Genomic DNA, 1,153,433 nt, shown 5'->3' with positions numbered 1-1,153,433 from the left:
GGAGACTGGCCCTCAGAAGGTGTGAGTAAGTCTGCTGCTGGTCAGGAGGTGCTGGGACCTGAGTGTAATGTGAGAGAGAACAGTGTGAATCTTCAGCAATACAGCCCGAGTGTCTACCCTGTGCCAGGTGCTCATCGAGACTGTCACCTGCTGTGCCAAGTCAGAGCACCCTTCCTGCCGTGTGGTGCTCAGCGTCTGACTGTGTCACATGAACACAGTGAGTGCACAGTAGGTGTTTCCTAACCTCATGAAAATGTGAGACAACCACATATTCAAGAAACAAACGTGGTCAGGACAGGACTCTCCTGAGTGAGTCAGGGGCGGACCTGACGAGAATGGCAGGCCAAGTGTTTTGGATTCACTGATGTCAGGGTCTGCATGCCAGCAAGAGACCCCCGTCCCCGCCAGAAATCATCATGGAGTGGCAGCCTGTATGCTCGGCATGTGGTCAGGTAACAGAAGACCGAGACCTAGGCCCCTGGGAATGGCTATCCACTGAGGGAGACTGTGGTGGCCACAGTGTGACGAGAGTCCCTCCACCTTCTCAGGCCACACCTGCCACTCGTGCTCTGCACTGCCCTCCTCTACAGACCCGAATACATGCAGAAGTACAGAGCCTGAGTGTAAGACGTCATGACAGCCAGGGGACACGTCGGAGTGGCCCGTGGTCACTGCATTCAGGGTGTCATCACACACTCACTGAAGTGACAGGAGCCCGGAGCCTGCAGACAGACTTTTCGCAGGGAAAAAAAACGATAAATTATAGCAAACAAAGACAGTTTCTGTGTGTTTGGGCCTGCCGAGGTCACAGGGAACCAGGAGAGCCAGCGGCAGAGGGAAGGCCCGATGGAAACAGCCCCTGAAACAGCAAAGTGCCTCGAAACACTCTGCAGTGGGTTTTTGAAAGATAAATCCTTATTGTATTTAAATTATACATTCCTTTTGCATTTTTACAAGTGTTTTTTAAAAATGCTTTTCACAATTTCAAAAGACATTATTAAAATCCTGCCTGCAAAGGAAATACTTAGGTCTGTGTGTGCACATGGTCGCGCGCGCGCACAGATGCTCTCTCCGCAGTCTTTCTCTGGAGGGAACATGAGAACCAGAACCGGTGGTGCCTCTGGGACAAGAGACGGGAGACTTAGTTTTCATAAGACACTTTGTACCAAGTACATATGTTCTGTGTCCAAAAATATCAATAGCTTTGTTTAGAAGAACTGACTTAGTAAACAGTAAGATAAACTACAATTTAAGAAAGAACCCTTTAACTCTGAAATGAGCCTTTTGGTCTAATTGCATCCTCCCCGGTATGAAAACCATTATATTTCACTTGGGTGGCTGTGGTAAGGCACTCTAAATATTAAATATCCTGCTTTCTTTTAAATGCGCTGTAAATCATTCCTCCAAATGGGCCTCTGCAAACAGCTCCTGGCACGCCAGCTTTGTCATTTCAAATCTTTCCCCCTTGGGAGCCCCTCTGGGCCTCGTGGAGCCCGGCCTGTAGCTTCTGCCTGAGTGAGGTCCCGGGGGGCCTCTGTTTTTCTGCTCCACGTGCCCGTGGACAGCCTCTGACAGGGCCTCTTCCAGGGCACAGGGGGACTGGAACCCTTGGTCAGGCTGCCCCCTGCTTGCACAGGCTGCTCACTCACAGCCCCAGGAAGGAGCTCAGCGCCAGGGAGCCTGCAGCCTGAGAAGCTGCTGCTGGGCGCTCGCTCTGGCTCTTCACCACAACGCGGTCTCTCCTGATGCCCTGGCAGAGGGTGCGCTGGGGCAGGAGGAGGCCAGCGGGGACCTGGGAGGGGAAGCAGTGCCCAGGGACCTGGTCCTGGCCCAGCCACACACTGGACGCTGCTGCCACATCAGGTAGTCTGCTCTGTGGGCACGCATTCACGCCCGTCCAGTCCAGCCTTACGCTCCATGGCAAGTAACAGTCTTCCAGGCAACCGATTCCCAGGCAGCCTCGGATGTTCTTGCCTCACACAAACAGCTCTCCTTTGTCTGCACAGAAAGGAAAAGGGTGGCTTGGCTAGGCTAGGCCAGGTGCAAGTCACCAAGAAGAGGAGGGTCATGAGAACCGGCTTTCTAGAACCAGGTACAAACAGAACCCCATGTTAAACTTCCATTTCTACCAGGCATTAACGCCTCCTCTTGAAGGGAAAGGTATACTATCCCCAAACCAAAGATATGTGCAAGCCCAGAATGACGGTGTGTCCGTCATATGGAGAAGAGCACACGCACGGAGCTGTAGGCCCAGGAGGCTCCTGGACACGGGCCCCTCTGCTCGCCCCTTATGCACGCCCCTCACCCACAGTCATGGCCCACTCTGCTCGCCCCTTATGCACGCCCCTCACCCACAGCCACATCCGACCACACCCTGCCCTCCACACCTCCCGAAGTCTGAGCACACTCCAGTCCTGGTCATGTCCTGATAGAGGGAGACCTCCATCTGTCATTCCTTGTCTGGGTTTCCACAACTCGGGAGCATTTGGTCAAGGGACACAGGGTGACTGGGCACCTCTTTGGGCCGGGTCGATGTCTGTGTGCTGAGAGCTGGGACAGGACAGTGAGTGAACACGTACGCTTCCTGTCCTCATGGGGCAGGAGCTAGTCAAACAGTTAGAAAGAAACAAACGATCAAACCAATATATACATGTTTACAAACTGTAAAAAGTGCCGGGAGGGACAAGAACAGACAAGAGTGCTCTAGAGGACAGTCCAGGAGAACAAATCTAGACTGAGCTCGGGAATGCCCACCTCCAGGATGGGACCCCAGACCTCGTGGGGCAGCCTCCCGCTACCCAGCCTTTAGATACCACTTCCGTCCACATCAGCTCTAGGCATTCCTTGGCACAGAGGCCCCATTTAACCACCTCCACCTGAGAAGCAGAAGAAGTAGACAAGACATGGAGAAGCCAGGACTAAAATAATCTGACTGATTAATAAGGAATCCCTTTGCTCCCATCTGTCAGAGGCCCTCTGGTCTAACCACCACCCTGGGGCCTCCACCCTCAGATTTTACATATTTAACAGAACAATTCAGTCTGGCCCCCAAAAGGTTAGCAGATCTCAGGGGAAACCAACCAAGTCCAACTCCCAGCTGACCACATGCAAATGCTGGGCACAGAAGGGGAGATACCCAGCTCTGATGCTCCCTCTACTGAGGACAGTCACGGCACTTGGAGGGTGGCTGTGGGGTCTTGGGGGAAATCTAGCAGGGGATTTCATTTCGGTGTGACCCAAAACGTCCACATGGCATGACAGCAAACAGAAAACAGTGTACTCTAGTTGAATACTTGGCACATTTCATACGGATTTCCAAGGATGTGACTCTGCACAGTTTAAGCCATAGATCATTGATACCTCCAGACTGAGTCCATAATGACTCTCATTTTTTAAATCAAAATAGCTGTAGAAGAGTCTGGCACCCTCAATACTTTAGCATATGGAAGTGCTGACTCCGAGTGACGGTGCTGAGGGACTACCCCGGTCATCACTGTGACCGAGGGTGCTGTGCACACAGTCACCCCCCCACAGTCCACGCCACAGCCCGTGTGTGTTACAGGCCTGAGATCTGAACCTCAGAAGACAACTGAAGGGCAGTCAGGACTCTGGGTCGGGGGGCACTTGGATAGTCCTCACAGGAGCGTGGGGCCAGAGAACACAAACGAGGATGACCCAACTCCTTGTCCCGGCCCAGACACCTAAAGAGAGAACAATAACTCTCCAGAGATGAGTAATTGAGATTTACAAATTAACACTCTTAGGTGCAAGGAAATAGCGAATTTACGTGAGGATCCTGACAGAATGAAATTAATTTTCTTCAGTCTTACCAGTCAGGTCAACTAAAGAGCAGCAGACTGACCCGACAGTTACTGTGCTGGAACGGGAGAGGCAATCAAGGAAAGCGCACAACCGAGGGCGGGAGGCACCTGGGTGTCTGACGTCTTTGTAACTGGGCAAAACTTCAAGAACAGCTCCATTCCAGCCTTGGCTTTGATCATTCTCTCCCGGCACTTTGGAGAAATGGGGCATATTTTCCTCCACAAAACCCCAGGGCATCTGACAAATCAGCGTCCTGCCGTCCCCCATTCCTGGGTCGGGTCAGGGTTTGGGCTTGGCCAGGAGCGGGATGAGTCCCACACTTTCATTTCCCAATGGCTCTCCCGGGGATTCACCAAAACTCTGCTGGGTTCCCCAGCACCCTGACATCTCGAGGGTCCCCCTCCTACCACCGACTGGCGTCCTCTTGAGAAAATTCACTTTCACATGAGCCCAACCACAAACCAAAGAAACCAAAAACAAAACTCCAGGATGAAAAAAGACACACATTATACAACTTCAAGCCAAACAACGTCTGGATGAGCTGCTCTCTGTAATTATCCACGTGGGGCGCCCCTCCACTGGATGGATGGACACTGAAAGCTGCCCACGGCTTGGGGTGAACCTAAGAGAATGCAGCTCGGCCCGTCACTGGGGCCACACGGGCTTGGCCACTTACTGGTAACAGGAGCAACGCGGCTGAGTCCACAGCAAATGCGGGAAACCTGGACTTCTGGGTTGAACTCCATCAAGCTGAAGAGAGTGGGTGGAATCACTTCCGGAAGAGCAGTTTCCACTAGGTTTGGTCCTTTGCCAAGAATTCCGTAGCCTCAGACAAAAACATGTCCTTCTACATGACAGTAAAAACAGCGGTCAGTAAGTCAAACCAAGTGCAGCCCTCTTCACCAGAAATTCAAACTGCACCGCCGGGATGCTTTAGATCCACAGGGATTGTTTTCTCCTCCTTGCTTGGCAAAAACACATTAATGACACTTGGAAAAGAATCAGTTTCTTTTCTCCTCTTTTAAATTCTTACTCTGGGCGTATGTCAAGCAAACTAACCAAGCTCAGAATACAAACTTCCCACACCTGGAGGGCAAGCTGGAGGGGCCTAGTCAACAAATCACCCAGAAACCCCATGTGAACACAGGAGAGCCTCAGAAGGGCAGTTGTCCCCCTACTAACAGCTCTAAGATTCACACTGACCAGGAGAGCAAGCCAAGTACAAAACAACTTAGGGCCAGATCCCGAAAAGTATCAGAAATGATGTTTTGCTTATAAAAAGTGGAATACCCATCAGTGGTGCCAGATGTTTCATGCCAGGGGCATGGACCTCAGCGTCGAAACCCTAAGGCTCTTCTCCCTCTGTCTCTGTTTCTTGGTGCAGCCTCTCTGGAGAAGGCAGGGCCAGAGTCTCTGGCCCAGGCGACGGGAGGGGGAGAAAGCAGTTCCTTCTCCACTCCAGAGGTTTACTACAGAATTACTAAGCTCTGGGCTGGCTATTTGTCTACAGAGAAACCAGGGCTACTATCGTTCTGTCAGGAACGTCACCCTCACCCTCTATTAACTGTACTCACTCTAACTAGGTCTTCCCACAGCCACGTTCCCTCCCTCAGGCTGAGGTCTGTGCCTGTGAATCCAACAGACACCGACCCTTCACCATCGACCCCTCTAGAGCTTCCCAATGACCTGCCTGCAAGAGGCTCTCACCATTTCATACAGCACAGCCAGTGCCCCTACACGCCATGTGCTTAACGGTCCCCACAACTGAGAAGGGCAAGTACCGGGGGACGTTCACCCGAGTCACAGGAAGGGTCCATACTGTTAGGAAGACAAACCGGTGAGAACTTGGAAGGATTCTGGTGAACGGAAGGAGCAGATAAGTGCCAGGTCATTCATTCACTCCACAAATATGTCCCAAACAGCAAACATATGCTAAACATCTAACTGGTGATGGGAATATGAGGGGAAGGAAGAGACCCGGTCCCTTTCTCTGAGTTCAGTCTACTGGAGGAGGCAGAGGTCAGCCAAAATTATCACCCAATTAATCTGTGCTGACTGCAAGGATGGCAGGACAGGGGCCTCCGTGAGGAAACTCAGGGAGCCTGAAGTAGTTCATGGGCAGGAGCGTTTAGGAGGCTTCACTCTATCCACGCAGTCTGAGGGATGAGTAGGAGTGTGGAGGGGAGGGGAGAACACGGTATTCCACGTAGGGGAGACAGCACCTGCACAGGGAGGGAGGGGCCATGGCCCACTGAGGGAGTTTAAACAAGGGCCCAGTGGATGAAGTCAGGGGACGAGGGGGAATATTTGCAAGACGCCAGTGGGGAGCAGGGAGGGCAGATCATGCAGGATGCTGTAGACCACGGAAGGGTCTGGTCTTTATTCTCAGCACAATGCGTAGCCGGTAAGTGTTCTAAGTAAGGAGTGGACATGATTCCTAGAGGGGAACTTGAGTGGACGTGGCAAACAGTGGAGAAGGAGCAGGTGGGGGACGAGCAGGGGTTCACTTTTGGACCCACTGAACTCACAGTGCTTAGAGATGGCCAAGGGCAAACGTCAAGTGGCACTGAGAGATGTCTGCACCTCCCAAGAGCAGGCTGGGCCTCAGCTGCCAGCTGGAGAGTCCTGAGCACACAGACGGTGACTGCAGCCACGGTGAGGGTGAGACCTTCTGAAGGAGAAGGCAGAGGAAAGGAGGAGAGCACAGTCCTGCCATGGGGACCTCTGACATGGGAGGGCCTGGCCCAGGAGCACAGCCAGGAAATGAGCCCAGAAGGAACGAGAAAGGAAGAGAGCCCTCAGAGAGCCCAGTCACAGGGGCGAAAGGAAGACCGCTCTTCACCAAGATGCTCAGCACGTCACAGCCAATGTCAAACGCTGCTGAGAGATCAAGAAAGGGAAAAATTGGACAATGGTCTCCAGGTGCTTTATTCTTGTTTTCAGCAACATGGAGGTCACCGTAACCCTAGCAAGAGCCACTCAGCAAAATGATAAGAGTGGAAGCTGAGTGGAACGGACAGAGGAATGAGAAGGAGACGAGGAAATGGGGACAGTAAGTCAATGCAGCTCCTGAGAAGTCTGGCCTAGAAGTGGAGACAGGAGGTGAAGCGAAGGGGTGAGACTTGGGGGAACGGGAGGATGTGGAGGGCTCCACACAGGGCCCCTTAACATGGAAGACACCTGAGTCATGTGTAAATGCTGATGGTGAGGGACGAGTAGAGAGGGAGAGGCTGAAGTTGTGGGGAAGAAGGCCCAGCAGATGGAGTGAGGCTTCTGAGGAACGGGGGGGGAGATGGGATCCAGGACACAGAGAGAAGCATCAGCTTCAGCAGGATGAGACACGCTTCCCCCACCGCTATAAAGGGAAGGGACCCAGGGCGGGGAAAGGTAGAGGCAAGTGTGCAGGAGTCCGAGTGGGAAACTGAGGGCTTTCTCAGCTGACGGCATCTGTTTCCTCTATGAAACAGGAGGCAGGTTCTTCTGCTGAGAGCGAGATGGGAGGGTCAGCGGTCTGGAGGATGAAGTGTGGCCAACTTAGCTTTCTAGCAGGATTTGATCTTGGTGCCTCTGCTGAGGGATAACTTTGGAAAGGCAGATTCTAAGTGCTTTGGAAAGACAGATTCTAAGTGCTTTGGTGAAGACAGCGGAACAACAACAGTCCCTAAGTTGACTCAAAGGAAAAGAGGGGTTTACTGACCCAGAAAGTGTACACCTAGGTGAGCGAGGCTGGCAGAGCCGGGGCCTGGCCTCTGCTGCCTGGCTTGCAGAGAGCTTCTTTACCTAACTGTGCTCTGGCAAGGGCCACTGGAACGAAATCACTGTTGTCACTGACAGGGGGAGGCTCAGGCCACAGTCAAGATCATGGTTGTGGCGGGCTACTTCTAAAATGGCCCCTAGTGATCCCCGTCTCCTGCTGTTCACACCCACGTGTACTCCCTTGTGTGGGGGCTGGACCTAGTGGCTTTCTTCTCACAAGCAGAAGGCCAGCAAAAGTGAAGGGAGGTCACTGCCCAGATTAAAGGAGAGAACACCGGCTTCTGTCTCACTGGCACTCCGTCTTACCCTCTCATTTGGTCACTCTGACGGAGCCAGCTGCCATGTTGGGAGCTGCCACAGGGAGAAGCCTACATGGCAAGGAACGGAGGAAGGCTTGGCCAGCAACCATTTGCTGGACAACTACCAGCAAGGAATTGGGGTCCCTGAATCCTGCAAACAACCATCGGTGTGCTCCTGGAAGCAGAGCCTTCCCAGTGGAACCCTACGATGACTGCAGCCTTTGAGAGACTCAGAGCCAAAGACCCAGCTAAGCCCCCCCAGATGCCTCACCCACAAAATTCAAGTGGTACTTCTACCCACTGTTGCCGGCAGTATCAACTGGTAAAACTTCTGGAAAGCAATTTAACAACACATTCTGACAACAATAAAAATATCCTACTCCGTTGACACTCCTGGGATTTATCCTAGAGCAATAATCCAAACGAAAGAAAAAGTCACGTATTCACGCAAGATAAATGTCATGATATCTCCAACGGCCACTGCACTCCGCCTCCAAAGAAGTATCCCACCTGACAACAGGGAAATGCTTACGTAATTATTTAATAAAATGGTTAAATGAATAATTAATTATGATAAATTAAATTGATGCTATATCATACAAATATGAAAAACTGTAACTGTGAAAACATTACGACCATGGAAAAATGCTTTATGTAAGTATAAATGATAAAACAAGCATGTAAAACCACATCTATGGTGTGATTACTGTATACAAATGTGCACACATGGGGCCCATCCCGGTGGCGGAGCGGTTAAGTGTGCACGCTCCTCCGTTGCGGCGACCCGGGACTCCCAGGTACAGATCCCGGGCGTGCACCGAAGCACCACTTGTCAAGCCATGCTGTGGCGGTGTCCCATGTGGAGTAGAGGAAGATGGGCACAGAAGTTAGCCCAGGGGCAATCTTTGTTAGACAAAAGAGGAGGATTGGCATCGGATGGTATCTCAGGGCGAATCTTTCTCATCAAAAAAAAATAAAGAAAAGAAAAAAGGGGCCGGACCCGTGGCTTAGCGCTTAAGTGCCCACACTCCGCTGCTGGCGGCCCGGGTTCAGATCCTGGGCGCGCACCAACGCACCGCTTCTCCGGCCATGCTGAGGCCGTGTCCCACATACAGCAACTAGAAGGATGTGCACCTATGGCATACAACTATCTACTGGGGCTTTGGGGGAAAAGAAAAGTAGTGCACATCTGAACGAGGACTGGAAGAAAACACTAGACAATGAACAAAGACGATTTCATGTGCTGGTAGGATCACTGAGGATTTCTAAAAGATTTAGTCTTATATTTAATGGCCCTCCCTTCAGACCAATATCAGAAACAAAAAGGTTAAATATACAAGCTTGAGAATATTTCTCAATCATTCCTCCCTGCATCAATCACATTCTTCTCAAATCAGTGAACATCAAGCTCCTTTTAGGGGACACTTGTTTTCTCTTTGAAAGCCTCACACAGTTTCCTGTCTCTGCTGAGAGAAAGGCTCACAGCTCTTCTGCTGAGGGGTGGCTCTAATCCTCCACCCAATCCTTTATCGTTTCCTTTCCATGGGAGCCAGGGCGAGGGTACTGGGAAGGGACAAACAGAACAGTGGCCCCAGGAAGTGATAAGAGAGGTAAGAGTCAAACGAAGGCAGGTGGTTCTAGCCCATGAGAGCCCCACCGCTCACAGCTCCATACTGCACCATCCCAAGGGGGTGTAAGGTCCACTACCTCTTTGCCCAGCTGCGCCCTATCCACCAGAATAGAACTCTCCTTTATCCGTTAGGAACAGACTATAGTCCTGACCACTGGCGACCTATCAGACAAACAGAGGAAAGGCTGATGAGAAGAAATCCTTGGAAGCCCAGTGTCCTGCTCAAGGGACCCAAAGTACGGGAGCATTCCCTACTGCTCCTGAGCCCCGAGGGGGCCGGATCCAGGCAGGCTGCCCCACACAACCTTCACTTCTTATTCTTTCTCACTCCACTGCAGCCTGGTTTCTGCCTGCCCCTCCACTGATGTGGCTCTTGCTAAGGAAAGGACGAGATGTCCTAAGGAGAAGACCCAAGAGCTCCTCCATCCCAGTCCATCCCTGAGGAACCAATCCCTCCTCCACAAGCCTTTCTCTTCCCCATCCCTCTCTTCTGCCTCTCCAATAGCTTCCAATCTTGTTCCTTAGCTCAGCCTTACTCCTTACCCTTCAGTGTTGGAATCCTTCTCCAAGGTCTGTCTTCTGCCCTCTTCTCTCCTCCTCTTCACGCTCCCCTGGGAGGCTGCATCCATTTCCAAGGCTTTCTCTCTCACCTCTACCCTGTTATCTCCACTCTCAACAACTCTACTGAGTTCCAGACCTGCTTTTCTAACTGCCTAATGAAAAGCACTGTTTACTAAATGCTTATTATGCCAGGCACTGTGCTAAGTCAATAACCAAGAACACTTACGAAGAAACTGAATCTCAGAGAAGGTTGGTAACTTGCCCAAAGTCATCCAGTTAATATGTGGGGAAGCAGGGACTTGAATTCGCATCCATGGGACTTTCAAGTCTGTGCAAGAAGCACCACACTCTACTGCATACTAAAAGCAATTTCACTCTCTACCTCCTCCTCGCGTCTCCCTCCCACTCAACCCAAGCCTGCCCCTCCTCCAGGACTCCCCCATCTGAGTTGAGAACATCAGCAGCCACTCATTTGCCAGTGGAGTCAGGCTCCACTCCTTCTAGCTCACTCCCTGGACCTCTTATCAAGCCCCAAATCTGGTCAATCCTCCTTACATGTCTCTCCACATGTCCCTTCTCCCCACGCCTTCCTAAGTGGCCTTCATCACCTCCTCCCCCAACCCTAGAAAACCCTGCATCGCTCACTCTCCACCTGTCTTCCAGCCTATGCCACAGCACTCCCCTGTAAGCATGCCAAACTCCAGCCACCCAGCATGCTCTCAGCAGTTAAAGTCTCCACCTGCCCCCTCCCCTCTGCCATGAAACCCTCCCACCCTCCATCCCCGGCCTATCTGGTAGATTCCTCTGCCACCTCCTCCACGATGCCTTCTCTCCCTTCCATTCCACCCCACGGACTTAACAATTCCCCTTTTGGTACTCTTATAGCACTTTCTGTATGCATTCATTTATGTATTTAAGTATTGATTATAGATATCTACCATGTGCCAGGAACTGCCCCAGGCGTGGGAATAAATGGTGAACAAGATAAAGGCAGCCTGGAACACACACAGCGCCAGGACACACTCGGGTACAGCTAGTTTTTTCAATGGTCTCTCCCACTAGAGTGTTATCCCCCCCAAACCTTATTCAACTTGCTACCCCATGTTCCAGTACTGTACATCCTGGTCTACAGTAGTCAGGCAATCATTTGCATAAAATAATTTATTAACTCAGAAAATCCCCCTAACAAATTTGCCATCACCCTACCCAAGTTTCTCCCTTTCAAAAGTGCCCCAGGGGGCAGAATGATTGGCTCTCAGCCCACGCCTCTTACCCGGACCACCTGTCCATCGAAGGCCTGCGTTCTGTGGACTTTGTGACTTCCGCTAATGACTGAGGGCAAGCTGGGGAGAAGCAAGAGATATGGTCATGGTAAGCACTGCGGGGTTCTGGCCTCTCCTCTGTCATTCCTCACTGGTGGCCCCCCCACACACACATAGTAACTGTTAGGGAAACTCTCTAGGTCAAAAAGAAGGCAGAGTTAGACACAGGTGCGAAGGTAAAATAATACAAACTAAATCGCTTGGTGATTTTAATATGCTGCCCGAGCTGAGACTGGTGTTTAGACCCACCAGCATAATGCGAGGATCTAGAGAGAAACTTTTTTAAAGACAAACAGGAATAGAACTGAAACAGAGGAATTTTTGAAGTTAATCAATTTGGCTAAAAATAAAGAAGGAATCCAAAGAAGGTCCAGGCACCCCAATCAATGCTCATGCGCCCTCCCTCCCACCAGGCTGATGCACGGAGCTCCTCCTGAGATGGAACAACACCCTCCACAGCTCTCTGGGGAGCGCTCACTGCTCCTCTCAGGCATGAGGAACCTTGCTTGGTACTGCTCTGTGGCTCTATCACACAGTAATCACTCCGGAGTTGTTTAATGCTCAACACAACTTGGGGAGGGGTAGTCCTTGTGCGAACTCACCTGTAAAGTTCATTTTCCAACACCTTCCTTCCACATTGTCCGTAATAGCTGTTTGCCAGGCTGAAGACTAAAGAATACCACCACCAATGAAACCAGTTCTACAGGTGTGTGGAACCCAAGAATGTCAGGACTGGAAGGGGGTCTGGAAAGTGGTCCTAGTCCAACTGCTCACCCAACTGCCACTGGGTTTCCTTCTCCAATATTCCCAGCCAGTGCAAGCACACCTCTAGGCATGCTGGGGTGCAGACCTGCTGCAACAGACTGGGCCACCTGTACTTTCCCTCTGCTTCCCCTCTGGGCCCTCGTTCTGCCTCTCAGGAATTCCATGAGAGGCCAGCACCTCCTGTGAAAGGCCTCAGCACCCCCATGTCTTGACATGAGTACAGCCATGTTTGGCCGCTCCATTGACCTACAGCCAGCAGCACAAAAAGAAATATAAAAGCTGCTTTCTGCATGGTGGCAACTGGCCCTTCTCCCATGGACATAGTTGCAATGTGTAAAAATTTCAAGGCCCTTCGGGCGCCGTAGCCTGGGGTGACTGGCCATCTGTGCCGGGCTGGGACGAAACCACAAAAATAATGCACGTACACAACTACTGGGCTGTGACAATAGCCAGGGGCCTCAGTGCACATACACCACTGATAATCTTTTGTGCATGGAAACACTGAATGCTTGCTCTGTAAACTCTGTAACTGCTTATATAAACAGCTGGAAAGCGAGGCCTGGTGAGAGTTCTACCTGTGGAAGGGACGCCTTGCCCCGGACGTATGATTCCCAACAAGCCGAGTCGATTGACAGGACTCTCCCGGCGTGGGGCGTGGATGCTGTGAGTAATTGATTTATTGTGAAGTAATTGATCTGATGTGTTCTCTTTTCGGTCAACCTGGTGTTTCTCTTTCCAGTTGACTTGTGTCATTTCCCTTCAGTCGATCTGGTGTTTCACTTTCTGATCGAGCTGGTGTTTTTCCCTCTTATTATTTGACCTATTCAGATCTGTTGGAGGACTATCGCCTTTACTATCCTCTATATAATAAAATATACCTTCAGTCCATTTGTTTGGAGTGGAGTTTCTTTTACGTCTCTGATTGAATCCCCCGAACCACTCATAACACCCCATTCCTTGCACCTGTCACCAGGTTGCCCTCAAGGCCAAGGCCTCCTGGAAAGAGTTCCTAATAACCACCTTCGCCTTTTCCTACAAAGCACCCTAAGCCAGAAAATGAAATGTGATGAATTTCGTCAAGTTGGCCTTCCCGGGAATAACCGCTTTTTTGGAGACGGTCGGGGTTACCCAAGAGCCTGGACTCTGAAAGCCCCGCGTCTTGGAGGAAGTGTTAGCAAACAGGCTTCCCTCAGTACAGTAGAAAAGCCGTTTACACACATAGCCCAGCTCAGGGACTTCACAACAAAGGCAGGCGTTGATGAGGCTGCCTGGTGTACGCTGTCATGTTTATAAATACCTGAGATTTCCCAAGAACCACAGAGAGCAGAGAACAGAAAAGAGTCAGCCAAGTCTGCCCAACACAGTCTCTTGAGCCATGCTCCTGATTTGCTCGGGAAATTCCAAAGCTTCACAATCAGATGTGGCTCAATCAAAGGGGCCACTTCAGGCCCTATGGCAAGAAAGTGGTCCCCCCACGCTCCATCAATCTTGAACAGGTCAATTCACGTCCTTCACCGTCTTGTCAGGATGAGAGTGGACGCTGCCGCAGGAGACCTGTAGCACCTGTCTCCCCTGAGGTCTGTCCAGAGGCAGTGGGACGGGTGAGAGCTCCAAAACACACGCGTCTCCCCTCGCTGAAACAAACACAACCAGGGCCAGTGCACTGATGCAGAGTCAGAGCACGTCTAACATGAGAGATGACACTGCCCCACCCCCACATTGTTACACAGTGAGATCGGAACGACTTACTCAAGCCACATAAGTTAGTGGCACAGCAAGGACCAGAACCCTGGTCCCCAAGTCCAACCCACTGCACCACACTGCCTCCATGACACACGGGGTTACTGAAAAGCATCCTTAGTCTTATTAAAGAAAGCTCTTCACATGTCATTTCACACCATCTGAATTTTTCAGGAAAGTAAAAGCAATAGCCACTTTCTGCAACAGCCACTAGGATTTCTCAGTACGGTGAAGAACAGCACATATTATATGACACCACTTCTAATAAAAGGAAGCAAAAAGAATACATTTGTAGATGCATTTGCTTGCACATGCGTTACATCTCTCCAGAAGGATAAACTGGAAACTGTTAACGACAGGGAGAAAAATCATGATGCTGGGAGGACAGAGGTGGAAAGCAGACTCTTCATCATATGTTCTATGGCGCCATTACGATTCTGAATTATGCGAATATGTTATGTATTCAAAACAGAAAATTTTAATTTTTAAATAAGCAAGAAAGAGGGAATGTTGTCTAGAAGTCACTCTAAAGAAGAAACTTAGGGCCGGCCCTTGGCGCAAGCGGTTAAGTGGGCGTGCTGCGCTTCAGATTCGCTGGCTTGGATCCCGGGCACGCGCCGACGCCCCACTTGTCAGGCCATGCTGTGGTGGCGTCCCATATAAAGTAGAGGAAGATGGGCATCAGATGTTAGCTCAGGGCTGATCTTCCTCACAATAAATAAATAAATGATTTAAAGAAGAAACTTAGCGTTCTTTATAATCCTACTGGAGAGGCCAGATTGGTCTACGTAGGGAATTCCTCTGACAGGTCTTAAACAATGAAATTTTGACTATTTACAGTGGAGGCTGGAGTTGAGGAGAAGGTCTGTGAACGCACTGGTTCTCAACATACTCCTCACTAATGACCCTCTATCTTCTCCTATGATCCCCATCTTTAAAAACATCTCATCTACCAAATAAATGGCATTATGACTGTTATAATAATCCACTTGCCCATCCATATTCATCAGTGACTGATATAATTTGCAGACAGAGCTTTTGATCTGCATGAAATAACTGGTTTATCACAATGAGATGATGTGATTCTAGGCAAAATCAAAGAAAATGGACAATGATGTTAGCTCATATTAGTAGCTGAAAATATGAAGTACTTTAAAATACTGACAAGTGATTCACATCCCCCATTACTATCTGCATAGACCCCTAAGGGCCTGGGAAATGTTACTATATAACACTGAAAGGTAAACTGGCTCTAGCTCCAACTACCAATTGACAGGCAATACAGAGGACAGAGGATCATGTCAAACAGCACCACAGGGATGCACTCAACAAACTGCAGACTGGAAAATTCTATAGAATAAACAATGTCATTTCTTCGTTAAATACATTTCAAGGAAAAAAGAGTCAAACAGACTTAAAAAACTATAAAAGTCTTCTCAACCACTTGCAATGTCTAGACCTTATCCGGCTTTGGATTCAAATAAATTTTTAAATTAAGATAAAAATCTATTGACACTTATGAGACAACTGTCAGTTTGAACACTGACCAAGTATTTGATATTAAGGGATTACACTGTTAATTATTTTTAGGTGTGATGCTATACTTACCACTCTTTTCAGTCCTTGTTTTTGTAGATATGTACTGAAATATTTATGAATGAAATCAATTTTCTTATGATTTGCTCCAAATTTCCTGAGGGAGCACAAGGGGGAAATGAGTAAAACAAGATCGTCATGAGCTGATGATGGCGGAAGCTGGTGACGGTCCATGGGGTGCATTATCCTATTCCATCCACTCTGCGTATGTCTACAATCATTCGAAACAAAAGGTAAAAAGAAATGTCATTTGGCATCGTACAGCCAATAAAGACTTCAATACTAAGGGTAAAAGGATTCTGATATGAAATTCAGTGAAAAAAGGCAGAAAACAAAATATACACTGTGATCAAAATTCTATAAACAGACATTTGCATACAAATGGGGGAAGAGGGAAAAAAATGAAAAGAAAGATTTGTCCAGTATGTATTTCTGGGTAATTCCCCTTTATTTTAAAAAATGTTTCATATTGTCCTCATAATATTGATTGACTAGTGTCTACTTTTGAAAATATCATAAATCATTTCTAACATTTTATAATCCAATTTCAAATATCTGGAATAAAGCCTCCATCTTAAGGCTTTCATTGAATTTTTTGCCCAGACCACATTCTAGTCACTGTAGAGTGTCTCAGGATATCTCAAGCTAGGAAACAAAGGTCAGCACTCTGGGGCCAAAAAATAACATCCCTACTTATCAGCAAAGGACCTTTACCAAACAGGCTGAAAATAATCTAGTCCAGATAGTTCCAAACAATGTGCCTTTCAAGTCTCCATCTATGTTGTTGTTACGGTTTGCTTTATGTCATCAGATTCTTGAAAATCAGAGGGAGCTTCCTCAGCGAATCACAGCAGAAAAAGCCAAGGGGAGAGCCTCAATTTTCTCTTTTTGACTCCTGTGAAATCCAACTGAGAATATCTGTTGAGTTCCATCCCCCAAACTTTCGTCCCATCCTTACTTTTAGAGGACAGCAGTGTGAATCCATGGCCACAGGTGGCAGGTGAAATCTGAAAAAGAGTTCCCATAAAGCATTCACTGATCTGGGACGTCCAGTTTTTCCAGCAATAAATGGCAGCTTGTTTACCCATTCCAAGAACACACACTATTAACACAGCAACCAACACTTATGGAATGTTTGCTACATGCTAAGTGTTTGAGATGCACTATCTCATTTCATCTTCACACTCACCCAAGGATCTAGTTATCAGATCCTCCCCGTTCACCAAGACACAGTCTCGCAAAGCAGTAAAGTTGAACATAACCTTCGTTTTAATCTTCGCAACACCAGAGGGTCTACAGCTGGTAGACCCTGACCAGTTGTGTGACGTGACACAGACTGCTTGACCTCCCTGTGACTGTTTCCCTCTATGTGAACTGGAGTTCAGAATAATATCTCTCTTATTGGGTTGCTGTCAGGACCAAATGAGTTAATAGAGCTAAAGCCCCTACAGTGAATAGAACCTGACTTCATGTGTAAGAGCGACGGCACGTACTCACTATCATTACTGGTGGTAGTAAGAGGAGTAGTCGATAGAGGAGAAAATCGAGGCTCCTAGAGATTAAGTAACTTGCCTAACACAGTCATGCGGCTAAGAAGTGGAGGCTGTCTGGTTCCAGAATGCACCCTCTTGACCCTGACGCTGCACTGTGACATTCTCAAAGCCCTGCCATGAAGAAGCATTCATCCCACAGCCACAGCGAAAGTGACACATTCACAGCTCAGTGACTCTGTTGGGTGTTTCACCCAAACGCGATGTGATGTTATCAATGCTCAGTTTCACGGGCCGCGTGAGGAAACTGAGGATTAGGTGGGGCTGAAGCCAAGGGCAGCCTGGCTTCAGAATCGGCTCCTTTCCCATAAAACCCAGAGTGAGCACCTTCCCGGGTGGCCTGGGATAGTCCTAGCTTACACCTGATGTCCCAACGTTCACTCTCGAACAAACTGGACGATAAATTCTATGGTCACCCAAATGACGCCCCACTGTCTCTTGGCTGTTTACAGTTCATCACAGGCCTCTGTAGTCAGTCTCAGAGACTATATATAAACCTAATCCTTAGGAAAAGCCAGCTGACCAATAAAGAACAAATGTGAAGAATTTTCTTGGCGAGGATGCCGGCCCTGTGGACTAGTTCCCAGTGGGTGAGTTCGGCGCGCTCTGCTAGGGCGGCCTGGGTTCGGTTCCAGGGTGCAAACGTATACCACTTGTCAGTGGCCAGGCTGGGGCTGCGACCCACATACAAAATAGAGGATGATTGGCACGTGTGTTAGCTCAGGGTGACTCTTCCTCAGCAAAAAAAAAAAAAAAAAAAAAGATTATTTTTTTAATTGCAGCATGGCCTGAAGAAAGCTAGCTAAATATTTCCTTTAAACTTGACTTGTTGGTGAATTGTTTAATCACGTCATCCCAAAGTGACATATCCCTCCTTTTGCCCTGTGATATTTTCTCTCCTCACATTCACAGGGAACATATACACATGCACCCCTGTGTGAGTCAAAAAGCTCAGTTCCCTGGCCTTTGGGAACGGCTTGGGTCCACAGAAACGACCCACTGGGGAGGCAGGAGCCAGCCCCTGACCACACAGCAGGAAACATAGAAAAGAAGCGAGTCCACAGAGGATGCCCAGCACTCTATGCTTTCTCTCATTGCTTGTGGTAGCTGTTGATTCAACATTCAACAAATACTTGGTGAGCACCTACTGTGTTATTAAATCTGCTGGTATGGGAAAAGGCTTCGAACAACACCTGACACAGAGTCAGCATTCAGTAATGGTGTTATAATAATGTGCCAGCAGAGCACTTCCAACTATGGTGGAGTGAAGTGGTTAGTGAAGCTCTCACCAAAAAAGAACTACAAAAATGGACAAAATTATTTAAAAAACACCACTTCACGGCCTGGGAAATCAATAAAAGGCAAATAAACTGAGGAATCATTCACAGAAGACTGCGAGAACTACAGGTAAGAACAGCTGGAGTCTCCAGACTTGCTGTCTTGTGCTGTTCGTCCACCCCAGCTCAGTTAGCACAGGAGTTTGAACAGGGCAGGGCTGGCCACGAAAACCTTCAGCTTTGTTGCCAGAAAGGACAGACTTAAATTGGGTGCTGAAACTGGAGGGTGCAAACTCAGGCCCAGCAGGAAACTAGTAGGAAACAAACAGGGAAAATGCGCAACTCGAGGAGCCTGACTGCAATCCTGATTGGGGGCAAGAGGAGAGGCAGACCAGCCAGAAATTTGATGGGAAGATGCTAGAAAGGAGAGAGCCACAGAAGCCTCTGCTCACGTCCACGGCTGAATGAGAAACTGAACGAATGGACAGAGGAGACCCGAGCACCAGTGGAAAGTAAAGATGAGGAGACTGGAGAACAGGCTGAACTTTGTTGTGGTTCCAACCTACACACAATCAAAGGTAGAGGGTAGAAACCTTAGAAGCTCAAGGTGTTTGAGCACAACTTCGGCCCAAATCATTGGCTGACCACAAGGGATGCAGACTGGGGGCAACCCTCAGGAAGTCAGGCTAAAAAAATAAGAGGGAGGGGGACAAAACAGAAACAGAGCAAAGACATCAGTGGCCACGCACAGCCCAGGAGGCTGAGGCTATAGATCAAGTCCATAAAAATATGAAAAATATCAGAATCCAAAGTTGTTATTATATATCATGAAAAACTCCAATTTTTAACAAAAAAAATACAATAATTAAGAAAGTGTGACATATACCAGGGGGAAAAAAGCAGCCAACAGAAACTGACACACAGTTGACCCAGATGTTAGATTTATCAAAGATTTCAATGAACTGTTGTTCAAAGACTATTTTAAGACCATGTTAAAAAACCATATGAATACATGATGACAATGACTTGACAAATACGGATGCTGAATACAGAAATACAAACACAAAAATCCTAAATAGAAATTCTAAAGTTGTAAAGCAAAATAACAAAATAAAGAATTCACTATATAGGCTCAACAACAGATTTGAGATGGCAGAAGAAAGAATCAGTGAACTTGAAGAAATACCAATAGAAAGTATTCATTCTGAAAAATAGAAAAAAAAAGACTGAAAAAGAAAACGAATGGTGCTGCAGAGACCTGTGGCACAACATCAAGTGTATTAACATTCAGGAAATGGGAGTCTCAGAAGGGCAAGAGAGAAAGAAAGTAGAACAAAACACTTATAGAAAGAACGGCAGAAAACCTACCAAATTTTATGAAAAACAGAAATCTACAGATCACAGGTGCTCAACAAAACACAGTTAACCTGTTAACAAACAAACTCTGGAAAGCATCCAAAGAAAATGGACTCATCAGGTACAAGGCAACAGCAATCAGATTCATGGCTCACTTCTCATCAGAAACTATGGAGACCAGAAATGAATAGAATGACATATTCAAAGTCTGAAAGACAAAAACTGTCAACCAAGCATTAATTCTATACCCAGCAAAATTACACTTAAAAAAAATTGAAGCTGGAATAAAGACATGACCAAAGAAAGACTGTCAGAATTCACTGAGAGCAGACGCGTCTAAACAAGAACTAAAGAAGTCCTTCACGCTGACAGGAAATGACAGCAGATGGTCAGTAACAATCACAAGAAGAAATGAAGAACATCAGTCAAAGTAATTATAAAGGTAAATATAAAACACTGAACAAATATATTTTGTCTATCTTCATCCCTTAAGAGATTTAAAGGACAATCGCACAAAATCATAATTATAAATTGCTTTGCTGGGCTTCAAATGTATAAAGATGTGGTATATATCACAACAACCACACAAACGAGAGAGGAGGAAATGGAGCAATGTTGGAACAAAGTTGCCTTAGTTTCCTCAGGATTAGGTCACTAAAAACCGGAAGTAGATTGTGATGAATTAAGACACATATTTTAATCCCAAGAGCAACTACTAAAAAAAAAAACAAAATATAGTAAAACACCCAACAAAGGAATTTAAAAGGTCCGCTAGAAAAATACCTATTAACCACAAAAGAGGGCCTCAAGGGAAGAGCAGAGAGATAAAAACGACATAAAGAAACAAACAGCAAAACGGCAGATGTGATCCAGAAACTCATTCTGTGAGGCCAGGAATATCTTCATACCAAAACCAGTCAAGACATCACAACAAAGAAATCCTCAATAAGATGTTAGCAAAACCAACCCAGTGGAAAAAGGATTATTGTCCAAGAACAAGAGGAATTTCTCCCAGAAATGCAAGCTGGTTTAGCATCCAACAATCAACTAACGTAATATATCCTAGTCACAGAATAAAGGACAAACATCACATGATCACCTCAACAGATATACAAAAAGCATTTGACAGAATCTAGTCCCTCTTCAGGATTTTAAAAATGAAAAGAAACTCCGCAAAAGGTAGGACAAGAAGGGAACTTCCTCAACTTGAGGAAAGGCATCTGTGAAAACCTTACAGCTGGCATCACCCGCAATGGTCAAAGACTGAAGGTTGTCTCCCTAAGATCAGGAACAGAACACGGACAGCACTTCAATTCAACACTGTACTGAAGGCTCTACCCAGTGCAATTAGGCAAGAGAAAGAAACAAGGGCATCCAAATTGGAAATGAAGACGTGAAACTGTCTTGATTCACAGACAATCAGACAACACCATCCTGTATGTAGATAACCCTAAGGAATACACAACAACATATAGAACTACTATACAAATTCAGCAAAGTCAAAAGACAGAAGGTCAATATACAAAAACCAAAGGTATTTCTATACACTAGCAAGGAACGTTACAAGAATTAAGTTGAGAATACAATTCTATTCAAAATACCATCAAAAAGAATAAAATGCTTAGGAATAACTGAAACAAAAGAAATGCAAGACTTGTATACTGAAAACCACAAAACATACTTGTGAGAAATTAAAGACCTACTTAAATGAGACATTCCACTTTCATGATTTGGAAAACTCAAGAATTTCTAGAGGGCATTTGTGCCCAAATCAATCTACAAATTCAACATAATCCCTACCAAAATCCCAGCAAGTACTTCTGCAAAAACTGACAAGCTAATCTTAACATTTATGTGGAAAATCAAAAGACTCAGAATAGACAAAGCAATTTTTAAACCAAGAACAAGCTGGAGGACTTACATTTCCCAATTTCAAAATTTATTATAAAGCTACAGTAACCAAAAGAGCATAACTTTAGCATATGGTTAGACACATAGATCAACGGAACAGAACTGACAGTTCAGAAATAAGCCCTTACTCTTTACAGGTAACTGATTTTGACAAAGGTGCCAAAACAATTTAATAAGGAAAGGATAGTGTTTCAACTAATGATCCTAGGACAATGGGATATCCACATGCAAAAAGACCCCTACCCCACACCATACACAAATACCAGCTCAAATGGCTGGACCATAGACCTAAACAGAACTAAAACTATGAAGCTCCAAAAAGAACACATAGGAAAATTATTTTTGTGATCTTGGGTTAGGAAAAGACTTTTTAGACATACCAAAAACACAATCCGCAGCAGAAAAAGTGATCAACTGAATTTCATTGAAATCTAAACATTTAAAAAAAAAGACACTTAAGAAAATCAAAAGCAAAGCCGTGGAATGGCAGAAAATATGTGCACATACCATGTATATGAAAAAGGACTCTATCCAGCACACATAAATAACTGTTACAAGTCAATATTAAGGAAAAAACAACGCATCTTGTCGTTCCTCTGCAGCTTCAATGCCCCGTTTCTCTTGATCTCCCCTTTTCAGTTTAACATCACTTGGTACCCTTGACACACAAGTCAGAAGCCAAACTGGTCCAATCTGCTGCTGTTTCACCCCGCATGGAGATTCTCACAAGCATCCCCAACAAGAACCTATCCCAACCACCTCGTTTTGCTCTTCTGACTGTTGGCTCCAAGAGAAGCCGCCGCAGGTCGCCCTCTGCTGCCATCTTTTCAAAGCTGAGTCAAGGCAGACGCCGCCTGTGCAAACGGCCTAGTGTGTGCGGACCTCCGCTCCTCCTCGCTCCTCCCTGTACCTGCCCCAGTTAACGCTTCCTTTCCCACTGGTCCACCGACTCCAGCCGGCCCGCAAGGTCCCGGAGCTTTGGCAGCCGGCTGTCCTAACATCAGAACTTCCGGGGCCGACCGCCCGAGTGCGGATCCCACTGTCCCTCCCCCTACCAGCTGTGGGGCCTGGGGCCTGTCCCTTGACCTGTCTGAGCCTCCCTCTGCTCCCTGATCTGCGGGGACAACCCCGACCCCCTGGGGAGGTGCGGCTACCGCGGGCCGCCACAACCCCGCCATTTCTGCACCTCCATCAAGGCGGGCAGCGCCCCTGTCGCCTCCCCCACCTGTGCTTGCGGCCGCTCGAGGGGCGCCCTCCCGGAGTCTCACCGTCCAGCGCGGCAGCTTCTCCAAGAGGCCGAGGGCCCGGGAAGCGCCTCGGCCAGGAGCTGGGCAGCACGAAGGGGGGCCGCCGTGTGCCCCGACAAGCTGCAGACCCCACGAGGATGCGGTCAGCGTGGGCCGCGCGCTCGCCCACCTACCGGCCCAAGGGCGCGCCCCCGGCCTCTGCCGCCTCCTGCCGGCTCCGCGAGCACACGGCCGCCGTCCACAGCCCTCGTCCCTGCCCTGGGCTGCCCAGCCGGCGACCCAGACGGGGCCTCGCCGCCGGCGCCATCGCCCCTTCATGCCTCCAGGCCACCCGGTGAGGCCAGCTTGTGTGACCCTTGACCCCATGCCCCGGCGAATGCGCCTGCCACCAGGTTTCCGATTGGCTGAAGGCAATGGCGCTGAGGGCCCCCAATGGCGCAGCCAGGGGGAGTGGCTGGGCTGGGCGAAGTCGGGGACCTGGGATCCTCAGGGTGGTGGATGGGGCCCTGGTCCTGGCCCGGCCACCTGGTGCACGACCTCCCTCCGAGCTCCAGCTCCGCCTGAGCGCCGTCCCCTCCCCGCGCAGTGCACGTTTCCAGAGCATCTGCCCGGCTCCCGCGGCCGCAGGGCGCTTTCCTGTCCTGAGGCCCTTTGCTTCTTTGCATCAGCCTGGGAAACGCTGGAGGGGTGGCGCCCTCCGCGCATCTCCAGGTAAGTCCTTCCCCTGCCCTGTGTACTCCCTTTGCCACTGTCCGTCGTCATCTCTTCCCTGGCCTTGTTGTGGGCGTCCCCCGCCCCCATCAGCTACTAGGCCACTCAGTCCCTGCTCCAGCCACAGTGAGCTAGAGGGTAGCTCTTCCTATTGGCATTGGCTGCCAAAACCCCCCGCAGGTATTCCCCGCTGTCTTCCACAGTGCGTCCTCCTCCCCGGCTCACCTCGCTCCTCAGCGCTTCATCCACTTGAGCAGAGGGCTCCACTTGTGCCTTCTGATCCCCGCACTGTTTCAGGCCTCCCTACTTTGCACACACTGCCTCCAATGCCCTTCAGATGTCTGGCAAACCCCTAGTCGTCTTCTAAGTTCCAGCTCAAGCACCTCCTTTGAACTTCTGTGAAGGCAAGAACTTCAGTTCCTTCAGGTTGTCCTCACCAATGTTGTCCTCCTACAGGTTGGCAGGCGGCAAGGAACGAGGGGTGCCCCCGTGAATGAATGACCAGGAGTCTGGGGCCCTGGGTTCTAGTCCTGGTTCTGCTACTGACTAGTTGTCTCCCTTTTCTGGATCTCCCGTCTGAATAGAGGGGACGGGTTAAAACAAAAGTCAATACATGAAATGCATTTTTGTAAATGAATGAGGTGTTTTGACTTTATGACTTGTAGGATGTCTTGCAGCCGGTTATGGTCCCTGATGGTCATTCCCAAATACTAGCCCCAAATGCTGAGGGCCAACGCCCTCTGACTTCCCTCACTTGCTTGCTTCTCTATCTTTCTCTTGATATTGCTTGATCCCTGGAAGTAATCCAGTTTTAATCTACTCCCAACATCAGTTTAGATTACTTTGTTGTTCCGGAGTGTGCCTTGAATCCAGTCTGAAATGTGCTTTTACTGCGACGATTGTCTTTTTGCAAACGACAATGTGTACGGAATACATATATTAACGTCAAGACAGTAGTTACGTCTGGGCAGGAAAGAGAGAGGAAGGAGAATGGTGTCTTCCACTCTGTAATATTTCTTAAAAAATGACATCAATAAGGTGTGCTCTGTTAAATCTCAGCAAAGAGTAAATGGTTTCTGTTATCCTAGTCTCCTTCTAAGTATATTTAAAATAAATATGTAACTGGAACTAAGATGAAATAACACTAATCTAATAGATCCTATTTGCTGGAGTGCTCCCACCATCTCATGGACAGCTCATGATGGGTTGGTGATGTCACGGACCCCATCTAAAGGTTGTTTACCAGCTGTGGAGCTAGTGAAGGCTCGGTCACCAGCAGCAGAGCCAGAGTTACCTCAACTTACAAAGTTAGAGCCACATAGCACCAGATCCTGCTCCAGCTGTGGACTAGTGACAGGTCTGGCGCCAGCTCTAGAGCTCAGTTGCAGCCAGCTCCAAAACTAGAGCTCCCTCCAGCTCCCACACTTGACCAGCTCCAGAGCAGCAGCCATTTCCATCACTAGCTCCCGCACCAACTCTGTCAACAATGCAGAGCTAGAGTCAGTCTCAGGACCGGAGCCAATTCTAGAAGCAGGTCAGGCACCATCGCCTGAGACAGAACGAGCTCCAGCCCCACATCAGGTCCAGCTCCTGGGCCAGTTGCACAGCCAGAGCTGGTGGGATCTCCAGCCACAGCAGTGGCTCCAGCGTAGAGCAGCTGCAGCACCGCCCTCATCGCCAGTAAGTAAGGCCCGGCTGGATCCAGCTCCACCCTAGAGCTGTCCTTCACCTTGCCTGTGAGGGCAGGATGTCTTTTCCCTTTTCTATGTTTTATGATTTTTTATGTTTTATGTGTTCAAATGTAGATTCAATAAAGTTTAATGTTTTCATCACTTAAAGTTGTACAATTCAGGGCCGGCCATTAACTACATCTTCTATGCTGTGTACCGTCACCATTATCTAGTTCCAGATCATTGCTTCACCCCACCAGAACCCCTGTACCCATGAAGCAGCCATGGCCCCATATCCACTCCCACACCCCCTGACAAGCACTGATCTGCTTCCTGTCTCTGTGCATTTCCCTGTGCTTGGTATGGCTGTCCTGAGCACAGCCAACCTTCCTTTGGCCGCTCCCCCCCATGCTGAAGACCCCTGAGGATGCCAATGTGTTCAGTGCCATGATTCCGAAGCCTAGTATGACTTTGACTTGAAGAAGCCCACCGTCACCAAGGGGGTGAGATCAGGCATGGAGCCAGCTCAACCCGGTCTCACGTGAAGAGGAGGGACTCTATATTGCCAAGGGCCCCTTCTCCTCAGTCCCTAGTGCTGTTCAGCCACAGGGCCACCCTCCCCAGGGTCTGGCTAGCTGGGGAGACGAGCACGTACAGACTAGAGTGACAAAAACCAGGTGGCCATCTTTTCTGTCCAACCCGCTGGCCCAGGCTACCCAGGAGCAGTTTCACCCTGAACCTCTCCTGCTGCAGGCCTGATGCCTGCCAGTCAGCAGGCTGTCCTGGCCTGCCGTGGACCCCGGCAGCCTTAGGTGCCTTCTGCCCTCTAGGGTCCAAAGGACTAGCTGACCTTTGCCAAGGAGTGCTGCCCATGGGCATGAAGCCCTGCCTGCCACTGAGGCACTGCCCTCTGTGCACCTCCCTCACACCTTCCCAGGTGCGGGTCACTTGCATCTATGACTTCAGGTGTCCCAGAGTCCCCACTCACCCAGTGGGCGTGACCTCTGCAAATGCAGCCCTTCCATCCAGCCTCCAAGCCTCCAGGCCCCAACATAGGCTTCAGGACCAGGGACAGCTCCCACACCAAGCGCTTGGACACCTCAGATGGGGCCAGGACCTCAGTGGCAGGGACATTGTCCAATGCTCAGCAGCACTTGGCTGGTTCCTCCAGGTCCAAGGTGAGGAGAGTAACATGAGTTTTGACCCAGAGTCCCCTGATTTCAAGGAAAAGAAGGTGACTGACCTACCCATTCTCCCTGACAGCCCATTCCCAGTCCCTTTTTGCCTGGGACCAGTGTTTTACATCCACACCCACAAAAGGGCCAAGAAGCCCAGGAGCTGGATGCCGGCCTGGGGTATCCTGCCGGGTCCAGAAAATCTGCTGATCATGCCATCCCCCACAGTTATGGAAATCAACCGCACCCTGGTCCCCGATGGTCTCTGGTTTCATCTTGGCGTCCAGCAGCACCTCTTCCTCCTCAGCCTCCACCGCAGCCGTGGCAGCTTTGGTCACACACAAGCGTTGTGTCTCAGGCTCTTCAACCATAGCTCCTCGCTGGCCCTCTCCATGCACCCGGTGGGCGATGCTGCATCATCCCAGTCCACCTGGAATAAACAACAGCAACGTGGACAGGAGCGTCTTGTTTAGCCCACTGGTGGGACATGCCCTTGGTCCCATCACTCAGAGCTCTCTGAGCACAGACCTGTCCTGAATGGCTACTTTGACAAGAAGCCCTCTCTGGGCCCTCCAGGCAGCATGCCCAGCCCTGGGAGGAGGTAGGCGACCGCCACAGTGCCCACTGTACATGGGAGGAAATGCATGCAGCCTTCTCATCCTGTTGGTTCTCGGGGATCTGGGCTTGAGTGGAGGTGGATAAGGTGCCCACACCAAGCTCCCTCCAAATCTAGGATCTAACCGCCAGAGGCTCTGATGAGACTGCTCGTTCACGTCCAACCAACCTGTAGTGAGGCCCGACTCCTTGCCTGAGTCACAGCCCTGTGTGATCTGGTCCAGACACCGTCCCCAGAGTGCACCCCTCACCGCACCCCACCCTCCCTAGAGCCTTCCTCCCCAAGGACCCTGCCAAGCCCCTGCCCCATTCAGAGCTCCTGGCCTGCAGTGCCCCTCCCCCGAGCCCCCTTCCAGGATGCACTCACCTCTGTGCTGGACTCACAGGCCACCTCCTCAGGCTCGTGTGCTAGCAGAGCCTTTAGGGTCAGATTGACCTGGGGTCAAACCCACAGCTGCGTCACCTCACAGCCCTGTGACAGGCAAGGTCATGTGGTGTCTTCTCAGAGCCTCAGTTTCCTCCATGAAAAATGGGGTCAGTGACTCTGACCTCAGGAGGGTGTGTTGGGATTCAAGCAGGGAGAAGAAGGTGCCCAAAGTGCTTGGACTCAGGAGGTCGCCTGGCTGGGGGAGCCCCAACGCAGGACAAGGCCTCGATGGTCAATGCTGGGCTCAATGCTGGTGAAAATCAAGGATTTCTAGTCCCCCGTTCACGTCTGGACTTGGTCACTTAGAGCAGAGTGACCTTGAATGATGGGACCACTCGTCATCTGTAAAATGGAGTGTAATCACTCAGCACCCAGGGGGCTCCCTAATAACAGTGACACCCTCCACTAGTTGCCCAGCTGGGCTCCCTTCAGCTCCTCCTACACCCGCCAGCGCTGCATGCAGGGACTGGCTGGACCTCATGTGGCAGGGAGGGGGTGTAGAGGAGGAGGGAAAAGGGCGGCCTGGCCTTCTCCCTGCCCAGGGTCTGTGTCCACCACTGTCTTCGTGTCCGCAGGAACAGCCATGCATGGAGCTTGACCCTGGGATGCAGTCTGTGGACCAGGACAGTGAGGTCGGTGTATATTCAGTGACCCTCATGTCCCCAGATGTTCAACCTACCCAACTGCGCACCGTGTGGCCCACCTGGCTTGTGTGGTGTTTCCCGGGACCTAGGGGATGTGAGGGTCACCGAGCAGTTGGCTGGAGGAGGGGAGAGATGAAAGCAGCCATGTCAGGGGACCGTTGTGTTACACGTGTGTGCTGCGGGCTGTGTCACCCGGAAGTGCTGTCTGCAGGGCACCTCTGTGTGCCTGACCGTGGACAGGAGGCCTGGTTACCCCACAGGAGAGAGGCCTGCGAGACCGTGAGGGTATCCCTGCCACACTCATGCGGGCAGAGATCCCGGGCCATGTCCATGCTCATCGGGGCTGATGTTGCTCCGTGTCCAACCCTCACAGGACAGTTGGGAAACTGAGGCAAGGAGAAGCAGGGACAGGCCCTGGGCCCACGAGGTGGGCAGAGTCCAGAGGAGAAGAGAGCATTCCAAGCTCTTAGGCCAGCCTCAACACTTCCAAGGGGTTTGCTTTGGGAATGAGAGCCCCTAAGATCCTGGCGGACCCCTGCCAACATCCCCCATGTAGGGCCCTTTCCTCTACGCATCCCCACGTGGACACACTCACACACACAAGCATACACACACACTCTGACTGCCCAGCCCTGTGTCAGAAGGGAAGTACACACTGTGGAGGTGACAGGAGGAAGGAAGAAAGAGGTTGGAGGCAGGTCTGCCATGGGGCAGGGGCATCCGGTCCCCTAGCAACATGCGCAGGCACATAGCATGAAGGGTAGAGATGCCAGTCTGGTGGGCAGGGGGTCCCCAAGGTGCACAGGGGGATGCAGGGGTTGGGGCCATCCCTGGAACAGCCTGCAGAGAACCAGGTCCGGCATCCTGTTTCCACCACTCTGGGCAACGGGAACTAGGATGTAATCACCTAGAGGGGAGGAACTACAAGAGAAGGCCTGATGTTAGGCCTCTGTAAATTGGGGAGCATAGATGGGGTGACTCTAAGGGTCCCACAGGCTTGTAGAAGAGTCTATTGACCTTCGTTTTCCATCCATGACCCACTGTTCTCTGAGTCCTTGTAAAATGCATTCAATTCCCTCGAGGTCTTTCTGAAGAGAGGGAAGCCTGAGTGCTTGGGGACTGGGGCCCCGGGCAGTGCAGAACATGGCAGTACACTGGTCGACTTGTCTGGGGACCAGGGACAAGGCCATCCGTGTCGGAGCCTCGGGGGCCTCCTTTGGAAGTGAGGTGGAGTCATTGCCCTGGCTGGGGTGAGGAGGCCTTGTGAGTCAACGGGACATGCCAGGGCCAGTGTAAGGAAAGTGGGGAGCAAGAGAGGCTTCTGAGGTCCCTCACGTCCATCCTGGAGCCCACAGGTCCTGCTCCTTTGCGTCCTCGGCCCTGGCAGCACCATTACCTTGAGGACCCGAAACAAAGAAAGGTGTGTGTTTTGCTTTCTGCTTTCCTGCCTGGGGCTGCAAGGCTGGGGCTGACCACCAGGGGTGTCCTGTGTCCACTCGTGCTCAATGAAGCAAGTGGAGCAGGGAAGGGACGCCCAAGGCTCGTTCTGGGTGTTCCCCTGTCCAAAGCAACAGGCACCTTTGATTACTGGCATCCACGTCCACAATGGGAGCTGCTCAGAGGCGGGAGGGGACTCTGAGATCCTCCCATGATTCTGTCAGCTACTGTCGCCCCAGCACTCACCCTGAGCAGGGCCCATGTTAGTCCTGAGGGCAGTGCTGAAAGCACCCACATGGTCCCTGTGCTCCAGGAGCTCACAGCCTAGAGGTGGAAGGGACAAAATCATGAACAAATCCATACGAAAAAGAAGAGCAGGTGCTACAGGGCAATGAAGCAGGGTGCTGGAGGAGGGAGGGCCTGGAGCCCCTAGGTGGGTGTAACGGCCCCCCTGGGGACAATTGTGCCCTGAGCAGAAGGACAAGAGGAACCAGCCCTGCATCTGTCTGCAAACAGCATGCTGGGGGGAAGCTCAAAGGCACAGAGACTTGGAGGCAGAAGAGAATTTGACGAGAGAGGAGGTGAGAAAAGAGCCAGTGTGGCGAGAGTGAGCTGGGGAGGAGAGAAGTGAGGGAGAGAGGATGGCAGGACCAGACCCAGGCCTGGAAGGAGGTACTAGCTGTCAATGCTGGGTGACATCATGAGCCTCACTTAGCACTTACGGGACCTATCATTGAGCATCTGACAGTGTCTCTACCAGGGTCCAGGCTCAGGTCAGCTGGGAGGCTCCCCGTCAAGGTCTAGCAGGAGGCTTGTGCTGTGTTCTCAACTGAAGCTCGATAGAGGCAGGAGCCATCTCGGAGATCATTCACAAGTATCGTGGCAGTGGTAGGATTCAGTTTGGATGGGGGGTTTCAGACCATTTCTGTCTGTGGGCCGGGACCCTCTGCCAGTTCTTTGCATTAGGGGGTGCCATAGGGAAGGAAGCTCATAATATCTGATCTGGCTTCTCCTGAATAGTGGATCAGAGAGACGGAAGAGAGAGAGAAAGAGAGACAGAGACACACAGAGATAGAAAGATGGGTAGGAGAGACAAAGAGAGGAGACACAGACAGAGACAGGGAGACAGAGAGGAGAGACAAAGAGAGAGACAGAGAGACAGGGAGAGACCAAGAGAGATACAGACAGCCAGAGACACAGAGACAGGGATACAGAGACAGAGAGAGACAGAGACAGAGAGAGAGAATGAACACAGGAGAGAAAGAAGCAGGCAGAAGTCACAGACTTTTCGTTAAGCCGACCGTGGAAGTGACATCCCATCGCTTGGCCCTATTCTATTGGTTAGAAGCCAGCCGCAAATTCCATTCTCACTGAGGAGCGGGGATTCCATAGGATGTGTGCCTAGGAAGCGGGAACTCTGGGAGCCATTATGGGGGCTGCCCACCACATAGGCTGAGATGACCGCCACTCGGTCACTTGGACCTGAGTCTAAACATAACAGGAGGCCCTGGAGGGTTGCGAGCCAGAAGGAGATGATGTCTGAACGTCATTTCATTTCAACCCTCCATGGGACACTGGGAAACTGGCAAGAGGGGAAGTGCCTCTCCCAGACGCCCAGGAGACCCAAGCCTCTTTGCGTTGTATTCTCTGCCACAGCCAGCCCTTTCTGTAATCCTGTCACTGCCAAGTCTGTGCAGTAGATACGTGTGGGAGCATCCCACGGGATTCACAGACTCTGAAGGGATCTCTAGGTCTATACACCTGATGACATCCCTAGGAAGTAGATGCTAGAATGACCCCCACTACACAGAGAGGGACAGGAACACAGGAGAGACCCTGAGAGGGGAGGCCCTGAGAGGCGCAACGTTGTCCAGGGTGACATCACTGGCAAGAAGCAGGAGCGGGACTGAATTCAACTCTGTGTCCTCAAAGCTGGGGCCCCGGTTGCATCCAGACCTCCCCAGAGGCTGTGGGGTGGACTGTGTTGGTGTGACTGTGTCTGGACAGGGTATGGAGATGGAGAGTGAGCAGTCAGCAGCCCGGGGGGGGCCTTAGGAAAGTCTTGTGTGAGGAGGAAGCTTAGGTAAGTAGATCCCAGGAAGTGACCTCATAAAGCCCAACAGAACTTGGAACCCTGGTAACGAGGCACCCACATCCTAAACGCAGCCCCAAGCGAGCTCACTTGTCTAGCACTTGTCTAGAAGGAGCAACATGTTTAGTTGCTGCTTCCCAATGACCAGGGGGCGGAGACCCAGGAAAGCCCCCAAAGACCGATGCAGATGCTGGTGCCCCTCTCACGGCCGACGGCTCTGGCCCTTTACCCGGAGGGACGGAAAGGTAACACCGGGAGGCCCAGGGAAGGCCATTCCAAACCAGGCTACCACTGTGGTCCCATCTGGGCAGTCCTACATCCCCTCCCCATGTGTGCCTGGAAGGGTGGGTTCATGTGGGTGGACCACCATGAGCAGGAGCTGTCGGTGAGGTGTCAAAAGCCTGGGGCGGTCGGTCAGGTTCAAAGCTCAGGTCAAGGCCGGCTGAGTGGGATGTGGATTACGGGGGTGGCGCCCTTCTGCCTGAGGTTTATCCCAAGCCCCTGAGGTGTAGGTCTTTCCTCAGGGGTGGAATACTGTGCAGACACAGGTGTGTGCCTGATCTGGGAGAATTAGGTCCAGAGGGCAGAAGCAGCAGTAAGGACAGCGGGGCAGGGCTCTGACGCCTCTGGGACGGAGCCAGTCACTGTCTTTGCAGAGCTCCAGACAGATCAGCGTGGAGCTGGTGGAAGGGGATATTCCATCCATCTCCCCGATGGAGGTGCCTGTGTCCCACAGGACTGGATCAGCAGCTACCGGGAGAGGGTCTGCAGTGACAGTGATAAAACCCTCAGAGCCACCAGAGGACGCAGCCTCAATCCCGGGAGAACAATCATATCTACCATGTCCTGCAGCAGACCAGGAGGCAGCTGAAGCCCAAGCCTCCATGCAGGGAGTGCCATCCCATGCACAGGCTCCTGTAGGATACCAGGAGGCAGAAGAGGCGCAAACCTCTGTGCAGGGAGAGCCATCCCCTGCACAGCCTCCTGCAGGAGATGAGGAGGCAGCTGAGGGCCCAGCCTCCGCGCAGGGAGAGCCATCCCCTGCACAGTCTCCTGCAGGAGAACAGGAGGCAGCTGAGGGCCCAGCCTCAGTGCAGGGAGAGCCATCCCTTGCACAGGCGCCTGTAGGAGACAGGGAGGCAGCTGAGGCCAATCTCTGCGGCCTGGGAGAGCTGGCTCTAGACCCTCCCTCATTAGCACCTCCAGTCCCATCTATTCCACCTACTCCCTTACCACAAATTTCCTTCCCCACCCTCCTAATTGTGTTTCTCTATTTCTTGGTTTCCTACATTGATTTTCTTTTATTGTTTATATCTTGATCATTTAAAATAAATTTCACTTTCGTCTTTTAACTCTTTAATGTTTTTCATTTTAAATTGTACACTTCATGAGCATTAAGTACATTCACAATGCTGTGCAGACATCACCGCTGTATGGGTTTAGAATATTTCATTCTCCAAAAGAACACCCTGTTCTAAAAGCACTCACTCCCACTTTCTCCCTCAGGCCCTGGCAACTCCTAATCTGTTTTCGGTCACTGGTTTTTTGTTTTTTTTTAAATCTGTTCAGGATGTTTCCTATAAGTGAAATCATGCCGTAGGTGGCCATGTGTGTCTTCCCATTTATTTTCACACAGCCTGATAGGTTTTCCTTTTCTGTTTTTATTTGAAATAGAATTTCTCTAATTTGATAGGAAAATCCCAGAGTGAGTCTAGATTTGATGTATCAAAGAAAGCCCTTTTGGTAAATATGTGCATAATCTTGGGGTACAGACTGCTGTTCTAAGTGGGACACCAGAGCCAGAAGCCACACACGAAACGCGTTGCTCTTTCTGAGGCCAAAACAAAAACCAGAATGGGTAGAAAGCTGGAAAGACAAACCACAAACCGGAAAGTATTCCTCATAACACAAGGCCAGGGAAAGGTAACGCATCCTTGGGGTCCAAAAAAATGCTCGAAAGTCAGAGTTTTAAAAAGAGATAAAGAGCAAACACATTGAACGCCAACGAGACGTGATACACAGGGGCAGCATGTGTCAGAGATGCTCGAGCACCCCGAGGAGGAGACGCGCACATGGAGACACTGTGGCGAGGGCACTGGACCCCATCATACGGGCTGGGTTCCAGTGTGGTGACGACTGGTGACAATGTGAGCAAGCAGAGGCCCCAGTAGACCCCTAGTGACAAGTGTTAAAGGACACTCCTCTCTGGAGACCACCCTGCAGGACACATCGCAGTCCCCAGGGGCACGCCTGTGTTGGCGGTGCTGATCCCAGGACTTCATCCCACAGACATGACTGCCCAACTTTTCAAAGATGTATTTTCCAGAGTATTCATCACAGCACTGTTTGCAATAGCAAGCAATTGTAAGGAACGCTACTGTCCATGGTGAGGCGATGGGATCCATCCGTCGCATCTGTAAGACCATGTATATGTGATCAGCCGGGAGACACGCATCTACGAAAATGAATCTGTGTGTGAGAGAGAGACAGAGACAGACAGACAGAAAGAGAGAGACAGAGCCGGAGAGATACGCACCAAATTGTCCATGGGGTTCACCTCTGGGGAGGGGAATTGCCACTCGCTTCTCTTCACCTTTAGGGGCCTGCATGATGTTTCAACTTGATAGAATGTGCCTCTATTCCTCTCCTAATACTAACAAGATTAAAATCACATGGTTAATGTTATCCATTTATCACTCATCTTTGGACTGAAGTACATTATTTCGTTTTTCTTTGTAAAGGTTATTATTACAAAGACAATGTACGTTAATTACTGTAAAAGAATGAATTCTAAGGGAATTAAGAATTAAGTGGAAACTCAGGAGTGCCCTTAACAGGCAGTGTTCACCGTTTCAGTCCTTTGCCTTTGTATGCACGTGTGTGTGCATGTGAGTGCATGTGCCCATTCAGCTGTGTGCATCTGTATGCACATGGGTATGTCTATGTGCAAGTGTGTGTGGGTGTGCACTTGCGGCTATCGTGTGGGAAGGACTGCAGGGAGTGTGCTCTTCTGGAACCTGATTTCCCCAGGGCTGGACCCTGGCCAGTCAATCCTCTTCCTCCTCTGCGTCAGCCTCAGAATTTCCAAAGAGCCTCTGTTGGGCAACACGGATCATTTCTGATTTTTCACCCCTGTCATCGTGCTGAAAGGACCACCTGCATCCATAAATCTCTACTTCTTTAGGGCCGATACCTAGAGGTGGCGATTCTGGCTCATAATGTAAACGTGATGTTAAGGTGTTGGTCACAGTCTCTGACACCCAAGGTCTCCTTCTACGCTGTGATCTTGTTTGGGAATAGGGAGTCCAGAGACCCTGAAGCAGAGACCTGAGGGAGTGAGGGAGAAGGAGGAGCAGCTAGGATGCAGGGGATGAAGGTACCTGGGGTGACCTGCCCAGCTGGAAGGCCCCGCTCCTGTTGCTTCTGTCCCTGCCACTCCCCTCACCCCCGGCCCCGCCCCTACCACACCTGACTGCGCTTTGGCCTTGCCCATGCCCCTCCTGCTCCCTAACTCACCTGAGCTGAGCAGCCCGGCCTGCCATCCAGGACAGATGATGATGAGGGTCTGGACACTCCTGCCTGCTCCCTCTCCCTCCAAGCACAGAGCCCCATCCTCAGTAGGGAAAGCACATCTAGGGCAGTGCAGTGAGTCACAGGGACCTCTTTGAACATGCTCCCTCCAGGGGGAGTTCTCAGTTGCAAGAGCAGGACCCACTTGAGCTTGTGTGAGCAGAAGTGACTTTGACAAGACACAGTGGAGGTGTCATAGAAGGTGCCGAAGGTCAGAGCACGGGGCTGGAGGCTTTGGAGAAGGTCATTGTGCACAAAGCACATCTCAGGGTCTTCCATGAGTGCTGGCTGCCTCAGCACTGTGCCAGCCCCATCCCACATATCCAGCACATTCAGCCTCTGCGATGGAGGGGCCCTGCTCAGTGGAGATGAGGGAGAGAGCCCTGGTGACCTCGGAGAGGCACTGCCATTGGAGCCTCGGTTTCCTCACCTGTGAAGTGGGGTGGCAGCCGACCTTTCATGGTGGTGTCAGACAAGTTCGCTGAGGCTGCACCTGGAGTGCCCTGCACCTTCTCAGATCTCAACAGCTACTAGCTCTAATGAAGAGGAATCACGGGAGGAGAGATGGGGCTGGGTCCTGGATCCCCACCTGGCTGGCTGACTGCCGTGGGACGAGATGGGGTGGAGAAAGGCATTCCAGAGGAACAGCGGAGTCAGAGCGAGTTGGGCATGCCTGGTAGGAGATCAGAGTGGGCAAAGGCGAAGGGCCCCAGGGGGCTCTCAGTGGGGTGACATCAGCAGGAACAGCTCACTGTGATGAGCACTTACCGGGGCCTCTGTTCTCCTCTTGAGCTATCTCCTTGAATCCTCCCCACAACTCCTTGGGGGAGGAGCAATTATTGTTTTCATTTCACTGATGAGGAAACTGAGGCTCAAAGAGACTTGCCCCCTCTGTGCCCTGCAGAGTGGCAGAGCCGGGGTTTGAACCCAGTGCCTCTTAGACCCCATGGGGCCTGCCTGAGAAGGGCTCCCACATGCTCAGGGAGGGACCTCTTTTCCTTAAAGTTCTGAGAACTGTTGGTCCTGATGCCCAGAGAGACCTCACTCTGTGCGGGGATAGGCTGGTCCTTGGTACTGGGAGAGCCCACAGCGCCCACGGCTGGCCATTCCCCGGCCACCATACCCAGCCCCAAGCAGATGGAGTGACCCTGTGCCTTTAGTTCAGTGATGGCTGGAGGCCAGAAGGGTGCAGGCCCCAGGGAGGCCAGGACCCCTGAGCCTGAGGAGGCCGCAGCACAGGACAGTGGTTTGGAATGATCCCAAGTCAGAGAAACAGGGGTCCTAGTCCCTACTCAGCCTCTTTCTAGCTGGTGATGCAGGTGAGGCTCTCAGCCTCAGTTTCCCCATCTGTACAATGAGGAAATAACTTGGCCTACTGATGGGCTGTTGGGAGACTTCCCTGAGGAATGGCTTGAGCATCTCTAGCCTGGTGCCTGGAGCGAGTTAAGAGCCCCCTGCCAGACTGTCACAGTGGTCCTCCAGGGCGCAGGGTCTGGGAAGTCCCTCCTCAGGTTCCCTTCCTGCTGCCCTGCTCCCGGGAACATTCAGCATTGTTTGAGGAGGAGCTGAAGAAGATCCAGGACCACGCTGTTTTGCAGGTGATGGAGGCTCAGCGCTGGAAGGACAGCTGGACATGCTCCATGCCACCGTCCAGGGCTTGTGCTGTGACGCCCTGTGAGCCCGCCACAGATAAAGTCTCCTCCTTTGTGGATCCAGCTTCTGTGGTTTATTCACTTATTGCTTCATTCACCCAGTCATTCCTTCACTCATTAGCTCACTCACTCACTCCTGCACTCATGTACTCATTCATGCATTCGTTCATTGTTTCACTCACTCATTCAGCCAATATGCGCTGGTCCCTGCCATGGGCCGAGCACTGTAACTTCACCAGTATGACCCGACGTGGTCACTGCCCACCTGGAGCTCACATCCACTGTGTGACCTGAAAGAGGGCTGTCCCTCGGGTTAGCAGGGGTGATGAGCACCAGGAATCCACTTCTGAAAGTAGAGGCCACCCATGCATAGAGAAGAATGGAGAAAACCCATGCTTGGCACTTCATGGACAAAAAAAAATAATTAAAAGTTAAGAAAAATAAAGATATCCTATATTTAACAAAATGTGGGTTCTAATCACAAGTGTGCACTCATTCCTACAACCAATGAGAAGTAATCCAGAGTGGACTGAGTATTTGCAACACATTTTTCTGGCCAATAATAGCATTTCAGTAAACATTTTCCAGGGCCTCACGATTTTCCTAAGGCCTCTGTGATCCTCCAACACTTAAATATTTCTCCTTGGAAGCCTCTGTCCTGTCACCCTCCTTGTCGAATGGCTCTTCCACTGTTCGGGGGCCTACCCTGCATGGCCACACTCGTCAGTGACTCTCCACGTTGTTTGGACAGGCTGCCCCCGTTCCTCCCTCAGCCTCACGAGCTCTTGTTTCTTTGGCAAGGTTGGTGTTTTCACTGGGTGATCACCTGGCATCCTTCTTTGCAGCGGTTTGCATCTTCCCACGCTGTGTCTCCTCTGATGACTCCGGGAGGCAGGCCTTTTGTCTCCATCTTACAGGTGAGGAAGCTCAAGTCCAGAAGGCTAGATGACCTGCTGCAAGTCACAGCCAGCGTGGAGTCTCGGCAGGGCTTGGGCCCCCAAAGCAGACAAGGATGTAGGGCAAGTGGTTTGTTTGCAGGTGATGGATGAGGCCCGAGGGAGGCCATGGGGAAGGGATCCTGGAGGAGGAGAGCCAGTGCGGGGCCTGACGAGGGAGCACTGAGGTGACCATCCATCCTAGTCCTGTTGGGAGACGAGATTCCACCTGGACTGTTTCTGTCCCCGTGGGTGGAGGGTTTACCCCGAGTCATGAAGGCTTCTGTGCTACAGGCTGGCACAGGCTTGCAGGAGAGGAAGCTCCCAGTGCAAGAGAGAGCCCTCAGGCAGAGAGTGGATGCAGGTGCTCCAGGGGGACACTGTGTGCCTGCTGGGGACTGGCTCCCAGGGACTGCAGGGACTCAAGTGGGCTGAGGGAGCTGAGGGGCAGCAGCAGCAATGTGTGCAGCAGGGGTCTGAACACATGTCTCACCCTTATGCCCACAGAAAGGCTGCTCTGCATGGCATTTCTCCTCCCAGATGCGTGGTTGGACCAAACCGCCCCTCCACTCCACACTCCCAATTCCTTTCCTCTCATCTCAGGTTACTAGAAATTCAGAATATTTTTATTTGGTTTTGGAGCCAAGAGACTTTTGTTTGTCCTCCCATGTTCTAACATTGCTGGCTTTTTAAAGGTCTCAGGGCTTTGACTCCAAAACAGCAAGATGCTGAGGATCCCAGAGAGCTTTCTGGAAGCAAGACTTTATGCTTTGCAATACTGCCATCCCACCAGCTCTTCTCAAAATCGCTCCAGGACACAGACTCACAATCTTGGGTCCTCAGATTGCTGAAAGGACGCACCTTCAGAACGTGATTGGGGTGGGGCGGCAGGACACACCGAATGGTGGAGTGAGTAATTCAGCCAATCCTCTTCCCAGAAAGCAATGATCACACTGGACACGCTGTCAGAACACAACCAGGTCAGGCCACTGGGAAGAGACCAAATAAATACAACCAACTGAGGAGCATTTGAAGCTGAGGGAAGGACAGTGAGAGTTGTGGTGTTTTTGCCCAGGGCAGGTCCCGTCCTCCTATCCTCAGTGTGACGGCCCTGTGAGCGGGGCAAGCCTGAAGGGGGATGGCTTCACTGTCAGAGTTTGCCCACTTGATTTCGCCATGGTTGGGCAATGCCCAGCCCCTAAGCATTTCTGGAAACAGTAGCCATCTCAGTGGCAAGCTGACGTGGAAGGTCAACTTTGTAGCCGCCTGAGGTTGGATCTAGAACAGAGCAATGAATCAGCCAGCAAGGTGAGATGGACAACCACACAATGAGATAGACACAGCGACCTTGATGGGATGCACATAACCCCAGGGGTATGAAAGTTTGTGTGCTTTTGCAGGCCTGTGCCCAATCAGGAGAGACCAGGCAGATGGGGATTGTGGGGACGCTTAGAGACCTGCCACCAGCCTAGGCCCTGCCCCCAGGGGTTGCTGCCTCCCAGGAAGTCCAAGTTGACTGAGGGGACAATGCCCAGCCCTGTGGAAGGTCCCTGTCCACTCTGGGGCTCCCATGGAGAGAGGCCTTCCCACCTGGAAACTCCTCCCCAGGTCTTCTTCAGAGGCTGAAACGAGGTGCTCTCAGAGCAGAGAAGATGGTGAGCAGTGAGGAGAGGCTCCTGAGGAGTCGGCCCTCCTGGGGAAGGAAGCAAATGAGCTGGGAGGGGGGAGTGGTCCCTGCTTGCTCTGGCCTCAGCCCCCTCAGTGTACATCTCCCTCCTGGAGGAGACAGGAGCCCAGGGAACCCAGGAGACCACACCTGGGCCCCGAGGAGCAACACTCCCTGGGAAGAGGAAATGAGCTCAACGCAGGATGAGCCCAGGTAGGAAGGGAGCCTTTCACCACCAGGACCCTCGAGTCAAGGTCAGCGTGCTCCTGCAGGGATGATCTCCCTGCCTGTTCTACACGTCCCTGTGGACCACTGACTGCTTAGGGACTGGCTTCTGACCAGAAGACCCAGCACAAGTGACAGGACGTCCCTTCCCAGATTCCATCACCGAGGCCGTCGTTCCCTCTCACTCGCTCTCTTGTGTTCCCTCTTCCCTCTCCTCTTGTTTCCCTGTCTCAGTCTGTCTTACCCTGGACCTGGGGACACACATGGACGTGCTGAGCTCCCTTATGCAGAGGCCCACACAGGAGACAACCGAGGGAGAGCCCTGGCCAACAGACAGAAAGGAGCTCTGCTCTCAGTCCAGCTGATCCTGACCACGCCCATGGTAGTTAGCTTGACAGCACATCTCACCCTGGTCCAGCCTCAGTGGAGGCCACAGCCCCAACCTGGATGACGCCATGAGCAGAGGCTCCAGCTCAATTGTGCAGGATTCCTGGTCCACAGAGATGGAGAGAGAGGGAATATTTGTGGTTTAAAGATGCAGGGTGGGGAGCAGAGTTAGTTGTCAGAGAGAAGCAGACACCTCACACCATCTCCCAGCTCCCGGGTCTGGCCTGCCCCCTCCCTCCTCTCCCCTCCAGGCTCTCTGCAGCCACAGTGCCCACCTCTCTAACCTCCTCTGGCCAAACTCATTTCTGCCTGCGTGTCTCCGCACCAGCAGTGCCCTTTCCCTGGCACGCTGATCACAGGTGAGTGCAGCGCTGGGTCCTCCTGTCATTCTGGTCACAGCAAATGTCACCTCTGTCAGGCCTTTCAGACCCTCCTACCCAGTGAGACCCCAGCCCTCCCTGCAGGACTCTCTTTATTTTCATTCCAGTCCATGCTCTTCTCTTTCACGTGTCTCTGATTTTGTGTTTTCGTCCATCTCTCTGCAGACTGAGCTCCTGGTTGGCAGGGACTACTGGTTAGATTTCAGCACTACCCTTGGGCCCACCAGGGCTCCTGGCTCAGGGTGAGGGCTTGGCACATAGCTGCTGAATGAACAAAAAGGGGTATCTTGGATCCCTCCTTCCTGCTTTTGACCTGCTCCGATGGTGGAGATGAACGCTAGTAATAGGAGGTGCAAGTGGGTCCTGAGGTAGGGGAGGGTTGGCATGACTTCTGCATGACTCCTCCTTTCTCCAGTTGCTCCAGCAAAGCTCAGTGGGCACCACAGACACAGGAGGCTGCCACCTGATGGCCAGCACAGGAACTGCAGCCTCAGGCCAGGACACCACAACACCAGACAGGCATCTATTTCCTGTGGAGAAATGCCTATCCAAATGCATTGCCCATTTTTCATTGGGCCATGTGTATTTTTATTGTTGAGAAGTAAGACTATATTATATATTCTCAATAGTAGATCCTTATCAGACATGTAACGATTTGCAAATACATTCTCCCCTTTCGTGATCTGTCTTTTCACATTCTTGATAGCATCTTTCGACGCACTCAAGTACTCCTTTTGGTGAAATTTAAGTGATCTGTTTTCTCTTTGGTTCCCTACACTTTGGGTGCTACACCTAAGAAACGATTGCCTAATCCAGGGCCATGTTTCCTTCTAAGAGCTTTATAGTTTTAGGTCTTCCATTTACATCTTTGATTGTAAGAAGATGTAACATTTTTGTATGTGGTGTGAGGTAGGGGTTCACCTTTATTATTTCACATGTGGATCTCCAGTTGTCCCAGCACTACTTGTTGAAAGATTATTCCCTCCTCATTGTCTTGGCATCTAAACTAATTCTAGAATCTGTGATTGTTGGGGGTAGTTTAACTTTCAATTGCTTAAAAGTTTTCTTTACACGAAGGTTGTGTTTTTCTGCCCTTGTGGACTTTCACCCACTGCATATGTACACTGGTCATTAGTGAAACAATCATATCATGTATTTTGACCAGCTTTTTCTTTGTTTGTGTTGGAATGTAAGTCCATAGTCTGTTACTCCCTGATGGCTGGGTACACCACATTGTGTCATTGTTCTGGCCTGGATTATTGCAGTAGCCGTCTAACTTTTCTCTGCCTCTATATTGGCCTCCCCCAATCTATCCTCATGGCAGCAATTGGAGTGACCCTTTAAAACCAATAATCACACGCTGACATTGTAAAATCTCTCCAGGGGTTCTCCATTTCTCTCAGGGTCAAAGTTGAAGTCCTTATGATGGACTACAAGCCGAACACAATCGGTCCCACCCTCTCTCTGACATCATCTTTGGCCAGTCGTCTCCTGTATCATTTGCTCCAGTCCCTCTGTCCTCCACTGTGCTCCTGGTACATGCCAGGCACTCTCCCACCTGAAGACTTGCACTGTTTGCTCCTTCCACTTGGAGTCCTCCTCCACATGATGATTTCATGCCTCATTTTCTACACTATATTTAATTCTGTGTTCAAATGTCATCTTGGTGACGCTGTATCGACCATGTCATTTAAAATACAAACTACCTCCTTGCCCTGATGCTCCCTATCCAACTTGTTCGCCTTTGATTTTTCCCCTTAGCGCTAAAACCCTATAAAATAATGTATAATTATGAGAATCAGTGTTCAATCAGGACAAGGAAACCAATCAATAGATTGAGCAGGGATAGTTTATATAATGAACAATTAACTATAAATGTTCAAAGAGAACTATAGAGAATAGCCCAGAATTACAGCAAAGTAGTTAAGAAAGAAACAAATTTGGGAGGAGACCCCCTCGCCAAGGCTGTGTTCAGGCAGCACAGGGATGGGGCAGAAGACTGTCATGCTTCCCAAGGCCAGTACTGGTCCCTGGTCAGGGCAGAGCTCGGCAGGTAGGGAACAGCAGGCTGAGACTGGCAAATAGGAAAGCCTGTGCCCTCCCAGGGGCAGGTGGGCTGAGGCTGGGATGCTATAGGATTCACTGGGATTCCACTTGTGGAGGTGCTGTTGAATCTCCCTAGGAAGCCATCCAAGGGGATCCACTGAACCCAACATGGATCACCCACTGTGGATGAGTCCCTGTGGACATCCCTGAATTGTGCCACGGCTGCTTGTACTGCAGGAGAAAGAAAAAGGAAAAAATGGAAGCACCCCAGAATTAGGAAGGAAGGCCCTTTGTCCTAAACCTTCTCTAACAAAGCTTAAGCCCTGCCAGGTGCAAAAGAGACATGCCTATTGGGTCCAGCTCCATTATTGCAGAACAGACAATGGAGGGCAACACACTGATGTTGTTACACAGAGGCAATCCATTGATAACTGGCACCATAATTCCCTTATTATTTTGTTTATTTTCTGTATTCTATGCTTTTACTTCCAACTTGCCTCTATCAAAGTAAGATTTTGAAGACAGCATATGGTTGTATCAAGGTTTCTAGTCTACTCTGCCAATCCCTGTTTTCTAATTTTTCTATTTAGTCCATTTCTATTTGATATAATCATTAATATGTTAGGGCTTGTATGAGTTTCCTTGGGCTGCTGTACCTAAGTGCCACAAACCAGCTGACTAAAACACAGACTTTCATTCTCCCAGAGTCCTAGAAGCAGAAGTCTGTGATCAAGTGAGATGGGGAAGGCAGAATATCCAATAAAGAGTATGTTAATGAGAAGGTCACCATCAGGGCAACTCAGACTCAGTCTTCCTGAAGACCCTCCATTAAAGAGGGTGGAACCATCTCAGACTGCCCTATGGAGAACAAAAAACTTAGGACATTTAGCCCATCACTTACCATCTCCAGTGACGTGGTGTGTGAATTCACCTGCACATATGGTTTCACCACGTGTGTAAGGGGAAGCAGAGAAGAACAGAGGGTGCGGGCACTGAGGTGGGAAGCTGGGAACCTGTCACTGTGCAGGAACTGCAGCTGCAGTTGGGCTGAGGGGGTGGGTCATCAGCTCTGTCAACCACAGTCCACCCCTCGCACTGCACTGATGCACTCGTGCTCCAAATCCAAGCCGTTCTGGCAAATTCTGGAACTGAGGCTTCAGAGTGGGAGCTTACCATGATCTCTAAAATAATGAAAATAGACGGTTAGTGGAACAAGCTACAGTCCCCATTTTCCAGTTGGTCTTGCGGCCTTAATCGGTATTCACGTTGACTCCTCTCCTACCCCTTCCACATGGCCCTCAGTCCCAGCCAGCATGCCCTCTAGACTTGGTGTTTGTTTGGTGGGGCCATCAAGACCATCTTGCCCCCAAATGCCAAGGAAAGCCCAGACTTTGTCCCCTTTAGTGAGGCACCTGAGAAGTAGCAGCACTGAGAAGCTGAGACCACTCTGAGATTCAAAGGACAAGTTGCGAGAAGTGTCAGCACAAGTGGTGAGAGCTAGAGCTGTGGAGTAGGGGCAGTCCTCATGGTGTGGCTGGTGTGAGGGTCTCCCATCAGAAAGGGATGCAGCCATCCAAAGAAATGCCTCAGGGCATGGGGTTCGGGGGCATGGATAGCTCACTCCTCCTGCCCCGGTGTCTCCCAGTGGTGTCTACCACCAGTTGAACACATCCAGTATCCAAAGGGAACACCGTTGGAGAACTCTGTAGAGTTCACCTGCTGGGGCACAGGGCAAGATGGTGGATGATGGGCAGCCCCTGGAGAGTTCCAATCGCACCAAGTATAGGGTTCACGGGGTCGCCTGGACTCTCAATGATCTCTGCATGTCTTCCACCATCTTTTTCGAGGAACGAACTACATTTGTCAATGTCACAAGATGCTTCTTTCAGTGACTCCATATAATAAGGGAAATACCAGGTCTCTGTGGTACAGTCAACAAGAACAGGGACAGGAAGAGCTCTCACACTGATACAGAGACTCCAGCACGTTTACTAACCTCTGGTCCTAAAGTACACTGGCCTCGCCCTGTCCCTCTCCCAGGAGGGCAGGCTCTCTGCTCAGCAGCACCATCTGAGCTGGGAGTTAATCACTGGGTCATGCCCGCACCCTCAGTGCAATCCCCCAGGGCTTATTAGGGAGCGCTCATGATGATTATTCAGGGAGTACTTGGGGATGAGCGACATACGGTGGTGTCCAATCCCGGGCCAGAGAGGCACAAAGGTGCCCTTGTGTGGCCCAGCCCCTGCGTACAGGCTCTGGGTCAGCTGTGGCTCTCAGGGAAGATGATTCAAGCCCAGGAACTACAGGGTCAGGGAGGGAGAAGGCCAAGTTCTCGCTCAGGAGGCAGCGGGGCTGAGGCCAGCAGAGCCGGATGCCCAGAGATGCTCAGCCATCAGCCATGAACTCTGAGCACAGCCCTGCACGTGGCCTCTTTGTGCCTCACTCGGCACATTTATCCAAAGGGAATGAGATTTGAGGCCTGTCTTGAGGGACATGGTGGGGGGTCAAGGCTGAGGAGGGAGGTGAAAGTGCTCTGGAGAGCCGGGGTTCTGCAAGAATGGAAATTAAGGCAGTTGCACAAGTGTGGGCTTGGACAGGCTCTGATGGAACCTGGTCCATGGCAGACGGAGGGGAGGAGCCCTCGTTCACGGAGCCTTGTACCTGCCAAGGGAGCGGGCTTCACACGTCGTCCCAGCAGAGCCTCACGGAGATCAAAGCGATAGAAGTTGTGGGTCCCCTGTCGGAGAGGAATGCTCTGAGGCTCCGAGAGACTCAGTAACTGGTTTACTCCTGAGGGAACAGAGGTCTGAGAGCACCGAGCATGTGGGAGGAGCTCCCCATACAGTGGCATCGCCCTTGTGAGACAGGAATCAAGCCTCTACCTTTGGGGAACTTAAATTCTAACAGGGGAGGCGGGCGGTGAACACACGTGTGAAGAAATGAGCAGCCAATTCAGAGAGTAACGAGTGCTTCCTGGGAAACACAGCCCGGCCACGGGGTCCAGAATGAAGGGGTAGGGTAGACGAAGCGCTCCCTCCTGTGGCCTGGGGAGGCCCCTCTGAGGAGGCGATATTTCAACTCATCCCGAGTCCTAAAAGAGTGCCCCCACCCCAGGAAGATCTGGGTGAGCATCCCAGTCCCTGGAGGAGCAAATGCAGGGGCCCCAGGGTGGTGAGAGCCTGGGCTCTGGGGAGCCTGTGGGACTCGGCTGATCACATGCCGTGTCTCTTTGGTTCTAAAGCTCAGTCCCTCTCCCTTCAGCAGCTGGCGGGGGCCCGTGTCCAGAGAACTTGCTGAGGGTCCAGTCCTGGGCTCCTGGGAGGAGCAGGGGTGGGAGGGAGGGAAGCAAGCCCTTGGCCTTCCCTCTGTGACCGTAGTGCAGACACGCACACCTGCCCATTCTGATAACATCCTCCTCCAGATGGCTCACCTGGAGTGAGCGCCCTTGGAGGTGCAAACGGGATGGCAGGATCAGTCTTATTATGTGGTTGGCACTTAACTTGTCAGGTTAAGTCAGGTTCCAACAATCATGACAGTCCACCTTCCCTGATGCAGGACTGTCCAGGATGCTGGGTGGGAGGGGTGTGGTCTGTGCCAAGTGTTCACGGGCAGGAGCCGAGCTGGGTATAAGGGGCAGCCCTGTGAGGGGCCCGCACAGCCTCCTCCAGACGCCCAGTGACCTGCTGGCGGCTGTGAGCGCAAAGCCCTGGAGATGAAGGTTCTGTTCTTGCCCACCACCCTCGGCCTGATCACGGCCCTGCAGACCCAGGACCCCCTGTTCTTCCCCTTGGTGAGACAGGGTGTGAGCCTGGGGAGGGGCGGGGAGGATGGGTGTAGGCGAAAGATGGTGACTGGCTGTGAGTGCGCAGTGACCAGGGGCCCTGTCCTAGGAGGTGTCATTCAGGGTCAAAGTTCTGACCCTGTGCTCCCTGCAGACAGTGGTCAGAGGGGGCAGGAGGGCTCTGTTCTTGTGTTTTCAGATAGGGCAGCTCCTTGGGCCCAGAGGCTGAAGCAGGGGAGCAGGTTCAGCTCAAGGACTGTTGAACTGACCTCCTGGGGACCCCAAAGGCACTGAGGGTCCTGTGAAGTGTGGACTCATAGGGAGCTGTGGCCTGGTCCCAGCAAAGAGATTCGTGGGGTCTCAGACAGCCCTGCCTCTCTTTAGGGCTGGGAGCCCTGAGTGCTGGGCTTGTTCTGACCGAGCCCTGGGGTGCAGATGTGTGGAACCAAGCCGGCCTGTGGAGGACTGCAGCCGGGGTGCTGGGGACGTCTGGGGATGGCTGCAGCCTGTGCACCGGGGAGGCAGGCAGGGGGGTGAGGAGGAGAATCTGGGCCGTGCCCTTGCTGGGCTCACGGCCCCCACCCTGCTCAGATCACAGGGACATGGTATGTGAAGGCCATGGTGGTTGACAAGGACCTACCTAAGGAGAAGAGGCCCAGGAAGGTGTCCCCTTTGATGGTTACTGTCCTGGATGGTGGAGACGTGGAGGCCATTTTCACCTTCATGTGAGTGTCCCTCCTCCTAGGGTCCAGCTCTCTCCTCCCTCTCCCTCTCCCCCTCCCCAGGCTGTGGGGTGGCCCAGAGCAGCCCCTCCTGGTGCCTCTTCCCATCCCAGTTTGGCATGTGGGTAAAATGAATGTCCCCTGACCTTGAAGGGACAGAGTCCCAGGCTGTGGGGGGTGACAGTGGAATTTGTGGGGACACCAGGGCAGAAGCCCATGTGCCAGGTGAGCTCAGGTTGGCTCAAGCATGTTTCTCAAGTGCAGATTCTCCTGCCTCCTGTTTTCCAGGAAGGGGGACCAGTGCCACGAGGGTGGAACTGAGAGGCACCAAATGTTCCCTAATGTGGTCTCAAATATTTTCTCCAGGAATGAAGACACTCAAGACCCATTTTCTCTCCGTCTGTCTACAGATGGGGGCAAGAGGCATATGGACACCCGGGAGCTGTCAGTGAAGGACCACCACATCTTTTACTGCGAGGGCCAGCTTCAAGGGAAACTGATTTGCATGGGAAAACTCATGAGTAACAGGCTGCTGTCCTGGTCCTCTGAGATCTGCCTCTCCTGACCCAGCCCCACAGTCTCCGCTTCCAGAAACCAGTAGAACTGGTTTCAGCCCTGGATCTGGGAAATATGAACTCCCTGTGGCTGTCTTTCTGGGCCTGGCATGGTTTGCTGTCCTGGGACGGCCAGTCCATGCTCCCTCGGTGACCTGACTACTCACAAGGGGGATGGGGCCACAGCTATAAAGTGCGACTTCCTGGGGCCTGGTGGTGGGGCCAGGTCGGCGTGGGGGAGTGTGCTGTTGCTGAGAGAGGCCTTCTCGGGGCAGTGACCCTCCAGGGTTGGGGGAAGTCCAAGATTTCTCTGGCCAGAGGGTAGCACGGTTCCTTCAGGTCACGAGGTTCTTCCAGGTCAGGGGTGTGACCCTGCAGGTTGGCTTTGGGAGTGGGCCCGGGACCCCAGGGGCTTTCAGTGGCTCTGGGTATCCCCATGGCTATCCCCCTTCCTGGCGATCTGTCGGCTGGGTGGTCGCTTGTCTACTCTGTGCCTGTTTTGCACCCACCTTCAGGCTGAGCCCTCCACTCCCGGCCTCTGCTGCTCCAGGACAAAGCCCCCAAAGTGCTGGGAGGGGTCATCTCCTCCAAGAGTCTGATTCCTGACAGCCCGGGCTAACCTGGTCACCTCACCTGCAGGCAGAAATCCCGACTTGAACCTGGAAGCCCTGAAGAAATTCCTGCCACACAGGGATTGCCACAGAACAGCTTCATGCCTGTCCAGTTGGGTAAGAGGACAATTCTGCCCATGTTCCCTGGGTCCACTCTGCATTCCCCTCTGTCCCCAGCGTGCCTCCCTGTGTTTCCTCCAGGTTCCTCACGTCACACTGGGTCTCTCGTGTCCCTCCTTGTCCCCCATGACCCTCCCGCCTCCTCGCCCATCCCCTCCACGGGGGAGACATCAGCACTGTGACATGGCACAGGGATGTCAGGGCCCCACTCTGGGTATTCACTGTCGGTGTCTGAGCTGCGGCAGCGATGAGGTCTGTGTCCTTGTCCAGGGCATCTTCTCACTCCTGAATTCTCCTTGGTTTCTACAGAAAGCTGCATTCCTGAAGGTGACTAGGGTAAGTGACCCTTAAAGCAAACAAGAGTCCTGGATTCAGTGGGATGTCAAGAGCACCGGGGCCCCCCAAGCTGCCGACAGGAGGGATCTCTGTCTGATTTGTCTGTTCTGAGATCCCCTCTGGGACTGGATCCTCACTTGGGATGTCTGTCCCCGAGCATCATTCCCCGGGCATTTAGGGACTCCCTTCTTTTGTCTAAATGTCTGTGTAACTCAGGAACAACGGGCTAGGGCCTGTCCCCTACCATACCGATGCACCTGGTGGTAGTGGGATCCTGCCCCCACGCAGCACCCCTGAGAGCTTTGCACCTGACTCCCTTGGCAACCCGACATCTGCCCCCACCCTGCAGCCCTGAGAGCCCCATGTCTGCCCCTCCCACCTCCCCCTGTCCTGGACTCACCCACCCTCCCTCCTTTCTAGGGCAGGGGGCACCAGAGCTCCACAGCAGCCCCAGGGCGGCACCACCAGAACCCTCTTTCCTGCAGGACATGGACAGAGCTCCTGCCTCTGGGGCCTGGGCTGCTCTCCCCTCCTGCCACCCCCACTGCCCTTCCTCTCCCAGCCCTGGATCGACTTTCCTGGTTCCACGTAAAGAGCTTCGGCAATTCCTGGTGACTCTGCCTGTCTGTGGGGTACCACGGGTGGGCTAGGGATGAGGAGGACGTGGGCAAGCCAGTGCAGGCAGGATGGGTGGACCCAACAATGCCCTGATTCTCCTTGGTGGGTGGCGCAGTCCAACAGGCATGAGGGTGTGGGTGGAGGAGAGCGGGCTGCAGCTCCAGCTGAGGGTCCTCTGGGGGGCTTTCTGCAGGTCTCACAGCCAGGAAGCTCAGGTTCTGGGTGGTCGCATGGTTGGGGAGAGATGGTGTGAAGCTAACAGGGTCAGCTCCAGCCCCAAGGTGGGGACACGTGTGCAGGTGAGGATCACCTGGCCCCTGGTTCCCGACTGGCTGGAGGTGGTGGAAGGAGTGAGGGGGAGGCTTTCTTCGAGGGCACAGGCAGGAGGCCATGCTTCCCCAGGTCACCAGGATGGAGACAGAATCCCAATGACATTCTTCACGGAAATAGAACATAGAATCCTAAAATATAAGGAACAACAAAAGACCCCAAATAGCCAAAGCAATCCTGAGAAAAAAAAGAACAAAAGAATAAAGCTGGAGGTATCACAATCCCTCACTTCAAAATATACTGCAAAGTTTCAGTAATCAAAACAGCAGAAAAACAGACACACAAATCAATGGAACAAAATTGAAAGCACAGATAAAAAAACCACACATCTATGGACCTCTAACCTTTCACAAAGGAGCCAACAACATATAATAGAGAAAATAAAGTCTCTTCAATAAAAGGTGTTCCGGGCCGGCCCGGTGGCACAGCGGTTAAGTGCGCGTGCTCCACTGCGGTGGCCCGGGGTTCGGATCCCAGGCACGCACCAACGCACTGCTTGTCAAGCCATGCTGTGGTGGCGTCCCATATAAAGTAGAGGAAGATGGGCACAGATGTTAGCCCAGAGGTGATATTCCTCAGCAAAAAGAGGAAGATTGGCATCAGATATTAGCTCAGGGCTGGTCTGACTCACAAAAACAAACAAACAAATAAACAAACAAATAAATAAAAGGTGCTGGGAAAACTGGGCAGCCATGTGCAAAGGAATGAAAGCAGACCATTATCTCGCACTACACACAAAAATTAACTCAAAATGGATTAAAGCCTTGAATGTAAGAGCTGAAACCATAAAACTCTTAGAAGAAAATACACGCAGTACACTCTCTGACATCAGTCTTAGCAGTATCTTTTTGAATACCATGTCTACTCAGGCAAGGGAAACAAAAGAAAAAATAAACAAATGGGACTACATCCAACTAAAAAGCTTCTGCAAGGCAAAGGGAACCATGAACAAAATGAAAAGACAGCCCACCAATGAGGAGAAAATATCTGCAAATCATGTATCAGACAGGGAATCAATTTCTAAAATATATAAAGAACTCATATAACGCAACAACAAAAAACCAAGCCACCCGATTAAAAAATGGGCAGAGGATATGAACAGACATTTTTCCAAAGAAGATATACAGAGGGCCAACAGGCACATGAAAAGATGTTCAACACCACTAATTATTAGGGAAATGCAAATCAAAACTACAATGAGATATCACCTCACACCCGTCAGAATGGCTATAAATAACAAGACAAGAAATAACAAATGTTGGAGAGGATGTGGAGAAGAGGGAACCCTCGTACACTGCTGGTGGGAATGCAAACCGGTGCAGCCACTACAGAAAACAGTATGGAGATTTCTCAAAAAATTAAAAATAGAAATACCATATGATCCAGCTATCCCACTACTGGGTATTTATCCAAAGAACAGGAAATCAACAATTCAAACAGATTTATGCATCCCTATGTTCGTCATAGCATTATTCACAATAACCAAGATGTGGAAGCAACCCAAGTGCCCATCAATGGATGAATGGATAAAGAAGATGTGCTATATATATATAGATAATGCAATACTACTCAGCCATATAAAAGAGAAAATTGTGCCATTTGTGACAACATGGATGGGCCCTGAGGCTATTATGCTAAGCGAAATAAGCCAGACAGAGAAAGACAAACTCTGTATGATTTCACTCATGTGTGGAAGATAAATACATGGAGAAGGAGAACAGACCAGTGGTTGCCAGAGAGGAAGGGGGTGCGGAGAGGGCAAAAGGGGGAAAGGTGCACCAATGTATGGCAACAGATAAAAACTAGACTATTGGTGGTGAACATGATGCAGTGGATATAGAAACTGAGATGTAATAAAATATGCCTGAAATTTATACCATGTTATAACCCAATATGACCTCAATAAAATAATTGAGAGAAGAAAAAAACTGACATAGTAATGAAATTAGCACACTGAAATTGCCAATACTCATTGCTAGTGGGGATATGATTCAAGCTGTACTTCTATCCATTGCTGCTGGCAGTATAAACGGGTAAAACTTCTGGAAAGAAATTTAACAATATATTCCGACAACAATAAAAATATCCTAATCCTTTGACACACTTTTTGGATTTATCCTAGAGCAATAATCCAAATGAAAGAAAAAGTTACGTATGCACACGAGACAAATGTCATAATATCTCCAATGGCCACTGCACCCAGCCCCCCAAAGAAGTATGCCAGCTGACAACAGGGTAACGCTTAAGTAATTATTTAATAAAATAACTAAAAGAGTAATTAATTATGGTAAATTAAATTGATGCTCTGTCATACAAATTTTAAAAACTGTAACTGTGATAGTTGTACCAACATGGAAAAAAGTTTCGTGGAAATGGAAATGATAAAACAAGCATATAAAACGACACTTACGCTGTGATTACAGTATAAATGATGTGCACATCTGAAGGAGGACTGGAAGAAAACACTAGACAATGAACAAAGATGATGTCATGTGCTGGTAGGATTACTGAGGATTTACACAAGATCCAATCTTATTTTGAATGGCCCTCCCTTCAGACAAATATCAGACACAAAAAGGTTAAATATACAAGCTTGAGAAAGTTTCTCAATCATTCCTCCCTGCACTAATCACATTCTTCTCAAATCAGTGAAAATCAAGCTCCTTTTAGGGGACACTTGTTTTATCTTTGAAAGCCTCACACAGTTTCCTGTCTCTGCTGAGAGAAAGGCTCACAGCTCCTCTGCTGAGGAGTGGCTCTAATCCTCCACCCAATCCTTTATCCATTCCTTTCCATGGGAGCCAGGGCTGAGGGAACTGGGAAGGGACAAACAGAACAGTGGCCCCAGGAAGTGATAAGAGAGGTAAGAGTCAAATGAAGGCAGGTGGTTTTAGCCCATGAGAGCCCCACCGCTGACAGCTCCATACTGCACCATCACAAGGGGGTGTAAGGTCCATTACCTGTTTGCCCAGCTGCGCCCCATCCACCAGAATAGACTTCTCCTTTATCCGTTAGGAACAGACTATGGTCCTGAACACTGGCGACCTATCAGACGAACAGAGGGAAGGCTGAGGAGAAGAAATCCTTGGAAGCCCAGTGTCCCGCTCGAGGGACCCAAAGCACGGGAGCATTCCCTACCACCCCTGAGCCCCGAGGGGGCCGGGCCCAGGCAGGCTCCACACGGCCTCCACTTCTTATTCTTTCTCACTCCACTGCAGCCTGGTTTCTGCCTGCCTCTCCACTGACGCAGCTCTTGCTAAAGGAAAGGGCCAGATGTCCTGAGGAGAAGACCCAAGAGCTCCTCCATCCCAGTCCATCCCTGTGGAACCACTCCCTCCTCCACAAGTCTTTCTCTTCCCCATCCCTCTCTTCTGCCTCTCCAGTAGCTTCCAATCTTGTTCCTTAGCTCAGGCCTACTGCTTACCCTTCAGTGTTGGAATCCTTCTCCAAGGTCTGTCTTCTGCCCTCTTCTCTCCTCCTCTTCACGCTCCCCTGGGAGGCTGCATCCATTTCCAAGGCTTTCCTTGTCACCTCTACACTGCTATCTCCACTCCCAACAACTCTACTGAGTTCCAGACCTGCTTTTCTAACTGCCTAATGAAAAGCACTGTTTACTAAATGCTTATTATGCCAGGCATTGTGCTAAGTCAATAACCAAGAACACCTACGAAGAAACTGAATCTCAGAGAAGGTTGGTAACTTGCCCAAAGTCATCCAGTTAATACGTGGGGAAGCAGGGACTTGAACTCGCATCCATGGGACGTTCAAATCTGTGCAAGAAGCACTACACTCTACAGCAAACTTAAAAGCAAATTCAGTCTCTACCTCCTCCTCGCGTCTCCCTCCCACTCTACCCAAGCCTGCCCCTCCTCTAGGACTCCCGCATCTGGGTTGAGAACATCAGCAGCCACTCATTTGCCAGTGGAGTCAGGCTCCACTCCTTCTAGCTCACTCCCTGGACCTCTTATCAAGCCCCAAATCTGGTCAATCCTCTTTACATGTCTCTCCACATGTCCCTTCTCCCCACGCCTTCCCAAGTGGCCTTCATCACCTCCTCCCCCAACCCTAGAAAACCCTGCATCGCTCACTCTCCACCTGTCTTCCAGCCTATGCCACAGCAGTCCCCTGTAAGTATGCCAAACTCCAGCCACCCCGCATGCTCTCAGCAGTTAAAGTCTCCACCAGTCCCCTCCCCTCTGCCATGAAACCTTTCCCACCCTCCATCCCAGGCCTATCTGGTAGATTCCTCTGCCACCTCCTCCACGATGCCTTCTCTCCCTTCCATTCCACCCCACGGACTTAACAATTCCCCTTTTGGTACTCTTATAGCACTTTCTAGATGCATTCACTTACATATTTAAGTATTGATTATAGCTATCTACCATGTGCCAGGCACTGCCCCTGGGGTGGGAATAAATGGTGAGCAAGATAAAGGCAGCCTGGAACACACACAGTGCCGGGACACACTCGGGTACAGCTAGTTTTTTATCCTGTCTTTCCCACAACAGTGTTATCCCCCCAAAGATTATCAAACTTCATACCCCATGATCTATGATACATCCTGGCCTATAGAAGGCAGGTAATAATTTTTATAAAACATCTTATTAATTCATAAAATCCCTCTAACAAATTTGCCATCACCCCAGCCAAATTTCACGCTTTTAGAAGTGCCCCAGGAGGCAGAATGAGTGGCTCTCAGCCCAAGCCTCTTACCTGGACCACCTGTCCACTGACGTCCTGCCTTCTATGGACTTTCTGACTTTCGCTAATGACTGAGGGCAATCTGGGTAGAAGCAAGACATATGGTCATAGTAAGCACTGTGGGGTTCTGGTCTCTCCTCTGTCACCCCTAACTGGTGGTCCCCCACACACATAATAACTATCAGGGAAACTCTCAAGGTCAAATAGCAGGCAGAGGTAGACCCAGGTGGGAAAGTAACACAAAACAAACAAAATCGTTTGGTGATTTTAATATGCTGCCAGAGTTGAGACTGGTATTTAGACCCACCAGCATAATGCGAAGATCTAGAGAGAAATTTTTTTAAAGACAAACAGACATAGAACTGAAACAGAGGAATTTTTGAAGTTAATCAATTTGGTTAAAAATAAAGAGTGAATCCAAAGAAAGTCCAGGTATCCCAATCAATGCTCATGCACCTGCCCTCGCACCAGGCTGATGCTCCCCCTGCGATGGAACAACACTCTCCACAGCTCTCTGGGAAGCGCTCACTGCTCCTCTCAGGCATGAGGAACCTTGCTTGGTACTGCTCTGTGGCTCTATCACACAGTAATCACTCCGGAGATGTTTAATGCTCAACACAACTTGGGGAGGGGTAGTCCTTGTGGGAACTCACCTGTAAAGTTCATTTTCCACCACCTTCCTTCCACGTTGTCCATAATAGCCGTTTGCCAGGCTGAAGACTAAAGAATACCACCACTAATAAAATCAGTTCTACAGGTGTGTGGAACCCAAGAATGTCAGGACTGGAAGGGGGTCTGGAAAGTGGTCCTAGTCCAACTGCTCACCCAACTGCCACTGGGTTTCCTTCTCCAATATTCCCAGCCAGTGCAGGCACACTTCCAGGCATACTGGGGTGCAGACCTGCTGCAACACACTGGGGCACCTGTACTTTCCCTCTGCTTCCCCTCTGAGCCCTCGTTCTGCCTCTCAGGAATTCCATAAGAGGCGAGTACCTCCTGTGAAAGGCCTCAGCACCCCCATTCCTTGGACCTGTCAAAGGGCTGCCCTCGAGGCCAAGTCCCCTCTGGAAAGAGTTCCTAAACACCACCTTGGCCTTTTCCTACAAAGCACCCCTAGCCAGAAAATGAAATGTGAAAAATTTAGTCGAGGTGGCTTTCCCTGGGATAACCACATTTTGGCGACGATCAGGGTCACCAAGGAGCCTGGACTCTGAAACCCCCTCTCTTGGAGGAAGCCTTAGCAAACAGCCTTCTCTCAGTACAATAGAAAAAGCCATCTACATACGCAGCCTGGCTCAGTGACTTCACGGCAAAGGGAGGCCTTGATGAGGCTGCCTGGTGTGCGCTGTCATGTTTATAAATACCTGAGATTTCCCAAGAACCACAGAGTGCAGAAACAGAAGAGAGTCAGCAAGGTCTGCCCAACACAGCTCTCTTGAGCCATCCTACTGATTTGCCCCGGGAAATTCCAACAGCTTCACAAATCACATGTGGCTCAATCAAATGGTCAACTTCAGGCCCAATGGCAAGAAAGTGGTCCCCCCACCCTCCACCAATCTCCAACAGGTCAATTCACCTCCTTCACCGTCTGTCAGGACCAGAGAGTGGGCTCTGGCACAGGAGACTTGTACACCTGTGTCTCCTGAGGTCTATCCAGAGGCAGTGGGACAGGTGAGAGCTCTAAAACACACTCGTCTCCCCTCGCTCAAATGAACACAACCGGGGTCAGTGCACTGACGCAGAGTCAGAGCATTTCTAACATGAGAGATCACTGCCCCATCCTCACGTTGTTACGCAGCGAGATTGGAAAGACTTACTCAAGGTACATAAGTTAGTGGCAGAGTGAGGAGCAGTCCCCAACTCCAACCCACTGCACCACATTGCCTCCATGACACACTGGGTTAGGGAAAAGCATTCTTAGTTTTTAAAGAAAACTCTTCACGTGTCATTTCACACCATTTGAATTCTTCAGGAAAGTAAAAGCAATAGTCACTTCCTGCAATAGCCACTAGGATTTCTCAGTAAGGTGAAGAACAGGATCTATATTATACGACAGCACTTAGAATAAAAGGAGGTAAAAAGAATACACACATGCATTTGCTTGCACATGCATTAAATCCCTTCGGAAGGATGAACTGGAAACTGTTAACACAGGTTGTCTACAGGCAGAGAAACCACGGTGCTGGGAAGACAGAGGTGGAAAGCAGAGTCTTCATCATATGTTCTACTGCGCCTCTAGGATTCTGAATTATGCAAACATGGCATCTATTCATAATAGAAAATTTTAATTTTTAAATAAGCAAGTAAGGGGGAAAGATGTTTAGAAGTCACTCTAAAGAAACTTATTATTCTTTACAATCCTACCGAGGAAGCCAGATGGTCTATGTAGGGAACGCCTCTTGCAGGTTTTAAATGATGACCTTCTGAATATTTACAATGGAGGCTAGAGTTCAGGAGAAGGTCTGCAAATGCACTGGTTCTCAACATACTCCTTACTAAGGATCCCCTACTTTCTCCTATGATCCCCATCTTTCAAAAGATCTCGTCTACCAAATAAATGGCATTATGACTGTTATAATAATACACTTGCCCATTCGTATTCATCAGTGAATGATATAATTTCCAGACAACTTTTTACCTGCATGAAATATCTGGTTTATCTCAATGAGATGATGTGATTCTAGGCAAAATCAAAGAAAATGGACAATGTTGTTAGCTTATATTAGTAGCTGAAAATATGAAGTACTTTAAAATACTGAAAACTGATTCACATCCCCCATTACTATCTGCATAGACCCCTAAGGGCCTGCGAAGCAGTAAATACATAACATCGAAAGGGAATCTGGCTCTAGGTCCAACTACCAATTGGCAGGAAATACAGAGGACAGAGGATCATGACAAACGGCACCACAGGGATGCATTCAACAAATTGCAGACTGGAAAAGTCTGTAGAATAAACAACGTGACTTCACTAAATAAATATCAAGGAGAAAAGATTAAAACAGACTTAAAAGACTATAAAAGTCTTATCAACCAGTTGCCATGCCTAGACTTTCTCTGGCCCTTGATTCAAATAAATTTTTAAATTTAAAATAAAAATCTATTGACAGTTCGGAGACAAAAGGCAGTTTGAATACTGACTACATATTTGATATTCAGGGATTATATTGTTAATTATTTTTAGATGTGATGATGTATTTACTTTTTTGGGGGTCCTTATTTTTTAGATACGGATTGAAATATTCATAAATGAAATCAATAATCTGACGATTGTTCCCAATTTGCCGAGGGGGAAGGTGAGGGAAATGAGTAAAACAAGACCGTCATGTGCTGATGACGGCAGAAGCTGACGACGGCCCAAGGGGTGCATTATCCTATTCCAGCCACTTCTGTGTATGTCTACAATTGTTCCTAACAAAAGGTAAAAAGAAACGTAATGTGGCATCATACAGCCAATCAAGACTTCAATACTAACTGTAAAAGAATTCTGATATAAAATTAACTGAAGGAAGGCAGAACACAAAATATACAGTGATCAAAATTATATAAAAAGATACTTGCATACAAATGAGGGAACACGAAAAAAATGACAAGAAAGATTTGTCCAGTATGTACTTCTGGGTAATTCCACTTTATTTTAAAAAATGCTTCTTATTGTCCTCATACTATTCATTGACTAATGTATATTTGTTAAAATATCATAAATAATTTCTAACATTTTTACAATCCAGTTTCAAATAATTGGAATAAAGCCTCCATCTTAAGGCTTTCGTTGAATTTCTTCCCCAGACCACATTCTAGGCACTGTTGAGTGTCTCAGGCTATCTCAAGTGAGGAAACAAAGGTCATCACTCTGGGGCCAAAAAATAACAGCCCTACTTAGCAGCAAATGACCTTTACCAAACGAGCTGAAAAATAAGCTAGCCCAGATGGTTTCAAACAACATGGCTTTCAAGACTCCATCCTTGTTGTTATGGTTTGGTTTATGTCATCAGATTCTTGAAAGTCAGAGGGAGCTTCCTCAGCCAATCACAGCAGAGAAAGCCAAGGGGAGAGCTTCACTTTTCTCTTCCTGGCTCCTGTGAAAGCCAAGCTGGGACTCTCTGTTGAGTTCCATCCCCCAAACTTTCGTCCCATCCTTGGTTTTAGAGGACAGCAATGTGAATCCATGGCCACAGGCAGCAGGTGAAATCTGAAAAAGAGTTCCCATAAAGCACTCACTGACCTGGGACGTCCAGTTTTTCCAGCAATAAATGGCAGCTTGTTCACCCACTCCAAGAACACACAGTATTAACACAGCAACAAACACTTAAGGAACGTTTCCTATGTGCTACGTGTTTGAGATGTACTGTCTCTTTTCATCTTCACACTCATCCAAGGGTCTAGGTATCAGATCTTCCCCGTTTACGAAGACACAGTCTCACAGAGCAGTTAAATTGAAGATTACCTTACTTTGAATCTTGGAAAGACCATGGGGTCTACAGCTGGTAGACTCTGACCAGCTGTGCGACCTGAGATGTACTGCTTGACCTCTCTGTGTCTGTTTCCCTCTATGTGAATTGGAGTTGAGAACAATACCTCTCTTATTGGGTTGTTGTGAGGACTAAATGAGTTAATAGAGCTAAAGCCCCTACAGTGAATAGAACCTGACTTAACGTGTAATAGCGACGGCATATACTCACTATCATTACTGGTGGTAGCAGGAGGAGTATGCGGTAGAGGAGAAAATCGAGGCTCCTAGAGATTAAATAAGTTTCCCGACACAGTCACACAGCTAATAAGTGGAGGCTGTCTGGTTCCAGAATGCACTCCCGTGAGCCTCATGCTGCACTGTGACATTCTCAAACCCCTGCCATGAAGAAGCATTCATACTACAGCTACATCCAACGTGACACATTCACAGCCCAGCGGCTTTGTGGGGTGTTTCACCCACATGTGATGTTATCAATCCTCACCTTCACTGGCCGCGTGAGGAAACTGAGGATTAGGTGGTGCTGAAGCCAATCAAAGGCAGCCTGGCTTTAGAATTAACCCCCTTCGCATAAAACCCAGAGTGAGCACCTCCCCGTGTGGCCTGGGATAGGCCTAGTTTACACCTGATGTCCCAGCGTTCACTCTCAAACAAACTGGACGACAAATTCTATGGTCACCCACATGAGCCCCCACTGTCTCTTAGCTGTTTACAGTTCATCACAGGCCTCCAGAGTCAATCTCAGAGACTACACGTAAATCTACTCCTAGGGAAAATGCCAGCTGACCACTAATAGTGAACAAAGATGAAGAATTTTGGGGGGTGGGGGGCGGTCCAGTGGTCTACTTCCCAGTGGTTAAGTTTGGTGTGCTCTGCTTTGGTGGCCTGGGATCAGTTCTCTGGCGCAGACCTACACCACTTGTCAGTGGCCATGCTGGGGCAGCGACCCACATAGGAAATAGAGGAAGACTGGCACATGTGTTAGCTCAGGGTGACACTTCCTGTGCAAAAAACAAAGGAAAATAATTCTTTTTTAATTCCAGCATTTCTGGAAGAAAGCTAGCTAAGTATTTCCTTTAAACTTGACTTGTTGGTGAATTGTTTAATCAAGTCATCTCAAAGTGACATATCCCTCCTTTTGCCCTGTGATATTTTCTCTCCTCACATTCACAGGGAACATATACATATGCACCCCTGTGTGAGTCAAAAAGCTCAGTTCCCTGGCCTTTGGGAACGGCTTGGGTCCACAGAAACGACCCACTGGGGAGGCAGGAGTCAGCCCCTGACCACACAGCAGGAAACATAGAAAAGAAGCGAGTCCACAGAGGATGCCCAGCACTCTATGCTTTCTCTCATTGCTTGTGGTAGCTGTTGATTCAACATTCAACAAATACTTGGTGAGCACCTACTGTGTTATTAAATCTGCTGGTATGGGAAAAGGCTTCGAACAACACCTGACACAGAGTCAGCATTCAGTAATGTGTGTTATAATAATGTGCCAGCAGAGCACTTCCAACTATGGTGGAGTGAAGAAGTTAGTGAAGCTCTGACCAATAAAGAACTACAAAAATGGACAAAATTATTTAAAAAACACCACTTCACCGCCTGATAAATCAATAAAAGGCAAATAAACTGAGGAATCATTCACAGAAGACTGCGAGAACTACAGGTAAGAACAGCTGCAGTCTCCAGACTTGCTGTCTTGTGCTGTTCGTCCACCCCAGCTCAGTTAGCACGGAAGTTGGAACAGGGCAGGGCTGGCCACGAAAACCTTCAGCTTTGTTGCCAGAAAGGACAGACTTAAATTGGGTGCTGAAACTGGAGGATGCAAACTCAGGCCCAGCAGGAAACTAGTAGGAAACAAACAGGGAAAATGCGCAACTCGAGGAGCCTGACTGCAATCCTGATTGGGGGCAAGAGGAGAGGCAGACCAGCCAGAAATTTCATGGGAAGATGCTAGAAAGGAGAGAGCCACAGAAGCCTCTGCTCACGTCCACGGCTGAATGAGAAACTGAACGAATGGACAGAGGAGACCCGAGCACCAGTGGAAAGTAAAGATGAGGAGACTGGAGAACAGGCTGAACTTTGATCTGGTTCCAACCTACCCACAGAACCAAAGGTAGAGGGTAGAAACCTTAGAAGCTCAAGGTGTTTGAGCACAACCTCTGCCCAAATCATTGCCTGACCACAAAGGTATGCAGACAGGGGGCAACCCTAAAGCAGCCAGGCTAAAAAAACTAAAGGGACGGAGACTAAAAGGAAACCTGAGCAAAGACATCAGTAGCCACGCATAGCAGAGGAGGCTGAGGCTATAGCTTAAGCTCCCAAAAATTGAAAAGAAAAAAAAAACCCAGGGGGAAAAATACCACAATCCAGAGTTGTTATATCATCAAAAATTCCAGTTTTTAACAAAAAAAATACAAGACGTGCAAAGAAATAAGAAAGTGAGACCTGTACTGAAAATGGACTCATCAAGTACAAGGCAACAACAATCAGATTAATGGCTCAGTTCCCTTCTGAAACTGTGGAGAACAGAAACCAGTAGAATGACATATTCAAAGTGCTGAAAGACAGAAATTGTCAACCAAGCGTTAATTCTATATCCCACAAAAACATACTTAAAAAAAATTGAAGATGGAATAAATATATTCCCAACCAAAGACTGAGAGAAGTCACTGCTAGCAGACCTGTCTTAAGAAGTCCTTCAGGCTGAGGGGAAATGACAGCAGATGGTCACTAACAGTGACAAGAAGAAATGAAGAACATCAGTGAGAGTAATTATAAAGGTAAATATAAAACATTGCACAAATATATTTTGATTATCCTCATCCCTTAAGAGATTAAAAAGACAATTGCATAAAATAATAATCCTAAATTGCTTTGTCGGACTTAAAATGTATAAAGATGTGCTATATATCACAACCACCACACAAACGCGAGAGGAGGAAATGCAGCAATGTTGGAACAAAGTTAGTTTCCTCAGGATTAGGTCACTATTAACCTGAAGCAGACTGTGATAAATTAGGACACACATTTTAATCCCAAGAGCAACTACTAAACAAACAAACAAAATATAGTAAAACACCCAACAAAGGAATTTAAAAGGTCCACTAGAAAAATACCTATTAACCACAAAAGAGGGCCTCAAAGGAAGAGCAGAGAGATAAAAACGACATAAAGAAACAAAGAGCAAAACGGCAGATGTGATCCGACCACATCCGTAACTACATTCAAAGGACAAGGATTGAGCAACGTCAGTGAAAATAGTGGAGCAAGAAAAACACGGGGAAACTGTCAGAATCCACTTTTCAAAACTCTGACAAAGAACCAAAGACTTCAAGCAATCTGGGGGATGTTTACTTCAGGAAAGCAGCTGACTCTCAGTCAGAACAGCAAGCTTGGTGGCATTTTAATCTGACCTATTCCTATCCACCTCTCCTCAGCTCTGCAGGAGCCCTCAACACCAACAGCTCACAATTTCAGTGGAAATCAGCAATCTGGCAGCCACTGGGGGAGGCAGAAAAGGATTGGAACAACTTCAAAGCCCCACTCCCAGAGAACTCGCATTTCATCTGTCTGGTGGTGCCCTGCAAGACCCCATTAACAAGGCTCTATTTTTCTGACCTGATGCAGATATCACCCAGAGCAGCCTTTCCTCCTGGGGTGTCTGTTGAAAACAATGAGAGACTAATAACGAACATTAAAGCTGCCTGGGTGGTGCATAATAGTAGGAGCAAACAATATAGATTAACCCAGAAACTATCAACCAACTTGACCTGACATCTCTAGAACACTGCACCCAAACAACAGCAGAATACACATCCTTTTAGAGCACACACGGAACATTCTCCAGGATAGATCATATGCTAGGCGAAAAAGGAGTCTCAATACATTTAAAAGGACTGAAATTAAAGTATGTTCTCTAACCACAAGAGAATGAAATTGGAAATCCACAAATAAAGAAATTAGGAAAACCATCAATATTTAGAAAGTAAACACTTCTAAATAACTCCAGGGTCAAAGAAGAAATTCCAAAGAAAACTGAAAACTACTTGAAGGTAAATGAAGACAGAAGAAATACAACATATCTGAATTTATGGGCTGTAGCTAAATAGTGCCTAGAGACAAAATTATAAACTTTAAACTTTAGTTTAAAGCTTGTAATGTAGCTTTCAATACCTACATGACAAAAGAAAAAAGACCTCAACAATAGGCAAACCTTCCACCTTAAGAAACTAGAAAGAGCAAACTAAACCGAAAGCAAGCAAAGAAGGGAAATACTAAAAATACAACTAGAAATCAATCAAACAGAAAACAGAAAATCAACAGTGAAAATCAATTCAACCAAAATTTGGTTCTCTTGAAACATTAATAAAGTTGACAATTCTTCAGCTAGACTGACCAAGCAAAAAAGAGAAAGTACAAATTACCAGATTTGGGAACTAAAGAGAGAAGATCACTACCAACCTACAGAACTGTGGGAGATCAGAAGTGAATACTAGAAACAACTTTATGCCAACAAATTAGATAACTAACAAGAAAAAACACATTCCTGGAAAGAAACACATTACCCAAGCCAACTCAAGAAGAAATTGAAACTTTAATATACCTAAAACAAGCTTAAAAAAATTAAATTAGGAATAAAACAAGCTCTTCTTACCAAGGAAAGTCCAGACCCAGATAACTTACTTCACTGGTAAATTAACCCAACATCTACTTAAGGAATAATACCAATTCTTCACAAACTTTTCCAGAAACTCATTCTATGAGGCCAGGAATATCCTATTACCAAAATCAGTCAAAGACATCACAACAAAGAAATCCTCAATAAGATGTTAGCAAAACCAACCCAGTGGAAAAAGGATTATTGTCCAAGAACAAGAGGAATTTCTCCCAGGAATGCAAGCTGGTTTAACATCCAACAATCAACTAACGTAATATATCCTATTCACAGAATAAAGGACAAACATCACATGATCACCTCAACAGATATACAAAAAGCATTTGACAGAATCTAGTCCCTCTTCAGGATTTTAAAAAAGAAAAGAAACTCCGCATAAGGTAGGACAAGAAGGGAACTTCCTCAACTTGAGGAAAGGCATCTGTGAAAACCTTACAGCTCGCATCACCCGCAATGGTCAAAGACTGAAGGCTGTCTCCCTAAGATCAGGAACAGAACACGGACAGCACTTCAATTCAACACTGTACTGAAGGCTCTACCCAGTGCAATTAGGCAAGAGAAAGAAACAAAGGCATCCAAATTGGAAATGAAGACGTGAAACTGTCTTGATTCACAGACAACCAGACAACACCATCCTGTAAGTAGAAAATCCTAAGGAATACACAACAACATATAAAACTAATATACAAGTTCAGCAAAGTCAAAAGATAGAAGGTCAATATACAAAAACCAAAGGTATTTCTATATACTAGCAAGGAACGCTCCAAGAATTAAGTTGAGAATAGAATTCTATTCAAAATACCATCAAAAAGGATAAAATGCTTAGGAATAACTGTAACAAAAGAAATGCAAGACTTCTGTACTGAAAACTACAAAACATACTTGAGAGAAATTAAAGACCTACTTAAATGAGAGATTCCACGTTCATGGATTGGAAGACAAAAGAATTTTTAGAGAGTATTTGTGCCCAAATCAATCTACAAATTCAACATAATCCCTACCAAAATCCCAGCAAGTACTTCTGCAAAAACTGACAAGTTAATCCTAACATTTACGTGGAAAATCAAAAGACTCAGAATAGACAAAACAATTTTTAAAAACAAGAACAAGCTGGAGGACTTACATTTCCCAAGTTCAAAATTTATTATAAAGCTACAGTAATCAAAAGAGCATAATTTTAGCATACGGTTAGACATATAGATCAACGGAACAGAACCAACAGTTCAGAAATAAACCCTTACTGTTTACAGGCAACTGACTTGGACAAAGGTGCCAAACAATTCAATAAGGAAAGGATAGTCTTTCAACTAATGATCCTAGGACAATGGGACATCCACACGTAAAAAGGCCCTTACCCCACACCATACACAAATACCAGCTCAAATGGCTGGCTCATAGACCTAAACAGAAGAACTAAAACTATGAAGCGCCTACAAGAAAACATAGGAAAACTATCTTTGTGATCTTGGGTTAGGCAAAGACGTCTTACACATACCAAAAACACAATCCACAGCAGAAAAAGTGATCAACTGAATTTCATTAAAATTTAAACATTTGCCTCTTCAAAGGACACTTAAGAAAATCAAAAGAAAAGCCGTGGACTGGCAGAAAATATCTGCACATATCATGTATATGATCAAGGACCTCTATCCAGCACACAGAAATAACTCTTACAACTCAATATTAAGGAAAAAACAACGCAACTTGTCATTCCTCTGGAGATTCAATGCCCCGTTTCTCTTGATCTCCCCTTTTCAGTTCAAGATCACTTGTTACCCTTGACAGACAAGTCAGAAGCCAAACTGGTCCGATCTGCTGCTTTTTCATCCCGCATGGAGATTCCCACGAGCATCCCCAACAAGAACCTATCCCAAGCACCTCGTTTTGCTCTTCTGACTGTTGGCTCCAAGAGAAGCCGCCCCAGGTCGCCCTCTGCTGCCATCTTTTCAAACCCGAGTCAAGGCAGACGCCGCCTGTGCAAAGAGCCTAGTGTGTACGGACCTCCGCTCCTCCTCGCTCCTCCCTGTACCTGCCCCAGTTAACGCTTCCTTTCCCACTGGTCCACCGACTCCAGCCGGCCCACAAGGTCCCGGAGCTTTGGCAGCCGGCTGTCCTAACATCAGAACTTCCGGGGCCGACCGTCCGAGTGCGGATCCCACTGTCCCTCCCCCTACCAGCTGTGGGGCCTGGGGCCTGTCCCTTGACCTGTCTGAGCCTCCCTCTGCTCCCTGATCTGTGGGACAACCCCGACCCCCCGGGGAGGTGCGGCTACCGCGGGCCGCCACAACCCCGCCGTTTCCGCGCCTCCATCCAGGCGGGCAGCGCCCCTGTCGCCTCCCCCTCCCGTGCCTGCGGCCGCTCGAGGGGCGCCCTCCTGGAGTCTCACCCTCCAGCGTGGCAGCTTCTCCAAGAGGCCGAGGGCACGGGGAGCGGCGGCGGCGGCGGCGGCGGCGGCGGCGGCGGCGGGCGGAACGCGCGGAGGGAGGGGCCGCCCGCTCCTTCCGCTCCAGCTCCAGGCGGGATGGCAGAGGCTCCATCCCCAGCGCGGCCGCGAGCCGGTGCGGGGCTCGGCCCGGAGCTGGGCAGCACGAAGCGGGGGCGCCCTGCGCCCCGAAAAGCTGCAGCCCCCCACGAGGACGCGGTAGGCGCGGCCGGGCGCTCGCCAACCTACCGGCACACGGGCGCGCCCCCGGCCTCCGCCGTCTCCTGCCGGCTCCGCGAGCACACAGCTGCTGTTCAGAGCCCTCGCCCTGGCCCCGGGCAGCCCATCGGCGCCCCAGCCGGGCCCTCGCCGCTGGCGCCATCGCCGCTTCACACCTTCAGGCCACCTGGCGAGGCCAACTTGTGTGACCCTTGACCCCACGCCCCGGCGAATGCGCCTGCCACCAGGTTTCGTATTGGCTGAAGGCAGAGGCGCTGAGGGCCCCCAGTGGCGCATCCAACGGGGGTGGCTGGTTTGGGCGGAGCCGGGGACCTGTGATCCTAAGGGTGGTGGATGGGGCCCCCGATCCTGGCCCTGCCACCTGGTGCGCGACCTTCCTCCGAGCTCCAGCTCTGCCTGAGCGCAGTCCTCTCCCCGCGCAGTGCACGTTTCCGGAGCATCTGCCAGGCTCTGGCGGGCGCAGGGCACTTTCCTGTCCTGAGGCCCTTTGCTTCTTGGCATCAGCCTGGGAAACGCTGGAGGGGTGGCGCCCTCCGCGCATCTCCAGGTAAGTCCTTCCCCTGCCCTGTGTACTCCCTTTGCCACTGTCCATTGTCATCTCTTCCCTGGCCTTGTCGTGGGCGTTCCCCTCCCCCATCAGCTACTAGGCCACTCAGTCCCTGCTCCAGCCACAGTGAGCTAGAAGGTAGCTCTTCCTATTGAAATTCGCTGCCAAAACCCCTGCAGGCATTCCCCGCTGTCTTCTACAGTGCATCCTCCTCCCCAGCTCACCTCTCTCCTCAGCGCTTCATCCACTTGAGCAGAGGGCTCCACTTGTGCCATCTGATCCCACCGCTGTTTCAGGCTTCCCTACTTTGCACACACTGCCTCCAATGCCCTTCAGATGTCTGGCAAACTCTTAGTCATCTTCTAAGATCCAACTCGAGCACCTCCTTTGAATTTCTGTGAAGGCAAGGACTTCAGTTCCTTCAGGTTGTCCTCACCAATGTTGTCCTCCTACAGGTTGGCAGGCGGCCAGGAACAAGGGGTGCCCTCCTGAATGAATGACCAGGAGTCTGGGGCCCTGGGTTCTAGTCCTGGTTCTGCTACTGAGTAGTTGTCTCCCTTTTCTGGATCTCCTGTCTGAAATGAGGGGACGGGTTAAAACAAAAGTCAATACATGAAACGCATTTTTGTAAATGAATGAGGTGTTTTGACTTTATGGCTTGTAGGATGTCTTGTAGCTGATTATGATCCCTGATGGGCATGGCCAAATACTAGCCCCAAATGCTGAGGGCCAACGCCCTCTGTCTTCCCTCCCTTGCTTCCTTCTTTCTGTTTCTCTTGATATTGCTTGATCCCTGGAAGTAATCCAGTTTTAATCTACTCCCAACACCAGTTCAGATTACTTTGTTGTCCTGGAATGTGCCTTGTATCCAGTCTGAAAGATTGAATAGAAGAAATTATCTAGAATATAGAGGTAATAAGAGAAGGAAACCATAAAAAGGAGAAAAAATCCAGGGAGTATTAACCTAAGAAAGTCCAACATATTTCTAATTGGTGTTCTAGAAGGAGAGGAAAGAGAAAAGTGGAAAATAAACAATATTGGAATAAATAATGCTTGGGGTATTTCTGGTCATAAAGACACCAATCCACAGATTCTAGGAGCAACAATTAGATGGACAGCTTACCTCTCAGTATCAACAAAAGAAACAATGCAAGACAAAGAACAGTGATATTTTCAATGTGCTGAAAGAAAATGTGTCAACCTAGAATTCTATATTTAGTGAAAGCAAATGTCTAGAATTAGAGTAAAAAGGTATACGTCCTAAAAGAGACAAAATCAGCAAAAATGTTCCCACCAGTAGATCCTCCTTAAAGGAAAATCTAAAAGATGTGGAAAGGCAGAAGTGATAACAAGGAAAATATTGGAGGTTGTGAGAAGGAATGAATAATCAAATAAGTGGTAAATGTGTAGTAAATCTAAGTGATCTTTAATCTTTTAAAAACAATATTGTTTTGTGAGGTTAAAAGGGACAAGATAGAATTAAAACAAACAAAATAATAACATATAAGTGAGGAAGAGTAGTAATTGACGTCCTTGTAAGATGAGAGAAGAGAATAAGTGTATTGATTAATTTTCAACATTGGTAAGTTATATATGTGTTATTATAACCTTAAGAGAATAGAATAGACAGCATACAGTCCAATGTAGTAAAGTTAAAAAGAGTAGAATGTGAGAAAAAATACCTACTCAAACATACACAAAATAACCACCAAAAGACAATAATGGAGAGAAGAAAAAACATAGAATGAAAGAAATAAATTAGTAGAATGAAATAAGATGGTAGTTATAGACCCAGATATATCTGTAATTAAATTGAATGTTAATGGAATAAATATTTGGTATGAAAGTTAAAAAATCAGGCTGCATAAAAACATGAATTCCAATTTTATACTATTCAAAAGATCATATCTAAAATATCAGAAATCAGAGAACTGAAAGTAAAAAGGTGAAAAACAATATGATACTATCTGGCATGACTATGTTAATAAGACACAAAATAGATTTAAAGCTAAAATCATCACTAGATGTAAAGAAGGTCATGCTATACAGATAAAATATTCAAAAATTAGAAATATACAAAAATTCTTACTTTATGAACCTTAGCCTCAAAAAGTCCTTAATTGACAGAACCAATACTTGGTAAAATACTTTGAATTAGAGTCATGACATCTAAATGAAAATGCGTTGTTTATATGTAATATTTATACCTTGAAATCCAATTATCTTCAGGGGTCATGATGTAAGATCATTAATCTTATTGCTAGAAAATAGGATGAAAATGCCTACTATTTAATTTTTGTTTTGCTGAGGAAGATTAGCCCAGAGCTAACATCTGTGCCAATCTTTCTCTGTTTTGTATGTGGGTCACCACCACCACATGGCCACCGATGAGTGGTTTAGGTCTGCACCTGGGAACTGAACCCAGGCTGCCAAAGCAGAGCGCACCGAACTTAACCACTAGGCCATGGGGCCGGCCCCATATTTAATTTTCATATCTCTGTTACTTATGCATATCAACCACAAAATTAACTGATAAAGATTAATTAGAATTATGATAATAAAGTTTGTCAGAGTGTTTTAGTTTGTAGTTTGCTTTACATTGCTGTGATGACTGGCTGAGTCTCACTCTGCTACTCTTAGGCTGAGCTAACTTTTTCTATACTGAGTTCCCTTATAATTTGCTGTGAGTATTTGTTTTCCCTTATTCGCTGGTGGTCGTCTTAATTATCGTGTGCATAGAAAAGCATTTATTTATCTAATAATTGGAGTCAATGGATTAAGTGTTGTGATAATAGATTGAAATTCAGATTTGGGATTAAAAAAAAGTAGTTTTGGAAATCTTTGTGATTTGGGGTGAGACCTCTCAGGATTGTTAAAACTTGATCTGGAAAAGGAAAGAACTAGAAGAAAAGATTGCTTAAATCAAGTCCAGGTTAAATAACCATAGTAATCATGATGCTAATGCTAATAATAATAATCATTACTATTTCTACTCTGATGTCTATGCCTATTCCCAATTTTACTATATATTCAGTTCATACCTATTTTTTAAAATTATTATTGATTTGTAAACATTTTGAATGTATTCTGGATACCATATCTTTGCTAGTTATATACATTGAAAAGCTCTGATTCCTTTGGGTAGACTGTCTTTTATGGAGTTACATGTTAAATGAATCATTAATTTCAATATAATCAGTTTTATTATTATTATGTTTTAGAGTTTTGTTGTGCCTTGTTAAAAGAAACTAGATGAACTTTCTTTTTTCATTTATTGTTTATTTTATGAAATTTCTATTTTTCAATATTTATATTCTTTAATACACTTTTACATTTTTCTATAAAATGTACATTCGATACTAGATATATTCAAAAGTTCTTATAATTTTAGCTTCTTAGTAAATGAATCTTTTAAATTATGTGTTCTTTACTTTTTTCTCCGTAATTTATTGGAACTCCCATTATTTTAAAATATTGATTTTGTTGTCTGGCAATCTTGTTGAATTCTTATATTAATTCTAATTATCATCTACACATTATCCCATGTTTGTTATATAGATGATCATACCATCTACACACAATCATGCTCTTCTTTACAATTCTTTCCAAACTTTACATGTCTTATTAATGTTAAAAAAAATTTTATTACTGCTCTGGATAAGACCTCATTACAGTGTTCAAAACAAATGGTCCTAATCAATATCCTTGTCTTTTCTAATTTTACAGAAACGTTTCTAACAAATCACTGTAAAGTATGAGGTTTTCTGAGAGTTTTCGGTAAGTCCTAGACTTTTCTGTTATATCATACTGCCTTGAAAGATTGTATCTTTACATTTCTTTAAAGAAAAGAGACAATCATTTATGGGAGGGAAATCATGATGCTCTTTGGAAATATGGTGAAATATATGGATTTCTCCACAGGAATAAAATGGACTTTTGAACATTAACACAAGCACCTGGTGTACACTTTTAGGGGATCATGAGTCTATTAAATATCCTCTATTGACTCAAAGTTAAGACTCTGATCTAAAAAGAATTTTATTCATCAAAACATTCAACAAACATTTATTGAATATCCATTATATGGCAATGACTGTGAAATATATTGTGTGTACAGAAAAAAGTAAATTGAAACTCATGAACCCTAGATACTCATAGTATAAAACATAAGCTCATGCAGGTGTTAAAATAAAATATGATACAAGACACCTCTGAGGAAAGTATATGAATTCTTATCTCAGTGATTTCTTTCTTTGCTAATGAAAGTGCATGGTGTAATTTCAAATAACATTTTGTCATTAGGTAGAAGTTTCTGATATCTTGAGTAAACACTAGGCTGGGCAAATGAGAATAAATTCATGTAATAATAAATTGTTATATTCTATCTAGCCTCTTTGCTCCCTTTAGTTTTTTTCTTTTCTAAATTTCCCATTTCATCACACTACACTGGTGTGTACACTGGCATGTACTGGTACATGCTTTATTTTGGTTCAGCCAACATGTTGGTACTCAGAGTTCTTTTATCAGTAGTTTTGCAAAAATGTCTGCAGGCCATTTTGCTCAAAAGGAATACAGATCCCTTAGGCTTTCTAGAGGAAGCTTTGTCTGCCGTTGCTTCCAAAAACATCGTAGACAACTTGAAAATAAATAAATGGATAAAATACTTTGGTTGAACTGGTTGTAGTGACGGACAAGGCGCCTTCTCCGGGGAAGTATGGCCACAGGCCTGCTGCACGGAGGATGGATTGGAAGTCTGGGACTTGATCTCCCCTGCGGTGTTTGCTGCCTTTCGGCATGAAGAGCAGATGATTATTTTCGCTGGACCTCTCAGCGGTGTCTGAGGCCCCCTGCACATTTCACTGGTTTATAGACACTTAGAGGAGGCATTCTGCCTGTGGCAGGATTAACCTCACTTATTCCTGGATCTTTAAAAGGAGGATGTCAAACCTGTCAAAGCTTCCTTGGGTGTATTTCTATTCCATCAATCTTTTGAAACGAAATCGCTTACACGTGTTTCTAGGGAGGTCTCAGGAGGGAGTTTTCATTTCAAATGATTAATACATGCAATGTGTGCCTCACTAACAACTAATGCTAAAAATAATACATAGGAACACCCCTTCAAACTAAGTTTGCAGCAAGTTTTGGGGCAAAGTATAGTAATTAAATTCGCACATGTATCCTTGCCTATCAGCTCATATTTAATTTTCGTATGTGTGAGAAGTTAAAAGATTTGGGGAAAGAACAGCAACTGTTACCACAATATAATAAAAATTACTCAGTGCATCTTTTACTGCTGAAACTTAGGGCAACCATCAATTGAGTAATCTTCAGTATATGGTCTTGGATATAATTGTGTTATATGTCAATCAATTTCTTACCCAGAATTGGTAAAATTAACTATCAGAGAATTAAATTAAAATGGAATCCCTTCCAAAATGTAATTCTGAGTTATTTCTCTACTAAATGTTTAATATTCATATAAACTATTGGATCATTAGTTCATGCCCAGTCTTGAACTTGGTCTAAGACTTAAAGCCTTGATCTTTTGTTTCATGAATATTTAATTGGACTGAACTCTTTTCCTGTTACTGTGGAGAGAGAGTGAAACATATTCTTTATTGCTCAAGTTATCCGTCATGCTTGGCATTTTAATTTACTTTCTTAAACTTTTTAACCAAGGACCATTTCAATTCCAATGAGCATACTGTATCACACTTTTTCAGATGACTACATTTTCTCTTTGAAGTTTTTTTTTAATTCTTCTGAAGCTTGAGAATATTTCCCATCTAGTTCTAGCTTACTAAACATTGAGGTCAGACAGAAATCATTCTTCTATGATTTGGAGATTTTGGTTGGTAGGTGACTATACTTCAAGGAACATATTGTACTTCTAAATATATCTGGAAATTATCAAACGTGAGTCATCTTCATTTCTCTAACTGATTAATGGTATATGTGAATTATCATTCAGAATTAAGTGTATTACTATAAATTACTATATCTAGGAGAGTATTTAATACAAATTACCTGTCATAACCACACCACTACCGCCACCAAATATTGTCTATCTTCATTAAGTGGTGAGGTGGAGTGATAAGCATCATGTTGGGGCTGCTGCTTATATAAGAGGGTAGGAGGAGATGAATTTTTGCTGTATACTTCTCTACATTCTATATGTACTACATATATACATTGACATGAATTACAAAGAACCACATTGAAGTTATTGATTTCAAATGAACCGTATGACTAATAAATTTAATTATAATGCTATATGCTAAATATAATGCTTATGACTTCCCAAGCATTTTCTTTTTCTCATTTTATTCCCATAAAATAGATGATGAGTTAATGATGTTCATATATATTTACTAAATAATATAATCGAATGAAAGAACAGGTTTTCTGAAACCCAATCTGGCCATCTTTCAGCTACACTGCTGTTAGATAAATTTCAGTGTTTCACACCTATGTTAAAATTATTGCCTATGTTTGGAACCTCAGTTATTTAAATCAGATATTTCTATACCATCTTGAACACAGACTTTTTTCCAAGTAGTACAGAGGTTCCAAAATTGTGGTCAGCATCCTGAACCCAGCCTAGAGTTGTCTTTTCTTTGTCTCATGCACTGTTTAATATTTAAAAATAAGAAATTAGCATAAAAGTCTGTATTGAAAAGTGAGAATATTGGGCAACAAAGATTCTATGTCTTCTTGTGGAAATGATCGAATAGTGCTAAAGAGCTGAGGCCTCCTTGCTATAAGATATTCTATTTTCAGTAATCCAATCCTTTGTGTCTTCCTAACACTGAGACAGAGTGTCAGCTGCAGAACTAAGAACAAAATGTGATGACATTACCAGAATCCTTACGTGAGGCTCACTTTCCCCCTTTGTGTTATAAGACTGACTACTATAGGTAATTGATTTTTGACTACTGGTTGCATCACTTAATCCTACTTTTGGGTTGTTTATATTGAGTTCTTACTTAAACTTCTCATCACCTGTACATCCCTTAAATGATGGTGCTCCTATCTGAAAAACAGATAGGACTACACTATGAAAGGCCTTCTTCTCATCCTATGGAATCTTTCTAGGAGGCTTCTAATCTCAACTTTACAGTGAAAAGTCATACATTTATATTTCTAGACCGTATTTCTCTTTGTTTTCTTTGATGTTTAGACTTCTAGATCTCATTTATTATTGCACATCTCCATTTGGGTATAGTGTAGATATCTCTTATTAAACTGAATTTTTCATATTGTTACCCAGATTTGGTCTTCCTTCTATATTCCTTAACTCAGAACATGGTAATATCATACTCTCATTACCAAAAAATAGAAACATTGAAGTTTTCTGTCTCTCTTACTCTTTTTCTCAATTCCTAAGACCTAAAAAGCAGCCAGGCTATGTTCATTCAACCTCTCAAATCCACCATTTTGACTGAAAAAACACTTGCCACCTATGTATATACTAGAAACATACAATAAATACGATTAAAATAAGAAAATTCTCCCAACTTCCAAAAGTTCATAATTAGACCTATGAATAGAAAATTATAATTCAATGTGATGTGAAAAATGGTGGGATTATACAGAGGGTGTCACAAGACTCCGAAGAATGCCATTTAAGCCATACTGAGAGAGACTGATGTGGGAAGTGGTGGTGTTGCTTCTACTGAGTGATGTTTCGATTGCATTAGCCAATGATGAATTTAGGGAATGGGAATTTCATGTAAAGAGAATAAACTGAAGATATAAAAGGGAAAGGTCGATATGGGAAAATTTATAAGCAGCATAGCTTGCTTGAGGATAAAGTATAAGGTAGGAAGCGTGGTAGGTAAGTTGGAGAAACAGATAGAAATTGCATTATGAAAGGTCTTAAATGACATATAAAGAGCTTAGACCTTATCTTCTCAGGAAAGAATTTGAAAAAATTTAGGCAAAGGTGTAATAAAATCAGAGACGCAATTTAGTAAGAATATAATTGAGTATTTTTATTTGGTATAAATGTCTGCATGGAAGGAGCCTGGTTAGGGAGATAATGCAATGGTTACGAGAAGAAATTTTGAGGGAGTGAAATAAAGTGGTTATAATAAGGACATAGAAGATTTGATATAATAAATATTTAGAAATTAAAATCTGGTGATCAAACCAAACATAGAGGGAGAGGGAAAGAGACAAATAAGAATAATTTTTTCAATTTTCTTGCTTTGGTGATTGAGTAGCTGGTAGTATGATTAACAATAGCAACAAGTATGTATTGAACTAAGAAGATGTTCATGTTAACTGAAACAGGCAGGTTGTTGTGTAATGTCTAGAGAATGATTCTACTTTTTATCCAACATAAAAATAAAATTCCCGTAAGTATTTATAATTATTAATATTTTCTTAAAAAATTTGTAAGTGGAAAATCATAAGTAGAAATGTTGATTGGGGTTATTCATATAGGACCAGTTGAATATGATTTGTTTGAGAGCTCTATAGGGGACTGTAGAGCTGTATAGATGTTCCATTCTGCCATAAATACATGAGTTACTTTTCCATTGAACTATATAAACATTTCTTCATTCCTACTAATAAAATCAGCTATAATAATACTTATGATAAAACAGCCAATATGCGTACCATGTGCAGCTACTGTGTTAGACTTTTTTGTATTTTTTGTGAAATTCACAGCAACCATAGAACATTTCACAGGTAGCGAAACTAAGGCTTGGAGAGGCTAAGTGTAAAATGTAAATTTACACTTAGCGATATGCCTACATTTAAAGCCAGTTCAGTCTGAACTCTTAAATACTACTTTATATATGGCGCATATGTGTAACGCGGTTGACTGCGATTAGGAATGCAGTCTTTCTCAAGGAGGCAGATACCTGAGCAATTTCACTTTCCTTCTACCTTATTTGTAGTTGCTCAGGAAAAAACCCACCGATACAATATAAAAATACTACGATTTTTATGGGGAGGGGGTTAGGTGGCTGTTTTAATAAGCAAGGCAACTTACAAGGCTAATCTTGGCCGCAAGACAAGTAGATCTCCACATCCGCCTGCCAAGTTCTTAATTTAAGAGTTTATTTAGAGTCCTTAATGAGATTCAGTCATGAATACCATCCACATGGTCTCAACAACACATTACTCGCCCAAGGCTGTGTCCTTGAAGTGGCTCCTAGTGTGAATGGTGGGCCAAATATGCATTCCAAGGACAGGGGAGTGGATGAGGAGCCTCCAATTGCTCCGGTCTGGTTAGAGTTTCAGCTGGAGATCACGTACTCTTGATGACCTTCTCCAACTCTCCACCCCTGGTGACCATCTCTGACAAATCTTGCAGGCCCCTCCTCTTCTGCAATGGCCCTCAGTGGTCAGCAAAGGGTTTCATTAGCATGGAGGTGCCTGGTTTGGTGGCTCTCTGGTGCACTGGAGGCAGATACCACAGCAACAATATAGGCATACAAGAGAAGGGCATAGAAGATATACTCAAGGATTAGGGTAAGACTTTTCCAATCATGAAATTAAAGTGTTTTTATTTTTGTACTTCATTCTTTACTCTTGTCTTCTGATGCCTCCCTGAAATCCCAGAGTTTCACCCTGATTTTCATGGTTGTAACATCAGAAAATATCACTTCTGGGGGAAAAAAGTGCCTGATACATTAGGTAAGCATAATGTCTCACAACTATGAATTGAGATACCTAGTAGATGTTTATGAGTTGAATTTATATTAAGAACTGATGTAATATCAGAGACTAGGAAAGAAAATGCTTAAAATGTGATTTTATCATCAAAGATGATTTTCTATCTATAAGTCACAGTACAGAATCTATCTAAAGAGCATGCTAACTTCTTGCTGAAGTGATAAAGTTGTCCTTTTAAAATTTGACATAAAAATTTTAAAATTATGAATATTATTAAAATATGAATATTATTAAAACTATGTTATATAATCTTATTACTCTTCTCAAGAAAACTCTATCCTGAGCCTTCCATGTGCTATTATGTAGACTATATGACAAAGACTCTCTGTGGACTAGATCTAATGAATGATCACTTATAATCATTAACACATATGTACAAAAGCATGGCATACGGGTGACGCCAGCCTGGACTCCATTCTACACAAAGGCAACAAAAATACATTTAAATCATTCACATGAAGATTCAAATTGCTAACATATCACTTCAAATTTGAAGTTAATAAAGAATGTCGGGGGCTGGCGCAGTGGTGCAAGCAGTTAAGTGGGCACGCTCCGCTTAGGCGGCCCGAGGTTCACGGCCCGGATCCTGGGCACACACCGACGCACTGCTTGTCACACCATGCTGTGGCAGCGTCCCATATAAAGTAGAGGAAGATGGGCATGGATCTCATGTCAGGGCCAATCTTCCTCTGCAAAAAAAAAAAAAAAAAAAAGAGGAGGATGGGCATCGGATGTTAGCTCGGGGCTGATCTTCCTCACAAAAAAAAAAGAATGTCATAGAAGAAGATAATGACAAGTACAATGTTATAGCCATGCCTATTTGGTCTTTTGCCTTGCATAAAATAAGCTCAAAGTGGTAAATGTATTTTCAATTGTATGATGTAATTTTAGCACGAACAGAATATTCTGTATAATATGAAAGCTGCAAAGTCTAGTGTTTAAGCCTTAGGAAAATCGAGAGTTCAAAAATGTCTTCAATGAAAATGGAATGATCAGCTATGACTATTAAATACATCACTGATTTTACTGATTGACTATTTTTGCTGGCATAGGGAAATCTGACTGAGAATGGTAAGAATCTTAATTTTACTGCCTTATTAATGTTGAATATTTTGTCAGACGAATTTGAAGTTAGTGATTAAGTTCACATGACATTGCCAAAGAAGAGGTTTTGTTTGTGGACAGATTAATGCAAACAGGGCCAGTGGTCCACTCACCCTTCACTCAACAATGGAGATTGAGTGGGACGTTTAACCTGTTCCAACTGAGTTCACCCCTTCGTGTTGTCCAAAACTGTATGGTTTCCCCTTATGGCTGAGGCTGTTATATAAAAAAAGAAACTATTTATTGTTATTATTATTTTGTTTCAGCTCAACCTCTAAGAGATGACTTTCCTAGACTCCAGCGGAATGAGAATGAACCTCAAGAATCTGAGTACTTTAACTGCAAATTACAAATCACGTAATAATTATGACAACAAAAGAGAAATAACACATTCCAAGAGTCATGCTTTTTAGATAATAATCAATTTTAATATTAAAAAAATCCTTTGAGGGGGGCTGGCCTGGTGGCATAGTGGTTAAGTTCACGCACTCTGCTCCAGTGGCCCAGGGTTAGCAGATTTGGATCCTGGGTGTGGACCTACACACCACTCATCAAGCCACGATGTGGCAGCATCCCAAATACAAAATAGAGGAAGATTGGCACGGCTGTTAGCTCAGGGCCGATCTTCCTCAACAACAACAACAAAAAACTCTTTTTATTGTAATGATTGATTACTTTGAGTTGTTTTTTGACTTTGTGTTCAATTTTTTAATTGTTACCTCTTTTAATAAATAACTTGTGTTTGTTTCGGTATTTATCTCATTTACTTATGCTGTGCAAATACTTACACAGTTTTGTTTTCCAAAGGGGTTAGTAAGACCTCAGTGTTTGATATCCTTCTTGGATTTATTGCATATATTTTAACTCTATGTTATGTTCCAGAACTCATCTTCTGACTGCTCAAATACCACCATTAACTGCTCATTGAAAGTTGGCTCTAAGATCACTTGTTCTAATATTACTTATAACTAAACAGAAAAAAATGCTGAAAGAGACTTCAAACAATTCTTGTCTGTCCTCCACTTTTGATGATTAACTGTGCCCAAAACAACACACAGAGGTCATTAGCAAACTGGGCCTGAAAAATGGTAATAGATATATATTTTTCTACTTGTCCATATTAATTAATGTAGACATTTCCTCCAAGTAATATTCCTTTAAAGAATCTTTTTGTGACTCAAAAGTAGCTTTACATAATATTATTAAATTGCTGATTATCTATTTGGTAACAGGCAATCTACGTTCACAATTTCTTAACAACAGTACTTCTCTGAATTTAAAATTCTCCATATAGTTGTAAATGACTAGCTTGTATCAAACCAACTTTCACCAAGAATAACTATAAAAATCACATTTAAGAAAAGAAAAAGAAAACACCTTACTTATTGGAGGCATTGGAGAGTATCTAGGGCATCCAGCAATTGTTAGGACAATATCCTAATAAAAGGAATACACAGTATGAGCCCAACTTTCCACAAAATTTCCCCTTGAGGTATTTTCCATCGCTAAGTGGCTGAAGGCAGAGAGACTAAGCAGAAAGCAAAAACTCAGGACTCTTGACAGTCTTACAGGGCTAAAGAGACAAGATAATATGAAGCACAGGTATAACCAACCAGTCAGAATTGGAGGGACCAAGATCCTCAAGAAATAGGAAACACAGAGAAGTGTGTCTGATTTTCTAAGTTGATATTCACTGTAAGGCGTTTGTCCGTTTCTAAGCTGTTGTGGACTGAGAGACCAAGACGACAAGAAGACAGCTGACGCTCAGAAGGTAAAAACTGAAGCAGATGTTTTGTCAGGTTCAATGTGCTGGGAAAAAAAAATTGGGAATTTAGGGTCTGTCAAGAAGAAAGGGGCCCAGTAATTGCTCTAGTATTTCATTTGAGACCTTTGAAAAGTTATGCTCTATGAAAAAAAAGAACAAGTCAGAACTAGACCATACCTCAAAGAGACTAAAACTCACCTTCCTATCATCTTAAAACCCTGATTGGATCAAAATGATTTGTTTATGCTCTGACTGTCATTTAGGGGAAAAAAAAGTAAAATCTCTCTGAAAGAAGATAAAATTATCAGAGAAGAGTTTTTGTAATTTTTTATTCAAAATGACTGGAATCCAATAAAAAAATTTCAAGGCATATTAGGGTCAAGGAAGAAACGACCACAAACCAAAGAATAAAGAAATAATAGATACAGACCCACAGCCAAGTATTTCACCAGCCTACTCAGTCTAAAATATCTCTGATTATTATGTTCATGAAAACATTTGATATGATAGAAAATTTTGTCAGAGAAGTGAAATCTTTAAAAATAATTGAATGGAAAATACAGTAATTGACATTAAGAACTCAATATATAAGTTTAAATATAGATTAGACACAACGAAAGAAAGGATAAGTGAACTTGAAGAAAAGAAAGTAGAAAATATCTTTACTGAGACATGGAGAGAAATAAAAGGAAGGAAAATACAGAAATGATTGTAAGAGGTCATGGTGAAAAGCATTAATATACACTTAATTTGAATCCCAGAAGAAGAGAGGCAGAGTAGACAAAAGCAATATTTAAAATGGTTCTAGTTGACAGTCTTCCGAAACTGACGAGAGATATAGAATCTACAGGATCAAGAAGATCTAGGAACCAAAAATAGCTAGGTATATCCTAATGAAACTGCTAAATAACAAAGATAAATTATACTAAAGACAGTCAAAGACAAAAAAGATTCATTATCATCAAATGGTTAACATTGGAACTGAGAACCAACCTTCGAGAATAGTAAGTTTGCAAGTCAGAAAACAATAGTATGACAACTTTATTGTGCTCACAGGAGACAACTGCCAACATAGAATTCTGTAACCAGTAGAATATTCTTTAAAAACGAAGGGGAAATAAAAATATTTCAGGCAAACAAAAATAAGATTTCATAGCCAGCAGATGTGCACTATGTGAAATACTAAAGGAGTTTTACAGAGTTTTTCAGAGATAAGGAAAGTAATCCCAGATAAAAATATAAGAATTGAAGAAGAAATGAAGAACAATGAAAAAGATAAACAGATGGGTAAATGTAAATGAATATTGATGGTAAAAACCATAATAATATCATCTGTCAATTTAAAATATATGTAGAATTAAAAACACAATAATAATGACAATAATAATGTGAAAGACAGGAGGGGGGTAAAATAAAATGCTGAAGACCCTTGTGTATTCTATTTCATTTATTTATGCTCTGATTGTTATCATCTTCTTCCTTTTCCGTATGTGAGTTCAATTAGCTTTTTTTTTTCTAATGTGTTGAGGTGAGCTCTGTGGTCATTGATTTGAGACCTTTCTTCTTTCTAATAAAAGCATTTGGTGCTATAAATTTCCCTTTAAATTTGTTTTGGGTGTATCCCAGAGATTTGTATATATTGTGTTTTCATTTTCATGTAGTGCAAAATACATTCTAATTTCTGCTTTGATTTCTTTTTTTACCCATTAGTTATTTAAAAGTCTCCTATTTTGTTTCTAAATTTTTTTGGAAACTGTGGGATTTATCAAAGTTAAGCATTTGGACATCCTAGTTTCTGAATAAGAATGCTGTAGACTTGTTTGGCTTAGATGTATGCATTCAACGCATGATACATGATAGATAGATAGATAGATAGATAGATAGATAGATAGGGAGTTGATTCTCATTATTTGCAATAGTTATGGTCTATAAAGTTGCCTCAAACAATGAATTAGTGAATACTGAATCATTGCTCCAAGGGGAAATACAGGGTTAAGATTTTGTGAGCCTTTGGTCACAACCTTTTTGTCAAACAATCAATGCAAACATGGTTTTATGTGTGTTTCTGTTTAAAGTCACCTTACTTAATATATATTTTTGATTCATTAACATTAAACTCACAGCCAACAATACTATAAGTCCCTTACAAAGCTTATCTAACATTCACATCTTTTCCATAAGACACATCACAGCTTTCTTGGGCTTAGAAACACTAGACAGAACTACCATACTATGTTTGGGAGCATTTTAAATAGTGAAATAACCAACAAAAAGCACAAAAATGTGAAAAACATACTAAACAGACTTTGAAAAGGACACTTGTTTACAGCCTGAGAGCTGAAATAAGAAGGGAGGTCATAGTCTTATTGCACCTTAGCATGTCCACGGTGACTGGGAAAGTGCTGCAGGTATTAATTGGGGATTATGAATAAATTTTAGCGAGTAGGCAAATTTGCAAATACTGAATCTGAATAATAAGGATCAGCTGTATATACCTTGGCAGTGTCATTAAATTGAGCCTTGAGAAACACGTATGGTTCAAACTTGGAGGCGGAGAATATAGGTCCCCTGTGAATTCTGAACAGTCTATTCCATCATCAGATACATTGACTGGGCTCTTCCAGGATAGCAGGCACTTTTTCTTGGATGATTTTCTTTGGTTTAGGTTCCAGAATTCTGTATATCTTTGGGGAACTCACCCAGCTAGCTCCTTTCTAGATGTTCTGGCCAACCTCTAACAATTTTTTACTCCTAAAAACAAAAAATGCATTCCTCTCTTATTCTTTCATAATATGCTTTCATGTCCATTACTCATAAATCATAGCAAAATAGAAATGATTTTTCTTTTCCAGGAGGAAAAGGACGACTTAATCCTCCAACTCTCAGAGGAACTGAGTGACAATACTTCTATTTTCAATGCAAAGAAAAAAAAAATGAAAAAAAACCACAGCTGAGTTTCTGTATTTAAACAGGATGAATATTCATATCTTGGAACACAGTTTCCTTAAGTGAAAATTCTGAAAGCATATCTGAGAACAATGCGTATATACATAAAACATATAACATTTTCAATTAAGATTTTTGAGTAAGTGGGATATAACTTATATCCCACTTATATCAGATAATAAAATGGCAAAATCCATGAAAATCTGCCTGAATGACTGTACTATACTGGTAATATCATATACAAAAGTTTAGATTCATATCTGGAAAAATAGTTTGTTTCAAGAGCCTTAAACATGGATTTCGTGTTACAAAATCTTTAATTTGAATTTGCATTGATTTTTTTTTTTTATAATTCCAAATATTACTTCCATTATTTTACTGATGAGGATTGTTTTTGGAAATATCATTTGATCATTTGTAAATCATTTGTATTCCCATATAGTTGCCCAAAATGATTTGACTGGCAAAACATCCTTCAAGTCACATGGTTAGATAACCAAAATTTTCCAGTTTTCTTAAAAGAAAATAGGAACTAATTAGATTAAAATACCAATAAATAGTATATCTCCTGTTGTATAGGTTTAAATGAAAAAGCTGAGTACAGTTTAAGAAAAATGTTAATGATATGAATAATTACTTTTCCTTGGATCTTATACTGTTTATTTTTTTTAATTATTCAACCTTAGGACGACTCTAGTTTACTTTCAGATTTGACCTATGGAAGTATTACAATGTGCAGGACTAGCTCAACATATATTCTTTCCCTTTTAAATTGAGTGACATTAAATTCATAATGTATAGACAAATTCCAGGCTTAGCAGACATTGATTGATCTGTCAATACTTATTTTTCTTTTTTGGAGCATCCAACAAAATTAAGTCAGTAAAGCTTGCTGACAGGATGCTAAAATGCATATTGAAGAGGAGGAGCCGTATCCTCTTAAAGCAGGTTTTAGCATGGGCATTAGTAGATTATAAAGTATAAACTGCACATCCCTGCATATCATATATTATTCTTCAAGATATCTTTGAGAATTTATAACTATAATTTTTTTGATCTCTTGACGTGCAAAAATACTATCTGTGTTCCCAATTGTTTTCTCCATATATCCAATGTTTTGTTAATAAAGAAAATGCGTGAATATAAAAGGAAATCAAGCATTTCACCAAGAAGTAAAATCCTGCATTTTACATTTAAGAAATATACATTGTCCTTTATTATTTAGTATATCATAAGGAAGAATCATTTTACTCTCACAGTTTACAAATAACACTCATAAGAGAGTGACTGATAAATCAGAAACATTCCCGGCAATGACTGTTGCAATTCTTCAGCAAACAACAGACAGGCATATAGATTTGTCAAATGAAATGCTAAACCACCGTTTTCAACTGTGAGGTAGTGCTCTTAGAAAGCCATTGTGACCAAGTGGCTTTTTTTATTTGTTTTTAAATGAGTTTTAGGCCATTTAATTAGTTTAATTCTCCCTCTCTAATGTATGAGAGAAAGCTCTCTTAGATTTGCTTTTATAACTTTTATATTTTACATATTGTAAAATAAATCCACATTTACTGCAGAACACTTTTGAAAATATGAATAAGAAAATGAAGCAAACTAAAGTCTTCTAAAACGCCACTACCCGAAAATAAATAATCCTTCTTAAAATTAGGAGTATACAATTCCATTTTATATATATATACACACACATAAAAAATATATATATACACACACACACGCAGAGAAAGAGGCAGACAGAGAGAGACAGAGAGAAACAGGGAGAGAAGGACACATTTATTACCCACAGTTTTCTTTTTTGTAACTACATCGAGGGACTATGTTATAGTTTATTAATAAAATCCCACAATTTTATAAATTTGTAAAATTTATTTAAAAATTTATAAGATTTAGAAAATCCCAACAATTTATTGTTGAATAGCTGTTTTCAATATTTTGCTATTGTCAATAGTGCACCAATGTAAATTCCTGTGGCTAACACTTTGGTTACTACAGTCTGTGATTACTTCTCTAGGATTAATTTCTGGTAGTAAAGTGTAGATCATAAAGCAAAACATCTTTTAACCTTTTTTGATATGTTGATACATATTGTCAAATACATCAACTGATACATATTTCCAAGTTGCTGTCACAGCAAATTGCACTGTCACCAGCAGTAAATGAGACTTTCCTTTTCCACAAAACTTCTAGATGTTTGATATTAGCATTAAAATATTTTCAAAAATATTTTAATTAGCTTTGATTTAAGCGAACAAGATGTTAAACATTTGTTTATTATATTAAATTTTTTTAAATGGTCTAATAATATTCTTATACATCATTATACATTTTCTACTGGAGTTTTCATCTATTTCCTATAGATTTGTACTCTTATTAAAAAGATATTGGCTTTTTATCCATTATGTTTCTGCAATTTTTCCTAGTCAAAAATTCGCCTTTCATATTATGTAAACTATTTTATAATCTAGGAAAAAATACATACATATACACACCCAATAATCATTTCTCTCTCTCACTTTTTTTTTTTTTTTTTGGTGAGGAAGATCAGCCCAGAGCTAACATCCATGCCTATCTTCCTTTACTTTATATGGGACGCTGTGACAGCGTGGCTTGACAGGCGCTGTGTTGGTCCAGGCCGGGGATCCGAACCTGCGAACCCCAGGTTGCCAAAATGGAGCATGCGCACTTAATTGCTCCACCACGAGGCGAGCCCCTATATTCGAATTTTTAAATTTAGCTTCATAGGTTTATATACCAGGCTGCATATTCCTTTTCATATCCTCTTTCTTGGCACTGTACTTTCTTTTATATTTAACCACTTAAATACTAAGAAGAAGATAAAAACATTATTTGTGCTCCTATGTTCGTTGTAGCATTATTCACAATAGACAAAACATGGAAGCAACGTTAATGTTTATTGAAGGAAATTCTGCCATTTGCAGCAACATGGACGAACCTGGAGGTCATTATATTAAGTGAAATAAACCAGTCCAGAAGGACAAATACGCATGATACCACTTACAGGAGAAATCTGAAATAGCCGAACTCATAGAACCAGCGAGTAGAAGGGTGGTTACCAGGGAATGGGGGGAAGAGGATATGGGAAGATATTAATAGGAGAGCACAAAGTTTCAAGTATACAAGATGAATAAGACCTAGAGATCTAGTGTACAGGATAGTATCTATAGTTAATAATATATGGTATACTTAAAAACTTGCTGAAGGGGTAGATCTAATGTCAAGTGTTCTTATCACAAAAAATAATAGTAATGAATTATTAAAGAGGGCAGTAGGAAACTTTTGGAGCTGATGGATATGTTTACCACATAGATTGTGGCGATGATTTCACAGGTGTATACTTACCTGCAAACTCATCGATTCGTATGTATTAAATATATATAGCTTTTTGTATGTCAATCACGTTTCAATAAAGTGGTTGTAAGAAAGAGAGTTTTTCAACCTCATTTTATTACTGGATAAGGTCACTGCTGTGTCAGATAATTAAGATTAGTAGAGAACAAGTCTAAAAAGTTAGACTAATTGGCTCTGTGTTTCCACTACGTCTCATATCACAGACACATTATTTACTTTAAAAAATTCAAGTCAGTCCTACAATTTCCCCCACCTCGTGAGTATCCCTCCGCGTCTCTCTCTGACTTTCTTTGCTCTCAGGAGATGTTTCTCGCTTGAGGGCTCCAAAGACACGCCCTGATAAGCTGTGTTGCCCTGGTGTCTTCTTGGCACTTCTGACCCTGATTGACCCTGTCTAGCTCAGGGAAGTGGCAGTACACTGCTTTAGTCTCACTCTTCTCATTGCTTCCTTTGTGAAAAAAGAAAAAACAGATTATGGCCCTCTTGATAAAAGCTGAGCTAGTGTCTGTGTGGGCAAAATACAAACACTAGAGGGAAATGTCTCTTCACACATTTTCAGGTTTTTCTTCTTCCTCCAGTGTCATGTGCTTAAATGCATCAATTTTTCTCTCCAGCACGTAGCAGCATCCTGCTCTTTGCGTTCATTGCATCCTCATAGACATTTATATATGAATTTCCAGGAAATTTTATTTGGGGCATGAAGAAAGGAATCTGATAAAAAATGGGCTGCTGCTTCATAACATTAATAAACTCAAATGAGTGCAAATTGCATGCTAAATAACACACATTTTAGTTATTTTATCTACTTTTGAAATTGTTAGTTCCCTGATCTGACAGTTCTTATTGAACAACTTTGCTTATTGCAAAATACACTAGGAGAATTGTGTGGTTTAAAAATGACTCATCTTTTAAATACTTGATTTACATGTCTTCACAATTCTTTTTATTGATCAATTGCCAAATTTAAGAGAAGTTTCAAAGTGAAATAAGCTTAGGGAGTCTGAGTTGGTCAAGGGAGAGGCACAACAGACAGCCAGCATCACGGGAGTTGCAGGAATATTCGGTCTGTCTTCCTGTCTTTCCTGGTTCTTCCTTTTCCCCATCTGGGACATTCTCTCACCATCCTTCTAATCCTGACCCCCGAATCCACCTTGCTCCGGGTCTCAGCGCACTCCAGGCGGCAGGATTCTATGGATTCTGCTGTTCAGCTGATGCTCATCTTTGTTTTCTTTGCCTTGGGGTGACTCGATTGCCCTTTCAGACTCGAGCTCATTGGCGACTAAGTGCTTTCCTGAAATTCAGGTCCTGATTAACCAGCTTCCTAATGCCTGAGTGGCCGCTCGTGGCTACCTGGCAACGACAGTGTCAGGGTTTCTGGTTTGGCGTCCTCATCCTCATAGACTGAGTTATGTCACTTTCACTGTGTGATATTCCAAAGATTCCAAAGCTTCACTTACACACGCACATACACACACACACACACACACACATGCACAATGACTCCTATTTAACTCAAACTCTTATTCGGTACTTTCCCTTCACTGATATCTGTGAATTAATGTCTGTTTCTTTATTTGTCTTAAAGGATAGAGCCAAACTCTCTCTTTCAGAATTATTCTGTTTGTAACTTAAATTCCTTTGATATTCTTTAATTAAGTTAATTTGAAAAGTGTGAGAAATGGAAGAAATGTAAACTCATCCCATTCATATGTAAATTAAATTTCAGGAAAAAATTATCACTATACCTAAGACCTGGCAATAATAATTGAAAAGAGAATCACCCTTAGTTTGCCTGAAAAAAGAGGGGAAAAAAATCACCGCAAGCCTCAGGTTATTCCTGTCATCTAAATTAAAGACTGTATGATGTTTTAAAACCTGAAAATATTAATAATATTCAATTCTTATCAAAATAAACGTAGAATAGTCCTTAATTCAATTGACATTTTTCTTCTAGAACTTGGTTCTTCAATGATTTGGGACCCTTCCATCTGCATATTCAATTCATTTCTAAGATGTCTTCGTTTTATCAAAAAGAGTATATAATTAATTGTATTGACTTAATAGCATATCTCATTAGTTATACATTTTGACTTTTCCTCTCTTAAAGGCAATATTAGCTACATTTTGACTACATATTTCTTCTCTTTTAATGTGTATAATGCAAAAGCTTTTTACTAATAAATAATTAACATTATGGAATCCTAGCTTATAATAATTGTCTTCATCTACAATGTGAGCTACTGTGCATTCTTCAACAGGGCACATGGGGCAAGGGGGGACATGTCAGTAGTTGCTCCATTGCCAAAAATGTTCTTAACATACAATGGGTGAATCATTCTCTCTCCCTGTCTCTCACGATATCTTACCCTGATTTACTTTGTTTTTGGCTTTTTTTTACATAGTACTTAAAACCCTTTATCCTAGTATGTGCTTTATTTATTTGTATTTATTTCTATTTACTACTTTTCCGGCTATAATTTTCTGGGAGCCAAGGCAAAATTAAGGAAATTGTTTAAACAGTTTAAGTCACCGTTTAACCCAAATTATATTAATTTTATCATCAATAAAATTATAGAAATATCAACAATTTTATAACATCAGAACAGCTAAGAATGAGAGAATAGATGGGAGAGTAAACTTTGAGTAAATTGATACAAAAGGCCACTCAACATCAGCAAAACAAATTAGACTAGGAAAATTTAATAGATGAATCAATTTAGAAAAATATTAACGGAAGGCAGATAGACAGAGATTAGCTTGTATTATAAAATATGTATTTTAGAAAAAAAGATTATGATGAGCACAATGTATTAGACATATCCCACTTGACTGCCCCACAATATTCATGATGATCTCAAATGATCTCTCTCTCTCTTTTTTCCCCCTGCATAGCAAATGTTTGCAACCCAGAGGAAACCATTCTTTTGCTGAGGCCCATTATAGAGATGAACAGATGAGTGTCTGATTCCAATATAAGAATTATATTCAAGGAAGTTTTATTTATTTCCTGGTGTTCAGAGTTGCAGCAAATGAGCATGCCTGGGTCTGAGTGCTCAAAAACAGTAAAAATCTTGATAGAATTCTGTATCACAGAATATTAACAATGTAGAAAACTACATTATTTATGGTGGAAGTTTAAGGTACTGATATGTGTCTTATTTGTTAGACATCAACATTCTGTTTGCTGTCTCTAAATAATTTGGAAATCTTAAAAATAGTCAACACAAAGACTGTATCCAAGGAACTTGTTTATCTAGTGTTCACAGTTGGATGTCAGGAATAATTCTGGACATACCTGCTTCAAGTGGACAGAAACAAGCAAATATCTGATAGAAATATGTAACCTACTACTTTGTCAAGTAGGTAAATCTTTCTGTTTATCTATATATGTATAGACCTACCTATGTATACAATTATATACTGTTTATCATAAAATAAGTATATACATATGATATTATATATAATCTTTTCTTGTATATAGTCATATTGTTTAAGGAGGAAGATATATATTTTTTAATATTTTTTGCTTCATCCAAATAACTTGGAAATATATTAATGTATAATTAAAAATCAATATAAATACCTACTATTAAAATGCTACGATTATGATTACTACTTAATTTACTATTAAAATTATGATTTGAATTAAAAGTTTGCTTCATTATAATGGAGACACATGCATATCATATTTCATACTTTGCTTTTGTTGCTGAGAAGTTCAGAGTTAGACTTGATGTTTAATCATTACTCTTAGAGGTTGATCTATTCGCTTGTTCTGCATCATTGATTCTAAACAGTCAGGGAAAGAGAAGCCTCCCATAGGAAGGTGTATTAGAGTCTCTGAGTTCATAAAATTTTTCATCATATTATTCCATCGGGTTATAAAAATGTTGAGAAAACTACACATTTTATTTTATTATCTGCAAATTTAATAGCCTTACTATGTACATGGGTTTTATTGACTTATCTCAAATTCTTTTCAGAAGAACATTTTATATTATATACTCTTTACTCCAATAAGTATACATTTTCCCCTTGAAAAGCTCTATGTAATTGAAAAATAACATAATTTAAAAAATAGAGCATGGTTAGCCTCAACAAATATTTATCGAACGCTATAACATATGATATGCTGTAGATAGAAACATGAATGACCTGATTTTTTTCTCCTGGTAAATCTTGGTGGGGAGATGACTATTTGAAGGGGTCATTTCAGTATAGTGTTGTACGTGAAAAATAGTGTCTGCAGAGATGTTAAAGCTGATGGATTCGGGAGCTAAACTAACGGAATTTGGATTCTCAGCTTTGCAACTGAGTAGCTGTGTGGTCTTTGCCAAGTTGATTAACTTTTCTGTGTTTTTATTTCATTATACACAAAGGGATAATAATATTAACTACTCATATGGTTATTGTCTGGATTACATAATTAATGTATGTGCCATGCTTAGCCCAGAGCTAGAATTAAATTGTTAACCAAATATAATTTATCATTGTGACTAGTGGAGCCTAGATTGGTGAGGAAGGTTAGGGATGACTTCCTGGAAAGTTCTCTTGCAGAGATTCTGGCTCTTGAAGGCTGAATAAAAACTCTGTAAAGGATGAAAGGGGTTGTAGAGAAGCCCAGGAATAAAGAAGGGTGAGCAGTTGACAAAGACAGATGGATGTGACGTCATAATCTTGAAATGCCATCGGTTTGATATGACTGAATCGTAAAGTGCAAGTGGGGAGTGGTAGAAGAGCGCTAAAGAGAGAAGCAGGAACTTGATCATGAAAAGAATCATACGTCCCTCAAAGGAGATTTGACTTTACCTTGCAAGCAATGGATATAAATTAAAAGTATTTTTAAAAAATGAGTGAATTGGTGAGATTGGATTTTGCATAGGTCTTTCTGATGCAATAGGTTGAGAGATATAAGAAGGGAGGCAGAAAACAGCTTATGAGGTTCTTGAACATAGCCTTGGATAATATAGATTACATTGTTCTACAGTCATAAGGATTAATTTACAGGACCACTGTTTTTGAAATAATCTACTTATTTTCCATTTTAAATTTCAGTGAAAACAAAACACGCTAACCACAGGGGAACTAATTCTCATGGGAATAACATAAATGGGAGAGAAAAGTCAACCTTGTTGCTAATAATATTTCCCAGAAAAAAAGTTGACTGCATATTGTATAACCATTACAATGATTTCTATATGTTTCTTGTAGAAAGTTTGTAAACATCTTACGTGATTATTATACATAAAGAGGCAAAATTAGTAACATAATTTCTTCCCTTTTCTACCTTATAATAAGAGTAGTAGTAATAGTAGCGGCAGTTGTAGTCGTCTTATAACTTATTGAATTAAAATAATAAAAAGCATTTAGGTTCATGCTTGTTCATTTGAGTAAGCTCCTGCATCAAGAATTATTTTCCTTTCTACTGTTTACATCATCCTTTGCATATTGATTGCTATAATATTATTAATGTTTGAATTTTTCAATATAAGCCCACTGTTGTTTAATAGGAAATACCGGTGTTCTTTCTCTCACGCATAATCTATGATCCTTATTAAAGTCACTATGCGTATGTACATTGGGGAATCTAGAATGAGACACGCAAGAAGTGCCGGCACTTCTGCAGAGCGTGCACTAAGTTCCCCACACTGTGGTGTGATCCACACGACTCCTTGCTGAGGCAGAAAGAGGGTGCTCTCTGTTTTGCATTTCAGGGAATTGTGACTCAGGCTGTGTATTGACTTGCCCAAGCAACAGCCTGAAATTTATATCCAGGCTTTTTGACTTTCTATCCAATGTTTATTTTCTTTTGTAGTATTTCTCTATGTCCTGAAAATAGTAGAAAAAACAATTTGAACTGTAGCCCAAATTCGTACATAGCTTAATTTTAACCCCGTTGCTGCGAATGATAAAATGGTATTTTGGGCATTTAAGAATTTACTCTGAGCCAAGAGAGTTAGTGAACCTGTGCCCTGAGTCAGAGAAAAGCAGGTATGAACAGTTACCAAAAAAGCAAAACCCCAGGTATGACCTATGCTTGATTTCTTAGGCACATTATCTAATCTCTCCAATTCTCCCTGAAAACAATTTATCTAGTGAGTTATAATAACAGTTATCTCACAAGGAAGTTAAGAAGATTAAATCATGAATATGCACAAAAGTCCAAGCGTGGTGGCTGGGAATTTAAGTTCTCAATATGTATTAGGCTTTTTCTCTTTATTAGTCAACTTTATAGATGTTTGATTGAGTTCTGGAAAGAAAAGCTCCTTTAGAAATGCTTGGCTTTTGAAGAGGTTGTTCTTCAATGTCAAGTATGGCCTAGGGCCAGGAGGGGGCAGCAGAGCACCAGTCCCAAATCCAAAAATCTGGGCGCCACCTCCCTCAGGTTTTGCAGTGAAGGTGAGACAAGCCCTTGGACTTTCCCGGAGATCCAGACTGGTGAGGAAAGAAGAGAAGAGCTAAAGCTGCGGGGCGTGTGCTCGCACAACTGCAAGCTAAGGTTTGACAAAGCCAAGATCCAAACCGAAGACTGGAAAACCAACTGAAACAGACACCAGCGTCGGCTAAGCCACATCCAGTTGCACAGCAAGGTCACAAAAATAGTTAATACGGGCAGGAATGCAATTGAAATTAATGTGATCAGATTCTCAGTTCTGGGGCAGAAGATTCTCGTGATATTGGAAGAAGTTATCCGTGCTTCTAAAATTGGGCTCCACTTTGCCCTGTTGGGGCATGGCCATTGCATTGTCCACCGTGTCAGGGTCCCTCAAGCCAGCCTGCCTTGTACAGGTTTGGAGTGGAGATTGCTTTTACTAAAGCATTATCAGTAAAATTGTGAGAGAGGTTGAGAAATCTTCAGGATAAGCATAGACTCCCAGGTTGGTATTTAAGACTTTGCCTTCCCAATACATGAGACACTAGAGATTTTACTGCTGGACGGGAGAATATAATGTTACAACAATTTTAATTTACTCTGTGTCCTTCGTGAGTTCCCAGAATATATGGTCGTTTATTGACATGATAGAGACCTCAATAGTAATACATGCAATGATTCTGAATAGGGCAAGGCCACAGATGTCAACTTAAGCTAAGATAAGGATGTACAAAACATATTTGGGGGACAATGGGTAGAGCAGGGGGCTCTGGTACTTAGGCTGAGCGTGGAATCAGATGTTCTGACTTCATTGAATCAAAGTGCAATATGTCTTTCAGTTCTCTTGATTTAGCAGGACAAAATAGATCATAGAATAAAAATAAGGTAAAAATATAATGACAGAACTCAGCTTTTGCCAAATCATGGTGTTTACACTTTGGAGACACCTTCTTCTAGAAATCAGAGGGATCTTAATTTAATTTCTATAATTTAGTAATCTGTTTTATTAGATCCAATGGTAGGTAATTATAGTGCTTTTTCTTAGTGTGACCACATTTACCTACTTCTAGAAATATCTAAGCTAAATGGATAGATGAATTTCTCTCTTTTAAGGGTCCTAAGCTGTGTTGAAACAGGGCTAAGAATTGCAAATAGTAAGGTTATCTTCAGAAAAATTTTCTATCTCCTTAAACTCTTTCTAAAATATGAAAACATGTTCTTCATTTATGGAAAAATATTTTGCATTACTGCTTTCTTAAATATCCCCTCATGTCCAAGTCAGTGACTTGTTACTCAAGAGCATCTCCCGTACCCCTGCATTAGATGTTTCACCTCCAGGAAAGATGTTTAAATCTCAGGTCTCAAGCCATTCCACTCCCAGAGTGATGATGACTTGCCGCTTGCTCCCGTCAGTCTCAAATAACTCTGAGGTCCTTCTGCTCTTAGACAGCACTGGAGAGGGGTTATGGGTTGAATTGTGTCCCCCTAAAGTTCATATGTTGAAGTCCTAACTCCCAGTACTTCAGAATGTGACCTTATTTGGGAATAAGTTTGTTGCAGATGTGATTAATGAAGATGAGGTCATTTGGCTAGGCTCTAATCCCATATGACTGGTGTTCTTATACAAGGGGAGAGTTTGGACACAGAGACAAACAAGCACACAGGGAGAATTCCATGTGAAGATTGGAGTTATGTTGCCACAGCCAAAGAACTACCAGAAGCTAGGAGACAGGCCTGGAATAGATCCTTCCCCAGAGCCTTCAGAGGGAGCATGACCCTGCCGACACCTTGATCTCAGACTTCCAGTTTTCAGAAGTGTTAGAAAATAAATTTCTGTTGTTTGTCACTCAGTCTGTGGTTCTCCGTCATGGCAGCCTTAACAAACTAATACGAGAGGGAAGCACACAGCTCTGCTGAGCACTCTCTTGGTAGTTAAAGTGGCCTATTTCTCAGGACAACATTCTCACGAGGACTATCCCTTTTAAGAAATTGTTCTTTGTCACTGAAATGGCACTAGAAGTATAACCTTTCTAGTGTATATAATTTAATTCCCATTTTTTTCTTTGTGCCTCTGAGACAGTATTCAACTCCATTAAGATTCCTTTTAATGTTAAATTCACAAGTTTAATTAATACTTTTGTTTATTATAATTATAAAACATTTAAATAAGGAAATATATACTATCCAGTCAAAAGGAATGGTGTGAAGAATGGATGAAACAATGCATCATCACTCTGACAGATCCTATGGTGGCAAAGTGTCTTATAAGCATCCATAGGTGGCCAACTCTGCTCAACTATTCTAGGAGGAGAGACCCAACGACAGTATTAAATCTACTGAAAGTCCTACAGTTGTGTGTGTAGGGCTTTCAGTAGATTTGTCCTGCTGTATTGATATTTTATAAACCTCTCTTCCACATTTCATTTGGTGACATTAGAGTTGTGCATCACCAAAGTTATGAGACACATGGAAAATATAATCGAGTGTCGTTAAGGTAACTGTAAAGAATTGTGAATATGAAAAATGAAGAGAAAGAAAAAATAAGAAGTTCAGTAAAGACTTCAGTTATTTGCAATTTTAGCTGTATTTACATATTCATATAGTGAAATAAAGTATTGAATTATAGAATTTTAACTCTTAACTTGTGAAAGTTAGCATCCTATCTGAAAAGTATGGGCTTTGACTCCTCAGTTTGCAAAGTGAATATGGAAAATGGCTCAGTGCATGCCTCTTTGGTGGGGGAGGAATCACTCTGGATGTGCAGCCCCTCCGGCCCAGACCTGAGCACTTCTTTTGGCTGATCAGTGACCCCATAGCTTATTGAGATGGCAACCAACACACCTGAGATGATCAAAATATTTCCTTATTAGATAAGTATCTTTCCAGTATGCAAACGGTTAAAGCTGAAAATAAAATGACAAAATAAACCAAACCTAAAGAATTCTTACTTTGGCGCTAGGGTTAAGAATAGTATATGTAATTGGCATTTTAAATGTTTATCACATTTAAGAGAATTTGACATAGGCTATCGAGATTTTATTAGATTAAAATTTACAATTTAAAACGCACAATTGATTTTGGACTTCTGATTTCAGCAGGAAAAATATAAAGGAATTTGGCCACTACTCTAAACTATGTTGGGATAATCAAAATAATTTGAGTAACTATTTTCATAAGTTTAATTTGCTACATTCTTAAAAACTATTTTTAAGCACTTGGAAAGGTGTTGCTTGTTAAGTCATACATTTGAAGACTATAAAAATAAAGTAGAATTATTAAATTTTGAAGTGGTTTTAAATGTGAATTATAACTGAGTTGTAGATAAAACTTTTCTGAGGGGAGGTTTAGTTTGTTTGAGTTAATCAAAGAAAAAGTGAAGATTGTTGTCTTTTTCATTAGATTAATAAATAGAATAACACTATTTGTACACTGAAATTATGAGGAAAGTAATATTTCCGTATTTGTTTCTGTGACATATTGAATATTAATTTTAAACCTGAGAACTGTAAATAGTACTCTCTAAGAATAAAACAATCAAGAAGATCACTGAATTCATTTGACACTATGCTATAGCCTAAAGTTGTATTACGAAAGAAAAATGTGAAACCTGGCTACTCCAGGCTCGGAGCTCTACCTTCCCAGCAATATCAAATCGTGAAAAACTCTGACGTATGCTGTTGTCAGACTGTCAATTTCTCCCTCTGGAAAAGTTTTGAATATCAAAGCACACCCAGTTCCAGCACCTCATTTCTAGGAGCCTTACAGATCTTGTTTATTTGACTCTAAACGTGGGAACAACTGCTGTTTGAAAAGTCGTACTCTAGGGTCTGATTGCCCTGTGGCAACATCTCTGTTCTTGATGCTCTCTAAAGTGTAGTTTTGAGGGAGTATTATACAGCTTTCTGACGTGACATTGTCAAATCCACAAGATTATCTCTTCTTGTGGCATAAGAAAGAAATTGTTTTGCTCTTTGGTATAATGTGTATCAAATAGACATTTGACACTCCCACTAAGGGAACAGCGAGAAGTTTATGTCATCAACCTAAATTAGAATTTACAGAGCAGTGAGTTCAGCCACATTTCTGTTACTGTGTTTCATATTTATTTTATTTTATTTTTTGGTGAGGAAGACTAGCCCTGAGCTAACATCTCTTGCCAATCCTCCTCTTTTTGCTGAGGAAGATTGGCCCTGGGCTAACATCCATGCCCGTCTTCCTCTACTTTATATGTGGGACGCTGCCACAGCATGGCTTGGTAAGCAGTGCAGAGGTCTGCGCCTGGGATCTGAACCCGCAAACCCTGGGCCGCTGAAGTGGAGTGCATGAACTTAACCACTATGCCCCGGCCCCTGTTATTGTGATTCTTAAACTGCCAAAGAAGCCACTTAGGGAGTTTGCAAAATCATCTGCATTGGACTTTTGTGTTATATCTCTGCTTCTTGAATTAACTAATTCTGTGACTGATGGTAAGCTACTTTATCTGTAACTTTTGCTACGTCTGTAAAATGCATCATTTGGATCAGTGATCAACATGGTGTCTTTGTGCACAACTCCTTGTAATTCTTGAAACTCAGGTAAGTTTATGTAACAATTTTAACTTGCTATAGATAGTTTCAAAATTTCATAAGGCGCACATCATATATATAATGATGGGTTTATTTGCTCACTGTGTTGGTTTGCTTGCATTTAATTTTCCTATTTCTGCTGATTGTGACACCTTCTCTTGGCCTGTCTTCTGAGGAAGAGGGAAGCCAAGTTAAGGAGCTTTGGTGTTGGCCATGGAATGGAAAACTCTCTGGCCAAGGATTGGGCATTTGACTCTGGTTCATGAGACATGCTTTTGATCAAATTAATTAGTTAGCCTGGACACATTTTGAAAGAAAATGAAAGTAGTAATAATCACAGTGCATTTATCCAGGTTGCTGAGGGAAATTTCTTTCCTTCTACTTTGTGTTTGCCCAAGGATTATATAAATGCTACTTAATCATAGATTAAAGAATTACAGCAATGGTGCTTTTACAATCAAAGTCAAGTGTGCCAAGTAAAACATTTTTTAGTTTTTTTTTTCACATTTTTCTTTCTCAGTGAATTGAGTGCTTGTTTATCTTTGTATCCAACCTTCCGTTACAGTGTCTGGTACAACATGCTCTACACACATTGAATGAATGAATGAATGAACCACCATTTCCTATTTGTTAACTATAGTCACATAACAAATTGCCCCCAAATTTATTGGCTCATGTCAACAATAGAGATTTATTATTTTGGACAGTTTGTGTGGGTCACGGATTTGGAATTGGCTTAGCCGGGCATTTTTAGCTCAGAGTTTCTCATGAGATTATGATCGTGATGTCTGGGTCTCTCCTTAGGACTGCTTGTGTGTGCTCATGTCGTAGATGCTGGCTTTCCCTAGACCAAGTGATCTGAAAGAGATCAGGGTGTAAACTGTGATATCTTTTATGACCTAACCTTGGAAATCACACACCATCATTTCCATGATATCCTGTAGGTTCAACAGGCCAGTCCTATTTAATATGGGAGGGCACCACACAGGCACGTGAATACAAGAGACAGAGATTACTGGAACCATCTTGGAGGCTGGCTAATACATATTTACAGACACTTTAGATTTGACAAAAGTTTTCACATTTATTAAGTCATTGTCTCATCTAGTTTAAATCTTTCATGTTAGAATGAGGCAACTGTGACACAAAGAAAATTAGTCACTTCATCATCATTCTTGGGGGTCAAGAAGTATGTTCTCAACAAACTGTAAATACACAGCGAAGTGAAGAATGATGTTAACAAATGTGTATCTATTTAACTTTTCCTAACTGTTCTCCAAACCCCTTGCTGTAAAATCCTATGCATATCCTGATGCAGTGTAGAATGTGAAGCATCTTTATCCATCTGAGATTTGCCTAGTTAAAGCCTGAGCTTTTACAGGAATGAAACAACCTCAGTTAACATCAGTAAGTCCCTTTAGCTTAAGTGCAAGAAGTCAATCACAGGAAAATCACAAAGCATAAAGTAACCCATAAAATAACACTGCCAGGCTGATCTCTTAGAAAACACAAGCAGTGAAAGGGAAACATGCTTTCTGAAAGATGCACAACCTCTCCTGGCAAAACAGAGCCCAAAACAAATGACAGTGCATGTTTATGCTCGAATGGCTATCACCTTAAGAAAATTCAAAGCAATTTTCCATAAACGTAAGGTTATCGCATCCCAGAGTAAGAACGATCACTAAATTGAGGTCAACCTTACAGACAAATATAGCTGGGAGAGAAGAGGAGACCAAACTCTGAACATTTAAGAAAACTATTTAAATTTTCTGTAATTTTGACTTTTGTTTCTTTTAAATTTTGTTTTATTTGGATTTCCTTTTTTTGACTTTTTTTGTTTTTTAATGTGAGCACACATATACCCTTGTTTGGGAATAGTTAGCTAGATGGTCATAGTGACACACTCAATAATTCGTAGTAGTAAATTATTCAAAATGGAGGAAATTATTGTTTTCCCATAAATCACTTCGTTTAGCCACTTCTGGGTGATTTGTGTTTGAAGAAATCTTCCATCACAGATGGAGGGAAGGGAGAAAAGAGCTTTTAGATTTTTTCTCATTTTGTATGCCAGGCACTGTGCAGAACAATCTACTTTTATCATCTCATTTAGTCTCCACAGCAAGCTGGTGAAGGATGATCTGAGATGCAAAGATGAGGAGGCTGACAGCTAGACGTGGTTATTGCTTGTGGTTAGTAGCTGAGAAGGGCAGAGCCAGAGTTTTCCCCCCTGCCGAGATCTCCCTGCTGCCCCGTGCTGTCTCTCAGGGAAAAGAAAGGCTCAGCAAATCTTTCATTCCAACGTCAAAGACTGAAGCAAGTCTCTCAGATTATTTTACCAGGATCCATACCAGAACTTGGAGAGAGTTAGAAAACTAGCAAACTGTGACCCAGTCATACCACATTACCTTAAAAACAAGCAAAACTTCATCAAAATTTCTAAACAATCCTTGCTTAAAAAAATAATAAGGGCCCAGCCGGGTGGTATAGTGGTTAAGTGCACACGCTCTGCTTTGGCGGCCCAGGGTTCGCAGGTTCAGATCCTGGGTGAGGACCTATGCACCGCTTGTCAAGCCATGCTGTGGCAGGTGATCCCCCATACAAAGTAGAGGGAGATGGGCATGGATGTTAGCCCAGGGACAATCTTCCTCAGAAAAAAGAGGAGGATTGGCATTGGATGTTAGCTCAGGGCTAGTCCTCCTCAAAAATAAATAAATAAATAAATAAATAAATAAATAAATAAATAAATAAATAAATAAATAAAATAAACATTGCTCTTGTATAAATACAATTATATTTTCAGTGACAAACAGGTATGATGGCAGATCCTAACTCAACTGAGTGTTTTGCTGTTTAGTATCCTTTTCCTGTTGCTGTCACGTTACTTAATTTGGCAAGCTTACGCTAACACTATTTGACCAGAATTCCCTCCAGGCGTTGCACTCAGATTTGTGTTTAATTCTGTACCAATTTCTGTTGGCCTGATGACCAAGCCTGACTCCTCTCTCTCATCAGCCATCCCCTCAACTGTAACCTGAACAGCTTCTTGAGCCTTGTAGGAAATTAATTAATGCCCACCACACCCTGTGTGTTCCAAATATTGAAATGACAGTTGTCTTAATTTCTTGGGGGTAGCATGCCTGAAGGAAAAAAGAAATAGTGTTTGAAGAACATGGTTAAAAAAATATGGTAGAATTCTCCTAGCCCAGTGCCCTACTTCCGCGAAAGAATTGAACAAAAGCACAAACACCTGTTGCCGTCAAGCCATGCACTGGGACCCCACAAGCTCTGCCAGTTTCTCTCTCCAGTGTTTGCTAGTCCTGCTGTCATGACGTTCTTTATTTAGCGGCTTTAAGTTTCAAGGTACTCAAGTCCTCCTAAGCTCTTTTCAATCTTGTTTGCTTTCTAGTGATCAATCCAGGTGCATTTTATCCTTCAGTCTAAGTGATTCATTGTTCAATTAACATTTCTTGGCTTCTATAAATTATTCGTCAATTAAGTTTAGTGTGGGGTAACCGGTTTAACCCGTGGCAGCTCCCTCCCGTCTGAATTCTCTCAAAGGCTCTCTGTCCGAGAAGCTCTGCGTTCTCGACACCATGTGCTTTCCACATGCGCTTTTTCTTTAAATAAAGAGAGTGCTATTGAGGTCAGGGGAAAGGTTATACACCCCTTTAAGGGCAGTATGTGGCCACTAGCACAGCGTTTTCAGTTCTTCTCAAACTCATTAACGTATGAATCTTGATGAATCTATGTGACTCCTTTTCTGTCATGCAGAGTGCAGACTTTTTTTTTTACCATCATCATCATCACAGATCACTGCTGTCCCTAGTGCCGATTCTTTTAGCGTATGGTAACTTTTCTCGAGTTGCAGAATATCAACATGGTCCTTGTATAAAATGACCAACCCGAGATTGAAGGAAATAGGCAAAACCTGGCAGAAGTCTCTTGCTGCCTCTCCAGTATTTGCATATGTCTGCACAAACATAACCTAGACGAGGAAAATACAAATAGAATGAGGAAAGGCTATATTCCTGTTATGATTAACAAAAGGAAGTTCATCCACTCCCTAGGGAGTGTGGTATAATGAGATGGGGGAATCAGAGAAAGAGTTAGGGGACCTGATTTCTAGCCCAAATTTGTTACTGCCTGGTTGGGTGCTTCTCAGTTTTTGAAGCGCATGTATATCACTAGGGGTCTTGTTTAACTAGAGATTCCCTTCCAGTTGTTCCGGGGTAGGGACCAGCTCCTAGGAGATGTTGGGGCTGGTCCACACTTTGAGTAGCAAGAACTTAGTTAACTAACTTGGAAGAAATCCCTGCTCTTTTTTAAGTTTTGTTTTTTTTCATTCACAAAATAAAATAGTTGGACTCAATAGTATGCAAAGGACCTCATCAATCTTACAGGGTTTTGAAATATACAAGCCCTTAATACCTCTATTAAGATAATATTAAACTATAACCTCTGGTGCTTTTATTTGTCATACATTTACTTAAGAAGAAAATTTGGTCCCTTCTTTTTGTTCCCAGATGAGATTTGAATCATAGTTAAGGAAATATTTGAGATTAATGAAAAATATTCTTTTCATAATTAAACTACAAACTATAACTTCCTGATACAGAGAAATACTAAGAAAATAATGGACTGTCTATACAGCAAATGCTTTGTCTTTATTTTTGAGAATATTTATATGGTCTTTATTTTTGAGAATATACTACTTATCTATGAATACATATAATTATTAATAAAAAATGTAAATATATATACACACATGCATATATGAGTATATATCAGTGAATATATATATGTATACGCATATTGACTTTTTTCTTAGTTATTTTTAACATGTTTTTATGGAAATCTTCACAAATATAAAAATGGAAAATGAACTTATATATTAATCACCCAACTTTAAAAATATTAATATTTTTTACCAGTTTCTTTTATCTATTTCCTATCACCATACCAACTCATTTTTTTAGGTGAGATGGATTATTTTAAGGTAAACGCCAAATATATAATTTGTCAATATTATTTTAATGTAACGTTATTTTGGTACAACATTTACAACATTGGAAATCTTTCAAAAGGATTGTTGCTCTTTCAAGATTGCATTTTATTTGTGTGCGTGATTCTCTAAACAATATTGCATGAATCCAGCGGTGCACTGGTAAATGTTTAACAACTGGCCCTCTGAAAACAACAAAACAAAACAAAAACCACTGGTTTGCTGCATTTACAATTTCGCTGGTGTAAATACTTACTATGGCCAATTTCAAGTCAGTAACTTGACAGTAGTGAACGTGGATTTGAAAGAGATTCTTACAACAGTTCTCTTGAGCCAGAATAAGCTGACTCCAGCACACACACCACTGTATAAATCTTCCTACTTAATTACATGGTTTGGGCACATAAACATATTTCCCTCTGCAACTTAAATGTTAAAGTCCCGGGCCATTTTGAATGTGGAATGGATATCTTATCTCTGTAAATATTTTAATTTATACCAGCAAGTTATCAAAGTATTTCTTTCAAGTGCCAGCATGGGAGGTATGGAATATGCTAGGAGTTAATGATTTTTTAATTAAATTAAACAATATCCTATATCCCTATCATGACATCTGTACCAACGGGCATTCAATAAAAATTTGTTCAATGAACAAAAGAAATATTGCAATATGTAAATGAAGTTATAATTAATCAAAAATACATATTCTCTTTCACATGTAATAGAGGGCAGACAATTGAGTATTTTATTTAAAATAACATTCTTAGACTATATAGGTGATTTATATTCAAAATCTAAAATGCCTGGGGCTGTTCTGTTTTTGGGCATGTGAGTCACCTAAAATCAAGAGATGGAAATCTGGGGGGTGTGATGTTAAATAATGCATGAGTGATATAATTTTATTGTGTATCACATTAGCAAAATGCTGCAGGAGACAGTAATGTTAAAAAAAAGAAATCTTTTTTTTTAGACACCATTTTTCACCATCATCACGTTTAAAGAGTCAATTTTACAACAACCTGAGGGGACATTATATGAAGTTATAATGAACTACAGACAGCTGCTCTTCTGTGGATCAAAAGGAAAATCATGAATCTCATTTCTAATTTAGGCTTCAGTCTCTTTCTCTTTATTTTCTTTCTTTTTAATCTTCTGCAACAAACAATTTCAAATCTCTTCCACCTAATAAAATGTAAATTACCTCTTGGGTTCAAAGTTATTAGAGCCGTTTTATTAGCTCTTGCACTGTACAGCACTCTGGAACCAGGTTGTATAAATAATCATCTTTTTCCTTATCTCCTGGCTTCATCTATAATTAATGGTCTACATCACCTTATCTTACTGACAACCATTTCTTCATAAATAAATATGTGATCTGGGCCAGATGTGGTTGAATGTCCTAAAAAGCCAATATATCAATTTTGCTGCATTTTAAAGCCTACAATTTCATGCCTAACACTTGACATTGTAACCATGGTATCTGCAGTTAGATGCCAGATCTAAAAACGTCAAATAGAAGGATTATTTCTTGAGTCTGTTGTATCCAGTCAAGAACGCTAACAGGGACAAATTATGAGAGCATGTAAGAAGACTGTGTATAATAAAGATATTTACCATATTTTTAAAAAATATTCACTTTAGAGAATTTGCAATTTGAAGCTCTTACCAGAAAAATTGTTACAAGCAAGTTAATATACCTTATATATGATCCTTGATTTTAGAGTTTCTCTTCAAATAAAAATGTATTCGCTGGATTTTCCCATGTTTCTTTATTAAGAGAGAGGTACTTGAAGAATAACTGAGTTGTATCTTCCCAGTTGTAAATTTTGATATAAACACACACATACGTAAAAATATAAATGTAGAATATTTGAAATAATATTAACCTTATTCAGATACCAATGCATATTTTAAAAATCCCAGTGTGTCAATTAGACTCTGTAGTGGACGTATATTTTTATTTTTACCTTTTGCTGCTCAGCGTCTATTTTCCCTTTCTAACAATTTTCCAATCTACCTTGAGGAATGTTTCCCACTTGTTATATGGAGTTTGGGTGTGACATTAATGTAGGTGCTCTGCCTACAGTCAACAGAAGCTAGAGGGTTCCTGCAAACTCCTTCAGTCAAGTATCTCATATCAAATGTCCTCCCTTCCCCATAATTAAACTGGGGTAGGGGGCAGTGCTATGATCTAACATTGAGCAATGAGACTTTCCCTCTCAGGAATTATGAATATCACATCATGCAAGAGATAAAACAGAGACCAATTTGTTGCTATTGTTGATGTTCATTCGCTTGTTTCCTGTCTTTTCCTGGTTAAGGCTTGAGTCTTAACTTGAACAATAATCCAAAGATCCATCAATGGACTTAACTAAACCAAATGCAGTTTACTCGAGAGGGAATTTAACTACTTCCTTAAGAATCAGAAAAAGCTGCCTTGGGATTTAGAACAATTCCCATCGGTTCTTTTTATTGTCTCTGTCCATTTTGTATTGTGGATAGGCGTTATAATAGAAAAGAAAAGATGGAGCGTTTATGTCCAGGATCGCAGTTCTCCGCTACTGCCCTCTGGAGACAACACCTGTCTGGAGGCCAGTTATGAGGTAAGATATCCTGAAGCTGTTCCAGGATGCTGTGGAACTGTATAGGGTCAGAGGCTGGGACTGGGATAGTGTGCCTACCTGGGTTTAATGTCAATAGGAGGTTATCAGATATCCTCATTGACTATGTTCTCTGAAACCCTATAGGAACCAGGTGATTCTGGGAAAGAAGAGTACATATTCTTTAAGAGTTATCATATAAGAGAGAAAAACTTTTTGTTTTTCTTTGGTTTGGTTTTGTGAAAAAATGGCTAAAAGTTCTGCATTCTAACCTATTCTTAATTCAGACCAAGGGCAAGGAATATTCTTGTTTCACCTTGGATAAGTCACCCAACCTGGACCTTAATTTCTTTACCTGTAATAAAATCCTGGCTAATTAGCCATATAACAATGTGGTTAGCCCATGAGTTAAAGCACTTTGCATTTTCTAGTTAAAATGAAATGTGTAGTATAATTAAACAATAATACAATGATGATTAATCATTTTTCACAATTCAATTATGCAATGTGTATGATTAATCATTGTAATTTAAAGGGTATAATAAGCAAGCAGAATAATTATGTATAATGGAACATGAGGTATAGGTTAAAAGATATATATTAAAATTACTCGTAAGTATCCTGGAAAAAATTATTAAATGATATTACTGAATATGCCTTTAATGTAATTAGTCTCAGGGTTTTATATATAAAAGGCAGGCATTTCCCTCCCTTTGCACCAGGCAAGGAAGCTTTCTCTTGTTTCTCTATCTGCTTTCTCCAGCTGAGCGTATGTTTTTAAGTACTCTGCATTTTTTATTCAAGTCTTCTAAAAAGGGAACAGAAAGACATCTGAGATTTTTGGAGGGACAGACATGGTCAACTCTCCTGGTAGAGTCTTTAATGCTAGTCTTCATTTGAACAAACTATGTAAATATAGCCAGCTTCCATCATACCAACACCTTGTCTTTAATTGCCTGATTTTGGGGTGAGTTTATCCACACAATGTCAAGGAAAGGTTAGATTTTTTATTTTAGCAAAAGGGAATTGTTCAATGAGAGGATGTGATCCAACATTCCCTGTGATTCTTGCTGCTTGATACCAAAAGAGGTATTTTTAACGTTTTTCCTCTGTCATGGTACATAGCAGATAGGATATCTGCTTATTCATAAATATATTTTTTCATTCAGAAAATACATGGGTTGTGGCCACGCTTCATATAAACATCCAGTGGATGAAATCTACAAGTACAAATATCCATCCACATCTCTATCCAGCGCCTTTCTGGCAGGAAGATAAGCTCCCACTGTCACAAAGTGAAACTTGTGCTATAAATAATGGCTGCATTTTCAATACAGTTTACTGGGGAAAAAAATCCAAAATATTGATAATATACTGAGCCTAGTTTGCGGAATTAAGTCTATCTTGAGATTTTTTAGCCTATTTCAGGAAATTGACCAATAGTAATAACATCTTTCAATGGGAAAAGACATTCCAAGTTCCAGACAAATGACTCAGGGTTTAATTTTGTAGTACAACTTAGGTGTAAGATAGGGTTTAATTATTCCAAGAAATAGACCACAAGGATCATCATGTAATGGCAGGGAAAAGAAGAAGATGTAATGTGGCATTTTCCTGCTTTCATATCCTACAATCTGTGATACTTAACTTGAGCACAGTGTTTGATTAAATCACTAGACAAAAAGATTTGAAAAGCAAGTATCATTTGTAATGCCTTTAGGGGATTATTCCTCGATCCCACACTTGTAAATAAGCTCCCAGCAACACCAGCAGGAATTAAGCGTGTCTCTACAGAGGCACGGAAGCACTCTGAGGTGACGGGACCCTAGCTGGGTCTTGCTATTGTGAGTCATGCTAAAGCACAGGGGCTGTGTGGCGGAGCTGAGGAGGCAGGGTAAGACCTGCAGCCCATGCATTTGTCAAGAGATATTAGTATGGCTTCTTAGAGGCATGGGCATGTGCAGTGAGAAGGGGAGGAAAGGGAAAAGGAAATGCAAGAGGAGAAAAAACAAAAGCAGATGCAGCCAAAACAGATTCGGCTGCACACCAACAGGCACATACTGCGCTGCAGAGAATGTAGTGATCTCTTTACATATTTCTGCTCACTTTGCCATCAGGATGGTCTTTTAATAAAAGTAGACTAGCTTACGAAGCCATTCTCTTTGTCTGACAGGGACCTGAGTGGTCATAATCGTTTTTGACCTATTACGCATCTAGGGAACACAAAATTGCATATGGACTCATTACCATGGTCTAGCTGGGGGATTAGTTCTAATGATGAATAATGATAAAAGCTGTGGATGGAATTGCTAAATAAGTACTGTAAACCTTACCTGCAATGGAAGTCCAGAGCAAATTGCCCTCTAAGCAAGCTTCACTCCGTAAGCAGTGCTTAGCTGAACCTTGAAGGAAGGCTGTTACTTGGACTGCAGGGTAGGATACGGTATTCCAATAGACATGTAATACTGAGCAAAGATTGGAAAGCACAATATGTGGGCTAAGTCAGGGAGATAATGAACTTTTCATTTTGGTGTAGCAGAGGAATTCCTCTGCACAAGAAACTGGTATTTCTTGTGTTGGGATAGAGTTGGTCATTTTTAGCTTCTCCAAATTCCATTCTCTTCCCAGTTATAATGGCTTATCCTCTGCAATTATAAAGCTGGGATAACAAGTGAATGGGTTTTCATTCATTCATTTGTTCAATTCAGAATGTGTGATGATTAGTTTTATGTGTCAACTTGGCTAGGTTATAGTTGCCTCTGCCATTTGCGACAACATGGATGGATCTAGAGGGTATTATGCTAAGTGAAATGTCAGACAGAGAAAGACAAATACCATATGATTTCACTCGTATGTGAAAGACAAAAAACCAAACAAACACATAGATAAGAACAGCTTGGAGGTTACCAGAGGGGAAGTGGGGCCGGGGGGGGAGAAGGCGAAAGGGGTAAAGGGGCACATATATATGGTGATGGATGGAAACTAGACTCTTGGTAGTAAACATGATGCAATCTATACAGAAGCCAAAATATAAGGATGTACACATGAAATTTACATGTTATAAACCAATGTAACCTCAATAAAAAGAAAATTAAGAAGCTTAGTTTATGATTTTCTTAATTTCATAGCCAATTAAAATTAGTTCCGAAAACAAACAAAAAATTAATTATTGGAAAGAATATTAAAATTGCAAGGCATTAGTTGATGCTATTGAGGAAGAAAGGGGCATTTAAGAAAAGGTTATAAACTTATTTTTCTGGGATGGTGGAAATCAAATTCAGTTCAGAGACAGGGTATTTAACTGCCACCATCTTGAAGTATTTGGTTAAATATTTATAGAGTGCTTGGTACTTAGAGTCACATAGACTAGCATTCCAGTGCTAGGCCCACAACGTAATAGCAGTGTGACAATAACAAATTATTTAACCTCTTAAACTTCCATTACCTCATCTCTAAAATGGGGAGGGTGGTGTTAGCAGAGTCTACTTGTTTGGTTCTTGTGAATAATAAATGCAACTAAAGTGTTTAGCACTGTGCTAAGCGCTGCTGCCTCTATTCTTTTGTTATTGTTACTGACTGGGTCAATTATGCTAGTTTACCAGGCACACTTGGTTTAGTAGACAGTTATTATGAGCTAGAGTTTGGAAGAAAGAAGCGTGACTTGGATTTTTAGTTCCATATATTAAAATCAGAACATAGCCATGCTATCACTGGGAAATCGTTGTGGTTCTCGTTTTACAGCAGTTCTCACATCTCTTCACACGGATATGTTGGCAGCAGGCAAATGAGTCCAGTGTGGCACAGGTATAAGAGTGGGTGCTGCCTTATAAATCGAGAATTCTTACAAAATTACCCTTAACCCTAGTGGTCCTAGGAAGCTGCCTCCCTAAGTGGATTATTGCACAGTAATTGACCAATCTAGCTATGATTTCCTGAAACCCTCGAGCTTAGTTTAATGGCACAAGTTTCAGGCCAGTCCAAGTGAGTAGGAGTTACACTTTAGACCATTGGCAATCTCAGGCAACTGAAGTTATTCAGAAGGAACTGCATCTAAATGAATGAATTCCCTTGGTAGCATTTCAGAACAGCTGTCATAGAGGCCCTGCATTGAAACGAATAAACACTATAGATTTAAAATAAGAGTATAATTTACCAGGAAGGGCTGCATAAGAGCTGTATCCAGGAAAGAAGGAAGAAGAAAACATTTATTGTGGCCTCATTGATGTTATATCAATTGCAGTGCATATAAAAATTAAGGAGTAATATAGGCCAAGGAGAGAGAGAACATCAGTGATACTCATTATAGAGATGAAACAGCGTATCTAAAATCCTTTCTCAGAAAAATCTCCTTGTTTTAATTTGATGAGCAAAATATATAATCTAATTTGTTATCAGCATTAACAAAGCATTTGCAATATACCAAACTGTATAATTATGTGGATTTATAAAAATTAATAGAAAAACATATCATACAGAATTACTTATGAACACTATATGAAAATAATGAAGAAACAGATCAATGGAATAAAATTAAAATTTACAAATATAAGTACTATGCCTTATACTAGGCATTGTTTGGTATATGTTAGATTTGATATTTCAAATTAATGGAAAATGTGATTATTTAATAGATGATATTGGAAAGTTGATTTTTCAAAGAATAAATTAGATAACTTTCTCATGATATGTCAAAAAACTCACATAAGTTATAGCTAATTTTAATGGTGCCATAAAAATAAAAGTGATTTGGTCTTGGTTGTAGGAAATTCTCTCAAAATGTGGATGATAATGTTTTAGGATATGATCCATTTTTTTTCCTTTTCTAGGTTTCATCCTTTTCCATCAAGCACACTGAACAGGTAGCTGGCTCTCTATTTCATTATTTTGAGAAGGATTGTGGCACACGAAAACGTGCCGCTCAAAGAGTGTTACAAACGATGGCGAGGACCGAGGAGCTTCACGTCATTTCAACAGTCCAAGTACACCACCTTCTGAAAGAAATGGCGCTTCATCAACTTGTCAAGGTAGGTTATATTTTTGCCTGGGTCTGCTGGTATGTGTAATAGGAACCTTCATTACTGTTGTTATGAGACCTAATTTGATAAATTTGATGAGCATAATTCATTAGGTACCGCCATCTAATTTCTCTGGAATTATTTTTAGATAACACAAGAGTGGTCAGAAATCCTTGGACTACTTTATTCTTGGCTTGGCTTTTAATCGATTTGGACATTTTGCTAGCTTAAATCATTTTTTGAAGCAGGCAAGGCAAAATAAATGATATTCAGAAATTGATGTTATTTGTAGGCAGGATTGTTAATTATAAGTTAGAATTTTAGAAAACACTGATTTGTATTGTAAGACAAAATCTAGTTAGCCTCATTCATTCTTGATAAGTTTGCATGAACTTCTGAAGCCAGTATCCTGCATGAGGATGAGATATGTTTTAGGTATGATCCTTGAATAGTTCTAATTAGATTTATTTAAGTGAAATATATTAAGAATAACATAAGACTCTTAATTTTTAAAAAATATTTCTCTGGCTTTGACTATATGGAAAAGATTGGTCGTTATTTGCCTAAGCCAGAAACCTAGGAGACATCCTGTACACGATGCTCTACCTTATTTCTCCGTGCAAATCTCTATCTCCATTGACAACTCCCTGGTCCAAACTACCATCTCTTGTTTAGAGCATGCAATAACTTCTTTTCCTGCTTTCACTCATGCCATTCTTTAACTAATCACTGGCAGGGAGAAAAGAGGTGGCCATGACTGACTTAAGTCTCAACGTATCCACTTCCTAAAATCAAGAATGGAGTCATCTTCCTCTAAAGCACATGACTATGTGTGGAGGAGGGTGGCTGCTGGAACCCAAGTGTGATTGTGTTAGGAGTGAGGAAGAGGAGATGGAATAGTTACTGGAGAGGTGACCAATAGTGTTGTCTACAGTGTTTTGACCCTTTTGACTTTCTTTCCATTCCTTCAAAGGGTCATGCTTTCTTCTGCCTCAGAGCCTTTGCTTGTGTTAGTGTCTCTTCTGAGGAAAGTTACATCTTCAACTTGTTATCCTCCTCTTCCATTAGGTATCGCTTAAATTTCACTTCCTTGAGGGAGCCATGCTGACCTTTCCGTTAGATCAGATTTGGTTTCCCTGTTATTTTGTGTCATCTCACTGTGTTTGTCTCCTTCACAGCACTTGTCTGTGAAGTTTTTATTATCCATGTGTCTGTGTGCATCTTTTGTTGATCTCTGTTTCCCCTAGCAGACTGTGTTCTCCATGAGGTCAGGAGCCATGTCAGTTTGCTTACCATTGTAACCCTGGAACCTAGCAGAGTGCTTGGCGTATAGTAGGTGCTAGATAACTATTTGTTGTGTGAATGAATGGAGTTGATTTTGAGCAAATTATAGAAACTCTGGTTTATAATATTTATATACAACCTGAATTTTTTTTAGAAAAGCTTTATTGAAACATACTTGACAAAACAAACTGCATTTATTTAAATGGTACGCTTTGGGGTCCTCGCGTCAGGGTCTGCGCAGGGCCCTCCTGGCGAATCGCGGCACCCGCTGCCTCGCCGCCCCCTCGCGCGGGGAGGGGCGGGGGGGGGGCGAGCGCGCCTGCGCGCCGGGTGCCTTGTCCCAAGTTCACGTGTCTCGAGGGTGGGACTGCGGGTCTCTGCTTGCAACGGCGGCGCTAGAGCGGAGCGTGGGCTGCGGCGGCCGGAGTCATGGCAGGACAGGCATTTAGAAAGTCTCTTGCCCTCTTTGACCGAGTTTTGGTTGAAAGGAGTGCAGCTGAAACTGTAACCAAAGGAGGCATTATGCTTCCAGAAAAATCTCAAGGAAAAGTATTGCAAGCAACAGTAGTAGCTGTTGGATCGGGCTCTAGGAAAGAGTGGAGAGATTCAACCAGTTAGGGTGAAAGTGGGAGATAAAGTTCTTCTCCTAGAGTTCGGAGGCACCAAAGTAGCTCTAGACGACAAGGATTATTTCTTATTTAGAGATGGTGACATTCTTGGAAAGTATGTAGACTGAAATGAATTACTATTGAAATGGCATCACGTGAAGCTGCCCATTCCACTGAAGTACTGAAATCTTTCATCATGTAAATAATTTCTATGTCTCTCTTTTATAATAAACTAATGATATCCAAACTAATGACATCCCGTGTCTCTAAAATTTAGTTTCACTGTACTGATATAAACATTTCCAAATAAAAATATATAAATGAAAAAATATAAAATAAAATAAATGGTACGCTTTGATAAGTTATGGCCTCCACCATAAGGTGTACCTTCATGAAATTTTCAGTCAGCGTCAAGATAGTGAACATATCCATCACCTTCAAAAGTTTTCTCATGCACCTTTGTTATCCCTCCTTCCTACCCCTCTGTGACTTTCTCTCCCCAAACAACCACTGATTTGCTTTCCATCGCTATAGATTAGTTTGCATTTTCTAGAGTTTATATAAATGGAATCAGACAATTTGTACACCAATTTTGTCTAGCTTCTGTCACTTAACATAATTCTTTTGAAATTCATCCATGTTGTGTGTGTCAACAGTTTGTTCCTTTGTGTTGCTGAGTAAGGTTCTGTTCTATGGATATACTACAAATTGTTTATCCAGTCACGTGTTGATGTATATGTGAGTTGTTTCTAGTTTTGGGCTATTACAAATAAAGCTGCTATGAACATTTGTATGTAAGTCTTTGTTATGGACATGTGCTTTCCTTTTTATGGGCAAATACATAAGAGTAGAATGAGTGGATCACTTATGTTTAACTCTTTAAGAAACTTCCAAACTGTTACCCAAAGTGTTTATACATTATACCATTTTACATTCCCACCAGCAGTGTCGGAGAGTTCCCATTTCTCTACATCTTTGCTTACACTTGGTATGGTCAGTCTTGTCTGCCATTCTAATAGGCATGTAGGGTGGTATCTCATTGTGGTTTTAATTTGCATTTCCCTGATGACTTATGATGTTGAGCGTCTTTTCATGTGCTTATGAGCCATCTGTATATCTTCTCTGATAAAATGTCTTTTTGAGACTTTTGCCTGTTTTTTTTTCTTATTGTTAAGTTTCGAGAGTTCTTTATATATTTTGAATACAAGTGTTTTTCTATCAAATATAGTTTTAGGTTTTACTGTTAGGTCTAAAATCCATTTCGAGTTATTTTTGGTATATGGTGTGAGGTATGGATCCAAGTTCATTTATTTTGCCTATGGATAGCTCATTGTTCAACACCATTTATTGAAAAGGCTATCCTTTATCCACTGCATTGCCTTTGTTCCTTGGTAAAAAATCCGTTGTCAATATATACGCAACTTGCATTTTAGCATCATTGTGAGTTTGGGCTGTTTAGAATAGTCTCTTGAAGCATCAGATGCGATAAATCAGGGTTGGATTCTTTCTATTTTTAAGCAAATTCTTTAGTAAGATATAAGCTAAATACAGAAAAGCATACAAATCCTAAGTATATAGCTTGATGAATTTTCACAAAGTAAACACACTCGTGTATCTACCACCTAGATAAAAATAGGACATTACCAACACCCTACAGCCCCTTCTTATGCTCTTTTCTAGTCACTATCCTTTCTCTCCACAGGTATTGGCTATCCTCCCTTCTGTCACCATTGATGAGTTTTGCCTCTTTATAGAAATGGAGTGATATCTGTACTCTTGAGTCTGCGTACTTTTGCTTACCATTGTATTTTGGGGATTCATTTGTGTTGTTGCATATAGTAGTAGTTCTTGTTGTGGTATATTATTTACTTCTATGAACATATCACAGTTTATTAATCTGTTCTGCAGTTATTAGACATTTGGATGGTTTCTACATTAGGCTTTTAATGCTTTTATGAACATTCTTGTTCATTCTTTTGCAAATAGGTAAGTATTTTCTGTTGGATATATACCTAGGAATGGCATTGCTGGTCATAGTGTATGGATATGTTCAGCTATAGTAGAGACTGCCAACATTTTCCAAAGTGGTTGAACCAGTTTATGCAACCCCTTCCCTATATCCAGTAGTATATGGGAATTACGTTGTTCAGCATTCTTGTTAACACTTGCTATGTCCAGTCTTCTAAAATTTTAGCCATTCTGGTGCGTGGATGGTGTTCTCGTGAGTTTGAATTGGTATTTCTCTGGTGACTAATGAGGTTGAGCATCTTTTTATATGTTTATTGGTCATTTGAATATTCCTTTTAGTGAATTGCCTATTTAGATTGCCCATATTTCTATTGGGTTGTTTCTTACTGATTTCTATGAGTTTCTTTTTTTTTTTTAAATATCTTCTGGATACGTCTTGTTTCTTTATAACTTTGTATTTTAAAGACTTAACCCCTCCAATAAGCTTCCTGTAAATGTCCCTGCTATAGAGAAGAGGAAGATAGCCTTTTGGTCTATGCAAATAATATGATTTTTTTTTTAATGAATTGGGGTAAATCTCATTTGGCACACGGCAGTTCAGTTTTTCTAAAACTAAATTATTGTTTTTGGTAGACGTTGCCTGGCCTTTAATGGGCCCATGCAAATTTGCCCCTTGATTTATTTGGGACAGGGTTTCTCAAAAGTGGCACTATTAAAATTTGAATGGGATAATTCTTTGTTGTGGCAGCTGTCCTGTGCACTGTGGGATGCTTAGCAGCATCTCCCAGGCCTCAACCCACTAGAGGCCAGTAGTACCTACCCCCCACTTTGTGACAACCAAAGATGTTTCCAGACGTTGCTGAATGTCCCTGGGGTGGGAGGTGGGGGTGTTAAAATTGCCCCGGTCGAGAAACACTGATCTAGATTTGTTTTGTGGGTATTTTACCAGTTTGCCAGGAAATTACAGAGCTCAAAATTACGTGTCTTTTCTAAAATACATATGGAAATACAAAGGACTAAGAATAGCCAAGATATTTTTTAAGCAGCAGGTCAAGGTGAGAAGACTTGATCTATGAGATATCCTGATTTATTATATATAAAGCTATAGTAACTAAAGCACTTTGGTATTAGCACAGTGTTAGACCAGTGGAAAACAGTAGAGAACCCAAATCCAGTTCCACGTGTATCCAGAAACTTGATTTCTTTTAATAGAAGTGCTCTTACAGAGCAGAGGGCAAAGGAGGGGCGTTTCTTTAAGTGGTCCTGGGACTATTAGATATCAGTATGGAAAAAATTCAAATTGGAACCCTACTTTACTCCGTACACAAAAATCCATTCCAGGTAGATTAAAGACCTAGGCATGAAAGGCAAAACTATTAAGATGTTAGAATATAGTGGTTTTCAAACGATGTTCTTAAGAGTCTTAGAAAAAACATGGCTTGTAGTGGGAAGGGGACAGTGGATCAGGGAAGTTCTAGGTCTTGCGTGCTCTTTTGGAAATTTTAAACGCTATTTCTTAAAAAACTGTAGTCCTCCTCAGAAAAGGCTTGAAAACCCGTGCTGTGTGGCATAGATGGCCTTCTGTGTTTGTGCAGTCTCAAACTTTTTTTTTTTTTTTTGAAAATAGTATTGGACTTGCTTATAGGGCTTTCTCCCCTAGTAGTCTGTAAATCCTTCAAGGCCAGGGACTGTTTTTTTTTTCATTGTTTTTCCATGGGGTCTGGAATTGTATGGACTCAATAAAATAAATGCTTGTTAAATGAATTCAAGAACTGGGAGTGGAGGGAATGTATAGAGAAGAGCAGAGAGGAAGGAAGGTACTTTGAAGAACACTCTCATTTACAGAAAGGGAGAAACCAATGTATTGGAATAGTTAAGAACCGTGTTACAGATATTAAAGAAAAAGCAAATGCATTTATTCTGTTGCAAGAATACAGAGTGTTATGTTTGGCTGTATACCTAGAGGTTATGCTTATGGATTTTAGAATCAGACAGCAGGAGTCAGTCATATCTAGACTCTGCCTCTTACTAGCTAAACAATATTGGGCATGAACTTGACTTCTTTCAAACCTAGTATTCGCACTTATAAAATGGGAATAATATTATTCGGTGATTTAAGAGGTCGTTGATGACCTTGAGATAGAGCTTTCCAGATTGTGGGATTAAAAGCTAGATTATAGGAGCTTGATTCTACTATATTGTAAAGCCTAAAGAACATTGAGAAGCTTAGTAGGAAACAAACATTGAGACACTGTAAAGAACGATTTTTATAGAAATGAAATACATTTTCTTGAGAGAATCTTACAGTTATATTTTTTAAGCCACGTTATTGGGAGTGGTCTACAAAAGCATAAAGCTACAATTGGACTTTCCTGTTGAAAGTATATTTCTCAAAATGTTTGCTATATCTTTGTTAAGGTAAACTGAGTGGTAAAGTGCTTTTAAACATGTTGAGCATTTCATGTTTTAAAGTATGTTATGAAATTTTTAGAAATAAATCATACATCTTGATTCCAATATTTTTCTAGAAAAATTTCCTGGAGCAACCCCTGATGGCCTAGCGGTTAAAGTTTGGCACGCTCCGCTTCGGAGTCCCAGGTTCAGTTCCCAGGCGCGAACCACACCACTCGTCTCTCATTGACTATGCTGTGGCAGTGACTCATGTAGAAGAACTAGAAGGATTTACACGTAGAATATAGAACTATGTAGTGGGGCTTTGGGAAGGGAGAAAGAAGAGAGGCAGATTGGCAACAGATGTTAGCTCAGGGCAAATCTTTCCAAGCAGGGAAAAAAAAAGAAAAAGAAAAATTGCCTAAGTGTAAGTTATTTATACTCATATTTCATGACTTCTTATATAAGACTCTCCTGAAAAAAACTATACTGGCTGCAAAGCTATCTACCAATAAACAGGTATCCATATGGAGAGATGAAAATGGTGATTTTCAAGTAGAGAAGAATTCAACCCTTATAAACTACACAGTAGGTAAACAGAATTTGTTGGCAGTGAAATATTCCCGTTAGTTCTAGTAGAACAAGGTAGCCAAGCATCAATCAAGATTTCAGTGGTGCTTGTAGAGAGTAGTTGGGTCATGTCACAGACGTAAATTGTAAATTATTCTAACTTCATTTTATATAGTTACTCATTACAAAGGAGTTTATTATTATACTAGATTATTGAGGCTAACATCATTAAAATGAAACTGCATGGTGCTTTCTTATATAAGAGGAATTTGACAGTAAACTATTTACTTAAGGCATATACTGATAGTATAGCTACTTTGTACTTTTAATTCTTCTGTTGTTTTGATCTAATAATGGCATTTTTGGGGGGTCAAAATACCTTTTTTTAGAAACCTTGATACAAGCATATGCTGTCTTCAAAATCTTACTTCAAATAAAGCAATAGAGGCAAGTTGGAAGTAAAAGCATGGAATACATAAACAAAATAATAAGGGAATTATGGTGCCAGTTATCAATGGATTGCCCCTGTGTAACAACATCAGAGTGTTGCCCTCTGTTGTCTGTTCTGCAATAATGGAGCTGCACCCAGTAGACATTTCTCTTTTGCACCTGGCAGGGGTTAAGCTTTTGTCAGAGAAGGTTTAGGACAAAGGGCCTTCCATCCTAATTCCACGGTGCTTCCATTCTTTTCTTTTTCTTTCTCCTGCAGTACAACCAGCAGTGGCACAATTCAGGGGTGTCTACGTGGACTCACCCACAGTGGGTGATCCACAGTGGATTCAGTGGATCCCCTTGGATGGCTTAATAAGGAGAATGAGTGGCACCGCTGCAAGTGGAATCCCAGTGAATCCAGTAGGCATCCCAGCCTCAGCCTACCTGCCCCTGGGAGGGGACAGGGCTTTCCTGTTTGCCAGTCTCAGCCTGCTGTTCCCTACCTGCTGAGCTCTGCCCTGACCAGGGACTGGTACTGGCCTTGGGAAAGATGACAATCTTCTCCACCATCCCTGTGCTGCAATCATTCCTTCTCCAACAAGGCCTGAAGGCAGCCTTGGTGAGGGGGTCCTCTCCCAAATTTGTTTCTTTCTTAACTACTCTACTGTAATTCTGGGCTATTCTCTATAGTTCCCTTTAAAGGTTTATGGTTAATTGTTCATTATATAAACTGTCCCTGCTCAATCTATTGGTTGGTTTCCGTGTCCCGATTGAACACTGATTCTTATCATTATATATTATTTTATAGGGTGTTAGTGCTAAGGGGAAAAATGAAAGGGGAACAAGTTGGATAGGGAGTGTCAGGACAAGAGGATAGTTTATATTTTAAATGACATGGTCAATACAGCCTCACCAAGATGACATTTGAACACAGAATTAAAGATAGTGAAGAAGATGAGGCATGAAATCATCATGTGGAAGAGGATTCCAAGTGGAAGGAACATAGAGTACAAGTCTACAGGTGGGAGAGTGCCTGGCATGTACCAGGAGCATAATGGAGGCAGAGGGACTGGAGCAAATGGTACAGGGGATGACTGGCCAAAGATGATGTCAGAGAGAGTGTGGGGCCAACTGTATTGGGCTTGAGGTCCATCATAAGGACTTGAACTTTCCCCCTGAGAGAAATGGAGAGCCCCTTGAGAGATTTCACAATGTCAGGGTGTGACATCTGGTTTTAAAGGGTCACTCCAATTGGTGCATTGAGGATAGATGGCGGGTCAAATATAGAGGCAGAGAAACCAGTTAGAAGGATACAGCGATAATCCAGGCCAGAACAATGGTGCAATGTGGTCCACCCAGCCATCAGGGAGTAACAGGGTGTGGACTTACATACCCACCGCAAGCAAAGAAAAAACTAGTCCAAATACCTGATATGATTATTTCACTAATGATCTGTCTACATATGCAGTGGGTGAAAGTCCACAAGGCCAGAGAAAAGCAACCTTCATGTAAAGAAAAATTCTAAGGAACTGTAAGTCACACCACCTGCAACAACCACAGATTCTAGAATTATTTGAGATGCCAAGACAATGAGGATGGAATAATCTTTTCAACAAGTAGTGCTGGGACAGGTGGATATCCACATGTGAAAGAATAAAGGTGAACCCCTACCTCACACCATATACAAAAATGTTACATCTTCTTACCATCAAAGATGTAAATGTAAGACCTAAAACTATAAAACTCTTGGAAGAAAACATGGCCCTGGATTAGGCAATGTTTTTGTAATTGTGGCACCCAACACATAAGCAACCAAAGGGAAGACAGATCAATTAAACTTCATGAAAAGTAAAACTTGAGTGCGTTGAAAGACACGATCAAGAAAGCGAAAAGACGACTCACAGAAGGGGAGAATATGTTTACAGATCTTTACATATCTGATAAAGGTCTACTATTGAGAATATATAATACATTCTCCCCTCTCAACAATAAAATACAAATAGCACAATGAAAAATGGGCAATGCGTTTGGATAGGCATTTCTCCACAAGAGATACATGCCTGCCTGGTGCTGTGCTGTCCCTGCCTGAGGCTGCAGTTCCTGTGTTGGCCATCAGGTGGCAGCCTCCTGTGTCAGTGGTGCCCACTGAGCTTTGCTGGAGCAATTTGGGGAGAGGAGGATTCATGCAGAAGTCATGCTGACCCTCCGCCTGCCTCAGGACCCACTTGCACTTCCTATTACTAGTGTTCCTCTTCACCGACTGAGTGGAGCAAAAGCAGGAAGGAGGGATCCAAGATGCCCCTATTTGTTCATTCGGCAGCTATGTGCCAAGCCATCACCCTGGGCCGGGAGCCCTGGTGGGCCCAAGGGTGGTGCTGAAATCTACCCAGTGGTCCCTGCCCACCAGGAGCTCAGTCTGGAGGCAGATGGACAAAAGCACAAAATCAGAGACACGTGAAAGAGAAGAGCATGAACTGGAATGAAAATAAAGAGTGTCCTGCAGGGAGGGCTGGGGTCTCACTGGGTAGGAGGGTCTGAAAGGCCTGACTGAGGTGACATTTGCTGTGACCAGAATGACATGAGGACCCAGCGCTGCACTCACCTGTGATCAGCGTGCCAGGGAGAAGGCACTGCTGGTGTGGAGACACCCAGGCAGAAGTGAATTTGGCCAGAGGAGGTTAGAGAGGTGGGCACTGTGGCTGCAGAGAACCTGGAGGGGAGAGGAGGGAGAAGGGCAGGCCAGACCTGGGAACTGGGAGATGGTGTGAGGTGTCTCCTCCTCTCTGACAACACTGCTCCCCACCCTGCGTCTGTAAACCGCAAATATTCACTCTCTCTCCATCTCTGTGGACCAGGAATCCTGCACAACTGAGCTGGAGCCTCTGCTCATGACAACTTCCAGGTTGGGGCTGTGGCCTCCACCGAGGCTGGACCAGGGTGAGATGTGCTGTCAAGCTTACTCCTGTGGGCTCGGTCAGGATCAGCTTCACTGAGAGCCTGGCTCCTTTCTGTCTGTTGGCCAGGGCACTCCCTTGGTTTTCTTCTGCGTGGGCCTCTGCATAGGGGAGCTCAGGACGTCCATGTATGTCCCCAGGTCCAGGGGTTAGACAGACTGAGAGAGGGGAACAAGGGGAGAGGGAAGAGGGAACACAAGAGAGCGAGTGAGAGAGAATGACAGCCTCGGTGATGGAATCTGGGAAGGGTCGTCCTGTCACTTGTGCTGGGTCTGCTGGTCAGAAGCCAGTCCCTAAGCAGTCAGTGGTCCACAGGGACGTGTAGAACAGGCAGGGAGCTCATCCCTGCAGGGGCACGCTGACCTTGACTCGAGTGTCCTGGTGGCGAAAGGCTCCCTTCCTACCTGGGCTGATCCTGCGTTGAGCTCAGATCCTCCTCCTTGGGAGTGTTGCTCATCGCGGCCCGGGTGTGCTCTCCCGGGTTCCCTGGGCTCCTGTCGCCTCCAGGAGGGAGATGTACACTGAGGGGGCTGAGGCCAGAGCAAGCAGGGACCACTCCACCCTCCCAGCTCATTTGCTTCCTTCCCCAGGAGGGCCGACTCCTCAGGAGCCTCTCCTCACTGCTCACCATCTTCTCTGCTCTGAGAGCACCTCGTTTCAGCCTCTGAAGAAGACCTGGGGAGAAGTTTCCAGGTGGGAAGGCCTCTCTCCATGGGAGCCCCAGAGTGGACAGGGACCTTCGACAGGGCTGGGCATTGTCCCCTCAGTCAACTTGGACTTCCTGGGAGGCAGCAACCCCTGGGGGCAGGGCCTAGGCTGGTGGCAGGTCTCTAAGCATCCCCACAATGCCCATCTTCCTGGTCTCACCTGATTGAGCACAGGCCTGCACAAGCACACCACCTTGCAGACCCCCTGGGGTTACGTGCAGCCCATCAAGGCCGCTGTGTCTGTCTCATCGTGTGGTTGTCCGTCTCACCTTCCTGGCTGATTCGCTGCTCTGTTCTAGATCCAACCTCAGGCGGCTGCAAAGTTGACCTTCAACGTCAGCTTGCCACTGAGATGGCTACTGTTTCCAGGAATGCTTAGGGGCCGGGCTTTGCCCACGCATGGCGACATCAAGTGGGCAACCTCTGACAGTGAAGCCACCCCCATTCAGGCTTGCGCCACTCACAGGGCCGTCACACTGAGGGGGTGGGGACGGGACCTGCCCTGGGCAAAAACACCACGACTCTCACTGTTCTTCCCTCAGCTTCACATGCTCCTCAGTTGGTTGTATGTCTTTGGTCTCTTCCCAGAGGTTGTTTTCTGACAGCACGTCCGGTGTGATCATGGCTTTCCGGGAAGAGGATTGGCTGAACTCCTCACTCAACCATTCGGTGCGTCCTGCTGACCCACGCCGATCACTTTCTGAAGGCGCATCCTTTCAGCAATCTGAGGACCCAAGATTGTGAGTCTGTGTCCTGGAGGGATTTTGAGAAGAGCTGGTGGGATGGCAGTATTGCAAAGCATCAAGTCTTGCTTCCAGAAAGCTCTCTGGGATCCTCATCATCTTGCTGTTTTGGAGTCAAAGCCCTGAGATCTTTAAAAAGCCAGCAATGTTAGAACATGGGCAGGACAAACAAAAGTCTCTGGGCTCCAACACCAACTAAAATATTCTGAATTTCTAGTAACCTGAGACGAGTGGAAAGGAGTTGGGAGTGTGGAGTGGAGGGGCGGTTTGGGGCAACTACGCATCTGGGAGGAGAAATGCCATGCAGAGCAGCCTTTCTGGGGGCATACGTGTGGGACATGTGTGCAGACCCCCGCTGCAGACGTTGCTGCTGCTGCCCTTCAGTTCCCTCAGCCCACTTGAGTCCCTGCAGTCCCCGAGAGCCAGTCCCCGGCAGGCCCACAGTGTCCCCCTGGAGCACCTGCATCCACTCTCTGCCTGAGGGCTCTCTCCTGCAGCGGGAGCTTCCTCTGCTGCAAGCCTGTGCCAGCCTGTAGCACAGAAGCCTTCACGACCCGGGGTAAACCCTCCACCCACGGGCACACAGCCAGTCCGGGTGGGATCTCGTCTCCCAGCAGGACTGGGCTGGATGCTCACCTCAGTGCTCCCGCGTCAGGCCCCGCACTGGCGCTCCTCCTCCAGGCTCCCTTCCCCATGGCCTCCCTCGGGCCTACTCCCTCACCTGCAGACAAACCACTCGCCCTACGTCCTGGTCTGCTCTGGGCCCAGACTCTGCGGAGGCTGCACGCTGGCTGTGACGTGGAGCAGGTTGTCCAGCTTTCTGGACTTGAGCTTCCTCACCTGTGAGATGGGGACACAGGCCTGCCTCCCGGAGTCGCCAGAGGAGACGCAGCGTGCGGAGAGGCACACCGCTGCAAAGAAGGACGCCCGCTGATCACCCAGGGAAAACCCCAACCTTGCCAAAGAAACAGCAGCTCGCGAGGCTGCGGGAGGAACGCGGGCAGCCTGTCCACACAACGTGGAGAGTCGCTGACTAGTGTGGCCGTGCAGGGTAGGCCCCCGGACAGTGGAAGAACCATTCGACAAGGAGGGTGACAGGACAGAGACTTCCAAGGAGAAAGATTTAAGTGTTGGAGGATCACAGAGGCCTTAGGAAAATCATGAGGCCCTGGAACATGTTTACTGAAATGCTATTATTGGCCGGAAGAATGTGTTACAAACACCCAGTCCACTCTGGATTACTTCTCATTGGCTGTAGGAATGAGTGCACACTTGTGATTAGAACCCACATTTTCTTAAGTGTAGGATATCTTTATTTTTCTTAACTTTTAATTATTTTTTTTTGTCGATGAAGTGCCAAGCATGGGTTTTCTCCGTTCTTTTCTTTGCATGGGTGGCCTCTACTTTCAGAAGCGGATTCCTGGTGCTCATCACCCCTGCTAACCCGAGGGACAGCCCTCTTTCAGGTCACACAGTGGATGTGAGCTCCAGGTGGGCAGGGACCACGTGGGGTCATACTCACTGGTGAAGTTACAGTGCTCGGCCCATGGCAGGGACCAGAACGTATTGGCTGAATGAGTGAGTGAAACAATGAACGAATGCATGAATGAGTACATGAGTGCAGGAGTGAGTGAGTGAAGGAATGAGTGAAGGAATGACTAGGTGAATGAAGCAGTAAGTGAGTAAACCACAGAAGCTGGATCCACACAGGAGGAGCCTTTATCTGTGGGGGGCTCACAGGGGGTCACAGCACAAGCCCTGGACGGTGGCATGGAGCATGTCCAGCTGTCCTCCCAGCGCTGAGCCTCCATCACCTGCAACACAGTGTGGTCCTGGATCTTCTTCAGCTCCTCCTCAAACAATGCTGAATGTTCCCGGGAGCAGGGCAGCAGGAAGGGAAACTGAGGAGGGACTTCCCAGACCCTGCGCCCTGGAGGACCACTGTGACAGCCTGGCAGGGGGCTCTTAACACGCTCTGGGCACCAGGCTAGAGATGCTCAAGCAATTCCTCAGGGAAGTCTCCCAACAGCCCATCAGGAGGCCAAGTTATTTCCTCATTGTACAGATGGGGAAACTGAGGCTGAGAGCCTCACCTGCATCACCAGCTAGAAAGAGGCTGAGCAGGGACTAGGGCCCCTGTTTCTCTGACTTTGGATCATTCCAAACCACTGTCCTGCACTGTGGCCTCCTCGGGCTCAGGGGTCCTGGCCTCCCTGGGGCCTGCACCCTTCTGGCCTCCAGCCATCACTGAACTAAAGGGACAGGGCCACTCCGTCTGCCTGGGGCTGGGTATGGTGGCCGGGGAATGGCCAGCTGTGGGCGCTGTGGGCTCTCCCAGTACCAAGGACCAGCCTATCCCCCCGCAGAGTGAGGTCTCTCTGGGCATCAGGACCAAAAGTTCTCAGAACTTTAGGGAAAAGAGGTCCCTCTCTCAGCATGGGGGAGCCCTTCTCAGGCAGGCCCAAGGGGTCTAAGAGGCACTGGGTTCAAATCCCGGCTCTGCCACTCTGCAGGGCACAGAGGGGACAAGTCTCTTTGAGCCTCAGTTTCCTCATCAGTGAAATGAAGACAATAATTGCTCCTCCCCCAAGGAGTTGTGGGGAGGATTCAAGGAGATAGCTCAAGAGGAGAACAGAGGCCCCGGTAAGTGCTCATCACCGTGAGCTGTTCCTGCTGATGTCACCCCACTCAGAGCCCCCTGGGGCCCTTCGCCTCTGCCCACTCTGATCTCCCACCAGGCATGGCCTACTCGCTCTGACTCCGCTGTTCCTCTGGAATGCCTTTCTCCACCCCATCTCGTCCCACGGCAGTCAGCTAGCCAGGTGGGGATCCAGGACCCAGCCCCATCTCTCCTCTCTTGATTCCTCTTCATTAGAGCTAGCAGCTGTTGAGATCTGAGAAGGTGCAGGGCACTCCAGGTGCAGCCTCAGCGAACTTGTCTGACACCACCATGAAAGGTCGGCTGCCACCCCACTTCACAGGTGAGGAAACCGAGGCTCCAATGGCAGTGCCTCTCCGAGGTCACCAGGGCTCTCTCCCTCATCCCCACTGAGCAGGGCCCCTCCATCGCAGAGGCTGAATGTGCTGGATATGTGGGCTGGGGCTGGCACAGTGCCTGAGGCAGCCATCACTCCTGGAAAACCCTGAGGTGTGCTTTGGGCATGATGACCTTCTCCAAAGCCTCTAGCCCCGTGCTCTGACCTTCTGGCACCTTCTATGACACCTCCACTCTGTCTTGTCAAAGTCACTTCTGCTCACACAAGCTCAAGTGGGTCCTGCTGTTGCAACTAAGAACTCCCCCTGGAGGGAGCATGTTCAAGGAGGTCCCTGTGACTCACTGCACTGACCTAGATGTACTTTCCTGACTGAGGATGGGGCTCTCTGCTTGGAGGGAGAGGGAGCAGGCAGGAGTGTCCAGACCCTCATCATCATCTGTCCTGGATGGCAGGCCGGGCTGCTCAGCTCAGGTGAGTTAGGGAGCAGGAGGGGCATGGGCAAGGCCAAAGCAGGGTCAGGTGTGTTAGGGGCGGGGCCAGGGGTGAGGGGAGTGGGAGGGACAGAAGCAACAGGAGCGAGGCCTTCCAGCTGGGCAGGTCACCCCAGGTACCTTCATCCCCTGCATCCTAGCTGCTCCTCCTTCTCCCTCCCTCCCTCAGGTCTCTGCTTCAGGGTCTCTGGACTCCCTGTTCCCAAACAAGATCACAGGGTAGAAGGAGACCTTGGGTGTCAGAGACTGTGACCAACACCTTAACATCACGTTTACATTATGAGCCAGAATCTCCGCCTCTAGGGATCGGTCCTAAAGAAGTAGAGATTTATGGATGCAGGTGTTCCTTTCAGCACAATGACGGGAGTGAGAAATCAGAAATGATCCGTGTTGCCTAGCAGAGGCTCTTAGGCAATTCTGAGGCCGACGCAGAGGAGGAAGAGGATTGACTGGCCAGGGTCCAGCCCTGGGGAAATCAGGTTCCAGAAGAGCACACTCCCTGCAGTCCTTCCCACACGATAGCCGCAAGTGCACACCCACACACACTTGCACATAGACATACCCATGTGCATACAGATGCACACAGCTGAATGGGCACATGCACACACGTGCACACACACGTGCATACAAAGGCAAAGGACTGAAACGGTGAACGCTGCCTGTTAAGGGCACTCCTCAGTTTCCACTTAATTCTTAATTCCCTTAGAATTCATTCTTTTACTGTAATTAACGTACATTGTCTTTGTAATAAAAACCTTTACAAAGAAAAACTAAATAATGTACTTCAGTCCAAAGATGAGTGATAAATGGATAACATTAACATGTGATTTTAATCGTGTTAGAATTATAAGAGGAATAGAGGCACATTCTATCAAGTTGAAACATCACGCAGGCCTCTAAAGGAGAAGAGAAGTGAGTGGCAATTCCCATCCCCAGAGGTGAGCCCCATGGATGATTTGGTACGTATCTCTCTGGCTCTGTCTCTCTCTTTCTCTGTCTGTCTCTGTCTCTCTCTCACACACAGATTCATGTTCCTAGATGCATGTCTCCCGGCTGATATCACATATTAGTGGTCTTACAGATGGGACGGATGGATCCCATCGCCTCGCCATGGACAGTAGCGTTCCTTCCAATTGCTTGCTATTGCAACCAGTGCTGTGATGAATAGTCTGGAAAATACATCTTTGAAAAGTTGGGCAGGAATTTCTGTGGGATGAAGTCCTGGGATCAGTACCGCCAGCACAGGCGTGCCCCTGGGGACTGCGATGGGTCCTGCAGGTTGGTCTCCAGAGAGGAGTGTCCTTTCACACTTGTCTCTAGGGGTCTACTGGGGCCTCTGCTTCCTCACATTGTCATCAGGTCTGGTCGTCACCACACTGGAACCCAGCCCGTCTGATGGGGCCCAGTGCCCTCTCCACAGTGTCTCCATGTGCGCGTCTCCTCCTCGGGGAGCTCGCGCATCTCTGACACATGCTGCCCCTGTGTATCACCTCTCGTTGGCGTTGAATGTGTTTGCTCTTTATCTCTTTTTAAAATTCTGACTTTTGAGCGTTTTTTTGGACCAGAAGGATGCGTTACCTTTCCCTGGCCTTGTGTCATGAGGAATACATTCCTGTTTGTGGTTTGTCTTTGCAGCTTTCTACCCTTTCTTGTTTTTGTTTTGGCCGCAGGAAGAGCAACGCGTTTCGTGTGTGGCTTCTGGCTCTGGTGTCCCACTTAGAACAGCAGTCTGTACCCCAAGATTATGCACATATTTACCAGAAGGGCTTTCTTTGATACATCAAATCTAGACTCCATCTGGGATTTTCCTATCAAATTAGAGAAATTCTATTTCAAATAAAAACAGAAAAGGAAAACCTATCAGGCCGTTTGAAAAGAAATGGGCAGACACACATGGCCACCTACGGCATGATTTCACTTATAAGAAACATGCAGAACAGATTAAAAAAAAAAACAAAACAGTGACAGAAAACAGATTAGGGGTTGCCAGGGCCTGAGGGAGAAAGTGGGAGTGAGTGCTTTCAGAACAGGGTGTTCTTTTGGAGAATGAAATATTCTAAACCCATGCAGTGGTGATGGCTACACAGCATTGTGAATGTACTTAATGCTCAGGAAGCGTACAATTTAAAATGAAAAACATTAAACTGTTAAAAGATGAAAGTGAAATTTATTTTAAATAATCAAGATATAAACAATAAAAAAAAATCAATGAAAGAAACCAAGAAATAGAGAAACACAATTAGGAGGATGGGGAAGGAAATTTGTGGTAAGGGAGTAGGTGGAACAGGTGGGACTGGAGGTGCTAATGAGGGAGGTTCTCGAGCCAGCTCTCCCAGGCCGCAGAGATTGGCCTCAGCTGCCTCCCTGTCTCCTGCAGGCGCCTGTGCAAGGGATGGCTCTCCCTGCACAGAGGCTGGGCCCTCAGCTGCCTCCTGTTCTCCTGCTGGAGGCTGTGCAGGGGATGGCTCTCCCTGCACAGAGGCTGGGCCCTCAGCTGCCTCCTGTTCTCCTGCTGGAGGCTGTGCAGGGGATGGCTCTCCCTGCACAGAGGCTGGGCCCTCAGCTGCCTCCTGTTCTCCTGCTGGAGGCTGTGCAGTGGATGGCTCTCCCTGCACAGAGGCTGGGGCCTCAGCTGCCTCCCTGTCTCCTGCAGGAGACTGTGCAGGGGATGGCTCTCCCTGCACAGAGGCTGGGGCCTCAGCTGCCTCCTTGTCTCCTGCCAGAGACAGTGCAGGGGATGGCTCTCCCTGCACGGAGGTTGGGGCCTCAGCTGCCTCCTGTTCTCCTGCAGGAGACTGTGCAAGGGATGGCTCTCCCTGCACGGAGGTTGGGGCCTCAGCTGCCTCCTGTTCTCCTACAGGAGCCTGTGCAGGGGATGGCTCTCCCTGCACAGAGGCTGGGGCCTCAGCTGCCTCCTGTTCTCCTGCAGGAGCCTGTGCAGGGGATGGCTCTCCCTGCACAGAGGCTGGGGCCTCAGCTGCCTCCTGGTCTCCTGCCGGAGACAGTGCAGGGGATGGCTCTCCCTGCACAGAGGCTGGGCCCTCAGCTGCCTCCTGTTCTCCTGCCAGAGAGAGTGCAGTGGATGGCTCTCCCTGCAAGGAGGCTGGGCCCTCAGCTGCCTCCTGTTCTCCTGCAGGAGCCTGTGCAGGGGCTGGCTCTCCCTGCACAGAGGCTGGGCCCTCAGCTGCCTCCTGTTCTCCTGCCAGAGAGAGTGCAGGGGATGGCTCTCCCTGCACAGAGGCTGGGCCCTCAGCTGCCTCCTGTTCTCCTGCAGGAGCCTGTGCAGGGGATGGCTCTCCCTGCACAGAGGCTGGGCCCTCAGCTGCCTCCTGTTCTCCTGCAGGAGCCTGTGCAGGGGATGGCTCTCCCTGCACAGAGGCTGGGGCCTCAGCTGCCTCCTGGTCTCCTGCCGGAGACAGTGCAGGGGATGGCTCTCCCTGCACAGAGGCTGGGCCCTCAGCTGCCTCCTGTTCTCCTGCAGGAGCCTGTGCAGGGGATGGCTCTCCCTGCACAGAGGCTGGGGCCTCAGCTTCCTCCTGTTCTCCTGCAGGAGACTGTGCAGGGGATGGCTCTCCCTGCACGGAGGCTGGGGCCTCAGCTGCCTCCTGTTCTCCTGCAGGAGCCTGTGCAGGGGATGGCTCTCCCTGCACGGAGGCTGAGGCCTCAGCTGCCTCTTGGAGTCCTGCAGGAGTCTGTGCAGGAGATGTCTGTCCCAGCACGGAGGCAGGGATCTCAGCTGCCTCCTCGTCTCCTGCAGGAGGCTGTGCAGGGGATGGCCCTCCCTGCACAGAGGTTTGGGCCTCTTCTGCCTCCTGGTCTCCTACAGGAGACTGTGCAGGGGATGGCGCTCCCTGCACGGAGGCTGGGGCCTCAGCTGCCTCCTGCGCTGCTGCAGGACATGGTGGGTATGATGGTTCTCCCGGGATTGAAGCTGGGTCTTCGGGTGGCTCTGAGGGTTTTATCACTGTCACTGCAGTCCCTCTCCCGGTAGCTGCTGGTCCAGGCCTGTGGGACACCAGCGCCTCCATCGGGGAGATGGATGGAATATCCCCTTCCGCCAGCTCCACACTGATCTTCTTCGTGGAGCTCTGCAAAGACAGTGACTGGCTCCGTCCCAGAGGCCTGCCCAGCTGTCCTTGCTGCTGCTTCTTCAGAGCCCTGCCCAGCTGTCCTTGCTGCTGCTTCTGCCCTCTGGTCCTAATTCTCCCAGATCAGGCACACACCTGTGTCTGCACATTATTCCACCCCTGAGGAAAGACCTACACCTCAGGGGCTTGGGATAAACCTCAGGCAGAAGGGCACCACCCCGCACTCCACATCCCACCCAGCCGGCCTTGACCTGGGCTTTGAACCTGACCGACCCCTCAAGGCTTCTAACACCTCACCGACTGCTCCTGCTCACGGTGGTCTACCCACATGAACCCGCCCTTCCAGGCACACATGAGGAGGGGATGTAGGGCTGCCCAGATGGGACCACAGTGGTAGCCTGGTTTGGAATGGCCTTCCCTGGGCCTCCCGGTGTTACCTTTCCGTCCCTCCGGGTAAACGGCCACAGCCGTCGGCCGTGAGAGGGGCACCAGCATCTGCATCGGTCTTTGGGGGCTTTCCTGGGGCTCCGGCCCCTGGTCATTGGGAAGCAGCAACTAAACATGTTGCTCCTTCTAGACAAGTGCTAGAGAAGTGAGCTCGCTTGGGGGCTGTGTTTAGGATGTGGGTGCCTAGTTACCAGGGTTCCAAGTTCTATTGGGCTCTGTGAGGTCACTTCCTGGGATACCCTTACCTAAGCTTCCTCCTCACACAAGACCTTCCTAAGGAACCCCCGGGCTGCTGACTGCTCACTCTCCATCTCCATACCCTGTCCAGACACAGTCACACCGACACAGTCCACCCCACAGCCTCTGGGGAGGTCTGGACGCAACCAGGGCCCCAGCTTTGAGGACACAGAGTTGAATTCAGTCCCGCTCCTGCTTCTCGCCAGTGATGTCACCCTGGACAACCCTGTGCCTCTCAGGGCCTCCCCTCTCAGGGTCTCTCCTGTGTTCATGTCCCTCTCTGTGTAGTGGGGGTCATTCTAGCATCTACTTCCTAGGGATGTCATCAAGTGTATAGACCTAGAGATCCCTTCAGAGGCTGTGAATCCCGTGGGCTGCTCCCACACGTAGCTCCTGCACAGACTTGGCAGTGCAAGGATTACAGAAAGGTCTGGCTGTGGCAGAGAATACAACGCAAAGAGGCTTGGGTCTGCTGGGCGTCTGGGAGAGGCACTTCCCCTCTTGCCTGTGTCCCAGTGTTCCTATGGAGGGTTGAAATGAAATGACGTTCAGACATCATCTCCTTCTGGCTCGCAACCCTCCAGGGCCTCCTGTTATGTTTAGACTCAGGTCCAAGTGCCTGAGTGGTGGTCATCTCAGCCTATGTGGTGGGCAGTCCCCACAACGGCTCCCAGCGTTCCTACTTCCTAGGCACACATCCTATGTAATCCCCGCTCCTCTATGAGAATGGACTTTGCGGCTGGCTTCTAACCAATAGAATAGGGCCGAGTGATGGGATGTCACTTCCACGGTCAGCTTAATGAAAAGTCTGTGACTTCTGTGTGGTTCTGTCTCTCCTGTGTTCATTCTATCTCTCTGTCTCTCTCTCTCTCTCTTTGTCTCTCTCTGTCTCTGTGTCTCTGGCTGTCTGTATCTCTCTTGGTTTCTCCCTGTCTCTCTGTCTCTCTGTCTCCCTGTCTCTGTCTGTGTCTACTCTCTTTGTCTCTCCTCCCCATCTTTCTATCTCTGTGTGTCACTGTCTCTCTTTCTCTCCCTCTTTCTGTCTCTCTGATCCACTATTCAGGAGAAGCCAGATCAGATATTATGAGCTTCCTTCCCTATGACACCCCCTAATGCAAAGAACTGGCAGAGGGTCCCGGCCCACAGACAGAAAAGGCCTGAAACCCCCCATCCAAACTGAATCCTACCACTGCCCCGATACTTGTGAATGATCTCCAAGATGGCTCCTGCCTCTATCGAGCTTCAGTTGAGAACACAGCCCCAGCCTCCTGCTAGACCTTGACGGGGAGCCTCCCAGCTGACCTGAGCCTGGACCCTGGTAGAGACACTGTCAGATGCTCAATGATAGGTCTCGTAAGTGCTAAGTGAGGCTAATGCTGTCACCCAGCATAGACAGCTAGTACCTCCTTCCAGGCCTGGGTCTGGCCCTGCCATCCTCTCTCCCTCACTTCTCTCCTCCCCAGCTCACTCTAGCCACACTGGCTCTTTTCTCACCTCCTCTCTCGTCAAATCCTCTTCTGCCTCCAAGTCTCTGTGCCTTTGAGCTTCCCCCCAGCACGCTGTTTGCAGACAGATGCAGGGCTGGCTCCTCTTGTCCTTCTGCTCAGGGCACAAATGTCCCCAGGGAGGCCCTTTACACCCACCTAGGGGCTCCAGGCCCTCCCTCCTCCAGCACCCTGCTTCATTGCTCTGTAGCACCTTCTCTTCTTTTTCACATGGATTTGTTCATGATTTTGTCCTTTCCACCTCCAGGCTGTGAGCTCCTGGAGGACAGGGACCATGTGGGTGCTTTCTGCACTGCCCTCAGGACTAACATGGGCCCTGCTCAGGGTGAGTGCTGGGGCGACAGTAGCTGACAGAATCATGGGAGGATCTCAGAGTCCCCTCCCGCCTCTGAGCAGCTCCCATTGTGGACGTGGATACCAGTAATCAAAGGTGCCTGTTGCTTTGGACAGGGGAACACCCAGAACGAGCCCTGGGCATCCCTTCCCTGCTCCACTTGCTGCATTGAGCACGAGTGGACACAGGACACCCCTGGTGGTCAGCCCCAGCCTTGCAGCCCCAGGCAGGAAAGCAGAAAGCAAAACACACACCTTTCTTTGTTTGGGGTCTTCAAGGCAGTGGTTCCACCAGGGCCGAGGACGCAAAGGCGCAGGACTTGTGGGCTCCAGGAGGGACGTGAGGGACCTCAGAAGCCTCTCTTGCTCCCCGCTTTCCCTCCACTGGCCCTGGCGTGTCCCGTTGACTCACAAGGCCTCCTCGCCCCAGCCAGGGCAATGACTCCACCTCACTTCCAAAGGAGGCCCCCGAGGCTCCGACAAGGATGACCTTGTCCCTGGTCCCCAGACAAGTTGACCAGTGCTCTGTCATGTTCTGCACTGCCCGGGGCCCCAGTCTCCAAGCTCTCAGGCTGCCTTCTGCTCAGCAAGACCTCGAGGGAATGGAATGCATTTTACAAGGACTCAGAGAACAGTGGGTCATGGATGGAGAACGAAGGTCAATAGACTCTTCTACAAGCCTGTGGGACCCTTAGAGTCACCCCATCTATGCAGCCCAATTTACAGAGGCGTAAGATCTGGCCTTCTCTGCTGTATCCCCTCCCCCCTAGGGGGTCACATCCTAGTTCCCGGTGCCCAGAGTGGTGGCCACAGGACGCCAGACCTGGTTCTCTACAGGCTGCTCTAGGGATGGCCCCAACCCCTGCATCCCCCTGTGTACCTTGGGGACCCCCTGCCCACCAGTCTGGCATCTCTCCCCTTCATGCTATGGGCCTGGGCATGTTGTTAGGGGACTGGATGGCCATGCCCCATGGCAGAGCTGCCTCCAACCACTTTCTTCCTCCTGTCACCTCCCCAGTGAGCACTTCCCTTCTGAGACCGGGCTGGGCATTCAGAGTGTGTGTGTATGCTTGTGTGTGTGAGTGTGTCCACGTGGGGATGCGTATAGCAAAGGGCCCTACATGGGAGGGCGTTGGCAGGGGTCCCCCAGGGTATTAGGGGCTCTCATTCCCAAAGCAAACCCCTTGGAAGTGCTGAGGCTGGCCTAAGAGCTTGGAATGCTCTCTTCCCCTCTGGACTCTGCCCACCTTGTGGCCCCAAGGCCTGTCCCTGCTTCTCCTGGCCTCAGTTTCCCAACTGTCCTGTGAGGGTTGGACACGGAGCAACATCAGCCCCGATGAGCATGGACATGGCCCGGGATCTCTGCCCACATGAGTGTGGCGGGGATACCCTCACGGTCTCACAGGCCTCTCTCCTGTGCGGCAACCAGGCCTCCTGTCCATGGTCAGGCACACAGAGGGGCCCTGCAGACAGCACTTCTGGGTGACACAGCTCGCAGCACACACGTGTACCACAACGGTCCCTTGACATGGCTGCTTTCGTCTGTCCCCTCCCCAGCCAACTGCTCGGTGACCCTCACATCCCCTACATCACAGGAACACGCCACAGAAGCCAGGTGGGCCACACGGTGCACAGTTGGGTAGGTTGGACATCTGGGGACGTGAGGGTCACTGAATATACACCAACCTCACTGTCCTGGTCCACAGACTCCATCCCAGGGTCCAGCTCCATGCATGGCTGGTCCTGCAGACATGAAGACAGTGGTGGACACAGACCCTGGGCAGGGAGAAGGCCAGGCTGCCCTTTTCCCTCCTCCTCTACACCCCCTCCCTTCCACATGAGGTCCAACCAGTCCCTGCCTGCAGCCCTGGCAGGTGTAGGAGGAGCTGAAGGGAGCCCAGCTGGGCAACTATTGGAGGGAGTTACTGTTATTAGGGAGCCCACTGGGTGCTGAGTGATTGCACCCCATTTTACAGATGACCAGTGGTCCCAGCATTCAAGGTCACTCTGCTCTAAGTGACCAAGTCCAGACGTGAACAGGGGACTAGAAATCCTTGATTTTCACCAGCATTGAGTCCAGCATTGACCATCGAGGCCTTGTCCTGCATTGGGGCTCCCCCAGCCAGGCAACCTCCTGAGTCCAAGCACTTTGTGCAGCTTCGTCTCCCTGCTTGAATCCCAACACACCCTCCTGAGGTCAGAGTCACTGACCCCATTTTTCATGGAGGAAACTGAGGCTCCGAGAAGACACCACATGACCTTGCCTGTCACAGGGCTGTGAGGTGACCCAGCTGTGGGTTTGACCCCAGGTCAATCTGCCCCTAAAGGCTCTGCTAGCACAGGAGCCTGAGGAGGTGGCCTGTGAGCCCAGCACAGAGGTGAGTCCATCCTGGATGGGGGCTCCGGGGAGGGGCACTGCAGGCTAGGAGCTCTGAAGGGGGCAGGGGCTTGGCAGGGTTCTTGGGGAGGAAGGCTCTAGGGAGGGTGGGGTGCGGTGAGGGGTGCACTCTGGGGACGGTGTCTGGACCAGATCACACAGGGCCGTGACTCAGGCAAGGAGTCGGGCTTCACTACAGGTTGGTTGGACTTGAACGAGCAGTCTCATCAGAGCCTCAGGCGGTTAGATCCTAGATTTGGAGGGAGCTCGGTGGGCACCTTATCCACCTCTACTCAAGCCCAGATCCCCAAGAACCAACAGGATGAGAAGGCTGCCTCCATTTCCTCCCATGTACAGTGGGCACTGTGGCGGTCGCCTACCTCCTGCCTGGGCTGGGCATGCTGCCTGGAGGGCCCAGAGAGGGCTTCTTGTCAAAGTAGCCATTCAGGACAGGTCTGTGCTCAGAGAGCTCTGAGTGATGGGACCAAGGGCACGTCCCACCAGTGGGCTAAACAAGACGCTCCTGTCCACGTTGCTGTTGTTTACTCCAGGTGGACAGGGATGATGCAGCATCGCCCACCGTGTGGATGGAGAGGGCCAGCGAGGAGCTATGGTTGAAGAGCCTGAGACATGACGCTTGTGTGTGACCAAAGCTGCCATGGGTGTGGTGGAGGCTGAGGAGGAAGAAGTGCTGCTGGAGGCCAAGATGAAACCAGAGACCATCGGGGACCAGGGGGCGGTTGATTTCCATAACTGTGGGGGGGTGGCATGATCAGCAGAGTCTCTGGACCCGGCAGGACACCCCAGGCCGGCATCCAGCTCCTGGGGTTCTTGGCCCCTTTGTAGGTGTCGCTGGGGAACACTGGTCCCGGGCAAGAAGGGACTGGGAGTGGGCTGTCAGGGAGAATGGGGAGGGCAGCCACCTTCTTTTCCTTGCCATCAGGGGACTCTGGGTCAAAACTCATGTTGCTCTCCTCCACCTTGGAGCTGGAGGAACCAGCCAAGTGCTCGCTGAGCATTGGACAATGTCCCTGCCACTGAGGTCCTGGCCCCACCTGAGGTGTCCCAGCACTTGGAGTGGGAGCTGTGCCTGGTCCTGAAGCCTGTGTTGGGGCCTGTTGGCTTGGAGGCTGGATGGAAGGGCTGCATTTGCAGAGGTCACGCCCCCTGGGTGAGTGGGGACTCTGGGACACCTGAAGTCACAGATGCAAGTGACCCGCACCTGGGAAGGTGTGAGGGAGGTGCACAGAGGGCAGTGCCTCAGTGGCAGGCAGGGCTTCATGCCCATGGGCAGCACTCCTTGGCAAAGGTCAGCTAGTCCTTTGGACCCTAGAGGGCAGAAGGCACCTAAGGCTCCCAGTGGTCCACGGGAGGCCAGGACAGCCTGCTGTCTGGCAGGCATCAGGCCTGCAGCACGAGAGGTTCAGGGTGAAACTGCTCCTGGGTAGCCTGGGCCAGCTGGTTGGACAGAAAAGATGGCCACCTGGTTTTTGTCACTCTAGTCTGTACGTGCTCATCTCCCCAGCTAGCCAGACCCTGGGGAGGGTGGCCCTGTGGCTAAACAGCACTAGGGACTGAGGAGAAGGTGCCCGTGGCAATATGGAGTCCCTCTTCTTCATGTGAAGCAGGGTTGAGCTGGCTCCATGCCTGACCTCACCCCCTTGGTGACGGTGGGCTTCCTCAGGTCAAAGTCATACTAGGCATCGGGTTCATGGCACTGAACACATTGGCATCCTCAGGGGTCTTCAGCATGGGGGGGAGGGGCCAAAGGAGGGTTGGCTGTGCTCAGGACAGCCACACCAGGGCCAGGGAAATGCACAGAGACAGGAAGCAGATCAGTGCTTGTCAGGGGGTGGGCGAGTGGATATGGGGGCATGGCTGCTTCATGGGTACAGGGGTTCTGGTGGGGTGAAGCAATGATCTGGAACTAGATAACGGTGACGGTACACAGCATAGAGGATGTAGTTAATGGCCGGCCCTGAATTGTACAACTTTAAGTGATGAAAACATTAAACTTTATTGAATCTAAATTGAAACACATAAAACATAAGAAATCATAAAACATAGAAAAGGGAAAGACATCTCTGGGTGGGGGCTGGAGCCGGCCGGGCCTTAGTTGCTGGCGATGTGGGTGGTGCTGCAGCTGCCCTAGTGCCGGAGCCACTGCTGTGGCTGATGCTGGAGATCCCACCAGCTCTGGCTGTGCAACTGGCTCAGGAGCTGGACCTGAGCTGGGGCTAGAGCTGGGTCTGTCTCAGGCGGTGGTGCCTGACCTGCTTCTAGAATTGGCTCCGGTCCTGAGACTGACTCTAGCTCTGCCTTATTGACAGATGTGGTGCGGGAGCTAGTGATGGGAATGGCTGCGGCTCTGGAGCTGGTCGAGTGTGGGAGCTTGAGGAGCTCTAGTTCTGGAGCTGGCTGCAACTGAGCTCTGGAGCTGCTGCCGGAGCTCTCACTAGTCCACAGCTGGAGCAGGATCTGCTTCTATGTGGCTCTAACTTTGTAGGTTGAGGTAACTCTGGCTCTGCTGCTGGTGACCGAGCCTTCTCTAGCTCCACAGCTGGTAAACAACGTGTCCTGACCTTTAGATGGTGTCAGCGACATCACCAACCCATCATGAGCTGTCCATCAGATGGTGGGAGCACTCCAGCAAATAGCATCTATTACATTAGTGTTATTTCATCTCAGTTCCAGTTACATATTTATTTATTTATTTTATTTATTTTTTTTTTTGTGAGGAGATCAGCCCTGTGCTAACATCCGCCAATCCTCCTCTTTTTTTTGCCAAGGAAGACGGCCCTGGGCTAACATCTCTGGCCATCCTCCTCCACTTTATATGGGACGCCGCCACAGCATGGCTTGCCAAAGCAGTGCGTCGGTGCATGCCCGGGATCCAAACCAGCGAACCCCGGGCTGCCGCAGCGGAGCGCATGCACCCAACCACTTGCGCCACCGGGCGGGCCCCCAGTTACATATTTATTTTAAATATACTTAGAAGGAGAATAGGATAACAGAAACCATTTACTCTTTGCTGAGATTTAACAGAGCACACCTTATTGATGTCGTTTTTTAAGAACTATTACACAGTGGAAGACACCATTCTCCTTCCTCTCTCTTTCCTCCCCAAAGGTAACTACTGTCTTGAAGTTAATATATGTATTCTATACACATTTTCTCTTGCAGAAAACAGTTGTCCCCAATTTGCTGAGATTTTTTTATGTGTCTATCAAAGATATGCTTCTGAGCAGATGCTGTTAAAAACTCTGTCCTTTCAAAGTAAAGATGACAAGTCAACCATTAGTTGAGAAACTACCTGCTTTTTAGACATCATTTTTAAAAGAGAGGTTTGAAAATATCTCCATCTTGTTACCATTGATCCTCCCTCTTTGGAAGAGTTACATTCTATTAATTTTTAGCAAACACTGCATGAGCCAGACTGAACCAGTGCTCCTAGGGGAAGGACAAGGTTAGGTTTCTGCAGTCTTTGGTCGTGACATGTTTGGGAACCTGTCAACGCATAGCCTTGTTTTATGTTTGTCTCTTTTGAAAAGACCTTATTTAGTATAGACTGTAGACACATTATTTGAACTCCCAGCCAATATCACTATCCATAACCCATGCCTGGAGGAAGCTCATCTAACACAAGTGTTTTCTACATATGGCCCCTCACAGGCTTCCTGTGCTTAGGAACACTACACAGCACTTCAGCACTATGTTTGCGGATCATTACAAAGAGGAAAAACAGCAGCAAGAAGCAAAAAAGGTGAAAAACGTACCATTTACTAGACCAGGAAAAGGACACTTGTTGGCCTGAGAGCTGAAACAAGAGTGTCACCTTGTTCTACCTCAGCTGGGAACGTGCGCCTCAGGCAACTCCCACTTTCTGCCACTCTGCACCCGTCCAGGAATTCCCAGGGAAAACACAGTGTGTGTTGGGTTTGGATTCACCTGTAAATGTTAGTGACTAGGTGAATTCACGAATATCAAATTACTGAATAAGGAGGATTGACTCTGTTCTGTTGCCAAAAACAATGAGTGTGTGAAACTCATACTTCAAAACTTCAACATGGAAGGCTTTCTCATCTGCTTTAAAATCTACATGAAGAGTGTCATGGTTTTGAGCCATTTGTTAAAAATGTCAAAAACATCTTCTGATTGGTTTAAAAGAACAACTGATTGACCTCAGGAATGGCTGTGTGTACTCACCATCTCTGATTTCTCTCATTCTCTCTTGAACCCATTCCAATGAACCCCCACCACCCCACTACAACTCTTTTTTCCACGGTCACAAGTGATCACCAGATTGCTAAATCCTACAGTCATTTGTCAGTCTGTGATTTACTTGATCTACCAGCACTTGACATAACTAATCACTATGTATGTTAATAAAGTCTGGTAATAGCCAATACATTATTTTGGGACAATCAGATATTCATTTGACAAAATATTAATAAATATTCTATTTGGTCTCACACCACTCCTTAAAAATCAACTCCAAATCTGAATATAATAAACAATAAAAGTTGAATGAATATTAAAAGTATTAGATTGTTTTAAAAAGATTATAGAACATCTTTATATCTTGGATAATAGACAGTCTTACTAAACGAGACTCAGAAAGCAGAACTCTAGTCGACAAGATTCATAAAACTAACTACAGCAAAATACAACTTTGTAAGACCAAAGGCACCGTAAATTAAGTAAAAAAACAGAAGAAAACACTCCAACATGTAATCAAGGGTTTCTCTGCAGACTATATGAAGAACTCCTGTAAACTAATGAGAGACAAACCATCCAGTGGAAGTGTGGCAAAGGACACGAACAGCCAAACAATTCTCAGAGGAGGAAATATGAAATGCCAGTAACCAAGAAGTGTTCAACCTTCCCAGAGATGACAGAAATACAAAATAAATCAACAAAGAGACATGCCTTAGATATCAGATTGACAAACATTTACAAAGTTTGTTTCAGGTGTTGGTTACATGGAAAAATGAATCCACTCATACGGTACTGAAGCACAACTTTTGGAGAACAAATTGAAAATACCTGTTGAATTTCTCAAATGAGCATTTTCTATGACTCAGCAGTTCTGTTTATTAGTATCTGCCCAGGAGAGACCTTCACACAGATGCAAAAAGAAACATGTATAAGAATATTCTTCATAATATTGTAATAGCAAAAAATGGGGACAACCCAAACGTGCACCAAAAGAAGAATGGTTCAACAAGACGTAGTTTATTCGTAGTAACATGTCAGAGTGACAAAGAATGGAGTAGATCCAAGCAAATTGTTACAGAAGTATCTCCCATATAGTTTTGGGTGAAAAGAGGAGGCTGCAGAATGAGGTGCATATTATACCATTTTCTTTAAACACACAAAACAAAAAGAAAAGAATATTTTTTCTACAGCGACAGATATATGTGGGGCTGTGGTTAAAGGAGCCTTTAGCTTGATCCATATATAACTTTTAATTAATTAATGTTTTACAAAGGTACTGCTTCATATATTATTTGTATAATGAAAAATTAAAATACATAAGACTAATTAAGTTCATTCTTTCCTACTAGAGAATTTCAGCTACCCCAAAGTAACTAAGAAATCAGAACGTCCACAGGAAAATGTCAGCATAGGTGGGGGACAATTGAGCTTGGCTAACATGAGCAGACATTTTTCATACATTAGGGGAGCTGATATTTTGCTGTAGGACCATCTTTGCCATGCAAACCTTGGCACAAAATTGCAAGTATTTGCCAGGATACAGCCAAGATATAAAACCAACCAGGTCTTGAAAATAAAACGGAAAAGCCCAGTTGTCACTCTAAATGTATCTCTTCATTGGCCAAAACCAGCTTTGAAGCTGTTTTAGCCTGGTTCTCCATGAACAAGAGCCACAAAATTGACGGGCCAGCATCACCACCTCATGGCTCTGCTTCTCATCACAGGGTCCATCACCATACCCTTTGGCCCCCAAATCTCAAACCAAGAGTTCTGTCTTTTGGATATCCCTTCAAAGTTAAATGTTTTAGAAATACAAGAGACCCAAGTAGGGTTATGGATTTTTTAATTTTGACAAGTCAAGATTTTTTAAGAGACTACTATCTATCATCATTGCCAGTTTGTAAAAGAACAGCTATTTAAAACCAAGAAATCAGAAAGGCCATAAACTCATATCAGAAGACAGTCCTGCTTATCAAAGAACAGTTGAAAGTGGTATACACATTTCATAAATATATAAATATCCCATAACTATATTAATAATTGTGATCATTAGTTAGACTGTTAAATAGGTCAACTTGACCAGGTCATGAGGTGCCCAGATCGCTGGCTAAACGTTATTTCTGAGGGTATCTGTAAAAGTGTTTCTGGAAGAGATGAGCAGTTGAACTAGTGGGCTGAGTAAAGCAGATTGCCCTCCCTGTTGTGTGTGGGCCTCATCCAACCCACTGAGGGCCTGAATAGAACAAAAATGCCGAGGAAAGTTGAATTCTCTGTCTCTCTCTCTCTCTCTCTCTCTGCCTGAAGGTTTGAGCTGGGACATCAGTCTTCTCCCGCCCTTGAACTGGAACTTATACCATTGTTGTTCCTGATTCTCAGGCCTGTGGACTCAGACTGGAACTACACCGCCAGCCTTCGTGAGTCTCCAGCTTGCAGACGGCAGATCATGGCACTCCTATGTCTCCTAGTGGTTCTGTTTCTCTGGAGAACGCTGATTAACACAATCATATTTACATACTTCTCCTTTATCCATCTGTGTCTCAGCTTTATCAGTAAAGGCAGAGCTGGAGACAAGGTCTTGTACATAGATAGTTAATTTGGGAGGTACCAGGAGTGAGAGAGCAGGGAGAGGTCATGAGTAATACTGTCCTTCTCATGGAGAGGCAGCCTTCCTTTGATCCTCATTGATCAGACTGGCCAGACGGCTCTGTCAGGTTCCAGGCACCCCCAGGAAACCACTGCTTGTCTGTCCTCACTCCTCCTTGTACATGGCCTGAAAATTGGCTCAGAGAACTTATGCAATTCACCAGAGATATATTCAAGTTGGCCTGGCAGAAGAGGCATTGAAAAACAGGCTGACACATGTTCTGGTTCCTTTCACATCAGATTTTATTCTTCCCTTTACTCACTTATTCTTTCAATAAAAAATGTATCAATATCTACCATGCCTTAATAATGATAGCAACATTTATTGAGCGCTTACTATATGCCTGGTACTGTTACTGCTTTATAGGTATTATTTCATTTAATCCTCACAACAGTGTTATGAGGTAAGTGCTTTTAGTATCCCCCATTTTACAGATGAAGAACAAAACACAGAGAAGTTAAATAATGTGCTTGAGGCCACACAGTCAAGAAATGGTGGCGCTCAAATATGACTCGGGAGTTTGGGCTCCTTCCTAACTGCCAGATGTCAACTGTGTTTCAGCTGCTCTGCTTCCAGGTTTCAGGCTCGTGATGGGGCATAGAGAGAAAGAGAATGCACACCGGGAGACAGATGGGTGCCATCCCAACCCAACACAGTAAGTCGGATGGAAGTGGGCACCCAGGTGCCATCGGAGCATGGAGGAGTACTCTCACCCCAGAAGTTGGGGCCACTGAGCTGACTCTTGAATGACAGAAAGCGGAGATGGGGCGATGTAAGTTGGGGAGGAGTCCAGGCAGCAGAAATAACAGAAGAATACCACTGGGAACACCACAGAAGTGTAACGGTTTCAAATTTCAGTGCACACGCTCAGGTGGCAAACCATGCCATTGCCTTTTTCCTTTGGGACCTTAAAGTCTATTAGGATCCCCCATTCTCTAGGTGTCAGAAATAATCTCCTTCAATTCAGAGGCTGAGTCCACCCTGGCCCTGGGACCGTGTCCTCAACTGGGGGCTTCTATGGAGCCATGGTATGTATCTGCATGGAGGACAAAGGTGGAGAAACCATCGTTACTCATCATCAGTCCACATGTTTCTGCTGACACTGCCCACAAGGGGTCCTTGACACAGAATACCGACTTGCTTAGTAAGCCTGTCTTATCTCCTGCTTCCTTGACCTTCTGGCTTCCTTCAGTGATGGCTCTCTCTCTGCTCTCCTTCACTGACAAGCTTCTCCAAAGACTCTCATCACCATGTCTACACTTCTTCCCCTCCCAGTCTTCATTCACTATTCAACACACAGTGATGTGTATTCTGTTCCTACAACACACCCAAAATGTTCTGCTAAGATCGCCACTGGGCTCCACGTTGCTAAATCCAATAGATGCTCTTCTCTTCATCTTAGCTGATTTCCTGGCTATATTCAACTTTCATGACCCGACACTTTCCTACTTTTCTTTCTACAACGTTGACCACCTCCAAAAGTCATCCCTGATTTTTCTCTCATCTCCTTGATTTTACCTCTCCCCAAACATTTAATCTATCAACAAGTTCTATCAATTGTATTGTCAAAAATTACACATCAAGTCTATCCACTTCTCTGCACTTCCGCAGCTAACACAGTGGCATATGCTACAATTCTCTCTCCCCTGGATGAGTGAAACAGCCTCTTCACTCATCTCTCTGCTTCCACACTTGCCTCCAACAATCCAGTCTCTGCACAGTAGACGTGGCATCCTCAGTTCTGTGCAACATCTCATCATGTCTGGCTCCAGGAAAATTCAGTTCTGTTTTTCTTATGAAAATCTTTGGTTTTGTAAGATATCCTTGATGTTTTCTGGCATATAGTTTTATTTATCTTCATTTTTACTGTCAAAAGACACATATAATCACACACACACACAGAAACTCTCATTAAGGGCCTATTACTTGTAAATCATTAGCTTGATACAGTGAGACATAAAAAGTAACCTCATTCTTTTAAAAAGTAACTTGATAACAGGGACTCTGGCTTAAGGAGCTCATGAATTGGTTGGAGAAAAAAATAAAACAATGAAAATGTAAGCAAAGAGAAAAAGGTGTAAACAACAGCCACCATAAAATATCATCACAAGATGGTACAAGATTACTTGCCAAATTAGATATGAACAAATTATTTGCTACAGAAATTCACAGGAAGGAAAATACTGGAAGCTGGACTGGAAAGAAAAAACTTCAGGGAAGACAGAAAATAAATTTGAATTGGCCCCTGAAGAATGAGTAGGATTTATAAAAGCACAAAGAATTAAAAAGTCATAAAAGCTCAAGTAAACTAGTTTTGCTAAAGAAGAAAGTATGGTTTACTGAGTCATCAGAAAGAAGGCTCACAACAGAATGAGGTCAGCTCAGCGAGGACCACGAATGCCAGGGTGAGAAGTCTGACTGATTTTATAGGCAATGAGAGCCACTTAAGCATTCGATGTAGGGCTTCCCATGATCAATGTGGTACTTTAGGAAGATTATTCTGGCATGGTGTGAGACTGAAGGATGAGAGGAAGCTGTCACTCATCCACTCAGCCTCTCTATAGGGAGCTCTCATTTTTTTTTACATAAGCTTTGTGAACAGTTATCCTCCAACAACAGTTTCTGGATGAGCATCTCCAGGATGGTCATGGCTGCACATATCTTGTTTAATTGGAAGAGACCACAGATAACTAAATCACAGGCTGACACATTTATGATGAGACTGAAGAAGACAAGTCTTTACTCAGCCTGTGTCCACTGGGAAAGCAGGAGGTGCCCTCCACTCTGCTCCCTCCTCCCTTACATCCAGACAAAACACCAGCATCTCCAGGCCACCTCCCTTTGTTCCAGTCAGGTTCATCTGATGCTGTTCCTTACCTTCTCCTTATATCTGACGTCACCGCTCATGCTATTAGGTCCTAAGACTTTGGGACTTCAGCTCCTTTGGCCTTGCCTTTCTTTGGTTATGACAGCAATGGTCATCTCTTTACAGCTGAGACAAAGACCAATTATTTGCATCTTGGTCTCTCCTCTTTACCTTTTAGGGCTTCATCCTCTGGGGCAGATGCTACAGAAAGAAGAATGCCCAAATGCTTTTGCTGTGTGATGACAATAAGTTATTTCTACTCTTCAAAGCCCTGTAGATCTATGGGCAGGTCTGTGCATTCCGTAGAACAATATCTTGAGAATGAAGCTCAAAATGCACTCACTCCCATTCTGTGCCAGGCATAAAATATACCCGCCAGCAGAAAACTAGGGGATTGCAACTCCAACACTTCAGTCTCAGACTTACCTTTAGTTTATTAAACACTTTAAAGGATAGAACAGTTAATGATGTATCTTCCTGCTCAAATATTATCAATATCTCCTAAGATTTCCAAATAAAATCCTTTGGGAGGAAAGAAACTAATACTTTGGGGGATGTCTTAAGTACCAGGCCCTCTTCTAAGCAGTTTTCATACATTATTTATTTCATCTTCTAAACAACACTTTTAGGTGGGTACTATCCCCGTTTTACTGATGAGGAAACTAATGTTGAAGAAGGTTAAGTAATTTGGCCAAGGTAACACAGAATGTAAGGAGTGGATTCAACCTAGCCACATCTTCACTGTACCACCCGGCCCACTCTGCCTTCACATGGCATTCAGGCTCCGAAGAGTGTGGCCCCAAACTGCCTCTCCAATCTAGTACACATTTTCCCATCTTTTATTTTGTTATATATAAATCACAGTTGTTTGTCCAATCTAATTTCATGATTTCAAAAACATAACGTCATAGAAAACCAACCAGCAGCAGTTGCTAAGCTGAAATACACATACTTGACAACCTAGCAATTCTACTCCTAGGTAAATACCAAGAGAAACATGCACATATGTTCATCAAAGACAGGTACAGTACTCAGAGCAGCACTACTCACACGAGTCAAAAAAAAAACAGGGGCATAACCCAAATATCTATCTACAACAGAAGGGACAGATATTTCTACAAGGAAAATACAAATAGCAATGAGAACAAACCGTAGCCATACACACGTATGAATCTCACAAACATAATGCTGTGTGAAAGAAGCCGGGCACGAAAAAGTATATGCTCTATGATTCCATTTATATTAAGTTCAGAAACAGGCAAAACTTATCTGTCCCACTGGAAGCTGGGACAGAGGTCATCTGCCCCCAGGTGGAGGGGAGCAGATATGACTGAAGAGAGATGACGCCTCAGCACAAATCAAGGTGGTTGCACCAAACTATATTAGCGTCATCATAGTCTTCACAGGCATGACCTCACGCTGGAAGAAAAAAAAAAAAAAGCCAGTTTTACTAAAGAACATTCTTTTTTTGTTGTGAGGAAGATCAGCCCCGGGCTAACATCCGTGCCCATCTTCCTCTGCTTTATATGGGATGCTGCCACAGCATGGCTCGACAAGCAGTGCGTCGGTGCGTGCCAGGATCCAAACTGGCGAACCCCGGGCCGCCGCAGCGGAGCGCGCTCACTTAACCGCTTGCGCCTGGGGCCGGCCCCTAAAGAATGTTCTTGATGGAGCAGTAATATTATTTTTTTAAAAATTTTATTTATTTTTCCCCCAAAGCCCCAGGAGATAGTTGTATGTCGTAGTTGCACATCCTTCTAGTTGCTGTATGTGGGACGCGGCCTCAGCATGGCCGGAGAAGCGGTGCCTCAGTGCGCGCCCGGGATCTGAACCCGGGCCGCCAGCAGCGGAGCGCGCGCACTTAACCGCTATGCTACGGGGCCGGCCTGTATGTTATTAACTTTATTAAATCTTGACCTTGAATATACCTCTTTTTAATATTTTGATATAATACGTAGTATGTGATGAAATGGGAAGTAGGCGGGAAGCACTTCTGTTACGCACTGAAGGACAATGGCTGTCTTGAGGAGAAGCACTTGTGTGACAATCTGAGCTGACCTAGCCACTCTTGATAGAACGTCATTTTTACTTAAAAGAACGACTGACAAACTGAGGTTATTCAGTTTTGGGTATTTGGCACACATTTTCTCAAAAATTACCTCCAAGAGCCTATCACTTCAAGGAAAACAACTGACAGTATTTGTTGACAATGACAAAATTCAAGCTCTCAGCCAAAATTATGGAAAACTTACACTTGATACAAAGAGCTTGACAGCTTTCCACTATGTAAGACTTTTCTGATAGGTCGGGGGTAGTGTTAAGCACTGTATGGTATTTTGTTTTGTTTTGTTTTCGTATAATGAAATGTGTCAACACTTGGAAGATCTGCAGAACTCAATGAGCAGAGGTCTAGAATAGTAAATCCTTAGAGACGGAACAGTGGTTGCTTGGGGCTGGGTCAAGTGATGGAGCAGGAATGGGGAGAGATGCTAATGTGCTTGGGGTTTCATTTTGCGGTGTTGAAAATGTTCTAAAATTAGACTGTAGTGATGGTTATAAAACTGTAAATATACTGAAAACTACTGCACTGTGTACTTTAAGTGGGTGAATCGTATGGTATGTGACATATATCTCAAAAAAGTTATAAAATAAAAACTCTACCACCGTAATAACATTGTAACATCTGGAGTTTATTTTAAAAAAAACAGGTTGTCAACCCAAAGGCCATGGTTTGCTGACCCCTGTTTTATTGTACAATGTACCATCATCTTTGAGTTTATCATTCTAGAACATCTCTGGTGTCCAGTATTTCAAAGTCTATCTTTAATCTACTATTTTTTTATTCTCCCAACATGCCCTCCTTTTATCTGTGCATCAAAAAAATGTTCTTTAAAGTGAGAATTGCCTCTATTAGTAAAACAAGCTTACTTCTAACCAACACTCCACAATCAACACACACAACAACAACAATAAAAGATATCAGCTGAGGCTACAGTCATCTGAAGACTTGATTGAGGCTGAAGGATCTGCTTCTAAAATCACTCGTGTGGCTGTTGGCACGAGGCCTCGGTTCTTCACCTCAAGGATTTCTCCATCTGTTGCCTGAATTTCCTCATGACATGTCAGCTGACTTCCTCCTGAGCAAGAAATCCAAGAGAGAGCAAGGAAGACACCTCAGTGCCTTTTCTGACCCAGTTTCTGAAATGTACAACATCACTTGTACTTTCTTCTATTTGTTAGGAGTGAGTAGTCAAGTTTTGCCCACACTCAAGGAGAGGGGAATTAGGCTCCACCTTTTGAAGGGAAGAATATCAAAGAATTTGTGGACATATCTTAAAACCACCATAGCCACCTTGGCAGTATACAAACAGGCTCTCATCTCCTCTGGGGGAAGGCAGAGAAACTGGGGACCAGGCCCAAGACTCAATGGTCAGAACAGCCAAACTCCAAAGAAGGATAAATTCCCAACAAAGGTAGGTCTGCTGTACCAAGGTCAGGGCCAGGTTGGGAAAAAGATGGATGGAGTTATCTAGATTGATGTCCCTGAAGATCCTGAATCCCCAGATTCCCCTGAACCCTCTGAGCCTCCAAAGGTAGCCCACTCATTTCCATTATGCACTAACCTCCTGTCTCCCACTTGCTTGGAGATGATGCAGAGGCTGATTCCCCACAAGACAATGTTCACCCACCCACCTCCATCTCAGTGGGGTGTGGATATTCAGGATCTGCCCTTCCTGGCCACCAGGACTTTAATCCCTACAACTGTGATTTAATCTCAAAATTAGGATTAAGTCACAACATAACCAAGCTGCTGACACATTGAGGCTGACAAGGGAGCAAAGGGACTATGCCCCAGGGAGCTACAAAACCTACCCAGCATGGACCAGCATAAGTCAGGAGAGCGTGTGTGAGATTGGAGTCTAGGGTGCTTGATCAAGAGGACTGGAACATAAGTTGAATAAGGGAGAGTTGATCCATTTGCAAGCTCTTTCCTAGGATCCAAGATTCAACACTTACTCATCAAGAAAATGAATAGGCAAGCTACAGATTGGGGAAAATATTCTCAACACATGTATCTGACAAAAGACTTGTGTCATGAATATATAAAGAACTTCTACAACTCAATAATAAACAGACAATCCAACTTTTTTAAAAGGACAAAAAACTTGAGTAGACAGTGAACAAAGAAGAAATGGCCAGTGAACACATGAAAAAGTTCTCAACATCATAAGTCATCAGTAAAATGCAAATTAACCCCATGAGATACTTCCACACACCCATTAGGATGGTTAAAATGAAAAAGACCGACAACACCAAGTGTTGGTGAAGATGAGAAACAACTGGAACTCTCATATTTTGGTGTGTAAAATGGTACAATCACTTTAAAAAACTGTTAGGCAGTTTCTTAACTGAAACCCAGCAATTCCACTCCTAGGTATACATCCAAGAGCAACAAAAATTTAGGTCCACAAAAAGCCTTGTACAAGAATGCTTGTAGGAGTTTCATTCACAATAGCGCCAAAATTGAAAACAGCTCAGGCGTCCATCAATAGAAGAGATAAACTGTGGTATGGTCATATAACAGAAAACTACTTTGCAATAAAATGGATTGAATTACTAATAATCATAATTTGCCTTTTTATTCATATATCACATAGTGATTAAATCTCAACCTCTTTGAATCCATTCCCTCATCCATAAAATGCATCACCTTCCTTGCTCACTCTACAGGACTGTCATGAGGACCAAATTGGTTAAAGTTGGTGAAAGCTCTTGAACTATGTGCTTCACCTTGGAAATATGGTACAGTGGTATAGTCCTAGTTCTAGAATGCTTTAGACTTGCAGTCAAGGAGTTGTTATTTGTGCACTTATCTTACAGTCACATGTCATCATGCTTTGAGGGCAGTAACGTTTACAATTGGCTTTCTTTCACTGGTATTTTGCCTTATTTAAAAAAATATCTTCCCAACAATTTATCACAAATGGTCAAGCAGATTGCACACTAAACACCCAAATACCCACCACCCACATTCTACAATTGCTAACATTTTGCTATATTGCTTTCATCACTTATTTATGCAGATATCCTTCCATCAATCACTGCATAATGGGTCAGTTTATTTTTTATGGTATTTCCTTCTCTTCTCCCTTCTTGACCACATCCTTGATTCTTACCTCTTTGAAGCGTTTCTTTGGCAACCCTGCCTGAAAGTAAGATTTCCAATCTCTGGGAAATATAGTCATTTTACACTGATTATGTCTGCCATGTATGGTTACTATTTCATGTACTTACATCTTATTTCTCCACATCAGTGGTTCTGAACCAGGAGTGATTTGTACCCGCCAGGGGACATTTGGTAATATCTGGTGATATTTTGGTTTGTCATGATGGCAGGGTGAGGTTCTGGCATCTGGATACCAGGTTTGCTGCTAATCATTTTATAATAGACAAGGCAGTCCCCACAACAAAGAATGAACCAGCCCCAAATATCAATATTGCCAAAGTCAAGAAACCATGCACTAGATAAGTTATAAGTCCTCCAGCTTAGCAGCTGAAGGACAAGTGCCCATTGAAATACAAACCTGGAAAATACCCAAAAAGAATGTTAAATATGTGGTTAGACTGAGAGTGACCAGTCGCAATCTTTCCACCCATGATTTCATTATTCTAGGACACAAGTTACTTTATTCAATAACACTCTGTGGAAACTTCATGACTCCTGGCCTGTGTAGGTTCTGAAAGGGTCTTATTTTCATTGTGGTCCATGAATTTTTTTTGCAGAGACAACCCATTTTGAAACACATTCATCCAAGCAGATGCCTTGTGAGGAAGAGTGACCGGTGTGGGCTTACCCATAAACTGTGTCTCTACCCTCCGTTTCCGCTCTGTGGTTTCTTTCTGAGCTGCACCGTATGCTGCTGATTGAACACCCTGAAGACGCAGAGTTAGCACCACAGCCGTTTCTTCTTTGTCTCCAGCAGTTCCATAGGCAGTAACGTTTGCGAGGAGATCAAAAGAATTAGCTATCCCCTGCCATAAAATATAGAAAATGTCACTAAGGAAAATGGAAAGAGATGCCTGAAACTGAATATTCTGTGCCCAAGACCTTTCTCTAGAGATTTGGAACTAAAGAAACACCTTCCTTGGGGATGCTTGTCTTCCTACATATCGAGATGATGGGTGCATTGCAACAGAATGCTTGGAAAATCAACGCAATTGTTCAAACCTAGTAGGAAGTAACTGTTCTCCTGTTATCGGGTCGCTTCTCGAAAAACTATGGATGAATACAGCTCTGCCTTCCTGTCCCACATTCTGTCCTTTCGGTCATTATTTTTCATGTATGTGTTGCTTTTCTTGTTCACGGTCTCCCTGTTCTGCTGTCTGCTATTCTCTTACCGTAAATATTCATTGTTAACCAATTGAGTAAAACAACAACTATATTAAAAACTAGTAAAATGAATAGAGTTAATCAATATGGTAAAAGAATCTGGTGAAATATCAGAGACTTCATGTATTGGGCCAGAAAAGAACATCTGTTTTCACCTGTTTACCTACTGAATTAAGCCAAATACATATACGTCTGTGGGCTTCTAGACTGAGGAACTTTTAGGGGGTGGGTGGAAGGAGAGAGAAGCATAGTATCCTCAGTGCAGACTCACAGGCCCTCTTTTGGAAATAGTTTTAACTATTAAAATCTCTCCGAACCTCCCGTTCTCCTAGTGATTTGGATACTTATTCTGTATGTGCTCCCTTTTCCTTCGAAAATGAACTAGGATTCCAGTGATCTGGCCTGCCAGCCAGATGATTGAGAGGAAACCCTGGGAGCCATTTGTGATGGTTCTCAACCACCCTTGTATATTAGAATCATTTGACAAGTTAAACTATATAGACAATAGGGCTGTAACCTCAGAGATTCTGATTCATCAGAGACCCAGGTATAAGTACATTTTGTACAGCCTTCCACGTGTTTCCAATGTATGGTCAAGTTTGAGAATCACCAAGCATGAAAAGATATTAAAATATTAGAAAGGATTTCAAACCTTTAAAGAGAGTGTTGCATTCCCATTTCCACACCTATTTGAGAGCCTCACTAAGTCAGAGCAAATCCATTTATTGTTATTCTGATAATTTGTGAAAGTCAGCTAGTAAAACACACACTAGAATGGCAATTTGGACATTTTCTTTATACCACAGAGATCTGGGCTTCATAGAAATATGTGTATTTAACTTGGGCAGCCAAGACTTTGAGTGGCTGATAGTTCATGTGACCATGATGTTGACTTAAAGCTAATTATGCATTTATAGATGGTTAGTACAATTTGCCAGTAGTTTTCTCAGAACAAGTCAATATGTAAAAATCAAAATCAGTTATAAGAGATTTAGTATCTGAATTGACCACTTGAGGGATATTTTCTGGCATTCAACACATTTAGTATTAAAGAAAGGCATGCTCAACTGAGATTCAGAAAAAAAGGAAAATTTTTAATGCCATGACCTATGAGTTATTAAAAGATATAAAGCTGCATTAATTAAAAATGTTGTTCCTGTTAGGGAAATAAGAAAATAGGTGAAACGAAGAGAGCAGAGAGTGTAAGAACTAAATTCATGTGTGTGGGATGCCCAGCTCCAGGGCTGCAATAGGGCTAATGGTCACTTCCCCACCCAATTCACAAAAAAATTGCAAAACAGTACACAGAATTTCTATACACACCGCACCATGTTTTAGTTATCACGTTGCATTTTGAAAAGTAGCATTTTAAATTAGCGGGTATCTAACGAATAAATAGAGCTGGTACATTTATATTCGTATTTGGAAAAATATCTACCACACAACATATTGAAAAATGTTGCGAGAGTCTTAAGTATATTCTATATTTGCATTCCTGACAAATTCCCAAACATTCCACTCTCCTGGCTGACACGGATGCTTCTGCTTCTGAAGCAAAGACAACTCTTACCCAACTTCATTAGTCTCTTCTCCTACCTGAAAGTGAAAACATCCAGTTATCAACTTGCACTCATTTCCTGACAGGACCATTTACAGAAGGAACCCTTGCTTCCTTAGCTTTCCTCAAAGCCACGTGGCATAAGGCCAGACACTTCAATAAGCCCCTTCTAGCATCTTCTTACTGAGACACCGAAGCTTCCCAATGGGAGGTGCACTTTGCTGCAGCACATTAATAAACCTAACACTTTGTACATCATATGCATTCCTGGTGGTCTGCAGGCACTGGGATTTATCAATACTTACCCGTGCGTTCTTCCTCTTCATGTGTGAAGTTTGACTTTCTCTTACTTGGAGCCAAACCAGGTTCAGGGGTACGAAGGTAGCTTCCAATTGGATAGGTCCAATAATTTTGGGGTGGTCAGTCAGTGGCATTCATCCTCATCTGTGGAATGGAGCAAACAGTTCATAATCAAACCAGCTGAATGTATACGCTCCACCTATCCATTGGCAGTGTTGCCCAAGACGTTTCTGTGGACTGACAGCATCAGAAATATTTAGAGATAATTGTTGAAATTATAAATCCCAAAGTAAATCTCAGACCCAGTAAAACGAATTTCAGAGAAGTTGGGACTCAGAATCTGATGTTTTCAGAAAAACGCTGGGTGATTTCATTCAGCATACAGGTTTGGGAGCCACTGATAAGGACAGCTGGACTGAAGAGATAAGAGATTTTCCTAAGATATTAAGAGCTTAAAAATTATCAGAGTGTATATTCTTTGGGAGAATTCTTAGCAGTAACAGCCTGCTGTGCACAGAGGCAATAATTCTCCAGTATCATAGAGATAATCAAAATGGGAATAGAAGACTAACCTGTTCATACAATGTCCACATCTAGGACAGGGACTGGATAAATGGGAAAAGTCAACTGTTATGCTGTTACGATTCCCATTTGTTTCCTGGGTTTTAATTTGATAATGTGCACAGCCTTCTCTATCTGCTTAGTAACGTTTCCAACTACGGATGGCCTTGGGCTTTGATTGAAAACCCTGGTCTATTAGGCTGTTATTGCAGAATGAGTTAAGACTCTAAGGTGTGGACTACTTTCAACATTCACTGTTATTTTTTTAAAGCAACCAATAAAAGAGAAAAATCAATTGTAGGCCTGGTGTCACATTTCGGTTCTATGACCTGTTTTCTTCCTGGCATCTTTGCTCACTTCGGTAGGTTTTCTCCAGAATTTCACGTCATATTCTAAGGAACTGGTTCAATTTTGCTGCAACTAACTCTGTTCTGATTTTTGAAGGCTGTTACTCTATTTGGACTTACCGTTGCAATCTTCTGTGCCATTTGTAAAATTCTCCCTTCCAGGACATGATATAAATCCTGTGTCAGTGGTAGATTCATAACCCTTTGTGATGTTATTGCACGTTGCATTTGGGGGACAAGTAGTGGAGACATTTTCACAGTCACAACAACCGTTAGAGTGGAGGAGAGGATAGGAACTCTGTTTAGACCCTGGGCTGCCTCAAGTCAACTTGAGTCTTGGTTACTTGAATCCTTTTATGTGCTGAGTGTGACACTCGGCAAGTGGTACTCACTTTGTAAACATTTGTTCAATGGATGATCAATGAACATGATTGGTGTTGCCAGCTTATGTTATTAGAAAAAAAAAATTTTCTTTCAGCAGGGACTCAAACTCTTTTGGAAAACATTGGAGCAATCCTCTTGAACTATCCTACTCAAGGTGTGGTCTCTGGACCAGCAGCATCAGCATCACCCGGGAGCTTGTTAAAAATGCAAATTTCCTGGCTCCACCCAAGCCCTACTGAATCTAAGTCTGGGTCCTGGGCTAGGAATCTGTTTGAACAAGCTCCCCAGGGGATGACGATGATGCTCAGGCTTGAGAACCTCTGCATCTCAGCTGCTTCTAGAATAAAAGAGTTCTCTCATGAAAACCCTAAGAATTTTTAATAAGACTTGATTTAGAATTTCTTGACCTTTATTTCATTCTTTTACATCAACTCAGTGAGGTGTCATGAGTCACCCTGTCACTATTTAAAGCCATGGTTTTCCATCAGCCAAAATTCCCAGGTTCATATTGGACTTCTTAAACCTCAGATTGTTTTCAATGCCAGTTCTATTTCTAGTTCTTCCTTCTTTATCACCTCACCAAACCTATGACTCATTTTCTCTCTCCTCATGAAGCTTTCTCTCTAATCCCCTCCATCTCCTCTCCTTTTCCCAAGATCCAAGTCCCTTTCATATCTTCTTATCCATTGTCCTATCTCACACCCTTTCTCCATCATCTCTGGAAGCAGATGGCTATGATTCAGGGGGTAGAATTATTTGTATAAGATTTAATTTTTAAATTACTTTTAATTTCATTAGTTGTGATATTGAAACTTTTGTATTGAATCCAAATGAGATAAAATTATAAAGAAAGAGATTCATCCTCTAACATATGATAAATAAAAATTTTTAAAAATGTGTGCCAAAACATGCATCTAAATTGTTCACCTGGGAGATTATGTATTCATTTAAATAAAATCACTCCATATAATATCTTTTAATTCTTTTCTCTTCCTTTTATTTTCCTTTTTATTTTTCTGGTCTTCTTCCTTTTTTCCTCCCTCTTCACACCTATACAATTTGTCCTTGGACTTTATTACTGAGAAAGACAAGAAAATTCACCTCATTTTCACTTTTTCTTCCAAATAGTATTTTTGAAAAGACATAAAAGACATACCATCTTCAACTGAAGAAGAAACAACACTTTGAATACCATTTTGTATGATTTCTGACATTTCACTTTGACCAACCACCTGGGGAAAGGATGAAATGATCTGAATCCATTGAGCCCCTATGTAAGCCCTGAGTCCTGAACTCACTAATGCATTGCTTCTGCAGGCCTCTGAAGAAGTGTTCTTCATTGCTGGTGTGCAATAGAGAAGTCATCTTATTTCCAACATTATGATCAGTGTTTGAGTCGGAGGAAATAGAAACAACACTTATTGTGCACTTATTCTGGCGAGTACTGAAATAGGCAGTTTACTGGAGTTATCTTACTTAATCATTGAAGCAGGCCTCTTCATACAGTAACTCTTAAAGCCATTTTAGTGACCAGGAAAATGAGGTTCAAAGAAGTGAAGTCACTTGCCCCTGGTCTCCCAGCTGGTAGATTGCAGGACGGATAGAGTCTGGCATACTAGGGAAAAACCTTCATGGAGGCTATTACAGCACCATGTTTCAATGTGCACGCGCATGATTGTGGACACACAACAGCAGTTGTAATGGGGTCTCATTTTAGGTTTTCCCAGGAGAAACTACTGATGGATAATTCTGGTCTTTAGATTCCATGTAATTTTCAAATTATGTACAAATATTTTGCACCCTCATATCTTCCTTAACAGCTATAAATCCATATCCTTTCTGAATCTAAATCAGCTTCCATTTTAGCGAGTAATGGAATACTCAAATGCAAATACCGTAGATTTACTTTCCAATGAAAACCTATACATGCTCATTTGATTAAGGTGTTATTTTTAGGGAAAAAAAGAAGTATATTCAAGTAGACAAAAGAGCCATATATATTCTGCAAAATATTGCAAAAATTTTACCTATTGTAGCTGCCCCTCTATGGCCGCAGGAAGTGAGGAAACAGTGAGATTCCTCTCTTCTGGTTATAAAGAGTGAGTATCAGAAGCATTTGAAGGGTCATGATTTTTACATAATGGAAACAATGGACAAAATGCCATTTTGCATTATTTTGTAATAAAGTTATTTATTAATAAAGGAGTGAAGCAATGTGCCTTCTCTCATTTTGCCATTAAGAATTTAGTTAAATGAAGCTTTGATTAAAATAACGCCTATCACTACTAAGCATTTATCACACATAAGGCATCCCACAAAATGACATTCAGATGTTCTATTTATTTTATTGCATTTCCTCAAAATAGCCATATCATGTAAATATTATCATTCCCATATCAAGTTGAGGAAGAAGCAACCTAGAGAGGTTCTATATTCTCCCCAGGTCATCTCTTGGTATCTATGGGAGCAGAGGTTCAAACTCACGATTGTCTACCTGTAGATCAAATAGCGTTGGCCTCCATTCTCTGTGTGATATTCTCTTCATTACTTAAGAAGCTCACTTACCATCTCTATGCCACACTTTCTCCATCGGAAACAGGTTGAGGACAATGTTTGTCTTTCTTACCTCCAAATGGTTGTAGGATAATATAAAATCACACACAGGGACTGTGTTGAAAACCCGTGCTGTAGAACTGCAAGAGGTACTAACCACTTCCTTCACCATCAACAAACCTTGGGTTGAACACTTTTGAATCTCAATGAAAGCAAGAAAGCAGTAGAGTCCTGAGAGAGAACAAAGATAATTTAGGTTAATAGCTGGCATCCACAAATGCCTTCTGGGTCTTCGAGTCGGCCTGGGGCTGACCTTTTTTGCCATCCTGCACATTGCAGAGTTCAGTACTGTCTCTTAGTTTCGGCCAAACCAGGTGCAGAAGTTCAATTAGGGAAATACAGTGTGCCACTGGCATAACTCCAAGATTTCCACTCTAGCCAACGGCCTTTCACATTTTTGATCGTGGAGAGACCATTATAAGAGTGGATAATTGGCCCTTGGGAATCAGATTCGATGTTTATTAAGGGACTGTTTCCTAGGAGTTTCATTCTTTAGAAAATAAAGTATTGCCAAAAAAAAAGCAAAACACGAAAGTTGGACAGAAACTCAAGAGTGAAACAGAGTCAACAATTAGAGGTGTATTCTTATTTAGTTGGGATTGTCACCAATGTCACATTTTAATGACACAGAATTTTAAGGTGCATGTAAGATTAAGTCTGGTGGCTAGTACTTGTGAAGGCTCAATTTTATGATGCCATCTTTGCCATTATTATTTCCTTGACCTTTTCCCTCCCCTCACCTTTACCTCGACACAAACAAATACACACACACACAACCACCACCACCATCAACAACAGGGGCGCATGGATGACACAGGACGGATAAGGCGATGCTGCAGCTTAGCAGACTAAAAGAAGATGAGATGATAACAGTGATCTGAAGACAACTGTCTTTTAGGTTCAGCAGTTTATCTGCAGGCTTGAACTGCACGTTAGATCATTTTCTCCTTGGAGAGGGAATAAGCTGTTTAAGCCCTTACTCCAGAAAAGCAGCACTCCTCTTGTTGCCAGAGATTTGAGCGCTGTTTCCTGACAAAAGTCAGAGACACACCTGATCCCTTATTTCTCCCACCTGTTTCATAGAATCTTCAGCGATGATGGTCTAGTCATGTAAAACAATACACAATTTTCCTTATTACCAAAATTGCATGATCATTTTAACAGAAAATCAGGTAAGCAAAGAGAAAAAAAAATGAAAACTGAGTCAACTGTAAGTTCATCTTTCAAAGATATTCCCTATTAATATTTTGGTGCTTTGTCTTCCAGCCAATTTTCCTCTTATGTAGATAAACATAAAAATTTCATTTCACAACGTTGGTATCCTATAATAGCTAAACTTAGTTTTTGCTCAAAAAATAGACTCCGATTTGATTTTTAATGTCTAGAGTACTTAATTTGAATTTATTATAATAGCTTTAACCAGCATCCTATCAACAGACACTTAAGAGTTGGGAAAATTTTCAATATTATAAATCAGCTTACATGGAAGGTCTTCTTTGGTTCATCATGAATTGGACAAGGTCCCATTTTTCTCAGACATCAGTGGGGAAGGGCAAGTCGGACCTGATTCCAATAACCTTGTGACGGCCTTTTCCCCAGTTAAGGACTCTTGAATCACAAATATCTCCAAAATTTCCAGCATAATAGTTAGAGCTCCGCATACCACTATCTCTGTCTCCTCAAACAGCCCAACATCTTCACCAGCTCCTGTGGCCCCAGAAAAACCACAGTGACACCAGGGACCTCTGCTACAGCAACCAGTTTTTCTGGAAACCACTCCAACCTGGAAGGAAGAGAATAAATTCCCCTTTTTCTGCCTCTGTTTTATGTTTCCTGTGTGACATGAGCTCTGCCATTTATACTTGTATGACTTTCCAGGGCTGCTGTAAGAAAATAGCACAAAGTGGGTGACTTAAAACAAAAGACATTCAATCTCTCCCAGTTCTGAGGCCTAGAAATCTGATATCAAAGTAGCAGCAGGCCCTTCCTTGACTCCCCCAGCTTGCGGTGGTGGCCGCTAATCATTGGTGTTCATTGGCTGCAGCTGCAACAGTCCAATCTCTGCCTCTGTCATGAAATGCTGTTTCCTCTCCAACCAGTCATATTGGATTAGAGTCCACACTAATGACCTCATCTTAACTTGATCACATCTGCAAAGACCCTCTTTCCAAATAAGGTCACATTCACAGCTTCCAGGGATTAGAACATCAACATATCTTTTGGGAGACACAATTCAACCCATAGCAATAGCCTTGTTCCAAGTCAGGAGAGGTGGGTTTGAGTGTGGGAGACCATAAGTTTATGAGGTGGTTGCAAAACCTAGAAGACTCTGCCTCAGCCAGAGTCTTGTGTGTGTGTGTAGTTGTGCATCTTGCAATTCCCAAGTCAGTAGCCATGTAAGCCTTTCATTTTTTTATCTTAATATATTTTATTTAACCCAACATCTCCAAAGAATTATCATCTCAACATGTAGTTAATATATAATTATCATTGAGGTATTATACATTCATATTTTTATATAAAAGCTTTGAAACCCATTGTGTATTTTACACTTACAGCACATCTCAATTTGGACTAGCCCCATTTTAAATGCTCAATGGTGACATGCAGCTAGAGTCTACCAGATAGGAAAATATGGTTTAAAAAAATAGATTTTATTTCTTATAACGTTTTACAGTTATAGGTTTATCGTTTTAGGTTTACAGAAAAATTAAGTGGAAATTATAGAGAGTTCCTATATATACCCTAATCCCCCCCAACATAGTTTCCCTATTATTAACATCTCATTAGTAATCTATATAACTTATATAACATTATTACTGTAACATTATTAACTACAAATTATTAACTTTAGTGTGGTACATTTGTTATCATTCCTGAACCAGTCCAGATAGCTTATAATTAATGAAAGTCCATAGTTGGAATTAGGGTCACTCTTTGTGTTGTACATTCTACGGGTTTTGACAAATGCATAGTAATATGTATCCGCCATTACAGAATCATATAGAACTATGGTTTCACTGCCCTAAAATCCCCTTTGCTCCAGGGCCATAGAGGTGTGTAAGTGTGACCTTTGTCTTAGTCATAGATGTTTGGGGTGATGGGGAATACAGGGGCTCCTTCCAGCTAGTATCCTCTGCTTTAGGGTGAGGAAAGGGAGGAATTTCTCACAACAGCATTAATAATGGAGGAAACCAATGTTGAGGGTGCAGAAGTGGATCATCACAACACATTGATCCCGGAATTAACATGGTTAAAAGAACTGAGGAAAAGGAAAGGAGGTCAATTTTTAGAAAATCAAAATGCAACTTTATTTCTGCATTGATCTTGAGTTACTGATTTGGAATCTTATAAATTCAGCATGACTATTGATTCCCCAGGCAGGGACTCATGGGTTTGTGGTGTTTCTACACTCATGATTGGTGTGCAGCCATGCATGGGTCACACACAGAATGTTCTGTGGCTGCCCTGGGCCCTGGGTGTGTGAGTCTGTCCCTCCCTATCTTGCACTTTGGAGGCATTGATGCTGGATTGTTCTTGTCTGAGCCCTGAGTGGCATGGGCCCTGTCTGTCACCTTCACCTTACACCTGACATCGCCTCCTCTGATGCAGTTCATTTGCATCACTGCAGAGGTTGTTCATGCAAATGGCTTGTTGACTCAGGCTTGGGACCCAATCTAGCCAAGAGCAGATGGTCCCTGGAACCTTGTTATCAATGGACATGGATGAAATCATAGAGTTTAGGGATACCAAATAAAGGAAATGTGCATACCTCACTAAGACTCTATACACTCGTCCTTGGAGATTACATCCTGTGAGAGATGCATAAACACAGTCTCCTCCTTTCTTCCTTTTCAGGCACCTGAGAATGGCATCAAAGTAGACATGGTTTCATGTCTCCCCATCCCACACAGCCTTACCTGTGGAAATTTGTACAGTTCCAGCAGTGTTCCAATCTGGGCAGAAATTGCACATGTTGTTCCAGTAAGGGCTGCTAGAGACTTGCTCTCTCTCCTACAGGTGTAATTTGGGATGTCGTTGCCCAGCCCTGAGAGCCAAGTGAGTGAAGTCTCCAGTGTCCTCTGTTCATAGTGCAGGACATTATAGAGATCAACTCCCAAAGATATGTTGGGTAAAAAATGGTGGTTTCTGTTGATTTCCTCAATGGCAAAAACCAAGGCCACAACATACTTATAGTTCTTGTACTGAAACCTGCTGAGACGGATGGGGCTCCTTAGGGAAAAGACTCAAACCACAATTATCTTCAAATCCAATGTAATCACTTAATTAAGGAAGAATGCCAAGACAACTCATTCCATCTGTGGCAACAGCTCTCCTGAAGCCTTAAAATTTATAGCTAAATCAAGTAACATCACCTGGGCTCTGGAACATCCTTACTGAATTCCACACACATGGAGAAATGTGATTAAGTTTATGAGAAAAGTTTAATGAATGGAAAAGCAGATCACATTCAGAGTGCGTTTTGTAAATGCTTCTTTGGTTCAGGATCCAAAATGCTTGTTCATTTGAACACATCATCAAATGCTTCAGAGAACAGCAATAATATCAACATGCGATTGGAGATAGTCCTGGGGAGGAAGAGTAATTACAACTGAAGGCTCTGGGTCAAGCAGAGAAGCACGGCATCTGTGGGTTGAGAATGGGGCAGCAGAAGGCTGGCAATCAAACTGCCTAAACTTCTGCCCCATGAAACTCGTGTATCTGCCACTGTCAACAACCAGGCAGCTAGGAAGAGCTTCAGAGCTCCCATGAAGAAGGAATCACCGTAAGGCAGGAACATCTGGGAGAAGTTTGAAGGAGTTAAAACTGAAAACACTTAGGAGTCTAAGAGACACAGCCTTGTACAGTTTAAAAATTGAAAATGTGATTACCAAAACTGACTGAAAAGAAAATAAAGAGAGAATATTATACAAATGTGACCATGTGGTTTCAAGAGAACATTTGAGAAAAAAATTCCAAATATCCACCAGGCCTGGAAGAATTTACATGGGGCATTGCCTGCACACCAACTTGGCCAGGAACAAGGTCTCCTGAGCTGGTGTGAATGGAGAGCAGAGGGCGAAAAGAAAAGCATTCAGCCTCTCGTCCTGCAATGTGGAACAAGCTCTCCCTCCAGCATCCAGGTGCCTGAAGCTGCGGGGACATATGAGTTGAGCTTGACTTCTGCCCCCAGGAGACTCACCCCAGACCTTCCCTGACAACACACGTGTCATTATAAATAACATGTCAATACATTTGAACATTTAGATGAAATTCACAAATTGCCAGGAAAATGAAAGTTACCAAAACTGTCTCAAGAAGAAATGAGAAATCTGAATAGTCCCATATCTAAAGAAGAAACTGAATCCATAGTTTAAAACATTCCCACATTTCATCGTGGCCAACACCGCTGCTGGCAAATTTCACCAAACATTCAGGAGAGAAATAATACACATTGACTCTAGCTCTTCCACAGAACAGGAAAAATGGGAAAACCTTTTTGATTCATTTTATGAGAATAGCTTAACTTTGCTACAAAAATCTTACAAGGTCATTACAGGAAAGGAAATTTACAAGCCTCTTTTTTTCTGGAACTAAACTCATGTATTCCTAAAAAAAATTAACCTTCCAAATCCAGCTACATATTTGAAGCAGGCCACAACATGACCAAATTTGCTTTAAGCATTGCCATTCAGTGTGCTACTTCCTGAAAAAGGAGAAATAATAATCTGGGTAACTGCGGTTATTATCTATTATATATATCATGTATAATCTACTATAAACAGAACTGGTCATGTTCTGTTTGTTGGCCTGGGTGGTGTTAACACATGTGTACACTTTTTGATAACTTATCAATCTTTACACTTGGGTTTGTGCTCTATTCTGATTGTATGTCATATTTCAACAAATATGTTTATTAAAAAGAGAAAATGAAAGCACAACAACGAATGAAAAACACAACAGTTATCCAATTGAGAAGTGCCCAGAGGACTAACCAGAAAGTTTGGGGAAAACAAACCGAAACAGACCTAACAAGTTAAAAAGCAGAGATATTTAGAGTCAATACAAACCGGAAATTTACCGTATTGAAGGTGAAATTGTAGAGATATACACATGTGCATGTGAGTATTCTATCATGTATACATACATGTATGTGATATACATAGGTACATGCATTATATATATGTATGAGTGTTTGTGGACACACACGCACATATGCTTCTCTCTATATATAGAACTTATGGGGGGTATATATGTGTGTGTGTGTGTGTATCTATACATATACATACGGCTGCTCTGGAGAGGGAGGGAGGGACAGATGTTTACTGACCACCTACAAGGTTTCTCAAACTTAATTTTTCCAACATTTGAAATGTCATTTTTTTAAACTTAATATATGTTTCAATAATACATTTGTATTTTAATGTGTTATACCAGTATAACCTTAGCATTTTTAATTTGTTCATTAATGGCAGAATTCTCCAGCTTGTATGCATTCTCTTGATGCTGTGATGTAATAGGCTGGGCGCTGACAGCCTCCCTTTGGTATTCCAGAGGTTGTGTGAAACCTCAAGTTTGTGGTCTCTCTCTGGCCTGCAGATTTGGACCAAGTTTCTGCACGTGCTCACTAGCTGTCCTCCAAAATTCACTCTAACCACCACTGTTGGGAGCATACACAAGGAACAAGCCCTAGGGTGGAGGTGTGTGTATGTGAGGCACGCAGAGCACTGGGGGTGCCTAAGGGCCAGCTGGGGAGATCCATGGGTGAGGCATACCCCACAAGTCATGGGAGACTTCTTGATGGAGTGCTCAGTGCAGTTACAGGATCCACATCCTTTAAAGCCCTCTAAGAGTACCTATCTGCCAATGCCCCCAAACTCTTCAACCCATCCACACTCATATTTTTGTGGTCCAACAGAGGGCTGGAACTTCTCTTCTTGAAACCTGGACTTCCACAAAGGCCCTCTCCTCTGTGTGTCATGATCTAAGACAGTGTTTTCAGGGGTTTCCATGCAGCAGCTGAAAGGAGCTTGAGCTGGTTCACGGGCCACTGCAGGGTCCAGAGCTGGGACCGAGGTCTGTCTGCCTATTACCAGATGCATAGCTGGGTGAGACGCCCTCTGGGTCCCTTGCCATATGGTGCTGGATCCCACTTCTCCCACAAAGGCACTTTTGTCTATGGATGGATGCCAAAGCATTGTTAGTGCAGGAGTAGAAAAACAGGAGGTGTCTCATTCCATGATGATGCTGATGTCACTTTCCTTCTTCGAATTACAGAGATTCAAATTTGACTCAGTTTTTCAGGAGCCTGCTATTTGCCTACAATTCTCTACAACCTCAGACCCTCCCAGACCCACTCTATGAAGGACATACAAAGAATGTTCTCAGATTTACTTACAAGGGCCAGGCAAATAAAATCCAACAAATTGGTTTTGGTCACTCTGCTGGGAACAGAGGGCAGTGGACGTCTCATACATTCTGGTTTGGAAGCAAGACTTCTTGTTCTCTGTGGATGAATAAACAACAAGAAAAGAGAGCCTGTGGTAGATAAATACATGCTTGATTCATCTGAAAAGCTCATCTCCTCCCCTTCAACTTGAAGGTTAGTGTAGGGCGAGAGCACGGGTAGTTTCCACTGTTCACCTTCTCCCTTAATATTCAGAACAAATAATCAGTTTTATTTTGGGTGGCAATTCAACAAACTAAAAGATAAAATTCCTAACCGCTCTTGCAGATAAGAGTGACCAGACCAAATTCAGGCCAATGATGTGTGACAAGAAGTATGGAGTGGGGGTTTGTGGAGGCTGCACAGATGGAACTGACATAGATGGGAGGTTCAGCATTAGACACATGTGACACCAATCCACAGGTGTTGTAGGTATTATCTCATATACACCTGACGATGTTCCTAGAAAGCTGTTTTTAGCACCATCCCCATTGTGCAGGTTGGGAGACTGGGGAGATCTGGAGAGGCACAGTGGCTTTTCCAGGACACAGAACTGGTAGGATAAAAGAGGTGTGACTTCAGCTCTGTCTCCTCAAAGCTGGCCACTGGTTCCACTCCCAAGGAGCTGTGGGGAGGGTGGTGATGGATATTTGTGTACAGTGACGGAGATGACATGGGCAAGGAGGGAGAGTAGCCAACAGCCTAGCGGGGGCTTTGGGTGGGTCTGATTGAAGGAAGGGGCCAAGTAATAGAACCTTGAAGAAGTGACCTCACTTCCTTGGTGACAGCCCCCAACAGAACTTAGAACTCTGGTTACCAGGCACCCACACTGTAACCACAGCCTCCTGTCCAGTTCATTTGAGTGGAGACACTCGACACAGCAGGATGTTCTCGTGTTGTCCTGTGACTTTCCGAGGCTGTGGCCCCCGGAAAGCCAAGAATGAGAGCATGTTAAGTCGTTTTAGACATTGGCTCAGCCCTCACGTCGAATGTCTGTGGCCTTTTGGCAGGAGGAACCATCAGGTAACAGCGTAGCCCAGGGCAGGCCACTCTAGGTCAGGCCACAACTGTGATCCCAAATGGACAGCACCACACCCCTTGACCCTCATTGTGTGTGTGTGTGTGTGTGTGTGTGTGTATGTATGTGGGAGGTGGAGTTAGAGAAGGTAGTATGAGGAGGAACCACCCTGAGCAGGAGCAGGTAGCTAAATGGTGGAGATCTGGTTGTGTGTCATGTTCATACTGAAGATTTGGCTGCAGGAGAGGATGGTGAGTGCTGGGGACCAAGCTCTTCTACCCACATGTGAATCCCAGGCCATCGAGGTGTCATCACATTCCTTCCCTGATGGAGACTATGCAGATGCCCCTCTGTGCCTGAACTGTGGTGGGGTTTCCCTCTGTGGCAAAGTCCAGGCAGGCCCCTGATGCCTCCTGGCCTGACTTCTGGGCACTGTCACTGCAGAGCTGCACCCAAGTGATGGTTGAGGAGCTGGTAGATGGTTTCCAGTTCACCATCTCCCTGGAGAGGACACAGGTGCACCAGTCCATCAATGAAGAGGGCTGGTCTGAGGTGAGAGTGGGTGCAGAGGGGTCTTCATACCCAGGACTCTGAGATAACCAAGGCACTACTAGAATGCAGACTCAAATCTGAGTCTCCCCTGGAACCCCCCAGGGTTTTCTCATTAGAGTGCTCCACAGTCCCACTCCCAAAGGAATCTGGACCTCCACTCCTTCCCACCAGCTACACAGGAGGGTAGAAAGTCACCTCAATCCTCCCGCTGGTTCACCATGATGTCATTGAGTGTATGTACCTCCTCCTCTCCCTCAGTGTGAGCATGAGTCCACCGTGAATTTCAATGAGGCCTGCAGGATGCGGGCCCTCCAGACAGGCATGATGGAGAAGCTGACAGAGTCCATCGCACCAGCTTTCCTGAGGAGGAACATCTCTAGCTTCACCACCTTCATGGTCAACTACTCGGCCTTAGACACATCCCACCAGGTCCTGGACCAGCTGTTTACTAGGTGAGTGGCCACTCCCTCCTCAGCACAGTGGTGACTCTGCCCCCTGCCAGCTGTGTGTCCTGGGAGTGTCACCAAATCTCTCTGAGCCTCAGTTTGCTCCTCTGAAAAGTAGGGTGGGAGAGGATAAATTTCATGGGGATCTTGTAGGAACTAATGGGATCAGCCATGGCGGGTGCTTACCTGGTGCCTGGCTCTGCAGAGAGGGCTGTGGACGTGCTGTGGTTGTTCATGGTGTTTATTTCTCTCTTCCCCGTGAAAAGTAGTCTGCCTCACCCATCTCTGAGATGCGGCCTTTCTGAATTTGGAAAAGCACATGGAAACCACCCTGTCAAGGAGTTGGAGAGTCCATCCAGCTGGTTCTGGTCCTTTTCCTTGGGGTAGCCAGTCAAGGATCTCTGGGGCAGCAGAGAGGCCCTAGGCCCACTCAGGTGTCTGGGATGGTTCTGGGTGGACTACATTCATTGAACCATGTAGATTAAGCACCTACTGCATGCAGGACATTTGGAGACAGTAAACTCAGTGAATGAAGGAGACACAATGCGTGGCCTCAATTTACGTCTGAGAGTCAGACATTGACATTCGACATCATTCGCAGGTCTTGTCATCCACCGTCCATCCCAAGGGATGCCCTCATAGCCTCCTTTACATCTGGAGGCATCTCCCCTTATTCCAGCCAGGAGGGCAGAGCGCAGGACCACCTAAAAAAGTGAGTGGTCTTTGGGTCCAGAAGGATGGCCTCCTGTCTCTAAAGAACAAGCTGTGGGGGGAGAGATGGAGGCTGTGGCTCAGGGGAGCCTGTCAGAAGCCGCATCTCACGCATCTTTTGATTCCCATGGGAAGGCAGAGGCCCGGTGGCTTCCACTCCAGGAGGACAGGAGTCAAAGAGCTATGGATGGGTGCCAGGACCCCTGGGAACCAGAGGGGTGGCTGGGCTGAGTTCTCCCCTAGAAACCCATTCCCAACACAGACCCATTTGAATCTGCCTCCCCTTCTCCACATCTACCTCTTCTCACCACCGCCTCCAGGCCCAGAACAGGAGGTGTGTGAGCAACCTGGTCACAAATCTGTCTCAGTGCTCAGTCCAGTTGCACAAGTGCATGGAGGGCTGGGGTGGGCTGTGTCCCAGACCTTCAGGAGAAGAGTGTCAGTGGGAAGAGAGTCACAAGAGACTCTGTGTCAACCTGCTGGATAAGCAGGCCTGCCACTGCCAGGACAGCCTCACAGGGGTCAGGGCTGCCATGTGGCTCTCACCTGGATGGAGAGGGACAGGCATAGGGTTCAGTCCCAAGCCAGGGTGTCTTGGGTGAGAAGCGTGGAGGGAAAGGCCAGGCCTCTGACTCTGTTGCCCAATTGCCTCCCCCAGTGCCATCTCTTCTCTGGTGGGAACCTGCCTGGACCCAGGGCAGGATTTCTGGGAGCTCCTGCACCATCCCTGCTTCAGCATGAAGCTGGCCTCTCTGCATCTCAGCTTGCCTGGCTCGGGGCTGCAGGGCCACGCCTACCTTCTCCAGGTCCAGCTGGAGCATCCACGGCCCATTGAGGCAGAGCTGGAAGGTGAGGCAACTGCAGTCTGGGATGACAATTTGCAGAGTGTTCGGAGGCTTGGTTCACTTCAAGGCAGTGGGGTCTTTCCTGGCTTTGACAGGCACAGGGGAAGTCAGCTACTTGAGTGACACTGTTTCTTTCTCCTGCTGCAGTACCATCTCCAGAGCTCCCTCCAGCTCCAGCACCAGAGCAAGGGCCAGCTCCATGGCTAGATCCAGCTCCAGCTCTAGTTCCACCACTTGTGCTAAAGCTGGAGCCAGTGTCACCTCCATCAGTCCCTCCAGGGCCAGAGCCACCACCACCATCAGCTCCAGCCCCAGTGCCAGCTCCTGAGCTGGAGCCAGCTGGACCATTGGCTCCAGGGAGAATCCTCCCTCCACCTGGAGAGATAACAGCAGAGCCAGATCCAGTCCCAGAGCCCACCTGCCCCTGGGACGTGACCACCAAGAACCTGCTGAGGGAGGAGAAGCCTGACTTCTTGGAGTTCCCTCCCCGGCTGGTGGCAGAGCAGTTGACACTGATGGATGTGGTGAGCAGCGGGGCTCTCAGGACAGTTGGGGCCGGCCTTCCCTGTGCCGTGAGCTGCCCCAGACCTGCCATTTCCTGATCCAGAATCCCATGATCTCGGTCCAACCTCTTGCTTCCCCACTTACCCTCATGTGACCTGAGCAGCCTTCTTAACTCCCAAGCCTTTGCTGTCCTCATGTGGACAGTAGGGATGGACTTTGAGAGCAGCTGCCATGCAGAGTGGCTGTGCAGATGGATGAGGTGGAGCAGAGAGGAAGTTGGGCAGAGTCTGCGCTTTGGTGGGGGAGGGGAGCACACTGAAGTGCTGTCTCGTCCTTGGGTAGTTCACTCATTTGCCCAGGAGGCCTCAACAGCCTCAACACTAATTAGGCACTTAATGTGTACATGACTACAAGGCAGACAAACAAAGCCCGTGGTTGTTGCTGCCTTGGGGGAATGTGCATCTGAAAGAGGAGTCAGACCCCAGGATGGTCAGAATGGGTGGAAGATGCCCCTAGAGATGGTCATGCAGGAGCTGAGTTCTGGTGCTTGGAGGAAGTGAGACTGGGCGACGAGCAAATGCCACTTCCCTGCACCACAGTATGCGTTCCTGGGTCATCCTGTGCTGGGTGCCCTCAGGGGACACAGGCAACACCCAGGGACTCCCACAAGCCTCAGGTCGCATTCTCCGATTCCTGAGCTCCAGCTCTCACCACTGACCTGGCCTGGGACTGGGGGCTGCGGATGCTGAGCTGGGCTGTGGCAGGGCTGGGTGACAATCCCTGTCCTCCCCAGGAGCTCTTCAAGACAGTGAGGCCCGACGACTTCCTGGACTCCATCTGGTCCCAGTGTGACAACAGGGGCAATGAGCACCTGGCACCGACCATCCATGCCACCATGACCCACTTTAACAGAGTGGTCGAATGTATCGTCACCACCTGCATTGGGGACCCGAGCATGACGGCCCAGGTCAGGGCCAGGGTGGTGGAGCTCTGGATCCAGGTGGCCAAGGTAAGATGTGGGAGGCCCTGGGAGCCCCTCTCTGGAGTCGGGGGAACTGCCCCTTCTCCTTTCTCAGCTCTCATGTTTGAAGTCCGTGGTCTAAGCCTTTGCACAATCCTTAGGCCCCTCCTGCCAGGCCTCGATGACCTGACTCCTGGTCCCAGTGGTGGGAAGCTCACCCCTTCCTGGGCTCCTTTCTTGGCTTGAGCTGAAATCCTCCTCCCTGGAAGTATTCCTCATCAGGTTCCAGCTGTGCCTTTCCCGGGTTCCCTGAGCTGCTGTCTCATCCAGGACAGGAGATGTCAATGAGGAGACAGAAGCCGGAGGAAGCAGGGCACCAGCTCCCCCTCACAGCTCATTCTCTTCCCTTCCCCAGGAATGCCACGGCCTGAGGAACCTTTCCTCTCTCCATGCGATCCTCTGGGCTCTGGAGGGCCCCTCCATTCAACGTTTAAAAGAGACGTGGAGACAGGTGTCCAGGTGGGTAGGCCTCTCTCCATGCGAGCACCACCTGGGTGGACCAGACACCCCCCACAGGGCTGGCATTGCCCTTCAGTCAGTTGGGACCTCCTGGGAGACAGCAAAGCCTGGGGTTAGGGTCTGACCTGGTTGGCAGGCTTGAAGTCTTTCTGACAACTTAGGCCAGTGGTTCTGCTTCAGGGATCAGTTTCCCTAAGTGACAGATCATGGCTTGAACCAAATTGAAGATTTTCAAGTGTTTTCAGCAACAGAACTCTCTGTCCACGTGAAATTAAGACTGTTTAAAACACATCTGCTGAGAAAATAAGAGAATGGAGGCCCCAGGTGACAATAGGAGAGCCCCCTCCCCAGTCCCAGACACCTCAGGGCTCAGAGGACACAGTGAAAATGCTCATCCAGGCTGTCTGGATCTTCTGGGTTTTCAAACAAAAGGGATTTACCCTCAAACCACTCCACAGTGTTTCTTTCCTTTTTTCCCTCCTCAGGAAGAACTGGCAAATACTGAAAAACATCATCGAAACATGCCACCAGAAGAGCAGGAAGCTTCTCAAGGAGGTGAGTGGAGGCTGGAGAACTGGAAGGACGGGAGGTGAGGTGGGGAGGGACCAGGCAGGATGTGCTTTGGTAAGTTTTTCACTTAAGGTTCCCCGAGAAATAACGGTCTGTCTTGTCCAGCAGGACAGGAAGCGGGGGGTGTGAGCTGCAGGGGCAGGTGGGGACTGTTTGGGGCAGGAGTCCTTGGTCACTGGATACAGTGGTGTCGCCTGGACTGTTCCAAGAGGTGAGGAGCTGGCAGAATGAGCAGGTTTCTGGCTTCCATGTGGACCCATCAGCTGGCCCTCATCATCCTCCAGGCTGGCGGGTGGATGGAGTGGGTGGGGGTTCCTTTCTTCATAAAGCAGCCCAGTCTGTCCTCAGGAAGCCAGGCCTCTGCTGCTCCTTCTGTCTTCACTGCACCTCACAGGGGAGGACATTCTGCCTGTCCCAGGGATGGGCACTGTGAGGTCACACAGAGCTTGTGGACACAGGGGCTGCACAGCCTTGGGCCAAATGGTGGATCTGGGACAGAACTGTGTGCTCTCTGGGACTGTGCACTCTAGCCCGATAGTGGTCACTGCTGACAAACCAGTGAGTCTCCCCCGGTGCCTTGTCGACAAGGATACGCCCCAGATGGCAATGAGAATTATCGAGGAACCTACAGATTCTTAATGGACCTTCCTGACAGATACTTAATGGCCTCCATCGAGGCCCTGGCAGGAGGGGCCTAAGGATTGTGCAAAGGCTCAGACCACAGACTTCAAACATGAGACCTGAGAAAAGAGAAGGGACATTAGAAGTTTCCAAGTGAAAAAGGATGCAAATGTCACCATTACACAGTGCCGTGGTCAACTCCTACACTGTCACTCAGATGTGGCACACGGGGGTTCCCTTCCTGAGTGAGTGAAGGAGGAGTTCTGTACAGGGACAATCCTGAGGGGATCCTAGGGAGCTGAGGACTTTGGCATGGCCTCAGGTCCAGCCTGGTATCAGAGAATCCCAGGGGGCTAGAAAACACAGCAGCCACTTGCCTGGGACCCCAAGACACCTTGTGCGTCTCCATCCATGGCTCAGATTGACCGAGGGCCTCAACACACCCCGAGAGTCCAGAGGACAGGACATTGGTCCGAGGTGTGTCTGGAGGAGGAGTGAAGGCCGGGGGCCAGGGCCTCTGGCTGGGAGGGGGAGCGGTCTCCTCTGTGGGCTCCTGAGCAAGTCACTGCCCCTCTGTGGGCCTCGGTCTCCTCATCTGGGAAATGGAGGGAGATGATCTCTGGTGCAGGCCTCACAGGGGTGATGAGGTACAAGGGGGAGAGGAATGTGCAGGAGCTTTGTGCTCCTCCTCCTTGAGGGGGGAGGGGACAGCACTGGTGACAGTCAGATGACACTGAGTCCTCAGGGGACCCTGGGAGGCATGGGGAGTCCTCCTCACACTTTCCTGATGAGGAGAGAGGCTTAGGGGCCTGGGCAGGCCTGAGGGCACGGAGAAGGGAGTGTTGGAGCTGGGAGCGATCTAGAATCAGGGCACCCTGGAATGGGAGCAGCCATAGACACCAGATGTCCAGGGTCCAAGATCAGGGGCCTGGGAGACATGGGGAAGGGAACATGGCCTCCCTGAGCCTGTCCTTGACCCTGCAGGAGGTGTCATCTGTGAGGGCCACCCCGCAGATGGACCCCCAGGGAGCCCAGGAGAGACAGCAGTAGGTGAGGTGGCCTGAGGGGGAGGGTCTAGGTGTCAGAGGAGGGGTCACTCACCTCACGGCTGGAGGCCTCCCTAAGAGAGGGGTCCCTCCTCCTCCAGCCCAGCTCCAGGAGCCCAAGAGCCTGAAAGGCCTGCCCTGGAAGTGACCAGGAGGAGGCCTGGAAGGGCTGGGCCCAGGATGGGTTAGGGAGGGGAGGGGCAGGGACCACATACCCTGGGATTTGCCAAAAGCCGCCCCTGGGAGGTGACTGGGGAAGTTGGGTGGTCCTGGAGGGGGCAACTGGGGGGAGGCCGCTGAGGGTCCTAGGCTGTTCTCTGTGGGAGTCTGTGGTGGGCAGGAGGCTGGGGTGAAGGGATTTGGGGGAGGGTCCATGGGGGCACCTGAGAGGTGAGACTCATCTCACCACTACCACCCTGATTTCACAGGGTGTTGTCCCCTTCCTGGGCATGTTCCTCTATCACCTGAAGCTGCTGGACATTGGGATGGAGGATGATCTGGAAGTGAGTGAGCCCGGACGTGGGGCCAGAGAGCAGGATCCTGAGGTTTGGGAGGCGAGAGCCCTGCCCTGGGACCTGAGCTCTCAGTACCTGGCAAACCTCCTCTCATGAGAGCCCCATGGCCACCCCTGGGAGTTGGGGAGTCAGGCCCATCTTAGCAATGCGTGAATAGATGCTCCTCATAAGCCCCCCACCAGTCTACCTGGGCTGGTGAAGCTCATAGCTGCCTGCCTGCAGAGCTGCAGGAGGCTGTGTCTGAGATGGATTCAGCCTCCCCCTCGGGCCCTGCCCCTGGGGGAGTGCCATCAGCCCCTGCAAGTGAGGAAGCACTTCTGTGTTCCAGCTGTCCCTTCCTCCCTGAGGCCTCAGTCTCCCCGTCTGTCATCAGAGAGGGTGTGCTACATAAGGTCTCTGGCCTCAGCTCCCCTGTCCCTCCTGCCCTGGAGCCCAGAGCCTGGCCCAGTGTCAAGTTCTCTTTGTGGAAGGTCTGCCCTCTGCTGGGCCCTGACATTCCTGCAGCCTGAGAAGGGGTGGGATGGGGCTTGGTTATGGGCTTAGGGGGCTGTTTCTGATGGACATTGGCTGTCTCCCTTCCAGGGAAATCGGGTCAACTTTCAGAAATGGCGTGACGTGAGCAGCTATGGGGAGGGTGGGCATGTGGAAATCAGAGACCTCGCCTGGCAAGACTTTCTCTGTCCTCATCCCTTGGGTCTTACATTTATTGGGAGAGTCAGATCCACAAAGCTGGGCATCCCATCACGTTGGCGGGTACGGGAGGGGCTGGCATCAAGGACACCTTCCTGGATGAGGAACTAATTCAAGCCAACTGTGAGGACAGGCAAGTCCTGAATGGAGAGGGAAGGAAGGAGGGTTCCCGAGTGAGCACAGACCCCAGACCAGATCCTCACTCCGCACAAGTCCCTGACAGCGTTCCCCACCCAAGCCCTGTCTGCATCCTGTCCTTCCTCCCAGAAATTCAAACTCATCAGGAGGATCCAGCTGCTCCAGCAGGCTGCAAATGCCTATCACCTGGAGCCTGATGAGCGATTTGGGGCCTGGTTCCAGGCCATGGAGCCCATCAGTATCCATGAGAGGTGAGGGGGACAGGAGTTGGGTGAGGGCAGGCCAGACTCTCTCTGATGGCCAGCTCCAGAGCCTGTGGCCTGGCTCCCTGATCAGCCACAGAACTCGTAGCGTGGTGACCCATGGGGCACCAGGACTCAGCTGCTGGCAGGCTCTGGGAGGGGCACCTGAGGTGTGGCTCCTGGTAGCTCACAGGCCACTCTGTCCTGTAGCTACTGGGTCTCCTGCCGGCTGGAGCCCGCACACCAGAAGGCAAGCAAAATGCGGCTCTTCAGGAGAAAGAGGAACCAGACATTCTCCAGTTCAGGGCCGAGTGAGTGTTGGGACCAGGAGTGACTGAATCCAGGGGCTCAGTACAGCTTCGGGCTAAGCATGGGACTGGATCACAGCTCCAATGCTAAGCAGGCCTGGGACAGGCCGCTCCCCTCTCCTCTCTGGGATTCAGTTGCATCCTCTGAAGTGGGTGATGCTAAATGATGCCTCCTGCATCAGGGAAAAACGGGGTGTTGTTGATGGACTGAGCACTCAGTACAGGGTTTGGATCAGAGTGCAGGGGAGCAGGGAGGTGTGCCATGAATCTCAGGGAGGTTCCCCAAAATAGTCTGTTTCTTCTCTTCAGCCGCCATGCCCTTGGCGATGAGCCGTCACACTCTGGAGACCACAAGTGCAGCTCCTCCTGACCAGCAGGGACACTGGCGCCCTCGGGGTGCACTGGGCCAGGTCTTCCCACCCTGAGTGAACGAGGACATCCTAAGACTTTCTCTGGTGTCCCCTAAAGCCCCAGAGGGAGGGCACCACCCCCTCCAACTCCCTGACATCTCCACACCAGCCACTGTTAACCCACTGGGGAGGAGTGATATTATTTCTTTAATAGTAAATGGTAGATTTGACTCTTACGTTATATCCTGTTTCTGTCACAGCCTGGGTGTTGTGGTGTGGTTCTTTCACTTATGCTCATGTAAACGAGACACAGAATCTCACGTTCCTCCTAAATTAAGAACTTGTGTATGGTCACAGCTTATTGTATGTGGGAGAAGGGAGGAGGGCCAGCCTCCTCCCTGGCTACTGAATGAAACCCTCAAGTCCCTGTTCCTCAGAGGACGGGTGGATTTCAGTGTGGTTCACCTGGGCCAGGAGCAGAGACAGCCCCTCAGATCTCCCTGGATGTAGAGGTTGGAGGGACTTTCCCAGGCAGAGCAATAACCACTGAAATGTGGGTGTCTTTCAAATAGCACTTACCAGGACCATGTCCTTCCCCAGGACGGTGCTGTCTTTCTAGAGCTTTCCAGGAAGAAGGAATGTTTTTTGCTTCTCTTGTTGAGGTTTCTTTGATCAGACATTGGAACTTGCCGTTTTCTAATCAGTGTCTGGATTTGCATCAACACTAAATGAGGAAAAAATGTAAAAAGATAAAAGTTTGCATGTGGAACGGACAAGGACAGAGGAAGACCATGTGCAGATGGACTAAGGGCCGACAGGACATCCCCATCAGGCCGCCTCTAGGGCTCCCTGTTCACCCTTCGCCTAGACTGGAATCCTCCTGGGATCCTGGCCCATGCCCGTGGAAGTCCTTTTCCCGCTTGGTTCATGTCTAGAGGAAAAGATTCATGATGCAGCTTTTAAACCTACAACAGGACTTTGTTCTATGAACCTCACTGCTCCCTGTGAACTAGGATTTCCAGCATCCCTGCACTTCACTGTAGGATTCTTTTAGGGTAGAAATTCCCTAGAAGGCCCCCAGCCTCTCTGTCAGGCACATCTTGGCCATTCCTCCCCGGCTGGGCCTGAGGGATCAGGGGTAAGCTCTGGTTTGCCAGGACAATAGACCTTAATCCTGTCCACGGAATGACCCACACCAGCCCTTGCTGCCCTGGGTGACATCTGGGCCCATCAGGTTCTCAGGTCCATGGTCTCAGACAATCACTAGTTTACACACTCAGTCGTGTTGTTACTGACTTGTCCCAAAGGGGCAGCTGGGCCTGAGCGAATAGAGCACTTAGTCCCTGGGACTGCTGTGTTCTTTTCCCCAGTCTGTGCTGAGGATATGTGGATTTGTGTTACAGGGATGTGAAACTTTCCTGTTGGGAGTTTTGAAAGATGAGGCAGGAGAGGATCAGGTATAGAAGTGGGTCCAGCAGGGGAATTCCACCAATCTTAGACACCACAGACACCACAGACATAACCTTACCAATTAAAATACTGAAATGCTCCCCACGTGGGTGGTGAACAGACACTGCTCAGAGTTCATGCCGAGAACCCACCCGACGACCTGCACCTAAAGGGTTAGCACCCGGCATTTTGAACATCATGCCCTGGAAACACCCTGTAAGACAAGGGCCATTGTCTTGAACTCCTTGGTACTTCTTCCCCCTCCTTTCTGAAGCCTGCAAGTGTCACCCAGGGAGGCCTTTTCAGTTCAGCCAGAAGCAGAGTAGAAATCCTTGTTCCCACAGCCCAGGTCCTTCCTTTCAGGGCACTCCCATCCAGGAAAGAAAGAATTCACACATCGGTGTAGACACACAAACACACACACTCATATTCCACCCAAATCCCAAGATGCATGAACCAACAAGAGATTAAAAGTGACTTCAGAAACAGATCAACCAATTGCAAAAGAAGGGTTTCATTAAGATCCTGACTCAAAGAAAATGTAAAACCAGGAAATAACCTTGACAAAACTGGGAGACTTTGGATACTGACTAGATAGTTGATTATCCGAATGACATTTTTATTTTTGTGTGTGATCATGTTATTTTGTTTGTGTTCCAAAATTCCCTCATCTGTACCAGAAACGGAAATATTTACAGCTGAAATGATGCGCTCTCAGCCATCTCAGCTGGTTAATTCTTGGGGACTTGGTGTGAGGATAAACAAAGCCAGATGGTATACGAGTTGACAATCTTTGAAGCAAGTAACAGAGTCACAGAGATTGATTTTTCTCTACTCTGAGATTTAGAGATTTTTGAAAACCTTCAGAACACAATTTTGATAAAAATAGTATACTTGCTGTTCACATTACAATGTTACAAATTAAAACCTCACAAATATAAAGGACTGCTTCTCCTTCCTGACCTGAGGAAGCTCTCTCTCAGTCTGGCTTCTGTGAATGACCTGATGATGCCACCAATTATTCACTTATCACATGTTTGTGGAGTAATTCCTATGTGCTCTGTGTTGTGTGCAAGGCGAACCCATTTCCACGACTCTGGATCTCGTGTGGGAAGGAAGGCAATGAGTCTGCTGCCAAGGTTCTCTACGGGGAAAATAATGCCCCCAGGGGGTATGCTCATTCTGGAGATTCCAAAATCAAAGCTACACAAGTTTGCCAGGTAACAGATAAGAGATACTTAATTCATGATATAGAAATCACCTATGTCTGAATTACCATGTGACAGTGAAGAGAAAGATTGATGGATTTTATGTTATAATTAGATGCAAATTCATAGTGCTGGCCCCTGGCCGAGTGGTTAGTTTTGGCATGTTCTGCTTTGGTGGCCCAGGTTCAGTTACCAGGCACGGACCTACAGTACTCATTAGCAGCCATGCCGTGACGGTGACCCACACACAAAGTAGAGGAAGATTGGCAACAAATGTTAGCTCACGGTGAATCTTTCTCAGCAAAAAAAAAAAAACAAAAAAAAACTAATTAGATGCAAAATCATAATAAACATTTATGGCGTCGGGTTTAGTATACATTAAAAGACAAATCTCATTCAAGTAGGTATCATCTCTTCATTGAGTGTCGGTTCTAGAAAAAACAAATCTAAGTTCAAAACACTAATTCCTCAGCTACAATTATCCTATCAATTTTAATATAAAAAGGAGAAAACTCATGGTAAATAAAAATTGAGGTTTAACATGAAACGTCAAGTTCACGATGGATGTTACAAAGAGATGCTGTGAGAGTCAAGCCTGTCTCATGGGGAATTTCTCAACGCCACCACTCTCCTTTTCTTCAGCACCGATGTTGCCTTCCTCACTGTGTTTGCAGGATGCCTTTCTTGGCTCCTTGCTCTCTCTGGCTCCCCGGCAATCTCTTCTGTCCTCGAGGCCACAGTCAGTCTCTCCCATGCTTTTCTTCACTTTCTGTGTCTGTCTCCTGATATCTCTAGAAGATGCCCATTGCCTGCAGAGGGGCTGTGAGTGGCCCAGACCCATTCCTGGACTCATCTCTGCCCGATATGGACAGTGGCCCGGGTGGGCTCAGGGCTGGTGTGCAGATCCCTCGGCCCCAGCATGGTCCAGAGATTCACATGGACCAGCCTGTGCCACTGTTTCAAAGGTATTTGCGACTCCAAAGAACTTAAGAGTTCTCCTTCACTGCTGCAGGCCTGGAGTCCCTGCAGTCGACTGTATCCACAGACTTGCTGGGGCTTCTCCAAGGTCTCCTCCCACTGACTGCATCTGACCTCACTGCCAGGATGGGAAGTTAGTCCAGTAACTGGCCTCTGGAATATGCAGCTACTTAGGATTCAGGGTGCGTAGAACTTTAGTTTTCTGATTGGGTTTATTTTCTTGGTCTTACTGTTTCCACTATGAAGTCTGGGCATATTTTTTGAGCTTTCTCTTTCAGAACAAAATAAAATGTGAAATTTGAACAAAATGGAGGATGAAGACTACCATCCACGGAGAACGTTCTCAGCTCACGTGGATATTCCACCCTCCTTCTCTCCCTGGACACATGTGTCTCAAATCGCACTGTGCATCACAATCATTGGGGGGTTTTTAAAACTCAGAGTGCTGGACTTCAACCCAAGTAGGACTGGGGAAGAAACGGAGAATTGTCATTTCTAAGAGGTGATGTTGATGTTGCTGGTACAGGGACCACACGTGGAGAACAGGCTTCAGTGACACCATCAAGCTGATGTGAGACAAGGACAGAAAGCTCAAGGTCACTACCCAGTGTCAAATCCAGACCAACTTCCCTCCGCCATCTTGCTTCAGCACGTTCCTCTCCTCCTCTCTCTGTCATGGTCAAATACACACATGCCGGTGCCCCACAGCCCACTGTTATTGGGACACAGAGTTCCAAGGACTCCACAGCTCCTTTACGGCCTCATCTCTAATGAAATTATTCACTATTCCATCCTTAGTCATTCACTTCCACACCCTGATCCTATCTTCACCCAAAATTCTCCTGCTCCCAAATCAGTAACTCAGAAACACCATATTCCCACCACAAATTTCCACATTTCCACTTTTGACACAAAGAACTCCCCTCTAAGTAACCATTCTTCGAGAAAGTATATTACTCCAGTAAGCATATCTTCACAACCCTCTTGCTTCTCTTCTCCTACTCCTCTCTATTAATCCTGCATTCCACAGTCCATCATTTCAATCATCCACTGACCATACTCGCAGATTCCTTATTGCCATTATATCTGCATTGCAAGCCGCCCACTTCAGATGATTCCAAATACCTGCCATGCCATGTTGACACTTGCACTGAAGAGAGAATGCACCAGGAGCCTGTGGATCCCAACAGAGAATCACAGCCACCAATGGACCTATATGCATTTCTCTAATGCTTCCTGAATGCTCTGTCAATTTCTTTCCATTTCTCAAGTTCCATAAATCTCTATTTTCTCCTGACCTACTCTATATTTCACACATAACTTGTTAACCATCAAACAAGAACTATTTCACTCTCTAGTCATCAGATCTACAAATATTCCTCATAAGGAATTGATTTATCACACGTTTTCTGTTGCTATATCCAAAGAAATTTCTTTCTTGCGGAAACCACTCTGATTTTTATCTCATTCTTCAATTTCAGTGACATTATGCCCTCCACATTTGTTGCACTTTCCATCACTTCCCTACTGCAATCATCCCTCAGGTTTCAAATATGCACAAATCTCTACCATCTACAAACCAATCCCTCATCCAGCATTCCTAACAGTCCTCACCCCCCATGCCCCTCCTCTTGTCCTCCTGCCAGGGATCCGCTGTGAAAAGTTCACATATATCCAAATGCCTCTGTTTGCACAGTGCACACTCAAGCCCATCCTCATTCTGTGGATTTTTCTCTTGCTAACCTCACAAGCCATGTCTCTTACCAATCCACTGGGGACTTTTCATGATTTGTCTGACATGCTCTGCAGTAGCATGTGACCTTGTGGACTTCAATGTCATTTTAAAAGCCTATTTGTCCTTGGGATCCACCACCCTACAGTGTCCTGCTCTTGCCTGTCTGAACTTCCTGAGGCACTTTTTGGCTTCTCTTTATGACCACCCCACAATGACTGATCCTTCCCGGAAGTCAGCCCTGCTCAGACACCTGTTGCCCATCTGCACCCTCCTGGGGCAACACCATACATTTCCCTTGCTTCAAATACCACTAATGAGCCAAATATGTCCAAAGAATCAGCAGAGACCTAACTCTGACCCCCAGACCCATTTATCTACCTGCACACTCACGGCATCAGTGATGACTCAACTCACAATGACCAGGTCCCAAGTTGAGCAAACCACTTCCCCAAAATAATTTGCTTCTCTCTCAGTGTTCCCAAACTCACTTGTTTGTGCTAATAATGCGTCTAGCCCTGGGTGTCACTCTGGACACCCTGGTACCCCACACTCAGATATCAATAAACCACCCATCCACCCTCCTGAATCTACCTACAGGTTTTCCACTTTTGAATTATTTCTAATCATCTTTCAGATCTCATACAAAATATCATTTCCACACAGTGAACTCTCCTACTCTAGTAAGCCAATTTATAAAACTCCATTTTCCCTCTTTGTTGATTTTTTTTTCTATTTTAGTTATATGTGCATTATTATCTATTTCTTTCAAGATTTAGTTCTTTCTCACTAAACTGGATACTCCATGAAGACAAGACCAATATGGATTTTCCAAATTTTCCCACAATAGTGTTCACATATGGCTTTGCACACATAAAGGGCTCACATATATTATGTGTACAATATATATTTTATATTTATATACATATAAAATTGAAACATTAAAAATTCACTTCCTGAAATATTTTAAATCCATCCACTTAACTACTCTTATGCAAAGACACCACCTTTAGAGTGGTACACTGCAGTAAATTAGCAAGAATAGTTTAAGATTCCAAATCCTTTCTCCTCGTAATAAAATCATGAGATTCTAGTCACAGTGATCTGTTTAAAATGCAAAAGTGATCAGTTCATCTTAACTTTTTTTTTTTTTTTTTGTGAGGAGATCAGCCCTGAGCTAACATCCGCCAATCCTCCTCCTTTTTTGCTGAGGAAGACGGCCCTGGGCTAACATCGGTGCCCATCTTCCTCCACTTCATATGGGACGCCGCCACAGCACAGCTTACCAAGCAGTGCGTCGGTGCGCGCCCGGGATCCGAACCAGCGAACCCCGGGCTGCCGCAGCGGAGCGCGCGCACTTAACCGCTTGCGCCACCGGGCCGGCCCCCATCTTAACTTTTAAATCCCCCGTTTCTGTCTTCAGCACATATTTCTCCTGTTGTCTTATCATAATTATTAATACTACCCTTTTCATTCCCTGATATGTTTCAGTTTGGAGGGAAAACTATTTGGTCATTCTATTTTTAGAGCACTTACTACATGCAAAGCTCTGGTATGAAACCTGTGATCTACAAAATAACTAAACAGACAGACTGCCCCTGTTTGATTTAGTCTTAGTGGGAGGAAAGAGATAATAAATGGCAAAGGATGTATAGCATGCCATGTAGAAATCACTGCTGTGATGAACAATAAGGCAGAGAGTGAAAGTTTGAGCTTGAGCACATTTTCAAATTACTTGTGTTTGTGTGTGTGTGTGTGTGAGCGCTCATGTGTGTTGCCTGGATGGGAAGAGTTGCTTCCTCCCGCGGGGTTGGAGGAGCCTCCTATGCCTTGGGAAATGTCCTCCATGTGCACTTAATATGCACTTTGTTATCCATGTGTATTAGTCAGGATTCTCTAGAGAAATAGAACCATAGAATATATATAAACATATAGAAGTGGAGATTTATTGTAGGAATTGGCTCACAAGGTTATGGAGTTGAGAAGTCCCACAATCTGCCATCTGCAAGCTGGAGAACAAGAAAAACCAGTGATATAATTCAGTCAAAGTCTGAAGGCCTGACAACCAGGACCTCTGATGTCCAAGTGCAGGAAAAGATGGATATCCCAGGTCAGGAAGAGACAGTGGACTCAGCCTTTCTTTGCTTTTTGTTCTCTTGAGCCCTCAACAGATTAGATGATGCCCACCCACACTAGTGAGGGTGGGTTTGTTTATGTAGACCATGGAATCAAATGCTAATCTCTTCCAGAAACCTCCTCACAGACACACCCAGAAATAACGCTTCACAGTCCAGCTGGGCACCCCTGCAGCCAGTCAAGCTGACACCTAAAATTAACCATCACATCATGGCTTTATCCAACCAAGACCAACAGAGATATCACAATGTGACCTATGTCATTTCAATTTTCCAGAACACATGTTAAAGAAAGTAAATACAAACAGATGAAACTGGATTTTATAACATTTTTATTTAACGCAAGAAATCTAAATATTATCATTTCAAAAGCTAGTCCACATCAGTACAAAGAACAAGATACTCAGGTTTTATGCTCCCTCTGTCTTACTGTTGAATTTCAATGAATACTGGCTCCTCAGATAACTTAATATGATCCAATTTATAATTTTCTCCTACCTATATTAGCTTTATTGTATCAAAAGGAAATCATTTTCTCCTTATTGTCAAACTGCTCTGCTATCTCTTTTTTAAAAAATTAAAGCTGTATATTGTGTTTATGTTAGAAATGAAATTAAAAAATTAAGTAATTAAGAAGGATTTGATTCCAGCAAAAGACTGGTTTACTAAAACGGAAGACTGTTTAAGAGCAAATCTTCCAAGAAAACCACAGGGTCAATGACATTGGAAAATTCAGGGTAAAATTAGAATACACATGGGATGTGATTAAAAGGGGAGTAGTGAGAATGTGGAGAGGAATTGATATCAGAAGTGAAAATACACAAGCATGTTCCAAGTTGATGAAAGACATCAATCTACAGATTCAATTAATTCAACATTCCCTAAGCAGAGTGACTACACAGGAAATATTAATGAACTGAACTATGGTCTAAAAACCAAAGTTAACGTAAAGGATTTTAGGGACTATAGATGCCAAATAAGCAAGAAAAAGGCCAACTGGTGATTTCTAACCATAAATAAAATAAGATAGACATCAACAGAGCAGTATTTTTTAAATGCTAAAAGAAATCTCATGTCAAACCAGAATTCTACACCCAGCAGCAACAGTGCCCCAAATAAAGATGTCCTAGAAAAACTTAAAGTGAAACTTTTGATTGTCAGCAGCCTTGAATTAGACAAAATACTGGAGTGAGTTATCACACCCAAAGGAACATAATCTCAGGTAGAAAACCAGGAACGGAGGAAGGACTGAAGAGGAAAGGAAAGGATAATTTATAGATAAATATAAATGAATTTTATTTTGTGAAGTAATTCTAGAAATCTCTCATGGAGATTAAAATATATGTAGAATAAAATGCATGAAAACAGTAATACAAATGTCAGGAAGGTTAAAAATAGAATTGAAAGTGTTTAAGTTATTAGCATTTGGGGGAGGGGGTAAAAGTAATTATTCATATTAGACTGTATTAAGGATTCAGGATTTAGCCATTAGTGCAATTAAACAAAGATTTCTATATGATTTCAACTAATAAGTTTATAGACAAAATAACAGAATAATAAAAGAGTTAAGTCAACATCAGTGAAGTAAAGAGAGTAAAGGAACGTTAATTATTCAGGTCAAAGGGAAGGGAAAGAGTAAGACGGTTGAAATAATTACAAGTTTACTGGTAATTACCTGAGGTGTAAATGCACAAAGTACTAATTTATTTTTAATGGCTGTGTGATCTATTCCAGAGACTTATTAATAAATATTTTGGACATTATTTTATTGATAAATGTTTACACATTCTCTATTTTTCCCTATTAAAACATATGTTGTATGGACATTTTTGTACATATAAACTTCCATTCCTATTTTTACAGAAAATATCTATAGTGGAAGACAAAGGAAATATTAAAATGTTGATAGAAACTGCAAATACCACCTCCCCACACAACTGTATTAAATTTTTTCATCTACCAACAGTATCTGACAGTGTCAATAACCCCACATTTCTCTGTTTATGTATAAAGCTTTAGGAATCGCTCAAATCCCATTGATAAGAGACAGGAAGTCTCCTCTGGATTATCCACTGATTGGATTATCCATTCCCTACATAAAAGGGGAATCAGAGGCAGAACTCACTGCATTTTCCAGCAATCCACAGGCTGTCTGCACATCAGGAGTGGGGTCAGCAGGACAACTCTGCAGCCATGGAGGAACCTGCATCAGCCTATTTTACAAGCCAGCCTATTCTGGTGAGTGTGGAATCCATACGGACAGCAAGAGTGTCCATTTGTACACTTGGTCCTTCTGTGAAACCTCTTTAAGTGAGCAGGCAGTAGCTGCTACTACAAGAAGATACCTTATTGAAAGTTGTTTCCCAGGTGTCAATGTTTGTTAAGTAATGTTCAAGGTATTGTACTTATTTGTATAGAGAGCTTTCTTGGGATAATAGGCCAGACCTTTGTTTTGTTTTGTTTTTACCCAACAACATCACTGGGAAGTGGAAGTAGTATTCGGCTCTGCACTGTTTACATTGTTCTCTTCTCTGGAAAAATTTTTACCCACAATGTGATTGGTCTTTTTTAAAAAATATTCAGTTCTGTGCTCAAATATCACCTCATCAGTTAGTCCTTCCCTAACCTCTTCATCATCAATAATTGTAGGTGGGCCGGGCCCGCGGTGTAGGGGTTAAGTTCGAGCACTCTGCTGCTGGTGGCATGGGTTTGGATCCCGGGCGCGCACCAAGGCCCCACTTGCCAGGCCATGCTGTGGCGGCGTCCCATATAAAGTTGAGGAAGATGGGCACAGATGACGGCACAGGGCTAGTCTTCCTCAGCAAAAAAAAAAAAAAAAGAGAGAGAGAGAGAGAAGGATTGGCATGGATGTTAGCCCAGGGCTGATCTTCCTCACAAAAAAATAAATTAATAAAATAATTGTAGATAATTTCCTTCCCCTTTATCCCTCCTTACCGTTCTTCCTCCATCTCTCCCTCTGTCTCTCTATCTCTGCGTAGCCCTTACTGTTTATCACAGGATCTAATTATACCTAACACTCTATTAGACATTCATTAGTCTCTTTATTAACTCATTCCTCTCACCAAGATTAAAATAAACAGAGGCAGTCATGTTTTTAAGTTAAATTCTGGATCATGGGTTTTAGTACATAACTTGGCTTATAATAGGTGCTCTATAAATGGGAGGATCAAATAATTTTCCCTCCAAACTGGGACATGTTGGAGAATGAAAGGGATCGTATTAATAATTATGGCAGGACAATAGGAATGAAGTGAGATTTATGACTTCACTTTTAAAAAGGATCTGAAGACAGAAATGAGTGATTGTAAAGGAAAGGTGCACTGATTAGGTTTACATTTCAAATAGATTATTGTGACTAGAGTTTTATAATGGATTACAGAGAGAAAGGATTTGCAATCGTAGTGATAATTTATTGCAGTATATCACAAAAGAGATTATATGCTTGTATAATTGTAGTTGAGGGAATTTGTTTGAAAACTTTAGAAAGTATCTTTTGGAGTTTGAATAATTTCTTTCGATAAATATATTGAGCGTCTTCTAAGGGCAAAGCAATGAGTGAATATGGCAGTGTAACACATTACAGTCCACATTAGTCTTCAGTTCATGGAGTATCCAATTTAGTGAGAAAAACACTATGAGAGAAATAGATGATAATACACATACAATTAAAAAATTTAAAAATTAACACAGAGAAAATGTGACATTAATTTTGATGGCTGGATCAGGAAAGGTCACTCTGTGAAAATGTATTTTGTAGGAATCTGAAAGGTGCTCAGGAATTATTCAAAAGGGGAGAATATTTAGCTGGATTTAGGAGGGTGGATGGATGGTTCATTGATGTACGAGTGTTGGGTGGCAGGGTGTCCAGAATGACGCTCAGGTGTAGACAGGATATTAGCACCAACAAGTGAGATTAGGGGACCCTGAGATATGGGTGATTATTTGGAGTACTGGTTGGATCAACTTGGTACCTGCTCATTGCAAGCTGGTCATCGAGTTATCACTGATGTGGTGAGTGGGCAGATGGGTATTTGGGTCTCAGGGTTCAAGCCAGATCTGTCTGATTCTATGGGCATTTCGAGTTCATTAATGGTATGTGAAGCCAGGGAAATTGATGGGCTGGCCTAGAAGAGGGTGTGGATGTGTAACAAATGTGAGAGCAGGATTGACTTCTAAGAAGCATCAATTGTGTTAAGTCAGATGGTGGAGCCCAGATTAACAGGGAGGAGTAGGAGGAGAGAGGAAGAGTCAGGGGAGGAAAAATGGTTACTTACAGTGGATAGAACTATGTGATGGGAATATGGCGTGTGTGAGCTATTTACGTATGTACAGGAGAATATTTGAGTGAAGATGGGACATGGGTGTGCAAGTGAAGTGAGCATCAAATTGTTGAGAGGAACGTGATTTCATTAGAGATGAGGCACTAAATTACTATGCTCTGGGCACACAAGCATCTAAAAATAGTCCTTTCTGTCCGTGACTCATATCAGTTTGCCGTCCCAGAATCTAGTTCTCAGTGTGTGGTGCCTGTGCCAGCAGCATCAGCATCATGCGGGAACACTTAGAAGTGCAAATTCTTGGCCATCCGCAGGCCTACTTGGGTTGAGGTCCAGCAATCTGTGTTTTAACAATCCTCCAGATGATTGTGATGCACAGGGCAGTTTGAGAGATATTTCTCCAGGATACAGGAGGGTGGAAGATCCAAATGAGGTGAGAAAATTCTCCATGACTGGCAGTCTGCATCCCACATTTTATTCAAATTTCACATTTCATTTTGTTTTCAAAGGGAAAGCACAAAAGAAATATGATTCCCCAGACTGCAGAGAAGAAAAGACAGGTCCATTTAGCCAAGACCAAGTGGAGACATCGGGAAAGGTCTACACTTCCTATAAGACTCACCAGCTGCATTTTCAAGAGGCCAGTTACAAGGATAACTTCCCACCCTGGCAATGAGGTCAGGTACAGTCAACGGGAGCAGACCTTGCAGAAGCCCCAGCAAGTCTGGGCATACAGGAGACTGCAGGGACTCCAGGCCTGCAGCAGTGAAGGAAAACTTTTAAGTACTTTTGATATCACAAATACCTTAAATATAATTGCACCAGGTGGTCCAGGTGAATCCCTGGGCTGTGCTGGTGCTGGGTCTCTAAACCCCAGCCTCAAGCCAACGTCCACACAGTCTTCAGACTGGGCAGAGGCGATCCCAGGAGTGGGTCTCGGTCTCCCCCACCCACTCTACAGACAGCCCGTAACTTATGGAGACATCCGCAGACAGAGTCAGAAAGTGAAAAAAGCAAGGGAGAGACTGGCTGAGGCCCTGAGGGCAGACAGTTTTGCCAGGGAGGTAGAGAGAGCAAGGAGCCAAGAATGATGTTCTGAGACCTGATGGAAAATAGGAGAAGGTCATGCTGAAGAAGCCAAGAAGTGTGGCCCTGGGGAAGTGGTTCCCCATGAACAGCCCCCAGTTTCACTCACCTCGTTTAATGTCACTCTCTCTTCTTGCTCTGGACTGTGATGCTTTGTCATTTTATAATTGTACTTTATTAAACTCTTTTGAGAGACATAAATGTGAAGAGTAGACTGTTGTGTGGGTGAGAGATCGTGTTTCATGTGACAGGAAAGAAGATCTTTACTTGTCCTGGTTTACTGCAATTTCTGCTTACCATGATTTTTATTCACTTCTATATTAAAGGTAATTTGGCCTAAGGGATCATTTAGTGTTTTTAGTTATATTTGTTTAGAATACTTGTACTCAGGAAAAGATGATACCTATTGTAAAGAGCTTATTTTTTAACGTTAAATTAATTTGATTCCATAAAAGTCTTACTTTACTAAGCTTGATTTTATATCTCATTCTAACATAAGTTCTATCCTTTTTTTTCCCAAATGCTAACCCAAATATAAGACATTTTTATATAATTTAAGTAGTCCTTAGACTACCTGTTACAGCCTTATCTGTTACCTAAAATTACCTCGGTGATTTTTTTTTTTTTTTTTTTTTTTTTTTTTTTTTGTGAGGAGATCAGCCCTGAGCTAACATCCGCCAATCCTCCTCCTTTTTTTGCTGAGGAAGACGGCCCTGGGCTAACATCGGTGCCTATCTTCCTCCACTTTATATGGGACGCCGCCACAGCATGGCTTACCAAGCAGTGCGTCGGTGCGCGCCCGGGATCCGAACCAGCGAACCCCGGGCCACCGCAGCGGAGCGCGCGCACTTAACCGCTTGCGCCACCGGGCCAGCTCCCCTCGGTGATTTTTTAAAATAGAGTTCACCTTAGATTCCTAACAAGGACAATGCTGTCTGGGAGCATTTAGCGCTGAGAGATTCTTGGCAGCAGGCTTGCTGCCTTCGCCTTGACACTAGGTCCTGAGTCAACGAAGCTTGTCCACCTGCCCACAGAGTCGGGCACATCGTAATTATTCAACAAATATGTGATGAACAATATTTGGTGGAAAAAAGGGTCAAGTTACAGAAGTGAGATGGTAGGACTCTTACTGGGTCAGGAGGGAAAAGGACTGATGTGGTTTTGGAAGGATCTGGGATTTTCTGGACTTTCTTGAAGAACTTTGATAGAGCAGTCTTAGCAGTCATGGGCAAGGAAGCCTATTTCAGAGGGTCAAAGAGTGACTGAGAAACAGAAGGGCAGAGAGGGAGTGGAGGTGGACAGCTGTGCCTTGTGCCTCCTGACAATGGCCTCTGGATTTAGCACAGTGATGGCTCCCTCCCAGAGCACACAGCTTGGTGTGGGGCTGACTCCTCACTAGGACTAGGGGGTTCTAATTCCTCAGTGTGAGCTACTCTGCATATTCCAAACCCCCCGATGTCCTGGGACAGGGGGTGTCAAATGGCCCTCTCTGACCCTACAGGATCCAGGCACAGGACCCTTTATGGGACAGGAAGAGGATCCGGGTATACACGGGGTTCTTACCTGCCAGACCTGGAGTTATGGGGAGTGGAGCTGAGTGAGGTCACAGCGTAGGAGCCGCTGACAGGGTCTGAGTCCACCTGGGAGGAGAACAGAGTAAAAGTGGCTGAGGGGGATGGTCAGGACAAGATGTGCCCCCTCATTTGTATGCTGCATCTCTGTGCTTGGTCACAATCTACTACTCCTCAAGTCTCATTAACATGAGCTGATCTCTTCCCTCATTGCATCTTTTCTTCCCTCGCACATTCTGTTAAATTGCTTTAGGTTAACATCAGTTGGGTTTTTGCTCCCATACCTTTAAATTGTTCCTGACGATTTCATAGATGTAAACCATGATTTCAGTGAGTTACATTGAAAAATGAAGGTGTTCACATGTGATAATTGCAGACCTGAGAAATTTAAATGATGGCATCGGGCGTGGTCCATGATCTTCAGGACATCCATATAAGCCACGTGATAATCAGAATTTTTAAGACAAGGTACTATTAGGTTTTGATGGTTTGAATGAGAACAAAGGGGAGCCCTACAATTGCTTCACAGTTTATCAACAGCAGAGAATCCTCCCTCACCTCTTCCAGCTCCTGGTGGTTCCTGCTTCCCTGTCTTGTGGCAGCAGATCTCCAATCTCTGCCTCCGTCTTTCACGTGATCTTCTTCCCTCCACGTCTCTGGGTCCTCTCCTCTTCTTATAAAGACACCAGTCATTGAATTGAGGGCCCACCCTAAATCCAGGATGAGTTCATCTGCGGATCTTTAATCACATCTGCAAAGACCCTGTTTCCAAATAAGGTCACATTCTAAGGTTCCGGGTGAACTTGAATCTTTGGGAGACGTTATTCAACCGACTACATCACCTACCCTCAAGTTGAGGTTGGGAGCTGGCTCAGGCAGATCTGAATATTAACAGTATTAGAGGAGTTGTTTTCACCAACAATATTGGAGTTGTTTTCCTCAAAAGTACTTGATTCAATGTAATAAACTTAAAAATCATAATTATTTGAAATCGTGATGGTGATTCTTAAATCATATGGAAGAGAAGGTTTACAAAATGAAAGAAGAATTTTTGAGAACCAACCACCAAACAAAATAAACAAGATTGAGAAAAAGGACAAAGTGACATATCAAAACATTTCCCTAGTTCCCTTAAGAAAATCGGCAAATTAACGTACTCACAGAACCAGTCTCTCCACTGAAGCAACCATTCAGTTGAACAAAACTTGACAGAATCAAGTGTTTCAGAAATAGGAAATATAATAAAAAACTTACAGCATCCAGAGGAGTGATTAATGAAGGAAAATGGGGCTGAATTTGGGTAAGAAAGCACTGTGGTGTTTTTGGTTAATGCCTACCCGCTGACATTCTCTGGTACAGCAGAGGTCGTGAGGATGGGAGCCAGAATCCTTGCACGGCTCCCTCATGCCAGGAGACAAATACTAACCTGCTTCTTCAAATAGGGTGATTCTGTGACTGGGTGGTAGTGATCTGTCTTTTGGGTCCCTGAGGGACCAGCACAGACGTTGACAGGTATTTCTCCCTCTCAGGGTGGAGGGACTTTCCAAGTGGTGTCATTGTCTGATGAAAGACTTAAAGATCTATGCTACTGGTAGATGCCTGGGCCAATGGCTGGGGGAGGAGACAGACATAAAAATCTGGAAAGGAGGCATCTGAGGAGGAAGTTTTTTGGGGAATGAAAGGTTAGAAGGGCCACCGCATCTACCAGGGGAGCTGGAGTGCAATGTGCATGCCCAGGATTGGACGTGTGCTCAGACAAGACCTGAGAAGACCTGGGCTTGCATCTCTGGCAGATTTGTGGGCTCCATGCAGGTAGGGGGTGAAGTCTAAGGTAGAGCTACAAGGGACCAGCTGCAAACACTGGAGAAATTTTAATTTTTTCTTTTTTTAAAATGTGTTCTTTTGGATACTTGCATTTAAAGACATCTCTGTCAGTTCACTTGCTGATTGTTAAGATAACTGAAAAGAGATTTCAGTGACCACACACATCAAAAAACATAGTCTTTGTAAAAATAGTTTGAAGAGTCACTAAACAAAAGGATGATTGCAGCTCATAAAAAGCCACAACAGCAAAACCTGGAGAGCGAGGAGAATCTGATTCTCACAACAACAACATTGTAATACGGAAAATGTCCAGTTACCACTACAAAATTACAAATTATATGAAGCTACAGGAAAGTATAGCTGGTTCATATGGAATAGAAGGAAATTGACAGAAGTTTTTCCTGAGGAAGCCCAGGCATCAGACTCATGAGACAAGGACTTTAAAACAACTCTCTTATATATGCTCAAAGGGCTAATGGAAAGTAGGGATAAAGGACCAAGGAAAATAAAGAGAATGATGTCTCAATTCAGAGAGAATATCAGTAAAGAGATAGAAATAGTAAAAAGAACCAAATAGAAATAATTGAGTATTACCCCTGCACTTCTCCCACCTCCAACCTTAAACAACCACGAATTTACTTGCCTGTATTTGACATTCCATGTAAATCGAATCATATAATAAGTGGTCTTCTTTGACTAGATGCTTTCACTTCGCAGGTCTTCAAGGTGCATCCATGGTCTAGCACGTGTCCTTCATATCTTTATGGCTGAAGAACATATAATGTACAGAAACACGGATCACATTGTGTTTATACATTCATCAGATGATGGATATTTGGGTTGCTCTGGTCCAGCTTTTGCTGGTCCCACTCTCACCTTCAGTGGCCCAACATCAATGTCTCCCATCACCCTTCGTATTCACTGCCATCCAGTCAGCTCAGCTCTGCTTAGGCACCAGGTCTTGTCAATGTAAACACTGGTGGAGCCCATAACAAGGGCCCTAAAAGGCAGAGGTTGGGACAGGTAGTGGCCACCTCGCTGAAGACTGCCAAGTCCAACACATGCTTTTTGGCTGCTGCAACTTTAACATAAATAATTAGAGTGGAAATTCCCAAGGTTGCTGACATAAGTGGTCTCCAGGGGTTCCTCTTAAAAAACTTAAAGTAGGGCCTCCTAGTAGAATTTGTCATCCTTCTTGGTTTCTCAGCCACTGAACCCCTATCCTATGTTTGAGGGCTTCCCTCACTTTATGATCCTGGGGGGAGATAACACCAGCTTCCAGATTTAACAGCAGAAAATGCCAGACACGTCCAATTGTAGCCTCCCCACTGTAGCCAGGGCACAGTTCTGTGGATCAGACGCACCCACGCAGACTCTGACCCAAGAGAGGGACCTACGCTCTGATGACGATGGATTTGGACAGCAGCTAATAGAAGCGGCCTCAGCCAGGCTCCAGCCCATTCCTGTCCTCCCAGAGGCTCCCTGAGCGATCACTCTAACAATCGTGTTGCACACAATCAAGAGCCCTGAATGAGAGCTTGGCATTTGTGTTGGAAGTGGGGAGACGGTCAGGAGGGGCCCACAGTTCGCATTCCAGTCTCCGTCTAGGATGGGGGCCTCTTCCCAGACCCCTGGTCATCCGGCGTGGTCACTGCCCCCCAGCGGCTTCCCCACGGGCTGGGTCCGCGGGCTCAGCGCGGGTCAGAGGCTGCACCCCCGGGGTCAGTCCCTGCAGCGGACACCGGCGCCAGACTCCACGCGGCCATCACGTCCGGAGGATGCAGCCGCGGGGACACGCGCGTCCTCGTCGTGGGCGGAGGACACGCCGCTGTCCGGCCAGAGCGCCCCGCGCCGTGGGCAGCGGCGGGGCCGGGGGAGCGGGGAGGAGGGCAGCGGGGACCGCGTCCACGACCCTCCGGGGGGGCGCTCGGGGCGGCTCGGGCGCGTGGAAGGCTCCGGACTTTACATCCAGGGCCCCATGCAGCGCGGTTCCCTTCATCGTCGCCGGCCTCGCCTCCGCTTCCTTCTGAGGCGCCAACCGCCTGTTCTCGCTTCACCGCCCACGACCTGTCAGCCCTTCCCCGCGGCCCCGGGGCTCGGCTCTCTCCGCCCCCTCTCGCCGCTTTTCGGCTGGGCTCGGCTCCTCTAACCAGGCGTCGGGCCCTTCCGCCTGGCCTCCGCTGTGTCGTCACATCTTCGGCTCTTTCCGTTTATCTTCGTCTCTCTCCGCCTGTTCAGCTCCCTCCGCCTGTCCCCGCCGCTCCTCGGCTCAGTGGTTCGGCTTCGTCTCTCTCCGTCTGGTTTCGGCTTTCTCCGATTTCACTGCCACAGTTTGGCTCTTTCCGTCTCTCCCTGCCAAGTCTTGGGCTTCGCTGGTTGTTCAAGTTCACCCCCTCTTCACTGTGCTGTCGGAGTGTCACTTTCTCTACATCCTAATAGATCAACATATTAAACAAACAGTAAGTGTTCCTAATCTGATAAATAAAAACAAGAATCTTGGTGTTTTACTTATTTTTCCTTTGGTGGGCGAAGTTGAGAATCATCTCTTATACTGAGAGCATTCTCTATTTTCTGTGAACTGTTCTTCGCCATTTGTCCATTTCTCCAACGGATTCTTGGTCTTTTTTGGTTGGTAGGAGTTCCTTAATATTAAAAAACTAGCTTTTTGTGATGAGTTGCCAACATCCTCCTCTTTTCCTTTTTTTGTCTTTGCCTCTAGTTGTTGCTGCCATGCAGATTTTTTGAAAGGAAATCAAAGTGTTAATTTCGGTTCTTGTTTTGTTATAGTTTTAAAAGACCATCTCTTCTCTGAGATTATATATAAAATATTTATCCTTTGGTTTTTTATAGGACTTTCACAGCTTTAATCTGTACCTTTAAATCTATGATAATCCCTATTCCACAGAACAACTGGGGGTTCCAACATGATTTTTTTGTTAACAATTCGTTTTTTCTTTCCTGCCTTAGCACACCACCTGCACCCACTTTATTAGGAAAAATGTTCAGGCAGGGAGATAATTTGAAAGAGTTTTGCAGTGAACAGTCACGTTATGGACAGAATTCTGTCCCCTCAACAGTCATGTGTTGAAGCCCAAATCCCTAGTACCTCTTATTGTAACTTTATTTGGAGTTTGTGACTTAAAAGAAAGTAACTGAGATAAAATAGGGCCATTAGGGTGGACCCTAATCCAATTTGATCAGTGTCCTTATAAGATGAGATTAGGACACACAGACCAAGAGACGCCAGGGGCACGCATGCACAGAGGGATGACAACGTGAAGAGGCAGCTAGACGATGGTCATCTGGAAGCCAAGGAGAGAGGACTCAGGGGAAACCAATCCTGCAGGCACCTTGATCTTGGACTTCCAGCCTCCAGAATTATGAGAAAGTAAATTTCTGCTGTTTAAGCCACCCTGTCTGTGGTACTTTACTACGGCAGCCCTAATGAAGACAGTCCACCACCTAGATTCCATCAGTTACAATTTACTATGTTTACTTTGCCACCTCCATCCATTTATCACCCAAGAATCCATCTCTGTTTAATGCATTTTGAAGTACGTTGCAAACAACAGTAGACTTCACTCCTAAACATGTTAGCATACATAGTCATTAAAGTTCAAAATTTGGCTGAGGCTGGAAGATCTTCCCAGGTGGCTCACTGAATGGTGAGCACTTGGTGCTGGCAAGTTGGTTCCTCTCCGCGTGGACCTCTCCACAGGGCTACTGGAGCATCCTCATGGCATGGTGGATGGCTTCCCCTAGAGAGGGAGCAATCTAAGAGACCAAGGAGGCAGCTTCAGTGTGGTTTATGATGTAGCCTCAGATGTCAGACACTGTCATTTCTGCAGCACTGTATTGACCACTTGGGTTCATGACAATTCACGGCTAATCGAATGTAGGAGGGGGTTGCACAGGGCATAAACACAGGTGGAAGATACCATTGGTGGCTATCTTGGCTGCTAGCCTACACACCCCCCTTTCCTCCAGGCCGCCTCTCCTCATAAGCCCAGAATTCCTTTTCTTCTGCTCCTGCTCACCCCTGAGAACCTGGTTTGATTGGAGCTGTTTGGGGCCTCTGGAATTCATGGCTGTGTTTGGGACAACATGGAAGGTCTCATCTTTCCCTTTACTCTTACTCCTCTCCCCTCTCTATCCTTCTCAGCCTCTCCCCCAGCTCCAGCCTTTCTTGGCTCCTAGTGACTCTTTTAGCAGTAGAGGTCATTCTGAAGGTCAGCAGGATGTGCAACAGATAAGAGGGGTTTGGTGAAGCAGGAAATGTTGGGGGAAAGTTTGCGTCCTGGGCTCCTGTCACCTTCTGTAGAAGGGGAGCTTGGGGGTTGTTGGTGGCTTGTCAGGACAACTGCTGTGTTCCTTATTCTGAGACTGGGTCCTCAACATTCCCCAGGGCAGGGGATTTTAGGTTGAACGGGGCTCTATCTATCCACTACAGTTGGGGACAGAGACATCTACACAGCAAGAGGAAGCTGACGAGTTGCCAGCTGGGGCTCAGAATGTTCCTTGTGTTTGGGATTAGGGAGGATTCCCCACAGGGGCAGTCGTCTCCTGTTGGGAGGGACTTGAGGGACTTGCGTTGTGGTCTCCTCTCATTTGTGTTGAGTACTGCTTGCTGATGCTTCTATAGACTCTTATCTTTTGATAATGGGAAGAGAGGGAGTTTTCTGAGGATCTGTTTGACACTTACGCTGGAGAACCTGGCGTGTTGCCTAGTGAAACCCTGGTCATTGCTTTTCTGGGGGGAGACTGGGTTACTCATTGCTGGGGATACTCATATCTAGTCTTAGTAGTCAGGAGGCGAGCTGGGCTTTGTGTTGGGTGAAAATGGTGTGGTATTGGTTGGGGCTCCTTTCTTCTTGGTGTATAGGGGGTTGTAAGTTGGTTTTTGGGGTTTCCAACATCTCTAATCTTGCAGGAATATGGGGGAGCACTTCCTGAAGCTTCCATGATTTGATGGAGCCCTCATTATTTTGGGGATAACTGGGAGGCATGAGACTGAGGTTCCTGTTGTATCTGGTGCTTGGAGACTGGAGGACCACTGCTTGTACGGGGATCCCACCTTTCAAGTGTTGGGGTGACAGGGAGGGGTCACTTCATGGAGGGCCATTGTCTCTAATTCAGGGAGAGGATTGGGTTAATTGCATGAGATTCCATGTATCTTTAGTCAGGGGGCTCTGGAGGGGTCTTTATAGAGCTCCTTTTTTCTAGTGTTGGGGGAGATCGGAAGTCTCACTTTCTGGGTCTGCCCTTGTCTGTATTGTTGGCATAGACTGGGTGGGTCACTGGGCTGGGGCTTCCCATTGTCTAGTGTTGAGGAGCAGCTAAGGGTGTTACTCATAGGACTGCTGTCATTTCTAGAATTAGAAGTGACTAGGGGGTGCTTGCTGGAGTCCCATAATTTCTAGTTTTGGGGGAATGGAGGTCTTGATGCTCAGACCCCAGCATTTGTGTTTGTGGATGACAGTTGTGATCTGAGGTCTGGTTGCCTCTAGTTTTGGAAGGAACTGGTGATGTCTCTCTAGGGCTTCTGTCACATCTGCTGTTGGATGCAGATTGTGAGCACCATTTGCTGGGGCTCCATAATCTCTAGTCTTGCGGGGTGGAGTGAAGATTTCCTTGGAGGTGCTTCCATCATCGCTATTTTTCGGGTATCAGTTCAACATGTTTTTAAAAGCATTATATTTTGAAAATGTTTAAACTTACATAAAAGATGTAAAAGTATACAGGGTTGTTTTATTCAGTCAATATTCATTATATTTACGTACATTTTCTTTCCTGCTGATGATCATTCCTAACAGTATGTGTCTTTGTGTGGAATTCTTTTCCTTCAGCCTGAAAATTCTCTTTAGAGTTTCTTGAATTTCAGTTCTGCTGCTGTTTAATTGTTCTAGCTTGTATTTTTTAAACCCCATTTGAAAAATATCTTTAATTTGTCTGCATTTTTGAAGAATATTTTTCTTAAGTCAGAGAATTTTAAATTGGCAGCTTTTTCTCCCCTCCCATTCAACCCTTATCTGTCAGATGTCATTCATGTCTTCTGCTTCCAAAGTTTCTTTTGAAAAGTTTCCAGACTTACTATTGCTCTTTTGAAAGAAACATGTCCTTTTTCTTTGGTTGCTGTAAAGATTTCTAGTTTGTCTTTCATTTTCTACAATTGTCCATGTTTCTTTCCTTTTATTCATAGTTGTTTTGAAGTCCTTGTCTGCTAACTCCAGTATCTGGATTGTCTCTGGGTCTGCTTCTACTGATTTATATATACATAATTGAGAGCATTTTCCTGCTGCTCTGCATGTCTATTAAGCTTTTATTGTGTGCTGGATCTTGTGAACAATACCTCGTAGAAGGTCTTAATCATGTTGCCTTCCTCTAAAGATTAGGTTTGTAGTACGAATGGATCACCCTGAGCCTCTGAAGGCTAGGTTTTAGACCCTAAAAGGACATATATATTTCAGTTTTGCACTGACTCCCAAGATGTAGTCCTTACTCTTAGTGTGTGGCACTGACTCTCAGGCTGTGACATTTCTAGGGTCATAATTGAAAGCTAGGACTTGTTTTTCTTTTATCAAGGTCGTTCCACTCCAGATGAATCCAAAAGCCAACCTCCCACTCCTGGCATGTGTGATCTCCGAAATTTCTGCACAATATTCCGTTTTCAGTGGCTTTTCTCTTCTAAGTCTCCTAGATTCATTCCCTGCACGTGCACAAGTTAGGTGTTATTCAAGGACCTGAAGGGGGATTTTTAGTCAGATTTTGGGGGTTTCCTTTTGTGAATCTTTATTTTACACTAGAATATCCTTCAGAGATATTTCATGGTCAGGTTGTATTTCCTCTACCGTAGCCCTGGAATCCAGTAGTCCTCAAGAGAGCCCTGGTTCCTTCCTTTTTCTTTAGAATAGTATCTTAGTAACCAATTTCTGGGTGGTTGATAGGTATTCTCATTATTACTGGTGTGTCGTTCTTCTAGGCCTTCTGAGCTGTCAGGCCTTGGAAAGATATGAATCTATACTGTCCTCTACATACACACATTAACTATCTGTGTCTCTATCTATCTATCTATGTATCTATCTATCTATCCATCCATCCGTGAAAAGCATGAATTGATAATGGTAGCTCTTATTCCAATCCAATGCCTCAGTTGGATTGGAATAAGAGCCAGCCTTCTCTCTTTTCTTGTTTATAACATCTTTCTTTGACTGTGATACACTGGCTCTCATCATCTACAATATGTTTACTTAGTTGTTCATGTCTAGTGTATGCATAAATTAGTTTCAGAATTGCTAACCAATACCCTTCTGAGAAACATTTTTTATGAACTAGGATTTCTGATCAGTTCTTTTGATCCAGGCTTACAGGATCTGGTAAAACATAAGTTTCCAAAGTAATTTTGGTTTCCTTTTCATAACCTTCATTGTGGCTATGTTATTCATTTGCAATACATTTAGATTCATTTGTTATAGCTTGTTTTCCATTTTATGTTCCCTTCACTACCTGGTGGATTGATTTTTTTAACCTACAGTAATATCCACTCTGGGATGTACTGTTCTATGGGTCTTGGCAAATGCATAGAGTTGTGTATCCATCAACACAGTCATGATCTAACATGATACACACATGAACAGTCTTGATAGGACAATTCCATCACTCCCAAATTCCTTTGTGCTGTCCCTTTGTAGTCATCCCCCTCTCTTACTCTTTGCCCCGGAAACCATTGATTTCTTGTCCTTCCCTACAGTTTTGCCTTTCCCCAAATGGCATACAATGGAATCTACAATAAATGGCTTTTCATCTCTGGCTTCTTTCACTTAGGAAAATGAATCTGATTTTAGTGGAGGCATATGTTACACATAGCACAATGCATAGATCTTAGGTGTAGAACTGAATGCATTTTGACAAATGCATACACCTATGTAACCTATACTCCTGTCAAGATATAGAACATTCTCCTCACCCCATAAAGTTCCTCCATGTCCCTTCTCAGTCAATCCTTGCTCCTGCTTCACAATCTGAGGTTAGATGCAACCACTGTTCTGATTACTTTTCCTACCACAGATTATTTTTTGACTGTTCTTGGAATTCATACAAATAGAATCATACAATATTTACTCTTTTTTGTGTGTGGCTCATTTTGCTCAGTATAATCCTGCCATGGATTTTAATTAATTCACAATAAAAGATGAAATATATAATGTTTCCTATATACTGGGTGTCTCATAAATGTTTTACATATATTAGCTGATTGAATCCTTCATACAAGTCTGTGAAGTAGTCAATCTCATTGTTCTCATTATACAGATGAAGAAACTTTGGCATAAAAAGTTTGTTACTTGCTTGAGGTAACCATCTCTAAAGAAGAGAACTGAGATTAGGCAGAAGACATTGAACTGTGATAAGTTAAAAACGGAGACCACAGTTGATCCCAATGGGAGCACTGGAGCTGAGGTGGCCCTTCTGGGGTCTCTCAAATTGAGGCAAAGGAATTGGGCCTTTGTATCCGCCCCCCTCTCCCCATGAACCGGTGATTGGAAGTGGGCTGCTATTGGGAGTGGTCACAATCTTAGGTGTGGCACTTTCCTTTGGCCCAAGGAAATCCCCAGAGAGGTTGGCAGTATGAGCCCTTAGAAGAATTTCTGCAGCTACAAGAGCGAGTGACTTAGTCCTGAAATAAGAATCTAGAAAATATACCACTGCCTCCATTATGGTCCACCACTTATGCCACTCAGATGCACTTGCTTCTTACAGTCAGTGCACTAGGATTCTGGTTGGTCTTCTTGACCGGGGAAACTTAGAACAGGAAGATCAGTGGGACAAATTACAGACAGCTCTTGACTGCACCTTTTATTCATGCTACAATTGATACTTACAATCCCACTTCTCCTACTGTCCCATTTAGATTCCCCTCACCCTTGACAAGCACTTCTGGTGGTCTGGGTGGCTTACCTGGAGAGAGGATCCAGTTCCTCATCCCTGAGTCATCTGAACACCTGATCACCACACCCTTCACAGGATACAGCTGCTACACTTAATTGTTGGGGAAAGAATATCAAAAGACAGCCCAATGGATTACTTGAAGGCCAAATGTCTTCTTTGCCCTCACTGTATAACAGAAGCCCCTTGTCCTCTGGATGAGTTACTTGTGCCAGAGGCCATAGTGACTTCTTTCATTCTGTTTGCCTCATAAGCAGTAGTAAAGTTCAATGGGACTCTGACTTGGTCTCCTGGTAGAAGTGTCCACCTCTGGGAACCAGGACCTGTTGGTTAATTATTGTTTGCAATTCTTCCCAAGAACCCCATAACCCATCTTACATGAAGAACACCTGCAATGGCAACTATTTTAGACTACACATGGGAGTATCAATGCTTGGATTGCACCTAAGACAGGACAGTAGCTGATGGGATTCCTGGGCAGGGATATGAACTTTCCACCCAGGTGATTGACAAGAGTACATTCTCAGGCAAAAAAGGGCTGCACAGTTCAGAATATCTTCCATTTGCCCCAGTAGATCCACCTTCTCTATCTTGCTTCACCCAGGAAGGTTAGTGAAGATGAACTACGTCAGCGGGCTTTCTTGCCTTATGGCTTTTGGCTGGGTTTGGTCAATGGGGAGCCTAGACATGAAATCAGAAGGATGAAAGAGAGTGACATCTGTTCCTGGCAATTTCTTGCAGGAGAACCTGGGGCTGGATTCTACCCCTGACCTCCTTTCAGCTCCTGGAATGCATTTCCCTCATCTCTTGTTTCTAGAATTCGATAATTTTTCACTATCCTTACCCCTTCAGGCTTAGGGGTTTTGGTAGAGCCCTGCACTTACCATCTCACTGGGTACCAACCACCTTTTGTGGTGTTCTTACATCCTGTCTGCAACTCCGAGAAGCCCCTTTATGAAAACTCTACTTGAATCATCCTAGTCTCAGTGTGTCCTCTGTTTCCTGCTGAGACTCCAACTGATATGCCAACTCATTGATAGCATAAGGAAAAGACCTAATAGTGAACCATAAAACCCAACAACATCAGGACCGACCAAGTCTCTGACCACATCACCTTCTACCCCTCCCTCACTGTCTCCAACTTGATCTACTCCAGTCACACTAGCCTCTGTCTTCCAGACCTTTGCATGAATATATTGCTTTAGTCACACAAATTCGTATGACTCACTATCCCAACTTGTTATGCTATCTGTTCAAGTGCTCCTTAACTAAGAGTTTATCTCTTCCTATTCTATGTAAATTAGCAAGATCTCAATCCCTCTTAACTATCTTAAAATGCTTTCTACATTTTCTATATGACACTTATAATAACATGTTTTCTTGATTTTTCTATAGTCTGTCCTTCCCCTATTAGAACCTAAGTGCTCCAATGGCAAAAGTGGAGTTTCATTCATTGCTACAGACACCAGTGTCTCCAAAAGTGCTTGGCATATAGAATGTACTCAAGGAATATGCTGGTGGTTAAGAGTGTCTACTGTCTGGGCTCAAATTCAGGCTCTACCATTTTCTAGCCAAAGAGCTCAGGCAAGTAACATGCCAGTTTTCTCACATCTGAAGTCGGAATCATACTACTGCACACTTCTTAAGTTTATATTTAATACTCTGTAAGTTAATATTCATAAAGTGTTTAGAAGCGTGCCTGGTCTATCAGAAGAAATGTTTGATCATTTATTAATGTAGTGAGATACTTCGCTATGAAAAAATAAGACCCCTTCATGAAAAGGAACAATTCACAAGAAAAGACCTAATCCTGTATATACTTATTTACATTACACCCAAATATATAACGAAAAAATGACAGAATAACAAATAAGAATCTGTTTCTCTATAACCGTAGTAGAAGACTTCAGTACACCTCTATCACTAGATAAGTTTGAGAAAATAATCTGAATGTAATACTATATTCAAAAACAAAATTAGCTTGAGTTCATGAGAAAGTAGTGTCCTAAGGCTAGAGCAGTCAGCCGGGTCAAATGATGCTGCGTGGTGAAGTAAAAAAAAAAGTAAAAAATGACCACTGGATTGGGCCTCGTAGAAGCTGCTGATGTTCTTGACGAGAACAGATTGAGTGACATACATGGACAGACCTGATTGAAGTGGGTTGAAAAGAATGGGAATTGAGGAAGAGGAATATTTGAATACTAACAACCCTTGCAAATGTTTGCCTTGAAGATTAGCAGAGAAATGGCAAAAGAGTTGTTGAGAGAGACTTTGGGTTTAGGAGAGACAGACTTTAAATGGAATGTACTGGAACATGTAGTAACTAAGTGCTGGAGTCCTAGCACAGCACATAGGTCTAAGGAAGAGGTTAGGTGTAAATATATGTGAATTTAGACTTCATTTCGTGGGAAACTGATATGAACTGGATAATGGATATCCATTTCCTGAACTGTGCATGAGACCAGTTCTTCAGACATTGGTCAAATAGACCTAAGGGTGAGGTTGGCGATATAGACTGTAAGTACCATTGAGGCTTACCCAAGGCATGGTCAATGACCTCATCCTTGGGTATCACAGGAATCATGCTGGGCTGGTTTTGCCGATTGCAATACCAGCCCTTTCTGATGTTGTGTTTTGATGGATGCAACACCACTCAGTCAATTGCAAGAAACAGAATGTTTGCCTGGGAAAGAAAAAATCCAATCTCGGGATGGGGTAGTTCCCAGAGCCTTGCTGACCCCCATCCCTGATGACATCTCTGCCACCTTCAGTGGAAGATGTTGCCCAAACGTATTTTTCACCTTTGTATTTACCAGGGCACAGCGTGCCAGGTGCAGAGCCCCAGGGCAGGGAGGACCCCAGAGCTCCTTACTGAGAGCAGTGAGCAGTTAGGCCTGGACTGGGGGAGTGACAGGAAGAGGACACCGGAAGCAACTCTGACCCACAGTGACATTGAGGGAAGATCTGAGCCAGTATATATTGCTCTTGGAAATGCCCTAGTTCTGATTAATAACAAATTTTCTTTCCATGGTCTTGAATGGCAGAGCACTTTTAGACACGTGTACCATGCACAGGAGTAAAATTTCCCTGCAGAAGGCTGCACTGCAGGTCTCTTTCCATCTCTGCTCCCTCAGTCACCACTGACTAGAGGCCTTGCCTCAAACTGTTGAGTCAGCTGAGATGTTCTTTCTGCTTCTTCTGCCTCTCCTTGGGAAATGTCCACATTCCATGTGCCTGATGAGTTATTCGAGCGGCTTTGATTACATAAGGCCCAGTGTCTACAAGGAAGGTGACTTGGTGGTCAGTGGGATTTCCCCCTTCTATACATTGACCCAGGATTCAGAAATGCAATGGAAATTTCTTTGTGACTCGTCCAAGCAAAGATGTCACATTTTACGTGTAAGTTCCTGTGTGTGTGTGTGAATCCCTCTGACAGTTATGAAAGTTGAATATAAAAGCTGTGTTGAGATTCTCCCGTAAACTATGAATCATCAGCTCCTTTCTTTTCCTTCAATAATTATTTGTGGCTTCCTTTCTTTTTCCCTTCTGGAATATTTTCCTTCCAAACAGAAGACAGAAATAAGCATCTTTTATTTTCCCCTGCCTTGGAATAATCTCCATTAGTGATTATTTTCTGAAAGCCTAAAGGATGCAAATTGTAGGGAAAAAAACACCAAGATCCTACTGCAGTGATCCACAAGCCATCCTGCTCCTGACCCATATTGTGGGAGGGGAGGGAATCTTTGGGCAAACCATACCTTGGCTAGAAGTTAGTACTAAGAGAAAGTCTCATCATAATGTATAGATTATTCAAAAATGAACTATTTATTGAGATGATATTTATTTTTCTTCAAAATGCATTTACTCAGTATCCTTTATGGTCTAAAATAATTTGGTGTATTCTCTGAAAAAGATGTGTTTTTTTCCAGTTTTATTGAGATATTATTGACGTTCACCACTGTATAAATTTAAGGTGTACTGCATAATGGTTTGACTTATATATTTGGTAAAATGATTACCACAATAAATTTAGTTAGCATCTATCATCTCATATAAATATAATAAAACAGAAAAAGCGAAAAAAGAAAAGAATATTTTTTTCATCTTGATGAGAACTCAGGATTTAGTATCTTAACATTCATATGTATCATACAGCGGTGTTAACTATAGTCGTGTTGTACATTTGATCCCTAGTACTGGATCAAAGATCAAGTGTTTAACATATATATACATATATATATATAAAATGGAATTTTCTAGATCTTTTTATTAATTGCTAGCCTAATGATACTGTGGTCAGAGAATGCATTGTGTATAATTTCAATGTTCAAAGGCTTACTTGATGGCCCAGTGTCTGGTCAAATGTATGTATATTCTTTGGGGTTCATAATATACCAGCGTTATTTACATTTATATGTAAATATCTGTTAAGCTTAAGTCTTCCATAACTTTGCATATTTTTTTTGTCTTTAATTTGACCATTTCTAAGAGGATATGTTAAATCTCCAAATCTGGTTGTTCATATATGTACTTATGCACATGGGTCTATAAATAATAGCTTTTTTTCACTTTGGGGTGATATATATAATGACTGTTAGTACTCGATCTTCTCTTCCTTTCACCACATATGGTCACCACATATGTCACATATGACATATGGTCACCACCTTTGATATTTCACATGCTTTTGGCTTTCAACTTGGATTGTATCAGATATTAACAAGGATACCCATGCTTTCTTTTGGTTCATATTTAAATGGAATATCATTTCTACCTATTTTAACCTCTTCTGTGTTTTGCTTCAAGTATTGGAAAGCATGTAGTTGGGTCCTGTGGTAGGTGAAATGTGCCCCCAAAGGTGACCAATTCCTAATCCTTCGAATCTGTGAATATGTTACCTCACATAGAAAGGAGACTTTGCAAGTGTGAAGAAGTCAAGGATCTTGAGATGAGGAGATAATCCTGAATTATCTGGATGGGTCCAATATAATCACAAAGGTCCTTACAAGTGAAAGAATAAGTCAAGAAAGTCAGAGTCAGAGAAGGAGTTATGACAATGGAAACAGAGATTGAAGTGATATGAGGCTGTTACCTAGGAATGTGAGCAGCCTCTAGAAGCTAGAAAATGCAAGGAAATGGACTCTTCTCTAGAGCCTCCAGAAGGAATGCATTCCTGCTGACACCTTTATTTGAGCCAGTGAGACTCATTTTAGATTTCTCTCCTCCCAAAGTATAAGATAATAAATTTTGTGTTATTTTAGGCCTCTAAATCTGTGGTAGTTTCTCAGAGTAGCAATAGGAAATGAATACAAGTCTTATTTGTAATCCAATCTGAGTGTTTCTGTGTGACTCAGAATTACAGCATCCCAACATTTTGGTTTTTAAAGCTGTATTCACCAATGAAAATAATATTTTAATGTTAGAGCACCAAAAGCCTATGTTCTGCTGTGCAATCTTCTGGAATTGCATGTTGTACCTCGTCAATTAAATTGTTTGAAAATTAACGTTGGACTGAACTTAGATGTGTAAGAGAGGAATCAACCCAAAGATAAGCTGTAAAGCTCACTGCTTATAATGGTTTTCTAATCTGTAAAGAAATAGATGAAAAGCTGCAAGTTTACACTGCTCCTCGGACTCTGAATTGTTTTTACTCTTTTAGAAAAACATAGAGTCATAAATTGCTTCTTCCTCTTTATTTTCTCCCTAAGACTATCTCCTTATTTATTATGGTGCAATTTCCCTGCTTCTGGTAGTATGTGTTTCCTAAGTCTGTGAGGCAGGCAGTTTTAGAAAGGTATATTGCAAAAGTTTTGATGATACCATTCTATATTCGACTTGCCCTTCCTTCAAGTTTTTCTTATGCACTTCCCTGTCCTACCTAGTTTCTTTAATGGATTATAAACTTTTGCTTCATCTCACTATACCTGCACATGCCCATGACCAACCTCATGTTGGTGCCACTGTGTGAAATAGTGTTTGACTTGTAAACAAATATGCAAATGGATTCTTTCCCCTTAAGCATCCTTTGTGCCTCTTCTTTCCACTAATTCATTTTAGGATATTGATCTATCTCTTTTGAGTCCAGAGTTGTAGGGCTTGATCTTCCAAGGCTTTGGGAACATCTTGTGCGTGTGCTCCAGGTTCCAAAGTCATGAAGAGACAGCCATTGCTCTGGAATGAACAATTTGCTTAAGTCAAAATGCCACCCTTTACTCTTTTTTTTCCCCACTTGAGTTATGCCTGAAGTGCATGACTTGATCTTTATTTTTAATACTATGGCCTTGGTACAGGTTGAACTTCAAAAACTATCGTTATGTCCTGGTCTTTGTTTTTGCCATCGAGGAGATCAACAGGAGCCCCCAGCGGCTGCCCAACCTGTCTCTGGGTTTCCATGTCTACAATTCCTTCCACAGTGATGTCAGCACCTTGGTGAGCACCCTGAGGTGGTTATCGGGATGGGGTCAGATGATCCCTAATTACACCTGCCAGGCACAGAACAAGAATGTGGCTGTCACTGCAGGAACCACACCAGCATTCTCTGCCCACATTGGGACACTGTTGGAGCTCTACAAAATACCACAGGTATGAGCATGGTGGAGGGATGGATCTGGAGGGACTGACGTTTTCCTCCTTGGTGAAATTCTGTGGCCACTCATGTGGAAAAGAAGAAAGTGGTTTTGCATGTCTCCCTAATAGGAAAAAACCTACCACAGATAGTTCTTGAAATGGTGGATTCATTATTTTGGTGTGTGAATCTGAGAGAGGGATGAAGTAGCCAGAGGCTAGCATCACTGTCTAAAGCAGACCACAGGAGCTTCTGGAAGTGTGGTTGCCCAAATTCTCTCAAAGGAGTGGAAGCTAGATATTCTGAAATAATCATACCCTAGTTATTTATCGAATAGTTAATAAAATTTTATATGTAAACATGTACTTAAAACCACTTTACACTCTTCAAATGCTTTACAAATAGTCACAAATTTAATCCTAATATAAGACAATGAATAGGTAACGTTATTATGGGAATTTTTAGAGATATAGAAACTAAGATGGATAGAGGTTATTTAACCTTCTCAAGTGCGTTAAGCTAGTCACATTAGAGTCAGGATTTGAACCCAGGCAGTCTGGCTTCAAAGCCAAGCTTCCCCTCAATCACTTCTACCATCAGATAATATTGCTTCATACTCACAGTGTTAGCACCAAGAATGTAAGTTTAGCTAACTGATCATATGAATTTTGTTGAAATTCTGTTGATTTTTCTTCCAGAGAACTCAATATGGAACACTTTTTCTCTTTTGATTCAGACAACCTATGGAGATTTTGATCCTGTACTGAAAGGTAAGGACTAGTTTTCCTCTCTCTATCAGATAGCTCACAAGGACACATCTCTAGTCTTCAGAATGGTCTCATTGTTGACACATTTTGGCTGGACCTGGGTAGGCATCTTAGTATCAGTTGATAAAAAAGGTGAGCAGTTCCTCTGGGAACTTAGAAGAGAGATGACTATGAACGGTGCCTGCCTGTGACTAAGATACCTGTGAGCAAGAGGACGTACACTTCAAAAGATTGGACATGCATAGCCAGAAGCACAGACTCATCAGCCAACGTGTTTATCATTTATGGTGACACAAGTAGATTAATAAATGTGAGCATTGCAGGAAACCATTATTTAACCACTCAGAAGGTGTGGATCACTACACCACAGTGGGATGCTTCTTTTATTCCACGTCACCACTTTTTCGATACCTACCATGGGAGTCTTTCCTTTGCACACCAGAACTTTGAGATATCTGGATTTAAACACTCTCTATGGACAGTTAGCCCCTCTAAATACCAAGAAGACTTTTTCTTTACCAAATGATGCCTTAAACATTTCAACTGCTCATTTGCAGGAACTGAATGTGGAAATTTTTGGAGTGTCCATTCAATGCCTCCCTGGAGTCTCTGCCAAAGGAAACATTAGACACGACTCTGTCTGGATCCAGCTACTACATCTATGATGCTGTGGATGTGGTGGCCTGAGCCCTCCATGAAATACTTTTTATAAAAGCAGAACAGGGGTCCATAATGGATGCAGGCCAGCTCATGTTTTTCCCTTAGCAGGTAAAATTCTCCCTTAAATAGGATTCTCATTATTGTTCTTTTAGGATCCGAGAGTTATTTTATTTGGATATCGAATTGTGATTGTCACATTGTCACAGATCAGCAGTGACTTGTGCATAATGAATTACTGTTCTTTCTTACAGGTTGCAAGTAAACCTCTAATGATTGTAGGGTCTAATTAGCAACAGTGTCAACTCTTTTAACTAGAAATAATTGATTAAAAACTTTCACTGTGAGAGGTAAGTGTTCAAGAGAAAACAATGACAATTCATCCCAGGGAATTAAAAAATTCAGGGATTTCCAAAATCTAGTTCTGGCCCTATCCCTTGATATCTTAAATGCTTCAGGGGAAAGGACAATTTATTTGAATTTCCTGCATTTTTCTAGAAAGGCTACTGATAGCTAAATAAATATTTCCCCATTGAAATTTAAAATGACTTTTGGAAGCAAGGAGTTTGATCCCCTTTTTACAGATCAGAACCCCAATACTATGAAATATATTTTAATTCCCCAAGTCCTTATCAATTCTATTTAGATGAATTTGTACATGAACCTAGACTTTTATAAATCCAAAACCTATGAATAATGTGTCATGAAACTCTTGCTTTCAGGTATGAGGAAGTGAATGTCATGTTAGATCTAAATACACACATTTGTTGTGAATATATATTTGTTCATGTATATATACAACCATATATATAGTTATGTATTATACAAATATCAGTTGTACATTTATATAGAAATTATATCAATTAATGCGTGAAGATTCTGTACTAGGAGCTTTCATCTCTTCTCTCTCATTTAATAAAATATTTTGTTCAAAGGTAGGAAGAAGCAGGCTGTCTTTCTTTGTCTCTTCTTGAGCTCGAGGAAACTCCCTAGCACCCCTAAAGCAAACCTCATTGCTCAAGGTGCAGCTCAGGTTTAGCCCCACAGCACTCCCTGGACGTGGAATCTTCAGGAATGGTTTAAACCTCACCATGTGCTCTCTGAGGGCAGACAAGAATGCCTGCTTCCTTAAGCGTGCAGAATAGTAAACACTCCCCAAATTGAACTTATTCAGAGGATGACTAATATAGAGGGGAAAAAATCTAATTGCTGGGCAACTCAGTATCCCCACCAGTTCGAATCTGGGTTTTCTGCCTTCAATTTCCATGCTCATTTCATTTCCCAATTATGTCTCCCTTTTAGCTCCACCCATTCCTAAGAAACACCCAATTTAAAAAAAGCACTGGAGCTCACGTGTCACTGGATGAGAAAAGAAACTCTGTGTCACAGCATGTAATTCTGAACTATATGATTTTCCTAAAGGTCTTGGACTTCAGGTGAAAGTAAGGGAGTTTGTTCCCCAGGAACCACGTGGTCAAGGTTTCATCATACATGAGGAGCTGATAGACTGGGCCATGCGATTCAAAAAGGTTGCAGACAAGTCAATCTTGGATTAATCATCTACATCACAAGATAGAGAGCATATATGAAAATAATGGTGAAATCATTTAACTCATAACAAAATTCTCATTTGTTGATATAATTTTTCTTACTGTCCAAGAGATATTGAAAGGACACTTGTAATTAAAGAGATATTCCGGAATTTTGAAATGCTTTATACATTACAGCAGGACAGTGAGGCTACCAATTTAATAGGATGAGCTGATAAAAAATTGATTGAATTCCCATTTAAGCTGAAAAAGTGTCAATCTCACGTGCTTGCAAATTTATTGCTCTGCATGCATTGTGCCCTGAAGATATAACAGATGCTGATGACCTAGACTTTTGATGATTTAAAGATACAATTCAAATTGTCTTTTGCCATACGCTTTTCTTCCAGAAAACAAATTTTATTCTCTTTAACGAAAATCAAAAGAATTGACATTGAGGGGTTTTTTTAATATTTCAATATTTTATTAATTTTCCTTATATTTCCATCTCTTCATCCCAACTTTATACATTCTTGTAGAAAAATTCACCATCAGAAAAAAAGATTCTTTTGGCTCCCAAGGAACTGCATTCTTCCTCTTCTTCAGATTTCCCTTTAGAACTCAGTCTTGTAAGCCATCCCTCAAGATGCTATATTATATCATTCAAGCCTGTCCCTGTGTCTTTGGTGTATAATCTACCTGACATTAAATACATTACTAAATAAATTCAATAATTACAATTTGTACTAATCAAACAATTCTCATATAAATGCATTGTATGAATTAAAATATTATTTTTTATTAAGGTAAAATCTGCTTATAGTTCAAAAAAGTAATCCTGGAATACCATATTCAGAATCACATTTGTTATTGCCAGATGCCCCATTCCATAAAACAAACAAGTGTCCTAGTCATTGAGATGGAAAATTTTTTAAATCAGTACGTATTTTCGTGTTGGGAACTCTTTTCTGCAGATTGACCTTGATTTTATTTTGCTTTCTCTGGGTGCATCAATCATGTCAAATCTTATAGGTGATCTCTAAGATAAGTTTTGAGGTAATTTAAACAATATTATCAATTATTCAATATTATTAAATAAAAAAATATTATCCAATTATATAGTATTGTTCAGTATCATCAATAATTCTCTTCTTTCAAACTCCCCACTCTGGGTGTAGGACGTTCTGTCAGCCAGGATTCAGGAACATCCCTCAGGAAGAGAGAGCTACCTGCTGCTTTGTCTGTGTATTGTGCCCAGAGAGAGAAATATGTAATCAGACAGGTATGAACTGGCAAAATTACACAATCACTTTCTCTCACCTCTTCTTTGTCTCCAAATAAAATGTAAAGGATCTGAGAGTAACCAATAGCATCACATTTCTTCATTATTTTCTATTATTTCATTCACTCATTCAATACATTCATTTAGGAAATCAATACATCGTTTCCATGTTGGGAGTTACCTTGATCTGGCTTCCTTATACTCACATTGTTAGGTTCTGCTGAAGCAGCTCTTCTCAAGGGAATACAACCCTTAAACCACATGATGTGTTAGGCAAACACTTAGAGATTCCGTAGCACCGTATACTCATCTTGATCACAGAATAACACACATGGAATTACGATGGAAGTAAGCGTGGGTGTCTTTAGCACATGCCTCCTATTCATATCTTTACACCCAAGGTGGCGAGCACTATGCCTTACACATAGTAGGTGTGCAAAAACCAGAACTAAAGATTCAATAAATGAATGGACATATTATATTATTATTACTCTAGTAGAAGACATAAACAATGAACTGAGCATGCAAACTTGATAAGATAAAGGCTCTGCTTTCCAAGAAATCATAGTGAGGTACATGTGAAAAAGAATAGCAGGGCAATTTGAAAAGTGCCAAAATAAAGGTAGTTAGAGGTTAGCAGAGTCAACAAGAGTAGATAGTGTTACTTGGATAAATCAGATAATTCTTCATGGAAAGCTTATGTTTGAGTTGAGCTTTTAAAAATATGGGGGGATTTTTCAGTTAAAGATGAAGAGGGCCTCTTGGCAATAGATGTTTGAGCAACAAAAGTTATGCAAGATTAATAAGTTCTGGAGACCTACCATCCAACATGGGCCGATAGTTCACAATACTGTACTGTAGACTTAAAAATTTACTAGGAGGGTAGATTTATGTTAAGTATTCCTACCTCAAAAGAAAAAAAGTATTTTAAAAAAGGAAGTTAAATAAAAAAATTAAAGAGGACAGGAGGAAACATTTGGGGGTGATGAATAGGTTAGGGACTTGAGTAGTGATGGTTTCACGGGTGTATATTATCTCCGAACACATTAAGTTGTATACATTAAATATGTACAGCTTTTTGTATGTCAGTCATACCTCAATAAAGTTTTTTAAAAATGTTTTCATGTGGCATATTCAGACATTCAGAATATGACTAATATGACTGGAATGAGATGATAAAAGACTGATCATGGATGATGATGGAATAGGTAAATAATGAAAAAAAATCCCATCATATTTAAAGTACAATATTCCAGTCTTACCAAACAAAACAGCAAACAATTCATATATACTTATTACCAAAGTTGTCTCTACATTGCTAAATGTTCTGTCCAGTAAGATAATTCATGAAATAACATATTACAGAAATAATAATGGGCTGGAGGAGAGAGCATGTTTACAAATTATGTTTGTTGTTAGAATGCATCTGGCCATAAATTAAAAAGAAAAAAATCTAAAAGTGTCTTTTAAAAAATATTTATTATATTCCATAAAAAAGACCAGAGTAATTTACTACGATGATTCTTTGTGCCAGAAAAAATAAAAGCACAATTGTTGCATTATAAAGATGGAGAAGGAAATAGGTTTCATTCCATTTGTTATTTACTTGATGAATGATGTCATAGATATCACTTTTTACAAAAAAATAGTGAAAGAATTAAAAAAAAGGCCATGATAGAATGACTCCAGGTTTAGGGAAAGGAATGAAGAAAAGCTATTCAACATCCAGCTACCTGTACAGTCTAGGGGTGCACGGAAAGCATCGCCTCCAGCCCCGCCCCTGGAGCTGATTTCCTCCCACTGTGAAGTCGGCCTGACTTATTCCAGCCCCACCCCCGCCTCTTCCCGCCCCTGGAACTGGTCTCCGCGGACAACCTCCTGGTCTGGTTCCGCCCGCAGCCTGGTCCCGGCTCATTGCCCCGCCCGCACCCTTGTCCCCCCCACCCCCCGGCCTGGTGTCACTCACACCCTTGTCCCCGCCCACAGCCCGCCCCTAGACCTGGTTCCCGCCCCTAGATTCCGTCCCTGTCCCTGGTGCTGACCCAGCCCGCGTCCCAGCTTCGCACTCACTCTAGACACGGGAGACCTCCCCCGAGGCTGGGGTGCGCGGCCCCGCCCCACCCGCCGCCTCAACCCGGAGCCCCCAAACGTCCGTCCTCCCCGAACGCCCGCCCGAGACCGGAAGCGGAAGCGCGGGCGGCGCCGTGGATGGAGCGGGAGGTCTGCGCGGTGTGTCCAGTCTTCTCGGCGCGGACGGGATTCCCGTGGACCTTCGGCCCAAGGGGCGAGGCGCGGTGAGCAGCGGGCGGTCCCGGCTCCGGTCGCGGTCGAGGGAGGGGCCTGGGCCGCGGGCAGCCCCGTCACGGCCCGGCGTCCCCCCGTCCCCCCGGAGCCCCGGTTTCCCCGGGCTGTTCGTCAGGGCGCCCGAGGCTGCTGTTCCTCCCGGCTCCGGGCGCCGCCGGCCCCTCCTCAGAGTCCCCGTCACCGTCCTCCGTGTGATTTTGTCCCCAGGGGGCTTATCCGCGTCTGGAGGCGGTGTTTGGGTTGTTACTAATGTGGGCGCTCCTGGCATCTAGGGGGGGAGGCAGGGATGCTGCTCAGCGTCCTCCAGGGCCCAGGACGGCCCGACAGAGAATCATCCGGCCCCAGATGTCAATGGTGCGGAGGTTGGGAGACCTGCTCCAGGGCCTGAAAACCTCCCGAGCCCTGAATGAAGTGTGGGAATTGTTTCCCAGTCAGCGAGCCACTTACAGGGGCCATAAATGACAAGCTTGTTTAAAGGGTCCGGAGTCACCAAAGTGAGTTGAGCGAGTCAAGTGCACACAGCATGGAGCTGCTTCTCCCATCTTGGGGAGCAGGTGGCTGGACAGGAATCGGGAAAATCCAGTCTCAACCAATAGTTACAGTTAAATCAGTAAATACGAAAAAGAAAAGTAAGTGGGGTGGGCTTTCCTTCCATCACCTGTATTACTCCCTGTAAAAGGCCTCAAAAGCAGTCTTTGCTTTTTTTTTCCGTTAGAAAAGAAAAGTGTCTGTGGGGCTCAAGTTTGAGTTGAAACCAGGCTCAGGGTCCACCTGTCCTCGCTGATCCGTGGATTTCTGTGTGACCAGGTGAGTACCCTGTGGACCTGGTACCAACAGGTTCCAGCAGCCTCCGCTGTGCAGAAGACCTGCCAGTGGGCTTTCCTGGGCTCAGGTTGTCAGCACAAGGACTCACTGAGAGTGAGGGTATCATGAGAAAAATTATTTATGTTTGATGGATTATATTCAAGGGAAAGATGGTAAGGTGTGTGAGGCTCTGTGTGTGTAAATAATTCAGAAAATACACTTATTTGCAAAGAAGAACACATTAAACAAATATATGTAAATAAGTGTAAATATGTGTAACAGTAAAGAAATATAGACTTACCTGCATTCCGAATTCTCAAAAGTCAGGATTTCATCTATAAATATAAATATATAAATGTTTTACGTGTATATGTAGTATTACAAGACATCTCATTAAATATTAGCAGGGATGCTCAGCAACATTCCTCAGGCCTATTCAATTTGACTTCTAAAGACTTATAAATGCTCCACAAAGATTCAAAATCTTACAGACACCTGGAGAAAAATATGATTTGAACTTCTTTATGTTAGTAACAGAAATGTAAAGTTAAATTGACCAGCAGCCGGATTTATTTTCAGCATATTGTTGTTTATGAGATTTCAAATCATTTGGAGGAATATTAAGCAACACCTTTTAGATAGAAGGGTAGGGCACTAGTCTCCAAGAAGATTGTCCTCTCCACCTCACATTCTAAAGGGAATTAACTTTGCTTCTTGAATCCTTTCTGAAATAACAGTCTGGTGATTCACGTTGAAGACAATCTTGTTAAGTAATTTTATGTATAATTGTTGGCCTCTCCTAATTGTGTGTGTATGTCTGTGTGCCTTTTTCATTCTAGCATTCCTGGGACGTTCTTGAGGGAATGTGTGCTTGTCATGCAGTAGATATTCTTTGAGTGCACAATTTATGGTGACCCACCATCCTCATTTATTCAGAACAGAGGGGTTTTCCAGGACACAGGACATTTAGCGTTCAAACCAGGATGGTTCCTCATCTGATGAGCCAGGCCCTGGGCCAGATGCGTGGGGACCTGGAGAACCAAACAGACCTTGTCCCACCTCCATGGGATTTATATTCTGTTAGGGAATTTGGATTTTAGACAGTTAATGATGAGAGTGATGTGGGAGTTTGGCACAAGGAGACTAAACCGGAGGGGGCAGGGAAGCCCTCTTGAGAAGGACTGATATTTAGCTTGAGAGCTGGAGTTGGGACTGGATTTAGGTGGTTGGAGGGTTAGACTGGAGTGAGGGTGTGGGAGTGTGTTCAAGAGAGCGTTTCAGGCAGAGGGACCCGCATGAGGACACCCCTGAAGCAGAGAGCCTGGTGTGTCCATGACCTGAAAGAGGGATGGCTGAGCCGAGTCAACACAGGGGGAGGGGTGTGAGCCAGACCAGCGAGGGGAACAGGCTGGACCAGGTCAGGCGTGACTTTGGACTCTGTTCTAAGACCAGTGGGAAGACACTGGAGAGGTGCGAGCAGATGGGTGATGTGATTGGCGTTTGGTCTAAGCATGTGGGTTAAAATGGACTTCATGGTTAAGAATGTAGACTTAAGAGGCAGATAGGAGGTGTTGGGAAGAAGGTTACGAATAAGGTGATTGTTCCCTAGGCCTGGGTGATGGCTGTGGAGTAGGAAAGAAGTAGAAAGAGAAGACCTTGGAGTGTAGAACCGCGAGAAGGTAACGGTACTTTCTTGCCTGGATGTGTCAGATGGCACAGGGCACTGACTGTGCTCCTCGCTGCTGTCCGTGCAGACCTGCAGGCGCCCCCTCACCCAGGTCTGTGTGTTCACCCCACTTAGCCACTCACAGGCCTCCCTCCACATCTTAAAGGAAGTCAGGCCTTACTTGTGAGGGGGTTGTCTCAGACGGGAGACACCGAGGAGAGCCCCTCCAGGCATCAGAGCAGCCCCTTCAGCCTCTCCCTCAGGCTCCTCCCCCTCCACTCTCTCGCTTTCCACCCTCAGAAGGACCCCTGCTCAGTATTCCATGTCCCCATGTTCTACCTCCCTTAGGCTTGAGAAGGGTGGGCAGCCAGTGGGGTGGACATTGTCTGTACCTTCCACTCTGACCCCCGCAGGTCCTGGGCTGGACAGAGAGCAACTCTACTGGGAGCTGAGCCATGAGAGCCAGGGCGTCCCCCACCTGGGCTCCTTCATTCTGGATGGGGACAGCCTCTATGTCAGTGTTGAGGGGCTGGGCTACAGCCGTGCTCTCTGTCCCTATCATAGTTCTGTGTTGCCTCCATTGCTCTAAAGTGAGCTGTGATCCATCTCTGTCTCCTTCTGGTCGGGGTGCAGTCTTCTGGGGTGATGACTGGGGCCAGCCACCTTCCATCTCATTTCCTCCCCCCTGAACACCCCTCCACTCTTCCCCTCTGCTTTTCCCTAAGCTTTCCCACAAAGGTCCCTACATCCTCCCTCTCCCTTAATCCTTTATGTTCACCCCAACTCTTGCTCAGCTCCTCTCACCTTCTCTCCACAGCTGACACCTATGGAGCTGTGGCCCTGACTACTACCAGTCAGTATTCCTGGCCCTCATCTCCTGGATTCCATCCCCATTTGGGGTTGGGGAGCAGTGGTTCTCCTGCACCCACTGTCCTTGGTGAGAGAAGGACCTGGAAGGGCCCTAACTCATCCCTTCTCTCTCTCCCATGTTCTGGTGGAGAGTTCCAGCCCAGGGTGAGAAAGCCTTAGTGACAGACGTGTTCTCCACCACATTCTGACCCCACGTGGTTTTCACTTTAATTCTCCTAAAGCCCCGCCCTTGGTCCTCCTTTTCCAGGTATCCCGTATGTCTGTCCAGTGTTCTGCCCGTCCATGTGTCTCTCCTCTGTGTTCAGTCTCTCTTGTTCACCTATCTCACTCTCTTGGGCTCCTCTCATCCACAGGCTTGCTCGTCCCTCTACTCACACAGTCACCCCTCCCCTCACTCTCATTTATGCTTCACCTGTGAATGGTGGTCCTGGCACAGCCACTGCTGGAGCCCGGGTGAGCCTGGGGGCTCCTCCCACTCTGTCCCTCCCTGAGACAGCCCTCGCCACAGCTCCCGAGCCGGCCACCACGTCCCTGCATACTTGATCATCAACTGTGCCACCAGAAGCCACCACAGGTGTCTGGGGGCCCCTTTTCCTTCCCAAGAGAAGCTCTCCAGCCCCACACCTCCACCAGCCAGTTGTGATCCAGGAGCTGGGCAGCCACAGTGTGAGATTCTGGTTTTGAGGAAATGGTGCTGATCACAAAGATTATACCAATGATTCAGTCTGAGGCCAGCCCTCAGAGAGCCCCTAGCCTCGTGAAATTAACACACCAATATAACACTGTGTGGGAGGTTTCGGGAAGAGGCAGTGGCATAATTTGCAGAGGAAGAGCTTGCTAGAGAAAGTTGCACCTGAATAGAGTCTTTAAGAATGAGCAGGAGAGACCCAGGCAGGTAGAGGATGAAGAGTTTTTCTGGCAGAGAGGATTCCGTGAGCAAAGGCTTGCGCCAGAAACAATATGCCATATGCGGAGAATTGAAACGAATTTGGGTTGCGTGAAGCATAAAGTTTAACCCGCAGTACATGGATAAAATGAGACTGAAAGGTGAGCAGGAGCCAGATTGAGTAGAGCCTTGAGTGCCAGGTCAAGAAGGTTGAACTAAACACTGAAGGCCATAGGGAGCCATGGGTGATACTAGAGCAGTGGTGGCCCTAGTGAGGTATTCATTTCAGAAAGATTCTTCTAGTGGTCCATGTAGAACATCCTTTAGACAGAGCATCCAGTGAGCCTGCTGGGGTGTTGGTCCAGGTGAAGGAAGTTAAGACCTGAGCTGGGACAGGGATGGAGAGAGGGAGTGTATGTGAGGACCAGTGTGCAACTGGAATTGGTGTTACTGGGAAGGAGGAGGAGCTGAGCAGATATGCTGGTTCTGACTTGGGTGACCACACGGGTGGGTGGTGGTGCCCCTGAGAGAGAAGACGATAGATGATAATGAGTGCAGGACTCTGGTCTGGTCTCAGGCCAGCTCTCAGTGATGGCCATCGCTCTCCCTCTCGTCTTGCAGCTTTGGGGCACAACCTGAAGACCCTCACAGTCACCTTCCCCATCTCCACCCTCCAGTATTCATCAGACAGGAGCAATGGCTCAGCCACGTTCCACTCCACTGAGAGGGTCCTGCAGAGCCTGGTGAGACCCTGGTCCCAGCAGCTCCTGTTGGGTTAAATCCCACCCAGCCCCTCCCCCAATCCCTGTCCCTCCTGCTCCTCCTCCTCCTCCTTCCTCCCCAGCTGGATCCTTGTTCAAGAAGAGCAGCCTGGGCCTCTTCTCCTTGAGTTGCAGACTGGTCTCCCTCAGGTGAGACCCTCCCCTCAGTATTTGCCCCTAATGACTACTTTTGTTACCACCCCTCTCTCAGTCTCCCCTCTGACCTCCCATTTCCTCCTTCCTGTTCTGGCCCCCACCCCAGAGGTTTCAGGACCTCTCTCTAGATTCCCCATGTACCTCTCTCCCCAGGCCTGTGAAGGATCGGGGAGCCACCTGTGTGGACGCTGTCTGCACCCACCACCGTGACCTCGTGGGCCACCATGCCTCTGTGCTGGGAGCTGAGAGTCTCCACGTGTCTGCTCTTCCTCTCGGTGGCTCCAGGCTCTGCACCCTGGAGTTTATGCATGCAGAGAGAATACCAGCTGCATTACCGCAGCATCAGCTGGAACCACAGCAACCCGAAGCCCACATCCTCGGAGTACACCGCCCTGCTGAGGGTCACCCAGGACCAGGTGGGGTCTCCCCTGTCCCGTCTCTCCTTGCCCTGAAGGCACCCTCATTCCTCTGCCTGACTTACATCTGTTACATGGTTGTTTCAATCCTTCACATTCCCTGCGTGTCTGGGTTCTCTCAGTTTCCAGAGGTGATGTCCTAGCTGCCTTCCCCATTTCTCACGTGGGTAAACTGAAGCTCAGAAAGGGGAGTATTGTGTCTAAGGTCACACAATGAGTTAGGGGCAGAGCCAGGATTTGAAGTCAGGTCTCCCTTGCCCCAAAGTCTGTGATCTTTCACTGGCTCCAGTGGGCCCCCGCATCCCCAGGAGACCTCCATCTCTCCCACTCTCCCTCGCGTTTGTTCTAGGTCACCAAGCTCTACAGAGGCAGCCAGCTGTGAGACATATTCCACTCCTGCCTGGTCACCGACTTGATGTAGGTTGAGGAGATTGGAAGCATTGGCTGAGCTGGTGACTGATGGCTCTGAGCTCCCGTGACACATCCTTGATCTGGAAGTCACTGACATGGTGCCCATTCTCCCCCACATCCCTATCAGCTAATCTTACCATCTCCTTCCATAGGTTTTTCGGGAGTTGAGAAAAGCATTAACATTTGGGGCCACCAACCTCCAGCATCATCCTCCTCCTCCACTTCTGGAGACTTTCAACAAATATCAGCAGTCTAACTGTACTCTCCACTAGTGGAGCCGCTAACCACATGGGGCAATTTAAATTTTTTATACACCTGGTGGGATACGATTCACATATTGTGTGTGTGTGGGGGCTGTATTTTTTAGGTTTTTCTATATACAATATCTTCTTCTCTGCAAAACAAATAGTTTTACCTCTTCTGTTCCAATCTGGGTTTCTTTTATTCCTTTTTCTTGCCTAATTGCCCTCATTAGAAACTCTAGTACCTGTGATTAACATATCAGATGAGGGAAGACATCATGGCCTTGTCCCTGGTCTTAGGGGGAAATTTTCAGTCTTTCAGCATTGAATATGGTGTTAGCTGTGGGTTTTTCATTGAAGCTATTTATAGGTTGGGAAAGTTTTTTCTATTCCTAATTTGTTGAGTATTTTCTTTTTTAGACATGAAGGGCGTTGTATTTTGTGAAATTCTTTTCTATGTATATGGTCGAGATTATGTGGTATTGGCCGTTATTCTATTAATATGGTGTATTACATAATCAGTTTTCAGATATTAAGCCACTGCTCCAACTAGAGGTGAGAGATTCAGACGTTCTCAAGTCTTTCCTGGGCGTGCCACACGCCTGAGCCCTTGTGGCCTTCCAGATGCCCACAAATACACTGGAGCTTTTCAAAGCCCCCTGTGGACATCTCATTCCCCCAATTTTTCTTCTAAGTTGTTGGCTCACCTCTTGCCTGCCTCTCCTGGTGTCACTCCCTCAGGCAACTACAATAGAAAACAATTAGCGCTGATTGTTTTTAGCAAGTGCCTTGGGGACAGACTTTCCATCCTGGGCAAGCTCTGACTCAAGTAACGACAAGCCCTGAACATGGGGCGTTTTCAGGGAGCTGCCAGGCAGGTCAGCTAGTTGCAGTTGGGTGGGGATGGGTCTTTTCAGAGCTCCACACCCATTATGGCTGCTGTGCTGCCCGTTGTCTCAGCCACCATGGTGCTGAGACTGACGGTTTTCAAAGTTATGGAGGATGTTGTGAGAGCAGGATGGGAATAGTGCAAGTTATAATGCCACGAAGTTTGCTGCCTGTATCAAGATTCCACCGTGTGTCTTCACTAAACCCTCCTCAGATTCTTACAAGCCTTTGATTAATTTCTAGACTTCTGAAAAGTTGATTTCGACCATTTTTACCAGTGTTCTCATTGTTTGTATGCATTTGCAGAAGTCCTTACTCCAAAGTTTCAAAAATGTTCTCCCTATGGTTATTTATTTATAAATTAATTACTTGAAATGAAATTACATGAAAAATTCGGTTCCTCACTCACATGCACTAGCCACATTTTAAGTGCTCAATAACAACATGGGGCTAATAATGAGTGTATTTGGTAGTGCAGACAAATGTTTACATTATTGCAGAAAGTTCTCTTGAACAGGACCCAGAAGCAGGGAATCTAGAATCAGGGTAGAATTCTAGACACCCTTGTTCATATTTGTGCCCTTCCAGGTCTGTCCCCCACAGTAACCACACTGGAGTGGACTCCCTGTGTACCTTGCCGCTTTGGCACAGAGACTGGACAGAGTTGCCATCTATGAGGAATTCCTGCGGCTGAGCCAGAATGGTACCCAGCTGCAGAACTTGACCCTGGACAGGAAGAGTGTCCTTGGGGATGGTAAGGCTCCCTGGTCATTGGGAAAGGAAGTGAGGCCTTTCTGGGGACTCTGGATGCCTGGAGCTGAGAGAGCATTGAACTTTCTCAGGCTGGCAGGAGGTGGCATAGTCCCCCAGTCTTTAACCACCCTTGAGAGAGAGAAAAGGACACCAGTGTAATGTAGGAGGCCCTCACCTTCTCCTAGACAGTCTGTGACCTCATACTAGTCACCTCCCCTCTCTGGACTTTTGTTTCCTTATCTCTGCACTGAGAGCCACTGGCCGGATGGTCAGTGAGGGCCTCCAGCTGTGTGTGAAGCAGACTTACATGTTTGGGCGTCATGTGGTTTCTGATCCACAGGCTATAGTTTGCCAAGTCCCGCTCTAGATGAGCACCAATGCACTAGAACTTTCTGCAGTGGTGGAATGTTCTATATCTGTGCTGAACAGTGCATAGCCGCATGTGGCTGTTGAGTGCTCGAAGGATGGTATTGGGACTGGTCTTTATTGTTACTGAGTTTTAATGTTACTGAGGTACCAGAATTTTTATTTGATTTAACTAAAATTAATTTTAATTCAAAAAGAGACTTGTTGCTGCTCCATATCAGACAGCACATCTGTAAGAGGTTGTCTGGATAGAGGTACAAGAAGGGGGACATGCACCCTCCCACCAAGCCCACTGGGTGCTGTGTGTCCTACCCTCCTGGAGTTTATGTTGTAGCTGGCAATAACAAGAATAGAGAATTGAAACTTATCAATTAACTGATGTGAACAAACTCATACTTGCAGGCGGAAATCAGAGAAGACTTCCTGCAGGATATTACATTGTAGGTTAATCCTAGAAAATGAATATTAAGCAAATAGATAAAGGAGAAGGGGATGAATGTGTTTCTAGACAGGGAAGAACACTTTTGAGTGGGAATTTACAAATTTAGAGAGATCCCATAGGCTTGCCAACTGTGATGACCCATTCTCCCCCTAGCTATCATAAGAAAGTCCAGCTCAAATTCAGTCCTCTGTGCCCAGAGGTATGAATTTGGTTTAATTTATTAAACTTTTGTTCTGTGATAATGGCCTTGGATTTTGTAGGAATGTGTGCTCACGTTTTAGAGATGGAAACTAAAATGGGGTGAAACATGATGATGTCTACTTGACTTTAATATTTCATTGAAAACATGGGATGAATCAAGGTTGGCAAGTGTTAATAATTTATACATTGATAAAATGTTGTTTTAATTGGATGGAATATACATGGTTAAATTAGATGATGGATGTTTATGAGACTGTTCCCTTTATTTTTCTGTGTCTAAAAGTTCTATTAAAAAGAGTGAACCACACTCACATGCACTCTCCATTTGATTCACTTCCAGAATATTCTCCCAACAGAGAGGACACCTTGACTGAGAAGCCTGGTAAACCTGCAGGAAACCCCAGCCCATGGTAGGGGGTGAGTATCTTGATGCTGTGCCTCATCGAAGAGAACCATGCACACAGGGTCTTGGATTATGAGGAAAGTTGGCCAAGCCTTGTCAAGGACGGTTGAGGCACAGTGGGGTCAGCAGGAGCCCTGGGGCAATGACAGGAGGTGGCTCACCCCACCACTTGTCTCCCCAGACCACCCCTTCTGGGCCCTCATCCTCATCTGCTTGGCGGGCCTCCTGGTGCTCATCACAGGCCTGATCTGCTGTCTCCTGGTAAGCCATGACGTGTTGCTTGTCTTCTTACTATTGGGTTGTAAGAGCTCTTTATATATTATAAATACACGTCCTTTTCTAGGGATATGTTTTGCAGATGTTTTCTCCCAGTCTGTGTGTGGCTCGCCTTCTCCTTCACAACATGAGTCATTGGGTAAATGAAAGTGACAGTCATCATGAGATTCCACCACACTTGAGAATGGCTAAAATTAAAAAGACTGATTATAGCAAGTGTTGTTGAAGATGTCAAGTCACTGAAACTCTCATCGAGTGCTGGTGAAAAATAGCTTGAATGCGTATTTAATAATTACATACGTCTACACAGCAGTTCCTCCCCTAGGAATCCATCCAAGGGAAATAAACCCGTATGTCTATACACAGATTTGTACACACATGTTGATAACAACCTATTTATAGTATACAAAAATGGAAAACAACCCAAATGTCCATCTACTGGTGAACGGATACACAAAGTGTGGTATTTCCCCACAGTGGAATACTATATAACCATAAAAAAGAATGAATTATTTTTTTCTTTTTTAATTATTTTATTGAAATTATAAAGGGTTTTAACATTGTGTAATTTTGGGTGTTCATTATTATTTGTGAATTTCTGTATAGACTGCATGGTGCTCACCAACAGTAGTCTAACTTTCATCCATCACCATGCATATGTGCCCCTTTAACTCTTTCACTCAACCCCCAACCCCCATCCCCTCTGGTAACCACTAATCTGTTCTCTTTATCCCTGTGTATGTTTATCTTCTACATATGAGTGAAATAATGCATATTTGTCTTTGTCTGGCTTATTTCGTTTAACATCTTACCCTCCAGGTCCATCCAGGTTGTTGCAAACAGGACGATCTTGTCTTTTGTTTCTGGCTGAGTAGTATTCCATTGTATATAACACATACCACATCTTCTTTATCCATTCATCTGTAGCAGGGCACTTGGGTTGCTTCCATGTCTTGGCTATTGTGAATAATGCCTCAGTGAACACAGGGCTGCATAAATCTCTTTGAATTGTTGATTTCAATTTCTTTCGATAAATACCCAGTAGTGGGATAGCTGAAAAGTATGGTATTTCTATTTTTAATTTTTTGAGAAATCTCCAAACTGTTTTCCCTGGTGGCTGCACCAGTTTGCATTCCCACCAGCAGTGTGTGAGGGTGCCCTTTTCTCCTTATCCTCTCCAACATTTGTTATTTTTTGTCTTGGGAATTATAGCCATTCTGACAGGTGTAAAGTGATCTCTCATTGTAGTTTTGATTTGAATATCCCTAATAATTAGTGATGTTATACATCTTTTCATGTGTCTGTTGGCCTTCTGTATATCTTCTTTGGAAAAATGTCTGTTCATATCCTCTGCCCATTTTTAGATTGGATTGTCTGTTTGTTTGTTGTTGGGTTGTATGAGTTGTTTATATATTTTGGAGATTAATCTCTTGTCAGATATGTGATTTGCAAATATTTTCTCCCAGTTGGTGGGTTTTCTTTTCCTTTTTTTTTTTTTTTGTGAGGAAGATCAGCCCTGAGCTAACATCCGTCCTAATCCTCCTCTTTTTTTCTGATGAATACCGGCTCTGAGCTAACATCTATTGCCAATCCCCCTCCTTTTTTTCCCCCAAAGTCCTAGTTGATGGGTGTATGTCGTAATTGCAGATCCTTCTAGTTGCTGTATGTGGGACGCAGCCTCAGCATGGCCGGACAAGCAGTGCATCTATGCGCGTCCAGGATCCGAACCTGGGCCGCCAATAGCGGAGCGCGCACACTTAACCACTAAGCCATGGGGCCGGTCCTGTCTTTTCGTTTTGTCATCGTTTCCTTTGCCTTGCAGAAGCCTTTTAGTCTCATGTAGTCCCATTTGTATATTTTTTCTTTTCTTTCTCTGGCCTGAGTAGACATGGTATTGGGAAGGGTGCTGCTAAGACCGATGTCAAAGACTGTACTGCGTATATTTTCTTCTAGGAGTTTTATGGTTTCAAGTGTTAGATTCAAGTCTTTTATCCATTTCGAGTTAATTTTTGTGTATGGTGGAAGATAACGATCTACTTTCATTCTTTTGCATGTGGCTGTCCAGTTTTCCCAACAGCATTTATTGAAGAGACTTTCCTTTCTTCATTGTATGATCTTGGCTCCTTCGTCAGAGATTAACTGACCACAGATGTGTGGGTTTCTTTCTGGGCTTTCAGTTCTGTTCCATTGATCTATGAGTCTGCTTGTGTGCCAGTACCATGCCATTTTGATTACTATAGCTATGTAATATATTTTCAAGTTAGGATTGTGATGCCTCCAGCTTTGTTCTTTCTTCTCAGGATTGCTTTGGCTGTTCGAGGTCTTTTGTTATTCCATATATATTTTAGGATTCTGTGTTCTATTTCTATGAAGAAGGTCCTTGGGATTCTGATTGGGATTGCATTGAATCTGTAGATTACTTTAGGTAATATGGACATTTTAACTGTGTTTATTCTTCCAATCCATGTGCATGGAATATCTTCCCATTACTTCAGGTCATCATTGATTTCTTTCAATAATGTCTTCTAGTTTTCATTGTATAGGTCTTTAACCTCTTTGGTTAAATTTATCCCTAGACACTTTTTTCTTTTTGTTGCAATTGTAAATGGGATTGTATTCTTGAGTTCTCTTTCTGTTAGTTCATTATTAGAGTATAGAATTGCAACTGATTTGGTAAGTTGATTTTGTACGCTGCAACTTTGCTGTAGTTGTTGATTATTTCTAATAGTTTTCTGATGGATTCTTTAGGGTTTTCTATATTTACAATCATGTCATCTGCAAACAGCAAGAGTTTCATTTCTTCCTTTCCAATTTGGATTCCTTTTCTTTCTTTTTCCGGCCTAATTGCTCTGGCCAAAACATCCAGTACTATGTTGAATGGGAGTGGCGATAATGGGCACATTTGTCTTCTTCCTGTTCTCAGAGGAGTGGCTTTAAGTTTTTCACCATTAAGTATGATGTTGGCTGTGGGTTTGTGATATATGGCCTTTATTGTGTTGAGGTACTTTCCTTCTATACCCATTTTATTGAGAGTTATTATCATAAATGGATGTTGGATCTTGTCAAATCCTTTCTCTGCATCTGTGGAGAGGATCATGTGACTTTTATTCCTCATTTTGTAAATGTGGTGCATCACATTGATTGATTTGCGGATGTTTAACCATCCCGGCATCCCTGGTATAAATTCCACTTGATCATGGTATATGATCCTTTTAATATATTGCTGTGTTCGATTTGCTGATATTTAGTTGAGAATTTGTGCATCTGTGTTCATCAGTGATATTGGCCTGTAATATTCCTTCTTTGTGCTATCCTTATCTGCTTTTGCTGTCAGGGTGATGTTAGCCTCATAGAATGAATTAGGAAGTGTTCCATCTTCTTCAACTGTTTAGAATAGTTTGAGAAGCATGGGTATTAAATCTTGTTTGAATATTTGGTAGAATTCTCCAGAGAAGCCATCTGGTCCTGGACTTTTGTTTTTTGGGAGGTTTTTGATGAGCATTTTGATCTCTTTACTTGTGATTGGTCTGTTCATTTACTCTATTTCTTCTTGATTCAGCTTTGGGAGGTTGTAGGAATCTAAGAATTTATCTATTTCTTTTAGGTTATCCTATTTGGTGGCATGTAAGTTGTTCAGTGTATTCTCTGATTGTCCTTTTGATTTCTGTGATATCTGTTGTAATTTCTCCTCTTTCATTTCTAATTTTTTGTCTTTTAGCCTTCTCTCTTTTTTTCTTAGTGAGTCTGGCTAAGGGTCTGTCAATTTTGTTTCAGTCTTCTCAAAGAACCAGCTCTTTGTTTCATTGATCCTTTCTACTGTTTTTTTAGTCTCTATTTGATTTATTTCTGCTCTAATTTTTATTATTTCCCTCATTCTGCTGACTTTGGGCTTCATTTGTTCTTCATTTTCTGGTTCTATTAGGTGTAGTTTAAGGTTACTTATTTGGCATTTTTCTTGTTTGTTGAGTTGCGTTTGTATTGCTATGAATTTCCTTCTTAGAACTGCATCCCATAAGAGTTGTTTTGTTGTCGTTTCATTGTCATTTGTCTTCAGGTATTTTTTGATTTCTCCTTTGATTTGTTCATTGATCCAATGGTTCTTCAGTCGTGTGTTCTTTAGTCTCCACATATTTGTGACTACCCCATCCCTTTTCTTGTAGTTGATTTCTAGTGTCATAGCATTCTGGTCAGAAGAGAAGCATGATATGATTTCCATCTTAAATTTATTCAGGCTTACCTTGTTTCACAACATATGGTCTATCTTTGAGAATGTTCCATGTGCACTTAAGAAGAATGTGTATTCTGCTGTTTTGGGAGGGTATGCTCTACATATATCGATTAAGTTCATCTGATCATATGTTTCATTTAATTCCACTATTAACTTGTTGCCTTTCTCTGCATGATCTATCCATGGATGTAAGTGGGGTGGTCAGGTCCCCTGCTATTATTGTGTTGCTGTTAATTTTTCCCTTTAGGTCTATTAATAGTTGCTTTATATTCCTTTGTGCTACTGTGTTAGGTGCATATATCTTTATAAGTATTATGTCCTCTTGGTGGAAAGTCCCCTTTATCATTATATACTGCCACTCTTTGTCTCTCATAGTCTTTTTTATCTTGAAGTCTGCTTTGTCTGATATAAGTATGGCAACACCTACTTTCTTTTATTTGCCATTTGCTTGGAGTATTGTCTCTCATCCCTTCATTCTGAGCCTGTTTGTTTTTAGAGCTGAGATGTGTTTCCTGGAGGCAGCATATTGTTGGGTCTTGTTTTCTAATCCACCCCACCACTCTTTGTCTGTTCCTTGGAGAATTCAATCGATTTACATTTAGAGTGATTATTGATACATGAGTGCTTAATCCCACCTAATCTATATTTCCATTATTCCTCTTCCTTTGTGTTTCTGACTACCATTTCATTTTGGGGTTTTTCTGTGGATGTTTCTCTTTTTTTATGATATATGGCTCTGCTCTGATTTTTTGTTTGCTGGTTACTGTGAGGTTTGTATGAAGATTTCATAGATGAGATAGTCCATCTTCTGATAGCCTCTTATCTCCATTAATCTAAGCAGGTTCCATCCCTTTCCTCTTCTCCTTCTGAGTTATTGTTGTCACAAGTTATTCATTTTTGTGTTGTGCGTTTGTGACTAACTTGAAGTGTTTATAGTTACTTTTTTTTTTTTTTTTTGTGAGGAGATCAGCCCTGAGCTAACATCCGCCAATCCTCCTCTTTTTTTTGCTGAGGAAGACGGCCCTGGGCTAACATCGGTGCCCATCTTCCTCCACTTTATATGGGACGCCGCCACAGCATGGCTTACCAAGCAGTGCGTCGGTGCGCGCCCGGGATCCGAACCAGCGAACCCCGGGCCGCCGCAGCGGAGCGCGCGCACTTAACCGCTTGCGCCACCGGGCCGGCCCCTATAGTTACTTTTGATGCTTTCCTTCCCTTCTTCTTTTAAGTTATAATTAAGTATTTTCTACCCTGTTGTGAAACAGAGCTGTAGCTTTTTGATTTTGTCTGTCTATTTATCTCTTTGCTCGAAGATTTGTAGACATTTGCCTTCTTTTTGTTTCAGGTATGAGGGCGTTCTTGATCATTGCTTGTATGGGAGATCTAGTGGTGATGAACTCCCTCAGCCTTTGTTTATCTGGGAAAACTTTTATTTCTCCATTGTATCATAAGGATCGTTTCACTGGATAGAGTATTCTTGGCTGAAAGTTTTTGTCTTTCAGTATTTTTAATATATCATTCCATTCTTTCCTTGCCTGTAAAGTTTCTGCCAAGAAATATGCTGAAAGCCTGATAGGGGTTCCTTTCTAGGTTATTTTCTTCTGTCTTACTGCCCTTAATATTTTTTCTTTGTCATTGGCTTTTGCCATTTTTACTATTATATGCCTTGGAGAAGGTCTTTTAGCATTGATGTAATTAGGCGTTCTGTTGGCTTCATGTATTTATAACTCCGGTTCTTGCCCAGGTTTGGGAAGTTCTCAGATCTTATTTCTTTGAACAAGCTCTCTGCTCCTTTCTCCCTCTTTTCTCCCTCTGGAACACCTATAATTCTTAGGTTGCTTTTATAATTGAGTCATATATTTCTCCAAGAATTCCTTCATTTTTTAAAAATCTGAGTTCTTTCTCCTCGTCCACTGGAAGCATTTCTATATTTCTATCCTCTAAATCACTAATTCTTTCATCCATAATATCAGCTCTATTTTTTAAAGATTCTAGATTCTTTTTTATCTCATTAATTATGTTCTTCATATCCAGAATTTCTGCTTGTTTTTTTTTTAATAGTTTCAGTCTCTTTGATGAAGTATTCCTTTTCCTCATTAATTTTATTCCTGAGTTCATTGAACTGTCTGAACATTCTTGTAACTTGGTGAGTTTCTTCATGACAGTTATTTTGAATTCTCTGTCATTTAGATTGTAAATTTCTGTGACTTCAAGGTTGGTTTCTGGAGATTTGTCATTTCCTTCTGCTCTGAATTGTTACTGTAGTTTCTTATGGTGTTTGATGAACTAATCTTTTGCCTGCGTATTTGTGGTAGTATCAGGTCGCAGATTCCACCTGCTACTGCTGTGGGGGAAGCATGAGCTGTGTTTCTGATCCCACCCCATATGCTGGACGTTGTGTGGGTACAGTGGGTGTTCCAACCCTGTGGAAAAGCATTCACACTGGGCTCAGAGCTCCCGCCACACGGAGGCAAGTACCCAGTTGTGAGAGCGCAGCACTACTATGGGTGTTTGTGCATCTGGGAAAGCATCTGCATGTGCACGTATATCTGCTGCTGCCTTTTCTCATGCTCATGGCAGCCTCTGTGCTTGGTGGGTGGGGCTTCTTCACGGGTCTGAGCATTGGCCGATCATTGGGACTCCAGTGGCACGGTGGGCTCTCCAGCCATCCAGGAAAGCATTCATGTGCGGGTCCAGGGCTGCCGCCAACCCCTCCCAGTGTTGCACCAAGGCACATTCCTACTTTTGGGGATGCAGCAGTACTATTGGCTCTCACGCCAACCTGGGAAGCGCTCGGGCGTGTGCACAGTGCTGCCAGGGAAGGGTTGGGGATAGGAATGACTTCATAGTACGTGCAATGACAAGCATGAATCTCAAAATAATAATGCTGAGTGAAAGAAGACAGTAAAAAATGAGTAGTATATGATCCCATTTATAAAAATTCTTGGAAAATACAGGAAAATCTATAGGGACATACACCGGAACACTGGTTGCCTGGGAATGAGAATGTGTTTGCAAACGGCAGGGAAGGAGGAATTAAAATGAGCATGAGGAAATTTGGGGAGGATGGGCATTTCTTTTCTTGATTGTGGTGATGGTTCAATAAGTTATAATCAAAATATATCAAATTGTTCACTTTAAATGTATGCAGTTTACTGTATGTTGTTAATACCTCAATTAAGCTAGAACATGCAGGGGAAAGAGAGGGAGAGAGACCCAAAAGAGGGAAAATGGAAGGAAAAGAAGGACTCAGGGTGAAAATTAAGTGGACAAAAGGAAGAGGGAGACACAGGAGGCATCGGGTCTCTGTGGCTTTGGCATCTCCTTCCCCTGGAGTCTCCCATACTGGGCAGCTGACTGGACCATTCTGATGCGCTCTCCTCACCTCACAAGTCACTTGTCTGCCGGCGGAAGAAGGAGGGCAACTATGAGGTCCAGTGTCAATGCCTGGGCTATTACCTGCCTCCTGGCGACCTACGGAAGCTGCGATGACTAGATCTGACTAGATCTGAGGTCCCTTTTTCATAGCTGGGGTCCAGAGAAGCTTGGCTGGAACAGAACGAAACCACATTGGACAGACACAGGCTCCAAGCCTTTCTAGACTTGGGCCCTGAATGGCTCACAGGGGACTAAGCTGAAAGGTTTCAACTTCCTTAAGTCCTGAAAGTGACTGTAACTTCTGTCCTGTGGTGTCACACCAGTTCATCCCTCAGGGACACCAGAATTGGTGAAACCAGCACAGACATTGCCATCATGTAAAATCGAATCCCCACTTCATTGCAAGGTTTCCCTTCTTAGGAAACTTTGCAACATCCCTCCCCTTGACTCTGTGCAGCCATCACACCCCTCTCGGTTCCTCCATATTCCTCCCCCACTGAAGCACTGGCAGTCTCACGTTCCCCTTTTCTGCTTCATTCTCTGAAGCTCAGATTCACCAGGACTTCCAGATCAATCTCCCTCGATGTCTCCTCTCCCCATTCATGGGTCCTCCATGACGGGAAACAGGCCAAAATGAGAGGAGTGGGTGAGACATGACTCTGCAGTCACCTTGGGCCTTGGGAGTTGAAATGACTAGGTGTCTGGAGACCCTGAATCCCAGAGTAACACCAAGGCTCTGGGAATAGAGTATCTGCTCTGGATGTAAAAGTGAATAAAACTCGGGGCGGGGGGAATCTGAGGGAAAAGAAAGAGTCTTTTTTCATCTTTCTCTGTACAGAGTCCAACTAGCCTCACAGCAGAGGCTCCCCAACAAGCAGCCCAGAGCATCCCAGGCATGAGGCAGGCTGTGCTGTTCTGCAGTGGGTCTGTGGGAACAGATTACATTATCTGTACACACTGTGCAGACGACCACAGCTGAAGACACCCAAGGGCTGAGAATTAAAGTCACAGTCATGACACTCTCTCAGACTTCTTGTGTGTGAGCTTCACATTCTCAATCTTAAGCTGTGATTCTCTGAGAATGCACACTCTGAAGATTCTAATGATTAATAATATTAATATATTATTATTATACATTGCATACATCATACATTATACACTGTACATTATAATTATAAATTAATGTATAATTATTATTATACATTAATATATTATGATATATTACATTATTATAATAATATGATAATGATTAATAATAGTTATCATTATTGACTTTAATTTCTGCTAAGCAACATGACTGGCAAGCTCTGCGTGTATTATCTCAGTTACAGTCACCATTTTTAGGGTTTTATTCCCATTTTAAGCTAAAGATATGGAGGCTCAGAAATATTAAGTAACTTGACAAAGAAGGAAAAAAATTACACCAAAGCTAAATTAAACACCTATTCAAACTATGTGTCAAAGAAAGAAAGACGTTATCGGACCTACAAACAGACTCAAAGTTGACCTCCCACAGGCCTGCAGTGAAAGAACCAGTAACGAATGTGCATCAGGAAGAAGAAATGTGAACCCAGGAAAACAAAACAGGAGTCATGAGGAAAGGAAAAAACAGTCTATCTAATTTAGTATTAGTTTTAAAACAAGACATTAAAAACACATTCGAACCAAAATTCCAGATGATTACCACATGGAAGAATAGAGGAGAGAAGATTTAGCTAAAAAATAACTTATTTTTTAGGGAAGATATAAATACTAAGATACTCTATTATTGTTTAACACATTGCTCTCAGAAACTGATAAATCTGTGGGACAAAAGTAAGTAATGATAAAGAGGATTTGAAGAGTGCAACATACTCAACCAGGCAAATAGACAAATCCCAACACACTGGCTGATTTTGAGACTTGTGATGCTGAAAACGGTCATTCTCCTGACAGCATGATACGGCAATGGGACATCAATTTTCATGAATCAAATTTCCAACGCATACAAATCTAAAAGAAGGGAAAATCCAGTATTTCATTATATGCAACTGTGATTCAACATGCAACAAATACCAGAAAAATAGAGACCCAGAAGTAGGTGTCTTTTTTGAGAAGACAGATATAACAGCTCTTTAGTGAAATATTATGTTGGAATCTATTGGAATATTACACAAAAAGGACAATCCATTTGGACTAGGTAGGTTTTCTCTGTGACTGTGAGGGCAGACCTCTAAAGAATTCCCTGACTGTGATACCGCTCTGTTGATCTTAAAATACAAATGCATAACACTCAGGAAAGGAAAATGAGAGAACAAAATGAGAAGGAAAGATCTCCTTTCTCTCCTCACCTGAAACCCAATCTCTCACCTCAGAAAGATCACTGTCTGTATCTTCTCTGTCATGCAAAGGAATCAAAGAAAAGAAAACTATTGGTATATATTAAAGTTTCAAGAGCTCAAAGGAAGAAGACATCAGGACCCCTGCAGAGGCATTAATGTAGTGTGAGCTCCATGTCATCTGCCCCGTCTTGTCTTTTCTTCATCGTGTTTGTCGGGACGTCCTTCTTGGCCCCTCACTCTCCCTGCCTCGCTAGCGAGTCTGTCTGCATCAGTGCTACCACCAGTCTCTCTCTTGCCATCTTCACTTTCCCTTCCTGTTTCCTGATATCCTCCTCAGTCACCAGAAGTTGTTTGCAAAGGAGCTGTAGGATGTACAGACCAGCTCCTGGGATCGTCTCTGCTGAATCTGAAGACCAGGCAGGGATGGGCATGGGACTGGAGTTCAGACCACCTGTGAGCACACCTGGCAGGGATGCACCTGTGCAACTAGGTGCAAGATTCAGCAGGGCTTTGGCAAGGTCCAAAGGGCTTAACAGGTTTCCTTTACTCTGCTGGCCTGGAGACCTTGCAGTCTCTTCTGCCAGCAGAGTTGTTGGGGCTGCTCCAAGGTTTCCTCCCATTGATGGCATCTGATGTCATTGCCAGGATAGGATGTGATTCTAGTAACTGGCCTCTTGAATATGTAACTGGACATCCTCAAAGGGATGGAGATGCTCAAACCAGGCTTTGGTTTGTATTGGTTTCCACAGTCATGTCGCTTCCTCTGTGATGATTTGACCATCATACTTCTTTTCCTCTTACCCTATAAAAATAAATTGTGAATGTGAATCAGAGTGATAAAATGAAGCCTGCCTTCCCAGGACAATTATGTCAGATGCCTTGTGCTTCTACCCTCCCACCCTCCCTGTGGGGATTAATCTGACCTGTGTCCTGTGACATCATCAAAGAGATTTGGGTCAAGAACAGAGAGCTCAAGGTCAAAACTCAGGACTACGGCAGGTCATTTCTTCTCCCCCATGTTGTTAGACACTTATGAGTATGACTTTATTCTCTTTTTGTCCTTGTCACTCTCAACAACAAAATCCCTGGTGCTCCCTGTCAGGACACACGGTCCCCAGTCTTTTTCTAAATCCCAAATCGTACCATTCTTCTGTACTATATGATTATTCATTTGATTAACCCATTGACCAGTTGGTGTTCATAGCTCCATTAGAGCTTAAATCAGTAGTGAAATTATCATCCACCCCACTCCTAGTGACTCTTATTTCACAACTGTGAACATTAAATCTCAGTACAGAGAAGGTAGGTCTAAAAAAACTCAACTTATAAATGGAGATTGTACTGTAAGTGGGAAATACACACTGGATTTATGAAACACAGGAAAAAAATGTAAACTCTCTCATTATTAAGTTTTGTATAGACTGCACCCACATTGATGATCTCTTGGTTATAGTGGGTTAAATATACTATTAAAATTAGTTTCACCTGTTTGCTTTCATTTTTTTAAAATGTGGCTACTAGAAAAAAATTAAATTCTATAATATAGAATGCTTAATGTTACTATTGGACAGTGCTGAGGAAGCCATCAGTGAAAATAAAGTCCAGAGAAAGTGGTTAGGGAAATTTTTTCCCTAGAAAAGGAGTCTACACTGGCCCACACTGCAAGATGCAATAAAAACTGTCATACACACACACACACACACACACACACACACACTGACAGAATGAAACAAACCTCTTCCTAGCGTCACACCACTTCTCACATGGCATGAGGTTGCACTCCTACTGAGTCCTAAGTGGACTAATCTCAAGAAAGAAGGCAAAAGTCAAGGTAATTTACCAGTTAGGGAGATCTAAAACCAGAGATTAAAGCTCAAGATATGTGGTGAATTTCCTGTCGTGGCTTCTGTTATTAATCCAATACGTTAGGGAGACTTTTCCAAGGAGGGTTGTTTTAAAACTCACTTTTTCTTTACTATGTAAAAATAGGCTATGTAAAGAATAATTACTCTAGCCAATCAATGAAAAGGAGATGATAGAACACGAATACCCTTATTATAAGTCACTACTGGATTAGAGAGACAGGGAACAGCTGACATTGGGTTAATTTGGCCTAAATTAGGCTGATTCTGATTTCATGACTGTCATATTGATTGTATTATGCTAGAACCTATGAAACTTCCCAGCCCCCCTACTATTTAACCACCAAGGCCCACCACCCTGACCAGTCCTTGCTGACACATCCCCTGCCTCCATCCCTTCTGACAACACCTGGAGGTTTTTCCCCGAATCCCACTATGTCCTTGTGCTCTTCTACCTGCCTCAGGGCCAGGGAATCATTTTCTCCAAGCCTCAGGCTCTGCGTGTGCCCAGCTCTGGGGATGTCACTTCTCCCTCGAGTGAAGACAAGGATCAGAGCGCAGACCCTGTGAGCTGAAGCACTTCGACAAAGACTGGGGTTGCTGACGGAAAAGAACCTTTAGTGGGCATGGTTACCAGGGTCCAAGAAGCCCCAGTGATTCCTCCAGGGAATATGATGCAGGACAGAGCAGGAATGTCTGCGGGTGGTTCGGCTGGGGAATGCCTGTAGGGTGACATAGGTGACATTGGTAATGCATTTGCCAATGTTGTTCACTCATTTATTCATCGTATGTCATGGAGTGCTTTCTACATACATCCAGGCAACAGTCTCACCCTCTGGGGCTCACAGGCAGTGTCAGAAGAATTTCTAAATTTTATTTCTAATATATAGGTACAGCACTGGCAATACACTAGGTGTTCCAAGCATTTTTCAAACATTAACTCCTTTAATACTCTCCATAAACCTACAAAGTAGGTATGCTGATCATTATTGCCAACTGAGTGATGAAGAAACTGAGGGACCAATCAGGTAAATAACTCGGTCAATACAAATATCTAGGAAGGGATTGAGCTGGAATTTGGACGTGAGGAGTTAGCTCCATAGTCTGTGCTCTTAACCATGACATTTACTCTCTAAAGACTTCACATCATGAAAAAATTTGATCAGTTATCCATTTTCTTGGTGCATTGAGAAGCCACACTATTTTATCTGTGTCTGAAAAGTAGAATACCTGCGTAGAAACTACTGCACATACACACTCAAATTACATCTACCAATGTCCCCAGTCCCTGAAAATTAATACAGAGAGCATTTCAGAATGTTTCTTGCCCAAGTTGGGAGGATTCTGAGGAAATCTTAGTGTTACTGTAAGAAGCTGAGGACAGGCTGGGAGTGGGTCTCAGTGGAAAGGTGTCCTCAGGAATCACCATTGAATGACAACATTGATGGGAGAGTCTCAGCAGTGACTGAATTCAGGATCTGGTGGTATTTTAACCTGGTACTTATGTTCTGGCTGTGGGTTTATGGTGATGCAGCACAGGGAGAGGGGATGGTTCACTGTGTTCTTGGGGAAACCAGACCCATGAAAGAGAGGGAATGTTGGTTTCCTTAAACAATGGACTCGTGGTGGGAAAAATTCGGCCTGGAACAGACAGTCGTGTTCCTGGTATAAACAGAAGGAGTTGCCTCTGCTTCAGCCAAAGCAGACAGCCCTTCCTCATGCACTCATTTTATCTCAATGGGAGGAAGGAGGAGGAAAAAAATTCAATGGGGTGTGGCTGCCTCTCAAATTTTAACAAGTTTATAACAATTCACTTTGGGCAACTGGGAAAGAATCTGCTCTCCATCCCTCTCTATCCTGCTCTGTGCACTCTTAGGTTGTCCTGTATGGATTGTATTATCAGTCCACTCTTGTGCTCTTTCTTCCAAATGAGTTTGAATATGGTAGCTGTGGAAGGAGAGAAGAGGGCTAGAGAAGAGAGAGATGAAGAAACTCCCCCTTCCCTGCAGAGACTGCACATTTGGGCAGTGGTTCAATTCTTCTGTCACAGGCTAAGCCCCTTTCCAGGTTCCTGTAACTGCTCCATCCCCTTGGATCAAAGGGTATCTCCTTTAATCCAAGGAATGATAAGCGATCCCTCATATTGCTACTCCCAGGGTGTCCCACCATCCTCTGTTGGTTTCTCTTAGCCCTGCTGTGATGTTGTGATGTATAATAAAAAATATATATTTGGTCTTCATCCTGTTTCTGGCACAAAGATCCTAAGACCCTTGGAATTTCCTGAGCAATAGGAGCCATGGGAGCATCTTTTGTTGTATTTGGTCTCTCCTCCTCAGTTCCTGAGCCATAAAGGTGAAATGGGTGACCTGTTATTCATAACAAGCCCCATTCCAGCATAAGTGGGTTTATGCTAATGAGGTGACTTTTGGAGAGCACCTAAGGGGGGCTGGTTGCCAGTGGAGCCAGCCAAGAGATTAGAGATTTGGAATTTTCAGTCCCACCCCCTGATATCCAGGGAGGGGAGAGGGGATGGAGATTGAGTTCAATCACCAATGGCAAATAATTTAATCAATCCAATCAATCAATGCTTATGCAAGGAAGCCTCTAGAAAAATACAAAAAGGTGGGTTCGGAGAGCTTCCAGGTTGGTGAAGACATGGAAATTTGGGAAGAGTGGCACACCTGGAGAGGGCATGGAAGCTCCAAGCCCCGTCTCCGTACCTTGCCCTATGCATCTCTTCCATCTGGCTGTTCCTGAGTTACATCCTTTCATAATAAACCAGTAATCTAGTAAGTAAAATGTTTCTCTGAGTTCCATGAGCCACCCTAGCAAATCAATGGGACTTGAGGAGGCGGTCATGGGAACCTCCAATCTATAGCCGGTCAGTCAGAAGCACAAGTGACAATCTAGGCTTTCGACTGGCTTCTGAAGTAGGAGGGGAGGCAGTCTTGTGGGACTGAGCCATTAACCTATGGGATCTGATGCTATCTCTGGGTAGATAGTGTCACAATTGAGATGCATTGTAGAACACACAGATGGTGTCAGAGAATTGCTTGAATGTGTGGGGAAACCCCCCCACCTCATGCTGTGGCATTGGATTCAGAACCTGTTCTACCTGCTCACACTTATATAAATAGTATCTTCATTAAACCCTCTTCATTTAATCCGTTTGACTGGGCAGCCGCTTCTCGACAAGTTGCCAACTAACATACACCCTGGCACTATACGGGCTCTACTCATTCTAACCAGAAGCCAAATCTTTCTTATTCACTGTCACAGAAGAGGAAGCCACATTTCAAGAAAAGAAGGAAACGTCACCCTTTGCCAATATATGAGCTTGAAGCACAAAACACAAAAGCCACTTCCTCCTTTGCCTATCGTTTGAACACAATTATTTCTCAGCAAACTTCCCACGCCTTGAAGCAGTGATATTTGGTTAGGAGGATTGGCTGGAAATAAGGTGAAGGTGTTCTGCCCTGCAAAGAACAGGACACAAGTATCAAGTAGAGCCCAGTATTTCTGCCCCATCAGAACGGCAGCCTAGACTTGATGCCAAAGTGGTCCTGGTTAGTGGCTCATACAAACGTTCTTTCTCACCCGGCTCACTGGAAATCAACTGAATCTTGCCCTTAGGATATACTGTCACTTTTGTTTCAAACAAACCTCTCATGCCAAGTGTGCTTGGTACCTGAGATGCTTTAAAACATGGCCCCACAGGGTGATGGTTGCACAACATTTTGTGTGTTCTAAAAGCCACTGGATATTAATTTAAAATGGCTAAAATGGTGAATTTTATGTTATGTGACTTTTATTAAAAAATAAATAAATTACTGGTCCCATACAGGTTTAAACAGGGAACCTAGTTAATCAGTTTGGGTTTTGGCAAAATCATATCCGTTACCCAGGGATTTTGATGAACATTATTTTTCATAAAATCCAGACAACATTGGCTTTTTTTTTTTTTTTATTTCTGTGGTGATCATGCAAAATGCTGGTGGGGAGAGCACGACATGATGTAATTCATACAAAAAGTATGGATGTTAATTGTGCAAATGTCCTAACTGAAGCTTTCTAAATTTTCTTTTTATTCTATGTGGAAATAAAATCACAGGATAGGCTGAAGATGTTTAGGAACTGCATGTAATGCTATTGAGAAAATATCAGAATGGACAAGGATAAGAAATTGTAATTGATAAGATTTGGTGAACCACATCTTGGAGCTGTGGTCTTCATTCAAGGGACAGACAGCTCATGGTGACTCACAGGGAAGGAGCTAAGAGAATAAATACTCTGACCTCTCTCTCCTCCATTTTTCTGATATCCTGTTGGTGTTTCCCACTGGCCAAAACCAACTGAAAGGCAGAGGTCAAGAAAGTCCATTGTCATACTCCAAAGGTGTCAGCATTCCAGCATCCAACTGGATGGATTTGGAGGGGTCAGTGGAAGATATCCAGCTCACTTTAATATCTATTTACTTGTTTATTGGGTCTCCCCCCACCATTAGAATGTAAGTTCCATGAAAGGAAAGACGATGTATGTCTTGTTTAGTATCACAGCCCCAGTTTCTAGACAATAGATACTTCACAAATATTCACAGGATGAATAAATGACATCGGGACGATTCCTTAACATCTCGAAGCCTCCTGGGTTTCTCCTCTGTTTGTCACAGGGTGTTTGGGCTGGACAAGAGGTAGAATTTAGATGCTTCTGGCAAACGATTGAGATACACCCTTATAACGCCTCCAAAACACCTACCTGCATGAGTCGATATGCATGGAGGTTTTGAGAAGATTCCACTGGAAGGAAAAGAGAGAGAAGACAGAAGGGTGGAGAATGTCCATGTGTCCAGCAGACCTAAGTGGCTATTTGGTGGCCCCTTAAGTGAAGGGATAGAATGAGAGATGGTGCCATGGTGTTTATGAGTCAGAAGTGATTCCATGCCCAAGGGCAGCTGCTTTCAAGCTCGGGAGACAATGGCAGCCCCAAGCTGGGGAGAGAACCTGCTTCTTCCGGCACAGGTCAGGATGACTCTCGGCACTCTGTGGGCTTGACCTGGCCACAAGCAAATATCGCTGTGCTGAGCTGGGCAGAAACTTGGGGAAGGCATATGAGGGACTTTGACAAGGATGTCAGAGAAGAGGAAGATGGGGAGCAGAGACCAGATGCTACTTCAGCAAAACCCACAAACTCCCAAAGAGGGATTTTTATGAGAAATAGGGAAGAGGAAGGAAGACAGTCTGAGATCCCATGGTCAAAAGCTAGCCAGGCAAATTGAGCCAGCCCATATCTGTAGCACTGGCAGACGCAGCTTGAGAGTTTCAAAATGCACATAAAGTGGATACTTTTATTAAAGCTGGGAATTACCCATGAAGTAGGGTCACAGAAGTGGGACGTAACAAAGATTAAATATCGATAATAAAGCGATGTAATGTTCAGGGAGTAATGGCAAGTACTATTGGGTGTTGTACATTATAGGATTTCAAATAGAAGGTATGCCCCCTCCCAAGGTAAGAATTAGGAATGTCACTTTCTGACACTTTTCATATTTTTTAAAGATGGAAATACTTTATTAGAGGTATATTTGGAAATATAAAAACCATTGCATTCTAGACTCAATAAAGCCAAATGGTAACAGTAAATAATCTTTAAGATCTTTAGTAAGAGGAAGGTTTTACTGGAAGGCCTAAGATGTTTGCAGCATCACTTGAAACAAGTTGTTTTAATGCAGTTCGAAATCTCATTACAATGAGCTTCAAGCAAGTATCTGAATTATTGATACAACTGACTTTTTCATATTTGGTGGTCACAAGGATGGGGCGAAATAGTCAATATTGTTGGTGGCTCTCCCTAGTCCCCTTTTTGGGCCAGCTGTCCCCTTCTCCAGAAAATTGGCCTCAGCCAAAGGGGAGTTGTTATACATCTTCCCACCACCATGGGGGCAGCACGCAGCCAATAATTAACTGACACAGGGACAAAACAGGCTGCTCCCTGTGCCTCAAAATGGGACCAACGCTGAGGTACAATTCATGCTCCAGAGCTCACAGTGAGGTCAGGCTGCAAGTAGCTTCCAGCTGAGACCACAGCCTTGCTCCACTCCTTCTTCTTCCCGTACTTTCTCTCTTCTCAGAGCACTCCCTCAATAAATCATGGGCACCAAAATCCCTGTCGCAGGCTCTGCTTTTAGGGAAGCTGACCTAAGTTGGTTATTGTCGTTTTAGAAATAGCAGTGTTCGTAATGGAATTAGCACAGACTTATTGTTATTGGAAACTTAAACAAAAGGGTCTTGGGCCGGCCCTGTGGCTTAGTGGTTAAGTGCTCGTGCTCTGCTGCTGGCGGCCAGGGTTCGGATCCCAGGCGCGCACCGCTTTCTCCAGCCATACTGAGGCCACGCCCCACATACAGCAACTAGAAGGATGTGCAGCTATGACATACAACTATCCATTGGTGCTGTGGGGGAAAAATAAATAAATAGATAAAATTAAGGTATATTAAGAAAAAAGGGTCTTTGGGTGACTCTGCAAGAGCATGACATTATCTGTAAAATCAAGGGGTGTCCTTCAGGGGGCAGAATAGAGAACAGTGTCCTGTTGCTGTGTGGTAGATTGACACACTCTTTCCTTGATGCATTCATTAAATAAACATTATTGATCCAATCCGTGAACCTAATCTTCTGTTGGGTCATAAGCGTGCAGAGATAAATGACAAGGAACTCATAGGATAGCGGGGCACAAAAACACATGAGCATCTGATTATAATCCAGCATGCTGAGTATCACAAATAAAAGATTGATAACTTTAGGCACAACAGAACAGAAATGTTAAGGCAGGGAGGCAACCAGATGACTTAGAACTGAGGATGGAAAGATTTTCTATGAGTAGAGCTTAAGTAAACTTCAAATTACTATATTTCTAATGATTTACTTTTGGACAGTTTGTGAAAGTTTGATAGATTTGTGCAGTTACTAATGTTTTTCTTCAACCAGACATTAAGGAAGACATATAAGCTTCCTCTCATTGATAACCTACCACTAATTTTAAAAGCATTTAACTAGAAGAGTGCTTAAAATTTAGCTCAAAGATGTTCATTACGGTATAGTTTATAGTACTAAAAAGTTGGAAATGATGCAAAAACAGGCTAAATACATTAGGACACATGTATACCGTGCAGCTCTCGAGAAAAAACTGAAGTTCTAAGAGGTTCGATGAGTTGAAAAGATGTTCACAATATGACAAGTGGGAAAAATAAAGGTTTTAAAATAACATGGGCATACTTGTTCTGTGTCACCCTGAGGATAACTTTCTGTGTAGCCATGAGATATCTGGCACTATGTTATGGTTTTCTCTTTCCATGTAGGTGGGTGTGACTAATACAGCATTATTAATACTCAAGTGTTTTTAAGCAAGGGGTGCCAAGGATGTTGTCCCACTTCCTGAAAAACCAGTATGAATCTGCCCCCCAAAAATCATGACCAGGGCCCGCCCCAGTGGCCTAGTGGTTAAGTTTGGCGTGCTCTGTTTCGGTGGCCTTGGTTTGGTTCCCAGGTGCAGACCTACACCACTCGTCTGTCAGTGGTCATGCTGTGGTGGCAGCTCACATACAAAACAAGGAAGATTGGCAGCAGTTGCTAGCTCAGGGAGAATCTTCCTCAGTAAATCAAAAGATCACGATCAGGGCCAGCACTGGGGGGAGGGGAGGGAAGCACTCGTCTCAGGCACGAAATTTAAGTGTGCATCAAAAAAAATCAAGATAAATACCATGCAAATGCAATTTTTAAAAATATCAAAATCAATGCAAGAAAAATCCATGATAAGCAAAATATCCAAATCCAAGATCTGACAGTGCTATGCTGGGCTCATAATGGAACCTGATACAAAAGGAAAAATGTGAGCCCCTACATATACTTTTTCAATGTACTTTTAATGGTTAATTTTTTTCTAGAAATTGATTTTGAAAAATTATTGATGAGTTTTCTTCCATTAAAATCAAGAAAGTCAAATTTTAATAAATTCTGGTTTGGGGAAAAATAAAATATTTAAATTTAAAATAATATTTTATGTTCTAATATCCTTGCTTTTCAATTTTTTAATTTTTTTTCAATGATGTTTAATGGTTTAGGAGGGAAAAATACATTTTAGGTGGTCAATAAATATTTCTTGAATGAATGGATCTGTCTTTTTTTGGACACCATAAATTATTTGGATTATAAGAGGACGGAGTTATTTCACTTTATATTTATGGGATTTGAGAACCATTCAGTTTTTATTCTAAGTGTCTTTTCTGTCTCTAGTGGAGGCATATGAGGCCATGGGGGTAAAGGAACGTACCAAGCATAGCTTGATGTTTATATTAAGAAAGATCCTTATTTTGGAGGTTACAGCTTTCACTTACCTTAGAAACATAGACTTCCTTAACACGATTGTATTTTAAACCAACATGTAACACTGTAATAGAGATAGACAATGCCTTGTGCAAGTCTTCTGTCAGAAAGAACTTTATTCAAGCATTATAGATTTATAGATCTTGATAGCTAAGAGGAAATATAGATGCAAATCCTCCTCTTTGTATATTCCAAAGTGTTGCAATCAAATGCAAAATGTTGACAATCCATTGGCTGCTGTATCAGTTAGCAATTGCCACAAATAACACTTCATAACAAACCACTCCTGAAACTCAGTGCCCTAAAATAATGATACCTGATTGTTGCTCCTGAGTTGATGGGTTGGGTGGGCAGGTCTGCTGATCTTGACTTGGCTCACTGATGTGACTGCAGTCAGCTACAAGTTGGTTAGGTGGCTGATTAAGGACAGCCTCAGCTGGTGTAAAGGGATGACTTAACTCTCCTCCATATGTTTCTCACATCCCTCCAGCGGGTTAGACTGGGCACGTTCTTATGGCGGAGGCAGGGGTGCAAGAGTGAGCAAGACAAATCATGCAAAGGGCAAGAAGGGATGCACACCCAATTTTGAAACCTCTGAGTCATGCTTGCTAACATTCCGTTGGCCAAATAAACTCTCAAGACCAAGCCAGAGTCAGAGAAGGAAGGGTTACAAAGTTACAGGGAAGGGATGTGGAGGCATGGAAACCATTCTTGAAGGCATTGATGCAATTAACCTACCACAATTGGCAATGGGTAAAAATCATGCCTTCAATATCCCTTAGAATTGTCACCTCTATATTGAACCCTCTGGACAAGCCAAACATCGAAGACCAACCTATCATAAATGAACTCTTGTTTGTAAACAGATGTCAGCCCCCCTCCCAAATTGTGGCTGCCACAAATAACAAAGACTGAGCCTCCATCAATCAAGTTTAATGTTGTGATCAAATTGTTCAACACAGGATCATTACCGAGCGAACTGAATCCTAAATGATAAGTTGACTCAAAGTAAATAGCCTTTTCTCTGTATCCCCAAACTAAGAATTCCTAGGGTCAAAGAAAGAGAAGGAGAAGGACTAGTGGCCTGGAAGAGGAGCTCTCTGGTCAAGAGTTCAAAGCCCAGCTCAGCCCGCTACAGCTGTGTAATGATGGGAAAGTTACTTAACCTCTCTGAGCCTCAGTTTGCTCATCTTCAAAATGGAGAGTAACCATTCATTCACGCTTTCATTCAAAATATTTATGAAAAATCCACTGACTATACTTCCCTGCACTTATGGAGCTCAGAATCTAATTGGAGACACTCAGGAAGAAAAGAAATTATAATACAGAGCTAGAAAGCATGAAGCCTCAGAGGACATGCAGAGGTGACATCCAATCCCACTTGAAGAGATCTAAAGAGTGCTTCCTGGTGGAAGTGATGACTAAGCTGAGACTCAAAGAGAGGGCAAAAATTAGCCCAATTTTGAGGAAAGGTGTCCTAGGAAGAGAGAATGGCAGATGCAAAGTCCTAAAGCCAAGAATATGTTTTCCTTTCTAGTTTTAAAAACAAGCTCTGGCATAAGCATGGAAAACAGAAGAATATTCTAGAGCATTCACTCATGCACAACAAAAACCCCCCGGGGATCTCATTAAACCACAGGTTCTGGTTCAGCAGATCTGGGCTGGGGCCTGAGATCCTGTTTATCCAACAAAGGGATGCTGATGCTTCTGGTCCACGGACCACACTTTGAGGAGGCAGGCTGGAGAGTGGCCATGGAAGGGAGGACATGTACATTTTAAATTTTCCTTCTTCTCTCCTTGGCACTCAAGACTTTATGGGGGACGAAGAGCAAGGCAGGATGGTGATAACTTTGCGAGCAGTGCGAATCCTAGCCAAGTCACAAAACAGTTCCAGGAAGGAAGGGAGATGTTGGTTCCCTGAAAGGTTGCAGGAAACCAAAATATTTCCCAAGGCTTTGTCATCAAGTCCTTCAACTCTCTGTGAAACGCTGGAATTCTGCTCCATTGACACTCCTGCTTACCAACATAACTCTTTTAAGTGTTTGTGCCAAAGTAGCGTACATGTCAGTGAGCTTTGTTTATCCCCTGGGGCTCTCGTTACAGTTTTACTGGCCATTTCTTTAAAGGCAGGAGGAGTCTTTGTTAAAGGGTAAGCCAGTCGGTCAGAAGACAAGCCATTTCCTGAAGCCGTTTCCATACTCTGTGACAGGTGCTGGAGAGGCAGGCTTGCAGCCACACGCCAAAGAACTTAGGAGAAAAGAAAATGGTAGCCAGATGTTCTTGGTCATGCCATTGCACTAGGATCTGTTATTTCCTCAAAACTCTGGAAATTCAAAGGGCTGCAGAACATAGAAGATAAAATCTTAATCTGGAACAGAAAGTCTTGTTTCTCACCAGCGCATGGAACGTGGGAAGAACGCCCCACCCATCAGTGCTCTGAATCACCCAGAGAGTCCTGGGGCTGGTGAGATCTGCAATTCCACATTAAGCCATGAAGAGAAGATTTCAGCGTCAGCTCCTGCCGGCACCTGCTGTCCTCAAATGTTGCTTCATAGCGTATTTGAAAGCAAGAAAGAGCTTTAACCCTGTGAGAGAGAAATCAGAACTGGAATCAGTACCAAGATTAGTACAAACATGATCCCAGGGGTCATATCTATAGGGGCATGGGTCTTATAAATACAGAGAGAGAGAAATATGGCAACACAGACTAGAAGGATAAACCTTAAAATGTTAACAGTGATTATCTCTAGCATGGCAGGCACTGCAGGCAAACTCAAAAGCCATTCTTAACCTCTTCACCACTGATAGCTCTCGTTCTAGAAGCTAGAAAGCCAAATACTTGTTTTGTCAAATTCTTTTGTAACTAGGAGTGGTCATGTGATGCAGTTCTGACCAATTAGATGAAAGGGAAATCTGCTGAGGGGTTTCTGGGAAAAGCTTCTGTTTCCTGTTAAAGGGAGAGGCATGAAAGGAGAGGCTGCTGCTTCTGCCCCATCCCTCTTCTTCCTGCCTTGAACATGGTCGTGATGTATGGAGCTATGGCACCCACCTTGCAACCATAAAAAACATTTTGATGAAAAGCCAACATGCTGCTAGTGGATTGGAAAACTGGGAAGATCCTAAATCCTTTATAATACCACTGAGCAATAGAACCAATACCAGCAACACCTAACTCTGGGCTTCTATTCTTGCAAAAAAAATAATTCCCTATTTAATTAAGCCACTGGATCTTAGTTACTTGAGCTTGGAATATGTCAGTGAAAAAATAAGACATTCTAGTGTGAGATGGAAGACCATAAATAAATAAGGAAGTTATAGCATGTTAGGAAGTGGCAAGCGCTATGAAAAGAAAATCAGGATTAGAGGCAGGAGAAGCATGAATGTCAGGGTAGGAGAAAAGGAGGCAGTACGAAATCGAGTTGCCAGAGGAAATACTATTGATAACAAATGATTGGAACAAAGATTTGAAGGAGGTGAGGGAGTTGGCCATGTGGGTATCAGGACAAGAACATTCAAGGCAGAGTGAGCATCCAGGTCAAGATTCCTAAAGAGCAAGTGAGCTTGACGTGTCTGAAGAATCCTGAGCAGGCCAGCATGGGTGGAGCAGAGGGAAGTGAGATTAACAGAAGATGAGGTCAAGGAGGAAAAGAGGGTCAGATCGTACAGGGCCTTGTGGGCCATCAGGAGGACTTTGGCTTTTACTGAGTAAGGTGGGAGCCATAGAGGGTTGTAGGCAGAGAAGGGATGTGACCTGACTCAGGAGTTCACAGGCGCCCTCTGGCTGCTGCAAGGAGAACAGACCAAAGGTGGGGCAGGGAAAAGGCAAGAGGGGAAGCAGAAAGACCCTTTATGAGGCTATTTCCATAATCCTGGCTACAGACAATAGGACTTGGAACAGAATAGAAGCAACAAAGGAACAGACAGGCGATCAGATTCTGGATACATTCTGAGGAAGGGACAACAGGATTTGCTGATGGATCAGAGATGGAGGGTAAGAAGAAAGGTAGAGTCAAGGATAACTCCATGGCCTTGTGCTGAGCAATAGAAGGATAGGGAACCCTCCATGGATATGAGAGGTGGGGGATCAGAAGCTCAGATTGGAACATGTTATATTTGTGACATCTGTTAGACATCTCAGTGGGGGCACTTGGTAGGTGGTTGGTTATATGAGTGTAGAATTCAGGAGAAGGAGCTGGACTGCACATTGTTTAATATTTTGGGGTCATTGCTAATAAATGGTGTTTATGGCTGTGAGACTGGATGAGATCTATGGTGTAGAGAAAAATGAGTACTTCCATGGAAAATGATGTATTGTCAGAGCACACATCTCCAGGCTGTCCAATTCTGATCTATGTGGGAGATATTTTACAATTCTGTAAATTTTAAATAACTGACAGAGATGCAAAATAATTCCATGGAAAAAACAGTTTTGCGTCCATTTGCACATTCATTTCAATATTCCTGAAATTATATATATGTATTATAATTCATAGGTATTATAATGCATATATATGTAATACATATATAACATATAGGTATATGAAATTTTATATGTATTTTATAATATTAATAATTATACGTATAATTATATAATATATAATTAAACATTATATTATATATATTATGTATATATAATTATGAATGAGGGAGCCAGGCAGATGTTATAACTGGGTCAAAAGAGAACAGCAAAGAACAGACATATACATGTATTATGTAATATATATTATGTATTATGTATACATTGTATATATTATATGTGTATTATGTATTATGTATACATGATATACATTGGATAAATTGCATATATATTATGCAATATATAATATATATCATGTATACACTGTATGCATATTATATGTATATTATGTATTATGTATACGTTGTATACATTATATGTGTTTTATGTATTATGTATACGTTGTATACATTATGTGTATGATGTATTATGTATACGTTGTATACATTTGTTATGAGAGGTTCGGGGATTCGATCGGAGACGTAAAAGACACTTTCCACTCCAAACAAATGGACTGAAGGTATATTTTATTATATAGAGGATAGTAAAGGTGACAGTCTGCAAACAGATCTAAATAGGTCAAATATTAAGAGGGAAAAAACATCAGCCCGACTGGAAAGGGAAAACACCCACATCGGCTGAAGAGAAATGACACAAATCAACCGGAAAGAGAAACACCAGGTTGACCGAAAAGAGAACACATCAAATCAATTACTTCATATCAAATCAATTACTTCACATCAAATCAGTTACTCACAACATCCACGCCCCACTGCCGGGAGAGCCCTGTCAATCGACGCGGCTGGGCAAGGATCACACGTCCTGGGCAAGGTGTCCCTTCCACAGGTGGAACTCTCACTAGGGCTCAGTTTCCAGCAGTTTTTATACCATCAGTAATTTTCAGAGTAAGCAATTACAGAGTTTGCAGAGCAAGCATTTAGTGTTTCCATGCACAAAATGGTTATCAGTGGCGTACGTGCACTGAGCCCCCTGGCTAACGTCCCAGCCCAGTAGTTGTGTACGTGCATTGTTCTCTTTGGTTATCGTCCCAGCCCGGCACAGATGGCCAGTCCATCCCGTGCTACGACGCTCCAAGAGCCTTGAAATGTTACAACTTGCAACTCCCTCCGTGAGAGAAGGGCCAGTTCCCACCACGCAGAAAGCAGCTTTCATATTTCTTTTTGTGCTGGTGGCTGTAGGTCAATGGAGCGGCCAAACATGGCTGTACTCATGTCAAGACACATTCGGCCGTGGCCGTCTCCGTTAACCATAAGACACCATACGCACAGACAATGAACTTCGTACACAAGTACATAAGGCACATCCAAGAATCCAAAATCCAATGACTACAATAATTATAAAACTATCTCACAATAAAGGACCCAAACCCCAAGGTAACCAATCAAATAACCCCTTAGAATATGAAATGTTATTAACTTGATCTTGCAAATCATGTACAGTATCAAAGATAACATTAGATAAGGTAACACTTAGGCCTAACAAATTAGCTTGCAGAAGTCCAGACCAGCCCCCATCACAGAGAGTAGCAGAAGGCAGGGTAATAGAGAAATTATAACTAGTTCTCCATGACTGGTCAGATATAGGCTTATACTGAGAGATTGCTTGATGTTTCTGAGACCAAATTTCTCGGTCATTCATAGTCCAGGTTATAGCTCCCACTGGTGTAGAGCAGTTGGTCCAGCAGTGCAGGGTCAAAGGTTGTCCTACAGAGACATTAGTTGGCATGTAGGTCTGCAGCAGACATGGAGGTGCAGCACAGCATAGCGAACACAGCAGGAATATCTATTCACGCAAAGAAACAGAATTTTTAGGAACATGATATAATTGTTCATTTCCTGGATACATTACTATGAGTGTTGCAGTGGGCCCTTGGGCCACTGTTTCTGCGGCACGGGGAGCCGCATTGGGTGGATGTGTCACCCACACTTTTGCTCCAGGTTTCCATCCATCTGTAGATCCAAATCCTTGTATTCCTCTTTTAGTTAATTTACTTGGAGGTTGTCCTTGTGACACATTTGGAGTCAAGAGGGGAAGCACCAATAATTGTCCCACTCGTTCTCCAGACTCTACAGTTAGTACTGTGTCACTACCATTATATAATATAAATTTTATTTCTCCTTGGTAATCTGGATCAATAACTCCTCCCAGTACATCAATAGCTTTTGCTGCCAGTCCAGAGCGTCCTTTTAACAAACCAAAGGTATTTTTGGGAAATTGTACCCCTATCCCAGTAGGGACTATAGACTGCTTCTTAGGGGGCAATTGAATAGAATGAACAGTAGATAAATCCAATCCAGCCTCTTCGGCCGTGGCACGAAAAGGCGGTTTAGCAGACTGAGTCAGGGGCCAATAGGTTAAGGTCATAAGCTCATGGGTGGCGGCTGCCACTTCTGTAATCTTTGCTGGTAACAACCTTGACAGAGGAGTCTCATTAGGGCCTAGTGGCCTGTTATTGAACATATTTAGAGCAGTACTTAGATGGTTGTGCCACCCCTTTAATGAGCCATGACCAAGTTTCCTCAATTGTTGTTTAAGCAATCCATTCATTCGTTCTATGAGGCCTGCAGCTTGGGGGTAATAAGGTATATGATAAATCCATTCTATATAATTTTCCTTGGTATAGGTTTGAATCAACTTACCTGTAAAGTGGGAACCGTTGTCACTCTGAATTTGTCTTGGTGTTCCATAATATAACTTAATTGTATCTAATAATTTTATGGCACTCTGTTGAGTGGCCACTTTAGCTGGTATAGCCAATAAATAACCAGAATATGTATCAACAGCAGTGCAGGCATAAGTATAGCCACAAGAATTTGGCAATGGTCCAATAAAATCTATTTGCCAGGTATGGGCGGGAAATAATCCCTTTTGGATATGACCTTGGTAGGGGTGTGGGACTCCCCATTTATTTAACTGTTGGCATAACTGACATTGTTTTACTGCAGTGGCAATATCATCATGGGTGACAAGGATTCCCCTTTGTTGTGCCCACCTGTATGAAGTTTGTTCTCCCAAGTGTCCACTATTTTCGTGGACCTATTGTGCTAAGCCTGGGTTGTGCGTTGCATGACTTTGCACCAGCTGATCAGCATAAGAGTTATACTTCTGTTCTGTAGAAATTAAAGAACTGTGAGCATCAACATGAAATACAGTAACAATTGTATTTTGGCATCATAATCATATGTCTTTTTGTAATTTCTTTTTTAAGTTAAAAAAACTTTAATTTTGGCAGAAGTTTATCAAAAATATCAAAAGATTTTAAAACACTTGGTCAAATAGGAAACAATGCCTAGTTATTTATTTAATCAAGTTGACAACAGAAACAGTTAAAGGCAAACAGAGAGTTAAAACAGTCAAAAAACAAAAACAAAAACCTTAAGGGAGAGACTTCAGTCCTTTTGAACATAGGAAATTATTTTAACAAAACATAGGTGTTTTGTCTTTTACATAGACTTACTCAAAAGAACACCTTTTAATCTCTATATAAAGAGCAGACTAAAAGTTTAAGAAAATTACCTTTATAAGAGAGAAAGCCAAATTTTAATTTTTTATCAGCTTACTTTAGCCAACTTGATCATGTGCAAAACTCCTCAGGGCTTTACTTTTACAAACCTTCTGTCACTTATTTTTTACATTTAGAATTTGTCCTACGCCTTTTTTCTTTTCTTAGTACTTTAGGACAAATTTATTTTTCTTAACAAAACAAACATAAATATCTCTATTCTTTATACCTTCTTTATGGACAATATACCTTTGCTTTTTTTTTGTATACAGACTTTCCAGAAATGTGTACTTTCTCATAGAAAATTCCTCAACATGCACATAACATGTTTATCAATAAATGTAAGCATCTTTCAGTTTTTCTGAGATAAGAAACCAAAGGCAGACAAATCTATGCTTAGTAACCAATTTTTAATGTTTTATCTTATGTGGGAATGACCAGAGACTCAATAAATTTTTATCAACTTAATTTAGCAAAACTCTAAAGCTTCAAGTTACCAAAAAGATTTTGGAAGCTGTTTTTGAAATAACTTTGTCTTTTAGAAGTCTCTGTGTATTAATTAAAGATTGTATTTCATCGTGAGAGGTTTTGAATCCTCTCTTTTAAGAGTGACCCTTAAGGTGAACTCATCTGAAACAGATTCTCCAGAATAGCCATCCCAATTTCAAATTACTTCAAAAGTTTAAATTGAAATTGCCCCATTTTGGCCACTTTTCCTCTCTGGAGTCTATGGAATATTGTGGCAATGTGGTGTTACAATAAAAAACTTATCTTCTTGGATATGGGCTCCTAGCTGAATATAGCCCATTTAGCCAAGAGGTGGCCCAGAGGGCTCTCCTTGGGGACAGATGGAACTTCCCCCCTTCAAAATTACAAACATACAGAATAGACAGTTAAATGGGATCCCAAACAGAACAGATAGATGCATCTAACAGATTCCGGGTAAAAGTCCTACAATTATTCCCACTCCAGTAGGGATAGCCCTGCCTCTTAAAGAGACAGGACTCCAGATGGAGGGGAAGGGAGTTGTTGGTGTAAGCAAAAACAAACAAATAGGCAAACAAACAAATAATTCTAGAGCCTGTTTCCCTGTCATAAGAAAAATGTGCCCAGGGTCAGCGGTGCCAGGTCAGATGGAAAGCACTGGGAGCAGTCCCTAGGGCAAATCACCTAGGCAGCTGCTGGACTGTTTCCCAGGACATCCCACCCGGCCCGGGCCCACCCCGGGCCCACCGAGCCACGGACAAAGAGCCTCCCGGCTGGCTCGCCAAATTATTATTGGATACATATTTAGGCTCTCTATTTGTCACTTAAGAGGGGCCAAATAAAACTAGAATGCCAGGCTCATGGCAAGGAAAGAGTTTCTATTTTGGGTGACATCAGCCGGGACTGTAAATTTGAAACTTCTTTTTTCAAGAGCACATTCTCCCTTGTATTTTATCCCTATCTTCCATAGCCCGACGATAAGCAGTCAATAAACATTAACCTCGCCGTGCCAGAAAAGAAACATTATCTCTTTTTTCCTACTGTCTGCAAAGCTTTGGTCACATCCAATGGTTCATATCTCGCAGACGAACATCCCAAGTTTCACATAATCCTGACCTGTGAGTCTACTCCCCAGCCAGAGTGCAAGAGGGAGGGTCCTCCCATCCTGGAATTTCTTTCACCTTGGCTTCAGTTACCTTTCGTTTGAATAGGAAAGGCATCTCCTTAATCGAATCCTGCTCACAGCGCCAATTATGTTATGAGAGGTTCGGGGATTCGATCGGAGACGTAAAAGACACTTTCCACTCCAAACAAATGGACCGAAGGTATATTTTATTATATAGAGGATAGTAAAGGTGACAGTCTGCAAACAGATCTAAATAGGTCAAATATTAAGAGGGAAAAAACATCAGCCCGACTGGAAAGGGAAAACACCCACATCGGCTGAAGAGAAATGACACAAATCAACCAGAAAGAGAAACACCAGGTTGACCGAAAAGAGAACACATCAAATCAATTACTTCACATCAAATCAATTACTTCACATCAAATCAGTTACTCACAACATCCACGCCCCACTGCCGGGAGAGCCCTGTCAATCGACGCGGCTGGGCAAGGATCACACGTCCTGGGCAAGGTGTCCCTTCCACAGGTGGAACTCTCACTAGGGCTCAGTTTCCAGCAGTTTTTATACCATCAGTAATTTTCAGAGTAAGCAATTACAGAGTTTGCAGAGCAAGCATTTAGTGTTTCCATGCACAAAATGGTTATCAGTGGCGTACGTGCACTGAGCCCCCTGGCTAACGTCCCAGCCCAGTAGTTGTGTACGTGCATTGTTCTCTTTGGTTATCGTCCCAGCCCGGCATAGATGGCCAGTCCATCCCGTGCTACGACGCTCCAAGAGCCTTGAAATGTTACAACCTGCAACTCCCTCCGTGAGAGAAGGGCCGGTTCCCACCACGCAGAAAGCAGCTTTGTATTTCTTTTTGTGCTGGTGGCTGTAGGTCAATGGAGCGGCCAAACATGGCTGTACTCATGTCAAGACAACATTGCATATATTATATATTATATACATATATGTCTGTTCTTTGTGTTCTCTTTTGAGCCAGTTATAACATCTGCCTGGTTCTTTCACTGATTGATGAGTGGAATAAAATCCTTAATGTATGCTCATTTTATATCTGTATGAGTCACGATTTTATCTTTTTTTCTTGCTTGAGGAAAATTCACCCTGAGCTAACATCTGTTGCCAGTCTTCCTCTATTTTGTATGTGGGGCACTGCAGCAGCATGGTCACTGACGAGTGGTGTGGGTCTGCACCTGGGAGCCGAACCTGGGCCACCAAAGCGGAGCACACCAAACTTAACCACTAGGCAATGGGGCCAGCCCCCATGAGTTTATCTTTTTTAGATCACACAGCTCCTAAGAGGCAGAGCTGGGATTTAAACCTAGGCAGCCTGGCTCCTGAACCTCCACTCTTAAACCCTACCCTCCATCAAATGAACTAATGTACATGGACACACTTAACTCACAGTAGACGCTCAACATATGGTGGTGTTGGGATTGCTAAGAAGCAAGCATTCTGTTTGACCAGAACCTTCATAAAACACACAGTCTCTCACCGTTTTGGAAGTGAAGGCAAAGGATGTCAGTATGACCCCTGATGTCTGGGACTGGGATCCGGGTGTGGTCTTCCTGGTAATCCATCTTCTGTAATCTTCCCGTACCTGGAGATGGAGACACATCAGGGGGAGATGAATCACTCCCAGATGCAGGGAAGTATGCTGGCACAGGCATGTCCCCTGGAAGGAGGGGCATCAGGGACAGCGAGGGCAGCAGCTACATACCTGGCGATTGAGCAGACAGTGAATGAGGAAGATGAAGGCCCCCTGCAGGCTGTTGATGATGGTGAACAGGTAGGCCATGACACCAGCCAAGGGTCCAATCTGGAAAATGCCCAACACCCGGGAGCTCCCCAAGATGAAGAACTGGGCAAATGCCTTGAAGTCAATAACCTGGAGGAGAAGGTTTGCAGAGGATAAGGTTCTGGGAGGTGGCTGTTGTCCTCATAGGACACACTCCCAGGAATGGTCTGAGGCTGCCACCATGTGACCCACCACCTAGATGGAAATAAACGTGGGGTGGAGCCTCCAAGCCTAGGTGTAGGGAAATCGAATCCTATAGGCATTTAAAAGGCTATTGGCCTACAGATACACATCGGCACAAAGATGTGTGGACACATGTATTTAATGCAATATTTTCATTAGTAATGAAAGGCTAGAAGTACCCATGTGTCCAAGAATTTAGAACACGTTAAATGAACAATGAAGCCATACAATGAAATACCATGAAGTCTTCTTTTTTTTACTGAGGTAAAACTCACATAACATAAAGTTCACCATTTTAACCATTTAAAGTACGATTCGGTGGTATTTAGCACATTCACAGTGTTGTACAAACATCACCACTATCCAGTTCCCAGACACATTTATCACCCCAAAAAGAAACCCCATACCTATTAAGCAATCATCCCCCATTTCCTTCTCCCCCAATTAGAAACAACTCAAATGTCCATCAACAGATGACTGGATAAACAAAACGTGGTCCATCCATATAGCAGAATATTACTCAGCCATGAAAAGGAGTGAAGCACTGACACACGCTACAACATGGATGAACCTTGAAAACATGATGCTCAGTGAGAGAAGCCAGTCACAAAAGTCCACATAGCATATGATTCCATTTATATGAAATGTCCAGAATGGGCAAATCCATAGAGACAGAAATCAGATTATACAACTGTTTTTTAAAATGAGATGAGAGTGACAATATACTATAGTGGGTAAGGCTCTGGGTCAGACTGCCTGTGTTTAAATTCTGATCCATTCACTAACTTTGCGGCCTTTGTAGGTTACTTAACATCACTGTGCCTCAGTTTCCTCACTTTGAGATAAGGATGACAACACAATGCCTACCCTATAAGCTTGTTCTACCAATTAATGAGATAGCATTAGACCTAAAGGTGCTTAGAACAATGTCTGGCACAAAATAAACATTTTTGTTAGTTGTTTTTAACCTTAAGTACTGATATGAAATAAGCTACCTATTATGTGGAAAAAACCAAGCGCAGAATGATATGTACAGTATCCTGTCATTTATATAATAGAAGATGGATGTGTAAGTATAGAATATTCTGGAAGGAAGCTCAATTCAGGTGATAATGGTTGCTTGAGGTGGGAGAGATCTGGGGACCTGAGGAGTCAGGGAAGAGAGAAGGAATTAGTTTTCAGGTGTTTCCTTTTTTAATGCTTAATTATTCTTGCCATGGCATACATTAACTTTATTCTAACTTTTGCACTAATTTTTAAAAAGTAATTTTTAGAAAAAAATATTTAAGATGGATGAAGGATTGGACTCTGACGGGAAAACAAACAAGGGACCATCATTAGGTTACCGACAATAAAACCTAGACAATGTCTGGTTTGGGTGGGTTCTTAAAATGAACATTAGTTGAATGGTGAAATTAAGAAACACAGATGCTCTATAAGAATACGAAAAAGTCCCACCTCTGTATGATAGAATAATATATATGAAGGTAAAATAACGAGATAGTGTATTTCATCTATTAAATCAGCAAAACAACAAAAATGATAAACCCTAATGCTGGCAAGGCTGGAGGTAAACAAGCACTCTTGTGAATGGAAATAACTTTTCTGGAAAACGATTTGCAATATACACTAAAAGTGTTACAATCCAACCTACCCTTTGAGTCAGGCAGTTTCATGCCTAGTGTTATGATTAAATAACCACAGATGTGGAAGAAAATTTACCTACAAGGATGTTCAAGACAATACTGTTTATAATAGCAAAAAAAAAACAAGTCAGAAATAACTGAAATGTCCATAAATGAGGGATGCTTTAAGTAAACTGTGCTGGCTCCTTACGCTGAACAGTTATAGAAAAAAAGGATAGTTGACAAATTTCTAATCAAACGAAAAATTTTATGACGTGTTATTAGAAGAGTATTATTTAATTTTCAAATATTTGGGGGATTTTCCAGACTTTTTTCTGTTATTGATTTCTAATTTAGTTCCCCTGTCAGAGAACATGCTTTGCATAATTTGAATCTTTTAAAAGCTTATCTGATTTGTTGTATGTCCCAGGATGTGGTCTTGGTAAATGTTTCATTTTGACTTTAAAAAGATATATGTGCTGCTGGTATTGGGTGGAGTGTTCTATAAATGTTATCACGTTTGTTGATAGGATATGAAAGACTTGAACAACATTTACTGATTTTCTGTCTCCTTGTTCTGTCAATTATTGGTAGGGGTGTGGAAATCTCCTATTATAATTTTTTGGATTTGTCTGTTTCTTCTTTTAGTTCCATTGTTTTTTGCTCCTTGCATTTTGAAGCTCTTTTATTAGGTACATAAATGCTTAGGATTGTTATGTCTTCTTGATGAATGGACTCCTTTATCATTATAAAGTGGTCCTCTTTATCCCTGGTAATATTCTTTGCTCTGCAGTCTACTTTGTCCCATATTAATGTAGCCAGATCTTTTGACTAGTGCTAGCATGGTCTATTTCCATCCTTTTACTTTTAGCCTGTTTGTGTCTTTATATTTAAAGTGTTTGTTTTTGTAGGCAACATACACTTGGGTCTTGCTTTTTTATAGTTTGATGATCTCTGCCCTTTTTTTTTTTATTGTGGCAATATATACGCAACATAAAAATTGCCATTTTAACCATTATAAGGTTTAGAATTCATTGACATTAAGTACATTTACAATATTGTGAAACCATTGTGACTCTTCATTTCTGTAACTTTTTCATCATCCTAAACAGAAACTCTATACCCATTACACAATAATTCCCCGTTCTCCCTTCTCCCCTACCTTCTGTCTTATGAATTTGCCTATTCTAGGTACCTAAGATGAGTGGAATCATATAGTATTCGGCATTTTGTGTCTGGCTTATTTCACTTAGCATGTTTTCTAGTTTCATCCATGTTTAGCATACATCAGAGTTTCATTCATCTTTAAGGTTGACTAATATCCCATTGTATGTGTTTATCACATTTTGTTTGGACACTTGGGTTATTTTTACCTTTTGACTATTGTGAATAATGCTGCTGTGATCATTGGTGGACCAGTATCTGTATGCCACATCAATGCTTTGGGTGTATACCTGTGAGTGATTCCTGCTTTAATTTCTTTGGGTATATACCTATGAGTGGAATTGCTACATCATATGGTAATTCCATGTTTACCTTTTTGAGGAACTGCCATACTGTTTTCACAATCTCTGCCTTGTAATTGGGGCATTTAGAACATTTACGTTGAATGTGATTATTGATATGGTTAGATTTAAATCTGTCATCTTACTGTTTGTTTTCTGTCTCATCTGTTTTTTTGTTTCCGTTCTCCATTTCTTCTTCTTTTGGTTTAAGTATTTTTTATGATCTCGTTTTATCTCTTTTTTTAGCCCTTTAACAATTAATTCATTCAACCATCAATTTCTTCACTTTGTGTCCTTGGCTCATGCAGTCCTCCATTCGTTAGCTTTCTGATCTTGGGAAAATGACTTAAACTCTCCTAAACTCGAAAGAACTGGAGCTTCTTGCATTACACCACACTGCTCCCTACCATCTCTATCCTCTGGTCATTTCTGTATGAGAGCTGAAATAAGGCAGAGTGTCACCTTGTTTGACCTCAACTGGAACGTGTGTGTTGATAGACTGAAATTTTTCACTGCTCTGCTCATGTTTGCGAATGACCATGAGAATGCTGCAAATACTGATTTGGGATTCCAAAAAAATTTTAGTGAGTAGGTGAATTCACAAATATGGAACTTGTAAATAATGAAGATCAGCTATATATGTACCACATAGGGTGGTTGTGTGGGTTAAATCAATTAATACAAGTTAAGTTCTTCAAACAGTGCCTTAACACAGACTCATTTGATGTTTCAGAAATTTATTTGGTAAGTTAGTTTTTAGTAGTTTGTATGTCCAGGTATAAGTGAGGATATTTTTATGTCTAATTTTTGGTGACATTGCATAGTGTAGAATTGTGCTCTTTTCATGTGGTGAAATCCAGGTTTCCTACCCTGCTTTTTTCCTGTCACTCCACTCGTCTACTTCATTTAGTCCTTTTTTTTTTTTTTTTTTTGCAAACAGGCAGGCATGGCTTTAAGGGCAGGAAGGATTAATAATGAACAAAAGCGATGTTGCTCCCTGACCCTACATTCTGCTTTCTTCACTATGATGTTTTTTTTTGGAGCGGGCTACTACATTTTTGAGGCAGCTTTATTGAGATGTGATTCCATACCATACAATTCCCCCATTTAAAGTTTATAATTCAGTGGGTTTTTTAAATATATTCGCAGATGTGTGTAACCATCACCACAGTAAATTTTAGAATATTTTCATCACCTCAAAAAGAAGCCTGAACCCTTCAGCTACCATCCCTTTATCCCCTACCCTGTTTACCCCATCCCTAAGCAACCACTAAGCTACTTTTTGTCTGTATAGATTTCCCTATTCTGACTTTCCTATGAATAGAATCATATAGTATAGGGTTTTTTTTGGCTGGCTTCTTTCACTTAGCATTATATTTTCAAGGTACATTTATGTTGTAATATATAATACAAAATATACCATTTTAACTATTTTTAAGTGTGTAATTGAACAGCATTAAATATATTCAGGTTGCTTCATTTTTAAAATAAAGAGAAGACTATTTTTGATTAGATTTTTTACCTACTTTCTCTGTTCCCTCTCATAGAAATGTGTCTTTGAAAACTCTTTAAAGACACATTCAAAAGCATGCATGTGCTCATTCTTTCTACTCTCCACTTTTTCTAACATAGCTTGTAAGTATACGAGGCTTAAGTCTCATAGGTAATAATGTCCATGGCACATGATTTGTTTGTACAAGTAATGTTTCAAATGGTTATTCTTAAAAGGAACTACAAATCAAATATATTAAACTTGTTGATACTTTAAACTCATTGATACTTTTAAGTTACTCCTAGTTTCTGCATATTTTGGGTTCACTTGATTATATCCAGTCTCTAAAGAGGTTTCTATCTGTTTTAAGAATATGGTACCTCTTTAAAAGACATAGTGAGTGAAAAGAGCAGGTAAGAAATATACTGTATGCTCACAGAGAAGGGTCTAGAGGCATACACATCAAAATACTGGTTGGCTATCCGTCAGAGATTGGCAAACTCCAGCCCTGTAGATTTGGCCTATGAGCTAAGAATGGTTTTTACTTTTTTTTTTATTTTTTACTTTTAAAGGAAGATTAGCCGTGAACTAACATCTGTGCCAGTCTTCCTCTATGTTATATGTGGGTTGCCGCCACAGCACGGCTGACTAGTGGTGTAGGTCTACGCCTAGGATCCGAACCTGCGAACCCTGGCCGCTAAAGCGGAGCATGCCAAACTTAAGCACTATGCAGGGGGCCGGCCCTGGTTTTTATATTTTTAAAAGGTTGTAAAAATGAAATAAAACATGAAAGAATATGCAATTGAGACCCTGTGTGTCCCGCACAGGCTAAAATATATATATTTACTATCTGGCCCTTTGCAAAAAACATTTGCCGATCCCTGGTCTAGGTATGATTGGGATTATGGGTAATTTTTATTTTTAAAATGGTTTGGTGAGTTCTTTTTTTATTTAGTACTTGTAATATTAAAATGGATCTTGCTTTAAAAAAAGCTATAATGTTCGTTTGGCTGGAAACAAATTACAGGGTTTAGAGTAGACTTGTTTAATCTTTAGTCCTTTTGTTGCAGCATGATGAACTTGCAGATAGTCTTCCTTGTGCAGAAGGAGAGTTTATCTTCCTTCGTCTTGATGTTCTTCGTGAGGTATGTAGCAATAATCATTGGAATCAGCCCTCTAAAGCAGAGTGCCATTTCATAGCTTTAATGGCAGCATTCCTTTTTGGTTGTAGTATTTGGAAAGAGAGCTCACCATGGCCAGCCTACCGCTCACATTTGATGTCGAGAGGAGCACTGATGACTGGGTCTTCATGTGCTTCTTTGTGGGAAATGACTTCCTTCCTCACCTGCCATTGTTAGAGATTCGGTATGTGTGTTTGTGTGGGTTTTTAAACTACTGTTGTAGCCTTCTTGCTTACAGTGCGTACTGGTCCTAATACATAATGTTTGTTTCCTGGTGGCACGGAAGGTGCAATTGACCGTTTGGTTAACATATACAAAAATGTGGTTCACAAAACTGGGGTGAGTTCATTCTTGAATAATTTCAAAACAGAAGTATTTGCTTTTATAAGAAGATCATTTTACATGTATTTTATCACTTACAGGGTTACCTTACAGAAAGTGGTTATGTCAATCTGCAAAGAGTACAGATGATCATGTTAGCAGTTGGTGAAGTTGAGGATAGCATTTTTAAAAAGAGAAAGGATGATGAGGTAAAGTGTTTCTATTGCAGTAGCTAAATTGCTCCTGTCTCTAATATGCTGTGATGATCCTGTGATTGTACTTTTAACCTCTTTGAATGCATTGTTATATTATTATAGTGTATCAAACGCCAATGTAATCATGAGTGGCCAGTGCTTTGATTATTTTATAAAGGCTGTGATGCTTGCTGTGTGGAACTGTGTATTGCACGCTGTGTGAATTGCACTGTAGTTTTTTTCTCTCTTCATAATCCTGATTAAGATAAAAATCCAAACACGTGTCTGATCAACGGGATGTGAAATGAGGGTTCCAAGACTGGGAGAATGCTGGGAATGAACTAGTGGATGCCATGTTTTATAGGAAATGTTGATGCTGTGGAAGTCAGGTGAAGACCTAGAAACTCTGTACTCTGGTAGTGGAGTGTAGGGGCCTCTGGGTTAGATAGCATCAGTCTAGGCAGAGGGTTGCAGCTCTGAGTAAGCAATTAAACATAAAAGAAAGAAATAAAATAATAAAGCACTTGGAAATTGATGACATATGATGGAGTGAGTGCTTAGGTGAGAAGTCCAGTCTGGCTTGGACAGTTGGGAGTGTGGTTGGGCCGTTCATGAGACAGCAAGCAGTGGGGGTAGAGCAGGTTGGGGTGAGGACAAGGTAGAAATTGAGGTTCATTTTGGAGATACAGAGTTGGAGGTGTCACAGGACACCTGAGAGGAGAAAAGTCCGTGAAGCAGTTAGATGGATATGTGTAAAGCTCAGGGCAGAAGTCTTTTGGAAGGAGATTTGAGAACATTAGCAGAATACTTCACGTCATGAGTGTGAAGTTGAAATCCCTGGAGCTTTGTATGGAGTTCAAGTGCCTCCAACAGAAACCTTAAGAAGCATAGATGTTAAGGAGAAAGGGGAGTCAGTTCTAGAGAGGTGGGAGGAAATCCCTGAAGAGATGAGAAGCCACTGGTGCTGCCGGAGGCGTCAGAGTGAGATAGGCCCCTAATCCATGGCCAGGGGTTCAGAGGTCCTGAAGAGTTAGTGGGGTGGAGGGGCAGTAGCCTGGAGGCAGAGTAGGTTGCAGGGTGATTGTGCAAGAGTGGCAAGGGAGGCAAGCAGTGGGTAAAATGAGCAGATAGTAGCTTTTTAGAAAGAGAGTGAAGGAAATCCTTTTAGAAACTGATTTTATAAAAAGTCATATGGCTATTTTGAGCAAATAGCAACATAATAATATTGCTACATTGCTTCATTATCTCCTAACAGATTAAAACATGTCATTGCATCTGACAAGATTTTATATTTTCTTCAGCTTTGTATGCTATAGCTAGTGATCTCTTTTTTAGAACCTTGGGTACCATTTTATATAACAGTGTGAGTAGACTGTAAGTGTTCTTTTTAAAGCCTTTGGTACTTGGTAATGTTCTGTGATAGCAAGAATTTTTCACATGTAAAATTTAAATAGCATAACTGACTTTGTCTAGGATATCAAATGTCTATCAGGACTAGGATATCAAATGTCTATCAGCACAGCCATTTTTAACTAAGCCTTCAACAATTATGGTGGCTCCACCTGACCTGCTGCCATTTATGCTTAAGAAAAAACTACACATACGGTGTAGTACTTGGTGTAAAAGCCTCACGTTAGAACAGTCCTTTTATGTGGTTTTAGGTTACTCTGTACTATTAAGTATTGGTGATATTTGCCATTAGAGTGGGATGTATGGGATTTGATAGATACCAGAGTGCTTCAGATTTGAGTAATAAAGTTTCCAGCTGGCCTGGCAGAGAGGGCATTTTAAAGCTTTGGATCGTTTTTGGTATGCCTGCCATCATATGATGTTTGTCAGCATGGTTGGACATCGGTGAAATTTATGAACCCTCAGAAATTCAATATAATAGTATCTAGGTGTGTGTATTTTCCCAGGAAGTGTGTCTCCGGCTTTTGACAGGCTTCCAAAGAAGTTCACAGCACACAAAAATTAAAGATCAGTAAAGTCCCACCAGGTGTACCTATTTTGCTTATGTGTAACTACCACCCTTAGAAATAGGTATTTAACTGACCAGCAGAATACATGGTAAAAGAGGAATACATCAATATTTATTATTAAAGTTGAGCAGTTAGGTCAGAAATATGATGCTTTTTATGTTATGAGCTTTGATGTTTGCCTTTTGTCTTGCAAATCTTCTTCATTTATTCAGCATATATTTATTAAGTGTTTACCGTGTGCCAAATAGTATTCTGAGTGTTACTGATACAACAAAAAACAAAAGAAAAAAGCAGACAAAAATTCCTGACCTCACGGAGCTGATATTCTTCCGCGAGAGATGGACAATAAACACAAAAACTAAGTAAAGTGTGTAATGTGTTAGAGAGTGATAAGTGCTGTGAAGAAAAAAGCAGATGAGGAAATATCTGGGAAGGTGGACGTGAGGGCATTGCAGTTCTAGAAAAGATGACTAGAGAAGGCCTCACTGACAGATGACTTTGAAGGATATGAGGGAGTAATCATGCAGGTGTTTGCAGGAAGAGCATTTCAGACAGAAGGAATAGCCAGTGCAAAGGCTCTAGGGCAGGAGCTTACCCAGGATGTTCAGGGAACAGCAAGGAGCCAGTGTGGCAGGCACAGAGGAAGCAAAGGGGAAGTAGTAGGGGTAGGAGAGGAGGTCAGAAAGATGGTGGAGGGCCAGATCTGGTAGGACCCTATAGGTCATTATAAGAACTTGAGCTTTCACTCTGCATCAGTGGAGGGTTTTGAGTATAAAAGTGACAAGATCTGACACATATTATAAAAGGATCACTCTAGCTGCCCTGTTGAGACTAACTGTATGGAGGCAAAGATAGAAACAGTGAGCCCAATTAGACTCTTTTGCGATAATCCAAGGGAGCCAACATGGTGGCAGTGGAGATTGATAAGAGGTAATTGGATTCTGAACATGTTTTGAAGGTAAAACTAGTGGATTTGGCTGGTGAATTAAATGCTAGGGGTGAGAGAAGGAAAGCTATTAAGAATGACTCCAAAGCATTTTGTCTGAGCAATTGAAAAATGGTCTGAGCTACTGTGATAAAGAAGACTGGGAGGCACAAAGCTAGGGGTGGGGATGCCATTTGGGGCATGTGAAGTTTGTACACCCAAGTGGAGATGTTGAGTGGGGAGAGGTCCTGACTGGGGAGTCATCAGCACGTAGATGGTGTTTAAAGCCGTGAGACTGGATGATTACTCCCATGAGAGTGAGAGGTCCAAGTACTGGGTGAAGAGGAACGCCAGTATTAAGGTGTTGGGAAGTTGAGGAGTGAGGGCATTCAGCAAGAGTGAAAGAGGAGAACCGGGTGAGTGTAGTGTCCTGGAAGCCAAGTGAAGAGCACGGATCAAGAAGGAAGAGTCACGGTCAGATACGGACTGAAAACTGTGTAATGGATCTCACAGTCTGTGGGTCATTGGTGACCTAGATAAGTTTAAAGATGGGGCAAAAGCTTGATTAAAGAAATTGGTGGTGTTGCTGTCTTAGGAGGTTTTAAGGTCGTCAGCCACCATGTATCCAGCATTCAGCCCCTCTCCTGGCACAAAGCACAAATTTCAGATCTCAATAGGGTGTTATATTGCAGGTGGCAGTACTGACTTGGAAGTGATGGAAGTGCAGCTGCTGATAGAATGACGGTCAGTACAGGACCTGCTGGCCCCTGTTTCAGTCCACAGCAGCAGCCCTGGCCACCGTAGCTGTCGTTTCAGTGCCTTGATGCTCACAGAAACTTGGGCGTGGGAGGAATGCTTTCTGGGGTAAAGGAGGCCTTTGAGTGGCCCAAAGTAAGTGGGGAGTTACTTATTTGTATTTTCTCCGTATTGGTGGGCTACTTGCTCCAGGGTAAAACAGAGGGTCTTTGTTATGACTCTTGCATTCTTTCCTGAAATGATATCAAAAAATATCTGAAAAAAATTAAGAGGCATAATTAAATTGTATCTAAATTCAATTTAGAATGATCTCTGTCTATCTAAAGTTCTGATAAGCAACATTTTGAACATATAGTCCATTGCCTAGTTTAATTAGTTACGTTTCTGGGGTCTTCCTTTAAAACTTTGTCTCCCAAATCATTCCTGGTAATGTTTAACTCTTACATTTTTGTGTAATTATTTGACAGAATATGTGGATTTTATACTTTTAGGACAGTTTTAGAAGACGACAGAAAGAAAAGAGAAAGAGAATGAAGGTGAGTTTTAATTAATTTCATCAGATTGGCAATAACATACATTTACAATTTGGGAGGAAGATAGCTTTTTATTCCTTATCCAGTAGTTTGTTAGGGACGTAATGTCTACCCAGCTGCCTCTTACCTGGAGAAAGAATGCTGGTGTCAGTTTTAAAGAAGTCCTTTCTAAGCTCTAGAGTCTGAGGGGATACACTTGATGGGCCAGAGGGGCCGGGTAGCACTTAGCTATTTGAATTTTTTCCGGTAATTGGGTATTGTTTTTGTAATAAAAATAGTTAGCTCTTTGTATCTTCTTGAAAGTTACTACACTCTGTCTATATCCTTGTCAGGTTACTCTTCCTAGAACACACCACTCGAAACTTTGTTGTTTCTCTGCTCAGAAATTACCAGTGACTCCTTAGTTCCCGCAGAATCCAGTTCTATCTTAGTCTGGCGTGCAGAGCATACTATGATCTGGTCAAGTTCTCACCCTGCTTTCCCCAGTTGTCTTCTAAATATACCAAGTCCCTCCTGACTCCGAGCATTGCCTTTGTTTGGTCCCTCTCAATGGGTTTCTGACTTCACGGCTCCCTCCCATCTTACATTTTCCACGAGGCCTCCCTATTGCTTCTGCTTGTAATCCGGGTTGAGCAGTCCTTCCTTTTAACTCGAGTGCTTCTCGCTTGTGATATTTGTTTTCTTAGTTAATTGCATAACACTTTATACTCACTTAACTTCTTAAGTTTTTGTTTTTCTTGTCTTCCTTACTGGATTTTAAACAAATGGAATTTGGGGACTACCTTTTATTATTATATTTTATTAGAATCGAGCAATTTCAGGAACCTATAAGGGAGAAAAGTAGAGTTATTTATTGTTGCAGGTGGGTTCAAAACCACTTAGATAGGGAAGGGCATGTTTGATGTCTACCTTATGTATTATTATTTTCTTTCAGTCAGTGTCTGTTTAAAAAATATCTTTTATCAGTCAGCCGTGACTGTCACCTACTGTAGCTATAATCATAGCTCTAACTAATTGGAAACAAAGAGTTAAATTCCATCAAGGTGAAGGATAAATAGAAGTTGTATTTCCTAAGTATAAATCAAACTCTTGGCTTATTTTTTTACCTTAATAGTTATCTTTATTTGCCTAAAATTGTGTCTTGAATGCGTTTTGAAATTGTAAGTGAACATAAGGGAATAACCTAATGAGATTTGAATAGCTTCTATGTATCAGAAAAGTGTATTATATGTACTTTCATAGCAGAGTTATTAAATATTACAGACTATTGTTTACAGGGTAAGTTACCATCAAATCAAACTGTAGACAACCCTGTAATGTTAACGGAAATCCATTTCGTCTTTAAAGAGATTACAGCAGGGACTCTTTTCCATTGCCTTCATTTCTTCCTGTCATCTAACTGTGTTGTGATTTAATTTTAATTTCTACATTCATTTCTGTTTATGTTAGAGAGATCAACCAGCTTTCACTCCTGGTGGAATATTAACCCCTCATGCCTTGGGTTCAAGAAATTCACCAGGTTCTCAAGTAGCCAATAATCCGAGACAAGCAGCCTGTGAAATGAGGATGCAGAATAATTCTGTAAGTAACTTATTTTTATGTAGCATTGAAGAGTGGTGACTTTCAGATGCCTCTTACAGTTGTGTGTGAATTTTATCACTTAGCCTGGAGTTATTTTGTTTTATAGTTTTTCTCAATTTCTTTTGCCTTGAGATATTTTTAACTCTGTTAAATCCTTATTAATATGAAAATATCTAAATGATGTGAAAGAAAAGAACATACATGTAAATGTGGATAGCTAAGTGGCTGCAGTGTTTCTCTAATGCAGTCGGGCCACAGTGCTTCCTGCTTCCCCAAAGGTACTGGGTAGTGTTGGTGCTAGAAGCATGACAGGACATCCAAATGTCTCATAGCTAGAGCAAGAGAAGAGGGTGGTTTTGCTACCGTATTTCCCCTTTCCTCCCAGGGATCAGTTATGGGCATTTTGCAGAATAGCATTCCTCAGTTTGTTAAATACAGGTACTCCTCACTGCCTAAACTCTCACTCTCCAACTCAGACGTGGAATATATCTGAATACATATTTTAAGGTAGCTCTCATTATCCACATTTTTTTTAGAGCTCTTTTTTTTGTTGCTGGGAAAGATTTGCCCTGAGCTAACATCTGTGGCCAGTCTTCCTCTTTTTTTCCCCCTCCTCAAAGCCCTAGTACGTAGTTGTATATTCTTGTTATAAGTCCTTCTAGTTCTATGTGAGCCGCCACCTCAGCATGGCTACTGTCAGACAAGTGGTGTGGTTCTGCGTCCAGGAACCGCACCTGGGCTGCCAAAGTGGAGCGTGCCAAACTTTTTTGTGAGGGAGATCAGCCCTGAGCTAACATCTGTGCTAATCCTCCTCTTTTTGCTGAGGAAGACCGGCTCCGAGCTAACATCTATTGCCAATCCTCCTCCTCTTCTTTTTTTCCCCCAAAGCCCTGGTAGATAGTTGTATGTCATAGTTGCACATCCTTCTAGTGGCTATATGTGGGACGCGGCCTCAGCACGGCCGGACCAGCGGTGCGTCAGTGCACGCCTGGGATCTGAACCCGGGCCGCTAGTAGCGGAGCGCATGCACTTAACTGCTAAGCCACGGGGCCAGCCCTGAGCGCGCCGACCTTTAACCACTAGGCCATCAGGGCTGGCTCGGTTACTCCCTATTTATAAACTCAGGAACTGAATGGATTTGCCTCATGGTATTCCTCCTTATTTGAACGTTGTAATCCAGACTGCAGAAGCAAATCGTCTCAGCCAGCAAGGCTATGCTCTGTTCAGTAGCTTCCTGTAATGGCAGGAGACCATGAGCTCAGAGCACCCGGCAGGGCAGCAGCAGGGGTAAGGGAACAGACCGTGAACTAATGTACACAGACAAAAGGTAATCAAAGCTATTGCTTATTTCAGGCTAGTAGGCACGAGAGAAAGAGAGAGTGTTGTAGAGGGAGGAAAGATGTTATATAAGGTACAGTATCCTATGTAAACTTTTGCTATGATATATCCAAGGAAATTACGTAAGTTGGGATATTTAAATTTCATTATTCTAATAGTTATCCTATTGATGCTCAAATCCTTTATCACAAGGCAACCCTATATGTGAAATTTTTGCCATATCATGAGACTGGTTGAATTTATATTCCCATAAATTCACACTTAGAAGTTTTAGGACCTTAGATTAGGAATTTGGAAAGAGATTTTGCATCTTCTGAGAGAAGCGGCTGGGGTTTCTGTTGTGTTTTTGTTCTGTTTTTGCTTTCTTGTCTTATTCTTCACACCATTAACAGAGTGGGCTATGGAGAGTCAGTCAAAGGTTTTGCAGTGAGATGCTTGTGTAGAATGGAAAAAGCTGATGTCCATCATTTAAGATTATAGTGACTACCGTCCTCACAGAATGAACTGAGAGTGACTAGTATTGCTAAGACCAAGTTGATGATAAAATGCTTTTTTCTTAATCTCAGGGAGGCAGGTAGGTTTAAACTTTGCCAGCTATGATTGCTTTGAGAAAGATTCCAATATTCAGGCTCCACAGGATTAGACTATATTGATTAATAATGTCTGCCATGGGAATAGGAATGGGGAGATTGGTGATTAGGTTGCTTATTTGATCCTGTCTTAATTCTCCTTGACACAGTTATTTCTACTGGAATCTTTGCATAGAGGAGTTTTCATCTAGAATGTGTTGAATTTAAGGAAATCATGAAGCCAAATGACCAGTTTATTTAAAGGAAGGCTTTACAGTTATGGATTTTTGCTGTGTTATTTTTTCTGAGCTGTTTGGGTGTGCTGGGCTCCAGTGCTTGACTGGTATCTACTGATGGTCAACATGGTTAGTGTTTTATTAGATAGCTTCTGTTTCCTCATAAATATGTTTTTAAATTTTGCATTCTGAAGTGTAGTTTCATTATATTTGCGACCATTCTCAGTTTAATAAACTTTGATTGCAAAAACAGCTTTTTAAAAAGAAATTTGAATGAACTGGTATGACTCTGGTATGTTTAGGAAAGAATATTTCTGAATACTTTTGTTAGTAGAGATAGAGCAGAAAAGAGCAGCAGATCTTTAGCATTAAAGAGCAAACAACTTCTTTTCTTCTTTTCTTCCCTTGAAGGTATATTATTTTTGTTGTCTAAAGATAATTTATATCTTGTTTGTGAATTTGGGAAAGATTGCTTTGCTTGCAACTTCTCTGTACTTAGATGATTGACAGGAATATCACTCTCCTAATTTAATCGAAATGGATTAGTGTTGTTTAAAAACTAATAGGGATGACTTACTGAATGGTTAACCGCCATGCACCAGGCAGGCAGCTTTGATGGTTTACAGATATTGTTTCATTTACTCCTTGCTATAACCTGTAAAGAGATAGAACAGTATCATCCCTGTTTGACGTTGAGGTTGACAGAGGTTAAATAAATTGCCCAAGGCCATACAGCCGTTAAAGATTGGACTTGGTATTTCAGACTCAGATGTGTCTGACTGAAAATACCCATCTCATTTTCCAAGTACAACAGTGCCTTCCTGGATTTATTTTTATTCTTTGTGGTTTGTTTTTTTTTGTTTGTTTTTGGTGAGGAAGATTTGCCCTAAGCTAACATCTGTGCCCATCTTCCTCTATTTTGTATATAGGTGGCTGCCATCGAGTGTTTTAGGTCTGTGCCCGGGAACTGAACCCGGGCCGCTGAAGCAGAGGGCCCCAAACTTAACCACTAGGCCACAGGGCTGGCCCCTGTTTTCTTTTTTCTTTTCTTTTCTTTTTTTTGATAGTATTAGCCATACAGTATCATGAATAAAATTGATATTATATGTCTATTAAAGGAAAGTGTTGTGAGCTCTACGTGAAATATAGTTTTGCTTTGTTGTAACTTTTCTTGGCCTTTGGTGTGAACTACCTTCATGCTGAGGTTTTAGTTACAGTATCATTAAAATAGGCTCCTGAGTTCTCGATTTAAAAATAATTTACTCGAAATATCTAATATACTGTGAATAACAGAAGAAAAACTTTACCATGAAAACATTTTCTGCCACTTAGGTTTTTGGTCATTTAACATTAAAGTTGCAGAACATTTTAATTTTTGTGTGTGTGTGTGTGTGAGAAAGATTGGCTCTGAGCTAACGTCTGTTGTCAATCTTTGTCTTTTTGCTGAGGAAGTTTGGCCCTAAGCTAACATCCATGCCCATCCTCCTCTATTTTGTATGTAGGATGCCACCACAGCATGACTTGCTGAGTGATGTGTAGGTGTGCGCCCGGGATCTGAACCTGTGAACCCCGGGCCGCTGAAGCGGAGTGTGTGAACTTAACCACTATGCCACCAAGCTGCCCATAATTTTTTAGTTAAATATTAAAATACTTTAGGGTGCTACTATGTTCATTGAGTTAGGTACAAAGGGAAGATAATGGTAAATTTAAAGTGGTATTCAAGTCTTTGAAATAATAATAAAAGCTGCATTTTTCTAAGATGACTAATAGATTTTATTTGTACAATGAATTTTAAAACAACATGTATAAAATAGTTTAACAGATATCTGGCGGAGTCTCATTAAACTGTTGCTTTCTAGAATGGTTGTACTAGGTTGAACCACTTACATCTAACTTTATTCTCACCAGCATTGAGTATTTTATGCATTAATTTATATACATATATATATATTTTTCCCCTTACAGCTTTGTTAGTTAATTGGTGGAAAGTGATCACAAATTCATAACACGAGGGAACCACCAAAGAAAAAAAATGTTCAAGTCCTATAATTAAAAAAAAAAAAATCTATGAAATTAAGTTTTGCTTATTTCTTCTGAAGCAGTTTTTACCCTAATGTTCAAATTCTTTTGAGTTTAAGCGTAGGAGGCTTGGTACTATATTATTCTTTTTTGGAGAGGTGGAGTAGGCCAAGATCAGTCTTTATACTTTCTAAATATATTTACCATATCTATTTAATAGCTTTAAAGAAAATGTATTACTGTGAAGCATGGTGGTAACAGTAGTTGGATGTAACTTCTTATGTGAAATGAATAATTAAATCCTTCCTCTGTAATGTCATAATTGTCTACAGAGTCCTTCAGTATCTCCTAATACGAGTTTCACTTCTGATGGCCCGTCTCCGATAGGAGGAATTAAGCGAAAAGCAGAAGACAGTGACAGTGAACCTGAACCAGAGGATAACGTCAGGTGAAGCCATTTTTTGGTAGCACTTTGTTAGCAAATTGCTGAAATAGATGCCGTCTAATTAATGCTGTTTAGCTTAGAGCAGCAGTGCCTTCAGATGCTTGCCTGTGATCTTTTTATCCTCCAGTAATTAATGTGGAGGGTTAGGATAGTCAGTAAATTCCAGTGAGATGTGTAAGCTATAGCTGTTAAACCTAAGTATCTAGATTAGTATGCATGCTGGTTTTCGTCCTCCAAGCCACTTTTCCCTCTGAGACCAGGCACTAGATCGGCTAGACATGAAGTGTTTAGCTCTATGTGATCTGAATGTTACTGTTATGAGATTAAATTTTCAAGCTGCTTAACCCAGAAAGTTCAGTTACATTTGGTTACTTGATATAGTTTGTTTTAATCATCTCAATTGAAAAGTTTCTTCTTTAAAATGAAATATGCAGAAGGCTTTCGGTTAAGAGATAAATGTATTTTTAAAAACCACGAACTTGCATATGCACAACTATATTTCATGACAGAGAAGTTTCTCATTAGCTATATACTTAAAATTTATAGTCTGAAAATTGGAGTCTTTAATTTATACAGAAGTTTGAGATCATTATATAATAAGATTAACAGCTTCTTGTGTGATTAAATCTGGATTTGAACCCTGGGCTCAAGTGCAAAGGGCCAACAACCTCAATAATTGTAACTCATTTAGAATTTTGCAAAATGATTTATTTCAAAGTTAAACAGTAGTGGTTCACAGCTCATGCTTCTTTTATAGGATGTGGATGATGTGTTTGTATTTATGATTAGAAACTTCAGAAGTGTGATATCTGGTTCTGTATTTTCCCAACATCTTTTGATGTCAGATTCAGAGATCTGTGGTGACTTGTGATTGAGCATTTACCTGATCTGAGTTTTTATCCTCTGCTTCTGCAACTCTTGGAGTATATTTTTTTGTTTTACCATGTAGCCATCATGATCAATATCAGCTTAATAGTTAATTTGATTTTTTTAGTACTTTATTGTTTAATTTTGGTGCTGAAGATAATCAAAGTAGAATTGCTTCTATCAAGAAATGCTTGGAGTTCTTAGCATTTATTTCATTAATAGTTTCTGTAAAATAGTGATATTCAACATTATGGATAGAAGATATTTCTCCTAATTGATGTTCTGTAAATCTTTTGCGTGGGGGCAAAGTTAAAATTGGTATGGTGTAGGGGCCGGCACGGTGGCACAGCAGTTAAGTGTATGCACTCCGCTTCGGCGGCCTGGGGTTCGCAGATTCAACCGCTTGTCAACCCATGCTGTGGTGGCATCCCCTATAAAGTAAAGGAAGATGGGCATGGATGTTAGCCTAGGGCCAATCTTCCACAGCAAAAAGGGGGAGGATTGGCATTGGATGTTAGCTCAGGGCTGATTGTCCTCAAAAAAAAAAGTAAATGAAAAAAATTGATATGGTGTATTCTGAAACATGACTGCAATTAATTAGTAAGATCTGGCACATGGAAGAAAAGAGCCCTTAATGGAGAATCATCCTGATGTTCTTGATCGTTCTTGATTTTTTTTTTAGTATTCTTTGGCATCTTTAAATCTTTCAGAGATTGAGAAATGAGTACTTCAAAAAATAAAAAATACTTTGAGTGAAAATGTGGTTTTTCACATTGTATTTTCAGTGATTAATGAAAATTTAGTGAATTGATGACCTCCTTCTAAGTTTTACCAGAATGTGTGTGTGTGTCCGTGTCCTTCACTTATGTCAACAACGCTTTGCTGAATGAGGGAGAAGGCCCAAGGATAGGGAGAGTAGGTATATACATAATTTCTGCCTGGCTTCTAGATTATTCTTTTTTAAAAAAGTAATTTAGTTGACTTTCTTTGTGTAATTTAGATATACTTTAACAAACTGAGGAACTTGAACTATATAAAATATCGTCAGTATTTGCCTCTTAAAACGTAGTTGTAGAATTGTTCTACAATCAAAAAAACATGTAAAACAGTATGAAAATCTGAGCAAACAAGTGTTGTGTATCTACTTTAATAAATGATTATTCTCTTTTTTTTTTACTGTAGTTTTGTAATGATCTTTCTAGAATCAATGTTTGAGTTTTTAACGTTTAACTATCTTTAAGTTGATAATAAATCCCGTGAAAGTGGACTTTTTAGAAATAATTAAATGAAGCTATGTTAATATTACTGTTTAACTCATTTACATTTTACCTGGCTATTAAGTATAAATTGATTTGGATGATAAATTGGTAGGTAGTTACTGAAAGTGTATTAATTCAACATGAACTGGCTTTGCCTGATTTTTAGGCTTTGGGAAGCTGGGTGGAAGCAGCGGTACTACAAGAACAAATTTGACAGTTACTGAAAGTGTATTAATTCAACATGAACTGGCTTTGCCTGATTTTTAGGCTTTGGGAAGCTGGGTGGAAGCAGCGGTACTACAAGAACAAATTTGACGTTGATGCAGCTAATGACAAATTCCGTCGTAAAGTTGTACAGTCTTACGTTGAAGGGCTCTGCTGGGTTCTTCGATATTATTACCAGGTACAAAATGAATATTTTCCTCTAAATCTCTAGTTAATCACTTTAAGAAAATAGTTATTTCTATAATAGTATGTGTTGTTGAGCTATATTCTGAAATGGAACCCAGACTCATATTTTCAAGCTTCCTATAAAGAAATTCATTACTTTAAATAAGATTTGTTTGTAAAGCCTTTGAAGCTCCTTAGGTGTTAATATATAAACAAAGCTAATTTTTGTTATGCTAAAGAATTTCAGCATTAAATACTGTGGTTGAGAGTACTTGGTCTTTAAAATTATTAAAGGTTATTGTTTTGTTTAATTAGAATAAAAAATAACAGTAACTAATACACAGTCGCTAAATGACTGAAGAAAGGACAAAAGCCTGGAAAATAACTGGTAAGAATTTGAAAGGAATTTGAATGCTCCCATTTCCTCCATATAGTGTGATGTTACATGAAGTGCATTCTCATTGGAGTAATCTGTATCTGACTTAAAGCTTTTGATAAATGAGATGTCAGATTGGTGAGAGATTAGGCGGACATATAGGGGATTGTAGCACTGATAATACCTGGTTTCGTGCTTGGGGAGTGAAGCAAATTTGATGTGACTTGGGAATAGGTGAAGTTTGTTGGAAAGTAGAAAGTAATTTAATACACTAAGTATCAATTGTAAAATATTCTCATTTCGTGTTTTACTCCGACCCTCAACATTTTTCTCCCCAAAGCTCCCAGTACCTAGTTGTATATCCTAGTTGTAAATCCTTCTGGTTCTTGTATGTGGGACACCGCCTCAGCATGGCTTGATGAGCGATGAGTAGGTCCGAGCCCAGGATTCAAACCGGCGAACCCTGGGCCGCTGAAGTGGAACGTGTGAACTTGACTGCTGTGCCACTGGGCCGGCTCTGACCCTCAGGATTTTAATTCACTAGGCGCAGAGTCAAAACTCATTTCAGGAAGGCTTCTCTTTTCTTTGAGTATAACTTACTGTTTTTTCTTTTTGATTGGTTTACTTAAATATTTTTAAAGTAAAGAGAAAGTTGTCACATGAAAATATAATAGGGAATTGTAAAATGAAACTTTTGGCTCTTTTACTCTCAGTCACTCTTCTAGTGATGTCCCTTACCCACCTGTACACTCAGTGAGTGTCAGCTGCAGTTGTTCTTCATTTTATGTGATGATAGCAGCTCTCGAGTTGGAAAGAAATGTCACCAAACACATTTTAAGGATAAAAATCTTCACCAAATTGTGTTTGTTAATATAAGTTTGGTATTAACTACTGATTATTAAAGATGCTTTGCAGTATTTTGTAAATCAAGGAGCCGTTGATACGAAGTAAAAGTTTAGATTTAATCCAAACATCTTTTAGGACTCATGGAAAAAAATTAATATATGGAATGTATACCAAAAGTCATATGTTTTATCAGTAGAATATTATAGGTTGATAGTTTCATTTTTTTGTCTTTACCGTGTCCATCATTAACATAGATTTGTTTTTGTTGTTGTTTTTTGTTTGTTTTTACTGACTTTAGGGCTGTGCTTCCTGGAAGTGGTATTATCCATTTCATTATGCACCATTTGCTTCAGACTTGGAAGGTACTGCAGACATGCCTTCTGATTTTGAGAAGGGTACTAAACCAGTAAGCTTGAGTATTTAGAGCCATAACATTTGTAGAATTTTGGCTTAGATAAAAATTGTGTCTTACCTTAAACTTTTTTTCTTTCTTGCAGTTTACACCACTGGAACAACTTATGGGAGTTTTTCCAGCTGCAAGTGGTAACTTCCTACCTCCATCATGGCGGAAGCTCATGAGTGATCCTGTGAGTGTCTTGGTTTTTGAGTGTGTTGATAACTGGATTTTTGTCGTACATTTTGCTAGCACTAGTCACAATTGTTTTTGCATCTTATAGTTACAATAGTGAAGTCCAGAAACAAAGTAAAAGTATTTGGATTCTTCTGTATATTTTTTACTACTTTTTTTTCCCTGCTTTCCTTGGCCGTCAGTACCCTACCCAGTAAATAAAATTGATATGTGTTTGGGAGAAATTCTTATAACAGTCATTTTGTTCTCAGCATACCTGTAAGTCATTATTTTTATTGGTTCCAGCCATGTGTGGTGGGTACCAGAGCATGAAGGCTGGTTTAGCTGCAGTCACCACTGCATGTGTTTTGTGTCCTAGCTGGAAAGAGTGACACCCAGCTGAGAAGTAGGAATTATTAGAGTTAATAAACTCTTCACTGTCTTGGGCCCACAGTCGTCAGTTCTAAAATTCTTTTATAATAAGGCCTTTTTATTTTCATCTTTTAAAATAAAATTGTTAATTTTGTTTTTACTAGGCCCGGGATTAGTGACCTGATATCTTAATAACATTTTTTAAAAGGAATGAAACTTCATTTTCTTATCAGGCCTGATAACTCGAATGAAAGTTGTATCAAATTCTTTATAACAGAAATATGTGACTTTTGTTTTGAATCTTTGCTTTTCTCCCTGATACAGGATTCTAGTATAATTGACTTCTACCCTGAAGATTTTGCTATTGATTTAAATGGGAAGAAATATGCCTGGCAAGGTAAAATTTAGACATTATTCCTTTTTGTTAAAATAATTTTCTCCTTTTGGTAAACTGTAAGCAGACATGATTTATGGGATGAAAGAATTTCTGTAAAAGATAAGTATTTTAAAGATTATATGTGAAATTTTGATATTTTTTCATCTAACCTGGGATTAGCAATGATTAACAGTAATTTTAATAGTAGCATTTTGATAAACAGTAAATTGAGTTGAAATAGATTAATGATTATATCTTTTGTCTCCTTTGTGATTAATTAATGGGATGTGGGACATGCTCCTTCCATCAGTAGCTCATTGACACCTTGTGAGGTTGCTGAGAGTTGTAGAAACATGAAGTGTCCATGTGGAGATTCACTTATACTCCATGGAAACTTTTGAAACAAGTATTAGAAATTTAGTTTAAATACTTGGCATTAATCATTACTTAAAGTTTGTTTATTATTTACATATCTATTTTCTCATTCCTTCTGTTCACAGATTTTGTAAGAATGACAATATAAAATTAGTACTAAATTTAAGGTATTGTTGATCACTCACCAAATGTGTGAGGATGACTGAATGTAAAACACAGTGGAGAAGTCTCTCACACAGTGAGCCAACGATTATTTCACACCTAAGCCCCTTTCAGCAAATTATTTTAACCTTTTCTTCCACCATATATTTTTCTAGGATAATAAGCAGTTTGGTAAAATCATGTTTTCACTCTTTTTCCTTTATTATTCCCTGTGATGCAGATGACCAGTAAAATGACTCAAAGAGAATTGTGGCGCAAAGGGGGATAAATAATAATTTATAAATTGAAAATCATTATTTTATGAGATTTTAGGGTTGACTTTTGGTTATGTAGTAACAGAAATTTCATATTACTTTAATGGAATGATAATGAGAATTGCAACCTATTGATTGGGGTTGTGTAAGTGTTGTGGTCATATTTTGTTATATGTCAGTGGATTGGGGCCTTAGGTTGTTTTTGAACGTGTTTTGTGGAGGATGTTTTGATTAAACTGGAAGGAGAAGAGACACAGGAGAATGGGAGGCAGTAAAGTAATAGTATAAATACATAAATAAGTAAATATATTTATGTAAGTGTTTGTTAAATAAGTCCTTGCCTGGATTTTTTAAATAAATAAGTAAATATATAAGCATGCAGATGACTTGCTGAGTATATCAATGTAGTATAAATCATCCAGAGGAAAAGGAAGACAATGCACAACAGTTACAGTGTCTCCACGTCCTTGCCAAGATTTGTTATTTTCTGTTTTTTGATAGTAGCCATCCTAATGGGTGTGCAGTGGTGATCACTGTTTTTGCTTTCCGTTTTCCTAATGATTAGTGATGTTGAACCTTTTTTTCATGTGCTTATTGGCTATTTCTGTCTCTTCTTTGGAGAAGTATCTATTCAAGTCCCTTGCCCATTTTTGAATTGGGTTTTTGTTGTATTGTAGGAATACTTTATATATTCTGGACACTAATCTCTTATCAGATATATGATTTGCATGTATTTTCTCCCATTGTGTGGGTTGTCTTTTCACTTTGTTGATAGTGTCCTTTGATGCACAAAAGTTTTTAATTTTGATGAAGTCTAATTTTTGTTGGTCTGTTTGGTGGTGGTTGCCTGTGCTTTTGATGTCATATCCAAGAAATCATTGCCAAATCCAATATCATGAAGCTTCCTCCCTGTTTTCTTCTAAGAGTTTTATAGTTTTAGCTTACATTTAGGTCTTTGATCCATCTTGAGTTCATTTTTGTATATGGTATAAAGTAAGGGTCTAATTTCATTCTTTTGTGTGTGGATGTCCATTTTCCCAGCACCATTTGTTGAAAAGACTGCCCTTACCCCATTGAATGGTCTTGGCACCCTTGTTGAAAGTCATTTGACCATGTATGTGAGGGTTTATTTTTGGGCTCTCTATTCACTTGGTCAATATGTCTGTTCTTGTGCCAGTCAGTACCGAACTGTTTTAATTACTGTATCTTTGTAGTAAGTTTTGAAATCAGGAGGTGGGAGTCCTCCAACTTTATTTTTATTTTTTAAGATTGTTTTGGCTGTTTGGGGTCTCTTGAGATTCCAGATGAATTTTAGGATGGGTTTAAACTCAGACCTTTAATATTTCTATATTTTTATGTGTTATACAAATATTTTTATTTATTAGACTGTAGCAAGAACACATCTTTCTTGAGGTAAAATTTAGTACTATTAGGAGATAGTCATTTCTGCATATGTCTTTAAAACTTATCGGAAGTCATGATAATAAGTAAGTTCTTGTCTAAGTTGAGTACATCTTTTTTTTTTTTTAATTTATTTATTTTTTCCACAAAGCCCCAGTAGATAGTTGTATGTCATAGTTGCACATCCTTCTAGTGTCTGTATGTGGGACGCAGCCTCAGCATGGCCGGAGAAGCAGTGCGTCGGTGCGCGCCCGGGATCCGAACCCCAGGCCGCCAGTAGCGGAGCGCGTGCACTTAACCGCTAAGCCACAGGGCCGGCCCAAGTTGAATACATCTTAAAATGATAGAAGATAAAATATATCTGGGTACTTTTTCAACATTTATTGAACATATGTTCTTGCAATGTTGTGTTTTCATAATATTTGCTTAGTATGTATTAAAGGAATATAGCATAGTCATTTCAAATACTGTATTTTCTACATAAACAGAGAATTTAAGTAATTTGATCCAAGTCACACAGTGGCAGCACTGAGATCTGAACCTGGAGAGTATGACCACTGTGTTTACCTAAGTTAAGTATTACTAGTACTTGGGCTGCCTCTGTGTTGTTGAGAGGATTGAATGAGCTAATGCATGTAACATAGTAAATTAGTGGGAAAAAAGTAGGAAAAAGTAGCTGCTGTTGTCATTTTTACTGTCAGCTCACCCTCAGGCACGACCGTCATCACATCTGGGTATAAGACATTCCTTCCTACCCTGGCCAGGAAGACTGGTTTGTCTTCCTTAAGCTTAAGCATAAGCTTAATAACCTTATTGCTGTCATTAGCACTGCAGGTTGCTGACTGTTTGGAGTTAGATTCTGGAGTTGATATTGAAGGGAAGTCTTTCTGATGATTTGTTTAAATCCTAAATCTAGTAGGTAGAAAACAGAAGCCAGATAATGTAGTTTTGCATGATACAGATTTTGTTAAGTGTATGACTAAATAAAACTTAACCACTGCCTAGGTTTTTTCTATATAAGTGTTTACCGGTAATTGATAAATAGCCTTACTCAGATGATGGATGTTAATAATCCTTGAAATCACTTTTTGGACCTTCAGAATTCACACTAGAACCTAGTTTCTTTTTAACTTTAAAAAATCTATATATTCCCCTACTAGGTAGTCAAATTGAACATGTTTCCTAATTTTGAAAATATGGTAGCTAAATTATTTAAAGACAACTTTGGAAACCTTTCATTTCTCATCATTTTAAGGGGAACAGTCACAAATACAGCAGTTTTGAGTGGCAGTGGTTTTAAAATTATTTGGCTCTAGTCAGCATTTCTTGTTATTTACCTTAAAATTTTTATTTAGCCAAAATACTATTTATAATATATATAATAATATACAGCAGAATATATATGTTTCAATAACTTTGCATGTTTTTGTAGTAATAGATAATTGTATTCCAGTGTGATTCTTTGAAAATTATGCGTGTAGGTCCAAATAATGACCTTAATTCCAGCACACTCCAGAGGACAGTTTTCAGCCTAAAAATGAACAGCCACTATTCTACATGCCCTCCCGGGGACAAAGTTATTTAAACAAGTCTAAAAATTTTTTGTATATAAATTAATTATTAGGTTTTTTTTTTAATAATTTTATTTATTTATTTATTTTTCCCCAAAGCCCCAGTAGATAGTTGTATGTCATAGTTGCACAGCCTTTTAGTTGCTGTATGTGGGATGCGCCCTCAGCATGGCCAGAGAAGCGGTGCATCGGTGCGCACCAGGGATCCGAACCCAGGCCGCCAGCAGCAGAGCGCGTGCACTTAACCACTAATCCACGGGGCCGGCCCTAATTATTAGGTTTTAAAATGTAAACAGAATACTATGCAATTTTAGAGCTGAAAGAGACGTTCCACATATTCCAGTTGAACAGACCTTCTGAGTATTTTGGTTGAATGATCTCTTTTTACAAAAGAAGAAACCAAGTCCTAGAAAGATAAAGGGATATGCTCAAGCCCTTAGGAGATTACTGGCTTGCCCGAAGGCATCCTAGTAAATAAGTAAGGTGAGAACACAGACCGGTGTCCAGGTGGCCACTTGTGCATTTAATTTAAAAATTTTGTCATCACAGAGTAAAGATTCAGCAAACGTGGTTTTCCATATGAACCCTTTTAAAGATGGAAAACAAATAGAATTTTTTCTTCTACCACCACGGGGAAGTATTTCTATCTGAAATTTGGCTAAATAGAGTTCAGTTCCAAAATGTTTTTATATCAGCAGGGAAATTCTACTAGAAATGTTTATATGGACCAACGGTAGTTGAAATTTAGGAGATCCTAATAGCTGGGCCGCTTGGTGTGCATTTGTCTCCCCAGGTGTTGCTCTGTTGCCGTTCGTGGATGAGCGAAGGCTGCGAGCTGCCCTAGAAGAGGTATACCCAGACCTCACTCCAGAAGAGAGTAAGGATCAGACTTCCACTTGGTCGACATTGAGTCTGTGTAATAGAGACTTTACATTTCCTTAATTAGACCTTTTTTTTCGTTTGTCAAATTTCCCATAAAGGGGGCATAAATCATTGATTTTACTTCTTTATGACGAAAGTTAACTTTGCTTCTTAAAATTTATTATCCATAAGTTGCATAGTAATTACATAAAATTTTTTAACTTACAAGTGTTTGTTAAGTTTATTAAAAAGCAATACTTCAAGAATATCTTCTGACTTTTTGATTCTTTTTTTTTTTTTTTTTTTGGTGAGGAATATTAACCCTGAGCTAACATCTGTTGCCAGTCCTCCTCTTTTTGCTGAGCACAATTGGCCCTGGGCTAACATTCGTGCCCATCTTCCTCTACTTTATATGTGGGACACCTGCCACAGCATGGCTTGATAAGTGGTGCATAGGTCTGCGCCCAGGATCCGAAACTGTGAAACCCTGGGCCACCAAAGTGGATTGTGCTAATTTAACCACTACAGCACCCGGCAGGCCCAAGACTTTGATTCTTGTATAATATGCATACACAAAAGTATTTTTTGCATGTTCGGAGGGTGTTATTAATTTCCTCCATCTCCCTTCTTCCCTTCATCCCCACCAAATAACAATAACTTTGCTTGAAAGGTTAGGTTGAAACAAAAGCATTTGCCCTCATATTGCTAACTTGAAATGTTATTTTACACAGAAAGTGGCATTTTGTCATTAATACTGACTGTTAAAAGTATTGGGAAATTGTAAAGCTGGGCTTTGTTGGAAAATTTATTTAATACTAGTATAATAAACCTATAGAAATAATTATGAACCATCCATAGAATAATCTTTGTTATTAGATGATGCAATTTATTTGTATTTCCTCAGAGAATGTCTATATGTTTCTTATAGTAAGAAACTAAGTTCTGTATAAATAAGAAAACTTTGTCCCTTATCTTGCAAGACTATATTCAGGTATCTTTTAGGGATAATTTTTTCTGATAGTCATTGATCTTCGAAACTTTATTGTCAAAGCTTTGTTTCTTCTACAGAGATGCATCACACGTTTAGGTCTATTATTTTTTGTAAACTTTATAATTAAGTTTTTAAAATTTAGGTGCTTCCTATTTTAGTCTCATAAAAGTTGCTTTTGTAGGTAGAATCGTTAGATCTTTATTCTTTTCTTACTTTCCCCCAGCTAGAAGAAATAGTCTTGGAGGCGATGTCTTATTTGTGGGGAAACATCACCCACTGCACGACTTCATTTTAGAGCTGTATCAGACAGGTGCCGCAGAGGTATGGTCTTTTCTGCCATCATGAAGTGTTTTCAGTTAGTATAATTATTTGGTTAATTAATTGAGAATGCATTTAAAAATTTTTGGTAAAGTAGAAAAAAATTTACCATTTTAACTGTTTTTAAGTCTATAAAATTCTGTGGCATTAAGTCCATTCACGATGTTGTGCAACCATCACCACTATCCATTTCCAGAACTTTTTCATCTTCCCAGATAGAAACTGTATACCCATTAAACAATATTAAACAATACTTCTCCATTCTCCGCTCCTCCCAGCCTCTAGTAATCCCTCTTCTATTTGCTGTCCCTATGAATTTGCCTCTTCTTGGTACCTCATATAAGTAGAATCATGCAATATTTGTCCTCTTGTGTCTGGCTTATTTCACTTAGCATAATGTATTCAGGGTACATCCATGTTGTAGCATGTGTCAGAATTTCATTCCTTTTATGGCTGAATAATACTCCATTTTGTGTACATACGCCATTTTGTTTATCCATTCATCTGTTGATGAGAACTTGGGTTGTTTCCACTTTCTGGCTGTTAAGAATAATGCTACTGTAAACATCGGTGTCCAAGTGTATGTTTGAGTCCCTGATTTCCATTCTTTTGGATATATAATCAAGAATGCACTTTTCCACAGCCAGTGGGTGTACCACCTGAACTATGTCATGGGATTCAAGGAAAGTTTTCTTTGGATGAAGAAGCCATTCTTCCAGATCAGTAAGCACTCATTTGTGTCTAATTGGGTCAACTAGGAGGAAGTTTAGTTAGCATCTTTTTCCTTGTTGCCTAAATGTTTTATTTTCTAGTAATAGTGAGGAAACAAAATAACAACAACAGAAATCTGCTGGGCTAAAAAAGACTTGGCGTCAAAGCCCAGCTCTTCAGCATAGTAGCTCTGTCAGAGCTGTGACATGTCTGAGCTGTGACATGTCTGACAGAGCTACTATGTTAAAGAGCTGGGCTTTGATGCCAAGTGCAGGGAGCCCTGGAGGTCCCTAGGGAGATCCACAAGGTCAAAACTATTTCCATAATAATGCTAAGATGTTATGATCTTATTTCCTTTTGTTGCTCTCTTTCTTTCTTGAGTGTACAGTGGAGTTTTCCAGAGGCTAAATGTAATGTGATATCTCAAGGGACTGACTCAGAAGCAGATAAGAGAACCCATCTATTAAGATAGATATCAAGCCAGATATTAAAAAAATTTTCAAAAATGTAAAACAGTGACACTTCTCATTTATTTTTGTTTTACTTTGTAAAATAGTTTTTCATAAAAAAAACGTTATGTTGACTAAATATCTGTGTATGTTGTGTAATCTATTACTGTTATCTTTAAATTAGTATTTTTAAAAGATTTTCAGATTTCTTAATTAATTTCTTTTTTTCAATTAAAATTAACCTTAATTTTGAATAGGTAAATACTGATTGACATAACCAACATAAACAAAAGCTCTTTGAGGTCCTCAGTTTTTAAGAGTGTAAGGGGGTTCTGAGATCAGAGTTTGAGAACTGCTGCTCAAGGGTGTATATCGAGGAATAGAATTTTGCTAATGAAAGATGTATCTTCATCTTTTCTGGATAATGTCGGGTGGTTTTCCAAAGTGATTACACTATTTTATAATTTCAGGGACTGTTTGTGAGAGCTCTTGTTGCTGTACATTCTTGCAAACCCTTGAAATTGTCACTGCCTTAGTTTTTGTCAATCTAGTGGATGCCTATTGGCACCTTGTGGTTTACAGTTGTGTTTCTCTGATTCCTAATGAAATTGAAGGCCATGTGGTATATTTATTAACCGTTTGGTTTTCCTCATTTATGAAGTACCTATTCTCTTTTTCTATTCACTTGTCTGTTCCCCCAACCCCTCCTCATGATTTGTTGGTATTCTTTACAAATTCTGGTATAAGCCCTTTGCCCATAATAGTTTTCTGTTAATGAGCTTACAAACAAGGAAGATGGGGTCCTTTTTTAAAGATATAAATGATCATATTTTGTTGGTGCATTTTAATGATTTCTCTTTCCTAAAGCAACATCTTACTTCCATTTAGCAAAAAGGTTACAATTTACAAATAGATCATTCTTCTCTTCTTTCTCTTTAGAATAGTGTGTTCTCCTGTTCCCATGTTTCAGGATCTGACACAGAATGCTGCAGTCAGGTCATTTTTCCAAAATACGTGACATTCGCCCAAAACACAGCTCTGAGCTTGCAAATAAGTTTAAGAAGACCTCCGATTCATGAGGAAATGGCAGCTATTATTCCAGCAGTGCTTTGAGATTGGAGAGTCCCTGTATTGCAGACCTCAGAGCAGAGCCTCTTGACTTTAAATTATGTGTATTGTTAAGGTTACTGATGTAACAAGCTTGTTTCTCAGCTTTCTGGTTTCCCCTGACAACTTCCAATTCTTCCTGGATTAGGAAAGTGGGAGGTAGGAAGTAGGAGTTCCTAGGGATAGTTTGCTATATAGGAGCAAACAGACCTCTACACCCCAGAGGCCCACACAGCGTCGCTGTATTATAACAGGTTGTTTTAATTATGTTATAGTTGTGGCCCTGCAGAGTTTAAAAAGCAGACTGTTATATACTTGATCTTGGTTAAGTTGAGATAGAATGAATTTGTGGAAATTTTTATCAATAATTATTATAAACTTAAAGGGCTAATTTCTGCTATCTGAATAACTTATTTATAGTTCATTTCTTCAATGGTAATAGCATTTTCTATTGAGCAAAAATCATGTAAAATATAATATGACTTTAGAATAAAAATCAACAAACTTACCTACTCATTTGTGTAATTATTGTGTATAATTACTAATCTTGATGGCAGGGTTTATGTTGTCATTTTCTTCAATCTTTAGGCAAGACTAAGGCAAACACAGTCTAGTAATTCAAGTGTTTCATAGAAGCCTGCTTGGGAAGGCTATTCCTGAATCCTCCTTTCCCGCTCATTGTTGCTTTCACTCTCAAGAAATAGTTTAGATTCTACTTAGATTTCTCATTGTGAAGTATAGGCATATTTATTTTCCTGTCTTGAATGGAATTAGATAGCAACTGCGATTGTAGAAAGTCTTTTATTTCAGGAAAACTGTGGGGAATTTGGAAAATCTTCCTAGATGAGTTGCTTTTGTTTATCTTCACACACAGTTTTGTTTATCTTGACCCACAATTTGTCCTGACTCTTTGTGTTTGGGCTCTTTTGTTGAGGGTGGAGTTCAGAATTGTAAGCTGTGCTCCTGCACCCGTCACGAACAGTCTGGCTCTGACAGGTCCAGTGTGGACGCTGCCTATTAATGCTTGGGGTCTGCGGCTGGCAGTGGTGCTGCGGCCCAGTGAATCCCACTGGTTCCCTCTTTGGATTGTCACTTGTTTGCTTGTGCTCCTCAATTTTTCTGCATGTTTTCGAGGGCCTTCCTCCCCAGCCCTTTGGAAATGGTTAATTCTACTTAACTTTCTAATTAGTTAGAGAGACTTGCCCAAGGGAAGAGTTACAAAATTGACAGATCCTGGAGTTTTTGTTTGTATGATGTTATTGTTGTTGGTTTTTTTCCTGAGCCTGAAGGGGCCTTTGGTATTATTTGGCGTCCACTGCCAAATACCACTGTTCACAAGATTGTTAAATTTATAAAACAAATCCCAGATCTAGGTGCATATTTAGGTCTATATTGAAAATAACTTCATAATAAAATTGATCTGAGTTAATTTCCGAGATTTGTGAAAGACCAAAGTTAACTTTGACTTTATGAGGGATTTTCAGTGTTTTCTCTGAGGGGTAATGTTGAGGCTGAGATCCAGTTTACTGCAGTTTTTTGTGTGTTTGTTTCGAGGCTTGTACATCCCAGTGTTGTGTCTGAGACTGCAGCCTCCAGTGCCAATTGCCAGTTATTTCTCTCTATTTTGACTCCTGGCATTTTTTTCCCTTCTCTGTTTGCATATGGTATTCCATTCCATATTTGAGAAGTTGTTTCCTCAGGTTGAATTTAGATGGGTTCTTCCCATTACATTAAGTCTTACCTGTAGTGTTGAGAAAGTATATTATAGACGTTATTGAAGTGTCTTAAGTTCACAGAAGGATCCTTAGAGCATACAGTCGGCTGTAAGCTAGGAGATCTTTTTTTCTCTAATTCTGATTCCATAAATCATTCAATGTGTTAGTAACTCCACTTTGAATAGAACTGAGCTATCTCCCTTACTTTTCCTCATCTTGCTCTTCACCATTGTAATTTGCTTAGACATAATATTTTTAGAATAATTCTTTGTTAACTTTTAATATATAAAACCTGCATATGATTTTAAAATTACAGAAGAGTTATCTTCCCAGTGCAGCAAGCACAATTTTCTGTTCCTCTGGAGGAGTACACACACGCGCACACACATACACCCCTTTGTTCTACCTCAAACTCAGTGCTCCAGACTGACGTCTTTGTCCTATGCCCGTCACCAGTTCTCCTTGCCAGTCTCTCCTTTGTGTCCCTGGGCCTCCTGTTTCCCCAGTTGCCCAGACTTGGGAGCCCATTATATGCTTTGGCTTCTCACTCTACATTACTCCCTTTATCTACACCACTGTTGTGGAATATTTTTTTCTTTCAAATTATTTTTCATATGTGGCTGTTCCCAGTGAGCCTGTTTTGTATTTTCTTCTCCTGAATTACTGTTGTGATCTCGCAGCTGCTTTATTTGATTCCACCTTCCCCCTGAATCTATTGGCTTATCTTTCTTAAACACTACTGGCCCTCAGAAATCTTTGGTTGCTCTGTAGTGCTGCTGGAATTACGCTCGTTTGCTTTTTCAAGGAAGGCCTTTTATAATTTGGCAGAGCCCTAGCTCTGTGTCTGAATCCCCACAGTTCTTCAAGGACGCTTGTTCCTTGCTACCCAGGTGGGTCCCTTCGGTATCCCATTGACCTCTATGCCTTCCTCCCATTGTTTGGAATGTTCTTCCCCTTTGTAGCCTTCATTGCTTTTCTTATCTTCTAAAAGGTAATCTATAATTTGTGTCATCTTTATATTTGTTATTTTCGTCAGTAGCATTGTTAGGTTTTTCTTTTTCTCTCATCGCACCTAGCATAGTTTTAAATCCATGTAAAAGCTCATTTGTTCATAGTGTTGGAACCAGTGTTTGCTAAAGTCTTCTAAGAGCCTAAACTTATTTCTTCAGGGAAGTATTTTCAAACTTTCTGTATTCACCTTTGGATGAATCAGGCAAAGGATAGAATGTTTCATCTCTTCAAGGAGATTTTTAAAAAATGTAATGTGTGTCAAGATAGATTTTTTTTTTTTTTTTTTTTTTGTGAGGAGGACCAGCCTTGAGCTAACATCCAATGCCAATCCTCCTCTTTTTTGCTGAGGAAGACTGGCCCTGGGCTAACATCCATACCCATCTTCCTCCACTTTATATGGGACGCCGCCACAGCATGGCTTGCCAAGCGGTGAGTCGGTGTGCACCCGGGATCCGAACCGGCGAACCCCGGGCCGCCGCAGCGGAACGTGCGCACTTAACCGCTTGCGCCACCGGGCTGGCCCCTGAAGATAGATTTTTTAATATAACTGTTACTGCAGTGTTTGTCAGGCTCATGGTTGCCGAGCAGATGACTGAGAACCAGACGCCTGCAGGAGGCGGAGCACATGCAGCCAGGAGCAGACTCGATGGTTGAAAACACTTGGGAGAGTTTAACTTTCACCGCATGTAATACTTCATAGGACGCTGCACTGGTTAACCTCTTCTGATAAAATGTCAAAAAATACATCTTAAGTCCTATAAAACTCTTTAAGTGTTTTAAAATATCAAGTCTATGAATTGTGACATCTTCCCTGCCAGAACAGTTTGCCTTGGTGTTGCTGATGTAGCTTTAATCGTGGAATGTATCTGGGAAAGGTAGAGTAAAAGTGAAACTTGATATTTGGAATTTTCTGCTTTCTTTGTGAAGTGTGCTAGTACTCTCAAACAATAATGATACTTAAAATAGCATTTCTAAGGTTAATTCTTAAAGTGAATTGAGTCAGAAAAAGGTGTCGTACATTCTCTTCCTTTTCTATTGAGACTTGCTACAGTATTTTCTTACTAATAGTGTTTTAAGTGCTACTTGTGATACAAATAAAAGCACTGTTCAGTTTCCTTATTTTCAACCATGCTTAAGTTTTAAATTTTTATTTATTTTGTCCTGGGTGTGTTTATGAAGACAGACTCCTTTTACGTTGAGCCAGCAACTGATCAAAGAAGAATCAGCAAATATATATGAACTATTCAGTACTGCCTCGGATAAATGTAAGATGCTTAAGGGATACTAAAACGTATGCAGTATGTTTCCCATAAAAATAATTCATAATTAGAGATGCATTCAGTGTTCAACTACGGTGGCCACACGAGGTTCATGATGGACAGGAATGTGGTTGGATGATGTCTGGTAGGTAGTCGCCTGAGGATTCAGTAAGGTATCATGAAAAATTCTGGGAATAAGTGGAGTGAGGCTGGGTTATGAAGGACCTGGATAGATTGTCATAGGCAGTTTGACTTGATGTAAACTTGGTTTAGACCATTTGTTGGTTATTGAATTTGAACAGCACAGGGAAATTTTAAGAAAATTCTGAATGCAAAATATATTAGAATTGCAGCGAGAACTAAGGTAGAGATTAGCTAGAGCGCACAAGAATGGAGACAAGCAATCCCAAATATAATTAAAGGCTCTGAATAGAATAGAATAGAATGTTTATCAACATAGTTAGATAGAAATAGGAATCCACAGATTTTTGCTAATTCAGAGGAGAACCTCAGACTGGGAAGAATGTTTAGAGTAATGATGAGGACTTCAAGTGCTTCTAAAGACTATCACATAACACTATATATTTAACAGTGTACATGAGAATAAAAACAACACAAAAATTCTCATTTATCAGAAAAAATAGTTTTAAGTTTTAAAACATTTAGAAAGCATTATGTATTCAGAATGCTGATGCCATTCTCAGGAGTGGATAGGATTTAAGATGAGGCACCTTTCTTGACATCAGTGAATTGGCCTCCTAACACTGTAACTAATCTAGAGAAATTTATTTAATTTCTGTTTATATGGAGACAGGAGTTTTCTTTCTCTGAATTTCAATAGGATGACATTTTCAACCACTGCTCGGGCTGCTTTTTCATGTATAAAATGTGTGTGAGAGGTGGGGTTGAATGAGAGTTTAGATAACCTCTACTACTCGATAACACCCCAGAAATTAATGATTCCATCTATATGATAGTGTACATTTGAGTGGTAATTCAGGGAACTCACCTGCTTGCACTTTAAATGCCAAACCATTTCCTCCTGACTCTCTGATATATATATATATATTTTTGTGTGTGTGAGGAAGATCAGCCCTGAGCCAACATCCATGCTAATCCTCCTCTTTTTGCTGAGGAAGACCGGTTCTGAGCTAACATCTACGGCCAATCCTCCTCCTTTTTTTTTCCCCCAAAGCCCCAGTAGATAGTTGTACATCATAGTTGCACATCCCTCTAGTTGCTGTATGTGGGATGTGGCCTCAGCATGGCCTGCGAAGCAGTGCGTCGGTGCGCCCAGATCTGAACCCGGCCGCCTGTAGCAGAGCCCGCGCACTTAACCGCTAAGCCACAGGCCGGCCCCTGACAGTCTGATATTGATGATAGGAGGAAAAGCCCAAGAAGATGAGTAAGTTGCTTCGTGTCGTGAATACAGTGATTTAGGGATGCAGCAAAATTTAGTTGAATGAGAACATCTTCCAGAAGTAGGCAAGTCTGATACTTACCTAATTCACTGACCAAGAACTAATCACAACTGCTTTGAGTCTCGGTTTCCTCACCTGTTAAGTGGGGACACAGGAATAAGCCCTGCTTCAAAGGCGGATACTGAGTGTCAAATGGAATATTATATACAAAGTGTTTAGCAGGGAGCCTGGACATAGGAAACGGCAAGTGAGAACTGCTGGCACCACTGCTGTTAATATTATGGGTGTCAATATTAATAATTATAATGATGATTGTCTTAAATAGTTTTCTGTTGTTGTCTCTTGATTTCCCATGGAGAGAGGTGTACACACATTTCCCCATCAGCAGGAGTTCAGCACCCCACTCACTGTGTAGGTGTGCCATATCCAGGGGTTTGAGCCCTGCAGACACAGCCACAATCATAGCTGGGATCCCATAGCCAAAAGGATACAGAAGCCTCTTCTTGAGTCTTTTTGTGCTGGTGTAGTTGGCCACTTTGAGGTTCCTAATGGTGAGGAGGAGCTGCTGTCCTTCCAGGAGCATCCAGGTGAAGGAGGCCAAGTCGAGCTAGTGCAACACCCTTGCGATGATGGAGCACAGCACCTGGAGGGGAGGGGAGAGTCACTGGAGTGCTTGATGGGCACAAAGAGCACACCACCTGCTACTCCTCAGGGCTGTCTCGGGACACATTTAGTGGGAGAAGTTTGCTTAGCTTTCTTTGAATGTCCTTCTTTTGTTTAGATTTGTTGGCAAATAAATCTAGGATGTAATTTTATTCCCACTGTAGCATCACATTTGAACTGCTGAAGAGAGATATAAACTTAGAAACAGTAAATTTACAAATAAATTTCACAATTTATATTTGTAACTATAAAATATTGACACAGGACAAGGAAAGTATTCAATGTGTTAGAGGTTTAAGAACTAAAATAATCCCCGTTGTCTGCCTCCTTAGGTGGGCTGTCATTGAGTCTGAAGTCTTCTTCTAGAAAGACGTGATTCCTGCCCCAACTACAAAGGTTTACAAAAACCAACTCTTCTGGAAAACTTGTGGCCAGCTAACCCCCCTGTGTGTCTCATTCCTATCACACTTGATCATTGTTTGAAATGTTTCATTTATTATTTTCCATGCTCTCATTCCCACATGACTCCATGTTTCCTCAGCCCAGGCCCAACCACTTTGTACCTCACTTCCCTCAAACCTGTTCCCCTGGCCCTGTGAATTTCCTGCCACATCTTTACTGAACTCTCCTCCAGCTCCTTGATTTCCCTCAAATCTGATTCTCCTTTGGAGATGCTACTTCCCCTGCATCTATCTTAAGTAGATATCTCTTCCATGTAGACTATGCGCCTTAGGGTCTAAAAGTGGGTCAGTTCTCTTTTTACTCATTAACACACTTTCCTGTCTATTATTCCTGCACAGAAAATCCTGCCATCCAGCTCCAGCTGTGTCATCCTTCACCCTTTCTTATCCTTGGCACTTCCTAATTACTGAGTGACTCCTGTTATGCTTTTACAATTTGAGTGCCTGCCCAGTTTCTGCCATTGTCCTGGATAAATTCAGTATCCAATGCCTTGGCTTCTAAATTTCTTGACCCTTACCTACAATGATCTACATTTCACTTTGAACACCTATTTCCATGGCCACACCATACTCCTTGCCATTAAATTCAGACATTCTTCTTTCTAAACTTGTCCTTCCAGGTTTTTAAACGTGCAGTGACACCAAACATCCTTGTTCTTAAACTTTGCCAAGACATCGGGCTTGATCCTTGTGCTTTCTCCACACTAGTCTATTCCTTCTTTTGTTCATGTCCTTCCCTGTCTATCCTAGACCTCAACTTATACTGCTTCAGCCAGTCTTGGCAATTATATTCAACTCCCTTGCTTTTTTTTTTTTAATTTTTTGTTTATTGCAGTAACATTGGTTTATAACATTGTAAAAATTTCAGGTGTACATCATTGTACTTCTGTTTCTGCATAGATTACATCATGTTCACCACCAAAATACTAATTACAACCCATCACCACACACATGTACCGAATTATCCCTTTCACCCTCTTCCCTCCCCCCTTCCCCTCTGGTAACCACCAATCCAATCTCTGTCCCTATGTGTTTGTTTATTGTTGTTATTATCTACTACTTAATGAAGGAAATCGTACGGTATTTGACCTTCTCCCTCTGACTTATTTCACTTTGCATTATACCCTCAATGTCCATCCACGTTGTCACAAATGGCTGGATTTCATCGTTTCTTATGGCTGAGTAGTATTCCATTGTGTATATATACCACATCTTCTTTATCCATTCGTCCCTTGATGGGCACTACAATGAGATATCACCTCACGCCCATCAGAATGGCTATAATAAACAAGACAGGAAACAACATGTGTTGGAGAGGATGTGGAGAGAAGGGAACTCTCATACACTGCTGGTGGGAGTGCAAACTGGTGCAGCCACTATGGAAAACAGTATGGAGATTCCTCAAAAAATCAAGGATAGAACTACCATATGATCCAGCTATTCCACTGTTGGGTATTTATCCAAAGAACTTGAAAACACCAATTTGTAAAAGTACATGCACCCCTGTGTTCATTGCAACTCCCTTGCTTTTTAATTCTTTTATGAAACTCAATTGGTAAAACTCTATTACCAGATAAGCCTAACTTTCTGCCTCCTTTATTCCGATTAAGATACTGCCTAAGAACTAAAATAATGTATTTTATGGTCTCTGACTAAAATATGTTAACGCTGTGTAGAAATTCTTCTACATTTCCTTTTTCTTTTCTGTTTTTTGTTTGTTTGTTTGTTTATTGTGGTAACATTGGTTTATAACATTGTATAAATTTCAGGTGTACCTCATTATACTTCTATTTCTGCATGGATTCCATCATGTTCACATGTTCACCACCCAAATACTAATTACAATCCATCACCACAGACATGTGCCTAATTATCCCTTTCGCCCTCCTCCCTGCGCCTTTCCCCTCTGGTAACCACCAATCCAATCCCTGTCTGTATGTGTGTGTTGTTGTTATTGTCTACTACTTAATGAGTGAGATCATACGGTATTTGACCTTCTGCCTCTGACTGATTTCACTTTGCATAATACCCTCAATGTCCATCCATGCTGTCATAAATGGCTGGATTTCTTCATTTCTTATGGCTGAGTAGTATTCCAGTGTGTATATATACGACATCTTCTTTATCCGTTTGTCCCTTGATGGGCACTTAGGTTGCTTCCCAGTCTTAGCTATTGTAAACAACGCTGCAATGAACACAGCAGTGCATGTATCATTACGCATTGGTGTTTTCACGTTCTTTGGATAAATACCCAGCAGTGGAATAGCTGGATCATATGGTAGTTCTATCCTTAATATTTTGAGAAATCTCCATACTGTTTTACATAGTGGCTGCACCAGTTTGCACTCCCACCAGCAGTGTATGACACTTCCCTTCTCTCCACATCCTCTCCAACACTTGTTGTTTCCTGTCTTGTTGATTATAGCCATTCTGACAGGCGTGAGGTGATATCTCATTGTAGTTTTGATTTGCATTTCCCTGATAGTTAATGATGTTGAACATCTTTTCATGTGCCTGTTGGCCATCTGTATATCTTCTTTGGAGAAATGTCTGTTCAGGTCTTTTGCCAATTTTTTAAGTGGGTTTTTAGTTTTTTTGTTGTTGAGATGCATGTGTTCTTTATATATTTTGGAGATTAACCCCTTATCAGATGGATGGTTTGCTAATATCTTCTCCCAGTAGTTAGATTGTCTTTTTGTTTTGTTGGTGGTTCACTTTGCAGTGCAAAAGATTTTTAGTTTGATGTAGTCCCTTTTCCCAGTACCCTCCAAAGTGAAAACCTCATTTTTGTTCTCTATCCTGCCTCTTAGTCTTGCTTGGGTCCCCCTGTCTGTTGTTAGTCGTGGTTCTTCTCTTGGGCACCTTCTTAAATGCATTTAGATATTATCAAGTCTCTTTCATTTTACTAAAACCAAATACCTCACTGGTCTCAAGTTCTGCTCCAAATTCATCCCAGTCTCCTCCTCCCTCTTCAAGAGTGCTGCCTTCTTCTTTTCCCTCTTCCCTCCACAACCCATTCGGTCCTCAGCCCTCCCCCAGGACCACCCAGCTTCTGCCTGACTACTGCTCTTAAACAGCTTTCACCAGATTCACCAATGGTCACTTTTGGGTTTGACCATAGAAACTGTTCACGCTTTATTGTCTTGAACCATTGCAATATTTGACACTGAAAACTCTTCCCTCCCTGGCTGTGCTCTATCTTTTTTTTTTGCTTTGTTTTGCCTGTCCTTCAGAATTTCATCCTCAATACCCTTCTCATTCTGCGTCATTATTCCCAAGAGTTTTCATCTTCTCCCTGGTTTCCATTACCTCCAGTTGGTGTGCTAATTATTTCCAGGTGTATTCTTGCCTGAGCACTAGATCTATAGAGGGAATTGTCCTCTCACCACTTCAGTTTGGATCTGCCAAGGATATCTCAACATGTCTCAAAGGGATCTGATCTAATGAGCTCCTTACACTGTATTCTGTGAACAAGACAATCATCCATCCATTCTGTTGGCCAAACCTGCATTCTGGGTGTCACTCCTGATAAATTCCCCAACCTCATCCTCCACATCCCAGCAGTGAGTAAGTGCTGTAGATTCTGCATCTTCTCTCACACTCAAATCCATTCAATTTCCTTCTTAGTTGCCACCACCTTAGAGCAGTTTTCAGCCTTGAACATTTCTCTACATTCTGTTTATTCAGGTTTAAAGGCTAAGATACCACACAACACCCAGAACACCTGGAAGGTGGTATTGCCTCCTCCTCAATCCCAGCATATATTCCGTGTTAGTGGCTCTCAGAGTATGGTCCCTGGACCATCAGCATTAATATGACCTGGGAGCTTGTTATAAATATAGGTTCTCAGACTCTATGCCAGACCTACTGGATCATAAAACCTAGGTGTAAGGCTCATTTTTTCAAAAGCCCTCTGGATGAGTCTGACACATGGGAAAGTGTGAGAATCCTTCTTCCAGGTAAACTGAGCTACCTAAGGTTACCCAAATAGGTTGAGACCCAGCTCACATCCAGGCCTTCATCAGGTCTCTCTGGAATACTTTTTCCTTCCACTCACTAACTTCTTCCACTAACTAAAGGACACAGCTTAGACATAAGTTCCTTCAGGGAGTCTTTCTTAATTTTGACAGTGGTAGGTGTCTCACCTATGGGGTCCTGAATCCCTGTGTGTTTGCTCCTGCTGTGAAAACAAGTTCTTTAGGTTTTAATTGGATGAGGACAGGAACTGTGTATCCTTAGTGCCTAGGAAAGTTCTAGGTCCAGAGTTGGCCCTAAATAAATATTTGTTAAAGTCAATGAATGCAGCCAATTAAATTAAATTATGTAAATCACACAACTTGACCTATACAAAATGCTTTGCAAATGGCAGCAACAAATGAAACATTTTTGAATTTTGCCATCAGGGTATTTCTTGTCACATCACATCTCCATATACCTCTTTTCTCCTCATTGGCAAGCTCTCCATAAAGAAGAATGAGCTAAGGTTAGTTTTTCTACCTTGGGATTGGTTTGTTTGGTTCCCATGAGGAAGAGCAGGTGGTCCAGGAAGAGGCAGAGTGAGAGCTGCAGGTGGAGGGAGGTGCGGGTGTTCTGGATAGATCTGCACAGGAGAAAGATGAGGGCCGCCATGAGGAGACACAGCAGAGAGACACTCAGCCCCACATAGGTGATCACAGTCATCACAGGGGCTTACTGAATCCAGCAAAAGAAAAGAGATATCAACTCATTTTGGACCTTCATATTCTTTAATAAATTTACAATTATTGTAAATAGGGTAAAATTGCTTAATTTATTATACAGTCTTGATCTGGAGTACCATTCAGCACTTAAAAAATTATGTTTTCAGACCACTTATGGATATTAGAAAGTGTCCATGAAAATTTACAAAGCTGTATATATACTACATGGATCAGGGTCTCTCAGTCTCAGCGCTGTTGACGTTCTGGGCGGGATGATTCTCTGTCGTGGAGGGCTGTCCTCTGCATTGTAGGATATTTAGCAAAACCCTCTGACCCACTAGATGCCAGGAGCACTCTCCCTCACCAAGTGGTGACAACAAAAAATGTTTCCTGCCATTGCCAAATGTCCTCGAGAGGGCAAAGTTGCTCCCAGTTGAGAACCACTGATATGGAGTATGGTCACACATTTAAAAAAGAATACACGCATAAAATTACAGGATTTATTTTTTAAATCAATTTTCATTATCTCTGGATTGTAGAGATCTTTCTTGTTCTTTGCAATTTTGTATATTTCCCATTTTAAAACCAGCAAGCATACATTGTCTTAATTAAATAAAATCAATATATATTTAAATCCTTCACTGAATATAAATTTGGAATAAGATTTATTTTATAAAAAATGTAATTATCAGACTCTAATTGCTTAGTAATACACTTACGACCGTGCTTTCATCACTCTGGATGCCATAAGTACTGCAAAACTGGAGAGGCGACTGCAGGAACATACCGTTTGTGTCACATACAAAAGATGACATGACAGCCTTCATTGAACTAGGCCATTTTGTGCCAGTAGACACATAGAGGCCTTTCAATTTCATTTTTCGTCTGAAAAGAGAATAATAACCTTGTTATATTGTATTTTACAATCACTTCAGTCAGTATATGTAAATATATATATCAATATATGTAAATCTACTAGAGTTAACAATTTATGTATATTTGAGGGTAAAACACAGGTATAATTGCTGCTCCCTATTGTTGATTGAATAATCCCTCCCACATTTGCTCCCTCCCTCATATCTCTACTCCTCGACTATAATTGTGTCCTATGAGCCCCAATCTTATCTTTGTATGAATAACTTGAACAGGTCTAGCCCAAGGGATGGAAAATTATGACCCGTGGCAGATGTGAACCGCTGCCTGTTTTCATGTGCCTCTGAGCTAAGAATTCGTGTTACTGTTTCAAATAGTTGAAAAAATAAAAGAACAATATTTCATGACACTTGAAAATCGAACAAAATTCAAATTGCGGCGTCCATAAGCGAAGTCTTGCTGGAACACGCCTATTCGTTATGTAGCTGATGTTGCACTACAGTGGCAGCATTGAGTCATTTTGTCAGACCATACGGTTAGCAGAGGTGAAAATAATTAGCGTCTAGTCCTTTACTAGAAGAGTTAGCTGGCCCTGGTTTGAGCCCACCAGCCGTGACTGACCAGCTTTAGACCAACGGGAGAGCTTTGCGTCCACAGTGGGGAGAAGAACTATTGTTTGTTGAAAACCTGCTGAGTGCATCAACTATGTTATATCATTAAGTTACCACAGCAACCCTGATGAGGAAACTAAATCTCAGAACATCAAAAACTTGCCTAGGGGCCAACCCCCTGGCATACTGGTTAAGTTTGGCCAGCTCCACTTTGGCGGCCCAGGTTTGCAGGTGTGGTTCCTGGGTGCAGACCTCCACCACTTGTCAGCCATGCTGTGGCAGTGACCAAAGATTGGCACAATTGTTAGTTCAGGGTTAATCTTCCTCAACCAAAAAAGAGAGGAGGATTCGCAACAGATGTTAGCTCAGGGCAAATCTTCCTCAGCAAAAAAAAAAAAAACACCTCGCCTCAAGGTCAGGCTGCTGGAAGAGTCAGAAATGGACCTACTGTTTCTCATCAAAGCAGTTTTCACTGGACTCTTTCTTTTTGGCATAAAATATCTATGATGCCCTCTCTGGACCCAGCAGCTCTTGCAATAATAAACAGGTAGCAGCCATACTTAGTGGGATATACTGACACGTGAGATGCCCTTGTATTTGTTTCATAAAACATGTTCTTGGGTCAGCCCTGGTGGATCGTGGTTAAGTTCGCGTGCTCCACTCCGGTGGCCCAGGGTTTGCAGGTTTGGGTGCCGGGTGCAGAGCTACACACCACTCCTCAAGCCATGCTGTGATGGCATCCCGTATACAAAGTGGAGGAAGACTGGCACGGACATTAGCTCAGGGACAATCTTCCTCAAGCAAAAAGAGGAAGATTGGCAACAGATGTTAGCTTAGGGCCAATCTTCCTCAATAAAAGAGAGAGAGAGAGAGACATGTTCTTAAAATCTGAAGTCCAGTGCCAATATTTAAAATTTATTCTAGGATATGAGAGACTTGAAGAAAATATTGAGTCAGTTGTTCTAAAAATGTCAGGAAATTCTTCAAATGGAAAAACTATCTTTTATAGGCAATAAAAGACTAATTTGAACAACTTCCTTTTTCATTTGTAATTACAAATATTGTTGCAGGTTGTAATTCTCTTCCTATTTATTACCTACTCTGGGGCCGGCCCTGTGGCATAGCGGTTAAGTGCGTGTGCTCCAGTGCTGGCGGCCTGGGTTCGGATCCGGGCGTGCACCGATGCACCGCTTGACAGGCCATGCTGTTGCAGTGTCCCACATAAAATGGAGGAAGATTGACACGGATATTAGCCCAGGGCCAGTCTTCCTCAGCAAAAAGAGGAGGATTGGTGTAGATGTTAGCTCAGGGCTGATCTTCCTCAACAACAACAACAAAAAAAACAGAAGGTAGCTCTGTTTTTGTAGTTAGAATATCTTTTGGAAGTGGCATCAGACCAGGTGCATGGCTTACTCAGTTACTAGTCTTCAAGAATCTCACCACACTCATGTTCATCACGATCCAACAAGCCCATCATAGGGTTGGTTGGAGTGGATACCAGAAAATTCCAAGAGCTAAAAGTTTCCTGTCTTGTGCCCACCTGTATATGTTGAAAAATGAAGTTAGCAGGAGCATCCAGGAACCCATTCTTCATGTATCCTGTTGTGCCACTCACTACCTTGGAGTTCAGATAGAGTTTGCCCAGCTCCTCATCAATATTTAGGTGTTCCTTAGAGATAAATCTGTCATCCATGATGAATCCAAAGCAATAATAGGAAATAAAGACCACTGCTCCTGTGTGGAATGAAGCAGACAGATTAACGAGGTCTCTAAGGAGACCAGTTTAGAAAAAAAGCAGAGCCAGAATTATGCAGTCATTAGAGAATTTATTAGATAAGACTATTAGCAATCAGGGGCTGAATCCAGATGGACAAAAACAAAGTTAGATCATCAGATCAAAAAAGTATGAAATATCAAGCAGGGACACCAACAAGATGATGGGCTAGGAAGTTCCAGCCAGTGTCCCTTCACAGAAAACTGATGTAAGGAACCAACCACGCATGCAAAACCTTTCTCAGAGCTCTTGATTCCAGATGAGAGATTACAGCACCCGACTGGAGCACAGAAACAGGAAAAGATGCACTGAAGAAGGTAGGAAGGATAGTTCCATTCTACCTGGGTCACCCATTGCCCAAGCCCCTGCACCAAAAAGCTGAGAGAGATCCCCTCCACACCAGAGCTCTTCTTGAGGAAAAGAGAGTCAAATGAGCATCCAACTTCTCTGTTGACCTAGGCTCCAGGCCTGCCCCAGTGAACCCCAGTGCCAGGCTGGCCCCCGCAGACCTGGTTTACAGGCCTGCACCAGTGGTCCCCAGCACAAGGCTAGCCGTGTGAACATAGGCTTCAGACCTGCCTCAGTGCCAGGCCAGCCTCTGGGGACCCGAGGAGGTGAAAGACCTGTACATGAAAACTATAAAACATTGCTGGAAAAAGTGAAGAATTACAAATCAATGGAAAGATATCCCATGTTCATGGCTTAGAAGAATCAAATTGTTAAAACGTACGTACTACCCAAAGCAGTCTACGGATTCAATTTAATCTCTATCAAAATTCTAATGGTATTTTTCATGGAAACAGAAAAAACAACCCTAAAATTCTTATGGAACTGTAAAAGACCACAAATAACCTAAGTAATCTTGAGAAAGAAAAACAAAGATGGAGGCAACACACTTCTTGATTTCAAAGTATACTGCAAAGCTGTAGTAATCAAAACAGTATGGTACTGGCCTAAAAACAGAAACATAGGCGAATGGAACAGAATAGGGAGCCCAGAAATAAACCCACAGATATATGGTCAACTAATCTTTGACAATGGCACCAAGGACACACACGGGGAAAGGATAGTATCTTCAATAAATGGTGCTGGGAAAACTAGAAATCCACATGCAAAAAAATGAAATTGGATCCTCATCTTAAACCATACAGTAAAATCAATTCAAAATAGTTTAAAACTTAAACATAAGACCAGAAGCCATAAAGTTCCCAGAAAAAAAATTGGGAAAAGCTCCTTGACGTTGGTCTCAGCAATGATTTTTTTGGATTTAACGCCTAAGCACAGGCAGCAGAAGCAAAAATGAACAAGTGGGACCATATCAAACTAAAAAGCTCTGTGTGGCAAAGGAAACCATCAACAAAAGGCAACCTACTGTATAGGAGAAAATATTTACAAACCATTTATCTAGGGGTTAATATCCAACATATATAAGAGACTCCTACAACTCAATATAAAAAAAAAACCCCAATCACTCAATTAAAAAATGGGCAAAGGACCTGAACAAACAATTCTCAAAAGAAGACATGCAAATAGTAAAGAGGTACATGAAAAGGTGCTCATCATCGCTAATAATCAGGGAAATGCAATTTAAAACCACAATGAGGTATTACTTCACACCTCTTAGGATGGCTATTATTTAAAAAAAGAAAATGGAACCCTAAGGGTAAGAACTGTTGGTGAGGATGTGGAGAAAAGGGAACCGTTGTGCACTGTTGGTGGGGAATATAAATTGATATGGCATTAAGACAACAGTATGTAGGTTCCCTAAAAAATGAAAAGTAGAACTACCATATGATCCAGCAATACTACTCCTGGGTATACATCCAAAAGAAACAAAATCAGGATCTCAAGAGATATGTGTACTCCCAAGGTCATTGAGGCATTATTCACAATAACCTAGAGAAGTGTAAAGTGTTTCCTGGTTGAGACAGAAGATTCCATTGCCTAATAGCAGAATAAAGAGTACTGCAGTGGAATCATGATGCAAAGGTGCAGAGTACTAGGGAAGGAGATTCAGATCTGCAAATGGGAGCTAGTCTGGAGCCCATGTTGAAAGGAACCTCATTCCAGAGAGCTCCTCCCAGGATGAGAGGATCCTGTTCCAGTAGCTCAGAGGCTGAGGGGAGGGTTCTAAGATGCCAACTGGGGGAGTGGCCTTGGGGCATCATGAGTTGCCTGCAGGTCTCTTGCGGGATCAGTGCCAAAGATGCTCCATGAGAGAAGCAGCCAGTGTCTGGGCATCAGAAATACCTGGAGGCCCAATTCTAGGTGACAGCAGCTGCAGCCACCTGAGATGACAGCCTTTTCTTTGCGCTGGAGAGGTCATAACGGCAACTGGCTTGTGGCAAAGAGGGTGGAAACAGCATTGGATCCAGAGCAGGAGGATCTGAGAATGAGTCCCAAATTTTCCTCTTTAGTAGCGTATCACATAGTGATTAAATCTCAACCTCCTTGAATCCGTTCCATCACTTGTAAAATGCAGTACCTTCCTTGCTCACTCTACAGGACTGTCATGAGGACCAAATTGGATAGAGTTGGTGAAAGCTTTTGAACCATGTGCTTCACCTTGGAAATAAGGTACAATGGTCTACTCCTAGTTCTAAAATGCTTTTGTCTTGTGGTCAAGGAGTTGTTATTTGTGTACTTATCTTACATTCATGTGTAATCAGATTACAAACTCCTTGAGCCCAGTAACTTTTGCAATCGGCTTTGTTTTACTGGTATTTTCCTTTATTTAAAAATATACGTTCCTGGGGCCGGCCCGGTGGCGCAAGCGGTTAAGTGCGCGCGCTCCGCTGCGGCGGCCCGGGGTTCGCTGGTTCGGATCCCGGGCGCGCACCGACGCATTGCTTGGTAAGCCATGCTGTGGCGGCGTCCCATATAAAGTGGAGGAAGATAGGCACAGATGTTAGCCCAGGGCCGTCTTCCTCAGCAAAAAAAAAAGAGGAGAATTGGCGAATGTTAGCTCAGGGCTGATCTCCTCACAAAAAAAAAATATATATATATACGTTCCTGACGTTTTATCACAAATGGTCAGGCAGATTGCACGCTGAACACCCAAATACCCACCACCCAGACTCTACAGTTGCTAACATTCTTCTATATGGCTTTCATCACTTATTTATGCAGATATCCATCCATCAATCACTGCATGATGGGTCAGTTTATTTTTTATGGTATTTCCTTCTCCTCTCCCTCCTTAACCACATCCTTGATTCTGATCTTATTGAACAGTTTCTTTGGCGGCCCTACCTGAAAGTAAGATTTCCATCCTCTGGGAAATAAAGTCCTTTTACACTGATTATAATGTCTGCCATGTAAGGGTACTATTTCATGTACTCACATCTTATTTCTCCATATCGGTGCTTCTGAACCAGGTGTTATTTGTGCCCCTCAGGGAAAACTGGGTACTATCTGGTGATATTTTGGTTTGTCATGATGTCGGGGTGGGGAGAAAGTTGGTTCTGGCATCTAGATACCATTTTGCTGCCAATTGTTTTATAATGCAAAGGCAGCCCCCACAACAAAGAATGCTTCAGCCCCAATATCAATATCGCCAAAGTCAAGAAACCATGCACTAGATAAGTTATAAGTCCCCCCAGGATAGCAGCTGAGGGCCCCCATTGAAATATGAACTGGGAAAATACCCAGAAAGAATGTTAGATATGTGGTTAGACTGAGAGTGACCAGTGACAATCCTTCCACCCATGATTTGATTATTCTAGGACATAAGTAACACTCTGTGGATGATCCAGGAATCCTGGCCTGTGTAGGTTCTGAAAGATTATTATTTTAATTGCGGTCCATGAATTTTTTTTTGCAAAGACAACCCATTTTGAAATACATACATTCAAGCAGATGCCTTGTGAGGAAGCGTGACTGGTGTGGGCTTACCCATAAACTGTCTCTACCCTCCGTCTGCCCTCTGTGGTTTGTTTCTGAGCTACACTGTATGCTGCCGATTGAACGCTCTGAAGATGCAGAGTTAACACCACAGCCATTTCTTCTTTCTTTCAGGTAGTTCCATGGGCAGTAATGTTGGTGAGGAGATCAAAAGAATTAGCTATTCCCTGCCATAAAATATAGATAATGTCACTAAGGAAATGGAAAGAGATGTCTGAAACTGCTCATTCTGTGCCCAGATCTTTCTCTAAAGCATTTGGAACTAAACAAACACCTTCCTTGGGGATGCTTGTCTTCCTACATATCAAGATGATAGGTGCATTGCAACTGAATGCTTGGGAAATCAATGCAATACTTCAAACCTGGTAGGAAGTAACTCTGTTCTGCTGTTGTCAGATCACTTCTTGAAAAACTAGGGATGAATGCTGCTCTGCCTTCCTGTCCCACATTCTATCTTTTCTGTCATTATTTTTCCTGTATGTGTTGCTTTTCCTGTTCCCATTCTCTTTCTTCTGTCCTTTATTCTCTTACTGTAAAGATCCATTGTTAACCAATTGAGTAAAACAACAACTATATCAAAAATATAGTAAAATGAATAGAGTTAATCAATATGGTTAAAGAATCTGGTGAAATATCAGTGACTTCATGTATTGGGGCAGCAAAGGACACCTGTTTTCACCTGTTTACCTAATGAATTAGGCAAAATACATATAAGCCTGTGGGATTCTAGGTTGAGGAGATTTTAAGGGAAGGGGGGTGGAAGGAGAGAGAAGCATACCATCCTCAGTACACTCAGAGACCTCTTTTGGAAACAGTTTTAATTATGAAAAATTCTCTGAACCTCATGTCTTATTAGTGATCTGGATAATTATTCTGTATGTGCTCCCCTTTTCTTCAAAAATGAACTAGGATTCCAGTGATGTGGCCTGCTATCCAGAGGATTGAGAGGAAATCCCAGGAGCCATTTGTAATAGTTCTCAACCACCTTGTGCATTAGAATCATCTGGCAAGTTAGATAATACAGACAATAGAGCTCTACCCTCACAGATTCTGATTCAACCAAGACTCAGTATAAGTACATTTTTTACAGCCCTCCAAGTCTTTCTAATGTTTGGTCAAGTTTGAGAATCACCAAGCATGAAAAGATATTAAAATATTAGAAAGGATTTCAAACCTTTAAAGACAGTGTTGCATTCCCATTTCCACACCTATGTGAGAGCCTCCTAAGTCAGAGCAAACCCATCTACTGTTATTCCAATAATTTGTGGAATTCACCTAGAAAAACACACATAAGAAAGGTGATTTGGACATTTTCTTTATACCACAGAGATCTGGGCTTCATAGAAATATGTGTATTTAACTTGGGCAGACAACACTTTGAGTGGCTGAGAGTTCATGTGACCATGACATTGACTTAAAGCTAATTATGCATTTATAGAGAGTTAGTACAATTTTCCAACAGGTCTTCTCAGGCCAAGTCTATATGTAAAAAAAAAAAATCAGTCATAAGAGATTTAGTATCTGAATTGACAACTTGAGTGATATTTTGTGACATTCAACATACTTAGTATTAAAGAAAGGCATGTTCAACTGAGATTCAGAAAAACATGAAATTTTAATGACTTGACCTATGAGTTATTAAAACATATAAAGCTGCATTAACTAAAAATGTTGTTCCTGATAGGGAAATAAGCAAATAGGTGAAATGAAGAGAGCAGAGAGTGTAAGAACTAAATCCATGTGTGTGTGGGATGCCCAGCTCCAGGGGTGCAATAAGGCTAATGGTCACTTCTCTATCTGATTCACAAAACAATTGCAGAAGAGTACACAGAATTCCTATACATGCCTCACCACGTTTTACTTATCATATTGCATTTTGAAAAGTCGTATTTTAAATTAGCGGGTATCTAATGAATAAATAAGGATGGTACATTTGGGTTCGTGTTTGGAAAAAATATCTACCACACAACATATTCAAAAATGTTGCAAGAGACTTAAGTATATTCTGTCTCCCCTTTTCATGCCCAGTCCACAAGTTGATGATGGTGTGAAACTCACCTGGACTTCACAGTCTCTGGAAAATTTATTTTTGCCAAGTTGAGAACAATTAGGGGTCATTTCTAAGAATAAAAAGAAAAACAAAGGTTGGAGAGAGTTCCTTCTTCAAGGTCAGGAACTAGTTGACCTTACAAGACGAAAAAAATTCTCCCCGTTTTTCTTCTCAGATTCCTGTAGCATCAAGTATCTAAAAGTGAGACAGGATCAAATTTTCTAAAAAAAGAAAAGTTTGGAGACTCAGGGAGACAGAGTAGCAATACCTCCCTTGTTGCTTTGGGCTAAATATCATTTAAAACAGCCCAAGTCTCCTTTAGTAATAGCATTTCTCATTAAAAAGATGTCCTTTAGATGACTGCATTCCATTTGAATTAGTTGCTTGCCCCTGATGAAATTTTAAAGCAGGAACTTTACATTTCTCATGTTCCTTAATTTTGATGATGAAGTTTAACTTATTTATTCATTTATTTAGTTGCTTCTGCTTTTGGTGTCAGATCTGAGTCCATTGCCAAATACAAGGTCATGAAGATTTATGCCTGTGTGTTCTTCTAAGTGTTTTATAGTTTTAGCTCTTCAATATAAGTGTATGATCCATTTTGAGTAAACTTTTGCTTATGGGATAAGGTTAGGGTCTAACTTCATTCTTTTGCATATAGCTATTCAATTGTCACGGCACCATTGGCACCCTTGTGAAAAATCAGTTGACCATAGGTGTATAGGTTTATTTCTGGTCTTTCAGTTCTGTTCCATTGATCTGTATGTTTGTCCTTGTACCAGTACCACACTGTCTTGACAACTGTTGCTTTGTAGTAACTTTTGCAATTGGGAAGTATGAGTCTTACACTATTTATTCTTCTTTTTCAGAATTGTTTTGTTAGTTGTAGCTTGTTGCCTTAGAATTCCGTATGAATTTAGAATCAACTTCAGAGCATGAGTTTTGGATTTCTTTGGTTAATTTATTCCTGGTTTTGGATACTATTGTGAATGGAATTGTTTTCTTAATTTTACTTTTGGGTTTTTCAATGCAAATGTATAGAAATTAAATTGGGTTTTGTATATTGATCTTGTATCCTGCAACCTTGCTGAACTCATTTATTACTTCTGATAGTTTTTTGGTAGATTCCTTAGGGTTTTCTATATACAGGATCACTTCATGCAAATAGAGATAGTTTTACCTCCTCCTTTCCGATATAGATGCCTTTTATTTCTTTTTCTTGCCTAATTTCCCTGGTTAGAACCTCCGCTACAATTTAGAATAGAAATGGCAAGAGTGGAAATCTTTGTCTTGTTCCTAATCTTAAAGGGAAACCATCCAGTATGTCACCATTAAGTATGATGTTAACTGGAGATTTTTTGTAGATGCCCTTTATATTGAGGAACTTCCCTTCTGTTCCTAGTTTATTGAGTTTTTTTTTAAGTCGTGAAAGCATGTTGGATTTTGTCAAATGCTTTTTCCTACATCTGCTGAGATGGTCTTGTGATTTTTTGTTTTTCATTCTATTTGTATGATGTATTACATTAATTATTTTTGGATGTTAAACCAACTTTGCATCCCTAGGATAAATCCCACTTGGTCATGGTGTATAATTCTTTTTATATATTGCTAGATTCAGTTTGCTAGTATTTTGTTGAGGACTTTTACATCCATGTTGGTAAGAGATATTAGTCTGTAGTTTTGTTTTCTTTTTTTTTTTGGTGAGGAAGATTAGCCCTGAGCTAACATCCGTTGCCAATCTTCCTCTTCTTGCGGAGGACGATTGGCCCTGGGGTAACATCCGTGCCCATCTTCCTCTATTTATTTTTTTTATATGGGACACCGCCATAGCATGGCTTGACAAGCGGTACATCAGTCCATACCCGGGATCCAAACCTGTGAACCCTGGGCCGCCACAGTGGAGCGTGCAAACTTAATCTCTATGCCACCAGGCTGGCCCCTGTAGTTTTGCTTTCTTGTGACATCTTTGTCTGATTTTGGTATCGGGGTAATATTAGCCCCATAAAATGTGGTGGAAAGTGTTTCTTCCTCTTTTTTTTTTTTTGAAGAATTGGTATTAATTCTTCCTTGAGTGTTTGGTAGATTTCAGCGGTGAAACCATTTAGGCCTGGGCTTTTCTTTGTGCATAGTTTGTGGATTACTGATTCAATCTCTTCACTTATTATAGGTTTATTCAGAATATCTTGAGTCATTTTTGTAGTTTGTGTTTTTCTAGTAATTTGTGTATTTCATCTAAGTTATCTAATTTGTGTACTATTATTCATAGTATTTGTTTATAATCCTTTTTGATTCTGTAAGGTTGGTAATCTTGTCCTGTCTTTTTTTTTTTTCCCTTCAATTTTGTCTTTTTTTTTATTGATGTTTTAATAGTTTTTAACATTGTGAAATTTTTAGTTGTACATATTTGTTTGTCCATCACCATATATATGTCTCCCTTCAACCCTTGTGCCCACCCCCCACCCCCATTGCCCCTGGTAACCACAATACAGTTTTCTCTGTCCATGTGTTGGTTTATATTCCACATATGAGTGAGATCATACAGTGTTTGTCTTTCTCTTTCTGGCTTCCTTCATTTAACATATAATACCCTCCAGGCCCATCCATGTTGTTGCAAATGGGACGATTTTGTCTTTTTTATGGCTGAGTAGTATTCCATTGTATATATATATACCACATTTTCTTGATCCAGTCATCAGTCGAGGGACACTTAGGTTGCTTCCACTTCTTGGCTATGGTGAATAATGCTGCAGTGAACATAGGGGTGCATAAGGCCCTTGGGATTGTTGATTTCAGGTTCGTTGGATAGAGTCCCAGTAGTGGGATAGCTGGATCATAGGGCATCTCTATTTTTAATTCTTTGAGGAATCTCCATACCGTTCTCCATAGAGGCTGCACCAGTTTGCATTCCCACCAGCTGTGTACGAGGGTTCCTGTTTCTCCACATCCTCTCCGGTGTTTGTTGTTTTTTGGCTTGGTGATTATAGCCATTCTAACGGGCGTGAGGTGATATCTTAGTGTTGTTTTCTCTCTTTTGTTTTTGATTCAAGTAATTTGAATCTTCTCTCTTTTTCTTGGTCAGACTGGACAGAGGTTTGTCAATTGTGTTGATCTCTTCAAAGAACCAGCGTTTTCTGATTTCCCTTTAGATTTCTTCTTCGACTCATTGGTTATTCATGAATGTGTTGTTTAATTCCCCCATATTTATGAATTTGCCAGATTTATTCCTACTATTGATTTCTAATTTTATTTTATTATGGTTGGAGAACATACTTTGTATTATTTTTCTGCTTTTAAATTTATTGGGGTTTGTTCTATAGCCCAACATTTGATCTGTTCTGGAGAATGTTCCCTATGTACTTGAGAATGTATATTCTGTTGTTGGATGGAGTGCTCTGTAGAAGTCTGTTAGATCTGGTTGGTTTGTAGTGTTATTCAAGTCGTCTATTTCCGTGTTGATCTTCTGTCTAATTGTTCTATACATTATTGAAAGTGGGGTATTGAAGTCTTCAACTATTGTTGAATTGTCTGTTTTCATTTCTATTAAAAGTTTCATGTATTTCAATGCTCCATTAATAGATGCATATATGTTTTTAATTGTTATGTCTTGAACTATTGACCACTTCATCATTATAAAATGTCACTATCTCTAGTACTGATCTGCTCCCTATCAGTAGTTCTGCTTCTTCCTGAATCTCACAGGGATGGGATCACACACTATGTAACAACTTTTTGAGCTTTACCTTCTTTACTTAGCAGATTGTATTTGATATTCATCCATTTCGTCTCACATATAAAATGCTTATTCCTTTTCATTACTGAATAATATTCCATTGGATGGATGTGCCACCTATTTACTAGCTCAAGAACATTTATATCTACAGTTTGTCTGTTTGGGTTGTTTCCAGTTTTTGGAAATTGTGAATAAGTCTGCTATAAACATCAACATACAGATTTTTGTGTGAACGTAACATTTTGATTCTCTTTGACATATATCCAAGAATAAGATTACTGGATCAGAAAGATTACATGGTCAACATTTCTTTAACTTTACAAGCAACTCTCAAAATGTTTTCCAATATGGCTGAAACATTCTCCTTTCCCAGCAGGAGTGTACGAGCATTCTGGTTGCTCTGCATCCTTGCCAGTACTTGATATTGTTGCTAATTTTTTAAGCCATTCTGAAAGGTGCACACATGTATCTCTTTGTGGTTTTAATTTGAATTTCTCTGATGACTGATGATGTTGAGCATTTTTTCCTGTACTTTCATTCCATTTGTGTATCATTTTTGCTGAAGTGCCTCTTCAAATCTTTTGCCAATTTTTTACGAGGTTGTTTGTTTTGTTATTCAGATTGAAGAGTTCTTCATACACACCGAATAAAAAGCCTTCACAGATGTGTGTTGCATAAATGGTTTCTCCCAGTTTTTGACTTGTTTTCCTTCTCTCAACAGTGTCTTTTGAAGAGAAGAAGTTCTTAGTTTTGATAAAGTTTAACTAAACAAAATTTGTTATGGGTGTGCTTTTGGTTTCATACCTGAGAAATCTTTGCCTAATCCAAGGTCATGAATATTTTCTCCTAGAAGATTTATAGTTTTAGATTTTACACTTACTGCTATGATTCACTTTGAGTTAATTTTTGTATGTGGTGTGAGACATGGGTCCAAGGATTTTGGGGTTTTGTTTTGTTTTGAGTTATATATTATGGTGGATATTTTTGCATATGAATATTCATTTTTTCCAGTGCCTCTTTTTTAAAATACCATTCTTTCTCCATTAAGTTATTTTAGCAACTTTGTCAAATATCAATTGCTCATACATGTGTGGTTCTGTTTCTGGATTCTCTCTTCTGTTCCACTGATCTGTGTGTTTATTCGTTCACCAGCACACTATTGATTATCGTAATGTTATAATATGTCTGGAAAGCAGGTAGTTTAAGGCCTCCAACTTTGTTCTTCTTTTTCAAAATTGTTTTGGCTATTCTAATTACTTTGCCTACTCAAATAAATTGTAGAATCAACTTCACAGTTTCTACCAAAAATATGCTGGAATTGTAATTGGTATAGATCAACTTAAGGAAAATTAATATTTAAAATACTGAGTCTTCCAATCCACGAACACTGTATATTTCTGCTGGGGTCTGAATGCTTATGTCCTCCCAAAATTCACATGTTGAAATCCTAACCCCCAAGGTTGAGAGTGTTAGAAGGTGGGGCCTCTGGGAGGTGCTTGTGTCATGTGGGTCGAGCCCTCATGAACAAGATTAGTGCCTTTATAACAAAAGAGGCTCCAGAGAGAGCCCTTGTCCCCTCCACCGTGTGAGGACACAGCAAGAAGGCACCAGCTATGAACCAGGAAGCGGGCTGTCACCAGAATGTGACCGTGCTGGCGCCTTGATCTTGGACTCTCAGCCTCGAGAACTGTGGGAAATAAATGTCTCTTGTTTATAAGCTATGCAGTCTGTGGGTTTTTTTATAGCAGCCCGAATAGACTAAGACCATTTCCCTGCTTATTGAAGTTTTCTTTTACTTCTTCCATCAGTGTTTTGTATTTTTCAGCATAGAGATTCTACAGGCATATTATAGGATTTATTCCTAAATATGTTATGATTTTTGTTGCTATTGTAAGTTGCACTTTAAAAATGTCAATTTCTGGGGGCCACCCTGTTGGCGCAGCTGTTAAGTTCTCATACTTCACTTCCACGGCCCTGGGTTCTCGGGTTCAGATCCTGGGCATGGATCTACACACTGCTCATCAAGCCATGCTGTGGCAGCATCCCATACAGAGTAGAAGAAGATTGGCACAGGTGTGAGCTCAGGGACCGTCTTCCTCAAGCAAAAGAAAAAACATGTCAATTTCCAATCATTTATTGCCACTGTATAGAAATACAAATGATTTTTGTATGTTGACTTTGTATCCTATGACCTTGTTGCACTCATTTATGAATTCCAGTAGCCTTTTTTTTTTGTTATATTCTTAAGGATTTTTTATGTAGACAGTCATGTCATCTGTGAAAAAAGACAGTTTTACTCCTTCCTTTCCAATCTGTATGCCTTTTATTTGATTTTCTTGCTATTTCACACCAACTAAGAATCCAGTGTGGTGTTGACTGGGGACAATGAGAGCGGATGTCTCCGCCTTGATCCTGACTTACAGGGGAAGCCTTTAGTCTCACTGTCTGTGATGACTGCAGGTTCTCAGGGACGCCTTGTATCAAGTTAGAGAAGTTCCCTCTACTTCTACTTTCCTGGACTTTTATAAATGGATGTAGAATTTCTTCAAATGCATTTTCTGCATGTCACATGATTTTCTTCTTTACTCTGGTGATGTGGTGGATTACATTGTTTTATTTTTTGTCCTCTTGGCTATTTTTTTTTTCAGTCATTTCTCCAGGGTTCACAATCTCCATCTCTAACTTTTCCTGTTCCACTTACAATGAACATTTTAGTACTTCAGGTAAAATATGGAAATAGTGCAGCCATGTTGGGCCACCCCGCCCATCCTTTATGCTGTAGTAACTGTATGTACTGCATCTACATATCTTATGAACCTCAGAAGAAAATATTATCATTTTTTAAAGACTTTCTTTTTTTAGAGCAGTTTTTGTTTCCCAACAAAATTGAGTGTTTGGTACATATATGCCCTGCTCCCATATGCACAGCCCCCCCACTATCAGCTTTGCCCATCGGATGGTGTATTTGTTACAGATGACGAACCTGCACTGACATGTCATCATCACCCAAAGTCCACAGTTTACACCAGGTTCATTCTCGCTGTTGTGCATTCTGTGGGTTTGGACAGATGTCTGATGACATGTATCCACCGTTACTGTGTCATACAGAATAGTTTCACTGCCCTAAAATCCCTCTATGCGCACCTATTCATCCTTCTACCCTCCCCATAATATTACAGTTTTTACTGTAAGTTGTGTGTATTATACAAAAGTTAGAAGGAGAAAGCAGAAAAAATGAGTAGCCTTTGACATTTACCTAGATATTTACCATTTCTGAAGCTACTTATTCCATTCTGAGGATCTGAGATTCCTTTTCTGGTATAATTTCCCTTCTCCTAAAGAATTTCCTTTAGCATCTTCTATTGTAGAGATTTGCTGGTAATAATTTCTCTTAGTTTCTCTAAATCTGAAAATGCTGTCTTTTAACAGTGATTTTCGAAGGATATTTTTGCTGGATATACGATTCTGCATTGACAGGTCTTTTTTTCTCTCTCTCTCAACACTTTAAATCTCTTTTCTCATTCTCTTCTGGTCCCCATAGTTTCTGATGAGAAGTCAGCTATTAATCAAATCATTATTCTCCTCTGTGTGAAGTGTCATTTTTCTCTGTTGCTTCCAACATTTGCTTTTCGGCCTTGGTATCCAGCTGCTTGATCTGATGTGTCTCTATGTGGGACTGTCTTCATTCTGCTTGGTGTTAGTTGAGCATCATATTTGCAAATGTCTATCTTCCATCACTTGGATAATTCCAGGCACTATTTCTTCAAGTATTTTTGTCTGCACATTCTCTCTCTCCATTCCTTCTTTGAAGCCGACCACATGTATATTAAAGTTTGATCTTACCTAATAGTGACTGAGGCTCTGTTATTTTTCCACCCTTTTTTCTATTTTCCATGTTAATTTCTATTGCTTTACTTAAATTCCATGTAAAGAATTTGTTATTTCTAATATTGTATTTTTCAATTCTAAAATTTTCTTTTTTAGATTTTTCTGCTGAGATTTCCTACTCTTTCATTTGCTACAAGCATGTTTGTTTACCTTCATGTAGGATAGTTATGACAATCACTTTAAAATCTTTGTTTAATACTTATGCTTTCAGCCAAGATGAAATAACAGGGAACTAATTTACCCTTCTTCCCACAACAACTGAAAATTTTGGGGAACATATATGAAACAGTAGTGTTCACACACTGGGTCTCAGGCAGCAGAGTTCAGTGACCCCTGAGAGACCTGGAACTGACAAGGTGGGCCCTGTGATGGCCCTGCTGCCTGGAGAGAGAATTCCAGGCTCCAGCACAGGGAAGGAGAACCCAGGTGGACCCCTGAGCTCTCCCTGAGTTGAAGAGATGGCACTGGGTGTCCTGGGAGGCTGAGGTGACTAGAGCACATACGGAAGACCACCCAAGAAGTGAGAACTGCAGCAAGAGAGAACTTCACAGATTCTCTGTGGGCCCACTGCATCTTCCACTGAGTAATGACCAGTGCACCCATGTGAGGAAACTACCCAACACTACAGAATCAAACACCAAAAAATTAGAGGAAATAATTCTTGGAGCTCACACAGACAGGAATGGTTTGGGTTCAACCAGTCCACACATGGCTTAGGAAAGCCCCATAACTGGCAGGAGATTGTGTCCAGTATTCAGAGTGGCCTCAGTGGTGGAACACAGTCAGCCCTGGACTAAAGGTGACTCAGATCCCACCTGACAAAGCTTAGAATCAGCCTGAATGTTTCCAGTTGTTTCAGAGTAACACAACTCTGTCCCAGGAAACAGCTCAAGAATATTTTTAGGAGTACAAACTATCCAGGTTCCAACAAGGAAAAATACACAATGTCTACCAGCCAACCAGAAATTACCTGGTATGCAAAAAAGCAGAAAAACACATCGTGTAATGAGGAGACAAATCACTCAATTGATACTGACCACAAATAGCACAGAGGACGTAATTCATAGACAAAGATGGGATGTTATTACTGTCATCATATTCCACATGTTCAAGAAGTTAGAGACAAGACTGACAATGTAGGGGGTCGGGAGTGGGTGAAATAGGTGAGGGGATAAGAGGTACAAACTTCCAGTCATAAAATGAATAAGTCATGGGGATGGGATTACATCATGGGGAACAAAGTCAACAATATTGTCATAACTTTGGTGACAGATGGAACTAGATTTATCATGGTGATCACTTTATAATGTATGTAAATGTCAAATCACTATGCGGTGCACCTGAAACTATCATAATATTGTATGTCAATACTTCAGTAAAAAAAAGAAAAGGCTGATGATGTTAAGTAGAAATATGGAAGGTAGGAAAAAGACCCAAAAACTTTTAGAGATGAAATGTCTGTAATTAAACATCTGTAATGAAAACTTACTAGATGAGATTAAGAGCAAATCCGTCAAAAGATTAATGAACTTGAAGACATACCATAGAAACCATTCAAAATAAAATACAGAGAGAAAATAGACCAAAGAAAATGAACAGAAAGTTAACTGCAGGACAACTTCAAATGGCCTAAAATATATGTAATCAGAGTCCCAGAAAGAGAAAGAGAAGAAAACAGAAAAAACAATTTGAGGAAATAATGACTGAAAATTTTCCATATTTTATTAAAAAAAAAAACTATAAACCCACATATCCAAGATACTTAATGAACCCCAAGTCTAAGAAGTATGAAGAAGGCACATCATAATTAAATTGCTTAAATATGGTGATAACAAGATAATCATGAAATCAGACAGGAGATAGACCTGCTGAGTGCAGAGGAACAAAGGTTAGAATGAAGGCAGATCTCTTACTGGAACTGAGGCCAGAGCAGAGTGAAGCAAGGTCTTCAGAGTAGTGAGAAAAAAAGCTGCTAATTTATGATTCTATGCCTGGCAGCAAAGGGTACAAATAAGATAAAATATCAACTTTCTCAGACACACAAGAGCTGAGATAATTCACGGTCACCAGCGGATCAGCGCTGAGAGATGCTGAAGGAAAATGACACAATATGGAAACCTTATGTGAAGAAAGGGATAGAGAGCACTTTCTGTGGGGTATGTAACATGTCGAATAAAACGTGTGACACCATGGACACGGAGGCTGCAGTGGGGGTGGGAGAGTACTGTTGTGAGGTTGTTCAGGCGTCATGAAGGGGTCTGATATTATTTGAAGATAAACTGTGAAAAGTTAAAGATGTGTACTGTAAACCCTAAGGCATGCACACATACACACGCACACAGCAAAGACTCATCCAGAATAAGCCAAAAAAGAGGATTAAATGGAATCATAAAAAATACTTAAATTATCCAAAAAAAAGCAGTCTAAGAGGAAAAAGCAAACAAAAAACAGATTGGTCAAATAAGAAACAAATCGCAGGATAGATTCAAATCTAACTATTATCAGCAGTAACATTAGATGACAGTGGTCTAAAAACCCCATTTAAAAGGCATAATTTGTCAGATTGAATAGGAAAGCAAACTCAACTACATGCTGCCTACCCCAAACCCACTTTAAATATAAAAACACAAATAAATTAAAAATAAAGAGATTGGAAAAACATGCCATGCTAACACTAGTTGAAAGAAAGCTGGAGAAGCTATACTAATACTAGATAAAGCAGATTTCAGGCACAGTGAATATGACCGGGAATAAAGGAGGTCGTTGTGAAATACAAAAGGGTCCATTATCAAGAAGACATAATACAGACTGTTTATGCACCTAATAACCGAGCTTTATGGCACATGAAGAAAAATCCTTATCTGCCAGTTCCAACACCTGGGTCATCTTGGGATCTATCTCAGTTGATCCTCTTTTCTCTTAATAATGTGTCCCATTTACTTGATTTTTGGATGTTGGGTGATTTTGCACTGTGTCCTGGACATTATGAATGTGGTGTGGTGGAAATTCTGGATTCTGTTATTTTCCACCAATGACTGTGTCTCTTGGTTCAGCAGGTAGTGATCTCAGCTGGTCTTGAACCGCAAACTGGCTCCTGGCTGCAGCTCCAGCCTCAGTTCAGATCTTCAGTTGTTAGCGAGTGGCTTGCGCATGCGTGGTTCAGTTCGTCAGAAAGGTGAGGGCAGAGTCTGAAGTTTCCCCTGCACATTTCTTCCCCTCCTGCAATCCCCCTCCCTCTTCAGTGACCATGTCCGGGACTAGGTGCCTGGAGAAACTCAAAGGTGGGTTTGGAAGCAATTAACTGTTACTCCAAGCTGTTTCTTTTCCTTTTGTAGCTTAAGGAGATGTAACCACCAGCCATCCTGAAACTGACCAAATGAGGCACTCAAGGGAGATGTAAGCACCAGCCATCCTGAAACTGACCAAATGAGGCACTCAAGGGAGATGTAAGCACCAGCCATCCTGAAACTGACCAAATGAGGCACTCAAGGGAGATGTAACCACCAGCCATCCTGAAACTGACCAAATGAGGCACTCAAGGGAGATGTAACCACCAGCCATCCTGAAACTGACCAAGCCTCACCACAAGAGCTATGCCCATGACCTTTGCTTTATTTTTAATGCAAAGATCTCTCCAGGAGGAGCTTAGGCCTCATTATGTGGAAGCATATTCTCCAACTGAGCCTGTGCAAGTGAATACCCCCACCTCTCCCTTTTGAATATTATTCCCCAACTGAAATAAAAGTTCCTGCTTCCCTTAGTTCTGGGACGCCATGACTTTGGAAATGATTCCTCACGGCCTCCTATTTGCTGCCAATACAGTTTACTTTGTGAGACAACTTCCACTGGTATAGTCTTATTTAACTCACCAGGAGGCGAGCCCACTTGGTTCGGTAACAAGCCCACTTGGTTTGGTAACAACCACAGCCCCCCAGTTTCATTTTTCTTGTTCTTGGGCTGTGAAGACTGTGGTTTTCCCAGAGCCACTGCCTCCCATGCCCTGCTCTGACTGCACATGGCCCCAGACTGGAAGCCACAGGAATTCACTTCAAACTACTCCCCTGGAATCTGTCTGCTGCTGTTCACTCCCCAGTGCCATCAAGCGGCTCCTGGTTGCGTTATGTACATATTTTCTAGTTGTTCTCTGTGGGGGAGGCAGTGTGGCGTGATTTCACAAAATCATTACAGGAAGCAGAACCAGTAATTACCCGTCCACTTTTAGAACTGCCTTGTGCACGAACCTCACATCCTTTGAGTCACATTTGGAAAAAGTGTACTTTTCATCTGTTTCAAAGGTCGAGATAGCTTCACTGCAGGGGACTTGAATAGATTACCATCTTCCAGAGGACATGAGTGCAGCGTAGTGAACGGAACCCCTGAATAGCCACGGGTGCACTAGACGAGGGTTGGGGCCGGCTACCACAGGAGGGAGGAGGAGAGGACAGCTGGAGCCTATTCTGTTTTCAGAGTCCCTGTCTCAGCACAGCTGTCTGCTCCTGCCCAGAAGCCACCTCCCCTCCTTCTTTCTATGTCCTTAGGGAAAAATAAAGCCAACCTCCTTTTCTCCCCCCTCATCCCCACCAACCCGCCAGTCGTTCAGTGTCAGCCTGACACCATACCCACCAGTCATTCAGTGTCAGCCTGACACATGCCCACTGGTCAGAGTGGGCCCAGGATCCAAGGACACACCACTGAGCAGTCTGGTCTCTGCCTCACAGCTCAGCAGAGATAGTCATGCTAACAGACGCCAGGTGAGAGGGAGATGGGTGAGGGTCAGGACAGAGGAGGTTACACCTGAGGGAAGTTGGGGGCCCCCTTGTGCCACGGAAGGAGGGTGGTCCTCACTCTGCAGGCAGCAGGAGCTGGGGCACCGAGGAGTGTTGTGCTAGGAGTATTGTGATCCGACTGCGTTTCACTCAGCATTAACAAGTTCCCATCCAGCCTCCGCTCCTGGCACGCCCAGTGCGTCTCCAGAGAGAAGCAGACGCGAGCCAGAAGGATCCCGGCGGCAGTATTTCCCCACCAAGTGCAGGGGGAAGGGCTGTGGTCCCGGGTTTGGAGCTGAGAGGAGGTGGAGAGCTCCAGCACGGGAGGGCGGGGGTGAGCAGGGAACTGACGGGGAGCCCAGCCAGGGGCATTGCCAGGACAGGAAAGCAGGTGCAGGTCGGTCCTGGGGGCTCAGTGTTCAGGTGATGGTCTAGGGGCTGGAGCTCTCCCCTGCACACTCATTTCCTGTGGATGGGGCGGCAGGGCCCCAGAACCCGGACACACTGTTGTTAAGACAGTAAATCTTGTAACGGCAGCCACCGTGCATCGAGCACACGCTCCTGCCGTGCTTCACCTGCACCACCTCCCCTTCTGACCACCTCCCGGAAGTGACCTGTAGACCCCATGGGGGTGTCGGATGGTCCTGGTGAGCTGACAGGGTGACGCGGTGGGAGGAAATGAGGGGGATGCTGTTGGCTCTGCTGGCCACGCCACAGCCGGGACTCAGGGCCAGGACACGAGCTTCGTGGGGGTGCTTGCCCCCCATACAGACGCGACGCTGTGACTGGAGCGGCTCAAGAACTTGGTCCGGCCGTGTGGCTCCTGAGTGGGGAGCAGCCAGGCTGGCCACACTCGGGCGCTCCTGGAACATGCGTGCGGAACCTCTGCTCCAACTGTCTGCATCCTGGTCCCCTCAGGAGCAGCTATGGGACCCAAGCGCTCTCTTCTTCTTGACGGTTGACTGCACTTGTCTGAAGCTGGCGGACACAGTCAAGGCGGTGGGAAACGCTGGGCATCGTGAGGGGGACTGGGCCCACCCTCAGAATGAGCACGTGTGTGTGTTGTGTGCCACTGCTGGCTTAGGCATGCTTATAAGTGACATACGTGTGCGCACATGCACACACACACGCACGCACACTCACAGCTCCCTTTCACCAGAAGTGTTCCCGAGGGAACGCCAGCCCAGCCCTGGCATGTGTCCAGGTCTCTGTCACACCCCTGCAGCTGGAAGGCATGAGCTGAGACAAGGAGAGAGAAGAGGACACCAGGAGAGGAGAAACTGCCTGTTCCAGGAGGTGTCAAGGAGAACAGCGCCCCGTCTCTGAGGCAGAAGCTGGGGCCTTCTCGGGTCCCCTGAGGGCTTGGCCAAGTCACTTTCTACAGAGGACTTGGAGTCCCCACAGCCTGTCCAGGGCCCCTTCTCTGGCTCTACTGAGAAAATACAGACCACTCTGGACAGCACCCACGAGGGCCACGGTGAGACCTGTCTGTGGGGCAGCGGCCTGGAGCAGGCCCTGTTCAGAGGGGCTGGGAGATGTCACCAGGCTGTTAGGGGGGTGGTCTGGGAGGCTCAGAGCAGGATGTCAGAGGCGGTCCATGCCGTGCTGACCGTGTGACTCACGGGATGCTGGAAAAAAACGGAACTAACCAGAATGCTGAAGCAGCTCTCTCCTGGCCTGAACAGACTCCTCTGTGCTTCTCCCGCCCAGACGAAGAGGACAGGAGTGTCCCCATAGCTTCATTCACCTGCCCACACCTGCTGGCCAGGACTCAGGGAAGAAGCCAGGCCTGCTGGTGCCCTGGGCACTGGGTTCCGTACAGGACACTGACTCACACCTGACAGACAGACGCAGCCCCACCCCCTGCCCCCTCACCCCGTCACCCCTGACCCCTCTGCACCCCTGACCCCTGACCCCCGACCCCTGCTCCCCTTGGGCCGGGCTCCAGCAGCACCACAGCAGCTGATGCCTGGCTAGAGTTTCAAGCTGTGGCTTTGACTCATCGCATCTCTGCTCCTTGACTCATCGCCCTGTGACCCGCTCAGAAACCACCCTCTGGTCCTGGGTTGGCTCTCATCCCCGCCTTCTCCCTGGAGTCTCACCCTAAGAGCCCAGATGTCTCTGCCCATCTTTCCTTTAAACATTTTCTGAGCAGAGCAGAGCTGATCTTAAAAACATAAATCATGTCTGTTTTGGCCAAATGCAGTGATTTCTCCCAGATTGAGAAATAAATCTGTTTATTAAAAATAATCCTGTTGCAACGAAGCAGGACTGGGGCAGATCTGAGCCGTGATCAGCGTGAGCCGCAGAGAGCAGAACGTACAGCCTTCGCCCCTAAAGGTCAGGCCCAGATTATGGGGCTGAGAAAAAACAAAAGATAAGAATGGACGAGGAGAATGGGATTTGGACAAGGATGTTCCTGCAGATGCCTGTGGAGACAGGAGGGAGGAGGGAGGACCAGGGCCTGGGACAGATGCCCTTCCAGGTCCCGTTGGAGAACCGCCAATCCTGCAAGGCCGGCCTGCGTCAGGGCCACACCGGACACCAGGGGCCCCAGGGATGCTCTCGCTGCGGTGACTTGACAGCAGGAACATCAGAGGGAGGTACAAACTTCATGAGCACTGTCCAGGGATCCTCACTCCAGGCCAGACCCCAGGCTCTGCCTGGAGGTACCACCCGGGGCCACGTCCACAGGGGCTGCCACAGTCCTGTCACCAGAACGACAGTGCGGAGGGTGATGATAGCATCTGTGGTTCATTAAACATGACGCCGCCTTTCTGCAAAGCCGTCAGCCCTCCTGGGGCCCAGCTAAGAAACGGCCTATAAAACCCTGACTCATGACCTCAAAGCACGTTTGCCAACATAAAGAGCCTTCTCGGCAACTGTGTCCAGGGTTTATCCGTGTGCAGTAATTTCACACCCCTGACCTTTAACACGTCCACGGTCTGACACCTCCCCCCAGAAGCTCTCCCCATCAGCAGCACTGAAGCGTCCAGAACATGCTCGACAGTCGTGGGAGCCCAGGGCCGTGTCCCTCTGGGTGACAAGTGGCAGCCGTCTGTCCTTTGCCAGTGGACATGTCGGCACACACGGGCCACTGCCTTCGTGGTGGTCTTCAAGCTGCCAGGGAGGAGGAGCTCAGCCCTGTCCCCTTTGTTTGTTTCCATGGTAACCTTGAGACTCGGGGGCAGGCCTCCTCCCTGGCCAGAGCTGTCAGGCCCTCCTCTGCCCACGTCACCCTGGGCAGAGCGTGGGGTGTGCAGAGGACAGACAGTTGCAGGTGGGGACCCTGTGCAGGGCTCACCTGGAGCTCACCTGGGGCTTCACCTGAAGGTCAAGAGGCCACAGGGATGGTGATGACTGAGCTTGAACTCCACCCCAGATGGTCTCATTCCCAGGCCAGTTATCTTCCCAGAGAACCCAAGGCTTCCTGAGTAACTGTCAGACCAGGAAGGGTGGTCCTACACCTCAGGCACCACTGTGAACCAGAAGGTGGTGGAGCCTGGTGGCATGGTGCCTCATAAAGACCCAGGAAGTGCTTTCTTCCCTCTCCCTCCTCCCACGTCCCTCCTCCCTCCTTTCCTGCCTCCCAGAGGCACTAGGCCTAGACTGGGAACAAGCCCCCACCTCACTGAGCCCCCAGTTTGGATGAAGGACGCCCTCGGAGACGTCCCTTGAGTGAAGCTCTGTGACCCGGCTGCCATTGGAACGCCCACCTGTTCTGGGGGTTGGCTCTACCTCCGCCCTGGGGCCTGGAGGACTTTTCCAGAGCTTGACTAGAAGCTCCCAGGCCCCTGAGCACACTTTGCTCTCCAGCTCGCAAGAATCTCCCCCAGATTCCCGGGCCCTGTCCCAGCCAGGCCCCTCGCTCCTGCCAGGCCTGGGAGCCAGGCCATCGGCTCCTCTCGGGTGACAGTCAGCAATCCTGGGACGCTCCGGGTTCCAACGCAGAGAAACAGGTGCGTGCGTTTGGGGAGAAGAGACTCCGGTTCCTGCCAGGTGAAGTGACCGACGATGGAGGGAGGCTCCTCCCGGTCACAGAATCGGCCATCACAGGTCCCTCCACTCTTTACATTTCTGGAGGCCACCTGGGAAGTGACGGGTCCCCAGGGACTGGTAACATGATGGACAGCAAGTAATTAGGGGTGGATTCTCCCTGTTTGCAGCGTCTGGGGCCGCTGTGTGCACAGCAGATCAGGTGAGGAGGAAAAGGGGTGCTCAGGGCTGTGGGGAATGGGTGGGCATGGAGATTGGACCTCTGCCCACCCTGCCCCATGGGCCCCCACCCGCCCGAGCCCAGCGGTCTCTCTGCACCTTCACTCCCTCCCAGCCAGGGCCCCTGGATGAAGAAGAGGAGATGGCTCTGCAGCCATAAGTCCCGCACCCCCAAATCCAGACCCAACGCCAAGCCCTGCAGTCTGTCGGCCTGTTGAGGGCGTGACTCGGGGAAGGAGGGAGCGGGGTGCACGGGCCTGCAGCTTCACTCAGGGGACAGAGAAGCAGCGGTGAGCACAGTGGGAGATGCCCGCCAGGTGAAGGCCCACGGCTGCGGGAGTCGGCCCTGCACAGAGCCAGCGAGCCAGACCCGCAGCAGCAACACGTGCAACCCGGGCCACGTGGACTCCTCTGACTGAGGGTGTGGCCTGTGGGCTCCATGCTGGGTCAGGTGTCCCTGCCACTGGGGGACATTTTAGGGCACAGTGTGCATGACCTTGGGGATCGAGGTGAATTCCAGTAGGTGAGGAGAGGCCACCTGTCTGCTCCTATTTTATATCTGTGTTTTCAGTAACTCCATCAGGTCGGTCTGGGCCACTTTAAGGAAGCCCCTGTCCCACTCCTGCCCCAAGTGGCCAGTCTGTAAGAAGAGCTGGGCAGGCCTGGAAGACACAGCACAGAGCCGCAGCAGAGGCAGGGGCAGCTCGGGGCCCGGGGGCGTCAGCAAGCCGAGCCAGAGGTGGCTGTCGCTGGACATCGCAAACTACACCAACTGTTATGGTCAAACCGACTGTTGGGGGACAGTTAGCTAAAGTTCCAGGTTTCTCTTTGTGGTGATGAAAATGCCCCGAGACTGACCGTGGTGATGGTTGCACTTATCTACGAATAAGCCAAAACCATCAAAGGGCACCCTTTCAATGGTGAATGTGTGGTGTGTGAATTACAACTCAACAAAGCTGTTTAAAATGAATGAATGAACAAATAAATAAATACAGTGAAAATGGAAAAAGAAAAGGATCTGTGAGCTCCTCTAGGTGTTGGGTGTTGGAGATTTCCAGAGGTTCCGGGTCCCCTCTCTGAGGCCGAGCACCTCACCTCAGCCAGCAGGACCTCAGTTTACTCGTGTGTAATTAAGAGATTATCACACACACACGCACCCTGCCATGGGGCCGTTTGGAAGGTGAAGGCGATAATAGTCTTCAGCACAGCCTGACACACAGAGGACATTAAAAGCCATTGCTGCATTCATTATCTGAGTGTTAATATATTACTGAGAGGGGTCCTGAACCATTGCCATAGCGAGTCTCTGCAGAGGTCAGAGGCTCCTCAAGGCCAGGGAGCTGCCCGAAGGGGATGGGACCGAGGGCGCAGATGTCCTGCAGGAGGGTCAGGTGGGGCAGCTAATGGGGCAGGTGGATGGCCTCACCCAAAAGCCACCCGCCCAGCAGTGGGGACTCACTTGGAGGCTCCGCTCCCACCCTGCTCCCTCCAGGTGGAGAAAGTGAGGTCAGCCCGGCAGAGCTGAAGGAGGTGGGAAGGCCACTGAAGACTCTCTATGAGTCACCTGGCGATTTCCCAACCCTGAGTCATGCCATCCCTACTGGGACTAAGCACTGGTATGATTTGATTTAAGTTGCATGAGAAGTTGATGACTGTATCTAAAGTACCATTGTTGCTACTAATATTATTACTACTACACTTACAACTCTGATGATGATACTAGTAGTATAGTAACAAAAATATTTATTAAGTATTTATGTGCCAAGCACTTAGCATAGTGGTATCTCATATATCTAAATAGGCATTTTTACAATATCATCATTTACTTTCTCATTATTGATATTACACAATAATAGTCACGAATAGTCAAGCCATGGTATAAGCAAAAGGTTAGAAACAAGCATTTGATTTACCAAAAGGAAGGTTTCCCATTCCTTTGGAGCCTCCTTAACCCTTCTTGAAGGAAGACAAATGCGTCCTCTTGTGGCGTCACCAGCACTGCTTCGACTGCCTGACACACTTAGCTGTGTGACTTTGGGATATTAATAAATGTCTTTCAGCCTGTTTCCTTACAGCAGAATGGAGACAATATTGCTTACCTTGTAGGAATGTTAGGGTGAAATGAGAAAATATACATCAAGTGCCTGAGACATTTTAGGCATTTAAAGTGAGCAACTTGAATTTTACCCATATACAGCAATGATTGTCAATTGGGTTGGAGGAGAAGACATGTTCTCCTATAGAAGCCTATCAGAATTTCTTTTATTTTTTTATTTTTTATTTTTTTGGTGAGGAAGACCGGCCATGAGCTAACATCCTTTGCCAACCTTCCTCTCTTTTTTTTTGCCTGAGGAAAATTGGCCCTGAGCTAAATCTGTGCCCATCTTCCTCTATTTTGTATGTGGAATGCTGCCACAGCATGGCTTGATGAGTGGTGTGTAGGTCTGTGCCCGGGATCCGAACCTGCAAACCCCGGGCCACTGCAGCAGAGTATGCAAACCGCTACACCACTAGTCATCAGAATTTCTGAGTGAGGCCTTTTTAAAATCATATATGATCTCCCCCAAATGGACATTCTTTTCTCCTCTTTTTCTTTCCTCCCCCTCTCAACTCCAGAACTATGGCTATGTCAAACAACTTTTCCTGATGAAAGACTTTTATGTTGGGATAGAGTGGAAGAAAGCTTGAGAACTTTTGATAAAAGTAGTAGTTTCCAACTTCCCTGTATCAGATCACTTGGGGATCTTGATCGAAGCAGATTCCCTGGCTGAACTACCTAACAGAAGTTCTCAAACTCTAGTATGCATGCACACGAAGTGCAACTTCCTTTGGATTGCTGACAGTGAAAGGGAGCAGGGAGGGGGAGAGAGGAGAGAGATGAGTTTTGTGTTTAAGAATGAAGAATCCAGTTGACTTTCTGTAAATTGTTAAGGGTCGCATTCTGCTTTACTATGTCTCCTTGTAACTAACTACCCGAATTTATGCATTGTGAAAGATGGGTCTGTGAAGAAAACATCACAGGGACTGACGCCCTGTTAAGGGAAATGCTCCTGACTAATAATGCCAAAAACCACTCTCCTAAACAACTCCAAGAAGGTATAGTAGATTGATACTCTTTCTTCCCCTTTACTAGTGCAAAGAGATGTTAGGCTCATTGAAATCTTACAATCATGCAGAACTTCCCTAGGGATATAATAAGGTTTTGGTGAATATAATTTTAATCATTCTCTTTGAGTTTAAGGAGTTTTAACCATTTCTTTCTGATATGCTTGTATCTGTTTCCTCCTAGGTCCGACGTTATATCACTAAACAGGTTGTGTGAAAGGTCGATAGAAAGAAGTCAGAAATAAGTGCCGTGGAATAGAGCAACGTACTTGTGGTTACTGGATAGTGTTCTAGATCACCACTGTCAAATAGAAATAAGACGCAAGCCACACATATAATTTTAACATATAATTTTAAAATTTCTATAGCCACATTAAAGTAAAAAGGCAAAATTAATTTTAATAACTATTTTATTTAACCCAATATATCTAATATATTATTCCATCAGGTGCTCGATATCAAAAACGATTAATGAAATATTTTACTGTTGTTCCATACTAAGTCTTAGGAATCCAGTGTATATTTTATACTTACTGCACATCTCATTTTGGACTAGCTACAGTTCAAGTGCTCAACAGCCACATGTGGTTAGTGTCTGTTCTATTGAAGAGCACAGGATTGATATTATTGAGTAACAGCAATCTGCTGGGTGCTTATAACCTATAAAGGGGGCCACCCTTATAGGTATCAACAAATTCCAATCTTTCAAATGAATGGGACTACCAAAGGCAATACTTAGGTATATTTTCATATTTCAATCAATTTTTAAAATCAGTCTGAATCACCAAGGAAATGACCCTTGTCTTTGGGTCACTAAGGTGATTTCTTAAATGAGATATGTTTTGTTCTTTGTGAAATAACTACACCTAAATGAATTTTTCTTAAGGTCCTTATTTTAAGTATGGCCAAAACTATGGCTAGGATTGAAAGTTTTACGTTTAGAGCAACATTGTTTTCTTGATTTGTTTGGCCTGTAGTCTGAGAGAGCAATGTTACTTCTTATTTGGTAAGCTGTATAGAATTTAGATTATGACTGCTAAGTTTCCCCTTTAGCATTTTCAGCTGTCCCAGTAAGACATATGGAAACGATAGAGATTCTAGAACGCTTGACTCCACTCTCTGCCAGTGAACTTATACCATATGCAGAAGTATTAACATCCAATATGAACCAGCTATTGAATTCAGGGGTTCTGTGGAGAATGCTTCAAACAGTCAATAAACTATGGATGGTTCTTAAAACGGTGATGCCTAGAAGGTAATTTCAGTGTATTGTTACACGTGATAGATAAGTGTATAGCAGTGATTATATACAATAACCTAAACTTAATGGGTGAAAAAAACTGTTGAGTGTTTAACAATATAAAACCCCTCTGAACACTACTAATTAGAGTCATTATAACTTTAAGAAAAAGCATAAATTTGATCTTAAGAAACAGAGAGAAACTATCAAGTATTTCCAACTTGAGAAACTTTTTTAAAAGTGAGTTCTCCTCTATAGGCATCTGTCATTTGTGGCTAATTGTGATTTAGATCACTGTTGTGTCTTGCATCATTGTGGTGGCTCCACATTTTGCTGCACATTAAAATCACCTGGAGAGCTGTTAAAACTCTTGATCCCCAATTGGAACCCATGCCAATTAAATCAGAATGTCTGCGGATGGGAGTCAGGCATTAGTATTTTTTTTTAAGATTCCCCAGTTGATTCCATTATGCAGCAATGTTTAGAGAACACTTGACTAATTATTTCTTCTTTAGTCAAATGGGTCTCTGCTGGTCCATAGATTGCATCAGAAACACCTGGTCAGCTCTGAAAAACAGGATACTGGGCTGGCTTTCCCTGAGATATCAGATGCTTAATGTTCAATTAAGTAATTTCGATGCGAAAAAGAAAAGCATACACTTGAAAAATACTGTAAGAATTTTCATATTCTTAAACAAGGCAGTTTTGTAGGCTTCTAAGATTAAATACAGCGGCTCCTGTTTTGTTTTGTTTTAAGCTGAGGCTTTGGAATATTTTATGTGAGTAGGAAACCTCTAGGAGCTCAGAAAAGGTTGAAATAAATGGTTTCTAACTAAATGCAGCGCACATTCTTGGATCAGTTTTCAAAGACTGGTCAAAACCTGCTGTGTTTAAATAATAACATGCTGTTTTTCATCACATTCATTGATGATGTAAACAAAATGTGTAACTATATTAGTAAATGTTAATATTCATGTATTTTAAGTTAAGGTTACAAAATTTGTCACAATGTGATTTTTTTATTCAAGTGAAAACAGATGTGTGCAGCTATTTTGAATATTGGTTTATAAACATTCCTATTCTTTATCAAATGAACTTGTAGTTTTTTGTGTTTTCTTTCACTACTGTTCACCTGAAAGGAACAGTTCAAGGGACTGGAATCCAGGACTGTCTGGCTCCAGAGCCTACGTGTATCCATTTCTGTTAAGGCCACACACGTCAAATGGCCACACAAGGCTAGAGTGAGTTGAGAGCCTTAGGAACTGAGCGGAGGAAAATCGTAGTACTTTCCCTGGAGCAGTTACTTAAACAATTTGATATTTAAAAAAAATTGTAAAAGCAGAATAAAAATTTGAAGTTTTTTTAAGTATTGATAAATTATCCTTCATTCCATTGTTTTAACAGCAAGTTACATTTTTTATACTTTCCCTCTATCTTTGCTTATGCATATATATTTTCACATAATGGAATTCATAATACCCAGTAGGGAGTCTGCTTTCTTTCATTTAACTTTATATGAAATTTTTTTGCAAGTTGTTTAGTTTTGATAATTATTTTACTGGCTTCATAATGATCAAACTGATATATCATAACCGTATAGGGTGCTATTACTAGACCGGGAGGTTGATGACTTTTTTCAGGATTACAGTAGGCACTGTTATCAACTGAGGTATTTTTACTTTTTCTTTCTTTTGGATTACTCTTTTAGGATAAATTTTTGAGCCTGAGATTACTAAATTGAAAGGTAGAATTTATCTTTAGCACTGTACATTTTGCAATTTGGGAAGATGCAGTAAAACTGAAAGGGAGGCAAACAAATCCACTCTCCTCCCGCTGCTCCCCCTGCAGCAAACCTCTCCCCAAACTAGTTGCTCAAACTTGAGAAACTGTCTCAGGTTTTGCTTTTTTGAGACACTAGTACTGGAGCCAAGCTTAAGTTACTCACAAATTGACAAAATCACAATTTGGAGAGATCATGATTAACTCCCTACCTTCGAGGAAGCTGAAGTGTACTTCGTGGCAAAGAATAACAACGGGGTGTTAGGAGGGACAGAGGCGGATGAGCCTTGATGGAGCAGAAGTGACCGGGGCGGGAGCGCTCTAGGGCGTTGCTCTGGGTGGACTCGCTATCCGGGGAAGCCTCGAACATCTTGAGGTTCTGGGGCCAGTCGTCAACCAGCCTTGTCGCCTGGCCGGGCTCCGGCGTCTGGCAGTTCCCGCCTCCGTCTGTGCCACACCCGGGCCGCCATGAAGGTCGGAAGCGTGAGCTGAGCGGCACTGCCGGGCGCTCTGGGAAGAACCCGGCGAGGCTTCAAAGGGTTTCCTTTCGGTTGGTCTACAGACCTGAAGAATGAGACTGCGAGTTTCCAAGGAAACGGATGCACGGGTTAAGTCGCCAGTTTCAAAATCTCAAAACGGAGAAGACTTTTCCTTTAAACCCTGCGGTCTGCGAGCGTCCTTCGCTTTTCAGGCGTTCGCCTCCGGGCCACCAAATCCTTTGCGTCGGTTTTTATTGCGGAGGCTTCCCTTGGGGGCTAGGGTGCGCGCCCCCTCACCTCGCGCCGGGATTGGTTGCTTGGTTTCTGCTCTGGCGGGTGATTGGGTGCTGGGAGTCGAGGGAGCGGGAGGCGGGAATTCGTCCGGGAGAGCGCAGGCGCGTGGCCTGGAGAGAGCGGAGGAGGGAGCGGGCGAGGCGCCGGAGTCCGCGCTCGGCCGGGGAGTGGCAGCCCGGTGAGGAGGCGAGAGGGTTGGGGCCTCTCCTCTCTGCCAGGCTCCGCCGTGTGTGCTCGCAGATACCGTTTCCTTTTCTCCCGGGACCCGGAGCCCAGGCAGCGCTGCCTCGGTTTTCCTCAGAACAGGCCAGCCTGTCTCTCGTGGGGCGGCGCGCAGCCTGCCCGAAGGGAGCCTTCTGCTCTCGCCTGGCCGCCGTGCGGGCCGTCGGGGTGCCCGCGTCCCCGGGCCTCGGGGGTCTGAGCACGCGGAGGCCGGAGGGAGCCTGTCCCGACCCCCGGGGAGCAGGGCCCGGGCCCCCTCGGGCCCCCGCTGACTCGTGGCGGCGGGGGGGGGGGGGTGGGGCGGCGGCGGGAGGCGGATCAGGGCCTCGTCCTTTATCCCCTGGGGGATGGCGGCGACTGCGGGCGGGGTGGATTTCTAGGCTGTGTCTGAGGAGCTAGCCGGCGTTGCGTTATTGGCTGCGGTGAAGGGGTTAGGGTCCACCAAATCTCTTCTCAAGAGTCGCACAGATAGAATCACAGAATATTGGAACTGGGAAATACCTCAGAATAGTGGTTCTTAGCTTGTTTGGGAACACATAGGCTGGGGGTCAGGGTATAATTGGCTTCATAAGCTGTTGAGTTGCTCTTTTAGCCATCCCTCCATCCCCAGGTCGAATTCGTCGTTTTTTCTCACTATTGCAAGGAAGTCCTCAGTTGATAACAGTGCATATCAGTCTCCCCTCTATTTTCAGTTATTTTATTAGGATATAGTTCTGGAAATGAGAAATCCACGGACATTCTCTTCAGAGAAACGCAGTCATGTACCAAGACTTCTGCACGCAATAGCAAGAGAGCACAGTCTCTGACTTCTGTCCCTGGATCCTAGATTAAGCATAGGTGGTTTAGAAGAGGTGAGGATTAAAGTAGATCACCTCCTCTGTGTCAAGTACTAGAGTTTAGGCACGTTCTATCCATTACCTTACTTAATTCTCATCTCAATGCCTGGCTAATTTTCGTCAAAACTCTATCAGGTAGATAATCTTATCTCCATTGCACAGATGAAGAAACAGACTGAGGTTCAGTGATTCACACAGTGGGACTCACACTTAGGCTTGCTTTACTCCAAAGCCCATCTTCTTTTCATTATACCCTTCTGACCTTTACATCAGAATTATCAAGCACCTACTGTGCGCCAAGGCATTTTCTCCCTTACAACAGTTTTTCAATTAGGGATTATTACAGATAAGGATCTTAGTCTAGAGAAGTGAAGACATGATCAAGGAAACACATCTGAGTTGTGGGAACCTGATCTAGAACTCGTACTTCTACCTCCTGGTCCACAGCTTTGGCAGAGTAGGGACACAAATCCGGATTTGTCAGATTCCGAGACATGTTCTCAACCACTGTGATGGTTAAGACTAGGAAATTCTTTTACTTGCATTTGTTTTGTTTATACATTTAGGAATCCCCTTTTTATTTCTAGACTTCTGTCCTAGTCTAGTTGGGTATCTGGTTTTCTTTGAATGGCATTGTTTCAGTCTTGATTTTCGTTTCTGCTGCAGTTAGGAATCTAAGTAAACAAGAAAGCATGACTCTTCAATATGGTCTGAATGTACAGTTGGTGGGGTGAAGATGAACTTTCCTTGTAAAGCTTGTCCATCATAGCTTGCTATAATGAATTCTGCAAGTATTTTTCAGCAGTTAAGTCTTTATTAAGATAAAGATGCTGATAATTCATAACATATACTGAATCTGTGACTACATTCATTTTCTCAGATAGTAAATGGATTGAAAATATTTGCTGGGTTCATGGAAGAACATGTAAGCTTTTGAAAAATAATCCTAATCGCTATAAACTGTACATGGTTAGGAGGCAAAGGAGAATATTCTGAAAACTATTCTCAGCTCATTTGGAACTTCTATTTACTTTACGGAATTACTACTTTCTACAAAGTATTTACTGTCTTTTACACAGAATACTATATTTCTCACCATATTTTTTGAGATGTTTCAATCATATAGAAAATTAATAGACAAATGAGTAAGCCAACTTTCCAGAGTTGTTCCATCTTAATATTTTGCCATATTTACTTTATACCTTGTTTGCAAGTAACATTACTAGTATGCTGAATTTATTCTTTTTCTTTCCTAGACGTGTTGTTATACTTTTGTTACGTATGTATGTATCTGTAAACAATATAGAGCATTACTCTACCTGTTTTTAAACTTTGTACAATGATATGATACTGTACCTATATTTGTTCAGAAGTTTTTTTAGTTGCTTAACATTATTCTTAAGAAGTAGCCTTATTGATTGTTACTCTATTTTAATTGCTGTATAGTATTCCATTGTATGAATGTACCAGAATTTTTTTATCCAGTTTCCTTCTGACAGACATTTAAGTTGTTTACATTCTTTTGCAATTCTAAACAATGCTGCTATGAACTTTCTTATGCATGTTTCCTTATGTTCCTGTGGGAAAGGTTTTGGATCTATACATAGGACTGGACTTCCTGGTGTTGGGTATCTTCAACTTTGCTAGAAATTGTTAATTTCTGTCCAAAGTGGTTGTAGTGATTTACACTCTCTAGCGGTATCCTCCATTAAGTTGTCTTCAAAGGTATTAGTGTACTCTAGTTTTACAGAAATGATGGTGCTTGCATCCTTAAGGCACAAATTGCTTTGTTCATTTCTTTTATGCCTATATGCTTTTAAGTCCAACATAATTTTAGGGAGAAAGATAAACGAATAAGGTCTAGATTGAACGAAATACTAATTCTCCCTTCTGCTATTGCTATGTTCCCTCAAGTACAACTTTACTGCTTGTTGTGTTTGTACTTGTGATGCAGACAGACCCTAATGAAGTAAAGTGTTTACTGATTTTTTTTTTATTGTTTTTGTGTCAATAGATTGTCCGAGGATTAAAAAGTAAGCAGCATTGTTTGTTGGAGAGCCCTACAGGAAGTGGGAAAAGCTTAGTCTTACTTTGTGCTGCTTTAGCGTGGCAACAGTCTCTTCTTCGTGGTAAGTATTTGGTTGATATATTCAGCTTGATTATTGGGACTTGAAAAAAATATAATAAAGTACTTTTTATCCAGAATGATTCATTTAAGGAAATAGCAGTAACTAAGAATATACTTTTGGTCTTTCTTTTAATCCTCCCTGCTTGATATTTTAATGAATCTCAATATAAACGAATACTCAAGTGGTTGTGCCTTTATTACATTATTAATCTTTGACTATTATCTTTTTGTAAGTTATGTAAATTGATGATAATTTCTCTATAAATGTCTCTGACAGCATAAGTGTTTCTCTCCTGTCCTAATTTGATGCTACAGATAGGGTGACCAACTTGTCCAGATTTGCCAGGTACTTTCCCAGGTTTAGCCCTGAAAATCTTACAGCCTGGGGAACCTCCCAATCCTGGGCAAATTCGAGTGGTTGCTCACTCTAGCTGCAGAGGATGATTAATGTTTGTTTAATTAGAAATATTATGAATAGAGGTTCTTTCACTTTGAGGGAAGCCAGCGGATGAAAGGTTAAGCGAAAAAGCTGAAGTGCCGTTGTCACGTCGTTGTACGTGCCACTCAAAGAGTGTTACAAACGATGGCGAGGACCGAGGAGCTTCACGTCATTTCAACAGTCCAAGTACACCACCTTCTGAAAGAAATGGCACTTCATCAACTTGTCAAGGTAGGTTATATTTTTGCCTGGGTCTGTTGGTATGTGTAATAGGAACCTTCATTACTGTTGTTATGAGACCTAATTTGATAAATTTGATGAGCATAATTCATTAGGTACCTCCATCTAATTTCTCTGGAATTATTTTTAGATAACACAAGAGTGGTCAGAAATCCTTGGACTACTTTATTCTTGGCTTGGCTTTTAATTGATTTGGACATTTTGCTAGCTTAAATCATTTTTTGAAGCAGGCAAGGCAAAATAAATGATATTCAGAAATTGATGTTATTTGTAGGCAGGATTGTTAATTATAAGTTAGAATTTTAGAAAACATTGATTTGTATTGTAAGACAAAATCTAGTTAGCCTCATTCATTCTTGATAAGTTTGCATGAACTTCTGAAGTATCCTGCATGTATCCAGTATCCTGCATGAGGATGAGATATGTTTTAGGTATGATCCTTGAATAGTTCTAATTAGATTTATTTAAGTGAAATATATTAAGAATAACATAAGACTCTTAATTTTTAAAAAATATTTCTCTGGCTTTGACTATATGGAAAAGATTGGTCGTTATTTGCCTAAGCCAGAAACCTAGGAGACATCCTGTACACGATGCTCTACCTTATTTCTCCGTGCAAATCTCTATCTCCATTGACAACTCCCTGGTCCAAACTACCATCTCTTGTTTAGAGCATGCAATAACTTCTTTTCCTGCTTTCACTCATGCCATTCTTTAACTAATCACTGGCAGGGAGAAAAGAGGTGGCCATGACTGACTTAAGTCTCAACGTATCCACTTCCTAAAATCAAGAATGGAGTCATCTTCCTCTAAAGCACATGACTATGTGTGGAGGAGGGTGGCTGCTGGAACCCAAGTGTGATTCTGTTAGGAGTGAGGAAGAGGAGATGGAATAGTTACTGGAGAGGTGACCAATAGTGTTGTCTACACTGTTTTGACCCTTTTGACTTTCTTTCCATTCCTTCAAAGGGTCATGCTTTCTTCTGCCTCAGAGCCTTTGCTTGTGTTAGTGTCTCTTCTGAGGAAAGTTACATCTTCAACTTGTTATCCTCCTCTTCCATTAGGTATCGCTTAAATTTCACTTCCTTGAGGGAGCCATGCTGACCTTTCCGTTAGATCAGATTTGGTTTCCCTGTTATTTTGTGTCATCTCACTGTGTTTGTCTCCTTCACAGCACTTGTCTGTGAAGTTTTTATTATCCATGTGTCTGTGTGCATCTTTTATTGATCTCTGCTTCCCCTAGCAGACTGTGTTCTCCATGAGGTCAGGAGCCATGTCAGTTTGCTTACCATTGTAACCCTGGAACCTGGCAGAGTGCTTGGCGTATAGTAGGTGCTAGATAACTATTTGTTGCGTGAATGACTGGAGTTGATTTTGAGCTAATTATAGAAACTCTGGTTTATAATATTTATATACAACCTGTATTTTTTTTAGAAAAGCTTTATTGAAACATACTTGACAAAACAAACTGCATTTATTTAAATGGTACGCTTTGGGGTCCTCGCGTCAGGGCCTGAGCAGGGCCCTCCTGGCGAATCGAGGCGCGCGCTGCCTCGCCGCCCCCTCGCACGGGGAGGGGCGGGGGCTGGGGGCGAGCGCGCCTGCGCACCGGTGCCTTGTCCCAAGTTCACGTGTCTCGAGGGTGGCACTGCGGGTCTCTGCTTGCAACGGCGGCGCTAGAGCGGAGCGTGGGCTGCGGCGGCTGGAGTCATGGCAGGACAGGCATTTAGAAAGTCTCTTCCCCTCTTTGACCGAGTTTTGGTTGAAAGGAGTGCAGCCGAAACTGTAACCAAAGGAGGCATTATGCTTCCAGAAAAATCTCAAGGAAAAGTATTGCAAGCAACAGTAGTAGCTGTTGGATCGGGCTCTAAAGGAAAGAGTGGAGAGATTCAACCAGTTAGTGTGAAAGTGGGAGATAAAGTTCTTCTCCTAGAGTTGGGAGGCACCAAAGTAGCTCTAGACGACAAGGATTATTTCTTATTTAGAGATGGTGACATTCTTGGAAAGTATGTAGACTGAAATGAATTACTATTGAAATGGCATCACGTGAAGCTGCCCATTCCACTGAAGTACTGAAATTTTTCATCATGTAAATAATTTCCATGTCTCTCTTTTATAATAAACTAATGATATCCAAACTAATGACATCCCGTGTCTCTAAAATTTAGTTTCACTGTACTGATATAAACATTTCCAAATAAAAATATATAAATGAAAAAATATAAAATAAAATAAATGGTACGCTTTGATAAGTTATGGCCTCCACCATAAGGTGTACCTCCATGAAACTTTCAGTCAGCGTCAAGATAGTGAACATACCCATTACCTTCAAAAGTTTTCTCATGCACCTTTGTTATCCCTCCTTCCCACCCCTCTGTGACTTTCTCTCCCCAAACAACCACTGATTTGCTTTCTATCACTATAGATTAGTTTGCATTTTCTAGAGTTTATATAAATGGAATCAGACAATTTGTACACCAATTTTGTCTAGCTTCTGTCACTTAACATAATTCTTTTGAAATTCATCCATGTTGTGTGTGTCAACAGTTTGTTCCTTTGTGTTGCTGAGTAAGGTTCTGTTCTATGGATATACTACAAATTGTTTATCCAGTCACATGTTGATGTATATGTGAGTTGTTTCTAGTTTTGGGCTATTACAAATAAAGCTGCTATGAACATTTGTATGTCAGTCTTTGTTATGGACATGTGCTTTCCTTTTTATGGGCAAATACATAAGAGTAGAATGAGTGGATCACTTATGTTTAACTCTTTAAGAAACTTCCAAACTGTTACCCAAAGTGTTTATACATTATACCATTTTACATTCCCACCAGCAGTGTCCGAGAGTTCCCATTTCTCTACATCTTTGCTTACACTTGGTATGGTCAGTCTTGTCTGCCATTCTGATAGGCATGTAGTGTGGTATCTCATTGTGGTTTTAATTTGCATTTCCCTGATGACTTATGATGTTGAGCGTCTTTTCATGTGCTTATGAGCCATCTGTATATCTTCTCTGATAAAATGTCTTTTTGAAACTTTTGCCTGTTTTTTTTTTCTTATTGTTAAGTTTTGAGAGTTCTTTATATATTTTGAATACAAGTGTTTTTCTATCAAATATAGTTTTAGGTTTTACTGTTAGGTCTAAAATCCATTTCGAGTTATTTTTGGTATATGGTGTGAGGTATGGATCCAAGTTCATTTATTTTGCCTATGGATATCTCATTGTTCAGCACCATTTATTGAAAAGGCTATCCTTTATCCACTGCATTGCCTTTGTTCCTTGGTAAAAAATCAGTTGTCAATATATACACAACTTGCATTTTAGCATCATTGTGAGTTTGGGCTGTTTAGAATAGTCTCTTGAAGCATCAGATGCAATAAATCAGGGTTGGATTCTTTCCATTTTTAAGCAAATTCTTTAGTAAGATATAAGCTAAATACAGAAAAGCATACAAATCCTAAGTGTATAGCTTGATGAATTTTCACAAAGTAAACACACTCGTGTATCTACCACCTAGATAAAAATAGGACATTACCAACACCCTACAGCCCCTTCTTATGCTCTTTTCTAGTCACTATCCTTTCTCTCCACAGGTATTAGCTATCCTCCCTTCTGTCACCATTGATGAGTTTTGCCTCTTTATAGAAATGAAGTGATATCTGTACTCTTGAGTCTGTGTACTTTTGCTTAACATTGTATTTTGGGGATTCATTTGTGTTGTTGCATATAGTAGTAGTTCTTGTTGTGGTATATTATTTACTTCTATGAACATATCACAGTTTATTAATCCGTTCTGCAGTTATTAGACATTTGGATGGTTTCTACATTAGGCTTTTAATGCTTTTATGAACATTCTTGTTCATTCTTTTGCAAATAGGTAAGTATTTTCTGTTGGATATATACCTAGGAATGGCATTGCTGGTCATAGTGTATGGATATGTTCAGCTATAGTAGAGACTGCCAACATTTTCCAAAGTGGTTGAACCAGTTTATGCAACCCCTTCCCTACATCCAGTAGTATATGGGAATTACGTTGTTCAGCATTCTTGTTAACACTTGCTATGTCCAGTCTTCTAAAATTTTAGCCATTCTGGTGCATGGATGGTGTTCTCGTGAGTTTGAATTGGTATTTCTCTGGTGACTAATGAGGTTGAGTGTCTTTTTATATGTTTATCGGTCATTTGAATATTCCTTTTAGTGAATTGCCTATTTAGATTGCCCATATTTCTATTGGGTTGTTTCTTACTGATTTCTATGAGTTTCTTTTTTTTTTTAAATATCTTCTGGATATGTCTTGTTTCTTTATAACTTTGTATTTTAAAGACTTAACCCCTCCAATAAGCTTCCTGCAAATGTCCCTGCTATAGAGAAGAGGAAGATAAGCCTTTTGGTCTATGCAAATAATATGATTTTTTTTTTTAATGAATTGGGGTAAATCTCATTTGGCACATGGCAGTTCAGTTTTTCTAAAACTAAATTATTGTTTTTGGTAGACGTTCCCTGGCCTTTAATGGGCCCATGCAAATTTGCCCCTTGATTTATTTGGGACAGGGTTTCTCAAAAGTGGCACTATTAAAATTTGAATGGGATAATTCTTTGTTGTGGCAGCTGTTCTGTGCACTGTGGGATGCTTAGCAGCATCTCCCAGGCCTCAACCCACTAGAGGCCAGTAGTATCTACCCCCCACTTTGTGACAACCAAAAATGTTTCCAGACGTTGCTGAATGTCCCTGGGGTGGGAGGTGGGGGTGTTAAAATTGCCCCGGTCGAGAAACACTGATCTAGATTTGTTTTGTGGGTATTTTACCAGTTTACCAGGAAATTACAGAGCTCAAAATTACGTGTCTTTTCTGAAATCCATATGGAAATACAAAGGACTAAGAATAGCCAAGATATTTTTTAAGCAGCAGGTCAAGGTGAGAAGACTTGATCTATGAGATATCCTGATTTATTATATATAAAGCTATAGTAACTAAAGCAGTTTGGTATTAGCACAGTGTTAGACCAGTGGAAAACAGTAGAGAACCCAAATCCAGTTCCACGTGTATCCAGAAACTTGATTTCTTTTAATAGAAGTGCTCTTACAGAGCAGAGGGCAAAGGAGGGGCGTTTCTTTAAGTGGTCCTGGGACTATTAGATATCAGTATGGAAAAAATTCAAATTGGAACCCTACTTTACTCCGTACACAAAAATCCATTCCAGGTAGATTAAAGACCTAGGCATGAAAGGCAAAACTATTAAGATGTTAGAATATAGTGGTTTTCAAACGATGTTATTAAGAGTCTTAGAAAAAACATGGCTTGTAGTGGGAAGGGGACAGTGGATCAGGGAAGTTCTAGGTCTTGCGTGCTCTTTTGGAAATTTTAAATGCTATTTCTTAAAAAACTGTAGTCCTCCTCAGAAAAGGCTTGAAAACCCATGCTGTGTGGCATAGATAGCCTTCTGTGTTTGTGCAGACTCAAACTTGTGTTTTTTTTTTGAAAATAGTATTGGACTTGCTTATAGGGCTTTCTCCCCTACTAGTCTGTAAATCCTTCAAGGCCAGGGACTGTTTTTTTTTCATTGTTTTTCCATGGGGTCTGGAATTGTATGGACTCAATAAAATAAATGCTTGTTAAATGAATTCAAGAACTGGGAGTGGAGGGAATGTATAGAGAAGAGCAGAGAGGAAGGAAGGTACTTTGAAGAACACTCTCATTTACAGAAAGGGAGAAACCAATGTATTGGAATAGTTAAGAACCGTGTTACAGATATTAAAGAAAAAGCAAATGCATTTATTCTGTTGCAAGAATACAGAGTGTTATGTTTGGCTGTATACCTAGAGGTTATGCTTATGGATTTTAGAATCAGACAGCAGGAGTCAGTCATATCTAGGCTCTGCCTCTTACTAGCTAAACAATATTGGGCATGAACTTGACTTCTTTACAACCTAGTATACGCACTTATAAAATGGGAATAATATTATTCGGTGATTTAAGAGGTCGTTGATGACCTTGAGATAGAGCTTTCCGGATTGTGGGATTAAAAGCTAGATTATAGGAGCTTGATTCTACTATATTGTTAAGCCTAAAGAACATTGAGAAGCTTAGTAGGAAACAAACATTGAGACACTGTAAAGAACGATTTTTATAGAAATGAAATACATTTTCTTGAGAGAATCTTACAGTTATATTTTTTAAGCCACATTATTGGGAGTGGTCTACAAAAGCATAAAGCTACAATTGGACTTTCCTGTTGAAAGTATATTTCTCAAAATGTTTGCTATATCTTTGTTAAGGTAAACTGAGTGGTAAAGTGCTTTTAAACATGTTGAGCATTTCATGTTTTAAAGTATGCTATGAAATTTTTAGAAATAAATCATACATCTTGATTCCAATATTTTTCTAGAAAAATTTCCTGGAGCAACCTCTGATGGCCTAGCGGTTAAAGTTTGGCACGCTCCGCTTCGGAGTCCCAGGTTCAGTTCCCAGGCGCGAACCACACCACTCGTCTCTCATTGACTATGCTGTGGCAGTGGCTCATGTAGAAGAACTAGAAGGATTTACACGTAGAATATAGAACTATGTACTGGGGCTTTGGGAAGGGAGAAAGAAGAGAGGCAGATTGGCAACAGATGTTAGCTCAGGGCAAATCTTTCCAAGCAGGGAAAAAAAAAGAAAAAGAAAAATTGCCTAAGTGTAAGTTATTTATACTCATATTTCATGACTTCTTATATAAGACTCTCCTGAAAAAAACTATACTGGCTGCAAAGCTATCTACCAATAAACAGGTATCCATATGGAGAGATGAAAATGGTGATTTTCAAGTAGAGAAGAATTCAACCCTTATAAACTACACAGTAGGTAAACAGAATTTGTTGGCAGTGAAATATTCCCGTTAGTTCTAGTAGAACAAGGTAGCCAAGCATCAATCAAGATTTCAGTGGTGCTTGTAGAGAGTAGTTGGGTCATGTCACAGACGTAAATTGTAAATTATTGTAACTTCATTTTATATAGTTACTCATTACAAAGGAGTTTATTATTATACTAGATTATTGAGGCTAACATCATTAAAATGAAACTGCATGGTGCTTTCTTATATAAGAGGAATTTGACAGTAAACTATTTACTTAAGGCATATACTGATAGTATAGCTACTTTGTACTTTTAATTCTTCTGTTGTTTTGATCTAATAATGGCATTTTGGGGGGTCAAAATACCTTTTTTTAGAAACCTTGATACAAACATATGCTGTCTTCAAAATCTTACTTCAAATAAAGCAATAGAGGCAAGTTTGAAGTAAAAGCATGGAATACATAAACAAAATAATAAGGGAATTATGGTGCCAGTTATCAATGGATTGCCCCTGTGTAACAACATCAGAGTGTTGCCCTCTGTTGTCTGTTCTGCAATAATGGAGCTGCACCCAGTAGACATTTCTCTTTTGCACCTGGCAGGGGTTAAGCTTTTGTCAGAGAAGGTTTAGGACAAAGGGCCTTCCATCCTAATTCCAGGGTGCTTCCATTCTTTTCTTTTTCTTTCTCCTGCAGTACAACCAGCAGTGGCACAATTCAGGGGTGTCTACGTGGACTCACCCACAGTGGGTGATCCACAGTGGATTCAGTGGATCCCCTTGGATGGCTTAATAAGGAGAATGAGTGGCACCGCTGCAAGTGGAATCCCAGTGAATCCAGTAGGCATCCCAGCCTCAGCCTACCTGCCCCTGGGAGGGGACAGGGCTTTCCTGTTTGCCAGTCTCAGCCTGCTGTTCCCTACCTGCTGAGCTCTACCCTGACCAGGGACTGGTACTGGCCTTGGGAAAGATGACAATCTTCTCCACCATCCCTGTGCTGCAATCATTCCTTCTCCAACATGGCCTGAAGGCAGCCTTGGCGAGGGGGTCCTCTCCCAAATTTGTTTCTTTCTTAACTACTCTACTGTAATTCTGGGCTACTCTCTATAGTTCCCTTTAAAGGTTTATGGTTAATTGTTCATTATATAAACTGTCCCTGCTCAATCTATTGGTTGGTTTCCATGTCCTGATTGAACACTGATTCTTATCATTATATATTATTTTATAGGGTGTTAGTGCTAAGGGGAAAAATGAAAGGGGAACAAGTTGGATAGGGAGTGTCAGGACAAGAGGATAGTTTATATTTTAAATGACATGGTCAATACAGCCTCACCAAGATGACATTTGAACACAGAATTAAAGATAGTGAAGAAGATGAGGCATGAAATCATCATATGGAAGAGGATTCCAAGTGGAAGGAACATAGAGTACAAGTCTACAGGTGGGAGAGTGCCTGGCATGTACCAGGAGCATAATGGAGGCAGAGGGACTGGAGCAAATGGTACAGGGGATGACTGGCCAAAGATGATGTCAGAGAGAGTGTGGGACCAAGTGTATTGGGCTTGAGGTCCATCATAAGGACTTGAACTTTCCCCCTGAGAGAAATGGAGAGCCCCTTGAGAGATTTCACAATGTCAGGGTGTGACATCTGGTTTTAAAGGGTCACTCCAATTGGTGCATTGAGGATAGATGGCGGGTCAAATATAGAGGCAGAGAAACCAGTTAGAAGGATACAGCGATAATCCAGGCCAGAACAATGGTGCAATGTGGTCCACCCAGCCATCAGGGAGTAACAGGGTGTGGACTTACATACCCACCGCAAGCAAAGAAAAAACTAGTCCAAATACCTGATATGATTATTTCGCTAATGATCAGTCTACATATGCAGTGGGTGAAAGTCCACAAGGCCAGAGAAAAGCAACCTTCATGTAAAGAAAAATTCTAAGGAACTGTAAGTCAAACCACCTGCAACAACCACAGATTCTAGAATTATTTGAGATGCCAAGACAATGAGGAGGGAATAATCTTTTCAACAAGTAGTGCTGGGACAGGTGGATATCCACATGTGAAAGAATAAAGGTGAACCCCTACCTCACACCATATACAAAAATGTTACATCTTCTTACCATCAAAGATGTAAATGTAAGACCTAAAACTATAAAACTCTTGGAAGAAAACATGGCCCTGGATTAGGCAATGTTTTTGTAATTGTGGCACCCAACACATAAGCAACCAAAGGGAAAACAGATCAATTAAACTTCATGAAAAGTAAAACTTGAGTGCGTTGAAAGACACGATCAAGAAAGCGAAAAGACGACTCACAGAAGGGGAGAATATGTTTACAGATCTTTACATATCTGATAAAGGTCTACTATTGAGAATATATAATACATTCTCCCCTCTCAACAATAAAATACAAATAGCACAATGAAAAATGGGCAATGTGTTTGGATAGGCATTTCTCCACAAGAGATACATGCCTGCCTAGTACTGTGCTGTCCCTGCCTGAGGCTGCAGTTCCTGTGTTGGCCATCAGGTGGCAGCCTCCTGTGTCAGTGGTGCCCACTGAGCTTTGCTGGAGCAATTTGGGGAGAGGAGGATTCATGCAGAAGTCATGCTGACCCTCCGCCTGCCTCAGGACCCACTTGCACTTCCTATTACTAGTGTTCCTCTTCACCGACTGAGTGGAGCAAAAGCAGGAAGGAGGGATCCAAGATGCCCCTATTTGTTCATTCGGCAGCTATGTGCCAAGCCATCACCCTGGGCTGGGAGCCCTGGTGGGCCCAAGGGTGGTGCTGAAATCTACCCAGTGGTCCCTGCCCACCAGGAGCTCAGTCTGGAGGCAGATGGACAAAAGCACAAAATCAGAGACACGTGAAAGAGAAGAGCATGAACTGGAATGAAAATAAAGAGTGTCCTGCAGGGAGGGCTGGGGTCTCACTGGGTAGGAGGGTCTGAAAGGCCTGACTGAGGTGACATTTGCTGTGACCAGAATGACATGAGGACCCAGCGCTGCACTCACCTGTGATCAGCGTGCCAGGGAGAAGGCACTGCTGGTGTGGAGACACCCAGGCAGAAGTGAGTTTGGCCAGAGGAGGTTAGAGAGGTGGGCACTGGGGCTGCAGAGAACCTGGAGGGGAGAGGAGGGAGAAGGGCAGGCCAGACCTGGGAACTGGGAGATGGTGTGAGGTGTCTCCTCCTCTCTGACAACACTCCTCCCCACCCTGCATCTGTAAACCGCAAATATTCACTTTCTCTCCATCTCTGTGGACCAGGAATCCTGCACAACTGAGCTGGAGCCTCTGCTCATGACGACTTCCAGGTTGGGGCTGTGGCCTCCACCGAGGCTGGACCAGGGTGAGATGTGCTGTCAAGCTTACTCCTGTGGGCTCGGTCAGGATCAGCTTCACTGAGAGCCTGGCTCCTTTCTGTCTGTTGGCCAGGGCACTCCCTTGGTTTTCTTCTGCGTGGGCCTCTGCATAGGGGAGCTCAGGACGTCCATGTATGTCCCCAGGTCCAGGGGTTAGACAGACTGAGAGAGGGGAACAAGGGGAGAGGGAAGAGGGAACACAAGAGAGTGAGTGAGAGAGAATGACAGCCTCGGTGATGGAATCTGGGAAGGGTCGTCCTGTCACTTGTGCTGGGTCTGCTGGTCAGAAGCCAGTCCCTAAGCAGTCAGTGGTCCACAGGGACGTGTAGAACAGGCAGGGAGATCGTCCCTGCAGGGGCACGCTGACCTTGACTCGAGTGTCCTGGTGGCGAAAGGCTCCCTTCCTACCTGGGCTGATCCTGCGTTGAGCTCAGATCCTCCTCCTTGGGAGTGTTGCTCATCGCGGCCCGGGTGTGCTCTCCCGGGTTCCCTGGGCTCCTGTCGCCTCCAGGAGGGAGATGTACACTGAGGGGGCTGAGGCCAGAGCAAGCAGGGACCACTCCACCCTCCCAGCTCATTTGCTTCCTTCCCCAGGAGGGCCGACTCCTCAGGAGCCTCTCCTCACTGCTCACCATCTTCTCTGCTCTGAGAGCACCTCGTTTCAGCCTCTGAAGAAGACCTGGGGAGAAGTTTCCAGGTGGGAAGGCCTCTCTCCATGGGAGCCCCAGAGTGGACAGGGACCTTTGACAGGGCTGGGCATTGTCCCCTCAGTCAACTTGGACTTCCTGGGAGGCAGCAACCCCTGGGGGCAGGGCCTAGGCTGGTGGCAGGTCTCTAAGCATCCCCACAATGCCCATCTTCCTGGTCTCACCTGATTGGGCACAGGCCTGCACAAGCACACCACCTTGCAGACCCCCTGGGGTTACGTGCAGCCCATCAAGGCCGCTGTGTCTGTCGCATTGTGTGGTTGTCCGTCTCACCTTCCTGGCTGATTCGCTGCTCTGTTCTAGATCCAACCTCAGGCGGCTGCAAAGTTGACCTTCCACGTCAGCTTGCCACTGAGATGGCTACTGTTTCCAGGAATGCTTAGGGGCCGGGCTTTGCCCACGCATGGCGACATCAAGTGGGCAACCTCTGACAGTGAAGCCACCCGCATTCAGGCTTGCGCCGCTCACAGGGCCGTCACACTGAGGGGGTGGGGACGGGACCTGCCCTGGGCAAAAACACCACGACTCTCACTGTTCTTCCCTCAGCTTCAAATGCTCCTCAGTTGGTTGTATGTCTTTGGTCTCTTCCCAGAGGTTGTTTTCTGACAGCACGTCCGGTGTGATCATGGCTTTCCGGGAAGAGGATTGGCTGAACTCCTCACTCAACCATTCGGTGCGTCCTGCCGACCCACGCCAATCACTTTCTGAAGGCGCATCCTTTCAGCAATCTGAGGACCCAAGATTGTGAGTCTGTGTCCTGGAGGGATTTTGAGAAGAGCTGGTGGGATGGCAGTATTGCAAAACATAAAGCCTTGCTTCCAGAAAGCTCTCTGGGATCCTCATCATCTTGCTGTTTTGGAGTCAAAGCCCTGAGATCTTTAAAAAGCCAGCAATGTTAGAACATGGGCAGGACAAACAAAAGTCTCTGGGCTCCAACACCAACTAAAATATTCTGAATTTCTAGTAACCTGAGACGAGTGGAAAGGAATTGGGAGTGTGGAGTGGAGGGGCGGTTTGGGGCAACTACGCGTCTGGGGGGAGAAATGCCATGCAGAGCAGCCTTTCTGGGGGCATACGTGTGGGACATGTGTGCAGACCCCCGCTGCAGACATTGCTGCTGCTGCCCTTCAGTTCCCTCAGCCCACTTGAGTCCCTGCAGTCCCCGGGAGCCAGTCCCCGGCAGGCCCACAGTGTCCCCCTGGAGCACCTGCATCCACTCTCTGCCTGAGGGCTCTCTCCTGCAGCGGGAGCTTCCTCTGCTGCAAGCCTGTGCCAGCCTGTAGCACAGAAGCCTTCACGACCCGGGGTAAACCCTCCACCCACGGGCACAGAGCCAGTCCGGGTGGGATCTCGTCTCCCGACAGGACTAGCAGGGATGCTCACCTCAGTGCTCCCTCGTCAGGCCCCGCCCTGGCGCTCCTCCAGGCTCCCTTCCCCATGGCCTCCCTCGGGCCTCCTCCCTCACCTGCAGACAAACCACTTGCCCTATGTCCTGGTCTGCTCTGGGGCCAGACTCTGCAGAGGCTGCACGCTGGCTGTGACTTGGAGCAGGTCGTCCAGCCTCCTGGACTTGAGCTTCCTCACCTGTGAGATGGGGACACAGGCCTGCCTCCCGGAGTCGCCAGAGGAGACGCAGCGTGGGGAGACGCACACCGCTGCAAAGAAGGACGCCCGCTAACCACCCAGGGAAAACCCCAACCTTGCCAAAGAAACAGGAGCTCGCGAGGCTGAGGGAGGAACGCGGGCAGCCTGTCCACACAACGTGGAGAGTCGCTGACGCGTGTGGCCGTGCAGGGTAGGCCCCCGGACAGTGGAAGAGCCATTCGACAAGGAGGGTGACAGGACAGAGGCTTCCAAGGAGAAAGATTTAAGTGTTGGAGGATCACAGAGGCCTTAGGAAAATCATGAGGCCCTGGAACATGTTTACTGAAATGCTATTATTGGCCGGAAGAATGTGATACAATACCCAGTCCACTCTGGATTACTTCTCATTGGTTGTAGGAATGAGTGCACACTTGTGATTAGAACCCACATTTTGTTAAATGTAGGATATCTTTATTTTTCTTAACTTTTAATTATTTTTTTTTGTCGATGAAGTGCCAAGCATGGGTTTTCTCCGTTCTTTTCTTTGCATGGGTGGCCTCTACTTTCAGAAGCGGATTCCTGGTGCTCATCACCCCTGCTAACCCGAGGGACAGCCCTCTTTCAGGTCACACAGTGGATGTGAGCTCCAGGTGGGCAGGGACCACGTGGGGTCATACTCACTGGTGAAGTTACAGTGCTCGGCCCATGGCAGGGACCAGAACGTATTGGCTGAATGAGTGAGTGAAACAATGAACGAATGCATGAATGAGTACATGAGTGCAGGAGTGAGTGAGTGAAGGAATGAGTGAAGGAATGACTGGGTGAATGAAGCAATAAGTGAGTAAACCACAGAAGCTGGATCAACACAGGAGGAGCCTTTATCTGTGGGGGGCTCACAGGGGGTCACAGCACAAGCCCTGGACGGTGGCATGGAGCATGTCCAGCTGTCCTCCCAGCGCTGAGCCTCCGTCACCTGCAGCACAGTGTGGTCCTGGATCTTCTTCAGCTCCTCCTCAAACAATGCTGAATGTTCCCGGGAGCAGGGCAGCAGGAAGGGAACCTGAGGAGGGACTTCCCAGACCCTGCACCCTGGAGGACCACTGTGACAGCCTGGCAGGGGGCTCTTAACACGCTCCGGGCACCAGGCTAGAGATGCTCAAGCAATTCCTCAGGGAAGTCTCCCAACAGCCCACCAGGAGGCCAAGTTATTTCCTCATTGTACAGATGGGGAAACCGAGGCTGAGAGCCTCACCTGCATCACCAGCTAGAAAGAGGCTGAGCAGGGACTAGGACCCCTGTTTCTCTGACTTTGGATCATTCCAAACCACTGTCCTGCACTGTGGCCTCCTCGGGCTCAGGGGTCCTGGCCTCCCTGGGGCCTGCACCCTTCTGGCCTCCAGCCATCACTGAACTAAAGGGACAGGGCCACTCCGTCTGCCTGGGGCTGGGTATGGTGGCCGGGGAATGGCCAGCTGTGGGCGCTGTGGGCTCTCCCAGTAGCAAGGACCAGCCTATCCCCCCGCAGAGTGAGGTCTCTCTGGGCATCAGGACCAAAAGTTCTCAGAACTTTAGGGAAAAGAGGTCCCTCTCTCAGCATGGGGGAGCCCTTCTCAGGCAGGCCCAAGGGGTCTAAGAGGCACTGGGTTCAAATCCCGGCTCTGCCACTCTGCAGGGCACAGAGGGGACAAGTCTCTTTGAGCCTCAGTTTCCTCATCAGTGAAATGAAGACAATAATTGCTCCTCCCCCAAGGAGTTGTGGGGAGGATTCAAGGAGATAGCTCAAGAGGAGAACAGAGGCCCCGGTAAGTGCTCATCACCGTGAGCTGTTCCTGCTGATGTCACCCCACTCAGAGTCCCCTGAGGCCCTTCGCCTCTGCCCACTCTGATCTCCCACCAGGCATGGCCTACTCGCTCTGACTCCGCTGTTCCTCTGGAATGCCTTTCTCCACCCCATCTCGTCCCACGGCAGTCAGCTAGCCAGGTGGGGATCCAGGACCCAGCCCCATCTCTCCTCTCTTGATTCCTCTTCATTAGAGCTAGCAGCTGTTGAGATCTGAGAAGGTGCAGGGCACTCCAGGTGCAGCCTCAGCGAACTTGTCTGACACCACCATGAAAGGTCAGCTGCCACCCCACTTCACAGGTGAGGAAACCGAGGCTCCAATGGCCGTGCCTCTCCGAGGTCACCAGGGCTCTCTCCCTCATCCCCACTGAGCAGGGCCCCTCCATCGCAGAGGCTGAATGTGCTGGATATGTGGGCTGGGGCTGGCACAGTGCCTGAGGCAGCCATCACTCCTGGAAAACACTGAGGTGTGCTTTGGGCACGATGACCTTCTCCAAAGCCTCTAGCCCCGTGCTCTGACCTTCTGGCACCTTCTGTGACACCTCCACTCTGTCTTGTAAGAGTCACTTCTGCTCACACAAGCTCAAGTGGGTCCTGCTGTTGCAACTGAGAACTCCCCCTGGAGGGAGCATGTTCAAGGAGGTCCCTGTGACTCACTGCACTGACCTAGATGTACTTTCCTGACTGAGGATGGGGCTCTCTGCTTGGAGGGAGAGGGAGCAGGCAGGAGTGTCCAGACCCTCATCATCATCTGTCCTGGATGGCAGGCCAGGCTGCTCAGCTCAGGTGAGTTAGGGAGCAGGAGGGGCATGGGCAAGGCCAAAGCAGGGTCAGGTGTGTTAGGGGCGGGGCCAGGGGTGAGGGGAGTGGGAGGGACAGAAGCAACAGGAGCGAGGCCTTCCAGCTGGGCAGGTAACCCCAGGTACCTTCATCCTCTGCATCCTAGCTGCTCCTCCTTCTCCCTCCCTCCCTCAGGTCTCTGCTTCAGGGTCTCTGGACTCCCTGTTCCCAAACAAGATCACAGGGTAGAAGGAGACCTTGAGTGTCAGAGACTGTGACCAACACCTTAACATCACGTTTACATTATGAGCCAGAATCTCCGCCTCTAGGGATCGGTCCTAAAGAAGTAGAGATTTATGGATGCAGGTGTTCCTTTCAGCACGATGAAATCAGAAATGATCCGTGTTGCCCAGCAGAGGCTCTTAGGCAATTCTGAGGCCGACGCAGAGGAGGAAGAGGATTGACTGGCCAGGGTCCAGCCCTGGGGAAATCAGGTTCCAGAAGAGCACACTCCCTGCAGTCCTTCCCACACGATAGCCGCAAGTGCACACCCACACACACTTGCACATAGACATACCCATGTGCATACAGATGCACACAGCTGAATGGGCACATGCACACACGTGCACACACACGTGCATACAAAGGCAAAGGACTGAAACGGTGAACACTGCCTGTTAAGGGCACTCCTCAGTTTCCACTTAATTCTTAATACCCTTAGAATTCATTCTTTTACAGTAATTAACGTACATTGTCTTTGTACGTTAAACCTTTAAAAGAAAAACTAAATAATGTACTTCAGTCCAAAGATGAGTGATAAATGGATAACATTAACATGTGATTTTAATCTTGTTAGAATTATAAGAGGAATAGAGGCACATTCTATCAAGTTGAAACATCACGCAGGCCTCTAAAGGAGAAGAGAAGCGAGTGGCAATTCCCATCCCCAGAGGTGAACCCCATGGATGATTTGGTACGTATCTCTCTGGCTCTGTCTCTCTCTTTCTCTGTCTGTCTATCTCTCTCTCTCACACACAGATTCATGTTCCTAGATGCATGTCTCCCGGCTGATATCACATATTAGTGGTCTTACAGATGGGACGGATGGATCCCATCGCCTCGCCATGGACAGTAGTGTTCCTTCCAATTGCTTGCTATTGCAACCAGTGCTGTGATGAATAGTCTGGAAAATACATCTTTGAAAAGTTGGGCAGGAATTTCTGTGGGATGAAGTCCTGGGATCAGTACCGCCAGCACAGGCGTGCCCCTGGGGACTGCAATGGGTCCTGCAGGTTGGTCTCCAGAGAGGAGTGTCCTTTCACACTTGTCTCTAGGGGTCTACTGGGGCCTCTGCTTCCTCACATTGTCACCAGGTCTGGTCGTCACCACACTGGAACCCAGCCCGTCTGATGGGGCCCAGTGCCCTCTCCACAGTGTCTCCATGTGCGCGTCTCCTCCTCGGGGAGCTCGCGCATCTCTGACACATGCTGCCCCTGTGTATCACCTCTTGTTGGCGTTGAATGTGTTTGCTCTTTATCTCTTTTTAAAACTCTGACTTTCGAGCGTTTTTTTGGACCACAAGGATGCGTAACCTTTCCCTGGCCTTGTGTCATGAGGAATACATTCCGGTTTGTGGTTTGTCTTTCCAGCTTTCTACCCTTTCTTGTTTTTGTTTTGGCCGCAGGAAGAGCAACGCGTTTCGTGTGTGGCTTCTGGCTCTGTTGTCCCACGTAGAACAGCAGTCTGTACCCCAAGATTATGCACATATTTACCAGAAGGGCTTTCTTTGATACATCAAATCTAGACTCTATCTGGGATTTTCCTATCAAATTAGAGAAATTCTATTTCAAATAAAAACAGAAAAGGAAAACCTATCAGGCCGTGCGAAAAGAAATGGGCAGACACACATGGCCACCTACGGCATGATTTCACTTATAAGAAACATGCAGAACAGATTAAAAAAAAAAAAAACAGTGACAGAAAACAGATTAGGGGTTGCCAGGGCCTGAGGGAGAAAGTGAGAATGAGTGCTTTTAGAACAGGGTGTTCTTTTGGAGAATGAAATATTCTAAACGCATACAGCGGTGATGGCTGCACAGCATTGTGAATGTACTTAATGCTCAGGAAGTGTACAATTTAAAATGAAAAACAGTAAAGTGTTAAAAGACGAAAATGAAATTTATTTTAAATAATCAAGATATAAACAATAAAAAAAAGCAATGAAAGGAACCATGAAATAGAGAAACACAATTAGGAGGATGGGGAAGGAAATTTGTGGTAAGGGAGCAGGTGGAACAGGTGGGACTGGAGGTGCTAATGAGGGAGGTTCCCAAGCCAGCTCTCACAGGCCTCAGAATTTGGCCTCAGCTGCCTGTCTCATGCAGGCGCCTGTGCAGGGCTTGACTCTCCCTGCACAGAGGCTGGGCCCTCAGCTGCCTCCTGATCTCCTGCAGGAGCCTGTGCAGGGGATGGCTCTCCCTGCACAGAGGCTGGAGCCTCAGCTGCCTCCCTGTCTCCTGCAGGAGCCTGTGCAGGGGATGGCTCTCCCTGCACAGAGGCTGGGGCCTCAGCTGCCTCCCTGTCTCCTGCAGGAGCCTGTGCAAGGGATGGCTCTGCCTGCACAGAGGCTGGGCCCTCTGCTGACTCTCGTTCTCCTGCAGGAGCCTGTGCAGGGCATGGCTCTCCCTGCACAGAGGCTGGGGCCTCAGCTGCCTCCTGGTCTCCTGCAGGAGCCTATGCAGGAGATGGCTCTCCCTGCACGGAGGTTGGGGCCTCAGCTGCCTCCTGTTCTCCTGCAGGAGCCAGTGCAGGGGATGGCTCTCCTTGCTTGGAGGCTGAGGCCTCAGCTGCCTCTTGGTTTGTCTTTCCAGCTTTCTACCCTTTCTTGTTTTTGTTTAGGCCGCAGGAAGAGCAACGCGTTTCGTGTGTGGCTTCTGGCTCTGGTGTCCCACGTAGAACAGCAGTCTGTACCCCAAGATTATGCACATATTTACCAAAAGGGCTTTCTTTGATACATCAAATCTAGACTCCATCTGGGATTTTCCTATCAAATTAGAGAAATTCTATTTCAAATAAAAACAGAAAAGGAAAACCTATCAGGCCGTGCGAAAAGAAATGGGCAGAAAACACATGGCCACCTATGGCATGATTTCACTTATAGGAAACATCCTGAACAGATTTAAAAAAAAAAAGGAAATAGTGACAGAAAACAGATTAGGGGTTGCCAGGGCCTGAGGGAGAAAGTGGGAGTGAGTGCTTTTAGAACAGGGTGTTCTTTTGGGGAATGAAATACTCTAAACGCATACAGCGGTGATGGCTGCACAGCATTGTGAATGTACTTAATGCTCATGAAGTGTACAATTTAAAATGAAAAACAGTAAACTGTTAAAAGATGAAAGTGAAATTTATTTTAAATAATCAAGATATAAACAATAAAAAAAAATCAATGAAAGAAACCAAGAAATAGAGAAACACAATTAGGAGGATGGGGAAGGAAATTGGTGGTAAGGGAGTAGGTGGAACAGGTGGGACTGGAGGTGCTAATGAGGGAGGGTCCTGAGCCAGCTCTCCCAGGCCGCAGAGATTGGCCTCAGCTGCCTCCCTGTCTCCTGCAGGCGCCTGTGCAAGGGATGGCTCTCCTTGCACAGAGGCTGGGCCCTCAGCTGCCTCCTGTTCTCCTGCAGGAGACTGTGCAGGGGATGGCTCTCCCTGCACAGAGGCTGGGCCCTCAGCTGCCTCCTGTTCTCCTGCAGGAGGCTGTGCAGGGGATGGCTCTCCCTGCACAGAGGCTGGGGCCTCAGCTGCCTCCTGTTCTCCTGCAGGAGACTGTGCAGGGTATAGCTCTCCCTGCACAGAGGCTGGGCCCTCAGCTGCCTCCTGTTCTCCTGCAGGAGACTGTGCAGGGGATGGCTCTCCCTGCACAGAGGCTGGGCCCTCAGCTGCCTCCTGTTCTCCTGCAGGAGACTGTGCAGGGGATGGCTCTCCCTGCACAGAGGCTGGGCCCTCAGCTGCCTCCTGTTCTCCTGCTGGAGGCTGTGCAGGGGATGGCTCTCCCTGCACAGAGGCTGGGGCCTCAGCTGCCTCCCTGTCTCCTGCAGGAGACTGTGCAGGGGATGGCTCTCCCTGCACAGAGGCTGGGCCCTCAGCTGCCTCCTGTTCTCCTGCAGGAGCCTGTGCAGGGGATGGCTCTCCCTGCACAGAGGCTGGGCCCTCAGCTGCCTCCTGTTCTCCTGCAGGAGGCTGTGCAGGGGATGACTCTCCCTGCACAGAGGCTGGGGCCTCAGCTGCCTCCTGGTCTCCTGCAGGAGACTGTGCAGGGTATAGCTCTCCCTGCACAGAGGCTGGGCCCTCAGCTGCCTCCTGTTCTCCTATAGGAGCCTGTGCAGGGCATGGCTCTCCCTGCACAGAGGCTGAGGCCTCAGCTGCCTCTTGGAGTCCTGCGGGAGTCTGTGCAGGAGATGTCTGTCCCAGCACGGAGGCAGGGATCTCAGCTGCCTCCTCGTCTCCTGCAGGAGGCTGTGCAGGGGATGGCCCTCCCTGCACAGAGGTTTGTGCCTCTTCTGCCTCCTGGTATGCTACAGGAGACTCTGCAGGGGATGGCGCTCCCTGCACGGAGGCTGGGGCCTCAGCTGCCTCCTGCGCTGCTGCAGGACATGGTGGGTATGATGGTTCTCCCGGGATTGAAGCTGGGTCTTCTGCTGGCTCTGAGGGTTTTATCACTGTCACTGCAGACCATCTCCCGGTAGCTGCTGGTCCAGGCCTGTGGGACACCGGTGCCTCCATCGGGGAGATGGATGGAATATCCCCTTCCGCCAGCTCCACGCTGATCTTCTTCGTGGAGCTCTGCAAAGACAGTGACTGGCTCCGTCCCAGAGGCATCAGAGCCCTGCCCAGCTGTCCTTGCTGCTGCTTCTGCCCTCTGGTCCTAATTCTCCCAGATCAGGCACACACCTGTGTCTGCACATTATTCCACCCCTGAGGAAAGACCTACACCTCAGGGGCTTGGGATAAACCTCAGGCAGAAGGGCACCACCCCGCACTCCACATCCCACCCAGCCAGCCTTGACCTGGGCTTTGAACCTGACCGACCCCCCAAGGCTTCTAACACCTCACCGACTGCTCCTGCTCACGGTGGTCTACCCACATGAACCCGCCCTTCCAGGCACACATGGGGAGGGGATGTAGGGCTGCCCAGATGGGACCACAGTGGTAGCCTGGTTTGGAATGGCCTTCCCTGGGCCTCCCGGTGTTACCTTTCCGTCCCTCCGGGTAAACGACCAGAGCCGTCGGCCGTGAGAGGGGCACCAGCATCTGCATCGGTCTTTGGGGGCTTTCCTGGGGCTCCGGCCCCTGGGCATTGGGAAGCAGCAACTAAACATGTTGCTCCTTCTAGACAAGTGCTAGAGAAGTGAGCTCGCTTGGGGGCTGTGTTTAGGATGTGGGTGCCTAGTTACCAGGGTTCCAAGTTCTATTGGGCTCTGTGAGGTCACTTCCTGGGATCCCCTTACCTAAGCTTCCTCCTCACACAAGACCTTCCTAAGGGCCCCCCGGGCTGCTGACTGCTCACTCTCCATCTCCACACCCTGTCCAGACACAGTCACACTGACACAGTCCACCCCACAGCCTCTGGGGAGGTCTGGACGCAACCAGGGCCCCAGCTTTGAGGACACAGAGTTGAATTCAGTCCCGCTCCTGCTTCTTGCCAGTGATGTCACCCTGGACAACCCTGCACCTCTCAGGGCCTCCCCTCTCAGGGTCTCTCCTGTGTTCATGTCCCTCTCTGTGTAGTGGGGGTCATTCTAGCATCTACTTCCTAGGGATGTCATCAGGTGTATAGACCTAGAGATCCCTTCAGAGTCTGTGAATCCCGTGGGCTGCTCCCACACGTAGCTCCTGCACAGACTTGGCAGTGCAAGGATTACAGAAAGAGCTGGCTGTGGCAGAGAATACAACGCAAAGAGGCTTGGGTCTGCTGGGCGTCTGGGAGAGGCACTTCCCCTCTTGCCTGTTTCCCAGTGATCCTAGGGAGGGTTGAAATGAAATGACGTTCAGACATCATCTCCTTCTGGCTCGCAACCCTCCAGGGCCTCCTGTTATGTTTAGACTCAGGTCCAAGTGCCTGAGTGGTGGTCATCTCAGCCTATGTGGTGGGCAGCCCCCACAACGGCTCCCAGCGTTCCCACTTCCTAGGCACACATCCTATGTAATCCCCGCTCCTCTATGAGAATGGACTTTGCGGCTGGCTTCTAACCAATAGAATAGGGCCGAGTGATGAGATGTCACTTCCACGGTCAGCTTAATGAAAAGTCTGTGACTTCTGTGTGGTTCTGTCTCTCCTGTGTTCATTCTATCTCTCTGTCTCTGTCTCTCTCTCTCTGTCTTTGTCTCTCTCTGTCTCTGTGTCTCTGGCTGTCTGTATCTCTCTTGGTCTCTCCCTGTCTCTCTGTCTCTCTCTTTGTCTCCCTGTCTCTGTCTGTGTCTACTCTCTTTGTCTCTCCTCCCCATCTTTCTATCTCTGTGTGTCACTGTCTCTCTTTCTCTCCCTCTTTCTGTCTCTCTGATCCACTATTCAGGAGAAGCCATATCAGATATTATGAGCTTCCTTCCCTATGACACCCCCTAATGCAAAGAACTGGCAGAGGGTCCCGGCCCACAGACAGAAAAGGCCTGAAACCCCCCATCCAAACTGAATCCTACCACTGCCCCGATACTTGTGAATGATCTCCGAGATGGCTCCTGCCTCTATCGAGCTTCAGTTGAGAACACAGCCCAAGCCTCCTGCTAGACCTTGACGGGGAGCCTCCCAGCTGACCTGAGCCTGGACCCTGGTAGAGACACTGTCAGATGCTCAATGATAGGTCTCGTAAGTGCTAAGTGAGGCTAATGCTGTCACCCAGCATAGACAGCTAGTACCTCCTTCCAGGCCTGGGTCTGGCCCTGCCATCCTCTCTCCCTCACTTCTCTCCTCCCCAGCTCACTCTAGCCACACTGGCTCTTTTCTCACCTCCTCTCTCGTCAAATCCTCTTCTGCCTCCAAGTCTCTGTGCCTTTGAGCTTCCCCCCAGCACGCTGTTTGCAGACAGATGCAGGGCTGGTTCCTCTTGTCCTTCTGCTCAGGGCACAAATGTCCCCAGGGAGGCCCTTTACACCCACCTAGGGGCTCCAGGCCCTCCCTCCTCCAGCACCCTGCTTCATTGCTCTGTAGCACCTTCTCTTCTTTTTCACATGGATTTGTTCATGATTTTGTCCTTTCCACCTCCAGGCTGTGAGCTCCTGGAGGACAGGGACCATGTGGGTGCTTTCAGCACTGCCCTCAGGACTAACATGGGCCCTGCTCAGGGTGAGTGCTGGGGCCACAGTAGCTGAAAGAATCATGAAAGGATCTCAGGGTCCCCTCCCGCCTCTGAGCAGCTCCCATTGTGGACGTGGATGCCAGTAATCAAAGGTGCCTGTTGCTTTGGACAGGGGAACACCCAGAACGAGCCCTGGGCGTCCCTTCCCTGCTCCACTTGCTGCATTGAGCATGAGTGGACACAGGACACCCCTGGTGGTCAGCCCCAGCCTTGCAGCCCCAGGCAGGAAAGCAGAAAGCAAAACACACACCTTTCTTTGTTTGGGGTCCTCAAGGCAGTGGTTCCACCAGGGCCGAGGACGCAAAGGAGCAGGACCTGTGGGCTCCAGGAGGGACGTGAGGGACCTCAGAAGCCTCTCTTGCTCCCCGCTTTCCCTCCACTGGCCCTGGCGTGTCCCGTTGACTCACAAGGCCTCCTCGCCCCAGCCAGGGCAATGACTCCACCTCACTTCCAAAGGAGGCCCCCGAGGCTCCAACAAGGATGGCCTTGTCCCTGGTCCCCAGACAAGTCGACCAGTGCTCTGCCATGTTCTGCACTGCCCGGGACCCCAGTCCCCAAGCTCTCAGGCTGCCTTCTGCTCAGCAAGACCTCGAGGGAATGGAATGCATTTTACAAGGACTCAGAGAACAGTGGGTCATGGATGGAGAACGAAGGTCAATAGACTCTTCTACAAGCCTGTGGGACCCTTAGAGTCACCCCATCTATGCACCCCAATTTACAGAGGTGTAAGATCTAGCCTTCTCTGCTGTATCCCCTCCCCCCTATGGGGTCACATCCTAGTTCCCGGTGCCCAGAGTGGTGGCCACAGGACGCCAGACCTGGTTCTCTACAGGCTGCTCTAGGGATGGCCCCAACCCCTGCATCCCCCTGTGTACCTTGGGGACCCCCTGCCCACCAGTCTGGCATCTCTCCCCTTCATGCTATGGGCCTGGGCATGTTGTTAGGGGACCGGATGCCCATGCCCCATGGCAGAGCTGCCTCCAACCTCTTTCTTCCTTCCTCCTGTCACCTCCCCAGTGAGCACTTCCCTTCTGAGACCGGGCTGGGCATTCAGAGTGTGTGTGTATGCTTGTGTGTGTGAGTGTGTCCACGTGGGGATGCGTATAGCAAAGGGCCCTACATGGGAGGGCGTTGGCAGGGGTCCCCCAGGGGATTAGGGGCTCTCATTCCCAAAGCAAACCCCTTGGAAGTGCTGAGGCTGGCCTAAGAGCTTGGAATGCTCTCTTCCCCTCTGGACTCTGCCCACCTTGTGACCCCAGGGCCTGTCCCTGCTTCTCCTGGCCTCAGTTTCCCAACTGTCCTGTGAGGGTTGGACACGGAGCAACATCAGCCCCGATGAGCATGGACATGGCCCGGGATCTCCGCCCACATGAGTGTGGCAGGGATACCCTCACGGTCTCACAGGCCTCTCTCCTGTGCGGCAACCAGGCCTTCTGTCCATGGTCAGGCACACAGAGGGGCCCTGCAGACAGCACTTCTGGGTGACACAGCTCACAGCACACACGTGTAACACAACGGTCCCTTGACATGGCTGCTTTCGTCTGTCCCCTCCCCAGCCAACTGCTCGGTGACCCTCACACCCCCTACGTCGCAGGAACACGCCACAGAAGCCAGGTGGGCCACACGGTGCACAGTTGGGTAGGTTGGACATCTGGGGACGTGAGGGTCACTGAATATACACCGACTTCACTGTCCTGGTCCACAGACTCCATCCCAGGGTCCAGCTCCATGCATGGCTCGTCCTGCAGACACGAAGACAGTGGTGGACACAGACCCTGGGCAGGGAGAAGGCCAGGCTGCCCTTTTCCCTCCTCCTCTACACCCCCTCCCTACCACATGAGGTCCAGCCAGTCCCTGCCTGCAGCCCTGGCGGGTGTAGGAGGAGCTGAAGGGAGCCCAGCTGGGCAACTATTGGAGGGAGTTACTGTTATTAGGGAGCCCACTGGGTGCTGAGTGATTGCACCCCATTTTACAGATGACCAGTGGTCCCAGCATTCAAGGTCACTCTGCTCTAAGTGACCAAGTCCAGACGTGAACAGGGGACTAGAAATCCTTGATTTTCACCAGCATTGAGCCCAGCATTGACCATCGAGGCCTTGTCCTGCGTTGGGGCTCCCCCAGCCAGGCGACCTCCTGAGTCCAAGCACTTTGGGCAGCTTCGTCTCCCTGCTTGAATCCCAACACACTCTCCTGAGGTCAGAGTCACTGACCCCATTTTTCATGGAGGAAACTGAGGCTCCAAGAAGACACCACATGACCTTGCCTGTCACAGGGCTGTGAGGTGACCCAGCTGTGGGTTTGACCCCAGGTCAATCTGACCCTAAAGGCTCTGCTAGCACAGGAGCCTGAGGAGGTGGCCTGTGAGCCCAGCACAGAGGTGAGTCCATCCTGGATGGGGGCTCGGGGGAGGGGCACTGCAGACTAGGAGCTGTGAAGGGGGCAGGGGCTTGGCAGGGTCCTTGGGGAGGAAGGCTTTAGGGAGGGTGGGGTGCGGTGAGGTGTGCACTCTGGGGACGGTGTCTGGACCAGATCACACAGGGCCGTGACTCAGGCAAGGAGTCGGGCTTCACTACAGGTTGGTTGGACTTGAACGAGCAGTCTCATCAGAACCTCAGGCGGTTAGATCCTAGATTTGGAGGGAGCTCTGTGGGCACCTTATCCACCTCCACTCAAGCCCAGATCCCCAAGAACCAACAGGATGAGAAGGCTGCCTCCATTTCTTCCCATGTACAGTGGGCACTGTGGCGGTTGCCTACCTCCTGCCTGGGCTGGGCCTGCTTCCTGGAGGGCCCAGAGAGGGCTTCTTGTCAAAGTAGCCATTCAGGACAGGTCTGTGCTCAGAGAGCTCTGAGTGATGGGACCAAGGGCACGTCCCACCAGTGGGCTAAACAAGACGCTCCTGTCCACGTTGCTGTTGTTTACTCCAGGTGGACAGGGATGATGCAGCATCGCCCACCGTGTGGATGGAGAGGGCCAGCGAGGAGCTATGGTTGAAGAGCCTGAGACACGACACTTGTGTGTGACCAAAGCTGCCATGGGTGTGGTGGAGGCTGAGGAGGAGGAAGTGCTGCTGGAGGCCAAGATGAAACCAGAGACCATCGGAGACCAGGGGGCGGTTGATTTCCATCACTGTGGGGGTGGCATGATCAGCAGAGTCTCTGGACCCGGCAGGACACCCCAGGCCGGCATCCAGCTCCTGGGGTTCTTGGCCCCTTTGTAGGTGTCACTGGGGAACACTGGTCCCAGGCAAGAAGGGACTGGGAGTGGGCTGTCAGGGAGAATGGGGAGGGCAGCCACCTTCTTTTCCTTGCCATCAGGGGCCTCTGGCTCAAAACTCATGTTGCTCTCCTCCACCTTGGAGCTGGAGGAACCAGCCAAGTGCTCGCTGAGCATTGGACAATGTCCCTGCCACTGAGGTCCTGGCCCCACCTGAGGTGTCCCAGCACTTGGAGTGGGAGCCGTGCCTGGTCCTGAAGCCTGTGTTGGGGCCTGTTGGCTTGGAGGCTGGACGGAAGGGCTGCATTTGCAGAGGTCACGCCCCCTGGCTGAGTGGGGACCCTGGGACACCTGAAGTCACAGATGCAAGTGACCCGCACCTGGGAAGGTGTGAGGGAGGTGCACAGAGGGCAGTGCCTCAGTGGCAGGCAGAGCTTCATGCCCATGGGCAGCACTCCTTGGCAAAGATCAGCTAGTCCTTTGGACCCTAGAGGGCAGAAGGCACCTAAGGCTCCCAGTGGTCCACGAGAGGCCAGGACAGCCTGCTGACTGGCAGGCATCAGGCCTGCAGCACGAGAGGTTCAGGGTGAAACTGCTCCTGGGTAGCCTGGGCCAGCTGGTTGGACAGAAAAGATGGCCACCTGGTTTTTGTCACTCTAGTCTGTACGTGCTCATCTCCCCAGCTAGCCAGACCCTGGGGAGGGTGGTCCTGTGGCTAAACAGCACTAGGGACTGAGGAGAAGGTGCCCTTGGCAATATCGAGTCCCTCTTCTTCATGTGAAGCAGGGTTGAGCTGGCTCCATGCCTGACCTCACCCCCTTGGTGACGGTGGGCTTCCTCAGGTCAAAGTCATACTAGGCATCGGGTTCATGGCACTGAACACATTGGCATCCTCAGGGGTCTTCAGCATGGGGGGGAGGGGCCAAAGGAGGGTTGGCTGTGCTCAGTACAGCCACACCAGGGCCAGGGAAATGCACAGAGACAGGAAGCAGATCAGTGCTTGTCAGGGGGTGGGGGAGTGGATATGGGGGCATGGCTGCTTCATGGGTACAGGGGTTCTGGTGGGGTGAAGCAATGATCTGGAACTAGATAACGGTGACGGTACATAGCATAGAGGATGTAGTTAATGGCCGGCCCTGAATTGTACAACTTTAAGTGATGAAAACATTAAACTTTATTGAATCTAAATTGGAACACATAAAACATAAGAAATCATAAAACATAGAAAAGGGAAAGACATCTCTGGGTGGGGGCTGGAGCCGGCCGGGCCTTAGTTGCTGGCGATGTGGGTGGTGCTGCAGCTGCCCTAGTGCTGGAGCCACTGCTGTGGCTGATGCTGGAGATCCCCCCAGCTCTGGCTGTGCAACTGGCTCAGGAGCTGGACCTGAGCTGGGGCTAGAGCTGGGTCTGTCTCAGGCGATGGTGCCTGACCTGCTTCTAGAATTGGCTCCGGTCCTGAGACTGACTCTAGCTCTGCCTTATTGACAGATGTGGTGCGGGAGCGAGTGATGGGAATGGCTGCGGCTCTGGAGCTGGTCGAGTGTGGGAGCTGGAGGAGCTCTAGTTCTGGAGCTGGCTGCAACTGAGCTCTGGAGCTGCTGCCAGAGCTCTCACTAGTCCACAGCTGGAGCAGGATCTGCTTCTATGTGGCTCTAACTTTGTAGGTTGAGGTAACTCTGGCTCTGCTGCTGGTGACCGAGCCTTCTCTAGCTCCACAGCTGGTAAACAACGTGTCCTGACCTTTAGATGGTGTCAGCGACATCACCAACCCATCATGAGCTGTCCATCAGATGGTGGGAGCACTCCAGCAAATAGCATCTATTACATTAGTGTTATTTCATCTCAGTTCCAGTTCCATATTTATTTATTTATTTATTTATTTTATTTATTTTTTTTTTTGTGAGGAGATCAGCCCTGTGCTAACATCCGCCAATCCTCCTCTTTTTTTTGCCGAGGAAGACGGCCCTGGGCTAACATCTGTGCCCATCCTCCTCCACTTTATATGGGACGCCGCCACAGCATGGCTTGCCAAAGCAGTGCGTCGGTGCATGCCCGGGATCCAAACCAGCGAACCCCGGGCCACCGCAGCGGAGCGCATGCACCCAACCGCTTGCGCCACCGGGCGGGCCCCCAGTTACATATTTATTTTAAATATACTTAGAAGGAGAATAGGATAACAGAAACCATTTACTCTTTGCTGAGATTTAACAGAGCACACCTTGTTGATGTCGTTTTTTAAGAACTATTACACAGTGGAAGACACCATTCTCCTTCCTCTCTCTTTCCTCCCCAAAGGTAACTACTGTCTTGAAGTTAATATATGTATTCTATACACATTTTCTCTTGCAGAAAACAGTTGTCCCCAATTTGCTGAGATTTTTTTATGTGTCTATCAAAGATATGCTTCTGAGCAGATGCTGTTAAAAACTCTGTCCTTTCAAAGTAAAGATGACAAGTCAACCATTAGTTGAGAAACTACCTGCTTTTTAGACATCATTTTTAAAAGAGAGGTTTGAAAATATCTCCATCATGTTACCATTGATCCTCCCTATTTGGAAGAGTTACATTCTATTAATTTTTAGCAAACACTGCATGAGCCAGACTGAACCAGTGCTCCTAGGGGAAGGACAAGGTTAGGTTTCTGCAGTCTTTGGTCGTGACATGTTTGGGAACCTGTCAACGCATAGCCTTGTTTTATGTTTGTCTCTTTTGAAAAGACCTTATTTAGTATAGACTGTAGACACATTATTTGAACTCCCAGCCAATATCACTATCCATAACCCATGCCTGGAGGAAGCTCATCTAACACAAGTGTTTTCTACATATGGCCCAGCACAGGCTTCCTGTGCTTAGGAACACTACACAGCACTTCAGCACTATGTTTGCGGATCATTACAAAGAGGAAAAACAGCAGCAAGAAGCAAAAAAGGTGAAAAACGTACCATTTACTAGACCAGGAAAAGGACACTTGTTGGCCTGAGAGCTGAAACAAGAGTGTCACCTTGTTCTACCTCAGCTGGGAACGTGCGCCTCAGGCAACTCCCACTTTCTGCCACTCTGCACCCGTCCAGGAATTACCAGGGAAAACACAGTGTGTGTTGGCGTTGGATTCACCTGTAAATGTTAGTGACTAGGTGATTTCACGAATATCAAATTACTGAATAAGGAGGATTGACTCTGTTCTGTTGCCAAAAACAATGAGTGTATGAAACTCATACTTCAGAACTTCAACATGGAAGGCTTTCTAATCTGCTTTAAAATCTACATGAAGAGTTTCATGGTTTTGAGCCATTTGTTAAAAATGTCAAAAACATCTTCTGATTGGTTTAAAAGAACAACTGATTGACCTCAGGAATGGCTGTGTGTACTCACCATCTCTGATTTCTCTCATTCTCTCTTGAACCCATTCCAATGAACCCCCACCACCCCACTACAACTCTTTTTTCCATGGTCACAAGTGACCACCACATTGCTAAATCCTACAGTCATTTGTCAGTCTGTGATTTACTTGATCTACCAGCACTTGACATAACTATTCACTATGTATGTTAATAAAGTCTGGTAATAGCCAATACATTATTTTGGGACAATCAGATATTCATTTGACAAAATATTAATAAATATTCTATTTGGTCTCACACCACTCCTTAAAAATCAACTCCAAATCTGAATATAATAAACAATAAAAGTTTAATGAATATTAAAAGTATTAGATTGTTTTAAAAAGATTATAGAACATCTTTATATCTTGGATAATAGACAGTCTTGCTAAACGAGACTCAGAAAGCAGAACTCTAGTCGACAAGATTCATAAAACTAACTACAGCAAAATACAACTTTGTAAGACCAAAGGCACCGTAAATTAAGTAAAAAAACAGAAGAAAACACTCCAACATGTAATCAAGGGTTCTCTGCAGACTATATGAAGAACTCCTGTAAACTAATGAGAGACAAACCATCCAGTGGAAGTGTGGCAGGGGATACGAACAGCCAAACAATTCTCAGTGGAGGAAATATGAAATGCCAGTAACCAAGAAGTGTTCAACCTTCCCAGAGATGACAGAAATACAAAATAAATCAACAAAGAGACATGCCTTAGATATCAGATTGACAAACATTTACAAAGTTTGTTTCAGGTGTTGGTTACATGGAAAAATGAATCCACTCATACAGTACTGAAGCACAACTTTTGGAGAACAAATTGAAAATACCTGTTGAATTTCTCAAATGAGCACTTTCTATGACTCAGCAGTTCTGTTTATTAGTATCTTCCCAGGAGAGACCTTCACACAGATGCAAAAAGAAACATGTATAAGAATATTCTTCATAATATTGTAATAGCAAAAAATGGGGACAACCCAAACGTGCACCAAAAGAAGAATGGTTCAACAAGACGTAGTTTATTGATAGTAACATGTCAGAGTGACAAAGAATGGAGTAGATCCAAGCAAATTGTTACAGAAGTATCTCCCATATAGTTTTGGGTGAAAAGAGGAGGCTGCAGAATGAGGTGCATATTATACCATTTTCTTTAAACACACAAAACAAAAAGAAAAGAATATTTTTTCTACAGCGACAGATATATGTGGGGCTGTGGTTAAAGGAGCCTTTAGCTTGATCCATATATAACTTTTAATTAATTAATGTTTTACAAAGGTACTGCTTCATATATTATTTGTATAATGAAAAATTAAAATACATAAGACTAATTAAGTTCATTCTTTCCTACTAGAGAATTTCAGCTACCCCAAAGTAACTAAGAAATCAGAACGTCCACAGGAAAATGTCAGCATAGGTGGGGGACAATTGAGCTTGGCTAACATGAGCAGACATTTTTCATACATTAGGGGAGCTGATATTTTGCTGTAGGACCATCTTTGCCATGCAAACCTTGGGACAAAAGTGCAAGTATTTGCCAGGATACAGCCAAGATATAAAACCAACCAGGTCATGAAAATGAAACAGAAAAGCCCAGTTGTCACTCTAAATCTACCTCTTCATTGGCCAAAACCAGCTTTGAAGCTGTTTTAGCCTGTTTCTCCACGAACAAGAGCCACAAAATTGACGGGCCAGCATCATCACCTCATGGCTCTGCTTCTCATCGCAGGGTCCATCACCATACCCTTTGGCCCCCAAATCTCAAACCAAGAGTTCTGTCTTTTGGATATCCCTTCAAAGTTAAATGTTTTAGAAATACAAGAGACCCAAGTAGGGTTATGGATTTTTTAATTTTGACAAGTCAAGATTTTTTAAGAGACTACTATCTATCATCATTGCCAGTTTGTAAAAGAACAGCTATTTAAAACCAAGAAATCAGAAAGGCCATAAACTCATATCAGAAGACAGTCCTGCTTATCAAAGAACAGTTGAAAGTGGTATACACATTTCATAAATACGTAAATATCCCATAACTATATTAATAATAGTGATCATTAGTTAGGCTGTTAAATAGGTCAACTTGACCAGGTCATGAGGTGCCCAGATCACTGGCTAAATGTTATTTCTGAGGGTGTCTGTAAAAGTGTTTCTGGAAGAGATTAGCAGTTGAACTAGTGGGCTGAGTAAAGCAGATTGCCCTCCCTGTTGTGTGTGGGCCTCATCCAACCCACTGAGGGCCTGAATAGAACAAAAATGTGGAGGAAAGTTGAATTCTCTGTCTCTCTCTCTCTCTCTCTGCCTGAAGGTTTGAGCTGGGACATCAGTCTTCTCCCGCCCTTGAACTGGAACTTATACCATTGTTGTTCCTGATTCTCAGGCCTGTGGACTCAGACTGGAACTACACCGCCAGCCTTCCTGAGTCTCCAGCTTGCAGACGGAAGATCATGGCACTCCTATGTCTCCTAGTGGTTCTGTTTCTCTGGAGAACGCTGATTAACACAATCATATTTACATACTTCTCCTTTATCAATCTGTGTCTCAGCTTTATCAATAAAGGCAGAGCTGGAGACAAGGTCTTGTACATAGATACTTAATTTGGGAGGTACCAGGAGTGAGAGAGCAGGCAGAGGTCATGAGTAATACTGTCCTTCTCATGGAGAGGCAGCCTTCCTTTGATCCTCATTGATCAGACTGGCCAGGCGGCTCTGTCAGGTGCCAGGCACCCCCAGGAAACCACTGCTTGTCTGTCCTCACTCCTCCTTGTACATGGCCTGAAAATTGGCTCAGAGAACTTATGCAATTCACCAGAGATAGACTCAAGTTGGCCTGGCAGAAGAGGCATTGAAAAACAGGCTGACACATGTTCTGGTTCCTTTCACATCAGATTTTATTCTTCCCTTTACTCACTTATTCTTTCAATAAAAAATGCATCAATATCTACCATGTCTTAATAATGATAGCAACATTTATTGAGCGCTTACTATATGCCTGGTACTGTTACTGCTTTATAGGTATTATTTCATTTAATCCTCACAACAGTGTTATGAGGTAAGTGCTTTTAGTATCCCCCATTTTACAGATGAAGAACAAAACACAGAGAAGTTAAATAATGTGCTTGAGGCCACACAGTCAAGAAATGGTGGCGCTCAAATATGACTCGGGAGTTTGGGCTCCTTCCTAACTGCCAGATGTCAACTGTGTTTCAGCTGCTCTGCTTCCAGGTTTCAGGCTCGTGATGGGGCATAGAGAGAAAGAGAATGCACACCGGGAGACAGGTGGGTGCCATCCCAACCCAACACAGTAAGTCGGATGGAAGTGGGCACCCAGGTGCCATCGGAGCATGGAGGGGTACTCTCACCCCAGATGTTGGGGCCACTGAGCTGACTCTTGAATGACAGAAAGTGGAGATGGGGCGATGTAAGTTGGGGAGGAGTCCAGGCAGCAGAAATAACAGAAGAATACCACTGGGAACACCACAGAAGTGTAATGGTTTCAAATTTCAGTACACGCGCTCAGGTGGCAAACCATGCCATTGCCTTTTTCCTTTGGGACCTTAAAGTCTATTAGGATCCCCCATTCTCTAGGTGTCAGAAATAATTTCCTTCAATTCAGAGGCTGAGTCCACCCTGGCCCTGGGACCGTGTCCTCAACTGGGGGCTTCTGTGGAGCCATGGTATGTATCTGCATGGAGGACAAAGGTGGAGAAACCATCGTTACTCATCATCAGTCCACATGTTTCTGCTGACACTGCCCACAAGGGGTCCTTGACACAGAATACCGACTTGCTTAGTAAGCCTGTCTTATCTCCTGCTTCCTTGACCTTCTGGCTTCCTTCAGTGATGGCTCTCTCTCTGCTCTCCTTCACTGACAAGCTTCTCCAAAGACTCTCATCACCATGTCTACACTTCTTCCCCTCCCAGTCTTCATTCACTATTCAACACACGGTGATGTGTATTCTGTTCCTACAACACACCCAAAATGTTCTGCTAAGATCGCCACTGGGCTCCACGTTGCTAAATCCAATAGATGTTCTTCTCTTCATCTTAGCTGATTTCCTGGCTATATTCAACTTTCATGACCTGACACTTTCCTACTTTTCTTTCTACAACGTTGACCACCTCCCAAAGTCATCCCTGATTTTTCTCTCATCTCCTTGATTTTACCTCTCCCCAAACATTTAATCTATCAACAAGTTCTATCAATTGTATTGTCAAAAATTACACATCAAGTCTATCCACTTCTCTGCACTTCCGCAGCTAACACAGTGGCATATGCTACAATTCTCTCTCCCCTGGATGAGTGAAACAGCCTCTTCTCTCATCTCTCTGCTTCCACACTTGCCTCCAACAATCCAGTCTCTGCACAGTAGACGTGGCATCCTCAGTTCTGTGCAACATCTCATCATGTCTGGCTCCAGGAAAATTCAGTTCTGTTTTTCTTATGAAAATCTTTGGTTTTGTAAGATATCCTTGATGTTTTCTGGCATATAGTTTTATTTATCTTCATTTTTACTGTCAAAAGACACATATAATCACACACACACACAGAAACTCTCATTAAGGGCCTATTACTTGTAAATCATTAGCTTGATATAGTGAGACATAAAAAGTAACCTCATTCTTTTAAAAAGTAACTTGATAACAGGGACTCTGGCTTAAGGAGCTCATGAATTGGTTGGAGAAAAAAATAAAACAATGAAAATGTAAGCAAAGAGAAAAAGGTGTAAACAACAGTCCACCATAAAATATCATCACAAGATGGCACAAGATTAGTTGCCAAATTAAATTTGAACAAATTATTTGCTACAGAAATTCACAGGAAGGAAAATACTGGAAGCTGGACTGGAAAGAAAAAAATTCAGGGAAGACAGAAAATAAATTTGAATTGGCCCCTGAAGAATGAGTAGGATTTATAAAAGCACAAAGAATTAAAAAGTCATAAAAGCTCAAGTAAACTAGTTTTGCTAAAGAAGAAAGTATGGTTTACTGAGTCATCAGAAAGAAGGCTCACAACAGAATGAGGTCAGCTCAGCGAGGAGCACGAATGCCAGGGTGAGAAGTCTGACTGATTTTATAGGCAATGAGAGCCACTTAAGCATTCGATGTAGGGCTTCCCATGATCAATGTGGTACTTTAGGAAGATTATTCTGGCATGGTGTGAGACTGAAGGATGAGAGGAAGCTGTCACTAATCCACTCAGCCTCCCTATAGGGAGCTCTCATTTTTTTTTACATAAGCTTTGTGAACAGTTATCCTCCAACAACAGTTTCTGGATGAGCATCTCCAGGATGGTCATGGCTGCACATATCTTGTTTAATTGGAAGAGACCACAGATAACTAAATCACAGGCTGACACATTTATGATGAGACTGAAGAAGACAAGTCTTTACTCAGCCTGTGTCCACTGGGAAAGCAGGAGGTGCCCTCCACTCTGCTCCCCCCTCCCTTACATCCAGACAAAACACCAGCATCTCCAGGCCACCTCCCTTTGTTCCAGTCAGGTTCATCTGATGCTGTTCCTTACCTTCTCCTTATATCTGACGTCACTGCTCATGCTATTAGGTCCTAAGACTTTGGGACTTCAGCTCCTTTGGCCTTGCCTTTCTTTGGCTATGACAGCAATGGTCATCTCTTTACAGCTGAGACAAAGACCAATTATTTGCATCTTGGTCTCTCCTCTTTACCTTTTAGGGCTTCATCCTCTGGGGCAGATGCTACAGAAAGAAGAATGCCAAAATGCTTTTGCTATGTGATGACAATAAGTTATTTCTACTCTTCAAAGCCCTGTAGAAATATGGGCATGTCTGTGCATTCCATAGAACAATATCTTGAGAATGAAGCTCAAAATGCACTCACTCCCATTCTGTGCCAGGCATAAAATATACCCGCCAGCAGAAAACTAGGGGATTGCAACTCCAACACTTCAGTCTCAGACTTACCTTTAGTTTATTAAACACTTTAAAGGATATAACAGTTAATGATGTATCTTCCTGCTCAAATATTATCAATATCTCCTAATATTTCCAAATAAAATCCTTTGGGAGGAAAGAAACTAATACTTTGGGGGATGTCTTAAGTACCAGGCCCTCTTCTAAGCAGTTTTCATACATTATTTATTTCATCTTCTAAACAACACTTTTAGGTGGGTAGTATCCCCGTTTTACTGAGGAGGAAACTAATGTTGAAGAAGGTTAAGTAATTTGGCCAAGGTAACACAGAATGTAAGGAGTGGATTCAACCTAGCCCCATCTTCACTGTACCACCCGGCCCACTCTGCCTTCACATGGCATTCAGGCTCCGAAGAGTGTGGCCCCAAACTGCCTCTCCAATCTAGCACACATTTTCCCGTCTTTTATTTTGTTATATATAAATCACAGTTGTTTGTCCAATCTAATTTCATGATTTCAAAAACATAACATCATAGAAAACCAACCAGCAGCAGTTGCTAAGCTGAAATACACATACTTGACAACCTAGCAATTCTACTCCTAGGTAAATACCAAGAGAAACATGCACATATGTTCATCAAAGACAGGTACAGTACTCAGAGCAGCACTACTCACACGAGTCAAAAACAAAAACATGGGCATAACCCAAATATCTATCTACAACAGAAGGGACAGATATTTCTACAAGGAAAATATAAATAGCAATGAGAACAAACCGTAGCCATACACACGTATGAATCTCACAAACATAATGCTGTGTGAAAGAAGCCGGGCACGAAAAAGTATATGCTCTATGATTCCATTTATATGAAGTTCAGAAACAGGCAAAACTTATCTGTCCCACTGGAAGCTGGGACAGAGGTCATCTGCCCCCAGGTGGAGGGGAGCAGATATGACTGAAGAGAGATGACGCCTCAGCACAAATCAAGGTGGTTGCACCAAACTATATTAGAGTCATCGTAGTCTTCACAGGCATGACCTCACGCTGGGAAAAAAAAAAAAAAAGCCAGTTTTACTAAAGAACATTCTTTTTTTGTTGTGAGGAAGATCAGCCCTGGGCTAACATCCGTGCCCATCTTCCTCTACTTTATATGGGATGCTGCCACAGCATGGCTCGACAAGCAGTGCGTCGGTGCGTGTCAGGATCCAAACTGGCGAACCCCGGGCCGCCGCAGCGGAGCGCGCTCACTTAACCGCTTGCGCCTGGGGCCGGCCCCTAAAGAACGTTCTTGATGGAGCAGTAATATTATTTTTTTAAAAATTTTATTTATTTTTCCCCCAAAGCCCCAGTAGATAGTTGTATGTCATAGCTGCACATCCTTCTAGTTGCTGTATGTGGGACGCGGCCTCAGCATGGCCGGAGAAGCGGTGCCTCAGTGCGCGCCCGGGATCTGAACCCAGGCCACCAGCAGCGGAGCACGCGCACTTAACCGCTATGCTACGGGGCCGGCCCGTATGTTATTAACTTTATTAAATCTTGACCTTGAATATACCTCTTTTTAATATTTTGATATAATACGTAGTATGTGATGAAATGGGAAGTAGGCGGGAAGCACTTCTGTTACGCACTGAAGGACAATGGCTGTCTTGAGGAGAAGCACTTGTGTGACAATCTGAGCTGACCTAGCCACTCTTGATAGAACGTCATTTTTACTTAAAAGAACGACTGACACACTGAGGTTATTCAGTTTTGGGTATTTGGCACACATTTTCTCAAAAATTACCTCCAAGAGCCTATCACTTCAAGGAAAACAACTGACAGTATTTGTTGACAATGACAAAATTCAAGCTCTCAGCCAAAATTATGGAAAACTTACACTTGATACAAAGAGCTTGACAGTTTTCCACTATGTAAGACTTTTCTGATAGGTCGGGGGCAGTGTTAAGCACTGTATGGTATTTTGTTTTGTTTTTTTTTCGTATAATGAAATGTGTCAACACTTGGAAGATCTGCAGAACTCAATGAGCAGAGGTCTAGAATAGTAAATCCTTAGAGACGGAACAGTGGTTGCTTGGGGCTGGGTCAAGTGATGGAGCAGGATTGGGGAGAGATGCTAATGTGCTCGGGGTTTCATTTTGCGGTGTTGAAAATGTTCTAAAATTAGACTGTAGTGATGGTTATAAAACTGTAAATATACTAAAAACTACTGCACTGTGTACTTTAAGTGGGTGAATCGTATGGTATGTGACATATATCTCAAAAAAGTTATAAAATAAAAACTCTACCACCGTAATAACATTGTAACATCTGGAGTTTATTTTTAAAAAAACAGGTTGTCAACCCAAAGGCCATGGTTTGCTGACCCCTGTTTTATTGTACAATGTACCATCATCTTTGAGTTTATCATTCTAGAACATCTCTGGTGTCCAGTATTTCAAAGTCTATCTTTAATCTACTATTTTTTTATTCTCCCAACATGCCCTCCTTTTATCTGCGCATCAAAAAAATGTTCTTTAAAGTGAGAATTGCCTCTATTATTAAAACAAGCTTACTTCTAACCAACACTCCACAATCAACACACACAACAACAATAAAAGATATCAGCTGAGGCTACAGTCATCTGAAGACTTGATTGAGGCTGAAGGATCTGCTTCTAAAATCACTCATGTGGCTGTTGGCACGAGGCCTCGGTTCTTCACCTCAAGGATTTCTCCATCTGTTGCCTGAGTTTCCTCATGACATGTCAGCTGACTTCCTCCTGAGCAAGAAATCCAAGAGAGAGCAAGGAAGACACCTCAGTGCCTTTTCTGACCCAGTTTCTGAAATGTACAACATCACTTTCACTTTCTTCTATTTGTTAGGAGTGAGTAGTCAAGTTTTGCCCACACTCAAGGAGAGGGGAATTAGACTCCACCTTTTGAAGGGAAGAATATCAAAGAATTTGTGGACATATCTTCAAACCACCATAGCCACCTTGGCAGTATACAAACAGGCTCTCATCTCCTCTGTGGGAAGGCAGAGAAACTGGGGACCAGGCCCAAGACTCAATGGTCAGAACAGCCAAACTCCAAAGAAGGATAAATTCCCAACAAAGGTAGGTCTGCTGTACCAAGGTCAGGGCCCGGTTGGGAAAAAGATGGATGGAGTTATCTAGATTGATGTCCCTGAAGATCCTGAATCCCCAGATTCCCCTGAACCCTCTGAGCCTCCAAAGGTAGCCCACTCCTTTCCATTATGCGCTGACCTCCTGTCTCCCACTTGCTTGGAGATGATGCAGAGGCTGCTTCCCCACAAGACAATGTTCACCCACCCACTTCCATCTCAGTGGGGTGTGGATATTCAGGATCTGCCCTTCCTGGCCACCAGGACTTTAATCCCTACAACTGTGATTTAATCTCAAAATTAGGATTAAGTCACAACATAACCCAGCTGCTGACACATTGAGGCTGACAAGGGAGCAAAGGGACTATGCCCCAGGGAGCTACAAAACCTACCCAGCATGGACTAGCATAAGTCAGGAGAGCGTGTGTGAGACTGGAGTCTAGGGTGCTTGATCAAGAGGACTGGAACATAAGTTGAATAAGGGAGAGTTGATCCATTTGCAAGCACCTTGAATCCTTTCCTAGGATCCAAGATTCAACACTCATCAAGAAAATGAATAGGCAAGCTACAGATTGGGGAAAATATTCTCAACACATGTATCTGACAAAAGACTTGTGTCAAGAATATATAAAGAACTTCTACAACTCAATAATAAACAGACAATCCAACTTTTTTAAAAGGACAAAAAACTTGAGTAGACAGTGAACAAAGAAGAAATGGCCAGTGAACACATGAAAAAGTTCTCAACATCATAAGTCATCAGTAAAATGCAAATTAACCCCATAAGATACTTCCACACACCCATTAGGATGGTTAAAATGAAAAAGACCGACAACACCAAGTGTTGGTGAAGATGAGAAACAACTGGAACTCTCATATTTTGGTGTGTAAAATGGTACAATCACTTTAAAAAACTGTTAGGCAGTTTCTTAACTGAAACCCAGCAATTCCACTCCTAGGTATACATCCAAGAGCAACAAAAATTTAGGTCCACAAAAAGCCTTGTACAAGAATGCTTGTAGGAGTTTCATTCACAATAGCGCCAAAATTGAAAACAGCTCAGGCGTCCATCAATAGAAGAGATAAACTGTGGTATGGTCATATAACAGAAAACTACTTTGCAATAAAATGGATTGAATTATTAATAATCATAATTTGCCTTTTTATTCATATATCACATAGTGATTAAATCTCAACCTCTTTGAATCTATTCCCTCATCCATAAAATGCAGCACCTTCCTTGCTCACTCTACAGGACTGTCATGAGGACCAAATTGGTTAAAGTTGGTGAAAGCTCTTGAACTATGTGCTTCACCTTGGAAATATGGTACAGTGGTATAGTCCTAGTTCTAGAATGCTTTAGACTTGCAGTCAAGGAGTTGTTATTTGTGCACTTATCTTACAGTCACATGTCATCATGCCTTGAGGGCAGTAACGTTTACAATTGGCTTTCTTTCACTGGTATTTTGCCTTATTTAAAAAAATATCTTCCCAACAATTTATCACAAATGGTCAAGCAGATTGCACACTAAACACCCAAATACCCACCACCCACATTCTACAATTGCTAACATTTTGCTATATTGCTTTCATCACTTATTTATGCAGATATCCTTCCATCAATCACTGCATGATGGGTCAGTTTATTTTTTATGGTATTTCCTTCTCTTCTCCCTTCTTGACCACATCCTTGATTCTTACCTCTTTGAAGCGTTTCTTTGGCAACCCTGCCTGAAAGAAAGATTTCCAATCTCTGGGAAATATAGTCATTTTACACTGATTATGTCTGCCATGTATGGTTACTATTTCATGTACTTACATCTTATTTCTCCACATCAGTGGTTCTGAACCAGGGGTGATTTGTACCCGCCAGGGGACATTTGGTGATATTTTGGTTTGTCATGACGTCAGGGTGAGGTTCTGGCATCTGGATACCAGGTTTGCTGCTAATCATTTTATAATAGACAAGGCAGTCCCCACAACAAAGAATGAACCAGCCCCAAATATCAATATTGCCAAAGTCAAGAAACCATGCACTAGATAAGTTATAAGTCCTCCAGCTTAGCAGCTGAAGGACAAGTGCCCATTGAAATACAAACCTGGAAAATACCCAAAAAGAATGTTAAATATGTGGTTAGACTGAGAGTGACCAGTCGCAATCTTTCCACCCATGATTTCATTATTCTAGGACACAAGTTACTTTATTCAATAACACTCTGTGGAAACTTCATGACTCCTGGCCTGTGTAGGTTCTGAAAGGGTCTTATTTTCATTGTGGTCCATGAATTTTTTTTGCAGAGACAACCCATTTTGAAACACATTCATCCAAGCAGATGCCTTGTGAGGAAGAGTGACTGGTGTGGGCTTACCCACAAACTGTGTCTCTACCCTCCGTTTCCGCTCTGTGGTTTGTTTCTGAGCCGCACCGTATGCTGCTGATTGAACACCCTGAAGACGCAGAGTTAGCACCACAGCTGTTTCTTCTTTGTTTCCGGCAGTTCCATAGGCAGTAACGTTTGCGAGGAGATCAAAAGAATTAGCTATCCCCTGCCATAAAATATAGAAAATGTCACTAAGGAAAATGGAAAGAGATGCCTGAAACTGAATATTCTGTGCCCAAGACCTTTCTCTAGAGATTTGGAACTAAAGAAACACCTTCCTTGGGGATGCTTGTCTTCCTACATATCGAGATGATAGGTGCATTGCAACAGAATGCTTGGGAAATCAACGCAATTGTTCAAACCTAGTAGGAAGTAACTGTTCTCCTGTTATCGGGTCGCTTCTCGAAAAACTATGGATGAATACAGCTCTGCCTTCCTGTCCCACATTCTGTCCTTTCTGTCATTATTTTTCATGTATGTGTTGCTTTTCTTGTTCACGGTCTCCCTGTTCTGCTGTCTGTTATTCTCTTACCGTAAATATCCATTGTTAACCAATTGAGTAAAACAACAACTATATTAAAAAATAGTATGGTATTTGGTATCAATAATCAATATGGTATTGATCAATATGGTAAAAGAATCTGGTGAAATATCAGAGACTTCATGTATTGGGCCAGAAAAGAACATCTGTTTTCACCTGTTTACCTACTGAATTAAGTCAAATACATATACGTCTGTGGGCTTCTAGACTGAGGAACTTTTAGGAGGTGGGTGGAAGGAGAGAGAAGCATAGTATCCTCAGTGCAGACTCACAGGCCCTCTTTTGGAAATAGTTTTAACTATTAAAATATCTCCGAACCTCCCATTCTCCTAGCGATTTGGATACTTATTCTGTATGTGCTCCCTTTTCCTTCGAAAATGAACTAGGATTCCAGTGATCTGGCCTGGTAGCCAGATGATTGAGAGGAAACCCTGGGAGCCATTTGTGATGGTTCTCAACCACCCTTGTATATTAGAATCATTTGACAAGTTAAACTATATAGACAATAGGGCTCTAACCTCAGAGATTCTGATTCATCAGAGACCCAGGTATAAGTACATTTTGTACAGCCTTCCAAGTGTTTCTAATGTATGGTCAAGTTTGAGAATCACCAAGCATGGAAAGATATTAAAATATTAGAAAGGATTTCAAACCTTTAAAGCGAGTGTTGCATTCCCATTTCCACACCGATTTGAGAGCCTCACTAAGTCAGAGCAAATCCATTTATTGTTATTCTGATAATTTGTGAAAGTCAGCTAGTAAAACACACACTAGAATGGCGATTTGGACAATTTCTTTATACCACAGAGATCTGGGCTTCATAGAAATATGTGTATTTAACTTGGGCAGCCAAGACTTTAAGTGGCTGATAGTTATGTGACCATGATGTTGACTTAAAGCTAATTATGCATTTATAGATGGTTAGTACAATTTGCCAGTAGTTTTCTCAGGACAAGTCAATATGTAAAAGTCAAAATCAGTTATAAGAGATTTAGTATCTGAATTGACCACTTGAGATATTTTCTGACATTCAACAGATTTAGTATTAAAGAAAGGCATGCTCAACTGAGATTCATAAAAAAAGGAAAATTTTTAATGCCATGACCTATGAGTTATTAAAAGATATAAAGCTGCATTAATTAAAAATGTTGTTCCTGTTAGGGAAATAAGAAAATAGGTGAAACGAAGAGAGCAGAGAGTGTAAGAACTAAATTCATGTGTGTGGGATGCCCAGCTCCAGGGCTGCAATAGGGCTAATGGTCACTTCCCCACCCAATTCACAAAAAAATTGCAAAATACTACACAGAATTTCTATACACACCTCACCATGTTTTACTTATCACATTGCATTTTGAAAAGTAGCATTTTAAATTAGCGGGTATCTAACGAATAAATAGAGCAGGTACATTTAAGTTCGTATTTGGAAAAATATCTACCACACAACATATTGAAAAATGTTGCGAGAGTCTTAAGTATATTCTATGTCTGCCCCTTCTCATGCCCAGTCCACAAGATGATGACGGTATGAAACTCACCTGGACTTCACAGTCTCTGGAAAATTTATTTTTGCCAAGTTGAGAAGAATTAGGGTTGATTTCTAAGAATGAAAAATAGAAGAGAAGCTGGAGAGAGTTACTTCCTCAAGGTCAGGAACTATTTGACCTTACAAGATGAAAAAACGTCTCCCCATTTTTCTTCTCACATTCCTGTAGCATCAAGTATCTAAACGTGAGACAGGATCAAGTTTTCTAAAAAAAAAAAAAAATGTTTTGGAGACCCAGGGAAACAGAGTAGCATTAATGAAGAATGTTTACCTTCAAATGTTCCTGAATATTTCTCTCAAACTCCTTATACCATCTCTATAGACTATTCCCTATACTAGCCACGGTCCCTGTTTTATTATATAAAACAGTGTAACCTATCACCAGCATTGGTGGGCAATAATTCTTGACATGATTTTTATGGCGTGTCCCCTGCCACCTTTTTTGACTACTGTTGTAGGTTGGGCTAAGGCAGTGGTTCTCAAACTCTGGTGTGCATCAGCACTGCCTGGAGGGCTTGTTCAAACACGCTGCTGGGTCCCATCCCCACAGATTTCAATTCAGTAGGTCTGGGCTGGGGCCTGAAAATTTGCATTCCTGACAAATTCCCAAACATTCCACTCTCCTGGCTGACACGGATGCTTCTGCTTCTGAAGCAAAGACAACTCTTACCCAACTTCATTAGTCTCTTCTCCTACCTGAAAGTGAAAATATCCAGTTATCAACTTGCACTCATTTCCTGACAGGACCATTTACAGAAGAAACTTTTGCTTCCTTAGCTTTCCTCAAAGCCATGTGGCATAAGGCCAGACACTTCAATAAGCCCCTTCTAGCATCTTCTTACTGAGACACCGAAGCTTCCCAATGGGAGGTGCACTTTGCTGCAGCACATTAATAAACCTAACACTTTGGACGTCACATGCATTCCTGGTGGTCCGCAGGCACTGGGCTTTATCAATACTTACCCGTGCGTTCTTCCTCTTCATGTGTGAAGTTTGACTTTCCCTTACTTGGAGCCAAACCAGGTTGAGGGGTACGAAGGTAGCTTCCAATTGGATAGATCCAATAATTTTGGGGTGGTCAGTCAGTGGCATTCATCCTCATCTGTGGAATGGAGCGAACAGTTCATAATCAAACCAGCTGAATGTATACACTCCACCTATCCATTGGCAGTGGTGCCCAAGACGTTTCTGTGGACTGACAGCATCAGAAATATTTAGAGATAATTGTTGAAAATATAAATCCCAAAGTAAATCTCAGACCCAGTAAAACGAATTTCAGAGAAGTTGGGACTCAGAATCTGATGTTTTCAGAAAAACGCTGGGTGATTTCATTCAGCATACAGGTTTGGGAGCCACTGATAAGGACAGTTGGACTGAAGAGATAAGAGATTTTCCTAAGATATTAAGAGCTTAAAAATTATCAGAGTGTATATTCTTTGGGAGAATTCTTAGCAGTAACAGCCTGCTGTGCACAGAGGCAATAATTCTCCAGTATCATAGAGATAATCAAAATGGAAATAGAAGACTAACCTGTTCATACAATGTCCACATCTAGGACAGAGACTGGATAAATGGGAAAAGTCAACTGTTATGCTGTTACGATTCCCATTTGTTTCCTGGGTTTTAATTTGATAATGTGCACAGGCTTCTCTATCTGCTTAGTAACGTTTCCAACTATGGATGGCCTTGGGCTTTGATTGAAAACCCTGGTCTATTAGGCTGTTATTGCAGAATGAGTTAAGACTCTAAGGTGTGGACTACTTTCAACATTCACTGTTATTTTTTTAAAGCAACCAATAAAAGAGAAAAATCAATTGTAGGCCTGGTGTCACATTTCGGTTCTATGACCTGTTTTCTTCCTGGCATCTTTGCTCACTTCGGTAGGTTTTCTCTAGAATTTCACGTCATATTCTAAGGAACTGGTTCAATTTTGCTGCAACTAATTCTGTTCTGATTTTTGAAGGCTGTTACTCTATTTGGACTTACCGTTGCAATCTTCTTTGCCGTTTGTAAAATTCTCCCTTCCAGGACATGATATAAATCCTGTGTCAGTGGTACATCCATAACCCTTTGTGATGTTATTGCACGTTGCATTTGGGGGACAAGTAGTGGAGACATTTGCACAGTCACAACAACCGTTAGAGTAGAGGAGAGGATAGGAACTCTGTTTAGACCCTGGGCTGCCTCAAGTCAACTTGAGTCTTGGTTACTTGAATCCTTTTATGTGCTGAGTGTGACACTCGGCAAGTGGTACTCACTTTGTAAACATTTGTTCAATGGATGATCAATGAACATGATTGGTGTTGCCAGCTTATGTTATTAGAAAAAAAAATTTTTCTTTCAGCAGGGACTCAAACTCTTTTGGAAAACATTGGAGCAATCCTCTTGAACTGTCCTACTCAAGGTGTGGTCTCTGGACCAGCAGCATCAGCATCACCCGGGAGCTTGTTAAAAATGCAAATTTCCTGGCTCCACCTCAGCCCTACTGAATCTAAGTCTGGGTCCTGGGCTAGGAATCTGTTTGAACAAGTTCCCCAGGGGATGACGATGATGCTCAGGCTTGAGAACCTCTGCATCTCAGCTGCTTCTAGAATAAAAGAGTTGTCTGATGAAAACCCTAAGAATTTTTAATAAGACTTGATTTAGAATTTCTTGACCTTTATTTCATTCTTTTACATCAACTCAGTGAGGTGTCATGAGTCACCCTGTCACTATTTAAAGCCATGGTTTTCCATCAGCCAAAATTCCCAGGTTCATATTGGACTTCTTAAACCTCAGATTGTTTTCAACACCAGTTCTATTTCTAGTTCTTCCTTCTTTATCACCTCACCAAACCTATTACTCATTTTCTCTCTCCTCATGAAGCTTTCTCTCTAATCCCCTCCATCTCCTCTCCTTTTCCCAAGATCCAAGTCCCTTTCATATCTTCTTATCCATTGTCCTATCTCACACCCTTTCTCCATCATCTCTGGAAGCAGATGGCTATGATTCAGGGGGCAGATTTATTTGTCTAAGATTTAATTTTTAAATTACTTTTAATTTCATTAGTTGTGATATTAAAACTTTTGTATTTAATCCAAATGAGATAAAATTATAAAGAAAGAGATTCATCCTCTAACATACGATAAAGTAAATAAAACTTTTTTAAAATGTGTGCCAAAACATGCAGCTAAATTGTTCACCTGGGAGATTATGTACTCATTTGAACAAAATCACTCCATATAATATCTTTTAATTCTTTTCTCTTCCTTTTATTTTCCTTTTTATTTTTCTGGTCTTCTTCCTTTTTTCCTCCCTCTTCACACCTATACATTTTGTCCTTGGACTTTATTACTGAGAAAGACAAGAAAATTCACCTCATTTTCACTTTTTCATCCAAATAGTATTTTTGAAAAGAAATAAAAGACATACCATCTTCAACTGAAGAAGAAACAACACTTTGAATACCATTTTGTATGATTTCTGACATTTCACTTTGACCAACCACCTGGGGAAAGGATGAAATGATCTGAATCCATTGAGCCCCTATGTAAGCCCTGAGTCCTGAACTCACTAATGCATTGCTTCTGCAGGCCTCTGAAGAAGTGTTCTTCATTGCTGGTGTGCAATAGAGAAGTCATCTTATTTCCAACATTATGATCACTGTTTGAGTTGGAGGAAATAGAAACAACACTTATTGTGCACTTATTCTGGCGAGTACTGAAATAGGCAGTTTACTGGAGTTATCTTACTTAATCATTGAAGCAGGCCTCTTCGTACAGTAACTCTTAAAGCCATTTTAGTGACCAGGAAAATGAGGTTCAAAGAAGGGAAGTCACTTGCCCCTGGTCTCCCAGCTGGTAGATTGCAGGACGGATAGAGTCTGGCATACTAGGGAAAAACCTTCATGGAGGCTATTACAGCACCATGTTTCAATGTGCACGTACATGATTGTGGACACACAACAGCAGTTGTAATGGGGTCTCATTTTAGGTTTTCCCAGGAGAAACTACTGATGGATAATTCTGGTCTTTAGATTCCATGTAATTTTCAAATTATGTACAAATATTTTGCACCCTCTTATCTTCCTTAACAGCTATAAATCCACATCCTTTCTGAATCTAAATCAGCTTCCATTTTAGCGAGTAATGGAATACTCAAATGCAAATATCATAGATTTACATTCCAATGAAAACCTATACATGCTCATTTGATTAAGGTGTTATTTTTAGGGAAAAAAAGAAGTATATTCAAGTAGACAAAAGAGCCATATATATTCTGCAAAATATTGCAAAAATGTTACCTATTGTAGCTGCCCCTCTATGGCCGCAGGAAGTGAGGAAACAGTGAGATTCCTCTCTTCCGGTTATAAAGAGTGAGTATCAGAAGCATTTGAAGGGTCATGATTTTTACATAATGGAAACAATGGACAAAATGCCATTTTGCATTATTTTGTAATAAAGTTATTTATTAATAAAGGAGTGAAGCAATCTGCCTTATCTCATTTTGCCATTAAGAATCTAGTTAAATGAAGCTTTGATTAAAATAACGCCTATCACTACTAAGCATTTATCACACATAAGGCATCCCACAAAATGTCATTCAGATGTTCTATTTATTTTATTGCATTTCCTCAAAATAGCCATATCATGTAAATATTATCATTCACATTTCAAGTTGAGGAAGAAGCAACCTAGAGAGGTTCTATATTCTCCCAAGGTCATCTCTTGGGATCTATGGGAGCAGAGGTTCAAACTCACGATTGTCTACCTGTAGATCAAATAACATTGGCCTCCATTCTCTGTATGATATTCTCTTCATTACTTAAGAAGCTCACTTACCATCTCTATGCCACACTTTCTCCATCGGAAACAGGTTGAGGACAATGTTTGTCTTTCTTACCTCCAAATGGTTGTAGGATAATATAAAATCACACACAGGGACTGTGTTGAAAACCCAGTGCTGTAGAACTGCAAGAGGTACTAACCACTTCCTTCACCATCAACAAACCTTGGGTTGAACACTTTTGAATCTCAATGAAAGCAAGAAAGCAGTAGAGTCCTGAGAGAGAACAAAGATAATTTAGGTTAATAGCTGGCATCCACAAATGCCTTCTGGGTCTTGGAGTCGGCCTGGGGCTGACCTTTTTTGCCATCCTGCACATTGCAGAGTTCAGTACTGTCTCTTAGTTTCCGCCAAACCAGGTGCAGAAGTTCAATTAGGGAAATACAGTGTGCCACTGGCATAACTCCAAGATTTCCACTCTAGCCAACGGCCTTTCACATTTTTGATCGTGGAGAGACCATTATAAGAGTGGATAATTGGCCCTTGGGAATCAGATTCGATGTTTATTAAGGGACTGTTTCCTAGGAGTTTCATTCTTTAGAAAATAAAGTATTGCCAAAAAAAAAGCAAAACACGAAAGTTGGACAGAAACTCAAGAGTGAAACAGAGTCAACAATTAGAGGTGTATTCTTATTTAGTTGGGATTGTCATCAATGTCACATTTTAATGACACAGGATTTTAAGGTGCATGTAAGATTAAGACTGGTGGCTAGTACTTGTGAAGTCTCAGTTTTTTTTTTTTTTTTTTTTTTTACATTTTTATTGATATTTTAATGGTTTCTAACATTGTGAGATTTTGGGTTGTACATTTTTGTTTGTCCTTCACCCCATATATGACTCCCTTCACCCCTTGTGCCCACCCCCCACCCCCACTTCCCGGGTAACCACAGTCCAGTTTTCTCTGTCCATGTGTTTGTTTATATTCCACATATGAGTGAGATCATACAGTGTTTGTCTTTCTCTTTCTGGCTTATTTCACTTAACATAATACGCTCCAGGCCCATCCATGTTGTTGCAAATGGGACGATTTTGTCTTTTTTTATGGCTGAGTAGTATTCCATTGTATATATATACCACATTTTCTTAATCCAATCGTCAGTCGAGGGACACTTAGGTTGCTTCCACTTCTTGGCTATGGTGAATAATGCTGCAATGAACATAGGGGTGCATAAGCCTCTTTGGATTGTTGATTTCAGGTGCGTTGGATAGATTCCCAGTAGTGGGATGGCTGGATCATAGGGCATCTCTATTTTTAATTCTTTGAGGAATCTCCATACCGTTTTCCATAGAGGCTGCACCAATTTGCATTCCCACCAGCTGTGTATGAGGGTTCCTGTTTCTCCACATCCTCTCCAACATTTGTTGTTTTTTGTCTTGGTGATTATAGCCATTCTAACGGGCGTGAGGTGGTATCTTAGTGTTGTTTTGATTTGCATTTCCCTGATGATTAGTGATGTTGAGCATCTTTTCATGTGCCTATTGGCCATCTGTATATCTTCCTTGGAGAAGTGTCTGTTCATTTCCTCTGCCCATTTTTTGATCGGGTTGTTTGTTTTTTTGTTGTTCAATTGTGTGAGTTCTTTATATATTATGGAGATCAACCCCTTGTCAGATGTATGTTTTGCAAATATTCTCTCCCAGCTGGTTGGTTGTTTGTTCATCTTGATTCTGATTTCATTTGTCTTATAAAAGCTCTTTAGTCTGATAAAGTCCCACTTGTTTATTTTTTCTTTAGTTTCCCTAGTCTGGGTAGGCATGTCATCCGAAAAGATTCCTTTAAACCCAATGTCAAATAGTGTGTTGCCTATATTTTCTTCTATGAGTTTTATAGTTTCAGGTCTCACCTTCAGGTCTTTGATCCATTTTGAGTTAATTTTTGTGTATGGCGATAGCACATGGTCCACTTTCATTCTTTTGCATGTGGATGTCCAGTTTTCCCAACACCATTTATTGAAGAGACTTTCCTTTCTCCATTGCATGTCCTTAGCACCTTTGTCGAAAATTAGCTGTCCGTATATGTGTGGTTTTATTTCTGGGCTTTCAATTCTGTTCCATTGATCTGTGTGTCTGTTTTTGTACCAGTACCATGCTGTTTTGATTACTATTGCTTTGTAGTATGTTTTGAAGTCAGGAATTGTGATGCCTCCTGCTTTGTTCTTTTTCTTTAGGATTTCTTTAGCTATTCGGGGTCTTTTGTTGCCCCATATAAATTTTAGTATTCTTTTTTCTATTTCTGTGAAGAATGTCATTGGGATTCTGATTGGGATTGCATTGAATCTGTAGATTGCTTTAGGTAATATAGACATTTTAACTATGTTTATTCTTCCAATCCACGTGCATGGGATATCTTTCCATTTCTTTATGTCATCGTTGATTTCCCTCAATAATGTCTTGTAGTTCTCATTGTATAGGTCCTTCACCTCCTTGGTAAGATTTATTCCTAGGTATTTTATTCTTTTTGATGCAATTGTAAATGGTATTATCTTTTTGAGCTCTCTTTCTGTTAGTTCATTATTAGCATATAGAAATGCAACTGATTTTTGTAGATTGATTTTGTACCCTGCAACTTTGCTGTAGTTGTTGATTGTTTCTAACAGTTTTCCAACAGATTCTTTAGGGTTTTCTATATATACAATCATGTCATCTGCAAATAGTGAGAGTTTCACTTCTTCGTTACCTATTTGGATTCCTTTTATTCCTTTTTCTTGCCTAATTGCTCTGGCCAAAACCTCCAGTACTATGTTGAACAGGAGTGGTGAGAGTGGGCAGCCCTGCCTCGTTCCTGTTCTCAGAGGAATGGCTTTCAGTCTTTCCCCGTTGAGTATGATGTTAGCTGTGGGTTTGTCATATATGGCCTTTATTGTGTTGAGGTACTTTCCTTCTATTCCCAATTTATTGAGAGTTTTTATCATAAATGGATGTTGTATCTTGTCAAATGCCTTCTCTGCGTCTATTGAGATGATCATGTGGTTTTTATTCTTTGTTTTGTTGATGTGATGTATCACGTTGATTGATTTGCGGATGTTGAACCATCCCTGCGTCTCTGGTATAAATCCCACTTGATCATGGTGTATGATCTTTTTAATATATTGTTGTATTCGGTTTGCCAATATTTTGTTGAGGATTTTTGCATCAATGTTCATCAGCGATATTGGCCTGTAATTTTCTTTCTTTGTATTGTCTTTGTCTGGTTTCGGTATCAGGGTGATGTTGGCCTCGTAGAATGATTCAGGAAGTGTTCCATCTTCCTCTATTTTTTGGAATAGTTTGAGGAGGATGGGTATTAAATCTTCTTTGAATGTTTGGTAAAATTCACTGGAGAAGCCATCTGGTCCTGGACTTTTATTTTTTGGGAGGTTTTTGATTACTATTTCAATCTCTTTACTTGTGATTGGTCTATTCAGATTCTCCATTTCTTCTTGGTTCAATTTTGGGAGGTTGTATAAGTCTAAGAATTTATCCATTTCTTCTAGATTGTCCGATTTGTTGGCATATAATTTCTCATAGTATTCTCTTATAATCCTCTGTATTTCCATGGAATCCGTTGTAATTTCTCCTCTTTCATTTCTAATTTTATTTACTTGAGCCTTTTCTCTTTTTTTCTTAGTTAGCCTGGCTAAGGGTTTGTCTATTTTGTTTATCTTCTCGAAGAACCAACTCTTTGTTTCATTAATCCTTTCTACTGTTTTTTTGGTCTCAATATCATTTATTTCTGCTCTGATTTTTATTATTTCTCTCCTTCTGCTGGCTTTGGGCTTTGTTTGTTCTTCTTTTTCTAGTTCTGTTAGGTGTAATTTAAGGTTGCCTATTAGGGCTTTTTCTTGTTTGTTAAGGTGGGCTTGTATCGCTATGAGTTTCCCTCTCAGGACCGCTTTTGCTGCATCCCATATGGTTTGATATGGCATGTTATCATTTTCGTTTGTTTCCAGATAGTTTTTGATTTCTCCTTTAATTTCATCAATGATCCATTGGTTGTTCAGTAGCATGTTGTTTAATCTCCACATTTTTGTCACTTTCCCAGTTTTTTTTTCCTGGTTCATTTCCAGTTTCATAGCCTTATGGTCTGAAAAGATGCTTGTTATGATTTCAATCCTCTTAAATTTATTGAGGCTTGCTTTGTTTCCCAACATATGGTCTATCCTAGAGAATGTTCCATGCGCGCTTGAGAAGAATGTGTAGTCAGCTGTTTTTGGGTGGAGTGCTCTGTATATGTCTACTAGGTCCATCTCGTCCAGTTTTTCATTTAAGTCTAATATTTCTTTATTAACTTTTTGTCTGAATGATCTATCCATTGCTGTAAGTGGGGTGTTAAGATCCCCTACTATTATTGTGTTGTTGTTGATTTCTCCTTTTAGGTTTGTTAATAGTTGTTTTATGTACATTGGTGCTCCTATGTTGGGTGCATATATATTTATAAGTGATATGTCTTCTTGATGGAGTGTCCCTTTTATCATTATATATTTCCCTTCTTTGTCTTTCTTAACCTGTTTTATCTTGAAGTCTACTTTGTCTGATATGAGTATGGCAACACCTGCTTTCTTTTGTTTGCCATTAGCTTGGAGTATTGTCTTCCATCCTTTCACTCTGAGCCTGTGCTTGTCTTTAGTGCTAAGATGTGTTTCCTGAAGGCAGCATATTGTTGGGTCTTGCTTTTTAATCCATCCTGCCACTCTGTATCTTTTGATTGGAGAGTTCAATCCATTTACATTTAGGGTAATTATTGAAATATGAGGGCTGAATGTTGCTGTTTTGTCACTTATTTTCTGGTTCTTTTGCATTTCCTTTGTTTCTTGTCCCATTTGTTTTGGACTGCCAATTCAGTTTGGTTGTTCTGTCTTATGATTCTTCTAGTTTTCTCTTTGTTTATCATATGTGGTTTTAATTTGATTATTTGTTTAGTGGTTACCTTGAGGTTTGGGCAAAAAATCTTCTGTATGAGATAGTCCATTATCTGATAGCCTCCTATTTCCTTATACTAAGTCAATTCAGTCACTTTCCTCTTCCCCTTCTAAGTTGCTCTTGTTATACCTTATTCTATCTTGTGTTGTGGCTGTGTGTTTACAGTGATGAGGTTAAATTTATTTTTGGTGAATTTCTTCCTTTGATCTTTGAGTTTAGTATTTAAGTGGTTGCTAACCTATTCCGGTAAAGATCTACTATTTCTCTGATTTTGTCTGCCTACTTTTCTCCTTACTCCAAGCTTTGTGTTCCCTTTCTCTTCTTGTTTTCGGGCCTGAGGGCCTTCTTGAGTATTTCTTGTAGTGGCGGTCTCGTGGCCATGAACTCCCTTAGCTTTTGTTTATCTGGGAGAGTTACTATTTCTCCATCATATTTGAAGGATATTTTTGCTGGATAGAGTATTCTTGGCTGAAAGTTTTTGTCTTTTAGTATTTTGAATATATCATTCCAGTCTCTTCTAGCCTGAAAAGTTTCTGTTGAGAAATCCGCTGAGAGCCTGATGGGAGTTCCTTTGTACGTTATTTTTTGTTTTTGTCTAGCTGCCCTTAATATTGTTTCTTTGTCGTTGACCCTGGCTAGCCTTACCACTAGGTGTCGTGGTGAAGGCCTTTGTCTGTTAATATATATAGGAGTCCTGTTGGCTTCGCTTACTGGTATTTCCTGCTCCTTCCCCAGATTTGGGAAATTTTCAGCTATTATTTCCTTGAATAGGCTCTCTGTTCCTCTTTCCCTCTCCTCTCCCTCAGGAATACCTATAATTCTTATGTTACATTTTCTAATAGAGTCCGATATTTCTCGGAGTCTTTCTTCATTTCTTTTTAGTCTTAGTTCTCTCTCTTCTTCCATCTGGAGTATATCTGTATTCCTATCCTCTAAAGTACTAATTCTTTCCTCCATATTGTCAGCTCTGTTCTTTAAAGATTCCAGATTCTCCTTTATCTCCTCCATTGTGTTCTTCATCTCCATCAGCCCTGATAGGTTTTTCTTTATGATTTCAATCTCTTTTGTGAAGAAACTCCTAATCTCATTGAATTGTTTGTCTGTGTTGTCTCGTATTTCGTTGAGTGTTTTTATGATAGCTATTTTGAAATCTCTGTCATTTAGTTTATGGATTTCTGTGTCTTCGGGGTTGATTTCTGGTTGCTTGTCATTTTGTTTCTGGTCTGGTGATTTCATATATTTTTGCATTGTGGTTCCTGTGTTGGTTTTTGTTTTCCTCATCCTGGAAGTCTCTGGTTGCACTTTCCACCTGCCGCCACTGTGTGGTGGTGAAGGGCTGTGTAGTCTAAGCCCCCTGCGCTCTGCCCCAGTTTTTCTGCTGCGATCCGCAGTTTTGTTTTGTTTTGTTTTGTTTCTTTTCCCCACTGCGATCCATGGGTCCAGTCCAATTTATTCAGGTCTGCCTCGGACCGCTAGATCTGGTCGAGCTGCAGACTCCGGGTTGTGGGGAGGGGGGAGCTCTCTCTTTTGCCCTCTGGGTCCCTGACGTGGGAGGCTTCTCGTTTGCCCCTCTTTATCCGCTCTCTGGGGTGCTCAGATGTTGATGGTAGCCCTGTGGCTCCTCTGAGCCCTCTGTGCGGGAGTTTCCCACTGGCTGAGAGAGCCCGAAGAGCTACAGTTTCCCGCCGAGGGCCGCCCCTCCCCCCTCTCTGGGAGCCGCGCGGACCGGATCGCTGATCTGATGGGGAGGGAGCGGAGTTCTCCTTACCTCTCCCCACTTCCTCCGGGGGCCCAGCACGTTCCGCTCTCAGATGTGCGGCAGTGTGGATCCCTCCGCTCCAGCTTTTGACTGTCTGGGATTCCGTTGTTTGTCTGTGGCTGTTACTTTTGTTGTATTTTGTGGGGGAAGAATTCACGGGAAAGCTCACTCCGCCATGATGCTGACGTCACTCTCCCCGAAGTCTCAATTTTATGATGCCATCTTTGCTATTATTATTTCCTTGACCTTTTCCCTCCCCTCACCTTTACCTCGACACAAACACATACACACACACGCAACCACCACCACCATCAACAACAGGGGCACATGGATGACACAGGATGGATAAGGCGATGCTGCAGCTTAGCAGACTAAAAGAAGATGAGATGATAACAGTGATCTGAAGACAACTGTCTTTTAGGTTCAGCAGTTTATCTGCAGGCTTGAACTGCACGTTAGATCATTTTCTGTTTGGAGAGGGAATAAGCTGTTTAAGCCCTTACCGCAGAAAAGCAGCACTCCTCTTGTAGCCAGAGATTTGAGCGCTGTTTCCTGACAAAAGTCAGAGACACACCTGATCCCTTATTTCTCCCACCTGTTTCATAGAATCTTCAGCGATGATGGTCTAGTCATGTAAAACAATACACAATTTTCCTTATTACCAAAATTGCATGATCATTTTAGCAGAAAATCAGGTAAGCAAAGAGAAAAAAAATGAAAACTGAGTCAACTGTAAGTTCATCTTTCAAAGATATTCCCTATTAACATTTTGGTGCTTTGTCTTCCAGCCAATTTTCCTCTTATGTAGATAAACATAAAAATTTCATTTCACAACGTTGGTATCCTATAATAGCTAAACTTAGTTTTTGCTCAAAAATAGACTCCGATTTGATTTTTAATGTCTAGAGTACTTAATTTGAATTTATTATAATAGCTTTAACCAGCATCCTATCAACAGACACTTAAGAGTTTGGAAAATTTTCAATATTATAAATCAGCTTACATGGAAGGTCTTCTTTGGTTCATCATGAATTGGACAAGGTCCCATTTTTCTCAGACATCAGTGGGGAAGGGCAAGTTGGACCTGATTCCAATAACCTTGTGATGGCCTTTTCCCCGGTTAAGGACTCTTGAATCACAAATATCTCCAAAATTTCCAGCATAATAGTTAGAGCTCCGCATACCACTATCTCTGTCTCCTCAAATAGCCCAACATCTTCACCAGCTCCTGTGGCCCCAGAAAAACCACAGTGACACCAGGGACCTCTGCTACAGCAACCAGTTTTTCTGGAAACCACTCCAACCTGGAAGGAAGAGAATAAATCCCCCTTTTTCTGCCTCTGTTTTATGTTTCCTGTGTGACATGAGCTCTGCCATTTATACTTGTATGACTTTCCAGGGCTGCTGTAACAAAATAGCACAAAGTGGGTGACTTAAAACAAAAGAAATTCAATCTCTCCCAGTTCTGAGGCCTAGAAATCTGATATCAAAGTAGCAGCAGGCCCTTCCTTGACTCCCCCAGCTTGCAGTGGTGGCCGCTAATCATGGTGTTCATTGGCTGCAGCTGCAACAGTCCAATCTCTGCCTCTGTCATGAAATGCTGTTTCCTCTCCAACCAGTCATATTGGATTAGAGTCCACACTAATGACCTCATCTTAACTTGATCACATCTGCAAAGACCCTCTTTCCAAATAAGGTCACATTCACAGCTTCCAGGGATTAGAACATCAACATATCTTTTGGGAGACACAATTCAACACATAGCAATAGCCTTGCTCCAAGTCAGGAGAGGTGGGTTTGAGTGTGGGAGACAATAAGTTTATGAGGTGGTTGCAAAACCTAGAAGACTCTGCCTCAGCCAGAGTCTTGTGTGTGTGTGTAGTTGTGCATCTTGCAATTCCCAAGTCAGTAGCCATGTAAGCCTTTCATTTTTTTATCTTAATATATTTTATTTAACCCAACATCTCCAAAGAATTATCATCTCAACATGTAGTTAATATATAATTATCATTGAGGTATTATACATTCATATTTTTATATAAAAGCTTTGAAACCCATTGTGTATTTTACACTTACAGCACATCTCAATTTGGACTAGCCCCATTTTAAATGCTCAATGGTGACATGCAGCTAGAGTCTACCAGATAGGAAAATATGGTTTAAAAAAATAGATTTTATTTCTTATAACGTTTTACAGTTATAGGTTTATCGTTTTAGGTTTACAGAAAAATTAAGTGGAAATTATAGAGAGTTCCTATATATACCCTAATCCCCCCCAACATAGTTTCCCTATTATTAACATCTCATTAGTAATCTATATAACTTATATAACATTATTACTGTAACATTATTAACTACAAATTATTAACTTTAGTGTGGTACATTTGTTATAATTCCCGAACCAGTCCAGATACCTTATAATTAATGAAAGTCCATAGTTGGAATTAGGGTCACTCTTTGTGTTGTACATTCTACGGGTTTTGACAAATGCATAGTAATATGTATCCGCCATTACAGAATCATATAGAACTATGGTTTCACTGCCCTAAAATCCCCTTTGCTCCAGGGCCATAGAGGTGTGTAAGTGTGACCTTTGTCTTAGTCATAGATGTTTGGGGTGATGGGGAATACAGGGGCTCCTTCCAGCTAGTATCCTCTGCTTTAGGGTGAGGAAAGGGAGGAATTTCTCACAACAGCATTAATAATGGAGGAAACCAATGTTGAGGGTGCAGAAGTGGATCATCACAACATATTGATCCCAGAATTAACATGGTTAAAAGAACTGAGGAAAAGGAAAGGAGGTCAATTTTTAGAAAATCAAAATGCAACTTTATTTCTGCATTGATCTTGAGTTACTGATTTGGAATCTTATAAATTCAGCATGAGTATTGATTCCCCAGGCAGGGACTCATGGGTTTGTGGTGTTTCTGCACTCATGATTGGTGTGCAGCCATGCATGGGTCACACACAGAATGTTCTGTGGCTGCCCTGGGCCCTGGGTGTGTGAGTCTGTCCCTCCCTATCTTGCACTTTGGAGGCATTGATGCTGGATTGTTCTTGTCTGAGCCCTGAGTGACATGGGCCCTGTCTGTCACCTTCACCTTACACCTGACATCGCCTCCTCTGATGCAGTTCATTTGCATCACTGCAGAGGTTGTTCATGCAAATGGCTTGTTGACTCAGGCTTGGGACCTAATCTAGACAAGAGCAGATGGTCCCTGGAACCTTGTTATCAATGGACATGGATGAAATCATAGTCCTTAGGGCTGCCAAATAAAGTTTAGGAATACCAAATAAAGGAAATGTGCATACCTCACTAAGACTCTATACACTCGTCCTTGGAGATTACATCCTGTAAGAGATGCATAAACACAGTCTCCTCCTTTCTTCCTTTTCAGGCACCTGAGAATGGCATCAAAGTAGACATGGTTTCATGTCTCCCCATCCCACACAGCCTTACCTGTGGAAATTTGTACAGTTCCAGCAGTGTTCCAATCTGGGCAGAAATTGCACATGTTGTTCCAGTAAGGGCTGCTAGAGACTTGCTCTCTCTCCTACAGGTGTAATTTGGGATGTCGTTGCCCAGCCCTGAGAGCCAAGTGAGTGAAGTCTCCAGTGTCCTCTGTTCATAGTGCAGGACATTATAGAGATCAACTTCCAAAGATATGTTGGGTAAAAAATGGTGGTTTCTGTTGATTTCCTCAATGGCAAAAACCAAGGCCACAACATACTTATAGTTCTTGTACTGAAACCTGCTGAGACGGATGGGGCTCCTTAGGGAAAAGACTCAAACCACAATTATCTTCAAATCCAATGTAATCACTTAATTAAGGAAGAATGCCAAGCCAACTCATTCCATCTGTGGCAACAGCTCTCCTGAAGCCTTAAAATTTATAGCTAAATCAAGTAACATCACCTGGGCTCTGGAACATCCTTACTGAATTCCACACACATGGAGAAAAGTGATGAAGTTTATGAGAAAAGTTTAATGAATGGAAAAGCAGATCACATTCAGAGTGCGTTTTGTAAATGGTTCTTTGGTTCAGGATCCAAAATGCTTGTTCATTTGAACACATCATCAAATGCTTCAGAGAACAGCAATAATATCAACATGAGATTGGAGATAGCCCTGGGGATGAAGAGTAATTACAACTGAAGGCTCTGGGACAAGCAGAGAAGCACGGCATCTGTGGGTTGAGAATGGTGCAGCAGAAGGCTGGCAATCAAACTGCCTAAATTTCTGCCCCATGAAACTCGTGTATCTGCCACTGTCAACAACCAGGCAGCTAGGAAGAGCTTCAGAGTTCCCATGAAGAAGGAATCACCGTAAAGCAGGAACATCTGGGAGAAGTTTGAAGGAATTAAAACTGAAAACACTTAGGAGTCTAAGAGACACAGCCTTGTACAGTTTAAAAATTGAAAATGTGATTACCAAAACTGACTGAAAAGAAAATAAAGAGAGAATATTATACAAATGTGGCCATGTGGTTTCAAGAGAACATTTGAGAAAAAAATTCCAAATATCCACCAGGCCTGGAAGAATTTACGTGGGGCGTTGCCTGCACGCCAATTTGGCCAGGAACAAGGTCTCCTGAGCTGGTGTGAATGGAGAGCAGAGGGCGAAAAGCAAAGCATTTAGCCTTTCGTCCTGCAATGAGAAAAAGCTCTCCCTCCAGCATCCAGGTGCCTGAAGCTGCGGGGACACATGAGTTGAGCTTGACTTCTGCCCCCAGGAGACTCACCCCAGACCTTCCCTGACAACACACCTGTCATTATAAATAACATGTCAATACATTTGAACATTTAGATGAAATTCACAAATTGCCAGGAAAATGAAAGTTAGCAAAACTTTCTCAAGAAGAAATGAGAAATCTGAATAGTCCCATATCTAAAGAAGAAACTGAATCCATAGTTTAAAACATTCCCACATTTCATCGTGGCCAACACCGCTGCTGGCAAATTCCACCAAACATTCAGGAGAGAAATAATACACATTGACTCTAGCTCTTCCACAGAACAGGAAAAATGGGAAAACTTTTTGATTTATTTTATGAGAATAGCTTAACTTTGCTACAAAAATCTTACAAGGTCATTACAGGAAAGGAAATTTACAAGCCTCTTTTTTTCTGGAACTAAACTCATGTATTCCTAAAAAAAATTAACCTTCCAAATCCAGCTACATATTTGAAGCAGGCCACATCATGACCAAATTTGCTTTAAGCATTGCCATTCAGTGTGCTACTTCCTGAAAAAGGAGAAAAAATAATCTGGGTAACTGCGGTTATTATCTATTATATATATCATGTATAATCTACTATAAACAGAACTGGTCATGTTCTGTTTGTTGGCCTGGGTGGTGTTAACACATGTGTACACTTTTTGATAACTTATCAATCTTTACACTTGGATTTGTGCTCTATTCTGATTGTATGTCATATTTCAACAAATATGTTTATTAAAAAGAGAAAATGAAAGCACAACAATGAATGAAAAACACAACAGTTATCCAATTGAGAAGTGCCCAGAGGACTAACCAGAAAGTTTGGGGAAAACAAACCGAAACAGACCTAACAAGTTAAAATGCAGAGTTATTTAGAGTCAATACAAACCGGAAATTTACCTTATTGAAGGTGAAATTGTAGAGATATACACATGTGCATGTGAGTATTCTATCATGTATACATACATGTATGTGATATACATAGGTACATGCATTATATATATGTGTGTTTGTGGACACACACGCACATATGCTTCTCTCTCTATATAGAACTTATAGGGGGTATATATATGTGTGTGTGTGTATCTATACATATACATACGGCTGCTCTGGAGAGGGAGGGAGGGACAGATGTTTACTGACCACCTACAAGGTTTCTCAAACTTAATTTTTCCAACATTTGAAATGTCATTTTTTTAAAATTAATATATGTTTCAATAATACATTTGTATTTTAATGTGTTATACCAGTATAATCCCAGCATTTTTAATTTGTTCATTAATGGCAGAATTCTCCAGCTTGTATGCATTCTCTTGATGCTGTGATGTAATAGGATGGGCGCTGACAGCCTGCCTTTTGTATTCCACAAACCTCAAGTTTGTGGTCTCTCTCTGGCCTGCGGATTTGGACCAAGTTTCTGCATGTGCTCACTAGCTGTTCTCCAAAATTCACTCTAACCACCACTGTTGGGAGCATACACAAGGAAGAAGCCCTAGGGTGGAGGTGTGTGTATGTGAGGCACGCAGAGCACTGGGGGTGCCTAAGGGCCAGCTGGGGAGATCCATGGGTGAGGCATACCCCACAAGTCATGGGAGACTTCTTGATGGAGTGCTCAGTGCAGTTACAGGATCCACATCCTTTAAAGCCCTCTAAGAGTACCTATCTGCCAATGCCCCCAAACTCTTCAACCCATCCACACTCATATTTTTGTGCTCCAACAGAGGGCTGGAACTTCTCTTCTTGAAACCTGGACTTCCACAAAGGCCCTCTCCTCTGTGTGTCATGATCTAAGACAGTGTTTTCAGGGGTTTCCATGCAGCAGCTGAAAGGAGCTTGAGCTGGTTAACGGGCCACTGCAGGGTCCAGAGCTGGGACCGAGGTCTGTCTGCCTATTACCAGATGCATGGCTGGGTGAGACTCCCTCTGGGTCCCTTGGCATATGGTGCTAGATCCCACTTCTCCCACAAAGGCACTTTTGTCTATGGATGGATGCCAAAGCATTGTTAGTGCAGGAGTAGAAAAACAGGAGGTGTCTTATTCCACCATGACGCTGATATCACTCTCCTTTGAATTATAGAGATTTCAATTTGACTCAGTTTTTCAGGAGCCTGCTATTTGCCTACAATTCTCTACAACCTCAGACTCTCCCAGACCCACTCTATGAAGGACATAGAAAGAATGTTCTCAGATCTACTTACAAGGGCCAGGCAAATAAAAGCCAACAAATTGGTTCTGGTCATTCTGCTGGGAACAGAGGGCAGTGGACGTCTCATACATTCTGGTTTGGAAGCAAGAATTCTTGTTCTCTGTGGATGAAGAAACAACAAGAAAAGAGAGCCTGTGGTAGGTAAATACATGCTTGATTCATCTGAAAAGTTCATGTCCTCCCCTTCAACTTGAAGGTTAGTGTAGGGAGAGAGCACGGGTAGTTTCCACTGTTCACCTTCTCCCTTAATATTCAGAACAGAGAATCAGTTTTATTTTGGGTGGCAATTCAACAAACTGAAAGATAAAGTTCCTAACCCTTCTTGCAGATAAGAGTGACCAGACCAAATTCAGGCCAATGATGTGTGACAAGAAGTATGGAGTGGGGGTTTGTGGAGGCTGCACAGATGGAACTGACATAGATGGGAGGTTCAGCATTAGACACGTGACACCAATCCACAGGTGTTGTAGGTATTATCTCATATACACCTGACGATGTTCCTAGAAAGCTGTTTTTAGCACCATCCCCATTGTGCAAGTTGGGAGACTGGGGAGATCTTGAGAGGCACAGTGGCTTTTCCAGGACACAGAACTGGTAGGATAAAAGAGGTGTGACTTCAGCTCTGTCTCCTCAAAGCTGGCCACTGCTTCCACTCCCAAGGAGCTGTGGGGAGGGTGGTGATGGATATTTGTGTACAGTGACGCAGATGACATGGGCAAGGAGGGAGAGTAGCCAACAGCCTAGCGGGGGCTTTGGGTGGGTCTGATTGAAGGAAGGGGCCAAGTAATAGAACCTTGAAGAAGTGACCTCACTTCCTTGGTGACAGCCCCCAACAGAACTTAGAACTCTGGTTACCAGGCACCCACACTGTAACCAGAGCCTCCTGTCCAGTTCATTTGAGTGGAGACACTTGACACAGCAGGATGTTCTCGTGTTGTCCCGTGACTTTCCGAGGCTCTGGCCCCCGGAAAGCCAAGAATGAGAGCATATTAAGTGGCTTTAGACATTGGCTCAGCCCTCACTTCGAATGTCTGTGGCCTTTTGGCAGGAGGAACCATCAGGTAACAGCATAGCCCAGGGCAGGCCACTCTAAGTCAGGCCACAAGTGTGATCCCAAATGGACAGCCCCACACCCCTTGACCCTCATTGTGTGTGTGTGTGTGTGTGTGTGTGTGTATGTGGGAGGTGGAGTTAGAGAAGTTAGTATGAGGAGGAACCACCCTGAGCAGGAGCAGGTAGCTAAATGGTGGAGATCTGGTTGTGTGTCATGTTCACACTGAAGATCTTGGCTGCAGGAGAGGATGGTGAGTGCTGGGGACCAAGCTCTTCTACCCACATGTGAATCCCAGGCCATCGAGGTGTTCACATTCCTTCCCTGATGGAGACTATGCAGATGCCCCTCTGTGCCTGAACTGTGGTGGGGTTTCCCTCTGTGGCGAAGTCCAGGCAGGCCCCTGATGCCTCCTGGCCTGACTTCTGGGCACTATCACTGCAGAGCTGCACCCAAGTGATGGTTGAGGAGCTGGTAGATGGTTTCCAGTTCGCCATCTCCCTGGAGAGGACACAGGTGCACCAGTCCCTCAATGAAGAGGGCTGGTCTGAGGTGAGTGTGGGTGCAGAGGGGTCTTCATACCCAGGACTCTGAGATGACCAAGGCACTACTAGAATGCAGACTCAAATCTGAGTCTCCCCTGGAACCCCCCAGGGTTTTCTCATTAGAGTGCTCCACAGTCCCACTCCCAAAGGAATCTGGACCTCCACTCCTTCCCACCAGCTACACAGGAGGGTAGAAAGTCACCTCAATCCTCCCGCTGGTTCACCATGATGTCATTGAGTGTATGTACCTCCTCTTCTCCCTCAGTGTGAGGATGAGTCCACCGTGAATTTAAATGAGGCCTGCAGGATGCGGGCCCTCCAGACAGGCATGATGGAGAAGCTGACAGAGTCCATCGCACCAGCTTTCCTGAGGAGGAACATCTCTAGCTTCACCACCTTCATGGTCAACTACTCGGCCTTAGACACATCCCACCAAGTCAAGGACCAGCTGTTTACTAGGTGAGTGGCCACTCCCACCTCAGCACAGTGGTGACTCTGCCCCCTGCCAGCTATGTGTCCTGGGAGTGTCACCAAATCTCTCTGAGCCTCAGTTTGCTCCTAGAAAAGTAGGGTGGGAAAGGATAAATTTCATGGGGATCTTGTAGGAACTCATGGGATCAGCCATGGCGGGTGCTTACATGGTGCCTGGCTCTGCAGAGAGGGCTGTGGACGTGCTGTGGTTGTCATGGTGTTTATTTCTCTCTTCCCCGTCAAAAGTAGTCTGCCTCACCCATCTCTGAGATGCGGCCTTTCTGAGTTTGGAAAAGCACATGGAAACCACCCTGTCAAGGAGTTGGAGATTCCATTCAGCTGGTCCTGGTCCTTTTCCTTGGATTAGCCAGTCAAGGATCTCTGGGGCAGCAGAGAGGCCCTAGGCCCACTCAGGTGTCTGGGATGGTTCTGGGTGGACTACATTTATTCAACCATGTAGATTAAGCACCTACTGCATGCAGGACATTTGGAGACAGTAAACTCAGTGAATGAAGGAGACACAATGCGTGGCCTCAATTTCCGTCTGAGAGTCAGACATTGACATTAGACATCATTCGCAGGTCTTGTCATCCACCGTCCATCCCAAGGGATGCCCTCATAGCCTCCTTTACATCTGGAGGCATCTCCCCTTATTCCAGCCAGGAGGGCAGAGCGCAGGACCACCTAAAAAAGTGAGTGGTCTTTGGGTGCAGAAGGACGGCCTCCTGTCTCTAAAGAACAAGCTGTGGGGGGAGAGATGGAGGCTGTGGCTGAGGGGAGCCTGTCAGAAGCCGCATCTCACGCATCTTTTGATTCCCATGGGAAGGCAGAGGCCCGGTGGCTTCCACTCCAGGAGGACAGGAGTCAAAGAGCTATGGATGGGTGCCAGGACCCCTGGGAACCAGAGGGGTGGCTGGGCTGAGTTCTCCCCTAGAAACCCATTCCCACCACAGACCCATTTGAATCTGCCTCCCCTTCTCCACATCTACCTCTTCTGACCACCGCCTCCAGGCCCAGAACAGGAGGTGTGTGAGCAACCTGGTCACAAATCTGTCTCAGTGCTCAATCCAGTTGCACAAGTGCATGGAGGGCTGGGGTGGGCTGTGTCCCAGACCTTCAGGAGAAGAGTGTCAGTGGGAAGAGAGTCACAACAGACTCTGTGTCAACCTGCTGGATAAGCAGGCCTGCCACTGCCAGGACAGCCTCGTAGGGGTCAGGGCTGCCATGTGGCTCTCACCTGGATGGAGAGGGGCAGGCATAGGGTCCAGTCCCAAGCCAGGGTGTCTTGGGTGAGAAGTGTGGAGGGAAAGGCCAGGCCTCTGACTCTGTTGCCCAACTGCCTCCCCCAGTGCCATCTCTTCTCTGGTGGGAACCTGCCTGGACCCAGCGCAGGATTTCTGGGAGCTCCTGCACTATCCCTGCTTCAGCATGAAGCTGGCCTCTCTGCATCTCAGCTTGCCTGGCTCGGAGCTGCAGGGCCACGCCTACCTTCTCCAGGTCCAGCTGGAGCATCCACGGCCCATTGAGGCAGAGCTGGAAGGTGAGGCGACTGCAGTCTCGGATGACAATTTGCAGAGTGTTCGGAGGCCTGGTTCACTTCAAGGCAGTGGGGTCTTTCCTGGCTTTGACAGGCACAGGGGAAGTCAGCTACTTGAGTGACACCGTTTCTTTCTCCTGCTGCAGTACCATCTCCAGAGCTCCCTCCAGCTCCAGAGCCAGAGCAAGGGCCAGCTCCATGGCTAGATCCAGCTCCAGCTCTAGTTCCACCACCTGTGCTAGAGCTGGAGCCAGTGTCACCTCCACCAGTCTCTCCAGGGCCAGAGCCACCACCAACATCAGCTCCAGCCCCAGTGCCAGCTCCTGAGCTGGAGCCAGCTGGACCATTGGCTCCAGGGAGAATCCTCCCTCCACCTGGAGAGATAACAGCAGAGCCAGATCCAGCCCCAGAGCCCGCCTGCCCCTGGGACGTGACCACCAAGAACCTGCTGAGGGAGGAGAAGCCTGACTTCTTGGAGTTCCCTCCCCGGCTGGTGGCAGAGCAGTTGACACTGATGGATGTGGTGAGCAGCGGGGCTCTCAGGGCAGGTGGGGCAGGCCTTCCCTGTGCCATCAGCTGCCCCACACCTGCCATTTCCTGATCCAGAATCCCATGATCTCGGTGCAACCTCTTGCTTCCCCACTTACCCTCATGTGACCTGAGCAGCCTTCTTAACTCCCAAGCCTTTGCTGTCCTCATGTGGACAGTAGGGATGGACTTTGAGAGCAGCTGCCATGCAGAGTGGCTGTGCAGGTGGATGAGGTGGAGCAGAGAGGAAGTTGGGCAGAGTCGGCGCTTTGGTGGCGGAGGGGAGCACACTGAAGTGCTGTCTCGTCCTTGGGTAGTTCACTCATTTGCCCAGGAGGCCTCAACAGCCTCAACGCTAATTAGGCACTTAATGTGTACATGACTACAAGGCAGACAAACAAAGCCCGTGGTTGTTGCTGCCTTGGGGGAATGTGCATCTGAAAGAGGAGTCAGACCCCAGGATGGTCAGAATGGGTGGAAGATGCCCCTAGAGATGGTCATGCAGGAGCTGAGTTCTGGTGCTTGGAGGAAGTGAGACTGGGCGACGAGCAAATGCCACTTCCCTGCACCACAGTATGCGTTCCTGGGTCATCCTGTGCTGGGTGCCTTCAGGGGACACAGGCAACACCCAGGGACTCCCACAAGCCTCAGGTCGCATTCTCCGATTCCTGAGCTCCAGCTCTCACCACTGACCTGGCCTGGGACTGGGGGCTGCGGATGCTGAGCTGGGCTGTGGCAGGGCTGGGTGACAATCCCTGTCCTCCCCAGGAGCTCTTCAAGACAGTGAGGCCCCACGACTTCCTGGACTCCATCTGGTCCCAGTGTGACAACAGGGGCAATGAGCACCTGGCACCGACCATCCATGCCACCATGACCCACTTTAACAGAGTGGTCGAATGTGTCATCACCACCTGCATTGGGGACCCGAGCATGACAGCCCAGGACAGGGCCAGGGTGGTGGAGCTCTGGATCCAGGTGGCCAAGGTAAGATGTGGGAGGCCCTGGGAGCCCCTCTCTGGAGTCGGGGGAACTGCCCCTTCTCCTTTCTCAGCTCTCATGTTTGAAGTCCGTGGTCTGAGCTTTTGCACAATCCTCAGGCCCCTCCTGCCAGGCCTCGATGACCTGACTCCTGGTCCCTGTGCTGGGAAGCTCATCCCTTCCTGGGTTCCTTCCTTGGCTTGAGCTGAAATCCTCCTCCCTGGAAGTATTCCTCATCAGGTTCCAGCTGTGCATTTCCCGGGTCCTTGAGCTGCTGTCTCATCCACGATAGGAGACGTCAATGAGGCGACAGAAGCCAGAGGAAGCAGGGCTCCAGCTCCCCCTCACAGCTCATTCTCTTTCCTTCCCCAGGAATGCCAAGGCCTGAGGAACCTTTCCTCTCTCCATGCGATCCTCTGGGCTCTGCAGGGCCCCTCCAGTCAACGTTTAAAAGAGATGTGGAGACAGGTGTCCAGGTGGGTAGGCCTCTCTCCATGCGAGCACCACCTGGGTGGACCAGACACCCCCCACAGGGCTGGCATTGCCCTTCAATCAGTTGGGACCTCCTGGGAGACAGCAAACCCTGGGGATAGGGTCTGACCTGCTTGGCAGGCTGGAAGTCTTTCTGAAAACTTAGGCCAGTGGTTCTGCTTCAGGAATCAGTTTCCCTAAGTGACAGATCATGGCTTGAACCAAATTGAAGATTTTCAAGTGTTTGCAGCAACAGAACTCTCTGTCCACATGAAATTAAGGCTGTTTAAAACACATCTGCTGAGAAAATAAGAGAATGGAGGCCCCAGGTGACAATAGGAGAGCCCCCTCCCCAGTCCCAGACACCTCAGGGCTCAGAGGACACGGTGAAAATGCTCACCCAGGATGTCTGGATCTTCTGGGTTTTCAAACAAAAGGGGTTTACCCTCAAACCACTCCACAGTGTTTCTTTCCTTTTTTCCCTCCTCAGGAAGAACTGTCAAATGCTTAAAAACATCCTCCAAACATGCCACCGGGAGAGCAGGAAGCTTCTCAAGGAGGTGAGTGGAGGCTGGAGAACTGGAAGGACAGGAGGTGAGGTGGGGAGGGACCAGGCAGGATGTGCTTTGGTAAGTTTTTCACTTAAGGTTCCCCGAGAAATAACGGTCTGTCTTGTCCAGCTGGACAGGAAGCGGGAGTGTGAGCTGCAGGGGCAGGTGGGGACTGTTTGGGGGAGGAGGCCTTGGTCATGGGATACAGTGGTGTCGCCTGGACTGTTCCAAGAGGTGAGGAGCTGGCAGAATGAGCAGGTGTCTGGCTTCCATGCAGACCCATCAGCTGGCCCTCATCATCCTCCAGGCTGGCGGGTGGATGGAGTGGGTGGGGGTTCCTTTCTTCCTAAAGCAACCCAGTCTGTCCTCAGGAAGCCAGGCCCCTCCTGCTCCTTCTGTCTTCACTGCACCTCACAGGGGAGGGCATTCTGCCTGTCCCAGGGATGGGCACTGTGAGGTCACACAGGCCTTGTGGACACAGGGGCTGCACAGCCTTGGGCCAAATGGTGGATCTGGGACAGAACTGTGTGCTCTCTGGGACTGTGCACTCTAGCCCAATAGTGGTCACTGCTGACAAACCAGTGAGTCTCCCCCGGTGCCTTGTCGACAAGGATACGCCCCAGATGGCAATGAGAATTATCGAGGAACCTACAGATTCTTAATGGACCTTCCTGACAGATTCTTAATGGCCTCCATCGAGGCCCTGGCAGGAGGGGCCTAAGGATTGTGCAAAAGCTCAGACCACAGACTTCAAACATGAGAGCTGAGAAAGGAGAAGGGACATTAGAAATGTCCAAGTGAAAAAGGATGCAAATGTCACCATTACACAGTGCCATGGTCAGCCCCTACACTTTCACTCAGATGTGGCACATAGGGGTTCCCTTCCTGAGTGAGTGAAGGAGGAGTTCTGTGCAGGGACTATCCTGAGGGGATCCATGGAGCTGAGGACTTTGGCATGGCCTCAGGTCCAGCCTGGTGTCAGAGAATCCCAGGGGGCTGGAAAACACAGAAGCCACTTGCATGGGACCCCGAGACACCTTGTGCCTCTCCATCCATGGCTCATGTTGACTGAGGGCCTCAACACACCCCGAGAGTCCAGAGGACAGGACATTGGTCCGAGGTGTGTCTGGAGGAGGAGTGAAGGCCAGGGTCAGGGCCTCTGGCTGGGAGGGGGAGCAGTCTCCTCTGTGGTCCCCTGAGCAAGTCACTGCCCCTCTGTGGGCCTCGGTCTCCTCATCTGGGTAATAGAGGGAGATGATCTGTGGTGCAGGCCTCACACGTGTGATGAGGTACAAGGGGGAGAGAAATGTGCAGGAGCTTTGTGCTCCTCCTCCTCGAGGGGGGAGGGGACAGCACTGGTGACAGTCAGATGACACTGAGTCCTCAGGGGACCCTGGGAGGCATGGGGAGTCCTCCTCACACTTTCCTGATGAGGAGAGAGGCTTAGGGTCCTGGGCAGGCCTGAGGGCACAGAGGAGGGAGTGTTGGAGCTGGGAGTGATCTAGAATCAGGGCACCCTGGAATGGGAGCAGCCATAGACACCAGATGTCCAGGGTCCAGGATCAGGGTCCTGGGAGACACGGGGAAGGTAGCATGGCCTCCCTGAGCCTGTCCTTGACCCTGCAGGAGGTGATACCTGTGAGGGCCACCCTACAGATTGACCCCCAGGGAGCCCAGGAGAGACAGCAGCAGCAGGTGAGGTGGCCTGAGGGGGAGGGTCCAGGTGTCAGAGGAGGGGTCACTCTCCTCACGGCTGGAGGCCTCCCTAAGAGAGGGGTCCCTCCTCCTCCAGCCCAGCTCCTGGAGCCCAAGAGCCTGAAATGCCTGCCCTGGAAGTGACCAGGAGGAGGCCTGGAAGGGCTGGGCCCAGGATGTGTTAGGGTGGGGAGGGGCAGGGACCACATACCCTGGGATTTGCCAAAAGCCGCCCCTGGGAGGTGACTGGGGAAGTTGGGTGGTCCTGGAGGGGGTAACTGGGGGGAGGCCGCTGACGGTGCTAGGCTGTTCTCTGTGGGAGTCTGTGGTGGGCAGGAGGCTGGGGTGAAGGGATTTGGGGGAGGGTCCATGGGGGCACCTGAGAGGTGGGACTCATCTCACCACTCCCACCCTGATTTCACAGGGTGTCGTCCCCTTCCTGGGCATGTTCCTCTATCACCTGAAGCTGCTGGACATTGGGATGGAGGATGACCTGGAAGTGAGTGAGCCTGGAGGTGGGGACAGGGAGCAGGATCCTGAGGTTTCGGAGGCGAGAGCCCTGCACTGGGACCTGAGCTCTCAGTATCTGGCAAACCTCCTCTCATGAGAGCCCCATGGCCACCCCTGGGAGCTGGGGAGTCAGGCACATCTTAGCAATGCGTGAATAGACGCTCTGCATAAGCCCCACACCAGTCTACCTGGGCTGGTGAAGCTCATAGCTGCCTGCCTGCAGAGCTGCAGGAGGCTGTGTCTGAGATGGATTCAGCCTCCCCCTCGGGCCCTGCCCCTGGGGGAGTGCCATCAGCCCCTGCAAGTGAGGAAGCACTTCTGTGTTCCAGCTGTCCCTTCCTCCCTGAGGCCTCAGTCTCCCCGTCTGTCATCAGAGAGGGTGTGCTACAGAAGGTCTCTGGCCTCAGCTCCCCTGTCCCTCCTGCTCTGGAGCCCAGAGCCTGGCCCAGTGTCAAGTTCTCTTTGTGGAAGGTCTGCCCTCTGCTGGGCCCTGACATTCCTGCAGCCTGAGAAGGGGTGGGATGGGGGTTGGTTACGGGCTTAGGGGGCTGTTTCTGATGGACATTTGCTGTCTCCCTTCCAGGGAAATCGGGTCAACTTCCAGAAATGGTGTGAGGTGAGCAGCTATGGGGAGGGTGGGGATGTGGAAATCAGAGACTTCGCCTGGCAAGACTTTCTCTGGCCTCATCCCTTGGGTCTTACATTTATTGGGAGAGTCAGATCCACAAAGCTGGGGATCCCATCACGTTGGCGGGTGCGGGAGGGGCTGGCATCAAGGACACCTTCCTGGATGAGGAAGTAATTCAAGCCAACTGTGAGGACAGGCAAGTCCTGAATGGAGTGGGAAGGAAGGAGGGTTCCCGAGTGAGCACAGACCCCAGACCAGATCCTCACTCTGCACAAGTCCCTGGCAGCGTCCCCTACCCATGCCCTGTGTGCATCCTGTCCTTCCTCCCAGAAACTCAAACTCATCCGGAGGATCCAGCTGCTCCAGCAGGCTGCAAATGCCTATGACCTGGAGCCCGACGAGCGATTTGGGGCCTGGTTCCAGGCCATGGAGCCCATCAGTGTCCATGAGAGGTGAGGGGGACAGGAGTTGGGTGAGGGCAGGGCAGACTCTCTCTGATGGCCAGCTCCAGAGCCTGTGGCCTGGCTCGCTGATCAGCCACAGAACTCATAGCGTGGTGACCCATGGGGCACCAGGACTCAGCTGCTGGCAGGCTCTGGGAGGGGCACCTGAGGTGTGGCTCCTGGTAGTTCACAGGCCACTCTGTCCTGTAGCTACTGGGTCTCCTGCCAGCTGGAGCCCGCACACCAGAAGGCGAGCAAAATGCGGCTCTTCATGAGGAAGAGGAACCGGACATCCTCCAGTTCAGGGCCGAGTGAGTGTTGGGACCAGGAGCGACTGACTCCAGGGGCTCAGTACAGCTTCGGGCTAAGCATGGGCCTCGATCCCAGCTCCACTGCTGAGCAGGCCTGGGACAGGCCGCTCCCCTCTCCTCTCTGGGATTCAGTTGCATCCTCTGAAATGGGTGATGCTAAATGATGCCTCCTTCATCAGGGACAAACGAGGTGCTGTTGATGGACTGAGCACTCGGTACAGGGTTTGGATCAGAGTGCAGGGGAACAGGGAGTTGTGCCATGATTCTCAGGAAGGATCCCCAAAATAGTCTGTTTCTTCTCTTCAGCCACCATGCCCTTGGCGATGAGCCATCACACTCTGGAGACCACAAGTGCAGCTCCTCCTGACCAGCAGGGACACTGGCGCCCTCGGGGTGCACCGGGCCAGCTCTTCCCACCCTGAGTGAACGAGGACATCCTAAGACTTCCCCTGGTTTCCCCTAAATCCCCAGAGGGAGGGCACCACCCCCTCCCTCTCCCTGACATCACCACACCAGCCACTGTTAACCCATTGGGAAGGAGTGATATTATTTCTTTAACAGTAAATGGTAGATTTGACTCTTACATTATATCCTGTTTCTTTCACAGCCTGGGTGTTGTGGTGTGGTTCTTTCACTTCTTATGCTCATGTAAATGAGACACAGAATCTCACTTTCCTCCTTGAATGAAGAACTTGTGTATGGTCACAGCTTATTGTATGTGGGAGAAGGGAGGAGGGCCACCCTCCTCCCTGGCTACTGAATGAAACCCTCAAGTCCCCCTTCCTCAGAGGACAGGTGCATTTCACTGTGGTTCACCTGGGCCAGGAGCAGAGACAGCCCCTCAGATCTCCCTGGATGTAGAGGTTGGAGGGACTTTCCCAGGCAAAACAATAACCACTGAAATGTGGGTGTCTTTCAAATAGCACTTACCAGGACCATGTCCTTCCCCAGGACAGCGGCTGTCTTTCTACAGCTTTCCAGGAAGAAGGAATGTTTTTTGCTTCTCTTGTTGAGGTTTCTTTGATCAGATATTGGAACTTGCCGTTTTCTAATCAGTGTCTGGATTCGCATCAACACTAAATGAGGAAAAAATGTAAAAAGATAAAAGTTTGCATGTGGAACGGACAAGGACAGAGGAAGACCATGTGCAGATGGACTAAGGGCCGACAGGACACCCCCATCAGGCCGCCTCTAGGGCTCCCTGTTCACCCTTCGCCTAGACTGGAATCCTCCTGGGATCCTGGCCCATGCCCTTGGAAGTCCTTTTCCCCCTTGTTTCATGTCACTTTATGATGAAGTGCTGCTATTCCCGCCCAACTCTAGAGCTTTATGGATCAGATAATACCCAGTTCATAACAGTCATCTCAGACTGTCCCATAATTAGGTATTTAGTCCCAACCAGCACCCAGTAGCAAGAAAGGTGCCATTTCTCAAAAGGAAAATGGATATCTGCATGGTTTTGCTTTAAAATCCTAGGTGTATGCATTGTCATTCTCTTGTGGAGGCCTGCCAGAAGATCCCGAAAACAACCCTAAATGCCAAAGACCTGCTGATTCATATGGCCTAAATGGTAGAATAGCTTATACTGTACCCTGGACCAGCTTCAGAGACTTCTTTTGCTCTGAGCCCCATTTGAAACTCAGTAAATATGCAAAGTAAATCACTCAAATGAGACACATATTGGCTCCAGAACCCAAAGAGGCCCACAAAGCATTGGATCTTTTTTAATGTTAATAGGTGGAAGATACATCAACTTAACTTTCACATTGAAGGAGGGATCTCAGTATGCCCCAGAACCCTAGAGCCCTACAAACCCACCAATTCTTCATGGGGTTTATCTCCCACTTATATATCTTACTAAAGCTTCCAGGGTATTTGCTACTTCCTGCCCAACAAATCTATTAGCATGATTTCATGGATTATTTAGCCTCGATTATGACAGAGAGGGCTAGAGCCGAAAGTAACAGTGAATGTTTTGTTGACCCGATCATGTGGAAGCAAATTACTTCTTGGTTGATGTAGAGAGAATAAAGCATTTGCCAGAACAATAGTTGCATACCAGTTTTTAGAGACTGTGCTGTTTTGCTCCAGTAAGGAGACTACATCTGTAAAAGCAGCAGCATTTAGGATCACCACCTGATTAAGTGTATGAAAATCTGCTACCACTCTCCTAAACCCCACTACCATGTATACAGGCCAAGTCAACACACTTGCATCTCTCAAGACTTGCATGGTGGCATTACTCTCCACAGACTTCCTCAGGGATGCAATATTGCTTTTGATTTATTATTTTGGTTGAACAGGGAAATTCCAGTGGTTTCCAGTTGGTCTTTCCTATTATATAAGCCATTGTTCTACAGGCAGGGAGCCAGTGTGAAGAGTCTGCTAGTTTGCAAATGTGTTCTTGAGAACTATAAATTCAGGTAAAATTTAGATACAAAGAGAATTCCTATTGGGTTGTATGTGTGGACCCACTGGGCCCACTGTGAGAAGGAATCAGACCAAAGAACTATTTATCATCTAATCTCTCTCAATCTCCACTCTGACTATTTGACCAAAAAGCATTTGGGATCCCCAGGAATTAGCATCAACTCCAATTCTATCTTAGTCATTCCAAAAAAATCTGGCTGTTTCCCTCTTCCCATGCACAGATACCTTGGTAAAGGGTCCCAGGTCACTTTCAGAAGGGCAAAGAGGAAGATTTACAGTATACTATGTTGGCAGGGTTATAGCATTCTTCCTCAAAGGGACCCCACTCACATCTCAATTTCGAATATCTATTCCTGAACCAGTACCAAACTGCTTCTATTAATACAGCTTTATAATGTGTCTTGAAAATTGATAAGGCAATTCCTAATATATTCAATGATTGTTTTGGCATTCTTTTTTTTTTTTTTGGAAGATTGGCCCTGAGCTAACATCTATTGCCAATCTTCCTCTTTTTTCTTGAGGAAGATTGTCCCTGAGCTAACATCTGTGCCAACGTTCCTCTATTTTGTGTATGGGATGCTGCCACGGCATGGCTCGATGAGCAGTGTGTAGGTCCACGCCCAGGATCCGAATCCTCGAACCCCAGGTCATTGAAGCAGAGTGCAAGAACTTAACCACTATGCCACTGGGCCGGCCCCATATGTTGGCATTCTTATATATTTCCTTGTCCTAATGAATTTTGGAATCCATTTGGCAAAATCCACACACACAAAAATTCTATTAGCATTTTTATTGAGATTGTTTGGATTTATAAATTAATTCAGGGAACACAGAAATTTTTCATAACATTAAGTTATCCCGTCAGTGAACATGATATATCTACTTATTTGGCCATTTTATATCTTTTATTAAATTCTACAATTTTCTCAGTAGAAGTCTTATACATTTTTGTTAGTTTTAGTCCTAATCGGTCTCACATAAAAAATTTAAAACTTTTATGGACTCACATTCTCATCCAGCTATTTCCCTTTCCACTTTATAGTCAAACATCTTGAAAGAGTTGTCTACACTACATGTTTCCATTTACTCATCTCACTTCCTCTTAAACATAGCGCAATTTGGATTCAATGAGCTCCACTTCATCAAAACTGCTCAGTCACTGATGACACACACAACTTTAAAAATCCACAAGTTTTTTCCTGACCCTTATCTTGCTTGATTTTTAAAAAATTTATATGTTTTCACTTTCAGTTTCCAGTTCTGCTCGTAAGGAGCTTGGAAGTTACCGCTCCATCCTGATAACAAGCAAAAAGCTGAACAGACTGAAAAATCAACAAACAACTATTCTTGGATCCATAAGACAGGGGAGGACACAGGGTAAACTGCTGCCCCCAAGAGTGGAGAGATGGACAGGCAAACACAGAGAGCCGCAGCTCACCAGAGCAGAGACTCGCGCAGAAACCACCTCCAGAACCAGCGCCAGGGTAGGAAAACCTGAACTGTAATGGACAGATTGGTGAAGGCTCAGTGTGGACAACTCTGAAAGTGAAGAACTCTGGGGTGATCCAGTCATAGAGGGGCCCCCAGAACATTGTGAGATTACCTCCAGGAACTTGACTAGGTTCCCACAGTAAGTATCTGAGAAAAATCCCCTTGTGCTCCTGGCAGGAGGAGGGGAAAAGGAGCCATTCTGAAATACTCCAGAGCACTCTGTTCTTCTTAACAAGGCCCACCCTCAGGGAAAACTGCCTAACAAGAGCTTAACCTACCGGAGTATTATCAGAGCCTAACTGACCTAGGGGAGGGGAAATAGCCAACTCCAGCCCACTCTAGCCATCCTGTCTCACCTAAGGGGGCAAAAAAAAAAAAAAAAACTGAGAAACAGTCATGAAGTTCACAGTGCAGAGGCATAGGCTCACTGAAAAACTGAGACCTAATCTTAGGACTATAGAATGCTTCCCCTCCCCAACACCTCACTGCCACATCACTAAAGGCCTATTTACAGCAGTTCCTTTTAGCCAGTGCATCATATACAGCTATCAAGAAAATTTACCAGGCATATACCAAAACACAAAAAACATAATTTGAAGAGACAGAGTAAGTATCAAAATCAAACATGGCAAGGATGTTGGAATCATCAGACTGGGAATTTAAAACAACTGTGATTAATATGCTAAGAGCTCTAATGGATAAAGTAAACAGCATGCAAGAACAGATGGGTAATGTAAGCAGAGAGATGGAAACCCTAAGAAAGATTCAGAAAGAAATTCTAGCAATAAAAATCACTGTAACAGAAACGAAGAATGGCTTTGAGGCGCTTATTAGTAGGCCAGACATGGCTGAGGAAAGAATCTCTGAGCTAGAGGATATATCAATAGAATCCTTGAAAACTGTAGAGCAAAAAGAACAAAGACTGAAAAAAAAAAAACAAACAGAATATCCAAGGACTGTGGGACAACTACAAAAGATGTAACATACGTGTAATGGGATTACCAGAAGGAGAAAAAAGAGAGAAAGGTACAGAAGAAATATTTGGAAAAATAATGATCAAGAATTTTCCCAAATTAATGTCAGACACCAAACCACAGATCCAGGAATCTCAAAGAATACTGAGCAAGATAAATGCCCCCAAAAATTACACTTAGGTATATCTTCAAATTATAACCAAAAATAAAGAAAAAATCCTGAAAGTAGCCAGAGTATAAAAACATCTTACCTACAGAGGAACAAAGATGAGAATTACATCTAACTTCTCAGAAACCATGCAAGCAAGTAGAAAGTTGAGTAAAATATTCAAAGTGTTCAGAGAAAAAAACCCACCAACCTAGAATTCTATACTCTATGAAATTATTCTTCAAAAGTGAAGGAGAAATAAAGACTTTCTCAGGCAAACAAAAATTGAGGGACTATGTTGCCAATAGACCTGCTCTGCAAGAAATGTTAAAAGAGGTTCTTTAGAGAGAAGGAAAATAATATAGGTCAGAAATTCAGATCTACATAAAGAAAGGATGAGAGTTGAAGAAGGAATGACTGAAAGTAAACCAAAAACTGTCATTTTTCTTATTCTTAATCTATCTAACAGATAACAGTTTGTTTAAAATAACAATGTATTTGATTACGTACGCTTACGAATATGTATGCTTATGTGTGCTTACATATAAGTGAAATGAATAACAGCAATGATACAAGGGATGGGAGTAAGGAATTAGGATTATTTTGTTATTATAAAATACTTATGCTACCCAGGAAGTAGTATAGTGTTATTTGAAAATGGACTTGGATTAGTCGTAAATATATATTGCACTCTAGGGTAAGCACTAAAAAAGTTTTAAAAAACTGTAACTGATATGCTAAGAAAGGAGAGAAAATGGAATCATCATACAAAATGCTCAATTAAAACCATAAAAGGCAGAAAAAGAGTGGAAGACAAAAACAGGAACAAAAAAACAAAAGAAACAGGGGCTGGCCCAGTGGTGCAGTGGTTAATTGTGCATGCTCTGCTGCGGCAGCTTGGGGTTCGCAGGTTCGGATCCCGGGCGCACACCAATGCACCGCCTGCTAAGCCATGCTGTGGCGGACTCCCATATAAAGTAGAAGAGGATGGGCACGGGTGTTAGCCCAGGGCCAGTCTTCCTCAAGAAAAAAGAGGAGGATTGGCATCGAATGTTAGCTCAGGGCTAGTCCTCCTCACAAACAAAAAAAAAACAACACACAAGAGAAACAAATAGAAAACAGTAATGAATATAGCAAATATATGTCAGCTATATCAAAAAACACTTTAAATGTCAATGATCTAAATGTGCCAATTAAAAAACAGAGAACGTCAGAAGGGATCAAGAAAACATGACCTAACTATATGTTGTCTACCAGAAACCCACTTTCAATACAAAGACACATATAGATTAAAAGTAAATGGGTAGAGAGAAATATACCATGTTAACAATAATCAAAACAAAGCAACAGTAGCTATAGTAATCTCAGACAGAGCAGACTTTAAAGTAAGGAAAGTTATCAGAGATAAATAAAAGCATTATATAATGATAAAGGGGTCAATTCTCAAAGAAAACATAACAATTCTGAACGCGCATGTGCCTAACAACAGAGTGTCAAACTATGTGAGGCAAAAACTGATAGAACTATGAGCAGAAATAGACAAATCCACTATAATAGTTGGCGACTTCAACACCCCTCTCTCAGAAATGGACAGATCTAGCAGGCAGAAAATCAGTAAGGACATAGTTGAACTCAACAGCATCATCAATCAACTAGATATAATTGACATCTATAGAGCACTTCATCCAATGATAGCAGATTACACTTTCTTCTCAAGCTTGCATGGAGCATTCACCAAGATAGACCACATCCTGAGACATAAAACACCTTAACAAATTTAAAAAAATAGAAATCATACAATGCCTACTTTCAGACCACAATGGAATTAAACTAGAAATCAATAACAACACTTTACATGTTTTAAATTTACATAATTCACTCTTTGTGATGTATATTTCTATGGATTTTGACAAATGCATAGAACTGTGTATACCATCACAGTCATGATCCAAAAAGTTTCATCACCCCAAAAATTCCTGCTTGCTGCCTCTTTGTGATCAACCCCTTCCCACACCCCACTCCTGGCAACCTCAGATTTGTCTTCTATCTCAATAGTTTCGCCTTTCCCAGAATGTCATATAAATGGAGTCATACAATATGATGCCTTTGGGTTCTAGCTTCTTTCACTTAACAAAATACCTTTGAGATTCACACATGTTGTTGCATGAATCCATCAGGGTTACTTTCTCCCTTGTGTTGCTAAGTAGTATTCCAGTGTATAGATATACCACAAACCGTTTATTCATTTATTCACATTTGAGTTGTTTCCAAGTTTTAACAATTAAAAATAAAGCTGAAATAAACATGCGTGTACAGATTTTCGTGTGCACATAAGTTTTTAGTTCTCTTGGGTAAATATTTGGGAGTAAGACTGCTACTCCCATATAAGAATAAGTAAACATATAAGCACTGTATATGTTTAAATTTGTTTGTTAAAAAAACTATTAAACAGTTTTTCAAAGCGGCCATACTGTTTTATAGTCTTATCAGCAAAGCATGAGGATTCCAGTTGTTCCACATCTTTGTCAACACTTGGTAGTGTCAGGATTTTTTTTTTTACCTTCTAATAGACGTATAGTGGTGTTTCATTGTGATTTTACTTTATGTTTCCATCATGAGTATTGGCATCTTTTCATATGCTTATTTACCATCAATATGTCTTTTTGAGTAAAGTGTCAGTTCAAAACTTATGTTTCTGTCTTTTGAGTTATTTCTTGTTGAATTTTGTGAATTCTTTATATTCTGAATAAAAGTCTTATTTTATTGAGGTATAATTGATATATAACATTATATTAGTTTCAGGTGTATAAAATAATGATTTGCTATTTGTATATATTGGGAAATGATCACCACAATAAGTCTAGTTAACATCTGTCACCATGCATAGTTACAAAATTTTTTCTTGTGATGAGAACTTTGAAGATTTACTCTCTTAGCAACTTTCAACTATGCGGTACAGTATTAACTATAGTTATTATGCTGTACATTACATCCCCACTACTTATTGATTTTATAACTGGAAATTTGTACCTTTTGATCTCCTTCACTCACTTTGCCCACCCCCAACCCCTCAACTTTGGCAACCAGCAATCTGTTCTCTGTAGGCATGAGCTTGTTTTTTTGTTTGTTTGTTTTAGATCCCACGTGTAAGTGAAATCCTACAGTATTTGTCTTTCTCTGTCTGACTTATTTCACTTAGCATAATACCCTCAAGGTCCGTCCATGTTGTCATAAATGGCAAGATTTCATTCCTTTTTATGGCTGAATAATATTTCAGTGTATATATACACCACATTTTCTTTATCCATTCATCCATCAGTGGACACTTAGGTTGTTTCCATGTCTTGGCCACTGCAAATAATGCTGCAATGAACATGCAATGAATATGAAGTCTTTTGTCAGAAATGAGACTTCTAAATATTTTCTCTCAGTCTGTAGGTTTATCTTTTCCTTCTCTTAACCGTGATTGTTTCAGAACAAAAAGTTTTAATGTTTATAATTGCTCACGTTTTGGCAGCATTTGACATTGGCTTTCTCATCCTTCAAGACTCAGTTTCAGGAGGCCTACCTGAATTAGGCTCCTCCAGCTCCTTTATCTTAGCAAATTTCTATCATATTACCCTATACATTTTCTTTATGGCACCTCTCACAAACTGTAATTATTTTATTCATTTATTATGTTTATTATCTGTATTCCCCACTACATTATAAGCTCCATGAGGAATGGGGGCTGCATCTGCTTTTTCACTAGTACTATCAATGACTAATACAGCGCCTGGCAAATAACTATGGAAAGGAAGGAAACAAGGAGAGAAAGAAGGCAGGTACAAATGAAGAAAAGGAAAATCTTGAAGGAGAGGTCCAAGATTATTCTGAGAATTCAACTTCAAGAAACTAGCTAATTGTTATGATTTAAATGGAAATAGAAAATACAGGATTGAACAGCAACTCCCCACTTCCAGCCCACCCCCCATCAGCCCTTGGCAACCACCATTTTACTTTCTGTTTCTGTGAGTTTGACTACTTTAGATACCTTATATAAGTGGAATCATGCAGTATTTGTCCTTCTGTGACTGACTTATTTCACTTAGCATAATGTCCTCAAGGTTCATCCATATTGTAGCATATGATAGCATTCCCTTCTTTTTTAAGGCTGAATAATATTCCATTGTATGTATGTACCACATTTTCTTTATTCATTCATCTGTTAATGAACATGTAAGTTGTTTCCACCTCTTGCCTATTGTAAATAATGCTGCAATGAACATGGGAATGCAAAATATCTTTGAGATTCTGTTTTCAATTCTTTTAAATAAATATCCAAAAGTAGGATGGCTGGATCATATGGTAGTTCTATTTTCAATTTTTTGAGGAACCTCATACTGTTTTCCGTAGTGGCTGCACCATTTTAATTACCATCAACAGTGCACAAGTGTTCCAATTTTTCAACATCTTTACCAACACTTGTTATTTTCTGTTTTTTTGACAATGGACATCCTAACAGGTGTGAGGTCATATCTCATTGTGGTTTTGATTTGCATCTCCCTGATAATTAGTGATGTTGAGCATTTTTCGTATAGCTGTTGGCCATTTGTATGTCTTTTTTTTTGTGAGGAAGATCAGCCCTGATCGGATGGCACCCTAACATCGGATGCCAATCCTCCTCTTTTTGCCGAGGAAGATTGGCCCTGGGATAACATCTGTGTCCATCTTCCTCTACTTTGTATGGGACACCACCACAGCATGGCTTGACAAGCTGTGTGTCGGTGCGCTACCAGGATCCAAACCTGCAAACCCTCGGGCTGCCGAAGCAGAGCACGCACACTTAACCGCTGCGCCACCGGGCAGACCCCTGTATGTCTTCTTTGAAGAAATGTCTATTCAAGTTTTTAGCCCACTTTTTAATTGGTTGTTAGTTTTTCGGCTATTGAGTTTTATGAGTTTCTTATATATTTTAGATATTAACCCTTTATTGGATAACTGGTTTGCAAATATTTTCTCCCATTCTGTAGGTTGCCTCTTCATTCTGTTGATGGTTTCCTTTGCTGCACAGAAACTTTTCAGTTTGATGCAGTCTCACTTATCTATTTTTGCTTTTGTTGCCTGTGCTTCTGGTGATATGTAAGAACAAACCTTTTAGCAAGGTATTCCCGGCTTTCAAATTCTGACCCCAGCCTGCCTTTCTTCTTTGAGCTTCACCACCACGCCACTGCACACCACAGTGCAGGCCACTGGACCACTCCCAGTCCCTGAGAATGCCATGCACATGTATGTGTCTCTGCATATTGTCCTTTCTTCTTGGAATATTCACCCTCTGCTGTCTACCCAGCAGGTGCAGTATTACAAAAGTCTCTGGTGGCTTTCCTGATCCTCTTCCTCCCAAGGAAGGATTAGTTGCATTCAGCTTTGTTTGGTCCCCTATGTACTAGAGTTGTTTACAAAATTGTTTCCTGTTCTAGACTATATCCCAGAAATTAATATCTACCAGATAGTGTATGCTATTTTTTAAATAAATTTGGTCATTTTGTCTCGATTTCTCTATCTATAAAATGACAGTGCTTTTAAATTTGCTTGTCAATAATAACCAGCCGAAACTCATTTTTGAAATACAGATTTGAGGCTCCCTCCCATAGATTATGATTGCAGCGTTCCAGGAATTCATATTCGAAATGACCTCACTATGTGATTCTTATAATCAGGTATGTTTAAGAGAACTGAGTTAGATTACTCTAGGGCCCTACCCTGCTCTAAATTTTTTCCTTTTTTTGTCTATAATTTCTTACGGCATAGAAGAGAATAAAAGTGAAGGACAAAGGTGAAGGGCATGTTTTAAGATGACTAGCCGGAGTTTTGGTAACTGACACCCATCCCCTCTCCTTCAGTCCTTATTTTCAAGGGCAATTTTGAAATTTTAAGCCTGGTAAACATGTGGAAATATGATTAGAGTAAAGAGAAAGTAAGATGAGAAACTGATTCGATGTATATATAAATTACAAAAATACCTTAGACAATTTTCCATCAATAATCAAAATAACACCTTACACCGGTACAATGCTTACAACTTGCAAAATACTTTCCACTTCCTATATCTTTTTTACACTTTATAACCACACTGTAAGTTCAGCAGGGAAAAGCAGGACAGCAATCATTATTTCCATTTTATACAAATATTTTTTGAGTGCCTATGTCATATGAGGAAAAAATAGAGTATTTCATATAGAAAAAGGCTATGATCTTCTATGCGTTTAAAAGAGGTAAAGTTCTCAAACTGTATATGCCCAGGTAAAGAGTTATTGGACTGAGTTGGAAAGATATATTATCCAGATATTTCAAGGCCATCGAAATCTTCTTTTCCCACCACCTATGCAGAGTTATTTAGGGAACTGCTATAAATGCCCTCTTGACTTTTCAAATTTGAAATAATTTCAGAATTACAGAAAAGTTGCAAAAATAGTAGTTTCCATATACCTTTCATCCAGCTTCCTCTAATGTTAACATTTTACATACCACAGTACAGTTATCAAAATTAATATTGGTACAATACTAGTGACTAAACTACAGACTTGAAACATTTTTCCACTAAGGTCCATTTTCTGATGCAGGATCTAATCCAGGATCCCACATTGCATTTAGTTGTCAAGTCTCCTTAGTCTCCTTCAATCTGAGATAGTTCCTTGGTCTTTCTCTCTCTTTCGTGACCTTGACACTTTGGCAGAGATACTGGTGGAGTTATTTTGTCGCATATCCCTCGATTTGGGTTTGTCTGATGCTTTCTCATGTTTAGATGAAGGTTATGCATTTTTGGCAAGAACACCACAGAAATGGCATTGTGCCCTTCTCAGAGCATAAAGTCAGGAGACATGGTGGTCTCTGCCAAGTTTCTCCATGTAATTATTCCCCTTCCCTTGTCATTAATAAATATCTTAGGGGAAATACTGAGACTATGCAAATATCCTGCTTCTCCTCAAACTTTTACCCACTAATTTTAGCATCCTTCAATATATTTTGCCTCTGATAATTATCACTATGGTGTTTGTCTAATGAAGATTTTCTTTCTTCTTCTTTTTTTTTTTTTTTTGGATATCTGATCTTATTTGTTACTCTTAGAAAATTTCATTTTTGACTGGACTCAGACTTAGAGGTAGAAGCTCTCAGGACAGCCCCCGTCTCTTGGTAATCTGTTCCTGGTGTTTTTCTTTGGCCTCCTTCACTCTCTTGGCCAAAAGTTCAGCATATTCTGCAGCCTCTTCCTTGTTTTCTTAGTACACTGTTTCTTCAGAGCAATAGGCCGCCGTTTGTGTTGCAGGACACGTGGAGTAACAAGATGCTGAATCCTAGTGGATATTGACAGACAACGTGAAGGATTGTCACACTTTTGTGAGGCATGGAAGGGGATGGGCAGTGGAAAATTTTTTGGAGGGAGCTGAGGAATTAGAGTTCCTTAATATCATTTGCTCCTCCTTGTGAGTCCCATTCTTATGACTAAAATTTCACTTTCTGGCATTCAATGTAAAAACTCTGGTGTTAGACACAAGGTGGCAAAAAAAAATTATGTTGCAATGCAATGGGCTTCTTCAGTAACTTCCTGATCTGGTTATATATTCTCAGACCAAAGGCAAATTGGCTTCCAATAATTGTCAAATTTGCTCCAATCTACTTTCATCTGAGAACTTTGTTTAGAATTCCTCTCTTTTCTAATGTAGTTTCCAAAACTCCATGTACAGTAGCTGCCACACTTGACATTTTTTATATTTCCCTACCAAGTTCTCTAAAGCCCTACCTCAGTGACTATATAGTTGGAGTTCTAAGACACTATTGGAGAAAGCCTGTGTAAATGATTTACTATTGCATAACACACACACAAACAAGTTCCCATTTTAGGGCAGGAAAGTCTTTATTGCCTGCTACCCCACCTTGATTTAGCCAGTTTCACTTTCTCTGAGGTTTGTTATTTCCAACCCCATTCACAGTCAAACTGGAGCAGGACTCTTCCAGTTGTAATTGGCTGAAATTCACTTAAACCAGTTTAAGCAAAGACATGACATTGTATTATAAGGATAAATTATGATAAATAATTCAAAGATAGGGAGCAGACTCGACCTTCTCAAAGGACTGAGATCAGGAACGGTAAAACTATCAGGAACGAAGGCAGCTATCAGATCCGTGTCTGATATGTCAGCACTGCTCCATGAAAGCACAGACTCTGGAGTCACACTGCCTGAGTTTTATTTTAGCTTTAGCCCTTACTTAATCTAGTCAAGCTTCTCAGTTTCCTTACCTATAAAGTAGGGATAACAGTACCAACCTCACAGAGTTACAACACTTAGAACACGGAGTGACGTGGTAAGTGATCTGAGAGTATTCTTGTTCTACAACACACCTCTAAATCTCCACATGCTGCTACCAAACATGGCAACCCTAGCCTAAATTTATAGGTTTCTTAGAACAGATCAGCTGTCTGATAAACTTTCTCAATCAAGTTTAAATTCTTAGGACAATCTGATTGGTCCAGATAGGGTTCCGGGTTTCATCCTTGCTAAAGCCAGAGGCGTTAAGTCACCTAACACTTATACACCTGCTGAGGCCCACCCCTAAACGTCTGTGGATATTGCTCAGTGGTGGGGGATCACAAATCAAAGCTAAAATCCCCCCCTCCAAAAGAAAAAGAAAAGGATTTTTCAGTACTTCTCTCAACTCACTGCTATTCTGTTCTTCCATAGTCACAAAAAGTCCTGATATGAGTAACTTGCTCAGTATCATATAGCTAATAATGAAGCTGTGGTTCAAAACTAGGTCTGACTCCAAATCCAAAATTTATTTTCACTAAACAATGCATTAGAGTTGTTTATATTTATTGAGACCATACTAAGTAGCTGACCCTGTATTTAACCAAACTTTTGAGATGCAAGACTTCGAGTAATTCAAAATTAGGTTTCCTGGGTTTTTTTCCTAATTTTTAATTTAAAAAAATTGGGGTATAGCATATGCACAGTAAAGTTCACAAAATTAAAATGTTCGACTTGATGAGCTTTCTCATACATATACACTCATATCCACCCAGATCAAGATATGGAACATTCCCATCATTTTATAAGGCTTCCTTATGCCCCTTCCAAGTCAATACCCATGCCCAGAAAGGTAACTACTATCCTGACTTCTATCATTATAAATTAGTTTTGTTTGTTCTTGATTTCATATAAATGGAATTATATAATATGAATTCTTTTGTGTCTATTTCACTCAACATAAATTATTGTTTGTAGCAATTTATTCTTTTTTACTGCTGGGTAATATTCCATTGTATGAATATACTTCACTTTGTTCCAGTTTGAGGCCAAAATGAATCAAACTGCTAGGAAGATTCTTATACAATGCTTTTAGGAGACACCTGCATTCATTTCTCTTGGATATACACTCAGGAGTGAAACTGCTGAGTTATAGGATAGGCATAAGTTTAGCTACAATGTACACTGCCTGTGAATTTTCCAAAGTGGCTGTAACCAATTTACACCCCCACCAGCAATAATACTTTCAGTTGCACTATAATCTTTTTTTAACCAAGGAAAATAATATAATCAGTCTATTGTGCTAGTCACATTTCTTAGTTCTGCAAACGGATTTTATTTGAGGCTCTTTTGTTGCTGGTTACAAGCAAGGCTTAGTTTTAGGCTAAGTTGTTACGTAGAATAGAACCTCCTCGTTCATTAGCACCCTTACCAAACCACAACCCCCACCCACTGAGATTTCACTAAAAGATACTACCTAGTTTGCCATTCTTTATAGCCGGGTTTCTCAACAATGGCATTATTGTCATTTTGGGCCAGATAATTCTCTGTTGTGGGGGGCTGGCCAGTGCATTGTAGGATCTTTAGCAGTATCCCTGGCCTCTGCCCAATATATGTCAGTAGCAGCCCCCACCCGATTCATTGTGACAACCACAAATGTTTCCAGATTCTTGCCAAATATCCCCTGAGGTGCAAAATCTCCACCCACCACTGCCCTGTTAATAACCACTATTTTCTAAGTAAATATTCTGGCCTCTCCACACTTCATCTAAACCAAATGTCGTGAGTGAATGCAGTGTTAATACAATGATGTCCATAGTTTTTCAATACTAATGGCACATTAGAATCATCTTTTTAAAAGGGGAGCTTTGAAAGAACGCATATGCCAAGGCCCCACCTTAGAACAATGGAATGAAATCTCTTAAGGTAAGTCTTGAGCATTTTTCTTTTTCTTTTTTTTTGGTGAAGAAGATTAGCTCTGAGCTAACATCTGCTGCCAATGTTCCTCTTTTTGCTAAGGAAGATTAGCCCTGAGCTAACAGCTGTACCCATCTTCCCCTATTTTTGTACATGGTTTGCCACCACAGCATGACTTGATGAGCAGTGCATAGGTCCGCAGCCAGGACCTGAACCTGCGTACCCCAGGCCACCAAGGCAGACTGCGCGAACTTAACCATTACACCACCAGGCCGGCCCCTTGAGCATTTTTATTTTAAAGCTCCTTAGGTTTATTAGGTAAATTCTAAACTTCGGCACAGCTGAGAACTACCTTCTTAACATATTACTCTTCCCAGGAATATATGCTTTCAAATAGATTTCTACCAAGGACTTCTCAAACATTAGTAGAGCATGAGGCATGTATCTGGGGAGTAAAAGACTCACAGAAATTCTCAAATTACACCAATTAAGTGTCTATAGCCCATAACTATAAACAGTGATATCTAGTGTTCTGTTCCCGATTGGAAAAAAAAAAGGTATATGTGTTAATTCTTACAGCTAACTCTAATATATTCGACCTCTCTTTCAAAGGGATATTTCCCATTGTCTTTGAAACACCTTAAATCTTTCACCTAAACAAACAAAAATCCACAAGCCCCCCCAAAAAAACAAACAGAAAAATTCATATTCACCCTCAAGTCAAAGTCCAACTGTCTGAGAGAGAAATTTAGACTCACTGATTCCATTTCTTCATTTATCACATCCCACTCCAATCTGGCTTCTGGTCCTATTATTCCAACAAAATAGTTCTTGCTAAGGTAAATGACCCTTATGTTACTAAATCTAATGGATATTATTCAGGCCTTATTTCACATGACTTCTCAACAGCATTGGACACTACTCACCACTCCTTCCTTGAATTATTTATGCCTTTGTCTTCCATTGCACAACACCCATCTGATATCTGCAACTCCTTAGCCAGCTCATCTTCCTCTACCTAGCCAAAAATTAATTTAAATTCTTCATTGCACACTCCTAGGTTGTCTGCTAAGTCTATCTCATGTATACTCAAGACTTTAATTTCTCCCTACATACTTAACAGTTAGTTTTCAGTCTAGATCTTACTTCTCAGCTCTAGACTTCAATCCAAAAGCCTCTTGGATGACTCAAAGGCATCAGAAACTCAGTAAGTCCTACACCAAGATCTCCACACCTACTCATCTCCAAACATATTACCTTTCAAATGGATGTCATCAGTCAGCTCCATTCCATTCCATTGTATGTACAGCTTCCCTCCTCCTCCTAACCTTGAATCCAATTGCATCAACAAATCCTGTGGGCTTTTCCTTCCACAGCTACTCTCTCCTCCTCCATAACACTACCCTGGTTCATCAAGTTATTTCTAATCTTTTACCTGTTGTACCTGCCTAATTCATCTAAGAATATTGCATCTACTTTGACCTGCCTCTAATCCTTTTTTGGAATTTACAGCTAAGGTAAATTTTTCAATTTGCAAATCTCATCATTACCATCCAGTTCAAAATCCTTCAAAGGTTTCCCATTGCTCCAAGGGAAGAACCTGCTTCTTTTCCTGGCCTTTGGGCCCTGAATGGCCTGGCCCCTATGCAGCTTCATCTTCCTCAGTTCTGTCTGCTCTAGCAGCACTGAGCTTCTTGCAGTCCCTTATAGGTAGGATGGCAATGTAATTTATCACCCAAACCACTTCTTTTTGTGTGTGTGTGTGTGTGAGGAAGATCAGCCCTCTGCTAACATCTGCCAATCCTTCTCTTTTTCTGCTGAGGAAGACTGGCCCTGGGCTAATATCCGTGCCCATCTTCCTCCATTTTATATGAGATGCCGCCACAGCATGGCTTGCCAAGTGGTGCGCCAGTGCGCGCCCAGGATCCCAGCTGGTGAACCCCGGGCCGCCACAGCGGAGCATGTGCACTTCATTCACCGCCTGTGCCACCAGGCCGGCCCCCCAAACCACTTCTGAAAGTGCAAAAAGTCTATCCTTGGCAAACTGGGATGTTAAGTTGACACCATCTTTCTGGCCCTAGAATTTTTGCTCATGTTGTGTCTTTTACTGGGAAAGGAGCTCTCCATGTCCCTTTTGCCTATATAATTCTTCAGTTCTCTGACCAAGTCACTTCCTTCCAGGACTTTTCTGACTACGGTTCTCCATTGTGAATCCTCACAGCGCTATATGCTTCTTCATACCATTTTTCTCAGTTATGATTTTGCAGTGTGATTGTTTTCTGCACTAGACTTGAACTCTTGAAAGTATGTTTTTGCTCTAATTCGCCTCCCCCACCCCAGCAGAGTGTCTGTATGCAATTTATTGAATGAATGTCAATATAATAAATAAGGAACACAGAGAGTCTGTATTCAAGGAGCTCACAATGTAGTATGGAAACAAATGGCTTATTACAATGACATGCTGCACTTACAGAATACACAATTTGATATCCAAAAAGGGAGGTAAGAGAGCTGCCTGATGTATCTCACATGGTGTCAGTACAATTGTGTCAGTTCTTGATGACTGACTTAAACAAACCTACAAGGTTTGTTCATAGGAGAGATGGACTATATCCACTAACAGTGAGAAAGATACCTTTCCAATGACCTGAAGAAATACGTGGCTAGAGTGTCGAGTGTCTGCTAGGAATGATGGGAGGCGATGCTGGGGTCAGATTTTGAACAGACTAAGTAATTAAAATATTATGCATGTATGCAAATATATGTAGTATATTTAAATATACATATTTAGAGCAAGGGAGTGATTTCATTAGATTTCAGGTCTGAAAGGAGCCTACAGGGTGAGCTGGAGGGAAAGATATAGAGAAAATAGGGCCTAAGTAAACAAAGTAGTGAGGATTAAGAAGAAGGGCTGAAGACAACAGATATGAGATAAAATGGACAGTAAATAAAGGACTTGGGGGAGAGGAAAGAGTGACATAGCATCAACACACCAATTTCTTTTTTTTCTTTTTTGAGGAAGACCAGCCCTGAGCTAACATCCATGCTAATCCTCCTCTTTTTGCTGAGGAAGACCAGCTCTGAGCTAACATCTATTGCCAATCCTCCTCCTTTTTTTTTCCCCAAAGCCCCAGCAGATAGCCGTACATCATAGCCGCACATCCCTCTAGCCGCTGCATGTGGGATGCGGCCTCAGCATGGCCGGAGAAGCTGTGCGTCGGTGCGCACCAGGGATCCGAACCCCGGCCACCAGTAGCGGAGCGCACGCACCCAACCGCCAAGCCACGGGGCCGGCCCTCAATTTCATATTTTGAGGTTAGCTACTTAACTTTTTTCTTACACTGTGTGCACACTTAATTTTGTCAGTAGAGGAAGTAAAATCTTTGTATCCACTTCAATGCCTATTAAATTTTATACATAGTTGTCTCTTAGCAAGATCTTTAAGAACTTTCCATTTAAAATTTATTATGATTCAAGCATTTATCAGTAAAAATCTCCAAATACAGTGGCCATAAACAAGCTGGATGAGCTATTGGTAGATATCAGAACAATCTAGGATATTTTTCCAAGCACTACCTAGAACGTAGAAATTCTGCATATCAGAAGAGGGGAGGAATGAGAATGTCAGGCATGTGTAATTAGGAAAAAATTTCCTAGGTGACTGACTCCTGCTCCCTGCCCAACACTGGGAACCACAGCTCCTCTCTTAGAATTTTTATGATTAAGAAAACAGAAAATGTACAATAAATTTTCTGTGTAGGTTACTTAGGATTTCATGTGTTCTATTTATAGAGGACTTTGTAAATTTAAGTATATTTGGAAAGCTCTTCCTGTTTGGCAAGGACCTGGGGGATGACGTCATAGGTTGAGATTCTAGGGTATTTTAATACTGTCCTGATTGTTTTAGCAGCTTCTAATATGCAAATCCTCTAATTAACAAGAACATAATTATGAAATTAAAACCCCAACTTGGCATCCAAAACATTAACAGAAAGCAAGAGTTATCATTGTTTTTATGGTACACATCTCACAATTCTGGATAAGTGGTTCTCAATCTATCCCCACCTAAGGAAACTCATGGGTTTCCAGCCCTAGAAGAGCATATCAGAAGTAAGGACTCACAAAGAGCTGCCCTAGATTTTGTCAAAGTAATATTGTTTGCAAAGAATATGAAATGTCCCAAATGGGAAATTAGATAGGAATAAAAACTTCTGGTTGATGTTATTTTTCAGGGATTTTTGCTAGTCATGTGTTGAGATTATCAACTGTTTGTCTATTGTTTTTAGTACCCATAGGTAGAGACAAAGACCAAGTTTATTCAAACAAAGTGAAACTGAGAATTTAACTATGCAGATAACAAATGGTCAAACAAATACTTTTGCCTTATTTATCAAGTGACTTTTTAAAAGCTGAACTGGCAAGATTGTTCCAATTTTCTACTTACTTGTATTTCTCGACATTGTCAACAGTCATTCTAAAATTTTGTGGAGTCTTAAAGTGTACAATGATTTTACAAGAAATATAAATCTCCAAGATTCAACAGGAAACATAAACCTCCAAGATTCAACAAGAAATATAAATCTCCAAGATGCAATATTTTATTACAATTTTGGCAAGATTTTTTTCCCGCAAAAAAAGGATCTAGAGTTTATATGTAGCAATCACATCCAAATGGCAAGTCAGTAGTTAAAAAAGGTTTGACGTGGGCTTTCAGAAAACATACAAAATAGATTAAGAACATAACGGTAATTCTTTTTTGTAAGACAATTATAAAGTGTAGTATAATTGAGGACTTTATTATCTGAATTATATTTCTGATCACAAAATTCTTTATCTGGCGTGGCTACTGTTTTCCAGGGGCTTTTATTTTTCACTTACCACTCCAGTAATCCAAGAAAGAAATCAGAGGCACGGGAAGTTCCTATCATTAAGGCACTTTTATCATATTTTTAATATTAAAAATTAGCACTTGGTTCCTACTTGTAGGGCCTTCAGAGATGGAGATTTGTATGATCTTGTTATTCCTCACAACCCAGCGTTACAGCTATTTAATAACTAGGAAAAAAGGAAAGAAAAAAAGAAGTGGAGCACAGACCATTTTGCAAACTGTGGTAGTGTTCCATTTTGTTTCACTCTTCATTGGTCACAGACAGACTTTTTTTGGAGTAGACCAAGTGTACCTGTTTGCCGCCACCTCCTTCCCAAGGGTGAATATACTCTTCCACAAAACGAACACATACCTGGAGTCATGTTTTGAGATCTTTTTGAAGGCTTTGACCCAAACTGTTTAAACAGCTGGTAGACTAAAACTTGAAATCCCCACACGCGAAAAGAACTATTTTGGGAATGCAGCTACCCCCTTCAAAGTCATTTGACTTGGAAGGTTGGCCTTTACACCAAATCAAATAACTGAGGAATGGGGTTAGAAAGTTTCAAAAAGTATCATTAACCTCCAGCGATTCAAGACTGATCTGTGGACGAGGGGAAAAAAAAATGAAGTGTAAAAGAAATGATTAAAAAAATGCTTTCAAAAAGAATGAAGCGGGACATCCCCAGGCTTGAAAAGATAGTGTTTCCAACGCCACATCTCCAGGGTTGTAACTGAGGCCCGCAGTCACAGTTCAGGAAGAAACCGTCCACTAAGTGGCAGCACGCTACGCTAAGCCAGTTATCAACGTCCTTCGAGCAGCTTTTTTGTCGCCATTCGGCAGCGCACCCTCCTCCCGTCCTCCAGGGAGGGACCTAGAAAGGTTGTAAGAGTTTTCTCCTGAACCCACAAAGGAATCAAGAAGTGTCACAGGATGTCAGCAACTCCGTCTCTGTTTTCCCTCCGTCTCCTCAGGTGCCCCGCCCGCACGGGCCATCGGTCCCCCGAGGCAGCCTCTGTCGCAGGTCGCCTAGGCGTAGGAGGCGGCCGGAGGTGACCACAGCTGCCCAACAGTTGGGGTCCCAGGCTGCCCGGTGTGACGCAGCGGGCCCCTCTCCACCCCTCCCCACAGGCGCTCCGACGGGGCCGGGGCCGGAGAGAGATGCGGGCCAAAGCCTGGGCGACCGGACCCCACGCACGACCCGGCCCCCTGGGCTTATCCAGCGCGGCGCTTCTGCGGCTCCCCGAGCCCCAACACAGTCTTCAGCATCTCGTCATCCCTCTGCTTCCCCGGTTCCTCTCGGTCTCTCCCCCGCAAAGTCCTTGCGCAACTGTCCCGAGCGACAGCAGCGTCCACACCCGCACGCAGCGAGCCTCTAGCTGCCACTTCCCGAAACTCAACTCGCGGCGGGTGAGGGAGGGCACCAGAGCCAGCATCAGCGGCCCGCGGCTGCCGCCAGAGTCCGGCGGCCTCCGCGCGGCCAGCGTGCGCGCTCCCATCGGCGCGCGTGCGCGCACTCGCTCTCCGCCCCACCTCAGCACCAATCGCTTTCTTCCTACGGCCCACGACTCCACAACGTAGCCCCTCCCACCGCCCGCGCGCCGGCAGGAGCGGTTTGGCGTGCTCGCGCCTGCGCCCTAGTCAGTCCTCCTCGCGCCCAGTGGGGAAGGGGAGTGAGCAGGGGGCTTACGTCGTGCAGGAGGCGGCGGCTACGACGGAGACGGCTGCGCTTGCTCTCTCGGCGTTATGGCGGCTGCCGGGAGCCGATAAGTGGCGGGAGCGGGAGCGCGCGCGTGGCTGCGGCGACGACGACGGCTCCTTCCTTCTCGCTCTAGCTGCCCTCGCCGTTGGTGCTTCCATCATGAATGGATTGTTGGATCCGCTCCGCAGGAGGTCGCGCGTGGGAGCCGCAGGCCGGGGCTTCCCCCTCCCCCTCACGGACTCCTGCTTCCCCCCAGACGCCCGGAGCCCGAGGACTCACCCGGCGGCGGACACCTGAGTGGGCTCCCTCTGCCCCCGCGAAGCCTGCACGGCCGCCGGTAAGAAAGGGGGCGGCTTGCGGGTCAGGATGTGGCGGGGAGGCCGGGAGCCGGCCGGGCGGAGGGCGGGGGCGCCGGGCGAAGGCCGGGGCGGCTCTGCGAGGGCCGGCGGCGGCGGAGGCCGGGCTCGGCGCGCGGGGGGCGCGTGAGTGGCGCGCGGGGGGCTCCGCGGAGCGCGTCCTAGCGCCGGCGGGCGGCGGAGCCCGGGCCTCCTCGGCGTGGGCGCGGCGGGGCCGCGAGGGCAGAGCCGCGGAGCACGAGCGGCGGGCGCTTGGCCGGCGCGTCGCCCCCGCCGCGACCCGGCCTCCCGGCACGTGGGGGGCGGCGGCGAGGGGGAGGGGCGGCGGCCCAGGCGAGCCCGGGAGGGCGCGGAGCGGGGCGGCGGGAAGTGTGAGGCGGGAAGAGAGACTCGGGGACCGGGAGGGGGGCCCTGGGAGGGACGGGGGTGGGAGTGTGCGTCCGGCCGGGAGACTGACTGGAGCGAAGCTGCGATGGACGGAGGAGGGAGGAGGAAGGCTTCCAGCCTCCTTTCGAGCCCCGCTTCGGAAACTCAGCAGGAGCAGAGCAGCTGTTCGAGGACCGGGCACAGGGGAGGAGGGTTGGGGAGGTTTGACTTCATTGTTGAGACGCGGGAAAGGCTGGAGAGAGCTGCGTGCGCCTGGAGCTGCAGAACTCAGGGCTGTGAGCAGGGCCTCAGAAAGAGGACTGACTCGGAGAAGGCAGATGAGGGGGAAAAGGAAGTTAGAATGTCCAGAGAAAGCCGTTTTGAGGAGCGAAAGGAAGGTGGAAAGGAAAGAACGAACAGAGGAGTGAACTTTCTCAACGCAGAGAGACTTTCGGGAAAGAGGCGGTTTGTTAGAGTCCCTAGATTTTTAAGACTTGTTGAACAGTAAAGCTCTTTGACGGGTTGGAATTAATCTTTAACATGAGGAATAAATGTTGCGTGGAAGAGTTACTTTTTGGATAACCAGTTCTTGCAAAGAGTCTACTGGACCTTAGTCTCTGGAGAATTAAAATCTCGATCTAGATGTAGAGTTTGCTGTGATTAAGTTGGCAACAGCCTGTTTTCCTCCTCTTTTTTGTGGAATGGAGATCATCGTAGGACTGAATTCTCTTTGCTGAGGTCGGAGGACAGCTCTGCTCTCAGTCGGCTATCTGGGTCCTTTCTGGCTGGGGAAGGATCTGACGTCTCCTTCCCCCGCTTCTTCCTCTCCCTCCCCTGCCAGAGATCTCTTTGTTTATTCGCGGATGGCTTGTAGGTGACTCTCCAGTGTTGTGCTGAAATCTTGAAAGGTGGGAATGCTGTGTCTTGGTCCGTGATTTCTGCCCCAAACCCGTTACTTAAAAAATCATAGTGTATATTCCATTACCTTTTTTTTTTTTTTAATGGAATCTCCGCAAGTCCAACCTGGATAAATATTATTTAAATTTTATCATTCCACTGTCGGCTTACCTGTGAAAGTACACATTTATTTTGACCTGTACAGTTTTTGCGAAGATTGTATGATACCCTTTTATTCTTCTGTTCTTATGTGAGCATTTTCCAAACTTTGCCTCATTCAAGTGTATGAAGTTCTTGGTGATATGAATTAGTGTTTGATTAAAGGTAACCTTTTCCCCCCTTACTTGGTTTGACAAAGTATCTAATAAGACTCCGTTTTCTATTCTTGGAAGGTATATATATGTTATATATTACCATTTTTCTTTAGTTAGCTAGTTATCCATAATGTGTATATATGTATCGCTACACAGCTGCAGTTAGTCTAAAAGTTTTATCACTCAGCAGATATTCTGATTTCTTCTGTCAAAAATAAGCACTGGTGTGCTATAAATTCTAGTAAGTAGTCAGGAATGTAGTTAATGGAAGCCTAGGTATTTCTGATTGGCCTAGGTAGATTTGTATAAGTTCTAAATAGACTTATCTTTTTCTCTACAGGAAGTTTTCTTATTTTCTTAATATGTTTTCTTTAGGTGAATCAAAAAGGGTCCCAGGAAACCTGTGAATGTTGAAGAAAATTCGTCTGTGAATTTTTGGTATTCAAGGAGGAGTCAGTATTTATATTCATCTTTTAAACTGGGAAGATTTATATTTTATTTTAAAACTTCTTGATATTTACAATGAATGGACACAGTGATGAAGAAAGTGTTAGAAACAGTAGTGGAGAATCAAGGTAAGCACTTTATTATCAAGTATTTATTATGAAGAGAATGGAAAACTTGTGTGACTCTTTTTAGTTTTCTTAGTAGATGGCAGTTTTCAGGTTCAAATTCTTCCTCTTAGGTATCCAAACAGTAAAAAGTTTCTAATATAAGGAGCTTTGTTGATAATACAGGTTTTAATTATTTTTTTCCTTTGAGATACACAAAGAAGAATTTAAGTATAGAAGTTTGGATTACTTAAATCTCCTTGGAGGTATATATTGTTTGGGTTAATAACTGAAGCTAGAACAAGTAGGAAAAGAGATTTAAATTGATTTGACTGTTAGTGCACTCTCTAAATAAGGGCAATAAGAATTTCTTTCCTCATCTTTTTCTGGCATTTTATCTTCTACCTGTGCTGTCCAATATAGTAGCCACTAGCCACATGTGGCTGTTTAAATGTAAATTAATTAAAATTACACAATATTCAAAATTCAGTTACTCAGTCACACTAGACACATTTCAAATACTGAATAGTCCCATGTGGCTAGTGGCTACCATGATGGACGGTGCAGATAGAAAACATTACTATCACTACAAAAAGTTCTTTTGGACAGTGCTGATCTGGATATTTGTTAAAGTATTGTTGCAACTCTTTTTTCCTCCTATTTTCTTTAATTTGAGTTTTAATTATATATGAGTGAGTTAAGAGTTCTTACTTGGGCCATGTCTTTTTAAGGAAGATATAGTTTATGGGATTAAGCCATATTAAGCTATTTTAATGTGAAAGAAGCCTCTTCAAATACAAAGACTCTTTAAATTCTTCTGTAGCCCCCAAATTTTGAGTTATCTGCATATTAATAATAAAGTGCATGTAGTTATATATACTCATTGTATGTAGAGATCAGGAATATGGACATTGGAGTGAGACTGCCTGATTACTTATCCCGGTTCTACTTCTGGTTAGCTCTGTGAATTAGGACAAATTATTTAACCTCTGGGTCCAGCCCCATGGCCTAGTGGTTAAGTTTGGTGTGGTCTGCTTCAGTGGCCCGGGTTCAGTTCCTGGGCACCGACCTACATCACTCATTGGTGGCCATGCTGTGGCGGCGACCCACATACAAAATAGAGGAAGACTGGCACAGATGTTAGCTCAGGGTGAATTTTCCTCAAGCCAAAAGAGGAAGATTGGCAACACGTCTTAGCTCAGGGCCAATCTTCCTCAGCAAAAAAAAAAAAAAAGAGAGAGAGAGAGAGAAAAAGAAAAAATTAACTTCTGAGGCTTTGATTTTTGGAGTTTTGAAATGGGGATTACGGTATTATTTATCTTATTTGAAGTTGAGGATTAAGTGAGATGCTACATCTAAAGGTCTTAATATAGTTCCTGATATAATGAGCACTCAATATTTGCTTATTATGATTAGCATTATGTTTTATGTAACATAGGGTACTAGATAACTAAAACATTAATTATAGTGATAGAGAAAAGTGATGGACAAGAAACAGGAAAGTTTTGGCAGTTAGGAGGGTTTCAGAAAAAATGTTGGGGTAGAAAATGAAGCAGTGGTATATGTATTTGACCTGAGACTTGGGATTTTCTGGTCATTCTAGGAATACTTGAGTTTATCAGCTTTCACAGGTGCACTGTTTGGATAACAAGAACATCATAGAGAAGAAGGAGTAGTTACACGGAAAGCAGCATGATTTAGCAGAACAAGTGTTGGTCTGGAGTTACAAAACCTGAGTTGACATCATCTAACTAGTTCTCTGAATGATTTCTCAACTGTAAAGTAATTAAGAGTTGAACTAAATGATTTTGAAGTTTCATCCTATCACTTTTACAATGTGTAATAAAATTTTAGATAACAGAGTTTCTGGTGATTCTAGTCAAACTCTGTTATCTAAAACTTTATGAATCACCAGAGTTGAGAGGTAAATTAGAAGACTTTTGAATCTCAGTTTTGATTCAGATCTCTACAGGTATATTGACTATAGTAAGTGAATAGGAGAGTCACGTTGTCCCGCATTGTCTTATTCATTAGTGAGCAATGAAATGGTTGATAGGTAGAAATACCTAGAGGAGACACAGGAACAAAGCTACCTGGAAAATAGGAAGTAAGCCTCTTGAGAGTAAATCCTCTTGTTGAGTATGCGGAGAGATCGCGTTCTGTTGTATTCTGACCGCTTACCTGTTCGAGTAATCTTTTATGTATTTTACTGCCATATCTAAAGCAAAGGTGAGTAGTAAGTCAAATTAGATGGTATAGTTGAAAAAAGTTAAACCCTGTGGAAGCAGATTTACTTACAGGAGTCTTTTATAATGCATACTCATTTAAAATAATTGCAAAGCATATTCTGTAATTATTCTGAGTCACCATTTCTACCATACAAGGTATGTGCTTCTGAGAAGTATGATTGTCGAGTTATCTAATTCTTTCAACTGCCTTGGTGTTTGTTTATCAGGAGGAGGAAGACCTGCTTCTATTTTGCTTTCATTTTCTTCCTTACGGCTGTTATGCTATCCTTTTCCTTTGCTCTACTGTCATTGTTACTAACCCTGAGACCCCCTCCCCAAAGCTTTTATAACAAGGCAGTACAGAGAAGGGAGATTGTGCCTAGTTAGTTAAAAGAGTGAGGAGGTGAACTTTATAGACATAGGGATTTTCTTGCAAACAACAAAAGTTTCAGTAACTATGAATGTTAGTATAGAGTGATGAGAGGAGAAATATGCTCTACTTTTAAAATTAACGTACACTGTAAATAGTTTTTAAAGTAAAATTTGATTTTTATTGGCTAGAATTTTTAAATGTATTTTTGCTTTAGCGTTTCTTTTTTCCTTTATGAAAATGAAGTTTATGAAATGAAATAGACTTAAGAAGTCATTTAGCATTTTTGGTTGGTATAATTAGCTTTCTACTAAAAAAATGGTTTTTTGATTCTTTCCATGTAGAAAGCTCTCTATAACCATTGACTGAAGGGAAGAAGAATACATAGGAAAATGTCTCTTGGGCTGTGCTATAACAGACAGTTTTGAAACTTATTTACTAAGAAATCTGGGTCAGGATGCACCTGTACATCAGTTTCAGCTCAGCACAAAGTTTCTTATGTAACTGAAGTTAAGCTTTCTGAAGATACTATTGGAAGATTTCAGAGCATCACTTCCTCACTGTGTGGATGTGTTGTTATTTGCAGCCAAATTTTTCAAATCCTGGGTAGATATTTTTTTTTTTAATTATCTTGAATGATGATTTACTCCAGGACTAGATTTATGGGTAAAGACCAGAAATATATTGTCATATTTTGCTCATTTTTGGATGATTGATACATGCTTAATACTCAGAAGAATTTTTCTGCTTGCCTGTAGATTAAATTTTTAATAATATGTTTGTCCATGTAAATTTGAGAATTTATTTGAATCACTTTAATTAGTCTCTATCTATTATGCTCTTGAAAAATTCTTACAGGGTGAGGCAGGTTGTTAGTGATGTGCTGTAATGGTCTCAACCATTTAGAATTAATCTCTAGCTGGCAATGGAGCTTTGTTGACCTGTAACACTTCAATTTCCTTGGCTTATAGAAAATATTTTAATTATCATTTTATGGTTCAAGAATCTTTGGATCTCAGCTTGTAAAGTGTTGTGGGTAGGCAGTGAATAGGGACTATGATCACTGGAAATGTTCTCAATGAAAACCTCCTTTTTAGAAATTCAGAGTTTAAAGGCTTTTTAGAGGCTTTGAGAAGCCCTGGAGCCTCAATGACCTGTGACATTTAAGGAAAACCGATTCAGAGTTAATTTGAACACAGGGCGCAGTTTGCACCATGGATCTGTTAGTGTCCTGTTGAATTCTACTATGGTATACTGTGTTTGGAAACATTGTGTTTATGTATACACATACCAGAAAGATTTCTTGCCATCAAAATCAGTTAGTTTCTTTCACTAAATAAATTTGAACAATTTTTAAAGTCAATACCAGTTAAAATGGTGTTTGCTGAGCTTATTTTGCAGTTATCTCAGAGTTTTAAAAAAAATGTCATTTTTTAAATTTCCAAAGTTTGTGTTAAGAAACATTTTAAGGAGGATGGGAAAGTGTGAAATCACAAAGCCAGAATGGCTAGAAATCATTGAGTTAAGGAAACTGGTTTTTAAAATTTTCTGTGATGTCATTAATTGCAGGAAAGTATGACTCTTTTACATCTCATTTTTTGTTATTCCCTATTTCTCAGTTCAGTATGTGCTTTCTTCATCTTTTCCTGTTTTTTCTCTCAAATATCCTGTATATGCTACTAAATCTAAGATCATCTAAGATCGCTTCTTATCCTTTGAAAACTCAATAAATCGTTAAGCAGAAGCCTTAGTAATAGGATACTCTGTTTCCAAATAGAATTTACCAAATTAAAATTTTCACACAATTTCCTAGGATTGTGGTTAATCTAGGTTACTGTAAAGTATTTAGGCTTTTTTAACTGATAAGGCTAAGAGAATTGTATATGACTTGACTTTGCAAGACATTACTTTTATCTACATAGGTATGAGATAATGTGGGGGCAAACATTAATGTGTAGTTACCCCTTTTTTATACAGTAGCCTCCCCTTATCCACGGGGGATGTGTTACAAGACCCCAAGTGGATGCCTGAAACTGCGGATAATACAGAACCCTGTATATACTATATTCTTTCCTATGCATTCATACCTGTGATAAAGTCTAATTTATAAATTAGGCACAGTAAGAGATTAACAACAACAATAATAAAATAGAACCGTTATAACCATATACTGTAAAAATAGTTCTGTGAATGTGGTCTCTCTCTCTCTCTCAAGATACCTTATTGTACCGTACTCACCCTTCCTCTTGTGAGGACGTGAGATGATACAATGCCTACATGTTGAGATGAAGTGAGGTGAATGATTTAGGCATTGTGATGTAGCGCTAGGTTAATATTGACCTTCTGACAATACATGAGGAGGATCTTTGAGCCATGATGATGTTGATGGTCGGATGTCATAAGCAGATGATGTCCATGGTTGTTAGAACACAAGCACTGTGATACTGCGATAGTCAATCTGATAACTGAGATAGCTACTAAGTGACTAATGGGCAGGTAGCTTATGCAGCGTGGATACGCTGGTCAAAGGGATGATTCACGTCCCAGGTGGGATGGAGCAAGATTTCATCATGCTACTCAGAACAGCACGAAATTTAAAACTTACGAAGTTGGGAATTTTCTATTTAATATTTTCAGACCACAGTTGACTGCAGGTAACTGAAACTGTGGAAGGCAAAACTGCGTATAAGCGGGGAAGACTGTACTGTTGAAATAGTTGCTTATTTAAGATCTTGACGACTGGTGGGTTACATATGATATAGTTGGGTTTAAAAATAAGAGTATTTTTTGTGGTGAAGAGATAAAGAATAGATGGAGAAAACTTTTTTGTATTTTTTTTAAGGAAAATTTAAAAACATGCAGAAATACAAAAGTTGCAGCCCCAATTTCGGTCCTTGGACCAGCAGCATTGGCGTCACTTGGGAGCTTGTTCAAAATGTAAAACCTTGGCCCCTACCCCAGACCTTCTGAATCAGAATCTTCATTTTAACAAGATTCTCCAGTAATTCGTCTTCATATTAAATTCATACGCATATATATGAAGCGGTTCATTCAGCACCTTGCCGCTTTTTTTGTTACTGATGTTGTTATACATCGTTTTTATTTTTTGGGAACTCCCAAAGAACAGTGTCATAGGCCCTGCCATCAAGAGGCTGGGTACATTTCATTGCTCTAGAAACAATAATGCCACCAATAATCATTGAGCTCTTAACTCTGACTGAGCCAGGCATGGTGCACAGTACATGGTGCATTATGTGAATGTATCACAGTTCATCCTCACAAAACTCCTGTAATGTTCACAGTATTATGAGTCCCATTCTCTAGAAGGAGAAACCAGATTTATAACCATTAAAAAAAAAAAAAAAAAAAAAGCTATTGGGGCCAGCCTGGTGGTGTAGTGGTTAAGTTCACATGCTGTCCTTCCGTGGCCCAGGGTTCGCAGGTTCGGATCCTGGGCGCAGACGTATGCACCACTTATCAAGCCGTGCTGTGGCAAGTGTCCCACAGAAAATGGAGGAAGATGGGCACAGATGTTAGCCCAGGGCCAGTCTTCCTCAGCAAAAAGAGGAGGATTGGCAGCAGATGTTAGCTCAGGGCTAATCTTTCTCACCAAAAAGAAAATAAATTTCAAACTTCACTTGGATTTCATTGACTTTTCCATTAATGCTCTCTTTCTATTCCAGGATTCAACCCGGGGTACCATGTTATGTTTAATTGTCAGCTCTCTCCAGTGTTCTCTGTTCTGTGAGAGTTTCTTAGCCTTTGTTTGATTTCCTTAACAGTCATCAGAAGTACTGGCTAGGTGTCGGGTAGAATGTCCCCCAGTTTGGATTAGTCTGATATTTTTGTTAGGATCAACTAGGGTTATCAGTTTTTAGCACAAATATCACAGAGATGAAGTGTTCTTCCAGTCACATCGTATGGGGAGCATAATATCCACGTGACATTACTGTTGATGATAACGTCCATCACTTGGCCAAGGTAGTATTTGCCAGGTTTCTCCACTGTAAAGTTACTGTTTGTTTTTCCCTTTCCGTGCTGTATTCTTCGGAAGCAAGTGACTGTGTCTGGCTCACTCTCAAGGGGGTGGAGGGAGTGGGAATTAAGTTCATCTCCTGCTGGGAGGGAGTGTCTGCATATATTATAATGGAATTCTTCTGTAGAGAAGTCATTTCCCCCCCCTTTAGTCACTCATTCATTTATATAAGCATGGACTTATGTATATGTATTTTATATTTTGGGCTATAATCCAGTAAATTTATTTTGTTGCTCAAATTGTTCTAGCCTTGCCCATTGTGAGCTTTCTTTCGAGTTGGCTTCCGTGTCCTTTTGACACATTCCCATTCTTTTGCCCTCGAGTCACTCATTTCTCCAAAGAGCTCTGGTTCCTTTTATTGGAGAAAAGGGTATTAGAAAGCAGATTTGGGTGCGGGGTATGCTCATTGCTACTCAGGTGTCACGACTTCTAGGCCCTCTCAGCAGACAAAGCAGACAGAGCTAGTGACATGTGTATATAGTAAACCACGTATGTCGGCATATCTATAGTTCTTTCTGTATCTGTCCATCTGTATACATATTAAGGTAAACTTGAGTTTGTACTGATGTCTCCAGCTATAATCCTGAACTACAGGATTCATCCTAACCTTCCTTTCTTGCTCCTTTATAATTTCTATCTCCAACAGAGAAACCTGGTTCCCACCATCCTCTACCTACCATCCATACTCTTCACCCTCAGCATATGGGTAAAGCAGGTGCAGAATTTCTAGGCTATTCTCACAGAAGAAACAAATTTACCAACTAGAATACAGTGTTTACGTACAGTGTACAGTTCCTATTATATTTAGCCTTACAGTTTCTAGTCAAAACACCCGTTTTCCAAAGTTACTCAAGTTAGCTTCTGCCCACCAGCCCCCTTCAGTATGGTGATACCGTAAATTTATAATAATGTTAGATTCATTTGTCACAGTTTGCATTCCATCCTGGGATACTCAGTCACATGGGTTGATTTTTTTTAAACTTGCACGTATTACATACACTCTGTGCTACACAGTTTTGTGGGCTTTGACAAATGCATAGAATCATTTATTCTCCGCCACAGTACTGTCAGAATGATTCCGTCATCTAAAAGTTCCCCTGTGTGTCCCAGATTTATGGAATCAAAATTTTCATTTTAACAATATTCCCAGGAGATTTGTATGCATAGTAAATTCATATGCATATATATGAAGCTATTCACCTGGAGTCATTCAGTATCTTGCCATGTTTTAAAATTATAAATTAACTTGGAGAAAGATATTATGACCTAGAGGTGATAATGGAATAGCCAGGTTTAAATACACAGTCAAGGAAGTGAGTATATTCAAATTCATGGGGCATGTAGGTATGCAAGTGAGGTGAAAGAAAATAGAATTGGGCAAATTATTGGACTAAAGTAGTGGGCTGTATGGCAGGTTTTCACAGAGCTCTTTAAGTTTTGTCCTCTTGATAATGATGAGAAATGATGTAGTTTGGAAAGAAGGAAGAACAAATGGTATCCAGAGGCATGATGGAGAGGAAGGTTTTTTACAGAGGTCATAGTCCCCAACAATGATGTGCAAGTTCCCTAATAAAGAGAGTGTGTTGGACATCCTAGCTTTGCAGTTCTTTACCCTGAGGTTTATTCAGTGTTCTGCTGAAGTTTTTGTGTGGTTTAGTCCCAGGTGGAGGAAGGAGAAAAAAGGAAGCATAGCTGAATAAATGCTACCTGTATTGAGGGATACCCCTGGGAGTGTAATACAGTCCGTGTGAATGGACTGGTCAGAACCACAGATTTTAAGGAGGTACTCTAGGAATCTCTTGTACCAGAATCAAGTTCTTATGTATGAATGACTGAGAAAATTGCTTTTCATAATTAAGAGTATATTATCTGTCCCTGTGATATGAGGTGACTGCTTAGTCAAAAGTCAGCTTTAAGTAAATGTTAAACTGCGTTCAAAAGTTTCCTTGGTGTGGATAGATTAAGTGAGATCTAAGTTATCTTTGGGATTAAAATACACAGACGTAAAAAGTTCTGGGTAATTACGCGCTACTGGCTTTTGGGATCTAATGTCTACAGTATCTCTCAGAGCTGAGGCATAAGGCACAAAAATAGTAGGGGGCTCTTTTCTTAATGAAAACCTTCTGTTAGCTATTTCACATCTCTCTTGTTGCTGCTTTCAGAACTACAGTTCTGTGTCCTCAGATAGTTATTTAATTTAGATGATTGAGCAAGTACTGTGTGGTAGATACCATCAAATACTAAAATTTGAGATTCTTCTCTGAAGCTTGTAATCAAGAAAGAGACCTTAGCCTTAAATATTTGTAGCATCAGGTGGATATGGTAAATACAGAGAGATACAGTCTGCACCACTTCAAAGGTAGGAGACAGAGAAGTGATACGTGCTATTGAGACGAATATCTCCCAATAATGATAAGAAATGTGGGAATTGGAGACTTGCTCATTTATCTGGAGTGAGAATGAAAGCCTCTGTGTTCAGGGCACACTTGAGCAGAGACCTAAGTGAACTGAGAGTGAGCCATGTGGCTACATTGGGGGATATCAGTCTAGGCAGTACAGAGACCCTGACAGTGAACTGTGCTGGGGTGAGGGAGCTACAGCAAGACCAGTATGGCTACAGTGGATGGAGCAAATAGGAGAGTGGTGGAAGGTGAGGTCAGTGATGTGATGAATCCTGATTATTTGGGGCCCCTGTAGGAAATGGTACAGACTTTTCATTATGCTCTCCGTGCAGTGATGTGTCACTAGGCCAGAATGATTCATGTTAACAGGACTAGGGTGTAGGGAAACCAAAGAGGGATACTGCATATTCAGTCACTGGAAGAGCAAGGAAGAAAAGGGGAGGGGAGGGAGTGAGTCTGGGGTCATAGTGGGGAAAGGGGAGACAGCTGCACCACAGGGGCTGAGAAGAGCTCAAGGGTAACACCCGGACCCCAGTTCTCCTGCAGGGATATAGTCATGGCATGGAGTCACTCTCCTCCAACCCTCTGATCTCCTAACTGGGCTCCCCACTGACCAACCCAAACAGAAGCCTAAGGCAAATGAGCTCTTTGATATAGTCCATCAACCTCCCCAAGCACAGAGCAGCGTAGACTAGAGGGGAGAGTGCCAGTGTTTGCCATTCCACATTCCTTATATACAGGGTGTTCCTCTGCAGTGTGTTTCTCATGTGTGTCTTAAGGGATGAGGGTCCTCTGAAGGGTTTTCCATTTTGATGATATTCATAGAGTTTTCCCTTAGTGTAAATTGTGACGTGACTCCCTAGGGCTATCACCAAAGGCTTTCCTATAGCCATTGCATTCTTTAGGTTTCTCCCCAGTAGGTCATCTTCTGGCACACAGTAGGGTCAGAGTTTGTGTTGAAGGTTTTACCACATACAGTGCACTTAGAAGGCTTCTCTCCAGAGTGAGTTAACGTGTGGGTTATTGAATGCTACTCCATATTGATCAGATTAGAAGGATGAGGGTGTGCTGAAGGCTTTTCTTCACTGAAGGCCAGACTCCAAGAGGATTCCCAGTGATCTCTGTCTCCTGGTATTCATATCCTGTGTAGTTCCCTCCCACTCTGTGGCAGGATCAGTCTGGGTGACCAACACAATCCAGATGAAGAGAGAATATGGCCTTCTGAGGCTAGGTCATAAAAGACTTACGGCTTCTGCATGGGCTCTTTTGGATCACTTCCTTTGGAGGGTACCTGCTGCCATATTGTGACGATACTCAGCACCATGGGGAGACCTACATAAGGAGAAACTGAAGGACCCCTGCCAACAACTGACACTAATTTGCCAGGGATGTGAGTAAGCTATCTTGGAAGTGGACCCTTCAGTCCCAAAGACTTTAGATGACTGCATTTCTGGTTGACATCTTGCTTCTCATGAGAGATCCTGAGCTAGAACTACATAGCTAATCCATTCCTTAACTCTTGACCTACAGAAATTGTGAGATAATAAATGCTTGTTGTTTTGAACTGCTAAATTTTAGGGATAATTTATTACAAAACAAATAATTTATACATCCAATGTGAGTCCCGAAGATGCCCGAGAGATGGCAGATCAATGAATGCTTTCCCACAGTTACTATATTCATACCTACCTATTATGAATTCTCTTATGCACAGAAAGGTAAGAGTTAGTGGTGAAAGATTTCCCAAAATGATTGCATTCATAGGGTTTTTCTCCAGTGTGAGTTCTCACATGTTTCTTAACAGATGAGAGATTATTTAAAGCTTTCCCACAGTCACTGCACTCATAGGGTTTCTCTCTGTAATGTATTCTCTTGTGCACAGTAAGAGAAAAACTACTGGTGAAGGATTTCCCACACTCATTAGACTCACAGTTTTTCTCCAGTATGAGTTCTCACATGCTGTGTCAGATGTGAGCTTTCCTAAAGGCTCTACAACAATCATGACATTCATAAGGTTTCTCCCCTGTATGCATTCTATTGTGGACAGTAAGGGAGGAGCTCATGCTGAAGCCTTTCCACAGTGATTACATTCGTAACGATTCTCCCCAGTATGAACTCTCCTGTGCCTTTTGAGGATACATCTAGTGCGAAAGACGTGAAAACACTGGTTACATTCATAGGGCTTTTCTCCAGTGTGAATTCTCACATGCAGTGTAAGGGATGAGGGATTACTGAAGGCTTTCCCACAGTCACTGCATTCATAGGGTTTCTCCCCATTATGTATTCTCTTATGAACAGTGAGGTAAGAACTGCTGCTGAAGGATTTGCCACATTGATTGCAATCATAGGGTTTTTCTCCAATATGAATTCTCTTGTGCTGAATAAGATTAGATTTTGTGCTGAAGACTTTAAAACACTGATTATACTCGTTGAGTTTCACTCCAAGATGACTTCTCTCCTGTTGATTAAGAAATGAATGCTAACTATAATTTATAATATTTTTAATATTCAATGCTATCATAGGAATTTTTCTTCCAGGAATTCTGCTATGTATAACATCATTATAATTGGTGTTTTTGCCACTTTGAGTGCCTGTATATGATGTCTGCTGGTTTGAGTTCTCAGAAGTTAAAAAAGATGGATGCTTTGCCATAAGTCCTTATCAGATTCACAGAACATCTTCTGATAAGTTTAAGACAAATTTATGTTTGAAACACTCAATATCTGAGTCACATTTATGGAAACATTTACTTTTGTGAACACTCAGGGAAGAAAACATTTTGGAGATAACTTATGCTTCTCTCCAAATTCACAAGAGTTTCAGGGTATCTCTCCAGAGGGACAACTTTTTCTTGGGAAAATGAATCCCTTGGTAACTTTGTGGCTTTTCTAATTTATGGCATTTTCCTACTGTGGAAAATCAGAAATCTTACCATTTTTAAACCTTTAGATTGTTCTTCTCTGAAAACATGCTGCTTAGAAGTTAACCCTTGGACTTTAAGTAAGAGTCTCCAAATCCGAAACAAATTGAAAAGAAATTTAAGTTGATAAAGGAAAGAAAAGGTAAAATGCAGATGTTAGTGAAGGTAGACCCGAAGGAGTTAGAGATTTTCAGGAGGTTTGCAATGAAAGGGACACGAGTGTGAAAATTTTAGGTTTGTATTAAAGAAGACTCTAGAAATATTGAGATTGATGCTGATGGAAAGAAGGAATTGTCAGGAATGTAAAGTGAGAAGGAACTAGACAAAGAGCTCATATGAGACTTAAATTTAAGAAGGAAGAGAGAGATCTTTTTCCCCCCTCTGAGGCCAAAGTAAAGTATGAGATAATGAACAGAAAGTTAAAGAAAAAGCAAAGGAGGTCCACGAGGAGGCTCATACTAAACGTTTTTGGCCTTCTTGTCGGAAAAAAAGGGCATTTTACAAATGTCTCTGATGGACATTTCCTAATGTAATACTCCAAACTGTCAAGCCACAGGCCAGAGAGGTTCCTGACAAAGACTCATATATACCTAGTGCTCACCCGGACAGGTGCCTGGGAGAATTCCTCTTTCCTCTGTCCTCACTTTATCTTCTTGCTCCAATTCGGAGAGCAGACTAGGTTTATCAACTTGATTCCCTATACATGGAGAAAAGACATATGATGTAGGGGACTCTGCATGGGACAAGAAGCCTCACCATGGAACTGAGGCCCACACTTCTATAGATGAGCAGGTGTGACTTTAGGAGCAGCAGTACAATTATCCTTAAATTCTAACAAATATAGTATAACTATCTTTCACCAAGAAAAAAAAATGTAAGCATCCTCAGTCAGTATCCAGGGTGACAGGGGATAACGTCCCAGAAGTTCATGCCCAGTTTCAAATACAGACTTAAAAGCTCCAAAGCTTTTATCCATGGAGAACATGAAGTCAGGCCAAGGAGTAGATCTTCAGTTGATAGGGAAGGCATTAGACCACAAGCTCCAGGATGGTAGGGACCTAATTCCCTAATTCCCAATTCCCAGCACAGACCTCATTCACCACCATATTCCTAATTCCTAGCACAGACCCAGGAACATAAAGGTGCTTAAGAAAGACTTGTGAGAAGTGATGTCAGTGACAATGGTGGAGTAGGTAACTCTCAAAGTCCAACACTCTACAAAACACCAGCAAATAAACTGGTAAAAACTGTCAGAATCAACTTGATTGGAACACTGGAAAGTTATAAGAAGTTTACAGCAACCAGAACAATGCTTAATCAAAACAAAGAAGTGAATTTGGTAAGAGAGCTCTGTGACACTTGAACTGACCCTGGCCCATCACCTGTTCCCCACCATGGCAGTCACCTTGAAGACAGCAGCCTGTGTTCCTACTACTGGAGGGAGCAGAACGGATTTTCTTCTCAAAGAGCTGTGGTTGCTTGTTTTGACCTGTCTGGTGGCTCCCTGAATGACTGGCTCAAAGGGCTTGCTTTTATTTTGTCTAACTCCAAACTCTCTCAGTGCTGAGGTGGCTATGAAGGGTGGAGGGCTGGGGCATGTGCCAAACACATTTAAATGTATTAGCCACTGCTGCCTGGGGCAAGGGAAAACCATTGAACCAAACAAAAGACTAACCAAAAAGTCTAAGAGGAAAGCAGGGAATAAGATGTTTCGGACAAAAAAGGCTTCGAAAAGCTCCCACATATTCCTAGGTATACGTAAGACCACGCACATACCCAGGGCTGGGTGCATGCTCCGAAAAGACCTGAGAAGGCACTAAGCCCTCACCTTTGATTGACCTTCCTGCTCTGCACAAGCAGGAAGTGAAGGCTAAGACAGAGTTGTCAGTCGCCTGATTGAGTTTTGAAAGCCCGCTCCAAAATATACACAGAGACCATTTGCAAAGACTGTGCGTTTTTGGGTTCTAGGTATTTAAGGAAATCTCTGACAAATCACTAGCTGGCCATTAAGCTAAGAAAACAGAGACTTCAGTGGCCACACATGACTAATACAGACATTGCAAAATTAGTTCAGAAATGTCACCAAACAAACAACACCAACTACAACAAGCAACAACAACAAAACTTAGGGATGGGGGGAAATCTGATTTACAGAATTGCCAGACTATAATGCCAAACGTCCAGTTTTCAACAACAAAAAAAATGAGTCATGCAAAGAAACAAAAGTGCTTGGCCCATTACAGGAAAAGGAAATTAACAGAAATTGTCCCCAAAGAAGGGACTTTCCAGACAAAGACTTCAAATCAACTATTTTAAGTATGCTCAAAGAGATAAAGGAAACCATGTACAAAGAACTAAAGGAAATGGAACTCTTACCAAATAGAGACCATCAAAAAGATAGAAATTATTGGGGCTTGCCCGGTGGTGTAGCAGTTAAGTGCGCGTGCTCCATTTCGGTTGCCCAGGGTTCGCAAGTTCGGATCCCGGGCGTGCACCGACACACCGCTTGTCAAGCCATGCTGTGGCAGCGTCCCATATAAAGTAGAGGAAGATGGGCACGCATGTTAGCCCAGGGCCAGTCTTCCTCAGCAAAAAAGAGGAGGATTAGCAGATGTTAGCTGAGGGCTGGTCTTCCTCACACACAAAAAAATAAATAAACAAAGTTCTGAGAGAAAACAAACTGTCACCCACAAATTCTATATGCAGCAAAAGTCTCCTTCAAGAAAGTGAAAAGGAAATCCATAGAATGGGAGGAAATATTTGCAAATCATATATTTGATAAATGTCTAGCATCCAGAAGATATAAAGAACTCTTACAACTCAACAACAAAAAGACAAACAACCCTGTTCCCCCTAAAATGGGCAAAAGACTTGAATACACATTTTACTAAAGAAGATATAGAAATGGCCAACAAGCATAAGAGAAGATGATTCTTATCTCATTATTCTTTAGGGAAATGCAAATAAAAGCCACATTGAGATATATACCACTTCACATCTATAAGGATGGCTTTAATTAAAAAAAAAAGGAAAAGAAACAAGTGTGGTTAAGAATGAGGAGAAATTGGAACCCTCTCATATTGTGGGAGGGAATGTAAATGGTGCACAGGTGTTATGAGAGGTTCGGGGATTCGATCGGAGACGTGAAAGACACTTTCCACTCCAAACAAATGGACTGAAGGTATATTTTATTATATAGAGGATAGTAAAGGCGACAGTCTGCAAACAGATCAAATAGGTCAAATATTAAGAGGGAAAAAAAACATCAGCCCGACTGGAAAGGGAAAACACCCACATCGGCTGAAGAGAAATGACACAAATCAACCGGAAAGAGAAACACCAGGTTGACCGAAAAGAGAACACATCAAATCAATTGCTTCATATCAAATCAATTACTTCACATCAAATCAGTTACTCACAACATCCACGCCCCACTGCCAGGAGAGCCCTGTCAATCGACGTGGCTGGGCAAGGATCACACGTCCTGGGCAAGGTGTCCCTTCCACAGGTGGAAATCTCTCCGGGTCTCAGTCTCCAGTAGTTTTTATACCATCAGTAATTTTCAGAGTAAGCAATTACAGAGTTTGCAGAGCAAGCATTTAGTGTTCCCATGCACAAAATGGTTATCAGTGGCTTACGTGCACTGAGCCCCCTGGATAACATCCCAGCCCAGTAGTTGTGTACGTGTATTGTTCTCTTTGGTTATCGTCCCAGCCCGGCACAGATGGCCAGTCCATCCCGTGCTACGACGCTCCAAGAGCCTTGAAATGTTACAACTTGTGACTCACTCTGTGGGAGAAGGGCCAGTTCCCACCACACAGAAAGCAGCTTTGTATTTCTGTTTGTGCTGGTGGCTGTAGGTCAACGGAGCGGCCAATCATGGCTGTACTCATGTCAAGACAACAGGTACTCTGCCAAACAGTTTAGAGCTTCCTCAAAAAGTTAAAACATAGAATGACTATATGACCCAGTAATTCCATTCCTAAGTTTATACCTGAAAGAACTGAAAACAACTGTTCAAGGAAAAATTTGTACACAAATGTTCGTAGCAGCACTATTCACAATAGCTAAAATGTCCATCAACAGATGAGTGGATACACAACAAGTGGTATATATGCACAATGGAATACATTCAGCCATAAAAAGGAACGAAGCCTGATACACACTACAACATGGATGAATCTTAAAAACATGCTGAACAAAAGAAGCCAGACACCAAAGGCCATATATTGTATGATTCATTTATATACAATGTCTAGAATAGGTAAATCCACAGAGACAGAAAGTAAATTAGTGGTAGCCAGTGGCTGGGGGTAGGCAGGACTGGGGAGTAACTACTTAATGATCATGGGTGTGATAAAAGGGTTCTGGAATTACAGAGTGATGATGGTTGCGCAAGACTGTGACATTATTAAAAGCCACTGAACTGTATATTTAAAATAGTTAAAATGGTCAGTCTTTCTGTTTTGTGAATGTTACATGAATTAAAAAAAGCCTTGTTACCTGAGTCAATAAATAAATGCAGGAATGATGTCAGGCTTACCAAGAGATGCGAGGTTCCTGCAGTTTTCCAGCATCACATCCCTGTACAGTGTTCTCTGAGAAGCATCCAGCAATGCCCACTCTTCCAGGGTGAACTCCACAGCCACATCCTCGAAGGTCACCAAGTCTTAAACCATCACAAACATCATGGCTTAGCCAAGGACCACCCTCACCAATGTTGACAGGAAAAGGGCCGAGGATGACAGAACTAGGGAAGAGGAACCCAAAACACACGATGTCCGGGCAGGTGCTGAGCTCTGCTCTCCTTTGCTTCCAGGCTCAGCCCTCAATGCTCGTCTCCTGTCTACTTACTTCCAGCCACTCCCAAGGTTAGATGCATGTCCACCATATACACGGTTGTCTTTTTCCAGTAAGACTGTGGGCTCTGTAATCTTATTTCTCTCAATCTCCAAGGTTGACAGGCTGGGACACTGCAGAAAACAGAGAAATACTCACTAGTAGCCGTCATAAATTACTTGAGTACAGAACACGGTCATGTCTTTCCTTTAAAAGTCTCAGCAGAACACAATATAGACGGTGACCCCGGAGGAAGCTTTGAAAATGTAAAAATTGTTGACATAGGCTGACATTTTCTGGGCAGCCCCTCACCCTCCATCAGATGCTCGGAGATCCTGGGATGCCTGAGGACCTGGTTTGCCTGTGAGGCTCCAGGCCACAAAAGATAAGTCCAATCTCTGGTCAAAAGAATAATTATCTGGAGAAAGGAATATCTGACTTACCAGTAACCAGCTTGCCAGGAAGCCATGAACAAGACCTTCCTCCTCTGTGTATCTTCTCCGAGGAGAGGCTGGGTACAGGGGAGACTGAGCTGGAGAAGAAGGAAGGAGTCACAGTAATCCAGGGATGCCCTCTGTTCACAGATTATTCCCATTTCACAGATAAAGAAATTGAGGTTCGGAGGGACATCATTGTTACTTCATCAAGTTTATAGAAGGAATTAGAGGTAAAATTCATGAGATCCCACACAGTCACCACACAGGTGACATCTCCACAGACACTCAAACCACTGAAGTCCCAAATCCCAAGAACCACATAATCAGATATCAGTGACCTCATGGATCCTGGGGCTCCACTCCCACCTCCCCTGCTCAGCCCCCTCCCCTGTGGTGCAGGGGCCTTTAGCGCCTGGACTCTGAGGCCTGTAAGGACCCAAGAACTTACCACAAGTCGGGGACAGAACCATGGCCGCCATCTTGTGATTCAGTAAATGTTCGTGAACAACAGGGCAGTGGAGAACCAGGATGCTCCTCCTCTTATCCCCACAGAGCACTCAGGACAGGGCCCTGGAATAAATGGGAAAATACAAAGTATTCACAGCCTCTCTCCCTCTCTAGGTTACTGAGGACGAATCTGTCTTAGCCCGTCCGTCATGTCCTCCTTCAAACATAATATATTTGATACTGGGCCTTTATTTTGCTTAGCAGGTGATGAACTCAGGGCCATGTGATGGCAAAACTTGTCTTCTTCTGCCCCCAGTGGTATGACCAATACATTACTGCTCCCCCCATTTTAAGTCCTTGGCTTCCCTGAGTCTCAGGGCACATTCTTCCCATCCGCGTGGTTGTCACAATCACAGTCCCAGCTACAACCCCTGTTCACGGAGACTTTGGCACCTGACTCCCATTGTTATTTCAACCTCCAGTCCCACCTCACTTGGATGACGTCAGCGTCCATGAGGATGACTCTCACAGTATTAGGAGTTTGTCCCCATCCATCTTGGCCACACATTTCCATGGGCACCACCCCAGGCTTTGTCATCACCTAACACTGCTCTACCATCTAGAACAATAGTTCAGAAACTTCTCTCTCTGAACCCAAACTCCCAAACATCTACCCTGCTCACTCATTTCCTCCTTTCAGGACATGTGTTCTACCACACGTGGCTCCAGTCTACCCACTCTCCTACTTTATTGTTGTCCATCTACTACCTTCTCTTTTCACTTCATACTTACCCAACTTGTGTTTCACTGTGTCTCATTTCAACATATTTCCTTATCCCTACCCCCTATCTTCACGCTGGCACAGCAGAACTCCAACCAAGCATGATTCCAATAATCTGCCTGCTCCGTGGCAACATCTGGGCAGGCCAGCCTGCACAAGAGATGTCACGTTGCCACCTCCAGAAAAACATGGTCTCCACCACGCAAAGAGCTCTTGACCCTGTAGGACAATCCCACAAGTCTCTGAAGCTTCCTAGTCATCATACCTTCTCTAATGTCTCTAAATCTCTCACATGCTCACCTTTTCCCCTATGGTAACCAGCTTCCTAAATAGCCCTCAATGATTCGAGCCTCCTGGTTGTCACACTCACATTGAATTAGGGCTGACCTGTGTGACCAACCGAATATTGTGGAGGTGACTTCTGAGGCTAGGTCTTAGAAAGCACTGTAGCTTCCGCCTTGTTCTCTTGGACTGCTGGCTCTAAGGGAAGCCAACTGCCATGTTGCAAAGACACTCAAGCATCCTGGTGGGGAGACCTACGTGGAGAGGAACTGAGGCCTCCAACAGCCAGCACCACCGTGCCAGCATGTGAGTGAACCACCTTGGAAGTCAGTCCTTCAGGTGACTGCAGCCCCAGCTGATATCTTCATGTGAACTCATGAAAGTCCCTGAGACAGAACCTTCCAGCTAAGCTGCTCCTGAATTCCAGAACCACAAAAACTGTGAGATGACACATGGTTATTGTTGTTTTAAGTCACTAAGGTTTGGGATAATTTGCTATGCAGCAATAGGTATCGATGAATACACTCTGACTTTCAGCAGATGGTCTTGCCTCTTACTTCTCAAAGCAATCATCCTAAGGAGTCCATTTTCCTGTCTTGTCACCAAAATCACAACCTGCGCCACGGTTTCCTCCCTCTGCTGTTACAAACCAGGAGCCGTCTCCCCTTCTCTGTAAGGCCGTGCTCTGCAGCTCTGTGCTTTGCTCCATCCCGCCTGCCTTTTTAGGATCTGAAGCCTATCGATGATCTCTTATCTACCCTTCCCCTTCCAGCTCTCCCACTCTCCTGGACTCTTCCTCCCACCATTTCAACCCTATGCAGTATTTGTATTGGGGAAATAAACCTATCCTAAGAGCATAGTTTTCTTTCCAGTTACTTCCCAGTCTCTCTCCCTCATCACTGCCAAAGTGTTTGCATTCTCTGTCTCATTTCCTCATGTCCCCAACACAGGACACTCTGGTTTCCACCACTTCCATTTCAAGGACAACACTCTTGGTAGAATCATCAATGATCTTAGTCACAGAACAGAGATGTAGATGGTAAATACTGATACTATTTCTTATCTTTCAGATCAAGAAAAATCCTTTGTTGGAAAGTCTGCCTGGAAAGGCACTTTCATACACTGCTGTGGTACAACTCCTACAGAAGAAAATTTACCATAATCAAGCAAAACTGCAAAAATATTTATCCTTTCTCCATCATTCCCACTACTAGGAATCCATCTCAAAGATACAGAAATACTAAAATATTCCTCTAAGACTATTCATTGTGACATTTATAACAGCAAAGGAGTAGAAACAACACAAATGACCATCAATAGGAACTGGTTGAATAAACTATGGGATATTCACCTAGTGAAGACTCATGCAGCCATTAAAAAGTGATAAGATCTCTAGGTAGTTGTAGAGATAATTATCCCCAATAAATATAAGGAGAAAAACATCAAGGTACAAAAGTGTATGGAATGATTCCTTTTTAAAAGAAGGGAAAGGCCAGGATATATACATATGTATATGTATACATATAAATGTATATACATTTGCATTTTATATGTATATGTATTGTATGTAATTGTATGTAAAATACAAATGTATTTTATATAATATATATAAATATATGTACATATATACACACATATTTTGCATATGTATATTTTTACATATACACACACCTATTTTCTCATATTTGCAAAAGAAACGCTGAAAGGATAAAACATGAATACAAACGTTAACCAAGAAGGGTAGGACAATAATTGAGAAGAGGAGACAGGAATTGAATTTAGAATTCCCTAAATATGGCTCATTATACAGTTTTGACTTCAGAATCATATTTTAAAAATACAACCACAATCCTCAAAATGGAAAACAAATAACTAAATGAACCGAATTTGCATATAAATTGGAAACATGACTACAACAGAGTTTGAAAAAGAATGCTTTCACTGGACTTTAAAACTAAGTATATTGCTAATTCAGCTGGTTTCCTCCTGAAGGACATTTGAGTTGTTTCTCTTCTTTTGCTGTTGGAAATAATGCTTCTGTGAATAACCATCGTGTGTAGATGTGGTCTTGTATTTTGGGAGGTTTACATTCAGAGTATATTTCCAGAAGCGAGATTGCTACGTAAAGACAGCGACTCTTCTGGGTGTAATTTTTTATATACACTGAAGGAGAATATCATTAAGTAAATAAATTAATGCTATTCAGAGGCAATATTTTTAGTATAACATATAAGAGATTAATATAAAATCAAAGAAAATTAAGCAAAAAACCATTGTAAAGTTAAATCGAATTAGAAATATCATGTTAAACTCATGATTTAAAAATTACGTATTCTCTGCTGCAGAAATTGATAAAAGAAACCTTAACTAAATTGAAGTCAGGAAGGCCTGTAGTGGGAGCTCTCACACCCTCTCACATATTGTCAATTACACCAAGCAGGAAGTGACAGAGACTTGTGTCTTGGACACGAAGTAAAACTGCTTTATTACTGAAGCAAGATTTCTTTTTCCACCTGACAACATCCTAGCCAATGAGAAACATCACAGCTCAACCAACGAAACACGTCGCAGCTCAACCATCGAGAAACGCTGCAGCTCAGCCACCGAGAAACACCGCAGCTCAGCCACCGAGAAACGCCGCAGCTCAGCCATCGAGAAACGCTGCAGCTCAGCCAACCAGAAACGTGGCAGCTCAGCCATCGAGAAACGCCGCAGCTCAGCCAACCAGAAACGTGGCAGCTCAGCCATCGAGAAACGCTGCAGCTCAGCCATCGAGAAACGCCGCAGCTCAGCCAGTGAGAAACGCCGCAGCTCAGCCATCGAGAAACGCCGCAGCTCAGCCATCGAGAAACGCCGCAGCTCAGCCAGTGAGAAGCCTTTGCTGCCTTGACCTTTACTTTCTCCCAATGGATTTTCCTTTAGAACAGCCCCTCCTTACTCCTGCTCTTCTCTATAAAAGCAGCTCCCCTCCTTTCTTTTCTGGATTTGCCTGTGGTTTGCCATAGCATGTATATCCTGAATTGCAACTCTTTTGGCTATTCCCAAGTAAATTCAATTTCAGATGAAATAACAGGCAAATTTGCTTTTTAAGTTGACACTACTATATCCACTGAAAGGTCTTAGAAGCAATGATACTCCAGAGGCACTGAGCATACCTAGTGTCCAGCTCTTGGTTTTTAAGACTATTTACCACTAAAAAGAGCAAAGTACTCTATGCACTAATAATAGAATAATCTCCAGTATATGTTAAAGGAAAAAAGGCAGAGAAAAATGCATAGAGTACTACAATGTTTTGTATAAGTAAAAGGGGAAATGAAAATATATTTGCTTGCATTTACTTAAAGAAAATCCAGAACGCTAAGAATGCATGATAAACCAATAAAAGTAATTACCTATAGGTGGCTAGAGGAAGGAGAATGGGATGGAAAGAAAAGAAGGTGAGGGCAAAACTTTGTAAGGTATATCTTTTTATATCACCTTAGTTTTGGACCAAATGCAAAGAAGAATTCTAATTAGATTTTAAACATTTGAGTATTTTATAAAAAATTGAGTAATTTCATTTTTAACCCGAAAGTCTTCCTGACTCCTTGTGGTGACAACCCAAGCCCAGGAAAGCCCACTGGCAGGTCTTCTGCACAGCGGAGGCTGATGGAACCTGTCGGTACCAGGTCCACACGGTACTCACCTGCTCACACAGAAATCCACGGATCAACGAGGACAGGTGGACCCTGAGCCTGGTTTCACCTCAAACTTGAGCTCCATGGATGCTTTTCTTGGCTGAGGGGGGAAAAAAGCACAGAGGTTGCTTTTGAGACCTTTTATAGGGAGTAATACAGCTGATGGATGGGAAGCCACCCCATTCACTTTTCTTTTTTGAATTTACTGATTTAACTGTAACTGTTGGCTGAGACTGGATTTTCCCGATTCCTATCCAGACACCTGCTCCCCACTTAGTAAACTCAGTGAATAAAGGAGACACAATTGCTGTCCCTCAAATGTCGTCTGAGAGTAAGACAGTGACATTAGACATCTTTCGCATGTCCTGTCCTCCATGGTACATCCCAAGTGATGCACTGTGGTTTCCTTAGATTTCAGCCCAGAGCTGGGCACATAGTGGGTGGTCAATGCATGTTTGTGGAATGAATATGTGAATGACTTAAAACCAGAAGTGGAAGAAATTGGGGACGGTGGGCTTGGGAGAGACTAGACTCCAGGGGTGTGTGTGAATACGGGTGGGGGGACCTCTCTGGTGCTCTCAGTGCCCCGGGTAGGGGAGTGGCAAGCAGAGAGCACAGAGGTTTACCTACAACTCCTGGAAGGAGGTGGGATTTCTAACAACAGACTTGAGGTAGTGAGCTCCCCACCCCTGAGAGTGTGCAAATGGGTGGGGCACATTTCTGGAGAGTTCTAGGGGAAATTTCTGTCCAGGGAAGGTTTGGGGCTGGGGAAACCTTAGTCTGGTCTAAATGAGAGCCCTTTGGGTTTGTCAGCAGCCCAAGAGTGGTGGGGGTTTGTGCATCCTCCTCACTTCCAGTTGCATATGGGACTCGGCTTGTCCCACATCCCTTCTGTGTGTGTGTGGCTGGCAGCGCCCTGACCCCGTGGTACGGGGTGGGTCTGCTTTGAGCTCTGGGATGCAGTCGTCATGGTTCTAAATTTGGTGCAGCCCTCAGCCCCTTGAGCTTGGACGCGCTGCCCCCTGGTGAGAAGAAAAAGCAGTTCCTCCTCATCACTTTGTAACCTCTTGGGGGTTCTTGTTTTGGGTTTTTCATATATCTTCTAACATCCTTTTTTTTTTTTTTTTTTGTGGGAGTCTGAAAACCCCAGGGTGGGGTGTCCTGGGGGTTCATCATGAGTTGACCGTGGGAGACTGTATTTGGGGAGGGAGTTGGGAGGTCAGAACACAGGGGAGGGACCTAGGGCATTAGTGGGGTCATCATGGGATGGTCCTGGGGGCCAAAGCCTTCCTGGGAGGATTCCAGGGCTGAGGACTGGGGTCAGGATGTACACTGAGAGACAGACCATGCAGGGGTATTTTCGGAGGGATGCAGAACAAGGGGCTGGGCTGAGAGCAGTGGCGTCATCCTGGGGGTTTGGGGTTTCAGAACATGGTGTTCTTTGGGGGTACGAATGGGGGATCGGTTGTGGGAGCACCTGGATGGAAAGAGTCTAGGGGAGCAAACTGTGAGGGGAGGGCAGAGTTTGGGGGAGGGGCACTTGGGGCATGGGATTTGGACGAGGGATCCTTTAGTGGGCCATTATAGGGGAGACCCGTGATGGTCAGAACTTGGATTTTTGTGGTGAATGTGGGGTTTCAGCACTTGGGAGAATTTTGGGGGTGCTCGTACTATCAGAGTATAGGAGAACTTTGGTTAAACAGACAAGAGAAAACCAATGAGGGGGTGGATTTGAGGTGCTTAGAACCGGGGATGTCTTGGGAAATGGATCTCGGGACTATGTTTGGGGGGATTAGAAATTGGGGGCAGACTATGAGGGTGCACCTAGGGGTTGCAACACTCATGGAAAGATTCTGGGAGGGGGTTTGGAGTGCCCAGTGCAGTTCCTTGGGGAGGAACAGGGTATGGGGGTGGTTGAGGATCCTTGATGGACATGGCAAGGGGGTGAATTGGGGAGCTTAGAGCCCAGAGGAATCTTGGGGCACTATATATCAAAAGAAATAGATGATGGAGGGGAGATTAGGGGTTAGAATCTGGGGATGTCTTGGGGTTGGGCTTGGGTGGGGCCCCAACCTGAGAGTGCCCTGGGGGACACAGATCATGGAGATGGGTTTGACAGGGTGAGGACATGGTGGTGTGTTGGGCCTTGATCCTGGGGGAGGTGGGTTCAGGGAATCAGAACTGGGGTCTCTCACGGGATGGACCATGGGAGGTGAGTTAGGAGAGGGCAGAACCAAGGATGTCTTTGGAGGCAGATCTCGGTGGGGTGGGCGTGTGGGGTCAGAGCAAGGCGAGTCTGGGTGGGTCCAGGAGTGGACGCGGCCGGGCCCTGAGGGAAGGGAGGACAGAGCCCGCTGGGTAGCGGAAGCTTTACTGCCCACAACACTCCCCACCCCTGCCCCGCGTCAGTAGCACTTTCGGTACACGATGGGGGGCCCTGCTCCTCGTACTCCTCCCGCAGGACCCAGCATGACTGGAAGGCGCGCAGCGAGGCCAGGACGGAGCCCCCGATCCACACCGAGAAGCTCCTGCTGGGCTGGGCCGTCACCACCGCGCGGGCCTCGCAGGGCAGACCGCGCAGCAGCTCCGCGCGGAAGCGGCCCTCGAACCCCGCGAAGAGCGAGGAGCCCCCGCAGAGCAGCACGTTCTGGGCCACGTCCGCCCGCACCTCCAGGGGCACCTTGAGAAGACTCCGTGTGGCCATGGTGGGGACGCCCACGGGCGACAGCCCTGGGATCGCGGGCGGGCTGAAGAGCAGCTCCGGGCACTGGAACAGCTCCTTGCCCAGCGTGACCGTCCGCCCGTCCGGCAGCTCCAGCCTCTGCCGGTCTTCCTGCTCGGGCCGGGCCTGCTCCTGGAGCAAGTCCGCCGCCACGTAGCAGTAGCGATGCTTAATGTCCTCCACGGTGTCCAGGTCCTGCTGGCCCAGCTGCACGCCGGAGCCGAGCAGCATCTCCGGCAGGAAGGCCGTCAGGTGGGTGCCCGCCAGGTCCAGGCGCTCCGTGGCGTGGGGCAGCTTGTAGCCCTGGAAGACCCGCACCGTGGAGGTGACCCCGTGGCCCGTGTCCACCACCAGCCCGCTGACCCGCCCATGCGCGTAGACGGACAGCATGGACTGGGAAGCCACGTACATGGCGGGGGAACGCAGCGACTCGAAGGCCATCTCCACCAGCTTCTCATGGTTGGTGGCGGGGCTGAAGGGCGGGTCTGAGAAGAGCAGCGGGTGGTCCTGGCTGGCCACGCGGAGGTCGTGCTCCAGCAGGTGGCGCCAGATGAGCTCGGCCGCGCTCCAGTCCACCACGATGCCGCTCCGCACTGGCTGCACCAGCGTCAGCTCGGGGCGCGCGCGCGCGGCCTCGCCGGTGAAAGTCTCCAGCGCCTGCTGCCCGGTGGGGGCCGGCCTCTGGGGCTGGCAGCCCACGATGGTGGCCACGGTGTAGTGGGCCTCGCCTGCCCCACCAAGCCCACCTTACAGGTGCCTGTGCCCGTGTCGATGACCACCGCTCCGGTCTTTGGTGGCAACCTGTCGCCCACCGTGCTGGGGGCTGGTGTCCTGCTGCAGGCCTTGTTTCCCAGGGTTGAGCAGGGTGTCAGGCCAGACCTGGGGGTCTCTGGAGAGGACTGGGGCTCCAAGGGGGTGGAGTGATTTGCATCCATGGCTGCAGGTGGCCGGGTGGCCTGCTTGGCAAAGCTGACCCCTTTCCTCTGGGGTGCAGAGGTGTGGGGGGAAAAGGTGAGGCCGGGCCTGTGGCAGGCACAGGCAGAGAGGGAGAGGGGCCGGCCAGTGGTCTGTGACATCACCCTGCCCTCTGCCCCCTTTAGAAGACGTCACAATGAAGGGGTGGGGATAGGACCCCTCCTTGTCCCAGAAAGCTCCCAGGACACTTATCTATTCTGGATTCCCCTGAAAGTGCCAAATTTGGAGAAGGAGGAGGATAGAGAGTTCCTGAGGAGGCATGTCTGACCCAGCTCCCTGATCCAGAACCCAGTAAGACCCAGGAATCTTTCTCTTGGTGCCTTGTCTTGAAGTTATTTACAGCGTCCTATGGGAGAGCTGGCCACATGCCTCCTTAGAATATTAAAATATTAATCCTTAGAATATTCATCAGAAGGTGATCAGCTAGTGTGGCTTTAGAAATATACTAAATAACAGCGCCTTATCCATCACATTCAAACTTGGTTGTCATTTTTACTTTTTAATTCAAAACAGGCTGAAAAACACAGCATGAGAAAATGAAGTCACCCATAATCTCACCACTTAAAACTTATGTAAGGGAAAAAAAATAGGGGCTGGCCCAGAGGTGTAGTGGTTAAGTGCAGACTCTCTGTTTTGGGGTCCCAGGGTTCACAGGTGCCAATCCTAGGTGTGCACTGATGCACCACTTGTCAAGACATGGTGTGGCCGCGTCCCATATAAAATAGAGAAAGCTGGGCACGGATGTTAGCCCAGGGCCAATCTTCCTCAGCAGAAAGAGGAAGAGTGGCATTGGATGTTAGCTCATGGCTAATCTTCCTCTCAAAAAAAAAAAAAAGTAGGATTCTGCCTCTGACCTTCCGATGCCCCTGCTCAGAGCTGACCTGATTAACGCTTTGGTGCGCAGCCGTTCTGTTTTCAAATGTTTTTGGTTAAAGAATAAGAATAAGCATTTTGGCTGGAAGGATTTCCCCCTCATGTTTTTAAAAAGAGCCATAGTGATGATGTAATCAGATTTTTTTTCTTTATCCTTTGGAGGGTTTATTGAAATCACAACTTTTAACAGAATTTTAAAGAAAAGTCTAGTTGTGGTAAAATAAACATAACAAAATTTACCATCTTACCCATTTTAAGTGTACAGTCCAGTGGTGTTAAGTACATTCACATTGTTGTGCATCCAATCTCCAAAACTTTTCATCTCACAAAACTGAAACTCTAAACCTATTAAAGAACAGCTCCTTCAGCCCCTGGCCCCCACCATCCTACTTTCTGTCTCTGTGAGTCTGACTCCTCTAGGGACCTCCTATAAGTGAGTCACACTTTACTTGTCTTTTTGTGACTGGCTTATTTCACTGAGCATAATGTCCTCAAGGTTGATCCATGTTCCAGCGTGTGTCAGAATGTCCTTCCTTTTTAAGGCTGATTACTATTCCATTATAAGTATATACCACATTGTGTTGCTCCGTCCTTCCATCACTGGAAACTAGAGTTGCCGCCACCTCTGGGCTATTGTGAGTGATGCTGCTGTGATCATGGGTGTACAGATATCTCTTTGGGACCTTGCTTTCAGTTCTCTTGGGTATACACACAGAAGTGGGAATGCTGGATCATATAGTAGTTCTGTTTCTAATTTTGGGGGGACCATCATACTATTTTCATAGCTGCAACACCATTTTACATTCCCACTAGCCCTGTAGAGGATTTCACTGACTCCACATCCTTGTCAACACTTGTTATTTTCTGGTTTTTAAAAAAGTTATAGCTATCCTAATGAGTGTGGGGTTATAATAGAGCTTTGAGCATCAGCACATTAAAAGGACACATTTAGTTCAGATGGATTATTCCATTAAGAATTGAACAGACTCTGTTGAGGGCCCAGCCTTTAGTGCCGATAGTGATACAGCTGTGTGTGGACGGGGAGGTGTCTCCCATTTCTCCACCTTGTTCAGCACATCTGCAGGATGGACCCTTGACCCTATGAAAGAGTATTGTGGTGAATTTACATTACAGCCACTTAAGACAATAATAAACATTTTTTTCCCTTTAAAGAATCCTCATGGCAAGTGAAAGGGGTGTTAGATGACAGCTTGGAATGGGGCATTGTGATGACTTAAAAATGGGTACTATGGCCACTTTTTCTAATGGGGAAATAGAGGCTCAGAGAGGTGAAGTGACTTGCCCAAAGTCACACAGCTGGAACAGTGCAGGAGCAGGGTTTGAACCCAGATCTCTGAGATACTGCAGTGACTGGGTCCAGGAAACTGTGAGGTCTCAGATCCATCCCAAACAGTGGAAGTGGAGGTTGGGACTCGCTGAGGGGATATTGTGTCTGGCACATAACAGATGCTAAATCCTGGGATACCACAGCAAACAGGGCAGAGACCGTCATGATTAGAGGCAACAATGCCGTGATGTTGTTAAGACCACAAATCTGGAGCCAGCTGCTGGGTTTAAACCCCAGCCCCTCCACTTCATGGCTGAGACAAACTACTATTCTCTCTGTGCCTCATCTTCCCCATTAGCAAATTGTGCGTAATAATAGTACTGACGTCAAAGGGCGGGTATGGGGAGGGACGAGTTATTTGTGCAGGGTTAAGGTCCGTGAATGGCACATAGTAAGTGCTATATGAGGGTTTGTTACGTAAATTACAGGTAATGTATTCTGTATGTGGGTGTGTGTGAGCAAATGACAACTGGAAACATTCAAACAACAGCTTTGAAATGGAATTATATAGGATTAAATGGATTTAAATAGGCATTTCCATTGAAAGGGCATTTCGTGGACACGTATCAACCAGACTTCAGATACCTGCAGCGAACTCCTACAAAGCCCACGTGGGCCGGCATTTCTATCCGCCTGCCTGAGGGTGCTGGGAGCCGACATGTACAGCTTCCCGCCGGCAGGGGGCGCCCAAGACCACCAGCTTCTCTTCCTTTCCCCTGCTGCCACTTTGTTCTCTTGGTCAGGAGTTCTCAACCTTGGTTGCAAATTAGAATCACCAGGGGAACTTAAACAAATCCCCAGATCCTGGCTGCACCCCAGACCGATTGAATCGGAATCTCTGCAGATGGAGAGCAAGCATCAGTGATTTTTAAAAGCTCCCAGAAGAACTTAATGTGCGGCAATTGGAGATCTACAGATCTGGGTCTTCAAAATTCTTAAATTCTTCATTCCCCCTGATCATCTGAAACGTGGACAGTGAGTCTGGCTTGTGAGGCAGTTCTCTCAGACCAGCGGGTCCTCTTGCTTAAAGGTGTATGAGAATCTGCAGGAGGGCTTGTTAAAACACAGAGTTCTGGTCCTGCCCAAAGATTCTGATTCAGCAGGTCCAGGGTGGGGCCTGAGAATCTGCATTTCTAACAAGCTTCCAGGTGAGGTTGATGCTGTTGTTGCTCCACTTTGAAAAATTTGTAGCCTTGTAGTTTTGTTTCATCTGAGAGATGAAAGGAAAACTCACAATAAAGCTGGAACTACAAGGTTTCATTATTTTATTTCTAAATACATTTTTAATTTCAAAATTTGAAATTACAAAATATTTCAGGCTTACAAAACTTACACACATACACACAGTCAAAGCATCAAAAATACAGAATAAATCAGGATAGCCAAGGTGCAGAAACAACCCAAGTGTCCGTCAATGGATGAATGGGTAAAGATGATGTGATATATATATATATGCAATGGAATATTACTGTACTATGAAAAGGAAGAAACTCTTGCCATTTGCAACAACATGGATGAACATTGAGGGCATTATACTAATGAAATAAGTCAGACAAAGACAAATCATGTGTGACCTCACTTACACGTGGAATCTAAAATAGCTGAACTCAGAAACAGAGAGTAGAATGGTGGTTACCAGGGGCTGGGGGGGTGGGGGAAATGGGGAGATGTTGGTCAAGGGGTACAAACTTCCAGTTAGAAGATGAATGAGTTCTGGGGATCTCAGCACAGCATCCTGATTATAGTCAATACTGTATTGTGTATTTGGAAGTTGCTAAGAGAGTAGATCTTCAATATTCTCATCACAAAAAAGAAATGTGTGATGTGAAGGAGCTGTTAGCTGCATGATGGTGGTAATCACTTTGCCATATATAAGTGTATCAAATCAACTCATTGTACACCTTAACCTTACACATATATTATGTCAATTATATCTCAGTAAAGCTGGAAAAAATGCAGACTAAAAAGCCAAGATTAATACAGCATCCCTGTTTGTTCTCCAGGGGTTAAGGCAAGAATGCTTAAGTGATCAATGGCTGATTCTCTTAATTTATTGCAGTAGTTGTGTTCTATAAAGTCACGATGAACGCTGAACTATTGCTTCTAGGGGAATGTAGGGGAACTATTGTGCCCTTTATGAGCCATGCGTCCTTGGGGCCCCTTGTCTGGGCTACATGCCAGCACTCATGATGATCACAATCTTGGGCTTGGCCGACCCAGCTGTTTCTCATGGGACAGTTAGCTCAAAGGCCGTCATGGTCTGAGGGAACATGGAGGCCCTCTGGGGGGAGCTCTCGTCCTTGGAATGCAGGTCATACATGGACAGTCCTCCTCGGCAAGCACGCAGCCTTTGTTCCTCTGCCTGCTTAAGCAAGCTTCTCTCGGGGGCAGGGGCAGGTGCACACTTCCGTCCAGCCAGCCACTGCTGGACATTCCCTGTAAGTAATTCCCAATAAACCCATGTGTCTCACTCACCATCTTTGGGTCTTTTCTTCAGTCTCTGTGCAACCTATCCCACACTGCTCACCCAACTGGGCATGTGGCCAAACTGGGAATTACTGGATTAGGATCCTGCAAGTCTCTAGTTACAGCATTTTGATCAACTAATCCATACATAGCTTTGTGTTGTGTGTGTTTCTGTTTAAAAACACCCCATTTAATATGTATTAATGATCCATTAACATTGAACCCACGGCCAACAGTGCTACAACTCATACCTGAACGAAACTCATCTAACACACGCATTTTCTCTGTAAGTCACGTCACAGCCCCCTTGCACTTAAGAACACTAGACAGCAGCACCTCAGCACTATGCCTGGGGGCCAATGTAAACAGTGAAGGCACAAAAGCACAAAAACGTGACACACGTGGCACTAGATAGACCACGACGATGACATGTTTGTGGTCTGAGAGCTGAAACTAGAAGGGAGAGCCTTGCCTTGTTTGACATCAGCTGGGAAGGAGCGTGCAGATGACTCAAATTTTTCACTGCTCTGTGCATGTCTGCGAATGGCCTAGGACATCCCACCAGTATTGATTTGGGGATTGCAAATAAATTTTAGCAAGTAGGTGAATTCTCAGATATAGTCTTTGTTAGTAATGACGATCAACTGTACACACACACACACACACACACACACACACAGAATCTCAAGTGCCTGTGTGTATCCACCACCCAACACAAGCAACAATAACACGATGGACACATGGGAAGCCCTCTGTGGATCCTCCCCTGAGAGGATCGTGCTGCTGAATCTGGGGTGTTTTTACATGGGGAAATCACAGTTTTTCCAGGACACTGCACCTCCTTCTGGCTCTGCTGAAATGAGCAGCTCCATCCATTCTTTAGTGTGGAGGTCCCCATTCCCCAACGATGCTGATTCACTTGACCTGGGGTGTGGCCTGAGCATCACATTTTTAAAAACTTCCAGCTCACTCTACTGTGTATTCCGTGCTGAGAACCACTGATTACTCGAGCAGTCTTGCCACAAACCCTGGAGAACACACAGGAATGTTGCATTAATCGTGTCTTTTTATTCTGTATTTTTGATGCTTTGACATCTTGGGGACTTGCTTGGGGAGAGACTGCTCCTCCCAGGACTAGCTAATTCCTAGAGACAGCAAACAACCACCTGTGAGTGCACCTGTCATGTGCAAACCAACCAATGCAGAGCCCACACCCCAACCCTCTCCTTCATGGAGCTCTTATACTCAGGGCCACTGTCCACTTACTAGATCACTCCGGGACCAGGGGCCAGACAACTAGGGACATCCCTGTGCCCCAGAGCCCACCAAAATTATTCAGACTAGACAATCCTAAGCCGGCTAACCCTGCCTCACCCATTTTTTCCATGGAAACCAGAATAAAGGCTGTTGCCCACGTTTTCCCCTCTCTCCCTCTGCCTCCTGACTGACCCTGGTGCCTCCCCATGTGACCCCCATGGCATGGTGTGCCACCTCCTCTTGGGAACCGTAAGAAACAGGGTGTCTTTTCAATGGCAATCATCTTCTGACCTGTTGGCCTCACCATACTTGAATAATAATAAACCTACATTTTAAAACAGATGCCTTGGGAGCTGGCCCTGTAGCCTACTGGTTAAGTTCAGCATGCTCTGCTTCAGCAGTTGAGTCTCAGTTGCAGGGTGTGGAGCTACACCACTCATCAGCCATGCTGTGGCAGCGACGCACATACAAAATAGAGGAAAACTGGCACAGTTGTTAGCTAAAGGTGAATCTTCCTCAACAAAAACATAAAATAAAATAATATAAAATAAAATAAATAACCACTTAAAAATAAATAAAATAAAACAGACTCCTTCTCCCATTCTTCTCACTCAGAACTCTCCAGGGTATTCGATGGTCTGGCACTTTTCAGTCATCCATGCAAATACTCCCTCCTCCATTCCTGTGGTCAGTTAAGAGCTGAACATAATTGTTTTCTCATGCTCTGCTGGGGCAAACATTAGATGTAGGGCACCTGATTCCCACTGCTGTTAATATTCTCTGCAGTTGAAAGAGGAAGCCAGAAGAGGCGTCCCCTGGGACCTCCATCCCTTGACAATTAGCTCGTCACTGCTCAAGTGAAGGTGCTGGTGGGCTAACCAGGGCGTGACACATCCCAGGGAGGTGTCCTCAGGCGTCATTGTGAGATGGGGAGAGCTGATGGGCATCCCTCACTGGGTCTGCTCATGGCCCTGGATCCACAGACTTAAGAGCAAGGTAGGGAAAGGACCTACAGAAGATATGTGTCTCTCGCCTTTGTCTTGTGCAAACAGGATGCATAGCACTGTGCAACTCTAGGGTCTGTTTTTCCAGCCTGTAGACCAAGTATGTGGATATTTGACATCATCTTTCTACTTTAAGTCCACGGCAGTGTGTGTGTTTGGTGAGGCGGGCTCTCCAGATATGATGGAAGCAGTGCCACCCCCGTGAGTGTCCTCGCACAAATGTGTCTGCAGGTGCTGCTGGTATCCGCAGGTGAGTTTCGGGCAGGAGTGGTGGTGAGAGACTGAGTCGTCTTCTTTTCTTTTTGTTTTGGAACCCAAAACTCTCTGCATTTATGTAAATCTCCTCTCGAAACTTTCAAACACACGAAGTTTTCTATCAGTTTAGTTTTCTTGAGGAAACCTCTGCTGGAGCCTCCTGAACTGCTTCAGGCTGAACGAGCTGACAGCTGCCATCCTAGGACCCCCCTTCACCATTACCCTAGAGATGCCATTCGGGCTGAATCCTCTGTTTCCTGTAGTCTGTATTTTCTCTTTAGGTTTATGCCCCATTGAGGTGGCACACGTGCTCCCTGAGGAAGAGTCAATGGAGACACACTTTTTGAAAATACCATCAGGTCTAAAGATGTCTTTATTCTTTTTTGTGTGTGTGTGAGGAAGATCAGCCTTGAGCTAACATCCATGCTAATCCTCCTCTTTTTGCTGAGGAAGACTGGCGCTGAGCTAACATCTGTTGTCAATCCTCCTCCCTTTTTTTTTTCCCCAAAGCCCCAGAAGATAGTTGTACGTCATAGTTGCACATCCTTCTAGTTGCTGTATGTGGGACGTGGCCTCAGCATGGCCGGAGAAGCAGTGCGTTGGTGCACGTCCAGGATCCGAACCTGGGCCACCAGTAGCAGAGCACATGCACTTAACCACTAAGCCATGGGGCCGGCCCAAAAGATGTCTTTATTCTATTCTCACACTTAAATGGTTATTTGACCAGCTATAGAATCCTGGGTTGGAATTAATTTTCCTTGAGCATTTTGAAGAGATCACTCCATTGCCTTCTAGTATTTTTTGTTCCTGTTGAAAAGTTCCAGGGTATTCTTATTTTTGAGTTTTGTAGGAAAGGTGTTTTATCTCTCTGGAAGCTTATAGGATATATTATTTTTGTCTACTCTGCTGAGCAATTTTCAATCTTGAAATTCACAACTTCCATTCTGGAAAATTTTCTTGCATTATTTCTTTGAATTTTTCTGTTTTTTTCTTCTCATATTTCCATACATCTGAAATGCCTATTGTTTCTTTGTTGGGCCATCTGTGATGATTCTTTGACTTATTCATCATTTTTCTACTATTTTTCTCTTTGTTCTTTTGTTATATCTTCCTAAATTTTATATTTCAACACTTCTATTGAGTTTTTCATGTCTCCTATCATTAAAAACATTCTAAAAGAATTTTTGTTATTTAAAGTAAAGATAAAATCCTTTGTTTCATGGTTATTATCTTTGTAGTTATGTCTCTGAGTTCTATTCAGTTATATTTCTAATATTACTAAGAATTTCTTTTTAATTTCTTCTTCCCTCAAAGTCTGTTTCCTCCAAAGTGCCTTTATTTTCAGAACTACTGTTTCGGTCTCTGTCCCTTGTATGACATGTTTTTGGTTAATTGGGTAAAAGAGTTGATGGGAAGCTCTATGCACGTGTGTTAGCCTGTTTACTTGGTTTTCTATTTAGGGTGACCTTGCTGGGCTGTTTCCTTGGGGATTCCGTAGTGGTAGCTTTTTCTTTCTTTTTGGGACTGGTTGATTCTCAGAGAAGAATCTCTTATATAGATGTCAGTTCATTGGGTAACCCCCTGAAAGGATGGAATGTTGGACAAATTCTCCAATTCTTTCCCTCCTCAAGGAGAAGCCAGGACTGGGGGTTTTTAGCTCACTTGCCTTGTGCTGACATGGGGAAAGGTCTATGGCCAGGGAGTGCACACTAGTCTAAACCATCACCTTTGTTCTCAGTGGCTCCCAACCTGGGCCACTTTCCCATCAGTGCTCAGACTCAGGCAAGACAGAAACCAGTCCTTCAGGCAGCCCCTCAAAATGCTAGAATATGGGATGTGTGGTACAGCGCTTTCCTTCCTTTCTCAGGGAGAATCTGGGAGCTGGGGGTTTCCTCCTGGATTGTGTGGTGCTATGATGGGGGAGGAATTATGGTGAGATGGTGTCGTGTATTTTCCTACTGGCTTCAATGCAGCTGATCTCATGCTCAGTTGAGGTGCAGGAGCCGTTCAACTGGTCTCTGGATTTCACAAAGGGAAATAATCTATATATTGTTAAATCAGTATGTCCATGTTGGGGAAAGAAGTCTGGGGCTTCCCATTCCACCATTTTGCTTACATTATCCCTGCTCTCTTCATATAAGGTCATGAGTCATATTGGATTAGATCCCATCCAAATGACCTCATTTTCACATAATTACCTCTTTAATGACTCTATCTGTAAATACAGCTGGGTTCTCTGCTCCTGTGGGGTTAAAATTTCAACATATGAATTTTGAAGAGATATAACTCAGCCTACAACAATGCTACAACATGGATGAACCTCTAAAACATTATAATAAGTAAAAGAATTCAGACAAAAGAGGTCACATACTGTATGATTCTATTTATATGAAATATCCACCATAGGTAAATCTGTGGGTACAGACGGCAGATAGGTGGCTGCCAGATGCCGGGGGATTGATAATGGGAGTTAGCTACTTAATAAATATAGAGTCTTCTTTGGGGTGATGGAAAATCTTGGGAACTAGATAAAGGTTATGATTGCACAACCTTGTGAATATACTAAATACCATGGAATTATACACTTTAAAATGGTTAATTTTATGTTAGGTGTATTTCGCGTCACATGAATTTGTGAATTTGATGTTATGTGAAAGTGAGTGTGGTTGTGTGTTTATATGTATGTAAAGCGAGAAAGCCATGTGGCAAAAGAGTAACAATTAGTTAAGGGTACATGGTTGTTCCTTCCACTTTTCTGTAGGTTTAAAAATTTTCATGTAAAAAGTTAGAAACCCTGAGAAAAGACTTGGTGTTATTTTTTTTCAGCCATTTCCATCATTTTACGCTTATCTTTTCCAAAGGCTAATGGTGATGACTTGTCAGCATAAAAGAGGAAATTAAGTAAATTCTAAAAAAACAACTAAAAGTGAGTGATTAAAGAAAAACACAGGTATATTCCACAGACTATCTCCCTGTTTAAACTTTTCCTAGTAGAATGCAAAAATGTCTTGTTAATGCCCAAACTTCATAAAATGTGTCTGTCTCTCAATATAATGTTTTCTGGCCCATAGTTACAGAGGAAAAGTTGACATTGACACCAAGCTAAGTACAAGACTTTAAACAAAACAGTGTATAGAAAAAGTGTCCCAAGTGGTAACAAAGGAGAGTGTGCGTCTCAGGTATTACTGGTGCCGAGAGGTTATGACAACATCACACTCAATGTGAGTCATTCTCTGCTGTTATGTGCTTGTCATGAACTTGTTTCCTCAAGGACCGTCTACATTTTGACAAAAGCAAAGGTTAGTGTTGTACAATGATTCCCCCAAAAGTTGAGAAGTGAAGAAAATCTTGGAAAAGGAAGCAATGGAAAAGAAATATGACTTCACACTGTTAATAGCTCTGTTCATTTCTCAGTCGACAGGAAGCAATGTTTTAAGTATGTCATATCCCAGCATGATAGCTTGTTACTGATACGTAAGCGTTTCACTGGTTTTAGCTATATTTCAGGAGATTGGTTGAGAGTTTGGGGTTGATGTAAAATACAACTTTTCCCATTTAAATAATGGAATATAGGGTTCCAATAGACAGTTTTGTGTGCATCTGCTTTTCAGGAGTGGACAACTGACATTAAGCAGGAGATACCTGTATTGAGAAAACGTTAGTGTGGATGGAACATGGAAATGGCAAAATTATGAAGGTGGTATGCAAGGACAAATATTTGAGGCACACACCAAGACTACTAACAATTTCTTTTTCATCTTTATTTTTCTTCATCTGTTCCTTAGAACAACATGACTCAGCCACAAATAACTTGAATCATGGCTTGTTCTTTCCATTCCTACACCCTTCCATCCACCCACCTGCCCATCCACCCATCCATCCATCTTTGATGCAAGTCAGCATGCTAGGTGTTGAGGATCCAAGATCCCCTGCCCAATTCTCCATATCCTGATTTCTCTTTCCAAACTCCTGTCTGTTCCATCCCTGTCTGTTCAACAAACATTGAAGTGTCCATGTACCTTGGGTAGCAGTTACACAGAAATGAGTAATAGCAGGATACTTCCTGTCCAGGATCTCATGGTCTATGGCAGTGCTATGCAAAGTGTGGTCCATGAGCTCTTATTGGCCCTTGAGGGGGAAATGACTTTGGGATGGACTGTCAATCAACAGCATCACTAACCTTTAGTTCAACTGACATTTCTTCCAGAACAAGACTTTCTCAACAAAGGAAGCAGTGTGTGGAATAACTTTCTGGTACAAGCTCTTTATCTCCATGCAGACTATCTCAACTGCTTTGAGTCCTGGTCTAGAATCTGCTTGGAAAGAAGATTTCATTATGAATGTCAAATCCAATTTGTAAGCTCTGGCTGTATGGTGTGCTAGGTTGGGAAGCTCCATCTAAGGTCAGAGGTAGAAAACAATGAGATCAATGACTAACATCTGCCATGCACTTGGGAGTAGAGAGTGGTGGCATGGTACAAGGAATTTGCTAATAGTTACTACTATAAATAAAGTCCTTAGCATATGTCACTTGTTCCTGCTTCTGTCTTGGTTACACCTTGTTGCCACCTGTCTGACTCAGCTTTGGTTTGAGCAGAGCTCTGGGTAAATCACTCTGCTTTGGCCTTGCCTGTGACTTTCTGCAGAGGGCAACTTTGTTGAGGATAGCCTGGCTCTCTGGTCTCTGCCCTTTCCTTTGGCTCTGGTTGTAGACACATAATAAGTTCATGGGCACTAGAGTCATCTATCTCTTGACCATTGCATCTCCTGAGACTTGCAGGCTCCTCAAGAATGGAAGAGGAAGAAATGTCTCAAGCCAGTGAAGCTGCCTCCTAGCTGTTCCACCACCATCACTGTCTCATTATTTAACTCAGAAGAGGTCTCCTGGACATCAGAATTGGTTTTGTTTTTGAGCATGGGTCCATTTGCAATAATGGATTCCCTCATCTCCTCTTCCTAATTGGATCTAAACGAAAAGACTTGGATGTTTGTCGCATTCAATTATCCACATCAGTGCTGCTCATCCTTCTGTGGTTGTGAGATGAGTAAATGTTATTCCGTGATCCTCCAGCGACAATCCAAACATAAAGGGCTCTAGGCTCCCATTGCAACCAATTTTCTCTCCAGCAGAAAGGTAGACCCAGAGGGGTTTCTGATGCAACAGCTCTCCCTGGAGCTTCCATACCCAGGCGATGACAACTATCTCTGCACAGACAGAGGCAGCACTGGTTAAGCCCAGGATGCTGGAATCCAGGGAGGTTTTATCTGAGACTGTCTTGGAATGAGGGGGTTGACATGCTCATGGGGTGTTGAGAAAGGTCCCTCACTCCACACACAGACCATGGTAAGTGGGGGAAACACCTTGGAACCCAGCCTTGCGGAGATCTTGGGCGTCTAGGCATGATTGAGAGACTAGACATTCATGGCAGGATGAATCCAAAGAACTGCTCATGTTGTTTCCCACAAACGTGCTGAGTTGAGTCTGAGTTGTGCTTGTTCTTTCCCTGTCTGTCTTCGTCGCTGTGAACCCAAGAAGGCCAGGCCTCTAGACAGCAGGAAGTCATCTATGTTGATGTTCAATCCATCTTGAAGGTCAACCCATGCTGACCTTTCATAAAAGCTGTTGGAAGCAGCCAGGCATGGGCACGTGACCTTGGTCATGAGGCTGGTACCAGAACAAACTTTATATCATGGGTTGGGGGCACCTTCAGCTCACCTTCTGAGGACTGGCCATCCACAACTGTGATCCCCTAGGGGAGTTCTCAGTTCTGGCCTCCTGGGCAGAAGAGCTGAGCATTAACTCCAGGAAAGAAGCAACATCCCGTGTTGAGAGAACTTATGATTTGGAATCAGACAAATAGGAATTCAAATCCTAGTCTGCCCTCTTAGTAGCTGTGTGACTTTAGGTAAGTCACATCTACTCTCTCAGCCAATTTGTCATTAAAATTAGTTCCAACCAAAATAGTGTTTCCCTTGCAGAATATCTTCATTCAACAACTGTTTATTGAGTGAGCTCTGCTGTGGATTCTTAAGCTGTGCTAATGGATTGTGAGGCTTAAATAAATAATATAAATGACAGTGTCCTGCAAAATGTCATTTGATTATTAAGATGATCAAGGGTCCATTTCATGCCTGGCCATCCTGGAGAGATGTGAGAGTTTTACTGGCAACAAGAAGGGAAATAATGCTGGTGTCTTCACCCTGGTCACTCAGTGTCAACAAAGGGGTCCTCAGACCCAAATTTTGGCATCCTTAATGAAAATGGGGAAAGAAAGAGGTAAAACCACACTTGGAAAGTTGCTGAAGGGGCTTCTCTTCAACCCAAATGAGAAGTATTGATTTAGGAGTCACAGTGTGATAAGCCAGCCCGGATTCAAGTGAGTCATGGCTAACTCTGCCAGCTCTGGCTGTGTGACTGGCAGGGCAGGGGTTGGGGAGGTTGGGTGGGTGGAAACATATTTTCCAAAAGAGGTCTTGGGGGGGAAAGAGTTTGACAAAAGCTCATGACACTAGGGGACCACAACCAGAATTGCTAGCCTCTGAGGAACTGCTGGTTAGAGATTCCAAATATCCAGGGCTTTGCATTTTTTAAAAGATGCATCAAGAACAGTGGGACCCTCTGGGCACCTTGGAAGGAAAGGTGAGTTTGAGGACTCACAGGACAGAGTGTGTGCGTGTGAGTGTGTAAAAACTCCTGAAATATATATTACAGTGTTTTTTTTTTTTGGAGGCGGGGTGTAGAATGCCAAGATAAAAATAGGGACTTTGAAATCAAATCCCTATTTGTTCAAATCTTGGCTCTATTACTTCCTTGCTGGGTGATACTGGACAAGTCTCTATGCTTCTCTCAACCTCTATCTTATCCAAAAAAAAAAAAAAACACCACATATAAATAACAATACATACAGGCACTGTTTTCTTTTATTGTGATAAAACATACATAACACAATTTACCATTTTAACCACTTCTGAGTGCACTGTCCATGGCATTAAGTGTATTCGCATTGTTGTGCAACCATCTCCACCATCCATCTCCAGGACTGGAGGATTAAAGCATTAAGCACATAAAACAGCCAGATGACTGCTACACAGTCAGCACTCAGTCGGTGTCAGCTCCTTTCAGGGTGAGGACGTGTGAGTGCACAGAGCAAGACCAGGTTCATTTGGACACTTAAATAGCCCTGGACAGGAGTCTGCAGTAGAAGCTCTTTACCAGCTGGGGTACTGGCGACTGGGGGGATTGATTGGCTGTAAGTTGACTGAAAGGTGTGAGCAGGCTCATTCTACTTCCTGGGGACATTTGGCCATGTGTGGAGCCATTTTTGGTTTTCCTGACTAGATGGTGGGAGGGAAGTGCTGCTGGCATCAAGTAGGTTGAGGCCAGGGGTGCTGCTAAACTTCATACAGTGCACAGGACAGCTCCCCACAACAGAGAGTTATCTGTCCACAAATAATGCCAAGGTGGAAAAACCCTGTTGTAAGCCAGTGGGGTTGGGAATGAGTGGATTTTTAAAGACTCTGCTAAGGGATCTCAGAAGCCAGAGAAGGAGCAGGTGGGTTTCTACCCAGTAAGGACAAGGGCATCACAGAGCAGCACTCATGAGGATGAACTGGACAAGGTCAGGCTTGACCATGGAAGGGGTCATGATGTTGAATAATAATAACAGGAGTCGACATTGACAAGAATGTCCTATGTGCCTGGCACTGTGCTAAGTGCAGATCATCCAGCCAGAACTCTTTAATGCTTTCCCCTTCCAGAGAATTAGTAGTATTTACAATTTATTGAGCACTTGCTGTGTGGCAGGTACTAAGCTCTTAACATTCATGCTTTGATATAATCTTTACAACAATGCCTGTGACCCAAATTATCACCATCCATTTTATGGATGAAAAAACTGAGGTTGAGTAGCTGCTCAAGGTCATGTTGCTACAAAGTATTTGAGCTGGGATCCAAGCTCCTGGGTACACTCTCCTAACCACCAATCCATACAGCTCATGTGATCTATTTCTTCTGCTTGGAACAACTTTCCCTCCCCTAGCTGCCTGGAAAATTCCTACTTGATCTTCAAAACTCAGTTCCAGTGCCTCCTCCTCTATGAAGGCTTCCCTGTCCCCACCCCAGGCAGAGTTTGATTCTCTGGGTACCCAAAGCATCATGCATGTGTCTCTATTACATTTCTGATTAGACTATTCTGAAACTATGTGAACAATGCTTGTTTTCCCTCTCGAACTCTGAATTCTATAATCACAGAACTAACTTATCTTACTTCCTTACATCATGGACTGACTTTGGAAAATGCTGCCAATAAGGCAGCCCATTCCGTTTTTGTTTGGATCTCACTGTTAGAAAGTTCTTCATTAGGGTGAACCGCACAGCCAGCCTCACTAAAACCCACTTCCAGGCAGCAGGAAGCAGTTGGTTCTACGGCATCAGTAGCCCGGGGTCGGGGCCGCCTCCGCCGAGCCGCGCCGCCGGATTTGTAGCGGCCGAGGCCGCGCGCCCCTCCGGCGGCTGATTCAAGGAGCCTCCCGGGCGGGGGCTGCGACCCGAGGGCCGCGGGCGTGGAAGAAAAGGACGCGCCCGCAGCGCCCCTCGGGCGGCCACCTCGGAGCACGACCCTCGCGGGCCGGCGCCGCGCGCTCTGATCCGTCGGGACCCCAGCCATGGGCGCCGGGGGCCGGCGGGGGGCGGCGCCGCGCCGCTGCTGGTGGCCGTGGCCGCGCTGCTGTTGGGCGCCGCGGGCCACCTGCACCCCGGAGAGGGTGAGTCTGGGGTCCGGGAGTGGGCGGGGAGTCGCGCGGTGGGGAGGCGATCCCTCGCCAAAATGGAGCCCCAGCTGTGGACCAAGAGCCCTCCCGGGTGGGGAGGCGGGTGGCCGGGGCGGTCACTCAGGTCCCGCTGGGGGCGGGAAGCCGCTGACCTTGGTCTTTGCCCGCCTGGGCTCACGGCTCCGCGCCCCGCGTGCCGGCCCCGGGCTGGAGCAACCTTGCGCCAGTGCCTGCTCTGCCGCGGGCGCCTCTCCGGAGCGCGCCTCGGACCCGTGCCTGGCTCTCTCCGACCCCAGGTCGCTCCGGAGAGGGGACACACGTCCTCTCTGGGTCGCCTCCGAGAAGTGGGGTCCCTGGGTCCGGGCGGCCACGGACAGCCAAATGCGCGGGGCGCACACGGTAAGGAGCCGGAGTCGAGGGTGACAGACCGGGGGGTCCCTTGGGGTCGCTGCTGCTAGGTGACGCTGCCCCGGGGCGGGGAACTGTAGAATCCCTCCATCCCCTTCCTGGGATCGAGGCCCGTGGCTACCCTGGACTTCAGGTGCATGTTTACACTTTGGGATTCTGTTTCCAGATGTCCGGAGGCAAACTCCGGCGCCTTGGGAACAGCACAGTTATAGTAGCAGAAGGAGTGGACGTTTTTATCATGATTATTATAGTGGGTGTCACCGAATGCCACGGGCTGCGCCATCCTATCTCTCTGGACCCTCAGAGTGGCCCCTAAAGGCTGACGCTGTTGTTCGCCCATTTCATAAAGGAGTAAACTGAGGCTCAGAGAGGACGCATAACTTACTGCCCCAAGTCAGTGCCAGAGGGAGGACTGGAACCTCTCCGTGTGGTGCCCACCCAAGGCTCTGGACTGCTGCCGGGGCTCCCTGCTAACCTCCCCTTGCCAGCTCCGCCCGTCATGAAGCGGTCTTTTGCCGTCAGACTTGGGAGGTCTCTAACCTTGGATGAGCCTCTCATGCGCCCTAACCCCGAGGGCCTCCCTCCTGCGTGTCCCTGTGTGGCAGCAGACAGAGGCCAACCCCAACCCCAGCATGCTTCTGCGGCTTGACAGCAGGCCTTTCTGGTTGTGGGACAAGGACTGAAGAATCGTTCAAGAGAAGACGGCTGGAGATTCCCACCGTGGTGTCTGAGGCTGTGCTTTAAAAATATCTGTTGGGTTACTTCAGATTTCTGCATAAAAGGAAATCAGTCATGATGAGGAAGGGGTTGGGGAGGAAAGGAAGAGACTCCTTGAGTTCCCTGATGGTGAGTGAGGTGTGGGAGAAAGCATACACAGGCTCAGGAGTTGAAAACCAGGTTTGCTGAGCGCCTCTGCCAATTACGCAATGTCTTGATGCCCCCGTATGCCTGGTGTACAGTGAGCGCTCAATGAAGGAAGGATGGCAATTGGTTTAGGTTCTTGTTAAGAAAATCCAAGACAAGTTGTCAGACCTACGCCAGGCTTTGTGGTTGTTTGTGTGTATGCATTTGTGTACGTGCGGTTCCCTGTTCCTCTTTTCCTTGTGGCTTTGGTAATTAATTGTGGATTTACGCCTGGGCTTCCAGGAGTGAACAGATGGATTTACCACTTGGTTACACATTTACAGTTCCCACAAGGGCAGAGGCTTATGTGTATTTCATTCACTGCGACATTTCTAGAGCCTAGAACGGTGCCTGGCACACAGTAGGCATCTGGTAAATATTTCTTCTTGATTCAACTCTTTTCCTTCATGTCCTCACCAGTCCTCCAAGCCACTGCTCCTTTATTCTCCAGATAATACCTAACTAACAAGAATAAAAGGAAACACTCAGTGGGAGCTGTGCCATATGCTTTGCATATATAATCTCAGTTAATTCTCACCATGATCCTATGAGGTAGAGTCTGCCCTCCCTTTTTGTAGGCGAGCAACTTGACCTGGTTACAGAGCTGGAATTAGAGCCCCAGCTTGTCTGGCTGCAGAGCACTGGCTTCTCAATAAAAGGTTGTTCATTGGGGTCCCAGCCTCCCCATCCCTACCCTGCGGTAATGGTTAACAAAATCCTATCAAATACATGAGATGTGAGGCCCCTCAGAGATTTGGAGAGGGGCGAGAAAGTTTACAGATCATTAATCTCTTACATCAACTGACACGACATTTTGGCAGGGCTGGGCGGTGGAGGGAGATCAATGTGATTTTTCAGGAATGAAGGACTCTTTCTTGGAGATGTTGTATGGGATGTTCCACCCTGGTTCATTCTCCTGTGGCGTCTCTGTTGCTTTGCTGAAGAGGGCAATGGCTTTCCCCGCCATTTCTCCTTGGATTGGCTGGCTCTGGCCTGAGATTACTTGGGCGTGGGGTGGGGGGATTGCAAAGCCAGAGAGTGAAGGCAGTGTGGGATTCATTAAAATGAAAACCCACAGAGTTTTAGGGGGGTCCAGTGAGTTGAATAATTGAGGTATGAGATGCTCGCTTCCAGAGCCCCCCCGCTTCTCAGATCCCCCTCATTTCTGGAGGATGGCATGAGATGTTTCTCTTGTGTGTTCTCTTGTGTGTCCTGGGACCCTTGGAGCAGAACTTCTGCCTGTTCAGTCACCTCCCTGGGGTTACTCCTAACCTCTGCTTCTCTCCTGGAGACTTGCCGTTCATCCCTGCCCCACTGACTTATGGAGGTCATGGGGTTGAGCCCCCTGGGGTCTCCACCTCACCCAACTCCATCGTTGACTTCCATTCTTTTTTTTTTTTTTTAACAGTTTTATTTATTTATTTATTTTTTGGTGAGGAAGATCAGCCCTGAGCTAACATCCATGCTAATCCTCCTCTTTTTGCTGAGGAAGACTGGCTCTGAGCTAACATCTATTGCCAGTCCTCCTCCTTTTTTTTCCCCCCAAAGCCCCAGTAGATAGTTGTATGTCATAGTTGCACATCCTTCTAGTTGCTGTTGACTTCCATTCTTAATTTGGTTTAGAGCAGAACCTCTCAGGCTCGGTGCTCCTGGCATTTGGGGTTGGATACTTCTTGGTTGTGGGGGGCTATCCTGTGCATTGGAGGATGTTGAGTAGCATCCCTGGTCTCTACCCACTAAGATGCCAGTGGCCCCTCCCCTCTCCAAGTCATGACAACCAACAGTGTCTCCAGACATTGCTAGCGGTCCCCAGTTGAGAACCACTGCATTCGGGGAGATAAATTTTTCCCTGTCTAGAACTCCTACCCAGCTGGGTCTCTGCTCCCTCCTCTCTGTTCGGGGATGTCCATGCACCCAGAAGCCTTTCTCTTTTCAGCCTATAAACACTCAGTACTCTCCCAAACCCCATTACCCACCACTCCCCTCCAGCCTTCTCCTGCCAAGCCTCCCCCTGGCAGGTCCTCACCACCCTCGATCTCTCACCTTTCACTCACTGCTCTGCCCATGGCAACTGGCTTGTGTCTCCATCACTTCACCAATGGCTCTAATGAAGGTAATCCCTCACCTCCCAGCTGCGTCTCTGCAGCCTCACCCTAGTTGACCTCTTTGAGTTTGCCACTGCCCACTTCCTCCCACTGGAAGGCGCAGTCTCCTGGCAATTTTTCACCATGCCTGGCTTCCTCCTGGTCCTCTCTCTTCCCTTCCTCTGTTCCCTTCCTGGGCTAAGATGTTAGCTCTGTCTTTCCTAGAGGACCAATCCCTACTCTGACCCTCTCTCAGCCCACTTTTTTATTTACACATAGTCAACCGCCTTCATCTAGAACAGGGGCCAGCAAACCACAGCCAGCGGGCCAAACCCTGCCTACCCATGCCTATTTTTGTAAATAAAGTTATATTGGCACGCAGCCACACTCTTTCCTTCATGCATCATCCGTGGCTGCTTTTCTGCTCTAACATTGGAGTTAAATAGTTGCGATCGCTCGGCCCCCAAATATTTATACTTTGGCCCTTTCCAGAGAAAGTTGGCCCACTCCTGATTGAGAGCAAACTCCTTGAGGATCATGATGACATGCCTGATAGCTTGCGTGGTCCCTGGTACAACATGCATGAATCAAGTTAAATGAAATGCCCAGGGATGTTGCGTTTTCCCCTTTGCAGAGAAAGCCGTATTAAAGAAATTTCTACTATTTGCTGTGCTGAATATATGGGTTCCGATGGTGAGAAAATAACAGTGATGTTCCCTCATAAACTGTGTGTGTGATCTTAGGATTTAGTTATTTAAATTGACATCTTGACGTTGAATGAGGATTCCTTGCCGTTGGTCCTGTCTAGAACCCAAAAGAAAGTGGTGTCTGCTAGGAAATTTTCTCTCAAGATCCCCTTGTGTTAATTGCTATTAAGAATACGTCAGAGATGGCTCGGTTTATGTTTTGTGATCGGTCTTTATGTTTTGTTAAGTTAAAATAACGAGTAATGCATTTTCATTGCAAAAAAAATTTACAAAAATATAGAGAGGGAAAAACAAAAGTTCTCCTGCAACAATTTATCCCTAAAACCATTTCATTTCTATCCTGCGAGGTGACTGTGCTATCAGTTTGTCTTTTAAAAAAAAATTTATTTTTTAAACCATACAGTGAAATTGAATTTTTTGGTGCACAGTTTTATGTATTTTAACCCATGCATAGAGTCGTGTGGCCATCCCCACAATTAGAACACAGAACAGTCCCATCACTGCCCAAGCTCTCTCTGGACGCCCCTTAATTATTAGACCATCCCCACCCCTAATCCCTGGCAACACCGATCTGTTCTCCATTCCTAGTTTTCCCTCTAGACTTTAAAAAATATCTTATAATTGGATTAATATTCTTAAAATTGAAGTGTTTAATTTAAGCACTCATACGATCCTCATTATTCACGGATTCCATATTTGCGAACTCGCCTAGTCGCTAAAATTTATTTGTGACTCCAAAATCAACACTCCAAGCACTTTTGTGGTCTTTCCTGGACATGCGCAGAGCAGCAAAGAACTCGAATCGCCCACCAGCACGTTCCCAGCTGAGGTCAGACACAGCCGTGCTTTGCCGTCTTGTGAAGGCTCGTGTCTTGTGAATTCCACAATCCTCAAGGATGAAAACAAGTGTCCTTTTTCGCGATATATTGAGTGCCATGTTTTCTGCTGTTTAAAATGGCCTCTGCCCATTGCTGAAGTGCCCATCTGGTGTTAGTACAAGAATAATGCCAAGAAGACTGTAAGGTAGGTGCCTTATGGAGAAAATAAGTGTGTTAGATAAGCTTCGCTCAGCCACGAGCTAGTGCTTAGTGCTGCTGATCGTGACCTCCAAGTTAATGAATCAACAATGTGTGACGTAAGGTATCCTAAAACAGAAACACACATAAGACAGGCTTATGTATTGATCAAGTGATGAAAGTATTGTGGCCAGAGCGTTGCAGGAACCTAACCCTGTATTCCCGCTGGGGACAGTGGTGCAGTATTTGCTAATTCAGTGTTTGAGGAGACTTTATAGAACATAACTGCTGCAAACAATGAGAATCAGCTGCCCGTAGTTTCCTATCACTGTGGTTTAAAAGTTGTGAATTTGGTTTTTCAGTGCCCGCGTAGAATCCTTTGGAGTGCATTCGCCCTGTTTGTCCTATTTTCATCTGTGCTCAAGTCCTTGGATACCTCTTGGAAAGTTCATGAGATGGCACCAAACCCCTGGCTCGTGTTTCAAGGAGGGGTCTCTCGTGTTTTGCTGACCCTAGGGGCCAGGGGTTGCCCTCTGGCCTTCGGGACTTTAGAAGCGTATTTTGCTCCCAGCAGAGCAAGATTTGCTGTTCTGTATCCAGTCTGCCCAGTGCAGACTGGATATGAGTTCCTGTTGGAGGTCAAGGCAGACTTGGGGGGATTAAAATTTGATTTCCAATCTGGGGTTTTCTTCCAATCCATCAAGGTGATGGTGTCACATCACGGTTTACGTAGAAGCCTCTGCTGTGTGTTCAGGAATAGCAGCCTGCTACCAGGAGACTCTTGCTTCTCTCCTGTGCCTTTGTGGAAAGGTGGAAAACACAGGTACTTTCCAAAAACTGCATTTGTCAACAGTGCAGAAACAATGGTTGTACCCAAAAGGATAAAGAGAGTAGGGCTACAGTTGTTTTGTGACAGCTTTTCTATGATTTCTTGTCGCCAGTCTGTTTTCAAAGATGTATCCTGTTTCCCTGCAGAAGATCAGAAAAGGGATGAGTTCTGAGATGTTCCTTCCCCGATTACATCCAGTTGCATTGTATCAAAGTCACATGCTACTTTTTTCTTTTTACAAAGTGTCTTTCCGTCTTGCAAGTGTCCTCTTGGTTTTTGTTGTTACTGTGTCTTCTGTGGCACTCTGCGTCTCTGTGTGTGTACATGAGGAGGTGGGACTCCATAGATGGCACGGAAGCCCCTTATGATCCTGTGATTTGATGTGCAATGTCCTGAGGATTACAAAACTATGGACTCAACTGGAGAAATTAACCTAGAGGTTCCAGAGCTTTCAGACAGGCTTATAGAAGGTGTGGGTGTCAGGGTGGCTGTGGGTTTTTGGTCCTCTCTCTAGTTCCCCATCCTTAAATGTTGGGTTCACCAGAACCTCCCCCTTTCCATCCATTTCTCCTCTCGGTTGCCCTGACTTCTCCAGCTGTATCACCTGTTGTCACACTTCCACCAGCATCCACCCCTCTTCCCAAGCTCCAGACCCACATCTTCCCAAAGCCCACTGGACCCACATCCGGGAGAATCTCAAAGTCCTCACAGACTCAACATGCCCCAAACTGAGCCAGTTCTCTGTGCCACCCCAAACTGGTCCTATCTCAGTCTCTCCACTTTCGCTAACAACTGCCCCTCACTGCTCCCTCCTCTCCTCCACCTTCCTGGGGACCAAGTCCCGATAATGCTAATTCCCTACTGTCCCGACGGCCTTGGTCCTTTTCTTGTACCCATCTCCTCAATCAGCTTCCAGGCCATGCCATATATAGGGATGGTTCCAGCATGCCCCATTCAGTATCGTCTCCACTCTGCTGCCCAATGGGTTTTTCTACTTCCTGCTTTGGTCCTTCTGCAGATGCCAGCTAACTCCCTTCCCCTGGCATCTGAGCCTGGCCGCAGCTATGTGCAGTCGCACTTCTCCAAGCTCATGGCTGCAATTCCTTAGGGTTCCCTCTTCTTCATGCCTCTGCATTTTTGCATGTGCTTCCTGTGCCCCAAGCACACTTTTTCCCCCCTTTTGCCCATGGATGCCTGCTTTTTCCTCACAGAACAAGGTCAGAGGCTTCCTTCCTTCCCTCTCTGGCTTCATCATCCGTGCCTTCTCCTCTTTCAATACAGACTGGCTGTATCCTTCTGGGTCCCCTGTGTCTGTATCCATTGGAGATGTGTTCTAGTGGATCGTTGGCTACATGGATAAATGAAATCACACTCCAAGTGTGGGTCGGGGAAGGCGTGTTTGATGGCATATTTGTGAAAGCAGGAAGCGAAGTCTCACCCAGAGTGGGCAGGTCCTAGAGGGGATGGGATGGCTTGAAGTTAGGAGCAGAAAGTTTGGCTGGAAAAGAACTGCTGTGGACTGAATTGCGGCCCCCCCAATTCATATGTTGAAACGCTAGCCCCCAAGGTGACTGTATTTGGAGATGGAGCTTTTAGGAGATAATTAAGGTTAAATGAGGTCATCAGAGTAGGGGCCTAATCCAACAGGATTGGTGGCCTTGTAAGAAGAGAGAGAGATCTTTCTCCGTGCATGCACCAAGGAAATAGTATGTGAGGGCACAGGGAGAAGGCAGCCGTCTGCAAGCCAGGAAGAGAGCCCTCATGAGAAACCGACCATGTGGCACCTTGATCTTGGACTTCTAGCCTCCAGAACTGTGAGAAATAGATGTCCGTTGTTTACCACCCAGTCTATGATATTTTGTTGTGGCCGCCTGAGCTGATTAAGACAAGAACTGAGATCAGAATTGGCTTTGAAACACAGCAGCTAGGGACCCTGGCAGATAAAACAGATGTGGGTCCAGCTTTCTTTGAAATTCCCGGGGGCCAGTCCACCATGCTTATGGGGTTCCTTCTAGGGACAATCCACAGCCCCGAAGAAGGCATCTGATGGTGTTGATCCTGGGGCAAAGTGCTTAGTGGAATGGGTGGGGCTGAAGCCTGGGGGCTGGCAGGGGTCCTGCGGGAGAGGTGGGCTGGGTTGGGTAGATGGTATGTCTGTCCTACTCGAGTCCCCTCCACATCCTTGGGGACTTGGTTTAAAATGCAGATTCTTGGGTCTGGATCCCAGAGATATTGATTCATTTGGTCTAAAGCTAGCCTCCCTCCCCGTGATTCTGATTCTGATGGTCCACAGAACACACTTTGAGAATGCGTGTGTGATGGCTAAGGGCACGGGCACTGGTGTCCTAGGGACCTGTGTGTGATAGGCTGCATTATGTCCCCGCAAAATTCATGTATTGGAGTCCTAACCCCCAGCACCTCAGAATGTGACTGTCTTTGGAGACGGGCCTTTAAAAAATTAAGTTAAAATGAGGTCATTAGGGTGAGTCCTGATCCAATGTGACTGGTGTCCTTATAAGAAGAGGAGATTAGGACACAGACACGCACAGATGGAAGACCATGTGAGGACACGGGGAGAAGACGGCTGTCTGCAAGCCAAAGAGAGGCACCTCAGAAGGAACCAACCCTGCGACGCCTTGATCTTGGACTTCTAGCCTCTAGAATAGGGAGAAAATAAATGCCTATTGCGTAAGCCACACAGTCTGTGGTTCTGTGTTATGGCAGCCCGAGCAAACTAATACACTGTGTTCAAATCCCAGGTCTGTCTCATCCTTGCTCTGTGAACTTGAGGAGGACACGGTCCTCTCTGAGCCTCTCTTTCCTTCCTCTTCTAGAAAGTCCGTCTTGGTGACATGCATACAGTGTTTTGCCTGTTGCCTGCGCCCCAGCCTTGTGCACTCCCACCACTCAGGGTATTTACTGCCCCTCTGTGTCCAGCAATTTCCGGTGGAGTCCGTTTCACCCTCTACGGCTGTCTTTTCTTCCTGGTGTGGCTTTCTTGTGGTTACCCACTGGAATCCTGTTTTTTCGAGCTCATCTCCTCTGGCAGATCCGAGGTCTATAGAATTTGTGGGTCTCTTCTGGCTTTTTAATGTCCCTGCCTTGTGAACATCACGGGTCAGGCGTCTGCCTTTCTCACCCGAGGAGAGAGAACCCTACGGGGACACCTTCGGTTACATCTTTCCCAGGGCTTTCTTTGACTTTCTCATCTCCCACAGCTCCTTGCTGGCTCTTGGTTTGTTCAAAAGATCCGCTTGGTACACCCTCCAAGATTGATGACATTGTGCCAAGGTTCCAGAAAGATTATGGTCTGGATGGTGAAGGTCCCATCATGGACCTCTTCTACCTCTGGGCCACAGATTACACTATTTTCTTCCTCTGTTCTCCATCTTTGATGGTCAGCTGTTCTCACCTGCATCCCTCTGTTCTCAAGTACCCAAGCATTCACCTCAGGGCCCCTGTCCCTACTTGACTGACCTCTATGGAGGCAGGAGGAACCTCCTTTCTGCTCGACTATCATCCCTTCATCTGGGCTGAAGACCCAGTCTCCTCAGGTCTCCTCTCTGTGGGCTATTACTTCTCTCACCAACATTTTTATTGAGAATTTTCAGGGAAATGCATCAGCCTCCCACCTCCCATCCATCCATACACCTCCCTCAAGCTAAACCCCTCCACCAGCCACACTGGCTCCTTCCTTTCGCGAGGCTCCTGGAAAGAATATCCTGCAGCCTCACTTCCTCACCTCTTATTCATCTTTATTTCCATTTAATTTTTTTCTGACTTTTTGATTATGTGATCCGGTCCCAGATCCAAAATTCACAGCTCTGAAGGGTGCTGGCGGTGAAATTCTTTTTCTCTTCTTGTCTTTTGCCTACTCATTTCCTCTCCCCAGAAACCACCAGTGTTGCACTTTTTTCTTTTTGGTGCATGTTTACCCTCCTAGAAAATAGCGTTTGCATATTTAAGCTAATATGTATATCTATTGCCTGCCCCCCATTTTTACATAAATAATAGCATATCACACAGACTTATCATCTTGCACTTTACTATTAACAACATATCCTGGAGATCTTTCCATATCACCCATTAGGAACTTTCTTGTTCTTTTTTATAGCTGCATAGTATTCCACTTCATCAGCTGTCAGGAAACTATGGCCCATGGGCCAAGTCTTTGTACCTGCTTTTGTACAGCCCCAGAGCTCAGGATGGTGTTCACATTTTTAAATGGTTGGACAAAAATTCCAATTATTATATCATGACACATGACAATTATATGGAATTCAAATTTCAGTGTCTCTAAATAAAGTTTTATTGGAGCACAACCATGCTGTGTTGTCATGGTTTTAGTGCTACAAAGATAGAGTTGCGACTGAGACTGTATTACCCACAAAATGGAAAATATTTGCTATCTGGCCCTTCCTAGGAGAAGTTTGCTGACCCCTGCATTATATCATTGGTTCTTGGACCTCAGCCTGCATCAAGATCTGCTGGAGGGTGTGGTAAAATGCAGATTCCTGGGCCCCATTCCCAGAGTTTCCAATCCAGGAGGATCAGAATGTCTAACAGGTTCTCAGGAGATGCTGATAATGCCGGTCCAGGGACCACCCCTTTGAGAACCACTGCATCACGTGGATGAACCGTAATTGATTTAACTGATCCCCTTTTGATGGACAGCTATGTTGCTTCTGGTCTTGGGCCATTATGGACAGTGCTGTATTGAATGACTCAGCATCAGAGTTGTATTGCATGTGTGAACCTACTTGTAGCAGATTTCCAGAACAGGAATCTCTGGGTGCTGTAGGGCTTCAACTTTGTCTATCTTGATAGTGCCCATGCCCAGCATGATGCCTGGCACATCGGGATGCTCAGCACACATTTGTTGAATGAATACAGGAGTGATTTCCACATGGCTGACTTGCTGGCTCCAGATCCTGCGTTAGCATCCAGGTCTCCCGATGCTGCCACCTGCCGCAGCCCCTCCATTTCTCCTTTTTTGCAGAAGTCGATTTTAAGAGCCACTCTTACAGGCAGATGCAGAATCTTAAGGGTGTCTGATACCTTGGTGTGCCCAGCTTCTAATTTCTGAAGGTAATAAATCTGAGAATTGGTCACACATAGCTCAGAGTGGAGAACTAACAGGCACATGGGTCCAGACCGCAGTCCTCATCCATTCTTCATAGCTTTTGATCATGCAATTGTCATCATTTTCAGCGAGGAAACCGTGGCACCCAGAGACTGAGGGTGTGGCCCAGCATTACGCAGCTGGCAGGTGCCAGCTCTGGAGTAGGAAGCCAGATCTGTTGGGTTGCTAGTGTGCCCCAAAATTGGTACAGGTAGTGGCCTGACACCCGAACTCAAGGCTTGGTGGCTCTGGACCCCTGAATTTTGGAGGACGTGGTGTTAAGGCTAGAAAAAATGCAGAATGGAACATGTGACCCCAGACTAGGTCACCAGGGAGCGTTTGAAGAATGCTGAGGCTAAGGAATGAGTACATTCACGAGTGAAAGCAGAAAGTATGAAATTCTTAGCATTGTAAAGGAGTTTCAGAATCTTCTAGATACCTCTTTCCTGCCCCTCACACTCCTCTTTTGCTGCTTTCATAGTGGAGAGAAAACCAGGAGGGAGGAAACACTTTCCAGGACATCTCTCATGCTAGCCTTCTCTCCTTCTTGAAGAGTCTCAGATTCCTCTGGTCGAGGGAGAAATTCTAGACCAGCATTGTCCAAGAGAACATTATGCTTTGACGGAAATGTTCTGTATCTTGCTATCCAATATGGCGGCCACTGACCACATGGGGCTCTTGAAATTGTGGCCAGTGCAACTGATTTTTACTTTACTTTAATTTAATTCATTTAAGTGTGAATGTAAAGTTTCATTTAACTTCAGTTAATTTAAATGTTAAAAAAAATCAGTGCTTGATTCTGTTATTGGAAAACTCTTTATTCTGTTTGGAACAACTTGGGGATATGAATCTACATTTCCAATGATTCATGTTATGAAATCTGCATAGACAGACCGAGTATTTCTGATGAAAATTTAGCATCTGAATTGAGACACGCTTCAAGTGTAAAACACATGGCATTTCGGAGGCACAGTGGCAAAAAAATCCTGTAGAGTATCTCATTAATAATTTTTTAGTATTGCTTCCATGTTGAAGTGAAATTTTTGGATCCATTGGATTAAATAAAATGTATTTCATTTCCTCTGTTTCTTTTTATCTTTTTAGAGAAAATTTAACATGCCATCTGTGACTCACATTATACTCATATCAGATAGTGCTTGCTCTAGACCCTACAAACCCTGGTCACCCACAGTGACAAGCTATAGTTTGTCATCGCCCTTGACCTTACAACAAAGTAGGCAGAACTGAATAATTCTTTTATTTATTTATTTATTTGGTGAGGAAGATCAGCCCCGAGTTAACATCTGTTGCCATTCCTCCTCTTTTTGCTGAGGAAGATTGGCCCTGGGCTAACATCTGTGACCATCTTTCTCTACTTTGTGTGTGGAATGCCCGCCACAGCATGGCTTGATAAGCGGTGTGTAGGTCTGCGCCCGGGATACGAACCCACAAAACCCGGGCTGCTGAAGTGGAGCATGTGAACTTAACCACTACGCTACCAGGCCGGCCCCAGAATAATTCTTATTGCACTGTTTGTGGAGGTTTTAGTAGTGGCGTCACCTCCTCTGGGAAGCCCTCCTTGATTGTTCCAGACTGAGTCAAAAAGCTTGTTTTTATGATCTCTTCTAACCCCTTGATGGGTGGATATTTGCTGAAAAGTATCTTTTTGTAAGGTGCACTCACTGGATGCTTCATTGGGCATCTATCTGAAAGAACACAGATGGTAAAACTGAAACCTAGCATTAAAGCATAGAATTGCATTTGACCGCCAGGTTGTATCCTAGCACCACCACTTAAAACTCAGCTTGTGTGAGTCACAATTTGATCATCACAAAATAGGCATGAAACTGGCATCTCCTCTAGGCGTTCTTCTTAGAACTCAGCGAGAGAACGTGAGTGCCAGAGAATGGACCAAGTGCTTTACGTAGTAGGTGTTCAGAAAATATTAGTTGTCAACGAGGTCCCCCTCCTCCCTCTCCTTCTCATCGTCCTTCCCTACCTGTGTGTAGAGTGGCTATTAGCCAGGTGCCACTTATTAAGAACTTGAAGCATCCTTTTGTTCCCACCCAGAGATACTAAAAGCCAGCAGAAGCCTCTACATCTATTTTTGGCACCATTTCTAACATCCTCTGGGTATTTTCTGTCCCAACAGTATTGCTCTATTGTCTTAGACTTATAGGGACACATATGGCTTTAATGAATTGAGTTAGATTCATTGGAGATTTAAAAAAAAAAAGCAATTCTTCATTTTCCCCTACTATTACCATCGTTAATTTTTTATAACAACTGTATTGAGATATAATTCAAGACCGTACAATTCGCCCATTTAACGTTTACAATTCACTGGTTCTTAGGACATTCACAGGGTTGTGCAACCATCACTACAATCAATTTTAGAACATGTTCATCACCCTCAAAAGAAATCTTGTACTTCAGCCATCACTCTCATTACCCCTCCCCCAGCCCCTGGCAACCACTAATCTGTTTTTTGTCTCTGGATTTGTCTGTTCTGCACATTTCATGTAAGTGGAATCATACCACATGTGGTCTTTTGTGTCTGGCTTCTTTCACCAAGCATGTTTTCAAGATTCATCCATGTTGTAGCATGTATCGACACTTCATTCCTTCTGATGGCTGAATAATATTCCATCATATGGATGTGCCACATTTTGCCTATCCATTCATCAGTTGATGGACACTTGGGTGGTTTCCACTTTTTGGCTATTATGAATCATGCTGCTATGGGCATTCATATACAAGTTTCCGTGTGGATGTATGTTTTCATTTCTCTTGGGTATCTACCTCGGAGTAGGATTGCTGGGTCAGATGGTAACTCTTTGCTTAGCCTTTTGAGGTCCTGCCAGACTATTTTCCACAGCAGCTGCACCATTTTCCATTTCCACCAGTAATGTATCAGGGTTCCAATGTCTCTACTCCTCGCCAACACTTGTTATTGTCTGTGGTTATGATTGTAGCCACCCTAGTGGGGGTGAAGTGGTACCTCATTGTGGTTTGGATTTGCATTTTCCTAATGTCTGACAGCTGGTTAATCTCTGAATGCACCTTCGTATCTGATTTTGGTCCTGCCACAGCCTGGGGAGGATGGCGGGCAGGTGTTGATTGCATTTGCACCAATTTCGTGTGTGTGTGTGTGTGTGTGTGTGTGTGAAATATAGAGTGTTAAGGTCAGACTTGAGAAGTACAGAGCTGTGGCTCTGTACTTCTGTTTTCTCTCTAATTTGTGCTTCTTTTGCAAGTTATTCTCAGGGTGGATTTTTAAGAGGATTTACTACTATTCTTTAGAACAAGCTGTTTGCCTCAAAGATGCTGGGGGAAGGTTTAGTGTCTTGGAATAAAAGAAGTGGGGGTTGCAAACTGAGCCTTCCATTCCAGGTGCTGAGGGCTGTGGTGTGTGTGTTTTGACAAGGAGAAGCTGCCTAAAGATTTTGGGGCTTCCTGGGAGGCATCAATGGCGTGGTACCTGTGGAGACCTCTGTCTGTGGACGCTGTGGATGTGACTATGGCCGGAAGCCTCAGACCGGGCTTGGGTGGCATGAGCGTGTGGGAACGGAACTGGCATCGTGGTCCCCTCAAAGCTGCTCCCAGCTTCCCAGTGAGTGTGTGTGCGTTTTCCCCTGATTGAGCCTAATCTGTACAGAATGTGACCCAGGAACATTGCTGCTTTGTTTGCTGTGCTGTTTTCTCTCTAATTTGTGCTTCTTTTGCAAGTTATTCTCAGGGTGGATTTTTAAGAGAATTTACTACTATTCTTTAGAACAAGCTGTTTGCCTCAAAGATGCTGGGGGAAGGTTTAGTGTCTTGGAATAAAAGAAGTGGGGGTTGCAAACTGAGCCTTCCATTCCAGGTGCTGAGGGCTGTGGTGTGTGTGTTTTGACAAGGAGAAGCTGCCTAAAGATTTTGATTTTGATGAACGTTAACTGAGTGTAAGGGACACAGGAGAAGGGAAAGATCCAAATATTTATACGGAGGAAAGGAAATCAGAGGAGGCTTCCTGGAGGAGGTGGCATTCGAACTGGATCTTGAAAGATGGTAGACTGGATTTAGAAAGAATGAGCTAAGGCATAAAGGGCTTTGACGGCCAATGGGGCTATGGCTACCCTGTCCGGTACAGTAGCCACTAGCCACGTGTGTCTATTTCCATTGAAATTAACTCAAGTGAAATGAAACATTCAGTCCCTCAGGCTTATTTGTCACATTTCAAGTGCTCGAGAGCCACAAATGGCTGGTGGCTTCCACTGTGAACGGCACAGGTACAGAACATTTCCATCATTGTGGAAAGTTCTGTTGGACAGGCTTGCCGTAGAACAAGAATTGCCAAGCAACACCCCTAGGGCAAAACTCCAGCTCACCTCACCGCCTGTTTTTGTAAATAAAGCTTTATTGGAACACAGCCGCAGACACTCAGTCACATGTTGTCTCTGGCTGCTTTCCGGCTACAAGGGCAGAGTGGAGTCGCCTCGATGGAGACCATCTGACCACAAAGCTGAAAATATTTACTATCTGAGCCTTTATAGAAAACGGTTGCCCACCTCCCGTCTGGGGAAATGAAGGCACAGAGCCTGAGGATGGCTGTGATATTTTTTGGGAGAAATAAACAACAAGATAGTTGACATTAATTGAGCACCTACTGTAGTTGACATTAATTGAGCACCTACTGTGTACCAGGCTCTGTTTGAGTGCCTGCATGATTTCACTCACTCCTCCTCATAGGTCATGTTAGAGGGGAGGACACAGCCTCAGAGTTGTACGAGAGGTGTGGCCAAGCCAGTTTAGCATGGTGAAGGGGATGGAGGGGCGGAACCCCAAAGGCTGTGAAAGAGAAGTGCAGGGTCATGGGGAGCCATGGAGGGTGTCAGAGCCCGGAAGGGACCACCTTCAGGAGAATGGGCACGCAGGGTGTTTGTGCCGGGGAGCTCAGACTTGCTGGGAAGCCCTTGCCACCCCCAGATAAAAGGTAATTAGGCCTTGGCTGTCTGCCTGGAAGGAAGGAGGGTTGGGAAGGAGAGTCAGTGAAGTGGGAGAATGGACCAAACATTCAGCTCTCCTGGCCCCACTTCTGATGTGGGCACCTTGATCCCCATAAATCCATTTCCTGAGGATCTCCAACGCTGACTCACTGCGGATGGCTCCCCTTTCTCCCGCCCCTGCCGCATTACTCAATCCCCTGTGATCCCAGTGTCTCCATTGCATCATATTTGATGTGCTGATTTTAAAGCTTCTAACAGGTACTGCCAAAGGAATTACTTTCTTTGCCTTTCGAAAGTAATGACTTAGGCACGGACACTCTACAGAGAAAGCCACTCATCAGGGCTGGCTATAGAATTTGTGGAGCCCAGTGCAGAATGAAAATGTGGGGCCGGTTGCTTAAAAATGATTAAGGATTTCAAGACTTACGGAAGAGCGTTAAGCCAAGTCCCCTTCTGAGTGAGCGTGGGACTCAGGTCGCACGTCCACGAAGCTGGCCCTGCCACTAATTCTTGTAACCCACTCACGGTGTGTTTGCTCACCTGCCTTGCTTCCTCCTTGTTTTCACTTTAGTGTGCCCCGGCATGGATATCCGGAACAACCTCACGAGGCTGCACGAGTTGGCCAACGGATCCATCGTTGAAGGACATTTGCAGATACTGTTGATGTTTAAAACGAGGCCTGAGGATTTCCGAGACCTCAGTTTCCCCAAACTCATCATGATCGCTGATTACTTGCTGCTTTTCCGGGTCTACGGGCTGGAGAGCCTGAAGGACCTGTTTCCTAACCTCACGGTTATCCGGGGCTCGCGCCTCTTCTTCAACTACGCGCTGGTCATCTTCGAGATGGTTCACCTGAAGGAGCTTGGCCTCTACAGCTTGATGAACATCACGCGGGGCTCCGTCCGCTTCGAGAAGAACAATGAACTCTGCTACCTGGCCACCATCGACTGGTCGCGCATTCTGGATTCTGTGGAAGATAATTACATTGTGCTGAACAAGGATGACAGTGAGGAGTGTGGGGACATTTGTCCAGGCACTGCCAAGGGCAAGACCAACTGCCCTGCCACCGTCATCAACGGGCAGTTTGTCGAGCGGTGCTGGACTCAGCCACTGCCAGAAAGGTACGCTGGGGTGTGAAGGGCTCTTAGCCATTTCTCATATTTCTTAGAGAGACACTAGAGGCATTCACTAGACCAGGAGGTGGCAAAACTTTTCCTGCAAAGCCTCAGGTATTAAATACTTCAGTCTTTGCAGGCTATACGATCTCTGTTGCAACTGAGCATGGCCATTGTAGCAGGAAAGGCAGCCACAGGCAACACAGAAATGAGTGAACATGGCTGTGTTTCAATAAAAGTTTATCTACAAAGCCAAGTAGTGGGCCAGATTTTGCCAACTCCTGTGCTAGGCAGTTGAATGTTACTCTTGCTTGAGAGACAGGTAGGAGTGGATGGGTATGGACTTTGTTGTAGAAAAATAAGTTTGTTTCTTATCTGATTGTAGAAGTAAGATTGATCATGGTAGATGTTGGGAAAAAGGAATATGTAAAGGAAAAAAGCAAAACAGTAATTTTTTCTTCCACAATTATTAGGAGTACTTCCTTCTAGTGGTTCTGTTGCATCTTAATTTACTTAACTTTCCCTGTGGTTGGGCATTTAGATTATTTCCAGTTTTCACAAAGAGAGGGAGGAACATTTTTGGGTCAAAGCTTTCTCGAGCATTTGTTTCTCTAGGTCTTGCTTTTCCAGAAGTGAAATTTCTGGGTCAAAGGTTCTTGATGCCCTTGCCAAATGGCTTTCCAGAAATGTTTTACCAACGGGCTCTCCTCCTAGCTTTGGCCGAGAGGGAGCACCTTGGCAGCTTCGAGTGTTGTTTGAAAAATCTTTCAGAATTTACTGGAGGGCGGAGCCGATGTGTCGTCATTGTTTCTATTTGTATTTCTTTGATTGCTATCGGGGTTGAACCTTTTAAAACATGTTTGTTTATCATTTGGCTTTTCTCTTCCTGTTCCTATCTTTTGTCTGTTTATCTTTTAGTACCTGAGTGGTTTTGAAATATTCATCTGTATACAGTTACCATAGGTGAAGGCAGCTAACCCTCTGCCAATTACATCCTCTGACATTTTTGTTCAGTGGTGAAAATGCTCTGAATATCAGTTGCAGAGAAACTTAAAACGTTCATGGAGTTCCGAGCTGGATTTTTGCTTGCCTCTCATGTGACTTATGCTTAGAAAGTCCCTTCCTAGCTATAGAACGAATATTTCTTTCCAAATTTTCTATTTCAATTTTAATTATTATCATTTTTTGTGTGTGTATGAGGAGGACTAGCCCTGCCTGAGCTAACATCCGTTGCCAATCCTCCTCTTTTTGCTGAGGAAGACTGGCCCTGGGCTAACATCCGTGCCCATCTTCCTCCACTTTATATGGGACGCCGCCACAGCATGGACTGACAAGCGGTGCGTTGGTGCGCACCCGGGATCAGAACCTGCAAACCCCGGGCCGCCGAAACGGAGAGTGCACACTTAACCACTACGCCACCGGACTGGCCCCTAATTATTATCGTTTTTTAAAAACACATTCGTCATGGACATTTGGAAGCTATTTGTGTGCACGATTCGAAGGAGTATCCATTTTTCTCCAAATAACTAGTTGGAGTCTTGCACCATTTAGCGCAGAAATCTACCCCTTTGTCATTGATTTCGGGTCTGTTTCTGGGTATCCAAGTCTGTCTCTCTTTGCACCAGGGCTGTGACTGGTCTAATCACTGGACTTTTATAATGTTTTGATATCCAGGAAGGCAAGTCCCACACACACGCTCGTGACTTGTTTATTGTGTCATCGACTCTCTCACATGTTGTGGAATTCCCTGGGAGAATTAGTGAACATGAGATTGGGGTGGGAGAGAGTGTGTGGGTGGTTTAAGGGTTGTATCACAAAAGATAGGGGAAGGGAGAAAGGAGGGTCTTCTCACCTGAGCCCAAAGCTACTGGGAAGCCACACGGGGTGAGTTCCCAATAGAATCCACGCGCTTGTCGGGGAGGACTTCATCGGAGCCCCAGGGAGGAGCCCTTCCATGGCGCAGATGTTGGATGGTAGGAAACAGGAGGTGAGAGAGTTGAGAGAGTGGAGACCACACCTCTTTGGAGAGGCTGGGCAGTGAAGGGAAAGAAAACCTGATTGTTTGTGGATGGGGAGGGGATGATGCTTATTATGTTGTGGAAAAATCTAGAGCATGTTGGTAGGCCCGGGACAGAGAGAAACCAAACCACACCAAGACGGAGGGTCAAGGTTGGGGCAAAGTCTTAGTGGAAGTAGAGAGACCACCTGTGGGTTTGGAATTATGTAGAAGAACAAGGAAACTTCTGACGTGAGGGTGGGGTGATTAGGCTGGGTGGCAGTGACGATCTAGGTGAATTTCCAGATGGGGTTGTCATTCACCGATGGTGAGAGGAGGAGAGAATGTGTAGGATCTACTACGTTATGAGGGTGTGCAGCTCCCAGGGGAGCTCGGTTATCCTTGTTTTAGAAACCAGAGAGGTTACTTAACTGGCCTAAGGCCACACAGCTAATAAAAGACAGCTGGGGTTGGTGCCAAGTCTGAGACACAAATAAAGCGTGTGTGTGTTTTTTGGGAGGAGTGTCTCCTCTGTTTAGGAACTGGAGAGCCACTCCTGGCTGGGGCACCAGGGAAAACAGTGAACGCTCTCTGATTCCAGGGCTGAGTTCTCCAAATTTAGATGCTTGTTTGAAATGCTCCGGGCTCACGCGTCTTGAGATACAATTTAAGATGTTCCTCTGTGGATTTATTTCTGTATCCGTTTTTGTCAAAGTGTGGAGGACGGTATTATCTGCCGAAATGTCCCCGATATTTCCAGCAGGTTTTAAAAAAAAATCTTTTGCTCCTGAGAACGGGGCTGGTTTTTCCAGCCTGGGGGTTTCGTCACTGTGGGAAGGTGCGGCTCCGCGTGTGTGGCTGTGACGGACACCTGCCAGGCTTCCGGGTTCCTGGCATCTGGCATCTGGCATCTGGCCTCGATTTCAGCTGCTCTTGGTTCGTAATCAGTGGTCGGGTGAAGCGTTGTCCTGTCCTGGTAACAGATGTCCAGAAACGATTGTTCCTTGAACTGACGCTTCTGTCTGTTGAGTGCAACTCAGCTTTGGTTTTTCTTTTTTCCTCAATTTCTTTTATGGTGGAAAAGTACAAGTGACATAAAACTGACCATCCTAATCATTTTAAGTGCACAGCTCAGTGGCATTAAGCACATTCACATTGTTTTGCAACAACCATCACCACCATCCATCTCCAGAACTTTCCATCTTCCCAAACTGAAACTCTGTCCTCATTAAACACTGACGTCCCCTCCCCCTCCCCCAACCCCTGGCCCCTCCCGCCTACGTTCTGTCTCTATGGATAGGACTCCTCTAGAGACCTCCTATGAGTGGGATCACACAGTATTTGTCTTTTTGTAACTGGCTTCTTTCACTTAGCCTGATGCCCTCAAGGTTCATCTACATTGTAGCGTGAGTCAGAATTTCCTTCCTCTTTAAGGCTGAATAATATTCTGTTGTATGGATGGACCACATTGTGTATCCATAGATGGACACTTGGGTTGCTTCCACATTTTAGCTATTGTGAATAATGCCACCATGAACATGTGTGTGCGTCTCCGACTTTCTAAATGCTTATGTTCCCTTGTTGCTGTGGCTTTAGAAGGCTTATTTAACATTGTATGGGATTTTTTTTTTAACATAAAACAGACTGAAATGAGCCTTTCGAGGATACTCTGCTGTCTTAGTAGACAGATACAGACCTGCAAAAACTACCTGTCAACTCCTCCATTCCCCTGGAATCTCCTCAAGTGCTTCCTCAAGCATCCACAGCCATTGTCTTTTTCATGCATGATTGCTGGGTTCCAGAAGCTTCCGGGGTCCAGTCAGCATTTGGGATGAAGGTGTTGGGCTGGCCTCTGGACCCAGTTGCAACATTCTCTACAAAGTCCCTTCTTCCACCTGTCACCCATACAGTGATGCTTTGGCAGAGAGAGCAAAGGAAGATTCTCAGTGGTTAAGGTAATGAAAAGGAAGATGCTTCCTTTTAGGAAATGCTTCCTCTCCATCACTTTGTCCACAGATTTGGGGTGAAGATGCCAGGAGAGGCCAAATGCCAGGAGCCCTGGATGGGCAGAGAGGAGATGGAGTCTATGTGAGCGGAGTCACGGAATAGCATTTATCAACGGGCCTACGATGTGTTGGGCATTGGAGTTCTGGGGCCACGGGAGGGACCAGCTCCTGCCACCAAGAGAGGACCTCCTGGTGGCAAATAAATCTGTGACTAAGTACACTTTGGGGGGGCAGTTAGAAGAGGGAAATCTCTGTGGGTGAAAGCTTGAGTTGAAGCCCTAAACTAGTCTTCAGAGTCAGAGAATATCTCCCCCAAATCGGCGTGTCATTAAGACCCCAAATGTCAGCCTCACTGGACCCGTTTCCAAGTGGTTACAAGAATTGTTTGGACTCCAGCAGGACTGTCTTGGAGTCCTGTTTGGCCGTTCACTGGTTAGGACCTGGATCAAGCCTCAGTTTCTCGATCTGAAAAATGGTGATAATTGTGGGACCTGCTTGTGAGGGTTGTGGTTTGGGGGTTATGAGACAGTGTGTGTGGGGGGCACTTAGCCCAGCTCCTGGCACTCTATGAGTGTTCTGGAAGCTTCTCATAAGTGCTGTGGGTCCACCACCCTCTCTGGACAGATGAGCCGCTGGGTGAATACCTGCCAAGGCTTGGCTCCATTTCTGATTTTGGTCTTGGGGCAGGCAGTGGAAAGCCCACCATGTGACCTGCTGATGAGAGGTGGGTGCTGGACCTACAGACCCACAGGGAAGACCATTCTGCTCACCCGTTGCCTTCAGATGCTCTAGAGACCACCAGCTCTGGGGCTTTGGGGGGGACCAGAAACCCCAGGGCTTGCTTGACCAGCTGCTGTGGCCAAACCCACTGGCATTTATTTTCTGGGAGGCCACCCCAGCTGCTCACTGCCAGTCAGAGGGGTGCGTGAGGCTGGGGCATGCCAGGTGCCAGCAAACTGGCTGGCGATGCCACATACAGACATCAGCAAGAAAGTAGGAGCAGGAGGCAGAAGGAGGCAAGTGTCTCCTCCCTGAGTTTGCCTTTCCATCTGTGTTTCAGATTCTCTGAAAGTTGGGGTGCCCTCTTTATATTAAATGTTAAATGCTTAAATGCACGCACAGTTACTCTGGAAGGGTTTATTTTTCAGCAGAGGTTTTAGCTTCCTAGTGAAACTTTTTTTTCTTCTTCCATTTTTTTTAACTCTGCCTCTGATAATCAGAATCATCTTGGCAGCAAATGCTTATTCTGTGCCAGACACGGTTCTAAGCGCTTTGCTTCTGACACTGCATGGAGTCCTCCCAGCCATTTCTTCTTACAGATGAGGCCCCAAGAGGTTAACCCAATTCTCCCAGGTCACATTGCCAGTAAATAGTAGAGATGGGATTCAAACCCCAAGCCTGGGTATTCTGGCTTAGTATCTGAGCTCTTAACCATTGAACCATTGTGCTTTCCTGTGTTCATTGTGGAAAGTCGAAGTGCAGACAACAAAGAGATGGGGGAGGATCCCCTAGAATTTGCCCCTGCCAACACTCTGGTTGCCTACTCTTTTTTTTTTTTTTTTGAGGAAGATCAACCCTGAGCTAACATCCATGCTAATCCTCCTCTTTTTGCTGAGGAAGACCTGCTCTGAGCTAGCATCTATTGCCAATCTTCCTCCTTTTTTTTTTTTCCCCCAAAGCCCCAGTAGACAGTTGTATGTCATAGCTGCACATCCTTCTGGTTGTTGTATGTGGGACGCGGCCTCAGCATGGCCGGAGAAGCGGTGCGTCGGTGCGCGCCCGGGATCCGAACCTGGGCCGCCAGTAGCGGAGCGCGCGCGCTTAACCGCTAAGCCACGGGGCCGGCCCTGGCTGCCTACTCTTATGGCCCTCCTCATCTGTCTTAAATTCACTACCTCTTCCATCAGGCAGTTCTCTTGAATACAGGGACAGTGGCATTTCTTGCGTCCCCAGCACCTGTCATGTAGATAAACAATGGTGTCTTTGACAGCTCATTACTAGCTAGTGTTTATTGAATGCTTACCCTGCACCAGGCTCTGTGCTAAGAATTCGACCGGTGCTGCCTCATGGAATCCACACCACAGCCTGTGAGAAGATGTTACTCCTATTTCACAGAAGGAGACACTGAGGCTTGGATAGGAATTAAGAAACTTACTCTAGGAGACCTTGTTGGGAAATGCTTTGACCTCAGGTTTGTCTGGTAAAGCCCTTCATCAGAAGTCAGCAAAGCACGACCTACTGGTGATTTTTGTATGGCCTGGGAGCTAAGAATGCTTTTTATACTTTAAAAAAAGCTAGATGAGGGGCCGGCCCCGTGGTGTAGTGGTAAAGTTCGTGTGCTCCGCTTTGGTGGCCAGGGGTTCGCAGGTTCGGATCCCGGGCCCAGACCTGTGCACCGCTTATCAAGCCATGCTGTGGCGGCGTCCCATATGAAGTGGAGGAAGATGGGCACAGACGTTAGCCCAGGGCCAGTCTTCCTCAGAAAGAGAGGAGGGTTGGCAATGGATGTTAGCTCAGGGCTAATCTTCCTCACCCCCCTCCCCCCCAAAAAAAAAAAAAGCTGGGGGAAAAAGTCTAAAGGATACTATTTTGTGAGAGGTGGAAATGATAGGAAATTAACATTTCAGTGTCCTTAAATAAAGTATCAGTGGAATGTAGCCATGCTCATTCATTTATTCATTTACTTATTGCCCATGCCTGCTTTTTAGTGCTGTAAGGAGAGAGCTGAGTAGTTGCGACAGACTGCGTGGTCCTTCATTAAAAAAAATTGGCTGACCCCTGTTCTTAGCTACGTACCTTATAAAGATGAGGGGGCCATTTGGAGGTAGAGGCTGTTTCCAGTGGAATTGGAAGCATCCCAGCACCAGGCCAGTATAATCTCTCTGCCCCTTGTTGGCACCGGGGGAGCGGGTTACAAAGTATGAGATGTCGTCCTTGCCGCTCCGGAGCTCCTGGTTTGGCTGGGGAGGTAAAAGGCAGGAGCGAATTCACCATACAGCAGCCCAGCCAGGAGGAGACATCATGAGGCAAAGTAGGCACCCCCTGTCCCTCCCAAATGCGTCATCGGACCTGTGGTTCTAGACATGTTTGGGGCTGAAGCACATGGAAATCACGATGTTCTCTAGATAACACGGCAGAATATTGATAAATAAATTCCTTCGTGCCTATGTCACTGTAGTCCATGCAGAGAATAGGAAAGTCTAGCCTGTGCACACGGGTATTGAATAATAATAATAATAATAATAACAATAAAGATGATAGATGGTGTAGCCTGAAACGGCCATTTGAGTTTTTTGTTCATATTTATTCCTTTTTGTTTTGTCAAAGATCTTTAAAAAAATCTAGGAGAGAATTAAAAACACCATACTGAAACAATTCCGTGATCATTGTAAGTTCTTTATCGCTGCGATCATTGGAATTTTTTAATTGATCTTTTACTTTTGAAGATGATTGGATTTTCTATAGCAGGAAAAACAACTATGCTAGAGAGTATGTTTCTGAGCTCTCCCCAGCTCGCCCAAATTGATGTTAAATCGCCATTGGCATTTGTTGAAGGAGAGAGATGTTCCGGATTGGAGTGGTTAAAAAGATGAGGTTTGGTTTGGATGTCGAATGATGCTTGGAAAGAGAGTAAGAGGGAAGGGTGTTCTGGGTGAGTGGAATGGCAATGACAAAAGCACAGAGGTCTTTTGTAGGCAAGAGTAGGGAGGCTGACTCGTGTTTCGAAGGGAGGCTTGGCCCATCATGCGCTCTGAATGCCACACGTTTTCCTGCAGGTGCAATGGAGAGATCATGAAGGTTACATTGGGTCTGTGTACAGGATGGGCTGTTTCCACTGCTATTGAGTGGCCAGCTGTGCTGAGCCAGGCATGTTGCTGGGACCCCAAAGTCCTTGCCGAGTTGGGGAGAAAGTCAAAGAAATAATCATATGCTTACAAGCCAGGTAGCCAGGAAGTGTTTTGGTAGGCTCAAAGATGCGGTGAAGAAAGGTAGACCAGTTGGCCGTATGAGCATACACCTCTTTAGTAATGATAATGCAAACCTATAGTTCTGTCAGGTGTCTGGCTTCTTGGAGGGGGCTTAGGGATACCAATTTACCTACCTTTTCTCCTAGAGAAATAAATCGGCCCAATCCTTTGGAATAAGGTGGCATAGAATTAAATACGTAATTATGCAAAGGTGGCTCCCCTGATGGTAACTGGTCTGACGAGTTTCTCTTTTTCTCCCTCCTACTTGATGAAATTCATTGACCAGTTATATCCCACGGTGTCACCAGACCCTTTGTCAGAATTCAGATCTGTTCTTTATGACTGAACACTTGAAATGCCCCAGGGAGATCCTGGGGACCTCGGCTCCTGTCAGGCTGGGAAGTCACGTGCTCCCTGTGGTCAGTTCTCTCTGCACGCACCTGTGCCTGATAGAACGTTCTTTCCCAGTAAAGAGAACTGATGCGGGTGCTGCGATTTCAAAATTGCATCCCTTATCTCCTCTCTCTCTCCTCTCTTTCCCCTCTCTCTATCTTGGGCTTAGAGTCTGTGCTAGCTCAGACTACATGGCTGCTCACACTTAGAGATAAATAATGTCGACAGTGGGAAATGAAAGAATTGCTTTCCTTTGGGCCCCCCTTTCCTGTCATGGGTGGGGCCACATGAGTAGCAGCACATTGGGCTACTTTCTTCCAATTCCGTGTTTGGGAAGTGGATCAAGATCTCCCAAGCCAGCCCTAAGCCGCAGGACACAGAGGCAGGGGATGGAGTCAGGTAATGAAATTGGCACTGGGAGGCACGTGGGAGACAAACTCCACAATCATCGAGTGTCTGGAGGGTTTTGGGTAGAGGAATGACCTTTTTATTTTTATTTATTTATTTGGTGAGGAAGATTGGTCCTGAGCTAATATCTGTTGCCAGTCTTCCCCTTTTTTGCTGAGGAAGACTGGCCTTGAGCTAACATCTGTGCCCATCTTCCTCTATTTTTTTGTATGTGGGACGCTCCCTCAGCATGGCTTGATAAGCGGCGTGTATGTCCGCAGCCGGGATCTGAACCCTCGAACCCCGGGCTGCTGAAGCGGAGCGCATGAACTTAACTGCTGCGCCACCGGGCCGGCCCCGAGGGTTGACCTTTTTATTATAGAAGTTTTTTGCTTCTTGTTTGAGAGTCTCGGGTCTTTAAAGACTCTCAGGCTCATCGGCTGCAGTCTAGGGAGGGCTTTGTCTACGGAGTGTTTCCATTTGCTCAGCTATGAAGGAAACCGTTCTTGTTGGATGATCTGATAAAGGCAGGGTTTCAAGCGTCGATACCTGGCCCTGTTGGCACAGATGGGCGCAGCACCGGCGTTGTTTATCGAGTACCTGCAATGCTTGTCCGTGGGCGCACAGGACTCCTGTCACAGGCTGCCTCATTAGTGGTGATGAGGGTAAGGTTTCCACATATGCAAAGAAATTGGATATCAGAGCAGGAGGTACGCAAAGCGAGACAGGCTTTATCCGAAGCATTCAAGATTTCTCTTCTTTAAAAAAACAATGTTTTTTTTAAAGAACACGTAAGATTTGCCATCAGTGACATTTAGCACATTCACAGGACTGTGCAATCATCACCACTATCTGGTTCCAGAATATTTCATCACCCCACAAAGAAACATTGTGCTCTTCCCATTCCCTGCTCCCGCCATTCTCTGGCAACCATTAATCTACTTTCTATCTCTGTGGCTTTACCTATTCTGGATGTTTCGTATAAATGGCATCATAAGATATGTGACTTTTAGGTCTTGCTTCTTTCACTATGCATGATTTCAAGGTTCATCCACCTTGTAGCGTGTATCAGGACTTCATTTCTTTTTCTTGCTGAATGACATTCCATTGTGTGGACAGACTGTGTGCAGTTTATCCATCTACCAATTGATGGACATATGAGTTGTTTCCACCTTTTGGCTGTTGTGAACAGCGCTGCCACAGCATTCCTGTCCAAGCTTTTGTTTGAACACCTATTTTCAATTCTCTCGAGGGATTATACCTTGGAGTGGAATTGTTGGGTCATTTGGATTTTCCATGTTTAACTCACTGAGGGAAGGTTTCTTTTTCTTTTCTCCTTCTTTTTTTGCTTTTGGTTTTACTGTTTTAAAAACCATTTTATCGTCAAAGAAAACACAGATGCAGAAAACCACACAAAAGAAATGTGTAGCCTCATGAATTACTCTAAGGTGAACAACCTTATAACCCCCCACCCTGGTTGAGAAATAGCACTTTGCCAGCATCCCCACCTCCGGACGCCCTTCCGTGGACCCCATCCCAGTCAGAGCCCCCTCCCTCCCCCCAAAATGAGAACTGTCCTGTCTTTTGTACTGGTCACTTTCTCCTTTCGGTATGGTTTTATCACTCAAGTGTGAATCTCCCGACAATATAGTTTAGCCTTGCCCATTACAAAAAAAATGGCACATTCTTTGGATCTACAGCGATGAATCTCAATTGGGGGCGATTCTGCCCTCCGGGGGACATTGGGCAATGTCCGGAGACATTTCTGGTTGTCACAACTTGGGGAGAGGTGCTACTGGCGTAGAGTGGGTAGAGGCCAGAGATGTTGCTCAAAATCCTGCAATGCAGAGAAAGCTCTTACCACCCAGAATGATCCGGTTCCCAATGTCGATAGTGTCAGGGTGAGAAACCCTAGTCTACAGGTTGTCCCTATATCCTTTTTTTTCCCCTTACACTCTCCCTATTGGAGAACTGGGCTGCTTGGCTTGGGGCGCGTCCCCCAGTCTGAGTGTTGTTGACTGCACTCTCATGGCACAGCTCAGCCTGGCCCTCTCCTCTGGACCCGAACCACCAGACTCAGGTTCTATGCCTTCAGTGGACTTTATTTAACATGTACCACCCCCACCCCAGCACTGTTTGGAATAAGCCATTTTCAAAGGTGGTCATTCTGGCTGCTTCTTCCCTTGAGCATGACTGTGGATGATGTGTACTCTTTGATCATTTTTGTCTTTTTTGAAATCCGAAAACTTTGTTATGCCATCAGACGATGCTCATTGGCCTCCCTTCATTAGTTTATGATAAACAAGGCACAGACTGAACTTTGTAACAAAACTTTGTGTTCTTTACGAAGGCGAGTTTTGCTAAGAAAATTATTTTTATAAGCCAGCGAGGTATGAGGGTCATTTGCAAAGGAATTTTACAAGGGCGAGAAAAAAAACAAGTTGATCTTAGGATTCCTGGTTGGGCGGAGGCCAGAGTGGACAGAAGACCTCGAGACACGTGTCAGAAGGAAAACAATAGATGGATCCGAGAAAGGAAAGATGTTCCACATGGGGATGAGTTTGATGAAGGAAAAAAAGTTGGAGAATTGTCTTAAAGACGCCCATGTGGTTCAAAGGAGGGCATAATTCTTCACGGGCTTCCTTCACAGTTTTGAAAGGGACTCACAAGCCTGGTGAACTGCTTCACTTGATTTTGGGACTTCTGGCTGTTGGAAGCATTGTATTTACAAGGGTCTCCTGTTGGGGATTGCAAATACCGGCAACGGGCATTTGGTAGAATGAAAAATAGGAGTTGAGGGAGGTGAGAAAGTGAAGGACACCTTGGCACGTTGGCCCTGAGGTCTTGGGAGGAGGGATAAAGGAAGCTAAAGCAGACCCAGGTCATAAGAGTTACAAATTTAGAATCAAAGAAATTAGAAAAATGACACTGATCATTTTCCCCTTGACCCGCAGTGTGAATGTTGCCAACACAGAGGCGAACAATTTTCTAAGTTTTTCTCGACTCTTCGAAGGAGATCTTGAAAAGGGTCTAGCCAGCCAGGAATGGTCAATGAGTATCAGTTCTTTAGGACCTGTTCTTGCTAACGGAATAAGTGTCAAAGGCATGGGTTGTCTAATTAAATAAAATTAAACATTTGTTTCTTAGTCGCATTCACTACATTTAGACAATGCAGACGTAGAGCGTGTCCGTCATCGCAGAAATGTCTCTTGGGCAGGAGCTGTTCTGGAGCATTTCATTTCGTGGTTAAAGGTAACTCTGGAGTCAGACCTGGATTTGAATCCTGTATCTGCTGTGTGACGTTGGGCAGGTGGTCTAGCGCTTCTCTGCCTCCATTTCCTCCTTATAGATGAGGAACCAGTCTCAAAGATTTTTCCTCAACTTTTAACTGATATCCCCTCTTTTGATTAAAATGAAAATCCCATTCCTCTTCTCTACTTTGAGTTTGATATTTTCGCCTTAAATATAAACTGTAACTGATGCTTTTTTTCAACCTCTGTAACCCTTTGAGAGTCCCTGGAACAGAGGAAGGAGTGGCTTGGGAAAGTGTTATGAGAGGTTCGGGGATTCGATCAGAGATGTAAAAGACACTTTCCACTCCAAACAAATGGACTGAAGGTATATTTTATTATATAGAGGATAGTAAAGGTGACAGTCTGCAAACAGATCTAGATAGGTCAAGTATTAGAAGGGAAAAAACATCAGCCCGACTGGAAAGGGAAAACACCCACATCGGCTGAAGAGAAAATGACACAAATCAACCAGAAAGAGAAACACCAGGTTGACCGAAAAGAGAACACATCAAATCAATTACTTCATATCAAATCAATTACTTCACATCAGATCAGTTACTCATAACATCCACGCCCCACTGCCGGGAGAGCTCTGTCAATCGACGCGGCTGGGCAAGGATCACACGTCCTGGGCAAGGTGTCCCTTCCACAGGTGGAACTCTCTCTGGGTCTCAGTTTCCAGCAGTTTTTATACCATCAGTAATTTTCAGAGTAAGCAATTACAGAGTTTGCAGAGCAAGCATTTAGTGTTCCCATGCACAAAATGGTTATCAGTGGCGTACGTGCACTGAGCCCCCTGGCTAACGTCCCAGCCCAGTAGTTGTGTACGTGCATTGTTCTCTTTGGTTATCGTCCCAGCCCGGCATAGATGGCCAGTCCATCCCGTGCTACGACGCTCCAAGAGCCTTGAAATGTTACAACCTGCAACTCCCTCCGTGAGAGAAGGGCCAGTTCCCACCACGCAGAAAGCAGCTTTTATATTTCTTTTTGTGCTGGTGGCTGTAGGTCAATGGAGCGGCCAAACATGGCTGCACTCATGTCAAGACATATTCGGCCGTGGCCGTCTCCATTAACCATAAGACACCATACGCACAGACAATGAACTTCGTACACAAGTACATAAGGCACATCCAATAATCCAAAATCCAATGACTACAATAATTATAAAACTATCTCGCAATAAAGGACCCAAACCCCAAGGTAACCAATCAAATAACCCCTTAGAATATGAAATGTTATTAACTTGATCTTGCAAATCATGCACAGCATCAAAGATAACATTAGATAAGGTAACACTTAGGCATAACAAATTAGCTTGCAGAAGTCCAGATCAGCCCCCATCACAGAGGGTAGCAGAAGGCAGGGTAATAGAGAAATTATCTTATATTGCGAAGTTGCTTGTTGTTTCTGAGACCAAATTTCTTGGCCATTCATAGTCCAGGTTATAGGTCCCACTGGTGTAGAGCAGTTGGTCTAACTGTAGAGGGTCAAAGGTTGTCCTACAGAGGCATTAGTTGGTGCGTAGGTTTGCAGCAGACATGGAAATGCAGCACAGCATAGTAAACACAGCAGGAATATCTATTCACGCAAAGAAACAGAATTTTTAGGAACATGATATAATTGTTCATTTCCTGGATACATTACTATGAGTGTTGCAGTGGGCCCTTGGGCCACTACTTCTGCGGCACGGGGAGCCGCATTGGGTGGATGTGTCACCCACACTTTTGCTCTAGGTTTCCATCCATCTGTAGATCCAAATCCTTGCATTTTTCTTTTAGTTAATTTATTTGGAGGTTGTCCTTGTGACACATTTGGAGTCAAGAGGGGAAGCACCAATAATTGTCCCATTTGTTCCCCAGACTCTACAGTTAGTACTGTGTCACTACCATTATATAATATAAATTTTATTTCTCCCTGGTAATCTGGATCAATAACTCCTCCCAGTACATCAATACCTTTTGCTGCCAGTCCAGAGCGTCCTTTTAACAAACCAAAGGTATATTTGGGAAATTGTATCCCTATCCCAGTAGGGACTATAGACTGCTTCTTAGGGGGCAATTGAATAGAATGAACAGTAGATAAATCCAATCCAGCCGCTTCGGCCGTGGCACGAAAAGGCGGTTTAGCAGACTGAGTCAGGGGCCAATAGGTTAAGGTCATAAGCTCATGGGTGGCGGCTGCCACTTCTGTAATCTTTGCTGGTAACAACCTTGACAGAGGAGTCTCATTAGGGCCTAGTGGCCTGTTATTTAACACATTTAGAGCAGTACTTAGATGGTTGTGCCACCCCTTTAATGAGCCATGACCAAGTTTCCTCAATTGTTGTTTAAGCAATCCGTTCATTCGTTCTATGACGCCTGCAGCTTGGGGGTAATAAGGTATATGATAAATCCATTCTATATAATTTTCCTTGGTATAGGTTTGAATCAACTTACCTGTAAAGTGGGAACCGTTGTCACTCTGAATTTGCCTTGGTGTTCCATAATATAACTTGATTATATCTAATAATTTTATGGCACTCTGTTGAGTGGCCACTTTAGTTGGTATAGCCAATACATAACCAGAATATGTATCAACAGCAGTGCAGGCATAAGTATATCCACAAGAATTTGGCAATGGTCCAATAGAATCTATTTGCCATGTATGGGCGGGAAATAATCCCTTTTGGATATGACCTTGGTAGGGGTGTGGAACTCCCCGTTTATTTAACTGTTGGCATAACTGACATTGTTGTACTGCAGTGGCAATATCATCATGGGTGACAAGGATTCCCCTTTGTTGTGCCCACCTGTATGAAGTTTATTCTCCCAAGTGTCCACTCTTTTCGTGGATTCATTGTGCTAAGCCTGGGTTGTGTGTTGCATGACTTTGCACCAGCTGATCAGCATAAGAGTTATACTTTTGTTCTGTAGAAATTAAAGAACTGTGAGCATCAACATGAAATACAGTATTGTATTTTAGCATCATAATCATATGTCTTTTTGTAATTTCTTTTTAAGTTAAAAAAACTTTAATTTTGACAGAAGTTTATCAAAAATATCAAAAGATTTTAAAACACTTGGTCAAATAGGAAACAATGCCTAGTTATTTATTTAATCAAGTTGACAACAGAAACAGTTAAAGGCAAACAGAGAGTTAAAACAGCCAAAAAACAAAAACAAAAACCTTAAGGGAGAGACTTCAGTCCTTTTGAACATAGGAAATTATTTTAACAAAACATAGGTGTTTTGTCTTTTACATAGACTTACGCAAAAGAACACCTTTTAATTTCTATATAAAGAGCAGACTAAAAGTTTAAGAAAATTACCTTTATAAGAGAGAAAGCCAAATTTTAATCTTTTATCAGCTTACTTTAGCCAACTTGATCATGTGCAAAACTCCTCAGGGCTTTACTTTTACAAACCTTCTGTCACTTATTTTTTACATTTAGAATTTGTCCTACGCCTTTTTTCTTTTCTTAGTACTTTAGGACAAATTTATTTTTCTTAACAAAACAAACATAAATATCTCTATTCTTTATACCTTCTTTATGGACAACATACCTTTTGCTTTTTTTGTATACAGACTTTCCAGAAATGTGTACTTTCTCATAGAAAATTCCTCAACATGCATAGAACATGTTTATCAATAAATGTAAGTATTTGTCAGTTTCTCTAAGAAACCAAAGGCAGACAATTCTATGCTTAGTAACCAATTTTTAATGTTTTATCTTATGTGGAAACGACCCAGAGACTCAATAAATTTTTATCAACTTAATTTAGCAAAACTCTAAAGCTTCAAGTTACCAAAAAGATTTTGGAAGCTGTTTTTGAAATAACTTTGTCTTTTAGAAGTCTCTGTGTATTAATTAAAGATTGCATTTCATCGTGAGAGGTTTTGAATCCTCTCTTTTAAGGGCGACCCTTAAGGTGAACTCATCAGATTCTCCAGAATAGCCATCCCAATTTCAAATTATTTCAAAAGTTTATTTATTTTCACTTGTTTAATTTCAGATTAGGAATTCCGGGGGAGTTGAAGTGGGGAAGCTCAGCAAGAGAGGGGAGGGGAGCAGCAGATTCAGCTTAGGCTACTGGCATGTTTAATTGCTTAATTATTTTCTCTTAAAGAGGCAATACAGTATTTTTGATTTTGTTTAAAAACCTCAAAAGATTAAAATAGGCTTCCCACTAGTGGTTTAACTTTTTAGTTGGCTTTTTCCAATTTCATAAGCAAATACATCAGTTTTGGTAAATTGAAATTGCCCCATTTTGGTCACTTTTTCTCTCTGGAGTCTATGGAATATTGTGGCAATGTGGTGTTACAAGAAAAAAACTATCTTCTTCTTGGATATGGGCTCCTAGCTGAATATAGCCCATTTAGCCAAGAGGTGGCCCAGAGGCTCTCCTTGGGGACAGATGGAACTTCCCCCCTTCAAAATTACAAACACACAGAACAGACAGTTAAATGGGATCCCAAACAGAACAGATAGATGCATCTAACAGATTCTGGGTAAAAGTCCTACAATTATTCCCATTCCAGTAGGGATAGCCCTGCCTCTTAAAGAGACAGGACTCCAGATGGAGGGGAAGGGAGTTCTTGGTGTAAGCAAAAACAAACAAATAGGCAAACAAACAAATAATTCTAGAGCCTGTTTCCCTGTCATAAGAAAAATGTGCCCAGGGTCAGCGGTGCCAGGTCAGATGGAAAGCACTGGGAGCAGTCCCTAGGGCAAATCACCTAGGCAGCTGCTGGACTGTTTCCCAGGACATCCCACCCGGCCCGGGCCCACCGAGCCACGGACAAAGAGCCTCCCGGCTGGCTCGCCAAATTATTATTGGATACACATTTAGGCTCACTATTTGTCACTTAAGAGGGGCCAAATAAAACTAGAATGCCAGGCTCACGGCAAGGAAAGAGTTTCTATTTTGGGTGACATCAGCCGGGACTGTAAATTTGAAACTTCTTTTTTCAAGAGTACATTCTCCCTTGTATTTTATCCCTATCTTCTATAGCCCGACGATAAGCAGTCAATAAACATTAACCTCGCCGTGCCAGAAAAGAAACATTATCTCTTTTTTCCTACTGTCTGCAAAGCTTTGGTCACATCCAATGGTTCATATCTCGCAGACGAACATCCCAAGTTTCACATAATCCTGACCTGTGAGTCCACTCCCCAGCCAGAGTGCAAGAGGGAGGGTCCTCCCATCCTGGAATTTCTTCCACCTTGGCTTCAGTTACCTTTCGTTTGAATAGGAAAGGCATCTCCTTAATCGAATCCTGCTCACAGCGCCAATTATGTTATGAGAGGTTCGGGGATTCGATCAGAGATGTAAAAGACACTTTCCACTCCAAACAAATGGACTGAAGGTATATTTTATTATATAGAGGATAGTAAAGGTGACAGTCTGCAAACAGATCTAGATAGGTCAAGTATTAGAAGGGAAAAAACATCAGCCCGACTGGAAAGGGAAAACACCCACATCGGCTGAAGAGAAAATGACACAAATCAACCAGAAAGAGAAACACCAGGTTGACCGAAAAGAGAACACATCAAATCAATTACTTCATATCAAATCAATTACTTCACATCAGATCAGTTACTCACAACATCCACGCCCCACTGCCGGGAGAGCTCTGTCAATCGACGCGGCTGGGCAAGGATCACACGTCCTGGGCAAGGTGTCCCTTCCACAGGTGGAACTCTCTCTGGGTCTCAGTTTCCAGCAGTTTTTATACCATCAGTAATTTTCAGAGTAAGCAATTACAGAGTTTGCAGAGCAAGCATTTAGTGTTCCCATGCACAAAATGGTTATCAGTGGCGTACGTGCACTGAGCCCCCTGGCTAACGTCCCAGCCCAGTAGTTGTGTACGTGCATTGTTCTCTTTGGTTATCGTCCCAGCCCGGCATAGATGGCCAGTCCATCCCGTGCTACGACGCTCCAAGAGCCTTGAAATGTTACAACCTGCAACTCCCTCCGTGAGAGAAGGGCCAGTTCCCACCACGCAGAAAGCAGCTTTTATATTTCTTTTTGTGCTGGTGGCTGTAGGTCAATGGAGCGGCCAAACATGGCTGCACTCATGTCAAGACAGAAAGTTGGACATAACAAAGGGGCGATTATAGGTACTTCTGAGAGAGAAGAGGAACAAGGAAGGGGTAGGTGTGTTGACAGGGGCTGAGAGTGTCATCATGTCTGTGGGTGACCAAGAATGAGGAATGTGTCAGCTCCTTCCTGGCCCCTCTTCTCTGGGGAACAGGGAACAGAGTGCTTTCAACATAAGCAGAATAGAATGGGTGTGGTAGAGAGGAAGGAGACTTAAGATGGGGAAGAGACCCTCAGGGAGGGAGGGAACCTCTGTTTGTTTGTCTTCCTGGCTCAGCATTGAGCATCTCAGTCAACTCATGGTTACTGCTAATGGGAATCTACTCAGATTAACTTAAACCACAGGGGGGCGCTTTATTGGGAGGACATAGGGTCTTCTCTTGGCAATTGTATCAGTTATCTTTTGCTGTGTAACAGACCACCCCAAAACATAATTTTTACACTATTGTCATTTATTTCACTCATGGTTCTGTGGGTTAGCTGGGCAGGTTTTCTGGGCCGACCCACCACTTGACCACAGACACAGGCTCGGCTCTCTCCCACGTGTGGGATTGGTTGGTGGGGTGGCTGGTGGCTGGGTGATCTAGCATGGCCTCACTCGCATGCTGGTGGTTGGTGCTGGCTGTCCGCTGAGATGGTGTGGTTTTCCTCCCTGTGGCCCCTCATCCTGCAGTAGGCTAGCTTGGACTTGGATCCGTGACGGTCTCCAGGTTCTGAGTGCGTCAAAGAGTGCATCCAAGAGATCAATCCCCAGTGCACAAGAGCTTCTCAAGTCTCTGTTTGCATCATGTATGCTAGTGTCCCATTGGTCAGAGCAAGTCACATGGCTAAGACCGGTTTGAAGGAAGAGAGGATATAGCCTTCATGTGTTGATTGGAGGGGCAGAATCTGTGGCCATTTTTGCCATCCACCACAGAACCCCAGGGTGGGAAACACAAGGGGGCTCATGAAACATTTTAGCCGGGACTTAGAGCTCCAGCAAACACCCACAACTGTGGACGGTGTAACTGAGAACCTAAATCGCTTTTCCCGAGCAGTTATTTAATTTCCTGAATTCCAGTTGTTGAATAATCAATTCCCTTTTCAATGACTCGATGTTTTCTTTATCATTTATTAAATTCAACCCAAAACCATGGTCTGCTTCTGGGACGTCAATTCTATTTTATTCATCTGTGCCTATTCTTACCCCTGTACCATACGGATTTCATTATTATAGATTTAGAACATGTTTTATTAATGATAGATCCAGTTTTTTCCTATTACACTTTTGCAAAGTGTTTAGTTTTCTTGTTAAGCTTAAGAATCTCCAAATCTACGTTCTCCTGCACACATAAAACCCCTTGAGATTTTCATGAGAAAATTGTATTGAATCTGTAAATTAATTTGAGAAATCAATACCTTAATCTTTTTCTTTTCTGTACCAGTGTGTGATCAGTTTCTCCATTTGTTCAAATATTTTCATATTGTGCTTTTTAAAAATATTTATCCCATATATTTCTTGCTGCAATGATTCCTGATTGCTCTGTCACACAATTTTGGTTGTTAGTTGTTGCTAGTAAATAAGCATATTTATCTTGAATTCAGATCCATTAGTGAAATTGATTAGTAGATTTTTGTTAATTCATTGCATGCAATTTTATCCTCTGCAAACTTTGGTCATTTTTTTGATCCTGTCTAAATGTTGCACTTCTCATTTCAGTTTTAAATCTTATGCTGTTGACTAGGGCTTCAAGACTGATATTAAATATTTAACAATGGTATTACCCAACATCCATATTTAATAGATTTCCTAATATAAAATCATCCTTGCTTTCCTGCAGTAAACCCTACTTGGTTGTGATGAATTATTCTTTGAGCATAATGTTGAATTTGATTTGCTAGGTTTGCTTTATTTTGTTTTTTTGGACTTTTGCCATGCGTTCGTGAGTGAAATTGTGCTGTGTTTTTAGTCTGTTCTATTTTGCAATCTCTTCATCAGGTTTTATTATCTAATATTCTAGCCACATAAAATGAACTAGGCAAGTTTCCATTTTAAATGTTTTAGAATTATGGCATCAGGACTAACACTTCCTTGAAAAACCGATTATTTGTTGGAAAAATCATATGGTGCTATAACTTTTGGGGGAAGTAATTCTTTGATAACTTTTAAAAAATTTCATACTAAGTTGTGAGAATTCAGCTTAAAATTTTTTTTTAACCTCTGGTAAGGTCTTTTGAGTCGACTTTTGTGATTTGTAGTTTTTTTTAGCAATCATTTCATTGAGATTTTCAGATTTAATAGCATGCTATTATGCTTGCTATAATCTTATTTGTATGTTCTCCTTTATGGCTGTTTAGATTTGCCAGTTTTGCTTATTTTTTCCCTCAGAAAAGCAGATCTTGGATTTATTGATCAATTCCTTTTTTCCCACAGTGTATTAGTTACTGTTATAATCTTAGTTTTTTTCATTTTTAGGTTATTTTAGATTATTATTTTTAGATTATTCTGCTTTTGGCTTTTGCATTTTTTTTTCCTGGTGTGAAATGTTTAGATGATTCACCAGCTACCTAAATCCTTTTTGAAATAAATTGGAGAATGAATGAATGAATGAAGAATTTAATACCATTCTTTTAACACAATTAAGGCTTTTGTCTGTGTGTGTGTGTGTGTGTGTGTGTGTGTGTGTGAGAAAGGTTAGCCCTGAGCTAACATCTGTTGCCAATCTTCCTCTTTTTGCTGAGGAAGATTGGCCCTGGGTTAACATCCATGCCCATTTTCCTCTACCTTATATGGGATGCTGCCACAGCATGGCTTGATAAGTGGTGCACTGGTCTGCACCCGGGATCCACACCTGCCAATCCCGGGCCGCTGAAGCGGAGCACGTGAACTTAACCACTATACCACCAGGCCGGCCCTACAATTAAGGCTTTCAAGGCCATGAATTCACCCCTGAACACAGCTTTGGATGCCCTTCCAGGTTTTGGCTATATAACGTTCTCGTTTTCATTGTTTTCTCAAGAGTTCGTGAAGATAATTTTGACTTGTTATTTTTGATAATCATTATCATGAAAGCCACTATTGAATGCTTACTATGTTTCAATCACTTTGTATAAATTATCTCATTTAATCTTCACAACCACCCCAGGAATTATCCTTGTTTTACCACCTGTTTTAGCGACAGATGAAACCAAGCTCTTAGAGAGGTTAAGTGACTTGCCCAAGGTCACACAGATAATGGGGCAGGGGTGGGACTAGAGTTTAGACCTTGGTCTGTTTTGATTCTAAAGCATGTGCCTTTTTTGACTACGCTATACTGCCTCTCCAGTTGAGTGAGTTTTAATCACTAGTTGTTAGGGTTTAAAAAATATTAACTTTTCATTCTAATGGGTTGTCTAAATCTTGAGTTGATGGGGTTTAAAGAAAAATTAACTTCTCGTGACCTGTAGAGTTTCTGCATTTTATAATGCCTTGTGGCCTCTTGTAGCTGAGTGACTGTTTGATGGGCTTCTGTAAATGTTGCATGGAAGCTAGAAGAGTCGGCAAATTTAGAGTCAGAGCTCAGAATCTACAGTTCTGCAAAGAAGAATTTCCCCTGGGACCCACGTGCACGTGGAGTGTGACAATAAAGACTTAACTTTCTCTGCCCTACCAGAGTTAGGAATTGTTTCTGGAGAGTTCTTATTCTATGCTCCCTCTGTTGTCCCTCTGCCCTGCCTCCTAGGACAGCTGGAACTAGTTTTTTCCAAACGCACTTTCTCTCTCCTTCCCTCATCATGTGCTTATGGTTTTGTGATGCTGGCTTGAAAGAGCGAGGGCTGGGCCAGGGCTGAACTTGACCTGTGGGCTGACCTGCCGTTTTGGCCTTCATTTCTATTTCTGGATCTTGCTCTCAGCCCGAGGATGCTGCAAGTAACTGTGGCTTGCTGTGGTGTAACTCAGTCAAACCTTTCCTTTAAAATGGTCTGTGATTCATCTTTATTTTTATGGGGCTGTATCACGTTAGAACTATTACAGTAGGAGTTTTTGTTTGAAATCTAATAAAGGTTTTAATCTGCCATCTGGAGTCTGTGTTCCTTACACTTTTTTATTGTTCATGACTAAGAGTGGTGTTGGTGGGGGGGATGGGTTTGGCGATAGTGTTAACATCCGCCCAGAGGGATTGGGTCCATAAACCAAAACCTCGTTTACTCTGTCTTGGCTGCAGCCAGAGGCTGAGAGTGTGGTGCTGATCCTTTTTCTTTTTTTGGACCCAAACCTTTTATGTTTAATAGCTTCTGAGATGCACAACATGCAAATGTTTCCAGTGTCACAATTTTTCATCATAAGTTTTGTCTTAACAGAGAATCATAGATAGGTTTGAACAATGTTTTTGTTGTTGTTGTTGAGGAAGATTCTCTCTGAGCTAACATCTGTGCCAATCTTCCTCTATTTCGTATGTGGGTTGCTGCCACAGCATGGCTGCCATCAAGTGGTGTAGGTCCGCTCCCAGGAACCAAACCCGGGCCGCTGAAGCAGAGCACACTGAACTTAATCACTGGGCCATGGGGCTGGCCCCTAAACAATTTTTTAAATTAAATATTGAACACAGAAAGAAGAATAAAGTGGATAAGGACTATTTGTTTTCTAAAGTAATTAACAATGAGAAAATTGTTAATTTTTACTTACACTGGTAGTGAATAAAAGTCACCAGTTTTTCCGACATCTTTCCTCCAAATTAATAATGTCAGACTTTCTAGTTTGGGTCAGAGTGGAGGGTATGGAAGGATATGTCACTGTGGTCTTAACATGATTTTCTTGATCCCTCAGAAAGTTGTTCACCTGTTAATATGTTTATCGACCATTCATATTGTCTTCTGTAGTGTCTTCTTTTTTAAAGGTAATGAGTTCAGGGTGGGTTTCTCAACCTCAACACTACTGACATTTTGGGCTGAATAATTCTTTGTCTTGGGGGCTCATTTGCATTGTAGGATGTTGAGGAGCATCCCTGGCCTCCACCCACTGGATGCCCGGAGCGCCCCCCAACTTGTGACAATCAAAATTGTCTTCAGGGGCCGGCCCGGTGGTGCACTGATTGGGTTCACGTGTTCCGCTTCGGTGGCCTGGGGTTCACCAATTTGGAGCCTGGGGGAGGACCTACTCACTGCTCATCAAGCCATGCTGACGTGGCACCCCACATAGAAGAACTAGAAGGACCTACAACTATGATATCCAACTATGTACTGGGGCTTTGGGGAGAAAAAAGAAAAAGAGGAATATTGGCAACAGGTGTTAGCTCAGGGCTAATCTTCCTCAAACAAAAAAAATGTTTTCGGACGTCATTACCAAATGCCTGCTGGTTGAGAACTACTGCCCTAGGGCAAATATCCTCCTTACCTTCCCCCAGTTCAAGAAATAGCACTTTGCCAGTTCCCACTGAAGGCCCTCCTGGGGCCACATCCAGTCCCAGAGCCTTTCACTCCCCACAAGGTAACCACTGTCTTGACTTACAGTAATCACCACCTTGCATTTCTGGATGGTTTTATGACCCATCTCTAGGTTCTATGGTTGAATCTTGCTCCTTTTAAAAACATTTATTATGTCCTTTTAAAAATGCACATCCTTTATTTATAAGTTATCCACGTTGAGTTTAGATAAATATAGATTAAACGAAAAGTATTAGATCACCCCAAATTCCAGCCCCCCCATTAAGAGCCATGACTTCTTAATTTTGATGCAAAATCTTCTGTAATTGTCTCTGCAAACATATATATGTCAATTGGAATCCTGTTATGCATTAAAGAAGATGAGACTATAGGCTGCCATATGATAGTCATGCTGCCATCTGCTTTTTTTTTTTTTGCTGAGAAAGATTGGCCCTGAGCTTACGTCTGTTGCCAATCTTCCTCTTTTTGCTTGAGGAATATTTGCCCTGAGCTAACAACTGTGGCCAATCTTCTTCTATTTTGTACATGGGTCACCACCACAGCATGGCTGACAAGTGGTGTAGGTCCGCGTCCAGGAACCGAACCCATGCCGCCGAAGTGGAACATGCTGGACTTAACTACTAGGCCATGGGGCTGGCCCCATCGTCTGCTTTTTCACTCCATTAAGACTATTTCCATGTAAATATAAGTCTGTATCACACTTGTAATTCCTGTTTTGGTGAACATTTTGAGGTTGTTTCCAATTTATCGTTGGCATGAGAGAATGCTGTGACAAAAGTTTAGATATTTATTTTTGTTTATGTTTCTGAATGTTTTCAACTTGTATTTTTTCCTAGCTTTATGGAGATATAATTTACAAATGATAAAATATTCGCATTTGGAGAGGATGGTTCGAAGAGTTTTGACAAAAGTATACACCCGGGTAACTACCACCCCAATCAAGATGTGAAAGTTCTCTGGTGCCCCCTGCCCCTATCAGCGCCCCCACCCGAAGCAAACACAGCTTGTCCTGAACCAAACTGCTTATCTGCAGCCCTGTTGTATATAGACACTCCCCATCACTCACTCGGACCCGGGCTCTCTCCCTCTGATCCACACTCCGCACTTCTAACTTCCTTCCCAAAAGCACTGCACATCATGCTGGTCCCCTGTCACAGGTCTTCAGAGGCTCTCATATTCTTTGGGGTGGAATCAGATGTGGATGGAAAATCTGCCTCATTCTGGCAGCTCACGTTTCATGGGGGCTCACTCTTTGCCGGTATTCAACAGCTTTATATGTATTGATACATTTCATCTTCTTGACAACCCAAAGTAGGTGCTGCTGTTACTCCCATCCTACAGATGGAGACACCGAGCACAGAGAGACTGAGTAACTTACCCAGGATCACACAGCCAATACCTGGAGTCTTCCTTCTTACCTCTATGCTTCCCTGGTTCTAACACTTTGGAGATCTTGGGCGAGTATGTAGCCGAACACCTCCAGCCTCAGTTTCCTCATCTGTAAAATGGGATAGCGGTATCTCCATAAGGCTGTTGTTAAAGTCAGTTGGTAATGTGGGTGGTGCCCAGCAGTTAGTCTCTAACCCCTTGGTTCCTGACTCGAAGCATTTCATCATCGGAAATCTCCGTGTCCCACCAGCCCCCACCAGTCCCAACCCCACATACCTCCATTAGACTGTCCCTGAATGTGTCTGCTTTTAGCATCAATTTCCCTGGATTTCATCTTCAGGGGCAATTCCCTTTAGCCAGTGGTCACTCCCTTTAGCCAGTTTGAGCTAGGGACTGGCTTGATTCTCCTCTGCAGCCCCTCCCCCGCAGCCCAATTTGGGGCTGAGCATCCCATGGGCACCCCATAAATGTTGGGACAAACTGGCAACTGGGCCTGTTCCCATTCAGGGCACTGGTCCAAGTAGGTCAGACCTTGATTCTGCGTGTTGATCTCTGGGTCGGGAACTTAGCACATTAACATCATTTCCTCCTGTTTTATAAGACTGTTCTCCTGTGTTTATTGGTGCTTTTGGGCTTTGAAGGATTTGTATAGGATTTGAAGTCTGAAGGAAAAAATACGGCAACAGGATTCAAACCTCTAACATTTATTTGATACTTACTATGTGCACACTAATCCTCATGACAACCCTCTGAGGGAAAAGATTTTAGTCTTCCCATTTTATAGATGAGGAAACTGAGGCACGGAGAGGGTAGCCTGTCCAGTGTCACAGTTTCTGTGCAAAGTGGTGTGTGCCTGGCGGTAACATTTACGCACCATGAGTCCCAGTGAGTCCCTCCCTCCGTGTCCGCATCTGGGCCGCTGCCCAGGGCTGATTCCCCACCTGCCCTGCAGGGATGTCGCTGGAATCGATTGCAATGTGGAGGGTGAAGCGATTTGGTCAGCTCTGTGAAATCCTGTACAAATGCAAGCCGACACCCAACCAGGCTCTTGCCCTCCTACCTTATTTTGTTTTCTTTTGAACAGAACAAAGCATGGCTTGTGTAACCCCTCTCTGAGATGGAGGTGATGAGATCTGAGAGCGGGCATCCGGGCCTCTGCAACTCTGCAGGGAGACGAAGCGTGTCCCGTGGCACGTTAGGGGTGTGTGTGCTGCAAAGGGGTGGACCAGGCGGGTCTCTGATGTTGCAGGTGCCTGCATGACTCGGGTTTGGGATGTCCCATGGATGCGAGGCCCAATTACTTTAATGAGAAACCGCCTGGGTGGATTCTCCAAGCCGCCACCTGGGTGCCGTTATCCAACAGGCTCCTGCCTTGCTCTCCCCATGCCCTGGGGTCCTTGTCGAGAAGATTCAGAGCAACGGGGTCAGGAGGGTGGCACTCTCCTTGCATGGGTCATAGGCTTTTTGGGTAAAGTGAGTCGGGATTGTCCATGTGGGCAGAGCAAATGTCTGGTGGCCTTCAGTAAGTGTCTTACTCAGCTGGGGCTGCTATCACAAAATACCACAGACTGGGGGGCTTAAACAACAGACTTTTGTTTCTCACTGTTCTGGAGGCTGGAAAGCCCGAGATCAAGGTGCCAGCAGATGTGGTTCTTGGTGAGAGCCTGTTTCCTGGCTTCTAGATGGGCTGCCTTCTTCCTGTGTCTCACGCGGCCTTTCCTTGGCGTGAGCTCCTGAAGAGAGATCTCTCTCTCTCTTCCTCTTCTTATAAGGGCACTAGTCCCATCATGAGAGGCCCACCCTCCTGGCCTCATCTAAATCTATTTATCTTCCAGAGATCTCATCTCCAAATACCATCACATTGAGGGTTAGGGCGTCAACATATGAATTTTGGGGGGACACAAACATTCAGTCCAAAACATTGCAGTGACAGTCCCATTTGGAGAGTGGCTTGATGCCAGGGTACCATGGAAGCAACAGGGAAACGAGCCAGGTGTCCATTGGTGGGTGAATGGATAAGCAAAATATGGTCCATCCATACAATGGAATATTATTCAGCCTTAAAAAGGAAGGAAATTCTGCAATATGGTGCAACATAGATGAACCTTGAGGACATTATGCTCAGTGAAATAAACCAGTCGTAAAATGACAAATGGCATGTGATTCCACTTGTATGAGGTCCCAAGAAGAGTCAAATTTCATAGAGACAGGAAGTAAGATGGTGGGGGCCAGGGGCTGGGGAGGGAAATGAGGAGTTAGTGTTTAATGAGAATAGAGTTTCAGTTTGGGAAGATGAGAAAGTTCTGGAGATGGATGGTGGGGATGGTTGCACAACAATGTGAATATACTTAACATCACTGAACTGACACTTAAAAATAGATAAGATGGTCAATTTCATGTTATGTGTATTTTACCACAGTTTTAAATATGTGCTCATTTTAATACAGTTGGATGAGTTTTTTTGGTGAGGAAGATTGGCCCTGAGCTAACATCTGTGTCAGTCTTCCTCTATTTTGTATATGGGACGCCGCCACAGCATGGCTTGATGAGCACTGTGTAGGTCCATGCCCGGGATTCGAACCCATGAACCCCAGGCTGCCACAGCGGAGCACATGAACTTAATCACTATGCCACCGGACCAGCTGGGGAACTGGCCCCAGCATCATATTCTGAGACTCATGCGTGTTATTGCATGAATCAGTAGCTTATCCCTTTTAAAAATTGCTGAGTAGTATTCCATGTGTAGACAAACAACATTTTGGTTTTTCATTTGGGTTGTTTTCGATTTTTGGTTATTATGCATAAACCTGCAATGAACATATGTGTAGGAGCCTTTGTGTGGACATTTACTTTCATTTCTCTGGGATACATATCTAGGAGCGATATGGATACATTGATATATATTTAACTTTAAGAAGTGGCCAGGCTGTTTTTGTAAGTGGTTGTACCACATTACAGTTCCATTAAGAGAGTTCTGGTTGCTCCACATCCTCCTCAGCACTTGGTACTGTTAATTTTTTGAAATTAGCCGTTCCAGTGGGTGTGAATTGGTGTCTCATTGTGCTTCTAATTTTCATTTCTCTGATGACTAATGATGTCACACATCTTTTCCTCTGTGTATTGGAGATCTGTATATGTTTTGTGGAGTGAATGTTAAAATCCTTTGCCTCCTTTATTTTTTTTTTAATTTTGTTTTTTTGTCTCATTATTCATATATTTTGGAATCAAGAATGTTGTCAGAAAGAGGTATTGTGAATATTTTCTCCCATTTAGTGGCTTGCCCCTTTCATTTTCCTAATAACATCTTTTGAATAGCAGCTGTTTTTTTCGAAGGATGATGTGATTAATTTCATTAGCTCCAAGTTGTGGCTCTGAGAATCTCACGGAAGCTCTAGCTACAGACACTTAACATTTGCAGAATTTAATTCTATTTTTGTTTATAAATTGACTTTAATTTTTAGACCAGTTTGAGCTTTACAGAAAAACTGAGCAGAAAGTAAGATAATTTTCCATATATCTCTCACTCTCCCTGACATAGCTTCCCCTATTATCAACAACTTGTATTAGTGTGGTCCATTTGTTATAAGTGATGAGCCAATATCGAGACAGTATTATTATCTAAAGCTCATAGTTGACTTTAGGGTTCAATCTTGGTGTTGTGCGTTCTATGGCGTTTGACAAGTGTATAATGGCATGAATCCGCCATTATAATATCAAATACAATGGTTTCACTACCTATACATTCCCTGAGCTCCACCTATCCATCCCTCCCTCCTTCCCAGAATTTTATTCTTCAGAGTACTAGAAATTCGCTTTCACGTGAGAGTTTGGAGCAAAGACTTTAGGATGGTTTTTCGCGTGTGTGTACGAGGAGTCAGAATTTGAGAAGTTCAAGCCTATCTTTGGAGAGAGGGAAGCATAATGGTGATCAGTGACCTTCTTTGGGTCTTTCAAGGGTGCAGAAGCTGGCGGTTGAACCTTGCCTTGTTTTTAGACCATTGTCTGGGTTTAAGTTCGAGAAGCAGCTGCTGAGGCAGAAGTCAGAGCTGGCGGATCAAGAGCGATGGTCTGATCTGGCACATGCGCTCTTGGGCATCTGTGAAAAATCTATTCCCAGAAATATTTTAAAGAAGGGATTAAAAAAAACACGTTGTTTTCATGATTTGAAGATATGAAACTATTTTGAAATCTTATCCTTAAGTCCTCATACCCTGAATTGTCCATGTTCTCAACTTTCTTTCCTCTGACTATATAGTTGTGTGAAACGTGCCTCCAGGAACATGCATAGAACATTTGTACGGTTTCACAAGTAATTCTAAAGAGAGTCGGATGCAGGTCAAGTGGCAGAACATTCCAGGCTCCCTAGAAGTTTCCCACATGTCCTTTTTCAATTATTACTCCCTTCCTCTTCCCAGAGGTAATTGTATTTTTAAATGACCACCGAGACTAGATTTTTAACAACTAGATGTTGGCCCATACGCAGCGCTGCGTACATTTTGAACGGCTTAAAGGCATTCTGCTCACTGTACAAAACTTTGCAGCCCAATCAGGTGAATTTTACAGTGTTTATTCTTTTTTTGTGTAGCAGGTACTGGGTATCTACAAGGGTCCCCTGTTGATACCAAATTTCAAACACAAACTGTGTATACACGTGTAAAGGGGACATTTGCCAAGTCCCAGGAAAAGCAGAGCAGAGAGGCAAAGTAATAAGACTTGCAACCTCAAGGAGCTGGCAAGAATACAAGGCTATATTTTTCCAGGTTGTTCAGAAGTTTCCATCAACAGGGTTGTGTCCACAAACATCAGATTATCAAAATTAAAGATTAAAGCCAAAACAACTCGGCAGCCATGATCGAGCAAACACTTTGTCGTCGCGATTAAGGGCTCAGATGAGTTTAAATCGCAAGCCACTCTTAACTGACAACTCTGGGCAGATTGTTTATCCTTTTGGGGCCTCTGCTTTTGCACCTGTGAAAGGTAAACTATAATCTGAGCTTCCTCATGGAGTTGTTGTAAGGTATTGCACAGAAAACATTTAGCAGGTGGTAAGCGGTCATTTAGAGCTAGGACATCACAGTTCAGATTAAGGAGTGTGAAGGAGAAGGAGTCCAACGTCAACTGTGTTAAAAAAAAAATAGTTGTCTCTATTTGTTTTGTTAGGAACAAAACATCATACACACACACAGGAATGTATATTCTGCAGCTTTGGACTACTGCTGACCTTTGTTAAGAGCCAAAATAAATAGATCTTTCAGTAGTTGCGAGAAGAAAAAAAAAAAGATGTTTCGATTTCCTGAGCTGCTCAAAATTGCAGGCACTGGACGTCCTTGGTTTGTTGGATGTCCAGGCTGGCAGGGTAGTTCAGTGGGCAGCATGAGTGTGAGTGTGTGTGTGCGCGTGTGTGTGAGTGTGAGTGTGTGTGTGAGTGTGTGTGTGTGTGAGTGTGCGTGTGTATGTGTGTGTGTGTGTGTGTGTGTGTGTGTGTGTGTGTGTGAGAGTGTGTGAGTGTGTGTGTGTGTGCGCGCGCGCGCGCGCGCGCTAGGTGATGGGGTTTCTGTCCCCGACGATGGCTCACAGCGCTTGGCTTCAGGGCTTCATTGTGGAAATTTCTTGAAAAGCTATAATCATGTTTTATTTCTTTATCTCCCTACCCAGCACGTGCGGGGCCACACAGGAGCTACTATGATTTGTAACCCAGCACTGCCACTTACTAACTGAGGGACCCTGGACAAGTTACTTGACTTCTCTGGAGTCCTTCAGTTTCCTCATCTGTGAAATGGGAATAGAAATATATCACAAGGTTGTGAGGATCAATTAACATAAGGTAGGAATGATAGACATTGCAGTTCTATTGTTGCTATTATTGTAGCTATACTGTAGCTATAATCATAGCTACATTGTTTCTATTGTGGTATTCCTTTTAGTTACTTTTAACAATTGAGACATTTAACATCCAATAAAATACACATTTTTAATTTTTTGTTTATTGCAGTAACATTGGTTTATAACACTGTAAAAATTTCAGGTGATCATTATACTTCTATTTCTGCGTAGATTACATCATGTTCACCACCAAAATACTAATTACAACGCATCACCACACACATGTACCGAATTATCCCTTTCACCCTCCTCCCTCCCCCCTTCCCCTCTGGTAACCACCAATCCAATCTCTGTCTCTATGTGTTTGTTTATTGTTATTATCTACTACTTAATGAAGGAAATCATACGGTATTTGTCCTTCTTCCTCTGGCTTATTTCACTTTGCATTATACCCAAAATGTCCATCCACGTTGTCACAAATGGCTGGATTTCATCATTTCTTATGGCTGAATAGTATTCCATTGTGTATATATACCACATCTTCTTTATCCATTCGTCCCTTGATGGGCACTTGGGTGGCTTCCAAGTCTTGGCTGTTGTGAATAACGCTGCAATGAACACAGGGGTGCATGTACCTTTACAAATTGGTGTTTTCAAGTTCTTTGGATAAATACCCAACAGTGGAATAGCTGGATCATATGGTAGTTCTATCTTTGAGTTTTTGAGGAATCTCCATACTGTTTTCCATAGTGGCTGCACCAGTTTGCACTCCCACCAGCAGTGTATGAGAGTTCCTTTCTCTCCACATCCTCTCCAACACATGTTGTTTCCTGTCTTGTTAATTATAGCCATTCTGACGGGCGTGAGGTGATATCTCATTGTAGTTTTGATTTGCATTTCCCTGATAGTGATTTTGAACATCTTTTCATGTGTCTGTTGGCCATCTGTATATCTTCTTTGGAGAAATGTCTGCTCAGGTCTTTTGCCCATTTTTTAATTGGGTTGGTAGTTTTTTTGTTGTTGAGGTGCATGAGTTCTTTATATTAAAATACACAGATCTTAAGTGTTTGGCTCAGTGAACTTTGACAAATGTAGACACTATGTAACCACCACCAAAAACAAGATAGAGACCATTGCCATCTCCCCAGGCAGTCCTCTTGTGCCCCTTTCTAATTAATTCCTCCTAATGAATCATTATTGATTGTTATTGTTCAGTTTCTTTTTTGAAGAAGAGGAGAGTGGAGAAAGAAATAGGTAAATTACAGGGGCCGGCACTGTGGTGTAGCACTTAAGTGCATGCGCTCTGCTGCTGGCGGCCCAGGTTCCGATCCCGGGCGCGCACCCAGGCACCGCTTGTCAGGCCATGCTGTGGCGGCGTCCCATATAAAGTGGAGGAAGATGGGCACAGATGTTAGCCCAGGGCCAGTCTTCCTCAGCAAAAAGAGGAGGATTGGCATGGATGTTAGCTCAGGGCTGATCTTCCCCCACCACACACACACACACACACAAAATAGGTAAATCACGGAGGAGCTGGGAAAAGCGTGAGGGTTGTCCACCTGGAAATCCATGTCACTCTAGACTTGTCACACTGTTTGTGCAAAAAGTGCATGATGGAGCCTGAGACACAGCCTCACAAGGATTTTGTTGGAAAAGTTTAAAGAGACGTTCGCAGGTCATGGTAGGTGAGATTCACTGCCACGAGCCATTAGGATTCAAAGATGAAGAATTTGGCTGAGGGGAAGGAAGGACGTGGCACGCTGCTGGGTGGCAGATATGCACCCCGGACACCCGGTGACTTTGAACTTTATCAAGACAACGCAAGGCGTTTGAACCAAAACAATGCTTGCAGAAGTGAGCTCAGGATTGGGAACCTTTTTCCTCTTTGCTGAACGACCAGAATGTTCCACGGAGATTCTCTGCTTCCCAGTCTCCTCTGCGCAGGCTGTGCAGAGTAAGTGGGCAATTCTGAGTTTCTGCAATTCAGCAGGCTGCTGTGGCTCTGGCTCCTGGCTCTTGCTCCGGAGGCTGCCCAAGGTCTCAGGCCAGCCAAGGGAGTGAGCTTCCCGGTGCCCCAAGCCAGGCCGGGAAGCTGGAGGCTGTTAAAGGCCGTAGCTCCGACTGGAGACACGTGTTCCTTTGGTGTTTGCTTTGTTGAAAACACATTCCCTAGATAGTTTCTCTTCTGCACGGACCTCTGGGGTTCTTGGGCATGCTCGAGGGCCTCCCTGTGTGAGGAACAGCCTGATTTAATCTCTCCTGAGGAGGCCGTGGGCTAACCTTTATGGAGGGCGGTGTGTCATGCTGCAGACTAGACACTGCACAATTGTCTCACTGACTCTCCAGTGACCCAGTGAGGTGACACCATTATTATTCCCATTTTACAGAGGAAGAAAGTGAGGCTTAGAGAAAAATCAGTACCACGCTCAAGGAGACCTGCTTTTGTTCTTTGCTCCCGGCTTGACCTGGGGCTGGAAACTTTTCTCTCCCTCATCCCTCTACCTGATCAGTCACCGAAGCCTGTCTCTTTAACTCCTTAAATGCCCTTCAAATCCACCTTCCCCACCCACGCTGCTCATCAGTTGACTTTTGCTTTCAGTCTAACCTACTAAGTGCCAGGCACTGTTCTGTGCTCCGAGGACGTAGCCGTGAACAGTAGAGACAACAGTTTCTGACCCTGTGAGGCTAGCATTTCATCGGGGGAAGGACAGATGCCATTAATAAGCTGTAGGCCAAGGAGATACCACTTCACGCCCATTAGAATGGCCACAATCAAAAACATGGAAAATAACAAGTGTTGGCAAGGATGTGCAGAAATTGGAACCCTTGTGCCTTGCTGGTGGGAATGTAAAATGGTGCAGCTGCTGTGGAAAACAGTATGACAATTCCTCAAAAAATTAAACATAGGTTTACCATATGATCCAGCAATCCCACTTCTGAGTATATTCCCAAAAGCACTGAAAGCAGAGACTTGAAGAGATGTTTGTGCCCTCGTGTGCATAGCAGCATTATTCACAAAAGCCAAAAGGTGGAAGCAACCCAAATGTCCATTGACAGATGAATGGATAAACACAATGTGGTATATCCATATAATGCAATATTATTCAGCCTTGAAAAGGAAGGAAATTCTGACACATGCTTACAACATGGATGAACCCGGAGGACTTCATGCTAATGAAATAAGCAAATCACCAAAAGACGAGTACGTATGATTCCACTTATAGGAGGTCCCTTGAGTAGTCAAATCGATAGAGATAGAAAGTAGAATGGTGGGGGCCAGGAGAGGGGGGAAGGGGAAATGAGGAGTTAGTGTTTAATGGGGACAGAGTTTCAGTTTGGGAAGATGAAAAAGTTCTGGAAATGGATGTGGTGATGGTTGCACAACATTATAAATATACTTGATGCCACTGAACTATATACTTAAAAATAGTTCAAATGGTAAATGTTATGATATGTATATTTTAATCACAGTTTAAAAACAAATTAAAAGAGAAATAAATAAAAAAAGCTGTAGGCCACAGGAAGAAGTTGGGCTTTCATTCTGATGTGTTGTGAAGCCCTTGGCAAGCTTGGCAGTGCCTTGTCCCACTTGGAGAGCTGTCTGGCTTTTTCATCTTTTGTGTCATCATCATCTGCTTGGTGGCTGCAATGTGGCAGGCAGCAGTGACATTCAATAGATGAAGGAGTGAGGAATTTGGGTCTGTTGGGGGAAAGAAGTGGGCTCTGTTGAGCGTGCTCAGGGCACAGGGTGGGGAGGGGCACTGTCGGACAGGGAAGTGCAGAAAAGAGAGGTGGGTTCTTGTATTCTGTCATTGGTGGGCTTGCTGTGGTCCAGAGGTGGTGTCTGCCACATCCTGGGACCCCAGCCATCACTGTGGACCCAGTGGGCTCTGTTATGGGTTGGGTTGTATGCCCCCCAAAACAATATGTTGGAACCCTAATTCCCAGGACTTCAGAATGCATCCTTATTTGGAAATAGATTCTTTACAGAGGCAATCAAGTCAAAATGACATCATTAGGGTGGGCCCTAACCCACTATGACTTGTGTCCTTATAAGAAGAGAACATTTGGACAGAGAGACAAACAGGTACAGAGGGAAGATGATGTGAGGAGAGATAGAGAGAAGACAGTCATCTATAAGTGAAGAAGGGGCCAGGACAGATCTTTTCCTCACAGCCCTTGAAAGGAATTAACCCTGCTGACACCTTGATTTTGTACTTCTGGGCTCCAGAACCATGAGATGATACATTTATGATGTTTTAGCCACTCAGTTTGTGGTACTTTGTTACAGCAGCCCTAGCAAACAAATACAGGGTCCATCTCTGAAAATAATCGGGTTGAAAGCCTCAAAAGTGTTCATGTGATTGGGGTCCGGACTTTATCCTCACATCTCCTAAATCTCCTGAATTTGGACCTCTGCTCCTGTCAGCCCTCCAATATTTGATTCCACCATTGCATCTATTCTGAAAAATTTTTCTCATACCACGTCTATGAAACATCCATGTATGTGTTAGTTTTTTTTTTTTAATAGTGCTATGCTTTTCACACACATCTGGGTTTTATACCTTTGCTGAGAGGTGAGAATGTGACATAGTCAAACTCGTACAGCATTGTAGGTTGAATGGCCCGCCTCATGGGCAGGCTAGTCATATTTATTTAATTTTTAATTTTCATTTTTTGGGGGTTTACTTGTATAGTAGAATCTGCTTTTGGAGCCCCTTATTCTAAACTATCAATTTTTGCATTTCTTTTTGCCATCATGTCACAACTAAAATGATTGTAAAATCACCCTAAAGTATCTTTTCCAGGTAATTCTTCCTTCCTGTTTTTTGAAAGTATCCTAGCTTTATTTATTTTTCTTAAAATGTAGAAAATGTAACCAAGTTCCAAGAAAGAAAAGGGAGGAAAAAAAAACAGACCTGGAGGCCCTTTGTGGGTTTTATTGTGGGATGTTAAGCCTATAAATTGATTTGGAGAGAAGTGACATCTTCACAATATTTACTTGTGCATTTTCATTTTCCCAAGGGTTCTTTCCTCTTCTTAGAAATGTTTTATGATTTTTCTTCAGACAGAATTTAATTCTTGTGTGCATTGTTCTTAGGTTGGCCTGCTTTCAATCTGTTCCTCTATCCACCCATACATCCCTCCATCCACCCATCCATCCATCCATCATCCATCCAACCATTCACTCATCCATCCATCCATCCATCCATCCATTCATCCATCCACTCTTCTATCCATCCATCCGTCCATCCGTCCGTCCACCCACCCACCCACCCACCCATCCATCCATCCACTCATCCATCCATCCATCCATCCACTCATCCATCCATCCATCCAGTCTTCTATCCATCCATCCATCCACTCATCCATCCATCCATCCATCCACTCATCCATCCATCCATCCACTCATCCATCCATCCATCCATCCATCCATCCATCCATCCATCCATCCACTCTTCTATCCATCCATCCATCCATCCACTCTTCCATCCATCCATCCACTCTTCCATCCATCCATCCACTCTTCCATCCATCCATCCATCCATCCATCCACCCACTCATCCATACATCCCTCTACCCACTCACTCATCCATCTACCTACCCATTCCCCACCCATTCTTTCATCTATTCATACATTTACCTACCTCCTTCATCCACCCACCCATCCACTCATCCATCTATCCATCTATCTCTCTGTCTAATGTGAGAGGAGTTTTTAAAAAGCATTTAGATTGGTAATTTTCCAGAACATGGGACAGGGATTGTATTTTCTCTGTTCACTGCCACTTTATTAAGTGCTTACTAATTCTAAAAGCCATGCAGTTGATTTCCTTCGATTTTCCAACTCCATAATCATAGCACCTGCAGATAATGATGATTTGCTGCTCTTTACCAGTAATTATGTCAGTTATCGCTGTTAACCTTGTTACAGCGGGAACTTTCAGAACAGTGTTAAATGACAGAATTGAATGGTCAGCCCAGGCTCACTGCAGATTGGAGTGGAACGCTTCAATTGTTGTACTGCAGAGGATAATTATATAATCGTTAAGACTCTTGACCTTCCTGCTTTTAGCCTCGCTTAGTAAATGGGATGTGATCATGAACTCTTGACTGTCTCATCTATCCAAGAGATACAAATGGCGTTTATCCATTTATAAGGACAGCAGATTCAATGTGTTAAGCCGTTAAGCTGTGAAAATAGCCTTTAAACCCCACCCCAGTTTTTGAGCAGAGTGGAGTATTGGTTTGTCGCCTCCTGCCAAATGACCCCCTTCGTGCTGAGGCAGCTTTTCCGTGGAACGTCTGGTGGGCTCCAGGCTTGGGAACTCTTGGGACCTGTGTCCTTCTTTGGGTTAGGGTAAGTTTCAGAACTGCCCTGCACAATGGTGGCCAGAGAAAAGCTGCCTTTGTGAGCAGGACCGTGTGGGGCCCTCCAAGGCTGTTTTCCCAAGTTTGGGACAGTCTGATCCAAGTTTGCCAGGCGTTTTTCTAGGTGATACCATCCTAATTCCTGTGTTGAAATAGGACCTTCGTGTGAAGGTATGTTCCACATACATTACGAAACAGAAAAACGCCTTTCAGGATACAATGTTAATAATTGGCGATACACGTCATTTTTCAGGAAGAAAAACCAAACAAAACCAGAGTGATTATATAGCTGCTGTGGTTTCCATGGAGGTGGGCTGCTTTTCCAATCCCTAACCCTGCGTGGCTGGATGGAGAAATCATTGTGTAACTTGCAAGGGTGTGTGTAATAACGGCTGCCTCTTGGTGAAAGGGGAGACCCACGTCGGGAATTGTTCTGAGCCGGCTAGAATCGATACAAAACTCTAACATCCTTTTGAAAACACAACTGCTCTTAGGCAAGAACGCAAGTGTTCGCTCAATTATGAAGTGGTTGTTTAACACACAGCTCACTTTGTCCCAGAGGGGCTGTCTGGTGGCCAATAGTGAATTGGTGAATTTTCTAATCTTCTCCATTGCTTCTTGTTTCCCGATTGTCTCATCTTTCACACCAAGCCTATTGAAAAACTCAAGCCATTCTAGAAACATCTGTGAGTACCACCTCAAGAGCAAAATCTGATGCTTAGCATTGGGAGGAAAGGATTCCACGCAGCCCTGGGGCTAGGTTTCCTTGTTTCATGGGTTTCCAAGGTAAGATTTGAACTGTTTACTAAAGGAAATTAGCGTAATAAGTCTCCTCTGGCATATATTTCCAGTGTCCAAGTGGAAATGCAGAGACGTTGCTCAAGAGTAGCAGAAGGGGGGGGGCGTGTCACGTCAGCTTAAGGGATTTTTATCAGTGTTTTTGTGATTTGGAAACCTGCTTGGAGTGGGGATAAAATTGGGTTGGTTTCTAGGATTTACCTCCTCTTTTGGGCGTTTTTTTTTTTTTTTTTTTTAGTGTTGGAGCCAGCCATTTGAAAGATGAGACTTATTCCCTAAGCTTGTTTGAAGTTGGGGATGTGGCGACCCTGGATCTGATGCAGTTGAGACAGGACTCTTCTCACTCTGTGTCAGAGTTTCTCTGCCTTGGCACTTGTGACATTCAAGGCGGAATAATTCTCGGGGTGGGGACTGTCCTGGGCACTGCAGGGTGTTCAGCAGTATCTGTGGCCTCCACCCACTGGATGCCAGGAGCACCCCCTTCCCCCAGTTGTGACAACCACAGATGTCTCCAGACATCGCCAGTGTCCCTTGAGGGGGGCAGATCGCCCCCCATTTGAGGACCACTGGACTAGGATGATGGAATTGGGGGAGGGAGGGCACCCCGCAGTTGTTTTCTGCTCCTTTCCACTGCAAAATGGAAACTAGAAGCCAGTTGTCAGCCACGTGTGTGTAGAATCAGTGGTTTGGCATTGCAGCGCTGCCTGCTGACGAAAACCACATCTCCACCCTTGGGGACCAAAGAATTTGAGGAAATGTGATTGCAGACCAAGGCGGGTGGGTTTATGGATTTCCCAGGTGCCTTGCTAGGAGGTGAGGACGCATAGCAGCGGGGAGCAGGATAGGTGCCCGCCCTCTTGGAAGCCGTCCGTTAAACACTTGATCAGTGACATGTAGACTAGAAAAACACAGGGCGCAGCTCAAGTTTATTTGGTTCGGGGTGGGGGCTGGGAACTCAAGCACCGCTAAGCCAATCTGGAGGAAGAGTCAGGGAAGGGGACTTTCAGCATTTCCTCCTGAGTGCCTCATACATAGTAGGGCAGAATCCAAAAGAATCGTCTCATTCCCTTGATGGCAACTGGCCCACGGCAGCATTGATTGTCTCACCGTGGCTCAGCCACTCACGAGCTGTGTGACCACCTGCAGGTTACTTAACCTCTCTGTGCCTCATTTTTCTCATCTGTATAATGGGGATAGCAGTAGCATCTAAGATTGTTGGGAGGAATACATGGTTAATAATCGGAGCAGTGCTTGGCATGTAGGAATCCCTAAGTGTTAGGCAGCATGTGGGGACAGACTCCTGTCCCCTGCTGCCTTGATGGGGCACTCGCCTCTCTCTTGCCATTGTCCTCTCTTCTTTCCTCTGTCAGCTGTGACCTCCCCACCCAACACTGCCACTTCTCCTCTTCCTCAGCCGGCCAACTTAGAGACAAGAAACTTGGATATTTAATGGAGTTTAGTGTCTGCACAGTCCCCACGTGTCTACGAAAAAGGTCCTGGATTATTTGTGCAAAAGCCCACCTGCCAGGGGTTAGCCCAGACCATCTCCACTCTCAGACATGAGCTTGCTCAGAACACTGCTCACTATATTTAGCCACAGTGGTGCGCCTCCTTGGGACTGCGTGGCTTTGGGCTTCTCTGCCCCTTGCAGTGAACCGCCCAAGACCTTCGGCCTGCGGCCGCGACAGTGTCTCTCTTTGTGCATTCTTGTTCCTCTGGTTGAGATGTGGCTTGGTTGCCTGGAGTGGGGCCGTCGGCGAGTCTCCTCGGCTTCACGGAGCCTCCTTGTCCCCACGGCTGAAGACTCGGCCGCACAGCCGGGCCGCCCGACACCTTTGAGCTGCCCATGAATGGGTTTTCAGAGGTCCTCTTGTTTATTTCGCTGCACGCCTCTCTGTGGGCTCTTGTGAAATCACTGGGAGAGGAGAAGCCAAGTGGAAAACAGCCCTGCTTGGTGTCAGGGCTCGAGGGAGATGGGGAAAGACTGAAATGGAGATTTGCATTCACTGGTTTGCACAAGTTCTAAGATTGTATCTTTTTTTTTTTTTAATTGTGCGCCAGTCTGTTCTGGTGGTTCAGAGAAGTGAAGATGGAGAACTCTGGGTCTAATGGAGGACAAGGACAGGTAACAGATACAGCAGATGAAGGGCTCTGAAGCACCTGGGAACATCCACAGACCATTATTTATTAAGCACCATCTACCAGGTACATGGCCTTCATGTCAACGACCTTTTTGTGGAGCTAGGACCTATAGTCTGGGTCCACAACTCCAGCTTTTCTTGCTATACTCTGCCTACAGAGGAAGGAACTTTTTGCACTGTGTTTTGAAGGGTGAATAGGAGTTTGATGAAGAAGAAACACATCCTGTACTTAATTTGGCCTCGCGCTCCTCGTAGAATTGGCCAGAGGCCAATCCCTGGAGGCCAGAATTAGGTCACTACGGTGACCAACTTGCACCGGTTTGCTCAGGACTTTCTTAGTTTTACTATTAGGAGCACTGCTTCCTGGTCAACCTGTTGAATTCTCTTTTACTCATCCCTGACAATGATCATCTCCCAAAAGGCTCCCTTGGGTCTTCATTCTTCTTTCTCTGGACTCTTCTATTTCTTGGTCTGGGTGAGAGACAATTAAGTGGGCTAATTAATGCTCATGACATGCTAGGCAAAGTACCTGGCCGCCCGTGGTAACCCCTTGAGTTTTAGCCGTTGCTGTGTAGTCACCTCCCTCTTTGTCCTCGCTGTGTGGGAGCTGGCACCCCTTTCCCGGGAATGAGCAGGTCTCCTTGCAGCCTCTTCCAAGGGAGCATAATTACTCCATCCTGGCCCTCCCCCAGGACATAGCTGTCTCCCCTGAGAGTGAGGGGGGGGCCCCACCAGTGTCGACTAGGGAAGCCACAGGGGCTGGAGTTCTGAGGGTGGCACGTGTCAAGTGTCAGGCCTTAGGGAATAAATAGGAAACAGGTGCAGAGGGCCAAGACGGCTCCAGGTCATCAGAGGCCAGGGATTTGAGTGCAGGCTGCAGCCCAGAGGGTCAAGTTGGGCCAGATGTCGGTCAAGCGTCCCCTCTCCTCTCGAGCGCTGGTGCCATCTTTCTCATTGCTGCTGTTGGCTCTGGTCACCCCTGCTCGTTTATTGAGGACACAGGCTCAGCGTGTCCTCCAGCCTTCAACCCACCCGGGACTCAGAAGCAGCCTTTCCCACATGGTGTTCTGCAGAAAAATGATAGCCGTGAATATTGCCGGGGTGCTTACTCCACGCCGGGCACAGGGCTAAGTCTTCTTCACCACTTTCCCCTCCAGTGAGGCCGTGGGTCCCAGGAGGCTGTTTCAGTTTTCATCCGAATCCCCAGCGGAGCAGGGCCATGTGGTTTGAACGTGTCGTGGCAGGAGGAAGACGGGAGAAGCAGAAACCGGGAGCATTCTCAGCAAAGGAGGCTCGGTGTTTTCCGGGGCTCGCTGATCCCCCAAGCAAAGCATTGCTCTTCGAGTCTTTCTCTGTCTGTCGAATCACAATAAAGTGGAATAGGAAAGAGGTATCGTTGTGAGCAGATAGGGGGAGCGGGGGCGACAGCTGGCTGCTCCGCCCGGATTGCGAGTCTGGGAGATCACTGTGGCTTTTTGACTGTGATTCTCTCCCTCAGATTTAGACAGTGACACTGGGGACAAATAGGAGCCATGCCCTTCCCTTGTGTCCTTGCTGGGAGCATGTGACACTGTGGAAGAAGCCCGGGAGGGCCTGAGCTACAGGTGTTCGCATTAACACGCATAGAGAGGAGCCCGTGGTCCTGGGTTGGAATACTGGTTGTACCTCCTCCTTGCTGTGTGACCTTCGGACTTAATTAGCATCTCTGTTTCCTCGTCTATAAAATTGGGATAAATAATCGTATCCACTGCATATGGTCATTGAGTGGATTACAAGACGGTGTTTACAAATCCCCTAACAAGGTGCCCGGCGGAGAGCCGGCCTCCGTTCTTTCTCCTTGGGCTCTAGCTATGGCAGGTTTAACACCCCCCAATTGTTGCCCACCTGCAGAGAAGGAAGAGAGTGGTGTTTTTCTCTCCTGAGTAAGCACGGTGGAGAGGAACAAAGACCTCAGGCCAGGTTAGAGACCTGGCTACCTGACCTTGGGAGGAATTTTAACTTTTAACTTGAGTGCTAACCACTAGTTCCCTCCGGTCAGGCGGCCAGCGACCCATCGTCTTGAGGTTTCTGTTGCCTCCAACCCATTGGTTTATTTGTTCAGTCAACGTTCATGGAGGGCGGGCGCAGGGGGAAATATGACCCAGGCCCTGCTTTCTCAGGCGTGGGAAGAAACGGGTTCGGGTCACTGCCTCCCTCCTGCGGGAACGTTTCCTCTCCCACCTGGATTGCTTCTTAAACTGAATTTCCCCCTTCCCATGAATATGTAGTTTAATTACAAAGAGAAAACACTTTCATCAGGTTGCCTTCCTTAAAAGGAGCTGATTCATATCACGTTCGGCCAGACTGTAAATAGCCGACCGGCCTGGGTTTTAGGAAGTACAAGTACCTACATCCTACGTATTAGCTATTGTTTCCTTGAAAAACCCGTATTCTCATGTACCTCTTCCAGGATGCTGTCTCAGATGTGTAGAATTCTGTCTCTTTGCTCTTGGTCCCACTTTAGCTCATAGTTTGTCCTGTTGATTGTAACTAAGGTTTTTAATTTTGTAATATGATACACGACAGTAACATCTTCTGTTTATCGAGGGCTTCTGATTTTCTAGGATCGGGCTAGTTGCTTTCTGTGTTCCCACCTGTTTCATTTTCTAACCAGTTGCTGTGTAGGGATGGCTGTTCATTACTTCTGTTTTGCAGATGGGGAAACTGAGGCCCCAGGATGTTGGCTCCCTTACCCGACTTCACATAAGGACAGAGTTGGTCATTGAACCTGGGTCTGCCTGACCTCTCAGTCTGAGCTCTGGTTGGTATCAGTTCTGTCCTGATCCCTGCTGGGCTGGGAGCCCCTTGTCCTCCACATGTCCCCATGGCCCAGCGGAGGGCCAGCTGAACTAGAGAAGGAGTGTGTGTGGTCTGGCGGGGGAGGGGGGTCTTGTGATTGTCACAATTGCCACGTGTTGTCTTTGTGGTCAGGGGCAGAAAAGCAGCTGTTGAAGATTCAGGCCAGGAAGTGGAAGGAATTCACTGGAACCTACCTTGATGTGTGACCTTGAGAAAATTACTAAACCTTCTGTTTCCTCATTTATAAAGTAAGGATAATCTTGTACCTGATGTGGTTAGTGGGAAAATGCAGATCCCCCTAATACAATGCCTGGCTACCATGACTGCTCTTTGAGTTTTTTTTTTTTTTCTGTTGTGGTAAATGTACATCAGGCGAAATTTATCACTGCAACCATTTTTAAGTGTAGAACTCAGTGGCATTAAGTACATTCATATTGTTGTGCAACCATCCCACCATCCATCTCCAGAACTTTCTCATCGTCCCAAACTGAAACTCTGTCCCCATTAAACACTAACTCCCCATCCCCCTCCCCCAACCCCTGGCCCCCACCATCCTACTTCCTGTTTCTATGAATTTGACTCCTCTAGGGACCTCCTATGAGTGGAATCAGACAGTATTTGTCTTTTTGTGACTGGCTTATTTCACTGAAAATCATGTCCTCCAGGTTCATCCATGTTGGAGCATGTGTCAGGATTTCCTTCCTTTTTATCACTGACTAATATTCCATTGTATGGCTATACCACGTTGTGTTTATCCATCAGCTGTTGATGGTGCTTCTTGGGTTTAAAAACCCAACTTCGAGCTGACAGCTTGCACATGTGTGCCCAAGCCATGGGCGGCGAATAGCTTTTCTATCACATATAACTACAGTAGAAAGTCTTGCTTTCCCATCCCTTACCTGTGTGTGCCCTCAGTCAAGCCTGTCTGTGAGAAATGAGAAAAATCCAACCCGTGTCACAAGATGGCTGTGGGGGATGGAATGAAACAAGGCATGTGAACTTGCTCCGAAAATGTCAAACAAATGTGGACCTTGGAGGGTTTACTTCCTTCCTCTCACCCACAGCAGTTCTGACTATCCAACTTGCCATCCAACTCTTTCCAGCTGAAGCCTTTCCCTGCTGGAGTTAGGTTGTTGATGGTATTGCTTTTCTTCATGAATAATTTTAGCAGCCCGTGCACTGGGCTATGGGTTATCTGACTTAAAGGTGTGCAAATGATTTGCAACCTTTGCTTCTGAAATTTTCCTCTTGGAGATGCTCTCTGTCTCGATAAATTAAGAACCCGTGAAGGAGAATGTACCCTGAGCGTTCCCCAGTCAGAGGAGCAAAAGGAAAATGGACACTTAATCATAATTCTTTGCACACTTCATCAAGGATGGGTTCTTGCAGTGCCCTATGGAGGTACAAGGAACCCTCAGTGGTTGTTCCAAGCCTCATGTTTTAAATGAAGCTGAGAAAGGACCCTCATTGCTGTTCTGGGGCCCCCTGTGCTGCAGGAATTCACGGAGTGACCGGGGCTGATGAGGGCTGGCAGAGGGTGGCACGGAAGAAATGGTGATTTCTCTTTGACTCTGCCTGCCTGCTGGGCTGTTAGCATCAGAAGGGCAGTGACAACAGGAGACCCACGGCCTGGCACATGGCAGACTCTCTGAAAAACTTAGACAGGTGGATGGTGCCTCGGATTTTACGTGTGTGTGCAAGTTGCGAGCTGAGCAGACTGAAAACTTCGGTGAAACTGCAAGGAAGCCTGGGGGTTGGGGTGCTGGAGCCTCTGAAGCTATAAGTCCAGGCTGGACAGACAGACAGCCCAGCCATATCAGCCACATCCCGTTTGGTGATTTCCCTCTGTCTTTGCCATGAGCTGCCCTCTAAGGCAGTGGTTCTCATAAGAGTGTGATTCTGGGAATCTCTAGGGACATTTGTGGTTGTCACCACTAGGGGAGATGGGGCACTCCCAGAATCTAATGGATGGAGGCCAGGGATGCTGCTTAACATTCTGCAAGGCACAGGATGGCCCCCCACCACAGACCATGATCCGGCCCCGAATGTCAACAGTGCTGAGGTTGAGAAACCCTCCATCGTCGATGGTGGAATGATCAGTCCCAGGTCTTTCCTGGTCCCAGTCCGTGACTTGGGAAAGTGCCCCAGAGTTACCAGGTGTGGAATTGGCGAGGATAAAGGAAGAAGGGAGAGCTAGCAGGTGGTCCAGTTCTGCCTCGGACAACCCAGCATTCCCTCCACAGCTCTGTCTGGCAGAAGACGTGTTCGTTGCTTCTTGCCCTTGGTATCTCCCCCGATAAGCTTTGTGGATTGTTCCAGATCGCGTTGACTGGGACAGCTTCCCTCCCCACGGCCGCCCACCCCGTAGCTCTCCATCTGTGGGAGACGCGGCAGCTGTGGGGCTCATTACCCTGCCCCCGTGCGAATGTGCTCGTGTGTGTTTTGGTTCAGAGGGTCAATTGGGTGTGTGTGCTGTCCTTTTGTTGTTAGTCAATTTAATTTGTTACTAATAATAAAATCCAGAACTTACCTGGCCCCAACGCCCCAGGTCATTGAGAAAGCTTGGTGGCACGCACGTCCTTTTGGAACAAGCGGAGGATGGAGTAAAATTTTCCCTGGATCACAAGGGCTGGCATTTTAACGACAGGATCATTTCCTGAAAACCGAATTTAGCTTATTGCTAAATAAACCAGCAACCTGATCCCAAGGGGTCAGTTTTTCTAGAATGACCTGGTCGTATCAAGGACACTTTGGGATCTCTGGATAAGAGCCCTGGGGCACAAAATTTAAGGGTGGGGCACCAGAAAAATTCAGTTCTTTAATGCGGGATTTTAAAAGATCAAATTTAAGGCCAAAACATCTACGATGAATAAAATTTGAAAATTTCAAATAAAGCCTGGATCTGACCCTGCTCACCTCACCCTAATCTCAGCTCTGTCAGGTCTTGATTTAAAATTTTGGTATTTTGTGCATCATGGACACTTTGGCCAGAATTTTGATATTTAAAAATAGTGCATTAAAATATTATTTATCTTGATGACTGTTTGACACCCCCTTAAATTTTGTCCTCGTAGTCCCGGCCCTGGGAGTCTGAATAGTTTTCTCAGCCCATTCTACAGAGGAGGAAACTGAGGCCCATGGAAGCCAGGTTTCCCTCCCATGGTCACAGTCAATGGTGGAGTGGAGACTTGAACCCAAGCCTTCGGACTCCAGAATCTGTAATTTTCCGCCTCTTAGGTTTTTGTCGATTTCCTAAATTCGTGTATGTTTCAGGCAGGCTGAGTTTCTCCTGTTAATTTGTTTGTTGAGAGGAGGCACCCCTTTTTGGCTTTTACCTTCTTGTGTGAAATGCTGGCAACATAGTTTATGCAGAATCTTGGCACTTAATTGCTCAAACCATCAGATTTCTACCTATCTATGCCTGTCTACTTTTTTTTAATTAAAATTTTTTATTGTGGTAAGATATACATAACATTTGCCATTTTAACCATTTTTAAGTGCAGAGCTCAGTGGCATTAAGCACATTCACATGGTTGTGCAACCATCCCCACCATCTGTCTCCAGAACTTTCTGATCTTCCCAAACCGAAACTCTGTCCCCATGAAACACTGACTCCCCATCCCCCACCCCAGCCCCTGGCCCCGCCATCTACTTTCTGTCTCTATGGATGTGACTCCTCTAGGGACCTCATATAAGTGGAATTATCCAGTATGTGTTTGGCTTATTTCACTGAGCATAATGTCTTCAAGGTTCATCCATGTTGTAGCAGGTGTCAGAATTTCCTTCCTTTTTAAGGCTGAATAATATTCCAGTGTATGTGTATGTGTGTGTATATATACAAATATATCTATCACATTTTGTTTATTTATTCATCATATTTTTAAAGGGTATTTATTATATGTGCAATGGTGAAAAACATTTATAAAGAGGTTTACAAGGAAAAGTAAGCCCTTTCCACGTCTACTCTCTCCCCAGAGGCAACCGCTCCTCTGAATCTCTTGTTCACCCTGGAGAGGAATTCTCTGTATACATGTGTGTGTGGATGCCACACACATCTGCCTGCCCCCCTTTTGCACAAACACACTTTCTTCACTCCTCTGCACCTTGGCTCTCTCCCTTAATAACAATGTTTGGAAGCTGTCTGAATCATTTTTTTCTGTGGCCACATTCATTTGTAATGTATTTATCCAGTCTGCAATCAGTGGACATTTTCAGCCCTCTGTTATTATAAACGGGGAAGCGGTTGACTGTCCTCGTACTTGAAATGCACAGGAGTTTTGTTTTGGGGGTGCAGTCCCTGAGTGCTGAGAGCATCGCAGACCTTGCTGTTGAATTGAAGGAGGATGGATGAAGTGGTACACAAAGATGGGTGTGGTGCAGAACATTCTGTATTTTAACCTGTAAGTTATTCACATCCTATTTTTATCCTCAAACCCACATGGGGCTTTTCTGGAGTGAAATACACGACTTTTACAGAGTTGATCTCAACATTTGCATACATTAAGAGCGGAAGCTGGAGTTTTCAAGTAAATGTCTGGCCTATGCAGGCTGCTGGGGGTGAGGTGTGAGTTTTACATCCATCGCTGTCTGCAAGCCATGCTTGGAGGAATTTTTAAGCCTTAATTTATTATTAAGGTGATGCCCAGGCGCATGCTGAGACCCACACGGGCCTCAGCTGGGTTATGCGTCCAAGCTCCAGGGATGGGCCATTCCCCTCAACGCTCCCACCTGGTCTCACCCATTTTTGAGGTTGTACAGTCAGCCCTGCTCTAATGCTCATTTGAAGACTCAACACAATGGCAGGACAAGGGAACAATTTGAGCACGATGCAAATTTTGCATGATCTTGTCTCCAAGAAACAGTAGGTGAACCCAACTCAGAAAACTGCCCCCAGCAGAACCAAGCTGTGTACACATCCACGAGACAGGTGCAGGCCTGTCAAAGCTCTGCCTCCCTCAGACCCCCTCGTGGGCTATGAGCTGCCACTATCCACCTCTAGGGTTCTGACTTTCCATCGATTTCGGACAACCCTGCCTCCACCTCCTCACAATCACTCACACGCTGCAACCCTCTGACACCCACTTCCACACAAGCAAACTTCGGGCCCTTTTCAAGGTCAGACCCCTTATTTTTTGTGTGTGTGTGAGGAAGACCAGCCCTGAGCTAATATCCATTGCCAAACCTCTTTTTGCTGAGGAAGATTGGCCCTGGGCTGACATCCGTGCCCATCTTCCTCCACTTTATACGTGGGACGCCGCCAGAGCATGGCTTGATAAGTGGTGCGTACGTCCGCCCCTGGGATCCAAACCTACAAACCCCGGGCTGCTGAAGTGGAGCGTGTGAACTTAACCACTATACCACCGGGCCAGCCCTGGCCTGGTGCTTTTTAAGGAAAAGATTTTTACTGCGTGGTTATTCTGTGCCAAGATTGAGGCACGGAATGAACCTTGTAGCAACTCTACAAAGTAGGTGCCCTGATGATCTTCCATTTTACAAAAGGGGAAACTGAGGCTGAGAGAAGCTAAGACACTTGCCCAAGAGCTCAGAGTCCAGGACTGGCAGATTCCACCTGGGATCTTATTCTCTGGCCTTAGTTTCTAACCACTGGCATGCCCCATCCTAAATGGAATACCAAGTGAGATGTAAAGACAGTGCTACCTCACATCCGTCCATTAGACCATCCTCGCTCAGCTTGGCAGCTGCCTCCTCCATCTCTCTTGGAGGAGCCTCTGGCTCCGGCACCAGTGGGCCAGCGCTTATCTCGGCCACCCCCGCTCCACCCCTGTTTCCATGGCTCTGGTTCTTGGTTTCTCACACGTGCGAGAATTGTCCTCTGAAGCCAGTCAAGGTCCCAACGCTTGTGTGCGTGCTTGTGTGCACGCGGGTGACCCCCTTTTTCTAATGCAAAGTTTCTATTTGGGTATCTGCTGTTTAATTTTCCAAGGTTGTTTTTTTTTTTTGGGTTGCTAGGGAAAAGTGCGTTAAATTTTATCTTTGCATCCTGTGGAACTCTTTGTGAATAATGAGTGGCCCAGGGTGAGGATTGACAAGGAAACATATAGGAAGGAAATTCACAGGGAATATCTGTGAGGACCAGGACACACCTTTGATCTTCAAAGTGGGAAACTCGAGGTGGGAGTAGGGATTAGAATGTGCCCGAGAGGGCCAAACTCGAAGTTCCTCCTGGAGGCCACACAAGGGTTACGTGGCACAGGATCAGTGACATCTCAGAGGGGGTTGTCATCTTTGCTGTAGACCAGTTCCAGGAAGCAGAAGTTTGTGAGCCAAACCAGCTGGTTTTCTGGGGGTACCAAGGCAGGAAGGGAGGGGGGGCTGGTCTTCATCAGAAATCCCTTTCACGTCCAAGGCCGAGATCCTTAACAAGTCTTCTTTCTCCTTGAGGTGGAGAGACATAACTGGGTGGACCCATGTTTTAAATGTTGAGATTGTAGCTTTATTTCTCTGCATGAGAATGTCTTTCTTTCCGACCTCTTTGTGCCCCATCCAGCTTTCTCTCGGCTTCTGTGTGTGCCTGAAGGGACTCAGCTGCATCTCTCGCTTTTGAGTCTTACTCATTTTTGTTTGAGCCCAAAGTCGCTCAAGGCCCAATTCTCAACCTTTCTCAGCATTCCATAATCACAGGCCTTGGGGAGGAATGCACCAATAGCCCTCCAATTATGGTTTCCTTAGGAGGCTATTGAATCTTGATTTCTGAGAGGAAAATTGGGCATCTTGTGTTTTCCCTTTCAGTCTTGCTACTGTGGAGGAGCTCTTCTAGAAACTTCCAAAGGCCATTTAGGTATGGTCGGAAAGTGTGGTTATTTTACGATATAGTTGGGCTTTAGAAAGAGCACGTCGCGTGTTTTATTTAGGTCCCTGGGCTATTCTTTTAGGCTGTTTCCTTTAGTGGAAGAGGTGAGAATGGGGTTGATGGGAGCATGGAGAGATCGTGGATTTGGATCCGAGTGGACACGCAGGAGTGTCCAGCTGGGACCTGTCTGTACTCGGTCGTGGGAATCCTGGAAGGCAGGGACAGCCCTTGTCTCTCGTGCATCTGTCTCCCGTGCCGGGCCTGGGGCTACCTGGCACAGAGTGAGTATCTATTTGCATTTGTTGAATTGAATGGAACACAGTGACAGCTGGATGTCCAGGATCAGCCATCAGTTCAGGGTCACCAGCAATACCAAGTCTCAATCTGCACGCCCTCCCTCATACCTGGCAGGTTTGAGAGCAACACGCAGAAGTGGGAATGAACACAGTCTCCCCAAGAATGCCTCAAGGGGAAGGAAAGGAAAGTTTCTTGGGGGCATGCTTTCAATTTGGTCATTTAAGCCATCCAACATTCCCCCCACCCCCTTGCCCTAGGATGTAGGAGGTTATTATTGCTATTTTGTGGAGGAGTCTAAGGCTGAGATGAGACACTTGAAATTGTTGCTGGTGCTGTGCTGAGCATATTTTGTGCGTTATCCCTTCTGATCCTCAAGACAGCCCAAGATACTATTACCGTCTCCATGTACACATGGGGAAACTGAGGCACAGAAAGCGGAGTCACGTGACCAGGAAGTGGGTGGGTTTACTCCAAGCTCAGGTCTGCCTGACTTCCTAATTCTTTGTGTTCTACACTCTGGTGATTTGAAGCCGTGGATCTCAGGTCTGAAGGCAGAGACCTGAGAGCAGATTTGGACAATGCAGAATCTCTTCGAGCCCATCATACTGTCCGTATCCCAGCCTTGGTGGCTGAGGGGGTGGGATGCTAGCCCGGTTGTCCCTATGTCCCAGTTTGATGGAGAGGGCAGCTGGGGGGACTCAGATAAGGCAGAGGGTTCAGCCAGCAGAGGGCATCTGCCCCTCTGGCTGTTCAATGCAGGAAAGAAGCACTTTAGCTTTTACAGAATAACCTTCTGAGGAAATTAACAGGCCAGGCATGTTACAGCCGCCTGTGAACTTGCTTGGAGTGTCAGTACAATTCGTAACTAAATGTTCTTGATTTGTAACTAAATGTTCTTGTGCTGCTGAGCTGAGTTCTGTCTGTCTCCCCAGGAGGCAGTGGAACGTCTCTGTTCTAGTCACCAGCTTGTGTCCAGACCTCAGGATGGTGCCTGCCATTCAGTGGGAGCTCAGATCTGTTGACTGGGGGTACTAGAAGGAAGATTGGCAAGAGGATGTGTTTTGCAGCCTAGTAAACTTTTTAATTAAGAAACCAAGAGTTCGTAGTCTGAGAGCCTGTCCGTAAAGGTTGAAGGGGTTTCTAGGGCATCTCCAGGGAGCAGAAAACAATCCACCTGTGAATAAATACGGGCCGGAGAGTGAGGGTGTGGATGTTGTTGATCCTGGTGGGGAAACAATTCCTCCGTGGTCGTAGTGTGCATGTAAGAGAGGCTTTTTTACCAATTAGCTTTCTTTCTGTCAGGAGACTTAGTTTGGGTGTTGAAATGCTACACATCTTTCTTAGATCTCGGTTAGCTGACACCCACCGCATCCAGTGTGACGGGGGAAGCATTTGCATGGTCTTATTTTCTTCATGCATTTCTCCAAGTGCGTGCTGGGGCTCAGCAGCGTAAATAGAGGTAGAGCCAGGAAGTTCCAGGTGCATGGGCTTTTTGCTCAGGTAGACGGAGGGCTCTGCAAAGTGTATCCGAACAGCCAGTGAAGTCTGAGGATCCAGTGGCAACGGGGCAAACTCATTCTTTTCTCTAGTCGAAATAAACATGGGCAGGAACTGGGTTTCCCCGCTTATCAGAGAACTTTGTCTTTTTCTAGTAGAATAGCAGTGTCTGAGGGGTTCACATAAGAGTGTCCCAAGAAGAGCCACGGGGCTCCTGGCGCAGAGATGACACGTGGAGCTTCTCATCTCTTTTTGTTGGAAAATGAAGCAGCCAGACTGGCCTTAGTAACCAACTCAGTAAGGAAACCAGCCAAATGTTGTCTCCCTTTGGTCACGATGGAATTTGCAAGGGGTGTATTTTCATTCCGACGAATGATTCTATTTCATGGTGTCTCTGCAGAAATTCGGTGCATTGTTGAAGTCTTCAGGAATTGAGGACACTTTGTCCATTGCCTGTCACTGTGCCTAAACTCTGCTAGCTCGTGGGTGTAGCAGTTCCCAGGAAACTGGCTTCCATCGACCTGTACGCATTCCAGACCACTGCGTATTTGTTATTGAAAAGCCATTGGTCATGTGAGCGGACCTTTTTATGGTCGAGATTGTCCCCAGGGAAACCCTTCTTGCAATTCAGAGCTTTCCCAGCAACAGATTTCAAACTCTGACATTCTCCATTCTGACTCCCTTGTTCCCATGGACGCTGTGGTTTCCCCTCTTTCTTTCTCTCCCCACCACTAGAAGATGTTTACGCCTAATTCCAAAAGTGACACAGAAAAACGAAACACGTGTGTAAATATGAACAGAGAAAAATATGCAAGGAATTCAAAGCCCAAGGCATTACTAGGGCGAAAAGGAAAAGTTTTGCATTGCACGAAGGGACAATCCTTAATGAGGGTCAACTAGCGTAGAACCAGACTTGAGACAGCAAATTGTAGGAAATACAAAGAGAATTGAGAAACCTCGGAGGAGACTCAAACACAGCCTTGAGCATGTAGATAAACCTCAATTAGGCAACCGGGAGTTTGAATAATATGGTTAATAAGATCGTGGTAACAGATATGGACTGAACTTTGTACTCTGAAAACAATACGCATCTTAAAATGCTCTTGGATTATTTAGAAAAATTAATCATCTGTTAAATCTCAAAAAAAAAAAAAACAAACAAACTCCAATACATTTCAAAAAGTAGATATTGCACTGGCCCTAATCTCTTGCTGCAAGTAAATGTAACTGGAAATTAATTTTTAAAAGCTTAACCAAACAAGCATGCAAGACAAACTCCTACCATGTGACAATTGAAAACAAAACATAACTCATAACTTTGGTCAATGACCATCTCAACACAGCAAGGATAGACTCTTAGAAGACAGTGGATATGTGGCTGCAGAGACAAATGCAGAGCCTTAAACGATTATCTAGAGAAATCACAAAGATGAGACAATGAATAAGGAAACAAATCTATACAGGAAGAAGGACATAATAAATTAGCAGGGACTAACTGATTCAAAAACAAATAGAACTAACAAATTCAAGAGCTGGATCTGTTAGATCTGCAATGCCCAGTAAGGTAGCCACTAGCCACAGGAAAATTAATTCAATTTCTCAGTCACACTAGTCAGATTTCCAGCATTCGTTAGCTACATGTGGCTAGTGATTACTGAACTGGACAGCACAGATAGAACTTTTCTGTCAACGCAGAAAGTTTATAGCACAATGCTGTTTCAGAAGGAAGTCTCTATAAAGTAGTGTAATTAAGAAAAAGGGGGAGTGAGAACAAATATTACATATAAAATTAATGAAAATGGAGATGTAATTTAAAATCCACTAAAAATCATAAAGACAGCTCTGGTAATACTTCTGGAAATATTATTAAAATAACTTCACTTACTGATCGAAGGGCCTATTTTATTCAGATTAGTCATTACCTTTTGGAAGAAATTAAGGCTGTGAATTTGCCCACGAGAACAACTGTGCCTGCATCTCATAAGTGTTGCTCTCTCACCATCATTCATTTCTAGTAGCCTGTAAAATTTATATGGGCTCAATAAGCAGAAAACCAGAGTAGGCTGAAACTCAACAACTTTTAAAAAGTTATTGCTATAGTTAATTGCCTAAAATGTGTATGTATTACAGACATAAATGAGGGGAAACTTAAAAAAAGTCCACAAAAAACAAACAAACAGGGGTCCATGCACCTTAGCAAGAGTGATTTGCAGGAGCAGGCTGGGGTGATTTGAGGAGTGACTTAGCAACCACAAACACAATGCAGAAGCCCTGACATCCTGGACTCCACACCTCAAACCCAAATGTTTTGAGCACCCGGCTTTCCTGTCTGTATTTCCTCTCGTGAGTCGGGTCCACCTGCCCAAGGTGGAAACTTGGGAGGCATCCAGGAGATAAGTCCACCTCCCTGATGGCTTCAGACGCCAGCCTCTTCCTCTGTGTTCCTTCTGCCCTCGCCTTCCTCAGCCATCCACCAGAGAGCCAGTAAATTGGCCCCCAAACGTGGATCTGTCTGGTGGTGACCATTCTGCTTGAAGCTCTTCTTTGGCTCCTCTGGTGGCATCAAGTCCAAGCCCCTCAGCTTCCTATCCTCCTGTCTGGCCTGATCTCCCATGCCTCTTCCCCTGTACTTTGCCCTTCATCAACTCTGAACTGTTTATAGTTCCCTGAAGGCAGCCCTGATGATTCATGCATTTGCATGTGCTGTCTCTCTCCTGCTGGGATAAAGCCAGTCACCAGATCCACCCCCCCTTTTTTTCCTATGAGCTTTATTGTGCGCCTACTGTGTACATGGTTGCAGTAATAAGACAGATAAGGTCCTCTCCTTTACAGGGCTTCCTTGTCTCTTGTGTATCCTGGGAGAGCAGAGACAGTGTGTCCATCCATTTCTGCATCTCGGTGCCTAGAAGGGGCCAGATCCGGTCGGCCAGGGTGGGGAACAGGTGAATAAAACCCACAGTGTAACCCTGATGCCACACCCAGTCCCAGTATCCCTGGGAGCCCCAGGTTCGAGTTTTGGCCCTGCTGCTTGCTCACTGTGCTGGCATTAGCAAAGCAGCCCTTCTGTGCTTCAGTCTCCCCATCTGTAATGGACATGGTTGTTTGAATGATTATTCAAATAAGAGCTTATTAACTGATATGGGTTGAACGTTGTGTTCTGCAGACGGAATATACATTTTAAAGTGTATTCCTGTGGGAGGAGGAGGCGATAGAATGAAGTCCATTCTCTGCCTCAGTTTACTGGAATTGCAAATACACGTGGAGCACAGAGGTTTGATGTCTTCAAATGCAGGGGGAATATTGGCTGGAGGGCACCCCAAAAAGTAGCTCGTACGTTTTCTTAAGAATGTACTTTCCGAGTACGGTGCTTGGTGTTCTGGGCGAGTGGTAGGTGGAAACTTTGGGGGCAAGGTCCGAGAGCGCACCCCCTAATTTGGGGGATTTTGCTGTGTGACCCAGGCGAACCGCTGCCCCTCTCTGGGCCCCTCCCGAGTGAGGCCTGGGGTCAGGGCGCCCCTCCGCCGTCCCGGGCGCTGCCGCGCGGTGGCCCGATCTCCTCCCGGGCACACGCCCAGCTCCGCGCGCGGCCCACGCCGCCCGGTGGCCGCTCGGGGCGGCCCGCGCCCTCGGCCTCTCCTTGTCTCTCACTGTTCCCAGGCCCGTCCTTGCAGGCGCGCCCCGCAAGGTCTGCAGCCTCGAGAGGCCCTCCCCCGGGCCCCCGGCGCGCACCGCCCGCGGCGCGCACCGCCCGCGCGCCAGTCCGGCCAGCGCAGCCCCGCGCGCCCGGGGGCGGGGCCCCGCCCCGGCAGCACGCCCGCCCATTGGCTGAGCGCGAGGGCGGTGCTGCGGCCGCCGCCACCGCCCGGCCCGGATTCCGCGGAGCGGAGCGCGCCCCGGGCTTTGTGCGGCGCGGATGCCCCTGGCTCCGGGGGTGGGGGGGGGTCCCTGAGGCGGGGGGTCCCCGCTCGCCCCGGGCCCGCCACCCCCCCAACTCACAATACTGACACAGAGACCTGGAACCGACCAATCCCGAGGCTGCCTTAGCGGGGAGGCCCCCTTGGGACTCCGCCCCCTTCCTGGCCTGCGCGCGCCGTATATCTCCGAAGAGATGCGCAATCGATGCCAAACGCATCTGCAAAGCGAATCCATCGCGCGCTTGGGGGCCGCATCGTCAGAGAAGGGGAGAGGGAGCTCGCTTCCCTGCTTCAAGGACATGAGGTCCTGCGGTCGCCGCTTCTCGGGGAGCGCAGAGTCGAAAGGGCGTCTGTTGACCACCCAGCTCAAAAGTTCACCCCCTGCCTCCCAGCCCATCATTAAATCATTTACTAGATTCCAAAGGGAGGAATTTCCAGGCAACGTGCTGCCCGCGCCCCAGCGCTGGGGACTCGAACCTCCCCCATCAGGGTCTGGAGCGGGCGTGGGAGAGAGTCTTTGAATGGAAACAAAGTAAATTATTTTAAGGAGTTTATAAAATTCACACTTGCAGGGAGAGCCACGGGGCTCTGTGGTGAATGTGTCTGCCCGCCCATGACGCAACTGTTCCGTTTGGAAATTTGTGGAAAGCAGTAATTTTTGGAATAATAAATCTTGAGAGTTTTTTTTTTTCTAAACTACAGGCTTTGGAAAGGAATGTAACAAAATGTTATTAACATATGTCGTGCTATGGAAACATTTAATAGTGCGGTTTTGGGGGGAGGTTGTTTTGTTCTTACCATGTAGATTCTTAATTAAGAAAAACTAAACTGGTTTGAACTTAGAAAGGCAAAGAAAAAAAAAAAACGTGGCTGTGTTTTTGTAAGCATGTCATTTACAACGCTGCGCTGCGTGCCTTTGTCTCCCACCATTCCAGCTTTTAACCTTGTTTTGGAGAAATTGGTAACCTTTATTTTGATGTACGAGTTTACAAGAGAAGTTGCAAGTATCGCACCTAGAGGCATTAGTTGTTTACATTTTAACCTATTTCTTTTATTATCTTTCTAATGTATTTATGTACACACATGATATACATATTAAGTTTTTTTCTGAACCATGTGAGTCAGTTGCAGGCATATTGCCCCTTTGTCCTTAATTCTTCACTGGGTATTTTCTAAGAACAAGAAAATTCTCTTATACAACCACAGTTCAATGACCAAAATCAGGAAATTAGCACTGACGCAATATTTTAATCCATAGTTTCGTATGTAAATCTCATCGGTTGTCCCAATGTTGTTCATCAGTATTAGTATTTTTTTCCTGGCCCAGCTGCTAATCTAAGATCACACTTGGTATTTGGTTGATTTGACTGTTGATTTTGTAATAAGGCAAAAATGATGTTAAGAGAACTTTTATAAAAGCCCTTAAATGATAAGAGCTGTATTTGGGTGTGAAACTATTTAATTGATCAATAGCGTTTATGCGTTGCGTAGCAGAGGCTTTTTAAAAATGTGTTTTCAAATATATGTCAGTTTTAAACAGGTGGACACATACATAGTAAAAAATTAAAAATCAAATTGTGCTGATATGTAAGGATACTGCTATGCACCCTCCACACCATCCTCATCTCTCTCCTGAAAGGCAGTCATGGGGCACATTTCTTGTGGCCCTTCCAGAGGGACATATGTCCCATTTTTTTCTCTTCTCCTCATTTTAAGATATAATTTACATACAGCAGAATTCACCCTTTTGGGAGTAAAGTTCTGTGAGTTTTGACTGATATATACAGTCGTGTAACCACCATCACAGTTGAAATATAGAATAGTTCTGTCATCCCCCCAAATTCCCCTGTGCCCCTTTGCAGTCAGTCTTTTCCCAGTTGCAGCCCCTGGTGACTACTGATATGTCCTCTGTCCCTATAGTTTTGCCTTTTCCAGAATGTCACATAAATGGAATCATACAGTGTGTAGCTTTTAAGACCGGCTTTTTACATTCAATACAAAGCATTTGAAATTCATCCATATTGTTGTGGATGTCAGCACTTCCTTCTTTTTTGATTGCTCAGTGGTGTTCATTGTATGGAGGTACAATGTTTATCTAGTCCCTAGTCGAGGGACATTTGGGTTGTTTCCAGGTTGGGGTGATTATGAATATAACCACTATAAACATTCCCGTACAGACCTTTGTGTGAATATATGTTTTCTCCCATTTCACCTGGGTGAACCCCTAGGTTGTGTGGTAAGGATAAGAAATATATATTTAACCTTATAAGAAACTACGAAACTGTCTTCCAAAGGGGTGTCCCATTTTGCATTCCCAGTATATATGTCACTTTCCTCTTTCTAGAAATGAGTTATATTCTTTAGATACTGCTGCATGCCTTGCTTGTGTCACGTAATGCTATCTTGGAAGTCACTCCAACATCAGAATGCATGGAGCCACCTCCTTTTTTACAGCTGCATACTATTTCTTAATCCACACTAATTTATTTACACAGTCTCCTGCTCTGGATCTTTAGGCTATTTCCGATCTTTTGCCGTTATAAACTCAACTTGTTGATGTCCTGCAGGGTGAAGAATATCCATGTCCAGGTGTCTATGTGTGCATATGCTGTCGTGTCTTCGGGGTAAATCCTAGAAGCAGAGATAGTGGGTGAAATTGTGTTTGCCTTTGAAGCATCTCCCTTAAACAAGTTGGCCTCTCCGTAGATGTCTTTCTAGAGAATGCATCATTAGGTGGGGGATCATTGCTCTTGCTTCAGAGGCTCCAACCAGAGGATCTTGATGTAGCTGCCTCCTTCCCGCTCCACTGATTTATTTAGAGCTCAGTTTCCAGTCTTCTCAGCAGGGTATAGAAAAAGCCACTCAAGGGGAAAGTTTCAGGAAGGTAGTGGCTGCTTCTGCTGGTGTACCCAGAGGCCAGGGGCTTTTGGCAACTTTAGGGAAGATCGGGAGGAAATTCGGGCCAGCAGCCCAAGCAACTTGGGGTGCGAACAGGGGCAGATGGACAGACAAGGAACTTGTGTGTTTGGAGGGAGAAGGACTGGCGTTTGCTGCCTCTGCGAGGTCTAGGAAGATGTTCCTTACACACACAGCATGCACCTGTCCTGGGATGGTCAGCAGCTCCCGAACTCTTGGCATTTTCTCGAAAAGGCTACCATCCTCTCTGGCAGAAGCATCCTGGGGGCTGGTGGCCCTCTGGGACTGGGCTGCGGGGACTCATTTAGTGTCTATTAGTTAGTAGGACCGAGGGCACAGGGAGAGGAAAGTCAGCCCCCTCCTCCATCGGGGCCAGTTTTTCATCTTGCACAACATGTGTTCTTCATAATTCAGCGGGGGGAGGGGGAGGAGGCGTTGGTGGTGGTGGTGGGAAGGCCACCCTGATCGGCATTTCTACTAAATAAGATAAAGTACTTGGAAACAGTGGGGACACCCAGAGCTGGCTTGTCGTTATCAAAGTATAGTCTTCAAAAATTAAAAACACCATTCTTATGCCAAAAAAAAAAAAAAACAAAGAAACAACCCTGCAAAAGAACACCTGTCAACACATTTATTTTAACCCTTAAGTGAGGGAACCAGCAGCAGGGTGTTAAAGCCAAAGCATTTGTCATCAGTGAAATAAGATTGCGCAGTTAGATACGGAGAGGCTTAATGTCCTACGGGACGATAAACCTGTCATTTTGGGGAGGTTGTTTCTTCTATTGGATAAAAATGATTTACAGCGTATCTGGCTATCAGCTGACACCTGGCTCCCCCCAGCCTGCACTTTAACAGAAATAATAAAACAGTCACAGGTACATTTCACTGGGTGAGGGGTTGGCCAACCAGGCAGCCCATCACCTGCTTGCTTTTTTTTTTTTTTTGTGAGGAAGATTAGCCCTGAGCTAATATCTGATGCCAGTCTTCCTCTTTTTTTGCTGAGGGAGACTGGCCCTGGGCTAACATCCATGCCCATCTTCCTCTATTTTATACGGGACGCCGCCACAGCATGGCTTGACAAGCCGTGTGTTGATGCGCGCCTGGGATCCGAACCCGTGAACGCTGGGCCACTGAAGCGGAGCCCGTGCACTTAACCGCTGCGCCACCAGGCTGGCCCCCTGTCACCTGCTTTTTTAAATAAAGTTTTATTGGGCACAGCTGCACCTGTGCCCCTGTACCTTCTCTGGGTGGTTGGGGAGTGGGGGTGCTGCTTTCTCGAGACAGGGACAGAATGGACTAATTTCCTGTGACGGAGACCGTGTGGCCCTGCGCTCTGTGACCCTCTACGGAAAAAGTCTGCCAGCTCCTGTGCGGGAAAATGAAGTAATTCCCAAGTGGGTCCTTTTCGACAGGGCTCCAACATAAGATTGAAAAGTCCTGCAGTCAAGCTCTGGCCTTGTTTGCGAGTGTTGGGTGATTTTTCCTAGCATTGTTGAGGCTGGAAGGCTTATGTGTTTGGGAAGTGTTTGTTAGCACTTCGCTAGCATCTCTTTTGAACTTAAGGGCTGACCCTCAGGCGCAGCTCCAGCCCAGGAGATAGGCCCCTTCCTGCTCTCTCCTGTGAGCTTCCGGAGGGTGGGGTCTTTGTGGGTCCTAGACAGTTGTTGTCAGCCTTGGATATTGCTTCCTGCCGTTGAGAGTCCAAGAGATCCCTGTAGACAGATCATTAAGAATGATGATAAAATAATAATACCCACAGTAGCTCACTGATATCAGACCTACAATGTGTCTGTCAATGAATCCAGTGCGTTAACCTCATCATCCCTTTTAGTTGTGAGGAGGAGTTAAGGGACTGTTATCACCCCCATTTTACAGAAAAGAAAACCGAGGCTGCCGTTGGTTCTTTAAGGAAGTCTTTACCGCGTGTCTATGGGGTGGTGGATGCTGCGTCACCACAGCTGAATGCAAGTCCTTCCTTGACTGCGTGGACCCTGCAGATGGCCATGTCATTTTAGACCCAGGAATGTTGGATTCAGGGCCAGAAGATCAAGGTTCCAGTTCTGGCCCTGCTGCTCCTCAGCTGAGCCAATCTTCTTGCCTCTGTAGAGTGAAGATAATGTGACTTACCCCCGTCCCTGCTGGGGTCATTGTTAGAATTGAGTAAGAAACTAATGGGTGGTATGTAAACCCTAAAAGATCTACACAGACATTGGTGGGTTAACCCCATCCTGCTCCTATGACAGCTGCTTCCTTCTTTCTGGATCCATGTAGAAAATCAGAATATGCACTTATGCATAGATGCTCCACATCTTGCGTGTAATTTTTCAGAGCATTATGGAGCTCCTGCAACTGGAGGTTCTTGGACGACTTCTTGAGCCACTGGTTAAAAATTAGGGCCTTGGAACTGCTCCAAAGTCCTACCTTTTGCCTCTCCTTTGTCTAATCGGACATGTGTCTCCTGAGCTCCTGCTGGATGCAAGGGTCTGTCTTAGGAGTCAGTGTCATCGGAGCCAGTGCAGTGAATGGAGCAGACATGGCCCTGCCCACTAAGCTCCCCTCTACTTAGACAGTTCACAACCACCTAGATAGTTTTCAAGAGTGATAAGCGCTATAAGGAAAATGTAATAAGCTAATGTGTTAGAAAATGGTTTGTGAAGGAGGGAGTGACTTCCAGTGGGGAGGTCATAGAGGGGCTTTCTAAGGAGTTGAGACCTGAAGGACAAGAAGGAGCCAGTCATGGGAGGATAAGGAGTAGGGCGCTTCAGCCAGTCAGCACAGCAGATGCAAAGGTCCTGAGGTAGGACTGAGCCTGGGTGTATGAGGGACAGAAAGGAGGCCAGAGTGGCTGCTGCCTGTGGCTGAGAGGACTCGGAGAAGCCAGTAGGCACTAGACCACATGGGACCTGTGGGCCCTGGCAAAGAGTTTACTTTTATTCTCTAAGCTTCTGCTGTCCAACTCAAGAACCAGTAGTCACTTGTGGCTATTAAAATTAAAATTGAAATACAATTAAAAGTTTGGTTCCTCACCCGTGTGCACTCTTGGTAGGAATGTAAAATGGTGTAGCCACTGTGGAAAACAGTATGGTGGGTCTTCAAAAATTAAAAATAGAATTATCGTATGATTCAACAAGTCCACTTCTGGGTATATACATAGAATAATTGAAAGCAGGGTCTTGCAAAGATACTTGCACACCCATGTTCATAACATTGCTCACAATAACCAAGAGGTTGAAATAACCCAAGTGTCCATTGACAGATGAATGGATAAACAGAATGTGGTCCATCCATACAATGGAATATTCTTCAGCCTTAAAAAGGAAGGAAATTCTGACACCTGCTACAACATGGATGATGCTTGAGGACATTATGCTCCGTGAAATAAGCCAGACACAAAAAGACAAATACTGTATGATTCCACTCATCTAAGGAACCTAGAGGAGTCAAATTCATAGAGACAGAAAGTAGATAGTGGAGCCAGGGGCTGTGGGAGGGGGTGGGGGGGTCAGTGTTGGAATGGCGACAGAGTTTCAGTTTGGGAAGATGAGAAAGTTCTGGAGATGGATGGTGGTGATCGTTGCACAACACTGTGAATGTGCTTAATGCCGCTGAGCATTAACCACTTAAAAATGGTTGTGATGGTAAATTTTATGCTATTTTGCCACAGTTAAAAACAAATTGGTTCCTCAATTGCGCTAACCACACTCAACAGCCACAGGGGAGAAGTGGCTACCGTGTTGGACAGCGCAGATCGAGAACATTTCTGTCATCGTAGAAAGTTCCCTCAGACAGTGCTGCTCATATGTGAATGCAGCTTCAGCGGCCACTTCTGTTCCCTAGGTCGGGTTGGTGGGGTCCATTAGGGGCCGGAATGTTTGCTGCAGCAATCAAAGAGCCTGAGGTTTTGGGGTGAATAATAATCCCCAGCTTTCAAACTGTGTTTCAAACCACGCAGAGAGTAAGCAAGGAAAGCACCTCCGAGAAAAGGCTCTGCCGTGGCTGAGGTCTGTTCAGTCTCTCGGAAGCAATCTGTCCGTGGATGTATTTGCAGAGAGCCTGGGAAGGGAGGGCTGGTCATCGAGGCTCAGAGCAGATGCCGAGGCTCCAAAATCAAGGGGTAATTAGGAAGTGATGAGTAGTGAGACACCGGGAGAAAGGGGATGTGTGAGAAGCTACTGGAGGAAGCCAGGATGGAGTCCAGCCTGCAATGGCCAAGTTCAATTGCATCAAACAAGAAACTCTCTCCAGCCACAAAATCTATGCACAGCCTCTGCACCTCCATCTGCAGAACCTTCTCTTTCCTCCCCCTTCATTGTTTCCTTCAGGCTTAAGCAGAAATGTCGCTTCTTACTTCTAGCACAATGCTTGTTGCATATGCAATTACTTATTTGTGTGTTTAACTAATATGCGTCCTCCATTAGACCATGTGCTCCCGAAGGCAGAGTCTGAGGCTGTGGTGGCTGCAGTATCGAGATCAGTGCAAGCAGATGTCTGTTGAAGCAATAAATACCCTTTGAGCAATTTGTTTAACCTTCTTGAGTCTGGGTTTCCCCATTTGTAGAATGGAGACAGAAGAGATAATAACGTATCTGTTTATACCAGCACTGCAGCTGCAGGCTGGAGTCACCTTGCTAGAGCCGATGGTGAAACTTTTAGGAAATTTGCGAGCTGGTTGTTAAGCTGCTATTAAAAATTAAATGGTATAAACTTACAGTTAAATTATGTTAAAAACAAGGTAATAGAGGCCTGCCTGGTGGCGTAGTGGTTAAATTCAATGCGAATCCACTTCAGTGGCCCAGGGTTCACGGGTTCAGATCCCAGGCACGGACCTACACCACTCATCGGCCATGCTGTGGTGGCGACCCACACATAAAATAGAGGAAGATTGGCACAGATGTTAGCTCAGGGCCAATCTTCCTCACCAAAAAAATAAAAAATAAAAAAATCACCACCAACAACAAAAACAAGGTAATAAATATACAACACTCACGGCTTCCTAATTATCTCACTACATTTTTCTATTATTTATGCCTCCGAGGTTATTTGTTGCTATTGTATCTATATGGTGGAAGTACTAGTAATGCTGTGTTACAATGTATCTCTTACAGGTTCCGTGTTAGCTTGAAATGGACCATGGTGGGAGTATTTACACCATGGCAAATGACAAATGCTACAAGTCAGAGGCTCGCCGCCCCTCTCCCTGTGACGGCTGTTCAATATTTACAGCCTCCCGCTGGTTTGCCGGATGAAATGAGTTAATAGTTGTGCCTGGGACGTAGCAAGTGCTGCAGAAATGAGGCGATTATTGTTGTTATTTTGTTTGGCTCTCACTCTCTGATCCAGAATTGCCGACTGTGCAGACAGGAATTGGGCAAACCTGTTGACCAGCTGTTTTCTTTCTCTCTGCAGTTTGCCCGACCATCTGTAAGTCGCATGGCTGCACTGCTGACGGCCTCTGCTGCCACAGCGAGTGCTTGGGCAACTGCTCTGAGCCCGACGACCCCACCAAGTGTGTGGCCTGCTGAAACTTCTACTTGGACGGCAGGTGCGTGGAGACCTGCCCGCCCCCGTACTATCACTTCCAAGACTGGCGCTGTGTGAACTTCAGCTTCTGCCAGGACCTGCACAACACTTGCAAGAATTCACGGAGGCAGGGCTGCCACCAGTACGTCATTCACAACAACAAGTGCATCCCCGAGTGTCCCTCTGGGTATACGATGAATTCCAGCAAGTGAGTCCTGGGTGTGGGTTTAGGAGGGTGGCGGGCAGCAAAGAGGGGAAGAAACATGGGGTTGGTGATGGTGGTGCCACCTGTTAAAACTGTGTGAAAAACCAGAGTTAATTGGCTATGAGTGAGGGAGCTGCTGATGAACAGTGATAAGCCTGGGTCTGTCGGATGCCATTTCTGCCTCCTGTTTTGGTCCGGGCTTTGGAGCAGGAGTTAACAAACTTTCTCTGTATGGGATCAGAGAGTAAATATTTTTGGCATCTTGCGCACCATGTTCAAGGCTCTCTGTAGTTCGTTTTGGGAATGGAAGACAGAAAGACAGAAGTCCTTGGTTTATCCTGGAACCCTTCACATGGACTGGACCGTCCCCACTGTTGTAGCTGCCTGACTGTTAGAACCAAACAGAGCTCAGGTTTTTAACTTTTTCTCCGATTTGGAGCCAGACCATGTGCTGCGATTAGCCCAGAATGCAAGGAGGAAGAGCCTCGATTCCAGATTATTCTCAGGGATTTGTTGCTTTCTGAAGGACAGTGCCATCAAATCATTTCCTACTATTTGGGTGAGAAATAGCAGGGTTTTCTCTCTTTGGCGGTAAGTCAGATTTCCTACGCACATCACAGAATTTTTGTTCCCGTTGTTAGCTCCTCACATGAGCTATTTCGGTGTCTCGGGGCTGTAACCAAGTTTAAAAAATCTGTTTCCTTTTTTTTTGTATTGAGGGCTTGGGGAAAAAAAACCCCCACAAACAACACAAAAACAAATCAGAAACAGACGCAGGTCGAGGGGCCTTGGGCTGATCCGCTTACGTAAAACATCTTCCTCTTCAGGCTTGAGAATTAGCCAAGCGAGAGTGTTCTGGTGGGAAATTTTATTTCCCCAGCTGGGGAGGTTGGGAAGGAAAACAGTCTTTATTTTGGTTCTTATGAGCCTCTCTTCAAGTGTTTGTGAAACCTGCAAGTACAATATGTTTTGTTTTCCTCGTTTTTGATAAAACCTATCAAGTGGCTTTGTTGACCAAAAACAGACGTCTATAAATCACCTTTGCATGCCAGACAGAGATTTTTTCTTTTTTTTTGGCCAGTTTATCAGTAAGGTTGGGAAAATGACCCTATATTCCTTTTGATTCATTTCTATTTTTTTTTCATGTTTGAAATGAAACACGGATGTTATCATCTTCCGGTGAGATGTTTGTTTATAAGACATTGGCTTTAAATAAAAGGTAGTTTTTCCTCACCATAATTGAGACCTGAGAAATACAGCAAAGCTCCTTTGATGTTCTCACTGATGGTGCAGTGGCCCCTAGAACTGAAACGCCAGGAAGTTGACAGCAGGTCCTTGGATGCCTGGGACCTTTACTGAGTGGAAGAGGGCAACGTGAGGGATGCTAATTCCAACTTGTCATGGCAGTCTTTTTCTGTGGAGGTTTAAAAGAAAAATTAATAGTTTTCCTTCTGAAGCTTTTATTTTATTTTATGGAAGACTCTAGTACGTCACATTTTCTAATAGGACCAGATATACTTTCTTCCATTCTTGTGGCTTATCTGGGAAATCATTCTTGATGTTTTCAGAGCAGAGGTCTGGAAATGCACATGGCTTCATTCAAAGACCTCACCCGGTATGGTCACTCTGAGGTACCTGGCGGGAGCAGTGGGGTGCTCTTTACTGAGATGAGGAGGACTAGATATTTGGGGTGAATGTTAAGTGTGTGGGGCATCCCTATGCCCTCCCCCTAGAATGCTCTGCCCCTTGATCTTCTTCTTGTCATCCAGGTCACAGCTTACAAGTCACTTCCTCTGAGAATCTTTCCCTGTCTGACCACCCGTCCAGCTTTGCCTTGGCACATTATTCAGTTTTAATTCTTTTCATGGCATTTACCACTAGCTCATATTTTAATCGTCAGTTTATTAATTTACCCCAACTAGACCATATACTTCACAAGTATCAGTTAGCTCTTGCTGCGTAAGAAACCACCCCAGCTCTTAGCGGCTTAACATAGCACTCATTTACGATTTCTAAATGATTTTGTGCATTGACTGGTGGCTTGTCTGGCCTGGGCTGGGTCAGCTATGGCTGGATGGTATAGGATAGCCTCTTACATCTTAGATGGGCAGCTGGGGCCTCTCTCCATGTGATTGCCCATCCCAGTAGCCAGGAAGGGTATGCCCCAATGTGCAAGTCCTTTGCAAGCCTCTGTGCATCACATCTGCTGATGTGCCACTGGCCAAAGCAAGTTACATCCTAGCCCAGATTCAATGGATGTGGAGCCCATTTCCACTTCTTGGTGAAAAGCATTGGTGGCCATTTGTAACCTCCCATGGGGAAAGTAGATTGTCTGTTTTGTTCACTCCTGTGTGTGCCTGCAGCTTAGAACAGGCATTGGCAAGGGGCCAGATAGTAAATATTTTCAGCTCCGAGGGCCATATGGTCTCTGTTTCAGCTACTCAACTCTGCCGTTATAGTGTGAGCGCAGCCATAGATGATACCCGAGCCAAAGGGCGTGGTTGTGTGCTGATAAAACATTATTTACAAAAACAGATGGTCGGCTGGATTTGTTTGGACCTTAGGCTGTAGATTGCCGACTCCTGGCTTACATTCTCACCTGCCGCGTCATAAGTGCTCGGTGGATACGTGTAGATCCAACAAAAGAACCCAGCCGTTTGGTCCCCATTCTGTCTCCGCCCCAGCTGTTCTGAACCAGCTGGGTGTCCAACAGCACGATTTGACACTGGTCCCCCCCGGGGTTAGCCTCAGACCCCATCATCTACAAGACTGCCCTCACTTCAGATGCCAGCCACACTTTGGGGGGCCCCAGGCCACCCACACTTCTGACCGACTCGCTGTACATTCAGGGGTTCCCACAAACCCTTTGGGTTCAATAATTTACTAGAATGACTCACAGAACTGAAAAAAAGCTGTACTGTTTTGTTGTCCAAGCCTACTGATGGTAGCGTCCTCTGTTAGGAATGTCCACACCACTGGCCCGGGCACACATCACTTATGTTGCGCTGCATGGACATTTCTCCTGCCGGGGCCCCTATTTGTGGCTGGGCCAGCTCTCGTGTTTCTTATTACAATCACAGGACACACTTCAGCAAGAAACCATCAGGGAACTTAAAGGAACAAGATTTATTACTCAGAGATCCTGGAAGGGACACCCAGGGCCACACAGTGAGGTGATAGGTAGAGAGAGAGGGATGGAGCGTGGACCTGGGGCTGTGTCTTTATTAGGGTCCGGGGGTGGAGTATCTAGGGTTTAAGTATAAGAGTGGAAATTAGGGTGCAGGAAGGGAACAGTGGGGTCACTCAAGTGGTCAGTTATCCAGGTCACCCAGGGCTTTCAGAAAGGGGGGCCTTCATGGGTGGGGGCTACCTCATTCCTCATCTGGTTGTTTTGCTGATAGCTGTGTCTCACAGGCAAGATATTTATTCAGGATGGATGTCTTGGGCTGGTCCAGTGCATAGTGCTTAAGTTCCCGAGCTCAGCTTCAGCAGCCTGGGGTTCACAGGTTTGGATCCCGGGCGTGGACCTACACACCACTCATCAGCCATGCTGTGGCAGCAACCCACATACAAAATAGAGGAAGATGGGCACAGATGTTAGCTCAGGGCTGATCTTCCTCACCAAAAAAAAAAAAAAAAGATGAATATCTTTTGAAATGGATGCCTCAGCAGTCAAAATCTTAATGTCAGGCGCTTACACTACGTACGCGTACATTTACAGCTTTATTATGAAGGATACACGTAGGGCGAGGTCTGAGAGAGTCCCAGACACAGAGCTTCCATGTCCTCCCGGACTCAGGGATGTCACCCTCCCAGCACATCCACGTGTTTTCCAGCCAGGAAACTCCAGTGAGTTAGTGTCCAGAATTTTTATTGGGGATTCGTTACGCAGGCGAGATCTATTGAATCATTAGCCACGTGATCTAACTCCATCTCCAGCCTCCCTCCCCTCTCTGAAGGTCAGGCGGCTGAAAGACCCAACCCTCTCATCACACATGTGTTCTTTCTGGTGACTAGCCCCCCATCCTGAAGCTATGTCGGACCACCACCGATCACCTCATTAGCATAACAAAGATGCTCCTATCACTCAGGAAATTCCAAGGGCTTTTGAAGCTCACCAGGAATGGGGACACAGACCAGATATGTTCTTTATTATACCACCATCAACAAGATCATTCTGAAGAAGTGCATACACAGAGGTGTGGAAATGACAGTAGCCACGAGGATACCACTAATGAAACGTGATCATCATAGTGATGACTAACAATTTTTCTTTTCTGTATGCTAAGTGCTTTAGGTGGTCTATATCATTTGGTCTTCATGCTGACTGTGGGAGTAGGTACTGTTATTATTTCCATTTCACAGATGAGGATGCGGAGACTTGGAGAATGTAATAGTTGGGAATCTTGAGGTTTTGTGCAACAGAAACCCAATTCAAACTGGCGTAGCAAGGTTGGAGTTTATTGGTGCCTGTCACCAAGAAGTTCAGGGAATTGGTTTAGGTACAGCTGTATCCAGGAGCTCAAGTGATGTACACCATCAGTTTCTTTCCATCCTTGTCTTTCTTTCTCTTTCCATTGGTTTTGTTCTTTTACCTGCTCCCTTGCCCCATGCTAGCAATATAGCAATACCCTCTTAGATACTCTGGAAGGAAGACAATTTCTCCTCCCAGAAAGTTCTGGCAAAACCCTCACTGGATGAACTTGGATATGTGGCCACCTCTGAACCCCCAGGGGGATGGAAGATGGTGCCCAGACTGGCCTGGCTCCTGTGTCCTGCCTGGACCTGGAGGGCTGTGCCAGCCAAGAACTGACCTCAGAGACCCTGTGTTGGGGAGAGCTGATTCCCAAAGGACTCCTGGGGCCTGTAAATTTGAGGACATCAGGCTGCAGCCAGGCAAAGCCAAAGTCTGCGCTTAGTCACCCTTTATCCAACGTGAGGTCGTGTCATAGCTGTGGTGACATCAAACCCCACACAGAACAGCAAACATCCTAAATCTCCTTGGAGTAGCCACGTGGGGGTGACAGCATCAGTTCTGCCACTTTGGCATCAGGACAAAGTGAGTCCCACATCAGGCCCATCCTCTTGGTGTGATTCCCATCACCATGGCAACGCCATGAGTCCCATCACTTTGGTATAATGACGTGGGTCCTGTCTTCACGGGATAGATGTGATCCTGTCTCCATGGGGTTCAGTGTGAATCTTATCGCTCTGGGGTATGGCAGGAGCCCTGTCATTTTGGAGTGAGAGCATGAGCCCCCTGATTTCACGGTAATGCTGTAGGATCCCCCCATCACAGAATAACGGCACAAGCCTATCACTTTGGGCAGTGGTTCTTTTGTGGGGGCGATTTGCCCTCTTCCCCCCAGGGGTGGGTGGAGCCACCCACAACGGAGAATTCTCCAGCCCCAAATGTCAACAGGGCTGCAGTTGAAGCACCCTGCCTGACGGTCTCGGGGGAAGTCTCATCACGAGGGACCCTGTCCAGCGTGCTGTCTGCCATGTGTGTGGTGTCCTGTGTGTCCTGACCCCTCTCTCTCCGCTCTTGCCTCAGCTTGATGTGTACTCCATGCCTGAGCCCCTGTCCCAAGGTCTGCCACCTCCTGGAAGGTGAGAAGACCATTGACTCGGTGACATCCGCCCAGGAGATCCGAGGCTGCACGGTCATCAACGGGAGCCTGATCATCAACATTCGAGGGGGCAGTGAGTGCTCGGGGGGGGGGAGGGGGCGGTCTGCTGGGATCCACCTTCCCTGTGAGCACAGAAGGAAAACAGCCGCAACGCCCATCAGTGGAGTCACTCAAGTTTGCTGCCAAACCCCAAATTCACAGCTCGGTCCTGGCCCTGCTCCAGCGAGATTCTGACTTTCCAAGTTGGGAGTCAGGAATTTACATTTTTAACAAGCAGGCAACATGCCGCATTGCAGGTCTGGGACCGTGTTTCCAGAAACACCATTCCAGGCGAAAAGCAGCCTTTGTTTATTTATTCAGCAAACATTTATTTGAATACTCACAGGGAACAAGGCAAAGTCCATGCATGATGGATCTTACAAATAAACAAATCAACGTATCATGTAAACTTAGGTGGTGATCCACGCTGTGAAGGGAAGCAAAGCAGAGTAACGCAGGGAGCAAGGGTCGGCAAACTTTTCCTATAAAGGGCCGTGTAATAAATCTCCTCAGCTGGGCAGACAGAGGGTCTTTGCCAGAACTACTCAGCTCTGCCAGTATAGAGTGAAAGCAGCCCTAGAGAAAGTGTGAACTAATGGGTGTGGCTCTGTGCCGATAAAACTTTATTTACAAAGCCGGCTGGATTTGGCCAATGGGCTGTAGTGTGCCAACCTATGAAATAGAGAATAAAGGGAGTTGCTATTTTAGAAGAGTTTCCGATTTGAGAAAAGATGCTCTGAATTGGTCATGGAGCAAACCAAGCAGATAGATGGAAGAATAATATTCTGGGCAAAGGAGGCAGCCAGTGCAAATGTCCTGAGGCAGTTAGTATGTCTGGTCTGTTTAAGGGACTATGAGGAGGCCCATGTGTCTGAAGTAGGGCGACCAAGGAAAAGATGAGAAAAAAGCAGTGGTCACTTATTTAGGGACTTGCAGACCCTGTGGTAGGGACACTGGATTGTGTCCTCTCTATGATGCATTTTGAGCAGGGTATGTCAAAGTCGTTTTCAACCTGTAGGTTAACTCCTCCTCATGGGACATTATGGGAAGATTAAAATATTTCTGTAGGAACTCACTGGATATTCTCTCCTTTCCTTAGACAACCTGGCAGCTGAGCTAGAGGCCAACCTTGGACTCATTGAAGAAATTTCAGGATATCTGAAAATCCGCCGGTCCTATGCTCTTGTGTCACTTTCCTTCTTCCAGAAGTTACGTCTGATTCGGGGAGAGACCTTGGAAATTGGGTAGGTGGGCCTGATTCTGTGCCTGTGGCCTGAATGCTCACTAGGAAGTCTGTGCGTTAGAAGAACTCAGGGGTTTTTGCCAAGACATGGAAACAACCTGAGTGTCCATTGATGATTAATGGATAAAGAAAGTATGGTATATATACACAATGGAATATTATACAGCCATAAAAAAGGAGAAGGTCCTACTATTTGGGACAACATGGATGGACCTTGAGGGCATTATGCTAAGTAAAACAAGTCAGACAGTGAAAGACTAATACTGTATGATCTCACTTATATGTGGAATCTAAAAAACCCCAAACTTATAGACACAGAGAACAGATTGGTGGTTTCCAGAGGTGGGGAATACGGGGTGGGGGAAATGGGTGAAGGGGGTCAAAAGGTACAAACTTCCAGTTATAAGATAAATAAGTTCTGAGGATGTAAATACAGCATGGTGGCTATAGTTAAGAATATTATGTATTTGAAAGTTGCTAAGAGAGTAGATCTTAAAAGTTCTCATCACAAGAAAAAAAAAATTTAACCATGTGAGGTGATGGACGTTAACTAAACTCAGTGTGGTAATTGTTTTGCAATATATACATATATCAAATCATGATGTTATACCCCTTAAACTCATACAATGTTATATGCCAATTATATGTTAGTTAAACTTGGGGGAGGGAAGGAAAACGTAGGGATTTTTCAAGCCAAAAAAATCCGTTTGGAGAAAATGCCTGGAGAATCCTTGACAGGAGGAAGGAACTCATGTTAGAATGTGTCCAAAGTCCAGCCAAGGTAAATGGTACCCGTTTTATAGTTACTCTTGGAAATCTCAGGGGATACAGACCAAACTTTGTGCCCTCCAAAGGCGCTGGCTGGAATGGAATAGGGCATCTGGCTATCTGTTCATCATTGTGAGTTGGAGTGCAGGCCTGACCAGGACTCCATAATTGCTGCATCTGGCACCTTCTCACATCTTGGTCCTCTAGAAATTGACTGTATCTGAGATTCTCATGTCCTCTGGTCCATAGGATTCTAGCTCTTCAACATATCTCCCAGCTGCCCTGGATTTCTTTCCTGCTTCCTCCATGTGCCTTTGAGAGTTGGCATCCTGGGCTACCAGCCTCTGCCTTCCCTCTAGTGATCTCCTCCTACCTGTGCTAAGACCTCCAGCCCTGGCTTCTCTCCTTACCCTTGAGCCTGTCTCCAGCCGGATGACCCCTGGGAAACTCAAATGCAACATGTACAAAATGGAACTCACCTCCCTGCCTCAGTTTTCCATCCTCATTTCTTGGATCTCCTCCCCTTGAGATCCTGCCAACCCTATTTCAGTTAGTAAAACAACAGATATCCAGGTACCACTTTCCTTGGCTGGACTGTGTATTTCACACAGATAGAGATGGAGTCATAGGAAGGAAGTCTGAAGAAGGCCATCCAGTAGTGCCATCAAAGATCAAAGTTCTTTCCATCTTTGTGCTCCTCGTGGCCACAAGACGGCTGCTTCATACCGAAACTCACGTCTGTACAACTGACAGGAAAAAGGGACAAAGGTACATGCCAGTTGAGACTGTCTCTTTAAAAAAACTTGCCTGGAACCTCCCACACTCTCACCATCAATGTTGATTTCTGCGTATATCTCCTTGGTCAGAACTGGGTCACGTGGCTGCCTCTAGCTGCACGGGAGGCTGGGAGTGTGATTATTTACCTTTTCCAGTCTATACAGTAGAGGAAGGCAAGGGAAAAGGGAGGCTGTGAATGGCTTTTGAGAAGCAAATACACAGAATTGTTTAGACTACCTTCTTGAATCCCTCACCAGCTCATGTTGATTTTTCTGCCGTGAAACTGCCTTTTGCTGAAGCTCAGACCTTTCGTTCAAATTGTTGCAGTGATCTCCTAGCTAACTGTCCTGGAACTAGACCAGTACCGTCCAACAGAAATATACTACAAATCACATATGTGACTTTAAATGTTCTAGTAGCCACATTTTAAAAAACTTTAAGAGAAATAGGTGAAATGAATTTTAATAATGCATTTTACTTAACCCATTACATCTAAAATGTTATTTCAGCATGGTATCAATATAAAAAACTATAAAGAAGATCTTTTGCATCCTTTTTTTGTGTGCTAAGTCTTCGAAATCTGTACTGTTTGCTTCCAATACAGTCCAGAACGGCCCCATTTCAGGTGCTCAATAGCCAGAGGTGGCTAGTGGTTTCTCTATTGGACAACACAGATCTAGATGCTTCTTCTCCCATCTGTCATGTGCCAGTGGTCCACTAATAGTTCTAAGGCACAGATCTAATCAAGTTACTGAGCTGTTATAAAACCTTCAGTGGCTCCCCTCTGCCTTTCAAGGAAAGTCCCATGTTCTTGGTGTTGGTCTGGCATGCAGTATACTAGAGGATTTGGCCCATTGCAGCTCTCCAGTCTTGTTCCCTGTCACCTGGTGGCCAGAGCAGGCTGCTTTGCTCTTCCCTGGGCTCAGCTCAGTGCCTCTGTGTCTTCAGTCTTTTCCCTCTCTGAAACCCGTATCTCAATCCATCACAGTCTTCCCTTCCTCACAAGACTGAGCTCAGACACCTTCCTGGCCAGGAAGACTTCCTCAACTTCCCCTGTCCCTCCCACCTTCCATTCAACACTTATTGAGTATGTGCCAAGCACGTGGTTAGGATGGGGGATGTAGTGCTGAACAGGAGGAACTCCAGCCCCGCCATCTTGGAGTTGGAGACACAAACCGTTGAATGACTAGGTGTGTGTGTGTGTTTCCCTAGAAACTACTCTTTCTATGCCTTGGACAACCAGAACCTAAGGCAGCTATGGGACTGGAGCAAACACAACCTCACCATCACTCAGGGGGAGCTCTTCTTCCACTATAATCCCAAACTCTGCTTGTCTGAAATTCACAAGATGGAGGAGGTTTCGGGAACCAAGGGGCGCCAGGAGAGGAACGACATCGCCCTGAAGACCAACGGGGACCAGGCGTCCTGTAAGTGGCAATGCCCTGGTCCTTCCAGCCTGTGGACCAGATAACATGGCTGCCCTCACCCTAGCCCCACCACACTGGCCCCCAGGGGGTCGTCACTGCCCCCCAGTGAGCTAAACAACTAAGTGTGTGATAAGTTTTCTGAAATACTGAGGATAGGTGTTGTACTTATCATCTCTGTGCTTACTGCACCAAATACAGTGCTTGATACTGGAAGATGCCACATAAGCATTGAATGAATGAATGAATGAATAACACCTCCTTGTATATGGCTTTGCCTCAAATGCTAAGGCACATCCTGCACTTGCTATAGCTGTGGACTGTCAGCTGACTGCATTCCTCTGACAGATTCTCTCTTGAAGGGATATCCGAGCATTGAGGTGCCAGAGCTTCCATAATACCCTCATGGGGAGTTGGTTTCTTATGGTGGAATGTGGTTCAAGCTGTGGCAATTCAAGGTCGGGGGGTAGCTTAGGGGCCAACTTGCATTCCAGGCAGAGGGAATTGCTCTCTCCAAGGTGTTGTCTCTCCAAGGTATAATAATCTGCATGCCCTCCAAACTCACTTGGCATGTGTTCGTTTCCACTGGAGTTACGTCTTCTGACGTGTCAGGCTTGAAAGTCCATATGCAAGGCAAAATTGTGTCAGGACAAAGATTACTCTTGAAAGTCTCTTTTCCCAATAACTGCTGGCCAGTCATGCTTCTCACGTGGGCACCAACTGCTATTATTCACTTGAGCGTCTGGCCAAGTAATTGACCTGCAGTAGGGGCCCGTTTGCATGACCAGTTCTTGCCTTCCAACAGCGGGAGAGGCACATGGGTACAAGACCTGTCAAGGGAACAGCAGATTGATATCTCCCTTCTCATGGACGCTCTTGGAAATGTCAGATCACCTGCTTTGGGCTGAAACAAATTATTTAATACTGATACTGATTTTTTTTTAACTTTCCTAGGTGAAAATGAATTACTTACATTTTCTCACATTCGGACATCTTCTGATAAGATCTTGCTGAAATGGGAGCCGTATTGGCCCCCTGACTTCCGAGACCTCTTGGGGTTCATGCTCTTCTATAAAGAGGCGTAAGTAGAAAGGTAGAGAAATGGTGCTGCAAGCTTCATGCTTGCGGTGTGAGTGCTCAGATCTTCCCCGCTGGGGTAATTCTCCCTGTCCCTCCTACTCGTGGAATAAATGTAGGCTCCTTTTACGATCTCACCAGTTGATGGGGTATGAAGTCAATTTCCTATAGCAGTATCCCATTTTGTTGCTTCTGTGTGTATCTCACCAGACATCCTCAAGAAAAAGCCATTCACTCTACCTAGTAGATTTTGTAAAATTTATTTTTTTCTATTTTGTATTTTTTCCGACATTGGAAAAATGGTGGTAAAACATACATAACATAAAACTGACTGTTTTAATTAGGCATAGGTGTCCAGTTCAGTGGCATTAAATACCTTCACGATGTTGTGCAACCATAACCATCATCCATCTCCAGAACTTTTTCTTCATCCCAAACTGAAACTCTATCCCCATTAAACAACACTTAGTCATTTTGAGTATACGGCTCTCCTGAAATTTGCAAGGAAGATAATGGAAGGGGTGATAGTATTAATGTCAGTAATAGTTCCATCTCTCGAGATTTATTATGTTCAGACTGTGTGCCAAGAAGTCGCATTCATTCCACCACGTAATCTTATCAATAACTCTTGGGTAGTTGCTGTCATCATCATTCTCATCATCATCACTATTATTATTACTGGGCAATTGAGATGTAAGGGAAGCAGTCTCTTTCTCTTTGGCTGTTCCTGTGTCATTTTTCCTTGTGGCGTAAGATGGTTGGCGAAAAGGATACAACCCCATAGGATGTGACTTCCCCCGGCCGCATCTCTGCCATCTTCAGAGCGATAGTCACAAAATGGTAACCACCTTCTCCTATTTCCTCTTGAAAGCCCTTATCAGAACGTGACGGAGTTTGATGGGCAGGACTCGTGTGGCTCCAACAGCTGGACGGTGGTGGACATTGACCCGCCTCTGAGGCCCAACGACCCCAAGTCACAGAACCACCCCGGGTGGCTGATGCAGGATCTCAAGCCCTGGACCCAGTACGCCATCTTTGTCAAGACCTTGGTCACCTTTTCTGATGAACGCCGGACATACGGGGCAAAGAGCGACATCATCTATGTCCAGACAAATGCCACGAGTAAGCGTTTCTTGTGGATATGAGTTTGTGCATGAATGGGATGTCCTGCCTTTAACAGGCTGACGTGGTGATGTTGTGTGAAATTCTCTTTTGCATAATCATTGGCTTCTCAAAGAGCCAAGTGTTGAGGTTTATAATCTCAGAAGATGAGGCAGTAACGATAAGACACCTGAGGGGACTAGATATTTCCTCTCCCCATTATGGAAAATTTTCAAATATTCACAGAAGTCAAAAGAAAAAATGAGTCCCATGAACCATTTCCCAGCTTCAACGCTGATCAATATTTTGCCATTTTTGTTTCACCTCTGTGCCCCTTCTCTCCTTCCCCGTTTTTTTTTTTTTTTCCGGCACGGGGAGCTGGAGTATTTCATAGCAATTGAATTATATTTTTCTGAAGTCTAAGTCCTTCTCCTATAACAATAGTTCTCAACTGGGGGTGATGCTGCTCCCAGGCGACATTTGAAGATGTCTGGAGACGTTTTGGTTGACTGAGGAGGTGGGGCTCCTGGCATCTGGAGGGTGGAGGCCAGGGTCCTACAAGCCCCAGGACGGCCCCCACGACAGAGAATTATTCGGCCCCAAGTGTCAGTAGTGCCGGGGGTGAGATACTCTGTCCTAGAGGATAGGGTCCAAACTTTATGAGCCAGCCTAGCTTTTTTGGCTAGTGCCCTCTCGTTTTGTATCTTCCAACAATACCAAAGGACTTATAGTTTCCAGAAACTTCCAGCACCTGGGCTTTTGTACACACTGTGTCCTCTGCCTTGAGGCCCCCAACCTCACGCCTCACCAACTCCCTCAGCCACCTCCATTCTTGAGGGGAAGGTTTTGTGGAGCCCAAAGTTGATGTGTTCTGGGGGTTTTTAGATGAGCTGCCATCTCAGTGATATGATTGAGTGGCATCCAATTGCTGAAATGTGCCCAGTGACTGGGCTCAATTTGGGGCAAATGTTAACTGGAAAACATGAGTTTATTTGTCTCTTTCACCATCCTCCCTTTCCCCAGTGTCTTTCCAGGGCCCAGGACAGAGAGAGCTTGACACATAGTTGGAGCTCCATAAATGATTGTTGCATAAATGGATGAATGAATGGCTGCATAATCTGTGGTAGGAATGGACTGTAATTTTGTAACTCATGCCTTTCCTGGGTGAGCGTTTCATGTGTCTCCAGTTTTCTCCGAGGTAAAATAACACTGCAGCGAACATCCTCATGATTTCTCTAACTGGTGTGTCCCCTCTTATGCCCACCTAACAGCTTGCACCATCCTCCTCAAAGTGGACCTGTTTCCTTTCTCCTTTGCAGACCCTTCTGTCCCCCTGGATCCCATCTCTGTTTCTAACTCCTCATCCCAGATTATTCTGAAGTGGAAGCCTCCCTCTGATCCCAATGGCAACATCACCCACTACCTGGTTTTCTGGGAGAGGCAGGAGGAAGACAGTGAGCTATATGAGTTGGATTATTGCCTCAAAGGTGAGTGCAGACAGATGTGTGGGAGCCGCCGGTTTTACGAGCACATCTGATCCACTTTGTTCCACTCCCAGGAAACATCTTTCCCCTCCCATTTCCCAGTGTGTGTACGCACGCACGCACACACACTCCGTTCCATCTCATATGAAAACACACACGTTTCTAAGCATCACATGAGTTCAAGTCTGAAGACACGTGTCAAAACCAGATACTTCTCATATCTTGGCACCATTTTCCTCTGGAATTTTCTCCTCCTCCTCCTCTTCCCTCCCCCTGGTGGGGATGAGCTGTATTAACCCATTCAAGGCTTCTGTGCTCGACTAGAAACACAAACGAGCCTGTTCAGAGGTTTGACAAAGTCAGAGAAGAATTTTAGCCCCTAAATTTAGACCCTTAAATTTTAAGGATCGGAGACAGCAAGGAGCGATCATCTATTCCCTCCTGTGCTTCTCATTAAAAATTTATACTAATGACCATGCTTTTCTTCAGTCTTTAGTCTTGTTTGTTTTATGGGCTTCCATCCGTCTGCAGGAAAATGGAAAAATATTTGCAGCCTCGAACTAGCTTGTATAAATTAGTTTAAAATTATTTAAAAACTGGGTTTTAAAAAGCCCTATCAAACCAGAGAAACAGAAGTCATTTTTTTCTTTAGTTGTTTTCTTTGTTTGTCTGTATTTGTTTTTCTTTAGATTTTTTGAGTTAGTGATAACCTCAGCCTCTGGTCTTGGGGCCGCTGGCAAGGCGTCCATGAGGCCAGAAGCCTGAGATCCCCTCTTGGCTGGACCTCTGACCTGCTGTAGGGCTTTGGGCAAGTCACCGGGGTTGTCCTCAGCCGCCTCCTTTTCGGAAGAAGGGGCAGGAGGCCAGATGATCTCTGGGAGCTGTCCCAGCTCTAGGATCATGTGCTATATGTATGCTGTGACCTCATCCCCTGCCTGAGCCGAGGGTTGCAAACGTGATTTATCTCCTCGGATGCTTTATATAACTCCAGAGCAAGCGCAGTCATCGGCTCAGCCTGGAGCTGTTGGCCCTGCCTTCGAGTCACCGAAACCACCAGCTAGAACCGCCACCAGCAGCAGGACAGTCAATGCCTGACTCTTTTTTTTTTTTAACTTAAAGAGCAATAACTTTTATTCTGGAAGTCTAAATCAATCATTACAACGTGACTATTTAAACATGGTTTTATTTGTAATGATCACAAAGGTTATGGAATTAAAAATAAACTTACTAAGGACAGATGTCGTGTGATCTACTCACAGGAGGTCCCTAGAGGAGTCACATCCACAGAGACAGAAAGTAGATGGTGGGGGCCAGGGGCTGGGGGAGAGGGATAGGGAGTGTTTATGGGGACACAGTTTCAGTTTGGGAAGATGAGAAAGTTCCAGGGATGGTTGCACGATAATATGAATGCACTTAATGCCTCTGAACTGGGCACATAAAAATGGTTAAGATGGCAAATTTTATGTTGTGTGTATTTTACCACAATTAAAATACACACACACACACACACACACACACACACACAATAAATTGACTAACCGTGACCAGTAGTAGCTTCCTTTCGTATGACTAGTGCCTTTTTTTTCAGCTTTATTGAGGTATAATTGACAAGGAAAATTGTAAGATATTTAGAGTATATATTGTGATGATTTGATACATGTATTTGATACATGTATTCCTCCTATATAGTTAATTAACATATCCATCACCTCACTTATCTTTTTTTTTTTTTTTTTGGTGAGAACATTTAAGTTCTCCTTAATGTTTCAATTATATTTCAATTATATATAATTTCAATTATATATATTTCAATTATACAACATTTCAATTATACAAAATTTCAATTATACAACATTTCAATTGTATATATTTCAATTATACAACACAGTCTATCACCTATATGGCTTTTTTTATTGTGGTAAAATATACATAACATAATATTGACCATTTTAACCATTTTTGAGCGTCCAGTTCAGGGCATTAAGTACATTCACATGTTGTGCAACCATCCCCATGATCCATCTCCAGAACACTTCATCTTCTTAAACTGAAACTCTGTCCCCATTAAACACTGACTCCCCATCCCCCTCCCCCAGCCCCTGGCCCCCACCATCCTACTTTCTGTCTCTATGGATGTGACTGTCTTAGGTACCTCATTATGCTTTACTATATAGTCACAGAAATACATGGGACACCAAGTGTCACACAGTGGATGCTAGAAAGGTAACAGGGGTCAGGAACTATGTCTGTACCTGAGCAAAAGTCCCTTCGTCTCTAGAAAATTGTCAGGAGCCCCCCTTACTAAGGAAATCATAGTTTTTCTTCCATCCATAATGCCATCAGTATCCCCTCTAACAGTTAGCCAGCATTGCTTCTGCAGGCCTCTGAAGAAGTGTTCTTCATTGCTGGTGTGCAATAGAGAAGTCATCTGATTTCCAGCATTATGATCAGTGTTTGAGTTGGAGGAAATAGGAAGAACAGTTATTGTGCACTTATTCTGATGAGTACTGAAATAGGCAGTTCACTGGAGTTATCTTACTTAATCATTGAAGCAGGCCTCTTCGTACAGTAACTCTTTTTTTTTTTTTTTTGAGGAAGATCAGCCCTGAGCTAATATCCATGCTAATCGTCCTCTTTTTGCTGAGGAAGACCAGCTCTTAGCTAACATCTATTTCCAATCCTTCCTCCTTTTTTTCCCCCAAAGACCCAGTAGATAGTTGTATGTCATAGTAGCACATCCTTCTAGTTGCTGTATGTGGGGCACGGCCTCAGCATGGCCGGACAAGCGGTGCGTTGGAGCGCGCCGGGATCCGAACCCGGGCCGCCAGTAGTGGAGCGCACACACTCAACGGCTAAGCCACAGGGCCAGCCCTCATACAGTAACTCTTAAGGCCATTTTACTGACCAGGAAAGTGAGATTCAAAGAAGAGAAGTCACTTGCCCATGGTCTGTCAGCTGGTAGATTGCAGGACGGATAGAGTCTGGCATACTAGGGAAAAATATTCACAGGGGCTATTACAGCACACTGTTTCAATGTGCACGCACATCATTGTGGACACACAACAGCAGTTGTAATGGGGTCTCGTTTTAGGTTTTCCCAGGAGAAACTACTGATGGATAATTCTGGTCTTTAGAGTCCATGTAATTTTCAAATTATGTACAAATATTTTGCACCCTCTTATCTTCCTTAACAGCAATAAATCCATATCCTTTCTAAATCTAAACCAGCTTCCATTTTAGCGAGTAATGTAATACTCAAATGCAAATATCGTAGATTTACATTCCAATGAAAACCTATACATGCTCATTTGATTAAGGTGTTATTTTTAGGGAAAAAAAGAAGTATATTCAAGTAGACAAAAGAGCCATATATATTCTGCAAAATATTGGAAAAATTTTCCCTAGTGTAGATGCCCCTCTATGGCCACAGGAAGTGAAGAAACAATGAGATTACTCTCTTATGGTTATAAAGAATGAGTATCAGAAACATTTGAAGGGTCATTATTTTTACATAATGGAAACAATTGACAAAATGTCATTTTGTATTATTTTCTAATAAAGTTATTTATTAACAAGGGAGTGAATCATTTTGCCTTATCTCATTTTGCAATTAAGAATCTAGTTAAATGTAGCTTTGATTAAAATAACGTCTATCATTACTAAGCATTTATCACACATAAGGCATCCCATGAAATGTTGTGCAGATGTTCTATTTATTTTATTGCATTTCCTCAAAATAGTCGTATCCTGTACAGATTATCATTCCCATTTCAAGTTGAGGAAGAAGCAACCTAGAGAGGTTCCATACTCCGCCAAGGTCATCTGTTGGGATCTATGGGAGCAGAGGTTCAAATACATTTGTCTAACTGTAGATCAAATAGCATTGGCCTCCATTCTCTGTGTGATATTCTCTTCATTACTTAAGAAGTTCACTTACCATCTCTATGCCACACTTTCTTCATCGGAAACAGGTTGAGGACAATGTTTGTCTTTCTTACCTCCAAATGGTTGTAGGATAACACAAAATCACACACAGGGACTGTGTTGAAACCCCAGTGCTGTAGAAATGCAAGAGGTAGTAACCACTTCCTTCACCATCAACAAACCTTGGGTTGAACACTTTTGAATCTCAATGAAAGCAAGAAAGCAGTAGAGTCCTGAGAGGGAACAAAGATAATTTAGGTTAATAGCTGGCATCCACAAATGCCTTCTGGGTCTTGGAGTTGGCCTGGGGCTGGCCTTTTTTTGCCATCCTGCACATTGCAGAGTTCAGTACTGTCTCTTAGTTTCCGCCAAACCAGGTGCAGAAGTTCAATTAGGGAAATACAGTGTGCCACTGGCATACGTCCAAGATTTACACTCTAGCCAACGGCCTTTCACATTTTTGATGGTGGAGAGACCATTATAAGACTGGATAATTGGCCCTTGGGAATCAGATTCGATGTTTATTAAGGGACTGTTTCCTAGGAGTTTCATTCTTTAGAAACTAAAGTATTGCCAAAATAAAAAAAAAGGAAAACACGAAAGTTGGACAGAAACTCAAGAGAGAAACAGAGTCAACAATTAGAAGTGTATTCTTATTTAGTTGGGATTGTCACCAATGTCACATTTTAATGACATAGGATTTTAAGGTGCATGTAAGATTAAGACTGGTGGCTAGTACTTGTGAAGTCTCAATTTTATGATGCAATCTTTGCCATTATTATTTCCTTGACCTTTTCCCTCCCCTCACCTTTACCTCGACACAAACACATACACACACACACAACCACCACCATTAACATCAACAACAAGGGTGCATGGATGACATAGGATGGATAAAGCGATGCTGCAGCTTAGGAGACTAAAAGAAGATGGAGATTATAGCAGTGATCTGAAGACAACTGTCTTTTAGGTTCAGCAGTTTATCTGCAGGCTTGAACTACACGTTAGATAATTTACTCCTTGGAGAGGGAATAAGCTGTTTAAGCCCTTACCCCAGAAAAGCAGCACTCCTCTTGTAGCCAGAGATTTGGGAGCTGTTTCCTGACAAAAGTCAGAGACACACCTGATCCCTTATTTCTCCCACCTGTTTCATTAGAATCTTCAGCGATTATGGTCTAGTCATGTAAAACAATACACAATTTTCCTTATTACCAAAATTGCATGATCATTTTAGTAGAAAATCAGGTCAGCAAAGAGAGACAAAAATGAAAACTGAGTCAACTGTAAGTTCATCTTTCAAAGATATTCCCTATTAATATTTTGGTGCTTTGTCTTCCAGCCAATTTTCCTCTTATGTATATAAACATAAAAATTTCATTTCACAACGTTGGTATCCTATAATAGCTAAACTTAGTTTTTGCTCAAAAATAGACTCCGATTTGATTTTTAATGACTAGATTACTTAATTGAAATTTATTATAATAGCTTTAACCAGCATCCTATCAATAGACACTTAAGAGTTTGGAAAATTTTCAATATTATAAATAAGGTTACATGGAAGGTCTTCTTTGGTTCATCATGAATTGGACAAGGTCCCATTGTTCTCAGACATCAGTGGGGAAGGACAAGTCGGACCTGATTCCAATCACCTTGTGATGGCCTTTTCCCCAGTTAAGGACTCTTGAATCACAAATATCTCCGTAATTTCCAGCATAATAGTTAGGGCTCTGCATACTATTATCTCTGTCTCCTCAAACAGCCCAACAGCTTCACCAGCTCCTGTGGCCCCAGAAAAACCACAGTGACACCAGGGACCTCTGCTACAGCAACCAATTTGTCTAGAAATCACTCCAACCTGGAAGGAAGAGAATAAAGCCCCTTTTGTCTGCCTCTGTTTTATGTTTCGTGTGTTACATGAGCTCTGCCATTTATAGTTGTATGACTTTCCAGGGCTGCTGTAACAAAATACCACAAAGTGGGTGACTTAAAACAAAGGAAATTCATTCTCTTCCAGTTCTGAAGCCTAGAAATCTGTTATCAAAGTATCAGCAGGCCCTTCCTTGACTCCCCCAGCTTGCGGTGGTGGCCGCTAATCATCAGTGTTCATTGGCTGCAGCTGAATCAGTCCAATCTCTGCCTCTGTCATCAAATGCTGTTTCCTCTCCAACCAGTCATATTGGCTTAGAGTCCACACTAAGGACCTCATCTTAACTTGATCACATCTGCAAAGACCCTATTTCCAAATAAGGTCACATTCATAGGTTCCAGGGTTTCGAACATCAACATATCTTTTGGGAGACACAATTCAACCCCTAGCAATAGCCTTGCCCCAAGTCAGGAGAGGAGGGTTTGAGTGTGGGAGGCCATAAATTTATGAGGTGGTTGCAAAATCTAGAACCCCCTGCCTCAACCAGAGTCTCGTGTGTGTGTGTGGTGGTGCATCTTGCAATTCCCAAGTCAGTAGCCATGTAAGCCTTTCATTTTTTTATCTTAATATATTTTATTTAACCCAACATCTCCAAAGAATTATCTCAACATGTAGTCAATATATAATTATTATTGAGGTATTATACATTCATATTTTTATATAAAATCCTTGAAACGCATAGTGTATTTTACATTTACAGCACATCTCAATTTAGACTAGCCACATTTCAAATTCTCAATGGTGACATGTAGCTAGAAGCTACCAGACAGGAAAACATGGTTTAAAAAAATAGATTTTATTTCTTATAACGGTTTACATTTATAGGTTTACAGAAAAATTAAGTGGAAATTATAGAGAGTTCCTATATATCCCCTCATCCCTCCCAGCATAGTTTTCCTATTATTAACATCTCATTAGTAATCTATATAACTTATATAACATTATTACTGTAACATTATTAACTACAAATTATTAACTTGACTGTGGTACATTTGTTATAATCCCTGAACCAGTCCAGATACGTTATAATTAATGAAAGTCCATAGTTCGAATTAGGGTCACTCTTTGTGTTGTACATTCTATGGGTTTTGACAAATGCATAGTAATATGTATCCGCCATTACAGAATCATATAGAACTATGGTTTCACTGCCTTGAAATCCCCTTTGCTCCAGGGCCATAGAGGTGTGTGTGACCTTTGTCATAGTCATAGATGTTTGGGGTGATGGCGAATACAGGGGTTCCTTCCAGCTAGTATCCTCTGCTTTAGGGTGAGGAAAGGGAGGAATTTCTCACAACAGCATTAATAATGGAGGAAACCAGTGTTGAGGGTGCAGAAGTGGATCATCAGAACATATTGATCCCGGAATGAGCATGGTTAAAAGAACTGAGGAAAAGGAAAGGAGGTCAATTTTTAGAAAATCAAAAATGCAACTTTATTTCTGCATTGATCTTGAGTTACTGATTTGGAATCTTATAAATTCAGCATGACTTTTGCTTCCCCAGGCAGGGCCTCATGGGCTTGAGGTGTTTCTGCACTCATGATTGGTGTACAGCCCTGCATGGGTCACACACAGAATGTCCTGTGGCTGCCCTGGGCCCTGGGTGTGTGAGGCTGTCCCTCCCTATCTTGCACTTTGAAGGCTGTGATGCTGGAACGTTCTTGTCTGAGCCCTGAGTGACATGGGCCCTTTCTGACCCTTGCACCTTACACCTGACATTGCCTCCTCTGATGCAGTTCATTTGCATCACTGCAAATGATGTTCATGCAAGTGACTTGTTGACTCAGGCTTGGGACCCAATCTGGCCAAGAGCAGATGGTCCCTGGAACCTTGTTATCAATGGACATGGATGAAATCATAGTGCTTAGGGCTGCCAAATAAAGGAAATGTGCATACCTCACTAAGACTCTATACACTTGTCCTTGGAGATTACATCCTGTGAGAGATGCATAAACACAGTCTCCTCCTTTCTTCCTTTTCAGGCACCTGAGAATGGCATCAAAGTAGACATGATTTTATGTCTCCCCATCCCACACAGCCTTACCTGCGGAAATTTGTACAGTTCCAGCAGTGTTCCGATCTGGGCAGAAATTGCACATGTTGTTTCAGTAAGGACTGCTAGAGACTTGCTCTCTCTCCTACAGGTGTAATTTGGGTTGTCTTTGCGCAGCCCTGAGACCCAAATGAGGGAACTCTCCAGTGCCTTCTGTTCACTGTGCAGGACATTATAGAGATCAACTCCCAAAGATATGTTGGGTAAAAGATGGGAGTTTCTGTTGATTTCCTCAACGGCAAAAACCAAGGCCAGAACATACTGATAGTTCTTGTACTGAAACCTGCTGAGAGGGATGGGGCTCCTTAGGGAAAAGACTCAAACCACAATTATCTTCAAATCCAATGCAACCACTTAATGAAGGAAGAATGCCCAGCCAACTCATTCCATCTGTGGCAACAGCTCTCCTGAAGCCTTAGAATTTATAGCTAAATCAAGTAACATCACCTGGGCTCTGGAACGTCCTTACTGAATTCCACACACATGGAGAAAAGTGATTAAGTTTATGAGAAAAGTTTAATGAATGGAAAAGCAGATCACATTCAGAGTGCGTTTGGTAAATGCTTCTTTGGTTCAGGATCCAAAATGCTTGTTCATTTGAACACATCATCAAATGCTTCAGAGAACAGCAATAATATCAACATGAGATTGGAGATAGCCCTGGGGAGGAAGAGTAATTACAACTGAAGCCTCTGGGACAAGCAGAGAAGCACGGTGTCTGTGGGTTGAGAATGGTGCAGCAGAAGGCTGGCAATCAAACTGCCTAAACTCCTGCCCCATGAAACTCATGTATCTGCCACCATCAACAACCAGGCAGCTAGGATGAGCTTCAGAGCTCCGATGAAGAAGGAATCACCATAAGGCAGAAACATCCGGGAGAAGTTTGAAGGAGTTAAAACTGAAAACACTTAGGAGTCTAAGAGACACAGCCTTGTAAAGTTTAAAAATTGAAAATGTGATTACCAAAACTGATTCAAATAGAAAATAAAGAGAGAATATTATACAAATGTGGCCATGTGGTTTCAAGAGAACATGTGAGAAAAAAAATTCCAAATATCCACCAGGCCTGGAAGAATTTACATGGGGCGTTGCCTGCACGCCAACTTGGCCAGGAACAAGGTCTCCTGAGCTGGTGTGAATGGAGAGCAGAGGAAAAAAAAAAAAGCATTCAGCCTCTCGTCCTGCCATGAGCACAAGCTCTCCCTCCAGCATCCAGGTGCCTGAAGTTGCGGGGACACATGAGCTGAGCTTGACTTCCGCCCCCAAGATATTCACCCCAGACCTTCCCTGACAACACACGTGTCATTATAAATAACATGTCAATACATTTGAACATTTAGATGAAATTCACAAATTGCCAGGAAAATGAAAGTTACCAAAACTGTCTCAAGAAGAAATGAGAAATCTGAATAGTCCCATGTCTGAAGAAGAAACTGAATCCATAGTTTAAAACATTCCCACATTTCATTGTGGCTAACACCTCTGCTGGCAAATTCCAGCAAACATTCAGGAGAGAAATAATACACATTGACTCTAGCTCTCCCAGAGAACAGGAAAAATGGGAAAAACTTTTTGATTCATTTTATAAGAATAGCTTAACTTTGCTACAAAAATCTTACAAGGTCATTAGAGGAAAGGAAATTTACAAGCCTCTTTTTTTCTGGAACTAAACTCATGTATTCCTAAAAAAAATTAACCTTGCAAATCCAGCTATATTTTTGAAGGAGGCCACATCATGACCAAATTTGCTTTATGCATTGCCATTCAGTGTGCTACTTCCTGAAAAAGGAGAAATAATAATCTGGGTAACTGCGGTTATTATCTATTCTATATATCATGTATAATCTACTATAAATAGAACTGGTCATGTTCTGTTTGTTGGCCTGGGTGGTGTTAACATATGTGTACCCTTTTTGATAACTTATCAATCTTTACACTTGGATTTGTGCTCTATTCTGATTGTATGTCATATTTCAACAAATATGTTTATTAAAAAGAGAAAATGAAAGCACAACAATGAATGAAAACCATAACAGTTATCCAATTGAGAAGTGCCCAGAGGACTAACCAGAAAGTTTGGGGAAAACAAACCAAAACGGACCTAACAAGTTAAAATGCAGAGTTATTTAGAGTCAATACAAACCGGAAATTTAGCTTATTGAAGGTGAAATTGTAGAGATATACACATGTGTATGTGAGTATTCTGTCATGTATACATACATGTATATGATATACATAGATACATGCATTATATATATGTATGAGTGTTTGCCAGGCAAATAAAAGCCAACAAATTGGTTCTGGTTACTCTGCTGGGAACAGAGGGCAGTGGACGTCTCATACATTCTGGCTTGGAAGCAAGACTACTTGTTCTCTGTGGATGAATAAACAACAAGAAAAGAGAGCCTGTGGTAGGTAAATACATGATTGATTTATCTGAAAAGCTCATCTCCTCCCCTTCAACTTGAAGGTTAGTGTAGGGCGAGAGCACGGGTAGTTTCCACTGTTCACCTTCTCCCTTAATATTCAGAACAGAGAATCAGTTTTATTTTGGGTGGCAATTCAACAAACTAAAAGATAAAATTCCTAACCCTTCTTGCAGATAAGAGTGACCAGACCAAATTCAGGCCAATGATGTGTGACAAGAAGTATGGAGTGGGGGTTTGTGGAGGCTGCACAGATGGAACTGACATAGATGGGAGGTTCAGCATTAGACACATGTGACACCAATCCACAGGTGTCGTAGGTATTATCTCATATACACCTGACGATGTTCCTAGAAAGCTGTTTTTAGCACCATCCCCATTGTGCAGGTTGGGAGACTGGGGAGATCTTGAGAGGCACAGTGGCTTTTCCAGGACACAGAACTGGTAGGATAAAAGAGGTGTGACTTCAGCTCTGTCTCCTCAAAGCTGGCCACTGGTTCCACTCCCAAGGAGCTGTGGGGAGGGTGGTGATGGATATTTGTGTACAGTGATGGAGATGACATGGGCAAGGAGGGAGAGCAGCCAACAGCCTAGCGGGGGCTTTAGGTGGGTCTGATTGAAGGAAGGGGCCAAGTAATAGAACCTTGAAGAAGTGACCTCACTTCCTTGGTGACAGCCCCCAACAGAACTTAGAACTCTGGTTACCAGGCACCCACATTGTAACCACAGCCTCCTGTCCAGTTCATTTGAGTGGAGACACTCGACACAGCAGGATGTTCTCGTGTTGTCCTGTGACTTTCCGAGGCTCTGGCTCCCGGAAAGCCAAGAATGAGAGCATGTTAAGTCGCTTTAGACATTGGCTCAGCCCTCACCTCGAATGTCTGTGGCCTTTTGTCAGGAGGAACCATCAGGTAACAGCGTAGCCCAGGGCAGGCCACTCTAGGTCAGGCCACAACTGTGATCCCAAATGGACAGCCCCACACCCCTTGACCCTCAGTGTGTGTGTGTGTGTGTACGTGGGAGGTGGAGTTAGAGAAGGTAGTATGAGGAGGAACCACCCTGAGCAGGAGCAGGTAGCTAAATGGTGGAGATCTGGTGGTGTGTCATGTTCATACTGAAGATTTGGCTGCAGGAGAGGATGGTGAGTGCTGGGGACCAAGCTCTTCTACCCACATGTGAATCCCAGGCCGTCCAGGTGTCATCACATTCCTTCCCTGATGGAGACTATGCAGATGCCCCTCTGTGCCTGAACTCTGGTGGGGTTTCCCTCTGTGGCAAAGTCCAGGCAGGTCCCTGATGCCTCCTGGCCTGACTTCTGGGCACTGTCACTGCAGAGCTGCACCCAAGTGATGGTTGAGGAGCTGGTAGATGGTTTCCAGTTTGCCATCTCCCTGGAGAGGACACAGGTGCACCAGTCCATCAATGAAGAGGGCTGGTTTGAGGTGAGTGTGGGTGCAGAGGGGTCTTCATACCCAGGACTCTGAGATGACCAAGGCACTACTAGAATGCAGACTCAAATCTGAGTCTCCCCTGGAACCCCCCAGGATTTTCTCATTAGAGTGCTCCACAGCCCCACTCCCAAAGGAATCTGGACCTCCACTCCTTCCCACCAGCTACACAGGAGGGTAGAAAGTCACCTCAATCCTCCCGCTGGTTCACCATGATGTCATTGAGTGTATGTACCTCCTCCTCTCCCTCAGTGTGAGGATGAGTCCACCGTGAATTTCAATGAGGCCTGCAGGATGCGGGCCCTCCAGACAGGAGTGATGGAGAAGCTGACAGAGTCCATCGCACCAGCTTTCCTGAGGAGGAACATCTCTAGCTTCACCACCTTCATGGTCAACTACTCGGCCTTAGACACATCCCACCAGGTCCTGGACCAGCTGTTTACTAGGTGAGTGCCCACTCCCTCCTCAACACAGTGGTGACTGTGCCCCCTGCCAGCTGTATGTCCTGGGAGTGTCACCAAATCTCTCTGAGCCTCAGTTTGCTCCTCTGAAAAGTGGGGTGGGAGAGGATAAATTTCATGGGGATCTTGCAGGAACTAATGGGATCAGCCATGGTGGGTGCTTACCTGGTGCCTGGCTCTGCAGAGAGGGCTGTGGACGTGCTGTGGTTGTTCATGGTGTTTATTTCTCTCTTCCCCGTGAAAAGTAGTCTGCCTCACCCATGTCTGAGATGCGGCCTTTCTGAGTTTGGAAAAGCACATGGAAACCACCCTGTCAAGGAGTTGGAGATTCCATCCAGCTGGTCCTGGTCCTTTTCCTTGGGGTAGCCAGTCAAGGATCTCTGGGGCAGCAGAGAGGCCCTAGGCCCACTCAGGTGTCTGGGATGGTTCTGGGTGGATTACATTCATTGAACCATGTAGATTAAGCACCTACTGCATGCAGGACATTTGGAGACAGTAAACCCAGTGAATGAAGGAGACACAATGTGTGGCCTCAATTTCCGTCTGAGAGTCAGACATTGACATTCGACATCATTCGCAGGTCTTGTCATCCACCGTCCATCCCAAGGGATGCCCTCATAGCCTCCTTTACCTCTGAAGGCATCTCCCCTTATTCCAGCCAGGAGGGCAGAGCGCAGGACCACCTAAAAAAGTGAGTGGTCTTTGGGTGCAGAAGGACGGCCTCCTGTCTCTAAAGAACAAGCTGTCGGGGGAGAGATGGAGGCTGTGGCTGAGGGGAGCCTGTCAGAAGCCGCATCTCACGCATCTTTTGATTCTCATGGGAAGGCAGAGGCCCGGTGGCTTCCACTCCAGGAGGACAGGAGTCAAAGAGCTATGGATGGGTGCCAGGACCCCTGGGAACCAGAGGGGTGGCTGGGCTGAGTTCTCCCCTAGAAACCCATTCCCACCACAGACCCATTTTCATCTGCCTCCCCATCTCCACATCTACCTCTTCTGACCACCACCTCCAGGCCCAGAACAGGAGGTGTGTGAGCAACCTGGTCACACATCTGTCTCAGTGCTCAATCCAGTTGCACAAGTGCATGGAGGGCTGGGGTGGGCTGTGTCCCAGACCTTCAGGAGAAGAGTGTCAGTGGGAAGAGAGTCACAACAGACTCTGTGTCAACCTGCTGGATAAGCAGGCCTGCCACTGCCAGGACAGCCTCACAGGGGTCAGGGCTGCCATGTGGCTCTCACCTGGATGGAGAGGGGCAGGCATAGGGTCCAGTCACAAGCCAGGGTGCCTTGGGTGAGAAGCGTGGAGGGAAAGGCCAGGCCTCTGACTCTGTTGCCCAATTGCCTCCCCCAGTGCCATCTCTTCTCTGGTGGGAACCTGCCCGAACCCAGGGCAGGATTTCTGCGAGCTCCTGCACTATCTCTGCTTCAGCATGAAGCTGGCCTCTCTGCATCTCAGCTTGCCTTACTCGGGGCTGCAGGGCCACGCCTACCTTCTCCAGGTCCAGCTGGAGCATCCATGGCCCATTGAGGCAGAGCTGGAAGGTGAGGCGACTGCAGTCTCGGATGACAATTTGTAGAATGTTCAGAGGCTTGGTTCACTTCAAGGCAGTGGGGTCTTTCCTGGCTTTGACAGGCACAGGGGAAGTCAGCTACTTGAGTGACACTGTTTCTTTCTCCTCCTGCAGTACCATCTCCAGAGCTCCCTCCAGCTCCAGCGCCAGAGCAAGGGCCAGCTCCACGGCTAGATCCAGCTCCAGCTCTAGTTCCACCACCTGTGCTAGAGCTGGAGCCAGTGTCACCTCCATTAGTCCCTCCAGGGCCAGAGCCACCAACACCATCAGCTCCAGCCCCAGTGCCAGCTCCTGAGCTGGAGCCAGCTCCACCATTGGCTCCAGGGAGAATCCTTCCTCCACCTGGAGAGAGAACAGCAGAGCCAGATCCAGTCCCAGAGCCCGCCTGCCCCTGCGACGTGACCACCAAGAACCTGCTGAGGGAGGAGTAGCCTGACTTCTTGGAGTTCCCTCCCTGGCTGGTGGCAGAGCAGTTGACACTGATGGATGTGGTGAGCAGCGGGGCTCTCAGGGCAGGTGGGGCAGGCCTTCCCTGTGCCATCAGCTGCCCCAGACCTGCCATTTCCTGATCCAGAATCCCATGATCTCGGTCCAACCTCTTGCTTCCCCACATACCCTCATGTGACCTGAGCCGCCCTCTTAACTCTCGAGCCTTTGCTGTCCTCATGTGGACAGGAGAGATTGACACTGAGAGCAGCTGCCATGCAGAGTGGCTGTGCAGATGGATGAGGTGGAGCAGAGAGGAAGTTGGGCAGAGTCTGCGCTTTGGTGGGGGAGGGGAGCACACTGAAGTGCTGTCTTGTCCTTGGGTACTTCACTCATTTGCCCAGGAGGCCTCAACAGCCTCAACACTAATTAGGCACTTAATGTGTACATGACTACAAGGCAGACAAACAAAGCCCCTGGTTGTTGCTGCCTTGGGGGAATGTGCATCTGAAAGAGGAGTCAGACCCTAGGATGGTCAGAATGGGTGGAAGATGCCCCTAGAGATGGTCATGCAGGAGCCGAGTTCTGGTGTTTGGAGGAAGTGAGACTGGGCTGGGAGCAAATGTCACTATCCCGCGCCACAGTATCGGTTCCTGGGTCATCCTGTGCTGGGTGCCCTCAGGGAACACAGGCAACACCCAGGGACTCCCACAAGCCTCAGGCCACATTCTCAGCTTCCTGAGCTCCAGCTCTCACCACTGACCCAGCCTGGGACTGGGGGCTGTGGACACTGAGCTGGGCTGTGGCAGGGCTGGGTGACACTCCCTGTCCTCCCCAGGAGCTGTTCAAGACAGTGAGGCCCCACGAATTCCTGGACTCCATCTGGTCTCAGGGTGACAACAGGGGCATTCAGCACCTGGCACCGACCATCCATGCCACCATGACCCACTTTAACAGAGTGGTCGAATGTATCATCACCACCTGCATTGGGGACCCGAGCATGACGGCCCAGGACAGGGCCAGGGTGGTGGAGCTCTGGATCCAGGTGGCCAAGGTAAGATGTGGGAGCCCTGGGAGCCCCTCTCTGGAGTCGGGGGAACTGCCCCTTCTCCTTTCTCAGCTCTCATGTTTGAAGTCTGTGGTCTGAGCCTTTGCACAAACCTTAGGCGCCTCCTGCCAGGCCTCGATGACCTGACTCCTGGTCCCAGTGGTGGGAAGCTCACCCCTTCCTGGGCTCCTTTCTTGGCTTGAGCTAAAATCATCCTCCCTGGAAGTATTCCTCATCTGGTTCCAGCTGTGCCTTTTCCGGGTTCCCTGAGCCGCTGTCTCATCCAGGACAGGAGACGTCAATGAGGGGACAGAAGCCAGAAGAAGCAGGGCTCCAGCTCCCCCTCACAGCTCATTCTCTTCCCTTCCCCAGGAATGCCACGGACTGAGGAACCTTTCCTCTCTCCATGCAATCTTCTGGGCTCTGGAGGGCCCCTCCATTCAACGTTTAAAAGAGTCGTGGAGACAGGTGTCCAGGTGGGTAGGCCTCTCTCCATGCGAGCACCACCTGGGTGGACCAGACACCCCCCACAGGGCTGGCATTGCCCTTCAGTCAGTTGGGACCTCCTGGGAGACAGCAAACCCTGGGGTTAGGGTCTGACCTGGTTGGCAGGCTTCAAGTCTTTCTGAAAACTTAGGCCAGTGGTTCTGCTTCAGGAATCAGTTTCCCTAAGTGACAGATCATGGCTTGAACCAAATTGAAGATTTTCAAGTGTTTGCAGCAACAGAACTCTCTGTCCACGTGAAATTAAGACTGTTTAAAACACATCTGCTGAGAAAATAAGAGAATGGAGGCCCCAGGTGACAATAGGAGAGCCCCTCCCCAGTCCCAGACACCTCAGGGCTCAGAGGACACAGTGAAAATGCTCATCCAGGCTTTCTGGATCTTCTGGGTTTTCAAATAAAAGGGATTTACCCTAAAACCACTCCACAGTGTTTCTTTCGTTTTTTCTCTCCTCAGGAAGAACTGTAAAATAGTTGAAAAGATCTTCCAAACATGCCACCGGGAGAGCAGGAAGCTTCTCAAGGAGGTGAGTGGAGGCTGGAAATCTGGAAGTACGGGAGGTGAGGTGGGGAGGGACCAGGCAGGATGTGCTTTGGTAAGTTTTTCACTTAAGGTTCCCCGAGAAATAATGGTCTGTCTTGTCCAGCTGGACAGGAAGCGGGGGTGTGAGCTGCAGGGGCAGGTGGGGACTGTTTGGGGCAGGAGGCCTTGGTCACGGGATACAGTGGTGTCGCCTGGACTGTTCCAAGAGGTGAGGAGCTGGCAGAATGAGCAGATGTCTGGCTTCCATGCAGACCCATCAGCTGGCCCTCATCATCCTCCAGGCTGGCGGGTGGATGGAGTGGGTGGGGGTTCCTTTCTTCCTAAAGCAGCCCAGTCTGTCCTCAGGAAGCCAGGCCCCTGCTGCTCCTTCTGTCTTCACTGCACCTCACAGGGGAGGGCACTCTGCCTGTCCCAGGGATGGGCACTGTGAGGTCACACAGGCCTTGTGAACATAGGGGCTGCACAGCCTTGGGCCAAATGGTGGATCTGGGACAGAACTGTGTGCTCTCTGGGACTGTGCACTCTAGCCCGATAGTGGTCACTGCTGACAAACCAGTGAGTCTCCCCCAGGGCGTTGTCGTCAAGGATACGCCCCAGATGGCAATGAGAATTATCAGGGAACCTACAGATTCTTAATGGACCTTCCTGACAGATTCTTAATGGCCTCCATCGAGGCCCTGGCAGGAGGGGCCTAAGGATTGTGCAAAGGCTCAGACCACAGACTTCAAACATGAGAGCTGAGAAAGGAGAAGGGACATTAGAAGTTTCCAAGTGAAAAAGGATGCAAATGTCACCATTACACAGTGCCGTGGTCACCCCCTACACTGTCACTCAGATGTGGCACAATGGGGTCCCCTTCCTGAGTGAATGAAGGAGGAGTTCTGTGCAGGGACCATCCTGAGGGGATTCTAGGGAGCTGAGGCCTTTGGCATGGCCTCAGGTCCAGCCTGGTGTCAGAAAATCCCTGGGGGCTGGAAAACACAGAAGCCACTTGCATGGGACACCGAGAAACCTTGTGCCTCTCCATCCATGGCTCAGGTTGACTGAGGGCCTCAACACACCCCGAGAGTCCAGAGGACAGGACATTGGTCCGAGGTGTGTCTGGAGGAGGAGTGAAGGCCGGGGGCCAGGGCCTCTGGCTGCGAGGGGCAGCGGTCTCCTCTGTGGGCCCCTTAGCAATTCACTGCCCCTCTGTGGGCCTCGGTCTCCTTATCTGGGAAATGGAGGGAGATGATCTGTGGTGCAGGCCTCACAGGGGTGATGAGGTACAAGGGGGAGAGGAATGTGCAGCAGCTTTGTGCTCCTCCTCCTCCATGGGGGAGGGGACAGCACTGGTGACAGTCAGATGACACTGAGTCCTCAGGGGACCCTGGGAGGCATGGGGAGTCCTTGTCACACTTTCCTGATGAGGAGAGAGGCTTAGGGGCCTGGGCAGGCCTAAGGGCACAGAGGAGGGAGTGTTGGAGCTGGGAGTGATCTAGCATCAGGGCACCCTGGGATGGGAGCAGCCATAGACACCAGATGGCCAGGGTCCAAGATCAGGGCCCTGGGAGACACGGGGAAGGGAACATGGCCTCCCTGAGCCTGTCCTTGACCCTGCAGGAGGTGTCATCTGTGAGGGCCACCCATGAGATGGATCCGCAGGGAGCCCAGGAGAGGCAGCAGCAGCAGGTGAGGTGGCCTGAGGGGGAGGGTCCAGGTGTCAGAGGAGGGGTCACTCTCCTCACGGCTGGAGGCCTCCCTAAGAGAGGGGTCCCTCCTCCTCCAGCCCAGCTCCAGGAGCCCAAGAGCCTGAAATGCCTGCCCTTGAAGTGACCAGGAGGAGGCCTGGAAGGGCTGGGCCCAGGATGGGTTAGGGAGGGGAGGGGCAGGGACCACATACCCTGGGATTTGCCAAAAGCCGCCCCTGGGAGGTGACTGGGGAAGTTGGGTGGTCCTGGAGGGGGCAACTGGGGGGAGGCCGCTGAGGGTCCTAGGCTGTTCTCTGTGGGAGTCTGTGGTGGGCAGGAGGCTGGGGTGAAGGGATTTGGGGGAGGGTCCATGGGGGCACCTGAGAGGTGGGACTCATCTCACCACTCCCACCCTGATTTCACAGGGTGTCGTCCCCTTCCTGGGCACGTTCCTCAATCACCTGAAGCTGCTGGACATTGGGATGGAGGATGATCTGGAAGTGAGTGAGCCTGGAGGTGGGGCCAGGGAGCAGGATCCTGAGGTTTCGGAGGCGAGAGCCCTGCACTGGGACCTGAGCTCTCAGTATCTGGCAAACCTCCTCTCATGAGAGCCCCATAGCCACCCCTGGGAGCTGGGGAGTCAGGCCCATCTTAGCAATGCGTGAATAGATGCTCCGCATAAGCCCCCCACCAGTCTACCTGGGCTGGTGAAGCTCATAGCTGCCTGCCTGCAGAGCTGCAGGAGGCTGTGTCTGAGATGGATTCAGCCTCCCCCTCGGGTCCTGCCCCTGGGGGAGTGCCATCAGCCCCTGCAAGTGAGGAAGCACTTCTGTGTTCCAGCTGTCCCTTCCTCCCTGAGGCCTCAGTCTCCCCGTCTGTCATCAGAGAGGGTGTGCTACATAAGGTCTCTGGCCTCAGCTCCCCTGTCCCTCCTGCCCTGGAGCCCACAGCCTGGCCCAGTGTCAAGTTCTCTTTGTGGAAGGTCTGCCCTCTGCTGGGCCCTGACATTCCTGCAGCCTGAGAAGGGGTGGGATGGGGGTTGGTTATGGGCTTAGGGGGCTGTTTCTGATGGACATTGGCTGTCTCCCTTCCAGGGAAATTGGGTCAACTTCCAGAAATGGTGTGACGTGAGCAGTTATGGGGAGGGTGGGGATGTGGAAATCAGAGACCTCCCCTGGCAAGACTTTCTCTGGCCTCATCCCTTGGGTCTTACATTTATTGGGAGAGTCAGATCCACAAAGCTGGGCATCCCATCACGTTGGCGGGTGCGGGAGGGGCTGGCATCAAGGACACCTTCCTGGATGAGGAACTAATTCAAGCCAACTGTGAGGACAGGCAAGTCCTGAATGGAGTGGGAAGGAAGGAGGGTTCCCGAGTGAGCACAGACCCCAGACCAGATCCTCACTCCGCACAAGTTCCTGGCAGCGTTCCCCACCCAAGCCCTGTCTGCATCCTGTCCTTCCTCCCAGAAATTCAAAGTCATCCATAGGATCCAGCTGCTCCAGCAGGCTGCAAGTTCATATGACCTGGAGCCCGATGAGCGATTTGGGGCCTGGTTCCAGGCCATGGAGCCCATCAGTGTCCATGAGAGGTGAGGGGGACAGGAGTTGGGTGAGGGCAGGGCAGACTCTCTCTGATGACCAGCTCCAGAGCCTGTGGCCTGGATCGCTGATCAGCCTCAGAACTCGTAGCGTGGTGACTCATGGGGCACCAGGACTCAGCTGCTGGCAGACTCTGGGAGGGGCACCTGAGGTGTGGCTCCTGGTAGCTCACAGGTCCACTCTGTCCTGTAGCTACTGGGTCTCCTGCCGGCTGGAGCCCGCACACCAGAAGGCGAGCAAAATGCGGCTCTTCAGGAGAAAGAGGAACCGGACATCCTCCAGTTTAGGGCCGAGTGAGTGTCAGGAGCAGCAGCGACTGAATCCAGGGGCTCAGTACAGCTTCGGGCTAAGCATGGGCCTAGATCCCAGCTCCAGTGCTGACCAGGCCTGGGACAGGCCGCTCCCCTCTTCTCTCTGGGACTCGGTTGCCTCCTCTGAAATGGGTGATGCTAAATGATGCCTCCTGCATCAGGGACAAACAGGGTGCTGTTGATGGACTGAGCACTCGGCACAGGGTTTGGATAAGAGTGAAGGGGGGCAGGGAGGTGTGCCGTGAATCTCAGAGAGGCACCCCAAAATAGTCTGTTTCTTCTTTTCAGCCACCGTGCCCTTGGCGATGAGCCATAACCCTCTGGAGACCACAAGTTCAGCTCCTCCTGAGCAGCAGGGCCACTGGGACCCTCGGGGTGCACCAGGTCAGCTCTTCCCCCCCCATCCCAAGTAAAGGAGGACATCTGAAGACTTTCCCTGGTTTCCACTAAAGCCCCAGATGGAGGGCACGACCCCCCTCCAAATCCCTGACATCTCCACCCCAGGGACTGTTTATCCATTGAGGAAGAGCATTAGTATATGTTTAAGAGTAAATATCAGATTTGAATGTTGCAGTAAGTTTTGTTTCTGTCACAGCCTGGGTGTTGTGGTGTGGTTCTTTCACTTCTCATGCTCATGTAAATGAGACACAGAATCTCACATTCTGCCTTGAATTAAGAACTCATGTATGGTCAGAGCTTATGGTATGTGGGAGAAGGGAGGACGGCCAGTCCCCTCCCTGGCTACTGAATGACACTCTCAAGTCCCCCTTCCTCAGAGGACAGGTGCATTTCAGTGTGGTTCACCTGGGCCAGGAGCAGAGACAGCCCCTCAGATCTCCCTGGATGTAGAGGTTGGAGCGACTTTCCCAGGCAGAGCAACAACCTCTGAAATGTGGGTGTCTTTCAAATACCACTTGCCAGGACCATGTCCGTCCCCAGGACAGCGGCTGTCTTTCTACAGCTTTCCAGGAAGAAGGAATGTTTTCTGCTTCTCCCATTGAGGTTTCTTTTGATCAAATATTGGAAGTTACCATTTTCTAATCAGTCTCTGGATTTGCATCAACACTAAATGAGGAAAAAATGTAAAAAGATAAAAGTTTGCATGTGGAAAGGACAAGGTCAGAGGAAGACCATGTGCTGATGGAATAAGGGCCGACAGGATATCCCCATCAGGACGCCTCTAGGGCTCCCTGTTCACCCTTCGCCTAGACTGGAATCCTCCTGGGATCCTGGCCCATGCCATGGAAGTCCTTTTCCCACTTGTTTCATATCCAGAGGAAAAGATTCATGATGCAGCTTTTAAACCTACAACAGGACTTTCTTCCATAAACCTCACCACTCCCCGTGAACTAGGATTTCCAGCATCCCCGCACTTCCTTATATGATTCTTTTTGGGCAGAAATTCCCTAGAAGGCCCCCAGCCTCTCTGTCAGGTACATCGTGGCCATTCCTCCCTGGCTGTGCCTGATGGATCAGGGGTGAGCTCTGGTTTGCCAAGATAACAGACCTTAATCCTGGCCACTGAATGACCCACACTGTCCATTGCTGCCTAGGGTGACATCTGGGACCCTGGTGTTCTGAGGTCCATGGTCTCAGACAATCACTAGTTTACACACTCAGTCGTGTTGTTACTGACTTGTCCCAAAGGGGCAGCTGGGCCTGAGCGCATAGAGCACGTAGCCCCTGGGATGACTGTGTTCTTTTCCCCAGTCTGTGCTGTGGTTATGTGGATGTGTGTTACAGGGCTGTGAATCTTGCCTGTTGGGTGTTTTGAAAGATGAGGCACGAGAGCGGCAGGTATAGGAGTGGGTCCAGCAGGGGAATGCAACCCATCTTAGACAACACAGACACAACAGACACAATCTTACCAATTAAAATACTGAAACGCTTCCCACATGGGTAGTAAACAGACACTACTCTGAGCTCACCCCAAGAACCCACCCTACGACTAGGAGCTAAAGGGTTACCACCCGCCATTTTGAACATCATGCCCTGGAAACACCCTGTAAGACAAGGGCCATTGTCTTGAATTCCTTGGTACTTCTTCCCTCTCCTTTCTGAAGGCTGCAAGTGTCACCCAGGGACGCCTTTTCAGTTCAGCCAGATGCAGAGTAGAAATCCTGGTTCCCACAGCCCAGGCCCTTCCTGCCAGGGCACTGCCATCCAGGAAAGAAAGAATTCACACCTCGGTGTAGACATGTAAACACACACAGGCATATCCCACCCAAGTATCAAGATGCATGAACTAGTAAGAGAGTAAAAGGCGCTTCAGAAACACATCAACCAATTGCAAAAAAAGGGTTTTTTAAAGATCCTGACTCCAATAAAATGCAAAACCAGGAAATCACCTTGAGAAAACTGGGGGACTTTGGATACTGACCAGATAGTTGATTATAGGAATGACACTTTTATTTTTGTGTGTGATAACATTAGTGTGTTTGTGTTCAAAAAATCCCTCATCTGTAAGAGAAACTGAAAATATTTACAGCTGAAATGATGTGCTCTCAGTCATCTCAGCTGGTTAACTCTAGCGGGGTGGGTGTGAGGATAAACGAAGCCAGATGGTATACGAGTTGATAATTTTTGAAGCAAGTGACAGGTTCACAGAGGTTTATTTTCCTCTACTCTGAGATTTAGAGATTTTTGAAAACTTTCAGAACACAATTTTGATACAAATAGTATACTCGGTGTTCACGTTACAATGTTACAAATTAAAACATTGATTGAAAATATAAAGGAGTGCTTCTCCTTCCTGACCTAAGGAAGCTCTCTCTCAGTCTCGTTCTGTGAATGACCTGATGATGCCACCAACTGTTCACTTACCACATGTTTGTGGAGTAATTCCTATGTGCTCTGTGCTGTGTGCAAGGTGAACACATTTCCACGACTCTGGATCTCGTGTGGGAAGGAAGGCAATGAGTCTGCTGCCAAGGTTCTCTACGGGGAAAATAATGCCTCCAGGGGGTATGCTCATTTTTAAGATTCCAAAATCAAAGCTACACAGGTTTGCCAGGTAACAAACAAGAGATACTTAATTCATGATACAGAAATGACCTATGTCTGAATTAACATGTGACAAAGAAGAGAAAGATTGATGGATTTTATGTTAAAATTAGATGCAAAATCATAGTTCTGGCCCCTGGCCTAGTGGTTAAGTTTGGCAAGCTCTGCTTTGGCAGCCCACGTTCTGTTCACAGGTGTGGACCTACAACACTCAGCAGCTATGCTGTGGCGGTGACCCACATACTAAGTAGAGGAGGATTGGCAACAAATGTTAGCTCAGGGTGAATCTCCCTCAGCTAAAAAAAAAAAAAATTACATGCAAAATGAGAATAATTTATGGAATCAGATTTAATATATATTAAAAGATAAATCTCATTCAAGTAGGTATCATCTCTTCATTCAGTTAACACTCAATGAAAAAACAGATATAAGTTCAAAACACTAATTCCTCAGCATCGATTATCCTATCAATTTTAATATAAAAAGGAAGAAAAATCATGGTAAATAAAAATTGATGTTATCATGAAAGGTAAAGATCACGATGGACGTGACAAAGAGATGCTGTGAGAGTCAAGCCTGTCTCATGGGGAATTTCTCAACCACATCACTCTCTTTTTCTTCAGCACCGATGTTGCTTTCCTCACTGTGTTTTCAGGATGCCTTTCTTGGCTCCTTGCTCTCTCTGCCTCCCGGGCAATCTCGTCTGTCCTCGAGGCCACAGTCACTCCCTCCAATGCTTTTCTTCACTTTCTGTGTCTGTCTCCTGATATCTCCAAAAGATGCTCGTTGCCTGCAGAGGGGCTATGAGAGACCCACACCCAAACCAGGACTCATCTCTGCCCAATATGGACACTGGCCAGGGGTGGGCTCAGGGCTGGTGTGCAGACCCCTCAGCTCCAGCCACGGCCCAGGGATTCACCTGGACCCCCCAGTGCAACTGTTTTTAAGGTATTTGTGAATCCAAAGGACTTAAGAGTTCTCCTTCACTGCTGCAGGCCTGGAGTCCCTACAGTCTCCTGTATCCACAGACTTGCTGGGGATTCTCCAAGGTCTCCTCCCATTGACTGCACATGACCTCACTGCCAGGATGGGAAGTGATTCTAGTAACTGACCTCTGGAATATACAGCTGCTCAGCCTTCAGACTGTATAGAACTTCAGTTTTCTACTTGGTTTTAGTTTCATGGTCTCATTGTTTCTACTATGAAGTTAGGACATATTTTTTGAGCTTTCTCTTTAAAAACAGAATAAAATGCAAAATTTGAACAAAGAGGAGGATGAAGACTACCATCCATGGAGAATGTTCGCAGCTCATTTGGATATTGCACCCTCTTTCTCTCCCTGGAGAAATGTGTCTCAAATCATACTGTCCATTACAATCATTGCAGAGTTTTTATAACTCAGATTGCTGGAACTCAACCCAAGTAGGTCTGGGGAGGCAACGGAGAATTTTCATTTCTAAGACGTTCCCAGCTGATGTTGATGCTGCTGATATAGGCATCACACGTTGAGAACGGGATTCTGGGACACTATCAAGCTGATGTGTCACTATCAGTGCAAATCCAGACCAACTTGCCTCCTCCGTCTTGCTTAAGGATGTTATTCTCTTCCCTTCTCTATCATTGACAACTATACACATGCTGGTACCCTGTAACCTACGTTATTGGGACACAGAGATCCAAGGACTCCATAACTCCTTTGAGTGTCCCATCTCTAATGAAATCACGCACTCTTCCACCCTTAGATACTCACTTCCACACCCAGAGCCTGTTTTCACCCAAAATTCTCCTGCTTGCAAATCAGTAACTCAGAAACACCACATTCCCACCACACATTTCCACATTTCTAGTTTTTACACAAAGAACTCTACTGTATACAACCATTCTTTAAGAAAATAGATTACTCCAGTTCGAGTATCTTAACAAGGCTCTCTTCCTTCTCTCTTCCTACTCCTCCCTATTAATCTTGGATTCTGTGGTCCATCATTTCAATAACCCACTGACAATGCTCCCTAATTCTTTACTCTCATCATATCTGCCCTGCAAGCCTCTGACTTTGGATGATTCCAAATACCTGCCAGGCCATGTTGACACCTGCACTGAGGATCACCACTGAAGAGAGAGCACACGAGGAGCCTGGGGGTCCCAACAGAGAATCAACAGCAACCAATGGGCCTCCATGCATTCTCTAACGCTTCCTGAATGCTCTGTTAATTTCTTTCCATTTCCTGAGTTCCATACAACTATTTTCTCTTGACCTACTTCATATCTCACAGACAAATTGTTAACCACCACACAAGAACTATTTCACACTCTAGTCATCAGATCTAGAAATTTTCCGCATAAGCAATTCATTTATCACAGCATTTCTGTTGTTTTATACAGATATATTTCTTTCTTAGCTAAAACCATTCTGATTTTCATCTCATCTTTCCATTTCAATGACCTTATGCTTGCAATATTCGCAGTACTTTCAATCACCTCCCTACTGGGATCATGCCTCATGTTTCAAATATGCACAAATCTCTACCATCTACAAACCAATCCCTCATCCATTGTTCCTAATGCCCCTCACCCTCGATGTCCTCCCTCTCCTCCTCCTGCCAGGGACTCATTGTGAAAAGTTCACTTACATCCCAATGCCTCTGTTTCCACACTGGCAACTGATCCCATGTCCCCATTCTGTGGATGCTTCTCTTGCTAAGCTCACAGGTCAGGGGTCTTACTATTCCAATGTGGCCTTTTCATTATTTGTCTGACATGTCCTGCAGTAGCATGTGACTTTGTGGCCTTCAAGTTCCTTTAGAAAGCTCATTTGTCCTTGGGATCCACCAGTGCTACACTGTCCTTCTCCTGCTGCAAACTTCCTGAGTCACTTCTTGGCTTCTCTTTATAACCAACCCACAATGCCTGATGCTTCCCAGAAGTCAGCCCTGCTCTGACATCTGCTGTCCACCTGCACCCTCCTACTAGGCAATCATATCCATTTCCCTGGCTTCAAATACCACTAATGAGCTAAAAATGTTCAAAGAATCAGCACAGATCTGACTCTGCCCCCCAGGCCCAAATATGTACCTGCCCACTCAGCCCATCAGTGATGACTCGACTCACAGTGTCCAGGTTCCAAATTGAAAAAAACACTTTCCCAAATAATTCACTTCTCTCTCAGTGTTCCCAAATTCACTTGTTTGTGCTAATATCCTGTCTGTCCCTGAGTGTCATTCTGGACACTCTGCCACCCCACATTCATATCAATGACCCATCCATCCACCCTCCTGAATCCTCCTACAGATTCTTCACTTTTGAATCATTTCTAATCACCTTTCAGAAATGACACAAAATACCATTCCCACACAGTGAACTCTCCTGCTCTAGCAACCTAAATTACAAAACTCCATTTTTCCTCTTTGTTGATATTTTGTTCTATTTTACTTATATGTGCATCATCTCTTTCTTTCAATATTCAGTTCTCACTAAATGGGATACTCCATATAGACATGACTAATGTAGATTTTCTAGATGTTTCCCTCAACAGTGTTCTCATATGGCTTGGCACACAAAAAGAGCTCGTATATTATATGTGTCTATCTACCTACCTACCTACCTAACTACCTACCTACCTATCTAATTCAAATACTAAAAGTTCACTTCCTGAAATATTTTAAACCCATCCACTTAACTACATTTATGCAAAGATATCAAGTTTTTCTGGTATACTGCAATAAATTGGCAATTACAGCTTAAGATTTCCAAATCCTCTCTCCCTGTAATCAGCCTACGAGATTCTACTTACAGTGATCTGTTTAAAATGTAAAACTGATCAGTTCACCTTACCTTTTAAATCCTCAATTTCTGTCTTCAGCAGATATTTTTCCTGTTGTCCTATCATAATTATTAATACTACCCTTTTCATTCCTCAATATGTTCCAGTTTGGAGAGAAAACTATTTGGTCGTTCTATTTATAGAGCACCTACTACATGCAAAACTCTGGTGTAAAACCTGTGATCTACAAAAAAGCTAAACAGACTCACCGCCCCTGTTTGACCTAGTCTTAACGCGAGGAAAGACATAATAAACTGCAAAGAATTTATAACATGCCATGTGGAAATAACCACTGCGATGACCTATAGGGCAGAGAGAGAGAGTTTGAGCTTGAGTACATTTCTAAAGTTAGCTGTGTTTGTGTGTGTGTGTGTGCGCGCGTGCATGTGCTGATGCATGCTGCCAGGATAAGATGAGTTGCTTTCTCCTGTGGGGTGGGGGAGCCTCCTTTGCTTTGCGAAAGTTCCTCTCTGTGCACCTACTATGGACTTTGTCATCCACGTGTATTAGTCACGGTTGTCTAGAGAAACAGAAATAGAATATATATAAACATAGAGATGTGGAGATGTATTACAGGAATTGGTTCACGAGGTTATGGAGGCAGAGAAGTCCCACAATCTGCCATCTGCAAGCTGGAGAACCAGAAAAGCTGGTGGTATAACTCAGCTGAAGTCTGAAGGCCTGAGAACCAGCACCTCTATTGTCCAAGGGCAGGGAACATTGGGCGTCCCAGGTCAAGAGGAGAGAGTGGACTCACCCTTTCTTTTCCTTTTTGTTTAAACTAATTCTGGCTCATATAACAGTATTTTTGATGTTTCATATAGGAATCTAGCTTCCTTTCACATTACTCAACTTACTTACCAGTTGTAAACTTTATAAGTTATGTCCCACTCAAATAATAGATTTTCTTCTTCTCTAATATTAATTACCTCTTATTCTTTTGATTCTCATTTTTTCATGACTGTGCTCTCCAGTGCCACACTGAATCACAATAATGTTTGCCAGGAGCATTTTCCTCTTCTTAAGTGTAGCGTAAACACCAGATAAATTCCTTGTCAGGGCAGAGCAGGCATCTAAGAGAAAGTAAAAACGTGCAGGGGAATCACTTCTACCTGGAAGTCAACAGACTTGCTTCTCTTGGCTGTTTGGAGCTGGAGATGCTATGACAATGTGGTCAGCTGAGAATCAGAGGATCTCTCTCTAGTCCCAGGAATTAGTCCTGGTCAAATCTCTCAACCTCTTTAGACCTCATTTTCTTCACCTGTAACATGAAGAGTTGGATGAGTCTTTTTGAGTTCTGAAATCCAGTGATTCCAAGATACCCTTCACCCAGATACACTTAACAAAGATCAGAGAGAATTTTTAGTTGTCTTCTTCTGCATCAACATTATTATCCATATCACCACTTCAAGACATACCAAATGTCTACTTTTGCATGACACTGATAAAACAGGTTCCATACCAAATCGCTGTTCACTGGGATAACAAATCTATAATTAATTATTTAGAGGTAAGTATAGAGATGGGCCCTGCTGGAACCAGCAATCAATGGGCCACAAAGTCTTGCTTTATTTTACAGCAAGGCTGTGGAAACATTCCCTAATACACCAGAATTCTTCTGTACTTCGAAAGTATGAAGTAAATGGGAGCCTTGAATCCATGGTTACGAGTTAATAAGGATATGATTTTTAAAATTTTACTAATGATGCCATTTGCCTAGTATGGGGCTGTTCTCTGGTGAGTCAAGAGCAGATGTATTCAAGGCCACTTTCATTCCTTTAATAAATATTTACTCAGAGCCTACCACTTGCTGCAAGATAGCAGTGATCTACCCTAAGAACATTTATATTCTAGTAGGGTGACACAGACCATAAACAAAAAGAGAATCTTGAGGTGATCAATAAAGTTACATATACATCAAACATTTTTCATTCTGGACTGTTTTTCACCCTTTCCCTTCTTTTACTCTTTCCCAGAACTCTAAGCATGGACTTGAAAACCCAGAAAGCATGGGTCCCATGTTTCTTCTCGCAACACCCCTGTTTCAAAGACATAGTGTTTATCATCTGAGAGTATGTCTCTTTAAGACTAAGTTCCTATGAATCAGCATTATTTCATCACTTTCTTGAGAGGATGGATGATATTATGAAGGGAAAACAAAATATCATATGGGATTTATACTCGAAATGATGTTTCCACTCTAATTGTGTTATTTAATGTGGTGTGATTTGGAGCAAGTCAGTTACTCCTTCAGGGTCAGTGGTAATAATACCCTGAAAAGCATTCTATAGAGATTAAATGAAACAAAGTATGAGAAACTGCTTTGTAAATTGCAAAGCCATCTATTTCAGCTTATTTTTTCTAATAATATTTTCATTTATCCAATCCTTTTGGACTCTACACAACCTGCCTAGACTGAGTTTTATCATTTATTCAACCATAATAATGGGTCAAAATGGGTGAATATTAGAAATTTCATATGGTTCAACTTAATTAATAGGCCATCACAATATTTAATTTGGTTATAATTACAGTGAAATTTTTCATGTTGCCTTACCATGTGCCAGGCACATTCTAGGCATCTGACATGTATTCACTCATTTAATCCTCACAACAATGCTATGGAGACAATACTAGTAACCCCTATTGTATGGATGAGGAACATTAGAGGTTATATAAACGTCCAAGGTCACACATCTGGTACCCAGGCAGCCTACCTCCAAAGCCTCTTTTAGGGATCCATTAGAGGTTGTGGCACTCACATTGTAAAAGGATCACCCTGGTTTCTGGTTGGCGAATGGACCAGAGGGGACTAAGCAAGAAAGCACATGACTACTGAAATGATCCGCGCAAGCAATTCTGAATACAGGATTTCTTTCCTTTTTAAGGCTGAATAATATTCCATTGTACAGATGCCCCAGATTTTCTTCATCCTTTCACCCACAGATGCACAATTAGGTAGTTTCCATCTCTTGGCTATTGTGAATAATATTGCGGTGCATTTTGTCAGACATTTTCCTGGCACTTAGTGAGTTTGAAAAAATTCTCCTTCTACACATTAGTTACTGTAATGAACTACTTTCTAAATGTATAAAGTTTAAATATTTGTCATTCTACAGAAATACCTTGCCTAATCATGATTTGTGTTGTTATCAGTTCATGAATGATCGAAGATTTTTGTACAAAAACTTGTTATAATGGCTTTTTTTGCATGTATTCAGGAACCTTGCATAATATGGGTATTCCCTGATACTTGATTTTTAGTAGAGTTTTCTAGTAAGCCTTTAGGATAGGAAATATATTCCTAGATGTGAGGCAGAGAGCAGAAAAATAATAAAGTGATTGTTATATTTAATTATATCAAAAGAAAACTGTCGTTTTGCTAAATTGTTTTTACACACTCTTTGCTTATTTGTAAGAATGGCATATATTGTTTTATTAATGAAAAGAAAATTCAATAAACAATTTTAACATAAAACAACATCTATTGAGAAATTATATGAAAATTTTAGCAATATGCTGTCACCAATTTCCTCATCTGCAAAATGGAGATAGATAATACCATCTTCCTATGGGTTGCTGTGAAAATACTCAAGAGTAATGTATGTCAAATGCTTATCACCATGTCGGTTGGAAAGTGATGCCCCATTCATTTTTCTACTGGGATGATGAGAGCTTTTTTTATGCTTGAAGTCTGTAGTTTTCAAAATATGTTCTACTGTTGTAAAGTGAATCCTTTTTACAAATTATTTGTAGAGTTCGATGATCCCTTTGGAATGGAAATTCAGGCTCCCGTGTGTGCGTGTGTTTGTGTCTATACGCACATCTCTCAAATAATACTTCAAGCCTTTTAATGAAATCTACCTTCCCCACTCTTGACTCTCATTCCAAAAACAAGTTCTTTAATTATCTGGTTGAAAATCTGTATTTCTATATTAGCTACTCATACACTTTTTCATTTTTCATCTTTTGACTATTTATAGTTTCTTTCTTCTCTGAAAAAATCAGCATGAAGAGTTCTTACATACATTAAAAACATAATTCCCCTTGCCCAATATAACTATTTAATGAATTAGGATAAATCAAAATTCAATGTCTACTGTTTTATGACATAAGTGTTTACCATTTTATAGCATACGAATCTTATCCAGAGATGTGCTACATCAGATATTATGAACACATTTTCTTTCTCACTTTTTCCTTTGACCTTTTAAATGGTAAAATTCCCTTATTTCTTTCTTGTCTTCCTATGGATTCATCACTAGTTCATCTCCTTCCACCAGAAATTTAAATCTCTTTTCAGTAACTTCTGACGCATGAGACAATTCATGGGCTTCAGGTTTTGCTTGGGGACCTCCCTCTTGGGCTTGAACATATACACAGGCCCACATATACACAGTATGTCTGGAAGGATAGAGGAGAAAAGGATGTTTATCTCTGTGCAAAAGGACTGGGAGACAGTGGTAGAGTGAGAATATTTTACTGACTTTGCACCACTCTTTAAAGTTTTCCTATACGTGCATCTACGACGTAGTGGCCTCCCTCCCCCCAGATTTTTAAATTAAAATTAAAGTAGCGTTATATACTGCTTGGGACAGTAAGTTGTAGAGAAATGTGAATATATGATCCAATTTTTTAATGAAATTAAGAACAGCAAACACGCACAAAAAGTTTATAATTCTAAATATGGGCACATCATTCTATGAGGCCGTATAAACGTGAGGAAAGGAATGAAGAAAAGCTGTTCAACATCCAGCTACCTGTACAGTCTAGGGGTTCACGTAAAGCCCCGCCTCCAGCCCCGCCCCTGGAGCTGATTTCCTCCCACTGTGAAGTTGGCCAGACTTATTCCAGCCCCACCCCCGCCTCTTCCCGCCCCTGGAACTGGTCTCTGCACAGCACTCGGGCCTGGCTCCGCCCACAGCCTGGTCCCGCCCCTTGCCCCGCCCGCACCCTTGTCCCCGCCCACAGCCCCGCCTCTAGACCTGGTTTCCACCCACAGCCCCGCCCCTAGACCTGGTCCCTGTCCCTGGTGCTGACCCAGCCCGCGGACCGGTCTCACATTAACTCTAGAAACTAGACACCTCCCCCGAGGCTGGGGTGCGCGGCCCCGCCCTGCCCCGCCCCCTGCCCCGCCCCCCACGCCGCCTCAACCCACAGCCCCCAAAGGTCCGTCCTCCCCGAACCTGCGTCCTCCCAGAACGCCCGCCCGAGACCGGAAGCGGAAGCGCGGGCGGCGCCGTGGATGGAGCGGGAGGTCTGCGCGGTGTGTCCAGTCTTCTCGGCGCGGACGGGATTCCCGTGGACCTTCGGCCGAAGGGGCGAGGCGCGGTAAGCGGCGGGCGGTCCCGGCTCCGGTCGCGGTCCAGGGAGGGGCCTGGGCCGCGGGCAGCCCCGTCACGGCCCGGCGTCCCTCCGTCCCCCCGGAGCCCCGTTTCCCCGGGCTGTTCGCTCAGGGCGCCCGAGGCTGCTGTTCCTCCCGGCTCCGGGCGCCGCCGGCCCCTCCTCAGAGTCCCCGTCACCGTCCTCCGTGTGATTTTGTCCCCAGGGGGCTTATCCGCGTCTGGAGGCGGTGTTTGGGTTGTTACTAATGGGGGCGCTCCTGGCATCTAGAGGGGGAGGCAGGGAAGCTGCTCAGCGTCCTCCAGGGCCCAGGACGGCCCGACAGAGAATCATCCGGCCCCAGATGTCAATGGTGCGGAGGTTGGGAGACCTGCTCCAGGGCCTGAAAATCTCCCCAGCCCTGTATGAAGTGTGGGAAATGTTTACAAGTCAGCAAGCTACTTACAGGGGCCATAAATGACAAGCTTGTTTAAAGGGTCCAGAGTCACCAAAAAGTGTCTGTCCAGCCAAGTGAGTTGAGCGACACAAGTGCACACAGCACCAAGCTGCTTCCTCCCATCTTGGGGAGCAGGTGACTGGATAGGAATCGGGAAAATCCAGTCACAGCCAACAGTTACAGTTAAATCAGTAAATACAAAAAAGAAAAGTGAATGGGGTGAACTTTCCATCCAACACCCTAGAAAAGGCCTCAAAAGCTTGTTTGCGCTTTTGTTTCCCCCCCTCAGACACGAAAACATCCGTGGAGCTCAAGTTTGAGGTGAAACCAGCCTCAGGGTCCACCTGTCCTCACTGATCCATGGATTTCTGTGTGACCAGGTGAGTACCCTGTCGACCTGGTACCAGCAGGTTCCGGCAGCCTCCGCTGTGCAGAAGACCTGCTAGTGGGCTTTCCTGGGCTCAGGTTGTCACCACATGGACACTGAGAGTGAGGGTATCTTGAGAAAAATTATCGATCTTGGATGGATTATATTCAAGGGAAAGACGGTAAGCTGTGTGTGGTTCTATGTGGTAAATATTTCAGTAAGTACAGTTATATGCAAATAAGAACATATAAAACAAGTGTAAATAACTGCAAATGTGTATTATAGTAGAAAATATAGATTTACTGGCATTGCATAATACTCAAAAATCAGGATTTATATGTAATATAAATACAGAAATGTTTTGCGTGTGTATGTAGTATTAGAAGACGTCCCATTAAATATTAGCAGGGATACTCAGCAACATTCCTTAGACCCATTCAACTTGACTTCTAAAGTCTTATAAATCCTCCACAAAAATTTGAAATATAGGAGCATTTAGGGAAAAAGATGATTGGAACTTCTTTGTATTAATAACAAATTTAACATTGAATTTGCCAGTAGCCAGATTTATTTTGAGCATTTTTTTCTTTATGCCATTTCAAATCATTGGGAGGAGTACTAAGCAACACTGTAGATTACAGGGCAGGGCACTAGTCTCTAAAAAGACTGTCCTCACCACTTTGCCTTCTAAAGGGAATTAACTTTGTTTCTTGAAACTTTTCTGAAATACCAGTCTGGTGATTCACGTTGCAGAGAATCTTGTTAAGTAATTTTGTATTTAGTTGTTGGCCTCTACTAATTGTGTGTGTATGTGTGTGTGGCTTTTTCATTCTAGCTTTCCTGTGATGTTCTTGAGGGGAATGTGTGCTTGTCATGTAATAGATAGTCTTTGAGTTTATAATTTATGGTGACCCACCATCCTCGTTTATTCAGGACAGAGGGGATTTCCAGGACACAGGACGTTTAGTGTTCAAACCAGGGCAGTCCTAGACAAACCGGGATGGTTCCTCATCTGACGAGCCAGGCCCTGGGCCACATGCATGGGGACCTGGAGAACCAGAGAGACCTTGTCCCACCTCCGTGGAATTTATCTTGTATTTGGGAATTTGGATTTTAGACAGTTCCTGATGAGAGTGATGTGGGAGTTTGGCACAAGGTGACTCAACCTGAGGGGGCAGGGAAGCCCTCTTGAGAAGGACTGATATTTAGTTTGAGAGCTAGAGTTGGGACTGGATTTAGCTAGTTGGAGGGTTAGACTGGAGTGAGGGTGTGGGAGTGTGTTCAAGAGAGCGTTTCAGACAGAGGGACCCGCATGAGGACACCCCTGAAGCAGAGAGCCTGGTGTGTCCGTGAACTGAGAAGAGGGATGGCTGAGCCGAGTCAACACAGGGGGAGGGGTGTGAGCCACGCCGGCGATGGGGGACAGGCAGGACCAGATCAGGGGTGACTTGGGACTCTGTTCCAAGACCAGTGGAAAGACTCTGGAGAGATGCGAGTAGAAGGATGATGTGATTAGCGTTTGGTCTAAGCACGTGGGTTCAGATGGACTTCATGGTTAAGAATGTAGACTGAAGAGGCAAGATGGGAGGTGCTGCGAATAAGATGAGGAATAAAGTGACTGTTCCCTAGGCCTGGGTGATGGCTGTGGAGCAGGAAAGAAGTAGAAAGAAAAGACCTTGGAGTGTGGAACCGAGAGAAGGTAACGGTACTTTCTTGCCTGGATGTGTCAGATGGCACAGGGCACTGACTGTTCTCATCGCTGCTGTCCGTGCAGACCTGCAGGCGCCCCCTCACCCAGGTCCGTGTGTTCACCCCTCTTTGTCACTCACAGGCCCCCCTCCACATCCTACAGGAAGTCAGGCCTTACTTGTGAGGGGGTTGTCTCACACGGGAGACACCGAGGAGAGCCTCTCCAGACATCAGAGCAGCCCCTTCAGCCTCTCCCTCAGCCTCCTCCCTTCCCCTCTCTCGCTTTCCACACCCAGAAGGACCCCTGCTCAGTATTCCATGTCCCCAGGTTCTCCCTCCCCCAGGCTTGAGAAGGGTGGGGCAGCCACTGGGGTGGACATCATCTGCACCTTCCACTCTGACCCCCGCTGGTCCTGGGCTGGACAGAGAGTGACTCTACTGGGAGCCGCGCCATGAGACCCAGCGTGTCACCCACCTGGCCTCCTTCACCCTGGACGGGGACAGCCTCTATGTCAGTGGTGAGGGGCTGTGCTACAGCCACACTCTCTCTCCCAGTCAGAGTTCTGTGTTGCCTGCGTTGCTCTAAAGTGAGCTATGATCCATCTCTCTATGCTTCTGGTCTGGGATCAGTCTTCTCATCACTGTGTGATCACTGGGTCCAGCCACCTTCCATCTCGTTGCCTCCCCCCTGAACACCACTCCCCTCTTCCCCGCTGCTTTCCCCACAAAGCTCCCTACACCCTCCCTCTCCCTTAATCCTTTATGTTCACCCCAACTCTTGCTCAGCTCCTCTCGCCTTCTCTCCACAGATTACACCTATGGAGCCGCAGCCCTGACGACCACCAGTGAGTATTCCTGGCCCTGATGTCCTGGGTCCCGTCCGCATTTGGGGTTGGGGAGCACTTGTTCTCCTTCACCCGCTGTCCTTGGTGAGGGAAGCACCTGGAAGGGCCCTAATTCATCCCTTCTCTCCCTCCCGGGTTCTGGTGGAGAGTCCCAGCCCAGTGTGAGAAAGCCTTAGACACAGACGTGTTCTCCACCACATTCTGACCCCACGTGGTTTTCACTTTAATTCTCCTGAAGCCCCGCCCTTGGTCCTCCTTTTCCAGGTGTCCCATCCGTCTGTCCAGTTTTCTGCCCGTCCATCTGTCTCTCCTCCGAGTTCAGTCTCTCTTGTTCACCTATCTCTCTCTCTCTTGGGCTCCTCTCATCCACAGGCTTGCTCATCCCTCTACTCACACAGTCACCCCTCCCCTCACTCTCATGTATGCTTCACCTGTGAATGGTGGTCCTGGCACAGCCACTGCTGGAGCCCGGGTGAGCCTGGGGGCTCCTCCCACTCTGTCCCTCCCTGATGACAGCCCTCGCCACAGCTCCCGAGCCAGCCGCCACGTCCCTGCATACTTGATCATCAACTGTGCCACCAGAAGCCACCACAGGTATCTGGGGGTGCCTTTTCCTTCCCAAGAGAAGCTCTCCGGCCCCACTCCTCCACCAGCCAGTTGTGATCCAGGAGCTGGGCAGCCACAGTGTGAGATTCTGGTTTTAGGGCAATCATGCTGATCACAAATTATAGATTATAGATTATACCAACGATTCAGTCTAAGGCCAGCCCTCAGAGAGCCCCTAGTCTTATGAAATTAACACACCATTATAGTACAATGTGGGAGGTTTCGGGGAGAGGCACCTGGCACAATTTGGAGGGGAAGAGCTTGCTAGAGAAAGTTTCACCTGAATGGAGTCTTTAAGAATGACTAGGAGGGACCCAGGCAGGTAGAGGATGAAGAGTTTTTCTGGCAGAGAGGATTCCATGAGCAAAGGCTCCAGCCAGAAACAATATGCCATATGGGGAGAATTGAAACGAATTTGGGTTGCGTGAAGCATGAAGTTTAACCCGCGGTACATGGATAAAATGAGACTGAAAGGTCAGCAGGAGCCAGATTGAGTAGAGCCTTGAGTGCCAGGTCAAGAAGGTTGAACTAACACTGAAGGCCATAGGGAGCCACGGGTGGTACTAGAGCAGTGGTGGCCCTAGTGAGGTATTCATTTCAGAAAGATCCTTCTAGTGGTCCACGTAGAACATCCTTTAGACAGAGCATCCAGTGAGCCTGCTGGGGTGTTGGTCCAGGTGAAGGAAGTTAACACCTGAGCTGGGACAGGGATGGAGAGGGAGTGTATGTGAGGACCAGTGTGCAACTGGAATTTGTGTTACTGGGAGGGAGGAGGAGCTGAGCAGATGTGCTGGTTCTGACTTGGGTGACCACACGGGTGGGTGGTGGTGCCACTGGGAGAGAAGACGACAGATGATAATGAGTGCAGGACTCTGGTGTGGTCTCAGGCCAGCTCTCAGTGATGGCCATCGCTCTCCCTCTCGTCTTGCAGCTTTGGGGCACAACCTGAAGACCCTCACAGTCACCTTCCCCATCTCCACCCTCCGGTATTCATAAGACAGGAGCAACTGCTCAGCCATGTTCAACTCCACTGAGAGGGTCCTGCAGAGCCTGGGGAGACCCTGGTCCCAGCAGCTCCTTTTGGGTTAAATCCCACCCAGCCCCTCCCCCACTCCCTGTCCCTCCTCTCATCCTCCTCCTCCTTCCTCCCCAGCTGGATCCTTGTTCAAGAAGAGCAGCCTGGGCCTCTTCTCCTTGAGTTGCAGACTGGTCTCCCTCAGGTGAGACCCTCCCCTGAGCATTTGCCCCTAATGACCACTTTTGTCACCACCCCTCTCTGTCTCCCCCCTGTCCTCCCATTTCCTCCTTCCTGTTCTGGCCTGCACCCCAGAGGTTTCAGGACCTCTCTCTAGAGTCCCCACATCCCTCTCTCCCCAGGCCTGAAAAGGATGGGGAAGCCAGCAGTGTGGACGCCGTCTGCACCTACCATCCTGACCCCGTGGGCCACCATGCCTCTGTGCTGGGAGCGGAGAGTCTCCACCTGTCTGCTCTTCCTCTCGGTGGCTCCAGGCTCTGCATCCCAGAGTTTATCCATCCAGAGAGAGCACCAGCTACATTTGCACATCATCAGCTGGAACCTCAGCAACCCGGAGCCCACATCCTCGGAGTACACCGTCTTGCTGAGGGACACCCAGGACCAGGTGGGGTCTCCCCTCTCGCATCGCTCCTTGCCCTGAGGGCACCGTCATTCCTCTGTCTGACTTACATCTGTTACGTGATTGTTTCAACCCTTCACTTTCCCTGCGTGCCTGGGTTCTCTCAGTGTCCAGAGGTGATGTCCTAGCTGCCTTCCCCATCTCTCACATGGGTAAACTGAAGCTCAGAAAGGGGATTATTGTGCCTAAGGTCACACAGTGAGTTAGGGGCAGAGCCAGGATTTGAAGTCAGGTCTCCCTTGCCCCAAGGTCTGTGATCTTTCACTGGCTCCAGTGGCCCCCTGCGTCTCCAGGAGACCTCCATCTCACCCACTCTCCCTCGCGTTTGTTCTAGGTCACCAAGCTCTACAGAGGCAGCCAGCTGTGAGACATATTCCACTCCTGTCTGGTCACCGACCTGATGTAGGTTGAGGAGATTGGAAGCATTGGTTGAGCTGGTGGCTGATGGCTCTGAGCTCCCGTGACACATCCTTGATCTGGAAGTCACTGACATAGTGCCCATTCTGCCCCACATCCCTGTCAGCTAATCCTACCATCTCCTTCCATAGGTTGTCGGGGGTTGAGAAAAGCATTAACATTTGGGGCCACCAACCTCCAGCATCCTCCTCCTCCTCCTCTTCTGGAAAAGTTCAACAAATATTAGTGGTCTACCTGTGCTCTCCAATATTGGAGCCACTAACCAGATGGGGCAATTAAAATTTTTTATACACCTATTGGGATACGATGCACATATTGTGTGTGTGTGGGGTGTATTTTTTAGGTTTTTCTAGATACAATATCTTCTCATCTGCCAAACAAATAGTTTTACATCTTCCCTTCCAATCTGGGTCTCTTTTATTCCTTTTTCTTGCCTAATTGCCCTTATCAGAGCCTCTGGTGCCTGTGATTAACATGCGAGATGAGGGCAGACATCAATGTCTTGTCCCTGGTCTTAGGGGGAAATTTTCAGTCTTTCACCATTGAATATGGTGTTATCCATGGGTTTTTCATCGATGCTGTTTATAGGTTGAGAAAGTTTTTTCTATTCCTAATTTGTTCAGTGTTTTCTGTTTTAGACATGAAGGGCGCTGTATTTTGTGAAATTCTTTTCTGTATATGTGGTCGAGATTGTGTGGTATTGGCCGTTATTCTATTACTATGGTGTATTACATAATCAAGTTTTCAGATATTAACCCAACTCTTCAACTAGAGGTGAGAGATTAAGATGTTCTCAATCTTTCCTGGGCGTGCCACAGGCCTGAGCCCTTGTGGCCTTCTAGATGCCCGCAAATACCCTGGAGATTTTCAAAGCCCCCTGTGGACATCTCATTCCCCCAGTTTTTCTTCTAAGTTGTTGGCTCACCTCTTGCCTGCCTCAGCTGGTATCACTCCCTCAGGCAGCTACAATAGAAAACAATTAGCGCTGATTGTTTTTAGCAAGTGCCTTGGGGACAGACTTTCCTCCCTGGGCAAGCTCTGAGTCTAGTAACGACAAGCCCTGAACATGGGGCGTTTTTGGGGAGCTGCCAGGCAGGTCAGCTAGTTGCAGTTGGGTGGGGAGGGGTCTTTTCAGAGCTCCACACCCATTATGGCTGCTGTGCTGCTGGTTGTCTCAGCCACCATGGTTCTGAGACTGACGGTTTTCACAGTTATGGAGGATGTTGTGAGAGCAGGATGGGAATAGTGCAAGTTATAGTGCCACGAAGTTTGCTCCCTTTATCAAGATTCCACCGTGTGTCTTCACTAAACCCTCCTCAGATTCTTGCAAGCCTTTGATTAATTTCTAGACTTCTGAAAAGTTGATTTTGACCATTTTTACCAGTGTTCTCATTGTTTTTATGCATTTGCAGGCGTCCTTACTCCAGAGTTTCAAAAATGTTCTCCCTGTGGTTATTTATTTATAAATTAATTACTTGAAATGAAATTACATGAGAAATTCAGTTCCTCACTCACACACACTAGCCACATTTTAAGTGCTTGATAACAACATGGGGCTAATAATGAGTGTATTTGGTAGTGCAGGCAAATGTTGACATTATTGCAGAAAGTTCTCTTGGACAGGACCCAGAAGCAGGGAATCTAGAATCAGGGTAGAATTCCAGACACCCTTGTTCATCCCTTGTGTCCTTCCAGGTTGGTCCCCCATGGTAACCACACTGCAATGGATTCACTGTGTACCCAGCCGCCTTGGCACAGAGACTGGACAGAGTTGCCATCTATGAGGAATTCCTGCGGCTGACCAGAAGGGTACCCAGCTGCAGAACTTTACCCTGGACGGAAAGAATGTCCTTGGGGATGGTAAGGCTCCCTGGTCATTGGGAAAGGAAGTGAGGCCTTTCTGGGGACTCTGGAGGCCTGGGGCTGAGAGAACATTGAAATTTCTCAGGCTTGCAGGATGTGGCATAGTCCCCCAGTCTTTAGCCACCATTGAGAGAGAGAAAAGGACACCAGTGTAGTATGGGAGGCCCTCACCTTCTCCTAGACAGCTCTGTGACCTCAAGCTAGTCACCTCCCCTCTCTGGACTTTTGTTTCCTTATCTCTGCACTGAGAGCCACTGGGCCCGATGGTCAATGAGGGCCTCCAGCTGTGTGTGAAGCAGACTTACAGGTTTGGGAGTGGATGTGGTTTCTGATCCACAGGCTATAGTTTGTCAAGTCCCGCTCTAGATGAGCACCAATGCACTAGAACTTTCTGCAGTGGTGGAATGTTCTATATCTGTGCTGTCCAGTGCATAGCTGCATGTGGCTGTTGAGTGCTTGAAAGATGGTATTGTGACTGGTCTTTATTGTTACTGATTTTTAATGTTACTGAGGTTAGAATTTTTATTTTATTTAACTAAAATTAATTTTTTTTTATTTTTTTATTGATGTTTTAATGGTTTCTAATATTGTGAAATTTTGGGTTGTACATTTTTGTTTGTCCATCACCCCATATATGACTCCCTTCACCCCTTCTGTCCACCCCCCACCCCCACTGCCCGGGTAACCACAGTCCAGTTTTCTCTGTCCATGTGTTGGTTTATATTCCACATATGAGTGAGATCATACAGTGTTTGTCTTTCTCTTTCTGGCTTATTTCACTTAACATAATACGCTCCAGGCCCATCCATGTTGTTGCAAATGGGACGATTTTGTCTTTTTTTATGGCTGAGTAGTATTCCATTGTATATACATACCACATTTTCTTAATCCAATTGTCAGTCGAGGGACACTTAGGTTGCTTCCACTTCTTGGCTATGGTGAATAATGCTGCAATGAACATAGGGGTGCATAAGCCTCTTTGGATTGTTGATTTCAGGTGCGTTGGATAGATTCCCAGTAGTGGGATGGCTGGATCATAGGGCATCTCTATTTTTAATTCTTTGAGGAATCTCCATACCGTTTTCCATAGAGGCTGCACCAATTTGCATTCCCACCAGCTGTGTGTGAGGGTTCCTGTTTCTCCACATCCTCTCCAACATTTGTTGTTTTTTGTCTTGGTGATTATAGCCATTCTAACAGGCGTGAGGTGGTATCTTAGTGTTGTTTTGATTTGCATTTCCCTGATGATTAGTGATGTTGAGCATCTTTTCATGTGCCTATTGGCCATCTGTATATCTTCCTTGGAGAAGTGTCTGTTCATTTCCTCTGCCCATTTTTTGATCGGGTTGTTTTTTTTTTGTTGTTCAATTGTGTGAGTTCTTTATATATTATGGAGATCAACCCCTTGTCAGATGTATGTTTTGCAAATATTCTCTCCCAGCTGGTTGGTTGTTTGTTCATCTTGATTCTGGTTTCATTTGTCTTATAAAAGCTCTTTAATCTGATAAAGTCCCACTTGTTTATTTTTTCTTTAGTTTCCCTAGTCTGGGTAGGCATGTCATCCGAAAAGATTCCTTTAAACCCAATGTCAAATAGTGTGTTGCCTATATTTTCTTCTATGAGTTTTATAGTTTCAGGTCTCACCTTCAGGTCTTTGATCCATTTTGAGTTAATTTTTGTGAATGGCGATAGCACATGGTCCACTTTCATTCTTTTGCATGTGGCTGTCCAGTTTTCCCAACACCATTTATTGAAGAGACTTTCCTTTCTCCATTGCATGTTCTTAGCACCTTTGTCGAAAATTAGCTGTCCGTATATGTGTGGTTTTATTTCTGGGCTTTCAATTCTGTTCCATTGATCTGTGTGTCTGTTTTTGTACCAGTACCATGCTGTTTTGATTACTATTGCTTTGTAGTATGTTTTGAAGTCAGGAATTGTGATGCCTCCTGTTTGTTCTTTTTCTTTAGGATTTCTTTAGCTATTCGGGGTCTTTTGTTGCCCCATATAAATTTTAGTATTCTTTTTTCTATTTCTGTGAAGAATGTCATTGGGGTTCTGATTGGGATTGCATTGAATCTGTAGATTGCTTTAGGTAATATAGACATTTTAACTATGTTTATTCTTCCAATCCACGTGCATGGGATATCTTTCCATTTCTTTATGTCATCGTGGATTTCCCTCAATAATGTCTTGTAGTTCTCATTGTATAGGTCCTTCACCTCCTTGGTAAGATTTATTCCTAGGTATTTTATTCTTTTTGATGCAATTGTAAATGGTATTATCTTTTTGAGCTCTCTTTCTGTTAGTTCATTATTAGCATATAGAAATGCAACTGATTTTTGTAGATTGATTTTGTACCCTGCAACTTTGCTGTAGTTGTTGATTGTTTCTAACAGTTTTCCAACAGATTCTTTAGGGTTTTCTATATATACAATCATGTCATCTGCAAATAGTGAGAGTTTCACTTCTTCGTTACCTATTTGGATTCCTTTTATTCCTTTTTCTTGCCTAATTGCTCTGGCCAAAACCTCCAGTACTATGTTGAACAGGAGTGGTGAGAGTGGGCAGCCTTGCCTCGTTCCTGTTCTCAGAGGAATGGCTTTCAGTCTTTCCCCGTTGAGTATGATGTTAGCTGTGGGTTTGTCATATATGGCCTTTATTATGTTGAGGTACTTTCATTCTATTCCCATTTTATTGAGAGTTTTTATCATAAATGGATGATGTATCTTGTCAAATGCCTTCTCTGCGTCTATTGAGACGATCATGTGGTTTTTATTCTTTGTTTTGTTGATGTGATGTATCACGTTGATTGATTTGCGGATGTTGAACCATCCCTGCGTCTCTGGTATAAATCCCACTTAATCATGGTGTATGATCTTTTTAATATATTGTTGTATTCGGTTTGCCAATATTTTGTTGAGGATTTTTGCATCAATGTTCATCAGCGATATTGGCCTGTAATTTTCTTTCTTTGTATTGTCTTTGTCTGGTTTTGGTATCAGGGTGATGTTGGCCTCATAGAATGATTCAGGAAGTGTTCCATCTTCCTCTATTTTTTGGAATAGTTTGAGAAGGATGGGTATTAAATCTTCTTTGAATGTTTGGTAAAATTCACTGGAGAAGCCATCTGGTCCTGGACTTTTATTTTTTGGGAGGTTTTTGATTACTATTTCAATCTCTTTACTTGTTATTGGTCTATTCAGATTCTCCATTTCTTCTTGGTTCAATTTTGGGAGGTTGTATAAGTCTAAGAATTTATCCATTTCTTCTAGATTGTCCAATTTGTTGGCATATAATTTCTCATAGTATTCTCTTATAATCCTCTGTATTTCCATGGTATCCGTTGTAATTTCTCCTCTTTCATTTCTAATTTTATTTACTTGAGCCTTTTCTCTTTTTTTCTTAGTAAGCCTGGCTAAGGGTTTGTCTATTTTGTTTATCTTCTCGAAGAACCAACTCTTTGTTTCATTAATCCTTTCTACTGTTTTTTTGGTCTCAATATCATTTATTTCTGCTCTGATTTTTATTATTTCTCTCCTTCTGCTGGCTTTGGGCTTTGTTTGTTCTTCTTTTTCTAGTTCTGTTAGGTGTAATTTAAGGTTGCCTATTAGGGCTTTTTCTTGTTTGTTAAAGTGGGCTTGTATCGCTATGAGTTTCCCTCTCAGGACCGCTTTTGCTGCATCCCATATGGTTTGATATGGCATGTTATCATTTTCGTTTGTTTCCAGATAGTTTTTGATTTCTCCTTTAATTTCATCAATGATCCATTGGTTGTTCAGTAGCATGTTGTTTAATCTCCACATTTTTGTCACTTTCCCAGTTTTTTTTTCCTGGTTCATTTCCAGTTTCATAGCCTTATGGTCTGAAAAGATGCTTGTTATGATTTCAGTCTTCTTAAATTTATTGAGGCTTGCTTTGTTTCCCAACGTATGGTCTATCCTAGAGAATGTTCCATGCGCGCTTGAGAAGAATGTGTAGTCAGCTGTTTTTTGGTGGAGTGCTCTGTATATGTCTACTAGGTCCATCTCGTCCAGTTTTCATTTAAGTCTACTATTTCTTTATTAACTTTTTGTCTGGATGATCTATCCATTGCTGTAAGTGGGGTGTTAAGATCCCCTACTATTATTGTGTTGTTGTTGATTTCTCCTTTTAGGTTTGTTAATAGTTGTTTTATGTACATTGGTGCTCCTATGTTGGATGCATATATATTTATAAGTGATATGTCTTCTTGATGGAGTGTCCCTTTTATCATTATATATTTCCCTTCTTTGTCTTTCTTAACCTGTTTTATCTTGAAGTCTACTTTGTCTGATATGAGTATGGCAACACCTGCTTTCTTTTGTTTGCCATTAGCTTGGAGTATTGTCTTCCATCCTTTCACTCTGAGCCTGTGCTTGTCTTTAGTGCTAAGATGTGTTTCCTGAAGGCAGCATATTGTTGGGTCTTGCTTTTTAATCCATCCTGCCACTCTGTATCTTTTGATTGGAGAGTTCAATCCATTTACATGTAGGGTAATTATTGAAATATGAGGGCTGAATGTTGCTGTTTTGTCACTTATTTTCTGGTTCTTTTGCATTTCCTTTGTTTCTTGTCCCATTTGTTTTGGACTGCCAATTCAGTTTGGTTGTTCTGTCTTATGATTCTTCTAGTTTTCTCTTTGTTTATCATATGTGGTTTTAATTTGATTATTTGTTTAGTGGTTACCTTGAGGTTTGGGCAAAAAATCTTGTGTATGAGATAGTCCATTATCTGATAGCCTCCTATTTCCTTATACTAAGTCAATTCAGTCACTTTCCTCTTCCCCTTCTAAGTTGCTCTTGTTATACCTTATTCTATCTTGTGTTGTGGCTGTGTGTTTACAGTGATGAGGTTAAATTTATTTTTGGTGAATTTCTTCCTTTGATCTTTGAGTTTAGTATTTAAGTGGTTGCTAACCTATTCCGGTAAAGATCTACTATTTCTCTGATTTTGTCTACCTACTTTTCTCCTTACTCCAAGCTTTGTGTTCCCTTTCTCTTCTTTTTTTCAGGCCTGAGGGCCTTCTTGAGTATTTCTTGTAGTGGGGGGTCTCGTGGCCATGAACTCCCTTAGCTTTTGTTTATCTGGGAGAGTTACTATTTCTCCATCATATTTGAAGGATATTTTTGCTGGATAGAGTATTCTTGGCTGAAAGTTTTTGTCTTTTAGTATTTTGAATATATCATTCCAGTCTCTTCTAGCCTGAAAAGTTTCTGTTGAGAAATCCGCTGAGAGCCTGCTGGGAGTTCCTTTGTACGTTATTTTTTGTTTTTGTCTAGCTGCCCTTAATATTGTTTCTTTGTCGTTGACCCTGGCTAGCCTTTACCACTAGGTGTCGTGGTGAAGGCCTTTGTCTGTTAATATATATAGGCGTCCTGTTGGCTTCGCTTACTGGGGTTTCCTGCTCCTTCCCCAGATTTGGGAAATTTTCAGCTATTATTTCCTTGAATAGGCTCTCTGTTCCTCTTTCCCTCTCCTCTCCCTCAGGAATACCTATAATTCTTATGTTACATTTTCTAATAGAGTCAGATATTTCTCGGAGTCTTTCTTCATTTCTTTTTAGTTTTAGTTCTCTCTCTTCTTCCATCTGGAGTATATCTGTATTCCTATCCTCTAAAGTCCTAATTCTTTCCTCCATATTGTCAGCTCTGTTCTTTAAAGACTCCAGATTCTCCTTTATCTCCTCCATTGTGTTCTTCATCTCCATCAGCACTGATTGGTTTTTCTTTATGATTTCAATCTCTTTTGTGAAGAAACTCCTAATCTCATTTAATTGTTTGTCTGTGTTGTCTCGTATTTCGTTGAGTGTTTTTATGATAGCTATTTTGAAATCTCTGTCATTTAGTTTATGGATTTCTGTGTCTTCGGGGTTGATTTCTGGGTGCTTGTCATTTTGTTTCTGGTCTGGTGATTTCACATATTTTTGCATTGTGGTTCCTGTGTTGGTTTTGATTTTCCTCATCCTGGAAGTCTCTGGTTGCAATTTCCACCTGCCACCACTGTCTGGTGGTAAAGGGCTGTGTAGTCTAAGCCCCCTGCACTCTGCCCCAGTTTTTCTGCTGCGATCCGCAGTTTTGTTTTGTTTTGTTTTTTTCCCCACTGCGATCCACGGGTCCAGTCCAGTTTGTTCAGGTCTGCCTTGGATCGCTAGGTCTGGTCGAGCTGCAGACTCCGGGTTGCGGGGAGTGGGGAGCTCTCTCTTTTGCCCTCTGGGTCCCTGACGTGGGAGGCTTCTCATTTGCCCCTCTTTATCCGCTCTCTGGGGTGCTCAGATGTTGATGGTAGCCCTGTGGCTCCTCTGAGCCCTCTGTGCGGGAGTTTCCCACTGGCTGAGAGAGCCCGAAGAGCTACAGTTTCCCGCCGAGGGCCGCCCCTCCCCCCTCTCTGGGAGCCGCGCAGACCGGGATCGCTGATCTGATGGGGAGGGAGCGGAGTTCTCCTTACCTCTCCCCACTTCCTCCGGGGGCCCAGCACGTTCCGCTCTCAGATGTGCGGCAGTGTGGATCCCTCCACTCTAGGTTTTCACTGTCTGGGATTCCGTTGTTGGTCTGTGGCTATTACTTTTGTTGTATCTTGTGGGGGAAGAATTCACGGGAAAGCTCACTCCGCCATGATGCTGACGTCACTCCTCTTAACTAAAATTAATTTTAATTCAAAAAGAGACTTGTTGCTGCTCCATATCAGACAGCACACCTCTAAGAGGTTGTCTGGCTAGAGGTACAAGTAGGGGGACCTGCACCCCTCCTCCCATGCCCATTGGGTGCTGCGTGTCCTACCCTCCTGGAGTTTATGTTGTAGCTGGCAATAACAAGAATAGAGAATTGAAAATTATCAATTATTTGATGTGAACAAACTCATACTTGCAGGTGCAAATCAGAGAAGACTTCCTGTAGGATATTACATTGTAGGTTAATCCTAGAAAATGAATATTAAGCAAATAGATAAGGGAGAAGGGGATGAATGTGTTTCTAGGCATGGAAGAACACTTTTGAGTGGGAATTTACAAATTTAGAGAGATCCCATAGGCTTGCCAACTGTGATGACCCATTCTCCCCCCGGCCGTCATAAGAAAGTCCAGCCCAAATTCAGGCCTCTGTGCCCAGAGGTATGAATTTGGTTTAATTTATTAAACTTTTGTTCTGTGATAATGGTCTTGGATTTTGTAGCAAAGTGTGCTCACTTTTTAGAGATGGAAACTAAAATGGGGTGAAACATGATGATGTCTACTTGACTTTAATATTTCATTGAAAACATGGGATGAATCAAGGGTGGCAAGTGTTAATAATTTATACATTGATGAAATATTGTTTTAATTGGATGGAATATACATGGTTAAATTAGATGATGTATGTTTATGAGACTGTTTCCTTTATTTTTCTATGTGCAAAAAGTTTTATTAAAAAGAGTGAAACACACTCACATGCATTCTCCATTTCATTCACTTCCAGAATATTCTGCCAACAGAGATGACACCTTGACTGAGAAGCCTGGTAAACCTGCAGGAAGCCCCAGCCCATGGTAGGGGGCGAGTATCTTGATGCTGTGCCTCATTGAAGAGAACCATGCGCACAGGGTCTTGGATGATGAGGAAAGTTGGCCAACCCTTGTCAAGGACGGTTGAGGCACAGTGGGGTCAGCAGGAGCCCTGGGGTGATGACAGGAGGTGGCTCACCCCAGCACTTGTCTCCCCAGACCACCCCGTCTGGGCCCTCATCCTGATCTGCTTGACAGGAATCCTGGTGCTCATCACAGGCCTGGTCTGCTGTCTCCTGGTAAGCCATGACGTGTTGCTTGTCTTCTTACTATTGGGTTGTAAGAGCTCTTTATATATTATAAATACACGTCCTTTTCTAGGGATATGTTTTGCAGATGTTTTCTCCCAGTCTGTGTGTGGCTTACCTTCTCCTTCACAACATGAGTCCTTGGGTAAATGAAAGTGACAGTCATCATGAGATTCCACCACACTTGAGAATGGCTAAAATTAAAAAGACTGACTATAGCAAGTGTTGTTGAAGATGTCAGTTCACTGAAACTCTCATCGAGTGCTGGTGAAAAATAGCTTGGATGTGTCTTTAATAATTACATACGTCTACCCAGCCGTATAATTCTTATGTTGCTTTTATAATTGAGTCATATATTTCTCCAAGAATTCCTTCATTTTCTAAAAATCTGAGTCCTTCCTCCTCGTCCACTGGAAGCATTTCTGTATTTCTATCCTCTAAATCACTTATTCTTTCAACCATGATATCAGCTCTATTTTTTAAGGATTCTAGATTCTTTTTTAGCTCATTAATTATGTTCTTTATATCCAGAACTTCTGCTTGTTTTTTTTTTAATAGTTTCAGTCTCTTTGATGAAGTATTCCTTTTCCTCATTAATTTTATTCCTGAGTTCATTGAACTGTCTGAACATCCTTGTAACTTGGTTTCTTTATGACAGTTATTTTGAATTCTCTGTCATTTAGATTGTAAATTTCTCTGACTTCAAGGTTGGTTTCTGGAGATTTGTCATTTCCTTCTGCTCTGAATTGTTACTGTAGTTTCTTATGGTGTTTGATGAACTAATCTTTTGCCTGCGTATTTGTGGTAGTATCAGGTCGCAGATTCCACCTGCTACTGCTGTGGGGGAAGCATGAGCTGTGTTTCTGATCCCCCCATATGCTGGAAGTTGTGTGGGTACAGTGGGTGTTCTCACCCGCTGGGAAAGCATTCACACTGGGCTCAGAGCTGCCGCCACACGGAGGCAAGTACCCAGTTGTGAGACCGCAGCACTACTATGGGTGTGTGTGCATCTGGGAAAGCATCTGCATGTGCGCGTGTATCTGCTGCTGCCTTTTCTCATGCTCATGGCAGCCTCTGTGCTTGGTGGGTGGGGCTTCTTCATGGGTCTGAGCATTGGCCGATCATTGGGACTCCAGTGGCACGGTGGGCTTTCCAGCCATCCAGGAAAGCATTCATGTGCGGGTCCAGGGCTGCCGACAACCCCTCCCAGAGTTGCACCAGGCGCATTCCTACTTTTGGGGATGCAGCAGTACTATTGGCTCTCACGCCAACCTGGGAAGCGCTCGGGCGTGTGCACAGTGCTGCCAGGGAAGGGTTGGGGATAGGAATGACTTCATAGTACGTCCAATGACAAGCATAAATCTCAAAATAATTATGCTGAGTGAAAGAAGACAGTAAAAAATGAGTAGTATATGATCCCATTTATAAAAATTCATGGAAAATACAGGAAAATCTATAGGGACATATACCGGAACACTGGTTGCCTGGGAATCAGAATGTGTTTGCAAACGGCAGGGAAGGAGGAATTAAAATGAGCATGAGGAAATTTGGGGAGGATGGGCATTCCTTTTCTTGATTGTGATGATGGTTCAATAAGTTATAATCAAAAGGTATCACATTATTCGCTTTAAATGTATGCAGTTTACTGCATGTCGTTAATACCTCAATTAAGCTAGAACATGCAGGGGAAAGAGAGGGAGAGAGAGCCGAAAGAGGGAAAAGGCAAGGAAAAGAAGGACTGAGGGTGAAAATTAAGTGGACAAAAGGAAGAGGGAGACACAGGAGGCATCGGGTCTCTGTGGCTTTGGCATCTCCTTCCCCTGGAGTCTCCCATACTGGGCAGCTGACTGGACCATTCTGATGCGCTCTCCTCACCTCACAAGTCACTTGTCTGCCGGCGGAAGAAGGAGGGCGACTGTGAGGTCCAGTGACGACGCCTGGTCTATTACCTGCCTCATGGCGACCTACGGAAGCTGCGATGACTAGATCTGACTAGATCTGAGGTCCCCTTTTCCCAGACGTGGTCTGGAGAAGCTTGACTGGAACAGAACGAAACCACATTGGACGGACACAGGCTCCGAGCCTTTCTAGACTTGGCCCCTGACTGGCTCACAGGGGACTAAGCTGAAAGGTTTCAACTTTCTTAAGTCCTGAAAGTGACTGCAACTTCTGTCCTGTGGTGTCACACCAGTTCATCCCTCAGGGACACCAGAATTGGTGAAACCAGCACAGACATTGCCATCATGTAAAATCGAATTCCCACTTCAGTGCAAGGTTTCCCTTCTTAGGAAACTTTGGAACATCCCTCCCCTTGACTCTGTGTAGCCATCACAACCCTCTCGGTTCCTCCATAATCCTCCCCCACTGAAGGCCTGGCAGTCTCAGGTTCCCCTTTTCTGCTTCATTCTCTGAAGCTCAGATTAGTCAGCTGGGCCCAAGGGTTCAAAAGTCAACGTGTATACACTGGAAAAGAAATATTTCAAGTTTAAACTGAGGCTGGAGAGGTTTAAAGAGTTCCAGAAGGGTTGTCATATATCACTTGTAGGAGTTCTCCTTGCGGTGGAGAAAAGCTGTTAAGTGTTAAACATTTCTTTTTCTCTCTTTTCATAAAAGCCAATGCTATTTATTTATTTAAGCAATGCTGTGGTGGTTCCTTTAAAGTTTTGCTAACCTTCCCGGGCCACCTTCCTGTCATAAGCTGTTTTTTTTTTTTATCTGAAAACCCAGTGTTTCATTCCTTTTGGTTAAGTTTTAGAATTAGAAGCATGGATTGTGAGATGCAATCCTGAGTTCATGTGAGTTAGTTTGAGGTTGAAACAAGATGAAAGATCAAAAAAGTTTAAGGTGAGGTTTAAGGTGCGCCGAGCCCTCTGTCTTCTGCGAAGCCAGCGCATAGACTGGGTTTTTGCGTTTCTCCCGAGTGTTTTGAATACAGCCCTCTCGAGGCTTTTGTTCCACAAAGCTAAAGTTGAGCATGAGAAGTAGGCTGAGCAACTGTGTTAGGTTCTCTGTTGTATGAAGCAAGTTCTACCAATAAAGAGAGTGCAGTGCAGTTGAGAGAACAAGAAGAAAAAGAGAATGGAATTAGACTCATTGTTCTGAACAGAAATAATGTATACTTATATCTGGCACCATATCAGTGGTTCTAAACCTGATTGCTTGTCAGAATTACCCCAGAGGAGGTTTTAAAAATCTAGACTCTTAGGCCCAAGTCTATACTTGCTGAAGCAAAATTGCTCATGGTAAATTCCCAGGATCTGAATTTTTAAGGAGCTGTCTATGTATTCGGACACACACAGTCCAAAAGTAGTCCACAGACAGTGGTTTGAGAACTATGTATACAAGCAAAAAGAGAGCAATTCACCAGCATGCCCTGCAGAGTGCTATCTGTCGTTCAGAGCAATCCTTAAAATGGCACAAAGAAAACCTTGAAAGCACTTTTGGCTTTTGAGATTTTTGTAACACCTCATCTTGGCAGTGTGACTACTTTCACATGGACTTTTCCTCGCTTTACTTGGTTCTGGCAAGTGGGCAAGGTACTGGGTGTGACAGCTGGTGCCTGCTCCCCCACTTCCTCCTCCAAAGGAAACTGCTCCACCCGTCTCCCTTCTAGCTAGGGGACTCGACTATCACCCTGAGGTTCTCACCAGAAAGGAAGCCCCTTCAAGGCCGTCCAGCTTCCAACACCAGCAGTATGCAAAGGACACAAGAACTGGGCATTTATTTCCCATCATTTAGAATTTGAACTAGGGACTCGTCCTAGTCTGTTTGGGCTGCTATGACACAATACCACAGACTGGGTGGCCTATAAACAACAGACATTTATTTCTCACAGTTCTGCAGGCTGGAAGTCGGACATCAGGGTGCCAGCGTGGTCTGGTCCTGGTGAGAGCCCACTTCCATGTTGCAGATGAACATCTTCTTGCTGTGTCTTCACGTGGCTGAAAGAGAGCAAGCTAGTATCTCTGACCTCTTTCTAGAAGGGCACTAGTCCCATTCACAAGGGCTCCACTGTCATGGCCTAATCACTTTCTAACACCAGCACATTGGAAGTTAGGATTCAACATATGAATTTTGGCGGGACACAAACGTTCAGTCCGTTGCAGAACTGTCAAGAAGGAAACCCTTCTCAGAGAGAAGTATGGACCTGATGTGCAAAGGAAGGTAGACACCTAGAGAACTGGGGGCCTGCGAGGGACAGTAGAGCCACCAGGGTAGACGGTCAAAGTTTACAGATGTGCCTATGGACAGACCTGGAAGAAGTTTTACATCAATGAGATCAGTTACAATATACACTTGAAGATAAGGGGATGAATGTGTTTCCTCCCTAAGTTATCCATCAGGTAATTTGGTTTGCATCCTTCTACACTATTTCGTGTTGTGCCCTCATGACCCGGGGGGATGTGTTGGATGGTAGTTCAGAGTAAGACTCAGAGCTTGGCTGCTCCTGCCGAATCTGGCTGCAGTCTGGACCAGCAGTGCGAGCTTAGTGAGTTACTTTACCTCTCCATTCTTCAGTTTTCTCATCCATAAAAATAAAGAGAAAAATAGCACCCCATATGGTCACTGAGAGAACTAGATGAGTTAGTGCATGTAAGGCTATGGAACAGTGTCTAGCATTTAGTGAGCACCCAATGAATATTAGCCATTTTTATTACAGCGTTCCTTAATTATTTTGATGACAAACTAGTGTCTGAGAGAGACATATTTACCTGAAATGATGTCAACTGATGCTAATTTTGGAAGCTTAGAGAGGTCACTGATGAAATCAGTTTTTAAAAATGCAAAGAATCTTAACATAGACTTAGTAATTATTCCTGGGATTATGGTCTCAAATATTGGATACAGTTGTACATATGCATTTAAAGAACACTCTAAAAAACTATTTAGAAAGAGTTATATTATGAATTTCAAGAAAATATAGTACAAAGAAAAAAGGAAAATAAAAACAAGCTACTTATATGTTATGGAAATAGTACTTGCAACTTGGCATAAATTTTCCAGTGATGGCATCTTACATGCTTTTAACAATTGCTTCAGATCCAACAACTTAGAAGATAATATGCTCTGGAAGAAAGTGGCTCTGATGATTACAGTGTTACTGATTTCGAAGAATACCTGTGACAAGTTTGAATAAACTTACTTTGTGAAATGGAAGAGTAAAAAAAGGTATCTCTAAATAATAAATATATTATTTTTCATGAGGTGTTATTTTAAATTAGTATGTACATCAAAATTAATAAATTGATTACTACAGTAGACATCTGACTAATTTAGCCACATCTTTGTAATTTTATATAATCGGGTTTCTTTCTGAGGATGCAAAAGGAAGGGCTTATACAGGTTTTGGTTTGCCATGTATGCTTTCCAGAATCTTTTTTTTTAATGGTTTTTAACACTGTGAAATGAGTTGTACATTTTTGTTTGTCCTTCACCCCTTGTGCCCACCCCCCACCCCCATAGCCCCTGGTAACCACAATACAGTTTTCTCTGTCCATGTGTTGGTTTATATTCCACATATGAGTGAGATCATACGGTGTTTGTCTTTCTCCTTCTGGCTTACTTCACTTAACATAATACTCTCCAGGCCCATCCATGTTGTTGCAAATGGGACGATTTTGTCTTTTTTTATGGCTGAGTAGTATACCACATCTTCTTGATCCAGTCATCAGTCGAGGGACACTTAGGTTGCTTCCACTTCTTGGCTATGGTGAATAATGCTGCAATGAACATAGGGGTGCATAAGCCTCTTTGAATTGTTGATTTCAGGTTTGTTGAATAGATTCCCAGTAATGGGATGGCTGGGTCATAGGGCATCTCTATTTTTAATTCTTTGAAGAATATGCATACCGTTTTCCATAGAGGCTGCACCAGTTTGCATTCCGACCAGCTGTGTATGAGGGTTCCTGTTGCTCCACATCCTCTCCAACATTTGTTGTTTTTTGTCTTGGTGATTATAGCCATTCTAACGGGCGTGAGGTGATATCTTAGTGTTGTTTTGATTTGCATTTCCCTGATGATTAATGATGTTGAACATCTTTTCATGTGCCTATTGACCATATGTATATCTTCTTTGGAGAAGTGTCTGTTCATTTCCTCTGCCTGTTCTTTGATCGTGTTGTTTGCCTTTTTGTTGTTCAGTTGTGTGAGTTCTTTATATATTATGGAGATCAACCCCTTGTCAGATGTATGTTTTGCAAATATTCTCTCCCAGCTGGTGGGTTGTCTGTTCATCTTGATTCTGGTTTCGTTTGTCTTGTAGAAGCTCTTTAATCTGATAAAGTCCCGCTTGTTTATTTTTTCCTTAGTTTCCCTAGTCTGGGTAGGCATGTCATCCGAAAAGATTCCTTTAGGACCAATGTCAAATAATGTGTTGCCTATATTTTCTTCTATGAGTTTTATAGTTTCGGGTCTCACCTTCAGGTCGTTGATCCATTTTGAGTTAATTTTTTGAATGGCGATAGCAGATGGTCCACTTTCATTCTTTTGCATGTGGCTGTCCAGTTTTCCCAACACCTTTTATTGAAGAGACTTTCCTTTCTCCATTGTATGTTCTTAGCTCCTTTGTCAAAAATTAGCTGTCCATATATGTGTGGTTTTATTTCTGGGCTTTCAATTCTGTTCCATTGATCTGTGTGTCTGTTTTTGTACCAGCACCATGCTGTTTTGATTACTATTGCTCTGTAGTATGTTTTGAAGTCAGGGATTGTGATGCCTCCTGCTTTGTTCTTTTTTCTTAGGATTTCTTTAGCTATTCGGGGTCTTTTGTTGCCCCATATAAATTTTAGTATTCTTTTTTCTATTTCTGTGAAGAATCTCATTGGGATTCTGATTGGGATTGCATTGAATCTGTAGATTGCTTTAGGTAATACAGATATTTTAATTATGTTTATTCTTCTAATCCACATGCATGAGATATCTTTCCGTTTCTTTATGTCATCATCGATTTCTTTCAATAATGTCTTGTAGTTCTCATTGTATAGGTCATTCATCTCCTTGGTAAGATTTATTCCTAAGTATTTTATTCTTTTTGATGCAATTGTAAATGGTATTATCTTTTTGAGCTCTCTTTCTGTTGGTTCATTATTAGCATACAGAAATGCAACTGATTTTTGTAGATTGATTTTTGTACCCTGCAACTTTGCTGTAGTTGTTGATTATTTCTAATAGTTTTCCAATGGATTCTTTAGGGTTTTCTATATATAAAATCATGTCATCTGCAAATAGTGAAGAATTTCACTTCTTCATTACCTGTTTGAATTCCTTTTTCTTGCCTAATTGCTCTGGCCAAAACCTCCAGTACTATGTTGAACAGGAGTGGTGAGAGTGGGCAGCCCTGCCTCGTTCTTGTTCTCCGAGGAATGACTTTCAGTCTTTCCCCGTTGACCATGATGTTGGCTGTGGGTTTGTCATAAATAGCCTTTATTATGTTGAGGTACTTTCCTTCTATTCCCATTTTGTTGAGAGTTTTTATCACAAATGGATGTTGTGTCTTGTCAAATGCCTTCTCTGCGTGTATTAGATGACCATGTGGTTTTTATTCTTTGTTTTGTTGATGTGATGTATCACGTTGATTGATTTGTGGATGTTGAACCATCCCTGCGTCCCTGGTATAAATCCCACTTGATCATGGTGCATGATCTTTTTAATGTATTGCTGTATTCGGTTTGCCAATATTTTGTTGAGGATTTTTGCATCTATGTTCATCAGCGATATTGGCCTGTAATTTTCTTTCTTTGTATTGTCTTTGTCTGGCTTTGGTATCAGGATGATGTTGGCCTCATAGAATGATTTAGGAAGTGTTCCACCTTCCTCTATTTTTTGGAATAGTTTGAGAAGGATGGGTATTAAATTTTCCTTGAATGTTTGGTAAACTTCACCGGAGAAGCCATCTGGTCCTGGACTTTTATTTTTTGGGAGGTTTTTGATTACTATTTCAATCTCTTTACTTGTGATTGGTCTATTCAGATTCTCCATTTCTTCTTGGTTCAGTTTTGGGAGATTGTATAAGTCTAAGAATTTATCCATTTCTTCTAGATTTTCCAATTTGTTGGCATATAATTTCTCATAGTATTCTCTTATAATCCTCTGTATTTCCGTGGTATCCGTTGTAATTTCTCCTCTTTCATTTCTAATTTTATTTACTTGAGCCTTTTCTCCTTTTTTCTCAGTAAGCCTGGCTAAGGGTTTGTCGATTTTGTTTATCTTCTCAAAGAACCAACTCTTTGTTTCATTAATCCTTTCTACTGTTTTTTGGTCTCAATTTCCTTTATTTCTGCTCTGATTTTTAGTATTTCTCTCATTCTGCTGACTTTGGGCTTCTTTTTCTAGTTCTGTTAGGTGTAATTTAAGGTTGCTTATTTGGGCTTTTTCTTGTTTGTTAAGGTGGGCTTGTATCGCTATGAGTTTCCCTCTCAGGACTGCTTTTGCTGCATCCCATATGGTTTGGTATGGCATATTTTCATTTTCGTTTGTTTCCAGATAGTTTTTGATTTCTCCTTTAATTTCATCAATGATCCATTAGTTGTTCAGTAGCATGTTGTTTAATCTCCACATTTTTGTCACTTTCCCAGTTTTTTTTTTCATGGTTCATTTCCAGTTTCATAGCATTATGGTCTGAAAAGATGTTTGTTATGATTTCAATCTTCTTAAATTAATTGAGGCTTGCTTTGTTTCCCAACATATGGTCTATCCTTGAGAATGTTCGATGTGCGCTTGAGAAGAATGTGTAGTCAGCTGTTCTTGGATGGAGTGCTCTGTATGTCTACTAGGTCCATCTTGTCCAGTTTTTCATTTAATTCTACTATTTCTTTATTGACTTTTTGTCTGGATGATCTATCCATTGATGTAAGTGGGGTATTAAGATCCCCTACTATTATTGTGTTGTTATTAATGTCTCCTTTTAGGTTTGTTAATAGTTGCTTTATGTACATTGGTGCTCCTATGTTGGGTGCATATATATTTAAAAGTGATATGTCTTCTTGGTGGGGTGTCCCTTTTATCATTATATATTTCCCTGTTTGTCTTTCTTCACCTGTTTTATCTTGAAGTCTACTTTGTCTGATATGAGTATGGCAACACCTGCTTTCTTTTGTTTGCCATTAGCTTGGAGTATTGTCTTCCATTCTTTCACTCTGAGCCTGTGCTTGTCTTTAGAGCTGAGATGTGTTTCCTGGAGGCAGCATATTGTTGGGTCCTGCTTTTTAATCCATCCTGCCACTCTGTATCTTTTGATTGGAGAGTTCAATCCTTTACATTATGGTAATTATTGATATATGAGAGCTTAATGTTACTGTTTTGTCACTTATTTTCTGGTTCTTTTGCATTTCCTTTGTTTCTTGTCCCATTTGTTTTGGACTGCCAATTCAGTTTGGTTGTTCTGTCTCATGTCTCTTCTAGTTTTCTCTTTGATTATCATATGTGATTTTGTTTTGATTATTGTTTAGTGGTTACCTTGAGGTTTGTGTAAAAAATGTTGTGTATGAGATAGTCCATTATCTGATGGCCTTCTATTTCCTTATACTAAGTCAATTCAATCACTTTCCTCTTCCCCTTCTAAGTCGTTCTTGTTATACCTTATTCTATCTTGTGTTGTGGCTATGTATTTTCAGTGATGAGGTTAAATTTATTTTTGTTGAATAACTTCCTTTGATCATTGATTTTGGTATTTAAGTGGTTGCTAACCTATTCTGGTAAAGATCTACTATTTTTCTGAGTTTATCTACCTATTTTTCTCCTTGCTCCAAGCTTTGTATTCCCTTTCTCTTCTTTTTTTCAGGCCGGAGGGCCTTCTTGAGTATTTCTTGTAGTGGGGGTCTCATGGCCATGAACTACCTTAGCTTTTGTTTATGTTTATCTGGGAGAGTTACTACTTCTTCATCATATTTGAAGGATATTTTTGCTGGATAGAGTATTCTTGGCTGAAAGTTTTTGTCTTTCAGTATTTTGACTATATCATTCCCGTCTCTCCTAGCCTGTAAAATTTCTGTTGAGAAATCCGCTGAGACCCTGATGGGAGTTCCTTTGTACGTTATTTTTTGTTTTTCTCTAGCTGCCCTTAATATTGTTTCTTTGTCATTGACTCTGGCTAGCCTTACCACTAGGTGTTATAGTGTGGGCCTTTGCCTGTTGACATGTTTAGGTGACCTGTTGGCTTCGCTTACTGGTATTTCCTGCTCCTTCCCCAGATTTGGGAAATTCTCAGCTATTATTTCCTTGAATAGGCTCTCTCTTCCTCTTTCCCTCTCTTCTCCCTCAGGAATACCTATAATTCTTATGTTACATTTCCTAATAGAGTCAGATATTTCTCGGAGACTTTCTTCATTTCTTTTTAGTCTTAGTTCTCTCTCCTCTTCTATCTGGAGCATATCTGTATTGCTATCCTCTAAAATGCTAATTCTTTCCTCCATATTGTCAGCTCTGTTCTTTAAAGACTCCAGATTCTCCTTTATCTCCTCCATTGTGTTCTTCATCTCCATCAGCAGTGATTGGTTTTTGTTTATGATTTCAATCTCTTTTGTGAAGAAACTCCTAATCTCATTGAATTGTTTGTCTGTGTTGTCTCGTATTTTGTTGAGTGTTTTTATGATAGCTATTTTGAAATCTCTGTCATTTAGGTTATGGATTTCTCTGTCTTCAGGATTGGTTTCTGGGTGCTTGTCATTTTCCTTCTGGTCTGGGGATTTCATGTATCTTTGCATTGCGGTTCCTGCGTTGGCTTTGTTTTTCCTCATCCTGGAAATCTCTGGTTGTAATTTCCACCCGCCGCCACTGTGTGGGGGTAAAGGGCTGTTTAATCTGAGGCCCCTGTCCTCTGCCCCGGCTGTTCACTGCCATCCTCGATCCACAGGTCACTTGGTCTGGTTTGGTCGGCTGAGCTGCAGGGTCCGGTTTGCGGGAAGGGGGGTGCTCTCTCTTTTGCCCGCTGGGCCCCTGGCGTGGGGGGCTTCTCATTCGCCCCTCGTTATCCGCTCTCTGGGGTGCTCAGATATTGATGGTACCCTGTAGCAATTCTGAGTCCTCTGTGTGGGAGTTTGCCACTGGCTGAGAGAGCCCAAAGAGCTATGGTTTCCCTGCAGAGGGCCGCCCCTCCCCCCTCTCTGGGAGCCGAGCAGACCAGGATCGCTGGTCTGATGGGGAGGGAGAAAAGTTCTCCTTACCTCTCCCCACTTCCTCCAGGGGCCCAGCACGTTCCACTCTCAGATGTGCGGCAGTGTGGATCTTCCCGATCCTGCTTTTCACTGTCTAGCATTCCGTTGTTGGTCTGTGACTGTTCCTTTTGTTGTATCTTATCAGGGGAAGAGTTTACGGGAAAGCTCGCTCCGCCATGACGCTGATGTCACTTTTACAGAATCTTTTTGACGAGCTCAGATTCTAAATACATTCCTTAAAAAAAGGGAGATGACTAAAACAATGACAAAAGTACACTTGTTATGCTACTGGAAGACATTAAGTGAAATACATCACTTTCGCCTTGTGCTACTATTGTGCTTATACAGGACTTGCCATTTAGTATTGCAGTTACATTTTGTATGTGTAATCTATTAAATAGTCTATATATGGCTAGATATATAATATATGCACAAATGTGTATCATAGAGTGTGTATTAGTAGAATATTTATATATGACTCATATTACCCATGTCTTACTTAGAAGACTGTGAGATCCTTTATCTTCATACATCTTGGTCCCCAAATAATGTTTGATAAATTAGTAGATACTCTCTTATGTGTTAGTCAAATGAATTTATAAAACAAAGAGTAAAGTCCATATTGAACCTAGTGTTGTAAATACTACTAAGAACAACAAAAATAGTTTCTCTGGCTAACTTTTTTGGATAATTACTACCTGCTAGTGAAACACACATTTTATTTCATTAAACCTCAGAATGACCATATTGAGTAGATGCTATTATTCTTATATTAGACGAAGAATCTTAGCCTTAGAGGTTCTGTCACTCACTCAGGTCACAGTAAGTTAAGGTCAAGCTCCGGGTAGACTATCTAACCCTAAAAGCCATGCTCATTTCTCTCCATTTTGTGAAGGCGGAAGTTCTATTGATAAAATATCATCTGAGAATTTTCTAAGTGTCAGAGACATATCTAAACTGAGTGATCAGTAGGAAACAACTTACTGTAGTGGAAGAAGATGGACAGTAAAGCCAGGTACTCAGGTACCATGAAGGAAATAAATAAAGGGGATGTGGAAGAGAGCCAGGGTGGGGTATGGGGTGAGTCTGGGACTCTGAGAAGGTAACTTTGGTGTAAACAATCGAACAATGAAGAGGCAGCTCTAAGAAGATCTGAAGGCAGATCATCCCAAGAAGAGAGATTAACTCCTGCAAATGTGCTGAGATGAGATTGCATTTAGAGTATTTGGGGGACATAAAGAACGGCTGTGCATCTGGAGCCTGGAGAATAAAGAGGAAGAGAGGAGGGGGTGAAATCTGAGCAGAAGGAGAGCACATCACATAGAGCATTAGAGACCAGGGTACACATGGTTTATACCTCACATGAAATGGGAAATCACTAAAAAATTTTCAGCAGAGAGTAACATGATCAGACTGGTAATTTTGAAAGACAGTATGGCTACCAGACGGCAGGAAAATGAGGAAAAAAAGGAATAAATTGAGCTCCAAATTTTTGTCCCAAGTAACTGAGGTGAGGAAAGCTTGAAAGAACAGTGAGTAGATTTAAGAATGAGGTGTTAAGAAAGGTTGAATCACATTTTTGGTTTGGGCCTAGCTAAAGTTGAGCTGTCCCTTATGATACACACGGACTCTTGGAATAGGCAGTTGGATACTCCATTTTAAAGCTCAGGAGAAAAGGCCAGGCTGGAGATACAAATCCAAAATTATAAGCATAGAGATGATATATAGAGCCATGGAAATAGTTGGGATCAATTAGTAAAAACGAAAAGGAACTAGGACAAGACTTTATATTCTAAAAATTTAGAAGTTAAGAAGAGAAGGTTAAAAACTAGGAGAGTGTGGCATATTGAAAACATAGAGGAAGAGATGTTTCAAGTGGTCAAAATTATCAAATACTAGTAAAAGTTCATGTAAAAGAAGTATATAGAAAAGACATCAGCAAATTGTACCTAAATCTAATTTTTTAAAAGAAAAATTAAAAATAACATTAGTTATGAGATTTTTTTAATATAGAAGAAAATTATCAAGGATGATGCCTTCAGTCTTTTTTTCAAAGCTGTTTGCATATGTTTTGTAAGAAAACTTTTTATGTATAACAGTCTCATGTATCTTGCTATTTCTTCTACTATTTGTAGAATTGAATACTGCATTTCACAATCAATCAGATTATTAAAAGTTGTATTAAAAAGATGAAAAAAAAATACATGGCCTTCATAATGGCTCTTTAGTGGGTTATTGGAAAGAAAGTAAATTGGAATGAATTGAAAGGAGAATGGAAGATGAGAATGGGACATGGCAAGTTTAGTCCTTTCCTTGAAGGAAGAGTGCTGAGAAGGAGAGAAGAAAATTCGGGTTCTTGTTGGAGGGGACAAGGGTTGGGAAGTTTTTTTGTTTGTTTGTTTGCTTTCTTTAAAATGGGGGACAGTAAAGCGTGTTTATGCACTGATCAAGTAGAAAATGTGAAAATGATGAGGCAGATAAGAAATATGACATTTGCAGAAGTGAAGTCCTTTAAATATTACTATTGTGGTAATAAATGATAAATAATATAGAGAAGGCATCTGTTCAACTTATAGTATGCTTCTATTTTTTTATCATACATAACAATAATTTACTGAAAAAATAAAGAAAATTACATAGTATGAGACTTAAGTCCAATTTATATCAGGAAATGAACACTATTTTAAATAAATTCAAATATTAGAAAATATATAAAAGGTTGGAACAACAGCATGAACCAACTTAAACTACTTATATTTCTAGAACACTAGACTCGAATGCAGAAAATATATTTCTTCCAGGTGCACATGAAAATTTACAAGGATAAATTATATTTTTAACCATAAAATAAATCTCAGTAAATTTGAAAGACTGAAACAATTAAGAAAAAAAATTGTCTACAACAGAATTAAATTAGGAAATAATAAAAATGAGATATCTCAAAATTTCTCAAATATTTAGAAATTAAACAAAATTATTCAGAATAAAAATGGGCAAGGAAGAAAATAAAATAGATATTAGAATATATTTTTAATTAAAATGTAATGAAAACATAGGATATTGAAATTTGTGGGATGTACCAAATGCAGTACATAGAGGGAAATTTATAGGTTTAAATAATTATATTAGGGAAAAAGAAAGTTGTAATATCATTGATTTTTGCTTCAACTTAAGAAGCTAGGAAAAAAAAGAACAAATTAAATTCAGAATATTTAAAAGAAAGCAAATTATAAAATAAAGAGAATAACTCAATAGAATAGAAAATGTATAAATAATAGGAAAATCAAAAAGTATGAAAAATTAATAAACTCCTAGTAAAACTGGCCAAGACAAAAGAGAAATTGCAAACTACTAATATCAGTAACAGAAGAGGAGGCATTACTACAGAAAATAAAAGGTTAATAATGGGATATTGTGAAGAACTTGTTAGCATAAATTTGACAACTTAAGGGAAAGGAATACATTTCTTGAAAGACCTGCGTTTTCAAGATTGACATAAAAGCATACAATTTAATTAGGCCATATCTACTAAAGATATTGTATGTTTAATCAAAAACCTTTCCATGAATATAACTCCAGGTTTGGATGACTTCACTAAGTGAAATCTGTCAAACATATACGAGGGAAATAACACCATTTTAACATAAACTCTTTTGAAAAATAGAGGAGAAGAGAACAGGATGCAATTTGTTTTATGAAGCCAGCATATCCCTGATATCAAAAGCTAAGAAAGATAGCTAAAGAAAAAAGACCAATATTCTTCACGAACATAGATGCAAAAATTCTTAACCAAGTTATCAAATCAAATTCAACAATATATTAACAACATGGCTAAGTTGGTTTAAAATTTGGAAAGCAAGCAATGTTAATTGCCACATTTTCCCATAATTGAGGAAAAACATCATATGATCATCTTAATAGACGAAGACAAAGCATTTAACAAAATTTAATGTCCATTCATAGTAAAAACCCTCAGCAAACAAGAAATAGAAGTGAATTTCCTCTATCTCAAAAAGTGCATTTAGAAAATATTGTACAGAAAATATCACATTTAATGGTGTGGTATACATCCTAAACTCACGGGATCCTACAGAAACATTGAACTAGTAAGTGAACTTAGCAAAGTTGCAGAATACAAGGCCAATTTGCAGAAATTAATTGCATTTCTATATACTGTAACAAAACATTACCATGGCACTATATAATTCAAGTACCTAGTAAAAATCTAGCAAAAAAATATGCAGTTTTATAAACTGAAGACTAAAAATCTTTGTTGAGAGAAATTGAAACAGACCTAAATAAATGGAGAGATATGCCATAAATAGTTGTTTAAAGAGAGTTAAATCTGCAGAGCCACTAATCATGTTTGAGAATACTTATTGAAATTAAAAATATGATTTCACAACTATTATCAGTAATGTTTGAGGAAGTATGTAGCATATATGGGAGGCTAGGAAAATAGCAATGGGCTAGTTTTGTTCCTCTAATTGAAAAAGAATTCAAGATGGAAACTGGAAACTCTGAAAGCATGACCTTGTCACTGATTCAACAGTGATATGAAGTGACACAGAGGTTTTCTAGGTAGGTCATGCTATGTCTAACAATATCCTTAAATGTCCCTTTGTGAGTAGAGTTGCTAGACTGATCATAATGGAAGTATTCTTCCCTGAGGCATTAATACCAGCTGCTGTGATCTCCGAGGGCCCAACATGAGGAAGGAAGGGTCGAAGATTGGAGAGGGAAAGTTGGTTGCCTGAACATCTGTATCCACAGGCAGTTGATTGATAGATGATGTGAGAGCTCCTGGGAGACGTCAGGCAGGCTGTTATAAATGAAGTTCTTTTGTGTGTGTGTGTGTGAGGAAGATCAGCCCTGAGCTAACATCCACGCCAATCCTCCTCTATTTGCTGAGCAAGACTGGCCCTGAGATAACATCTATTGCCAATCCTCCTCCTTTTTTTTCCCCCACCTTTTCTCCCCAAAGCCCCAGTAGATAGTTATACGTCATAGTTGCATATCCCTCTAGTTGCTGTATGTGGGACGCTGCCTCACCATGGCCGGACAAGCGGTGCGTTGGTGCACGCCTAGGATCCGAACCCAGGCGGCCAGTAGCGGAGCACGGAAACTGAACCGCTAAGCCAGGGGACTGGCCCCTAAATGAAGTTCTTCACACTTTAACTACAATGTTGTCTTAAAATTACAGGGAAGGAGAAAAAAATGGAATGAATTGAGGAAGAGAATGTAGAAGAGAGTTTTAAGAGAGTATGAGAAAGAGTAGAGAGAAAATGCAGAAAAGAAAGGAGAAAAATGTTGAACGAAGAGACAGAAAGAGAAAGAAAGGAAAAGAGGAAGAGTAGAAAGGCAGAAGGACTATGGTGGAAACATCCTTATGAGGCTATAACATGCTGGCAAACAGAAGTAGTAAGTTTAACAACATGTTAACAAAAGGAACCTCTGTGCTGATGAGAGCACAGCTGATCATCGTTCTCAGGGCACCAGAGATTAAATAGGTTACCGAGGCAGGAGACGAAAAAATAGAAAATGTGGTCACAGAGATGGAAGATTTCAGATACTAGAACTAGGGAATAAAGTGGAAGCCAGGCTCATCGCAAAGTCGTGACCCAGATAATCTCTTCCTTGTAAAGAATGTAGAAGTTTATGTTGTTTACTGATTAAATGACGAATAATGTTATAGGGAAAAAACAGAAAAGAAAAAAGTTTAGGAAGAAACTTCTATATTTACGGAAATAAAAAACTACAATATGAATTCAAATAAAAGATACCATTATGTCACAAACTGTTATTTGTCCCTCAGTTCTTCTCGTTTCACCAGACGTTTGCTGGATCCATAGCCCGCAGAATAACGATTAGGTTTACCACCTCTCTCTCGCTCTGTCTCGCCATTGTAACCATGTGTCAGGTATGGCTGTTGGGACAAGAGAGGAAGCGAGACCAGCAGCTTCCAGGATCTGCTCTTACCAACAGGCAAACCTGGTACCCAGACTGACAGGGACAGAGTGAGTGGATGTCTCGGGTGAGCAGTCCCACATAGCCATCGGCCTTGACCACGAGAGTCCCAGGAATCCCAACCTCATTTCCTTGTTAGGGGCCTGCGCTGTGCAGGAGGAGCCTTGAGAATTTGGGTGGAGACAGCAGAAGGGGCAGGGCTAGAACATCTCCATCAATTTACTGTTGCCTCCGAGGAAGCCTCACCAGGAGACCCTAAGAGGACGAGTTTCCTCTTTCTTTCAAACATTGTATCATATCAAGTATTGACGTTGGCCGGTGTGCAGGGGCGTCTTTGTCAGCTTTCCCCAACTATACTCTTTGCAGTTGAAATAAACCTGAAACGACTTCAATCTGACTGGAAACATTTGCCCCTGCCCAGAACAAAGCAGTCTCTATCATGATTTGAAAAAGGGGCCTCAAAAAACGCTTGGCTGATTCTAGCATCTGGTCGTCAAGGAGGCAATTGACCATCACCAGCCAATGTCAGCTCTACCGCTGACTCTTCCCAAGTGTCCTCCCAATAGGTGAGAAGAGCTAGGAGTCCACCCAGCAGGAAAGCCATCCTGCTGGCTGTGGGACCCAAATGCAAATTAAAAAACCATGCCCCTGTGGAGCACCTACTTTCCTCCCTTTGGATGGGTCACTCATAATGCTCTCAACCACTCCCCACACTTTCCACAGGGTATGGCTAAAATCCAGCCCAATCTTGACTGTCTTCTTCAGGGTCATATCCCAAGACTGGATCCATATCGACATGGATGGTAGTTTATTCTTTGGTTTTCCTCTGGAATAATGGACTGTTGGTGGGTCTCATTCTGTTGGATTAAAGAAGAGCATGTAGCCATTTCTTTAAACAGCGACATGTGACTACAAATGAAAATGGTTAGCCTATTTTATTTTTTTTTATTTCCAAATCTGTGTCATGGGCCAAATACATAAAAGCATAGAGATTTTTGACACTTCTTCATGACTATCACGAGCCAAACTCCCTCAAACAATACGCTCTTCACACTCCCATTGCGGTCGGTAACTGACAGTCGTCTCCAGCTGAGAAGTAGTGAGGCTTAGTGGAATCACTGTTGAGTATCCAGACACGCCCTCTGCCCAAATCTTCATTTTCTTTTCCTTTTTTTTAAAAAACCAGCTCCTCGTGATATGCTAGCACGTTATTTTGCTTCTGAGCAAATGACCTCAGTTTTGTTCACAACCTAAATGAAAATTTCCTTTCATCCCTGTATACCTGTGAATATGTCATTCACTATGAAGATCAGACCTCTGCAGCTTCATTTACTAAGAACCCAGGTCTGTGCACATCTTCTCCAGGAAGGTAGCTCAGTGGGAATACCCAGTAACGGTGACTTATTCACTTCCAGAGAGAGTTGTGTTAGCTAGATGCATGTTCTTTCTGCCGTAAACCATGAGTCATGACAGGGTTGGGATATAGATAGTTTTGGTGCTTATGGTGAGTTTTGGGTTCTACTTGGCTGACTTTTATTTTTGTGGTAAGGAGAGAAGAAGTGGTTACGTTTTGCTATGCAATTTATCTTGGAAGTGAGGATTTCCTATGACCCCTCTTTAAAGCCCCAGATCTAGTTTAATTTGGACGTATCCCAGGATTGTAAGGCATGCTTTAAAAATCACTATTTGCAACTATATTTCTGATTCTGTGTAAATCAGAACTTTTTTGTTATAGTGTCACCAAAACAAAATATAGCGATAACTTGGATCCTGAGGCTATGTAAAACAGCCACAGCAATCTATTCTCCAGAATTTCAACTTTTAAATGTCTATCAAAACAGAGCCACCATTTTCTAAATTATAGCAAATAAATATGAGAAAGTTAAACAAACAAAATAATTTTATAGCAATGGAAAAGTATTTCTGTCAGTTTTTATTTTAGAGTTTCACGCATGACTCCATTTGAAAAGTAGACTCTGCCTTTGAAAAATGTTTAAAAACAAGTGCTCTAGACAAGAAATTGCAAACTGGCACACTGGGGGCCATCTTTGGTGAATCATAGGTTGTTTTGTCTAAATAAGGTTTTGGAAATCAGGTCTTTTATGTAAAATACACATTTCATGCTCCTATTAGAAATCAGAAGATTTTACACTCTTGTCCCATAGTGACAATGACCAACTGGCTGGAAGCAAGTAGAGGCTGCCTCTTAAGACAGGTCATGAGTTTCCATAGTGACTAATTCCACATCAGTCCCTGTTGTCTTCCACCTCAACTCTCTTACTCACATACTTGACCCACATGGACACCCACACTCCACAGCTGTGTCTTTTCCTGTTTCTCATCTCTCAGCTGCACTTTCAATATCTCAACCAGCACATTTCACATACACTTTTGCAGACTCTGATGCTGCATGGTCTGTGTCTTTGTATTTATACTGCATAATCTTACACTGAAGGAAAATGCAGTTCATCTTCAGAAAACTCTCTGAGATCATTAGCAACAGAGTGGAGCTTGGCGAAATGACGATCAGGAGTGAGCACATCATCTTGAGACTTGGTCAGCGAGAGTTGAATGTTCACGCTATCACAATGCCGTAGGCCCCAGAGAGTACAAAAGAAATCAAAGGAATGGAACTATTTATCCACACATGAAAGGGGATGCATTTTCTCACATACCCCTAGCTCGAGTGACGGGTGTGTGGAGCACCTGCCCTTCAGCTGCCGTCTGCCCCTCAGGCAGAACTCTGCCACTCAGGGTGTTTGAAAGACATTGTCCAGACTAATCCATTGAGAAACGGCTGCCCAGATGTTCAGATGCCTTGGAGCAAAACAGACGTGTTCTAAGGTTTATAAAAGTCCAAGACGTTTCCTCTTCTCCTAGAGTCCGTTTCATGTACTTCATCCCAGTGCAGCGAGGGCCCTGTGAACAGACACATGCAGCCTCAGATTTAACACACCCCCTGCTGCCTCACAAGCAGCTGATGCCTGGGGATGCCTGTTCAGTGGAATAAAGATCAGGCATGTGCCCATTATCCTTACTCTTTCTCCCCAACACCTCTTCAATATACTCAGACATGGTGAGAGTAAATCTGTGTCAAATTCAAAAAAAAACCCTAAAAACCAATGATTGCTCATTTTAGTGTAAAGTAAAATGAAATTCTCGATGTTAATTAGACCTTTATTTGAAATCTCAAGAACCAGTTAAATGAATTCTTATTCACTGCCGTAAAACAATGTTTTAATGTTTTTTGCAAGACACGATAGGGCCTCCTACTGCCCGATTTGTTGAACGTGATCATTCAAGGAGAAAGATCTGCTTTTAGGCAAGAACTATTTACATATGGCTCTTTTCTTTCCAGGAAAACATTTTAACCCTGCTGTTCCCATGATGTCACAAGGACTAGAGTGTTGGGGAGGACTGAGAGCACACTCTTCCTCTGGAGTATGTTAGACTCTAAGGGTCCATGACACAGGAGTGGGGAACATTTCATTCATCGAGGATTGAGCCTCTCGTGCTGGGTGTTGAAAGAAACACCAGTGACGTCCCCGTGTATTCACGTGGAGTATCTGACAGTCAGTCATTGCAGGATTACAGAAGGAAGGGCAGTTCAGAGGGGAGGCCCCGGGGAGGCAGGCATGGAGGAGCGCGTGGTGACTGACACCGAGAGCTTGTGACCCGGGCAGGTGGCAGACTCTGTTCGGTCAGAAGACTCTGCCGACTGCAGTGCATAGAAATCCACGTCCGTCCACGGGAAGTCGCAGGACGAGAACACCGCTGACAGGAAGTCACCTGTCAGAGCGTGCGGCACGAGTGGTGAGAATGTTGAGTCTGAACCAAGGTCGTGGTGTCACAGTGGTGGAAAGGCCACTGGAGGTGAAAGAAGCAGACCCAGAGTCATTTCCAAGAACAAACTGGAAGGTTTATGGGACCAATTAGGCAGAGATCCTGAGGAGGAGAGGTGAAGATGTGCAGTGGTTTCCGGCCAGGAAGAAGAGTGTTCCATGGACGGTGAGGACAGATGCGTGCTGGGCTTCTCTGAGGGCTGGGAAGACGCACGGGGAGCTTGATTTTAGACATGACACAAGTTCAGTGATGGTGCTCAACACACATGCGCCAAGGCGTGTCTCTCACACACACACAGCCTAAGAACAGAGTCCATGATCATGGCACAGCCAGAGTGGGCACGACACTGTCGCCACTGACACAGGCAGGGTGAGGGGGTTGGGCCTGTCAGGTGTTCTGAGGAGAAGTCGGCCGGCCTGAGAGTGCTGGAAGGTGCTCAATTCTCATCAAGAGGAGGGCCGGTTTCAGAGATGAGAAGAGAGAGCTGGAGAGGGGAGAGCAGAGTCAGGAAAGGGCGGTGAACCATGAAGCCGAGCAAGGAGGGTCCCTGTGGGGCCACACGTTTCCCAGAGGCCTGATAGGGTCAGAACGTTAGGGGCTTCCTCGGAGATCTCTCTCTCCACGGAATGGTGAGCGCAGAGGTCAAGGGCAGGATGGAATAAGGGATGCACGGCGAGGCCTTAGTGACTGCTGCCCTGATGTACGGGAAGAAAGGCTTCCAGGTCACGCCCAGGCCCCACCAGATGTGTGCCGGCTGTGTGACAGGAGGCGGCAGGAGGAAGAGAGGGGTGAGCACTGATATGGCAGTCAGAACTCCAAGGCTCAGCGAACAGGTGGCCCCAGAGAAGAGGAGAGGAGGCCTCCTCCTGGAAGGACGTGCACAGGGAGAAGCTAAGGCCTGTCCTTGCAGGGGCTGGGCGTTAGTGTGCAATCTCATCGGTTTTGGGGAGTGAATATGTGTTTCTGGAGCACGCACAACATGCCGGGTGCTGTGTGGCATCTGGATGAAAACACTGAACTGACGCAGGCGCAGGTCCTCACAGGGGCTGGCAGGGGAGACAGACCTGCCGGGAGGCACGGGCAGCAGGCCCAGGCGGGGGGAGGGCAGGCCTCCACTGCAGGCCGGGAGGTAGCAGGAGGAGCCCACAGAGCCAGCCTCACCCACACAAGGACCGGGAGATGAGAAGAATATAGGAGAAGACAGAAGAGGGTGGAGATAGGGGAATGTGAAGAAGTGGGGGCGTCCTGGGGGAGGGGAGACAGCAGGACAGCAGGGCGTGAAGCTGGTGAGGAAAGCGAGCCCCTCAAGGGTCGGGGGAGCCCCAGGAAAGCCCTTAGCTGGGCGGTCAGAAAACCAGTTTGTCAGAAGGATCAAGGAGAGATTGATGGAGCCAGTGCTGAGAGCAGGGAGCTCAGTTAGGCGGCTGTTGTAAGAAGCATGTGCTTTCCACCCGCGAGGTGCTGGGACAGAGGACGTAGATGCATATTGTAGAGAAGGTCTGAAGGATTGAGAAAGCACGGGATGGGTTTCCTCCCAATCAAGGGAGAAGGTTGGATGAAGGCTGGACACGCTGGGCGGCTGCTCCGCAGGTGACCACATCCGACCCCTGAGCTGCTGACACTCATCTGCAGAAAAGCGTGTCAGTGCTGGGTGCATATTTACTTATTTTACCAGCATTAAACAACGCTAAACAGAATCCTTGAACCTCTGAATTAACCAGACTCCAGACATTCCTGTAGAAATATCTACAGCTTTCTGGTGGACTGGACTTTGATTAAAATAACAACAACAATACACAAATCCATGTGCCGTGTCGGTGCCTCTGGGAGCCTGGAACCATCCAAGGAGACTTGGGGAAGCCTGGTGTGTAGATGGCAAGATGGGAGCCCGTGCGTCCCTGCTGCACGTCGGCCTGAGTTTGTGTCAACACCACCACAGAAGCACAGTGTGAAGACAGCATGGCTATGTGAATTTATAGGTGGGAAAATGAGGCTCGGCGTGCTTAAACCTTCCTGAGATCATGAGATTTTATACAGAAGAGGGTTGAAGGAGGCAATCTCATTGAAGGAGGTGCTTATGACACCCGGCTCAAAGGTGTGCCAGCAAACGGGGAGTTTCATTTGGATTGTGGGTCGTTCCAGGCTGCCGTGAGAGATGCTAACTGGGACGCAGGACCTGACGCACCACGTGGGGCCTCGAAGCCTGACATCCAGTGACTGAGACTGGGTGTCCATCGCACTAGATGGTCCCATTTCAGTGCTGGATTTCAATGACTCTCTGTTTCACTGACTTGCCGTCAGTTCAAAGACTCGCCATTATTTATGAAAATGCACTGCCGATTAAACTAAAAAAATACCCTTTTATGACTTAGATGTTTTATACATGTTGAAAGTGTTCCTCAATGTGTTTATTGAAATATCTCTACTTATACCCACGTAAATCCATATATTTAGACAAAGACTAGTATGATACATCGTTATTTGGAAAGCATGAAGAGGACAGTGTAAGTGAGCTGGTGAAGGCATCATAAAACATATTCACATTCAGAGCACAGTTGTTCCAACCATGCTTGACTGAGCCACAAATGCCCATGTTTTCCACTTAACCATGGCTGCCCACTGTGGCTACAGTGCCTGTGAAAGCATTTCGTAGAAGAGACTCTAATCACGGCCACGGTGTTTTCCCAGCCGCTGACACCGCTCGGCAAGTTTTGATGCTGTGGCTTCCTTGAGCTCCCAGACATGAATGGAGTACATTTAAGCAATGGTGGGGGACCACATGCCTTTCTCAGATGGGCCTTTCCATGTTTGTTGCTTGAAACACCCAGAGGTCGCCCTTGGTCAGCCACACCTGCAGAGATGACCCCCAATTTTCTCCATGCAGTGGAGGTGACACCTCTCACAACTGTCCCTGGACAAACACCATAGGATGCCGGGTTTGCCAAATCATCCTAACATCTGAGATGGTAAACTATGGGAGACTGAGCATCGTGGGACTGATGGCCTATGGCATCCAGGACTTCTTAAAGATGATATTTTATAAGGCGTGGAACTAGAAAAGGAAACATTATTCCAATTGCTTTTGATATCCTACAGATTGCAGGGAGCATAGCCCTGATAACTCTCCCCTTTAGGATCTCGTCTGCCAGGACACCATCTTTCTTTTCTGACATGCATGTGCAGAATCTAGGTCATGATTGTTGAGGCCTCGGACACCTCAGCATCTGTTTATGTTGTCAAGAGAGCTATGCAAGAGGTGAGAACTCAGGGTTTGAAGGGCTTTCGGGGTTTGATGAGTGAGGTCTAAATGAGGTGGCCCATGGACAAGGCGGATGTATTTAAGAAACTCACGGACCCTCATCCTTCAGCAGAGCAGTGACGCGCTGCCCTGTTTTCTCCAGGGGAGAGTCCCCTGCCTGCTGTTCAAGTGGTCAGCATTGCCTCAGAGAACGTTCAACTCAGCCCAGACCAAGTCTAGAAACAAGAACCTTGTTACCTTTTTGTTTTTAAATGCTTTTAAAAGACAAAGGTGAAATCAAGCAGAGCTTGATGATCTTATGAGTCCAGCAGCAGAAAGCACAGGCCACGTGGAGCCAGGAAAGAAGCATGTGAGGGTGAGACACGCTTAGTCTCAGGAAGCAGACCCGAGGCAGACCCACGTCTCTCACAGCTAGCACTCCAGGCGGAAAGAAGACAGGGTCTCAGATGACAAAGGACATCTTTGCAGTTTCAGTTTTCAGAAACTTATGTCACCTTAGAGCTGAGGACAAATTTATATCTGAGCCAGCAGGACATTGTCTGCCTTCACATGCAGGAGGTACAAAGGGCAGACTGAATCATTGAAGCCACTTAGGAGCCTTTCTCTGGGAAATGATAAAACTGGTCTATTCAGCGTCTGCCAGTTGATAGTCGATCTGGAGAGAAAATGCATCTGCAGCTGTAGTGTGCTGCATGATGCCGCCAGCACGGCCTTGCAGGGAACGCTGTTGACTGACCGGTCAGAGCATCCGACACAGATGTTACTGCAGACATCACGCCTGGTGGCCCATTCCCCCTCCTTCCTCGGATACGATACCTGCAGACCTTTTAGATTCGTTCTTTCAGGAGACGAGAGATCACCTTAGGGAGAGTCCCAATTGTGAAAAGCACACCTGCCATTGCATACCATAGAGTATCTCAATTCACACCGAGGAGTCCATGATGATTCAGTACAGATGCGTGCACTGATAAATAATCGCTACGGTAAGATCCCTTTACACTGCACTGTGATTGGGGGTCCTAACCATGGGGACCTAGCATTTACATAGGAGATTAAAATTTAGGATGTCAAGAGTTTGGATTTGAGAAGGTGGGTTGTGCAGGATGGTGGGCTCCCTCCAGTGGAATTAATTTTTAAAATGCACTTTTGCAGGAAATTTAATATGTAAATCTGACATGTGGGGGTGTGGTAGAAGAAACCATGCTCTCAGCTTCCTCTTTTCTCCCTGGAAGGTCCCAGACTCTGTTCGGTTACTCAGGGTGCAGCAGAGAGCTTGAAAGCCAGTGGTGTCCCGTAAAGAGTGTGGTAACTTTGTTTCTGGTGCCTTAATCAAGAACGTTTCAGAGATCACTACCTCAAGTGTCCTTCCAACTCTAAACTCTTAAAGACAGACTTTTTCAGAAGACAAAGAACAAACGTCTGGAAACAAAAGATGGAAATGAGGGGCGGTGACGATGATTATTGTTTCTTATACTTTATTTAATCTGACAAACAGAAGTAAACACTGGGTAAGAAACGATTTCTCTAGACTTCTGTAAATATGAGATTTCACATTTGACAAACGACCTCACGTGCCTTTGTAGATCAATGGAGTGAACTCAGCACATTTTCCCTGGAAGAATATTCAAGAATAAAGCGCCCTTGGTCTGTTCCAGGTGCCCGGTCGGGACAGGCTGTTTCTGTGGACAGGGAGCTCCTAACCTCATCGATTCCCCATGTACCGACACCTGGTGCAGTTGCCTGCAGCTGTCAGTCTTCAGACCTATTCAGAAACAGCTGTCTTTTACAGCACGGAATTTACTTTTTTATTTGAATGTTTCAACGGCTGGTTTTTAATTTTCAAAATAAAAATTTAGGTTTCATATTGTTCAAAGGAATTCATGCAACAGGTTACCTTTGATTCTCATGTAGAAATATCTTTTTAAGGGTAAAAGGACTGGGGTCTCCATGGCCGTTACCCATTAACCCAACACTGGATTGAAGAACTGCTTGCTTAGGAAAACATCTTTTGTGAGAGGTACCTGTCTCTTGATTAACATAGTGGTTCAATGAAAATATCCTTTGTTTCAAGGGCAGAACTGGAAATTCTGGAGGGAATAGAGCCCAGAAATATGCGTACTTTCACTGATACAGAGAGCGTGACGACTGACCGGACAGGGAGCTGGCCAATTTGGGTGCGAGGACAGGGAGGAGATTACATCACAGATCTCAGTGGAACCACATCAGTTCTGCCTAAACATGAGTGATCTTGGTATAATTACCAATTACCTTGGATAATTGTTAAACCTACCTGATTCAGGACTTCCGAATAGGCCCAGGGATTCTTAATTTATAACAAATGCTCTCAGGTATTTAGATAGCTGGGCAACATTTGGAAACATTAAACTATGTGACTTTCAAGCATTCATTCATCTCAGACGCTGTACAGTTTGCCTCTTCAAAGTACATAAAATGGGATAAATAATGTATCCTAAGAAAGTTCTGGGTTTTGAGCGGATCTCTCAAATTAATGCTTATAAGAATGAAATTTCACTAAGATCTTTCGAGGTTTCCATTTTTTGACACAGAACTTGAGACAAGCCAGATATAAGATAAAGTTTCCACAATTCTTTGGGCTTCTGCTCCCACATAGGAGTGAGCCTCCGCCATGTAAATGTGCCCAGATTCATCTGTTATCCTGAGCCAACATGTTCAAGTGTGGCAAATGTAATGTTCATTTCCTGAAAAATCTTATTAGATACAAGAATTGGGTCTCCTCTATGGAATTGGGCGAGTGACTGAACAGCACACATGCAATGCTACATTTCACTTTTTGGAAAGTCTTTGGAGTAAAGGCTTCCCTTGCCTCCCCCTCCACCTGCCAGATGTAGGAGGTAGTGCAGTGGATGAGGGGCCCCAGGTTCCTCCCCTTCTCGAGGTGACATGATCTTGCTTTGCCCCTTACCAAGATTCACCCAAGGAGCCTGTTGCTTCAACACGTTGACATCACTTCAGACAAATTGTATATGTTAACACTGAGCATCTGAGGCTTCCTGGGCCACCAGCATGTGCTGCCCATCCTCTGTTCTCTTGAGATGCCTCCAAGGCCCCACAGAGCAGGCTCTGAGGCCACAGGCCCCTCACATCGTGGTGTGCATGCACCCTCAAGGGCCAACTTTTGTTTCTGTTTTCCAGTTGTTTTCCCTTACATGAAACTGAGATCTTTTACTTTTTGTTTTGATTTAAGTCAATTTCCTCTTTTTTTAAATCTTTGAGGATAGAAAAATTACTTCTTAACATGTCTTTATCAAAAACATTCCCATCGTCAAAAACAACAACAGGCTAATTCCGACTCTAATCTTCTCTTCTCCCCACCTCAATCCCTTCACCTTTATGCACAGATTTAAACTCATTTTACTGAGTCTGTTTCGTAGTTAACTATAAACAGCAGTATGAAAAAAAGAACAAAAAGTGATTGTCCCAAGTAGATCTTTGGAAGCATTGTTGCCTTTGGAGAGCCAGGAGCACACTTTCCGTTCATACAGTGCTGCTTAGCAAGGGATGGCGGTTGAAGGATGATGATTAATAACAGACATTTGTAGAACTGTGTGAACATGTGGACAATCTTTCTTATTCAGTCATGAGGAATATTTAGAACTGAGTGCCCTATTGGAATTTTCAGGAAAAACAACCTCAAAGCTTTGGCTTTGATTTACAGATATTTCATTTTGTCCTAGAGGAAGACTGTAGCTGTTCCTCTTAGAATTTACCTTCCTATAGACAGGAGATGAATCAGAATCAATGTCCCCAATGTTACTGTTTCTAGGGTGAGGTGTGGGGAGTGTTATCAACTGTAGAATGACATCAGCTGTGAGACTGTCCCAAGAGATGAAGGAGAAAGAATATGCAATCCTTCTCCATCTAAGCAGAGGAATCAGGTTTTTTAATTTCCAGAGGTGTTTTTAGGGATCTGGACTGGAAAAATAAGGATGAAGCTGAAGGTTGTATTTCTGTGGGTAGTCTTCCACCTCACTCCTTGGGTCTCAGTGATGCTCCATCCCAGGTGGATGTGAGCAATGACAGTTGCTCACTTCTTAAGATGATGCCGCCAGGACAAAGCTGGTGGTCACCTTAGAGTGGGCAGGGTCTGGCCGTGGGATGGGGCAGAGAAAGGATACTTTCTTCTTCACAGTTCAAGAGGGACTTTGTTCTATTTTTCCATTTAATGTTCTTTGAATTTGATATATTTCTGTCTGATCCAAAGCTACAGTCCTCCAGTGCAGCTCACAGACTGTAAATCTGAGACCTTCTAGGTACTCTCATTGGGCAGTTCTGACGCTGGTGTGATTACAGAAAGGTCACTTCTGAGAGAGAAAATGAAAGTGAAAGTAATCTGAGGGAAGGAAAGATAAATTTCATTTACAAAATGTTCAGGGATTCTTCCTAGAAGATCCAAGTGGGGGGAAGATTTCAATTTAGAATCTTATGGATCACAGCTCACCTGTTTTATTACTAAGCATAACTACTCACTAGATCCATTTGCTGCTGAGCAAGGTCTGTTCTGAATTCAGACTTGGCTAGTAAAAGCTCTATAATAAAAGCAATTCTTTGATGTCCAATCCCAGCACATAAAATCCCAAAATATGCTTTTACTAAGGTGAGTGAGTGAGTGGTTTGGGTTAACGTGAACAGTTACAAATGTCAGAGGCTTGGAGGGATAGAAATTAATTGGAAATTTCACTCAAGCCAGGTATCTGGTTTAAATTTGAAGAAATGAATATATTAAATATGCTTTATTGAACTGTCATGCATGAAACTGCATCCTTACATATCTGAAAAAAATGGGATCATTTTCCCAGAAGTTGGTAAGATTCCAGTGGTCTTTTCAGGGGATAGAGAAGCCCACGTCTCAGCACCCCATCATATACAGCCTGAAAGCCTTGCCCAGCCTGCGGAAATTGGGTTCCAGGCTGATGGCAGGCTGATGTGGCTGTCAACACACTAGGCCAGGGAGGCCGTTTCTCAGTGTGTGAGTACTGACAACCATCACTGGCCGGACATGGTCTGGGTCAAGACTACACAAAGTGGCAGTCAAGGCAACGGAACAGCTACTCTTCTCATGTAAAGAGAGAGAAGCGATGCTCACTATCTCTGCAAAGGAAATCAGGTGGATTTCCCGCAGCACCTGTCATACCTCTATTCCCTGAACGGGAAGCCCAGGAAGTTTAAATAAACAAATGCATGTGTTGTGAGTAAGGGCACAATGGACATAATCCAAGGATGTACAGTGTGATTATGACATTTTTGCCTTTTAGGATAGATTTTTTTGAAAAATTAAGCTGTAGAAGAAAAAATGAAATATTTGAGAAACAGCATTATAAATAAAGTCATCTATTTGATATAATTTATGGAATTCCATAGAAATCATCTTTTCTACACATTCTCTCCTACCGCTCTCAATATATGTGCACAGACATAGGAAAACAGTTGTATATTCATTCAACAGAATGGTATACTGCACATGCTATCATAGACTGGATCCATTTAACATCTCCAAGCTTTGATTTCCATGTCTGTAAATAGGAATAATGATAGCACGTACCTCCCAGGAAAGCAGTGAAGATTACCTCCTATGACACATGTAAATTACTTCAAGAGATAGAAAAAGTTGCTAGCTATTATCATCATCATTAATAAAGCTTAACACTGTTCTGACATTTTATGTGTTAGAAAAGCGACAGAAAACAGATTGAATTCCCAGAGAATATACTAAAGACAATGGGCAGCATGTCAGTTTTAGTTATTCATTTGCATGCATGCATGTGCATGAAGGAAGTGTTTCTTCTAGTTGAGAAATAACAGTTCTTTTAATAAGCTTCTGTGCTATGGAATTCCTTTGTCTCCTACTCCTCTCTCACACCTCCAATTTGAAATCATAGCAGAAAACAGATTTCCTGTTACGCAAAGAGTTTGCCAGGGAACTTTCAGAGAGCTCAATGGCAGTCCCCAACGTAATAACCTCTTTCTAATAAGTTTCACGCAGGCGTTTAAATGCTTCCCATTCTAAGAACAGCTCAAGCGAGGCAAATGCCAGTCCTAGAATCCAGGCTCCACTCTTTCCCTTCGAGAGGGCTGTGCCTCTGGCTGCCACATGTAGAGGCAACCACAGCTCAGGGAGAGCTCCTACCAGGCATGTGAACTCTGCAGCAGCTGTAAACCTGCAAAGGTGACAGTCTTAGCCAAGAGGCTAAATTGCCACTTGAACTTCAAGCACGTGGGGCATTGTGTGTATATTTTGAGGCTTTTTAACACTTAAAAGCTGCAATTCACAAGGACACTTAAGCCTGTCTCTTTCATAGAGGAGCAGAGAACCAGAGTCAAACTAGGCAATGACTGTTCATGACTGCAATTCAGTGAAGGAAACAAATCACATGCGAGTTTATGTATTCCAATAAATATCATATTAAATATCATCAAGCTGTTTTAAGGTAAATTTTACATTAAAATGGGAAAGAATGGTGTTATGTGTGAGAAAAAGCAGACAACGCCCTAAGTATCATATCCTTGTCTACTGCAGCATGTCCCCTACAGAATTCCCTGGATCATGGTTCTTACAACTTTTTCTGTAAAGAGTCAGTTGACAATTATTTTAGGCTTTGCAGGACATGTGGCCTCTGTTGCAGCTCCTCAGCTCTGTCACTGTAGCTCACAAGAATTCATAGACAACACATAAATGAGTGAGTGTGGCTGTGTTCCAATAAATTTTTATTAAAAAAAAAAAAAACAGGCAGCCAGCCCAAGAGCATGTTTTGCTACACCTTTTGTAGTTAAATACTATTATGGTGTCCTGAACTTAGCTGCAAAATTTTATCTATTCTCCAACCCTATACAAATGAGTTTGACCATATGTTTTCCTAAAACAGATTAGTGAATTTACAGAAATAGCAGTAGAATATATCTCAAATGATGCAACAGAGAAAAATAGCTGGGAAAAAACTCATAGTCTCAGCAACCTGTAGAATAATATCAAGGGGTATAAGACACTTATAGTTGGAATTTCCGAAAGAGTGAGACAAGAATATTTGAGAAAATAGTGGTCAAATACATTTCTAAATTTGACGAAAACTCTAAATCAGCAGATCCAGGAAACTCAATAAATCCTAAGCAGAAGAAACAATACATACACAAATACACAGACACACAAAGAATGTCTACTAAGGCATATTAACAAACAAATTGCTGAAATCCGGTGATAAAGAGAGTATCTTAAAAGTAGCCCATCACATATGGGCACACAAATGAAAGAACGGCAGCAGACTTTTTGACCAATACTGTGAAGCCAGAAGATAATGAAATGACAGCATAAGTGCTGAAAGAAAAAAATCTGTCAGCCAAGAATTCTATACCTAGCAAATCTATCCATTGAAAACAAACACCAACCACATGAGATACCACCACACACTCGTGGAACGGCTGTAACCCAAAAGTGTAACATTACCAAGTGTTGGCGAAGAAACTAGGACCGTCATACATTGTTGGTGGGGATGTAAAATGGTACAGCCATTTTGGAAAAGAGTTTGGCAGTTTCTTAAAAAGATAAGCATCTATTTACTATATGATCCAGCAACTCAATCTTATGAAGATATCCCCAGATAAATAAAAGCATATGTCCACACAAAGACTTGCGCCTGAATGTTCACAGCTCCGTTATTTATAATAGCCCAAAATAGAAACAACCTAAATGTCCATCAAGAGATAAATGAATAAACAAATTGTGGTGGTGTAGCCATGCTGTGGGATTTTATTCACCAATTAAGAAAGAACAAACTACTGATGTATTCAACAACCTGGATGAATCACAAAAACACTATTCAGAAACAAGAAGGCAGACACAAAAGACTACAGATCATAGGATATCATTTACAGGAAATTTAGAGAAAAATCAAGTGTGTAGAGAGAGCAGATCAATGGCTTCTGGGGCTAGGGTTGTGTATTGGTCAGGGTTCTGCAGAGAAACAGACCCAGTCGGGGAGACCAGGAAACAGAGATTGCGGCCTTACCCAGTTGGGTGGTCACTGCACCAAGAGATCCCCATGTTCCTCCCAATACATTCTGTCTGCCCCACAGCAGTGCTCCACAAGGGGTCTTAGTATATTCTTAATGCCAAGATTAAAGCCATATTTATTCCACTACAAAAAAAGTTACCAAAAATTGTCATCCATTACCACCATTTCTTTTATTTCAGTACAAAGAAAATAAGGCTTTTTAGATGACGAAGAGTTAAAAAAGCAAAAATTTTGAGGGACTTTAAAATGATCTATCTTTGCTTATTCTTCTTGACAGCTCTCCTATTATTTATGGGAATCGGGGAATTGTGGCATTCTCTCAATTCACCTGTAAAGCATCTGGCCTTCATTTGGGGGAACCTGGTTCATGAAAGGACCACTTCTGGCACTGGTCGGGAAGCACTAGGTTGTCAATATTCTAGGCAGATCTGTGGGTGGGTAAACAGCAGGGAACGCTCTTCAGAAGAAGAGCCCCTCGTTTTAAAAGGAAGGCTGGGTCCATACTGCCGACATAGGGATTTCTCTACTCTGAAGGGACCCCACATTGGGGATCTGAATTTGTAATAAATGCCAATTTCTTTGTTTACGATATTGTTACATTCTTACTAATCACAACATATGTACTAAAACCTAATCAGCAATCTATCAAAGAACAAAGCAACATACAGAAAACATCCTCAGGACGTAAACGCCTGCCTGCAAAGAGTAATTGTGCTGTTTAATTGACTATCGGTAAAGGTTTACAAAATGGCCATTGCAAATGCTGTCAAGAGCTGACGTTTCTGTCATATGTAAAATTGGGGGCAGCTAGAGAACTAACTGAGAATCTTACCGACCAGGAAAGGCTACGACAAAGGTGGCTTTCCTACGGCCATTCTAAATCAGACCCTTAGCCAGGAAAAACACATTTTTTCACCAAGGGGATTGAAAGGGCTGTGTTAATTTCATGACAGGAAATTATGGAGAGTAAAACGTAGGCTAGAAGACAGATCTGGTTTTTCCAACATGGTTAGATGGTGCATGGGCCAGGCCCCCAAGGAATATTTTACCTGCAATGCTTTATGATTGACAGGGGGTTGTGGATTTCTTTTTTTTTTTCTAGTTTGATTATGAAGATAAAAATAAAATTTGACTGAGATCTTTGATGATAATTTACAACATGTGGGAAAATATTTCCTATAATTTCCACGAACAAAAGCCAAGAATTTGAAATGGTGTACCAAGGAGCCGAAAATCTCATAAAAGTTGCTTTTCTACATCTGAAAGAAAGAGAAAGTTTTCCATATCTGGGTTTCTTAGAACTGAGTAAAGTTGTCTGGGAATTTTGGTTGAAGATAAATACACTCTCTTACAATGAGAGGAGATGGGTGGGGGTTTAGGGAAAGAGAGAGACAGAGTCATAGACAGAGAGAGAGAAATAGAGAGAGAGAGACCGAGGAGGGTGGAGAGAGAGAGAGAGAGAGAGAGAGAGAGGGACAGAGGGAAAGAGCAAGAGAGAAGCTTAAGAGAAAAAGACGCTATTTGTTGGTTTGTCTGTCTTTTGGGGTTCGGGGATTGATTTTGGGTCCCAGGAGAGGGAAGTAGGAATGAGAAGAATCTATTAATCTTACAACTATGTGTTTTGTTTCTTCAGTGGTCAACTTTTGTTCAGTTTACTTTATTAAAAATTGAAATGGAACACAGAATTTGAATAATTTCTTCAGGATGAGAACAGTTGTTGTGACAAAATATTTCAACTAAAGAAAAACAAAACAAATCTTCCAGGGAATGGAAATTCATTTTGGGGAAAATCATCATTGATTAGCCATGCCCGTCCTGGGTGTGAAAGTATACAGCAGTGACATCTGCTTTGACCCGGCCTTGACAGGCCTGGGACTGTCCTGCTCACGTGTGGTGGTCAAGTTGCAAAATAGCGGATCACCATATCAGGAGCCCAGGGAAATTCACTTATACAGAAATTTGGTTCAAGATACATCATTTGATATTAAGTTTGTATGTTTAATTTAAATACAAAATAAAATTTATCCTGGGGTTGAAAATATTAACTCCAGGGCTAGGCCTATATTTCTTTTTATTTTTTATTTTTGTGGTCTTTTCAAGGTGTACTTTTTAAAAGTTGAGGGAAAAAGAAGATATGAATAAATTACTCTGTCGCAGGAAAATGAAATGAGTTGATAAAGTCGGTTACATCTATTGATATTAACCCTATTAGAAATTAAAACTGAAGAGATTTTAAAATATTTTTATTAATTCAGTAAAAACGGGGAAGAGGAGAGGGAGGAGCATGAAACGGGTGACAGGGTACATGTGTATGGTGATGGATGGTAACTAGTCTTTGGGTGGAGAACATGATATACTCTATGCAGAAACCAAAATATGATGTACATCTGAAATTTATATAATGTTATAAACCAACGTTACCTCAATAAAAAATTAAAAAATATACAATAATAAACTGATCAAATGTTAGCATAAATAACATTTAATAAAAAAATAAATATAATTTTCAAGCCAAACAATTTTTACTGACAAGAGTTGGTGTTACTTTACGTTTTTGAAAATCTAACGTGTGGCCTAAGGGAAGGCAGCTAGCTACTCCCGGGTTGAATCTGTGTTGATATGATGTTTTGGTTGCAGTATACAAAGCAGATCCAGTGTTGTCAGATACATAGTTAGAAAAGAGAGGGCTTTTCACAGCCTCTCCAGAGAAGTGTGGCAGTTCTTTGACACTATGCCACGGTGGTAGCTTCTTAAAGGGGAGTTGCGATGTGGACTCTGATACCACATGTGTGGAAGCCTTGTGTTGTTTGACGTCAGCATCCATTGACCCATCGCACCCTGTAAATGGATCTTTTGCCTCTGCATCATTTTATTTATTTATTTTTTTGTGAGGAAGATCAGCCCTGAGCTAACATCCGTGCTAATCCTCCTCTTTTTGCTGAGGAACACTGGCTCTGAGCTAACATCTATTGCCAATCCTCCTCTTTTTCTTTCCCCCAAAGCCCCAGTAGATAGTTGTGTGTCATAGTTGCACATCCTTCTAGTTGCTGTATGTGGGACGCGGCCTCAGCATGGCTGGAGAAGCGGTGCGTTGCTGCATGCCCGCGATCTGAACCCGGGCTGCCAGTAGCAGAGCGCGCACACCCAACCGCTAAGCCACGGGGCCGGCCCACCTCTGCATCATTTTATATAGCATCATGCATTGTCATTTGGAAAGTGTCGGTTTCTTTGAGTTATATACAGGTGTTCCAAATGCTGACGCTTTTCATTAAACAATACATAAGCATCACTTTTGTCAACGTCACCACTGCTAACAGAAAACTCCTGTGGACTGGCAGCTGGCGGGCTCACAGCGGCAGATACGAGATCTCCAAAATTCTTATTTTCACATGGACGCTCAGATTGTATCATGGCAACAAAAACTGGCAGTTGCGGTCCTTGCAAGAACAGGTTCATCTGCTCACTGCTGAGATGTCTGCCCAGTTCCCCAGACTGACGGATCAGAGTCTGACCGTCAGTCACTCTCTCCAGTAAGCGCGGGATCCCATGACAAGGATGCAGCTGGTCTTCCTGACAACTCCACCGATGGCACATATGCTTTTCTTCAAGACTATCCTCATATTTCTGGATGCGACAGAAGCACTTCCTGCCTGCTTCCCATTTTGACAAAGAAAATATTAAAAAGATGCACACTCAAAGGTCGAGATTTGGTAAAATTAATAGTTTCACTGCTTGATCAGAGACATTCTGAAGTCAGACTGGCGTTGTGTCCAGCTGCCAGTTCCTGATGGAATAATGCAGTGGCTACCCGCAAGCTTGGGGCCATCATCCTGATTTATCCTCAGGTGCCTGTAGGATTCCCAGCACTGTAGTTCCAGGACAAATGATGAGATTCACAACAGTTACGTAACGCTTTGGGTGTTTCAGCACCACTTTTGTTTGTCGTGAAGCATTTACACAAAAGATTTTCTTTGATGGCGCTGGGTCCAAACACATCTGTAGAAGGAGAAAAAAAAACTGAGTATACTTTTGAAAGCATACATATTTATAGTCTAAACCTAAAATATTCTAGACAACACAAGGAATATACAAGGGCGCATTCCCTTAGTCTCAGAGAGATGCTGTTCTCGTGTGTCACATGACGTCTGGTCAACTCCACGGGACACTCGTGAGAGAACAGAGCGACAAGGAGCAGTCCATTGTGGGCATTTCTAGGGCGGCTCTAACAGAGCACCACCCCGGGCGGCTCAAAAAACAGAAAATTGGCTCCTCGAGTTCTGGAGGCCAGAAGTCCGAGATCAAGGTGTGGGCAGGGTCAGTGCCTTCTGGGGCCATGAGGGAGATCTGCCCAGTCCTCCCTCCTGCTTCTGGCGGTTTGTGGCGTCTCTGACATTCCTTGGCTTGGATCTCTCCAGCTCTGCTTTCTTCTTCACGTGGCGTTCTCCCCGTGTGTGTGCCCGTGTCCAAACCTCCCCCTTCTAGAAGGACACCGGTCATATTCAACTAGAGCCACCCTAGTGATTTCATCTTTATTCCTTACATCTGCAAGGACCCTGTTTCAATAAGGGCACATTCTGACGTACGGGGGATTAGGACTTCAAGATATGAATCTTGCGGGGACACAATTCAACCCATAACATATGTTTCAGTGTTATTAGGAAAATAGCTTGCTCTCTAGGATCCCCCCGTAAGGGTCTCAGGTAACCTCAAGGGTCCACACTCCATAGCTTGAGAATATTCACTTACATTTTTCTATTGTGCTATTACTCCATTATTAACTTCTTTTTTAGATGAATCTTTTAAATTCATTTCTAATTAGTTAGTTGGGTGAGGGTCATGGGGTAGCAATCTTTCTTCCCAATTAACCAGCCTGTTTGTTATCACTGTTTAGTGTGATGACCCCTCTTTCCTGGATTTCATCTGTGTTGTTAACCCCAGAGAGTTTTTCCACATTTTAACTGGGTGTTTCTGATGCACAGGTAGAAAGTTGTGGACGTTTATTTTCTCATCAGCTTGTGATCATTTTACTATTTCTGATCATTTTGTTTATGGGTGATCATTTTACTTCCATTTCTTCAGGGATGTTTTCAGGGGCGTCCTCGAGAGAGGGTGCAGGGCTGTGTGTTCTGGCTCAGCCTCCAGTGATTAGTGAATGAGACCAGGAAAGGGGCTCTTCCTGCCAAGTCTCAGGTTAAAAGATGCTGACATCTTTCCATTACTCACAGGGAGAAAGAAGTCAGAGTCTTTAGCACACAGACCCCCCAAATGGACCACCAGATCGTGTTTCCACTTTCACTTCCGGAGCTGCTCGTGGTCCCTCTTTGTTCTAATCACCCCGAGTAGTTTCCTGTGCACCCAGCACACAGAGCCCACTCTCCTCTCGTGCTGTGTCATCTGCCAGGAATGCTCCTCTGCACTCCCAGGCCTAGGGAGCAACCTGACCCCTGGCAAATATCTGCACTTTTTAAGAGCCTGTTTAAATGCCATCCCTTCTCTCGACCTTTCTGACACTTTCTCAGAGCAGAATGTTCTTTTCCATCATCTGCATTTCTAGAATCCCACAGCTTGTTTTCAACATAACCACCTCATGTGACATTCAGTGTCACCTTGTTCCATCTCAGGCTCAGCCAGGAGCCCCAGCCCCACAGCACGGAGCACCTGTGGGCACTCAGTAGAGCTCAGCTGGGTTTAACTTGAGATATCATGGGGGGGGCGCGACTCTAGGCAAAGGGGCCAAGTCCCCTTGCATGGTGTCCACCAACTCATCTGCTCAGGATCAGGCTTGCCCTCACTCCTCCACATGTTGCCAGATTTATAGGGCCTAATTTACATCCCGGCCAGCCTCCCCTGAAAGGTGTCTGATGGTTTTCCTGCCTGTTGTCCTCCTTTACAATCAGGAAAGTGGAGGCTCAGGACAATATATTCCACAGTGTTCGTGTTTTCCAGAGCCACAATGCTACCTTCAGCCTCCATCCCTCTGCCTCCAGCCTCAGCCTCCAGCCTCCAGACTCAGCCTTCAGTCTCCAGACTCGGCCTCAGCCTCCAACATCCGGTACCCAGCCTCTTGCCTCCAGCCTTGAGCATGCAATCTCAGCCTCCAGTCTCAGCCTCTAGCCCCTAGCCTCAGCCTCCAGCCTTCAGCCTCAGTCTCCAACCTGCAGCCTCCAGCCTCCAGGTGCCCGCAAACCAGCACCAAGGAAGTGTGATGTCAACATCCGAAACCTTTTCCCCACATTAGCTGGCAGCGAACTTTTATCTAAGACTTTAGGCCCTGAGCTTTAAGAAGAAAAATGCTATTTTATTCTAATTATTTACAAATGAGTTTAGGCAAATGGAAGTAAGTCTGCCATGTTTCTCAAGTAAGGCATTTTGGCAAGAGCTTTCTAACCAATATCATATTTACAGATTCCCCCATGGGCTTGCATTTGATTCTGCATACATGCTATAAAGAGGATAATGAGGATAATGATCTGACCATTTTTGCTTTGCTTTGATTAATTGTAAATAAGTGGAATTCCCAGAGAGAAATAACCTCTATTTTTAGATTTTCATTTAAAATAGATTATGGTGTTCTAGCTATAGTTGGAGGAATAACCAGACCTATATTCTGTTTTGTTTCTTAAGATGCTCCTGATATTTTTACGAGATTTTGTATTCTGGAAGGCTTCTGGCACGTGGTTTTGACACGAGATTTCTAATTAGTGCAGTTTATTTGGTTTTTGAAATGCTTCTCTAATGTGCATTAAGAGGATTTGCGTAACTACTGTTTGCTGATCTCTGTCAAAGATTCACATTGTTAAGAGCTACAGAATACTCCTAACAGCGGGCACAGGAGGCTGGTACGGGGCCTTTCATCAGATGAGAGCTCCTGCTGCCCGAGGTGAAGAGTTGGTGCTCAGGATCATTAGATGCTGGGGCCCGCAGGACAACAGAGGAGATTACAGGGCTGCGGGTCAAGTGCAAACACCTTTTCCACATGATGTAAGCCGATCAGACGGCGCCTTCGCAGCCAGCCTCACTGCTCACTGTTACCACCGGGTTCCTCTCTGCACAGATCCCCTGTGCACAGACCTTTTGTACATCTTAAGTCGCTTACCTAGTGTCCTGGTAATCCTTCTCACTTCCAACCTATGACTCTCAGGAAGAATGTATAACAATAATTATAACAATGTCATGTCCTGGACCCCTCCCTGTGCTGGGCAGTGACTTAGATGATTTTACACATGATTTCTAATTTCTAAGACCACTTACGAAGTAAGTGATTTATGACACTGTTTGGTTTTCCTCTTTCTTACGAAGCATCAGGTGTTCAGGAACATTGGTGACTTTCCTAAGGCTGTGAAGTTAGTGAACCGTGAGAGTTCCGCTCTGCCACCATCTTCCAAAACCTAATTAGAAATTCTGAGTGAACATTTCACTCTCCTTTTTCTTTCCATCCTCTATTTTCCTCCAAAATTCCATTGCAGAATAAGCTTTCTAAAAGTTAAGATTAATGATAAATATGCTGTGATAAACATACTTGAATATTTAAGGATACAACTTTGTAGCCTCATATGGATTCATAGCACTGTCCAATATAATTTATACTATACAATTTCCATTAAAATTAAATTAGATTTTGAATATTATCTCTTTATAATCTAAGCAACACTATCATCTTCATTCTAAAATAACCTTAATCCCCACCAAGTGCAGGTTGAGTGTTTCTTCACGAGAAGAGCATCCTAAATGACTGTGGGGATGTCATCCCCGTAACCGACTGTTCTGTGGCTTCTAGAAACAGAAAAATGAAAGGAAAGCACAGTCCTGCTGAACATGAACAGGGCAAGAGCTTGTCCAGGAGAACTCCCAAAGCGTTTCTGATGCTCTGCCTGTGCCCTTTGCTTTCTCCTGACATTGATACTAAATCAACTTCCCTTTCTTATCTACATGGGGCCATTTTCTCAGAGGGAAAAAAACCAAATGCCCTGGCTGTTGCCGAGGACAGGATTGGAGCATTTATGTCCCCTCAGTCCATGTGGGGCTGGTCAAGACTCTGCCACAAAAGCCATTTCCAATTCCATGGCTTTCTGTGTCTGGGTGTTGAATTTGGGCTTCTTATTTCTAGACCAAAGAGAAAACAGACAGAGCTGAGCCTGTGCAGGAACTTCAGTCGTCTCTTCCGCATTGGCCAGGAGGTCAAACGGTCTTACCAGAGGGCAGCTCTGCAGACAGACCACAAACACACATGGAGAGGCTGCCCTCGTCCTTCTGGCGCTGCCCCTGATGTCTCACACAAGACAAGACAGCTGGGTCCTGAAGAGAAGGGTCTGGACGCTCAAAAGCACGAGAAGCTTGGTCAGAAATGATGCTACTGTTTCAGGTGGGACCCTCCAGCCCCGATGCTGCTTGCAAGACCTGTCACCCATCCTTGCTCTGTTCCCTCTTTTCCCCGAGAGGTGATATAATCATGAGTCTTATCTGCTTCAGTCGGCTGGTATGTGCTCTAAACATTCATTACTCTTTCCCCATTTTTAACGATTCTACGCTGCCAAGTGGAACAAACCATCTGTCCTTCCGACCCTCCTCCTGGCTCCAGTGGGAGACGTGTTTACTCCTCTGTGTGCGTCTAATCCCGCCCCCCCAGTAGTTCAGCTCCGTGAAGGCGTGAAGTGAGGTGGATCTGCTTTACTGAGCCCTCCCTGAGAACAGTGTCTGCCCCTCAGTCAGTGCTGGCCGACTGGATGAATGCCTGTGCGTGAGGGCAAGTGAGGAAAGGTGCAGAAGGACGAGTCCCTCGTGTCCTCGGAGGCTATTGCTCGTGTCCTCTCCCCGCATGTTCAGCTCCTCCATCTCTATTGATATCTACTTATCACCCCATAAAATCGTTTCTAGCCCCATCTTTGTGAAAACAGAAAACTTCCCTCTATTTTGTATTCCTCTCACACTACTTTTGCCCCATCCTTTTCACAACCCAAATGCTTGAAAGAGTCATCTACTCTCCTCTCAGCTCCTCTCACCCCTCACTCAAATCTGCATCACTATTTCTGCCACTGTTGCTCTGGAAACTCTGTTCGCTGGGTCTTTCCGGCGTCAGCATCTGGACCTCAGGGCAGTGTCTGGGAGTCGACCTGGATCTTCTTCTTGGTGTTGGAGTTACTGTTCTCTCCGAGATTTCCTCCTTCTCTACCTGTTCTTTTCCAGGCTTCTTGGCGGATGTGAGTGTTGTGTGTATGTATGTGTTTCCTCTGCCCGCCCATCAAATGTTGCCATCCTCTAGGAGGTCTGTGTTTGGCCTCCTCCTCCACCGTCCACATCTCCCTGAGAATCTCACTGCTTTAGTGGCCGTCCATATGCAGATAACTCCTGCATAACTTCAGCTCAAGACTCTCTACTGAGTTCCAGACTCATTTGCAAAGGTCTCAATACTGCTCCCTTTGGATGAGATGCAGGACTTCAAAAAGAACAAGCCCAAAACTGTTAAACAGCTGTGTTCCTTCTCCATCATTTCCCAGCTCAGCGGGTCTTCAGCATCTGCCTCTGTGCTCGGATGTAAATCTGGGAGTCAGCTTGCTTCTGTCCTCCACTTGTCCTCGCCCAACTTCCATTCAGTCGCCAAGAACCCATGGTTCCATTGGTTCTTGAATTTCACCGTAAAATGCTCTACATGTTTTACTTAAAATTTAACTGTAAGACCCATGGACTGAAGGGAAGCCGGCATTCCATGTGGGGTCAGCTACACAGGCATTTCTACCCCAGCCCCACACTAAGGAGACCACTCTCTCATGCAAATTGGGAAGGCCCTGTGTGAGGAACCACCTTTGATGCACAAGTTCTGTTTTCATAACCCTAAATTATAGTAATGGTGACATCCACAAAGGAGCTGTGAAATTACAATAGTGGACTGTATCGTGATGTCCAAGAGAGCTCACTCTTAGATAAGCACAGCAGAGAGATGAAATCAGACCCAACCATCTGGCCTCCCCAGGGCTTCCTTTCCTAATGAGAAAGGCAGACGGAGGCAGGCAGGAACTTGAAATTACCCTTCACTCTACCTAGCCTACATGAGTAATATGTCAAAAATGTAAATAATGAAGGATCACATTTAATTTGCCGCCACAATATGTTTATTTCAATTAATTTTGGGTGATATGTATTCTAATTTGGATTTAAAAATGTGATCTGAAATGAAAAGAACAGTATGATATTTCCATCCGACACCTTTCTCTTGGGCGATTTGCTTAATTTTTAACTTGCATTGGTTCTCTCAAGGGACCTTAATACAGATTTCTCTCTAAATCTCTCAGCTTTAGTTCTTACTTGGCCTTAATTGTATAATCTTTAGGAGGTTTTTAGGTGAACTTTATCCAGAAGAGGAATATAAATTTAGATATTAACAAATATGGGAAATGAATCAGTCCAGTCATCATTAGGGAAAATGAATTGTTCCAGAGCCCAGGATCCCATAAAGTTAAATCACATTTATCTTCTAATTGATAAGGAGTTTAAAAACATCCACACCATCACGCCTGTTAGCCTAATTCCAAGCCTTCAGCTACCACTGGGTGAAATAACCTAGAGTCAGTGTTTTATTCGGGAGCCCAGAGATTCACAGTCATCATCACTGCTCATCTCCCCTCACCCCACAGCCACATCTATATCTATAGTCAATATTCCCTAATACCTTCCTTTCCCAAGCACAACAGAGAATACGGCACAGAATCTGACACAGTGATGGATGTTGGCAAAAATTGAATACATTGTCCCTGACCCCACGGGACGGCCTGATACGCTAGTGTCGCTCGTGGGTGGCTGAGCAGACTGTCTACAGACACAGGGGGCCTTAGGTCAAATTCCAGTCCCATTATGCTCTGTGGAATAATGCAGAGTATATAACCTTCTTGTGTATAACATTCTTTTATAGAGGATTTAAAATTTAATATTCTGAGTTGGAATTAATTTAACGTGAAACAGCTGTCAGCACAAACAACTCTCGTTTACTTCTGATATTTCAATACACATGAAAATCATCGTAAATACTTCTCCTCAAACTTTTTCTCCACGTACATAATATAATTAATTACCTTTGTCTTGTTTTCTTCCTTGGTGATCACAAATTACATTACATTCAAATCCAACTTAGTGGAAAAGGATGTTAATTTTTCCGAATCCCATTATTCTGGAATGGAAACACTTATCTGGGTATTATTTCAAGATTTCATGATCAGCAACAAGGGATTTTCCTAAAGAATGACTTGGCAGGGGTATTCGTCATTGCTTTTCTTCATGAATGCTTTAAACAGTGTGAGGGACAATGTACAGAATAGAATAGACTCTCTTTCTCTTCTCTCAGAATTTATGTACTAAAGCAACAACATACACAACTGCATTCTCAGGATGCCAACTAACATGCCTGTCATGGTGGGGAAGTGGGGAGTTTTGTCCTCCAGTTATAGAAGCTGAATTACTGATTTCCCGATTGTGCTACCTACAGGGTGTGAATATATATTTGTATTGTATATGTAAATATATATTTGTATGTGTCTATGTACATATATAATTTTTAAATTTTGGAAAGAAAGTCTTACCTAAAAAATAATTTGAATGTGCATTGCTAGCTATTTAAAGGCAATCTATACCTCTGAAACAATTTATTCACTCATTCACTCATTCATTCATTCATCCAAGGAACATTAATTCATTACCTGCCATAACCAGGCACAGTGAGTGCAAACATGGGGAGGTGGTTTCTGAGCTCAACATTTCTGCACTTTCTTCTGACATGTCCGTAGAATGGCAAATCATTGCGAATGGACCCAGAGTATTCAGAGTTTCGCGTGCACCTCAGATTCCTTTCTTAGGAGGATGCAGTGGTGATGACGGAAATATCTATCGTCATGACCCGTGGCCCTGTGAAATTGCTGATAAGACCTAAGACGCCTCCCAATACGGACTTTCTGTAAAGGGTGGTGCTATTTAACTAAATGGAAGAAAAATGTCACCAACTGGCTACTGGTCTCAAGGAATGAGAGCACTCGGGCACACTGGTGCCACCTGTAATAAAGTTTGGCATCACCAATTAGGGATCAGAGGGTTTTATTTAGAAAGCTGATTGACATCATGACAAGTAATGGAACAACAGGGAAGCGTGTTTGTTGGTTTCTTTTTGCATTGTCTGAAATGACTCCGTGAAAGTGTCAGTTCAAACAGCCGGTGTTAAGACTTTCACGCAATGACTACTATTTTGTGTGGGAACTTCGCCTCCAGAAGCCAAGGTGTAAGATATGATGCCAAGCACCACTTAATTTCTATTTTTCTGCTTACCCTCCAGGCCCTGATCTGGATCGCTGGACCAGAGGGAGACTGGGAAACTCTGGAGTGAATTTCTGAGGCGTCATCCTGTCAGATGAGTCAGGAGGATGCCCCATGGCAGCTCAAGACACAGGAGAGGAGGCCTGGGCTCCTTCCAGTGCCGAGCGTGAGTGAGAGATGACAAAATCTAGAGCAAACTGTCAGATTTCTCTAGTTTCCTAAGTAGCTGCAACACGTGGAGAACGTAAACCGGAAATCGATCACGTGTGTCAGGAAGCTTGTTACCAGAGCAGGTGAACTGAAAAAATTAAGGTATTATCACAATTTGGATAAAGAATCAAGATTCCAATGAAGTTATATACTATTGTTCCATCCACTGAAAAATAATTAATGATTTGTACTGTGAGGGGTGGGTGTTACACGTCGTGTTTCATATAATGATAACAGTTACTCTTGACTGCTTTCGTGTGCCTGAGGTCTGTGTACTGCGCTGCTAATCTTCCCTGACCTGTAAGGAGCATTGGCATCTGGCAGGTAGACATCTAATAAGAGGTTCTCGATAAATACTCATTGAGGGAACAACTGAATGGCCCATGCATGGCATGGTAGCAGAAAACGGAAGATTGTAATATGGTCAAAACTAACTTATATGGTGTATTAGTCAGTTCTCCAGAGAAACAGAACCAGTAGGAGGGAGGGAGAGACAGAGAGATTGAATTTAAGGAGTGGGCTCACACCATCATGGTGCTGGCAATCCAAGACCCAAGAAGAGTTGATGCTGCAGCTCGAGTCCAAAGGCTGTCAGGAGGCAGAATTCCTTCTTCTTGGGGAACCTCAGTTGTTTTCTCTTAAGGTCTTCAACTGATTGGATGAGGCCCACCCACATTATGGAGGGTCTGCTTTACTCAAAGTCTACCAATTCCAATGTTAATCACATCTAAAAAATACATTGAGAAAAACATCTAGACTGATGTTTGACCAAATAAGTGGGTTCTGTGGCCTAGTCAAGCTGACACATAAAATTAACCATCACACATGGTGTATACTGTAATGTGCACACCAATGAGATTAGGAACAGATAGGTCTGCTTCCCCTGGCTAACAGCCCAGCATCATAGCCGGACAGTGTGCTGCCATGCGCCTCACCTGCTGCAATGGGAGGCCCAGGAGCGGAAGGGCCTGGCCCTGCAGGAGAAGCACAGCTCACAGCGGGGCTGAGAGCATTTCCTGAGTGCTCACTGCTCGCCAGAAAGCACAGCACGTGCGTCCCGTGTATTTTCTTACTCAGTCTTCGCGACAGCTCTCAAAAGGAAGAGACGGCTTCTATCGCCATCTCCCGGAGGAGGAGCTGGACTTTAGAAGGCTCAATGATTGTCGGGTCACGACGGAGAGTGAGCAAGCTGAGGTGGAGACTTGTCTGTGTCCCAAGGGACGTCCTCGGCCACGGTGACACAACCCGGGCCGTGTGCAGAGCCACTGGGTGTTAACATCATTAACACTTCTCGTCGGCCTAACACTTGCCTTTGCCACTGATGTGTGCCACACGTTGGGCGGATTAGTTTCACAAGTATGCGTGGGGAGCATTTTCTAACCGTTCCGGATGTGGGGAGAGCTCTGCTGGTTCCGTTTATCCCATTCCTAGCACACGTCGGGCCTGTCCCTTCAACCCCACACCTGCTACATCTCCGCGAGCGAGATGGCCCTGTGCTCCTCCACTGAGGTGTGAGCTTGCCCAGCGCACCGTGCTCCCCCACTCCTGCTCCCGGCTAGGGTGGGACGATCAGGCTGGGGGCAAGGAGAAAGGCAGAAAGTTGTCAAGGAGAGCGTAAATCCCGCGGGTTCCCCCTGCCCCGGGCTCCCTAGCTCAGGAAGGAGGGTCAGTAAGTCATCGAGATTCTGTTGGGGGGATCTCATGAAAGGACAGCCCACGGCTGCTCCATCATCAGAGGAGGCTCCAGGGACAGCGCAGGACTCGAGAATAGACGACTAAGGCCGTGTCCAGAAACAGGGCTTCAGTCAGCATCCTGTACACCCCCGCGGTTTCAGTATGAGCGGGAGCAGCAGATGAGTCCCGTCCCGGGTGAGCGCGGCCGCGGAGCAGCGGGCGTCCCGTCCCGGGTGAGCGCAGACATGTAGGTGAGCTGAAGGGGCACAGTGCAAGCTGAGCCAGTGTCTTCCTTTGAGCAAGAACAGTCTGCAGAACCCCGTGACCAGGGCCTGGGGCTGGACCTTGGGTCAGATACGTGGACCCTCCAGGGCCTCATGTGTCTCCAGGTGCCTCACCTGCCCGCACCCAGGAGCTGTGCCTGACATCCCTCTCAGGACCACCTGTGGTCTCGGGGAGCCCCACTGTCTGTGCCCCAGTGTGGCTCCACCTGGGGGACTCCTTGGAAGCATCTTCCTTGCCCTCCCTGCCCAGGCGTGGCTGACGGGAGGGATGGCCTGGGGCTGTGTGCTGTGCGGTGCCCACACCTCGCTCATCCCCTGATCACTGTGACAAGGCCAGGTCCCAGGATTTCGGAAACAGAGCTCTTGGCTCTACCTCTCCTCTTTCTGTAATTTGTGTCTTCATAAACCTTTCCAAAATGAAGTCAGAGGAACTTGTATGATATAATTTTTAATAAATAAGAAAGATTGCTTAAAGTTGTCGTCACTTGAATTAGTAAAGAATCACAATTAGTTGGTCCAATTACCTCAAATATCAATTTTCATGTTTCTGAGTGTGTATTTTTAGAATTTAAAGGAAAGTGAGCAAAAAAATGCATGGTTTCTCAGGTTTTCTCATTTATAGAGACTTTCCTTGTGCTACTGAAATGCTTGTGCATTTGAAAAATGTGCAGCATTAAAAAACTGGAAGTAGAGCAATGTTTAAAAGGCACTGTTTTCTCAAGGGGTTTTCTCGAATTTTCACATTCAGTTCATCACAAAGTTGCCAGGTAGACCACATTGGATTGGGAGATCCACACAATGACAAACGCTCTTAAGATGGAGAAAGTATACTTTTTAATAAACAAAACCATAAGGAATAAGGATGATGTAAATATATATGTACTTCTAAATAAATTTGAATATATGTACATAAAATACATACACCTGTAAATATATGCAAATATATGCATATAGGTGTGAATATAATATCCGAAGAAATGCTCGTTTATTTAAATCCTTCAAAACAGCGTCTTCCATTCAGTGTAGAAGCCACAAGGGCCACTGTTTTTCTAAGAACTGGCTGCACCTGTCGGTGAGATGATGCAAACCCAACGCTCAGGACTTGGGGCATCTTGAAACATTCACTACTTTAAGAGAATTTGTGAATCCCTGCGGACTCTCACAGCCTCCCTAGAAACTGCGTGGGAAAGGACGCGCATGTGCACTCCCATGTCCACGTCTCTCCGAGCACAAGGCTGCATTCCGCAGGTGGGCAGCACTGCTCTCTGCCAGTCCAGCAGGACGTGATGGGGGTCATGAGCTTTCCAGCCCCCACACAGGAAAAGGGCAAAAATAGTCAAGACCATTTCCTTCTTATGGAATGTCCTTGCTATTTGTCTTTATTTTCCGGACCTTCCTTTATCGGGGCTTATCTGTAGGGCCTCCTGAGGATTGGCAGTGTGACATGACAACTGTGACATTGGTGGCCGCAGACACTGGGTCCAGGACTCACCGCCCACTCTCACTGTGTCTTTATGTCAGGTAAGCATTTGCTTTTCCCGACAAGTATTGCCTTATTCAGAAGCGCCTCTTTTCCCCTGAGGAGTCTGACCTCTTTGTGAGCAGAGTTTTGTTCTCATATCCCTGCTGTGGAAGCCTGGGTACCAGCCTGGAGGCGACTGGACTAGTCCTGGAAATGGAGTCAGCCAGACCCGAGAGAAAAACCATTGGTGCAAACTGGCTCTCTCTTGCCATAAGTCAAATCTCGCATGTGGGAGCAATGTTAGAGTGTCAGGAATTAATCAACGTTGGATTTTTAAAAATGATGTGTGTACTTTTTAAATTTTAGAGACGTTGAGAGGCCTCTTCCTGAGCTACGCTGCTCTCACCAGAATGCAATGATACTAGATAGCTCGGTGTGTCTTAGTTTTTAAAGATTCTCACCTACAGCGGCCTTTTAAAATTCAGGCGTAGGGGCCATACCAAAGGATAGATGCTTTCTTAACCCAGCTGTCTCAGCAAACCAAAAACGTGAAACCCAGCTCTTCAGTCGAGCACCAAGACCCCGGGAAGGACACAGAAATTGTTCCCGAAACCGCAGACAGTTAAAGCTTTCGCGGAGCATCTGATGGGCTCTGTCAGGGGTCGTGGCGGGTGATGAACTGCCCCCCGAGGATTCAGCCGGGACCCCCGAGAGGGGTTGTGTTCTCAGCGTGGTCACGGCAGCGCCGCCGCCGCAGTTCTCCGCTTCCCTCCGCGAGGACGAAGCTCGGGGCTCGCGCGCGGCCGGCAGCCCCGCGCCGTGTTCCGCGAGGACAGACGTGAGGACCCTCGACGGCGGCCCGCCCCACGTCGTGTGCGTGGGCTTCACGCACGCGGCCGGCGTTTCGAAAGGACCCTTCCCGTCCGCTCACAGGCGCCGGCCCAGAGGGAGCGGTGTCGGCCGCTTCCTGTGACCTGTGATCGCAGCGCCGCCCCGGCTGCCTGCAGAGCGGCGCAGAGCAGAGCGCCCTCTGTTGGAGGGAAAACATCTCCACGTGTCAGGAGAGAGAGGAGACGGACAGGGACGCCGCCGCGGGGGAGAGCTGACACGCTCCTCTGCTGTCTTAAACAAAAGCCCGGCTCAACCGGGAATCCTCTTCGAGCACTGAGGGACGATGAGCAGGGCGTGTTTAAGGTGTTGCTTTTACTTTCTGATTCTCAGAGTAGCCGTATCTGCTCTCTGTCTAATTCTCACAGCGGGGCTGTGTGAGGCAGAGGGCGCTGTGTTCCGACACGCCTCCCTCGCTGCTGGCGGTCGGCGCGGGCCGCGCGGGGTCTGTGCTCCGCCCGCGGGAGCCCCCGGGACGCCGGGACCAGCCTCCGGGAGCTCGTGCCGCCATCTGACCGTCGGCTACATACAGAGATTAAAACATTAGGCGAATATTTTGTAATATCTTTATTTTTGTTTTCTTTCATTTTTCTTGTAATTCATTTTTCTTGTCTTTTTCCCAAGTATTGGTCTGTGATACATTGTAAATTAGAATATAGATGGAAGCTGCTCCCTTGCACAGCTCCTTCGAGCAGGAGCGCGCCTCTAGGCTCCTGAGAAATGCTCCGTATTTGTGAGATCGCTGTTTCACACCCTGTGACTGGCGCCCGCCTCCCTCCTGAGGGCCACCCGCCTAGTGTATGGGGTTTCCTTAGGGCACCCCTTCAATGCAGGGGCTGAGAGTGTAGGATTGCTGCACCCGACCTGTGCGTCTTACATCTCAGAGGCCTCATCTCTAAAGGGGGGATAAAACTCCCAAATTTGGGATTGTTTGAAGTCCTCAGTGAGATAAATAGGTAACCTAGCCAGCTTTAGCACAGTTAACACTCAATAAAAAGGCAGCTATTGTTATCATGCTCACTTTCAAAAATGACGTGCTTTGGTTTCAAATCTGTCAATCGGCTTCCTTACCTCTGTCTTCACTGTGTCTGCTGGGAACAACACCAGCTGTCACACCAGCCGTGACACTGTCACAGCATCAGTGGAGAAGGGAGGAGCAGCACTCCCCTCCTCACTGAGTCACCTACCATGATTCTGTGCGATCCGGTTTTTCAACACTGCAAAGCAGACCCCGGATCAGAGAGGTGAGCGTGCCCAGGGCTGGGCTTCAGCTCAAGCAGTAATCTGATGCGGCTCCTTGGGCAGGCCTTTTAAAAGCTTTAGGCCTCAGTTCCCCCAATTGAAAAATGAGGGGGTTAGATTTAAAATGTTTCCCGCTTGAGCTCTAAAACTTGTGTGATTCAAGTAGAGGGGGGATTATGATGAGATGGTGTTTATGAGAGGAAAGTTAAATTTCTTATCAACTTTGAACAGGGGGGAAGAACAGGCGTCTGCCTCTAGCGCCTCCAAGATATGGTGCACACATTTGCAAATCCCCTCCCGCCTACTGATCAGCTGCTTCTAGCAAATGAAGGGGCTTGGATAGGTGTCTGTTAACATTTCTTCCGGGGCCTGAGAGACTTTGAAATTTTCAACAGAACTAATGGGCAATTGCAAGCCCTTCCCAGGGCCTCAGGCGTCCCTGGCCTGTGGACTGGCACAGCATTAGTGACAAGCCCCTGTCATCAAGATGGCAGTCGAATCCCAGCCTTAGCAGGAATGTTTGGATTTGATATAAAAGAGACTCGCTTATGGTGCATTTCCAGCTCTTGTTTGTGCCCATGTGAAGGATCACATGGTCCATGCCAAGAAACAGTGATCACCACTCTCCCCAGAGGGGAGGAAAAGTGAATTGCCCACTGTGGGCCCACGGCATGGATTACACAATCAGCTCAGGAGGGTGCAAAGAAAGATATGCAATAATCGGATGGCAGGAGGGGTGTTTTGAGGAAGGGAGATAATGAGCGTCTTCGGTAAACTTTCTGTTTAAATTCACTCTTGATTGATTGCTAAAAAAAGAGAAAGATTCCATTGCCTACAGCTAAGAGTCAATCTGATGGGTTCATCAGAGTCCCTCCTCCCCAATCACTCCATCTTTCATCTACCCTGTGTTCATGGATTTTAATAACTTGCAGATGATCCATTCAAATGCAGCAGCATGAAGGTCAACATGTGCAAAGTTTAGAAAGGGGGCGTTTCAGGGAGAGAAGGAAGAAATGGGGACAACTGTGGTGATTGCAAGGGAGAGAAGTGTATGTGCTAGGTTTGGAAAAAAGAGAAAGTGAGAGAGAGAGACACATATATATATATATAGAGAGAGAGAGAGTGAGAGACAGACAGAGATATATAAATACAGAGAGAGAGGGAGAGAGACAGAGACAGAGAGAGAGACACAGAGACAGATAACACACAATCTCCCCCACCTCTTCCTAGCCTTTCCCAAAAGCCCACCTCATGAAAAAGAAGAAGGACGTTCCAAGTCGGGTGGGGGAGGCAGTCACACTTCTTCAAGACTGAAACAGCCAGGATTTTGAGGGACAAAATCTGGATTGGCGTTTATTAGGGAACTGGAATTGTTATTGGTGTGTTTTTTGACCAAGGAATTCTCAAAAGAGGTGACTCTCTCAGGTGGGGACGGTGCGGGATCACAGGCCTTCTGCACCACTGTTGCTTCCTGAGGTCATTATAGACCACGACGTGGGGAAGCTCGGTGAGGGTATTGTTTAAGCAGGAACGGATGAGCTGTCCCGGCGTCCACCTCAGCAACAGCTCTATCCTGGAACATCTCTGCTACCCACATCCCTCTCCCTCCTGCCCTTTGTGTGGGGTCTTTGTGAAGGTAAATGCACAGTGGGGTGCCCTGTGGTTTTCACTTGACATTAGGGCAGTAGTATTCAAATTACATCTCAGAGGTGGTCCTGTCTTTCATCTTCTCACTGCGCCTATGGTGTCTTTGTCATTCTCACATTCTTAGCTTTGATGTGGTCAAATTTTTTTCCCCATGAGTTCTACTCTTTGTAACATATTTTAAAATATTCTTGAATATAGAGGTAATAAGGTATTTTCTTCTGCAAGTTTTAAGTTCTGCTTTTCCACATTTATAGGTTATTAAACCACAGATAAAACAGGGAACTATGAGGACAGAAAAAATTGAAGTAAATAAATATTGCTATGGAATGAGCATTGATTGACTAACATGTGACTATGTGCATATAGTTACAGCGGCTGTGTCCACAAACCTGCGCATGTACAACTCCACCTGCGATGGACTCATAAAGTACCAAAGTCTGCATGTAAGGAGATTGGTTCTCATCTTTAAAATTGTCCTTGAAAATCTTTTAAATACATTTAAAATTTAGTTGCTCTTTAATAGCAACAGTTGAGCGTCAGCAGCGTCAGGCGAAGACCCTAAGATGCGTTGGAGCAAAATCTTGCAGACCCGTCCTCCTGCAGCTGGCATCCCGCCTGGGGTCCCGGTGCACCATGGACGGACGGAGCAAATGAGGGCTTCTCCAGCACATCGGGCGGGTGGAGGAAGGACTGGCAGGCCTGGGGCTGGGGAGGGGCCTGGTCTCATTGAGAAAGTGACAATTGAGCAGAGGCTTGAAGGAGAGGAGGAGGGGGCTGTGCAGACTCTGGGCAAAGCCTCTGCCATTAACAACCTGTAAAAATGCCCGATGGAGTGAGCGTACCGCACTGCATCTGAGGAAGCCAAGAAACTGAAGACCACATAGCCAGGCCTGAATTCATCTAGTCACAATCTCTACCAGTATCTTATCACGGCCACATGTCTATGCTTTTCTGAACATTTTTGTGGTTTTTGAGAACGTATCTTGACTGCTCCTCCTGAATTCACACACATGTGTTGTGTCAGGTTCAGTGAGACCCTTTCTATGCATTTCCAGCCTGGAGGAGCCGTGGCACATAGTCACACACATATAGATGTGTATGAGGGTCCCTCCTCACATGTGTGTATCTCTATGATGCTCCCTCCTCACACATGTGTGTCTGTATCACAGTCCCCTCTCACACGTGTGGATCTCTATGATGGTCCCTCCTCACGTGTGTGTGTGTGTGTTTGTATGATGGTCCCTCCTCACGTGTGTGTGTCTTTCTGATGGTCCCTCCTCACATGTGTGTGTCTGTATAACAATCCCCCCTCACATGTGTGGATCTCTATGATGGTCCCTCCTCACACATATGTGTGTCTGTATGACAGTCCCTCCTCACATGCGTAGATATCTCTAATGGCCCCTCCTCACATGTGTGTGGTGTCTGTAAGACAATCCCTCCTCACATGTATGTGTCTCCATGATGGTCCCTCCTCACACGTGTGTGTCTGTATGACAGTCCCCCCTCACACATGTGGATATCTATGATGGTCCCTCCTCACGTGTGTGGTGTCTGTATGACAATCCCTCCTTACATGTATGTGTCTCCATGATGGTCCCTCCTCACACATGTGGTTCTGCATGATGGTTCCTCTTGGGTATCTCATGGGGAATACATCAGCCAAAGTACCTGGTAAAGGTTTGCTGCCTTGGCAACTCTACTAGATGCAGAGAAGAATGTAGAAAAAAAGGCAACTCTTGCGGGACAAAGACTTACCAGAACCTTACCCAACTTGAGGGGAAAGAAATTACCCAACAGCAGCCCCCTCTTATCTTCCTGTCTCGCCCAAGGGGGTGAAGAAAAAGCTGAGATGCTTGTGAAGGTCACAGTTCAAGGACACAAGTCCACTAATGGAAAGAGATTTACTCATCAGATTATAGATGATTAAGTTACCACATATACAGGGTGCAGTTAATGACAGTGGATTACAGCTGGAAGAGCTACACTGTACAGACTTGATCTATGGAGTTATTGGAGAACCTGGAGACAACAGCAAGGACACTGGAGCACACTGGAGCCACTGACAGCACAGCTACAGCAAGCATTAAACACGGCCCAGCTCCTCACCATATCAACATAAAAACTCACACTAAAGGCCTATTTACCTCAGTTCCTATTTCCTAATACAGCATGTCCAGCTTTCAACAAAAAATCTCAAGGCATGATAAATGGCAAGAGAAACACAGCATGAAAAGGTCAAGCCAGCATCAGAACCAGACTTAGGTTTAACACAGATTTTGGAATTATCAGACAGGGAATTTAAAATAACAATGATTGATATGTCAAGGGCTCTACTGGAAAAACTAGGCAGCATGCAAACACAGGTAAGTGATGTCAGCAGAGGGAGGGAAACTCTAAGAAATGATTGAGATGAAAGCTAGAAATCAGAAACCCCGTGAGAGGAATGGTGAGCGCCTTTGATTTGGTAGACTGGGAACAGCCAAAGAAAGAGGCAGTGAACTTGAAGGTGTGTCAGTGGAACATCCCAGAATGCAAAGCAAAGAGAAAAAAGATTGAAACTAAAAAAAAACCCAAAACAGGTTATGCAAGTAGTGTAGGACAATTACAAAAGGGTGACACACGTATAATGGGAACAACAGAAGGAGAGAATAGACCAGAATATTTGAAGTAATTATAGCTGGGAATTTTCCAGATTTAATGACAGAAACCAAAGCACAAATCCAGAAAGTTCAGAGAACACCAAACAAGATAAATACTAAAATCTCTACACCTTGGCACATCATATTCAAAGTGCAGAAAACCAAAGATGAAGAGGAAATCTTGAAAGAGCTGAAGAAAAAACCCATCTAATGTATACAGGAGCAAGGATGGATGAAAATAACATCGGGCTTTTCCTCAGAACCATGCAAACAAGAAGAAAGGGGAGTGTAATATGTAAAATGTTTAAAGAAAAAAACCCACCAACCCAGAATTCAGTTCCTAGGGAATTATCTTTCAAAAGTGAAGGAGAAATAAAGACTTTCTCAGAAGAAGAAAAACTGAGGGAATTCATCGCCAGTATACCTGCTCTGCAAGAAATGTTAAAAAAAAATTCTTCAGAGAGAAGGAAAATGATATAGGTCAGAATTCAGATCTCCATAAAGAGAGGAAGAACATCGGAGAAGCAGTAAGTGACAGTAAAATAAATATTTTATATTCTTTATCTAATATATAACAGTTTGTCCCAAGTAATATTAGTAACAATTGGTGGGGTGATGATAGCATGGATGAGCAAAATGCATGAAAGCAATGTTACCAGGGATGGGAGGGAGGAGTAAGGAATTCTCTGCACTACTCGTGAAGTGGTACTTGGTATAGCGGTACAGTGATGCTGAGACGTGGAATTGGGTTAGCTGTAAATGTATACTGCACACTTTAGGACAAGCATGAGAAATGTTTTTTAGAGAAGTATAATTGGTATGCTAAGAAAGGAAAGAAAATGAAATCATATAAACTGCTCAATTAAAACTAGAGCAGGCAGGGGCCGGCCCTGTGGCGTAGCGGTTAAGTGCCCACGCTCTGCTGCTGGCGGCCCAGGTTCGGATCCCAGGCATGCACTGACGCACCACCGCTTGTCAGGCCATGCTGTGGCAGGGTCCCATGTAAAGTGGAGGAAGATCAGCATGGATGTTAGCTCAGGGCCAGTCTTCCTCAGTGGAAAAAAAAAGAGGAGGATTGGCATGGATGTTAGCTCAGGGCTGATCTTCCTCACAGAAAAAAAATAATAATAAAACCAGAGAAGGCAGAAAAAGAAAGAAAAAGAAACAAAGAATAAATGTAATGACTAGAAAAGAGTTATAAATATAGTAGATATTAATTCAACATATCAATAATCATTGTAAACATCAATGGTCTAAATACACGAATTGGGAGACAAACACTGTCGGAATGAATAGTAATAATAACAAAAGACTCAACTACAAGAAACCCTCTTTAAATATAAAAACACAGGTAAATTAAAACTAAAGGGATGGAGAGAGATAGGCCACACTAAAACTAATGTAAAAGAAGCTGGAATAGCTATATTAATTCCAGACAAAGCAGACTTTAGAACAAGTGAAATGTGCAGAATAAAGAGCATGATGAATAATAATACAGTAAGGAAAGGGAAAGAAGTGATTTTACTCAGTGGCTCTGCTGAGTTCTAGCAGTCATCAATAACTCAGTCAAGTGAGTTGGAAAATGCAGAAAAAAAAGCAGTGTTTTCCTAAGAACCCAAAGGGCGAAATTTGACCAGGGGCCCTTAATTCCAATTTCTTTAGCATAAATATTAGAAGCAAAGGTTTTGCTGCCTTTCAGTCTACTACCGAGAGGCGAAGAGAAAGCATTCTCTCCTCCCTTGCGGTGACCAGCCTTCCCTGGACTGCCCTGCTGTTATCACTCAAAGTCCCCTGCTCCAGAAATTCTCAGTCCCTGACAGACCGGGACAGTGGGTCACCCTACGTGGGACTCTCCATGCGGCAGAGGTGCAGGAGCTGGCGGTTTGAGAAGCAATGTGTCTGCATTTTCCTTACTTTCACTAAGTCTTCCTCATTCACCATGTATCCACCCAGTTATCCCTTCCCCAGTCTCTGGTACCCTGGCCCGACTATGTGTCAGGAGCCATTTCAGGCGCCAGGGACAGAAGCTGAGCACTGATCTGGACTATCCTGGTGGGAAGCTTTCCTTCTGGAATCTTTTTCCTTTTTTAAAATTTGTGAGAAGGGGCCAAATATTTGGCACTGTTCCCAGAACAATTGGAGTCAGGAAATACTAAAATCTATTTCTAGGATCTCTTAGTTTCTACTTACAGTGGTCTTTGCACTTCAAAACCATCGCCTTCCCATCTGCTGGTCAATAATTACCCCTCAAGGCAGCCAGGTGCTGCACAGATGGAGCAGAAACCACCTTCGTGCCTTCCAGAGGTTCTTGCCTACCAGCGAGGTGTTGCATGGGCACATTTTCACAGAAACACTCTTTACAAAAGATGCTTGGTTTGTCTGGAAGGAAAGGTACAGATTGAGAGTGATGGCTCACTCATGCGCTGTGTGAAATAAATTTCTTAAGTTAGGTCTCTGGTAGGAATTAAATAATTTTTCATCTGAGAAAATTTACCCAGCTGAATGGGAGCTCTTGAAGATTATGTCTCATCCTGAATATTTTCCCTGTAGATCCTAATGTGTATTTCTGAGCATTTAGAAGGGAAATCATCTCCGCAGAGACTTAAATAGAAGCACACCACTTTTAAAGTCCTTGTGCTTTTGTCTCTGAAACCCCCATGTGCTCAGGTCTCCTCAGCCTTGCATCAGGTGTGGAAGGCTCTAGTTCTGCTCTCCAACACTCTCTCTAGTACTGCTGTGCCGTTCTCCCTGGAAACCACTGCCAGACAGCGTTTAGCCGCACAGGCTCGCAGAACCACTGAATCAATGAACTCACAAGATACCGACCCCTCCAGATGCACATCACCTGGAATGGAACCTTTGAAAAGCAGGTGGCAGGTTGAGTTGCTGGTAGTCAGCCAGGGAGAATGTGTTCCCACAGCTGTGGTGTGGCCCAGCTCGACTCGCTTTGTTATTATGAGATACTTGCCGTGTTCTGCGGAATATACCGGTCCTATAAACTATAATTGATAAAGGCTCTGCAAAGTGTCAAACTAACACAAGAGCTGGATGTTCAGTCCAGGAAGGGAGCAGAGGGTGAAACCCAGGGAGACACATTTTCCTGCACAATGAGCAAAGCACATCTCAGCAATAGATGTCAAATTCAAGGAGCCATAAGCCAACCCCACCTTGGATTAAGAGAAAAGTCAACACATACGACGTGGGATGGAGATACACATCTCAATACCATGGTGCAAGCGTGTTGTACAACAAATAATATGAACCAAACACTGAGACCGTGTTTCTCTTTCAGAAGGTTTGTCTCCATGGTCCGTGAAAAGGAATACTACATCTCATCAAGTAATATTTTAGTGGTTCTGTGGACGATCCTATAGACTATCGGAAGGAAAATAAAGAATCACGGAAGCTAATTCTCTGCTTTTAATAGCTGTTGAGGCTCTCCAGGTATTGTCTAGACTAATGCTTCTCTGATAGAAAAGATAAGAGGTTTAAATACTGCCCAAGGTAAGACCTATCCCGGGGCCCCCTCGGTCGTGTAGCGGTTAAGTTCGCATGTTCTGCTTCGGAGGCCTGGGGTTTGCGGTTCGGATCCTGGGCGTGGACCAATTCACCACTCCTCAAGCCATGCAGAGGCAGCGTCTCATATAGAAGAGCTACAACTCTACAACTATGATACACAACTATGTACTGGAGCTTTAGGGATAAAAAAGAAAAAGAAGAAGATTGTCAACAGATATTAGTGCAAGGCCAGTCTTCCTCAAAAAGAAAAAAGAAATTAACTCCAAAAAAAAAAAAAAATGAACTATCCCATATTTGCCTCCAGAACATGGTAGAACCACTTGAGGATAAAGATCTGATTTTTTTTAATATCAAGAAGAGCTGACAGAAAAAGAGGAAGATGGGAGAGAGAAAGAGACAGAGGCATGGACCAGGTGCAAGTTCCCACCATGGTTTCAAGTTATGACTCTGCACGTTCACTTCGTCTGTAGCACAGCGGAGCCTCAGGGACATGCTCTGCTTGGCCACACCATGCATGGAGTGTGGTCCCTCGCTCTCATTTTGCAGCACTAACACATTACTAATCCATCATTCAGTGACAATTTAGCAAGTACTATTTTCTCAACATACATCACAAAAACTCTTTAAAAAGATGAAAAAGAAAAAGATACACCTTCCTTAAAACATGTATTTTAATTCACTGCCATAAACCAACAAATATATATCAGAGATGATTTAAGATGGTGATTGTTGCAAAATCTAACACAAACACCAGAGATCCATCAGAAATCACTTGGCTGATCAGAGCAGTTTTTTAAAAAACTGTTCAAACTCCATCTAAATAGAGTCTATTGTACTGTGATAGTTTACAAATGTCAGTTTCCACATTTATAAGTATAAAGTTCAATTTATAATAAATGGAAATTTTAAGAAATATTCCAAATTGCTGCCTTATCTTGGTGTCTGTCAATTATTAATGTTTGGGGGTAAACAACGTCATGTATTTTTGGTAACCTACATATCTAGGAGTTAGGTATATTTAGATATGATGTAATCATTTGGAGCATTTGCAGAAGAAAGTCATACTAAATCCAATACTGAAATTAAATTTAACCAAATGCGTTATCCCAGCATCTGTTTCCCATCCAGTTGTGCCAACTAAACTAGGTACTAAAATTCTCAAAATGAGCCAGACCCTTTGACTCATCATTTACAGGACAGTCTTATAGAAATCTCCTCGAGTGGGCCTCCACGTGCTTCCTCAGTGTAAAGACCCCTCCCTTGTTTGTGACCACAGTGTGAGGCAGGGTAGTAGAGTGCTCGAGAAAGTGAGAATAAGAGTCAGACATTTGTGTCGACCCAATGGTGTCAGGGAGGGTTTAGGGATGCTCTACACATCCCCACATGCCCCTCAGCCTCCCCTCTCTGCTCTATCCTTTCACAAAGGCAGTTGAAATAATCTCAATTTTATTGAAATTGCTATGCAATCAGATTTGTGTAAGTTCCTCGGACCCTGTCCTCCAGTATTCACCCCTAAGACCCTTCTGTCTGTACTGCCTTCAGTGTATACTGTCTATACAGTCTTGAGCTGGCACTAGTTGAAGCTTTTGTTTCTGCCTTGCGGGAGCTGTGCCACTTAGGGCAGGAGGGCTAGTCATTTCGTGCCTGAGCTTCCTCTTCTGCAACGTTACCTACATCACAATGTACTGCTTTGGCGAAGACTAAATGAATAAGCACGTGTAAGGCACTTGGTACAATGTCTAGCATTAAAAAATGTTGGCTGTTGCCAAAATTATTACTTGCTTTGTTATTATGAAAAAGAAGTGGGTGTAATGGGGACGGAAGTTGGGGGTGTGAACCCTGAGGAAAGAAAGCGAGATGAGAGGGATTGTCCTGGAGCTCTCCTTTGACCTTTGGAGTCCCCACAAAAGGGGAAGGGGATGCATGACGGCAGGTTCCCTCTGTGGTCCACTCCATTGCTTCCACCCTTCTCCACCCTCCTGTCTTCCTTCATCTGGTACTAAGTCGTCTGAATTTTCGATAGGTTGTCTTGCCTGTATTCTGTTTTTTGGGCTCACTTTTGCCAAATTGGCTTAGATTTGGCAATCTAAGCCAATCCCAACCACTACAGTTGGGAGCATACACAAGGAAGAAGCCCTAGGGTGGAGGCGTGTGTATGTGAGGCACGCAGAGCACTGGGGGTGCCTAAGGGCCAGCTGGGGAGATCCATGGGTGAGGCATACCCCACAAGTCGTGGGAGACTTCTTGATGGAGTGCTCAGTGCAGTTACAGGATCCACATCCTTTAAAGCCCTCTAAGAGTACCTACCTGCCAATGCCCCCAAACTCTTCAACCCATCCACACTCATACTTTTGTGCTCCAACAGAGGGCTGGAACTTCTCTTCTTGAAACCTGGACTTCCACAAAGGCCCTCTCCTCTGTGTGTCATGATCTAAGACAGTGTTTTCAGGTGTTTCCATGCAGCAGCTGAAAGGAGCTTGAGCTGGTTCACGGGCCACTGCAGGGTCCAGAGCTGGGACCGAGGTCTGTCCCTATTACCAGATGCATGGGGGGGTGAGACTCCCTCTGTGTCCCTTGCCATATGGTGCTGGATCCCACTTCTCCCACAAAGGCACTTTTGTCTATGGATGGATGCCAAAGCATTGTTAGTGCAGGAGTAGAAAAACAGGAGGTGTCTTCTTCCACCATGATGCTGATGTCACTTTCCTTCTTCGAATTACAGAGATTCAAATTTGACTCAGTTTTTCAGGAGCCTGCTATTTGCCTACAATTCTCTACAACCTCAGACCCTCCCAGACCCACTCTATGAAGGACATACAAAGAATGTTCTCAGATTTACTTACAAAGGCCAGGCAAAGAAAAGCCAACAAATTGGTTCTGGTCATTCTGCTGGGAACAGAGGGCAGTGGACGTCTCATACATTCTGGTTTGGAAGCAAGACTTCTTGTTCTCTGTGGATGAATAAACAACAAGAAAAGAGAGCCTGTGGTAGGTAAATACATGCTTGATTCATCTGAAAAGCTCATCTCCTCCCCTTCAACTTGAAGGTTAGTGTAGGGCGAGAGCACGGGTAGTTTCCACTGTTCACCTTCTCCCTTAATATTCAGAACAGAGAATCAGTTTTATTTTGGGTGGCAATTCAACAAACTAAAAGATAAAATTCCTAACTGCTCTTGCAGATAAGAGTGACCAGACCAAAGTCAGGCCAATGATGTGTGACAAGAAGTATGGAGTGGGGGTTTGTGGAGGCTGCACAGATGGAACTGACATAGATGGGAGGGCCTGCATTAGACACATGTGACACCAATCCACAGGTGTTGTAGGTATTACCTCATATACACCTGACGATGTTCCTAGAAAGCTGTTTGTAGCACCATCCCCATTGTGCAGGTTGGGAGACTGGGGAGATCTTGAGAGGCACAGTGGCTTTTCCAGGACACAGAACTGGTAGGATAAAAGAGGTGTGACTTCAGCTCTGTCTCCTCAAAGTTGGCCACTGGTTCCGCTCCCAAGGAGCTGTGGGGAGGGTGGTGATGGATATTTGTGTACAGTGATGCAGATGACATGGGCAAGGAGGGAGAGTAGCCAACAGCCTAGCGGGGTCTTTGGGTGGGTCTGATTGAAGGAAGGGGCCAAGTAATAGAACCTTGAAGAAGTGACCTCACTTCCTTGGTGACAGCCCCCAACAGAACTTAGAACTCTGGTTACCAGGCACCCACACTGTAACCACAGCCTCCTGTCCAGTTCATTTGAGTGGAGACACTCGACACAGCAGGATGTTCTCGTGTTGTCCCGTGACTTTCCGAGGCTCTGGCCCCCGGAAAGCCAAGAAGGAGAGCATGTTAAGTCGCTTTAGACATTGGCTCAGCCCTCACGTCGAATGTCTGTGGCCTTTTGTCAGGAGGAACCATCAGGTAACAGCGTAGCCCAGGGCAGGCCACTCTAGGTCAGGCCACAACTGTGATCCCAAATGGACAGCCCCACACCCCTTGACCCTCATTGTGTGTGTGTGTGTGTGTGTGTGTGTGTGTGTATGTATGTGGGAGGTGGGGTTAGAGAAGGTAGTATGAGGAGGAACCACCCTGAGCAGGAGCAGGTAGCTAAATGGTGGAGATCTGGTGGTGTGTCATGTTCATACTGAAGATTTGGCTGCAGGAGAGGATGGTGAGTGCTGGGGACCAAGCTCTTCTACCCACATGTGAATCCCAGGCCATCGAGGTGTCATCACATTCCTTCCCTGATGGAGACTATGCAGATGCCCCTCTGTGCCTGAACTGTGGTGGGGTTTCCCTCTGTGGCAAAGTCCAGGCAGGCCCCTGATGCCTCCTGGCCTGACTTCTGGGCACTGTCACTGCAGAGCGGCACCCAAGTGATGTTTGAGGAGCTGGTAGATGGTTTCCAGTTCGCCATCTCCCTGGAGAGGACACAGGTGCACCAGTCCATCAATGAAGAGGGCTGGTCTGAGGTGAGTGTGGGTGCATAGGCGTCTTCATACCCAGGACTCTGAGATGACCAAGGCACTACTAGAATGCAGACTCAAATCTGAGTCTCCCCTGGAACCCCCCATGGTTTTCTCATTAGAGTGCTCCACAGTCCCACTCCCAAAGGAATCTGGACCTCCACTCCTTCCCACCAGCTACACAGGAGGGTAGAAAGTCACCTCAATCCTTCCGGTGGTTCACCATGATGTCATTGAGTGTATGTACCTCCTCCTCTCCCTCAGTGTGAGGATGAGTCCACCGTGAATTTCCATGAGGCCTGCAGGATGCGGGCCCTCCAGACAGGCATGATGGAGAAGCTGACAGAGTCCATCGCACCAGCTTTCCTGAGGAGGAACATCTCTAGCTTCACCACCTTCATGGTCAACTACTCGGCCTTAGACCCATCCCACCAGGTCCTGGACCAGCTGTTTACTAGGTGAGTGGCCACTCCCTCCTCAGCACAGTGGTGACTCTGCCCCCTGCCAGCTGCGTGTCCTGGGAGTGTCACCAAATCTCTCTGAGCCTCAGTTTGCTCCTCTGAAAAGTAGGTTGGGAGAGGATAAATTTCATGGGGATCTTGTAGGAACTAATGGGATCAGCCATGGCGGGTGCTTACCTGGTGCCTGGCTCTGCATAGACGGCTGTGGACGTGCTGTGGTTGTTCATGGTGTTTATTTCTCTCTTCCCCGTGAAAAGTGCTCTGCCTCACCCATCTCTGAGATGCGGCCTTTCTGAATTTGGAAAAGCACATGGAAACCACCCTGTCAAGGAGTTGGAGAGTCCATCCAGCTGGTCCTGGTCCTTTTCCTTGGGGTAGCCAGTCAAGGATCTCTGGGGCAGCAGAGAGGCCCTAGGCCCACTCAGGTGTCTGGGATGGTTCTGGGTGGACTACATTCATTCAACCATGTAGATTAAGCACCTACTGCATGCAGGACATTTGGAGACAGTAAACTCAGTGAATGAAGGAGACACAATGCGTGGCCTCAATTTCCGTCTGAGAGTCAGACATTGACATTCGACATCATTGGCAGGTCTTGTCATCCACCGTCCATCCCAAGGGATGCCCTCATAGCCTCCTTTACATCTGGAGGCATCTCCTCTTATTCTAGCCAGGAGGGCAGAGCGCAGGACCACCTAAAAAAGTGAGTGGTCTTTGGGTGCAGAAGGATGGCCTCCTGTCTCTAAAGAACAAGCTGTGGGGGGAGAGATGGAGGCTGTGGCTGAGGGGAGCCTATCAGAGCCGCATCTCACGCATCTTTTGATTCCCATGGGAAGGCAGAGGCCCGGTGGCTTCCAGTCCAGGAGGACAGGAGTCAAAGAGCTATGGATGGGTGCCAGGACCCCTGGGAACCAGAGGGGTGGCTGGGCTGAGTTCTCCCCTAGAAACCCATTCCCACCACAGACCCATTTGAATCTGCCTCCCCTTCTCCACATCTACCTCTTCTGACCACCGCCTCCAGGCCCAGAACAGGAGGTGTGTGAGCAACCTGGTCACAAATCTGTCTCAGTGCTCAATCCAGTTGCACAAGTGCATGGAGGGCCGGGGTGGGCTGTGTCCCAGACCTTCAGGAGAAGAGTGTCAGTGGGAAGAGAGTCACAACAGACTCTGTGTCAACCTGCTGGATAAGCAGGCCTGCCACTGCCAGGACAGCCTCACAGGGGTCAGGGAGAGACCCAGGCTCTCACCTGGATGGAGAGGGGCAGGCATAGGGCCCAGTCCCAAGCCCGGGTGCCTTGGGTGAGAAGCGTGGAGGGAAAGCCCAGGCCTCTGACTCTGTTGCCCAATTGCCTCCCCCAGTGCCATCGCTTCTCTGGTGGAAACCTGCCTGGACCCAGGGCAGGATTTCTGGGAGCTCCTGCACTATCCCTGCTTCAGCATGAAGCTGGCCTCTCTGCATCTCAGCTTGCCTGGCTCGGGGCTTCAGGGCCACGCCTACCTTCTCCAGGTCCAGCTGGAGTATCCACGGCCCATTGAGGCAGAGCTGGAAGGTGAGGCGACGGCAGTCTGGGAAGACAAGTTGCAGAGTATTCAGAGGCTTGGTTCACTTCAAGGCAGTGGGGTCTTTCCTGGCTTTGACAGGCACAGGGGAAGTCAGCTACTTGAGTGAAACTGTTTCTTTCTCCTGCTGCAGTACCATCTCCAGAGCTCCCTCCAGCTCCAGAGCCAGAGCAAGGGCCAGCTCCATGGCTAGATCCAGCTCCAGCTCTAGTTCAACCACCTGTGCTAGAGCTGGAGCCAGTGTCACCTCCATCAGTCCCTCCAGGGTCAGAGCCACCACCAACCTCAGCTCCAGCCCCAGTGCCAGCTCCTGAGCTGGAGCCAGCTGGACCACTGGCTCCAGGGAGAATCCTCCCTCCACCTGGAGAGATAACAGCAGAGCCAGATCCAGTCCCAGAGCCCGCCTGCCCCTGGGACGTGACCACCAAGAACCTGCTGAGGGAGGAGAAGCCTGACTTCTTGGAGTTCCCTCCCCGGCTGGTGGCAGAGCAGTTGACACTGATGGATGTGGTGAGCAGCGGGGCTCTCAGGGCAGGTGGGGCCGGCCTTCCCTGTGCCATCAGCTGCCCCAGACCTGCCATTTCCTGATCCAGAATCCCATGATCTCGGTCCAACCTCTTGCTTCCCCACATACCCTCATGTGACCTGAGCAGCCTTCTTAACTCCCAAGCCTTTGATGTCCTCATGTGGACAGTAGGGATGGACTTTGAGAGCAGCTGCCGTGCAGAGTGGCTGTGCAGGTGGATGAGGTGGAGCAGAGAGGAAGTTGGGCAGAGTCTGCGCTTTGGTGGGGGAGCGGAGCACACTGAAGCGCTGTCTCATCCTTGGGTAGTTCACTCATTTGCCCAGGAGGCCTCAACAGCCTCAGCACTAATTAGGCACCTCATGTGTACATGACTACAAGGCAGACAAACAAAGCCCCTGGTTGTTGCTGCCTTGGGGGAATGTGCATCTGAAAGAGGAGTCAGACCCCAGGATGGTCAGAATGGGTGGAAGATGCCCCTAGAGATGGTCAAGCAGGAGCCAAGTTCTGGTGCTTGGAGGAAGTGAGACTGGGCGGCAAGCAAATGCCACTTCCCTGCGCCACAGTATCGGTTCCTGGGTCATCCTGTGCTGGGGGCCCTCAGGGGACACAGGCAAGACCCAGGGACTCCCACAAGCCTCAGGCCGCATTCTCAGCTTCCTGAGCTCCAGCTCTCACCACTGACCCGGCCTGGGACTGGGGGCTGCGGAAGCTGACCTGGGCTGTGACAGGGCTGGGTGACACTCCCTGTCCTCCCCAGGAGCTCTTCAAGACAGTGAGGCCCCACGACTTCCTGGACTCCATCTGGTCCCAGGGTGACAACAGGGGCATTGAGCACCTGGCACCGACCATCCATGCCACCATGACCCACTTTAACAGAGTGGTCAAATGTATCATCACCACCTGCATTGGGGACCCGAGCATGACGGCCCAGGACAGGGCCAGGGTGGTGGAGCTCTGGATCCAGGTGGCCAAGGTAAGATGTGGGAGGCCCTGGGAGCCCCTCTCTGGAGTCAGGGGAACTGCCCCTTCTCCTTTCTCAGCTCTCACATTTGAAGTCCGTGGTCTGAGCCTTTGCAAAAACCTTAGGCCCCTCCTGCCAGGCCTCGATGACCTGACTCCTGGTCCCAGTGGTAGGAAGCTCACCCCTTCCTGGGCTCCTTTCTTGGCTTGAGCTCAAATCCTCCTCCCTGGAAGTATTCCTCATCAGGTTCCAGCTATGCCTTTTCCGGGTTCCCTGAGCCGCTGTCTCATCCAGGACAGGAGACGTCAATGAGGTGACAGAAGCCAGAGGAAGCAGGGCTCCAGCTCCCCCTCACAGCTCATTCTCTTTCCTTCCCCAGGAATGCCAAGGCCTGAGGAACCTTTCCTCTCTCCATACGATCTTCTGGGCTCTGGAGGGCCCCTCCATTCAACGTTTAAAAGAGACGTGGAGACAGGTGTCCAGGTGGGTAGGCCTCTCTCCATGCGAGCACCACCTGGGTGGACCAGACACCCCCCACAGGGCTGGCATTGCCCTTCAGTCAGTTGGGACCTCCTGGGAGGCAGCAAACCCTGGGGATAGGGTCTGACCTGGTTGGCAGGCTTCAAGTCTTTCTGAAAACTTAGGCCAGTGGTTCTGCCTCAGGAATCAGTTTCCCTAAGTGACAGATCATGGCTTGAACCAAATTGAAGATTTTCAAGTGTTTGCAGCAACAGAACTCTCTGTCCATGTGAAATTAAGACTGTTTGAAACACATCTGCTGAGAAAATAAGAGAATGGAGGCCCCAGGTGACAACAGGAGAGCCCCCTCCCCAGTCCCAGACACCTCAGGGCTCAGAGGACACAGTGAAAATGCTCATCCAGGCTGTCTGGATCTTCTGGGTTTTCAAACAAAAGGGATTTACCCTCAAACCACTCCACAGTGTTTCTTTCCTTTTTTCCCTCCTCAGGAAGAACTGTAAAATAGTTAGAAATATCTTCCAAACATGCCAGCGGGAGAGCAGGAAGCTGCTCAAGGAGGTGAGTGGAGGCTGGAGATCTGGAAGGACGGGAGGTGAGGTGGGGAGGGACCAGGCAGGATGTGCTTTGGTAAGTTTTTCACTTAAGGTTCCCCGAGAAATAACGGTCTGTCTTGTCCAGCTGGACAGGAAGCGGGGGGTGTGAGCTGCAGGGGCAGGTGGGGACTGTTTGGGGCAGGAGGCCTTGCGCACGGGATACAGTGGTGTCGCCTGGACTGTTCCAAGAGGTGAGGAGCTGGCAGAATGAGCAGATGTCTGGCTTCCATGCGGACCCATCAGCTGGCCCTCATCATCCTCCAGGCTGGCGGGTGGATGGAGTGGGTGGGGGTTCCTTTCTTCCTAAAGCAGCCCAGTCTGTCCTCAGGAAGCCAGGCCCCTGCTGCTCCTTCTATCTTCACTGCACCTCGCAGGGGAGGGCACTCTGCCTGTCCCAGGGATGGGCACTGTGAGGTCACACAGGCCTTGTGGACATAGGGGCTGCCCAGCCTTGGGCCAAATGGTGGATCTGGGACAGAACTGTGTGCTCTCTGGGACTGTGCAGTCTAGCCCGATAGTGGTCACTGCTGACAAACCAGTGAGTCACCCCCAGTGCCTTGTCGACAAGGATACGCCCCAGATGGCAATGAGAATTATCGGGGAACCTACAGATTCTTAACGGACCTTCCTGACAGATTCTTAATGGCCTCCATCGAGGCCCTGGCAGGAGGGGCCTAAGGATTGTGCAAAGGCTCAGACCACAGACTTCAAACATGAGAGCTGAGAAAGGAGAAGGGACATTAGAAGTTTCCAAGTGAAAAAGGATGCAAACGTACCATTACACAGTGCCGTGGTCAGCCCCTACACTGTCACTCCGATGTGGCACAAGGGGGTCCCCTTCCTGAGTGAATGAAGGAGGAATTCTGTGCAGGAACCATCCTGAGGGGATCCTAGGGAGCTGAGGCCTTTGGCATGGCCTCAGGTCCAGCCTGGTGTCAGAGAATCCCAGGGGGCTGGAAAACACAGAAGCCATTTGCATGGGACCCCGAGACACCTTGTGCCTCTCCATCCATGGCTCAGGTTGACTGAGGGCCTCAACACACCCCGAGAGTCCAGAGGACAGGACCTTGGTCCGAGGTGTGTCTGGAGGAGGAGTGAAGGCCAGGGGCCAGGGCCTCTGGCTGTGAGGGGGAGCGGTCTCCTCTGTGGTCCCCTGAGCAAGTCACTGCCCCTCTGTGGGCCTCGGTCTCCTCATCTGGGAAATGGAGGGAGATGATCTGTGGTGCAGGCCTCACAGAGGTGATGGGTACAAGGGGGAGAGGAATGTGCAGGAGCTTTGTGCTCCTCCTCCTTGAGGGGGAAGGGGACAGCACTGGTGACAGTCAGATGACACTGAGTCCTCAGGGGACCCTGGGAGGCATGGGGAGTCCTCCTCACACTTTCCTGATGAGGAGAGAGGCTTAGGGGCCTGGGCAGGCCTGAGGGCACAGAGGAGGGAGTGTTGGAGCTGGGAGTGATCTAGCATCAGGGCACCCTGGAATGGGAGCAGCCATAGATACCAGCTGTCCAGGGTCCAAGATCAGGGGCCTGGGAGACATGGGGAAGGGAACATAGCCTCCCTGAGCCTGTCCTTGACCCTGCAGGAAGTAACATCTGTGAGGGCCACCCTGGAGATGGACCCCCAGGGAGCCCAGGAGAGACAGCAGCAGCAGGTGAGGTGGCCTAAGGGGGAGGGTCCAGGTGTCAGAGGAGGGGTCACTCTCCTCACGGCTGGAGGCCTCCCTAAGAGAGGGGTCCCTCCTCCTCCAGCCCAGCTCCTGGAGCCCAAGAGCCTGAAATGCCTGCCCTGGAAGTGACCAGGAGGAGGCCTGGAAGGGCTGGGCCCAGGATGTGTTAGGGAGGGGAGGGGCTGGGACCACATACCCTGGGATTTGCCAAAAGCCGCCCCTGGGAGGTGACTGGGGAAGTTCGGTGGTCCTGGAGGGGGCAACTGGGGGGAGGCCGCTGAGGGTCCTAGGCTGTTCTCTGTGGGAGTCTGTGGTGGGCAGGAGGCTGGGGTGAAGGGATTTGGGGGAGGGTCCATGGGGGCACCTGAGAGGTGGGACTCATCTCACCACTCCCACCCTGATTTCACAGGGTGTCGTCCCCTTCCTGGGCATGTTCCTCTATCACCTGAAGCTGCTGGACATTGGGATGGAGGATGATCTGAAAGTGAGTGAGCCCGGAGGTGGGGCCAGAGAGCAGGATCCTGAGGTTTGGGAGGCGAGAGCCCTGCACTGGGACCTGAGCTCTCAGTATCTGGCAAACCTCCTCTCATGAGAGCCCCATGGCCACCCCTGGAGCTGGGGAGTCAGGCCCATCTTAGCAATGCGTGAATAGACGCTCCGCATAAGCCCCCCACCAGTCTACCTGGGCTGGTGAAGCTCATAGCTGCCTGCCTGCAGAGCTGCAGGAGGCTGTGTCTGAGATGGAGTCAGCCTCCCCCTCGGGCCCTGCCCCTGGGGGAGTGCCATCAGCCCCTGCAAGTGAGGAAGCACTTCTGTGTTCCAGCTGTCCCTTCCTCCCTGAGGCCTCAGTCTCCCCGTCTGTCATCAGAGAGGGTGTGCTACATAAGGTCTCTGGCCTCAGCTCCCCTGTCCCTCCTGCTCTGGAGCCCAGAGCCTGGCCCAGTGTCAAGTTCTCTTTGTGGAAGGTCTGCCCTCTGCTGGGCCCTGACATTCCTGCAGCCTGAGAAGGGCTGGGATGGGGGTTGGTTCTGGGCTTAGGGGGCTGTTTCTGATGGACATTGGCTGTCTCCCTTCCAGGGAAATCGGGTCAACTTTCAGAAATGGTGTGACATGAGCAGCTAAGGGGAGGGTGGGGAAGTGGAAATCACAGACTTCCCCTGGCAAGACTTTCTCTGGCCTCATCCCTTGGGTCTTACATTTATTGGGAGAGTCAGATCCACAAAGCTGGGCATCCCATCACGTTGGCGGGTGCGGGAGGGGCTGGCATCAAGGACACCTTCCTGGATGAGGAACTAATTCAAGCCAACTGTGAGGACAGGCAAGTCCTGAATGGAGTGGGAAGGAAGGAGGGTTCCCGAGTGAGCACAGACCCCAGACCAGATCCTCACTCCGCACAAGTCCCTGACAGCGTTCCCCACCCAAGCCCTGTCTGCATCCTGTCCTTCCTCCCAGAAATTCACACTCATCCGGAGGATCCAGCTGCTCCAGCAGGCTGCAAATGCATATGACCTGGAGCCCGACGAGCGATTTGGGGCCTGGTTCCAGGCCATGGAGCCCATCAGCTTCCATGACAGGTGAGGGGGACAGGAGTTGGGTGAGGGCAGGGCAGACTCTCTCTGATGGCCAGCTCCAGAGCCTGTGGCCTGACTCGCTGATCAGCCACAGAACTCGTAGCGTGGTGACCCATGGGGCACCAGGACTCAGCTGCTGGCAGGCTCTGGGAGGGGCACCTGAGGTGTGGCTCCTGGTAGCTCACAGGCCACTCTGTCCTGTAGCTACTGGGTCTCCTGCCAGCTGGAGCCCGCACACCAGAAGGCGAGCAAAATGCGGCTCTTCAGGAGAAAGAGGAACCGGACATCCTCCAGTTCAGGGCCGAGTGAGTGTTGGGACCAGGAGCGACTGAATCCAGGGGCTCAGTACAGCTTCGGGCTAAGCATGGGCCTCGATCCCAGCTCCACTGCTGAGCAGGCCTGGGACAGGCCGCTCCCCTCTGCTCTCTGGGACTCGGTTGCATCCTCTGAAATGGGTGATGCTAAATGATGCCTTGTGCATCAGGGACAAACGAGGTGCTGTTGATGGACTGAGCACTCGGTACAGGGTTTGGATCAGAGTGCAGGGGGACAGGGAGTTGTGCCATGAATCTCAGGAAGGATCCCCAAAATAGTCTGTTTCTTCTCTTCAGCCACCATGCCCTTGGCGATGAGCCATCACACTCTGGAGACCACAAGTGCAGCTCCTCCTGACCAGCAGGGACTCTGGCGCCCTCGGGGTGCACCGGGCCAGCTCTTCCCACCCTGAGTGAACGAGGACATCCTAAGACTTTCCCTGGTGTCCCCTAAATCCCCAGAGGGAGGGCACCACCCCCTCCCTCTCCCTGACATCACGCCAGCCACTGTTAACCCATTGGGGAGGAGTGATATTATTTCTTTAATAGTAAATGGTAGATTTGACTCTTACATTATATCCTGTTTCTTTCACAGCCTGGGTGTTGTGGTGTGGTTCTTTCACTTCTTATGCTCATGTAAATGAGACACAGAATCTCACTTTCCTCCTTGAATTAAGAACTTGTGTATGGTCACAGCTTATTGTATGTGGGAGAAGGGAGGAGGGCCAGCCTCCTCCCTGGCTACTGAATGAAACCCTCAAGTCCCCCTTCCTCAGAGGACAGGTGCATTTCAGTGTGGTTCACCTGGGCCAGGAGCAGAGACAGCCCCTCAGATCTCCCTGGATGTAGAGGTTGGAAGGACTTTCCCAGGCAGAGCAATAACCACTGAAATGTGGGAGTCTTTCAAATAGCACTTACCAGGACCATGTCCTTCCCCAGGACAGCGGCTGTCTTTCTACAGCTTTCCAGGAAGAAGGAATGTTTTTTGCTTCTCTTGTTGAGGTTTCTTGGATCAGATATTGGAACTTGCCGTTTTCTAATCAGTGTCTGGATTCGCATCAACACTAAATGAGGAAAAAATGTAAAAAGGTAAAACTTTGCATGTGGAACAGACAAGGACAGAGGAAGACCAGGTGCAGATGGACTAAGGGCCGACAGGACATCCCCATCAGGCCGCCTCTAGGGCTCCCTGTTCACCCTTCGCCTAGACTGGAATCCTCCTGGGATCCTGGCCCATGCCCTTGGAAGTCCTTTTCCTGCTTGTTTCATGTCACTTTATGATGAAGTGCTGCTGTTCACGCCCAACTCTAAAGCTTTATGGATCAGATAATACCCAGTTCATAACAGTCATCTCAGACTGTCCCATAATTAGGTATTTAGTCCCAACCAGCACCAAGTAGCAAGAAAGGTGCCATTTCTCAAAAGGAAAATGGATATCTGCATGGTTTTGCTTTAAAATCCTAGGTGCATGCATTGTCATTCTCTTGTGGAGGGCTGCCAGAAGATCCCGAAAACAGCCCTAAATGCCAAAGACCTGCTGATTCATATGGCCTAAATGGTAGAATAGCTTATACTGTACCCTGGACCAGCTTCAGAGACTTCTTTTGCTCTGAGCCCCATTTGAAACTCAGTAAATATGCGAAGTAAATCACTCAAATGAGACACATATTGGCTCCAGAACCCAAAGAGGCCTACAAAGCATTGGATCTTTTTTAATGTTCATAGGTGGAAGATACATCAACTTAACTTTCACATTGAAGGAGGGATCTCAGTATGCCCCAGAACCCTAGAGCCCTACAAACCCACCAAGTCTTCATGGGGTTTATCTCCCACTCATATATCTTACTAAAGCTTCCAGGGTATTTGCTACTTCCTGCCCAACAAATCTATTAGCATGATTTCATGGATTATTTAGCCTCGATTATGACAGAGAGGGCTAGAGCTGAAAGCAACAGTGAATGTTTTGTTGACCCGATCATGTGGAAGCAAATTACTTCTTGGTTGATGTAGAGAGAATAAAGCATTTGCCAGAACAATAGTTGCACACCAGTTTTTAGAGACTGTGCTGTTTTGCTCCAGTAAGGAGACTACATCTGTAAAAGCAGCAGCATTTAGGATCACCACCTGATTAAGTGTATGAAAATCTGCTACCACTCTCCAAAACCCCACTACCATGCATACAGGCCAAGTCAACACACTTGCATCTCTCAAGACTTGCATGGTGCCATTACTCTCCACAGACTTCCTCAGGGATGCAATATTGCTTTTGATTTATTATTTTGGTTGAGCAGCGAAATTCCAGTGGTTTCCAGTTGGTCTTTCCTATTATATAAGCCATTGTTCTACAGGCAGGGAGCCAGTGTGAAGAGTCTGCTAGTTTGCAAATGTGTTCTTGAGAACTATAAATTCAGGTAAAATTTAGGTACAAAGAGAATTCCTATTGAGTTGTATGTGTGGACCCACTGGGCCCACTGTGAGAAGGAATCAGACCAAAGAACTATTTATCATCTAATCTCTATCAATCTCCACTCTGACTATTGGACCAAAAAGCATTTGGGATCCCCAGGAATTAACATCAACTCCAATTCTATCTTAGTCATTCCAAAAAAATCTGGCTATTTCCCTCTTCCCATGCACAGATACCTTGGTAAAGGGTCCCAGGTCACTTTCAGAAGGGCAAAGAGGAAGATTTACAGTATACTATGTTGGCAGGGTTATAGCATTCTTCCTCAGAGGGACCCCACTCATATCTCAATTTCGAATATCTATTCCTGCACCAGTACCAAACTGTTTCTATTAATACAGCTTTATAATGTGTCTTGAAAATTGATAAGGCAATTCCTAATATATTCAAAGATTGTTTTGGCATTCTTTTTTTTTTTTTTTTTGGAAGATTGGCCCTGAGCTAACATCTATTGCCAATCTTCCTCTTTTTTCTTGAGGAAGATTGTCCCTGAGCTAACATCTGTGCCAACGTTCCTCTATTTTGTGTATGGGATGCTGCCACGGCATGGCTCGATGAGCAGTGTGTAGGTCTGCGCCCAGGATCCAAATCCTCGAACCCCAGGTCGTTGAAGCAGAGTGCAAGAACTTAACCACTATGCCACTGGGCCGGCCCCATATGTTGGCATTCTTATATATTTGCTAGTCCTAATGAATTTTGGAATCCATTGGGCAAAATCCACACACACAAAAATTCTATTAGCATTTTTATTGAGATTGTTTGGATTTATAAATTAATTCAGGGAACACAGAAATTTTTCATAACATTAAGTTATCCCGTCAGTGAACATGATATATCTACTTATTTGGCCATTTTATATCTTTTATTAAATTCTATAATTTTCCCAGTAGAAGTCAGTACATTTTTGTTAGTTTTAGTCCTAATCGGTCTCACATAAAAAATTTAAAACTTTTATGGACTCACATTCTCATCCAGCTATTTCCCTTTCCACTTTATAGCCAAACATCTTGAAAGAGTTGTCTACACTACATGTTTCCATTTACTCACCTCACTTCCTCTTAAACATAAAGCAATTTGGATTCAATGAGCTCCACTTCATCAAAACTGCTCAGTCACTGATGACACACACAACTTTAAAAATCCACAAGTTTTTTCCTGACCCTTATCTTGCTTGATTTTTAAAAAATTTATATGTTTTCACTTTCAGTTTCCAGTTCTGCTCGTAAGGAGCTTGGAAGTTACCACTCCATCCTGATAACAAGCAAAAAGCTGAACAGACTGAAAAATCAACAAACAACTATTCTTGGATCCATAAGACAGGGGAGGACACAGGGTAAACTGCTGCCCCCAAGAGTGGAGAGATGGACAGGCAAACACAGAGAGCCGCAGCTCACCAGAGCAGAGACTCGCGCAGAAACCACCTCCAGAACCAGCGCCAGGGTAGGAAAACCTGAACTGTAATGGACAGATTGGTGAAGGCTCAGTGTGGACAACTCTGAAAGTGAAGAACTCTGGGGTGATCCAGCCATAGAGGGGCTCCCAGAACATTGTGAGATTACCTCCAGGAGCTTGACTAGGTTCCCACAGTAAGTATCTGAGAAAAATCCCCTTGTGCTCCTGGCAGGAGGAGGGGAAAAGGAACCATTCTGAAATACTCCAGAGCACTCTGTTCTTCTTAACAAGGCCCACCCTCAGGGAAAACTGCCTAACAAGAGCTTAACCTACTGGAGTATTATCAGAGCCTAACTGACCTGGGGGGGGGGAAATACCCAACTCCAGCCCACTCTAGCCATCCTGTCTTACCTAACGGGGCAAAAAAAAAACTGAGAAACAGTCATGAAGTTCACAGTGCAGAGGCAGAGGCTCACTGAAAAACTGAGACCTAATCTTAGGACTATAGAATGCTTCCCCTCCCCAACACCTCACTGCCACATCACTAAAGGCCTATTTACAGCAGTTCCTTTTACCCAGTGCATCACATACAGCTATCAAGAAAATTTACCAGGCATATACCAAAACACAAAAAACATAATTTGAAGAGACAGAGTAAGTATCAAAATCAAACATGGCAAGGATGTTGGAATCATCAGACTGGGAATTTAAAACAACTGTGATTAATATGCTAAGAGCTCTAATGGATAAAGTAAACAGCATGCAAGAACAGATGGGTAATGTAAGCAGAGAGATGGAAACCCTAAGAAAGATTCAGAAAGAAATGCTAGCAATAAAAATCACTGTAACAGAAACGAAGAATGGCTTTGAGGCGCTTATTAGTAGGCCAGACATGGCTGAGGAAAGAATCTCTGAGCTAGAGGATATATCAATAGAATCCTTGAAAACTGTAGAGCAAAAAGAACAAAGACTGAAAAAAAAAAAAGAACAGAATATCCAAGGACTGTGGGACAACTACAAAAGATGTAACACATGTGTAATGGGATTACCAGAAGGAGAAAAAAGAGAGAAAGGAACAGAAGAAATATTTGAAAAGATAATGACCAAGAATTTTCCCAAATTAATGTCAGACACCAAACCGCAGATCCAGGAAGCTCAAAGAATACTGAGCAAGATAAAAGCCCCCAAAAATTACACTTAGGTATATCTTCAAATTATAACCAAAAATAAAGAAAAAATCCTGAAAGTAGCCAGAATATAAAAACATCTTACCTATAGAGGAACAAAGATGAGAATTACATCTAACTTCTCAGAAACCATGCAAGCAAGTAGAAAGTTGAGTAAAATATTTAAAGTGTTCAGAGAAAAAAACCCACCAACCTAGAATTCTATACTCTATGAAATTATTCTTCAAAAGTGAAGGAGAAATAAAGACTTTCTCAGGCAAACAAAAATTGAGGGACTATGTTGCCAATAGACCTGCTCTGCAAGAAATGTTAAAAGAGGTTCTTTAGAGAGAAGGAAAATAATATAGGTCAGAAATTCAGATCTACATAAAGAAAGGATGAGAGTTGAAGAAGGAATAAGTGAAAGTAAACCAAAAACTCTTATTTTTCTTATTCTTAATCTATCTAACAGATAACAGTTTGTTTAAAATAACAATGTATTTGATTACGTACGCTTACGAATATGTATGCTTATGTGTGCTTACATATAAGTGAAATGAATAACAGCAATGATACAAGGGATGGGAGTAAGGAATTAGGATTATTTTGTTATTATAAAATACTTATGCTACCCAGGAAGTAGTATAGTGTTATTTGAAAATGGACTTGGATTAGCTGTAAATATATATTGCACTCTAGGGTAACCACTAAAAAAGTTTTAAAAAACTGTAACTGATATGCTAAGAAAGGAGAGAAAATGGAATCATACAAAATGCTCAATTAAAACCATAAAAGGCAGAAAAAGAGAGGAAGACAAAAACAGGAACAAAAAACAAAAGAAACAGGGGCCGGCCCAGTGGCGCAGCAGTTAATTGTGCGTGCTCTGCTGCGGCAGCTTGGGGTTCGCAGGTTCGGATCCCGGGCGCGCACCAACGCACCGCTTGCTAAGCCATGCTGTGGCGGCGTCCCATATAAAGTAGAAGAGGATGGGCACGGGTGTTAGCCCAGGGCCAGTCTTCCTCAAGAAAAAAGAGGAGAATTGGCATCGGATGTTAGCTCAGGGCTAGTCCTCCTCACAAACAAAAAAAAACAACACACAAGAGAAACAAATAGAAAACAGTAATGAATATAGCAAATATATGTCAGCTATATCAAAAAAGACTTTAAATGTAATGATCTAAATGTACCAATTAAAAAACAGAGAACGTCAGAAGGGATCAAAAAACACGACCTAACTATAGGTTGTCTACCAGAAACCCACTTTCAATACAAAGACACATATAGATTAAAAGTAAATGGGTAGAGAGAAATATACCATGCTAACAATAATCAAAACAAAGCAACAGTAGCTATAGTAATCTCAGACAGAGCAGACTTTAAAGTAAGGAAAGTTATCAGAGATAAATAAAAGCATTATATAATGATAAAGGGGTCAATTCTCAAAGAAAACATAACAATTCTGAACGTGCATGTGCCTAACAACAGAGTGTCAAACAATGTCAGGCAAACACTGATAGAACTATAAGCAGAAATAGACAAATCCACTATAATAGTTGGCGACTTCAACACCCCTCTCTCAGAAATGGACAGATCTAGCAGGCAGAAAATCAGTAAGGACACAGTTGAACTCAACAGCATCATCAATCAACTAGATATAATTGACATCTATAGAGCACTTCATCCAATGATAGCAGATCACACTTTCTTCTCAAGCTTGCATGGAGCATTCACCAAGATAGACCACATCCTGAGACATAAAACACCTCAACAAATTTAAAAAAATAGAAATCATACAATGCCTGCTTTCAGACCACAATGGAATTAAACTAGAAATCAATAATAACACTTTACATGTTTTAAATTTACATAATTCACTCTTTGTGATGTATATTTCTATGGATTTTGACAAATGCATAGAACTGTGTATACCATCACAGTCATGATCCAAAAAGTTTCATCACCCCAAAAATTCCTGCTTGCTGCCTCTTTGTGATCAACCCCTCCCCACACCCCACTCCTGGCAACCTCAGATTTGTCTTCTATCTCAATAGTTTCGCCTTTCCCAGAATGTCATATAAATGGAGTCATACAATATGATGCCTTTGGGTTCTAGCTTCTTTCACTTAACAAAATACCTTTGAGATTCACACATGTTGTTGCATGAATCCATCAGGGTTACTTTCTCCCTTGTGTTGCTAAGTAGTATTCCAGTGTATAGATATACCACAAACTGTTGATTCATTTATTCTCATTGGAGTTGTTTCCAAGTTTTAACAATTAAAAATAAAGCTGAAATAAACATGCGTGTACAGATTTTTGTGTGCACATAAGTTTTTAGTTCTCTTGGGTAAATATTTGGGAGTAAGACTGCTACTCCCATATAAGAATAAGTAAACATATAAGCACTGTATATGTTTAAATTTGTTTGTTAAAAAAACTATTAAACAGTTTTTCAAAGTGGCCATACTGTTTTATAGTCTTATCAGCAAAGCATGAGGATTCCAGTTGTTCCACATCTTTGTCAACACTTGGTAGTGTCAGGATTTTTTTTTTTTACCTTCTAATAGACGTATAATGGTGTTTCATTGTGATTTTACTTTGTGTTTCCATCATGAGTATTGGCATCTTTTCATATGATTATTTACCATCAATATGTCTTTTTGAGTAAAGTGTCAGTTCAAAACTTATGTTTCTGTCTTTTGAGTTATTTCTTGTTGAATTTTGTGAATTCTTTACATTCTGAATAAAAGTCTTATTTTATTGAGGTATAATTGATATATAACATTATATTAGTTTCAGGTGTATAAAATAATGATTTGCTATTTGTATATATTGGGAAATGATCACCACAATAAGTCTAGTTAACATCTGTCACCATGCATAGCTACAAAATTTTTTCTTGTGATGAGAACTTTGAAGATTTACTCTCTTAGCAACTTTCAACTATGCGGTACAGTATTAACTATAGTTATTATGCTGTACATTACATCCCCACTACTTATTTATTTTATAACTGGAAATTTGTACCTTTTGATCTCCTTCACTCACTTTGCCCACCCCCCCACCCCTCAACTTTGGCAACCAGCAATCTGTTCTCTGTAGGCATGAGCTTGTTTTTTTGTTTGTTTGTTTTAGATCCCACACGTAAGTGAAATCCTACAGTATTTGTCTTTCTCTGTCTGACATTTCACTTAGCATAATGCCCTCAAGGTCCATCCATGTTGTCATAAATGGCAAGATTTCATTCCTTTTTATGGCTGAATAATATTTCAGTGTATATATACACCACATTTTCTTTATCCATTCATCCATCAGTGGACACTTAGGTTGTTTCCATGTCTTGGCCACTGCAAATAATGCTGCAATGAACATGCAATGAATATGAAGTCTTTTGTCAGAAATGAGACTTCTAAATATTTTCTCTCAGTCTGTAGGTTTATCTTTTCCTTCTCTTAACAGTGATTGTTTCAGAACAAAAAGTTTTCATGTTTATAATTGCTCATGTTTTGGCAGCATTTGACATTGGCTTTCTCATCCTTCAAGACTCAGTTTCAGGAGGCCTACCTGAATTAGGCTCCTCCAGCTCCTTTACCTTAGCAAATTTCTATCATATCACCCTATACATTTTCTTTATGGCACCTCTCACAAACTGTAATTATTTTATTCATTTATTATGTTTATTATCTGTATTCCCCACTACATTATAAGCTCCGTGAGGAATGGGGGCTGCATCTGCTTTTTCACTAGTACTATCAATGACTAATATAGCGCCTGGCAAATAACTATGGAAAGGAAGGAAACAAGGAGAGAAAGAAGGAAGGCACAAAGGAAGAAAAGGAAAATCTTGAGGGAGAGGTCCAAGATTATTCTGAGAATTCAACTTCAAGAAACTAGCTAATTGTTATGATTTAAATGGAAATAGAAAATACAGGATTGAACAGCAACTCCCCACTTCCAGCCCACCCCCCATCAGCCCTTGGCAACCACCATTTTACTTTTTGTTTCTATGAGTTTGACTACTTTAGATACCTTATATAAGTGGAATCAGGCAGTATTTGTCCTTCTGTGACTGACTTATTTCACTTAGCATAATGTCCTCAAGGTTCATCCATATCGTAGCATATGATAGCATTCTCTTCTTTTTTAAGGCTGAATAATATTCCATTGTATGTATGTACCGCATTCTCTTTATTCATTCATCTGTTAATGAACATGTAAGTTGTTTCCACCTCTTGCCTATTGTAAATAATGCTGCAATGAACATGGGAACGCAAAATATCTTTGAGATTCTGTTTTCAATTCTTTTAAATAAATATCCAAAAGTAGGATGGCTGGATCATATGGTAGTTCTATTTTCAATTTTTTGAGGAACCTCATACTGTTTTCTGTAGTGGCTGCACCATTTTAATTACCATCAACAGTGCACAAGTGTTCCAATTTTTCAACATCCTTACCAACACTTGTTATTTTCTGTTTTTTTGACAATGGACATCCTAACAGGTGTGAGGTCATATCTCATTGTGGTTTTGATTTGCATCTCCCTGATAATTAGTGATGTTGAGCATTTTTCGTATACCTGTTGGCCATTTGTATGTCTTTTTTTTGTGTGAGGAAGATCAGCCCTGATCGGATGGCACCCTAACATCGGATGCCAACCCTCCTCTTTTTGCCGAGGAAGATTGGCCCTGGGATAACATCTGTGTCCATCTTCCTCTACTTTGTATGGGACACCACCACAGCATGGCTTGACAAGCTGTGCGTCGGTGCGCTACCAGGATCCAAACCTGGAAACCCTCGGGCTGCCGAAGCGGAGCACGCACACTTAACCGCTGCGCCACCGGGCAGACCCCTGTATGTCTTCTTTGAAGAAATGTCTATTCAAGTTTTTAGCCCACTTTTTAATTGGTTGTTAGTTTTTCGGCTATTGAGTTTTATGAGTTTCTTATATATTTTAGATATTAACCCTTTATTGGATAACTGGTTTGCAAATATTTTCTCCCATTCTGTAGGTTGCCTCTTCATTCAGTTGATGGTTTCCTTTGCTGCACAGAAACTTTTCAGTTTGATGCAGTCTCACTTATCTATTTTTGCTTTTGTTGCCTGTGCTTCTGGTGATATGTAAGAACAAACCTTTTAGCAAGGTCTTCCCGGCTTTCAAATTCTGACCCCAGCCTGCCTTTCTTCTTTGAGCTTCACCACCACACCACCGCACACCACAGTCCAGGCCACTGGACCACTCCCAGTCCCTGAGAATGCCATGCACATGTATGTATCTCTGCATATTGTCCTTTCTTCTTGGAATATTCACCCTCTGCTGTCTACCCAGCAGGTGCAGTATTACAAAAGTCTCTGGTGGCTTTCCTGATCCTCTTCCTCCCAAGGAAGGATTAGTTGCATTCAGCTTTGTTTGGTACCCTAGTGAAGTACGTACTAGAGTTGTTTACAAAATTGTTTCCTGTTCTAGACTATATCCCAGAAATTAATATCTACCAGATAGTGTATGCTATTTTTTAAATAAATTTGGTCATTTTGTCTCGATTTCTTTATCTATAAAATGACAGTGCTTTTAAATTTGCTTGTCAATAATAACCAGCCGAAACTCATTTTTGAAATATAGATTTGAGGCTCCCTCCCATAGATTTTGATTGCAGGGTTCCAGGAATTCATATTCGAAATGACCTCACTATGTGATTCTTATAATCAGGTATGTTTAAGAGAACTGAGTTAGATTACTCTAGGGCCCTACCCTGCTCTAAATTTTTTCCTTTTTTTGTCTATAATTTCTTACGGCATAGAAGAGAATAAAAGTGAAGGACAAAGGTGAAGGGCATGTTTTAAGATGACTAGCCAGAGTTTTGGTAACTGACACCCATCCCCTCTCCTTCAGTCCTTATTTTCAAGGGCAATTTTGAAATTTTAAGCCTGGTAAACATGTGGAAATGTGATTAGAGTAAAGAGAAAGTAAGAGGAGAAACTGATTCGATGTATATCTAAATTACAAAAATACCTTAGACATTTTTCCATCAATAATCAAAATAACACCTTACACCGGTACAATGCTTACAACTTGCAAAATACTTTCCACTTCCTTTATCTTTTTTACACTTTATAACCACACTGTAAGTTCAGCAGGGAAAAGCAGGACAGCAATCATTATTTCCATTTTATACAAATATTTTTTGAGTGCCTATGTCATATGAGGAAAAAATAGAGTATTTCATATAGAAAAAGGCTATGATCTTCTATGCGTTTAAAAGAGGTAAAGTTCTCAAACTGTATATGCCCAGGTAAAGAGTTATTGGACTGAGTTGGAAAGATATATTATCCAGATATTTCAAGGCCATCGAAATCTTCTTTTCCCACCACCTATGCAGAGTTATTTAGGGAACTGCTATAAATGCCCTCTTGACTTTTCAAATTTGAAATAATTTCAGAATTACAGAAAAGTTGCAAAAATAGTAGTTTCCATATACCTTTCATCCAGCTTCCTCTAATGTTAACATTTTACATACCACAGTACAGTTATCAAAATTAATATTGGTACAATACTAGTGACTAAACTACAGACTTGAAACATTTTTCCACTAAGGTCCATTTTCTGATGCAGGATCTAATCCAGGATCCCACATTGCATTTAGTTGTCAAGTCTCCTTAGTCTCCTTCAATCTGAGATAGTTCCTTGGTCTTTCTCTCTCTTTCGTGACCTTGACACTTTGGCAGAGATACTGGTGGAGTTATTTTGTCGCATATCCCTCGATTTGGGTTTGTCTGATGCTTTCTCATGTTTAGATGAAGGTTATGCATTTTTGGCAAGAACACCACAGAAATGGCATTGTGCCCTTCTCAGAGCATAAAGTCAGGAGACATGGTGGTCTTTGCCAAGTTTCTCCATGTAATTATTCCCCTTCTCTTGTCATTAATAAATATCTTAGGGGAAATACTGAGACTATACAAATATCCTGCTTCTCCTCAAACTTTTACCCACTAATTTTAGCATCCTTCAATATATTTTGCCTCTGATAATTATCACTATGGTGTTTGTCTAATGAAGATTTTCTTTCTTCTTCTTCTTTTTTTTTTTTTTTTTGGATATCTGATCTTATTTGTTACTCTTAGAAAATTTCATTTTTGACTGGACTCAGACTTAGAGGTAGAAGCTCTCGGGACAGCCCCTGTCTCTTGGCAATCTGTTCCTGGTGTTTTTCTTTGGCCTCCTTCACTCTCTTGGCCAAAAGTTCAGCATATTCTGCAGCCTCTTCCTTGTTTTTCTTAGTACACTGTTTCTTCAGAGCAATAGGCCGCCGTTTGTGTTGCAGGACACGTGGAGGAACAAGATGCTGAATCTTGGGTGCTTTGGTCCTAGGTTCTTACCTTTTTTGTCTAGGGGCTTTCTCACAACATTCTAGCGGACATCATCCTCTTTAGAGAGATTGAAAAGTTTGCAGATTCTGCTAGCTCTTTTGAGCCCCACACGACGAGTCACAGTAGTATCAGCGAGTCCAGAAATATCCTTCTCCCCTTTTTTCACAATGAACAAGTTGAGAACACTCAGATTGGCAACCACAATGCAACCCCCAACAGATTTGTGCTTTCTTTCTCCAGTCCTCCTCCGTCTGTAACAGGAATGCCCCTCACTCAATAGCAGGCAGACACGGCCATGGGTCAAGACACCCTGCTTGATGGGGAAACCCTGCTTGTCATTCCCACCACTGATTCGGACCACATAACCCTTCCACTCTTCACCCAGAGCGTCAGCAGCAACTTCTGTGGCCATACGCTTCTCACAAAATGTACAAAGTTGGCATTCATCGTCCACTTCCATGAGTTTCTGGCAGCCAGTGACCGGGAAAGAGATGTTCAGCTTCATCCTGAAGCAGCCGACTACCTCCGAGGCACCACAAAAAAAAGAGGCTAATGAAGACTTTCAATTTTCCTCATTCCTCTATATATATTAGTTGGAATTTTTCTCTAAGGAGAAGCTATCCCTTCTCTCTCAATTATTTATTCATTCATTTGTGCCCTTCATTTTTGCTTGTGTGTTCCCTCTGTTTCCCTTCTTTGCCAGGCCAGTAGGAATTTAGCAAAGCAATAGATAAAAACAAATATCATTTAAAAAGACAACTCCCAAAGTATTTTCAAATTTTTTGCACTATCCTGTCTAACCAGATGGACTAGTCAAACAACAAAAAACTTAGATTAAGATCAGACACACAAACAACATTGATCAAAGCAACATGAATCCATAAGAAACAAACTGACCAAAAAAAAGACAAAAGTCCTTACTCACTGACTGTGTGTGGTATCTTAGGGGCAAAAATTAAATCAATGCATTTTGACAACCAATGTTCATTTTGTTTGTCTCCAACTCTCTAACCGGGTAAAGTTTCTAAATAAAAGAAGAAGCTAATTGCTTTATTTCAAAATGGATAGTGGTTTTTAATGGTTTATTTTGGCTTGGGGCTTTTTCTCTCCAACCAGGACATCTATTCTTCTTCAGAGAACAAAACAGAAAATAAATTATTGGTACCGAAGTAGTATGAATATTGATACCATCAGATGTTTCTACCCTAAGAAAGATTATTTCCACATCTATCATCAACGAAATGTTTTGCAAAACAGGTTGTTTTTCCAACAGATTGGTGTATGGTGAATCAAAAAAGTTTGCATGTGAGGAGAATAAGCATTGATTCTAGAAATGAGCCACAATCTCTTGGGTGGCCTAAGAACAAGTTACCAAACTTGCCTAGACCTGATTTTTCCATCTGTGAAATGATGATAGTTTTTACCTACCTCATTAAGAGATGTCAGACATTAATTAATGTTCATAATGGGCTTGAGATCTGTGATTAAATCTGTTATCCTTATGGAAAACAGAGCCATTCAACCACTGAGGAGCAGTAAACAAATCAGGGGGATGTATAGTCCATGGAAAGAAATACTAAAGAGTGAAAAGTTAGTCAAGAATGAGGAGTGGGGGCTGGGACAAGAACCTCTTTCGGTGTCTAAGTATTCGTGCATTGTTATTGTTCATGGAATTAAGAAATACACCTCTCTGATGTCTCAATATGCGGACTCTTCTTCGCCACACTAAGGTTCTTAACCTTTTGCGTGTCATGGATATTTTTAACACTTCAGTGAAGCCACAGACCTCTTCTCATAATGCTTTTTAAATACATTAAAAAGTATGTAGGATTATGAAAGAAACCAATTTTATTAAGGCACAGTTATCATAATGTTTTTAAAAATTTAGTCAGAATTATATGTATGCTTCTTTATTAAATTAGATGAGATCCAATAGCAGTCTAATAACTACCATAATTTCAAAGTTGTGATGGTTGTAAACAACATTTCAAGATATTTGCAACAACTCTAATGTGATATAAAAATATCCGTGTTTTCTGTTAGTGATAAGGTTAGAGGAACTGCTCTTATTATTGTGGTTTGTTGCCTACATTTATAATTTTAAATTGCTAAGTTTTAGTTGGAAGTTACTGAAAATAAAGATGTATTATTCTTCCCATCCAATTTCACGGACCCTCTAAATTTTATCCATGGGCTTCTTGGGGTATTTGGATCTCAGGTTAAGAAACTCTGTTCTAAACCTATCCTGGAAACCCTCAGATAGCCAAATACTTGATATTATTTCTCCAAGTGCAATCAGGTGATCATAGCTATGGAGTGTTTATTAAAAATGCAAATCTCTTGACCTTTTCCTAGACCTGCCGAATCTGTATTTTTAACAAGCATTCAAGTGACTGATATACACACTAAAGTTTGAGAACTGCTTCAAAAGTGGTTACATCAATACTTATCTTCAATAGAATCACAATTATCAAGCCACAGATTCTTAAATATTAGTTTGAGGTATTACAATATCGTATAATATTATAATATGGTAGGTCTGGAAGGGGCCTAGAAATTTCAATCTTTTAATAGGCCTTTCAAATATTGTGATGAATATGTTCTCAACTCCATTATGAGAAATATTCCTAAACGAAGACACTAAAAGTCAAAGTATAAAATCTGCCCAGGAATGAGAGGAACCCAATCAGGAGCTTTCCATCAGAATCATCATCACAATACTCCACTACCCTTTCCTTTTCTGCACCAGTTAATACTCTTCAAAAGAAAATCTTTAGATAGAAGAATTAAATATGGAATCAATGCATTGTATCACAAAAGATACAAAAGATGAGTGACATTCTCTGTAACTTTTAACATCATGCTTTAAACTGGTAGGCAAAAATTAAATGTCATCAACAACATGAAAAGCAGAAAAACAGAGAAAAAGAGCTGCAGAAGATCTAAAGATCATCTTGAGTTTCAACTACTTCCCTTTTTCTTCTGCCTCACAAATCTTTATCCCTATCCCAAAAATTCTCTGTAATTTGAGCTTCAGACCAGTAGATCCAATTGTCTACTAAACATTTACCCCTGCATACCACAGACAACTCAGACATGACAACCAAAACTGAACTCATCACATTCCTCTGCAGAATGGCTTTCTCTTTCATATTGTGGGTCTTGGGTATTGGTACCATCTAGCAAGATATTCAGAAATTGTCCTAGACATCTCCCATCTCTCACTAAGTTTTTCTTTGCTAGGGGACGCTTTTGGAGTGATGGTCAGTGTTAAAGCTCCAGCAGTGACCTAGTGTTCTTCATGTCTGCATGTTTGGAGTGCCAGCCTCCAATGTGGCTGATGTCGTAAGATTGACATAGTGATTGGAAGAGTCCTTCTCAGACAGGTCTCATGCCCCAAACTAACTCCAAAAACACAACTGCAGCCCTAGGAAGGCTTAGGAGATGTGGCTTACTCCAGCTCAGATTTCAGACTCTGAAAGAAACGCCTTTTATTTCTATGATTCATTTTTTCCTTGTATTTATGTTTTCTTGCCCTTCACTCCATTCAAGTAGTAAGACTTTGAGTTCTAAGTTTAGGGTGTAGTTCTTGGAGAATGCCCTCTCAGACTGCCTGTGATCTAGGCAAGAGAAATTCTTGGGGGTTCACAGGGTCCTCGCTGAATCATGGAGTTTGGAGGCCAAAGACACCTAATAACACATGATTCAGAATTTGGAATTCTCATCACCAACATCTGGTGTAGGTAAGCTGACCAAAGTGAGTACATAGACAGGTTTAGGAGGTAAGATCACTGAAGAACCTCAAACCTGAAGAGCTGTTGCACTATTTATGGGTAAATCCCCCTAAGAAGAGCAAGGCTACTGCACCAGGACAGGATCTAGTAAGTGGACCATGGTCTTGATGAAGACAAAGATTCACTTCTAAAGTAGTGGGCTGATCTCAAGACAGAGCCTCAGTATGTAAACTTCTGATCCAGTCATATTGCTAGACTGCTCTGTGTTCTTCACTCCAGGATCAATTTTCCTTTTCATCCTATTCCTCAGTCAGGGCAGAAAGAGTAATATGTAACTCCAAAGGAAATAGAGCAAATTTCTGCTGGAGCAGAAAAATAGGTGGCAGAAAAGAATGTCTGCATCACTATGAGAAGGATAATTTTAACCAAGGCTATGTGGTTTCAATGCTGACAAAAGGTGAGATTTGGGGAATGAGACATGGCAGAGATAATCTACTTCTCAACGGGCCCCTGCATGTAGAGGGGTAGGAAGTGCTTACAGTAACAGTAGGAACAAACAAAGCTGGTTCCGCTAGGATTAAAGCAGCTCACAGAGTGGGGTCTATATTACTGAGCATGGGTGACCCTCAATTCAGGATTGTGAGGCCAAAACAATGGGAACCTTATTGGACAACAGGAATAATTCAAAAAAGAGAGAAGAGGAGGATCCCAGGAAAGGCCCACATCATGGAGGTGCAAACCTTGCAGTCACTGGTAGTGGACCCTGAACAACAGACAGGAATGGATTGGTCTCTTGGTGCAGTTGGAACCAAAAAGTCTTTATTTATTATTTTATTTTATTTTATTTTTCATACTGATGCCTTTTCTTTTTTTTAAAGATTGGTCCTAAGCTAACATCTCTTGCCCATCTTCCTCTTTTTTTTAATCTTTTTCTCCCCAAAGCCCCAGTACATAGTTGTATATCCTAGTTGTAGGTCCTTCTAGTTCTTCTATGTGGGACGCCACCCCAGCATGGCTTGTTGAGCTGTGAGCAGGTCTGAGCCCAGGATTCGAACCAGCGTACCCCAGGCCCCTGAAGTGGAGCATGCAAACTTAACCGCTATTCCACTGGGCCAGGCCCCTATTTTTTTTTTTTTTTTTTTAACATTTTTATTGATATTTTAATGGTTTCTAACATTGTGAGATTTTGGGTTGTACATTTTTGTTTGTCCTTCACCCCATATATGACTCCCTTCACCCCTTGTGCCCACCCCCCACCCCCCACCCCCACTTCCCGGGTAACCACAGTCCAGTTTTCTCTGTCCATGTGTTTGTTTATATTCCACATATGAGTGAGATCATACAGTGTTTGTCTTTCTCTTTCTGGCTTATTTCATTTAACATAATACGCTCCAGGCCCATCCATGTTGTTGCAAATGGGACGATTTTGTCTTTTTTTATGGCTGAGTAGTATTCCATTGTATATATATACCACATTTTCTTAATCCAATCGTCAGTCGAGGGACACTTAGGTTGCTTCCACTTCTTGGCTATGGTGAATAATGCTGCAATGAACATAGGGGTGCATAAGCCTCTTTGGATTGTTGATTTCAGGTGCGTTGGATAGATTCCCAGTAGTGGGATGGCTGGATCATAGGGCATCTCTATTTTTAATTCTTTGAGGAATCTCCATACCGTTTTCCATAGAGGCTGCACCAATTTGCATTCCCACCAGCTGTGTATGAGGGTTCCTGTTTCTCCACATCCTCTCCAACATTTGTTGTTTTTTGTCTTGGTGATTATAGCCATTCTAACGGGCGTGAGGTGGTATCTTAGTGTTGTTTTGATTTGCATTTCCCTGATGATTAGTGATGTTGAGCATCTTTTCATGTGCCTATTGGCCATCTGTATATCTTCCTTGGAGAAGTGTCTGTTCATTTCCTCTGCCCATTTTTTGATCGGGTTGTTTGTTTTTTTGTTGTTCAATTGTGTGAGTTCTTTATATATTATGGAGATCAACCCCTTGTCAGATGTATGTTTTGCAAATATTCTCTCCCAGCTGGTTGGTTGTTTGTTCATCTTGATTCTGATTTCATTTGTCTTATAAAAGCTCTTTAGTCTGATAAAGTCCCACTTGTTTATTTTTTCTTTAGTTTCCCTAGTCTGGGTAGGCATGTCATCTGAAAAGATTCCTTTAAACCCAATGTCAAATAGTGTGTTGCCTATATTTTCTTCTATGAGTTTTATAGTTTCAGGTCTCACCTTCAGGTCTTTGATCCATTTTGAGTTAATTTTTGTGTATGGCGATAGCACATGGTCCACTTTCATTCTTTTGCATGTGGATGTCCAGTTTTCCCAACACCATTTATTGAAGAGACTTTCCTTTCTCCATTGCATGTCCTTAGCACCTTTGTCGAAAATTAGCTGTCCGTATATGTGTGGTTTTATTTCTGGGCTTTCAATTCTGTTCCATTGATCTGTGTGTCTGTTTTTGTACCAGTACCATGCTGTTTTGATTACTATTGCTTTGTAGTATGTTTTGAAGTCAGGAATTGTGATGCCTCCTGCTTTGTTCTTTTTCTTTAGGATTTCTTTAGCTATTCGGGGTCTTTTGTTGCCCCATATAAATTTTAGTATTCTTTTTTCTATTTCTGTGAAGAATGTCATTGGGATTCTGATTGGGATTGCATTGAATCTGTAGATTGCTTTAGGTAATATAGACATTTTAACTATGTTTATTCTTCCAATCCACGTGCATGGGATATCTTTCCATTTCTTTATGTCATCGTTGATTTCCCTCAATAATGTCTTGTAGTTCTCATTGTATAGGTCCTTCACCTCCTTGGTAAGATTTATTCCTAGGTATTTTATTCTTTTTGATGCAATTGTAAATGGTATTGTCTTTTTGAGCTCTCTTTCTGTTAGTTCATTATTAGCATATAGAAATGCAACTGATTTTTGTAGATTGATTTTGTACCCTGCAACTTTGCTGTAGTTGTTGATTGTTTCTAACAGTTTTCCAACAGATTCTTTAGGGTTTTCTATATATACAATCATGTCATCTGCAAATAGTGAGAGTTTCACTTCTTCGTTACCTATTTGGATTCCTTTTATTCCTTTTTCTTGCCTAATTGCTCTGGCCAAAACCTCCAGTACTATGTTGAACAGGAGTGGTGAGAGTGGGCAGCCCTGCCTCGTTCCTGTTCTCAGAGGAATGGCTTTCAGTCTTTCCCCGTTGAGTATGATGTTAGCTGTGGGTTTGTCATATATGGCCTTTATTATGTTGAGGTACTTTCCTTCTATTCCCAATTTATTGAGAGTTTTTATCATAAATGGATGTTGTATCTTGTCAAATGCCTTCTCTGCGTCTATTGAGATGATCATGTGGTTTTTATTCTTTGTTTTGTTGATGTGATGTATCACGTTGATTGATTTGCGGATGTTGAACCATCCCTGCGTCTCTGGTATAAATCCCACTTGATCATGGTGTATGATCTTTTTAATATATTGTTGTATTCGGTTTGCCAATATTTTGTTGAGGATTTTTGCATCAATGTTCATCAGCGATATTGGCCTGTAATTTTCTTTCTTTGTATTGTCTTTGTCTGGTTTCGGTATCAGGGTGATGTTGGCCTCGTAGAATGATTCAGGAAGTGTTCCATCTTCCTCTATTTTTTGGAATAGTTTGAGGAGGATGGGTATTAAATCTTCTTTGAATGTTTGGTAAAATTCACTGGAGAAGCCATCTGGTCCTGGACTTTTATTTTTTGGGAGGTTTTTGATTACTATTTCAATCTCTTTACTTGTGATTGGTCTATTCAGATTCTCCATTTCTTCTTGGTTCAATTTTGGGAGGTTGTATAAGTCTAAGAATTTATCCATTTCTTCTAGATTGTCTGATTTGTTGGCATATAATTTCTCATAGTATTCTCTTATAATCCTCTGTATTTCCATGGTATCCGTTGTAATTTCTCCTCTTTCATTTCTAATTTTATTTACTTGAGCCTTTTCTCTTTTTTTCTTAGTTAGCCTGGCTAAGGGTTTGTCTATTTTGTTTATCTTCTCGAAGAACCAACTCTTTGTTTCATTAATCCTTTCTACTGTTTTTTTGGTCTCAATATCATTTATTTCTGCTCTGATTTTTATTATTTCTCTCCTTCTGCTGGCTTTGGGCTTTGTTTGTTCTTCTTTTTCTAGTTCTGTTAGGTGTAATTTAAGGTTGCCTATTAGGGCTTTTTCTTGTTTGTTAAGGTGGGCTTGTATCGCTATGAGTTTCCCTCTCAGGACCGCTTTTGCTGCATCCCATATGGTTTGATATGGCATGTTATCATTTTCGTTTGTTTCCAGATAGTTTTTGATTTCTCCTTTAATTTCATCAATGATCCATTGGTTGTTCAGTAGCATGTTGTTTAATCTCCACATTTTTGTCACTTTCCCAGTTTTTTTTTCCTGGTTCATTTCCAGTTTCATAGCCTTATGGTCTGAAAAGATGCTTGTTATGATTTCAATCCTCTTAAATTTATTGAGGCTTGCTTTGTTTCCCAACATATGGTCTATCCTAGAGAATGTTCCATGCGCGCTTGAGAAGAATGTGTAGTCAGCTGTTTTTGGGTGGAGTGCTCTGTATATGTCTACTAGGTCCATCTCGTCCAGTTTTTCATTTAAGTCTAATATTTCTTTATTAACTTTTTGTCTGGATGATCTATCCATTGCTGTAAGTGGGGTGTTAAGATCCCCTACTATTATTGTGTTGTTGTTGATTTCTCCTTTTAGGTTTGTTAATAGTTGTTTTATGTACATTGGTGCTCCTATGTTGGGTGCATATATATTTATAAGTGATATGTCTTCTTGATGGAGTGTCCCTTTTATCATTATATATTTCCCTTCTTTGTCTTTCTTAACCTGTTTTATCTTGAAGTCTACTTTGTCTGATATGAGTATGGCAACACCTGCTTTCTTTTGTTTGCCATTAGCTTGGAGTATTGTCTTCCATCCTTTCACTCTGAGCCTGTGCTTGTCTTTAGTGCTAAGATGTGTTTCCTGAAGGCAGCATATTGTTGGGTCTTGCTTTTTAATCCATCCTGCCACTCTGTATCTTTTGATTGGAGAGTTCAATCCATTTACATTTAGGGTAATTATTGAAATATGAGGGTTGAATGTTGCTGTTTTGTCACTTATTTTCTGGTTCTTTTGCATTTCCTTTGTTTCTTGTCCCATTTGTTTTGGACTGCCAATTCAGTTTGGTTGTTCTGTCTTATGATTCTTCTAGTTTTCTCTTTGTTTATCATATGTGGTTTTAATTTGATTATTTGTTTAGTGGTTACCTTGAGGTTTGGGCAAAAAATCTTCTGTATGAGATAGTCCATTATCTGATAGCCTCCTATTTCCTTATACTAAGTCAATTCAGTCACTTTCCTCTTCCCCTTCTAAGTTGCTCTTGTTATACCTTATTCTATCTTGTGTTGTGGCTGTGTGTTTACAGTGATGAGGTTAAATTTATTTTTGGTGAATTTCTTCCTTTGATCTTTGAGTTTAGTATTTAAGTGGTTGCTAACCTATTCCGGTAAAGATCTACTATTTCTCTGATTTTGTCTGCCTACTTTTCTCCTTACTCCAAGCTTTGTGTTCCCTTTCTCTTCTTGTTTTCGGGCCTGAGGGCCTTCTTGAGTATTTCTTGTAGTGGCGGTCTCGTGGCCATGAACTCCCTTAGCTTTTGTTTATCTGGGAGAGTTACTATTTCTCCATCATATTTGAAGGATATTTTTGCTGGATAGAGTATTCTTGGCTGAAAGTTTTTGTCTTTTAGTATTTTGAATATATCATTCCAGTCTCTTCTAGCCTGAAAAGTTTCTGTTGAGAAATCCGCTGAGAGCCTGATGGGAGTTCCTTTGTACGTTATTTTTTGTTTTTGTCTAGCTGCCCTTAATATTGTTTCTTTGTCGTTGACCCTGGCTAGCCTTACCACTAGGTGTCGTGGTGAAGGCCTTTGTCTGTTAATATATATAGGAGTCCTGTTGGCTTCGCTTACTGGTATTTCCTGCTCCTTCCCCAGATTTGGGAAATTTTCAGCTATTATTTCCTTGAATAGGCTCTCTGTTCCTCTTTCCCTCTCCTCTCCCTCAGGAATACCTATAATTCTTATGTTACATTTTCTAATAGAGTCCGATATTTCTCGGAGTCTTTCTTCATTTCTTTTTAGTCTTAGTTCTCTCTCTTCTTCCATCTGGAGTATATCTGTATTCCTATCCTCTAAAGTCCTAATTCTTTCCTCCATATTGTCAGCTCTGTTCTTTAAAGATTCCAGATTCTCCTTTATCTCCTCCATTGTGTTCTTCATCTCCATCAGCCCTGATAGGTTTTTCTTTATGATTTCAATCTCTTTTGTGAAGAAACTCCTAATTTCATTGAATTGTTTGTCTGTGTTGTCTCGTATTTCGTTGAGTGTTTTTATGATAGCTATTTTGAAATCTCTGTCATTTAGTTTATGGATTTCTGTGTCTTCGGGGTTGATTTCTGGTTGCTTGTCATTTTGTTTCTGGTCTGGTGATTTCATATATTTTTGCATTGTGGTTCCTGTGTTGGTTTTGGTTTTCCTCATCCTGGAAGTCTCTGGTTGCACTTTCCACCTGCCGCCACTGTGTGGTGGTGAAGGGCTGTGTAGTCTAAGCCCCCTGCGCTCTGCCCCAGTTTTTCTGCTGCGATCCGCAGTTTTGTTTTGTTTTGTTTTGTTTCTTTTCCCCACTGCGATCCTCGGGTCCAGTCCAATTTATTCAGGTCTGCCTCGGACCGCTAGATCTGGTCGAGCTGCAGACTCCGGGTTGTGGGGAGGGGGGAGCTCTCTCTTTTGCCCTCTGGGTCCCTGACGTGGGAGGCTTCTCGTTTGCCCCTCTTTATCCGCTCTCTGGGTTGCTCAGATGTTGATGGTAGCCCTGTGGCTCCTCTGAGCCCTCTGTGCGGGAGTTTCCCACTGGTTGAGAGCGCCCGAAGAGCTGCAGTTTCCCGCCGAGGGCCGCCCCTCCCCCCTCTCTGGGAGCCGCGCGCGGACCGGATCGCTGATCTGATGGGGAGGGAGCGGAGTTCTCCTTACCTCTCCCCACTTCCTCCGGGGGCCCAGCACGTTCCGCTCTCAGATGTGCGGCAGTGTGGATCCCTCCGCTCCAGCTTTTGACTGTCTGGGATTCCGTTGTTTGTCTGTGGCTGTTACTTTTGTTGTATTTTGTGGGGGAAGAATTCACGGGAAAGCTCACTCCGCCATGATGCTGACGTCACCCAGGCCCCTATTTTATTTTATTTTATTTTATTTTTCTGACTACTCCCTCACCCCAGAAAATACCAGTGCTCTTTTGGCATATGGCTGGTAGCAGTAATTGGATCTAGACCTGCTTTCTCAAATCCAGTAGGCACTAACCACATGTAGCTATTGAGCACTTGAAATGTGGTTAGTCTGAATTGAGAGATTCTTTACATATAAAATATCTATCGAATTTCAAAAACTTAGTACAAAAAAATGTAAAATATCTCATTAATTTTTATATTAACTACATGTTGAAAATATACTATTTTGGAGATATTGCTTTAAATAAACATATCACTAAAATTAATTTCATCTGTTTCTTTATTCTTTTTTAATGTAACTGTTAGAAAATTCAAAATTACATATATGGCTTGCATTATTTCTCCATTGGACGGTGCTGATCTAGACCAAGACATACCTTGGTTCCATGGCCATTGTTCTTTTTGTATGTGCTAAGGAACTAGTATTTAACCAATGATTCTAAAACTTAGTGTGTTTAAAAATCATCTGAGGAACATAAGAAAATGTCTTTCTTGCCTCCACCCTCCTAGCAAGATTCTAACTATTGCATTTGGGATGTAGACAATGAATTCGTATTTTCAACCAGTTCCCTAGGAGATTCTGATACAGGAAGTCCTCTGACCGTACCTTGAGAAATATTGGCTTAGGGTGAACATCACTGCACTGATCATGTTTGATTCTAGGATGTTTTTCTCTTTTTCTAAATTTTGTGGGTGGGAGAAGCTGCTGTGATAATCTCATGTTCGTGCTGACTCTCTGAAACTTGGGCTAAGTACATCCAATGATGGTTTTAGGATTGGATTAACCAAACTTTAAAAATGCTAAAACCTTTACCTCAGATTTAGTGGAAGATGGCCCAGGATACAGCTGCAGAGGAGAAATCTCAGGCTGCCTGAATTAGTTCCCTTGTATATGAAAATGTAAGAACTGAAAAGAAAATGTGCATGGGTGCAGGCAAGAAGGAGGGAGGCATGCAAGAGGGCCTGAGACACTGGATCCTATATTGAAGCTTTGACTTCTCTGTAGGAACAAGGGGTTGGCTTGATGCTGGGAAGAGATTTATATTACTAAAATGTATACGGTGTATTCACAAAATGACTAACATTATGTGCTGAAGTCAACAAGGGCTCACTGCATACCATGTGGTTAAGAGATGGATTTTGGAGCTAGACCATCTGAGTTCTAATAGTATCTCCGCCTTGGGCAAGTCTTTTAACCTCTTTGCTTTTCTTTAAAATAGAAAAGATAATTGTACCTACCCATAAATTTGTTGTGAGAATTAAGTGATCTGATACATGTAGAAAATACAGAATTGTGTCCGGCACATAAGAGCTATATGAATGTTAGGTATTATTCTTGCATTACAGGGTGGTGAAATTTGCTGGGCAATATAGAGCTAAAGATACTTTACAATAAGGAAAGGAACAGAAGGAGACCACTTTACCTATTGCAGACAGCAATAGGAAGCAGCAAGTGCAAATGCTTGGAGAGGACAGGGAAGTTGCACAAATACTGATCTTACTCGGCTTACGACGGGGTTACGACTCGATAAACCTATCGTAAGTTGAAAATATCATAAGTCGAAAATGCATTTAATACATCTTACCTACCAAACATCATAGCTTAGCCTAGCCTACCTTAAATGTGCTCAGAACCCTTACATTAGCCTACAGTTGGGCAAAATCATCTAACACAGAGCCGATTTTATAATAAAGTGTTGAATATCTCATGTAGTTTATTGAATACTTACTGAAAGTGAAACAAAATGGTTGTGTGGGTACAGAATGGTTGTGAGTGTGTCAGTTATTCACCCTTGTGGTCGCGTCGTTGACTGGGAGCTGCGGCTCGCCGCTGCTGCCCAGCGTCACAGGCGAGTACCGTTCGGCATATTGCTAGCCCGGGAAAAGATCAAAAGTCAAAATCGAAGGATAGTTTCTACTGAACGCATATCACTTTCACACCATCATATAGTCAAAAAATCACAAGTCCAACCATCATAAGTGGAGAACCGTTTGTATGTGTATAAGGTATACTGGGAGATGAGGAGAGAGGGCAATAAAATAGGAAATAACAGAATCTGAAAGAAGGAGTTGCCTTTTGTAGATTGGAGTAAGCCTATCTAGCCTAATTTAAATATACATTCAAATTCAGTATTTACTTATTAAAAGTGCAAGCCAAATATAAAAAATATCTTTGGGTCAGATTACCCTAAGGGGCTAGCTCCCAGTCCCAGCCACATGTGCGGTTTCTAGAGTTGTCATGCGCCCTCTCAGTTAGAGTATTGTTCCTTCCTATTTCAGGTGTTTCTGGGGGAAACTTCAGGCCTTGAGGAGGGAATGGCCCATCTCTGGATGATGTCGGGGAGCTGTGGTGAGGATTATGTGCAGTTAAGGCATTTCTGATACTCTGCGATCTCCCTCAAATGGAGCAGCAACACCCCAAGTGTTAAGACCATGTGGGTTAAGAGGAGGAGGACAAAATAGCAGCTACTATCCGCTGTGTACTTGAGGGAACTCAAGGTGTTTCTTGCTTCACTTCGCCTCCAAAGGAGGGCAAGGAGAGATAAAAACAAAAGTAGGCAACAACGCTGGGGGCTGGCGTTCCTAATGCGACAAGTGAAAAGGTTAAAGCAGTACTTTCTCAACCTTTTTCAGCTTATGTCACGGCCCGAGGCAGCTGACGTGGAGTCCTAGATGTTGGGCTTCTATCCCCCTACCTGCCCCAAAGGCACACTTCTGAGCCTTTCGCTGGAGAAGGACTCTTTCACGTCCCGGGAATACACGTGGTGTCACATCTGGCTTTTCCTCACTCAGTTTTTCTCTAAGAAACTTGCTTCCTTTATGGATAAAAGGCAGACAGCCCCAGGGCATCTCCTAATTGGGAAGGTGGTTTCCCCTTTGCTTTCCTCTCTTCTTCTCTTCCTAAACCTTCCCTTTTATTAAAGGTCACGCCGGGAAAGAGAGAAAAGAAGATTATTTGAGCTTTCTGTTCTTGGTCTTCAAGAAAAACATTTTTTCTGCTTATGATACACTTTGCTTGGAGTTGTTCTTCCTAAGCTCTTCTTACCATCTATAAGCCCCTCAAGAGCCCAGATCAGTATGTGGACTCAAGAGAAAGTGGCCAAGGGTGACAGGTGGACATTGGAAAGTGTGGAAAGATGTAGACCAAGAGCAAAAGGAAAGCAAAGCTGCCTCAGCAAAACACAAAACTGAGAATCACAGCACTGACCTCCATCTGCCAGGAACCAGAATCATTGTATTTAAAAGTAATTAAATACACTCACATAACTCTGGAAAGTTTAGTTGCCCCAGGTTTCAGATATTCAGAAGTATTAAGCATGGGAATGCGGTGGTTATAGAAAACCTCAATAGTATTCCATAAAATCAGTCACAGTGGTAGCTCTCCTAATTGACATTTACCTAACTCCTCACTCCCACTGGCTGACTGACGCCCCATGGTCCGATGAATCTTACCCTGAGGCTCCTTTCTAGTGCCTCCTAGTATGCTACTCTCCCAGATGAGTTGCGAGATTTCTAAGAGTTATATACGTGTTACCCAACCTATTTAAGCCAACTGTGCTTATTAGTATAATCACTTAATTTAATAAAATATTTATTCTTATTAAATTATAAATGAATATTAATATTTTTAAATTTAATACAATATTTTCCATTTTAAGTTATAAATAAATGCCAAAATATAACAGCAAAATTTAAAACCAAAGAAATACGAATGTGAAAAGAAAGATTTATATCTATAAAAACTAAATTTAATGCCTTGTAAAGCCTCAATAAAGGTGAGTCACTTTTAAAACGTTGCTGTCAAATTAGTGTTCAAGGCAACTGTAAAAATTGGGGGGAAAGTCTTAAAAGTCTAAAAAGGCTGCACCCAAATTGCTTTATAAGTATCATCAACTCCTATTTCACTTTAAAGAAACAGAAACTAGAAATCAGAAATGAGGCAATTTGTGTATTCCATCACGCCATTTTGAGTATTTTTTCATGCCAGAAAGAATATATCAGGAGACTTGTACTCAAGGAAAATTCATGAATAATGGACATTTATATATTTTAAGTAAAGATAAAATGTTTAAGATATGTTTGTACCATTTGTTTTTTATGATTTCCAAATCTTAACTGACTTTTTTGGTGTGAACCAAACAATTTTGGGTCATCTTTAGGTCCCAACTGCATGGTGGAAGATGGTTACTATTGAGTTTTTTTGAAATTTGTAACCGAATGTGTTTATGTAATTGCTTCATGGGATCGCATTGTTTTACTTCCAGGGAAAGAAATGACATCATATTACTGGAGGATATTTTCTAGTACCTACAAAATAATGTACAGGTGGTGAGAGGGGGACAAATAGGTAGGTGATGAGATAGCCTTCTCAGAACACCAATAAACCATAACTTTTGAAACAGCCTTAAATAGCTAAATAGAATTTATTTGGAAGGGTTTTTTTTTGCATTTAACTTTTGTTATTTAATAATTATTTTCTTGTAATAAAATATCTCAATAATACTGCACAACAATTTTTATATCGAACCCTAATTTTAGTAAGTTTCTGTAGGAATTAGTGAAAATAAAGTTATTTATGTAAACTGAAACTTAAGATTTCCAGCACAAATTCACACTATTATTGGGGTTCTTCAGGGTTTCATCAGGGATGCAGCACTCAGGTTCCTTTCCTTCTTTCTATCTGAAATTATATTATTCAGTTGTAAGTTTTTATAAAATGCATAATGAATATGCTAATCTGCAGGTAACTTTCAACAGACTCTAATTTTACTAGGAAAACTGTGTAGCTAAAAAAGTGGTTACCCGGGGCAGCCCCATGGCTTAGCGGTTAAGTGCACGCGCTCCGCTACTGGCAGCCCAGGTTGGGATCCTGAGCGCGCACCTACGCACCACTTCTCCGGCCATGCTGAGGCCGCATCCCACATACAGCAACTAGAAGGATGTGCATCTATGACATACAGCTATCTACTGGTGCTTTGGGGAAAAAAAAGGAGGAGGATTGGCAATAGATGTTAGCTCAGAGCCAGTCTTCCTCAGCAAAAAAAAAGAGGAGGATTAGCATGGATGATAGCTCAGGGCTGATCTTCCTCACAAAAAAAAATAAAGTGGTAACCCATTCATCTCTTTTTTTTTTGCTAAGGAAGATTAACCCTCAGCTAACATCTGCTGCCAATCTTCCTCTTTTTGCTTGAGGAAGATTCACCGCGAGCTAACACCTGAGCCAGTCTTCCTCTATTTTGTATGTGGGTCACTGTCACAGCATGACCACTGATGAGTGGCGTAGGTCCGTGCCTGGGAATCGAACCTGGGCTGCCGAAGTGGAGTGCACCGAACTTAACCACTAGGTCACAGGGCCAGCCCCTCCATTCACCTCTTTTTAATGCCCTAACACATTTTAAAAGTCAAGAGATGAGAAGGAGCAATATTAAATTCAGTATTCAAAATTAAGAATTTTTACATTAATGCTATCAAATAACTTTTACTCATTTAATATGTATAAGCTTGGTTTTTTCATAGATCAATTTTATTATATCAGGCATAACAGGAAAACTTTTCAATCACAATAACAGGTGACTAAGGGAAAACTTTTCTACCTAAGGGAAATTTTGAATTCTACTTATATTTTTGTTTTTTTTTTTTTTTGTGAATAAGATCAGCTCTGAGCTAACATCCACGCCAATCCTCCTCTTTTTGCTGAGGAAGACTGGGCCTGGGCTAACATCCATGCCCATCTTCTTCTACTTTATATAAGACGCCGCCACAGCATGGCCTGACAAGCGGTGCATCGGTGCGCGCCCGGGATCTGAACCTGGGCCGCCAGCTGCGGAGTGAGCGCACTTAACCTCTATGCCACAGGGCCAGCCCCCTGCTTATACTTCATGAAATATAAACAGAAAAAAAGGAAGTCCAAGTAAACTCCTGTCATAACTCACCTGTGTCCCGTTACAAAGAAAATTCTTTATCTGTTTGAATTTATATTGCCAGGAACAGTGGTATATTTAACATTTCAGCAGAATGACTGATCGGCTTTAAATAAAATTCTATAACTCTTCTCATTAGAGCAGTTTCATGTGACAAATTATGCCTCAAAAAATTATAATAAAACTCCTCTCTCTACCTCGAGATCCCAAAAGGATGTAAAACACATTATGAGGTTCTACAATGATAATTAATTATAAAACTTAATCTGCACTCTTAATGGCACGTGTTTTTAAGTTGCATTTTTTTTAACAACAAAGGACATACACTTTTTAAATAATTACATATCCCTATTCATTTATAACGAATATGGCAATGAACCTATTTTGCACTAACCGGATAGAAATCTTTATTTCCTCTTTTAAAAACTATTTATTGAGTGCTAAATATGCCTGGCACTATTCTAGATGCTGGAGATATAGCAGTAAACAAACAACTCTATGGACTTTGTATTATAGCAGAGGGACATAGACAATAATAAAGTTAATAAGTAATTAATGACTAAGCTTTTCAACAAGGGCTATGGAAAAAAATAAAGCAGAGAAGGGAGATAAAGAGTGGAGGGGATATGGGGGATAGAAGGCGGTCTGAAATTTTAAATAGAATGGTCAAGAAAGGCCTCACTAAAAAGATATCGGTAGGGCGGGCTGACCCGGTGGCTTAGCGGTTAAGCACACGCGCTCCGCTACTGGCGGCCCGGGTTCGGATCCTGGGTGCGCACCGACGCACCGATTCTCCGGCCATGCTGAGGCCGTGTCCCACATACAGCAACTAGAAGGATGTGCAACTAAGACATACAACTATCTACTGGGGCTTTGGGGGGTAAAAAAAAAAAGGAGGAGGATTGGCAATACATGTTAGCTCAGAGCCAGTCTTCCTCAGCAGAAAAAGAGGAGGATTAGCACAGATGTTAGCTCAGGGCTGATCTTCCTCACAAAAAAAAAAAAAGAGAGAGAGAAGATATCGGTAGGGCTTGTAGACATTTGTAAAGACTTTGACTTTTATGTTAAGCAAAATGGGAAGCTTTGGAAGTTTGGAAAAGAGAAGTGGCATGATCTGACTTACTCTTCAAAAGGATCCCTAGCTGCTGTGTTGAGCATAGACTGGGGAGGGAGGCAGGGATGCAGAAGATGAGTTAAGAGGCTATTGTAGTAATCCAGATAAAAGATTAAGATGGTTTAAAAGTAGTGAAAAGTTTTTGGATTTGTGATGTCTTTTGAAGGTGAATTCTAAAAGAATTATTAATAGATTGAATGTAGGTATAAAAAAAAGAAAAATCAATGATTACTCCAAATTACAAATTCCTTATTGGAAAGCAGCATTCCAAAATAATTAAATTCAGCACCCACTTGTTAAATAAGAGCATCTTTTGAGATAATAATAACAACAACAATAATAGCTGTATTAGTCAGGAAGGTCTAGGTTATGCTTCTACGAGAAAAAAAGAAAAGAAAGGAAGAAAAGAAAAATCTCAGATAAAAGTCAATTTGTTCTTTTACGCAAAGTTCACTGCAGGTTCAGGAGTGATTCTAGGGCAGCTGTGTTCCACGGATTTTCCAGTGATCCAGTTTACTTTGATGTGTTGGCTCTTTCGTCTCAACTTGAGGCCTCCTCCATGACCAGTAGGTAAAGAAAGATGAAGAGTTATGAATGGGCTTTTCACTATCTCTGCCTGAAAGTGATGTGTATCACTTTTGCTCACATTTCATTCACCAAATCTAGTGGCACAGCTCTACTCAACAGCAAGGAAGCCGAGCAGTAGTATTCCATGTGTCAGGAAGGGGATAAGAATGTATAATACTACAAGCTAGCTTTGTCTACTGCATTAGTTAACATTATCCAGCATTTTCCATATGACAGGCTATGCTACGATCCACAAATAAAGACTTCCAGTGATCTGTTCTCAGTGGTTTCTACTTTGGAGTGGCACTTAGGCATGTCCGCTCTGGGCTCATTATCCTAGATCCTAACAGATCTGGTTTCTAATCCACCGTGACCTGGATTTAACAATGCTCTGGGAAAACTCAACTACTCCCAGAATGTACATGCAATAAGGAAACAGGGATTACGTCTACTGGTTTCCACCTTCATCTGGGGGTCACAGCATACCCTGGGGATAGGATTATCATTCCCAAAGAAACAAGCCACAGTTTAGCAGAGTCCGTGCTTAGGCATAAACGTTCATGAACTCTGTTCGTCCAATGTTTGGATATCAAATTTCTTGTTTTCTGAAGTTGATGCTGTGTCTGAAAAGATTAATTACCAAGGTGTCTAGGAGTTAGCCCTACCCTGGGGCATCCTCCAACTTCATAAATGTTACTCTCGGCCAACGAGCAGTTAACTTTTATACCTAGTAGGATTGAAAGAAACCCAGGGCACCCAACATGGCACCATATGTAATGAGGATTCCTGTAATAAGGACTGAATTGAGGCCCGGTATCTATGTTATGTTGCCTCTCCTTTCCCTCAGGTCACTCATCTCAGACCAAAACACAAGTGTTCATCCCAAATACAAACTTAGAAATTCAAGAGACTGTTAAAACCACTTTTGACACCTTAACATCTTTGAAGGGCATCCCTCTATGTTAACTATCCCAGAGCCATGCTGCAATTCTAAGTGGTGGTGGACAGGTTAATTCTGACCAACAATTTATCTTTTATTCAAGGGCATGCTCAGCCCTAGACATTATAACTCTTTGGTCCTCCTTGGTACGCCAAAACATACTCAGTTCAAGTTCAGTTTTTAGAAAATAGAGACTCAGTGTAAAGATGGAAAAATTTTTATTATCTTAGGAGCACATGTGACAATTCCTTTTATTGAGAGAAAGCTATTTTTATTGGGAAAATACTTTTCTTAAAGCTGAGTATAACAGCTGGGATCCTGAAAGTCTGGGTATTAGCTAGCATGAAATCTTAAGAGGAAGGGAAAAGTAACTCTCTATAATAGAAGCAGAGGAATTTGAGTTTCTGGGGAATATGTGAGAAGGGAAAAGGGAAGTGAGCAAAGTTGATGGATATATATACGAGAGAAGGGCCAGAGAGAGAAAACCCCTCTGGCACAATATCTGAGAAAGAACTTAGGAAATCAACAGTGTCTTACAAGAATATGAGCTGTGGCATGCAAACTGTTCCTCCTTGTCCCCTACAATAGCTCAAATAAAGTCTATATTTCTCACTCATATTTTAGTATGAGTCGATTTTTGTATGGAAGAACTGAGTTCTGCATCTCAGATTAGACAAAGTAAAATAAAGTAAGTATCTGAGAATGCAGTAGGCAAAAGGAAAAGGCATTTCCTGTTGACATCTTCATTACATCTTTTTTTTTTTTTTTTGATGAGGAAGATTGCCCCCAAGCTAACATCTGTGCCAATCTTCCTCTATGTTGTATGTGGGACGCCGCCACAGCATGGCTTGTTGAGCAGTGTGTAGGTCCGTGCCTGGGATCTGAACCAGTGAACCCTGGGCCACCAAAGTGGAGCCTGTGAACTTAACCATTACGCCACCAGGCCGGCCCCCTTCATTACATCTCAAGACCTCTATATGCAGATTCTCCTCACCATTGTCCACCAGATGGACCGTGTGAAACTTGTTTTAGGAGAAATCCTCTAATCTTATTACCAGCCAGTGGTTTTGAGGGGAAATAAAAAACGTTATTTAAGAGAGGAGTTAACAGTGGAGACCAAGAGAAATTCACTAGAGCTTTTTTTAATGAAATTTTCCTACCTGACTGTGGTCATAATCCAATATTCTTTGAAATGGCTGACTATCTCAACAAGTTTGGCAGATACTGTCTAGATGCCCACAAACCCATATCTCTTCCTGAGCACACAGACAGTATTGCCCAGCATCTGTTGCAACTGAACGTGTGATAAGACTGAATTCTAGCCAATAGAATATGGGCATAAAGGACATGCGCCACCTCCAGCCTGACTCATAAAAACTTCCCTCGTAGGGTCTTTAATCTGCTACCTGATTGGAGAGGTCTTGGAGGACCTAGAATAGGGCACAGCCTAGGTCCTTGAAAAAATACTTGGAAGGCCTCCCAACCAGGGCCACCTACATGGGACTGCTGTGAGAGCAAGAAATAAACTTAATACATTAAGCTACTAAAATTTGGTGTTTATCTGTTGGAGCAGCTAGCATTACAACTTAACTAATACAAAGAATCACAGTTTTCACTACAAGGAAAGATTCGTATCTTTTCTCTGACACTTAAAATCATAGAATTTTAGACTTGAGTGAAATAAGAAATCACCTAGTCCAACCTATGTTCTGCATATAGGGAACCCCAAGTTTGTCCGTAATTCTTCATGAACTCTCTTCTAAGTAGGGTTACTAACTACTTGCTTCGTTTCCCGCATCCTTCCACCATTCCCAGGCTGGGTTTGGGTGTACCTTCCCCAAATATGATAATCTTAACTGTTCAGGAATGGTGCTTGTTTTTAGGTTACTCCTAAGTGTCCACGGAAACTCAGAAGCAAACTCCATGAGGTTACAAATAACAACTGTTCAAGGTGCTAATATTGTTCTGGATGAAGTTATACTCCAAACATTTGTGTAAGCATAAAAACAAGGTCCAATACTCTTCTTCCAGATGAGCTATATCCAGGAATTTAATACTTAGGACATTTGTTCATAGTTATTGTGATGTTCCGTGATTTTACCTTGGAAGTTTTTTTTGTTTTTTCTTTCTCCTGAATGCATCTTCCCCATTATGATTACTCTGTTACTTCAAAACAAACTCCCACATATCTGCCACTGATGAAAACTCTCGAATCAGTTTTGATCTTTGGCAAGCCAAGATTCTTCCAAAAGCATTTTTTCAATACTGGCTATTTATCTACTATTGTAAATATGTAATTTATTTTGTATATCACAAACACTTAGTCTCTATTTAGGAATCTTAGTTCAGTGCTTAACATCAGCAGCACTATTATGTGACCTGCTTGATGAAATATTATTTGGGGGTAAATATTCCCAGACCACCTTAGGGCATTCTGCGAATATGTTCTATTCTTCTTTTTCCAAGCAGTTCATATTTCACCTTCAGGGACTCATTTGTTCACTCCCATTGTGCAAAAATGTCTTTATACCTTATATTCCATTGCTACAGTAAAAGTTTAATACAGTAGTTAGTATGCAACAAAGTATATATTAAGCAAATGGTATATTAGATGTTTTATTCAAATGTCAAAGTAAAACTTTGTCATTTAAACAGCTCATAACAATAGCAACAAATTTCATCTTGTGTATATTTTCCAGATTTATGTCCCATTACAGAGTCAGTAATTCCTTCACAAGCCGTGGAGTATCAAAATAGGTCCCTAATAATTGAAACATTTTTAGCCTTCCTGCTTTGTAGTAACAATTGCCATTTGATGTTTTCCAGCATATTTTATTTTCTTCCTTCCAAGATAGATTTCCTTATTCTGACAGGACAGTGACTGAATTCTCATCATCTTTTAAAAATTACAATCAGGATGTTTCATAAAACTCATGTTTAATGTTATTATCTAGAAATCCATTTGATGAATTTTATTTTATTATAGTGTGGGGGTTTGTTTTCTTTTTTGAATGTTTGAAAATCTTTAACCCAGTTGGAAGCACATACCGTTAGCCTGATAAAATATTGGGTCTTTGTTTTCAGAATAAACAAATACTATTTCTAACTGTGTGGCATCAAAATAGCTTCCCATTATATTATCTTTTTACATAGAATATCCATTAGAAAAAATTTTCTAATGCTTCTTCCTTCTTAGTGTCTCATGTATTATTCTGTTTTTCCTCTTTCCATTGACACATCCTCGTGGGCTAGGTACTGATGCCTTTAGATCAGCATGACTACCATAGATTCCTAATTGATCTCTCTCTCTAAAATCTCCAGTCTCTTCTGTACATAATGGCCTTATTATTTTTCCCAAAATTATTCCATTAGATCATTTTCTTATTCAATAACTTGCCATTGTTGGCCAAAGTAGTAATTTCTTTGTCTGCCAATCATATCTAACTCATTTTTGTAACCCTGGCTCTTAAAACCAAGTATGTCTATACTAGATAATTCTTTTTTATGAATGGCTCCAAAATTATTTCACAGAGGTGCCAGAGGAGTGCATAGCAGAAAGCAAGTAATACTGTAAGGGAAAAAGAAAGCCAAGAAAAATAACGTGCAACGAATTCTTATCATATCATCTTACATATTTCCCTCAAACAGCCTGTGAGCTAGACATCATTATTCTCATTTCATAGATGAGAAACTGAGGCTAAATAGTTATGACCAAGGGCATACAGCTTCAAAGTAGCAAGTCAAGAGTCAAAGACGGGTCTGACTACAAAAACTTTCTGCCTCTGTCTCTTGCCTCAGGTGGTGCTATCTATGTTTTGAATCAAGAGTATTAGTTTCTCAGCTGAGAGGGAGGGGGGAATTCTATGACAGGAAGAGGGAACAGTATGAACAGATAGACACTCATATACCTGGGGCATTTGGGAAAATTGAGTTGTCAACTATTAGAGCATAGTTCCACCACCACTTCCGTTGGTGGATCAGGTAGACAGATTAGAGAACCTACCAGTGGTTTGGAGCAGGACTTGTGGTAGAGAGTGGAATTACCAAGCAGTTAGCCATGACAATTTGTATGTTACCAGAGGTGTTCTGGAGCAAGATGGAGCTATCCGCTCTCTTCCTCAAAGGTATCCACTATTCTAACTTCTACAATTTAGTTTCTGATGTTTATATTAGTGGAATCATGCAGCTGTATTATTGGACGTCTGGTTTCTTTCAGTCAATATTATATTTCTGAGATTCATCCCTACTGTGTATGTAGCTATAGATTATGTTCACTTTCACTGCTGAATGGTACTCTATTTCATGAATATGCCACTCATTATTTATTTATTGTTTTAATTATTATTTTACTGTGGTGATAATACTTAACACAAATCTATCTTCTTAACAAACTTTAAATGTACAATACACTATAATTGACTAAAGATACAATGTTATACAGCAGATCTCCAGAGCTTATTCACCTTACTTATCTGAAACTTGATGCCTGTTGATTAATAATTCCCCATTTCCCTCTCCAGCCAGTCTCTGGTAAACCATCATTCCAGTTTTTGACTTGATGCATTTAACTATTTTCGATATGTCATGTAAGTAGAATCATGTAATACTTGTCTTTCTGTATCTGGTTTATTTCACTTAGCATAATGTCCCCAAGTTCCATCCATGTTGTCACATATTGCAAGATTTCCTTCTTTATTAAGGCTGAATAGTGTTCCACCATATGTATATACCCCATTTTCTTTTTATTTATCCATTCTATATCTATCTGGGTTGTTTCCAGTTTGTAGCCGTAATAAACAATACTGTTATGAATTTCCAGTGCAGTTTTGATGTGCATGTCTGTATTTCTGTTGGGTGTATACCTGAGACTGAAATTGCTGTTCACTGAGTGTGTATATGATTTAGTAGATAATATCATTTTTCCAAAGTTGTTGTATCAATTATACTCCTACCAAATGCATATGAGAGTTGCAGATCAACATCAACAGTTAGTATCCAAATACACATCAACTTTTGATATTGATATTTTTAACTTAAACCATCCTGATCACTGGGTAACGTTTAATCACTGTAGTTTAACTTTCTTTTATTCATTTATTTTTTTTTGTGAGGAAGATGGGCCCTGAGCTAACATCTGCCAATCCTCCTCTTTTTGCTGTGGAAGACTGGCCGTGAGCTAACATCCATGCCCATCTTCCTCCACTTTATATGGGACGCCGCCACAGCATGGGTTGCCAAGCGGTGCATCGGTGCGCACCCAAGATCTGAACCGCCGAACCCCAGGCTGCCGCAGCGGAGCGCGCGCACTTAACCACTTGCACCACCAGGCCGGCCCCCGTTGTTTAACTTTCATTTCTCTGTTGACTAATGATGTTGAGTATCTTTTAATATATTTATCTATCATTTGTATATCGTATTTTATGATATACCTATTCGTTTCTTATCCATTCTTCTATTGTTATCTGTCATTAATTTGTAGGGTTTCTTTGTTATACACATTGCAAACGTCTTTTCCTGTCGGTTGCTTGCCTTTTCACTGTCTTAATGGTATCTTGCAATGAACAGAAGTTCTTAATTTTAATATTGTCCACTATGTCAATATTTGCCAATATTTTCCTTTCTAGTTAGTGTAATACTAGTGTTTTTTGTAATACTAATTAAGAAATATTAGCCTATAGATGTGGGATGATAAATAAGAGGTGTCTCTAACAATCGGGAATCAATTAAGGACAGGATCAAAGCAGGCACAGAAAGGGAACAAGCGAGCAGAGACAGATCATGAACCGTTAGGTTCACGGTATGTGGGTGTGTTGGGATGACTTAAGGCTACGGAATTGAGACGGACACTACCTCTTACTCAGGTCTTCCCTGCCAAACAGGACTCAGTCTAAGTTTCTTTGGAATGACCTAAGAAACAGCTGGCATGCATTTAGGGGCTTGCTATGAGAGGCTGGGTTGCAGCACACCAGATTGCCAGGGCACTGCTTTCACTATGTACTCTGTTTCCCCACCTGAAGACGTAGGGCCTGGACGAAGAGCAGTGTGTATGTCAGCCAGGCTTGGCACGAAGGAATAAAAGACAGCGGAAACGAGCAGCGGTAAATACAGACAGGAGCACCAAATTCAATGAATGAATAATACCAATTCAATGACTGATCTTGAAGAACTTTATGAACTGTTCTCAAACAGGTACAAGTGCTAATGCCTATAATATAGGACGAGCCATCCGGTGTTTCCCATGTGGTCTGTCTGCCTTGACGTTTGGTATATAGATTTCTACACACTTTATATTGTTTCTCGCATATTAGAGTATATTATTCAGTTTTTCCTGTTTTAAGAGTCAAATCTGCTTCTGAAAAAAGACAGGAAGGGGAGAGAAATTTGTTTGGTTAATTGAAAAAAATCAAGAAGTTCATGATTTCAGGCATGACTAGATCCAGGGAATCAAAGACAAATCATTGGGTCTCAGTCTCTCTCTCTCTCTCTCAATCTTTCTCTCTGTCTCTGAAGTCTGTGTATATTAGCAAAAGCACATATTGAGGCAGTGTACAATAGTGGTAATGAACACAGGTTCTAGATCCAGACCGCATAGTTTCAACTCTCAGCTTTAACATTAACTTTGAAACTTTGGGCAAGACATTTAGCCTTATTTACCTCATCTTTAGATTGGGGATGATAAATGTCAACCCTGCCTCTAAGGGTTATTGTAGGACTAAATGATTAATTGTGTGGTTAATTAACACATAGTAAGCTCAATTAATATTATCTAGCCATATCTTGATTCTATTTTCCTCTGCATTAACTTCAGTCTCAGGATCTCCTTAGACAGGATCTCCACATATGGTAGCAAAACTGCTACCAGCAGCTCAAGATTTTTTTTTTTTATAATTTTATTTATTTATTTATTTTTCCCCAAAAGCCCCAGTAGATAGTTGTATGTCATAGTTGCACATCCTTCTAGTTGCTGTATGTGGGACGCAGCCTCAGCATGGCCGGAGAAGCGGTGCGTTGGTGCGCGCCCGGGATCCGAACCCGAGCCACCAGCAGCGGAGCGCGCGCACCCAACCACTAAGCCACGGGCCGGCCCTCAAGATTTTTACTATTAAGTTTAAATCTGTTGTAAAGAGAGATTTCCTATCCCCAATCATTCCAACATATAGCTCAGAAATGAGTTTTGTGCCTTTGATATTCCTGTCTTCTATTGTGTAGTTATCCATGACCCAAGCACTGTGGCGAGGCTAATGTGGTTCTCTGACTGGATCAAATAATCACTCCTGGATCCAAGCTGGTGGGATCAGTCCCAATATAGCAACGTGGCTTGACAATGGAAGAGGGGCAATGCCCTAAAAAAAGCTAACACCTTTACCTTAAGAAAAAAGAACGTACTGGCTAAGCTAAAACCCCAAGTGTACAAGAACAGAGGGCATCATGTAGGTTTTCTTGGGCAGCTCCTCCAGCTATCAATCAGAGGTTTGTTCTTAGAGGGGCAGGAAACAGGACAGCAAGGATGGAAGCTGTGATGGCAATGAATGCTGTGATGAGCTCAATGGGTAGAGCTATACACTCCTGGAAAATTCCACTGTGATGGATTATGACTTGCATCTCTATACTATGTAACAATGGAAATGATCTTCTAGAACATGGTTGGTGCAGTAATTGGTCTAAGATGGTGGGTGATGGACAAGTGGATATGGAGATGGATAACTCTGAGCAGTGACTGCTGGAAGGCATGAGGAAAAAAGGGCTCAATGGTAGGATATCAGTGTTAGGTAGTTTTTCTTATTAAATCATATGACAATGACCAAGGGAATTGGAGATTCAGTCAAGAGAACGAAGTCTGCCATTTTGGCGAGTGCATCTACCAAGACTGTGATATAATCTTTGGAAAGATGCAAATATCTTATGAAATCTAGGGTGATAGTTTCTCAGAGGGGCTGGGAGTCAGGGTGAATGAAGCAAGTCTTCCAGGATTTTCTGATCCCAAAGAAGTAAGTAACTAGGTGGTGCTATAGCGTAGGGCATTGTGTTGGAAGAGGGAGTACGTGAAATTTCTAAGAGCAACATGAGTATGAGGGCACAATGAAGACTCATGTTTGTATTTCCTCATTTGAATCATGGGGCAGGGTATTTTTGTCTAGTTTAGGACCTGACTGGGGCTCTGCCTGGCTCACTACCAGACACTAAAAGGCATAATCTCCACTTGTTGTTTCTGCCTAATTGTCTCAGTTATTGCCAATTATGGCCAACTAGTGGACTCGCAGTCTGGGCCAGCTTCCCAGTCAGTGCTCTCTTGAGCTCCTCTTGGTTTAAGCCATAAATGTGGGCTAGTTTCAGCCCAGTTGCTGCTAGAAGAACCAAAATTCTACATCTACACTCTCCAAAACAGAAGTGCTAAATTATTTTGTTAGGGTAGGTTGGACACTTCAGACATAGCCTAGAAGATGGCCAGAAACCCCCACATAATTCCTCAATGGGGACTGCCAGGTTATCTAAATAAAATTCACCATTTATCTATGCATAGTTAGCAAGAAACTAAAAATGTCACTTTTTTAGATTCCATATTCATGCATTCAAAAAATATTTATTGAACACCTATTACGTGCCAGGAACCTTTTTAGGTGCTGGGAATGTTACTGTGAGTGCAGCAGATAGAAATCACTGCCCTCATCTATCTCACATTCTAGTAGGGTAAGGCAGACATTAAACAAAATAAGGAAAACACACAGCAAGGAAGAAATGTCATAATGTCTGAGACTTTCTTTAAAATACACCAGAAAAAAAAGTAATGGGGGTATAGATTAAATAAGATTGGTAAAATATTGATAATTATTGAAGCTTAGTGATGGGAACATGGGGATTCATTATACCATTCATACACACACACACATACGCACTTATTCATTTGTAAGAAAAGCTATATAGAAAATGAAAGCAGAATAGGAGAATAAGGAGTGGTTGGGGTACAATTATAAGCAGAGTGGTCAGGATAGGCCTGCTGAAAGGTAACATCTGAGCAAAGATCATATGGATAGGGTTACTCACTCTTCTCAGATATATAATGACAATGAGGTCTTTTCATTTTCTACAACCTATCTGATCTTCCTTGTGAGCCCCTACCCTTTTGGGAAGTAAGGAAGAAAAAAACCTACATTTCATCCAACCCAGGAAAACCTCAGCCTAATCTACTTGTCACCTCAAAGATGTAGGATCGGACAAACTGACACGGCGGTGTGGAGACACAAACCTCTATCACCTATAGTGAACACAACCTTGTCAGTTATCTATAACAGGTCTAAGGTACCCAAGTATCTTCGAAGTCTGCAAGTCTGTACATTTTTATGCCTAACCCAAGTTTATCATTTTTATGTTCTCATCTTTCTTGCACAAGATCCCTCTCCCTAACTGCTCCCCAGTTTTTCCTCAAGGTGACACTAACTAGATCACAGGTTGCTCTACCACTGTTTAACAGTTACTTCATTTTCTTATTAAAATAGCATTATGATAAGGAGGGATTCCAATGCTCAAGCCATCAGGCGTGAGGCCTGTACAGTGTAATGTCAGCGATAGCCTGTCCTTTGGTCAAACTCCACTGTGGCTTTAGCTCATCCTATGCTTATCGGCTTAAGAATGTAAACATTCTGCAGTTGCCTCATCTGTATTTCTCACAATGTCTTGGTGACCTTATACTTTCCCCTGAATTCAGTGACTTCATACAGTCTGCTTTTTATAACCTACATTAATACAATCCCATTCTCCAATAAAAGATATTTTGCCTCTGATCAATTCTACTCAACACCAAGAATTTGAAGACTGATCCTTCAGATCCTCTCCCTAAGCACTGCCCCCGACCCCCGCCCACCCCCTTGAGAAGCCGACTTAACCTCTCTCCTTTTTCTGTCTCATTCAATCCTCCCTTTTGAAAACCCTAGGCTAGTAATTTTTTTAAAACTTAGATCACAGTTTAGTGTGTTGTGAATAGAGTATTAAAAAGAAATGCAATTGTAGCGGATAGAGCATATCAAAATGCATTGCAAGTAATACGAGTAAATTTTTTGTGTTTGCTTCAGGTATAAAATACATATGCTGAATATTATCCATACATGTGAACTGGGTCACCACACAATGTTTCCTACTGTGGTTAGTGGTGCTTTGAAAGCCGGGAAGCTATCAGGGCTCACTTTTGCTATGTTAAATGCAAGTAAAAGGAGTTTAGGAAAAGCTTTTCACTCTCCATGTTTGCAGGACAATTACCTTCCTAGAGAGGTCAGGAAAGTCAGCTTTGGAGTCTAAAGCTCATCAAAGTCCTTTTTGGTGTAGCTTCTTTCGTGTAATAGCCTCTGGCTCCCTTGTGTAATGAGCCTCAAGACCAGGGCAAGGAAGGCTGCAAAGAAGCTCTAAGTTGTATCAGTGTAATATTGTAAATATCACCCTATTAAACATGCCAATCATAAGTCTTGGGCTTCCATATAGATTTGCAGTTGCTTAAGCAACAAAGGCAATTTTTCTTATTGACCCCAAGACATGTTTGAGGAGATAAAGCAATGATGGCTTGCAGATCCCTGAAACAGCTGTGGCAGGAGATGCTGGTACCTGCAGGACAAGCAGTTTCTCTCTTTAACAAACGAGTTCTGCCAGGTAGGTAAGCATAAATATTGTGGTCAGCAGTCCCCTCCCTTATCTCTGGCCTTTAACAGATGCACTTATCCCATTAGAAAGTAAGGATTTTTGTTGACAGCTATGTCATTAGTAGCCAGAACAACATCTAGCATATAAGGTACACTCAAAAAATATTTGTTGAAAAAACTGCTGTTTGAAGTGTATTTTTGCATATATCTTTAAGAAAAGTATGTTCCTAGAATGAACAGTTGCAGCAAAATGTCCATTGTCCCCACATAGGGATTGGGTGTTAGGCTGCCTGGGCTGCAGACCATTGGGCATTAGAATGGCTACGGTGACCGCATTACCAGCAGAGGTCCAGAATAGAGAAAGCCAGGTCAGAATCCCAAGATTCAAGATTTAAGAGCCAGAACTTACATATAAAAGTCAAGTTTTTAGTAATCTGAAGAGATGGAATGAGGACTCAGGGTATGTATAAGAAATGGACAGAAACAGAGAAGTGGGGACCAGACCGGTTTCTGCAAACACCAGTGGGTGGTTTCTTTTATAGGCCAACAGGTAAGTGACACAGGGTGAGTTAGATGATGAAGAGGTGCCATGTTGAAAGAGAAAATGGGAAGATGGTTAGAGAAATAAAACTGGATATGTAGGTGGGCTTTTGCGCGAAAAAAGGAAAAAAGTGAGGGCCTGAATAAAGCAGAGGAAAAAATAGATTTTAGACACATTTCTGATTAGAACTTTCAAGACTTAGTGATCAACTGTTAGTATGATATGAAGGAAGAAAAACAATGACTAAGGTCATTTATTTGGGGGAACTGGGAATACAGTGACTGTATTAAAAAGAGATAGAGACTCTATGGGGAGTGGTGTTGTTCCCCCATAAACTCATTACCTTTATGAGTTTAGTTTTGGACACAATAAATTTGAAGTTTCTGCAGAAAAGTCAAGTTGAGAGGTCAAAAAGACGTTTGGAAATTCTCATCTAGATCTCAGAAAAGAGGTTAGAGATGGAGCTAAAGATTCAGGAATCCATTTGTGTATAAGTGCTAATTAATTTCATAGGACTAACTTGAATGCAAAGATTGCTTATGGACTCATATAGAGAAAAGAGAGTAAATGATGAGGTAGTCTAAAATTTAGGGGTAAATGGAAGAAGTGAGAGGAAAACAGATAAAATAGGATTGGTGGTATTTTCCAAGAAGATGAATTTGACATTTAAGCCTTGTTTTCTTGTACTTTCTCCATGATTATGCCACATGTGATAGCCAAAATTAATGAGCTCTTTCAAATTTCTTCCTTTCTCTCCCCTATTTCCATATACACATATAAGCTGGGATCCAGCAGACACTCTGAGATTCTGAGATCCGCATGTAGGAGGTTTGTTAGGGGGCAGGAGGATACTCTTTGGAACAAATTGTGTGAGAGTTAAGAGAAGTAGGATTGGATAGAGGGAGAAGTTGAACTGTGGTGTAGTCGGAACAGAGGCCTCAGTGACCCATGGGAGCTCTGAAGCCCCTTCAGAGAAGCTCTGAATTAAGGCAAGGGTACCAAACCTTTGTATCCCAACATGGACACAAGGGGTGTAAATTTGAAGGTGGTAGCTTCTTTAAGTCAAGATAATTTCCAGAGAAGAATGTAGCTATGAGCAGTCAGCAGCCCACACTCTAGGCAGATGTGGGCACAAATGTCTCAGTCCTTAAGAGGCTGGAATCTGGGTGTCACTGCACAGCATCCCCTACAGATTCTCATTTATATCTTTATATGGGGGTGTGTATGTGTGTGTGTGTGTGTGTATTTGGTGATTCTCTGGTTTTTCAGTAGCCTATTATAAAAAAATGATTACTGATGACAGAGGTATTCTGGTGATAGAACAAATATATTGGTAAACTTACTGACTGCACCTGCTGTTGTTGCTGAAGCTGCTAGTAAGAACAATTTTCCAACTCATATCCTAGAGGCAGAGAGCATAAACTTGGGTGGGAAAAACAAGGTTGAGGGAGCTCGTCTCTTCCCTGAGAGAAACAGTCAATAAAAATGTGTCTCCTATGCTTCTGATCTTTACAGTTTCCTCATATTGCAGCACTAGAACAGGAACTACACCATATTATTTAGAGCTAAATAATAACAAATACAATTTTTGCCAGAAATTTTAAAAGCGTATCAAAGTTCTTGCTAAGAATAATTTTAACAGACATATAGATGTCTCTATAATGTGCTGTAAGTAATATTTTTTTTTTTGTGAGGAAGATCAGCCCTGAGCTAACATCCATGCCAATCCTCCTCTTTTTTTTTTGCTGAGGAAGACTGGCCTTGGGCTAACATCCGTGCCCATCTCCCTCCACCTTATATGGGACGCCACCACAGCATGGCCTGACAAGCTGTGCGTCAGTGCGCGCCCGGGATCCGAACCTGGGCCGCCAGCAGCAGAGCACACGCACTTAACTGCTATGCCACGGGGCCGGCCCCCGTAAGTAATTATTTTTATAGGTCATCCAAACTTAATACTATCGTACAAGGCAAACCTAAGAGTTTTATGCTTATATATTTCTGGGTTGTCTCAAGTCCTCTTTGTAAAGAATTCAGATGTATATAAATATTAACATATTAATAGAAAAATAGTTAATTAAAACTAGGTAATGGAATCAGGAGAATGTATCATATTTATCTGTGAATAAATGTAAATTAATGATTTTTGAATTGTTTTTGTATTAAGTAATTCTGAGGGGGTAAACCTGACCTTATTCAAGCCTAAATTTCTTCAGATCTCTTCTGAATCCACTACGAAGTTTATAACGTGTCCATTTCACAGATATATTAAAGAAATGGTTGGTTGGGGTGGAGTGGCGGGGCTAAGGACAAAATTAAACAGACTCTGCCATCAAGTGGCTAGGTAATCTTGGATACATCATGTAAGCTCTTCAGGTTTTCATTTTCTTATCTGTAAAATGAGGAGGTTAGACAATTACTAAGGACCCTTCATGCTCTAAGGGACATATCAGAGGGATAAATGGTTCGTCAGCAATGAGTTCAAACAGCATGTAGCACATGTTACTGAAGGAAGTGTTTTTAAAGTAGAATTACAGGATTTTGCCTCTGAAATATATATAAGCTATAGAATTCCTGAAAGTAGTCTATGACTGCCCTCTCCTGTTAATTATATGGTGAGGAGAAGAAATAAACCAAATACAAAGGGTTTTTATTTTAAACTAACTGATAAGATTCCTACCACCCTGTCCAACAAATATCCATTTACTCAGAAAGGAGGAAATATGTTAAAATAATACATTCATGTGAGTTTGATCAAACATTGCACATTTTTACAGTTATGAGAAAGCCCATGGCTATCACTGCATTAAGAAATTGACCCAAGGAAATAATATGCAACATATGAGGCATCATCAATTCATGTCATTAAACGTAAGTGTGGTGCTTAAAAGAATAAAAACATTTTTAAATGCCATAAAGCAGCAGAGCTAATCTAGTTATTATTTTGCCTCCAAAAAAGCAGCAAGAAAATTTCTATTATATGCTTGCCCAAATCTCAAAGTTCAATGACGTATCCCAAATATCTTTAATGTCTCTTGACAACTAATGGTGCTATTAGGTATTTGATTTAAATTTCCTTTGTTTTTATTCTATATCTTTGGTTGTTGTTGTTGTTTTATTCTGAGCATCAGAAAACAGCATTTTAAAATTGCAACATGAATTCCCATACTTCTACACTCAAAATACAACTATTTCATTCATTCAACAACTTTTTTTTAATTGAGATATAACTCACTTACCATAAACTTCACTCTTTTAAAGTATATAATTCAGTGTTTTTTATCATAGTCACAAGGGACAACTATTTATTGAACGCCTACTATGTGCCAGGTTTCTGTTCAATTTGATTTTCATGTAGTAGAAGTCAGAGTTTTCAAATTATAACGTGAACATTCCTTACTTTTGCCAGAAAAACCAGGTACTGTTGGAATAATTCTTGGTTCCTGACCAGAGACAAATTTAGACAATGAGGAAAATGGAATATGCTGAGAAAGCAGGAAGTGAGATAGGGTTTGGAGAACTAGATCAGAACTGTCCCACTGTCAATGAACCTCATCACGTGTGGCATTTGGGGCATGGATAGTCCCTGGTAGAATGTGGGGGCCCGGTTACTAAAACTTTCACCAATTGTGACTTGGGAGATTATTCTGATGCAGAGGAATGCCCTATGTGGGGCAAAATACAGGCAGTTCAAAAGTGTGTGTACGTGTATGAACAATGGATACAAGCTATGATTGGCTGGCCATTAGGTTAGACGGTTAAACCTGAGAGCAGTTAACAAACAAGTGGAAACTCTCTACTTCACTAGCTGTGAAGCTACTAAAGCAGGCCAGACGGCTTGCTGAGCAGCTGCCATAGACGCCCTTAACTCCTGTCCTGGGAAACTGAAAAAGCTTGACTACCAGACTCAGAACTTCATTATCAAGAAGCTTCAAAAACAATTGCAGCCAGGCCGGCCTGGTGGCTTAGTGGTTAAGTGTGCGCGCTCCGCTACGGGCGGCCCGGGTTCGGATCCAGGGCGCGCACCCATGCACCGCTTCTCCGGCCATGCTGAGGCCGCGTCCCACATACAGCAACTAGAAGGATGTGCAACTATGACATACAACTATCTACTGGGGCTTTGAGGAAGGGAAAAAAAGGAGGAGGATTGGCAATAGATGTTAGCTCAGAGCTGGTCTTCCCCAGCAAAAACGAGGATTAGCACGGATGTTAGCTCAGGGCCGATCTCCCTCACAAAAAAAAAAAAAAAATTGAAGCCAAAGATAGGTAACTTGTTGGAAAACTTGGGACACCGACGCATGGGATGGGGACAGCTGGATGGATGCCCGCAAAGATTCTGGCTCCTGAGACCCCTCTGAACACTGAGAGCCTACAAAGGTTGCCCACCTTTCTTACTAAAAGCTAACACTCCTCCCACACAGAAAGCCACTGCAGCGAGTGCTTCTGAATAAAGCAACAGAGAGCCCTCTCAGAAACTTATCCCACCTCCTCTCATGGCAGTCACGCCAATAACTAGGGTTAAGTCACAGCATAATCTACATGGGAATGTGCTAGGCCTGATCTATACCCCAAAGAAGCTGCCAGAATGAGTCAGCATATATTGGCAGGAAAAAGGGAAGTTTTTAGGACTGGATTTTGAGGGTGCCTCGTCAAGAGACCTAGCATATAAGATTGGATAATGGTGAGCTTATTGACTTGGAGGCACTCTTGAGATATGGGATGTAACACCATGGCAGGCCCCAGGCGCAAACTCCCCGTTAGGATGGTTCCTAGAAGTCTGGAGAAAGTAATAGCCTGTGCTGAGAGATCTTGAAATGCTTAAATTGCCATGGCAGTCAGTGGAGGGCGGGATTAAAAACCTCAAGGGGAGTGGGCAGGCTGGAGTGCATATATTATGTGAGGCCAGAAGCCCTTAGGGAAGATTATGGGAGGGGCCAGAGGATACATCATTCACCAAGGCCCTCAGTAAGAGAGACATCCTGGTAAAAGAGACACCACCCTCACCACGAAGTTCAGTGACAGTTCACCTCTGAGGGCCAGGGCTCACAGTAGGAGATGCTATCACAGAGCTTGGCTTATTAATAGCAATGGGAATGATGGGGCCCAGAAGCATAGTAGATCCAGGAGGCAGAACTTAATGCCAGAAGTCAGAGTAGTCACAACTATCAGAATGACTGGCAAAATCAGAGTGATAGCCAAGGGAGCTTGACCTAGAAAGAGTTGTGGAGATGTTTTATAGAACCCAGTTCTCCTAGGGGAAAAATAAATGGGCAGGGAATAAAGGTACTACCTAATATACGTAATCAAAGAAAGCAAGAGTGGATGAGGGTGGTCACTACAATAAAAAGTGTCACGATCTCTTGTCCAGTTTCCAGATCTGAGTCAATTTTCAGACCCAGAACCTACTGACTATAAAGGTGGCCAAGTCCTGGAGGAAAGGACCCCACAACTCTATGGCAAGTATATACTGTAATAATTCTTCTAGTCCTTCCTCAAAGGGACCTACACCATTTTCTCAGGTGACTGCACACTGAGAAAGGGGGAATATCTAGCTATTTCAGGAAAAATTAGACACAGGATCTGAGTTGACATTGATACTTAGAGACCCAGATTATCATCTTGGTCTCCTCATTAAGAGTAGGAACATACAGAAGCCAGGCAATAAATGGCCAAATCCTGGCTCAGAGTAGGTACACTGGGTCCATGGAAACACCTAGTGGTCATTTCCTCAGTCCCTGAAGGTTACAACTGTGAGTAACATACTTGGCAGTTGGAGTAATCCCCACTTTGGGTTTTAGCTCCTGAAGTAAGAGCTGTTACAGTGGGGAAGGCCAAGTAGAAGTCTTGGAAATTGATACCCAGCCTGCTTCAGACAAAATAAACCAAAAACAATGTATCATATTTTGGGTGTGCATGGCAGAGATTAGCGCCACTCTTAAGGATCACAAGAATGCCTGGGTGGAGGTCTGTGATGGTTAATTTTCTGTGTCAACTTGACTGGGCCACAGGGTGCCTGGACATTTGGTTAAACACTTTGGGTGTGTCTGTGAGAGAGTTTCTGGATGAGATTAATATTTGAATTGGTAGACTGAGCAGACTGTCCTCCCCAAGGTGGGTGGGCCTCATCCACTCTGTTGAAGGCCTGAATAGAACAAAAAGGCTGAGTAAGGGAGAATTTGCTTTCTCCTCTTGTCTTCAAGCGGGGACGTCAGTCTTCTGCCTTTGGACTCTGACGTGGACCGGAACTTATACCATCAGCTCTCCTGGTTCTCAAGTCTTTAGACTGGGACTGAAACTATACCATAGGCTCTCCTGGGTCTCCAGCTTACTGACCATAGATCTTTGGACTTCTCAGTCTCTATAACTGCAGGAGCCAGTTCCTTGTAATAAATTTCTTTTTATATATACCCTATTGGTTCTGTTTCTCTGGAGAACCCTAATACATGGTCCCTATCATATCTCCATTTAATTCACCTCTCTGCCCCCTGCAAAAACTGGATGAATTCTGGAGAATGACCCTAGACTACTGCAAGCCCAACCAAGTAATAGCCCTGATTGCAGGTGTCAGACTCAACCTGTCTCTTTAGTAGAGCATATTACTATGGCTTCAGTCTCACAATTTGGGGTAAAGCAAACTGAGCACAGAACCTTCTGGATGTTTATGCTATTTTCTTTCTTTCTTTTCTTTCTTTTTTTTTTTTTTGCTGGGAAAGATTCATCCTGAGCTAACATCTGTCGCCAATCCTCTTTTTTTTTCCCCCTCTCCCAAAGCCCCAGTACATAGTTGTATACTGTAGTGGTAAGTCCTTCTAGTTTTTCTGTGTAAGCCACCACCACAGCGTGGCTACTGACAGACAAGTGGTCTGATTCCACCCCCGGGAACTGAACCCAGGCTGTCGAAGGGGAGCGCACTGAACTTTAACCACTAGACCATCAGGGCTGGCTCTCCTTCTTTCTTTCTTTGTTTTTTTCTTTCTTTTTTTTTTTTTTTTTTACAGTTGTCTCATCCACACCTCATTTATCTGAATATTTTTAGCTAGTTATCTTTCAGTTTTTCAAAAGCATTCCACAAAATTTTCACAGAAAAAACTGTTTACCTTCTTAGTTCATCAATTTACATAATTTTTTTCAATTACATAATTGCAATAACAAGTACAACTAGAATTAACAGGCTTAAGAACAAACACATAATCTCTTAAAATACACAATTCAACTCACAGGAGCAAAAATGTATGTTGCACTAGAGTAGCTTGCCAGCTGTAAGCTGTTAGAGATTCCGCATACCAACAACAGCAGTGTGTTGTAGAGATGGAATGGGGAGGGTCGGTCATTCATTCTAAGGAGTTATAGTGGATTTAAGATTAAATGGAGCTCAGTTGTAAGTGTTTACACTCAGAAAGGACAAGATTCTCCTCTCCTTCTCCCCAGCCCTGTGTGTTTGTATGTGTCTACTGGGGCGGGGGGGCGGCGATGGTAGAGAAATGTACTTTTGCTCTTTTGTTCTCGTCAACGTTAAACAGATCTGATCTTATCATTTCCCTGCTCCCAAACCACCATCAGTCCCCACTGCCTTCAAGACAAATAAAAACTCCTTAAAAGTGGTGTATAAGGCCCTTCACCACCTCAGACTCCCTATCTTTTCAGTCATATATCTACCTCGTGCCATTTCCCCCACCAACCCTCCTGTCATGCCGAACCAGAGGAGATCATGCTCTTTCACTTACCCATGACCTTGCCACTCAGACTAGAATGAATTTTTCCTTCTTTTTAGGGTGACTACATAATTTGCTGTCCAAACTGGTACACATTTGAGAATGAAAGGGGACACTAACCAGATGGGACAATGGGAAAACAGATACAAACTGGGGTAGTTCTGTGTAAACAGGCCTATGGTCACCGTGCTCATTGTAGGCCCATTGATTTCCTCATTTCTGTGATCTCAGTGCCTAACACTCAGTGGGTGCTCCAAAAATCTTAGTTGAAATTGATCACATATTCTACGACCTTCCCCTATTGTTGTTGTTATTTTCCTCTCCAACCTTGGTCACCACTAATACATATAGAAACTTTGTGTGAATTACAATATGTGCCCTTTCTTCCTAGCAGACTACACAGCGAGTGGACACAAGCTGGGTTTCAGCCACCACTTTCCCTCACATGGGCATTTTTGTATAGTGAGAAAAGTACTCAATGTGTCTCCAACTATTTATCCTGTATAAAAATTAAGTGGTTGTGGAAGATACTGAAGCACTCTACTAAAATATATGTCAGATGACATTTGAAATCTGGATGAGAAAAGATGCCAAATGAAATCTGTAGTAAGAAGAGCAAAGTATCAAACATTTATCTGGAATTTTATGCAGAGTGAACATAAGAGGACTGTGAAAATCTATTCGGGAGTAATAAATTTGCTTCACATTGAAACAGGGAAATATTTTACAAGTGGAACACAGGGCCATAATATTATTCAGAGAAAGCGTACTATCAATATCAATCTAAGAAAAAGAAAAAAATGATATTCTTATCACTTGGAAATGGGCTATGATAACCTTATGTATAAAAGGTCTATTTTATTTTAAGAAACCTATCTTAAAAAACAAGCATCCAGTACTTTTTTGGTTGTTCAATACTTTCATAGTACCTACATTTAAAGATACTAGCCATTAGTCACTTAAAACAACAAAAACTTAACTTCAAACGTCTTGTCCTTTAAGAACCTGCCTTTCCTTTTAAATCTATCTATGTATCCCACTCCTCTATTACCATTCTTTACATCTAGAACACCACATGTTTTAATTTTTAAGTTGCTTGTATTAAAACAGTAATTAAAGAAATAATTTTTTAAAATGGACTCAATTTAAAATTCTAATCTCCATTAGGTTCGTTTTGAAAAAGTCTAAATAATTAAAGTTCATTAAGAAATCAAATAGTTTTGAAAGGCTAACAGTTAAAAAGTCCTGTGCCTTGTCTCTCTTCTCTCCATCTCTCTTCTCTCCATCTCTGGTCCCTGTTTCCCAGAGGCAAACACTTTTCAGCTATGAAAGCTGTTTCTTCTGTCAGCAAGCTCCATCTTTATTTGAGGCTCTTTTGTTGCTGGTTACAAGCAAGGCTTAGTTTTAGGCTAAGTTGTTACATAGAATAGATCCTCCTCATTCATTAGCACCCTTACGAAACCACAACCCCCACCCACTGAGATTTCACTAAAAGATACTACCTAGTTTGCCATCCTTTATAGCCAGGTTTCTCAACAATGGCATTATTGTCATTTTGGGCCAGATAATTCTCTGTTGTGGGGGGCTGTCCAGTGCATTGTAGGATCTTTAGCAGTATCCCCGGCCTCTGCCCAATACATGTCAGTAGCAGCCCCCACCCAATTCATTGTGACAACCACAAATGTTTCCAGATTCTTGCCAAATATCCCCTGAGGTGCAAAATCTCCACCCACCACTGCCCTGTTAATAACCACTATTTTCTAAATAAATATTCTGGCCTCTCCACACTTCATCTAAACCAAATGTCATGAGTGAATGCAGTGTTAATACAATGATGTCCATAGTTTTTCAATACTAATGGCACATTAGAATCATCTTTTTAAAAGGGGAGCTTTGAAAGAACGCATATGCCAAGGCCCCACCTTAGAACAATGGAATGAAATCTCTTAAGGTAAGTCTTGAGCATTTTTCTTTTTCTTTTTTTTGGTGAAGAAGATTAGCTCTGAGCTAACATCTGCTGCCAATCTTCCTCTTTTTGCTAAGGAAGATTAGCCGTGAGGTAACAGCTGCGCCCATCTTCCCCTATTTTTGTACACAGTTTGCCACCACAGCATGACTTGATGAGCAGTGCATAGGTCCGCAGCCAGGACCTGAACCTGCGAACCCCAGGCCGCCAAGGCAGACTGCGCGAACTTAACCATTACACCACCAGGCCGGCCCCTTGAGCATTTTTATTTTAAAGCTCCTTAGGTAATTCTAAACTTCGGCACAGCTGAGAACTACCTTCTTAACATATTACTCTTCCCAGGAATATATGCTTTCAAATAGATTTCTACCAAGACTTTTCAAACATTAGTAGAGCATGAGGCATGTATCTGGGGAGTAAAAGACTCACAGAAATTCTCAAGCTACACCAATTAAGTGTCTATAGCCCATAATTATAAACAGTGATATCTAGTGTTCAGTTCCCGATTGGAAAAAAAGGTATATGTGTTAATTCTTACAGCTAACTCTAATATATTCAACCTCTCTTTCAAAGGGATATTTCCCAGTCTTTGAAACACCTTAAATCTGTCACCTAAACAAACAAAAATCCACAAGCCCCCCCAAAAAACAAACAGAACAATTCATATTCACTCTCAAGTCAAAGTCAAACTGTCTGAGAGAGAAATTTAGACTCACTGATTCCATTTCTTCATTTATCACATCCCACTCCAATCTGGCTTCTGGTCCTATTATTCCAACAAAATAGTTCTTGCTAAGGTAAATGACCCTTATGTTACTAAATCTAATGGATATTATTCAGGCCTTATTTCACATGACTTCTCAACAGCATTGGACACTACTCACCACTCCTTCCTTGAATCATTTATGCCTTTGTCTTCCATTGCACAACACCCATCTGATATCTGCAACTCCTTAGCCAGCTCATCTTCCTCTACCTAGGCAAAAATTAATTTAAACTCTTCATTGCACACTCCTAGGTTGTCTGCTAAGTCTATTTCATGTATACTCAAGACTTTAATTTCTCCCTACATACTTAACAGTTAGTTTTCAGTCTAGATCTTACTTCTCAGCTCTAGACTTCTATCCAAAAGCCTCTTGGATGACTCAAAGGCATCAGAAACTCAGTAAGTCCTACACCAATGATCTCCACACCTACTCATCTCCAAACATATTACCTTTCAAATGGATGTCATCAATCAGCTCCATCCCATTCCATTGTATGCACAGCTTCCCTCCTCCACCTGACCTTGAATCCAATTGCATCAACAAATCCCTCCTCGCGCCCAGTGGGGAAGGGGAGCGAGCAGGGAGCTTACATCGCGCGGGCGGCGGCGGCGGCTGCGCTTGCTCTCTCGGCGTTCTGGCGGCTGCCAGGAGCCGATAAGCGGCGGGAGCGGGAGCGCGCACGTGGCTGCGGCGACGACGACGGCTCGTCCTTTCTCGTCTTAGCTGCCCTCGCCGTTGGTGCTTCAATCCTGAATAGATTGTTGGAACCGCTCCGCAGGGGGTCGCGCGTGGGAGCCGCGGGCCGGGGCTTCCCCTCCCCCTCCCCCTCACGGACTCCTGCTTCCCCCCAGACGCCCGGAGCCCGAGGACTCACCCGGCGGCGGAGACCTGACTGGGCTCCCTCCGCCCCCGCGAAGCCTGCACGGCCGCCGGTAAGACAGGGGGCGGCGGGCGGGTCAGGATGTGGCGGGGAGGCCGGGCGGGGGGCGGGGGCGCCGGGCGAAGGCCGGGGCGGCTCTGCGAGGGCGGCGGCGGCAGCGGCCGGGCTGGGCGCGCGGGGGGCGCGTGAGTGGCGCGCGCAGGCGGCTCCGCGGAGCGCGTCCTAGCGCCGGCGGGCGGCGGAGCCCGGCCCTCCTCGGCGTGGGCGCGGCGGGGCCGCGAGGGCAGAGCCGCGGAGCGCGAGCGGCGAGCGCTTGGCCGGCGCGTCGCCCCCGCCGCGACCCGGCCTCCCGGCACGTGGGGGGCGGCGGCGAGGGGGAGGGGCGGCGGCCCAGGCGAGCCCGGGAGGGCGCGGAGCGGGGCGGCGGGAAGTGTGAGGCGGGAAGAGAGACTCGGGGACCGGGAGGGAGGCCCTGGGAGGGAGGGGGGTGGGAGTGTGCGTCCGGCCGGGAGACTGACTGGAGCGAAGCTGCGATGGACGGAGGCGGGAGGAGGAAGGCTTCCAGCCTCCTTTCGAGCCCCGCTTCGGAAACTCAGCAGGAGCAGAGCAGCTGTTGAAGGACCGGGCACAGGGGAGGAGGGTTGGGGAGGTTTGACTTCATTGTTGAGACGCGGGAAAGGCTGGAGAGAGCTGCGTGCGCCTGGAGCTGCAGAACTCAGGGCTGTGAGCAGGGCCTCAGAAAGAGGACTGACTCGGGGAAGGCAGATGAGGGGGAAAAGGAAGTTAGAATGTCCAGAGAAAGCCGTTTTGAGGAGCGAAAGGAAGGTGGAAAGGAAAGAACGAACAGAGGAGTGAACTTTCTCAACGCAGAGAGACTTTCGGGAAAGAGGCGGTTTGTTAGAGTCCCTAGATTTTTAAGACTTGTTGAACAGTAAAGCTCTTTGACGGGTTGGAATTAATCTTTAACATGAGGAATAAATGTTGCGTGGAAGAGTTACTTTTTGGATAACCAGTTCTTGCAAAGAGTCTACTGGACCTTAGTCTCTGGAGAATTAAAATCTCGATCTAGATGTAGAGTTTGCTGTGATTAAGTTGGCAACAGCCTGTTTTCCTCCTCTTTTTTGTGGAATGGAGATCATCTTGGGACTGAATTCTCTTTGCTGAGGTCAGAGGATCTGACGTCTCCTTCCCCCGCTTCTTCCTCTCCCTCCCCTGCCAGAGATCTCCTTTGTTTATTCGTGGATGGCTTGTAGGTGACTCTCCAGTGTTGTGCTGAAATCTTAAAAGGTGGGAATGCTGTGTCTTGGTCCGTGATTTCTGCCCCAAACCCGTTACTTAAAAAATCATAGTGTATATTCCATTACCTTTTTTTTTTTTTTAATGGAATCTCGGCAAGTCCAACCTGGATAAATATTATTTAAATTTTATCATTCCACTGTCGGCTTTCCTGTGAAAGTACACATTTATTTTGACCTGTACAGTTTTTGCGAAGATTGTATGATACTCTTTTATTCTTCTGTTCTTATGTGAGTATTTTCAAAACTTTGTCTCATTCAAGTGTATGAAGTTCTTGGTGATATGAATTAGTGTTTGATTAAAGGTAACCTTTTCCCCCCTTACTTGGTTTGACAAAGTATCTAATAAGACTCCGTTTTCTATTCTTGGAAGGTATATATATGTTATATATTACCATTTTTCTTTAGTTAGCTAGTTATCCGTAATGTGTATATATGTATCGCTACACAGCTGCAGTTAGTCTAAAAGTTTTATCACTCAGCAGATATTCTGATTTCTTCTGTCAAAAATAAGCACTGGTGTGCTGTAAATTCTAGTAAGTAGTCAGGAATGTAGTTAATGGAAGCCTAGGTATTTCTGATTGGCCTAGGTAGATTTGTATAAGTTCTAAATAGACTTATCTTTTTCTCTACAGGAAGTTTTCTTATTTTCTTAATATGTTTTCTTTAGGTGAATCAAAAAGGGTCCCAGGAAACCTGTGAATGTTGAAGAAAATTCGTCTGTGAATTTTTGGTATTCAAGGAGGAGTCAGTATTTATATTCATCTTTTAAACTGGGAAGATTTATATTTTATTTTAAAACTTGATATTTACAATGAATGGACACAGTGGTGAAGAAAGTGTTAGAAACAGTAGTGGAGAATCAAGGTAAGCACTTTATTATCAAGTATTTATTATGAAGAGAATGGAAAACTTGTGTGACTCTTTTTAGTTTTCTTAGTAGATGGCAGTTTTCAGGTTCAAATTCTTCCTCTTAGGTATCCAAACAGTAAAAAGTTTCTACTATAAGGAGCTTTGTTGATAATACAGGTTTTAGTTATTTTTTTCCTTTGAGATACACAAAAAAGAATTTAAGTATAGAAGTTTGGGTTACTTAAATCTCCTTGGAGGTATATATTGTTTGGGTTAATAACTGAAGCTAGAACAAGTAGGAAAAGAGATTTAAATTGATTTGACTGTTAGTGCACTCTCTAAATAAAGGCAATAAGAATTTCTTTCCTCATCTTTTTCTGGCATTTTATCTTCTACCTGTGCTGTCCAATATAGTAGCCACTAGCCACATGTGGCTGTTTAAATGTAAATTAATTAAAATTACACAATATTCAAAATTCAGTTACTCAGTCACACTAGACACATTTCAAATGCTGAATAGTCACATGTGGCTAGTGGCTACCATGATGGACGGTGCAGATAGAAAACATTACTATCACTACAAAAAGTTCTTTTGGACAATGCTGATCTGGATATTTGTTAAAGTATTGTTGCAACTCTTTTTTCCTCCTATTTTCTTTAATTTGAGTTTTAATTATATATGAGTGAGTTAAGAGTTCTTACTTGAGCCATGTCTTTTGAAGGAAGATATAGTTTATGGGAATAAGCCATATTAAGCTATTTTAATGTGAAAGAAGCCTCTTCAAATACAAAGACTCTTTAAATTCTTCTGTAGCCCCCAAATTTTGAGTTATCTGCATATTAATAATAAAGTCCATGTAGTTATATATACTTATCGTATGTAGAGATCAGGAATATGGACATTGGAGTGAGACTGCCTGGTTACTTATCCCCGTTCTACTTCTGGTTAGCTCTGTGAATTAGGACAAATTATTTAACCTCTGGGGCCAGCCCAATGACCTAGTGGTTAAGTTTGGTGTGGTCTGCTTCAGTGGCCCGGGTTCAGTTCCTGGGCACCGACCTACATCACTCATTGGTGACCATGCTGTGGCGGCGACCCACATACAAAATAGAGGAAGACTGGCACAGATGTTAGCTCAGGGTGAATCTTCCTCAAGCCAAAAGAGGAAGATTGGCAACACATCTTAGCTCAGGGCCAATCTTCCTCAGCAAAAGAGAGAGAGAAAAAGAAAAAATTAACTTCTGAGGCTTTGATTTTTGCAGTTTTGAAATGGGGATTACGGTATTAGTTATCTTATTTGAAGTTGAGGATTAAGTGAGATGCTACATCTAAATGTCTTAATATAGTTCCTGATATAATGAGCGCTCAATATTTGCTTATTATGATTAGCATTATGTTTTATGTAACATAGGGTACTAGATAACTAAAACATTAATTATAGTGATAGAGAAATGTGATGGACAAGAAACAGGAAAGTTTTGGCAGTTAGGAGGGTTTCAGAAAAAATGTTGGGGTAGAAAATGAAGCAGTGGTATATGTATTTGACCTGAGACTTGGGATTTTCTGGTCATTCTAGGAATACTTGAGTTTTTCAGCTTTCACAGGTGCACTGTTTGGATAACAAGAACATCATAGAGAAGAAGGCGTAGTTACAGAAAGCAGCATGATTTAGCAGAACAAGTGTTGGTCTGGAGTTACAAAACCTGAGTTGACACCATCTAACTAGTTCTCTGAATGATTTCTCAACTGTAAAGTAATTAAGAGTTGAACTAAATGATTTTGAAGTTTCATCCTATCACTTTTACAATGTGTAATAAAATTTTAGATAACAGAGTTTCTGGTGATTCTAGTCAAACTCTGTCATCTAAAACTTTATGAATCACCAGAGTTCAGAGGTAAATTAGAAGACTTTTGAATCTCAGTTTTGATTCAGATCTCTACAGGTATATTGACTATAGTAAGTGAATAGGAGAGTCACGTTGTCCCGCATTGTCTTATTCATTAGTGAGCAATGAAATGGTTGATAGGTAGAAATACCTAGAGGAGACACAGGAACAAAACTACCTGGAAAATAGGAAGTAAGCCTCTTGAGAGTAAATCCTCTTGTTGAGTATGCGGAGAGATCGCGTGCTGTTATATTCTGACCGCTTACCTGTTCGAGTAATCTTTTATATATTTTACTGCCGTATCTAAAGCAAAGGTGAGTAGTAAGTCAAATTAGATGGTATAGTTGAAAAAAGTTAAACCCTGTGAAAGCGGATTTACTTACAGGAGTCTTTTATAATGCATACTTATTTAAAATAATTGCAAAGCATATTCTGTAATTATTCTGAGTCACCATTTCTACCATACAAGGTATGTGCTTCTGAGAAGTATGATTGTCGAGTTATCTAATTCTTTCAACTGCCTTGGTGTTTGTTTATCAGGAGGAGGAAGACCTGCTTCTATTTTGCTTTCATTTTCTTCCTTACTGCTGTTATGCTATCCTTTTCCTTTGCTCTACTGTCATTGTTACTAACCCTGAGACCCCCTCCCCAAAGCTTTTATAACAAGGCAGTACAGAGAAGGGAGATTGTGCCTAGTTAGTTAAAAGAGTGAGGAGGTGAACTTTACAGACATAGGGATTTTCTTTCAAACAACAAAAGTTTCAATAACTATGAATGTTAATATAGAGTGATGAGAATAGAAATATGCTCTCCTTTTAAAATTAATATACACTGTAAATAGTTTTTAAAGTAAAATTTGATTTTTATTGGCTAGAATTTTTAAATGTATTTTTGCTTTAGCGTTTCTTTTTTCCTTTATGAAAATGAAGTTTATGAAATGAAATAGACTTAAGAAGTCATTTAGCATTTTTGGTTGGTATAATTAGCTTTCTACTAAAAAAATGGTTTTTTGATTCTTTCCGTGTAGAAAGCTCTCTATAACCATTGACTGAAGGGAAGAAGAATACATAGGAAAATGTCTCTTGGGCTGTGCTATAACGGACAGTTTTGAAACTTATTTACTAAGAAATCTGGGTCAGGATGCACCTGTACATCAGTTTCAGCTCAGCACAAAGTTTATTATGTAACTGAAGTTAAGCTTTCTGAAGATACTATGGGAAGATTTCAGAGCGTCAGTTCCTCACTGTGTGGATGTGTTGTTATTTGCAACCAAATTTTTCAAATCCTGGGTAGATATTTTTTATTTTAAAATTATCTTGAATGATGATTTACTCCAGGACTAGATTTATGGGTAAAGACCAGAAATATATTATCATATTTTGCTCATTTTTGGATGATTGATACATGCTTAATACTCAGAAGAATTTCTCTGCTTGCCTGTAGATTAAATTTTTAATAAAATGTTTGTCCATGTAAATTTGAGAATTTATTTGAATCACTTTAATTAGTCTCTGTCTATTATGCTCTTGAAAAATTCTTACAGGGTGAGGCAGGTGGTTAGTGATGTGCTGTAATGGTCTCAACCATTTAGAATTAGTCTCTAGCTGGCAATGGAGCTTTGTTGACTGTAACCCTTCAATTTCCTTGGCTTATAGAAAATATTTTAATTATCATTTTATGGTTCAAGAATCTTTGGATCTCAGCTTGTAAAGTGTTGTGGGTAGGCAGTGAATAGGGACTATGATCACTGGAAATGTTCTCAATGAAAACCTCCTTTTTAGAAATTCAGAGTTTAAAAGGCTTTTTAGAGGCTTTGAGAAGCCCTGGAGCCTCAATGACCTGTGACATTTAAGGAAAACCGATTCAGAGTTAATTTGAACACAGGGCACAGTCTGCACCATGGATCTGTTAGTGTCCTGTTGAATTCTACTATGGTATACTGTGTTTGGAAACATTGTGTTTATGTATACACATACCAGAAAGATTTCTTGCCATCAAAATCAGTTAGTTTCTTTCACTAAATAAATTTGAACAATTTTTAAAGTCAATACCAGTTAAAATGGTGTTTGCTGAGCTTATTTTGCAGTTATCTCAGAGTTTTAAAAAAAATGTCATTTTTTAAATTTCCAAAGTTTGTGTTAAGAAACATTTTAAGGAGGATGGGAAAGTGTGAAATCACAAAGCCAGAATAGCTAGAAATCATTGAGTTAAGGAAACTAGTTTTTAAAATTTTCTGTGATGTCATTAATTGCAGGAAAGTATGACTCTTTTACATCTCATTTTTTGTTATTCCCTATTTCTCGGTTCAGTATGTGCTTTCTTCATCGTTTCCTGTTTTTTCTCTCAAATATCCTGTGTATGCTACTAAATCTAAGATCATCTAAGATCGCTTCTTATCCTTTGAAAACTCAATAAATCGTTAAGCAGGAGCCTTAGTAATAGGATACTCTGTTTCCAAATAGAATTTACCAAATTAAAATTGTCACACAATTTCCTAGGATTGTGGTTAATCTAGGTTACTGTAAAGTATTTAGGCTTTTTTAACTGATAAGGCTAAGAGAATTGTATATGACTTGACTTTGCAAGACATTACTTTTATCTACATAGGTATGAGATCATGTGGGGGCAAACATTAATGTGTAGTTACCACTTTTTTGTACAGTAGCCTCCCCTTATCCACGAGGGATGTGTTACAAGACCCCAAGTGGATGCCTGAAACTGCGGATAATACAGAACCCTGTATATACTATATTCTTTCCTATGCATTCATACCTGTGATAAAGTCTAATTTATAAATTAGGCACAGTAAGAGATTAACAACAACAATAATAAAATAGAACCGTTATAACCGTATACTGTAAAAATAGTTCTGTGAATGTGGTCTCTCTCTCTCTCAAGATACCTTATTGTACTGTACTCACCCTTCCTCTTGTGAGGATGTGAGATGATACAATGCCTACATGTTGAGATGAAGTGAGGTGAATGATCTAGGCATTGTGATGTAGCGCTAGGTTAATATTGACCTTCTGACAATACATGAGGAGGATCATTGAGCCATGATGATGTTGATGGTTGGATGTCATAAGCAGATGATGTCCATGGTTGTTAGAACACAAGCACTGTGATACTGTGATAGTCAATCTGATAACTGAGATAGCTACTAAGTGACTAATGGGCAGGTAGCTTATGCAGCGTGGATACGCTGGACAAAGGGATGATTCACGTCCCAGGTGGGATGGAGCGAGATTTCATCATGCTACTCAGAACAGCACGAAATTTAAAACTTACGAAGTTGGGAATTTTCTATTTAATATTTTCAGACCACAGTTGACTGCAGGTAACTGAAACTGTGGAAGGCAAAACTGCGTATAAGCGGGGAAGACTGTACTGTTGAAATAGTTGCTTATTTAAGATCTTGACGACTGGTGGGTTACATATGATATAGTTGGGTTTAAAAATAAGAGTATTTTTTGTGGTGAAGAGATAAAGAATAGATGGAGAAAACTTTTTTGTATTTTTTTAAGGAAAATTTAAAAACATGCAGAAATAGAAAAGTTGCAGCCCAAATTTCAGTCCTTGGACCAGCAGCATTGGCGTCACTTGGGAGCTTGTTCAAAATGTAAAACCTTGGCCCCTACCCCAGACCTTCTGAATCAGAATCTTCATTTTAACAAGATTCTCCAGTAATTCGTATTCATATGAAATTCATACGCATATATATGAAGCGGTTCATTCAGCACCTTGCCGCTTTTTTTGTTACTGATGTTGTTATACATCGTTTTTATTTTCTGGGAACTCCCAAAGAACGGTGTCATAGGCCCTGCCATCAAGAGGCTGGGTACATTTCATTGCTCTAGAAACAATAATGCAACCAATAATCATTGAGCTCTTAACTCTGACTGAGCCAGGCATGGTGCACAGTACATGGTGCATTATGTGAATTTATCACAGTTCATCCTCACAAAACTCCTGTGATGTTCACAGTATTATGAGTCCCATTCTCTAGAAGGAGAAACCAGATTTATAACCATTAAAAAAAATAAAAAAAAAAAAGCTATTGGGGCCAGCCTGGTGGTGTAGTGGTTAAGTTCACGTGCTCTCCTTCCGCGGCCCAGGGTTCGCAGGTTCGGATCCTGGGCGCAGACGTATGCACCACTTATCAAGCCGTGCTGTGGCAAGTGTCCCACAGAAAATGGAGGAAGATGGGCACAGATGTTAGCCCAGGGCCAGTCTTCTTCAGCAAAAAGAGGAGGATTGGCAGCAGATGTTAGCTCAGGGCTAATCTTTCTCACCAAAAAAAAAAAATAAATTTCAAACTTCACTTGGATTTCATTGACTTTTCCATTAATGCTCTCTTTCTATTCCAGGATTCAACCCAGGGTACCATGTTATGTTTAATTGTCAGCTCTCTCCAGTGTCCTCTGTTCTGTGAGAGGTTCTTAGCCTTTGTTTGATTTCCTTAACAGTCATCAGAAGTACTGGCTAGGTGTCCTGTAGAATGTCCCCCAGTTTGGATTAGTCTGATATTTTTGTTAGGATCAACTAGGGTTATCAGTTTTTAGCACGAATATCACAGAGATGAAGTGTTCTTCCAGTCACATCGTATGGGGAGCATAATATCCACGTGACATTACTGTTGATGATAACGTCCATCACTTGGCCAAGGTAGTATTTGCCAGGTTTCTCCACTGTAAAGTTACTGTTTGTTTTTCCCTTTCCGTGCTGTATTCTTTGGAAGCAAGTGACTGTGTCTGGCTCACTCTCAAGGGGGTCGAGGGAGTGGGAATTAAGTTCCATCTCCTGCTGGGAGGGAGTATCTACATATATTATAATGGAATTCTTCTGTAGAGAAGTCATTTCTCCCCCGTTTAGTCACTCATTCATTTATATAAGCATGGACTTATGTATATGTATTTTATACTTTGGGCTATAATCCAATAAATTTATTTTGTTGCTCAAATTGTTCTAGCTTTGCCCCTTGTGAGCTTTCTTTCGAGTTGGCTTCTGTGTCCTTTTTACACATTCCCATTCTTTTGCCCTCGAGTCACTCATTTCTCCAAAGAGCTCTGGTTCCTTTTATTGGAGAAAAGGGTATTAGAAAGCAGATTTGGGTGCGGGGTATGCTCATTGCTACTCAGGTGTCACTACTTCTAGGCCCTCTCAGCAGACAAAGCAGACAGAGCTAGTAACATATGTATATATAGTAAAGCACGTCTATGGGCATATCTACAGTTCTTTCTGTATCTGTCCATCTGTATACATATTAAGGTAAACTTGAGTTTGTACTGATGTCTCCAGCTATAATCCTGAACTACAGGATTCATCCTAACCTTCCTTTCTTGCTCCTTTATAATTTCTATCTCCAACAGAGAAACCTGGTTCCCACCATCCTCTACCTACCATCCATACTCTTCACCCTCAGCATATGGGTAAAGCAGGTGCAGAATTGCTAGGCTATTCTCACAGAAGAAACAAATTTACCAACTAGAATACAGTGTTTACGTACAGTGTACAGTTCCTATTATATTTAGCCTTACAGTTTCTAGTCAAAACACCCGTTTTCCAAAGTTACTCAAGTTAGCTTCTGCCCCCCAACCCCCTTCAGTATGATGATATCATAAATTTATAATAATGTTAGATTCATTTGTCACAGTTTGCATTCCATCCTGGGATACTCAGTCACATGGGTTGATTTTTTTTAAACTTGCACGTATTACATACACTCTGTGCTACACGGTTTTGTGGGCTTTGACAAATGCATAGAATCATTTATTCTCCGCCACAGTACTGTCAGAATGATTCCTGGCTACCACTGATTTGTTGTCCTTGCCTACAGTTTTGCCTTTTCCAGAATGTCATACGATGGAAGCATGCAACATATGGCTTTCTGTCTCTTTCGCTTAGCAAAATGAGTTTGATGCAAATTAAGGTATAATTTACATGCAGTTTAACGTACAGATCTTAAGTGTACAGTTTAATGCATTTTGATAAATGCATACACCTGTGTAACCTATTCCTCTATCAAGATATAGAACATTTTTCTCACCCCATAAAGTTCCTTCTTGTCCCTTCCCAGTCAAGCCCAGCTACTGCCTCACCTCCCTTACCTCACACTTTGATGCAACCACTGTTCTGATTTTTTCCCCCAACAGAGATTATTTTCTGCCTGTTCTAGAAACCTATATAAATAGAATCATATAGTATTTACTCCTTTCTGTCTGGCTTCTTTTGCTTGGCATATTCCTACAAAAAATTTTAATTAATTCACAATAGAAGATGAAATACATATACAGTCTTTCCTATATACCAGGAAGTTTCATAAGTGCTTTACATATATCAACCAATTGAATCCTTAATACAAGTCTACGAAGTAGGCACTCTCATGTTCCCATTTTACAGATGAAGAAACTGGAGCACAAAACATGTTACTTGCCTGAGGTGAGCAGGTTATTAAGTGGTAGAGTCTAGACTTGAACGCAAATGGTCTCTCTCCAGAGTCCATACTCTTAAACTCTATGCTACAGAGCACTGCCTGAGTACCGGGTATGATTTGTGGCACAAGATCTACAGTAATGGATCACACACACAGTCGTTGCCATCATGGTGCTTACAACCTAGTGGGGGTTGGGATGGAATAAATATTAGTCAAATAAATAAGTATATATAGAGTTAATTGGATGGTGATATGTGCTATTGAGACGAATATCTCCCAATAATGATAAGAAATGTGGGAATTGGAGACTTGCTCATTTATCTGGAGTGAGAATGAAAGCCTCTCTGTTCAGGGGACACTTGAGCAGAGACCTAAGTGAACTGAGAGTGAGCCATGTGGCTACATTGGGGGATATCAGTCTAGGCAGTACAGAGACCCTGACATTGAATTGTGCTGGGGTGAGGGAGCTACAGCAAGACCAGTATGGCTACAGTGGATGGAGCAAATAGGGGAGTGGTGGAAGGTGAGGTCAGTGATGTGATGAATCCTGATTATTTGGGGGCCCTGTAGGAAATGGTACAGACTTTCCATTATGCTCTCCATGCACTGATGTGTCACTAGGCCAGAATGATTCATGTTAACAGGACTAGGGTGTAGGGAAACCAAAGAGGGATACTGCATATTCAGTCACTGGAAGAGCAAGGAAGAAAAGGTGAGGGGAGGGGGGTGAGTCTGGGGTCATAGTGGGCAGAGGGGAGACAGCTGTACCACAGGGGCTGAGAAGAGCTCAAGGGTAACATCTGGACCCCAGTTCTCCTGCAGGGATATAGTCACGGCATGGACTCACTCTCCTCCATCCCTCTGATCTCCTATCTGGGCTCCCCGCTGACCAACCCAAACAGAAGCCTAAAGCAAATGAGCTCTTTGATATAGACCATCAACCTCCCCAAGCACAGAGCAGCGTAGACTAGAGGGGAGAGTGCCAGTGTTTGCCATTCCTTATATACAGAGTGTTCCTCTGCAGTGTATTTCTCATGTGTGTCTTTAAGGATGAGGGTCCTCTGAAGGGTTTTCCATTTTGATGATATTCATAGAGTTTTCCCTTAGTGTAAATTGTGACGTGACTCCCGAAGGCTATCACTGAAGGCTTTCCTATAGCTATTGCATTCTTTAGGTTTCTCCCCAGTAGGTCATCTTCTGGCACACAGTAGAGTCAGAGTTTGTGTTGAAGGTTTTACCACATAGAGTGCACTTAGAAGGCTTCTCTCCAGAGTGAGTTAACGTGTGGGTTATTGAATGCTACTCCATATTGTCAGATTAGAAGGATGAGGGTGTGCTGAAGGCTTTTCTTCACTGAAGGCCAGACTCCAAGAGGATTCCCAGTGATCTCTGTCTCCTGGTATTCATATCCTGTGTAGTTCCCTCCCACTGTGTGGCAGGATCAGTCTGGGTGACCAACACAATCCAGATGAAGAGAGAATATGGCCTTCTGAGGCTAGGTCATAAAAGACTTATGGCTTCTGCATGGGCTCTTTTGGATCACCTCCTTTGGAGGGAACCTGCTTCCATATTGTGATGATACTCAGCACCATGGAGAGACCTACATAAGGAGAAACTGAAGGACTCCTGCCAACAACTGGCACTAATTTGCAAGGGATATGAGTAAGCTACCTTGGAAGTGGACCCTTCAGTCCCAAAGACTTTAGATGACTGCAGTTCTGGTTGACATCTTGTTTCTCATGAGAGATCCTGAGCTAGAACTACATAGTTAATCCATTCCTGAACTCCTGACCTACAGAAATTGAGAGATAATAAATGCTTGTTATTTTGAACCACTAAATTTTAGGGATAATTTATTACACGACAAATAATTTATACATGCAATGTGAGTCCCGAAGATGCCCGAGGGATGGAAGATCAATGAATGCTTTCCCACAGTTATTATATTCATATCTACCTATTATGAATTCTCTTATGCACAGAAAGGTAAGAGTTAGTGGTGAAAGATTTCCCACAGTGATTGCATTCCTATGGTTTTTCTCCAGTGTGAGTTCTCACAAGTTTCTTAACAGATGAGAGATTATTAAAAGCTTTCCCACAGTCACTGCCCTCGTAGGCTTTCTCTCCGTTATGTATTCTCTTGTGCACAGTAAGAGAAAAGCTACTGCTGCAGGATATCCCACGCTCATTACACTCATAGGGTTTTTCTCCAGTATGAGTTCTCACATGCTGTGTCAGATGTGAGCTCTTCCTAAAGGCTCTACAACAATCATGACATTCATAAGGTTTCTCCCTGTATGCATTCTATTGTGGACAGTAAGGGAGGAGCTCGTGCTGAAGCCTTTCCACAGTGATTACATTTGTAACGATTCTCCCCAGTATGAACTCTCCTGTGCCTTTTGAGGATACATCTAGTGCGGAAGATGTGAAAACACTGGTTACATTCATAGGGCTTTTCTCCAGTGTGAATTCTCACATGAAGTCTAAGGGATGAGGGATTACTGAAGGCTTTCGCACAGTCACTGCATTCATAGGGTTTCTCCCCATTATGTATTCTCTTATGAACAGTGAGGTAAGAACTGCTGCTGAAGGATTTGCCACATTGATTGCAATCATAGGGTTTTTCTCCAGTATGAATTCTCTTGTGCTGAGTAAGATTAGATTTTGTGCTGAAGACTTTAAAACACTGATTACACTTGTTGAGTTTCACTCCAAGATGACTTCTCTCCTGTTGATTAAGAAATGAATGCTAACTATAATTTATAATATTTTTAATATTCAATGCTATCATAGGAATTTTTCTTCCAGGAATTCTGCTATGTATAACATCATTATAATTGGTGTTTTTGCCACTTTGAGTGCCTGTATATGATTTCTGCTGGTTTGAGTTCTCAGAAGTTAAAAAAGATGGATGCTTTGCCATAAGTCCTTATCAGATTCACAGAGCATCTTCTGATAAGTTTAAGACAAATTTATGTTTGAAACACTCAATATCTGAGTCACATTTATGGAAACATTTACTTGTGTGAACACTCAGGGAAGAAAACATTTTGGAGATAACTTATGCTTCTCTCCAAATTCACAAGAGTTTCAGGGTATCTCTCCAGAGGGACAACTTTTTCTTGGGAAAATGAATCCCTTGGTAACTTTGTGGCTTTTCTAATTTATGGTATTTTCCTACTGTGGAAAATCAGAAATCTTACCATTTTTAAACCTTTAGATTGTTCTTCTCTAAAAACATGCTGCTTAGAAGTTAACCCTTGGACTTTAAGTAGAGTCTCCAAATCCGAAACAAATTGAAAAGAAATTTAAGTTGATGAAGTAAAGAAAAGGTAAAATGCACACATTAGTGAAGGTAGACCCGAAGGAGTTAGAGATTTTCAGGAGGTTTACAATGAAAGGGACACGAGTGTGAAAATTTTAGGTTTGTATTAAAGACTCTAGAAAGATTGAGATTGATGCTGATGGAAAGAAGGAATTGTCAGGAATGTAAAGTGAGAAGGAACTAGACAAAGAGCTCATATGAGACTTAAATTTAAGAAGGAAGAGAGAGATCTTTTTCCCCCCTCTGAGGCCAAAGTAAAGTATGAGATAATGAACAGAAAGTTAGAGAAAAAGAAAAGGAGGTCCACGAGGAGGCTCATACTAAACGTTTTTGGCCTTCTTGTCGGAAAAAAGGGCATTTTACAAATGTCTCTGATGGACATTTCCTAATGTAATACTCCAAACTGTCAAGCCACAGGCCAGAGAGGTTCCTGACAAAGACTCATATATACCTAGTGCTCACCTGGACAGGTGCCTGGGAGAATTCCTCTTTCCTCTGTCCTCGCTTTATCTTCTTGCTCCAATTCGGAAAGCAGACTAGGTTTATCAACTTGATTTCCTATACATGGAGAAAAGACATATGATGTAGGGGACTCTGCATGGGACAAGAAGCCTCACCATGGAACTGAGGCCCACACTTCTATAGATGAGCAGGTGTGACTTTAGGAGCAGCAGTACAATTATCCTTAAATTCTAACAAATATAGTAAAACTATCTTTCACCAAGAAAAAAAAATGCAAGCATCCTCAGTCAATATCCAGGGTGACGGGGGATAACTGGTCCCAGAAGTTCATGCCCAGTTTCAAATACAGACTTAAAAGCCCCAAAGCTTTTATCCATGGAGAACATGAAGTCAGGCCAAGGAGTAGATCTTCAGTTGATAGGGAAGGCATTAGACCACAAGCTCCAGGATGGTAGGGACCTAATTCCCTAATTCCTAATTCCTAGCACAGACCTCATTCACCACCATATTCCTAATTCCTAGCACAGACCCAGGAACATAAAGGTGCTTAAGAAAGACTTGTGAGAAGTGATGTCAGTTATTTCCCTTCTTCTACTGATTTGGGGCTTTGTTCTTCTTTTTCCAGTTCCTTTAGGTGCACTCTTAGATTGTTTGTTTGAGATTTTTTTTGTTTGTTGAGATAGGCCTGTATTGCTATAAACTTCCCTCTTAGAACCGCTTTTTCTGTATCCCATAAATTCTGGCATGTCGTATTTTCATTTTCATTTGTCTCCAGGTATTTTTTGATTTCCCCTTTGATTTCTTCGTTGACCCATTCGTTGTTCAGTAGCATTTTGTTTAATCTCCACCTATTTGTGGCTTTTCTGAATTTCTTCCTACAGCTGATTTCTAGTTTCATACCATTGTGGTCAAAAGATGCTTGGTATTATTTCAATCTTCTTAAATTTATGGAGACTTGTTTTGTGGTCTAATATGTGATCAATCCTGGAGAATGTTCCATGCGCATTTGAAAAGAATGTGTATTCTTTGGTTTTTGGATGGAATGTTCTGTATATATCTACTAGGTCCATCTGTTCTAGTGTGTCCTAAGGCCAATATTTCCTTATTGATCTTCTATTTGGATGATCTGTCCATTGGTGTAAGTGGAGTGTTAAAGTCCCCTATTATTATTGTGTTACTGTCTATTTCTCTTTTTATGTCTGTTAATAATTGCTTTATATATTTAGGTGCTCCTACGTTTGGTGCATAGATATTTACAAGTGTTATATCCTCTTGTTTGATTGTTCCCTTGATCATTATGTAACGCCCTTCTTTGTCTCTTTTTACAGTTTTTGTTTTAAAGTCTATTTTGTCTGATATGATTATTGCTACCCCAGCTTTGTTTTCATTGCCATTTGCGTGGAGTATCTTTTTCCATCCCTTCACTTTCAGTTTGTGAGTGTCTTTAGGTCTGAAGTGTGTCTCTTGTATGCAGCATATATATGGGTCTTGTTGTTTTATCCAGTCAGCCACCCTATGCCTTTTAATTGGAGCATTTAGTCCATTGATGTTTAAAGTAGCTATTGATAAGTATGTACTTACCGCCATTTTTTAACTTTTTTCTTTGTTTTAGTAGTCCTTCTCTGTTCCTTTCTTCTTCTCTTGCTCTCTTCCTTTGTGGTTTGATGGCTTTCTTTAGTGTTATGTTTGGGTTCCTTTCTCATAGTTTTTTGTGTATTTATTATAGGTTTCTGGTTTGTGATTACCATGGGGTCCATATACGGTAACTTTGGGGCTGCTCCCCGGCGGCCATGAAGTGCTGCAGCTTGTGAAGGTGGCGTTTTTTCTCTCCAGAATGGAATTTCTACCTCTTCCACCTCAGTCAGGATTGTGGTTTGTTGCAGGAGTTCCTCTTATCTAATTTTCAGTTCTCTCTCAGGGGTAATTTTTCTGCAAGTAGTTGTAAATTGGCTGTGTCCGTGGGAGGAGGTGGTTTCAGAGTCTGCTCATGCCACCATCTTGACTTCTCTCTCTCTGTGTAGGTTTACTCTTAGTGTTGTACATTCTATGGGTTTTGACAAATGTATAATAACATGTGTCCATCATTATAGTATCACAGAGAATAGTTTCACTGCCCTAAAAATCCTCTGCTCCGCCTACTCATCCCTCTTTCCCCTCTAACCCTTGGCAACTGATCTTTTTACTGTCTCCATAGTTTTGTCTTTTCCAGAATGTCATATAGTTGTGATCATACAGTATGTAGCCTTTCTAGACTAGCTTATTTCACTTAATGATATGAACAGTCACATTTTTTACCACAGCTCTGTGCTTGATATACTACTGTTTACTTAATGATTTTCTTTCACAGTCAAGTCTGAGGACACCTGTGTACCTGAGTGTGGACACTTTGAAGAGGGGAAGAGGGATGTGCTCCTTAATGTAGCATCTCAAGAGGGCCCTATGTGGGGGGAGGTGCCCAGCCCATCAGCTGTCACTGTTCAAAACTTTCTGGCCTTGCCCAGGGAGTTACAAGGTGGCCAGGAGTGCAAATCCACAGAACCTTATCCAGTCCCCCCCCACCACCACCAATGCTGTACCATTGTGTCTAAAAGCAGCTATAGCTGGGATATACTAAGTAATAAAAAGGAACAACCTACTGATACACGCAACACTTTGGATGGATCTTAAGGACATTACATTGAGTGAAAAAAAGCCAGTTTCAAAATGAAATTACACTGTATGATTTCCCTTACATAACATTCTCAAAATAACAAAATTATAGAGATGGAGAATAGATAAGTGGTTGCCAGGCTTGGGGAAGGGGAGGGAGGGATGACAATAACGGGGCAACAGGCAGGTGATGGAACAGTGTCTTGATTGTTGCGGTGCTTGTGCACATCTACAATTGGAATAAGTTGCCTGCGGCTGCACATGCGCACACAACACAAATGACTGCATGTAGAAACTGGTGAGAGAATCAGGCCTGTAATCTAGGAACAGTATTGTCCCAGTGTCAGTCTCTGGCTTTTCATTGTACTGTAGTTGTGATGTCACCACTGGACAAGCTGCTTGAAGGGCACTCAAGAGTCTGTACTATTTTTGCAACTTCCTATGAGTTAACACTTATTTCAAAATAAAAAATACCTTTTAAAAAAGCAGCTTAAGTTTACAATTATTTCAAAATGAAAAGTTTAATTTAAAAAAGCAGTGATCAGCTGAGTTGCAGTTCATTGTATATGACAACTAAAATAAGGAAATGTTAAACAGTTTCAGAGATTCAACTAGTGTTAGCCCACATCAAATAATAATTTAAAAAATCCCTTTAGCTTCAAACATCAGAACAAATAACTTCAGCTTATCTAAACTGCAGGATGCCATCCTGTGCCATTCAAAGTAAATGAGGATTAAAGTCGTGAACAAGAAACTGTCAAAGATAAACAAAGCTGGACACTAGTTAAGATGGTAAAGACAGATTTTATTTATTATGTCTTTTAAATGGTAAATATAGATTTTATTCAGGAACTATTGCAATACAGGAAAAGAGACCTCAGTTTAGCACTGGGCTCCATTCCAAATAAAAGATAGGCAAATGGGGATTTATAGCCAAGGAGCAGGGTCGGGACACTGGAAGGAAATTACTAAGAGGAAACATCAGGGATAAGGGGTTCTGGTTAAAGAGACCCAACAGGATTCCTGCTGGAGGCAGACCAGGGTGATCAGATACCAAGGATTGGGATGAGGAGTTTGATCAGATATCAAGGGTGTGGGGTTCTCTCTAAACTGATTTGGCAAGATTCTTGCTACAACTGGACAATTCAGGCCGGACACTGACAGATGCCAAGGTTGAGGCCTCGAGGGCTTAGAGGAGCCTGACTAGAGTTTAGTCAAGTAGAGAGTCTCTGTCAATGGTATTGTGAAGCCAGTAAAATTGTGGTATCATTTTGACACTGCTCAGAGTTTAAAGAAAAATGAATTGAATTATTTTAAGTGCATGCATTAGGAGCTCTTTTAAAGCCAGAAATTACTGTAGATTTTCAAACTTGAAATGAAAAGGCTAATGAAGCATCCCACAGGTTATAATTTCTAATAAGGTAAATATTAATCTCTACAACCCACATAAACAACAAGCTCTTTAGGGGTCCCTTTATGTTTTTAAAAAAGAGATCTTGAGACAAAAAGTGAGAAAACCACTGCTAATAATGCCTAGTCATGATAGGTCCATTTCTTGTTCTGAGCTCATAAAGACCCATTGTGAGGGAATCCCAAGCCCGTATGTAAGTCCCTGGCTAGGCCTACATTTTTGGTTCTTTTAGCCCAGGACAGTGGTTTTTGGTGACCTCAGGGACTTTGATCATAGTTGGCTTATTTCCTCTGTTCTTTTTTTTTCATTTGTTTATTTTTCTTTATTCTTTTTCTCTTTTTTTATATAGTTTGTTAGTATTGTTAGTTAATATTGTGAGTAGTGCTAGCAGTAGGTCACCATGCTGCAAGGCCTCAAGGCCATCTCTGCTGATAAGGAGACCCATATGGACAGTTACTGGTGCCTCAAGACATTGGCCAGTGCAGCTTTGCTAAAGTGAAGTTGGCCCAGCACATACATCCTGACTGAGACAGAGGTGGCCATGAAGGTTATCAACTAGAGTTAGTAGAGCTCTTTCAGCCTCCAGAGACTGTTCTGTGAATCACCTCAACATGGCAAAACTATGCGAAGTGATTGATTCAGTGGAATCGCTATACCTGGTCATGGAGTACATTAGCAAAGGAGAGGTGTTCCATCATCTATTGGACCACGATGACATGAAAGAGAAAGAGGCCTGAGGCAAATTCTGGCAGATAATGTCTTCTGTGCAGTACTACCACCAGAAGGGCATTGCCCACAGGGACCTAATGGCAGAGAACCTGCTTTTCGATGCTGACCTGATCATAAAAATGCCAGACCTTGGCTTAAGCAATGAGTTTACCTTTGGAACAAACTGGATTCCTTCTGTGGCAGTCCCCCTCGTGCTGCCCTAGAATGATGGATGTGTGAAGTCCGCAGTCATCTTCTTACACGTTCACTGGGTCCCTACCTTTCAATGGACAGAACTTCAGGGAGCTGCACTAATGGGTACTGAACAGAATATACCATATTTGTTTCTTCATATTCATGGAATGTGAAAATCTGCTCAAGAAATTCCTGATCCTCAACCCTAGTGAGAGAGGCACTTTAGCAGAAATTGCAAAGGACCCGCAGATGAATAGGGACCATGAAGAGGAACTGAAGCCTCATATCAAGCCACCTCCTGACTATAGGGACCCCTGGCTGAGTTGATGGCATTGACCTTATCCAAAGAGGCAGCCAGTTATGTCTCCAGCAAAAATGAGTTTATTCGCAATCAGCAAAGAATTACAATTTGAGGTCTGCAACCATGGCAAGCCATGTTCAAGACTCCAGCAGCAAAGGGAGGAGAAACTTGTATACAGGGGAAGAAGAAGTTGGGAGGTCTATTGTAAACAAAGAGTCCATTGGAGGAGACTGGGAGTGTGAAGTGTAGTGGCTGAGTTGTGACAGTCTCACTGGCTGAGCTTCTTGCCAGTCAAGAAAGGAAGTTTCTTTTCTTCCTATTGGGCTCTGCTATCAACATAGGGTGTGAGAGCTCCCCCTTTTGACCTCCTGACTCCATTGTAATGAGGTTTCCATTAATTAATTTCCACAATGGTGTCTATGGGCTACACATGAGATGAGATCCAGGACTCATTGATGGGCCAGAAGTATGATGAAGTGATGGCCACTTATCTGCTCCTGAGCTACAAAAGACTAGAGCTGGAGGGCTACACCATCACCATAAAACCCCTGCCATCAGCTGGGCCAGCCAACAGCTGCAGTCCTTCCCATCCTGCAAGCCACAGCATAGGGTGTCTGCAAATCCAAAGCAGAGAGTTTAAGCCATTTCCACCTTTAATTCCTACTATAAGAGTTTGTTAGTGATGTTGAATGGATTCCGACTCCTAGTAACCCTGTGTACAGCAGAGCAGAACCCTGCCTGGTCTTTTTACACCCTACTCTTGCCTTCTGGAGCTATATCAGTCAATGCTCCACTGCTGTTCATAGGGTTTTCATGGCCAATTTTTTCAGAGGTGGGTGGCCAGGCCCTTCTTCCTAGTTTCTCTTCATCTAGAAGCTTTGCTGAAGCCTGTCCATCATGCGTGACCCTGTTGATATTTGAAATACTGGTGGCATAGCTTTCAGGATTGCAGCAACACCCAGCCACCACAGTATGACAATTGACAGATGGGTGCTGGGTTCCCTGACTGGGAAACAAACATGAGCCATGGTGGTGCACCAAATCTTAACCACTAGCCCACCAGGGCTGGCTACTATAAGAGAAGCAACACAGAAAATCAACAGCCTGGGGAGGGCCAGGAGTCAGGGCTGAAGTTCATCAGCATCACTTTTCAGAAAATCAGTGGCCTTCATAGGAAGACATCTGTGTTTCAGGTCAGCCGGAAAGACCAGGCAGGAAGCTCAAAGAGAGTGAAGCTATCAAACATCCAGTGGTGGTCAGCTAAGACAAGAAACAGTGTGGGGAATTCAAGCCATGCTTCCTGTACTTTGTGGAGCATGAATATCATAAGCTCCATGGAGCCCAACAACATGGTGCAGGAAGTCGACCAGGTGTGGGACACAAATAGTGTGGGTAGAAGCAGTGCAAGAAATATATGCTGCTGTTTGTGCATGGCAAGCCCAGCTGAGAGGACTTTGTACAGTGGAGGATGGAGGTGTACAAATACTGTGACATTCTCTCCATGGTTTTCAGACTAAGATGCTATCTGGCACCTCTATGGCCTTCAAAAGCATTGTGTCCAAAATAACTGCTGAGCTTAAAGGATGGCCAGGATCCACCTGGAAGATAAGAGGAGAGGTCCATTGGACCTAGGTGCAGGCCAGTCCCTCCACCCTCACCTGGGCAAAACTTCAGAGACTAAGTTGTTTTTCCTTCTCCCTTCTACTCTTGTCCCTCTTTTCTTCCGTGTTTATGGGTGAGAGGAGATGGTTCAGGGTTTCCTGCTAGGCAACTGAGAGGACACAGTGGAATGACCCCATAGGGGAAGGACTCATTACTCCTCGGCCTTAGGGAAGAGCTGGAAGGGAGTTAGCGTCACCAAGGACTTTCAACAGCTGACTCTGGTTCTGCATTCACAGCAGCTCCATGTGCAGGAGCAGGTTTCTGCTGTGTTCAGCCTCCAAGCTTCAAGAGTCCAAAAGAGCGTTTGGTTGCTGAAGAGTAGGAGTCACAAGCATTTCTGGTAGTCTATCATAGGGTACAGTAATCTTCCTACAGCTCAAAAAAGAGGTTTCAGGAGAATTCAAGGGCATGGGTGGATCATCTATTCTTCTTGAGAGCCATTTTTCCCATTTCAGCTGCTGGTGCCAGTTTCCACTCTGCTATCTGAGGACAGTTTTGATCTTGTAGCCGACACTGATGGATTTGTGGGAGCTGCCTAGAACTCTAAATAGCTTTGTTTCTTCCAAATCTTATAGTAAAATTGATGCTCCAGAAAGATGTACTACAGATATTATGCTCTTTTGAATCCTCTGTGCACAGAATTGGGGATGTGCCTGTGTGGCTGAGTTTCCTGTCTGTATAATGTAGGAGTTGGGCCTTCCACTGTGATGTTTTCTCCTTTTGATAACAGTGGCATGGAGCATTGGCTCTAAGAGGCCTGCAAAGGTATGGGTTATTCAGCTAGTCTGAGGGTCCAAGGAGCACTCTGAGGTAAGCCGGATGTCCTGGGGGTCCAGAGGGAGGATTTATGATAAGAGACGGCAGCGTGGCTAGACTGAGGGGATAGAGGGAAAGGCGGCTTTGAAAGGGCAAGTTCTAGGTTCTCAGGTAGTGGGTATTTTCATTTTAGGCCATGAATTGATGGTTTCAGATGCCCATCAGGGAGCTTCTGCATGGGTTCATAAGAAGCCCAAGCAACCAAGACAGATTTTATTCAGTAATAACTATTGCAGTATGGAAGTGTGGAAATTAATAGTAGAAATCTTAACACAATTGGTGTTAAGGCCTGTAGGGGGAGCTCTCACACCCTATCACACATCCTCAATTAAACCAAACAGGAAGAGATGTTTGCATATTGGACAGCAAGTAAAACTACTTTACTATTGGAGGAACATTTCTCTCCCCACCTGGCAACAGCCCAGCCAATGAGAAATGCCACAGCTCAGCCAATGAGAAGCCATTGCTGCCTTGAACTGTTACTCTCCCCTAATGGACTTTCCTTTACAATAGCCCCTCCCTACTGCCCCCATTTTCTCTATAAAAGGAGCTCGCCTTTTGTGTTTTCTGGATTTGCCTACGGTTTGCCATAGCATGCAGATTCCAAATTGCAATTCTTTTGGCTATTCCCAAATAAATTCATTTTGAGATAAAATAACAGGCAAATTTCCTTTTTAAGTTGACAGAAGAGAGTCTAGTGTAAGTTCAGCCCAAATTCAACTAGTGCAGAGGTAACTACATGTTTTAAAGGGAGGATGAGGGAGTGGGGAGAGAAAGCAGGGAAGTGGAAATTTACAAAAAGCAGGAAGGAGGATTGGTCCATATGACTAGGCTATCTGGGTTTGCTAACTGCTTGTGGACACTGGCTCCCACTCTCCTAGAGAGACTGGGAGACAGGGACCCTATCGTCAAGTGTTGGCTGACACAGATGGTAAATTCCTTTGTGAGCTCTGAGTTTTCCCAGGTAGGAACTTCAAAGGAGAATGGGTCATCCCAGGGACACAGCCTTGAGTTGTTAGAAATGATGCCAGAGTTTGTTCAAGTCTCTTAGGCAGGGTGGTAAAAGAAATCATTTGTGCTGGGAAACTGCAGTCTTTATAGGCCAAGGTTGATGGTAGTGAAGAAGAGGGCTCAAAGGCACCTGATTTTTGTCAAGGAATCTTTGTCAAAACTTCATATGAATAGGTGAAAAAGTTAACATCAATGCAACATGGTAGTCAGATTAGAAAAATGGGTGCTAATGTGCACCTCCCTCCAAAAATCCCAACCACCACATGCTTTTCATAATAAAAATGAATAAAACAAAACCAGCAGCCCTGGCAAGGACAGCAGGCCCCAGGGGCTATTACTGGAGCCCAGGATGGTGTCGGTGTCCAGCCACCGCAGACCTCGGCTGCTGGAGGCTCAGGAGACCTCGCCTTCTGCGGCAGTCTTAAGCTTTCCCGCCTCAGGACAGTGGTGGGGAGCAGCGCTGGAGGTCCTGAGTCAGCAGCGAGGCCCACCGACTGTGCCTGGGGAGGAGGCATGTCTCCTGAGGAGCCTTAAGGAGAGGACACAGACTGGGTTGCAGAAGATGGACGGAGTCCAGGGGGTCTCAGAGCACTGGGTGAGTGGCACATGTGAGGGCTGGTTCCCTGTGTGTCCTGAAGGGAGTAAGAAATATGAAGCCAAGAACTGGCAGAGGACCGTCATGAGGGATACGTGGTGGGCTGGGTCAAGGGGTTGTTATCTAGAAACAAAGTGGTCAGCCCAGAGGACACTGTGGAAGGAGATATCAGAAATTTACCTCCTGGTACGAAAGGAGAGAGAGAGCCAGCGAGGGGCTGGGACAACCAGGGAGGGCCTGGCTGCACACATGCACATAGCCACTCACCCACACATAGAGGGGTGTGTGTGTGTGTGTGTGTGTGTGTGTGTGTGTGTGTGTGTGACCTTCTTTAAGAAAAAGAGGCAGTTCCAAGGCTTGTTTGTGTGTATGGTAGGAATGAACAATAGAGTGAAAATAGATTGATGTTGCCAGGAGCCGGGGTGTTCCTGTGGAAGATGGAGAAGGAAACTGGAATGGGGGGAAAAGGGAGAAACCTGATTGGATTGGATTAGAGGTATCAGTTAATTTGTATATTTTTTGTATATATTTTCTAGCTCTACAAACATCTAGAAGCAATGTCACTTCTTAAGCAGTGAGTTCATCTAGGGCTCAGATCCTAGTCTTAAATGTCAGTCCCCACTAAAATGAACTTGGAGAAAGCTGATCCCGGGGCTGGGGCAGAGAAAGCACGGTGTGCATCTGGAGCATCTTGTGCCAGAAAGTACAGATGTGCTCATAACTGATGGGGTCTAGCAAGAGGACAGAGAGGCTGGGCTGAAGAGGCTCCAACTCATCAATTGTGGGGCAATCTGAACATTAAAGTAAAGAATGACAAGAATTGCTCAACAAGCAAATGAGAAAATTCACCAAGCGTGCTGAGAGTCAAGTTTCTCTGTCAGAGAAAGGAAATTACAAAAAATACAGACAGGGGAAAGGAGAGAATGAAAGAAGAACTCTGTGACCTTGTGGTTTTTACTTTGTATAGATAGATGGAACACACGCATGATAGATAGCTAGATGATTGATGGATAGGTAGATAGATGGTGCATGATAGATAAATAGATAGATAGGGAGTTGGATATGTGTGCATACAGATGATTCCTAGCTCTAGCTGCTTTGAGAGCTTAAGAAACAATACTCCTGTACCAATGAGCACTCCTAGCACCCAGAACTTGGTTTTTAGTATTATTTTCCACTGAAAGGAACCAAGGCTCCTTACAGAAATGAAGGACTCCAGGGCTGGGTCAGAGAAAAGATGGGTGTGATATTCTCATTTATAATAAGAAATATATATTTAATCTTCAACCTAAGTTCTGGAACAGAGCTCCCAAAACCCTTGGAATTTCCTATGTGATAAGGGTGTCTTTTCATATTCATAACAAGCCCCTTTCAACCACACCCGAGTTTAAATTATGCCATAACTTCTGAAAAGTCCCTAAGGATGGGGCTGGTTGCCAGGGGAAGCAACTATGTGATTAGAGGGTTGTAATTTAGCCCCACTCCCCTCCCCTGGAGGGGTGAGGGGCTGGAGATGGAGTTCAATCTCTGATAGCCAATGATTTAATCAATCATGCCTATGTAATAAGGCCTCCGTAAAACCCAAAAGGAGTGGGTTAGAGGAGCTTCCAGGTTGGTGACCACTTGGAGATGCAGGGAGAGTGGCATTTGGAGAGAGTAGGGAAGCTCTGCACCCCATCCCACATGCCTAGCCCTATGCATCTCTTCCATCTGGCTGTTCCTGAGTTATATCCTTTTATAATAAACCAGTACTCTAGTAAGTAATCTGTTTTTATGAGTTCTGTGAGCTGCTCTAGCAAATTAATTGAACCCAAGGAGTGGATTGTGGAAACCTCTGATTTATCGTGCATTGGTCAAAAGCACAGGTAACAACCTGGACTTGCAGTTGGTGTGTGAAGTGGGGGCAATCTTGTAGGACTGAGCCCTTCACCTGTCAGATCTGACACTATCTCTAGGTAGATGGTGTCAGAATTGAGTTAATAGCTTGGTGGTGTTGAAAAGAACATACCGGAATGAGTCTCCAACATCCTCTACCAGAAAGTAAGGAAATGTTCAAGGAATGATGGGGAGATGCCAATTGTACAGAAAAGTCAGCTTTAAAGGACTCCCACTGGCCAAATTTGAACATCAAATAATTAATGGTGGTTACAGATTAAGGAAAATAGGAATCCAAGAGTATCTATATCTACACTGATATACATAAATAAATGAATGAATAAATGAAGGAGAAGAGAAAGCTCTACCCTACAATAGAGGTCTGAAATATTTCCCCACAAAATACTAATTACTTACTTATTAATTTAGAAGTACAAAACACTTATCAATCAACTTTATAGTGGAGGAGTCTGGCAGACACCATATTAACCAAGTGACGAAAGTTAACATTACCAGATATGACATAAATTTACACTATGTGCCTCCTGATACAATGCGGTGAAAAAAACACAGCAGCATCACTTTTGAGGTGTTCCTGCCCCCAACATTCATAAATCATGAGGAAACATCAGACAAACTGACTGATACTCTTCAAAAATGTCAAGGTCATAGAAAATAAAGGCAAGGTTAAGGAATTATTTCAGATTGAAGGAGACGAAAGAGTAAACACAACAGGTGATGGTAAACACAACAGGTGACCCTGGGTGGGACCCTAGACCTATAGAAGACATTATTTGGAGAAAAAGAGACATTTTAAAAAATGGCTGTGGATCAGATAGTAATATTGGACAAATGTTAACTTCCTGATTTTGATGTATGAGAATGCCCTTGTTTTAAGAAATACACTCTTCAGGAGTAATGGGCTGGCCCGGTGGTGCAATGGTTAAGTGCGCACGCTCCGCTTCGGTGGCCCGAGGTTTGCAGGTTAGGATCCTGGGCGCGCACTGGCGCACTGCTTGTCAAGCCATGCTGTGTTGGCGTCCCATATAAAGTGGAGGAGGATGGGCACAGATGTTAGCCCGGGGCAATCTTCCTCAGCAAAAACAGGAGGATTGGCAACAGATGTTATCTCAGGACTGATCTTCCTCACACACACACAAAAAAAGTATTAAGGAGTAATGGGACCTGATGTTTGTAACTTATTCTCAAATGGTTCATTCCAAAATATAGTAATATATAAAGAGAATGATAAAGGAATGCAGTGGTGTCTGGAAAATGTTTAATAACTGGCTGTCTGGGGAAAAAAGTCTGTAGCATTTGCTGATTTCCATAGTGTAAGTAGTCCCACCGTGGCTGACCTCTGGCTGCCAATGTGACATTGCTAGTGGAGTTGGAAGGAGATGCACATGGTTGGCTCTCGGAAGACACCAGCTCCCGCACAGGACTCGTTTTATACAATTCCAAACAGGGCATTGGGCCATCTATTGTGATTTGTTTCTCTAACAAATCAAATAAATGCATTTTTGAACTTAGGAAAGTATGCTTGGCCACCTGTTATGATAAAATTATAGCCTTATTAACATATTGTGTATGATATTCAGAAAAATGAAGTTTCATTTTCTGTAATGATTTGCATTAGTTTGCAAATATTTTGGGATCCTACTCACAAATGTTTTTGTGATAACATTAAAGATATGTTCCTTGACTGTATGCGACCATTATCTATTCCTTTGAGATCATTTTTGTGCATTAAATAAGAAAAGCAGGGGCTGGCCCCGGGGCTTAGCAGTTAAGTGCGCGTGCTCCGCTACTGGCGGCCCCGGTTCGGATCCCGGGCGCACACCGACTCACCGCTTGTCCGGCCATGCTGAGGTGGCGTCCCACATACAACAACTAGCAGGATGTACAACTACGACATACAACTATCTACTGGAGCTTTGCGGTGGGGGGAAGGAGGAGGATTGGCAATAGATGTTAGCTCAGAACCGGTCTTCCTCAGCAAAAAGAGGAGGATTGGCATGGATGTTAGCTCAGGGCTGATCTTCCTCACAAAAAAAAAAGAAGAAGAAAGAAAGGAAAAGAAAAAGAGAAAAGAAAACATATAGCTGATACAAAAGGCAACATTAAATCATTTTTAAATGACCAGTAGCTCCATCAGCACATTTTAAATGATGGGAAGCCTGGCCTTAAATTGGAAGGGATCTTAGACATTCAGCTACATGTTTTGTGAGCCACAAAGACTGTGCTGGAGGCCATTCAGGTGGCCAGAACATTCAGAGTAGACACCCATCTCCTTCCAGCCCATGTCCCATGACCCTTTTGCAAGTTTCTAAAAACAGGGCATGATATATTTAGTCCTCCCTACTGTTCACATTTTCCATGCCGTTATCCCTCAAGACTGGGAACCAGTGAACCCAGCACTTATGGGTGGATCCCAGTCCAGTGAACAAACACACTTGTGAGGAGTCTGCTTGTGAGGCTTCTCCTGCTTGAGGCAGCCTGGGGACACTAACTCACAAAGGCTGAGAGAGGACCTCAACCTCCACTGCAGGTGCAAGTCAAGTCATCATTGGCCACACAGGAATCTTACATGAGAAGACAAACATTCCCATGAATTAGGCACTCCCACACATTTTTGCCAGGCTTCTAAATTGGTGCAGCCATATTGAGGTCAATTTTGGTACTGTCAACCAATTTATAAATGTGAACATTCCTGACCCAACAGTTCCACATCCCGGAATCTGTTCTACAGAAATATTCACACCAGTACCTAAAGTTACTGAGGCTGCTCACTGCAGCAGTGTGAGGTTGGAAACCACCTACATGCTACTAGGAAACCAGATAAATAAAGTATGGGGTACTGTGGCACTGTAAATTTTTGTGGTGTACATAAATTTTTACAGGGATCATGTATTGCTTTTGTAATTAAAAATGTAAGTCAGTGCTTCTTTTCTTTCTGCCTCATGTCGATGGGAAACAATCACAAAAAAATCTTTTTAAAATGTACAGTTGAAACCTTCTGATTTAACAGTCTTCCTACGAAGTAGTGACATGACATGTTTTTATGTCTTTTAGCGTTTTCACATCACTACCTTTGCTTGCCTCTGTGGCATCCTTCTTTCTTGTCCCTCAGTAGCATCTTGGGCAGGGCCCACAGTGTTCATATAAATTTAATTGTTAAATGATCTGTCCAGTTTGCAAACACTGAACTCACATCCAGTTCTGACCCCTGACAGGTTGGGGGCCTGCAATGGGGAGGGATTGTTCTGCCTCCAGAAACCTCTCCTTCCTCCCTCTGACAGGCTCTTGCTGTTCCCTCAGCACCAGAGGCAAGAGAGAGAGATGAGGGAAACATCGTGCAGCCACAGCCTCCTCTGGGTCCTCCCCATTCCTCAGTTCCTGCAGGTTTGGCTGAACCCCTAACCTCTGCTCTGCCTTTTCATTCCAGGACACCCCAATGCTCCTGTGATGCTGGACCTGTCACCGAGCAGACAGCGTGCTTAGAAAGGATGCAGCAGGGCCGGCTCAGTGGCTTAGCGGTTAAGTGCGCGCGCTCTGATGCTGGCGGCCCGGGTTCGGATCCCGGGCACGCCCCAAGGCACCACTTCTCCGTCCAACCCGAGGCCGAGTCCCACGTACAACAACTAGAAGGATGTGAACCTATGACATACAACTATCTACTGGGGCTTTGGGGGGAAAAAATGAATAAATAAAATCTTAAAAAAAAAAAAAAGAAAGGATGCAGCAAAATGGCTCAATATGGCCAGCTTTCCAGATGTTCTTTGACCCACAGGAAACTCACACCTTGTTGTGTGTGCCTTGTTGGGGGGCTGGGCAGATTCTCTCCAAGGGCTAAACCCCCAGTTTTCCTTTGGGCAGATCAACAGTCTTATCAAATAAGATGCCAAGCTCTTCTTGCAGGTATCCCCCAAAGTTACCTAATGTTCTTTTAGGGTTGGCTTAAGGGAGTGGCAGTACCCCCCTTCTCTCCGTGGAGGGCAGGAACTTGCCTCTCATGAGCATTACATTCCCAAGGCTGGGAGACCCTCACATCCACCCCATCTACAGTTTTCTTCCCACCCCGCCCCCATTCATCAAAGGAAATCCGCTCCTCTTTTAGCCACTTATTTCACACATTTATTTCTTTTATTTATAGCTTATGGTCAATGCAAATTAATTCTATAAAATGAGAAAGCATGAAGAATCAAAACATAATTATGCAAATTAAAAATAGATATTCAACACAAAAAATACAAGTATAAAAGGTTCTTTCATGCACACACAGCAGCGCGAGATTCACCAGCTGTTTCAAAGGACAGCAATGCTTGCTTTTTGTCTTGAAGACCATGGCCTACCAGTTTCTAACGTCAAAAAACTGACTGATACATAGTGTTCCAAATGTAGCCATTTTGATTCTTAAAGGTTAAAGTATTTTCAAAAATTATGTAAAAGAATTATTGCAAACTTAATGATGCTGGTGTTCTCCCAGCATTCCTCCACCATGGGCATCTCTGGTTTGGCATCTGTGGCCCTGGGCCCAGCCTTCGCCCTACTCCCAACACTCCACTTGCTTCCTTCCTGGGCTCTTCCACTAGCAGCTCTGGACTGACTTCAGGCCATGTCGTGTCTGGTGGTGATGCCTACTTCCAAAGTCCTGGCCTGGAACTCAGTCCTGGAACCCCCCCCACGCTGATAAGACTTGGGGGACTCTTCTTCCAGCCACCGGACCCCTGTGTACTGGCTGCCACAGTCCACATGAGGCCAAGGAACTCTTACAGTCTTCCTCTTTCCTAGCAACAATTTGGAGAAGACTTTGCAGACCAAGGTCCAAAACCATGTCATTTCTGGGGCTCTGTGTATCTCTCACTGCTGCTGCCTCCCTGGGATGCTCTCCAAACCTCCCTTGGAGGGTGGATTTATAGAAGAACAGTCAGCGAGAGCCCTAGGACTGGGAAACAGAGAAGCAGCAGGTGACCTGGGCAGGATGGGGGCGCTGGGCGGAGTCTTTGCTCAGCCTGGAGCTGGTTTTGGCAAGATAAGCCCCACGCAAGCTGGGGCCCAGCTGTCATCTGCCTTCTAGTAACCTGGAAGCTTACAACCTCATTGTGGGGCCAGGTACTGACCACGATTTCAACTGTCACCTTCTTGCTGGACAAGTTGCTTTCAGTAGGTCAAAGAAGCAAGAGAAGAGACCAATAGCATGAAAAAAATCAAGTCAATGCAAGGAAATGGGTCATTTAAGTGGAATTAGGTCTCTTTGTTGGCAGCATGAGAGAGAACCTCAGGCACAGTAGAAAGGTAACCTAGACTTCAGGTTTCTGCTCTGCAACATGAAAAGCTTAGACGCATCACTCCCATCCTTACAACAGAAAACAACCGAATAAACTAAAAAACAATATCTCCTCTTAGATCTGTCAGAGAATTGAGGTCACAGGGCAGACAACTACCCTGAACACTGGAGAGAGGTGGATACAGAGAATCACAGGTTACCAGGAGCAGAGCCCAAGTGGAGAAGTCCGCTGGTGGACCCAGTACCAGCAGGAACACAAACTGTAGTTTTTCAACTGCTGGAGGCAGATTGTGGACTAGCTGGAGAGTTCCAAACTCCAGGGGACCCCTACACTTTCTTGAGTTTTACCTTCAGGAGCCTCACTGAGTTCTCACTGTGAAGACTGGAGGAAAATCCCCTCCTGCTATGAGCAGGGACAGAGGAAACGCCACCATTTTGAAATATGTTGGAGCACCCTGTTCTTCCTCCAGTTCTCTGTAACAAAGACCAGCACTCAAGGGAAACTATTTCCTCTGACCTGAGGAAGAACGATTAGCCAACTCCAGCTGCCTCTAGCCTTCCTGTCATAGGTAAGGCAGGAAAAAAGCTGAGAATCATTTGTGAAGGTCATATCTCAGGGGCACTGGCCCATAAGAAGACTGAGACCTAATCATAGAACCATAGGCCACTCCCCCTCCCAACACCTCACCACACAGCAACAGGACCCCTGCACAATAACAGCAGATTGCAGTTGAAAAGACTGCAAGGCTCAAACTCTATTTATGAAGGACTTTCTGGGGTAGATAAAAACAAGGACACGAGAGGAACCTGAGCTCTCAGAGAGCTACAGCCACAGCAAACACAGTGTAACTCCTAGCCAGGTCAACATAAATCATCACACTTAATCACAGCCAGTTTACCTTGGTTCCTAATACCTAATGCGTTATGTCCAGTTTTCAACCAAAATTACAAGGCACGCTAAAAGGCAAGGAAAAACAGTGTGAAGGGAAAAAGAAAGCAGCAGAACCAAATTCAAATATGGCAATGATTTTGGAATGATTAGACAGGGAATTTAAAATAACTATGATTAATAGGCTAAGGGTTCTAAAGGAAAAAGTGGACAACATTGCAATACCAATGGATAATGTAAGAGAGAGATTGAAACTCTAAGAAAGAATCAAAAAGAAATACTAGGAAACAAAAAGAAATACTAGAAATCAAAAACACTTTAACAGAAATGCAGAATGCCTTTGCTAGGCTGACCAGTAGACTGGATATGGCTGAGGAAAAAATCTCTGAGCTTCAGGATATGTCAATAGAAACTTCCCAAACTGAAATACAAAGAGAAAAAAGTGAAAACAAAACAAAACAGAATAGAACATTCAAGAACTGTAGGACAATTACAAAAGATACAATATATACATAATAAGAATACCAAAAGGAAGAGAAAGAGAGAAAGGAACAGAAAAAATATTTAAAGTAATAATGACTAAGAATTTCCCCACATTAATAACAGAGAGCAAACCATAAATCCAGGAAGCTTAGAGAACACTAAGCAAGATAAAAAACTAAAAATCTACACCTAGGCATACCATATTCAAATTGCAGAAAACAAAGACAAAAAGAAAAATCTTGAAAGAAGGCAGAGGATAAAAACACCTTACCTATAGAAGAACAATGATAAGAATTTCATCAGAATTCCGTGCAAGCAAGAATTGAATGAAGTGAAATATTTAAAGTGTTGAAAGAAAAAAAATCGTCAACCTAAAATTCTGTATCCAGTGCAATTATCTAGTACAAGATAAGAAAAAAGAAATAAAAGGCATACAGAGGGCCGGCCCCATGGCTTAGCGGTTAAGTTCGCGCGCTCCGCTGCTGGCGGCCCGGGTTCGGATCCCGGGTGTGTAATGACTCACTGCTTCTCCGGCCATGCTGAGGCCGTGTCCCACATACAGCAACTAGAAGGACATGCAGCTATGACATACAACTATCTACTGTGGCTTTGGGGGAAAAATAAATAAAATTATTTTAAAAAAGGCATACAGATTGAGAAGGAAGACATAAAAATGTTCGTGTTCACAGATGACATGTTTATCTGTGTAGAAAATCCCAAAGAATTGACAAAAACTCCTGGAACTAAGAAGTGATTATAGTAAGGTTACAGGATACAAGGTGAACATACACAAGCCTATTGCTTTCCTATATACCAGCAATGAACAATTGGGATTTGAAACTAAAAACAACACAGTACCATTTACATTAGCGCCGCACAAAATGAAGTACTTAGGAATAAATCTAACAAAATAGGTACAAGATCTATATGAAGAAATCTGAAGAAAGAAATCAAAGAAATTCTCAATAAATGGAGAGATATTCCATGTCCATGGATAGGAAGACTCAATATTGTTAAAATGTCAGTTCTTCCTACTTTGATCTATAAATTCAATGCAATCCCAATCAAAATCCCACCAAGTTATTTTTGCGAATATCAACAAAACTAATTCTAAGTTTACCTGGAAAAGAGGCAAAAGAATCAGAATAGCCAACACAGTATTGAAGAAGAACAAAGTTGGAGGACTGACACTTCCTGACTTCAAGACTTACTATAAAGCTACAGTAATCAAGACAGCATGGTATTGGCAAAGAAATAGACAAATAGATCAATGGTAAAAAATACAGAGGCTAGGAGAGTGACGTCAGCATCATGGCGGAGTGAGTTTTCCCATGAACTCTTCCCCCGATAAGATACAACAAAAGGAACAGTCACAGACCAACAACGGAATCCAAGACAGTGAAAAGCTAGATCAGAAAGATCCACACTACAGCACATCTGAGAGTGGAACGTGCTGGGCCCCTGGAGGAAGTGGGGAGAGAGGACTCAAAAGAGTCACAGGGCTACCATCAACATCTGAGCACCCCAGAGAGCGGATAATGAGGGGCAAAAGAGAAGCTCCCCACACCAGGGACCCAGAGGGCAAAAGAGAGAGCCACCCCCTCCCCGCAAACTGGAACCTGCAGCTCAGCTGACCAGACCAGACCAAGCGATCAGCGGCAGACTAGACCAAGCAATCTGACCCGTGGATCTCAGCAGAAAAACCAAGGCAGAGTGCAGGAGGCTTAGATTACACAGCCTTTTACCACCACACAGTGGTGGCAGGTGGAAATTGCAACCAGAGATTTCCAGGATGAGGAAAAACAAAGCCAACACAGGACCCACAGTGCAAAGATATATGAAATCACCAGACCAGAAGGAAAATGACAAACACCCAGAAACCAACCCTGAAGACATAGAAATCCATAATCTAAACGACAGAGATTTCAAAATAGCTATCATAAAAACACTCAACGAAATACGAGACAACACAGACAAACAATTCAGTGAGATTAGGAGTTTCTTCACAAAAGAGATTGAAATCATAAAGAAAAACCAATCACTGCTGATGGAGATGAAGAACACAATGGAGTAGATAAAGGAGAATCTGGAATCTTTAAAGAACAGAGCTGACAATATGGAGGAAAGAATTAGCATTTTAGAGGATAGGAATACAGATATGGTCCAGATGGAAGAGGAGAGAGAACTAAGACTAAAAAGAAATGAAGAAAGTCTCCGAGAAATATCTGACTCTATTAGGAAATGTAACATAAGAATTATAGGTATTTCTGAGGGAGAAGAGAGGGAAAGAGGAACAGAGAGCCTATTCAAGGAAATAATAGCTGAGAATATCCCAAATCTGGGGAAGGAGCAGGAAATACCAGTAAGCGAAGCCAACAGGTCACCTAAATATATTAACAGACAAAGGCCCTCTCCACAACACCTAGTGGTAAGCCTAGCCAGAGTCAATGACAAAGAAACAATATTAAGGGCAGCTAGACAAAAACAAAAAATAACGTACAAAGAAACTCTTATCGGGCTCTCAGTGGATTTCTCAACAAAAACTTTACAGGCTAGGAGAGACTGGAATGATATATTCAAAATACTGAAAGACAAAAACTTTCAGCCAAGAATACTCTATCCAGAAAAAATATCCTTCAAATATGATGGAGAAATAGTAACTCTCCCAGATAAACAAAAGCTAAGGGAGTTCATGGCCACGAGACCCCCACTACAAGAAATACTCAAAAAGACCCTCAGGCCTTAACAAAAGAAGAGAAAGGGAATACAAAGCTTGGAGCAAGGAGAAAAATAGGTAAACAAACTCAGAAAAATAGTAGATCTTTACCGGAATAGGTTAGCAACTATTTAAATACTAAAATCAAGGTCAAAGGAAGGAATTCACCAAAAATAAATTTAACCTCATCACTGTAAACACACAGCCACAACACAAGATGAAATAAGGTATAACAAGAACGACTTAGAAGGAGAAGAGGAAAGTGATTGAATTGACTTAGTATAAGGAAATAGGAGGCCATCAGATAATGGAATATCTGATACACAAGATTTTTTACACAAACCTCAAGGTAACCACTAAACAAATAATCAAAACAAAATCACAAATGATAAACAAAGAGAAAACTAGAAGAGTCATAAGACAGAACAACCAAACTGAATTGGCAGTCCAAAACAAATGGGACAAGAAACAAAGGAAACACAAAAGAACCAGAAAATAAGTGACAAAACAGCAACATTAAGCCTTCATATATCAATAATTACCCTAAATGTAAATGGATTGAACTCTCCAATCAAAAGATACAGAGTGGCAGGATGGATTAAAAAGCAAGACCCAACAATATGCTGCCTCCAGAAAACACATCTCAGAACTAAAGCCAAGCACAGGCTCAGAGTGAAAGGACGGAAGACGATATTTGAAGCTAATGGCAAACAAAAGAAAGCAGGTGTTGCCATACTCATATCAGACAAAGTAGACTTCAAGATAAAACAGGTTAAGAGAGACAAAGAAGGGAAATGTATAATAATAAAAGGGGCACTCCACCAAGAAGACATATCACTTATAAATATATATGCACCCAACATAGGAGCACCAATATACATAAAGTAACTATTAACAAACCTAAAAGGAGACATTAACAACAACACAATAATAGTAGGGGATCTTAATACCCCACTTACATCAATGGATAGATCATCCAGACAAAAAGTCAATAAAGAAATAGTAGACTTAAATGAAAAACTGGATGAGATGGACCTAGTAGACATATACAGAGCACTCCATCCAAAAACAGCTGACTACACGTTCTTCTCAAGCGTGCATGGAACATTCTCAAGGATAGACCATATGTTGGGAAACAAAGCAAGCCTCAATGAATTTAAGAAGATTGAAATCATAACAAGCATCTTTTCAGACCATAATGCTATGAAACTGGAAATGAACCATGAAAAAAAACTGGGAACGTGACAAAAATGTGGAGATTAAACAAGACGCTACTGAAAAACCAATGGATCATTGATGAAATTAAAGGAGAAATCAAAAACTATCGGGAAACAATCAAAAATGAAAATATGCCATACCAAACCATATGGGATGCAGCAAAAGCGGTCCTGAGAGGGAAACTCATAGTGATACAAGCCCACCTTAACAAACAAGAAAAATCCCAAATAGGCAACCTTAAATTACACCTAACAGAACTAGAAAAAGAAGAACAAACAAAGCCCAAAGTCAGCAGAAGAAGAGAAATAATAAAAATCAGAGCAGAAATAAATGAAATTGAGACCAAGAAAACAGTAGAAAGGATTAATGAAACAAATAGTTGGTTCTTTGAGAAGATAAACAAAATCAACAAACCCTTAGGCAGGCTTACTAAGAAAAAAAGAGAAAAGGCTCAAGTAAATAAAATTAGAAATGAAAGAGGAGAAATTACAATGGATACCACGGAAATACAGAGGATTGTAAGAGAATACTATGAGAAATTATATGCCAACAAATTGGACAATCTAGAAGAAATGGATAAATTCTTAGACTCATACAACCCCCCAAAACTGAACCAAGAAGAAATGGAGAATCTGAATAGACAAATCACAAGTAAAAAGATTGAAATAGTAATCAAAAACCTCCCAAAAAATAAAAGTCCAGGACCAGATGGCTTCTCTGGTGAATTTTGTCAAACATTCAAAGAAGATTTGATACCCATCCTTCTCAAACTATTCCAAAAAATAGAGGAAGATGGAACACTTCCTAAATCATTCTATGAGGCCAACATCACCCTGATACCAAAGCCAAACAAAGACAATACAAAGAAAGAAAATTACAGGCCAATATCACTGTTGAACATAGATGCAAAAATACTCAACAAAATATCGGCAAACCGAATACAGCAATACATTAGAAAGATCATACACCACGATCAAGTGGGATTTATACCAGGGACACAGGGATGGTTCAACATCTGCAAATCAATCAACGTGATACATCACATCAACAGAAAAAAGAATAAAAACCACACGGTCATCTCTATAGACACAGAGAAGGCATTTGACAAGATACAACATCCTTTTATGATAAAAACTCTCAACCAAATGGGTATAGAAGGAAAGTACCTCAACATAATAAAGGATATTTATGACAAACCCACAGCCAACATCATACTCAATGTGGAAAGACTGAAAGCCATTCCTCTGAGAACAGGAATGAGGCAGGGCTGCCCACTCTCACCACTCCTGTTCAACATAGTACTGGAGGTTTTGGCCAGAGCAGTTAGGCAAGAAAAAGGAATAAAAGGAATCCAAATAGGCAACGAAGAAGTGAAACTCTCACTATTTGCAGATGACTTGATTTTATATATAGAAAACCCTAAATAATCCGTTGGAAAACTACTAGAAATAATCAACAACTACAGCAAAGTCACAGGGTATGAAATCAATCTACAAAAATCAGTTACATTTCTGTATGCTAATAATGAACTAACAGAAGGAGAGCTCAAAAAGATAATACCATTTACAATTGCATCACAAAGAATAAAATACCTAGGAATAAATCTTACCAAGGAGGTGAAGGACCTATACAATGAGAACTACAAGACATTACTGAAAGAAATCTATGATGACATAAAGAAATGGAAAGATATCCCATGCACATGGATTGGAAGAATAAACATAGTTAAAATGTCTATATTACCTAAAGCAATCTACAGATTCAGTGCAATCCCAATCAGAATCCCAATGACATTCTTCACAGAAATAGAAAAAGAAATAATAAAATTTATATGGGGCAACAAAAGACCCCGAATAGCTAAAGAAATCCTAAGAAAAAAGAACAAAGCAGGAGGCATCACAATCCCTGACTTCAAAACATACTACAAAGCAATAGTAATCAAAACAACATGGTACTGGTACAAAAACAGACACACAGATCAATGGAACAGAATTGAAAGCCCAGAAATAAAACCACACATATATGGACAGCTAATTTTCGACAAAGGTGCTAAGAAAATGCAATGGAGAAAGGAAAATCTCTTCAATAAATGGTGTTAGGAAAACTGGACAGCCACATGCAAAAGAATGAAAGTGGACCATCTGCTATCATCATTCACAAAAATTAACTCAAAATGGATCAAAGACCTGAAGGTGAGACCTGAAACAATAAAACTCATAGAAGAAAATATAGGCAACACACTATTTGACATTGGTCCTAAAGGAATCTTTTCTGATGAAATGCCTACCCAGACTAGGGAAACTAAAGAAAAAATAAGCAAGTGGGACTTTATCAGATTAAAGAGCTTCTACAAGACAAACGAAACCAGAATCAAGATGAACAGACAACCCACCAGCTGGGAGAGAATATTTGCAAAACATACATCTGACAAGGGGTTGATCTCCACAATATATAAAGAACGCACACAACTGAACAACAAAAAGCAAACAACCCAATCAAAAAATGGGCAGAGGAAATGAACAGACACTTCTCCAAAGAAGATATACAGATGACCAATAGGCACATGAAAAGATGTTCAACATCACTAATCATCAGGGAAATGCAAATCAAAGCAACACTAAGATATCACCTCATGCCTGTTAGAATGGCTATAATCACCAAGACAAAAAACAACAAGTGCTGTAGAGGATGTGGAGAAACAGGAACCCTCATACACAGCTGGTGGGAATGCCAACTGGTGCAGCCTCTATGGAAAACGGTATGGAGATTCCTCAAAGAATTAAAAATAGAGATGCCCTATGACCCAGCCATCCCATTACTGGGAATCTATCCAACGAACCTGAAATCAACAATCCAAAGAGGCTTATGCAATAAAATGAAGAGTAAAAATCACACGATCATCTCACTAGATGCAGAGAAAGCATTTGACAAGATACAGCACCCATTTATGATAAAAACTCTGAATAAAATGGGTATAGAAGGAAAGTACCTCAACATAATAAAGACCATATATGAGAAACCCACAGCTAATATCATCCTCAATGGTGAAAAACTGAAAGCTATTCCTCTAAGAACAGGAACCAGACAAGGATGCCCACTGTCACCACTCTTATTTAACATAGTACTGGAAGTCCTAGCCAGAGCAATCAGGCAAGAGAAAGAAATAAAAAGGATCCAAATTGGAAAGGAAGAAGTGAAACTGTCACTATTTGCAGATGACATGATTTTATATATAGAAAACCCTAAAGAATCCACCAGAAAACTTTTAGAAGTAATAAACAAATATGGTAAATTTGCAGGATACAAAATCAATGTACAAAAATCAGTTGCATTTCTATACACTAGTAACGAAGTAGAAGAAAGAGAAATTAAGAATACCATCCCATTTACAATTGCAACAAAAAGAATAAAATACCTAAGAATAAACTTAACCAAAGAGGTGAAAGAGCTGTACACGGAAAACTATAAAACATTGCTGAAAGAAATTGAAGAAGACACAAAGAAATGGAAAGATATTCCGTGTTCTTGAATTGGAAGAATTAACATAGTTAAGATGTCCATACTTCCTAAAGCCATCTATAGATTCAATGCAATCCCTATCAAAGTTCCAACAACATTTTTCACAGAAATAGAACAAAGAATCCTAAAATTTATTTGGAACAAAAAAAGACCCCAAATAAGTAAAGGAATCCTGTGAAAAAAGAACAAAGCTGGAGGTATCACACTCCCTGATTTCAAAATATACTACAAAGCTATAGCAACCAAAACAGCATGGTACTGGCACAAAAACAGACACACAGATTAACGGAATAGAATCCAAAGCCCAGAAATAAACCCACACATCTATGGACAGCTAATCTTGGACAAAGGAGCCAAGAACATACAATGGAGAAAAGAAAGTGTCTTCAACAAATGGTGTTGGAAAAACTGGACAGCCACATGCAAAAAAATGAAAGTAGACCCTTACCTTACACCATACACAAAAATTAAGTCAAAATGGATTAAAGACTTGAATGTAAGACCTGAAACTATGAAACTTCTAGAAGAAAACATAGGCAGTACGCTTTTCGACATTGGTCTTAGCAACATATTTTCAAGCACCATGTCTGACCGGGCAAGAGAAACAATAGAAAAAGTAAACAAATGGGACTACATCAAACTAAAAAGCTTCTGCACAGCAAAGGAAGCCATCAACAAAACGAAAAGACAACCTAACAATTGGGAGAAGATATTTGCAAACCATTTATCTGATAAGGGCTTAATCTCCAAAATATACAAAGAACTGATGCATCTCAACAACAAAAAAACTAACAACCCGATTAAAAAATGGGCAAAAGACCTGAACAGACATTTCTCCAAAGAAGATATACAGATGGCCAACAGGCACATGAAAAGATGTTCAAAATCATTAACTATCAGGGAAATGCAAATCAAAACTACAATGAGATATCACCTCATGCCCGTCAGAATGGCTATAATTAACAAGACAGGAATCAACATGTGTTGGAGAGGATGTGGAGAGAAGGGAACTGTCATACTGGTGGGAGTGCAAACTGGTGCAGCCACTATGGAAACCAGTATGGAGATTCCTCAAAAAATCAAGGATAGAACTACCATATGATCCAGCTATTCCACTGCTGGGTATTTATCCAAAGAACTTGAAAACACCAATACGTAAAGATACATGCACCCTTGTGTTCATTGCAGCATTATTCACAATAGCAAGACTTGGAAGCAACTTAAGTGCCCATCTACCGATGAATGGATAAAGAAGATGTGGTATATATACACAATGGAATACTAAAGTCATAAAAAAAGTCATAAAAAAAGACAAAATCGTGCCTTTTGTGGCAACATGGATGGACCTTGAGGGTATTATGCTAGGCAAAATAAGTCAGACAGAGAAAGACAAATACCATATAATTTCACTCATACGTGGAAGATAGTCAATCACATAGATAAGGAGAACATATTCATGGTTACCAGAGGAGAAGGGGGTGGGGTGAGGGTGAAAGAGGTAAAGGGGCACATATGTATGGTGACGAATTAAGAACTAGACTCTTGGTGGTAAGCACAATGCAGTCTACCCAGAAACTGAAATATAATGATGATGTACACTTGAAATTTACACAATGTTATAACCAATATGACCTCAATAAAATAATACTAAAAAAGAAAAACTATGAAGGACGAGTAGACTTATCAGATATTAAAATATACATAAAGTGTCTTTAAGTAAAAAAAAAACCAAATAGGTAGGGAAGGAGATTCTATAGTGGTCCTAGCTAAAAGTAAAGCTGTTTCTTGGTTGTATGCAATCAAGTTTTACCCGATCAGAGGACTAGAGGACTTTGGAGGAGGATATGCCACGTGAATGGAACAGCATGAGCAAACCAAAAAGGTCAAACAAAAGCTGTATTTGGCAGCTGCAGGTGTCAGATCATTTGGAATATAGGGCTTGTTTAGAGGGAGTTGGGGATGAAAAGCTGAAAAGGGAGAGCGGGACCACATGGGAACTTCAATCCGTTAGAGGTGGACGTGGGCTCAAAGTCTGACCTGTGAAGGGACCCACAGAGTGGCTCTCAGTACACACTGCAGTACACTGCAGTACGCAAGGAGAGGCACAGTCAGGGCCATTACATGCATGCTGGCAACGGTGATGCTCTGAACATAGCGGTGACACCAAGGATGAAAACAGAGGGCTGGTTGTAAGAAGCAAGAGTCTGTGTTAAGACAAACCAACAGGACCAGGAGAGTGTTTGATTTGGGGTACATGGGGTAGCCAGCATGGATCTTATTGAGCTTGAATGGGGCAATAGGTATCATTTTAAAGAAATAAGATGGGAATAGGAAATATTGTTTTTCTGGGACATGCAGGTAAGAATTAAAGCTTAAATTGTTTTCTGTTTGAGGTGTCAGCAAGAAATGTGATTGCATATATTCAGGCAGGCAATTGGAAGTTGGAGTTGGGGCTGAGGCTTGGGAGGGGTGTCTGGGATCCAATGGGGATTTTGGTCTCATTTGGAGAGACAGGAGGACAGAAAGATTCTCTGACTCCTCCACCTCAGCCTCATGGTCATCACCCTGAGATCTTTCCCTGAGTTTCACAGGGCCAGAAATGTAATTGTGATTTTCATCTATGATTACGAATTCCACTTCTACTAACCAACACAAAAGACAGAAACTTAACCATAAATGATCATGTATTCATCTGTGATGTTAAAAGATACACTGAGGCACATTAAAAATTTTAAGAGTTTATTTGAGCAAAAAGCAATTCCAATTGTGCAGCATCAAACTGGAAGTGCTTAGGAGTGCTCCACTGACAGGAACCAAGGGAAAGACTTTTATAGAGAAAAGGCAGAAGAAAAGCAAGGAAGTTATCTGATTGGCTATACTTAAGCATTTGACTTATTGGAAATCCTAGTTGGCTATTTTTGGTTGATTGTCCTTAGGTTTTGATATCTTTGTCTTGAGACATTTACAGGCTTAGGTTTGGGTTTGCTTGGTAGGATGGTAAGGCATTAAAGCCACTCAGCCTATTGGCCTCCTTGTTTAATTAATTTAACAGTGATGAGAGTTATATCCGAAAGGAAACCAGTACTGCCCTTCAGTAAAAGGATCTCTAATGTTTAAGAGTACAGATTATGGATCAGAAGCCTGCTGAGAGAGCTAAGAATTACAGAAAGGGAACTGTAATTTCCTATCTGAGAATTTCTCCAAGATAAGGTAGCTTGCCCTTCTAAAGATATTTTTCCCTCAAACAGCCAGGTATAAAGTATCTGGAACTTATATTCCAAAGGCCCCTTCTCAAGTTTTGGGAAGGGGCCCATACTTACTCACCATGTAACCTTGGACAATCCAGCCAGCTCCTCAGAGCCTCAACTTCCTCATTTGTAAAAGAGGGGCTAATTTAATAATCACTGTACCTTCATTGCAGGATCACTATGAGGTCAAATGAGGAATAGGTATGAGCACTGTGCGATGCAAAAGTCAAACATTATTTTTACTGATTGTGTATTGCCTGTCACTAGACCAGGCAGATGAGAAACAGACTGACAAACTCAAAATCTTTGATTCTTTGTTTTCTAGGCAACTTGCATGGCACCACCTTTCTTACATGACAAGATCACTTGTTAAAATTATCTGAGTCCCATTTATTTATATCAGCAATCAGGGTATGAGACTAGAACATGAAAGGCTGTGCAGACAGCCTCTAAGATGGTCCCATTGGTCCCCATTTCCTGGTATTCATGCCCTCGTGGGCTCCCTTCCCAGTGAGCATGGGCTGGATTTAGTGACTCACTTCTAAAGACTAGAACTCAGCAGAGCTCACAGAGTGTCACTTCCAATTCCAGGTTATAAGACCACAGCTTCTGTGTGGGGTGCTTTTGCTCTCCCTCTCTCTTCCATCACTCACCCTGGGAGAAGTCAACTGCCATGCTGTGAGGGGCCTTTGAAGAGGGCCTGAGTCTGCCAACAGCCGCACGAGTGATCTTGGAGTGGAGCCTCCTCCAGTCCAGCCCTGAGAGGACTATCATCTGGCCAACAGCTGACGGTAACCTCCTGAGAGACATAACACCAGAGGCAAACAACTAAGCTGCACCCACATTCCTGATGCACAGAAACTGTGAGATAACAAATGTTCCCTGTTTTATTCCAAGCTGCTAAATTTTGGAGCTATTTGTTCCACAGCAGTAGATAGCTCATACAAACTTAAGGAAAAAATATTCACTGCTGTGCTACCTTCAGAACCATGAAAATGCCTGATAGTTCAGCCCTGGATGGATCATGAGACAAGTGAAATTAGAAGGAGGCTGATGAGAGAGAAGAGAGAGAATCCTATAAAAACCGTAAAGGCCTTAGACAGTGAAAACAAGGTTCACTGGGTGAGTGTGAGGACAACAATAAAAGAGTTGTGCCTAAATAATGGCAGTGTTTTCCACTCAGTTGTTTATAATTATTTATTCTGTTATTTGCCTTGGGTTCAGATACTGCAACTATCATATCATCAAGGGAGTTTTATCTTTTTAAATATGCATGACTTTTATTCCTCGATTTAGCTTTGTCCGTCTAAAATCAGGCCATGCCTCCTGTTTCATTCCATAGTAACATATTTAGAAAAAATTCTTGACCAAAGATCAAGGAAAATCCCTTTTCAGTGACACGCTCCAAATAAATTGATTGAAACTTTTATAAGGCAGTGAGTAAAAGGTTCAGAAAGCCAGGTGCAAGTTTTCAGTCAGAAGGTTTTTATAAAGAAGGCTCTTTGATTTCTACTAAAAGTAACTTTGTAAGTAGGTATTAACTGTACTTGATTCCAGCCCACTTATACTGAAGCCTTGATCCTGGAGTTATTTAAAAGTCTCAGCACAATTAAAGACCTCACTGTTCTTAAGAGGTTTGGGAACCAAGTCACTGTTGCTCCCCATTGGATTGTGACTTTTTGTCAACCCAATATTGACAACAATGGCATCCAACTGCAGCTCTTCCTTCTCATATGGGGCACTAGAGAGCACTTCCATAATTGATATTACAAACATAACAGAGTGGCCAGCATGATAAACTCTCAGCACATACAGAAAGATATACAGACTAAAGAGAAAATTATGCTTGATTCCCTTCCCTTTCTGTAACACATAAATTATCTCATGGGAGTGAAATGGCCTAAGCCCTCTTAGAGATAGTTTACCAAGTCCATGTGGTCTCAGACAGTAGACTCTGTATCATACAGTAAAGCCAAGACTTTGCCTGCTAAAGGGGATTCTCCAAAGGTCCCATGACACATAAAATAACTCAGTTTCTACTCATCTAGATAAGGATACACACCAGTCCAGATATGTGGTCCAATTCCATGAGCTGGGAGAACTCCTATTGCTGTGTCATAGAGATATGAAGGAGTGTCCTCTTCTATGTCCCAAAGCTTTTGTTGCTGAGGCCTCATGAGTTACAAACAAAACAGCTAGCTGAAGATGTGGAATGCAGAGGTTAAAGAAATGTCAGTCCAACCAATATTTTTTGTCCATGTTCACAGGTTACCGGAAACATCAACTGAGCCACGGAGACGTGGTTGAACCAATCATCCACAGATGACTTTGTCCCATTGGGCATCTTTTCCCACAGTCCAACTGACCTTGTACTTTTCTCAGCAATCATGATAGTCTTCACAGTGGCCCTCTGTGGGAATGTCCTCCTCATCTTCCTTATCTACACAGATGCTTGACTTCATACACCCATGTACTTCTTCCTCAGTTCTTCCTCATGGACCTCATGTTGGTCTGTACCAATGCGCCAAAGATGGCAGTCAACTTCCTGTCTGGCAGGAAGTCCATCTCCTTTGTGGGTTGTGGTATACAAATTGGCTTCTTTGTCTGTCTCGTGGGATCGGAGGGGCTCTTGCTGGGACTCGTGGCTTATGATCGCTGTGTGGCCATTAGCCACCCACTTCACTATCCCATCCTCATGAGTCAGAGAATCTGTTTGGGATTGCTGGGAGCTCCTGGGCCTTTGGGATAATAGACAGTTTGATCCAGACGGTAGTAGTAATGACCTTTCCCTACTGTGGTTTGAGGGAGGTGGACCACTTCTTTTGTGAGATGCTATCTTTGTTGAAGCTGGCCTGTATAGACACATCCCTTTTTGAGAATGTGATATTTTCTTGCTGTGTCTTCATGCTGTTCCTTCCCTTCTCCATCATCTTGGCCTCCTATGCTCGCATCCTGAGGGCTGTTTTCCAGATGCACTCTGCTCAGGATGGTGAAAAGGCTCTGGCCACCTGTACCTCCCACCTGACAGCTGTCTCCCTCTTCTATGGGGCAGCCATGTTCATCTACCTGCGGCCTAGGCGCTACCGGGCCCCCTGCCATGACAAGGTGGTCTCTATCCTCTACACGGACCTTACTCCTATGCTCAATCCTCTCATTTATAGCTTGAGGAACCGGGAGGTGATGGGGACCCCGAGGAAGAGGCTGGACCATTGCAGGGTTGGCAGGCAGGCCTGAAGGTCCAGAGCATCCTGTGCCTGGTGCTGCCACCTCCTGGCTATGTGATGTTGGGTAAGTAATCTACTTTATGTGAGTTTCAGTTTCCTCATTAATAATCAGGATTATGACACCCAAGACTTGCAGAGGTCTTTTTAAACCCTAAAGCAGTACTCTATAGCTCTGATGAAAAACCAGCTTTTTCCCCTCAGTCTTTTTTGGACTATTTCTTTTGTAAAATACATTAAAATGGAATACAGCACTTTGTGAACTCAAGATCTGTGCAGAAGTAACGCATTGGGATTGCTATTACTTATTATTCAAAATTGGAACTACATCTGCTATCAGAGGATGCCCTGAGCTTAACTTCTTAATTCTTATTGCTAACGTCAATTCCTACATGCTTGGAGATTAATAAATACATTTGTAAACAACCCATGATTAATGAGTAAACTACGATGGAAATTAGAATGTATTTCCAATTAAAAATACTATTCATCAAATCTTTTGGGGTGGAATTAAAACTATCCTTAGAGAGAAATGTATAATCCTAGATTATATATATTTATATATTATTGTGTATAATATAGAAAAGTTGAATTTCTAAGTTCTAAGCATTCATCACAAGCTAGAAAAAGAGCAGAAAATTAAACACAAAGAAAATAGACGACACAAAATGATAAATATTAGAGGAAGGCTTCACAAACTAAAAGACAAACATCGAAAGGATAAATAAAACTAAATTAGATTCTAATAAATGACAAATATACTCAATAAAATCCTAGTAATAATGTTCAAAAAAAGAGAAAAATTGCAACAAATGAATACCAAGGCTTAAAAGGGAATGAATTAGGGTCACTCTTTGTGTTGTACATTCTATGGGTTTTGACAAATACATAGTAATATGTATCCGCCATTACAGATTCATATAGAACTATGGTTTCACTGCCCTAAAATCCCCTTTGCTCCAGGGCCATAGAGGTGTGTGTGACCTTTGTCAAAGTCATAGATGTTTGGGGTGATGGTGAATACAAAGATTCCTTCCAGCTAGTATCCTCTGCTTTAGGGTGAGGAAAGGGAGGAATTTCTCACAACGGCATTAATAATGGAGGAAACCAATGTTGAGGGTGCAGAAGTGGATCATCACAACATATTGATCCCGGAATGAGCATGGTTAAAAGAACTGAGGAAAAGGAAAGGAGGTCAATTTTTAGAAAATCAAAAATGCAACTTTATTTCTGCATTGATCTTGAGTTACTGATTTGGAATCTTATAAATTCAGCATGACTTTTGCTTCCCCAGGCAGGGCCTCATGGGCTTGTGGTGTTTCTGCACTCATGATTGGTGTGCAGCCCTGCATGGGTCACACATAGAATGTCCTGTGGCTGCCCTGGGCCCTGGGTGTGTGAGGCTGTCCCTCCTTATCTTGCACTTTGGAGGCTGTGATGCTGGAATGTTCTTGTCTGAGCCCTTAGTGACATGGGCCCTTTCTGACACTTGCACCTTACACCTGACATTGCCTCCTCTGATGCAGTTCATTTGCATCACTGCAAATGTTGTTCATGCAAATGACTTGACTCAGGATTGGGACCCAATCTGGCCAAGAGCAGATGGTCCCTGGAACCTTGTTATCATTGGACACGGATGAAATCATAGTGCTTAGGGCTGCCAAATAAAGGAAATGTGCATACCTCACTAAGACTCTATACACTCGTCCTTGGAGATTACATCCTGTGAGAGATGCATAAACACAGTCTCCTCCTTTCTTCCTTTTCAGGCACCTGAGAATGGCATCAAAGTAGACATGGTTTCATGTCTCCCCATCCCACACAGCCTTACCTGTGGAAATTTGTACAGTTCCAGCAGTGTTCCAATCTGGGCAGAAATTGCACATGTTGTTCCAGTAAGGGCTGCTAGAGACTTGCTCTCTCTCCTACAGGTGTAATTTGGGTTGTCTTTGCGCAGCCCTGAGACCCAAATGAGGGAACTCTCCAGTGCCTTCTGTTCATTGTGCAGGACATTATAGAGATCAACTCCCAGAGATATGTTGGGTAAAAGATGGGAGTTTCTGTTGATTTCCTCAATGGCAAAAACCAAGGCCAGAACATACTGCTAGTTCTTGTACTGAAACCTGCTGAGAGGGATGGGGCTCCTTAGGGAACAGACTCAAACCACAATTATCTTCAAATCCAATGCAATCACTTAATTAAGGAAGAATGCCCAGCCAACTCACTCCATCTGTGGCAACAGCTCTCCTGAAGCCTTAGAATTTATAGCTAAATCAAGTAACATCACCGGGGCTCTGGAACATCCTTAGTGAATTCCACACACATGGAGAAAAGTGATTAAGTTTATGAGAAAAGTTTAATGAATGGAAAAGCAGATCACATTCAGAGTGCGTTTTGTAAATGGTTCTTTGGTTCAGGATCCAAAATGCTTGTTCATTTGAACACATCATCAAATGCTTCAGAGAACAGCAATAATATCAACATGAGATTGGAGGTAGCGCTGGGGAGGAAGAGTAATTACAACTGAAGGCTCTGGGACAAGCAGAGAAGCATGGCGTCTGTGGGTTGAGAATGGTGCAGCAGAAGGCAGGCAATCAAACTGCCTAACCTTCGGCCCCATCAAACCTGTGTATCTGCCACCATCAACAACCAGGCAGCTAGGATGAGCTTCAGAGCTCCCATGAAGGAGGAATCACCGTAAGGCAGGCACATCCGGGAGAAGTATGAAGGAGTTAAAACTGAAAACACTTAGGAGTCTAAGAGACAGCCTTGTATGGTGTAAAAATTGAAAATGTGATTACAAAAACTGACTAAAATATAACATAAAGAGAAAATATTATACAAAAGTGGCCATGTGGTTTCAAGAGGACATCTGAGAAAAAAATTCCAAATATCCACCAGGCCTGGAAGAATTTACATGGGGTGTTGCATGCACGCCAACTTGCCCAGGAACAAGGTTTCCTGAGCTGGTGTGAATGGAGAGCAGAAGGCGAGAAGAAAAGCATTCAGCCTCTCGTCCTGCAATGAGAACAAGCTCTCCCTCCAGCATCCAGGTGCCTGAAGCTTCGGGGACACATGAGCTGAGCTTGACATCTGCCCCCAGGAGAGTCACCCCAGACCTTCCCTGACAACACACGTGTCATCATAAATAACATGTCAATTCATTTGAAAATTAGATGAAATTCACAAATTGCCAGGAAAATGAAAGTTACCAAAACTGTCTCAAGAAGAAATGAGAAATCTGAATAGTCCCATATCTAAAGAAGAAACTGAATCCATAGTTTAAAACATTCCCACATTTCATCGTGGCCAACACCTCTGCTGGCAAATTCCACCAAACATTCAGGAGAGAAATAATACACATTGAGTCTAGCTCTTCCACAGAACAGGAAAAGTGGGAAAAACTTTTTGATTCATTTTATGAGAATAGCTTAACGTTGCTACAAAAATCTTACAAGGTCATTACAGGAAAGGAAATTTACAAGCCTCTTTTTTTCTGGAACTAAACTCATGTATTCCTAAAAAAAATTAACCTTCCAAATCCAGCTATATTTTTGAAGGAGGCCACATCATGACCAAATTTCCTTTATGCATTGCCATTCAGTGTGCTACTTCCTGAAAAAGGAGAAATAATAATCTGGGTAACTGTGATTATTATCTATTATATACATCATGTATAATCTACTGTAAATAGAACTGGTCATGTTCTGTTTGTTGGCCTGGGTGTTGTTAACACATGTGTACACTTTTTGATAACTTATCAATCTTTACACTTGGATTTGTGCTCTATTCTGATTGTATGTCATATTCCAACAAATATGTTTATTAAAAAGAGAAAATGAAAGCACAACAACGAATGAAAACCATAACAGTTATCCAATTGAGAAGTGCCCAGAGGACTAACCAGAAAGTTTGGGGAAAACAAACCGAAACAGACCTAACAAGTTAAAAAGCAGAGATATTTAGAGTCAATACAAACCGGAAATTTACCTTATTGAAGGTGAAATTGTAGAGATACACACATGTGCATGTGAGTATTCTATCATGTATACATAGATGTATATGATATACATAGGTACATGCATTATATATATGTATGAGTGTTTGTGGACACACATGCACATATGCGTCTCTCTATATATATAACTTATAGGGGGTATATATATGTGTGTGTGTGTGTGTGTGTGTGTGTATCTATACATATACATACAGCTGCTCTGGCGAGGGAGGGAGGGACAGATGTTTACTGACCACCTACAAGGTTTCTCAAACTTAATTTTTCCAACATTTGAAATGTCAATTTTTAAACTTAATGTATGTTTCAATAATACATTTGCATTTTAATGTGCTATACCAGTATAATCTCAGCATTTTTAATTTGTTCATTAATGGCAGAATTCTCCAGCTTGTATGCATTCTCTTGATGCTGTGATGTAATAGGCTGGGCGCTGACAGCCTCCCTTTTGTATTCCAGAGGTTGTGTGAAACCTCAAGTTTGTGGTCTCTCTCTGGCCTGCGGATTTGGACTAAGTTTCTGCACGTGCTCACTAGCTGTCCTCCAAAATTCACTCTAACCACCACTGTTGGGAGCATACACAGGGAAGAAGCCCTAGGGTGGAGGTGTGTGTATGTGAGGCACGCAGAGCACTGGGGGTGCCTAAAGGCCAGCTGGGGAGATCCATGGGTGAGGCATACTCCACAAGTCATGGGAGACTTCTTGATGGAGTGCTCAGTGCAGTTAACAGGATCCACATCCTTTAAAGCCCTCTAAGTGTACCTAGCTGCCAATGCCCCCAAACTCTTCAACCCATCCACACTCATATTTTTGTGCTCCAACAGAGGGCTGGAACTTCTCTTCTTGAAACCTGGACTTCCACAAAGGCCCTCTCCTCTGTGTGTCATGATCTAAGACAGTGTTTTCAGGGGTTTCCATGCAGCAGCTGAAAGGAGCTTGAGCTGGTTTACAGGCCACTGCAGGGTCCAGAGCTGGGACCGAGGTCTGTCTGCCTATTACCAGATGCATGGGTGGGTGAGACTCCTTCTGGGTCCCTTGGCATATGGTGCTGGATCCCACTTCTCCCACAAAGGCACTTTTGTCTATGGATGGATGCCAAAGCATTGTTAGTGCAGGAGTAGAAAAACAGAAGGTGTCTTATTCCACCATGATGCTGATGTCACTCTCCTTCTTCGAATTACAGAGATTCAAATTTGACTCAGTTTTTCAGGAGCCTGCTACTTGCCTACAATTCTCTACAACCTCAGACCCTCCCAGACCCACTCTATGAAGGACATAGAAAGAATGTTCTCAGATCTACTTACAAGGGCCAGGCAAATAAAAGCCAACAAATTGGTTCTGGTTACTCTGCTGGGAACAGAGGGCAGTGGACGTCTCATACATTCTGGTTTGGAAGCAAGACTACTTGTTCTCTGTGGATGAATAAACAACAAGAAAAGAGAGCCTGTGGTAGGTAAATACATGATTGATTTATCTGAAAAGCTCATCTCCTCCCCTTCAACTTGAAGGTTAGTGTAGGGCGAGAGCACGGGTAGTTTCCACTGTTCACCTTCTCCCTTAATATTCAGAACAGAGAATCAGTTTTATTTTGGGTGGCAATTCAATAAGCTAAAAGATAAAATTCCTAACCCCTCTTGCAGATAAGAGTGACCAGACCAAATTCAGGCCAATGATGTGTGACAAGAAGTATGGAGTGGGGGTTTGTGGAGGCTGCACAGATGGAACTGACATAGATGGGAGGTTCAGCATTAGATACATGTGACACCAATCCACAGGTGTCGTAGGTATTATCTCATATACACCTGACGATGTTCCTAGAAAGCTGTTTTTAGCACCATCTCCATTGTGCAGGTTGGGAGACTGGGGAGATCTTGAGAGGCACAGTGGCTTTTCCAGGACACAGAACTGGTAGGATAAAAGAGGTGTGACTTCAGCTCTGTCTCCTCAAAGCTGGCCACTGGTTCCACTCCCAAGGAGCTGTGGGGAGGGTGGTGATGGATATTTGTGTACAGTGATGGAGATGACATGGGCAAGGAGGGAGAGCAGCCAACAGCCTAGCGGGGGCTTTGGGTGGGTCTGATTGAAGGAAGGGGCCAAGTAATAGAACCTTGAAGAAGTGACCTCACTTCCTTGGTGACAGCCCCCAACAGAACTTAGAACTCTGGTTACCAGGCACCCACATTGTAACCACAGCCTCCTGTCCGGTTCATTTGAGTGGAGACACTCGACACAGCAGGATGTTCTCGTGTTGTCCCGTGACTTTCCGAGGCTCTGGCTCCCGGAAAGCCAAGAATGAGAGCATGTTAAGTCGCTTTAGACATTGGCTCAGCCCTCACCTCGAATGTCTGTGGCCTTTTGGCAGGAGGAACCATCAGGTAACAGCGTAGCCCAGGGCAGGCCACTCTAGATCAGGCCACAACTGTGATCCCACATGGACAGCCCCACACTCCTTGACCCTCAGTGTGTGTGTGTGTGTGTGTGTGTATGTGGGAGGCGGAGTTAGAGAAGGTAGTATGAGGAGGAACCACCCTGAGCAGGAGCAGGTAGCTAAATGGTGGAGATCTGGTGGTGTGTCATGTTCATACTGAAGATCTCGGCTGCAGGAGAGGATGGTGAGTGCTGGGGACCAAGCTCTTCTACCCACATGTGAATCCCAGGCCGTCGAGGTGTCATCACATTCCTTCCCTGATGGAGACTATGCAGATGCCCCTCTGTGCCTGAACTGTGGTGGGGTTTCCCTCTGTGGCAAAGTCCAGGCAGGCCTCTGATGCCTCCTGGCCTGACTTCTGGGCACTGTCACTGCAGAGCTGCACCCAAGTGATGGTTGAGGAGCTGGTAGATGGTTTCCAGTTCGCCATCTCCCTGGAGAGGACACAGGTGCACCAGTCCATCAATGAAGAGGGCTGGTTTGAGGTGAGTGTGGGTGCAGAGGGGTCTTCATACCCAGGACTCTGAGATGACCAAGGCACTACTAGAATGCAGACTCAAATCTGAGTCTCCGCTGGAACCCCCCAGGGTTTTCTCATTAGAGTGCTCCACAGTCCCACTCCCAAAGGAATCTGGACCTCCACTCCTTCCCACCAGCTACACAGGAGGGTAGAAAGTCACCTCAATCCTCCTGCTGGTTCACCATGATGTCATTGAGTGTATGTACCTCCTCCTCTCCCTCAGTGTGAGGATGAGTCCACCGTGAATTTCAATGAGGCCTGCAGGATGCGGGCCCTCCATACAGGCATGATGGAGAAGCTGACAGAGTCCATCGCACCAGCTTTCCTGAGGAGGAACATCTCTAGCTTCACCACCTTCATGGTCAACTACTCGGCCTTAGACACATCCCACCAGGTCCTGGACCAGCTGTTTACTAGGTGAGTGCCCACTCCCTCCTCAACACAGTGGTGACTGTGCCCCCTGCCAGCTGTATGTCCTGGGAGTGTCACCAAATCTCTCTGAGCCTCAGTTTGCTCCTCTGAAAAGTGGGGTGGGAGAGGATAAATTTCATGGTGATCTTGCAGGAACTAATGGGATCAGCCATGGTGGGTGCTTACCTGGTGCCTGGCTCTGCAGAGAGGGCTGTGGACGTGCTGTGGTTGTTCATGGTGTTTATTTCTCTCTTCCCCGTGAAAAGTAGTCTGCCTCACCCATGTCTGAGATGCGGCCTTTCTGAGTTTGGAAAAGCACATGGAAACCACCCTGTCAAGGAGTTGGAGATTCCATCCAGCTGGTCCTGGTCCTGGTCCTTTTCCTTGGGGTAGCCAGTCAAGGATCTCTGGGGCAGCAGAGAGGCCCTAGGCCCACTCAGGTGTCTGGGATGGTTCTGGGTGGATTACATTCATTCAACCATGTAGATTAAGCACCTACTGCATGCAGGACATTTGGAGACAGTAAACCCAGTGAATGAAGGAGACACAATGTGTGGCCTCAATTTCCATCTGAGAGTCAGACATTGACATTCGACATCATTCGCAGGTCTTGTCATCCACCGTCCATCCCAAGGGATGCCCTCATAGCCTCCTTTACCTCTGAAGGCATCTCCCCTTATTCCAGCCAGGAGGGCAGAGCGCAGGACCACCTAAAAAAGTGAGTGGTCTTTGGGTGCAGAAGGACGGCCTCCTGTCTCTAAAGAACAAGCTGTCGGGGGAGAGATGGAGGCTGTGGCTGAGGGGAGCCTGTCAGAAGCCGCATCTCACGCATCTTTTGATTCCCATGGGAAGGCAGAGGCCCGGTGGCTTCCACTCCAGGAGGACAGGAGTCAAAGAGCTATGGATGGGTGTCAGGACCCCTGGGAAACAGAGGGGTGGCTGGGCTGAGTTCTCCCCTAGAAACCCATTCCCACCACAGACCCATTTGAATCTGCCTCCCCTTCTCCACATCTACCTCTTCTGACCACCGCCTCCAGGCCCAGAACAGGAGGTGTGTGAGCAACCTGGTCACACATCTGTCTCAGTGCTCAGTCCAGTTGCACAAGTGCATGGAGGGCTGGGGTGGGCTGTGTCCCAGACCTTCAGGAGAAGAGTGTCAGTGGGAAGAGAGTCACAACAGACTCTGTGTCAACCTGCTGGATAAGCAGGCCTGCCACTGCCAGGACAGCCTCACAGGGGTCAGGGCTGCCATGTGGCTCTCACCTGGATGGAGAGGGGCAGGCATAGGGTCCAGTCACAAGCCAGGGTGCCTTGGGTGAGAAGCGTGGAGGGAAAGACCAGGCCTCTGACTCTGTTGCCCAATTGCCTCCCCCAGTGCCATCTCTTCTCTGGTGGGAACCTGCCCGGACCCAGGGGAGGATTTCTGCGAGCTCCTGCACTATCTCTGCTTCAGCATGAAGCTGGCCTCTCTGCATCTCAGCTTGCCTGGCTCGGGGCTGCAGGGCCACGCCTACCTTCTCCAGGTCCAGCTGGAGCATCCACGGCCCATTGAGGCAGAGCTGGAAGGTGAGGCGACTGCAGTCTCGGATGACAATTTGTAGAATGTTCAGAGGCTTGGTTCACTTCAAGGCAGTGGGGTCTTTCCTGGCTTTGACAGGCACAGGGGAAGTCAGCTACTTGAGTGACACTGTTTCTTTCTCCTCCTGCAGTACCATCTCCAGAGCTCCCTCCAGCTCCAGCACCAGAGCAAGGGCCAGCTCCACGGCTAGATCCAGCTCCAGCTCTAGTTCCACTACCTGTGCTAGAGCTGGAGCCAGTGTCACCTCCATTAGTCCCTCCAGGGCCAGAGCCACCAACACCATCAGCTCCTGCCCCAGTGCCAGCTCCTGAGCTGGAGCCAGCTGCACCATTGGCTCCAGGGAGAATCCTCCCTCCACCTGGAGAGATAACAGCAGAGCCAGATCCAGTCCCAGAGCCCGCCTGCCCCTGGGACGTGACCACCAAGAAGCTGCTGAGGGAGGAGAAGCCTGACTTCTTGGAGTTCCCTCCCTGGCTGGTGGCAGAGCAGTTGACACTGATGGATGTGGTGAGCAGCGGGGCTCTCAGGGCAGGTGGGGCAGGCCTTCCCTGTGCCATCAGCTGCCCCAGACCTGCCATTTCCTGATCCAGAATCCCATGATCTCGGTCCAACCTCTTGCTTCCCCACATACCCTCATGTGACCTGAGCAGCCCTCTTAACTCTCGAGCCTTTGCTGTCCTCATGTGGACAGGAGAGATTGACACTGAGAGCAGCTGCCATGCAGAGTGGCTGTGCAGATGGATGAGGTGGAGCAGAGAGGAAGTTGGGCAGAGTCTGCGCTTTGGTGGGGGAGAGGAGCACACTGAAGTGCTGTCTTGTCCTTGGGTACTTCACTCATTTGCCCAGGAGGCCTCAACAGCCTCAACACTACTTAGGCATTTAATGTGTACATGACTACAAGGCAGACAAACAAAGCCCCTGGTTGTTGCTGCCTTGGGGGAATGTGCATCTGAAAGAGGAGTCAGACCCTAGGATGGTCAGAATGGGTGGAAGATGCCCCTAGAGATGGTCATGCAGGAGCCGAGTTCTGGTGTTTGGAGGAAGTGAGACTGGGCTGGGAGCAAATGTCACTATCCCGCGCCACAGTATCGGTTCCTGGGTCATCCCGTGCTGGGTGCCCTCAGGGAACACAGGCAACACCCAGGGACTCCCACAAGCCTCAGGCCACATTCTCAGCTTCCTGAGCTCCAGCTCTCACCACTGACCCAGCCTGGGACTGGGGGCTGTGGACACTGAGCTGGGCTGTGGCAGGGCTGGGTGACACTCCCTGTCCTCCCCAGGAGCTGTTCAAGACAGTGAGGCCCCATGAATTCCTGGACTCCATCTGGTCTCAGGGTGACAACAGGGACATTCAGCACCTGGCACCGACCATCCATGCCACCATGACCCACTTTAACAGAGTGGTCGAATGTATCATCACCACCTGCATTGGGGACCCGAGCATGACGGCCCAGGACAGGGCCAGGGTGGTGGAGCTCTGGATCCAGGTGGCCAAGGTAAGATGTGGGAGCCCTGGGAGCCCCTCTCTGGAGTTGGGGGAACTGCCCCTTCTCCTTTCTCAGCTCTCATGTTTGAAGTCTGTGGTCTGAGCCTTTGCACAAACCTTAGGCCCCTCCTGCCAGGCCTCGATGACCTGACTCCTGGTCCCAGTGGTAGGAAGCTCACCCCTTCCTGGGCTCCTTTCTTGGCTTGAGCTCAAATCCTCCTCCCTGGAAGTATTCCTCATCAGGTTCCAGCTGTGCCTTTTCCGGGTTCCCTGAGCCGCTGTCTCATCCAGGACAGGAGACGTCAATGAGGGGACAGAAGCCAGAAGAAGCAGGGCTCCAGCTCCCCCTCACAGCTCATTCTCTTCCCTTCCCCAGGAATGCCATGGACTGAGGAACCTTTCCTCTCTCCATGCAATCTTCTGGGCTCTGGAGGGCCCCTCCATTCAATGTTTAAAAGAGTCGTGGAGACAGGTGTCCAGGTGGGTAGGCCTCTCTCCATGCGAGCACCACCTGGGTGGACCAGACACCCCCCACAGGGCTGGCATTGCCCTTCAGTCAGTTGGGACCTCCTGGGAGACAGCAAACCCTGGGGTTAGGGTCTGACCTGGTTGGCAGGCTTCAAGTCTTTCTGAAAACTTAGGCCAGTGGTTCTGCTTCAGGAATCAGTTTCCCTAAGTGACAGATCATGGCTTGAACCAAATTGAAGATTTTCAAGTGTTTGCAGCAACAGTACTCTCTGTCCACGTGAAATTAAGACTGTTTAAAACACATCTGCTGAGAAAATAAGAGAATGGAGGCCCCAGGTGACAATAGGAGAGCCCCTCCCCAGTCCCAGACACCTCAGGGCTCAGAGGACACAGTGAAAATGCTCATCCAGGCTTTCTGGGTCTTCTGGGTTTTCAAATAAAAGGGATTTACCCTAAAACCACTCCACAGTGTTTCTTTCGTTTTTTCCCTCCTCAGGAAGAACTGTAAGATAGTTGAAAAGATCTTCCAAACATGCCACCGGGAGAGCAGGAAGCTTCTCAAGGAGGTGAGTGGAGGCTGGAAATCTGGAAGGACGGGAGGTGAGGTGGGGAGGGACCAGGCAGGATGTGCTTTGGTAAGTTTTTCACTTAAGGTTCCCCGAGAAATAACGGTCTGTCTTGTCCAGCTGGACAGGAAGCGGGGGTGTGAGCTGCAGGGGCAGGTGGGGACTGTTTGGGGCAGGAGGCCTTGGTCACGGGATACAGTGGTGTCGCCTGGACTGTTCCAAGAGGTGAGGAGCTGGCAGAATGAGCAGATGTCTGGCTTCCATGCGGACCCATCAGCTGGCCCTCATCATCCTCCAGGCTGGCGGGTGGATGGAATGGGTGGGGGTTCCTTTCTTCCTAAAGCAGCCCAGTCTGTCCTCAGGAAGCCAGGCCCCTGCTGCTCCTTCTGTCTTCACTGCACCTCACAGGGGAGGGCACTCTGCCTGTCCCAGGGATGGGCACTGTGAGGTCACACATGCCTTGTGAACATAGGGGCTGCACAGCCTTGGGCCAAATGGTGGATCTGAGACAGAACTGTGTGCTCTCTGGGACTGTGCACTCTAGCCCGATAGTGGTCACTGCTGACAAACCAGTGAGTCTCCCCCAGGGCGTTGTCGTCAAGGATACGCCCCAGATGGCAATGAGAATTATCAGGGAACCTACAGATTCTTAATGGACCTTCCTGACAGATTCTTAATGGCCTCCATCGAGGCCCTGGCAGGAGGGGCCTAAGGATTGTACAAAGGCTCAGACCACAGACTTCAAACATGAGAGCTGAGAAAGGAGAAGGGACATTAGAAGTTTCCAAGTGAAAAAGGATGCAAATGTCACCATTACACAGTGCCGTGGTCACCCCCTACACTGTCACTCAGATGTGGCACAATGGGGTCCCCTTCCTGAGTGAATGAAGGAGGAGTTCTGTGCAGGGACCATCCTGAGGGGATTCTAGGGAGCTGAGGCCTTTGGCATGGCCTCAGGTCCAGCCTGGTGTCAGAAAATCCCAGGGGGCTGGAAAACACAGAAGCCACTTGCATGGGACACCGAGAAACCTTGTGCCTCTCCATCCATGGCTCAGGTTGACTGAGGGCCTCAACACACCCCGAGAGTCCAGAGGACAGGACATTGGTCAGAGGTGTGTCTGGAGGAGGAGTGAAGGCCAGGGGCCAGGGCCTCTGGCTGCGAGGGGCAGCGGTCTCCTCTGTGGGCCCCTTAGCAATTCACTGCCCCTCTGTGGGCCTCGGTCTCCTCATCTGGGAAATGGAGGGAGATGATCTGTGGTGCAGGCCTCACAGGGGTGATGAGGTACAAGGGGGAGAGGAATGTGCAGCAGCTTTGTGCTCCTCCTCCTCGAGGGGGGAGGGGACAGCACTGGTGACAGTCAGATGACACTGAGTCCTCAGGGGACCCTGGGAGGCATGGGGAGTCCTTGTCACACTTTCCTGATGAGGAGAGAGGCTTAGGGGTCTGGGCAGGCCTAAGGGCACAGAGGAGGGAGTGTTGGAGCTGGGACTGATCTAGCATCAGGGCACCCTGGAATAGGAGCAGCCATAGACACCAGATGGCCAGGGTCCAAGATCAGGGCCCTGGGAGACACGGGGAAGGGAACATGGCCTCCCTGAGCCTGTCCTTGACCCTGCAGGAGGTGTCATCTGTGAGGGCCACCCATGAGATGGATCCGCAGGGAGCCCAGGAGAGGCAGCAGGTGAAGTGGCCTGAGGGGGAGGGACCAAGTGTCAGAGGAGGGGTCACTCTCCTCACGGCTGGAGGCCTCCCTAAGAGAGGGGTCCCTCCTCCTCCAGCCCAGCTCCAGGAGCCCAAGAGCCTGAAATGCCTGCCCTAGAAGTGACCAGGAGGAGGCCTGGAAGGGCTGGGCCCAGGATGGGTTAGGGAGGGGAGGGGCAGGGACCACATACCCTGGGATTTGCCAAAAGCCGCCCCTGGGAGGTGACTGGGGAAGTTGGGTGGTCCTGGAGGGGGCAACTGGGGGGAGGCCGCTGAGGGTCCTAGGCTGTTCTCTGTGGGAGTCTGTGGTGGGCAGGAGGCTGGGGTGAAGGGATTTGGGGGAGGGTCCATGGGGGCACCTGAGAGGTGGGACTCATCTCACCACTCCCACCCTGATTTCACAGGGTGTCGTCCCCTTCCTGGGCACGTTCCTCAATCACCTGAAGCTGCTGGACATTGGGATGGAGGATGATCTGGAAGTGAGTGAGCCTGGAGGTGGGGCCAGGGAGCAGGATCCTGAGGTTTGGGTGGCGAGAGCCCTGCACTGGGACCTGAGCTCTCAGTATCTGGCAAACCTCCTCTCATGAGAGCCCCATGGCCACCCCTGGGAGCTGGGGAGTCAGGCCCATCTTAGCAATGCGTGAATAGACGCTCCGCATAAGCCCCCCACCAGTCTACCTGGGCTGGTGAAGCTCACAGCTGCCTGCCTGCAGAGCTGCAGGAGGCTGTGTCTGAGATGGATTCAGCCTCCCCCTCGGGCCCTGCCCCTGGGGAAGTGCCATCAGCCCCTGCAAGTGAGGAAGCACTTCTGTGTTCCAGCTGTCCCTTCCTCCCTGAGGCCTCAGTCTCCCCGTCTGTCTTCAGAGAGGGTGTGCTACATAAGGTCTCTGGCCTCAGCTCCCCTGTCCCTCCTGCCCTGGAGCCCAGAGCCTGGCCCAGTGTCAAGTTCTCTTTGTGGAAGGTCTGCCCTCTGCTGGGCCCTGACATTCCTGCAGCCTGAGAAGGGGTGGGATGGGGGTTGGTTATGGGCTTAGGGGGCTGTTTCTGATGGACATTGGCTGTCTCCCTTCCAGGGAAATTGGGTCAACTTCCAGAAATGGTGTGACGTGAGCAGCTATGGGGAGGGTGGGGATGTGGAAATCAGAGACCTCCCCTGGCAAGACTTTCTCTGGCCTCATCCCTTGGGTCTTACATTTATTGGGAGAGTCAGATCCACAAAGCTGGGAATCCCGTCACGTTGGCGGGTGCGGGAGGGGCTGGCATCAAGGACACCTTCCTGGATGAGGAACTAATTCAAGCCAACTGTGAGGACAGGCAAGTCCTGAATGGAGTGGGAAGGAAGGAGGGTTCCCGAGTGAGCACAGACCCCAGACCAGATCCCCACTCCGCACAAGTTCCTGGCAGCGTTCCCCACCCAAGCCCTGTCTGCATCCTGTCCTTCCTCCCAGAAATTTAAAGTCATCCATAGGATCCAGCTGCTCCAGCAGGCTGCAAATTCATATGACCTGGAGCCCGATGAGCGATTTGGGGCCTGGTTCCAGGCCATGGAGCCCATCAGTGTCCATGAGAGGTGAGGGGGACAGGAGTTGGGTGAGGGCAGGCCAGACTCTCTCTGATGACCAGCTCCAGAGCCTGTGGCCTGGATCGCTGATCAGCCTCAGAACTCGTAGCGTGGTGACCCATGGGGCACCAGGACTCAGCTGCTGGCAGGCTCTGGGAGGGGCACCTGAGGTGTGGCTCCTGGTAGCTCACAGGCCACTCTGTCCTGTAGCTACTGGGTCTCCTGCCGGCTGGAGCCCGCACACCAGAAGGCGAGCAAAATGCGGCTCTTCAGGAGAAAGAGGAACCGGACATCCTCCAGTTTAGGGCCGAGTGAGTGTCAGGAGCAGCAGCGACTGAATCCAGGGGCTCAGTACAGCTTCGGGCTAAGCATGGGCCTGGATCCCAGCTCCAGTGCTGAGCAGGCCTGGGACAGGCCGCTCCCCTCTCCTCTCTGGGACTCGGTTGCCTCCTCTTAAATGGGTGATGCTAAATGATGCCTCCTGCATCAGGGACAAACAGGGTGCTGTTGATGGACTGAGCACTCGGCACAGGGTTTGGATAAGAGTGAAGGGGGGCAGGGAGGTGTGCCGTGAATCTCAGAGAGGCACCCCAAAATAGTCTGTTTCTTCTCTTCAGCCACCGTGCCCTTGGCGATGAGCCATAACCCTCTGGAGACCACAAGTTCAGCTCCTCCTGAGCAGCAGGGCCACTGGGACCCTCGGGGTGCACCGGGTCAGCTCTTCCCCCCCCATCCCAAGTAAAGGAGGACATCTGACGACTTTCCCTGGTTTCCACTAAAGCCCCAGATGGAGGGCACGACCCCCCTCCAAATCCCTGACATCTCCACCCCAGGGACTGTTTATCCATTGAGGAAGAGCATTAGTATTTGTTTAAGAGTAAATATCAGATTTGAATGTTGCAGTAAGTTTTGTTTCTGTCACAGCCTGGGTGTTGTGGTGTGGTTCTTTCACTTCTCATGCTCATGTAAATGAGACACAGAATCTCACATTCTGCCTTGAGTTAAGAACTCATGTATGGTCAGAGCTTATGGTATGTGGGAGAAGGGAGGACGGCCAGTCCCCTCCCTGGCTACTGAATGACACTCTCAAGTCCCCCTTCCTCACAGGACAGGTGCATTTCAGTGTGGTTCACCTGGGCCAGGAGCAGAGACAGCCCCTCAGATCTCCCTGGATGTAGAGGTTGGAGGGACTTTCCCAGGCAGAGCAACAACCACTGAAATGTGGGTGTCTTTCAAATACCACTTGCCAGGACCATGTCCATCCCCAGGACAGCGGCTGTCTTTCTACAGCTTTCCAGGAAGAAGGAATGTTTTCTGCTTCTCCCATTGAGGTTTCTTTTGATCAAATATTGGAAGTTACCGTTTTCTAATCAGTCTCTGGATTTGCATCAACACTAAATGAGGAAAAAATGTAAAAAGATAAAAGTTTGCATGTGGAAAGGACAAGGTCAGAGGAAGACCATGTGCTGATGGAATAAGGGCCGACAGGATATCCCCATCAGGACACCTCTAGGGCTCCCTGTTCACCCTTCGCCTAGACTGGAATCCTCCTGGGATCCTGGCCCATGCCATGGAAGTCCTTTTCCCACTTGTTTCATATCCAGAGGAAAAGATTCATGATGCAGCTTTTAAACCTACAACAGGACTTTCTTCCATAAACCTCACCACTCCCCGTGAACTAGGATTTCCAGCATCCCCGCACTTCCTTATATGATTCTTTTTGGGCAGAAATTCCCTAGAAGGCCCCCAGCCTCTCTGTCAGGTACATCGTGGCCATTCCTCCCTGGCTGGGCCTGATGGATCAGGGGTGAGCTCTGGTTTGCCAAGATAACAGACCTTAATCCTGGCCACTGAATGACCCACACTGTCCATTGCTGCCTAGGGTGACATCTGGGACCCTGGTGTTCTGACGTCCATGGTCTCAGACAATCACTAGTTTACACACTCAGTCGTGTTGTTACTGACTTGTCCCAAAGGGGCAGCTGGGCCTGAGCGCATAGAGCACGTAGCCCCTGGGATGACTGTGTTCTTTTCCCCAGTCTGTGCTGTGGTTATGTGGATGTGTGTTACAGGGCTGTGAATCTCGCCTGTTGGGTGTTTTTAAAGATGAGGCACGAGAGCGGCAGGTATAGGAGTGGGTCCAGCAGGGGAATGCAACCCATCTTAGACAACACAGACACAACAGACACAAACTTACCAATTAAAATACTGAAACGCTTCCCACATGGGTGGTAAACAGACACTACTCTGAGCTCACCCCCAGAACCCACCCTACGACTAGGAGCTAAAGGGTTACCACCCGGCATTTTGAACATCATGCCCTGGAAACACCCTGTAAGACAAGGGCCATTGTCTTGAATTCCTTGGTACTTCTTCCCTCTCCTTTCTGAAGGCTGCAAGTGTCACCCAGGGAGGCCTTTTCAGTTCAGCCAGATGCAGAGTAGAAATCCTGGTTCCCACAGCCCAGGCCCTTCCTGCCAGGGCACTGCCATCCAGGAAAGAAAGAATTCACACCTCGGTGTAGACATGTAAAGACACACAGGCATATCCCACCCAAACATCAAGATGCATGAACTAGTAAGAGAGTAAAAGGCGCTTCAGAAACACATCAACCAATTGCAAAAAAAGGGTTTTTTAAAGATCCTGACTCAAATAAAATGCAAAACCAGGAAATCACCTTGAGAAAACTGGGGGACTTTGGATACTGACCAGATAGTTGATTATAGGAATGACACTTTTATTTTTGTGTGTGATAACATTAGTGTGTTTGTGTTCAAAAAATCCCTCATCTGTAAGAGAAACTGAAAATATTTACAGCTGAAATGATGTGCTCTCAGCCATCTCAGCTGGTTACCTCTAGCGGGGTGGGTGTGAGGATAAACAAAGCCAGATGGTATACGAGTTGACAATTTTTGAAGCAAGTGACAGGTTCACAGAGGTTGATTTTTCTCTACTCTGAGATTTAGAGATTTTTGAAAACTTTCAGAACACAATTTTGATACAAATAGTATACTCGGTGTTCACGTTACAATGTTACAAATTAAAACATTGATTGAAAATATAAAGGAATGATTCTCCTTCCTGACCTAAGGAAGCTCTCTCTCAGTCTCGTTCTGTGAATGACCTGATGATGCCACCAACTGTTCACTTACCACATGTTTGTGGAGTAATTCCTATGTGCTCTGTGCTGTGTGCAAGGCGAACACATTTCCACGACTCTGGATCTCGTGTGGGAAGGAAGGCAATGAGTCTGCTGCCAAGGTTCTCTACGGGGAAAATAATGCCCCCAGGGGGTGTGCTCATTTTTAAGATTCCAAAATCAAAGCTACACAGGTTTGCCAGGTAACAAACAAGAGATACTTAATTCATGATACAGAAATGACCTATGTCTGAATTAACATGTGACAAAGAAGAGAAAGATTGATGGATTTTATGTTAAAATTAGATGCAAAATCATAGTTCTGGCCCCTGGCCTAGTGGTTAAGTTTGGCAAGCTCTGCTTTGGCAGCCCACGTTCTGTTCACAGGTGTGGACCTACAACACTGAGCAGCTATGCTGTGGCGGTGACCCACATACTAAGTAGAGGAAGATTGGCAACAAATGTTAGCTCAGGGTGAATCTCCCTCAGCTAAAAAAAAATAAAATTACATGCAAAATGAGAATAATTTATGGAATCAGATTTAATATATATTAAAAGATAAATCTCATTCAAGTAGGTATCATCTCTTCATTGAGTTAACACTTAATGAAAAAACAGATATAAGTTCAAAACACTAATTCCTCAGCATCAATTATCCTATCAATTTTAATATAAAAAGGAAGAAAAATCATGGTAAATAAAAATTGATGTTATCATGAAAGGTTAAGATCACGACGGACATTACAAAGAGATGCTGTGAAAGTCAAGCCTGTCTCATGGGGAATTTCTCAACCACATCACTCTCTTTTTCTTCAGCACCGTTGTTGCTTTCCTCACTGTGTTTTCAGGATGCCTTTCTTGGCTCCTTGCTCTCTCTGCCTCCTGGGCAATCTCGTCTGTCCTCGAGGCCACAGTCACTCCCTCCCATGCTTTTCTTCACTTTCTGTGTCTGTCTCCTGATATCTCCAAAAGATGCTCGTTGCCTGCAGAGGGGCTATGAGAGACCCACACCCAAACCAGGACTCATCTCTGCCCAATATGGACACTGGCCAGGGGTGGGCTCAGGGCTGGTGTGCAGACCCCTCAGCTCCAGCCACAGCCCAGGGATTCACCTGGACCCCCCAGTGCAACTGTTTTTAAGGTATTTGTGAATCCAAAGGACTTAAGAGTTCTCCTTCACTGCTGCAGGCCTGGAGTCCCTGCAGACCCCTGTATCCACAGACTTGCTGGGGATTCTCCAAGGTCTCCTCCCATTGACTGCACATGACCTCACTGCCAGGATGGGAAGTGATTCTAGTAACTGACATCTGGAATATACAGCTGCTCAGCCTTCAGACTGTATAGAACTTCAGTTTTCTACTTGGTTTTAGTTTCATGGTCTCATTGTTTCTACTATGAAGTTAGGACATATTTTTTGAGCTTTCTCTTTAAAAACAGAATAAAATGCAAAATTGGAACAAAGAGGAGCATGAAGACTACCATCCATGGAGAATGTTCGCAGCTCATTTGGATATTGCACCCTCTTTCTCTCCCTGGAGAAACGTGTCTCAAATCATACTGTCCATTACAATCATTGCAGAGTTTTTATAACTCAGATTGCTGGAACTCAACCCAAGTAGGTCTGGGGAGGCAACGGAGAATTTTCATTTCTAAGACGTTCCCAGCTGATGTTGATGCTGCTGATATAGGCATCACACGTTGAGAACGGGATTCTGGGACACTATCAAGCTGATGTGTCACTATCAGTGCAAATCCAGACCAATTTGCCTCCTCCATCTTGCTTAAGGGTGTTATTCTCTTCCCTTCTCTATCATTGTCAACTATACACATGCTGGTACCCTGTAACTTACGTTATTGGGACACAGAGATCCAAGGACTCCATAACTCCTTTGAGTGTCCCATCTCTAATGAAATCACGCACTCTTCCACCCTTAGATACTCACTTCCACACCCAGAGCCTGTTTTCAACCAAAATTCTCCTGCTTGCAAATCAGTAACTCAGAAACACCACATTCCCACCACACATTTCCACATTTCTAGTTTTTACACAAAGAACTCTACTGTATATAACCATTCTTTAAGAAAATAGATTACTCCAGTTCGAGTATCTTAACAAGGCTCTCTTCCTTCTCTCTTCCTACTCCTCCCTATTAATCTTGGATTCTGTGGTCCATCATTTCAATAACCCACTGACAATGCTCCCTAATTCTTTACTCTCATCATATCTGCCCTGCAAGCCTCTGACTTTGGATGATTCCAAATACCTGCCATGCCATGTTGACACCTGCACTGAGGATCACCACTGAAGAGAGAGCACACGAGGAGCCTGGGGGTCCCAACAGAGAATCAACAGCAACCAATGGGCCTCCATGCATTCTCTAACGCTTCCTGAATGCTCTGTTAATTTCTTTCCATTTCCTGAGTTCCATACAACTATTTTCTCTTGACCTACTTCATATCTCACAGACAAATTGTTAACCACCACACAAGAACTATTTCACACTCTAGTCATCAGATCTAGAAATTTTCCGTATAAGCAATTCATTTATCACAGCATTTCTGTTGTTTTATACAGATATATTTCTTTCTTAGCTAAAACCATTCTGATTTTCATCTTATCTTTCCATTTCAATGACCTTATGCTTTCAATATTCGCAGTACTTTCAATCACCTCCCTACTGGGATCATGCCTCATGTTTCAAATATGCACAAATCTCTACCATCTACAAACCAATCCCTCATCCATTGTTCCTAATGCCCCTCACCCTCGATGTCCTCCCTCTCCTCCTCCTGCCAGGGACTCATTGTGAAAAGTTCACTTACATCCCAATGCCTCTGTTTCCACACTGGCAACTGATCCCATGTCCCCATTCTGTGGATGCTTCTCTTGCTAAGCTCACAGGTCAGGGGTCTTACTATTCCAATGTGGCCTTTTCATTATTTGTCTGACATGTCCTGCAGTAGCATGTGACTTTGTGGCCTTCAAGTTCCTTTAGAAAGCTCATTTGTCCTTGGGATCCACCAGTGCTACACTGTCCTTCTCCTGCTGCAAACTTCCTGAGTCACTTCTTGGCTTCTCTTTATAACCAACCCACAATGCCTGATGCTTCCCAGAAGTCAGCCCTGCTCTGACATCTGCTGTCCACCTGCACCCTCCTACTAGGCAATCATATCCATTTCCCTGGCTTCAAATACCACTAATGAGCTAAAAATGTTCAAAGAATCAGCACAGATCTGACTCTGCCCCCCAGACCCAAATATCTACCTGCCCACTCAGCCCATCAGTGATGACTCGACTCACAGTGTCCAGGTTCCAAATTGAAAAAAACACATTCCCAAATAATTCACTTCTCTCTCAGTGTTCCCAAATTCACTTGTTTGTGCTAATATCCTGTCTGTCCCTGAGTGTCATTCTGGACGCTCTGCCACCCCACATTCATATCAATGACCCATCCATCCACCCTCCTGAATCCTCCTACAGATTCTTCACTTTTGGATTATTTCTAATCACCTTTCAGAAATGACACAAAATACCATTCCCACACAGTGAACTCTCCTGCTCTAGCAACCTAAATTACAAAACTCCATTTTTCCTCTTTGTTGATATTTTTTTCCACTTTACTTATATGTGCATCATCTCTTTCTTTCAATATTCAGTTCTCACTAAATGGGATACTCCATATAGACATGACTAATGTAGATTTTCTAGATGTTTCCCTCAACAGTGTTCTCATATGGCTTTTCACACAAAAAGAGTTCATATATTATATCCATCTATCTATCTACCTACCTACCTACCTATCTAATTCAAATACTAAAAGTTCACTTCCTGAAATATTTTAAACCCATCCACTTAACTACATTTATGCAAAGATATCAAGTTTTTTTGGTATACTGCAATAAATTGGCAATTACAGCTTAAGATTTCCAAATCCTCTCTCCCTGTAATCAGCCAACGAGATTCTAGTTACAGTGATCTGTTTAAAATGTAAAACTGATCAGTTCACCTTACCTTTTAAATCCTCAATTTCTGTCTTCAGCAGATATTTTTCCTGTTGTCCTATCATAATTATTAATACTACCCTTTTCATTCCTCAATATGTTCCAGTTTGGAGAGAAAACTATTTGGTCATTCTATTTATAGAGCACCTACCACATGCAAAACTCTGGTGTAAAACCTGTGATCTACAAAAAAGCTAAACAGACTCACCGCCCCTGTTTGACCTAGTCTTAACGTGAGGAAAGACATAATAAACTGCAAAGAATTTATAACATGCCATGTGGAAATAACCATTGTGATGAACAATAGGGCAGAGAGAGAGAGTTTGAGCTTGAGTACATTTTCAAGGCTAGCTGTGTTTGTGTGTGTGTGTGTGTGTGCGCGCGTGCATGTGCTGATGCATGCTGCCAGGATAGGATGAGTTGCTTTCTCCTGTGGGGTGGGGGAGCCTCCTTTGCTTTGGGAAAGTTCCTCTCCGTGCACCTACTATGGACTTTGTCATCCACATGTATTAGTCACGGTTGTCTAGAGAAATAGAAATAGAATATATATAAACATAGAGATGTGGAGATGTATTACAGGAATTGGTTCACGAGGTTATGGAGGCAGAGAAGTCCCACAATCTGGCATCTGCAAGCTGGAGAACCAGAAAAGCTGGTGGTATAACTCAGCTGAAGTCTGAAGGCCTGAGAACCAGCACCTCTAATGTCCAAGGGCAGGAAACAATGGGCGTCCCAGGTCAGGAGGAGAGAGTGGACTCACCCTTTCTTTTCCTTTGTGTTTAAACTAATTCTTGCTCATGTAACAGTATTTTTGATGTTTCATATAGGAATCTAGCTTCCTTTCACATTCCTCAACTTATTTACCAGTTGTAAACTTTATAAGTTATGTCCCACTCAAATAATAGATTTTCTCTTCTTCTCTAATATTACTTACCTCTTACTTTTTGATTCTCATTTTTTCATGACTGTGCTCTCCAGTGCCACACTGAATCACAATAATGTTTGCCAGGAGCATTTTCCTCTTCTTAAGTGTAGCGTAAACACCAGATAAATTCCTTGTCAGGGCAGAGCAGGCATCTAAGAGAGAGAAAGTAAAAACGTGCAGGGGAATCACTTCTACCTGGAAATCAACAGACTTGCTTCTCTTGGCTGTTTGGAGCTGGAGATGCTATGACAATGTAGCCAGCTGAGAATCAGAGCATCTCTCTCTAGTCCCAGGAATTAGTCCTGGTCAAATCTCTCAACTTCTTTAGACCTCGTTTTCTTCACCTGTAACATGAAGAGTTGGATGAGTCTTTTTGAGGTCTGAAATCCAGTGATTCCAAGATATCCTTCACCCAGATACACTTAACAAAGATCAGAGAGAATTTTTAGTTGTCTTCTTCTGCATCAACATTATTATCCATATCACCACTTAAAGACATATCAAATGTCTACTTTTGCATGACACTGATAAAACAGGTTCCATACCAAATCGCTGTTCATTGGGATAACAAATCTATAGTTAATTGTTTAGAGGTAAGTATAGAGATGGGCCCTGCTGGAACCAGCAATCAATGCTTTAAAGCAATGTCTTGCTTTTTTTTACAGCAAGGCTGTGGAAACATTCCCCAATACACCAGAATTCTTCCGTACTTTGAAAGTATGAAATAAATGGGAGCCTTGAATCCATGGTTACGAGTTAATAAAGATATGATTTTTAAAATTTTACTAATGATGCCATTTGCCTAGTATGGGGCTGTTCTCTGGTGAGTCAAGAGCAGATGTATTCAAGGCCACTTTCATTCCTTTAATAAATATTTACTCAGCGCCTACCACTTGCTGCAAGATATCAGTGATCTACCCTAAGAGCATTTATATTCTAGTAGGGTGACACAGACCATAAACAAAAAGAGAATCCTGAGGTGATCAATAAAGTTATATATATGTCAAACATTTTTCATTCTGGACTATTTTTCACTCTTTCCCTTCTTTTACTCTTTCCCAGAACTCTAAGTATGGACTTGAAAACCCAGAAAGCATGGGTCCCATGTTTCTTCTCGCAACACCCCTGTTTCAAAGACATAGTGTTGATAATCTGAGAGTATGTCTCCTTAAGACTAAGTTCCTATGAATCTGCATTATTTCATCACTTTCTTGAGAGGACGGATGATATTACGAAAGGAAAACAAAATATCATATGGGATTTATACTCGAAATGATGTTTCCACTCTAATTGTGTTATTTAATGTGGTGTGATTTGGGGCAAGTCAGTTACTCCTTCACAGACAGTGGTAATAATACCCTGAAAAGCATTCTATAGAGATTAAATGAAACAAAGTATGAGAAACTGCTTTGTAAATTGCAAAGCCATCTATTTCAGCTTATTTTTTCTAATAATATTTTCATTTATCCAATCCTTTTGGACTCTACACAACCTGCCTAGACTGAGTTTTATCATTTATTCAACCATAATAATGGGTCAAAATGGGTGAATATTAGAAATTTCATATGGTTCAACTTAATTAATAGGCCATCACAATATTTAATTTGGTTATAATTACAGTGAAATTTTTCATGTTGCCTTACCATGTGCCAGGCACATTCTAGGCATCTGACATGTATTCACTCATTTAATCCTCACAACAATGCTATGGAGACAATACTATTAACCCCTATTGTATGGATGAGGAATATTAGAGGTTATATAATTGTCCAACGTCACACAGCTGGTACCCAGGCAGCCTACCTCCAAAGTCTCTTTTAGGGATCCATTAGAGGTCGTGGCGCTTACATTGTAAAAGGATCACCCTGGTTTCTGGTTGGCGAATGGACCAGAGGGGACTAAGCAAGAAAGCACATGACTACTGAAATGATCCGGGCAAGCAATTCTGAATACAGGATTTCTTTCCTTTTTAAGGCTGAATAATATTCCATTGTACAGATGCCCCAGATTTTCTTCATCATTTCACCCACAGATGCACAATTAGGTAGTTTGCATCTCTTGGCTATTGTGAATAATATTGCAGTGCATTTTGTCAAACGTTTTCCTGGCACTTAGTGAGTTTGAAAAAATTCTCCTTCTACACATTAGTTACTGTAATGAACTACTTTCTAAATGTCTAAAGTTTAAATATTTGTCATTCTACAGAAATACCTTGCCTAATCATGATTTGTGTTGTTATCAGTTCATGAATGATCTTAGATTTTTGTACAAAAAGTTGTTATAATGGCTTTTTTTGCATGTATTCAGGAACCTTGCATAATATGGGTATTCCCTGATACTTGATTTTTAGTAGAGTTTTCTAGTAAGCCTTTAGGATAGGAAGTATCTTCCTAGATGTGAGGCAGAGAGCAGAAAAATAATAAAGTGATTGTCATATTTAATTACATCAAAAGAAAACTGTCGTTTTGCTAAATTGTTTTTACACACCCTTTGCTTATTTGTAAGAATGGCATATATCGTTTTATTAATGAAAAGAAAATTCAATAAACAATTTTAACATAAAACAACATCTATTGAGAAATTATATGAAAATTTTAGCAATATGCTGTCATCAGTTTCCTCATCTGCAAAATGGAGATAGATAATACCATCTTCCTATGGGTTGCTGTGAAAATACTTAAGAGTAATGTATGTCAAATGCCTATCACCATGTCAGTTGGAAAGTGATGCCCCACTCATTTTTCTACCGGGATGATGAGAGCTTTTTTTATGCTTGAAGTTGGTAGTTTTCAAAATATGTTCTACTGTTGTAAAGTGATTCCTTTTTACAAATTATTTGTAGAGTTAGATGATCACTTTGGAATACAAATTCAGGCTTCCGTGTGTGTGTGTGTGTGTGTGTGTGTGTGTGTGTGTGTCTATACGCACATCTCTCAAATAATACTTCAAGCCTTATAATGAAATCTACCTTCCCCACTCTTGACTCTGGTTCCAAAAACAACTTTAATTTTCTGGTTGAAAATCTATATTTCTATATTAGCTACTCATACACTTTTTCATTTTTCATCTTTTGACTATTTATAGTTTCTTTCTTCTCTGAAACAATCAGCATGAAGAGTTCTTACATACATTAAAAACATAATTCCCCTTGCCCAATATAACTATTTAATGAATTAGGATAAATCAAAATTCAATGTCTACTGTTTTATGACATAAGTGTTTACCATTTTATAGCATACGAATCTTATCCAGAGATGTGCTACATCAGATATTATGAACACATTTTCTTTCTCACTTTGTCCTTTGACCTTTTAAATGGTAAAATTCTCTTATTTCTTTGTTGTCTTCCTATGGATTCATCACTGGTTCATCTCCTTCCACCAGAAATTTAAATCTCTTTTCAGTAACTTCTGACGCATGAGACAATTCATGGGCTTCAGGTTTTGCTTGGGGACATCCCTCTTGGGCTTGAACATATACACAGGCCCACATATACACAGTATGTCTGGAAGGATAGAGGAGAAAAGGATGTTTATCTCTGTGCAAAAGGACTGGGAGACAGTGGTAGAGTGAGAATATTTTACTGACTTTGCACCACTATTTGAAGTTTTCCTATACGTGTATCTACGACGTAGTGGCCTCCCTCCCCCCAGATTTTTAAAATTAAAATAGCGTTATATCCTTATGTACTGGCTTGGGACAGCAAGTTGTAGAGAAATGTGAATATATGATCCAATTTTTTAACGAAATTAAGAACAGCAAACACGCACAAAAAATTTGTAATTCTAAATATGGGCACATCATTCTATGAGGTTGTATAAACTTGAGGAAAGGAATGAAGAACAGCTGTTCAACATCCAGCTACCTGTACAGTCTAGGGGTGCACGGAAAGCATCGCCTCCAGCCCCGCCCCTGGAGCTGATTTCCTCCCACTGTGAAGTCGGCCAGACTTATTCCAGCCCCACCCCCGCCTCTTCCCGCCCCTGGAACTGGTCTCCGCACACAACGCTCGGGCCTGGCTCCGCCCACAGCCTGGTCCCGCCCTTGCCCCGCCCGGGCCCTTGTCCCCACCCACAGCCCCGCCTCTAGAGCTGGTTTCCACCCACAGCCCCGCCCCTAGACCTGGTCCCTGTCCCTGGTGCTGACCCAGCCCGAGGCGCGGCCTCACATTAACTCTAGAAACTAGACACCTCCCCCGAGGCTGGGGTGCGCGGCCCCGCCCTGCCCCGCCCCCCACGCCGCCTCAACCCGGAGCCCCCAAACGTCCGTCCTCCCAGAACGCCCGCCCGAGACCGGAAGCGGAAGCGCGGGCGGCGCCCTGGATGGAGCGGGAGGTCTGCGCGGTGTGTCCAGTCTTCTCGGCGCGGACGGGATTCCCGTGGACCTTCGCCGAAGGGGCGAGGCGCGGTGAGCAGCGGGCGGTCCCGGCTCCGGTCGCGGTCCAGGGAGGGGCCTGGGCCGCGGGCAGCCCCGTCACGGCCCGGCGTCCCTCCGTCCCCCCAGAGTCCCGTTTCCCCCGGGCTGTTCGCTCAGGGCGCCCGAGGCTGCTGTTCCTCCCGGCTCCGGGCGCCGCCGGCCCCTCCTCAGAGTCCCCGTCACCGTCCTCCGTGTGATTTTGTCCCCAGGGGGCTTATCCGCGTCTGGAGGCGGTGTTTGGGTTGTTACTAATGGGGGCGCTCCTGGCATCTAGAGGGGGAGGCAGGGAAGCTGCTCAGCGTCCTCCAGGGCCCAGGACGGCCCGACAGAGAATCATCCGGCCCCAAATGTCAGTGGTGCCGAGGTTGGGAAAGCTGCTCCAGGGCCTGAAAATCTCCCGGGCCCTGAATGAAGTGTGAAAATTGTTTACAAGTCAGCGAGTCACTTACAGGGTCCCTAAAGGACAAGCTTGTTTAAAGGGTCCAGAGTCACCAAAAAGTCTCTGTCCAGCCAAGTGAGTTGAGCGACACAAGTGCACACAGCACGAAGCTACTTCCTCCCATCTTGGGGAGCAGGTGACTGGATAGGAATCGGGAAAATCCAGTCTCAGCCAACAGTTACAGTTAAATCAGTAAATACAAAAAAGAAAAGTGAATTGGGTGACCTTTCCATCCAACACCCTATAAAAGGCTTCAAAAGCTTGTTTGCGCTTTTTTTCCCCCCTCAGACACGAGAAGCATCTGTGGAGCTCAAGTTTGAGGTGAAAGCAGGCTCAGAGTCCACCTGTGCTCGCTGATCCATGGATTTCTGTGTGACCAGGTGAGTACCCTGTGGACCTGGTACCAACAGGTTCCGGCAGCCTCCGCTGTGCAGAAGACCTGCTAGTGGGCTTTCCTGGGCTCAGGTTGTCACCACATGGACACTGAGAGTGAGGGTATCTTGAGAAAAATTATTGATGTTGGATGGATTATATTCAAGGGAAAGATGGTAAGCTGTGTGTGGTTGTGTGTGGTAAATATTTCAGTAAGTACAGTTATATGCAAATAAGAACACATAAAACAAATGTAAATAACTGCAAATGTGTATTATAGTAGAAAATATAGATTTACTTGCATTGCATAATACTCAATAGTCAGGATTTATATATAATATAAATACAGAAATGTTTTGCGTGTGTATGTAGTATTAGAACACATCCCATGAAATATTAGCAGGGATACTCAGCAACATTCCTTAGACCCATTCAACTTGACTTCTAAAGTCCTATAAATCCTCCACAAAAATTTGAAATATAGGAGCATTCAGGGAAAAAGATGATTGAAACTTCTTTGTATTAATAACAAATTTAACATTGAGTTTGCCAGTAGCCAGATTTATTTTGAACATTTTTTTCTTTATGACATTTCAAATCATTTGGAGGAGTACTAAGCAACGCTGTAGATTGAAGGGCAGGGCACTAGTCTCTAAAAAGACTGTCCTCATCACCTTGCCTTCTAAAGGGAATTAACTTTGTTTCTTGAAACTTTTCTGAAATAACGGTCTGGTGATTCAAGTTGCAGAGAATCTTGTTAAGTAATTTTGTATTTAGTTGTTGGCCTCTACTAATTGTGTGTGTATGTGTGTGTGCCTTTTTCATTCTAGCTTTCCTGTGAGGTTCTTGAGGGGAATGTGTGCTTGTCATGCAATAGATAGTCTTTGAGTGTATAATTTATGGTGACCCTCCATCCTTGTTTACTCAGGACAGAGGGGTTTTCCAGGACACAGGACGTTTAGTGTTCAAACCAGGGCAGTCCTAGACAAACCGGGATGGTTCCTCATCTGATGAGCCAGGCCCTGGGCCACATGCATGGGGACCTGGAGAACCAGAGAGACCTTGTCCCACCTCCGTGGAATTTATATTGTATTTGGGAATTTGGATTTTAGACAGTTAATGATGAGAGTGATGTGGGAGGTTGGCACAAGGGGTCTCAACCTGAGGGGGCAGGGAAGCGCTCTTGAGAAGGACTGATATTTAGCTTGAGAGCTAGAGTTGGGACTGGATTTAGCTAGTTGGAGGGTTAGACTGGAGTGAGGGTGTGGGAGTGTGTTCAAGAGAGCGTTTCAGACAGAGGGACCCGCATGAGGACACCCCTGAAGCAGAGAGCCTGGTGTGTCCATGAACTGAGAAGAGGGATGGCTGAGCTGAGTCAACACAGGGGGAGGGGTGTGAGCCACGCCGGCGATCGGGGACAGGCAGGACCAGATCAGGAGTGACTTGGGATTCTGTTCTAAGACCAGTGGGAAGACTCTGGAGAGATGCAAGTAGAAGGATGATGTGATTAGCGTTTGGTCTAAGCACCTTGGTTGAAATGGACTTCATGTTTAAGAATGTAGACTTAAGAGGCAAGATGCAAGGTACTGGGAATAAGATTAGGAATAAGATGATTGTTCCCTAGGCCTGGGTGATGGCTGTGGAGTAGGAAAGAAGTAGAAAGAAAAGACCTTGGAGTGTAGAACCGAGAGAACGTAACGGTACTTTCTTGCCTGCATGTGTCAGATGGCACAGGGCAGTGACTGTGCTCCTTGCTGCTGTCCGTGCAGACCTGCAGGCACCCCCTCACCCAGGTCTGTGTGTTCACCCCTCTTTGTCACTCACAGGCCCCGCTCCACATCCTACAGGAAGTCAGGCCTTACTTGTGAGGGGGTTGTCTCACATGGGAGACACCGAGGAGAGCCTCTCCAGACATCAGAGCAGCCCCTTCAGCCTCTCCCTCAGACTCCTCCCTTCCACTCTCTCGCTTTCCACACCCAGAAGGACCCCTGCTCAGTATTCCATGTCCCCAGGTTCTCCCTCCCCCAGGCTTGAGAAGGGTGGGGCAGCCACTGGGGTGGACATCATCTGCACCTTCCACTTCAGAGAGGCAACGAGATGGAAGGTGGCTGGTCCAGGGCTGGACAGAGAGTGACTCTACTGGGAGCCGAGCCATGAGACCCAGGGCGTCACCCACCTGGGCTCCCTCACCCTGGACGGGGACAGCCTCTACATCAGTGGTGAGGGGCTGTGCTACAGCCACACTCTCTCTCCCAGTCAGAGTTCTGTGTTGCCTGCGTTGCTCTAAAGTGAGCTATGATCCATCTCTCTATGCTCCTGGTCTGGGATCAGTCTTCTCATCACTGTGTGATCACTGGGTCCAGCCACCTTCCATCTCGTTGCCTCCCCCCCTGAACACCACTCCCCTCTTCCCCTCTGCTTTCCCCACCAAGCTCCCTACATCCTCCCTCTCCCTTAATCCTTTATGTTCACCCCAACTCTTGCTCAGCTCCTCTCGCCTTCTCTCCACAGATTACACCTATGGAGCTGCAGCCCCGACTACCACCAGTGAGTATTCCTGGCCCTGACATCCTGGGTCCCGTCCGCATTTGGGGCTGGGGAGCACTTGTTCTCCTTCACCCGCTGTCCTTGGTGAGGGAAGCACCTGGAAGGGCCCTAATTCATCCCTTCTCTCCCTCCCGGGTTCTGGTGGAGAGTCCCAGCCCAGTGTGAGAAAGCCTTAGACACAGACGTGTTCTCCACCACATTCTGACCCCACGTGGTTTTCACTTTAATTCTCCTGAAGCCCCGCCCTTGGTCCTCCTTTTCCAGGTGTCCCATCCGTCTGTCCAGTTTTCTGCCCGTCCATCTGTCTCTCCTCTGTGTTCAGTCTCTCTTGTTCACCTATCTCTCTCTCTCTTGGGCTCCTCTCATCCACAGGCTTGCTCATCCCTCTACTCACACAGTCACCCCTCCCCTCACTCTCATGTATGCTTCACCTGTGAATGGTGGTCCTGGCACAGCCACTGCTGGAGCCCGGGTGAGCCTGGGGGCTCCTCCCACTCTGTCCCTCCCTGATGACAGCCCTCGCCACAGCTGCCGAGCCAGCCACCACGTCCCTGCATACTTCATCATCACCTGTGCCACCAGAAGCCACCACAGGTATCTGGGGGCCCCTTTTCCTTCCCAAGAGAAGCTCTCCGGCCCCACTCCTCCACCAGCCAGTTGTGATCCAGGAGCTGGGAAGCCAGGGTGTGAAATTCTGGTTTTAGGGCAATCATGCTGATCACAAATTATAGATTATAGATTATACCAACGATTCAGTCTAAGGTCAGCCCTCAGAGAGCCCCTAGTCTTATGAAATTAACACACCATTATAGTACAATGTGGGAGGTTTCGGGGAGAGGCACCTGGCATCATTTGGAGGGGAAGAGCTTGCTAGAGAAAGTTTCACCTGAATGGAGTCTTTAAGAATGACTAGGAGGGACCCTGGCAAATAGAGGATGAAGAGTTTTCCTGGCAGAGAGGATTCCATGAGCAAAGGCTCCAGCCAGAAACAATATGCCATATGGGGAGAATTGAAACGAATTTGGGTTGCGTGAAGCATGAAGTTTAACCCGCGGTACATGGATAAAATGAGACTGAAAGGTCAGCAGGAGCCAGATTGAGTAGAGCCTTGAGTGCCAGGTCAAGAAGGTTGAACTAACACTGAAGGCCATAGGGAGCCACGGGTGGTACTAGAGCAGTGGTGGCCCTAGTGAGGTATTCATTTCAGAAAGATCCTTCTAGTGGTCCATGTAGAACATCCTTTAGACAGAGCATCCAGTGAGCCTGCTGGGGTGTTGGTCCGGGTGAAGGAAGTTAAGTCCCCTGAGCTGGGACAGGGATGGAGAGAGGGAGTGTGTGTGAGGACCAGTGTGCAACTGGAATTGGTGTTACTGGGAAGGAGGAGGAGCTGAGCAGATGTGCTGGTTCTGACTTGGGTGACCACACGGGTGGGTGGTGGTGCCCCTGAGAGAGAAGACGATAGATGATAATGAGTGCAGGACTCTGGTGTGGTCTCAGGCCAGCTCTCAGTGATGGCCATCGCTCTCCCTCTCGTCTTGCAGCTTTGGGACACAACCTGAAGACCCTCACAGTCACCTTCCCCATCTCCACCCTCCAGTATTCATCAGACAGGAGCAACGGCTCAGCCACGTTCCACTCCACTGAGAGGGTCCTGCAGAGCCTGGGGAGACCCTGGTCCCAGCAGCTCCTTTTGGGTTAAATCCCAACCAGCCCCTCCCCCAACCCCTGTCCGTCCTGCTCATCCTCCTCCTCCTTCCTCCCCAGCTGGATCCTTGTTCAAGAAGAGCAGCCTGGGCCTCTTCTCCTTGAGTTGCAGACTGTTCTCCCTCAGGTAAGACCCTCCCCTGAGCATTTGCCCCTAATGACCACTTTTGTGACCACCCCTCTCTGTCTCTCCCCTGTCCTCCCACTTCCTCCTTCCTGTTCTGGCCCCCACCCCAGAGGTTTCAGGACCTCTCTCTAGAGTCCCCACGTCCCTCTCTCCCCAGACCTGAGAAGGATGGGGAAGCCACCGGTGTGGACGTTGTCTGCACCCACCGCCCTGACCCCGTGGGCCTCCATGCCTCTGTGCTGGGAGCTGAGAGTCTCCACGTGTCTGCTCTTCCTCTCGGTGGCTCCAGGCTCTGCACCCTGGAATTTATGCATGCAGAGAGAACACCAGCTGCATTTCCGCAGCATCAGCTGGAACCTCAGCAACCCGGAGCCCACATCCTCGGAGTACGCCGCCCTGCTGAGGGACACCCAGGACCAGGTGGGGTCTCCCCTGTCCCGTCTCTCCTTGCCCTGAAGGCACCCTCATTCCTCCGCCTGACTTACGTCTGTTACCTGGTTGTTTCAATCCTTCACTTTCCCTGCGTGTCTGGGTTCTCTCAGTTTCCAGAGGTGATGTCCTAGCTGCCTTCCCCATTTCTCACATGGGTAAACTGAAGCTCAGAAAGGGGAGTATTGTGCCTAAGATCACACAATGTGTTAGGGGCAGAGCCAGGATTTGAAGTCAGGTCTCCCTTGCCCCAAGATCTGTGATCTTTCACTGGCTCCAGTGGCCCCCTGCATCCCCAGGAGACCTCTCACCCACTCTCCCTCGCGTTTGTTCTAGGTCACCAAGCTCTACAGATGCAGCCAGCTGTGAGACATATTCCACTCCTGCCTGGTCACCGACTTGGTGTAGGTTGAGGAGATTGGAAGCATTGGCTGAGTTGGTGGCTGATGGCTCTGAGCTCCCGTAACATATCCTTGATCTGGAAGTCACTGACATGGTGCCCAGTCTCCCCCACATCCCTGTCAGCTAATCCTACCATCTCCTTCCATAGGTTTTCGGGAGTTGAGAAAAGCATTAACATTTGGGGCCACCAACCTCCAGCATCCTCCTCCTCCTCCTCTTCTGGAGACTTTCAACAAATATCAGCAGTCTAACTGTGCTCTCCAATAGTGGAGCCACTAACCACATGGGGCAATTTAAATTATTTATACACCTCTTGGGATACGATTCACATATTGTGTGTGTGTCGGGGGGTGTATTTTTTAGGTTTTTCTATATACAATATCTTCTCCTGTGCAAAACAAATAGTTTTACCTCTTCCCTTCCAATCTGGGTTTCTTTTATTCCTTTTTCTTGCCTAATTGCCCTCATCAGAACCTCTAGTACCTGTGATTAACATATCAGATGAGGGAAGACATCAATGTCTTGTCCCTGGTCTTAGGGGGAAATTTTCAGTCTTTCACCATTGAATATGGTGTTAACCGTGGGTTTTTCATCGATGCTATTTATAGGTTGAGAAAGTTTCTTTCTATTCCTAATTTGTTGAGTGTTTTGTTTTTTAGGCATGAAGGGTGTTGTATTTTGTGAAATTCTTTTCTATGTATATGGCCGAGATTACGTGGTATTGGCGGTTATTCTATTAATATGGTGTATTACATAATCAGTTTTCAGATATTAAGCCACCCCTCCAACTAGAGGTGAGAGATTCAGACGTTCTCAAGTCTGTCCTGGGCGTGCCACATCCCTGAGCCCTTGTGGCCTTCTAGAGGCCCACAAATACACTGGAGATTTTCAAAGCCCCCTGTGGACATCTCATTCCCCCAATTTTTCTTCTAAGTTGTTGGCTCACCTCTTGCCTGCCTCTCCTGGTATCACTCCCTCAGGCAACTACAATAGAAAACAATTAGCCCTGATTGTTTTTAGCAAGTGCCTTGGGGACAGACTTTCCATCCTGGGCAAGCTCTGACTCAAGTAACGACAAGCCCTGAACATGGGGCGTTTTTGGGGAGCTGCCAGGCAGGTCAGCTAGTTGCAGTTGGGTGGGGAGGGGTCTTTTCAGAGCTCCACACCCACTATGGCTGCTGTGCTGCGGGTTGTCTCAGCCACCATGGTTCTGAGACTGACGGTTTTCACAGTCATGGAGGATGTTGTGAGAGCAGGATGGGAATAGTGCAAGTTATAGTGCCACAGAGTTTGCTCCCTGTATCAAGATTCCACCGTGTGTCTTCACTAAACCCTCCTCAGATTCTTACAAGCCTTTGATTAATTTCTAGACTTCTGAAAAGATGATTTCGACCATTTTTACCAGTGTTCTCATTGTTTTTATGCATTTGCAGAAGTCCTTACTCCAAAGTTTCAAAAATGTTCTCCCTGTAGTTATTTATTTATAAATTAATTACTTGAAATGAAATTACATGAGAAATTCAGTTCCTCACTCACACACACTAGCCACATTTTAAGTGCTCGATAACAACATGAGGCTAATAATGAGTGTATTTGGTAGTGCAGACAAATGTTTACATTATTGCAGAAAGTTCTCTTGGACAGGACCCAGAAGCAGGGAATCTAGATTCAGGGTAGAATTCCAGACACCCTTGATTATCCTTTGTGCCCTTCCAGGTCTGTCCCCCACAGTAACCACACTGGAGTGGACTCCCTGTGTACCTTGCCGCCTTGGCACAGAGACTGGACAGAGTTGCCATCTATGAGGAATTCCTGTGGCTGACCCAGAATGGTACCCAGCTGCAGAACTTGACCCTGGACAGGAAGAGTGTCCTTGGGGATGGTAAGGCTCCCTGGTCATTGGGAAAGGAAGTGAGGCCTTTCTGGGGACTCTGGAGGCCTGGGGCTGAGAGAACATTGAACTTGCTCAGGCTGGCAGGAGGTGGCATAGTCCCCCAGTCTTTAGCCACCATTGAGAGAGAGAAAAGGACACCAGTGTAGTATGGGAGGCCCTCACCTTCTCCTAGACAGCTCTGTGACCTCAAACTAGTCACCTCCTCTTTCTGGACTTTTGTTTCCTCATCTCTGCACTGAGAGCCACTGGCCGGATGGTCAGTGAGGGCCTCCAGCTGTGTGTGAAGCAGACTTACAGGTTTGGGGGTGGATGTGGGTTCTGGTCCACAGGCTATAGTTTGCCAAGTCCCGCTCTAGATGAGCAGCAATGCGCTAGAACTTTCTGCAGTGGTGGAATGTTCTATCTGTGCTGTCCAGTGCATAGCTGCATGTGGCTGTTGAGTGCTTGAAGGATGGTATTGTGACTGGTCTTTATTGTTACTGATTTTTAATGTTACTGAGGTACTAGAATTTTTCTTTTATTTAACTAAAATTAATTTTAATTCAAAAAGAGACTTGTTGCTGCTCCATATCAGACAGCACTCCTCTAAGAGGTTGTCTGGGTAGAGGTACAAGTAGGGGGACCTGCACCCCTCCTCCTATGCCCATTGGGTGCTGCGTGTCCTACCCTCCTGGAGTTTATGTTGTAGCTGGCAATAACAAGAATAGAAAATTGAAAATTATCAATTATTTGATGTGAACAAACTCATACTTGCAGGTGGAAATCAGAGAAGACTTCCTGCAGGATATTACATTGTAGGTTAATCCTAGAAAATGAATATTAAGCAGATAGATAAAGGAGAAGGGGATGAATGTGTTTCTAGGCACGGAAGAACAATTTTGAGTGGGAATTTACAAATTTAGAGAGATCCCATAGGCTTGCCAACTGTGATGACCCATTCTCCCCCCGGCCGTCATAAGATAGTCCACCCCAAATTCAGTCCTCTGTGCCCAGAGGTATGAATTTGGTTTAATTTATTAAACTTTTGTTCTGTGATAATGGTCTTGGATTTTGTAGCAAAGTGTGCTCACTTTTTAGAGATGGAAAGTAAAATGGGGTGAAACATGATGATGTTTACTTGACTTTAATATTTCATTGAAAACATGGGATGAATCAAGGGTGGCAAGTGTTAATAATTTATACATTGATGAAATATTGTTTTAATTAGATGGAATATACATGGTTAAATTAGATGATGGATGTTTGTGAGACTCTCCCTTTATTTTTCTGTGTCTAAAAAGTTTTATTAAAAAGAGTGAAACACATTCACATGCATTCTCCATTTCATTCACTTCCAGAATATTCTGCCAACAGAGATGACACCTCGACTGAGAAGCCTAGTAAACCTGCAGGAAGCCCCAGCCCATGGTAGGGGGCGAGTATCTTGATGCTGTGCCTCATCGAAGAGAACCATGCGCACAGGGTTTTGGATGATGAGGAAAGTTGGCCAACCCTTGTCAAGGATGGTTGAGGCACAGTGGGGTGAGCAGGAGCCCTGGGGCGATGACAGGAGGTGGCTCACCCCAGCACTTGTCTCCCCAGACCACCCCGTCTGGGCCCTCATCCTCATCTGCTTGGCGGGAATCCTGGTGCTCATCACAGGCCTGATCTGCTGTCTGCTGGTAAGCCATGACGTGTTGCTTGTCTTCTTACTATTGGGTTATAAGAGCTCTTTATATATTATAAATACACGTCCTTTTCTAGGGATATGTTTTGCAGATGTTTTCTCCCAGTCTGTGTGTGGCTTGCCTTCTCCTTCACAACATGAGTCATTGGGGAAATGTAAGTGACAGTCATCATGAGATTCCACCATACTTGAGAATGGCTAAAATTAAAAAGACTGACTATAGCAAGTGTTGTTGAAGATGTCAATTCACTGAAACTCTCATCGAGTGCTGGTGAAAAATAGCTTGGATGCGTCTTTAATAATTACGTACGTCTACCCAGCCATTCCTCCCCTAGGAATCCATCCAAGGGAAATAAACCCGTATGTCTATACACAGACTTGTACACACATGTTGATAACAACCAATTTATAGTAGACAAAAACTGAAAACAACCCAAATGTCCATCTACTGGTGAACGGATACACAAATTGTGGTATATCCCCACAATTGAATACTATTCAACCATAAAAAAGAATGAATTATTTTTTTTCATTATTTTATTGAAATTATAAAGGGTGTTAACATTGTGTAATTTCAGGTGTTCATTATTATTTGTGAATTTCTGTATAGACTGCATCGTGCTCACCACAAGTAGTCTGACTTTTATCCATCACCATGCATATGTGCCCCTTTAACTCTTTCACTCAACCCCCAGCCCCCATCCCCTCTGGTAACCACTAATCTGTTCTCTTTATCCCTGTGTATGTTTATCTTCTGCATATGAGTGAAATCATGCATATTTGTCTTTGTCTGGCTTATTTCATTTAACATCATACCCTCAAGGTCCATCCAGGTTGTTGCAAACAGGATGATCTTGTCTTTTGTTTTTTTCTGGCTAAGTAGTATTCCATTGTATATAATACATACCACATCTTCTTTACCCATTCATCTGTAGCAGGGCACTTGGGTTGCTTCCATGTCTTGGCTATTGTGAATAATGCCACAGTGAACACAGGGGTGCATAAATCTCTTTGAATTGTTGATTTCAATTTCTCTGGATAAATACCCAGTAGTTGGATAGCTGAAAGGTATGGTATTTCTATTTTTAATTATTTCAGAAATCTCCATACTATTTTCCCTGGTGGCTGCACCAGTTTGCATTCCCACCAGCAGTGTGTGAGGGTGCCCTTTTCTCCTTATCCTCTCCAACATTTGTTATTTTTTGTCTTGGGAATTATAGCCATTCTGACAGGTGTAAGGTGATCTGTCATTGTAGTTTTGATTTGAATATCCCTAATAATTAGTGATGTTATACATCTTTTCATGTGTCTGTTGGCCTTCTGTATATCTTCTTTGGAAAAATGTCTGTTCATATCCTCTGCCCATTTTTAGATTGGATTATCTGTTTTTTTTGTTGTTGGGTTGTTTGAGTTGTTTATATATTTTGGAGATTAACCCCTTGTCAGCTATATGATTTGCAAATATTTTCTCCCAGTTGGTGGGTTGTCTTTTCATTTTTTTTTGTTTTTGTGAGGAAGATCAGCCCTGAGCTAACATCCGTGCTAATCCTCCTCTTTTTTTCTGAGGAAGACCGGCTCTGAACTAACATCTGTTGCCAATTCTCCTCCTTTTTCTTTTCCCCAAAGTCCCAGTTGATGGTCGTATGTCATAGTTGCAGATCCTTCTAGTTGCTGTATGTGGGACGCAGCCTCAGCATGGCCGGACAAGAGGTGCGTCTATGTGCGTCTGGGAACCGAACCTGGGCCGCCAGTAGCAGAGAGCGCGCACTTAACCACTAAGCCACGGGGCCGGCCCTATCTTTTTGTTTTATTCATCGTTTCCTTTGCCTTGCAGAATCCTTTTAGTCTCATGTAGTCCCATTTGTATATTTTTTCTTTTCTTTCCCTTGCCTGAGTAGACACGGTATTGGAAAAGATGCTGCTAAGACCAATGTCAAATCCTGTACTGCGTATGTTTTCTTCTAGGAGTTTTATGTTTCAAGTGTTAGATTCAAGTCTTTTATCCAATTCGTTTTAATTTTGGTGTATGGTGGAAGATAATGATCTACTTTCATTCTTTTGCATGTGGCTGTCCAGTTTTCCCCACAGCATTTATTGAAGAGACTTTCCTTTCTCCATTGTATGATCTTGGCTCCTTCGTCAGAGATTAACTGACCACAGATGTGTGGTTTTCTTTCTGGGCTTTCAGTTCTGTTCCATTGATCTATGAGTCTGCTTGTGTGCCAGTACCATGCCATTTTGATTACTATAGCTATGTAATATATTTTCAAGTTAGGATTGTGATGCCTCCAGCTTTGTTCTTTCTTCTCAGGATTGCTTTGGCTATTCGAGGTCTTTTGTTATTCCACGCATATTTTAGGATTCTGTGTTCTATTACTATGAAGAATGTCATTGGGATTCTGATTGGGATTGCATTGAATCTGTAGATTACTTTAGGTAATATGGACATTTTAACTGTGTTTATTCTTCCAATCCATGTGCATGGAATATCTTCCCATTACTTCAGGTCATCATTGATTTCTTTTAATAATGTCTTATAGTTTTCATTGTATAGGTCTTTTACCTCTTTGGTTAAATTTATCCCTAGACACTTTTTTCTTTTTGTTGCAGTTGTAAATGGGACTGTATTCTTGAGTTCTCTATCTGTTAGTTCATTATTAGAGTATAGACTTGCAACTGATTGGGGTGAGTTGATTTTGTACGCTGCAACTTTGCTGTAGTTGTTGATTATTTCTCATAGTTTTCTGATGGATTCTTTAGGGTTTTCTATATTTACAATCATGTCATCTGCAAACAGCAAGAGTTTCATTTCTTCCTTTCCAATTTGGATTCCTTTTATTTCTTTTTCCAGCCTAATTGCTCTGGCCAAAACCTCCAGTACTATGTTGAATGCGAGTGGCGAGAGTGGGCACCTTTGTCTTCTTCCTGTTCTCAGAGGAATGGCTTTAAATTTTTCACCATTAAGTATGATGTTGGCTGTGGGTTTGTAATATATGGCCTTTACTGTGTTGAGGTACGTTCCTTCTATACCCATTTTATTGAGAGTTTTTATCATAAATGGATGTTGGATCTTGTCAAATCCTTTCTCTGCATCTGTGGAGAGGATCATGTGATTTTTATTCCTCATTTTCTTAATGTGGTGTGTCACATTGATTGATTTGTGGATGTTGAACCATCCCGGTATCCCTGGTATAATTTCCACTTGATCATGGTATATGATCCTTTTAATATATTGCTGTGTTCGATTTGCTGATATTTAGTTGAGGATTTTTGCATCTGTGTTCATCAGTGATTTTGGCCTGTAATATTCCTTCTTTGTGCTGTCCTTGCCTGCTTTTGCTGTCAGGGTGATGTTGGCCTCATAGAATGAATTAGGAAGTGTTCCATCTTCTTCAACTGTTTGGAATAGTTTGAGAAGCATAGGTATTAAATCTTGTTTGAATATTTGGTAGAATTCTCCAGAGAAGCCATCTGGTCCTGGACTTTTGTTTTTTGGGAGGTTTTTGATGACCATTTTGATCTCTTTACTTGTGATTGGTCTGTTCATTTTCTCTATTTCTTCTTGATTCAGTTTTGGGAGGTTGTATGAATCGAAGAATTTATCTATTTCTTTTAGGTTATTGAAATTGGTGGCATGTAAGTTGTTCAGTGTATTCTTTGCTTGTCCTTTGGATTTCTGTGGTATCTGTTGTAATTTCTCCTCTTTCATTTCTAATTTTATGTCTTTGACCCTTCTCTCTTTTTTTCTTAGTGAGTCTGGCTAAGGGTCTGTCAGTTTTGTTTCAATCTTCTCAAAGAACCAGCTCTTTGTTTCATTGATCCTTTCTACTGTTTTTTTTAGTCTCTATTTCATTTATTTCTGCTCTAATTTTTATTATTTCCCTCATTCTGCTGACTTTGGTCTTCATTTGTTCTTCATTTTCTGGTTCTATTAGGTGTAGTTTAAGGTTACTTATTTGGTATTTTTCTTGTTTGTTGAGGTGCGCTTGTATTGCTATGAATTTCCTTCTTAGAACTGCTTTTGCTGCATCCCATAAGAGTTGTTTTGTTGTCTTTTCATTTTCATTTGTCTTCAGGTATTTTTTGATTTCTCCTTTGATTTGTTCATTGATCCAATGGTTCTTCAGTCGTGTGTTCTTTAGTCTCCACATATTTGTGACTTCCCCATCTTTTTTCTTGTAGTTGATTTCTAGTGTCATAGCATTGTGGTCAGAAAAGAAGCTTGATATGATTTCCATCTTAAATTTATTCAGGCTTGCCTTGTTTCACAACATATGGTCTATCTTTGAGAATGTTCCATGTGCACTGAAGAAGAATGTGTATTCTGCTGTTTTGGGAGGGTATGCTTTATATATATCGATTAAGTTCATCTGATCATATGTTTCACTTAATTCCACTATTTACTTGTTGTCTTTCTCTGCATGATTTATCCATGGATGTAAGTGGGTTGTTCAGGTCCCCTGCTATTATTGTGTTGCTGTTAATTTCTCCCTTTAGATCTATTAATAGTTGCTATATATTCTTTTGTGCTGCTGTGTTAGGTGCATATATCTTTATAAGTGTTATGTCCTCTTGGTGGAAAGTCCCCTTTATCATTATATATCGCCCCTCTTTGTATCTCATAGACTTTTTTATCTTGAAGTCAGCTTTGTCTGGTATAAGTATGGCAACACATACTTTCTTTTATTTGCCATTTGCTTGGAGTATTGTCTCTCATCCCTTCATTCTGAGCCTGTTTGTTTTTAGAGCTGAGATGTGTTTCCTGGAGGCAGCATATTGTTGGGTCTTGTTTTCTAATCCACCCCACAACTCTGTGTCTGTTGATTGGAGAATTCAATCGATTTACATTTAGAGTGATTATTGATACATGAGGACTTAATCCCACCTAATCTATATTTCCATTGTTTCTCTTCCTTTGTGTTTCTGACTGCCATTTCATTTTGGGGGTTGTCTGTGGAGGTTTTCTCTTTTTTTATGATGTATGGCTCTGCTCTGATTTTTTGTTTGATGGTTACTGTGAGGTTTGTATGAAGATCTCATAGATGAGATAGTCCATCTTCTGATAGCCTCTTGTCTCCATTAGTCTAAGCAGGTTCCATCCCTTTCCTCTTCTCCTTCTGAGTTATTGTTGTCACAAGTTATTCATTTTTGTGTTGTGCGTTTGTGACTAAGCTGAAGTGTTTATAGTTACTTTTGATGCTTCCCTTCCCTTCTTCTTTTAAGTTATAATTAAGTATTTGCTACCCTATTGTGAAACAGAGCTGTAGCTTTCTGATTTTGTCTGTCTATTTATCTCTTTGCTCAAAGCTTTGTAGACATTTGCCTTCTTTTTGTTTCAGGTATGAGGGCGTTCTTGATCATTGCTCGTAGAGGAGATCTAGTGGCGATGAACTCCCTCAGACTTTGTTTATCCGGGAAAACTTTTATTTCTCCATTGTATCATAAGGATCGTTTCACTGGATAGAGTATTCTAGGCTGAAAGTTTCTGTCTTTCACTATTTTTAATATATCATTCCATTCTTTCCTTGCCTGTAAAGTTTCTGCCAAGAAATATACTGAAAGCCTGATAGGGGTTCCTTTGTAGGTTATTTTCTTCTGTCTCGCTTCCCTTAATATTTTTTCTTTGTCATTGGCTTTTGCCAATTTTACTATTATATGCCTTGGAGAAGGTCTTTTAGCATTGATGTAATTAGGCATTCTGTTGGCTTCATGTATTTATAACTCCGGTTCTTGCCCAGGTTTGGGAAGTTCTCAGCTATTATTTCTTTGAACAAGCTCTCTGCTCCTTTCTCCTTCTTTTCTCCCTCCAGAATACGTATAATTCTTATGTTGCTTTTATAATTGAGTCATATATTTCTCCAAGAATTCCTTCATTTTTAAAAAATCTGACTTCTCTCTCCTTGTCCACTGGAAGCATTTCTATATTTCTATCCTCTAAATCACTAATTCTTTCATCCATAATATCAGATCTATTTTTTAAGGATTCTAGATTCTTTTTTATCTCACTAATTATGTTCTTCATATCCAGAATTTCTGCTTGTTTTTTTTTAATAGTTTTAGTCTCTTTGATGAAGTATTCCTTTTCCTCATTAATTTTATTTCTGAGTTCATCGAACTGTCTGAACATTCCTGTAACTTGGTGAGTTTCTTTATGACAGTTATTTTGAATTCTCTGTCATTTAGATTGTAAATTTCTGTGACTTCAAGGTTGGTTTCTGGAGATTTGTCATTTCCTTCTGCTCTGAATTGTTACTGTAGTTTCTTATGGTGTTTGATGAACTAATCTTTTGCCTGAGTATTTGTGGTAGTATCAGGTCGCAGATTCCACCTGCTACTGCTGTGGGGGAAGCATGAGCTGTGTTTCTGATCCCCCCCATATGCTGGAAGTTGTGTGGGTACAGTGGGTGTTCCAGCCAGCTGGGAAAGCATTCACACTGGGCTCAGAGTTGCCGCCACACGGAGGCAAGTACCCAGTTGTGAGAGCGCAGCACTGCTATGGGTGTGTGTGCATCTGGGAAAGCATCTGCATGTGCGCGTGTATCTGCTGCTGCCTTTTCTTATGCTCATGGCAGCCTCTGTGCTTGGTGGGTGGGGCTTCTTCACGGGTCTGAGCATTGGCCGATCATTGGGACTCCAGTGGCACGGTGGGCTTTCCAGCCATCCAGGAAAGCATTCATGTGTGGGTCCAGGGCTGCCGCCAACCCCTCCCAGAGTTGCACCAAGGTGCATTCCCACTTTTGGGGATGCAGCAGTACTATTGGATCTCACGCCAACCTGGAAAGTGCTCGGGCTTGTGTACAGTGCTGCCAGGGAAGGGTTGGGGATAGGAATGAATTCATAGTACATGCAATGACAAGCATGAATCTCAGAAAAATTATGCTGAGTGAATGAAGCCGGTAAAAAATGAGTACATAGTATATGATCCCATTTATAAAAATTCTTGGAAAATACAGGAAAATCTATAGGGACATATACCGGATCACTGGTTGCCTGGGAATGAGAATGTGTTTGCAAACGGCAGGGAAGGAGGAATTAAAATGAGCATGAGGAAATTTGGGGAGGATGGGTGTTCCTTTTCTTTATTGTGGTGATGGTTCAATAAGTTATAATCAAAATGTATCAAATTGTTCACTTTAAATATATGCAGTTTACTGTATGTCGTTAATACCTCAATTAAGCTAGAACATGTAGGGGAAAGAGAGGGAGAGAGAGCCGAAAGAGGGAAAAGGGAAGGAAAAGAAGGACGGAGGGTGAAAATTAAGTGGACAAAAGGAAGAGAGAGACACAGGAGGCTTCGGGTCTCTGTGGCTTTGGCATCTCCTTCCCCTGGAGTCTCCCATACTGGGCAGCTGACTGGACCATTCTGATGCGCCCTCATCACCTCACAAGTCACTTGTCTGCCGGCAGAAGAAGGAGGGCAACTATGAGGTCCAGTGACGACGCCTGGGCTATTACCTGCCTCGTGGCGACCTACGGAAGCTGCGATGACTAGATCTGACTAGATCTGAGGTCCCATTTCCCAGATGGGGTCCGGAGCAGCTTGACTGGAACAGAACGAAACCACATTGGACGGACACAGGCTCCGAGCCTTTCTAGACTTGGGCCCTGACTGGCTCACAGGGGACTAAGCTGAAAGGTTTCAACTTCCTTAAGTCCTGAAAGTGACCGTAACTTCTGTCCTGTGGTGTCACACCAGTTCATCCCTCAGGGACACCAGAATTGGTGAAACCAGCACAGACATTGCCATCATGTAAAATCGAACCCCCACTTCAGTGCAAGTTTTCCCTATTAGGAAACTTTGGAACATCCCTCCCCTTGACTCTGTGCAGCCATCACACCCCTCTCGGTTCCTCCATATTCCTCCCCTACTGAAGCACTGGCAGTCTCACGTTCCCCTTTTCTGCTTCATTCTCTGAAGCTCAGATTCACCAGGACTTCCAGATCAATCTCCCTCGATGGCTCCTCTCCCCACTCATGGGTCCTCCATGACGGGAAACAGGCCAAGATGAGAGGAATGGGTGAGACATGACTCTGCAGTCACCTTGGGCCTTGGGAGCTGAAATGACTAGGTGTCTGGAGACCCTGAATCCCAGAGTAACACCAAGGCTCTGGGAAGAGAGTATCTGCTCTGGATGTAAAAGTGAATAAAACTCGGGGGGGGGGGGAGGAAATCTGAGGGAAAAGAGTCTTTTTTTATCTTTCTCTGTACAGAGTCCAACTAGCCTCACAGCATTGGCCCCGACAACAAGCAGCCCAGAGCATCCAGGCATGAGGCAGGCTGCGCTGTTCTGCCGTGGGTCTGTGGGAACAGATTACATTATCTGTGCACACTGTGTAGACGACCACAGCTGAACATACCCAAGGGCTGAGAATTAAATTCACAGTCATGCCACTCTCTCAGACTTTTTGTGTGTGAGCTTCACATTCTCAGTCTTAAGCAGTGATTCTCTGAGAATGCACACTCTGAAGATTATCATGATTAATAATATTAATATATTATTATTATACATTGCATACATTATACGTTATACACTGTACATTATAGTTATAAATTAATGTATAATAATAATTATACATTAAATATATTATTATGATATATTACATTATTATAATAATATCATTCTAATGATTAATAATAGTTACCGTTATTGACTATTTAATTTCTGCTAAGCAACATGACTGGCAAGCTCTGCGTGTATTATCTCAGTTACAGTCACCATTTTTAGGGTTTTATTCCCATTTTAAGCTAAAGATATGGAGGCTCAGAAATATTAAATAACTTGACAAAGAAGGAAAAAAATTACTCCAAAGCTAAATTAAACACCTATTCAAACTATGTGTCAAAGAAAGAAAGACGTTATCTGACCTACAAACAGACTCAAAGTTGACCTCCCACAGGCCTGCAGTGAAAGAACCGGTAAAGAATGTGCATCAGGAAGAAGAAATGTGAACCCAGGGAAACAAAACAGGAGTCACGAGGAAAGGAAAAAACAGTCTGTCTAATTTAGTATTAGTTTTAAAACAAGACATTAAAAACACATTCGAACCAAAATTCCAGATGATTACCCATGGAAGAATAGAGGAGAGAAGATTTACCTAAAAAATAACTCATTTTTAGGGAAGATATAAATACTAAGATACTCTATTATTGTTTAACACATTGCTCTCAGAAACTGATAAATCTGTGGGGTAAAAGTAAGTAATGATAAAGAGGATTTGAAGAGTGCAACATGCTCGATCAGGCAAATAGACAAATCCCAACACACTGGCTTATTGTGAGACTTGTGATGCTGAAAACAGTCGTTCTCCTGACAGCATGATACCGCAATGGGACATCAATTTTCATGAATCAAATTTCCAATGCATATAAATCTAAAAACAGGGAAAATCCAGTATTTCATTATATGGAACTGTGATTCAACATGCAACAAATACCAGAAAAATAGAGACCCAGAAGTAGGTGTCTTTTTTGAGAAGACAGATATAACAGCTCTTTAGTGAAATACTATGTTGGAATCTGTTGCAATATTACGCAAAAAGGACAGTCCATTTGGACTAGGTATGTTTTCTCTGTGACTGTGAGGGCAAAACTCTAAAGAATCCCCTGACTGTGATAACTCTCTGTTGATCTTAAAATACAAGTACATGACACTCAGGAAAGGAAAATGAGAGAACAAAGTGAGAAGGAAAGATCTCCTTTCTCTCTTCACTGAAACCCAATCTCTCACCTCCGAAGGATCACTGTCTGTATCTTCTCTGTCATGCAAAGGAATCAAAGAAAAGAAAACTATTGGTATATATTAAAGTTTCAAGAGCTTAAAGCAAGAAGACATCAGGACCCCTGCAGAGGCATTAATGTAGTGTGAGCTGCATGTCATCTGCGCCGTCTTCTCTTTTCTTCATCGTGTTTGTCCGGACGTCCTTCTTGGCCCCTCACTCTCCCTACCTCGCTAGCGAGTCTGTCTGCATTAGTGCTACCGCCAGTGTCTCTCTTGCCATCTTCACTTTCCCTTCCTGTTTCCTGATATCCTCCTCAGTCACCAGAAGTTGTTTGCAAAGGAGCTGTGGGATGTACAGACCAGCTCCTGGGATCATCTCTGCCGAATCTGAAGACTAGGCAGGGGTGGGCATGGGACTGGAGTTCAGACCACCTGTGAGCACACCTGGCAGGGATGCACCTGTGCAACTAGGTGCAAGTTTCGGCAGGGCTTTGGCAAGGTCCAAAGGACTTAACAGTTCTCCTGTACTCTGCAGGCCTGGAGACCTTGCAGTCTCTTCTGCCAGCAGAGTTGTTGGGGCTGCTCCAAGGTTTCCTCCCATTGATGGCATCTGATCTCATTGGCAGGATAGGATGTGATTCTAGTAACTGGCCTCTTGAATATGTAACTGGACATCCTCAAAGGGGTGGAGATGCTCAAACCAGGCTTTGGTTTGGATTGGTTTCCACAATCATGTCACTTCCTCTGTGATGATTTGACCATCATACTTCTTTTCCTCTTACCCTATAAAAATAAATTGTGAAAGTGGATCAGAGTTATAGTCTGGCAGGGAAACCTGCCTTCCCAGGACAATTATGTCAGATGCCTTGTGCTTCTACACTCCCTCTCTCCCTGTGGGGATTAATCTGACCTGTGTCCTGGGACATCATCAAAGAGATTTGGGTCCAGAACAGAAAGCTCGAGGTCAAAACTCAGGACTACGGCAGGTCATTTCTTCTCCCCTATGTTGTCAGACACTTATGAGTATGACTTTATTCTCTTCTTGTCCTTGTCACTCTCAACAACAAAATCCCTGGTGCCCCCTGTCAGGACACACGGTCCACAGTCTTTTTCTAAATCCCAAATCATACCAGTCTTCTGTACTATATGACTATTCATTTGATTAACCCATTGACCAGTTGGTGTTCATAGCTCCATTAGAGCTTAAATCAGTAGTGAAATTATCATCCACCCCACTCCTAGTGACGCTTATTTGACAACTGTGAACATTAAATCTCAGTACAGAGAACGTATGTCTGAAAAAACTCAACTTACAAATGGAGATTGTGCTGTAAGTGGGAAGTACACACTGGATTTATGAAACCCAGGAAAAAAATGTAAACTCTCTCATTATTAGTTTTGTATAGACTGCACCCACATTGATGATATCTTGGTTATAGTGGGTTAAAATATACCATTAAAATTAGTTTCACCTGTTCGCTTTCCTTTTTTAAAATGTGGCTACTAAAAAAAATATTTAAATTCTATAATAGAGTGTGCTTAATGTTGCTATTGGACAGTGCCGATGAAGCCATCAGTGAAAATAAAGTCCAGAGAAAGTGGTTCGGGAAATTTTTTCCCTAGAAATGGAGTCTACACTGGCCCGCACTGCAAGATGCAGCAAAAACTGTCATACACACACACACACACACACACACACACACACACTGATAGAATGAAACAAACCTCTTCCTAGAGTCCCACCACTTCTCACATGGCATGAGGTTGCACTCCTACTTAGTCCTTAGTGGACTAATCTCAAGAAAGAAGGCAGAAGTCAAGGTAATTTACCAGTTAGGAAGATCTAAAACCAGAGACTAAAGCTCAAGATATGTGGTGAATTTCCTGTCGTGGCTTCTGTTATTAATTCAATATGTTAGGGAGACTTTTCCAAGGAGGGTTGTTTTAAAACTCACTTTTTCTTTACTATGTAAAAATAGACAGGCTATGTAAAGAATAATTACTCTAGCCAATCAATGAAAAGGAGATGATAGAACACAAATACCCTTATTATAAGTCACTACTGGATTAGAGAGTCAGGGAACAGCTGACATTGTGTTAATTTCCCCTAAATTAGGCTGATTCTGATTTCATGACCGTCATATTGATTGTATTATGCTAGAACCTACGAAACTTCCCAGCCCGCCCTACTATTTAACCACCGAGGCCCACCACCCTGACCAGTCCTTGCTGACACATCCCCTGCCTCCATCCCTGCTGACAACACCTGGAGGATTTTCCCCAAATCCCACTCTGTCCCTGCGCTCTTCTACCTACCCCAGGGTCAGGGAAACATTTTCTCCAAGGCTCAGGCTCTGCGTGTGCCCAGCTCTGGGGATGGCACTTCTCCCTCGAGTGAAGACAAGGATCAGAGTGCAGACCCTGTGAGCTGCAGCAATTGGACAAAGACTGGACTTTGCTGACAGAAAAGAACCTTTAGTGGGCATGGTTACCAGGGTCCAAGAAGCCCCAGTGATTCCTCCAGGGAATGTGATGCAGGACAGAGCAGGAATGTCTGCGTGTGGTTCGGCTTGGGAATGCCTGTAGGGTGACATAGGTGACATTGGTAATGCATTTGCCAATGTTGTTCACTCATTTATTCATCGTATGTCATGGAGTGCTTTCTACATACATCCAGGCAACAGTCTCACCCTCTGGGGCTCACAGGCAGTGTCAGAAGAATTTCTAAATTTTATTTCTAATATATAGGTACAGCACTGGGAATACACTAGGTGTTCCAAGCATTTTTCAAACATTAACTCCTTTAATACTCTCCATAAACCTACAAAGTAGGTATGCTGATCATTATTGCCAACTGAGAGATGAAGAAACTGAGGCACCAATAAGGCAAATAACTCTGTCAATACAAATATCTAGTAAGGGATTGAGCTGGAATTTGGACGTGAAGAGTTAGCTCCATAGTCTGTGCTCCTAAGCATGACATTTACTCTCTAAAGACTTCACATCATGAAAAAATGTGATCAGTTATCCATTTTCTTGGTGCATTGAGTAGCCACACTATTTTATCTGTGTCTGAAAAGTAGAATACCTGCGTAGAAACTACTGCACATACACACTCAAATTACATCTACCAATGTCCCCAGTCCCTGAACATTAATACAGAGAACATTTCAGAATGTTTCTTGCCCAAGTTGGGAGGACTCTGAGGAAATCTCAGTGTTACTGTAAGAAGCTGAGGACAGGCTGGGAGTGGGTCTCAGGGGAAAGGTGTCCTCAGGAGTCACCATTGAATGACAACATTGATGGGAGTGTCTCAGCAGTGACTGAATTCAGGATCTGGTGGTGTTTTAACCTGGTGCTTATCTTCTGGCTGTGGGTTTATGGTGATGCAGCACAGGGAGAGGGGATGGTTCACTGTGTTCTTGGGGAAACCAGACCCATGAAAGAGAGGGAATGTTGGTTTACTTAAACAATGGACTCGTGGTGGGAAAAATTCGGCCTGGAAGAGACAGTCATGTTCCTGGTATAACCAGAAGGAGTTGCCTCTGCTTCAGCCAAAGCAGACAGCCCTTCCTCATGTACTCATTTTATCTCAATGGGAGGAAGGAGGAGGAAAAAAATTCAATGGGGTGTGGCTGCCTCTCAAATTTTAACAAGTTTATAACAATTCACTTTGGGCAACTGAGAAAGAATCTGCTCTCCATCCCTCTCTACTCTGCTCTGTGCACTGGTAGGTTGTCCTGTATGGATTGTATTATCAGCCCACTCTTGTGCTCTTTCTTCCAAATGAGTTTGAAAATGGTAGCTGTGGAAGGAGAGAAGAGGGCTAGAGAAGAGAGAGATGAAGAAACTCCCCCTTCCCTGCAGAGACTGCACATTTGGGCAGTGGTTCAATTCTTCTGTCACAGGCTAAGCCCCTTTCCAGGTTCCTGTAACTGCTCCATCCCCTTGGATCAAAGGGTATCTCCTTTAATCCAAGGAATGATAAGCGATCCCTCATATTGCTACTCCCAGGGTGTCCCACCATCCTCTGTTGGTTTCTCTTAGCCCTGCTGTGATGTTGTGATTTATAATAAAAAATATATATTTGGTCTTCATCCTGTTTCTGGCACAAAGATCCTAAGACCCTTGGAATTTCCTGAGCAATAGGAGCCATGGGAGCATCTTTTGTTGTATTTGGTCTCTCCTCCTCAGTTCCTGAGCCATAAAGGTGAAATGGGTGACCTGTTATTCATAACAAGCCCCATTCCAGCATAAGTGGGTTTATGCTAATGAGGTGACTTTTGGAGAGCACCTAAGGGGGGCTGGTTGCCAGTGGAGCCAGCCAAGAGATTAGAGATTTGGAATTTTCAGTCCCACCCCCTGATATCCAGGGAGGGGAGAGGGGATGGAGATTGAGTTCAATCACCAATGGCAAATAATTTAATCAATCCAATCAATCAATGCTTATGCAATGAAGCCTCTAGAAAAATACAAAAAGGTGGGTTCGGAGAGCTTCCAGGTTGATGAAGACCTGGAAATTTGGGAAGTGGCACACCTGGAGAGGGCATGGAAGCTCCAAGCCCCGTCTCCGTACCTTGCCCTATGCATCTCTTCCATCTGGCTGTTCCTGAGTTACATCCTTTCATAACAAACCAGTAATCTAGTAAGTAAAATGTTTCTCTGAGTTCCATGAGCCACCCTAGCAAATTAATGGGACTTGAGGAGGGGGTCATGGGAACCTCCAATCTATAGCCGGTCAGTCAGAAGCACAAGTGACAATCTAGGCTTTCGACTGGCTTCTGAAGTAGGAGGGGAGGCAGTCTTGTGGGACTGAGCCATTAACCTATGGGATCTGACGCTATCTCTGGGTAGATAGTGTCACAATTGAGATGCATTGTAGAACACACAGATGGTGTCAGAGAATTGCTTGAATGTGTGGGGAAACCCCCCCACCTCATGCTGTGGCATTGGATTCAGAACCTATTCTACCTGCGCACACTTATATAAATTGTATCTTCTTTAAACCCTCTTCATTTAATCCGTTTGGCTGGGCAGGCGCTTCTCGACAAGTTGCCAGCTAACGTACACCCTGGCACTATAGGGGCTCTACTCATTCTAACCAGAAGCCAAATCTTTCTTATTCACTGTCACAGAAGAGGAAGCCACATTTCAAGAAAAGAAGGAAACATCACCCTTTGCCAATATATGAGTTTGAAGCACAAAACACAAAAGCCACTTCCTCCTTTGCCTATCGTTTGAACACAATTGTTTCTCAGCAAACTTCCCACGCCTTGAAGCAGTGATATTTGGTTAGGAGGATTGGCTGGAAATAAGGTGAAGGTGTTCTGCCCTGCAAAGAACAGGACACAAGTATCAAGTAGAGCCCAGTATTTCTGCCCCATCAGAACGGCAGCCTAGACTTGATGCCAACGTGGTCCTGGTTAGTGGCTCATACAAACGTTCTTTCTCACCCGGCTCACTGGAAATCAACTGAATCTTGCCCTTAGAATATACTGTCACTTTTGTTTCAAAGAAACCTCTCATGCCAAGTGTGCTTGGTACCTGAGATGCTTTAAAACATGGCCCCACAGGGTGATGGTTGCACAACATTTTGTGTGTTCTAAAAGCCACTGGATATTAATTTAAAATGGCTAAAATGGTGAATTTTATGTTATGTGACTTTTATTAAAAAATAACAAATAAATTACTGGTCCCATACGGGTTTAAACAGGGAACCTAGTTGATCAGTTTGGGTTTTGGCAAAATCATATCCGTTACCCAGGGATTTTGATGAACATTATTTTTCATAAAATCCAGACAACATTGGCTTTTTTTTTTTTTTTATCTCTGTGGCGATCATGCAAAATGCTGGTGGGGAGGGCACAACATGATGTAATTCATACAAAAAGTATGGATGTTAATTCTGCAAATGTCCTAACTGAAGCTTTCTAAGTTTTCTTTTTATTCTATGTGGAAATAAAATCACAGGATAGGCTGAAGATGTTTAGGAACTGCATGTAATGCTATTAAGACAGTATCAGAATGGACAAGGATAAGAAATTGTAATTGATAAGATTTGGTGCACCACATCTTGGAGCTGTGGTCTTCATTCAAGGGACAGACAGCTCATGGTGACTCACAGGGAAGGAGCTAAGAGAATAAATACTCTGACCTCTCTCTCCTCCATTTTTCTGATATCCTATTGGTGTTTCCCACTGGCCAAAACCAACTGAAAGGCAGAGGTCAAGAAAGTCCATTGTCATACTCCAAAGATGTTAGCATTCCAGGCAGACAACTGGATGGATTTGGAGGGGTCAATGGAAGACATCCAGCTCACTTTAATATCTATTTACTTGTTTATTGAGTCTCCCCCCACCATTAGAATGTAAGTTCCATGAAAGGAAAGACAATGTATGTCTTGTTTAGTATCATAGCCCCAGTTTCTAGACAATAGATACTTCATAAATATTCAGAGGATGAATAAATGACATCGTGACAATTCCTTAACATCTCCAAGCCTCCTGGGTTTTCTCAGCTGTCTGTCACAGGGTGTTTGGGCTGGACCAGAGGTAGAATTTAGATGCTTCTGGAAGTGATTGAGATACACCCTTATAACGCCTCCAAAACACCTACCTGCATGAGTCGATATGCATGGAGGTTTTGAGAAGATTCCACTGGAAGGAAAAGAGAGAGAAGACAGAAGGGTGGAGAATGTCCATGTGTCCAGCAGACCTAAGTGGTTATTTGGTGGCCCCTCAAGTGAAGGGATAGAATGAGAGATGGTGCCATGGTGTTTATGAGTCAAAAGTGATTCCATGCCCAAGGGCAGCTGCTTTCAAGCTCGGGAGACAATGGCAGCCCCAAGCTGGGGAGAGAACCTGCTTCTTCCGGCACAGGTCAGGATGACTCTCGGCACTCTGTGGGCTTGACCTGGCCACAAGCAAATATCACTGTGCTGAGCTGAGCAGAAACTTGGGGAAGGCATATGAGGGACTTTGACAAGGAGGTCAGAGTAGAGGAAGATGGGGAGCAGAGACCAGATGCTACTTCAGCAAAACCCACAAACTCCCAAAGAGGGATTTTTATGAGAAATAGGGAAGAGGAAGGAAGACAGTCTGAGATCCCATGGTCAAAAGCTAGCCAGGCAAATTGAGCCAGCCGATATCTGTAACACTGGCAGACGCAGCTTGAGAGTTTCAAATTGCACATACAGTGGATACTTTTATTAAAGCTGGGAATTACCCATGAAGTAGGGTCACAGAAGTGGGACATGACAAAGATTAAATATCGATAATAAAGCGATATAATGTTCAGGGAGTAATGGCAAGTACTATTGGGTGTTGTACATTATAGGATTTCAAATAGAAAGTATGCCCCCTCCCAAGATAAGAATTAGAAATGTCTCTTTCTGACACTTTTCATATTTTTTAAAGATGGAAGTACTTTATTAGAGGTATATTTGGAAATATAAAAACCATTGCATTCTAGACTCAATAAAGCCAAATGGTAACAGTAAATAATCTTTAAGATCTTTAGTAAGAGGAAGGTTTTACTGGAAGGCCTAAGAAGTTTGCAGCATCACTTGAAACAAGTTGTTTTAATGCAGTTCGAAATCTCATTACAATGAGCTTCAAGCAAGTATCTGAATTATTGATACAACTGACTTTTTCATATTTGGTGGTCACGAGGATGGGGCGAAATAGTCAATATTGTTGGTGGCTCTCCCTAGTCCCCTTTTTGGGCCAGCTGTCCCCTTCTCCAGAAAATTGGCCTCAGCCAAAGGGAAGCTGTTATACATCTTCCCACCACCATGGGGGCAGCACGCAGCCAATAATTAACTGACACAGGGACAAAACAGGCTGGTCCCTGTGCCTCAAAATGGGACCAACGCTGAGGTACAATTCATGCTCCAGAGCTCACAGTGAGGTCAGGCTGCAAGTAGGTTCCAGCTGAGACCACAGCCTTGCTCCGCTCCTTCTTCTTCCCATACTTTCTCTCTTCTCAGAGCACTCCCTCAAAGATCATGGGCACCAAAATCCCTGTCTCAGGCTCTGCTTTTAGGGAAGCTGACCTAAGTTGCTTATTGTCGTTTTAGAAATAGCAGTGTTCATAATGGAATTAGCACAGACATATTGTTATTGTAAACTTAAACAAAAGGGTCTTGGGCCGGCCCTGTGGCTTAGTGGTTAAGTGCTCGTGCTCCGCTGCTGGCGGCCCGGGTTCGGACCCCGGGCGTGCACCGCTTCTCCGGCCATGCTGAGGCCACGCCCCACATACAGCAACTAGAAGGATGTGCAGCTATGACATACAACTATCTACTGGGGCTGTGGGGGAAAAATAAATAAATAGATAAAATTAAGGCATATTAAAAAAAGGGTCTTTGGGTGACTCTGCAAGAGCATGACATTATCTGTAAAATCGGGTGTCCTTCAGGAGGCAGAATAGAGAACAGTGTCCTGTTGCTGTGTGGTAGATTGACACACTCTTTCCTTGATGCATTCATTAAACAAACATTATTGATCCAATCCGTGAACCTAATCTTCTGTTGGGTCATAAGCGTGCAGAGATAAATGACAAGGAACTCATAGGATAGAGGGGCACAAAAACACATGAGCATCTGATTATAATCCAACATGCTGAGTATCACAAATAAAAGATTGATAACTTTAGGCACAACAGAACAGAAATGTTAAGGCAGGGAGGCAACCAGATGACTTAGAACTGAGGATGGAAAGATTTTCTATGAGTAGAGCTTAAGTAAACTTCAAATTACTATATTTCTAATGATTTACTTTTGGACAGTTTGTGAAAGTTTGATAGATTTGTGCAGTTACTAATGTTTTTCTTCAACCAGACATTAAGGAAGACATATAAGCTTCCTCTCACTGATAACCTACCACTAATTTTAAAAGCATTTAACTAGAAGAGTGCTCAAAATTTAGCTCAAAGATGTTTATTACAGTATAGTTTATAGTACTAAAAAGTTGGAAATGATGCAAACACAGGCTAAATACATTATGACGCATGTATACCGTGCAGCTCTCGAGAAAAAAAATGAAGTTCTAAGAGGTTCAATGAGTTGAAAAGATGTTCACAATATGACAAGTGGGAAAAATAAAGGTTTTAAAATAACATGGGCATACTTGTTCTATGTCACCCTGAGGATAACTTTCTGTGTAGCCATGAGACATCTGGCACTATGTTATGGTTTTCTCTTTCCATGTAGACAGGTGTGACTAATACAGCATTATTAATACTCAAGTGTTTTTAAGCAAGGGGTGCCAAGGATGTTGTCCCACTTCCTGAAAAACCAGTATGAATCTGCCCCCCAAAAATCATGACCAGGGCCCGCCCCAGTGGCCTAGTGGTTAAGTTCCGCATGCTCTGTTTCGGTGGCCTTGGTTCGGTTCCTGGGTACAGACCTACACCACTCGTCTGTCAGTGGTCATGCTGTGGTGGCAGCTCACATACTAAACAAGGAAGATTGGCAGCAGTTGCTAGCTCAGGGAGAATCTTCCTCAGTAAAACAAAAGATCACGATCAGGGCCAGCACTGGGGTGAGGGGAGGGAAGCACTCGTCTCAGGCACAAAATTTAAGTGTGCATCAAAAAAACTAAGTAATCAAGATAAATACCATGTAAATGCAATTTTTAAAAATATCAAAATCAATGCAAGAAAAATCCATGATAAGCAAAATATCCAAATCCAAGATCTGACAGTGCTATGCTGGGGTCATAATGGAACCTGATACAAAAGGAAAAATGTGAGCCCCTACATATACTTTTTCAATGTACTTTTAATGGTTAATTTTTTTCTAGAAATTGATTTTGAAAAATTATTGATGAATTTTCTTCCATTAAAATCAAGAAAGTCAAATTTTAATAAATTCTGGTTTGGGGAAAATAAAATATTTAAATTTAAAATAATATTTTATGTTCTAATATCCTTGCTTTTCAATTTTTTAATTTTTTTCAATGATGTTTAATGGTTTAGGAAGGAAAAGTACATTTTAGGTGGTCAATAAATATTTCTTGAATGAATGGATTCTGTCTTTTTTTGGACACCATAAATTATTTGGATTATAAGAGGACAGAGTTATTTCACTTTATATTTATGGGATTTGAGAACCATGCAGTTTTTATTCTAAGTGTCTTTTCTGTCTCTAGGGGAGGCATATGAGGCCATGGGGGTAAAGGAACGTACCAAGCATAGCTTGATGTTTATAGTAAGAAAGATCCTTATTGTGGAGGTTACAGCTTTCACTTACCTTAGAAACATAGAGTTCCTTAACACGATTGCATTTTAAACCAACATGTAACACTGTAATAGAGATAGACAATGCCTTGTGCAAGTCTTCTGTCAGAAAGAACTTTATTCAAGCATTATAGATTTATAGACCTTGATAGCTAAGAGGAAATATAGATGCAAATCCTCCTCTTTGTATATTCCAAATTGTTGCAATCAAATGCAAAATGTTGACAATCCATTGGCTGCTGTATCAGTTAGCAATTGCCACAAATAACACTTCATAACAAACCACTCCTGAAACTCAGTGCCCTAAAATAATGATACCTGATTGTTGCTCCTGAGTTGATGGGTTGGGTGGGCAGGTCTGCTGATCTTGACTTGGCTCACTGATGCGACTGCAGTCAGCTACAAGTTGGTTAGGTGGCTGATTAAGGACAGCCTCAGCTGGTGTAACGGGATGACTTAACTCTCCTCCATATGTTTCTCACATCCCTCCAGCAGGTTAGACTGGGCACGTTCTTATGGCGGAGGCAGGGGTGCAAGAGCGAGCAAGACAAATCATGCAAAGGGCAAGAAGGGATGCACACCCAATTTTGAAACCTCTGAGTCATGCTTGCTAACATTCCGTTGGCCAAATAAACTCTCAAGGCCAAGCCAGAGTCAGAGAAGGAAGGGTTACAAAGTTACAGGGAAGGGGTGTGGAGGCATGGAAACCATTCTTGAAGGCATTGATGCAATTAACCTGCCACAATTGGCAATGAGTAAAAATCATGCCTTCTCTTGCTTCAATATCCCTTAGAATTGTCACCTCTATATTGAACCCTCTGGACAAGCCAGGCATTGAAGACCAACCTATCATAAATGAACTCTTGTTTGTAAACAGGTGTCAGCCCCCCTCCCAAATTGTGGCTGCCACAAATAACAAAGACTGAGCCTCCATCAATCAAGTTTAATGTTGTGATCAAATTGTTCAACACAGGATCATTACCGAGCGAACTGAATCCTAAATGATAAGTTGACTCAAAGTAAATAGTCTTTTCTCTGTATTCCCAAACTAAGAATTCCTAGGGTCAAAGAAAGAGAAGGAGAAGGACTAGTGGCCTGGAAGAGGAGCTCTCTGGTCAAGAGTTCAAAGCCCAGCTCAGCCCGCTACAGCTGTGTAATGATGGGAAAGTTACTTAACCTCTCTGAGCCTCAGTTTCCTCATCTTCAAAATGGAGAGTAACCATTCATTCACGCTTTCATTCAAAACATTTATGAAGAATCCACTGACTATACTTCCCTGCACTTATGGAGCTCAGAATCTAATTGGAGACACTCAAGAAGAAAAGAAATTATAATACAGAGCTAGAAAGCATGAAGCCTTAGAGGACACGCAGAGGTGACATCCAATCCCACTTGAAGAGATCTAAAGAGTGCTTCCTGGTGGAAGTGACGACTAAGCTGAGACTCAAAGAGAGGGTAGAAATTAGTCCAATCTTGAGGAAAGGTGTTCTAGGAAGAGAGAATGGCAGATGCAAAGTCCTAAAGCCAAGAATATGTTTTCCTTTCTAGTTTTAAAAACAAGCTCTGCTATCAGCATGGAAAACAGAAGAATATTCTAGAGCATTCACTCATGCACAACAAAAACCCCCCGGGGATCTCATTAAACCACAGGTTCTGGTTCAGCAGAACTGGAGTGGGGCCTGAGATCCTGTTTATCCAACAAAGGGATGCTGATGCTTCTGGTCCACGGACCACACTTTGAGGAGGCAGGCTGGAGAGTGGCCATGGAAGGGAGGACATGTACATTTTAAATTTTCCTTCTTCTCTCCTTGGCACTCAACACTTTATGGGGGACGAAGAGCAAGGCAGGATGGTGATAACTTTGCGAGCAGTGCGAATCCTAGCCAAGTCACAAAACAGTTCCAGGAAGGAAGGGAGATGTTGGTTCCCTGAAAGGTTGCAGGAAACCAAAATATTTCCCAAGGCTTTGTCATCAAGTCCTTCAACTCTCTGTGAAACGCTGGAATTCTGCTCCATTGACACTCCTGCTTACCAACATAACTCTTTTAAGTGTTTGTGCCAAAGTAGCGTACATGTCAGTGAGCTTTGTTTATCCCCTGGGGCTCTCGTTACAGTTTTACTGGCCATTTCTTTAAAGCCAGGAGGAGTCTTTGTTAAAGGGTAAGCCAGTCGGTCAGAAGACAAGCCATTTCCTGAAGCCGTTTCCATACTCTGTGACAGGTGCTGGAGAGGCAGGCTTGCAGCCACACGCCAAAGAACTTAGGAGAAAAGAAAATGGTAGCCAGATGTTCTTGGTCATGCCATTGCACTAGGATCTGTTATTTCCTCAAAACTCTGGAAAGTCAAAGGGCTGCAGAACATAGAAGATAAAATCTTAATCTGGAACAGAAAGTCTTGTTTCTCACCAGCGCATGGAACGTGGGAAGAGCGCCCCACCCATCAGTGCTCTGAATCACCCAGAGAGTCCTGGGGCTGGTGAGATCTGCAATTCCACATTAAGCCATGAAGAGAAGATTTCAGCGTCAGCTCCTGCCGGCACCTGCTGTCCTCAAATGTTGCTTCATAGCGTATTTGAAAGCAAGAAAGAGCTTTAACCCTGTGAGGGAGAAATCAGAACTGGAATCAGTACCAAGATTAGTACAAACATGATCCCAGGGGTCATATCTATAGGGGCATGGGTCTTATAAATACAGAGAGAGAGAAATATGGCAACACAGACTAGAAGGATAAACCTTAAAATGTTAACAGTGATTATCTCTAGCATGGCAGGCACTGCAGGCAAACTCCAAAGCCATTCTTAACCTCTTCACCACTGATAGCTCTCGCTCTAGAAGCTAGAAAGCCAAATACTTGTTTTGTCAAATTCTTTTGTAACTAGGAGTGGTCATGTGACACAGTTCTGACCAAATAGGTGAGAGGGAAATCTGCTGAGGGGTTTCTGGGAAAAGCTTCTGTTTCCTGTTAAAGGGAGAGGCATGAAAGGAGAGGCTGCTGTTTCTGCCCCATCCCTCTTCCTTCTGCCTTGAACATGGTCGTGATGTCTGAAGCTATGGCACCCACCTTGCAACCATAAAAAACATTTTGATGAAAAGCCAACATGCTGCTAGCAGATTGGAAAACCGGGAAGAGCCTAAATCCTTTACAATACCACTGAGCAATAGAACCAATACCAGCAACACCTAACTCTGGGCTTCTATTCTTGCAAAAAAAATAATTCCCTATTTAATTAAGCCACTGGATCTTAGTTAATTGAGTTTGGAATATGTCAGTGAAAAAATAAGACATTCTAGTGTGAGATGGAAGACCATAAATAAATAAGGAAGTTATAGCATGTTAGGAAGTGGTAAGCGCTATGAAAAGAAAATCAGGATTAGGGGCAGGAGAAGCATGAATGTCAGGGTAGGAGAAAAGGAGGCAGTACGAAATCGAGTTGCCAGAGGAAATACTATTGATAACAAATGATTGGAACAAAGATTTGAAGGAGGTGAGGGAGTTGGCCATGTGGGTATCAGGACAAGAACATTCAAGGCAGAGTGAGCATCCAGGTCAAGATTCCTAAAGAGGAAGTGAGCTTGGCGTGTCTGAAGATTCCTGAGCAGGCCAGCATGGGTGGAGCAGAGGGAAGTGAGATTAACAGAAGATGAGGTCAAGGAGGAAAAGAGGGTCAGATCGTACAGGGCCTTGTGGGCCATCAGGTGACTTTGGCTTTTACTGAGTAAGGTGGGAGCCATAGAGGTTTGTAGGCAGAGAAGGCATGTGACCCGACTCAGGAGTTCACAGGCGCCCTCTGGCTGCTGCAAGGAGAACAGACCAAAGGTGGGGCAGGGAAAAGGCAAGAGGGGAAGCAGAAAGACCCTTTATGAGGCTATTTCCATAATCCTGGCTACAGACAATAGGACTTGGAACAGAATAGAAGCAACAAAGGAACAGACAGGCGATCAGATTCTGGATACATTCTGAGGAAGTGTCAACAGGATTTGCTGACAGATCGGAGATGAAGGGTAAGAAGAAAGGCAGAGTCAAGGATAACTCCACGGCCTTGTGCTGAGCAATAGAAGGATAGGGGACCCTCCATGGAAATGAGAGGCGGGGGGATCAGAAGCTCAGTTTGGAACACGTTACATTTGTGACATCTATTAGACATCTCAGTGGGGGCACTAGGTAGGTGGTTGGTTATATGAGTCTAGAATTCAGGAAGGGGGCTGGACTGCACATTGTTTAGTATTTTGGGGTCATTGCTAATAAATGGTGTTTATGGCTGTGAGACTGGATGAGATCTATGGTGTAGAGAAAAATGAGTACTTCCATGGAAAACGATGTATTGTCAGAGCACACATCTCCAGGTTACCCAGTTCTGATCTATGTGGGAGATATTTTACAATTCAGTAAATTTTAAATAAATGACAGAGATGCAGAATAATTCCATGGAAAAAACAGTTTTGTGTCCATTTGCACGTTCATTTCAATATTCCTGAAATTATATATATGTATTATAATTCATAGGTATTATAATGCATATATATGTAATACATCTATAACATATAGGTATATGAAATTTTATATGTATTTTATAATATTAATAATTATATGTATAATTATACAATATATAAACATTATATTATATATACCTTGGGTTAACACAGCTAGGAAGTGACAGAGATGGACTTGAAACTCGGCTGGTCTTGCTCTGGATCCAGGTCTCTCAAGTCCTAAGCCCCATACTCCTCTAACTAGCAGTTAGGGCCTCCCTGGCAGAGAATTCACCTCAGATCTTGCATGAGAGGTAAGGAAACTCACCACAGCACTAATGAGGATGTCTTTCCTCTCTCCCAAATCTGCCTGCTCACCAAGGCTCACTTTGTTCTTCATTTCTTCCCTGATCTGTCACCAGATCTCACTGAAACACCTCTGAATTCCTACAGCGCAACCTCTTGCACCATTTGTATGGTTCAGTGGAAAGAGACTTCTGGAGCCAGACTGTCCTGGAATAGAATCCCACCTTCCAATTACTAGAAGGCTACTGAGCCTCAGTCTCTTATCCTGTGCAATGGGTCTAAAAACACTTAAAATAAAGGGTCCAGAACAAGATAAGTGCTCAGTAAATGGGATCTGTGATTTTTACTGTGCCTGCACCTGTTTAGGGTCATTCCTCATCTGACATATGAGGGTCATGGCTTCCCAACAAGACCATGAATTCTCCAAGGGCAGAGGTATGGCACACACCCCTTCTGTGTCCCCATGACTCCTCCCACAACACACAAGGCCATGAGAGGCACACCATGCATGTTTAGTCAATATTTTCCCATTGGATTTGGGGAGCAAGAAACAGAGCATCAGTACTGACCGTGAGCTCCCCAGAAGCCATGATGATGGCCAGGTTCGCCATTCGATTACAGCTGCAGACAGTATGCGTCTCGGAAGCTTCAAGGATCATGCAGCCAGATGGCGTCCACCTGCCACCCTTTGCATCCATTCTCCAGGAAACGCAGTTGGGGCTCTCAGACTTCTGCTTTGGCTGAAAAAATCAAAGTCCCTGGTCACCTGAGAATCCTTCTTGAATGGATGCAGTGTGGCCAACCTGAAGTCATCTGGGGCAAGAAGATGCAGGTATGCTCTATAGGGGATGGAGGAAAACGCTGCCATTTCATTGTGCAGTCATGAGAAGAAATGTCTTGGATGTCAGATCTGTCTCTCCCACTGACTTGGTCATAGCTAATGTAACTAAAGTCTCTGTAAATATTCCTGCATCAGTGTTACTTAACCTAACCTAAATCTTGCCTGCTGATGAATGGAAGAACGCCACATAGAAATAGGAAAGTTTACTCCTCTAGAGGTGGGTTTTGAGGATTGGCTTAAGTTGCTAGAAATTGTGGAAGCTTGCCACCTTAATGGGTCCCCATTAAAAATGAGAGTTAAGCTATTCCACTGCCAGGTATTTATCCAAAGTACGTGAAAACATGAATGTGTAAAGATACTTGCACCCCTATGTTCATTGCAGCATTATTAACAATAGCCAAGACTTGGAAACAACCTAAGTGCCCATCAATGGACAAATGGATAAAGGAGATGTGGTATATATACACAATGGAATACTACTCAGCCATAAAAAAGATGAAATCTTTCCATTTGCAACAACATGGATGGTCCTTGAGGGTATTATGCTAAAAGAAATGTCAGAGAGAGAAAGTCAAATACCGTATGATCTCCCTCATAAATAGAAGATAAAGACAACAACAACAACAATAAACAAACACATAGATACAGAGATTAGACTAGTGGTTACCAGAGTGGAAAGGGGGAGGGAGGAGGGCAGAAGGGGTGACAGGGTACCTGTGTGTGGTGATGGACAGTAATTAGTCTTTGGGTAGTGAACATGACATAGTCTACACAGAAATCAAAATATAATGATGTACACCTGAAATTTATATAATATTATAAACCAACGTTACCTCAATAAACAAAAATAAGAGTTAAGCCCACTAGGGGATGGGGAGTTCTCAACGGGTAGATGGGGGCTCAGTGGAGACCTCTTCACAAACCTTGATGTTCTCCAGAGTGTAGATGATTGGGTCGGAGAAGCCATCTTTCTTCTTCCCGGTCATGATGCCCCCAGCGATGCGAGAATTCATCTTCAGCTTCCTCTTGGAGTTGCCCAAGAAGGTCCGAGGGTCTTGGAAGAAGCTCTCATCCAAAACAGACTCCATACCCGCAAAGGAGACAAATGCCACCCCAGTGGTCCCTGCGATTTGCCACAAATGCAAAAAAAAAAAAAAAAAGGGAATCATTTGCTCAGTATTTATTAGTATATGCACTGTAATATCCCATGCATTCCTGCACCTTCACTGGCCTGCTCTGAGGATTAAAACATGGGTGGGCTTCTGGTTGGTGACCCTCATAGAACCATAGAAAAAAATCCTGAGGTGCTATCACCTGGAGAAATCTTGGCTATACTTAAAAACAAATTTGAATTTGTGTTTTTAAAGGACGATTCAACTCAGCAGTGGAAAATAAGTTCCCCTCCCACATTTGTGGTCATTCTTGTTTAATCTCTTTGGTGGGCTTCCCCTTTCAACGTTGGGGGTCTCCCAGGATGTGTCCTAGGTCTGTGCCCTCCAGAGAGCATGTAGATCGGGGTGGTGGACAATGTACAGGCTTATCTGGCCATTGCCTGTGTTTTGTAAATAAAAGTTCTGTTGCAACGCAGCCACACCCGTTCATTTACATATTGCCTGTGAATGCTTTTGCCCCACAGCAGTAGAGTCACATGGTTGCAACACAAATTGTATTGCCCTCAATGCCTAAAATATTTACTAACCTGCCCTCTACAGGAAAAGTTTGCCAACCCTTGATACAGATTAGCGCCGTCTGCTAGAAACATAGTATGAGCCACATATGCAATTTTAAATTTTCTAGTAGCCACATTTCAGAAAAGTAGAAAACGGGTAAAATTCATTTTAATAATATATTAACTCAATACATGCAAAATATTATCATTTCAACACATGATCAGTAGCAAAAATTATTATTATATTTTTGTGTGTGAGGAAGATCAGCCCTGTGCTAACATCTGCCAATCCTCCTCTTATTTTTGCTGAGGAAGTCTGGCCCTGGGCTAATATCCGTGCCCATCTTCCTCCACTTTATGTGGGACGCCGCCGCAGCGTGGCTTCCCAAGCGGTGCGTCAGTGCGCGCCTGGGATCCGAACCGGCGAACCCTGGGCCGCCGCAGCGGAGCACGTGCACTTAACCATTTGCGCCATCGGGCCGGCCCCTAGAAAAATTATTAATGAGATGTTTTACATCCTCTGTTTTTTGTACCAAGCCTTTGAAATTTGGTATGTATTCTATGCTCACAATCTAGCCACATTTCAAGCGCTCAATAACAAAGTGTGGCCAGTGGCTGCTGTATTGGACAGGGAAGGTTTCAGTACTCCGGTATTGTGAGATTATTTATTTAATGTCTGCCTTCCCTAGCAGATGGAAAACTCCCCAAGGGCATGGGCTATTTCTGCCTCTGCCATCAGAGATTCCCTCACCACCTGGCACAGGACTTGGGACCTAGAAGTTGATGGATAAATATTTGCTGATTGAATATACCACAACCACCCTCCTTGATTCTCAGGAGCGGGTCTGTACCTGTGGATTCAGATTCTTCAATTGTGGAGCACCAAATCTTCATCTCATCGCCTTTGGCTTTGAAGTTAAAGACGGTGTTCTCCTCAGCGCATTCTTTGTTGATAACTTGGGTCTTAATATCTAGAAGGAGAAAGGGAGAGTTTGCATGAGGTCACCCAGAGAGTGGGTCCTGAATTCAGTTTCTGTCCAAGAAGGGTACGCATCCATAGTCGCAAGCAAAGGAGAGAACAGAAAGGCCAATTCATCACGGGAAACCTCTTGAGCCCCTGATTATTGGTAGGAGGATGGTAGCACCAAACATATGAGAAACTCGGGTGGAGCCATAGGCGTGAGCCCTCACATCATAGGGGGTGCATGAGGAAAAGATGGGATTGAAGTCGACAGTGATGGAAGGCGACAGAGTTGTGACTCTGGCTACTCCAAATTTAGGCAAGTTTTCCAAAGCCAAAGGAATAGAAAGGGACCGGGGCAAGCCCAGTATGGTGGATGAGGGCTTGGGTTCTGCAGTCAGATGGAGTCCAGCCCTGCCACTCACCAGCTGTGCAAATTTGAGCAACGACTTAACCTCTCTGAGCCTCAGATTTCCCACCTGCAGCATGGCAATGATTAGAGGACTCTTATTGAAAACAAAATAGATAATTCTACCAGAGGTACCCTCGAAAAATATCAGCCAGATAATGCCATGCATTTTCTCAAACTCTCCAATCCCACCCCCCATCTTACCTCAAATAAAATCCTGAGTCCCTACCTTCGTCTACAAAATCTGCACTCCCTTTCTGTTCTGACCCCTTCTGCTGCAGCTTTCACCGGCCTGCTCATTGTTCCTTGAACTCACCAAGTGTTCCAAGGAACACACTTGCTCTGTCTCCCAATATTTACACGGCTCCCTTCCCTCAGGTCTCTGCCCCAGTGAGACTTCCCCTAACCGCACTATATACAATAGCAACGCTCCCACTAATCTTGACCCTCTCGAGCCTCCTTAGCGTGCTGTATTTTTCTCAGTAGCACTAGCTCTATCTGGTATGCCATAGGTCTATCACTAAAATATAAAATTCACGAGGCTAGTTTTGTTCAATTCTGGTGGCAGTTCACCAAACACTCTATTTCCACCTCTTGGCCTCCTGGGCACCCATGAGGATGGAACTACCCGGGATTATGTGACTGATACTGGAGCTACACCAGGAGTGGGGTGCTGCCGTTAAGGCATACAGTACCCGAAATTCCCATGCAGTCACCCACCAAGCACGTTCAGGGTGGTAAATCCATAGCTGTATCAGTCAGGAGAGGATTGGGCATGCAGCAGTAACACACAACCCCAAATCTTAGTGGGTTATAAATAATTATTGATTTCTCATTCATGCTTTGTGTCCATCGTGAATTGACTTGGGGCTGTGCTCTGTGTTCTCCTTGCCCTGGGACCCACACAGATGGAGACATTGTGATCTGAAACACTGCCTGTCCCTAGAGTAGAGGGAAAGAAGGCTCTGGAAGGTCTCACACCAGCAACTATTCCATTCACAATTCACTGGCTTAAACTCATCACAAAATTCCACCTAACCCCAAGCCAGGGAGTACAATCCTAACGTGGGCCCAGAAGAAAGAGCTCGAAATATTTGAACACAGCAAATGACTATCATATCTTAACACCTGGCACACAGTAGGCAGTCAACGAGTATTTGTTGAATGAATTAACGACGGCCTCCAAACAGTGCCTGGCCACAAACTCTTAACACAATGCCTGATGCTCAATAAATGAGAGATGTCATTACTATAATAGGCTTGCTTTGTGTGAGTTCAGAGGTTAGAAACAGTCAGGGAAACGGTATATGGAAAAGACATGGAGAATCACATTGCTGAAGTCACCCCTCAAAATCAGCGCCCAGGTGTGAGCTTGCCGTGGAGGATATAGCCTACCTAGGCGTTCCGTCTGAATAGACTGACTGACATTCTCTGAGGATTTCAGGAATGCTGCCAACGTGGTGCTCTCCACGGTCTCCAGTAAGACTATGGCCAGGGTGGACGTTTCTTCTTTGGTGAAGGTGGATCACGTGGACGTTTGCTTAAGCACAGAGGTAACACTCTCAGGCGTATTCTGCAAAGAAAGGTGTATTTGCGCTCTGTCTCTCATCAATGAAATAGCAGCTGTCCTCTCTCATCAAGAGAATGGGTTGCAGTCAAGGGAAGGATGAGGTGTGTCTGCTTAACGGGTAGGGAATTTCCTTTTGGGGTGATGAAAATGTTCTGGAACTAGATAGTGGTGATGGTTAGACAACATTGTAAATGTACTAAATATCATTAATGGTTACCAGAAAAAAAGGAATGGGACTATTGATAAACACAACATTGATGAATCTCGAAGGCATTATGCTGAGTGAAAGAAGCCAGACTCAAAAGGCCATGTGATTCCATTTATATCACATTCTTGAAAAGACAAAGCTATAATGACAGAGAACAGATCAGGGATTTACAGGGGCTAGTGGTGGAGGGAGTATCTGATTGTAAAGAGAAAACCCAAGAGAGTTCTTGGGGGAGATGGAACTGTTCTGTATTCTGATTGTGGTGGTGGTTACACAAATCTACTCAGGTGATAAAACTCATAGGATTGTAAAGAAAAGGGCAATTTTACTGCGTGTTAATTTTTAAAAACTTACAACTGTAATAAATTAAATATTAACTCACAGTCGATTAATTATAAAGAGGACTTTCTGCTCCCAAAGTGTCCCACAAGATGCTCGAAACTGGAAACACAATTACAAAGACTTCCTCGTTACCTTCAGAGAAACGACGGTGGCTTTGTTCTCACAGGCATTGTCCAGGATGCTGAAGATGGTGTTCATTAGTGCACAAAAAGAAACCTGTGCCCCCGAGGGAAAAGCATTCGTGAGCATTGATCAGTCTATCCCCCAAGCATGTAAGGTACAAATTGGGCCATCAAGCCCACCATACAGGGTGGTCCCAAATTCCTGAGGTCTCGTGAGTCTCTCGAATTCTCGGAGAAATAAAAACTCACTATTTGATCAGAATTGGAACCACAGCTCCTTTCTCTTCCATGAACAACAAAAGAAACATAGACAGCAAAACCATTTAGTGGGGTAAAAAGATGGGGAAATGTGTGAAAAAACAGTGGTCCAAATGAAATAGTACTCAGCCGTAAAAAGGAATGAAGCATTGACACATGCTGCAACATGGATGAACCTTGAAAACATGTTGCTCAGTGAAAGGAGCCAGACACAAAAGACCACATAGCGTATGATTCCATTTATATGAAATGTCCAGAATAGACACATCTGTGGAGACAGAAAGTAGACGAGTGTTTACCAGGGGTTGGGGTGGGGGGAATGGGCAGTGACTGCTAGTGGGTACAGGGTTTCCTTTGGGGGTGATGAAAATGTTTTGGAGATAGATAGAGGTGGTGGTTACACACCATTGTGAGTACTAAATAACACTGAATTGTATAATTTACAATGGTGATTTTTTAGGTGTATTTCACCACAATGAAAAAAAGACATGACAATGGTCCAAAGTGCATGGCAATTCCAAAGCTAGTTTATAAGCTGATATTTAAAATAGTTACACCAATTCCTGAAGATGCTCATGGAGCCTTTACTCACTGGAGTGACTCCATTAGAGAATCAGATGTCCAGATTCCTCTTTGCCTGGCCTGGGGGCTATGTATCACACATGCATCCCATATCACACAGATGCAGCACCAACAGCTTCACTAGTAATGAGACTCCAACATCCTTTCTTCTTTTAGTAAGAGAATTCCCAAGTTTTAGATGAGCAAATGTCCTCCCTTCCCAGCTTTCCTTGTAGCTAGGTGTGACCACATGACTAATTTCTGGCCAATGAGGTATAAGCAGAAGTGATACTGGGTCATACTCTTGAAGGGAAGGACAGTGCCTGTCACCTCCCCTTCTCCCTTGCCCACAAGCTGAAATGCAGATGTGATGGCAGGGGCTGGAGCAGCCATGTTCGACCACAACAAGGGAGTCTTGTGTTCATGATGACAGAGCATTATGGAGCCATCACATCAGCTCTCAGCAGCTTACACTCAGACTGTTACAAAGAGAGAAATAAACTGTTATCTGGTTTAGGCCATTGTATATTTTTGTCTTCGTTAAAACTGCAAAACAACATCCTACCTAAGTGGCTTCTAGGACAACTTCAAGAGCTAGGAACCTTCAAAAATACTTACATATTCAGTCTCCACCGCTGCTCCCTCTTGGCATAGCTGGACCTGCTCATTGTTGGGTAACATATCTTCTTTACACTTGAAGGGAACCACTAGGACGAAAACAAAAGCAAGCAAATCAAATGTCAACCACAGAAAGATATTATTATTTACACAATCATACCCCATGCTGTAAATGCATCCATTGCCATGTTATACAACAGTGGAAATGAACAAGCTACAGCTACACGCTACAACATCAGGGGCTTTGGGAAGTGTGATTATTGAGTGAAAAAGAGCAACTCTGGAAAATATCATATGATCTCACTTATATGTGGAATATTAAAAAAAAAAAAAAAAGCCAAGCTCATAGATAAGAGAACAGATTGGTGGTTGCCAGAGGTGGGGGTGGAGGGTGGGCAAAATGGATGACGGTCGTCAGGAGGAACAAACTTCCAGTTATAAAATAAATAAGTCCTGGGGATGTAATATACAGCATGGGGACAATAGTGAATAATACTGTATTGCATATTTGAAAGTTGCTAAGAGAGTAGATCTTAAAAGTTCTCATCACAAGCAAAAGAAATTTTGTAACTATGTAGGGTGACGAATGTTAACTAGACTTATTGTGATTATTTTGCAATATATCCAAATATCAATCATTATGTTGTACACCTGAAACTAATAGAATGTTATATGTCAATTATATCTCAATAAAAAAAGATCATATGTGGTATGATACCATTTTTGTAAAGCTCCAAAGCAAACAAAACTAAGCAAGATATTGTTTAGGGATACGTAAATGGCAGGGTTTTTTTTAAGTAGGGGAATTATAAACACAAAATTCCGAGTGGTTCCCTCTGGGGAGAAGACAAGGATATACGGAGTGGAGAAGAAGCATGCAGAAAATGCAATGGCATTGATGATATTCTGGTTCTTATGTTGGCAAGGGCCTCGGATATATCCATTTTATTATTATACTTCATTGCCTCCATATAAATTACTTATATTTTTAATGTATCAAATAATCCATAATTTTAAAAACATAAACCTTTCACGGTTCCCCACTGTTCTCAGCAGAAAGACTAAAGTTCTTCACACAGCACACAAGGTCCTGCAGAATCTGACCTCTGCCCACCTGCTCAGATGCAGCTAATGCCATTCTCTTTGTCCTCAGTCTTTGTTAGCCTCAGGGCCTTTGCACATGCTATAACCTGTCACGCTGTGATCTCCACTCTTCATCTGCATAATCCCTACTCTTCCTTCAAGCTTCAGCTTAAATGTCACTTGCCTGGAGCATATTATATATCTCACTAATGGGGTATATAATATGCCAAAGGGCGTGACAGTTTTTCAATTATTAAATAATTATGTGTGTGCTCTCTACTTCCTTCCCTAGACTATAAGCTACATGAGGGCAAATATCATGTCCATCACATCCAGGATTGAATCCCCAGTACCTAGTGCAGGGGCCTGTTTGACTAATTAGTTAATTAATGCTTCAAAAATAATTTATCAAATTAATGTATTAGTGAAAAAATATAAAAAGGGAGAATGAATGAAAGTAAGAAGAGGATCCAGAGCTTGGGTAGAGTGAGGATTTTACAACCAAAGAAAGACACAGATTCCATTGCCAAGACACATAAGGAGAGGATTACTTTCGCAGCTGAAGTTGCCATGTTTCCAGGAGCCTTCTGGATTGGGACGGAAGCCCACAACGCAGCTACAGCTGTAGGAGCCTGGGGCGTTGGTGCAGACAGAATCGGGACCACACCGTGATGGATCTTGGGAGCACTCATCAATATCTGCAAAGAACTCAAAAAGATCAAAAAACCCAGAGGAACAGGGATAGCCTTCTTTCCAGGGTTGACCAGCAAACCCTCTGCTCTCCTCTGCATCCCACTGCTTGGTCTGTGAAGTTCAGCTGTCCATTGCTTGGTGCAAAGCCATGGTGGCAGGTACAAAAGTAGCTCCTGGTGCGTGTTGGTGCACGTTGCATTGAAAAGGCACTTTTCACTGCCTTTGGCCGAAAGGTTACATATCAAGGCACTCATCAATATCTGTGGAGTGAGGCAGAGTTGGCCAACAATCCAACAAAGTCATGCTTCCCCTTCCAAAGCATAGCCTTGTCACTGAAAAATGGCGGCACAACAAGGGACTACATTTCCCAGAGCCCCCTGCATCTAGGCGGGGCCATGTGGTTAGCTTTCACTCATAGAATGGAAGAGGGTATGGCATATCACTCCTGGGCCCACGTGGTTAAGAAGTGAGTGTGTCTTCTCCCTCTTTCCCTGCCACTGGCTGAAACCAAGGATTCCAAGTTCCTAACCATAGGAAAACCAGAGATGCAAGAGGACTGGATCCCTGTATCACCTTGTGGAGGAAAGCTGCCTATTGACCAAGGATATCCATACTGGATGGTTAAGGGAGTAAGAAATTTCTATTTCGTTAAGCTAGTGGTTCTCAACTGAGGGCAATTTGCCCCTCCAGGGGACGTTGGGCAATGTCTGGAGACATTTTTCGTGGTCACTGGGATCTGGGGGTAGATGCCAAACATACTGCCAATCCACTAATGCACAGAATAGCCCTACACACAACAAAGAACTATCCAGCCCAAAATGTTAATAGTGCAAAAGTTGAGAAACCCCAGCTTAACCAATACAGGGTGATGTATGGTCACTGTGGCAACAAGAGGTTACTTCTCCCTCTGAAGGTTTCTGATCCACAGAGGATATATGGAATAGAATGTCTCAGAAAAAAATAAATAGGAGGGGTCTGGCCCTGTGGTGTAAGTTCACACACTCTGCTTCAGCAGCCCAGGGCTCGTGGGTTCAGATCCCAGGCGTGAACCTACACGCCGCTCATCAAGCCATGCTAGGTCAGCATCCCACATATAAAGTAGAGGAAGATGGGCATAAATGTTAGCTCAGGGCCACTCTTCCTCCAGCAAAATGAGGAAGATTGGCAACAGACGTTAGCTCTGAGCCAATCTTCCTCACCAAAAAAAAAAAAAAATAAAGAAATAAAAGTAATAAAAAAATGAATAGGAGGGAGGTAAGGACAAAACCTTTCATATTTCTATGTCATCTCAAAAAACATGAGGGATAAATAGGCGCTGTCCACACTAGGGGCTTACACAAGTATATGGTATATTGCACCAGGCGATACCATGGAGAGTTGGTACGAGAAGTCTTTGTGATAGGAACGTAGACTAATTTGGAGGTCTCAAACGACATGGTTGGAAGGCATGGGGAAGTGGTTTTTTTCTTGGTATCACAGAAAACATCTCTAACCAAGGAGTGGGTTTCTTTTCACCGCAGGTTGCCCACTTCCAGAAATATTTAAGCATCGACTAAGTGAGCTCTTGTCAGACATACCACAGGTGCAATTTATATTTTGCATATAGAGCTGGACTAGGGGCATGGCTTTCAAAACTTTTTGGCCCAAGAAACCTTCCTTCTTGTGAAGTGAAACCCGAATAGGTAAGACAAATAAAAGAGGTGATAATTTGACTGAAAGGAGAGTGGAAGACCATGGCCTTGTTTTCTGGCCCTAGATGGGGATTCTGAAAGGTTCCTAGAGCCCTTAGAGCTGTGTTAATCTCTCTAAGATCCCTTTCCTCTTTATGCCTCTATTGTTCTGCTTCTAACAATGTCAGCAGCTAGTAAAGATCAACGAATGAGAAGAAATATAATATTTCTAATGAAAAGAAGCATGCATTTCCCCGGGGATTGAAGACTATAAAATGTGTTCTGCTGTATGGTAGACCCTCCGAAGATGGAGCCATCAGTTCTTCCATTTCCTGTATGCACATGTTGCTGTCCCAGTGAGATGGAGAGTTTATTTCCCCTCCTTTTGGATCTAGGCTGGCCCTGTGACTGTGACCAATAGAATGTGGTAGAAGTAACACTTGGGGACTTCCAAGCCCAGGCCTTATGAGAACTGGCAGTTTCTGCTTTCTTCTTCTTGGAACTTTCCTTCTTGGAAACCAACTGCCATGCTCTGAGGAAGCCCAAGAAGCCATGTGGAAAGGCCCACTGAGGGCCCTGCCAGAGATCAGCACCAACTACCAGTCACGTAAGCAAGCCTACTTTGGACCAGCCAGCCATCTTAGTGCCCCAGAAAAACCATGTGGTCAACCCATGGAATCATGAGCAAGAACAGATGGTTGTTGTTATAAGCTGCTGCATTTCAGAGTAGTTTGACATGCATTGAGAAGTCCTCAGCATGGCTGGGAGAATGACTGGTACATTTGAAAGCCTCTGGTTTCTCAGGGGTCCAAACATCAGGCAAAAAGAACCCAGGCAGGCAGGAGCAACTGTGTTCTCCCGAGATATTGGTGCAGGTGGAATTGGGACCACAAAGAGTCAAGCTCCTGGAACATCCATCCATATCTAAGCAGAAAACTGGTCTAAGTCAAAAGGATGAAGGATGCTGAGGCTGCAGCTGCAGTGCACAGCCCCACCACTGACTGAAGCCAATGGGTTTCCCTGGCTCTGGTCCCACCTTCTTAAACACATTTTTGTCGTTACAGATAGGAAGCATTTAGAGGCAAGTTTATGACCCAGGCAAATCTTCTGATGAGGGTCCTCGCAGCTCAGGATAAAATCCAAACTCCTCATTAGAACAGGCAAGACCCTGAGAGTTTGTTCTCACCTACGCTCATCTTTTGCCTCTAAACCCTTCATAATTCACGATCCAGATTCATTGATTACCTGTGAATTCATGAAGGCTTATTATCTCCTCACATGAAGAAGAATGGTTGAGACCCAAAGAACTGACCAGCAGAGCCCAACCTAAACCACCAATGCATGAAATCAAGAGCTAAATGAATGGTGCTAGTTTTTACCCATTGACTTTCAGAGTGATTTGTTACTCAGCAATAGCTAACTGCTACAAATGGACCAGAAAAATCAGAGATGACTTCGAATATCTCTGACTCCAAGCCAAGGGAATGTGATAAGGGCTTGATCACTCCATGCCCTGCTGAATGAAGTCATCCTCCCTATAAATGAAAGAGGAAAACAATAGAACCACCCTAGACTCAGGAAGATGGAGCCATGGTGTCTTTGTGAGAATATCCTGGCTGCAGTGTGGAGGATGGATTTGAGAGGGGAAGACTGGAGAAAGGGAGAGACCAGTGAGGATGCTGTTACAGTACGGATGCAGCCTGAATAAAGGATGGAGAAGAGTGGAGAGATTCAAGACATATCTAGCAGTTAGATTCTCTGAGACTTGATGACCGATTTAATATGGAAGGGGAGGGAGCATGAGGGTAACTCTCACGTCTTAATTCAAATACCTTTTAGGAAAAAGACCTGAGCTCTCCCTATAACACAGTATCTCTACCTCAGCATTACTGGCATTTGGGACTGGATCACATTTGGTCGTGGGGAGGCTGTTCTGTGCATTGTAAGATGGTTAACAACATCTCTGGCCTCTACCCACTAGAGGACAGTAGCACACACAATCCAATAACAACAGCTGTGGCAATCAAAAATGTCTCTAGACATTGCCAATGTCCACTGGAGAGAAAATCGCTATAGAGATGGAGCCCCGCATTATTCGCAGGAACTGCCTGACCCACTGCTTAAGTCACAGTAGGCCCTCAACGGGAGTTCAAATCATGATTCTTCCACCGAATAGCTGTGCATCCCTTGGCAAGTCACTTCACCTCTCTGAGCCTCCGTGTTCTCATTCCTAAAATAAGGATCATGATCACTACCTAATAGGATCATGAAATGAGGTGATTCTTAATTAAGTAGGTAAATAAAGAAGGGCAGGCCCTCTGTGCCTTCACAGGTGGAGTTGTTAGAGAAGAGCCCATCTCGACAGCTGCACCTATAGCTTCCTAAGGAGTAGGAACACTCAGAACGCTCTGCGAAGATCCCACTGGAGAGGCATTCATTGATGTCTAGGAGCAGTGGAGGAGAGTGAGCAGACAAAAGATTGGGTGTCTACAGTGAGAAACACATGTACCCAACTCAATGATAGCTTTCCACCAAAGACCATGCCTGAGAGCCTGAGAGCATTACGTGTACAGGCAAAATGACCTGGATTTCCCAGGTTCCAGTTGGTTCCAGTAGGAGAAGAGAAACCAGGCAAACAGCTGCACTTTTACCTCCCTGGCAGGTTTTGGCAGATTGAGTTAAGACCACATTGTCGCGGGTTTTGAGAACACTCATCTATATCTGGATAGAGAAAGAGTCAGAGTTACAAAGTTGCCTCATCTTGTGAAGCCCATTGTATTTTCCAAAGATGGTTGAAACAATGTTTCCCTCCCATATGTCCTTCATTCAGTGAGACCTTGGTACTCCACCCATCAAGTATTGGGGTCTATATTCCCTCCCCTGGAATCTGAGCATGCTTGTGACTATGGTGGAAGTGACACCAGGTCATAAAAATACCATGCTTAGTCAGAAGAATGTCATGATAGGTCGTAGAAATATAATGTAATTCCTTCTTCTCTTGAGATGCTCATTCTTGGAAATGAGCTGCCATACTTTGAGGAAGCCCAACCAGCCATGAAAATGCAGCTCAATGGGGAAGAACTAAGACATCCAGCCCACAGCCCTGGGGGAGCAGCCAGTCAAACAGCCAGCACCACCTTGCCAGCCTTGTGAGTAGACCCTTTTCAAAGTGGATCCTCTAGCCTCCAGTTGCGCCAACTCAACTGACACTATGTGGAATAGGGACAAGCCATCCTCTCCAAACTCAGCCCTAATAGCAGATTCATTCATGAGCATAATGAATGATTACTATTTGCAACTAAATTTGCAGGTGGTCTGTTACCCAGCAACAGATAACTCGGACACTTGCAAAGCAAATTCTAGGAATTTACTCATTGAAGGACCCATGGAATCGTGCAGTCATGGAACCATGGGGTGGCTCTCCACAAATCTATTTCAACCCTGCTCTGACAAGTTACTCGAAATAAACCCTTGCTAGGTACTTGTTATAGAAGCACAACTTCAACACAAGTCTCCTATAGCTCCCTCCCAGATCACAGGGATGCTCATTCAGCTTTCTTTCAAGTTGTAAAACGTTAGAAAAACCTAAGTGCCTGCCAATAGAAGGATGACTCAATTTGGAGTTGACATAAAGAATAAGGTACATATTCCTTCATTCAACAAATACATATTAAATACTCACAATGTATCAGTCACCATACTGGGGGTCAAAGACATAGAGTAGACAAAATAGTTGCTGTAGTATCCATCATTTTCTATATGGTTAATATTGATTTCACCCCAAATTTAAACACCAGGGTTCGTCAGCACTACTGAGCTGACTGAATAACCCATGAACTGTAGCCCAAAGATAAAGAATGATGTTTGGGGATCCCTGGAAACTAACTGCAAAAGTGATAGAAATGCATCATCTTCTTCAGAGCTCAGCAAACTACATCCCATGGGTCAAATCCAGCCCACCATCTGTTTGTGTACATAAAGCTTTATTGGCACACAGACACATCCATTCATTTTTGTATCATCTCTGGCTGTGTTTGCACCACCACTGAGTGGTCATGACAGAGATCGTACGACTTGCAACTTCCAGAATGTTTACTCTGTGGCCCCTTACAGAAAAATTGCCAACCTATGGTCTTATTCAGAGGAATAATCAGATTTTTACTGTCAAGAGGAGAACTGGGGTTTAAATATAAGGAATGCTGACAGAGAACTTAGCTCCTTCTGGGAATTATGTTACTTTATATTATTTATATTAATATAGCTCTTAATACTGCACATGTGCCTAGCACACTGCATACATTATTGCATTTAATCTTCCCAACTATCCTTGGAGTTGGATACTCTTATACGCCCGTTTTACAAATGGAACCATTGAGGCTTATAGAGATGAAATATATTTCACCAACATCTCTTAACTAGAGTGTGGCAGCTAAGTAACGTGGTTGAGACACCCTCAGTAGAGTCAGAAAGACCTGGGTTTGAATCCCAGTTCAACTGCATGACCCTAAAAAAGTCATTTCAGTTCTCCAAGCCTCAGTTTTCTCATCTGGACAATGGAGATCATCATAATGCCTATAGTCCATTTAATGTGACATTGCACATAAAGCACTTCGCACAGGACCTGGCACTCTATAAATATTGGAAATTCTAACTATCTCCATGGAAAGGCGACCAAACAGTGGGCCCTCACAATGAAATCAGTGGCTATTTCTGGATATTGACAGGGAGCATGATTTTAATTTTAATTTTCTTCCTAATGCTAGTCTATAATCATTGGAAATTTTAGTGGCCAGGAATAATTCTCATGATGAAAGAAATAGAAAGTAAGAGCGAGAGAGAGAGAAAGGAAGAATGCAAAGAAGAAAGAAAGAAAGGAAGGGAGGAGGGAGGGAGGGAGAGAGAGAGGGAGGGAGAAAGAGAGGGAGAGAGGGGGGAGAGGGGGAAAGGGGGAGAGGGGGAGGGAGGGAGGGAGAGAGGGAGGGAGAGAGAGAGAGAGAGGAGAGAGAGAGAGAGGAGAGAGAGAGAGAGAAAGAGAAAGAAAGAAAGAAAGAAAGGGAAAGAGAGAAAGAAAGAAAGAGAGAGAAGGGAGGGAGGAAGGAAGGAAGGAGGAAGGAAAGCAGGAAGGAAGGAAGGAAATAAATAAATAATATTTGGGGCAAAAACAAAAAGCATCTGTATCTGCTACCCAGCTAGATCCCACCTGCTTTTCCGACCACCTGTGAGGGGACGTGAACTCACCTTTGCATTCGACTCCTGGGCCCATGAACTGTGTCTCTCCCGTGCTGGACAGGAAGCCTTGTTTGCAAGTACAGTAGTAACTGTCCAAAGTGTTGGTGCAGGTTGCATAAGCTGGGCAGATGGTGGAACTTGCACACTCATTCACATCTAGGCAGCGTAGAAGGAAAAGGTTGAGTTAGCGCCCCAGAGCAGGGCTTCAAGAGAAGGCAGCATTTGAGAGTGAAGGAGACCACTGTGGGTTGAATTGTGTCCTCCAAAAAGAAATGTTGAGTTCCTAAACCTGGTCCCTTAGAAACCTTATTTGGAAATAGGGTCCTTGTAGATGCAATTAAGATGTAAGTTAATGTGGGATCCTGCTGGAGAAGGATGGTCCCTTAATCTGATATAATTGGTGTCCATATAAGAAGAGGACAAGAGGCACAGAGACAGGCTTGGGGAGAACACCATGTGATGACAGAGGCAGAGATGGGAGTGATGCATTTACAAGTCAAGGAACACCGAAGATTGCTGGCAACACCAGAAGCTAGGAGAGAGACACAGAGCAGATTCTCTCCCAGAGCCTTCAGAGAAAGCACGGCCCTGCTGACACCTTGATTCCAGACCTCTGGCCTTCAGAATGTGGGACAATAATTCTCTGTTATTTAAGGCCGCCAGTCTACAATATTCTGTTATGCAGCCCGAGCTTCCTAACACGATGGACAAGAGAATTCATCTCTGTGTGTCTCAACTTCCCCATCTGTCAGACGAGGATAATAATACCCACCCCACAAGGTCATTCAGAGGATTAAATAAGATGACCTCTGGAAAGCGCTCACCACAGAGCCTGGAACACAGTAAGTACTAGGCAAGCAAATCTTAACTAAAATAAAAATTAACCACTAACATGTCGAGCTTTCTTTGTGGCAGGTATTGCCGTAGATCCCTTACATGTGTTAGCTCCATGAATGCTCATAGCAGCCCTACGAGCTATAAACTAATATTTCCACTTTTCAGAGGAGGAAACTGAAACTCAAAAATTGTGCAACGTCGCATAGATTGTGAAAGGCACGAGGATTGGAATCCGGGTTCTGTCTGGCTCTGGAATATTTGCATGACAGCTTCTCAGGCTGTCTTGAGTGCCAGAGTCTGGAAATTTGGTGATTAAATCAATGTCTGTCCTACGCAAGCCCTCCTTGAGCTGCCAGAGGTTGCAGCCTCATTTGGAGGCAGAATGTCATGGTGGTTGTGAGCATGGGGTGTGAAGTCACTCTTGGGCACACTCAGATCCTGACTCTCCTACCTCCTATCTATTTGGCCATGGGAGGGTGATTCCACCACAGTGGAGGCTCACAGTCCTTGTCTGTGAAATGGGTGTAGAATATGACCAATACCGTCAGGTTGTTGGGAGGACTGAATGAGCACACGAGAGGGAGAGCTTAGCGCCTTGGCTGGGATCCTGCCTCCAGCCTTTTGTACCTGGTGTTCCCTCCTCCTGGAACATCCTTCCCCAGATACCCAATCTCTCACTCCCTCACTTCCTTCAGATCTTGTCTCAAATATCAACTTCTCAGCATGGCCTCTTCTTACCACCGTGTTAAAATTAGAAACCCACCTCCGGAACTTTATATCTACATTTCCTGCCTTATTTGTCTTCATCTCCTTTAGGTATCCCTAACACACAATATGTTCGTGCTTCTATTTTTTGTTATCTATCTCCCTGCAAACAAGATGATAATTTCCAGGGGGACAAATATTATTGCCTGTGTTATTCACTGCTGTATTCACCATTCCTAGAATAGAACCTGCTGTATTGTAGATGCTCAAGTAGTATTGCAGGAATGAATGAATGAATGAGTGAATGTATGAATGAATGATTATTAGCATCAGCTTTGCAGAAAAGTCTTTGAACTCAGCCGAGACATGCCCCTACTCATCACCCACCACTGCTGAATTTGCAAACAGAATGGGACCTGATTCCCCAACAGATCCCTCCACCTACTTTCACACGTCTCTCCTGGACCGCGGAATCTCATGTTTCCACTGCTAGAAACAAATCCTGGGTTGCAGACACAATAGTAGCTTCCAGGACTGTTGTGGCAAGTCGCATGCTCTGGGCAGGCTCTGGAATCCACACATTCATCCACATCTAGAGAGTGGAAGAAAAAACCCGGGTTGAGGCAGACGAGGAAATGAGAGCAGGAGACTGCAAGTGCAGACTTGCTCTACATGTTCTTATCTTGTGGCACACAGTGCTGAGGCTCCCCAATACCCACATTCTCCCCTTCTCCCTAACCTCCCTTGCTGTTAGGTGGGACCAAGAGAATAAATACTGGCCAATATTATGTAAGGAAAAGGGTGATGAATAATTTCAAAACGTAATGATCACAGATTGCACAAATGGCCGTAGTCTTTTTTTCTTGGCATAGAGAAAAAAGATATGTTGAAGTGCTAAACCGGGTCTCTGAGAATGTGACCTTATTTGGAAACAGGGTCTTTCTAGTTGCAATTAAGATGTAAGTTAACATGGGATCATGCTGGAGTAGGATGGTTAATCTTAATCTTATCTGATTGGTGTCTTTATAAGTAGAGGAGAAGGGGCACAGAGGCAGGCTTGGGGAGAACACGATGTGATGACAAAGGCAGAGATTGGAGTGATGCGTCTACAGCTCAAGGAATCCCAAGGATTGATGGCAACACCAGAAGCTGGGAGAGAGACACAGAGCAGATTCTCTCCTAGAGCCTTCAGAGAAACCACGGCCCTGCTGACATCTCGATTTCAGACCTCTGACCTCCAGAGATGTGAGAAAATAAATCTCTGCTGTTTAAGGCCGCCAGTCTATAATATTTGGTGATGCAGCCCAAGCTGCCTAACACAATGTGCAAGACAATTCATCTCTGTGTGTCTCAGTTTCCCCATCTATCAGATGAGGATAATAGTACCCACCCCATAGGGTCATTCAGAGGACTAAATAAGGTGACCTCTGTAAAGCACTCCACACAGAACCTGGAGCACAGTAAGTACTATGCAAGCAAACGTTAACTAAAATAAAAATTAACTACTAATATGTTGAGCTTTCTTTGTGGCAGGCATTGACAGAGATCTCTTACGTGCATTAGCTCCACGAATCCTCCTAGCACCCCTATGAGCTATAAACTAATATTTCCACTTTTCAGAGGAGGAAACTGGGGCTTCACAATTCTGCACTGTCACATAGCTTGTGAAAGGCACAACGAGGATTGGAATCCAGGTTCTGTCTTGCTCTGGAATGTTTGCATGACAGCTTCCCAGGCTGTCTTGAGTCTCAGAGTCTGTGAACTTGGGGATTAAATCGATGTGTGTCCTACGCCAGCCCACCTTGAGCTGCCAGAGGTTGCAGCCTCATTTGGAGGCAGAAGGGCATGGTGGTTGGGAGCATGGGGGGTGAAGTCACATCTAGGCACACTCAGATCCTGACTCTCCTACATCCTCTCTATTTGGCCTTGGGATCGTGATTCCACCACAATGGAGGCTCAGTTTTCTTGTCTGTGAAATTGCTGTAGAGTACAACCAATACCATCAGGTTGCTGGGAGGACTGAATGAGCACATGTATGAGAGAGCTTAACGCATTAGCTGGGATCCTGCCTCCAGGCCTTTGTACCTGCTGTTCCCTCCTCCTGGAACATCCTTCCCCAGACACCCAATCTCTCACTCCCTCACTCCTTCAATCTTATCTCAAATATCAACTTCTCAGCATGGCCTTTCCTTACCACTCTGTTAAAAGTGGTAGAATCCCATCCCTAGAACCCTTTATCTGCCTTTCCTGCCTTATTTGTCTTCATCTCCTTTAACTATTCCTAACACACGAGATGTTCATGCATCTATTTTTTGTTATCTATCTCCCTCCACACTAGATGATAAGTTCCAGGAGAACAAATATTATTGCCTGTGTTAGTCACTGCTGTGTCCGCCATCCCTAGAATAGAACCTGGTGTATTGTAGATGCTCAAGAAGTATTGGTCAAAGGGTGCATCAGTGAATGAATGTATGAATGAATGATTCAGCCAAGACCTCCCCCGACTCCTCTCCCACCACTGCTGTCTTTGCAAACAGAATTGGACCTGATTCCCCAGCAGATCCCTCCACCTACCTTCACATGTCCCTCCAGGACTGAGGAATCTCGTGTTTCCACTTCTAGAAACAAATCCTGGGTTGCAGACACAATAGTAGCTTCCAGGGCTGTTGTGGCAAGTCGCATGCTCTGGGCAGGCTCTGGGATCCACACATTCATCCACATCTAGAGAGTGGAAGAGAAAACCCAGATCAAGGCAGAGGAGGAAATGAAGACAGGAGACTGCAAGTGGAGATTCGCTCTACATGTTCTTAGCTCGTGGCACGCAGTGCTGAGGCTCCCCAATACCCACATTCTCCCCTTCTTCCTAACCTCCCTTGCAGGTAGGTGTCGTGGTTAAAATAAATTCTGGCCAGTGGTATGTAAGCAAAAGGATGACAATAATGTCAAACATAATGATCATAGCTTGCAGAAAGGCTGTAGTCTTTCTTTTTTAGCATAGACAAAAAAGTACACTGTTTATTTCTTTGTTGTTGTTCATTTGTTTGTGTCATACATCCGTCCGTCCATCCACCCACCCATCCACCCACCCATCCATCCATCCTTCCATCTATCCATCCATCCATCCATCCATCCACCCATCCATCCATCTATCCAAGCAGCTATCCATCTATCTATGCATCCAGCTTTCCATCTATTCATCCATCCAAAAGATATCTGCCACGAGTGTGATACTTCAGTGGCCCCATATATACCCCTGTATCCACACCTCAGGATGCAGGTTATGCAGTATGACGTAACTTTGACACTCCTCTCTTTAAATGTGGAGTTTGTTTCCCACCGCTGAATCCAGCTGGCCCTATGACTTCCATTGGCCAATTGAATGCAGCAGAAGTGATGTGGCACCAGTTCCTAACTTTGACCTCTAGAGGCTTCTTTGCTTCTGTTCATGCTTTGGGCCTCCTGATTCTGCCACATGAACAAGCCCTAAACTAGCCTAATGAAGGATGGAAGACATGGATCATCCCAGATGAGCCCTAGTCATGTGCGACAGCCCAGCCCAACCACAGCTGACCACAGACACACGAAGAATGTTTGAGACCCAAAGAACTGACCAGCAGAGCCCAACCTAAACCACCAATGCATGGAATCAAGAGCTAAATAAATGTTAGTTTTTTTCAGCCATTGTCATTCCGGGTGATTTGTTACTCAGCAATAGCTAACTGCTAAAAATGGACTAGACAAATCAGAGATGACTTCAAATATCTGTGACTCCAAGTCAAGGGGATGTGATGAGGGCTGGATCACTCCATGCCCTGCTGGATGGAGTCACCCTTCCTATAAATGAATGTGGAGAACAATAGAACCACACTAGACTCCGGAAGATGGAGCCTTGGTGTCTTGGTGAGAACATTCTGGCTGCAGTGTGGAGGATAGATAGAGGTGACAAGACTGCAGAAAGGGAGAGACCAGAGGGGATGCTGCTGCAATACGGATGAAGCCTGATCCAAGGATGGAGAAGAGTGGAGAGATTCAAGACATATTTAGCAGGTAGATACCCCAAGACATGATGACTGATTTAATATGGAAGGGGAAGGGGGGTGAGGGTAACTCGCAGGTCTTAATTCAAATATCTTTTAGGCAAAAGTGCTGAGGTTTGGATCTGAGCTCTCCCTAGGACAGAGTTTCTCTACCTCAGCACTACTGAAATTTGGGACTGGATCATTTTTATTTGCGGGGAGGCTGTTCTGTGCATTGTAGAGTATTTAACAGCATCTCTGGCTTCTACCCACTAGATGACAATAGCACACACAACCCCAACACCACCAGCAGCTGCAACAATCAAAAATGTCTCTAGATATTGCCAATGTCCCCTGAGGATAAAATCGCTGTAGGGACAGAGCCCCCTATTACTCTCAAGTACTGCCTGACCCACTGGTTAAGTCACAGTAGTGCCTCAACAGGAGTTCAAACCCTGGATCTTCCACTTAACAGCTGTGCATCCTTGGGCAAGTCACTTCACCTCTCTGAGCCTCAATTTTCTCATTCCTAAAGTGAGGATCATGATCCCTGCCTCAAAGGACCATCAAATGAGGTGATTCTTAATTAAGTAGGTAAATAAAGAAGGGCAGGCCCTCTGTGCCTTCACAGGCGGAGTTGTTAGAGAAGAGCCCATCACGACAGCTGCACCTGTAGCTTCCCAAGGAGTTGGAACACTCAGAATGCTCTGGGCAGATTCCACTGGAGAGGCAGTCATTGATGTCTGAGGAGCAGTGGAGGAGAGTGAGCAGACAAAAGATTGGGTGTCTACAGTGAGAAACACATGTACCCAACTCAGTGATAGCATTCCTCCAAAGACCATGCCTGAGATCCTGAGAGCATTACCTGTACAGGCAAAATGACCTGGCTTTCCAGGGTTCCAGTTGTTTCCAGTAGGAGAAGAAAAACCACGCAAACAGCTGCACTTGTACCTCCCTGGCAGGTTTTTGCAGATTGAGTTGTGACCACATTGTAGGGGATTTTGAGAACACTCATCTATATCTGGATAGAGAAAGAGTCAGAGTTACAAAGTTGCTTCATCTTGTGCTGCCGATTGTATTTTACAAAGATGGTTGAAACAATGTTTCCCTCCCATAAGCCCTTCTTTCAGTGAGACCTTGGTACTCCATCCATAAGCAGTGGGGTCTATATTCCCTCCCCTTGAATCTGAGCATGCTTGTGACTATGGTGGAAGTGACACCAGGTCATAAAAATACCATGCTGGGTCAGAAGAATGTCACGCTGGGTCATAAATATATAATGTACTTCGTTGTTCTCTTGAGTGGCTCATTCTTGGAAATGAGCTACCATACTTTGAGGAAGCCCAACAAGCCGTGAAAATGCAGCTCACATGGGGCAGAACTAAGACATCCAGCCCACAGCCCTGGGGGAGGAGCCAGTCAACAGCCAGCACCACCTCGCCAGCCTTGTGAGTAGACCCTCTTCAAAGTGGATCCTCTAGCCTCCAGTTGAGGCTCAACTGACACTGTATGGAAGAGAGACAAGCCATCCTCTCCAAACTCAGCCCTAATAGCAGATTCATTCATGAGCAAAATAAATGATTGTTGTTTGCAACTAAGTTTGCCGGTGGTCTGTTACCCAACAATACATAGGTTGAACACCTTGCAAAGCCAATTCTAGGAATTTACTTCCTGAAGCACTCACGGAATTGTGCAGTCATGGTACCATGGTGGGGGGACCCTCCCCTAATTTCCTTCAGCCCTGCTCTGCCAAGTCACCCCAAATAAACACTTGCTATGTACTTGTCATGCAAGCACACCTTCAAGACAAGTCTCCTATAGCTTGCTACCCATCATTGCACCTCTCCTAGAGAGATATCTGGAGCTGCCACTGTACATCAACATAAGATCACAGGGACGTTCATTCAGCTTTGTTTCAAGTTGTAAAACATTAGAAAAACCTAAGTGCCTGTCAATAGAAGGATGATTGGAGTTGACTAAAGATTAAAGTTCGTGTTCCTTCATTCAACAAATATCTATTTAACTCACAATGTATCAGGTACCATGCTGGGGGTCAAAGACATACAGTGGACAAAATCGTTGCTATAGTATCCATCACTTTCTAGATGGGGAACATTGATTTCACACCAAATTTAAACACCAGGGCCCACCAGCACTACTGAGCTGACTGAATAACCCATGATCTGTAGCTCAAAGATAAAGAAGGACATTTGGGGCTCCCTGGAAACCACAGTGATAGAAATGCATTCTCTTCTTCAGAGCTCAGCAAACTACATCCCATAGGTCAAATCCGGCCCATCACTTGTTCGTGTAAATAAAGTTTTATTGGCACACAGCCACATCCATTCATTTTTGTATCATCTATGGCTGCTTTTGCACCACAACTGGAGCACTGAGTAGTCATGACAGAGATCATAAGCCTTGCAGTCTCCAAAATATTTACTTTCTGTTCCCTTACAGAAAATTTTGCCAACGTCTGGTCTTATTCAGAGGCATAATCAGATCTTTACTATCAAGAGAATAAGGGTCTAAATATAAGGAATGCAGACAAAGAACTTAGCTCTTTCTGGGAATTATGTCAGTTTATATTATTTACGTTAATATAGCCCTTGATACTGCACATGTGCCTAGCACACTGCATACATTGTTGCATTTAATCTTCCCAACTATCCTTTGAGATACATACTTTTATACACCCATTTTACAGATGGAAACATTGAGGTTTAGAGTGATTAAACATGCTTCCCCAACACCCCTTAACTAGAGTGTGGCAACTAAGCCACGTGTTTGAGAGACCCTCAGTAAAGTCAGAAAGACCTGGGTTTGAATCCTAGTTCAACTGCATGACCCTAAACAAATCACTTCAGCTCTCCAAGCCTCAGATTTCTCATCTGGACATTGGAGATCATCACAATGCTTACAGTCAATTTTATGTGACGATGCACATAAAGCCTTTCTCACGCAGGCTGGCACTCAATAAATGTCAAAAATTCTTATTATCTACTGGAGAGGTGACTGAAGGCACACCCCAAAAATGAAATCAGTGATTATTTCTGGATATTGACAGATAGTAGGATTTTTATTTTCATTTTCATCCTAGTGCTAGCCTCTAACCATTGGAAATTTTTGTGACCAGGAATAATTCTCATGATGAAAGAAAGAAAGAAAAAGAGAGAGAGAGAGAGAAATGAAGAATGAAAAGAAAGAAAGAGAGAAAGAGGGGGGGAGGGAGGGGGGAGGGAGGGGGGAGGGAGGGAGGGAGGAAGGGAGGAAGGAAGGAAGGAAAGAAAGAAAGAAGGAAGGAAGGAAAGAAAGAAAGAAGGAAGGAAGGAAGGAAGGAAGGAAGGAAGGAAAGAAGGAAGGAAGGAAGGAAAGAAGGAAGAAAGAGACAGAGGCAGGGAGGGATGGAGGAAATCATATTTGGGGAAAAAACAAAAAGCACCCACATCTACTACCCAGCTAGCTTCTATTTGATTTTCCTACCACCTTTGAGGGGGTATGAACTCACCTTTGCATTCCACACCTGAGCCCCTGAACTGTGTCTCTCCGGTGCTGGACAGGAAGCCTTGTTTGCAAGTGCAGTAGTAACTTTTTGGAGTGTCGGTGCAGGTTGCATAAGCTGGGCAGACGGTCGTATCCACACACTCATTCGTTTCTGGGCAGCACAGAAGGAAGAGTTCGGGTTAGTGCACCAGAGCGGGGCTGCAAGGGAAGCCAGCGTTCGAGAGTAAAGGTGACCGTTGTGGGTTGAATTGTGTCCTTCAAAAAGATATGTTGAGGCCCTAAACCTGGTCCCTGAGAATGTGACCTTATTTGGAAATAGGGTCCTTGTAGATGCAATTAAGATGTAAGTTAATGTGGGATCATGCTGGAGAAGGATGGTCCCTTAATCTGATATAATTAGCGTCCTTATGAGAAGAGGAGAAGAGGCACAGGGACAGGCTTGGGGAGAACACCATGTGATACCAGAGGCAGAGATGGGAGTGATGCATCTACAAGTCAAGAGACACCGAGAATTGCTGGCAACACCAGAAGCTGAGAGAGACACAGAGCAGATTCTCTCCTAGAGCCTTCAGAGAAAGCACGGCCCTGCTGACACCTTAATTTCAGACCTCTGGCCTCCAGAACTGTGAGAGAACAAATTTCTGTTGTCTTAAGCCACATGGTTTGTGATAACTTGTTACAGCAGCCCTAGGAAACTGGTTAGTCAAGGACCTTACAGACCCTAGACTTTGCCACTCAAAGTGTGGTCCGTGGGTGGGCAGCATCAGCATCGCCTGGCATTTTGATGGAAACAGAAAACCCCAGGCCCTGCCCCAGATCTGCTGAAAGAATCTGCATTTTAGCAAGATCCTCAGGTGATGTGTGTGCACAAGAAGTGTGAGAAGTACTGATCTGGACTCTTGCTTCTCCAAGTGTGGTCCGCAGACCAGCAGCATCTGCCTCACCTGGGATCCCCGAGAGACCTTGGAAAATCAGGTGCTGATTCAGCTGGTCTGGGGGACCTGAGTCTCTGCATTTCTAACAAGCCTGTGACTGATGCTGATGATGCCAGTCCATGGACCACTCTGTGAGCATCAGAGCTCCAGACAGAAGAGTATGCGAGTCAAAGCTGCAGCCTTTGGAGCAAGGACCACCTGGGTTAAAGCTCCCACAGGAAACATCAAAGCAGGGAATGGTGGCTACTCCCCCACACCCATCTCCCCCTCTTCCTTTTATTAAAATGACCACCCATTTAAGCTTCAATCCCAGCTTCTCTTGCAGCTACGTGTGGCCATGTGGCTAAGTTCCAGCCAATGGAAATGAGCAGAAGTGATATGTGCACCTTTTGGCCACACCCTTAAAAAGAAGGAGCATGGTCTTCACTTCTCCTTTCCCTTTCACCTGGGCTGGAACATGGACAGAATGAGGTGATCTGTCCATAACCGTGGGGATGATGCTTTGGAAAACCTCCACACCGAGGGACGGAGAAACAACAAGATGGGAGGCACCTGGGAGCTGAGAAGATCTCAGACGAGGTAGCCCTGTCACCTTGTTCCATCCTCAAAGTGGAGATTTATGAGAGGGTGAAGAATAAACTTCTAAGAGATAAACATTTTAAGTTGTTGTCATTTGGTTTCTACGGAAACAGTCAAAACTACATCCTAGCCACCCCAGCCCTGGGACAAGTGAAGTTCACATCTCTGTACCTCCGTTTACTTCTTTGGCCCTCAACTCATGTCCAGTGTGTTCCCAAGCCCCATTGATTCTTCCTCCCAAATATTCGACATCTACCCACATCTCTCCATTTCCATGGCTATGCTTGGTACAGATCTTCCCCTGGATGCTGCATCCCCTACATCCCCTACAGCCCCTACACCCTCCACTGTTCCCTGCAATCATTTCTGAATGCAAATCTGATCACCCACCCCCACCCCTGCCTACAACACTCCCTGTTGCACTCAGAATGAAAATGCAAGTTACTTAATATGACCTGGAAAGTCCCCAGTGACCAGACCGAACCACATCTCTCTTCACTCTCCATTTCTAGCCTCCCCCAGCACAGGGCCTTTGCACATGCTGTTCTGTTTTCCTCTGCTTTGCCTGGCCAGCTCCTATTCATTCTCCAGTTCTTGCTTAAATGTCACTTCCTCCAAGAAGCCTTCCCTGACTCCCCCATAGCTCCCTGTGCTCTCTGTTTATGGCACTTATCAAAATTATAATTGGTGGATTATTTGAGTGGTTAGCTTTTTAGTGATCATCTCCTCTACTACACTGTGAGTTCCAGGAGGACAAAGCCACAGGTGGGGGCAGGCTTCCAGGTGCTAGGGAAGGGACTCACTTGACACTATCATTTCTGTGTTTGGCAGAATAATGGCCCCCCCAAAGATGACCACGTCCAAATCCCTGGAACCTGCAAATATGCTATGCTACATGGCACAGGGATATTAAGGTTGCAGATGGAATTAAGACTGTTAATCAGCTGACCCTGAGATGGAGAGATTAGCCTGGGTTATCCAGGTGGGACCAACACAATCACAAGCATCTTCATAAGAGACAGGTGAAACCAGGAGAGACAGAGTCAGAGTGAAGCAATGTGAGAAAAACTTGACCAGCCCCTGTTGGTTCTGGAGATGGAAAAAGAGGGACACGAATAAAGGGATACAGTTGGCTTCTAGAAGCCAGAAAAGGCAAGAAAACAGATTCTCCCCTAGAACTTCCAGCGAGGAATGCAGCACTGCTGACACCTGGATTTCAGCCCAGTGGGACCCGTTTCAAACTTCTGACCTCCAGAACTGTAAGAATACGCTTCTGTTGTTTCAAGCCACCAAGTTTTCGGTGACTTGTTACAGCAGCAATAGGAAACTAATACAACTTCCATTATATGGATGTGGAAAACTGAGGCTCAGAGAGGTTAAGTAACTTGCCCAAGGGCACACAGCCGGTGAATGGCAGCATCAGGCCGGTGAAAACCCTAAGTGCATGATTTTCATTACTTCTACACGACAAGAGGTAGGTCTGACTGGAAATGGAGTAAATTTTCAGGCAATATCTAAGATAATTCTACATAAAAACTTTTGTAATTGGTTGTTTAAAGTTTCTCTCCCTGATTGACTGTGAGCCCCCAGAAGAGATGTGTGACCATCTTACTTACTACTGCATCCCAAGTGCGTAGAATAGCGCCTGGTGCATAGTCGGTGCTCAATGATAAAGACCTCACTGAGAAGGTAACATTTGAGCAAAGATCTGAAGGAGGTGAGTGAGCTATGAAGCTAATTAAAGCAGAGGAGACAGCAAGTGCAAAGGCCCATTGGCAGGACCACACCTTGTGATTTTGGGGAACTACAAGGAGGCCGATGTCGTTGGAGTACAGTGGATAAATGGAGAGTGGGAGGAGGTGACATAGCAAGATCATGCAGGATCTGCTGGACCACTGTAAGACTTCAGCATTTTATCAGAGCAAAAGGGGAGCATGGGAGAGTTTTGAGCAGAGGAAGGACAGAGCATGACTTTAATGTGATCCTTCTGGCCATTGGTTGGAAGATGCACTGTAGAGGGACAGAGGCCGGATGACCAGGGAGGAGGTGACCACACTTGTCGAGGCGAGCGATGATGGTGGATACAACCCAGGTGGGAGCTATGGAAAGCTAGGATTCTGGATTTATTTTGAAGGTAACGTTAACAGGATTTGCCAGTGGATGGGATGTGGGGCGTGAAATAAATAGAGGGGCACAGCGAGAATGCCAGCATCAATTGGTAGGATAGGACATCATAGGAAAACTCTTTATAAAGTGCCATGAAAACGTAAGAGATAGGGCCAGCCCTGTGGCTTAGCGGTTAAGTGGGCGCGCTCCGCTGCTGGCGGCCCGGGTTCGGATCCCGGGCGCACACCGACGCACCACTTCTCCGGCCATGCTGAGGCCGCATCCCACATACAGCAACTAGAAGGATGTGCAGCTATGACATACAACTATCTACTGGGGCTTTAAGGGAAAAAAATAAATAAATAAAATCTTAAAAAAAAAAAACGTATGAGATGGATTATCATTATTAGGGTCTTGAGACCCAAGCTCTTTGCTCCCTACAGCATGATTTGTTTATTTCCCTTCCCTGCATGATGCCTCAGATAACATCTTGCTTCTCATTTCCAGCTTCCTCTTTCAGCTACGAAGGCAACATTTCTCTTTGCAGACTTCCGGCACGTTATCACTTGTGGTCTCTCAACTCTGAGCTTCCCATTACTCACAACTCAAATCCACCCCAAACCAGACTAGCAACCCAGTCATGTCTGACTGGGCACTTGTCAACCTCTCCAGCTCGTCTCCTATCCTGCCCCATCAGCCATGCTCACTTTCACTCAGTTCTCCAAATTCCTTCCAGTCTCAGCCCGCAGATCTTGAGACTTGCCAGCCTCCATAATTGTGTGAGCCAATTCTCTGTAATGAATCTTTACGTGTGTGTGTGTGTGTGTATACAGATATATAGATATCCATCCTATTAGTTCTGTTTCTCTGAACAACCCTGACAAATACAAACACCTACTATACACCAGGCCCTATTCTAGGCACTGTGGATTCAGCGGCGGAACAAGACACACAAAATTCTCCACCTTCACAGAGCTGATAATCTGGAGATGTGGGGGTGAGGGATACAATGTCAAAAATAGAGAGGTCACTAAGAAGACGACACATGAGCTAAAACATAAAGAAGGTGAGGGAGGGAGCCACGTGTATATGTAGGGCAAGAGCTTTCCAGGCAGAAGGAACTGCGTGTGCAAAGACCCTGGGACAGGACTGTGCCTGGCATGTTGGAGGAAGAGTGAGGAGGCCCGCGTGGCTGGAGCAGAGGAAGCGAAGGGGAGAGAGGGAGGAGGGGAGGGCAGGAAGGGGATAGGGGAAGATTGTGCAGGGCCTTGTGAGCCACAAGGAGGACTTGAGAGTTTACCCAGAGGGAGGTGGGAGCCCTGAAAGGCTGTGGGCCAAGGAGGGATGGCCCCTGACTCAGGGGTTCACAGGTGCCCTCTGGCCGCTCTTGGAAGGGCAAGGAGTGGGGATACCAGGGCACAGGCCACTTCAACACCCCAACTGAGACACACACATGATCTTCAAAACAATTTAATGGTCATTTAACTGACCTAAGCAGAAAATGAGACTCAGAGAGACAAAGGAACTTATTAAAATACAAATAGAGCTTTCATTTCATAAGTGACTTCCGTGCAACAGGCCTCTTCCATGCATTTTCTGCAGTCCCCACTGTAATGCGTCGAGGTAGTTGACCAAGTCATCCTGGCTTTCCCAGGATTTTCCTGTTGTTAGCCCTCAAAGTCCAAATTCCTGGGATCCGCCCCCCCGATCCCAGTCTGGGGCAAGTCAGGATGGTCAGTCACCCTGCTTCAAGGTAAACGTTACAACTCCATTTTACAAATGTGGAAACGCATGCCCAAGAGAGTTCCCGTAGCCTGCCCCAGGCCTACGCAAGTCAGAACGCAAGAGGAGAGCAAAGTAGAGGGGATGAGTGCAGGGAGGGAGTCCAGGGGACCCGCCGTGGTCCTGGCTCTGCCCCTCACTGGCTCCCAGCTTCAGCCCAGCCGCAGCCCAGCCACTAACAACCAGATAATACGCGTTTCTCCAAGGAGGAGGAGGAGGAACAGAAGGAGGAGAGGAGGAGGGGGAGGAGGGGAAGAAGGGGAGGGGGAGGCTGAGGGGGTGGGGGAGGAGCAGAGGAGAAGGAGGAGGCAGAGGAGCAGGAGGAGAAGGAGGGGAAGGAGGGAGGAGTGGGAGGAGGGGGGAGGAGGAGGGGGAAGAAAAGGGAGAAGGAGGGGAGGAGGGAGAAGAGGAGGAGGGGGGAAGAGGAGGAAGAGAGGCAAGAGGAGTGGAAGAAGAGGAAGGGGGAGAGGGAGGAGGGAAGTCAGGGAAGAGGGGAGAGAGGAAGAGGGGGAGGAAGGGAGGAAGGGAGGGAGGAGGAGGGGGAGGAAGGGAGGGAGGAGAGCAGGGAGGGAGGAGGGGAGGGAAAAGGAGGGGGAGGAGGAGGGGGAGGGAGGGGAGGGAAGAGGAGAGGAGGGAGGAGGAGGGGAGGAGGGGAGGAGGGGAGGGAGGAGGAGGGGAGGGAGGAGGAGGGGAGGGAGGAGGAGGGGAGGAGGGGAGGGAGGAGGAGGGGAGGAGGGGAGGGAGGAGGAGGGGAGGAGGGGAGAGAGGAGGAGGGGAGGGAGGAGGAGGGGGAGTGTTAACATAATGGAGCGCTTACCATGTTCCACGTACCACTCTAAGCACTGCCCGTACACACCTCATTTAATCCTCATCAAAACCCTGTGGAATTAACTCCTCTTACCCTCATTTTCAAGGACACTGAAGTCGTGGGGATTTTATTGAAATGCCTGAGGTCCCCAAGGCAATGAGCACCAGAACCAAGATTTGAACCCAGGAAGAGTGACTCCAGAGCCCCCCTCTTAGCAACTCCACATGGAGGGGAGTCCTCACAACTATCCCATTAGGTAGGGGTCGTCCCAATACCCACTAATCAGATGATGACACCGGGAGATGGAAGTGCTTGCCCAAGGCCTGATTGCCTTCAATCTGGGGGAGTTTCTTACCAAAAGCCGTCCCTGTCAGATTCAGCAGCCGACCTGCAAGCAGAGGACAGAGAAGTTGTTAGCTGCCTTGGAGATCTGGCCATGAGCCACCCGCTCACCCAGCCAGGCTCCGTATTTCCCTGGGGGCCAAGGTCACGGTGGCAAGTTACGGAAGCAGGCATTGGTATGTGATGAAGAAAACCCAGTCTCTTCCTGGAGATTTACCTGCATCAGCTCATGAGTTCCTCACATCTTGCCAGGTGAGACGGGTGGGACAGTAGCCACTCTTGGCACCACCCCCATCCCCTGTACCAGGTTGGCACACTCGTCTGACAGCTGTTTCACTGCTCCAGAAACGATGACAGACAGATGCAGGAGTGTAACAGCGCAGCCATCCCCTTGCCTCTGAGCAGGTGAACGTCTCGGGTGCAATTCACACTCTAGAGCTCCGGCGGGATGGGCTGTGGCTAAGCCTTTCCTGAAATGCCTTCTGAGTGGCTAGTTTCTCCCCCTGCCCTATCCTGCTTCCCTCACTCCTGCAAGTGTCTGCAAGTGCCTCCTGAGAGCCCTCTCTTCATGAATTACTCACACCAGAATCCTCATCTCAGGCTCTGCTTCGACGGAAACTAACCAAAAGCAGATGGTAATCCTTATTTTTGTTTCTTTTGTTTTTATCTTTTTTTAAGAAGGTAATAATCGCTTGTTGTAAAAAAAATTCGAACAATGCAGAAGTGTATAAAATTAAAAGTGAAGGTCTCCCCGTCCCCCATCCTCATACCCAGAGGTAACAATTGTCAAAAGCTTGAGTGAATCCTTCAAGGCTGGGTCCTATTCACAACTCAACTGTGCAAATATACTATCAAATAGAAATGAATTTATAAATTCACACAATTTTCTTAACACAAATAGGATCGTGCAATCTACAATCCGCTGTGCTCTCTAATACAGTAGCTACTATTTACACTTAAATCTATTAAAATTAAATAAAATGAAACATGCCATTCCTCAGTATATCAGCCATTTATCCGCTACTCAATAACCACATGTGACTAGTGGCTTCTGTGGATCTAGAACATTCCATCATCATGGAAAGTTCTGTTGGACAGCTCTGTTCTATTTCTACTTGCTTTTTCACTCAACAGTATGTCTTGCAAACCAAGAGGAGCAAAATTTGTCAGGCATTGAAGCTGTACAATGGGCACATGGGTGTTTGTTATACTTTCTTTGCTGCCTCTGAGTGTTTAAATATTTCTATAATAGAAATTTAAGAAAATAATACATTTTGGGCGACTTTCCATGTCAGTCCATATAGACCTAACTCATGCTTTTTAACAGCTGCATAGTATTCCATTGTATCCATGAGCTATAGCTGCGCCAGAAATAGCTAGGTAGCCAAAGATCAAACAAAAACTCCACACTCCCCTTTCCGTGGTGTGGAATTGTCACTAGGAGGCAGCCGCCCAACCATGGACTACATTTCCCAGCTCACCTTGCATCCAGGTATGGTCATGTGACCGTGAGCAGAAGTGACATGTGTCACGGCCAGGCCTAGGCTTTTATCAAGTGGGTGGGCCTTCTCCACTGTTTCTTTCCCCTTCTGCCACTGTCTGCAGAAGTCTCTGAGACCCTAGCTTGGCTGAGCCCCAATACAGAAGGATCTGGGTCCCTGAATCATCCCATGGAGGAAAGCCACTCACTAGCCAGAAATAACTGCGTTGGACTCTTAAACAAACAAGAATTAAATTTCTTTTTATTAAGCCACTGACAGTTTTGGGTTTATTTGTTACAGTAGCTGGAGTTACTCTAACAAACACAACAATTTACCCAATCAGTCCCTGAGTGCCCATTCTTGAGTATATAGCAAGGTATCTCTGTATGTTATATGACTATCTCTTTGGAGTAAATTTCTGGATGAGCGGTTGCTGTGTCAAGTGTATGTCCATTTTTATAACATTTTATTAAGTGTAATATATATAGAAAAGTGCAAGTATCATAAGTGTACACTTGGATGAACTCTCACAAAGTTAACACACCTGTGTTTATGCATTTTTAATCCTGATAGTACAGAATTTTCTCAAACGTTAAGCCTTTTGAATTCCCATTTATAAATTCCTTGTACAACCCTCTACCATACATTTCTCACACTCTCTATGTGGCGCACATATTCTTCGTTTATCCATCTAACTTGCCCACACTCTGCCAGGCTTGGACTGGGTCCCAGAGCTATGGAGATTAATACAATCTCTTTCTCACCAAGCAAAGGCTTTCTGGGCTCAGGTTTATTAAAAAATTTTATTAAAGATTTTTTATTATTTAAAAAACAATAGTTTTTTTAAATCAAGGATGACCTTTTTGGGCATATATTGATGTAACTTTCTCTTTTCCACTTATAGGGATGTGAACCCCCCCACCCCCGCTCAAACCCATCCTGCCAAAAGATTTCATCTCATTCAGGAAAATTTAAGATGTCTTAGCTGCAGACACACAATGACAGCCAAAGGTAATGTTCAGATTTTCATTATCAAATTGGGTTTTTGGGTTCCCAAGAAGACAGTAGTCTTGAAAGCAAAGCCTTACAAGATGCATATATTTTGGGAGTCTAATGTACAAAATGGTAACTATAGTTAACAATAGTGTACTATATACTTGAAAGTTGCTAAGAGTAGATCTTGAATGTTCTCACCACAAAAAAAAAAAAATGGTAGTTATGTGAGGTGATGAAGGTGTTAGCTAATGTTACGGTGGTAACCATTGTGCAATATATAAGTGTATCAAATCAACATGTTGCATGCCTTACACTTGCGCAATGTTATATCTCAATTCTATGTCAATAAATGTTTTTTTCAATAGCCAGGCTTGGAGGACTGGAAGATAGAGATTTCATTAAGCTGTGGCGTAGAGAGGACTCAGGATATGATGTAAGGGAAATACCTATTATATAGGAAGGGTGAAAACTGAAGGAAGCTAAAAGAGAACTAAGACGAAGAAGACTCACCAGGATTCCTGCTTCTCTGCCATCTCCCCTCAAGGCTAAATATAAGTGGTGATGGGTCACCTGAGAGATTTCCAGATAGGAGTGGGTGAATTTAGAGGCATCAAGGCTAAGGGTTAACTTCTCCCAACAAAAGCTTTCTTTCTGCTGTTGCCACATCCAACGCGGTGTGGGAGCCAAGGATTAGAACAAGCAGACGGAGAGAGCTGGTAGGTGACCCAAGAAAACTCTTATGGTTTCTGTAGCCTGGACATGGAAACCAGGAGCTACTGCATGGACCCCTTGGAGATGCTGAGCTTCTGAGAGGATTGATGGACAAGCAAGAACCAAGATGGGGCCATGCTCCATCTGTAGACAAAACACCGCACCTGGAGTCCACACTTCACAGCTACAAGATCCCATAAGCTGCCCCTATGCCAATACCCAGACACCATCTTGGGAGGAACAAGGATAGGGTGAGAAATTTTGAAAGATTAAGTCTTCATACAATATAAACGGGGTTTCCCAAATAAGACTAAACCAAGAAACTGAGACACTGAGAACACTGAGAAAACTAACACTGTTTTCCTCCTCTATCCAGTAGGAGCTTATATGGAAGATGAGAATACTTAATGAAACATTAAAAAAATGCATTTTTTTCCACATTGAGTTGTAGTTTGAGTAAATTTCGTGCCCATTCCCACCACGCTACCATTTATGAAGCTCTTGTCACGCACACCAGGTGGTTTAGAAAGTTACCCCTTTTGACTCAAGCTTCACAACATCCCTGTGGGATAGGAACCTTGTTATCTGTACTTCATAGCTGAGGAAACTGAAGATCAGAGAGGTAATGTGACTTGCCTGAGGTCACACAGCAAGTCCAAGGCACAAAGGAAAGAGCCTGGAGTGGGAACCAGGAGACCTGGAAGTTATCCCTTGTTCTGCCACTAACTAGCTCTCAGCAAGTGACCAGCTGTCAGCCTCTGAACAAAAGAATCTCCTCGCCAGAAGACGTCCTCCCACCACATTGGACATATGGATTCTCTTGGACCAACTTACGCCATGCCACTGATTCCGGTGGGGTTAATGTGACTGTTTCGCAGCTACATATACCACAACACCCTGTGTAGAAAGAAAAGAAAAATACCGTGAAGCAGCAAGAAGCTTTTTGGGCTCAACCTTAAAAATTACTCCTGGCGTGGCCTCAGGTTTGATGAGCTTACATGAGAGACCCAATTGAGTGAGAAACATACATTATTGCACATAATCTTCACAGCCACCATTCCTGCCTTTCTGCACTTTATTTTGGTTTTTCATTTTGATTGTATTCATTTTCTTCTCAATTACAAAAATAGCTCCAAGCGGTTTTCAAAGATGTACAATAAAACACACATTCTCAAAAGGAATGACATCTCCCCCAAAAGGGCAAAACTTGGTTCTTTTGGGAAAGATGAAAAAAATCTTACTCTTTTATGTATAATACACATATAGATATACATATAATACACAAATAGATGTACAGTCTGTGGTATTAAAATTTCATGAAATGGTAGGGCAATTAGTTTTTTTAAATATCTAAAAGGCAGTGTAGTCCTCCAGCATTTAGCTCTTCTCCAACATCATCATCATCATCATCATCATTATCCCTCACCACCATCATCATCGCTATCATCACCACCATCATCACCTTCATCACCACCACCATCATCATCTTCATCAGCACCACTGCCACCACCACCACTACCATCATCATCCTCTTCATCATCACCACCACCACCACCATCATCATCATCACCACCACCATCATCATCTTCATCATCACCATCACCATCATCACCACCACCACCACCACCACCATTATCATCACTCTCACCATCAACATCATCAAAGTCATCATAACTACTCTTTGCTGGTTGACTTCAGAGCATAACGAGGGGTGCTAATGGCTAATACCAGTGCTGACACCCCAAAGCAACAACTCTGCATTCCTGCATTTGGAGTCCATGACTTATCTGCTTCTTCTGATGAAGCCTTCCAGTCAACCAGTTCCACAGACCCAAACTCCCAACACTCCAACTCACCATCACTAACTGAAATCCTCTTGCTCATGAATTATCTTAGAGGCAACCGAGTATCGCATTTAAGCATACCAAATCTGGCATCAAAATATGCGGGTTTAAAAATATGGCTTCACCAATTACAGACCATGTGGCCTCAGGGAAGTTATTTAATCTCATCATAGCTAAGTTTCCTCCTTCATAAAATAGGAGAAACTCTACAACAGCAGAGGAAACCCACACTTGTCACTTAGAAAAGATCCCTCATTCTTAGATTTGAACCCATGACCCAAACTCACAAGACATGTCAAAGAAACCACAACATAGAAGATAAACAATACCAAGAAAAACTGACGCCTAAAGAAGAAGCAATAAGAGGACAGACAGAAAGTCTCCATCTCATTGTTCTGATCTTAGCACAAATATCATCCCCTCAGAAATGTCTTTCCTGACTTCCGCCTTCAATACAACCCCTAGTCACACTCTATAACAACTTCTTTCATAGCACTTATTATTACCTGAAATGCTTTTGTTTATTATTTGTGGTAGCATAGTGTAGTGATAAAGCATACAGACTCTGGACCAGACTGCCTGGTTTTAAACCCTGACTCTACCCCTTACCAGCTAAGCTGTCTTGGGCAAGATATTTAATCTCTTTTGCCTCAGTTTTCTCCTTTGTAAAATGGAGCTATTGATGACCCAATATCAGAGAAATTCTGTGAAGGTTGAATGCATTCTATATTTGAGGAACTTAGAATGATGGTAAGTGGGTGGTTGCTGTTACTGTTAGTGGATTCTTTTCCACCCACCCCCTCCCACTAGGATGTTAGCCCCACGAGAGTAGGAACCTCGTCTGTTTATTCACTTCTCTATCCTCATTGCCTAGAACAGCTCCTGATACATAGTAGGTACTCAGGAAATACATGTCAAGTGAATGGCTATAAAGGAATTCTGCTCTGACGGATGGAATTCCCTGAGCTAGAGTGATTTTTGTTGAAGGTCCCCCAATAAAGGTGTTTGCAGTGTCCAACCTACATTTATGACCTCTTGGCTGGACGGTCCATGGCCCTCCCTTTTTCCTACAGCCTGTTTCCAGCCCAGGCTTCCCCGAGTGCCCCATTCAGCCTCACACGCACCCCAGAAGAGGAGCAAGCTGAAGGTCCACATCGTGCTGCGTTTCTGTCACTCAAAGAGGGGAACCTTTTCTCTGTTCTCCGGGTTTTCAATTACAGAAAGTGTGGGAAGACGGCAGGGGTGGAGCTGGAATTGCTCAACACTGTGAGAATATCATGACCCTTTTTGCTGAGTTGCTCCCACTAAATGAGGACAGGGTGGCAAACCCCTTATTTTCTCCTCTCATCACCGTGAAGAAAAATTGGTCTGGCTGCTGTGTCACCATGTTCTCTCTCTCCCTCTCTCTCTCCTTCCCTCCTGCTCTCTTTTTTCTTTCCTCACCAACATCTACCTCCCATCTCTCATCACCTTCCTCCATTGCACCCAATAATAAATGGGCTTCCACCACTTGACCCCGATGAGGCAAGTCCCAACTCAAGGGTCTCTTCCCAGCCTGCTCCATAAAAATAAGCACCATAGCCATCATGTACCAGGCACTGTGTAGACACATTGCCAACAAAATTTAATTTCATCATCATGTCAACATTGTAAAGTAGGGATTCCCACCCCCACCTATTTTACCAAAAAATACAAAAGGAAACTGAGGCTTGGAGAAGAGATGTGACTTGTCCAAGATTACTTGGACCTGAAACTTGAATCCAGGACCCTCTGAATCCAAGGTCTAGAGTATAATCATTTTATCTGCCTTCAGCTCTCCACTATATCTGATCATATCCATCATCACCACAATGCACAGCAATACTCCCACCCCATTCCCAGCCCTCCAACCCAACCCAACACACACATGCACAATCTCATACATATGGAGGTCTAGTAATGCCTTAGTTGGGGTCCCCCAGAAGCAGATGCTGAGACAAGAATTCTGGTAAGAGTAGTTTATCAAGGAGGTACCCAAAAACTCCAGCTAGCTAGGGGGGGAAGTGAGATAGGGAAGGGAAAGAGCCCACAGTGGGTGTGTTATCAATCAGGTTACATAGCGAGAAACTGGATCTTAATCTCCCTGGCACCTCTGGAAGGCAGCATAGAGTGCACTCTTCAGAGTTATCCCAACTGAGGGGCGAGGGAACTGGGGTGTTTATCCACCAGCTCCTGTCACTCACAGATTGAGGCTCCAGAGTGTAACCCTCTTGATAACAAAATGCAGTGGCTGGAAGATGTCAGTCTAGTGTGTCCTGAGGGGTTGAGGGTCACGGGAGTGGGCAGGCACCAAGAGTATCTGCTACAAGCTAAAAAGTGAGATGGAAAGACCAGCCCCAAGTTCTTGGGAAGAAAAACCCCACTTGTCTTTGCATTCTCCCTTTTGATCTGTGCAAGGCAAGATACCCATCTTGGAGTTATGATCACTGAAGCAGATTCATCAAGGGACCCTGCCCCAGTGAGGCTGCAGTTAAGAGCCAGCATGAAAATGCAGCAAATTCCACTAAGAAGGAGGATAAACAGAGCTGTGTTGTGTTTGAGAAGCACTGGAGGGTAAAAGCAGACTCTGGAACCAGCTTGCTGGGGGGTTCAAATCCCATTTCCACCGCTTGCCAGTCATGTGTTGTCCTGGGCAACTTCTCAATCTCTCTATGCCTCAACATTCCCATCCATAAGATGGGCCCAGTAATGGTAGGATCTACTCCGTGTGGCTGACATGAACATCCGAGGAGTGGTCATATGTGATGTGCCTGGAACAGAGCCTGGCACACAGGAAATCTCCAAGCGTTGGCTATCACAGTGAGAGGGTCTGAGGTCAGACAGACCTGGGATCAAATGCTGACTCTGCAAGATATTCCCAAAGTGACCTTGGGAGATGACTTGCCTGTCTGGGCCTCAGTTTCTTCATCTGGAGAATAGGAATAACAATAGGTCCTGTCCCAAAGGATCGCTGTGGAAGGGATGCAGTAATGTCTGGTAACATTGCTACCTGGGAGGGGATGCTGGGACTTGCACTTTCTTCTATAATCCTTGTTCAATGCATCCAGGAGTGTGGACCCTAGAGGCAGAAAGACCAATGGGGTAGTTTTAACAGATGTCCACAAATTCTTTGATACTCCTGCGTTCAAGAGGGGGAGCCTAATTCCTCTCTCCTTGAGTGTGAGCTGGATTTAGTGACTTGCTTCTAATGAACAGGAAAAGGAGGATGTGACATTGTGTGACATCTGAGACACCTGAGGTTGTAAGAGTCATTGTGGCTTCCTCCGTGCTCTCTCTTTCCAGGATCACTCACTGAGGTGAAGCCAGTCACCATGCTGTTATGACACTCAAGCAGCGCAGTGGCGAAGCCCCTGTGAGGAGGAACTGAGATCTCCAGCCATCTGTTTGACTGCCACCTCATTAGAGACCCCAATCTAGAACCACCGAGCTAGGCCACCTCCAGATACCTGACCCCGATACAGTATAAGAAAATAAAAATATGTTGTTTAAAGTTGTTAAGTTTTGGAGTAATTTGTTACACAGCAAGAAGTAACTAACACACTGAGAAGCAACGTTTCCCCATCAGTAAAATGACGATAATAACTTCATAAGGTTTGAGGTTTCATGTGATAAAATCAAAAAATCCTGCATGACAGATTAAATGCTCAAGAGTATTAGTTACTGTTGTCAATATCATTATCCCACTATGCCAAATGGCTACAGCTACTCATAGGAGGCATGGTACCAGCCACAATTGAATTGAAGAGGTCGCCAAAGATCATTTCATCCAGTATCTTCTGAAGTGGGTGAAAGGGTTGAGGCTTTATCCTCAGGACAATTTAAGGAGGTTCAGGAAGGGAGTAATGGGCAGGTTGGTGTTTTACAACACTTGTTCTGTGTAGAGTGGGTGTTGCACAGGATGTGGTCATGGGTGGGGAGACAGGGAGAAAGTGAGGCTGATCCAAGAGAGAGAAAAGAGTGGTGATGGTCTGGTCTAGGACAGGGGCTGTGGAGATGGAGAGGAATTTGGGAAGTAGGAAGAGAATTGGGGTAACATCAGGATGTGGGTGGGGAGTCTGAGACAGAAGGAAGAGTTGACTTTTGGAGGTTGCATTAAGGAATTGGAAGGTTTTCTGATCAAGCCCAGATTCCTCCTGGGGATGGGAATGGGATGAGGTGATGAATGAGTCTTCTGCTGCTGCCATAATGAATCACCACAAACTTAGAGGCTTGACACAACACAAATTTATTATGTCACAGGGCTGGAAGTCAGAGTCCCACACGAGTCTTATGAGGCCGAAATCAAGATGGCAGCTGGTCTGTGCTCCTTCTGGAAGCTCCAGAGGAGAATCCATTCCTTGCCTTTTCCAGCTTCTGGAGGCCACCTGCATTCTTTGGCTCAAGACCCCTTCCTCCAGCTTCAAAGCCAGCAGTGTAGCCTCCTCAAATCTCTCGCTTCAAATCTCTCTCTCTCTCTTCTTCTTCTACCTTTTCCTCTTTCTCTCTCTCACCCTCTCGATAGATAGACAGATAGATAGATACACACATACATACATACATACATATATAGATACATAAATACATAGAAACATAGATACATATGTAGATACACAGACACATAGATCCCAATCTCTCTCTCTCTCTCTCTCTCCCCCTCCATCTCCTTCTCTTATTCTCTCTCTCTGACCCTTATGCCTCCCTCTTAAAAGGACCCTTGTGATTACATTGGACCCGCCTGGATAATCCAGAAAAATCTCCCCATCTCAAGATCCTTCACTTAATCACATCTGCAAAGTCCCTTTTTCTGTGTAAGGTCATATATTCACAGATTCTAGGGATTAGGATGTGGGCAACTTGGGGTGGGGAACCACATTATTCTACCTACCACAGATGGGGTCTGGGGTCTTAGTGAGTGATTGAGCACACAAGATGCCATTCACCCTTCAAACCCAAAAGAGGTGACCAAGGCTATAATATCTGGACCACAGAGGTCCTGCAAGGATGAGGGAAGTTGTAAGGGGAGAAAAAGGGGAAAGATGGGATGGAGGAAATGAACCATTCTAGTCAAGCGATTGCAGAAACCTAACCCCTTGTGACTTTCCCAGCAAAGGGGAAATCTAAGGACACTCAAGACGGAAGAGGTCAGCCTGGAGGAGCCCCAGAGATGTCACTCATCCTCACACTGTGTGTGGGGGGCTCCAGGGAAGCCCTGCCCACCTTGACTATGCTCCTTCTGTGTTCTAAACCCTCCCATGGCTCCCTATTACCTTCAGGATGAAGTCCATGCTCATTAATATGGCACTCGAGACCCTCCCTCATCTTACACTGGTCTCCCCCTCTAGCCTCCCCACTCCCCCAAAACCCCAGTCATCCTAAACTAGTTGAAGCCCCCTGTAGCAGACACTGTTGATGCCTCCCTGTCCAGCCACCCTTGAGCAGCTGGTGCACCCATCCCCCAGCTTCCGGGGGTGTCGCCTGCTCACAGCTCACAGCTTCCGCTTCCCCAGAGGACTGCTTTCCAGTCCAACAGCTGCACAAGCCCTCTGACCCAGCCCACAGCCAATAACTGGTGGTCACAGAAGTACAAAAAGCCAGCCCTCGCCCCAAGGTGAGATCAATTCGGTGGTGTTGTTCAGGCTACAGGGCTCCCCATGGGATTAGGCTGAGGCTAGATTCCAACTGAGACCACCTCCTTGCTCAGCTCCTCCCTCTGTCCTACCCTGCTCCCCTCACTCCTCCTCTGCTAAATGTCCTCCCTCAATAAACCCAGTGCACAAGAATCCTCATGGCAGGGTCCAAGTTCACAGACCCCAACCAATGGCCAATTATGTTAATATTTTTCTGCACAGGTGATATTCAAAGTATAGGATTCCTGGTCTGGGCAGGGCACTGACCATACAGAACGGACACTGGCTATGAGCCTCAGACAAGATCCTAGGGGCCACCCCTGGTGCCAGCCACTAACTCATCAGTAGCTGGATTGGGGGATATCTTATGGTAAAGGCTAGATATGCAGCTGGACTGAAGTCGTGATTTACCAACTAGAATGGAAATATATCCGTACACTTTTTTAAGTTTAAGATGTACAACGGGTTGATTTGATATATTTACATATTGTAACATGATTACCACTGCAGCATCAGTTAACATCTCCATCATGTCACATGATTATCAATCCTTTTTTGTGGTGAGAACATTTAAAATCTAGTCTCTTTGCAACATTAAAGTAAACAATACGGTATTGTTGACTATAATCACTATGCTGTGCTTGAGATCCCAAGAACTTATTCATCTTATAACTGCAAGTTTGTACCCTTTGGACAACATCTCCCCATTGCACCAACACCCCAGCACCTGGAAACCACCATTCTACTCTCTGTTTTTACAAGTTCAGCTTTTCTTAGATTCACCTATAAGTGAGGTCATACAGTACTTGTCTTTCTCTGTCTGACTTATCTCACTTAGCATAATGCCCTCAAGGTCCATCCATATTGTCACAAATGGCAGGATTTCCTTCTTTCTCATGGCTGAATAATATTCCATCATATATATGTCACATCTGCCTTATCCATTCTTCTGTTGACAGACAGGTTGTCCCCACATCTTGGCTATTGCGAATAATGATGCAATAAACATGGGGGTGCAGATATCTTTTCAATATCCTGTTCTCATTTCCTTTGCATATGTACCCAGAAGTTGGATTACTGGATCATATGGTATTTATCCAAGAGAAATAAAAACATACCTCCACAGAATGACTCACACACAAATGTTCACAGCAGCTTTATTCACAATTACTGAACACTGGAAAGAACCCAAACGTCCATTGATAGGTGATATATCTACACTATGAAGCGCTGACTTGCTCAATGATGTGGATGAATCTCTAAGACATTATGCTGAGGAAAAGAAATCTGACATAAAAGACACAAAAGAGTAAATGCTGGAATAGTTCTGTACTAGTCAGGGTTCTCCAGAGAAACAAAACCAATAGAAGAGAGAGAGAGAGATCTTAAGGAATTGGCTCATGCAGTTGTGGGGGTTGGCAAGTCCAAAATCTGTAGGACAAGCCAGCAGGCTGGAGACTCGGGTGAGAGTTGATGCTCTAGTCTTGAGTCTGAAGGCCGGACACTCAGGCAGAATTTCTATATTTCTACATTACTGTCTGGAAGAAGAATTCCTTCCACTCTGGGAAACCTCAATCTTTGCTCTTAAGTCCTTCAATTGACTGGATGAGGCCCACCCACATTATGGAGGGCCATCTGGTTTTCTCAAAATCTACTGATTTAAGTGTTAATCACATCTGAAAGATACCTTCACGGCAACACCTAGACTGGTGTTTGACCAAACAACTAGTCCCCACAGTCTAGCCAAACTGACACATAAAGTTAGCCATCACACAGTCCAACAATAGGAAATTTTAGAGGTTGCAAACGACATATAGGGGAGAGAGGAGGAACAAATCAATGGTGGCCTAGGGTGAAGCAGAGGGAGGGATGTATCAGAAAAAGCCTCGAGGAAAGTGAGGGGGATGATGGAAATGTTCTTTATCTTGATTGTGACAGAGGTTGTCAAAACACAGCAAATTTTACATTGTGAAAGGAAGCCGTGTGTTGTATGTGAATCATCCCTCCAAAAGTTGATAAGATTGGCTCCAAAATAAAGAGTGCCCACCATTCTGCCAAGTTATTTTATTGCCCATTCTATATAAAGGGACAAAATTATTTTATGCTATACAAAGGGACCAAAAGACATGAGTTTTGAGTTTCTCCAGAGAATCGCGGTCTCTTAAATTTGTTTTCATATGGGGCTTGATCTCATTTCACAAAGATAAATACATTTGACCTTAGAAAGCTAAGATACAACCTCTAGCTATACTTCCTTAAAAATCAAGATAAAACAATAAAAATGTGTACAGTTTCTATTTCCTAATTGCACACTGACTGATAAGAAATATTTCTTGGAAACCCCTTCCTTAGCAATAATTAGAGCTCGGCCACCCTCTTTTCAATCTACATTGTGTGCTGTTCTGTGAATGTGTCACAATTTGCTTTCCCACCCCCTTGGAGCAGATTCCTGGTGTTTGCAAGCCCTGCTGGACACACACGCTCCCTCTGCAGATTACAGCAGAAACTCAGTTCCACGAATGCTCTTACTTATCATTCTATCTCAAAGGCAGAAGGAACAGCTAGAAGAACTGTCACCCTAGACCTTCAGACACTCCCAGAAGTAGAACCAGAGGAAGATGTGAAAGTGCAGAAGCTTGGAGAGGAAAATAATACATCATCACATTTGCTCCCCAAGCACAGGGCCCACGGGCCAGAATTTCAGGGAAGTGGATCTGCAAGAATCTAGAGAAGAAAAAACATGAGCCTCCAGGCCTAAGCCTCTGAGAAGGAAGAGGTTCTAGAAGGAGAGGGACGTCTGAAGGGTACAGCCCAAATCAGGGACAATAAATTCTGTGAGCTTAGAGGACTGGCTTTTCTGGCAGATAGCATGAGTTTCACAGGATTAGTTTGCTAGGGCTGCTGTAACAAAATATGACAGTCTACGTGGTTTAAACAACAGACATTTATTGTCTCACCGTGCTGGAGTCTGGAATTCTGAGATAAGGTGTCAGTGGGGTTGGTTTCTCCTGAGGCCTCTCTTCTTGGCTTACAGACGGTCACCTTCTCCCTGTGTCCTCATATGGTCTCCCTTCTGTGCATGTCTGTGTCCTAATCTCCTCTTCTTATGAGGACACCACTCATATTGGATTAGGACCCACCCTAATGACCTCATTTTACCTTAATCACCACTTTAAATGCCTTGTCTCCAAATACAGTCACATTCTAAGGTCCCAGGCGGTTAGGGCGGCAACATACCAATTTGGGGAGACGTAATTCAGCCATAACATCCGCATTCCAGATCCAACCATGTAATATGTGACCTTAACTATTGACAGTCTCTTTGACCCTCAGTTTTCCCATCTACTAAAAAATATTTGTCTACTTCACACAGTTATCTTGAGGACTAAATGAAACAATGCACGGAAAGCATTTGGCAGAGTAGGATGTACACAGTAAATATCTATCAGCTACTATCACTATTACTATACACTGCATACAAATATGTACATATATTATTTTTACAGGATATTACAATGAGGCTCTCTCTTAATTTGTCTGCAGCCCGCAAATGTGAGAGAACATAATAAGAGGAAACAAGAGAGCATTAATATTTCATCCAAGCAGAGCTTGCAAAGGAGATGACTAATAGTGAACCTTCTGATTCCTTCGCCGAAGGTTTAGGAACTGTTTCTGTAAAGGGCCAGGTAGTAAATATTTTCAACTTTGCAAGCCATAGGGTCACTGTTGCAACTCCAGTGTTATAATGTGAAAGCAGCCATAGATGTTGTGAATGGATGTGGCTGGGTGCCAATAAAACTTTATCTGTGGACAACAAAATTTGAATTTCATATACTTCTCATGTGTCATGGAATATTACTTTTCTTTTGACTTTCTTTCACCATTTAAAAATGTAAAAACCATTCACAGACGCACTATTCCCAATAGCCAAAAGGTAAACAGAGCCTAGATGTCTATCAATGGATGAATGAATAATCAAAATGTGACATAGCTATATATTGGAATATTATGCAGACATGGAAAGGAGTGAAGCAATCCACAAACAAAATAGAGGAAGATTGGCAACAGATGTTAGCTCAGGGTGAATCTTCCTCAGAAAATGAAAATATATATATATATATTTGTTAAATGCCCAATAATCTAAAACATTCTAGTTATTAGAAAATTAGTTAAAAGTCACAGCTGTTACCAACAGGTATCTGATTATCTCCAGACTTCATGCTCCTTATGCAGGGAGAATTGTAGTCCTGGATTTAGGAAGAGCCCTCAGGAGAGAGAGGCTTTCTGTTGTTTTCACTGCACTCCCTGCCCAGAGAATGAGATTTCCAATGAGACAGGTGAGTATATGCTTTACAGAGACTTTCTCTACCTCTCTGTTATGTCCGTTATTCATCCGAGGAAATATTCTGGATGAGAACTGCAGAGTTGAAATGCTTCCTTAGTCAATTTAGTAATTGACTATTATAAGAGGCCACTCTCCTTCTTGAATTAAGTTCATGTACCCTAAATAAAAATCAAATCAGCATTCCAAATCCAGCTATATTTTATAAGAAGGCCATATCATGACTAAGCTTGGGTCATGCCATGTAATTCAGTACTCTAGTCCCTGAAAAGGGAGAAATAATAACCTCGATAACTGCAGAAAAGGACATTTAATTAAATTCAACACCATTTGTGTATTAAAAAATAAACAGCAACAACAAAAACAACTCTTACAAAATCAGGAATAGAAGGGAACTCTGTCAATCTCATAAAGAGTATTTACAGAGTCAAACTTTATGGTGCAGTGTTGAAATCAAGGATAAGAGAAGAACGTTCATTATCATTGCTTCTACGAAACACACACTGGAGGCCCTGCTTGATGCAATATTGGCAGGAAATGATACAAAAGGAATGATTTATTGGAAAGGATGAAATAAAACTGACATTATCTTCAGCCGCTCCTCGGCTCAGCGGTTCGGGTTCGTCTCTCTCCGATTTCGCGGCCACAGTTCGGCTCTTTCCGTCTCTCCCCGCCAGGTCCCGGGCTCCGCCCACAGCCTGGTCCCCGCCCACAGCCCCGCCTCTAGAGCTGGTTTCCACCCACAGCCCCGCCCCTAGACCTGGTCCCTGTCCCTGGTGCTGACCCAGCCCGCGGACCGGTCTCACATTAACTCTAGAAACTAGACACCTCCCCCGAGGCTGGGGTGAGAGGCCCCGCCCCGCCCTGCCCCGTCCCCCCGCGGCCGGAGCCCCCAATCGTCCGTCCTCCCCGAACCTCCGTCCTCCCAGACGCCCGCCCGAGACCGGAAGCGGAAGCGCGGGCGGCGCCGTGGATGGAGCGGGAGGTCTGCGCGGTGTGTCCAGTCTTCTCGGCGCGGACGGGATTCCCGTGGACCTTCGGCCGAAGGGGCGACGCGCGGTAAGCGGCGGGCGGTCCCGGCTCCGGTCGCGGTCCAGGGAGGGGCCTGGGCCGCGGGCAGCCCCGTCACGGCCCGGCGTCCCCGCGTCCCCCCGGAGCCCCGTTTCCCCGGGCTGTTCGCTCAGGGCGCCCGAGGCTGCTGTTCCTCCCGGCTCCGGGCGCCGCCGGCCCCTCCTCAGAGTCCCCGTCACCGTCCTCCGTGTGATTTTGTCCCCAGGGGGCTTATCCGCGTCTGGAGGCGGTGTTTGGGTTGTTACTAATGGGGGCGCTCCTGGCATCTAGAGGGGGAGGCAGGGAAGCTGCTCAGCGTCCTCCAGGGCCCAGGACGGCCCGACAGAGAATCATCCGGCCCCAAATGTCAGTGGTGCCGAGGTTGGGAAAGCTGCTCCAGGGCCTGAAAATCTCCCGGGCCCTGAATGAAGTGTGAAAATTGTTTACAAGTCAGCGAGTCACTTACAGGGTCCCTAAAGGACAAGCTTGTTTAAAGGGTCCAGAGTCACCAAAAAGTCTCTGTCCAGCCAAGTGAGTTGAGCGACACAAGTGCACACAGCACGAAGCTGCTTCCTCCCATCTTGGGGAGCAGGTGACTGCATAGGAATCGGGAAAATCCCGTTTCAGCCAACAGTTACAGTTACATCAGTAAATACAAAAAAGAAAAGTGAATTGGGTGGCCTTTCCATCCAACACCCTAGAAAAGGCCTCAAAAGCTTGTTTGCGCTTTTCTTCCCCCCTCAGACACAAAAAGCATCCGTGGAGCTCAAGTTTGAGGTGAAAGCAGGCTCAGAGTCCACCTGTCCTCGCTGATCCATGGATTTCTGTGTGACCAGGTGAGTACCCTGTGGACCTGGTACCAGCAGGTTCCGGCAGCCTCCGCTGTGCAGAAGACCTGCTAGTGGGCTTTCCTGGGCTCAGGTTGTCACCACATGGACACTGAGAGTGAGGGTATCTTGAGAAAAATTATTGATGTTTCATGGATTATATTCAAGGGAAAGATGGTAAGCTGTGGGTGGTTCTGTGTGGTAAATATTTCAGTAAGTACAGTTATATGCAAATAAGAACACATAAAACAAATGTAAGTAACTGCAAATGTGTATTATAGTAGAAAATATAGATTTACTTGCATTGCATAATACTCAAAAGTCAGGATTTATATATAATATAAATACAGAAATGTTTTGCGTGTGTATGTAGTATTAGAAGACATCCCATTAAATATTAGCAGGGATACTCAGCAACATTCCTTAGACCCATTCAACTTGACTTCTAAAGTCCTATAAATCCTCCACAAAAATTTGAAATAAAGGAACATTCAGGGAAAAAGATGATTGGAACTTCTTTGTATTAATAACAAATTTGACATTGAATTTGCCAGTAGCCAGATTTATTTTGAGCATTTTTTCTTTATGACATTTCAAATCATTTGGAGGAGTACTAAGCAACACTGTAGATTGCAGGGCAGGGCACTAGTCTCTAAAAAACCTGTCCTCACCACCTTGCCTTCTAAAGGGAATTAACTTTGTTTCTTGAAACTTTTCTGAAATAACGGTCTGGTGATTCACGTTGCAGAGAATCTTGTTAAGTAATTTTGTATTTAGTTGTTGGCCTCTACTAATTGTGTGTGTATGTGTGTGTGCCTTTTTCATTCTAGCTTCCCTGTGATGTTCTTGAGGGGAATGTGTGCTTGTCATGCAATAGATAGTCTTTGAGTTTATAATTTATGGTGACCCACCATCCTCGTTTATTCAGGACAGAGGGGTTTTCCAGGACACAGGACTTTTAGTATTCAAACCAGGGCAGTCCTAGACAAACTGGGATGGTTCCTCATCTGATGAGCCAGGCCCTGGGCCACATGCATGGGGACCTGGAGAACCAGAGAGACCTTGTCCCACCTCCGTGGAATTTATATTGTATTTGGGAATTTGGATTTTAGACAGTTAATGATGAGAGTGATGTGGGAGTTTGGCACAAGGGGACTCAACCTGAGGGGGCAGGGAAGCCCTCTTGAGAAGGACTGATATTTAGCTTGAGAGCTAGAGTTTGGACAGGATTTAGCTAGTTGGAGGGTTAGACTGGAGTGAGGGTGTGGGAGTGTGTTCAAGAGAGCGTTTCAGACAGAGGGACCCGCATGAGGACACCCCTGAAGCAGAGAGCCTGGTGTGTCCATGAACTGAGAAGAGGGATGGCTGAGCCGAGTCAACACAGGGGGAGGGGTGTGAGCCACGCCGGCGAGGGGGGACAGGCAGGACCAGATCAGGGGTAACTTGGGACTCTGTTCTAAGACCAGTGGGAAGACTCTGGAGAGATGCGAGTAGAAGGATGATGTGATTAGCGTTTGGTCTAAGCACGTTGGTTCAAATGGATTTCATGGTTAAGAATGTAGACTTAAGAGGCAAGATGGGAGGTGCTGGGAATAAGATTAGGAATAAGATGATTGTTCCCTAGGCCTGGGTGATGGCTGTGGAGTATTACAGAAATAGAAAGAAAAGACCTTGGAGTGTAGAACCGAGAGAACGTAACGGTACTTTCTTGCCTGCATGTGTCAGATGGCACAGGGCAGAGACTGTTCTCCTCGCTGCTGTCCGTGCAGAGCTGCAGGCACCCCCTCACCCAGGTCTGTGTGTTCACCCCTCTTTGTCACTCACAGGCCCCCCTCCACATCCTACAGGAAGTCAGGCCTTACTTGTGAGGGGGTTGTCTCACATGGGAGACACCGAGGAGAGCCTCTCCAGACATCAGAGCAGCCCGTTCAGCCTCTCCCTCAGCCTCCTCCCTTCCACTCTCTCGCTTTCCACACCCAGAAGGACCCCTGCTCAGTATTCCATGTCCCCAGGTTCTCCCTCCCCCAGGCTTGAGAAGGGTGGGGCAGCCACTGGGGTGGACATCATCTGCACCTTCCACTCTGACCCCCGCAGGTCCCGGGCTGGACAGAGAGTGACTCTACTGGGAGCCGTGCCATGAGACCCAGGGCGTCACCCACCTGGGCTCCCTCACCCTGGACGGGGACAGCCTCTACGTCAGTGGTGAGCGGCTGTGCTACAGCCACACTCTCTCTCCCAGTCAGAGTTCTGTGTTGCCTCCGTTGCTCTAAAGTGAGCTATGATCCATCTCTCTATGCTTCTGGTCTGGGATCAGTCTTCTCATCACTGTGTGATCACTGGGTCCAGCCACCTTCCATCTTGTTGCCTCCCCCCTGAACACCCCTCCCCTCTTCCCCTCCCCTCTTCCCCTCTGCTTTCCCCACCAAGCTCCCTACATCCTCCCTCTCCCTTAATCCTTTATGTTCACCCCAACTCTTGCTCAGCTCCTCTCGCCTTCTCTCCACAGATTACACCTATGGAGCCGCAGCGCCGACTACCACCAGTGAGTGAGTGAGTATTCCTGGTCCTGATCTCCTGGGTCCCGTCCACCTTTGGGGTTGGGGAGCACTTGTTCTCCTTCACCCGCTGTCCTTGGTGAGGGAAGCACCTGGAAGGGCCCTAATTCATCCCTTCTCTCCCTCCCGGGTTCTGGTGGAGAGTCCCAGCCCAGTGTGAGAAAGCCTTAGACACAGACGTGTTCTCCACCACATTCTGACCCCACGTGGTTTTCACTTTAATTCTCCTAAATCCCCACCCTTGGTCCTCCTTTTCCAGGTATCCCATCCGTCTGTCCAGTTTTCTGCCCGTCCATCTGTCTCTCCTCCGAGTTCAGTCTCTCTTGTTCACCTATCTCTCTCTCTCTTGGGCTCCTCTCATCCACAGGCTTGCTCATCCCTCTACTCACACACTCACCCCTCCCCTCACTCTCATGTATGCTTCACCTGTGAATGGTGGTCCTGGCACAGCCACTGCTGGAGCCCGGGTGAGCCTGGGGGCTCCTCCAACTCTGGCCCTCCCTGATGACAGCCCTCGCCACAGCTCCCGAGCCAGCCGCCACGTCCCTGCATACTTCATCATCACCTGTGCCACCAGAAGCCACCACAGGTGTCTGGGGGCCCCTTTTCCTTCCCAAGAGAAGCTCTCCGGCCCCACTCCTCCACCAGCCAGTTGTGATCCAGGAGCTGGGAAGCCAGGGTGTGAAATTCTGGTTTTAGGGCAATCATGCTGATCACAAAGATTATACTGATGATTCAGTCTAAGGCCAGCCCTCAGAGAGCCCCTAATATTGTGAAATTAACACACCATTATAGTACAATGTGGGATGTTTCGGGGAGAGGCGCCTGGCATAATTTGGAGGGGAAGAGCTTGCTAGAGAAAGTTTCACCAGAATGGAGTCTTTGAGAATAAGTAGGAGGGACCCTGGAAACTAGAGGATGAAGGGTTTTCCTGGCAGAGAGGATTCCAGGATCAAAGGCTCCGGCCAGAAACAACATGGCATATGGGGAGAATTGAAATGAATTTGGGTTGCATGAAGCATAAAGTTTAACCCGCAGTACATGGATAAAATGAGACTGAAAGGTGAGCAGGAGCCAGATTGAGTAGAGCCTTGAGTGCCAGGTCAAGAAGGTTGAACTAAACACTGAAGGCCATAGGGAGCCACGGGTGGTACTAGAGCAGTGGTGGCCCTAGTGAGGTCAGCAGGAGCCCTGGGGCGATGACAGGAGGTGGCTCACCCCACCACTTGTCTCCCCAGACCTCCCCTTCTGGACCCTCATCCTCATCTGCTTGGCAGGCCTCCTGGTGCTCATCACAGGCCTGATCTGCTGTCTCCTGGTAAGCCATGACGTGTTGATTGTCTTCTTACTATTGGGTTATAAGAGCTCTTTATATATTATAAATACACGTCCTTTTCTAGGGATATGTTTTGCAGATGTTTTCTCCCAGTCTGTGCGTGGCTTGCCTTCTCCTTCACAACATGAGTCATTGGGGAAATGTAAGTGACAGTCATCATGAGATTCTACCACACTTGAGAATGGCTAAAATTAAAAAGACTGACTATAGCAAGTGTTGTTGAAGATGTCAAGTCACTGAAACTCTCATCGAGTGCTGGTGAAAAATAGCTTGGATGCGTCTTTAATAATTACATACGTCTATCCAGCCATTCCTCTCCTAGGAATCCATCCAAGGGAAATAAACTCATATGTCTATACACAGACTTTTACACACATGTTGATAACAACCTATTTATTCTAGACAAAAACGGAAAACAACCAAAATGTCCATCTACTGGTGAACAGATACACAAAGTGTGGTATATCCCCACGATGGAATACTATTCAACCATAAAAAAGAATGAATTATTTTTTTTCTTTTTTAATTATTTTATTGAAATTATAAAGGGTGTTTACATTGTGTAATTTCGGGTGTTCATTATTATTTGTGAATTTCTGTATAGACTGCATCATGCTCACCACCAGTAGTCTAACTATTATCCATCACCATGCATATGTGCCCCTTTAACTCTTTCACTCAATGCCCAGCCCCCGTCCCCTCTGGTAACCACTAATCTGTTCTCTTTATCCCTGTGTATGTTTATCTTCTGCGTATGAGTGAAATCATGCATATTTGATTTTGTCTGGCTTATTTCATTTAACATCCTACCCTCAAGGTCCATCCAGGTTGTTGCAAACATGATGATCTTGTCTTTTTTTTCTGGCTGAGTAGTATTCCATTGTATATAATACATACTACGTCTTCTTTAAGCATTCATCTGTAGCAGGGCACTTGGATTGCTTCCATGTTTTGGCTATTGTGAATAATGCCGCAGTGAACACAGGGGTGCATAAATCTCTTTGAATTGTTGATTTCAATTTCTTTGGATAAATACCCAGTAGTGGGATAACTGGAAGGTATGCTATTTCTATTTTTAATTTTTTGAGAAATCTCCATAGTGTTTTCCCTGGTGGCTGCGCCAGTTTGCATTCCCACCAGCAATGTGTGAGCGTGCCCTTTTCTCCTTATCCTCTCCAACATTTGGTACTTTTTGTCTTGGGAATTTTAGTTATTGTGACAGGTATAAGGTGATCTCTCATTGTAGTTTTGATTTGAATATCCCTAATAATTAGTGATGTTTTACATCTTTTCATTTGTCTGTTGGCCTTCTGTATATCTTCTTTGGAAAAGTATCTGTTCGTATCCTCTGCCCATTTTTAGATTGGATTATCTGTTTTTTTGTTGTTGGGTTGTATGAGTTGTTTATATATTTTGGAGATTAACCCCTTGTCAGATATATGATTTGCAAATATTTTCTCCCAGTTGGTGGGTTGTCTTTCCTTTTTTTTTTTTTTTTTTTTTGGTGAAGAAGATCAGCCCTGAGCTAACATCCATGGTAATCCTCCTCTTTTTTTCTGAGGAAGACTGGCTCTGAGCTAACATCTGTTGCCAATCCTCCTCCTTTTTTTTTCCCCCAAAGTACCAGTTGACAGTTGTATGTCATAGTTGCACATCCTTCTAGTTGCTGTATGTGGGACGCGGCCGCAGCATGGTGGGAAAAGTGGTGCGTTTGTGCGCGTCTGGGATCCGAACCTGGGCCGCCAGTAGCAGAGTGCGCACACTTAACCACTAAGGCTCGGGGCCGGCCCTGTCTTTTCGTTTTATTCATCGTTTCCTTTGCCTTGCAGAAGCCTTTTAGTCTCATGTAGTCCCATTTGTATATTTTTTCTTTTCTTTCCCTTGCGTGAGTAGACATGGTATTGGAAAAGATGCTGCTAAGATCGATGTCAAAGACTGTACTGCGTATATTTTCTTCTAGGAGTTTTATGGTTTCAAGTGTTAGATTCAAGTCTTTTATCCATTTCGAGTTAATTTTTGTGTATGGTGGAAGATAACGATCTACTTTCATTCTTTTGCATGTGGCTGTCCAGTTTTCCCAACAGCATTTATTGAAGAGACTTTCCTTTCTCCATTGTATGATCTTGGCTCCTTCGTCAGAGGTTAACTGACCACAGATGTGTAGTTTTCTTTCTGGGCTTTCAGTTCTGCTCCATTGATCTATGAGTCTGCTTTTGTGCCAGTACCATGCCATTTTGATTACTATAGCTATGTAATATATTTTCAAGTTAGGATTGTGATGCCTCCAGCTTTGTTCTTTCTTCTCAGGATTGCTTTGGCTGTTCGAGGTCTTTTGTTATTCCATATATATTTTAGGATTCTGTGTTCTATTTCTGTGAAGAATGTCCTTGGAATTCTGATTGGCATTGCATTGAATCTGTAGATTACTTTAGGTAATATGGACTTTTTAACTGTGTTTATTCTTCCAATCCATGTGCATGGAATATCTTCCCATTACTTCAGGTCATCAGTGATTTCTTTCAATAATGTCTTATAGTTTTCATTGTATAGGTCTTTAACCTTTTTGGTTAAATTTATCCCTAGAGACTTTTTTCTTTTTGTTGCAATTGTAAATGGGATTGTTTTCTTGAGTTCTCTTTCTGTTAGTTCATTATTAGAGTAGAAATGCAACTGATGGTGGTAAGTTGATTTTGTACGCTGCAACTTTGCTGTAGTAGTTGATTATTTCTAATAGTTTTCTGATGGATTCTTTATGGTTTTTTCTATTTACAATCATGTCATCTGCAAACAGCAAGAGTTTCATTTCTTCCTTTCCAATTGGGATTCCTTTTATTTCTTTTTCCAGCCTAATTGCTCTGGACAAAACCTCCAGTACTATGTTGAATGGGATATGTCCTCTTGGTGGAAAGTCCCCTTTATCATTATATACTGCCCCTCTTTGTCTCTCATAGTCTTTTTTATCTTGAAGTCTGCTTTGTCTGATCTAAGTATGGCAACACCTACTTTCTTTTATTTGCCATTTTCTTGGAGTATTGTCTCCCATCCATTCATTCTGAGCCTGTTTGTTTTTAGAGCTGATATGTGTTTCCTGGCGGCAGCATATCATTGGGTCTTCTTTTCTAATCCACCCCACCAGACTGTGTCTGTTGATTGGAGAATTCAGTCGATTTACATTTAGAGTGATTATTGATACATGGGGGCTTAATCCCACCTAATCTATATTTCCATTGTTCCTCTTCCTTTGTGTTTCTGACTACTATTTCATTTTGGGGGTTTTCTGTGGCAGTTTTCTCTATTTTTATGATCTATGGCTCTGCTCTGATTTTTTGTTTGCTGGTTACTCTGAGGTTTGTATGAAGATCTCATAGATGAGACAGTCCATCTTCTGATAGCCTCTTATCTCCATTAGCCTAAGCAGATTCCATCCCTTTCCTCTTCTCCTTCTGAGTTATTGTTGTCACAACTTATTCATTTTTGTGTTGTGCGTTTGTGACTAAGTTGAAGTGTTTATAGTTACTTTTGATGCCTTCCTTCCCTTCTTCTTTTAAGTTATAATTAAGTATTTGCTAGCCTGTTGTGAAACAGAGCTGTAGCTTTCTGATTTTGTCTATTTATCTCTTTGATCAAAGCTTTGTAGACATTTTCCTTCTTTTTGTTTCAGGTGTGAGGGCGTTCTTGATCATTGCTTGTATGGGAGATCTTGTAGCGATGAATTCCCTCAGCCTTTGTTTATCTGGGAAAACGTTTATTTCTCCATTGTATCATAAAGATCATTTCACTGGATAGAGTATTCTTGGCTGAAAGTTTTTTTCTTTCAGTATTTTTAATATATCATTCCATTCTTTCCTTGCCTGTAAAGTTTCTGCCAAGAAATATGCTGAAAGCCTGATAGGGATTCCTTTGTAGGTTATTTTCTTCTGTCTTACTTCCCTTCAGATTTTTTCTTTGTCATTGTCTTTTGCCAATTTTACTATTATACGCCTTGGAGAAGGTCTTTAAGCATTGATGTAATTAGGTGTTCTGTTGGCTTCATGTATTTGTAAGTCCGGTTCTTGCCCAGGGTTGGGAAGTTCTCAGCTATTATTTCTTTGAACAAGCTCTCTGCTCCTTTCTCCCTCTTTTCTCCCTCTGGAATACGTATAATTCTTAGGTTGCTTTTATAATTGCGTCCTATATTTCTGCAAGAATTCCTTCATTTTCTAAAAATCTGAGTCCTTTCTCCTCGTCCACTGGAAGCATTTCTATATTTCTATCCTCTAAATCACTTATTCTTTCAACCATGATATCAGCTCTATTTTGTAAGGATTCTAGATTCTTTTTTATCTCATTAATTATGTTCTTTATATCCAGAATTTCTGCTTGTTTTTTTTTAATAGTTTCAGTCTCTTTGATGAAGTCTTCCTTTTCCTCATTAATTTTATTCCTGAGTTCATCGAACTGTCTGAACATTCTTGTAACTTGGTGAGTTTCCTTATGACCGTTATTTTGAATTCTCTGTCATTTAGATTGTAAATTTCTGTGACTTCAAGGTTGGTTTCTGGAGATTTGTCATTTCCTTCTGCTCTGAATTGTTACTGTAGTTTCTTATGGTATTTGATGAACTTATCTTTTGCCTGCGTATTTGTGGTAGTATCAGGTCGCAGACTGGTGAGGGTGGGCCTCTTTACATAGTCTATGGAATTGAATGCTAATCTCTTCCACAAACAGCCGTGTGAACACATCCAGAAATAATGCTTAACTAGCTTTCTGGGCATCCCTTAGCTCTGTCAAGTTGACACCTGAAATTAACCAAAAAGGGTCAAGTTACAGAAGTGAGATGGGGGGATCTTTCACTGGGTCAGGAAGGAAAAGGACTGAGGTGGTTTTGGAAGGATCTGGAATTTTCTGGAGTTTCTTGAAGAGCTTTGATAGAGCAGTCCTAGCAGTCATGGGGAAGGAAGCCTATTTCAGAGGGTCAAAGAGTGACTGAGAAACAGAAGGGCAGAGAGGGAGTGGAGGTGCACAGCTGTGCCTTGCGCCTCCTGACAACGGCCTCTGGATTTAACACAGTGATGGCTCCCTCCCAGAGCCCACAGCTTTGGTGTGGGGCTGACTCCTCCCTAGGACTAGGGTGTTCTAATTCCTCAGTGTGAGCTAATCTGCATATTCCAAATCCCCAATGTCCTAGGAATGGGGTGTCAAATGGCCCTCTCTGGTCCAACAGGATCCAGGCACAGGACCCTTTATGGAACAGGAGGAGGAGCTGGGTATACACGGGGTTCTTACCTGCCAGACCTGGAGTTCTGGGGAGTGGAGCTGAGCGAGGTCACAGTGTAGGAGCCGCTGACAGGGTTTGAGGCCACCTGGGAGGAGAGCAGAGTAGGGGTGGGCATCAGGGACGGTCAGGACAAGACCTGCCCCCTCATTTGTATGCTGCATCTCTGTGCCTGGACACAATCTGCTCCTCAAGTCTCGTTACCAAGAGCTGATTTCTTCCCTCATCGAATCTTTTTTTCCTTCTTCTTATATTGTTAAATTATTTTAAGTTAAATTTAGCTGGGTTTTCTCTCCCATACATTTAAAATTATTCCTTACTGATTCTCAGATGGAGACTGTGATTTCAGTGAGTTACAATGAGAAATGAAGGAGTTCAGGGGTGATAACTGTGGACCTGAGAAATTTAAATGATGGCATCGGGCATGGTCCATGATCTTCAGGACAGCCGTATGATAAGCCACATGATAATCAGAATTTTTAAGACAAGGTACTGTTAGGTTTTATGGTTTGAGTGAGAACAAAGGGAGAGGCCTACAATTGACACACAGTTTACCAACAGCAGAGAATCCTCCCTCACCTCTTCCAGCTCCTGGTGGTTCCTGCTTCCCTGTCTTGTGGCAGCAGATCTCCAATCTCTGCCTACGTCTTTCACATGATCTTTTTCCCTCCATGTCTCTGTGTCCTCATCTCTTCTTATAAGGATGCCAGTCACTGGATTGAGGGCCCACTCATTTAATCTTCTCAGCAATCCTGGAGGTAGATACTGTTGTTATCCTCATTTTCTAGGGACGCTCAGAGGGGTAAGTTAACTTGTCTAAGACTGTACAGCTAGGCAGAGGCAAAAATCAAACCCTGACCATTTGGCCTCAGCAGCCATACTGTTAGCCATCTTGCTGCACTGCCTTATAAGTGAGCATGGGTGAAAGGCTCTTCAAATGTTGGGAGGAATTCCTGATCAGATAAAAACATCCTAGCTACATCATGTGAAATATTTCAATTATTTATTTAGATTCTGCATTTTTATCTAACTCTGGGAGCTAGTGAAATGGTCTCCCTTAGTGCTGTAATATTCCAGCTGAATCAGGTGAGCCATGAAAAGCAGAGTGCCCATCTCTAAACTGCTCACATTTCCAATAAAAGGAGCATCCATTTGAGTTGGCTTTTTTGGAGAGAAGAAATACCTTCAAGCTCCACTGGAGAAAATTTCAAGCAAGAAGACAGATGTGTGCCTAGTGTGCAGTGGCTTTGGCTGTGGATTTGAGCCATGTCAGGAGAGGTGGTGGAGCTGTGAGTGGAAGAAGCCCCACAGCAGGAGAGGCACCAGACGAAGACACCCCAGTGTTACACGGTGGGAAGAGTTCCATCCTGAGAGGGCAGCCTGCAGCTCCCAGGATCTGAGTAGTGTTCATAAGACCAAGGCAGCCACTGTAGAGCCCAGGCTTATCTCCAAGGGGTGAAGTGACCCGTGTTCTGGAGGGGACACCTGGTTAAAATAAACATCCTGGCAAGGGGAAAGGAGTCATAAGACTATCCTGAAGTGCCCATATTTAAAGAGGAAATGACTTAGGTTGGAGTTGCTGGGAAGCAGATCCTGAGACAAGGATTTGAGTATAAGTAGTTTATGTAGGAGGTGGTCCCAAAAATCCCAGATAGAGGAGAGAGGAAAGTGACAGGGCCGATAAAGAGTGTGACTGAGTAGGTTACCTCTGTGAGCAGCTGGAGCTCAGTCCCCTTGGAAGACTGTAGAACATGCCTCAGAGTTATTGCACACAGGGGTGGGAAAGGGAGGCGTTTACCGTTCCCCTCCCGTCTGTCACTGACTGACTGTTGTGCCTGGCTCCACTTCTGGCAGCTGCACAGCAGCGAGGGAAGTGCTCAGGCCAGGAGGCATGGGTGCTTGTAGGAGGACACTGTGGGCATGTACTGGGGTGGTGAGGGCCCCAGGGATATGGGCCTGGCCCTGTCATACTCGCTACAGGAAAGAACAGTAGGGGAAGGGGGTGAAGGAGTTGGGTTCTTACTTAAAGTTGTCTGTATAAGCCTCAGTTTCTTATCCTTGCTAGCCCACAGTGCTTCCTTCACCAACAGTCCCCTTGAATCACTGCTCAGTTATACACAGTGCACAAGAATCTCCCTAATGTGGGGCTCTGAGCATTTGCCCAGGTTTCTAATACCAAGCCATTGTGCCTTCATGGGGATGGTGACCCCTCAGCTCTGCCATCCTCAAAGATGTGACTTCATTTGACCCAGAGCGATGACAAGTCGAAAGGTAGTCTCTCTGTGTTCAGCTGGACCTCTTTTATCTTAATAGCTTTTAATTCATGTGTGTTTCTATTCAGAAAACAATTAGAAATTAAACTGAATACACAAACAGTTTTTCAAGTCCTGGCCCTAAAACTAGATCTGCAGGCCTGTTTTCAGGAGAGGGTAGTAACTGCTCTTCTCTCCAGGCTCGCTAGACCATGAGCTCCCGTGGGGCAGGGCCCAGGGCCCCTTCCCCTGCTACACCTGGTGAGTGAGAATGGCCCGCTGACTTCAAAGAGGGAGAGGAGACAGCTGTTCTCTTTGAGCCAGGTGTGCATGCCTCCCATTTCACATGGAGTTAGAGGGCAAATGAAGTTTGAACTCTCCACATCCTGCTTCCTTTTAGGGGTGCCTTCCAGGTGGGTAGTGGGGAATGTGGCTCAGATTTACAGCTAACACTTACATTGGTCTTACTGTGTTTCAGGTACTAAGGTCTTTATATATGTGTGTATATAAATATTTATAAATATACACACAAACATAAACATATACACACTCTCATTGCAACAACCTTACAAAGTAAGAACTATTTTTGTACCCATTTTACAGATTAAGAAACAGAGGCCAAAGAAGTTAGGTAACTTGTTCCCAGGTCACACAACTGGTCGGTAGAAGAGCAAATCTCAGCAGACTGGTTCAGAGCCTTAATTAATAAGTATATCGACTCACTTTTCAGTTACTGGAAGAAAGATTTCACTTAGGAAAATGATGAGAGGGAGCCTTTCTTTAAGGGATTTAGCTTCTCTCGTAGTCAAGAAAGAAAATAACAATAAAGTCTTACCTTTTGTGGAAATGTTTGGCTACCCAACTATCGTTCCTTTCGCCTTCTCTGTGGTGAAATTATGGGACAAGTGTGTTAGGTGTCAAGGCTCTTACAAGTGAGAAAGCTGTGTTCATACATATAGGTGCACATCTTACAGTGGAGTGATGGGGAAGAGAGGAAAAGTGAACAAGAATGGGAAAAGGAAACATAAGTCGATTTTGCATGAGGCAGATAAATTTTGTGAGTAACAGTTTCTTTTCTCCTTTTGATAGTAAAAGGGATTACAGAAGCCTCCACAGGAGAACAAATATTGATTTCTTGTTCTTTAGAAGACTTTCCAAACTTTGTGTACTTATGTTCTATGAAATACTGTATTAGTAGAAAAGGACAGCCTGCTTCATATAGCCTGAAAAAAAATGTTAGTGCCTAGAACTTTTTTTGGAAAGGAATCTAGCAATAACCATCACAGTTAATAGCCATATATACTTTATCCCAGCAATCCAACTTTTGGTAATCTATGCTCTAGGAATAGAAGCTCTAGTTAATTTAATAATGTTAATATAGTGAAAAAAAATTAAATATATGAGGAAGGAATGGACAGGTGGTTAATCCATTTTAGGAAAAAGGAGCCTGCCTGTGGATGAGATTGCTTTTTTAATTGTGGTAGAGTATGAGTTGCTTTTATCTTTACTCAGGTCTCTCAGAATTAGTAAAAGGAGTTGGTGTTCTGTCTCTCTGTGGTAATTCTTTAGTGAACAGGGAACTCTAAGAGACATAGTTATATCCTGAGTCACCCTATTTGGGAATTTCCGAGCAGATACAGGGCATATTAAATTGTATTATAAAAGAATGAGCAGTTGCCTTGATATTCGCAGACACTTGTTAAGCTTCTGTTCTTTACTTGAAACCAAGACTTAACTTGTATTGTTTTGGTGAAGGCAGTTGCTTTGGCCTAGAGGTATTGGGGAAAATGTTGAACAAAAAATGTTCCATCATTTTTTGAAAATCACCTACTGGTACAATTTAGGAATGCTGAATTTCTCCTGAAGCTTCTGTCTGCTTTTCTACTCTTCCCATTTACCCTACAGGGACTTGGTTTTATTTATCAGGTACAAGTTCCATTTAGAGTCTATTTTAGTAGATCTGGTTTTGTACTGGTTGTATTTAGTAAGAAATTAGACATAGACTTCAGATTCATTATTAGGGATTTTTATTTATTTTTTCAAAAAAGCTATGGTTCAGTAACACAATTTGAGTTTAAATGATTCAGTTTTGAGAATTGTAGCATAAGAAATGGGCACTGGAGTGCTTGTGTCTGGGTTTGAATCCTGTGACAGAGAGCAAATTGTTGAACCTTGCTAAATCTTGTAAGAGTGGGGATAATAATAATGGTTGTTTTGAAGATTAAAAAAGGTAATAGATATCTGCTTGACATCTGGTAAGTGCTTGACAAATGTTCACTGATCTTGTCACCACCACTCTTACCACTGTCACCATCATCACCATCTTTGTTCTCCACTAGGTCAGCCATACTTTGGTCCTGGCTTCTTGTCGCTGATCTAGGATAGTGGAGAGGCCAGCTATGGGGATAGAGAGGCTAGCTATGAATTAAAGAAATGGGAGGTAAAGCCCCCTGGTGGTAACAACTCGTAAAATATTGATTTTATAGTGATTTATCCTACAAAATAACTTAGAATACATCCTTTGAAGCCTAAATTTAGTGGATTCATTTTAAAATTTAGATAGTTCCAATGACTATTGGATTTAATGGCCAGAGACATCTCTTTGTGGCCTCAGTTGAGAAAATTTGGTTGTGTCTATAATCTATCACAGTGGCAAAAAGGAAAGAACAGTTACAAATCACATTGGTGTGGTGTCTTAGTTGTGTCAGGCTGCCATAACAAAATACTACAAACTGGGTGGCTTAAACAACAGAAATGTATTTTCTCCCTCTTCTGGAGGCTGGAAGTCCAAGAGCACGGTGCCAGCAGGGTTGGTTTCTGGTGAGGCCTCTCTCCTTGTGTTGCATGTGGCCACCCTCCTCTGTGTCCTCATATGGCCTCTCCTCTGTGCCTGTGCGTGGAGAGAGAGCGATCTCTGCTGTCTCTTCCTCTTCTAAGGACACCAGTCCTATCAGATTAGGGCTCTACCCTTATGACCTCATTTAACCTTAATTACCTCCCTAAAGGCCCTGTCACATTGGGGATTGGAGCTTCAACATAAGAATTTGGGGCCAGCACAATTCAGTTTATAACACATGGTAAAGTAAAATAATTCCTTCAGGATTGTTATATGTAAGTTTTTATTAAGGGATATTTTTGAAATCTTAATGTAATTTAAGGACTTGTTTATGTGGAAACTAAAAAGTGATAATTATACTGTGTGAAAAGCTGAAAATTTAGTCTGACAGCTCTGTTTCCATTCTACATTCACCTTGATGCTTCCCAATTCCCTTGTCTGGGGAAAAAATATACAAAGAAAAAATTAAAATTTCCTCAGCATATTGTAAAACGAAGTATAACAAATATTTTTTCAAAGTACAGTAGTGGTCAAGATCCTCTTGCTTTGAAAATTCCAGTTAGTAATTATTAACCGAGACATCATTACAATAATTCTAAACTTGCTGATATCTCCTTATATATGTCCCCTCTTTTCCTCCAGCAAAGAGGAATGCCTGATTGAAGAAGTTACCTTCTGTTCCTTAATAAGTATTTTCAGTTGTGTTTGTTTGCTTCGCTATCACTTTCCCCAACTCTCAATATTTTTTAAGAAATTGCAGATGGGTAACTGTGACAGGAAAAGGAAGAACTGAACTAAAATCTTTGATTATAGATTTACCTCAAGCACTCAACTACAGAAAGTAATAGGAAGGCGTAAAAAAGTTGACCATTATGTCAGATCCTTAAATTCTGATACACGGTCCTTCTTTCGGCAATAACATCTGTCTCTCAAAAACCTGTCACTTCCTACTGTTATTCTAGTGTCAACAATAAGGTGAAACGCGACATTCTCTCTTCAGCTTCCCTGGTTCAGAAACTGCTTTGAGAAGACACATAATTATGTTCAGAATTTTAAGATTCAAGACCACCCTATTTCCTGTTGCTAAGCACACAAACTGACAGACTATTTTAAAAAAGAAAAGAGACGCCTGTCTTTGTGCCTGTTCTCGGCAAGTGGGAAATCTGCCAACCTGCAAAAGCCCCAGCTTGTATTTTGCTAGAGCCAATATTTTACTTTGCGAATGTTGAGCCCGTTCAAATGTAGCATTACCTTATGGTGAGCAGGAGTTAATTTTTGCAGATTTCTTGTACATTTTTTGTTATAAAAGTTTAAACTGTTGCTGGTGGGAATGTAAAATGGTACAGCCACTTTGGAAAACAGTTTGGCAGTTTCTCAGAATGTTCAACATAGTTACCATGTGACCCAGCAACTCCACACCTAGGTATATACTCAAGAGAGGTAAAAACATATGCACACAAAATCTTATGTGCAAATTTCAAAGCAGCAGTATTCATAACAGCCAAAAAGTGGAAACAACTCAAATGTCCATCATCTGATAAATGGATAAACAAAATGTGGTATATCCATGCAATGGAATATTATTTGGCCGTTAAACGGAAGTACTTATAACTGCTACAGCATGGATAAACCTTGAAAACGTTATGCTGAGTGAAAAAAGCCAGTCAGGGGCTGGCCCAGTGGTGTAGCGCTTAAGTACACGCGCTCTGCTTTGGCGGCGCCGGGTTCGCAGGTTTGGATCCCAGGCACAGACCTACGCACTGCTCATCAAGCCATGCTATGGTGGCATCCCATATAGAAAACAGAGGAAGATGGGGACAGATATTAACTCAGGGCTAATCTTCCTCAGCAAAAAGAGGAAGATTGGCAACAGATGTTAGCTCAGGGCCGATCTTCCTCACCAAAAAAAAAGAAAAAGAAAAAAGCCACTCAAAAAAGACCACCTATTACACCTATTGTATAATTTTATTGATATGAAATGTCCAGAAGAGGCAAATCTTTAGAGACAGAAGGTAAGTGGTTGCTAGGGCTGGAGGTTGGGGAGGATGGGGAGTGATTGCTAAAGGGTATGGAGTTTCTTTCTGGAATGATGAAAATGTTCTAAAATTGATTGTGGTGATAGTGGCACAGCTTTGTGAATAAACTAAAAAACTGCTAAACTATATAGTTTAAAAAGATGAATTGTATGATCTGTGAATTATGTCTCAATAAAACTGTTTTTAACAGTTTAAATTAAGTTAAATTTGTTAAATTGGAAAAAAAAAAGCCAAGAAGACAATGTTCATTTTCCTGGCATAATCCTGTACAAACAGATTTTGGGTAATTTCTTTTTCCTGTGTTTAGATTGATCTTTACATAGGTATAAGCATACTGAATATATAATTTTTTTTTCATTTACCATATTTAAGCATTTCCCTTGATGTGACATAGTCTTCATTTGCCTCGTTTTTATGACTTCCTAATCTTGCCTATTTTGTTGTCATATAGGTCGCTTCCAACTTTTCATGATTATAAGTAATGCTGCAAATGAACTTGTTTGTCCACGTAGCTTTTTTTTTCTGTTAGGTTTATTTCCTTACAATGTTTCCATGTAGAATTATAGAATCAAAGGCAACAAGGATATTTAGGACCCTTAATGTCTGACTCTTTTCCAAGAGGATTCTGCCTGTTTATTCTGCTACCAAGAATGCAAGAGCTTCTGTTTTACCTATCCTTCATCAATACTGGGGGTTATAATTTTTTAAGTGAACTTTTCATTCTAGAATAATTTTAGGTTTGCAGAAAAGCTGCAAAGATAATATCAAGATTTCCCTTGAATCCCTTACTCAGTGTCCACCATTGTTAACCTCTTACGTTATAGTGCCACACTTGTCAAATCTAAGAAACCAACATAGGTACATCACTATTGACTAAACTCCAGACTTTATTCAGATTTCACCAGTTTTTCTATTAATGCCTCTTTGCTGTTCCAGGACCCAGTCCAGGATTGAGTGTTATAGTTTTAATTTTAAAAAATTTAATGTAATGGGTATAAAATGATATTACATTGTTGTCAGTCTTGTTTTTTGTTTTTTTAAGCCAAGTTTTTAAGGGAATATTTCTAACTATTTTGTTTGATAGGAGAAAGATTGGAAGTTAATTTCCCTCCCAATAAACTTAGTTTATCAGGGCTGGCCCGGTGGCACAAGCGGTTAAGTGCGCGCGCTCCGCTGCAGTGGCCCGGGGTTCGCTGGTTCGGACCCCGGGCGCGCACCGACGCACAGCTTCTCAAGCCGTGCTGTGGCAGCGTCCCATATAAAGTGGAGGAGGATGGGCATGGACGTTAGCCCAGGGCCAGTCTTCCTCAGCAAAAAGAGGAGGATTGGCAGACGTTAACTCAGGGCCCATCTTCCTCACAAAAGAAAAAAAAACTTACTTTATGAAAGTATTATTCCTGTCACTTGAAAACTAGAAACACACTTCTGTGGTCTTCCTGCCAAAAATGCATAACCAGAATGTAACCATGAGGAAACATCAGTCAAACACATATTGAGAGACAGTCTACAAAGTAGCCAGCCTATATTCTTAAAAAGATGTCAAGGTCAAGAATGACAAAGACAGACTGAGGAGCTGTTCCAGATTAAAAGAAATTTAAGAGACATGACCCTAGATTGGATCCTGAACCTGGAAAAAAGTTGGCTACAAAGGAGATTATTGGGCCAATTGACAAAATCTGAATGTGGACTGTGGAATGAAAAATAAGATTGTATCAATGTAAAATTTCCTGATTTTAATCATTGAACTCTGCTCATGAAAGAGAATGTCCCTGTGGACATTTGGAAATACATACTGAACTGTTTAGGGGGAGAGAGGGAAGATGTCTGTAACTTACCTTCAAATGGTTCAGGAAAAAATAGTATGCATATATATAAACATACTCACATGCATGTATGTAGAGGGAGAGAGAATGATAAAACAAATGGGGCAAAACATAAACAATTGTTAAATCCAGCTAAAGAGTATTAGGGAAGTTTCTTGTATGATTCTTGCAACTTTTCTGTAAGTTTGAAGTTATATCAAAATAAAAAGTTACCCCTCTCCCCCTCCAAAAAAGTAGAACTTTTTTCCCTATTGAGTCTCCTAAATAATTTTCTATTTATTCCTATTGGGTCTCAGCAGATCCTCAAATACAAGTTGCCTCCTTTGATCCTTATAGGGGAATAATGCACCAGACTGATTTTTATGCATAATTAAGGGTAATCTTTTTATAACGCCTGATTTATTACATGCCACTAAAATATAATGTTCTCATTAATTAGTGTATTACTAGAGTTTGTTGAGGACCCAGAGTTCCATATTCTAAAAAGTCTGGAATTCTTGTCAAAATGGCACTTAATAACTACTTGCTATCACAGAGAATTGTAACTTCTCCTGTTTTTAGGAAGTACCCACTGTTAACAGTGCTTTTTTGAATTGGTCATTGTTTTCAGTTCCTGTGGTTACGGAAGCGTTTACTGTAAGTTAAATCATGGTTTTGTGCTACTTTTGTTGATCGCACAGGTTACCATTTAGACTCTTGTTGTTTCTCTCCGCTTCTTGGCTCTCTGCCTTCTTTGTCCAGTGGAAATGGGCCTGGAGTCTTCTGCCTCTCTTAGTGGGTCAGAGGAGTTTGAGAACTACTGGTTGCAAGGAGTAACTCAAGGCACTTCCTTTGGCCCTCCCAGGTGGCTTTCTCATCTCTGAGACAGGCCTACACCTTTGCTTTATGTCTTGGCCTTTAACAGACCAACAAAGAGGGAGGGACTGCTGTGTACTCCCTGAGCTGGGTTAGTAATTTCTCTGGTATTGGTTCATCAACACTCCCTAAATGGGTCTTGAAAGTGAAATATCAAAGGCCTTCCAAACTCACAAGTCTGGTCACTGATTTGCCTCAGGTCTTCACTAAATGACCGCTATTGTGTACCTACTCTGAGTCCTCACGTGCAGCCAGCTGAAGCTCAAGCACAGTAGCACATCACTTGGAGCCATCTTTATAAATAACTTATTTTGAGAACAGGAAAAATGAAAGTAGTTGTTACATTAGGGTACTGGTAATAGGTGATTTTTGCCTGTTTTAAAATTTGTCTTTGTTATTATATCAGCTTTTCAATTACAAAAGGAATAGAAGACACATTGTATCACAAATACTGTTCATATTGATAAATCAGAATGTTGATTAATATAATTTTGCTAATTAAACCATATGGTATAATGGAAAACTCTTAGGAATGACGTAATGGCCTCTTTGGATGGTGAAATTGCAATATCCTCTAAGGCAATCTTGACCCAACAATTTTATTTCTAGGAAGCTGTCCCACTAGTATTGTCACGTTTGCAGATAGACATACACTCAAGGATATTGTTGCAGCATGGTTTGCAGTGGTAGATGGTGGGAAACAAACCAAGGTCCATCAAAATGAGACTGGTTAAATAAATTATGGTGCATCTATAGAACAGGATAATATGCAGCTGTTAAAATTGCAATATAGTCTCTTTGCCAGTCCAACAAGTAAGAAACTTAGAAGTCACTACTCCATCCTAACAAGTAAAAACACAAACAAACCAAAAAATCAGCAACTCTTCTTCAGTCTGTCAGAGAAGTGAGATCATAGGGCAGTCCACTACTCCTAAAATTGGAGGGACCGCCAGGTGCATAGAGAAATCACAACTTACCAGAACAGAGCTGAAACCTCTACAATAACCAGTGCTGAGGGAGAGAAACCTCAACTGTAACTGACAAATTGCTGGAGGCTCAGTGTAAATAGGTTCAAGAGATTAAAAACTCCAGGGGGACTAGTCATAGGGAGACTCCCCTCTTTTGTGAGTTTACAGGTCCTCACAGTGAACATCGGAGAAAAATTCCCTCATAATTCAGGTAGAGGAATGGGGAAAAGGAACCATTTTTGAAATGCACTAGAGCATTCTGTTCTTAGCAGTATCTGCCCTCAGGAGAAGCTATTTAACCAGAGCCTAACTGATCTAGGGAAAGGGAAATACCCAACTCCAGAAGGCCCTAGGCTTCTATGTGGAGAAAAGGAAATAACCAATTCCAGCCCCTTCTAGCCTTGAACCTAAAATTGCTCTAAAAAGATGATGTCTTAAAAATCAGTTGACTTAGATGCATGGATTTATTTCTGGACTCTCAGTTCTGTTTCATTCATCTGTATGTCTGTCCTTATACCAGTACAGACTAGAATTACTCTAGTTTTGTAGTAAGTTTTGAAATTGGGAAGTGTGAGTCCTCCAACTTTGCACTTCTGTGGAAGATTTTTTTGGCTATTCTAGGTCCCTTGTATTTCCATATGAATTTTAGTATCAGCTTGTCAATTTCTGAAAAAATGCCAGCTGGGATTTTGATAGAGATTGCTTTGAATCTGTAGATCAGTTTAGGAGTATTGTTGTCTTATCAACATTAAGTCTTACATTGCTTGTACACAGAATGTGTTTCCATTTGTTTAGGTCTTCTTTAATTTCTTTCTTCAATGTTTTATAGTTTTCAGTGTATTTGTCTTGCACTTCTTTGTTAAATTTATTCTGTTGTATTTTATTCTTTTTGATGCTATTGTAAATGGAATTGTTTTCTGATGTCAATTTCAGATTGTTTATTGCTAATGTATAGAAGTACATTATTTCTATTTATATATTGATCTTGTATCCTACAACCTTGCAGAACTTGTTTATTAGCTCTGTTTGTTCCTTGTGGAGTCCTTTATATAAGATCACATTATCTTCAAATAGAGATAGATTTACAGTGATACATCACTTAATGATGGGGATATGTTTTGAGGAATGCATTGTTAGGCAATTTCACTGTTGTGCAAACATCATAGAGTGTACTTACACAAATCTAGATGGTATAGCCTACTACACACCTAGGCTATATGGTACTAGTCTTTTGGAACTACCGTCGTATGTGCAGTCCGTCATTGACTGAAACATCATTATTCAGCACGTGACTACTTTTTCTTTTGCAGTTTAGATGCCTTTCGTTTCTTTTTCTTGTCATACTTCCTGGCTAGAATCTGCAGTACAGTGTTAAATAGAAGTGATGAGAGCAGACATTCTTGTGTTAATCTGAATCATAGGGAGAGAGCTTTCAATCTTTCACTGTTGACTATGATGTTAGCTGTGGGTTTTTCTTAGATGCATTTTATCAAGTTGAGGGAGTTCCCTTCTATTCCTAGTTTGTTGAGTGTTTTTTTCTTATCATGAACACGTTGGATTTTGTCAAATGCTTTTTCTGTGTCTATGGAGATAATTATTCAGAGGGATTGTCTTTTATTCTATTAATATGGTATATTACATTACTTGATTGTCATATGTTGAACCGACTTTGCATTGCTAGGATAAATCCTCCTTGATCATGGTGTATAATCCCTTTTATATGTTGCTGAATTTGGTTTGCTAGTATTTTATTGAAAATTTTTACATCTATATTCATAAGAAATATTGGTCTGTAATTTTCTTTTCTTGTGACATCTTTGTCTAGTTTCAGTGTTAGGGACTGGCCTCATAGAATGAGTTGAGAAGTATTTCTTCCTCACCTGTTTTTGGAAGAGTTGATGAAGGATTAGTGTTAATTATTCTTTAAATGTCTGGTAGAATTCACCAGTGAAGCCTTTGGTCCTGGACTTTTCTTTAGGGGAAGTTTTTTGATTACTAATTCAATTGCTTAACTTGTTATAAGCCTATTTAGATTTTCTATTTCTTCTTGAGTAGGTTTTGTTAGTGTGTGTCCATCTAAGAGTTTGTCCAATTCATCTAGGTTATCTAATTTGTTGGCATACAATTATTTTTAGTATGCCTTTATAATCTTTTTTATATCTGTAAGGTAGGTAACATAGTACCCATTTTCATTTCTGATTTACTTAGTAATTTAAATCTTCTCTCTATTTTTTTTTTTTTTTGGTCAGTCTATCTAAAGGTATCTCAATTTGTTGATCTTTTCAAAGAATCAACTTTTGGTTTTGTTGATTTTCTGTATTGCTTTTCTCTTCTCTAATTCATTTATTTCTGCCCTAATCTTTATAATTTTCTTCCTTCTGCTTGCTTTGGATTTAATTTGCTCTTCTTTTTCTAATTTCTTAACATGGAAGTTTAGGTTACTGATTTGAGTTCTTTCTTCTTTTTTGATATAGACACATACAGCTATGAATTTCCCTAGTCTAAGCACTGCTTCTGATAGGTTTTGGTATGTTGTGTTTTCCTTTTCATTCATCTCAAACTATCTTCTAATTTCCCTTGTGATTTTTTCTTTGACCCATTAATTATTTGAGTGTGTTTTTAAATTCCCACATATTTTTGAATTTGCCAAATTTCCTTCCTTTATTGATTTCTAATTTCATTCTATTGTCAGCAGAGTTCATACTTTCAATCCCTTTAAATTTATTGAGACTTCATTTATGGCCTAACATATAGAATGTTCCATGTGCAGTTGAGAAGAATATGTACTCTGCTGTTGGGTGGGTTGAGTCTTCTGTATATGTCTATTGGGTCTCATTGGTTTATAGTTGTTCAAGACCTCTGTTTCCTTATTGATCTTCTATCCAGTTGTTCTATCCATTATTGAATGTGGGGTATTGAAGTCTCCAACTACTATTGTTGAATTGTCTATTTCTCCTTTTAATTCTCTCAGTTTTTGCTTCAGGTATTTTAGGGCTTTGTTGTTAAGATATGTGTAGATATATAGATATAGGTATAGATATCTGTTTCTCATTGTTATAAATTTGTCATAAACTGATCCTTTTATCATTATAAAATGTCCTTTGTCTCAAGTAACAATTTTGTGTCTTAAAGTCTATTTTGTCTGATATTAATATAGCCGCTCTAGCTTTCTTTTGGTTACTGTTTGCATAGTATATTTTTTCCATGAGGCTTTGTTCATATACCCTTTTCTGTCTCTTTGCTTGGAACCTCTTTGTGTCTTTGAATCTAAAATGAGTCTCTTTAGACAGCATATAGTTGGATCATGTTTTTTATCCATTCTACCAATCTCTTACCTTAATGGTAGTATTTATTCCATTTAAACTTAATGTCATTATCGAAAAAGTAGGATTTCCATTTGCCATTTTGCTCTTTGTTTTCTATATATCTTTTTTTGTTCCTTTAATCCTCCATGCTGCCTTCTTTTGCACTAAATATATATTTTCTAGTATACCATTTTAAATCTCTGTCATTTATTTTGCTGTGGGTACCCTACTGTCATAATTAATATCTTAGCTTATAATAATCTAGTTTGGATTAATACCAATTTAATTTAAATAGCATACAAAAACTTTGCTCCTGTATAGCTCCATTCTTTTCCCACTCCCTTGTGATGTTATTGTAATACAAACTATATCTTTATATCTTAGATGCTACTCATCAACATAGATTTATAATTACTGCTTGATGCACTTGTCTTTTAAATTATATAGGAGAAGAAGAAGAGTTACAAACAAAAAATATATTTATGCTTTGTTTTATATTTCCCAATGTAGTTACCCTTACTAGTGCTATTTATTTCTTACTGTGAATGTGAGTTACTGTGTAGTGTCCTTTCATTTCAGCCTGAGGGATTCCCTGTAGTATTTCTTGTAGGGCGGGTATGGTAATGACAAATTTTCTCTGTTTTTGTTTAGCAAGGGATACCTCAATTTCTCCTTCATTTTTGAAGGAAAGTTTTGGTAGATATAGAATTCTTGATTGACAGTCTTTTTCTTTCAGCACTTTGAGTATGTTATCCTACTGCCTGCTGGCTTCCATGGTTTCTGATGAGACATCAACTGCGAATCTTATTGAGGATCCCTTATATATGAGGAGTCACTCCTCTGTTTTCACTTTCAAGATTCTCTCTTTTTCTTTGGCTTTCAATAGATTTATTATGATGTATCTAGGTAAGGATCTCTGAGTTTATCATACTTGGACTTTGTTGAGTTTCTTTAAAGTGTAGATTAATGTTTTTCGTCAAATTTGGGAAGTTTTTGCCATTATTTCTTCAGAATTTCTTTCTGCACCTTTTTCTTTCTCTTCTCCTTCTGGGACTTTCATTGTGCCTATGCTGGTATGCTTGATGGTGTCCCACAGATCTCTCTCTGTTCATTTTCCTTCATTCTTTTTTCTTTCTTTTCCTCAGTCTGATAATCTCAATTGACTTATATTCAAGTTTGTTGATACTTTCTTCTGCCTATTTATATCTGCTGCTGAACCCTTCTAGTGAATTTTTTATTCTGGTGATTGTACTTTTCAACTGCAGAATTTCTATTTGGTTCTTTTTTTTTTTTTTTTAATAATTTCTATCTCTTTATTGATAATCTCTTTTTGGACATTGTTCTCATACTTTCCTTTATTTTTTTAGACATGATTTCCCTTAGTTCTTTGAACGTATTTAAAATAGCTAATTTAAAGCCTTTTTCTAGTAAGTCCAACATCTGGGCTTCCTCAGGGATAGTTTCTTTTGACTACTTTTTTTTTTTTCCTGTGTATGGGCTTTATTGTCTTGTTTTTTTTTCATGTCTCATAATTTTTTGTTACAATTTGGACATTTGAAAATAATAAAATATGACAACTCTGAACATCTGATTCTCTTCCTCTCAGAGTTTGTTGTTGCTGTTTGTTTACTGACTTTCTGGACTAATTATGTAAAGTATTTTTTTGTCATGTGTGGTCACTGAAGGTTCTATTCACTTATTAGTGATCAGCTAATGATTAGACAGAGTTTTTTGAAATGCCTAAAACCAGTAAGTTTCACAGTCTTTGCCAAGGGGCTTTGAGTGTGTCTTCGGGCACACCTTCAGCCCTCATCCAGGCAGTTTACAATTCCACCTTGACCTTTACTAAGTGCTTGCACAGAGCCTCAGGGTGAGCCTGAGGTGAGAGCTTAGGCCCTTCTCAGGACTTTTCCTGAGCATGCCCAAGGCCTGAGCGTGCAGGTGGCCATCTGGATTTCCAGGAGTGTGTTGGAGCTTTTCAAAGCCCCCTATGGACATCTTGTTAACCAGCTTTTCCTTTTAAGGTTTTTGGTTAGCCTGTTGTTTGCCCAACTCTTATCTACTGCCCAACTTTTATATACAGCCTTGATGTTAAACAATTGTCTCTGATTTTTTTTTTTTTTTTTTGTGAGGGAGATCAGCCCTGAGCTAACATCTGATGCCAATCCTCCTCTTTTTTCTGAGGAAGACTGGCCCTGAGCTAACATCCATGCTCATCTTCCTCCACTTTATATGGGACGCCGCCACAGCATGGCTCGACAAACAGTGCGTCAGTGCATGCTGGGGATCCGAACCGGCGAACCCCGGGCTGCCGCAGCAGAGTGCATGCACTTAACTGCCTGCGCCACTGGGCCGGCCCCTGTCTCTGATTATTTTTGACAAATACCCCCAAGGAGAAGGCTTTTTGCACTGTGTGAGCTCCAAGTTAAGTCAAATAAAGACAGTCTTGTGAGTGTAGCCTTCCAGGAAACCACCAGATAAGTCACGTAATGACAGTTCTCTGAGCATGGGGCGTTGAAGGAATTCCATCTCTTTTCCACTCCTTCCAGTAGCTGTTAGACTGCTGGGTTACAGGCTGTGGATTTTCAAAGTTACCGCAGACCTGAAGAGTGGGAAATGAGAATAGGACAAGTTAAAGCACCATAAAGTGTACTGTTCCTACCAAGATTCAGTTGTTTTTCTTGAGTAAATGCTCCCCTGATTGCTGCAAGCCTGTGGTTAATCTCCGGAATTCTAAGTTATTTTCCAGTGTCGAAGATGTTTTCCGGTGTCACTGTTTCTTTTATGAAACATAGAATTTTGAGAGGTTCTTATTCTACCATTTTCTCTGACATCTCTGTTCATTTGTTTTTAACATCAAAGTTGTTTCTTTTATTTTTTGGAATAGAAGAGATGGTATATTTGAAGAGAAGCAACACCTGATTCTGTTTCAGCTGTGTTTATGGCATTTTCTGTCTGAACATTTGGGCCTCAGTTTTTCCATATGCAGAAAAGGGGTGCAAATACGTCTCCCCATCTATTCTGTAGGGCTCTGTGAACTAAATGCTACTGTATATGTGGAGATGCTTTGGTCTCTTTGGAAGAAAAGCACTTAAATTCCTCAAGGCTTCAGGGTTGTTACTTCCAGTTCTGCTTCCCACTGCGCGTCCTTGATCAAGCCACTGAACCAATTGCTTCTGTTTCTTTTTCCACCTCTCCCCTCCCCTCTCTCTTTTCAAGGAAGAGACAATGTTCATTCTCCTGATAGACATGCCAGTAAATTTAAATTGCTTTAAATGTATTTAAAATTATTTGAAGATGTTCAGGAAAAACTGTTGTTGTTATTTGAGGTTGACTAGAAATTATGGCTGTTTGCACATATGCAGAATATTATAATGCAATCTTGAATGTGATTATTGGAGGGTTTTTTATATTACACATAATACCAGAAATAGAGTTTTGAAACCTCTGGTAGTCCTTTGTATGCATCTCTCTCTCTCCCTCTCCCTTTTTTTTTTTGCCATCAGGTACCTTCCTAGCTCCATCAAATCTGAGCATCTCTGAGGAAAGTGGCTAGAACTCACAGCTTTTTTTTTTGGCTTGTGCTAAAATATACATAACATAAAATTTACCATTTTAACCACATTTAAGTGTACAATTCAGTCGCGTTAAGTACATTCACATAGTTGTGCAATGTATGCATTTCTTTTTGAAAAATATAGATTCCATAGTTCCTTGACAATATTTGCTTTGTGAACCAACACTGTTTTTAAAATTAAAGAGTATGGACTATACCAGTTTTTTGCTCATTCATTTTGTAGGAAGCCATGAGTTTTATAAACATGGTAGCTGTTGATTTCAATGGTCATGCTTCCTTTACCTCATTTCATTTCTGAAAACAACCTAAACAACCTAATTGTTCATACACAATACATTTAACTCACGTCTCTTTTGGTGCTGCAGGTTGCAATGCAGGCAGGGATTAACTTGGGGACAGCTGTGTCAAGAGGATTGTATCAACCAGCAACAATCTTTATGGGCCGCCAAATGTCAGCCATCCCAAGCGCTGGAGATGTTAGTACAGAGCAGAAATCTCCCCAACCCACGAAGAACTTCAGAACAATTCCTGACCCACGTTCACAGCGACAGACAGCCAGAGCAGTGATGTGACAGACAGCTATGTAGTCTGCACTAATAGTGGCACACAGTGCTTAAATAAGTCTGACAAAATAGATGGAAGGACATCTCTTCAGATTGGTGAGAAAACGCCAGTCACAGCCAGCCCATTGTCTGAGGAGGAACAGACTCATTGCTTGGAGATAGGAAGCAACTCACGTCACGGCAAGAGTAATTTATCTGAAAGCAAAAAGTCTGCTGAACTCCATTCCCTGTTACGGGGAAGATTACGTCCAGGGAGCAGAACCACTGATTTAAAGTGTGACAGTTCCAGCAGATCAGGGGCATCAGAGGGAGAAATACTGACACGGGAACATATTGAAGTCAAGGAAGACAGTGCCAGACTACCAGTCGCTCCGATATCCGTCTCAGAATACTGTGCATCTGAAAGTAAGTGTTCTCAAGAGAAGCATTCTGCTCAGGAAGGATTCTCAGGTGGGGTGAGAGGCTGAGGTTGTTTGCTGATTTTTGTTGGTATTTAGTTTTTCTGGGTGGTAGTGGTCTTATGTAAGAACAAAGTGTACTCTCTAATTTTATCTTTTGTCAAAAAACAAAGTACAGTGGTGACTTTGCCAACAAATTCCAGTCTAATGAATTCTTAAATATGTATGTGGAAATATTCTTACAAGCGAATTCTCTGATTTTTAAACTCATTGTTATATTTTTAATATATTTAATAAAATATTTTTAATGAGTTTTTAAATACTGTAATTAATCATGGATTGTTTCTACATGTTTTAACTGATGAATAATCCCACTCCGTGAGGTGGAACGTCTTACCTCGCTTCTCCCTGCACTTAGTGATCAGTAGTCTCTTCATATCCCCTCTTCCAGATCATCCTCCTCACGGGGACCCCGAGGCACAGAAGCCCTTCAGGAAAATGCAGCAACAGCAGGAAGAGGAAAGTCTGAGCAGCAGCAGTGACCTCACAGTTGCCGTAAGTGAAGATGGTCTGATTTTAGAGAGTCCAGAACCACAGCCAAATCCGAGTGACAAGATGGAGGGAGAAGATGGAATAGAGGCCTTAAAATTAATCCACTCTGAGCAAGAAAGAGGTGCCCTATCCACCGAAAAACATAATTGTATTTTGCAAACTCTAAGCTCTCCTGATTCAAAAAAGGAATCCTCCACTAACTCACCAACAAGAGAGTAAGCCATTGAATTTTTTTTTACTATTCTGTTTTTAATTATAGACATTTTTAGAGATCATTCCACTGGGAATGTATTGTCGAACACTCAGTCATGAATGTATAAGTTCCTTACTCATAAATAATCTCTTAGCAAAGGTCTAATTTGCTTTCTTTTCTTTTTTTATAAAATAGCTTTAAAAGTCTGAATATCATTGAAATCATGGTGATTTGCAGTTTATAATTATATCCAAACAATCCCTGGTTAATTCATAAGTCATTCCCCCCACCCCTACCCTCCAGCCTTTTAAGAAAACAAATCATTTTGAAGTTGTGGTAACACAGAAGGTGACAAACGGTTAAACTTACTAGGAATTCAGCTTTAGAGGCTAGGAACTTTGTATCTAATTAATTTGCTTAATCCTAATATCCCTTGCCATGGTGTCATTTTTGTCATACGATTAAATATGAGTTAATAAGTTCTTCTAAGTGTATATCTAAGCCAGCTTTCCTTTTCTGAATGTAAATATGAGGACACTGGAATCTTTAATGTTAAATAGGAACAACATCAGTGTTATACATTTTGAGCACTTATTATAATATCCAACTCATGAAAGCTCATGTATAATTTTTTATTATTGATTGGAGGTACTAGGTGGAATTGTGTAGAAAACATGGAAACTGTTGAAAACCAATTCTGCAATGAAAAATAACTCTAATAGCATCAAATCTCTTTTAGGAGTGGAAGGAACCTACGTAACAAACTAAGGTAGATCTCACCTTTTAAAAATGAGGAAATCAAGGCTAGGGGCATAGGAATGACACGGAGGCCATTGGGGCAGACCTTCCATACAGCCTGCCTCCCCAACCCACATGCCACCACTAGAATTTTCTGTTACACTGTGATGCCATCACTCTTTCTTTCCAACAGTCCCAGCAACAGTGAAAAGCCAAGTGGGCATCCTTGTATATGAGGGGATATGTTCTCTTTTAGAGCAGCGTTGCACCTTTAATGTATTGCCTCTTACCATTCATTATCTACTTATGGTGAAAATTTTAATTTATAGTCTGATTGACTTTAAAGTGATGTTCAAGAAATATTTATTAATAGCACATCCAAGTACAAAGTACTTGTACTGTGGATGGAAGAACCAACATGGTTCCTGTCATTGGGAAATTTGATTTATTAGAGTGGCAAGCCAAATGGATTTTTTTGTGTGTGTGTGAGGAAGATCGGCCCTGAGGTAACATCTGCCAATCCTCCTCTTTTTGCTGAGGAAGACTGGCCCTGGGCTAACATCCATGGCCATCTTCCTCCACTTTATATGGGACGCCGCCACAGCATGGCTTGACAAGTGGTGCGTCAGTGCGCGCCCGGGATCCAAACCAGCGAACCCCAGGCCGCCGCAGCAGAGCGCATGCACTTAACCGCTTGTGCCCCCGGGCTGGCCCCCCATTGGATTTTTCTAGTAAGAATACTCCTCTCGTCAAAGAGGTACAGGTATTATATACTACATCATCAGAAACTTTATTACTAGAGATAGAATGTATCTGTTTTGGGTTTCGTATTTGTAGGCTTCTTTTTATAGCAATTCATTGGACAAGTAAGTAGTTTGGTGGATTAACTGGGGGACTAGCGTACTTACCCAGGACTCAGGCTTTTTCTGAGATGAAAAAAGTTGGGTATGTGTATAGAATTAAGAATGTTCTCTCTCTCCTTCTCCTATATGACTGACTTTTTCCTATGATCTTAAAGGCAAGTTCCTCAGAATTTTGGGATATAGTTTTCCAAAATTTGTTAGAAAATATGGGCATTTGGGGAATTTTTGAATAGTTTGTCCTAATGGAATGGTCCCAGAATGAAAGGTCAGTCAGCAATGGTTGTTTTCTGTCTGTTACCAAATTTGAGCCCATTGATTTTTCTGTGGTAAAATTACTTCCCAGGGGCCGGCCCTGTGGCTTAGCGGTTAAGTGCGCGCGCTCCGCTGCTGGCGGCCCAGGTTCGGATCCCAGGCGCACACTGACGCACCGCTTCTCGGGCCATGCTGAGGCCGTGTCCCACGTACAGCAACTAGAAGGATTTGCATCTATGACATACAGCTATCTACTGGGGCTTTGGGGGAAAAAATAAATAAATAAATAAACAAAACAAAACAAAAAAGTACTACCCAGGAATAGGTTGAAGGTGGTTTAAATGATCCTGGTTAACCTGCTGACATCCTCACCGCTTTTGAGGCGCTGCGTTCTCTTATTTCCTCTTTAGCATGAGCTCTTCTCCTTGCTCTGAGGGTTAATTATTCATCTGAGACTATAGTGTCATATTTACAGAGCTAATACTATGACCTCAAAGGTTCATTATCTCAGTTTACTTTAGGGTCTGTTGGGGGCCTGGAGAAAAGTCACTTGAATGAATTTTAGTTAACAAAGATCGAGAGATGGGACAAAGGAAGACACATAGAAGGATCTGAACAGGAAAGCGGAACCTCTGATTTGATGAGAATGATGATAGATACTATGTTTGAGCACATCTATGTGCCAGCTGAGTTGCTGACCTTGAACATAAAACTTGGTCTTAAGCTTCCTGGCAGTGAAGGGAAAATAGATGTGCAGTATGCAGCGTAGTTTCCATCTGAGGAGAAAAGTGAAATCAAGGGTGACTTTTGGTGGTGTTTTCTCTTGTTTTTTGTTTGTTTTATTTAAAAAAACTTTTTAACAGCTTTATTGAGATATAATTCACGTACCATACAATCCACCCATTTAAAGTGTATAATTCAAGAGTTTTTGGCATATTATATTATTAATATTTAAATGCTGTGTTAAAATGTATATAACAAAATTTTCCATTTTTAAGTGTACTATTTAGTGACGTTAATTATGTTCATGATATTGTACAACCATCACCACTACCTATTTCCAAAACTTTTTTGTCCCCCTTCTATATTTGTCCTTTTGGTCTATTTCAATTCACATAACATTTTCAAGATTCATCCATGTTGTAGCAGGTATCAGAACTTCATTCCTTTTTAGGCTAAATAATATTCCAGTGTATGGATATACCACATTTTGTTTATCCATTCATCTGTTGATGGACATATGGATTGCTTCTCTGTTTAAAAGCCAAGCATCTTTGAGAAGGTTCATGACCCACCCCCATGGATATTTCCAGATAATTGAAGACCAGCTTGTGCTTCCTGCACAGTTCCTTCATTGCAAGCTATAATTCACATTTCTCACAAGGAAGCATACTAGAATGAAGCTGAGTAAAAGCAATGTTGTTAAAAAGGAGGACCTTGAATCTCATTGTTAAAGAGTAGTTTGCTGCAAACATTGGTACAAAGCTCCATGACCTAAAACTCCAGACATTTATTATTTTTCAGGTGCCAGGTGGTTGGCCCAGTGTCATTTGGGGCTACAAGAATTATTTGGCCAGATGTCCCTTATCGTCCAGTAGAGTAGTCCAACCTCAGTCACCTGGTGGTGGTAGCAGGGTTCCCAGCACAGCAAGAAGGCAAGCCCCAGTGCACAAATGCTTTAAAGTGTCTGCTTGTGTCAGGTTTGCTCATGTCCCATTGGCTAAAGAAAGTCACAGGACCCAGCCTAGAGTCAAGAGGTGAAAAAATATAATCCACCTCTTGATGGGATGAGTGGCAAAGTCACATTGCAAATGATTGCACACAGGAATGAGAAGATTACGGTTGCTTTTTGCAATCCACCACAGTACTTGAGGACAAATTCAAATGAAGATAACCTCAGTGTGAGTCAAAAGGGTCAGGAAAGGTTTTATCCCGGGGTGTTGATGCAGCATCTTGAAGGCTGTAAAGGCTTGAATAAGAAGGAGGAGGGAAAGGAGTGAATGAGGTCTGGAGGAAGAGTGCAAGAAGGAATGCAGATACAGAGAACACAAAGGGCGTGGGAGGGCAGAGCAAAGCGTCTGACTAAGGGCTCATTGAGCAGGGCTTGTTGGAGTAAAGGTTTAAAATGTTGCCTGGGTCGTGTTTGAGAAAGACCTTGAAGATCAGGGTAAAGAATTTAAAGTTCCTTCTCTGTGTTTTCCAGAACTATTGAAGGTTATTTTAAGAGAAGAGTGGTATGGTGAGTAACTTGATTTAGGAGAATTAATCTGACATCATTAGTTTCATCAGGATTAATTGTATACACTGGTGGGCAGAATTCTGAGATGGCCCCTGAGGTTCCTGCCCCCTGATGTACACTCTGTATAATCCCCTCACTTTGCGTGCGGGCAGGACTGTGAGTTTGAAGGATTTCCTTTCTGTGATTAGGCTATGTTACGTGACAGAGGTGAAGAATTTTGCAAACATAATGAAAGTCCCCAAATCAGTTGACTTTGAGGTAATCAAAAAGGAATTGTTCGGGGTGGGCCAGACCTAAACAGATCAACCTTTAAAAGGGACTGGGCACTTACTGAAATCAGATTCAAAGCAGCTGAGATACTCTCCTGTTCACCTGAAGAAGCAAACTTGCCATCTTGTGACGAAGGCCACGTGGCAGACGATGGTATGTGCCCTGTGGGAGCTGAGGGCCTCAGTCCTATAGCCACGAGGACCTGAATTCTGCCAACAACCAGTGAACTTGGAAGAGGACCCTGAGCTTTAAATGAGATTGCCTATGAGGAGATGATAAAGATTAAATGAGATCATAAGGGTGAAGCCGTTATCCAATAGGGCTGGTCTCTTAAAAGAAGAGGAAGAGACACCAGAGCTTTCTTTCTCTGCCATGTGAGGACACAGTGAGAGGTGGCCATCTGCAAGTCTCACTAGGAACCAAATCAGCTGACACCTTGATCTTGGACTTCCCTGCCTCTAGAATTGCAAAAAATAAATTTTTGTTGTCTAAATCACCCAATTTGTGATATTTTGTTATGGCAACCTGAGCAGACTAATAAACCTGGCTAGAGGTTTATCCATTTTGTTGGGTTTTTCCCCAAAGAACCAGCTTTTTGTCTTTTGATTTTCTTTATTGTTTGCCTATTTTCAATTTCATTGGTTTCTGCTCTAAATTTTATTACTTCTTTTCTTCTGCTCACTTTGAATTTAATTTGCTCTTCTCTTTTCTAGTTTCCTAAGGTGGGAGCTTAGATTATTGACTTTTAGAGCTTTCTTCTTTTCTAATGTGTGCATTCAGTGCTATAAATTTCCCTGGAAGCACTGCTTTCACTGCATCCCACAAATTTTGATAAGTTGTATTTTCATTTTCGTTCAGTTGAAAATATTTTTAAATTTCTTCTGAGACTTCCTCTTTTACCCATGTGTTTAGGAGTGTGTTGTTTAATCTCCAAATATTTTGAGATTTCCTAGCTATATTTCTGTTATTGATCTCAGTTTAATTCTGTTGTGGTCTGAGAACATACTTTCTATGACTTCTGTTCTTGTAACTTTGTTGAGGTGTGTTTTATGGCCCAGAATGTGGTTTGTCTTAGCAAACGTTCCATGTGACCATGTGTATTTTGCTGTTGTTGGATGAAGTATCTTATAAATGTCGATTAGATCCAATTTAATGGTGCTATTCAGTTTAGCTATATCCTTGCTGCTTTTTACCTGCTGGATATGTTAGTCACCGACAGAGGTGACTAAATATTCAACTATAATAGTGGCTTTATCTATTTCTCCTTGCAGTTCTATCACTTTTTGCCTGTGTATTTCAATGCTCTGTTGTTAGGTGCATACACTTTAAGGATTTTTGTGATATTCCTAGGTGTAGATTTTTTGGGTAATTATCCTACTTGGTGTTCTCTGAGCTTCCTGGATCTGTAGTTTGGTGGTATATGTTGTTAACTTCGGAAAATTCTTAGCCATTATTACTTCAAATATTCCTTCTGCTCCTTTCTCTCTTTCTCCTCCTTCTGGTATTCCCATTACTTGTATGTTACACCCTTTGTAATTATCCTACAATTCTTGGATGTTCTGTCCCATTTTTTTTTCATTCTTCCTTCTCTTTGCATTTCAGTTTGGGAAATTTGTACTGACATATCCTCAAGCTCACTGATTCTTTCCTCAGCTATGTCCAGTCTATTGGTGAGCCCCTCATAGATGGTCTGTTTTGAGTTTGATGTTTAGTTTTTTGGTTTTGAAATTATGTAGACCATTTAAAATTAATTATTTTTTATAAACCCCTGTATTAAAGAACCAAACTGTTCTCTCTTCTAGTTATAGTACCTTAGTTGAAAATCCCATTTTGTAATTCCATTTTGAGTCAACCAAAATTTCCTGAATACCTAGTAGGCCCAAAGCTCTGTACTGTGAGGTATGGGGTTGTAGCAATCTGAAATATGGCTGCAAATTCTTCAACACTCCTCTTATTAAAAGATGGGATCTCTCTCCCCTTCCCTTGAATATGGATGGGCTTATGACTGCTTCAACCAAATAGAGCATGGTAGAATTGATCCTCTATGACTTCCAAAGTTGAGTTATAAAAGGCCGTGCAGTTGCCACTCTTTTTGCTGGAACATGTGTTCTTGGAACCCTGAACCACCATGTAAGAAGTCTGACTATTCTGAGACTGCCGTGGTAAAGAAATTATGTGTAGGTGCTCTAGACTGTGGTCCCAGCTGTGCCCATCCTTGGAGCTATCCCCTCCAAAGTACCAGACATGTAGGCGAAGCCTTCTTGGACCCTCTACCAAGTGCATCCACCAGCTGATATCACTGAATAACCTCTCTCAATAATACCTAAAACAGAAGAATCCACTCAGCCAAGCCCTGACTGATTTTCTGATCCACAAAGTCATTAGATATAATAAAATGGTGGTGTTTTTTTTTTTTATTATTGTTTTGTGCGTGTGTGTGTGTGTGTAAGGAAGATCAGCCCTGAGCTTACATCCATGCCAATCCTCCTCTTTTTGCTGAGGAAGACTGGCCCTGAGCTAACATGCATGCCCATCTTCCTCTACTTTATATGGGATGCCGCCACAGCATGGCCTGACAAGTGGTGCGTGGTACCCACCCGGGATCCAAACCCAGGCTGCCAGCAGCGGAGAGTGCACACTTAACCAGTACACCACGGGGCCGGCCCCAAAATGGTTGTTGTTTTAAGCTACAAAGCTTTGGGGTAGTTTGTTACGAGTCTATAGATAGCTAGTATAGGACTTTGTTCATTTAACATTAAATATTTACTGAGTGCCTACTCTGTCCCAGGCACTACTCTTGCTCTTATGGTATTTATGATCATGCGTGTGGAGGGGAGGAAGAAAACACAAACCAATAAACAATCTGTGTGAAAATATTATGACAAAGAACGAGCAGGTTAAGTGCATAGAGAATGCATAGATGCAATTTAGTGTAGGATACTCAGGGAAAGTCTCTGTGGTGATTTGACATTTGAGAGGAGATCTAAAGTGAGTGAGAGTAAGCCGCATTAAATTGTACCCATGCCTTCTCTGTCTATTTAACCTGCTTTATTCTTTGTTACCTTAATTTTCACCCTGGTGTATTTGTTTGTTTATCAATTTATGTTTCATTTCTCTCCTTCAGTGTCTTGGAGATGAGTGGGATATATCTTGAGGAAGAGAATACCATGCAGCAGGAACAGCAAGTACAGAGGCCCTCTAGTGGCAGCATACGTGGTGTTTCTAGGAACAGCAAAGAAGCCAGTGCAGCTGGACCACAACAGGTGAGTGAGGAAGGTAGGAGATGGAGTGAGAGAAATATCAGTGGGCCACATCACAAAGGGTCTTGTAGGCTGTAGGAAGAACTTTGGATTGTGCTTCAAGGGAGGTGAAGAACCACTCTGGCTGCTTAATGGAAAATGAACTGTAGGGGACAGGGTGGGAGCAAGGAGACCTGTTTAGAGAATATTACAGTAATCTAGGGAGTAGGTGGTGGTGCCTTGGGTCAGGGTGGCAGCAGTGAGAAGTGTCAAATTCTGGATATACATATATTTTTTGTGTTTAAAAAAAAATACAGGGCCGGCCCCGTGGCTTAGCGGTTAAGTGCGCGCGTTCCGCTGCTGGCGGCTCAGGTTCAGTTCCCGGGCGCGCACTGACGCACCGCTTCTCCGGCCATGCTGAGGCCACGTCCCACGTACAGCAACTAGAAGGATGTGCAACTATGACATACAACTATCTACTGGGGCTTAGGGGGGGAAAAATAAATAAATAAAATAAAATAAAATAATACATAACATGAGATCTATCCTCTTAACATTTTTTAAGACTTTATTTTTTGGAACAGTTTTAGGTTCACAATAAAATTAAGAATTAGGTACAGAGATTTCCTATATACCGCCTGCCCCTACACATACATAGCCTCCCCCATCATCAATATCCTACACCAGAGTGGTACATTTGTTACAACTGATGAACCTGCATTGACACATCATAATCACCCAAAGTCCACAATTTATATTACAATTCACCCTTGGTATTGTACATTCTATGAGTTTGAACAATGTATAATGACATGTATCCATCATTATAGTATCATAAAGAGTATTTTCACTGCCCTAAAAATCCTGTGTGCTCTACCTATTCATACCCCCACCCCCACCCCCTGCTAACTACTGATCCTTTACAGTTTATAGTTTTGGCTTTTCCAGAATGTCATATTCTTGAAATCGTATAGTATGTAGCCTTTTCAGATTGGGTTCTTTCACTTAGTAATATGCCTTTGAGGTTCCTCCGTGTCTTTTTGCGGCTTGATAGATCATTTCTTTTTAGTGCTGAATAATATTATGTTGTCTTGATGTACTGCAGTTTATCCATTCACCTACTGGAGGACATCTTTGTGACTTCCACATTGTTGGCAATTATGAATAAAGCTGCTGTAGACATCCATGTGCAGGTTTTTGTGTGGATGTAAGTTTTCAGTTCATTTGGGTAAATACCGAAGAGTGCAATTGCTGGATTGTTTGGTAAGACTATGTTTAGTTTTATAAGAGGCTCCCAAACTGTCTCCCAAAGTGGCTGTACCATTTTGCATTCCCATCAGCAATGAATGAGAGTTCTTGTTTCTATAATCCTTGTTAGCATTTGTTATTGTCAGTTTTTTTGGATTTTAGCCATTCTAATAGGTATGTAATGATATCTTCTTGTTTTAATTTGCAGTTCCCTAATGACATATGATGTTGAGTATCTTTTCATATGCTTATTTACCATCTGTATATCTTCTTTGGTGAGGTGTCTGTTCAGATCTTTTCCCGTTTTTTAATTGGGTTATTCATTTTCTTATTGTTGAGTTTTAAAGAGCTCTTTGTATATTTTGGATATAAGTCCTTTATCAGATGTGTCTTTTGCAAATATTTTCTCCCAGTCTGTGGCTTGTCTTCTCATTCTCTTGATGTTATCTTTTGCAGAGCATAAGTTTTTTAATTTTAACGAAGTCTAGCTTATTAGTTATTTTGTTCGTGGATCATGTCTTTAGTGTTGTGTCTAAAAAGTCATCACCAGGGCCGGGCCCGTGGCTTAGCGGTTAAGTGCGCGCACTCCGCTACTGGCGGCCCGGGTTCAGATCCCGGGCATGCACTGACGCACTGCTTCTCTGGCCATGCTGAGGCTGCGTCCCACATACAGCAACTAGAAGGATGTGCAACTATAACATACAACTATCTACTGGGGCTTTGGGGAAAAAAAAAAAAAAGGAGGAGGATTGGCAATAGACGTTAGCGCAGAGCCGGTCGTCCTCAGCAAAAAGAGGAGGATTAGCGTGGATGTTAGCTCAGGGTTGATCTTCCTCAGAAAAAAATAAAAAATAAATAAACAAATAAAAAGTTATCACCATACCCAAAGTCATCTAGACTTTCTCCTATGTTATCTTCTAGGAGTTTTATAGTTTTATATTTTACATTTAGGTCTGTGATCCATTTTGAGTTAATTTTTGTGAAGGGTATAAGATCTGTGTCTAGATTCATTTTTGTTCATGTGGATATCCCGTTCCAGCACCATTTATTGAAAAGTTAACATTTTTACATGTACAGTACAATATTGTTAACTGTAAGCACACTGTTGTATACCATATCCCTAGAACTTTTTCATCTTGAACGACTGAAACGTCATACTCATTGAACAGTAAATCCTCATTTCCCTCTTCCCCCAGCCCCTGGCAACCGCCATTCTACTTTCTACTTCTATGAATTTGACTACTTCAGATATCTCATATAAGTGGAACCAACCAGTGTTTGTCCTTCTGTGACTGACTTCTTTCGTGTAGCATGATGTCCTCAAGGTTCATCCATGTTGTAGCATCTGACAGGATTTCCTTCTTTTTATGGCTAAATAATATTCCATTGCATTTATATACTACATTTTCTTTATCCATTCATCTGTCGATGACATTTAGTTTGTTTCCCCCTCTTGGCTATAATGCTGCAGTGAATAATGCTGCAGTGAACATGGGAGTGCGGCTATGTCTCTGAGATCCTGATTTCAGTTCTTTTGGATAAATACCCAGAGTGAGATTGCTGGATCATATGGTAGTTCTATTTTTAATTTTTTGAGGAACTTCCATGCTGTTTTCCATAGCGGCTGCAACATTTTACAATCCCACTAATAGTGCACAGGGTTCCAGTTTTTCCACATCCTCAACAATACTTGTTATTTTCTTTTCTTTCTTTTTTTTTTTTAATAATGGCCATCCTAACAAGTATGAAGTGATATCTCATTGTGGTTTTGATTTGCATTTCCCCAATGATAAGTAATGTTAAGCATCTTTTCATATACCTGTTGGCCATTTATATATCGTCTTTTGAGAAATATGTATTCAAATCCTTTCTCCATTTTTTAATCAGGTTATTTGGTTTTTTGCAATTGAGTTGTTAGAGTTCCTTTTGTATTTTGGATGTTAACCTCTTATCAGATATATGGTTTGCAGATATTTTTCCCATTCTGTAGGTTGCCTTTTCACTCTGTTGATTGTTTCCTTTGCTGTGTAGAAATTTTCTAGTTTGATGTAGGCCCACTTATCTATTTTTGCTTTTGTTGCCTGTGCTTTTGATGTCATATTTAAGAAATCATTGCTAAGACCAATGTCAGGCAGGTTTTCCCCTATGTTTTCTTCTAGGAGTTTTACAGTTTCAGGTCTTACGTTTAAGTTGATTTTTAAGTCTATTTTGAGTTGATTTTTGTGTATAGTGTAAGATAAGGGTCCAGTTTTATTCTTTTGCACGTGAATAACAGCACCGTTTGTTGAAGAGACTATCTTTTCCCCATTGTGCCTCCTTGATGCCCTTGTCAAAGATCAGTTGACTATATATATGTGGATTTATTTCTGGGTTTCTGTTCTGTTCCATTTGTCTGTGTGTCTGTGTTTATGCCAGTACCATACTGTTTTGATTATTGTAGCTTTGTAATATGTTTTGCAATCAGTAGATGTGACTCCTCCAGCTTTGTTCATTTTCTCCATGTTATTTTGGCTATTCAGAGTCCTTTGTGGTTCCATATGAATTTTAGGATTGGTTTTTCTATTTCTGTGAAAAATGCCATTGGGATTTTGATAGGGATTGCATTGAATGTGTAGCTCACTTTGGATAGTGTGAACATTTTAACAATATTAAATCTTCCAATCCATGAATATGAGATATCTTTCCATTTGTCTGTGTCTTCTTTAATTTCTTTCAGCTATGTTTTGTAGTTTTTAATGTACAAGTCTTTTGCCTCCTTGGTTAAATTTATTCCTAAGTATTTTATTCTTTTTGATACTATTGTAAATGGGATTGTTTTCTTTGGATTGTTATGTAGAAATACAACTGATTTTTGTATGTTGATTCTGTATCCTGCAACTTTACTGAATCATCAGAATATAAATGCACTTTAAAGCCGTGGACCCTGAGAAGAACATTAGGCAATGAGTGTGAATAGGAAAGCAGCCCAAGGCCTGGCTCCACATTCAAGGTCAGGAAAATGAGCAGGAAACAGCAAAGGAGTTTGAGGCGAAGCTGCAGGGAAGAATCAAGAGAACCGAGAAGAAGTTGTGCTGCAGATGCCAAGTGGAGTATTTCAAGTGAGGTTTAGAAGGATTAAATAACCTTAGAGGTGCAGCTAGCATTCGAACTGACAGCCGGATGCCAGAATTCATGCTCTTAATTTCTGTGCTCTACCATGCAAATCACAATCATAATGGTGATGTACCCTTCAATAGCACCCACTCTGTGCCAGGCACTGTTGTGAAGAGCTTTGTTTATAATAATCCATTTAGTCCTATCATCATTACCCTTTTACAAAGGAGAAAACTGAGACACAGAGAAGTTATGTTCAAAGTCACAAAGTGGCTCAGTGTACTTTGAGCTCGGCCGTCTGGGTCCAGAGTCTGTATTCTTAACTGATACCCTGGGCTGGTTCCCAGTAACTCTCTACTGCCTAAAAAACTGGAATATCAGAGATAATATTTCATTAGGTTGAATAAGGAAGCTCCAGAAGCAAATTAGATTATTTAATTAGGAAAAGAAAAGAAAACTAAGCGGTGGCAATTTGACCTTTTGCTCTGTCCGTATTGATTTTTGTGCCTTCCAGCCTCAAATAAGCTGAGGAAGTGCTGTGTGCCCTTCTTCAAGCTGAGCAAAGCACTCGCAGAGTTGCTTTGTTCCTTCCCCCCTGGAGTATGGCTGACAGCAAAACGTAATGCTGCCTTTTACACTAAATAAATGAAAGCCTTGGTTTCTCAGGGTCATAAAAATGTGATCACATGAAGTGAATCTCCTCTAGTGATTTTAATTTAGCCCCTCTTCAAAGTTAAATATGGGAAGGAAGTTCTTGCATCTGAAATTCTTGCATAAAACTGTGTTTCTTGTAGAATTTACCCGCAAGTCACTCTAAGCGGAGCTGGCAGCATGTTTATGGATTCAGTGTTCCTTCAGATGTGATGATGCCTTCAGGTGTCTGCTTCACTTGCTTTTTTTCTTCACCACTGTCTCTTGTTTTTCCTGGACCTGACCTCTGCCCCTCAACAAGTGGCCCCCTGAGCTTTTTCTTGCTGCCCCACAGATGATCGCTTTTGTTCCCAAAGTAAGGTTGTGCATTACACTTTTGAAAAGATAACCTGGTGCCAGCAGGTGGGGCTGTCAGTGTATCCCCTTCCTGTTCTGCCTGGCACTTCATGCCCCAGTCTTGCCTGTGCCTCTCCTGTTAGCTCACCTACTTTGATCTGAAAAATCTAAGACTTTCCTTATCTTTATTTTGGTTTAAATTTTTACAAGTCCAGAACCAGGCTTCCAAAGAGGGCAGCAGTCCTCAGACCAGATGGTCAGCGAAGTAGGCATTAACTGTCACTCAGTGTCTGTACGGGAGATGTTAAAAGAAGTCTCCATTGACCGACCTGAACCTGGTTCCCCAGCCTTTCCCACCCTTCTCACCATAGGCTTCTGGCCTCAGTCAGAAGAGGTGGGTGCCCTAGAGCAAAGGCAGGAGTCGGGGATACTGAGAACACCTGCAGAGGTTAAACCAGAGGAACTTTTAACATTTCTTGCAAGACAGGTGCACTGATGAAAATTCTCTCAATTTTTGTCTACTTTTTCCGTTTCTTAAATGCTTATACATATATTGATGTTTTCATTCATCTTGAGTCAATTTTGAAAATGTAGAGTGTACTAGAAAAATTTTCTAGTTTCTTAATACTTTTCTAAGTTTTCAAATTTGTGGGCAGCTTTTATATTTTACAATTTTTTTCTTTTTTTCTTTTTTTTTTTTCTGAGGAAGATCATCCCTGAGCTAACATCTGTTGCCAGTCTTCCTGTATCTTGGGTGTGGGTCACCACCACAGCATGGCTGCCGACAAGTGGTGTAGGTCCACGCCCGGGAACTGAACCTGGGCCGCCAAAGCAGAGCATGCCAAACTTAACCACTAGGGCATGGGGCTGGACCCTATATTTTAGAATTTTTACCGTGTCAATAATTATGTTTCTTTTTCATTCATAATTTTATGTCTGCCCAACTTTTTTCATCAATCAATCCTGCGTGAGATTTGTCTATTTTATTAATTTCTCCAAATAATCAGATTTCATCCTGTCTGTTGCTTTTTAAAAATCTCGTTTGTTTCTGTTATTATCTTTATTATTCCCTTTTTACTTTGCTTGGTTTTACCATGTGGTTTTTTTCTAACTGAGTTGAATGCCTAATTTTCAATCTTTCCCATTTTAGAACATATACTTCTGAGGCTTTAAATTTCCATGTAAGTACTGCTTGACTTGCACCCCACTGGTTTTGACAAATAATGCTATCACTCCCATTCAGTTTTAAGTATTTTAACATAATTATCTAAATGTTTATAATTATTATATCTTTTTCTTGACATAGGTATTATGTAAAATGATTTTTGGTTGTTTCTAAACATATTAGGGGAAAAGAGGATTCTCTTTTCATTATAGATTTCCAATTTTATCACATTGTTGGCAGAGAATGTGTTCTGAACAACATCTGTCCTTTGGTCTTTGTTGATTGGCCATAGTAATGGCCAATTTTTATAAATGCCCATAATGCAAAAACATGTATATTCACTCTTCATTGGGTAGGGTTCTGTATGTTTCTGTTAGCTCGAGCTTAATAATTACATGATTCTAATCACCTATATATTTACTAATTTTTGTTTCATCTCTAAGTTTCTGACCTTTCAAAATCTGTTGTTAATTAATATTTTTACTTTCTTTCCAGACAGTATAAGTACCTTAGAGACTGGATCTCCATTTCTTCCCCATGGGTCTGCTTCTGTTTTCTTTTCTTTCTCTCGCTTTTTAATCACTCTTGTCTTGTTTTTCTCAAATCTCTGGCAATTTTTGAATGGATATTGTGTAGGAGCATTTTGGGAGTGATTTGAGGACAAGGAAGTTTTCCTCCTCTAAAGAGGATTTGCATTTGCTTCTGGCAGGTGCCTGGGGCAGAAGTGATCCTGGGTCCCTTTCATCCAGGTTGAAGAATTGATACAGTGTGAAGCCAGGCCTTGGTCCCTTTGAGGGCCAGACTCAGTTTCACCGTTATCCACAGGAAGCAGCCCTTTGAAGTTCCAGTTCAAAGTGTGGGTGATTTATTAAGTTTCCCCTTCGTTGGTAGACCTGGACTTCAGTTTTTATTCTCCCACTCTGTGGGATTGCCTGGAGCTCCACTCAGCTTCTCAGACTCTCAGCTGCCTTTTCTGGAATTGGCACATGCCCTTCAAAGAAAAATTGCCCCAGATGTTAGGCTTATCTCTCTGAATTTCCTTTTTTTCTAGGTTTTGATCCTGTAATTCATCACTGCCTTATCTCTCTAAGCTATCAAAGAGATATTTTTTATACTTTTTTTTGTTCTTAGTGCAAGGATTGGCCTGCATTACCTAGGATGCCTTTACAAGAAGCAGAAGTCCTTGTCATGTGCTCTTTTTAAAATGAATTTTATTATTGAAGTATAGCCTACATACTAGTGAACAAATCATGAGTGTACTGCTCCATTAATTATCACAGAGTGAACACAGCTGGTAACCCCCACCCAGTCAAGAAATAGTATCAGCACCCTGAAGCCTACCTGGTGTCTCTTCTTCCCTTCTCCCTCATAGTCGCTTCCACTTGGCTGCTGCTTCCTTTCTGAAGGCCGGGGAAACCAGATATCGTTTGGCCACTTTCAGTTTTAGTTATGAAATGCATAGCTTTGACAAAGTCATTTCTAATTTAGTTTTTCTTTTACCTTTTAAATCTATTGGTGGAACAGTTTTCTCCCCTTCCATTTCATCTTTCTTTCCTTGTGATGAGCCCTCCCAAGTCTTTTAACAATTTGTCCTTTTAAATTATACACAGTACTTTCTTATTTTATTATGTGTGGTTACTAGAAAGCCTTCCAAACTCATAACCGTCTGCTGACATGGAGAATATGTGATTTCAGAATATTATGTTTTGTACACATTTATGAAAAATTATCCAGAATATGAACCTGTTCCCTTTTATTTCTCCTGTCAGGCTAGCCCTGTCCCTAATTCCCTTTCTTTAACTAGAGATGATCACAAGAAACAAATCAGGAACTTAGTGATTTGTTTGGAATGTTCTCTTTCTCTTTCCCTGCTCTAGACCACAGGAAGACTGGCAGAGCCATGACCTTTTTGTGATTATAGTCTTGGATCTCCTTTTGACCAGTATCATCTTTTGACTAATTAAATTTGACTTCAAAGTTCTAGTTTACTATCTTCATCAGATTGATTTTTTCAGCTAAAGCACCTGGTACAGTGACTGGCACATGTTGGCATTTGATAGTTAATGGTAATCTGATAGTGTGGTTCTGGAAGTCAAGATGCAGGGACATACATGACATATAAAGGGAATGGCCAACCTCTTTTTTTTTTTTTAAGTCAGAAATGAACTTGGTTTCTGTCTCTCCTACTCTGACTCTTAGCAATTTGATAAATTTAATTTCTAGCATCAATGAATCAGAATCCTGACAAAATGGACAGTTTGTTTTATTTAGCCCTTTTCACTGAGAAGTGTTGGGTATGATGCACCGTAAGTAGAGCTTGTGCTTAGCATCAGTACATGAGGTCACCAGCGAGGCTCCAGAACTCTGCGAGTTCAACCAGGAAATCATCATCCAATTGGGTGTGATCAGAAGTTTTCCTAAAACCTGAGATACCTTCCAGAAACAAGATAATCAGGGCGGAAAATTGATCATAAAGGAAAATCGTAGACCAGGGAGCTGTAAGAGGCTCTCTGAAGCAAGGATGTGTGAGCAGCTGGGAAAGGGTCAGCCTGCAGCTGGGGAAAGGGAAGGCGAGAGGCAGAATTGAGCAATTATGTACTGGGTAGTACTGTTCTGCGGAGAAGGGTGCTGAGTCCGGGGTGGACAACTTGGGAAATGTCCTCTGGAGTGGGACAGTGGTGTTTTACCACACTTTACTGTGGCCTAACTGAAATCTTTAATCTTTTGTTAGAGTTAGGCTTAAGGTTGTTATATAAACTTGATATGCTAATGTTTATAATAATGGTAATAATTTCGATCATCTTTGAGTGCTTACTGTGTACCCGATGCTGTGCCAGCTGCTTTACATACATTATCTCATCTGCTGCCGCAGCCCTATGCAGTGGAGGTGTCGTTACCTGCGCTTTACTGATAAAGAGACCTGGAATCTTTTCTGGGCCTATGTCTGGTGAGAGGAGTTCTCCTGCACTCAGGAGGGGCAGGTGGGCCAGGCTGGCTTTCCTAGTTTTATGGCTCCAGAGCTCCCTCTTCTGTTGTTCTCCCAGAATGTTTGTATGTGGCCTCTTACTTTCTTAGATCCCTTGGCTCTTTTCCCCTCCTCCACTTGAAATGGAAAGATTCTTCCTCTGCCGTTATTGTCCCAGTTAAGTTCAATTTAGAGTTCACTCCCAGCAGCTTCTCCTCAGTGCAGAGCTCTGCTGAAAGGGTACTTAGACTGGTAAGGTTCTGGAGTGGTAGGGCCCGGATTGCTCCTGCACCTACCGCAGTCCCTCTGTTCTAACCCTTGAAATGGACCTGCAGCCCCCTTCCAGATGGGCTGCCCTTCTCACCTCAGCCTGCCAGTGAGTACCGCTTGACGATGTGGAGGTTCTTGCATTCTCAGGAACGTCATTCATACTTTTGCTGTCCCTCCACTTCCTTCTGTACAATTGCAGATATAATGGGGGTTTAGTTGCTATCAGTAGTTTGTTCCACTCACTCATATTTTGTCACATAATTTTGTCATAGATATTATGCATGAATTTTTGGTTTGCTCTCCTAGTTGTTCTATCTTTTTTTTATATTTATATAAGGGAATTCAGGGAGATTTTTAAAAATAAAGGCTGTGCTGCCACTGTTTTCCTAGAATCCCTCTTATCATTTGATGTTTAAGTGAGTTACAACATTTTTGGGGAGATGTCTCAATGAAGTGTTAAGAGGCCCTATCCCAGCACTCCGGGAGCCAAATAAGAGATGTAGAGGGAGGGGAGGGAGGAGGCGATTGGGGAGAGGGAGAAAGGGAGGGCAGGGGGAAAGAGAGACTAGGGAGGCTGATGAGAGAATATAGCAGGCCTGCATCTCTGCTAGGGAGGGAACCAGCAGGCCACATTCCACGAGGGCTGCAGAAAAATTAGACCTCTTTCAATACAAATTAGAGATCTAAAAGTAGTTTATTCTGAGTGGAACAAGTTTACCTATGGTTTCAAAAGTTGGAGAGGAGACTCTAGGGGTCAAGTCTTGGTTGTTTAAGATTCAAATAAGGTAGGAGAGACTGGAATATGGCCAGGTTTCCAAGAAAGTGGGGCTAACAACAAACAAGCCTCAGGGAGAGGCCGTGTGTCAGTGTTGCAGTCAGCAGGCCCAGCTGAGCCTGAATTTAGTCCAGCCCAGGCTCCAGATGTGAGTGTAGAAGCCTCCAGATAATTCCAGTCACCTGTGTTCCACATCACCCCGTGATATTCAGACTGAGGTCCCTGACATTGCAGAGCAGAGACAAGCCACCTGCCCTGTGCCCTGTCCAAATTCCTGACCCGCAGAAGCCATGAGCATAACAAAAAGTTGTCGATTGTTGTTTTACACCACTAAATTCAGGTTAGCTATTACAAGCAATAGAAAACCAGAATAGCCATGGTGATTGGTTTGGCTGATGAAAGGAGATTAGCCATTCCAGATTTTAAGAGAGGAATGGCTGGAGCACAGGCCTGGAGACAGACCAGCATGGCCCATGTCTAGGGAACTGTTGGTCACTCCAGCTGAAGGAGTGGCTCATGTGGCAGAGTATAGCACCACTGCAGGCCAGGGGAACACATTCAGGGGCTACAGGGGTCTTTTTCTTATCCCTCCACACCCAGCACATGAACAGCCCCTCGATCCTGCTTTGTGCTGGCCCAGCCACACCAAGAGCAAAGATTCTGCTGTTACTGGTATTTATAAAAAGGAGACATGGTAGGGGAGCAGAGTGACAGGGGTAGGATCGTCATTTTAAGATACCTCCCTTAAATTCTTTTCAATGAAATGTAAATTTGAATTATGGAAAAGCCATCCATCAGAGTTCTTTTTTCAAACTTGGCTTTCTGGCCTTGTTGAACATTTACCTATTAATTATCTTGATATACCAGGCTACAAATAACGGGAACACTGTCTCGAACTGCCTTAAACAATAAACACATTTTTGTTTATTTCTGAAAGTCCGGGAGTAAAGCAGGCCCTGGGATTGGTTGATACTGCCCTTCACTTTTGTCATCAAAGACCCAGGTCCTTTCCGTTTCCCTGCTCTGTCATCCTCAGTGCTGACCTCATCCTTAGGCCAGGAACAAGATGGTGGCAGCGGTGTTCTTATGGACTGAGTTGTGTCCCTGCAGAATTCATATGTTGAAGCCTGAACCCCCAATGTGATGGTATTTGGAGATGGGCCCTTAGTGGGTAATTAAGGTTAGATGAGGTTATGAGGGTCAGGCCCTCGTGATGGGATTAGTGCCCTTATGAGAAGAGACCTGAGAGAGCTCTCCTCCTCTCTCTGCCCTGTGAGGACACAACAAGAAGGCAGCCGTCTGCAAGCTAGGAAGTGGGCCCTCACCAGGAACCAAGCCAGCCAGCACCTTGATCTTAGACTTGATCAGTTCCTTATGGCTCATCTTCCCTTTTATTCTCTTAAACTTATATTTCTCACCTTTTGAAGAGCAGTTGTTGAGCTATTGGTGATAGGCTTCTAGAAAAACGAAACTTATTTTAAGCTGGGATTTGATAAGGAACATTTGAGCTTGATAACTGAGTGGGAAAGCTTCCATTCAGTGAGGGCTTTTGTGAGGGAATCTGTGCAGATAGGCCAAGCAGATAAGAAAAACTCAAAAAGCAATAAGTGAGACCTTGATATGTTTTCTTGTGCTTTTGTACTGAATCTCACTATTTTGAGTCCCAGTTAGGAGACTTACAGTATTACTTTAACCTACAAGAGAGATGTGAGGAGCACTTCTGAACACCTTGTGTTTAATGGCCTTCAACTAGTTGTCTAACTTTTTTCTATTTTCCTTTGTCAGTGTAAATTCATTTTAATTTGCTTGTCATTTTTGTGGACTGGAAGTGTGTTTGAATCTGCTGCTTAAAACAATGCTAGATTCGTTTTCTTTAGTGCAGTGATTCTCAGATATATTCCAGTAGAATTCTCCTGCTATTGAGTCAAGTGGTCTTTTCCAATTTTTAGGAAAATAAATCTTTGTAATTTTGAGAACTTCTTCAAAATTATTTTAATAAAACTTTGGTTACCTGCTATAGCTTGCCTACTGGAAGAGAAAATGAATGAGAGTACCAAATGAATAATAATGAAAAATGTGAAATCAGCTGATCCTGTTAGGTTTGATAGATTGGTTTTTCATCATGGGTATTTGTGTTAGTGGTTTGATTTTTATATTGTATACATATATTCATTGTCCGCTAGTAAAAATGTTCCTAATTTGTGTGATGAAATGACGTATATCAGTACTTCATGATATTTTACAGAAAGTTCTAAGAATTCCAGGTGTTCTGCCACCTTAAACATTGAAAAGCACTACTTTCTAGGATAATTGAATCCCTAAAAGAATTTCCAGTGCTGGGTCTGGGATTGATGGTGCTTGCTGATCAGATGTTATATATTACATGGATGTATGCTGGACATGGTTGTTTTGGAGCATTATTACATCTGTAATCATGGGCACAGCTGAAACTGGTTTCTGCTGTTTTGAAAGGTGTACTTACCTGGAATTGGGGATGTGCTTGTCTTACATCCCCTGAACTTCCACACTGAGGAGAAGCCTTTTCACCTGGCTCCCAGGGTCTACCCAGGAGGGCATTATTTCCTAGCTTGCATCCCGCCTGCCTTTCCTCCCGGTTAATCCCCTTTATTCATTCATAATGATGGTTTGTTATCATTCACTTTCTTGTTTCTTTTGGCTTCCTTTTAGCAGCTTCTTAGGTGAATGAGCATTTGAATAATAAATTGATTCAGCTTCTTCATTTTAATACAGTATTGGCCCTCTGAAGGAGCCAGCAGAAAACCAGCACAATTTTGTCAGTAATTCTGTCTTTGATTTCTACCATACTCACATAGCAGGAGGCAATCGTTAATAGCCAAGTGTTCAGTCTCCTTCCTGCTGGTGCCCTCCCAGGGTGCTGCCACTCCCATCTCATTGTCATCATGGAGGTGGGCCCCGAACAATGAACAATGAGTCAGAACCCAGGGAGGGACCTGCCCTACAGGTCTGAGCTCTCCCTCAGTGGAGGGTGACTGCCCTAGACCCCATTCCCATTCATCAGAGTTAATTGGCTTCTAAGGAGACTCACTTATCCCAGAGAAGTGACATACTAACTTATTTCAGAGTCTGAACGTTGCCTGAGCCCTCAGTAAGCCCATCCACCATCCCATCATGCCTTCTGATTTGCCTTCTCCCTGGATCCCCTCACGTAGCATAATCTTTGCCAGCCCGGTCTGGTCCTCCTTGTCTCTTCTCTTACAGATGCACGTACACCTGCACATGCACATACACACATGTGGAGACAGATGGAGAGCCGTGTAACAGCAAAAGTCTGGTGTTTTGTTTTATGATCCTCTGTTAGTCCTTAAGCTCCAGCAAAGATGATTCTACCCTGAAAATATCAGATGCCCTTTTACAAAAAGCGCCCTCTAGAGTTTAATTATAGAACCAATTATGATAATGTCTAATAAAAAATTTATTATGTTCATAGTATTCTTTAAATTTAGTCAAAATACAAGGCCTGATTGTATTACATTTCTGAAAGGTGTCGGGGGAAGAGGGGGAATCTCCCTCTGCCCTTTTCCTTAAGGTTCTTATGGCTGACCAAATAACAAGACAGGTTAGCAGGAGAAAATAATACCAAGTTTAATAACATGTATACATGGGAGAAAGCAGGGACACTGCGTTTCTCAACACAATAGCAGAGATTCTCGTCTTAAATACCATGTCCAACCAAAGACAAGGAGGATGTTGGGGGCGGGGGTGTTAGTTACAGGAGATTATCACTAAAGCACTGTAAACAAGAGTAAGGCTTATTATGCAGTTTTAAGGCCTCACCTTCTACATTGATAAGTCTCTAGAAATGAGGTCATCCCCTCTCTTCCCAATACAGAGAGGGAGATACCTTTACAAATGGAGACTTCCCTTGTAAATGATTGTCTGGTAACCCCTCGCAGGGCCATCTAGAGCATGTGGCCAGAGAGACAGAACTTCCGATAAGATGGGCTTGTTGGTGCCTTTTCTATTGTAACCTCTATCCTACATTATCTTTATAGCAGTCATGATAATAACTCCTTCCTGAAACAGATCTTTTGTTTTAAATTCTTTAGGCAGTTTGGGAGGGGCAACTCAAATATTCTTCCTGAGTTCTCTGAGTCCTTATTGTCTTCAGCTCGAAATAATCTGCATACCAGAGTGGTGCTTCCTGGGGTAGCTTGCCCTGAGCACCATCAAAGGCATAAAGTTGTATGATAAGACATTTACCCTCCATGTTCTTTTTTGCAGCAGATATTTAAAGCCAGGTCACTTTAGGTGACTGGCTCCATATATCTGTTGTGTGCACCTCAGATTGGAGGGTGCAGCCAGCACCCTAATGACAACACCCCTCTGGCGACACATCTGTGCTGATTTAAAGGAAATCCAGGGAGCAAGAGTAAATGTTTCCAGTGTTCACCTTCCCAGCAAAGAGGATTTTTATCAACTCAGGTGTTAAGTTTGGGATCCACAGACCTATCAAAGAGCAAATTAAGAACACATCCATTTCAGGGCCAGCCCCGTGGCTTGGCGGTTAAGTGCTCACGCTCCGCTGCTGGTGGCCTGGGTTCGGATCCCTGGCGCGCACCGACGCACCGCTTCTCTGGCCATGCTGAGGCCGTGTCCCACGTACAGCAACTAGAGGGATGTGCATCTATGACATGCAACTATCTACTGGGGCTTTGGGGTAAAAAATAAATAGTAAAAAAAAAAAAAGAACACATCCGTTTCATAAAGGAACCATCCTTTATGCAGCCATCGCTAATGACTCGGCTGCTAAAATCTCATTATGGGTTCAGGCTGGTTATCTCTGTTTAAGGGTAGAGGGAAACACCCTATTATAAATTCTCTCAGGCCTCCCAGCACCTCATTAAGCAACTTAAAAAACAAAAAAAGGAAAGGTGATATGGGAGAAGGAGTAGTTCTGAAAATTAAAATGGAACAGAATGATGTTTTGAAGCCAAAGAGGGGGAAAAGGCAAGGGTTTTGCTTGTGAGGCCTCTGCTACAATAAAGAGGACCTTAACGCAGACAGACCGTACCCTACAAAATGCAGCCCATAATTCAAGCTGTCAGCTTAATCACGCTGTTTCCAGGTATGGAGAAGGAGCCCTTGTTTCCTGGGTCCAGAGAGAGAGCCTTGTTTGCTGACCCCTAGCTGCAGCCTGCCGCTGCAGACCGCCCCGCTCTGTTGGCCTTTGTGTTGCTGTCCCCTCCTTCCCTCATTTTTGGCATTGTGTTCCCTTCAAGTGGCCCCCTGGAAGGGACCACCCAGGGGGCTGCACAATGGGGACCAAGGGAGCCACCAAAACATAGGTTTTGTAAGACAGCCCGTTAAAAGAAAAATACTCTTTAACTATGTATGTGTTTGTCCTTTCTACAACTGTTTTGTGTGGCAAACAAAACCCCGTATACAGACTTCTCTGTGGCCGCACATACAGCTGTTCCAGCCATTGGGTGTCAGGCTTGAGATAGTTCCTCCCAGTTTATTTTCCCAGGGCACTAATTCTTGATGTGGTTTATATTTACATGTTTGGATTTATGGTCAGGAAACTTGATATCAGAGTAAACAAATTGCACTGGCTTTATGAAACTATTTTATCAATAGTCTTCAGAATTGGTGGCATTACTCTTGGGTGAAACTTGTCTGTAATGCTACTTAACAAAAGCTAGCAGCCGGAATTCAGTTCTCAATAGCCATTTACACCTCTGTAAAAGGATTAGCTCTCGCCAATTGTTACACTGTTTAAATCTTAATTTGCATCTTTATGGAGGTAGGGCTTCTACAGACGTCTCTGGTTCTCTGATGTATTTGTGTACCTGTGGGTGGGTGGTCACTGGAGGTTTTTTCTTATTGGTGAAGGTGCTACATTGCTTCAGGATGACCAGTAAGCTACACAAATTGAATTAGCATATCAGGGTTTGACTGACAACAGCCCGCTTTGGTTCGTTAGTTATATTTTGTAGCAGTTGTGGTCTTTGAGTGTTGGGTGCATGAATGCATTCTGTTACTTCTGTTTAGACTTAACAATTCTCATGGGTCTTAGGAGGATTTTAAATGTTGTTGATTGTAATCAACAAATTTCCTTGGGAATTAAATGTGAAAAACAGAACCAGAACATGATCAAGTGATGGTTTTATTTATTTATTTTTTTAATAGAGATAAAATATGCAACTAAGACTTTATTTATTTATTTATTTATTTATTTATTTATTGGTGAGGAAGATTGTTCCTGAGCTAACATCTGTGCCAGTCTTCCTCTATGTTGTATGTGGGATGCCACCACAGCATGGCTTGATGAGCGGTGTGTAGGTCTGTACCTGGGATCAGAACCTGAGAACCCTGGGCTGCCGAAGCAGAGCGCTCCAACTTAACTACTATGCCACCGGGCCAGCCCCAAAGTGATGGTTTTAAAAGTAATCTTTTCTATCCAGGCCATGTGTTCTTAGTTTAAAGATCAAAACCTTCTTATGTTTTGGAAGGAGGGTAGGGTCAAACCCATGAGAAGGAAGAAGTTGAGTGTGCAGGCCAGTGTTCTGCAGGCACTGGAATGGGAAGCAAAGGCCGGTCGTGTTGCCCTTTGCCCACCGTTCTGTATATGGGCTGTTCCTAAACCCCACACTCAGAACTACAGACCACCTCTGCAGATGATGCCTTTTTGTCGTTGCTCATTTAGCAATACAATTTCCTTCCCCAAAACGTTGTTCTGGATGTGACCAACTGTGGTGCTTTATTATTCTTCAGTCTCATTAAAAATACAGTAAATGTATTTTATAAAACTTTTTAAAAGTAACATTATATTATGTAAATTATGAAGTAAACTCATTACTAGTTATGGGCAGTGATTACCACACCATTTTGAGACTGTTGTTCCCTAGAGAAAATAAAACCTGAAAGTCATGCCTTTAGTGCTGCAACTGAAACATGTCCACTCTGATAGAACACCCACGGGAATGTGTGGAAGTTACCTGGTGGGGTTAAGGAAAAGTTTATTTTCTACAGCCCTCATACAGGGTCATTTTTGCCAAAAAGTAATTCTCAGTTTGCAGTACTGAAAGGAAAAGCATGGCACTTTTTCTCTCTTCCTTGCTTCCAAAAAAAATTGTACCTTCCTTTGAGTGTTCCCATTAGCCTGGAGTGGAGTTGTTTTCTTTTAAATTATCTCTTAAATTCTGTGTGACTGAAAGATGAAAATGAAGCTAGAAAGCAATTACTTTAAATTTGGCCAAAAATATTTATTTATTATCTGCCTGCACTGTTGGGTAAAATAAAATATACCTCTTTAAAGTGCCTTTTGTGCTTCTAGAGATTACTTGTCATCCATCACGTTTGTCCACTTGCTGGAGTTCACAGAGACAAACTGATGGTAAGGCCCAGTGTGTTAGTGCCAGGCCCGTCTACATATTCCCCAGGAAGGACTGGGCATGGGCTGGTCAGACTGATGCCCCTCCAGTTGGAATTATTTTGATGGGAATGCAAATAGAAGACATGAAAGAAATTGAGGTCTTGAATTCTAGGATAGTGTTTTTTATAACACATAGTCTTTAATCTTTAGCTCCATAGTGTTTGAATTCTTTAATAGAGATTTTTTCAGCAAAGGACTGATGAATGTTTTGTAAGCTAAAGTCAGGTATCACGTGGAGAAATAACTACTAGAAACCCTAAGCACAGACCAACTTGTCTTTTAGCCAGAGAAGGTTCTGAGTTAATCGAGAGTAGACCATAAGCTCTGTGCAGACAGTACTTGTGGCCGTCTTATTGATCGCTCGTTGCCAAGCCATGGACGCCATGGAAGCCCTGGACTGGTCTAACAGCAACCATATAAAAACATACTGTAAAAATAGGTGTCATGGATTTCTCTAATCTAGGTTTAAATCTTGGCCTGTCATTCAACTCGTGGTGTTAAGTATGTCTTCAGTATTGTGCTGAGTGCGACATGAAACTTCAAGTAGGATAAAAATTCAGAAGTCCAATTGTTGTTCTCAACAAGCTTTTGGTCTTGTTGAGAAGACTAGACAGACATGACATAACTAGAGAACAGTACAATGTAGGATGTTGTCTGTATTGTGCTAAAGGAATTCAGGGATAAGAAAGATCCCTGTGAATGAGGTAGTCAGAGAAGCTCCTAGACAAGTATGAGAAGAGCTAGTCTAAGTAAGCCTGATATTTGGATTGATCAGATTGGAAAAGAACAAAGGTTATCTGGCATCTGTCCTGACTGGACAATCAGGTATTATTTAGCACTGGCATACCGTGGTGGGGTGGGGGGTGGGCATACAGGCAACAAAGGGTGCATTGTCTGTAGAGCATTTATAAACAGTAATAAAACCACTAAAACTGTTTTCTCTTATCACCATTCCTAAGAATGGCGGAGATAAAATACTCCTCCCTGGAGGGAGGCTGCTCCCACCCGAACACCCTGCCTATACCCCACTGTGGTACCCCAGCATTGGTGAGCATCTGCTAACTTCCGCCATTGTACCAGCATTTCAGAGGAGGTGCAAAAACATCAAGCCCTGGTCCTTGCTCAGGGTCTACCACCTGGGGTGGGAGGTGAGACTAGAGGCAGTCTAAGCTGGAGACCCCAAGCCTGCAGACCAGCTCTGTTTGTCCAGCATAGTATTTAACCTCCTTTTGAATTAGCTGCCAGATTTTTAAATTTGAGAGATGTCACGTAAAAATAAAACTAGCAATTGTGAATTTCCAGCTTCTCTTGAAAACTAGGAAGATCGACGTCACTGAGACACATTCCGCTGCGGGAGCTGAGAGTGACTGGCCCTTTGAGTGAGGCACACACCCCAGTTTTTCGCGAGCCCACCCCACCAGCTGTGGGCGTTGACTTCCCCCCAGCTGAGCCGTGAATGACTGTTCTCCCTCTCTGCCACCCCCACCACTGCTCTCCCACTTACACACTCTTCCCCTGCCATCTAGAGCACAAGTTCAGTCTCCTGGCTGTGGTCTGGGTCTCGTGTCTGTCCCCTCACCAACTGCATCTGTGCACGGCTGCCAGGCTAACCCTCTCAAAAACACTGCTTTCAAGAAACCAGCCATAGCTCAGAAATCCGCAAGATTTATTACTATTTTCTCACCCGAGTTTCATATTGAATTTTATTTCCCATTACTATCTTATCACCACAAACAGCAACCCCCACCTGGCCAGACTTGTGTCCTTGCTGGTCCCGACACCCCTCCTACCCTGGCATTTCCTCACATCTTTGCCTGTGCCGCCCCTTAGCTTAAAGGGTCATCTCCCCTTCTGTCTAAATCTTGCCCAGCTGAAGTTCCTCCTCCATAGTCAAGCCCTTGTGATGCCAAGGAGCTCTCTGTCTCTCTACTGCCTCACAACTCCTGATTGCCTTCCCAGTGATTATGTGCTCTCCTTTACTGCTCTGAAATTGGCTTACCTCCGATAGGCCTGTCTTCCTTTTCTTAAGGGCAGGTGTTATTTTGTGAATTGAGTGGTGACGAGATAAAGCCTTCCAGGAAGAATTAGGACCCAGATTTTGCCAAAGGAAAAAGAAGTATTATAGGTACTATAAGTCATATAGGCCAGGAGTCTGGAAGGTTTTTTGTTTGTTTGTTTTTTAATTTATTTTTTAAATTATTTTATTGAGGTCATATTGGCATATAACATTGTATAAATTTCAGGTATACAATATCATATATCAGTTTCTGTATAGATTGCTTTGTGTTCACCACCAATAGTCTAGTTTTTATCTGTGACCATACATATGTGCCCCTTTACTCCTTTCACTTTCCGCCTACTCCCTTCCTCTCTGGTAACCACTAATCTGTTCTCCTTATCCACGTGTTTATCTTCCACATATGAGTGAAATCATACGGTGTTTATCTTTCTCTGTCTGGCTTATTTTGCCTGGTGTAATACCCTCAAGGTCCATCTATTTTGTCACAAATGGCATGATTTTGTCTTTTTTATGGCTGAGTAGTATTCCACTGTATCTATATACCATGTCTTCTTTATCCATTCATCCGTTGATGGGCACTTGGGTTGCTTCCATGTCTTGGCTGTTGTGAATATTGCTGTGATGAACGTAGGGATGCATAAATCTCTTTGAATTGTTGCTTTCATGTTTTTGGATGAACACTCAGTAGTGGGATATCTGGATCATATGGTATTTCTATTTTTAATTTTATAAGAAATCTCCATACTGTTTTCCATAGTGGCTGCACCAGTTTGCATTTGCACCAGTTATGTATGAGGGTTCCCTTTTCTCCACATCCTCTCCAATATTTGTTATTTCTTGTCTTGTTAATTACAGCCATTCTGATGGATGTAAGGTGAAATCGCATTGTAGTTTTGATTTGCATTTCCCTGATAATTAGTGATGTTGAACATCTTGTCATATGCCTGTTGGCCATTCATGAACAAAATGAAAAAACAACCCACCAACTAGGAGAAAATATTTGCAAATCATATATCCAACAGAGGGTTAATTTCCGAAATATATAAAGAACTCATACAACTCAACAACAAAAAACAAAACAACCCCATCAAAAAATGGAAGGTTTTTGGCAGCAGAGCTCAGAGGTGAAGGATCCAACACAGGATGTAGCCCAGAGGGACTAAGAATCTTAGGCTTAGAGTTTAGACAAGAGCTTGAGACACGGCAAGGAACTGGAGTGCCCATAGGGTGGCCTAGGGTCCAGAATAGGGCTTGAATGAGAGGTGGGGGGGTGGGGGGGGTGGACATGACACGACATTTATATTTCCTGCCCAGGATAAAAGCCTGCTTCAGAGTCAGGGTGCCTGAGCCTACACTTGTCACTCGCCCTCTAACAGACAAACAGAGCACATCTCTTTCATCCTTTTGATATTAGGCACATGGCCATCAAATGGATCCAGTAACTTAACCCACTGTTGTACTAACTACAAGTTAGTAAGACGTTGCTAATTAACACATTGCTTTACAAGTTGCTTCATTTTCTTTTTGGAGTACATGTTGAATATTCCCAACTACGTATGTCATCAGCTTCTTTAAAGTAGAAATACTGTTTTGTCTTTGATATCTTCTCCTATAGCTTTTTAGAATCATGCTTTCCCCCAAATGGACATGTTTTTAAAGGAAGTTTCTAACCAGTCTCTTTGGAAGCTACTATGATACCGTGACAGACCTAACCTAAAACAGTGGCCAAATTGTTAGACTAGACCAGTCCCCCAGTAGACTGGAAATAGATAATGAAGGCTAAATCCCTCTTTCCCTCCCTTCCTCTTCTTACTAAAAATAAAGAAAATTGTATTGCAGTGGGATCTGAATGGAGAAATAATAGTCATTTTTCTGCGTTCAGAAATAGAGGACGTAACCAATATCCAGCCAGCAGTTTTCGATTTCTTAGCAGTGACGATTTAAGTAAATTTCACATGAGTTGTGGAGATCTAACTTTGTTATGATTGACAATAGAAAATTAGCCTTTTCTGCCGTTAAGATTATCTAGCATTCCTATCAGTCAGGTGGAATGTGGAATGAGATGGCACAGCTGTCGATTTGAAGGTCATTAAAGTCTTCAAAGGGTTAAAAGTTACTTCCACTGATGGATTTAAAACTGCCACATACACACAAACAAGGTTTTCAAAATGCCCCATTTTACATCTTTGTCGAGAGATAGTCTAGTTGCTGCATTTTTGTGTCTAGATTATATTACAGATATATTTCAATAAACCACGAAGAACCTCCGTAGATTCTAGAAGCTGGGCCATCTGTGCTTAAATAAACATCTCATGCAGCACCTGTTTTATTTTATAGGCTCTATAATCACAGTGACATTCTGAAAGAAGACCTTGAAGCCTGTGGAACAGCTGTCCTTCACCAGCCTCCGAGACTCTTACCTGGAGGTGGCAGCCATGAAAAGCAAGTCAGGTATTATTGGGATGAAATTGCTGCTGTGGAAGGATGGCCATTCTTGTTCCCAGATGCTTCCAAATGAAAACAAAACACTAGTCCACACGGTCACCACTGGGATAGACACTTGTAGTTGTCAGTTTAACTGTTTTATGGACTTGACCATTTACTTCTTTGTAAATGTATTTGTTTCTAATTGTTAATTGGATATATCCACTCAATCCCTACTCATAACAATGTTTTAAGGGCTTACTTGGGGGGAGGGAGCACAGGTAGCCTTCATCTGGTATGTTAGCATACCTTCGTGAACAACCCAGGATATAATCTAGTCTAGCCACCACCCTAGAGGGATGTCATTGGCAAGTCCAAACCCCAGATGGATTCCTCAATTTCCAAGGTCATGCTGGTGATACAGGCCCCCAATCTAGAAGATACAGGCCCCCAATCTGCAAGTATGGTCTCTGGACCAGCAGCATCAACAAGACCTGGGAACACGTTTTCCCCGCCCAGGCCTCACTGAATCAGGAATCTGGGAGTAAGACCCAGCCACCTGGGTTTTAATGAGCCCTTAAGGGAACTACCCTCCCTCAGGTTTGAGAGCCACCACTTCAAGGATATCCCTTAAAGGCCATAAAGCTAGGATGAGAGAGAGAGGGGGTTAATTATTTGCAGGGTAGTTGGCCATGTGAACCATGATTCTTGTACATCCTTCCTGAGTCAATCAGAAATCTGTTCTCTACCCTCTACCCACCTTTTAGGTAGTGTGGGTTTCTTTTCATGGCCCCAGAAGCTTTGTGGCATCTGAGCGACTTATTGAGGTCATAGAATTACATATGTGTAATTTGTGTAATGGTTTGTCCAGTGTTGGCACCTGGTCGGTGCCTAATTCATGTTGCATAATTGTTGCCAGTGACCTAACTCTGATTTTTATTTTGGGGACTGACTATATTTCCTTTTATTAAAATATATCCCCACTATTTACTAGCAGAGAACAAATTATTTCTCGAGCATGGTCAGCAGATGAGTGTCTGTGAAAGCCCACCTGAAAGGACCTTGTTTCGCTGAGAGTGAGAGGGGCTTTGGGTCTGGTTATCTTATATCTAACATCATTTTCTCTACCTTCAGTGTGCCACATAGGCTGTTTTATGTTAATGATTTTCTTCAGAGTAGAATTCAGCATAAATCCCACGAAAGCGTGAGAAGTCAAGATGATGGTTTCTAAAAGGACCTTGGCACAAGAAGACTTGGCCAATCATATGTTCCATTTAACAGAGCACAAGATGAGGTTCACAAGTCCTGAAAGTGTATACATTACCTTCTGCATCTGTACTAGTGATCTCCAAACTGTGGAAAATGCTGGAAATGACCTTCCTGGTCAGTAACTTTTCAACCTGAAGCAGTAAAGGGCAATGCAAGAAAATCCTTTTTCCTGTTTTTTGTTCTTTGTTTTTTTTGTGAGGAAGATCAGCCCTGAGCTAACATTCATGCCAATCCTCCTCTTTTTGCTGAGGAAGACCAGCTCTGAGCTAACATCTATTGCCAATCCTCCTCCGTTTTTTCCCCAAAGCCCCAGTAGATAGTTGTATTTCATAGTTGCACATCCTTCTAGTTGCTGTATGTGGTACGCAGCCTCAGCATGGCCGTTCAAGCGGTACGTCAGTGGGCGCCGGGATCCGAACCTGGGCCGCCAGTAGCGGAGCGCGCTCTTAACTGCTAACCCACGGGGCCGGCTCCCCCTCTTTCCTGTTGTTTTATCATGCAAGATAAAAAACAGCAGTCTCAAATACTCCTTTACAAGGCGGTGGAAGAAGCTGTCTGGGGCGGAGTCTTTCTGCACTCTGTAGGTCATTTGGTGATTATGTGTTGTGAGGCTCTGTAACCAGGCCCCTGTTTCTTTCTCACTGCTTTTTGTATCTGTTGATATACTATTTTGCATAAACCACAGTTGTGGTATGTGGCATAGAAAGCATATATGCATTTATAATTCTCTGTGCAAACTGACTTGTTAGACTAAATGATTCATTGTGTGACTCTCTCAACCTACGCTGCCAAACTGTGATTGTGGGTGATGAGATAAAATATCTACATCTACTAGACTAGACATTTGTATAGTTTCTCAACATGCATAATAGAGCATTGATTTCCATTATGAAAGGTTGCATTTTGCATGACTGTTGGTCTACAGTTATGTATAAATCAGCTTTCCCTAAGAAATGATCCTTCTTTATGACCAACACAAATTTTAAAATTAATATCTGGAGGCTGCAAGACTGCTTCTTTACCACAATCATTTTTTTAAGCCAGATAAAGAAGTCAGGAATGATTACTAATGTCAGTGTTATGTTCTGTTACGATTAGGATTGCCCTTTTATGCCCCATTGTGTGTTGTGACTGGGGGTGCTGTTTAATGCACACTGATTGTCACTGGTTCACTGTCTAGCCTTGGAAAAAGTGCCAAGTGTTTATATGACCTTTGAGAGATAAGCAGTCAGGTCTTTAAATACAGATTCTTTCTAAAGAGTTTTATTTATTTATTTATTTTTGCTGAAGAAGATTAGCCCTGAGCTAACATCTGTTGCCAGTCTTCCTCTTTTTTTGCTTGAGGAAGTTTAGCCCTGAGCTAACATCTGTGCTAATCCTCCTCTATCTTGTATGTGGGTCACTGCCACAGCATGGCTGATGAGTGAGTGGTGTGGATTCACACCTGGGATCCGAACCCGTGAAGCAGGGCTGCCAAAGTGGAGCACGCCAAACTCAACCACTAGGTCACCAGGCCAGCCCCTCTAACAAGTTTTAATCATGGCATCGGGCTCCTTGCTGCTCTTCTTGCTCTAGCCACCCTCTGTGCCCCTCAGCACCCAGGAATTATTGTTGGACACTCCCCTAAGTGATATATTCCCATCTGCTTTGAGATCTCCCCTGGACCAAAGCAGTCAACTGGTCAACTTGATAAACTATTTCAGAAACACAGATTTGGAGAGAATGATCTACTTTTGTTCCTTAATTGTTAATGACACTGATGTCATTAGAATTCTAAGCCAGGCAGAGTAGGAAGGCTCTAATGGGTTATGAACTCCTTAAAGCCTGTTGAAGAGAACTGTGTTTGGTGTGGCGGCAGCCCTGCTTGTGCCCCTGACCCAACCATGGCTGTCGAGGTCTATCTCTTTACTATAATCTCATCTGCAAAATGGGGTACCTGCCCCACAGTGTACTCTAAAAGATAGTGAGAAGACTTCTGAATTCCTGCTCACAAAGTGAAGCATCTTAAAAGGAAAAAGAACAAAACCGTTCCTATCATCATTATTGATTTTTGTTATATCAGGGATTAAGTGTTCAAAGACCTTCATATGAAAGGTTTACTGTTATTAGGTGGAAGACCAAGTTGTTATTTTAGACAATCGTGAATTATTAAAATATAATTCATGTCATTTGGGGTAATTGATAAAAAATTTGTTCATTATTGCCTTCTGGAAAACATATTTTAACATAAAAATGATTACTTAAGTAATTTTATCTTATATGAAATCCATATTGAGAGTACTCATTATTTTATTTTTTTTCCAGGTGCAACTAATTAATTGTCTCTTGTTAGTGGCTACTTTCAGATACAGTTGCCCAATTGTGCTCTCAAACTCATGCTGAAAAATTGAGTCAGCTTTATATTATTTGGATTACAGTATGTAAAAACCTCTTTATTTTATTCTGCCTATTATGTTCAGAATAAAATTCAGGGTACTTACTATTTTGTCTGCATTTAAAACTTTGGTCAAGTTACCAATCTGTTGTAAATCAGTTGTAATTAGGAAATGTTGGTACATTTACTTAAATTGCAGTTTTCTGATTGGAAGCCATTCCAAGTGTATGAAGTTAATTATAGACTGTTTAAAGTCTATTCTTTTATTATCTTTTTAATTAAAGGAGTATATAATTTAGCTGACATTGAACTTTGTTTTTTCTCTGTGGCATTGATGTTATAAATTTTCCAATGTAAAGTAGACGAAAGAGAAAAAAAAAACTCCTTTAAATCCTTTGTACCTTGGGCCGGCCCAGTGGCACAAGCGGTTAAGTGCTCGCGCTCCTCTGTGGCAGCCCGGGGTTCGCTGGCCCGGATCCCAGGTGCACACCAGCGCACCGCTTGTCAGGCCATGCTGTGGCGGTGTCCCATATAAAGTAGAGGAAGATGGGCACAGATGTTAGCTGAGGGCCAGTCTTCCTCAGCAAAAAAGAGGAGGATTGGCATTGGATGTTAGCTCAGGGCTGGTCTTCCTCACACACACACACAAAATCCTTTGTACCACTTTGCAAATTTTCTGATTTGGTGTGTTTATGTAGAAACATGGGCAAGACTCCATGCAAGGAGAGCCATGGCTGTTGTACTCCTCACCCAATTTGTCCTGAAATCAATCTGCATGAAAGCCTGGTTTTGTGCTGTAAGTGTTGGCTTAACTGTTCAGAAGTCACAGAGTCTAGATGCTGTACCTCCTTCCATAGCTCATTTGCTATTTGACCCCATGCAAGTCAATTAATGGGTTTTGTCCTTTTGTGAGGTATGTATAATAATTATAGGAAACCTTAGCTAGTTCTTTCATACCAGAGCCCAAAGGATGGTTACAGTTGGTGGGGACATTAGTAGCCTCTTGCCTTGGCTTTGCCTCTGCAGAAGTCACGTGTATCAGTCACCAGCGAGACGGTCTCTGATAATTCAGTCCATCCCAACTACTTGAACTAACTTAATTCACCCTACTTCAACTTGTTTCCAGGTTTAACTCAACCTAAGTAAACATCTTTTCAGACCAGAAGCACAATTGATTTACTCATTATGAGAAATGAAACGGCTGAATGGACTAGAATTTGCTGGTAGCCTGTGATTGCATTTTCCCGGTAGGGAAATCTCTTGTGAAACCAAATGTAGAAAAAGGTTGCTTCATTTACATAGAAACAGAACAAAGGAATTGGGTGCATTATGACATTGGTGAGGTCTAGACAGAACCAAGAAAGGCAAGTTGCTGAAGGGGCTTTCTACCAAACCAGCCAGAAACCTTAGAATCATTCTGGGAAGTTTTTAAATAAGTTCAAGGATTCCGATGACCCATCCCACTTTATTCAACTCTTGGGAAAAACTAGAGTTAGGTCAGGCAAAGATTATAACAATTAAGATTTATTAAAGAAGGTTCTGAATTGTACCTAGACTTACTTTTTTTCCAAATATTTTCTTATGAAAATTTCCAAACATACAGAAAAGTAAAAGGAACTGTGTAATGAGCATCCATATACCCACCACCCAGATTCTACCATTGACATTTGATTGCACTCCCATATGTGTGTCTCTTCATATTTCCATCCATCCATCAGTCACAATCTCTTATTTTTATGCATTTCCAAGTAAGTTGCAGACATTAGTATACTGTTTTTTAACTTTTTACTTTGAAATTTTTAAAACATTCACAAAAGCCGCTATAATAACATAATGAAGTCCCATGTACCCCTCACCCAGATCCACCAGTTGTCAACATTTTGCTAGTCTTGTTTTATCTTTCCCTCATCCACACTTTTTTCTTTGAGTAGTTTAAAAGAGACAACATATTTTACTTATAAATACTCACAAATACTTATATCTCTAACATATAAGGATGTAATACATTACCATTTACCAAGATTCTTTACTTTATCTGATACCTATTTCTTGTGAGTTTGTCTTGATTATCTCAAAAAAGTCATTTTACATTTGCTTTGTTTGTATCAGGATCGAAATGCTATCACCTGTAAACTGCTGGTTCAATCCAGATACATGATGATACTCCAGCCCAGTTATTTTGGCAAGACAATGTCATAGGTGGTGCTTGTACTTCGTTTTTTTTTTTTTTTTTTTGTGAGGAAGATCAGCGCTGAGCTAACATCCGATGCCAGTCCTCCTCTTTTTTTTTTTTTGCTGAGGAAGATTGGCCTTGAGCTAACATCCATGCCCATCTTCCTCTACTTTATACGGGATGCCGCCACAGCATGGCTTGACAAGCGGTGCGTTGGTGCACGCCCGGGATCCGAACCTGCGAACCCCAGGCCACCAAAGCGGAGTGCGTGCACTTAACTACTGCGCCACCAGGCTGCCCCAGTGCTTGTACTTCTTATTACACCCCCCTCAGGCCGCATGTGATGTCTGGTTGTCATGTTGTTAGGAAGACTGGTCTGTGGGTTTGAACATTGATAGACTGATGCTTCAGTATAAAATTTACTGTTATGCATTTTCCACAAAATTATGATCATTTCCTAGATGCATTCATTAATTTGGACTTACAAAATGGTGACTTTTCTAATTTGTTAATTTCTTCTGCATTTATTAGTTGGAAGAACTTTTCCCATCAACTACTTGTTAATTGTGAAATGCATTTTTTGACCACAAAGGCAGGATAAATGCTTGATTCTCTCCCTTTACTTACCAATTTTCAGAATATCAAGTTGTTTCCCTAGCAGCCTCCAAAGGTTTGTTTATTTGTTTATATTTTTAATTTTGGTGAAACACACATGACATAAAATTTACCATCTTAACCATTTTTGAGTGTACAGCTCAGTAGTGTTAAGTACATTCACATTGTTCTGCAACAGATCTCTAGAACTTTTTCGTCTTACAAAACTGAAACTCATATCCATTAAATAGCTCTCCATTTCTCCCTCTCCCAGCACCTAGCATCACCATTCTGCTTTCTGTTTCTGTGAATGTGACTGCTCTAGGTGTCTTATGTAAGTGGAATCATGCAGTCTTTGTCTTTTTGTGACTGGCTTATTGTACTTAGCATAGTGTCCTTAAGATTCATCCATGTTGTAGAATGTGACAGGATTTCCTTCCTTTTTGAGGCTGAATCCAAAGATTTTTTATTATTTTTAAAACTTTTTATTATTTATTTTTTAAATGAACTTGTAGATTTTTATATATTTGCTGTGTTTAAGTCCATTGCACTCATTGTTCTTTTTGGTGCTCAAATTGTCCCGTCCTTGGCCAGCAGGAACCCTTTCAAGATGGCCTCTGAGGCCTTTTGACATGACTCAGTGGTCTTTGATAGCTTCCGTACTTTCTGGTATGACAAGGTTTTCCAGGCTCGTCTTGTACATTTCCTGCCCCAGAACTAGAACAGGGCATTTCCCTAAGGGAACCTGGTTCCTTTTAGTATCTAAATACCGTAGTCTAGGCAGCAATATAGGCTTCCCTTTAACTCTTTCCTAATAATACCTTAATTTTTAAAAAATTTCATAGTAAGTATATAACAGGAATCAACTGTTGTTGAGATGGAAATGTGATCTGTTTCTCTTAACTACACTTAAGAGGAGGGTGACTATCTGTGCAGTGATTTGAAACCATGGCCGCGCATTAGAATCGCTCTGTGAGCCTTAAAAAATCCCAATGGCTGGACCACACCTCAGGCCAATTTTACTAGACTCTGTAGGGGTGGCATTAGGCACCTGGATTTTGCAAACCTCCCCAGGTAGTTCCAGTATGCAGCCAAAGTTGAGAATGCTCATCTAGCAATGAAATCATAACCAAAATAAAATTAAAAAAGAAATACCAAGACTCTGGAAATTCCCTTAGTCCAGAATATATTAGGTTCTAGACTTTTCTGGATGAACTATCTTCTACCAACTTGATTAAGGGGCCTTTGAAAATATGGGAATCTCATAAGTAACCCAATACTACAAATTTCTAATGTGTCTCCTATTTCTGTGTTATAGATCTGAACAAGCGTCAGCCTCAGGCTTGTTGAGGGCACAGTTGGGTCAGCACATGGCCACCTTGAAAGAACGTGATAATTCTATCACAGAAGAGGTAGCTAAGAAGTCTGAAGTTTTCCTAGTCACAAACGTGGACCAGAGGACAGGGGTTAGTAATTTTTATTTTTTTTAATAAGTTTCAAGATGTACAAATTATTCATTTAAGGAAATAGTCATGTTCTTAACAATGGTTAACATAGTTGAAAAAAGATTAAATAATAGTGAGGGTTTATGGTTGGTTTTAACTTTCTGCTCTCAGGCCTTTTGCATAGTGTTTTATGTAGGAATCTCAACTCCTTACATAAAGTTGATTCAGGTTTTGGAGCTAACCTAATTAAGCATATCTACCCCAGCATTTTCCAAGGAACTTAGAAGCCTCTTGTGGCATCCTGGTTTTCTTCCTCCACTCCATCGAGACCCGGGAAACAGAGCCGTCTTCCGTGGCTGGTGTGTGGGCTGGTGGGCGAGAAGGTCCGAGGGAGTGGAGCCTTGCTGTGCCGGGTCCAGCCTAGGCTAAGGAGTTGGTGTTCAGTTGAGTAGATTCTGAAAAGCCGGTAGAGCTTTGCGAGCGGGGCTGTAATAGGTCTCTGCTGCGCCTTGGGGAGTTCTGTCTGCTTGGAGTGGGACTGAGACGGGGAGGAGCGAGCCCTGCTGTGGGTCAGACAAGACAGCAAGGGGCCTGACTCAGGAGCTGGCGCAGAGGGGAGTGTGAGCTGCTGAAGAGACCAGGGAACCGACGGAGCAGACTCCCAAGGAAGGCAGGAGGGCTCCCACCCAGGAGCCCAGATTTAGAGCGTTCCCGTCGTGGTCCTCGTCATTCCCTGGAGAAGCCATGTACTCAGAGAGACGGCCTTTCCTTTCCTGAATTTAATGTCTTGTGCACGTGTCTAGTTTCATGTATGTTTTCTCATCCTTATATGTAATATAGGGTTTTCTGGCTTTGATGCTTTTTATTTTTATCGTGCGCAAAGTTCGAGGATTCTGCATGTGCCCCTCCCGGAGGCGCGGCTTGCCATCTCTGCACTGAAGTGACACACCTGTGTGGCTGTGCGGTCCAGAGCCTCGGCCATCACCCCTCAAGCCTCTCAGAGCACCTTCAGTCCTTCTCAAGCCCCCCTTTCTTTGCCCCTTTGATTAAAAGAGAGTAGAAGTACTTTTTTTAAGCATTTCAAACATACAAACATAGAGTGATAAAATGAACCCAGGAATCCCATGCCTACCAGCCCAGACTCACATGTGTTGTTACCATTGCACCCTATTTATTTCAGACCTGCTCCTCATCTTCCTTCTCCTCATCTTCCTACCCGTCCTCCTTTTACCCCTCCCTCTTGGCTTCTCTCTCTCCCCCTTTCACGCACCTTCCCTCCCTTCTTCTGCTCTTTCTCTCCTCTTCTTCTCCCCTCCTTTTCTCCTTCTCCTCCTCTCCCTCCTCTAACCTCCTTCCTCCCCAATTTCTTTCTCCTGAAATAAATTATTATGGAGATACAGCCCCTGTGCGCTTCTCCTCAAGCCCCTGCCCCTTTTCAGAGGTAATCTTGTGCTATCCTTCCCACACATATTTTCATTTCACTGCACTTCCTGTGACTCAATAAATAACCTATAGTTTTGTTTTGTTTGAGGTATGATACCACTTGTGTGAATGTTCTTTGAGAAAGAACCATGTTCTTGAGGAAAAACAGAACCTGTGTTTTTTAGATCCGTTCCACACCTATTGATAAATGTAGATCTTTTTTTTTTGTTAGGTCAGGAAGATTAGCCCTGAGCTAACATCTGTTGCCAATCCTCCTCTTTTTACTGAGGAAGATTGGCCCTGGGCTAACATCCATGCCCATCTTCCTCTACTTTATATGTGGGATGCCTGCCACAGTATGGCTTGATGCACCTGCCATGCATCTGTCCACGCCTGGGATCCCAACTTGTGAACCCTGGGCCGCTGAAGCGGAGCAGGGAAACTTAACCACTATGCCACTGGGCTGGCCCAATAAATGTAGATCTTAAGAAGGATTTGTTTTCCGGTTTTGTTGTCCATTTTATCTAGTACCATTTTGTAACAACATTGTATTCCATTCTTGTTCACTCAAGTAGGTCACATCTCAGCCGTGTCAAGGCTGAAATAAGCAGTGGTCTACTGCCCTTTCCTATCTAGTCATCTTTTTTTAAAAAGGTGTTGTTTATATTAGAAAACGTATTCCCACTTCCAGACAACCAATCCACTCATAATTTTTCAAATAATAACTCCATTATTTTTTTTTTAAAGGATCTCTCAGTGTTGCTTGGTTTTTGTTTTTTTAATTTTATTTATTTATTTTTTCCCCCAAAGCCCCAGTAGATAGTTGTGTCATAGTTGCACATCCTTCCAGTTGCTGTATGTGGGACGCGGCCTCAGCGTGGCCGGAGAAGCCGTGCGTCGGTGCGCGCCCGGGATCTGAACCCGGGCCGCCAGCAGCGGAGCGCGCGCACCCAACCGCCAAGCCACAGGGCCGGCCCAATAACTCCATTATTAATGAGAAGGGGCTGCCCAATTAATAACTTATGAATCAAATGCTATTCTGCCTCCCCTCGTAGGTTTTTTGTTCCCTTTTAAATCATCCTGATCTCATCTTAGTGACAATCATAAAAATTACCAATAAATTAATCACAAAATCTGTCCTTAAAAATCGAAGTAAGCAGGCAGTTTCTGAAACGATTAGGTTGTGACTGAAGAAATGCACAGCCGTAAAGAACAATGTTACCAAAATGACGTGGGCAGGGCAAGCCTTGCGAACTTTAGAACAAAATGCTTTTGTGAGTTCTAGGACTGTTTTGATTTACATGTCATGCTTTTACTATTAGCAAAATCAAGTATCTTTGGTTGTTTCCCTGTATTGAAACAATATACACCTTTAGTAAATAGCATGAGTTACATATTTCTCTGTAGATAAAAATCTTAAAAATAAGAGATTTTCAAAATTTAAGAAAGTTCTACTAAAAATTACTTGGCTAAGAGTCTAATGCAGCTCAGAAATATTTACTTTGATCTCTTGGGTAAGTGGCTAATTAAACAGTCACATGTAAATGATGTTTACCTGTGGGTCCCCTTGCTGTCAGCTAGAGTCAATCCTGTCTCTTGACTAAATACGTCATTAAAGCCGCTGAAACTCGGATTATGTCCCCTTGAGACCAGATAAGATCCACAGCACCCGCATACCCTATTAGGCAATTACATAATTGAGCTGCAGGCTTTTAAATCAGAAAAATTTATAATTACTTTATGTGGAAAAAAAAATGAGTTGGGTGCTTCATTAAAACACAAAGTGCCTTAATACTCCTTCTCTCCTAAGTGATGTCTGTTTCCACCCAGGAGAACTTCTCCAGGGAAAGCAGAGTGGCTTACTGGTGGCACTCATAGAGTGCCCCCACCACACATACCAGAAAGACACATGACTAGTCACAGAAATCCCTTCATCTCTCCCTAAGGATCGACTGTTCTCTTGGTCTTCTCTCTTGAATACTCATTTGCTGGCTCATATGAATACTTTCTGCTTTCTTTTAATTGCTGCACAGATAAAATCCCCTTCCTATAACTTAGACATACCTTAGGTGATGATGCTTGCATTTCTCTTTAAACATTGAAAAATTACTTCTGGTGTGCAAGAGGAAGGTTCTTGAGGAAAAAGTCAGTTAAATCTGTGTATTAGGGGAAATTGTCATCTACTGTCTACATCCGTGGTTTTTAATTCTCTTGCTTTTCTGTATCTGCATTAATAGCACTGATTTACATATAGAAGGAAATGTAATCAGAACATTCTAGGTTAGTGGTGTGTGGACTCTGCTAAGAGCAAGTATATTCAACTACTACGTGCTGGAGGGGACGATTAATTGTAAGAGCATGACATGTGCGCTTACATTAACATAAACTGAGGTGGAAAATAACCATGCCTATTGAATTCTTCATGATCATGTTACACAGTTACACGTGTGAGCACCCCATCACATAGCCTTTCAGCACCTGCTTCTGTGTGACAAGGTCAGTCTCCATGGGGAACACCAGTCATTGTGTGGCCAACTACAGCTGTTTCTGATTTTACTCTTTTCTTTCCTGTGATAATTGAATGTGTCTCATTAAAATAAGAGCAGGAAAAAAAAAATGCCAGACAAGAAGCTTGCTTGTGCCTCAGTTACAAAGCCCATGTGATAATTTAAAAATTTTAGCAGTAACGTTTCATCAAGACCTATTAAGATTTCTGAACATGTATTACGCTTGTTTAGCTGGAATCTGAATATCATTACGTTTTTAGTTTTAGAATATCAACAGCAGCAATGAGTATTCTGAACAGAGTTCTATTTGTCATACATCTAAATTTACTAGGATCTCATTTTGTAAAGTGGTACACTACTTCATTATAAATTCAAAGGTCTGACTTTAAATATTTATACAAGTAACCACACCACTGCACTGCGGTACTGAGGCATGCATCTGCACATGTGGTCGTTTTGTTGTTTATAAGCGGAAAAGAATGGCTTTCTTTTATGACAATACAATTCATAGCCTGATGATTAATTTTTTAAACTCATGTTTCTGTGATGAACTCTGGTTTTGAAAAAAGAGTTTATAGTAGAGCAATTATTGTATATATTCTGCATCAGATAATATTTCATTCCGAAATACAGAGGTTTTCTTTTCTTTTAAACATTTTCCCAGTGATATGTTTATTGCATTTTTATTCTTCATTTTGAGAAAACTCTGGTAGCGTTCCCTCTTTATTTTTTTGTTAGTAGAAGTGTAGATGATCCCAAATTGCAGATAATCAAGAAGTCATTTGGAGACTTTTCTCTTGCATTTACCTTTGAATGCAGAAGTATCTAATGACCTCTGAATTTATTTCAGTTAAAATTATAAAGACTTATTGGAGAGAAACCAGGAAGTGATCTCGTTGCCCATTCTTGCTTCTCTTTTCAGTATTTTTTCCAGTCATTCCTTGCTGTGAGCAGATGACTGCCCTCAAAATTAGTGCAAACGTTATTTTCTCATAGACTTTCTTTATAAGAGAAGAGACAGTCAAGTACTGGAGTTTCAAATCTTTCTTTTTTCTTGCAGAAAGAGGTGTGATGTGCCTAGAAATAATAAGGGCTATTTACCATTAAGATTTTTAAAGAAATTTTAATTCCAACAACCTGCCATCAGTCAATTAATAGTTGGCAGTTTTAAAAAAATGCTTTGTGGGGCCAGCTCGGTGGCGTAGTGGTTAAGTTTGCATGCTCTGCTTTGGCGGCCCGGGGTTCATGGGTTCAGATCCTGGGCGCGGACCTACACCCTGCTCATCAAGCCATGCTATGGAGGCATCCTACATACAAAATAGAGGAAGATTGAGAAAGATGTTAGCTCAGAGACAATCTTCCTCAAACAAAAAGAGGAAGATTGGCAACAGATGTTAGCTCAGGGCCACTCTTCCTCACCAAAAAAAAAAGAAATAAAGAAAAAAATGCTTTGTGCCTGTTGCATGCCAAAGTTTTAGACATATAAAATAACTTGGGAGATATAAAAATAAACTTTCAAAGCCATTTACTTTGAGCATTTCCATTCTGTCCTCGCCACCATACTCTCTTTCTTCTTTGCTCCCCACCCACTGGACTTCCCATGAAATTAATGTTTGAGGGCCTCATGTGCCTTGACTCTTTAATGCTGTTGTCATGTCTGTCATTGAAACTACTTTGATCTCTAAGTTCTTTTTTCCCCAGTTTTTTAAATTGAGATATAATTGACATATAACATTGTATTAGTTTAATCTCTAAGTTCTTCTTGACCATTATCTCTTTATTAAATCTTTGTGTCTTTGGCATAATTATTTGGAGATTTGGCCTTGGTAGAGTAAAGCAGGTATATAGTTTGATTTAAGATAGAGTCTGGGGCCAGCCTGGTGGCGCAAGTGGTTAAGTATGCGTGCTCCGCTGTGGCAGCCCAGGGTTCTCAGGTTCAGATCCCGGGAGTGTACCGATGCACTGCTTGTCAAGCCATGCTGTGGCAGCATCCCATATAAAGTAGAGGAAGATGGGCACAGATGTTAGCTCAGGGCCAATCTTCCTCAGCAAAAAAAAAGAGGAGGATTGGCATGGGATGTTAGCTCAGGGCTGAGCTTCCTCACAAAGAAAAAAAAAAAAAAGGGATAGACTCTGCCTCCCCCTTTATAATAGTTTTATTGAGACTTTCCTGTTTTATGGGCTGCATTCCTTCTAGAATATTCCAAAGAAAAGGAATATTCCAGAGGCTGTTCTCAGGGTTGAGGGGATGTTACAATTGAGCCTGGGCTTTGGCATCAGCCGTCAGTGTCAGCATTTTACTCCCTGCTCTATTTCTCCACCTCTCTGAGCCTCTGTACTGGGAAAGCAGACATACCACCTGGCAAGATGGTCTTAAAGTTTACGTGAGATCGTGTGTGTGCAAGTGCCAGGCGTGTACTACACACTCAATACAGGTAAGCTGCGATTCATAATAATAATATTCATGTGAATGTTAGTAGTAGTATTGATCTTCTGCACTGGCCCCACAGTCCCCAGTTTTTCAAGCCAATGCCATCTAGTTAAAAGGCATCTCACAAGGCAAACTCAAAGAGGAAAAGAAGCAGGGGGCTGGGGGTGCAGTGCCATAGAAAGCATAATCCTGAGACGAGTCTTGGAAAGGCATCTGAACACCACCTCCTGAATTGCGGTAGCCACTTGGGACCAAGACTCGCCCAAGCCCTGTGCTGCCATAATTCCTCCTAGACAGTGCTTCCCAGTGGTACCGCTAAATTAGTTTCTGCAAGAAATTTCCGCTTAAGAACTCAATTGATGATTTGAATCCAGAAGGATATTTACCCCATCAAAAAGGAATCTTGAGGAGAGTTGCATGATATTTTTGGAACTTCTAATTAGTCCCGTGGAGAAACCCTTAGAGAAGAATCACAGCAACCTGGTGCAGTGGCTCCTGGGGCTCTCACTGGTCAAGGCCCAGCATCTCTGCCTGTGAGTGCCTGTGTGCCATAACTCTTACAGGCTCACAGGTGAGGGCGTTGCAGGGCACACGGTTCCCAGGTGACAGTCCTCCCCTGCTGTGCCGCCTCTCGGTGTGGATGGGCGGATGCAGCGTTTCCCCAAGCGTGTTCTGTGCAGGCTCCACCCCGAAAATGCTTCAGGGAATACACATTTTCTGACCAAATCCCGCATAATCGCTCTCTCCCTCTGCAACATGCACAGTGTAGGGAGCACGTTGAAAACTTTTAGACTTTCAGTAAATGACCCATTTAAAGGTGGGAACTTAAAGTTTCAAATAGTTATCTTCTATTTGAAAATGGAATCCTTCCTATGAACAGCCAACAGAATTAATATTCTGTGGAACATGTTTTGGGAAATATACACAGATATACACAGAATGTTTTTTAAAACCTTGAGTCTAATGAGGGCACCAGTATTCTTAATACACTAAAATTATCGTCAACATTTTCCCATGAGTCCTTTTTGTGGGAATCTCCCTTGTGGATGAGATTGCTTTATAATGAAGCTTTGGCTACTTTAGTGTAACTAAACCCAGTTGATGTTATGATTGAAAGTTATTTGTTAAAGCTGCTTTCTGAATTGATGTATTGACGACCAGCATGTTCCAGTAGTGAGTTTGGACAGTCCAGAAGTGCTCTTCTTTAGTGTGTGTCCTTCTGCGTGACTATTTGCTTTACAGCCGTCTCAGAGGAGATGTAGTAGAGAAAGACACCGAAGTGAACCCAGGCAGGCACCAGGAGTTTGGGCAGAATGGAGGGGAAGCTCTGAAGTTAGACCACTTTCAGAATGATGAGGGCCCTGGGGAAGTTTAACCTGAGAAGGGTACAAAAGCTATCTTTAAATATTTGCGAGGCCTCCACGTACAAGACAGAACGTTGATCAAGCGTAATTTTAGAGTCTAACTCAGGGGGCTCTGTGTGTGAGTGGTGCAGGGAAGGAATTCACAGCTCAGTAATGGAAGAACTTTCTAGCTCTTCTTTGAGGCAAAACCAAGCTGAGTGTCTTCCAGGTATAAGATTCTGTGCTGGGTGCTTGAACCATGGCAGGAACCTACTCTCTAGAGGGACACTGTGGAAAGAATTCTTGTTTCTGGAACTGACATTCCTTCTAATGCTAAGAGACTGTGATTCTCATTCCATATGAAAGAAATCAAATGTGCCAATATTCTCATTTCTTTATTTCCCTTTCTTATTTGCTTATCACTTCCAAACATAGGTCTCCTTGGCAGAGGGGCTCATCCTTAAAGAGTTTGCTGTCACTCTGAAGGCATCGGCTTTGTTAATCATTTGCAGAGTGTTGGTTTCATAACTTGAGCTCCTGCAGTCTGTGCTAAGATTTACATAGAAACCCTCCTGTACACAGACCCACACACACAACCAGAATAAGTATTCCCACAGCCTGTATGATCTGTTGTTGTTAACACAATCTACCCCTTTTATTAGTCTGGTTGTTCACACTGAAGAATTAAGGTAGAAATCAAAGAATAATTTTGATATCTATGAATGTGTGGTTTTCTCCCTATAATAGATAGTATATCATTTGCATGTATATTACACCTTTACTTTGGCTAAGTCCTGGGACTAAGACTGGGTCCTTGCCCCTCCTAAGTCTTCATCATCTCTGATCCTCACAACAGTCCTGTGGGGTAAACATTAGGGACCCATTCTACAGTCAGTCCAACAGAAACTTAGGAAGGTTGAGTCCTGCTCAAGGCCATATAGCTAGTGTGTTGGATCTTGAATCGAACTCAAACTTCAGGATTTAATCCCTGAACTCCTTCTGTTCCACCAGCCTGCTGCTTTCGTTTTACAGGAGAGGCGACTGCATCAAGGTGTCTGGATTAATTAAACATCAGTGTATATCATCACAAAAGATGAGCTCCACAAGGATGCTTTGCGAGTGATGATGAGCGAAGCTATACCTTTCCTTCCTCTCATGTTAGGCCTAGAGAGGTGGGCGCTTGCAAGGATTTCCGAGTATGGATTTTGCCAAGAGGTGTGTGTGCCCTTTATAAAGCGGGGCGAGCCTGAGTACACGCGCAGGACTAGCATACTCAGGCCAGTGCTTCCCTGGAACACTTAGCCCAGGATTAAAGCCATGCTTATCCAGATTATGAGAGAAAATCTCATCTGAACTACTTATACCCCCAAGTGAAATTTCCCACGTTGGCAATTTTGTTTGTATTCATACTGAATTTACCTCTGAGAGTGAAGTGAGTTTTAGTTTTAGCAAGTGACACAGGTTATGCTAAATGTCATAGAAACCCGTCACCTGACACAGTATCTGGCACACAACACAGTGGGCACTCAGTTTGTCAAACGAATGAATAAAAACGAGTTGGAATCCAAAGATTAAGGAGTTTCCTTAAATGCTTGTTGATTCAGGCCAGAACGCTGTCTCTTTCACTCAGTCACTCTACCAATACTTTCCCCACCCCACGTGCCCATCCTGGCAAAACTCATCTCCTTAAGCTCCACGTGAAAAGGGCTCTCAGCTTTTATCTCAAGAGGATTAAGCCTCTAAGAATGTCCATTCAGCCTCTCATTCTTTTGACTCCTATTCTCTCGGTCAAGCTGTGTTGAAAGTGGTTGCCTGACAGTGCCATTTCTCACTGATATTCTTTGGCAAGCTGAAATATTCAATGTCATACTAAGGTATGTCCATTTAGAAGCTGTGAGGGAGGTCAGCCACTTGGGGTTCTGGGCAGTGCTTCTCAAAACGTTATTGCTTGAGTTTTACATCAAATTGGAAAAGGCTGGAAACATACAATAGCCAGGTTGTCATTGGTGACTGGATTTACCCTGGGAGAGAAGACTGTGGTGACAACGTTGGACGCCAGAGTACAGTGGCGTAACACTCCACTAAGGAGACTTTACTAAGAATGTGTCTCACCTGTCCTGTCCCAGAAATGCATGAGAATCAGGAAAGACGTGTTACCTGCCAAGCCTGGGAGCCCCAACTCGTGCAAAACCAGGGGAACCATCTCATGCTGCTGGATTGTCCATTGCAGTCCCTGTGGCCCTGTCTCTGTGGTAGATGTCAGGCTGCTGGGGCTTCCCCTTTGCTGCTACAGCAAAGCGTCTTCTCTCATGACATTGCAGGGCGGTGGTGTTTGTTTAACATGGTCAGTAAAGAATGAAAGGCACCTTTCTGAAGAGTGTTTTCGATTGGTTGCTCCTGCATTCAAGGAAATTAATTCATAAATGCCTAGAGAAATTCTCCTTGGTCGTTGACAGTAGAATCCTGGGTGGATACCTATGCCCCAGCCACACCCTTGACCAGTTACATCGGAACCTCTAGGGGTGGGGCTCAGGCATCAGTCTTTTATAGCACCCCCAGGTGACTCCCCAGGTTTGAGAACCATGGAGCAGGGGGTCTCAAAGCTGAAAGAGCCTTTGTAGGTCATGTTGTGAAACACCTTCATTTTATACAAGAGACTCAAGTGGGGAGAGAAGAGGTTGGGCTTCAGATATTTTAATAAAATCGAGGATCAGGAAGTGTATTATTTTCCTAGGGCTGTTGTAACAAAGTACCACAAACTTAAAACAACAGAAATGTATTCTCTCCCAGTTCTGGATGCCAGAAGTCTAAACCAAAGGCCAGCAGTGCCGTGCTCCTGAAGGCTCTAGGGGAGAAGCCTTCCTTGCCTGTTGCAGCTTCTGGTGGCTCTCAGTTTGTGAGAGCTTGACTTCAGTCTCTGCCTCCATCTTCACATCACCTTCTTTCCTGTCTCTGTGTCCACTCTTCCTGTCAGGATACCTGTCATTGGATTTAGGGCCCACCACAAATCTAGGATGATTTCATCTTGAGATCCTTAACTAATTACATCTGCAAAGAACCTATTTCCAAATAAGGTCACATTCTGAGGTTCTGGGTGGACATGAATTTTAGGGGAGACATCATTCAACCCACTGTAGGGGGTGAAGAGAGATTTCTTCATATTTTACATTTCTAACATCTAGTTCATCTTATACATTGATTATTCCTGACCCTACTATAATGCTAATGATAATATTATTGTCTTTATTTCTGATTCTTCTCATTATATAAATCATTGAATGCAAATTGCTAAAAATATTGTTTTTAAAAATATTTAATTATGCCAATAAAATATAGCTTCCTGATCAAGATTACTGAATCTTTGAAAAGTTCAAGATTGCATGACTTGGAGAGTTAAAAATTCCCCTCCCATGGCTGAACAATGTTAAGTGGCAGGCACTATGGTTATAAATTTACATATGAAGTAATACCAGCGGGACTGTTCAGTTCAGTTTTGGAACATTCTGTTAAAGTTCAGTTACAAGCCTGACATTTATCTTCAAGTGTAATTGTTGAATTACTCCGTAGAAATTAAGAATGTGATGTAAATTTTTTTTTTTAACTGAGGAAGATTCACCCTGAGCTAACATCTGTTGCCAATCTTCCTCTTGTTTTTGCTTGAGGAAGGCTAGCCCTAGGCTAACATCTGTGCCAGTCTTCCTCTATTTTGCATGTGGGTCGCCGCCACAGCATGGCTGACAAGTTGTATAGGTTGGTACCCAGGATCCGAGCCTGCGAACCCAGGCTGCCGAAGCGGAGCATGCCGAACTTAACCACTATGCCATAGGGCTGGTCCCTAAATATTTATTTTCTGAAGCAGCTCCAGGCAACTCATGTGAAGTAGGAGTTTCTCTTCTCTGTACATCAGCAGTCTCTGTGAGAGCACAGAGAAACCTTGGCAATAGATTTACAGGCCCACGACACTGGGGGAGTGGAGTTTGTTGCAGAAAGTCTGGACATGAAAAGTGATTCTGGTCATGGATCCAACCTATGTATCTCAGGTTCACATTGACTTATGGCCTTTGAAAAAAATCCTAAATATAGATGAGTTTTCTGTATTTTCAGAATTGTGAAGGCACCCATATCCTAATATTTTCTTGTTTTCATTTGAGCAGATTACTAGACAAATGACTTCTGGATTTTCAGTGATAATATTTATCTTTAGAATTAATTTTAGAAATATATGTCACAATTTTTATTTTATTTTACAAAAATGACTATGTTTGCTGCATCAGCAACACATCTAGTAACTGTGGAAAAAAATTTGCATGGGTGTAGAAATATGTGAAAAGTAACAGCACTGGGAAACTCAGTGGACAGAAAATACTTTTCAAATTTAATTTTTAAATTTCTACATACTTCCTATAGGAATAGTAATTCCCCTTCCTTACTCAAAGATGCCCAGTTCTTTGTTGGTTCAAGGTTGTTTTTCTATTTGTAGTGATGGTATTGTTTGCATCTCCCTTTGTTACTCCTTTTCCGGGCCCAACTTTTCTTTCTTTCATTAGGGATTTCTGCGCAAGCCAGGGGCAGATTCTCTGCCTGGAGACACCCCTAGGGGCTGGTGAACCCTGCCTCTCTCTGGTTCTTGTAATGAGTTGTTAAAAGCACTTGTTCATCAGATATTTTCTTTTTCTTTTTCTTTCTAGATTTAGAAGTATTTTAGCAGGTGTACATTTGCATATAAAAGAGAATAAAAGATAAGAAGTTGAGGCTTTTTCTTTCTTCCCACCTCAACATCATCTCTCTCCTACCTCCCTTTATTCAGCATGTTTTCGTTTTCCTTCTCTGGCTGTTTCCGTTTTCTAGACACGAAATGCATATCAAAAAAAAAAAAAGCAATCTCAGTGATTCTTCACCACTTTGTAGGAAGATAGATGATTGGGTTTGGCTGGCTTATGTAACAAAGTAGGGAAAAACATATTTATCTCTTTGTGTCACCAGTCTGGAATTAATAGCCAAGGATGGATTTTAACCCCCTGGACTCCTTTATTTTATGTTTTAAATTGCAATATTTTCTACTTTTTAAATTAAATCTTGACACAGATTTGAGTGTATAATAGATGCTTGACTGAGAGATCCAGAACTGAAAGCTTGAGCACGCATATATATCTGTTTCTGTGTGTACCAGAACATTCTAATTGACAATAATTGTATTCTTTAGAAATATTTGTTTTATCTAATTATACGCACTTCTCAATAATTTTCTGAGAGTTTGACATGACTAATGAGCGGAAATGTTTCTCTGGAGTTCTCAGTCACGGGCTGGAAAGTAAAGCCTTAAGGGGCTACCTAGTCCTCGAATTTGCAGACTTAGGGTTTACTTGCAGTTGAGAAGACTCAAGTCTTTTCTCCTTGGAACTGGAGGAACTTGGCCCCCACTTGTCTATAGCAGGCTGATTTGAATCTCCAGACTTGTTACTTTTGCTCTTTTGTTCGTTTGTTACTTTTGCTCTTTTGTTCGTTTGTTACTTTTGCTCTTTTGTTCGTTCATTCATTTCGTAACTATAAATCTGCAGGGCAATACAGTGCAGCTTTGAACTGCTTGATTCTTCACTATCCTTCTTCCTTCTAGGAAAGCCTGGGCCTGAGTTACCAGAAACTTCACGCCCGTAGCTTTGCCTCCTTTACTTATGAAGTTGGCGTCCTGGCCAAGACCTCTAGGCTTTTCCAGGAGGAGGTCTGAATTGTTTGAGTGCCCCTAGCAAGACGTACACTCTTGCCTCCAAAGAGTCTGAAACCTGGTCTATTTGATACAAGCAGCTACTTAAAAATCTCCACACAGCTGTTGCAGCCTGCCTTGATAGTGTGTTCCCGGGTCTCTCAGCTCTGCAAACTACGAAAGCTTTTGCTAACATCTAGCTTATATCCCTTGGCTGAAGTTTTTCTCCAAGTGTTCTTGTGCCACTTTTAGGGAACACAGAAAATTTGCTCACCACCATCTAGTTTCGAGGTTTCCAGTGTGTTCTGTTTGGCCTGTGCAGTGTTGTATTTTTTTTTTTAAGAAAGGCAGGAGTCTGGCAAGACTAGGCCCACTTTCCCACCTGGCAGCAGTTGGCTGTAGCCGGAGAACAGCTGTCCCCCTGGCCAGGCATGTGCTCTCCAGCTGGCCAGACTCACTTCTCTGTGCTACCTACTTGGCCCCAGAGCATCTGCATTTATAATCCTGCCCTGTCCAATCTATGCAATTTCTGTTCTTAAACCCTCTTCCCTTGTTTCTACGCAGGCTATGTAGCCTTTATCCTCTCATTGTTATTTTTTAACCAAACCTTAATTTTGTTTTTCCTTTTTGGGTTGTTTCCCAGTCCTTCAAATGTTTTATGCAGCTCTTCTGACTAAAACAGGGGTGACTGAGGGTGTGATACACGCCATGGGAGAATGACCACAGCTCTGAGCATCTGCTGCCCGACACAGACCTCCTGTTAGACAGCAGCACCTGCCGCCTGCTCCAACCCCTCTGGCTGGTTTGGTGTCTTGGTCCTGTCTCAGTTAGTGTTTCTTCCTCCAAGTGAATACACTTAATCCTTTCACCTTTTAAACTTCACTTTGCCCTTAAACCACACGAGGAAGCATGCATCGGGGATGGGAGCAGGCCATGTGCCCAGCAGTCCTCAGCTTGATTTTGCCAACCCTCTATTACTTAGGTCAGGGCGGCTATGTCCCAAATAAAAATTGTCCAGGTGAGCTTCACTGACTTTCCACTTAGAGAAGGGCTACAGAAGGTTTAAAGATCAAATACCAGTAAGGAGCTATGGCTGGGAAGCGGGGTGGGCTCTGGGAGAACGAGACTGGAGAGACAAGCTACATCCCTCCAAAACTGTGTACGGTTGAAAGCAGACTCAGGGCAGCCTTGAAGGGAAAGGCCAGTTACAGAGTCCAAGTCCTTCAAGAAGCAAGGGAAGGGTAGATCCTACAATTCCTCACCCACAAGAAAAGAAACTTTGTAACTATGTATGGTGACTGATGTTAACTAACTGTGGTGATCATTTCACAATATGTACAAATATTGGATCGTTATGTTGCATACCTAAAACTAATATAATGCTGTATGTCGATTATACTTCAATTAAAAAAAAAAGAATAAGAGGAAGGAAGAGAAGGAAACCAGAATGGAAAGTGTGTGGAACACGGAAATGGCCTTCTTTTCCAGAGTGGTAAAATGGTCCCTTGCTGCTAATGTGAATTCACTTCACATTCCTCCTTTGCTAGACTCAGACCAGTGATAATATCCGTACTGTCCTATATTTGGACAGAATACTTAATCCTCCCAAATGTGAAATTAACTCACAACTACTAGCTTTATATTTTTCACGAAAATCTTCTCCTAAAAATAAAAGGCACGTGTTTTCTGAGGAGCAGGAGAGCCAGCTCACTGGAGTCAGATGATTTAGCTCACAACAATAGATGAGAGGAAAGCCTAACTCCAGCTTCCAGCTGCCAGGAGCCTTTGTTTACCAAGAAGCTACTCTTTTTATCTTTTCCTATTCTTTTTTTTTTTTAACTTTTATCTTTGCTCTCTTTTCCTTGACCAAGTCAGTATAATTGAGTGCAGAAATAGCATATGGTCATTATGATCTGGACTTATATCCTAAAAGCTGAAAAACTTGTTGGTTGATCTTTATAGAATAAAAACAAAACAGAACATTTTTACCTCTTTTACAGTGATTCCTTACCTTTTTAGAATTCTTTGATTTTATTGATACTTCTCCTCTCCCAAAAGTACCTTACCACAAATCTGAAGTAATATAGGTAGTAGGACTGACAGGAGAGTGTTATGATGCTGTCCTAGGACAGTGGGACTAATCTACAGCAAGAAACACTTTCTGTCCTAGGCCAGTACCCAACACATATACAGAAGTTATGCAAAACAGTACTTTCCCCTTCTGCATGCATGACATCTGGTGTTTTCTTTATTAAATTTGTCAAAATACTAGTTCAGGTTTGCCCAACTAATATCACAATCCAGCAGTGTTAAAAAGTGTTGCCTTAGGATTTATTATTTTCAGAGTTGAGTCCCTGATCTGTACATATTTTAACTATATAGCATTTAATATTTCAAAATATGATGCTCATTTTAAGTACTTATTTTTATCTGGATTGATTCTCAGTAGGGCAAGATAAGTTACATTTGTATTCGTCAGTGTGACGGCAGTTTTAATCCAGTAATAAGGGGCTCATGGTTAAGTTCTTAAATTGAACCAGCAAAAGCAGGAAAGCAGTGATTGCCAGCCTCCGGTGCTGACAGCAGGACTCCTTTTGTTTGTGGCCACGTTGGAGATGTGGACGTGGATGCTGTTTTGTTATGTCTGTGCTAAAACTCTATTTCTCCAGCCTCTCTTTCATCCAGGCATCCTTGAGCCTTGAGGTAATGGGAAAGTTGTGTCTCTCAGGTTCTTTACGTGATCATTATTTATTGTTTTTCCCAACAGTCTTCCCCACTTTAACTTACAGCAGACACTGTTAACAGTCCTGCAGGGTAAGGGTGTCCTGTGGGTGCCCAGGCTGCTGCTGACCCCTCTGGGGCACCTGGCTTTGCTCCCTGCAGATGCTCTTCTCTGTCCCTACGATGAGCCTGGTTAGATTTTCTCAGCGGTGGGTCCCCCAGCTCATCCTGCTGCCGCCTCCCCTTCCTGACCTTCCCGCCCCTCACTCAGCCCAGAGACCCCACACTCAAATGTGCAAGCCTGAGGGCCAGGGCAGCGAGAGCTGCAGAGGACCAGCTGAGCAACCAAGGCAGTCAGTTATGTGTCCTCTGATTCATTCCTGTAGCCGCTTCTGCAAGGCCTGGACTGGAGAGAAACCATTTTACTGTGAGTTGAACCTATCCACAGACCCACTCAAAATAACGACTAGAATTTGGCCACCTCAAATAAATTCATACAACTTGACTTCGAGTCTTGAAACCTGGGTTCAACTAAATTGTTTTTTGTTTGTTTGTTTTCAGAGTTTCTAAAAAGGGACAGTTCAAAAAACTAATTTGCATGCATTTGAAAAGTGTTAACGTCGTAGGAGGAATTCAAGAAACTTGTTTCTAGGTAGTAGAAAATTCAGTATTTCTGTGTATTTTTTTCACACCTAAAGCAGTTAATAACAATTTAGCAATATCATATATCCAATCAGTGTTCAGTCAGGAGCCAAGCAGATATCTTTTCGTTGATTTTTTTGATGAGTAGCCAAACTGTGCCATTGCACTGCATTTGGTTCATATGTCTCTTAAGTAGCATCACCATATAATTTATTGTCTAAATTAGGAAACTTTTGATTAACAAAAGACAACTCTATTAATTATTATGCTGGGACAACAGGCAGAAACCTGAATTGTCATGGACAAATTCTACTTTTTATTTTAATTGTGGTAAAAAATACATAACTTTAAATTTACCATCTTAACTGTTTTTAAGTGTGCAGCTCAGTAGTGTTAAGTATATTCACAGTGTTGTGCAACAGATCTCTAGAACTTTTTCATCTTGCAATACTGAAACACTATACCCACTAAACACTAATACTCCCTCCCCCTTCTTCCCAGCCCTTAATAACCACCTTTCCACTTTCTGTTTCTATGATTTTGACCGCTTTTGTTACTTCATATGAGTGGAATCATACAGTACTTGGCCTCTTGTGACTGGCTTATTTCGCTTAGTATAAGGTCCTCAGGGTTCATCCACACTGTAGTATGTGACAGGATTTCCTTCTTTTTAAAGGCTGCATAATATTCCATTGTATGTATATGCCACATTTTCTTTATCCATTCAACTACTGATGGACATTTGGGTTGCTTCCACCTCTTGGCCATTGTGGAAAATGCTGTGATGAACAAGGGTGTGCCAATAACTCTTTGAGATCCTGTTTTTAGTTCTTTTGGATATATACCCAGAGTGGATTGCTGAATCATATAGTAATTGTATTTTTAATTTGTTGAGGAAGCTCCATACCTTTTTCCCTAATAGCTACACCCACCAGCAGTGCACAAGAGTTCCGATTTGTCCACATCCTCCACAACGCTGATTTTCTGTTCTTTTGATAGTGGCCATCCTGATGGGTGTGAGGTGATATCTCATTGTGGTTTTGATTTACGTTTCCCTGGTGATTAGTGATTTTGAGCATCTTTTCATGTGCTTATTGACCATTTGTATATGGAGAAATGTCTATTCAAGCACTTTGCCCATTTTTAATTGGGTTATTTGATTTTTGTTATTGTTGTCGAGTGGTAGAAGTTCCTTATATATTCTGGATATTAACCCCTTTTCAAATATATGATTTCAGTTATTTTCTCCCATTGTGTAGGTTGCCTTTTCACTCTGTTGATTGTTTCCTTTGACATGCAAAAGTTAAGTTTGAGATAGTCCCGTGTGTCTATTTTTAATTTTGTTGACTGTGCTTTTGGTGTCATATCCAAGAAATCGTTGCCAAAACCAACGTCCTGAAGCTTTTCTCCTATGTTTTCTTCTGGGAATTTAATAGTTTTCAGTCTTATGTTTAAGTCTTTAACCCTTTTTGAGTTGATTTTGTGTATGGTATAAGGTAAGGGTCCAACTTCATTCTTTTGCATGTGGATATCCAGTTATCTGTGCCTTTTTTTAAATCTGTAGAAACAAAAGCCTACCAGTTGCTGAAGTGGTCTACCCTTCAGGATAATACAACTCAAACTGAAGACAGGTTCCAAAAGGCAGATGCTTCTGCATCACAACTGTCAGGTAAGTGAGCAGATTCAGCACTCACAGCCAGTGTCTAGGTGACCCAAGGCAGCAGCTAGTGCTGTGCTCAGGGAAGGGTGGTCATTCCTTGAAAGTTTCTGGAGTTTGCTTTGTAATAAGCTATCACTGGATCAGAATCAGCCAGTACTTTTTCAGTCCTTAACAAACAAGAATTTGGAAGAGTCTTCCCTCCTGGATATGTGCCAGCCCTGGCATGGCGATGGTCCTTACAGGCCCTTGGATTATACCTGGCATGTCATGATAGTAACTTGTCACTAAGTACCACAGGAGACACCCCAAATTCTTTCTTTTCCCACATCTTCCAGTTTCTTAATCATCAATGGGGAACATCATCCTGGGCTATTTTCCCTCACCAGAATGTTGGAAAACTTTGGGTTTTTTAAATGAAAAGACTGTAAATCCCAGTAAAGCTAAATTTTAAGCTTAAGTGTAGTTCCTTCAATCTAGGATTTTTGTTTTAATTGTAATTTTCTTTGTTTTCGTATACTTTATTGCATTTTTATTATTTTCATTGGTTTTTATTTTATTACACCTTTTTTTAGTATGTCACTTCAGCTCCCTTTGTGAAAGTAAGTGGATTCATACAGAAGGAAGTACACCTTAGTCACTTCCTTATCCTTACATAAACCACCATTCCATAATTTCACCCATCAGAATGAACAGTGATGTCTTAACATCACATAATTCCCAGGCCATATCCAGATTTCCCAATTGTCTCAAAGATGTCTATATCAGACAGGCATTTTTTCGAGGGACATATGGTGCATTAGACTTAGCTGTCTGTCTTCAGAGAGCTATTTCCTAGATAATATTAGTGTTAGAATTGGTTGCTGCAAAATTCTGTTATTTTGGTTGTTTTGAGGATTCAGTGAGCCACTGCAGGCGAAATGCCCAGCACAGGGCCTGTTAGAGAGCAGCCCTCAGCGACTGCTGGCCGCGGTGGTGCTGGGTGTTATGTGAACTCCGCGAATGTGAGACATTGTAGTTGGCTGAGGTATGAAGCAAGGCCTCTGCCCCGATGGAGGGCTTCATCACTTTGGAAAGATGTAGCACTCGTGAGCCCTTAACCGTTTGCTTTTCACCACTTTCTTCACATTTGAGTCACAGAATTAGAATCCAGAGAGATTTAGAAAGTATTTATCCAACCCCCTCATTTTACAAAAGGAGGCGACAAGAGAGTAGCACCTCCCTCGGAGCCTTACAGCCAGTTAGCAGACACACGTGGTTGGAAGTTGACTCCACAAATCTGTGTTTGGTAAGTTTATTTTATATGGAGAGTTAATTGGACAAGTTCAAAGGATGAGTAAATTTGACATAAGTTGTAGTCCCTTGGATGTATATCAAAAATGTTGGAGGCCGGCTTCATGGCTTAGCGGTTAAGTGCGCGTGCTCCACTACTGGCGGCCTGGTTCGCATCCCGGGCACACACCGACGCACAACTTCTCCAGCCATGCTGAGGCCGCATCCCACATACAGCAACTAGAAGGAAGCGCAACTATGACATACAACTATCTACTGGGGCTTTGGGGAAAAAAAAGGAGGAGGATTGGCAATAGATGTTAGCTCAGAGCTGGTTTTCCTCAGCAAAAAGAGGAGGATTAGCATGGATGTTAGCTCAGGGCTCATCTTCCTAACAACAACAAAAAAAAAGTTGGTACTATTAATATACTAATGATTAATGTATTTGTTTATTAATTTATTCATAAGTGAAGTGATACTTTATAGGTTGTATAATCAAGCACCCCTAGATTCAGTTCCCTCACTCCACACTCAAATTTACACTATGTGCTTTGCAAGATTCCACATTTTCCTGCGTTGGGATCATAGAAGTCCTTCTGGTGGTGTCAGCCGTCTCTGAGGTCAGATACGGCCTCTGGCGTTTAGTTTACGTGTGGTCACACAATACTTTTCACTCTCACTCTCACTCTCTCGCTCTCACTCTGATCCTGGGGACTTCTCTGAGCTCCAAAGAGAAGCAGGAGGCAGGCTGGCAAGGTGGAGGGAAATGGAAGCCACGTACCCCGTGGTTAGCGTACCCCGCTACTGCTGTTACAGGTAGTGGTGAGGATGGGCACCCTGAACTCAGGAGCCACCCCAAATCTGACTATTGAAGAAGCAGTGCATGTTTCAGTTACTTTCTGCATCAGATGTGTTAGGTCTCTGCCTCTGGACCTGTCACTAAGGAAAGCCACTGCCACCTTGCGCCTTCCTTTCCATGTCTGAAAAGGCCTTATGCTGTTAAGCACATGGAAGCCCTCTTCAGGCTGAGCACGGACACATTGTTAAGAGAATGGCTTGGCTGCAGAGGTTACATGCAAGCAAGCAGGTTACAGGATAGAAACTCAGCAAATGCCTTTTGCAGAGACACCCATGCACTCTCTATCCGTGATCTCAGGTGACTGCCAGTTAAGAATCAGACTTGAAGCAGAAACATCCAAGGCTGAAGTCACCCAGGGGGCAGAGGTCAAGGATTGCCCTGCACGCTGATAGCATCATGGGAACAGTCTGGTTCCCCTGGCTCCAGGAAAGAGGTGGATTGTGCATCTTCCCCATCAACTTTTTCAGGCTGGTTAAAGAGTGGCCTTGATGGTTTTCAATGGAGATTCAGTCTCTCCTGGGAGATGGAAAAACAGAGGATTTGGCAGAGGGCTTAAGGGTGGGTGGGGTGGGTAACTGTCATCCAGCGGTGTCAGTTATTTCTGAGACCTGGTTCCCAGCACCCATAATTTTGATGATCCCTTGCTGCCCATGTGTTATAACAAGGTGAATTATCCAGTGCATGGTGCTGTAGTAGAGACCCATGTGCTCACATGTGCATCGTGGTCATTTGGAATAGAGCTCTTCGAATGATTTTATTTTTTATTTTTTGTGGCTTCTAAGTATCACCGGAAAACACTCCACTTCCTTTCAGAGTTCTATCAACATGTTCCTTGCCTCAGAAGCTCCCTGCCTTCTGTGGCTTGAGCAGCATCTTCCCCTGTTGACATTTGTTTCACCAAAGTTATTGTGAGCCCTCTTCTTCACTCGTTGCTGCGTGGTGGCTGACACTCCCTCTCCATGTTTGTGCTTCTCACAGGTTTGAATATTGGCAGCGGTACATTCAAGACAAAGACAACTAACAAAATCGCTTCGGAAGCTAGTTTTTCATCTAGTGAAGGAAGTCGTTTGTCAAGGTAAAGTCGTGAAAGCCTGTCTAAATAGCGGCAACACGATGAGAAATGTCGCTACGCAATGAATTAAACTCCGGCCGCGTGTTCTTTTGTTTTGTGACTTGATGGAAGGTTATGGTTTGGGGTTTTGTTTATCTAAAATAACAGTTGAAACTTTAGTCTACCTTTGAAAATATTTGCACCAGAGCCAAGTATTGTTTTGCAGCTGTTGTTTCCTTGGTTTAAGACTCAATTGACACCTCAGTGAACCACGAATTAGCGTCTACAGCTGCTTGCAGTAGGGCTGCTTAGAGACCACAAATTGGAGGGTGTCGGAAAAGGGCAGAGAGAAAAATGTCAGGCCTTAAAGGAAATAAAGTGGCCTGTTTCTTCTTTCTGAGATGGCTGATACATATACTAGCAATTTCTGGTTATTTGTTTTTGTATTCCTATTTCTTACCAAGTACTTGGGCTAAATTATTCTTTCCTTTCCTGATACTTTCTTCCTTATTTTCCATAAAGGACAAAATGTATTTTTTCAGTTTTGTTAAACAGTAGCACTTCTTGTAAGTTTTTCAAGCAATGATAAGTGAGTTGTGTGCGAGATTTGTCATCAACATAAAATACTGATCAGGCAAGGGCACTGAGTCACTGGGGAAGAATTTATAGATGGGAATGGAAGCAGTCACCTGCTGAAATACCTCCCTTGTTGCTTTGGGCTAAATATCATTTAAAACAGCCCAAGTCGCCTTTAGTAATAGCATTTCTCATTAAAAAGATGTCCTTTAGATGACTGCATTCCATTTGAATTAGTTGCTTGCCCCTGATGAAATTTTAAAGCAGGAACTTTACATTTCTCATGTTCCTTAATTTTGATGATGAAGTTTTTAACTTATTTATTCATTTATTTAGTTGCTTCTGCTTTTGGTGTCAGATCTAAGAGTCCATTGCCAAATACAAGGTCATGAAGATTTATGCCTGTGTGTTCTTCTAAGTGTTTTATAGTTTTAGCTCTTCAATTTAAGTGTATGATCCATTTTGAGTAAACTTTTGCTTATGGGATAAGGTTAGGGTCTAACTTCATTCTTTTGCATATAGCTATTCAATTGTCACAGCACCATGGGCACCCTTGTGAAAAATCAGTTGACCATAGGTGTATATGTTTATTTCTGGTCTTTCAGTTCTGTTCCATTGATCTGTATGTTTGTCCTTGTACCAGTACCACACTGTCTTGACAACTGTTGCTTTGTAGTAACTTTTGCAGTTGGGAAGTATGAGTCTTACACTATTTATTCTTCTTTTTCAGAATTGTTTTGTTAGCTGTAGCTTGTTGCCTTAGAATTCCGTATGAATTTAGAATCAACTTCAGAGTATAAGTTTTGCATTTCTTTGGTTAATTTATTCCTGATTTTGGATACTATTGTGAATGGAATTGTTTTCTTAATTTTACTTTTGGGTTTTTCAATGCAAATGTATAGAAATTCAATTGGGTTTTATATATTGATCTTGTATCCTGCAACCTTGCTGAACTCATTTATTACTTCTAATAGTTTTTTGGTAGACTCCTTAGGATTTTCTATATACAGGATCACTTCATGCAAATAGAGATAGTTTTACCTCCTCCTTTCCGATATAGATGCCTTTTATTTCTTTTTCTTGCCTAAATGCCCTGGTTAGAACCTCCGCTACAATTTAGAATAGAAATGGCAAGAGTGGAAATCTTTGTCTTGTTCCTAATCTTAAAGGGAAACCATCCAGTATGTCACCATTAAGTATGATGTTAACTGGAGATTTTTTGTAGATGCCCTTTATATTGAGGAACTTCCCTTCTGTTCCTAGTTTATTGAGTTTTTTTTAAATCATGAAAGCGTGTTGGATTTTGTCAAATGCTTTTTCCTACATCTGCTGAGATGGTCTTGTGATTTTTTGTTTTTCATTCTATTTGTATGATGTATTACATTAATTATTTTTGGATGTTAAACCAACTTTGCATCCCTAGGATAAATCCCACTTGGTCATGGTGTATAATTCTTTTTATATATTGCTAGATTCAGTTTGCTAGTATTTTGTTGAGGACTTTTACATCCATGTTCGTAAGAGATATTAGTCTGTAGTTTTGTTTTCTTTCTTTTCTTTTTTTTTTTTGGTGAGGAAGATTAGTCCTGAGCTAACATCCGTTGCCAATCTTCCTCTTCTTGCAGAGGAAGATTGGCCCTGGGGTAACATCCGTGCCCATCTTCCTCTATTTATTTTTTTTCATATGGGACACCGCCATAGCATGGCTTGGCAAGCGGTACATCAGTCCATACCCGGGATCCAAACCTGTGAACCCTGGGCCACCACAGTGGAGCGTGCAAACTTAATCTCTATGCCACCAGGCTGGCCCCTGTAGTTTTGCTTTCTTGTGACATCTTTGTCTGATTTTGGTATCGGGGTAATATTAGCCCCATAAAATGTGTTGGAAAGTGTTTCTTCCTCTCCTTTTTTTTTTTTTTTTTGGAAGAATTGGTGTTAATTCTTCCTTGAGTGTTTGGTAGCTTTCAGCGGTGAAACCATTTAGGCCTGGGCTTTTCTTTGTGCATAGTTTGTGGATTACTGATTCAATCTCTTCACTTATTATAGGTTTATTCAGATTATCTTGAGTCATTTTTGTAGTTTGTGTTTTTCTAGTAATTTGTGTATTTCATCTAAGTTATCTAATTTGTGTACTATTATTCATAGTATTTGTTTATAATCCTTTTCGTTTCTGTAAGGTTGGTAATCTTGTCCTCTCTTTTTTTTTTTTCCCTCCAGTTTTGTCTTTTTATTTTATTGATGTTTTAATAGTTTTTAACATTGTGAAATTTTGGGTTGTACGTTTTTGTTTGTCCATCACCATATATATGCCTCCCTTCACCCCTTGTGCCCACCCCCCACCCCCATTGCCCCTGGTAACCACATTACAGTTTTCTCTGTCCATGTGTTGGTTTATATTCCACATGAGTGAGATCATACAGTGTTTGTCTTTCTCTTTCTGGCTTACTTCATTTAACATAATACCCTCCAGGCCCATCCATGTTGTTGCAATAAAATTAGAAATCAATAGAAAAATTAGAAATCATAAAAGACGATTTTGTCTTTTTTTATGGCTGAGTAGTATTCCATTGTATATATACACCACATTTTCTTGATCCAGTCATCAGTCGAGGGACACTTAGGTTGCTTCCACTTCTTGGGTATGGTGAATAATGCTGCAATGAACATAGGGGTGCATAAGGCCCTTGGGATTGTTGAGTTCAGGTTCGTTGGATAGATTCCCAGTAGTGGGATAGCTGGATCATAGGGCATCTCTATTTTTAATTCTTTGAGGAATCTCCATACCGTTCTCCATAGAGGCTGCACCAGTTTGCATTCCCACCAGCTGTGTATGAGGGTTCCTGTTTCTCCACATCCTCTCCAGTGTTTGTTGTTTTTTGGCTTGGTGATTATAGCCACTCTAACGGGCGTGAGGTGATATCTTAGTGTTGTTTTCTCTCTTTTGTTTTTGATTCAAGTAATTTGAATCTTCTCTCTTTTTCTTGGTCAGACTGGACAGAGGTTTGTCAATTGTGTTGATCTCTTCAAAGAACCAGCGTTTTCTGATTTCCCTTTAGATTTCTTCTTCGACTCATTGGTTATTCATGAATGTGTTGTTTAATTCCCACATATTGATGAATTTGCCAAATTTATTCCTACTATTGATTTCTAATTTTATTTTATTATGGTTGGAGAACATACTTGGTATTATTTTTATGCTTTTAAATTTATTGGGGTTTGTTCTATAGCCCAACATTTGATCTGTTCTGGAGAATGTTCCCTATGTACTTGAGAATGTATATTCTGTTGTTGGATGGAGTGCTCTGTAGAAGTCTGTTAGATCTGGTTGGTTTGTAGTGTTATTCAAGTCGTCTATTTCCGTGTAGATCTTCTGTCTAATTGTTCTATACATTATTGAAAGTGGGGTATTGAAGTCTTCAACTTTTGTTGAATTGTCTGTTTTCATTTCTATTAAAAGTTTCATGTATTTCAATGCTCCATTAATAGATGCATATATGTTTTTAATTGTTATGTCTTGAACTATTGACCATTTCATCATTATAAAATGTCACTGTCTCTAGTACTGATCTGCTCCCTATCAGTAGTTCTGCTTCTTCCCGAATCTCACAGGGATGGGATCACACACTATGTAACAACTTTTTGAGCTTTACCTTCTTTACTTAGCAGATTGTATTTGATATTCATCCATTTCGTCTCACATATAAAATGCTTATTCCTTTTCATTACTGAATAATATTCCATTGGATGGATGTGCCACCTATTTACTAGCTCAAGAACATTTATATCTACAGTTTGTCTGTTTGGGTTGTTTCCAGTTTTTGGAAATTGTGAATAAGTCTGCTATAAACATCAACATACAGATTTTTGTGTGAACGTAACATTTTGATTCTCTTTGACATATATCCAAGAATAAGATTACTGGATCAGAAAGATTACATGGTCAACATTTCTTTAACTTTACAAGCAACTCTCAAAATGTTTTCCAATATGGCTGAAACATTCTACTTTCCCAGCAGGAGTGTACGAGCATTCTGGTTGCTCTGCATCCTTGCCAGTACTTGATATTGTTGCTAATTTTTTAAGCCATTCTGAAAGGTGCACACATGTATCTCTTTGTGGTTTTAATTTGAATTTCTCTGATGACTGATGATGTTGAGCATTTTTTCCTGTACTTTCATTCCATTTGTGTATCATTTTTGCTAAGTGCCTCTTCAAATCTTTTGCCAGTTTTTTACGAGGTTGTTTGTTCTGTTATTCAGATTGAAGAGTTCTTCATATACACCGAATAAAAAGCCTTCACAGATGTGTGTTGCAGAAATGGTTTCTCCCAGTTTTTGACTTGTTTTCCTTCTCTCAACAGTGTCTTTTGAAGAGAAGAAGTTCTTAGTTTTGATAAAGTTTAACTAAACAAAATTTGTTATGGGTGTGCTTTTGGTTTCATACCTGAGAAATCTTTGCCTAATCCAAGGTCATGAATATTTTCTCCTGGAAGATTTATAGTTTTAGATTTTACACTTACTGCTATGATTCACTTTGAGTTAATTTTTGTATGTGGTGTGAGACATGGGTCCAAGGATTTGGGGGTTTTGTTTTGTTTTGAGTTATATATTATGGTGGATATTTTTGCATATGAATATTCAATTTTTCCAGTGCCTCTCTTTTAAAATACCATTCTTTCTCCATTAAGTTATTTTAGCAACTTTGTCAAATATCAATTGCTCATACATGTGTGGTTCTGTTTCTGGATTCTCTCTTCTGTTCCACTGATCTGTGTGTTTATTCGTTCACCAGCACACTATTGATTATCGTAATGTTATAATATGTCTGGAAAGCAGGTAGTTTAAGGCCTCCAACTTTGTTCTTCTTTTTCAAAATTGTTTTGGCTATTCTAATTACTTTGCCTACTCAAATAAATTGTAGAATCAACTTCATAGTTTCTACCAAAAATATGCTGGAATTGTAATTGGTATAGAACAACTTAAGGAAAATTAATATTTAAAATACTGAGTCTTCCAATCCACGAACACTGTATATTTCTGCTGGGGTCTGAATGCTTATGTCCTCCCAAAATTCACATGTTGAAATCCTAACCCCCAAGGTTGAGAGTGTTAGAAGGTGGGGCCTCTGGGAGGTGCTTGTGTCATGTGGGTCGAGCCCTCATGAACAAGATTAGTGCCTTTATAACAAAAGAGGCTCCAGAGAGAGCCCTTGTCCCCTCCACCGTGTGAGGACACAGCAAGAAGGCACCAGCTATGAACCAGGAAGCGGGCTGTCACCAGAATGTGACCGTGCTGGTGCCTTGATCTTGGACTCTCAGCCTCGAGAACTGTGGGAAATAAATGTCTGTTGTTTATAAGCTATCCAGTCTGTGGGTTTTTTTATAGCAGCCCGAATAGACTAAGACCATTTCCCTGCTTATTGAAGTTTTCTTTTACTTCTTCCATCAGTGTTTTGTAGTTTTCAGCATAGAGATTCTACAGGCATATTATAGGATTTATTCCTAAATATGTTATGATTTTTGTTGCTATTGTAAGTTGCACTTTAAAAATGTCACTTTCTGGGGGCCGGCCTGGTGGCACAGTTGTTAAGTTCTCATACTTCACTTCCACGGCCCTGGGTTCTCGGGTTCAGATCCTGGGCATGGATCTACACACTGCTCATCAAGCCATGCTGTGGCAGCATCCCATACAAAGTAGAAGAAGATTGGCACAGGTGTGAGCTCAGGGACCATCTTCCTCAAGCAAAAGAAAAAACATGTCAATTTCCAATCATTTATTGCCACTGTATAGAAATACAAATGATTTTTGTACGTTGACTTTGTATCCTATGACCTTGTTACACTCATTTATGAATTCCAGTAGCCTTTTTTTTTTTGTTATATTCTTAAGGATTTTTTATGTAGACAGTCATGTCATCTGTGAAAAAAGACAGTTTTACTCCTTCCTTTCCAATCTGTATGCCTTTTATTTGATTTTCTTGCTATTTCACACCAACTAAGAATCCAGTGTGGTGTTGACTGGGGACAATGAGAGCGGATGTCTCTGCCTTGATCCTGACTTACAGGGGAAGCCTTTAGTCTCACTGTCTGTGATGACTGCAGGTTCTCAGGGACGCCTTGTATCAAGTTAGAGAAGTTCCCTCTACTTCTACTTTCCTGGACTTTTATAAATGGATGTAGAATTTCTTCAAATGCATTTTCTGCATGTCACATGATTTTCTTCTTTACTCTGGTGATGTGGTGGATTACATTGTTTTATTTTTTGTCCTCTTGGCTATTTTTTTTTTCAGTCATTTCTCCAGGGTTCACAATCTCCATCTCTAACTTTTCCTGTTCCACTTACAATGAACATTTTAGTACTTCAGGTAAAATATGGAAATAGTGCAGCCATATTGGGCCACCCCGCCCATCCTTTATGCTGTAGTAACTGTATGTACTGCATCTACATAGCTTATGAACCTCAGAAGAAAATATTATCATTTTTTAAAGACTTTCTTTTTTTAGAGCAGTTTTTGTTTCCCAACAAAATTGAGTGTTTGGTACATATATGCCCTGCTCCCATATGCACAGCCCCCCCACTATCAGCTTTGCCCATCGGATGGTGTATTTGTTACAGATGACGAACCTGCACTGACATGTCATCATCACCCAAAGTCCACAGTTTACACCAGGTTCATTCTCGCTGTTGTGCATTCTGTGGGTTTGGACAGATGTCTGATGACATGTATCCACCATTACTGTGTCATACAGAATAGTTTCACTGCCCTAAAATCCCTCTATGCTCACCTATTCATCCTTCTACCCTCCCCATAATATTACAGTTTTTACTGTAAGTTGTGTGTATTATACAAAAGTTAGAAGGAGAAAGCAGAAAAAATGAGTAGCCTTTGACATTTACCTAGATATTTACCATTTCTGAAGCTACTTATTCCATTCTGAGGATCTGAGATTCCTTTTCTGGTATAATTTCCCTTCTCCTAAAGAATTTCCTTTAGCATCTTCTATTGTAGAGATTTGCTGGTAATAATTTCTCTTAGTTTCTCTAAATCTGAAAATGCTGTCTTTCAACAGTGATTTTCGAAGGATATTTTTGCTGGATATACGATTCTGCATTGACAGGTCTTTTTTTCTCTCTCTCAACACTTTAAATCTCTTTTCTCATTCTCTTCTGGTCCCCATAGTTTCTGATGAGAAGTCAGCTATTAATCAAATCATTATTCTCCTCTGTGTGAAGTGTCATTTTTCTCTGTTGCTTCCAACATTTGCTTTTCGGCCTTGGTATCCAGCTGCTTGATCTGATGTGTCTCTATGTGGGACTGTCTTCATTCTGCTTGGTGTTAGTTGAGCATCATATTTGCAAATGTCTATCTTCCATCACTTGGATAATTCCAGCCACTATTTCTTCAAGTATTTTTGTCTGCACATTCTCTCTCTCCATTCCTTCTTTGAAGCCGACCACATGTATATTAAAGTTTGATCTTACCTAAAAGTGACTGAGGCTCTGTTATTTTTCCACCCTTTTTTCTATTTTCCATGTTAATTTCTATTGCTCTACTTAAATTCCATGTAAAGAATTTGTTATTTCTAATATTGTATTTTTCAATTCTAAAATTTTCTTTTTTAAATTTTTCTGCTGAGATTTCCTACTCTTTCATTTGCTACAAGCATGTTTGTTTACCTTCATGGAGGATAGTTATGACAATCACTTTAAAATCTTTGTTTAATACTTATGCTTTCAGCCAAGATGAAATAACAGGGAACTAATTTACCCTTCTTCCCACAACAACTGAAAATTTTGGGGAACATATATGAAACAGTAGTTTTCACACAGTGGGTCTCAGGCAGCAGAGTTCAGTGACCCCTGAGAGACCTGGAACTGACAAGGTGGGCCCTGTGATGGCCCTGCTGCCTGGAGAGAGAATTCCAGGCTCCAGCACAGGGAAGGAGAACCCAGGTGGACCCCTGAGCTCTCCCTGAGTTGAAGAGATGGCACTGGGTGTCCTGGGAGGCTGAGGTGACTAGAGCACATATGGAAGACCACCCAAGAAGTGAGAACTGCAGCAAGAGAGAACTTCACAGATTCTCCTTGGGCCCACTGCATCTTCCACTGAGTAATGACCAGTGCACCCATGTGAGGAAACTACCCAACACTACAGAATCAAACACCAAAAAATTAGAGGAAATAATTCTTGGAGCTCACACAGACAGGAATGGTTTGGGTTCAACCAGTCCACACATGGCTTAGGAAATCCCCATAACTCGCAGGAGATTGTGTCCAGTATTCAGAGTGGCCTCAGTGGTGGAACACAGTCAGCCCTGGACTAAAGGTGACTCAGATCCCACCTGACAAAGCTTAGAATCAGCCTGAATGTTTCCAATTGTTTCAAAGTAACACAACTCTGTCCCAGGAAACAGCTCAAGAATATTTTTAGGAGTACAAACTATCCAGGTTCCAACAAGGAAAAATACACAATGTCTACCAGCCAACCAGAAATTACCTGGTATGCAAAAAAGCAGAAAAACACATCGTGTAATGAGGAGACAAATCACTCAATTGATACTGACCACAAATAGCACAGAGGACGTAATTCATAGACAAAGATGGGATGTTATTACTGTCATCATATTCCACATGTTCAAGAAGTTAGAGACAAGACTGACAATGTAGGGGGTCGGGGGTGGGTGAAATAGGTGAGGGAATAAGAGGTACAAACTTCCAGTCATAAAATGAATAAGTCATGGGGATGGGATTACATCATGGGGAACAAAGTGAACAATATTGTCATAACTTTGTATGGTGACAGATGGAACTAGATTTATCATGGTGATCACTTTATAATGTATATAAATGTCAAATCACTATGCGGTGCACCTGAAACTATCATAATATTGTATGTCAATACTTCAGTAAAAAAAAGAAAAGGCTGATGATGTTAAGTAGAAATATGGAAGATAGGAAAAAGACCCAAAAACTGTTAGAGATGAAATGTCTGTAATTAAACATCTGTAATGAAAACTTACTAGATGAGATTAAGAGCAAATCCGTCAAAAGATTAATGAACTTGAAGACATACCATAGAAACCATTCAAAATAAAATACAGAGAGAAAATAGACCAAAGAAAATGAACAGAAAGTTAACTGCAGGACAACTTCAAATGGCCTCAAATATATGTAATCAGAGTCCCAGAAAGAGAAAGAGAAGAAAACAGAAAAAACAATTTGAGGAAATAATGACTGAAAATTTTCCATATTTTATTAAAAAAAAAAAAAAACTATAGGGGCCGGCCCAGTGGTGCAAGCGGTTAAGTGCGTGCGCTCCGCTGCGGCGGCCCGGGGTTCGCTGGTTCGGATCCCGGGCGTGCACCGACGCACTGCTTGGCAAGCCATGCTGTGGCGGCGTCCCATATAAAGTGGAGGAAGATGGGCACAGATGTTAGCCCAGGGCCGTCTTCCTCAGCAAAAAAAAAAAAAAAAAAAAAGAGGATTGGCGGATGTTAGCACAGGCCTGATCTCCTCACAAAAAAAAAAAAAAAAAACAAAACTATAAACCCACATATCCAAGATACTTAATGAACCCCAAGTCTAAGAAGTATGAAGAAGGCACATCATAATTAAATTGCTTAAATAGGGTGATAACAAGATAATCATGAAATCAGACAGGAGATAAAAAGACCTGCTGAGTGCAGAGGAACAAAGGTTAGAATGAAGGCAGATCTCTTACTGGAACAGAGGCCAGAGCAGAGTGAAGCAAGGTCTTCAGAGTATTGAGAAAAAAAGCTGCTAATTTATGATTCTATGCCTGGCAGCAAAGGGTACAAATAAGATAAAATATCAACTTTCTCAGACACACAAGAGCTGAGATAATTCACGGTCACCAGCGGATCAGCGCTGAGAGATGCTGAAGGAAAATGACGCAATATGGAAACCTTATGTGAAGAAAGGGATAGAGAGCACTTTCTGTGGGGTATGTAACATGTCGAATAAAACGTGTGACAACATGGACTGCAGTGGGGGTGGGAGAGTACTGTTGTGAGGTTGTTCAGGCGTCATGAAGTGGTCTGATATTATTTGAAGATAAACTGTGAGAAGTTAAAGATGTGTACTGTAAACCCTAAGGCATGCACACACACAGCAAAGACTCATCCAGAATAAGCCAAAAAAGATGATTAAATGGAATCATAAAAAATACTTAAATTATCCAACAAAAAGCAGTCTAAGAGGAAAAAGCAAACAAAAAACAGATTGGTCAAATAAGAAACAAATCGCAGGATAGATTCAAATCTAACTATTATCAGCAGTAACATTAGATGACAGTGGTCTAAAAACCCCATTTAAAAGGCATAATTTGTCGGATTGAATAGGAAAGCAAACTCAACTACATGATGCCTACCCCAAACCCACTTTAAATATAAAAACACAAATAAATTAAAAATAAAGAGATTGGAAAAACATGCCATGCTAACACTAGTTGAAAGAAAGCTGGAGAAGCTGTACTAATAGTAGATAAAGCAGATTTCAGGCACAGTGACTATGACCGGGAATAAAGGAGGTCGTTGTGAAATACAAAAGGGTCCATTATCAAGAAGACATAATACAGACTGTTTATGCACCTAATAACCGAGCTTTATGGCACATGAAGAAAAATCCTTATCTGCCAGTTCCAACACCTGGGTCATCTTGGGATCTATCTCAGTTGATCCTCTTTTCTCTTAATAATGTATCCCATTTACTTGATTTTTGGATGTTGGGTGATTTTGCACTGTGTCCTGGACATTATGAATGTGGTGTGGTGGAAATTCTGGATTCTGTTATTTTCCACCAATGACTGTGTCTCTTGGTTCAGCAGGTAGTGATCTCAGCTGGTCTTGAACCGCAAACTGGCTCCTGGCTGCAGCTCCAGCCTCAGTTCAGATCTTCTGTTGTTAGCGAGTGGCTTGCGCATGCGTGGCTCAGTCCGTCAGAAAGGTGAGGGCAGAGTCTGAAGTTTTCCCTGCACATTTCTTCCTCTCCTGCAATCCCCCTCCCTCTTCAGTGACCATGTCTGGGACTAGGTGCCTGGAGAAACTCAAAGGTGGGTTTGGAAGCAATTAACTGTTATTCCAAGCTGTTTCTTTTCCTTTTGTAGGTTAAGGAGATGTAACCACCAGCCATCCTGAAACTGACCAAATGAGGCACTCAAGGGAGATGTAAGCACCAGCCATCCTGAAACTGACCAAATGAGGCACTCAAGGGAGATGTAACCACCAGCCATCCTGAAACTGACCAAATGAGGCACTCAAGGGAGATGTAACCACCAGCCATCCTGAAACTGACCAAGCCTCACCACAAGAGCTGTGCCCATGACCTTTGCTTTATTTTTAATGCAAAGATCTCTCCAGGAGGAGCTTAGGCCTCATTATGTGGAAGCATGTTCTCCAACTGAGCCTGTGCAAGTGAATACCCCCACCTCTCCCTTTTGAATATTATTCCCCAACTGAAATAAAAGTTCCTGCTTCCCTTAGTTCTGGGACGCCATGACTTTGGAAATGATTCCTCACGGCCTCCTATTTGCTGCAAATACAGTTTACTTTGTGAGACAACTTCCACTGGTATAGTCTTCTTTAACTCACCAGGAGGCGAGCCCACTTGGTTCGGTAACAAGCCCACTTGGTTTGGTAACAACCACAGCCCCCCAGTTTCATTTTTCTTGTTCTTGGGCTGTGAAGACTGTGGTTTTCCCAGAGCCACTGCCTCCCATGCCCTGCTCTGACTGCACATGGCCCCAGACTGGAAGCCACAGGAATTCACTTCAAACTACTCCCCCGGAATCTGTGCTGCTGTTCACTCCCCAGTGCCGTCAAGTCGCTCCTGGTTGCGTTATGTACAGATTTTCTAGTTGTTCTCTGTGGGGGAGGCAGTGTAGCGTGATCTTACAAAATCATTACAGGAAGCAGAACCAGTAATTACCCGTCCACTTTTAGAACTGCCTTGTGCACGAACCTCACATACTTTGAGTCACATTTGGAAAAAGTGTACTTTTCATCTGTTTCAAAGGTCGAGATAGCTTCACTGCAGGGGACTTGAATAGATTACCATCTTCCAGAGGACATGAGTGCAGCGTAGTGAACGGAACCCCTGAATAGCCACGGGTGCACTAGACGAGGGTTGGGGCCGGCTACCACAGGAGGGAGGAGGAGAGGACAGCTGGAGCCTATTCTGTTTTCAGAGTCCCTGTCTCAGCACAGCTGTCTGCTCCTGCCCAGAAGCCACCTCCCCTCCTTCTTTCTATGTCCTTAGGGAAAAATAAAGCCAACCTCCTTTTCTCCCCCCTCATCCCCACCAACCCGCCAGTCGTTCAGTGTCAGCCTGACACCATACCCACCAGTCATTCAGTGTCAGCCTGACACCATGCCCACCAGTCATTCAGTGTCAGCCTGACACATGCCCACTGGTCAGAGTGGGCCCAGGATCCAAGGACACACCACTGAGCAGTCTGGTCTCTGCCTCACAGCTCAGCAGAGATAGTCATGCTAACAGACGCCAGGTGAGAGGGAGATGGGTGAGGGTCAGGACAGAGGAGGTTACACCTGAGGGAAGTTGGGGGCCCCCTTGTGCCACGGAAGGAGGGTGGTCCTCACTCTGCAGGCAGCAGGAGCTGGGGCACCCAGGAGTGTTGTGCTGGGAGCGTTGTGATCCGACTGCGTTTCACTCAGCATTAACAAGCTCCCATCCAGCCTCCGCCCCTGGCACGCCCAGTGCGTCTCCAGAGAGGGGCAGACGCAAGCCAGAAGGATCCCGGAGGCAGTATTTCACCACCAAGTGCAGGGGGGAGGGCTGTGGTCCCGGGTTTGGAGCTGAGAGGAGGTGGAGAGCTCCAGCACGGGAGGGCGGGGGTAAGCAGGGAATTGATGGGGAGCCCATCCAGGGACATTGCCAGGACAGGAAAGCGGGTGCAGGTCGGTCCTGGGGGGCTCAGTGTTCAGGTGATGGTCTAAGGGCTGGAGCTCTCCCCTGCACACTCATTTCCTGTGGATGGGGCGGCAGGGCCCCAGAACCCGGACACACTGTTGTTAAGACAGTAAATCTTGTAACAGCAGCCACCGTGCATCGAGCACACGCTCCTGCCGTGCTTCACCTGCACCACCTCCCCTTCTGACCACCTCTCGGAAGTGACCTGTAGACCCCATGGGGGTGTCGGATGGTCCTGGTGAGCTGACAGGGTGACGCGGTGGGAGGAAATGAGGAGGATGCTGCTGGCTCTGCTGGCCACGCCACAGCCGGGACTCAGGGCCAGGACACGAGCTTCGTGGGGGTGCTTGCCCCCCATACAGATGCGACGCTGTGACTGGAGCCGCTCAAGAACTTGGTCTGGCCGTGTGGCTCCTGAGTGGGGAGCAGCCAGGCTGGCCACACTCGGGCGCTCCTGGAACATGCGTGCGGAGCCTCTGCTCCAACTGTCTGCATCCTGGTCCCCTCAGGAGCAGCTATGGGACCCAAGCGCTCTCTTCTTGACGGTTGACTGCACTTGTCTGAAGCTGGCAGACACAGTCAAGGCGGTGGGAAACGCTGGGCATCGTGAGGGGGACTGGGCCCACCCTCAGAATGAGCACGTGTGTGTGTTGTGTGCCACTGCTGGCTTAGGCATGCTTATAAGTGACATACATGTGCGCACATGCACACACACACACACGCACGCACACTCAGCTCCCTTTCACCGGAAGTGTTCCCGAGAGAACGCCAGCCCAGCCCTGGCCTGTGTCCAGGTCTCTGTGACACCCCTGCAGCTGGAAGGCGTGAGCTGAGACGAGGAGAGAGAAGAGGACACCAGGAGAGGAGAAACTGCCTGTTCCAGGAGGTGTGAAGGAGAACAGCGCCCCGTCTCTGAGGCAGAAGCTGGGGCCTTCTCGGGTCCCCTGAGGGCTTGGCCAAGTCACTTTCTACAGAGGACTTGGGGTCCCCACAGCCTGTCCAGGGCCCCTTCTCTGGCTCTACTGAGAAAATACAGACCACTCTGGACAGCACCCACGAGGGCCACGGTGAGACCTGTCTGCGGGGCAGCGGCCTGGAGCAGGCCCTGTTCAGAGGGGCCGGGAGATGTCACCAGGCTGTTAGGGGGGTGGTCTGGGAGGCTCAGAGCAGGATGTCAGAGGCGGTCCATGCCGTGCTGACCGTGTTACTCACGGGGTGCTGGAAAAAAACGGAACTAACCAGAATGCTGAAGCAGCTCTCTCCTGACCTGAACAGACTCCTCTGTGCTTCGCCCGCCCAGAGGAAGAGGACAGGAGCGTCCTTATAGCTTCATTCACCTGCTGGCCAGGACTCAGGGAAGAAGCCAGGCCTGCTGGTGCCCTGGGCACTGGGTTCCGTACAGGACACTGACTCACACCTGACAGACAGACGCAGCCCCACCCCCTGCCCCTCTGCCCCCTGCCCCCTCACCCCCGACCCCTCTGCACCCCTGACCCCTGACCCCCGACCCCTGCTCCCCTTGGGCCGGGCTCCAGCAGCACCACAGCAGCTGATGCCTGGCTAGAGTTTCAAGCTGTGGCTTTGACTCATCGCATCTCTGCTCCTTGACTCATCGCCCTGTGACCCGCTCGGAAACCACCCTCTGGTCCTGGGTTGCCTCTCATCCCCGCCTTCTCCCTGGAGTCTCACCCTAAGAGCCCAGATGTCTCTGCCCATCTTTCCTTTAAACATTTTTTGAGCAGAGCAGAGCTGATCTTAAAAACATAAATCATGTCTGTTTTGGCCAAATGCAGTGATTTCTCCCAGATTGAGAAATAAATCTGTTTATTAAAAATAATTCTGTTGCAACGAAGCAGGACTGGGGCAGATCTGAGCCGTGATCAGCGTGAGCCGCAGAGAGCAGAACGTACAGCCTTCGCCCCTAAATGTCACGCCCAGATTATGGGGCTGAGAAAAAACAAAAGATTAGAATGGACGAGGAGAATGGGATTTGGACAAGGATGTTCCTGCAGATGCCTGTGGAGACAGGAGGGAGGAGGGAGGACCAGGGCCTGGGACAGATGCCCTTCCAGGTCCCGTTGGAGAACCGCCAATCCTGCAAGGCCGGCCTGCGTCAGGGCCACACCGGACACCAGGGGCCCCAGGGATGCTCTCGCTGCGGTGACTTGACAGCAGGAACATCAGAGGGAGGTACAAACTTCATGAGCACTGTCCAGGGATCCTCACTCCAGGCCAGACCCCAGGCTCTGCCTGTAGGTACCACCCGGGGCCACGTCCACAGGGGCTGCCACAGTCCTGTCACCAGAACGACAGTGCGGAGGGTGATGATAGCATCTGTCGTTCATTAAACATGATGCCGCCTTTCTGCAAAGCCGTCAGCCCTCCTGGGGCCCAGCTAACAAATGGCCTATAAAACCCTGACTCATGACCTCAAAGCACATTTGCCAACCTAAAGAGCCTTCTCGGCAACTGTGTCCAGGGTTTATCCGTGTGCAATTTCACACCCCTGACTTTTAACACGTCCACGGTCTGACACCTCCCCCCAGAAGCTCTCCCCATCAGCAGCACTGAAGCATCCAGAACATGCTCGACAGTCGTGGGAGCCCAGGGCCCTGTCCCTCTGGGTGACAAGTGGCAGCCCTCTGCCCTTTGCCAGTGGACATGTCGGCACACACGGGTCACTGCCTTCGTGGTGGTCTCCAAGCTGCCAGGGAGGAGGAGCTCAGCCCTGTCCCCTTTCTGTTTGTTTCCATGGTAACCTTGAGACTTGGGGGCAGGCCTCCTCCCTGGCCAGAGCTGTCAGGCCCTCCTCTGCCCACGTCACCCTGGGCAGAGCGTGGGGTGTGCAGAGGACAGACAGTTGCAGGTGGGGACCCTGTGCAGGGCTCACCTGGAGCTCACCTGGGGCTTCACCTGAAGGTCAAGGGGCCACAGGGATGGTGATGACTGAGCTTGAACTCCACCCCAGATGGTCTCATGCCCAGGCCAGTTGTCTTCCCAGAGAACCCAAGGCTTCCTGAGTAACTGTCAGACCAGGAAGGGTGGTCCTACAACTCAGGCACCACTGTGAAGCAGAAGGTGGTGGAGCCTGGTGGCCTGGTGCCTCATAAAGACCCAGGGAAGTGCTTTCTTCCCTCTCCCTCCTCCCACATCCCTCCTCCCTCCTTTCCTGCCTCCCAGAGGCACTAGGCCTAGACTGGGAACAAGCCCCCACCTCACTGAGCCCCCAGTTTGGATGAGGGACGCCCTCGGAGACGTCCCTTGAGTGAAGCTCTGTGACCCAGCTGCCATTGGAACGGCCACCCATTCTGGGGGTTGGCTCTACCTCTGCCCTGGGGCCTGGAGGACTTTTCCAGAGCTTGACTAGAAGCTCCCAGGCCCCTGAGCACACTTTGCTCTCCAGCTCGCAAGAATCTCCCCCAGATTCCCGGGCCCTGTCCCAGCCAGGCCCCTCGCACCTGCCAGGCCTGGGAGCCAGGCCATCGGCTCCTCTCGGGTGACAGTCAGCAATCCTGGGACGCTCCGGGTTCCAACGCAGAGAAACAGGTGCGTGCGTTTGGGGAGAAGAGACTCCGGTTCCTGCCAGGTGAAGTGACCGACGATGGAGGGAGGCTCCTCCCGGTCAGAGAATCGGCCATCACAGGTCCCTCCACTCTTTACATTTCTGGAGGCCACCTGGGAAGTGACGGGTCACCAGGGACTGGTAACATGATGGACAGCAAGTAATTAGGAGTGGATTCTCCCTGTTTGCAGCGTCTGGGGCCGCTGTGTGCACAGCAGATCAGGTGAGGAGGGAAAGGGGTGCTCAGGGCTGTGGGGAATGGGTGGGCATGGAGATTGGACCTCTGCCCACCCTGCCCCATGGGCCCCCACCCGCCCGAGCCCAGCGGTCTCTCTGCACCTTCACTCCCTCCCAGCCAGGGCCCCTGGATGAAGGAGAGGAGATGGCTCTGCAGCCATAAGTCCCGCACCCCCAAATCCAGACCCAGCGCCAGGCCCTGCAGTCTGTCGGCCTGTTGAGGGCGTGACTCTGGGAAGGAGGGAGCGGGGTGCACGGGCCTGCAGCTTCATCAGGGGGCAGAGAAACAGCGGTGAGCACAGTGGGAGCTGCCCGCCAGGTGAAGGCCCACGGCTGCGGGAGTCGGCCCTGCACAGAGCCAGCGAGCCAGACCCACAGCAGCAGCACGTGTAACCCGGGCCACGTGGACTCCTCTGACTGAGGGTGTGGCCTGTGGGCTCCATGCTGGGTCAGGTGTCCCTGCCACTGGGGGACATTTTAGGGCACAGTGTGCATGACCTTGGGGATCGAGGTGAATTCCAGTAGGTGAGGAGAGGCCACCTGTCTGCTCCTATTTTATATCCGTGTTTTCAGTAACTCCATCAGGTCGGTCTGGGCCACTTTAAGGAAGCCCCTGTCCCACTCCTGCCCCAAGTGGCCAGTCTGTAAGAAGAGCTGGGCAGGCCTGGAAGACACAGCACAGAGCCGCAGCAGAGGCAGGGGCAGCTCGGGGCCCGGGGGCGTCAGCAAGCCGAGCCAGAGGTGGCTGTCGCTGGACATCGCAAACTACACCAACTGTTATGGTCAAACCGACTGTTGGGGGACAGTTAGCTAAAGTTCCAGGTTTCTCTTTGTGGTGATGAAAATGCCCCGAGACTGACCGTGGTGATGGTTGCACTTATCTACAAATAAGCCAAAACCATCAAAGGGCACCCTTTCAATGGTGAATGTGTGGTGTTTGAATTACAACTCAACAAAGCTGTTTAAAATGAATGAATGAACAAATAAATAAATACAATGAAAATGGAAAAAGAAAAGGATCTGTGAGCTCCTCTAGGTGTTGGGTGTTGGAGATTTCCAGAGGTTCCGGGTCCCCTCTCTGAGGCCGAGCACCTCACCTCAGCCAGCAGGACCTCAGTTTACTCGTGTGTAATTAAGAGATTATCACACACACACGCACCCTGCCATGGGGCCGTTTGGAAGGTGAAGGAGATAATAGTCTTCAGCACAGCCTGACACACAGAGGACATTAAAAGCCATTGCTGCATTCATTATCTGAGTGTTAATATATTACTGAGAGGGGTCCTGAACCATTGCCATAGCGAGTCTCTGCAGAGGTCAGAGGCTCCTCAAGGCCAGGGAGCTGCCCGAAGGGGATGGGACCGAGGGCGCAGATGTCCTGCAGGAGGGTCAGGTGAGGCAGCTAATGGGGCAGGTGGATGGCCTCACCCAAAAGCCACCCGCCCAGCAGTGGGGACTCACTTGGAGGCTCCGCTCCCACCCTGCTCCCTCCAGGTGGAGAAAGTGAGGTCAGCCCGGCAGAGCCCTGCCCCCTCCAGACAAGCTGAAGGAGGTGGGAAGGCCACTGAAGACTCTGAGTCACTTGGCGATTTCCCAACCCTGAGTCATGCCATCCCTACTGGGACTAAGCACTGGTATGATTTGATTTAAGTTGCATGAGAAGTTGATGATTGTATCTAAAGTACCATTGTTGCTACTAATATTATTACTACTACACTTACAACTCTGATGATGATACTAGTAGTATAGTAACAAAAATATTTATTAAGTATTTATGTGCCAAGCACTTAGCATAGTGGTATCTCATATATCTAAATAGGCATTTTTACAATATCATCATTTACTTTCTCATTATTGATATTACACAACAATAGTCACGAATGGTCAAACCATGGTATAAGCAAAAGGTTAGAAACAAGCATTTGATTTACAAAAAGGAAGGTTTCCCATTCCTTTGGAGCCTCCTTAACCCTTCTTGAAGGAAGACAAATGCGTCCTCTTGTGGGCGTCACCAGCACTGCTTCGACTGCCTGACACACGTAGCTGTGTGACTTTGGGATATTAATAAATGTCTTTCAGCCTGTTTCCTTACAGCAGAATGGAGACAATATTGCTTACCTTGTAGGAATGTTAGGGTGAAATGAGAAAATATACATCAAGTGCCTGAGACATTTTAGGCATTTAAAGTGAGCAACTTGAATTTTACCCATATATAGCAATGATTGTCAATTGGGTTGGAGGAGAGGACATGTTCTCCTATAGAAGCCTATCAGAATTTCTTTTATTTTTTTATTTTTTATTTTTTTGGTGAGGAAGACCGGCCATGAGCTAACATCCTTTGCCAACCTTCCTCTCTTTTTTTTGCTTGAGGAAAATTGGCCCTGAGCTAAATCTGTGCCCATCTTCCTCTATTTTGTATGTGGAATGCTGCCACAGCATGGCTTGATGAGTGGTGTGTAGGTCTGTGCCCGGGATCTGAACCTGCAAACCCCGGGCCACTGCAGCAGAGTATGCAAACCGCTACACCACTAGTCATCAGAATTTCTGAGTGAGGCCTTTTTAAAATCATATATGATCTCCCCCAAATGGACATTCTTTTCTCCTCTTTTTCTTTCCTCCCCCTCTCAACTCCAGAACTATGGCTATGTCAAACAATTTTTCCTGATGAAAGACTTTTATGTTGGGATAGAGTGGAAGAAAGCTTGAGAACTTTTGATAAAAGTAGTAGTTTCCAACTTCCCTGTATCAGATCACTTGGGGATCTTGATCTAAGCAGATTCCCTGGCTGAACTACCTAACAGAAGTTCTCAAACTCTAGTATGCATGCACACGAAGTGCAACTTCCTTTGGATTGCTGACAGTGAAAGGGAGCAGGGAGGGGGAGAGAGGAGAGAGATGAGTTTTGTGTTTAAGAATGAAGAATCCAGTTGACTTTCTGTAAATTGTTAAGGGTCGCATTCTGCTTTACTATGTCTCCTTGTAACTAACTACCCGCATTTATGCATTGTGAAAGATGGGTCTGTGAAGAAAACATCACAGGGACTGACGCCCTGTTAAGGGAAATGCTCCTGACTAATAATGCCAAAAACCACTCTCCTAAACAACTCCAAGAAGGTATAGTAGATTGATACTCCTTCTTCCCCTTTAGTAGTGCAAAGAGATGTTAGGCTCATTGAAATCTTACAATCATGCAGAACTTCCCTAGGGATATAATAAGGTTTTGGTGAATATAATTTTAATCATTCTCTTTGAGTTTAAGGAGTTTTAACCATTTCTTTCTGATATGCTTGTATCTGTTTCCTCCTAGGTCCTACGTTATATCACTAAACAGGTTGTGTGAAAGGTCGATAGAAAGAAGTCAGAAATAAGTGCCGTGGAATAGAGCAACGTACTTGTGGTTACTGGATAGTGTTCTAGATCACCACTGTCAAATAGAAATAAGACGCAAGCCACACATATAATTTTAACATATAATTTTAAACTTTCTATAGCCACATTAAAGTAAAAAGGCAAAATTAATTTTAATAACTATTTTATTTAACACAATATATCTAATATATTATTCCATCAGGTGCTCGATATCAAAAACGATTAATGAGATATTTTACTGTTGTTCCATACTAAGTCTTAGGAATCCAGTGTATATTTTATACTTACTGCACATCTCATTTTGGACTAGCTACATTTCAAGTGCTCAACAGCCAGGTGTGGTTAGTGTCTGTTCTATTGAAGAGCACAGGATTGATATTATTGAATAACAGCAATCTGCTGGGTGCTTATAACCTATAAAGGGGGCCACCCTTATAGGCATCAACAAATTCCAATCTTTCAAGTGAATGGGACTACAAAAGGCAATACTTAGGTATATTTTCATATTTCAATCAATTTTTAAAATCAGTCAGAATCACCAAGGAAATGACCCTTGTCTTTGGGTCACTAAGGTGATTTCTTAAATGAGATATGTTTTGTTCTTTGTGAAATAACTACACCTAAATGAATTTTTCTTAAGGTCCTTATTTTAAGTATGGCCAAAACTATGGCTAGGATTGAAAGTTTTACATTTAGAGCAACATTGTTTTCTTGATTTGTTTGGCCTGTAGTCTGATAGAGCAATGTTACTTCTTATTTGGTAAGCTGTATAGAATTTAGATTATGGCTGCTAAGTTTCCCCTTTAGCATTTTCAGCTGTCCCAGTAAGACATATGGACACGATACAGATTCTAGAACGCTTGACTCCACTCTCTGCCAGTGAACTTATACCATATGCAGAAGTATTAACATCCAATATGAACCAGCTATTGAATTCAGGGGTTCTGTGGAGAATGCTTCAAACAGTCAATAAACTATGGATGATTCTTAAAACTGTGATGCCTAGAAGGTAATTTCAGTGTATTGTTACACGTAATAGATAAGTGTATAGCAGTGATTATATACAATAACCTAAACTTAATGGGTGAAAAAAATTGTTGAGTGTTTAACAATAGAAAACCCCTCTGAACACTACTAATTAAAGAGTCATTATAACTTTAAGAAAAAGCATAAATTTGATCTTAAGAAACAGAGAGAAACTATAAAGTATTTCCAACTTGAGAAACTTTTTTAAAAGTGAGTTCTCCTCTATAGGCATCTGTCATTTGTGGCTAATTGTGATTTAGATCACTATTGTGTCTTGCATCATTGTGGTGGCTCCACATTTTGCTGCACATTAAAATCACCTGGAGAGCTGTTAAAACTCTTGATCCCCAATTGGAACCCATGCCAATTAAATCAGAATGTCTGCGGATGGGAGTCAGGCATTAGTATTTTTTTTAAGATTCCCCAGTTGATTCCATTATGCAGCAATGTTTAGAGAACACTTGACTAATTATTTCTTCTTTAGTCAAATGGGTCTCTGCTGATCCATAGATTGCATCAGAAACACCTGGTCAGCTCTGAAAAACAGGATACTGGGCTGGCTTTCCCTGAGATATCAGATGCTTAATGTTCAATTAAGTAATTTCGATGCGAAAAAGAAAAGCATACACTTGAAAAATACTGTAAGAATTTTCATATTGTTAAACAAGGCAGTTTTGTAGTCTTCTAAGATTAAATACAGCAGCTCCTGTTTTGTTTTGTTTTAAACTGAGGCTTTGGAATATTTTATGTGAGTAGAAAACCTCTAGGAGTTCAGAAAAGGTTGAAATAAATGGTTTCTAACTAAATGCAGCACACATTCTTGGATCAGTTTTCAAAGACTGGTCAAAACCTGCTGTGTTTAAATAATAACATGCTGTTTTTCATCACATTCATTGATGATGTAAACAAAATGTGTAACTATATTAGTAAATGTTAATATTCATGTATTTTAAGTTAAGGTTACAAAATTTGTCACAATGTGATTTTTTTATTCAAGTGAAAACAGATGTGTGCAGCTATTTTGAATATTGGTTTATAAACATTCCTGTTCTTTATCAAATGAACTTGTAGTTTTTTGTGTTTTCTTTCACTACTGTTCACCTGAAAGGAACAGTTCAAGGGACTGGAATCCAGGACTGTCTGGCTCCAGAGCCTACGTGTATCCATTTCTGTTAAGGCCACACACGTCAAATGGCCATACAAGGCTAGAGTGGGTTGAGAGCCTTAGGAATTGAGCGGAGGAAAATCGTAGTCCTTTCCCTGGAGCAGTTACTTAAACGATTTGATATTTAAAAAAATTGTAAAAGCAGAATAAAAATTTGAAGATTTTTTTAAGTATTGATAAATTATCCTTCATTCCACTGTTTTAACAGCAAGTTACATTTTTTATACTTTCCCTCTATCTTTGCTTATGCATATATATTTTCACATAATGGAATTCATAATACCCAGTAGGGAGTCTGCTTTCTTTCATTTAACTTTATATGAAATTTTTTTTGCAAGTTGTTTAGTTTTGATAATTATTTTACTGGCTTCATAATGATCAAACTGATATATCATAACCGTATAGGGTGCTATTACTAGACCGGGAGGTTGATGACTTTTTTCAGGATTACAGTAGGCACTGTTATCAACTGAGGTATTTTTACTTTTTCTTTCTTTTGGATTACTCTTTTAGGATAAATTTTTGAGGCTGAGATTACTAAATTAAAAGGTAGAATTTATCTTTAGCACTGTACATTTTGCAATTTGGGAAGATGCAGTAAAACTGAAAGGGAGGCAAACAAATCCACTCTCCTCCCGCTGCTCCCCCTGCAGCAAACCTCTCCCCAAACTACTTGCTCAAACTTGAGAAACTGTCTCAGGTTTTGCTTTTTTGAGACACTAGTACTGGAGCCAAGCTTAAGTTACTCAGAAATTGACAAAATCACAATTTGGAGAGATCATGATTAACTCCCTACCTTCGAGGAAGCTGAAGTGTACTTCGTGGCAAAGAATAACAACCGAGTGTCAGGAGGGACAGAGGCGGATGAGCCTTGATGGAGCAGAAGCGGCCGGGGCGGGAGCGCTCTAGGGCGTTGCTCTGGGTGGACTCGCTGTCCGGGGAAGCCTCGAACATCCTGAGGTTCTGCGGCCAGTCGTCAACCAGCCTTGTCGCCTGGCGGGGCTCAGGCGTCTGGCAGTTCCCGCCTCCGTCTGTGCCACACCCGGGCGCCGTGAAGGTCGGAAGCGTGAGCTGAGCGGCACTGCCGGGCGCTCTGGGAAGAACCCGGCGAGGCTTCAAAGGGTTTGCTTTCGGTTGGTCTACAGACCTGAAGAATGAGACTGCGAGTTTCCAAGGAAATGGATGCACGGGTTAAGTCGCCGGTTTCAAAATCTCAAAACGGAGAAGACTTTTCCTTTAAACCCTGCGGTCTGCGAGCGTCCTTCGCTTTTCAGGCGTTCGCCTCCGGGCCACCAAATCCTTTGAGTGGGTTTTTATTGCGGAGGCTTCCCTCGGGGGCCAGGGTGCGCGCCCCCTCACCTCGCGCCGGGATTGGTTGCTTGGTTTCTGCTCTGGCGGGTGATTGGGTGCTGGGAGTCGAGGGGGCGGGAGGCGGGAATTCGTCCGGGAGAGCGCAGGCGCGTGGCCTGGAGAGAGCGGAGGAGGGAGCGGGGGAGGCGCCGGAGTCCGCGCTCGGCCCGGGAGTGGCAGCCCGGTGAGGAGGCGAGAGGGTTGGGGCCTCTCCTCTCTGCCGGGCTCCGCCGTGTGTGCTCGCGGATACCGTTTCCTTTTCTCCCGGGACCCGGAGCCCAGGCAGCGCTGCCTCGGTTTTCCTCAGAACAGGCCAGCCTGTCTCTCGTGGGGCGGCGCGCAGCCTGCCCGAAGGGAGCCTTCTGCTCTCGCCTGGCCGCCGTGCGGGCCGTCGGGGTGACCGCGTCCCGGGCCTCGGGGGTCTGAGCACGCGGAGGCCGGAGGGAGCCTGTCCCGACCCCCGGGGAGCAGGGCCCGGGCCCCCTCGGGCCCCGCTGACTCGTGGCGGCGGGGGCGACAGCGGGAGGCGGATCGGGGCCTCGTCCTTTATCCCCTGGGGGATGGCGGCGACTGCGGGCGGGGTGGATTTCTAGGCTGTATCTGAGGAACCAGCCAGCGTTGCGTTATTGGCTGCGGTGAAGGGGTTAGGGTCCACCAAATCTCTTCTCAAGTGTCGCACAGATAGAATCACAGAATAGTAGAACTGGGAAATACCTCAGAATAGTGGTTCTTAGCTTGTTTTGGAACACACAGGCTAGGGGTCAGGGTATAATTGGCTTCCTAAGCTGTTGAGTTGCTCTTTTAGCCATCCCTCCATCCCCAGGTCGAATTCACCCTTTTTTTTCACTATTGCAAGGAAGTCCTCAGTTGATAACAGTGCATATCAGTCTCCCCTCTATTTTCAGTGATTTTATTAGGATATAGTTCTGGGAATGAGAAATCCACGGACGTTCTCTTCAGAGAAACGCAGTCATGTACCAAGACTTCTGCACGCAATAGCAAGAGAGCACAGTCTCTGACTTCTGTCCCTGGATCCTAGATTAAGCATAGGTGGTTTAGAAGAGGTGGGGATTAAAGTAGATCACCTCCTCTGTGTCAAGTACTAGAGTTTAGGCACGTTCTATCCATTACCTCACTTAATTCTTATCTCAATGCCTGGCTAATTTTCGTCAAAACTCTATCAGGTAGATAATCTTATCTCCATTGCACAGATGAAGAAACTGACTGAGGTTCAGTGATTCACACAGTGGGACTCACACTTAGGCTTGCTTTACTCCAAAGCCCATCTTCTTTTCATTATACCCTTCTGACCTTTACATCAGAATTATCAAGCACCTACTGTGTGCCAAGGCATTTTCTCCCTTACAACAGTTTTTCAATTAGGGATTATTACAGATAAGGATCTTAGTCTAGAGAAGTGAAGACATGATCAAGGAAACACATCTGAGTTGTGGGAACCTGATCTAGAACTCGTACTTCTACCTCCTGGTCCACAGTTTTGGCAGAGTAGGGATACAAATCCGGATTTGTCAGATTCCGAGGCATGTTCTCAACCACTGTGATGGTTAAGACTAGGAAATTCTTTTACTTGCATTTGTTTTGTTTATACATTTAGGAATCCCCTTTTTATTTCTAGACTTCTGTCCTAGTCTAGTTGGGTATCTGGTTTTCTTTGACTGGCATTGTTTCAGTCTTGATTTTTGTTTCTGCTGCAGTTAGGAATCTAAGTAAACAGGAAAACATGACTCTTCAATATGGTCTGAATGTGCAGTTGGTGGGGTGAAGATGAACTTTCCTTGTCAAGCTTGTCCATCATAGCTTGCTAGAATGAATTCTGCAAGTATTTTTCAGCAGTTAAGTCTTTATTAAGATAAAGATGCTGATAATTCATAACATGTACTGAATCTGTGACTACATTCATTTTCTCAGATAGTAAATGGATTGAAAATATTTGCTGGGTTCATGGAAGAACATGTAACCTTTCGAAAAATAATCTTGATCACTATAAACTGTATATGGTTAGGAGGCAAAGGAGAATATTCTGAAAACTATTCTCAGCTCATTTGGAACTTCTATTTACTTTACGGAATTACTACTTTCTACAAAGTATTTACTGTCTTTTACACAGAATACTATATTTCTCACCATATTTTTTGAGATGTTTCAATCATATAGAAAATTAATAGACAAATGAGTAAGCCAACTTTCCAGAGTTGTTCCATCTTAATATTTTGCCATATTTACTTTATACCTTGTTTGCAAGTAACGTCACTAGTATGCTGAATTTATTCTTTTTCTTTCCTAGACATGTTGTTATACTTTTGTCACATATGTATGTATCTGTAAACAATATAGAGCATTACTCTACCTGTTTTTAAACTTTGTACAATGATATGATACTGTACCTATATTTGTTCAGAAGTTTTTTTAGTTGCTTAACATTATTTTAAGTAACCTTATTGAATGTTAATCTATTTTAATTGCTGTATAGTATTCCATTGTATGAATGTACCAGAATTTTTTTATCCAGTTTCCTTCTGACAGACATTTAAGTTGTTTACATTCTTTTGCAATTCTAAACAATGCTGCTATGAACTTTCTTATGCATGTTTCCTTATGTTCCTGTGGGAAAGGTTTTGGATATATACATAGGACTGGACTTCCTGGTGTTGGGTATCTTCAACTTTGCTAGAAATTGTTAATTTCTGTCCAAAGTGGTTGTAGTGATTTACACTCTCTCTAGCAGTATCCTCCATTAAGTTGTCTTCAAAGGTATTAGTGTACTCTAGTTTTACAGAAATGATGGTGCTTGCATCCTTAAGGCACAAATTGCTTTGTTCATTTCTTTTATGCCTATATGCTTTTAAGTCCAACATAATTTTAGGGAGAAAGATAAAGGAATAAGGTCTAGATTGAACGAAATACTCATTCTCCCTTCTGCTATTGCTATGTTCCCTCAAGTACAACTTTACTGCTTGTTGTGTTTGTACTTGTGATGCAGACAGACCCTAATGAAGTAAATTGTTTACTGATTTTTTTTTTATTGTTTTTGTGTCAATAGATTGTCCGAGGATTAAAAAGTAAGCAGCATTGTTTGTTGGAGAGCCCTACAGGAAGTGGGAAAAGCTTAGTCTTAATTTGTGCTGCTTTAGCGTGGCAACAGTCTCTTCTTCGTGGTGAGTATTTGGTTGATATATTCAGCTTGATTATTGGGACTTGAAAAAAATATAATAAAGTACTTTTTATCCAGAATGATTCATTTAAGGAAATAGCAGTAACTAAGAATATACTTTTGGTCTTTCTTTTAATCCTCCCTGCTTGATATTTTAATGAATCTCAATATAAACGAATACTCAAGTGGTTGTGCCTTTATTACATTATTAATCTTTGACTATTATCTTTTTGTAAGTTATGTAAATTGATGATCATTTCTCTATAAATGTCTCTGACAGCATAAGTGTTTCTCTCCTGTCCTAATTTGATGCTACAGATAGGGTGACCAACTTGTCCAGATTTGCCAGGTACTTTCCCAGGTTTAGCCCTGAAAATCTTACAGCCTGGGGAACCTCCCAATCCTGGGCAAATTCGAGTGGTTGCTCACTCTAGCTACAGAGGATGATTAATGTTTGTTTAATTAGAAATATTATGAATAGAGGTTCTTTCACTTTGAGGGAAGCCAGCGGATGAAAGCTTAAGCGAAAAAGCTGAAGTGCCGTTGTCACGTCGTTGTACATGCCACTCAAAGAGTGTTACAAACAATGGCGAGGACCGAGGAGCTTCACGTCATTTCAACAGTCCAAGTACACCACCTTCTGAAAGAAATGGCGCTTCATCAACTTGTCAAGGTAGGTTATATTTTTGCCTGGGTCTGTTGGTATGTGTAATAGGAACCTTCATTACTGTTGTTATGAGACCTAATTTGATAAATTTGATGAGCATAATTCATTAGGTACCTCCATCTAATTTCTCTGGAATTATTTTTAGATAACACGAGTGGTCAGAAATCCTTGGACTACTTTATTCTTGGCTTGGCTTTTAATTGATTTGGACATTTTGCTAGCTTAAATCATTTTTTGAAGCAGGCAAGGCAAAATAAATGATATTCAGAAATTGATGTTACTTGTAGGTAGGATTGTTAATTATAAGTTAGAATTTTAGAAAACATTGATTTGTATTGTAAGACAAAATCTAGTTAGCCTCATTCATTCTTGATAAGTTTGCATGAACTTCTGAAGCCAGTATCCTGCATGAGGATGAGATATGTTTTAGGTATGATCCTTGAATAGTTCTAATTAGATTTATTTAAGTGAAATATATTAAGAATAACATAAGACTCTTAATTTTTAAAAAATATTTCTCTGGCTTTGACTATATGGAAAAGATTGGTCGTTATTTGCCTAAGCCAGAAACCTAGGAGACATCCTGTACACGTTGCTCTACCTTATTTCTCCGTGCAAATCTCTATCTCCATTGACAACTCCCTGGTCCAAACTACCATCTCTTGTTTAGAGCATGCAATAACTTCTTTTCCTGCTTTCACTCATGCCGTTCTTTAACTAATCACTGGCAGGGAGAAAAGAGGTGGCCATGACTGACTTAAGTCTCAACGTATCCACTTCCTAAAATCAAGAATGGAGTCGTCTTCCTCTAAAGCACATGACTATGTGTGGAGGAGGGTGGCTGCTGGAACCCAAGTGTGATTCTGTTAGGAGTGAGGCAGAGGAGATGGAATAGTTACTGGAGAGGTGACCAATAGTGTTGTCTACACTGTTTTGACCCTTAGCCCTTTTGACTTTCTTTCCATTCCTTCAAAGGGTCATGCTTTCTTCTGCCTCAGAGCCTTTGCTTGTGTTAGTGTCTCTTCTGAGGAAAGTTACATCTTCAACTTGTTATCCTCCTCTTCCACTAGGTATCGCTTAAATTTCACTTCCTTGAGGGAGCCATGCTGACCTTTCCGTTAGATCAGATTTGGTTTCCCTGTTATTTTGTGTCATCTCACTGTGTTTGTCTCCTTCACAGCACTTGTTTGTGAAGTTTTTATTATCCATGTGTCTGTGTGCATCTTTTATTGATCTCTGCTTCCCCTAGCAGACTGTGTTCTCCATGAGGTCAGGAGCCATGTCAGTTTGCTTACCATTGTAACGCCGGAACCTAGCAGAGTGCTTGGCGTATAGTAGGTGCTAGATAACTATTTGTTGTGTGAATGAATGGAGTTGATTTTGAGCTAATTATAGAAACTCTGGTTTATAATATTTATATACAACCTGTATTTTTTTTATTTTTTTTATTTTTATTTATTTTTTTTTTTGTGAGGAGATCAGCCCTGAGCTAACATCCGCCAATCCTCCTCCTTTTTTGCTGAGGAAGACAGCCCTGGGCCAACATCGGTGCCCATCTTCCTCCACTTTACATGGGACGCCGCCACAGCATGGCTTACCAAGCAGTGCGTCGGTGCGCGCCCGGGATCCGAACCAGCGAACCCCGGGCCGCCGCAGCGGAGCGCGCGCACTTAACCGCTTGCGCCACCGGGCCGGCCCCGTCCTATATTTTTTTTAGAAAAGCTTTACTGAAACATACTTGACAAAACAAACTGCATTTATTTAAATGGTACGCTTTGGGGTCCTCGCGTCAGGCAGGGCCTGCGCAGGGCCCTCCTGGCGAATCGCGGCCCGCGCTGCCTCGCCACCCCCTCGCGCGGGGAGGGGCGGGGGCCGGGGGCGAGCGCCCCTGCGCGCAGGGTGCCTTGCCCCAAGTTCACGTGTCTCGAAGGTGGGAGTGCGGGTCTCTGCTTGCAACGGCGGCGCTAGAGCGGAGTGTGGGCTGCGGCGGCCGGAGTCATGGCAGGACAGGCATTTAGAGAGTCTCTTCCCCTCTTTGACCGAGTTTTGGTTGAAAGGAGTGCAGCCGAAACTGTAACCAAAGGAGGCATTATGCTTCCAGAAAAATCTCAAGGAAAAGCATTGCAAGCAACAGCAGTAGCTGTTGGATCGGGCTCTAAAGGAAAGAGTGGAGAGATTCAACCAGTTAGTGTGAAAGTGGGAGATAAAGTTCTTCTCCTAGAGTAGGGAGGCACCAAAGTAGCTCTAGACGACAAGGATTATTTCTTATTTAGAGATGGTGACATTCTTGGAAAGTATGTAGACTGAAATGAATCACTATTGAAATGGCATCACGTGAAGCTGCCGATTCCACTGAAGTACTGAAATCTTTCATCATGTAAATAATTTCCATGTCTCTCTTTTATAATAAACTAATGATATCCAAACTAATGACATCCCGTGTCTCTAAAATTTAGTTTCACTGTACTGATATAAACATTTCCAAATAAAAATATATAAATGAAAAAATATAAAATAAAATAAATGGTACGCTTTGATAAGTTATGGCCTCCACCATAGGGTGTACCTCCATGAAACTCGCAGTCAGCGTCAAGATAGTGAACATATCCACTACCTTCAAAAGTTTTCTCATGCACCTTTGTTATCCCTCCTTCCCACCCTTCTGTGACTTTCTCTCCCCAAACAACCACTGATTTGCTTTCTATCACTATAGATTAGTTTGCATTTTCTAGAGTTTGTATAAATGGAATCAGACAATTTGTACACCAATTTTGTCTAGCTTCTGTCACTTAACATAATTCTTTTGAAATTCATCCATGTTGTGTGTGTCAACAGTTTGTTCCTTTGTGTTGCTGAGTAAGGTTCTGTTCTATGGATATACTACAAATTGTTTATCCAGTCACGTGTTGATGTATATGTGAGTTGTTTCTAGTTTTGGGCTATTACAAATAAAGCTGCTATGAACATTTGTATGTAAGTCTTTGTTATGGACATGTGCTTTCCTTTTTATGGGCAAATACATAAGAGTAGAATGAGTGGATCATATGTTTAACTCTTTAAGAAACTTCCAAACTGTTACCCAAAGTGTTTATACATTATACCACTTTACATTCCCACCAGCAGTGTCGGAGAGTTCCCATTTCTCTACATCTTTGCTTACACTTGGTATGGTCAGTCTTGTCTGCCATTCTAATAGGCATGTAGTGTGGTATCTCATTGTGGTTTTAATTTGCATTTCCCTGATGACTTATGATGTTGAGCATCTTTTCATGTGCTTATGAGCCATCTGTATATCTTCTCTGATAAAATGTCTTTTTGAAACTTTTGCCTGTTTTTTTTTCTTATTGTTAAGTTTTGAGAGTTCTTTATATATTTTGAATACAAGTGTTTTTCTATCAAATATAGTTTTAGGTTTTACTGTTAGGTCTAAAATCCATTTCGAGTTATTTTTGGTATATGGTGTGAGGTATGGATCCAAGTTCATTTATTTTGCCTATGGATATCTCATTGTTCAGCACCATTTATTGAAAAGGCTATCCTTTATCCACTGCATTGCCTTTGTTCCTTGGTAAAAAAATCAGTTGTCAATATATACACAACTTGCATTTTAGCATCATTGTGAGTTTGGGCTGTTTAGAATAGTCTCTTGAAGCATCAGATGCGATAAATCAGGGTTGGATTCTTTCTATTTTTAAGCAAATTCTTTAGTAAGATATAAGCTAAATACAGAAAAGCATACAAATCCTAAGTGTATAGCTTGATGAATTTTCACAAAGTAAACACACTCGTGTATCTACCACCTAGATAAAAATAGGACATTACCAACACCCTACAGCCCCTTCTTATGCTCTTTTCTAGTCACTATCCTTTCTCTCCACAGGTATTGGCTATCCTCCCTTCTGTCACCATTGATGAGTTTTGCCTCTTTATAGAAATGGAGTGATATCTGTACTCTTGAGTCTGCGTACTTTTGCTTACCATTGTATTTTGGGGATTCATTTGTGTTGTTGCATATAGTAGTAGTTCTTGTTGTGGTATATTATTTACTTCTATGAACATATCACAGTTTATTAATCCGTTCTGCAGTTATTAGACATTTGGATGGTTTCTACATTAGGCTTTTAATGCTTTTATGAACATTCTTGTTCATTCTTTTGCAAATAGGTAAGTATTTTCTGTTGGATATATACCTAGGAATGGCATTGCTGGTCATAGTGTATGGATATGTTCAGCTATAGTAGAGACTGCCAACATTTTCCAAAGTGGTTGAACCAGTTTATGCAACCCCTTCCCTACATCCAGTAGTATTATGGGAATTATGTTGTTCAGCATTCTTGTTAACACTTGCTATGTCCAGTCTTCTAAAATTTTAGCCATTCTGGTGCATGGATGGTGTTCTCGTGAGTTTGAATTGGTATTTCTCTGGTGACTAATGAGGTTGAGCATCTTTTTATATGTTTATCGGTCATTTGAATATTCCTTTTAGTGAATTGCCTATTTAGATTGCCCATATTTCTATTGGGTTGTTTCTTACTGATTTCTATGAGTTTCTTTTTTTTGTTAAATATCTTCTGGATATGTCTTGTTTCTTTATAACTTTGTATTTTAAAGACTTAACCCCTCCAATAAGCTTCCTGTAAATGTCCCTGCTATAGAGAAGAGGAAGATAAGCCTTTTGGTCTATGCAAATAATATGATTTTTTTTTTTAATGAATTGGGGTAAATCTCATTTGGCACATGGCAGTTCAGTTTTTCTAAAACTAAATTATTGTTTTTGGTAGACGTCCCCTGGCCTTTAATGGGTCCATGCAAATTTGCCCCTTGATTTATTTGGGACAGGGTTTCTCAAAAGTGGCACTATTAAAATTTGAATGGGATAATTCTTTGTTGTGGCAGCTGTCCTGTGCACTGTGGGATGCTTAGCAGCATCTCCCAGGCCTCAACCCACTAGAGGCCAGTAGTACCTACCCCCCACTTTGTGACAACCAAAATGTTTCCAGACGTTGCTGAATGTCCCTGGGGTGGGAGGTGGGGGTGTTACAATTGCCCCGGTCGAGAAACACTGATCTAGATTTGTTTTGTGGGTATTTTACCAGTTTGCCAGGAAATTACAGAGCTCAAAATTACGTGTCTTTTCTGAAATCCATATGGAAATACAAAGGACTAAGAATAGCCAAGATATTTTTTAAGCAGCAGGTCAAGGTGAGAAGACTTGATCTATGAGATATCCTGATTTATTATATATAAAGCTATAGTAACTAAAGCACTTTGGTATTAGCACAGTGTTAGACCAGTGGAAAACAGTAGAGAACCCAAATCCAGTTCCACGTGTATCCAGAAACTTGATTTCTTTTAATAGAAGTGCTCTTACAGAGCAGAGGGCAAAGGAGGGGCGTTTCTTTAAGTGGTCCTGGGACTATTAGATATCAGTGTGGAAAAAATTCAAATTGGAACCCTACTTTACTCCGTACACAAAAATCCATTCCAGGTAGATTAAAGACCTAGGCATGAAAGGCAAAACTATTAAGATGTTAGAATATAGTGGTTTTCAAACGATGTTCTTAAGAGTCTTAGAAAAAACATGGCTTGTAGTGGGAAGGGGACAGTGGATCAGGGAAGTTCTAGGTCTCGCGTGCTCTTTTGGAAATTTTAAACGCTATTTCTTAAAAAACTGTAGTCCTCCTCAGAAAAGGCTTGAAAACCCGTGCTGTGTGGCATAGATAGCCTTCTGTGTTTGTGCAGACTCAAACTTTTTTTTTTTTGAAAATAGTATTGGACTTGCTTATAGGGCTTTCTCCCCTAGTAGTCTGTAAATCCTTCAAGGCCAGGGACTGGTTTTTTTTCATTGTTTTTCCATGGGGTCTGGAATTGTATGGACTCAATAAAATAAATGCTTGTTAAATGAATTCAAGAACTGGGAGTGGAGGGAAAGTATAGAGAAGAGCAGAGAGGAAGGAAGGTACTTTGAAGAACACTCTCATTTACAGAAAAGGAGAAACCAATGTATTGGAATAGTTAAGAACCGTGTTACAGATATTAAAGAAAAAGCAAATGCATTTATTCTGTTGCAAGAATACAGAGTGTTATGTTTGGCTGTATACCTAGAGGTTATGCTTATGGATTTTAGAATCAGACAGCAGGAGTCAGTCATATCTAGGCTCTGCCTCTTACTAGCTAAACAATATTGGGCATGAACTTGACTTCTTTAAAACCTAGTATTCGCACTTATAAAATGGGAATAATATTATTCGGTGATTTAAGAGGTCATTGATGACCTTGAGATAGAGCTTTCCGGATTGTGGGATTAAAAGCTAGATTATAGGAGCTTGATTCTACTATATTGTTAAGCCTAAAGAACATTGAGAAGCTTAGTAGGAAACAAACATTGAGACACTGTAAAGAACGATTTTTATAGAAATGAAATACTTTTTCTTGAGAGACTCTTACAGTATTATTTTTTAAGCCACGTTATTGGGAGTGGTCTACAAAAGCATAAAGCTACAATTGGACTTTCCTGTTGAAAGTATATTTCTCAAAATGTTTGCTATATCTTTGTTAAGGTAAACTGAGTGGTAAAGTGCTTTTAAACATGTTGAGCATTTCATGTTTTAAAGTATGTTATGAAATTTTTAGAAATAAATCATACATCTTGATTCCAATATTTTTCTAGAAAAATTTCCTGGAGCAACCCCTGATGGCCTAGCGGTTAAAGTTTGGCACGCTCCGCTTCGGAGTCCCAGGTTCAGTTCCCAGGCGCGAACCACACCACTCGTCTCTCATTGACTATGCTGTGGCAGTGGCTCATGTAGAAGAACTAGAAGGAGTTACACGTAGAATATAGAACTATGTACTGGGGCTTTGGGAAGGGAGAAAGAAGAGAGGCAGATTGGCAACAGATGTTAGCTCAGGGCAAATCTTTCCAAGCAGGGAAAAAAAAAGAAAAAGAAAAATTACCTAAGTGTAAGTTATTTATACTCATATTTGATGACTTCTTATATAAGACTCTCCTGAAAAAAACTATACTGGCTGCAAAGCTATCTGCCAATAAACAGGTATCCATATGGAGAGATGAAAATGGTGATTTTCAAGTAGAGAAGAATTCAGCCCTTATAAACTACACAGTAGGTAAACAGAATTTGTTGGCAGTGAAATATTCCCGTTAGTTCTAGTAGAACAAGGTAGCCAAGCATCAATCAAGATTTCAGTGGTGCTTGTAGAGAGTAGTTGGGTCATGTCACAGACGTAAATTGTAAATTATTGTAACTTCATTTTATATAGTTACTCATTACAAAGGAGTTTATTATTATACTAGATTATTGAGGCTAACATCATTAAAATGAAACTGCATGGTGCTTTCTTATATAAGAGGAATTTGACAGTAAACTATTTACTTAAGGCATATACTGATAGTATAGCTACTTTGTACTTTTAATTCTTCTGTTGTTTTGATCTAATAATGGCATTTTGGGGGGTCAAAATACCTTTTTTTAGAAACCTTGATACAAGCATATGCTGTCTTCAAAATCTTACTTCAAATAAAGCAATAGAGGCAAGTTGGAAGTAAAAGCATGGAATACATAAACAAAATAATAAGGGAATTATGGTGCCAGTTATCAATGGATTGCCCCTGTGTCACAAGATCAGAGTGTTGGCCTCTATTGTCTGTTCTGCAATAATGGAGCTGCACCCAGTAGACATTTCTCTTTTGCACCTGGCAGGGGTTAAGCTTTTGTCAGAGAAGGTTTAGGACAAAGGGCCTTCCATCCTAATTCCAGGGTGCTTCCATTCTTTTCTTTTTCTTTCTCCTGCAGTACAACCAGCAGTGGCACAATTCAGGGGTGTCTACGTGGACTCACCCACAGTGGGTGATCCACAGTGGATTCAGTGGATCCCCTTGGATGGCTTAATAAGGAGAATGAGTGGCACCGCTGCAAGTGGAATCCCAGTGAATCCAGTAGGCATCCCAGCCTCAGCCTACCTGCCCCTGGGAGGGGACAGGGCTTTCCTGTTTGCCGGTCTCAGCCTGCTGTTCCCTACCTGCTGAGCTCTGCCCTGACCAGGGACTGGTACTGGCCTTGGGAAACATGACAATCTTCTCCATCATCCCTGTGCTGCAATCATTCCTTCTCTAACAAGGCCTGAAGGCAGCCTTGGCGAGGGGGTCCTCTCCCAAATTTGTTTCTTTCTTAACTACTCTACTGTAATTCTGGGCTATTCTCTATAGTTCCCTTTAAAGGTTTATGGTTAATTGTTCATTATATAAACTGTCCCTGCTCAATCTATTGGTTGGTTTCCATGTCCTGATTGAACACTGATTTTTATCATTATATATTATTTTATAGGGTGTTAGTGCTAAGGGGAAAAATGAAAGGGGAACAAGTTGGATAGGGAGTGTCAGAACAAGAGGATAGTTTATATTTTAAATGAGATGGTCAATACAGCCTCACCAAGATGACATTTGAACACAGAATTAAAGATAGTGAAGAAGATGAGGCATGAAATCATCATGTGGAAGAGGATTCCAAGTGGAAGGAACATAGAGTACAAGTCTACAGGTGGGAGAGTGCCTGGCATGTACCAGGAGCATAATGGAGGGCAGAGGGACTGGAGCAAATGGTACAGGGGATGACTGGCCAAAGATGATGTCAGAGAGAGTGTGGGACCAACTGTATTGGGCTTGAGGTCCATCATAAGGACTTGAACTTTCCCCCTGAGAGAAATGGAGAGCCCCTTGAGAGATTTCACAATGTCAGGGTGTGACATCTGGTTTTAAAGGGTCACTCCAATTGGTGCATTGAGGATAGATTGCGCATCAAATATAGAGGCAGAGAAACCAGTTAGAAGGATAGAGCGATAATCCAGGCCAGAACAATGGTGCAATGTGGTCCACCCAGCCATCAGGGAGTAACAGGGTGTGGACTTACATACCCACCGCAAGCAAAGAAAAAACTAGTCCAAATACCTGATATGATTATTTCACTAATGATCAGTCTACATATGCAGTGGGTGAAAGTCCACAAGGCCAGAGAAAAGCAACCTTCATGTAAAGAAAAATTCTAAGGAACTGTAAGTCAAACCACCTGCAACAACCACAGATTCTAGAATTATTTGAGATGCCAAGACAATGAGGAGGGAATAATCTTTTCAACAAGTAGTGCTGGGACATGTGGATATCCACATGTGAAAGAATAAAGGTGAACCCCTACCTCACACCATATACAAAAATGTTACATCTTCTTACCATCAAAGATGTAAATGTAAGACCTAAAACTATAAAACTCTTGGAAGAAAACATGGCCCTGGATTAGGCAATGTTTTTGTAATTGTGGCACCCAACACATAAGCAACCAAGGGAAAACAGATCAATTAAACTTCATGAAAAGTAAAACTTGAGTGCGTTGAAAGACACGATCAAGAAAGCGAAAAGACGACTCACAGAAGGGGAGAATATGTTTACAGATCTTTACATATCTGATAAAGGTCTACTATTGAGAATATATAATACATTCTCCCCTCTCAACAATAAAATACAAATAACACAATGAAAAATGGGCAATGCGTTTGGATAGGCATTTCTCCAGCAGAAATACATGCCTGCCTGGTGCTGTGCTGTCCCTGCCTGAGGCTGCAGTTCCTGTGCTGGCCATCAGGTAGCAGCCTTCTGTGTCAGTGGTGCCCACTGAGCTTTGCTGGAGCAATTTGGGGAAAGGAGGATTCATGCAGAAGTCACGCTGACCCTCGCCTGCCTCAGGACCCACTTGCACTTCCTATTACTAGTGTTCCTCTTCACCGACTGAGTGGAGCAAAAGCAGGAAGGAGGGATCCAAGATGCCCCTATTTGTTCATTCGGCAGCTATGTGCCAAGCCATCACCCTGGGCCGGGAGCCCTGGTGGGCCCAAGGGTGGTGCTGAAATCTACCCAGTGGTCCCTGCCCACCAGGAGCTCAGTTTGGAGGCAGATGGACAAAAGCACAAAATCAGAGACACGTGAAAGAGAAGAGCATGAACTGGAATGAAAATAAAGAGTGTCCTGCAGGGAGGGCTGGGGTCTCACTGGGTAGGAGGGTCTGAAAGGCCTGACTGAGGTGACATTTGCTGTGACCAGAATGACATGAGGACACAGCGCTGCACTCACCTGTGATCAGCGTGCCAGGGAGAAGGCACTGCTGGTGTGGAGACACCCAGGCAGAAGTGAGTTTGGCCAGAGGAGGTTAGAGAGGTGGGCACTGTGGCTGCAGAGAACCTGGAGGGGAGAGGAGGGAGGGGGCAGGCCAGACCCGGGAGCTGGGAGATGGTGTGAGGTGTCTCCTCCTCTCTGACAACACTGCTCCCCACCCTGCATCTGTAAACCGCAAATATTCACTCTCTCTTCATCTCTGTGGACCAGGAATCCTGCACAACTGAGCTGAAGCCTCTGCTCATGACGACTTCCAGGTTGGGGCTGTGGCCTCCACTGAGGCTGGACCAGGGTGAGATGTGCTGTCAAGCTTACTCCTGTGGGCTCGGTCAGGATCAGCTTCACTGAGAGCCTGGCTCCTTTCTGTCTGTTGGCCAGGGCACTCCCTTGGTTTTCTTCTGCGTGGGCCTCTGCATAGGGGAGCTCAGGACATCCATGTATGTCCCCAGGTCCAGGGGTTAGACAGACTGAGAGAGGGGAACAAGGGGAGAGGGAAGAGGGAACACAAGAGAGCGAGTGAGAGAGAATGACAGCCTCGGTGATGGAATCTGGGAAGGGTCGTCCTGTCACTTGTGCTGGGTCTGCTGGTCAGAAGCCAGTCCCTAAGCAGTCAGTGGTCCACAGGGACGTATAGAACAGGCAGGGAGATCGTCCCTGCAGGGGCACGCTGACCTTGACTCGAGTGTCCTGGTGGCGAAAGGCTCCCTTCCTACCTGGGCTGACCCTGCGTTGAGCTCAGATCCTCCTCCTTGGGAGTGTTGCTCATCGCGGCCCGGGTGTGCTCTCCCGGGTTCCCTGGGCTCCTGTCCCCTCCAGGAGGGAGATGTACACTGAGGGGGCTGAGGCCAGAGCAAGCAGGGACCACTCCACCCTCCCAGCTCATTTGCTTCCTTCCCCAGGAGGGCCGACTCCTCAGGAGCCTCTCCTCACTGCTCACCATCTTCTCTGCTCTGAGAGCACCTCCTTTCAGCCTCTGAAGAAGACCTGGGGAGAAGTTTCCAGGTGGGAAGGCCTCTCTCCATGGGAGCCCCAGAGTGGACAGGGACCTTCGACAGGGCTGGGCATTGTCCCCTCAGTCAACTTGGACTTCCTGGGAGGCAGCAACCCCTGGGGGCAGGGCCTAGGCTGGTGGCAGGTCTCTAAGCATCCCCACAATGCCCATCTTCCTGGTCTCACCTGATTGAGCACAGGCCTGCACAAGCACACAACCTTCCAGACCCCCTGGGGTTACGTGCAGCCCATCAAGGCCGCTGTGTCTGTCTCATTGTGTGGTTGTCCGTCTCACCTTGCTGGCTGATTCGCTGCTCTGTTCTAGATCCAACCTCAGGCGGCTGCAAAGTTGACCTTCCACGTCCGCTTGCCACTGAGATGGCTACTGTTTCCAGGAATGCTTAGGGGCCGGGCTTTGCCCACGCATGGCGACATCAAGTGGGCAACCTCTGACAGTGAAGCCACCCCCATTCAGGCTTGCGCCGCTCACAGGGCCGTCACACTGAGGGGGTGGGGACGGGACCTGCCCTGGGCAAAAACACCACGACTCTCACTGTTCTTCCCTCAGCTTCACATGCTCCTCAGTTGGTTGTATGTCTTTGGTCTCTTCCCAGAGGTTGTTTTCTGACAGCACGTCCGGTGTGATCATGGCTTTCCGGGAAGAGGATTGGCTGAACTCCTCACTCAACCATTCGGTGCGTCCTGCCGACCCACGCCGATCACTTTCTGAAGGCGCATCCTTTCAGCAATCTGAGGACCCAAGATTGTGAGTCTGTGTCCTGGAGGGATTTTGAGAAGAGCTGGTGGGATGGCAGTATTGCAAAGCATCAAGTCTTGCTTCCAGAAAGCTCTCTGGGATCCTCATCATCTTGCTGTTTTGGAGTCAAAGCCCTGAGATCTTTAAAAAGCCAGCAATGTTAGAACATGGGCAGGACAAACAAAAGTCTCTGGGCTCCAACACCAACTAAAATATTCTGAATTTCTAGTAACCTGAGACGAGTGGAAAGGAGTTGGGAGTGTGGAGTGGAGGGGCGGTTTGGGCCAACTACGAATCTGGGAGGAGAAATGCCATGCAGAGCAGCCTTTCTGGGGGCATACATGTGGGACATGTGTGCAGACCCCCGCTGCAGACATTGCTGCTGCTGCCCTTCAGTTCCCTCAGCCCACTTGAGTCCCTGCAGTCCCTGGGAGCCAGTCCCCGGCAGGCCCACAGTGTCCCCCTGGAGCACCTGCATCCACTCTCTGCCTGAGGGCTCTCTCCTGCAGCGGGAGCTTCCTCTCCTGCGAGCCTGTGCCAGCCTGTAGCACAGAAGCCTTCACGACCCGGGGTAAACCCTCCACCCACGGGGACAGAGCCAGTCCGGGTGGGATCTCGTCTCCCAGCAGGACTAGGATGGATGCTCACCTCAGTGCTCCCTCGTCAGGCCCCGCACTGGCGCTCCTCCTCCAGGCTCCCTTCCCCATGGCCTCCCTCGGGCCTCCTCCCTCACCTGCAGACAAACCACTCGCCCTATGTCCTTGTCTGCGTTGGGGCCCAGACTCTGCGGAGGCTGCACGCTGGCTGTGACGTGGAGCAGGTTGTCCAGCTTTCTGGACTTGAGCTTCCTCACCTGTGAGATGGGGACACAGGCCTGCCTCCCGGAGTCGCCAGAGGAGACGCAGCGTGGGGAGACGCACACCGCTGCAAAGAAGGACGCCCGCTGATCACCCAGGGAAAACCCCAACCTTGCCAAAGCAACAGGAGCTCGCGAGGCTGAGGGAGGAACGCGGGCAGCCTGTCCACACAACGTGGAGAGTCGCTGACGAGTGTGGCCGTGCAGGGTAGGCACCCGGACAGTGGAAGAGCCATTCGACAAGGAGGGGGACAGGACAGAGGCTTCCAAGGAGAAAGATTTAAGTGTTGGAGGATCACAGAGGCCTTAGGAAAATCATGAGGCCCTGGAACATGTTTACTGAAATGCTATTATTGGCCGGAAGAATGTGTTACAAACACCCAGTCCACTCTGGATTACTTCTCATTGGTTGTAGGAATGAGTGCACACTTGTGATTAGAACCCACATTTTGTTAAGTGTAGGATATCTTTATTTTTCTTAACTTTTAATTATTTTTTTTTGTCGATGAAGTGCCAAGCATGGGTTTTCTCCGTTCTTTTCTTTGCATGGGTGGCCTCTACTTTCAGAAGCGGATTCCTGGTGCTCATCACCCCTGCTAACCCGAGGGACAGCCCTCTTTCAGGTCACACAGTGGATGTGAGCTCCAGGTGGGCAGGGACCACATGGGGTCATACTCACTGGTGAAGTTACAGTGCTCGGCCCCTGGCAGGGACCAGAACGTATTGGCTGAATGAGTGAGTGAAACAATGAACGAATGCATGAATGAGTACATGAGTGCAGGAGTGAGTGAGTGAAGGAATGAGTGAAGGAATGACTGGGTGAATGAAGCAGTAAGTGAGTAAACCACAGAAGCTGGATCCACACAGGAGGAGCCTTTATCTGTGGCGGGCTCACACGGGGTCACAGCACAAGCCCTGGACGGTGGCATGGAGCATGTCCAGCTGTCCTCCCAGCGCTGAGCCTCCGTCACCTGCAACACAGTGTGGTCCTGGATCTTCTTCAGCTCCTCCTCAAACAATGCTGAATGTTCCCAGGAGCAGGGCAGCAGGAAGGGAACCTGAGGAGGGACATCCCAGACCCTGCGCCCTGGAGGACCACTGTGACAGCCTGGCAGGGGGCTCTTAACACGCTCCGGGCACCAGGCTAGAGATGCTCAAACAATTGCTCAGGGAAGTCTCCCAACAGCCCATCAGGAGGCCAAGTTATTTCCTCATTGTACAGATGGGGAAACTGAGGCTGAGAGCCTCACCTGCATCACCAGCTAGAAAGAGGCTGAGCAGGGACTAGGACCCCTGTTTCTCTGACTTTGGATCATTGCAAACCACTGTCCTGCACTGTGGCCTCCTCGGGCTCAGGGGTCCTGGCCTCCCTGGGGCCTGCACCATTCTGGCCTCCAGCCATCACTGAACTAAAGGGACAGGGCCACTCCGTCTGCCTGGGGCTGGGTATGGTGGCCGGGGAATGGCCAGCTGTGGGCGCTGTGGGCTCTCCCAGCACCAAGGACCAGCCTATCCCCCCGCAGAGTGAGGTCTCTCTGGGCATCAGGACCAAAAGTTCTCAGAACTTTAGGGAAAAGAGGTCCCTCTCTCAGCATGGGGGAGCCCTTCTCAGGCAGGCCCAAGGGGTCTAAGAGGCACTGGGTTCAAATCCCGGCTCTGCCACTCTGCAGGGCACAGAGGGGGCAAGTCTCTTTGAGCCTCAGTTTCCTCATCAGTGAAATGAAGACAATAATTGCTCCTCCCCCAAGGAGTTGTGGGGAGAATTCAAGGAGATAGCTCAAGAGGAGAACAGAGGCCCCGGTAAGTGCTCATCACCGTGAGCTGTTCCTGCTGATGTCACCCCACTCAGAGCCCCCTGAGGCCCTTCGCCTCTGCCCACTCTGATCTCCCACCAGGCATGCCCTACTCGCTCTGACTCCGCTGTTCCTCTGGAATGCCTTTCTCCACCCCATCTCGTCCCACGGCAGTCAGCCAGCCAGGTGGGGATCCAGGACCCAGCCCCATCTCTCCTCTCTTGATTCCTCTTCATTAGAGCTAGCAGCTGTTGAGATCTGAGAAGGTGCAGGGCACTCCAGGTGCAGCCTCAGCGAACTTGTCTGACACCACCATGAAAGGTCGGCTGTCACCACACTTCACAGGTGAGGAAACCGAGGCTCCAATGGCAGTGCCTCTCCGAGGTCACCAGGGCTCTCTCCCTCATCCCCACTGAGCAGGGCCCCTACATCGCAGAGGCTGAATGTGCTGGATATGTGGGCTGGTGCTGGCACAGTGCCTGAGGCAGCCATCACTCCTGGAAAACCCTGAGGTGTGCTTTGGGCACGATGACCTTCTCCAAAGCCTCTAGCCCCGTGCTCTGACATTCTGGCACCTTCTATGACACCTCCACTCTGTCTTGTAAGAGTCACTTCTGCTCACACAAGCTCAAGTGGGTCCTGCTGTTGCAACTGAGAACTCCCCCTGGAGGGAGCATGTTCAAGGAGGTCCCTGTGACTCACTGCACTGACCTAGATGTACTTTCCTGACTGAGGATGGGGCTCTCTGCTTGGAGGGAGAGGGAGCAGGCAGGAGTGTCCAGACCCTCATCATCATCTGTCCTGGATGGCAGGCCAGGCTGCTCAGCTCAGGTGAGTTAGGGAGCAGGAGGGGCATAGGCAAGGCCAAATCGGGGTCAGGTGTGTTAGGGGCGGGGCCAGGGGTGAGGGGAGTGGGAGGGACAGAAGCAACAGGAGCGAGGCCTTCCAGCTGGGCAGGTCACCCCAGGTACCTTCATCCCCTGCATCCTAGCTGCTCCTCCTTCTCCCTCTCTCCCTCAGGTCTCTGCTTCAGGGTCTCTGGACTCCCTGTTCCCAAACAAGATCACAGGGTAGAAGGAGACCTTGGGGGTCAGAGACTGTGACCAACACCTTAACATCACGTTTACATTATGAGCCAGAATCTCCGCCTCTAGGGATCGGTCCTAAAGAAGTAGAGATTTATGGATGCAGGTGTTCCTTTCAGCACGATGACGGGAGTGAAAAATCAGAAATGATCCGTGTTGCCCAGCAGAGGCTCTTAGGCAATTCTGAGGCCGACGCAGAGGAGAAAGAGGATTGACTGGCCAGGGTCCAGCCCTGGGGAAATCAGGTTCCAGAAGAGCACACTCCCTGCAGTCCTTCCCACACGATAGCCGCAAGTGCACACCCATACACACTTGCACATAGACATACCCATGTGCATACAGATGCACACAGCTGAATGGGCACATGCACACACGTGCACACACACGTGCATACAAAGGCAAAGGACTGAAACGGTGAACACTGCCTGTTAAGGGCACTCCTCAGTTTCCACTTAATTCTTAATTCCCTTAGAATTCATTCTTTTGCTGTAATTAACGTACATTGTCTTCGTAATAAAAACCTTTACAAAGAAAAACTAAATAATGTACTTCAGTCCAAAGATGAATGATAAATGGATAACATTAACATGTGATTTTAATCTTGTTAGAATTATAAGAGGAATAGAGGCACATTCTATCAAGTTGAAACATCACGCAGGCCTCTAAAGGAGAAGAGAAGCGAGTGGCAATTCCCATCCACAGAGGTGAGCCCCATGGATGATTTGGTACGTATCTCTCTGGCTCTGTCTCTCTCTTTCTCTGTCTGTCTCTGTCTCTCTCTCACACACAGATTCATGTTCCTAGATGCATGTCTCCCGGCTGATATCACATATTAGTGGTCTTACAGATGGGACGGATGGATCCCATCGCCTCGCCATGGACAGTAGCGTTCCTTCCAATTGCTTGCTATTGCAACCAGTGCTGTGATGAATAGTCTGGAAAATACATCTTTGAAAAGTTGGGCAGGAATTTCTGTGGGATGAAGTCCTGGGATCAGTACCGCCAGCACAGGCGTGCCCCTGGGGACTGCGATGGGTCCTGCAGGTTGGTCTCCAGAGAGGAGTGTCCTTTCACACTTGTCTCTAGGGGTCTACTGGGGCCTCTGCTTCCTCACATTGTCACCAGGTCTGGTTGTCACCACACTGGAACTCAGCCCGTCTGATGGGGCCCAGTGCCCTCTCCACAGTGTCTCCATGTGCGCGTCTCCTCCTCGGGGAGCTCGCGCATCTCTGACACACGCTGCCCCTGTGTATCACCTCTCGTTGGCGTTGAATGTGTTTGCTCTTTATCTCTTTTTAAAACTCTGACTTTCGAGTGTTTTTTTGGACCACAAGGATGCGTAACCTTTCCCTGGCCTTGTGTCATGAGGAATACATTCCGGTTTGTGGTTTGTCTTTCCAGCTTTCTACCCTTTCTTGTTTTGGTTTTGGCCGCAGGAAGAGCAACGCGTTTCGTGTGTGGCTTCTGGCTCTGGTGTCCCACGTAGAACAGCAGTCTGTACCCCAAGATTATGCACATATTTACCAGAAGGGCTTTCTTTGATACATCAAATCTAGACTCCATCTGGGATTTTCCTATCAAATTAGAGAAATTCTATTTCAAATAAAAACAGAAAAGGAAAACCTATCAGGCCGTTTGAAAAGAAATGGGCAGACACACATGGCCACCTACGGCATGATTTCACTTATAAGAAACATGCAGAACAGATTAAAAAAAAAACAAAACAGTGACAGAAAACAGATTAGGGGTTGCCAGGGCCTGAGGGAGAAAGTGGGAGTGAGTGCTTTTAGAACAGGGTGTTCTTTTGGAGAATGAAATATTGTAAACGCATACAGCGGTGATGGCTGCACAGCATTGTGAATGTACTTAATGCTCAGGAAGTGTACAATTTAAAATGAAAAACAGTAAACTGTTAAAAGATGAAAGTGAAATTTATTTTAAATAATCAAGATATAAACAATAAAAAAAGCAATGAAAGGAACCATGAAATAGAGAAACACAATTAGGAGGATGGGGAAGGAAATTTGTGGTAAGGGAGCAGGTGGAACAGGTGGGACTGGAGGTGCTAATGAGGGAGGTTCCCGAGCCAGCTCTCACAGGCCTCAGAATTTGGCCTCAGCTGCCTCTCTGTCTCATGCAGGCGCCTGTGCAGAGCTTGACTCTCCTTGCACAGAGGCTGGGCCCTCAGCTGCCTCCTGATCTCCTGCAGGAGCCTGTGCAGGGGATGGCTCTCCCTGTACAGAGGCTGTAGCCTCAGCTGCCTCCCTGTCTCCTGCAGGAGACTGTGCAAGGGATGGCTCTCCCTGCACGGAGGCTGGGCCCTCTGCTGACTCTCGTTCTCCTGCAGGAGCCTGTGCAGGGCATGGCTCTCCCTGCACAGAGGTTGGGGCCTCAGCTGCCTCCTGTTCTCCTGCAGGAGCCAGTGCAGGGGATGGCTCTCCCTGCTTGGAGGCTGATGCCTCAGCTGCCTCTTGGTTTGTCTTTCCAGCTTTCTACCCTTTCTTGTTTTTGTTTAGGCTGCAGGAAGAGCAACGCATTTCGTGTGTGGCTTCTGGCTCTGGTGTCCCACGTAGAACAGCAGTCTGTACCCCAAGATTATGCACATATTTACCAAAAGGGCTTTCTTTGATACATCAAATCTAGACTCCATCTGGGATTTTCCTATCAAATTAGAGAAATTCTATTTCAAATAAAAACAGAAAAGGAAAACCTATCAGGCCGTGCGAAAATAAATGGGCAGAAAAGACATGGCCACCTATGGCATGATTTCACTTATAGGAAACATCCTGAACAGATTTAAAAAATAAAAGGAAACAGTGACAGAAAACAGATTAGGGGTTGCCAGGGCCTGAGGGAGAAAGTGGGAGTGAGTGCTTTTAGAACAGGGTGTTCTTTTGGAGAATGAAATACTCTAAACGCATACAGCGGTGATGGCTGCACAGCATTGTGAATGTACTTAATGCTCATGAAGTGTACAATTTAAAATGAAAAACAATAAACTGTTAAAAGATGAAAGTGAAATTTATTTTAAATAATCAAGATATAAACAATAAAAAAAAATCAATGAAAGAAACCAAGAAATAGAGAAACACAATTAGGAGGATGGGGAAGGAAATTGGTGGTAAGGGAGTAGGTGGAACAGGTGGGACTGGAGGTGCTAATGAGGGAGGGTCCTGAGCCAGCTCTCCCAGGCCGCAGAGATTGGCCTCAGCTGCCTCCCTGTGTCCTGCAGGCGCCTGTGCAAGGGATGGCTCTCCCTGCACAGAGGCTGGGGCCTCAGCTGCCTCTCGTTCTCCTCCCTGAGCCTGTGCAGGGCTTGGCTCTCCCTGCACAGAGGTTGGGCCCTCAGCTGCCTCCTGTTCTCCTGCAGGAGGCTGTGCAGGGGATGGCTCTCCCTGCACAGAGGCTGGGCCCTCAGCTGCCTCCTGTTCTCCTGCTGGAGGCTGTGCAGGGGATGGCTCTCCCTGAACAGAGGCTGGGGCCTCAGCTGCCTCCCTGTCTCCTGCAGGAGACTGTGCAGGGGATGGCTCTCCCTGCACAGAGGCTGGGGCCTCAGCTGCCTCCTGGTCTCCTGCAGGAGACTGTGCAGGGGATGGCTCTCCCTGCACAGAGGCTGGGCCCTCAGCTGCCTCCTGTTCTCCTGCAGGAGGCTGTGCAGGGGATGGCTCTCCCTGCACAGAGGCTGGGGCCTCAGCTGCCTCCTGGTCTCCTGCCGGAGACAGTGCAGGGGATGGCTCTACCTGCACAGAGGCTGGGCCCTCAGCTGCCTCCTGTTCTCCTGCCGGAGAGAGTGCAGGGGATGGCTCTCCCAGCACGGAGGCTGGGCCCTCAGCTGCCTCCTGTTCTCCTGCAGGAGACTGTGCAGGGGATGGCTCTCCCTGCACAGAGGCTGGGCCCTCAGCTGCCTCCTGTTCTCCTGCAGGAGACTGTGCAGGGGATGGCTCTCCCTGCACAGAGGCTGGGCCCTCAGCTGCCTCCTGTTCTCCTGCTGGAGGCTGTGCAGGGGATGGCTCTCCCTGCACAGAGGCTGGGGCCTCAGCTGCCTCCTGTTCTCCTGCAGGAGGCTGTGCAGGGGATGGCTCTCCCTGCACAGAGGCTGGGGCCTCAGCTGCCTCCTGTTCTCCTGCAGGAGACTGTGCAGGGTATAGCTCTCCCTGCACAGAGGCTGGGCCCTCAGCTGCCTCCTGTTCTCCTGCAGGAGACTGTGTAGGGGATGGCTCTCCCTGCACAGAGGCTGGGCCCTCAGCTGCCTCCTGTTCTCCTGCAGGAGACTGTGCAGGGGATGGCTCTCCCTTCACAGAGGCTGGGGCCTCAGCTGCCTCCTGTTCTCCTGCTGGAGGCTGTGCAGGGGATGGCTCTCCCTGCACAGAGGCTGGGGCCTCAGCTGCCTCCCTGTCTCCTGCAGGAGACTGTGCAGGGGATGGCTCTCCCTGCACAGAGTCTGGGCCCTCAGCTGCCTCCCTGTCTCCTGCAGGAGGCTGTGCAGGGGATGGCTCTCCCTGCACAGAGTCTGGGCCCTCAGCTGCCTCCCTGTCTCCTGCAGGAGGCTGTGCAGGGGATGGCTCTCCCTGCACAGAGGCTGGGGCCTCAGCTGCCTCCTGTTCTCCTGCAGGAGGCTGTGCAGGGGATGGCTCTCCCTGCACAGAGGCTGGGGCCTCAGCTGCCTCCTGTTCTCCTGCAGGAGCCTGTGCAGGGGATGGCTCTCCCTGCACAGAGGCTGAGGCCTCAGCTGCCTCTTGGAGTCCTGCGGGAGTCTGTGCAGGAGATGTCTGTCCCAGCACGGAGGCAGGGATCTCAGCTGCCTCCTCGTCTCCTGCAGGAGGCTGTGCAGGGGATGGCCCTCCCTGCACAGAGGTTTGGGCCTCTTCTGCCTCCTGGTATGCTACAGGAGACTCTGCAGGGGATGGCGCTCCCTGCACGGAGGCTGGGGCCTCAGCTGCCTCCTGCGCTGCTGCAGGACATGGTGGGTATGATGGTTCTCCTGGGATTGAACCTGGGTCTTCTGGTGGCTCTGAGGGTTTTATCACTGTCACTGCAGACCGTCTCCCGGTAGCTGCTGGTCCAGGCCTGTGGGACACCGGCGCCTCCATCGGGGAGATGGATGGAATATCCCCTTCCGCCAGCTCCACGCTGATCTTCTTCGTGGAGCTCTGCAAAGACAGTGACTGGCTCCGTCCCAGAGGCATCAGAGCCCTGCCCAGCTGTCCTTGCTGCTGCTTCTGCCCTCTGGTCCTAATTCTCCCAGATCAGGCACACACCTGTGTCTGCACATTATTCCACCCCTGAGGAAAGACCTACACCTCAGGGGCTTGGGATAAACCTCAGGCAGAAGGGCACCACCCCGCACTCCACATCCCACCCAGCCGGCCTTGACCTGGGCTTTGAACCTGACCGACCCCCCAAGGCTTCTAACACCTCACCGACTGCTCCTGCTCACGGTGGTCTACCCACATGAACCCGCCCTTCCAGGCACACATGGGGAGGGGATGTAGGGCTGCCCAGATGGGACCACAGTGGTAGCCTGGTTTGGAATGGCCTTCCCTGGGCCTCCCGGTGTTACCTTTCCATCCCTCCGGGTAAACGACCAGAGCCGTCGGCCGTGAGAGGGGCACCAGCATCTGCATCGGTCTTTGGGGGCTTTCCTGGGGCTCCGGCCCCTGGGCATTGGGAAGCAGCAACTAAACATGTTGCTCCTTCTAGACAAATGCTAGAGAAGTGAGCTCGCTTGGGGGCTGTGTTTAGGATGTGGGTGCCTAGTTACCAGGGTTCCAAGTTCTATTGGGCTCTGTGAGGTCACTTCCTGGGATCTCCTTACCTAAGCTTCCTCCTCACACAAGACCTTCCTAAGGGCCCCCCGGGCTGCTGACTGCTCACTCTCCATCTCCACACCCTGTCCAGACACAGTCACACTGACACAGTCCACCCCACAGCCTCTGGGGAGGTCTGGACGCAACCAGGGCCCCAGCTTTGAGGACACAGAGTTGAATTCAGTCCCGCTCCTGCTTCTTGCCAGTGATGTCACCCTGGACAACCCTGCGCCTCTCAGGGCCTCCCCTCTCAGGGTCTCTCCTGTGTTCATGTCCCTCTCTGTGTAGTGGGGGTCATTCTAGCATCTACTTCCTAGGGATGTCATCAGGTGTATAGACCTAGAGATCCCTACAGAGGCTGTGAATCCCGTGGGCTGCTCCCACACGTAGTTCCTGCACAGACTTGGCAGTGCAAGGATTACAGAAAGGGCTGGCTGTGGCAGAGAATACAACGCAAAGAGGCTTGGGTCTGCTGGGCGTCTGGGAGAGGCACTTCCCCTCTTGCCTGTTTCCCAGTGTTCCTAGGGAGGGTTGAAATGAAATGACGTTCAGACATCATCTCCTTCTGGCTCGCAACCCTCCAGGGCCTCCTGTTATGTTTAGACTCAGGTCCAAGTGCCTGAGTGGTGGTCATCTCAGCCTATGTGGTGGGCAGCCCCCACAACGGCTCCCAGCGTTCCCACTTCCTAGGCACACATCCTATGTAATCCCCGCTCCTCTATGAGAATGGACTTTGCGGCTGGCTTCTAACCAATAGAATAGGGCCGAGTGATGGGATGTCACTTCCACGGTCAGCTTAATGAAAAGTCTGTGACTTCTGTGTGGTTCTGTCTCTCCTGTGTTCATTCTATCTCTCTGTCTCTGTCTCTCTCTCTCTGTCTTTGTCTCTCTCTGTCTCTGTGTCTCTGGCTGTCTGTATCTCTCTTGGTCTCTCCCTGTCTCTCTGTCTCTCTCTTTGTCTCCCTGTCTCTGTCTGTGTCTACTCTCTTTGTCTCTCCTCCCCATCTTTCTATCTCTGTGTGTCACTGTCTCTCTTTCTCTCCCTCTTTCTGTCTCTCTGATCCACTATTCAGGAGAAGCCATATCAGATATTATGAGCTTCCTTCCCTATGACACCCCCTAATGCAAAGAACTGGCAGAGGGTCCCGGCCCACAGACAGAAAAGGCCTGAAACCCCCCATCCAAACTGAATCCTACCACTGCCCCGATACTTGTGAATGATCTCCGAGATGGCTCCTGCCTCTATCGAGCTTCAGTTGAGAACACAGCCCCAGCCTCCTGCTAGACCTTGACGGGGAGCCTCCCAGCTGACCTGAGCCTGGACCCTGGTAGAGACACTGTCAGATGCTCAATGATAGGTCTCATAAGTGCTAAGTGAGGCTAATGCTGTCACCCAGCATAGACAGCTAGTACCTCCTTCCAGGCCTGGGTCTGGCCCTGCCATCCTCTCTCCCTCACTTCTCTCCTCCCCAGCTCACTCTAGCCACACTGGCTCTTTTCTCACCTCCTCTCTCGTCAAATCCTCTTCTGCCTCCAAGTCTCTGTGCCTTTGAGCTTCCCCCCAGCACGCTGTTTGCAGACAGATGCAGGGCTGACTCCTCTTGTCCTTCTGCTCAGGGCACAAATGTCCCCAGGGAGGCCCTTTACACCCACCTAGGGGCTCCAGGCCCTCCCTCCTCCAGCACCCTGCTTCATTGCTCTGTAGTACCTTCTCTTCTTTTTCACATGGATTTGTTCATGATTTTGTCCTTTCCACCTCCAGGCTGTGAGCTCCTGGAGGACAGAGACCATGTGGGTGCTTTCAGCACTGCCCTCAGGACTAACATGGGCCCTGCTCAGGGTGAGTGCTGGGGCCACAGTAGCTGAAAGAATCATGAAAGGATCTCAGGGTCCCCTCCCGCCTCTGAGCAGCTCCCATTGTGGACGTGGATGCCAGTAATCAAAGGTGCCTGTTGCTTTGGACAGGGGAACACCCAGAACGAGCCCTGGGCGTCCCTTCCCTGCTCCACTTGCTGCATTGAGCATGAGTGGACACAGGACACCCCTGGTTGTCAGCCCCAGCCTTGCAGCCCCAGGCAGGAAAGCAGAAAGCGAAACACACACCTTTCTTTGTTTGGGGTCCTCAAGGCAGTGGTTCCACCAGGGCCCAGGACGCAAAGGAGCAGGACCTGTGGGCTCCAGGAGGGACGTGAGGGACCTCAGAAGCCTCTCTTGCTCCCCGCTTTCCCTCCACTGGCCCTGGCGTGTCCCGTTGACTCACAAGGCCTCCTCGCCCCAGCCAGGGCAATGACTCCACCTCACTTCCAAAGGAGGCCCCCGAGGCTCCGACAAGGATGGCCTTGTCCCTGGTCCCCAGACAAGTCGACCAGTGCTCTACCATGTTCTGCACTGCCCGGGGCTCCAGTCCCCAAGCTCTCAGGCTGCCTTCTGCTCAGCAAGACCTCGAGGGAATGGAATGCATTTTACAAGGACTCAGAGAACAGTGGGTCATGGATGGAGAACGAAGGTCAATAGACTCTTCTACAAGCCTGTGGGACCCTTAGAGTCACCCCGTCTATGCACCCCAATTTACAGAGGCGTAAGATCTAGCCTTCTCTGCTGTATCCCCTCCACCCTATGGGGTCACATCCTAGTTCCCGGTGCCCAGAGTGGTGGCCACAGGACGCCAGACCTGGTTCTCTACAGGCTGCTCTAGGGATGGCCCCCACCCCTGCATCCCCCTGTGTACCTTGGGGACCCCCTGCCCACCAGTCTGGCATCTCTCCCCTTCATGCTATGGGCCTGGGCATGTTGTTAGGGGACCGGATGCCCATGCCCCATGGCAGAGCTGCCTCCAACCTCTTTCTTCCTTCCTCCTGTCACCTCCCCAGTGAGCACTTCCCTTCTGAGACCGGGCTGGGCATTCAGAGTGTGTGTGTATGCTTGTGTGTGTGAGTGTGTCCACGTGGGGATGCGTATAGCAAAGGGCCCTACATGGGAGGGCGTTGGCAGGGGTCCCCCAGGGTATTAGGGGCTCTCATTCCCAAAGCAAGCCCCTTGGAAGTGCTGAGGCTGGCCTAAGAGCTTGGAATGCTCTCTTCCCCTCTGGACTCTGCCCACCTTGTGACCCCAGGGCCTGTCCCTGCTTCTCCTGGCCTCAGTTTCCCAACTGTCCTGTGAGGGTTGGACACGGAGCAACATCAGCCCCGATGAGCATGGACATGGCCCGGGATCTCCGCCCACATGAGTGTGGCAGGGATCCCCTCACGGTCTCACAGGCCTCTCTCCTGTGCGGCAACCAGGCCTCCTGTCCATGGTCAGGCACACAGAGGGGCCCTGCAGACAGCACTTCTGGGTGACACAGCTCGCAGCACACACGTGTAACACAACGGTCCCTTGACATGGCTGCTTTCATCTGTCCCCTCCCCAGCCAACTGCTCGGTGACCCTCACACCCCCTACGTCGCAGGAACACGCCACAGAAGCCAGGTGGGCCACACGGTGCACAGTTGGGTAGGTTGGACATCTGGTGACGTGAGGGTCACTGAATATACACCGACTTCACTGTCCTGGTCCACAGACTCCATCCCAGGGTCCAGCTCCATGCATGGCTGGTCCTGCGGACACGAAGACAGTGGTGGACACAGACCCTGGGCAGGGAGAAGGCCAGGCTGCCCTTTTCCCTCCTCCTCTACACCCCCTCCCTACCACATGAGGTCCAGCCAGTCCCTGCCTGCAGCCCTGGCGGGTGTAGGAGGAGCTGAAGGGAGCCCAGCTGGGCAACTATTGGAGGGAGTTACTGTTATTAGGGAGCCCACTGGGTGCTGAGTGATTGCACCCCATTTTACAGATGACCAGTGGTCCCAGCATTCAAGGTCACTCTGCTCTAAGTGACCAAGTCCAGACGTGAACAGGGGACTAGAAATCCTTGATTTTCACCAGCATTGAGCCCAGCATTGACCATCGAGGCCTTGTCCTGCGTTGGGGCTCCCCCAGCCAGGCGACCTCCTGAGTCCAAGCACTTTGGGCAGCTTCGTCTCCCTGCTTGAATCCCAACACACTCTCCTGAGGTCAGAGTCACTGACCCCATTTTTCATGGAGGAAACTGAGGCTCCGAGAAGACACCACATGACCTTGCCTGTCACAGGGCTGTGAGGTGACACAGCTGTGGGTTTGACCCCAGGTCAATCTGACCCTAAAGGCTCTGCTAGCACAGGAGCCTGAGGAGGTGGCCTGTGAGCCCAGCACAGAGGTGAGTCCATCCTGGATGGGGGCTCGGGGGAGGGGCACTGCAGACTAGGAGCTCTGAAGGGGGCAGGGGCTTGGCAGGGTCCTTGGGGAGGAAGGCTTTAGGGAGGGTGGGGTGCGGTGAGGGGTGCACTCTGGGGACGGTGTCTGGACCAGATCACACAGGGCCGTGACTCAGGCAAGGAGTCGGGCTTCACTACAGGTTGGTTGGACTTGAACGAGCAGTCTCATCAGAGCCTCAGGCGGTTAGATCCTAGATTTGGAGGGAGCTCGGTGGGCACCTTATCCACCTCCACTCAAGCCCAGATCCCCAAGAACCAACAGGATGAGAAGGCTGCCTCCATTTCTTCCCATGTACAGTGGGCACTGTGGCGGTCGCCTACGTCCTGCCTGGGCTGGGCCTGCTGCCTGGAGGGCCCAGAGAGGGCTTCTTGTCAAAGTAGCCATTCAGGACAGGTCTGTGCTCAGAGAGCTCTGAGTGATGGGACCAAGGGCACGTCCCACCAGTGGGCTAAACAAGACGCTCCTGTCCACGTTGCTGTTGTTTACTCCAGGTGGACAGGGATGATGCAGCATCGCCCACCGTGTGGATGGAGAGGGCCAGCGAGGAGCTGTGGTTGAAGAGCCTGAGACACGACGCTTGTGTGTGACCAAAGCTGCCATGGGTGTGGTGGAGGCTGAGGAGGAGGAAGTGCTGCTGGAGGCCAAGATGAAACCAGAGACCATCGGGGACCAGGGGGCGGTTGATTTCCATCACTGTGGGGGTGGCATGATCAGCAGAGTCTCTGGACCCGGCAGGACACCCCAGGCCGGCATCCAGCTCCTGGGGTTCTTGGCCCCTTTGTAGGTGTCACTGGGGAACACTGGTCCCAGGCAAGAAGGGACTGGGAGTGGGCTGTCAGGGAGAATGGGGAGGGCAGCCACCTTCTTTTCCTTGCCATCAGGGGCCTCTGGCTCAAAACTCATGTTGCTCTCCTCCACCTTGGAGCTGGAGGAACCAGCCAAGTGCTCGCTGAGCATTGGACAATGTCCCTGCCACTGAGGTCCTGGCCCCACCTGAGGTGTCCCAGCACTTGGAGTGGGAGCCGTGCCTGGTCCTGAAGCCTGTGTTGGGGCCTGTTGGCTTGGAGGCTGGACGGAAGGGCTGCATTTGCAGAGGTCACGCCCCCTGGGTGAGTGGGGACCCTGGGACACCTGAAGTCACAGATGCAAGTGACCCGCACCTGGGAAGGTGTGAGGGAGGTGCACAGAGGGCAGTGCCTCAGTGGCAGGCAGAGCTTCATGCCCATGGGCAGCACTCCTTGGCAAAGATCAGCTAGTCCTTTGGACCCTAGAGGGCAGAAGGCACCTAAGGCTCCCAGTGTTCCACGGGAGGCCAGGACAGCCTGTTGACTGGCAGGCATCAGGCCTGCAGCACGAGAGGTTCAGGGTGAAACTGCTCCTGGGTAGCCTGGGCCAGCTGGTTGGACAGAAAAGATGGCCACCTGGTTTTTGTCACTCTAGTCTGTACGTGCTCATCTCCCCAGCTAGCCAGACCCTGGGGAGGGTGGCCCTGTGGCTAAACAGCACTAGGGACTGAGGAGAAGGTGCCCTTGGCAATATCGAGTCCCTCTTCTTCATGTGAAGCAGGGTTGAGCCGGCTCCATGCCTGACCTCACCCCCTTGGTGACGGCGGGCTTCCTCAGGTCAAAGTCATACTAGGCATCGGGTTCATGGCACTGAACACATTGGCATCCTCAGGGGTCTTCAGCATGGGGGGGAGGGGCCAAAGGAGGGTTGGCTGTGCTCAGGACAGCCACACCAGGGACAGGGAAATGCACAGAGACAGGAAGCAGATCAGTGCTTCTCAGGGGGTGGGGGAGTGGATATGGGGGCATGGCTGCTTCATGGGTACAGGGGTTCTGGTGGGGTGAAGCAATGATCTGGAACTAGATAACGGTGACGGTACACAGCATAGAGGATGTAGTTAATGGCCGGCCCTGAATTGTACAACTTTAAGTGATGAAAACATTAAACTTTATTGAATCTAAATTGGAACACATAAAACATAAGAAATCATAAAACATAGAAAAGGGAAAGACATCTCTGGGTGGGGGCTGGAGCCGGCCGGGCCTTAGTTGCCGGCGATGTGGGTGGTGCTGCAGCTGCCCTAGTGCTGGAGCCACTGCTGTGGCTGATGCTGGAGATCCCCCCAGCTCTGGCTGTGCAACTGGCTCAGGAGCTGGACCTGAGCTGGGGCTAGAGCTGGGTCTGTCTCAGGCGGTGGTGCCTGACCTGCTTCTAGAATTGGCTCCGGTCCTGAGACTGACTCTAGCTCTGCCTTATTGACAGATGTGGTGCGGGAGCTAGTGATGGGAATGGCTGCGGCTCTGGAGCTGGTCGAGTGTGGGAGCTGGAGGAGCTCTAGTTCTGGAGCTGGCTGCACCTGAGCTCTGGAGCTGCTGCCAGAGCTCTCACTAGTCCACAGCTGGAGCAGGATCTGCTTCTATGTGGCTCTAATTTTGTAGGTTGAGGTAACTCTGGCTCTGCTGCTGGTGACCGAGCCTTCTCTAGCTCCACAGCTGGTAAACAACGTGTCCTGACCTTTAGATGGTGTCAGCGACATCACCAACCCATCATGAGCTGTCCATCAGATGGTGGGAGTACTCCAGCAAATAGCATCTATTACATTAGTGTTATTTCATCTCAGTTCCAGTTACATATTTATTTATTTATTTATTTTATTTATTTTTTTTTTTGTGAGGAGATCAGCCCTGTGCTAACATCCGCCAATCCTCCTCTTTTTTTTGCCGAGGAAGACGGCCCTGGGCTAACATCTGTGCCCATCCTCCTCCACTTTATATGGGACGCCGCCACAGCATGGCTTGCCAAAGCAGTGCGTCGGTGCATGCCCGGGATCCAAACCAGTGAACCCCGGGGCGCCGCAGCGGAGCGCATGCACCCAACCGCTTGCGCCACCGGGCGGGCCCCCAGTTACATATTTATTTTAAATATACTTAGAAGGAGAATAGGATAACAGAAACCATTTACTCTTTGCTGAGATTTAACAGAGCACACCTTATTGATGTCGTTTTTTAAGAACTATTACACAGTGGAAGACACCATTCTCCTTCCTCTCTCTTTCCTCCCCAAAGGTAACTACTGTCTTGAAGTTAATATATGTATTCTATACACATTTTCTCTTGCAGAAAACAGTTGTCCCCAATTTGCTGAGATTTTTTTATGTGTCTATCAAATATATGCTTCTGAGCAGATGCTGTTAAAAACTCTGTCCTTTCAAAGTAAAGATGACAAGTCAACCATTAGTTGAGAAACTACCTGCTTTTTAGACATCATTTTTAAAAGAGAGGTTTGAAAATATCTCCATCATGTTACCATTGATCCTCCCTATTTGGAAGAGTTACATTCTATTAATTTTTAGCAAACACTGCATGAGCCAGACTGAACCAGTGCTCCTAGGGGAAGGACAAGGTTAGGTTTCTGCAGTCTTTGGTCGTGACATGTTTGGGAACCTGTAAACGCATAGCCTTGTTTTATGTTTGTCTCTTTTGAAAAGACCTTATTTAGTATAGACTGTAGACACATTATTTGAACTCCCAGCCAATATCACTATCCATAACCCATGCCTGAAGGAAGCTCATCTAACGCAAGTGTTTTCTACATATGGCTCCATCACAGGCTTCCTGTGCTTAGGAACACTACACAACACTTCAGCACTATGTTTGCGGATCATTACAAAGAGGAAAAACAGCAGCAAGAAGCAAAAAAGGTGAAAAACGTACCATTTAATAGACCAGGAAAAGGACACTTGTTGGCCTGAGAGCTGAAACAAGAGTGTCACCTTGTTCTACCTCAGCTGAGAACGTGCGCCTCAGGCAACTCCCACTTTCTGCCACTCTGCACCCGTCCAGGAATTCCCAGGGAAAACACAGTGTGTGTTGGGTTTGGATTCACCTGTAAATGTTAGTGACTAGGTGAATTCACGAATATCAAATTACTGAATAAGGAGGATTGACTCTGTTCTGTTGCCAAAAACAATGAGTGTGTGAAACATACTTCAGAACTTCAACATGGAAGGCTTTCTCATCTGCTTTAAAATCTACATGAAGAGTGTCATGGTTTTGAGCCATTTGTTAAAAATGTCAAAAACATCTTCTGATTGGTTTAAAAGAACAACTGATTGACCTCAGGAATGGCTGTGTGTACTCACCATCTCTGATTTCTCTCATTCTCTCTTGAACCCATTCCAATGAACCCCCACCACCCCACTACAACTCTTTTTTCCACGGTCACAAGTGACCACCACATTGCTAAGTCTTACAGTCATTTGTCAGTCTGTGATTTACTTGATCTACCAGCACTTGACATAACTAATCACTATGTATGTTAATAAAGTCTGGTAATAGCCAATACATTATTTTGGGACAATCAGATATTCATTTGACAAAATATTAATAAATATTCTATTTGGTCTCACACCACTCCTTAAAAATCAACTCCAAATCTGAATATAATAAACAATAAAAGTTGAATGAATATTAAAAGTATTAGATTGTTTTAAAAAGATTATAGAACATCTTTATATCTTGGATAATAGACAGTCTTACTAAACGAGACTCAGAAAGCAGAACTCTAGTCGACAAGATTCATAAAACTAACTACAGCAAAATACAACTTTGTAAGACCAAAGGCACCGTAAATTAAGTAAAAAAACAGAAGAAAACACTCCAACATGTAATCAAGGGTTTCTCTGCAGACTATATGAAGAACTCCTGTAAACTAATGAGAGACAAACCATCCAGTGGAAGTGTGGCAAAGGACACGAACAGCCAAACAATTCTCAGAGGAGGAAATATGAAATGCCAGTAACCAAGAAGTGTTCAACCTTCCCAGAGATGACAGAAATACAAAATAAATCAACAAAGAGACATGCCTTAGATATCAGATTGACAAACATTTACAAAGTTTGTTTCAGGTGTTGGTTACATGGAAAAATGAATCCACTCATACGGTACTGAAGCACAACTTTTGGAGAACAAATTGAAAATACCTGTTGAATTTCTCAAATGAGCATTTTCTATGACTCAGCAGTTCTGTTTATTAGTATCTGCCCAGGAGAGACCTTCACACAGATGCAAAAAGAAACATGTATAAGAATGTTCTTCATAATATTGTAATAGCAAAAAATGGGGACAACCCAAACGTGCACCAAAAGAAGAATGGTTCAACAAGACGTAGTTTATTCGTAGTAACATGTCAGAGTGACAAAGAATGGAGTAGATCCAAGCAAATTGTTACAAAAGTATCTCCCATATAGTTTTGGGTGAAAAGAGGAGGCTGCAGAATGAGGTGCATATTATACCATTTTCTTTAAACACACAAAACAAAAAGAAAAGAATATTTTTTCTACAGCGACAGATATATGTGGGGCTGTGGTTAAAGGAGCCTTTAGCTTGATCCATATATAACTTTTAATTAATTAATGTTTTACAAAGGTACTGCTTCATATATTATTTGTATAATGAAAAATTAAAATACATAAGACTAATTAAGTTCATTCTTTCCTACTAGAGAATTTCAGCTACCCCAAAGTAACTAAGAAATCAGAACGTCCACAGGAAAATGTCAGCATAGGTGGGGGACAATTGAGCTTGGCTAACATGAGCAGACATTTTTCATACATTAGGGGAGCTGATATTTTGCTGTAGGACCATCTTTGCCATGCAAACCTTGGGACAAAAGTGCAAGTATTTGCCAGGATACAGCCAAGATATAAAACCAACCAGGTCTTGAAAATAAAATGGAAAAGCCCAGTTGTCACTCTAAATCTACCTCTTCATTGGCCAAAACCAGCTTTGAAGCTGTTTTAGCCTGGTTCTCCACGAACAAGAGCCACAAAATTGACGGGCCAGCATCACCACCTCATGGCTCTGCTTCTCATCACAGGGTCCATCACCATACCCTTTGGCCCCCAAATCTCAAACCAAGAGTTCTGTCTTTTGGATATCCCTTCAAAGTTAAATGTTTTAGAAATACAAGAGACCCAAGTAGGGTTATGGATTTTTTAATTTTGACAAGTCAAGATTTTTTAAGAGACTACTATCTATCATCATTGCCAGTTTGCAAAAGAACAGCTATTTAAAACCAAGAAATCAGAAAGGCCATAAACTCATATCAGAAGACAGTCCTGCTTATCAAAGAACAGTTGAAAGTGGTATACACATTTCATAAATACGTAAATATCCCATAACTATATTAATAATTGTGATCATTAGTTAGACTGTTAAATAGGTCAACTTGACCAGGTCATGAGGTGCCCAGATCGCCGGCTAAACGTTATTTCTGAGGGTGTCTGTAAAAGTGTTTCTGGAAGAGATGAGCAGTTGAACTAGTGGGCTGAGTAAAGCAGATTGCCCTCCCTGTTGTGTGTGGGCCTCATCCAACCCACTGAGGGCCTGAATAGAACAAAAATGCCGAGGAAAGTTGAATTCTCTGTCTCTCTCTCTCTCTCTCTCTGCCTGAAGGTTTGAGCTGGGACATCAGTCTTCTCCCGCCCTTGAACTGGAACTTATACCATTGTTGTTCCTGATTCTCAGGCCTGTGGACTCAGACTGGAACTACACCGCCAGCCTTCCTGAGTCTCCAGCTTGCAGACGGAAGATCATGGCACTCCTATGTCTCCTAGTGGTTCTGTTTCTCTGGAGAACGCTGATTAACATAATCATATTTACATACTTCTCCTTTATCCATCTGTGTCTCAGCTTTATCAGTAAAGGCAGAGCTGGAGACAAGGTCTTGTACATAGATACTTAATTTGGGAGGTACCAGGAGTGAGAGAGCAGGGAGAGGTCATGAGTAATACTGTCCTTCTCATGGAGAGGCAGCCTTCCTTTGATCCTCATTGATCAGACTGGCCAGACGGCTCTGTCAGGTTCCAGGCACCCCCAGGAAACCACTGCTTGTCTGTCCTCACTCCTCCTTGTACATGGCCTGAAAATTGGCTCAGAGAACTTATGCAATTCACCAGAGATATATTCAAGTTGGCCTGGCAGAAGAGGCATTGAAAAACAGGCTGACACATGTTCTGGTTCCTTTCACATCAGATTTTATTCTTCCCTTTACTCACTTATTCTTTCAATAAAAAATGTATCAATATCTACCATGTCTTAATAATGATAGCAACATTTATTGAGCGCTTACTATATGCCTGGTACTGTTACTGCTTTATAGGTATTATTTCATTTAATCCTCACAACAGTGTTATGAGGTAAGTGCTTTTAGTATCCCCCATTTTACAGATGAAGAACAAAACACAGAGAAGTTAAATAATGTGCTTGAGGCCACACAGTCAAGAAATGGTGGCGCTCAAATATGACTCGGGAGTTTGGGCTCCTTCCTAACTGCCAGATGTCAACTGTGTTTCAGCTGCTCTGCTTCCAGGTTTCAGGCTCGTGATGGGGCAGAGAGAGAAAGAGAATGCACACCGGGAGACAGGTGGGTGCCATCCCAACCCAACACAGTAAGTCGGATGGAAGTGGGCACCCAGGTGCCATCGGAGCATGGAGGGGTACTCTCACCCCAGAAGTTGGGGCCACTGAGCTGACTCTTGAATGACAGAAAGTGGAGATGGGGCGATGTAAGTTGGGGAGGAGTCCAGGCAGCAGAAATAACAGAAGAATACCACTGGGAACACCACAGAAGTGTAATGGTTTCAAATTTCAGTGCACACGCTCAGGTGGCAAACCATGCCATTGCCTTTTTTCTTTGGGACCTTAAAGTCCATTAGGATCCCCCATTCTCTAGGTGTCAGAAATAATCTCCTTCAATTCAGAGGCTGAGTCCACCCTGGCCCTGGGACCGTGTCCTCAACTGGGGGCTTCTGTGGAGCCATGGTATGTATCTGCATGGAGGATAAAGGTGGAGAAACCATCGTTACTCATCATCAGTCCACATGTTTCTGCTGACACTGCCCACGAGGGGTCCTTGACACAGAATACCGACTTGCTTAGTAAGCCTGTCTTATCTCCTGCTTCCTTGACCTTCTGGCTTCCTTCAGTGATGGCTCTCTCTCTGCTCTCCTTCACTGACAAGCTTCTCCAAAGACTCTCATCACCATGTCTACACTTCTTCCCCTCCCAGTCTTCATTCACTATTCAACACACAGTGATGTGTATTCTGTTCCTACAACACACCCAAAATCTTCTGCTAAGATCGCCACTGGGCTCCACGTTGCTAAATCCAATAGATGCTCTTCTCTTCATCTTAGCTGATTTCCTGGCTATATTCAACTTTCATGACCCGACACTTTCCTACTTTTCTTTCTACAACGTTGACCACCTCCAAAAGTCATCCCTGATTTTTCTCTCATCTCCTTGATTTTACCTCTCCCCAAACATTTAATCTATCACCAAGTTCTATCAATTGTATTGTCAAAAATTTCACATCAAGTCTATCAACTTCTCTGCAGTTCCGCTGCTAACACAGTGGCACATGCTACAATTCTCTCTCCCCTGGATGAGTGAAACAGCCTCTTCACTCATCTCTCTGCTTCCACACTTGCCTCCAACAATCCAGTCTCTGCACAGTAGACGTGGCATCCTCAGTTCTGTGCAACATCTCATCATGTCTGGCTCCAGGAAAATTCAGTTCTGTTTTTCTTATGAAAATCTTTGGTTTTGTAAGATATCCTTGATGTTTTCTGGCATATAGTTTTATTTATCTTCATTTTTACTGTCAAAAGACACATATAATCACACACACACACAGAAACTCTCATTAAGGGCCTATTACTTGTAAATCATTAGCTTGATACAGTGAGACATAAAAAGTAACCTCATTCTTTTAAAAAGTAACTTGATAACAGGGACTCTGGCTTAAGGAGCTCATGAATTGGTTGGAGAAAAAAATAAAACAATGAAAATGTAAGCAAAGAGAAAAAGGTGTAAACAACAGCCACCATAAAATATCATCACAAGATGGCACAAGATTACTTGCCAAATTAGATATGAACAAATTATTTGCTACAGAAATTCACAGGAAGGAAAATACTGGAAGCTGGACTGGAAAGAAAAAACTTCAGGGAAGACAGAAAATAAATTTGAATTGGCCCCTGAAGAATGAGTAGGATTTATAAAAGCACAAAGAATTAAAAAGTCATAAAAGCTCAAGTAAACTAGTTTTGCTAAAGAAGAAAGTATGGTTTACTGAGTCATCAGAAAGAAGGCTCACAACAGAATGAGGTCACTCAGCGAGGACCACGAATGCCAGGGTGAGAAGTCTGACTGATTTTATAGGCAATGAGAGCCACTTACGCATTCGATGTAGGGCTTCCCATGATCAATGTGGTACTTTAGGAAGATTATTCTGGCATGGTGTGAGACTGAAGGATGAGAGGAAGCTGTCGCTAATCCACTCAGCCTCCCTATAGGGAGCTCTCATTTTTTTTTACATAAGCTTTGTGAACAGTTATCCTCCAACAACAGTTTCTGGATGAGCATCTCCAGGATGGTCATGGCTGCACATATCTTGTTTAATTGGAAGAGACCACAGATAACTAAATCACAGGCTGACACATTTATGATGAGACTGAAGAAGACAAGTCTTTACTCAGCCTGTGTCCACTGGGAAAGCAGGAGGTGCCCTCCACTCTGCTCCCTCCTCCCTTACATCCAGACAAAACACCAGCATCTCCAGGCCACCTCCCTTTGTTCCCGTCAGGTTCATCTGATGCTGTTCCTTACCTTCTCCTTATATCTGACGTCACTGCTCATGCTATTAGGTCCTAAGACTTTGGGACTTCAGCTCCTTTGGCCTTGCCTTTCTTTGGCTATGACAGCAATGGTCATCTCTTTACAGCTGAGACAAAGACCGATTATTTGCATCTTGGTCTCTCCTCTTTACCTTTTAGGGCTTCATCCTCTGGGGCAGATGCTACAGAAAGAAGAATGCCAAAATGCTTTTGCTATGTGATGACAATAAGTTATTTCTACTCTTCAAAGCCCTGTAGATCTATGGGCAGGTCTGTGCATTCCGTAGAACAATATCTTGAGAATGAAGCTCAAAATGCACTCACTCCCATTCTGTGCCAGGCATAAAATATACCCGCCAGCAGAAAACTAGGGGATTGCAACTCCAACACTTCAGTCTCAGACTTACCTTTAGTTTATTAAACACTTTAAAGGATAGAACAGTTAATGATGTATCTTCCTGCTCAAATATTATCAATATCTCCTAATATTTCCAAATAAAATCCTTTGGGAGGAAAGAAACTAATACTTTGGGGGATGTCTTAAGTACCAGGCCCTCTTCTAAGCAGTTTTCATACATTATTTATTTCATCTTCTAAACAACACTTTTAGGTGGGTACTATCCCCGTTTTACTGATGAGGAAACTAATGTTGAAGAAGGTTAAGTAATTTGGCCAAGGTAACACAGAATGTAAGGAGTAGATTCAACCTAGCCCCATCTTCACTGTACCACCCGGCCCACTCTGCCTTCACATAGCATTCAGGCTCCGAAGAGTGTGGCCCCAAACTGCCTCTCCAAACTAGTACACATTTTCCCATCTTTTATTTTGTTATATATAAATCACAGTTGTTTGTCCAATCTAATTTCATGATTTCAAAAACATAACGTCACAGAAAACCAACCAGCAGCAGTTGTTGCTAAGCTGAAATACACATACTTTACAACCTAGCAATTCTACTCCTAGGTAAATACCAAGAGAAACATGCACATATGTTCATCAAAGACAGGTACAGTACTCAGAGCAGCACTACTCACACGAGTCAAAAACAAAAACAGGGGCATAACCCAAATATCTCTACAACAGAAGGGACAGATATTTCTACAAGGAAAATATAAATAGCAATGAGAAAAAACCGTAGCCATACACACGTATGAATCTCACAAACATAATGCTGTGTGAAAGAAGCCGGGCACAAAAAAGTATATGCTCTATGATTCCATTTATATGAAGTTCAGAAACAGGCAAAACTTATCTGTCCCACTGGAAGCTGGGACAGAGGTCATCTGCCCCCAGGTGGAGGGGAGCAGATATGACTGAAGAGAGATGACGCCTCAGCACAAATCAAGGTGGTTGCACCAAACTATATTAGAGTCATCGTAGTCTTCACAGGCATGATCTCACGCTGGAAGAAAAAAAAAAAAAAGCCAGTTTTATTAAAGAACATTCTTTTTTTGTTGTGAGGAAGATCAGCCCCGGGCTAACATCCGTGCCCATCTTCCTCTACTTTATATGGGATGCTGCCACAGCATGGCTCCACAAGCAGTGCGTCGGTGCGTGCCAGGATCCAAACTGGCGAACACAGGGCCGCCGCAGCGGAGCGCGCTCACTTAACCACTTGCGCCCGGGGCCGGCCCCTAAACAACGTTCTTGATGGAGCAGTAATATTATTTTTTTTTAAATTTTATTTATTTTTCCCCCAAAGCCCCAGTAGATAGTTGTATGTCATAGTTGCACATCCTTCTAGTTGCTGTATGTGGAACGCGGCCTCAGCATGGCCGGAGAAGCGGTGCCTCAGTGCGCGCCCGGGATCTGAACCCGGGCCGTCAGCAGCGGAGCACGCGCACTTAACTGCTATGCTACGGGGCCGGCCCGTATGTTATTAACTTTATTAAATCTTGACCTTGAATATACCTCTTTTTAATATTTTGATATAATACGTAGTATGTGATGAAATGGGAAGTAGGCGGGAAGCACTTCTGTTACGCACTGAAGGACAATGGCTGTCTTGAGGAGAAGCACTTGTGTGACAATCTGAGCTGACCTAGCCACTCTTGATAGAACGTCATTTTTACTTAAAAGAACGACTGACAAACTGAGCTTATTCAGTTTTGGGTATTTGGCACACATTTTCTCAAAAATTACCTCCAAGAGCCTATCACTTCAAGGAAAACAACTGACAGTATTTGTTGACAATGACAAAATTCAAGCTCTCAGCCAAAATTATGGAAAACTTACACTTGATACAAAGAGCTTGACAGCTTTCCACTATGTAAGACTTTTCTGATAGGTCGGGGGTAGTGTTAAGCACTGTATGGTATTTTGTTTTGTTTTGTTTTCGTATAATGAAATGTGTCAACACTTGGAAGATCTGCAGAACTCAATGAGCAGAGGTCTAGAATAGTAAATCCTTAGAGACAGAACAGTGGTTGCTTGGGGCTGGGTCAAGTGATGGAGCAGGAATGGGGAGAGATGCTAATGTGCTCGGGGTTTCATTTTGCGGTGTTGAAAATGTTCTAAAATTAGACTGTAGTGATGGTTATAAAACTGTAAATATACTGAAAACTACTGCACTGTGTACTTTAAGTGGGTGAATCGTATGGTATGTGACATATATCTCAAAAAAGTTATAAAATAAAAACTCTACCACCGTAATAACATTGTAACATCTGGAGTTTATTTTTAAAAAAACAGGTTGTCAACCCAAAGGCCATGGTTTGCTGACCCCTGTTTTATTGTACAATGTACCATCATCTTTGAGTTTATCATTCTAGGACATCTCTGGTGTCCAGTATTTCAAAGTCTATCTTTAATCTACTATTTTTTTATTCTCCCAACATGCCCTCCTTTTATCTGTGCATCAAAAAAATGTTCTTTAAAGTGAGAATTGCCTCTATTAGTAAAACAAGCTTACTTCTAACCAACACTCCACAATCAACACACACAACAACAACAATAAAAGATATCGGCTGAGGCTACAGTCATCTGAAGACTTGATTGAGGCTGAAGGATCTGCTTCTAAAATCACTCATGTGGCTGTTGGCACGAGGCCTCGGTTCTTCACCTCAAGGATTTCTCCATCTGTTGCCTGAGTTTCCTCATGACATGTCAGCTGACTTCCTCCTGAGCAAGAAATCCAAGAGAGAGCAAGGAAGACACCTCAGTGCCTTTTCTGACCCAGTTTCTGAAATGTACAACATCACTTTCACTTTCTCCTATTTGTTAGGAGTGAGTAGTCGTCAAGTTTTGCCCACACTCAAGGAGAGGGGAATTAGGCTCCACCTTTTGAAGGGAAGAATATCAAAGAATTTGTGGACATATCTTAAAACCACCATAGCCACCTTGGCAGTATACAAACAGGCTCTCATCTCCTCTGTGGGAAGGCAGAGAAACTGGGGACCAGGCCCAAGACTCAATGGTCAGAACAGCCAAACTCCAAAGAAGGATAAATTCCCAACAAAGGTAGGTCTGCTGTACCAAGGTCAGGGCCCGGTTGGGAAAAAGATGGATGGAGTTATCTAGATTGATGTCCCTGAAGATCCTGAATCCCCAGATTCCCCTGAACCCTCTGAGCCTCCAAAGGTAGCCCACTCCTTTCCATTATGCACTAACCTCCTGTCTCCCACTTGCTTGGAGATGATGCAGAGGCTGCTTCCCCACAAGACAATGTTCACCTACCCACCTCCATCTCAGTGGGGTGTGGATATTCAGGATCTGCCCTTCCTGGCCACCAGGACTTTAATCCCTACAACTGTGATTTAATCTCAAAATTAGGATTAAGTCACAACATAACCCAGCTGCTGACACATTGAGGCTGACAAGGGAGCAAAGGGACTATGCCCCAGGGAGCTACAAAACCTACCCAGCATGGACCAGCATAAGTCAGGAGAGCGTGTGTGAGACTGGAGTCTAGGGTGCTTGATCAAGAGGACTGGAACATAAGTTGAATAAGGGAGAGTTGATCCATTTGCAAGCTCTTTCCTAGGATCCAGGATTCAACACTTACTCATCAAGAAAATGAATAGGCAAGCTACAGATTGGGGAAAATATTCTCAACGCATGTATCTGACAAAAGACTCGTGTCAAGAATATATAAAGAACTTCTACAACTCAATAATAAACAGACAATCCAACTTTTTTAAAAGGACAAAAAACTTGAGTAGACAGTGAACAAAGAAGAAATGGCCAGTGAACACATGAAAAAGTTCTCAACATCATAAATCATCAGTAAAATGCAAATTAACCCCATGAGATACTTCCACACACCCATTAGGATGGTTAAAATAAAAAAGACCGACAACACCAAGTGTTGGTGAAGATGAGAAACAACTGGAACTCTCATATTTTGGTGTGTAAAATGGTACAATCACTTTAAAAAACTGTTAGGCAGTTTCTTAACTGAAACCCAGCAATTCCACTCCTAGGTATACATCCAAGAGCAACAAAAATTCAGGTCCACAAAAAGCCTTGTACAAGAATGCTTGTAGGAGTTTCATTCACAATAGTGCCAAAATTGAAAACAGTTCAGGCGTCCATCAATAGAAGAGATAAACTGTGGCATGGTCATATAACAGAAAACTACTTTGCAATAAAATGGATTGAATTATTAATAATCATAATTTGCCTTTTTATTCATATGTCACATAGTGATTAAATCTCAACCTCTTTGAATACATTTCCTCATCCATAAAATGCAGCACCTTCCTTGCTCACTCTACAGGACTGTCATGAGGACCAAATTGGTTAAAGTTGGTGAAAGCTCTTGAACTATGTGCTTCACCTTGGAAATATGGTACAGTGGTATAGTCCTAGTTCTAGAATGCTTTAGACTTGCAGTCAAGGAGTTGTTATTTGTGCACTTATCTTACAGTCACATGTCATCATGCCTTGAGGGCAGTAACGTTTACAATTGGCTTTCTTTCACTGGTATTTTGCCTTATTTCAAAAAATATCTTCCCAACAATTTATCACAAATGGTCAAGCAGATTGCACACTAAACACCCAAATACCCACCACCCACATTCTACAATTGCTAACATTTTGCTATATTGCTTTCATCACTTATTTATGCAGATATCCTTCCATCAATCACTGCATGATGGGTCAGTTTATTTTTTATGGTATTTCCTTCTCTTCTCCCTTCTTGACCACATCCTTGATTCTTACCTCTTTGAAGCGTTTCTTTGGCAAACCTGCCTGAAAGTAAGATTTCCAATCTCTGGGAAATATAGTCATTTTACACTGATTATGTCTGCCATGTATGGTTACTATTTCATGTACTTACATCTTATTTCTCCACATCAGTGGTTCTGAACCAGGGGTGATTTGTACCCGCCAGGGGACATTTGGTAATATCTGGTGATATTTTGGTTTGTCATGATGTCAGGGTGAGGTTCTGGCATCTGGATACCAGGTTTGCTGCTAATCATTTTATAATAGACAAGGCAGTCCCCACAACAATGAATGAACCAGCCCCAAATACCAATATTGCCAAAGTCAAGAAACCATGCACTAGATAAGTTATAAGTCCTCCAGCTTAGCAGCTGAGGGTGCCCATTGAAATACAAACCTGGAAAATACCCAAAAAGATTGTCAGATATGTGGTTACACTGAGAGTGACCAGTCGCACTCTTTCCACCCATGATTGCATTATTCTAGGACACAAGTTACTTTATTCAATAACACTCTGTGGAAACTTCATGACTCCTGGCCTGTGTAGGTTCTGAAAGGGTCTTATTTTCATTGTGGTCCATGAATTTTTTTTGCAGAGACAACCCATTTTGAAACACATTCATCCAAGCAGATGCCTTGTGAGGAAGAGTGACTGGTGTGGGCTTACCCATAAACTGTGTCTCTACCCTCCGTTTCCGCTCTGTGGTTTGTTTCTGAGCTGCACCGTATGCTGCTGATTGAACACCCTGAAGATGCAGAGTTAGAACCACAGCCGTTTCTTCTTTGTTTCCAGCAGTTCCGTAGGCAGTAACGTTTGCGAGGAGATCAAAAGCATTAGCTATCCCCTGCCATAAAATATAGAAAATGTCACTAAGGAAAATGGAAAGAGATGCCTGAAACTGAATATTCTGTGCCCAAGACCTTTCTCTAGAGATTTGGAACTAAAGAAACACCTTCCTTGGGGATGCTTGTCTTCCTACATATCGAGATGATAGGTGCATTGCAACAGAATGCTTGGGAAATCAACGCAATTGTTCAAACCTAGTAGGAAGTAACTGTTCTCCTGTTATCGAGTCGCTTTTCGAAAAACTATGGATGAATACAGCTCTGCCTTCCTGTCCCACATTCTGTCCTTTCTGTCATTATTTTTCATGTATGTGTTGCTTTTCTTGTTCACGTTCTCCCTCTTCTGCTGTCTGCTATTCTCTTACTGTAAATATTCATTGTTAACCAATTGAGTAAAACAACAACTATATTAAAAAATAGTAAAATGAATGGAGTTAATCAATATGGTAAAAGAATCTGGTGAAATATCAGAGACTTCATGTATTGGGCCAGAAAAGAACATCTGTTTTCACCTGTTTACCTACTGAATTAAGCCAAATATATATACGTCTGTGGGCTTCTAGATTGAGGAACTTTTAGGGGGTGGGTGGAAGGAGAGAGAAGCATAGTATCCTCAGTGCAGACTCACAGGCCCTCTTTTGGAAATAGTTGTAACTATTAAAATCTCTCCGAACCTCCTGTTCTCCTAGTGATTTGGATACTTATTTTGTATGTGCTCTCTTTTCCTTCGAAAATGAACTAGGATTCCAGTGATCTGGCCTGCTAGCCAGACGATTGAGAGGAAACCCTGGGAGCCATTTGTGATGGTTCTCAACCACCCTTGTATATTAGAATCATTTGACAAGTTAAACTATATAGACAATAGGGCTCTAACCTCAGAGATTCTGATTCATCAGAGACCCAGGTATAAGTACATTTTGTACAGCCTTCCAAGTGTTTCTAATGTATGGTCAAGTTTGAGAATCACCAAGCATGAAAAAATATTAAAATATTAGAAAGGATTTCAAACCTTTACAGAGAGTGTTGCATTCCCATTTCCACACCTATTTGAGAGCCTCACTAAGTCAGAGCAAATCCATTTATTGTTATTCTGATAATTTGTGAAAGTCAGCTAGTAAAGCACACACTAGAATGGCAATTTGGACATTTTCTTTATACCACAGAGATCTGGGCTTCATAGAAATATGTGTATCTAACTTGGGCAGCCAAGACTTTGAGTGGCTGATAGTTCATGTGACCATGATGTTGACTTAAAGCTAATTATGCATTTATAGATGGTGAGTACAATTTGCCAGTAGTTTTCTCAGAACAAGTCAATATGTAAAAATCAAAATCAGTTATAAGAGATTTAGTATCTGAATTGACCACTTGAGGGATATTTTCTGACATTCAACACATTTAGTATTAAAGAAAGCCATGCTCAACTGAGATTCAGAAAAAAAGGAAAATTTTTAATGCCATGACCTATAAGTTATTAAAAGATATAAAGATGCATTAATTAAAAATGTTGTTCCTGTTAGGGAAATAAGAAAATAGGTGAAACGAACAGAGCAGAGAGTATAAGAACTAAAGTCATGTGTGTGGGATGCCCAGCTCCGGAGCTGCAATAGGGCTAATGGTCACTTCCTCACCCAATTCACAAAAAAATTGCAAAATAGTACACAGAATTTCTATACACACCTCACCATGTTTTAGTTATCACATTGCATTTTGAAAAGTAGCATTTTACATTAGCGGGTATCTAACGAATAAATAGAGCTGGTACATTTAGGTTCGTATTTGGAAATATATCTACCACACAACATATTGAAAAATGTTGCGAGAGTCTTAAGTATATTCTATGTCTGCCCCTTCTCATGCCCAGTCCACAAGATGATGACGGTATGAAACTCACCTGGACTTCACAGTCTCTGGAGAATTTATTTTTGCCAAGTTGAGAAGAATTAGGGTTGATTTCTAAGAATGAAAAATAGAAGAGAAGCTGGAGAGAGTTACTTCCTCAAGGTCAGGAACTATTTGACCTTACAAGATGAAAAAACGTCTCCCCATTTTTCTTCTCACATTCCTGTAGCATCAAGTATCTAAACGTGAGACAGGATCAAGTTTTCTAAAAAAAAAAAAAAAATGTTTTGGAGACCCAGGGAAACAGAGTAGCATTAATGAAGAATGTTTACCTTCAAATGTTCCTGAATATTTCTCTCAGACTCCTTATACCATCTCTATAGACTATTCCCTATACTAGCCACGGTCCCTGTTTTATTATATAAAACAGTGTAACCTATCACCAGCATTGGTGGGCAAGAATTCTTGACATGATTTTTATGGCGTGTCCCCTGCCACCTTTTTTGACTACTGTTGTAGGTTGGGCTAAGGCAGTGGTTCTCAAACTCTGGTGTGCATCAGCACTGCCTGGAGGGCTTGTTCAAACACGCTGCTGGGTCCCATCCCCACAGATTTCAATTCAGTAGGTCTGGGCTGGGGTCTGAAAATTTGCATTCCTGACAAATTCCCAAACATTCCACTCTCCTGGCTGACACGGATGCTTCTGCTTCTGAAGCAAAGACAACTCTTACCCAACTTCATTAGTCTCTTCTCCTACCTGAAAGTGAAAATATCCAGTTATCAACTTGCACTCATTTCCTGACAGGACCATTTACAGAAGATACCCTTGCTTCCTTAGCTTTCCTCAAAGCCACGTGGCATGAGGCCAGACCCTTCAATAAGCCCCTTCTAGCATTTTCTTACTGAGACACCGAAGCTTCCCAATGGGAGGTGCACTTTGCTGCAGCACATTAATAAACCTAACACTGTGGACGTCATATGCATTCCTGGTGGTCCGCAGGCACTGGGCTTTATCAATACTTACCCATGCATTCTTCCTCTTCACGTGTGAAGTTTGACTTTCCCTTACTTGGAGCCAAACCAGGTTGAGGGGTACGAAGGTAGCTTCCAAGTGGATAGGTCCAATAATTTTGGGGTGGTCAGTCAGTGGCATTCATCCTCATCTGTGGAATGGAGCAAACAGTTCATAATCAAACCAGCTGAATGTATACGCTCCACCTATCCATTGGCAGTGGTGCCCAAGACGTTTCTGTGGACTGACAGCATCAGAAATATTTAGAGATAATTTTTGAAAATATAAATCCCAAAGTAAATCTCAGACCCAGTAAAACGAATTTCAGAGAAGTTGGAACTCAGAATCTGATGTTTTCAGAAAAACGCTGGGTGATTTCACTCAGCATACAGGTTTGGGAGCCACTGATAAGGACAGCTGGACTGAAGAGATAAGAGATTTTCCTAAGATATTAAGAACTTAAAAAGTATCTGAGTGTATGTTCTTTGGGAGAATTCTTAGCAGTAACAGCTTGCTGTGCACAGAGGCAATAATTCTCCAGTATCATAGAGAGAATCAAAATGGGAATAGAAGACTAACCTGTTCATACAATGTCCACATCTAGGACAGGGACTGGATAAATGGGAAAAGTCAACTGTTATGCTGTTACAATTCCCATTTGTTTCCTGGGTTTTAATTTGATAATGTGCACAGGCTTCTCTATCTGCTTAGTAACGTTTCCAACTATGGATGGCCTTGGGCTTTGATTGAAAACCCTGGTCTATTAGGCTGTTATTGCAGAATGAGTTAAGACTCTAAGGTGTGGACTACTTTCAACATTCACTGTTATTTTTTTAAAGCAACCAATAAAAGAGAAAAATCAATTGTAGGCCTGGGGTCACATTTCGGTTCTATGACCTGTTTTCTTCCTGGCATCTTTGCTCACTTCGGTAGGTTTTCTCTAGAATTTCACGTCATATTCTAAGGAACTGGTTCAATTTTGCTGCAACTAACTCTGTTCTGATTTTTGAAGGCTGTTACTCTATTTGGACTTACCATTGCAATCTTCTGTGCCATTTGTAAAATTCTCCCTTCCAGGACATGATATAAATCCTGTGTCAGTGGTAGATTCATAACCCTTTGTGATGTTATTGCACGTTGCATTTGGGGGACAAGTAGTGGAGACATTTTCACAGTCACAACAACCGTTAGAGTGGAGGAGAGGATAGGAACTCTGTTTAGACCCTGGGCTGCCTCAAGTCAACTTGAGTCTTGGTTACTTGAATCCTTTTATGTGCTGAGTGTGACACTCGGCAAGTGGTACTCACTTTGTAAACATTTGTTCAATGGATGATCAATGAACATGATTGGTGTTGCTAGCTTATGTTATTAGAAAAAAAATTTTTTCTTTCAGCAGGGACTCAAACTCTTTTGGAAAACCCTGGAGCAATCCTCTTGAACTGTCCTACTCAAGGTGTGGTCTCTGGACCAGCAGCATCAGCATCACCCGGGAGCTTGTTACAAATGCAAATTTCCTGGCTCCACCTCAGCCCTACTGAATCTAAGTCTGGGTCCTGGGCTAGGAATCTTTTTGAACAAGCTCCCCAGGGGATGACGATGATGCTCAGGCTTGAGAACCTCTGCATCTCAGCTGCTTCTAGAATAAAAGAGTTCTCTGATGAAAACCCTAAGAATTTTTAATAAGACTTGATTTAGAATTTCTTGACCTTTATTTCATTCTTTTACATCAACTCAGTGAGGTGTCATGAGTCACCCTGTCACTATTTAAAGCCATGGTTTCCCATCAGCCAAAATTCCCAGGTTCATATTGGACTTCTTACACCTCAGATTGTTTTCAACGCCAGTTCTATTTCTAGTTCTTCCTTCTTTATCACCTCACCAAACCTATGACTCATTTTCTCTCTCCGCATGAAGCTTTCTCTCTAATCCCCTCCATCGCCTCTCCTTTTCCCAAGATCCAAGTTCCTTTCATATCTTCTTATCCATTGTCCTATCTCACACACTTTCTCCATCATCTCTGGAAGCAGATGGCTATGATTCAGGGGGCAGTTTTATTTGTATAAGATTTAATTTTTAAATTACTCCTATGTAAGCCCTGAGTCCTGAACTCACTAATGCATTGCTTCTGCAGGCCTCTGAAGAAGTGTTCTTCATTGCTGGTGTGCAATAGAGAAGTCATCTTATTTCCAACATTATGATCAGTGTTTGAGTCAGAGGAAATAGAAACAACACTTATTGTGCGCTTATTCTGGCGAGTACTGAAATAGGCAGTTTACTGGAGTTATCTTACTTAATCATTGAAGCAGGCCTCTTCATACAGTAACTCTTAAAGCCATTTTAGTGACCAGGAAAATGAGGTTCAAAGAAAGGAAGTCACTTGCCCCTGGTCTCCCAGCTGGTAGATTGCAAGACGGATAGAGTCTGGCATACTAGGGAAAAACCTTCATGGAGGCTATTACAGCACCATGTTTCAATGTGCACGTGCATCATTGTGGACACACAACAGCAGTTGTAATGGGGTCTCATTTTAGGTTTTCCCAGGAGAAACTACTGATGGATAATTCTGGTCTTTAGATTCCATGTAATTTTCAAATTATGTACAAATATTTTGCAACCTCTTATCTTCCTTAACAGCTATAAATCCATATCCTTTCTGAATCTAAATCAGCTTCCATTTTAGCGAGTAATGGAATACTCAAATGCAAGTATCGTAGATTTACTTTCCAATGAAAACCTATACATGCTCATTTGATTAAGGTGTTATTTTTAGGGAAAAAAAGAAGTATATTCAAGTAGACAAAAGAGCCATATATATTCTGCAAAATATTGCAAAAATGTTACCTATTGTAGCTGCCCCTCTATGGCCGCAGGAAGTGAGGAAACAGTGAGATTCCTCTCTTCTGGTTATAAAGAGTGAGTATCAGAAGCATTTGAAGGGTCATGATTTTTACATAATGGAAACAATGGACAAAATGCCATTTTGCATTATTTTGTAATAAAGTTATTTATTAAGGAGTGAAGCAATCTGCCTTATCTCATTTTGCCATTAAGAATCTAGTTAAATGAAGATTTGATTAGAATAATGCCTATCACTACTAAGCATTTATCACACATAAGGCATCCCACAAAATGTCATTCAGATGTTCTATTTATTTTATTGCATTTCCTCAAAATAGCCATATCATGTAAATATTATCATTCCCATTTCAAGTTGAGGAAGAAGCAACCTAGAGAGGTTCTATATTCTCCCAAGGTCATCTCTTGGTATCTATGGGAGCAGAGGTTCAAACTCACCATTGTCTACCTGTAGATCAAATAGCATTGGCCTCCATTCTCTGTATGATATTCTCTTCATTACTTAAGAAGTTCACTTACCATCTCTATGCCACACTTTCTCGGTCGGAAACAGGTTGAGGACAATGTTTGTCTTTCTTACCTCCAAATGGTTGTAGGATAATATAAAATCACACACAGGGACTGTGTTGAAAACCCAGTGCTGTAGAACTGCAAGAGGTACTAACCACTTCCTTCACCAGCAACAAACATTGGGTTGAACACTTTTGAATCTCAATGAAAGCAAGAAAGCAGTAGAGTCCTGAGAGAGAACAAAGATAATTTAGGTTAATAGCTGGCATCCACAAATGCCTTCTGGGTCTTGGAGTCGGCCTGGGGCTGACCTTTTTTGCCATCCTGCACATTGCAGAGTTCAGTACTGTCTCTTAGTTTCCGCCAAACCAGGTGCAGAAGTTCAGTTAGGGAAATACAGTGTGCCACTGGCATAACTCCAAGATTTCCACTCTAGCCAACGGCCTTTCACATTTTTGATCGTGGAGAGACCATTATAAGAGTGGATAATTGGCCCTTGGGAATCAGATTCGATGTTTATTAAGGGACTGTTTCCTAGGAGTTTCATTCTTTAGAAAATAAAGTATTGCCAAAAAAAAAAGCAAAACACGAAAGTTGGACAGAAACTCAAGAGTGAGACAGAGTCAACAATTAGAGGTGTATTCTTATTTAGTTGGGATTGTCACCAATGTCACATTTTAATGACACAGGATTTTAAGGTGCATGTAAGATTAAGTCTGGTGGCTAGTACTTGTGAAGTCTCAATTTTATGATGCCATCTTTGCCATTATTATTTCCTTGACCTTTTCCCTCCCCTCACCTTTACCTCGACACAAACACATACACACACACACAACCACCACCACCATCAACAACAGGGGCGCATGGATGACACGGGATGGATAAGGCGATGCTGCAGCTTAGCAGACTAAAAAAAGATGAGATGATAACAGTGATCTGAAGACAACTGTCTTTTAGGTTCAGCAGTTTATCTGCAGGCTTGAACTGCACGTTAGATCATTTTCTCCTTGGAGAGGGAATAAGCTGTTTAAGCCCTTACCCCAGAAAAGCAGCACTCCTCTTGTAGCCAGAGATTTGAGCGCTGTTTCCTGACAAAAGTCAGAGACACACCTGATCCCTTATTTCTCCCACCTGTTTCATAGAATCTTCAGCGATGATGGTCTAGTCATGTAAAACAATACACAATTTTCCTTATTACCAAAATTGCATGATCATTTTAGCAGAAAATCAGGTAAGCAACGAGAAAAAAAAATGAAAACTGAGTCAACTGTAAGTTCATCTTTCAAAGATATTCCCTATTAATATTTTGGTGCTTTGTCTTCCAGCCAATTTTCCTCTTATGTAGATAAACATAAAAATTTCATTTCACAACGTTGGTATCCTATAATAGCTAAACTTAGTTTTTGCTCAAAAAATAGACTCCGATTTGATTTTTAATGTCCAGAGTACTTAATTTGAATTTATTATAATAGCTTTAACCAGCATCCTATCAACAGACACTTAAGAGTTTGGAAAATTTTCAATATTATAAATCAGCTTACATGGAAGTTCTTCTTTGGTTCATCATGAATTGGACAAGGTCCCATTTTTCTCAGGCAACAGTGGGGAAGGGCAAGTCGGACCTGATTCCAATCACCTTGTGACGGCCTTTTCCCCAGTTAAGGACTCTTGAATCACAAATATCTCCAAAATTTCCAGCATAATATTTAGAGCTCCGCATACCACTATCTCTGTCTCCTCAAACAGCCCAACATCTTCACCAGCTCCTGTGGCCCCAGAAAAACCCCAGTGACACCAGGGACCTCTGCTACAGCAACCAGTTTTTCTGGAAACCACTCCAACCTGGAAGGAAGAGAATAAATCCCCCTTTTTCTGCCTCTGTTTTATGTTTCCTGTGTGACATGAGCTCTGCCATTTATACTTGTATGACTTTCCAGGGCTGCTGTAACAAAATAGCACAAAGTGGGTGACTTAAAACAAAAGAAATTCAATCTCTCCCAGTTCTGAGGCCTAGAAATCTGATATCAAAGTAGCAGCAGGCCCTTTCTTGACTCCCCCAGCTTGCGGTGGTGGCCGCTAATCATTGGTGTTCATTGGCTGCAGCTGCAACACTCCAATCTCTGCCTCAGTCGTGAAATGCTGTTTCCTCTCCAACCAGTCATATTGGATTAGAGTCCACACTAATGACCTCATCTTAACTTGATCACATCTGCAAAGACCCTCTTTCCAAATAAGGTCACATTCATAGCTTCCAGGGATTAGAACATCAACATATCTTTTGGGAGACACAATTCAACCCATAGCAATAGCCTTGCTCCAAGTCAGGAGAGGTGGGTTTGAGTGTGGGAGGCCATAAGATTATGAGGTGGTTGCAAAACCTAGAAGACTCTGCCTCAGCCAGAGTCTTATGTGTGTGTGTAGTTGCGCATCTTGCAATTCCCAAGTCAGTAGCCATGTAAGCCTTTCATTTTTTTATCTTAATATATTTTATTTAACCCAACATCTCCAAAGAATTAGCATCTCAACATGTAGTTAATATATAATTATCATTGAGGTATTATACATTCATATTTTTATATAAAAGCTTTGAAACCCATTGTGTATTTTACACTTACAGCACATCTCAATTTGGATTAGCCCCATTTTAAATGCTCAATGGTGACATGCAGTTAGAGGCTACCAGATAGGAAAATATGGTTTAAAAAAATAGATTTTATTTCTTATAACGTTTTACAGTTATAGGTTTACCATTTTAGGTTTACAGAAAAATTAAGTGGAAATTATAGAGAGTTCCTATATATACCCTAATCCCCCTCAACATAGTTTCCCTATTATTAACATCTCATTAGTAATCTATATAACTTATATAACATTATTACTGTAACATTATTAACTACAAATTATTAACTTTAGGTGGTACATTTGTTATAATTCCTGAACCAGTCCAGATATCTTATAATTAATGAAAGTCCATAGTTGGAATTAGGGTCACTCTTTGTGTTGTACATTCTACGGGTTTTGACAAATGCATAGTAATATGTATCCGCCATTACAGAATCATATAGAACTATGGTTTCACTGCCCTAAAATCCCCTTTGCTCCAGGGCCATAGAGGTGTGTAAGTGTGACCTTTGTCTTAGTCATAGATGTTTGGGGTGATGGGGAATACAGGGTCTCCTTCCAGCTAGTATCCTCTGCTTTAGGGTGAGGAAAGGGAGGAATTTCTCACAACAGCATTAATAATGGAGGAAACCAATGTTGAGGGTGCAGAAGTGGATCATCACAACATATTGATCCCGGAATTAACATGGTTAAAAGAACTGAGGAAAAGGAAAGGAGGTCAATTTTTAGAAAATCAAAATGCAACTTGATTTCTGCATTGATCTTGAGTTACTGATTTGGAATCTTATAAATTCAGCATGACTATTGATTCCCCAGGCAGGGACTCATGGGTTTGTGGTGTTTCTGCACTCATGATTGGTGTGCAGCCATGCATGGGTCACACACAGAACGTTCTGTGGCTGCCCTGGGCCCTGGGTGTGTGAGTCTGTCCCTCCCTATCTTGCACTTTGGAGGCATGGATGCCGGATTGTTCTTGTCTGAGCCCTGAGTGGCATGGGCCCTGTCTGTCACCTTCACCTTACACCTGACATTGCCTCCTCTGATGCAGTTTATTTGCATCACTGCAGAGGTTGTTCATGCAAATGGCTTGTTGACTCAGGCATGGGACCCAATCTAGCCAAGAACAGATGGTCCCTGGAACCTTGTTATCAATGGACATGGATGAAATCATCGAGTTTAGGGCTGCCAAATAAAGGAAATGTGCATACCTCACTAAGACTCTATGCACTCGTCCTTGGAGATTACATCCTGTAAGAGATGCATAAACACAGTCTCCTCCTTTCTTCCTTTTCAGGCACCTGAGAATGGCATCAAAGTAGACATGGTTTCATGTCTCCCCATCCCACACAGCCTTACCTGTGGAAATTTGTACAGTTCCTGCAGTGTTCCAATCTGGGCAGAAATTGCACATGTTGTTCCAGTAGGGGCTGCTAGAGACTTGCTCTCTCTCCTACAGGTGTAATTTGGGATGTCGTTGCCCAGCCCTGAGAGCCAAGTGAGTGAACTCTCCAGTGTCCTCTGTTCATAGTGCAGGACATTATAGAGATCAACTCCCAAATATATGTTGGGTAAAAAATGGTGGTTTCTGTTGATTTCCTCAATGGCAAAAACCAAGGCCACAACATACTTATAGTTCTTGTACTGAAACCTGCTGTGATGGATGGGGCTCCTTAGGGAAAAGACTCAAACCACAATTATCTTCAAATCCAATGTAATCACTTAATTAAGGAAGAATGCCAAGCCAACTCATTCCATCTGTGGCAACAGCTCTCCTGAAGCCTTAGAATTTATAGCTAAATCAAGTAACATCACCTGGGCTCTGGAACATCTTTACTGAATTCCACACACATGGAGAAAAGTGATTAAGTTTATGAGAAAAGTTTAATGAATGGAAAAGCAGATCACATTCAGAGTGCGTTTTGTAAATGGTTCTTTGGTTCAGGATCCAAAATGCTTGTTCATTTGAACACATCATCAAATGCTTCAGAGAACAGCAATAATATCAACATGAGATTGGAGATAGCCCTGGGGAGGAAGAGTAATTACAACTGAAGGCTCTGGGACAAGCAGAGAAGCACGGCATCTGTGGGTTGAGAATGGTGCAGCAGAAGGCTGGCAATCAAACTGCCTAAACTTCTGCCCCATGAAACTCGTGTATCTGCCACTGTCAACAACCAGGCAGCTAGGAAGAGCTTCAGAGCTCCCATGCAGAAGGAATCACCGTAAGGCAGGAACATCTGGGAGAAGTTTGAAGGAGTTAAAACTGAAAACACTTAGGAGTCTAAGAGACACAGCCTTGTACAGTTTAAAAATTGAAAATGTGATTACCAAAACTGACTCAAATAGAAAATAAAGAGAGAATATTATACAAATGTGGCCATGTGGTTTCAAGAGAACATTTGAGAAAAAAATTCCAAATATCCACCAGGCCTGGAAGAATTTACATGGGGCGTTGCCTGCACACCAACTTGGCCAGGAACAAGGTCTCCTGAGCTGGTGTGAATGGAGAGCAGAGGGCGAAAAGAAAAGCATTGAGCCTCTCGTCCTGCAATGAGAACAAGCTCTCCCTCCAGCATCCAGGTGCCTGAAGCTGCGGGGACCCATGAGTTGAGCTTGACTTCTGCCCCCAGGAGACTCACCCCAGACCTTCCTTGACAACACACGTGTCATTATAAATAACATGTCAATACATGTGAACATTTAGATGAAATTCACAAATTGCCAGGAAAATGAAAGTTACCAAAACTGTCTCAAGAAGAAATGAGAAATCTGAATAGTGCCATATCTAAAGAAGAAACTGAATCCATAGTTTAAAACATTCCCACATTTCATCGTGGCCAACACCGCTGCTGGCAAATTCCACCAAACATTCAGGAGAGAAATAATACACATTGACTCTAGCTCTTCCACAGAACAGGAAAAATGGGAAAAACTTTTTGATTTATTTTATGAGAATAGCTTAACTTTGCTACAAAAATCTTACAAGGTCATTACAGGAAAGGAAATTTACAAGCCTCTTTTTTTCTGGAACTAAACTCATGTATTCCTAAAAAAAATTAACCTTCCAAATCCAGCTACATATTTGAAGCAGGCCACATCATGACCAAATTTGCTTTAAGCATTGCCATTCTGTGTGCTACTTCCTGAAAAAGGAGAAATAATAATCTGGGTAACTGCGGTTATTATCTATTATATATATCATGTATAATCTACTATAAACAGAACTGGTCATGTTCTGTTTGTTGGCCTGGGTGGTGTTAACACATGTGTACACTTTTTGATAACTTATCAATCTTTACATTTGGGTTTGTGCTCTATTCGGATTGTATGTCATATTTCCACAAATATGTTTATTAAAAAGAGAAAATGAAAGCACAACAACGAATGAAAAACACAACAGTTATCCAATTGAGAAGTGCCCAGAGGACTAACCAGAAAGTTTGGGGAAAACAAACGGAAACAGACCTAACAAGTTAAAATGCAGAGTTATTTAGAGTCAATACAAACCGGAAATTTACCTTATTGAAGGTGAAATTGTAGAGAGATACACATGTGCATGTGAGTATTCTATCATGTATACATACATGTATGTGATATACATAGGTACATGCATTATATATATGTATGAGTGTTTGTGGACACACATGCACATGTGCGTCTCTCTCTATATATAACTTATAGGGGGTATATATATGTGTGTGTGTGTGTGTATCTATACATATACATACGGCTGCTCTGGCGAGGGAGGGAGGGACAGATGTTTCCTGACCACCTACAAGGTTTCTCAAACTTAATTTTTCCAACATTTGAAATGTCATTTTTTTAAACTTAATATATGTTTCAATAATACATTTGTATTTTAATGTGTTATACCAGTATAATCCCAGCATTTTAAATTTGTTCATTAATGGCAGAATTCTCCAGCTTGTATGCATTCTCTTGATGCTGTGATGTAATAGGCTGGGCGCTGACAGCCTCCCTTTTGTATTCCACAAACCTCAAGTTTGTGGTCTCTCTCTGGCCTGCGGATTTGGACCAAGTTTCTGCACGTGCTCACCAGCTGTCCTTCAAAATTCACTCTAACCACCACTGTTGGGAGCATACACAAGGAAGAAGCCCTAGGGTGGAGGTGTGTGTATGTGAGGCACGCAGAGCACTGGGGGTGCCCAAGGGCCAGCTGGGGAGATCCATGGGTGAGGCATACCCCACAAGTCGTGGGAGACTTCTTGATGGAGTGCTCAGTGCAGTTACAGGATCCACATCCTTTAAAGCCCTCTGAGAGTACCTATCTGCCAATGTCTCCAAACTCTTCAACCCACCCACACTCATATTTTTGTGCTTCAACAGAGGGCTGGAACTTCTCTTCTTGAAACCTGGACTTCCACAAAGGCCCTCTCCTCTGTGTGTCATGATCTAAGACAGTGTTTTCAGGGGTTTCCATGCAGCAGCTGAAAGGAGCTTGAGCTGGTTCACGGGCCACTGTAGGGTCCAGAGCTGGGACCGAGGTCTGTCTGCCTATTACCAGATGCATGGGTGGGTGAGACTCCCTCTGGGTCCCTTGCCATATGGTGCTGGATCCCACTTCTCCCACAAAGGCACTTTTGTCTATGGATGGATGCCAAAGAATTGTTAGTGCAGGAGTAGAAAAACAGGAGGTGTCTTATTCCACCATGATCCTGATATCACTCTCCTTTGAATTACAGAGATTCCAATTTGACTCAGTTTTTCAGGAGCCTGCTATTTGCCTATAATTCACTACAACCTCAGACTCTCCCAGACCCACTCTATGAAGGACATAGAAAGAATGTTCTAAGATCTACTTACAAGGGCCAGGCAAATAAAAGCCAACAAATTGGTTCTGGTCATTCTGCTGGGAACAGAGGGCAGTGGACGTCTCATACATTCTGGTTTGGGCACAAAACTTCTTGTTCTCTGGGGATGAATAAACAACAAGAAAAGAGAGCCTGTGGTAGGTAAATACATGCTTGATTCATCTGAAAAGATCATCTCCTCCCCTTCATCTTGAAGGTTAGCGTAGGGAGAGAGCACGGGTAGTTTCCACTGTTCACCTTCTCCCTTAATATTCAGAACAGAGAATCAGTTTTATTTTGGGTGGCAATTCAACAAACTAAAAGATAAAATTCCTAACCCTTCTTGCAGATAAGAGTGACCAAACCAAATTCAGGCCAATGATGTGTGACAAGAAGTATGGAGTGGGGGTTTGTGGAGGCTGCACAGATGGAACTGACATAGATGGGAGGTTCAGCATTAGACATATGTGACACCAATCCACAGGTGTTGTAGGTATTATCTCATATACACCTGACGATGTTCCTAGAAAGCTGTTTTTAGCACCATCCCCATTGTGCAGGTTGGGAGACTGGGGAGATCTTGAGAGGTACAGTGGCTTTTCCAGGACACAGAACTGGTAGGATAAAAGAGGTGTGACTTCAGCTCTGTCTCCTCAAAGTTGGCCACTGCTTCCACTCCCAAGGAGCTGTGGGGAGGGTGGTGATGGATATTTGTGTACAGTGACGGAGATGACATGGGCAAGGAGGGAGAGTAGCCAACAGCCTAGCGGGGGCTTTGGGTGGGTCTGATTGAAGGAAGGGGCCAAGTAATAGAACCTTGAAGATGTGACCTCACTTCCTTGGTGACAGCCCCCAACAGAACTTAGAACTCTGGTTACCAGGCACCCACACTGTAACCACAGCCTCCTGTCCAGTTCATTTGAGTGGAGACACTCGACACAGCAGGATGTTCTCGTGTTGTCCCGTGACTTTCCGAGGCTCTGGCCCCCAGAAAGCCAAGAATGAGAGCATATTAAGTCGCTTTAGACATTGGCTCAGCCCTCACCTCGAATGCCTGTGGCCTTTTGGCAGGAGGAACCATCAGGTAACACCGTAGCCCAGGGCAGGCATCTCTAGGTCAGGCCACAACTGTGATCCAAAATGGACAGCCCCACACCCCTTGACCCTCATTGTGTGTGTGTGTGTGTGTGTGTGTGTGTGTGTGTGTGTGTGTATGTGGGAGGTGGAGTTAGAGAAGGTAGTATGAGGAGGAACCACCCTGAGCAGGAGCAGGTAGCTAAATGGTGGAGATCTGGTGGTGTGTCATGTTCATACTGAAGATCTTGGCTGCACGAGAGGATGGTGAGTGCTGGGGACCAAGCTCTTCTACCCACATGTGAATCCCAGGCCGTCGAGGTGTCATCACATTCCTTCCCTGATGGAGACTATGCAGATGCCCCTCTGTGCCTGAACTGTGGTGGGGTTTCCCTCTGTGGCAAAGTCCAGGCAGGCCCCTGATGCCTCCTGGCCTGACTTCTGGGCACTGTCACTGCAGAGCTGCACCCAAGTGATGGTTGAGGAGCTGGTAGATGGTTTCCAGTTCACCATCTCCCTGGAGCGGACACAGGTGCACCAGTCCATCAATGAAGAGGGCTGGTCTGAGGTGAGTGTGGGTGCAGAGGGGTCTTCATACCCAGGACTCTGAGATGACCAAGGCACTACTAGAATGCAGACTCAAATCTGAGTCTCCCCTGGAACCCCCCAGGGTTTTCTCATTAGAGTGCTCCACAGTCCCACTCCCAAAGGAATCTGGACCTCCACTCCTTCCCACCAGCTACACAGGAGGGTAGAAAGTCACCTCAATCCTCCCGCTGGTTCACCATGATGTCATTGAGTGTATGTCCCTCCTCCTCTCCCTCAGTGTGAGCATGAGTCCACCGTGAATTTAAATGAGGCCTGCAGGATGCGGGCCCTCCAGACAGGCATGATGGAGAAGCTGACAGAGTCCATCGCACCAGCTTTCCTGAGGAGGAACATCTCTAGCTTCACCACCTTCATGGTCAACTACTCGGCCTTAGACACATCCCACCAGGTCCTGGACCAGCTGTTTACTAGGTGAGTGGCCACTCCCTCCTCAGCACAGTGGTGACTCTGCCCCCTGCCAGCTGTGTGTCTTGCGAGTGTCACCAAATCTCTCTGAGCCTCAGTTTGCTCCTCTGAAAAGTAGGGTGGGAGAGGATAAATTTCATGGGGATCTTGTAGGAACTCATGGGATCAGCCATGGCGGGTGCTTACCTGGTGCCTGGCTCTGCAGAGAGGGCTGTGGACGTGCGGTGGTTGTTCATGGTGTTTATTTCTCTCTTCCCCGTGAATAGTAGTCTGCCTCACCCATCTCTGAGATGCGGCCTTTCTGAGTTTGGAAAAGCACATGGAAAGCACCCTGTCAAGGAGTTGGAGATTCCATCCAGCTGGTCCTGGTCCTTTTCCTTTGGGTAGCCAATCAAGGATCTCTGGGGCAGCAGAGAGGCCCTAGACCCACTCAGGTGTCTGGGATGGTTCTGGGTGGACTACATTCATTCAACCATGTAGATTAAGCACCTACTGCATGCAGGACATTTGGAGACAGGAAACTCAGTGAAAGAAGGAGACACAATGCGTGCCCTCAATTTCCGTCTGAGAGTCAGACATTGACATTAGACATCATTCGCAGGTCTTGTCATCCACCGTCCATCCCAAGGGATGCCCTCATAGCCTCCTTGACATCTGGAGGCATCTCCCCTTATTCCAGCCAGGAGGGCAGAGCGCAGGACCACCTAAAAAAGTGAGTGGTCCTTGGGGCCAGAAGGACGGCCTCCTGTCTCTAAAGAACAAGCTGTGGGGGGAGAGATGGAGGCTGTGGCTGAGGGGAGCCTGTCAGAAGCCGCATCTCACGCATCTTTTGATTCCCATGGGAAGGCAGAGGCCCGGTGGCTTCCATTCCAGGAGGACAGGAGTCAAAGAGCTATGGATGGGTGCCAGGACCCCTGGGAACCAGAGGGGTGGCTGTGCTGAGTTCTCCCCTAGAAACCCATTCCCACCACAGACCCATTTTAATCTGCCTCCCCTTCTCCACATCTACCTCTTCTGACCACCGCCTCCAGGCCCAGAACAGGAGGTGTGTGAGCAACCTGGTCACAAATCTGTCTCAGTGCTCAATCCAGTTGCACAAGTGCATGGAGGGCCGGGGTGGGCTGTGTCCCTGACCTTCAGGAGAAGAGTGTCAGTGGGAAGAGAGTCACAACAGACTCTGTGTCAACCTGCTGGATAAGCAGGCCTGCCACTGCCAGGACAGCCTCGTAGGGGTCAGGGCTGCCATGTGGCTCTCACCTGGATGGAGAGGGGCAGGCATAGGGTCCAGTCCCAAGCCAGGGTGTCTTGGGTGAGAAGTGTGGAGGGAAAGGCCAGGCCTCTGACTCTGTTGCCCAATTGCCTCCCCCAGTGCCATCTCTTCTCTGGTGGGAACCTGCCTGGACCCAGGGCAGGATTTCTGGGAGCTCCTGCACTATCCCTGCTTCAGCATGAAGCTGGCCTCTCTGCATCTCAGCTTGCCTGGCTTGGGGCTTCAGGGCCACACCTACCTTCTCCAGGTCCAGCTGGAGCATCCACGGCCCATTGAGGCAGAACTGGAAGGTGAGGCGACTGCAGTCTGGGATGACAATTTGCGGAGTGTTCGGAGGCTTGGTTCACTTCAAGGCAGTGGGGTCTTTCCTGGCTTTGACAGGCACAGAGGAAGTCAGCTACTTGAGTGACAGTTTCTTTCTCCTGCTGCAGTACCATCTCCAGAGCTCCCTCCAGCTCCAGCGCCAGAGCAAGGCCCAGCTCCATGGCTAGATCCAGCTCCAGCTCTAGTTCCACCACCTGTGCTAGAGCTGGAGCCAGTGTCACCTCCATCAGTCCCTCCAGGGCCAGAGCCACCACCAACCTCAGCTCCAGCCCCAGTGCCAGCTCCTGAGCTGGAGCCAGCTGGACCATTGGCTCCAGGGAGAATCCTCCCTCCACCTGGTGAGATAACAGCAGAGCCAGATCCAGCCCCAGAGCCCGCCTGCCCCTGGGACGTGACCACCAAGAACCTGCTGAGGGAGGAGAAGCCTGACTTCTTGGAGTTCCCTCCCCGGCTGGTGGCAGAGCAGTTGACACTGATGGATGTGGTGAGCAGCGGGGCTCTCAGGGCAGGTGGGGCCGGCCTTCCCTGTGCCATCAGCTGCCCCAGACCTGCCATTTCCTGATCCAGAATCCCATGATCTCGGTCCAACCTCTTGCTTCCCCACTTACCCTCATGTGACCTGAGCAGCCTTCTTCACTCCCAAGCCTTTTCTGTCCTCATGTGGACAGTAGGGGTGGACTTTGAGAGCAGCTGCCATGCAGAGTGGCTGTGCAGGTGAATGAGGTGGAGCAGAGAGGAAGTTGGTCAGAGTCTGCGCTTTGGTGGGGGAGGGGAGCACACTGAAGTGCTGTCTTGTCCTTGGGTAGTTCACTCATTTGCCCAGGAGGCCTCAACAGCCTCAGCACTAATTAGGCACTTAATGTGTACATGACTACAAGGCAGACAAACAAAGCCCGTGGTTGTTGCTGCCTTGGGGGAATGTGCATCTGAAAGAGGAGTCAGACCCCGGGATGGTCAGAATGGGTGGAAGATGCCCCTAGAGATGGTCATGCAGGAGCTGAGTTCTGGTGCTTGGAGGAAGTGAGACTAGGCGGCGAGCAAATGCCACTTCCCTGCGCCACAGTATCGGTTCCTGGGTCATCCTGTGCTGGGGGCCCTCAGGGGACACAGGCAACACCCAGGGACTCCCACAAGCCTCAGACCGCATTCTCAGCTTCCTGAGCTCCAACTCTCACCACTGACCCGGCCTGGGACTGGGGGCTGCAGATGCTGAGGTAGGCTGTGGCAGGGCTGGGTGACACTCCCTGTCCTCTCCAGGAGCTCTTCAAGACAGTGAGGCCCCACGACTTCCTGGACTCCATCTGGTCCCAGTGTGACAACAGGGGCAATGAGCACCTGGCACCGACAATCCATCCCTCCGTGACCCACTTTAACAGATTGGTCCAATGTGTTGTCACCACCTGCATTGGGGACCCGAGTATGACGGCCCAGGACAGGGCCAGGGTGGTGGAGCTCTGGATCCAGGTGGCCAAGGTAAGATGTGGGAGGCCCTGGGAGCCCCTCTCTGGAGTCAGGGGAACTGCCCCTTCTCCTTTCTCAGCTCTCATGTTTGAAGTCCGTGGTCTGAGCCTTTGCACAATCCTTAGGCCCCTCCTGCCAGGCCTCGATGACCTGACTCCTGGTCCCAGTGGTGGGAAGCTCACCCCTTCCTGGGCTCCTTTCTTGGCTTGAGCTGAAATCCTCCTCCCTGGAAGTATTCCTCATCAGGTTCCAGCTGTGCCCTTCCCGGGTTCCCTGAGCTGCTGTCTCATCCAGGACAGGAGACGTTAATGAGGCGACAGAAGCCAGAGGAAGCAGGGCTCCAGCTCCCCCTCACAGCTCATTCTCTTCCCTTCCCCAGGAATGCCACAGCCTGAGGAACCTTTCCTCTCTCCACGCGATCTTCTGGGCTCTGGAGGGCCCCTCCATTCAACATTTAAAAGAGACGTGGAGACAGGTGTCCAGGTGGGTAGGCCTCTCTCCATGCGAGCACCACCTGGGTGGACCAGACACCCCCCACAGGGCTGGCATTGCCCTTCAGTCAGTTGGGACCTCCTGGGAGACAGCAAACCCTGGGGTTAGGGTCTGACCTGGTTGGCAGGCTGGAAGTCTTTCTGAAAACTTAGGCCAGTGGTTCTGCTTCAGGAATCAGTTTCCCTAAGTGACAGATCATGGCTTGAACCAAATTGAAGATTTTCAAGTGTTTGCAGCAACAGAACTCTCTGTCCACGTGAAATTAAGACTGTTTAAAACATATCTGCTGAGAAAATAAGAGAATGGAGGCCCAAGGTGACAATAGGAGAGCCCCCTCCCCAGTCCCAGACACCTCAGGGCTCAGAGGACACAGTGAAAATGTTCATCCAGGCTGTCTGGATCTTCTGGGTTTTCAGACAAAAGGGATTTACCCTCAAACCACTCCACAGTGTTTCTTTCCTTTTTTCCCTCCTCAGGAAGAACTGTCAAATGCTTAAAAACATCCTCCAAACATGCCACCGGGAGAGCAGGAAGCTTCTCAAGGAGGTGAGTGGAGGCTGGAGACCTGGAAGGACGGGAGGTGAGGTGGGGAGGGACCAGGCAGGATGTGCTTTGGTAAGTTTTTCACTTAAGGTTCCCCGAGAAATAACGGTCTGTCTTGTCCAGCTGGACAGGAAGCGGGGGGTGTGAGCTGCAGGGGCAGGTGGGGACTGTTTGGGGCAGGAGGCCTTGGTCACGGGATACAGTGGTGTCGCCTGGACTGTTCCAAGAGGTGAGGAGCTGGCAGAATGAGCAGGTGTCTGGCTTCCATGCGGACCCATCAGCTGGCCCTCATCATCCTCCAGGCTGGCGGGTGGATGGAGTGGGTGGGGGTTCCTTTCTTCCTAAAGCAGCCCAGTCTGTCCTCAGGAAGCCAGGCCCCTGCTGCTCCTTCTGTCTTCACTGCACCTCACAGGGGAGGGCACTCTGCCTGTCCCAGGGATGGGCACTGTGAGGTCACACAGGCCTTGTGGACACAGGGGCTGCCCAGCCTTGGGCCAAATGGTGGATCTGGGACAGAACTGTGTGCTCTCTGGGACTGTGCACTCTAGTCCGATAGTGGTCACTGCTGACAAACCAGTGAGTCTCCCCCAGTGCCTTGTCGACAAGGATATGCCCCAGATGGGAATGAGAATTATCGAGGAACCTACAGATTCTTAATGGCCTCCATCGAGGCCCTGGAAGGAGGGGCCTAAGGATTGTGCAAAGGCTCAGACCACAGACTTCAAACATGAGAGCTGAGAAAGGAGAAGGGACATTAGAAGTCTCCATGTGAAAAAGGATGCAAATGTCACCATTACACAGTGCCGTGGTCAACTCCTACACTGTCACTCAGATGTGGCACACGGGGGTCCCCTTCCTGAGTGAGTGAAGGAGGAGTTCTGTGCAGGGACAATCCTGAGGGGATCCTAGGGAGCTGAGGACTTTGGCATGGCCTCAGGTCCAGCCTGGTGTCAGAGAATCCCAGGGGGCTGGAAAACACAGAAGCCACTTGCATGGGAACCCGAGACACCTTGTGCCTCTCCATCCATGGCTCAGGTTGACTGAGGGCCTCAACACACCCCGAGAGTCCAGAGGACAGGACATTGGTCCGAGGTGTGTCTGGAGGAGGAGTGAAGGCCGGGGGCCAGGGCCTCTGGCTGGGAGGGGGAGCGGTCTCCTCTGCGGGCCCTTGAGCAAGTCACTGCCCCTCTGTGGGCCTCGGTCTCCTCATCTCGGAAATGGAGGGAGATGATCTGTGGTGCAGGCCTCACAGGGGTGATGAGGTACAAGGGGGAGAGGAATGTGCAGGAGCTTTGTGCTCCTCCTCCTTGAGGGGGGGGACAGCACTGGTGACAGTCAGATGACACTGAGTCCTCAGGGGACCCTGAGAGGCATGGGGAGTCCTCACACTTTCCTGATGAGGATAGAGGCTTAGGGGCCTGGGCAGGCCTGAGGGCACAGAGGAGGGAGTGTTGGAGCTGGGAGTCATCTAGAATCAGGGCACTCTGGAATGGGAGCAGCCATAGACACCAGATGTCCAGGGTCCAAGATCAGGGACCTGGGAGACATGGGGAAGGGAACATGGCCTCCCTGAGCCTGTCCTTGACCCTGCAGGAGGTGACATCTGTGAGGGCCACCCTGGAGATTGACCCCCATGGAGCCCAGGAGAGGCAGCAGCAGCAGGTGAGGTGGCCTGAGGGGGAGGGTCTAGGTGTCAGAGGAGGGGTCACTCACCTCATGGCTGGAGGCATCCCTAAGAGAGCGGTCCCTCCTCCTCCAGCCCAGCTCCTGGAGCCCAAGAGCCTGAAATGCCTGCCCTGGAAGTGACCAGGAGGAGGCCTGGAAGAGCTGGGCCCAGGATGGGTTAGGGAGGGGACGGGCAGGGACCACATACCCTGGGATTTGCCAAAAGCCGCCCCTTGGAGGTGACTGGAGAAGTTGGGTGGTCCTGGAGGGGGCAACTGGGGGGAGGCCGCTGAGGGTCCTAGGCTGTTCTCTGTGGGAGTCTGTGGTAGGCAGAAGGCTGGGGTGAAGGGATTTGGGGGAGGGTCCATGGGGGCACCTGAGAGTTGGGACTCATCTCACCACTCCCACCCTGATTTCACAGGGTGTCATCCCCTTCCTGGGCACGTTCCTCTATCAGGTGAAGCTGCTGGACATTGGGATGGCGGATGATCTGGAAGTGAGTGAGCCTGGAGATGGGGACAGGGAGCAGGATCCTGAGGTTTGGGAGGCGAGAGCCCTGCACTGAGACCTGAGCTCTCAGTACCTGGCAAACCTCCTCTGATGAGAGCCCCATGGCCACCCCTGGGAGCTGGGGAGTCAGGCCCATCTTAGCAATGCGTGAATAGACGCTCCGCATAAGCCCCCCACCAGTCTACCTGGGCTGGTGAAGCTCATAGCTGCCTGCCTGCAGAGCTGCAGGAGGCTGTGTCTGAGATGGATTCAGCCTCCCCCTCGGGCCCTGCCCCTGGGCGAGTGCCATCAGCCCCTGCAAGTGAGGAAGCACTTCTGTGTTCCAGCTGTCCCTTGCTCCCTGAGGCCTCAGTCTCCCCGTCTGTCATCAGAGAGGGTGTGCTACATAAGGTCTCTGGCCTCAGCTCCCCTGTCCCTCCTGCTCTGGAGCCCAGAGCCTGGCCCAGTGTCAAGTTCTCTTTGTGGAAGGTCTGCCCTCTGCTGGGCCCTGACATTCCTGTAGCCTGAAAGGGGTGGGATGGGGGTTGGTTCTGGGCTTAGGGGGCTGTTTTTGACGGACATTGGCTGTCTCCCTTCCAGGGAAATCGGGTCAACTTCCAGAAATGGTGTGACGTGAGCAGCTATGGGGAGGGTGGGGATGTGGAAATCAGAGACCTCCCCTGGCAAGACTTTCTCTGGCCTCATCCCTTGGGTCTTACATTTATTGAGAGAGTCAGATCCACAGAGCTGGGCATCCCATCACGTTGGCGGGTGCGGGAGGGGCTGGCATCAAGGACACCTTCCTGGATGAGGAACTAATTCAAGCCAACTGTGAGGACAGGCAAGTCCTGAATGGAGTGGGAAGGAAGGAGGGTTCCCGAGTGAGCACAGACCCCAGACCAGATCCTCACTCCACACAAGTGCCTGGCAGCGTTCCCCACCCAAGCCCTGTCTGCATCCTGTCCTTCCTCCCAGAAATTCAAAGTCATCAGGAGGATGCAGCTGCTCCAGCAGGCTGCAAATGCATATGACCTGGAGCCCAACGAGCGATTTGGGGCCTGGTTCCAGGCCATGGAGCCCATCAGTGTCCATGAGAGGTGAGGGGGACAGGAGTTGGGTGAGGGCAGGGCAGACTCTCTCTGATGGCCAGCTCCAGAGCCTGTGGCCTGGATCGCTGATCAGCCACAGAACTCGTAGCGTGGTGACCCATGGGGCACTGGGACTCATCTGCTGGCAGGCTCTGGGAGGGGCACCTGAGGTGTGGCTCCTGGTAGCTCACAGGCCACTCTGTCCTGTAGCTACTGGGTCTCCTGCCGGCTGGAGCCCGCACACCAGAAGGCGAGCAAAATGCGGCTCTTCAGGAGAAAGAGGAACCGGACATCCTCCAGTTCAGGGCCGAGTGAGTGTTGGGACCAGGAGCGACTGAATCCAGGGGCTCAGTACAGCTTCGGGCTAAGCATGGGACTGGATCCCAGCTCCACTGCTGAGCAGGCCTGGGACAGGCCGCTCCCCTGTCCTCTCTGGGATTTAGTTGAATCCTCTGAAATGGGTGATGCTAAATGATGCCTCCTGCATCAGGGACAAACGGGGTGCTGTTGATGGACTGAGCACTCGGCACAGAGTTTGGCTCAGAGTGCAGAGGTGCAGGGAGGTGTGCCATGAATCACAGGGAGGGACCCCAAAATAGTCTGTTTCTTCTCTTCAGCCACCACACCCTTGGCGATGAGCCGTCACACTCTGGAGACCACAAGGGCAGCTCCTCCTGACCAGCAGGGACACTGGCGCCCTCGGGGTGCACCGGGCCAGCTCTTCCCACCCTGAGTGAACGATGACATCCTAAGACTTTCCCTGGTTTCCCCTAAAGCCCCAGAGGGAGGGCACCACCCCTTCCAACTCCCTGACATCTCCACCCCTGCGACCGTTAACCCATTGGGGAGGAGTGATATTATTTCTTTAATAGTAAATGGTAGGTTTGACTCTTACGTTATATCCTGTTTCTGTCGCAGCCTGGGTGTTGTGGTGTGGTTCTTTCACTTCTTATGTTCATGTAAAAGAGACACAGAATCTTATTTTCCTCCTTGAATTAAGAACTTGTGTATCGTCACAGCTTATTGTATGTGGGAGAAGGGAGGAGGGCCAGCCTCCTCCCTGGATACTTAATGACACCCTCAAGTCCCCCTTCCTCAGAGGACAGGTGCATTTCTGTGTGGTTCACCTGGGCCAGGAGCAGAGACAGCCCCTCAGATCTCCCTGGATGTAGAGGTTGGAAGGACTTTCCCAGGCAGAGCAATAACCACTGAAATGTGGGTGTCTTTCAAATAGCACTTACCAGGACCATGTCCTTCCCCAGGACAGTGGCTGTCTTTCTACAGCTTATCAGGAAGAAGGAATGATTTTTGCTTCTCTTGTTAATGTTTCTTTGATCAGATATTGGAAATTGCTGTTTGCTAAACAGTCTCTGGATTTGCATCAACACTAAATGAGGAAAAATATAAAAAGATAAAAGTTTGCATGTGGAACAGACAAGGCCAGAGGAACACCATGTGCAGATGGACTAAGGGCCGACAGGACATCCCCACCAGGCCGCCTCTAGTACTCCCTGTTCACCCTTCGCCAAGACTGGAAACCTGGGATCCTGGCCCATGCCCTAGGAAGTCCTTTTCTCGCTTGTTTCATATCCAGAGTGAAAGATTCATGATGCAGCTTTTAAAGCTACAACAGGACTTTGTTCCATAAACCTCACTGCTCCCTGTGAACTAGGATTTCCAGCATCCCCGCACTTCCTTGTATGATTCTTTTTTGGCAGAAATTCCCTAGAAGGCCCCCAGCCTCTCTGTCAGGCACATCTTGGCCATTCCTCCCCGGCTGGGCCTGAGGGATCAGGGGTAAGCTCTGGTTTGCCAGGACAATAGACCTTAATCCTGTCCACGGAATGACCCACACCAGCCCTTGCTGCCCTGGGTGACATCTGGGCCCATCAGGTTCTCAGGTCCATGGTCTCAGACAATCACTAGTTTACACACTCAGTCGTGTTGTTACTGACTTGTCCCAAAGTGGCAGCTGGGCCTGAGCGAATAGAGCACTTAGTCCCTGGGACGGCTGTGTTCTTTTCCCCAGTCTGTGCTGTGGTTATGTGGATTTGTGTTACAGGGATGTGAAACTTTACTGTTGGGAGTTTTGAAAGATGAGGCAGGAGAGGGGCAGGTATAGAAGTGGGTCCAGCAGGGGAATTCCACCAATCTTAGACACCACAGACACAACAGATACCACCTTAACAATTAAAATACTGAAATGCTCCCCACGTGTGTGGTGAACAGACACTGCTCAGAGCTCATGCTGAGAATCCACCCGACGACGTGGAGCTAAAGTCTTAGCACCTGGCATTTTGAACAACATGCCCTGGAAACACCCTGTAAGACAAGGGCCATTGTCTTGAATTCCTTGGTACTTCTTCCCCCTCCTTTCTGAAGGCTGCAAGTGTCACCCACGGATGCCTTTTCAGTTCAGCCTGAAGCAGAGTAGAAATCCTGCTTCCCACAGCCCAGGTCCTTCCTTTCAGGACACTGCCATCCAGGAAAGAAAGAATTCATGCATCAGTGTAGACACACAAACACACACACTCATATCCCACCCAAATCCCAAGATGCATGAACTACTAAGAGATTAAAAGTGACTTCAGAAACAGATCAACCAATTGCAAAAGAAGGGTTTCATGAAGATCCAGACTCAAATAAAATGTAAAACCAGGAAATAACCTTGACAAAACTGGGAGACTTGGGATACTGACTGGACAGTTGATTATCCGAATGACATTTTTATTTTTGTGTGTGATAATATTATTGTGTTTGTGTTCCAAAAATCCCTCATCTGTAAGAGAAACAGAAATATTTACAGCTGAAATGATGTGCTCTCAGACATCTCTTCTGGTTAATTCTTGGGGTCTTGGTGTGAGGATAAACAAAGCCAGATGGTATACGAGTTGACAATCTTTAAAGCAAGTAACAGGTTCACAGAGATTGATTTTTCTCTATTCTGAGATTTAGAGATTTTTGAAAACCTTCAGAACACAATTTTGATAAATGTAGTATACTTGCTGTTCATATTACAATGTTACAAATTAAAACCTCACAAATATAAAGGAATGCTTCTCCTTCCTGACCTAAGGAAGCTCTCTCTCAGTCTGGCTTCTGTGAATGACCTGATGATGCCACCAGTTATTCACTTATCACGTGTTTGTTGAGTAATTCCTATGTGCTCTGTGCTGTGTGCAAGGCGAACACATTTCCACGACTCTGGATCTCGTGTGGGAAGGAAGGCAATGAGCCTGCTGCAAGGTTCTCTACGGGGAAAATAATGCCCCCAGGGGGTATGCTCATTCTGGAGATTCCAAAATCAAAGCTACACAAGTTTGCCAGGTAACAGATAAGAGATACTTAATTCATGATATTGAAATCACCTATGTCTGAATTACCATGTGACAATGAAGAGAAGATTGATGGATTTTATGTTATAATTAGATGCACAATCATGGTGCTGGCCTCTGGCCAGGTGGTTAAGTTTGGCATGTTCTGCTTTGGTGTCCCAGGTTCAGTTACCAGGCACGGACCTACAGTACTCATTAGCAGCCATGCCGTGACGGTGACCCACACACAAAGTAGAGGAAGATTGGCAACAAATGTTAGCTCACGATGAATCTTCCTCAGCAAAAAAAAAAAAAAGCAAAATCACAATAAAAATTTATGGAATCGGATTTAATAGAAATTAACAGACAAATCTTGTTCAAGTAGGTATTATCTCTTCATTGAGTGTAAGTTCTAGAAAATACAAATGTAACTTCAAAACACTAATTCCTCAGCTTCAATTCTCCTATCAATTTTAATATAAAAAGGAGAAAACTCATGGTAAATAAAAATTGAGGTTTACCATGAAAGCTCAAGATCATGATGGCCGTTACAAAGAGATGCTGTGAGAGTCAAGCCTGTCTCGTGGGGAATTTCTCATCGGCACCACTCTCCTTTTCTTTAGAACTGATGTTGCCTTCCTCACTGTGTTTTCAGGATGCCTTTCTTGGCTCCTTGCTCTCTCTGCCTCCCCGGCAATCTCGTCTGTCCTCGAGGCCACCGTCAGTCTGTCCCATGCTTTTCCTCACTTTCTGTGTCTGTCTCCTGATATCTCTAGAAGATGTCCGTTGCCTGCAGAGGGGCTGTGAGCGACCCAGACCCATCCCTGGACTCATCTCTGCCCAATATGGACAGTGGCCCGGGTGGGCTCAGGGCTGTTGTGCAGATCCCTCGGCCCCAGCATGTCCAGGGATTCACATGGGCCAGTCTGTGCGACTGTTTAGAAGGTATTTGCGACTCCAAAGAACGTAAGAGTTCTCCTTCACTGCTGCAGGCCTGGAGTCCCTGCAGTCTACAGTATCCACAGACCTTCTGCGGCTTCTCCAAGGTCTCCTCCCACTGACTGCACCTGACCTCACCGCCAGGATGGGCAGTTAGTCCAGTAACTGGCCTCTGGAACATACAGCTGTTTAGGCTTCTAGGTGCGTAGAACTTCAGTTTTCTGATCGGGTTTAGTTTCATGGTCTTACTGTTTCCACTATGAAGTCGGGCCATGTTTTTTGAGCTTTCTCTTTCAAAACAAAATAAAATCTGAAATTTGAACAAAATGGATGATGAAGATTACCATCCATGGAGATCGTTCTCAGCTCACATAGATATTCCACCCTCCTTCTCTCCCTGGACACATGCGTCTCAATTCACACCGTGCATCACAATCATTGGAGGGTTTTTAAAACTCAGAGTGCTGGACCTCAACCCAAGTAGGTCTAGGGAAGGAATGGAGACTTTTCATTTCTAAGAGGTGATGTTGATCCTGCTGGTACAGGGACCACATGTGGAGAACAGGATTCAGTGACACCATCAAGCTGAGGTGAGACAAGGACAGAAATAGCCAGGTCATTATCTAGTGTCAAATCCAGACCAACTTCCCTCTGCCATCTTGCTTCAGGATGTTCCTCTCCTCCTCTCTCTGTCATGGTCAAATTCACACATGCTGGTTCCCCACAGCCAACTGTTATTGGGACACACGACTTCCAAGGACTCCATAGATCCTTTTAGTGCCTCATCTCTAATGAAATTATTCACTATTCCATTATTAGTCATCCACTTCCACACCCCGATCCTATCTTCACCCAAAATTCTCCTGCTCACAAATCAGTAATTCACAAACACCATATTCCCACCACAAATTTCCACATTTCCAGTTTTTACACAAATAAATCCACTCTAAATAATCATTCTTCAATAAACTAGATTACTCCAGTAGGAATGTCTTCACAAACCACTCTTTTTCTTCTCATACTCCTTTCTAGTAACCTCAGATTCACAGTGCATCATTTCAGTCATCCACTGACCATACTCCAAGATTCTTTATTGCCATCATATCCACCCTGCACACTTAAGATGATTTCAAATACCTGCCATGCCATGTTGACACTTGCACTGAAGAGAGAATGCACCAGAAACCTGTGGATCCCAACAGAGAATCAACAGCAACCAATGGACTTATATGCATGCTCTAATGCTTCCTGAATGCCCTGCTCAATTCTTTCCATTTCTTGAGTTCCATAAATCTCTATATTCCGACATCCTCCATATTTCACAGATAAATTGTAAACCACCAGACAAGAACTGTTTCACTCTCTAGTCATCAGATCTACAAATATTCCTCACAAGGAATTCATTTATCACACCCTTTCTGTTGTTATATCCAAAGAAATTGAGTTTTTGGCTGAAACGACTCTGATTTTTATCTTATCCTTCCATTTCAATGACATCATGCCCTCAATATTTGTTGTGCTTTCCATAACTTCCCTACTGGAATCATCCCTCAAGTTTCAAATATGCACAAATCTCTACCATCTACAAACGAATCTCTCATCCAGAATTCCTAATAGTCCTCACCCTCCACGCCCCTACTTTCCTCCTCCTGCCAGGCATACATTGCAAAAAGTTCACATATATCCCAATGCCTCTGTTTCCACAGTGCCCACCTAATCCCATCCCCATTCTGTGGATGCTTCTCTTGCTAACCTCACAAGCCGTGTCTCTTTCTAATCAACTGGGGACTTTTCATGATTTGTCTGACATGCTCTGCAGTAGCAGGTGACATTGCGGACAGCAATGTCCTTTTAAAAGCTGATTTGTCTTTGGGATCCACCACCCTACACTGTCCTGTTCTTGCCTGTCTAAACTTCCTGAGCAACATCCTTGCTTACCTTTATGACCACCCCACAACGATGGATGATTCCTGGAAGTGAGCCCTGCTCTGACACCTGTTCCCCATCTGCACCCTCCTTCTTGGGCAAAACCCATGCATTTCCCTGGCTTCAAATACCACTAATGACCCAAACATGTCCAAATAATCAACAGAGACCTAACTCTGACCCCCAGACCCATTTATCTACCTGCCCACTCACCACATCAGTGATGACTCAACTCACAATGACCAGGTCCCAACTTCAACAAATCACATCCTCAAATAATTTGCTTCTCTCTCAGTGTCCCCAAACTCACTTATTTGTGGTAATAAGCTGTCTACCCCTGTGTGTCACTCTGCACAGCCTGCCACCCCAAACTCACCAATCAATGAACCATCCATGCACCCTTCTGAAGCTACCTACAGGTTATCCACTTCTAATTTATTTCTAATCACCTTTCAGATCTCATACAAAATATCATTTCCACACAGGGATGTCTCCTGCTCTAGTAACCTAAATTACAAAACCCCATTTTACCTCTTTGTTGATTTTGTTTCTATTTTAGTTATATGTGCATTATTATCTATTTCTTTCAAGATTTAATTTGTTCTCACTAAATTAGATATTCCATGAAGACAAGACTAATATGGATTTTCCAACCTTTCCCACTATAGTGTTCACATATGGCTTTGTACACAAAAAGGGCTCACATATGTTATGTGTACAATATATATTTTATATTTATATACGTGTAAAATTCAAACACTAAAACATTTCTTCATGAAATATTTTAAATCCATCCACGTAACTACTGTTTTTTTATTTTTTCCGAGAAAGATCAGCCCTGAGCTATCATCCATGCTAATCCTCCTCTTTTTGCTGAGGAAGACCGGCTCTGAGCTGACATCTATTGCCACTCCTCCTCGTTTTTTTCCTCAAAGCCCCAGCAGGTAGTTGTATGTCATAGTTGCACATCCTTCTAGTTGCTGTATGTGGGACACGGCCTCAGCATGGCCAGAAAAGCGGTACATTGGTGTGCACCCAGGATCCGAACCCCAGCCACCAGCAGCAGAGTGCCAGCACATAACCGCTAAGCCACGGGGCCGGCCCCTCGACTTAACTACTCTTGTGCAAAGATACCACATTTAGAGTGGTACACTGCAATAAATTAGCAAGAGTAGCTTAAGATTCCAAATCCTTTCTCCTCGTAATCCAATCATGAGATTCTAGTCACAATGACCTGTTTAAAATGCAAAAGTGATTAGTTCATCTTAATTTTAAAACCTCTATTTCTGTCTTCACCACATATTTCTTCTGTTGTCTTATCATAATTATTAGCACTACCCTTTTCATTCCCTGATATGTTCCAGTTTGGAGGGAAAACTATTTGGTCATTCGATTTTTAGAGCGTTTACTACACGCAAAGCTCTGGTATAAAACCTGTGATCTACAAAATAACTAAACAGACTGACTGTGCCTGCTTGATTTAGTCTTAGTGGGAGGAAATAGATAATAAATGGCAAAGGATGTATAACATGCCATGTAGAAATCACTGCTGTGATGAACAATAAGGCAGAGAGTGAGAGTTTGAGCTTGAGCACATTTTCAAATTACTTGGGTTTGTGTGTGTGTGTGTGTGAACATGCTCATGCCTGCTGCCTGGATGGGATGAGTTGCTTCCTCCTGGGGCTTGGGGGAGCCTCCTATGCCTTAGGAAATTTCCTCCATGTTCACTTAATATGCACTTTTTTATCCATGTGTATTAGGATTCTCTAGAGAAATAGAACCATAGAATATATATAAACATATAGAAGTGGAGATTTATTGTGGGAATTGGCTCACAAGGTTATGGAGGTTGAGAAGTCCCACAATCTGCCATCTGCAAGCTGGAGAACAAGAGAAACCAGTGATATAATTCAGTCAAAGTCTGAAGGCCTGACAACCAGGACCTCTGATGTCCAAGTGCAGGAAAAGAAGGACATCCCAAGTCAGGAAGAGACAATGGATTCAGCCTTTCTTTGCTTTTTGTTCTATTGAGCCCTCAACAGATCAGATGATGCCCCCCCACACTAGTGATGGTGGGTTTGTTTATGTAGACTATGGAGTCAAATGCTAATCTCTTCCAGAAACATCCTCACAAGCACACCCAGAAATAATGCTTCACAGTCTATCTGGGCACTCCTGAGTCTAGTCAAGTTGACACCTAAAATTAACCATCACATCATGCCTCTATCCAACCAAGACCTACAGAGATATCACAACATGACCTATGTCATTTAAATTTTCCAGAAGACATGTTAAAGAAAGTAAATACAAACAGATGAAACTCGATCTTATAACATTTTTATTTAACCCAAGAAATCTAAATATTATCATTTCAAAATGTAGTCCACATCAGTACAAAGAACAAGATACTCAGGTTTTCCACCCACTCTGTCTTACTGGTGAATTTTAATGAATACTGGCTCCTCATATATCTTAATATGATCCAATTTATAATTTTCTCCTATCTATTTGAGTTTTATTGTATCAAAAGTAAATCATTTTCTCCTTATTGTCAAACTGCTCTGCTAGCTCTTTTTTAAAAAAAATTCAAGTTATATATTGTGTTTATGTTAGAAGTCAAATTAAGAATTTAAGGAATTAAGAAGGAATTGATTCCAGCAAAAGGCTGGTTTACTAAAATGGAAGACAGTTCAAGAGCAAATCTCCCAAGAAAATCATAGGGTCAATGACATTGGAAAATTCAGGGTAGAATTAGAAGACACATGGGGTGTGATTAAAAGGGGAGTTGAGAGAACGTGGGGAGGAATTGATGTCAGAAGTGAAAATACACAAGCATGTTCCAAGTTGATGAAAGACATCAATCGACAGATTCAATTAATTCAACATTCCCTAAGCAGAGTGACTACACAGGAAATATTAATGAACTAAACTATGGTCTAAAAGCCAAAGTTAATGTAAAGGGTTTTAGGGATTATAGAGGCCAAATAAGCAAGAAAAAGGCCAATTGGTGATTTCTAACCATAAAGAAAATAAGATAGACATCAACAGAGCAGCATTTTTAAAATGCTAAATGAAATCTCACGTCAAACCAGAATTCTACACCCAGCAGCAATAGTGCCCCAAATAAAGAAGTTCTAGAAAAACTTAAAGTGCAACTTTTTGATGTTAGTAGCCTTGAATTAGATAAAATACTGGAGTGAGTTATCACACCGAAAGGAATATAATCCCAGGTTGAAAACCAGGAATGCAGAAAGGACTGAAGAGGAAAGGAAAGGATAATTTATAATTTATAAATAAATATAAATGAATTTTATTTTGTGAAGTAATTCTAGAAATCTCTCATGGAGTTTAAAATATATGTAGTATAAAATGCATAAAAACAGTAATACAAATGTCAGGAAGCTTAAAAATAGAATTGAAACTGTTGAAGGTATTAGCATTTGGGGGAGGTGGTAAAAGTAATTATTTGTATTAGACTGTATTAAAGATTCAGGATTTAACCATTAGTGCAATTAAACAAAGACTTCTATATGATTTCAAGTAATAAGTTTATAGAGGAAATAATGGAATAATAAAAGAGTTAAATCAACATCAGTGAAGTAAAGAGAGTAAAGGAACATTAATTATTTAGGTTAAAGGGAAGGGAAAGAGTAATTACATGAGACGTGTGATATATTCTAGAGACGTGTTAATAAATATTTTGGACATTCTTTTATTGTTAAACGTTTACACAGTCTCTATTTTTCCTATTAAAACATAAGTTGTATGGACATTTTTGTACATATAAACTTCCATTCCTATTTTTACAGAAGGTATCCATAGTGGAAGAAAAAGGAAATAGAAACTGCAAATACCACCTCCCCACACAATTGTAGTAAATTTTTTCATCTATCAACAGTATCTGACAGTGTCAATCACCCAACATTTTTGTGTTTAGGTATAAAGCTTTAGGAATCTCTCAAATCCCATTGATAAGAGACAGGATGTCTCCTCTGGATTATCCACTGATTGAATTATCCACTTCCTTCCTCCATAAAAGGGGAATCAGAGGCAGAAGTCACTGCATTTTCTAGCAATCCACGGGCTGTCTGCACATCAGGAGTGGGGTCAGCAGGACAACTCTGCAGCCATGGAGGAACTGCATCGGCCTGTTTTCCAAGCCAGCCTATTCTGGTGAGTGTGGAATCCATACAGACAGCAAGACTGTCCATTTGTACACTTTGTCCTTCTGTGAAACCTCTTTAAGTGAGAAGACAGTAGGTCTTAAAACAAGAAGATACCTTATTGAAAGTTGTAACAAATACTAACACCTAGGAAACAAGCCCCAGTGTCTGGGCCTGCCACCATCCCACAGGGCCAGTTGTTCTGTGGCTTGCTGTGGAACACGAATCACCAATCATCTTGTACCCTCCACCACGCACCCCCAGCAGGCACACATGTGCCCTCTCACTATGTAAGATCAGAACGCGAGGGAAACAGAAGCCTGCCATATTAAGAGGTAATTAGCAAGGGGTGCATCTAACCATCTGTTTATTTTAGTGTTTTGATCTACATCCTTTATGGGAATAGAATTAAATGAATAGCATTAAATGACTTAGCTTTGGCTAGGTTATCATTTAAATCTATGAGGATTCATACGCACTTTTAAACAGTTTTATTGAGATATAATTCATACAATTCACCCATTTAAAGTGTGTGACTCAATTGTTTTTAGTACACTCAAAGAATTGTGTGACCATCACCACAGTCAATTTTAGAACATTTTCCTCACTACAAAAAGAAACCCCATACTCTTTAGCTATCATCTCCCTTCCCCACCCCCTGCCATCTCTGCAGGCCTAGGAAACCACTAAAAGTGTTGTTTGATCACCCTGGCTGTAATCTCTAGTACAAAAATGGGAGTGATGTAGCAGTTGCCCATGTCTTGCTCCTGGTCCTAGAGGGTAAACATCCACTTTCACCATCAAGGAAGCTGTCAGCTCTGGGGTTTTCCTGGATGCCTTTTATGACGCTGAGGTCATTTCTTTCTATTCCCAGTTTTCTGAGTTTTTTTTTTTTTTAATCATGAAAGAATGTTGGATTTTGTCCAATGCTTTTTCTGCATCTATTGCAATGATAACGTGGTTTTTATTTTTTATTCTATTTTATTGGTCTGATGTATGACATTAATTAATTTTCAGATGTTGAACTAATCTTGCATTCCTAGAATTGATCCCACTTGGTTGTGGCATATAATTTTTCTTATACGTTGCCTGATTCAGTTTTCTAGTACTTTTTTCTGTGAAATTTGCATCTATATTCATAAGAAATATTCATCTGTGGTTTTCTTTTTTGCGATGTCTTTGCCTGGTTTTGATATTAGGATAATACTGGTCTTAGGAAGAAGTTGAGTAGTAGTCCCCTCTTTTTTATTTTTTGGAAGAGTTTGTGAAGAATTGGTATTAATTCTTCTTTAAATGTTTGGTAGATGTCATCTAGGCCTGAGTTTTTCTTTGTAGGTAGTTTTTTTTATTACTAATTTAATCTTTTTGCTTGTTATAGGATTATTCAAATTTTCTATTTCTTCTTGAATAAGTTTTTGTAGTTTGTGTCTTTATAGGTATTTGGTCATTTCATCTGAGTGGTCTAATTAGCTTATATCACATGTACATAGTATCCTCTTGTTATCGTTTTTATTCTTGTAAGTTTTCTAGATCCGTTTCCATTTTCATTCATGATTTTAGCAATTTAAGGCTTTTCTTTTCTTGGTCAGTCTAGCTACAGGTTTCTTGATTTTCCTGATATTTTCGAAGAACAAACCTTTGGATTCACTGATTTTTCTCTATTGTTTTTCTATTCTCTATTTCATTTATTTCCATCCTAATACTTGTTACTTCCTCCCTCTGCATGTTTTAGGTTTAGTTTGGTCTACTTTGTCCAGTTGGAAGGTTAGGTTACTGATTTGAGATCTTTTTTCTTTTTTTTCTGTAAGGAAGATTAGCCCTGAGCTAAACATCCATGCCAATCCTCCTCTTTTTGCTGAGGAAGACTGGCACTGGGCTAACATCTGTGCCTATCTTCCCCCACTTTATATGGGATGCCGCCACAGCACGGCCTGACAAGCGGTGCATCAGTGCACGCCCAGTATCCGAACCCAGGCCGCCAGCAGTAGAGCACACACACTTAACCACTATGCCACGGGGCCAGCCCCTCCTTTTTCTTTTTTAAGAGTAGCTATGAATTTCCCTATGTGCACTGCTTTTGCTGAGTCTCATAAGTTGTTTTAGGTTGTGTCTTCATTTTTACTTATTTCAAAATATTTTAAATTTCCCCTGTGATTTTTTTCTTTGATCCATTGCTCAGTTAGGAGTAGGTTGTTTAATTTTCACATATTTGTGAATTTCCAAATTTTCTTTTGTGATTGATTTCTAGTATAATTCCATTTTTGTTGGAGATGACACTTTCTATAACTTCAATCCTTTTAAGCTTATTGAGGCTTGTTAAAAGGAAAACTTCTTCGGTCCAGCTCGGTGGCCTAATTTGCGTGCTCTGCTTTGGCCACCTGGGGTTTGCATCCTGGGCGCAGACCTACACACTGCTCATTAAGCCATACTGTGGCGGTGTCCCATATACAAAATAGAGGAAGATTAGCACAGATGTTAGTCAGCAATAATCTTCCTCAAGCAAAAAGAGGAAGATTGGCAACAAATGTTAGGTCAGGGCCAATCATCCACACCAAAAACAAAAAAGGAAAATTTCCTGTTTCTCTCTACTCACAACAACACTTCTGAAGCCAAAGGTGTGTGGGGTTTTACACCAAGCAATTCTCCAATTCTTGGAGGACACTAACTGGTTGTACTACAAGTTAACTCAATTTTGACAGTAACTGCATGGAGTTGATACAGACTCCATAGGTTAAGGGCTCAGTTGCCTTGACTTCAGATGCCAATCACAAGTTCCAGGTTGTCACCTGTACTTCTGACTGACTGGCTATAAATTGGGGATTCCACAACTCCCTTCTTGGGGTCAATAATTTGCTGAAACAGCTCACAGAACTCAGGGAAATACTTACTTATATTTACCAGTTTATGATACAGGATTTTTACTGAGAATGTAACCAGATCAAGAGTTGCATAGGGAAAAGGAGGGAAGGGGCATGGAGCTTCCATGGCAGGCAAATCACCCTCTCAGAACTTCTATGTGTTAGCAATCCAGGAGCTCTCTGAATGTCTTCATTTAGGGTTTTTGTTGAGGCTCCATTATATACCCATAATTCATTACATCATTGGACATTGGTGATTCACTCAATCTCCAGCTCCTCTCCCCTCCCCAGAGGTTGAGGGTGGACCTGAAAGTCCCAACTCTTTAATCACATAATTAGTTTCCCTGGCAACCAGGCCCCCATCCTTAGGGCTTTCCAGAAGTCACCTCATTAACAGAAACTCAGAGGTGCTGGAAAGGGGCTTTGTATGAATAACAAAAGGTGCTGCTTTCACCTTTATCAGTCTGGAGCTAACCAGGAGCTGGGAATAAAAACGGAATATTATAACAAAATATGCTCCTGTTACTGTTACCAGTTTGGAAATTACAAAGATTTTAGAAGCTCTGTGCCAGGAACCAAGGACAAAGACCAAATATACATTTCTTATTATATCACAACATCACACTTGTTGTATGGCCTAGCATATGGTCTCTTCTAGAGTATGTTCCATGTGCACTTGAGAAGAATGTCTACTCTGCTGTTGTTGGGTCAAGTGTTTTTTAGATGTCTGTTAGATCTTGTTGGTTTATAGTGTGGTTCAAAGTTTCTACCGCCTTACTAATCTTCTGTCTTGTAGTTCTGTACATATTTAAAGTGAAGTATTGAAGTTTCCAATTATTACTGTTGAATTGTCTAGTTCTACCTTCAGTTTTGTCAATTTTTGCTTTGTGTGTTTTGGAGCAACATTGTAGACGCTGTATTAGCTTCCTATATTGCTGCTACAAATTACCAAACACTTAATGCCTTAAAACAGTGTTAATTTACTATCTTACAGTTTTGCAAATCAGAAGTCATAAAATTAAAGTGTCAGCAGGGCTGCGTTTCCTCTGGAGGTCCTGAAGCAGAATTTATTTTGTTGCCTTTTCTAGTTCCTAAAGGCTGCCTTCATGTGTTTCAGCTGAGTAGTTTTATCAGCCTCTTTTCTGATTGTGGATGTTGGAAGTCTGAGAGCCTTCTTTTATTCATCTTCTCTCTGTTCTTTTTAGTCCAAGCCCTCAGTTTTTCACAGGTGTAACATCTTTGAGGACCTTGTGGGTCTCCTGTGAATGTTACATAAATGCACTTTTTTATACAGACCTTCCTGTACAGAACTTTCCTGATAACCCCATCTCTATCTTCAGTTTCTGCTGAGATGGATGACGAGATCCATGAGTCACACACTTCTTCGCTTCAAAGACCTGTCTGTGAAATTGAATACTCTGACATTTTCATCCTTTTGAGGCACTAGCAGAAGTGTAACCAAGCAAGGGGTCATTCTGCTCACCACAAAACTAACGTCAATCAATTGCAAGATAAGTCGGTGGTCGAGAAAGGGATTTATTAGATTAGCCAGCAAAATTGGAAGATGGTGGACTCATGTCCCAAAGACCATCTTAAACAAGCACCCAGTTCAAGCCGTTATATAGGGCTAGTGGGCTATGAAGGAGGGGCTCAGGTATGTTGACCGTCTGGCATCAGCGACCAGAGGCGCCACACCAGGTCTTTCAGTTGTCATCATGGTGGATGGCAGCATAGATGTTCTTCTCTGAGGAGGTCACCATATTCCTAAGAAGCTCAACAGAACAAAGTTGTCATGTATCACAATGCATCAGCCAGGATTATAATCTGCAGAGTGTGTATATTTCCTGGAGAGTAGCTATTTATCACCTAGGCTATGTGTATGTTAAACCATATACAGCTGGGAGGGTTGGTTAGAGGTTATTCTAAGTTACAATATGGCTTCCTTCGTGTTAACCTTGCTTTAGGCCTATATTGGAGCGTTGTTCAGCCACACCCTTGACATTCTCTCCATAGCACACTTTCCTAATTGTGAATCTGCAAATTTTAGAGTCTTTTGCAATCTGAATGGGTTGAAAATTTCCCAAATCATTAAATCCTGATTCCTTTTTGCCAAATAGTGATCTATCTTTTTTGTTTGTTTGTTTGTTTTTGCACATTTTACTCTAAGTAGCAAGAGAAAACCAGCTGCATCTTCCATGCTTTTTTTGGAAATCTCCTAAGGCGAATACTCAAGTTCATCACCTACAAGTCTGCTTCCCATGTAACTGTAGGACACAATTCAGCTCAGCTCTCTGCCACTGTATTACAAGGTTTTCCTTTCTTCCAGTTTCCAATAACATGTTCCCCATTTCCCCCTGAGCCCTCACCAGCTATGCTTTGAATGTCCACATTTCTTCTACAGTCTGTTTATGAAGATTTAGTTATTCTCTAGTGCTGTACAGTTTTCTGCTACCATTCTCCTCACTTCCTTCTGAGCCCTCGTCAGGATCATTTCTAATGTGCATATTTCCACCTACAATCAGTTTATGGTGATTTAGTTATTCTCTAAGGTGATATATGCTTCCTCTCCCATGCTACTCACTGCCTTCTGAGTCCTTACCAGTAGAGTCTTTAACTTCTGTAGTTCTATTAATGGTCTCCTCAAGCAATCTAGCCCTTTTCTATGATGTTCCATAAAATTTTTCCTTCCTCTGCCCGCTTCCCAATTTCAAAGCCAGTATTTCTTACAGTAGTTCTCCACTTCTGGTATCAAAATCTATATTAGTTTCCTATTGCTGCTGTAACACATTACCAGAAACTCAGAGTTTTAAAACAATGCAAATATATTATCTTAGTTATTGAGACCAAAAGTCCTAACATCCAGTTGCTGGCAGGGTTGTGTTTTTTCTGCAGACTCTAGGGGAGAATCAGTTTCATTACATTTTCTAATTTATAGACGCTTCCTGCATTCCTTCTTTCATGGCATCAACCTCCATCTTCAAAGCCAGTGGCATGACATCTTCCAGTCTCTCACTGTCTGACTCCAAATCTCCTGCTTCTCACTCACAAAGACCCTTGTGATTGCATTGGGTAATCCAAGATATTCTCTATCTCAAGATCCCTAACTAAATCACACCTGCAAAATCTCCTTGGCTGTGTAATGTAAAACATTTCTAAGTTGTGGAAATTATGGTACGGTTATCTTTAGCAGGTCAGTAATTTATCTACTGTAGGTACATATGTTTATTATTGTTATTGTTTAGTGATAGATTAACTTTTTTTTTTTTTTTTTTGTGAGGAGATCAGCCCTGTGCTAACATCCGCCAATCCTCCTCTTTTTTTTGCTGAGGAAGACGGCCCTGGGCTAACATCTGTGCCCATCTTCCTCCACTTTATATGGGACGCCGCCACAGCATGGCTTGCCAAGCAGTGCGTCGGTGCGTGCCCGGGATCCGAACCAGTGAACCCTGGGCCGCCGCAGCGGAGCGCGTGCACTTAACCGCTTGCGCCACCGGGCCGGCCCCTAGATTAACTCTTTGATCATTACAAAATGTCCCTTTTATCCCTAGTAACTTTTTTTTGTTTTGAAGTCTAGTTTGTGTAGTATACCATTGTTAGTATACCATTCCAGCTTTCTTAAGGTTGTTTTTGAATGATTTATCTTTTTTCCATTCTTTTAATTCAACCTATTTCTATCTGTGAAATCAAAGTATGTCTCCTGTAGACAGCATAGAGTGGGTCTTGTTTTCTTTATCTAGTCTGACAATCTTTGCTTTTTGATTGGATTATTTAATTCACTCACATTTAATGTTATTATTGATAGAGTTGGGTTTATGTCTGATACTTTACTTTTGTTTTATATATGTCTATAGTATTTTTGTCCCTCCATTACTACTTTCATTTGCATCAAGTTAAACTGTTCTCTTGTAACATTTTAATTTCTTTAATGATTTTTCACTATATTTCTTGACTAATTTTCATAGTGGTGGCTCTGGAGCTCACCACATATGTCTTAACTTATCAGAATCTACTTGAGATCTATACTAATTTAATACCAGTGAGATATAAAAATGTTATTCCTTTGTAGCTCTAGCTCCTTTTTCCCTCTCAAGCTATCATTGTTATACGTATGACATTTATGTATATTACAAACCCAACAATATATTGTTATAATTATTACTTTATGCAATTTTATATCATTTATAGAAGCTCGGAGAAGAGAGGAGAGCAAATGTATATTTGCAGGGTTTGTTACATTAACCTTGTAATTTAACAGTTCTGGTTCTCTTCATTTATTCCCTTGGATACAAGTTAGCATCTGGTGTCATTTCCTTCCTCCTTATTTACAACTTTGATCCCACCCACCTCCTTGGTGCTATTATTGTCAAATATATTACATTTCTATATGCTATAGGACCAACAATAAAATCATTTACATGCTGTTTCATGCAATTGAAATTTAAATCAGATAAGAGAATAAAGAAGAAATATGCATTTATATTATCTTTTATATTTACAAAAGTCCCTTTACTGGTTCTTGTTTCTTTGTGTTTATTGAGTTACTACCAGGCATTACTTGCATTCAGATTAAACAACATTTCTTATCAAGTGGGTCTGCCAGCAACAATTCTCTTGGTTTTTGTTTATCTGTGAATGAATATTTTAATTTTACTTTCCATTTTGAAAGACGATTTTGCTGGATATAAGATTCTTGGTTGACAATTTTTTTTTCTTTCTTTCAGCTCTTTGAATATATCATCTGACTGGCTTTTGAACTCCACAGTTTCTCATGAGAAGTCAGCTGTTAATCTTATCTGGGGTCCCTTGTACAGACTGAGTCATTTTTCTCTTTCTACTTTCAACATTTCATCTTGACCTTCATCTTTTTATTATGATGTGTCTCAGTGTGGGTCTCTTTGCATTGCATTTATTCTGTTTGGAGTTTGTTGAGCTACTTGGATATTTAGATTAATATTTTTTATCAAATATGGGAAGTTTTCAAACATTATTTCTTCACGTATTTCCTTCCTTTTCTCTCCTTCTGTATGTTGGTGTATGTGGCCTCCTCCCCCCAGGAGATCTGTAGCCCTTGACTGGGAGCCCTGTCTTTCTGGCCACATACATGCAGAGTGGAGTTTCTGTCATGCTGAGATGGGATGGTGAGCTGTGGCTCGTGTATCAAGCACTCTCACTGTTCCTACTGAGATCTAGCAGGTTTCCTTAAGCAAATGTTCTTGCATTTGCTGTGTATCTTTGGGGACATTTCCAAAGACTTTAAATTGTAGTTTTTAAAACAATTTCACCAGTTATGATTGTTTTGCTCAGGAATGTGTTCATCGAGCTCCTGGTGCTGCCATCCTGGAGGTAGAATCCTCGCCTTCGTTCACTCGTGCACTTGTTCAACAAGTATTTGCTATGTTTCTCATATATGTCTCCAAGTGTGCTTCCATATCTTCCTCTTGGATGCCCCACTGCAGCTCAGACACTGATTCCTTCTCTCTTGAGTCCTTTCAACAACCTCCTGAGTGATCTCTGTCTGTAGTCTTGTCCTACTGAAATCCATCCTCCCCATGGCTACAAAAAATATTTAACCCACTTAAAACTCTACAAAGTTCCCAAGTTTTTTCAGACTAAAACTTAAGTCCTTTCCAACCTAGTTTACATCTGTAACTCATGCAGCATCTGTATCTCTTGTACTTTAATCATCTCGTCTAGCCTCAGCATGTACACTTTTGCTTTAATGTAGTTACACAAGTTTTCTTCACCTGCAACAACCTTCTGGCATATCTCAGCTTGAAAAATTCCTCTTTGATATTTAAGAAGGGTTCACTTTGATATTAGCTCAGGGTTCACTTCCTTAGGAAAATGGAGGCTGATTATTTTTTATGCCTCATATGCATAATGTTATCACAGCTTTATAGTATTTGTTTTCCTATCTATCTTATATTTATTAAAATGTGGGCTTCCTGAAACCAGAGACCCTGCCCTTTACTGTTGTACATTTAGTACCATCCACAGTGCCTGACACACAAGGAGGAGGTTCATGAATAGGCTTAGTCAATTTAAAAAGAATTGGCTGTGATGTGACACCTATTTTCATGAAGCTTACGGTTCACCAGGAGTTTCAGTATGCAAGCCAGTTTAAGTTAGTGTGATGAATATCATGATAATTGCATAAGCAGAGTCATATGGAAACATAGGTAGAGAATGGGGCCAGAGGACAATGATTAGGGTTTATTTGAAATGGGTGGGATTTCAGTGATGGACTGTGGTAGGTGGCAGAACCTATCTCAGCATAGATGGAGGCAAAGATGCTGCTTATGGCCTGTGTGGAAACGGTGAATATTCTGATAAGACTCAAGGGAGGGGTTAGAGACACTGTCATGAAAGTAAATTCAGGTCAGATTCTGAAGACCCTTTAATGTCATTTTAAAGAACTTAGTTCTTTATTTTCTAAGCATTAATATTTGTATGATGTTTCCATTTGCAGACTAGACACAAGAACGTTGACTTACCAACCTGTCACAACTGTGAAGTCGTCAACGTGTGATTCATGCTTTACTTAAGATTGGGAACAAAACCGCTGCTGAAAGACTTAGAGAGCACCCACAGCACTTGATTTCTTCTTATGGTGAGGGACACAGTTTTTCACATTTAGGATTATGTGATAGAAGTGTTACAGCTGGCTCATTTTTGTCCATGAGCCAGCAGCCAGTTTGCAAACAAACTTGACCCATCTTCAGTGTTCATGGGAAATGACAGGGCATTTTGTGCAGACTAAAACATCTGCAACATAATGGTATCAAGATTAAAATCTACATCAGCAAAAATATTGTAGTTTAAATTACTGTTTCTTTATCTTAAAGAATATAAAAATGCTCTATAGACTCAACATGAGCTGAAATGACGTTTTTGAACTCTGTGTTTGGTTTCTGGGAGTCTTTTTATGGGTAGGTAATGATGACAATAGGATCTAACCGAGCCCTTGAGTAATTTCTGTGGTTGCTTACGTGATAGTTAACACAGGATCTCACTGTAACAGGCACGTCTGCCTTCTCTGCAGGCAAATGGATCCTATGTGACTATTTGAAAGGCTGTGAGAAGCTGGGTGCTCAACGAATATAAGTTCAGCTGAGGTGAATCTAAAATATGATTTTCCCACACGAAATGCTTCTGTCAAAATAAAAATAAAGAGTAATGAGGCCCTCCCGGAATCAAGCTTAGATGAGATACAGACCTGGCTTGGGGGTATCAAGGATGATGCATCTTCTTTTACATTTTCTTCCTTTCACTCTCTTTACATCCTGCTTCTGAGGAATGGTGCCAACCTGCCGTAAGCAGCGGTTGTTCAGGGATACGCTTCAGCGACCTGTCTGGGCCTGTGGGCCTGGGACAACATCCTCTCACCTGGTCCTGCAGCCCCACCTGGATGAACTATTTCCCCAAGGCTCAACTCTACTTCCCAGGTCAGATCGAATACCAGCAACTGGAGTGCATTGGAGACTGCGTCTGTGCAAAAACTTCTCTACACCCCAGGTTTTCCACCCTTTCAACTCATATCTGGTGCTCTTCCTGAGTCCTATATGCAAGAATGTGAAAATAACTATTATAATGGCTGGGGAGAAATTTACAGCTCGGGCCAAGTTCATGGAAAATATACTGTGGGAAAAAGCAGAGACCTTGTGGAGTTTCCACTCTACTCACATTCTGGAAACTACACACACACACGTGACTATATGAATTAAGCCATGCCCAGCCCAGGAGCCTCGAGCCATGTGCCATGAGAAAAAGAAAGCCAGGTGGAGGACACAGGGTCTGTGGGACAGTGGAGCACCACCGAGGACATTCTGTCCACGCAAGTGACATTTGAGCAGAGATCTGAAGGACACAGGACAGCAAACCATGTGGATATCTGGGGCAAGAGCTCTCAGAGCAGAAAGAGCATCCCTGAGGCAGCAGTTTAAGAAACAGTAAAGAGTCAGCCAGTGTGGCTGTAGGGAGGTGGCAGAGGGGAAGAGCGGTCGCAGATGGGGTCAGAGGCCACTGTGGGCAGGATGGTGTCGGCATTCAGAGGACACTGGAGCGCCTCAGCCTTTTCCTCCACCAGTGAAATGGAACCTGCATTGTGTGCTAGGTCTATGCAGGTCCTTGGCTTCTGCAACCACATTTTATACTCACAACAAAGTTTTGAAGGAGCTGTTACAGTAGCAAAAAAATTATTGAGGACATCAGAGAGAGCAGACAACCTTACTAGGTCCACAAAGCCAATAGCTGGGGCATCCCAGCTTCAAAACTGGAATTCCACGATTCCAAAGCCCACTCCTACTCATTATGTCACAAAACAGGGGAATAAAACAAATAGACTCACCTGGCATGTCCTCTCTCACGCCTCAGGCTGCCACATCGTTGCCACCTTCAGCCTCTGCTCAGCGTCCCACAGTTTCCTTTCTGATTCATTGCTTTTAATCTGTGGATAGCTTTTTTTTTTTCCTATCTCCATCTCATTCAAATGAGCACATGATTTTTTCTCTCGACCAAATTCAGAAAAATTTTCTCTATTTGTAGAAAAAGAAAGAATACAATAAATAAACTCTCATGATATGCATTGACTCATATTTATTGTCAACCACTTAACACCGTTTATTTGAAATATTCCATATCTTTAAAATTTAGAGCTCACTAAATGATTTTAGACCAGAAAATGTGCCTTCAAAAGTTAATGTTGTAGATTATCTAATTTTCATTATTAAAGCATACATCCATTGCACAAGTTCTATTTTCTTGTTTTATCTCAAATGTGGTGAATGCATTTTATGTGGAAGCTTTTATAAGAGCCATGTTTTATAGTTGTGTACATTTATTACAGCTGAGTGTATCCATGACTAAAGCAACACTTAAAAGGTGAAGTTTGTATTTTGTATCCTGATTATAGTGATGGTTACATGCATCTATTAAAGGGTTAAATGTTATAGAACCATACACTAAAGGGAAAAAAAGTGGAGTTTGAACAGAATGTCTAACTAATATTAATGGGTCTGCAAATAAAAATACATCTTTTTATGATTCTTTAAACTCTAAAAATGCAAAGTTAATCAACAATTATGAAACTATGAAGAATTTATGAAGTGCTAAGTAAATATCAACTATATTTAGCATGTCTTGGGTTATAGCTTTATAGTAGGTGCTTTTAAGAGTAATGAACTGATGTGTCAAAAACAGTTCTCCAAAATAGAAAAAGATGGAATTATAAGGGAGAAAATAGGTTTCTGCTAAGGATCTTGTCTTCAGAGTCAGATGTTCTCTGCCATTTCCCCTATTTCCTATACCCATCATCACCAAAACAACCACCAGCGAGGTTTTACCCTTTGAATGCTCAAAGCTGACTTGTCATGCTTCCCTGCCAGGGGTTCAGAATGCTCCTCCCCCACCTCTGTTCTTCATTTCATGGGTGCCATGTAGTTGTATGCAGCTTTCAAGTGATCCCAGCTTCCTGGTCTCCATGCCCCTGCGCCTGCCACCCCTCCCTCGAGTGTGGGTGAACCTAGTGCCTCATGGCTCGTGGACAGAAGATGGTGAAAGTGATGGAGTGCCACTTCTGGGATCCGGTCACACAAATCCGTGACTTCTGTCTTGCTGTTCGTAGTTCTTCTCACTTGCTCCCTCTGATGAAACCAGCAGCTTTGTTGGGACCTGTCAAAGGGAGAGGCCCACAGGCAAGGAATTCATGGCAGCTTCAGGCCAGTAGTCCTGGAACAAAGACACAAGTGAGCTGAGAATCAGATTCCTCCCCAGTGGTTCCTTCAGATGTGACCACAGCCCAGCCAGTGTTTTGATTAAAGCTTTGTGAGAGACCCCAAACCAGAGGGCCCCACTCAGCCACACTGAGATTCCTGACCACAGAAGCTGTGAGATCATCAGTGTTGTTTTTTTAAGCCACTATGTTTTGGGGTGATTTTTGTTTTGAGGAAGATTGGCCCCATGCTAACATCTGTTGCCAATCTTCCTCTTTTTTCTCCCCAAAGCCCCAGTACATAGTTGTATATCATAGCTGTAGAGTTGTAGCTCCTCTATATGAGATGCTGCCTCAGCATACCTTGATGGACAGTGAATGGGTCCACTCCCAGGATCCAAACTGGTGAACCCCAGGCCACTGAAGTGGAATGTGTGAACCCAACCGCTGAGCCACCAGGCCGGCCGCATTGGGTGATTTTTTAATGCAGCAATTTATATGCCATCTTAGCTTTCAGGTCTCAGCTTAGGTGAAGATGTTCTATCTTTTCGATGAGGACTTCACTCCTCAACCTATGGCAGACTCTTCTTACATTCTTTCTTTCAGGCCCATGTTTATTTTTTTAATTACACACTTTTTCAATGTGCTATTATTTCACTTACAAATTTGTTTAGTTATTCATTGTCTATTCCCACTTTATCCTTCACTATAATATAAGTATCTAGAAAATGTTTACATTCAATAAATATTAATTGCATAAGTAAATGAATGGGTGGAAGAAACACAAACTTACAACCTTACAAACAAATTTTTTCTGAGAAGGTAGATGTTTAATCAGAATGATTATTCGGAGGACTATTTTTTAAAAAAGATTATTTATACCAGCCTGGATGGCAAGAAAATTCTGACCAGGAGTCATGGGTCAGGAAGGAAGACGAGGCTCTCAGATGCGGCAGCCACAGCAGGGGGTTTAGAAGACTGGGACAGGCAGTGCCACCCAGAGCAGGTTGCAGCCTCTAACTGTCATTCACAGCTCTAGGCACTTTACATCTGTGATGTTTATCTTTTCTTTTTTTTTTTTTTCCACTCATAATGATCCAGTGAGGAAAATCTTTATATTTGCTTTTTACTCAATTTTCAGTGTCAGATAGTTTACATGATTTGCTAGGAGCCACATGACAAGTAACAAAGTAGGGTCTGAATTCTGGTCTGACTCCAAACACACGTACATGTACACATGCCCTACCTTCCACTGTCACGTGCTATGGAATCAGACCCAAGACACGTGTCCCTTAACACTAGCTGCACATTAGAATCATATAGAAGACTTTGAAAGGTATCCATGCCTGGCTGAACCCTGATATACTGCTTTAATTTATTTTTATTATGAATGTCATTTAGAGGGTGTACTTTCCACATCTATCCTAAAAACTTTGGAATTACAGAACATACTATTTGCATAAGGAATTTAAATTATCATGGGAGGAACAGAGATGGTTGACAGCCCAGGAAGGCAGGATTAACGTTTCCCACCAAGCAGAGGACCAGAGACGCTCCAAGGTGGGGTACTTCGAGACAACATTGGTGAGGGCATGAACCTTACCTTGGGACACTGTAGGAAGAAGCTTCTGCTGTGTGATGTGGCTTTGGATCTGTAACTCAGTGTCACCTGAGAAGACTCTTAAGCCTTTCAACAAACTTCTTTGCTTGATCAGATTCAAGTTTGTTTGACCCCTTTTTATGATCAGATTCGAGTCTTCATAAATTAACTAGGAAAACTGATAAGACACAGTACAGTTATGGAAATTTGGTAGACTGGTACCAACCTAGCAGTAGCCAATACTTTATTTTTCATTTAATGAGACTTTTTTTTACCTTTTTGTTTTCCTCAACAAATTTATAATTCTGCTTAAATTTCTCTTCTCCTAAATTTATATTTCTCCTTCTTAAAAATAAAATACTAGACCAGGAGAAGTTTCTCTTTTCCTCATTATTACCGATTATGGACACAGTGATAGACTTCTAGAAGTTTCTGCCTTTAATGACTTCGGTTTTCACCTGGAAAGGCTTATATGTCTCACAGCATCATTCTCCTGAGAGCTCCATCCTGCACAGGCCTGCGGTTTTAGAACAAAGTGAGATAAACGAAAGGATCTCCAGAAAGTAAAATTAAAGACTTAAAGTTTCTGTGTGGGTTAGTTGTGATCTTAGTTTATGAGCCTTTCCCAGAAAATTGAATGCAGTGAAAGAGTGAGAAAAATAACACCACACATACACCTCCAGGGTCTTGAATTACCCGGAGAAAGATAGTTTCATCCAAGCCCAGAGAAAAAACGAAAGCTGAGGCTGAATTGAAGGATTTAGGTAGCAGGACAGCAGCTGCCAAGCCAAAGTCTGTGCAAACCAGCAACCAGCCAACCCCAGGCAGTGGTTACCAAACAGAGCATCGTCTGTGCTCCCCGCTGGCAGGGACACCTGCTGACTAGCTGGGCACTGCAAATCTTTGACCCCAGGTACCCTGGCGTTGCAATGGGTACTTGCCATCCAACAGGAATGATGCTCTGGTCTTAATATGGCTTCTCTCTCTGAGATGTATGTAGTGGCAGAAGCAAGTGAAGTACAGACCGACAGTTGTATAGACATTGGGAGTGTTGATGGTCTGAGCTCTCTCGTGCAAACAGATGACAGGGAGAGACCTGGAAAGTATCAGCCTGGGTGCCAGCCACAGTTTCTCCTCCATTTTCTTGGAAGAAGCTGGGATTTGGAAGCAATTTCTGGGCTCCTGCTGTGTTGTGCATGGCAGAATAAACACGGCTCTAAAAGAGTCTATTAGGGATAATTAATCATTTTAACTCAGGATGGTTTTTGGAAGGGCTCGTATACCTTCACCAGAGGAGGAATTTCTAAATACCTAGCAAAGGCACCATATTTTTTTAAAAAACAGTTTAACAAGGACTGTTTCTTCAGAAAGCATTTTCTATCTAAATGCATTGATGGCTGGACCTCAAGAAATGATTTAAGTGTTTTTCTAAAACACAAGGCAGGTACTTTTCAATGCAACTGTTTTCAGGGAGAACACAGGGCACTTTTTGTGGGATACATCTTGATACTTACAGAGATTTTAAAAGACAATATTTGGGCTGTGGTTTAAGAATCAAGCAGTCTTAAGTATATAAATGACAGGCTGGAACTCTTTCTAAAATAATATATACTAACTGTTCAACACACGGCCAAATCCCAGAGGCCAGAATGTGCTGTGAGAAGGCACCAACAGGTTTGTTTCCTGGGCATAAATGGCTGGAGGGACTGACTGGTACGGGTGGGCCTCGTCCTGCACATGGCACCAGTGAACAACCACATGGGAACTGCTCTGAAAGGTCTTTATCATTAATCTCGGTGTAATCCACGGAATTAATTCTGCTCTTTAAGACTCTTCTTGAAGAGTTTATGTTGGGGGAAGAGAATTTGTTGTCTGAGAGGGACAGTGCATTTTTTCCTTCAACATAGTGGCCAACATTGACTTGTCTTATTTGGGGCATTACCGCTTCCACTGGCACGGCAGCTCCACAGGAGCAGGAACTTCATCCGTTTGGTTCACTCTTGCGTCCCCAGTGCCGAGGGCAGTGGCTGGCACACAAACATGTGACTTTACGTTGCTCTCTTATTGCGCTCATTTTTGTAAATTCATTGGCATGCACTTCCATCCTAGGCTCCAACTTAACTTCCGGGTTTGGGAGGAAGGCAGGCACTGGGATTTGTACACTTGAAATATCTTCAGTTTAATTAGCACAGTGTGATTTGGATGTATCTACGCACAGCACAAAAAAAGAAGATGACATCACCGATGTGGAACTGACAGCAGTCGCTGACCCTCGAGGGAGCAGTACAGGGAGGCCGTTCTCCACCGCGTGTCTTCTGTGCTCTCAGGCACACGGCCGCTCCTGCGTTGCCCCTGTGACGACTGCGAGGCTCCATCCAGCCTGTCCTCCTCACAGACGCTACTTCTGCTCCTACTCTTGGCCGTCCACTGGGAGTGGGAGCTTGGGGCTTCTGTCTCCAGAATCCAGTCAGTCCAGGACTCCGGCTCCTCCAGCAGAATATGGCCAGACGTGACAGGCTGAGCTGGCCGGACACAGGTCCCTTTTTAGGGAAACAGGTCTGCAGTTAATTCTATTTATTCTAGGTTTTCCTCCTTTCCCCCATTCTCAGGAAACTTGAGCAAGTCAAGTTACAGAAAAAAACTGGTCTGACTTTTCTCTTTTTCCTGTAAGTCGTACTTTGTGGACTCAGCTTTTGAAATTCAAATGTCAAGACAACAAATTTCCTCTTTATGCTGTTTCAATAATTCTTTCTTCAAGAAAAGGACTTTTCAGGTCGAGCTGTCTGAGTGGAGGTCGGTCACGGGAGATAGAAATTACAAGGGAGAACTGTACAGTGATTAATTTATCAGAATGCACCCCCACACTTGGGCTCGTAGATTCATATCTGGAATGCGTATGAGTAAAGGTTACAAGGATATGAATATCATCCAAGATATCAGAGTAAGCAGAGCCTTAGAGACTAAGAAATGGGTCAAGAAGCCCAGAAAATGAAGAGCACCTGCCAAGAACCCAGGCACTTGGACATTATTAAGAGCTTGAGGGGCCACAAATAGCTCAATTTAACCCTGCTTCATGAAGGTCTTCATGTCCTCCTGGGTGAAACCAGGCCTACGGTTATCGAGAGGAATTAAATCCATTCAACTCAAAGGGTTAAAAGGATTGAAAGGTAGGAATCCTCCCGGACCATGACAAATTGCAATAATTACACGTACACAAACTATGCTTTGCCTTGATATATCAGTTGGAAGTGTTTTTGAATATATAATTGACTAAATGTCTCAATTTTCCACTTCAGCTTCATTTGTAGATACATTTTAAGATAGGTTTTGAGTTTATACACCAATTCTCCCCGGAGAAGAGAAAAAAGTAAAGCAGATTTTAGGAACAGTGCCAATTCCTAGTGACTGATTCCTATATGGATCAAAATAGAGGACTATTTATTTTGTCCTGCATTTTTGAAGATTTATTCTTTATCTACATCCAGGAAGCAGTATGTTATGAAGTGATGTGCAAGTTGAGGTTGAAAATATTCACTTCCTGTTAATAATAGAAGACAAGGGGAGCCAACTGGTATGAGTTATATGCCAAGACTTCAGCTCCAAATCCTTTGTTGTGCTGAGCAAATTCAGTAATCCACTTCCACAGATGGAGTGTAGGAGGGGCCTAGGGTGGTACTTGAGGCTGATGCTGGAGAAACCAACAGTGTCTTGAAGGAGGCGGAGAAAGGAGTGTGGTGATATGGTCATGGCCAATTTTAGAATCACAAAACTATTAGTCTCTGGTATTAGTACCAGACTTCCCAGAACAAGACTAATAGCATCTTTTGATTTATGATATAGATATAACTGGAAAAAGTCATTTTTTTTTTTCTAGCACAACCACGTGACAACTTTTAGGGTTCTGGAGTTTCTGAAATTCAACCTCTACATTTCTACACTGCTTCACAGTAAAAACTCGTAAGTAAATTTCCATTTGGAAAATGAATTAGGACTTCCAGGAAAGGTGGATACAAACATGTTGACAAAGATATCATATGCTAATTTGTATCAGTAAATCTCTGATAAGTAGTTGCTATGTGCCAGGCACTGTGCGAAGAATCAGAAACTCAATGGTCAGACCAATCAACTCTCCTTGATCTCAGGGTTCCTGGAGATGAGACAAGCGTAGATTAATCACACGATGAGATTAGAACACATTGAGAAAGCACACATTGTGAGAGAATGGTGGGAAGTGAGACAATGGTGTCCTGAGAGATAGACTATCTTTCTGACATTGATTCTAAGATTTCATGACTCATGTGCCTTTATACCAAGTTTTCCTAAAATTAATTCCAACTCCATTGTAACTGGGTCTTCCTGCTACCTTTAATATTTCCTGGAATGGTCTGCATTTCCAAACCAAAACCCTGACATAGCTCTCTGCTCTTCAGTGCTCTGTGGATGCCTTCTCCAAACAAACTGTGCTCACATCTGTCCACATTTCTGATGGAGCATCCACGATCTCAGATGGTTGGTTGAAAGATGAACAATAGGCACAGCAGATATAAATAAATGCCCTTTCTAACATGGAAATAAATATTTCTACAGCAAGTATTCTCTCTAGACAGAATTACCAAATTTAAGTTAAACTTAATAAACATTTATTGTGTACTTACTCTGTAGAAGATACTTTGCTGGGTGCCAACTAGTATATACAGATAAACCCAATCTCTACCATCTAGAAAGACTGTTGTCATAGATAACATAAAAATGCATAATGTATTGGATAGCGTTATAGAGATGTAGTCAAACAACATTGTAGTAGATTAGATTAATTCTTGCTGGGAGAGACTAAGTTGAAAAATTGCATTTAAACTGGTGTTATATAAATTTAACAAATTATTTTAGATATATCATTTAGGAGACATACATATTCTGCAAAGCATATGAATAAAAATGGATATGATGGGGCCACAAACTTGTCCACACAATACTAATATGTGAAGAAAACATGATTTCTTCATTTTTTATTTTCTCTGCTTTTTCTTGTAACCAATCCTTCCAAATGTTCCAGTAGATGCTTCAATAATCTCTCCTCAAGGACTTGGACACATCAAATAATATATTAATTCTGTTTTTCTCATTGGAGCCTTCTTTCCGGAAATCCACCATCCTCCTACACCAATTTGGATGCCATTTGGTGGGCTAGCCCTTGTCAGCCTGAAATCTGAGAGGAATAAACATTTGCTACCACAGCCTACCCTGTATTGTCTTGACTGCTGGAGAAATTGGTGCTGAACGTGGGGTACCACCACAAGAAGAATGGCAGGGCGTTAAGTGGCAGAGGGAGAGAGAATTTGCCCCCATGTGTGCTGGCAATTAGATGTGTGTTGTGCCTCCCAAGGGGCAGGGGATTCAGGCGTCCATGTGACCAGAAGTAGAAGGAGCCGGAAGTCAGCAAGAGGGCCTCTCCAGGTCTTAGCTTTGTTCTTACAGATTAATAAATTTTCCTTTATCAGTCACTGCAATTTTAGTGTCTGCTGGAAAAGAGGGTAGATAATGGTATTCAGTTCCCATGTTTAATTCAAATAATCAAGGGATTGTTATTTATGGGAGAGACTCTGTGAGACTCTGGGCTCTGGCAGCCCCTTCAGGGCTTGGGTGATGGGGCAGCACAGGGTTGGGGACAGGACTCCAACCCCACTTTGCAAGAATCTCATCATCGCTTGGGCGAGTTAGCAGGACCACCATCAGCTATGACAATGAGAGTCGACGACCTACCTGACACGCCCATGTTCTTTCTCGTATTAGGTGATGCTGGCTGGCACAACAGCGGGACTTCTCAGGGGAAGGTGGAAGCAGAAAGTAAGAACCCGGCGGACACACCTGTAAGCTCTTTCAGGGACAGTTTGGCACTCCTAAAGGTCTGAGAGGAGGAGCTCATGTGTGGGAGGACAGCCGGCGGGGGTGGGGGGTGGTGGGGTGAGGCACAGGTGAGGACAAAACCCACGTGCTTCTAAGACCAACGTTGCTTCCGGTATATTCATAACCACACATTCAAAAAATGATGACATTGGTTTATAAAAAATTCACCATTACTGTTCTGTGAGCACTGCTGTCTCACGACATTTTCTGTTTACTAAGCTATTTTTACAAAGTGACTGTAGGAATGTGATGAAAATTGATGTTTGTTGTATATAAGGATGAATTCTAGATGGTTTCCTATCTTTCTAAATGGATCTTTCTCATGGTTAGTTCACTGGAGACAGTGTCCCTTGTAGCAAAGGTACACCAAAACTATTATTTCTCTGGCGATAACAGGTTATTTATTTATTGAAATTATTGGTTAAAATGGTAACATGTGGTTGTTTCCCATCTAGTCAAGGACAAGAGTTGAATGTCGCTAAGAGGCACAATGGTTCCAAATAAAGAGATTTACAATATGGAAGCCATGAAGCAAAATCGTGTTTAATATATTAATGCCATATTAATTATTAATATAGCATGTTAATTATATTAATATATTATAATAATGATAAAACACACTAAAATACTGTATTATATATTAATATAGTGTGTACAATACACTACTATACTATACTATATATTAATGTATTATATACATCTATTAATTACATAATTAATTATATTATTGATTAATATTATATGAATAATAATACAGCATATTGATTAATCAATTGATTCAATATCAATCTCATAATAGTTGACATTACTTATAATAATACATATCACATACGCATGTACAACCCATGTCTAGGCATCTCAAGGGAGCAGTCCGACAAAAGCCGACTTTTTTCCCGGGCTGCTTGAGAAGCAGGCAGTTCTCTCACACAACAGAGACCAGAGCCCAAGGTAACTTGGGACTCCGCTTCTTACGGTATCCAGCTTCTGGTAGTCTGGCTGAAACCACAGATATTCGATTTCAGAAGCCTCTTTCAAAACCTGCGAGTTTTCCTGTGCTTAATCCCCAGAACTTCCACCGAGCTCCTAAAAGCCCTGCGATGCTGCGCTCCATCCTCGCGTGCGCCTTGCGATCTGCAGTAAGGATGGCATTTAGGGATGGACCTGTCCAGGTGTTTCCAGCTTAACAAATGCAGTGGAAGTTTCCCAAATTCTTATTGTCTGGTGTGAATCCCGAGGCTGTTAGGGATGCATATAACCAAACTGTTCCCTTCTGAGTTAGTCTTACGGAAAAGTAGGACATGCCAGATGCCGATATGTAACAACACATGTCCAGTTCAGATCAATAAGTGTGTGCATCCTTAGTCCATCACCATGGACTGTCCTCAGCGGGGGCTGTCAGGAACACGCAAAGGGGACCTAGTCCTTGCTCTTGAGAACCTTATGTTCTAGCAAATTCTTGAGCTGCTTAGATATTAGAAATCGGTTTTATGTAAGTTGGCACAGTTCATTATTTTCCATATTGAAAAATTGTCCCAGAGAGAAAGAAAAACGTACATTTATTGGCCAACTACTATGTTCCAGGAACGTCACATGTATTATCTAATTTAATCCTCTAAGCAATCCTAAAAGAAAGGTACCATTGTCTTCACTTGTGCTTCAATAACCAGCTCGAGGACAAAAGGGATCCATTGCAGATTGGTGAACCCCAAAGCTTTTGTTCTTTCCTCAAGAACCTAGACGTTTGATTTTAATAAAGTTTTTCTTCCGTTGGTGATGTCATAAAGTAGATATCTCTAGAGACCAGATCAGAAAAATCAGCAAATTAACACACAGAACATGGTTGTAGACATTGTTTAAGTTTAAATTCTCCCAGCTGTTTCTGCATGTCTGTTTTTCAGATCTTTGTCACTTTGTGTACAAGGTTGGCAAGGACAGCGACCTCTGTCTTCCTTTCTTGGGGGAACCATTTCTCAGCTTCCCATGAATCTGGACGCTACTCAGAGTGCTGTTTGTGAGGACAGGGAACTATTAAGGATTCCTGATCTGTGGCTTTTTGGACAGGTGGCGTGCCTCTATGATGCTACCCTGTTAGGGAGTGCCTCTGGCACATGAACACCCTAACAGAAAGATGAATTGGGCTAATGGGTTTACTCTGGGATCTAGGAATATACTTTTCCTTCCAAAATTAAATGGCCCATATCCGTACAACTCAAAGATTTCCATCAAGAGCTGGAATCAATTGAGCCTGTGATTCTTAACCTTTAGGGTACATCAGACTCAGTGAAGTCTTGTGAAAAGTACATGTGCCTGGGGCTGGCCTGGTGGCATAGTGGTTAAGTTCGCGTGCTCTGCTTCGGCCGTCTGGGGTTCGTGGGTTCGGATCCCAGGCTCGGAAGTACACACCGCTTGTCAAGCCATGCTGTGGTGGCATCCCATATACAAAATAGAGGAAGATTGGCACAGATGTTAGCTCAGGGCCAGTCTTCCTCACCACAAAATAAAAGTACACATGCCTGCTTCTTATCCCTTGGGGGTTCTGGTTCATTTGATCGGGGTGGGGGCCAGGAACTGAGCAGCTGTGTTTTTATAAAATGTCCATCATTTTACTGGCCTCCAAGTTTGAGAACCACTGACCCAAGCAGACAGCCCAGGTTCTGGGTCTTTATCTGCTGCCTCAGCCACCGCTGCTCAGGTGGATCTAGAAGCCGTAATTGACCACTCAATGGTTCTAGTTGTCCCAGTGGGCAACTCTAACTCCACCTGGTTAAAGTCAGGGATTTGTGTAGGTTCAACGAGGAGGCTGCCCACACTTGATCTCTTTCTAGAGTCTAAGAGCCTCTTATCAGTTTTCTCTTAAAATAATGTTTTCAAAAATGAAAATTGAGGGATCATGTGATATTAACCTCACGACAAGAAATGCCTTTTCCTAAATCCATGTCCTTAGTGTGGAAAATGTCCTGTTGGGGGGGAGCTGTGTGTCTGCGGCTCCGTGTTGGTGCTGCAGTCAGGAGATGGCCCAAAGGCATCGATCACTCCCCCATCATAATGAATTGACATATATTAAACTTAGTGCCCGTTACTGTGAAATGCGCTCGTGTGCGTTGTATAATTGGTATGGTGAGTAATAAGAGAGTTTATGCCCCATTTTATTTCATGGAACAACTAACAAATCACAGTGATTTATGCTTTATTCGAAAACCCGTTTCCATTCTTAAATTTGTTCATGCTTTACGAATCCACCTGCTTCTGTTGGAACCAACACTCCTCTGTGCTTTTACTAAGTTATGAGCATTCTGTGGAAAACTTGTTTTGAAAGATAAGAATGGTTACTAGGAAAAACGAGACACGTTCAAACCCTACACCTAACTAGCTTTGTGAGGGGCTTCCCTGACGCACGTCATTTCCTCCCAAAACCTCTGTACAATGTTCAAATCATTGACAGTGTGGGAGAAAAGAAGCTGCTTCCCAGTGAATCACTGTCACTTACCGTCCTGGTGGCCAACTGCATGTGTGACCTCTGAAGGGAATCTCTCAGAACCGTGTGAATGGTTCACAGACTGAGTGATGACTCCTACAGTGCCATCCTCAACACCTCAGCAAGTTTTGGAGACGGAGGAGTCATCACAGCTCACACTCACCCCTGTTGGTTTCCTGTCTGTCCTTGCCGCTCTGATTCTGTCTTTTGGATTTCTCACTGGGGCTCTACTTCCTCCACTCCCAGATGTCAGCAGGCACTCTAATATCACAGATTACTTGGCTGCACCGCCCCTGAATGCTGTCTGTATTACTTACGTAGTGCTGCATATCAAATCACCCCAAACTTAGTGCCTTAAAACAAGAGTAATAATTCGTGATCTCTCTCCTCTTCTGGAGGTGAGGAGAGTGGAAGCAGCATGCTCAGGTGGTCCAGGCTCAGGGACTCTCTGGGGCTGCAGTCATCGAAGGCTGGGTTGGGGTTTGCAGATGCACTTCCAAGGTGGGTCATTCACATGCTAGCTGGTTCCTCTCCACGGGCACCTCTCCAGGGGGCTGCTTGAGTGTCTTCCTGACGTGGTGGCTGGTTTCCTGCAGAGAGTGATACAGAAGACCTGGGTGATGGAAACTGCAAGACTTTTGGACATGCTGCTGCTTTGGTGGCCCAAGCCAGCCCTAATTCCATAGGACAGGACCTACAAAAGGGAATGAATACAAGGATGTGGGACCACAGGGTGCCGTCTTGGGTGCTAACTAGCCAGTACATTCCACTAGCTTCCACCCTCATGCAGGTGGAAACCCAAGGTCATCTGATGACCTTGAAGGCATCCTCTCTGACTTGTTTTCCACCACTGTCCCCCATTCCTCTGTTTCAGCCACAATTCCCTCCTTTTAACGTGCCAGACTCTCTCCTCTCCCGGGCTTTTGCACATGTCCTTCCTCTATTGGGTCCTCTCCCCGCAGATGTCTGCACAGCTTATTCCCTCATTCCATGTGGGACGTCACTCCAACGTCACATCCTCAGGAAGGCTTCTGGGCCCCATATTTAAAACTGAAATGCCAGGCCCCATCCTCAGCACACCTTATCTCCCTTCCCTGCTTCAATTTCTCTTTGTTACTTATCACCAACAGTGCCCACCTGTGAATCAGCTCTCCCTCTCAAAAAAAAAGAAAAAAGAAAAAAAGAGCCCTGATTTGTAGCATTTGCATTTCCATTGCATAAACACTCGTTCACCACAGCCCATTTATTTCAAACTCGCATCGTGATGTCTCGGAAAACGACGTCGGGAGAAATTTGCCCACTCAGCCCTCCTGAGCCGTAGGCCAGCTCCACCTCTGTTTTTCTCCCTCCCACACTGTGCAAGTTTTACTTACTTCTTTCTTTTAAGGTCCATGGAGCAGAAATTTTGGTCTGTTTTGTTCACTGCTGGATCCTCCATGTCTAAAACACTGCCTTCCCACAGCAGGCACTCGATAAATATCTGATGGACCAGTGGTGTTGGGAGGTCCGTGCTTTGCCTGCTCCCGTTGGCAGTGATTTCATCCATATTTCCATGAAGTGGAGGGAGGGGAGGGGAAGAAAGGTTTACTTTATGGTCATATGACTAGTGAAAATAATCGCCCGCACTAGGAAGAGAACACACAAAATAACCGTGAAAGTGGGTGTGTGGAATAACTAAGCTGATAATCAAGAAGTGACCCGGGCTTAGTGATGATCTCGTTGATAGATCTAAATTGGCTTCAAGTCTCTCAGAATTCCAAAACTGTGATAATAGTTATGATAATAACTTTGAGACATATACAATTCAGAACACAAATAAACAGAAAGATGAATAGCTCTTCATATATTCAGAGATGTTTCTCATATATAAAGGAATGATTATATTTCACTTGGAAAAGCCAGGAAAGGATTACTCAAGAAATCGTGCTGAGAAAAAATGGTTATTTATACAAAAATAGAATTAACTCTTTATTTAATACCATTCTTCAAAATAAATTCCAGACCAAGATCAAAAGGAAAAACCTTTTAAGAACTGGACACGTGTGGGAGGATAATAATATTAGATCAAGGTGTAGTAGAACTTCCCAAGCACAAACTCAGGAAATAGTAAGAGAAATCTTGATTGATTCAATTTTGTAAACAAAAAAATTATATATTTAAACTATAAAGAACAAATTAAGTTGTAAACAATAACTGGAAATAATTCTTGGTAATACTTAAATAATATATTACAACCAATTAAAGTGGTAGGATTGCATTAAAAGCTGACAACAACGTGAATAAAACATTCACAGAAAAGGACATGAATAAACAACTCAAATGGCTAAAACATATACATTTATGTTAAAATGTGCAGAAAATTGTAATCTAATACTGTTTTCACCTATGAAGCTGGCAAATAATTAAAAAGTTATATTCCTCATAGCTGCCGTACATTTGGCAAGACAGGTACTTCCCCGTTTCTTTAGTGGAAAACTTAATTGATATACTCTTTCTGGAAAATAATCTGACAATATGCACCAATTTCCTTTAAAATAGTCATATTCTTTGATCTAATAATCCCGCATCTAGGAAGCTATCCAAATGAAATAGTGATAAAAGAAAAATACATGTGCACCAAGATGTATATTATAACATTATTATAATAGAAGCTATTTTTAAAGAACATAAATGCCTAACATTAGCAGAATAATATATAAATTATACCATATTCATATTATGGAAGTGTGCAAATATTAAAGCTGATGTTTACAAAGAAATTTTAATATTGTAGGAACATTTTTATGAATATGAAATTAAGTAAAAATGTCTAGATACAAAACGGTCATGCAGTACAGCCTCATTTATAGTATTGAACTAAAGGAAGGAAATTCACCAAATATTAATAGGAATTATATCAGAGTACTGTAGTGGAATTTATGAGTCATCTTTATTTTCTTCTTCACTTGTGTTTGGTTTTCTATAAAGAGCATTTGTTATGCTTTTACTCAGAAAAATAGTTTAATGATTAGACAGCAGTGAGTTAATGTTCAGTGTAGGGTCTGGCCTTTGAGAGCTTCTCAGCTGGCGGAAGCCGCGTGTGCCGAGTCAGCCACGCCCTTTCTCAGGGCCTTTTCTCACAAACGTCTTAGTTACTGTCACGGCCTGGAGTGTGTCCTCACAGAAGTGATATGTTGGAGTCCTAGCCCCCAGTACCACAGAACGTGACCAGATTAGAGACAGGGCCTTTAATGAGGAGATTAAATTAAAATGGAGCCATTAGAGTGGGCCCTAATCCAATCTGAACTGTGTTTTTATAAGAAAAGGAAATTTGGACACGTGGACCCCAGAGATGTGCACACAGAGGGACGACCGTGTGAGGACCCAGGAAGACGACCATCTGCAGCCAAGGAGAGAGGCCCCAGGAGAAGCCCGCCCTGCCCACACCCGGATCTCAGACCTCCAGCGTCCAGCACCGGGGGGAGTCAATTCTGTTGTCAAAGCCGCCTGGTCGGTGGTATAGTCGTGGCGGCTCAAGCAGAGCAAGACAGGTACTGTTTTTGGCGTGGTTACCTGTAAATACGGATTGGAGCTAAACCAATGGAGCTCTGTGAGCAGGAGCCTGGTCACATTAATGATGTGACCTAAACGGCTGAACGTATTAGCCACGTGCACTGTCTAGAAGGCATTATTCTTTTAAGAGGGTGGTATTTTAAATAAGACTGTATAAGTTTACACTTATGTGTAATGCTAAAACTTTTAACATTGGTATTAATTTTCATCATTCTTGGCTGAAGAAACAGGGGAGGATGGCTTTTGGATAAACTACAAATATTGAAATGTCATTTGTGGAGTATTTGGTTTCAAATTTGGGACAAAGTACAAACAAGGCAGACATAGTGTGGAAAGAAAATGCCCCGAAGGCGTGACTGTGATTGAGTTCGCTGTTTGGCGAGTGAGCAAACCCGCAGAAGGGAGACCCCGTGGGCGGGTAACAGCGCAGGCGCCTCCGTAAATCTCTGAGCCAGCAGATCATTGTTAGAGCGCAGACGCCGTCAGCATCCTGGTGGAAGTGCTCTGAGATATGGCCTGTGAAAATCGCCGTACTTCTCCAAAGAAGGATATCGGGTCATACACAACAGCACTTTTAGCCATACTCAATTACAATGCACACTTCGTTTGTTATGAAATCTGGAAAATAAATGTTTCTCTGCTGCTCTAACCTTCTGTGAAGGTGTGCAAGTTACCACTTTGCCTGCAGGAGTCTGGCAGAGTTTGCCTTCTCTGTCTCTCTCTGTCTCTCTGTCTTTCTCTCTCTCCCTCTCCTTCTGTCTCCCACCTCCCTCTCTCCCTGCCACCATCGTCTAAACTTATTATTATAAAAAATTCCAAACACATGTACAAGTGGAGGCAACAGTCCAGTGAGCCCCCGTGTACCCAGCACAGGGTTGTAACAATTATCGATATGAGGACAGTTTTGTTTCCTCTAATACCCCCACCCACTGGCCCATCCTCCACTAGATTATCTTGAAGCACAACCCAGCAATCATCCTTTGACTTGTCTTGACATTGTGGCTTTCCTGCAGGTGAAATCGGCTGTAAACCAAGAGCTTCTCCAAGGCACACAGCTGGTGAACACAGGTGACACCCTTGGGACCCCATGACACCTGAGTTCTTACTCGCCCTTTGGAAAAGGCGCTCCAGTTTGTCACCAAGTGACAGCAAGTGACTTAACATGAATGCAATTGAGCTGAGGTTCAGAGGGCTGAGGGGCTTTTTCAAAATAAGTGACCTTTCTTTTAGCGTTCTTAGGCCGTATATGAGAGATGATGTTCTGAATATAGAGATAGATAGATGTTAGGTGGATGAATGAATAGGTAAGTGGGTGGATAGATAGATCCATCAATGATATATAGATGGATATATAGATAGACATAGAGATAGATTCTAAGAATGTGTATGTGTATTTGCACTCTGCTCTGAAATATTTCTATAAAATATTCCTAAATTTAATTTCCTCAGGCAGTATGTTATTACCACTTTGCCTAGCTAACCCATTTTATGAACATGACTTACAACAGTAAACATACAATTGATGACTTCATCTTTGGATTTGGTGTACTAAAACAGGTGCTAACTAAAATTCGTTGATTTTTTACAGTTTTCAATGCATAGCATTTATTAATAATTTTATACTGTAAGTGTAGATCCACACACTTGAATTTATGCTTTTACGAATCACCTAAAGCAAACTTCAACCAATCCTCAAAGATTAGACTGTTCTAAGAGATTTCTAATTATTCTGCCCGCCTCTCACCTCTCCTGCCCCCAAGCCCTCCTGTACATCCCACACATCCTGGTGTCTTACAGATTTGGATTTTACCCTGCCAGCCCCTCAGACATCTCAGTGAGGACGCAGCACGGACAGAGCATGTCAGCGTGGACGTACTCAGGGTACCGCTTTCCCACATGCTCAGCCTGCTGTCCACTCTGTTCCTTTCTCCATTTCATCTTCCAATGAAGTGTGCCCTGAGAGCCTCTTCTCCTCTTGACATCCAGGCCTGCTGCCTTTATTACATATTTTAATTTATTTTTTTTGCTGGTAAAGATTCCCCCTGAGCTAGCATGCTATGCCAATCTTCCTCTCTCTTCTTTTTTTCCTGCCCAAAGCCCCAGTATATAGTTGTATACTCTAGTTGTAAGTCCTTCTAGTTCTTCTATGTGAGCCACTGCCACAGCATGGCTACTGACAGATGAGGGGTGTGGTTCCGCGCCCGGGAACTGAACCTGAGCCGCCGAAGCGGAGTGTGCCGGACTTTAACCACTAGGCCGTCAGGCTTAGACCCACATTTTGCACTTACAGAAAATGGCTTTGCATTTTCAATAGTCAGTCCTAGACTCCTCAATTAGGTTACAGACTTCTTGGTATCACAAATCATAGTCTTTCTTTCCTCTCGCCTCCCTCCAACAGTCAATTTATTCAATCAACATACGTGGTTCATCTACTAGTAATCAGTCAGTATGCTGGAAAATTGAGTAGCATAACAGATGGGAGCAGCACTAAACACACCCAAATAGTAGAACTTAATAAACATTTTTGAAAGAAAGAATGAATGGCTACAAGAGCACAATAGAGAATGACCAAGAAGATGACACAGCACAGAAGGGACAGGCTGGGTTAGAAAAGGCTTCCTGGAGGAGGTGGCATCTGTCCTGGGCTGGGATCTTGACAATTGGAGAAAATGCAGAATTTTATTTCAACCATGAGGAATAAAATGCATGGTTTTCTGACAAAAAAGCAAGCAGTTGAACAGATTGGTTCTGCTATAAAGGGATAGCTGAGTTTCTAACAAAGCTTAATTTATCAAAACGTTAGTTTCAATGAGATAAAAGAGGCTAGCTTTAGAGGATATATGATAGGCAATAACAAAGCAGTTTTACTTCCAGGTATTTTAACAATAAATATTTTAATGTTTTAAGTAGCTTGAAGCTGCATTTGTGCACCCCGAAATGAAAATTTTGTTGATAAAAATGGCCCAAAAAACCCTCTAAAAATGTCTCTTGCCCTTTAACCCAGAAGTTCAGGTGCCTGGGACTCCTCTGCTATTTTTGACCTTGACCTTGAAAATTTCCTGTGGAAGAATTCACAGACTCCAGTAGTAAATGAAAGAAGAGAAGAACCAGACGATGTCAGATGACCAGTCCCCCAAATAAAGCCACTCTGTGAATTCTGACCTTATGGTTGATGGCTCTCTACCACAGTTGTGTTTTTACCCAGAGCGATTACATATTTTTCTTTTTGCCCAAACCAGGGCACTTTCAAGAATGGAAAAGGGAACATTACTTTGGGACAACAGGCCTAAACCACAAATCGCCCAAACAAAATTGGATCAATATTGAATGCCAATCATATTCTCTAATCAATTAATCACCTTTTTCCCAATTTGAGTACTGAAAACTGGCACTGTAAAAGAAACATCGGTTCTCACCTGTGGATGAAGCACACACTTCCTGACGTGAAATTCATGAGAATGAAAATAGGTACACCCATGAAAGCCTGTAAATACTATGATCATATTAATGCTTTAGACGATCTGTTGGTAGTCTGTTCGACACTTTGTATTACCTTATTTGAACCTTCACTCAGGTGTTACTATACCAGCTGCATAAAGGAGGAGGGAGAGGCAGGGAGCTGTGGAAACTCTCCCAAGATCCTGGCGGGAGTGCCCCCAGAGAGACAGGGCTGAAACCAGGCATCTGAGTCTGCAGCCATGGTTACCGCCTGTTGTTATGGGTTGGTATGCAGATTTTGTGGTTTATTTTATTGGAAACTTGGAGCCATTAAAGTTATTGAAGCAGGTAATAGCACACTGAGGCCTCTGTCTTAGAAAATTAACTCTGGCTAAAGCATAAATATGCACTGGAGGGGAGAGAGACCAGAGGCAGAGAAAGGAGTTACGGAATTATCAAATGAGAGGTTGAAATGAAGCGGTTGCAGCAGAAGCAGAGTAGAAGAGACTCCTGGACAGACTGCACGGCAGAACGAGGGAGAGGAGGAGACAGGGGTTTCTGACATGGTTGATTGTGTTTATGGTGATAATAGGAAAAGAGAAAGAAATAGAGAAGGCGAGGTGGGCTCGAAGCTAGACAGAGATGAATTGTGTGCATCGGTAAGGATCCAATCTGTGGGGGAAGATAGAGGCATTTCAGCCCCAAACCTAATTTTTAGAATTAATTGATCCACCAAGTCCTATTGATGGATTTATTCATATCTATCTTTAGGGTAGATTTAGCAAAAACGTATTTCTTATAACACTCCTTTTTATCACAGGATGTTTGGAAGATATTACAAAGATTTCTTAACTAATCAGTTAATAACTCTAAGCAAATCCCTAACTTTAATTTTAATGGGTCATATCTAAACTAACTTTTAAGTGACCTTCTGTCACCACTTACATACTCTATTATTTACAGGGAAATAAAATATCTTATTCAGTTTTGTTTGATGTTTACATATGTTGTTTGGCTGATAGGATTATTTGACATTATTCTTTCCAACATCTCAGTGTGTTAGGGAAAACATGTTGTTTGGAATAACTTAACAAAAAATCAACTAAATATTTTTCTCACATTTTTCTAGAACTTCACTAAGATATATTTCACATACCACAAAATCCACCCATTTCAAGTGTTCAGTTCAGTGTTTTTTACCTCATTCACAGATGTGTTCAGTCATCACCACAATCTAATTATGGAACATTTTCAACACCCCAACAAGAAACCCTACACACATTAGCATTCACTCCCCATTGCTGTATCCTCACCTCACCCCACTCCCGGGTAGCCCATAATCTATGTCTCTGTGACTTTTCTATTCTGGAAATTCCACATATATAAATTCATACCATCTGTGATCTTTTGTGACTGGCTTCTTTCACTTAACATACTTTTTCAAGGTTTACCCATGTGGTAGCACATGTCAGCACCTTCTCATTATTGATGAATCATATTCCATTGTACGGGCATATCACATTTTATTCATCCATTCATCAGTTGATGGACATTTGAGTTGTTTTCGCTTTTTGGGTATTATGAATAATTCTGTTAGGAACATTCGTGTCCAAGTTTTGGTGTGAACGTACGTGTTCAGTTCTCTCGGGTATGCACTTAGGAGTGGAATTGCTGAATCATATGGTAACTTTGTGTTGAGCATTTTGAGGAACTGCTCCACTGTTTTCCCAAGTGGCTGTGATGCTTTACATTCTCATCAGCAGCGAGTGAGGGTTCCACACTCTCCACATCCTCGCAGACGCGTGTTATTGTCTGCCTTTTTTATTTCAGCTGTCCTAGTGGGTGTGGAGGGCTATCTCATTGTGGTTTTGATTTGTATTTCGCTGACGACTAATGATGCAGGACATCTTTTTGTGTGCTTGTTGGCCATTTGTATCTTTTCTTTGGAGAACTGTCTATTCAAATTATTTACCCATTTCTAAAATTGGATTCTTCTCCTTTTGTTTTTTCTTTTTTGGAGTTTTGAGAGTTCGTTACATGTCTCAGCTGCATGTATCTTGTCAGTATGATTTGCGAATATCTTGTCCCATTCTGTGGAATAGGATTGTCTTTTAACCTTCTTGATGGAGTCCCTTGAAGCACAAACTTTTTTAATTTTGATGAAATCCAATTTATATATCGTTTCTTTTCTCGCTTGTGCTTCTGATGCTAAATCTAAGAACCTATTGTGTAACTCAAAGTCATGAAGATTTACTCACATGTTTTCTCCTGTCGGTTTTATAGCCTTAGTTTTACACTTAGATCTATGATCCATTTTGAGTTATTTTAGGGTGGTGTGAGGTAGGAGTCTCAATTTATTCTTTTGCATGTGGTGATTCAGTTGTCCGAGCACAATTTGTTACAAAGATGATTCTTTGCCCATTGAATTTTCTTGGCACCCTTGTTAGAAACCAATTCATCAGAAATGTGAGAATTTGTTACTGGACTCTCAGTTATATTCCATTTATCTATATGTCTGTATTTATGCTACTACTACACTATCTCGACTACTGTAGATTTTCAGTAGGTTACAAAATTGGGAAATATTAATACTCCAACTTTTTTATTTTTCAAAATTATTTTTGGCTATTTTGGATCCCTTGCATTTCCATGTGGACTTTAGCAACAGATTACAAAGTTCTGGGGGTGAAAAAAGGCATTTGAAATTTTGATCATGTTTAAATCAAATCTGTAGATCAATTTGAGGAATATTCCCATCTTAATAATGTTGTCTTCCAATACGTGAGCATAAGATGTCTTTCTATTTATGTAAATCTTCTTTAATTTTTTTCAATGACATCTTCACTTTACAAGTCTTACACTTCTTTTGTTAAATATATTCTTTGTAATGCTACTTCAAATGGAATTGTTTTCTTAATTTCATTTTCAGGTTGTTCAGTGCTAGTGTATGGAAATAGAACTGATTCTTGTAAACTGATCTTGTATTCTGTGAGCTTGTGAAACTCATTGATTAGCTCTAGCAGTTTTTTTGTGGATTCCTTAGGATTTTCTATATATAAGATCATGTCATCTGTGAATATACAGAATTGTTCTTCTTCCTTCTAACCTGGGTGCCTTTTATTTCCTTTACCTGCCTAACTGTCATGGCTGCAAACTTGGGTACAAAGTTGAATAGAAGTGGTGAGAGCAGACATTCTCGTCTTGTTCCTGACTTGAGGGCAAAAGCCTTCTGTCTTTCACTGGTTTTTAATAATTGCTCTTTTTTGTGTTAAGGAAGTTCCCTTTTATTTCTAGTTTTCTCAGTAAGATGTTAGCTGCAAGTTTTTCCTAGAGAACCTTTATCAGGTTGAGAAATTTCTCTTCTGTTCCTAATTTGTTGAGGGTTTTTATCATGAAAGCACACTGAGTTTTATCCAATGCTTTTGCTATGTTCATTGAGGTGATCATTAGAAGTGTTTCCTTTATTCTATTAACATGGTGTGCTACACTGAGTAATTTTAATATGTTGGAAAAATCTTATAGTTCCGAGATAAATCCAACTAGGTCGTGCTTTATAATCCATTTTATATTTTGCTGGAATAAATCTGCTAGTATTTCATTGTGGATGTTGACAACTATATTTATAAATGTTATTGGCCTGTAATTTTCTTTACTCATCAAGTTCTTTCTCTTGTTTTTATATTAGGATGATGCTGGCCTCACAGCATGAATTGGAAAGTGTTCCCTCCTCTCCTACTTCTTGAAAGAGTTTGTGAGAAATTGATATCTTTTTTTTTTTTTAGTTTTTACTTTTTTAGAGCAGTTTTAGATTCACAGCAAAATTAAGAGGAAGGTACGGAGATTTCCCAAATACCCCTTGCCCCACATCTGTAGAGCCCTTCCCCCTTATCAATATTCCTCATGAGACGGTACATTTGTTATAATCAGTGAACCTGCATTGACACATCATAATCATCCAAAGCCCATAGTTTACATTGGGGTTCCCTCTTGGTGCTGTACATTTTATGGGTTTGGACAAATGTATAATGACATGTTTCTGTCGTTATAGTATAATACACAGTACTTTCACTGCCCTAAAAATCCTCTGTGCTCTGTTTATTCAATTCTCCACCTCTCAAGCCCTGGCAACCACTGATCTTTTTACTATCTTTGTAGTTTTCCCTTTTCCAGAATGTTATATATTTGGAACTTACAGTATATAGCCTTTTCAGATTGGCTTCTTTCACTTAGTAATATGCATTTAAGATCCATCCATGTCTTTTCATGGCTAGATGGCTCATTTCTTTTTAGTGCTGAATGATATTCCACCGTCTGGAGGGGCCAAAGTTTATTTATCCATTCACCTACTGAAGGACATCTTGGTTGTTTCCAAGTTTTGGCAATTATGAATAAAGCTGCTGTAAACCTACATGTGCAGGTTTTTTTGTGTGGACATAAGTTTTCAACTCTTTTGGGTAAATACCAAGAAATGCAATGGCTAGATCATATGGTAAGAGTATGGTTAGTTTTGTTAGAAACTGCCAAAATGTCTTCCAAAGTGGCTATGCCATTTTGAATTCCCACCACCAACAAATGAGTTCCTGTTGCTCCACATCCTCAGCAGCATTTGGTGCTGTCAGTGTTCCAGATTTTGGCCATTCTGATTGATATGTAGTGGTATCTCATTGTTGTTTTAATTTGCATTTCCCTGGTACATAGGATGTGGAATATCTGTTCATATGTTTATTTGCCATCTGTATATCTTCTTTGGTGAGATGTCTATTAAGATCTTTGGCTCATTTTTTTATTTGGTTGTCTTCTTATTGTTGAGTTTCAAGAGTTCTTTGCATACTTTGAATATCATTTCTTCATCAGATGTGTCTTTTTCAAATATTTTCTCCCAGCTTGTGGCTTGTCTTCTCATTCTCTTGACATTGTCTTTCACAGAGCAGAAGTTTTTAATTTTAGAAGTCTAGCTTATCAATTATTTATTTAATGGATCATGCCTTTGGCCACGTATCTAAAAAGTCATCACATTCCCAAAGTCATCTAGGTTGTCTCTTATGTTATCTTCTAGGATTTTTATGGTTTTGCATTTGACATTTAGATCTGTGATCCACTTTGAGTTATTTTTTGTGAAAGATATAATTTGTGTCTAGATTCGTTTTTTTTTTTTTTTTTTTGCATGTGGATATCCAGTTGTTCAAGCACCATTTACTGGAAAGTCTATTTACTCCATTGCATTGCCTTTGCTCCTTTGTCAGAGATCAGTTGACTATACTTATGTGGGTCTATTTTGGGGCTCTCGATTCTTTGAGAAATATAGATTCCATTGATCTATATTTGTCTATTCTTTTACTAATACCACACTGTCTTTGTTACTGTAGCTTTATGGTAAATCTTAAAGTTGGGTCTTGTCAGTTCCCTCTCTTTATTCTTCTCCTTCAGAAATGTGTTAGTTATCAGTTATTTTTTTAAATGTTCAGTAGAATCCTCTTATAGTGTAATTTGACCTAGACTTTTCTTGATTGGAAGATTTAAAATTACTAATTCAATCTCATTTCTTGTTAAGAATTTCCTCCTCTCATATTTTTTTTGTGTATTTTGTGAATGATTGATGTTAATTCTGTTTTAAACTTGTGGTAGAATTTGCCAATGAAGTCATTGTGTCTGTGATTTCCTTTGTGGGAAGTTTTTTGATTATGAATTCAGTCTCTTCAGTTGGTATTTATCTAGCTTATTATCTATCTCTTTGAGTCAGTTTCAGTATTTTTTGCTTTCTTTTAGAATTTATCAATCTCATCTAAGCTATTTAAATTTTGGTATAAATTTTTCATAGTATTCCCTTAGCATCTTTTTTTTTTTTAAATGTAAGATTAGTAGTGTTATTCCTTTCTTTATTTCCTATTTTAGTAATTTTGTACTTCTCTAATTTTTCTTGGTCAGCCTACTAAAGATTAGTTAATTTTGTTTATATTTGGAAAGAATAAACTTTTGATTTGGTTTATTTTCTGTGTTGTCTTTCTGTTTATTATTTTCTTCATTTTATTTCTATTCTTTATTAGGTCTTTCTTTCTCCTTGCTTTAAGTTTAATTTGCTCTTTTTTCCTAGAATCTCAAGGTGGAAATGTAATTTATTGATTTGAGATTAGTCTTTTTCAACATAGACATCTACAGTGCTAAATTTTCCTGTAAGCACAGTATCTGCATCCCATAAGTTTTGGTATGTTGTGTTTTCATTTTTATTCATCTCCAAGTATTTTCTAACACCTCTTGTGACTTCTTCTTTGACCCATTGATTACACATATTTGTGAATTTCTCATATTTGTTGTGTTGGGATTTCCTATCCTAATCTTCCTAATATGATTTAGGAATTCATCCTAGGATGATTTAGGAAATCATCCTAAATAGGGTGATTTCCTATATAAATTTATTTTGGTCAGAGAACAGACTTTGTGTCATTTAATCCCTTTAGATATATTGTTGTAAAGCCTAGAATGTAGTTTATCTAAAGTATGTTCCATATTCACTTGAGAATAATGTGTATTCTGCTATTGTTGGTTGGAGTGTTCTGTAGATGTCTCTTAGGTCTAGTTGGTTTATAATGTTTTTCAAGTCTTCCTTCTTTCTTGATCTTCTGCCTAATTTTTCTACCTGTTATTGAAAATGAGATATTGAAGGCTCCATTATTAATGTTGAATTGTCTATTTTTCCTTTCAGTTTAGTCCGTTTCTGCTTCATGTCTTTTATTGCTATATTGTTAGGTGCATATATGTTTATAATTATTATATAGTCTCAGTGAATTGACTTTCTTCTTATAATAAAATGTCCTCTTTGTGTCTAGTAACAAGTCTTATGTTAAAGTCTAATTTTTCTGATGTTAACATAGCCACTCCAATTCTCTCTTGGTTTTCTTTTATATGGTATATTTTCCCATCATTTTAATTTCAATCTATTTGTGTCTTGATTATGAAGTGTGTCTCTTGTAGACAGCATATAGTTGGAACATTTAAAAAATTCATTTTGCCAATCTCTGCCTTTAGATAGGGTGTTTAATTTACTTACATTTAATGAATTTAAGGACTAGGTGGATTTATATTTGTCACTTTGCTATTTATTTTCTGTAAGTCTTATACATTTTTTTTATTGCTCTATTCCTTTGTTCTTGTCTTCCTTTGTTTTAAACATAGATTTGCAGTGTACTATTTTAATCCCTTGTTTTCTTTTACTATTTTTTGAGTTGTTTCTTAGTGGTTGCCCTGAGGATTGCAATTGAAGGAATTGATTTCAATTGCAGCTGAAGTCTGCTGTCAGTCTTGTTGAGCATCCCTTGAACATAATGTGTCATTTTTCTCTTGCTGCTTCAAGATTTTCTCTTTGTCAAGACCAATAAATTCTGGGAATCTAATGTACAGCATGGTGACTATAGTTAATACTGTATTTTATATTTGAAATTGATAACAGAGTAGATCTTAAGTATTCTCATCACTCACACATGCACACAAAAGGTAACTACATGAGGTGATGAATATGTTAATTAACTTGATTCTGGTAATGATTTCACAATCTACAGAATTTTATTATATTAAATTATCACATTGTACACTTTAAATATATAAAATTTAGGGGGGCCGGCCCGGTGGCGCAAGCGGTTAAGTGCGCGCGCTCCGCTGCGGCGGCCCGGGGTTCGCTGGTTCGGATCCCGGGCGCGCACCGACACACTGCTTGGTAAGCCATGCTGTGGCGGCGTCCCATATAAAGTGGAGGAAGATGGGCACGGATGTTAGCCCAGGGCCGTCTTCCTCAGCAAAAAAAAAAAAAAGAGGAGGATTGGTGGATGTTAGCTCAGGGCTGATCTCCTCACCAAAAAAAAAAAAAAAAAAAAAAAAAAAAAAAAAAAATATATATATATATAAAATTTATATTTGTTAAAAATACCTCAATAAAGCTGAAAAAATATTTTCTGTCTTCCACTTTTGTAAATGTTACTATGATGAAGTTGTGAATCTTTTTGAGTTGATTCTACTCAAGATTTGTTGAGCTCCTTCAATGTGTATGTTAATATTTTTGATCTAATTTGGGAAAATTTCAGCCATTGTCCCTTCACATGTTTTTTATGCCTCTTCATTTTCTCTTCTTATGCTAGTTCCATGATGCATATGTTGGTATACTTGATGTTGTTTTATAGGTCTCTGAGTTTCCATTAATTTTTCTTCATTCTATTTTATTTTTGCTCCTGAGACTGGATAATTTTTTATTAACTTGTCTTCAAGTTCTCTGTTTATTTCTTCAACCAACTCTAATGTATTGTTAAAACTTTTTAATGATTTTTAATTTCAGCTATTATACTTTTCAACTCACTCCATAGCTTCTATTTGGTTCTTCCTTATGGTTTCTATATATTTATTAATATTCTCTTTTTGGAGAGATATCATTGTAATGCTTTTCTTTAATTCTTTAGACATAGTTTCTCTCAGTTCCTTGGACATATTTATAACTGATTAAGGTCTTTTCCCACTTAATCTAAAATCTGGGCCCTCTCAGGAACACTTTCTGTTGGCTGCTTTTTTTCCTGTATGTGGCATACTTTCCTGTTTTTTGCATATCTCATAACTTTTTACCAAAAGTTTACCAGATCATATACTGTAATAATTCTGGTATCAGAGTTTTCTACCTGCTCTCCCACTAAGATTTGTTGCTGTTGCTGTTTTTGTTGGTGTTTATTTTTGTTTGTTGTTTTTCTTGTTACTGCTTTTTTGTTTACTGAATTTCTTCAACTACTTCTGTAGATACTCTATTCCCTACAGCAACTGAATTCTTTGTCAGCATAGTTTTAAAGTTCCTGATTTAATTTTTAAACATTGCTTCCTAGGGGTCACACCTGGGTCAATATAATTTAGTAGTGAACCAGTGGTTGTCAGAAGTTTCCTTATATGCCATCCTGTATGTCTCGGGGCATCTATGTGAAAAAGCTGGCTTTCTGATGTCAGGTAGTTCATGAGACAGCCTTAGTTTTCAGTTCCTACTTTCACAGGGCCTCAAGGTCAGCGAGAGGTGGTGATTTCTCCTGTCTCCTTTCCAGGTCTTTCCTGGGCATGCACACAGTCTTGCAGACATGCACAGCCTTTTAGATAGCCAGGAATTTATGGGAGCATTTTAAATTTCCCTGTGTTCATCTAGTTCTCCAGAATTTCCTTCAACTTTCTCCCAAACTCTCAGTTTGCCTGAACTAAGCTCATATCCTTGGGCCACTGAGATATTGCCAGCAGTTTGCTATTGTTTTGGTAATGTCCTGGGCTTAGGTTCTCTGCCACCAGCACCCCCAGTTGATCTCTGAGTCAAATCCAATAGCCACCACACTGAAAACAAATTTCCCAGGGAGTTGAAAGTTCGTACAAAATACTGACTGTGTTCTGGGGATAGTGTTTTTAATGGAATTTCAAAATTAGTCAAATCTCTCCATTGTCTGCAAAGCTGCTGTCTTTTGGCTACCACACCAATGAGCTGGGGAGGAAGGGAAGATGGGAATAGCCCCAAGTTACAGTGTCACCAACCTTACTGTTCTACCAAAGCTCATAAAGTTCTCTTGCATACACTATTTTCAGCTCATTCCATTGCTTTAATTAATTGCCAGAATTCCAAAATGGCTTATTTTACTTGTTTTGCCAGTATTTTAATTATTTTAGAGGGAAATCAAGTTGACTGAGTCTTCACTCCGGAATTCCAGAAGCCAGTCTGTCTCAATGATATTTTGTGATTACCAATCTAGAGATTAGTAATCTAGATTACTAATCCATTAGGATTAAAAAAATTTAGTACTGTTTAAAACGTTGAGTATCATTTAAAACAATACTCAATATATTATAGGAAAACTGCTGAGAATTTAGTATTATATAAATTTTACTTTTACATTATGCTGTAATCTTCAAAGAAAAATTATTTCTTTATTTATTTGGGTGCAATATATTATTAATGAATGCATGATGAAATAGTGTGAAAGGATTCTAATATACACACATATTTTATTTCTCATACAACAGAATGTTGAATGAAATGATTAAAGCACACAATTTTATATAGCTGATTCTGATTATTCCTTTTTTTAAATGACATTTTTGAATTATTATGAAGTGAATTAGGATGGGAGCATCATGAGCAACCTCAACATTCTATGGAATTGCTCAGCCACCATGCTAAAAGCTTACACACCCAGAACTTACAGGACTTAATGAAAATCAGAGCAATTAAAACCACACTATTGATTAGGCTTAGCAGGAAAAAACTTCAAATTATGTGGCTTGAACAGTGAAAGTCTTAGTGCACTAAATGCTTTACAGCTGGACCATCGTCCTACTCATTTTTCTCAGTGAAATGTTTGTTGTTTCCTACAAAATAAAAAACAGATGAAAAAAGTAGGTGATCTAAACTATGTGAATGATTAAGTTTGGAGCAAACCAAAAACTCACAGCCTTCTTCTGAGACATCCGTTCAACTAGCTCTATATAGATTTGAAAAGTTGTAGAAAATATCTGTGTATCTATTGACATGAAAACCTTTGAATCAAATAAGGCTGACACATTAGTGCTTTGCATATTTTTGGAATTTTTCCATCTTGGATTGAAATAGCCAACTTAGTTATGTTTTTCATACAATACCAGAATACCATAAGGGACTGTGTAGGGTAGTCCTGGGTTATAATCTGAATCCCGGAGCAGTTTCTTTGGTTTACTTAATATTCTCCTTTCTCTGAGCTGCCTTTTCAGTCTCAGTTATTTTACAGAACTTTGGTGTAAGTGATCCATTTGACGCTTAATTATGCATCGTCTTGGACTTACATTGAAAAGTTTTACTGCCATATAACTTCCCCCATGTTTCTGTACTATCTCTCCCAACTACATTGTGAGTAATTTGATGACAAAAAAATCTTACCCCTTAAAAAAATAGTTTTGGTGTAAACAATGTGTACAATGATGGATGATGATTAGTCTTTGGGTGGTGAACATGATGTTAACTACACAGAAATTGAAATATAATGAAGTACACCTGAAATTTATAAAATGTTATAAACTGATATTACCTCAATAAAAAAAATGTTCCCCACCAAAACAATAGTTTCATACTGGATAGCCTTACTTCCAATCAGTATTGCAGCATTTAGTAATTTGATTAGGTAAGACCTGTGCAAATTTCTAAGCAATATCATCCTCTTAAAAATAATAAAGTTAATCTGAGGTCCCTGAAGGCTGGGAGAAGAAGAGAATAAACTTAAAGGTAACACTACAAAAGCTCAAAATGACTCTTTTACTTAAGAATCATGACTAAGAGCATTTTGGGGTTTTGGTAGAGGTGTGGGATCTTCTGTTTCAAAGACTTCAGCATTACTTTCCATATCACCTTTCAGTATGGAGTTGACTTTAAATAATGAAGATGTGTGTGAGTTCAAATGCTAACATTGAATTAGGAATTTTTGGTCTTCCCTAAACAGTGGCTTCATCTTTTTGTTCAGTAAAACTGATCACCTAAAATGAGTTTCTTTCAGATTATTTTGGGTTTTGTTTGGTTTTGTTTTAGGGTTTATTATTTCCCTGTAAGGAAAACTGTAGTTTACATTTCCCTCTGCTGGTTTAACAGTCATTAATGTGTAAAGCACAAGGCATGCCTCAAAACCATCAGTAACTTCACAATAAGAAGTCAGAAAGAGCAAAGGCCTTGCAGAAGAAGCACCAGGGAAAATAGGCTTAATAGCAACAAGATGGACATTTCTGGGCGAAACATATTTTAGGTCTCTCTTTTTATTTTTTTTAATGAAAAACATAATTTGATTCATTCTCCTTTTTGTATGCATAAAATTTAGATGAATGTATAATTATGTTACTTAAGTCTCTTAGAAATTTAAGAATATGGTGAATAGAACTGGATTTTGAGTATGAGCTTCCTCAAGTCATTCTCTTGCATTGAGTCAGTTGCCTCAGGAAAATTTTAGCTCACGTGACTAAACATCATTTATTGACCTACTCTTTATGCATCTCAATAAATCCCAGCTGTAGAATGGTGAAATTTTAGAGTGGCAAGGACCTTTATCATAAATTGTTCAATTTCCACAGATAGTTTAATGGCACAGTCAGAGTAGTCTTGGCTACCACTTATCAAAGACCACTAAATGCTGGGTATTTTGCATACATTATTTCTTATACTAACCCCCAAAAGACACTCTCCCTATCTTACAAAGGAAGACATTGAGATGCAGAAAAGTTATTTGCCCAAGCAAAAACTGGTGGCAAGGATTCCATTCTAAGTTACTCTATTTCTAAATCTTTCTCATCTTCCCCAAAACCCCCACCATACCTCATTGCTTTCTCTTGAATTTAGATTCTACATTCTTACTTTCCTGCCCCAGTGTTTTTTCCCATTACACCACTGTCTCGGATAACCACAAAGTGATTTGGAAATATATTGCTTCATTGTTTATATTGTCTATTCTGAAATAATATTAATTATCTTTCCCTCCTTTAAAACAATTTTAAGCTGCTTGATTCTTTGAACTATCTTGCTTCTGTCTTTTACTACATCAATATAAAAGACTTTATCCAATATAGATAAAGACGTCATACAACTCAAGAATAAGAAGACAAACCAACATAAAAAGGGAAAATATTTAAACAAAACTTCACGTGAGAAGATATATAAATAGGAAATATGCACATGAAACAGTACTCAACATCATTATTTATCAGAAAAATTAAATATAAAAGCACAATGAGATGCCACTTTGTATCAACTATCACCATCTATAATGGATAGTATTAAAAAGACTGACAAGAGAGGGCATGGCACGGTGGCGTAGCGGTTAAGTTCACTGGCTCCACTTTGGTAGCCTGGGGTTCATAGGTTTGGATCCCGGGCACAGACCGACACACCATTTGTCAAGCCATGCTGTGGCAGCATCCAATATAAAGTAGAGGAAGATGGGCACAGATGTTAGCCCAGGACCAATGTTCCTCTGCAAAGAGGATTGGCAACGGATGTTAGCTCACAGCTAATTTTCCTCACCAAGAAAAAAGACAATAATACTAAGTGTTGGTGAGATTATAATAAGCAACTGGAATTCTCATTTATTTCTGGTAGGAATGTAAGTTACTACAACCTCTGGAAATCAGCTTGGAAGGTTCTCATAAAGTTAAAAGTACCCCTAAAATCTGATTCAGCAATTATTTTCCTAGGCCTTTATTCAATAGAAATAAAAAGTGTCCATACAAAGATTTGTATACAAATGTCTATAGAAGCTTTATTTATAAGAGCTAAAACTGGAAGCAGTGCAATGCCCACCAACAGTTGAATGGATAAACAAGTTGTGGTATATCCATACATTGGAATACTACTTAAAAAAATTTTCTTAAAGGCCTATTGATACAGGAACAACATAGATGCATTTCCAAATCATAATGATGATCAAAAGAAGTGAGACACAAAAGAGTAGACACCATATGATTCTATTTACATGAAACTCCAGGAAGGTCATTTCTAATCTATGGTGATAGACATTGCATCAATGGTTTCCTGAGGGCAAGATTGTGGAGTGGGGATTGACTGAGGAGGCACAGGGGAAATTTTTGAGGTGATGAAAATTTTGTCTATTTTCATTGTAATGGTGTTTACATAATATGCATATATTTGTCAAAATATATCAAATTCTATACATAAAATGAGTGTATTTTCCTGTATGTAAATTCTACCTCAATAAAATTGATTTTAAAATAAAAGAGAAAGATGGGATGGCAATATCTACATCACAATTATTGTGAGGATTTGAGGAGATGTCATCTGTGAAAGTACCTACCATATTGTGAACATTCAGTGACTAGTAGAAATTATTACTCTGTTCTTCATTCCTTTTCTTGTTATATTTTGAGTCCATTTCAAACTAATTAATGATTTAATCTTAACAAATCTCCAATCAATTCCAATGTATAGGGGTTTTCCCCACACCATCAAGCAATTCTCCAACACCAGCTGGAGTCCTACAATTCAACTCAGTATGACACTGTTTACCTTGACATAGTGTCAGATCCCACAGGTTAAGGGCTCAGTCCCACAAGACAACCTTTCCCTTCAGACACCAATCTCAAGCCCAGGTTGTCACCTGTACTTCTGAACAACTGGCTATAGATAGGAGGTTCCCACAAGCCCCTCCTTCCGTTTGATTAATTTTCTAGAGAAGCTCATAGATGTCAGAGAAACATTTGACTTATTAGATTACTGGTTTATTATAAAAGGATATACTCAGGAACAGGCAGATGGAAGAGATGCATAGGGCAAGGTATGGGGACATGATGTGGAGCTTCTATGCTCTATCTGGGCACAATTCTCCCCTAATCTCCACGGGTTCACCAGCCCAGAAGCTCTCTGAACCCATCCTTTTGAATTTTTATGGAGGCTTTATTACATAGCCATGATTAATTAAATCCTTGGCTATTGGTGATTGAACTCAATCTCCAGCCCCTCTCCCTGCTCTCTGGAGGTCATGGGTAGGACTGAAAGTTCCAACCCTCTAATGACATGGTTGGCTCCACCAGCAAGCAGCTCCCATCCTTTGGGGCTTTCCAAAAGTCACCTCATTAACATAACAAAAGACACTTTAATCACTCTCTTGGCAGAAAATTCCAAGGGTTTAAGAACTCTGTTCCAGGGACAGGGATGAAGACTACATATATATATATATATATATATATATATATATCTTACTATAAGTTACAATATCACAAAACTTGAGCAAGACTTTAGTTGCTTTCATGGGATATGATATAGTGTGATCCAATTCCAGTCAAATATGGAAGATTGGGCTTTTCATTCCAACCCACCACCCATTTCATAGCAAGATCTTCACCCAATTTTTGGGGGGCAAGGCATGCTAATATTGTAGGATGTTTAAAAGACTGGATAATCAGATGGAGCTCTGCAAATAATAATATCCACAAAACATTGGAGGAAATAATACTTGAAGTAAATTGTTCAAGACATTGTTACTGACATGGTTGAAGCTTTAACTAATTTAAAAATAATTTGTTGGAATTAATTGTATATCCATGAAATTAGCATTCTTTTCTATGCACATGCTCTCTAACTTGATGGTTCCCTTACAGACTTTATTTGCAAAATGTTTTAAAGTTTATTAAACTTTTTGACAAATGTTATGTCTTGATATAATCATTCCTTTGCCAAATTTTGGATGACTGCCTCTCTCTCATTCTATTCATTTGTCTCTCTTAGCCTAGCTGACTGGAATTCTGTTTCTTCATAAGTCTTTTTCATGTTGTTTACTGTGACATTAACTGTAACAAAATAATATAAGCACAGACAAATTATAGCTTCAATCATGACATTGTTACCAAACCAGGTTCGTTTTGCCTGCCACACGATTATGCCAATCACTGAGATGACGAGTTTGCAAAGAGAAAGGGTTTAATCACAAGGCAGCTGAGCAAGGAGATGGGCGAACCAATCTCAAATCCACCTCCCCAAAAAATGGGGATTAGAGATACTTAAGGGATAAAGGGGTGGGGTGGCCTGAAGTAAGGGAATAGACGATTGGAGGAGAGGAGGAGTGAGGTAATTGCTGATCCGTGCAAGCACAGTCAAGCTTCTTGGCTTTTCATAGGACACATGTTCATAAAATGGCGGTGTTACCGTAATCTGAGGGTGGAGTTTTCAGTTCTTTGAAATCAAAGGGTCACCTATCTGCCATCCACACAGGCCCAGTTGATGAGTCGGGGTCTTACCCAGCCTGAATTGGATAAGAAGTCGACTTTCAGTTCCTGAAAAACTTAAGCACCACACTTGTTGCTCTGGTGACCTAAGCAGCAGAGATGTGTGTGTGTGTGTGTGTGTGTGTGTGTGTGTGTTTAAGTGTGTATATAAGGATTGGAAAACAAAATTGTAAGGTATTGTAATTAAGAATGACATACCTGTCTACATATAAAACCCAAAAGAATCTATAAACTCATAATTCATAAACCATTGGTATGCTTTTTAACAGAAAATCAGAAGAGAACAACAAGTGCAATGTTATACACCATATGCCATTAATGAAGGGTCACTAAAAGTAATGTTTTAAAAAAAATACAGAAGCAATATAGTACCTGGGAATAAATACAACAAAGATGTGCAGAACTTTTATGAAGAAAAGTATTCCAGCATAGTGTTGTTATAAGGAAAGAAACATTTACTCACGTAAAAGAATAAAATATCCAGAAACAGACTCATGGAATTATGGAAGTGTCATTCAAGACAGAATTAACTTTGCAGTCAGCAGGAGAAAGCATAGACTTCCATAAATAGTGTGGAAACAACTGGCCATCCTTGGGGAAAATAAAGTGAAATTGAATCCATCCCTTGCACCATGAACAAGAGTTAGGACAATAAAAGTAAAAGACAAAACACACTATTAGAAGATAATTTGGAATTCATATTTATGGCCTCAGGAGACAGAATGGTTTATTAAACAAGACGTAAAAACCATTGAGAAAAGATTGATATACTCAATTACAGTGAAATTAGTAACTTCTGTTCACTAAAAGACACCGGAAAAGGGGTAAATTAACGAGGCACAAAATAGGATCAAATATTTGCCACACATGTTACTGACATAGATTGGAATCCATAATTTATAAATTATTCCTACTAAAAGCAAGACAAGCCAATACAAAATGTGCATAAAATTTCAATATGAATTTAAAGAAGATGAGACAGGATTGTCCAATAAACATATGAAATTGTGTATAACTTATAGTCATGGAGAGGAAAATTAAAACCACAATGAGATACCATTTCAGATCCATCAAATTGGCAACAACTTACAATGTGTCACAATACTGAGAGTTAAAAAGGATGTGGAGCAGTAGAAATACTTGCACAGCATGGGTGGGAGTATAAATGAGAGCAACTGCTCTAGAACACAATGCAGCTTTATCTAGTAACCTTACAGACATGCACAAACTCTGATGCAGCAATTGCGCTTGAAGGTCTGGAACCCAGAGAAACTATTGCACAAAAGTGTGTGAGTGGACATGTACAATATTGTGGAAATATTGTTTGCAAAAACAAACACGTGGAAACAACAAAAATGTGCATCCAAAGAATGGGCATATAAATTGCTGTATATTAACATAACAAAATACTCCAAAGCAGTAAACATCAATGAAAGATAGCATGGAAGAATCTCAGGGATATGATGTTTAGTCAAAAGCAAGTTGCTAAAGAATGATTCCAACACAGTGATGCAGTGTGGCTCCAAGTACGTAAAATCTAAAAACATAATACACCAGATAATATATTATTTATGCTAAAAAATATATATGGTAAAAATATAAAGAAAAAGCAAGTAAGTTATAAATACAAATTTAGGCCAGTAGGCACATCTGCTGAGGGGGGGAAGAGAGGAGGTGGATGTGGAGGAGAATCATATGGTCTATTCCAAAGTTGATGTCAATGTTCTTCTTCTTCAGCTGAGTGGGGTGTACATTGGTGTTTATGGTATGTTTACTTTATGTTCTACATGTACTATATCTATATTACCTTGTGTCTATACAATACTTTTAAAATCAATTGAAATGAAAATGTAAAACTAACAGAAGAAAATATCCACAAAAACATTAATTTAGGAAGGGGTGAAACAGATAAAGCATGGCACCAAAGTTCAAAAAATAAAAGACAAGGTCAAATAAAACAAAATAAAGAGAACTTTTGTAATATGGAAAGGAAAATATCCCTTGCTAAATCAAATTAAAATTAAAAGATAAATTGAGTATAAGTATTTCAAACACATATAATAAAATCAATATTCTTAATGAATAAAATAGTTTATCAAACAATATGAATAAGATAGTCACTCCAATTTTTAAAAAGAGTGAAGGACGTGAATAGGCAATTCAAACAAAAAGAAATATACACAGTCAATAAAGTTAAGGAAAAATTACACGTTACTAGCAAGAAAGGGAAAGCAATTAAAATGTTTTTGTTGTCTATCAAGTTGCCAAGATTTTGTAAAGATTATTGTCAATGTTGATGAGTCATATACATTGCTCCATTCTTACAACTTTCCTAGAGGACAGCTGGCAATAAATATTAAACATTTTAAAATTGAATGCTCTTAGTCAATAATTCATTCTCTTGTGAATTTAACTTAAAGAAAAAAGGCAAATAGCTAAATAAATATTTGTCCTCTAGAATGTTCCAACATAGTGTGTGTGGTTACAAAAAAACTTGCTAAAATGTAAAGATTCCACAATGTTGGTGTCTTAAGTAATGCATAGAGACAGGAGAGAGATTTACAGCATTTTGAAAAGTGAATCCAAGCAAGTTACACAGCCTAAGGTAGAGTGATATTCCACTTTATAGGAAAATGTAAATATCCATGTATAGAAAGATTGAGAAGGAGAGAAATACAAGCAAAGAAAAAGAGAGAAATGGAGGGAGGGAAACAGAAACGAAGAGAGAAGGACAGAAAAGATGAAGAGAATGCTGGGAGGATTTGCAGCAGAATGTTATAGCAGGATCTCCAGGTCAAATTGACAAAATAATTGTCTCCTTTCCTTTTAAAAAATTTGTAATTTATAAATTTTTCACATTCATCTCACACGAAATTTTAACAAGGAATAGAACATAACAAAGCAACAATTAAGCCGGTGAGAACTGTTTTTGGTGGAGAACAAAGAAACCCAACAGTTTTAGGAACAAAGCCCTCTCCGAAGGTGTGAAGTGTTCCAGCCCAGATTAGCACCGGGGGTAAGAGAGGCCTGAACTTGGCGTGAATTTTCAGCTGTTTCTCTTCCCTCTTATCCGTCTTTACAAAATAGAAGACGCAAGTGCGGAGTTCAGAGAAGTGACACAGCACGATGCGGATGCCAGCGGGGTCATTGTCCGCCTGCACAGGCTCAGGGGAAACTGCCCACACACTGAAGGCCATCTGCGAAGGATGCTGCCATTTAATACGGGTTCCAGCAACTCACCTGTCAACTTTGTGTCTCCAGCTGACCCACACAGCCGTGTGCCATGTCACACATTGGGCTGGAATGATCCCTTGGCAGCTGCGTTAAAGCCCAGGACATGAGAAAGTGGACACGCTGACAGAGACCAGGTGAGGTCCTGCTTCACCAGCACAGATGTGGGTTTCTTGTCAGCCGCAGTGGCTGGGAAAGATCCAGTCGCCCTGCTGGGCTCGAAGCCCGAGCCGGGTCCCACGGGCAGAGAACGGCCTCCCACTCAGCTGTCCGCGGTGTGCTGCAGGCTGCCCCAGCCCAGCTGGCCTCACCTGGGCACTGCCATCTGCAGACAGCGTATGTGTCCTTTGTGTCGAGGTCACTGCACACACCTGCAGAGAAGACATAGATCAGAAAGCCTGAAGCTCTCTCCTGCACTTCCCTGAGTGTTCTCATCCCTCTCTGATCTTCCAGCGTGTTCTTTAAGGTTCTTCTTTGTCTTTCTTATTTTTCCCAGTTATACCGAGTACGCTGCATCAGAGGAGAGCAGCAGAGAACGTGATTTCTACTCCTTGATCTGGCAATACTCGACTATGCCTCTGTGAAGCACTAGTTACTTTAAATCTGTAATTAACTTGTCAAATATCTTTTCTCCAAGAATCTCGCACAGGTTTTATAAGGATGGATGTGTAAGAGTTTGCAGTATAATTTAAAAGGAAGGCCACAAATCACTTTTTCTGTTTTCTCCAATTTCATTTCCTGTCTTCTCCTGTCCATCTATTTGGATATCCTTGGTTGATCCAGGGCCCTCTGGACCCCCCTCTCACCCCTCCCTCACTTGGCTAGCTGAAATGTGCTTGCTGACCTGTGATTCCTCCAGGGTCTGGAAATCTTGGCAGTTTCTGCAAAGTTAAGACAAGCTGCGTGTAAGGCAGCAGCAAACAGTCCCCAACACTGTAGGTCTTGGGTTAGAGCGGGCATGTTGGAAGCCTCAGAACTAGACAGAGCGGCTAAGGAAATGCAGGCACCCAGCTCCAGCAGGGAAGATTCAGGATCCTGGGATCTGCGTATCATGCAGAACTCCCACAGGACCCCAGGGAGAGGAGATGGGATGAAAAATTCTGCAAGTGGCACCTTCGACGTCAGTCTCTGCCCACAGTGAGTGATGGCTAGGCCCGCACTCCGTGATGCAGACACCTGGTTTTTAGGTGCCAGAATTAATACGTCAAGGAAAGAATAATGTAAACTTGGGAAATAAATATTTTTGGTCGCATACTCCTCATTATCCCCTTGTCCCTCCTAAGATGACCTTGGTTTTGTTACAGTATCTACTCCCCCCAATCCCACCCATCTCAGAGGAAGCTGGTTATTTTGGGATCCCATTCCCTTCTCAGACCTTGGTTTTGTTACAGTATCTACTCCCCCCAATCCCACCCATCTCAGAGGAAGCTGGTTATTTAGGGATCCCATTCCCTTCTCAGTGGCTGATGATGAGGAGGTGTTATGGGCTAAAGTGTGTCTCCCAAAATTCGTAGGTTGGCGTCTGAACTCCCAGTCTCTCAGAATGGGACTGTATTTGAAGATGGGGCCTTACAGAGATAACTAAGGTAAAATGAGGTCATTAGAGTGCACCCTAATCCCATAGGACTGGTGTCCCCACAAGAAGAGGAGATGAGGACACAGACGTGCACAGAGGGATGACATGTGAGGGCACAGGGAAAAGACAGCCGTCTACACAGCTGGAGAGAGGCCTCAGGAGAAGAGGAGATGAGGACACAGACAAGCACAGAGGGACGACATGTGAGGGCACAGGGAGAAGACAGCCGTCTACACACCAGGAGAGAGGCCTCAGGAGAACACCGACACCTGGATCCCGGACTCCCAGCCTCCGGACTGTGAGAGAATAAACGCTGGTTGTTCAGACTCGTGGTCTGTGGAGCTTTGTTACAGCAGCCCAGCCAACTAGTGGAGTGGCCATGGGACACGTGCTCTCTCTCCCCCTCTCGTGTGTGTAACAGACAAGGGCACAGGTGCCCCAGGTGCTGCTGGCAGCACCTCCAACAGGAGAAGAACCAGAGCGAGAACGACGCTGCCTGCTTGTCCCACGAGTTGGGAATTTCTTTCTGATTTAAGCATGTTTGGGTCATTGTTTCTGTTACCTGCAGCTGAAAACATCTTGTTAGTACTACTGCCATTAATAACACCATCACCACCACTACTACTACTATTACTACTAATACCACCACCACTACTACCATTACCATTACTACTGCTGCTGTTACCACCACCACCACTAACACTGCTGCTGCTGCTACTACTGTTACCACTACCACTACTACTACTGTTACTACTACCACCACCACTACTACCGTTATCATTACTAACTGCTGCCGTTACTACCACCACCACTAACGCTGCTCCTGTTGCTACTACTACTATTACCATTGCCATTACTACTACTATTACTACTACCACCACCACTACTGCTGTTATCATTACTACTGCTGCCTTTACGACCACCACCACTAACACTGCTGCTGCTGCTACTACTACTATTACCATTGCCATTACTACTACTATTACTACTACCACTACCACCACTGCTGTTATCATTACTACTGCTGCCATTACTACCACCACCACTAACACTGCTGCTGCTGCTACTGCTTCTGTTACCACTACCACTACTACTATTACTACTACCACCTCCACTACTACCATAATCATTACTACTGCTGCCGTTACCATCACCACCACTAACACTGCTGTTGCTGCTACTACTACTGTTACCACTGCCACTACTACTACTATTACTACTACCACCACCACTACTACCCTTATCATTACTAACTGCTGCCATTACCACCACCACCACTAACACTGCTGCTGCTGCTACTGCTTCTGTTACCACTACCACTACTACTACTGTTACTACTACCACCACCACTACTACCCTTATCATTACTAACTTCTGCCATTACCACCACCACCACTAACACTGCTGCTGCTGCTACTGCTTCTGTTACCACTACCACTACTACTACTGTTACTACTACCACCACCACTACTACCGTTATCATTACTAACTGCTGCCGTTACCATCACCACCACTAACACTGCTGCTGCTGCTACTACTACTATTACCATTGCCATTACTACTACTATTACTACTACCACCACCACTACTGCTGTTATCATTACTACTGCTGCCTTTACGACCACCACCACTAACACTGCTGCTGCTGCTACTGCTTCTGTTACCACTACCACTAATACTATTACTACTACCACCTCCACTACTACCATAATCATTACTACTGCTGCCGTTACCATCACCACCACTAACACTGCTGTTGCTGCTACTACTACTGTTACCACTGCCACTACTACTACTATTACTACTACCACCACCACTACTACCGTTATCATTACTAACTGCTGCCATTACCACCACCACCACTAACACTGCTGCTGCTGCTACTGTTTCTGTTACCACTACCACTACTACTACTGTTACTACTACCACCACCACTACTACCGTTATCATTACTAACTGCTGCCGTTACTACCACCACCACTAACACTGCTGCTGCTGCTACTACTACTATTACCATTGCCATTACTACTACTATTACTACTACCACCACCACTACTACCATAATCATTACTACTGCTGCCTTTACTACCACCACCACTAACACTGCTGCTGCTGCTACTGCTTCTGTTACTACTACCACTACTACTATTACTACTACCACCACCACTACTATCATTATCATTACTACTGATGCCTTTACTACCACCACCACTAATACTGCTGCTGGTGCTACTACTACTGTTAACCACTACCACTACTACTACTATTACTCCTACCACCTCTACTACTACCATTACTGCTACTACTACCACTATAGCCACTATTATTATTACTGCTACTGCTATTACTACCACTACCACCACCACCTCTACTATTACTACTACCACCATCATCATCACTCCTACTACTATTATGGCTACTACTACTACTACTGGAGTCTCCCTATAAAGCACTTGCAGCATGGTGGGCACTATTCTAAGCACTCTATTAACTGATTTCACCCTCAAGTCGAGCGCAGGAGCTAGGCTTTATTATTCTCCCTTTTACAGAGGCCTGGAGGGGTTAACTAACTGGCCAGGCTGATCCAGAAGAGCTGGGCTGGGCAGCCAGGAAGCTGTGGCCCTGTGTCCCTGCTGACAGCCACATCACGGGGCCACCTCCCTGGGACAGACAGTTCCTGAGAACCAGGACATCCCACTAGTTAGGGGTCAGGGAGCGAGCACAGGGGTCACTGTATGGAAGATGGGAGACAGACGGGAGCTGGACTTTGGAGGAAGGGCAAGCATAGGGAGGAGATTATGGATGCAATGCCTGCCAGGGGCATGTCCTGGGCAAAAGGGCGTGGGAAAGGAGAACTCACATCATGGGTCCTTGTCCTGCAGAGAGCAGAGGACTAGGGAGCTATAAAAGGTGATGGGGAGAGGCGGGCAGGGCCCTTGGGTGAGGACGTGCATAGCCCAGTGAATCATCGACACACAGCTGGTGGTCACACAGAAGGGAAGAAATGGGTGAGAGCACCCTGGTCGCTGAGATTTCCTGATAGATAGGTGCTGTTGTGAGCATTTTCCTGATCTTGAAAATGAACACAGTACAATTGAGTTGAGGACCGACCTGGAGCTCCTCTCTCTGAGCATAAACCATGTTTTCCCTGCTGCATAAGGAAAGGCATGATGACATTTAACTGCACTACTGAAAACACTTTAAGAGATACTTATCTTGTTTAAATAATTTAAAATCACTGGTCCGCATCAAGGAAAACAGACTCAAAACAAACTCTTTTCTCCTCCCCGCCCTGTGGGATCAGCCAGCAAACTGCCAGTGTTGTTACATTTAAGGCCAGAATGCTCCAGTGAAGTGTTGAGCTGTCTTTGTTCTTTGTTTTCATAGTATTTTCAATGTTGGAGGCTGTTAGCAAAAAGCTCCGCGACACCTCCCTGTTTGCCCTTGCCCTGGGACACCGAGGGCACTGGGTCTGGGAGCTGCCAGGCATGCAGGGACGCTGTGGTGGTTCTTTGCTGTCCCTGGAGGGCAGGATGGCTCCCGGGCCTCCAGCCACCCAAGACCAGACTAATTGCATTTAACCAGGATATTGCTGCTCTTACAAAGTGCCTTGGCCATGATTTTGTAAAATGGGCTGATGGCTCTGTCCCAGTTCCGTGTTATGCTGACACTCGGAAAGGCTGGATCTTCCATAGGTCACCCCAGAGGCTCTCTTTCGTGATGTTATTGCTTAGCACTTGAAAATTAACTTTTCTAAGGCCATTTAGTATGGTTATTTATGGGGAAGAATAAACATTGCATTTAAAAATAAATTTCAGAAAACTATAAAGTATGGCATATTTAATGGGGATGGGGCAATATGATACGATCACGCGGCTTCGTAAAACTTTAAATAAAATTAGCATGCATAACTTTTAGTACACCCACGTCAAAGTGTCTTAAAATTGCCAGGAGTAAACAAATACAACCTCAGCCCCTTTTAAAGCTGCACTAATGTTTGGATTCTTATCTCAGTTTATCAAATGCTTTTTATGAGCCTGGATTGATCTCAGGGATGATATGTCTTCAGAAAACAACATTCTTATTTGATGTTTTCCATCTAGGGAAGCTAGAAGGTGAAATCTCTACCGTCTATTACTTCTGATGTTAATTAGCTGCTCTGTCTCCCTTATGGGCACTGTTTGCATGGCGTATCTTTTCCATCCTTTTACTTTCAATCTGTTTGTGTCTTTGAGTCTTAAGTGTTTAACAACCAGTGTTGTCCCATTTCATTCCTACACGTGCCAAGAAAAGCAGAAGGAACCCACAGCCACTTATCAGGCTCATTGGAGCAGCAGCGCGGCAGGGCCTCCCTGCCCGCGTGTCTCTGTGTGGTCCCGCTGCTCCAGGCACCTTACATCTGCTGAGCTGCCTTGCTAGAAAGTCAACCCTGTTTCTCGTGTTACTTTAATTCTATTTCTTGTATGAATATCATCGGTGGCGATGGCTGGTGTGGCAGAAAGAGGGAGAGAAAGGACAAACAAACGTTCTGTTGCCTGGGATTCAGATAATGGGCTCTTTCCATAAATCTTCACCTGGGCTTTTTGTTTGAACAGATTTTTGAGGTCTAATTATGTTACATAAAATTCACTTCTTTTAAGTGTACAATTCGAAGATTTTTATAAATGTACACAGTTGTACAACCATTACCACGATCCAATCCCCCCAAAAGATCTCTTGTACCTACTTAGAGTCAACCCCCATTTCCACCTAAAGCCCTGGGCCACCACCAGTCTACTTTATGTCTCTATAAAATTTTCCTTTTCTGGACATTTCATATAAATAGGATACGACACACTGTCTATTACATTCAGCTCCATTAACTTAGTACAAAGCTTTTAAGGTTCAACCATGTTGCAGCATGTTGTTTATTTGTTTTTATTACTGCACAGTATTCCATTGTATGGATATATCACCAATTGTTTACGCATTCACAAGTGGATGAACATGTCAGTTGTTTCCACGTTGTGGTTATTACGGATAAAGCCACTATGAGCATTTGTGTGCAAGTTTTCTGTGGACACATGTTTTTCTGTCTTTTGAGTAGTTAGCTTGGAGTTGAACCACTGGGTCAAAAGATAACTTTATATTTAACTTTTTAAGAAACTGTTTTCCAAGATGGCTAGACCATTATACATTCCAGCTGACAATGTAGAGGGATCCCATGTCTCACCAACGTTTGTTATTGTTGATCTTTTTGGTTATAGCCGTTCTAATGAATGTGAAGTGGTATCTCAATGTAGTTTTCATTAATATTTCCTTGGTGACTAATGATTTTGAACATCTTTTCATATCCTTTTTATTCTTTGATCTCTTTTGGTAAAATGTCTATTTATATCTTTGCCCATTTTTTAATGGGATAGTCAGTGTTCTCGTTGATTTGTTCTTTATATATTTTCAATACAATCCTTTGTAAAAAATAAGATTTGCAAATGTTTTTGCCTAGTCCATGGCTTTTTATTCCGTTAGTAGTGTCTTTTGAAGGACAAAAGTTTTGTTTTTTGATGAACTCCAGTTTATCGTTCTTTTTTCTTTTATCGACTGTGCATTTGGTGTTGTATCTAAGAAATATTTGCATAACCATTTCAAATTTTTCTCCTGTTTTCTTTTAAAATTTTTATGGCTTCAGCTGTTACATTGAGTTCAATGATACGTTCTGAGATAATTTTCAGGTGTGCTCTCAGTTCATCTTTTTCATGTGTTTATCCAATTGTCCCTGCACCACTTGTTGAAAAGTTTGCCATTTCAACAATTGAATTTTGTTGGCACCTTTGCTAAAAATCAATTGACTATAAACATTAGTGTTTATTTGTGGACTGCTAATTGTGTTCCATTGCTCTATATGGAGATCCTTATCCCAGTAACTCATTCTCTTGATTTACTGAAGCATTAGAGTAAGTTTTAAAAATGGGAAGTGAAATTCCTCCAAATTTCTTCCTTTTCAAAATAGTTTTGACTATTTTGGGTCTTTGCATTTTCATGTAAAGTTTAGGATCAGCTTGTGAATTGTTACAAAAATCCTGCTGGGATTTTTACAGGTATAGAATTGAATCTATGAATCAATTTGATAATAATTTTTGTCTAAGTATATTGATTTTTCCAATCTATGAACATGGAATATATCTCTATTTAATGAGATCTCTATTAATTTCAGCAATATTTTGTAGTTTCTAGTGTAAAAGTCTTCCACTTTTGGGTAAGTTTATTTCTACGTATTTTATTCTTTTTGATACTAATGTGAATAAAATTATTTTTTGAATTTCATTTTTGGCTTGTTCATCACTAGTATATAGAAATGCAATTGTTTCCTTCTCTTCCCCCTCCCCCTTCTCCTTCTTCCTCCCCTTCCCCCTCCTCCCTCTCCCTGCTCTTCCCATTCTTCCTCTCCTCCTTCCCCTCCTCCTCCTCCTCCTTCTTCTTCATGGTCTTATTGGTCAAATATATAAATAGTAAGACTGAGTATCTCTGGTAAGATCCTCGAGAGACAGCATTCAGCTTTTCACCATTAAATATGATGTTAACTGTGGGTTTTTCATAGATATGCTATATCACATTAAGAAAGTTTCCTCCTTTTCCTAGTTTGTTGAGGATTTAAACCATGAATGGGTGTTGGATTTTGTCAAGTGTTTTTTTCTGCATCTATTGAGATGATCATGTACTTTTTGACCTTTATTAATATGGCTTATTACATTAATTGAAATTTTGATGTTAAACCAAACTTGCAGTCTTAGGCTAAATTCCACTTGGTCATGGGGTACAACTCTTTTATATGTTGCTGGAGTCATTTTCCTAGTATTTTATTGAGGATTTTTGCATTTGTATTTATGAGAGATATTGGTCTGTAGTTTTCCTTTCTTGTGCTGTTTGTGTGTGGTTTTGGTATCAGGGTAATACTAGTGTCATAGAATGAGTTGGGAAATGTTCCTTCCTCCTCTACTTTCTGGAAGAGTTTTGTGAAGCGTTGGTATTATTTCTTTTTTAGATCACTAGTGAAATTCACCAGTGAAGCCATCTGTGCCCAAGCTTTTATTTGTGGGTGAAAACATTTTTCATCATTAATTCATTTTCTTTATTCATCACAGACATATTCAGACTTCCCAGTTTTTTAATCACTTTTGGTAATTTGCCTCTTAGGAATTTGTTCATTTTATCTAAATATCTAAATATCTAAAAACCTATTGGCATAAAGTTGTTCGTAGTCAGTCCTTACCATTCTTTTGATTTCTGTTAGGTTGGTAGTGATGTTTCCTTTTTCATTCCTGATTTTGGTAATTTTTGTCTTCTCTATTTTTTTCTTGGTTAGTCTAGCTAAAGGTTTGTCAGTTTGGTGGTTGTCTTCATAGAACCCACTTTTGGCTTCATTGATTTTTCTCTGTTGTTTTTCTGTTTTCTATTTCACTGATGTATTCTCTAATTTTTATTGTTTTACACATTTTGCTTTCCTTGGGCTTACTTTACACTTCTTTTCTAGATTCTTACGGTAAAAACTTAGATGATTTAGTTGAGATCTCTTTCCAATGTACTGGTTTCAAGCTGTAGATTTCCATCCAGGCATTGCTTGAGCTGCATTTGTAAATGTTGTAATGTTGTATTTTTGTTTTCATTGAGTTCAAATTATTTTCTAATTTTCCTTGAAATTTCTTCTTTGAAGAAATGTTTAGATGTGTATTTCCTGAATTTCTTTCTGCTGCTGTTATCTAATTTGATTCCATGCAGTTGGAGAATATACTTTACATGATTTAGTTAATTTTGTTTTTATCAAGACGTGTTTTATAAGTTAATATGTGTTCTATCCTGAAGGTGAAGAGAGACAGTGTTGGAAAAAGGTCATTATGACATTGGAATATGTCATAATCCAAATATTTAATGAATATATGTATTGGATCAACAAATACACTGTGTGCTTTGCCGGGGTCCTGTCTAACCTCTGTGTTCTTCCTGTTCCTTGTCTGTTTGTCTGAGTGTGCTGGTTTGTTTTTCCATCTGCTTGTTATTCTTTTTTACCATTAAGATGATATATGTATGTGTGGATATATATTTTCTCCAAAAGTGAAACAGTTCACTGTTAACAGTTAATTGAGAAAGGCATCCTGCGAATTTGAGACTCAAAGTGAGTGCTTAGATTCACAAGTCTGGATAGTTCAATGGATGTAATACACTGTGAATGTATATACACACATCCATGAATACACATACACACACAAAAGGGAACTGCTGGAGCATTTGCTATTGGAAAAACATCAGTTAGACTGGCAGATTCTCTCTAGGAGGCCTGGTAACAGAAGAGGAAACAGTTACCAGGTAAACTCCACTCTAAACTGATCTAAGATCAGTATCCTTGAGGTCAGAATTATAGTGAGGGGCAGCCTAATATGTCGTCAGTTTCTACACTAAGTAAGTTTAACAGATGACTGTATGATGTAGCAATATTAAAGCCAATAATGCAAAATACAATATAGGGAAAAGTATGCACTATAATTCCTGAATTGAGAACGAAAATGCCCCATTAACATCAAGACTACTCCAAGCATCCTCTGAGATCTGAAAAGCATGAGTGACACAAAATGTGGTCAATAAAATATTTCAACAATATAAGCCCACGAGCAGAAATACTTGTCTGCTGTGTGAATAATAAAGTGATGGCCGGCTTCCACTTCCAGGTCTGTGGACGTTTGCTACACGGTGTTCCCGGGCGCACCAGGCACCCGGTATACCAATATATATACCAATAACACCAATAATACACCAATTAAAAAAATTTAATTGTGGCATTCAAATTGATTTTCACACCTTTTATTTTTTTTGGTCTATTTATTCTATCAGCTTGTGACAGAAATGTGTTAATATCTGCAACTATGCTTGTATATATTCCCCTTCTCCCTTTAGTGATGTCAGTTTTTTCTTATACATATTTAATGATATTATTCAGTGCACATAAGATGATGAGTTTTGTGTCTTCCTGTTTTCCTTATGAAATGTCCCCTCTGTCTTGAGTAGAGTAATATTTTTGTCATTGTCAGTCCACTCTCACATGTGGTAGGGCTACCCCAGCCACCTTTGGAAAACGTTTCCATGGTTCCTCTTTTACAGCCATATTGTTTGGTACATTTTTTTTTTGATACATACAATCCTTATCTTTTAATTGGCTCGTTCAGTTTTTCTTTTCTTTTTTTTTTTAATATTGGCAAATTTTTTTTTTTTTTTTTGGCGAGGAAGATCAGCCCTGAGCTAACATCCATGCCAATCCTCCTCTTTTTGCTGAGGAAGACTGGCCCTGAGCTAACATCTATTGCCAATCTTCCTCATTTTTTTTTCTCCTTTTCTCCCCAGATCCAAACCCGGGCCGCCAGTAGTGGAGCTCGAGCACTTAACCGCTAAGCCACGGGGCCGGCCCCCAGTTTTCCATGTTTACTATTGTCACTGGTATAGTTGTATTTGTCTACCATCTTACTATTTGATTCTTTCTCGTCTGTTTTTGTTTCTTTGTTCCATCTTTCTTGTTTTATTTCAGATAAATCAATTATTTTCATCAATCAATTTTTCTTTTATTACTTTTTAGTTAATATTCTATTATTGTTATTTTAGCAGTTACCATAGAGATTATAACATGTATCCTTGAGCAACTAATATTTAAATTATCCCTTTTAATATTTCCCTGAAAATGCAAGAAGTTTCCAACAATTAACTCCATTTACTATACTAATGTTGTAATGTAAGATTTTACTTCTACATACCTTAGAAAACTCACGCCACATTATTATAGTTATTGGTTTAGACAGTTAATATTCTTTTACATTTACACTTTCTGTCATTCTTCATTCCTTCCTGAATATCTGTGCTAACCTCTAGGATCATTTTGGGTTTTTTTCCATGTTGAAGAACTTCCTTTACTATTTCTTTCTAAAGTAGTTCAATGGCAGAACATTTATCAGCTTTTGTTTAACTTGCAATGTCTTTATTTCACCTTATGTCCTTACAGCTTTAAGGAGGTATAATTTTGTTCAAGGTATTGCACATATTTAAAATGCTATTTGATACATGTACACACCCATGACTACATCATCCCAATCAAGATGCCATAGGTGCCATCACCCAAAGGGTTCCTCCTGTCCTAGGGCCCACTCCTCCAGCATCCCTGTTCTAGGCAATCATTGATCAGATTTCGGTTGCTGTAAAATTTTTTGCACTTTCTAGACTTTCATGTACATGGAGTATTAAAGTGTATACTCTTTCCTACTTTGGCTTCCTTTACTCCACATAACTTCACATTCATCCATCCAACGCACGTGTCAGTAGCTTGTCCCTTTACATGGCTGGGTAGGATTCCGTTTCATGAGCACAGCACAGTTTGTTTGTTCATCACCTGTTGATGAGCATTTAGAGAATTTCCAAGTTTTGGCTATTACAAATAAAAGGTGATTTGAGTATTTGTACCCCAAAATTTGTGTTCAAATATATTAATTCTAGGAGTAGAATGAGTGAGCCCTATGGTAGATGTATGTTTAATATTTTATGAATTTGCCAGACTGTTTTCCAAAATGGTTTTACATTCCCACCAGGAATGTATGAGTTCAAGTTGCTATCTATCCTTGCAACACTGGATATGTCAGCCATTTAAACATTAGGCATTCAAACAGACAAGTAGTGGTATCTCTTTGTGTTCTTAATCTGCTTTTTTTCTAATAACGAATGCTGCTGAGGATCATTCTACTTGCTCATTTGCCAGTTCTGCATCTTTTTGTTGTTACTGAAGTGTCCCTTAAAATCTTTGCCTGTATTTGCACTGGATTATTTGTTTTCTTACCTTTGCATTGTAAGTTACTTATGTATTCAGAACAAAACCCCTTTGTCAAATATTTGTTTTGCAAATATTTTCTCTTAGTCTGTGATATAATTATTAATGATGTCTTTTGAAGGGTAAAAGTTCATAATTTTGATTGTTTCATCTGTAATTTGTGTTTGTTTATGTCTGCTTTGGGAAAATTTTGCCAAACAGAAGCTCATTAATCTTTTCTCCTATGGTTTTTCTATAAACACTATTAGCCAACTTGACATTACTGATATTTATAGACGACCTCACCCAACAGCAACAAAATCCATTTTTCTCAGCTTGAAATATTCACTGAGAGAGATGATATTCTGGGCCATAAAGCTAACCCTAAAAATGGTGAAATAATAGAAAATATACAAAATATCTTCTCAGAGCTTAACAAAGTTAACTGGAAATAAAAAAAAAAAACATATTTGGAAAATCCCTGAGTATATGGAAACTAAACAACACACTGCTAAATAACTCATGAGTCAAAAAAGAAGTCCCCCACTAAGTTGAGAATAATTTAGGGTAAATGAAAGTACAACATGTGAAAATTCACAGAATGTACCTAAAGCAGAGCTTAGAGAGAAACTTAAGAGTATTAAATGCTTGTGTTAGAAAATAAGAAACATCTAAAATCAGTAATATTATAAACATCTCTGTGCCCATAAATTAAACTACTTATATGAAAATTAAACATATTTCTATGTACAATGATGAACATTTAGAATTTGAATTTTAAAAGTACCACTTACAATATCACCAAAACAAATGGAATACTTAGATATAAATATAACAAAATAAGTGAAGCATCTGTATGCCAAAAACTACAAAACATTGATGAAAGAAAGAAAAAGAATCTAATTAAATGGAGAAAAATGCTATTTCATGGACTGGGAGACTCAGTACTTTAAGATGCTTATCCTCCCAATTCCCCCCAATTTGATCAGTGTAATTGCAATCAAATTCCAGCAAGTCTGTTCTTTAGATAACAAACTGAATCTAAAATTCACATAGAAAGACAGAGAAACTATAATAACCACAATAATTCTGGAAAACAAGCAAAGGAACAAAGTTGTAGGACTCCCTCGACCCAATTTCAAGACTTACTGTGTAGGTACAGTAATCAATACAGAGTGATATTGGTGCTGTGATAGGAAAATAGATCTATGGTACAAGAGAGAGTCCAGAAATAGACTCATGCATATACTGACAAGCAACTTTTGGCAGAGGTGCACAGGCACTTCAGTTGAATAAGACAGTCTTTTCAATTAATGGTGTTGGAATTCTTGGATATTCACATGCAAAAGTAAAAAGAACATCGATCCATACCTTGCCCCATATACAAACATTAATTCATAATGAATTATAAACCTAAATGTAAAGTGCAAAATTGTAAAACTTATAGAAGAAAACATCAAAGAAAATCTACGTGACCTTAATTTGGATGATGGGTTTATAGATACAATACCAAAAGTATGACCCACAAAATAAATATTTTTCTAAATTTGACTTCATTAAAGTTAAAACAAACTTTTACTTTGCAAAAGATTCTGTAAACATAATGAAAAGACAAGCAACAGACTTGGAGAAACTATTTGCAAATTACATATTTAGTAAGGGACTTGGATCCAGAACATACACACATACACACACACTCTCAACAATACATATTGCCAAAATTAATTTGTTTTTTTTTAAAGTGACAATACCAAATGTATGGATATAGTGCCACAAGAACTCTCATTCTTTGCTGTCAGGAATGCAAGAATAGTAAGACCACCTTGGATGACAATTGGGCTGTTTCTTATAATGATAAGCATACACTTACCATATGGCCCAGAAATCCCTCTCTTAGATTTTTACCTAAATGAATGGAAAATGTATGTTCCTACAAAAAGCTATTTGTAAATATTTTTATCAAATTTATTTGTAACACCTCAAATTGGCAACAGCCCAGTTGTCCTTCAACAGAGAATGGATAAACAAACCGTGGTCTCTTTACACAGTGGAACACAACTCACAGTAAAAAGAAGCGAGCAATTAACTCTCAAGGAACATGGATGAATTGAACTTGTTTTGGTTAAGTGAAAAAGCCAGACCCCAAAGGCTACATATTATATTTTTCCATTTTTATGACATCCTGAAAAAGGCAAAAATACAGGGATGGAAAAGCCATCACTGGTTTCCCAGGGTTTGGGAAGGGCTTGATTACAAACAAGCCACACAGGGAGATGCTTAGAGGGGTGGAATTGGTCCGTATGGTACTGGATGATGGATCTTTGACTCTACGTATTTGTCAAATGCTATTGAAATGCCACAAGCCATAGAAAACCCAGAGTAAAATTTACTGCATTCAAAGTAAAAAAAAAAAATCAATCAGGATTTGAGGGTATGCCAAATGCCAAGACAAAATGCGGATTGTGACAAATGAATCTAATTGTATCACAAACGATAACACAACTCAAAAATTTGGCTCCAGAGTCAGAAGAATCCGGTAGTAAATTCCACGAGGACAGCTTGAGGGGCAGTTAGGTCAGCCACTTGGTGGTGCCAGAGGATCTCACATGAAACGTTGCAAAAATTTTTACATGAAATTACCTATTACAGCAAAGATAGACTGGCCACTCTAATCATCAATATGGGTGAGGAAATTTTACTAAAATTGCAGAACATAATGCTGGAGCATGTCTTCTCATAAACCGTATGTTACTAGTGTAACTGAGAAAGTGGGAAATGCACCGGATCCTGAGGCTCAGGGTTCTTTCTTGGCTTTCACACAATTAAGCCATATAAGTTTCTACTATGTACTGGTCATTGTTTGATTTTCCTCAGAACTGATTGGAACTTTTACTTGTCAGAGATCTATGGCTTGGACAGTAGGAAAACATGATATATAAATAAATGTTATTAAGTTGGTTCCCAATGTAGAGAACAAATCTGTCTCCACATTGTTGCCAGCATTGTCATTAAAGAGCTCTTAATAAAACCTGTCACTTACTAGGACACCTCATCACCCTCCTTGGATAGAGATATCCAGTGGCGCTGTAGAGTTCAAACCATCCAAAATACCTGGAAATCTTAGGTTTCCTCGATGAAAACTGTTCGCACTCATGACCGTGAGTCCACACCCTCTGGCGTGAGAAACTCTCCCCAGGTGAAAGTGTCCGAGCTTTCACTGCTACGTAAGGTGCTATCCCCACAATTTTCAACTTCACCTCACTTCACACAGACAGAGTAAATTACTTTGCAAGGTTCGTACATTAGCCTCAGTCTCATAGCCAGTGAGTACAAGCTGCCTTTTCTCCATATGCTCCAACGAAGCTTCTACTAGACCTAGAACCTGAAGATTTTGTCTTTTTGAAGGGATGAGAAGAAAAGAACAGGCCTTGGAACCATGTTGGAAGGGTTATTGCTTATGACCTCTAGCAGAGCAATTAAACTCCAGAGTAGAGACCTCTGGAGTTATGTCTCCCAGGCGAAAGGCCACAAGATTTTATCCTGAATCGCCTGGACCACCTTCCCATCAGGAAATTTTACAGCAAATGTTGCCGGGGATGTGCCAGAGCCGATGATTTTTGGGAGAAGACAACTTATCCCAAGAACATCAGATGAAGAATAAAATTGTAAGAATTGGGTAGTTTCAAACCAAGACCCATTGACTATTTTCCAGATGGCCGGATCTGCATGGTTTTAGTCTCTATTTTTCTGGGAATTTTCCCTACCTTTTGCTTGTGTAAGGTTCTGTGTGTTAACAGACACTTATTCCCTCTCAACTACGATGCTTATAATGTTCCTGTCTGTAATATGCCTTTTCATCCCTAGTCCTTCTTGTTATAAGTTTAATTTCTGGTTTTAATATTCTCATAATTTACCTGATTCACACAATCAAAACAACTCTGAGATTTGTTCTTACTTCCTCTGGGTGTCATACAGACTCTCTTGGTAACAGTGCCTTCTAACACACCATTTGGTTTTCCCAGTAATTGTGCTCAATCAAGGGACATTTTAGATGTGACTTTAATGGTTGTTTCAAGAAATTCTTGTAAACCAATTCACCAAGGGAAACAATTTGCTCATCTGAGCAAAAGTCTCTCCATCAGGACAATATATTCCTAATCTGGGCAAAAAGTTCATTTGTCAGACAGCAGTGTTCATATGAAGACGCAGCCAAAACTCTTGTTTCGTTGTGCCACCTGTCCTAAATGATCAATTACCAACTACCCAATCCCAATCAATTTTCACCTTGAAAACATCACTTAAACCTGCACTTTCTTTCTGTTCTGACACAGTCAGCTAAGACTCTACCAAGTGATATTCCATCTTTTTTTCCTGCAATAAATCTAATAAACTTAACTTTGCTTGATCAACAAACTTTGGTCTTGCATGGAGTTGATAAACACTTAATCCTCGCAAAAACATTAATTCAGGCGATTTTAATGGCATGCATTGGATCTCCCTATATTTGTCTTTTTTCCGTTATTATCTTGGCTCTTCCAGGATCCCACCTTTATAGAGGATGAGCGATGCGAAGTCCTGAGTACTCTAACCATCCCTGGGGAGACTTTAAGGCCTGAAGAGTCTCAAGAAGCTACAATATACATTGTTTGTTGTTTTCTTTTATTGTTAATTAGTTCTTATAGCATACATGTGTGTACATGTCTCATACATTCGTTGTGTGTTGTATGCAAAAACAGTATTTTTCTTTTTTCTGTCTTTCTGAAAAGTCTTCCCAGGAAGAAATATGTGTTGGTTGTGTGAGTGTGTGTGCATTGGCACATATGTGTGATGGGGGAGTGGTGGTGGTATTATCTTTATTTTGCTAGTGAAGGTTGTATAATTTGCTCAAGGTCACACAATAAGTTTAAGAACAAGAATTCATAGCTTTTGAAACATTTGGTAAAAATGGAAAAAACTTCAGAAAATTAACTCAAACTCATCTAAAACTCAAATCTCCATGGAAATGTATTAAATAGATTTTACTCATTAGATTTCATTCAAGAAATTCCAGTAGATCCCAAAATACTAAAATTATAAGGGCTAATCTGTTTTTTTGTCACTGAATATTTTAATGATATTATTGAGATATAACGCATACACCATACAAGTCAATACTTTTTAGTTCTTCTCAGTGTTGTGCAACCATAACCACAATATAATTTTGGAACATTTTTATTCTAAAAGAAACATTAGTAATCACTCTCTAATCCACTCCACATCCCTCCCCCCTGCCCTAGGCAGCCACTAATCTACTTTGTGTCTCTGTGGATTTGTCTGTTCTGGACATTTCACATACAGGTAATCTCACAATGTATGGTCTTTTTTTTGTATCTGGCTTCTCTCACTTATTGTAATGCTCTCAAGGTTCACCCTTGTAGTGTGTATCAGTACCTCATTTCTATTGATTGGACTGATTTTTTTTTTTTAATCTTTCAAAACTCTGCATTTTCCCTAAGCATGTCTCTAACTGAATTCATGAAACCTTTGAAATACTGTATAAGAAAAGTTTTGAGTTACTATTATCAGAAAGAGTAACACACAAGATTTGAAAAGAATCCATAAAGAAATCTCTTTGAAAAGCTCAACTGTTGGAAGTTAAAATGCCTTGCCTTAAAAGGAGAAATAAAATTAGGATGAAGAAACACTACTTTATATTACATTTCATGATGAGAAAAATAGAAGATGTTTATTAGGAAAATCAACTTCTGATCATGCATAATAGGGCATAAACTCTGGCCACAGAGCATTTTGAAGAGGTTACATGATAATATTCATTAAGTACCTATATGGGAACCAAATTTTATTTTAGGAAACAAATTAAAATATTCAAATCCATGCACGGCATGAGAATTACATCCTTATGGGGAAGGAAACAAACTTTCCAGAAAAGGACTGAGAGAAAAAGAAGAGAAAGTCAGAAGGAAGGAACTAAGTTGAGGCTGTGAGTTTTCTGGTTCTTCCTCCCGACCCTGCAATTCCAATCTTTTCCTTGCCCTCTGAACAAATTAGAATGTATCAAATTCCCCTCCAAATGGGTTAATGCGTTTTCCACACCTCTTTCACTCAGTCTGGATATAGAAACAAAGCAGAGTGGAGAAAGTTCTGACACACACGGCAACGTGTTGGTTTAATCTTCGGATTCACTCTTGAATCTTGGACAAGTCACTGTAGTTCTCTGACCTTCCGAGTCCTCATTTATGAAATACAGCAAAAATTTAGAACTTCCCGGCTTGCGATAATGATGAATTCATATGGTAAATTCCTAGTCTGGGGCCTGGCTCGCTGTAGACCCACCATACGTGCCACTTGAAGTAGATCCCAGGGGCTCTTCTCTTTGAGACAAGGACGGTTTAAGAAGAGGAGATTTTTAAATAACTTACCTGCAATTTCTACAAGAAATTTTAAGCACATATGGTTTCCATCTCATTTAGATGAACCATAAATCGTAATTCAATCTCTCTCACTGGCATAGGGATGCTGCGGAAGCAGACTCCAGCCCTCTCCTGTAGCTTTTAATGGACTACTCTCCTTTGCCTCTTCACCTCCCTAAAACCAACTGTTTTAAGGCTTTTAAAAGCCCATAATTTAGGCAATTTCCTCACTCCCAGTTGTTGCAATGTGACGCTTTTGGGCATGTAGCTGAGAAGTCATTTTGAAAAAGAAGAATGGATGCTTTTCTTAATAAAAGCAGTGCTGTTCCTCAAAGGAGGGGCCTCCCCTGGAGCTCAGCGGACACCGCAGAGAAGGGGCCTCTCTCTTTACACCCATGTGGCTTTATGGAGAGGCTCCAGCTCTTGGGTTTGTCGGTGTTTGACAGGTAATGTCCCACTCTCAGTCTTTAGATGGAGTCCTGGTCATCATGCTGAAGGCCACAGTCCTGGATACAAATGGGTTTGAATTCACTATCCACACGTGAGTGTCCTTCCCCCGTGTCCTCACCAACACTTAGCACGGGCAGTCTTTTTAATGTGAGCTGTCTCATAGACACGTAGCAGCACCTCACTGTTGTTATAATGTACAATTCCTTAATGGCTAATGACATGGAGCATCTTTCATGTGTTTATTTTCCATCTATATATTTTCTTTGGTGACATGACTGTTAAAATCTTCTGCCTATTTTTGATTGGTAGTTAGTTTTCTTATTATTGTGTTTTGGGAGTCCTTATATATTTAAAGTATAAGACTTTTCTCAGATATGTGATTTGCAAATGTTTTCTCCCGGTTCGTGGCTTCCATGTTCAATGTCTCAATATTAGAGTCTTTTGACAGACATATATTCTTCTTCTTGATTTTGTCCAATTTATCCATTTCATTTCTTTTATGCATCAAGCTTTTGCTGTCAAATTTTAAATATCTTTGCCTAACTCAAGGTCACAAAGATTTTCTCCAATGATTTTTACTAGATTTTTATAGCTTTGTATTTCACATTGTCTATAATCTATTTTGAGTTTTCTTTTTTTTACATTGTGTGAGATATAGATTAAATTTAATTTTTGCATAGGATATCCCATTTTTCTGGCATCATTTGTTGACAGGCTATTTTTTTCCTCCCCTGAATTATCTTTGCATCTTTCTTAAAATCAATAGACCACAGATATGTGAGTCCATTTCTGGACTGCCTATTCTGTTTGTATAACCCTGTGTCAGCATCACACTGTTCTGTTTACTGTGTCTTATTGTAAGCTTTGAAATTAAGTAGTGTGAATCTTGCAATTTTGTTGTCCTTTAAAGTTGTTTGGGTAATTTATGTACTTTGTATTTCCAAATAAAGTTTAAAATAAAGTTTTCAGTTCTTACAAAAAAAAAGCCTCCTGGGATTTTGATTGAAATTTCATTGACTCCATAGATTAATTTGGGAAGAATTCAACAACATTGAGTCTTCAGCACCATGACCATAGTGTGACTTTCCATTTAATAATTCTTCTTTAATTTCTCTCAGCAATGTTTTATAATTTTAAATGTACAAGTCTTGCACATCTGTTCACAGATTTATCCCTAAGTGTTTTGCACTGATGATGCTATTATAAATTTTACCATATGTTCACTTCCAATTTCTGATTGTCAATTGCTAGCATTTGGGTTATACCTGATTTTTTATATATTTATCTTGTATCCTTCAACCTTTTTATACTCACTTACTTATTCTAATAACATTTCTGTGTTTTCATAGGATTTTCTACATAGGTAATCATCTTGTTTTCAAATAAAGTCAATTTTACTTTTTCATTTTCAGTCTGGATGACATGCATTTCTTTTCTTACCTTAATGTACTAGCTAGAACTTTCAGTGCAATGTTGAATAGAAGTGATGAGAGTGGAGGTCCTTGCCATTTTTCTGAGCCTGGGGAAAGTGTTCAGTCTTTCATCTTTAGGAATTATGTCAGCTGTATGTTTTATGTAGATGTTCTTTATCAAGTTGAGAACGTTCTCTTCTATACCTCGTTTGTTGACAGCGTTTATTAGAATGAATGTTAGATATTTTCAAATGCTTTCTCTGCATCTATTGAGATAATCATATGTATATATATATATTTTTATTACTAAGGTGATTTGCATTAATTGATGTTAGAATAACTTTGTATTCCTGGGCTAAACCTCACTTTATTATGATTACATTACTCTTTTTATGTATTTTTAAATTGTATTCAGATCTTTTGCATTATTTAGATGAAGAGTGTTGGTCTGCAAGTTCTTTTCTTGTACTGGTTTTGGTATCAGAGCAATCTTGGCCCTGTAGAATGAACTGGGGTGTATTGGCACCTCTTAAGTTTCTGGAAGAATCTGTGTAAAATTGGTATTGTTCCCTAAATGTTTGGTAGAATTCACCAGTGAAACCATCTGGGCCTGAAATTTTCTTTGTAGGAAGAATTTTAGTACAAATTTATTTTCTTTACTAGGTTATCTATTTCTTCCTGAGTGAGCTTTGGTAGTAGGACTCTTTCAGGGGTTTATTTTTTTAATTTCATTGAATTGCTGAGTGTATTGGCATAAAATTGGCTATAATAGTCTCTCATTATATATTTAATATCTGTGGGATCTGTAGTGCTTGCTCCTCTGTCACTCCCAATATTGGTAGGTTGTCTTCTCTCTCTTTTTTTTTCCTGATCAGCCTAGGAGGAGGCTTATCAATTTTATTGAACTTCTCAATGCATCAGCTTTTTGTTTCACTCATCTTTCTCTCTTTTTTCTGTTTTTCAGAATTTCACTGATTTCCACTCCGATCAATGGCATTTGCCTTGCTTCAGCTTACTTTCGTTTCATTTGCTCTTTGGTTTCTAGATTCCTAACCTGGAAGCTGAGGTCATTGATGGAGAGCTTTCTTTTATTCTAGTGTGGGCACTTACTGCTGTAACTGCCCCATCTGTCCATCACTGCATCTGGCTGGTTTGGACATGTCCTGCTGTCATTCTGTTACAAGCATCCCTTATTTCTTGCTTGATTCATTCTTTGACACATGGGTTATTTAGAAATATTAACTCCTTTTCAAATATTTGGGAATTTTTAACATACCTTTCTACTATGAATTTTCTGCTATTAATAACTCAGTTAATATATATTTTTTTCCCTCAGAGAGCAAATTTGTATGATTTGAATATTCTCAAACATATTGAGACTTATCTTTTGCCCAGAACATG

At 43.6% G+C, this 1,153,433-nt stretch overlaps 1 protein-coding gene, 16 long non-coding RNA genes and 5 pseudogenes across 25 annotated transcripts; 18 read left to right on the top strand and 4 right to left on the bottom strand.

Moving 5' to 3' along the window:
* Positions 1-70,321: 70,321 nt before the first annotated feature.
* Positions 70,322-77,784, top strand: LOC131402260 (uncharacterized). The gene is made up of 3 exons (XR_009218469.1): positions 70,322-70,375; positions 76,175-76,249; positions 77,659-77,784. It is a non-coding gene; the product is annotated as an uncharacterized LOC131402260 (long non-coding RNA).
* Positions 77,785-204,145: 126,361 nt separating this feature from the next.
* On the top strand, positions 204,146-205,856 carry LOC131402258 (uncharacterized). Its single transcript, XR_009218463.1, has 3 exons — positions 204,146-204,344; positions 205,026-205,097; positions 205,652-205,856. It is a non-coding gene; the product is annotated as an uncharacterized LOC131402258 (long non-coding RNA).
* Positions 205,857-205,937: 81 nt separating this feature from the next.
* Positions 205,938-215,988, top strand: LOC131402259 (uncharacterized). Of its 5 annotated transcripts, none has more exons than XR_009218468.1 (8): positions 205,938-206,101; positions 206,687-207,187; positions 208,459-208,562; positions 211,582-211,673; positions 214,154-214,189; positions 214,643-214,780; positions 215,714-215,835; positions 215,937-215,988. It is a non-coding gene; the product is annotated as an uncharacterized LOC131402259 (long non-coding RNA). The 5 variants fall into 5 exon arrangements; XR_009218464.1 differs by having other exon boundaries at positions 206,687-207,193; XR_009218465.1 differs by lacking the exon at positions 214,643-214,780 and having other exon boundaries at positions 206,687-207,193.
* A 26,902-nt stretch (positions 215,989-242,890) lies between these two features.
* On the bottom strand, positions 242,891-880,307 carry LOC131402237 (adhesion G protein-coupled receptor E1-like; annotated as a pseudogene).
* LOC131402249 (uncharacterized) lies at positions 258,291-264,263 on the top strand. Its single transcript, XR_009218452.1, has 4 exons — positions 258,291-258,348; positions 258,432-258,539; positions 262,676-262,720; positions 264,167-264,263. It is a non-coding gene; the product is annotated as an uncharacterized LOC131402249 (long non-coding RNA).
* On the top strand, positions 273,148-282,121 carry LOC131402246 (uncharacterized). The gene is made up of 5 exons (XR_009218449.1): positions 273,148-273,230; positions 273,908-273,980; positions 278,516-278,599; positions 280,536-280,615; positions 281,992-282,121. It is a non-coding gene; the product is annotated as an uncharacterized LOC131402246 (long non-coding RNA).
* LOC131402256 (uncharacterized) lies at positions 384,510-390,929 on the bottom strand. Of its 2 annotated transcripts, none has more exons than XR_009218461.1 (3): positions 390,854-390,929; positions 387,248-387,337; positions 384,510-384,560 (listed from the first exon to the last, which is right to left on the bottom strand). It is a non-coding gene; the product is annotated as an uncharacterized LOC131402256 (long non-coding RNA). The 2 variants fall into 2 exon arrangements; XR_009218462.1 differs by lacking the exon at positions 384,510-384,560 and adding an exon at positions 385,155-385,239.
* On the top strand, positions 422,672-446,312 carry LOC131402247 (uncharacterized). The gene is made up of 3 exons (XR_009218450.1): positions 422,672-422,732; positions 424,704-424,903; positions 446,063-446,312. It is a non-coding gene; the product is annotated as an uncharacterized LOC131402247 (long non-coding RNA).
* Positions 449,705-450,956, bottom strand: LOC131402242 (actin-like protein 9; annotated as a pseudogene).
* LOC131402255 (uncharacterized) lies at positions 581,251-582,019 on the top strand. The gene is made up of 3 exons (XR_009218460.1): positions 581,251-581,317; positions 581,520-581,620; positions 581,927-582,019. It is a non-coding gene; the product is annotated as an uncharacterized LOC131402255 (long non-coding RNA).
* LOC131402253 (uncharacterized) lies at positions 593,708-596,297 on the top strand. The gene is made up of 3 exons (XR_009218458.1): positions 593,708-593,792; positions 594,530-594,620; positions 596,237-596,297. It is a non-coding gene; the product is annotated as an uncharacterized LOC131402253 (long non-coding RNA).
* LOC131402248 (uncharacterized) lies at positions 599,370-609,420 on the top strand. The gene is made up of 3 exons (XR_009218451.1): positions 599,370-599,387; positions 601,515-601,679; positions 609,149-609,420. It is a non-coding gene; the product is annotated as an uncharacterized LOC131402248 (long non-coding RNA).
* Positions 627,454-631,645, top strand: LOC131402251 (uncharacterized). Of its 2 annotated transcripts, none has more exons than XR_009218455.1 (3): positions 627,454-627,522; positions 628,764-628,813; positions 629,957-631,645. It is a non-coding gene; the product is annotated as an uncharacterized LOC131402251 (long non-coding RNA). The 2 variants fall into 2 exon arrangements; XR_009218454.1 differs by having other exon boundaries at positions 628,732-628,813.
* LOC131402245 (small ribosomal subunit protein eS6-like) lies at positions 692,341-693,085 on the bottom strand (annotated as a pseudogene).
* LOC131402244 (serine/threonine-protein kinase MARK2-like) lies at positions 736,786-754,474 on the top strand (annotated as a pseudogene).
* On the top strand, positions 755,511-780,803 carry LOC131402234 (olfactory receptor 2V2-like; annotated as a pseudogene).
* LOC131402254 (uncharacterized) lies at positions 808,726-811,714 on the top strand. The gene is made up of 3 exons (XR_009218459.1): positions 808,726-808,756; positions 811,260-811,295; positions 811,668-811,714. It is a non-coding gene; the product is annotated as an uncharacterized LOC131402254 (long non-coding RNA).
* Positions 813,359-817,486, top strand: LOC131402252 (uncharacterized). 2 transcript variants are annotated; one of them, XR_009218457.1, is made up of 3 exons: positions 813,359-813,546; positions 815,689-815,839; positions 817,205-817,486. It is a non-coding gene; the product is annotated as an uncharacterized LOC131402252 (long non-coding RNA). The 2 variants fall into 2 exon arrangements; XR_009218456.1 differs by having other exon boundaries at positions 817,189-817,486.
* Positions 880,308-890,091: 9,784 nt separating the features above from the next.
* Positions 890,092-893,519, top strand: LOC131402250 (uncharacterized). The gene is made up of 4 exons (XR_009218453.1): positions 890,092-890,173; positions 890,909-891,000; positions 893,086-893,193; positions 893,498-893,519. It is a non-coding gene; the product is annotated as an uncharacterized LOC131402250 (long non-coding RNA).
* A 25,801-nt stretch (positions 893,520-919,320) lies between these two features.
* Positions 919,321-957,402, top strand: LOC131402241 (uncharacterized). 2 transcript variants are annotated; one of them, XR_009218447.1, is made up of 3 exons: positions 919,321-919,516; positions 949,373-949,486; positions 957,188-957,402. It is a non-coding gene; the product is annotated as an uncharacterized LOC131402241 (long non-coding RNA). The 2 variants fall into 2 exon arrangements; XR_009218448.1 differs by lacking the exon at positions 957,188-957,402 and adding an exon at positions 950,634-950,657.
* A 45,897-nt stretch (positions 957,403-1,003,299) lies between these two features.
* Positions 1,003,300-1,014,898, top strand: LOC131402236 (uncharacterized). Its single transcript, XR_009218444.1, has 4 exons — positions 1,003,300-1,003,336; positions 1,006,214-1,006,328; positions 1,006,824-1,006,997; positions 1,014,803-1,014,898. It is a non-coding gene; the product is annotated as an uncharacterized LOC131402236 (long non-coding RNA).
* Positions 1,014,899-1,070,387: 55,489 nt separating this feature from the next.
* LOC131402235 (ral guanine nucleotide dissociation stimulator-like) lies at positions 1,070,388-1,072,449 on the top strand. The gene is made up of 4 exons (XM_058537114.1): positions 1,070,388-1,070,437; positions 1,071,406-1,071,527; positions 1,071,729-1,071,829; positions 1,072,136-1,072,449. The coding sequence occupies exons 1-4, from the start codon at positions 1,070,420-1,070,422 to the stop codon at positions 1,072,249-1,072,251; spliced, it is 357 nt and encodes a 118-aa protein (XP_058393097.1). The 5' UTR covers positions 1,070,388-1,070,419; the 3' UTR covers positions 1,072,252-1,072,449.
* The last annotated feature ends 80,984 nt before the right edge of the window (positions 1,072,450-1,153,433 follow it).

Source organism: Diceros bicornis (genome assembly GCF_020826845.1).
Source record: "Diceros bicornis minor isolate mBicDic1 chromosome 35 unlocalized genomic scaffold, mDicBic1.mat.cur SUPER_35_unloc_1, whole genome shotgun sequence".
Lineage (NCBI taxonomy): Eukaryota > Metazoa > Chordata > Mammalia > Perissodactyla > Rhinocerotidae > Diceros > Diceros bicornis.
Note: the sequence above shows the minus strand (reverse complement) of the source record. Positions and strands in the feature narration are given on the sequence as shown.

Excerpts from the sequence above, each read along its gene's own strand:
- LOC131402235 (XM_058537114.1), top strand. Across the intron at positions 1,071,528-1,071,728 it reads CCCATCAGTGTCCATGAGAG|CTACTGGGTCTCCTGCCGGC; the intron begins GTGAGGGGGACA and ends TCTGTCCTGTAG. Across the intron at positions 1,071,830-1,072,135 it reads ATCCTCCAGTTCAGGGCCGA|CCACCACACCCTTGGCGATG; the intron begins GTGAGTGTTGGG and ends TCTTCTCTTCAG.